This window comes from Manis pentadactyla, chromosome X (genome assembly GCF_030020395.1).
Source record: "Manis pentadactyla isolate mManPen7 chromosome X, mManPen7.hap1, whole genome shotgun sequence".
Lineage (NCBI taxonomy): Eukaryota > Metazoa > Chordata > Mammalia > Pholidota > Manidae > Manis > Manis pentadactyla.
In genome coordinates, this window is record NC_080038.1 from 3058067 (window position 1) to 4022141 (window position 964075).

Consider the following 964075-nt stretch of genomic DNA (forward strand, 5'->3'; position numbering starts at 1 on the left):
CTGATGTTGCCACAGTGATCCCTCAGCCACCCACAGGGTCTGATAGGATTCATCCTTCTTGACTGAGCAGGACAGGGGATCCATTGTACAGACTGTGTCCAGGAGAAAAGTTCTGGAGGTCAGATCGGTGGGTTTGCATCCTGTCCTGTCACCCAGCTTCGTTCCATCGATGCCACTGCCCCTCCTGGTAGCTACCACCACCTCTCTCTGGGGGACCCCCCTGTTTCCTCACTTTCTGCTCAACCTTTCTGCTAGCCTCGAGTCCAACTTGGGCTCTGTCCTGGAACTCACAACTTAGCATTTAGTCAAGCAGGAGGGTTTGACCCCAGAGATGGGCTCAGGGATCATGCTATGACCCAAAGTCATGAGGACTCAAAGAGGATGTGACTGGATATGCTGGGATCTACATCTTCATTCAAGTATGAACAGTCCTTTATGCAGGTACCCGGAGACTGAGCACTTTGCTGCTTAATGGGACAGGAGTTTACAAATATGTACATGGTATTCTTTAAATATCCACATGCATGTATCCATATACATTTATTTATATCCGTATGCATGCATTCTGTCGATATCACATATCTATATTATTTATATATTTATACATATGCATACTTGTTTTGCATATATCTCCCCATATCATGTGATCAATGGGAACCACAAATGGCTAAAAGGCAGACTTCTCTGTCGGTCAGTGGTTACTTCTCCACAGGCTTTTCATCTTCATACAGCAATGCTAATAGGATTATTTGAACATCTGACTGCTTTCGCCCCTATTGTTTTATTTTTTAAAGAGTAGGAAATGGAACAATGAGTGTATGACTCCCATAGTAGGGAATACACGTTTCAAAAAGTTAATGAGAAATGTGAAAAGCATTCGGTGAAATGGAAAACAGTCACTAGTCTCCAGCTTTTGTGGGCTTAAGCTTGCGGGCAGTGTGCCGTCTAGAAGAAAGAGGACACAGAGAAGTCTGCCATACTCGACTAGTACCATCGACACTCTTGTCTAAAAGGAATATGTTAGTGTTCGTTTTTTGTTTTATGGACCTGAAGTTCTCTTGTTAGCATGGTGGTTGTTATTTGATTTTTTCATATTCCAACGTTGTATTAGTTGTTAGGAGCATTTTGTATCATAAAGGAGTTAAAAGCACATTCACACTACGCCTCCTCCACTCACTTACTAGTATATTCCTGGGATTTTATCCCATTTATGATATTTATGCCCTGCCTCCCCTGCAAAAAAAAAGAAAATCCTGATAAAGAATGGACCTTGGTCTCTCTCTGTTGGAGCACTTTGATGTGTCTTCTAAAACAGCAGCATTATCCTCTTATTTTCCCCCATTCCTGTTTATTTTCTTCCCTGGAGACCTGAGCTATCTTGGTGCATCCCAACAAGGGCTGTTTTCTTTTCACCTGAAGTCTTATCAAGAAATGAAAAGCTCTTCTTTAGGATATGGATCGTAGTGGGGAAGTATATATTTTTTCTTTCCAAGACTGTCACATTATGAAAGTCCCTCTGGGTTGGACCCACTGTGTCCCTAGTTTGTCTTCCACTTAAAAGAAGCTCCATCTGCACTTTCTCTCTTTTAAGAGTTTTCCTGTTCAATGATGTAGTCATTTGCTTTTCTAGAAGACTTTCCCCTTAATACCTTCCCCTTCATCATTACCACCATCCTCAGAATCCTCAGGTAAAGAAAACCCTTCTGCTGCAGGAGAACATGAGCCTGCTCTAGTCCTACTGGCTTCTCAGTGGTATTTCTCTAGGCTACAGCTCATGATTTACTGTATTTTTACATTTTCAAGACCAGTAGGTTTCCTGCCATGAGGCTGAGTTCTAGAACACCTGAAGGCTTTGCTCAGAGAAGCCCTGTCTTCATGGGACAGGGAGATGGGTGCCAAGTTTGACGGCTATCAAAGGATCTCATAGCATATGACTTGTCATTCCATTTGATTTAAAACATGTTCCCCGAGACCCTCATATCGATGCAGAAATAGTACACTCTGTCCTGCCACTGTTGCCTAACTTCCCATGTTCCAGTAAATTTGCCACGGAAATCCTTGAAGGTGTCAGCCACTCAGAAACCATACATTTTCACAAGGGTGTGTATGAGTTGTGCGTGCTTCTGTATCTCCTCCAAACTAGTCATCGGGAAAACGCAGCCCCTGCTACGCCATTTAACATTCTTCCTGTAAAACTCAACTTTGATCTTTCTGACTCAAAATTTTGTAAAAGTATGAGTTGTAAAACCAAGAAAATGGCCTGGTTGCAAAATCCTTCAACTTTATTCATGTATTATCTTTGCAGTTTTTCTTTCAGGAATAATAAAAAGGGAGAAGCATGCAAAGAGATAATAATTGCACAAAATGGCAGAGAGCTAAGGACATAAAATTTTAATAAAATCTTTTGGTGTTTAGATAGGAAAAGGAAATGTAAATCATTTACAGATTTTTAAAAAATGGATGTAAGTAGGTCTCTTTAGAGACCATGCATATTTAATTTTTATGTTTTATAAAACAGAACCATGTTTTAATCAGCCATACATACACAGATTAAAACAACTTTCTCATGTGGCCATTCCAATTCATCTGGCTTGTTTATTTTGCATTATAGACACCTAAAACCCCAGTTCTTGGCCCTGAGAGGAAACATGGACTCTTTTTAGAGGAAATTTTCTGCACTGTTGAAAACAGTGGATAATTTTATGGACTTTGAGTGAATTCCTAGGAAGCAGGTCTTATAATTTTTAGGATAGCAAGAGATTACTCTATTTTCCATAACTAACAATAGGAAAACAAAGGTTTTACAATTTGGTCAAAATGTCCTTTCCAAGGTAAATACAGCCTAACTTATCTAAGCTGGAAAAAGACTCCCAGATAAATATTAAGAGGCAAGTATCAATGTGTGGTATGAACTGGGTAGGTGCTCACCGACCCCCACCTTTTCCTTCCTGGGTACACAGGAAGGACATAGGCTCATACAGTTGTGTTCACAGCCTTGCTACTCAAAGTCTGGTCCATGGGTGGAAACATCGGCATCATCGAGGAGATTGTTAAACAATGCACAAGTTCAACCTCATCCTAGACTTGCTCAATCAGAGTCTTCCTGGTGACAAGACTCCCCTATGATGCATGTGCACCTTAAAATACGAGGAGTTCTGTTGGAGAGAAGCATCACAGGAGCCACCTGGCCAGGGACACCTTTCCATAGAGGAGAAGTTAACACCTGGGTTGAGTCATTGAGAGGCGGAGTTGTGTAACACAACATCCAGGACTAATCCTGTTCAGGAATACTCAGTGAAAGCCGTTCGCCATGTGACTCTCCAATCTTACACCCGTAATTATCTTACTGTTAATGTCGTAAGTGCAGAAGCACACACATTTATGCACACGATCCTGCCCCCTTTCCCTCGGTAGAACATGAACACTTCAGATTAGTGGGTGCTTCTTCTTCAGGCATTGCAATCGTGCTTACCAACCTTCTCTAAGAGCATGAGAAGCAGTTAAATATTCTGAAAGCTCTACAACGTGGCCTTTGTGTCTCTGAGATCTAGAAATGATGGAGTATCAACCGCAGAGAAGGGCAGCTGTGTTCGTCAAGGTCATGGCAGGGTTCATCCATAGATTCTCCAGTCAACACAGATCAGCTCACTTGAGAGAGCGTTGAACTCTTCTCAAAATGTTTATTTCTGGGAGCAGGCAACCAGCTCTAATGCAGCAGTGCTCAAAAAGCTCAAAATTTTCATCTAGGGACCAGTTTCCCTTCTGAAAAGTGATTCAGGACCTCAAAGAATGTTTTTTAATATGGGTTCTATTTACCAATAGTTATCAAAGTAGAAATGAAAACCTGGAAATATTTAACATATCTACTTATCACTATATTTAATGTATGCAATATAATAAACCCTTTGCATGCTAACAGAAAGAGCATTTTCTATTAAAAAGGACTATATTTATAAAAACAATAGAGATTTGCATTCTACTGTTTTGTATCAGTGATCCTTAGTATGTTTGATCAAAGACAGCTGGATTCTCATGTTGGCCTCTGTATTCAAACTCTTATAATATCACATCATGTTCTGGAAAACGTTGCTGTCAGTTCTTGAGAGAATGAGAGGGGGAAAAAGAAACAGGGTCTGTGAATTGTTGTGAAAGGGGTTTTAACCCAATGATGTTTTGATAGGGTCTTGCAGACATGGAGGGTTTTCTGAACCACAGTATGGAAAACTGTTCTGTGAATGGTTGAATGCTGGCTCTTGTGTAGTCACAGGGGCCAGGACCACCTCCATTCTTTTAACAGATCCAGACAACATGGAAATTCAGGGCCCCTGGACCAAAAATTTTCACAAACTTCAAAAGGGCAATGGCCGAGCATGAAACCACATGGATGGTTTTTTAAGAGTGGGTCCTGTGTGAATGAATTTGGCCCCAGCGAAGGTGGAAATAAATTGTTTTTTCCCCTGTAATGTTGGCATTGAACGGAGCTGGGCTGGGTTCACTCCAGGATGCCATGGGCTGCCAATTGGTCCAGCAGCGGGAGTCAGTTATGCCATGCTTAAGGCAGAATCTGTAAGACCGTTTTCTCACAGTGTCTGGTTTAGGCGTCCCCCCCCGTCCACCTTCCCCGCACAGAGCGGGGTCTCTGCATGCTCTTGATGGTGCTTGTTGATGGAGGCCAGCCTCGTGGCAGGATGAGCAGGGCTGGGGGAGGGAACGGGAGGAAATGAAGCATTCTGTCTTCCTGATCTGGTCTCAGACGTAGGCTGCTCCCTGGTTCTCAGGGTTCAGAGGCAAGGCTTGTTATCATTGCAAGGTCCTTGTAAGCACAGGAGGTTAGGGTCAGAAGAAATTCCTGCTCCTCTGGTAGGATGAGAGCATTTGCCTGCTACATTCCACCCAGTTGCAAAGGGTCTCTACCTGGGCCCGGGGGGTGACATCCCTGGCTGCTTCTTTTCTTAGGATTTAAGCCTTTATTTTCTGAGGGACGATTCTGGGAAGGCTGTGGGTCTTTCTGGCCTCCCATAGCAGGGTTTGGTCACCTCCTTCCTGTCTACAGCACTGAGGCAGGCACTGTTTCCACTCCCACCTGCATCCAATCTTTCTTTCTTTTGCAGAATCAAGAAGACCAGCAGAGAGTTTGTGAATAAGTGTACAATCCCCTCATGTGCAGGGTCCCAAGGATATAGGAAAAAATAAGTACTTTGGTGTGTGCCAAATAATTTATCCAACTTACTAATTAACAAGGGAATCGGTAAGACACACAATGCGTTTGCACTTTTTGAGTCCAATAAAGGATGCTGAAATGAATTCACAAAGTGGATGGAAAGTTGACCAACTTCTTGCATCAGGTTCTTACCATATAGTTTCGTGAAGAGAACACATGTAAATAGAAAAAAATAACACTGGCAAAATCTATATGGCACGAACCAATTACATTAAGAAATATCTAAATAATTTATAGAGTTGAAAATAGACTGGCCAGATGCCAGCAAAGAAAGAAATTACCAGGACGGATATTCAATACATTTTTAAGTCTCAAAAATTTACCTTAGGGAGCTTGGAGTTATTCTAGATTGACACACTAGCTCACCATTGGCCAATAAAAGTGGGTTAAAATGTTAGCCAATTTTGTCCTGTTTACGAAGGGGAGCAGAATACGACAAGGACAAGCCCAAATACGTCCCTAGCATGAGGATTACTTTGAGCTGATAATTTCCAGGATGGTGCAGACATGACAGAAGGTCTAAAAATGGAGATGTTACCTTTTTCTAAGGGATATTCACGTGTTTAAAGGAAATTTCCATTTGTAAGGGTTTCTCCTTTCCTGTGTCAGGAAGATGAGGATGGATCACTAGAAACTCTTAGATGCAGAAGACAGCGACTGAAATGTGCAAAGCAACCACACCTATGTGTTGCTTATCTGTCTTTTTATCACAGGGGCATGTCAGCCAGGAACACAGAAGGGTTGAGGGAGCCCTATTTTTCCTGGCCTATTTTTGCTGGACTGAAGGATGGCTCCCTGTTCGTGCTGAGAAAGGGAGAGGTGGCCTTCCTCATTCTTCTTGGAGGCCCCTGTCCATTGTCCTTTTACTGATTCTGTAGTTGTGCCATTTCTAGAATGTCGTAACTGGAGCTGTACAGCACACAGCCTTTTCGGATTGGCTTCTTTCTCTCAGGGATATGCATTTCAGGTTCCTCCATGTGTCTCCATGACAGGATGGCTCATTCCTTTACAGCCCTGAATAGTATCCCATTGTCTGGCTAGACCTCAGTTTATTTATCCATCACCTACTCAGGGACATCTTGATGCTTCCACATTTTGGCAATGATGAATAAGGCTGCTGTAAACATCTGTGTGCAGGTGTTCTGCGGACATAAGTTCTCGATTTCTTTGGTTATATACTGAGGAGCTGGATTGCTGGATTGCATAAGAGGGTGTTAATTTTTGGGAGAAACCTCTAGACTGTCTTCCGAAGCAGTTGCCCCAATTTGCCTGCCCACCAGCCTGAAGGAGCATTCCTGTGGCTCCACGTCCTCACCAGCATTTGGTGCTATCGGAGGTTTGCAATTCGGCCATTCTGCTACGTGTGCAGAGGAATCTCATTGTTTCAATTTGCATTTCCCCATGACATATGATGTGGGGCTTCTTTTCAGTAAATCTGTGTGTTTTCTGTGGTTACAGTCACACAAACAATTAGACACAGAGTGCTTATTAGGCACCCTTGAGGAAGCACTTTTGTAAGCAGTAGAGAAAGCACTAGAACCTGACATCCATGCTGCTCTTTAGGACCCCAGAACCTTGCACTTTGTATTAAGGAAAACATTTCACAACAGATCGAAGTCCCTTGTTGAAAAAACCTTCCCATCCGTAGGAGTGTTTTATTTTCTTTAATTCAAAATAAAACACGCCACTGTCAAAATGTGAAGTTGCTATTTCTGGCAAACACTTTTGAGTCTTGACTGAATCATATGCATAATTTTCTCCAGGACTCTCAGCATCTGCGCATACAGGGTTTGATCTCAAGTTTTCAGCCTTGTCCTTTCCATGTGGGAAACACAATCCCATGTCGTTTAGCTGATGTCTACTTATTTTTGTTCAGGGTGTTAACTAACAGTTTTTCTGATGGACATGGGGACTTGAGGGGGTCCTTTCCTATTGCTCAGAGTGACTCCTCATTTCTGCTTTATCATGGCATTGCCAGGCACATGTAGGCAGAGGGAACTTAGAAGAGTGATGGCTGAAGGGTGGTAGGCCAGCTGCATGTGCTGAGGACACACACTCCCTGGGAAGTCCTGCAAAGACACCAGTGCGATTTACGTACATGTTGGTGTGCGTGGCTAACTGCTGCCCATCCGCACATGGGACGCATGTGTGTTCTGCGGCCTCTCGGTCTCTGCACTCAATACAAACCATACAAATTGTTTTCTAGGAGTAGCATTAGCAAATTCCTTTCCTATCATCGGGATGCATTTAGCACCACAGCGCATTCAGGAGGTGGAGACACAGAGGACACATGCTTTGTAAGGTAAGCCCCACTGGGATCCAGCCACGACTGGTCCATGATGATGATAATACCAGCCTTGTAAGAGTGTTAAAATGATACAGGGACAGACGAGCCCATGGTGCATCACTCAACGAAGAGCATTATTACACTTACTTTCAGCAACGTGTGACTCTAATAAACATATGCTGTGAAAAACCCTCTGGTAGTTTCAAGGGTAAACAATACTAGACGAGAGATGTAGAAGGGATTTGAAGCCAAGGACTAGTTTCCATCCCCTGCAGGGCAGAGCCTTAAACAGTGATAGGAGGAAATCAGGTTCAGTACCAGCCATAAACTCAATGTCTATGATTAAAATGCTCAAAGCTTTTTCTCTATTGACTTTCAATCATAGTGATTGCACACTCACTGTCTGGTCTGCACCCCCTTCAGGAGGGGTTGCCATGGGACGTCTCGTGTTAAAGCCTGAATACTGCCCATGGGACCAGTGGGGAGAATCTAACCCAAAGAACTCCCCTGCAGTCAGCCTGGGGTCAACCTGATACCCAGGGTGACCTCACCCTCCATCTGCGAACACCTTGAAAAAGAAGTGATCTTTATTTTTAAGGTCCTTTCAGTAAGTATCTGTTAACTGCTGATGAATTAAACATTGAAAAAAATCAAGTATTAAAATTGTTTTTTCTATATGATTTGAACACAGGCTGACTATAGAAAATTTTACATTTCAGATAAATAAGACAGAAAAAGGCATTCTAGTAAGTCCCCTTAGTGATAATTACCATTAACACAGGTCTGTATTTCATCCCATAGTTTTTTCAATTGTATTTTGATGTATTGAGGTATTTACATTAAATGTATGTGTTAATACTTAATACGATATACTCCATATTCTAAATGTGCACATTTGATTTTTATTTCTGGTATATCATAACCCAGAATTGATGTAATGTGATTCATTTAAACATTTGCCAATATTTACAAACGTATTTAAATTACTGACTCTTTTTCTTTATTACTAACTGTTTTATTTTCACAGATGAACTCAAACTATGAATGACAACCCTCAACCATTTCTCCTTAAAGGCTTTGCATTATTTTTAAATCATCAGATGGCATTTATTGTGGAAAATCCCCCGTGGATAAACTGGGGTTTTTTTCTTTGCATTTTTTAGGTCACATCTATTTCCTGTTCAAATGCCTGTATGTGAGTCGTTGCTTTTCCATGAAATTCTTGCGGAGTCTTCTTTATTACCAAACTCAGTTATTTCCTTGGCTTAGGACATTTTTTTTCTAGGACGTTTCCAGTATGTTCTTCCCCATCTGTTGGCCATCTTTCTCTAAGTTCCAACTATTATTTGGAGTTTGAGGTAAGGTTCTGCAGGACCCCTGAGACTCTAATAAATTATCTCATTGATTAAAAAAAAAATCCTTCTCATTTTGTATTTACGTTTACCACCTCAAACTGTCATCCATTTAGTAAGCTATTTCCCCATGTTTTGCTGTTTTTTTTCCTACAAGTAACAATCTTCATCTTGGTAGAGCAACTCTGAATTGAACAAAATCATCCTCTACCTCCATTTATTATTCACCCATCTCAACCATTACTTCCTTGCCTGTTTTTTTTCTCCCCCACATAAGCAATCTGATTTTATGCTTACTACCTCGGAATAGTGATTTTTCCATGGTTTCTATTCTTGTCACTCATACGCATTCATGAAGAATGCTTTCGTGCACCCCTTGGAGACTTGCAACCCTCCCTGAATCCAGTGGGACTGCGCCCCGCTCCCTGTCTCAGTCTCCTAGTCGAGGGCGCTGCCTCACCCACCTGCTGGGCTCTGCAACTTCACGCCCGGGAGCTTTTTGTCTCCCTCTTGAAACTTGAGTCACACTTACCTAGTCGCACCTAAAAAGAATACCATGGACATCGCAGTGCCTCTAGGTAACAACACTGCATTGCATATTTGCAAGATGCAAAGAGAGTAGATCCTAAAAGTTCTCCTCGCAAGAAAAAAAAAGTTGTACTATGTGTGGGGATGGGTTACTACAGATTATGGGCTGTCTGTGGTGCTCATTTGATAATGTATGTCAATATCGAGCCATTTTGTTGTATGCTTGAAACGAATATGATATCTGAATAAAAAAAGAAGAAACCAAAGTTTAACAACATTTTTTTATTAAGGTATTATTGATATACACTCTTATGAAGGTTTCACATGAAAAAACAATGTGGTTACTACATTTACCCATATTATCAAGTCCCCACCCACACCCCAATGCAGTCACTGTCCATCAGTGCAGCAAGATGCCACAGATCCACTATATGCCTTCTCTGTGCTACACTGTTTTCCCTGTGACCCCCCACACCATGTGTACTAAACATAATGCCCCTCAGTCCCCTTCTCCCTCCCTCCCCACCTGCCCTCCCACACCCCTCCCCTTTGGTAACCGCTAGTCCCTTCTTGGAGTCTGTGAGTCTGCTGCTGTTTTGCTTTGTTGTTATACTGTACAAATGAGAGAAATCATTTGGTACTTGTCTTTCTCTGCCTGGCTTATTTCACTGAGCATAATATCTTGATCTTGGACTTCTGGCTTTCAGAATTATAAGAAGATAAATATCCATTTTTTTAAACACAGCAGGATCCCTTTTACTGGGTTTGGCACATACTGTGACCTGCACTGCTCATGTCTGTCCCCACAGCCTCCTAACAAAATTGCACCAGTATATTTTAAGCTATATAAAGACAGGGAAATCATGTCTTCACCCTCCTGTTCTCATTGAGGGGCACATTATCTCAGTGCATCCTAAATAATAATGATTCAACTTATCTTTTGCATCCATTTATTATTAAAGAACACTCAACACTCCTTGTTGAGTGAGGGCAGATCTACAAAAGCCTATGTTTGCAGAAAGTGTGTAGAATCAGAGCCCAGTTGGAAGGTCTGGTTCTAACGTCCAATCTGTGTGACAGCATTATGTGATGTCCTTTGTAAGAATAGCTTGGGAGCGAATCATTTTTGAACCAAGTTTCAGGCTGCTGGGAGATGAGATATCACCACTTCCCGAGTGGCTGATGTATATCAGGAGATTCTCAAAAGAAATACTGCCTATTTCAATCTTTGCAAATACTTTGTAAACTACATATGAGCAGTTCCATTTTGTAAATAAATAAAAGTAACAATCGGAGAAGTTACCTATCTCTGGGGGATTGCACTCTGAGCTGCTGGGTCTGTTTTCATCATTTAAGTTTGAAACCCCAGACTGCACCTGCATGCAAGACTCTGACGTCTCCCTGTTGAGGACACCTACGAGCTCTCCTTGATTTTGTGAACTGTGCATTCCCTTGCTCCCCAAAGCTCTGATCCTTTCATGCTGTTTATGCCCTGGAGGTACAGACCTAACTTGGCTCGAGTTGCACGCAGCGTGGAAGGTGAAGCCTGTGCATGGCAGACGCAGGTCCACGCCCTGTGCCCTCTCATTACTGAGGATAATATTCCTTCCAAAGCCATGCCCTTCTCCATGGAATGCTGCCCGCCTCTGAGAATTAGACTGTGCCCAGTGCCAAGGATTCTACTCTGCCAAGAAATTTTTAGTTCAATTCACATGGAGTAAATGATAATCTTTTCCCATAAATGACTACTTGCCACAAATGGCAAGACCGCTATTTTTAAACATTCATTCACTTTTACGCGATAGTCCCATCCTTGTAATGACTAAACAGGAACATGGAGAACGTCTGCTGTGAAAAGGAAATTGGTTTTACTCTTGAGCTGGCTGCTCATCAGCAATTCTGGAACTAAAACTTGCAATGGCTTTGGTCACGTGGGAGCACACAGGCGGGGAATACCGAGTGCCCACCGTCAAGACGACTGGCGATCAACCTACCCGTGTAAGGGTAATATTTGCAAGGTGGCTTCGTGCTTAGCGCTCCCCATCATGCATGGTACAAGTGCCGTCCACTCGCTATGAGCACAGGGTTGAATTCAGTGAACTCTGTCTTTCTCCTCCTTTTAACTCGTGTTTCCTGATTGCACCATGACCTTTTGGCCAGACCCTCTCCCTGGCACACTTTGCTCTTTCAGTGTTAATTTACTAGCTGGCAAAGTCTGGTTATGCCAGACTGTCAAGTTCACTTTAAGCACAACGAGAATTCCATCCCTCAAGTTCTTTCCTGATTAGCTAGAAAGAGGTACGGATAAAAGTGATGTGCTGGACAGGGTCCCTAGCATGGGAGAAAATGGAAATCCATGTGTGCAGACACCAAGGACGTAGGATAAAGAGATTTGGGGCATGACATCCTAGTATATTGTAGCTCTCCACAGTGTACTGGAGACCATTCAGTAAATAGAGTCACTGTCACAACTTGCTTTTTTTTTTTTTTAAACTTTAGACATTCGACACTATTTGGATGATGTTGGTTTCAAAACCTCATTCATTGGAAGTTGTACCGGCAAGAAAGTAGATGAGGTCGCATGAGTTACCTTTCTTTCCACTCAACCCTGAGTTTCATTCCAATAAACAAGCGGGACTATAAGCTACCAGAAATGTGGCTTGGGCCCGGGAAGCTTCAGTTCTGATAGTTTTATATTTAATGCGTCCTTGGGTTTATGCGAAATGAGCTTGTTTATACATTGTCTCCAAAAATCATTCACTGATGTCTCTGGCCAAAGACGGTGGAGGAAAGACAAGTATATTACGTTGTTCCTCCTTAAAATCCACCGTAAGTGAAATAGCGAGACCTAAAGGAAGCTAAAACCTCTGTCTTTAATAACATGAGAACATTTTCACAGACCCAGTCAGAATGAGTCATGGCCGGTGATCAAACATGAAATCTAGATTAAAACAAAACAAAACAAAATGATGGGTCCTTTTTTTCTTGAAGAAGGGAACACAGAAAAGCTAAATCACCTCTCCAACCTGTAACAGTGGCAAGAGAGTTCAAGAGGCAGCTTGAAGCCAGGAAACAGCTGCAGAGAAGGGACTACAAAATAAACCAGAAAGCAATGAAGCCACCTTGGGAGGAAAATGGAATCGACATGACTGATAGGACTGAATATAGTCAAGGTAACGGGGATTGGGTTTGAAGAATTGCACCCACACACCGATGCTCTAAGAACAAGGTTGTTCCCTTGATCATCTCGTGGATGTTTCAACTTTTAGTGCCCATGTGCTAATTTCCATTGGAACGGTGGCATGTCCTGCCCTGTAGAAACTGGCCGCCGGTTCGCCAAGCACCTCTTCTTTCCTAGGACATGTCCTGAGTACCCATCCCGTGTGCCTCACGGGGAGGTCCAGGGCTTATGGGAGGTGAGCATAATTCATGGGACTGCTTTCAGTCCTGCTCTGTAAAGTCCCCCTGATGATACACTTCATTCCTTCTCCTTTCTCAGATGTCTGGGATGAAGACAGGCATGGTGGCTTGAGAATTTGACTGCAGAAAATCACGGCACCCCGCAATGGATAGGAAACGGTGTCTGAACCATTCCTTGGAGGAGAACGATGCGTGAGTCCAGATGAGCTGTCCTGGACATCGTGTGAGAGAAACTTCTGTAGTGTTTGAGCCACTATATAGCTTGGGGTTTATTTCATCGGTACGGTTATCTTATTATATAGTTAATATACTGTATATTCAACAAGGGACTTGAATTACAGTTAAATTATAGTTCATTACAAAGGACAAGAGAGTTAAATGTTTTCTTCACAGATAAACTCAACCTAGAAAAGAGTTAACATATTCCTGAAATTCCTCTACATTCTCTTCTTCCTACTCCTTTATTGATTGATTCAGTTCTAAATCCACAGGGAAGGGCTAATAAAGACAGGTGTCCACACCAGACTGGGAAGGGAGTCCTGGTGGTCTAGAGCAAGAAGTCACAGCTAGACTGAGGTGTGACCCCACAGGCTGCCTGGTGTGCGATGCTGAAGTCCACAGGGGTGGGGGGTGCACAGGAGCTAGATTAGCTATGGGAAAATGAACAAAAAGCACATATATTTGCAAGAAGGGGAGCCAGATTTCTCACTCAGATAAGGGAGATAAAGTTACGGATAGAGAAAGCTTGTATGAAGACAGTGGTGTGGCAAAAGAATCCAACGTATCAGTGTTCATGCATGATTTGTGACGCAGAGACATAAATGAGTATGGATATAAAAGCATGCACAGATTTCCTAGCTCTGCTCACCAAGAGGGCCTGGTGACAGGGAGGATCCCCCTGATAATGAGCACACCCAGGACCCAGGTTTTGGCATCTAGGAACCATTCTTCATGAAGAGATACCGGGGAGCCTTGGAAAAAAATGGCAGAGTCCACAGCTAGATCAGAAAGTGCAAGATGAGTCAGGAATATCACATGTCAGACAGTGCCCGAGAGATGACATGGTGTCAAAGGACACGGAGCCTCATTTAAAGGAAGTATCACTGGTCCAACTGGGGACAGTGAGATTATCAAAAGAACTAATGACACGAATTCATTATAAACTGTGGAATGACATGAGAAGCCACGAGGCCCTATTGATATAAATAAATGAATAGAAAGTTGGACGAGGAACAGGCTATTTTCATAATTTGAAAGAACTGCCCAGTGGATAGTTTGTTACAAAGGGCAAATGAGAGATTTTAAAGGGAAGCAAGAGAGATGTTGCTCTAATCAAATGGTGAAGGTGCCCTGGTCAGTAGTGGTACTATGCTGTTCACCACAGGATGGATCAAAGAGAACACATTGCTACTACTGGGCCATTCTTGCCAATGACATATAACTTGAATGGAAGCATACAAAGGAGCAGACAAACCCATTTGAGGGATATTGTACAAAATTACTGGCCTGCAAACTTCAAAATTACCAACATCATAAAGGTCAAGGAAAAATATGAGGAACTGCTCCAGACTGAAGCAGACGGGAGAAACATGGTAGAAACATGCATCATGTGATTCTGGGATGAATTCTTTGACTATAAACGACATGATTGGGATGATTGGCAAAGTTAACTAAGGTGTGATAATTAGACAGCAGTTATAGATCCAAGATCGTTTCCTTTATTTGATATAAGAATTTCCTCATTTGTAGAAAGTACGTAGTATATTTTCAGGATTAAGGATGTGTCAAGCATCTGTATTACTCACCAACATTTCCGGAAAAATAAAAATAGTTCTTTGTACTTCCTTAGAACTTCCTGTGTCTTTGAGTTGTTTAAAGCATTAAGAAAATGGGTTATCAGGGTCTCCCTTCGACACTTCTAAAGAGGATCTGGATGCTTGTAAATATGTCAGTGGTACAGATGTCAATCTTCTCAAGTTAATTTGTAAAACTGAAGGCAATCACAACGTAACTGTCAAAAGGATTGAAGCTCACAGCACCTTAACTGTCAAAAGGATTGAAGCTCACAGCCCCTGTGAGGGGTGGAGTCCCCGCCTAGGTAGGAGGAGCACAGGAAGTCCGTCCTAGAAGTTACCTGTGAGCCACTTGACTCCAGAGTTGAGGCTGATGCCTTCTTCCAAGGTATGAAGGGCTCTGCCCTCCCGAAGCCACATCTCTGCTTTTGCTCTGGAGCAGGATCGTACCACCAGAGGCCATCCAGAGCGGGGTCAGTGCCAAGGGCTACTGCTCTCTGATTCGCCACATGCAGACATAGCTCCCTGGGACCAGCAAGACCAGTGAGGGTCCAAATTCCTTCTCATGCACAACCAGCAATCCTCATCCTCCAATTTTTTCTGCAACGTCACCCTTTTGCTGCTGCATTTCTTGCCTTTCATACCTTGCACCTTTGAAAGACCACGTTTTCTTTATTGTTTTCATGATGACCCAGAATATCAATGCTTGATGTTATGCTATAATTACTCTTTAATGCAATAGAGAGGAGAAATAAATAGAATATATACCTATTATACAGGAGCAGGCAGAGTTATTATTTTCAGAAGTATAAGTTTTACAAGTGAAACACTAAGAGAAAAATTAAAATGGAGAGGCTAAGACATTAAAGCGACATGGCTGCTTATGAAATAAACATACAAATTCAACAATTTCCCCATATCTGAGTAATAACATGTTACAAAATAAACTGACAGGGAGAGAATTCATGTACATCATCAAATACGCAAAAAATAAAGTGCCTCAAAATGAACTCAACAACCTGCGTATGATATATATTTAGAGAAAATGTGGAAACGTTATTGATGTATATTATCTAAGAATTAAATATGGGAAAAACATGTTACTTTTTCTTGGTGAGTTGGACAGATGTCAATCTCCCTAAATTAATTTGTCCATTGAAGGCAATCTCAATATAAATTCCAACAGGGTTTCTCTGAATATGAGAAAAGCGGATTCTCATAGTAATAAGGAAAGACCAGCCCCTCTGGACACCCAGAGGTATTGCAAAGCTGTATTATGAGAGCTGTTGGAACTGGCACTAGAGTGTACGGATGGTCATCAATGGGACCAAGTCCATAAAGAGAATGACATCAAGAGGAATTTAGTACATGACAAGGAGAATATCCCAGTGCAGAAGAGACAGCACATTTAACAAAGAGATTTGGGATAGTGACCAGAGGGCCATCGGAGGGAAAACCATATAGGTGCCTATGTCCATACATGTATATGTGTATATGTAACAGTATTTGTCACTAAATAGAGTAACTGTATACTGTATATATACACAGACTATATTTTATATAGTATCTGTGCATCTAAATAGACATAGATGATTATAGATAAATAGAGATAGATGATAGATGATGCAGATGAGGGATCGATGACAAATGACAGGTACTACTATTCAGCTATCTATACCTTATTTTATTCCTTCTATAAACTTAAACACAAAGGTAGAAATTGTGGAAGGAGAAGGGTTCCTTTTCCGAGTATGGTGCTGAAGTGGAGATAACTTTCAAAGAAAAAGAGAAAAATCCCAGACGCCGTAAAGATTTGCTGATTTGGCCAGATGTGAATTTGTAATTTCTGCATTCCAATACATGCCATAAATACAATTAAAAGACAAAGTTTTTAAAATGTATTTATTGGCTTAGGTCATCCTGAATTTGAATGTGAAGGGCTCCCATGCACTTAATTATTTCGTATCACCAAAAGCTGTCAGAATAGCACACTGATTAAGTGTCGCTCTGGACATGCTACATGGATGCTAATTCCCTGGGTTCATCAGAAAGCCATAATCTCATGTATGAAAATTTCCCCTAAATCCAGGCAGGCACGATTTCAATTACCCTAAGGAAGTAAAATCGGCCAAAGCTCCCAGAATTTGGCTAAGCAGAGACTGTGGGACTCAAAAGGAAAAATAAATCAACCCTATGGGAACTGACACAACTATTAAAAAGCAGTCCAAACTACAGAGTCCTTTGATTTCCACTTTGTTTCTTTAACAGTTTTATTAAGATATAATCCACACAGCATACAAGGCACACATTTAAAGTACACAATTCGATGGTTCCTTATACAACTGACTCAACTATTAAAAAGCAGTCCAAGATACAAAGTCCTTTGCTTTCCACTTTGTTTTTTCAACAGTTTTATTAAGACCATCCACACAGCATACAAGGCATACATTTAAAATACACAATTCGATGGTTCCTTACACAGACACAGAATTGTGCAACCATCATAGTACGCCGTGCATCAAAAAGAGAACCTGGGTAGTTAGGCTGGAATTCCTCATTACTGCACCCCTTCCAGCTCAGCCCTCAGAAACTGCAAATACGCCTGCTGTCTCTGAGATCTGCCTATGCCAGGCATTTCCTAGAAATGGGATCCCACAACAGATGGTCTTTGTGACTGGTTTCTCTGCTTAGCATCCTGTCAGCAAGGATCAGCCACACTGTAGAGCGTGTGTGTGTTCTTCATTTATATGGAATAATGTACCATGGATGGAACACATTTGTTCATCTCTCCATCCATCAGCAGAAATGGGACTCTGTCCACTTTGTTCTTCTCTTTCAAGGATGTTTTGGCTATCCTGGTCCCTTGAAATTCCCTGTGAATTTTAGGATCAACTTTTCCATTTCTGAAATAGGCCACTGGGATTTTGATGGGATTGCTCTAAATTCAGAGACGATGTTGGTGAATGTTCCTAATCTGGACAATAGTAAGTCTTCCAAATCATGATGACAGGATATCTTTCCATTTTTTTTAACTTTGCTTCAGCAATGTTTTTTTTAATTTTCAGAGGATAAGTTGTATTTCTTTCATGTAATTTATTCCTAACCATTTTATGATTTCCTATGCTATTGTCCATGGAATTGTTTTCTTAATTATATTTTTGGATTATCCATTGCAAGTGTATAGAAATTCCAGTGATTTTTTTATATGGATCTCACATCCTTAGAATTTTCTATATACAAGCTCATGGCATCTGCAAACAAAAACCACCTTTTTCCTTTCCTCTCTGCATGCCTTTTATTTCATTTTCTTCCCTGTTGGGGCTGGAAGGTCCAGCACAATGTTGAGCAGAAGTGGGGACAGCAGAAATCATTGTCATGTTCCTGATCTTGGGGAGAAAGCACCCAGCCTATCACCATTAAGTGAGACGTTAGCTCTTGGTTTTCTGCAGATGCCCTGTGGAGATTTCTCCTGGTTTTCTGCATGTAGGAAGAGCACTAAAATTGAGGTAATGGTCTGTTTAAATTTTGACATATATACATCCATTCATCCTGTACAAACCACAGACACTGAGAGATGTGTTACTCTCTGATAACTGATCTTAAACTTGTGTCAGTAATAAAATGTAAATTCCCAAGCAGCATTAGAATTCAATATTGACCCAATTCACATTCAATTGTAATGCTTCCCCCAAAATAAAAAACAAAAAAAATAAAAAGAAGACATACAACTTCTCCCATGATATTCAAACACAGATTTTAACTATAATGTAGCACTCCTAACAAAAGTATTGGTCATCTTAGAAATTATTGAAACTACAGTAAGAAAAATATACTTTTAAATTATGCTTAGTAGGTTAAGGAACTTGTCAATTTCAGTTTAAAACCAAACTGCTACAGTACATCTGGGAAGCACTTCTCAGCTTACCAAGTATTTCCATAAACATTATCTCTGTTTACCTCTCAATTTGGAGTCAGGTAAAGCGTATTCTTGAAGACACTATGTTTCAAAGACACCAATTAGCTTGTGTGAATAAACACTGAGTGAAGCTTATACTAAAAATTAAGTTTCTTCATCTCTTTCCAGAGTTCTCAACTCTTCTTTATGGCCCCCTTGCCCTGATGTTTGCAAAATTGTTTATCAATCGTACCACCACCTGTAGTTCGATCAATTAAGAAAAAAAAGCATAGAAACTCTAAAGAGCATTCACATGTCACATGGCAATGGATGGAAAATAAAAGCTGAATTTAAAAATATGATTATGGGCTGTTTGCACTGATTAATATTAATTTATTTTTTGCTACTCAGGTGCTTTCCTGGGGTGAGTTAATTGACCTGAGATGCTAGTTCTAAACTTTTCTGAATATATATTTTAGGTAAAAATGCTCCAATTTCCAGGATGGCATTCTATTTTCTCAACAGTTTAAAATCAATGATCCACCATTAAGACCATTTTAAAATATTGAAAGAGATAGCAATCATCTCTACTCTAGCTAGAGTTCACTGTATTGCCCTGGGACTTGAGTTTTGAGATATCTAGATCATGTTAAAGAATTCTAGGACATTAAAAAGAGAGTTTTTTTCTGAGAATTTTCCTTGTAAAGATGGGATTTCATGAGTGACACTGAGGTAGAAAGAAAAAATGTTCCATGATAGAAGGTGTTCCAGACTTACGTCTAGGAAGCATTATTCGTAGCTACACTGCATGCAGCCAGAATGTGAGGCCACGTGTTTGTTCATGCAAAAGTAAATAATGGCCCTGAAAACATTCCTTCATGTTTTGTAATGACATGCCCAAAACATCTGCCTTATGCAAACTTGCATTATAACAACAGAATACCTTCCTGCCTCTTAGCCATACACGGGGGGTGAATTCTTTCGAGCACAGTTGCAATGGCCGGAGAACCTGGGCAGTCCTTGGGGAACTTGTATTGCTATTTTAAGACGCATTATGGACAGCCAAGGAGCTCATTGCTTCCACACGCAGCCTAAACTTGTATCCACACATTTGCTGATCGCTCGATGTGTGTCTGACTTGCTTACAGAGCCTGGTATGATTTGGAAAATGCTGTCGGAACAGGTGATGAGTTACACGTTATACTTTAGCTTTCCGGTCTGCAGTTTGCGCTGGTCTGAGAACACCAGAGGTGACATTGAGAAATATCCTAAGTCATTGTTTTGTGGATGTTGCCTGATTGATTCTTTGGCATATGTAAGTCATGCCAAGGTTGGGTTAAGGAACCCTCACAGGATGCTTCGGTCAGGATTCTCCAGAAAAATGGAACCAATAGTATATACATATACTTGGTATCATATAATATATATCCAATAACATATATACACTATAGAAAATTCTGGAGGTTTCCATGGGAAATAGTATACTTAAAGGCTTCTGATGGGTGGTTAGTTGTTATACACTTTCTGGAAGGGAATGTAACAATAGATAGCAAAGGCTTTAGAGAAATAAATTTGCTATGACTTAGCAGTTCATTCCTAGAAATATACTGTATGCAAATAATCGTTGATGTGCGCAAAGACTTAATTGTATGTTCTTCTGTTTATTAACAGGGAAGAGGTGGCCAGAAACTAAATGCCCCAAATGGAGAATCATTAAAATAAAAAGGGGTTGAATTTCACTGTAGCTATTTCATGATGGTGTTGCAGGATCGCTGATGACGGGGGGCCAAACGTGCAATATAGGAATTAATGAAACAAGTTAAAAGGACTGGATGGATATAAACATAGCTATGGAGAGCTGTAGATCAGAAACAAATAAATAGATACAGAAATACCTAAAAGGATATATACCCCTTAGGACACAGTGATGCAATTACAGCTAATTTAAGTTTTCTTCTCTGCACATTTCTGGATGTATCAAATATACTTTTAGCACAAAAAGTAACAGTGGAGAAACCTAATACCACCTTAGCCTGGTGATCAAGTTCAACACCAATGGTAGTGTCACGTGATGGAATGTCCCTGGCTAGGATGTGATAGACATGTCTCGCTTCCAAAAATCTACAACCTCAGTCTAAAGGTGAGAAAATCGTCAGACAAATCCCGATTGAGTGGCATCCTACAAACCCCCGAGACACCCTCGGCCAAACTGTCCAGGTCATCAAAACAAACAAAGCCGGAGAAACTGTCACAGCCCAGAGAAGCCTAAGATACTATGAGGACTGAATGCCATGTGGGGTCCCGGGGAGGTACGACCTGAAGAAGTCGTAGTAAAGGAAGGACTTGGGTTAATGATACGTAGCAATGGCGAACCTTTATCGTGACGACTGTATGTCGTTTGTGTGCGGTAAGGAACTTTGGAAAGGAGGCGGATTCCAGCTGAAAGCCTGTTTTCCAGAGGTCAAGAGCTTTCCAGCTGGAATCTCTTCATGCCCATCTTCCCATTCTTTCCCACTGCAGAGAAAGATGCAAAAGGGGTGTCTCCTTTGAAGTTGAGACCTTTCTCAGGGTCTGATACAGGCGTCCCTGAGGCACAGCCAGTCTGGAGAGTGTCAGTGCTTGGAACTCACCTCCATGTGCAAACAGCTCCTGCCCGTGAATCCTCCTTGCTTCTGTGCGCCCAGGGATCGATCACTCTAGCCAGGAACGGGAGAGAGGGGGATACACTTCCTGTATCCTACAGTGATCGTTTCCTCCAACATCCCAGAGCAGGTGAGCTCACCCCTGTCCTCACCCTCCTTCTGGGCTAGACATGACTAAGGCTTGGGGGCATCACACCTCTCAACTGTGGGTGAGGCCCAGCCCACACTGATGTCACAATGTTGGGGCTCTGTGTGTTTGTGACATCACGGGTGCCCAGGAGATGGGCTGTGATTCTCACAAGTATGAGGACAGACATCGTGAATCACCTACAGTATTGACAGTGAACAGTTACACAGGTTCTAAAGCACGTTGCTGAAGATCTTTCCCCAGAAATGACAGCAATTTCTACTCCCATCAGCAATAGAGGTAAGGGCTCTTTTTACCCCTAAACTGTACTTTTAAAACTGTCTCTTAGTATATTTGGAGGATTTGCTTTTTCACTGGAAGGTCTGAGAGCTGCATTTTCCCTGAGAGAGGTTTCCTGTATTCCCTAATACCGTGGGGTCATGGTGTGGCCGACAGAGTAGTTACAGGCTCCCAGCAGTGCAGGACAGGGGTCAGGAATCCACAGCATTTGAAGGGAGACCCGCTGCTGGGTAATGGACGGCACTGGGTATGTCTCAGGGAAACAGGCTTCAGTCCTTACACTCTGTACCTTACGGTATCTTCAGACCAGCAACAGGGGGGCTCAGGCTTGCCCCCTTTCAATGCAGGGAACAGACCCCTCCAAAGTTGCTTCTGGTTCTGATATTTTATGGCTACAACTCTAAGACAAAATTCACCAAGGGGCTGGAGGTTGGGCCTGCCCAAGGAGCAGTTACATCACTATTAGGTCAGAAGGTCCTTGAAGGGAATTATCACAGCACTTGGGTTATCTACTCATGCTCTGGACTTTCAGGGCATGATTATGCGCGAGACGGCTGGACAGAAAATTTGCCAGAGAGGGAGAAAATCATGAACTGGGTGCGGTAACCTAGGTAATAGGGGCTGATTTATTCCCTCATCAAAAATGGATTGCCAGTCCTCTCTGAAATTGTGCAGGAGGTGATTTTATATAATCAAATACAGCCACGGGAGAGAGGGAAGGGAAGAGATGCAATGAAAGTACAATGCGGAGATGATAATGGGAGAAAAAGGGGGTGTTTGAGTCTGGAGGGAAGTAGAAAGCGATGTGCTCCCCTTTGGAGGGAAATGAACTCACATGTGACGGAGCAACTGGGTTGAATCTTGATAAAGAGGGCTCCTTCAAGGGGAAAGGTCGGAAGACACTTTGTGGTCCCTTCAAAGAACTGAATGCACAGCCTCTGAGCTAGAGGGTAGGATTCCCGGACAGGATGTAGGCTTTGAAGTTTGGCAGGGAGGTCAGGTCAGAGCAGAGAGGACAGCATACACCAGACTGGAGAATGTGAAAGATGGTTTGCAGGTAATGAGGATTTAAGAGTATTTTCCATGATAATTAGAATGTTATTAAGGTTTCTGGCTGAAGGGTGGAAGATGAGGAGGGGGCAAGGAGGGAGAAGGTGGATATTAAAATTGCATCAATAGACCAAAAGTGAACAATGTGTGAGTTTATGTTCAACCCACAGAGTGCTGGGCATGCCAGGCTTAAGGAAAACAGCATAGAGCATTAATGCTGCTTTATTACTAAAAATAGAGGGAAGACAGGCAACTTAGTATTCACTTAAGAACTTTAAAGACAGATCAGACCACACACAAAAGAAGTAATATAAAAAATAATGGAAGTGAATGATTTAGAGAAGAGGAAATGTATTTTCGTAAAATCAAGCTAGATATGATTTTCTAGGGAACAGCAAAATATAATGTCAGATATGTAACTATGAAAGACAATTAATATACAGATATCCAAAATGAGGGAGAAGATTTTATACAATCAAATACAGAAAAATTAAAACATTTATCAAAGATATATATATATATATATAACATTTGAAAATGAGAATGAACTAGAGTATTATTTTTACAAAAACATGTTATTAAAATTGACTCAAGAAGAGGTAGAAATCTTAGACAAATGGTTCCAAGGGGCTTTGAGAGAGCTGTCAAAGAATTATGCCATACGATGTTGTTTTAAATTCGGAAGCATAGGATTCCTGTAAATATACAATTTCTCAAGAACAGAGAAAGAAATCTGGACATTGAAAGAATATGTCAATACTAAATAAGGATTATTTCAGGAATGCGAGGCAGGTCAATGTTATAAAATCCATATATACAGCCCAGTGTATTAATGGCACATGGCAGAAAGAGTAGGCAGTTTTCTTCATAAATTAGGTCACATTAACAAATCTGATAAAATTCAACACCCACACCTAATAATGATTCTTAATAGAACAGCAAGAAAAGAAAAGTCCTAAAAAGACAGACACTTACTTCAAAAATACAGTCACCAGTAGGCAAAACACTAACTTTTCCTGAATATCCACCAGTGGTATAACAAGAATTCTCACTCCATTTTTGTTTACAATATTTCTTCAGTAAAAGAAAGAGGGACATATTTGATAAGAGGAGGCAAATTTTTTTATTTTTGAAGATGCTTTCATAGCTGACCAAAATAGTCAACTAAAGTAAATAATATCCAAAATGATTTAAGTTCATGGTGAAGCTCAGGGATTAAAAAAATTTGTCACTGACTATTAGAAGACAGAAAATCCATGTGATTTTTATGTTCAAACCACAACCAGTTAAGAAACATAATGTTAATTGTTTACACAATAGCCACAAACATGAGAAGACAAACCTAATTACTAACAAAGTTTCAGGATTTTTGTGAAGAACGATGGATTCTTAAACTTAGTGGGAGGACGTTAGGAAAAATAGACCTGATTTAATACAAACACTGACTAAAGAGAGAGACATGGCCCGCGTAGGTCTCGGAAGAGTTAAATTACAAAGATAAATTCCACTCCAATGTAATGCAAATTCATCAAACATTCAAGTTGTAATTTGAAGAAATGTTTTAAAATTCTCTTGGACATATATATTTTGTAGATGATCCAAGGAAGTTTTAAAAAATAAAGGACAGGTTTCCTGAGATACCAAGATTGGTATGAAGTTAAAATCATGTGTAGAAAGCTCCTTCGGAGTCAAGCAACAGGGCACATTCATTTCCCAAATACACTTACAGACATAACCGAACAGTCTCCACTCATCCCATGATGCAGCTCTAACTGACAAGGGGGAAATTCAGAAGACATCAAATGAAGAAAATAGTTGAAAGCATAGTATGTCCACTGTTGTCCAAATTTGATTAAAACTAAATATGTACACATAAACATGTTTACACAGGGGCACCTAGATGCCATATGCCTGTACCTCAGTGGCTCCAAAAAGATGCCATCTCACCAGCATCTTCATTTTAGCCCAGGAAGACCCCCATCAGAATCTTGACCTCCATGACCATAAGACAATACATCTGTGTTGTTTTAAGCCAGTACATTCATGGTGATTTGCTACAGGTGCAACAGATAACTAGTAGTTTAATTCTATGATGAGCTGCATCTGTTTCGCTATAGGAAAAGTCCCATTTTTCGTAAGGACCCAAACAGAAATAAACCAGACTTGGTGAGGGATCAGCCCTGTTCTTCAGGGAAATTCCTTAGATGCAAACCCTGGTTGGGATGACCTGGGGCCAATGGGCATAGGAATTTCCTATCCCTGATGAGACCTTGAACCACTGCAGATTTCCTAATTGAAAATGAAATATTTTAATACCAAAAGTGGTATGTTAGAAGGGGCAACTTTGATTCACTTTAATATGTAATCAAACCTCATGCCATTTTCTTCTTAAATGGTTTCAGAGCCTCTGAAAAATTTTCTAGGTGCTTTTTCTTTCACACAGATAGGTTGGGCTAGGAATTTAGGTATTTTTAAATCAAGAGAAGGCTTCTCTTTATACATTTACTCTTTATATGTTGTTTCCTTTTTCTTTATTTTTTTCTGCAATGCATGTACATATGTATTTGTAATTTGTATTATATGTGAGTAAGAAGAGGAAACACATTCTAAGTGCTAATTAATTCTTGCATACATGCAAAAAAAGGTAAAGAAATTCTTTGGTAACCAGGTGGAGATATTATGACATAAAACAGTAGTTTGCAGACTGTGGTCTTTAGTCCAGCAAGGTGAGAATGTCCTGAAGACTTGCTAAAAAGCAAAATTCTCAGGTATTGACCCAGCCTTACTGAGTGGAAAACCTAGAACTAAGAGACAGAAGGGACCTTGTTTATTACACAGCGCTGTGGGATTCTTTTAGAGATAAGGCTCAAAGTGTCTTCCGTGGTTTGGGTGGGAACATGCCGTGGAGAAAAAATTAATACCAGGTCTTCAAATTTCAAGTCTCACACTTACTCAGGTCCCCGAAATGGATGCCATCTGGAATATCCTTTTTCTCGATCCTTTGAAAAGAAAAAAAGTAGCATCATAAGTTATTTGCTCTTTCTGATATTTTATGAAAAATAAAGGAGAATTAATTAATGACATCCTCAATCCAACTTTCATTTCACAGATTTGAATACTGTCCCCCCTTTTTAAAAAAAGTATCATTTTTATCTGAGGTCTACTACCAGCTGCTTGCAAAACATTACAGAAAAATGGGGCTCACACAGGCATTAGTATATTTTCAAAGGAAAAAAAGGGGGGAGGAATCCATATCTACAAAGGAAGTTTCAGAATTCACTGGTGTTTTTTTTTTTAATGTAAATCACCCACGGATTATGGACACAATTTGCACTTGGTGCATTTTTATTCTTCGTCTGTTGTCTTGTTTCTAAATGTCAGTATTATTTTTGAATTTTTGTTTCCTGTCTTGTAAACCATGTTGCATTTCTTCCCCTTTGCTTGTCATGGCCAATCTGTTGGCTTTGTTTTATGTTCCAGCTGTTAATTTGTTTCATGTCAAAATAATCTTTCCACCTAATTGAGGACTGCATGTGGCCTGGGCTTTGAATTAATAGGATTATTGCTAAATTTTCATTTCACTTTGGGGTGTCAGGAGGTAACTCGAGTGTTTCAAAACCAAACATGTTTTGTGAGCATTCCTCCTGAGCCCTGGTCTGGAATTTATGAATCCAACATCTTTAAGGTCTTTCTGTTGGAAGTATGGTTCTTGGACCAGTAACATTCTCCTTGCCTGGGAGCCTGTAGGAGACGTGGGATCTCAGGACCAAACACATGCCTACGGTAGAATCTGCATTAGAACACGTTTCCCAGGTGACTAGAATAGACACTGAAATTTGAGAAGCACCTGTTTAAAGCAAACTTTCCTGAAGTCTTGAAGACTGGGGGGATCTTAAACAGCGTAGTAGGCAGGCTGGTAGGGAAGTAAGTGTCCCGTGTATTGAAACATGCATCTTTGGTGTTAGGATGCATAGGTATTGTCTCAGGGGTGGTTGAGGAAGTTTGGTCCCAAAGCTACAATGACAGGAAGTAAGGGCATCTGCTTTTCCAAGTCCCCCAGCCGGGTGACGCCCCTTGGTGGACACACGGCCTCTGGTGGGACTGATGCATTGTCCTCTATCTAACCTTGGCTACTTCCTGATCAAAAGACAGGTGCAACCCTATCTGTTTTTATTTTACTTTCAAGAAATGCAAAAAGAGGAAAATCGTTAAAGACAGTCATTGTCACCAATTTCTGGCTCTTCAAAAATATCTGAAATTCATTATCACATTAGTTTTACTCCATTGACTTTTAAGAGTCGAGAGAAAATCCTGTTCTTTGCGGTTTCCTATCTAAAGATAATGATCTAGAATGAAAAGAGATACTCATTCTTCAGAAGCTTAAAGGCGTTTCTCCTTAATTCCTAAACTACAGTACCCTGGTATCTCCACGGGTGGTCATTTCTCTTTCCAAACTGAGGAAGGCTACATCCACGAGAGGTGAACACCTTTATTAGGGGCCTAGATTTGCGAAAGGCTGAAATCCCATCACAATGAATGGAGGGTATTTGTTCTCACTGTGTGGTATCATGCCTGTTTATATGACTATGGTGCCTCCTACCTTCCTCCCGTTCCCACAAGTCAACCAGGCACGAGTGAAGGATGGCCTAGACCTTGTGTTGAGTATTGATGCCTCTAACTTCCGAAGGACGGCATCCTGCAGAATCCGGGGCCCCCCATCCTGAAGCTAAGTGTGCACATTGGGGGAGCTGATGGAGGAGCGGGCAACAAGCACTTGCAGACAGACTGCTGCTACACATAAAGTGAGTGAGCACATCAGAGGCCACGTGTGTGCACAATGGCGCTGTTCCTACCCACCCTACTAATCCCTCAAGGCTGTTCTCTGGGGTGATGCACACAGGGCAGGGACTCATCTCGGAAAGGGACTTCTGGAACCTGTAATCATCCCCTGTGACACATGACTAAAGGCCCCCTTGCATTGTTCCTTCCCTGACTTTGCTAAGTTCATGGAGCATTTAGGGACCAGGATTGTGGGGCTTGTGAATCAGGACTTAATTAAACCCAAGCTACCTGGCTCGGAGTCTAATGACCTTTGAGAATACGAACATGAAATGCCCAATTTCCCTACCAGGTGTCTGAGTGTCCACTGTAGGACACTAAAACTCGTGTCTCCGATAAATTTCTGAGCATTCTGTATCCGGATGGTGTTCTTTTATGGCTACTGGACTGGATTACAGAGATGCGATGGAAATGGTCGGATGAACCTGTAAATGCAAAAGCATTCACGGGCCCTGGCTCTTTCCACATTCGAATTATTCCATCACAGTTGGGAAACCTGGCCACCCCATCCGACCCTCCTGGGAAAAAGCACATGATAAATGTCCGATTTCAAAAAGGGCATCTCAGGCAATGTGCTTCCCTGAATCTACTAAAACCTTGAGTATATCGAGGCATGAACCTAAATCTTCCATCCTAACCAGTTACCATTTTGTCATGACATCATTTAAATTTCTCTTTTAAGCACAGGTTTATCCAAGTCTTCTAAAAAACAGTTTTTTTTCCTCTTTTGAGTAGCTGGAGGGCTGATAATTACTCTGTGTATTTAGTAGCAAGTATCATTAGAATTCTGAATCAAAAATAAGATTAATGATTTAATTTCAATCTTGTCGGGATGACCCATTTAAAAAATAGTACTGATGTGACGGAGTGCTATAAAAGGTTTAAGCATAATTTATTGATGAAACCATTACAACTGGACTGAGATGGCTATTTGTGTACATAAGGGTTCCTGAAATCACACATAGTACTCTCCCATTATCTTACTGCAACATTTTTAATTCCTTTTTGGAGGAACTATTTTTTTTAGCCACCACATATGGTCTTACGTGCCAGCCCCCTGTTCTGAGTGTCTTACAAATAGTAGCTCACTCAGACTTCAAAACCACCTGATAAGGTGGCACTCTTGTTATCTCCACATGATGCATAAGGAAATGGAGATGTGAGAGGTTTGGTACCTTCCCCACTGGAACACAGCAGGGGAAATTTGAAGCCATAATGCAAACCCATAGATGCTGGCTCCAAAGTCCAGCCCACTGTTCTGCAGTGTTTCTCCCTTACAGGAAAACCGACGAGACCTTGGACGGAAGACAGTAGCAAATGCACATTGGCATTAGGAGAAGTAGCCAGGTGACAGGATTCCTGATGCTAAATGCTCTGAAATGCATAAGGCCGGTATTTCTCACAGCCAGATGAGTTATTCCAGAGATTTTCTCATAACAAGGAATTATATAACTTAAGATGTAGAAATTTAAACTTAAGATTTCTGCTTTTGGTTAAGAAGGAGCAATGAATTAGCTCCCCAATAGGAAAAAAAAAAAAAGAAGAAGAAGAAAGCACTGGTTTTCAAGACACTGGCTATCAACCAATGGAGACAGAATCCTAGGGACAGGAGTAACCAGGGAGATGAACCCTATATTGGTACAGCTGCAGCCCTAAGTGAGATTCTAGCTAATGGTAAGGGGAGGTGGGCACAGGAAGAACCCAGCCGACTCCCCGAGTTGAGCAGTGGACCTGAGAGTAGAGAGAACAAGACCCTTAGGATTTTGAGAGCCAAGTTTGCAGGGAAAGAGACGGTTGCCTAGAGAATGCCAAAGAGTTGCACAGGGCACCCCTTAATCGATTGAAGAGATTACTAATCAGGCACGTGACTAATGCAGGACATGCCGCTTACTCAAAGATGGGGATAGGACCCCCCCAAAGGAATAGATAGGATAATGCTTAGTGCTCAGAGGGCTGTAAATAGTTCCTGTTCCCAGTAACCAGTGGGGAAAAAGACATCTCATAATACCTAAGACATTGCATAGAGGACTGAGGGGGCGCCCCCTTAGGAAGGAGGAAATCATTGTCCATCACCTGTGTACTACTCAGGGTTTTGGGTAGGTCCTACCTTTAAACAAGACGAGAAGAGATACATCTCCTTACAAATGGCTGAATGAAATCCTAGAATTAAGCCTATGATTTTCCGTGGTATAAAAATACCCAGCCCTAAAGTGGTAAAATTCACAATATTCTACATTCAAATATTAGGAAGTTTCAAGCATAGCAACTGAAACTGTTCAAAAGTGAAATAAAGAAATAAAGAAATAAATACAAAAACACTGAAAAGAGCATAAATGATTTGTGGCACCCTGCAAATATCCCATTGGATGGGCGACTGGAATACCCAAAGGAGAGGAAAGAGGACATTCAAATTGTTTCTATTTTGGTGTAGTTGATTCACAGCACTATACTGGTTTCAAGTCTACAACATACTGATTCAACAGTTATCTCTGTCATTCAATCTTCACCCTAATTAGTGCAGTTACTATATGCTTACATAGAAAGATGTACAGAACTATTGACTATGTCCTCTATGCTGTACTTTCATCCCTGTGATTAATTTATATTATGATTGTGATTTTGAGTCTCTTTATCCCCTTCCCCTATTTCACTCACCCACCCCAAACCCTTCCCCATGGTAACCACGAGTCACTTAGTGTCTATGAGTTCACCGCTGTTTTGTTTTTAGGTTCCGCAAATAAGTGAAGTCATATGGTATTTGTCTTTCTCCACCTGACTTATTTCACTGAGCATCATACCCTCTAGGTCCTCCCATGTTTCCATAAATGGCAGGATTTCTGTTCTTTTATGGCTGAATAGTATTCCATTGTGTATATGTACCACATCTCCTTTATCCATTCATCTACTGATGGACACATAGGTTGCATCTTTCTCTTGGCTGTTGTAAATAATGTGGCAATAAACATAGGAGTGCATATATCTTTTTGAATCAGAGATATTGTTTTCTTCAGGTAAATTCCTAGAAGTGGAAACACTGGGTTATATGGTATTTCTGCTTTTAGTGTTTTGAGGAACCCCCATACTGCTTTCCATAGTGGCTGCACCAATTTACATTTCCACCAACAGTGTAGAAGGGCTCCCCTTTCTCCACATCCTCACCAACACTTGTTATTTCTTATCTTTCGGATAGTGGCCATTCTGACTGGTGCGAGATGATATCTCATTGTAGTTTTGATTTGATTTCCTTGATGAATAGTGATGTGGAGCATCTTTCCATATGTCTGTGGGCCACTGGCATCTCTTCTTTGGCAAAATGTTCAGGTCCTGTGCCCATTTTTAATTGGCTTGTTTTTTTAGTGTTGAGTTACATGATTTCTTACATATTTGAAATATTAACCCTTTATTACAAATTTATCATTTGTTAATATACCCTCCCATACCATAGGTTGCCTTTTTTTGTTGTTGATGGTTTCCTTCGCTGTACAGAAGCTTTTTAGTTTGATATAGTCCCACTTGTTCATTTTTGCTTTTGTTTCCTTCATCTGGGGAGATGTATCCAGAAAAAAATTCCTCATGTTCAAGAGAGTTTTGCCTATGTTTTTGTCTACAAGTTTTATGGCTTCATGTCTTGCATTTAGGTCTCTGATCCATTTCAAGTTTAATTTTGTGTATAGAGTTAGAAATTAATCCAGTATCATTCTCTTGCACATAGCTGCCTAGTTTTTTCCAACACCATTTATTGAAGAGACTGTCTTTTCCCCATTGTATAGTGTTGCCTCCTTTGTCATATATTAATTGACCATATGTGCATGGGTTTTTTTCTGAGCTCTCTGTTTTGTTCCATTGATCTACGTATCTGTTCTTCATAATGCCATACTGTTTTGATTACTGAAGCTTTGTAGTATAGCTTTAAGTCCTGGAACATGATACCTCCAGCTTTGTTCTTCTTTCTCAAGATTGCTTTGGCTTTTTGGGGTCTTTTGTGGTTCCATATAAATGGTAGGATTATTTATTCTAGTTCATTGAAAAATGCCATTAGCACCTTGATAAGGATGCACTGAATCTGTGCAGGATGGCCATTTTGACAATATTCTTCCCATCCATGAATATGAAATAGATTTAAAACTTTTGAAGAAATAATGGTCAGAAATTTTCAAAATTTAAAAAATAACTATAAACCTATAGCTCCAAGAATTTCAACAAACTCCAAGTGTAAGAAATATTAGAAAAATTTTATCAAAGCACATCTTGATCAAAACACTCAAAATCAGTGATAAAGATAAAATCTTAATAAGCATCTAGAGGGAAAAAATGTGTTTTATATAGACAAAGATAAAAATAACTTTAGACCTCTTGTCAGTAACAGTGTAAACAAGATGGTGAAGACACATATTTAATGTAGTTTCTAAAAAGTCACCTGGAGTTCTATACCCAACAACAAATATCTTAAATTAAGCATAGGTTAAGAAAATACATTTTTCAGATATATGAAACCTGGAGAAATTCATGATCAACAGACCTGCACTAAAATAAGTGTCCACATAATTCCTTCAGCCAGAAGGAAAATGACATTAGATGTTTGGATTTACACCAGAATAAAGAGCAGAAGAAAAGAAATCTCTTTGGTGAATCTATAAGATGGGTTTTTCTTCTTATGTATATATATCTTTAAAAAATAATTGATGGTTTAGGCAAAAATGATCGGAATGTACAGTAGAATTTATAATGCATGTAAAACTAAAATGCATGACATAACAGTATATGCTGAGAGAAAAATAGAAATATACTTTTGTATAAAACTAGACAGATGTAGCACAAGAACAGAAAACTACAGACCAATATTCCTCACGAACATAGTCAAAAATTCTAAACACATTGTTTAACAAAGTGTAGCAAAACAGTATAAAAAGGATAACCAAAAACCATGATTAAGAGGGATCATGCCAAGATTATGAGGTTGTTTTAACATTCAAAAGCAATGCTATACTACCCAATTAAAAAACATTTTAGCAGAAAAGAAGATTTTTGAAATTCAGTGTTTATTTCTGATTTTTTAAGAAGATGCTCAACCAGATAAGAAAGGCACTTCCTCTATCTGATAAAGGGCATCTATATAAATCCCATAACTAGTAGCATTCCTCAATGTGTATCTCCCCGCCAGACCCTGTTAACTCGGAACAAGACCAACACGTCCGCTCTCTCAACTTCTCACCATTGTACTAGACATTCTAGCTGCTACAATGAGGACATTTCTTTTTTTAAGTCTCCAGATTGGAAGGGAGGAATTAAAACTGTATTTACAGATTATTTAATCATCTATGCAAAAAATGGAATCCACAAAAGAAACCTACTAGAACTGTTAATGTATTTAGCAGGATTGCAAGATAAAAGATCAATATGCAAAATTAAACTGTATTTCAAATACTAGCAATAAACACACAAAAACTGAAATGGAGAAAACAGTATCAGTAACAATAACATCAAGTGTATGCAATACTTTGGGAAAATTCTGACAAAAGGTGTGTGAGACCTGTACACTGAAAACTATAAAACATTGCTCAGTGAATCTGAAGGAGACCTAAATAAATGGAGACGGCTACTGTGCCCATGAGTTGGAAGACTGTATTGCCAAGTTGTCAGTTCTCTACAGATCAATCTTCAGATTCTATGCAATCCCAGTCAAAATATCAGTACGTTTTTTTTTTTTTGTCAAAATTAATAGACTTATTCTAAAATTCTAAAGAAGCTGCAATAGAAAAGAAAAATCTTCGGAAAAAAACAAATTTGGAGGTGTCACAGTACTGAATTCTAAGACATAGGCAAGTGATAATAATCAAGACAGCATAATATGGGCATAAAGATAGACAAATAGATCAATGGAATAGAACGGGGATTTGAGAAGTGGCCCCCCACATATATGGCTAACTTCACTTCTAAATATACACACACAAAGTCCACTTGACATTTGAGGGTCATCAGAAGCAGATATTTGGGACTCACGCCACCATATCCTCTTTCAGCTTCCAGGCAGACTAAATGATCAACATTGTTTCCAGTTAAGCCTTCATTTCTTCTCAACAAAGAATATGATGTAGCAGTTCCTAGCTGATGATACATCTGATTCACCATCTTGGATGCTGACCAACACACATCTCATGTTACAGGAGAGAAACCCAGGCACTGGGGATAATGAGAGGCTGATTCAGAATCCTATATGACAGGACAGAGGATAGAAGAAAAGAGTCAAAAAAGGTGTAAGATGGGTACAGAAGATGGTGCAACTAAAAATAAAAAGCTAAATTATCTAAACTTAGACATGTACCATAGATACTTTTATTTGATCTACCTTGAATCTGTTAAGATATTTATGATCTAATAGCATCTTAACAAGGGATAAACTAGTAATTTTAATCCTGGTTTATCTGAAAAGATACATAATTGAAATTGTGCTCTTTTTTTATATCCTTGGTGGCTTATTACACCATGGAAACCATTTTCCAATTCTGGAAAACATAGTGTAAGAAGACTAACTGGTTTTTATAAATGTATTTCTCCTGGCTAGACAACATGTCACTAATATATTTAAAAAGGATATATCTACATGAAATACACTTATTATCATTTTAAAAATTAAGTTATTATGTATAAGAAGAATATATGGAATTCTATATGTACTGACAATTCATTAAGGATTTATATCCATTTGTGATACTTCTGGAATAAAATTAAGTTTCAAAATTGGGATGCCTTTTTTAACTTTGCAGAGGTTCATCCCAGCCAAGCAGGCTTCCCCACCGATTACCCCTCGGGTGCTGTTTTTGGTACATGGGTGGGAATATAGGGCATACGTGTTCCGTATGTGTGGAAGTGAACAAGGTGATCTGCAGTCTTCATTACTGATGACACAGGCTGTTAATTATCTCCTCTGTAATTGAACATAATGAGCGTCAGTGTTTTAGACTGAGATGCTTTAGCATTGTCTGATATAAACAAATGAAGGCCTGATGGAGAATCACAGGGCTTGGTGATGTTATAGTTCACTCTCAAACAAAGGTGATTTAATGTTCAATTAATCTTGTGAGGAGGGACAAGCTGTCTCACATCGTCCCCTGATACCAATTTATATGTACTGCTGGGTCTAGTAATAACCTGATGTGAACTCTAATAAAGAAGAACATTTTTATCCAAACACTCTGTCTCCAAGTAGCCCATATGTTTAGTCCAGACATTTCATAAAAGAATGTTTAAATGTGGAAGAGATATTTACAGTGCGCTACTCAGTGTAAACTATAGTCTCTTAAAAGTGCTCATCAGTTTATTACCGTAGTTATGATTCATAATGAATCGTTTGTAAATGATTTTGATAAGCCCCTTGTAATTAAGGTGTTTTAATTTTGTTTCTAATTGTTCTAATCAATGCATTATAAAAGCTTACTGATAAATTTTGTGTTGTCAATGGTTAGGAATTTGTAAACACAGTAAAATCCTGACTAATGATTTGTCACTGATCAAACCCCAAAATATTTTCTTTTTATTTAAAGAGATTTATGAGGAAGAGGGGAATGCTTTAGGATTTTAAAAATGTAGACCTTAAAAAAAAAAACAGAAGGTATATTTTGTTCCTCTTCCAAAGTAGATTAAAATTTAGAGCAAGTCTTTATAGTGTAGACTATGTTGAACTAGCCCAAGAATAAAGTAGAGAAGTAGACCCAAGGACACACGGAAATCTTGTGTAGCCAAGTTAGGTTTCAGATCATTTGGGGATGAATGGATGTTTTAATAAATGGCATTATGACACATGTATGCAGCCATTTCAGAAATGATAGACATTAGGTCCATACCCAAGAATGAATCCCTGATGGACCAGAGACCAAAAATTAAAGGAAACAAAATCACAAAAGTCCTAGGAGGAAAACTGGGAAAATTCTTCTATGACCTCAGTGTATAGAAATGGCTTTGTAATGATGACACAAAATCCAGATTTAATAAAACAAGAGATGACAAATTAGACATTACAAAAAGCTCCACATGGAATCAGACTCCATAAATAAAGATAAAATAAAGACAAAGGAGGAGAAAATATTTCTCACAGATAAAGGGCTGATATTCCCTAATATACAAAGACTTATAATAATGTGGGGAAAAGCCACAGATTTTTTAAAAAGTAGGCAAAGGCACAAACTCATAACTGACACACAAGACTTTTCTTTTTTAATGACCCTTATATGGAAGGGTGTTGAACTTGACTTTTGTAGGGAGAGATATAAGCTAAAACAACACTGTCTTCTCTATATTGACCGTTATCAACCCCTTGGCAATACGATCTGTTGGCCAGGCTCTTTGGAAATACTGCCCTTAGGGCTGTAAGACATACAGCGGCTCTCGGGGGGAGTGACAGTATGTAACAGGACAACATACATCTTTACCGTGCAACTCAACAATCCCACTTCTGGAAATGCAACATTCCCACTTCTACATTTCCAACAATATGAAACACATGTGCACAAGGCTATTTCTATGGCACTGTTAGTCATGGTAGGTGTAACTATTGGGAGCTACCTAAATGCTCAAATAGAGGCAACTGGTTGAAGTAATTATGACACAAAGTGGAGTACTATGCAGCTGTGAAAAAGATGGAGAACTCTTCGTGATCTCCTGTGAGTGACATATTATTTTTTTAAAAATCAGTGCAATTCCTGTACATATGGTATGCTAGTGTATGAAAGAAAAATAACAAAATGTATATATAACTGCTTATAGCTAGGGAAAAAAAGACATATTGTTACAGTAAAGCATGAAAAATAACAAAGAATCCATGGGTCCACACCACTAATAAATAGACAGGTAAATGGGGAAGAAAAATGTTTCCAGTAGAATGTGGCATGTAAGCATGAAAGGAGCGGAAAAATCATCAGTTTGCTCTCATCATAGCAGATGCCTTTGAGCAGGAATCATCAGTGAGTATTGTGTCTGTGCAGAAGGGATAAAAAAAGAAACTGTGCAGTGGAGAAACTTGAAAACACCTACCATGTCATCAACATTTAGCATTGCTGGGCACAGGTGCTGAATATGGACACATTGCTTAGGAAACCCTTCAGCTAGGGATGCATGACAAGGGTTAGAACATGGGGACAACCAGGCAAATGCACACTGAGGACCATTTGATGAATAAGCGTTCAGAATTCATCTAAATGTTGGTGTTACCGCAAAGAAAAAGTGAGACTCTTCCAGACAAAACAGACAAAAACTATAACACACTACCCAAGGCTGGACCATTAATGGGAGAGAAAGGATGCTAAAAAGAACAGTATTTGATTGGATAAAAAACTGGAAATTGCATAGTACAATAGGTAACATTAACTTAAATATACTGAAGTTGAAAACTGTTCTGTGATTATTCAATGAATAGTCTTTCTATTAGAAAATACACGTTAAAATATCAGGGTAAGGTGCCACAATACTTACTTTTAAATGGTCACAGAAATTGTCTACTATCTCTCTCTCATCTAATCTCCCTATCTCCTTATCTATCTAATCTATGTATCTTATTTTATCTGTCTGTATGTATGTCTCTATCATCTACTTTCCTATCATTCTATCAGTATCTACTGTCTATCATCTATCTATCTATCTATCTATCATCTATTTCCTACCTATTTCTACATATCATCTATTAATAAAGCAAAAATAAAACAAATGGGACAAAGTATTTATACCAGATAATTCTGGATAAAACATAGGCTGCTGTAATATTCTTGCAACATTTCTCTAAGTTTGAAATTACTTTCATATATAAGGTTAATTAAAAAAAAAACTCAAGCCACAAAAAAAACAAAGCCTTAAACAAAAATTATGGTTTCCGTAGGAAGAGCTTGTTGTCAACAGAGAGTAGATGCTCAGTAAATGTTTCTTAAGTAAATTAGTGACTATTTTTAATCAGATAAAATATACACAGAATTAAAATGTGTATTCTTTTTATATACAGTTGAATTGAAATATGCATGTCCTAAACTTGTCTTTAATAGCAAGTTGTTACTAAAGCGTGTGTTTGTAAAGGAGCCTCTATGTGCATATTATTGCTCTGATAAAAATCAGAGCCACAGTATCCTTCGCCTGCTTAAGTGTCTGTCTTTGTGTTTCCTTCTGAGAACAGATGACCTTCTGAATTCCATCAGGGCAGAGAAGGTCCGACCATGCACGGAGTGCTTGGTACATGTTACTGTCCCAGGTTTCATATCAGTCCTTGTATTTGGGGTGCACTAAGGAACACAGCAGCACCTCTTCCAAGAACACACACTGCTCCAGGGTATGGAGAAGCTGTGTCCTGGGTGACCGTCCCCATTATCAGCAAGTGTCCCATTTTCCTTCTTTAACTGGTGTGCATCGCAGGCCTGCATGCCCCCACAGCTTTCACAGAAGACGAGGTGGTGACACCATGATTATCATTCAGCCTCTGAACGTCCTGAAGGCCTGCGAGGCCTAGTGGAGCCCTGCGGTGTCAGCGGGTCAGGCCAAGCCTTCCTAACCAAGGGAGCAGAGTGGGGCAGAGGGAAAGGAGAGAGATACACGTGAATTTGTCACAGAGGCAAGTCCCATTGTCGTCAAACATTACCCAGATCCACGTGGGGATGGGCGGGGAATGAAGGTGGCGGATGAACCGTCTCCTCTCTTCAACTTTCTCAAGTATTACTTTGGGAACACCTGGCATCGGCCTTCCATGACCTCTGCACCCTGTGGAATACGTGTGGTGGCGAGGAGCGAGATGATCTGTGGCTTTGTTCACACTTTCTAGCTAAAAGCACAGGACCCACTTGGAGTTTTACACATTTGGATGATTGCCTGAAATGCTACATATGATCTGAGTTTGGAGAGGTGCCATCTTTAAAAATAAAAAAAAAAGAGCCATTGGAAGGTCAGCCACCAAAGGCAGGACACCTATAATTCTGGCGGCCAGTGGGGGCATCCTTACTGTAAGATGCTTTTCTCCCAAAGCCAGGAAATGGGGCCTCCAAGGCAGGGTTTGCTGAGATGGCTGGAGGTCGGTGAGCACATCTGGGCTCTGGAGCTATATTATCTCAGGGTTTTGGGGCGTTGGGCTGAACCGGGAACTTCTGCTGTTCGATTTCTCTCCTTGCACTGAGGTTTGTTATCTGCTGCGTCTCATAGTACTGTTTCTTTCCACAACAGCTTTCTTTGGTTTGATCTCTTTTTAGATCCTGGCATTTTGTGAACACAGTTTTTTGTACAAGACTGCTTTCCTCTGTTGCTTGGTAAAATGCGGTCTTTTTAAATGGATGATGGTGGTCAGGGTGGTGGGGGTGCAGGGGGAGACCCTTCATTTTCTCCTGTTTCCTTCTTTCCCTACATGGCCACGTCTCTAAGAGGACAGTATTCTGATAGTTTCCCCGAGGCCATGATACTTCGCCGCTACTCTCTTGTCCATCAGGTTCTGTGAGCCACTAACATGTATGCACAGTCTTTTGGTGCTTATCATTTTTATAATTTATATAATGTTCATATAAAATGTAATTTTTATCATTTGTGTTTTCATGTGTCTGAGCACATCGTGGACTTTCAACCTAGAGTAGATGGTGAAGAAGTTCAGCAGGGGAACTCACACACTGTCAGACACCAAATTCTCTGGTAGCAAAGTTGTGAAACTTTTTATTTTAAGAGATAACAATAACATCTCTCATTTAATGAAGACTGAACCTGGTGGACGGCAATGCTTGGATCCATAAAGATCATTTTTGGTTCAAAGTTGAGATAAAAGAAACGGTGAATTTGATTGGCATGAGGTTATTAATGCGCAACAGCACGGCTTAGCTAGGTACGGCAATAAATATATGGAGGAATTAATTTATTATCACCCATTCTTTGGGAAAGGCATGGAAGAAAGAAACTTAGCTAAAAGAAAAAGGAAATTGGAAATGATTTCAAAGAAAGCAACTCCTCAATTATGGGAGTGAAATAAAGTGTGCAGCATCGTATGAGAGAGGCAGAATTAGTATTTTTCAAGTGAAGCATTCCCATAATATTTGGGTCCAATATTGTGACACCTGCCAAAGATGGCAGTTGCCTATAAAGCTAGAATAAGTGTTGTCATAATACATTGCTGAGATTTTATATTTATCTTTTCACAGACGAGAAATATGTTTTGGTATTTTTCTGAACAGACAGCCAAACGTTCCCCAGCCCTACAGTTCACCATATGTGATGTCAAAGAACTGAATCAGTTATACTACGGTGTCTTCTTCATCTTGGAGACAGCAACCTGCACCAGCCTAGCTCTTTGCCTCAGCGTCTCTGGCCCCATGGGTAACTCACAAATCAACAGTCCTGCCTTATCACACCAACTTTGAAGTCTCCCCAATACTGATTCTTCCCATCCCCGTCCACCTTCTCCAGTCCAACCAGCTTCCAGTGTATCTGAATTCCAAAATGTATTCCTTGTTCCCTGTTCTATTATAAAATCAATAACCCCTGAATGTACATACATCCATAATAAATAGCATACCTGATGCAGAAAACCTGTAACACCTCCATAATTAACAGGTATTTGAGAAAAAAAGATGTTTCCATCAGTGCATCTCTTTCTTAACTTTATATAGCACTCTTGGATGATAAACTCAGGCTGAATGGCTGAATCCCCAACCAACCTTTTAGATGTTATTTTGTACCAATGCCTGCTTTGCGACAGAAGACCAAATTCAGAGGCATTTCCCTGTCGTTGTACCAGTTAACTTTCTTGAGACTATTTGGGGTTTTTTAGGAACATAAATATGACAGACACAGATGTTGGAAAAATGACCAACATTGACTTTAAGCTGCAATTGCTCTTATTCTGCAAAAGATAGTTTGGGTGAAAGAGCCTCAAAACTTTTCAGTGTTTCTAGGAATTATTCCTTGGTGACACAACTTTCTCAGAAGCGGGAGAACTGAATTTTCCACACTACCTCACTCTGTTTATACTGACCACCTTGCCAAAATAATTTCTTTTGGGCATATATGATATTTTCTTAAGTGAATGAAAGCTCATTGTTTTTTTAAATTTTTACTTACTTACTTATTTATTTGTTTATTTATTTATTTTTATTTTGGTATCATTAATCTACAATTACATGAGGAACATTATGCTTACTAGACTCTCCCCATCACCAAGTCCCCCCCACATACCCCATTACCGTCACAGTCCATCAGTGTAGTAAGATGCTGTAAAATCACTACTTGTCTTCTCTGTGTTGTGCAGGCTTCCCTGTGCCCCCCTGACATTATGTATGCTAATCATAATGCCCCCTTTCTTTGCCCCCCCTTCTCCCTCCCTTCCCTCCCATCCTCCCCAGTCCCTTTCCCTTTGGTAACTGTTAGTCCATTCTTGGGTTCTGTGATTCTGCTGCTGTTTTGCTCCTTCAGTTTTTTGTTTGTTCTTATACTCCACATATGAGTGAAATCATTTGGTACTTGTCTTTCTCCACCTGGCTTATTTCACTGAGCATAATACCCTCTAGCTCCATCCATGTTCTTGCAAATGGTAGGATTTGTTTTCTTCTTATGGCTGAGTAATATTCCATTGTGTATATGTACCACATCTTCTTTATCCATTCATCTACTGATGGACATTTAGGTTGCTTCCATATCTTGGCTATTGTAAATAGTGCAGCGATAAACATAGGGATGCATCTGTCTTTTTCAAACTGGAGTGCTGCATTCTTAGGGTAAATTCCTAGAAGTGGAATTCCTGGGTCAAATGGTATTTCTATTTTGAGCTTTTTGAGGAACCTCCATACTGCTTTCCACAATGGTTGAACTAATTTACATTCCCACCAGCAGTGTAGGAGGGTTCCTCTTTCTCCGCAACCTCGCCAACATTTGTTATTGTCTGTCTTTTGGTTGGTGGTGATCCTTACTGGTGTGAGGTAATACCTCATTGTGGTTTTAATTTGCATTTCCCTGATGACTAGTGATGTGGAGCATCTTTTCATGTGTCTGTTGGCCATCTGAATTTCTTCTTTGGAGAAGTGTCTGTTTAGTTCCTCTGATCATTTTTTTAATTGGATTATTTGGAAAGCTCCTTGTTTTTGAAGATTATTTAAATCATTCATAAGGCCCCTGGGTTAACTGGCCACACCCAGCTATGTTATTGAAATAGGGGTGAATAAATGATTTGGAGGGACATGGAGTTGCCATGTGAAACAATACTTTGAAATAATGTCACATCTCGTGTTCCTGGGAGAGGGAAGAATTTGTTTTCTCTGAGTTGTAGTTTGTCCAAACCAGGCTGCAGATGAAGGGGAAATTTTGTATTTCTGACAGGGAAACATACCCCATATCCCAGGTAAGCTTCTTTCATAAATCCACTCCCACTTGGTTGTAACGGCTTCCCCAACTCCCCAACCTCTTTCCAAGACTTGCTCCATCCCCTGGGAAAGGTCAGAGGGTAACTTAAGATTGATTTGCTTCTACTGATTCAGTATAAAAGTGAAAACACTAAAGGTTACCAGGGAGCTACAGAATGAAGTACTAATTGTTCTAGAAAATATGAGGACAGGAGAAGTCATGACTGACACATGAAATCATGGCATATGTAACACCCCTATTTTCTTGTTTACATAATTCCAGAATACTAGGACCAGGACACATTCCAGCTGGTAGTTTTACGGAAGCTCACTGATTCATTAGGAGAAGCAAAGATTGTTCTGGAACATGAAGCTGTCATTTTGGTGTGGGGGACGGGTTTCACAGGGTGATGTAAAAAAATGGAGTGATCACCGTTTCTCACAGCACTGTTACAATGGATGAAATGAGACATAAGGAGGTTTTTGTGCTGGATTTTCCAGAGACAGATGATATCGTATCTGGTTCACCTTGGCTGCCATTTGGTGCTGCCCAAGAAAATGTTGTCCTTGTACCCAGAGGACACACATTCCTGATGTTGTAGCAATCTACAAGGTAGGTGAGTTACTTCTTCAATTAATCCTTAGGCTAATTCTTCAGACCAGGTTTGCTGAGATCTTGAGTGGAGGTAGTGTGGAATTATTTTATTCTAATAATTAATTACCATTTGTTCTTCCCTGATACTGAAAGGCAGGGTGCGACGTAAGGGTCATGGAACACAGAGCGGGATCCACATACTGTATTAAGGTGGGATTGTGTCATAGAGTCTACCAAGTTACGGATTTTAAACAAGATTAATTTTGGGGGTTGTTGGAGAGCAAACAGGGGCTTGTGAAGCTGGGAGAAGCAGATAATGAAGGGAGAAGTGTAAGCCATCTATATTCCTTCAGGAAGGTGAATATACATAGCCAGTAAGATTTCCTGGTCCCGCTGCCTAAAACAGAGCCAAGAAAATAATGCTTCATTGGACTTTTATTACAAGACGTTATGAAATCCATGCCATTGCTTGGAATCTTCACGAATGCCAACCTTTACTAGTAGAAACCCACATCCTACTTGCTTATCAGCAGGAACAAGATGCTGAGACGTCACCATTTTGGTGGAAAAGTTGTGGATGGGCAAGGTGGCGATCACAACAGGATGTGAGGCCAGTAGACACGGTAACCAGAGACGTCACGAATAGCCCCAAACGAAGTGGCATGGCCGTGGTGTGCAGTAGGACCGCATGAAGTCGCTCTTGTGGGAACAAAAATGTCCCTCATCATTGGAGGCAAAAGACATCTCTGAATGGCAGTCTTTCCAATCAACACATAGGATTGCAAGGAAATTGGCTCTATGTACCAAGAGAAATAAAGGAAGAATGTCTGATTTCTCTAAAGTTACAAGAATTAATTAGGATTTCTTTTGTAGGTAAGGGAGACCATTTCCGTGGTGCCAAGCCCAGGATAAGTTTCAGGGAAAAGTAGTGAAATAAGCCTATTTTTTTAAAGGTAGATCTTAAAGTCTTAAAGGCAATTTTAATTAAACCTATCAACTAAGCTCTGCAAGTTCCCCAAAAGAACAAATATCCCACATCTATAACAGATACTTGGAATATACCTTGTTCTCACCCAATTATATTACTGGTTCATAATGACAGTTGACTTTATATAGTATTTTCTAGGTGTCAGGCACAAATCCATATACCATAACCTACATGATTTTCAAAAGTTCTATGAAGCACATAAGTAGTTTTTATCAGCATCCTGCAGTTGAAGAACTTAAACCAAAGAGAGGTAAATAGCTTGCCCAAGGTCACAAATCTGATAAATGATCAAATATGAACCCAGCAATCTTAGCCATTATGTTGTAATTTACCGACACGCATAATTTAATCATCATCGTCATACTGGCGATAGTAAAAATAAATTCCCAAGAAATAAATGAAAAGTAATATGTCGTAATATAACACATATTTCCACTACATGACTTAACGAAGAAACCCAAAGAAGTTGGGGGGTGAATTGCTTGTACCAATAACGCAAATATCATGAACAGTGTTGGAATTTTTCTGAAATTGTTCACAACTCTTGGGTAAGCTTCCAAACAAATAAACTTCAATTTTCCCTCTAATTACTTGGCAGCTGTGTTCCTGGAAAATTTAGTGCCTATTAAAGCTGTGTGAAAAAAATACTGCTTGAGGGATGATATAACATGGAGTTAGGTTCTAGACTGAGAGATACTTCTTGAGAGCTTTTGTCTATAAATGACTACATGGTGGAAACGTTTCAACAGTGTGTAGGAAATAGTATAATTCCTTTTCATTTTGTTTTATTTTAATGTTCCTCTAAATGCTGTAGTATCCCTCAGTTATTACAGTAATGGTGACAACAGTGAAATCCCAAAACCACCATTGAAGAGATAACAGTTCTAACAAATCTATGGATAGAAGTCAGGACCTTCTCAAACTCTGAAATCCTAGGCAAAATATTGAGTATAGAGGCATCCTCCTGGGGAGGTTGTCAATAACTTGTAGGAAATTCTCAAATCATGATTATCATCTAATCATGTATAGCTCCAGCAGTTCAATAAAATTCATTTTTCAATAACTTTTTAGAATTTATTATAGGATTACACACTGTTTTGCATCCCCGTTTCTCTCCAGTTGTGGTTGAGCAATGGAATTACAGAGTCACTTTATTCAGCATTGTTCTAATCTTGTTACTTTCAACTTCTAACTCTCCTTATTTCATCTTTTTAAATGTTAGTCATTTATATAGAATATTGAACACCTTTTCTCTAACAGTCCCCTTTGCATGCGGCTTTCACAGAACGGCATTAATCATTGATTAAAATTTTTAAATGTTACTTTAATAATATTAACAAAGTATTTAATCCCCTATTGAAAATTAAATCCATATTTCTTTTTTTTATGACTGTCTGACAGCTATTGAATGAGCTGCCCAGCAGCAAGGCTAACGGGATTCCTCTCTGGGCATAACTGTTAGTCTGTGTCAAACGTAACAAATGAGTTCCAGCCAGAGTCCTCTGGAAACTGGCCCTGAATATAACCCTGAGAGAAAGGTTACAGTAGCAGTTGTAGAAGTGGTTTGTGTCTGTGGTGCCTTGTTGAAATGTTCGCCCCTCCTGTGGTGTTGGAGGAAGGCATAAAAGAATGACATGTCAGAGTTTTAACCTTTTGTATGGTTCTTATGTATACAGACTTGGAGGAGAGATCAAATTTGCATAGTTTCTCTCCTGGGATTAAGATCTGGAGGTCCAAGCGAAAGCATGTCACGGTGGGATTCTGAGGAGAACCGGATGCCAGAACCCACAGGGGACTTGGTCTGAAGACCGTCTCAGGGCCATTGGATATGCACAGCGTCTGAGCCTTGTTTCATGAACGAAACTGAAAAAATAATCAGTATCCTGTCTAGTTCCAAAGGTCCAAATAAAATAAGGAAGTGGGCATAAAAGTGTTAAGTTGATCATGAAATTTATACAATTATAAAGTTGAATTATGACCACCTCATAATAATTGTTAACTAGCGCCTGTTTGAGAACGGAAGCAGAGCTCTTTTTTTTTTTTTTTTTTTTGAGAGGGCATCTCTCATATTTATTGATCAAATGATTGTTAACAACAATAAAATTCTGTATAGGGGACTCAATGCACAATCATTAATCAACCCCCAGCCTAACTCTCAACAGTCTCCAATCTTCTGAAGCATAATGAACAAGTTCTTACATGGTGAACAAGTTCTTACATAGTGAATAAGTTCTTACATGGTGAACAGTGCAAGGGCAGTCATCACAGAAACTTTCGGTTTTGATCACGCATTATGAACTATAAACAATCAGGTCAGATATGAATATTCGTTTGATATTTATACTTGATTTATATGTGAATCCCACATTTCTCCCTTATTATTATTATTATTATTTTTAATAAAATGCTGAAGTGGTAGGTAGATACAAGATAAAGGTAGAAAACATAGTTTAGTGTTGTAAGAGAGCAAATGTAGATGATCAGGTGTGTGCCTGTAGACTATGTGTTAATCCAAGCTAGACAAGGGCAATAAAACATCCACGTATGCAGAAGATTTCTCTCAGAACGGGGGGGGTGAGGTTCTAAGCCTCACCTCTGTTGATCCCCAATTTCTCACCTGATGGCCCCCCTGCGACTGTGCCTGTCTTAGGTTGTTCCTCCCTTGAGGAATCTTACCCGTCCGCAGAGCTCTTTTTAATTCTGCGTTGTCCTTTACGGATGGAATTCAATATTAGTATTGTACATCTGTCATTCATTCTCAGGGATTAGTGAATTCTCCTTGTAGCTGTTAACATGCAGGCAGGCTTCCAAACTCCGCTAAAGGCATGCATCTAGGATAACCATAAATCGAATGATATTTACTGAAATCATGAGTTCTAATTATGGATATGAAATAAATTAAAAGACATGAAGTATTTACCCGGAAATCGACCAGATTAACCCAAAAAAAAAAAAAAGAAAACAATGTAGGACATTGTGGATACTTACTCTCATGATGTATTGCAAGGACACATAAATCTGTGCTCTTAGAAGTTTAAACTATATATTCTGCGCTTGATTTATAAAACCCACTAATAAATCCAGTTCAACTTCTCATTGAGAAATCATTATTCTAAGTGTCAGCTCTAGCTAAGTATGAGGATTTATAAGCCAGGAAAACACAGGTACAAAATGATTTTGAAATCATACCAATAAATCTTGTAAAGAAAAAACAAAACAAAACAAAAACACAACCTTCTATTTACAAATCCTTACCTTACACTTGGAATACGTGAAAGATTCAGAAACCATGACCTTCAGTATGTACAACTATGGCCTGCACAATAAGCCATTATCTAATCTCAGTTCAACACTTTCCAGTTTCTGAGGGGTCCCTGTTAGCAATCACCGCGTGAAGAGGAACGTCATTTTAAAGGAAAGCTTAAAGAGATTTTTCATCGTAGGAGTGAGTTGGTGATAGAAGCTGCTTGGGGACCTTGCCCAGACCCTCTGCAGGGCCAGTGCACATCTCTTTCTCCTGTCGGAAATGTGGTTGCTCTGCCTGGAAAGGTGCCCCCGACCTCCCCACCCTCGTGACCGGGATACCTATCCCTACCATGGCATCAGGACAGATATCCAGAAATCCAGAGGGCTGGATTTTACTGAAGGCTGGTCTTTTTTCATTTCTTTCTCCTTCCTTATTTTCTTTCCTTGGATACCTTTCCCCTCCCCTATTTCTTTCACCCACCCCCATATTTTCCTCACTGCTTTTTCCCTGTGTATCAAACGCACGCAAGTCCCCATGCCAGGTTCTGCTCTGGCCGACCCAAGCCAAGTCTCCTGCTATTTCTAACGTTGCTCACATGTGTATTGCCACTGCAGTTCTTGTGGATGACCAACTCCAATCTAAGGGAAGCAGGGTGTCCTTTAATGTCCCAACAAGTTATTTATTTATTGTTTTTATCAGAGAGCTTCTGAGTCAATCTGAACATCTGAATGCCATCAGCGGTGGCTTCTCATTTTTTTCATTTTGTGTTTGTGCTTCCCCAAAAATCAGAGGTGGCTTGATATGTGTGCTAGCTAATTATCTCTAAGAGGGTTTTTCATGGGGTTTCACTACCTGGAGTGAATGAAGTCTTGGTTATCTGAGCGCTGGGTATCGATGTCTGTCTTAAGATGGGCAGGGCTGTCCCCACCAGGAAGAGAGGTTCTAGTGAGATTCTGGCCTTCTGATCCAAACCCTCTGTTTCCCCCCACAACTTGGAACCACCATTAGGAGATGCATTAAGCATGCAGGACGTTGTGCAACGGGCACACAGCACTTTGAGAGCTAACACAACATTTTCCATTCCTTGTGGATGATGATGAATGTGGCTGTCGATGAGGAGAATAATGGGGCTTAAAAATTTCAATACATGGAGAACGTTCCCTCCAGGAGCTGCTTAAATAGATGCAAGGTTGTTAGTGACTCTTGGTGATTCACTTGCATGCAGCCAAAGCTTTTGCTTTGCAGCATCTGCATCCTTAGCAAGAGAACCAAGAGTCACAGATGATCCTTCGTCACCCTCTTTTGACTCGGAGGTGCAAACACAATTATTATAGGGAAGAGATGGGGTTCCATCCCCTTAGTAGGGAGAATGGATGTGAAATTTACATGGCCATGCCTGGTCTTGAAACTGGGAAGTGAAATTCAGTTGTGCAGATTTCTGTGGACATTCAGAGCCTCTTGAAGTGCCATCATGCACGTGGGGACAAGTGGGATCCCACGTCCGTGTCCAGCAGGGCATGTGAGCTGGGAAGGGATCTCTGGACCACTGCCTGGAACCACGTCACTGCTAACACTTGGCACTTGCTTGTTACGGGGCTGAAGATATAAGCTGCCTGTCGGGGCATCTGCACACTGTGTGTAAAATGGGTATCAAAATACCTTGTAGCACATGGCTGTTTTGAAGATTACAACATGAAGTCAACAAATGTAGCAGACTTAGAAAGCTACTTGACATAAAACTCTAAAAACCTGGGTGCAAATATATTATTAATCAGCATATTTCATTAATATCAACAATATAACATCTAATAATCTATAATAAAAACATAATATACAGCTATATAATATAATGTAATATCTATTAATATATTAATTAGCACAGATATTTCTATTTACATATGAATATATACATTAGCATACAGATATTGATGATCAATGTATTAATATGTAATAATATAAACTCTGTATATTTTAGTATAATAAATGCTTGTGTGTATATATAGAGAGTGACAGAGAAGGAGAGACATATATATATAGGTATATAAGGAGACAAGGGTCCATGTAGGCTCTCTGTGTATAAAGGATGCATTTCAATAAGAACATTGGCAGTTAAGTCTATAAGTTTCTTTGTTTTCAAGCAATATCAGCCTCAATAAGGTCTGTTCGAGCTGGCACCATTATTCCTATGTTCTCTTCCTGCACCGTCTTCCCGACACATCAAGTTTTATCCTACTTTAGATCGTAGGAGACATAGGAGATTTAATCACACCACTCTCCGGATCACTCCACTCAGAGAAAGAAATAGGAAGTCCAGACTAGAAAGTCTGATCCCGGGAAGGTAACTTGGCAGGTAAGACATATGGACAGAGATATGGTTTGTTCAATTCAGGGAATACTGGTGCTTTAATACACACTTGCATCGGATGCTAGGAATCAGATCAGAGTAACCTGACCGTCATGACTGAACCTCTTTATCAAAGCACACGAGCTCATGCCCATGTGTTTTAACACATCCCCAGGATTCCCAGAGGCCTAACTCCTTAAAAAATTCATATTTTCAAATGGAAAGAGCTTACGGCTTGTTGCTTGATAATGTCTGTGATACATAAAAAAAATCACATGTAAGCAGGAAAACAAAACGCTGAAATGAATGAAAGAGGGAAATAAACCAATTATTAATAGAATATTTTTCATTGCACTTGAAACCTACGAGCCATCACTTCACACTGGGAAAATAACGCATGTCATTTTCCTCATGTCCTCAAGATGTTTTTGAAGAGACCATGTGAGCAGGTTTGATGCTGTAGAATGTAACTGTGCAGCTGGGGTACAGGGATGGGGTGTGGTGGAGAAATTAGAGGGAAGAGGGGTGTGAACAGTTTTCCCACATTCCCTTCATGCCTACTTTACACTGGTTTTCAAACCATAATAACACTGGAGAAATATTTTTAAATCCCTATATACCTGCCCTCTATTTCACCTCTCTCTCTCTCCCTTCCCAGCAAGACCACTCAATTTGGTTTTAGCAGTGCCTTATGTCCTTTGATAGTCTTATCATTTTGATAAATGAGAGGTCTGTCTATCGTCCATCTGTCTACCATCCACCCATCTTTACTATCATCTGCCTATCATCAGCTACCTATTTACCTATCATCTGTCAATCAAACCTACACATCCATCTCTCCTACTTAGAAGCTAGCTATCATTATCATCATCTACCTATTTATCTATCTATCCATCTCTATCACCTATCCATCCATTTTCAAAACTTAAGAAAATAGTGTCATGCTGAAGGTCATCTTTCATTTCATAATTAAATTTGAGACTCACTGAGTGGCTACCTGTAAGTACATTTGACTCATTTTTTTAATACTCGATTATTCTCATGGGGGTAGTTTCCACGTTTTCATTATTATAAGCAAGTTGCTGCAAACACTGTCATGTAGTGTGACGCCACACAGCACCTTCTGTGGAAAACACTGCTGTCTGGAAGGCTGAGTGTCTCTTGAACCCTACGATGTTTTGGATGTTTTGAGAAAGCTTCCCAAAGTGGGTGCATCAGTACACACTCCCTCTACCAGTATAGGGACCCATCTTTACTTCATGTTTTCCTCCTCCCTTGACACTGACTTCATTTTTTTATCCAACTGACGCAAGTATTATTCGTGTTTTAGCTTGAAATTTCCTTGTCCATGAGTAAGAGACAACAATGTGTTATTGGCCATTCAGGTTTTTTTCTTAAAAGAAAAAAAAAATCATTTAAATTACATTTTAATCACTTGCCTATTTGTATGGAGTTTTTACCCCTTTTCTAAGTGATTTTGAAATCTGTGTATTTACATAGTGTCATATACAAAAATATTTACTTACATTCTTATATATATGAATGTTTACATTCTTATATTCTTGATACTAATCATAAGCCCATTGGGTAAAATGTGTTCCAAACAGCCCTCACACATTCTAAGTTTTTCTTTATGTTGATGATATCTTTTATTTTTTGGAACATTCTTCATGTGTGTTCAAATCAATTTCCATTGTTTAAAAACAATTGGTTCTTCTTGTGTCTTACGCCCCAACCTAGTAGTTTTGAAACTATGCTCTAAGGACCCCCAAGCGCTGTGCTGAGCCCACCAGGAGTGGAAGGGGTGAAGCTGTGAGGGGCTGAAGGGCTTTCTGGTTGTTGATGGATTGTTTGCTTTCTGTGTTTTGTTGTTTGTTCAGTAGATTGAAGTTCCAGCTATAATTTCATCTGGAGAGTCACGATCCATCCTTGTACCTCCTTTCCCATGTGGAGATGCCACAGGTCTAATCTGAGGTTATGGAATTGGAGCAGGTCTAAGATTAAGGTGTCAGGGCTTGCCACACACCAGGCCTCTGTATGCTGCCCTGTGGGTTTACCCTTATGCACTAAAGGACAAAGGAACACAACTCCTCTAGGAGCATAGCCATAGGATGCATTATCCTTAGCCAATAATGCTTTCCCGAAACCCCAGTGAGACAGGGACCATGGATGTAGTCAGAGCAGGGTGAGGGCCTCCGGAGGGTGCAGGGTGGGATATTTGCAGTCAGAGCAATGTAACTACACGTAAGGAAACCCCCCTGCTAAAACTCTGTTAAACATTGAGCTCTAGAATCATTCTTCAGTGAAATCAGTTAATGTTCCCCAGATAAAGAAGAGTAGCACATGTTTTATTATGCTAATCATTTGTAACCATGTGTAAGATTCACTTTAGCATTCTAAAAGGCCCAGGCCTATGTGCTGTCTTTCCTCCTTCAGATCTGACAAGGTGATTCTGCAGACTGAGCGACTAACTTAGCATGCAGACCCAGCTGTAGACGGCATGGTAAAAGGCAGGAAGAATTCCATCTTAAGGATAAGATTGCATTTTAACACCCAGGAAGTTCAACAGGCAAGATTCTTTAGCAAGTAGACAATACCTCAGCCCACCTTGGGGGCTGGGCAGGCAGCCTTTTGATGTGCTCCCAGACCAAGGCGCTGGTGTCCCAGAGAGAAATCAAGGCAGGAAATTCCTTATGTTAAGTTAATTTTTAATATTCAGGGACCACTTAACAAGTCCCCACCCCTAAGTTTTTTCACGTTCTTGAAAAATCCTCAACTGCCTATAAAACCCCCTAGACAACACACCAACGACGGACTCTCCTGTCCCCTCCTGGCGTGAGCCGGGAGCTCTGTCCTCTCACTTTATCTCTAAATAAAAGCCTGTCCCTTGCTCTCCTACCTTGGCTGTTTGTGAAGCTCATTCTTAGTCTCCACAAACAAGAACCCCGGCGTCACCAGGTGCAACGCTGATCCTTGCTTTTTTAACATCAAACATGGACAAGAAACCACAAGCCAAGGAGATGTGCAAGCACACACAGGAACAATGGGTCCTCACGATGCTGCTAAATGCTGGCAGTTTCAGGTATTTCTTAAGTAGCCTGACTAACGAGGCTCTTCCCATTGCATAATGACAAAAACAGGACGGCCACTTACAAAGACAGCTGGTATTAAAAGCATGTTATGTTGTTTTTTGGAATTAAGCACATTTGGCTATTACTGGAAACCATCGCACCATCACCACCTAAATCACCACCATCACGTCGTGCAGAGATAGCAGGGTTATGTTTCCCACGTACATTTAAATCACTTTTATTCGTGATTACCCTGTGCCCTACTTTTTTAATTGGAAGGTATTCCCTCTCGGTACTAAGGTCCTAATGAAATCCTCAGACTCAAGAATGACAATGGCCCTCATCTTTTCACAGGAAGTGGACATCCTTTCAAGGAGGGATCCGTGCCTTGCAATTATGAGGCTCATTTTTCCATAACTTGGAACCAACCACTGCATCCTAAAAGAATAAATTCTACTGAAGGTTGTTCCCGAATTGGGGTTATTGTATTCTACAACCCTACATCTTGTGAGATGAACTTAAAAAAACTCCCCTTAGTGAACCCTGAGGACATTTTACAGGTGTGTCATAAGCCAGTCACAAAGGAGAACACGGGAATGCCAGGGGCTGGGGGAGGGGGATGGGAAGACAGTGTTCAGTGGGGACAATGTCCGTTTTGCAACACAGAGAGAGTTCTGGAAACGGAGTGCAGGGAGGGCCGTCCATCACCCTTGGCGTGTATGCTGTTCCACGTTAAACGGGCGACAAGAGAAAACACGGCCCATTGCCAGGATATTTTCTATGAGTGTTTTTTTTCTTGAAATGTATTCGACCTATAACACAGTGTCCATTTCAGGTATGCCATGTCGTTTCAATACATTTATGTATCGTAATGTAATTGCCATGGTGGCCTTAGTTAGCAACAGTATTGTGCCACATAATTATCATTTCCTTTCAAGATATTTTCTGTGGGATGTCTGTAGTCATGGTATGCCAAGCTATATAGGCCAGGTAATAAGCTCAAGTTGTTTTTGAGCTAATTCTGAAAGTAAGGATTGGAAAAAAAGACAGGCATGAGAGAAAGGTTTGTAGCTTTCTGGACTCTTACAGCTTTTCTAGCTCAAACTCCTCTGTGTGGACAGCAGGAAAACAGGTGAATAACTCCAGGACAGTGGTTGATGAGGACGGAAGCCGGACCTTGTGAACTTGTGGTTAGAATGTGCTCCCCTGGTTTTGCAAGAAGCTGCTCAGCCGCACATCTTCCTCCAGGTATTATATCAACTTCCCATCTTCTGGCACCTCATGGAGGTGATGTCGGGTGTCATGCTCAATATTTTTCCCTGTACCATCAGTCATGAAGCTGAGCAGGACCTGGGCCTCCCATCCTACTTTTTAAATTTGAAACAGACTCTTAATCTGATGGCATCTATTGCCTCACACAGAGGATGATCTTTGTAAGGTGGTCTGGGCTTGCTTTGGTTCAGACTTCCAAAAACTATGAAGACGCGTGTATGACGGAAACTGGATTTCTGCATCAATTGCTGAAAAGGCTACTTTGTCGAAGGCCAGAGGTGCAAGTAGTTCACCCTGGAAACCTAGCCACACATTTTTTTATCCTCGAAAATCCTTCTGAGGATTAAGAGGTTTTGCACAGTGCCTATTGTTTTTCTCTAAATCCTGCCTTGTTGAGGGCAATGTCAATAAAGCAGTGCTCAGAGAGGGCTTGGCTGTCATTTATGTGCGGGCAGATTCCACAAATCACGTCCTTTTTATGAACATCTCAGACAAAAGATGGTTCTGTTGATATCAGACTGATACCATCAGACTGTTTTCTCAAAATTCCCAGTGGGAACAACAGTCAGGAAGATGGGGGGGTGTAAGGTTGTGTAACTCAAACAAGGAAACACGTGATAGTTTCCATAAGCGTCCATAAACTCTCACTTAAAGATTCCATAAGCTTTAATATGCAGGTTTTACTGATAGTCATTGTCAATAATGTGATTACTGTTAAATTCACTACCAGGAAGATAATCCAGACCATTCTGATACTTTCAAATAGGGGTTAGCAAATTATGACCCATGAGCCAGATCTGGCCAGCTGCCGATATTTGTTAGTTTTTAAACAGCTGGTGAGTTAAGAATGGTGGGCATATTTCTAAATGGCTGAATTTTAAATAGTTGTATGGATATCTACATAATCTCCACTCTGTTTCTTGGTTCATGAAAGGCTAAAATATTTACTCTCTGGCCCTTTAGGAAGTTTTCAAAACCCTGCTCTATTATTTCGGTTTTTTACATAAATGTTTAATTGAAAATGGGCCACCAAGAATTTTCTAAAGAATCCCAAAGAATGGGATGGCTGTTGCACCGGGTCAAAGATCATTTTAAAACGGGTTTCGGCATTTGTGCATTGTGGTCAAAGCCGCTGAATGTGTACGGAAGAAACCCCCAAGTGTGTGAATGTGCCTTTTTTTTTTCTTTTTTTTCCTCTAGGGTCTATAAAAAGCATTTGGTAACTTAAAAAAGAATTTCCCTTTTGTTCTGCTCTGGTGATAATTTCCCTGTTAAATAATTACTGGTAAAGGAGTTTAGTTACACAGGCGTTCGTCTTCTAAAGGGAACTATTTAAGTCATTGTCTTAGTGCTGTTCACACAGTTCTTATTAAGGTATTGGCCCAATAAGTTGCTAAAGAGGGTGGGGGGTAATCGCAGGACATTTTCTAGTTCGTCTTCACTTCAGCTCCTTTGGGCTTAAAAGCGCAGTGATGTGCTCCCCAGGCGGTGGCAGGGAGAATTCCCTTCACTTCAGGGCATCCAATATCCAAATATTCACATATGTCTCTAGATAAATATCTTCTCACTCTATAGTTTAACCCCCAGGAAGAGCAGGCGCATACCCAACCATGGAAGGATTTTAACCAGAAATCCATTTTCTAGAGAAAGTACACTTTTGGCCATTTACACCCATGGCTTCTCGATAGTGCATTTAGCCCGTGTGGGATGAAATCTGTGTAGCAAAAGAGCATGAATGAGCATTTGTAATCCACGAAATCCCTTTTCACTCATTTTTATGGAACTGCTCTACAGAATGTTAACAGAATTTTGATTTGCACTGTTAATTGTTACTACGACGACGGCTTATACAGGGCCAACTGTCTTGGCACTTAGCGCTAAGCATAGATAGGTGATTTTAAGGCTCTCAGGAACCCTACAGACAATGAGCATAATGTGATGAAAAGGATCAAAGTCTGATTTTGTCCCCTACTATCCGTGTTCCTATGCATTTTCTCCTTTATCAAGGAGAGGACAAGAGAGAAATGATGGTGGTGATGAGAATAACAGCTCGTTTAACTTGGAGCGTGTCTGCTGAAAGCACCATGCAAGAAGATAGCTTTAAAACCAGACTCATAGAAAGTGATGGTGTCTGAAAACATTTTAAGGCTCTTGGATTTGTACCAAAGAGTATGTGATGGAAGCAGAGTCCCAGCTTCATTCAGATGGCATGGTGCAAACCCACTTAGCAGGGCGGACACCGTGACAGCTAGATTTATGTGTCACCTTGACGGTTATGGATGCCTGGGTGGATAGCTGGTTAAATACTATTTGTGGATGTCTCCATGAGGGTGTTTCTGGTTGAGATCAGCATTAGAATTAGTGCACCCGGTGAAGCAAATGCCCTGGCCCAGTGTGGGTGGGCCTCATCTAAGCAGTGGAAGGGCGGACTCATTAGTTAACGTGGCTGGAAGGTGATGCTGCTCTTTGACTGTGTGAGCTGGAACACCTGCCTTCTCCAACCCTGGCCCTGGAAGTGAGTGACTCCATCAGATTTCTGCTTCTCAGGCTGTCAGAGTCACACATCTCTGACTTTTGTCTAACGGACACCGTGTCATCTCTCCAAAGATGTCTGGTGCATTATCACCTCCATCTCTATCACCCCACTTTACATCTCTGCATCACGTCCCCTCTGTTTTACCAGTCATCCTACAAAAGCTGAAGGTTCTGCCTTCCTATAAGGGAATGATCCCCTTCTAGAAATGAAAGCTGCCCCCATCAAAACAGAAGAGGTCCGTCATCTATCAGAGTCTTCATCTGAGCTCTCAAGGCTGTTGTCTGCAAGCCCGATACAGGACTGGAACGCTTGCATCCACTGCTCGGAGCCTTTGTGTGTGTGCACCTCACTCCCGACCCTCCTGGGAAGCTCCTACTGGGTCTGTGTTCTCATGTCCTCTGCTTCCCAAAGTGCCTTCCACAACTTGACTTGTAGACTAATGGAGCAGACCCACTCCCTGGTCACAGTTTAAGAGCACTGAATTTTTCTGACTTTAAATTCCATTCAAGAATAACAGCCAATGTGCGGAAACCACGAATCTCACTCCTGGCCACTATGTTTCCCTAAATAGCATGTTTTGCGTATCTACACGACATTCTTTGTAAGACAGGACCACCCAAAACTCAAGGGCACAGAGGGCAAGGGGCAGAGGGTGAGTCTTGATGATTTTGTTTACCTGGCATCCTCTTCAATAGAACCTGCATGCCCAGGTCTCAGCACACCTCTTACAGGGCCTGAGAAATGCCTCCTGTGCATGTGATCACGGTGTGCCTTGTAGGGAAGGGCAGCTGCAGGGAGGTGAGTGAGGCCTGAATTCATGGCATTGTACAGTCACAACGTGGTTGTGCCCAGCGTGTTCCTGTATGCTGGGTGGTCCAGAGGAATGCTAAGGTACACAGACCCAGAAATGGGCCATCTCTGCTTTGCATCCTGCATTGCACCTGCATCCCCACCTGCTGGGAGCATCCCCCACTCACTGCTTCTCAGCCTTACATGCTTACCCATCAGGCTTGACCTCAGAGTCTAGCTCATGGATCTCACCCCACTGCCTGGAGCAGGGGATGTTTCCCAAATCGCTGGCACCTGTCCACCCCTGAACCATTACTAGTTGTTCCACTCAGGGTAACAGCGGAAATTCTATGACTCTGGTTTCTGAACATTCTCACATTTTTGCTTAGCGCCCCTCACTCCCATGCATCTCCCTGAAATAGGGGCTTGCTTCTGTTTCAACACGTTCCCACGTAGGAAAAATAATCGGCAGCATCATCTATTGAAACGTGCCTGATTCTGGTGAAAATCTGTATAGCCACCCTCCTTCTCCTCCTCTTTCCTTCTTTCCAGGGTCCAGTCTGGATGGCATCTGCTCCTCTCTCTTGAGACCTTTTTGTTCTACTTCCTCCCCCAGTATTTCGGTTCCTCTTGTTTTTACGACGGTGAGCTGCTTTGAGGAGCCTGTGCGTGTGGATTAAGTGCTATTCATGGCACTGCACATCATGGTCCTACTGACACCCGCCAGTCCTGACGCGTGTGGCCTCTTGGCGACCCGCCGAACCTCCCATGGGATGTAATGTGGGTCACTTTGGAGTCTCTCTGTATTGGCCCACCTCTTGTATTTTTAACAATTCCAGTTTTGAATGATGGTTGATTTGCATTGAAGACAATGGTTTTTGTGAGAGAGGAGAAAGACCTAATGGTCTGTAATTGAACATAAATGTCATAATAGTTCCCCAAATAGGCACATTCAGCAGGTAACAGTTAAGCCTTAAGATTTCCTATACATCCCATCTTCCCCCAGATTTGCCTTTGGAAAGTAGAAACGGTGTCTGGGCAGATACATTAAAAATCACTTTGGCATCTCCCCAAATATCCAGAGATGGAGTCCGAGCCAAACCCTGGTGGTAGTTTTCCATTTCTGTCCTGCTGAGACGTCATCCTTCTGTCATCTTGGAGCTGTTCTCACCAGTAACAAAAGGAACATTCTTTTTGCTCCACTTAGCTTTGCTTAAACCACCGCTTTATTGGATGAATGTTTGAGAAGTGCGGCGGGGTGGCAAACAGCTCCGATATGGAGGGCGCCGTGTTTGTTAAAGACGAAGCCACTGTTCACCTCTCCCTCCCACAGGGACCTTGTCTTGTCTAACCTTTTTTCAGTGCCAGTGCACAGATCTGGCTCTTGCCTTTTAATGACCCCAAGCTTGCTGGAAAAACCTCCTCCCATTAACCAAACTTCACAAGATCACAGGCTGCTAGGAAAGAGCGGGGCTGTCCGGTCATAACACATTCTGTGCAGAGGTCTTGTGGGGCCCGGGCATGTGCAAAGATGCTTCCAAGGAGGTGTCCCGATGCTTTAAAATACGTTCAGGGAAATTAACGGGTCACTTGACATTTAGGAAATGGTCTTGGGCAGATATTGACCCATGAGCTGGTCTAGAGGAGAGACAAGTTTATGCATCCAGCAGGTGGTGACTGATTTTTCACCAGCCTCGTTCTTGAACAAACCACCTGCAAATAACAAATTTTATCTCTTGTGCTGGTAACACAGCTATAAAGTGCAAAATCAAAGTGCTTCGCAGGCTTCAAATCCTTGCTTTCTGTTCTATTACCCTTTTGTGTGATGTTCTCGAAGGCCAGGTGATTTCCCTGGAGGAGGCCCTGGACGGAGGGCAGCTTCCCTCTGCTGTGGTTGGGGGTACGTGCGGCACACGCTCACGCAGGACGTCTGAGGACAGAGACCCATGCTGCTGCACCTGCCTCCCCATGGATACAGTACAACTAAGGCCTCTTCTCGCGTCTCCAGTGTCCACAGAACACACTGTGTGGGGTTTCCCACAAATACGAGCCTCAAAGGACCAGAGGAAGTGCTTTTCAGGGGGAAGGAAGAGGCACTCTTTTCCAGAGGCCATCAGGAATTTTCCAATCCCGCTGGGTTTTCAAGTTTGGAGGTTCAGGATACAATGGGGTACAGCCACTGATCTCAGCCCCGAATCCCATGTGTGGAGCACGGGGGGCAGGCATGGGCTTTGTGTGTCATTGCTGGTCCTTATAACTCTGGCTGTACATTGCCCCTGGAGACCCTTTGCTGTCCCGACATCCAAAATGCATGCTTTGGGGGCCCTGGGAGTCTTGGTCAGTGGGCAGGAGAAGAGCCGTCTGCTGCGAATGTAAGGTTTCCACTCTCTCTGCTGGGAATTCAGAAAGTTGATGCGAACATGCCGGTTGTTAGAGTCCACCTTGGCTGGAGTGCAAGCTGCTGGAGGGAACAGAGGAGGTCTCAGAAGAAACTGGGGGAGAACCCTGGAGTGTGGAAGAGGTAAGCAGCCAGCAGTGATGCGTGAAGGCTGCCGACCTCAGTTAAGCAGTTTAGCAATTGAAGGAGTTCCAGAAGCAAGGCCAGCAAGCAGGCTTTGGGGTGCCAGACATTTCTATCCAGCTGAAGTACAGGGAGAAGTGCGGGGGGGGCACCCAAATCTATTGCCTTTTACAAAATCTACCAAACGTGACTGGGGCCTGGAGGATGGAGGGCTTTGGCGTCACCCCCAGACTCCTTTCCACAGGAAGGATGGACAGCCACACCACTCATTACCTCTGAGACACAAAGAAATCCCAACCCGAGGCATAAATCTAAGCCCTGTGAACCTGTTCACTGGCTGTCCTAAGCCTCTGGCCCCAGCATCAGAAGCATGTCCATAACCACTGAGCGCAGAGCAGACACTGCATAATTGTTGCTCGTTGTCTCCCAGTGACGTGACGTGGGGTTTGTGCAGGACTTGGGTAAACACACTAATTGCTGAGCCCCCTGCCCTGCTGAGTAGACACAGAAGGGCATTCTCACCGCTCAGCGGCCTTGACTTCAAAGATGCTCTTTGGCAGCGTGATTTGTGGGGCTGTCTGCTGCCTGATGGGTCCTGAATGGCTGCATGTCACAGGGGAGGCGGGGGCTGGGCTTTCTGGGCGTCCCGGTGAAGCAGGAGGATCCCGAGGCTTACATCTCCTACCTCCGTGCTTTTGGAGGGAAAAGAATGCTCCTTGGAATCCTTTGAAGGGCCTGCCAGCTTCAGGGCCACCTCATCTGCATGGCCGCACTTCAATGAGCTCATTCAGCAAGTCTTTCCCACAGCCTGGGTGCAATCCGGGAGGCCGGTGGGGTTTTGTGCGCCTGCCTCCCTGCCAGGAAGGGACGAAGCGCCCTGCGCTGCGTGTCCGGTGACAGCATTCCCAGGCCAGTGCGTCAGGGGACGGAGAAAGGGCCTCAGGGATTGGAGCGAATGCATGCCACCCCAAACAGAGTCCCTGAGGCCACAGGGGAAAGGACTCTTCTGCGAAAATCTCCCAGGACGGGGAAACCAATCCTTTCAGAGTTCAGATTGTTCTTTAAAATGTCATCTGTAAGGGTAATGAGTAGCTGTTTGTGTCCACCCTATTGTAACAGTCCTTTTACTTCCCCCCAAAATTGATGGAGGCGGTATGGACTTATTTTTTGCATAATCAAAGCCACCTAGAAAAATGTAATGCCTAGACTTGTTCCAAATGATGTCTGTGTTCGTAAAGTCCTGGGGGCCTAGCATTTGAAACTTGGGGTTCTTGTCATTAGGAAAACAGCTGCATTGTTCTTCCATTCACACGGTGTAAGGCATTTGGCTGTGCTTGACCCCAAGGGGAAGCCAGCCCATCATGGAGCCCCTCAGGGGATTCTGCCCACATCTGGAGATGTTTTCACCATCCTCACTGGGAAGGTTCCTACTGAATTCTAGTGAGCAGAGACCAGGGAGGCTGCCCAACATCCTACTATGCCCAGGACGGCCCTCCGGCAAAGAAGTATAGGACCCCAAATGTCAGCAGTGCTGAGGTGGAGAAACCCTGCAGTCGACCCAGGAGGAGGCATCCCTCTGGGCTCCGAGGACTCACCTTCCCGATGGCACTGGTAATACCTAAACTCCGTTTTCCATCCATGCTGAGAACCATGAGCCATGCAGGAGGATTCTCCAAGCAACCTTCATATGGAGCAGTCGGACATACAACAGCGTTTGTAAGTAGCTAAGACACGGCTCCATATGCAAGGTCAGGAACCCACTTTCCCCTCCCGACCCCGTCCGACGGTCCTGCCCTGGGCAGAGCTAAGCTGGACCCCAGGAGGCCGGCGTGTTCTTTCTCAGGAAAAGGGCACTTCCAGGGGGAGAAGTCCCCTACGACTCCTGCATGGATTTTCTCGGTCGTTCTGTTTGTTCAGCAGCGTGTCTTCCTGTTGTTCTTAGAGTTTCTGTAGCAGAAACACCCCCTGAATGCCTCCTTGGTTGCTTCAGTGCTGTCTTCTTGAATATGATTTTGGCCGGTGCCCTGGCACATTAGGCATTGTAATTCTAATTGCTGACACCCTCCTCTTTTCCCAAAGGTCTCATCCACCTTTTATATCCACCTCTGCATTTTTCTCTACCCTGTCTGCATAAGGAGTCCTCTCTAGTTCTTTCTTCCCCCGAGAGAATTCCCTCCAGGTTAGGACTACGGACTGTGGCTGCCACACAGCCAAGAGACGATTGAAACATTAGCATTAAATGACATTTCCATATTGTGCTCCCTTCTGTACATGACACGAGTGGCATCTTTAATCGCTCTGTCTTGCATCACTTCCTAGTCTCTGCTCACATCCTCACCTGCACAATGACGTCCCCATTTCCATTCTGTCCACCGAGATGCCGCACAGCTTTGAGGTCCACCCGCAAGCCCACGGACTCTGTGAAAATCACCTTTGACTGGGCAGCCTCCGTGGCTTCCTACCCCTTCTGAGCTCCTCCTGTGATTGTAACATGCGTGCGGCTCTCGATTATCACGGAATTTCAGAGTCGGAGAGAATGTTACAAGGGGTTTGCTTCCATTTGTTCATTTTATGGGTGAAGTAAACTGAGTCAAGACAACTCTTACCACATTGCCAGATGCAAGGTTCTAGCATTAGCACGTTTTGTCCCAAGTTAATTTTTTTCTGCCCTGCTAGATGGCAGGGATGGTATAGCCATCTGCATGTAGTGGACACATCTCCCTGTGCCAAGCCCATGATATGGGTGGTGGTCAGCCAGAAAGATACGAGTCTTTCTTTAATATGCTTTATTCCTTTATGCGTGTCTGGCAAGCGTTTCGAGGGATTTTGAAATCAACAGAAATTTATGCATCAAACGTCAAGTTAAAGTTGAGGATGCAAAAGAATTCTCTTTTACACAGTTGCTTGTTTGTCCTGGTGAGAGGATTCATTTCTCCTGCTGCGGAAACTGTCTTCATTTGCATCGATTCTTAGTTACTTTGCAGAGGCAACCAGCTGGGGGCCAGTCTTCTGGAGATATTCTTGCCTGGAGCACACATCCATCTTACAACGCCCCAACATGATTCGTTTTTCTCCTAAACCCAGCTATTTGCAACTTCTTCCATTCCCAGATACTCACTGTTTAATTCCATAAACAAATTCAGTGATCAGTTACGTCCTTATTTCTACAGAGTGGCCCTCTTAACTTTCCTGCGAGTTTTGACTCATTATCTTATTTTTCTCAAAGAGAATGTAGGATTCATGACACAGACATGGTCATTCTGATAGAATAGAATCAGGATCTCATTTCCTGGGTCTTCTGTCATTCTGATACTCGGCACGCCTACAAGCCCATCTGAGAACTGGTTTGTGGGTATAAGTGTTCATCCATCCAGAAATTAAAATATATTTTTTGCCTTCTGGAGGGGTGATGGTCTCAGTTCCTGCTGAGCTCCGCCGTCAGCCATCTGAAATCCCCACATCACACACGATGGACATAGTCTGTCTTGAAGACCCACAGAAGGGAGGTAGAGGAATTTCCGTGTCCCCATCCTGCAGAGCTTGGTCTCCCCGGTGTTCCTCCCCAAAAGCCACAAGGCAGAGCCATGCCTTCAAAAGCCAACCTCCTTGGGGTTCTAGACTTGACCTGTGCTAGACTTAGATACTCATTATTCTAGAAATCTACACTCGCTTCATCTAACACATACTCATCAACCATCTATTATAGATGCTTTCTATCATTTTAGTGTGTGTGTGTGTGTGTGTGTGTGTGTGTGTGTGGTTTTTACATCCAAGAAAATATAATGTAATTTCCAGGTAAAGCATCTGACAGATAATGTGAAATGATGAAGGAAAAAAACGATGTGGTGTGATGGCCACCAATCTTCCTACCTCAGCCCGTGACTTAAAACGCTCCCACTAATAAAAAACTGAAAGTGGACTTTCATAACTAAACATCATCCACTAGTTTAGCATTGGTTTCTGTATTTTCTCATTAGATGTAAAGTCAGCTTTGATTGTCTGTTAGTGGGGAACCTTTTAGCTCTTGTTCAATACATGAGAAACTATACCCCATGTCAGAATTTCCCTTATAGATATTCCACATGTGGACAAGATTCAGAAAGTTCAGTATCCATTGAAAACCCCACAGAAATGCAATAGTCTGTAATCCCAAAGAGCTACAGTCTAAGGGGTACCTGGCTGGTCCTAGTCAAGGCAATAGCGAATTAACTGTGATCATAAATAGTCCTCGTCCTGCAAAAAAAAGTTCCCCCAGACCAGCTCTGACAGTACCAGGTCCTTGTTATGATGTTATTTACCCAAGTCCTAAATTAAAAGTGATCAAATTTGGGGTATGCAGCCAATGCTCTGGTGATGTTATTTCAAGAGAACACACAACTGGACTCTAAAATATGTCCATGCAGCACCATCACTGTGGAATTAAACATGCATGAACTGGCTTTTAAACAGGAATGCAGAACAGTAAATTCTGGAGAAGTAAGTTCCTTCCAAACATACCTCCCTTTTGATGAAATAAACCAATTATTGCCAGTGAAAGCTATATAGCTAGGAAATTACATGCATATGTGCAACAGGAGTGAATGAATAAGTACACATGATATTTTATACTGAGATGAATTGCCTTCAAAATTTTCTCTATTTCTATATTAAATCAATTTATGATATTTTTAAGAGGTGCATAGTACATGATTAATAAATTGGTAGTGCCTGAAAAATTAATGAGCATATAGATTATTTTAGAAAACATGATTATTCATTTTTCTCAGAAATTCACAAAATGATAAAATTCCAATAACAGGATCAACCTAAAATTACTGGTTTGCCATTATTGTTATTATTTGATATTTACTTAGTGTTAAGAAAAGAAACACAGGAAGTCATACGTATTCTTCCTAGAAATAAATATTAAAACATAGTAAATCCACCCTAGACCAGGTATAAAAGGGGGTAAATAAAGAGGTTAAAAATCCTGACTTCTTTCACAAAGCAGAAAAAAAAAAAAAGAATGAAAATAAAAAGCACGGGAACTTTTATGTTAACATCAAATGTGGAGTCCTAAAAGTAAAGTAGAAAAAAATAAGTGGAGGTAATTATGGCCTGGGGCTCTATCTTTCTCGTTATCTCCATTCTTTGAACGGCAAATGAAATGGCATTACCATTGTGGAATATAAATCAATTAATTAAAGATCCAGATCTAAATAACTTAACAAAAGTTTAGAAATATAGATTACTACTACTATTTATAAATACTCCGGAGCCCTTTTTAAAATTATGTAAAGTTGCTAAGCTTCTTGTAAGTCCTTTGGGAAATCTAAAGACAGATTAATTTTTCAATTACAAGTATAAACATCTGTGTCTTGGAAAAAAAGACCATTGTTGTTTATGCTTTTCTTCTTTATTTAGGGTTGATTATTGGTCTATTTCTATTTTGGCAATATTAACCCTTGTTATTTAACATGCCCCGTTGAATTCAGTCTTACGTGTTCTAAGATTATTTGTCAACAGAAATAAGACAGAATGCCCCTGAATGACAAATTCAAAGAGCCCGCTGTTGACAACACCAAGGAAACCTCGAAAGAGGTTAAATGTGGTAAGATGGAGATTGATGTGCTTCCTCTGACCTTCCCCATCGAATGGGTGGATAGGGCAGCAAATGCCGTCCACAAAAGCCCCCGGAGAACGGGGATTATTAATAACAGCATAGACGGAATGATGAGCAATGTGCACCTACTGGGATGCAATGACCTCTCAGCTGTGCCCGAAAATATCACGCCCACCAGTGCCTCCCTGGTGATGGCACTGAAGGTCGGCCACAGGTAAGATGGACCGACCTGTAAGGTGGGCTATGGATGTAGGAGAAGGAAGGAAAGTGCCTGGGGTCATGATCCAGGTGTATAAATGTCATGCGTGAGTTCTGGTGATGCAAGGTAGTGGATACGGACTCCCCCAACACTGGGAACCACAGCCAGGGTCCTGAGCCATTCCACACACTACCTTTGGGAGGGCTCTTGACAAGCTGGCTGGGCTTGTGACCCTGAATCTGTGATTCATGGACGCAGTGACCCAGGGGAACTGCAGCCCGCCGCTCCCACAGTCAACTACACCACAAAAGAGCGTGACCCCATCCTTAATCTTTAACACCAGCACCCACCTCCTACTCGATGACAAAAGGCTCTCTCTCAGCCCCAACCCTCACCATCCCAGTGTCACGGACACTCCTTTTCCATGGAGGCAGGTAAGTACCCCTCCTCAGTGAATCCTCTCGGGAATGTGCGTGGAGTCATTCTCAGTGTCCATGGGAGGCTCTTTTTGTTGCTGGGCAGGTGCAAAAACTCCATACGTCTGAGAGGGGCTGTGCCATCGGCAGAGCACAGCCCAGCCTGAGCCCTGATAAGCGCCCAGCCTGTTCTTCCAGAGCCACGGAGTGTGGCCAACGGATGCAAACACAGACCTAGTCTAACACTGAAAGGGGATTACCTGTGCAATCTTCATCATTTCCTCATGCTTTTGATTTCATAATCTGCCCGTACCTCCCTCGTGCCCAGAAGCCTCTTCCAACATGATTTTCAATAGTCTTGGTATTTCTCTCTATTTCTCAGACATACAGCCAAGTTAGTTTTGTTTTGAAACATCCTGGAGTAACCCTGAGCCAGGTGTCTCAAACTTAACTGCTCCTGAGGTCAGACAGGTAAAAGGAAGGTGAGGATCAAGCCGGTGGTGAAAGAAATCACAGGAAACAGAGAGACAGCAGACCCAGAATTTTGGGTAGAGAACCAACAGGATAGTGCACTAAGGAGCACGTGACCCCTCTACTAAGCCATTTGCATGAATTGGCAACTATGTACAAAGGAAATTGTTTCAGGTTGAAAATTTTGTTTGATAGCACTTTTTGCCATGTGAAAATAGAGGTCCCATATTGCTGGATGTTCCCATTTTTAAGGGAAACAGAAAATCAAATTCCACAATCAAACTGTAACCAATGTTTAGTGCTTGATAAATCATATTCTAAAAGATAGTTGCATTGAGGGAAAAATGCATGAAGAAAGGTCCACAAACTCTCTTTATCGCAACTGCATGTGCACTGATGATGATTTCAAAGTAAAATGCCATGCAGATCAAGCCAATGTAGTGAGCTGGGCATTCTACAGCGTCTGCGTTAGGCTGATGGATGAAGTGATGGCTGTGCCTCAATTTTTGGGATATGGTTGTTTCCTTGTTTGTGGCTACCAGTGAAAATGGCCTCATAAAAGACCTTACGTGTACACAGGGGAAAGTCTGTTTGTAACGGATACCCATGCAACACTGAGTGGGAAAGTGTGTGTGTTGGCAGTGCCCTCCTGGTTTCTGAGAGGGCCTATCCATCTGGCGTGCCATCACAGTCTCTATAACCAACCTGGGGACCTTGAGCAAGCAATGACCCCAGACGGTGTAGGTGTAAGCTGGAAGAAGTTAGTATCAAAGACCCAAACGTGCATGTCCCAAACTAGCTGCAAACAAGACAAAAGGAATAAAAAAATCAAACTGCATTTAAAGGGTAGACTTGTAGGGTCCTAAAGCCGAATTCAGGAATGTCTTTGACCATGTCAAGTATAAACTGTCAAAATCTCTTTATCACAACTGCATGTGCATTGATGATGATTTCAAAATAAAATGCCATGCAGATCAAGTCAATGTAGTGAGCTGGGCATTCTACAGTGTCTGCATTAGGCTGATGGATGAAGTTCATTTGTGTGCTGTTTAGGTGATTTTCACTAAGACACACTGTGGCCATTTCATGGGTCTCTCTGATGAAATTGTGGGCATTCCTATGTTTGAAGATACATTTTTGAAGTTCTAAGTTTGTCTGCCGTTGTGCTGGCTTGGATTCTGATGGCCTATCTCTCTATCAGTAAGATGAGAATAGTAATGTGGTCAGCTCTCTTAGTTACAGTTAAGCTCTGAGCAATCAGTTCCTTTAAGCCAGTTTCAGAAATATGGTTTACACACAGTAGAAAGCACAAGAAATGGAGGGTCAGAGGATGCCATTTGGGAACCATTTGATGGTCAGCTAAACTCCCACAACACAAGGAAGACTGAACACTTACCAAGACTGGCTATACAGGCTCCTTGTAACTTAACTTTCATGGGCTAATTTAATTTCATCTTCAGTCCTGAGCAGCAAAACTGTGTCTGTCCTGTATTTGCTCAGTGGGTGGGTGAAGACACTGAGATGCACAGACTCCCCTGGCTCCCTGAGGCAGCGTTCTGCGTAGCTGGCATTGACTCCAGAGCCATGTTCTTAAATGCTCCAATACGCTGCCTAAAACCACCTTCCTATGCCTTCATCTTCTCTGTAATGCAAAAAAGAAAGAAATTCTGCCTTCTTGCACACAATTTTTGGGATCCAGGAAGATTTATCAAAGCGTGGTACCCTTCCAATCACAATGTAGAATCCTACGAGGTGCTGCATTTATTATCTAAAACTGAGAGGCAAATTGTTTCATCTGGAAGGCATTTCTTGCAAGAGAACCAGGGCTGGACTTCTTTTCAGAGACTCTTCCTGGTTGGTAAGGCCATGGAAGCAAAGCAGAATTGGATGCTGGGAAAATGTGGCCCGTAAACCCAGGGCATTGGGAGGTAAATGTCTCCACGTGTCCACTGGGAAGGGGCACAGTCCAGCCCATCCATAACAAATGCCCACTAACACTGTATGGAAATAGCAATCCGGGCAATGCTGGTCTTGCAAACAGTCAGGACTTCCTATAGGTGCTCTGAAAATCATCTGCAATGATTTCCGTTAAGTACTGTGGCTTTGTTCACATGCAAAGTCACCAGTTATCTTGCAGGTCATTGCCAAGAACACTCATGGGTGCCAATTGTGTTCCCTTACCCACATGGCAGACTTGTTCTTAAACCTGTATTCCCTGCAAAGTGAGTCCTTTAGACCGATCTTACATTCTGTGTAAAATTAGAATCTACCATCCACATATTCACAGCCATGCCAACACCTGGCTTTTTAACTCGTCATCACGCAAGTCTGCAGGGAATCGTTTTCCCATTTAGCCAGCCCTTGTGATGATAATGCAAAGGATCTTTAAGTCCCTCATTCCATGGGACTGTAAGAGGGAGCGGGATGCTTGGAAGGTGTGTCTGAATCATGCGCTGCTATTAAAGCAATTATTGGATCAACCATAAATCCGGCTGGATAAACTCTGAAAGAGAAAATCCTTTTTAACATCCCTCTGCCTATAATGAGTGCACACGTCTTCCTGCCTTGAGCTCATATTTACCTGACAGAATAATGCTGGGAGCTGGCCAAGCTTGAAATTATTGAATGGAAACATCTCATTCTGAAAATCCACAAGACTGATTCTTCATAAAAGCCTTCTGCGTGAAGGAACAGTCCGTCATTCAGAAATTATTGGTGGAAATAAGAGGTGTCCCTGGGACTTAGCCAGGCTACCTACTGGTGGGCCGGTGTGGTGTGTGTGCAGGTGGGGGGGGGAGAAAGAGGGGGGCAGAGGGTGGAGCCCTCGTCAGTAAACTGTCGGAAATGTTTGACATAAAGAAACCTTTTCTTTTCACCAGGGCTATGAAAGCCAGTTAACGAAACACGCCTTGTTTCTGCGTCAGTGTGAACCGAAATCGGGAGTCTGCAAAGAATCTGTGTGGTCCAGCAGGGGATGGGGAGCTGAGCTGACGGATGGCTGCTCCCCTCAAGGTGAGTGTTGGCTGCTGCTTCCAAGGGGTGTCTGAACACCCCTGGGGAACATCCGGATCATGTACCCTCTTGATTGCCCTAATAAATTACCCTTTTCAGGAGAACCTGCATTTTTAAACCATCTTCCCTTTGTTTGCCAAAGAACTGGTTCACTCCATTAGTGGTTAATTGGAGAATCAAGAGTACTTTTCTTTTAAATTTTTAATGCTTTATACCGAGACATTGATACAAGAAGCTGAAATGCACTATTGAGTCGTGATTTCTTGCTCTTAAATCAGCGGGCAAGCCTCTGAGCCTTCCAGTGTCAGGAAAGTAAATTTATTTTGTACCAAATGATCACCTATCGTGGACACTGCCTGGGCCTTAACACTTTGTTTTCATAACTAAGGCTGCATAATATTGCTGAAATTGTTGAATGTAAACATTCTCAAATCATTCTGTCATCTTCTTTTTTCACCGTGGACTTCAACGCTTCGAGAACACTTGCTGTGTGCTTAGTTAGTGTATTTGAGTTGACGTGGAGGATTTAGTATTTAAATCTGGCAGATTTAAAGGGAAAAGTTTCTTGTGCATGCATGAAAGAATATTTTCTTGTTATGGAATTGTTGTTTTTATATTCATTCATTCATGTATCCATCCAGATACTAGACTTTGGGCTAGCATTTTTCTGAGTCCTGGGCAGGTAAAGACACACTTATGTATTCAACAATGGTGCAGGTGTTTTAAGTACTGGGAACCAAGTGGCAAAAAGCAAAGCAAAGGGAAACAAACAATCAATAACAAAGGTCTTGTGCCCACAGTGTTTACATCTCAGGGGACGGCCAAAGAAATGTTTTCTTCCGGGGTTCATAGCTGTGATCATTTTTCTCTTGCGCCACTCAGCGCTGAGCTGGAAGAGTCCAGCTATTCACTTCTCTATCCTGCACCCTCCAGGTTTTTTTTTTTTTCCCTAACGGGTCTTAACTTTCACTTCCTGGTTGTTGAGCATCTACTTTCCACCCACGATAGACCAGAGGATATGTCTCAAGTAGGTGTACTGAATAAAAGCACCTGTCATCCCAGGAGCATTATCTGTGGGTACCATGTTGCACAGCAGATCCTTAGAATTTATTGATCTTGCATGACTGAAACTTTATACCATTTGAACAAGTACTCTTCCCTCACCCATCCCTCGTACCCACCCACCATGCTACCCTCTGCTTCCATGAGGTTGACTACTTCCTATGAGTCAATTATATATATATATATTACATTTTCTTTATTTATTCAGCCATCGATGGACATCTGACTATTTCCACATCTTGGCTATTATGGAGAGGGGTGCAATGCGCATCCCTTCAAGATCCTGAGAGCCTCAGCAGTGGGATGCCTGGATCCTATGGCACTTCTATTTTTAACTTTTTGAGGAGCCTCCGAAGTGTTTCCCAAAGTGGCTGCACCATTTTACATTCCAACCTACAGTATACAAGGGCTCCAATTTCTCCACATCCTCACCAACACTCGTTATTTTTTATGATAACTATCCTAATGGGTGTGAGGTAACTACAAAGGTAGATCTCATACACACAGAAAAGCAACAAAGAGACACAAGGAAATTTTGGAGGCGCTTGACTGTGTTTATGAGAACATGGGTGTTGCCTATGTCCAAACTCATCAAATTGTATACATAAATATATCTACTTTTTTGAATGTCAATAAAGCTGTTAAAAACACGTTGTCATCACATAGTCTCAAAAACGTTCTTGAACTATAATAACCCTTTTGAGGATGACTTGTATGAGGGTAATATCAACATAAAATTTCTACTAACATACGATGTAAATTGCCATTTCAGTTTCTACAATTCAGAACATGACGCAGTAAAAATTTTGCAAGCTCATATCTTAAAATAGTTCCTAACCTGGGAGAAATGTCTGTTTTTGCACGTTATCCCTTGGTCATTTATATACACTTTGAGCAAACCCTTTTCATTCTCTTCTATGAGAAGTTTTCTTATCTTAAGAATTTTTGTTAAAACGTTAGAATTTTAACAAGAGTTCCTTAAGTTATCTGCCTTCATTCATAGGTCTCCCCTTATAAATCTCTTGGTCAGCTCTTCTAAAAACCACTTGAGCATTTAAGATGTAACTTCATAGTCATTCTATTTTCATTGAAAGAAAGCTGCTGACACATTCCTGTTACAGCTCAAAAGAGGCCAAAATAGGTATCTGTATCTAAGAGACCAAACTCCCCGAAATGGGTTTTATTTAATGTCCATATCTCTCCATTGCTACCCCACTCATCATATGGTCCCTGAGAGTAACTATACATCCTTTCCTAACTTAGAAACCCCCCAGTTGTACCTGGAGTTTTAGAAAACCTATTGCATCCAGTAGAGTTTGTTCATTAAGACATTTCCCCCCCTTTTTCTTTCTTCTCAGCCTCCGTGGCTACGCTTTCCAGATTACAAATAATGTTGTTTTCTAAGAGCACGTTTATGACTGCTTTGCTCATTAGAACGGAAGGTCCCTGAGGACAGCACAGGACTTGGGTATCGACTCACCCGTGTGTTCTGAGCACAAGGATGTTGAATAAATATCTGTCAGAGGAATGAATAGATGCACTGTTGAGAGTATCTTCACAGGCAGTCTTTCTATGGGAGCCAAAAGCCAAACATCCTTTGCAGAGGTTGAATGTAGACTGCTGTGCTGACGTCGTTTGGCTGCAGAGGAAAGGGTGGCTTTCATATGCCTTTAGAAGGTCACCGAGGCAGGGTGACAGGGAAATGAGGGGAGTTCTGCACCACGGAGAGACCCTCCAGCCAAACTTCTGTAGCAAAAGGAAAAGACCCACTTCTCTGAGTGGTGAAAACCACATGCTTCTGTGAATGCTCCGTGCAGGATGAAATATGCATTAGGAAATAAAAACCCTGTAGGGAAATGCAACTCAGCCAGAAGGCAATAGATGTTCTCGCGCAGTCACAAGGCTTCAGAGTCTCTTTGAGGAGTTCCAGTAACGACTGACATTTAAAATCACTTTCCTTTTTCTCTGTTTCTCAGTGTTTGACATTCACTTCGATGCTAATAGAACACAACGTGGTTTCCATGGAGACCAAAAAGGTGTTTCCTTGTTTCCATAAAATGAACTGAATTGCATGCGTGAGAAGACGCAAAGCATGACTGAGGGACGGAAGCAGGTTCCTTGGGGGCTTTCTCCCACAATTCCAGGTGCATCTTTTAAGAGTTTCTGGGTAGGAAAGTGGCCTCTATTGGTTACGCAGTAGATTCATGTCTTTCCTTTGACCTTACCAGATGCTAAGTAAAATCAGTGAAGGGATAGCTGAAACCTGAAGTTAGACAACAATCCAGCAAGCTGGTTGCTGCTATTTAAATGGTTTTAAGATGTGTTATCATAAACTCAAAGAATTCTAGTAATTCTAATTTGAAAACTTTTAATAATTCTAAATGGCAAACCCTTGAGGTAAGGGATAGACTTTTATTTCTGCTAAAAAAACTGGACTTGTACTTACAAAAACTAGGTCCTAACTCATGATATTTGTAACATTCAGCAGGTCACTTAAATTCTGTTTATATTTATGATCTTTAAAATGAGGAAATTGGACTAAGCTTGTCTACAGGCTATTCCTACTCTGAATTTTTTTTTTTGGGAGCTTGTATTTTGGACAGTTCAAATTCAAAAAACATTTGTTAGATGAACCTGAAGAGATAAAATTCAGTTTACTTCTGAGAACAAATTGCATTGAATGCATGGTGTTGCGTTATTTTTTCGCAATTCGCATTAAAATGCTTCCCTTGTAAACTCAATGATGTATTTGTTTATGAAAATCAACTGTATTTGCCATCTAGGGTAGAATACTGTCATTTTAAGTCCCTAATTCAGAAATGCAACAGTATCCATAAAGGATGCATTCCAAATATCCTTTTTGAAGTCTACCACAGAGGATCCTTATTTGTCGTGATTTATATTAGAAATAGTTTTTCTCAGGTGATGGGTTGGAGACAAGATATGTGGTTGAATAGTGTGGCAGGCAGAATAATGCCTGCTCCAAAAATGTTTATACAGTAATTCCCAGCCGCTGTGAAAAATGCTACCTTGTGTGACAAAGAGTAACCAGGTTGTGGCTGGGGCGGAGGAAACAGATTTTGCCCTAGAGCCGACAGGGGGCAACATGTCCTGCTGACGCATGGTATCAGCCCAGGGACACCATGCTGGCAATCTCCGCTAAGTTGCTGCAGGATAAGGGATGTGGGTGGTTTTCATTCCCGAGGGTGTGGCGGTGTGTTTCAGCAGCCATAAAGGAGAGCAAGCTTGCGTGCTTCTGGGAAGCTGGCCACCTTGGAACCTAACTACCTTCAGGACCAGGATCTTGGTATTGTCTCTGTCCACTAAACACACACACACACTTCAAAGGGAGACTTGTCCAAACCAACCTGAAGTTTACCTAATCCTGTCTCCATAATATCATTCAATCTCAGTATATGTCTTTTGTGAAAAGGATTTGTGTCCAAACACAGAGTAGAGGCTTTCCTGCGTTTATCAAAATACGTCTGCGGGCTTGTACATATTTGTACTGTTGGCAGAATTGACCTTCGCTGCGTTTCCACCAAGCTGATGGGCTGATCTGTGTCAGGTCCGGACACTCCTGATATTTACAAACGGGACCTGGGTATTGCTCAGCACCTAAATTAGTCCAGGTCAGATAAGGGCTAAAAAAAAATTAGTAATAATAAAAAAAGGCTATCTAATTGACCACAATCGATTTAATAATGACAAATGAGCATATTCTCTTCATTATCATCTGCCCTATGGACAAATTTTGCAAGCATGTAATTTGTCAGTGAGCATTCTAGAAGTTCACAATCTTCACTAATTTAGACTGACCTTCTCTACTGTACATCATGAATATACTGCCACTACTTTGGAACAACACGAATCAGCCTGGGGTCAATTACAAATATCATAAAACTCACATGGACGTTCTTCCCATTATTGGGAATCAAATCCTCATCTTTACTGAGCAGTAAACAGTGCCAAAGTGCATGTTGATCAGGTTAAGCTACACTGAGAGGAAAGGGTGGCAAAATCCCATTATTTATTTATAAACCAGTCTATTTGATCTTCCAGATTTAAACTCCGTGATGGCAGGGGCTGTATTTTGCTTGCCTTTGATGTCTTTAAGAATGAATGTCTGTGCAAAATGCTATCCCTTCCTTAGTCCTGGAGATATTTAAATTGAATGAATCAAAACCATTGAATGAATTTAATTCCATAATTTCCTGTGTGGTCCTTTCAGAGTCAGAATAGGATGGAAAAATAGAGAAAAGTAATTTGGGCTGGGTACTTCCTGACTGCAGGGGCCAGAGGCAGAGAAGCTGAGGTTTGGGGATATATGCTAAAGATGAAGAATGAATTATAAAGATGTCTTCTAGATGGAACTTGATTCAGTGTGATGACAAGGAGGTCCACTAAGAAGCTTACAGCACCGTCCTGAGATGTGACCATCCAATGAGATAAGGAGAAACAGGCGAATGCTTGGACACTCAGTGCTCAGGTGAGCAAGCCCGTGGCTTCCAAATTTGATTTATATGTAATGTTGGGTCCCCTTGTAGATTAGGGTGGCAAAAATTACTACCTTAATTTGAATATATTCAAAGATAATGGCTTTGATCCTGAGATGGAAGAAATAGATAAGGAGGGAAGATCATTAAAAGATGTAAAGAGTTGACATCACAACCATGAGGTGATATTCTAGTGAATGAGAATTTTAGATATTGTGTATTTAATTACATAAAAATGAACATAGGAAAAACAAACTTGTGGGAAACAACCCACAAAAGATTTGACATTTATTTCAAGGAATTCAGGGATCCTAGTGAGTGTATTTCCTGCCCCTCTCTCTCTCTCTCTTCAACACCTTTCCATAGGAAACTTGTATTGTTTATCAAAGAGAGACATAATTTTTTTTTTTTGAAAAGAAGTTTATTTTAAAGTTGTGAGCATGCGATTTAAATGATCCATGTCATTAGAGGAAGGACTGGAACAACCTATGTTTTTGGCTCAGCTTTAACAAATTTTCCACAACTTTCCAGGATATATAAAACACTCTGATATTAATGTAAAGATCCATATTTAATTTCATAAATACATTTTTCCTTCCAAATATCCATGGTTTATGATTTCACCAACCAGCAACCAATTTGGTTTCCTGGGAAACTGTATAGGACTTATTTCATGTTCACAAAAACTGGTTGTAGGAGAATATGTGAAATTCAGACAATCACACGTACTGAAAATAAACCCCTTGCGCTTGGATTAACGAAATTCAATTTAGAAAGAACATGAGCACTTTAACTAAAAACATGTAATTGTGAGCATTTAAGCCATCATGTACTAATTTGGGTTAAAAGAAGGCATCATAAAGTCTAATTCAATATGAATACCGAGACGCATTCTGACAATTCATCTCCAAGAGTTCTTCCAACCTTTCACTTTCTTCCTCAGAGAACATCTTGGCAATGAGCTGAGAGCCCTTAGGTGCATGAGCAGACACCCAAAGACCTAACATAACAGGAAGGAAGATGATCATATACATAGATGGAGCAATTTTCCCAATGATCATTGTCTTTTTTCAAATAGTTAAGATCCTGGCATTTTCTTTAAAGGATGCCTTGCTCTGAAATCCATCACTGATCATTTTAATATTCTCCAGAAAAGATGTGAAAGGAAGAGATAGATGTCGAATGCTGCTCTTCTACTAACCATGTGACATTTAGTTTGCTACAGACAAAACAGGGAGCAAGTCATAAAGATCACTTTATTTCATATATAATCAAGCACATAATATCCACGTACTACTGTGTCCCAGACACTGAATCATGCTTAGGGATTTTAAAGAGGAGAAAGGGTTCCTTTGGCCATTTACAGGGGACTCGGTCTGTGGAAAGGAACCTAAATACAGAAGTAAATTTTGCCTTAAATGTGTGTAGGAGGCCAAGGCACTGCAAAATAAGACTCGCCTCTGCCTGGTGTTATGTGGTTTTTTGCTGGAATATAAGCTTCTCTAGGGTGAGCATTTCTCAGTGTCCACAACCAGAGCAGTGCTTGGCATACAGGTTAAGAAAAATTTACCGAGTGGACCAGTGACCAGATGTCCAGTGGAAACTTCTGCCACAATGGATGCGCTCCACATAGGTCGAGTCCAAAAGGGTAGCCACACGTGGCTATGGGACACTTGAAACATAGCGGACATAAGCAAGGAACAATGTTTTTTTTTAATTTAAATAATGAAGATGTAAAGTGCAGTGATAGCAGAGCTAGCATTTACATAATGGACACCACAAGGCTGGGTGTTTATTGGGGGCTCTGCTAATACAAGAATGGAATATTCCTTGGGTGTATTCCCTGCCTATGTGCAATTAATACTCTCATAGAAACTCTTACTCCAAAAAGCTAGCAAAGGGACTCATGTTGCTTTGATGTCATTCGTTTATGGTGTTTGTTTTTACACAGAAACTTGATTGATCCATGTTTCCCTTGGTGTTTTATTTGTATTGCCCTAGTGAGAAAGGTCTTCCCCTCCAAGACACATCAGTTCTATCATCCTTCCTTCTGTTACATTTTAAGGTTTCATGGTTTGCATTTAAACCGTTGACCCATTTCTTAATTGTCCTTGCGGACATGGTGCGACACATCACATTTTTCTATTTTTCCGTGTGGCTGAACGGATGTTGCAATATTTTATTGATGTGTAGCTGGTCCTACTGACTGATATGGTAATTACTGACGTCCAGAAATCCTATATGTATGTTGGTGCATATCTGGACTCCAATCTATTCCAGTGGCAACGTCTGTGCTGGAAATACTCCCGCTGCGGCTGATCGCAAGCTAGCAGGGCTTTGTCACACAAGGCGGAGATGCTAAGAGAGGCACCCAGTTGTGCTCCGGGCAGCCAGCCTCAGGCAGCTCCACATGGGAAGCGACGCCAGGCATGGCTGACAGAAGTCAAAGAACATAGAGCCTAGCGCTAAGGCGGACCCTAGACGACATGGAAATAAATCTAGGAAGCCCCCAACGTCTGTATTAGAACTCTAATAAAGGTGTAACTCTGCGGCTTTATAGCGTGTGTCTCAGTATACGATTTGGACACGGAAAACTGAAGCTCACACAGCACAGAATCGTAACACTGGGTTTCAAATACGGTTGTGCCCACCCACCGGCACTGGCTCACATGAGATCTACAGCCTATATTTGATGTCAAGACCTGGCTGGCGCTGGAAATCATGCAAGTGAAGACAATGAATGGATCGTGGAAATGCTGACAGCCTTTCCAGCAACCTGCTAATATCAGAGCCGCACAGAAACAAACCATAGATCACTCATGCATCAGAGTAAATCTGGCTAAGATCGGGGCATCTGTGAAAAACAAACAGGCTTGAAACATGTCAGCTTTTATCCTTCAGGGAAAAATGTAGAATCAACATAAGCTTTCTGTGTTTGTTATGAAAAAGGGGGAAAAAACATGTTATCCTTCGATTATTCAAACATGTTTTCAGGTGACTTTAAAAAAAAAGGATCCTTAAGAAAAATGTCACCATGTTAAATTATGCCTTCTTGTTGAGAATGTTAGTGGAAATAGCTGTTTGAATAAATACATTTCTCTCTGGGGAGATTAAAACTCACACACAATAGCTAAAATACAGCGTGATTGACTCAAGGTAAGAGCCGGGATGATGGCAGTTTAAGGAGTTATCACTTGGAGTTGGGGACAATGGATTCTCACGGTTGACTGCATTGTGACCTGAACACAGTACCTAGACATGAATTTTTTTGTTAACGGTAGAAATGTTTTCTTTCCCTCCCACACATGTAACATTCATTGTATTCTACTGAAGACCAAGAACTAAATATTTCACTTTTGTGTCTCTGCCATGGGGTCCTTTTAAGTTAAGTTGGTCTCCAGCTATTTTATTTATTTTAATCCTCTGAGTTGATTTTTCCTGACCGTAAAGCCTACAGCTTACCAAGGTCCTGGCAGATGCACTGAATGCTCAAAAGACAGAGCCACCACGTGACTTGGCAAACAGATTGTCTCATCCCTGATGCAAGCGATTGAGTTCCACAAGCATTTACAGCAACCTGTTATACTTTTCTTAGAACCATCATAGAACTTTCTTCTTGTTCATTTTCAAGTTATATGAAATGATGGTATTTATAAAGGAGACCTACCACCTGTTAAAATGAGGTTCTTAAGACCAAGATCCAACTGGATGTTTTAAGATGTATGCAAACGGGGTCTCAGGTCAGGTTTTCCGTTACAAGAGCTGTGGAAAGGATTCTTCCCACACATGCATGTGAATGTTTGAGGAACAGCTCTCAGGAGAGGGTCAGGCATCCGGGGCAGTGGGCTGGGAGAAGCCTGGGTGGTGGGTGCGACGCCAGCTGCAAATGCTCTTCAGCCTGACCCCGCAGGGAGGTCCTGAACATGACCTGCATCCGGAGATACGAATGTTTAGTCCAGTCCGGCTGCCATAACAGGATACTGTAGCCTGGGGGGGGTTTATAAACACAGACACTTATTTCTAATCGTTCTGCACGCTGCAAAACCAGGATGAGGGTGCTGGCAAATTCTGTGCCGGGGAGAACCCACTTGCTGGTTCACAGACGGGTCTTCTCCCTGCATCCTCACCTGGCGGAAGGGGCAAGGCACCCCCCTGGGGTCTCTTTTATAAGGGCACGCATCCTATTCCTGAGGGCTCCACCCTCATGACCTAGTCAACTCCCAAAGACCTCACCTCCAGATACCATCCCCTGGGGGACTAGGCTTCTGTATACGAATTTTGGCGGACACCAATGTCCAGTCTATAGCAGTGACCTTGTGGCAAGAGGGCCAGCATCCTGCAGTCCAAGTTCAGCCTGTCATTGGCCACAGGTAGCAGGTGTTAGTGGCACAGACCTTAACATGATGTTCACGAAGGATTTTAACAGTGAAAAAACTGGATTGCGGTGTGTGTTAAGCAAACTGGTGCGTATACATGAATCTGCCCATGGTACAAATGTAACTGTCTCATGACCAGAGGCAAATACACCCAGTGCTACTAGAAGTTGTCTCCGGAAGATGCAGGACTGTCAGTTTCTGGAAGTTTCCAATATTTTCACAGTGCATTTGTGTAGTGAACACCCACTGAGGATGTGTCCACCACCTTGCTCAGCAGCCTGACCATCATCCTTTTAGAAAAGGTGTCAGTTTACTATGCTGCCTGTTTTATAAAGTTTTACTGGGACACACACATGCCCACTCATTTGGTGCAGCCCACGGCTGCTCCCACACCATTGCAGAGTTGAATAATCTCAATAAAGACCATGTGCGTGGCCTCTGATGTATATTCCTCATTTGTAAACAGGGTAACAATTCTTACCCTCGTAGGAGTTCTTAATGGTTTAAAAGACAATGCCAGTCAAGAGCTAAGTCAGCTTTACATACAATCATTAAATGTTCCTATAGGGCTGATTGGCTCAAGCATTCGTTATTATTTGTGGACGATGTGGTTTTTAAGGGATGATGGAATGTGTTTCTTCTGTATATTGGAGACAGCTAGAACTTTATGGGTAGCATATCTGGGTAGAATTTTTTTTTTTTTGCTTGAAGAATGTAAGACTTATCAGCATTCGTTACATGCCTTCTCCAAGAAGTAATGATATCATGCTTTTAACTTCTGTTCCAAAATGCCATGCTGGGGAACAAATGCAATTTGGGTCAGACATGTCATTTCTGCAGTTCCCTACACTCATCACTGAACTCTATAGATGTAGGCTAGAAGAAAATCAACGTAGCTGAATGAAGTCTATTTTCTATGTCTTTATTTTCCACGTGAAATGTTCACCTGGGGAATCCTTACGAGTGAAATGCAGGTCGTTCTAAAACTGTAGGAAAAAGCTGCCTCTCAATGTCCTTTCCACTTCTGTTCCTCCGAACAGCTGTTATCTTCCCAAATAACTGAGTGTCTCAGGAATGGTAAATGATAATGGCTTAGGCTGCACCAGAAAAAGGACAGAGCAGAATTATGATTCCTTCTGACACGGATGGCAGGTGATATTTAAAAATAGGCTGTCCATTTATAAACAGTGAATGAGTCCCTCCTATGCACAGGCACCCTCTGAGAAATGTGTAAATAAAACTATCCCTGAATTACATAAGCTTAACATTTTTGTAGAAGAAATAAATGTGTTAGGTAAATGCTTATAGGACAGGAAAGAAGCGATAGCTTTAAGGCGTTCAGCAAACACAACTGGGTATTTTCTATATGCCGGGTCACCCAGAAAGAAGAAAGAGCACCCCATCTTTCTCCTGTGACTGATATTACAAATGGTCTGCCTTTGAAGCGTCCAGGAAACAGAAAATCAATGACTACATAATTGAAGAATTTCTCTCCATGGTGACGGGGGAAGAACGTAGGCTCCGGATGGACCAGACAGATGCTCGGATGATCCTGGAAGTTGCTTTATCCTGCGGCCCCTGAGGTGGGAGTGGGGATGAAACTGAAGACCAGAAGCCACAGTACTGAGCTGAATGCGTGCTTTGCAGCAGGTATGTCCACACCTCTTGAGTGTCCTGGAAGACGCTGTTCCCCATCTCAGCCTTCACTGGGTGAATGATGGACCCAGGAAGCTAGGTTAGTGTTGCAGAGGGAATGAAAGTTCCATAGCTGCTGGCAGGAGAAATGCCTGCCTATGTGAGGACACTGTCTTCTGGAGGTGGCCGCCTATGAGCTAGGACGGTGGGCAGGGGCTCCCTCACCTTTTCCTTTCCACCCCCATCACTGGGTTTGCTTGGACGCAAGCATTTGATGGTGCCAATGCCATTTAGAGAGAATGGTGTCCGAGGGAGCAATACTGCATGGACAGAAGCTCTAATACATTCTCTTCTGGACCAGGACTTGGAGGTAAAATAGATAAAGACAGTCAAGGTGGTCAGCGTTCACACAGGTGAAGATGGGTGAGCTGAGTTACAGCCTAGGCTGAACTAAAGCACCTGCCAGATGGTAGAGCTGAAATCCCAAGAGGCTCTGCTCTTAGATCCTCAGACTCGGAACCTGGTTGGGAAGAAAGCCTTCCCTAGACATCCGGGCACCTTCCTGAAAATAAACCATATGGTGTTGCGGCGGACCACACCTACTGTCCTCCGAATTAGGGGCTCCTACTGTGCTCCTCCTGGTAGCCACGGCAGCCCAGGCTGAACCAGAATTATCTCAACAGTAAATAGAAAAGGAAAAGGACCTCATTTCACGAGCTTTGTGCTGTAATTGGGGAAGATGAATCAGCACATGTTTCAGAGAAGCTTGGAGAAAGGTTTTCTGTATTCGGACAATAAGGAGAGGGAGGGCTCATTGGGATGAGGACACATCTCCTCTGCTCCCCAAGAGGAGGGGATGGACTCACCAGGAGATTTTGGGGGGGGGCCCAGGTTCCCAGGAGGTCGAGGTAAAGGTCAAACATGTTGGACCTTTTGTAGTTTATTCTGCAAACCCTAAGTAGTATTTGTTTGAAGCACATGATACGAGAAAAAGTAAAGAACTCTACACCCAACAGGGTAACAGACGGTGGAAGACAGTAAGAAAGGGTGCTAAGACGTGCAGCCTAGGGGGATCAGCTCTTGAATGGGACATTCTTTAATGGACTGTGTTGCATTAGAATATTTAATCTTTATTTCAAAGGCACACATTTTATAATGATACCAGTCAGTAATATTGGGTATTACTGTGCTCTTTTTGCACCCTTGGAAACTAAGGCTCAAAGAAGAGAGACTCATTTATAAACCCGATTGCGATTAGTGGGCAAAAGTTGGAATTTGGACTCAGATCCATAGACAAAAAGTTTCTACGCCTACTTTAAAAATACTAGTGAAGCTACTTTTCTACATTTGCTTGTAAAATGTATTAAGCATTTCATAAGAGAAATCATTGAAGATGCCCCCATTGAATTCATTATTCCCACCAAAGAATAGATGGAAATGCACGAATTCTGTTTACAAGAGCGATGTTCAGACGTGTCTTTAACATGGACGGCAGGGCAGCAAATGCCAGGATGGATACAGAGGAAATTCATCACTCCTTCGGTTTCCACTTTGGGGAGAATTAAGGAGGCACCTGACCTCTGGCAGAGCTGATTTGATACCTCATTGACGCGAGCTCAATTACCTGCCGTTTCTGTTCGAGAATTATGGGTTCAGTAGAGCTGGTGGGGCGAACTGTGTTTCCCCACATAGCAAGATCCAATACTCAATTCAATGAGCTGAAATTAACTGCCTCTCCCGGCTGGTAAACAAGCATGCCTCCAAGACGATTTCTACAACAGTAAAGTGAATTAATCTATTTGCACACACTCCGGAGAATCTGCCGGTCTCTCTCCCAGCCCAGACTTTCCTTGGCATGAGGACCAAATGCTGTCTTCTCACTTGCCCACTTTTTACTTAAAGGAACAAGGTAGCTAAAGGGTAAATGGGGGATGGTTCATCTTCGGGATAGACTGAAACCAGAAATGTCTGAAACTATCCTCAGAATGATTGAGTCCTTGGAGGTCTGGCCATGGAAGAATTGAAGGGATAGAGTTCCTGGCTTGCAATCACTTAAGAACTTGGAGGAAATCACAGAAAGATATTTTAAGTGCTCTATCTAATCTGTGCCGACACAAGAACCGAGGTCATACAATTGATAAAGGAGATGACAGATTGACATTTCCTTTCACGCTATTTGAAAACTGAGGAGGCATAATTCCCCAGGTGGATGCATAATCAATTTTAAAAATCAATTGATGGAACAGCATATAATCATCGAGCTCCTTCTATCTTCATAATATTGAGCAGAACTCCAAGGTGAGTGCAATTTATTCCTGGGAGGAGGCGCATGCAAACAATGTTGTGTACACAGGGGTTTCTTTACATCTGTTATTTGATTCCTATCCATAGGAGTCTCATAAGGTCGGTAAACTGATGCACATTTTAGAGCTGAGAAAACAGAGAAGGAAGAAGCCACGCAGCTGCAAGGCTGGGTTGTAACTCAGAATCTGGCTTGCTTGCCACCAAGAGCCTGTGTACCATGGATAGCATCATGTGGCTTCAAGGCGGAGAGGAAAATGTGTGTGTGCATGAGCACAGAGATGCAGTGTGTTTATATAGCAGACACCCGCACATTTGTGCACACGGAGCCTAAGAGACAGGCTCCACTGGATGGCCGGTAATATTGCTATTCCAGCTGGCTGGCAGTGAGCAGATGGGCAGGGCTGGTATAGACACCAGTCTACCCAAGTTATGAGGCAGGGAACTTGTAGGATTCAGTGGTGCTAATGCACGGGGCAGAAAAACTCCAGGAACGTGAAGCTTTGGGAAACTGACTCGTTTGGCTGGAGCCAAGATCTGTCTTGAGATACAATCATAAGTTAAGTCTGGAGGGGGAGATGGATTTCAATCTTAAGCGTAAAATAGACTCAGCTTTTTCATAAAGAGAGTATTGGCTGGAATTATCAACATCACGGCCCTTGATGTTGCCTTAAATTAAGATCTTTCATGGGTATATTTGAGTTCACAGAAAGTTTTACGTTTGTGCAGAACAATTCTCAATGATGGTACGAGACTAGAAAGATCCATTCTGTAAAGTCCAACTCTTAGACTCCACGAAGGAGAAAGTCTTATTTCAGAGAGAGGAGGGGGCTTTGTATTATCTGATGGAAAGGTCTTAGGTGGCCTCTTACGGAGCCTAAAATGAAGACAGATTCCAGGCTAAATACACAGAAACATTTCCAATGTAGAAGTTCACTGCAGGAATCAAAAGCCCCATAGAAAATAACAGAATTTATTTCCCAAAGAGGAAAAACACACACAAAAATAAAAAATACAAAACAAAAAGGATTCCATCCTTCACCAACCTAATACAGTTGATAGAAGGATAAAGACACATGGCTTAGAGACTCAAATGTGAATTCTCATCTTCTGATTTTAAAAGTAGTGTTTTTCATGAAAAGATGAGAATACTAAAACTTGCTTTGGTTTCAGTAATTCTCGGATGAAGGCGACCTTCAAGGAGGAACACACAGCCCCATTGCCCAAGGGCCATGGGAAATGCAAATGATACAGAAATGGGAGTCAGAGACTCTACTTTTTGAAGAAGAGAGATGATTTTACAAGGATTGTAGAGCCCACGGTGGCCAACCACTATACATCTTCACGGGGAGGGGCTCATAAAGGGAAAGAAGACTGGGAAATCATGCCATGTTTAAGGCTGAAACATTGGAAATGCACTTTAGAAGAATGTGTTTTTTTTCTTTCCCAGTTGCCCTAATAATTCAGGCCAATGCTGTCTGCCATCTAAAGGGTATTTTAACAGGTGACTTAAATGAATGAACAACAATCATTATGAGTCAAATTCGGGTGCAGAAGTAAACACGTGATGGTAAGTACGAAGGAGGAATAGATCATCTCACGCCAATGTTCTAAGTTTAAAACTTGCAGGAATGTCTGCATTTTTAGGATGTATTTATGGGCAAGTCTAGACACAATACAATGTGAAATACTTGATTCCCCCACCCCACCCCCAAAATGGAAATGGAGCTACAGAAATTCACTTGCAGTTATTTGAATTTCTCATGTTCCCTTTAATAATAAAGCTAGAATAGAGATTTTTGGCCAAAAATAAGACTTGATTTACCTGCTTAATAGTTAAGTTTTCTGATGCTGTCTTTCTTTCTTATGTGAATAGGGCAAGTGAATCCTTAGAGTTTGCTTGTCCGACATTCAAGGTATTGGAGGACACATGGGTGCAATAGTCAGTGTATGAAGTTACCATTGTTCACGTGAGGATGGTAGGCTCTGAACTTAGTGCTTGGTTATGAAAACTCAACATGTCCTCTTTCCTTTTACACCTTGACTCTTTTCAACAGAACTTATACTGTCTGCGAATGCTACGGGGTCTGAAATGTCCCAGAACAAATGTGCATGGCTGGGAAAGGGGATGGGTGAGAACTGAGCCCAACTTCTCAGCCACATGTGTGGCTAGGCACCTGATGTGCATTCATTTATTATTAAATATTTATAGCTACCCTGTAACATAAGTCACGTCAGCAACCTCAAATAAGGAGGCCTGGTGTCAGGTTGGTCTACAGGAAAAGTCCCGTTTTGCTTTGTATTGTTAGACATGTGATCAAGTGCCATTGTCGTCTTGATGAAAATTCTGGCAATCTGAGGTGATCAGAGTCACTTGGGGACTTGGGAATTTTAAAACTGAGGCACACTTGTTGAGTAGGTTCTACATGTCATGGCTAAGCTGACGGTCTAATCATTTTTGTATTTTAGTTAGAAAACATTAGAATGTGTTCCAGTCAGTCAATTAACCTAGGCAACATCAACGTGTTATTTGATTAAAATATTCCAGTATGCCTGGTTTTTGGAAGAGATAATGATATGAACAGTTGCATCTGTCTCCCTATTTGAGTCTATACAGACCTGAGATCAAAAGAACCCCTCCGAGCCAGTGCAGAAACTGACGTGATCGGGCTCCTGATATGATGTGCTCAAAGTCCATAAGGAATGTTCTCGCCAAGAAGCTTAACCTGAATCTAATCATGACAAGGAAGCAATTAGACGGATCCAGATTGAGGAGCAATCTATGAAACACGCAGCATGGACCCCTCCTCAACAATGTCAGGTTTTTGAAACAGACCCAGACAGAGAGGGGCAATGCTGCATTTATAAGGGGCAAAAAGATGTGACAAGTAAATGCCAAGCATATTTCTTACCTGGAGCTTGTCTACCCAGATATTTTATATGTAACCTCATATATATACATACACACAAACACATAGGGATAATCCCAAATATATACACACACCCATATTATATATAACATGTTATATATTTGTGGGATTTTGGGACAATTGGATACTTTTAATATGAGATCATACGCTAGATCTTCTTGCATCCATTATTAAATATCTAGGGTGTGATCATTATATTGTGGTTATGCCAGAGAATGCTTTTGCTCTTGAGAAATACCTACTGAAGTATGTATCAGTAAAAGGGCATCCTCCCCAATGATTCAGAAGGAGGTGAGTGTATATTATTTCTATGTATTTTATAGGGATTCATATATGTGCATTATACATGTATTTATGATTATTTTATGTATATAGAAGAGCATGCATAAGCAGAGGAGAACATAAATGTGGGAAAATGGTAACTGCTAGCGGTCACTCTCAATGAGGGATATGTGGGGTGACCATTGTATTATCATGACAGCTTTTCTACACTTTTGGAACTTTTGAAAATAAAACCAGGCAGGGGGAAGGAGATGTACCTCTGACTCTCAGGGAGAAATGGGTCAGTAAATGTCAAATATATATTTTCTGGAGCAGCCCTTCTCTGTTACCCCTAACTTCTGCATTTTGGCTACACCGTATGGTCTGTATTATTTTTACATATTTGCAATTGTTTTCAGAGGTAGCAATTCATTATTTTTCTGTCTTCAGTGATACTTTGTTTCACCTCTGGAAAATAGCCAAATTTATTTAGAGCCAACTGTTGTGACCCTGATGGATAACTACACGGCAGTGTGACACTGCCAGGAGGGCATGGAAAGAGTCAGAACTTGAAACAAAACCCCTGAGTTCTGGTATGACCCCAACACTCACCCCAACACTGAGCAAGTAACTGAACTATGTGCCTCAGTTTCCCTAGATGCCTGTTGCACATCCCAGTGTGTTAAATTGGTAAAGTTCAGTATACATAATGGGCTCATCAGAGTAACAGAGGTGTTAACAAGTAATGAATATTAGCAAACTGAGAAATACTGTCTTTGTTGAGCTCTGGAGATTTTTAAAGCCACAAAACTGATTGCACATGGTATGTAATGTGTTCTCTTTTTAAAACAACCTGTACCAAAGTAATTCCCCAAATGGGGTAATGATAACACATGGACCATAACACTTGGATTCATAGGTTAGGTCCATTATTTTAAAAGCTTTGCATTAAGGGATCCACTGAGCATTTATGTAGAATTACATTTGTACGTGCATGTGTGCTGATGTCCACACTGATAAAAGCTTCCAGGGATTTCCTAGAGGTTGCTAAGAAGCAGACAATTCATGCAGCGGAGTAGAGAGAAATGAACAGAAAATACAGATTCAATGTATGTGGAATAAGAATGTAATTTTTCAGTGGCTAGATTTGGGCAGACGGTAGGAGTTTATACATAAAAAGAGTACCTGAAACCATTTGGGGAACTGGCAGGCTACTCACCTAAAAACTCTGCAGAGAATGTAGTGGCAGGATGAAAAGAATAGTTTCCTATTCACAAACGAGTTGCTTTTCAAAGGGTAATTCTTCCCATAATCAATAATACTGCTCCCCTTGAGTCACAGGAAACTTAGGAATTGACTTTAGTTTCTTTTTAGGATGGAAGTGTGACACTTAGCCTCACTCCTGCAAACCCCCAGTTCATGTGATGACTTTCAAAGTCCTCGTCCTTGACCTGCAGACCCACAGACCCCTAGGAACAGCGGCATCTATTTCATCGACTTTCCCCTTTGTCGCTTCCACTCAGCCCAAGCTCTGGCTCCTGCACGTGACGCTCTCTGAGCTCTGAGCTCATGCTGGTCTCATTCTGCTTTTCCACCCTTCCTCCCATGGCCGCGATGCTACCTTCACTTGGTGGGAGCACGTGCACCTGTACAGAGTTCGTAAAGACGAAACTGCCACATCATGCACCCCCAAGTCCCTCTGGGTTTTTCTGAGCACTGATGGCAGGTAAAACCATGACAATAAAAGCCAGCATGGTTGATTCGGGTCAGAGAGGGGACACGTCTCCTAAGGTAAAAACTGCATTGCTAAAGGTGGAGATCCATCACCCAATGAAAGGACAGATTGTGGTATATCCATACGGGGGAATATTATTTGGCCATAAACAGGAATAAGGTACTAATAGGTGCTAATAATGGATGAACTTGAATCATTAGTCTAAGGAAAGAAACCAGTCAGAAAAGGACAGTATTGTATAAATCCATTTGCCTGAAATGTCTATAATAGGCAAATCCATAGGGACGTGGATTTTGTAGAAAGTAGATTATTAGTGTTTGTCTAGGGTTAGGGGTGAATGAGAGAGATTAGGGGAGATGATTAAGAGAGGCAGAGTCTGCTTTTGGAGGTGATGAAAATGTCCTAAAATTGACTGGAATGGTGGCTACACAAGTCTGTATATATTCTAAAAGCTGTTGCATTGTATACGTTCATTGGGTGAATTGCATGATTTGTATTTTCATTTCAATAAAGTTCTTACTAAAAACACTGTTGAAAACAGCTTTGAGACGATGTAACTGAAACATTAAAGTAGGAATTGGTGATGCCCATCAGTCGCTGATTTTTTCTTCTTTTTTTTTGTCTCCTGCAGCCAAGGATTTGGTGTGTTAACACCTGCAAGAGATTTACCTGCAAGGCTTATAAAGCATGTTTATGGTGTGGCACAAATGCCCACTGCTCTGCGGGGGATCGGGGTAATCTACTCTATAACTACTGGCCCAAGCAGAGCCAAACAGTCCAGTTTATTGTCTTAGATAACGACACCCAAGAACAGAAGCCTGGCTGTCCTGGGGAGCTTAACTCCAATGGTGTCTATCTTCCTTGGCTCTCTAAGGGCTGCAAACAAATCCATTTTCACATGCTCAATATATAAACTAGTACATACAGTATTCTGTAGATGCATAATTTTTAGTTTAAAGTTATACAGGTTGCTTAATAAAATCAGCCAAGGAAAAGTTTTTTTTTTTTTTTTTGACAAATGTGGAAATTTGAAGTTTGAATAGCGGGTGACAGATGTAATCTTATTACATTAGTTTTCACAAATTTGAATCAACCACTCCCAGAACATCTGAAATTCCTTCCTAAAGCAAGGGTTCCTGGGAACAAGTTGAATGAATACCGTTTTAACTGGCTCATTTGCCATTTAACTTTTGAGTAACTAAATTTCAGTTTCCTTGTCTTTAAAATGAACCTGCTTCTGGTGTGCTGACCTGATTTTTCAACTGCAGTTCTATATGAATTTTGTGGTAAAAGGGTATGGTCCTGAGAGATAAATTAAAAGACATATATATGTATGTGCAATATATATTTTATATGTGTGTATCTATTATACACATGTGTATATGTATCATACATATTTTTTATATGTGTGTATATTTTAGTTAATCATTTTTTGACCACAAAGTGTATGATAACAGAAAATCTTACAAAACATGATTTGTTACTATCAGTAATTGTACCCTTCTTCATTTGGGGTGTAGGATTCTACAAAAGACAATTGGATTTTCCCATATGAAATTAAAACAGACATACCAGTCCTACTTAATTTGACCACTATAATTTACCAATGACATTAGTCTCTTTACACACACACATCACATTTGTGTCTGAGTTCTTTGCTGGTCAGAATTTTTCACTCTCTGAGTCTTGCCTTCTCTGTGCGGAGAATTTGAAATAAAGCATGCCACCAGCAGATTCAAAATCAGGCACAAGGTGACTTTTCTCACACCTGAGCTTTTGTCCTCATCCCTCCACCACCCAGGTGTCTGCCTTGACTCTAAGGTGACACAACAGATCCCTACATCATCTTCTTGCTTTGCCTCCTGCTTGATACAGCCCATCCTGCATTCCACAGCCACACAAAGTCAGTCTTCTGAGATGCATTTACCAGAGAATTGCTTCTTAGCCTAAAGACGTTCCTCAGTTTATCCTCTGTTATCTCCAACGACCACCCCCCCACAATTCCAATCCTGCTTCAATTAAATTCCCAGCCCACTGAACCCCACTGGTCTGCTCACAATATCTTAATTTTTCTTGAGCTTCCCCCATTCCATGCTATTTTTCCTGTCATGGTGGGAAGTAAACATCTCACTTAAGTGCAGGCTTTGACTTATCCGTGTGTCAAGAACATGTTTTCAACATTCCACAGTCCCTCTATAGAAAATTCCAGCCCAGAATGGGCACCACACACACCAGATATTTGCTTCTTTTACAGTGAGCTGTCTTTTAAACCAAGATTTTGTAAATGCAAACTTACATCCTGTTACAGGTGAAAGATCCATGCCCAGGAATGGTTTGCTTATATTTTTTGCAACCTTTTTATTCGTACACATAAGTTGCATTCAACCCACACATGTCAACATAACAGTGACATGGAGCCCTCCCAGCATTGCAAAAGTGGGAATGTTCACAGCATTTTAGTGTCATTGCAATGGGAAGACAAGGCGTGTTTAGACTCAAATCTAGTGTCACACTCAAGGAGGTCTAAGTCCTCTGAAACATCTCATGCTGCAAAAGGCGGCCATGTGTCAAAATACTGCATCTTCATGGCATTCTTTTCTCAGTGTTGGGCTGATACATGAAACCACCCTTATTCAATGTCACTGGGGATCTCGGGAGCTGGGGTCACCCTTTCCGTGCCTCTGCAACAATTTAACACAAAGTGAGCATCTTAGAAGAATACCCACGTGTTAGCTTGTGGATTCTCTGGGGGAGATTTCCAGACACAGTGTGGCTCAGCTGGTTCTCGTCCTAGTCTCACCAGAATAGAATAAATGTGTAGGCACCGTTTCTTTGCAGATGCCTCAGTTTCCAGGGGTCTCTCCCTTACCTGGCCTCCGGCCCCTCTGACACCAGCCATGGTGGGTGGAGCCCCTCCCATGCTGTGAATCTGTCTCAGCCCTTCTCTGTCTCCCACACAGCCCCCCGAGTGCTTCTTCACCTTTTAAGGGCCCCTGCGATTGCACTGGGCTCACCTGCATAATTCAAGATACTCTGTTAAGGTCATCCGATGAAACCTTAACTCCATCTGCAAGGTCCCTTCACAGCAGAACCTGGAGTAGTGTTTGAGTGAATAAACTGGGGCAGGACCCTTGGGGAAACATTTTTGGAAGCGTGTAAAGACGGGTTAGGATTCCACCACGCCCATCCATGGAATCCTAGGAGAAGCCAGGGCTGAGATGAAGGAAAGCAATGATAAGGGTTAAGGCACGTGATCGTCAGCCACGTGCTGTTCATGCCTCAGCCATTGCCCCCCTTTGTGCCGGTCTCTCTCCCTAACTAGACTGTAGCTCTTTCCCCTTTATATCCACACAGCCTTGCAAAAGGTTCCTGAGATATGTGAGGCACTGAATCAATATTTGTCGAATGGAGTGTTATTGTTATAAATTAAACAGCAGGTTGGTGATAAATGGTGTCGTGGAACGTTGGGCATAAGAAGCACGTGTAATTATGTTTCAGCCTTAGCGGTTTCACAGTGAACCCAAAGTTTGACGCTTTTCTTTAGGGATAAGTGATTGGATGGGTAACAATAAGAGAAAAGCACAATTACATTTAAATACTTACTGTAAGTTAGAGTGGGAAGCCTTACGCAGGTGTTAGAAGAATGCCTGGGAAAGCCACAGGTCGACCCCAGGCGGAAATAAAAGTCACCCCTCAGTCTGTAGAGCTGCAGCTAATTTGCCATAATTAATGCAATGACTTCCTTTCACAAAGCCAAGGACAAAGGATGTTTCTGAGTCCTCATCCCCTCTTCTTATAGGGACACCAGTCTTATGGGATCATGACCCACCCTAGTGATCTCACTGTACCTTCATCACTGCTTTAAAAACCCCACCTCCAAATACAGTCATATTCTGAGACACTGGGAGTCATGACCTGAACTTATGAATTTGGTGGTGGTGGGGCACATGATTTGGCCCGGAACAGCCATGTGAAATAACATATCCAAAGGTTCCATGGATGAAGACATGGACCTTAGCAGGGGTACTGGAATTATTCAGCCTACCGCACAGTTAACCTCTTGAAAACCAGCCAATAATCCAGCATATATGACTCAGATTAATACCATCTAGTAAAGAGTCCTCATGTCTAATACAGCAAAACTAGGTACATGGGCAGTTTAAGCTAAAACTGGGATTAAGTAGAATTAAAATTTTAAATTCAGTTCTTCAGATGTACTAGCCACCTTTTAAGAGCTCCATAGCCACGTGTGGCTTGTGGCCTTGAGACTTGGCAGAACTGATAAGGAAGTTTTCATCCTCACGGAAGGAAAGTCCTGTTGGACAGCATTAGTCTAGACAGTAATACCATGATTTTTCCGTGATGCGATTCCCTCAAGAGGATGTAACCCATTTAAGGGTATTACAATATGGATGTTGATTTCTTAATATGGTAATATTTATGATGATTAATTTATATAAAGGAATAATTATCTATTCAATTCAAGACTAAAGAAACAAAAAACACCAATTATATTGAGGATGTCAACCAGCAAAGAAATGTAATTACCGGAAGATAGATCTGTCTGCCTCCTGCATTTGGTTCCATGTCCTGACAGGTCTCCAGAAACATAATGCTGGCTTTCATTGCCCATGATGGATTATACCCAGTAGACCCCTAAACTTTGGGTTTCTAGGTCACTGTTTTCAGACCTGATCCTTCTTCAGAACAAAGTTCAAGAGTTAGAAGCAGTGGCTATGATCTCCTGATACACACACAGTCGCTTCGTCCCAGTTAAGACAGCAAACGTTCATTCAGAGTTCATGAATGGGCTGTCAAGTTATCTCCTAGGTGGCAAAGAGAGGCTCACTGCTGTAAAATCCTTCATTTTCACTTCTTTATGGCTGCCACTCAATGCATTTTGCTTGAAATCACACACCCAACAGAGCTTTCAGAACCCTTTTTAAAGTGGGGCGGCTCTTTGAAACCGATGACACTTTTGTCTAAGTCCTGGTGGTGATTTACTGTGATGACATAAGGGTCTGCCATGACCCCTAGAAGACTTGAGTAGGAACAGAGAGGTAGAGCTCAGACAGAAGCCTGTTTGTATTTATTTTTGTAATGCTGGCAGATCTTGGCCAGGTAGGTATCTGTGTACCTGGTTGCTTGGTTAATACATTACTGGTATTCATAAAGCGCTGGTACTTTTCAACTGTAGAGGCACATTTCAGGCACACAGACATGCAGACAGGCCTGCAGCTGTCTCCCAGCGTGTATTTACCCTATATGCACAGAACTGGTGTGCACATGGTGCGTGCCCTGCTGCATCTAAAGGGGAAGTCCTGCTTCGCCACATCTCCATTTGCTGGACTACATGACCGAAGCCTCTTACCGCGTCCAGATTCTTTAAAGTCCTGAAACACACCCAACCTCTGACTCTACTTGCTGAAGCCCCAGGAAGCTGCTTCTCTGGTCTCAGAGATGTATTAGGAGAAAAGCTTCAAAATTAGAATGCCAGGACCTCAGAGCTCAACACAGCTGCCCCTCTGTTGTCTGGTGTTTGGCAAATCATTTAATTATTCTGAACATCTGTTAAAAAGCACATTTACTAATGACAATGGGTCAAAAACACTAAGAGTTGCACTCGGAACATATGAGCATCTGTAGCAGGGGTGGGCACATATGCCCTGAAAAGCACCAGGCTGTAAATATTCTGGGTTTTGTGAACCATCCTGTTTCTGCTGTGACCAGGGGCGGGAAAGCCACCGTAGACTATGTAAACAAAAGAAGCGTGGCTGTGTTTGCCTTTCTTCTGTTTGGCCCAAATCGAAGTGTTGTGATTATCATTTTCAATCAAGACCAAGCCCTGGAAGCTTTTTATGTGTCCACAGATGATGCGCACAGGTTGGACCTGCTCCGCTGAAAAAACATTCTATGGGAAGGGTGATCGTGATGATTCAGGGTGTTACGTACATTCCAAACGACGGTAATAACAACAACCATTCTCATCCTCATTTAACGCTTCATCTTGCCGGATGTTTTATCTTCCCAAACACATTATGACGTAGATAACGATGAGTGTCTCCAATTTCCAAGTGCGCAGAAAATGAGATGTGGAGAGAGGCGGTCCATGGAAGTGTCGAACGGTTGAGTGAAGAGCCCAAAAATGCTGAGGTGGCTACACAGCTCTCTGCTGGTTCCTTCTCCCCGGCTAATGCTAAACTGCATGTTTCTGGTGCAAATACACAGAGCACGCGTTGTCAGTCTCTCATCAAATGTCTTTCCTTCACCTTCACCTAACGGCTCTGTGAGCTAAGCACCTAACCGTTCTATGTCTGTATCTAGAGGGTGGCATGGGAATGCAGCACTGCTACATACATCCACGGACTGAATGAGGTACTTAACTTATAAACACCGTCGCACATGGCCAGTGCCTATAAATATCAGCTTTCAGAAGTCAGGAGGCTCTGGTGTTTGGAGCTCGGTGAGAGGTGCAGGCTACAGAGATCCATCGGGGGGTGAGCACAGGGAGGCTGTTTAGCCATCAGCCTGGAGGATTTTTCCTGGGGTAGAGGGTATCAATTGTTTCTCCTTTTGGAAAAAAAAAATAGGGAGATTAACCCAAAGCTGTGATTGGAAAAAGGGGAAAGCTGAGGCTTAAATTGAATTCTGCTGTGTTTCAGAGAATCACGCCTTTTCCAGTGGAAGGTATTGTCCGGACATGACATGACCGTTTTCTGTCCAGGCTGCTGCGCCCGAGTGTGCACCACAGCCCTTCTCCCTAGTCCACTAGTTTCCCACGGCTGCTGTCACGAAATTAAGGTGAGTGTGGGGCTGGCTCGTGGAGATGTCTGTGAGGGACAGACACAGTGCCCCCTGCCTCTCCCCAAGCTTCTGGAGGTTTCTCTCAATCCTCGAAGTTCCTTGGCTTGTAGATGCAACCTGCCAATCTCCGTCTCTCTCATGGGATGTTCTCCTTGGGTGTCTCTCTGGATACTAATCTCCCTCTAGCTTGTCTTATGGAGACACCATACCATTGGACTAAGGACCACCCTAGTCCCATACACTTTCACCCTTATTACATATCAGAGACCCTACTTCCAAACAAAGACACGTTCATGGTGCCAGAGGTGAGGACTTAAGCTTTTGGGGGACATGATTCATCCCATTATACCTAGTAATCCCCGACTGCGATAATGTCTTGAGAAGACATGAACAAATGGGGTAAATGTGTCCTAAATCCATAACCCCAAAGCCCACTTCACCAGGGGAATGTCGTCACATCTCGGGACGGAAGGTCTAGTCCATGGCAGTTGAACAAAGGGCACAGGAAGGTTAAGACGTGTTGCTAGACATTCCCCAGCTGGAGGGCCAGGCGGGCGCAGGCTCAGCTGCCTGGCCGAGAGGAGATGAGAGGCCTGAGGCAGAGTGAGTTTCATGAATATCGACAGGCTGCAAAGACCACAGCTCCAGGAAGGTGGAAGAGGGCAGGGTTGGGGACCCTGCGCTAGCCACCCTTCACAAACCCAAGCAAACAGCCCGTGTATGCAGTGCTTGTTAGAAGTTAGCGCCATATGCCTCCACCTGTGTCCAAGGCCCAAACACAGTTGTGCTGATGGAAATGGAAAGATCAAGGCAGGACCCTGTCCCTACGGGGCTGGTTAGGAGGCAGAGAAGCAGGCAGAGCCTGGACAAAGCTAGAGGTCCCCCAGTATGGAGCACAGCCGGGCCTGGGACCTTGCACCACAAGCCAGTTACCAGAGCAGGAATGCAAGTCAGAAAGGGTGACAAGACAGAGTCAGGAGGAAGTTAGTGGGGAGGAGAAGGAAGCAGACATTTTCATGTGCAAAGTCCAGGGTGGCCACGTGGAGGGGCTGTGGATGGACACGGCTTGACAAGCCTTCTATCTGATCACCAAAGGCTTCCTTGGGGCTATCCTGACATCCTACAAAAGAGTCAGAAGACCAAGACCCCTCCCTTGGCTTCGGCCCTGCAGACCAAGATCCTGACGTCAACCTGCCAGTCAGCATGGAGGACAAGGGTATAGAATAGATTCTTGAAGGCTCTAAAAATAAAACGAAATGGAAACTCATGTTTTAAACATTGACGGCTCAGGCACCACGGCGGTCCTTTGATATAGATGTTTTGCTGTAGGCTGAATTCATTAATTAATTTGCATCAGGCCTCCGAACTCAACTGAGTGTTTCTTTCTAAACTAATATGCATTTCCACAAATAAGCCTGGGGAACAGAAGGCAAAGTAGGACAGCAAGCCCCAGTTTGACCTGAATCCGTTGGGCGGCTTCGATCAGGCGATCCTTACCGAATCTCCTGATGCTCCTGGTATGTTTAATGTGCCATCGAGGCATGTTTCAGGAAATGCATTTATCACAGCGAGCGTCTAAAATTCAATACTGAATATCCCTTCCAGGTATGTGTGGTACATTGTAGATGCATTTGTTATAGAGGTGCAGAAATTCCTTTTCAACTTTGTTGTAGGAGAAATCTGTGGATTTCAAGGATGTTTGGGGTCATTATCGCTGATGAGAATGCAGATTTTTATTCCAAGTTTGATTCTTTCTACGAATAATTATGCCAGGCACTGTGCTTAATGCTCAGGAGAAGAAAAGGAAAGAGATTCAACACTGGCCCTCAAAAGGTTTAAAGACAGGGAGGGGAACACGCTTAAGGAGAGGTATTCCTCTTTTGACTGGGCTTGTTTTACTGTGTGTGGGACACACTGTGTTTATTAAGAATTGTAGGTTTAGGACAACCCTTCAGGAGCATGACTATGGAGCCATGTTTCCAACAACATCTGCTCACTTCGTATCTCTCTGTCACATTTCGGTAATTCTTGCAGTATTTCAAACTTTTCATTATTGTTACATTCGTAACGGTGACCTGCAATCAGTGAGCTTTGAGGTTACTAATGTAATTTTGGGGGGTACCATGAACGGTGCCCTTATAAGACAGTGAACTTGATCCATAAATGTTGTGTGTTCTGACTGCTCCACTGACCAGGGGTTCCCCTGTCTCCCTCTCTTCGGGCCTCCTGGCTTTCTGAGACACAGCCAACTGAAATTAGGCTAATTAATAACCCTCCAGGGGCCCCTAATGGTTCAAGGGAAAGGAAGAGTCACATATCTCTCACTTTAAATCAAAAGCTAGAAGAATTAACCTTAAGAAGGTGTGTCGAAAACAGAGATAGGCTGAAAGCTAGGCCTCCAGAGACAGTCAGGTTGTGAAGGCCAAGGGAAAGTTTTTGAAGGAAATAAATGAAAATCACTCCTCCAGTGAATGATAAGAAAGAGAAACAGCCTTATTGCTGATATGGAGACAGTCTGAGTGGTGTGGATGGAAGATCAAACCGGCCACCACATTCCCTTAGGACAAAGCGTAAACCCGAGCATGACCCTAAATTGCTTAAACTCTTTGAAGGCCGAGGGAGGTGAGGGTGCTGCTGAAGACGAGTTGGCAGCTGGCAGAGGCTGGTTCGTGAGGTGTAAGGAAAGACGGCGTCCCCGTGACATGAAAGGGCAGGGGAATCCGCAGGTGCTGATGGAGAAGCTGCCGCCAGTTACCCAGGAGGTCCAGCTAATGAATGAAGTGGCTACACCACACAGCAGGGGTTCAGTGTAAAGGAAGCAGCCTTCTGTTGGAAGGAGATGCCATCTAGGACTCGCATAGCTAGAGAGGAGAAGCCAATGCCTGGCTTCAAAGTTTCTAAGCACAGGCTGCCTCTCTTGTGAGGGGCTAATGCAGCTGGTGACTTTCAGTTGAAGCCAGGGCTCACTGACCATCCTGGAAATCGCCAGGCCCTTGGGACAGATGCTGCATGTACTCTGCCTGTGCTGTCACAAAGCCTGGGTGACAGCACAGCTGTTTACAACATGGTATACTGAGTGTTTTAAGCCCACTGCTGAGATCTACTGCTCAGAACAGGATTCCCTTCAAAATATTACTGCTCATTAATAATGTCCCGGTCACCCAAGAGCTCTGATAGAGATGCCGAACAAGAGTTGTGTTGTTCTCATGCCTGCTAACACAGCATCCATTCTGCAGCCCATGCAGCAAGGAGTCATTCCGAATCTCAAGAACTTGTGGGAGAAATACATTTCATAAGGCTCTAGCTGCCATAGGAAGTGATGTCTCTGACGGAGCTGGGCTAAGTCAGAAACGTTTCCCATGTTCACAGAGTGCCTTCCTGGTAGCTGAAAAGTCAAATTCATGGTCATTACCTGATTCCCATCTTCCCCCATTTCCCCCGCCAGGTAACCACAATGTAAGGCATCAGCGCTGGGTCTTTGAGACACTGTGCTTAAATGGATATCACACCAACGCAAGAAGAAAAAGACAGAAATCTCCATCAATGAAATGGAATCTCGCTCCTATTATCCAAAGAACAGCAACCTATTATCATGTTTTCCTACCAAGAGGTGGAGATTATTACAAGTTTGGTTTGGAGTGAAAAAATGTGAAGGCAAAACACGGTGTTACAAGAATTTCCCAGGGAAACATAAAAGGGACAGCTTCCCCGAGCTGCGAGGGGAACCGAGAGAACAAACAACCACGTGGACAAGCCGGCTTGGACAGTAAAGGAGTGTTATGGGGGGGCTACTTACAGAGTGGGGATGGCATTCGGGTGGCTGGTCTGCTGAAGCCCACCGCCCCGTTCCCCCCTGGCTAGCTGTTATCAAGGAAAGGGGAGGCGTATGACTGCATGCAGGGAAGCATGCAACCTGGACACCTTCCTCTTACCTTGGTTCTCTCCTTAGACACAGCACAGGTGTACATTCTTTGCATCCTGCCCTGGCCCTTTTTGGGGGAAAGGGAAGGGCTACTCCTTGTTCCCAAAATTGTAGCTGAGGAAGGAAGCCCACACAGAATTCTGAAATGACGTCTTTAGCCAAGGCAGCTCCCCTTTGACCAGGGTTCAGAGGCTCGGCAATGCCAGAAGAGGGGGCACCACCGTCAAGGTAAGATGGCAGGATGGCTCATAGAGGTCCGCTTCCATGAGTCCCGTGTGCCTGTGAGCTTCACGTCTGGTGCTGCCCTGCGAACTCATGACAGACCTGCCCACATGTCTATGTCAGCAACACACATACACACAGTCATCAGCCTTGTGATAGAGATGCCTGCTCGGGAAGGTTCCCTCCAGAGACGCATAAAAGTTGAGCACGTATGCATGTCAAATGGTAACAAAAACATTTGAAGGAGGCTAGAAGGCACACCTACGTTACTATCCTAATTAAAAGGCATCCAACCACGATGTCAAGCCCAGCAGAATCTATGTGTGCACAAAGTATTATCTTGACTCACAAGCTAATTGCATGGAAACATGTTGAGTTTCTACATGGTGTGATGTAGAAGGACTATATACGGAACCACAAATAATAGATGGATGGATTCTCCACAGTGCTTCACAAGATGACGAATGGTGGGTTGATTCTGTAACAGGATCTAGATAAGGGTGTCTGCTAATCAGGGCCTGAGGATACAGCCCCACTTCCTTTCCCTCGTGCACGCTCAGCATAGGCCAAATTTCTTTGTGGATGATGAATGGGCCATGCCAAGGAGCATGAAAACTACAGGTTTGAAACACCATGCCCTGCTGGCCCTTTGGCGGGAGAGCCGAGGGGAGAGAGGTAGAGCTCTCCACATGTCCTTGTCTTTGGGGGCAAACGTTTGCATGACTCTAAGGAAAGGGACCGGCCGGTGTAATTAGGGAGTGAGGCGTTTCTTTCTGGGACTTGGTAAAAAAGAAACGGACTTGAATCTGATATCCATAAACCATAGCAACTGGCTACTACGAAAAGTGATTTAGCAATGGAAGTCAACTTGGCAGAGGTCGACAAAACGCAGCACAGAGAGATGGGCAGTGTTACGGGGGCCGAGTGATGTGGGCTCACCCGAAATATGCGTGTCCTCACGTCCAGGGTGAGGGGCCCCTCCAAAGCAGAGGCATCTCACACGACATGGACAGGTGGTGACGGAAGGCGGGTGGGAGGGAAAAGCAAATGCTTTCCACTTAAAAAAGGAAGGAGGAGAAGAAAAGGGGTCATTCTGGCCCTTCTCCCATCTCCTTATTCCATTAGAAAGGCTGGGTGAAATGTGTATTTTAATTATGTGAAGGCTCCCCCCACGGGATGCCATTATTATCTGTAAACGACAAAAGCTCTTTTTCTCGCCCTTCCTGAATAGGCAAAGCAAAACGTCAAGATGTGATTTTGCTTAATGTATTGTTTTTAATGAGAGAGGCCAAAGGCGGGGTAATGAGCCTCTTGGAAGACAGCAGCCTCCTGGGTGCCACAGGGACGTGGCTCTGATTCGAGAGAGGAGTTGGCACGTGGCCCTCCCCCCTGCCCCTCCCCATGCCACCTTTTTCATCCCCCTCTCTTGCCCTCTCTGGCTCCTGTGCTTCTGCCCCTGCGGTGTTCCTGCAGTGGCTAACTGCTCACACTCATTTATTTATTCGCAGGCACACGAACAGTTTATCCTGAGCCAGAGGCTAAAGCGATTTAGACGCCTAATCAAATAAAGATGTGCTCAGGAAATAGACTAGATAATGTCTTGTTAAGAGCAGCATCCCTTTGAAAAAGACCATCACATGTCTCCAATTTTGGATGCCAAATGGGTCTTTGAACAAGTGTAACCCATTTAGATATTTCCTAAAAGTGACAGGTAATGCTTCTCCCAGTAACTCAATTTATTGGGGGAAAAAAGAATCTTGAATCATCTGCACAAGCGTGTCAGGCATATTCCTTGAAAGCTGTTGGAATGCTCAGTTCCAAAGTATGTTCTTGGATTCCTCGGAAAGAGACTTGGGGATTTAAGTCATCCATGCAGTCGATTTTACCATTGTTCACTTCCAATGTGACAACTTTTCTCCCTTCTATAACTTGGACTAACTTTCTCCTCCAAATATCAAATATTTCCCAACGAGCCTTTTACAATGAAATAAGGATGCATGTAAGTCCTCTTCTGTAAGAGGGTCTTGGGATTTGCCTCCTCTTCAATTTAAGATTTGTGGGCTCTCTCCATTAGTGACAAGTTACTCTAAATAGGATCCAGGCGGTTAATCAGTTGCCATTAAACAGGAGTGAATTGTTCTGTGCTTGGTTGCTAATAGCGCAGACTTTTCCATGGAAAAATAAACACTGCTAGATCCACTCTGCAGACCATAGAAGCAGTATCAGTTCATCAGGACAGATAGCCACTGGTTGTATTTTCAATACAATATTCAAAGGTGAAAGATTTTTGTTAAGTGCACCTTGGAGTATTTTGGTCTGGATGCCATGGAGGGAATTAGAAAACTGTGAAAGATACATTTCTGAAAACACACAGGTAGGAGGGAAAACTTCATTTCTCCAGTAAATGTGCCAATCGCTTTCTCTGGAATTTATGTTTTATTTCCTGGCGAGGAGATGCCTCTTTAATTGTGTGTTTAAGTGGAAATGGCATAAATACTAAAAGTGATGGTTCCAAGCAAAGGAGCATTTTTCTTATGGAATTAACAACAGAAATGTATCCTACTCAACTTTCTCCACAGAGTTGCAAAGCTGTAAAGCTCTTCTCTGGAAACATGGATACTCATCACTTGAGTGACTGAAACAAATTGGTGGGGAATAAATGGCCCGGAGCTGGTCCTTTACACTATGGCATTAAAAACGAATATTAAGTACACCCCCAACTATGTAAAGCTATCACCTGGAGGCCAAAATGAGTTTAGTGCCTTGACCATAATGGTAACCAGCCCATTCTTAGAAATTTACATGCACTCAGAACTTTATATCCTCACAGCCATTCTGTAACTGGGGTGTGACAATTATCTCTGCTTTGTCAATAAGGAAAACAAGGCTTAGAGAGGTAAATAATGCCTGGTGCAAACGGAAGTCAGGGAAGGAGATGCATTATGTACCTACGAGTGAGGGCAAAACCACACACCTAAGGTTAAAGGATTCTCCCTTCCACAGGGAGGGAAACTGAACCCAAATCCAAATGACAGTATCAGGGACTTGGCAACAATAATTGTAGCAAATATTTAATAATACATACACCTGCTATGTATGGGAATAGGGTACCATGCAAAGTTACCTGCAGAGAGATGGGTAAAATAGAACCATTTTGCAAAGTTTATGATGCATGGGAGAGAGAAACTGCAATAATTACAGAACAACATCTTACTTAATAAGAAAAAATAAATATAATTTAATGAGGAAACGGCATTCTCTAAGGATTCCTTTAACTCTTGCTTGTTTTAAATGAGAACATAATGATCCTGTCCCTGCAAAATCAGTTAAGTATTTATATTTCCATCTGGTATGTCATATGGGGTCTTCGATGAAAAACTGGCCCTTTCACGGGAGAGCTAAGGCGAAAGAGGCTGAGCTCATTCTTAGGGTGAAATTTTCAAGAAAAATTGTCTTTTTGTGGTCATTCCATTCTTGTTTCTACATTAGAGAATTACTCTATTGTATAAAGTTAATTTTGGAATCTTTCAGCTAAGAGACCCTCCCTCAGAGATTAAAGATATTACTAAACATAACCCAGGAAAATTGCCTGTTGGTAATGCATGTACTCAACGCAAATAACACAGGTCTTTAAAATAAAGTAGATTGCTTCACTGTGGGTACAGTTCTCTATAACCTGATCCTCTGAAAACACAACTCTGGACCAAGATTTCTTTCATTGTGATTAAAAAAAAAAAAGACCAGGACCTTGTCAGCTGGATTGAGATAACTAGAAACAAAATTCCTTCCTTAAAATGTCCTGGGCATGTACATTTCCTAGAGAGTATCAAGCTATTTGCAATGTGCCATATTTCCCCCCAGTGATGATAATCACTGGAAACTTCCGGCCACACACAGAGTCATTATTTGTATTGGAGACAATGTATTTTATCTCATAAAAGAGCACAGACACATTTTGCTATCCTTGTCTAGAATAACAATCTGACCGCACAGTTCTCCCAAAGCCAAGCGGTAGAAATATAAGCGCTCAAGTGACATAATGTGTCCAACAGATATTATGTTCCCTTCAAATTATTCACAGATTGTCTAGGCTGCATTATGACTCATTCTTCATCAAGACAAGACTCAATCCATCCTCATGCAACAGATTTATTCAGTCTATGGCTAGTGGTTTAGCTGTAATTTCTTCAAATGTTGATTTCTAAGGAGACCTTATGAGAATTGCAATTTGGAAAATCCTGACTGGAGTCGTGACAGCAGCTTAGCTCCTAATTTTTCTTTTATACTACATATGAGGCATTCCTAAAGATGCCACCTGCTCAGAATGCAGGGCTTATTTTATATACCATTCCCTTCCTGAGAAAGTGGAGTAGTGAATCTGATGTGGTGGACTACCTCATTTTTCACTCCCAAATCACATTTAAAAAGGCCTTAAAAGGTTTAAATAACCACATACACCAAAATGGCCTGTGCTGAGGATCAGCGACATGTCATTCCCTGGGAATTTCATGAATGGCAGACAGAAAGAACATCTTGAAACTTGAGTTATAGGGGAAATTATATGCCAGATTTCCAGAGTGGGCAGGTTGCTCTGAAATTAATCAGCCATTATTAAAATTTACTTTCATACATACTTGGCAGACCGGGTCATTTTTGTTTGTTTATGTACTCACACAATTACTGAAGTCAGTGTTATGCCATACAGAGTACTAGACCTGTGGGATAAGAAAATGTTCCTGCCCAGGATCTCACGATCTAAAAAGAAAGACATGGCAGTGTGTATGGCACTCTGTGAGTGAGTTTCTTTCTCACTTAGCAGAATGTTTTAAGCTTCATCCAGGATGGGACACACATCAGCACACCTCCTTTTCATTGCCAAGTAATATTCCTCTGTAGTGATGGAACACGCTTGCTGTATTCATTCATTCATCAGTTGGTGATCTTTCACTGGTGGATGTCAATATACAGTGTCATGCTTGTTAAAATAATTATCTGTTCTGTCAGACAATTCCCACAGCCCCCTCCGTCTGCTACAGTTCTGGGGTTTGTTCTCCAAGGACACGGCAGGTGGCTGTGCACATTAACCTCTACTTTGTCTTCCCTTGCACCTCTCATTTGCAGCCACAGGACCAGACCCATCCTGGCCAGTCCCATCAGGCTTCTAAGAGCCTGATCGGCTTTCGGTCTTAACATCTAGCTCCCCACTTCTTCCACGGAAGCAAACTAGACCACCCAATTTCTTTCACGGCTCATGGAGCATAATCTGCCCCTAGAATCTCCACCGCATGCTTTTTCTCTTGCATTTGGTGCATTACTGGGATTTCCTTTGACCTAAGCGTCAAAGTCCTTAAAAGTCCAGCTCAGGAATTTCACCAAACCAAAGTCCAGATTACCAAACCAAAAGTCCAGATAACCAGAATAAGTTCAAAAGACTGAATACCAATCTAGCTGAAGTTAGTGGCCTGCTGATAGAAGTAGGCTGGTTCTGGAGAACAGGTGGCGCTTGGAATAGAGGAAACACTCTTGCCAGTTTTAGCCCCAAAGCAGGTGACCACCTGTACTTTAGGGAAGGAAAAGTCCATTGTTGTTCCGATTAGAAATGGAATAAAATACTGAGGCGGGCAGTAAGCTCAAATGCTACTTTGTGTGTGAAGTCTTCCTTCAAAATCCTGCTTGCCCCCCTAAAACTCAGTCCCTTGCCACACCTCAGGACTTCCCACTCTTTGGCACATAGCATTTGCAAGCCTGCTGTTAAAACATCAGTTAGAGACATACACTTTTTAAAAAAATGAATAATCCCAGTATTTGAGATCAGAAGGAAATTTTGTTAGATGGGAAATCATGAAGCGTTGTAAATACACAAGCCAGTTTCCTCTGAACTCTATGTGGCCCCTGAAACTTGGGGATGGGTGGAAATACCACAGATGAGAACTCCTTTGAGTTATCAATTACATCTAGACATTTCACTGCAGTTCCGGTGTTCTCAATTTATCCACAATCTGAGAACCAAGTTGTGTTTTCCCATGGGAAGCTTATCCCGACTCCATGAAACCTCTGCCCATTGAATGGCCCTCTGTGTTCATATAAAACCAAATCACCCTGCTGAAAGAAGAGGTCATATGTGCCTTGTCCCAGTCAGGACTAAGAATCATGGTTTTTAAATTTATTGTCAAACACAGGGCCAGGAAGATATTTACCCAGGCCAGGTTTCTGTAAGGAATTCTCAGTTCAGTTTCATGCTTTTGATTCATTTATTTTTCCCATAACTAGCACGCATCGGCATATATTTCTGCATTCATTCACTACAGCCCTGGATTAGAACATTTTCTCCTAAAGCTTTATTTTTTCTCTTTTCTCTGTCTCAGTTTCTTATAAAATGTTTGCAACACTATTTATGCCTCTTCATTTAATGTGAAAAACCCTGAGAAGTTAGTTTCCACTTTGGATTATATGTATGAGTTCTTTGAACGTTCTCAAAGACCTGAGTTCTTGTTTTGCGATTTTGTATGTCAAGGTTGATTGGTATAAGTTGAACCACCCAGCCATTCACCAACTGCAATATTCTTTTCTCAAGTATTAAGTAATGATTTCCTTTAAATGTCATTCACATGATTAACGGGGGGTTGTGGATATTGCAAATCGTATCCTAGGAACGTTTTCGTAAGTCCATAATTTATAAAGACAGAAAAAAAAATCCTCCGCCCACCAGTAAAAACAACACAAAAGTGCTTTTCTATAAAACGCTGAAAGCTTGATGTTTTTTGAGTTGTTTTTTATATCCTCCTGTGGCCTTCACATTATCACGAGGTGTCTGGATGTCTGTCATGGAAGTGAATAAACACCTCTATTGTGCTGCCTTTTACTTTATGGGTGGACAGTCCATCTCCAAGCTGACTTTGTTGGACTTTGATTATCTGCCCGTATGGGAGGAGCTGTGCCTTGCGTGGGGCCATATGCTCACCACCAGGCCCTTGTCCTCCGTGCAGGATCCGGGACTCACACGTGCACAGCCACAATACGGCATTTGAGCCTGTGTCCTGTTGGTTGTCTCCATACAAGGAAACCTGTACCCCACCCCCTGTCTCCACGTCTGCTATAGACTAAATGTTTGCAACTCCCCTAAATTTGTATGTTGAAACCTAACCCCCAATGGATGGCATTTGGAGGTGGAACCTTTGAGAGGGTATTAGGTCACGAGGGTGGAACACCATGAATGGGATTAGTGTACTTATAAAAGAGACTCCATTGCTTCCTCATGTTACACACACACACACACACACACACACACACACACACACACATACACACTGGAGGGAAGAGCTAAGAGTGCCCCCGTCTTGAATCTCCTGCATAAATGCCAGACCTCCCATGAGCATTCCCAGACGCAGTGCCTGCTCCCCACCACTTGCCCCACACCTCAATCTACCCCACCTCGTCTTCTTGGCTTATGCACCCTTCCTCCAGCAGGAGGAAGACCTTTAAGCAGTGTGCTCTCTACAGAACGATGCTCACTAGCTGACACTTGAGTCCTTGATAGTAATAACAACAGCTTTCATTACTGGACACTCCCATGCCAGCTGCTACAGTTTCACGTGCATTACCTGCCTTGTTCATAACATCTATATTGTGGGCATTTCTATGTCTTTTCACCTCCTTATTTTGCAGTTGAGTACATAGGGTTTCAGGGAGGACAAGCAGCTTTCCCAAAATGACACAGATAAAGCACAGAGTCTGCTCTGTGGTGTTATTCTATCCACCTTCCCATCCTCCAGCACTGGGACTAACGAATTGCACTATTCAACGACGAGGATATTTATATTATAAATATAAATGTGCCATCTGGACAGTCGGTACGGCTTTACGCTTTCCAGTGTAAAGATCGAAATTCAGGGAAGAGCCCCACTGAATTGTGAAAATTTTGATTTCACTCTTTGCATTTTGATTGTAGTCATTATTTGAGCTTACCACTGCAAAGTTTGGGATAGGTACATACATGAAATCTTAAAGATCAACTCACTCGGGCTTCAGACATTGTGTAATTTCCAGAAAATGAGATTTTCCCCATCTTCATTAATCCAAAGGAAGCCTCCTTTTGAACTTTCCTAATTCTTCTTCAATTGACCATCTTTTTGTTAATTACTTTACTGTTTTTGAAGAGCAGATAGTTCACTAATACTCAGTAAATGCTCCAAAGTTCATTATGAAGGGACAATGTTGGTTTTATCTTTCCTACAAAAATAGCTGTGTCCATGGAAACTGTACACTGCCCCTTAGACTAGATGTTGAATGTTGGTTTGTGCAAAAGAGAAAATCCTATTCTGTTCATTTTTTTCAATTCATCTTTTTTAACTAGTCACCACTTAATATATGGTCCATGTGAGGTAATGTTGCTTCCTTCTCATAGATACATAAGATTCGTGGGATCATGACCATTCAAATGTATAAGGCTCTGCAATAGGTTTAATATTTTCTAGTTAAGGTATTCTGATAACACTTTTATTATACAAGGCCAATGTAAACTGTTAGCTGGACACTTTGTTGAGCTATTCTGTAGAAATGTACACTCTGTTCATACATTTAACTTTTTCCTCCAAGTCATGTATGTTAAGAAATTAGACATAGCTAGTCCTTTTATCAACCCGTTTAAATTTACCCAAAGAATGAATATATCTGTAAACTTAGTCTCTTCGAAGCTTGGCAAACACAGACACAGTGTTCGGAATGGGATTTGCAAATCAGATTCCCTTGGAAATGAATATTGGCTGAGCTTATACATACGAGTGAAGATGTTCCTTAAGGTTTAGATTTTCAAAAATACCCCAAATGCTAGTGTACAGAGAGTTTTTGAGGGAGAGAAAGATGTGAGAATACTGAAAATATTCTAAACAAAATTTTAAAAAACATGTATTACCTGATTTTCAGCCAATATTAAGGCAGTAAACATTTTAGATCTTAATATCAAGAGCAGTGACGTGATGTTAAACGCACATGTGCATCCTTTAGTACACCAGTGAGGCAAAATGCTTGCTCAATAGCAGGAGAAGAGATGTCTAATGAGACAAGCCCCACAAAATGGCTCACAGAGATTTCTGTGGCTCCCATCCTGGGACAGGCAGTGTCTAGAGAGGGCTGGGTGGGACTTGAGTTCTGCTCCTCCAAATTACACCATGTCTTTTCCCATTGTTGAGCATCACAGCCTTATTGCATGACATCCAATCCAGGGAGCAGAGGGGATGGAAAAACACAATGAGAGGTCGCCATCTCTCACTCAAACCCCACTACCCCTCAACATCCACACAAGAGGTGGACCAGCTCCCTGTAAACACTGAGCTATCGTTTCCTGTTCTGTGAAGGGTAGATACCACATCCCTCCCATGTTTTTTTGTGAGATCACAGGACAAATTACATGTGAAAAAAGGTTTTGTGAATTGTCTATATTTTATGTACCCCCAAACATGGGTAAAGGGTGTGGGAGCAGGAAGAAACACTGTTGACATTGAGAATAAAATCTACAGAGGGAGAGTGAGGCTTGTTAGTGAATGAAGTTGCAAAGTTCAAGTCCAGTTTATTTTTTGAACAACTAAGCAAAAATCACAGAATTTTCCCAGAAAATATTGCCTTCATCTACATGGCACTGTCCTCAGTCATATAGCACAAGGGCATCTGATCATCTTACAGTTTCCAGGAAATGCTTGTATGTAAACCTGCTATTACCCTAAAGGATTCATTGTTATGGAGACCATATAAAGATTCTACTCAGAAAGCAAAAACCCTCTCATCTTACAGGGTGTCTGTAAATGAGTCCACACATTCATGAATTACCTTCAGGGTTCCTGACCCTAAGAAAGAGATAATTAGCATTATGCTGTAAAAAACTGCCTTACGGAAACCTAGAATTATACGCTATTCTCCTTAATATAACATAGGGGAAAGACAGCATCTTGGGGCTCGTCTGAAAAACATGCCCTGAGACATCTTAGGAGAAAGTAAGTTTGCTTTCCAAAGGGTAAGAGAGAGCCTGAAACTCAAGTTCCCATCAACCACACACTTATAAATAATGTATCAATGAAAAACATATCAAAATCTTACAGTGTGTTGATAGGTATTTCCTGCCTGGCTGCAACACCTCCTAATGGAGGAACTGTATTGTTTTACCTACATTTCTGAAAACAGACATCTTTTTGTTGTCCCACATGACGTCCTTCTTTCCTGTTTGGCTAATGAAATAACGCAGTGTAGTACTTACCTATTCCTGCATGAAAAGTTATCCCAAAATGCAGTGGCTTAGAGCAAACCACACGCATTATCCCACAGCTTCTGTGCTCAGCTTAGCTGCATCCTCTGAGCACAGTCACCTGAAGGCCCAACCGGGGAAGCACACGCGTCCCAGCCCCCACGGTTGCTGACAGGGTGCAGTTCTCTGAAGTTTGCTGGACGGAGGGCCATGCTTCCTTTGTGACTGGTGGTCAGAACTTTCCCTCAGTGCCTGCCCTTGTGGGCTTCTCAAACATGTCAACATACACCACCCAAGTCTGCAAGTCGAGAAGGTACTAAAAGTAGTCCACTACCAAGATGGACATCGCAGACTTTCATGACCTCATCATAGAAGTGACATCTCTTCATTGTTTCAGTACAGTAGACCCCTTATCTGCATTCCAAGACTCCCAGTGGATGCATGAAACCATGAATCATACCAAACCTTCTATCTATCTATCTATCTATCTATCTATCTATCTATCTATCTATCTATCTATCTATCTATCTATCTATCTATCTGTCTATCAATCATCTATCTATCTATCTTTATCTATCTACCATCTGTAGGTAGATAGATATATGTATATATATGTATGATGTTTCTCATGCACATATTCCCATGATAATTAGTTGTAAAGTAGGTACAGTAAGAGAGGAACAATAATAGTAAAATAGAGTAATTATAAAATATACATAATAAAAGTTGTGTGAATGTGGTCTCTCTCAGAAGATCTTATTGTACTTCACTCACCCTTCTTGTGATGATGTGAGATGATCAATGCCTACCTGACGAGATGAAGTGAGCTGGATGGTGCAGGCATCGTGAGGCAGTGTTAGGCTACTGTTCACCTTCTGGGGACACATCAGAAGGAGGGTCATTTTCCTCCAGATGGTGGTTGACCTGGAGTAACTGAAACCACAGAACGCAAAGCCACAGATGAGTGGGGACTGTATTATTCTATTCATTGGAAGGAAGTCATTAGGTCCTCCCACACAAATACACAAAGTGGGGGCACTGCACAGGTCCCATCAGGAGGTGGGAAATCATTGGGAACCTTTCTAGAAGCAACAGCATGCAGACCTGCCTCATGGGACCGAAAGGGAGCTCAAAGAGACAGGACAGAACACTTAGCACGATGCTCAGTGATAATCTGCATGCTGGACCCATGTCGTTTGCATTTTTAAACAATGGTTCAGTTTGGATTGTAAGCAAAGTTCTAAGAAAATATATTGGGGAATTATTTCCAATGCTTAGTATGTCCTCCCAAATGAAATCCTCATTTGGTCCTCAGCCTAACAATCAGATTCACTCATACCCATCTATAAAGTTTAGGTTTTAATAGGATAACAGAAATGAAATAAAGCAAAACATTTTCTTTGTGTGGCTCATGGGAATGATAAATCCATACATTAAACTGTATTTCCTTAGAGGTAAATTCCTAATGGAAGAGAAATAAGCAGATATGTTATAGAGTTGTTCATGGCATGTGTTTTTGAGCTGAAGTCATCATTAGATTTTTTAACAAGACTTCATGATTATAAAAAGAAAACGTGGTCACACTAGAGGATGTCAGAATATGTAATGAGGCAAACCAAGTCTGCAACATAAAGAAAAACACTGCTTCTGTTCTTTTAACAGCTTTATTGAGCTGTGATTCCCACACTACAATTTCACCTCCATAACGTGCACCTTCAGTGGTTTTTACTGTATTCTATCCACAGGGGTGTGTCATCATCATCACAATCAATTTTATTTAACCTGTACTTTGACATAGAACCCCCTAGCCTTTTCGTCTCCGCATTAACATACATTTTTTATAACCTGAATTTGCACTTGACATGTTGTATTCCCCCTTCCAAAAATATTCTGCAGGTGCGTGCTTTATAATAGGCATGTGGTCATATATGGAAAAAACAACAACAACTTTCTTTTATGGATGGTTAGTTTTCAGCAAGACACTTTTGCTAAATAATAGTGTCATTTAGTCTTTGAAAAACTTTGCAAAAAGTTTGCTCTTATTTATAGAGAACCGAGGGCCATAGAGAAGATAAGATTCTTGACCACAGTTGTTGACGTGGTAAGCAGTGAGTGGTCTTCTCATTTCCAGGGTCTGACTCTGCTTTCTTCATATGATCATACGCTCATTTGGTTGGCCAACCCCTCAGTGTCGAAAATGTAATTGGTTTTTGATTATGAGATATTATAACTCTATCATTTGTTTAATGGTGCATAAGAACCGATCCAAACATTTAGCAAGTTAAACAGTAATTTATCTCATAAAATTTGTGGGTCAGGCATTGAGGAGTAGCTATACTGGGTCCTCTGACTTAGGAATACTTATGAGATTGTAATTAAAAGTCAGCTGGTCTGGGGTCTTATCTGAAGTCTCCCTTGGGGAAGGATCTATTCCCAGACTTGCTGGCTTGGCTTTAGGAGACGTAAGGTTCTCACTGGCTGCTGGCCAGAGACAGCATTTCTTTTACATGCTATCTTCTCCATAGGCTATAGGATAAATGAGGTTTTCTACCCAAGTTTTATAGTTCCAAGCATTCTCTTTCACTCCTTGGCCCTCGTTAATGGGACTCATTAAAATATGCAGTCGTTGTTTTTCAATGTGAGTGCTGGCCTTCCTGGGGTGGGGAAATAGTTACAAGGACCCAAACATTAATTTGTCCTTGAAATTCTCTATCGTACAGTCAGGGCTACATTCATTGTTAGAATATATCATGTTGGTGATGGGTGGAGAGGAGGCATTCAGCGACAATAAAAATCACAAGGATCCCAGTGCCCCATCCCAACTAGTCTATAAAAGAGATAAGAAGAGTCAGTGCTAATTGTAGAATTTGGTGCTTTCTCAACCTCTGCTGGAGACGCTACTTTTTGCTCTAATGAAAACTTGTATTTCATCTGCTGTCCTTTGACTCAAAGGCTACTGGTAAGAAATCATGACGACAGTCCTACTGTTCTAACTTAATTCATGCTGTATAATAGAACCACTCTCCAAGGAGCCCGGATTGCACTAGATATTGGATATATAAATATACCACGTTTCACAAGATTTCAGATGTGTGTAATCCTGCTCTGTTGTGTTCTTTTCCGGACAATTAAAACAACAGGATCTTATTGCATAATCAGGTGTTACTCTAACTTGGTCTCTTTAAATGAGGTTAGTTATTCTCGGCATTCAAACATGCTACTGAGATGTGCTCCCACTTTTAAAAGTGCCCCCAGTGAATGAAGACAAAGACACCTGCTTCCCCTAAGGCACGGCCATTGTGTAAAATGCAGGCATGGAGTAATTTATGACTCACCTTCTCTGTAGTCATACCCAGACCAACTAGACTCTGCTAGTGGTGGTACCAGCCCCTCCCCATTCCAAAGATACTGGAAAGTCTGTGTTTGAAGAGACTGACCTGAATTTACGTTTGAAACATTGCAATTTCATCCTATATTTTACAAGAATGGATGGAAGTGTCTGTCACCAGTCCTACATTCTTCCTGGAACGATGCTGTTGAGCATCTTTGGGTACCACAGGCTTGTTCCTTAGATCATTCAAAGTATCAAAGTCATACTTTGCTGCTCAGACTTATGCTCTGCAAAGCGTATCAAGGATTAGTCAGGCCATAGTCATCTGCAACTGCTAAATGATTTTATTAGAAGGAAAATCTTACAGCTCTGAGACAAAGTATGAATTCAAACTCAGGGGAGGGCCATCATACAGATAAACAACTATTTCTCCAGGGCTGTTAAAATTGCTATCACTTGGTCAAACAGATGATGCGGCCATTAAAACAATTTGTCAATGAGGGAAATTTCCCTCTTTCTTTATTTTCCATAGGATTCTGTAGAAATAGCTTCCATTCGAAAACCAATCAGACTGATTTCTGTTCCCCTCAGAACTCGAATGTTTCTGGAGCCAAACATCCCTCTATTTTCTAGGGATCAAGTCAAAGTTCACTTCAGTTTTGAAGATATCCCTCATTTGCCCACCTGAAATGGACTTTTTTCTCTGAAAATAATTTTCTGCTACTTTCCTTAGGTCTCATGCTTCATTCACAATTTACCCAATTTATATTTATTTGTGTGTTTGCTTTTTAACATTAACTACACCATCTTATTCCTCCTTTTCTTCCTCCACGTTTAGGATAGAGTCCTGCAGGCAATAAATGGGAAGACAAATAGCTGCTTAATGAATTAATAATTTGCCTGAATGGATCCTCAAATATAAATTTGGATCAACCAGTAATTACCAGCAAGTTTCTCAGATATTATCAGACCATATAAATAATTGAAAATGTCTACATCACAAAGAGCTTCCGCTATCCTTATAAAAGATCTTTCCCTCCAATGATGAAATTGGGTATTTCAGACCAACTCTGCAGAAATTTAAGCACCTGCAAATTCATGTATTTCTATTTTACCCCTGCACCCAAATTTAGATGCATCTATAAGGACTCTGCATGATGCACAGTGTCATTGCATTAATTCATTTACAAGGCTTGCCACTCTGATATATTTTGCAGAAATATTCATGAAATATAAGTGGCTTTCATGCAAAAGGCATTAATCCAAGAAGTCTTCATTTAAGACAACTAATTATCTTTACAACTAATAAGAGCATAAGCAAACAGTTAATGAATTTGCTAATTGTTTTTCCATTCTTTGGACCTTTGTATGGCCTTTAGTTGTTAAAGATACTCTAACTAAGGTGAAACAAAGAACAGCTACATTTCAATATTTCTTTTCCCTTTCTCTGTTTTGTTTTTCTATAAGTCAACAGAGCATATGAAAAAAAAAATTAAAGCTAAGACATGATTTCATTCATTGAACAAAAAAGTATCTGTACTTTTCCAAGGTGTGCACAATGCATCTTCATTTGTACATCAATTGTTCATGGAAAGGCAGGCACAGAGGTAACGGCCATGACCTGGTCTTCAGGGGTCTAGAGGGGTCCGCAGGCTGGTAGGATGCATGAAGTCATCTAGCAGCTATGATAAGATGGGAGGGGAGTACAATGGGGGTCAGAGCAGGAAGCTTTCTGTGGCTGTACAAGGAAAGGGCACCCACACTGATTACAGGCAAGAAAGGGATGTTTAAAGCATAACTGCTGGGTGAGCATGACTTGTAGGAGGGCAGAAGGGGGTTAGGGGATCTGGTGTTGGGGATGTACTGCCATCTGAGTGGGCAGCATGTGTGAACCCTGAGAAGCAGGAGGGTACTTGCCCGTTGGTGATCAAGGCTCACTATGTCTGAACAATGCTCCAGAAAGGAGGCATGGTGAGACACAATGGGGACGTGATTGCCACACATTTATGGGGTGGTCTCAGCTCTGGAAAGCTTCCAACTCTCTCCAAAATATCTCCCTCTAGATCCTTTCTTTGTCCCCCACTGCCTGCTTCCTCTCTTGGGGCTGTGATATGGGCTTTCATGAGAAAAAAGTGTCTGCAGTGTAAGCCCCCCAGTCTGTGGTCCCTTGTTACGGCAGCCCTAGTGATGAATACATCCTTCGGGTGGGCGCCACATCCCATGGACCCATCTCTAATTCCATTCTTTGTCTCAAGGCCATGTATTTGACAGCATTCTTCTAAACCCTCTCCCCCTCTGAGTCCCGGGGTGGAAACGGCTCTCCTTGGCATGATACGCCAACCCAGTTGGTTAGTGACACCGGCCCGCATGTTTGTAAATGCCCCCGGACAGCCATAGGTTCCGATGGAGTGCCTATATTTAAGTGTGCCTGTACTTCCCGTAGGAACCTGACCGACAGTCTGAGCTGGGAGCCGAGTGTTTGGCTTCTCTGGCTCTGCTGGGCTCCAAACAGCGGCACCTCAGTCAGCTTGCATTGCTGGACAGACGCAGGTGGGACCTTTGTTAGAAAAGCCACTGTTCTTCTAGGCAACCACGTTTCAGCCCATGTGTCTCTCTGCATTAAGAGACCTTACAGGAAGCCAGACTGAATTCCAGTGCCAAGCTCCCCCATGCCACAGCCCTGAGGGCACCTGCTGGGTTAACGATTTAACCAGCAGCTATGATGTGTTCCAGGGACCTGCAGATCCCTCAGCAGGCTGGAAGGATCCTTCTTGGGGCACCCCTAAGTCCTCCGCATATCCAGGTCGATGGCTTAGGATCTGTCACTCCATGCCAGCCCGGGTAGATGCCATGATTCCTCTGCAACACATCCATTTTGGGAGCCAGTGGGATCAGATGCCCATGCACACTCACATAGTGCCCTTGTGAATGGCCTCTTCTCTGCCTACAACCTACTCAACACATTACAGTCTTGGCTATTCTTCAGTCTTGCCATCACATTTCACTGTTTTAAATGTAGTGATTCCTCCCAAGTATGTCCTGACGTCTGCTGTCCATGAATCATGGGCATATCAAAAGAAGCATGGCCGCGTTATAATTCTTGGTTTTCCCCCACCCAGAAACTAGGCATTTTGTCAGTTTTTTTAAGGTAGTGGGTGCCTCATTCATGGGCTCTGAGGCATGGCTAAAAAGCTCAGACATACCCGCGGTACCAGCCTCAATTCCCCGATCTGCTCACAAGCCCGAAAGCTACCCTTTGCACCCATGCTGCTGTTGTGTCTAACGGGGAGCCCTGGGGGATTACAGCAGGACCGTGTCTAAGTGGGCCTATTTCCCCTGGGCACCTGATTGCTCTGTGCACTGGCTGGAGGTCACAGATCTCAGGCCCTCCTCTCCTGGTTCCTGCTTCGCACAGGACATCTGTACAGTCTCCAATGAGCTCTGGATCTGCATTAATCTCCATCCAGTTTTATTTTCCTTAACTACACTGAACATATCTAAAGTGGCCTTGTTCGTGTACTTGTGTCTCATCTATTGCTAGAGCTTCCCCACCAGCACCCCCAACACACATACTAGAATATAATAGCCATGGAAGCAGAGATCACACCTCTGTGCTCATCACCATATCCCATTACCTAGGGGGATGTCTGGAACCCAGGAGGCATGCATTGAATACCAACTGAGTTAATTATTTGCTTTGCCATATTTAATCATCAATGCACATATGCCTATGCATGATGCATTGATCTAAAATCTACAGAACAAGATGATCACACGGATAAGTTGGCTGAATGTATGGAGATAGCCGTGGTACATAGGGGACATAGGGACAGAGCCGTCTGACCAGTCGGTGTTCACTCACTGACCTGGGTCTTCGCTGAACCGTGCTCATAGTATGAATCAATCACAGTGAAGCCACACTTACTAGGAAGTCATTGAATCTAAGTTGCTATAGTGCTCCCCACCCCTAGGGAGGCCGCATTTCAAGATCAGTTTCTTAAAAATGGGGCACAGCGCTTTCTTAAAATACAACTTCTCGGTGATAGGGGGTTATTTGAAATTGCATCGTTGATCTCAATCCTGGATGACTTCAAAACACAGAGATGTAAGTGATTCAAAGGACAAATTGTGATGCCCCTGCCTTCTGGGTTTGCAGTTATTGGGACCATATGTTTCCTTAAGCCGTTACAACAGTTCCTTTGTGGTGGAAATCAACTTACCGGCTATTTTATGAAAAGGAGCATTTCATCCCCAAGAGTTCTCTAATCTCGTTCCAGGACTACCAATCTCTCAACACTAGATGTTAACAGCCCTGGTGTGATAACCTGATTTATGCAGAGCGGCTGGCTGCCCGGTTCATTCTCGCCCACAACAGAGAGTATCGGGCCTGCGGGCGGTTCAATAACTAATTTAACCTCAAGTCTAATTCTTCTAATGATCTATCAATCACAGCCCCTTAAAACGCCCATGTCACATGAAAATATACAGCTTTGGCTTGGATTTAATTAATTTATACAGCATGCATTTTACCTCGATGAACACCCATATAGGTGGACCGAATATTTATGAATGTATGCAAATTTCAGGTCCAGTTTTCTCTATCAGTGAAAAGTACATCAAGTAAATTAAAGGAAAAAAGTCACCCACCCATTAAGATACGTGATATTCTCTTCCTATAATGGCAAGGGAGGAAAACAGGAAAATAAGAGTGAGAAAAATAGTGTTTAGTATTGCTAAGACCCTATTGGTGCCCAGAAAAGGAAGGTGATTTCTACTCAGACCTGAATGGATCCCCATTTCTTCCCACTTTGCCCCAGCGCCAAGCTCGACATGGGGAACATAAATGAGTGCAGAGGACAGATGAATTCTCAGAGGGCAGGAAGGTGGAAAGATCTGGGTTCTGGCCCCCAGCGTGTGGGGTTCTGGGCAGAACCCAAACCTTATGGATGGGGTTTTGCCCTTATTTACTTGGATCTTTGGAGTTTTCTCTTTAATTCTCTTTTTAACATTGAAATACGTTTGACATATGACAATCGTGCAAATTTAAGGTGTCCAACATATTAATTTGATACATTTATACATTGTAGCAATAATAAGCACCTCTAGCATGTTACGTATTAGTTAGATCTCCGATCATAACAGGCTTAGAGGTTAAAATTCAACTCCCGTTGACACATATTTCAAAGCTTTTGCTTTCTGGGATTTAGGCCATTGTTCTCCGTATGAAATAAAGAGAACTCACAAGACCTGCTCTGGTTTTTATTTAATAAAGGCAGGCAATGTCACAGTGATGGCACCACTCCCACAAAGACACACCGCAGAGCAGACAGACCTCAGTGTGAGGGCGCAAAAGATGTTTGCTCATGACGGTAAATGTGTCATGATTTGGGGCCTTTAAAAAAAAAACAGTGGATCTCTCTTGAAGGAACACAAGGTATTCAGAGCTGAGGAATGCAACATTTAGAGAACATGTATTTATTCATGTAGTTCATTTTACATCAGCGTATATTTTAAGATGAACGAAAGGAAGGAAAGCAAAGGATTTGTTTCATGTCCTGGACTGAATATACAACTTGATGGTCCCTGGTTCTGCATGAGGAAGAGAGGAAGGGACCCAATACCTTCTTTCACTCAGGAAAGCAGAAGGCCACGCAGCGGGGCCAGGAAGGAGCTGAGCTAGTCTGCAGTTCAGCCTCTAGATTCTGCTTGGTTGGTTTTGTGTTTTTTTCGGCCTTAGGGGGAATCTATAGGCTTGGTGCTCTTTCTACAGATACCTTCCTGGCACGTTCTCTCTCCTCCTCCAATTTTGTTAGTTATATTTTCATTTCAGAAAGGGCAGGTTTTATAACAATTCAATTCAGCCAGTTTCCAAAACATCCTCCATCATTGTATCCTAAGATTGTAGTGGAATGGATGGAGTGCACAGCACCGCTCCTTCTGATGGAGGCTTCCCATGTCCCGATTATGTCCCCAGGCTCACTGGGGTGGTTTCATTCTTGGGGAGACTATTGTCTAGGAGTCAGACTTGCTGTCAGAGGTCTTTGCAGTCCACGGACGATTCTAAGGAGTATTTTCTTTAAAACTGGAGGCACTGCTCCATTCCCTCCTAACGCTGAGGCCATCCTGTTTCTTCTCCATGTTATAGTGGACTTGTTTTCCTCCCCAGTCACCCCTAGGATTCTCTCTTTTTCGCACTGGGCAACATCCACAGGCTCTGTTTTGGTGACAGTTTCCTTGGGTAGCAGCTTTTTCCAGAACCGAGTTTTGACGACTAGGTTCAAGTCTTGCTTTTATCTCAAGAAAGGTCTCTTCTATCCTGTCTGAACCTTCCTGCTCTTCTCGTCTCCAGGAACGCTAGTTATATAAACATTTTATCCTCTCCATCTTCATTGCTGTCCTTTTCTTCATTCTAAACATCTTCGCCTTTTATTGTTTTATTTCGAGTGACTTCTTTCAACCTACATCCTGTGTGTTTCCGGCAATATGTCAGTCTTTTAAAGGCCTTTGGACGGTCCTGCAAGAGGCTTTTTCAACCTTTTGCGCCCTCCTGGTCCTCTAGTATCTCTCTCACTAGCTTTTCCAACGTGCTTTACATTTTGCTCTGCTGTCTCATAATCTCTTTTGTCTTCTGAGACATTTTATTTCAACTCACTTAAAAATGAGAAGTCCTGTGTTGGAAATTTGTTGTAGATGATGAAGAATGATCTGCCTTCATGTTTTTTTCCTTATGTAAAGTTTCTCTCTCATTTTTGTTTTGCTCACATGCCTCGTTGTACCCCAGCCCACCTGCTATTTTTTGAAGGTTAGGGAACCATGGTCTGCTGGCTACTCTTTGAGTTTTCCTTATCGTGGGATAGACGACAGTCCATGTATGAAGATTGAGATGAAAGGAACCTGCGCTTAAGCTTTGAATTACGTTCTTGCTTTAAACCGATTATCTGCTCACTTATCATCTGCCCTGGAGGGCACGTCTCTCATCACATTCAAGAGTTCAGGGAGAATTTGTAGATGTAGGAAAACCCCTCACCCTGTGCTTTGCATGTGGGATAGTTGGAATCTTAAGATGACTGCATTCTCAAACTTAAGGGAACTTCTTTACCACAGGCAGCCTCCTGGAGTTAGAAGCCTAACCTATGGGAACACAATAGACAGGACAGCTTACACACATTCAAATGCTTTTCTCATGTTTATTCCCATCAACAGGATTGTATCCTGAGGCAGCCCTAAGCATCTCTCTCCCAGCATAAGGTGGAGAGGTGCTTATAGTCATATTTCCACTTTGAAAATAGGATTTTGGAGCAAACGGTATAGTCTTGATAGATGGGCTTTGTCAGAGAAAGGATTTACGCATGGCCATTTGCATTTCTTTCTAATTACTGGATACGGCTTTCAACTATGACAGTTTTTTTCTAGGATCTGTTAATTCTGATGGAGGACAGGCTGTCAGTCACCCCCTCTCCGGCAGACTTCACTGTTAGCTGAGCAGGAGCTTGGTTAATGGGCTGGAGTTGGCATTTCTGGCTTTTATTGAAGAAGTTTTTCTATTTACACTAAGAAAGGAACTGAAGTTAAAAAAATACCTTTACCATATTGAACAGGAATACTGGATATTTATTATTTATGTTCTTCATCTTAGAAGCAAGTCTGTGAAAACTTGACTTTTCTTCCCTGGGGATCATTTAAAGTGCTTCAAACAATTACACAGAAATATTCACAAGTGCCAATTATGAGCCTATGATTGTCCTGAATATGGATTGTTGAATAAAAGAGCATGCTAGCTACTTTCTTAGAGATTACAATTTAATTTGAATGGCTTCTTCTCCACAAATTCCAATATCCCTGATTTCTAGCAGAATTAGTTTTGTAAGCCAATTTGCCATTCTGGGCACAAAATATCTTTCTTCATTTGAAATAGAATTCATTCCTCCTTGAAGTTACACGAGCAATCTGTATTTGAGGTATGCCTGCTATGTTCAATCCTCTTCTCTTCTCTTTAGGCCAATTCAGACTCATTTCCAAGGTACTCTCCTTTCTCATTTTAGATTTAATATGTATGATTTTTCAAGCTATTTTTTTATTCCATTAAATGGAGTTCTTCATTTATATTTTTCTTGTTTTTGTGTGTGTGTGACTATTTAGAATGCATGCAAGCATTTAGCACTGAGCTCAAAGTGCATCAGATATTCAATAAATGTTGGTGGACATTAGTTTTGATGAAGTCTTAATGTCCAATTTGCAAGGAGAGAGTCACCTCCCAGACACATTTTTTTTCCCCCAATTTAAGGTCTTAACAACCGACATGATTAGAATAAAGTAAGATTGATTTGAGTTACTTAATAATCATGTAAGCGCCAATGTTTTCTGCAGGAAAATTAAGCAATTAAGATGACTGCTGACCATTATGGATGAAAATATAAATGCATATTTCCAAGGAGAAAAGTTGTAAATATTTCATGAATGTGCCCAATCATGTAAACTGGAATCTTGCCCGCTGATAAATGACACTTAAATAGTACAGATACAAACATATTGCATTGTTTAGAAAGCCGAATGAATGTTGAATTTGAGTTTTTTAATTGAAAGAAAACATTCTAACTGAAGTAAATGACTCGTTACTGTCTAAATTCCTCAGGCATATCTACAAATACTGAGAAAAAGAAATAGCATGTTATTATTAAGGCAGAGTTGAGTCTGGTATAGATTCAGAACAAGAAAACAATACTATGTTTACAGACAGCTTATGTGTACCTTCAAAGCCAGAAATAAATAGTAGATATATATGGCAAAAATATATAGAGATTATATGATTACTGTATATATTCTATATAGAGAGATTACGTGTATAACATTATCTGTATACGTTATAGAGAGATTAGTTTATTTTCTAATTTAGCTTAAAAAATAATGGGCAGATGTTTGAAAGAAACCTGAAGATTGAAGGGAATGGCTTAATTGTGACTGGAGATACAGATATATGATATTTCTTTGGGTTAAACTTAGAAAAATTCTGATTAACCAATTTTCAAAAAAATATCAGCTATTATTCTCCACACCAGAGGGAAAACTGTCAACCTTATTTAAGGTGATTTTCTTTTCCGGCTACTAAATATGTTTGATGAGATCTGTGTCCATAATCAGATATAGTATTCATGTATACAGATGTGTCACGACTAATTAACCAATATCTGCCATAGGGAAGTGCATTCATGCTGCTTTTTTGGTACTGAAAACTTCCTTGGGATCATATATGTCCCCACCGATGCTATATTTCTTTGGGTTAAATTTATGAAATTATGTGTAGAGACAAATTTAAGACATTCAAAGGCTTTTATTATATATTTTCAAAGAGCCTAACAGAAAGGTTATACAGATTTATTCAAAGTGTTCCAGGATACTCCTTGCTGTTTAGCTATGCCCACATTTCCTATTATTCATATTTGTTCATCTCATGGAAAATGTATGCAGTGTTCAAATATAAGCCTTTTTTGTTCATTAGTAAACAAACTATTTCTTCATATGCTTATGGGCTCTATAAATGCTTTTATAAATAGTTTTTTTTTTGCCTTAGCCATTATTTTATTTTACTGATATTTTCCTATCAATTTTAAGAGCTCTTTATATTATGTTTGATATATATGCCGCATATTAAAAGCTATTGTTTCATTATGGGTGATATACATTTCCTTTTTATTGTACAGAACTTTTTATTTGTAAGTATCTTTCAGAAAATATTTTTTGAGCCCCATTATGGGAAAGAAACACTAACCCTGGGGCAGTAATGTTGCGAAAAATTTGCCTTGTCTCTCTCCTGAGGGTTTTAATATGTTGAAGGAAAGAAAGATGTTTACTTTAAAAAACAGAGAAATCAATATACCGCCATCAGTTTTGGTTCAGGCTACGAAGGGTTATCAGAGGTTATGATGCAAGTGTTTCCTGGGGACGTCGGATCCATGAAGTGGGTGTAGGTGGGCAGGAAATGAGGTGTGAGCTCATCTGAGGGGTGACCTGGTCCCAGTGGGGAGGGTGTGACTTCGGGGTGGGAGGAAGGACAGGTGGACGGCAGAGCTGGGCGGGCCCAGGCCGCTCCGGCTGGGAACGTTTAGAATCAAGCTTACCAGGTCTTTCTACATCTCAAAGTTTATTAGTATTTGTGTAATTTTTACAATCTACTTCTTTACTTTCTTTTTCTTTGTAAATGACATGTTTCATCGGTCTGAGATTTATGGGTGTACTGTGTGCGGTAGGGATCTAGTTAGCTAGCTGCTGTTTGTCCTAATGTCGATGTTTTCCCACCACTAACTTGCCGTTTGTGTTCTTATATGTTAAGATTCTATCAATATTTTCATCTCAAGGGCCTGTAAAATAATGTCAAAGAAACTTTGACATTAGAATTGACTTAAAAACAGAAATAATGCCTGCTGCTCTAATAATAAAATCACAGACATGGCATAGAATGATACCTGGCCTTTAATAGAGGCCATGGGTATTTAGGTTGTACATATGATTAGAATAGAAATGAATGATTTGCGCTATTATTGTTTTTCTAGAATTTGACTGGAAGGATTCTGCCCCACTGAGGTGACCTATCATTGGACATCCTTTGCTTATTCCTCCTTCTACATCCACCTTATTTGCACTGAATAGCTGACAGAATTCCTTTTTGTACAATACCCATTGACGTATCCATCTCAAGAAACAAACACCCCATGTCCTTGGGGGCAGAGCTTTTATAAACAGCATACAGAAAGCACAGACCTTAAATGTAAAGATGGCAAAATTGGCTTTCTTATCACCAACAACCTATTGTCAAATGTGATGACTCTTACATGAGTGGGAGGGAAAGTGGCACGTCAGAGGAGAGATGGGAAATTCTTACAGCTGAAAAAAGAGATTGGCATAGTGGTATATATGCAGGACGACTTCAGATCCATTGGAAAAGAATATAATGAGACAGACAACCACATCAAATATAGGCAGGACACTTTTCTAGGTGCTTTACAAATGAGAAGCTCTAAGTGGTCAGGACACATATGAAAAGTTATCCAGACTTATTAGCCACCAAGTAAAGGCAAACGAAAACCACAAAGTGATACTGTCATGCACACACCTGGATTTCTAAATGTGCAGACTCACAACACCAAGGGTTGCAAGGACATGAGTGGTACTGCCCAGTGGAGCTTTTTGATATGACTGTGCTCTATTCTGTGTCGTCCAATATGGTAGCCACTAGCTGCATGAGGCCACAGAGTACTTGAAATTCAGCTCCTAGGACTAGGAAACTAAATTTTTAATTTTATTTCATGGTCATTACATTTAAATGATGACTGGTGGCTGCCATACTGGACAGCACGGATATAGAGCACCAGGGAAATATGCATAGGCTGTTTGGGGGAGAAAATCAATGAATACCAGGCTTTGAAAAGTGTACATCCTTGTGTAATACAGGTGAACATATGCCCTATGACTCATCAGTTTTACTTTTAGGCATATATGTAAAATGAACACTCATCAGCATTACTTATAATAGCCCCGAATGGGAAACACATCAAATGGCCATCAATGGTAGAATCTATTGATAAAGGACAGTATCTTTAAACAATGCACCACCATCTAGCAACAAAAATAACCTAATCACCACCATGCATAACAGAATCTCAGAGACATAACTCTAAGTAGAAGCAGAGAGGTGCAAAAGAATATCCTATGATTCTATTTTTATAAATATTAAAAGGAGCCTAAAATAATCTCTGGTGCAGAAAATCATGACAGAGAATAGAGGGTTAGTGGTTTGGGGAATCTGCATGTCATGGTTAGCATTTCATTCAGAGATGAATACACACATATATTCATTTCTGATCATTCAAGGTGCATGTAAATAACTTGTACCCTTTCAAATATGTGTGCTGCATTTCCATATAAATCGTGCACACGAAGCACGGAACGTCACATAGCAAATACTAATGACACGGGAGATTATTGCATAGTGCCAGAAGTCGTGAACATCGACATATAAAACATAACGGAGTTTTCGGGGCCCCTTGGCTAACTTGTTTTGTATCTGTTTTCTGTCTCATGTGTACACAGAAGTAGTGTAACAAAATACATATTCAGAGTGCCATTTGAGTAAGTATAAAATAAAGATCATAAGTGATAAGGAAACATTACGTCATCGGTATAATTGGCAGCCAGAGAGTAGTGACAGGCCGTACAGTCCAGTTTTCTTAAGATTAAAGGAAACAGAGTAGCTGATCACTACTGAGGTTTCCTAAAGGCAAACCAGACATCACACATCAAGCACCATAATCACGGGACAGGTCAGAAAACCGTCGTAAATCAAATTGTGTTCCCATTGAGGGCAGATGGGATTTGAAGAAACAGGAAACAAACAATAGACAGTGGTGGCTCCGAATGAATTATAGTAATTTAAATATTTTACCGAAAGGAGTGTCTTTCTCCATGGGTGGGTAAAGTCAAGAAAGTCACAGAAAACCAGGTTTACATGTGCCTTGGTGATTTGTTCACAACAGCCCTTTTAAATCAACGCATATCTAAAAATTCGACAACGATTTATGGGAAATGATCATCCCGTGTCAAACCTAATGTCACACCTACCCTGATGTATTTTGTTTCATTGGGTGTGGGAATTCACAATGGCTTATTTTATTTATCCTCACATCAAATGCACTGTCTTTTTAGACAAGCTCTGTGTCACCGAGGACTCTGTGTGAAGACTTTTCCGAACTTGAGTCAATGTCTTTTATGAGATAATTACAACGTCCGAAGCGTGTTCAGGACGGGAACAAACACCGGGGTCTGCTCGAGCTTTGTCATGTCCATTCTCCCTCTGACGAGAACTTTGCCATCTGAAAAGCACTGCTGCTTTTGAATTCTGTCATGTGCAGCAATGAAATAACATGCAAAGAATGCACAAACTTTATTGAGCATTTTCTACTGCTGACCCTTTCTCACTACTGCTTGATTTGATATAAACAAAGCAGGCTTTCATAATCAGATGGCATCAGAAATTTTAGTCTTATCAGCAACAAAAGGAGAAGTGCATGAACGCTTGTAGACAAGTACTTGCACTGGGACCCCGGCCGCTGCCTCACAGGATGGATGTCCCCACTTATGCTGCCGACCAGAAGAGTGCTTTTGCACATGTGTTCATGCCCCGCTCCATCCCAGTGTCCACGGAACAGCTAATGCCATCTTCAGCTCCTCAGGGTATCTCACAGAACCACAGCAATCCCTGTAATCTTGCTGGTGTGCAGCTCAAGAACGGGGCAGGTCATGTCATTCTTGCTAATAAGAGGGATGTCGTGAAAACTCTCAAGAGAACAGATAGCTCCTGACTGGCAGAGATGTAGAGGAGAGGTGGTCTATTAGCCTGCACATCACAACTCTGTGCTGATGCCAAGCTGGGAATGGCAGAGAAATCCTACAGGTTAAAGATGACCAAACAATGCATGTCAGGAAGAAGGAAGTGCCGGGGTTCACAGTGGCCTCACTGACTGACGTCATTCTGTCACTCATGCCCAGCTCCCCCCCGCCCCCCGGGTTACCTGGGAACTAAAATCTGGACCTCGTGGACAAGTGGGTCAGATTTGGAGTCTGGCGGACTGACGGGAACGCAAGTAGAGTGTTTGATCATAGCTCTCCCAAATACAGGGTAGCTTTCCCTCATCATGCTGAAATGCTTTGAAAGGAAACATTTTCGGTCATAAGAATGTCTGATCTGTTTATCTCAAAATTATTTTCAGATAATGGGAAGTTTGAACAAGTAAAAAACAAAACAAAACATCGTTTGCTAAGCTCACAGATGCCCACAAAACCGACCTATTGTTCAGTCTTGATCAAACGCTTTAAAGGAAGTAGTTTGAACACAGTAGGACCTTTTGTACAAAATGAACAATATCAGTAAAGATGAAGACGGCAGAAAATGAGCAGCTATCACAGTTTCTAAGGGAGACGTCATTCCGTTTATTACATGTAACTTGGGGGTAATTATCATATTCAAGGCACTGTGTGGGGTCCTAGGAAGTCACAGTTGACGTACGTCACAGATTCTTTCATCAACGAGGACAAAGAGCTCATGTATACATGACAGTCTCCTTGGGTACATGGAGTTTGTGTGGGGCTAGCGACCTATCCTTCACGGCTAAAAGCAGAGAAGAGGCAGGGGTGCAACTGGCAGGGTTTAATGGGTCCAGTGCTAGCCCGTTTTGACTTCCTACGCTGAGCGGCACATGGATACCCTATCTGCCTGCTGTGCCCGTAAGCTGAAGCACGAACCCCTCCGTGTAAGGTGGGTCAAAGTCAAGGGCCATTCCCCAGTAACCAAACAGGTAAGATACTGGTCCAGGTCACAGGAGCTGGAGGGGTTCTTTCTAGCTGCAGGGGGGTGGGGAGATTAAGAGGACAGGAATGTGAAACAGCAAATGCAGTTAGAGGATTTTACCTTTCCCATTGGGCTGGTCCCTGCAAGAGTCTGCCCACTGGATAGAGACCTTAGGATCCTTCCCCATCCAAACCGTCTTGCATAGAGCTCTTTAAGACGTGCTTTCGCTGAGTAAGTAAACACACACCAGTTTGACCAAGGGTCTGAGGCCGGCAGGAAGGATTGTAGAGCTTTCCCCAGTCCATAGCCAAGTCATGAAACACCGTTTTGGGAATGAGCTCGTAATTGTGGGGAAATGGGCAATGCTTCGGGGCAGGAATGTGATATTCCAGGAAAGCCGAAATTGTGAGGACCTCTGGTCGGGAAATGAGGTGTCAGAATTATTGAAGATCAGCCGGAAAAAAAAAAAAAAAGGTCATCAGGCTGCTGTTTGCTGTTGTTTTTCTTATTGTAGAAACAGAAGTAGAAATGCAGCAAATTAAAATATTCCAGCAAAGCAGCACCCACACTCCACACATGTCTATGCCTCCTGTAGTTGCCACCCCCCTGTTAAATTCTACCAAGTGTCCTTTCTTGGGTTCAGAGTCGGCCTTCTTGCACGGATCTTTGACACGGCAAAGATTACTCATGTCATACACAAGGCCAATGCATTACAAAACTAGGGTAGGCTTATGCAACCAGGAATAAAATAAGGACATGCTTATCAGAAATTCCACACAATCAACGAAAACCTGGAGTAGAAACAGGTGAGACAAATACTGGAAACAGCAAGGTGATGTCGGGTTTATCAGCAGATGCTAGAAAACCAAAAGAACTCAGTCTTAGATGGTTGAGCACATTGATTCCAAAATATTTTACAACCTTTCCCCTAGGTCACATATAATAACCAATCATTTTGAGATAGCAAAGCAATGGAACACAGGGTATAAAATATGTTGAGATGTCCTCTGAGGGTCATCATGTGCATCAGCCCCCAAACAGGTTTCTGATGTGACCACCCTTCCAGCCAGCTGCCTGCTCTGATCTGCAGGACAGGTGAAGGAAGTTATCTTTTCTAACAGCCATGCAAAACCATTAAGGGTTTTAAGAAGGACAATGATGTGTGATCTCCTCTGTGGTTTAGAGTCTTCTCTCTGACCACAGAGAGGAGAATCGCTGGCAGGGAAAAAGGCCAGGGGCTAGAGAGGTCAGCCAGGAGGAGGTATTTGCTTTAAAGGAGAAAAAAAAATTAATTGTTAATGGAAAGCTACTGTCTACTCACAGCATTGCTGACGCCAAATGTGAGCTTTCTGCACCAAGCAATTCTCCATTCTCTGCAGAGACAACTGAGTCCTACCCTCGAATCCAACCTGACACTACTCCCAATGAATTCAGACCCCACAGGCTAAAGGTGGGTCCCACAGACCACCAGCACTTCAGACGCCAATTCCAAGTAGTGAGTCCCCGGGGCAACCCACACTTCTGTCCGACTTGGCTACAAATAGGGGGTTCCAAGGGCCCCCTCTTCGGTTTGGATAACATGCTATGAAGACTTAAGAACCCAGGGCACATGTTACTTACTATTACACAGCTGTCATGAAGGACACAGATAAGCAGCCAGGCGAAGAGGTGCGTAGTGGACGGGTCTGCAGTACCAGATCCTCTGTCCCCGGGAGTTTAGGATGCACACTCTCCAGGGATGCAGATACATTTATCAACCCAGAAGCTCTCTGAACCCCTCATTCATGGGTTTTTGTGGAGGTTCCATTAGGTATGACTGATTGAATCATGTCCGTTGGTGAGGGATTCAACCTTCAGATCCTCTCCCATCCCCGGAGGTTCAGACATGGGGCTGAAAAGTCCCATCCTCTCCTCACATGGCTGGTTCCCCTGGCAACCTGCCTGCATCCACCAGGAGCCCATCGTTAGCACAAACTCAGGTGTGGTGGAGATGGGCTTGTTATGAAGAAACCAGGTGCTCGCCTCACTGCCATCAGGGCAGCTGGACCTGCCCTGCCTGGACCTCGGAGCCCCACCTGGACCTACGATGTCTGGTCTCCAGGGCTGGGGAGGGTGATTCCTATGACTGTCAGCCTCCCAGGCTGTGGGCCCCCTAGAAAATCAGCACAGTCCTGAAATGTACTTAATGTCTTCTCCTCCACATCTCACCAGTTTCAGGGTACTTAACTTTCTAACTTAGTTCCAGTTGTTCAGTAAGAGACTTGGTAGTTAAGTGAAGGTACCACCATGCACGTTGGGGAGACTAGAAGACTGGACCCTCCTCAGCACACCTGTACGTCCACCACTTAGAATGTGGAAGTCCTCCCGACAGCTCTGCCTGGCCCCTGGGTTAATGAGCACAAAGCTAAAGGTGACCTTCGGCTAAGAAGAGCCTTCTGGGAGGGACTGAGCTTCAAAGGTGCCTCTAGCAGCCATGTATTCCCAGATCTTCTCATTCATTTTCAGACAAGGTAAAAGAGGTTTTTACATTAATTTTAATGAGAGGAGAAACAACCTCTCCTACTAAATTCTAGGAAGAAATATGGCTGTGATGGGACCATGGGGAATGGCGCCTACACCAATTTCATTCTTTTCTTAAATTCATATTTATTAAAACTAGAGTTAAAATATTTTTAAGTACCAAGGCGTGGATAGTTAAGCAATGAAATTTTGAGGAGAATGTCATAATGAAGTGAACCATTATGAATCAGGTGCCCCAAATATGGAATTATTTGATTTGTTGGATATAATGATTACAGTGACCTGTGAGACATAGGTACCTCCTGGAAGAGGTCCTCAAAGTCTGTGCCAGGAACATTAGCAGCCAGCTAGGAACTTGTTAGAGGGGTAGATGAGGGGGTCCCACCCCAGATCCACCGAGCCAGAACCTGTGGGGTGGGGCCCAGCCGTATGGGTTTTATGCCTGTGCAACGCCTGCGGACGCCTATGCAAACCTCTGCCAGCATATGGCAAAAATGGAACATTTATGCTTCCATCTCTGCAAGCAAGTTCACAGCAAATCTGACAACAGTAGAAAAAGAATATGATTTTGTTTCTCGAAAGAATCACACATAGAAACTTCCATGGGTTTGTTAGAGACTGACCATTTGGGAATCTGCATTTTTATTTTGAAACCTTACTTAATGCAGATGAATCACTGGCTTGAAAATGGGATTAGTGCAATTTGGCAGCTGATGAATTTAATTTGGTCCAAACTCAGTAGAGAACGGTGTCTTGCCTGAGGGTTCCAGTCCCCAGCAAGTTCACCATGGATTTGGGGAGACCGAGAAATGACAACGGAATGTTCTTGGGGTAAAAGGGTTTATACTGGGCTTTATTCTCACGGGAGGAGATGGAGCACTAGAGCCCTGTCTGCACCCAGCAGTCTGCAGGTCCAAAATCCACCTCTGTCTCTGCCTGCGTTCAGAGCACCACGTGGAGCTCTTCATGTCGTGTCTCAGTCAACAATAGTTCATTGCCTACGGGTGTGGGAGCATCAGCCTAGCAGCAGGCCAATTACACCATCAATAGTTTAGGGTCAGGTGAGGATCCTGATCATAGCAACTTCTTTTTCCCCACCAACAGTACATGCTTGAGGGCGTAATTGTTGATGGCTGCCCAGGGGAGACCCTGGAATCAGTGCGATGGTTTCCCCAGCCACCAGCAAATGGGAACAGCCAAGCTGTGCCTCTAATTAGCTGCTCATCTCTGCTCTCCAGAAAAAGTCACTACTGTTCCCAGAAGACGACACCAATTTGCTTCCAGAGCCCTGTCCTGGGAGCTGCAGACTCATGCTTCCCCAGCGAATATCCAGGTGACCAGAGAGGGGACAGAAAATTCCAAAGGAACAGTGAAAAGTTTATTCCCTGTTCTCTCTTGACCCAGAGGAACGAGCGATACCAGAAACCTCCACGTCCCCAATGCACAACCTTATTTAAGTTTCAGAAAGGTTTCACAGACGCAGTTGTGTGTGTTTCGTAAAAACTGTTGGGTTTATTACTGATGACAGGCATAGCTGCAGTCAAGAGCATGCACGTGAAATTAAATTATCTCTTTGATAAGGGCAGGACTGCAATCAGAGAATGAAATCTGTTTTCTCATCTGGTTATCTGCCAAAAAGCGTACATACTGTGGAGCTGTGTTCTGCTTTTGCTCACATGGAAATCATATAGAAAATCTGCAGACGTGTGTTTAGGGAATGCTCCGAAACAGGGCAATCATATAGCAGCAGGCAAATGGAAGTTAGATTTCCTTTGCAGAGTATGAAAGGGAATTGAAGATGTGTATGAAATTGTGAGGGCAATTCCAGGTAATTGAAATTCAAGCATGGATTCTTTTCTTTGACTTAATTATGATATAAGACAAAAAGAGTGGACGCTTGAAATCTACAATATTGGCCTTCAGTTTAAAAAATCATGAAATTATACTTTCAAGCAATCTAGAAATAACAGAGATATACCATTCTCTCTCTCTCTCTCCATCTCTCTCACACTTACACACACACTTAATAGCTAGTATTGCTCTGAGTGTGGTATTTATAATGTAGTACATATATTTTTTTTGGACCGTTCTTGACATTTCTATTCTGAAAAAGTATATAAATTGGAAATAAATTACATTTATGCATCTATGTACACTCCTCAAATATTCAATCAAAATTGGAATATTTCCAGTAAGACTGAAAAATAATAAAAATCCCTGTAATTTGAGAGGTGGAGAAGAATCTTAAAATGTACATTAAAACACTATAAAAATAAGGATAGATTTGTCTTGCCTGAGAATTTCAGCCCTGGGCAAGTTCACTATGTATTTGGTGAGACTGAGAATTGACAACGGAACATTCTTAGGGTAAAAGGGTTTATACTTGGCTTTGTTCTTCTGGCTGTGGGTCGAGCACTAGAATCCTGTCTGTACCCAGCAGTCTGCAGGTCTGTAACCCACCTCCATCTCTGCCTCCTCCCAGAGCACTGGGCAGAGCTCTTTATATAATGACTCCGTCAATAACAGCGTATTGCCTACGGGTGTGGGAGCATTAGCCTAGCAGCAGGACAATGACATCATCAAGTAGTTTAGGGTTGGGGGAGGATGCTGGCCGTAGGAACTTCCATTTTCCCCACAGATTCTATCCCAGAATGCCTGCATTCCATTTCTGAAATGTGATTTCAAGGACTGGGGAGATAAAAGTGACTTAGAGACAGAATCATGATAGTAGAGAGAGCAATTCTCAGTCGCATCTTTCAGGGTGAAGGGTTGTAAGTGTACCTGAAGCAAACTTGTGATGTCCTGTTGGCTCTGGGACATCCCTGGGGTGGACTGGACCAGCGCCTGGGCCAGAAGGGGCCCATACAGCGTCAGTCCAAGACCTGTATCAACAGATGGGGGGATAGCCAAAGTGCGTGCACAGGGGTCTGAGACCACCTCCATAAATGAGTTGAGACTTCTGATAGCTGTGGCTCTTCCTACCTCTTGAATTCTGTATGCATTATTTAAGCAAATAGAGAATGTTTTATCTACTCTCAGAAGTCAGTTACCACAATAAATGCCATATGTGAAAAACCCACCACTAACATCATACTCAACAATGAAAAACTTAAAGCTTTTCTTCTAAGGTCCAGTATAAGGCGAGGATGCCCTTTGCAGCCAGTTCTATTCAACAGAGCCCTGGAAGTCCCAGCCAGGGCAATTACACAAGAGAAAGAAAGTCATCCAGACTGGAGAGGAACAAATCAGATGAGCTGTGTGTGCAGATGACACCATCTCAACAACAATAAAAACTCTTAGAACTAATAAACGAATTCAGTAAAGTGACAGGACGCAAAATCAACATACAAAAATCAGTGGCCTTTCTGTCTGCTAATAATAAACTGTGCAAAAAGGAAATTAAGAAAACAATTTCATTTCAAATGGCAACAAAAATAATAAAATACTTAGGAATGAATTAACCAAAGAGGTGAAAGGTTTGTACACTGGACATCATAAAATATTGATGAAGGAAATTAAAGATGACACAGATAAATGGAAAAACACTCGTGTTTCATGAACTGGAATAACTAATATTGTTAAAATGTCTGTCCTACCCACAGTGACCTAGATTCAATGCAATCACTTTCCAAATTCCAACAGCATTCTTTACAGAAATAGAGAAAAACAATCCTAAAACTCACACGGAACCCTGGAGCCCTCCGGAGCCAAAACTATCTTCCTCTAAGGAACATGTAAAGGAAAACACACAAATTAGGATAAATGCTAATTATTACTGTTATCTGATGGCCTGAACTGATCCTTTAAAGGCGAGGATTTCAAACCTGATGTAGCTATGTTATTTAACGTAACACTCAAATAGTATCGAAGCATTCATCACCAATAGAAATGCTTTCCCTAAAGGGAAAATATACAAATATGTGGAAGACTCCACTGAAAATAGAATTGTTTCTAATCCAAGAATAAAAGTGATTAATCATAGGAATATTGACTTATAAGAAATTTTAGCTTCCAAGTATACCTATGGCTCGCAGATAGGAATAATTCAAATACTTAGGTTTTTTTTCTTTTGCCTGATGTTTTCAAATGAATTGATGTGAATACATTGTAAAATCTCCATGAAAGTCATCACAAGAGTATCATTTCTTCAGACAAATTTTCGATAGAAATATCAAGAGTCTGTCATTTCTTCTGATAAATTTTCAATGTTGAAATGAGGTTGGCATATAAACCTCCACCCATTGGAAATACACTTGATGTCACAAATGGCAAGATTACACTCTTCAAATTATAAAATAAATTAATGGAATGGAAGAACAACATAGAGCATATATGGCCAATAATATTGTAATATCTTGCTATGGTCACTGGGAATAATCACACTTATGGTGGTAAGCATTTAATCACTTCAGGTGTACAACATGAGTCACTACGTTGTTACACCTGAAACCAATACAATATTGTGTATCAACTATATTTCAACAAAAGAAAACAAATACAATTGATGAGTCTAAGGGAAGGGAGAGTAACATCTTGAGACAAATTCTCCTCCTCTCTTAAATGGGAAATATTTAGGATTTTGGAAGTTGAATAGGCACGTTTGCTTTGATCCCACTTTTTGTTTTAAAAATATATGTTGAATTAGTCCATTGAATTTTTCTTCAAGAAACATGTATAAAATGCTTTCAATTTCCATTACTTTACTTTTGAGTTCTCAGTTGTGTGGGTGAGTGTGGATAGAGACACCAGAAATCTTGTTGTTGTGAAGTTATAAACTAGAAGAATGAACCAAAAGCATAGTATGGCTGCAGAAATCATATAATTACTGCCAAAAAGAAACCATACACTCCCTTATCTCCACACCCCACTACATGAATCTTTCTATAATGTGCACACATACGACATCATACTCTCCTCCCTGTGCCATATATGATGTCATAAATCTATATACTCTCTCTATATCATCACATGGATATATCTAGATCTGTATATACGCTCTTGTCTCTGTTTCCCTGGAGAACCCAGATTAATACAATGACCTCTGCTTTTCATCCCAGAAGTCATTTGAAATGTTTTGAGTATAATAATGTAGCCTCCTAGCAGAGACAGAGACAAAATTCTTTCTCCTGTTGCTAATAATGCAATTACCTCACCACTAATAATGCAATTACCTAAGCAGCTATGAGCAGGTAATTAATCATAAACCAGCAAGTCAAGAGTGGGAAGCATGGGACCGGTGTTTCCTAAGAAACAATTTTGTGGTTGTCTACTAGTAATACCTTTAATGCACATGAGACTAACTTTGCCTTTTAAGACGGACAAGGCTGCTGACTCATTCACGCCTGAGCCCTGTTGTATGCCTCGTACATGAATGCAGACGTGCAGACAGGATCCCGGCCCCCGACCACCTTCAGGGTAACCAAGGAGGGGGTGTGCCCACGGCATGCCACGTGGAAGGCAGAGCCCAAACATACCTGCCTCATAGCTGTGCACCCCTGCGCATGCTCCTCTAGGATGCGTGCCCCTGTTTTGAACCTGCACCCCAAATAAAGCCCCTTGGTTGGAAATGCCTGTATCATTTCTGGCTGTATTTAATCCTATTCCATTCTCTGTCCTCCTTAGAGAAGAAAGATGAGCTTTATCTGGCTTCATCAATTTCTAACAAGCAAGCTGCGGCTACTGTAATATTTCCCTGATGCTATTTTTCCTTTTCTTAATGGTCCCCTTCAGTCACTATTTAAAAGGAAAAAAAAGAGAGAAATGACCCTTTATGGTATTTGTGTGGTTCTCAACCTCAGGGGAGACGGTCCTCCCCCAGGGGACACTTGTCAGTGTCTGCAGACGTTTTTGGTTGTCACCGCAGGGGGAGGGTGCTCGTACTGACATCTGGTGGGTGGGCACCAGGGATCCTGCTGGAATCCTACAGGGCCAAGACAGTGGGGAGCCCCCCACCACAAGCAATGTTCCAATACTGATGTCCATCGGGCCGGGATGCAGAAACTGATGGGCCCCAGTCTCTGAGATTCTGACCCACAGGCGAGCTGACATCACAACAGAATTAACATAACCCTGGACCACTCGTCACAAATCGAACATGCATAGGGGCCTCTGGCCATTCCTGGAAAGTCTAAAACATTTGTGTGCACGTTATTTCATTTTCTCTGTTCTGTTTGAATAAACCTTTAAAAAGCCTCCATCTGGGGCCCAGAACTGCGGGCACAAAGGTGGATCGGATGCTCCCGCATTGCTCGAAGGCTGGCAGAGGGCATCAGCGTTCCATCACACACACAACACTACAGTGTCACCGAGTAACGGGGCGGCCACAGGCTCTGCAAAGCCGGGAGGAGGCACCTCTCCTAGGGAAGGCTTCTTCAGAAAACTGGTGCCCTGGGTGTGAGTCTCTAGGAAGAGGCAGGAGTGCCGGGTGAGAAGGGGAAAGAGGCTCCGTGGACTCCATCCTGGGAGTCCAGACAGGGCCAGTGTCTCCTGAGATGTGAGAATGCCAGCGTAGCTGGAGCCCTGGAGGGGACTCTCAGCAGGACAGCGGAATGAAGCCCAGGCGACACTGTCCTGGTTTTTCACATGATTGCCAGTTTGGGAAGTTCACATCGTGACTGTAGAAACCACTTCCAAAAAGTGGGTGGGTGTCTAAATGACCAGTGTCGAAGAAAACATGTTTCTCTCCTATTTTACAATCATAGACTTGGTTACCCTCAGGTTTTGCATCGCTTGCAAATATTTATTAACATGCATTTGGTTTTCTCTGTTTACTTCAAGAAGAGTGAGATGTACACGGTCCTCCATCAAGAGGGTGATTTTCTGAGGCTGGGTGTTGCCTTCCCGACGCCCTGCTGGTAGGGAGGTGCAAAAGGACAGCTGTGTCTGCTCCTGTCTCGGTGTTCAGGGTGTCCCCTGATGCTCCTGTCTATGCTTTGGGTCTGGGTAAAGATCTCCGGGTTTCCTGGGAGAATGTGTAGTTCGTCTTATGTGTTTCTCCAAGTTAGCTGCTCATCAATCTCACCGCTTTGCATTCGCCCCTTGCAGAGGCTTTGCAATGGAGACCACTGTCCACACTACCAGGTTCCACTGTCAGAGTAGGTGCCTAAAAACCACCACTAGGTTACTCTGAGAAGTGTCTGGAAAACAAATGATAAGGCTGGAAGAGGAAACAAGGGCAGCAGGGAGGGGAACTCCCAAAGCTGGACACTCCCTGGACAAGCTGGTGCTCCCAGCCCAATCCACCTGATCCTCACACCCTCTGACCACTAGCTTCCTTCTCCAACAATCCCTCATCAAAGATGCGTGCAGGTCTGTCTCCGCAGCTGGCAAGTCTAGCCACACCAGGGTAAACTGACCGCCCAGTGTCCCTCATCTAAACATAGGGCCCCATGCGACCTGGTTTATGCTCCCCATGAGTGAGCTAAATTCAGTGGAGCTGTCCCACGGCCTCATGCATCCTGTCCCCTCCTCAACTGCATTCTCAACTTGCCATTTACTTCGCAGAATCAACAAACGCACGGAGCGCTAAGAACTATGATAACGGGAACAGGTGCTGTCAAAAAGACCTCACGCGTGACTAACGCAACGGATATTTGTGCCTGTAACAGGCAGGGGAGTTTGATTCTTTAATTTCTCACTCGCTAGTCTTGTTAGGGAGCTACAGGAATATTTAATGCTCCATTGTAAAGCTCTGTAATGCAGAGGAGAGAGCAGGCAGGAAGCGGATGTTTGCAAGTGACAGGCATGCAAAGGTGAGCGTCCTAGAGACACGTGATTGGCAGCTCGGTGCTGTAGCAAATGCTATAAAGGCACCTTGTATCTCTCTAGGATCATCCTCCACAGAATTCAAGGTAGTCAGAAGTGATTTTTTATGGCTTGGGAAATTCCTGCAAATGAGCCCTGAATTTTATTCTAAGACTTCTTAGCTAATCATTGTTTGTTTGTTTGTTTGTTTGCATTTTCTTTTTTTAATAAGGTATCATTGACATACAATCTTATGCTCAGGTTTCACATGAGCAACATTGTGGTTACGACATTCCCCCCATTATCCAGTCCTCATACCCCATTATAGACACTGTCCATCAGCATAGTAAGATGCTATAAAGTCATTACTTGTCTTCTCTGCAGCACATGCATTTTTTTTCTTTTAGTTTTTTTATTTTGGTATCATTAATCTACAATTACATGAAGAACATTATGTTTACTAGGCTCCCCCCATCCCCATGTCCCCCCCACATACCCCATTACAGTCACTGTCCATCAGCATAGTAAGATGCTGTAAAATCACTACTTGTCTTCTCTGTGTTGCGCAGCCCTCCCCGTGCCCCCCACACACTATACATGCTAATCATAAGGCCCCCTTTCTTTTTCCCCACCCTTGTCCCTCCCTTCCCACCCATCCTCCCCAGTCCCTTTCCCTTTGGTAACTATTAGTCCATTCGTGGGTTCTGTGATTCTGCTGCTGTTTTGTTCCTTCAGTTTTCCTTTGTTCTTATGCTCCACAGATGAGTGAAATCATTTGGTACTTGTCTTTCTCTGCCTGGCTTATTTCACTGAGCATAATACCCTCTAGCTCCATCCATGTTCTTGCAAATGGTAGGATCCGTTTTTTCTTATGGCTTAATAATATTCCATCATGCATATGTACCACATCTTCTTTATCCATTCATCTACTGATGGACATTTAGGTTGCTTCCATATCTTAGCTATTGTAAATAGTGCTTAGCTAATCATTATTATCAAGAATGTGGTTTTAAAATTAGGTAGATGTCTGTTATATATTACATGCCCAAATATTGCATAGTGTAGATCAGATATAGTTAGATATGGATAGATGAATAGACAGATAAATGATAGATGCATGGACAGATTAAGAGATAGATGGGTGATACAAGATAGATATTGATAGATGTGGGCTTATGTTCAGTGGGATGGTAATATGCTATGGAAGGTAAAGCAAAAATATAATTATCAATAGAAATATAAAACACTGGAGAATAATATTAAGAAGTGCTGCCTTCATTAGCATTCTTGCAAAAGGTACTCTTTTGAAATTTTTAACCTGAACTCCTGTGCATCTTCTGTACAAAAATAATTGACAGTCCCAAGACCAGGTACGACATACAGCAGATTCCCAACCCATTACCTGAGCTGTCAAAGAAATATTAAATTATGGATTCATTCAGGACAAAAGTGAGATTAGTTTATAGGCCAACTAATCAAAATTTGTTTGGGGAAAAAAAAATCCCAGGGGCTGTTATCTTTTGTTTGACTCTGAAAAGATAGCGGTATTGGGGAAAAATGTGTGTGGGGTGGGGGGGCAGGATAATCAACAAAAAGAGGCAGTTGGGCTCGTTACTTCATTTTCCTGCTTTCATTCAGTTTTAACTGAAAATAAAAGTCATGCACATACATAGGAGGAGGATTCTCCAAAGGAAAAAGGGATATGAGATGAAGAGAAAATATTGTTAAAACCCATACCATGACCATTTTCAGACCCATTGTGTATTGTTCTTGTGCACACATATCTGTGTATAGTTGTATGTGTTTATGTATGTAGGAATGTGTATGCACATGTGTATACACAAGTGTGTATACATACCAACTATATCGAGTACTATGGTATACAAGTTCATATGTATTAAGTTCATAAGGAAAAAGTGTGAACATTGTCAAAGAATTTCCAAAGGGCAAGAGCATATATTTCATATTAAATAATTTAAATTATATACATATATATATATATGTTACATACATATATACATATATAATTATAAAGATATATATGCATATATAATTACATACACACACATACACACATATTTGCTATGCAATTACTGAATTCTCTTCTTTCTAACAGGTTTTCCAACTACAGTCTTAATGTTTTCCAGATATACACTCAAATCTGAAAATTATTGTGTTCTTTCCTGCCTATTTTTTATTTTATATTTCTCTCTCCTGTCTAACTGAATTGACTAGTAATTTTAGAGCAATGTTAAGTCATAATGGCAAGAGGGGGCAACCTTATCTTAAACAGACTTTATAAGAATTTTTCTCATATTTCCCTGTGAATTAAAGCTGGTTCATGGCAGAAAATACTTATTTTTTCATTATAAAATTATCAGTCCTTTTTTATGACTCATTTTAGTCAGAGTTGACATTGGATTTTATCAGATTCCTTTTGGCACATATGGCTCATAAGGCTGACATCCTCTGTGATTTATTATTGTGGTGCAGGGCATTAATAGATATTGAGCTATTCTTGCATTTTATGGGATGAATTAGTTTTGAGACTCATACTAATTTTGAAATTCAATAATATTACAAGACATTTATTCTTCAGAAGTGGGCATCAGAGCTGGGCAGAGATCCTGATGCAAGCGTCAGGCGGTTGGGGATGGAATTGGGTTGAGCAATCTCATGGTATTGAGTGAGTTCATTTATCAATTCACCATTTATTCATCTAAGGGCAGATGCTCAGCAGAGAGTAAGACGGACCCTCCTTCCCACCCCACAGCACCTGGAAATGAGGTTTCATCTCACTTTGCTCATTAATAAGGCATTTGTGTGGTTTTTTTGTTGTTGTTTAAATTCCTACTCTCTAAAATCCTTTTTATGTTATTACTGAGGGCTTTTAAATACAATTAATTACACTTAACTTGAATGAAACGGGTGGGTGGGTAAGCACCAAACACATTTTGAGCAAATGTATTTGAGAACTTTGGAAATTTCATCTCTGCTTTGGGGGGACAAAAGCCTAACTTTGAATTAATCTAAACACAAATGACATCATTGGAGAAATGATGAGAGTGGGGATTTATCTGCACATTCTGGCCACCACTCCCCAAAGGTTGGTCACTATTTCCCTTTAATGTTTTAGGCAGAGCCCACCCTGAAATAGTACATTTAAACCCCTGAGCTCATGCTTCAAGAAACACTAAGAATAATAGTTAGTCCCAAAGATCACCTAATCTGAGCACAGACTGAGAAACATGTTGAAAAAATTTCTCAAGAATGAGCAAAACAACATATTTAATTGCAAACTCCTAACAGTTATCACTTTTAAGTGCTTAGAATCACTCTCATGTGACATCTTTGCTTTCAATGAAGCAACGATTTAACAAAGAACATGTTAAATTCAGAATTTGTGCTTTTAAGATATTTTTTTTTAACTTTGAGGATTAAAAGAGGAAGCCTGATGAACTCGTCACCTCTGAAATATGAATGACTCATGCGTGCTCCCAAGCTCCACACGTGGTGCTGCATCCCGTGGATGCAGTAGTGACATGGCTAAAAACTCCCACTGAGTTTATCACCCCGTGGAGGGGGAACAGTCATTAAACAGAGCCATACAGAGGGACAGTCAATCAGAATGTGGGCAAGTGCGATTCAGAAGAATACGTGGAGGAAGCACCACAATTTAAACCCCGATGTCAGCTTTCCTTAGCAATCCTATCCGTTGGACAGAGTAACATCTCCATTATGGTGGGAGGTCCAGATAACAAGCCAATCAAAAATGAATGCAAAGAAGCAGAGATGTTTTCTCTTCTCCCCCGACCTCCACACTTTCTGCACCATCGTCTTATGAAAAATATACAGGGTTTATTTGTCCTTTTGCATGTGCAATAACTCGTCACCCTTCACGTCTTCACTCGGAAGTTGTTTATTGAGGGCGAGGCACATGACCGAATGCCAGGAACACAGGAATGAGATAAGCATTTCCTCCAAGGGTCCAGGGCAAAAACCGGGGGCGCTCGATGTAAATATCCTAATGCCGTGGAATGAATGCACAATGTGGGTCTGTAGGAAATGGTTTGAGAGCGACAGGTTTGCATCAACTGTGCAACAAATGAGGATTAAGGGTTGGGCCACAGTAACACAGGAAGGGCATGTCCAGGCCCTTTAATTGCCCGTCCCCTAAGGCCATAGCCCCATTGTATAACAAAGGGATGGATGTCTGCAGAAATGCAAGGACTGCACTCAATTCCCACATCCAGTCAATGGGCTGCCCTTTCCTATCAGACCCTGTCTTCCTTTTATTACATTACATCACGTGGATTACGTTTATCTAATAAGCCTGTGTTCTGCAAGCCTTTGTGCGCAGTCCGTCATTTACCTGGGGCGTGCAGTCTGTCCTTTCTCTCTTATGTTATGGAGGTCTCCAGTGGGCCTGTTTGGTCTGCTATTTCATCGGTGACGTTAAGAAGGATTTGATAACACAGGGCATTTGCCTGGAGCGAAACCCCAGCGGGCATGCGGTGTTGTTTGTGGAAGAAAGATGCCTGTGACTGCTTTCAGCAACATCAGCGAACTGCTTCGTGATGTAGATAGAGGGCTTCATTTTAAAAAACACAGAGCCAGCAAAACAAAAAGATGATGAATTGCATGGTGCCATCTTTTATTTCAAGACCCCTAATGATAACTGACTCCTAGGTCATGGCGGCATCAGCTGATCTGGTGAATCAGACAGCAAAACAGGGTGGGTGCGTGGAAAATTTGGAATAGCAACGTATTTTCTGCTCAATACTGAATAAGTCTGATTGTGAAGATCTAAGTTAGCCCTCCAAATACTATATAAGTTATTCCTTGAAGTGCTATATAGAAAATCTTTAATTAAAAATTAAAGTGCTGTTTACATTTGTGAGAAAACAGAAATAAAGGTTGGGCTACATCCCCAAAGGGCTCTACGATGCATCATTAACATTTCCTGGGCACTTCTTTACTTTCAATCACTTTGGCCTTAGCTTTTAAAGGCAATTTCTGAAAAGAAATTCTGGTATATTTTTACCTAGAAAAAGTTCACCTTTGTAAGAGTAAATGGGGTTCAGGCATAACAATTTCATTTGAAAACAGCTGAAAGCCAGGGAAGGCAAAAATGGATAAAGAATGGTCCCACCTTGGTTCCAACATCTGAGATGATTTTTTCCACTCTATTATATGAAGAATATTTTGAGACCAGCTGTCTTTGCTTTGATGAATTCCTCCGAGCGCGTGTCTGGTGCTGTGGTTCAATTTACTACCAAATGGGGGAACGCCCGAAGGAAGTGAACTTTCCAGGCGACGGGCAGAGTGTTTGGAAATGTCCCTTCGAGCTACTGAACTGCTCCTGACCCTCCTGGTTCTGCCCTGGGAAGGTGCCGCTGCCTCCAGCAGGCCCACGACAAATGCCCAGTCGTGAAATCAAGAGCAGCTTCTCAAATGTTCCTGGGGTTATTCAGGGTTTCCTAAAACCTGGAACTTTGACTCAGTCAGCTTGCCTTTGAAACCAAGGCGGGTGCGTGGAATAAAGGCAGAGGAAAAAATAAGGCGAATGTTTGATGCCTTGGGATTTTTATGCATTGAAATCTAAGGCAGATACTACGCCATGGGATCAAGAAATCCAATGAAGAGGGATAACGTTCTTGCTGATGAGCCATAGTATCACTGACATCTTCTTAAGCCTTTAGGGGATCAGACCAAACAGATGCTTCTGATGAGCATGTTCAGGATGGACGGGAATACTTCGGTCTGCTTGCAGAGGCAGTCTTTGCCTTTGGCAATTCAGGGAGCAGCGCCCGCCTCTCGGGGTTCTGCGTTCCTACGTTGTTTCTGTGGTTCTTCCAGTCTGAAGGGGTAACGCCTACCTCAGTGTTCAAGGCATCGTGACTGGGATTGTTTATCCTATACAGGGAAACTTTTATGCTCAAGATTTGTGAAATGGGTGACACCAAGAACTACTAAAAATGCACCGCTGGACGGTTCCAATTTTATATTGTGCTGACCCACAGTTTAATGAAAGAAATTTCTGTATGGGTCCAGGATGTGGCAGCTGGTAGCTGGTGGTGGGATGTCCCGGGACATCCACTCCAGGGGACATTCTGTTCTGAGTAAATAAACCTGCGTGTCACGAGATGAGCAGATGCTGCTTCCTTCAGCGCTCCAACAGCCCCCCTGCACCATTTTACCGATGAGGAAATGAAGGGGCTTTGCATAACGTGTGCAAGGTCCCCCTGAATAATAAAGCCAAGAGGGGCTTTTCACTTCCCCAACTTTGCCACATGCCAAGCTTACCGCTCACGGTAAGATCCTTTCCCAATTCGAAAGCCACACGATTTGCATGGGGCCATGTGGCTTTCTGGCAACGAGAAAGCTTGAAATAGGTGTCCTGCTAAACATGTTTTGCAGCGTTACTTTTAAAACTTTGATTTATAAAACTTAGAATAAAAACTTGCATGGAATAAACGCAGAGGAAAAAATAAGGCAAATATTTGATGCCTAGCGATTTTTATAGATTAAAATCTAAGACAGATACTACCAAAAAAAAGGAGATATTCAAACATCCAAACATACACACACACGCACAATAGTTAAATAGTAAATATGTATATTGTAAACATGTTGATTTATTTAAGTTTTGTATTGTATATATATTCACAATTACTCATATTATTTAAGGTTTATTTATGTATTCATAATTATTCATATTATTTAAAGTTTCTATTAAATATATATGTAATTATTCATATTTCAGGTTTCTGTTATGTATGTATTTGTAATTACTCATATTATTTAAGGTTTACATTATATATGTATTCATAATCATTCATACTATTTAAGCTCCATATTGTATATGTATTTGTAATGATTCACATTATTTAAGGTTCCTGTTGTATATGTATTCGTAATGATTTATATTATTTAAGGTTCCTATTGTATATGTATTTGTAATCCTTCATATTATTTAAGTCTTATACATGTATTTGTAATCCTTCATATTATTTATGTAGCTTTGTTCACTGTGAGTTTCCTTCATGTTGGCATATTTCTTGATGTAGATGTATTTTTAAAAGGTGCTCAACTTGGTTAGCCTCCGGGAAATTAAAATTAAATCCATTACCTACCAGAATGACTGAATTACTAAATCCTCGCAAAGACTGGCAACATCAAATGTGGACAAAATGTAGAGCGGCTGGAAATAAGCCAGAGACTGCTGAGCCCCGAGCATGTTTTTAAAACAGAAATTCTCAAAAGGGAGTGAACATCCTGCCACCAAGTGCTGGGAGGGACAACAAGGAATGGGGCCCCTCCTCCTCTTAGGGAACCAAGTAAGAGAGCATGTGGCAACCACACCCCTGCTGTGTGACCCCAGAAATGGGACAGTCCATACCCCTGTGTGACCCCAGAAATGGTACAGTCCACACCCCTGCTGTGTGACCCCAGAAATGGGACAGTCCACACCCCTGTGTGACCCCAGAAATGGGACGGTCCAGACCCAGAACAGCGTCCACATTAATAATTCTCCCTTTGAAACCCAGTCACTGGCTGTCACTTAAGCCAATCTGCTCTGTGCTAAAACTTCACAGAAAAGAGAATTCCCTTCTCCACATTCTGCATTGCAAGTCGGTAAGTTAAGCTTAGGTAGAAGAAATATGTATTTGACGTGTTTAGTACATTTCAAAGGTTTATATAGTATAGGACAGTGTTGTGTTGGGCATTTTAAAAGAAAAATCGGCTGCCGGTAGGTCAAATTCACAAATATTGACTATTAGCTATTTCAAAGTTGTAACCATTTTATAGGCTGTAATCACTTACAATCGTAGTTCTAGTTCCTCTCCCTTCTCATGAGGTTGAGCATTTTGTCATTATGACTATTTGCTTTCTATGTAAGCTTTGACTATTTTGTTACTTTTTTTTTTTCTTATTGGAGTATTTTTGATGCACTGTTTTTTATGGACTGACAGGAGCAGTTGATAAGCATGATAACCATCATAAGTAAGGGTGGCAATCTGGTTTGCTCTTTATTTACTTAGTTTTACACTCGGAATTTTTCCAAGCAGGCATGAAGCTGAAGTATTGGAGTGTCAGAGCCTCTCGAGCTCGGGTTCAGGGAACGCATCACTGACATTTTCCTCTAGGTCTCTTACTGCTCCGGTCCTGATGCAAGAGCCTCCTCCTCCCCACGAACATTCTGGTGTTCTGTGTGCTGTGGCCGTATCACCTTTCCCTCCGTCCATCCCTCACGGATTGGAGATGCTGTCTCGTACCCATGTTCCCAAAGGTGGGCTCCCATGCACAGCCCCTGACCCTGGGGCTGCCTTCTGGGTGCGGGACTCTCACAATCCAAGCTGGATTATGTTTGTGTCATGTTATTGACCCGCCTGTGTCACATTCTTCCACCCTCTGCCTCAGTTTGTGAACACATCAGCAACCAAGCATTGAAACTGAACCTGGAATCCCGTCTTGGCCTGTGTACACCCCAATTACTTTGCATGAGCTCCTCTGTATGTGAGCTTCTTGGCTGTTGGAGGGCTGTCTTCAAAGGCGCAGTCTTCTGTGCGTGCACAGAGCATGTCCTTTCCTGTGTCTGGAGGTGCTGGCACCCCTCATGAGCACCTGCGGGAGGCGTGGACCACTCAAGGTCATGAGCTGTCTGCTCTCCTTGCAGTTCTGGAAGCGTGTCTCCTTTGCCTGGCATTCTGGGGTGCACGGCACACGTGTCTGCTCTTCCTGCTGGGGCGAGGTGTTTTCAGGATTCTTATTTGTCCCTGAGTAGATGTCACTTGCTCACACGTGTTCTATTTCAACGATGCCGTTGTCTTTGCTACCCAGCAGGCTGTTCATTGTCTCCGTGGCTGTTTTCATTCAGTTTTCCTTTTTTGTCTCCATTGTGTGATTTCTGATCTCTGTGTGCATCGCCACGGTTTCCTTGTCTCAGCCTGACGTACTTTGCTCTTGAATTGTGTGTGTGTGTAGATCAGAAATATTCAGTTTGTCACTCTGCTTCTTTGAACACACTTTGGTATAGAAATACCACCCTCTGAGGAAGACAGGTGATACAATTCCAAGTTTTAGTTGGTTAGGCGGGGAGAATTTGGGAAGGTTCATGGGGCTTAGATGTCCAGACTCATATTGTGGCCTATGATTGCTTGATGGAAATTGGAGTTTACTTATCCTATATTTTATTTTCCTTGCACTGAGAAAAATATCAGTGTTGTGGTAGACTGACAGAAGTATAGAAAGTTTAGTGTTTAAAAGATACTCCTAAGATTACAAAATGTGGCAGCGATATGTTATTTCAATTCTCATAGAACTTGCCTCGAGATAAATCAGGTTTCATTTAATTTGAGGATATATTTGTTCATTCTCATGATTTGCATTGTGAAACTGATTAATTCGGTTTTCTCCTTATTGAGTCAATATCACTTAACATTTTCATCTAGAAGATAAACATCTAGATAAATAATTTGTGGTCATAAAGTTTATCAGCATTTCCTTTTATAATTTCATATCTGTTCTATTCCTTAGGTATCTTAACAAGGAATGATTTCATCAATAATGCTCCAGTTCCTGAGGGAAGAGAATGAGTTTAATGAGGATAGCCTTTTTCATTCTGCAAGGATGCCATGTCTCTGCACCGGAAAATTAACTAACAATCGAGAACCATCTGTGACTGCTTCTAATACTTAAAAAAAAAAAAAAAAAGTTTAACAGGAAAAATAAGGTGGAAGGCTTTGACTCATTCAGGTATTATTCATTACTTATCTTATATTTTAACCTTAAGGCAATTTTCATAGCAATTTCATTTCCAGGGTGTCATTAGGGAAATGATCTTATAACAGCTCCGTTTCCATTATGCTTATAATTCTGTGACAAATAAGTATCAGCAGGTGTGCTTGGAGAGCAGGGCTGATGAAGCCAAACTATTCAACAGAAGATACTAGGACGACCCAAGTGTGAACGACACACACATTACTTCCCCACCCGGAGAGGCTGACTCTTTAGAAATGCAACAGGGAAGCCCTTTTAGATCACGTGGTAGTAGCCAGTATTTCGGGGTAACCACAACCCTCTGGCCTGGCATAGAGGGATTCGAACTCAGTTGGAACAGAGGTCTCTGACCTCAGCGGCATTGTGACCACCCAGGGGGTGGGGGCCTCACTGACAGAGGGTCTTGTCTGGTAACTCAATGGCAGGGCCCTAGATCTGCTTTCCTAGCAAGTTCCCAGGTGACGCTGATGTGGTGATCTCAGGACCACCATTCGAGAACTCCTGACCTCGGGTGACTCTTAAGGCTTCACAAAGAGCGAGGTCCTCTCCAGATGAGTACATGCCTTTGCTCTCTGAGGTCGTCCGCTGGGATCAGAGTGGGGCAGAAATCTCCCACGGACACGCAGGGTTATGCATCGGAACTCCACCGTGCTTCTTTAGCTCATGAGTTCTTGAGTATTGCTGCCTTAAATCCCTCAGCAGGCTTAATCATTGTGTTTACAATGTTGACATTTTAACGTGCACAAGGAATATTCTATTGTGGTTTTAAATAAGTCTCTGTGTTCGAGTAACTTTTCGGCATTCCGACTTATTAGGTTACCTTTGCTGTTGAACCTGGAGGGACGGGGAAGGACCCCTTTCTGCACGGATACCTCCCTTCCCGTGGTTTGTGTATGTCTACCACCAAACGTCAGGCTGTCTCCGTTCCATTAAAGATGCGATCCATCGATCATTTTTCATCTTTACCAGATCCATAACTGTGCGCTTGCCTGCCTTCACATGAACCTCTTTTCTCAGAATTGTATTTGCAGATTTCTATACTGAAATTCTCATGGAAGGCATATATTTGTCTGGCTTTATTCTTCTGTCTTCTCCATAATGTAGTTCACCTTCAGAGTGTGAACCTCTCATGAACAGCACTGAGTCTGAGGCAGTTAGGAAAACAGCTCATTTATTGCCCCTCCAAGAGGCCACGGAAAGACACGTTTCCTTCTGACAAGTCTCTACGAACATTAGTAGGGTGGTATAAATCCTTTTACTAATGCAGACTATTTTTAAAGTGCTATTAAGTATTCTTATCTTAGGACAATGCCAAGAAATCAAGACTTGATTCATAATTGACCTTTCTTTTACATATGAAGCTGATTAAGGGGAATTCTTTTCATCTAGCTCATCGCTGTGACATTGTGTTTTGTTTTTAAAGTGCTATTAGGTCAAATAATTTAGAGTCAAAAGCAATGACTCATCAAGTAGATGTCTTTACAAAGACATCCCTTTGAACATTTTCATTAGAAACCCTATGCAACACATTGTTTTATTTAGCTTTACTTGGAATTGTGATGCCTTGGGTATCTATCTTGTTTTTTTATTTTTTTATTTTTTACTGCTATCAGTTAGGCTTCATTTGCGTTCAGACTCCTGACTCAATAAAGTCGTTCTGTTTTGCATATCAGAAAGCCCTGCATATTGGAGTTTGGATGCATTAATTTCAGGTTCCAATTACTTAGCATACGTTTTAGTAAATGTTTCTGCCCTCTACAAAGAAGAGAAAACTCATGGAAAGACCTTACTCCACAAAGATGCACAAAGTCCTGGATTCTCATCGTGGTCTTAGGCATTGACCAGCCAGGGAAACCTGGGGCCAGTTACCAGTTTGCCTGATTTCCAGTTTCTTTGGCTACAAAATGGCAACAATATTTTCTCTGCCTCACGATTTTTTTTTTGGTAGGAAAGAAAGAAAATGGTAATTTATAAGAACCCGTGGTACTAACATGTCATATGATCACAAGGTGGGATTTGCAGTTTGCCCCGAGGCACATTCTTCTCTATCAGAGCTCTTCCTGTAACTCTAGCTGGGTCTGAGGGATGAAAGGACCATCAGTAGATGCATTCACGGACCTCTTTGAAGTGCAATATTTTTATTCTCTGCGTTCAGTCTTGTCGGTGCAGGGGAACATTCCTGCTTTTTCTTTATTTTTCCAGTTCTTTTTTTTTTTTTAAAGCACTGCTCTGGTTTGCATTCTGTTAGGTGTCCAAGAGTTGGAGAAAGCCAACATTCTGGTGGATTTATTTGTTTATTGTGTCAATGAGGCTCAAGGCTGTACCTATGTCCTAAAGCAATTACTGTGGGTGGAAAGATAATGAAACATTTTAAGGCAATCCAAAACACCCCCCTTGTTTTTCTAGAGTCAGTGTGTAGACATGGTATATGCAACAGAAGATGGCATGTAATTGGGAAATGGGGAGCTTGGACCGCAGAAAATGGGAGATATGGCTGATGGTTACCATGGGTTAGAAAGAGGCAGCATGAATGCAAAAATCTGAATCCTGCTCAAAAGTGATAGAGTTTCTGAAGCGCTCAGGTGTATATAGACTCGATTCTTTTGAAACAGTGATAATTTAGAGATTTTTAAGGAAGAAACAAAAAACCAGTGTTCCTAAGTCTATCTATGTCAGCTCCATGACATATGAACACATTTATCTGCTTGGTTCTATTAAGAATTTTTGTGAAGAATCTTAAGTTTTCCTCCAACTGCAGGTTTTTTTGCATCCTTGAATTGTCAAACACCTCATTCCTCTGAACAGGCTCATTAAGAATCTCTCACATTCCTTGATAAAGTATGTCATTGTCTTACAGGTTTCTATTATAATTAGTCATTAGGGATAACTGGAGTAGATCTAAATATTCAAAGATGAGGGTGCGCCTATGAACTGCATGTTGAAGAAAAATAGAATGTACATCAAAAACAAAAGGAATACGTAAGACTGTCTAGTCTAAGTCAGCCTCTTAGTAGTATATTAAAGCTCAGTTGTTAGTTAGATCAAAACCTGGGATTCAAAACATGATTTCATGAACCTAGGTCATGTAAGATATATGCACTAGATTGCTTTTTCTCCCTTTCAGCAAATTCTAACGAAAAGTCCCTACATGTAGATTTGTTTTGTCACTTCAGTGGCACTGTTGGTTATTTTCTCTAATCCGTGAATAGAGTGAGTAATGATTAAGTTCAGAATACTGGAATAGAAAACAATTGTCCATTGATGCATATGAGTAGTGGAATATGGACCCGAAGGGGAATAATTTTTACTCTCATGTTAAAATCACTGAAATAATGCATGCTTGTCAACTAAATTCCATAGAATAATAGGAGCAAAATATGGCTGCAAAAAAAAAATAGGAGCAGAAACTGCCTGAAAGCACAAATGGGTACCTTTGGAAATCAGTGTGTTGGGTGCAATTTTAAAAACTATAATAGATGCTCCAGTATAACATACAGACAGCTTTCTGTTTATTCATCCCTCTTGTCAGTATTAGGTTTAGAGGAAGGAGTTCAGAGCAGAACCCAGCAATTCAAATAACAAAAAATCTCTGGACTATGGGCAATTTAACCTGGTTGAACTCTTCCAATAAGACACCTGTCAAGATATGTCAGAACCAATCAAAATGGTCCTCTTGCGATCACAGCAGAAAACAGTGTCAGATTTTCCTTACATGCTGTATTTTTAGGAGGCACTTAGACAATGGAGTAGTGATAATAAATGACACATATTGACCTCAAGTTGAATAAACTTAACAACCGGAGCACTGAATTTTTTTCAAAAAGCAAGTCAAAGAAGAATTTGTCCCAGGTGACTATATTTATCTAAATATCAGAAACATGGAAAACTGAATGCCATATTTGTATTACTAATATAGTTCCCTCTAAGTGGCTATGTGCTGACATGTAAACCTGTTGGGTCTTAATACTGATGAGATCAATGTGTGTACAAGGTGTTGTGCGTGAACAGGGCATGCACACCTCCTTAAACTTTGGGTGTCCAGTGAGCAAATTCTGCAAAAACGAGAAGCTGATGCTCTGCGTCTTCCAGGGTGTATAGACATGAACCAGTCAGAGAAGAAAACTGGTGGAAAGGTTTGGGGATATCAGAGTGAGCCCTGTGTTCTGGGAAATGCAAGGATGTGGATATTTAGCGAAGGAGGGATGAGAAGTACTGAGAAACGAAGAGGGGAATGTGTGCATGGGCAAGATTTTCATTTCACATGCAGTGACTGCTCATATGCACCAGGCAACCCTTAGGTGGGGCTCGCAGGACTGTGCATGTGGAGGTCCAGAAGCAAAGGGCATGCGGTCTGGCCTTCCGGAGCTTGGATTGTAGAGTGTAAAGTTACATCCCAGAGTCATTTTGCTGTACTTTGTTTACTTGGTTTCTTTCACACTCTCCCCCTCCCCAGCTGGGCATGGTGGCAGTAAGCTAAGGGAGGTTCTGAGAGGGAAGGGGGTCTTTGGAGGGAACCCAACAGGAGGGAGGGTGTCTCCTGAGCAGATACAGGCACAAGTAGAAAGAGCAGGCGCCTGGCTGAAGGTTAGGGGGTATGGACTGTGGTGACCGGTTAAGAGGAACCCAAGGGACATCGTGCAGTCTAGGAATGGTTGGTGGTGACTGTGTTTCACTCTCCTGGGAGAACTCAGTCTGACACTGTTGGGATATAGTGCAGGTGGAACTTCTGAAGTGCTTTGGGCACTGGCTTTGCAGCAGTCCTCAGCCAAACTGGGAGTGTAGAAGCATAGGACAGAGAAACAATCATGTCTTTGCCTAAAATGATAGTGTGGCTGTTCACGAGTCCGTGCAGAAGTGCCACATGGGCTGAGAGGACGTTGTGAAATGGGGCAGTGACGATGGGACAGAGAACAGTGAGTCAGTTGTTCCATTCGGTGTCAGGGGAAAAGGCTTAGCTGATAAGGGCGATGACCAGTTATGGGTTTGGTTGAAGATTTGACCCCGACTACAAGAAACGGTCAGGAGAAAAGCTGCCCCGAGGATGTTCTCTGTTAAAATTGGATTGTGTAGTACATTTTAGGGGGAAAAGGACATGTCTATTCCAATTACTCTAGAGCATTCCTAATAAGGAGGAGCTAGAATGCACCCTCTCTAGGGGCCTTGAATGGACAAGATCATACCAACTTGAAGGCATTCAAGCCAGGGCAGATAATGAAATTAAAGAGATTCCCTTTGGTAAATATAACTACCCCACTGGCTACTCTGCTATAGAACTCATCTAAGGAAAGTCAAACAATAAGCCTGGGTCATTTTGTTTAGCATTTAAAAAAGATATTGCTATAATATTAATGTGTTCATAAACATAAAGAACGAATGAAAACCTCTCCAATACGTAACTACATTTGGATTACCCATGATACATAAATGTAGTAACTGTATGAAAATGTCCGGTGTGGTCCAGGATGGAAGACAAGACCAACCCAATCATTGTTCCCAGGAACAAAAATTATAAAACTGCTCTGAGAAGTGCACAGCTATGATGGGTGCATTTTAGGGTGTTCACATCGGCTGGGTGTCCTTACAGACTACTTACAGAAAAAACAAGTAAGGTAAATGGTAAGTAAAGAATGGAATCAGGACATGTAAAGAGCAAGGCTCAGAAAGTTAAACAGTTACCCTAAAACCCAGCAACCCCACCCCCAGGTGTACACCCCAGGGAAGTAAAGACAGAAGCTTTGGTGGGTCCTTGCACACGAATGTTCGGGGCAGCATTAGTCGCAGTAGCTACATGGTGAGAACAATCCAGATCTCCGTCTGCAGATGGATGGACAAAGGGTGGTCTCTCCCTGCAATGGATTATCATTCTGCCTGAAAAAAGAAGGAAGCTCCAATACCCACCAGCACAGGGATGGACCTTGAAAACACGATGCTCAGTGACATGAGCCAGTCCCGAAAGGACAAATCCTGTGAGATTTCACTCATACGAGGTCCTTAGAAGAGTCACATCCCTAGTGAGTACCAGGGGCTGGAAGGTTGGGGAGTTGGTATTTAATGAGCATAGGGTTTCCTTTGTGGGGGGAGGAATGAAATATTTTGGAACCAGACAGAGGTGATGGTTGCACAACACTGTGAATGTATTAAACGTCACTGAATTGCACACTTTAAAATGGTTCAGTTTATGTTATGTGAATTTTATCTCAATTTTGTAAAAAGAGAAGGAAGCTCTTCTGTGCCATAGAAATAGCCTGACACAAAACCCAATGACCTGAGGGGCATAGAATCACTGCAGATAAAAGCCTAGACAGCATTTTTTAAAACTGTAAGTGAAACAAAGGAGAAAGAACCACGCCCCACGTTTAACATGCCCCAGAACTGCGTGATTTTGTTTTCCTGTCTACTTTTTAACTTTGTATTTTAGGATAATCATGGACTTTCTGAAGTTGCCAATGTTGTAGAGTTTACACTGTAAACTATTGTAGAGCGCACCCTTTACATTGTTTCTTCTAACGATCACATCTAATGTCACCTTTGTACAATTACAAGACCAGAAAATTATCACTGATGCAACACTGTTCACTAAGCTAGAGATCTTATTAAGATTTCACTAGTTTTCCCCTAATGCTCTCGTGACGGGAGAGAATCCAATGCAGGATTCTACCTTATACTGAGTTGTCATTTCCAATCTTTGATAAATGCTCCATCTGTCTTGTATTTCACGGCTAAGGGTGACCGTTTTGGAGAGAACTGTGGGCTCAGTTATGTGGTGTCCTGCCTGTGGGATGTGTTTAAAAGCCAGAAAGACCTCAAAAGAAGAAATCAAGTATTTTAAAATACAGGTACTCACTGGAGACATGGTTTGCAAGAAAAAACAAGGCAGAAATAAATAGCATAATCAGATTCATAAACATTGGGACACTGAATGGCACTGCCTGGAGCCGTGGACACCGGTGGGTCTCTAGGACCTCGGGGAAGGGCGGGAAGATGGTACAGAGAATGAAGACTGACACCAGGGGTGGAGGAAGAAGGCTGTGGCAGGTGTGAGCCCACGCTGACAGCCGGCACTGAGCCACGGTACCAGATTCCCCAGGGCAGTGTTGGTCCGGATCTTAGCATTTCAGCCGGTCACCACCCTGGCCTGACAAGAGCATTCTTGACATGGCTGCTCTGTTTCTTAAGTTTAAGTGTTCCTTAAACTCTGGGGCCGCACAAAGGCCTGGAACACCCCTGCCCCCTTGTCCATCTCCGTGGCTTTGAGTTCCATGTTTCCAGCTCTTCCTCCATGACGATGTCTCCTCCCTAAGTTGTGAGCTTACTACCGTCTCTGAGCTCAGCCATCTTTGGTGTCATACTCTTTACCAGTGTTATTTTATTACTGAAGCATATTTCAAATGCTTCTGTGAAATTCTGCAGACCTCCTATATTTTCTTATAAATCCAACTGATTTTGAAGCAGAGGACTCCTTAGTGCTAAAACTACGGAGACAATTTCCTCTTATTTCATTACACGATGCGCACCTATTTAACCTATTCTAATGCCCCATTTATGTTTACTCTAAGGGACTCTGACTCACACCTGACTACTCTTACCTCTAACTTCTACTTCTATTCCTGACGTGTTCATGCAGGGCCAGTCTGGTTGTGTAGGCTGGTTGGTTTTTACTCCCAATGTGTAGTCAGTAGCAAATCCCAGTGGCTTACATCAGGGTACCTCAACATTATGGTATGTTCCCTAAAGGAATATCAGTTGTAGCCTCGTTTTTCTCATTGCTCCTTTTTAGCCTTTGATATAAATTCTTCAACACACCTCAGGAAGGCTTGGAGTCCTCCAAGCAAAGGTGTATCTTCACAATTCCCACATGGTATTTCTCCTTGCTAGAACCCACTCTCTGGAAATTTCCTAGCCAAGTAAATGTAGCCAAGTTAAAAAAAATCTCCCAGTCCCATGTGCATACATTGGGTGTCCTGATGGGTCAACGACTCTTGTAAATACTAATAATGTTTAGTCCACGGTTGGTCTGGATGACTTGTGTCGAGAGAAATCACTTCCAGTTTCCAGGGACAGGAGTCTGCTACCATGGACCTCTTGCCTCCTTTACATCATCTTTCCTGTGTTCCCACAATCGAAATGGTTGATGAAATACTTGCAGCCCAACAGGAGCATGCTCAGCGTTGCCAAAGACGGAAGAAAGTGCTCTTGAAAAAGCCTTGTGTGTGTGTGTTTTTATAACACACACTGCTCTGAGGATAAAGAGAAAAGTGCCCTGTGTTCGGAACAGTGGGTTGTAGGGAGAATTTACTCTCCAGCTGAGCTTACATTATAGTCAAGTGTTTCATCTCGATCCATAAAGAAATCACCAGGTTAAAGTCCACCTCTTGTCTCCTCTTTTCCCCACTCACAGCTGCGATTATGTAGACAATAAGGAGGAGAAATTTCAACGTATAAAATAAAATCTTTCTTCTGTTCCCCCTACTTTGCAAAGCAATCCTTTATGCTTTTAGGAGAGTCCTTAAGTTCAAATGACTCTAATGGTTTAGTTGTCCAATGATAAGTTTTTTCCAAGTAAGACAGCCTTTTAGCATAGATTGTTTTTGAATTCATATGTGAAACATCAATATCTCATCAATTTAAGGGGACAGACAACCTTTGGGAAAAGAGTATAATCTTCCAAGTGTCTGTATGGAGCTAAAAGCTCCTTGTCTATGCAATTGCCCATAATTTACAGAAACATGATTGAAAATGTCCACCTAGAAATGGAATTACAGACCATGCTGCTTTTGGGGAGGGGACGGTGATGAGTATAAGGATGCTGAGGTGGAAAATAGTTTTGCCACATCTGCCGTCAGCAGTAAAACATCACTGGTACTAAAGTAATAAAATGAGCTGTGTGACAAAAGCATATGATTATTGCAATATAGGTGCAAGATGCCGGGAAATGTGTGGATCCCAGATTTCCAGCTTCCTTTGCAGTATGTGAGACACAGCCCCTGAATAGGTAGACCTCTCAAAAGGTGATCATTCAATATACAGATTTGAATACGTCCAGTTTCATAATCTTCATACCCAGGAGCTCTGATGAGCTGTAGAGAGGGTGATGGACTCCCCTATCTCTTCACTGCTTTGGGGGGAAACACTCTTGCTTTAGCGTTGATACATTATTTATCAACTGTTGAGAAGGAGGCATTTCCATGTATTGTGATGCTTTGAAATGATGGATTAGAACTCTTGCAGAAAAACGGAGGTCCTGGGTTCCAGCCATCAGGCAGACAGATTACCATTATGCTGTGTGAGTCATACCCTATAAACCCATTTGTCACACAGAAAAGGTGTCACGTGCAATGTGATTCACGGCATGCAATGGATTAGGTGATATTTACTTAGATTTCAGCAACGTGTGTAAAATAACTAACTTGGCCCATCAGCAAACTGTATTTTATCTTTTAAATCTCATTAGGACTCCCTGGGCCAATGCAAAGAATAGGTGGTTGTATTTAGATGGGCATCAGGACGGAACAACGTGGCGACCTGCTACCACAGATCATCACCAAAGCAGCCCCACTTAGGCTGTTTGCTTGACATTAGAAGGACTTGTATGGCCTCATACACAGAGCTATCGACTTATGTATGTGTGGTCTGCGTTAATGAAGGTTTGCCTTATTTGAGGAAGATCCTGTAACTAGGAAAATACCTACACTAGTGGGTCTGAATGTTTGACTAACCAGTGGGTTTTGATGCTATTACAGGGGCAAAGCAACACTGTGGACAACTGCCGTGTTGTTGGCTTCTTACTGCTTACTAATTCTGGAGGTTGGGAAGCCCGAGATCAGTGCCAGCCAGACCCCAGGCAGGGGTGGCACTGATTCTGGGCTCTGCTCAGCCCCTCCTTGTGGTGTATCGACCACTGCCTTCCCACTGTGTCCTCATCTGACAGAGAGGGAGACAGAGAGAAAGGAAACGCTCTCTCTCTCTTGCCCTGTGTCTCTTCTTTTAAGGGCGCTAAACCCATCACGAAGGCCCTCCCTTCGTGAGTCAGTCACCTCCCAAAGATCCTATCTCCAGGCACCATCACAGGAGAGATTACGGTTTCAACATAGGAATTTGAAGGAACACACTCGGTCGATGGCAACATGTACATTTTCTTTTGGGGGGAATTTCCTCGCTCCGTTTGTGTGTGAACTTAGTGCAAAGGTAAGTCAAGGTGAATGTCTCCCTTCTGGGAAGCCAGACAGGACAAAGGTGCCCTCTTACTACCTCTTGAGCAGATAAGGATGGTGGCAGGGATGGTTGACCCCCAGGCAGTGCAGAGCAGCCTGTGCAAGATGGTATCTGGCTTCCCACCTGATCCCAGTGTTGACTTCCAATGATCAAGGGCTTCACGAGCCTCCCTCATAACCTTCCTGCCAAATTCTCTGAGCTTCCCTTGCGTTCCACGGCACCCACACCAATACAGACCCTCCCAGATGCAAGGGGTAAAACCTGAGACATTTGCACATAATCCACCCGATAGCTATGCATCTCCTTCAAGGATGGGAAAGACAGACCTTACAAGGAATTAGGTATATTCTTCTCAGTTTGTTCAAGACATGGCCGTATGCAGAAGAACAGGAACTAAATGCTAAACTGCGTCATTTTTAAAAAGGTGGACTTGACTCTTGATTCAACGTAAATGCAAAGACCCGGTTGGATGACCGGGGTTAAGGTTTGAGAGTGTGGAGTTCACTCTGGTGCATCGACTTGAAGGCCACCTTTCCTGCTCAGTGGGTCTCAGCCTCTTGTTTTGTTGTCATGGGAACAGAAGATTCAAACCATGATGGAAAAGGGCAAAGAGCGAGTAGAATTGGAATCTCATGGTTCTCTTTGCCAGGTTAGAACAAGTGGTTTAAATCACCCAGACTTCTGCAGTGGATTTTTACTTGGAAAAGGCTTCACAAGAGCCCCTGTCTCCCGTACCACCTCCCACAGGGGGTCGCCATCCTCTTTCGCAGGAATTATTCTGATTGCCCCTCAAATGTTCTCCTGGCTTCTCATCTTACCCTCTTCCCTTCTGTTCTCCAAAATAGAGTGAGTCAGGGAAATCTTTAAAAATAGAAATCGGATCATGACACCATTTGAAAGTAACCGTGACTTTGACAGCTTCCTGTATCCTTTAGGGTGAATCCCAAAGGACGTGCCATGACTTTCTGAATGCGATTCCTGCGTGTGCCCAAGCTGCCCCTCCACACGCTCACCACAAGCGTCCCCATTCTTGCACAGTGCATTTATTTCTGGTTCCCCAATGTGCCCCGGCTTCTCACATCCCTGCATTTCTTCCCACGGGGCTCATGTTGCCTGGTAAACCCACCCCCAGTCTCACCTCTTGAAATCCCCTGCCCACCTCAACACAAAATGTCTACTTGTCCTTCCCATAGTAAGCACTTCTTGTCTTCTGCTAATATTCCTTCTCTGTCCTTGCCTGTCACTGAACATGCCAGTATTTCCCTTTGCTGACTCCTCTTCTGAGCCGTGTAGCCCATTTAGCTGTATTCTTGAGGTGGGAAGTGATGGCGGACTATTCCCCATTATATTCCCAGGACTTACTGTCATGCATGACTCCTAGCAGGTATCAAGAAAAGTATCTGTGGTCAGCATATTGCTGAATGAAAAGCCAATCTACTGATGAGCTGATAAACAGTAGAACTGCCAGTATCTATTCCTTCCTAACCTCCACCCCCTACCGACTTTTGAGAATACCATCTAAGCCATTCATTGGGAAGGAAGTCTCTCCAACTACCAGATATGGGGGGATAGTAACTCAGATGTCTAAGACAGGATATCTCTCATCACAATAAAAATGTCATAATTAGCCTACATTAAAAGAGCATTGATTGTACCCTCCACCCCCCCACATGATGCACAAATCCCATCACAGAATTTTGCAAACTAAAATGCTACAGACGTGCAAAGCAGAATGGTATAGGATCATAGAAATGCACTCAGAAAGAGATGGAATATGAGAGTGCGACCAAGGTAGTTGGCAAACAGACACGCTCTTTCAGTAACTGGGAGATGGATGAACGTTCTAGAGGGATGCTGTTAATCGACCTGTTACATAATTATATTCTGCGAAGCACGATGCTATCTGCTACACAGCCATTTAAAATCTCTGCTTAAAAATGGGGCCAGACTGACATGTTTTATGGGAAATAATTAGGAGAATTTGAGAAGTAGTAATTTTGGTAATTACCAAATAGTGCGATTCTCTCCCAATAAAGCATATGTCAAGTTATATAAAAACATCATTATGTTGCTTTCCCTGTTTAAGATTTTACATACGTAGCCTACAAGTTGAACAGTCTAATGCTTTTCCCCACATTTTACTTTAGTGACTTTTTCAACAAATGAGTTTTAATGTTTCACTATTTCATGTTGTCCTAGGAAACTTCAAGTTCTGAAAGTTTCTTTTGATCTGTCCCCAGTGATTTTTTTAAAGCAAAAATGGCACTTTTCTTTCTATTTATTTTGCAGAGAGGTAGCACAGGAGAGCGGGTGGAAGTGGAAAGAGTTTTGTTCTCCTAAGAAAAGGTTCTGTGTCTCTCATTCCTACAGATGACATTTTCCGTTATACATCTTCTAGAAAGAGAACTTTTTGTCTGATAACCAATCACCCTGATGCAGTCTGTTGCTTGCTGTGAAACTCTCGAGGTATTTTATTGGTCTTCTCACGTTCATTGTATTGTTGGTGAAATACCATTTGCATTTCACAACACTGAGCTAATGTCATTGCATTTCACAACACTGAGCTAATGTCACTCAGCACTTGATTTCGTATTGTTCCGAGTGATGGGGATGGTTACCCATCTGGGCCAGTGTGGGGTCATCGAAGCAAATTCAGTCTATGGCCACGACAAAAGGGAACTGACCACAGCAGAGCTAGAATATGGTTCAGGCTTTCTTTATACACTTGGTGTTTCCTTCCTGGGCCGATTGAGAAGGAACTTTCCAAAATAATCCAAATAATAAAAAAGAAAACACAAATACTTTCCCATTACTGTGGAATGCCAAGGTCCACTGGTTCTGATTCACACAAGCAAGATAGTGTGGACATGGTCTCCGCTTGTACGGAACGCACACCGTTATATTCTGTGCACAGGCAGCCCTGAGTGAACACCGCATTGCTGCACGACACCCCGTGCCACGGACTGCACGAGCCTACGCATGCTCACCAAACACACATCAAAGCTGCGGCTCAAGTTATGACAAAGACCGATTTCTGTGTGCAACTCGCTTGCCTTACAAAGCTGTCCCTCCTGGGAGAGGAGGCGTCCACCTTGTGAGTGACTGAATGGTGCCCCATCCCCAGGGGGATGGTATTGGTGGTTGGGCCATTGGAAGGGGATCGGGCTTAGGTATAGTGGAATTGGTGCCCCATAAGAAGAGGAGCAGGACTCGACCTCTCTTTCGAGCATGTGAGGATGCAGCAAAAGGACGTGAGTCAGGAAGCGGGTCTTCCCCAGAGCTGCACCACACAGCCCCGCAATACCACACGTCTAGCCTCATAATGTGAGAAATCGGCGTTTGTTGTCAATCCCCCCAGTCTAGGGCATTTCGTTCTGGCAGTCCAAAATGACAAGAAAGATGTGCACAGGGAATGAACTGGGCACACCCACCCTCAACATGCCATCACCATCATAAACCCGTGGGAATCACCGTCCCAGGAATGCTGACTGTATGCTGAGTTCCTCCACACCTGGGTGAGCTCTTAGCAGATCCACAACCGTCCTGATGGTACGGGAGGGGAGGGGTCACATTTGCCAATCACCTAATTATGCAGAAGAAAACAGTGGAGCCAGATTGGAGCCCAGGGACTTGGTGACCATCACACGACTATTTCATGGCAGAGACTCGAATACAACCCACCGTCCTGATGGCCAGGCAGAACGACTTCAATTACACTGCGGCTCATGAGTACCAGACTTGTAGCCCAGCTTTCCCTTGGCAGGCAATGATATAGAGAAGGGTTCAGTGATTGCACTTGCCCTATATAAATAATCCTATGTATGTACGAAGCGTGTGCATATAGGAACATGTGTATGTATGTCAGCATACCCACATATGCCTGCATATTGCAGAGGCATTAATATGTCCATTTGACAGCACGTTGCTAGGCAGTGATATTAAAACAATACAAAATAACAAGTCAATAACAAAATAAGAGGAAGGTCACATCTTGATTCGCTGCTCCCTTTGAACCCGTCTGTTTCCATATTTTCTATGGCTAATTTGATGGGCAGGAATGGCGTCATTCCCACCAGCAGAAAGGGTGTGACAGATTTACCTCTTGGTGACACTGAGTCCCCTTTGCAGGACGTTTTAGGAAAGAGGAAGAAAACAAGGTGGGAACTTCTTCAAGCCAGGGAATTGCTTATCGTTGTGCCTTCCCAAATAACGCATACGTCACACATGCTATGCATCCCATCAGTGAGTAAGGTCATTGTCCAACCCCCCTATGGTTTAAAACAACATGTCCAAATGGTCTTCCACATGGGGGGGCAGGGTGCAGTGCTGGTTCAGACACAGCTGTGGTGCTGGGCCCGCTCACACGGCCTCTGTTGCTGGTTTTCTCCATGCACAAGTCTGTCTTGGCCCCCAGCTGTGGGGACGCAGCCACCTAGGGACCCCTTCGCCCTCCCTCGATTTCCTTTGTGGGGAAACACTTCTCCCACCCTGTGTGAATCTGGGGGCCGGTAGATCCACGTGCCTCTGTCTTACTTGGAAATTCCAAAGGGATGGGAATCCTCCTCTCCCAAGCCCAGAAGCAGGTGTTGGGCCTCAGTTCCATACATGCAGACACCCTCCCCAAGGTTGATTTTTGACAGCTTGGCCTTGACCCACATCCCTCCCTGAACCACTGATTCCTACTCATAACACACACGAGTCTTATGCAGTGAGCCCTCCTGCAGGTACAACCTTATGCATGATCTCACGATGCAAGAAATCCTCCTTTCTGCACAATTTTCAAAGGCACTGTCATTTCTTTTTGAAAGGATGGAGACGTCCAAAGGTCGTGGAGCTCAAGCATTCCCCGGGCATGGACGGGCGATGTGAAGGCGGGCGGCACACCAACACCACCCCTATGCCCTGAACAGAAGAAAGAGATGTGTAGGCGGGTTTGGCCAAAACTGACTTCGAGGTCCCCTGGTCTGAGACACGCTGGCTGTTGATAGCCAGGGGGTATCCGTGGTGAGCAGGGCAGTCTGTTGCACAGAAAGCAAAGTTGAAGTAGCTCTGTGTGGAGATGCCAAAATGTCCATCAAGCAAAGAGGTGAGGGCAAAGGCCCATATTCTGGCAGCGGAAACTACAGCAGCTGGACAAACGATACCCAGAAATTATGGGGGGAGGTGGGTAATCCGCCGTTTTGTCTTAAAGCCCCAAGTCAGAAGGCAGGCAGTTAATCCAATGAATATTTGAGCATTTATGCAGCATCAGGATGGGTGCTGAGCAGAGCAGAACCTCTCAGCACAGCAGGGTCCAGCCAGTTTGGGTGAACGCCCTGCAAAGACTCCCTGAATTTGGGTATGTGGACGATGCGCCCAGACTCGAGAGAACAAACCCACGCAGAGCTTCCATTTGAAGATAAGGGAAATGGCTTATGAGAGAGAGACAGAGAAATACACAGAGATACACACAGAGAGAAAGAGAGGGGGAACACACAACAGAGACACTCTGGGAGTCCTGGGGGTCCGCAGGACATTCCTGGCAGGGGGCACAATCGGTCCCCTGTGTCCCTTTTCCACACACAGACTGTGTACTGTCTCAGACCTAAACCTCCAGCCCTAAATCAGCTGCTGCTCAGTCCTGTATTGCAGGCTGCCACCTCTCTCTGCAAGGCACTGTCTCTGCTATGAGAGCATGGAGGTGTGTCCTGGGCCTGTGGGTGGGTGGTCTGCATGCCCAGGGGAGTGGGCACATGGGCACTGCCCCTACTGAGGAACGGGAGCCTGTGAATCAATCCTCCAGCTTCACTGGAATCTCAGGGAGTCTCCTGTGTGACTGACACTCTGCCACCCTAGCCACAGCCCCTCATGAACTCACTTTTTATTGCTGGGGGAGGTTGAGTTCTAGGACGGACTCCAATATTCTTGACCGTGGGTGTGCCCAACATGTAGAGGGTCCTTCTCTTGAGAGTGGGTGGGCCCTCTCGAGAGGACAAACGCCGCTCCATTGATTAGGTTACTCTTGCTTGACTTTTGAGTGAATCTATGACCTTAGGTGGGCCTGACCTAATCAGAAGAAAGGGTTGAATCAGAAAGATAGGATTCTGCTGGCCTAGAAGAAAGCAAACAGTCATACTGACAGCTGCTTATCAGGCCATGTGTCAAGAACCTGCGGGCAGCCTCTGTTTGCTGAGAGAGGTCCCTGGCCAACCATGAGCTGGAAAATTGGGATGTAAGTCCTACAACTGTAAAGCACTTAATTCTGCCAGATCTATGTGCACTGGCAAGAGTCTCAAATGATGACAGCTTGATGACACCCTGTGAGCCCCACCCCCAATTGAGGACCTAGTTCAACCTGCACCTGGACTCCTGACCTTCAGAATCTCTGAGATAATAAATGAATGTGTGCTGTCACCAGCTACTGCAAACAGGCTCATTTGTTATGCAGCAAGAGCAGACTGGTGCAATGTCCTCACCTCCCGGTCCCTCCCTCCAGCATGATGACATTTCAATAAGCTTTCTGGAACAAATTCTTATCTCAGATGCCATGTTTAGGGAACCCAAACTTAGATGCGTACAGTTCTCAAAACACATAAAATGTAGTTGGGGTAAAGAGCCAGGGCTGAGGGGAGGTATGAGATAATATTCACCTGACGGTTCTCGATGGGTCAATGGAATTAAAGACAGTCTTTCATTTTTAAACTAAAATGATCCCCATAGCGCTGCTGGGATTCTCTTCTCATTCCAACTGGGAATGCATTTCTTCACAAAGGGAACAAGAGAGTATTAATTCAAATTACCGTAGGAAGGAATTTGGGAAGTTGTTAGAAATAATGTTCCTCTGTAAGTTGATCTGTGGGATGTTGATGGGAAAGTATTCAAGGCTCTTTTTACGGATATTTTAAGGGAAATAAGCAGGAATTACACTGCTGGCTGTTGGAACGGCAATTGCAAGTGAAGAACCTTCCTCAGGAGGAAACCAGCTTTGCTTTTACCATTTGGGAGAATCTCCAATGTGATATAAGTTCATTCGCATCACATTCCCAGGGCTTGATTGCTTGATGGTTGGACGAATCCACCAGAGGCTAAACCCTCCTATTAAGAATGTTATAGGAAGACTATTTTCCCTGTGCAGTGCAGTTTTTAGGGCTTTTGCTGGGGGACATGCAGAGTCACTGGGTCTCTGAAGCTTGCTAGGCTTTGATGGAGCCGCTGTAACAAAGGACCACAGACTGGCTTGCAACAGACATGTATGTCTCCACGTTCTGGAGGCAGAGAGTCTGTAATTCAGTCCTCCTGAGACTCCCTCCTGGGCGTGTGGACACCATCCTTCCCTGGGTCCTCACTGGGCCGTCCCTCTGTGTGTGTGTCTGTGTCCTGACCATCACTTCTTAAAAGGACACCAGTCCCAGGGGATCAGGGCCCACACTAGTGACCCCAGTTTACCTTAATTACCTCTTTAAAGACCTCTTGTCCAAATACAGTCACATTCTGAGGTCCTGAGGGGTTATGACCTTAACATACAAATGTGGCAGGGGACACAGTTTAACCCAGCACAAGAAGTAAAGAATTAAATAGAAAATCCTTTTAGCTCCTTTTACCTCTGGGCATCTCTGCCTCCATATGTAGTAGGATAACTTCCTAACATGTACATACAATGTTAGAACCACTTTTTTTAAAAAAACACTGGTTGTGCAATTAACTTTCACACTCCGCAGAAAGTCCTCATCGTGACTGGTGGGTGGCAGTGCAGACACCTCCATGCGTCCCCTTTCTTTCCCTATTGCTATGGACAGTGTGACTCTGAAGTCCTCTAGGAGAAGCCCTAACTATGCTCCTTGCACCCCACCTTTCTCCACGTTTGCTGACTCATCCTAGGGGAGGCTGGCACTGCACAATTTCTCCTTTAGAATCACAGTCCTGCCAGCTGACTGCACTTTGCCCTGAGGTCGAGCAGAGCAGTGTGCCCCCCGGGAAGGCACCAGAAAGCACAGGAAGGCTGAGCCAATCTCCCTGATTCTTCTGCAGCTTCCTGTCCATCCCGCCCGCTGCCACTCGCTTTGGCCACGTTTGTAGAAAGAACTGCGTTCACCTCACATCCCGACAATGCGGGTGACACTCTATGAAACCAGCAGTGTGAACCCAGCGTTGGGAGTGGGGGGTGGGGGAGGGATGGCAAGGATCCAGACAGGATTTTTTTTTTAAAGTAATGAGATACCTTGAGGCACGAGGTGTGAAGGAATTAAATTTGCTTTTGTCACAACGTGGTTCAGGGCCAACAAATAAAAAATTAAAAAGGTTGCGTGAAAGACAAGCTTATTTTCGGCTTTGTGTTTGTTAATCATCTGCTCTCACCCTGGGGTCCTGCGTAGGATCATCTGATTTCTTTCCAGGGGAAATAAAACAAATGAGAAGCAGGTCAGCCTTCCTAGTCTGCCAGCCCCTGATTATATTTAACGGTCTTTCTGCCGCTGGTTGAATGACACAAGGGCCTTTTGCAGCATCTTAGGGGTGGGATATGGGCCGTGGTTTTGTATTCAAGGAAAATCAAGTTCAAGAGCCATGGAACAGCCTCTCAGATTTTGGCGGGTCTTGACTTTGGAATGCAGCTGGTCACTGAGACCTGGGGCAGAACACTGGCATCATGCAGGGGGCTTGCACGGGCACACAGCGTCCCGTGGCTGTCACAACGAGTTCCCACAACGTGCACGTCTCCAAACAAGACAAATGTGCTGCCTGACAGTTCTGGAGGACAGAGATCCAAAACTAAGGTGTCAGCAAGGCTGTGCTCCCTCTGAAAGCTCTGGGGAATACGACTCCTCGTCTCTTCCTGCTTTCTGGAGGCTGCCTGCAGCCCGTGGTGCTCCTCGGCCCGCGGTCCCTTCTCTCCAAGCTCTGCCTCTCTCCTTCCATGGGCCCCGCTTGCATCTCGTCTGTGTCTCTGGCACCCTAATCTCGCCCTTCTGCCTCCTATGAGGATGCCATGCATCAGAGTGAGGCCCCACACACTAAACTGAGGGTGATTTCCAGTCAACATCCGTACTTATTTACCCCTGCAAAGACCCTCTTCCCAAATACGGTCCCATGCAGACATGCTCAGTGGCATAATGGAGGGGAGCGGGGGGCCCTCCTCAAGCCACTACAGGACGGCCTTGCTCTCTCTGTCATCTTTCTGTGGGTCTCTCCTTGTGCGCAAGGAGCCGAGAGGTCGTCTGCACAGGCAGAAGGAGAAAGTCTGCTATTCTGGGCACAACCCGTTATTTTTAGAGGAACATTGTCCAGGGCTCACGCGTCCCCAGAGCCCTGGGATGGACTATCTCTGCGCTCGCACGTCGATCACAGAAATCAGATCAAACATGAAAAACTCTAGCAACAGGATTAGGAACGTGGGCCACACCCCTCCGGCGGGGCCTCTTCCCATGAATCCGGCTGAGTGCAAAATATCAGGTCTTCTGTCTCTGTAATTGGTATTGTTCTCTCTCGCAAATTTAACCTCTCTTCTCATGTGTGTTTTTAGCTCCAGGTTGGAGGAATATGCAGCAATCCGCCTTCCCCGCTGTGATTCTTTCTGGGAGCTGGGCCCCGGGGTCCACCGCGCCTGTCCATCAAAGGGACAGACACAAAAGGCTTAAACCCGGGGAGGCTGTCCTGGTGCCGAGCTCCCCATTCAGGCTGGATTATCTCTGCTCTCGGGGACACTGTTACATGCCAAAGAAATGTTTCTAGGACATGGTGAGATCCCGCTGCCTGCCGTGAAGATGTAGGAGTGGGGGCAGCTACACTGTGGTGGCCACACAGAAGCGGACAGACAGGCCTTGTGCTCTGGCTGAGGTGGACGGACTAAGTTCGATCTGTGTGAGGGCAGGAGGGAGGGGTGTGAGTGTGGCATAATTGCCCATTTCATCTTCGAGGGTATAGATTCAAGTCAACCAAAGTGACACCTAGGAGGGTCGGCAGGTGTGAACAAGATGGACAGAAGTGTGAGAAACGGTAGCATTTGCCTGCCTTTCTAGAAACAGATACCCAGGCAAGCACGATAATCATAGTGATCACGGTAAAGCTCTGTGCATATGTAGTGATTTTCTTTATAGGATCAAAGTAATACGAGTCCTGTATTCCCTCCTCCCCTGGGCTTAGGAAGAAGGCACCCTTTTATTTCTCTTCTCTCTGGCTGCCTTCAGCACACCATCCCTGAAGAGAATGTTCTTGAACCACTCTAAACACAAGAGTCCATCAATGGGATGCCCCTGACCATGCAGGCCTTTCCTTCTGTCTAGGGCAAAGGTGCCCGGAGGTATGGAGCTAGCCAAGCTCAGCCCCTGGTGGTTTTGTAAATAGTTTTCCTGACATAACGCCACACCCATTTGTTTGTGTTACCCAGGGAGCCTTCTATGCCACGGCGGCAGATTGCAGAAATTAGGAAGCGACCCTGTGGCCCTCTGAGCCTGGAAGATTCACTGGTGTGCCCCGTACAGAAACTGTGTGCTGACCCACGAGAGGGGATGGAGACTTGTGGAGCAAAGAGTCTAGTAAAACAGTTTGCTCAGCCGTGTTGTGTTGTAAATACTGCAGTTCAGTATTTCATGACCCACAGGACATTGGCGAGATAAGCAAATAAGGGCAAATTTCAAGCCATTCACGCCTTGAGCAAGTGGACGGTGCAGAAGGAATGAGTTTCGCCCTAAAAAAGAATGTTAAAACAGTCCAGGAGAAGAAGATAAACCTCCGTAAGATAAATCTCTCTTCTACCTATAAAATGTCTGCCTGGACAGCTAGCTGTAAGCATCCCCGTATGTTCAGATTTGCCAAGTGTGTTCAGAATTTATGTCAGTATTCCAACTCCAATTTCGTCCTCCAACATTTTTCTCGCTGATAGGAAACTAATTAAGTCTAATGTCTTCACAGTTCTGGGAAAAGATTATTGTTTTAAGTCTACCCCATAACACCTTGAGGGTCTTTAGCACTGAGGAAAAAATACAGTCTGAAAACGTTGATATATAGTCTACTACCATGTGGATGTTAATTCTCTGTCTATAGAGCAGCCATTTAAAAATGATTTCACTTCCTTTAAAATTTGATTATCTATTTTAAGACGACCCACTGCAGCCTTTCTGTGCAAACGGCCTGCTGTGCTCCATATATGTATTTCTGGGGCATACAGAGCATGAAGAGACTATAAATTTGGGTCAGACCTATAAATTTTGGTGATTTAATATGCCTCTAAGTAGTTAAGATCTGCTGAATACATCTCCACAGCGGTTGCTAATTGACATCCATGTTCAGATGCATGTTATGTCAACCCGTAGAGGTGAGTATCAGCTCAGAGGACGTTGGTAGCTCTCTTGATTTTTTTCCCCCATTCTTTCAGCTCCTGCTCTGTGCATAATACCCTTTAATAATGCAAAACAGCACAATAGCTATTCTTCAGCAATGATTCTGCCAGACCTTAACAACCATAATCTTTAGTACCGAATTCAGGGAGAATTACACTTCCAATATTTTACAAGGTCATGGTGTTAATACTTACATCCATTTTTCTTCATTTGTCATGAATATTCTAACTGTTGTATATTACTGGGCCATCAAATTTTCCTATTAAAATGCATATTAGAATATTTAATATTCAAAGTATAATGGCGTTTAAAAAAAAAACCTTTTTCAATTTCTGGAAAATGTACAACTGGCATTAGTTATTCAATGTTAATGTAAGGAAAAGAATCCCATTTACTCTGTGAAATAAGAGAGTGTCCATAAACAAACACATATGGGTCCTGGGGTTGGAATAGGCGATGAAAGGTAAATACAAATGTCAATTGTAAATAAGTTTAAAGACATCAGGCTTAAACCACAGACCAACGTCCTTCCCAACAAGGCACCTTCAGGTATGTACAGTTGTCCGGCTGCCTACTCATGTAATAAATGTCTCTGTTCTCCATTGTTCTTTAAATAAAAAATAATTTTTTATGAAGAAAAATGCAAGATTTACTGAAGAATGTATAAAAAAGACTTTAGAAAATGAAGAAATGCAGCATGTTTCTGGATGAGGTTATTCAATATGACTAACGGCATTTTCTTCAAAATGAATCTGTTGGACACAAAGTTAATGGAGAGCGCAAGAGAATTTGTTTTGTGTTTTAGTTCACAAAATCATTCCTCTGATCATCTGCAAGAGCAAATGTGTAAGAATAGACGTGGCAATTTGGGAAGGAAGAGCAACGGAGAGAAGAAGAGGGAGAATAATCATCCCAACCATAAATTTGCAATCATTAAAAGAGTCTGATAGTAGAACAACCATACTGAGACTGATTAATAAAATGAAATAGACGCAAGAAGAAACATACAGAAACGCACAAGTGTATTAGACAATCTAATGCAAGGTAATGAGCATTTGGGTTAACTGGGGAAAAATAAAATTCATTTCCTACGTAATTGAACACCAAAATTAAATATAATCATTAGAATTGCCACTTCCATTTCAAGAAAGAACATGATTCATCCTAATAATGAAAACAAGAGTGCCCTGTTTAAAAGATGTTATAAAAATAAAAAATCTTAGTGTGTATATATATATATATATATATATATATATATATATATATATATATATATATTTTTAAGATTTGCTAAAAGTGCAGGACACAAACACACACAACAAATTCCAAAAAAGGAGCAAAAACCGTCTCTGGGAAAGCTAAGACCCATATCTATGTTCATCTTTGTTGAAGTGGTTGCGGCACAAGGAATCTTTTGTAGATGATTATAAAGAGAAAGTAGCTACATCTTTGTGACATCTTAGTGGCCACCTGTGTGTGTTGCCATGTCAGATTAGAAATACGAGGGGGCTGCAGTCTCGGATCATAGATTGACCCACCTGCCAACTCGTTCCCAAAAACTGTCGCAAAGTAAAGAGAGAGTGTGTCCCATGGGAGAAGAGGTGAGCTCAATACCCCTAAAGCATATGGGTTTCCCCACCAAATTCAAGGCAGCCTCTTTCAAAAGGTGGCATCAGGGCTAGAGATCCAATTGAAACTGTACTTGGGCATCCCCAGCCTTCACAAGTATAAGACAATGGCCATCCAATTCCAGACAGTGCCACCAGGTGGAAGGAATTGTCCTGAGGTTCAGAGAGCTGGACTTGAGAGACAAAGCCAGTACATACCCCACACTACCCCAACACAGCACCTTGGTGGGAAGAGAAGAAAGCAATCTCATGGCTAAGAAATTGGGAAAAGGGTGACTTTACTGCAAAACACAAAGAGATCTCTGGCATCTTACCAGTGCCAGATCCCAAACCCTATTAAAGATGAAGTTGTAATCCTGCTCCCCAAAAATGTGAGGTTAACGGTGAAGTTAGTCCACCTAGAGCTAGAGTATTGGTCTCTAGTCTTTTCTTCTCTCTGTATTTCAGTTTGGATTCTTTATATCTGGGTCAGGAGAGAAGGGAGGAGAGAATGGTTTGCAAGAAGAATTCAAAGATATAAAAACTGGAAACCTTCTGAAATCAATGCCAGATTATCAATGCACAGGGTAATACTCGGCAGACCACAGGCAGGATAAACACAGAGGAACCACCACCTAAATTTCATCGAGAAACTGCTGAATGCCCAAGATAAAGAGGGAATCTTGAAGGCAGCTAGAGAACAGGTATTGTGCACAGGCACATGATGTTATTACTCTGACCTTTTCACAGGAGGAAAGAGGCCAGGAGGCAATGGAAAGGCATCTTTAAGGTGACGAAAGAATAGTGTCAACCTAGAATTACATATCCAGTGAACATATCCTTCAAAGCTGAAAATGAAATAGAGATTTTCTCAGACAATGAAAGTTGAGGCACGCCTTTCCAACGGACCTCCTCCATAATGCATGCTAAAAATGTAAAAATCAAAGGTTTTCCAGATGAAGGAAAATAATGCCAGATAAAAACCCACCTATGAATCAAAATAGCAAGTGGAAGTGTAAATATCTGGGTAAATATATAATTCCTTTCTTTTTGTATCTATACGTTTGACTTTAACAAGTACTCATTATTTAAAACAAAAATCGCAAGAACATTTTGTTAGAGTCTATACAGAAGTAAATCACAAAATAACGAGAATTTAAAGGGCAGGAAGGGAATACGTGTGGTTATTCTGTCGTAAGGGTCTATAGTGTTTGTAGTTTTGGAGGTAGTATGATTTTCTTAAAGGTGGACTAGGCTATGTTAGAGGTAAATATTGAGATCTCTAGAGTGCTGTTGTTCAACTTTTGGAATCTTCTGACATGATTAATATGTTCTGTGTTATCCTGGATGGTAGCCATTCACCACACCTAGATATTGGGGATGTGAACCGTGGTGACTAAGGAATTGGATTTTTAATCTGACTGCATTTTAATTCATTTCAATAGCTACACAGGACAAATGATGACCCTCCTGAACAGTGTGGCTTTAGGCAGTCAGATATGAGCAACCATTTTCTGTTCAAGATTAGGTAGGACATTAGCTTACCTATTGTAGACCAAGAAACAGACTGGAGGGTTTGTTTATGGAGGTACATAGATAAGTACTTAACATGCAACCATTTAAAAATATAATCACCGTTCTTAGCTAGTAGACTCTATGGAAACAAGGGGTGAACCATATCCCTGCCATTGCAGTCACAGAATATCTATCTACCTATCTATCTGTCTATCATCTATCATCTATGTCTGTGTATCTATTCATTTATCATCTGTTATCAATTGAGGAGATAAGGCAGAATACTAAAAAGGATCCAATTAATCCAATAGAAGGCATACACAAGAGTCACAAGCTAACACAGACAGAAGAGACAGGTGTGAGGCCACTGTAGGAGAACGAAATCGAACTGGAATTCACTCAGACTTTCCTCGTGGGACAGTCAATGGCAAAGCTACTTTGAAGTCTCCCTGGAGTATTCTTTATAAGGTCAAACATACTATGATACTAGATTCCTGCAATACCTATCCTAGATATTTACATGAGAGATGAAAATGCATATCCTCAAAAAAAACGTGTTCAAGAATGTTCATGGCAGGTGTATGCATGGGAACAACCCATACATCTGTGCAGATTAGATGGAATAAAGAAATTGCAATATAGTCATGTGATGCATATGACTCAGCAATAAGAGAAAGTGCAAAAAAGTCAAAATCTTGGTAATTTTTCATAAATTGAATACACCTGGATAGTCATGCTGCAACCCGAGAGCTAGATCGTGACAAGCCACCCAGAAGCCTCCCTCTGTCCTTTCCGACTACAGCAATTTTGTTTCTTTTTCTGTGTTTCTGTATTCTCCAAATTCCCTACAAGAATTGAAAATATTTTTAAATAAACATTTTCCAAGTAAGTCCCCTGCCCTATTGAAGGGTTTTTTTGTACCTTTATTTCCCAGAATTGAGATCCTTCATTAGCGTTCATATACAACATATTTCATATAAAATAGTCTCTCTTTAATGGTTATCCTAAAATTGTCCTCTAGAGAAACTCACAAAGAAATTATAAATTTCATTCCTTTTCTGCAAACCTTAATTCCAATTTGGATATATGCTGGAGCAAATAGATTGCGATAAATTTTAATAGATATCGGAATTATTTGTTACTATATCTCTTCCCTATCATTTGGTAGATTTACCCAATCCGTCATGATGTTGCCCCTCCACAAGGCACATAGACGGGCATGGATTTTCTTGTTGTTTCATCACAGGCTTCTATCTTCTAGTGACATGGGAAAATCTGTTATACTTTAAGTAACTCAAGACAATAACTGTTACAAAAAACAAAATCTCTCCATACCCCTACCTTTGCTCCATCAGAAACCACAATAGTGCTTTCATTGCTCCTATCTGACCTACATCAGATAACAAACTAATTTCTCAAACTCACGGGCTTTGAAGCAACTGTTCAGGGTTTTCTGGTCCATCCTCATGACTTCTGGCAGAATTACACTTTCACAGAGCTGGATTCGTGGAAGTGCACATGGATTCTAAACACCGGCAACCATGTTCCACCATTATTAACTCTCTGGATTGTCTTTCTATTAGACTGTGAGGAAGGTGCATGGCTCTATTTTCTATTCCAGAAAGTGATAAAACCATTTCACCTAGTAATTTTATTCAGTTAGGTAGTTTATAGAGGCAAAGAGGAACAGGACATAGGCCAGGTGGAATTATTACCTTCTCTTTCACACACTTGAATTAGTCTTTTATGGTGCCCATTTTCAAGAATCATGATTCTTTCAACACGTTTGCAGATGTATAAGCATTCTTAAAAGGTAACCCCCTGGTCTGGTCCTGTGCCAGCCTGGAGAAGGGTCCACAGATTCCACTTTCTTACTTCAGACATGAGATGTTCACGTCTTTCTAAACTTAGCTTGATAACCCAACTCCTGACATCTCCCTTCATTTCAACCACCATTTTTCTCGATTTTAACTCTCTCCCTGATTCAGACCCACAATTAATACCTATACACACTGGCAGGTTCCAAGCATTTCCTTCAACTTGGGCTTCTTTTCAGAGCACCAGCCCTGACAACTGGACATCTGATATGTGGGTGTCTCTTTGGGACCACAAACTCCATCATATTCAAGAGGGACCTATTCTTACTCTATGCCTTTCTCTTCTCATGCACAGTTACTAAATTCTGTTGACTCTAATATCCAAATTTACAGACACATGTGTGTACACTTGTGTTTCTGTGTGTGTCTCTTTCAAGAAAATTGTTCATTTTCTTGAGTTCTACCGCAGCCATCCAAACTTCAAACCACTGTCTCTGCCTGGGCTGTTGCAGTAGCCCCCTAGATGGGAATCTCAAATCCCCTTGTGCCTGACTCCAATTCATTCTCTTCCAGGAAGCCCTGGCTGACCTTTTCAAAACAAAAATTGGGTGTTCCACTCTTCTTGTGAATCTCCTTCCAGAATGTATTTTTTGTTTGTTTGTTTTTAAACAATTAGGATAGAGTCTAAAATGTTCAAAATAACCTACGTTAGGCCTCATTTGATCAATCCTGCCCCCAACTCTGTCCCCCAAAACAGCACACTAGGATGATAAAATGTTCCAGAAAAGACAACAAAGCTTTTCAGCAGAGACCACGAGGATTTTACAAGATTTAAGCAGAATTTCTGGTGTCCTTTTCATAGATGAAATTTTTCATTTCCAGGTGGTCTTCGCTGAAACAAGTGATGGCCTGCAGCCAATTTCTCAACACGAGACAGCTGGATTATGAGCTTAGATTATAAACCTTTTGTAGAAGATGATTTGAACACGTTGGCATGAACTCTAGAGACTGTGAAGATTCAGCGTGGAATTGTCAAAGTTCTCAAAGCTACCTGCTTGCCCTTCTAACCACTCCGTTCCTTAAACCCTGCTGTCCCAACAGGGGACATGGTTACTTTTCACTATTTAAAATAAGGGATGGAGAAAAGAAAGTAAAAAGTTATGAAGGTCATTAAGAAAAAACAAAAACAAACGTGGACTACTGAGTGGTGTAACCTTCCACTGCTGTAAGAAAGCAGCCCAAGTTGGGGCCCCAAACTACAGATTTTATTGTCCCCCGTCCTGGAGGCTGGACTCCAGGAGGGCCAGGTGTGGGCAGAGCTGCTCCTCCTGAGCCTCCCTCCTGGGCAGGTGGACGCCGCCCTCTCCCTGTGTCCTCACGGAGTCGTCCCTCTGTGCATCTGTGTCCTGATCCCCTCTTCTTAGATGCATACTAGTCCTATGCGATCAGGGCACACCCTAATTACCTCCCCATTTCCAAATACAATCACGTTCTGAGGACCAGGGGGTTAGGACTCCAACATACGAATGTGGTGGGGGCAGGATGGGACGGGGCTCAGCTCCTAACAACCATGCTGAACCCAAGTGTAATTCCCTATGCCTTCTGCAGCCTGTCACTTAGTGTTATTAGAGTGTTCTGATAAATGACTTTGGCCGTGTATTGATCTTTTGATTCATATGGCAGGCTTGGAGAAATAACTGATTGGCCTGAATGCCTATGAATGTGCAGTGATGACTGATCTTGGCCTCTGACTATTCTGAGAGTATTCAGTCAGCTTGGAGATGTGTACTTTTGAAAACTGTGTGGAATGTCAATGACCACCCATGAGCTGGGGTCACAGTGTTATCTCCTAGACTCACATTTATAAAGCACTGATTGAGGAAAGACCTCAAACCTCTGGATGTGGGAAAATTCATTTTCCAAAATCCAGATCTTTGGTAAACACATGATGATAAAACCAGAAAAGAAAAACCCTCTATGTTTCTAAAGAAAACTTCCTTCTGATGGACAGGTCAGAAAAAATACATTCACCTTTCGATATTTATACTTTCTCTTGCCAATTTGAGAGCTGCCACGGGGTCCTGGAAAACAATTAGGTCACAAAACTAAATTCAGGGCCATGATATTTCCAGCTGTATGCCTTTGGGAAAGCGTCCATTTGCCATGATTAGGAAGTGAGTTAAATGTAGATTTAAATAATGTCTAACCCTCAGAGAAGCCTAGAGACCACCCCCTCTACAAGCACGGTAGCTTGACAGAGAAATGCCAGTTTTAGGAAACAACGCTCACAACCACCATCTGTGAATTTCTATAGGCAAACTTTTGACAAACCAAAATTGCTCTTACCTGGGTTGTGGGGTAATTAGTGTAATCAAGTTAGTCCCCATCCACCAGTCAAGTTAGGACTAAGTTTATGGTGGATGAGAATCATGCTTGGATTCCAGCAGGATGTTTTTATATTTTAAAGTATTGAAGATTTTTTAAATCTTTTTTTGTTTTTATAAATTGTATGTCCTCCCCCTATACCACTTGATCTCACTTGATCCTCATCATAATTCTCAATTTGTGGAATCACAATTGGTTGCCATGGAGACAACTGCAATGTCACAAACAGGATTATGACTTCAAGTGGAGAATAAACAGCAGGCACAGCGACCTCTTAACAAAATCCTGTTATTATGCAAATAACCTTCCAATAATCAAGTGTAACCCAAAATGGCATAATTTTCTTTCATGGTTTCTTTTTTTTTTCTTTTGGTGTAGAAAAATGCATCATCAGCTGCTAAATTCAATTCTAAAATAAAAATGTCACAGGACTTCAAAAATGTATTTTTAGAGTGGAACACCATAGTGTGTAGTAACACACACACAAAAATACTATCAATATGTTGCAAAGACCATTTTAGGAAATACAGTGATTTGCCCAAATGTTACCAGAGACATTTTCCACACCAGAAGGGGAGTGGGGAGCATGCTGAATAACTGACAGTTGATAGGTAGAAAAATAAAGAACTTGCAATAGAAATCAAATACACCGGACCTGGTTTCGGAAACTGCAATAATTATTGATCACCTGCATGTAGTGTAGACCTCAGCACTGACACAAACATAGGTATGTAGAAAAGTTTCTAGGATACCATGGAAGGCTCCTCTGGCTAGGAATACCATTCTAATGAAATCTAGAAGAGCATCTGAATTTGCCATGGGAGTCAGCTTTTGTAATAAACAGAAAAGAATGGAACTAATATTCACAGAGCATCCCCTAGCAAACCTGGTACCAGTTACTGTATGTCAGTTCACTGAGTCATCACGATAATATTGGAATACACACACACTGCCCTCATATCCCCATTTTTATGGGACTGTGAGGATCACCGAGATGATGGAGTGCGTTGCATCAGTGGTTAGCAAGTTTCAGAGCCAGCATTTAAACCCACACTCAACAAGTCCTCTGGTGACTTAAGTTGCTATAGCTCAAGGCTCAAAACCTTTAGTAAAACACAGTGATATGGAACCCAGATTACCAGTTATTATCACCTTGACTCCAAGTAGTTATAGTTGTTTGGTCTTTGACGAGAGCATCGAGTTCCTAAAAGTAAGAGGAGGGATCAATAGCACTGGGCTCTGCTCGGGAGACACAACCAGATTATACGGCTGGTGGACAAGATGTCTGCAGGATCTATAGCCCTGAGAACTTTAGCTCTAAACATCTTACTGTAAAGTCCTATCATAAATTGCTCCAGGGAGTCACTCCTAAGAGTTTCACGGTTCTCTGAATCTTGGAGTTTGAATTGAGGCAGGTGGATTTGCACAGAGAGGGTCAATAATCGAAGGATTTTCTAATAAGGGCCATCGATGCAGTCTATGAACGCATCTTACATTGGGGATAGGACTAGTGGAAAATGGTATGTGACAGGCATGATTTGTTAGTTCTTCTGAAATGCAGAATGCAGTAGTTTCCCTTGTAATCCCATGGACATGTCTAAGTGGTAATACTTAGAGATGAAGGGATTTGTGAATTAAGGCAAGTGAGGGAATCTGTTAGTGTTTCAGAAGTATATTAAAAAAAAATCTTTTTTAATGACATTAAGGATAGTTGAGGAATTGGAACGGCACCCAAGGGGTCATGCGTCTGCTGAAGAAATGCCATTCTTTTTTTTTTTTAGGTTTTTAAAATTTTTTATTTTGGTATCATTAATGTACAATCACATGAGCAATACTGTGGTTACTAGACTCCCCCCTTCACCAAGTCCCCCCCACATACCCCATTATAGTCACTGTCCATCAGTGTAGTAAGAGGCTGTAGAATCACTACTTGTCTTCTCTGTGCTGTATACCTTCCCCCGTGCCCCCCCTACATTATGTGTGAAAAATGCCATTCTTAAGCTGCAGATGACCACTCCTGGGGGTAAAGAAGTCTATTTTCATTGCAGGGCCCCCCAAGCCTGTCCTGGTGCATTTGCATCTTAGGAATTTTACACTGGGTCTGAGTACTAGATCAGCACAGTAACTGGCCCCAGATTATGTGCATCACTGAAGGAGAGAATGAGCAGGATAACCCTGCGTGGTGACTGGGGCCCCTCACCATGCCCCCTAGACGTGTCTTCTGTGCAGGGAAGAGAATGCCTGGCCCTCACCATGAGGATGGCAGGGTCCCTGGCTGGGCAGGGAACATGGTACGTGCATAGGAGCTTCTCCCTACTGTTCTGCTGTGCCTGTGTAGAGAAGAGCCGCCTGGGAAAGCCCGGACTCTGTGTTGCAGAGATCTCTGCCCAGTCACCGGGGCCACAGCCCAGCCCCTCCACGCCTCGGCTCCCGCAGTTGAGGAGCAGGCAGGCAGGTGGTTTACTTGGCTTGAGTGAAGCTGGAGCCACACTTGCACGCGTGAGGATGACATGTCATTTGGAAATCCGCTGCATTTGTTGAAGGTGATTGACACAGGCTGCTTCCCTTCCCCTCCCTTTGACCTTGGTGTATTTAAGGCGCCTCTCGCCCTGGGACCCAAGCAAACTCATCTGGATGGTTCACAAAGGGGCCAATACCCCATCAAGTTTTGCACCCATCTTCGCCCATCCTCAATATTTTCTCTTCCTTTTCCTCTTCGTGGAGCTGAAAGTTCCCTTCAATGACAGGCAGCCAGTTATGAACAATTAAGCCATGGAGACAATGAATGAAAATGACGGCTTAGTAAATATAGATACCACTGTGGTTTTTAAACAGTTTCAGTGAGCTCTCAGTCCCGTACCCACCAAGCCACCTATGTTCCCTGCACACGTCAATGACTTGGAACGTACTTACAGAGCTGCACCAGCATTAACCGTGATCTCCTTTTAGAGCGCTTCCCCCACTGCAAACAGGAAACTCACGCTGAGCAGCAGTCATTCCCCCATCCTTCAAGGTCACCCCATTGCAAATCACCTGCTTTCTGTCTCAGTTTATTTGCTTTTCTGGGGATTTCATACACATGGAATCATGCATATATATCTCATCTTATGTGAATGAATGGAATCACAGTATACATAATGCTTTTTCTAATTATAAGGAAAACACAAAATATAAAACTTGGCATCCTAGCCATTTTAAATGTATAGGTAGGTATTAAGTACATGTGTGTTGTGGTGCGACCATCCCCAGCACCCATGCAAAGAACTCTTTTCATCCTGAGCAACTTTTTATGTGAGCATTGGCCTTTCATAGATCTATTTCAGGCAAGTTTCTTTTTAGTTCCTTTGCTTTTTTAATTTAGCATACTTATTCTTTTGTTATTGAGTTACTTATATATTCTGAGTCAAGTCCCTTACTGAATATATGACTTTCCAATATTTTCTGCCACTCTGTGAATTGTCTTTTTCCTTGACGCTGTCTCTTAAACAGCAGATATTTTTAATGTGGATAAAGTCCAATTTTTTCCTTGATCTGCTGTCCCCTGTGTGTGCTCTTAGTGTCATATCTAAGAAAGCATAGCCTAACCATGGTCATGAAGAAACATTCATGTTTTATTCTAAGAGTTACATAATTCAGCTCTTACATTTAGGTACGTGATGCATTTTGAGCTGAGTTTGTATGTGGTGTGTAAGAAGGGTATTGCTTCATTTTTCTTTATATGTAGACATCCAAGGTGGGTACCACATATATCTTCTAAGGGGACATACACCTTATATAACATACCAAATACACCTTATATTTGGCCCCCAGTACCTAGCCCATTGCCAGTTATATACTAAACATAAACTCAGATTCCGTGCTTCAGTTTCAACTAAAAGACAAGGTTGAGGGCGAGAAGAGTTGAAAGACGCATCTGTGTATCTGTTCTACTTATCATGCGACATGGACCGCAATTCATTTTTCTCTATTAAGCCTTTTCCATCACCTGTTGAGAAGGCACATACTAAAATAACAAACTCTCAAGGGTGCAAAAATGCCCACTCAAACCCTTAGTGTGAATGGAATCAAAACAAGAGCTGGCTTCTTGAAACGACACTGAACTTCTGCTGAATTAATAACGACCTGTTCTAACCCTGATCCCATCACTATTTCTCCCCCAGCCCAGTGCAGAGCTCCAGACTGTTTAGACGGCACAAAGGAGAGGAAGGACACCCACATAAAAACCCAATTCTTCCTGCCTTCATGATACCGCGTATCAGAGAAGTTAGACACCACACCCACTGGACCCTGGAGGGTATCTTCCCCACTTGACTTGTTTTTTTGCACTTTTACAATAACATGCCATCAGAGTCAGAACTGCTCATTCAAAGAATGTTCTTTGTTCTGTTACTGCCCTCCATACGAAGGATTTCCTCCAAGTATCCTAGAACTCATTCCTGTTTCAAAAGGAACATTTAAGCTGCTCTTTACTTACTCTCTTATGGATAGCTATGCAGAAAGAAAACCATCAACTGTGATAAAGGTGGAAACAAATAGATACCCTGTCGTTTTTTTCTATTTTCCCCCAAAAGATGTTTCACAGACTTTCTATCCCGGGCTTATCAATACCGGTTTCCTGATATTCTCTGGCCCCGTGTAATACGTAGTACGCAGTGACTGCAGCACCAGTTCTCAATGAGAACTGGGGTTTCTGATTGAATAGTTCATAATGTTCAAAATCCTCTCCTCAAAATCACATTTGCTTTACGCCCACCTACTCCTTCAAGAGATAACACAGTGAAATCTTGAGAAAAAAGAGGTAAGGGAGAAATCTAAGGATGGTGGGCCTGGCTACTTTTCAAGAGTCCCACACGCTGGAATTCTCCACGCTGAAACTACTGACACTTGGGGCTAGAAAACTCTTTCTTGCAGGACTGTCCTTCTTATGAGCCTCCCACATGTCCACCCACTAGATGCTGGGAGCACACATCCCCCACTTCTGATAATTAAAAACATCTTCAGACATCGCCCTTTACGCCATGGATAGTAAAACCAAGATTGGTGGAGGAGCTTATGATGCATAGGACATAGGGACACAGAGGATATATACAACTATTATTTTCTGTGAGGCTCTACACCAGAATTCTCCTTTCTAACATAAAACGTTTTCTATTGTAATGCTTCAATAAAAGGTTGTCTGATTTGCACTGAAAATTATTTCACTCAAAGAGATGTATTCTGTTGACTTCATCATCTTGAGATATTCAGGTGGCATAATGACAACACTTCAAGCAAATGAGAATTAGGAAATGCTAGAGCCATTTTTTAACTAGCGAAATGGTAACTCTTACACTCTCGGGGATAACCAACAGGCCGTGTTTTACAAAGTTCTGCAAAGAATTAACACATCATCTGGTTGGCATGCGGCCATGTTGAAGATTCTGGAATCTATTTTCTGGTTTCTGTTCCCCTCCAGTACCACAGCTGGACTGGATTCATCAAGACTGTGATTTGTGATAATATGACTGTGTGGTATTTCCTTCCTATATATGTGGTTTCCCTACAGAAATTCTCTGATTCTCCCACACCAGCTGGGTGCCCCCAAACCAATTCAATTCAGACATTCTTTACCCAAAGTTAGTGCAGATCCCACAAGATAATGTCTCAGTCCTACTAGGCTGCCCCCTTTTCAGAAACCAGCGGCAAATGGGGCACCCAGTTTACCCACTTGTTCCCATCTAGCTACAGATTTGCAGTTCCTACATCCCTCTTCTCAGGTGCAATAATTTGGAGGAACGGCCCACAGGACTCAGGAAAAGAGTTTACTGTTTCAGTTTATTATGAAGGATACGATTCAGTAACAGCCAAATGGAAGAGGAACCTAGAGGGAGGTATGGGTGTGGGAAAGGCGGGGTTCCCACCCTATACGGATGTATGGATGTGCCATCTGTAGCCTCTAAAGGTGTCCACCGACCCGGAAGCTCCCTGAATCCTGCTGTGCATGCATTTTTTTATAGAACTCAGCCTCCAGCCTCTCCTCTTGAGAGAATGGGGTGGGGCTGGACGTTCCACCTTCCAACCTTCCTGGAGACCAGTCCCCAGCCCGAGTCACCTCATCAGCATGCACTCAGGTGTGCTCTAAAGGGTCTCACGATAGGTAACTGGAGACACTCCTACCATTCAAGAGATTCCGACAGTTTGCAGAGGTCTGTGCCAGCAGGCAAAGTGCAAATAGATTCTTTCACTATACCCGAGATAGAAATGACTGCCCGCTGCAGCCATGGTAGGTGGATTCCGGCTGAAAACACCACTGGCAGGGGGACGCAGGGGTTTCTGTGCATTGCTGCTCATCTTCCTGGGCTCGAGGCAGGCAGTTCTGTATGCCCATCCTGTCCTAGCACCTCTAAAAAACGGTTATACCACTCCCATGGGCATCGTCGTCCAGATTTATCACCCTGCTTCTTTAAATTCAAAGGAATCCCCGCCTCTGGAGAAGAACTACAGTTCCTGGGACAATTATATCCAGTCTTGGAGGCTTTAATTAAGTAGCACATCAGGTCATTTTTGTTTGCATTTTTTCCAAACATCCCATCCTTACCACAGGGGCTGGTGTGAAGTACTCCAACACCACGGTCTCCTCCCTGGGTACGTTATTATAACAACATAACATATAACCCGACATCCCATTTTTCATGTAAAATAACAGAATTATAAACAAACAAACCAAGAAAAAAAAGCCCTGATTCAGTGGAAACACCATTGGACTGAAAAATATATGGAAATGAAATCAGATACTGTAAATACAGAATTTATATGGCTTCCAGGGGCTCTGTCTACTCAAATAACTGTAATCAATGCTCAGGTTTCTTTGTATATACAAAGCTCTGGGGAAATAAATGTACGGGAAGCAGTCTTCTCCAGGGATGACTAGCTTATCTTTATACAAATGCATCTAACTGTCAGCTATTTCATTCCCGAAAGCTGATTTTTAACTGTATGTTGCCCATTTTCTTTTTTAAAAATTCCAATAATCCCACTTCCAGGTATACATTCAAAAAAAAAATTGTAAGCAGGATCTCAAAGAGATATTTTCCCATGCATGTCCATTGAAGTATTAGTCACAGTGGCTAAGAGGTGCAATTAATGCACATGTCCACCAATGGATGAATGGAAAAAGAAAATGTGGTATAAACATAAGACAGAAGGACATCCTGTCACACGCTACAACATGGATGAACCTTGAGGACATGAGGCTAAATGGCATAAATGAGTCATAGAAAGGCAGATACTGTATGATTCAACTCACATGAGGTATTTAGAAGTAGCTAAACTCATTAAAACAGAAAGAATGGTGGATACAACGCAAACAGAAAGAATTAGGGAGACGGTGTTCAGTGGGTGTAAATTCTCAGCTTTGCAACATGAAAATATTCCAGAGAAGCGATAGGAACGCTCATTCATTGTCGGTGGGTGTGCACAATGGTGCAGCCAATACTCTGATCGGGTGATTCAGCAATCATGCTCCTTGGTATTTACCCAAAGGACCTGAACACTTACGTCTACACAGAAACCTGCCCACGGATGTGTATAGCAGGTTTACTCATCATCACCAAAATGTGCAAGTAACTAAGATGCCCTTCAGTAGGCGATCGATAAATAAACTGGGGTCCATCCAGATGATGGGATATTATTCAAGCTAAGGAAAAATAAGCTATCCTGCCATGGAAAGCCATGGAGGAACCTCAAACTCTTATTACTAAGTGGAAGAAGGCAATCTGAAAAGGCGATGTAGTGTATGCTTCTAACTCTAGGACATTCGGAAGAAGACAAAATGAGGGAGACAATAAAAGCATCAGTGGTTGCCAGGGGTTACAGAGAGGGAGGGGTGGAATAGGTGGGTGCAGGGGGTGTGTAGGGCATGGAAATATTCTGTGTGAACCTGTAATGGATACCTGTCATTATACATGTGCGCAAACCCATAGAATGTACAGCACCCAGAGTGACCCCAATGTAAACTGTGGGCTTTGGGCCATGAAGACGTGTCCATATCTAGGTTCATGGTGTGGATGCTGATAATAGGGGAGGCTGTGCATGGGTGGGAGTAGGGGGACGATGGGGATCTCTGTACCTTCCCCTTTATTCTTCTGTGAACCTAAAACTACTCTAAAAAGATCACCTTAGACATACACATATATTCAGCTCCAGAGATATGTTGCACAACAATGTGAAATGACTTAATCTTCCTGAACACTTAGAAATGGTTTTGACGGCAAATTTTATGTTGTGTGTTTTAATACAATCAAAAACAAGAAATAAATAGCAATACATTGAACTGCTGTGTCAGCTTAGAAAAGAAAGCAGCCATTATCTGCCCAGTGCCTCAGGTCAAGGAGGAAAAACATTTTCTCTATTCTCTTAAATTCTTGTTCAGAGGGCTGTGAATTAAACAGACCAAAGACAGGCAGGAGGAAAGAGATTTTTACATATGAAAGTTCACGCAGAAAACATGTGACTCAAGATGGCAGTTAGAATTTGGGGCTTATCTGCCATGTTGATGGGGGACCAGAGATGGGCAGTGGAGGGAAAACAAATGACTTGCAGGGAAGACAATGGGCCATAGGGGGAGATGGGAGGGGTGCTGGTTTAGTGACAATGTCTGGGCGTGGTTCTGTCTTCTTGTCCCCAGTGACGAGTCTGTGTCCCCGGGGTGTTCCTGGGCAGGGGGACTCATATGGGAGCTCTTTTGAGCTCCCTCTGGAGGTTCTGCTTGTAGGCAGATAAGGGACTTCAGAAGGAAAAGAAAGCATATTCCTAAATGCCTTCCACTCAAAATATTTTTCAGGTTGCAGTAGCCTGTGCTGGACCCTTTCACTTGCAAGGACCCATCAAGGGACTCCAACCTCATTTGCTTAGCCATCGAGACTCTGCATTTACCGGGGTCTCTGTTCCAGTCCGATGCATCACAGCACCATGTGCAAATACCGGCTCCCTTTTATTAAGAGGCACGCTGCTGGCAAATGGATAAGGAAAGACATGGTATTGGACAGAGGGTGGAAAGATCAGAGATAGTGAACCACATCCAGATGGAGTCTGGGTTTTAAGCAGCAAGAATTAGAATGTCTGGTTCCCTTGGCGAAAGACAAAAAACGGTGCCAGGAAATTAACAAGGTGATTTATTTGGGCTATTGCAGGGGATGATCATTAATAAGGAACATCTTGAAGGAACGGGCGGGAGTCTGGGGTTTCCTAGAGGCGAACAGACAAGGGGATCATCTTGTCTTCTGCCAGTGGTAAGGAAGGAGGGGGGTGGGTGGCCCCTGGGGATGCTCAAGGGCAGGGTGGTCCTCTGCTGGTAGGCATTTCCTAGAATATCCTGGATCATAAAACAGTGGCGATGTTTGCTATCCTCTGTTATTTTCTGAGAGCTCAGGGCTCAGGTAAGGCTGAACACTGTCACCTGGCTAGCCACCTGCCATGGTGATGGGTGGCCTCCACCTTTGAGTTCATCCTTCGAGTTCCTTCCTAGACATAGACACCAGGAGTCCTACAGAGGAGTCACAGGTAACTGCTGGGAAGCCTGCACTGCTCACGTGGGTATACCAACTCTTTATTTTGGGGTGGAGGGCCTCGATTGAAATTTTAAATTGCCTATAGTTTGAAAAACATCTTCCCACTAGGTCTCGTGATTGACACTCCTGACATCTCACCAAACAGATTTTAAAGCCACGACTACAGGTAGAAACTGGTACCACGTGCCTCGTATATGAGGCTTTTCAGAGGCATCTGCCATTTGCGATCCCACCCCACGGAGGCTTTTACTTCACAAGCACAGGAATGCACCCAGTTCCGCTTTTTTAAGAACAAACAGAAGAAAAGAAAACAAACATTAAGTGTTTCTACTTGACTGTCTTCCACGATGCAGTGTATTCCTTACAGGTTAGCGCTCAGCTTTTTCCTAGGCAACGATGAGAATTGAACGGTTTCTTGTCATATTACACATCTGGCATTTGGGGTGAAAACCTGCAACACAGCTTCTGTCACTGCACATTCAAAAGGCTTGTTTCTCCTCCTTGATCCATCTACTCCCAGTGCTGGCACTGAGGGCATTTCCATGTCCCCACAGGACCTGTGGTTGCCCCTCACCCCACACCGACTTTTGGTCACAACATTGGGGTGAATTAGCACTGAAAACGGCCACAGTGTTTCTGGAAGCCAAGCCATGATACGCACACCAGGAGAGGCAGCCACACTGAGGTTACATGGAAGGGCCTGGGGACACACACAGCCAAACTGCACGGACTCCTGGCTCCGTTTTCATCCTTCCTGTGGCCAAAACACTCTGTCCGCCTGGCATCACCTGGCGCGTGGCCCCGTGAAGGAGCAAAGGAGCAGAAAGAGACACTGTCTTCACCAGTGTGGTTAAAGGATCCCACTGGAGCAAGTGACATTGCGATCAGGAATAAATGTATGCTTGGCTTTTCTCTGTGGTCCCCCTTTCTGGCACAGAGCTCCTAAACCCTTGGGATTCCCAGTGAGGACAGTCACCAGGGAGTCTGTTGTTATGGGAATCAGGTGGTTTAGGATGGGGGTCGGCTGCCAGGGGAACCAACGTGTACTAGAGGGTGGCACTACAACCCCACCCCTACCTCCAGAGGAGACGGACAGCAGGCTGCGTTCAATCCCCAGCAGCCGGTGGTTTCATTGTCATGCATTAAGTCAGAAACTCTCCAAATACCCAAGAGGACAGGGTTTGGAGAGCTTCCAGGCTGGTGAACGCATGGAGACGGGGAGGTGGCAGCCTGCCGAGGGCACGGAAGCTCCAGCCCCTCTCCCGGTGCCCTCGGCCTGTCTTCCGCATGGCTGGGTCTGAGTCACCTCCTTTAGACACCAGCCGGTGGTCCGGTTAGGAAATGTCTCCCCCAGTCCTGTGAGCAGCTCTGACAAATGAATCAAACCCAAGCTGGGGGTTGCTGGGACCTCTACTCTGTCATCATGGGTTCCAAGGAAATTTCTTTTTAATTTTTTAATAGAATTAGAGACCAGAGATGTTGAAATGAATATGCTAATGTTGAGTCAACTAGGTTTTCTACTGGGCTGGGGATCAAGAGGTGATTCACCCTAATTAAGCCTAAATGGGACAAGAAAGAATTTTGGGGTCTCTAACAACTACTTCGCTATTGTTTGGGAGGAAGAAATCCCTTCTACTCCTTAAGGTTTTTCTAGCTGATTCAAGAATCTAATTGACAGGAGACAGATGGGCAGGAGAAAAAACAGAACAAAACAAGGTTTAATGACATACGTGCAGGGACGCCAAAGACAGCTTCCAAAGAGAGTCAGGGAGAATGACATCTGTCTGTCATCCCGAACCCAGAAGAAGGCAGAAGGGGTCTGAGACTCCAAAGAAAAGGGAAGCAAGTCTCAAGAATATGAAAAAAGTAAATGTTTGATGATTAGATATTCCCAGGGCCACAGTAACAATGAGGGGGCACAGAGAGGAATTTTAACAGACTTAGCCACAGCCCTCCCCGTCTACCACCCCTAGTTTACATTATAACACAGCTGTCCTGGAGCAGGCCCCCCATCTAATGTCTGTCTATGCAGTTGAGGGGGGTGAGACCAAAGTTTCCACCTGAGTCTTTGGGGCCTTGATTGCTCTCAACTCTGAAATACAATCTGCGCGGCACAATGGCACATCTTTGGGGGGGGGCCTGCTCTGGGTCCCTACACTACACTGTTACCTACCATTTACAGAGTTGAAAATTAGAAAATGAATGTGTGCTCTGTGGTGGGCAATGCATACTTTTCTTTAAAGCATGTTTTCCTATAATTCTTCATTCCTAAACCCAGTTCCCAGGGAAACTCATTGTTTCACATTTGATTTTTGTTAAACCCAGCGCTGTTTTCCTTCTGAATAACATGTGACTCTACAGTTAAACTCACTTATTTTTCATACATGACACAGAACATAAACACACGAATGTGCATTACCCCCTTCAAAAAGTGTCATTTACTAAAAATAAGCGACACAGAACATAAACACACAAATGTGCATTACCCCCTTCAAAAAGTGATCAGCCTTTGACACTTTTAAGAGCAATGCAAAGGCTCAAGATATGCTTTGAAATCTTGGGTTCAGGATTATCCTCAAAGCCTGCCACAAATTTACTTGGAATAACCTCGTCTGTGGCCAATCAACTGTTTTCTCACATTCTAGTTCATTTTCTGGAGCAACCAAAACAAGTGGTGGGCAAGTTTAGCAAATAAGGGAGCTGAAGAACAACATTAAGAATTTAAAAACGAGGAGAACCATGGGGGTAGACAAGGAGGTAATGGTGTAGGAGAACCATTGCCTACTTTTGAACCACATCCACCCATTGCATTTCTCCAAAAATATTGGATGTTTGCACAGAGTTGCGAGTGAATAAAAAAATTAAGCACTATCACGTATGATCACTGTAATTCATAAAACAAAGAATGTGTAGGCAAGTTTCCTGCTTCCATAGGAACCTAGGCCTGGGTTTGCTTAGACGGTGTTGCTTCTCTGATCCTGGTTCTGCAGGGCTCTGTGACTTACATTCCTGCTGAGTGATTTTCCAGGTCTGCAAAAATCCAAGTGACTATGAATAATGCATGATAATTCTTGGGTGTAGGCATGCAAATTCTGCCCCTTGGAAACTCCACTGACGTCCCCCCTCAACAAAATGAGAAGCGTGTTTTGCCTTTGCTCATTCATTGCCATGTTTTTGACCTGCAAGTAGGATTGTTCTTTGAAGCTGTAACACCTTCCCAGTGGTCCGCCCATCACGGTTGAGTCACGTGCCATCTTGAACACTTGTTCATTTTATAGCTGAGAGTCGTGATCTTACCATTCCTTTGAAAAGTATCCTTTCAAAGACACTTTCCATAGGTTGAACTTATTTCTAAGGAAAAAAAAAAAAAACCTTCCCAAAGAAGATTTATTGACAAACTTATACTTAGCTAGTTCCCCCTAGAGATGTATTTCAAATTTTCGCTGAAAACAATGGCAAGATAAAACTCTGTTTTATGATGTTGCTCCCTTGTCTCTGTAGAAGTTTGTCAGTTTCCTGACCTTTCTGGTTTCCTGCGGTGCAAACTCAAAACAGAGCTGGAATGTCAAGCTTGTTATAAATCTCTTTTAAAAATGGATAATGCTCGTCGGCAACACCGTTTTGTTTTGTTTTGGTCTCTGAGTCCTGCCTCCCTGTTGACGGGGTTCAGGACAGACTATCCTAAAATATGGCACGTTGCCACATTCGTTGTAAAGAGGAAAGAGTTTGAGCAAACGGTGGAAGCAGAAAGGTCACCCTGACCTGCTCTGCTTCCTTGTCCTTCTTCCCTGAAACAAATCCTAAAACCCTCATGTGAAGGGTACCCTTCTGGTACCAGAGACAGGGAACTGGGGGGCCAAATCTGTACAAACAAACTTTGTAATAACTAACTCAGAACTCCCTACTTCTTTACCACTTACTACGCATGGTCCAAACCCTTGTGTTTTGTCAATTCTTCACCAATTGCTCATTCCTTTTTTTAAGGGAATTAGAGCTGCCTGCGGGCACTTCTCTGGGTCTTCATTCTGCTGTGACGGCTCTCCTGTGCATGTAAAAACTCAATAAAATGGGGGTGCTTTTCTCCTGCCGCCGTGTGTTCTGACCACTCAGCATTCAGATCCCGCCACAGACCCAGAAAGGATGGAGGAGGATTTTCTCCTCCCCCGACTCTGGAATAAGAATATTCCGAGAAGCCAGAGCACTTGTCATCATATCGTCCTTGTCTTTCCCATCAAGGACGCAGTAAAAAAAAAATCTGGCAATGGCTGGCCAGGAGCCACAGGGAGGGCGTTTCTGGATGGAGACCTAAATCATTGTTTTGCTCTCGTCAAACTCACTATTAAGTGCCTCTTTTTCTCCTCACTTCCTTCCACTCTTTGCATTCATGACTCCACATTTTTGTATTTTTACTGGAACTCTTCCTTCTATGCTACCTTTGAATATCTGTGCATGAACAATGACCTTTACTGCCAGATTCACTGCAGAGCCCTGAACACGTTATTTTCTTCCTCAGTGTATCTCCGTGCACGAAGGTATCTTTCCTTGGTTCAGGACTGAAATAATGGTATATGCTGCACACTTCTAAATACTCTGAATTGTCTTTTTCCCATCTGCCACCCCAGGCTAGCTGGACTCATGTTTTCATTCTTTGCCACAAGTCACTCAAAGACAGGGACTCCCCAGGATGCACAAGTCGTGGCCGGTCATCTTGGGGGCTTTCCTCTGAGTCAGCCTCCTATGCTTGCTACAAAATCAGACATTGTCTTACAGATTCTGTGGCATGCTGACTATGATGGAGGAAGTTTGTGCCTTGAGCAAAATGCCCATTTGATTTTGAAAGTCATCTTTCTTTTTACCTCCCCTGGAAGGCTGAATGAAGTTGCAGAGAGTTCTAATGAGGTAATTTACAGGTGATGGCGAAATAAGGCTCCTGGAACACCTGGCTTCCTCTGTCCGTTTTCTTTTTTTTTAACTTCTCCTGGCAGCTGATTTCCTTTATTCTCAGTAGAGTTAACTCAGTCATTTGGTGTCACAGCCTGAATGTTTGTCCCTCCTACAAATTCACAGGTGGAATCCTGACGCCCAGTGTGATGGTATTAGGAGGTGATCAGATCATGAGGGTGGAGCCCTCGGGAATGGGATTAGTGCCCTTAAAACGACACCCCAGAGACCCTCCTCTATAACGACACCCCAGAGACCCTCCTCTCCCATTGCTCCATGTGAGGACACACTGAGAAGATGCCATCTGTGACAGGAAGTGGGTGTCACCAGACCCTGAATCTGCCGGTGCCTTCATCCTGGCCTCTGGCCTCCCGAACTAGGAGAAATGCACTCTCTTGTATAGGCCAGCCAGTGCATGGTATTTGGGGTAGACCCGTCTAAACTAAGATACTGAGATTCAGAAGAGAGCTGCCTCACAACTTTTGGGAGGATGGGATATTCAACTTGTTTCCATGCTTGGGGAGTCTTCATTGGGCATTTAGGATATTGAGTGAAGCTTGTAGGTCCTACTATGACTCAGGAATGAGAATCAACAGTATAGATGGTGGAGCTGGAGATTCAAGAAGGACCATAAACATTTCTACTCAAATACTTTTGTTCTGAATGAATTCATTAAAGCTTAGACATTGACAGGCTTCCCACAGGTCACAGAGGGAGTGGGTTAGGGGTGGACCAGCTCTCAGAATCCCAGCCCGCTGCATTCTCCATTCACATTCTGTCCACTACTTATGGACAATGACCCCATATACTGCCACGACTAGATAGCCAGGCAGTGTTAAGCAACAACGTTGGAAACTATAGAGAAAACATAATCCAATTGTTGTATGAAACGACAGCGTGCCTGCACTGGGGACTCTCTGAGAACAGTTCTAGCCTGTGAACTTCAAGAAAGACAGGAAAGCGACTGAAAATCAGCCCTAAGTCAACAACATCCCCACAGGAGCCACTTCATAAGATCCCCATACAGCGATCAACGTGAGGAGGGTCGGAGCAGAAGGAAGGTACGAGGGTGGTGTTCCGTGAGGACAGACGGAAAAGAGGAGAACATGGCAATGGCCTTCCCGCAGCTGGGGCCCCCCCAGTTCGCTTCTGTAAACTCAGCCTCACCTCAACAGGGGCCCTACACCTGGTCCACCGACACCGACTTCCAGGCCTACCGTTGCAGGCCAGCCCTCCCCTGCATTCTGCCAGACTTCTGTTACCATGCCAGCCATGGGAATTCTGCCTTGTGTGTGAGCCTAGTTCCCAGCTCTGTTCCACACCCGGTTAACAATGGAAGCCCTGGCCTGTTCCGCATGCTCCAGATCTTCCTTTGCAAACCTGCCTAGTCCCCCAGTGTCTCCAAGACCGGGACTTTGCTCTGTGCTTGCTGACGTTTTACCGCTGAAGTCCTCCTTACGAAGCACAGGCCGTCCTGGCCCCCCCAGATTGCTTGTGGAGATGCTCAAGGCTGAATCCGTTCCCTCTGCCCGGCTGCCCCCAGAGTACCTGATGGAGGAGGTCTGGCTTCGAGCTGAGAATCCGCACTTCTGAGAAGCTCCCGGGAGATGCTTATGCAGCTAGCGTACGGCCACACCTGGAGAGGCACAAGGCTGACAGGCAGCACAGAGTCACTGGTCACGATTTCTGCCGTCTGTTCTCACTGGATTCAAATGCTTCATCTGTGTCAGCGTCCAATGACAGGCTAACCAGTTGGCAGTTCAGAGCCTCTTGGCTGCTACTTTTTATCTCCTACTCCTGCCATGCCAATGTCATGTTTTCCTCCAGATCCAGCTTCTGAAAAATGCTACTTCCTTCTCCTCCTTCCTTCTCTTGCCAATGCTCCTAAAAGCACTGGCTCCTGGGCAGTGTCCCCAGGCCTGGGGCTGAGGGATCAACAGTTTGGAAAGCACACAGTTCAGTGCCTCCTCACCCACCACATGTTCGTCACTCGCCGCACACTGTGGCTCTGAGACTGTCTTTCCTGACGAGGGCATCTGCCCTTGTGAGGTGCAGAAGCTTGGTCCAATTTTGCAGCTTTCCTGATTGGCAAATGGAGTTCCCCAGAGGTTAATTAGCTCCCCTAATATCTCCAGTTGGCCACGGTATTGAAATTAGCGACGTGGGGTGAGTAATTGGCACTCTTGTGCTGGGATGGCCCGTCAGTTGTCCTCTATTTAAGCCATAATTGACATTTTCTGCGTTACTCTTAAACTCATTATCGTTGCACATTAGAACGGAGCCCATGCACTTATCGTAGACTTTGATAAATATGTTTACTTACAGAAATTCAACAGGTGGACAATCTTAAGCTAACTGGGTCAACGGCCGTTTAGAACTTTGAATTCACAGCAGCGCTTTCTGTCTGCAGGTGTGCAAAGAAAGGCTGCCCTTTAAGGATAGATATTGCAGGAGGGAATGCAGCCCTCATGGGAAAGGCAGTCTGTGACTGTGCATGAGGGAAGCGTGGGACGGGGTGGCACCTCCCGGACAAGCCCCTTTACCTGGAATAAGACAGACATTCAGACTGGCTGGCTCTCAGCAAATGATATGGGTGGAGAAGCCCAGAGAGAGAGAGAAAGTGAGAATTCTCCTTTTAAACCTAATTTTTATTCTTCCAGAAACTGGACCTAACAGTTTCAGGGTCACACAAACTCATCTCTCATTCAGCAAAACGTAGCACTTCGCCCTCTCCCCAGGCCCAGCTGTGGGTTTTTTTCTCTCCCCAAATGCACCCAATATGTCGTCAGGGCAAAATGCCCTGTTTAAGGAGGGGACCACATCTGTTTCAGTTTCGTTCTTTGGATCTATTTTAGTAGCATCCTCATTGTGTCACAATAACCCACTGAGATATAAGACAAATAAAAAATTCCTGCAAAGAGGAACATGTTGTGGGTGGTTTCCCGATGCTGGTCTAACAAATTGCCCAGCCTCAGGGGCGTAAGACAGCAAAATGTATTATTGTATAGCTCTGCAAGTCAGAGGTCACAAGGGGGTCTCAGTGGGCTGTGCTCCCCACTACTTTATTCATGAAAGTGTCTCAACTTGTGAAACTAAACATCTACCTGCGTCCAAAGTTTTCTCCTATAATTGAAAGAGCGCACTCCTGAACTATGTATTTTAGCTTTTTCTCTGATCTTCACTTAGCCATTTCCCAAGGTGAGATGCTATTTATATACCCCCAGCTCATCTTAAAAGTACTTCTTCTGATGTTGCTAAAGAAAATAACAAGCCCCAAATACCAGCAGAAGAGTGCAAATATTAGCCTGCTGTTGATATTCAACTGTTTTTGACCTACAAAAAAAAAGTGATTTCATGAAATCCCACCAAGAAATAATTCACTACCTGAGAATTTTGTTTACATTGTCCTTTCGGATGAGAATGTGCATTGAGAGAGATGAGTGATGGGTATTTTTGTTTCATTGTCTACAGTGGTTTATACTGAATAGAGGGAGTATTGATTCATTCACTGATTCTTTCAAGAAGATGTATGAATATTTATTGTGTGTCTTTAAATGTGCTGCACTGTGCGGGTGCAAAATAGGATGAAACCCAGTCTCTGCCCTCAAGGAAGTATTCAGTGTGGTCTGGTTCTGGAACGTTCTCCAAGAAGTAGTCATCTCAAGAAAATGAGCGTCATTCCACACTTCTTGGCCACTGGCGCTATGGAGTTCTTGTTATGGCCTTGGGGTAAGGAGTTTAAGAGTCCATAGAAGGTATTGTTCGGTTTCTTTTTTGTTTTCAGTTAAGGATAAGGAAGTTAGGACAGTAGGAAGAAGTCAGGCTGGACATAAAGAAGAGCTTCCTAGGGATAAAGCATGTTCTTCTCTGAAAACACAAGATGTCTGTTTTTCCAGGAGAGGGTTCGTTCGTCTCTGTGAGGACGCTTTTTGAGCACAGGCAAGAGGCAATCACATCTCAAGGAGGGTTTTTGTGTTGTTGTTGTGGAGTTCTGGGATTCTCCTCCAAAGCGTCACATTTTCCGTGCCCCATCCCACCGGGGAGAAATAAAGAGATGGAATAGAGCCCTTTCACAGCTTTGATTAACTTTACACGGAAGGACGGGATGCTGTATTTGGAAGGCGACCGTGGGTTCTGTAAAGTGATGAGTGTATTTGGTGGCGCCATACAGAATAACGACCCTGCTACAGAGAATGGTTAAGGGACGGCCCAGTGTCCGCAGCTTTTCATTTTGGGGGGGAATAAAAAGGTGTAATAATGATTATTACATGTTATCATGGGATTTCGTGGCTGCCTAACTGTGTTTGGCTTTTCCAGGATTAGCACTCTGGGCCGTGATTGCGATTCCTTCTGATTGCACAGCACGCCGTGGTCACGCTGCGACTTGATTCCTTCGGAGCACCGGCCTCTGCATTCTCTTTGGGCTGATTTGAAGGTAATGAAGGAATCTATATTTAGGTATTTTGCAGAGGTTTTTATTTTTGGCTAAATGTTAAGTATACATTCTCCTGTCGTAAATACCACTGACAGCAAAGGAGTAGAATGGGTTTTTTGGGAGCAAGAACTCGAAACCTGACTTGAATTTAATGAGCGTCATCCTATCGCCACCGCACAACCAGGTCTGGATGCTGATGAAGGATGGATTGAGAGATGGACTGGATTCGTCAATGTCTATGCAAATGCTGTCAAGTATTTGATGGATAGGCAATACCTTTGGGGTTCCCCCACTCGTATTTTGGGCAGCAGAAATTTCTGTACAAACAGAGGCGTCCTTGGAAAGCATAAGCAATCGCAACGTCCTAACAGAGCACAGGTATAGCCCTGCTTTGGCACGTATACAGGGCCATAGGGAATGCACACTTTTATAATCTGAATCCTTGCTTCTACTCCACGTCCCTGTTTGAGTTCTCTCCTTGTCATCACCTAACTTCTGTATTGTGTTCACTGTAAGTAAACATTGCTTTGCTTATTGTTTTACATATATATGGTTTATGTGTGTTTCTAAGCCACCATAAAGCCTCTGTGGAAAAAAGAGAAGGGATGGATAGATGGGTAGATGAGTGGGTGTATGTATGAAGGGATGGATGGGGGATGACTGAGTGGATGGGTGGATAGCAGAGATCCTAGAAGGGCAGACGGATGGATGGATATATCCATGGACAGATGCAAGGATAAATGGGTGGATGAATGAGTGGATGGGTGGATAGCAAGGCAAGGGATGTGTGGGTGGATGGATGGATGGATAGATGGATAAATGGGTGGATGAATGAATGACAGAATGGGCAGTAAAACTGAAAGACCACAGTCCGTGACAGCAAACCTTTCAAGGACCTGCTCTGTTCTGCACAATATCAGTTGTCCTGTCCTTTGTCCCCATCACTGCTGACATGACAGTTGTTCTGGCTGAGTTCTTCATTCCTCAGTTCTCAAGTCCTTTCTCGTTCCTCAACCACCCTTTCTCTGAGAAACCTTTTTTCTCATGCCCTCCTCTCTTAGCAGAATTTAGACACCTCCTTTTCCTATGCCCAGAGCATCTTCAACAGAGTGGAGAGCTCACGCTGTACCCTTTGTGATCTTCTTTATGTCTTAACCAAGAGCCCAGCTGTCTGAGGCCCCTGTTCTGTCTTGTCCTGGGAATCCTAGGGCTCGGCATGGCATTCTGCACATTGCAATGACAGAATAGTAGCATGCATTGAGTTCCTATGATCTACTAAGTCTCTCATATGTATTTCACAGGCACTGACATCTAATCCTCACAGTTGTGGGTAAATGGATGCATGGAGGAATACAATTTCGGTTAGTGGTTCCTCTTCCCAAGTGACCTCCACATTCCCCGTCCTTCCAAATTTAATTCCTTCCTTTGAGTGATGTGATTCTAACTAACAGAATACAGCAGAGATGATGGAGGTCATGTCTGTGATTAGGTCACCCAAGACAGCGGCTTCTGTGTTTCTAGCAGAAGTCTTTCTGGCTTTGGAACCAAGAAGCAGCCATAGGGAGAGATCCACAATGGAGGGACAGTGCCAGGTTATAGCCGCCAAGGAACGGAGACTCGCCAAGGAACCTGCGAGGGACTGCAAACCGCTAACAGTCACGTGCGCTTGGAAGCAAATCCTTCTGGGCCAACCCTCAGGGTGGACCCCCCGTCCTGGCTGGCATCCTGATGGCAGCCTTGTGAGAGAGCCTGCAGCAGGAAACCCATCTGAGCCACACTGGGAGGCCTGGCCTGCAGCACCCGTGTGACGATCAGGGCGTGTTGTCTTAAGCCAATGACTTTGCAGTAATGCATTATGTGGCAAGAGGTGACTACGTACAAGGAGCTTGAAGTCCTTGGCTTGGAACCATGAGAACGTCAGACCCAAGATACTGACAAAAATTAGATGCAGATTCTGCGAGCTTCTTTTCCCATCACCTGACCTCATGCTAACTGGACCTGAGATCATGAAGTTACGTTTGTAAATGTATGACTTAAAAGTATAGGGAGAGCAGAATGGACAGATGGATGGATGAATATATCCATGGACAGATGCAAGGATAAATGAGTGGATGAATGAGAGGATGGGTGGATAGTTTACTTGCAGGAAAATGAGCTGAGCAGTTTGGAGCCATCCTCCAGGGCTCAGTGGCTTTCTGCACACGGGTGCGTTGCTTTGTGTGAACACAGGTGTATATATAACTCCATAATGGATGCATTTATTGACGGTGGCTAGTCTGCTAGCTAGGATGGTGTTTTATCGGGGTGCCTGGCATCCCCTGGTGAATGCCAGTCTGCCCCCTGTGCACAGGTGCATGGATGTAGGGGCAATAATGTGTGGTCACCAATGATATGAAAGTTCATTAGGCACACAGTCAACAGCAGAAGCATTTCCCAAGGCGAAGGGCTCCAGTGGCATCTGCAGTGAAAGGACAGCTAGAGGGGAGGGAGAGACTGGGTTTTATCGTGGTTAGGGGCTAGGACCAGGGGTGGGGGGCCCTGCATGCATAAGTTAGGATTTTCGTGGCTTGAACATCCTCACCACCTTCAAGGGAAGCAGCTTCTGGTGTTTTTTATTGGTTTGTCCAGCTGTAGAACAAAAGGGAGAGAGGGGAGGATTTTTATGATTCCCAGGATCCCGGAGATACTAAAATAAGGGGAGCAGCACGGACTTCTGGTCATTATCAATGACTCAGAGTCGCTGTGTTGCTGATCAGATTCCCAAGCCTTCTTTCAAAATCCTGATCTCTTCCGACATGAACTGTGTATAAAGAACTGTTTGCCCCACATATACCAACAGTTGTCCCATAAATGTAAACTGCCAGGAAAAGCCAGCAGGCAATAGAGAGGAGAGAAGCTTAACACATTTATTTGAAGCTAATCGCTTACTTTACTCAAGGGCTGGCCAGCTGCAAAGGTCAGTGGGGCAGCTTTGACAGCATTTGCTGAACTTTAATCTTTACTTAGGGAAACCCCATGATTCCCTGGGAATGTTGCCTATGTAAAGGCCGTAACATATGGGCCATTTGCAGAGACATATGTTTGAGTATTGAGCCCTCAGGCAAAACTTCCACAAAGTCCTCTCTGGCTCCTCTTTCAATTTCCAGGGAACAGATCTGCAGCAGGAAAGCCACTCCCCGTCCTCCCTTGTCCCCAGGGTAGGGTCTATGCGGTTACCAAGACCTTTCTCTCTGATGCTCTGTTCCCATCAGAAACAGGAAGTAATGACAGTCAATCCAGGCACTTGGCTCACATTGCAAAGAACCCTTTTTTTCCATTGATTAAGTGCATGGACAACTTGCTCTATTGCCTTTGGCCCTAGAAGATCAACCATCTGTTCCACAGAGTTGCAGGTGTAAAGCAAGAGTCAGGGAGCTTCAGGCAGAAGTGAGGGTGGAGATGGGCTTTGGCAAGAAAGGGACACGGCCTCACATGGGCCACTGCACGCCTGGTGGTGCCAAGCTGGCTTCTCGGCTCTTCTCTCAGGGCACAGGAAGGTGACTGCGCACACTGTTTCCCGCCGGACGCAGAAGAGCCCCTGCAGCTGTGTGTGATGGGGCTGCCACATCATTTTTTATTACCCCCTTCCAGCCAAAACACACCAGTACCTGAGTCCTCATGAGGGTCATCGAAATACCACGGAGCAGCCAGAGGTCTCCAAAGGTTGTAGGTTGTCAGTAGGGAGCCAGGTGGAGAAGGGGCGCTGGCACAGGGACAGAGGGCAGCAGGACGTCCGGAAGCCAGTGTGCACGCCCTGCACAGACCCAGCCCTAGATGCTCCCAACCCGAGGGACACCCTTGGGCATCTTTGTGTAGCTGGGCCTCTCACCCAGATGTGACGATGTGGTCCCCAAAGAAGCCATGGATATAATTACAGCACAGTAGCTTTCTGAGCATCACTTTCTCCTTGGAAATCAAAAATATCCATATAGCTTCCGCCACATGTGTTAGACCCGAAAGAAAGTGCTGCTAATAGGACAGATATGGTCCCTCCCAACAGGGGATGGCAAGGTAAGCGTACACACTCCCGAGCCTCACCAGGGCAACCTAGAGGGTCTTGGGTGAACACGGAGAAAGGGGATATTCCGGGACCAGAGAGACCAGAATGTCTGCCACGAGAAATAGGCATTCTGCACATTGCACATCTTGAACACCCCTGCTCACACACCAGCGTTGCAACCTGCTTGAACGCAGGTCATTCTGCAAGGTCTGTCTGTGCTGACAGGTACACTGCAATGCAGGCCTGAAGGTGAATCTGAGCCCTCGATTAAGTCACACGTGCCCCTCAGCCTGGAAGCACCGTCTGCACAGCTCAGATCTGCTCACCTGAGTGTTTCCCCAAAAGGTTCCGCGCTACAGGAAGGGGCCGGCTGCCGTCGATGAGGATACGGCCTGGATATGTTGGGTAAATGCCTCGGGCAGCTACACTAGGTAACACGCGCCTCATTTTTGGCAGCCTGCCTGATCAGGGGGCAAGGTGAAAGGTGCCTTTCTCCAGAAGCAAAAGCACACGGGTGGGGGGCAAAGACCCATTATCTGGATGTTATCAGCTGCGAAGAGGTGGTGGGAAAACTCTCTCTCTTCGGTATGGATTTAGAATGAGCCATGTCTGAGGTTCCATGTCAAGTCCTGTGTTGTTCCGCTGGGAAAGGGGGCAGAGCTGTCTCTCGTGATGGTGCACAACTGGGGAAGCCCGAGGGTACTCTGATGGCCAGCAAGGACCCCGGGTCGGGCGCCACCCAACTCCCTCTTCTTCCATGGCCTCTGCTTGTTGGGGGAGCAGAGAGGGGAGGGCAGGAAGATGATCTGAGAATGAGATCTACCATCTAGAATGTCTTCCCTAAAGAAGGTGGGGAATCTACGTGTGATGGAAGGAGAAAATGGTCTTCCAAGGAACCCGAATCTACAGATAGGGGAAATGTTAAGCACTGGTGTTGTTTCCTTGGAATTGAGCGGCAACGATAGGAAGCCTGTGGTTTTAAAGCCTTCTCTCCTGCTTACAGTTCCCTGTGACTGTATGCTTCCCAGCGCACGTGGCAGCTCACAAACTACTGACAAGAACTAACACGATAATACACGTAGCAACAATCCAATAAATACTGCTCATTGTTACAGAGCAGCAAGGGAGGAAATTGCACAGCTACACACAGCAGCTTTTGTGGTGAATGGTGGGAAATGTAGAATTGGCAGCCACCTTGCACAGTCTAATCCTTTCTGTTGATCCTGTGGGGGGAGAGTATCCTCTCCAGGGGGCCCTAGGGATCCCGAGCTTCGGGTAAAGACCAGCCGCGAGGGAAGTGATGAATGATACCTGTCAGAGCTACAAGCAGCGGACATCTCTGTTCTTAGGGGGCAGTGATGAGGTGGCACTTGTATATTTCTGTTGCCAACACAAAATGCCCAGTGCACTGTGGTAGACACAGGGGAAACCCCTGCCTTTCTGGAACAAGTGGACAAAGGCAAGCCCTGGGAGTGGAGAGCATGACGTTCTCTGTCACGGGTACCAATTAGTTTCCAGCTCCGTCTTACCCTTCTAAGTACTGTGACTTCTAATTTACAGAGAAGGAAACTGAGCCTCAGGGCATATATGCGGCTTTCTCCAGGACACGCTGCTGCCTAGCTTTTCTTTGTAACTGAGGTGAGAAGAGAGTTGTTGTGTCCTACACATGACTGAGTTTTGCTGCTTTAAATGTTGACTCAACTTTTTTTTTTCTCTTATCAAATGAGTCTTAGTACTTGGACTTAACAAATCTTAATCATCTTTCCACATAGATAGTGACCACACCAGAAGGGGTCAAGATTTCATTATATGGGTCACTGGTGAACCACGGTGTTGTATTTTTGCAATAACGTTAAGATTGTATGTCAACTATGCTTCGATAAAAATAAAAGTATTCATACTGACATTTTTCAAAGTCGTGCATCTATGTGGCCTCTAATGCTCTGTGAAAACGAGTTAATTCTAAGGTCTGTCTGGGAAGAAATCAAGAGAATGGGAAATGTAGGATGTTTTAGGAACAAGCGTTACAATAAGAAATCATGTGATGTGCAGGGAGAGTGGACATTGGAAGGTGGCCTCACAGAGTCCCGAACGGTCCATTTGGCGAAAAATGTCAACATCATTTCCTGCACCGACTCTCCAGGGGGAAATAATTGAATTTGTCACTGTGAACAGACATTAAATACTAGCCTTTTTTGCATTTTCTTTTCCCTTTAGTGTTTCTGTTAAGAAAAAGCTAGTGAGTTTCGGTGATTCTTTTGAATTAAGAGGCCAAAAGAAGAAAAGTACCAAATTGTAAACAAATGTCTTCATGACTGAAACCTGCCTAGGGAAATCAGGATGCCTTTGTCTCCCGCTTTACCCTCACCCCCACGTTAGCTGCAGATCACCTGGCATGCTCCGTTTCACAAATCTTAACACAGACACGGGCGAGCTGAAAATCAGCCCACATGTAAAGCAGCCTGCAGAAACCCCTAGCTGTAGCCTTTTAATATTAACTAAAGCTAAAATGAAGAGAACACTCCAATTGGGTGTGGGGTCGGGGGGAGAATCTCATCAAGTTTTGGTCTATCTTTGATTTGAAAGGAAAGCGAGTCTTTACTGTTCTCAAAACCAACCCTTCAGTCCTGAATGTGGATGTTCACAGGTAACTGCTCAATCAAGGAACATTAAAAAGTTAATATTAACTTCCTGTTCATGTATGACATACTGTGCAAAAAGCACAGACACCATGTCTGTATATGGAATGAATGATTACAAAGCAGATGCACTCATGTAACCGCCATCCACGTCAAAAAACCAAACGTTACGTGCATCTTGAAAGCATCTTTCCAGCCCGTCCCAGTAGTTACCACGCTTTATGCCAAAAATAACTGCTTCCCTGAATTCTAACACCATTGATTTGCTTGTTTTTGAACTCTGTGTAAATGGAGTCACATCGTATTTCTTATTCTGTATAGCTTCTTTCACTGAACATGATTGATCCGTGTTGCATGGCATAGCAGTTGATTCATTTTTCACTTCTGTATAACAGCCTGTTGTGTGAGGGCCCCTCATTTATTTATTCATCCCACTGTTGAGGAGCATTTTAGGTTCTTTCCTGTTCTTGGCTTTAACGGCTAGTAATGCTCTGCACATTCTTGAACAAATGTTTTGGAGCACTTATGTACTCATTTTCCATCAAGACTGGAACTTGGTATATCTAGAGTTAGCTTGTCATGGACTGAAATGGAATAGAAAATCACCAAGTAATTTTCCAAAGGACTGTACGAATTTACACCCCACTGGCCATGTACGTGACTTGAAGTCACTCTGTATCTTTGCTCACACGTGGTGATGTCAGAATTGTAGCTCATTGTAGACATTTTGCTGGTTGGGTAGAGGCCTCCCGTTGCTGTTTGAATGTAAGATCTCCTGCTGCTGAATGAAGCCGAGTGTTATGTTCATAGGTGCACTGGGCATTCGGATGTCCAAAATAGGATGCGCTGCTGCAAACCTGTTGCCCACGTTTCGACTGTTACGTTGTTATTTCTTGATTTGTAGTCCTGTCTATCTACAGGAAATGAAATTTTGGCTGCTTTTAAATGCTGTAAATATGATCTCCAAGTTGGTACCTTGCCTTTCTTCTCTGGAGGCTGTCTTTTGTCTAATTTATCAGTCCTTTATTTTACCGGTAGTGTCTTTTTAATGCCCAGTTACAGACACTTTTGAAAACTCTGGATGTTGACGGCTCTCTGATGTCTTCGGGCTTTTTGATTGTTCGTTTTCCTTTGCTGTCAGCAGGGTGCATTGTCTGAGATCAGCTAGAAAGCTGTTACTGCAAGCAGACCTTTAATCAAATAGTAGTTTGATTAAACTACAGTGGTTTTTCAAGTCTTTCCTTGATTTTTTTAAATGAAAGCACCTCATTTTCCTTTTGTATTTAAGTAAACCACCTGAATGTAATTCTTCTCTTCATGTTTTGCCCTCTAAAATAAGTAAAATATACTTTACAAATGGAAGCCATATCAGTCACTTATAGTTTAGTACGATTCAGTTATGGAATACATCTAGTTTCCCATTATATTAGGAATATAAATACAATGAGACAAAAAAAATCACTGTGTACCTATTCAGGTAGGAAGAGGAGATGAAAAAGAGAAATTGGAGAAAATGGAAGGTCTTTTTAGCCCACTTGGATAATGGGCAAATTGTCAGATCTTGCAATATATTGGCAGGTAGAAAAGGATGTCATGATTTATTTTATAGCAGTGTGAGTATTACAGGTAAGACAATTAGAATAATGAATACAACAACAATTAGGTAAGTTCTAGTCGTCATTAAATACTGGCAGGTGAGTTTGCCCATGTCCCTCAGAATTTGTCTGCATGTACCTTAGTAACTTTGTTTCCAGATGAACAAAACCCTTCTACAGAGTTTGACTCTAGCATAGATTATTCATTTAGAAAATGATATATACTGGTAATTGGTTGCATTTATTTTAAACTGTAAATATGCCTTTGCTTATATCCCTCTTATCTTAGAGAAAACGAATCTCGGTTCTATGTAACTTTACTGGTCATATTCCGTTTGGGCATCTGTTGTGCCACTCTTAGCCCTACTGTTTTCGTAGATTTTCACTCAAATAAAATGTTCTTTAATAAAGGAGATATGACAAGTATTATATTCTTTATTTGACCTAAATGAATAAACCTAGGCAAACGAAGCATACATTGTTAATTCAAGCTTACAGCTACGTCTCAACACCAGTCCTGGGCTACATTCCTGAAGGCATGACTTCTTTCAAAATGTGTGTGTTTTGTTGTTGTTTTTTAATGTGTGCTACAAAGAAACTCAGGTATTTGAAATTTAGGTCAGATAAAAAGAAATTGATCCACTTTTGCTCCGGCACAGAATAAAATGTGTAGCAAGTCTAACAAATTGATTTATGGTGACTAATGGGCAAGATGAATGTAGAGATGGGATAAGAGATTTCTCATCCTTCATCTCTGTTCAAACCTAGAAGTGCAAGTTTAATGTGGTCCTTTAGGGCTGTGGTTACAGATGCACAGCCATACAGGAGGTTTACATGCCTGACAAGAATTTCCCATTTAAGGCCAGCATGTGCACCTGGAGACTTTATTCTTTAAATTAGGCCTGAAATGAACTTGACTCCCAACCTCACCACTGAATGTTATTTAAAAAAAAGCAGTGGATATTGGCAGAGTAGAAATGGCAGAGGTGGTAGAGATGAATCCAGTGACAGATCTGCCTTTAAATAAACCGGAAATAATCATGTAAGACAAACACAGCGGTACATCTTATCTACTGCATCCCTCCTCTAGAGAAATCCCTGTTATGTACTTGCAGCTTTAAATGAATCTTAGAGACTTAAGTTACAACGGGTGTCTTTGCATCCACCCGACTCAAGCTCTCTTTGTGTCTGCCGGCAGACAGGGCAGTTAGTTTCCCAGGCAATCGGGTGGGGTTTCCCAGTGTCATCACAGGGAAAGTAATAAGCACGGGCATCTGGGACGTCATGCTCAGATGGGTGAGCAAAGTCCCCTCTCTAGGAACTCTAGCTCTTCTGGTTGATTTATTTCTACTTGGGGAACTTCTAACCCCAGGATGTATTAAGGAAACTCAGTGGAAATAGAGAAAGAAGCACACACATGTGAGGAAGAACTCAGAAAATAGATGCCACGGGCCCACATGAATCAAAATGTTTGCAATCTTGCCCTGGAAAACATCAAGAGGAATGTGACAGAGCCCAGGCCAGGGGAGGGAACTGCCCGGGGCCATGAGGGTGGGCGGGAAGGACCTGGATCCTTGGAGAGGCGGCTTCAGGAGCCGGTACCGCTGGTTGTGTGTGGAGCTTGCTGCTGTGCTGTCAGGACGGAGGCGATAACCCAACCGAGCCGGAGACACACTGTCCTGGGTGTCAGGGAGGGGGGCTGATCAGGTGGCTTTCTATAAGTTGGGAAGATGAAATGATTCAAAACTATCTAACATGTTCATCGTCAACCAACCAAGCAGTGTCTTTTTGGCGGGGACCATGTTTAGTCCTGGGAGATGAGGGACAATAATTGCAAGTTACAAAATGACATGGCGTGCAACGGGGAGATGGAAGACCAGATTAATACAACACTGGATCTTGCCACTTAGAAGCAACGATTAAAAATAGACGTACAATTCATTCCATCACTAGGTATTCATTATCTGAAGCATGTGCCTTGTTTGATAGAAATATTGATGAGGGCTTTCATGCAGTCCCTTAAAACCTAAGTCTCTAAAACTTAGTTTTCCTTGAGTCCTGTTTAATAGGAGTTTTAAAGAAAAGTAATGTTGGTGGCTGAAAAGGGAATACAGTGTTCTGCTCCACATCCCAGCACTTTCTGAAATGTGTAAAACTATGTGGGTGGTTTTTTTTCTTTTTTTCAGGTCTAGACAGTTTTGAAGCATCAGTGCCTTCTATATTACAGTCTCCTGGAAATCTCTTAATAGTGAAAACAATCTTTTAAAACTCCAACGATAATTCTGTTTCTAAAACACCTACCATGTGCCAGGAAATTAGTTATGCACTTTCTAAGGAATCTCGCTTATTTATTTAAACTTCAAGACGATGCTGCAGGCACAGATGATTGGCTGTGTTTACAGGAGAGGAATCCAAAGAGGGGATCGTCTAAGGTTTCCAAACTTCCAGGAAAGAGGCTGAACATCTGAACTCTGTCTTATTCAAACACCAGAGGTCTTGCTACTTATCTGCCTGGAATAGATTCATAAACAGGTGCTCAACAAATGCACAGGGTGATTGCCCCGATCCTTGTTCCTTTGTCCTCATGTTAACACAAACCCAGGGTGACATTTACTGATGGTGGCTGACAGGTCACAGTCGCAAAGCATGGTCCTCCAACATGGACATACGTCAGAATCATTCCATTCAGCGTCCCAAGGTTTTTTCTGTAGAGAGCCTGATGATAAATATTTCTGATCCTGGGGTCCATACAGCCTCAGACACAACTATTGAACATTGCGGTTGTAAATGTTAAAGCTGCCATCGGTCATCTGACATGGACGGGTGTGGCTGTGTCCCCATAAAACTGTATCCATGGACACTAAGGTCCACATGGCTTCCATGTGTTGCAGACTCTGATTCTTCTTTAGATTTGTTTGTTTGTTTCCCAATGACTTAAACATGTAAAGACCCTTCTTACTCCATGACTATAAAAAGGCAGATTGTGGGTCAGATCTGGGCCGATGCACATCGTTTCCAGACCCTGACCTCAAGGGTTTATTTAAGACACGGAGGCTGGGCTGCACTGTCGGGTTTCTCATGCAGTAGAACTAGAGGGTGGCTCAAGAATTGCGCTGCTGCCAAGCTTTGATGTGGTGCCCCCATCAGGAACCACCCCCCTAGGTCGTGGGTGAAGACTAAGAAGTCAACAATGAATAGCCCGTAGCCAAGTCTCCCTCAAAGGAGCGCCTCTGCTTCTGTCATCTCCCTGAGTGCTGGTGCTACCCAGAAACAAACCCGTGGTCAACATCTGCACGTTTAGATCTTTACAGGAAAATCTGAACTTTTGACTATTCTTGAAAAATGCAAAAAATGGGCAATGTAGACCCCGCATTCCTGCATGGCCACCCTGGCAGTCAGGTGCTGAGGTCCCTGTGAAGAGAGCCTTGCAGAGTAAATCCTTTGGGCTGTTTATTTAGCAGCCCCTGAATCTGCCTCCCAATTCCTGACCTACATTCATAGGCAAAGAATGCTCCGGCTGACGTCAGAAAACTTGCATGTAAATAACATCTAATTTGTGTGGGGCTCTGAGCCATATACCATATATATATGAGTGATATGCCTTGTATGTATGAACTCACATGTACACATACACACACAAACATATGTATATGCATACATATGATTAATGGTATAAAAATATGTAATTTCACTAATTTATACATTGATCACTGAAGTAGACATCACTGTTTCTGTTTTCTGGGTACAAAAAGAGAATTGCAAAGGCCAAACAAATTGCCCAAATTTACACAGCCAACAAGAAAGAAACACTACTGACCACCAGATCAGTCTGACCCTAAATTACATGATGTCTTTTCTGTATATGAAGCCTGTCTCCTCTCAAGCACAAAGAAATACTTTCTCCAGCATACGCTGCGGACAAGCATGAAAGTTTTGCGCCCCTCCTCTTGTGGGTGCAGCAAAATTATTTAGCAGATTATTTACTAGATACACGTATCAAATTTTATAAATTTTGAATCACTTAGAGTCTCATGGTGTTTTAAAATGCAGCAACAGCTTTTCTAAAAAATGCTTTCCTTTGCAAATCTACCATAGTTTATCCCCTGACACATAATTGCATGCCAATCAATTTTGATTCTCTGCTCTTCAACAAGCAATATTTGTTTAAAATATCTCTGATTTGATTCTTCAACGAAAAAGCCATGTGTTGAATAGGAGAATCAGAATGTGTTCTTGTGAAAGATAGGCTGTGCTATTTCGAATTGATGTTGGACACAGGTTCAAGGGTTAGATGTCAAAAGCACTTCAGAGATTCATTAGCTTCCGCATTGCTAGGAAAAGAGGAGTTGCAGAAATGAGGCTTTTGAAATTATGCTGTTAATGCACAGAAAAATTGGCATGATTAACAATTGTTTTAATCCATATGGTGTTATATATATATACACTAACATATGCATACTGCTGTATACTATATATATATAATTTATATAACTATAGGTTTATATATAATATATGTGGATTATAAGGCCATATATGTTAGGTGCACTTTGTGTGCGTGTTTGTGTATACATACACACACATATTCATATATATTTACACACCTGTATGTTTATATATATATATATATATATATAACAAAGAATATATTTGACATTGCATTTTCATGATATGTGGATTAAAACTATGATAAATATATTGATGTATATACAGTTATTATGTATATGATCTATATATATCATGTATGTATAATATATACAACATACAAACTATATAATATGTAGTATATTATATATATAGTACTATACATTGATTGTATATCACAACTGTTTTAATCCACATTATAAAAGTGCATCTGAAATATGTTCTTTGTAATATACATAATATATATAACATAGTATAACTATTATGTATGAACACACACACACACAGACACACACACACACAAGTACCCCTAACATACACTGTTTTTAATCTCCATACATATTACAAAGCAAAGTGTTGGGGACTCTTGCATAATATCATGTGGATTAAAATAATTGCTGACCATGCCAACTTTTCCGTAAATATATACATTATACAGACACACACGTGTATGCAACGTTCCTGTTGGGATTTATAGAGATGATGGAAACCATAATTCCTGGAAGCTACTACTCTATATTCAGAGATACTCAATAAACTAGTTAGAGGTGTGTTTGCCCATTATGATCTCGCAGTGTGTGTGTGTGTGTGTGCGCGTGTGTGCGTGCACGCCATCTCTCTGTGACCCCCACAGCCGTTCGCACTGCAGCCCCAGTGGCAGGCCTGTCTCTCCAGCCAGGATTTCCCAGCTGCCGACGGTCAGTAGGCGCTGACCCCACAGCTCAGCCAACGAGTGGGCTGCTCCTCAGAGAAGGGGTGACTATGAGTTATGAAGACACCCTGGGCCACAAACAACCCAAAACTTGCAATAAAGCCTCTTAATTCTGAGAATCTGTCACTTTGATTAGAAAAAAAAAAGGAGCACTTCATTTCTATAAATGAATCTAAAAGTCAGGAACACCATCTGGGAGAAAACGAAAGATTTAAAGCAAAAGGTAAAATCAGTCTGATTTACAGGTCTGTTTAAAACCAGCACTTGAAGTTGTGCCAATGTCTCTGTTTTCGCGTTTTCCCCCTTCACAGAGAGCACTTACTTACTCATGCTTGGAGGTCAGTTTCTTCAGGGAGCTGACAGATCAAAGCATGAAGGCATTTTTTCCAGGGATCCTGTCATCCCATATTGTCGACTCCACTCCAGCTCATCATGTCTGTCTGTAAAAGAACAGGAAACTGCTCTGAGGGGGTGCAAAAGGAGGTATTACCATGTAAAATGAAGGGAGTGAAAAAATAAATAAACAATGAACTAGAGAGAATGGCAGGCAGACCGCGGAGAAGGGGGATGATTACTTTGAATTAAGAAAATCGTCCATGGTGCTTCCATGATTCCATATAATTTCTCTTTTATCTCATCTTTGAAGGGATTTTTGTCTATTGCATGGAAATGATATTCTTTTTTTTCAGTTTCCAGGGTGGTGGATGTTCTTAGGTACAGGGACAAATGATTGCAAAGGGATTCTTTGTAGTAACAAATGATTGCAAATGGTTTCTTTGTAAGGCAGAGTGTTATTGGAGTGATGGCTCAGAAGTGGTGGAAAAACAAAGATTTTAGAAAATTGAAATAGGCTGATGTGGAGAAAAACACACTTAAGTTCACAACGTCCAAGTTATCTATAATAATGGGGTGTTCTTCAAGGACCAAAGCCCTGTCTTTTGAAAAGGAAATTTTAAACTTTTGCTCTAAATGCATAAATACTGAAAATAACTAGGCTTTCATCTGAACCTCGGAAAGTGCACACCAGACATTTTTAGGTGTTACAAGACCAACGTCCATCACTGAAAATGCTAATTATTTTTGACTTTGGTGCATTTAAACACGCAGGACGATGTTCACTTCACCCGCTGATCTACCCTCAAGGGTCCCACCAGCTCACTGCATGGCGCAAAATGCCCCATTCCACACGCAGACCATCCCCTGGGTTACTTGATCCTGACATGGAAATGACAAAAGCCCGTGGCTAAGCTGAATGTATTGCATGCACACTCATTATATTGTTTTAATTTTTAGTTTTCTTTTGTTGATGCCGGAGAAGATGGGGTATATGACATTGATGCTTTGCAAAATACCGACACCTCTGTGACAGCGAAGGTCATGGTTAATTTTTGTAAATGCATCCTGTGTTCCAAGCACAAAGATTCTCTGTGGGTGGAAAATTCCATGTGCATCTCATGACACATCGTTATTCACTGTATTGATCAGAACGTAATGCCTCCTCTTCTTTCTCTTCTAACAGTTTGATCTCCAAGTTCTGGCTAAAATCGCTATATACAAATCTCTCCTTTAAGGTTTGCCAGTTTTGTTTGATACATGTTGACGCTACGGTGTTGGGTTGCATATGTTTTTATGATAGACAAACTTACTTATTCTATTTTTGTTACATAGAGTAGAGCATTTTTCATTAGAGCATCAGTATTATCCCTTCATTATAACATGTTCAATCACAATTTTGTGAAGTCAAATAGTAAAATTGCTATCCCAGAGCAAATACTTCCCTAGAAAGGACACAAGAAGGATTAAACATAAAGAAAAAAAAAATGGGAAATTGGATTTCGTTAAAGTTAAAATTCTTTGCTCAACAAAGGATGTGGTTAATAAATTAAAGTCAGCCAGGGATTGAAAGAAAACATTTGCATTACATTTACATATCGAAAGATCTGTATCCAGAAATATCAAAAGCTAAAGAAATGAATAAAGCGAAAAGCAAACCATTAAAAAAAGAGCAAAAGCCAAAGACACTTCACTAAAAAAGAAAACAAATGGCCAATAAGCACATTGAAGGTACTCAAGATGATTAGTTAGAGGGAAATACAAATTCACGTCCCCAAAAGATAACACTTTCTGCCAATGCAAACACTGGAACAGTCCCCCATAATTCCCTATGGAGTGGAAGTCTCCTTTGAAAGTGAAATAAATTTTTTTAATGAAATAAAGCTAAGAAAAATGTATCAGCATATCTGCATGAAATGAAATGCTAATATATATTCCTCAGGCTGAAGAGAAGTGACACCAGGTAGAAACGTGGATTTTTTTTTAACTAGGACATTGCATTATTTGTGTCGTCCTGCACCCCCACCCCCAAATTCATAGGTTGGAGTCCTAACCCTCAGGACCTCGGGATGTGACTGTATTGGGAGATGGGGTCTTTAAAGAGGGGATTTAGGTAAAATGAGGTCAGTAGGGTGGGCCCTGATCCCATAGGAGTAGTGTCCTTATAGGAAGAGGTCAGGACACAGACACACACAGAGGGGGACGCCCCCATGAGGACCCAGGAGAAGACAGTCCACACGCCCAGGATGGGGGCTCCGGAGGACCAGCCCTGCCCACACCTGGACTCCAGCCTCCAGGACAGGGGGCGTGTAATGTTTGTTGTGTAAGCTGCCCCATCTGTGGTCCTGTGTTACGACATCTGTAGCAAACAAATGCAACTGTTGACATATTAAACAACGTGCCTGAATCCTAAAACCATTATGTTACACAGAAAACCACCAACAAGTGCACTCTAGATTCCCACTTATGTGAATTTCGAGAACAGGCAAAATGAGTCAATGGTGAGGACTGCAGTGTGTTGATGGGCATAAGGTCTGAGCGCCTGTGGGGGTGACATAGGCTGTATCTTGATCTGGCTTGTGCTTATGCAGGGTCATACGATCTTCAAAACTCATGGAGCTGAAAACTCACAATCTCTTATTTAGCTTAATAAGAAAAAATATCAAGATGAGAACACAAAGATGAACGCTTCTCTGTAACCAGAGCCCTAACATGAGCAGTTTTTTCCAACTAAACAGGTGTTGGCCATGGGAGTTCTAGCAGCATGCTACCTTAGGATAGTTGGTCATTGTGTTTTCCATTACATTTGCACCCCCAGAATATTCTGAGGTCCCTAAAACAGGCCTTCATGAGCAGGCAAGCAAACGTCCGGGTCAAAGGAATACAACCAGCACAACAAATAAGAATAATGACAAAGAAAACCCATGAATTCCCAGAACAGTCTTAGAAGATAACTCTGAAGAGGCACTTCAAAACCCTATTTGCATGCCAAATTCCTAGAGCTAATCAAACAATTTCCTCAGAATTAAGTTTTTGCAAAGGTTCACCATCATCATTGCCTTGACTTTATCTAATGGAAATCATGGGTCTGCATTTGCAGGCTGTGCAAAAGTTTTCTCCCTACCTTCTCTCACACTTGCAATGTTTCTCATTGCTTTGATCAAAAACACTACATGTTTCTTCAAAATCTAAGAGATCGGCATTGCCTCAATTGGTGAGACAAGGCTGAGACTTAGCACTAGACACCTTTGCATGCATTGACTCATTTATTCCTGAATTCATTCTTTCTTTCTTCTGCTGGAGTCATCAGTAGAGAGCCAGTAATTTAACGAATTGAGTACCATTTGTGACAGGCACCCCGTTAGGCAGAAGAGATACAGGTGGGAAGAGAATGCAAAACTCTTTGCCCTAAATGAGAACAAGCTTGCCTTTTAGTTTGAGAGAAGACAAAAAAAAAAGTAAAAAGAAGGCAATTTTAAAAAGTAATGAGGCAGAACATATTGTACGTTAAGTAGTGATCAGTGTAAACATCAAGTGGGCAATACTGATTGGGGTGGGATGGGATTGCTATTTTAGATATGGGCCTAAGGAATGCTCCCAGTACTAAACTTACATCTTTTTTTACTATTCGGCACACACTGCCTAAAGCATCTTGTAGATATCAATATATTCGCTCACAAGAGAACTGTATGAAATAGACTCCTTGCTACTGATGTTTCCCTTAACCATATACACAAGTGTGCATGTGGAAAGATGCATCCTAAATGGAACAGATGCTAACTGTCCTTTCCACCTCACCCGTTCCCCTGAAGTGTTAGGAACTTCAGAATTTGGGGTTCATGAACACAACTCAAAGGGGGGGGTTGCCCTGACATGGAACATTCTGTCTGTACTTGGATTTAGGGCATCTGGCATTGGAGACAGGGAACTGTATTCTTAAAAGTACTTGGAATGACGCAGATCCCAGATGGAGTGGCTGCGTTGGGGGGATGCATGGGGAGCCAGACACAACGGTGCGCCACCAGATCGCCTAGGTGTGTGGCCATTGGCAATACTCCCTGTGATTCTTCTGTGCAGGCCCAGCCTGCCTGCCTTCATTTCTTTTGGGCTGGCAGGTACACACAGCCTTGTTACAGTTTTCAGAAAAGCTCTGGTGACCCGGCTGGGATGGTCTGCAGAGATGTGCAATGTAAACAGATCGCTGGGGGCACACTTGCATTTTTTCCCATGGTGCTTGACCACCACGAGCCCTGCTCTGAAATCCACAGGGGGCTGATCAATCTGGAAAGTCTGCAGATGGGCACCGTGGGGCCCTCATAGGGTGGGATGGGGATGTGCCCTTTGAGGTCTGCTCCTCAAACAGGCCTAGGGGCTTGGGGACATCATGAAAGGTTTAGGCACTTGCTGCATCCTCTGAACACCCAGCCCATTGTCTAAGAAGTGTTGTCAGGTTCGTCACTGTGTGCAGGGAGTTGGAAAACTCATTAAATGGGCATGTCGGAGCCTCCTGGAGGCCCTGCCACAGGGCACACACAGATTCAGCAGGTCTTGGGTAAGGCCTGGGAGCCTGCATTTATAATGAGCTCTGGGTGGAGGCTGGTACCATTGAGCCGTGGACCATACCAGATGTAACCCGACTGTGCTAACCCAACCACAATGCTGAAGTCTGGACGGACATGCAGATACACTGTGACTCAAATACCAAGATGCCCGAGGGCTTTCAGATTACCCAGTATCAAGTGTTAATGACGCGTGAATGTGGCTCTGAATTATAGCCAAGTGCTTTCATAACCATTGTTTACTACAAGCTCGAAATGCCTTTCTGAAATCCATAAGACAGACATCATTTCCTCTTATTTTTTAAAAAACCCACCAAAACACAGGTTAAGTAATAGAGAAAAATAATTATACAAATTGCATCCACTGCATTCTAGGCTTGAATTTGGGGATTTTTAAACAGCAGCCAGATTTCTTCTGGATGGTTTTCTGTGCCCAGAAGTCCGGTCAAAATTTTCTTCCAACTATAAATCTATTATTGAAATAAACATTATTGACTCTGATGAAGCACACTTAGTAGTTCGCAAAACCATGTTTAGTTAGTAATTCCCCTCAGGGGGTGGGGGCAAGCCGGTTTTCCAATGAAGAGTGATCAGTATTATTTCAGACATCAGGAAGTCATGCACACCACAACGGGGCATCAGAAACCCTTCTGGCAGGGCAGTGAATGCTAAAGATGTCAAAATATATACAGAGAGTGGTTATTTTGCTTGTTACCCAGGATGGCACTGTAGGACTGACAGAAAGAAGTAAAAAATACCTCTGATTGCATAAGCTTGTTCTTCTTCTCGGGACTACCTACCACTTATTTCTTGTGCATCAAAGAGGCATGACTATTTTCAACTTCAGTAGGAAGGAATGGGTCAACGTAAGTGAAACTCAGGAGAAAAGGTGGAGGAATGAGCCATCGTGTCCCCTTAGCTTACACAATCCATAAAAAGGGACTCCGCAGGGGCCAGAGAAAGTATGTGCAGGTAATGCTGGTCAAACTAAGCTTCCAAGACTCAGAAGTTTTAAATAGAGTGGCACTTATGGTCTTCTTTGGCCTACTTGCTACTTAAAAGTCTGTGGTTTAGGAATTCTGTGATTTCTTTGGTTCCCAAAGTGGTAGACAGAATGATGTTTTACATAATTATATCACACAATCTCTTTCTTTTCCTTAGTGTCTCCGTTTCTCCCTCTTTGGGTGAGGAACGATGCTGACCTGGGAACAAATAAAAATGAGAAGTCTAAATTCATTCTTTAACATTCACTGAAGCCTGAAAAAAGCAAGTCACTTTTTTTTTTAACTGTAAAAATTCAAAATTGTAAAGAAAACACACTGCCCTGGAAAGTCAGAAAACAAAAGCTCTTTTACTGGTCCTTTTCGGGTACATTCTTAACTTTGCAGACATTCATGATAGTAATGAGTCTTACTACATTTATTGAGACTCATGTCTCAAACATTCCCATAATAATTTTAGATATGTGTACATGCATGTAAATTGTGGGGAGTCTGAGCTTTGAAATGATAGATGATAGATACATAGATAGATAGATAGATAGATAGATAGATAGATAGATAGATAGATAATAGATAGATAGCCATACAGACAGATAGACAGACAGACTGCCCAGGCAACTGAGAAGAGGCAGATGCTGGAAGAACTCTCTGCCTTACCTTCCACATCCCACCCTGTCTGCCTTAAAGTGGGACATACATGTCCATCTGAGAAGGTACACTCCCCCTCCCATTACAGGAAGAGTGCATGATCCCTGCAGCATAAACTTTATTAAAGAACCTTTAGCTACTATACATTTCCTAGTCATCTTCCCTTAATTCACTGCCCTTTGGAGCCAAAATCCTTCTGCTTTATCTGGTTACTTCTCCACAATTTATTGCATTTGTTAAAGTGGTATATAAAGTCTCTGGGTCTGATTGCCTTTTGGGTTTTCTCTTTTGTGAAGCCCCCATGCACATAAAAAATATAAGCTTCAATAAAGAAACATATGCCTTTTCTTCTGTTAATCTACTTTTGTCAGTTTAATTCACAGGTCCCAGACACAGAGCCTAAGAGGGTAGAGGAAAAATATTTTTTTCTTCTTTACAGAGAGAGAAAGAGAGAAACACAGATTCATGGATAGATGGATGGATGGAAGTTAGGTAGGCAGACTGTATCAGTCAGAGAAGTGGCAAATGGATAGATCCCAACTTGTGTCTTCTACAAAGGCTTACGGACTGAATAAGATAATCTACCTCAACATCTCTTATCCACCATATAAATTTTATAACTGCTTTTAATGTTGTATCCATGATTACTTCTGAATAAAGAACTTCACTTATTGAAGCTTATTTTAGGCAAAACATTTTGTGTAGTGAATGGGGTGATAAAGCAGTAGGAAGGGAAGTCTTCTCTTTCTGTTGTTTTAATACTCAGCTAGAAGGTAACCGTAGAGAACTTTGAATCCTAGAACCTGTTAGAGATGGGGTTCCCTTTTGGACCTTCAACCCCAAATTCTGCTTTGTATATAGTTTCGATTCCATTGACTATCAACTTTATGAATACTCTCAGTTCAACTGACTCGGCATCTCTGAGGGTCCTCATTTCAAGCTATGAGGGCTAAGATTAGGCACAAAGGTTATCTGTAGTGACTTTTGCTATCAGAATAACATACATCAATGATGAGTCACTGGACCAGATATTAAAACTGTTTGGCTCTAGTTCTCTTTCAGGGCCACCATGAAAAACAACCACTTTGGGAAAATCCCCGTACATTCTTTGTAACTCAAACTTCTCTACACCAAACCTTGTTACGCTGCCACCGACCCAAACTGAGGTTTTATGAATGCAATGAGATTGTGTTTTAGCGTGTTATTCTCTTTCAAAAGAAAAGAAATAGGTGAAAGGGGATTAAGAGGTAAACTTCTGGTAATAAAATACATAAGCCATGGCAAAGTAATGTCCAGCCCAGGGAACACAGTCAATAATATTGTAAGAACTTTGTTTGATGAGATATGGTAACTAGACTTACCGTGGAGATCATTTCTTAGTGCATAAAAATATCAAATCACTATGATGTATGCCTGAAACTTATAGGATATTGTATGTCAATTACATTTTAATTAATAATGAAAAAAAGAGAATATCAGCCTAGGGTACAGAGTGGTATCTTCAACTCTTTCCACAGTATGACAATGGACCCACGCTAGTCATTCCGCATCCCTGGCTCCAGGGATGGGTTCGCCCATGCCACATTGGCCAGTGAGTCACAGAAAAGATTTCCTGGGTGGGGTTCCAGGGAAACAGGGGCCGGTCACTGTTCATCTGTGAGGATGTGTATGAAGAAGCTCTGGCTGCTCTCGGCAACCACACACAGCCGTAATGACGCTGAGGCCCTAAAAGGAGGAGCAGGACTCTGATAACACAGTTGCGTTGTTGAACAATCTTCCCAGAGGCCTGCTGCACCCCTAGTCTTGCATCCAATAAGGTAACAGCCCTCACTCTTGAAGCCAGTTGGGGTTTGGTCTTCTAGCTCTGTGCAGCCTGCCATCAACCAAGGGATGCTTGTTATTAAAGCATCTTCATTTACCGAATTAACCTTTTTTGAGTATCTACTATATGCATGCAATCGAAGGGTAAGAAGATGCAAAATGCACAGCCCTTCTCTCTCAGATCTGGCAATAGTTTTCATCCCACACTCATTTGTTGAAACTACAGATGGGTCATTAGCAAAGTTGCTTCTTTACAATTTAAACATACTCCCAAAGAGGCAAAATATTTTTCTCTTTCATTACCACGAAAATGCACATGTTATTTTATGTCCCATAGAGTTAACTTCCAGTTAGCTGAGGTAGTTTTCCAAGGATTTTTCTGAAAGAGTTTTCATTTGTGTGTTTATTTTTTCTTTCATCTCAAGATAAATGCAGAAAGAATTAGATTTCAAAATGTCAACATATGTATAAATATCTATGCTGTATTCTTAACGAAATAAACAAATTGTAATAAGCTTAGGATGATTCCATGTGTTTCATATATGTATCATGTACAGAAAGATAAATTTGTTATGTTCATGTATAAGAAAACACAGTTGCATATTTTCCCATGTGATGCTCTCTGCACAGAAGATAGGTTGCGGAATTATCTGGCGATTAAATTGGGGGTTTTAGACAAACCTGTACCATTTGATTTTGTTTTTCACAGTAGCATATTTAACATTTGAAATGGCTTCCTCCAAATTCTTAAGTTATATCCAAAAAATATTTAAAATGTATTCAAAGAATATAGCTACTTTGTGCGGGACAAAGAAAACAGTTGGCTGGGTAAATATGATGTCAAATTAACAGATCCCAAAGATTTTTTATTGTGTCTACTTCTTTAGAGAATCATTACTCTATGCCTCTCCATAATAACAGAAAGCAAACCACATTTAATTCTCTCTTGCACTGTGTAATCTGCACCTTGTCACTGTAGACAGTCTCTAAAGCCAAGAACCTTTGAAAGAAAAGTGAGCACTTTTTAAAAAGGTATTTATGGCTTATCTCTGACCCTATGCCTTCAAAAATCTACAGATTTTCTGGTTCTGTATAGCTGATATTACCAAGTAGACACAAAAGCATGTCACTTTTACTATATATATGTATATATATATTTATTACTAATTTAATTTGAGAGCATCTCTGGAGGAAGCATGCCAGAATGAAGCAAATTCCAAAATTAATTGATTTAGGTCAAGAGGTCGAAATTTGTTCTTACCCTTTTATCTCAAGAAGTTGCTATTAATGCTTAACAATTGGACCCATTTGCAAACATGTTTTCTTTTCCATCTGGATTTATAGATTGTCTTTTGTCACTAGCTTTGGTCTACATCTTGGTGGACACCAAGCCCAACAGCTTTTATTTTTAATTTTTTTCCCTACAATTAGACTTGAGAACGTCTGTGTTCATATCTTGTGTTTACTAAGGGAGACCCAATCCAGAGCTCATCAGAATCACCTGGGGGCTTTTAAAAGTATGATCTGGGTCATTCCTACCAATTTTGAACACCAGCAATGATGCCATCAAATGGTGTGTTTGTTTTTAAGTATGACTCCTCATTGCTGAAAAACCTTGATGTTTGCCCTGAAAATGTACTAGCTGGGCTGTGTCTGCTTGCTGCTTCTGTGTGGACAATCTTCTCCTTAGTTTTTTAGTGTTCTTATCCCTAGTCAGAATGTGGTTTTACACACACAATGGAATATTATTCAGCTTTCAAAAGGAATGAAATTCTGACATATGGATGAATCCTAAGGACATTGCATGCCAGGGAACCTAACTTTCTCTCAAGCCCTCTGAGGTCTTGGCTGAGACCCCTGTAAGAAAAGGCAGATTAACAAGAGAAAAGCACACAGAAGTTTATTAACATGTTTATGTCCTGTAGACATGGGCAGTCCCTAGGGAAAAATGAGTAACTGAAAGTGGTGGCTGAGAACTCTGGCTTCTGTAGCATCATCAACAAAGAACAACCTGGGAAATGAAAAGACAAAGGAGAGTGATTTTAGGCTTCCAGGTGCAAACTTGGGAAGAGGGACTAATGGTAGATAAAGGCTAGTTAGTGAAGTTTGTTATGTAGTTCCTCTGGTGCCTTATCCAGGCTGATAGGGTCTAAGGTTGTCTCTGGTGGTGAACCTTTGTCCTTTCTGGTAGAGAGAGGGGCAGGGACATCTCTGCAAATGTAGGTCCTGCTTTTAGGCAAATAGCGGGGAATAGGGAGATTGTTGTATCCGTTTCTTCTCAATTGCCTTCATCTTAAATAATCCTTACGCCAAAGTGGTGTGTTTTGGGGTGGTGTTTTCTGCTATCCTTCAACATTATGCCAAGTAAAATATGACAGCCACAAAAGGACAAATACTGCATGATTCCACTTACATGTGGTAGACGGAACAGTCAAACTCACAGAGACAGAACGTAGATTAGGGGTTTCCAGGGTTGGCAGGGCTCAGAGGCTCAGGTAATGGAAGAATGTGGAGTTGTAACTGAAAGTATGTAGCAGGTATGGAGTTTCAGCTGGGAAGCTGGAACAGTTCTGGACATGGTTGGTGTAATGGTTGCACCACAGTGTGAATGTGCTTGCTACCACTGATCTAAAAAACTTACAAAAAGGTTAAAATGGTAACATTTATGTTACATATCTTTTACCAAAAATTTTAAAAGGTTGCCTAAATAAACATCAGTAATAATATACCAGGAATTCCTAAAGGAGGGTTGGAATTCAGTAAAAAGGGGAACATGAGGTGCCATGAATGGTACTTGTGAGTTCTATGTCATGCCTGCTCTAGAACCAAGACTGGCTGAGTCATTCTCGACCAGAGAACAGACTACAACAGAAGAACAAGAATATGCTTAGAAACACTATTCAATGATCACTATGGAGGTGGCACTTTTATAACCTTGTAGTAACTCTGGGGAAACTGTTCATTTTGGACAGTGTCTCCTCTAGAGCAAAATACTCCAATGGATTTTCTGCAATCATGGCTGGATTACCCAGAAAATGTACTTCCCACACCACAAAACAAGCGGAATTCCTAAAATAGTTGAGGAACCCAAAGGATTGCCAACCATGGAGAGATGCCCTAAGGAAAGAATGGACTCTTTCCACAGTCCCAAAATGGGTCATCTTTTCCTCACTGTCACGGAAAGAATTCTTGTGAAATGCCAACTGCCCATGGTGGCATGCATTCCAGGAGCCTCTACCTGCCCCCCCACCCCCAAACAGGGCGAGAATGGACCGGGTAGAGAGAATTCCCCAAAATAAGATGTTCCTCTCTGCCGGTGTAGAAATAGACTCTGCAGCCTGAGGTAGGACACTCTATGCCTCCCTCTCATTCCCCTGCTCTGCAGACCAGGGCCCCACGGCTGTCACATAGCCCCCAAAAGTGCTGCCGAGATGAGCAAGATGACATCTGTGGACTCCTTTGGGGCCCACAGAAAATGGCTTGTACACATAAATGAGCTGCTTTTGACATTCACCTGGAGAGCATCAGGGTTCATACCAGCTAGATTATTTAACCGTGGCAGGTAACGGTGAGGCCCTTCTTGATTCCTTATCATTTCATCAAGTTTATTAGTTCTTCGGTGGTCATCATTTTGACTGTGGTCAGTAGATAGCCAATGCCTCGGTGATTAGGGTCCCACATGAGCCTCGGAGGACGGACAGCAGCAGCCAGGAGTAGGGTGGGGACAGAGTCCCAGGGAGTCCCTCATCTGTTAGTTGACTCTGTTCAGAAGGTCATCAGAGATCCAGGCAAAGACTGTCCCAAACGCAAAGGACTCGCCCCCTCTGTCCTGCGCGTAGGTATGCATACGGAATACCCTTGCAAGCATGAACCTGGACATACAGCCCATCCTCTCAAAAAATGCGCAAAGCTCAAGGGGTCTCAGGATCTGAAAAGGTGCCCATCATCCTAAAGCTTTTTGCCAAGTCCCTTGTCAGCATCCTTTTAAATGATCCAGGTTAGGGTTCGTCACATCCCCACTCAGATCTCGAAGTGACACTGCACTGCCTATGGGATGAAGTCCAAGCCGCTAGGCACACGGCTGTTCCCAGGGTCTGCCTGTAACACGGTTCACCCCCCAGCTCTCAGCACATGGCTTGACTGGGGCCCCTGCCCCAATCACACATGCTGTCCATTTACAATCCCCCGGAGACATCATACACTTTCAGGCCCTCCTACCGAAGCTCCGATCCCAAACGTCTCTTCTCTCTGTCTCTCCAAGTCCTGCTGGTCTGTCAAGACCCAGCCTAAGGGCCATCTCCTTCGGAGAGTCTTTCTTGATTCCCCCAACAAAAGGAATCCGTCATTCAACTGTGGTGCTTTCATCCCCGGTGCCGTAGAGGAGCTATGGTCGGCCTCTCCACGCTAACGGACAAGAGCTGGGGTACTGCTCCCCCCTCCCTGGGCACAGCAGGATCTTGCTCCTAAGAGGCCCTCAACAAATGTGGCTGGAGTGGAGTTGCTTATCTCTGATGGGAGTCTTTAAAATGATACCACCTTAGGCTCAGACCGTGGGGCAACATATTTCCATCATCAGTTGGGCAGTTACCTTTAACGGTGGGGAAGTAGATGCATTTCACTCATAAAGTGCCCTTACATCCCCAAACCTAAGGCACACGCCGAGAAACCGGACATTCTTAAAATTGAATCACGACCCCGTTACGCACTCCATACAAAGTCTGCCTAGGCAGCCCCATGCTTACTGCACGTCGATGACAACAATCATCAGTATTGTCAGCCCTGATCAGATGAACTCATTCCAGCTGAAAGTAAGTAAAATCCTGGAACATGACCGTGTACAGAAGGTCCTGGTTTGTCTGTTTGGTGCACAGTCACTTTTAAGGGCCTGACTTCTGATCGGAGGCAGTGTGCGTGTGGCGGTCGGTCCCCACAGCCGGCTGCCATCTCTGTGCTTGGCTCATACCCCCAAAAGTTGCCTTTCTCTACGTCTCTCCCAAACACACAGCTTGCCAATTAGAGACCAAGTCCCGTCAAGAAAAAAAGAAAAGTATGCCGTCTGTGGGGTTGGAATGATCCAGTGACCAAAGTGCCTTTTTAAATGTTGCTGCTGGGTGGAAATATCACCCTCAGGACTAAGGAAGGGATTTGAGGTTTCCCTGTGTAGGAAGGGCCAGGTAGGTCCCTTTGGGGTTGCACAAAGCCACGTGCCTGTCCAGTGACACCAAAGCTGGGGGTGCCACCCTGCTGAGGTCCCAAGCCAGGGATACTGGTGCCCCCATGCGTGCCCTGCTTTGGGGCCCGGGTGGCACTGATGGGGCTAATGTTATGCTCTCCCACCTGACCACCCTTGGTTGCACCCTAGCTGGGGTGCACAGAACACCCCAGGTCAACCATCTGCCCTCTGGCTAGCAGTGGCTCCTGTCGAAACGGCCTTCCAGACTCATAAAACAGCTGCTCCGCCAGTTGGAGGGGTGGGCAACCGAACTCGGGGGAGCACGGAGCTGGTGGGCCAGGGCTGAGTCAACAGAAGCAGCGCTTTGGAATATAGAAATCGCTATGTTTTCTGCGGAATTCACCTCTCTGCCGGAAGCATCAAGACGAAGCGAGGTGGTTTTCGCTGGAGGAACAGGTTTCCGCGCCTCTTGGCGCCGTCAAGGGAGTCTGGGGAACTGTGATGAAGTGCAGCAGCCCCGGAGGATCGGAAACCCTGAGCCCCAAGAGGCAGATGCCTCAGATTGGAGAGTGTTCCCTGGGTCTCTGCAATCCTGTAAATGAGACCCCGGGGAGAGGCTGGTCTTTACATGGAGGCTGGTCCCTGGAAGCCAGGAATCGTGTCTGCTCATTTTTATGACCCTGGTAATCAGCACAGCAGGAGGCTCATGGAGATGCACAGGTTAGTGGAAAGATTTTGTTTAGGTTTGTGTTTTGCACTTGAAGCACTGTGTCTGGAAACAAGATACATTTCAGAAAGCTTACGCTTAACGCTATCTCGCGGGAGAGAGCAGAATGAAGCTGTCTCTGTCGGGATGCACCTTCCTCTGTGGCCTGTGGACTGGGGGTGCTACGGGGCAGCGACGGTCTGTGGGCTCCCTGGGTCCAGGGGAATACGCAGAGAAGGAGCCCTCCAGGGGACAGGGCAAGTCCAACAGGGGGCAAATCATCTCTGCAGACTGATAATGCTGGTGGCAGAGTTACAGGTGGCTTAGTGTTACAAGAACCTTAGCAGATATTTATTGCAGAAAATGCACGAATCTAGGTGGTCAGTAATTCAGCCATCCAGCGTGAGCCATGGAAAAATTTACGTAGAGATGCAGGTAGACATAGAGACACACACAGATGATTGAATGAGAGAAGAGATGATAGAGATAGACATATAAATATGACCTGTTTTGGGGAGATTTTTTGCTCTTCCATGTACTTCAAATGATATAAAAGTAAAGCTGAAGAGAGGACCTCAGAATAAAATACAAGTGAGTCTTGAGAAAATGCTTCACATTCTTGTTTTAACTCACCACTGTCACCACTCAGATCTTAGATGTCATAAACTGGCTGCCTGTTCGTCATGTGTGTGTGTGTGTGTGTATGTGTATGTGTGTGTTCAATAGGAGTGTATATATTCTGTCTATATGTATAAAGACACACACATATATAAATATGTATTCTTACAGAAAGATATATATATACACACATATGTACATATCATAGTATGTACATTATTTATATATGTGTAGACATATATTTACTAAAAAGGAGTTCATGCTGATGATTTTTAAAAGCTAACAATAGATCGTGGTCATTTCCCCACCTCAGTAGCCCTCTGTCATTTTTATGGACTGCACAGCATTCAGATATATGGCTATTGTAAGAGAGGAAAAACCTTCCCTCTACCCAGGCACCAGGATGAGAGACCACATAAACTGATGTTGCAAACCTGTACAGCCTCCCACGCCTTTTCCTAAAGGCCTATTTATCATTCCTGAATGGTATTGCATTCCCCCTCACACTGTCCTAGGAAGATAGTATAAAACTAAATTGTACATACTCCCCGGAGCCAGTTTCTTTGTGAGCTCCCATGTATTTCAGCACGTGAATAACCTTTGTCTTTTCTCCTGTTACTCTGTCTTCGGTCCGTTAAATTTGTCCTGCCTCAGTCACAGAGCCCAGGTGGGTGGGGGTAAAGTGTTTCCTCCTTGACATGATTAACTACTTACGAATTTAAAGTAGAATTTTTAATCAATTAATGAATCTAGCCATAAGCCCCTTTCAATACATAAATATCCTTTCACAAAATTCAACACACACTATCTGCTCAAACTTACTTTGGAAGAGCTAGCCAGGCAATCAGACAAAACTGGTCAAAGGGGTGGGAATAATGTATAGAAAGAAAGTATCATTAGGCACAGACACTACGATTATTTACAAGGAAAATCTAAGAGCACCTTTAGGGCATCTATTAAGAAAAGAGTTCCAGAAAGCTGCTGGATACAAGACCAATACACAAAAAGCAATTTGCATCCTTTTATGTCAGCAACAAATTATTACAAAACATCATTTAACAGGCATTATATTAAAAGCACACACACAAAAATCGACTACAAAGTGCCTAAAATATACCTATAATAATACATGAAAGTCCATTATGGGGAGAAATGAATGACTTTATGAATGTAAGAGATGTAACAATGAATAGGCACGCTTTGTTCACTAAAGGGAAGACACTATCTTTCAAGATGTTTATAATCCTCCAATTAAGCTCTGGATTCAGAGCTGATCACCTATTGAATTGCAATAGAGTACTTCTTTAAACTGGAGAAGGTGGTTCTCATTTTACACAGAAGGTAAGTGTCCACAATTGCCAGCCCTGTTTGGAAGGAGAGTCCTAAAGATGGTGAAATCATCCTACTAAATTGCAAGACATTAGAAAATTGATCGTAAAAAAAATCAAATCAGCGTGGGACACTGGCTAGACAAACTGACTAAAGGAACAGAGGAGGGAAAGAGGCAATAGATGAAGGTATAAAAATAAACTCCTAATATGGCAAGAATTCATTGCAAAATGATGGTGGGTGGGCAAAAGGACAGGCTGCGAACACATGGTGTTGGCATAGTTTTGTTTGTAGATGGTGGGAGAGGGTAGATAGAGCCCTCATCAGACTGTATTGAAAAAAATCTGGTGACTGAAAAAACTTTGAAATATCCAAATAATTAGAAGAAATATTAAAATATGTTAAAGACCTTGGACTAGGAAACGTTTTCCAAACACACAAACCCTATTTAAGGAACATATTGGTATGAGAAATCACATTAAAAGTCAGAATTTCTGCATGATTGATGACATCGTAAACCACTTTAAGAGAGAAGCTACAGACGGAGAGATTTACAAGGGACAGAACCCAAAATGGCTTAGTTCCTGACTCAGTCAAGACGTCCTACACATCAGTAAGACAAGAAAACAGTCGAGGAGAAAATGATTAAATGGCATAAAAATAGTTTATAGTAAAGGAGCTGAATAACTTTAAAAAAAGACTTTTGGAACATTTGTGCAGAAATTAAAAATTAAGAAAATATGTGTTTAAATGACAGGAAGCTACCATGGCATACCAGTTAGATTGTTTTTAAAAATTACAAGCTAAAGCAACACTGTTTTCAAGGTTGTGGAAAATGTAATTTTTCATACTGTAAGTCTGAAATACTTTAATTTTTTGTTAATTTAATAAGCTATGTTGATTGGGTTTAACAAAATATGTTGATGGCAGATTTAATTCAAAACTGGAAAGAAATCTGTTGCTTTGCTTTTCTTCCTGGAATAGCCTCACATTTTTTCTTGTATTTTAATCTTTTTCCCTTACATTTTTACTTCCATTCTGGGCAAAAAGACACTTCTTGAGTTGCCATGTTTCAGAGAACATAGTGGATAAATTCAAACCTTGAAAGGTCAAGGAACAATAAAACCATCTCATCACGCATTTACGAAAGTGAGTAAACTTACACGGCACACTGTCTGCGAATATCTGCTGTGTGTAAACATCGGCTCCACAGTTTCATTTCCCTTTTGTATTTCTCAAGACATTTTTATGAGATGTGAAGAGAAAAACACAACAGGCATAAGAACCCAACCATCTGTAAAAAAAAAAAAAGTAAAATAAAACAAAATAACCGATGTCTTAGACGAGGAAAATCCTGCTGAAATGCATTCGTGGCAGAATGAAATACACGGATGATTTCAGGACTTACCTTAAATGAACACAAGTTGATCTTCTAGTTGTTAGACTTTCATAATTCGTTAATTAGTCAATGTTCTAACATAAAGTAAGAATCACTCTTTTCTGCAGAGTTGCTTAACCGGATGATTTCTAGATCTCACTTGCTAAAATCTTGGGGAAATACTTACAGCATTGAAGATGCTCAGCCTGTCTACTGCCTTGCACACATCTATGTGGATCACAGATGTCAGGGGGAACATCAAAATGTCTATTTTAATCAACCGGATGCTGTACTCTGACACAGCAGGGCATTCTCAATACCAGGCATTAAAAAAAGGGAAAAGGTTTATTTTTAAATAAACAAATAGACAATGGAGGAAATGGCAGAATGTGTTCACGCCCCTCAATTTCACTGTACACCCATGGTCTGCAAATGCTGCTTTTTGGGCCCCAAGCGCAGGGTCCCCGATGGCACGGCTGTGCATTGTTAGGGGCCACGGCACAGGTATGTCCTCTCACCGAGGATGCCGCCAGGAGGTGGCGGAGACAATGAGGATATTTCTCAGGACATGGTCCTCACAGGATGGATGGGACACGCTGGTGAAGCCCAGCTATTTTCCAGTCCTCGGGGCTTCTGTACAAAACAAGCAGGGAACTTTCCTTTTCCCCTTTAGTCCACAGCACATGAGGGTCCATCCCCCACTGGCTTATTTCAGACAAGTGGGAGAATGAACATCACTGATTTTTCCTCATGAGGCGTACGATGGCAGATTTTAAGAGCCCTGGGGAATTTAGATATGCATGGCCAATTTTAGACACTTAGGGTCACAATATCACCTCTGGGACACACGTGGAAAAACACATTCTAAAACAAATCCTAGCCTGATGTACATCTTCTCAAGTAGAAATGGCCAGGAAATACATACTCGGGGAAATGTCTCCCACATACAAAACTAACTGAGTTTTTTTTTTTTTTAACATGTGAGGACAGTGACAATATGTCACTCATGAAATCTTCTTGGCCATGCATAAACATTCGGAGATGGGCTCCAATAAAATGAGAAATCCATCAGAATTTTAAAATATAAAATGTACCATTAGAGACAGTAAGGCATGATAATAGCCGCTGCCAAGAGGCATCTGTTTAACTGTAGAGTTAAGCCAAAAAAACGGTGATAAATAACACTACACACAGAATATAAAAGTTAAAATTCTTGAAAGAACTTGGGTGATACATGATGGGGACATGATTTTTTAAAACAGCAGGAAAATAATCCTTCGGGAGGCAGAAGAAATAATGCTAACACATAGACTGAATGGATTACAAAATGAAAAAGAAATAGCTGAATGGATAAGTAAATTCAAAATGTGAATCTCTGATTCCTGCCAGAAAAAGGAAAGTGAGAGACAGAGAAGTACGATGGAAAGAGGGAGAAAGTGTCTAAATAAGATGGTTGAGAACATAACTGAGTAAAGGGATTAATAAAGTGGTAATTTGAGGACCCTGATAAAGTTGTGCACTTTATTTTCATTAATCATATTTTTCTCTAAAACCTGTCTATCAGCTGAGTACCAGTGTTTTTCCTGGGCTGGAGGTGGATTGGAAAGATGCATTCGTGGTCCATCAGGACAGGATGCCATCAGCAGCCGGCACTGCCCAGAGGGGCACATTTGCCCACAGCGATGAGGGTCAGCCTCTCAGATCGAGTCCCCAGCAGTGGCACAGACACCAGGGGAGCAACTGAAGGGCAACCAGAAGGGACGTGGACGGAAACACCTGTTGAGTGTCTCACCTTTGCACACTAAAGCCTCTCATCCACTTGTGAATGGGGCTCGCCCGGTCATGGGAGGGGCTTCAAACTGCAGGGAAGGGGGTCTGGCAGTGCTGGGCACAGGGAGGCAGGCAGCAGGAGGGTGTTGGGGGGTGTTCAGGAGAACAGGAGGGGATGAGGTCACAGAGGTAAGCAGATGTGGGAGAGACCCAGGTGCGGTGCCTTCCGACATCACAGGGACTCTGGCTTTGCCTCCAAGGAAATGGGGGCCTTGCGGGGTCTTGAGCAGGCGGTCAGAGGCTCCTGCAGCTGCCTGGTGGAGGGCATTCAGTCTGGGTGACACGAGTCAGGAAGCTCCTAAGGGATCCGGGGAGAGATGGTCCCCTGCGGTTCAGGTCAAGGCTCTACAGACAGGTCGGATTCTGGATCTATTCTGAAGACTCTAAAGTGTCAGATATGATCTGTCCCATCAATCCACTCAGGGAAGTGGGGGAACCACAGTTTACATGGGGACTTGACCTGCAGAAAAGCCCTCAGGCATTGCTGGACACTGAATATTTCTAAGGTGTTGAGAAGGGGCTTTCCTCACACACCTGAACTCTCTCCATCCCCCATCAGCTCTTTGACAAGTATTTCTCCCTTCCGGGAATTAGACTCACTTCCATCCTTCTAAAACTGAGCCAAAATCTTTCCCCAAGAATGTTGTCTGGGATCTTGGGGCAGCATGGTGCTACCTAAGGCCACGTGTTTGTGGCCACACCAGAGCTTCGTGGCTTCCCTGGGATTTGTGATGTCAGGTGCACAGAGAGGAAATACTAAGAGGAGACTTAACGCCTGGAGTTGTAAACACAGGGCTCAAATGTGCATTGGGAGCTCATTACAAATGAATTAATCATATTAATATAGGATGCCTGGGGGAACAAATGTGCTGCCTACCATTCACACATTCCCAACCACACCTGCTCTACATCAAAACACTCTGCTCCGTGGACCCCTGTGCTCCGGGAGCCAGTGATACCCAGGCATGGGCTGCGCTTTACAAACCCGCCTGTGTTAGCGACAACATCCCATGGTTGTCTGAGTGCCAATTATACTCAGAGCGGGCGGGCTTCTTTGCAACCAAGTTAAGGTTGCACTCCGCTAACGAGGTAAACATTATATTTACAGTTCAGGCAGCCTTGGGCTGAGACCGTTCACCCTTGGACACAATTCCATCCACACTGCACTGCCGTCCAGGCGTTTTCAGTGACCAACCACCTCCAGACATTGAAAGAGGCTTGCGTCAGATACTTGTTTAAAAGTGAGATGGGGTCATTTAAATATGGTGAAGAAGGTGAGAAAGATAAAACCTCCACAAAAATAAAATGTATTCATTTTTGCCTATGTTTCCCTCTTGCTTGTATACTTACTCATTTCACACAGATACCGCGTAGAAATAAATTGAGACACAAAAGAAATAGGGTATGGCGAATGCAGTGGACGGCTCCTGCGTGCACCTTGGTGGGAGATCTGCACCCTCTTCCACATGGCCATTAACCGCTCTTTGGATAATTTTTTCATCTGATCTATGCACTGCTTTATACTTTGATGACACACGATTATTCCTACGCCACGTACACATCGGATACATTCGGCCTGTCTGCACACACACGCAGTGAATGTTTTCTTAGACGTCCACACCCCGGGATACTTCAACAGGAAGCCCACTCCTGAAGGTCACACAGGGATAGTTGGCCCCTCGGTAATTCACTGTTCACTGGTGTGTTTTCCCTCCACCACAATTCATGTACAGGTGGGATACTTCATTTAAATGGCAATAAACATTTTTGTACACATATCCCTGTGCACAGAGGTAAAAAGCCAATCCCCACTGTCTCTTCAGGAGCCATTAAAACTCTTGTGGGCTCTGTCTGGCTTCTCGCTTCACATTCTCAGAGACACTCATTTTCTTTTTTTTTTTAGAACAGTGTTTTTCTTACTTCCTTGTTTGCTTTTGGATTGATAGAAATTTCTCTGCTGCGTTTCCCATACTGGATTGGGAATTACATACTCTTTTTCGTTTCTTTGTGTTTGGTGTGTCACAGCTTGCATGCGTAGGGTCTGATGTAGATGGGTCTGTACTGACCCCTGGGAGCTGCGCCTCTGTTCTTCTCTGAAGTCTATGAAATTGCCAGCTACTCTCTGTTCTTCTCCCCTCTCCTGATTTCTCCTGCAACTCCAACGAGCCCTATGGTGGATGTTATTTATGGAGCATCTGTGATAATCTGGATGGGGGAACACAGCAATAGCATCAGAAATTCAAAAGAAAAACTTTCACCCCAGTGGATTTTAATCTCCCAGGGAAGACCTAAATCATCTTGAAATAAATATGAGAAGTAAATAGGTTGCTGTCCCTCATGGGCTCTTCATCTTTCTCCCCTAAACTAGTGGAACTCTCCTGGAGCTTTTCTACTACCCAAGGACATCCGGCAATGTCAGCTGACATTGGGGATTTCATGCAGCCAGGTCATGTGTATCAGGGACCCTGCTGAACATGCCACAGAGCACAGAGAAGTGTCCGACCCCAAAGGTCAGCACTGCCGAGGTTGACAAACCCCACCCCAAACCCAAGGGCTTTTACGATGCTGTTAATGAGTCTGTGAGCAAATTGCCAGATTTTTAAACATCTCTATTTTTCTGACGCTACTGATTTTAAGTGACAAGTCGAAGGTCGTGGGAGGGCAAGACGGCAGCAGCATGAGAGGATGAGAGGGAGAGAGTGCAGGCAGCTGGTGGAGTGCCTGCCTGCCCCCCACACAAGAGGCTCTCGGAGCCAGTCGGGAGGCCCACTCAGTCCTTCAGAGCAGCGAGCACAAGTATTTGCATGTTTTCTTCCTTCCTGAATTGTGTCTGAGAGCTACAGGAAGGACCTGACAGTCGTCAACAACACACCAGGTGTGGAGGTCGAGGGCCAACGTCTTTGTCATTGGCGGTTCTGAACGTGATGCCTCAGACAGCCTGGCTCTTGGGGGGTCGGCAGTGGGCGGTGGGGCACGGCGCCCTCCAAGCTTCACCTAGAGGACGTCGTAGGACGATGCCCTCCCGAGGGCCCGCCTCCTCACCCTGCTTGTGTGCTTGTGCACAACCTATTATGGATGATCACCTGTTAACAGAGAGCGATTGTGCCCGTTTGTCTGGGGACACGTCTGGTTGTCACAGAGTGTGTGTGGGGGGGTGGTTCCTGCAGACACGTAGTGAGGGGAGGCCAGGCGTGCTGCTCAGCATCCCACAGGACAAGGACAGCCCCCGTGGTCAAGAGCAACCCAGCCCCACTGTCAACAGCGGCAGAGAAGCCCTGGAAAGACAGCAGGATAAACACAACGATGAGTGGCTTTGCAAATGACCCCTCCTGTGTGCTCAGACCTATTCATACACCCTCTTTCACTGCACATACCCATTCCGTTCCCTGTTGTCTTCAAAATCACGCTCTTCAAAAGGGTGTTACGATAAAACGTCGAGTCAGTCTCCATGTTCCAAGGATGACGCAGTCTCAGCTGGAAGGTCAGACCTGGCCACCGTCTGAGCACGATGGCAGCTTCTAGGGCTTGGTTATGGGGAAGGTCTCACACCTCTGGCTTCCTGATGAGCCTACTAAGGCTCTGTGAGGGGTGCCAGTGGAAACAACGGTGGGACTTGATTTAGCCCACAGTTTCTCTCATTCCGTGTTGGACCCCAGAAGCCCTTTGCAGAGTAATCATGCTGTTCCCAATTTCTTCAGTGTGGTTTGCACAGTCTGTCCCAGTTTTAGGACTGAAAGTTTCATGTCCTGGGAGCTTCACCATCCTAGGATGGCTGGTCACCCTTCCTTCTACAGAACGAATGAATGAAATAACTTTTTGAAGTAACTTCTCCGGTTTTTGTTTTTTTTTTTTACAGAACTGCATGGGCACAACCTCTGAAGACATCCTGAGGTGACTGGCATTCTCCCCTCTGGAAAAGGAACAATTAAATACCTCTCATCATGGAGTAGACACTATGCACCCAGTTGGGGTTTATATGAAGGAGCAGAAGGATCATATCCTGAACAATTCAAGATATTTGTTTCTGAGAGTTGTTTCTAAATCATTCCTGCTTTCTCATTCCACGATTAAATTTTATTTTTATCTTATTTGATAAAGCTCAAGGATCCCCAGACAGACGTCCCCAAGAGTAAGATCTTTACAATTGAAACAGTCTCTTTTGCAAGCCGCTTAGTGTTGTGATTCACTTTTTCCTCCTCAAATGTAAGGCCGTGTGTCACATTGGAATAATAACCCTGTTCATAAAAGGGACCCACCACAGAGGTCCATGGAAACTCCTCCAGTCTTCAGGGTGGCCCCAAATTAGTTCAACCAGTGGAACATCAACTGGGCAATACTGACAGCCATCCACCAGCCAGGGTGCCCATCATCTCACACCCTGACAGCATCTTCTCTGAGCGTTCTGACACAATGCATTCATGCATCTGATTCGGGGGCTGCCAGGCTGTAACAGCACGACAAAGCGTGGCCTTCATATCGTATCTGTCTCTTGGCTGCCTTAATCTTTGGACCAACAAGCTTCTGCTCAGCCCCGCAGCCCTGCTCACAGGTATGTTAAGCATCCACAGGGATTTTGCTCAAGACCTAAGATTGATGCAACCGACCCCTTTACCCGAAACTTGCCTCCCCAAAGAGATGCACAGAAATGACAGCTGTTTTGTGAAAGACTTACAGGAACATCGTAACCAGAGCCATGTCAACGAGAGTCAGCTAACCAAGGACAGTAGCGTCACCACCCTCCTCAGACCCTTGCTGCCGTTCCGATGTGTGAGGCTGACCGTCAGCTTCTGACCTCAGCCCCCTCCAGCTCTCCCTTCCCTAATATTGAAGGAGCTTTGAATCAACCCTGAGATAAGAGGGGGCTTTGGGACATGAGTCCATGTCCTCCACCCACTGCCTTTCCCAACAAAGTCGCCTTCCTTGCCCAGACACCTTGTCTCTCGACTTCCTGGCATGTTGTGCAGTGAATGGCATGAGCTTGAACTTGGTAACAGTTTTAATTAAAATAATCTTGGCACTGGTCCTTTTCAGAAACCTAAGTCATTTGTACCCTAATGGCTTAGTTTGCTTCTGCAGCTCTAACACAGTGGAAAGACAGATTCCAACATACCTTCTGAGAATTATCTATGTGACATCACAAGTCTTCTACTCTGTGCTCACAATGTGCTCATAGATGCATGTGTATTGAAATAAATGTGTGTATATGACTTCAATAAAAATTAAGTATGTGTGTGTATAGGTCTACGTGTATAGAGGTGTGTGTGTGTATATGTATATGCACACAGACACACATAGCCGTAAAAAGATAAAACTGATGTAGATAGACATGAAGATAGATGGATAATAGATAGACAGACAGACAGATAGATGATGGATAGATGATAGGCAGGTAGACAGATTCCAAGAGGCATCCTGGAATTTTTTATAAGTAAATTCCTCATATCAACTTGTTTTTGCGACATTAAAAAAAAATGCATGCTGATAAAAAAATGTCTTCTTTTTATTTCCCAAATGTTTATCTTTGGGCTTAGTCAGGATAAATAATACAGAAGTGACATAACTGGATTTTCTGAACTAACTCTCAAAATTCTCTCCCAGATTCAGATATTAGATGGGCTCATTTAGGGGAGGGTCACAAAATGACAGCCCCCAAGAATAGTCAGGCTCCCTGCCTGTTTTTATAAGGAAGTTTTAAAGGCACACAGTTAGTTACACCCACAGTGGCAGAGTTGAGTATCTGGGATAGAGATGGTGGCTCAAAAACTCAAAAACTCAACTACTTGGCCCTTCACAGAAAACACCGGCCTCCCCTTACATTAGACTGCAGAGAACCAAGTTCTGTTATTTTTAAGAATAAATAACAGAGAAACCAAAATGTATAGCTTCCTCAGTCACAACGTCACCCATATTTAAGAATAGTGTTCTCAAGTATGAAAAAAAATGCATGCCACAGGCTTTTTTGTTTTGAAACATGTGAGCAATCTGGTTGCGATTGGCGCAAGTTGCTCAAGATGTTTTCTTGGGGGAGATGGATGAGGAATTTACGGCCTTTCCTGTCCACCATTTGCAACTCCCTCTGCTTTGTCATTTTTTTTTTAACAGGAAAAAGGTGTCCAGAAGTGAACACCTACTGTTCTCTTTTAACTGCAGTAACCATCTCCTTCATTATGACACGTTTCCACGTGAGGGGTCACCTGGCAACCGGCCCGCCAGCAAGGCCCAACAGGATGCCTGTGGAAGAACACAATTCCACATCTGGTAAGGACTGGTTCAAACTGTGGTGAGCTCAGTCACCACATGTGACATTATGTATTGGATCCTATCTCCCAGCGTCATACCGGGGACTGTCAAGGGCTTTCCGCATCTCATTGTCAAGGAGGACTCAGGATTTCAAACCAGACTTGCTTTATCCTCACATCCTGGTTTTCGTTATTTTTGTTTCCCATTTCTTATTTACTTTGCTCTGCTATGTTAGGTTTCTACGTTATGCCACGCTCCATCCACTTTGCAGGAAGAGAATGTGCATGTTCATACACAGTCAGCCCCGCATCAGTCTGTGCAATGCTTTCTGGCCTTGGCAGAAGAGCCTGGATTAGAAGGTGTGACTCCCAGTGACCCCTCCGCCACGCACTGGTCATGCACCGTAAGGCACCCAACACAAACCGGTTTCCGCAAGGTTGAGGTGCAAGGGGTCTCTGAGCTCTAAATGCAGGCCCACTACTTCTGCAAACAGGGCAGTCATTATAGCAGGAAGGAGAATGACAGAGCATCTTTTAAACCATTGTTCCCACCCTTTTCTTCTTTAATGTTGGTCACTGGCCATGGGTACATCTGTGTGGTCATGCAGAGGACCCACGTGTACTTTGGGGGAAATGCCCACCCAAGGCATTGCTGACCTCCCCCAGGGACCTTTGAGTCACAGTCACTGCCACCTGCCTGGCTTGAGGGAAATGGAATCTACATTTGCTGCCAGGTATTTGTCTAAAAAGCTTCCTGGATGAATTGATATCCTACAAGGTCTGGATGAGAATGATTCTGTCAGTTAAATGAAGACTTTGTCCCCCTAAACCATCCCCAGAAAATGTCCTCTACTTCATATCATACTTTAAAAGGCAAATTGGCAAGACAGAAGAAGAACCTTCAACATGTTAGATGCCCTAGTAGTCATTCTGTTTCTGGGATTTTATGCCCTCGGGAAGCATCTTCAATATGCGAAATGCTTTGTGCATAAAGAAGTTTGTAACTGAACGAGTATGTGGCAGCATAAAACTGCAAACAAATATTGAAAGAGAGAAGAAGGGCTACATAAAGAGTGACATATATGGTGGATGGAACCATTCGCAACTATTTTAAATGATGATAGGAAAGTGTGTATCATGAGAAAATATTTCTTTGAATTTTGATGGTCATTCAGTCTGTATCTTGGATCCAGTACTTTAATATATTATTTCATTTAAGTATTCATTAGGACCCTAATATGTGATTAGAGGTGTTGGTGTTACAACTGAGAAATCTGCAGCAGAGAGAGAGTTAAGACCCCACAGACGCGTCTTTAGTGCAGGATTCACCTGTGGCCTTAACTGCTCACTGTCACCCACTATTCAACACCACCTCTTCGGGCAATGTCACGATGCAGTATGATCTACACCATGTCACTGCGGCAGTATTTTAAAGCCCAGATACATTACAGTGATAACAGTGATGGAAAAAATCTGAGAAAAAAATAAAAACCCTAAATAACAATACTAATAACAAACCAAAAGTAAAAAGACAATATAGTTAGCTGAGTTTGTTTGCCAAAATGCACCAGAAAATAAGAAAGACATTTTGCTAACAGGCAATTTTGAGTCCTCTGTGCCTTTCCACAGACAGAGGAAGGACATCTCTCATGACAAACCCCTGGGTCTGGGGCTTCACGAGTTACGTGTCCAGCAAGATGACTATTTCTTGTGGAAGTTAACGGCGCCTACACTTTCCTCCAAGTCAAGTGGAAAGGCAATGCCTCCAGTCATCTGCATATCTCAGCTCCCGACTCCCCGACCCCTCTCCAGCCAGAACAGCCAGCGCCAGGCTTGGCCTCACAAAGAGCTGTGCATGCGTCTCTCAAGGCATCAACCTCACACTGCTTTGTGCCACTTGATTATTTCTGTTTCCCCTGCGAGATGACAAGTGCCTTGAGACTGGAAGTACATTCATTTACCATTCTTTAACATAGTGCCTTAGTCAACACATTCTTTTTCCTACTGCATGCATGACTGAATACATGAATTCATGATGCCCCAAATCGGGTGCTCTGTTCCTCTCAGGCTCAGTTGTATCTGCCCATGAGTCTGTCTTCTAGACCCGTGAGCTTCAGAAGTGCATTCCACATATTTTTTCAGCCATATTTTCAAGAAGTATGGTGCTATGCTGTGAGTCATACTGACCTTTCTGGGTACATACATATGCATGAGCCCCTTGTCAATATTGAAATACTCTTTAGATAGGAAGACACGTTACTCCGTTGCTACACAATTAACTACAGGCATCATTTCAGAGACTTTTCCAATGAGCGTATTATTGATCATTGGCTAATGTTAATTAGACAGCCATAATCGCTTTTGAAAATACAGGAAACGACATCTGCTTTAGAAAGGTATATTTAAATATCAATTTAATCTTGGAGGTCCTTATGAAAATACCCTGATGGGAATAATTTTACCGGATCATAATACTCAGTAAAAATCCTAACTATTCTCTGACTCACTATTAAAATTCAAGATCGCAGAGCAGCATATACCAAATGATGTATTGTACCTAATGACTTTCTTATTCAATTTTTCTAATCTCTATTTTTCATCCCCTGGGTTTTTTTTTTTTTCTCCCTCAGTAATTGTCCGGAGCTTTAAATAAAAGAATAGTAGAGATTAAGCGTCTTTATTTTTAGACTCACATCTTGAAGTCTGCAGAATAAGCAGCAGAGAATATGATAGAACAACGTGTGTGAAGATGATCTGTGAAAACCATCAAACCATTGCAGGTTATTATGTGTCCCTCAGTTCCCCACATAGAGAAAGGAAGGGAAAAAGCCTTGGAGGGGAAAGTAATCCCTCTCTTTTGCTTTGGGAGATGTTGTCCTTAGATGAGTATGTATCTATTGGGCCTCATCAGTAAGAGGCTGCATATGTTCACGAGCTGTCATTGTGAGCACGACCCCAGTTCAAGGGTTGTGACCTAGGAGCAGTCTGCAGGTGGGTGTTGCATGAGGTTGGATCATCAAACCTGTACCACGTTCACTGCCAAGTGTCTGGGAAAACCCTCAGGCCCTGGATCTGAGTAATTCTTCAGTTCCCTGCAAGCTTCTTTTATGTTCAGCCGTCGAGGCTGAATGCAGAGCCTCCCCGCACCACCCTAGCTGTATTACTCTTGGCAAAATAAGTTCTCTGATGCAAAATTAGTCATATCCTGTCTCCCCAGCACCCCTGTCCTGTGACAGTGTAGCTACGATTGGGGTCAACACCACTGAGGAGACAACTCACTGCTTGGAAACTCTCAGAGCCCCAAATCACCTCGGCAGCCTGCACGGGGACAAATGAAAAAGTCCTAAGAAAGCATGTTGTCGGAGCAACGGACTGTTTACTCCTTTTAAAAGGAGTAAACAATTAAAATTAAAAAAAAAAAAAAACAAGCGCCAAGTTTGTGAGACTAAAACTGTGTGTGTGGCAGAAATATGAGCTACAACAGGTATTAAGGTTGTGACTGTTTAGGTCACTGATTGAAGAAATCTGAGATTGAAGGGCAGTGAATTCTGAGAGCAGACGAAGGACTCCAAGTAGGAGGGGAGGAAGACGTTGTGAGTGTGAGCGTAGACAGTTCCACGCACGTTTGCCCAGCAGTGCGTGAGCTAAAATTGAAACAGTGCTGATGGATGATATTTAGCACGTATGTTGAGAAGTTGAGAAGCACGGGGAGCTCATGCATTTACAGACACTCCTTTCTCGGAAAGGTTGCGATGTGGGAGAGGAACAGGGCGGATGCTGGTGAGCACCCTGCTGCTCAGCGGAACATACCAGAGCACAGGGGAGATGCTTACCTGTGTCCTACAACCTCTGTGGACGGAAAAGCAAGGTGCAGGGATACATCATGTTGCAAGAGATGTGAAAGCCCAAGGAAGGTCCTTCCTGCCAATGACTGTCTTCTCTTTGCCTTAGAATCGGAAGATAATTTCTGCACAAGGATTTGGTGGGATGGAGCTGATTTGATCAAAGGATGAGGGATAAGAGAGGTGGGTGTGCTGGTCCGGCAGGGATGGTCTAGTATCTGAAGTGGCATCTCAGGGGAGATGGGAACAGGATGGTGGGGAAAACTCCCCAGAGAGAGAGAGAACCTAGTGGCCAGTCCACGGTGGGCACTCAGTGAATGACTGATGTGGAGGTTCATGAATCTTGATGACCTGCATGAGTCGTAGGGGCGGGCACGGTAAACATTTGGTTTCCTACCTTTGCTGGTGACACAGGAAGTGACCCTTTTCATAGGATATTTCCGCAACTGCACGTGTCCTGTGTCTGACAGCCGCTTACAAATCCATTTCTTCCATCCTGGAAGGAACAAGCATGTTGAGTTACTAGCATCAGAAACCCAAGACTCCAGGAAGAAAGAGGTAAATTTAAATGGGGTGAACTCGGCACAGTGACACCCGTACACTGAGGTGATGGGTTGTCCTTGCGGGACGTCTGCACTTAGCGTTTGGCATCAAGGGGCCTGAGGAGGGCAAAGCTATACACGGGGGATGACTACAGGCGCCGTGTCAGTGTGCAGATCTGTTCGCGTGCTGAAGCCCCTGGCTGTGCTTCCCAAATGTAAAACATGTACGGGTCGCACTGTAGAGAGTGCTCACGTGGGACTGCACAGTCCCAGCAAGGGCATGCAGGGAGGGGACACAGGCTGCTCCCTGTCATACCCCCTCAGCTCAAGAGTGTCCGTTTCGCCCACCCTGTTTGGTGCTCGTTGAATTACATGCTTTGCAAACAGCACTTCTTCTGGAGCGAGTGTGTGTGCTGCACCCGAAAGAAGACGGCACACAGCTGAGATCCCCGCTCACCAGCCCCCTCACAGGCTCCCACACATGGACGTGACAGTTTGCACAAGACAGGTGCCCCGGGAGGGTCGCTCACTGGCTGACTGCAGGCGGCTGGGGTTTCTCTGTTGGAATCCTTGACTGCTGGTTCCTTTGCTGAACGTGGCAGGGTTTTGTGCTTCCCTCAAAGAAACGATTAAATTAAAAATGACGAGGAAATCATTGGAGGTTTCCCTTCCAATGATAAGATGCGCTGTAGGCGTCACAGACACACTTGTTTAAATCAATTGTGGTTTGGTAATTAACTCAGTAACGACTTCCACCGAGAGGCCTAAAGTGGACGTGGAGATAGTGTCTGAACACTTGCCGGAGTCAGCAACAGCCTGGGAATTTTCTAGTTGACAGACACATAGCGGCGGTGCCACGAGAGCTGAACGACCTCCAGGAAGCATGCTATGTCCTTCATACTGCGAAAGAAGTTTCTGGTACCCTTCATCATTTCTACAGGTGCATTTCCTTATGTAACAACACTTGGCGAACCAGTTTGCAGACTCTGTTTTCCCATAAATGAATCCCGGCAGCTGGAGGTGGAGGAATATTTTGGTCCCTGGTCATGTTTTCGTAATCACCTCCTCCAGCTCTACATTGTATGAATTTATTTAGTAAATGGGTTGCTCATCAATACTTTAGCAATGAAGAAACATTGAGTGCCTCCTTTAGAAACAGAAAGGAGAAGAATTAAAATAGCAGGTTGTTGAAGTCCTTACGAGGGAAGGGGGAGCTCTTGGAGGGAGGGACTTGCGATCAGTTTTCAAGACATACGTGCAGGGCAGCCTTTCATCTTGTTTGAGAGATTTTGGGAAAATAGAGCTCATTATCAGCCATGGTCAGGTGTTTCTTCTTGGTCCTTAGCTCAGAAATCCCCATACTTGTATGAATGGTATTTTAATGGTGAAAACCTATAAATTGTGCAAGATTTGTGTACAGCAGGAGAAATTTAGCTGAGCACTTTGGTAGAAGAGGGATCGGTGGTTCTGCACACTCACCAGAGGTTTGGGGGATAAGAATTATGGTTTGTAGGCACTCTCAGGCCCACATGCTGTGTAGCTGTCCCCTGTCTTTCTCTCTCGTCAATATGGCCAGGAGGGGAATCTATTCTCCATCTTCCTGTCTCCTCACCTCCCCTTCCTCACCACTGGCATGCAGGCTTCTCTCCATCCCTCTACAAAAACGGTTTCACCAAAGGACAGATAAGTCATCCATGAGGTTGGAGGGAAGAAGTCAAGGCCATGGGATAAGGGCGACGGAGAACAGCCTGTCCCAGTGCTCTGTGTCCTCTGAGGTAGGGAATAGGTTCTCCTGAGGGGAAGGCAGGGACGGTGAGGGACGTGAGTGGCCTCAGCAAGGCAAGAAGGATGTGGAATTCCTGTTTGGAGGAACCCAAAGGGGCCGTAGATCTGTAAGGATGGCTGGCGGCACTGGGGTCCTTGTAAGTCGGAGGCATAATGCCAGTCCCTCAAAACACTACAGCAGGTAGAGCTGGAGAAGCCGGGCGATGCTGCTTTCAGCCAGGGTTCAAGAAATGATGGGGCAGAGAACAGGGAAATGAGGGTAATGGGACGTGATAACCCTGAGGATCAGACTGCTGAGGTGACAGGCGTGGGATCAGAGCTGAACAGAAAGGAACGCATGGGCCGTGGAAGGTAGAGATGAGCAGGAAGGCTCCCCTGGGCACAGGGACCTGCCGGAGAGGAGACACACCGATGAGGCCAGAATGCATCACCAGCCGAGAGAAACCATGTCTTCCCAGGACAAAGTCAAGGAAAAAATGACAAGTACTCTGCGTATTTGCAAGACATGCATGGGTTACAACGGCCCTGTTTTGATCAATGGACTACAAAGTCTGAACAAAGTGTAGCACGAAAGGTTTTTAACAGGTAGATTAGCCAAGTCAGAAACACACATGTGCATATGAACAGCAGGGACCTGGGCGACTCTTCAGGAAACTGACCTAGGTGTCGGTTCCCATAGGCAAAGAGTTCCAAAGGGATGAGGGGCAGGACCCGTTCTGAAACAAGTAAACCCTTCCTGGGCTCTATGTCCCGGCATTCACTTCAGGGGCATCATTCTCCATGACTGCCAATTCCCAAGATGGATATCACTTTTATGTTCTTAGGATGGTTGCTTTGTGGATAATCCAGAGCCATTTCCTCGACTGCTGAAGGGGATTTACTAAGAGGCACATTTTCACACTGCTTTGGCAAATAATTGTGTCAATTTAAAAAGAGCTGAGACCACACACCGACTTGTCAGGGAAATATCTCTCTTAAAGATATTCGCAGCATCGAGCCGGCTTGGTGGAATGGTCATGAGATGCTAGTACACCCTGAGGAGATAGTACACCTCATGCTTTGCTTGGTTTGCTCTGTGGGGTGAGAACAGAGAAACTGATTATAGGGTATGTTTATACACACACACACACACACAGACACATACACCCTACACACGTGTGTATGTGTGTATGTGTGTGTAATAAGTGTCTGTTTAAATAACTCTATTGGTTCTGTTTCTCTGGAGAACCCTAATACACACAGAGCAAAGCCAGTACTAACCTCTCAGAGCTGTGTTCACAATTCAGTGAGACGGTGCAGGACAGTGCTAAGGAAGGCCCAGCACAGGGGAGGGGTGAATTGGTGCAAAACCAGTGGACTTAGCATTACCCCTGCAGGGCCCTATTCCCTCCTCCTTGGTGTCTTCTCCCTTACAATGGCATAAAAGACAAGGAACTCAGCCATTCTGCAGGGACCTACACTGCATGCTTCTCCTAAAAAGCAACCCACACGGGGTCCAGCCACCCTCTGGCTTACACTAAGAAGGGACTCCCAGCACCCACCCTCATTTGCAATCTCCTGACAGTGTGTTTTCTGGCACAATCACAAACTTGGCTTGTGTTCTTCATTCATGGCCACACCTCAACTGTTGCTTCTCTGGCTCTGAGTGCGGGCTTCCCTCATTGATGATACTTAATTCGAGGCTCCGTGACAGGGGGTGCTGGCACAGGGCAGCCGCCTTGTCCACCTTCTGCATCCTGCATTTCTAGGAGAGAGCTTCCTGCAAAGCAGGTCCTCAGTAAAGATGTGCCTAGGAAACAGTCAGCCAGGCTACCCCACTGCACAACTTCTGGAGGGTCCAGGGGTACCCGTCTGGCCCGTGACTCCATCTTCAGGGTAGATGGGAAAAATATTCAAACAGGACTTCCTTTAGGGGAGAGGGATTGGGATGCAGACAGGTTTGGGGTCAGGAGAGCCACACGGCGAGGGGGCCACACCGCCTCCTCTTCCTAGTGGGGGTGACGGCAGGCGGTCTGCATCAGGACGCCGAAGAGTCAGAACACTCAGGATTGATAGTCCCGCTACGCTTCTTAGGAGCCCAATGAGAAGCCGGCAGGAGAAAGGAAGCGCTTATGTCACAATAAGGGAATCTTGGCCCAGTGAACTATGCAGGGTTCGGTGCACATTAAGGAGAAATCTGTTCTTAATCATTTACGGTACAGTTCAAGTTTCCACGGAAAATGTCATGGGCACAACACTAAAGCATCTCTTGATTCTCAAAATATTAAAATTAAATGGGTGGCGCTCGAAGGCATAGGACACTTTTCTACTTTCTTTTTCCAATGTAATGAGTGTGTTTAATATTTTTCCTCTTCTGGCTCAGATACTCTTTGAAAAATGTCATCCGTGTAAAGATCATGGGGCGGGAAGTGGGGAGGAGGGAAGCATGAGTGACACAACGAATAAAGGACGCTCTCCCCATAGATGACAAACATCCATGAGAGGTGGCGACAGACGGTGAGAAAGGAAATACATTTCAGAAAATGGGAAATGAATCCTTAACATACAGGAGAAAGGCCAGCTTGAGAATGACTTTTTGGAGTAGCATTTTTCAAAATAATGTTTTGCATTATAAAAGTAATACTCACGGTAAAGCATTCAGCAAACACAGCAAAGCATACAAAGGGAATGAAAAATCACTCCAAGGCCACCCCACAGGGAAAAACATGTTAATATTTGGGGTTATTTCTTCCAAGTCCTTTTTATATGTCATTTTTATATTTTAATTTTTCCAAAATGGGGGCATATTCTAAAGTGGTTTTTGATTCTACCTTTACTTTCATTCAATGCTATGTATGAGCGTCAAAATACTATTTGAAAACATGATTTTATTATTATATTGGGGGGTCAGTAAACTATACTCCATAGACCAAGTATTGACCACTACCTGTTTTATGCAGTTCACGAGCTAAGAGTGGTTTTTCCATTGAAATTAAATGGTTGAAAAATCAAAGTAAGGATCATATATCCTGACACATGAAAATTATATGAAATATATATTTCAGTGTCCATCAGTAAAGTTTTATTGGTACACAGCCATGCCCATGTCTATATATATTGACTATGGCTGATTTTGTCCTATAAGGGCAGTAAGATAATTTTGAGAGAGATTGTAGGAACCCCAAAGCCTAAAATATTTGCTGTTTGTTTTCTTGCAGAAAACTTTGTTGACTCCTGACCTATATAATTATATAATCTCTGCATATATCATAATGCATATGCTTTATCATACCTGTATGTTTTCTAATGAGATGTTTCCCTATTACTGGGCATTGGGGAGATTTTCCTTGCTATTTTAGGAAACAAAAAGTTGTGAATTCTCTTGACCTAAATTATGGTTGACATCTCTGAATGTTTTTCTGGGTAATCAATTGTGGACCAAGGGTCATGGATATTTTTGTACCTCTTGGTATAGTGTCCCCCAGAAGTATAGAATGGGCACATCCTTCCATGTCAAGAATGCTTATGAGCACACGGGGCTCTGACCTGGCACCACGGTGTTTCCTCCATGGGAGTTTATCACCTCCTGCCAGCACACAAGTCCGACCAACACACAGCTAGGATATTGGCTGGTGTCTTTATCATCTAGAACTCGTTCATCGGTTCTGCATGGTGCTGGCAGCTAGAACATGATCCACATTCATCTGTCTGATGCACCCAGAGGGTAGCAAAACTTTCCTCTCACTATCCAAGCATTTTAGCAGGTGAAATAGTGTTTGTTTCACGTTGGAATGCAATCGATCCGGGCAGGGATCAGAAAGTAGGATAGAAACAATGGGGAGATTCCTGCCCTGGCAATGGAGCCGAATGACTGAGGAGGCCAACAACAGCTTATAAAGCAGAAGGCGAGGCAGATGGCCTCCTGTCCTGGGCGGGGCAGCCAGGATTACAAGCAATTACCAAGAACTCAAATTTCAGTGCAAGGCAGCTCTTAGCACTGCATTTAAGGGAACATCAGAAACGAGGCAGCGCTGGGAACCACCATGGTTTGGTTTGAGGATGTACCTGAGAGATAGAGATGGTGGGTCGGTCATTGCTGATATGCCTCTAGCTGCCCATTGTCCACTGGGGAGTTGATATTTCTTGTCCTACTTTGTAAGATCGCTCTGTATTTTAAGACTATAAATGCTTTGTCTCCTAAGGATCATCTATGCTGGATTTCTACGCATTTTCCAGAGTTTTTGACATGGGTGGCTTGTGAATGGAAAACACTGAATCGAGCATGGCTAACGGAGGCTGTGTAACACAAAAGCCTTTAATATAATAAGGGGGATTGTGAATCAATGGGTGGGGAAGGAAATGTGGCATTTGCTAAAATTATTGAGGTATTGCACAACTTTGTTGACTAGGCATCTTTCAGAATATGCTTCCATCTGTTTTGTAGCTAAAATTCAGGAATCTGCGTAGGAAGCATGAAATAGAGAGGAATTGTCTGAAAAGACACTGAACCCTACTGAAAAATAACTACCATTTATTAGAAATATGAATCAAATGAATAGCTGCAAAATAAATATAATAAAACAACACTGTGCCTATGTACAAGAAACATCTAATCGCAAAATATTAACTGAAAAGGGCCTATCCAAACAATTAAAACAAAAAATATCTAGGAATCATCTTAATGAGGTATATGTTCAACCTATCTAGAAAAATCATAAAACTTTACTAGGCACATAAAATTAGACTTGCACACACACAAAAAATCAATTGCCAGTATTCAAAATACAAATATCTTAATTATATTCATTTTTTTCTGAATATGTTGTAGATTTGTATCATGACCATAAAAACTGTTAATGAATTTTTTAGAAACATGTAAAGTTCTTTCTAAAATGGATGCAAAATCAGTATGCAATCATATAAATAAAAGCCTTAAAAACGATAGTAAGGGAAATGTGAATAAACTGTGATAGCTATGAATATATAATATAAAATCTAAAGAAACCACTAAGAAGTTATACAAAGAGACACACTAAAAACCCCACAGATAAACCAAAATGAGATTCTAAATACTGTTCAAGTAACTCACAGGAAGGCAGAAGAAATGAAAGAGAAATAAAAAACAGAATCAACAAAAAAGTGGCATAAATGTATCCCCAACATATCAAACATTGTATTAAATGTAAATGGTCTATGTACACCAGTTAAAAAACAGAAATTGCCATCCATGCATGATAAATACTGTCAGGAAAGTAGTATTAAAGGGAAATTTTCTCAACTGTGTGGAGAACAGCTGCAAATGACTTCATCGTGCAAAGTGAATGCTTTCCTCTAAGAAGAGAACACGGTAAAGATGTCCACACTCACCACTCTTACTGAACATATACTGGAAGTTCTAGTTATCGCAATAAGAAAGTAAAATGCATATGGATCAGAAAGGAAGATATGAAACTCTTCTTGGACCAGACCCCATAAAAGAAATCACTGATAAATCAGTCTTCATCAAAATTTTGAACTTTGGCTCTGTGAAACACCCTGCAGAGAGGATAGAAAGACAAGCTATAGAGTGGGAGAAAATATTTGCAAACCACAGGTCTGACAAAACACCTGTGTCTAGAATATATAAAGAACCCTCAAAACACAAAAGCAAAAAAGCAAATGATCCTACTGACCATATATGTACAAGAGATGTAAATAGACATTTCAGTGAAGAAAAGGTACAGATGGCAAATAAGAACAAGAAAAGATGTTTCACATTATTAGCTATTACAGAAGTGCAAATTAAAACCACAATGACATATCATAACAAACCTACCAAAATGGCTAAAATTAAAAAAAGAGTGACAACACCAAATGCTGGGAGAGATGCAGAGAAACTGAATCAGTCACATATTACTGGTGGGAGATATAAAATGGTACAGGCAATTTGGAAAACAGTGTGGCAGTTTCTTGAGTAACTGAAAACGTAGCTAACACCCAATAGCCAGCAATTTCACTCCTGGACATTTAGCCTAGACAAAAGAAGACTTACGTTCACACAGAGTATTTATAGCAGCTTTATTTGCCATAGTCAAAAACTGTTGACCACCCAGATGGCTAAAGAACTGGGGTACATCCACACCATGAAATATTACTGAGCAAACAGAAAGGAACAAACTATGGGACACACAACGACCCTGTGAATCTCAGGAGAATTATGCTGAGTGAAAGAAGGTGATCCTAAGGGGTATGATTCTGTTTACATAATGTTCTTGACATGATGTTATTGTGGAAATGGAGACTAAATTAGGGGCTGCAGTGGTTAAGGAGAAACTGGGGCCAGGGGAAGGTAAATGTGGCTTCCACGAGGGGTCCCTGCGGTAATGGTAACATTTTATTTTGACTGTAAGAATGTCAATATCCTGGCTGTTATGTTGTACTTAAGTTTTGCAGAACGCTCCTCTTGCAGGTAATTGGGTATAGAGTACGTGTGATGTCCTTATTACTTCACACAACTCTAGGTTTATAATTACATCCAAATAAAATGCTTAATTGAAATAAAAAAAGACACATCTACTATCAAAAGAAGCAACAAAAAGAGCCTTTAATAGGATGGGGGGACATGCATGATATGTTCATTAAAATGGTATATGCCATTTTACACACTGTCAGAATGCATCAACATTTTATCAAGAGTCGATGGGATTTTTTTTTCTTCAGTTCATATTTTTATTGTCTGTACAGATTTTACATTTAAAACCAGAAAAATGACACTACAATGGGCCAGTGTTGTGAAGCCGTGAAATTACTTAGCGTAGCTAGGCTGATGTTGTACAAAGACTCTGGTCAACGGTGACATGCGTTGGGTCCTTTGTTAACGAACTCAAAACCGACTGCATTCTTGTTGGACACGCACCTGCCACAGAAGGGTTGACTGGTATTAGCCCTGCCATGTGTCTTAATTTTTGCTTTCTGATGAAACTCATTCATTAGCGAGGCCCCTCGTTGTCCTGAAGGAAGACCTCCCAGGAGACGCACCACTTCCTATTTTATTTTCCTCATTAGGGGGTGGGGAATGTGGAATATACAGCTGGACAGAAACACCAACCCATTTTCATGGGCTCACCTGCCTCCTGATGAAGACAGGATGGTGTCACTTCCCCTGAAATGGCAGCTGCCTTTCACCCACCTCGGGACACAGCCCACTACATCTCCTGGTCACCTGGAGGACCAGTGGACTAGAGCCACCTTCCACGGGGCAGCTCTGGAGCACGTGGGGAAGCAGGTAAGAAAGATCCTAATGCCCCAGCAGCCCTTTCTAATAATGGAATGGATTCGTGGAGAGGTGAGGAAGGTGATTCAGGCTCTGTCGGGTGGAGCTGAAAAACTCCGCGGTGAGTCTGTCTCCATGACCCTGCGCCCACTTTCCTCTGCGTGGCCAGCGAGTCATCGGTATGCCCGCTTTCAAACCCCGTCGGCTCCATGCTTTGCATTTAAGTCTGCCCAGAATCGGGGGCATCTCGGAGACTGTTGCACACACTGGGGTTCTGAGATTTGAACAGGCCTCCCAGGTCTATACGTGCCCATTTATGACACCCACTCTACGCCATCTGCAGGATGCACCTATTGGGAAGCTGGGAGGTGACCGGCCCAGAGACTGTGAGGTTGGACCGTCTGAGGTCAGCATTTCTGCAGGTCCAGGATAACGAGATGTTGGCAGTTCTCGGGGGTTCATCCAGGGGTTCTCATCAGGGGCAGTTTTGTCCTCCTTGGTTACATGTGGGAGGGTCTGGACCCATCACAGGTTGTCATGACTTGCGAGGAGGTGGTGGTACTGGGATTCGGCAGGGTGAGGCGGGGGACATGGCTGGCCATCCTACAGAGCATATGACAGCCCCAAAGCAAAGACGTACTCTGCCCCAAATTTAAAGAAAGCCGGGGTGGACAAACCCTGCTTTCATCCATGCAATCAGAAATGGCAGCCCATGGTGACCCTCGTAAATAGCTGTTTGCTCTATTGTCCTGAACTGTATGGTGAGTCGGGCAGGTCCTACTGCTGCTGGACCTCTGCTGTTACGGGGATGCCACTCACCTCTTTAAATTACCTGCCTGGCCCCTGCATCTGAGTTTGCAGCCCTCTGCTTTTGAAGAAGAAGATACTAAATTAGTGCTTCTCAAACAGGAGCAATTTTCCATCCCTTATCTCTGGCCCCTTCCCAGAGACACTTGGTAAAGTCTGGAGACATTTTTAGACGTCACAACTGGGGAGGGGCTCCTGGTATCTGGTGGGTGGGGCCCAGGGCCGCTGCTCACCATCCTACCATGCACAGGACAGACTCCAGCATGGAGAAGCGTCCAGTCCAAAATGTCAGTAGTGCCAAAGAGAAACCCCTAGTTCTGCCCAATAGATTCTAGGATTTAAGACCACTGCCTGATTGCATGGCTTCCCCATTACTTGAGTCTGCTTGAACATGGCAGCTAACACAGCAGCAATGATGCTTCTGCCTCAGGGTTGTAAGGAGGACCTAGTAAGTAAATAGGGCTTATTTCCTTTCAATGGTGTTGGGGACACGGACGCAGGCTAATATTCCCTCTAGAATTCTTTTTGAGAAAAAAAAGGCAAGATCCAGAATTCACAAGAAATTGATCAGAAGTATCTAGGTGGCTGGAGATAGAGTTTACAGGGGTGCCTTTTGCCCACGAGAGATGTCATTCCCTTTCAACCAACATAAACACATACACCAAAATGAAATAATTTTTGAAAAGGAAGTTCACTGTGGCAGAACATTATTGCACGGATTTTGTGTAGGAAACTAGCTCCTTACAGGAAAACAATGAGATATTTGCATTGTTTCCTCTTTCTCCAGAGAAGTGGCCCCCCAATGAAATCAAGAGAGGCTGCACTCTATTAAACGCGACAACACGGAAGACGCGACTAGAGCAGTTTTGTGCATGGGCGGGAGGAGCTGTGTTGAGCCGTACAGAGCTCGAGATGTCACATAATTATACCCTCAATCCTACAAACGGGTCCTGAAGATGTGAGTAAATGGGCGCGGCTCTCGTCTCCTGCATCTCGCAGCAGGTCTGGGTTCGTCTGCAACCTCATTCCATGTATTTTGTCAGAAATGAGCCACACCCGAAGGACTTCTGGCTTGATCTGCACATGTAAAAAGCACGATTTTGCAGAAATTACTTGGATTCGAAACAAAGAAGCCAGCTGGTGAGTGAGTAAGCAGGTCAGTTTTTCTCATTAAGGTGTGGGGGACACAGTCGGCTGCGCCCTGAACAACTCGTCACCTTTGGCAGGGGAGACAGGACGATGCTCTCAGGCGAGGTCACCCTGCATGGCTGTTGTGCAGTGCACGCCTGGTCCTTCATTAATCCACAGGCAGGTGTGACTCTTTGTCACCAAGATGCTGAAGCAACAGAGCAGGCTGGCAGGTGCGTCCACCCCAATCCCAGGGTGCAGGAACAAAAATCAGGATTACTTTTTCTCACTTGCCTGATTCTTCTTTAGCTTGTCGTACGGACGCTTACATCTGACCGCCTGTGTTTCGAGTTCGTTGAGTTCTACTGTATTTGGGGAGATGGCAAAGGTTTGATATTCTGGCAGCATTGTCTTGCTGTTTGGAGAAATGCTTTATAGCGCAGTCAGCAACTCAGTGCATGTCCTAGACAGGATCCTGGGCAAGCCTGGCGGCAGGGCACGGTCATACTTTAATAAATAACAGCTTTGATGGGAAGTAGAACACCAGTATGAAGGAACAGTTTCCAGTCCTTTGCTGTGGTCTGGTCACACCTGCGGAGCTCAAGCGATCTAAAAAGGACGATAAACTGAAAACACAATCTATTCCGTAGACAGTCTTCAAAGCCTTCCAGTCTCCTTGAGCATCCCAAGCTTAGAGGACAGAAGGGGAGAGTGATTCACATGGAGTCCTTCCCAAACACGGTTCTGTTTTGATTTTCTCTCTCTCCCTGTCCTGATTCTTCAGCTGGACAAAAGGTTGTTCTCACCCATGACCAGATGTGAAAAGCACAAGCAAATTCTGAATTTCCCTCCACCCCTGCCTTCTTCCCATTAGATGTAGTCTAAAGAGGGGCCAACTGTGGCGTGCTGGTCAATCCTGACCACGCTTTTCGTATTTACGTATTGTCTGCAGCGGCTTTGCTCTACAGTGGGACATTTGAGTAGGTGTGGCAGACACTACCTGGCCCGAACCCATGTCGGTCGTATATGAACTGACAGGAAAAGCATGCTGATGCCTGGTTTTGGAGTTAAAAAAAAAACAGAGGTCAGCGTGGTGAGACTTTGTCAAGACCACACAGATGGGCAGGCTGGCGGCAGACCCGTGTTTGCTGTCGGGACTTTGTGCTGGAGCTGCATGTCACCCTCCTGATGTCCACGCACATCACACGGCGGCATGTTCTCTAACACAGACTAACTGACCCTATGAGGACCGCCTCTGTCTTGGGACAGGCAGGGAAGGAAGGGGATGGATGGATCACCGGCTGTTAGGCGGGGCCGTTTCCTCCCAGACGGCATTCCATGCCACCACTTCATTCATGCCGCATTAAGAATAGAATGTGACATAAGACTGCATATCAATGATACTTTAATAATAAAAAATAAAGAAAGAATAGAATATCAACTCCTAAATCATTCAAAACCTGACCAACGGGTATAACAATGTCAGGCTGCTTGGTGAGTTTGAATAGAAAGCCCATCTAAAAGCAAATATCTCTCATTAGGTCTCAAATGATGAAGAAAAGAGGATGACAGCCTGTTATCTCCTGGGAAAAATCTTCAAGAGACGGGAAATCTGCCTGACAGAGGAGTAAGGCCTTTCCTCTTCCAGGCCAGCCTACTCACCACACACACACAACACTTAATCTTGTAAGTGACCTGTTGTTTCACTGTCCAAAAGTCTTCCACTGGGTTATATGCAAACTCTTCTGTCTGGGGCACAAAACCCGCCCCCACCCAAGCTCTGTGCCCTCTGCCTTATTTCCAGCTCTCTCTGACATGCATCCCGGGCTCACCGCCTTCGGGCACTGCACCCTCACAGAGGTCACAGGAGCACAGGCCCCCTCGGACAGGTGCCCCCAGAAGTCTTGCTCTACTTCTGAAACCCGCTTGGTTGCAGAATCTCATAAACTATCTCGAGGGCAAGAACTGCTCCCTTCACCCTTCTAATCATCACCTTGCCTTCCACGTAGTCAGCACTCTCAAAGGTTTTGGGGAATTGGGCTATAAGTTAGGAAAATGTAACAGACACCGGTTTGTATCAGGGTTGCCTGGGGAATCGAAGCCAGTGGGAGAAAGCTTTATCTATGTCTGTATTACAGCTCTGTCATCTCTCTCTGCTGTATTTGCATCACCTGGCTGTTTACACTCACATCCACATTTATGTCACCTACATTTATCTATATCTATCCCTATATCATCTTCACCTGGGTCTATATCTATCATCTGTCTATCCATGCAGAGAGAGATTATAAGGAATTGACTGACACAATTACGGGGGTGGAGAAGCCCCCATAGCCTGCCATGTGCACGTCCAGGAAAGACAGTGGTGTTCTGAGTGTGAAGGCCTGGGCACTGAGCAGCCAATGTTGTAAATCTCAGCCTGAGGGCAGGAAGGCGACATCCCAACTCAATAATCAGAGAGACTGAGAGAGAATTCAACCTTTCTGCCCCTTCTTGTTCCATTCAGACCCTCACGGGACTAGGTGACACCCACGTCTGGGGAGGGCCATCTGCTTTACCCAGTTTACTATTCAGTAATAATCTCATCTGGAAACACCTGCATGGACAGAACCAGAAATAATGTGTAGCCAAATACCTGGGCACCCTAGCATGTCCACCATAGGTGGCTATACTTTTCAGGGGGCTATGTAAATGCTTCCTCTCGTGATGTGCATGCAGAAAGGACACCATACACAGAAGTACTCTAGAGCAGAGGTAGGCACACCTTTCTGTAAAGGGTCAGAGAGTAGATATTTTAAGCTTTAGCAATAACTCAGCACCTGCTGTAGCATGAAAGCAGCCACAGACGCTTTGTAAATGAACAACTGTGGCTGTGCTCCCATGGAACTTGCCAGAACCAAGTGGTGGGCCACATTTGGCCCACAGGCTGCAGGGTGCAGATCCCTACACGTGCTGGATGGAGAAATCCTGCAGGCTGCCTGTCAGAGAGACAAACGAATGTGGAACAGAAGACGCCTTAACATGTGTTTTCAATCCAAGAAATGAAACAATCAGCAGATGTCCATTTTCTCACCATAAACCCTTTTTAAGAAGCATTTTTCTCCACGCCTTGCAGCCAGCAGCCGTGAGCATCACGGCCTGTTCATCAGCTCCTGCTCATTTGTTCATTAGTACAACTTTTTGGTGAATCACTGCTTTATCTCCCGGTTCCTTAGTTAATTTGTGGCAATTAGCTCCTGATTTCAGAAAGGTGGGCCTGGATGGGGAGGTCTTCTTTTGACTATATTAACGTGCGGAAAAAAAAAATGTGTCCTCCTTTTTCCTAAAATGGTGATTTTAATCCATACATGAGTCTTGAGCACATCCATGTGAAAGCCACAGGCCACCTCTGGTTGAAGGGGCTCCAAGGCCACAGCAGGTCCCTGTCCCATCTATACGGGAATATTAGCAGATTGATACACAAAGCAGGGCGAGTCATTTTCCATCACCTCAATATTGGCACCCCTCTCATCTTCGACCTTTGATCTGGCTTCTTGAATACATCACACCAGGTCAAACCTCACATTGCTATTTCCAGCTTTTTCCAGAAAAACAAACGTGAGTATGGTTCATCAGATTCTCACAGAGATACATAGAGATGAAGATAAACAAACAAACAAATAAATAAAGATAGATAGATAAATAAATAATCTACTGATGGGACAAAGAGGGTTGTTGACTCTCTCCACAAGTTCATGAACTTTCTTTCCTCTTTGGACACTTTTATTATTTTTGGATGATAATTGCGGGATGACTTGAAAAATATGTATTAAAGTTTTTCTCGGACATTGTTGGGTCAAAGGCAACCTGGGAAGATGTGATGGAGGGATGGAGACGTGCTTGGATACGAGGGGGAGGCTGAGGACTGCAGGGAACTCGTGGGGGATGGGTGCACAACCTGTCCTTCCCAGTTTACCTTCAGGGTGGGGCTAACACTTGAGAATCTTCCTGCTTAGGGACAAGGGCCCTGTGGGGAGGGGACCCTGTCTCTTTCCCATGTTTTCGCTTGTTGGATGGCTCAGGTTCCGGTGAAGTCTGAGGCTTATCTGTTCCTTGTCCTTACTAGTCTCTCTCGGTACTGCCATTTAGGGTTGCTGCTCAAGGTTTTCCCAATCCAAGGCAGTTTCTGGATGAAGTTAAGTCCAGAAGATTCAATGTTTTCCTGGAGCACCATTTCCTGGATTACCTTGGAGAAAGAGACTAGAGTTCTTAGACGTATAAGGTGTTCCTTTAAGTGGAGCTCTATTTTTTAAATAATGGGGGGGACATGATTGCACATTCAGCTCTACAGGGCTCGCGGACAGTTGCCAGTTGCAGGAGATTCTCAAAGGCTTGGCGCCAGCATTTCTCAAACTCCTTAGAAAACAGAAACCCTTTGCCTTGGGAGAAGGAACAGCAAATTTCTGCACAGCGATGATCCATGATACGCAGTGTGGGAAGGGGGCACAGCCTCATGAGAAGGCAGGGTGCTGTTTGGCAGGTCTGGGGGGCAGCTGGGAGACTATACAGATCGCAGTGTCCACGTGGCTGACAAGCTTCCTGGTGGGGCTGGTCCACAGACTCTGAGCAGAACATTGACAGTGCCCACCCCTTGACGTTGTTGCTCTTTTATCTTGCAATGCTAGACAGTTTTTAAAAATTGACATAAAAATCACATAACATAAAATTAACCATTTAAAAATTCATTTGCTTCTAGTATGTCCGCCATGTACCACAACCATCACCACTGTCTCGTTTCTGAACATTGTCGTGGCCCCGAGAGAAACGCCACGCCCGTGACCCATTTCCCTGACCTCAGCCCCTGGGAACCATTCATCGGCTCTCTGTCCGTATGGGTTTTCCTATTGTGGGATTTCAGAGAAACAGAAGTGTGCAAAAGGTGGTGTTTGGTGTCAGGCTTCATGCATTTATCCTGCTGTCCTCACGGCTTGCCCATGTTGTAGCAGGGTCCCTGTGTGGCTCCTCTTCGTGGCTGAGTACTATCCCGTGGCACAGCTGGACCGCTGTTGGTTTTCCCATTAACCCATTCATAGGCACGTGCATTTTCACCTTTTGGCGACCGTGAAGAGCATCGCTGCTAACATGCATCCTTTGAACACCTGTTTGCATTTTCTTTAGAAATGGGCCTAGGAGTGCATATGTAGGGTCATATGGTAATTCCATTTTTAATTTACTGAGGAAACACAGAACTGTTTTTGACAGTGGTTGTACCATTTCCCATCCCCACTGGACATTGATATTTTAAAAAATTTCCCGTTCGAGTCCAGTCACCAGTCACTACTACCCTATAAGCAGGTGGCTGCCCTGTTAACTCCTGTTAAACAAATTTGTCCGGTTGCATGGGGTCCCCAACCAGCAGCATCGGTGCCACCTGGGAACTTGTTAGAAATGCAGATTCTTGGTTCCCACCCCAGACCTACTTCCCCAGAAACTCTGAGCACAGGAAGGGGCAGCCACCTTACTTAGCAAGGCCTCCAGAGAGCTTTAAAGTTTCAGAACAGATGCCCTATATACAATTTAGTAACTTGCAATGTTTTCGCTTAACCCTACTGCTTGTGCATCTTCCCACATCATGAATCATTATTTGAAAACATGATTTAATACCTAGATATAATATGCTAATACAAAACAGGCCCATTATGCATTTCCCCGTTCCTTTGTGGGGGGCGGGGGAAGGCATTTAGTTTTTCTCAACTATAAATAGTCCCCAGTGAATATTCTTAGTAATAAGGATCTGCTGACATCTCTGAATATTTCTCTTGGTTAAATTTAGAGTTCTAATTGGCAGATTATAGAGTTTGGACATTTCACCCTTATAATGTGTCAGTTTTTTGTGGATGGAAACCTATGCTTTCATGGGTCACACATGAAGAAGACTATCTGGATTTCTGGTTAACACTTGGCACGTATTGCTCCATCACCAATTACAGGTTGATTTTCCTACCAAACCAGGGTCAGGGGAGTAAATATGGAGCTCTATTTAGTCTCTACATTTCCAGGTTCCCTGTTTCTTTGGTATTTATGATGCTTCGGCCAGTCTTGGTTTCTTATCCACAAAAAAAAATGGATAAAGAAATGCATCACCATTATATGACTGGATTTGGTTTTGAGTCCAGAAAAGGCTGTTTATGTTGCTGGCATTGTAATTTTTATACATAGCAATTTTGCTCTATCATCGGTTTAAATCATCAACAAGCCCAAAGAAGAACATGGGAAAAAGCAGCTGAATAATAAGCCCTACAAACCGAGGGAATCTCCTCTCTTCACTGTGAACTCTATAAACTTAGCCCTGAAATCTATTCTCTCCTTGATAGTGAGGCATCAAGTCTATGGGTTCCCCAAATCAAGCAGCCTACTCAGTGTGACGTAAGAATCAAGGACCCAAATCAAGACCCAAGAGCATCTGACATTAAAAAATACATTTGGAGGAAATCTCAGGTATGAGAAGGAACTTGGAGTTCTGCCACATATTCTCTGATTACAAAAATGTGAATAATTTCTTACTCTCCTTTTTTTTCTTTTCCTTGACCTAGAGAGTTCGGGGAAAATCTGATATTCTTGGTTAGCACAGTTGCTTCCCAGCCCTTTGCACGCCCGGTGGGGTGCTATTTCCATTGCGTCCATCTTCATGGAGGTTGCCTCAAATGCCTTTTGTGGAAGAGGTAGTAGAGAAACAGTGACAAGACAGCAGGCACGGGGATACAGCGACGTGATGTGGAACATGCCCGGGACCGCGGTTTCCTCCCTAAACCTTCACAGCAGGTGCGTGTCTAAGTGGAAACTATGGTATCAATGTGGGACTATGCATAACACTGTCCATTTTGACCAGTTGCCTGGAAAAAGGCCTTGGCTTCCCTGGAAATCAGGACGATTTCTAAGACCTTGAGAGGTATGATGAGCAGTAATCGGCTCTAGTGGGGCATTCAGAGCCTCACAAGAGACCTGCTCCGGAGCCACGAAGGATATTTCTTCCCATAAAGATGCGCTTGGACACGACTACTCTGGAGTTTTGGCGTGTTTCAATGAGCCTTAATGAGAAGGCCTGGGCTCTGACCCCACGACGCTTGCTACAGTTCATGGAAGCAGAAGGGGATGCCTGCCTTTTTCTTCTGTTTTCTCCCCAAAGTTTCATAGGGTAGGTCTTGCTCAGGGTGATACAGCTGAAAACACCCCGAAATCTGCCACAGGACCGCTGCTGGAAGCAAGAATGGTGTTATCTGTGTGTTTCCTAACAGGGCGATTTTAGATAAAGAGGGACGCAAATCTACAGTGACCCTTGTCTAAATCTCAGGGCCAGCCGCCCTCAGCCGGCTGCACATCTTCATTGAACTGCAGAGTTCACCCCCCTGTCCACCCGAGCATCTCCCTAGCTTGGAAGAGGCATGTGACTCCCGGCTCACTGCCAGGACACCATGTGCGCGGCAGCCCCTTCTGATGTGTCTCTTTCTGTAAATGACAGGAGCAGGGAAACAGGGCATTTGCATCCGGAGGGCAGCTCTGCGAGAGTTGGGATCTGAGCAGGCAGGGGGGACCCCTGCTTGGTCTTCAAGTCGGAGGGGGGATAAAAAAAAAGAAAAAAAAAAAAGCTGATGTCCACCAGAGCTGGTAAATGCAGGGCTGGATAAAAACAGCGGTGTGGCTCGAAGGGCAGGGAGAGCTGGCTGGCCGCAGCCTTTATTTCGTGTTAATCGCTGTGTATTTGCAGCAGCCTGAGAAAGACGCATTTGTTATGCAGACAGCGTTCATTGTCAGGGGCCGAGACCCAGAGTGCAGTAATGCCTGCCACAGAATGAATCAGCTCTCTGAACACCAAACGGGAAAGTCAGCTCCAGCCAGAGCGTGGCACACTGACAGCACGAAGATGAAAATACACTATGTGCCCACAGAGCTCGCTTTGTGGCCGCTGCTGGGTATCTGCTATTTTTAGGATGGGCCCTGAGAAAGGAGAGCTCGGGGGACAGAGGAGCGGCGGCCCCAGAAGAGGGCTCATTGATGACGCCGGGGTCCGCAGCCCTCTCTCCAAGCCCATTTCCCAGGCTCTGGAACGGCCCTTATGTGTTACTCAGTATTTATTATTTATCCTCTCTATGAATGTTGGGAATGTCAGCTATTCCAAGCATGCTACAAAAGGGGACCTGTGCTCTGCAGAGCGGCGAAAGCAAAGCTTTACTGTGCCCACAGGGAAACTGCGCAGACGCAGGCACAGGGGAGCTGCTCTGGGGACGTTCCCCCCCACCCCCGTGTCGGGGTGCCTGCAGAAAGGATGAGGTGATGCGGGGCAAAGAGCCCCTGCTGAGAACGGGTGTGCAGGAAGCAATGCACTGCAAGTGATGTTGACGTTATAAGGATGGTCCACGGAGGGGAGTTGGTGGCACAGCTGTCACCCCGTCCTATGGACACCCTGAGTCTGTCAGCTGCAGGCAAGGGGGCGGGGGGGGCTCTCCCTTCTCTGGGGCTGCTTCCATTCCATCTGCATTCTTGCACTTCTGACCAGAATATAAAGCTCAGACCCAAGCACGTGGATTCCACACAGCTTCCCCACCCAACCTAAAGGATCCCAGCTTCTAAGGCATCACTACGGTGGTGCCGTGAAACAAGGGACAGAAAAGCTGCCCTCTTAGTGCTGTCGTGTGGTCTTATATTTGTGGGACTCATTTGAATGACGATGACAAAGGAATTCCCCGAGGAGCTCATCTCAGGAGGATGGCCCAGACGGACGTAGCCCGACGGGAGGGAAGGAGGCATTGTGGCGTCCCCTACAAGGACAGTGTCATTCCCTCATCAGACCTTGTGGGCTCAGCAGTGCCCTATGTCGGTGGTCTACGAACGTGTCTTTTTCTCAACAGATGCAGATTCACCCAAGAGGTGGACCCTCTGAAGGCCCTGTTCCGTGAACTTCAGGATGGGACAGTTTGGCGTATTTCGGTGGCTTTCCCCCCAAATATTTTCAATCTTGAGAGACACGAGTCCTGATGCACAACTGAAGAAGGGGAGGAGCCTGCCACTGAGTCCCCTCAGGGTGAAATGGTAAGTTTCTGAGCTGCCTGGCCCTGAATTTATTAGGAATTCTTTTCAATTTTGTTTCGGGAACAGAGATTCCATGTCACAGACCCCCTAGGCATCTCTCTCCAGGGCACGAGTTTGACCATTTTCAATGCACCCTTTGCCTGCTGCATAAAGTCCCTGGGGAAACAAGTCCTCCAAGGAAGTGGTTCTCAAACAGGGCATGTTTAGTGATGTCTGGATATATTTTTGGTTTGCAAAATTGCTAAAGGCCAGGGGATTGGCTCTGGCATCAAGGGTATGGAGGCCAGAGAAGCAGGTAAATGTGTCACGGAGTCCAGGCCGGCCCTTCCACAGCTGATCGCCAGCCCCGAATGCTGGGAATGTCAAGGTCAGGAACCCTGCTCTGGGAGTGCCCTTGGCAGGGCGAGTCCCGTCTGAAATAGCAGTGCCTGGAGCTGGCAAACCGGTTAGGAAAAACAGTCAGGACAGCCTTTCGGCAAGAGGCCTCTTCCCTGTGGATTGTGTCACACACTCTCTCCGGACCCCGTAAAATCACATCCCGTCTGCACCGTGCAAAACAATATCTATGTGCTACAGAGAGTTACACGTGTTCAGGGGATTCCTGGGAGGAGGACTGATACTGGATGCATCTGGCTCGGGCAGGCAGGGCAATTCAGACGCCTGCGCTCCCCGCCCTTCTCCTCTCTGAACACAGACTCCACCTGGGATGATACACGCTCGTGTCTGAGCACCGCGTGCACTGTCCAACCTGCTGAAGATCTCTGGTGATACCAAGCATATAAGTCAATGGCCTCTGCCCTCAGGCGGCCCTTCCTGGGCATCAACCTTCTAAAGCCCGACGGCCAGTCCGGGAGGCCGTGCTAGCAGCCTGGTCACCCCGTAAGAGTGTCATGTGCAACAACCTGAATTCATAAATGTTCTGTGTGTGCCGTGCCGTGAGATGAGCCAGTGTGTTCAAATACGAGATTGGGTGGGTTCCCCAGGAACTCCACGTCTACCCCCTTGTCTGGGTCAGGCAGCCTCCCCGCAAGGTCTCTCCTGCTACTCGGCACCTGTGCGTCTTCCCAAAGGCCCTTCCCGTGTGACAGCCGCACCCGCTCATGCAGAAGGTGTACGGCCTGGTGAGCACTGGGTTGTGTGAGCCCCAGGACGCAGCGCATGCTTCCTAACACTACTGCGTGCAAATTCACACGGGCAGCGACCTTCCCAGCGACTGAACGATGAAGCGATGCATGCGGTTCATATTTAAGGAATGTAGAGAGAGCGGTAGTTTCCCATTTGGGGTCGAGAGCGGACGGTCTCCGGTTTTAGCCAGAGGCTGCACACATCTCCCACGATTGCTGTCTAGCGGTTGGACGTCATGGGCTTTGCTCCATTCTGAGTGTGGCCTCTTTAGCATTTATTCTGTGTGGAAGCCAGGTGCCGGTGCCATCTGGGTTTTGCGCCGCTGATCCCCAAGACTGTAAGCACCAGAGGTTGTAAACAGTCATTTAAATTCCGAGGGTCAGGGTTGGTGCCCTGTGGAAATTAGACTCTGCTCCTGGGACCCTGCAGGAAGCCAGTGCAAAAGGTCTGAAGGCAGGAGACCCTCAGGAGAGTGAGGAACACGAGAACATGGCCAGCGCACACAGTCGGTGCCAGCCTGGGAAGGGCGCACCGGCAACCTGTCCTTTGTCCCACAAACCCGCTCACCCGGCTATAACGTGAGAAGCCCTTTCTTTAGTGTGACGTTGGCTGCAGGAGGTTATTTTCTAACCAACAAAAATATAGGCTTGCTTCCTGACAGGCGGTCAGAGTGCAGCTTTCTGTGGTTTCCACTTACTCCCTGAGTTGCCCCTGACATTGTGCTCATACGAGGGCCATGGATAACCAGTTTTAATGCCCCGTCAGAGACGCACGCCAGGGTGCAGGCTGGCATCCTTTCTTCTGCCAGTGGGAATGTTTATCCACGAGTAATTCATTATTTCTGGTTTGATTTGATTCAATCAGGGATCACTCCAGAGTGTTTTTCTTAGAATCACTATTGGCTAATTTTAGAAGGTCCTTTCTAAGCAGGCACCTGTTTAAGTCACTAAGTCACTGCATGGCATTACCTGTGGTTTATTTTGTTTTTAAGATTCCTCTACTCTTTCTGCAAATGCTTTACATATGGGCAAGAAAGTGAATCAGCTAATTTCCTTACTACCCAGGGATGCATTTCCAAGAGAGTTTTCATTTCAATACTTGAATGTCCTCTTCGAAGTACGTGTCTCTTTTTTAGTATTTTTCATTTTTGATGCTTTTTTGCACCTGAATTGCATTCCTTCCCAGGATGGTGTTCCCATCATACACGCACCTCACTGGCTTGATACTTCTTCCCATTAAACTATAACCATTAGGTGACTCTGTCAAAAAACTTCATTTAAATTCCTTAATGTTATGAATGTGTGTTTTAACTGAGTTTTCCATCAATACGGTACGTTCAGAACAAGAAACGAGCAACACATCCAATGGGTGCATTTCCAAATGCTTCCTTCACACCTTCCCTGCCCCAAATGAAAAATCCTAATGACTTTATAAGGAAGACATTTTATACATAACGACAAGTCAGGTGGCATCTATTATAGCCACATGTGGCTTTTAAGGCAAGCATGTGTTGGGTTCTGGTTTCTTAACCACCATATGCTTCTCTCCTTCCAGTTAATGAGATTTCCTCTCCCACTTCCCCAGGCTCTGTCTGGTGTAATTGGAACATGCCTTTGCTCATTTCCATCTGGGGACATGCAGGTGCTTTCTCTCCAAATCTCATCTATCATTTAAAGCCTCTACTCCGTCAACCATCTCCAAGAACGCTCAACTCTCGGTCCCCTCCGTCTCCCAAACCCCATAACGTTTATTGTGTAGGCCCCTGGTTGACCCATACAATGTTCGACTGAATGCCATTTCACTTTGCACTTGCTTCTTCCGTATCTATTTATTGATCATCTCCACTCGCCCAACAAAATGCTTGACCCTGGGGCCATCACGACACGGCGAGGGACAGGCTTCCCCGTGTCATTGCCTGGGTCTTAGTGTTTAAAATCTCGAAGCAGAAACAGGCATGAAACAGAGAAACACAGGCTGATTATTGATACTCTGAGTCCCACTTCAAGAAGAGAAATGTCTGTATATGAAAGGGGACCCGTCCTGTACAGATCACAGCTTCTCAGAGTGAGAATCTCACCAGGTGCTCCAAAGACTTAGCTCAGGTTTTAGACATAGCAAACCTTCTGTGCTACTTCAAGTCCTGCATCTACAGGCTTTGAGGTAGGCTGGGCATGTGTGTGGCACTCTTTGGCCACCACTCTGAAAGGTGCGCACCCCTCGTGCACCTACCTGGGCCACCTGTACGGCATCTTTTCTGTCACTTGCATTCAGTTACATACATCTGACCCCCCCTGGGACTTGTTCCTAGAGTCTCATAAGTATTCCACCACCACCTTCTAAGTCTTATGAAGTTGATGGAAACTTCTTATATTCCTTTCAAAACCTGTGTTTTTCTCAAATCTCTCCCCTGTACTGTGATGGGACACATTTCCAGCAAATTCTCCATCTCAAGAGCTTGTTCTGTCTCTCACTCTCAGGTTGATTTACACTAGAACTTTGTACCGATGGCCTGTTCAGCTCATCAATGGTCACATGTCACATGCTTTACGTGGTTGATGTGATTGATGTTATCTCAGTAGACAGAACTTAGGAGTGATTTGATGGCTGCTTGAAATCCATTCCAGAATCAACCCATGGGTAGTCAGGGTCTTAAACAGCCTAAAATAAAGCATGATGTAAATTATGAGCAGAGGACGTAAAACTCTGCCCTGGCCTCACATGACTATGTGCCCTTTAGACCTTGGGCTGGTTGCTGAATAGACACTGAAACATGTCTGTACCTGCTACGTACAGCTGGGAGGGATGGCACACATTCTCTAGCAAACTGCATCACCTGACAACCTCTTTGTGGAGCTAGACACCCAGGGGGGAAATGCAAAGTCAGTCCCGTCGTGGGACAGGATTTCCCCATTTCTTGGTCTCTTATTGTCTTAGCCTGATTTGGTTTTTGTGCTCTGTGATATTATCGCTTTTGAAATTCGGTGGCATTAACGACCAGTCCAATCCAATGGGTACAACGGAAGAGTAGCAGAAGATGCCACCTTAAATTATGACCGGGGGAATTCAGGTTACGTGCACTGAAGGACGCCACTTGAGCATACTGATTACTCTGAGCAGAAAGCACTTCAAAAACGGCAGATATGGGGAGAGGTTTTTTACCAAACTCTTCGTATCTGCTTCTTGAAGGCAGACCCTCCAGAAGGGATTCAGCTATCACCAGTTCCCTCCCGAGGCACGGGGGCGAGTGGTCATCAACCAGGAAGATGGACTCTTGCCACAGATAGGAGACTAGATGTCCACAACACACCCAGGCTTTGTCGCAAACTGTCATACCTCCTGTCTGTTCCCCTAAGGCCCCATCATCTTCCCCACAAATCATTCAGTGCCCCCTAATTTCCCCCAGCTAATCGCCCTCCTCTTCTCCTGCCAAGATCCTGACTTCTAAAGCCCCCACGTGGAGTCACTCAATTTTCCCGGGCACCTCCCATGTCTACGTGCAAATACATGTTAGTAAACTTCCGTGTGTTTCTGTTGCCCACCGGCCTTTTATTGTCAGGAGAGAAATCCCAAGCTGGAGGGACAATCATCTTTCCTCTACTCCACAATCCTTTCTGTAATTATAGGTAATTATTTTTCCCTGAAACTCTTTTACACCATTTCCTACTGTTTACAGCATGATAACCCAAGACCAAAAATTGGGACATAATTTCTAATTTCTGGAGGATGGAAGTACATGGCTATTAATGCCTTTCTTTTAAGTACTCATTGTCTATGGTAGTTGAACTGATTACATCCTTATGCGAATATTGTTGGCACTTATTTCAATCACTGGATTATCTTCGCCATTACTGCTAGAAGCCTGGGGAGAGCCATTGATGAATCTTGAAGGAGGCCAGTGGTTTCTTACACCTTGGCTACTACAGTTTCCTATCTAAAGCCTATGTATATTAGAGAAAAAACACCTAGTTTATATATGTAAGCTCAGTTTTGTATATTATCCTATGTCACAACAAAATAATTTACACCTTCATTCAAATATTTGGTGAGTAACAACTACGTGTTGATAAACATTTGAAGCGCTGGGCAGGGGGCTGTAAAAAGGAGAGATAAAGTCACTCTCATGAAGCCTATGGATACAATAAGCAAATAGATAAGCATGCACAGAATTTATGTGACCATACTGTTTAGCATGATGGAAAATACAGAACAACGGAAGGGAGCAAACAATCACACGCATATGCATAAGGACATGAGGGGTGGCTCTGAGTTGGCTGGTGAGCTGGTGTGGCCATCTCCTCAGCAGGTGGGCAGGGCAGGTGCCCTGGAGAGAAGACACACATACCCTCAGGATGGCAGGGAGCTGAGTAGTCACGCAGCCCGGGGAATGAGGGCTGGTCGGTGAGCAGAAGGAAAGACGGGTGGTCTGAGGCTGGTGAGCACAAAGAGATGAGGCTCCTGACATAAGTGGGAACGGGGCCACTTGGAGTGTTGGGGTCTTGCGAATGAGTCTGCATTTTATCTTGGGTTTAATGGGAAGCCATTGGAGGGTGATACATAAATCAACAGATGATAGTAGATAGGAAGGGAAATGACAGCTAGGTAGGTGGTAGATATGGATAGAGGAAGAGAATGTTAGATCAACAGATAAATAAGAGACATAAACAGATCAATAGATGAGAGATAGACACAGCTTTCTGTAAGGAATTTGCTTCCTTCCTTCTTAATGGTATGTGGGTAGGAAATGCAAGTGTCCTCCTCATATGTTAATACAGTGACTGGAGATAACTTTTGGTTTTAGCCATTTTGACCAGGTCCTAGTGAAGTTCATTTCAGCGACTTAGCAAATTACCGTCCAAGGAAGTCCATCACTGCTCAAAGAAAGAAATAAAGGAAACAAGCTCATTTGCATTCAGGGTTCACCCACTGTCTCCCCGTTTCCGTGGCCCAATGGTGAAATGCCAGCTGGTGCCCCAACAGGCAGCCATGGGACAAGCCTGCCAGTCTCAGAGAAGCACATCTGTCTGGGGAACTTCCAGCAACGTCCACCTGCCATCTTGTCCAGACAAGGCGGACCCAACATGCGACAGAGTGAGAGGCGGCTTTTGTATATTTGGTTTTGTGCTACACACATCTTTGAATTTCTCCAGAAACTAACTTTAAAGTCTCCCAAATTGTGCCAAGACGCTGTGCCCCCAGCAGGAAGACGGAGCGTGGTGTCTGGGGCTGGGTTCTGTAGGAAGCAGATGAAGACACTATCAAGAACGAGGTTTATCAGGATCTACATTTGTGGGAAGAAACAGCACAAAACGGAGCTTTGCTGGGCAGAGGGAGAAGTCAAGCCCACGGAACACAGGTTGCTTCTGGAAGCTAGATGGGGAGGAAACGAATTCTCCCACATGCCCCCAGAAAAATACAGCCTTGTCCACAGTGCCCAGTGAGCTGCAGCTGACGTCTGAACTCTAGACTGGCAAGTGGATCTACTCGTGTCATTTAACCAAGTGCGTGGTTAGTTGCACAGCAGCGATGGGAAACTGCTCCATTGAGTAAGTAACACGTGAACAGGAGCACCTATAGGACAGGTACGTGGTTGTTCTGTGGAAAATTCCTTCACTTTTTTGCACATTTGGAAATTTTTTGTAATAGAGTTTTTGAAAAAAATAAATCATTAAAAATAGTAAATAGAAGGTTTATCACCACATTGGTGCCCTGCAATTCACTCATGTGGGAAGAGACGTACTTGACACCAGAGTCAAATACGAGATTTGAAAACGGGAGGGATCTGCTAAGTGCATGCTGCAGGCAGGCGAGTGATCTGACTTTCTTGCAAACACGTATTCAGAAGAAGGTGTAATCACAGTCCATTTTGCATACCCCGCTCCGAGATATGAAACCTGAGAGCTAACTGCTCTCTCACAGCTCGGAAGGCAAAGGAAGGGTCATTCACTTATTATCCAGCAGGCTATTTATTCTTGAGTGAATTGTGTTCCCCACCCCTAGCAGGCTTACAGAATGGCATCTCCAAACAGCATCAGGCCTCTGCAAGAGGATTTCTGGTGAATGCCATGAACCCCATCTCAGCTACACTTCTTGGGATGTCTCAGGCTCCGTAGAAAGGTTTCCTCTCTCCTGCCACCCCTTCGTTCGCTCTTGCAGAGAGGCTCATCTCTGTCTCTCAGAAGGTCTGAGACCCAACAGGGTACCCCCAGAAACCAGAGGTCAGGAGGGCCACGTTGGAGAACTTAGACCGGGAATTCTTTCACTCATTCACTAATGACCCCTGTCCTGTCCTAGGTACTCATCTGGGTCTGTATTGTTAATTATTGCTGTGTAACAAATCATCCCCGAATGTCGCCACTTAAAACATGCACGAGATTGGACCCCACCATCTTTTTCAGCCAAATCTTGGGAGTGATATCTCATTGCTTCTGCCACATGTAGCTCATTAGAAGTGAACGCCTAACCCCAACGCTCTCTCCCGGGGAGGAGGGCGCACAAGGCTGTGGATACCAGGAGGCAGGACCATCCTAGACAGTGCCTGCCACCTTCTGTCCCCTGACCCCAGCAGTTCACGGTCCTCTCCCTGTAGTTTCACCCTCTGCCCTCGTCTCAAGAGACTCCTGCTCTAGATAAGTAGGTCAGACAGTTTCCTGCTCTCCCAGAGCTTCTGGAACTCAGGCAACAAAGTAGTAAAATAAACAAGAAAACTCCGTGCCCTGGTAGTTACGTGGACTGTGTTGTCAAAGGGGTCGGGTATTACATTGCGTGAAGAGTCAGTAGGCTGGCCAGCATCCCGCCTGAAGTCAGCAGACTCGGAAAGGCAAACATAGACCCAAGACCTTTTGGGGAGACAGCAAAATAAGAAGAGGCAAAGCATGAATGTGTCTGTTCTTAGGACTAGCAGGGTGAGGCTGGTCAAGAACATGGCTGGAGTTGTAGGAAAGGAACACGGGACTCCGTGCAGGCTTGGCTGCAGAGACTCCCTTTGCCTATTCCCAGACGGCAGAAAGTCCTCGCCGTACCAGTTACATTTTAATGAGAGCCATGCCCGCAGGTGTCAGAGCGGTCGTTAGACTGAAGCTGCACCCGGTTTCGTTGGCCTCGGGGCATAGTCCTAGTCCTGGAGGAACGCTTTCCTGGTGCTGGGAAAATGGTTAGCGGCCTGATAACGTGTTGCTTCTCTGAGCTTGGCCAAGCAAGGCCAAGGAGCAGTGAAGGACGGGGTTTCCTGTGCACGTCCTTCCGCCTGCTCCTCTCTTCGGCATCACTGTGGGAAGGACCACCCTCCAGAGCAGAAGCAGCTTGCTGCTCGGATGCCCACCCCCTGGGCCTGACCTCCATCTGTGACCAGTGCCTGTCCAGGACGTGGCCAGGCAGGGCAGCCCAGATTGTTAGGAAGACCATAAAGAACTAAGGGACAGTGATGGCGTCTTCAACCTCAGAAACCAGACGTGGTTAAACAGGCCTCAGCTTGGCTGGAACTTAAAACGATGCTTGGCTAACCCGTGTTAGCACTCTCCTTGCCTGGACCTACCTCTGTCTATCGCCCTCCTCCTCGTCATCCCGACCTCTCCGCTGCCCACCAGGAACTTCGGGGGCTCACGGGGATCAACCAAAAAGACGATGGAGTATTGGGCTATTCGCCACACCCGGAAATCCCAGCTGTTAGAGGAAACATTTCCTCCTCTGGAGAAGCTGTCTAAAAACCATGTTTACATCCATCAAAGACTGATAGCATTTTCCTCATCTTTGCTCATCAGCTGGTGTCCTTTGCTAAGAACTGTGAAGGGTCTGAGATGTTCCTGCAGTTGCAGCCCAGCAAGTTGGCGTCTGTGCTGATTCCCTGGACAGAGGCTCACCCAGGGGCCACGGAGAGGGTGCAGGGGGCCGGGGCCTGCATGCACAATGCACTGTGTGAGAAGACCAGCCAGGCGCTTAGGGACCCTGGTCTGAGGATCTGTAATGCACGGTGGACCTGTCTGGTCTTTCCTCCCAAGGGAGACATTATCTTTATGAATCAAGTAGTGGTATGAAAGCACATGGGCCACTTGCTTGAGAGAAAGATGCCACTGATGACTTCTGAGGCAGCTGGGTCTGCAAATGACCTTGAAAACACAGTCCAGATACAGGCTGTCAGCACCTCTCTGCTTGCAATACATGCAGAAATGCAAACATCCAAGCAAAACGGTCCCCACATCTTCTCACTGTGACTTGGTCCACAGATAAGAAAATGACGTATGGGTAGAATAGAGCTTGGAATATGTGAAAAATGGAGACACAATAACTCTCCATCCCTCTGGAAAATGCTGAGAAACTGCCCCAGGTTGGTCTCCTTCCTCCAAACTAGGCCTTTGCTGTTCACATTAAAGGGTTTCCCCAATGCAATCCTGAGAAAACTGTGCTTCAGACACCTTAGCAGCTTTGCACTCCAAGGCCTCGTGGCCACCCCATTGGGAAGTTCATTGCACCCACAACTTCCCTGTGAAGAAGGAAAGTACAGGGATGCAGCGTCCTTGGTGATGGATTCCACACCCATGTCTTATTCACCACTGACAGCCAGCTTTCTGGACCATGAGAAGTCCCTGAGTGGAAGACCACTATTGCCCAGCCAATGTGACACTTTCTATATCATTAGAGATGCCTGAGGGATCAATACTGATAGTTTGTTTTAATTAGGTTCAGAGCATGTGCATCTGTGTGTTTGTGTGCTAATGTGCAACTCTCTTTTATGATGACTAATATTTTGGACTCAAGTTATTTCTTAAGGGAAGTCAGTTTGTGGGTGGGAAAGAAGCAATAAAAGATTAAAAGTCTCCTGGCCAGTTTGGTAAAACACCATAAAGGGCTTTGTGCACCAAATGGTTGTTCATTTTTCTACTTACTTTCCAGCCATCTATTACCTCTACATCCTTGCTTATGGTATGCAGAATTGAGTAAAGAATTCACCTTAATACAAGTTGTATTTTGAAGTTCATATTGGCCTGAGTCACGGGAGCATCTGATTCTTTCCAGATGATACACTCAGATGTGTATGTTTTTAATCTAAAACAGAATGAGAGGCAGAGACTAAGAGAGGGAAGAGAGAGGAAAGACAGAGAGAAAGAAAGAATTTAAAAAAATGACAAGACACGTATCAACTCAATCATTTCTTAGCATTATTCACCACATCTGAATTTTGTAGAACAAATTAGAGATTTTATAATGGGCAAGATGTGGCCAGTGAAAACGAAGTGTCTATGCATATTGTTGAAAATATTCACCATGTAGCCCTGATGGGTACAGAGCAGATGGTATAATCTCTGATGCCTTTGACAGAAAACAATTTCCACTCCACTTGTTTAGTGAAATAATTCTCAACCTAAATGAGGAATTAACTATGGAGGAGGAACGAAATTAAATTGTTGGATGTTGTAAAGCATTATGCTACAACAAAGAGCTGGAGAAATTAACAGGCTACTCTCGGAGTGACCTTAAAGGTTCATTTTAGTGAGCACATTCATAAGTGCGGTCATGACAGCCCCTTAACTCACCCATATGGGTGATTGTCCAAGTCATAAAGGGAAATCACTAGGTCATATGCAATGGGAAATTTGGATAGAAAGGGTCTGTCTTTCCACCTCTACAGTTAGTTCCTCATTTAGGTTAAGAATTATTTCTTTGAAGATGTGGTACATATACACAATGGAATATTATTCAGCCATAAGAAGAAAACAAATCCTACCATTTGCAACAACATGGATGGAGCTAGAAGGTATTATGCTCAGTGAAATAAGACAGGCAGAGAAAGACAAGTACCAAATGATTTCACTCACTGTGAAGCATAGAACAAAGAGAAACTGAAGGAACAAAACAGCAGCAGAATCACAGAACCCAAGAATGGACTAACAGTTACCAAAGGGAAAGGGACTGGGGAGGATGGGTGGGAAGGAAGGGATAAGGGGGGGGAAGAAAGGGGGCCTTGTGATTAGCATGTATAGTGTGGGGGGGTGCATGGGGAGGGCTGTGCAACACAGAGAAGACAAGTAGTGAGTCTACAGCATCTTACTACACTGATGGACAGTGACTGTAATGGGGTGTGTGGGGGGGGACTTAGTGATGGGGGGAGCCTAGTAAACATAATGGTCTTCATGTAATTATAGATTAATGATAACAAACAAACAAACAAAAAAGAATTATTTCTTTGGCTCCGGAATGAGAACAGAAAGCATCCGTCATTACAGTAGCTTCTCTGGAGTGGCCCCAGGGATCCCTGCCCCTGCGACTCACACCCTTATTCAGACCTCACTTACGTGTCTCAGGGATGCTTTGCATGGCCAATAGATACTGCGGCTGTGCAAGCGACGCTGTCGGACTCCCAAGGTCAGCTCATCAAACACGTTAGGGTTTCTATCTCGCTCCCTGTCCTGGATCCCTCATCTGCAGAAGGCCAGCAGCAACCGTGTAAAAAGCTCGAGCAGCCCAACACAGAAGGCTGCCTGGTGAGAGAAAGCCGAGCGCACGGAGCGGAGACCCGCCACCCACAGCCAGGCCAGGGAGCCACCCTGCAGGCAGACCTTCCGGACCAAGGGAAGCTTTACAAGCCCAGTTGACATCATACGACCCCTGAGCCAGAGGGACCCAGCTCGACCACTCAAGGATGCCTGAAGCATGGAGATGGTAAGAAACGGATGGGTGTGTGGGACACCGTGCACTGTGTGTATTTGTTACACAGCACATGGTAACTGACTGCGTTGCCAGCACCCTCCTCTGCTTTGGAAATGAGATGGAAATGCTGGGAGATGAAGTATCAGTGCAACGTCAACATGGTGCGACATTGGTGTCCGTGACACGGGTCGCCAGGCCACTGCAACGATAACGCCATGTGGGCAACGCATCAGTGGACGTGACCCTGTTCTGGCAGACATTACAGCCAGTGCATTACAAGGTGGAAACTGTCAAAGTATCAGAGTCCAAAATACTTTTGACTTTTTTCATTGTCATGTGTCCATGTTCACATTTGAGAAAAAGATAAGGAAAATCAGATTTATGTTTGAACTAGGCCAGCTGATTCCGAGGTTCCCAAGGGGAAAAAACCTGCAAAAAGATCCAGGAAAGTTCAGGGAATGAAAGGCAATGAAGGGGGAAAATGATGCCCCACAGATATTAAATCATATTTTAAAGCTACAGTAATTAAATAGGTTGGTTCTAGCTTATGGGATATGACAAGAATATTTATGGAATGACTGTTTATAGCAAAAATGTTTGGACATACTTTCAATGTCCATCAATAGAATAATGGTTAAATAAATAATGGTCCGCCCACTCGATAAAATGCCACACAGGCATTTAAAAGGATGAATCGTCTCAGTATAATTATGGATCAGTCTCCGCAGTTCTCTTTATGTGGATAAAATAAGATGTTACACAGATAATCTACAGATGTAATCAGTGGCTAAGTGCTGAACTTCAGCCTGGTTCCTGTAAAACAGTTCTTAGGTTTGCAGTAGTGATTCTTTAGTAAGGCATTTGATTCTAATTTACCTGAAGGATTTAAGAGCAAGTGTGGACCCATGAGAGGCTAGTTTTATTGGCTGAAATAAACCAAACTCTTTCAGGAAGAACTCTAAACACAAATCTGGCTAAACTTGTAAAATAAAGTATTTTAAGATAGAGTGACCTCTAGATACTTAAAACGTGGTTTGAAGGTTTTTCAAGGTTTTGATTTCTATATACTCAAACATATGACTAAACCAAAAGATAAATAGCATATTTGACTGTTAAACCTGGCTTGGGATAAGAAGGTCAAGACTCTATTTCTTTTGTTAAAATGGCTTGGGCAGAGAAAGACAAATACCATATGATTCTGCTTATCTGTGGAATCTAAACAAAACAAAACAGCAGTAGATTCATAGACACTGAAAAGTGACTGGTGGTCACCATGGGGGAGGGGCTGGGCTGGGTGAGGGGGATAAAGAGGCACAAAATCTCCATCACAACATAAATTAGTCACGAGGTTTAAAATATCACATAGAGATATAGTGAATAGTTCTGTAACATCTTTCTATGTAGACAGTGACTATACCAGATGGGGTGATGGCTTAGTAACGTAGATTATCATTGAATTGCTGTGCTGTACACTTGAAACAAATATAATGTTGCCTATCAACTATACTTCAATTAAAAGTACATTTTAAAATATACCTTGGGAAGAAAGAAACAGGAAATGAACATACACTGTTTTTTTTTTTTTTATATGTATCCTTATTCCTTCATAGTTCAAGAGTTTCAAGTGTTGGGCTGTAAAACAACGATGCCCATTTTGTTTATAGACCATTGTTGATATGACTTTAGTAATAATAACTCATTTCTCCCCTGGCACTTGATCCTAATTTCATCTCAAGAACAAAAAAAATGGGCCTGTGTTTGGAGAGCGGTACAGAAACCTGTGGTGTTCTTGGTAGAACGGTGTGAAATCCTAACGGAGAAAAGGGCACCTCACTAAAAAGCTGCATCATGTTTGAATCTGATGCAATCCGATAAACTATATATTCCGCAGATGAAAAACCAGGTCTGGCATTGAAAACAGCCAGAGAATGTTTTAAATTTTCATGTTTCAGATTCTTGTCTAAATCTAGACTGAGACAGAGTCCCCCCCCCGCCACTCTGCATTTCAGTGTCTTAAATCATAAATTTTAAATTCTTATGTTCTTATTTTGCCCATGCGGTGAATGTCTACTTCCTGCTATTTAACCTAAGGGAAGAAAATACTCAATTCTCATGCAAGGAAACATAAGAGAAAGTAGCCACCACTACAAGCAGTTCTGAATATTAGGTCTTCCTGATAACAAGTGGTTGTTACGGTTAAAAATGAGCTGCCAGCCTCGGATGGAAATGCACGGTGCTCATCCTGCTGCCGGGCCCCTGCAGACAGACACACAGCCCTTCCCTTCCGCCGTGCAATGAATGCTTCAGCTCCAACTAGAACTCCCGCTCCCTCCCCTGCAGTTTGGTTTTCCACTCTCTGGTGAAGGACTCTCACACCACCTCCTATTAATTTTGGCGGACATTAAATTGTCACTCACCAAGCAGGCCTCTGCGAATTCGGCCTCCCAGGACAAGCGATGGGAAATGGCCTCTCACTGTTACTGATCAATGCTCACAGCTAAAAGCAAGCCTCCTGGCCAATTATTTGGGCATCTGAGGAAGTAAGTGGGTCCTGTCCTCCTGGACAAGCCACCCTCGCCTAAAATCACACCTCGCCGGCGCCTTGCCCACCTGGTCCCCTGCCGTCTGCACAGAGTGTCTCTGTGTCTGCGTCAAGTGTCACCCGGACACACAGGACACACAGCTGTGGGTTGGGGTAAGAACTGGCTTAGAACAGGTGGCCTGGAGCTGGGGCTGGGGGAGGAAAGGCCCAAACCAGCAGGTGGGAAGCACTGTTCATGCAAATGGCTTTTCCCTGGACAGCAGGGACACATGCCACGTGCTGTCCTGTGCCTGGGGCCACTGCGAAGGGTGATTCCCTCTGTGAGGTCTGACCTGTTTTCTGGACACCCACATTCTGAATCTCCCTGCTGGGCCACTTTCCCCAGAGAGAAGGAACCCCGTGCGGAACAACTCCCCTTGTAGCTTCATGGGCAGTTGTCCATCATTAATTTCAAACACGCAGAAACCTTTTCTGTGCAGCCACGATCAATGGACCCCCGCTAGGAGGTGGTGCATGTGTCTCTCGGGGCTGGACGGGGTTTCAAAGTGAGGGATAAGTGGATGTTGGTGGTCGCCTGTAAGAGGGTGAAGCGTGAGGGGAAGAAAACGCCGGAGCCAGAGGGAAGGTTTACGGTGGGTGAGAGCAGTGCCACCCATTGCTGCTGCCCCGTGCCCAGAGAGAAGAGCTGGAGCAGGTCTCCCTGCCTGCCTGCCTGTGCATCCGTTACAGCGGGGTCTCCCTTGATGCGGGCAGTCACCAGCCGTGTGCCACGTGTTCCAGCTCACAGGGCACCTTTGCTTCAGAGAACACCCTGGACCCCCACAGCGATCACATCAGGAAGGCTAACTGTCGCACCCTTTTACAGGTGGGAAACTGAGGCTTGGAGAGAGTGTGTGAAGAGAAGCACCCTCCTCAGGCCACTCAGGGTCCCACTGAGCTTAGACCCTCGGACCCATCACGCTGGGCTTTGGTCATAGCTTGACTTGAGCATGAACAACTGTTATCCCCATTTTCCAGAAAGGGGAACTAGGTCGTGGAGGGTGTCAGTAAACCACAGGCGGTTGTGCAGGGGTACGCCACGGGTTGTCTGGCTCAATCTGAGCTCTTAGTCGCTAGGAGAGTCAACAGCAGCAGATCACAGACGAGGGGCTGCTCCAGGAGGGGACAGTCAGGGGGAAATGGTGGCACAACCATATAGGGGAGCCCAGAAATGGCACCAAAGGCTGGAGTGAGGTCTTTATCTGTCAGTCTTGGTCAAAGGAAACCCATGCCGTATTCTTGATCCTAATCAGAATCTATCCTTTGAGCAAAAGTCAGGGATAGCAACCACGAGTGCATCGGTTAGCAAAGCTAGAGTGGGCGAGAGAACGGGTCCAGGACACATAGGGTTTGTGGTGGGGATCCTTACAGAACACAATGGAAAACCTACATGAAGGCAGAGCAGAGTGGGAATACATTGTCCAGTGTTAAATTTATTTTCCAGCCCGTAAATACATCCCACCCACCCGACCTCCTCATCAATTCTAAAACACGTACTTTACACAGAAGCCCTCTCAGCATGACAAGAAAGTTGAGGGGCTGCAGCAGGAAAAACATGGCCATTTTTAAATGACTGCCTTACGGGAATTCAGCCTTATCTGGAAGCTCTCTTCTAGGAACGTGGTGATTCCTAAAATTCTGGTAAGAGATTTATGTATCTCTGAATGTGATGCATTTCCTCACTGGGGAAGGATACAGGACAATCCCACTTCACACGGAGGAGGAATTTACAAAGCAAAAAGATAAGGGAAAGAGGCCAGGGTGTCTGAAACCCACAGATGAACAGTCCACGTCCGTCAGCTCCCCAGCCGATGGCACGGCCCCTCACATCTCTGTACGGCAGTGGCTGCGAGGTAAGGAATATTGATGCTGTTTCTTTTGTGGTACTTTAATTGTATTTGTGAGACTTATATTCACAGGCCGACACATGGTAATTGAACTCAGGGGAATGCTTTCTTCATCTCAATATTAAAATTCATGTTTTTTCATGGATTGTTTTGATGTTCCAGGCAAAATATGCAGTAAACGAATTTATAAAGTTGTCTGACATGGGGTGATCAGAAAGGCTCCAGGATTAATGGCATACACGAGGTAAGAGGGTACAGGAGCTCTGGGGAAATATGCCCGTGCATACACCAAGCATGGATGCATGCGTGTGTGCACACACCACCATGCATAAGGGGTGCAGGATGCAGGCAGTTGGGTGCTTCTCATGTGCCAGGACTTCTTTGCTTTGAGTCTGCCTGTCTGAGCAAAGTTCCCTCGTCACGGAAAGGACCCCAGAACAGGGCACGCAAACGGGCTGTGAACAGCAGATGTGGCTGTACTCGTTTTTTTCTTGATGTCTCAGAAAAGATATTTAACTTCAGAGCAGTTGCATTTCCTGTCTTATCAAGTATTAGGATATTTAGAACACTCCTCTAACCCACACATGGCAGGAGCATTCCCTGGCATGAGAACCAGTATCTCCAGAGGTTGCTGAGTCCCCTGGGAGCCAGCCTGACCTCTGGGTGAGAACCGCTGATTTAATTCCACCGGTATTCCTCGTGCCTCTGCCCTGCAGTGCTGCGCTAGGTGTGCAGTGGACACAGAAGAAGCAGGCAAGTGCGAGGAGCAGAGGGGCTCCGAGGCCACCAGTCACGGAGGGACCCCTGCGTCACCGCTTATAAGCAGGGCTGCGAGCACAGCCACAGAGCAGGGGGGCACACCTGGGGACGGACCCCACAGGTGGAAGGGAAAGCAGGTCAGAGCTTTCCTAGGAAAGAGCAGCTCCACCGTGCTGGAGGGTGAACACGACTTTCTGGAGAAGAGGGGCTGAGGGACCCAGCCAGGGGGACAGCCTGTTTGAGGGTCTTCAGGGCACACAGAAGCACAGAGACAGAAGCAGGAGGGTCGGCGGGCATGCAGCCCAAAGAGTGAAGTGGGGGGCAAGTGGGAAAGGAGGCCAGGAGTCAGGTTTTGCATGGCCAGGTGGACCATACACGACGTGAATGCTGGATGGCATTCTGAGCTCTGTGGGAGCCTGGGGGCAATGACTGAGGGGTGAATCCCATGGCCGACCAGCTCAGGGAAAAGGTCATCAGGTGTGCACGAACGGGGTAAGGAAGAGCAGGTGCAGAGAGTCCCCAGGGGAAGGGTCTGGCGGGAAACAGCAAAAGAAGGCAGCATGTGCCCCGCAGTGGCATGCTGGCCATGCAGAAGGGAACAGGGGACGGCTGGCAGCCACTGCAAAGGGTGCTCATCCCCCAAAGGGGACCTGCTCCCCCAGGGCGCCCCCCCACTGCCAATCCTTGCTCTGCACAGCATTGCTCAACTTATTTCATGGTTATTTCCCTTAAATGTGTACCTCCTGTCCTGGGCTTTTTCCAGTCACACCGTAATCCGGTATCTAGGTATAGACGCCGTTGCGTCAGCCTACCTGGGCTCTTGGCGATGGCTTTCGCAGGTCACCGCAACATAACATGACTGTTAATAAATGCCAACATCTTCTTCTTCCTGATCACCGAGGCACCCACTGAAATGATGTGGCTGAGGGGACTATTTGTGTGTTGAAATTCAGTTCTCCGACTCTCACCGTTTGTGCTTTGTGAGAGCTCTGCCACTGGGATTTGCAAGAGAAATTGTGTTCCTGCTCCTGCAAGGTTTGAAATGGAAACAAGAGCATGTGTGGGCATGGCCACTTTTTCACGTGTGTGACATTGGTAGAGAAGGCGTGGTGTGTGAGAGACCAGGCTTGTTGCTGGGGGGAGATGACACACGACTTCTCTTTCCAGGGTGAAATGAGCAGGTCGGCCCCATCCTCCAGAAAGGCCCAAAGATCAGAGATGTCTTCCCAGGCTGGCTTGACGGGGCGGTGCCCGGGGTTTACCCTCATCACTATTTACGGGGGACAGATATTCAAAGCGATAGTCCAGTGGGCTGAGGTTTCCATTTTCCGTCTGCAGATAGATGGAAATGTATGCATCTCTGTTACAGACACTGGGATGCATTTGTTCACAAGGAGCAGGAAGCAGAAAGGGCTAAATCTGACGATGGAAAAAGACGTTCATGAGGTGAATAGCCAAAACGGCGGTAGCAGTTCCAATTAGGAAAAGGAGGTCTAAAAAGGTGAAAGGACAGGACCCAAAGGAGCAGATTCTAGCAGAGAAATTGTTTCCACAGTGAGGGCGGGCAGATCTGGTTCCAACACACCCACAATTTACTATCGGGGACCATGCCTCTTGGTCCCAGCCCCTAATATATAAAAAGAAGATGGTAAGTTCTACCTTAAGAAGTTTTATAAGCATTAAATAGGATAATATATATCAAAGTGCTTAATGGCATGGCATATGACTGATGCCTCCTACATTGTAGTCTTTCATCTGAAAATGTTTCAACTATTTATATTTTTACTCTCACATCTGAAGCCCAGCAGTGGATACATCCATTTACTATAACATATTTTTCACACCTTGGCAAAACTTTAGGCATAGACTCCATTAGGAAACCTATAAAAATTTCATAAATATGAAATTAGAGCCTGCAGGAATGCAAATTTTATTCTATGGTTCTGATGTGTGCCTCCAGGAAACGGCCCTTTACAACAGCTGTATCACGTTTATGCTCTGATTCTGGTGCCTGGGAAGGGGAAATAAAGTGACCTGGTCTCCTTCTGTTTCACCTAAAATGGCCCAAATAAGGGAGAATTATAATAATGCCTGTGGCTCCCTAACGGGTTTCCATCCATTATCACAGTTAAGCCAGGCGATGGTTCCCCTGGCTAATCAAAATCAGTCAGGTTAAAGGTGTTGAAGATAGAGATGTAAACTGAGTCACCCTCGGGATAAACATATGGTTGAAGTCGGGCGTTGAGTCTAAAGCACATCTGTTGTACTTGGTGGTTCTTAGAACTCAAGTCCAAGGAACCAAGATGTTCCCTACCCCACAGAGAAAGTGGCTGAGCGGCAGAGGCTTACCTAGACGCACATCAGGGCAGAGCAGAGGGAAAGAAGTCAGCTTCCTGGAGGCAGAGGCACAAGAATGAGTCCTTGCCCACTGGGGGACATGCACGTGCCGGAGACATGTGTGTTTGGCATTATGGACATGACGAGAACCGACCGGAAGACTGGATGTGGTCCCCTAACTGTGGCCGCCACACCAGATGTAAATGCTGGCCCCCCTTCCCTACTCCACTCCCAGGTGGGACCCTTTTTCAGCACCCAGCCAGGGCATTAGCATGTCTCAGGGATGTCTGCTGAATCTGAAATATTGCTTCTGAGGCTGTCCTTCGCACATCCCAGAAGCCGTCAACATTATCGCCATCCACGCGCCTTTTTGTAAGGAATGTAATGCCTTCTTTACCATCTTATAATGAAAACTCTCACACACTACACCCTAGCACAGTCATAATTTGAAAATAAATCAGTGCAATGCCCTAGCCATGCTATAAAGAAAATCGAGGAAAGTGGTTCTAATAAAATAATATGCATTCCAACACGCCAATGATGACGCCCAATGGCCAGACGTTCTTAAGGGGAATGTGGGGCATGGCAGAGGAGAATGCAGAATGCACTGCAGTGGGGACTTAGCATTGTGGGAAGGAACAACAGACAAGATGTTTTTGGAGGTAGCAGGAGAAGAAGAGGGAGATAATGGCAGACCAAGTAAGGGTGACCTGCCGACACCGGTCCCAGGCTGTCCTGGTGGACAAAAGGAGACAGCACACACCCTCACACAAGCGGCCTTATTTCTGCACATCCTTCCAGGAATACGGAATGAAGCAGGTTGGGATAAACTGCCATGGAAAGTGCTGTGCATGGGAGATGATTCCAGGATGGCGAGTAGAACTCCTGTCGTTCCCACAATGTCCTCAAATGCCTCTCAACGTTTGGGTAAGTCCCACGCAAAAGAAAGTATCCATATCTTACCTCACCATCCATGATGCTTGGATTCTGTAAGAACATGAGTGGGTTTCAACATTGTGGGGAAAAGGTATAGAGTATACGGGGAAAACAGACTTCGGTTGTAGGCTCACATACTGATGAAAAAGTTCTTTATGTGCAGGGGTATTTAAGGAGGCTTCCGAGAATCAGGCAGGACGTGGGGCAGTTCTCTGTTGCGGTCTGCCTCGGCGTGCCAGTGTGTCTTGATAACTGACCCTACCCAGAAAAGCCTTCGTGTCTTTATGTATTTTGGTTGCTAAAAAGGGCAGACATTTCCAAAAGGCTCCCTAGGGGGGCAACACCATCCCATTCAGAACCGGTAGAAGTGCTAGAAGCCAATGATAAGATTAGGTAATTACCGAGACACAACTGCCCTCAGAGGGGGTGAAACATAGGAGGTATGTTCACGGGAGGCAGGAAGAAACAGCACAGCGTTTGACAAATGCCAGTGGAGGTTCAGCACGGGGTCCAGATGCCCAGAGCGACTAAGCTACTCACGCCTATTGTCCCCCAGGCCTGTCTGCAGAGCCCAGGCCCTTCCCAGAACTGCACATGCAGAACGGACGACTGGAGAACGTGCATCCCTTCTGCTCATTAGACAACGGCTTTCTTGCTGGAGGTGGCATGCCATGTACGCCTTTCTGGGGAGATCGGCCCAAACAGTCATGTCTTCGGAGGTATTTGTCCTAAAGCAGAGCCCGCACACCCAAGAACCCCTGGGTCTTACTCACAGTCCAATCATCAAGTTGCAATTCTCCCGCTTTCAGGTGTAGCAGGTGTGTGGTTAAGACGACACATGCATTGAGGGAGTTCTTATTTCTCGCCTCGTGTTTACCATCTGGGGTGGATGACGGACACATGAGAGCAGAGACATACACACCCGAAGCCGGGGGGGTTCCCACCTGGGGCCATCCTGTGTGTGTGCCTCCTTTGCACCCGTGAACACTCTGTGCTCATCCATGTGAGCAGGGGGGCAGCATACCCCACAGGGTCCGTCCGATGCTCAGTGTAAAGGTGTAGGGTGGGTGGGAGGGCTGGGCATCCGTGAGCTGCCAGGATGCAGGATTCAGAAGGAAAACTGAGGCAGGAAGGACCCCAGGGAGGAGGTCGTCGGGAGAACACAGACAGTGCCGGGCGGGGACCAGCCGAGTGTCAGGGGGTGACACTGAAATGCTCCCACCTCTGGAAGGATGCTGAGAGCTCAGGCACATGGCGGCCCTGTGACTCTGCCTGCTGTCCCCAGAAGGGAAGGATCTGCATCTCCGGGTGGAGGTCACTGCCTTAAATCACAGGGAGCAGGTGCGCACAGACAGGCTTTAATGTGCCACCCTGGGACTTCAAGTCCTGGAAGGGTGACATGTCTCAGAGGGCATTCCTGAGGAGCTGGGGATGATGTCAGCCGTGGAACTCGGAAAACTCATCTTGCCAGGGAGTTTGGGGGTTTTGATAAACTCCTTCAGGTCCAAAATGAAGTGAAAGTTCCAGGAAATCCTAGTGGAATGGCAGGGCTCCCACTGTCGTGTCATCTGCTTTCCTGCAGCCCTCTCTGTGCCCATGGAGGGTAGGGGGCAGCTGCCCCAGGCCGGGCCACGGGGTGGGGAGGGATGTACAGCTGACAAGTCATTCCTTCAAAAGGGACATTTGGAATAGAGGGCCTTGAAGAAATGATTTTAAGGCACTGCTTTATGTCTGAGGGTATCTTGCCTTGCCTTCTGTGTGGGAAACACAACAGCATAGAGGACCTGAAGCTGTCCTAGGCTTCCACACCCAGCACCCCGTGCTTTCCTCTGCAAACACAGCAACTTCGATTTTAAGCATTGCTCAGTCTACACCAGGGGAGTGTAATCTCTTTGTGAAGAATGATTCTCTCCATTTTAAAAAACAAACAGGGCTTGATCCCAGAACCAGTGAGAAAATGAGTCCTGCAGAAGAGGGCAGAAAGTAGAATGGAGGGTGCCAGGGGCCGGGGCGCAGGGGAAATGGGGATAGAGTTTCAGTTTTGCAAGACGAATTCCTCCTAGAGCTTTCTGGCAGCTGTTCAACCCATTAACCTCCCCGTCTCCACCACCCAGCCTCCAAACATCACCCCGTACTGGGGTGAAGGACAGGGGGCTGGCACAGGTTTGTGGTTTTGTTTATTTTGGTGATTGTTTTAAAGTCATTTAAAGGATAAGAGAGCAGAGGTACCTCTAAGCAAACAGGAGAAGGAATGTCTCCCTCTCAATTTGGGAAGAAACCATTAAGGTGCTCACGGCCTCCAGGAAAACAGTCAACATGGGAGAAGGAAGGAGCTGGGGACAGGATGGGCTGTTTTTTGTGAGCCTCTTTCTTTTAAATTTATTTTTATTGAAGCGTACGTTGATATAGAATCTTGTATTGGTCTCAAATGTACAGCACAGTGGTTCGGCTGCTACTCATATTGTCAACTCCTCACCCCCTCTAGTGGGGTCACTATCTGTCAAGCTAGGAAGGCGTTACAGAACCACTGGCTGTCTTCTCCCCGCTGTACGGACATCCCCATGGCCAGCGTCTATTATGACTCAGAATTCTTTTCACGATAACTGACTTTCACAATTATTTGCATGTAATTCTTCAAATGCAATAAATGAAGTATCTCACTCATCTGTTCCATACCAAAAGTCAGGGTGATCTTCTGAAATATGACTGTTACTCTCCTGTGTAAAATTCTTCAGCACACCCCGCCCCCCACCCCCAAATGCCCAGAAAATAAAGTCTCAATGCTCGACAGCCTAAAGGGAGGTTCCTGGGTTCCTCAGGTACCCCTCCTGCCCCACGCAGGGGCTGGGCTGCCTTGCTCTTTGCCTGCCTCATGGCACTGGGATCTTGCTCATATCACAACATTTCTGGGTCTCCTCTGGGCTGTGCAGCCCCTGAAGGTCGAGAGCTTCTTGTCCAGGGCTGTGTCTGCGCCAGTACCGGTGCCCTGTATTTATGGAGGGAACACACACATTCTTGTCTCGTTTCTCTGACCCACGCTTAGCAGAAAATCCAGGTTGTCAGGAGAGCGCTTCAGAGAGGGTTCCTTGAAAATGGACAGGATTCTGTTTCTTTCTGCTAAGTTGATGAAAATAGCATGCGCAGGACATCACCGCATGCCTCTCAGGAAAAAGAGTTTCAGGTCGACATTTACCTTGCCTGCTTGGAGGGTGGCAGGGGGGAGATATTTGTGGAAAAAGACTAAGTCTATGAAAAAAACTACTGGGAACAAGAAAGCATTCACTCTCTTGGTTATGGGCATTTAAAGGTGAGCCCTAAAATCCAAAGGTTGGGTGCTTACTGGTCTTCTAGGCAAATGAGCTCCAACCAGCGGTCCTTGAACTTACATCAAAAGTGAGCCACCTGTCAAAGAATATGCAACTTGGGACTCACTGACAGCTTGCGAGATCAGAAACTGCAGTGGTGAGGCTTGTAACTTGGCATTTTCTAACATTTCCCCGTGTTAATTCTCATGGGTGCCCTGGTTCGAGAACCAGGGATGGGGTTGAGCTTTCATGCAAGACTCGGGGAAGCCTATGACGTCTCTGGGAGATGGGCATTCCATCCCCATTTGAAATCTCTTCTGATTAGAAATGTAGTGCTTTTCGTACAAACTTGTTCCATTTTCAGAAATCTCAACTGGGTAGAAAGTATTCATTTTAAATGAACTGCATACCCTTCTTTAACTTGCCTTCACTGGCACTTATTAGCTCGTTGAGAATCAACAGAGCCCACTTGAGCCCTTCTCACCTTCTAGAACCCTTTCAGTGTTTGAACAGGACCAGCATATCGTATGGATTATTGCTGTGTATGCGATTATCCAATTTTCTCCAGTTTAGTGACCCAAAGCAATGTTTACTGACACGTGCGCAGACCAAGGCCCTCTGGATGGGTTCCCCCAAAAGTACAAATCTAACTGCCCGGCCAGGCTGTGGCCTCCTCTGCAAACCCCACCTGGACTGACCTGCAGCCAAGCTCAGGATGTGACCGCTGAGGGGATTCAGCTCTGCAGAGGGCCTCTCTGTTCCACGCGGCTGTGGACACAGCCATGACGGCGGCCCCCTGATAAGACCGGCATCCTTACAAGAGGAGGAAGACACATCAGGGCTTGCTGTCTGTCCACCACGGGAGGACCCAGCGAGAAGTCAGTGTCTGCAAACGAGCGAGAACGTTCTCACCAGAACCAGAACGGCCGGCACGCTCACCTTGGACTTCCCGCCTGGGACACAGCGGATTCTGTCCGGTAAGCCCCCATCCGTGGCATTTTGCTATGACAGTCTGAGCTGATTAGAAAATGCCCCGATGTCAGATGCCTTTTTATCTGGACTCTATTCACGGAAAAGGAGTCACACGCAAGGGTGAATCTCAGGAGGCCAGGCTCAGTGGGATCCAGCCAGAGGCCCGCCTACCACACAGGTGCTTCTGAGTCTTCTTTCCTCCACGTGCCCCTATCGCTTGGCACTCTCACCAACCCACATCCCATCTCTGGTCTTGGGGTTTGTCTTTGCTGGGACGCTGACTTCGGCCGTGGCTCTTCTAAAATCTCACTCAGAAATGAAAATGAGAAGGATGTCTCTCTGTCTTTTCTTCCCCACTCCACCCAAGTCCCAGTTATTTTATTTTAGGACATTTTATTTCCATCTGCCTGCAATGCTCAGGATTTTTTCACTGAAGTCTATAGGCACGTGTCCGAGTGTGTTGTGACATCCACTGTCCGGCCACGGTTCTTGTGTTTCTTTTCTTGTTCGTGCTTCATGTCTCGAAATCCATGTTATGTACGAAGTCTCACTGCTCAGGCTGGGAGATCTTTGTTCTCCGATAGCCTTGAAGTTTTGGACGCAGGCAGAAACTTCATGGCACACATACACCAAGGGGCATTCTTTATATTATTTTAAACTCTTCCCCATCTCAGCAGTTGGAAAGGCACCTGCTGAGTAATGCTCAGCAGAACTGAGAAAGGTCTAGAAAGATTTTAGCTTCCTTTGGTCTATTTCGAGTCACAGACTATGCTTGTAAGAATACAGCAAAACATTTTATGTAAGATTCTGCATTTCAGTTTATCTGCCAGCCATAGCATCCCAAATTAAAGTGAATTAATTCATAAATATGCTGGGCTCTTAAGAGAAACAGAACAAATCCTCGGCATGTCCAGTGCCCTTTGTTGGGGAGGAAGATTCTCCTCTACCCTTCAAGGTTCTTCTGGCTGGTCTAAGAGTTAAATGGGCATGTGACAGATTAATAGCAGAAAATCAAAGTTAATTATGTATGGGAATCCACACAGACATGAGAGATCCCAACGACACTTGGGCAAAATGAGGTGTCTATGTCATGCTGGACCTCCGGGAAGGGGTAGGGGCCTGAGGCTCAATGGAAACAAGGGCAGTTCACAGGAAGATGGAAAAGAACCAATGTTTGGAAAACAGAGGTTTTCTGGGCCACCCAGAAATGATGGGACACAGAGAGGAACTGGACCCAACAGGCCTTGCCAGTTTACCACCTCTAGTTCATAGTATAGTGTAGTTATCTGCAGTGAAATGCCCTTCCTGGAGAATGTCCCATCTCTGGGTTCCTTTAGGCAGGTGCAAGACAGGCAGAAAGAAAAGCTTCCTGAGTTTTCCGTTACTGAAAAATAATCAGCCTAAAATAATCCACGTGCCAAAGAGACACATGTTGGGGTGGAAAACGTCCCCGCCCTGCACCTGTGCGTTAGATTCCATGTTTTGAAACTGTGCAAGTCAGCAGGTTTCTACTCTGCCCCCACCCAACACAAAGAGTAACACAAACTACAGTCGTCACTATTTTTATTGTTCGGCCACACAGGGTTGTCTGTGGCCGTCCACCCAGTGAACGGACCTTTGGAAAAAGCTCAGCACACGGGCTGCTTTCTTTGCCTTGCACCCCCTGCCGCAGGTAAAATATAATATCCATGTAGTATGGTGGAAAAAGCTCATGTGCCTCTGAGTTACACAGAATTGGATGTACAGCTGCATTTCATTAACCCACTTGAGAATCGATCCTTTCTAAACCTACTTTCCTGTCATTTAAGAAATGTGAATAGTCATATTTACGATATGACGGGGGCGACAGTCTAAAAGGTGAATGAAACAGTTAAAGAATAAAATATAAGTAAGTATGCATTGTTATTGTTCCTCTCTGCTATTTCTAGAGCTCACTAAGAGATTCCTTCCAGAAAGACATATCTGTCCCTGAACATATTTGTCAAAATGTAATCAGACCCCACAAAAGTTTAACATGGAAAAGGGTGTGACTTAGGTGTGAATGTAGCATGGACACCTCAGCAGTATGTTGATAACAGGGAGGATTTGGGTGGGCATTGCAAGTCTCACTTACCCAAGGGGATACAGTACAATTTGTGCTAATGGTCACATGTCCTCATTTGCATATTCCTTAGGCATCCCGCCCTCTGGAATACGATGGTGGTGGGTGGGGGAGGGGACTCAGACACCCTGAGGACGCTCTTAGTGCAAAGATTTGTGCTACCAATGGACACTTTCAACTTCCCCCTTTCTGCCTCCATAGAATGAATGAAGGGAAGAATGGATCCACTCAAAATCATATTTGAAAATGTCTTCACGGATTCCTGCTGCTTTTTTTAACCAGGGAAGCAGGTGTAATAATTTGTCTCCATTCACAAGCGCAGGGCTCTGACAGCCGGTTCTGCAGTCTCATTGCTTTTAGGAGGGCGTCTTCTCTTCTCTCAGCCGTTGTTCATGGTTAGCAGCAGACAGGGTGCCGTTTGCCACATCTGGTGTTTATGTTCCCTGCGTATTCTGACAGGACTGGACAGAGCCCACGGGAACTAATTTTAAAACAAGGAGAGCGGGCTGACACGGAGCGGGGACAGTCATGCCGTGAACCAGAGAGGCGTCTTGAGGTTGGGCTGGTGCGTTTGGGTCCTTGCCAGGTGTGGGCTGCAGTATGACACGGTGCGGGATTATGTGAGGACAGAGAAGGTGGGGGCAGGGATGCCCTGAGGGTGAAGGTGGGGTTCAAGACAGGGCAGGACGTGCATTGGGGAGCCAAGTGCGGGGTCCCCTTCTTCTGAAAAAGAAGAATAAAAAGACTGTATGCGATGATGATTGGAATGACATGGGTGCATTTTTATATGAAGTTGTGTATGCAGGGGACACACACACAGAAAAATTAAATGGTGAGATGTTAAATTTTTAGAGTGTCTAAGTAAAAGTAAATCTGCTTGGGGAACGAACAGCTCTGTCGCTTTGAGGAACACACTGGAGACAGATGTTGCGTCGGCTCTGAGGGAAAGGGGGTCCTGGAGGTAGGCCTGGGGGGCACCAGAGACCCACCGGCGACAAAACAATAGCTGGCAGCTCCCCGTTAGGGGCTTCAAGCTGCTCTTCTTCCTTTTTTTTTTTTTTTTTTAAAAAAGAAACCTTGTTGTTCATAAAAATGTAAAAATAAAACCTTACTCTGGGTTATCAATGGACAGAAAGTGAGTATCGTTCTTTAGACACACGCCAAATTTGACCGTGCTTTTACATGAGGATCAAGCAGTTATATGTGAATGAGTCATTTGTTATTTTAACACTTTTTTAGTGAATTATAGTTGCCATGCAATACTATATCGGTTTCATGTCTACAACATAGTGATTCAACAGTTATGTACATCATTCAATCCTCACCCCAACTAGTGCAGTTACTATCTGTCTACACAGAAAGATGTCACAGAATCCCTGACTATATTCTCCATGCTGCACATCCATCCCGTGACTAGTTTATATTACAATTGAGATTTTGTGGCCCTTTATGCCCTCACCCTCTGCCCCATTCCAACCCCATCCCCACGGTAACCACAAGTCACTTCTGTGTCTATGAGGCCACTGCTGTTTTGTTTGTTTTGTTTTTAGATTCCACAAGTAAATGAAATCATATAGTATTTGTCTTTCTCCACCTAGCTTATTTTACTGAGCGTAATACTCTCTAGGTCCATCCACGTCATTGCAAATGGCAGGAATTTCTTTTTTAAGGCTGAATAACATTCCATTGTGTATATGAACTGCATCTTCTTTATCCATCCATCTACTGATGGACCCTGGTTGCTTCTGTATCTTGGCTATAGTAAATAATGCATCAACCAACATAGGGGTGCATATGTCTTTTTGAATCAGAGATTTTGTTTTCTTTGGGTCAGTTCCTAGAAGCGGAATTACTGAGTCATATGGCATTTCTATTTTCAGTCTTTTGAGGACGCTCCATACTGCTGTCCACAGTGGCTGCACCAATGGACATTCCTGCCCACAGCGTAGGAGGGCTCCCCTTTCTCTGCACCCTCAACAATACTTGCTACTTCTTGTCTTTTGGATGGTGGCCATTCTGACTGGAGTGAGGTGATACCTCATGGTGGTTTTGATTTGCATTTCCCAGCTGATGGGTGACGTGGAGCACCTTCATGTGCCCGTTGGCCGTCTGGATGTCTTCTTTGGAAAAATGTCTATTCAGGTCAGCTGCCCATCCAGGAACACTAATTAGGCTTTGCTGACCCCAGAGAAAGAGGAACCACATGCCACATTAGCAGAGTGGCTTCCCAGTGAATGCGGGAGTCAGACGGAAGCAGCCCTGGGGGTCGTGGCTGCCCAGTTGTGGTGGGCACTGGGGACACAGGGAGGGCTGCCTTGCAGGCCGTGCCAGTCAAAGGCCAGGATTCCCCTTGGGAACATCGTGGATGAGGGTGGATCCGCTCTTGCGCCCACATGGACCCTGACCGAGGGGTGACCCCAGCAGCCCCCTGCCTGGGTAGCAGGTGTCTGCACTCTGGCTTCTCCCTCCCATCTGCCCCAAACTCTGAATCCACCCAGCTGCTGGGGACAGAACAGGTGCCATGCCAAGCTGCCTGCTCCCCCACATTCCACACCACACACAGGGCCATTTCTGAGTGGTTTGTCCATAGAACGTCTGTCCAAAGGAGCAGGTGGCAGCCGGGTTGAGGATCCGATCAGCTCCCTGACTTAATCTTACTTCAGAAAAATCTTTCTCTTCTTAACACAGAAAAATTGGTGCCCAAAGACTTGCATATCCACCCGAGAAGTCTTGTCATATGTGGAAGCAAAGGGGAAAATGATCCTCAAATGCTCAAGGATTCCATCTGTTTATAACCCAAAAGCTCTTCTCCAAAATAAAATCTACTTCAGCTCACAAACAAGAACTCAAACATGGTGAAATTATGGGATGCAGTCTGAAAATGACTCGTCACACCAGATAAACACAGTTTTCATACAAAAATAGACGTTTCTAATATGGTTTCCTAAATGAATTAAATATCAAAAGTTATTGAAAGAGGGACGTTTTTTGCATCATACTTAACAGATATGAATAGTGTTAAGAATCCAATACTCTGTTAGAAGAGAATATGAAAATATGACAATAAAATACAAGTTGTCTTCTTTGGATAGTAGGAGTTAAAAGGTAACCATTTCACAATTTAAGTACCAGTAATGACAAAAACAACTAATATTTAGGAGACAGTTATTAGACATCAGGAATTCTCAGCATTTTCTACGTAGATTTGTAATGTGGGTTCAGGAATTGTTTGTCTGTTTGGGCTGCACTATCGAAATGCCATAGACTGGGGGGCTGATAAACCTCCTCCAACATGTATGTCTCTTGGTTCTGGAGGCTGGAAGTCTCAGGTCCAGCCACTGGCTTGCTTTTTGGTTCACTGACAGCCGTCTTCTCTGTCCTCACAGGGTGGAAGGGGCGAGGGGCTCTCTGGGGTCTCTCTGATATGGGCACTAATCCCGTTCACAGGGGCCCCACCCTTGAGACTGACCACCTCCCAAAGGCTACCTCCTAATACCATCACAGTGGAGGTTAGGTTTCTATGTACCAATTTTGAGGGACACACACACTCAGTCTGTAGCATAAATGAAAAGTAGTTCTAGGAAAACAAAAAGGGGGCCACAGCATTTTTCAAAAAGCAGGATCTGCTTTCCAATCTTTGGGAAAGATATAAACAAACAAGATATAATCATGACAAAAGAGAAAACAAAGGAAACACGGAGAAATGCCGACATCCCTCGTCAGTGCTACTATGATAGAAACAGGTGAAACTCCTGCCTACAAATGCCACAAATTGGGCCCAAATACATCTGAAACATCTTCAGGAAAATAAGAGCCTAAGAGCAGATGTCTGACCCCCCTTGCTCCCAGTAAACAAAACCTATAGGACCTGACAAATAATCACCACAGGAAACAGAAAGCCTAGAGGAGAGAAACACAGCTGTGGTGCTCAGACTAGCATGCGGTGTCAGGAGATGCCACGCACTCCCAGGCAACTGCCTTGTCTAGAGGAAAGGGGCCCCAGGTCAGGCTCTCCCAGGGGCAGCCCCTCACCCTTCCTCCTGAGAGATGGGCGTGATTCTGTAGGATATAAATGAAAGACATCTGGGAAACTCAACCAGCCAAAAAAAGCTATGTTAGGTCTGCAGAGGCAGGGCTGTGCCCAGCTCACATCACTGGGACGTCGACCCGTGTGCTAAATAGGGAGTGGAAAGAGGGGGCACAGCTTGCAATTCTTCTCAAAACTGGCTGTTAGCGGCAATCTCCAGCGCCCCTTTTGGGGCAAAGGAGGAGGATGACAGAACTGGGAATCCTGGACATGAACAGCAAACTATCGAAAGTGGCCGTTTGCAACCATGTAAAAACGGTATGAATTGGAAGTCAGGGTGAAGAGGGGGCCTAAGTACATTTTCACGGGGACATTTTTGTGTAGAAAGTGTATCTATAACATACACATACATTGATAATTGACAGATGGGTGGATGAACAGATAGGAACTCATAGGTGACAGGTAGGTAGATGAGAGACTGATAGGTGAGAGACAGGTAGATGATGGATAGGTAGACAGGAGACAGGTAGATAATGGGCAGGGAGAAAGCTCATGGGAATAGACAGATGGATGCATGGATAAAAAGACAAACACATATTCAGGGGTCATCTCCATTGGGACTGTCTTTGGAGTCACTGAGAACATGACAGGGATCTAGGGAAAATGGTTAAATTAGATGACTTCCTGAGCTAGTTTCCTCATCTATCAGGCAGAAATACTAATGCATATACAGTCTAGTTCTTGTAAAGGTCAGATAGCTATTACCCGTCATCCAGCTGACCCTTAAGATTTTTTCCATAACTAATAGTTCCCTGCCTTCTCCGATTTAGAATGACATGTACCCAAAAAGGCATATTTAAACAAATAAACAGCATCTAATCCTGGACCATTCCGGAGTAAATGAAAATGAAATCACAAAGTGTCAATATATCATTCCTATGGTTGTGCATTACATTTTTTAAAAAGCTGAGATAACCATAAGTATTATATTACTGTGTTTCTTCGACAAAAAAACACCTGGCATACACAGAGGTGTATGTGTGCTGTGGGAGTGGGTGTGGGGGCTGGGCCTATTTAACACTACACTTTGCAAACTTCTTCAAGGAAAGAAGCTTGAAAGACACAAGATAGGGTATTTGTTTCAATGCAAATAGCTCATAATAGCTCTCAAATGCTCATATTCCTCTATTGCTAAAATGAATTTGGAAAGATAAGTTTCTCTGCCAGCTTAATTTTCATTTTTGAGAGAGAAATCCTTTCCAAATGTACATAGTAATACTGTAATAATTTCATACAGATATGCATGTGGATATATATATATATATATTCATGTGTATATTTAAATACAAAATACCTTATTGTCCATCTAGTGTCATTTATTTAGTCTCTCTTAAAACCCACAAATATATATTTTTTTCATCTGAGGCAAACATCTGTTCCGACTTTCCTGTTGGCCCTTCGTGTGCAGTTGTACGGTGAACATGTTCACTTTATAGTATTGAATTCTGTTTCTTCGAATTATTAAAAACATGACCCAGGACCCAGTGATTCTGTATCTCACTAGCACTTAGCTAATAAAATTTTTGTTAACTGCAAACAAAATTAAAACAATAAAAATGTGAAACATAGGCTTATCACTGAGATAGTCACACTAGTCAGTGGCATTGCCTCTAAACAACTGAGGTGGGAAAGGTAAATTCAGAACTCATATATGGATTATTATGTTTATTGTGAAAATATACCCATTAATGTCGGTGCATTGGTGAGATTGAAAATGGAGTAAGATGGGCAAACCCTGGTATTTCTTAATACCTGGTGTTTGTGGAAGCAAAGTAAAATGACTTCACTATATGCCGGGCACAGCTGTTATAAAATCCTTTCTTCCGACAGCTTTGCCAGACGTTGGTTTTCAGCCATGACTTAAAGTTCACATCGTTTTTGACAACTTATTTGAGGAACCTTACAGTGGGTCTAAGCACTTTAAAATGTCCTCTAGTTTTTATGCATGTGCCAAGTGATTTAAAACCTCACGAAGGACCCCGAGTTACAATGACCCAGTTAAGCTGATCTAGAATTTCAGACCCTTCAGAGACAAGGCAGAAATGTTTGATCATATTACACCACTCCGTTCCAAGATCATTTATTATGAAGGAACAGATAATGAATGCAACTGTGATCCTCCTTCACCTGAGGTGTCGGGAACCTCAGCCCAAAGGTGGGATGCAGTGTGAGGAAGGACCCCCGGCTCTCAGGAAGGGGCCGTATCCCCCTGGGTCCCTCAGGAGCAGAAGGCTGCTGGGCACGTGTCTTCCAAGCCCCACAATCCCGGGATGACAATGCTTCCATCAACCCTACATGCCTCCGTGCTCCAGGAGCCGTGTACCATCAGGATTCAGACTTGGCTCTGTTTGCTACACTGGCTCAGGGGCCCCCAGTGGAGGGTGTTAATGAGAAAGGAGACACAGGAACCCTGTAGCAAAGAGAGAGAGTGTCCCAATGCTACCCCCGGTCCTGATGTCAAAGGAACAGGGTCAGTAAAGAGAGGACTGGGGGAGGGTCACCAAGAAATGAGCACGGGCAGTGTTTTGTCTGTATCAAAAGAGTCACAACTGTGTTAAGGAAGGCAGAGGTTTTGTGACAGCAAAGACAAAGGGAAGAACACAGTCCAGGGAAGACTGGTTTGTCCCTCTGACCCTGGGACTCTCCCCTCCAGATCCAACACCGTCCTGAGCTCAGTCCTGTCCAAGAAGGAAATTGTGGACAGGAGCTTCGTTCACCCAAGTACGAAGCAGAATCGCTGCTCCCCTCCGGGCGAGCTCTGCATTTATCTGTCCGAACAGGTTATTTAATCAGCGCCCAACAGTTCTAAGGGACCGTATTCATTCCCTTTCGCAGCTGGAATGAACCACCATGACACAACAGGGACTTTCGGCCTGCAGCTCTGGAGGTCCTAAGTCCACAGAGGGCCTCACTGGACTGGGATCGAGGAGGTGTGGCTCTGTACTCCTTTCTAGAAGCCCAGGAGAGGATTCACTGCCATTCCCAGGCTCCAGAGGCACCCCAGGTCTACGCTCGTGGCCGCCCCATCTTCCGTGGGTGGTGGGGTCTTTCTCACACTGCCATGGCTTTGATCCTCTCTCCTGCCTGCACAGTCCCCTCTTATAAGGACCACTGTGATTCCATGGGGTCCACCTGGATAATCTAGAATCATCTCCTTATGTTAGCATCAGGTGTTTAGCAATCTGACCACTGATTTCATCTGTAGCCTTAATTTCCCTGTGCCATGTAGCAGGGTAGGTCCATTGGTTCTGGACATGGGGCCCAGGCACCTTTGGATGACAATCATTCTGCGTATGACAGACACCTTATTTTTCTGAGAGGTACCCCAGTGCACACGACATAGGCCCTGCCATCTGGGGTATCCCAGTGTAAACGGCCAGAAAGTATGTGATGAACTACTTTAACCACATGGTCCTGTAGAAACACAGAACAGGGGATGTGTCAGTGCCTGTGGCTGGAGAAAAACCACTAGCAGTATCTGAGCTAAGTCTTAAAGATAAGTGGTCCTCAAGAGCACGTGTACAGAGACGGGGTGCTGAGCTCCCAGCAAAGGAACAGCGTGAAGGCAAGCGGGGAAGAGCTGACGTGCAAGTGAACTTTTACGGCATTTTCTTACTGTTAAGTGAGCTAAGTGAAGAAATTAAGGACTTGCCAGCAAAACACTCTGGGGTTTGTCCTCTAGGATTCAGTTAGCAAGGGAATCTCTTATTTTTTCCAAACACAGCCTAATGGGGAGACACCAAATACAACAGATAAGGTAAGGCATCTCTGGTGGGGAAGAGGAACAGAGAGAGATGGGGAGGGAGACCCTCACCCTCTCAGCCCTGCTCCTGACTCTCCAGGAAGTGCGGAGTATGTGGAGCATTGGACACATGAGGAATTTCAAACAGTCCTCCTACATCGCTGAGGAGGGACACTGAGCAGCAGAAAGCTGGGACAGGAGATGGTCAGGTTTGCATGTGGGAACAATCACTCAACCGTAGTGTGTGGGGGGGGATGGACCATGGCAGGGGGGCCTGGAGGCAAGAAGAACAGTTACCCTGCACCTGGACTCCCCGAAGAAGTTCTTGTTTTGTTTTCTGGTGACAACCTTCCTTGCATGACAGCCCCCAAACTGACCCCTTTCTATCTAATTGCATGTTAACTTGCAAATCAGCACTTTAGTCTCTTGGTACCTGGGGAAGTCATCTTGATCCCCTCCTGGGGTTGCCTACGTTCTGTCCTGGAGCACCTCAGCAGGAAGGACTGCGTTTTCTCAACCCGGCCACTGGCTCCTGACTTTTGCTCTCACTTGTATCTTGGAAGGATTCATGGAAGCTTTCCAAAAGTAGAAGACAGAACCTCTTGAAATTATAAGTGCTCCCTTCCTAGAAATATTCAAGCCAGTATGATGGCACCGAGATCTGTGGGGAGTTCACTGCAAGCTAGGGCTGCATGGTGAAGCAGGTTCACTCAGGGGTCTTTCAGGACAGGGCTGCCCAAAGCGTGCCCTGCGGATGGCTGCCATTCCAAATATGCAAGTGGAGAGAAAGCCTTTTGAAATTTGCACAGTAATTTTGTACAGTAATCGATGACTCTCACCATGAAAACATGAGCTCACGGCATGCAGGTCTTCTCATGTCATCATTCTTATGGCTCATTTTGGTCTGGCGCCCGGAACACTGAAAACTGTCTTTCTGAAGTGGTGCTCTCAGCCATCTCCCATCTCGCAGAGGCTGTGGCTCAGGGAGACTTGGGTCCGTGACTCAGAGATCCCTTGACACCCGTGCTGGCTCGGCCTCCCATTTTCAGGTAGTCCTCCGTCAGATGCTACCCGGCCTCCCACAGCTGATGCCTTCACTCTCTGCCCGTAGGCTTTTATATTTTATATGCAAATCTGAAAGCATGTCCTCAAACTCCTAATTTGTATTGATAAGAAGAGCTGAACGACTAAGTCCAAGCACTGCTGAGCACGTGAGACATATCATTTCTATCTTCTTACTATCCATCAGGGAAGTGAGTCACCTTATGGCTGAGGAAATAGTCCAAAGAGAGTGTGTGCCTGAGCTGGTGTGGGGACCGGTGCCTGGGCTGGTGCAGGGACACGTGCCTGAGTTGCTGTGGGGACCAGTACACTTTCTTTCCTCTCTCCCACACTTAATTTATACCAAGGGATCATGTCTGCTTCCACCAAATAATTGTAATTTAATTTTTTCCTAGTTCAGGGTCATAATCAATCTAAAGTCCAGTCATGCTGACCTAAAACTATAAAAATGCTCTACAGGAAGCTCGGTGGCCACTTTTCATGAAAACCTTTAAAAATCTGAATTCTAAGTAGCGAACTACAAAGGTTCTTTGCTAAACAGTAAAATTAATGATTTCAGAGGCATCATTTAAATAGGATATAAATTTTGATAAAAGCTCAATGTGTCTCGTAGAAATCATGAAAATGTGACTTACATAGTTCCACTTTCTCAAAAGGAGATTGTCAGGCATTGACATTTCCTGCTGCCAATCTATTTTTTAAGACCAAGGAATTATAGGGGAAAGAACTGAAACAGAAATTATTTCACAGCTTTGTCCTGCCACCCTCCCCACAAAAAAAAACAAAAAAGAAGAGAAAAACATTTTATCTCAATCCAAACCCTTTTAAAATAATTACCAGAGTATCCAAAATTCAGATAGAGTATGGCCAAACAGAAGATAGCAATTCTTGTTTTACATTAAAAATCTGTTCTGTTTTAATCAGAATCTCCCTTCTAAGTGCCACAAAAAGATCCCAGTATTTATACATGATCACCCTTAAGTTCACAGGTTTTACTTGGATATTTATTGTGCTCCAGATAATACAAGGCTCTTTATGTATATTTATTTCTCACCATATTCATATGCAATACATATTACAACCTCTGTTTCACAGAGGAAGGAGCCATGTGTGTCAGTTAGCTACTGCTGTATAACAAAACCACTTCAAAACTTAGTGGCCTGAAATAGCAGCCATTTATCCTCACATATTTGAGTCAGTTGGGTATATTTCTGACCTACAGTGAGCTGTCCGACCTTGCATGGGCTCCATTCTGCACTTGTGGTCCAGCCAGTGGGTAACGAGGGAAGACCCTCAGTGAAGATCTTCCCTCAGGCTGGCCTGGGCTTATTCTCATGGCAGTGGTTGGGCTCAAAGACAGGAAGCAGAAGTACTTTCTCAAATGCTGGCTATGTCACATTAGCCAAAGAAGTCACAAGCCCAGGTCCCTAGTCAGGACTCAGGGAGGATACAGTGTGAGTCCTGGGCTAGTTTGTGGTTTAGGTCCAAACCTGAATCCAGGGCATGTTGTTTTATTCTGCCACACTTAATATATAGGAAGGGATATGTGCATTTTTACCAGATCATTATAATTAATCCTTATCTAGTTCACAGTCATAAGAAAACTAATGTCCAGCCATGCTGACCCAATTTATAAAAACACAATACAGGAAGCAGAGCAGGGCTTTTCGCAAAGTATTTTAAAGCTCTGGATTGCACCTAACTAACTGTAAAGAAATGGACACAGAGAGGGGCATTAAACAGGGCAATTGATGCAACCAATCCGTCATACCAAGGCTCAGAGATTTGACAAGTTGTCCACGGTCAGGCAAACAGTAATTTGAAAACAGATCTGAGGGACTCCAAAATCCGTAATCTACTCCCAACTCTCCGATCCCTCCTCCAGATCAAGGATGTAAAAATGGATCACGCCTTGGAAAGAACATTTCTCCAGGGAAGCTACAAAGACAGAAAGACCAGGAGCGTCACTGGAAGCCCTAAGACAGCCTGAGGCTGTTCCCTGAAGGTGAGACGTCCTGAGAACTGGCCAGTGGGCATGGGAGCAGGTGGGGACGTCAGGGCTGGCTCTGTGTTCCCTGTGGGCCAGGTGTTGGCTGGCTGGGGGATAGAGCCACCCAGGGGTCATGTCATGTTTGGCCCATGAGGACAGCTGAGGAGGCCAGGTAATAACCCCGATGATAAGAATCTACATGGAAGACAGACTGTGGGAAAGGCGGAGGCAGAGCAGATCAGGAAAGCAAAGCAGATGTACTGCATGCATCCAGGGTGCTGCAAGAGAGACTCTCAAGACAGAAGGGTCTTCCAGAAGTCCACCAAGCTCAAGAGAAAGATTTCCTTAAATTTCACTAAACCCAGTGTGGCAGGCCGAATCATGCTCCCCAAAGATGTCCACGTCCCTAACCCCCCACCAGAGTCTGTGAGTGTGCTACCCTACACAGCAAAAGGGAGTCTGCAGATGCGGCAGGGTCAAGAATGCTGAGATGGGGAGATGACCCTGGATCGTGTAGGTGGGCCCAGGGGAGTCACAGTGCCTTATAACAGAGTCAGGAAGTCAGAATGGGTTGGAGGCGATGCGTAGACCAAAGCAGAGATTGGAATAAGGAAGTCCGTGACGAGAAGTATGGAATTCTTTCCTGGAGCCTCAGGCAGGACAGCAGCCCTGTGGACACCTTGATTTTAGACCCAGGGATTGGGTTGATATGCAAATAAATGAGTCCCATCACCGCTTCTCATCACCTGGCACGTTAAAGGCTACTTGCCCACCTCCCCTCATTCTATGAACCGAGGAGAGGAGAGCAATATTCAGCAAGTGCCTCTCGTGTGCTTTTCAGAGAGTGAAAACTCCCCGTGTCCTCCTAGCACACGGTCACTGTCTCCATCTTCCTGATTAGGAAATATGCTCAGACAGGTGCAATGATTCTCCTGTGATCACTGTGCATGCGTTCCCATAGCCAAGTGTGGCCACCCTATCTGCCTCTAAAGCAACCCACCCACCATGAGTTTGAATCAACCCCATTTAGCCCCCCACACACAGTGGACTGCCGATCTTTGCCACCCCTTCTGCACATCACCTGACAACATCCTAACCTCTCCATCTGAGTTCTCTTAGCTGAACTGTTTGAACTTCTTCCGCTGTAAAGAAGGAAGCTCTCCTTTCTCCACATCTGTAAAAGCCCACAGGACACTCATCTGCCTAAAGCCCACCAAACTTGTGTAGTTTTGCATGATCTGAGTTTTCCCCACTCCTCCTGTGATTCATTTATTTATTTGAGCCTGAGGAACCATGAAGCCTTTCCACTTTGGTCTTAGATGGGCACCCTATGTCTAGAGTATCACCCACATGATTCTCATGTATCTTATCAGAAAAGCGACAGATGGTCCAGAACATCTCTGCCACCTAGTTTGGGCCCCTTGATCACATCTGGACAATATTAGGTTTCTTAGGGCTCCCCAACATTTACCCCCGACACACAGTATGCGATTGTATGTTGGCTTGAATCTCCTCTAGGGAAGCAGTACCATTTAATTACTATCCTATAGGCTGATTTTTGGATGCAGCTTGGTCCATTTTAGGAAAACCTCGTCCTGAACATCTGGCACAGGGCAAAGATGAGGAAGACCTCTCCGGACACAGCCTGGATGCTTCACTCTTGAGCTGTGTGGCTCTGGGCAACCTCAGTGTCTCCGTCTCCTCTTCCAGAACCCCAAAACTTCCATCTGGCCCAACTTACCAATTCTGTTCCAAGCATACACGATATTCTATTTCTAACATCCCAAATCACATTAGAGAATGATTGGAGGTTTTGAGCCCCTTTAGATTTGCCTTTCTGACAATGGCCATGAGTCTAATTCCTGCTTCGGATAAAGGCAACCCTCTACAGGCACCCTGGATGCGTTTCTGGGAGAGGCGAACCATAGGCAAACCATGGATGAAGGAGGGAATTCTCAAAGGACAAATACTTGAGTGCCCCCAGTGTCATGAAGCCACGTGCGGTTTAAATCCACACGACGATGCCCATTTCCACAGGCACAGTGTGTGGTCAGCAGCCTCTGCTCAGCGTCCTGGACAGAAAAATGAAGCCCATGTCAGTTGTTCAGGGATTTAATATACACTTGATAAAGGACCTTTCCTACTGACATACATTTTTTAAAAACGGGATGGATAACATGCAAGGTTGGAGACGGTGGGGCGGTTGTTACAGCGTCCCGGGGTAAAAAATTACTGTCTTGAAACTGAAAATTGAAATTCTTGCCAATACCAATTTGTCACAAGTCCTAAAGAAAACCACCGAATTCGAGTCTTTAATTAATCTAAATGATAAATTACCTGGGAATCTCAAACCAGGTAGGCAGCACCTCTGAGCAAGAAGGCCCACATGAGAAAAGAAAAATAAATGAGAATACTGGGGTTGGGAATTTATCTTATAAACAACATTATTCTAAATTTTAACAACCTACTACTTTGGAGCCTCATAATGTATTTTCTCATGATCCCTGAAGGAGAGAAAGATTAAGGGTATTCTTTAGGGCCTCTACAAAGATGTATTGCCATGTGTGTTCGCTATTACCAAAAACAGACATTCAGATTAAAGTAGCTGACCCCAAAGTCACTCTCTGGAGATGCACGTAAACAAGTTAATCTGAGACTAACCCCACAACCCAATGCACGTATGATGGATTATATCAAAAAGAAAATACACAGCCACGTGATTATTCATCTGACAATAATAGAGAAGTCTCTCTGGGGACAAAGATAAGGGGAAAAGCAATGGAGTATTTGGAAAAAATCAGTTTTCATAACATCTTCAGGCATATAACTTATGTGTTGGCTTTGTAATCATACAGGCACATATATTTTTTTGAAATCTCTTTCCCTGGAAAATTACCCTCCCAGTACCTATGTCCCCTTTCTCCCGCCCCCTCAAAAAATCACTTCTATAAGAAGAGATGATCTTTTCCTTTTTTGCATTGTGAGGCATCTCTGAAGAGGGAGAATTTGCAACATCTGGGAAGAGCCGTTCTAAGAAAACCCAGTCACCTTTCAAGCAGTGACACAATATGCCAGATGTTAACGCTTCTCTGAGGATCTCCACAGGAGCGAAGGGAAATCAGGCACTACCGTTCATTTCTTCTGCTCAGAACCTCACGGCCAAGGACTGCAAACATGCTGGTAACGATGTATGTAATGCAGGCGGCACTTTCTCGTTGCAAAATTAAAGCGTGGACAGAATTTTATTTAGTTTCCTTTGGGGTGGGGGGTGATGCTGAGCATATAACAAACTCCATTAATTACATTATTTTGCAATGTTATTTCACAGTCACGAGAGTTAGAGAGCATTTTAAGACCATTACAGGTAACACATAGCAACAAACTCTATTGTACAGACGTCCCCTGGTGTGGTCACAATACTGCAAGAGCCAAAGAAGATGACTTGTCCCCATTGCACAGGGAACATAGTGTCACGTGGGTGTCACCTGAACCCGGGCATCCTCAAGCCCAACCTTTGAGTCTGGAACACACGGTTCTACTTCTGCTCGACCCGAATGAGCCTCCAGGTCCACAGAGTGAGGGCCAGTGCCCCCCAGGAACCCTCCCCGTGCACGATGCCCCTATTCTAGGCTATCCTGGCTGTTTCCAGTTCCTAGGTGGGTGTTTGTGGGCCATGCTGTGTGCAAGAACAAAGTAGAGACATCCGTTGAGGGTTGTGCCCATTTCCCATTTCCGCCCGTCAGACCAGGCTTCTGGGGTTCTCCTGTGGATGGCTGAGGGAAGCACGCAGAGGGGGAGGGCAGCCTGTGGGAAGGCGCTGCCTTTGAACAACAGGCCTGCATGATTTGGGGAGGGTCCCGTCTGCATGGCTGAAGGAGGCACCGGAGGGACGAGACGTATGGTGTGGTCTCCAGGCACGGTGGAGGGTGGCCCCCCGTCCTGCATTCCCGTGGGCATCCTGGCATCTGGTGGAGGACAGAATCCATCCGGGGCACCCCACAGATCAGAATGTACCGCGATCCTGTCTGAGGGGAAGGCATGTGACAGAGCCCCACCGGCCTGATGGCAGTCGGCATCCCTTTGCTGGGCTGTAACAGCCGGCGCTTCCGATGTGACTTCCACGCTGGAGGGGGCATTGTTCCTGCAGCGGACAAGCCACAGCCCACGGGGCTTGGACCCGCTGGGAACAAGAGAGGCCACCCAGCCTGCTAACCCTGCTCTCCTCAGTGTGCTTGTGGCTGAAGAAGTACCAGGCTTTTGTAAAACAACTAAGTTATTGCAAATTCCCTCCTACAACCAGAATTGCACAAAACACTTGTTGGGTTCATATCATTTCATTCAGAGAGAGCGAAGGGGATGGTTTCTTTCTTTCTTAAATAAAGAGATGCATATGGTTTGTTCATCATCTGTGTGACACATTCATTACGGCGACTCCTGCGATTCTGAGGCTCACATCAGGAATCCCCGGGCTCCGCTGTCCTGAATGACCGGCATTAACGAACAATGAGTGGTCTTGTCAAATCTCACCATATTTTTTCCTTTACTTTTTTCACACTAAGGTTAAATGGCTATAACAAAAAATCAAGCATTTTAAAATACACAGTCACTCCACGGCATGTAGCACATTCACAGTGTTCGCAACCATCACCGCTATGCAGTTCCAGGACATTTTCCTCCCCACAAAAGGAAACCTGTACTCCGTAGCAGTCAGTCCCCATTACCCACTCCCTCTGGCTCCTGGCAACCTCCAGTCTGCCTTCTACCTCTATAGATTTGCTATTCTGAGTAGGTCACATAAATGGAATCATGCACTATGTGACCTTTTGTGGTTTATAGAGCATAACGTTTTTGAGGTTCATCTATGTGGTGGCATGTATCACGCTTCACAGAAAATGCTTCATTCCTTGCTATGATGAAATATTCCACTTCCTTTAGCTTTTAATCTTCCATAATGTGTAAATTAAAGACGACCCCACTTTCACACATACAGCTCTATCTTTTAACACTCTGACTCACAGATGACTTTGCAGCCCAGAGCGGTTATAATATTTACATGTTTTAAAGGCATCAGGGTCCCAAATCTCACAACATTTGGAATCGGGGAAAAAGAAACACCGCCTAGACGTGTACAAGTACAGATCGTCAACCACGTCCAAGTGCCAAGATTGCTTTGTTGCTCTCTCTTTTCAAGGTTTCAAAAATTGAAATTCACATCAGTTTCAAGCCAGTGCTGAGCCATTTCCAAATAATGCATTTCAATGACCAGCTCTCAGTACTACCAATTGTACCATTTCTACTACTGAAAACTGGGGAGTTGAACCGAAAGTCACTGTTGAATCTTTGTTCATCCTCGTTAACTTATTTTTAGTCCAGTGTCACCCAAAAGCACTTGGGATGTGGTGGCCTCTGGCCATCTCCAAGATGTTCAGCCACGCAACGTCCTCCACACAACCACAATACATAGAGTCCTGAGTTTTACAGTCTCACTCCATATTCAATACAACCATCCCTCTGCGGTGCCTTGACACTTTGGTCCAGGATTTCCCAAAATATGGTCAAAGGAACAATAATTTAGAAAGACACTGACAGATGCTAGGAAGCAGGAAAAGAAAGGCTTGATCCAGTAAGTGGAAATTTTTGAATTACATAAACTTCAACAAGTTTCTTCACTTCAAGATTTCTCGATGTGTGGACCTTCAAGATGCTAATGCTGCATTATAAGCGTGGATGTTAGAACATTTCTCAATTTTACTGAGTCTCAGAAACCTTCCTTCAGGAGGACTCTATCCATCAGGGATAAGGTTGCTTAATATAGGCCATGGAAAAGGTCGCTTTTGACCTTCTTCAAATATTTAGACCTTAGAGTGAAAAATAAATTTAGGAGCAAGTGCAGCTTGCAGTTCGGGACGGGGATGGGATAAGGGAAGAAGGGGGTGCAGACGTTAATAAGGGCCTGTGGTTTTCATGTCGGGATGACTGGGCACACACTTGACCTGCTTCCTCATACCATAACATGATGTTTTTTATGTGCATCCGGATGGTGCAGGAATGAATAAGATCAGAAAAGTGCCATCAGAAAAGGTTTAAAGAAGGGATGGGGTTTGCTCAGACACCTCTCCACCTCTGAGAGTTAATTTTTTGTGTCCATTTGACTGAGCCAGGGGAATGCCTAGATATTTGGTCAAACATTATTCTGGGTATGTGTGGGAAGGCATTTCTGGATGAGTTTAACATCCGTATCAGCAGACTTGAGTAAAGCAGATTGCCCTATCTGTGTGGTGGGCCTCACCAAATCAGTCAAAGACTGGAATAGCACAAAGATGAAACAAAAACTAAGTAGGGGGAACTTTGCCCGCTTGACTGCTTGAGCTGGGACATGCATCTTCTCCTCAACTTACACTGAAACTTGGCCCATTGGTTCTCCTTGGTGGGTCTCAGTCCTTCAGACTTGGACTAGAACTAGACTTAAAACTTTCCTTGGTCTCCAGCTTGCAAATGACAGATCCTGCGACTTCTCAGCCTCCATAAGCATGTGAGCCAACTTCTTAATGATCAATCTCTCTGTATATGTCTCCTTTTGGTTCAGTTTCTCCGGAGAGCCCCGTCCGGCTCATCACCCTTTGTCCTTCGCCATCTCTCTCATCGGGTTCCCCTGAAGGGTCTCTGAACATCACTGATAACCGCTGGCTACTTCCAGCGCTGAAATCCAGACAGCAAGGGACACACCTGCAAGAGAATCATGCTCCAGGTACACGCCCTCCACACAAGTCCATCCTGTTGAACTATTCGATAGAGCTGGTCTTGAATTAATATTGCAATCGATGATCCTCCTCCTCCTTACCTACCTTTGCAAATTAATTATCAGCAGACATTGGCAATATAGACCAAGGATATTTGAAATTGCACACTTCAAATCGGATTGCAGGGAGGACCCTCTGAATAAACTGCACTTTCATGTCTAAATATAGAACATAGATCTCTCTGGAATCTGTAGATCATAGGCCTCTCTGGGAAATGGAATAACTCAGACAGGATGGGTTAGTAGTTTAATGAGACTGATTAGAGTTGATTTACATTTACGACGGGCCCCACTTTCTTGTCTTAGTTTTTATTTTCTACCTGATTCCTGATATTTTGATTTAAATAAGCCAATAGGTGTAGGTATTCAGCATTTGAATATATATTCAAATTAAATTGTTTTTTGCACCTTATATGACACAGTTTTAAGAAAGAAACCATAGCTAGTCACAAGGAAATTGAGATGGTTTTCACCTGGCTGATATTATGAACAAAGACATATTAAACAACAACCAAAAACATGTATGTACATTCTACACAGATCTGTTAAGAACTAAAGCACAGGTTAAAATCTGATGAAATTCAGCAAACATGGATTCATTTGTTCAAAAAAAAAAATCACCAAGCATTTGCTCTGGGCCAAGAAATGTTCTCCAGCAGGCAGAATAAAGAATAAAAATGTATGGTCCCCAAAGAACTGCAGGATAGAATAGGCAGAAAACGGGAGCAAATATTAGCAGGAGTGCAGGTGGACTGGATAAAGTTGCTCTCCTAGAATATCTTCTGAATGGAGGGAATAGAAGAGATACAGACACTAAAATGCACACAAACACATCGCAAATCAAGGAGATTTCCAAATGAGATGCAAATATGTCACTTGATACCCTGTCCCCTTTCTACCCTAACTTTGGCTGCCATATATTGAGCATTCACTGTGTGGCAGGCTTTACTGAATATATTTCACAGATATGGGATACCAAATAATTTGGTCTTTGTCTCAGGTTCTGGGCACAGATGTTGAAAACCCTTGGAATGTCCTGAGGGTAGGAGTGTCTTTGTGATGTTAATGGGGACCTGTGGTGGGGATCCCTGTTGGTTTCTGGACAGGGGCTGGTCCCCAGCAAGACCGAAGGATCAGAGGGCTGGGACCTTCAGCCCCCCAGCCCTCAGGGAGGACAGCATGCTAGAGGCTGGGTTCAGTCACATGGCCAATGACTTGTCATTCCGTCATGCCTACCGGATGAAAACTTCTGGACGCTGACGCTCAGAGGAGCGTCCTGACTTGTGGACACCTCATGTGCAGGAGGGTGGGTGTCCTGATTCCACGGGGAGGGTGCTCAGAAGATCTGCGTGCCTGCCCAGACTTCACCCTACATCCCTATCTTGTCCGTCCACCTGTAAGTATGGCACTTCTCTAAGTTCTCTGAGTCATTCTAGTGAATCTGAGAACCTGGGGGCTTGTGTATGCCTCTGAATTTATAGAGTTGGTGCAAAATGTGGGTGGCCTGGGGACCCACAGGCTGACATCTGAAGGTAGCATGGTTAGCCTTCTTGGAGTCTTAGTTGGTGAGGTCTGTGTTAATTGCAGGGGTTGAAATAGATTAACCCAACAGTCTCATCACCGTTGTAGGTCGATGATGTTGAGGTAGGTCAGGGACATGGGACAAGCATCATGATTAATTATTCCTGCCTATGATGAAAAATACTGAGATATTTCACTGATATGTGGAGTATAAGAACAAAGGAAAACTGAAGGAACAAAACAGCAGCAGAATCACAGAACCCAAGAATGGACGAACAGTTACCAAAGGGAAAGGGACTGGGGAGGATGGGTGGGAAGGGAGGGATAACTGGGAGGGGAAAGAAAGGGGGCCTTACGATTAGCATGTATAATGTGGGGGGCACAGGGAGGGCTGTGCAACACAGAGAAGACAAGTAGTGATTCTACAGCATCTTACTACACTGATGGACAGTGACTGTGAAGGGATATGTGGGGGGGACTTGGTGAAGGGGGGAGCCTAGTAAACATAATGTTCTTCATGTAACTATAGATTAATGATACCAAAATAAAGAAAAATGTGAGGTAGAGATATGGACAATGAAGAAAAAGCAGGCTATGAGGGTAGAGAGTGATGGAAGAGGTACTATTTTGGATGAGGCAGATTTAAAATGCCTTAAATTCAAAAAATTTTTATTTTGAAATATTTATAGACTCTCAAGAGGTTGTAAAGAAATGTACAGGGAATCCCAGTGTACTTTCCCCTAAATACCCCGGTTTTAACATTTTGTGCGGGTGTAGTATGATATCAAAACCAAGGACGTGTCACTGTGCAATCCATAGAGCTTATTCAGATTTCACCCATTCTAACATGCACTCATTGGGATATTGTGCATAGGTTTATGTAATTTTATCATTTGTGTAATCATCACTACAATCAACATACTGAACTATGTATATGAATTATACTCCATAAAGCTATTACAAAAAAAAGTACTGAGATATAAATAGTATGTATAGTAGAACAGGAGGGACTCCACCTTATGGCTAAGATTCCATTTAAAAAATCCGGGAGTTAGGAGGTGAGATTCCTAACATATTTTATGGTGATTAGCAGACAACCGACCCCCATCTTAAGGCAGGGCAAGTAGTCCTAAATGATATGTTCCCACTGCTTGAGGGAAACCACTATCTTGGAGAAGAACAGGAGCAAGAAATTCCTTGTGTTGAGTTCATCTTACAGACTATCTAGAGGACAGACTACGGACGGTGACATAATGTGTCTCATCAGAGACAGACGTCATGAAACCGCACGTCAAGCCTACACCCTGTCCACCTCCAACCCTTTGCCCTGTGCTTGAAAGCCCTGAAAGACAGAATCCTAAGCCTTTAAGCATGCCTCCTCTCTGAGGTTGCTCACACTCTAGTCAAGCATGTACTCTGCCTCACATAAAGCCTTCTTGCTGCTCGATGTACTGTGTTTTGTCTCCGTGCTTTTGCAAGCCTGTTGGCAGGTTAATAAGAGACCCCTTTCCTGGTGGGAAACATCTTTGTTACTTGACTACGTCATCAGTTTCCTAGACTTAAGCACCAGTCTTCACTCTCTCTGTCCTACTTCAGACAAGTCAGGAGGGGCCACTGGAGCTCTGATTTGGGCTTGCAAGTTCCCGTCACCTGGGTGACCCCGACAGGACTGCAGCTGTATAATCATGCTTGACAGTAGCCTGCCTGCAAATCTCCTTTCTTTGCCTTTGGGGAGCTCTCAGAACATCATGTCTCTCCATCCAGTGCTCCGTGGCTCCCCAAATCCTGGGGTGGTAGGGGCTTGATTCTCATGCGGTGCAGATTCAAGTGCACACTAGACGCCAGGTGACCCTGGCTGGCTTCAGGTGTTGGCAAGGGATGTGCCCTGTGCCGAGCAGGAGTCCCATGAGCTTCCCTCTCTTCCCTCTGCCCGCCCTTGCTCTCCGCTGCCTGCACGGCTGCTGACGTTCGCTGCTACTCTCGCTTTAATAACTTCCTTGCTTACCTGCACTCCTCAGGCCTGCTCGTGAATTCTGCCTCTATCAGAGTCAGGAACCCTCCCCTGGGCAGGTTGTGGTTTCATCTCATGCAGAGGGAGAGAGACCTCCCCAGACGCAGCTGCCTGGCAAAAGTGTTCAGAGTCCCATTTTGCAGATCAAGAGACCGAAGCATGGCGAAAACAATGAGCTCAGGGGCAGTCTGGTTTCAAGCCCATATCCTTACTATGCTGCTATTCTGGCCCCAGTGAAATGTTTTGCTTTCTCCAAGATCGAGGAACATATGTCATCACGACACCTTCCTGTACATTATTGTTTCAGTGCTGTGCGGTGTTTTGCTATAAAATGCTCGACTCTGGAGAGAGAGACAAGTCAACAAATGAATAGAGACACTGGGATAAAAGGAACACGCACAACCGCGTGGATGTCTCTACTGCTGTAAATCTTGGTGATCTTCCTGCAGTTTCATAGGGAGAAATGGAGCTGATGTGAACCCGTAGCCATATTTGCATATGCAGACATTTTTCAACGTGCTAAACGCCTGGAAAATCCCATCTCTATTGACTTTAGCGTAGAGAGATCTGATGAAAGTTTCATCAAGTACTGCCTCCCTCCTTCTCCCACAGGGGATGCATAATTTACACCTCTGTGGGGGAGCCAAGCCTTTGATCTGCCCACCCCGGGAGGTTCTGGGTTGAAACAGCAGAGGCCACCCAAGCCTCTTGTGATAATACCAGTCCCTGAAATGCTCCCAGGCCCTAAAAAAGCAAGCTTTGTGTCCCCAGACTTGAAATGCTGCAAGAATGGAGAGGATTTCTAACTAATTTATGAAAGTGGAGTTTTCAACCGTGGCTCAGGCTCATGGCTTCCTGACACTCTCTTCTGCCCAGTGCGTTCTCAAGAAATTCTGTAACGTTCCGTAGCAACGCTTGAGATTACGTAAGTCTGTGTCAATTATGTTTTCTCCCATTACAAATCAAAATGATGGTATTTGAAACGTGCATATATCGCAGTGTCAGATCACATGGGTGTTTAAAAGTTATGCCAATGCAGGCTTGCAAGTCTCAATTTACTAGCCTCTTGTTCGTAGGGATTAGTTAGTTTGACCATCTTCCTCTGGGGGCACAGACCCTGAGACAGGAGCTGGCTGTGGAGAGGATAGTTATTTAAAGGATGATTCTAGGAAGCACAGCTGAGGAGGCAGAGGAAGTTATTTAGCAAAAGTGACAAGCCAGAGAGATGGTGGGTTACTAAGGGATGAAGGGGTTCAGAATAAGCCACCCCAAAATGTGCCATGGTGCCAGGTAGGCTGTTTTGAGCTGAAGATGATCGAGATCTTGCAGGCTCAAGAGGAACTTTTTTCCTTTCCTTCACTATCTAGAAGAATCTATATTGGAGTCTTCCCTAAAATAAGGGTTATTTTAAGAAATAAATCCTCTGAGTGACCCACCTGTACAGCTGGGCAAACACCTAATTACCCAACACCTGCTCTTCTCATTGTCCTAAATTGCCCTCCTCCCCTATGACGTCCCAGACCCCCGCCCAGTCCTTAACTCAGGATGGCATCAAACCTCACATGACCTTTCTTCTGCAACCACACAGGTATGTGGGGTTTCCGCATATGTGAAATTAAATTTTGGTTTCTCCTGTTCATCTGTCTCATGTCAATTTGCTTCTTAAGACCAGTGAGGGAACCTTGAGGGATACAGGAAACATTTCCCTCATCAGTGGTGTGCTTACTGTCCAGTGATTGGGGCTGTCATTCTGGGGAGGGCCAAATGGAGGGGGAAGGTGTGGACTTGGAACTTTCATCCCCACCCCAGGATGGGCAGCTTGCCCATTTGACCTCCGCCTCCATCCAGCCCCCAGCTGAGAAGGGGGAAGGAGGAGCTCGCCTGAGAAGCCGTCAGCCTGATGGGAACATCATGCACGGCATCTGCTGGGAGCTCAGGTACGAGGGTGGGACTGCCATGGTCCCTGCATGGTGGGGCTGCAGGTGCCGTGCTGAGAGAGCTCCCTGATGCGCTCATTTGGAGTCCCTACTGGATGTGCTGGGGAGGCTAAAGAGAATTGTCGGTCGTAATGGTGTTTCTGCAGCACCGTCCAGACAAGAAAAGTCCCAGGTCTATACTCCTGGACACCCAGAATTCTCCCTGCTTACCTCTCCCTGGAGACGGATGGCTGCAGGGGTCAGTACCAAGTCTGCTTAATTGGCAATACACCTCACACAGAAAGCACTGAATCACTGTGTTCCACGAGTGTGCTCAACAGTGTGGATGAATGTGGATGAGCAACCGGTCCCCTAAAGGTTTAGCTCAGGAGATTATTACAGAAGGCTGTGCTGAACTTCCAAAGATGTTCATGTTATATTCAGAAGTCTGGAAGAAGAGATGAATTAATTTTCCAAACACTTGTTTTTCCACGTCATTTTAAGAGTAGACAGAACATAAAATGACTCATTGAAGTGAAACTTATAAGAAGAACCCCTGAAATATACTGAGTATCTGCCGTGATCTCTTTACATCTTCTTGATCCCTTTTGAATGGCTTGTTGTTCCTTCGCTATGGGAGGAGAACTGTGCATCACCATTTCCGATGGCCAGCTTAGAGGTATTTAGGCATGATATGCAGCCAGTCTATGCTTTAGATAAAACTGCGTGATTTTCTGAGGGTTCTTCCCTTGATCAGATTTATAGTTTGAGATTTCAAATATCTCCGGTTGACATGCCCAATACTGACAGACAATCAATTTGCAAAGCTAAGAGGCTGGGGTTGTGGTCACTTCCATTATTAGCTCAAGATTATCACTGTCCAAGAGAAATATGGTGAAAGTCACAAATATGAGCCACGTATGTGATTTTAAAATTCCCAGTAGCTCCAATTAAAAAAAGGAAAAGGAAACAAATAAAACTCAGTTTCATTGCATATTTTATATAAATCAATATACACAAATCATTTCAACACAGAAACAATATTTTAGAAATGACTGAGATAATACTTTACATTCCTTTTTTCCATAGCAGGCCACTGAAATCTGGTATTTTGTACTTAGAACCCATATCAGTTGGGACTCAACGTGTTATATAAAAGCCGTGTGGGGTGAGCAGCTGCCATATTTGACGGCGTAAGTCCAGTTTGCATTGTGGGGAACTGTGGTGGATGGCGGGGCCGACACTGGCCAATGAGTTTCAGTATAAAGGAGGGAATATCTCCCACAGACGGTCCTGAGACTGTAAATTTCTTTTTGTTTTGCGCTACACACACTCTGACATGTAACACAATACAGGTGTTCTCTGTTGGCAGTCCACACCTGTGACTCGCTGTTGTGTGGTGGAAGAGCTGTGGTTTGAAACATTCTTGAAAACTGAGCTTAGAGAAGTCAAGTGATAAGAGAAAAGGTACTTTGGGAGTGGAGGATACTTCAATCCTTGGGTGAATGACAACTTGGTCTATGTCCAGACCTGCCTTTCTGGAACCACCCACCTCCAACACAATAGGACACTTGCCAGGAAATGTTCCTATTTCCCACTGATGACATCTATGTTCCCCTAATTGAAGTGGGAGCCTGTATTGGCTTTCTCCACCTGCTGTAACAAATGGCTGCATATTCAGTGGTGCAAACCAACACAAATCTCCTCTTGCACTTCTGGAGGGCACAAGGTGGAAATGGGTCTCACTGGGCTAAGATCTGACTGTCAGCAAGGATTCATGTACTCTGGAGCCTTTAGGGAGAATCTGTTTCCTGGCCTCTTGCAGCTTCTGGAGTCGGCCTGCATTCCTTGACTCATGCCTCTTGCATCTTCAAACCCCGTAAGGACTGGTCAAGACTTTCTCAAGTCATATCCCTTTGGTTGTCTTGCCATCCTCTTCCTCATTTGTAATGACCTTTGCAATTCCACTGGCCCAAATGGATCAGCTTAGACAATCTCCTTACCTGAAGGTCAGGCTGACTGGCAACCTTGATTCTTTCTGCAACGGGAGTTCCTCCTTTGCCATACAGGGGAACATATGCACAGTTTTAAGGGTTAAGGGTGTGGATTAAGACTTGGATGTTTGCTGGGGGTGGGGTGGGGGGTTGTCGTTTGTCCAGCTGTGCCTCCTCCCATTATAATTCTCTTCGGTTGTTAGTGAAATTGTGTGTTGAAACTGTAAAAAAAAAATGCCCAACTGAAATAGTTAATGTTTTTTTCCAGAGCACAGGTATTTTTAATTTATTGGGAATTATTACTTACTATTTATTTTTCATCCTTGTCATAGTTTTTTCACTATTTTCCTGAACTGATTTCTTTCGAGTCTAAAGAATTCAGTTTTAAAATAAGTTGCTGATTTTCTGTCCTGGACAATAATCTGCAATCTGCTATTTTCAACCTCCCATTAAAAAGAGGTTTCACCGTACCTTTATGATCTCTCTCACTCAAGTGTTAAACGGAGCACAGGGTAATGTTTCCCATAAGACATGGAAGAAGAGAAGCCAGGAAATATTACAACACTTTGAGTCACTTGGTAAATGTGTCAACTTGGGGAACAGAATGACTATTCATCCTTAAATGTTCTTACTATTAGCAACATTTTCTCCAGTTTCCCCTCCTAGAAAGGTATATTCCCTTTTACAATTATGTGACTGGGTCACTGAATTTTAACTAATAGTTTAAATGTAACTTTTCTTCTAAGCATAATCATTAATTGCAATTTGGGCAAATCAGATACCTCTATCATGGCCAATATGCAAAGAATGGAACAAATTTGCACACACCTCTAATAAAAATAAATATACATTTGAGCACGCTAAGTTGCCTCATCTCAAAAAACTCACATAATTTTTTATTCTTAGGGGGTTAGAAGTAGTTAGAGGTCAAATAAGAAATCAAATCTGCTTTCAGAACAACTACCCACAGTAATGGGAAGGAAAGTTTTAGCTTTCCCTTGCTAGCTGCATTGCACCACAAGATGTGAAATAGCACCTGGTTAATAACTTTTTAAAGATTAATAAATACAAGCTAAATTCAAGCTTTCTTAAAAGTTGTCGTTTGTTTAAATTCAGTGTGTGCTCTTTCAGTGGTACCCTTGGGAAAGTGTATTTTAGGTACCAAAGAAAGAAAATGCATTCAAGCTACAAGACTAATTTAGCTGCGGCGCTGTTCATAGCATTGGGAAAGCAGTTTCTTCTAAGAGGGCCCAGCGGTGCAGGCTGACCAGGGGTGAGGGCAGAATGAAAGGCAGCCCGTGTCACCCTGCAGGGTCACGAGGAAGGGGCCCCGTCCTGTGATGCGTCTTTGGAGGATGCAGGCTCCTCGTAACTGTCACAAAGGACCGAATGTGTTGGGAATGCAGACGCCTCCCTCTGATCCCCAGGAGATTGTGCTACGGACACGAGGAGCAGAGAAGCTCCAGGCCAAGGAGAAAAGCGTATCACAGATTTATTCAGTTCTTCTGACAAATACATAGGAGAGGCTTCTCTGCAGGCAGCGGAATTCTGAGACTGGGAATGTGAAGACAGCCTCAGCTATGTGGAACTCATATTACGGTAGAGAGGAATGAAACGGCGTAGAAATCGGAGAGAAAGAGACGTTACCCAATTTGCTCCACAAATGAAACTTGACCTGGATAACAAGACAAGAAGTCCACTGGGCCTCTCGGGTGGGTTTGGGGAGGCAGACATGGATTTTAGCCAGAGGAGGAAGAAGGGCATCCACAGTCATCGTATTTCCAGGTTCTTTTCATCGATCCTGGTACTATTCCGAGAATCTCCCCTATACTGCATGTTCCCTTCGGGTTTTACCTTTTCTGCCTGGAGGTGGAGGTGGTGGACCTGCAGGTGGAGGTGGTGGGCCTGGTTAGAATATGACCTATGATCTGTCCTATGCCCGTATTCTAATCCTCTATAGATGGAGGACTTTACCATGGTAACTGTCCATCACCCACCTCACCTCTATGGAGGAGAACAGATGCAGGTTGGCATTTAGCATTTACTTTAAAGTTTCTTTGTGTCTCTCAACCATCTTTTTTGCAGCCTCTGCCCATTGTTTCTATTCCAATCAACTTGCTCTGAGTAGGAAACTGACTCCAGCTCTTCCGGCATCTTTATATACTTAAGAACATCTCAGCAAACATCTGTACCCCTGGAAAAATAGTCTCTTCTAGACATTTTCTAAGGTAGCTGTCCTTGTATGTCTTTAAATGAGTTGCCAACAGCCTCATTCTAGGAGAAATTGAAAAAATGGGGCAGTTATGGGCCTAGCACGGGTCCCTTCCCTTTATGTTGGTCTTCACTCACTTTTACAATGCATTTTCAGCTTGACGCTATTAATTGCCTGGCAAAATATAAATTCCTACACCAGGGGAGATGAACTCCTAAAGGTGACCCACAGCAGATAGTGTTGGTGACTCTTTGCCCCTTTACCCTTTGGGACACCCACTCCCCAGTGGAGAAGAATATTGGCTCCTAGAGGCTCAGAGCTACACCAACTGCTTTCAGCCAAATGGGAAATGCCAGGGGGGGTCACATCCAGCCCAGGATCAAAGCCAGTGATTGGCATGACCGTGTTCCTGTGGCCTGGCACTCCGCAGCAGACTGCCCTGGATTTAAGGACATAGAACAAGAGCTATCTCATCAGGCTCATGAATTGTGCGGGTCGAGAATCTGGACTTGAGTTAGCAGAGTTTGTCCTTGTCCGGCGTCTGGGGCTTCAGCTGAAAGTCCCAGATGACTGGAAGTGGCCTGGAGAAGCAGGCACTGGAAACCCCTGTGGTCTTCCTCAGTCACCTGACCCATGCCCGTGCTGGGAAGACTGCAGGGTGGAGCTCTGAGGGGGCTCCCAGGGGGCACAGCTGCCCACGCCTCTCCAGGCAGCTCGGGCTTCGGACAGCATGCAGCCGTGGAGCAACTGGACTCCTTAGTGCTGAATGAGTGCTCCAGGAGAGAGTGATGCAGCCGCCTGGGAGGGGCTCTCTGGCATATTGCGGTCTAGGAGCAAAAGCCACAGGGCACCCAACAGGTGCACAAAAGATGCTCAGCATCACTGATCACAAGGGAAGCGCAAATCAAAACCACAGTGAGCGGTCACCACACACACATTAGGATGGTTACTACAGAGAAAGGAAGGGAGGGGTACAGGGACGTAAACTGGCGCAGCTGCTGTGGAAAACAATACGAAGTTCCTAAAAGACGTAAAAGTAGAACTACCCCATGATCCAGCAATCCCACCTCTGCATATATGCCGAGTGAAGGAGGTAGACCTTGAAGAGACCTTGAAGAGACATCTGTCCGTCCGTGCTCATAGCAGCATTATTCACAATGGCCAAAAGGTGTCAGCAAACCACGGGTCCACTGATGGACGAAGGGGTAAACCAAATGGGGTCCATCCATAGCACAGAGTATCATTCAGCCTCGAAAAGGAAGGGAATCTTCACAACTGGTACAACACACATGAACCTTGAGGTCATTGTGCTCCGTGAAATCAGCCAGGTGCAAAAAGACAAATACTGTAGATTCTGGTTATATGAGGACCGTAGAGTCGTCAAAATCACAGAGACAAGGAGGAGAATGGTGGGTACCAGAGGCTCGGGGGCAGGCGGAACGTGGAGTTAGTGTTTGACGGGGACAGAGTTTCAGTTTTGCAAGATGAAAAGAGGTCAATAGATGGGTGGTGTGATGCTGCACAGCAGTGTGAATGTAGTTAACGCCAGCGAACTGTACACTTAAAAATGGTGAAGGTGGTAAATTTTACGTCATGTGTATGTGACCATAAATTATTTTTAGAAGTCACAAACATCTATCTGTTCCACCATATTGTACCATCCTGGGTGAAGCAATCACAGTTCTGACAGTATTCAGGGGAGGGGACGCAGACCCACCTCTTGATGGGAAGGAGGTCACGACAGTGCCGCTGTGTTTTCAAGCCACCACGATGGCCCCACAAGGTGGGGCATATCCACAGTCCCATTTGTGCTCCAGAGCTCCTCGGAGATGAAGCGAAGGCCAGCGAGCTGCAGTGAGGCCCCTGTCTGCCTCTTCTGCTCGCCGCACCTGCTTCCCTCGTTTCCTGCAGGTCCTGAGAGCGCGCCACCAATGAAGCAGTGGCCCGTGATGCCTCCGCTCACGCTGTGCTCCCAGGGAATCTGACCTAAAACCTCCTCTGAGACGGAAGCTCTATTAAAAACTCAAAAGGGCTCTGGAGTCTAAGATCTTTGTGGAGCAATGGGGAGGAATATATTTTGAAACAGGAAATTTTTCTATCAGCTCTTGGAGGAAGCCCTGAAGGATGCCAGCTCCTCACGAGACCTGCCCTCGTCTCTTAGCCCCCTGCCCGCAGAGGCCCCTCTTCATCCTCACGGCCTGCTCTTCAGACCCGAGCCACTAACTCAGGGAGACAGTCTGGCGAGCAGGGCAGGGAACTTTGAGCCAGCTTAGGGTGACCGCCTGTCCTTGTTGGTTCTGGACTAAGAGCTTTCCCTGGACACAAGACTTACTATGTCGACACCAGGAAGCCCCCCCCAACACACACAGGGACAAGGTGGGTCATGTAGGGCCAGCTAGCATGTGTGTGCTGTGGAAGAAAAGACAAATGGCAATTGTATATATTTTTAAGGAAAATTAATCTTTCCAGCTGAGTAGATTGCTATTGAATAAACATTTCCTTCAATAAAAGCAGACACACTGTGGCCCCAAACCGAGCATTCACCATCAAACAAAGACTACTAGTTCACCCCCAATGCATGAATGAGATCTCACTGATCAAGTCTACATTCAAACGGCTCATGGTTTGTTACAAAGTAAGCCTATTAAGTGAGTCACACTATGATCTGGTAATGAACTGGTGATTACATAAAGGCATATCCTTTGTAAGCTAAAAGTATGCTAGGAGCAGAGAACTTAACCATGTATTATGCTCCCCGTGTGTTAGATACCTGTCAACCCCTGTGGGCAGCAGGTAATTACCTGCTTTTTACTGGCACTACAAAAGCCAGTTGTCACTCAGATTGATGGAACAACCAATTTATTCTTATACATTGCCACTACATCAAGTGGCATTATATCCTGACATAAGCTAAGAATATACAGCCATTTTTCCATTAAGCAAAACACTAATCAGAAAAATTAAAGTTTAAACACCTCCAGCAGAATTTAGCTAAATGCGATGGTTTAGAATTTTTTTTTTTTTTTTTTTTACCCCAAACTGAGCATTTACTGATTTGGGAATGCTGACTGTGCATCATACCATCTTCCCCCCATTTTTTTGGTCTCATCCTTTTACAGGTTTTAAAGGTATCTTATCCACTTTATGTGAAAGCTGTTGTGCTGACTTAATTCCTGTGTATCCAGCAGTAAACATCCTTCCACAGAGCGAACAGAAATCAACAATCGCATTTGATTTTATTCACCGAATTCATGGATTATTGTTTGTTAAATCCCCTCCAAACTGTTTTGGACCAAGAACAGAGGAAAGACCACCAACAGAGAGGGGAATATTTGGGGAGGGTGAGTGGCTGTCGGCAGCCAATTCAGTTATCAGTACGGATGTCACTCAAATCACTGTACAGCGTGGTGCTCGGTGGCCCAGGAGTAAATTCAAGCTGGGAAACTATAGGCTGTGCTCACATGCACCGAATGAAGTGTGAAGCGGCCCCATTCTGGTGAATCTGGTCCATCTACATGGCCATCAAAGCTCCCAAATGAAGAGAGAAGAGAATTACATCTTTCCTTCTATCATGCACACTGCCTTTCAGTAGCTAAATTCCCCACCTTGCCTCTTCACTGGGATTAAATAAATATGCTGGTTCCTTCTGGGAGACGAAAGCATAATAATGTTTCTCTCCAGAAGATTCTGCAATATCCATTCCTCAGAAATTACACTTTATTTAGATGTTGAAACTTAAAACTTCACGGTCTAAGGACTCCCTCTCTTTGCATACCTTTTATGACTCAAAGACTCGGGGGAAGAAATGACCAGAGAAGATACATACATTGTTGTGAATGTTTTTCTTACATGTCCCAGCAGTTAATGTTAACTCGGTGTGTGAGCACAGCTTATTTAAAGGGCTGTTTCAAAATCTCAAAGTGGCAAGAGAGGCTTTTCTCCTTGCCCCTCCCAGCTCCATCCCTGACACGGGCACACTTGGTTTTGAACCACTGTGTTGGGATTCGGTGGCACACAGTTCTACCTATTATCTGCAATCCCCACCCATGTCTGCTATTTTTCAACTGCTTTCAGCTCAAGAGAATCTCCTTCCCAAGTGGCATATTTTGGAGTGGCATATTCTGGTCCCCTTCTATTCTCATATTGTCTATGTTGCTTTAATGCAACATCAGTAGGGAGTAGTTAAGACAGAGACCAGATAGCAACCAAACTAAGAATGTGTAAGACCTGGCCTTTCACAGGAAGACTCTGCCAGCCCCTACGTACATAAGAGAAGCATACTTTGCTGAAAAATAAAAAAAAGGCACATGAATGCCTATCAGATACACTATGGAGATGGTAAAATTCCACAACGGAACAAAGGGAATTCAATAGAAAGATATTTTTAGAATTTCTGAAGTTTGCTATCACCTTTCTAAGAAGGTATGGGGTGATTTTGATAATGTATAAATGGTCATTTAAACTTTTTCAAGCATTGAAGTTCCAAATATTTTTCTGTTGTAAAATACAAATACATGCGTGTATATATATACACGCATGTATTTGTATCTTGGTCTCGCCACAAAGCAGAGAAACAGAGAAATAGAAATGCAGCCCATGTTACGTTACTATCACAGCTCCAGGCCATCAGCATTTAAGTACAATAAATAGCCATCCCAGAATACCTGTGCAAACAGCAACTCATTCTATTGCTATAATTTCCATTAGACTGAATTATTTTCCAGAATAAATTGAAAGGGCATTTTGTTTTAAACCCCTTTTATCACAGTTTTCCTAGAAATAGTTGTATACATAAAAGAGGCAGGGCCTTTATTAATTTCTACAAAGTTTTTCACAAGGCTGATAATTGAAGCTTCGAACGCAGTGAAGTCAGTTCTCATGTCGCCTGCTTTGAAACAGTTGAACTGTTTATTTTGAAAGTAATGGTAAAAAAATCTTAATTTTTTTCAAAGACATTTTCAAAAGCATGATGGGAGTACAGACATAAACCATTCTCCTCTGAGCCACAATAAGTCCCACAAGAAATTCCCATAACTGGCAGACTTCTCCTCTGCCTGAGGTTTATTCCTTTCCTTTATGTTTGGATGGATGGGATTCTCACCTCCTAACTCGTGATGAGGCTTCCCTGGTGTGTGAGCAATTATAATGCAAGGGAAAAAGAATGAACAAATCCAAGACACAGCAAGTGGCACGAGGAATAGGAAATGCTTAGGTCTCTTTTAAGGTCACTGAAAGATTGTGTATTTAGGATCCTATCACTTAGCTAACATATTTCCTGATAAGTGCAGGTGTTTTATAGATGCAGGTTCTGAAGAGTCTAAAAGACAGAGATCAGAACTTGAACTCAGGGACATGACAGGTGGCCTCGTCCCCAACGAAAGACGCCTATGGCGACATTAAACCACAGGTGTGCTCCTTTTGAGAGGTGGCAGGATAATTCCAAATGATCGTTCTTTGACCAAAGTTTGAAAATGGAGACCGAGTCATCAGCTAGCATGAACTGAATCGATCCCTTTCTGAAGGAATAATTTCTTGGAGAAACCACATGGCTGGTGTGGAAAGCCGTGTGGCAACCGCCAATCATCTTTCTTTGCTTCCTTGCAGGAAGGAACGCTGCATTACATCTGCTTCACGTGGCCCAGAAAAGGCGGTTGACCACCTGTGGGTGAACATTTTATTACCAAGAGGAAATTCATTTCACCAGGACAGAACCCACAAGACACATCATGGTTGACAGGATCTGGCGTCCTCAGTAATGACTTCAGCAATGCCAGTGTCTAGGGGGGACGGGAACCTCATGTTCTGGCTCAACATGTGAAGCAGAAAGGACCTTCCAGGGAGGACGCTTTCAAAGCACCGTTTCCAGATGCTCCACCTGCTGGATCCCACCAGGGAGGGATGGCCCGGCCAGTGGGAGCACGCTGCGAAATGCTCTCTGGACGGAAGGCGGGTTTGAGGGCTCGTATCCGTTCTAGCAAGGGAACAGGCTGATTTGGCCATCATCTCGGAAAACACAGTGCTGGAAATGCTAAGAAGAAATTAGACAGGACTCCCCGAGCTGATTCCCAGGACACACACTGTGAATCATCACACAAGATGTATTCTCCGTACAATAGAGACCGAGACATTGCCAAATATAAACGGGACTCTGACTCACTGTTTTCATGTCTTTGAAGGCAAAGATATGCGTGCTGAATTCCTCCCCCTGAGGAATGTGGCAGGGGAGGTAAGTATGTCCTTCGTTCTTGTCTGTTTGAGATGATCTCTGGCTCATTCTCCCTTCCTCCCCCTGTCCCACTTCTGGATTAGCATTTTCCTCTCCTTTTCTGTTGAGTTGGGTATGGTGGATCATTTCGTCTTTGAACTTCTCTCTGGCATGGCACATGGGATGCTTTTGTTTCCTAAGCTTTAACTTGGTCCCTTATATAATAAGTACGTGTTGGGTGGATGGATGACTCAGGTAATTAATTATACCGTTCTGATTTGTTTTGCCTGCCTTAAATTAATGACCCGTCCCCACACTTCATCTTATGCACCCAACCCTCACTTTGTGGTGTCTCTCCCTGCCCCTCATTTTCCACTCTCCAAGCTGACCACAGACCCCGGCACTTACTTCATTGCTCAAGGGTCATACACCAGGTGTCCTCCCCAGTTCCAAAATCCTTGTCTCCTCTCTGAGGCTGGAAAAACTACCTCCTACTGCCTTTCACTTCTTGACCCTTCCTTCTTCCTGAAGACCTTTGACCCCATCTGCAAAGTTCAGCTGAAAGACCATCTCCTCCAGGAAGCCCACCACGATTGCTTACATTCTACAGTGGCCCCTCTTGCCCACAGTCCCAGGACTCCTGTCGCATGGGGCACAGATCTCGTGAACCAATGGAGTCAACTTCCTTGTTAATTTGCACAGATCACATGGTCAGATGCTTCCTAAGGGCAAAACAGGTACCTTTCTGTGCTTCTTGCCATCGTCCATAGCACTTTGCACAGTTGCTGATTAAATTTTTTTCCCGTTTCCATCAAATCAAGACTTCACAGGGAATATAGTCAATGTTATTATAATATCTTTGTCTGCTGACAGATGGTCAGCACTTACTTAGAGTGAGCATTTAATAATGTAGCTAACTGGTGAATCACTATGTTACACACCCAAAACCAATATAATATTATGTATCAACTATACTTAAATTGAAGAAAAAGGCTTTCAACAACCAGGGTTGCCAGGAAAACACAGGACACTCAATTAAATTTGAGTTTGAGATCCACGACAGACGCCCTCGAGTATAAGTCTGTCCCAAATGCTGTATGACATATACTTGTAATAAAAAAAAAAAAAGAAAGATTGGTTGTTTATCAAAAACTCTAATTACCTGGGCATCCTGTATTTACTTGCCAAATTTGGCAGGCCTACCAATAATGGATTTAATTCCCAATACGTTATTGGAATGAGCCGCCTGCTAAGGAAATACCAAAATAGCAAATGTCTTGTCTCTTAGCTGTGAAGAGGCGGCATAGAGAATCAAAGATGTAAGCCATGGGGCGCAAGTTGCCCTCCAAGGCAAATGCATACACACCGATCTGTAAAGATGATGGCGGAGGAGGCAGAGAATGTAATTCAAGTCAGGATCTGTTAAGTGATGCAGGTTTCAAGGACATGGCCCTAAAGCTGACTTTGTAGCAAGACGGGACATTTCTGGGTCGGGGGAGCCAGGTCTATTTATCCACCAAGGTAATGCAACACCACAGACGGAGCAGGTGAAACGACACGTTTGTCTGTCCTGGTCCTGCAGTCTGGAATCAGGTCAATGTGCGGGCGGGGCTGCTCCTCCTGAGCCTCCCTCCTGGGCGTGTAGATGTGCCTCTCCCTGTGTCCTCACGGGGTCGCCCGTCTGTGCATGTGTGTCCTGATCCCCTCTTGTTAGGGCATCAGGCCTGTGGGATCAGGGCCCACCCAACAACCACATTTTAATTCAATCCCCTCTTTGAAAGCCCTGTATCCAAATATAGTCACTCTGGGGGCGAGGACTTCAACCTATGAATTTTGGGGACACAACGAAGCCCACTGCACCAGGAGAGTGTCCCAGGAGGAGCTGAGACAGTAGGAATGATTGGCACGTTCGTTCACCCATTGTTCTCCGCTTCACTGTCACCAATGTGTTCTGTCTGTTTTTACCAGTTTTTCTGAAGTACCAGGCCTCTTGTTCCTAGATTGCCAGTGACAAAACCTGACCCCATTAGTCCCAAAGAACTATTCCAATCGCTTCTCCACATGCTGGGGACAAAAGAGGAACCCACTCGGAGAAAAGCCTGAAAACAATGACTGAAAGAGTGTAAGGCTGTGTTCATGCAGGTTGTGATTATTACTCCTTTCGTGAAATTCTGTAGCTCGGAGCTTCTAGGATTCGGTGTACACTCGGGTAGAAAAGCAAATGTAAACACTGTGTACCAAAGTCTCAGTGTCCATGAGGAAACGTGGGTATTCGCCAAACACTTGGGATACTGGGTTTAGTTTTGTTTTATTTTCTGCTGATTTATTCACAAGAACTTACCCCAAGAAGGGTGCACAAACTATGTTAATGCAGTTATTTTATAAGAGGAGCTTCTAAACCTCTCACTCTCAATGACTTTAGAGACATTTGTGTAGGCAAGACTTGCAAAGTTGATGTGCCTCATCCCTCCTGACAGTAAGATTTGTGAAGTTTTACTTGTACGCTGCACATTTAAAATCAGCTTCATTTTCTGAAAACAGACCAAACGACTCTGCACCAGAACTCCATCTGACAGGCAGGTCCCCAGCCGGTTTGAGGACTGATGAAGTCACACGAGCGGACTGCGGTGCCAAGAATGGTGGGGGGATTTGCTCTCTTTTGCAGGCACGTGGCAGAACTGGGTCTTTCCCCAAACCAAATTGATGGCTTTCCATCCTGCAAAGGGTGGGAAGGCTTGTTTCTAACTCCACTCATGAAAGAAGTCTTGACATTGCACAAGAAAATAAGCGACACTTTCAGGCATTCGCTTGGCAAAGCGTGCCTCCATCTGTGGGGTTTCCAAGACGTCAGCGTATATCTGGCATTCTTGCCAGAGAGAGTGTCTCATTTAGATGCTGGCCATTGGCAAAGCCAGTGCAGACAGTGGGTGTGAAGGGACAGTGGAGGGGTTTCAGAATCCTAGAGAGTCGGGTTCTGTTAGTAGTGCAAGTGATGAAAAGAAGTTTGTATTTTTAGAGAGAATTCAAATCAAACAATGTACAACATTTAATTCCACACCAACCCCGAAATCCTGTGTATCACTGAACATTGTGTATGTCAGACATGTGAGTTTTCTGGAAAAGCTAGTTGCCAATTTAAAACTGGCTTCTAAGTCCTGGTGTCCCCTGCGTCCTCAACCTAGAAACAGAAACGAAGTAACAGCTTCTACTGGTTCCCAAGGACGGATCACCAATCACCAAAGTACTGAACTCATGCGACCGCTGTGAAGGAGTAAGGCTGGGCGCAGAGCACAGACGTGCCCTAGTGGACATCAAATAGTCGTCCCTGAGAGCCCCTGTTGTGGCTGTGTTTGTGAAACTTCCTCAATCTGCCCCAACACACACGGGTTTAGCATTCCATGTCTGGTTCTATTATGAATGGAGGCTTGTTTTTTTGCTTTTTAGAACCAAGTTATTGGGCAGGTTTTACATAATGAGTGTTGCCATTGATTTTCAATTTTATTTCTTGCTTTCTAATTGTCAGTAAATAAGAGGAGGAGACACACAGGGTCTGATGAGTCTTCTGTATGGAAGCAGAATGGGTGGATGTGAGCGGCAGAGAGAGTGAAACAGGGCTGGGTAATTGCTGTAGTTAACATCGCTCAGCTGGAAATGATTCTGGAAAAATAGTGCTTCCCTTTGTCTGAATGTTAGACGTCTTCAGCTGTACATCTTAGCGCTGACATAGGGCTGAGCAAACAATATAAAGGTGCCTGTACATCAAACCCAAATGCTTGATGACATCCGGGTCTATTTCAGGGACCCAGTGATCAGAACCACAGGACAAGGCGGATGTGCGATTTCATCCTTGAACGTGGTGAACCGGCTTGATGTAGCTGGGCCTCCCTTCACTCTGTGTGTCATTTTTTCTCCTGCAGTTTCATGCAGCTGCTTTTTATTTTCTGCTTCCAGAAGATACCCGGGAGTGCCCTAAACTTGGAGTTAAATTTTTATGAGGCCCTGGTACCCAGAGATGTTGAATTTTCTAGCTCTGAGCTATCCTGACCTTTTGTTTATACAGAATTTTAGGGATAGTAGTCATGGCAGGACAGGGGACCGCTAACACTTCTCTTCTTCTGCAGACTTCTAAAAAGTACAATTTCTGAAAGTCCCTTGTTTGGGAATTGCTGCTAAATACTTTAGGAGCTGGTTTTAAAGCCAGGTTTCAATCACATATTCCTTCAGGTTTAACGGTTTGCTGATAAAAAAGTTCACGTTTTAGATGTGTGGTCATTGTCATGCTCAGAGGCAGTGAAAATCCAGGAGAGACCCACCTTTTGCCTTGACCTTCAGTCGGCCACTGCTTCCACAGGACCAGGTCACAAGCCAAGATGAGGGGAAACAATATGTCTTAGAGGAAAACATTATTTGGCTGCTGAGTAATTTAAACATTATTTGGATATGAAAACCAACACAGGTCAGGGCCGAGAGTTGGTTTCTGCATCATATAATCTAGCGTGGTTTGATGTCTTGAATGCATATATGATTCTTAAAATTCATATGCACATGTGCGTGTGTGTGTGTGTGCATGTGTATGTGTGTGTGTGTGTGTGTGTGTGTGAGATCTGATACACACTGGAGCAGGCTGCATTATCCCTCTGATATTTAACACGAATCAGAAGATGACTTCCTTGCACCAGCCACGCCACGCACAGGACATGCAGGATTAAATGTTTGCTTTTCTCTCTCTTAAGTCAGAAGGCCTGAGTTCAAGTCCACCACAAAGTGGAGTCCATGATCTTGGACAGGTCATGCACCCTCTATGTGCCTTCTTCGTTCCTGCCACCGTAAAACGGGATCATTTACCTCCCTGGGGGATTGCACATTTTCCCGAAGATGAGACATGTAACCATGCATGTAGAAAAGCAGCCCATAACGAGGGGCTTACCCTCTTTTAGTCAATATTTCTACCAAGGCTACTGTGGTAGGAGACATTGATAACACTTCCCGTTACCACCGCCTGTACTGGGATTGAATCCAAAATCCAAAATAGCTGAAGATGGAGGACTGAGCCTAAGGTGACCCAGGGGACACATGAGCCCCCACTGGTGAGGGAGACCGTGAGTTCTGATCATCTCCAGCCACAATTCAGGGAAGCCTGCCTGCCCTTCAGGAGGCGGCTACAGAACCCAGAAATAACACGTGGCTGTCTTGCCACTCTTCTCACCGGAATGCATGTCGGGATGGACCGAGTTCATTTGGGTTTTCAACACTGGAAGGTTTCAAACCCACTGAAAAGCCAAACCTACTTACAGGCGTCTGGTCTTGCCTTAAACTTCCACAGTTATTGCCTAAATGCCTACATTTCATTAACGGATGCGATCAAGGGTTCATCCTCCTGTGCATCTAACAAAACAACTCTGCTCGCTTTCTAAATAGATAAGGCAGGGGTCGGCAAACGTTTTCTGTAAAAGACCAGATCGTTCCTGGCTTTGTGGCTCATGTGGGCTGTGTTGCAGTTATTTGGGGCTGCTTATGACATGAAGGCAGCCTACAGATGCTGCATATGTGGTCAGGGATGGAGAGAGGCAATAAAACTTTACTTACGGCCGTGCAAATTTTAATGTCATATAAATTCATGCGTCATGAAATAGTGTTCTTTTCATGATTTCCCCCAGTTACTTAAATCCATAGAACAAGTGTTTCTGGCTCGAGGTCAAGACTGCCGAAAACAAGTGGCAGGCTGGATTTGGCCAAGGGGCCGGGACTGACTAAAGGATACGATCCGTGCTGTTTGTCTGAGAGTCCAGGGCCTCCGAGGTTTGCCCCTCACAACGCTCCCAAGAGAAGGTCTTCCCTCCCTTCCATCTACTCAAACCTGCCTGTCCTGCAAGGCCTAGCTGAAGGCTTGGCTCTTCTGTGATCCCTGACCGTCCCCCTCTACCCCTTGGGGTCACAGTTATAAATGCCTGCAGATCCTTCAGTGTGACAGAGCCCACTCCCTTTATGAGCACAGTCAGAGACGGGCCACGCGTGGGTTGACTGCCAACCTGCTGACCTCTTTAAGTCTCTGTTCCCTTGTCCGCAAAGTCATCACCATAATGCATGTAAGGTTGTTGTGGGGACTAAATACAGACCATTTAAAACACTCACGGCTTTAGCGTGGACTAGCAGCTCATCCAATGCACCCTTAGTAGAGGTAAGGACAACAGAGGGGAGGGACTGGGACCCCCTGCAGTGACCTAAGTGGATTTCAAACTTTGTAAACTTGGCCTGCCTCCACCCTTCCGAGCTAAAGCTCACTGAGGTTACATCAGAAGGAAATGCTCTAAGTCCCAAAACGTGTCTCCCTCCTAAATGGCTCTTTCAGGCTTATTGGGAAAACTGAGATATTAAGATCTATGTTACCGAAAGTAGTGGTTCATGAACAGGCCCCCCGTGCCCTCCAGGGCACATCTGCCAATGAGTGGGGACCATTCGGGCCTCACAAATGGAGGAGGGGGTGCAGCTGGTATCTAGTAGGCAGAAGCCAGAGATGTGAAGCATCGTACAGTGTACAGGGCAGCCTCCCACACTAAAGGATTACCTGGCCCCAAATGGCAATATTAACAAGGTTGAGAGACCCGATCCTAGAAGAGAGGGAGAAATGGAGAGAGAGACAGACAGACAGACAAAAGGAGGGAGACAGAGAGGTACTTTAAAGTGCATACTCCTCTTGAAGTAGATTTCTCGGGAAATTAAGTCACTTTCTGTTTATAAATCAGTGTGACCTAAGAGGGGCTCTGCTTTTCTGCCCCACATTGCTCAGCATCAGGGAATGCAAATTAACACCACAGTGACACGTCACCTCACACCAGTTAGGATGGCCACCATCCAAAAGACAAGAAACAACAAATGCTGGCGAGGACACGGAGAAAGGAAACCGTTCTACCCTGTTAGTGGGAATGTAAATTGGTGCAGGCACTGTGGAAAGCAAATTTTCAGTCAAAAAACTAAAAATAGAAATACATGACCAGCCAGTAATTCCACCCCTAGGAATTTACCTGAAGAAAACAAAATCCTTGACTTGAAAAGACATATGCACCCCTATGCTTATCACCACATCATTTACAATAGCCCAGATATGGAAGCAACCTAAGGGCCCATCAATAGATGCATGAATAAAGGTACGGTGCATATACACAATGGAATATTATTCAGCCATAAAAAAAGAAAGAAATCCTTCCATTTGTAACCACATGGATGAACCTACAGGGACTTACACTGAATGCAGTAAAGACGAGGCTAAACATTACTGACACAAGGGTATAACAGAGGACCAAGAATTTAAAAATGGGTCCCTGATGGTGGACGCAGGAATTGAGCCAAAGCAAAGGACTCATTCTCAGGAGCTGCACAGCTTTCTATGAGGGATGTGACAGTGTGTCTCTCAAGGGAAGAGCCGATGGGAACAGCTGTGAACCCGTTTCTAGACATAATGGGGAGGAGGAGCCCAGGGTACGCTTTCTGTTAACATGACTGTAAAGATACCCAAGGAGTCCACTCTGTTCAAGGCAAAGCCAAATTAACGCATAATAGAGGATCTAGAAGCCACCATCAAAAACACATCTCCTTATGAGCAGGCATCCACACTGCCATCTACTCCTTACGCTGCCCTGTTGTTTGTGTGGTTACTTGAAACTGTGTGGTACTTAACTTCCCATGCCCCTGTCTTATCTCTCTCACTCAGTTATAAACTAACCGAAGGAAAAAAGCAGCCATGACGTGATCTGCCTTACGGTGGAATCTGTTTAAAAACACATGTGGCTATAACGATTCTCCACTTGCAGAGGCAGTGACAACCGTCCAGGTGACCCACGAGTCACCCCATCATAGGGGTTGCGGAGTCCCTGGATGTGACCCACCCCTCTCTCTAAATAACTACATCGAAATATGAGTGGCAGTGCCACAGAGGTCTTGCACTGGGCAGGGGAGGAGGCTACACTATACAAACACTGGATTTTAGAATTAAACGTTGCCAGAAAAAGTGGCTGGTGTCGAGGAAATCAAGAGGTGAACAGACGCTGGGAAACAACCCTCTTTTTGACCTTGTGCATTCATGACTGGTGTGAGATCTGTACATTTAAACAAGATGCCTGCAGTTGGGCAGCGTTGGGAGCCGACAAAGACTTAGAAGCCAGGTTCTCTGCCCCCTCTCTGCTGTCTCCCCTTAGACCAGGGCTCTGTCACTAGACGGAAGTAAGAAACCCCTCCTCCCAGGTGGGACAATCAAAACCACCCCCAGACATGGCCAAGTGTCCCCCGTCACTGGGTGAGAACCACTGCCCTAGACTTATGTTCCCTTGACCTTAATAGTTTAAAAAAATGTTTCTTAATTAGACACACCTTTAGTTCTGTGAAGTTTCTAAAAACTAAGGGCTTTAGCAAATGAGCTAAGTCTTCTCACGGCTAAGTAATGGCATTTGAGCGTCTTTTGAAATCCATTCTTCTGTGTTTTTCAGCAATAGCTCCGTATAAAGCTTTCCTATTAACCTTTCACTTCCTCGGAAATGAACCGTCTCACTTCCTCTGCACTTCACTGGATCCGTCAGGGTCTCAGTAGAGATGGCATTACAGAGGGCTCTCCTCGCAATGCGTCTGTCTGTAAGAGTGCTGGGGGCAGAGAGCCGGGTGCGCAGGAGGGACAGCTGGCGAGCAGGGGCCAGCACAAGGCCTCTGGGAGGCTGGCACCTCTGCAGATTCACTCCCCTCTCTGCCACTCGAGTCTCTGCACCTTGGACGCTGGACGCCTGCCTTCTGCCCTCACGCCCTGGGATTCTCAGGGCCGAGACCTGCCACAGGCCCCCTGAGTCAGTCAGCCCACCTCACTCCCTTCCTTCACTCCACCTTTCTCTGGGAGCCCCTTCTAACGGCCGCCTACATTTTCTAAAGGGTGTATTTGATGTCCACGGAGGCACCGAGTCTCACAGTCCTAAGGTGATAACCTGGAAAGCAACAGCTCGATAACTGTCTTTCCTGGAAGAAATGCTGGACTGGTAGTGAGGGCTGGGATGTGAGTCGCAGATCCGACGCTTGCTGGCATGGGGCTCACTGACAGGTTCCTGGTTGGGGGATGACAGGTCACCTCCCTCCTAGGTGTATCACTGAGAATGTCGGGATGATACCAGCCACGGGTGGCGAAGATGACAAGATGGCATTTGCGTAGCAATCAGCCCAGAGGCAGTGGTGGGGCAAACAGCCACCAGGCATTTCTGTTCTCTTGGTTATGAAACGCCTCCGTGATGCATGAGCGCCGGGCACAGGGAGGTCTTAAATGCAAAAGCAGAATCCTGGTATTTACTACTTTGAATGGACTTAGATCTGAAAGCTAAGGTACAGAGGAATGACTTCAAGGCATTTTAATCAATACCATTGGCAAATTTTTCCCCTCAGATTATAGTCAATTGACACGTTTCCCCTCTGATTATGTGGAATTGACGATTGTCCCCTCTGATGACATTGAACTGTTTTCCTGCCAACAATCCTCAGGAAGCAATCTTTCTGCTCTCTAAGTTTATGCGGTTTACCCCTGAAGCCGCCAATTGCAGGCTTTCCATTCTCTTTCGCTGGCCCCATACCCAGGACAGCGTTCAAAGAACTCATTGTGGGATATTTTCCTATCCAACGGCTCTGGGGGCAAGAGGCACTTCGGTAAAGATGAGGCAGTTTGGAAATTCCTGCTGTTTACCCCTGTGATGCTACCAGGTGGGGACACTGAGTTGCAAAAGGCAGACAGTAAATGAAGACAAGGAGATGAGGACATGATTACGAAGCCCCCTGTGGCTGCACTGAAAATTGCTTTGAGTTTAGACAAAACAGTGAGAGTCTAAACCCGAAGGGAAGCTACTTCTCGCCGAGGCTTGCTGCTGGTGCAGTCAGGACACTCCGTTGGACGGAGGTGCCATGGAAACTGACCCATCGGGCGTGATCAAGACGCTAAGCGGAGGCGGGGGAACCTGAAACGGAGGAAACTGCAGGGGGAGGGGTCTCAGCGTGCACAGGTGCCAACGTTGTACATCAGAGGCACAGCCGGGCATGTCAGTCCCGGCCCAATTCCAGAGCGCCTGCTCCCGATGACTTAGGTGCCTACATGTCAGGGAATTTCAGAGGACACTTTCAACGCCTCCAGGGGCTGCCAGGGGTGCAAATGCAGAGGCTGGTCTGCAAAGGAAGGCTGTCAACCACCCAACTCCTCCCTGCCTCCCCAGGCATGCCAGGTTTCCGTGTGTGTGTGTCAGGGGAGAGGGGGGCATGGAATGACTTTTTCCCCTAGCTTTACTGACATGAAATTGAAACATAACACTGTGTAAGTTTAAGGCGTACAACTTGTTGATTCGATACTTTAATACACAGCACCACATTTCTGTGAATACAATTGGACCCCCGTTGTACCCTACTCTCAAATAAGAACCCAGAATGGATTAAAGACTTACACATTGGACTTGAACAACGAAAGTCCTAGAAGAAGACACAGGGGGAGAGCTGCTTGATGTGAGTCTTGGCAACGATTGTGTAGATATGACACCGAAAACATAGGTCACACAAGCAAAGCAGTAAGTGGGGCTGCACCCAGAGAAGAAGCTTCTGCACAGCCCAGGACCGTCCAGCGAGATGAGCAGGCGGCCTGCTGGATGGCACAAGATAGTTGCAGACCACGTATCTGATAAAGGGTTAAGATCCAAAACATAAAGAACTAATACAGCTCCACAGAAAACAAACAACCTGATTAAAACGTGGGCAGACAGAGTCTATAGACACTTTCCCAAAGACATACAAATGGTCAACAGGGACACAAAGAGGCGCTGGACATCGCTGATCATCAGGGAAACGCAAATCCAAACCGCAGTGAGGCATCGCCTCCCACCTGCTAGGATGCCATCCTCAGCGCCCCTTTCCCTTGAATGTACGAAGCCCCCTTTCTCCTCGCTCCCTGGGCTAGAACCCTCTCCCTCTAGTTGCTCAGGGGGCTCACATCCTCCCTTTACTGGTCTGCACTCTGCCTCCTTAGTGACGCAGGGGCTCCACTCCCATCCTCACCTCTGTCCACGTCTCTCACCCTTTATTCTTTGTATCCTTTTCACAGCCTTTAGCAAGACCAGAAGGTTCACATTTATTTCATGTCAATTTCCAGGGCAACTCCATGAGGGTCGGACTTGTTTGGTTTATGGCTACAATCCCAGAAGAGAGCTTCTCCTCACGCACCGCAAGGCCCCTGCAAAGAGTCAGCAACGTGCATGCATTTGACCTGGAGCGGAGTCAAATCCAGGATAATCTCACCAAAAGGAGGAGAGAAAAAACCGGAACATGAGTCTAGCTGTGGAGAACTAGGCAGGCACATGTGAGGTGAGAAAACCTCTGTCCAGCCGCACAGAGAACAGGGATGGGGGGTATCGGCGAGAAGCAGATTGAGTAGCTGACAAGCTGCCGTGCAGTGTCTCGCTTCCACGTGCCACAGGAGGAGGGACGCTGCACGGTGGGTTCACTGCTGTCTGCCTATCTCTGGCCTCAGGCTTTCCTGCTGTGAGATGATGGACACTTGTGGGATGGATGAGGGTGTCGCTGAGGACCCTCGAGCCTGTGATGTGCAGCACTATGGCAAGTGGCCTCTATGTCAGGGCCACGCAGGACCACGCAAGCAGAAAAATGGATGCGTGCCCGGACGGGCTGCTTTGATTTCAGGGAAGGTAAAATGCCAGAGATGAGGAAGACCTCATGCCCTGTGAACAGCTGGCCTAGAGTTTCAACAGGGCAGATGCTGATAAAACCTGAGCACTCATAGCATGCCCCATTCTATGCTTTAGACTTTACATTCCTAAATATCCCCCCCAAAATATCAGCAACCTTTGAGGGGACAGCCAATAAGACCATCCTCTCTTCTGATGCCCCTGACAAGTTCAGAGGTTCCCAAGACCACCGAGGGCTGACAATTCTCTAGAAGAGGTGCCCAGAACTCACTCAGGTTATATTCACCCCTATAGTTTATTTCAGCTAAAGGATAAAGATTAAAGTCATGGAACACCAAATGTGCCGAGGACAGAGTCCTGGAGATTCCCAAATGCAAAACTCCGGGTTGGCCTTTCCCTGAGGAGCCTGGGAGAGCATTAACTCCTCCCAGAAGTGATGCATGACAATAAAATGCACATGGGTCCTGCTGGCCTGGGGCTGCCAGTCTGGGGGGTGCCACCGCGTACACACGGGTTTCTGCTCACGTGCCTGGGTGCCGCCTCCAGCCCCTCATGCCTGCCCTGTGCTCCTAATCCCCTTCCCCAGAAATGAGTACCATCAGTGGTTTTATAGAAATCATTCCAAACCACTTTCTGTGCTTACATTTGCAGAGATACAAACAGAATATGTTTCAAACCCTCCCTTATCATAAACAGCTTTCCACATCAACAAATCATTCCTCCATCAAATTTGTAACATGAATGTATCAGAATTAATTTTGTCCATCTACTATGGTTGGGCATATACATTGTTTCCAATCTTTCATTTTTATAAGTGGTAGTTCAGCAAAAATCCTGGAACTGATGTTTTGTAGACAAACCATGAATAGTTTCTTGAAGTCAAATTTCTGGAATGACTGGGCAAAGTGATCAAAGTATTTATGTATTGCTTGGATTATTTCTGACCCACTCTTTTTACACTTGAAATAACTATACACTATTATGTATGTGACTTGAACTGGAGAAAGCAGCATTTATCTGTATTAGATGACATCCATTTAATATGTACCACATTTTGGATCTACAAAGCTCACCAGTTTATGAAAAAAGCACCATAGAAAACCTTAGAAATTTTTGCAAAGGAAACATTGTTTAAGGTGTTTTAAATTTTCAAGAGCCTTTTTTTTCAGGGGGAAAGACCTTCCCAGCCCTAATGTTACCATAAACTAGGTAAGTTAATAATAATCATTTTACAAATATATCAGTAGATTATTGAGACAATTATACAGATTCCCTTGCCTAAAAGATTAATTTTCTTATTTTCAAAAAAGCATCCCTTGTTATCTCATGCCCTCCAATCCTCCATCAGAAACTTTCTTGAAAATACTTTGACTAAAAAATATCAGTATATTGATGGTCTCTGTTCACCTAAGTTATCATAAAATTATTCCAAGTTTGAGAACATTTCACAGACGATGAAATCCCAAAGGTGCAGAATGTCACTCTAAAGAAATAGTATTTCTAAGAGCAATGACGATCTTCCTTCCTAATTCCCTCACCTGGAAGCTTCAAACCCCCACTCCCCAATCCAAATCATTTATAAAACTCATATGAATGGAATGTTTTAAAATATTTTTCCAAGATTTTTCCCCCAGAGGCATAGTCTAAGTGGGAAAAAAAAATAACATTGGATATGCAAAGGACCTCGGACAGAAAAGGGTGAATAAATTGAGGGTGCTCTACTGATTAACATCTGTAACCTGCTCACAGAGCCGTGAACCTAAAACCTCTGACAGGGGAAAAATGGATTTGCTCAGGGAAATATTTCATTTCCTTTCTGGGATGCAGTTGGCCAAGAACTCTGTGTTTTGATGGAGACTCTTAATAGTGACTCTCAGGCTTGTAGAGAAACCCACACGTTTCACTTTTTACTGCACTCAAAAGTCCATCTAGCTCATCCTGAACATGTCCAAATCGTGTGCCATGACTGCCAAAAATAAGCATTTGGACCATCCCTAGGTTTTGAGGTAATGCTATTTATTTGCACATCTTCTCCATTAAATACAACTTGAATATGTTCTACATTCTGGATCTACAAAGCTTCCCAAGTTATGAAAAAAAGTACCAGAGAAAACCCTAGACATATAGCCCCCATTTTCTTCGCAAAGGATTATTTTCGGAGAGTAAATACATGCGCATTCCTCACCCACATTAGAATGACACTCGAAGGATCCACACTAATGGGGTACCGAAAAGGAACAGGGCTTCGCGCTCTACTCTGTGAGCCCACCTGGATAAGAAGACAATAGCCCTCCTATGATCTGTAATTTTTTTCTCATTGTAATACAAAAGCAATTTTATATTGGAAAGTTGGAAACATACAACTAAACATGATTTCTTAAATCACACCAGTGTTCAGTTCCCACATAAAGTAATGTAAGTTCGCAGTACTATGCTTTTCAGAAACGTATCATTCAAACAAACCCCTTTAACTATGCTGAGACTCTATTTTCCACAAACACAGAGAGTTAGCCTTTATATTTCTCAGTTGTCCTTCCTAAATAGCGCACTTTGAAGGACTGATTTGAATAGCTCATTTTGTCCCAGATGTTTTTCTAAAACCTGCCTTTCTGTGTCCAACTCATATATACATTGTATGTTTTCAGTCATAAAAAACAGTAATTTTATATCCCCGCTGCTGTTTTGTTTAAAAAATTGCAGCATGTTAAGCTGATGAGTGTGTATTTCTCCTCAGTGAGATATATTTCCTTTTATATTTGTAAAAAATTCAGGTGTGAGAGCTTCTGAATCAATTATTGAATGCCCACCCCACCGACAACATCCCCCGACCACCACTTAAACATGCTTCAGTGACCTCTGGTAACATCTTTGTGACCCTTAAAGACAAGAGAGAAAGAGAAGGAGGGAGACTCTATAGTCACAAGAAAATGTGATTATCTGGACTACACGTGACCCATGATTACACTCTGTGCCCCATCTTTTGCACATGACTCGGTCTTGTCTATGAAATACATTTTAAGACCACTGAAGGCAGAGACCACCTCCTATATATTTTGCTGACCCCACCCCACAACCAAAGAGGTACTCCGGGAGGGTTTGATTAGATGGATCTGAACAGAAATCATTCACCATCTTCTCAAATGCAGGATTCTGACTCTGTCGCTTGGTCCATAATCACATCTCTTTGTTAAACGATGACTGCCCTAGGATTTAATATGTGATTTTACTTAATATTCCTAATCTCTGGGGCAGTGCGTATTGTCGTCATTTTACAGAAAAGGAAACTGTGGCTCCATTTGAGAGACTTTTAGTAGCTTAGCTGAGATATGCTATACTGCTATGCCCTTGTGTATTTGTCCAGAGAGACAGACCCAATAGAGATACACACATATTCTTTATATATACCTATACATATCCTTTATATATGCATTCTTTATATGTCTCCTTTCTTCCTCCTTGGAATGTAGATGCAATGTCTGGAAGTGCAGCAGCCATCACATGACCGTGAGGTCAACCACCACGTACTAAAGATGGCATAGCAGGGAGACAGACCAAGCTCAGGCTGCTGATGTTACTTCGGGGCTGCTGAAACAACCCTGTGAATGCTCGACTTTGTTCAGTAATGCAGCTAGTGTTTTGATTTGATTTGATTTTGACATCCTTTACTCAAAAGCGTGCCTGTAGAAGAAACTGTAATGTGTGAGTTTGCTTCAACAGTGAGTGTAAATATTATTCATTGCTTTCATTTAAGTCTAACTGAACATGATTTATAAAACAAGATTGCAGTAACTAAAATTATTATTTCTTGGTCAATGCAGAGTTTTTCCAAAAAAATAAAAATAAACATTTTGTTCTTTGTTTAATGGAAAACACGCATTGAAATACCTTCAAAAAATGCAGGAGGCCAAAGAAAAATGCTGGGTTTTTTCCCTCCTGCATTTCATTTATAGCCCTTTGACTTCTATTTTAAATTTAAAAAGTTCCTACATCTTGCTGACACATTAGCAAGTTTGCAAACACAAAGTAAACAAACAGTACAAAAATATGGAAAATCATTGGAAAAGTCTAAAAATAAAGTAGGTATCTCTATAATGAAACGAGCCTGTGGATTTCTGACTTGTATTTCGTATTCATTCAAAACAAACATGTGGTGGTGACAGACTTCCATGTGTGACGCCTGTGCAATTTCTTGTGAGTGGTTGTGCGTGAGTTTCCGTGAAGCAGAGCCTCCTCTTCCTCCCAAAGAGCTCTTGCACGGGGTTATGATGGCAGGTATGGAAAGTCTCCTGATCACTTGTTTTGGGACCACTCTGGTGAGTCACCCTAATCACACCAAGCAAGGAGAGGCCCACGAGAACAGGGTGGCGATGGTAGTTTGGATGTCTTGGGGAAAACACAGAGAAGCCACATGGAAATCAGGCGGGGTGGGCGGGCACGTGCGCTCACCAGGAGTCACCAGAAGTATCATGGAGACGGAACCTCAGCCCTGTGGCTGCGGCTGGTGCCATCTCGTCTCTAACTAGTGTCAAGCCTAAACACTCCCTCCACAACACTTTCTGCAGAACCAGCCTGAAGAGGGTATGCTGCGTACAGATGATGCCAGACGTGCCAACCCTTATCCATCTGCTCTTGACCCCTCTTTGATGTTCCACTGTCCCTCACACAGCTCTGTGCAGACAGGCAGGCAACAGGTGCACAGGGAGTGAGGAAATCTCAAGATGTGAAATGAATGGGCACTTTGAGGTGAACTGGCGATTTGGGGATTCCTGCATTTTCGGCAAAAGCGATGAGCCTCTGGTGACATCGGCATTTGAAAGCCAGTCACACAGACACCAAATCCAATCCTTCCAATTCAGCAGACATTCACTGAGTCCTACTGTGCAGAAGCTGAAATTCTTTGCAGCCTGTAAGTGCAAATTTTTTATCTTGATCTTTTCTTTGGAACTGAAACGTACATGACTTATGTCATCATGACCTTCAGAAAGCCTCCTTCCTGTCCACCCTGCCGTCCCCATGTAAGCAGAAAGCCTCGATGTATTTCTCATTCAAATTCAAAAGCAAAACCATGCTTCTACTAAATTCTGTGACACTGCCCCCATTTGGTTTGGCTTCCTGCCTTCATTAATTCTGCTATAGAATTAGAAGAGCTTTTAAACCCAAATGGAAATTTAAAAGAGAAGTCTCATAAAATTGGAGGCTTCTTTCTGCATCTGTTGAATCTGAAACGTCCTCAATGTATTCTGATCTTCAAACCAACTCAGGGGTTCTTGGGGTTCCCCACAGTTCCGTGACCCTGTCCCCACAATGGTCGTGTCCTACACACACCTCAGCCACGCGCTCCAATGGCCACAGCCTTCATTTTGTACTTATCCATAGCCTGACTACCGCAAGCGCCTGTCGTGTGGTGTCAGCGTGTGGTGTCGGCTTCTTTATTTGCCATCGACTGCTCCTCCTCATCCCATCTGCTGACTGCTAGTGCCTGTCATTAGCCAGCTCTGCTCACACCTTCCACAGCGGCTCCACAGCCACTCACAGCTTTACCGTGACTCTAAAGCCATGCATCCTGTGGCCCCTGGTGGCTTCGTGGACGCCCACCCTGCCACCACCCACTCTCTTGGCGCTGCAGCCAGCCCCAGTCCTGTACTGGTCCCCAAGAGCCCCCACCCCCCTCTCCATGAGCCACTCCACCTGCCCCTGTCCCAGGGCTGCTTGCACCGCAGCAACCATGGCATGTCCACGTCCTCTGCCTTCAGGCACCTGCTGATTTCCCTTCTCGGGGCTTCCTCCCAGGCGCCTGGCTTAAAATTTCCACCAGAGCCCAGACACTTTTCTCTTCCCTCCCCAGTTTGTGCGTCCTCCCCGGCACGTCTCCGTCTGACATCCTGAATGTCACATATTTATCCTGCCTATGACCCATCTCATACATGGACGGCACGGACGGCTGCCTGTTCTGTTCACTGCTGCGGCTCTCACGCCAACTCATTGCTTCATAGCTAGTTGCTGAATGAACGCTGAGTAGCAGTGGGTAGAGCCAGAAGGGCAGATAGCAGTTGCAGTAGAAGGAATAGAACCTGGGGTGCCAGGGGCTATTGTCTGCATTACTGGCTTTTTAGAGCAATTTGCATTTTTCTTTACACAATGTGCAGTTTAAATATAAAGCTATCAAACATGCTGCAATAGATTTTCTCTTCCTTGTAAGCCTTTGGGCCTGGTAATCATCTACCCCAATGATCAGCATTTGGTTATGCACCTCTCAGCCGCCAGCATGTTCCAAGGAAGAGGGGGCTGTGTTGGGGCTGAGCTTCAGACCAGGTGGTGCGTATCAGGACATCTAAGCGGGTAAGTGGCGCAGAACCTTTCTTTAAAAAGCAACATGAACACGTCAACCAAAAAACCTCTTCTACTGTCTAATTTCCTTCGTACTCTGCTTTCAAGTGAGAAGCATCTGCCTGTGATTAGGTGATTACAAGTTACCCTTTTCAAAGGAGAAATGGAGTCTGTCCATTACATTCAATATGGAAAGAATGCGACCTAAACACTTGGATGTAAAGAGGCTGGTAGCCAGGTGACGCATTTTCCTTATCTTTCTCTCCTCTGTTTTGGTGTTTTCCTCGTTGTCTCGTATATTGATTTGCCGCAAGCCTGGGATTATGTTTCTTAATTTCTATTTCTTGTCTTCAAACCCTGTTTAAGCAACAGGTAACTTCCAGTGCCCCATGCAGCCACACATCTGTGGGCACGAAGGGCCCTGGGTTTGATCTCTGAAAGACGGGGGTGGTGCGACGGTGTAGGGAATGCAGGCGCGAGATGAGGGCACCGATGCTCGGTCTGAGGCTGCGGGGCAGCTCCGTCGTGGCCGCCGTGATCTTTTAAACATCATGTTGTTGCAGGACAGAGAAAACGCTCTGCAGAGAGCCTCGCCTGACGAATCCTTCCCACTCTGTGCCTGTGTCTGCCTCTCAGCCTCTTGCTAACAGTCAGGCAGGGCCGCGCTATGGAATTAGTGTCTAAAAATATAACTGAATAAACACACACTATAAAACACAAAGGAGGCAAGATTTATGGGAAGACTTAAATGGGAACAGCAAAACTTAAATTATAGGTCTGAAAAGCATGATCTTTTCTTTGAAGGCTCTGTTCTTTTCTTTTTAATGCTTCTAATTCCGTGAAAACAGAATGGAGCACAAAGCCTTCGCTGGGAAAAATGAGGTGGCTCAGCACTAATTCAGCTTAATTAATGCCATCCTGTTTTTTAGTCTACAAACAATTATTGAAAATGCAAGATAACTCTCTATGCCCTTCTATGCTGTCTTGCTTTTTACAAAACCGTTTTCTCATGCATTTGTTGTTACCAAGAATGGAACTCTGCACTGTTCGCACAGCGTTCCTGCATCTCCTATAGCAGCACCCCAGTTGCCACTGCCTCGTGAGGGGGTAGGCATCTGCCCCTTCGCTTGCCTGGTATGAGTGCAGTACACTCTCACCAACCTCTCTGAAATCATCCTATTTCTTTTAGTAACTGGCACCGTGTTGCTGTTTGCACAAACGGTCTTAGCCACGACAGCCCATGGAGGCTGAGGAAACGATTCCTTATAAAGCCTCTAACTCTAAAAAGAAGTAACATTACCATAGTTCACGGCAGTAAGATGAGGCTACTCGGAAGAGCTACATTATCCTTCTACGGGATGTGCACTAACTGGGATGAGAACGCTGGGAGGTCATTTCCTCTCCTTTATGCAGAAGAACCTTCTCCTGTTCCTACGACTTCCACTGAGCAGGGCTGACTGACACTTGTTGCACGGACCCCCCCCCCCCCCGTTTCTCCCAGGGCTTAGAATGCTACGTGGTCATCAATGTGATTCAAATCCACTGTTCATCTCTTGGTGGGAACCTCCAGACCGGGAACATCCTTCTCATTATTTCCAAATCTGGTGTTGTGGCTCCAGCACGGCGTGATTCTTATAAGGTAACTTGTGAAATCTCTTTGATATCTTGCATTTTATTTTCAAACTTGGAGCACATGTGTCCTTCCATCCCATAAGAATACCCCAAGAGTGGATGCAATGTAAAATTAAAAATATAAGCTACTCACAGAAGAAGGACACAGTCACAGAGATGTTAAAAACTACTTCCCACATCTGCAATTGAATTGATACTCCCTCCAAAAATGTCACAAATGACCTGCCATCTCCCATAAGTTTACCTCAAAGAAGTGAACGAAAATTTTGCATACTCCTGATCACTCCTGGATCCTATTTGGAAAATCACAGTCCTAGAGAAACAGTACTGTGCTTAAGTACTTACTCTGGCCCCTGGTATCGATCGAGTACTGCACTGACCAGTCACTGGAGGCCAATATCCTGTTACACGGGATTTACTCAGTACTGGGGTGGCCATATTAGCTAGTAACAATACAGGGGATCCAGTTAAAGGTGACTGTCAGAGAAACAACAGTTCCTTTTCCCCAGTGTATGTTCCACACTGACATGAAATTCAAATTTAGACGAGTAACGTGCATTTTACCCAGCAACCCAAGTTTCGTACTGATGAACCCAAAACACCACACTCGGTTAAATGTCCTGCTCCTTAGGGTCCGTCCAGTCCCAGTTCCCCTGAACCTCTTTTCCCGGGTGTGACTATCACCTCTTCTATGGAGGGGCTGTGTGATCCAGAAGGCCCGGATTACAGAGAATTACCGTCCATCCCAGGCTAGTGTTAAAAGCAGATCTCTGTCACTTCCTGGGGGTGTACAAGGAGATAATGGATGTGATGGAAGGAGCAAAGGGTGAAGAGGTCCTGCCAGGTCTGCCCAAGGGCAGAGATGAGCACAGGCTCCCAAATGAGACAAGGCCAGGGGCTGAGCCTACTTCACGAGGGCCAGTGGACACCGGGGAGGTTGTTCTGTCAAGGTTTCCTGCAGGTCAGCCTCTCTTGACCTTGCTGGTCTGTATTTTTCACCTGGACTTCAGTGAGATGCTCAGCTCCATGCCATCTTGTGATTGAAGGGTGGAAACCCTCCTGAGCTTGACTGGAGCCCCCTGAGCTCCCCCTGGAGTCCTCTCACATGCCAGCCCCTGGACTGGTCCGGACGTCGCTGCTGATCCTAATGATTGTTAGGCTCACTGCAATGCCTCTGAGCTGCATCACTTGTGCAAGTGAAGGATGGTGGTCCTGTTCACAGAGGCAGAGCGTGCCTAAGAAGGACCAGGTTTCCAGCTTCGTGAGCTTAGTTTCAGAGTCACAGAGCTTGAAGAGATGCCGCGAACACCACAAACAGGGCGTTGGATAAACAGCTCTGGGGCTTAGGAGACAGGGCAGCCAGTATCTGCTGAGGAGAGTGAATTAAATCCTGACTCTGCCCCACCTTAGATGTTGACCTTGTGCAAGTTCCTTAATCTTTATCTGCTTCAGTTTCCTCATCTGTCAAAGGGGAGGGATGGTGACATCAGGACCTATCTCCACTCTCAGGGACATGATGAGGATCAGGTCAGTCAAGTGTCTGGTGCAAACCGTTGGTAAGTGTTTAGTCTGCTCGATGTGAGTCCTGTCCAGGCACTTTCTTCACGGAGCTGTGGGCTTGAGTGAGATCATCTGAGGACAGACCACAGAGGTGGAGGAGATGGCCTGGGACAAAGACCCACTCATCTCTGACACCCAATGGTTCGCAGAGCAGGATGAACCTGCAGGAGACACAGAGGGGTCCCCACTGGCCAGGAAGGATGAGAGAGTGACACGCTCTGGGGAGCGGCCAACACGGCCATGCTGGAAAACAGACCCAGAAGAGAAAAACTGGTGCATGTTATGAGGAGCCATATGGAATATGAGACCTTGTTGAGAATCGTTTGGGTGGAGTGCACGGGCCAGAAGCCAGCAGGGAATGGGTATTTTGCACGCAGACGGCAAGCTCAGACCACCATCTCGAAAAGCTCACTCCAGAAAGAAGACAAATAAGGACAGAGGACAGGCAGGTGTCTGTTCGTGTTATACTTAAAAGCGAAAATGTCTGAGGCTAAGGGAATAATACAGTAGATTTGTTATACGCCACAGGATGGAGCCTACAGAGCCAATGAAGTAGCTCAGTGTAAATCACAAAGTTTAGGAGGTAGCTCTTCTGTGCAGGGATCTTACAATGTGAGGAAGCTCAGCTGGAGATGAAGGATTCTGTGGACCTTTGGAGCTGTGGACAGGACCCAGCCTGCAGTACTCGCACGAGTCAGCCCATCAACAAGGTAAATCATTTTCCCCTACGGATCTTTCCTACTCTTCCTGTGACTCCACTGTGGTGGGTAGGTAGGTTCAAAACCTCTGTTGCTATTTTAAAAACATCTTTAATATTTAAAAGGCTAGCTTCAAGATATGTAACTCTTAGGAGGCTTCATGCCCCAAAGCTTTTAAATTAGTAAGAATTAATTCATTGCTTATCTCTATGACCACCTTATACAAGCAGCCTCCTCTTTAATTAAATGTATGTTTATACAGAAACGTATGTGTGCGTGTGTTCCTGTGCACACCGTGTATAAGAAGTTCTGAAGGCACAGTTTCAACACCATGCCAGTCTTTGGTCCTTAGCGTGGCCACTGCTTATTAACTCAGTTTTGCAGTCAGAGCGGAGCCTTCCAGGCAGGCTGGTGAATTCATCCTGAGTAGCGAAGGCAGGTCCACCTGGGTTCTGTCATCCGCTACAAGCAAGTGCCGGATGGAGGACAGACAGCTCTGGCCCGGAGGACCTTGCCCCTAACTAAACGCATGCAGCCTGCATTTCGGCATCGCCTAATCGTGCCGTTTGACATGCACAGATTTTTCTCCCTTCTGCCACCTTCTTGAGCATGCGTATCCCATCCGTTGCACCTGAACTTGGTAAGTTTCACGATTTCATCTCTGCAGGGTCGAGATTCATTCCACTGGAAGGATGAAAGTGAGGATCAAACCTCACAAAAGGGAGCAAGCTACCCCTTTCAGGTCAAGGGGTGCATGAATTATGTCAATTTAAGAAACACCTTCAGAGGGCGGAGCCAACATGGCGGCGTGAGTAGGACAGTGGGAATCTCCTCCCAAAAACATATATACTTTTGAAAATACAACAAACACAACTAGCCCTAAAAGAGAGACCAGAAGACGCAGGACAGTGGCCAGACTGCAGCTACACCAGCGAGAACCCAGCGACTGGTGAAAGGGGTAAGATACAAGCCCCGGCCCTGCGGGACGCGAGCGCCCCTCCCCCCAGCTCCCGGCGGGAGAACAATAGGCAGAGCGGGAGGGAGACGGAGCCCAGGACTGCCGAACACCCAGCCCCAGCCATCCGGGCCAGAGCGCAGACACAGTATATGCCCAGGGGGCCCTGGATACTGGGAGAACAGGGGGTAGACCTCAGAGCGGGTGCTGAAGCTGATGCCCCTGTGACAAAGAAAAGCGGGGGCTTTTTTGAAAGTCTTAAAGGGACAGGGACTTAACAGCTTGACGGAAACAACCCAGGTCACAGTACAGCAGCTGGAAATTACAGGGAAAACCGGGTGCACTAACCCCCTGGGCAACAGCTCTGAGACCCCTCACGGAGGCAAACAGTCAAGCAGCCCCCCCATCCATCACCCCACCGGGCGCTGCGAAAGCAGAGAAGCAGCCTGAGACAAATTCCGCCCACAGAAAGGGAAATTTCTCCCTTCCGGCCAGGCAAGACACAAAGACCCACTCTACACGCAATTACCCAACACAAGCCACTAGGGGTCGCAGTTGCCCCAGTAAAGAAAGGCCAGTAGTAAGTGAAAATTTTGGCCCTCCCAGCTGACAGTCAATAGCACCTGTCAACATGAAAAGGCAAAAAAATATGATTCAGACAAGACTAACCCAGACAGCTTCGGCATCTGCTACATCTTCCCCTGAGAAGGAATCTGGGGAGATAGATTTAGCCAGTCTACCTGAAAAAGAATTCAAAACAAAAGTCATAACCATGCTGATGGACTTGCAGAGAAATATGCAAGAACTAAGGAAGGAGAATTCAGAAATAAAACAAGCTCTGGAAGGACTTCAAAACAGAATGGACGAGATGCAAGAGACCATTAATGGACTAGAAAACAGAGAACAGGAACGCAGAGAAGCTGATGCAGAGAGAGATAAAAGGATCTCCAGGAATGAAAGAATTTTAAGAGAGCTGAGTGATCAATATAAAAGAAATAATTTAAGAATCATAGACATTCCAGAAGAAGTAGAGAGAGAAAAGGGGATAGAAAATGTCTTTGAAGAAATAATTGCTGAAAATTTCCCCAAACTAGGGGAAGAAATGGCCTCTCAGACCACAGAGGTACACAGAACTCCCATGACAAGGGATCCAAGGAGGGCAACACCAAGACACATAATAATTAAAATGGCAAAGATCAAAGACAAGGACAAAGTATTACAAGCAGCCAGAGAGAAAAAAAAGGTTACCTACAAAGGAAAACCCATCAGGCTATCATCAGACTTCTCAACAGAAACCCTACAGGCCAGAAGAGAATGGCATGATATACTTAATGCAATGAAACAGAAGGGCCTCGAACCAAGACTACTGTATCCAGCACGAATATCATTTAAATATGAAGGAGGGATTAAACAATTCCCAGACAAGCAAAAGTTGAGGGAATTTGCCTCCCACAAACCACCTCTACAGGGCATCCTACAGGGACTGCTCTAGATGGGAGCACTCCTAAAAAGAGCACACAACAAAACACCCAACATATGAAGAAGGGAGGAGGAGGAATAAGAAGGGAGAGAAATAAAGAATCATCAGATTGTGTTTATAATAGCTCAACAAGCGAGTTAAGTTAGACAGTAAGACAGTAAAGAAGCTAACCCTAAACCTTTGGTAACCACAAACTTAAAGCCTGCAATGGCAATAAATTCATACCTTTCAATAATCACCCTAAATGTAAATGGACTGAATGCACCAATCAAAAGACACAGAGTAATAGAATGGATAAAAAAGCAAGATCCATCCATATGCTGCTTACAAGAGACTCACCTCAAACCCAAAGACGCGCACAGACTTAAAGTCAAGGGATGGAAAAAGATATTTCAAGCAAACAACAGAGAGAAGAAAGCAGGTGTTGCAATTCTGGTATCAGACAAAACAGACTTCAAAATAAAGAAAGTAACAAAAGACAAAGAAGGACATTACATAATGATAAAGGGCTCAGTCCATCAAGAGGATATAACCATTATAAATATATATGCACCCAATACAGGAGCACCAACATACCTGAAACAAATATTAACAGAACTAAAGGAGGAAATAGAATGCAATGCATTCATTCTAGGAGACTTCAACACACCACTCACTCCAAAGGACAGATCCACCAGACAGAAAATAAGTAAGGACACAGAGGCACTGAACAACACACTAGAACAGATGGACCTAATAGACATCTACAGAACTCTACATCCAAAAGCAACAGGATACACGTTCTTCTCAAGTGCACATGGAACATTCTCCAGAATAGACCACATACTAGGACACAAAAAGAGCCTCAGTAAATTCCAAAAGATTGAAATCCTACCAACCAACTTTTCAGACCACAAAGGCATTAAACTAGAAATAAACTGTTCAAAGAAAGCAAAAAGGCTCACAAACACATGGAGGCTAAACAACACGCTCCTAAATAATCAATGGATCAATGACCAAATCAAAATGGAGATCCAGCAATATATGGAAACAAATGACAACAACAACACTAAGCCCCAACTTCTGTGGGACGCAGCAAAAGCAGTCTTAAGAGGAAAGTATATAGCACTCCAAGCATATTTAAAAAAGGAAGAGCAATCCCAAATGAACGGTCTAATGTCACAACTATCGAAATTGGAAAAAGAAGAACAAATGAGGCCTAAGGTCAGCAGAAGGAGGGACATAATAAAGATCAGAGAAGAAATAAATAAAATTGAGAAGAATAAAACAATAGCAAAAATCAATGAAACCAAGAGCTGGTTCTTCGAGAAAATAAACAAAATAGATAAGCCTCTAGCCAGACTTATTAAGAGGAAAAGAGAGTCAACACAAATCAACAGTATCAGAAATGAGAAAGGAAAAATCACAACAGATCCCGCAGAAATACAAAGAATTATTAGAGACTACTATGAAAACCTATATGCTAACAAGCTGGGAAACCTAGGAGAAATGGACAACTTCCTAGAAAAATACAACCTTCCAAGACTGACCCAAAAAGAAACAGAAAATCTAAACAGACCAATTACCAGCAACGAAATTGAAGCGGTAATCAAAAAACTACCAAAGAACAAAACCCCCGGGCCAGATGGATTTACCTCGGAATTTTATCAGACATACAGGGAAGACATAATACCCATTCTCCTTAAAGTTTTCCAAGAAATAGAAGAGGAGGGGATACTCCCAAACTCATTCTATGAAGCTAACATCACCCTAATACCAAAACCAGGCAAAGACACCACCAAAAAAGAAAACTATAGACCAATATCCCTGATGAACGTAGACGCAAAAATACTCAACAAAATTTTAGCAAACCGAATTCAAAAATACATCAAAACCATCGTACACCATGACCAAGTGGGATTCATCCCAGGGATGCAAGGATGGCACAACATTCGAAAGTCCATCAATATCATCCACCACATCAACAAAAAGAAAGACAAAAACCACATGATCATCTCCATAGATGCTGAAAAAGCATTTGACAAAGTTCAACATCCATTCATAATAAAAACTCTCAGCAAAATGGGAATAGAGGGCAAGTACCTCAACATAATAAAGGCCATCTATGAAAAACCCACAGCCAACATTATATTGAATAGCGAGAAGCTGAAAGCATTTCCGCTGAGATCGGGAACTAGACAGGGATGCCCACTCTCCCCACTGTTATTTAACATTGTACTAGAGGTCCTAGCCACGGCAATCAGACAAAACAAAAAAATACAAGGAATCCAGATTGGCAAAGAAGAAGTCAAACTGTCACTATTTGCAGATGACATGATACTGTACATAAAAAACCCTAAAGACTCCACCCCAGAACTACTAGAACTGATATCGGAATACAGCAAAGTTGCAGGATACAAAATCAACACACAGAAATCTGTGGCTTTCCTATATACCAACAATGAACCAACAGAAAGAGAAATCAGGAAAACAACTCCATTCACAATTGCATCAAAAAAAATAAAATACCTAGGAATAAACCTAACCAAAGAAGTGAAAGACTTATATTCTGAAAACTACAAGTCACTCTTAAAAGAAATTCAAGGGGACACTAACAGATGGAAACGCATCCCATGCTCATGGCTAGGAAGAATTAATATCGTCAAAATGGCCATCCTGCCCAAAGCAATATACAGATTTGATGCAATCCCTATGAAACTACCAGCAACATTCTTCAATGAACTGGATCAAATAATTCAAAAATTCATATGGAACCACCAAAGACCCCGAATAGCCAAAGCAATCCTGAGAAAGAAGAATAAAGTAGGGGGGATCTCACTCCCCAACTTCAAGCTCTATTATAAAGCCATAGTAATCAAGACAATTTGGTACTGGCACAAGAACAGAGCCACAGACCAATGGAACAGACTAGAGAATCCAGACATTAACTCAGACATATATGGTCAATTAATATTTGATAAAGGAGCCATGGACATACAATGGCGAAATGACAGTCTCTTCAACAGATGGTGCTGGCAAAACTGGACAGCTACATGTAGGAGAATGAAACTGGACCATCGTCTAACCCCATATACAAAAGTAAACTCAAAATGGATCAAAGACCTGAATGTAAGTCATGAAACCATTAAACTCTTGGAAGAAAACATAGGCACAAACCTCTTAGACATAAACATGAGTGACCTCTTCTTGAACATATCTCCCCGGGCAAGGAAAACAACAGCAAAAATGAACAAGTGGGACTATATTAAGCTGAAAAGCTTCTGTACAGCAAAAGACACCATCAATAGAACAAAAAGAAACCCTACAGTATGGGAGAATATCTTTGAAAATGACACATCCGATAAAGGCTTGACGTCCAGAATATATAAAGAGCTCACACGCCTCAACAAACAAAAAACAAATAACCCAATTAAAAAATGGGCAAAGGAACTGAACAGACGGTTCTCCAAAAAAGAAATACAGATGGCCAACAGACACATGAAAAGATGCTCCACATCGCTAATTATCAGAGAAATGCAAATTAAAACTACAATGAGGTATCACCTCACACCAGTAAGGATGGCTGCCATCCAAAAGACAAACAACAACAAATGTTGGCGAGGCTGTGGAGAAAGGGGAACCCTCCTACACTGCTGGTGGGAATGTAAACTTGTTCAACCATTGTGGAAAGCAGTATGGAGGTACATCAAAATGCTCAAAACAGACTTACCATTTGACCCAGGAATTGCACTCCTAGGAATTTACCCTAAGAATGCAGCAATCAAGTATGAGAAAGATCAGTGCACCCCTATGTTTATCGCAGCACTATTTACAATAGCCAAGAATTGGAAGCAACCTAAATGTCCATCGATAGATGAATGGATAAAGAAGATGTGGTACATATACACAATGGAATACTACTCAGCCATAAGAAAAGGGCAAATCCAACCATTTGCAGCAACATGGATGGAGCTGGAGGGTATTTTGCTCAGTGAAACAAGCCAAGCAGAGAAAGAGAAATACCAAATGATTTCACTCATCTGTGGAATATAAGAACAAAGGAAAAACTGAAGGAACAAAACAGCAGCAGAATCACAGAACTCAAGAATGGACTAACAGGTACCAAAGGGAAAGGGACTGGGGAGGATGGGTGGGTAGGGAGGGATAAGGGGGGGAGAAGTAGGGGGGTATTAAGATTAGCATCCATAGCGGGGTGGGAGAAAGGGGAGGGCTGTACAACACAGAGAAGACAAGTAGTGATTCTACAACAGGTTGCTACGCTGATGGACAGTGACTGTAAAGGAGTATATAGGGGGGACCTGGTATAGGGGAGAGCCTAGTAAACAAAGTATTCGTAAGTATTCGTCATGTAAGTGTAGATTAATGATTTAAAAAAAAAAAAATGCAGTTCCTATGTGGTGACCTCTAATGAGTTCTACACAATAATATAAAGGACATATAAAAGTGTAGGCAAAGGGTCTGTTTGTGTTTATACAGAGGATCAAAGCCTAATTTGGCTACCCCGAAAATGAACTAAGAAACGATATGAAAGAGAACTTCCAACATCAGCACTCTCGGGAAGACTCATGCCAGAAGATGATCATCAAAAAACCCCAACAAAGATCCACGCACTGCTACAGCTGTAGATGCACTCATCCCACCAGCTCCTGGACTTGCCATGGGAATGAAGGAGATATCTAAGCTGGCCTGTGCATACAGTAAAACAACAAATTTGACTGGATCTATACTGTTGGAACTCAACCAAGAATTAGGAGAAGTGCAAATTGTAGCGCTCCAAAATCTTACAACTACAGACTATTTACTGTTAAAAGAACATATGGGATGTGAACAGTGCCCAGGAATGGGTTGTTTTAATTTGTCTGATTTTTCTCAAACTATTCAAATTCAGTTAGATAATAACCATCATATCATTGATAAGTTTTCACAAATGCCTAGGGTGCCTAACTGGTTTTCTTGGTTTCACTGGAGATGGCTGGTAATTACAGGTATGCTTTGGTTATGTAACTATACTCCTATTATGTTAATGTGTGTGCGCAATTTAAGTAGTAGCTTAAAATATATACATGCTGAAGTTACTCTACAAGAAGATATGTCAAAGAAATAATCAATCTTCCCATGTTTTCTCCCGCCTGCTACTTCTATAGCTTTTCTTCTTCCTTCCTAATTACAACGAATTCTTAAATAGAATTCGTGCCTCATATCAAATTTACCGAGTATCATAACTCCTCCAAGTGGTAAAGATACCTCAAGACAAATGCTGGGCATAGAAGCCACAGGGCATAAATATGCAAAGAAGTAAAAAGCTAACCATTTCAAACAATAAGGCTTCTCTCTCACTTACCAACTTTACATTTCCCTGTATGGCCCCGGAAGATGACTGGTTAGCCAGAGACGGGTAAGATTCCTCAAGGGAGGAACAACCTAAGACAGGCACAGTCGCTGGGGGGTCATCAGGTGAGAAATTGGGGATCAACAGAGGTGAGGCTTAGAACCTCACCCCCCCTGTTCTGAGAGAAATCTTCTGCATATGTGGATGTTTTATTGCCCTTGTCTAGCTTGGATTAACACATAGTCTACAGGCACACACCTGATCATCTACATTTGCTCTCTTACAACACTAAACTATGTTTTCTACCTTTATGTTGTATCTACCTACCACCTCAGCATCTTATTAAAAATAATAAAGAGAGAAATGTGGTATCCACATATAAATCAAGTATAAAAATCAAATGTGTATTCATATTTGAACTGACTGTTTATAGTTCATAATGCATGAGCAAAACCAAAAGTTTCTGTGATGACTGCCCTTGTACTGTTCACCATGTAACTTATTCACTATGTAAGAATTTGTTCTCCATGTAAGAACTTGTTCGTTATGCTTCAGAAGATTGGAGACTGACGAAAACTAGGCTTGGGGTGGATTAATGATTGTGCATTGAGCATTGACTCCCCTATACAGAATTTTATTGTTGTTAACAACCATTTGATCAATAAAAATGAGAGATGCCCTAACAACAACAACCAAGAAAAAGTACACACTTCCAATTGTAAAATAAATAAGCAACCGGGATGTAATGTATAGCATAAGGAATATAGTCAAAATATTGTAACAACTTGGTATGGTGATAGCTGGTACTTAGAATTATCATGTATATAAATGTTGAATCACTGTGTTGTACACCTGAAACTAATGTAATGTAATACTGTGTGTCAACTACCCTTCAATAAAAAATAATTATCTAAAAAAAAAAAAAAAAAAAAAAAAAAAAAAAAAAAAAAAAAAAAAGAAACACCTTCACAAAACGGCTTTTCTCTTTTCTTCTGGCAAAGCATGCCCGCCAAAGGGAAGAGGTGCAAAGGTGAACGGGGAACTTTAATGCAAATGTCACATTTTACTTTCAAATTCCTAAGCACAATTATCCGTTAGGTCCCAGAAAATTGGTAATAACTAAAAAAAGCAGATAATGGATAAGTACTCTAGCAGACCAATTATAACGTATGCTTAAAATTATCTCTTTGCAAACTCATTCTCCACTCTTGGCTTCTTTTGATTTATGCAAACTGTGACTTTTTATCTCTAGTTTCCATCCCTCATTTGAAGAGATCTGGTGAAATCTTTTACATTTAAGAAAGTGTAGAAAGGCCAATTTCTTTTCCATTGAGAAGAGATAGGTTTTTATCTTTACTGAACGCCTTGCCAACGTGTCGGGGGCGATGTGTTACTATATGTGAAAGGTTTCCTTAGAGCCATAGCATTAAATAAAATCATCTTATATTTTAAAATGAATATCTCAACATTTAAAGACATATTTAGTCTTACAACTTGGGGATGCTCATGAATAGAACTCAAGAATTACAGATAAATGTTAAAGAAGGAATCCCACTTACATCTTTTCAAAACACAAGGAAGATTTACGTATGATCATTTCTCTGTTCGTTATCATCAACACTGTATCAGCAATTTCTTTCATATGGTTGTGTTCACCATGTAAATTTAAAAAAAATAAATGAAATAAAACACATTCTGGGAAAGTCTGAAAACACTGAGCCGGAATCCTGGACCTCCAACTCTTAGCCTCTCCTTTCCCCTAAAAGAAAGGGTCTTTAAAGCTCTTTTTCACTGCTCATTAAGCTGGACTCACCATTTCCAGCAGAGACTCGCACACTAGAGCCCACAAACCAAATTTGGCTCTCTGATTCTTTTTGTAAATAAAGTTTTATTGGCACAAAGCCACACCCATTTGCTTACATACACATATGGCTGCTTTCACGCTACAACAACAGTTACCATGGCAAATACAGGTGTTGATAAGCATCACCAAGGTCAGGCCAACCGGCCATATTTGCAAGAAGCAAATTATAGGAAAGAAAGAAGAAATTCCTTATTAGCTCAAAGCTGGAGGCCACCTCAGGCCCCTAAAGTTTTCTAAAACTTTACAATTGCAGACTTTCTCTTATGCATTCTAGGACCCATCAGAGAATTTGCTGTCTTGTGGGTAGCAGGGGAGGGAAGTGTTTTGCTGGCCACAGGTGAGCAACCTTGAGGAAGTATGTGTGAAATGATCAATCATTTCAATAAACGTGCTTTGTCTCGCTTCTGACATGCAGTGTTTATTTTATTACAGCCACAACTCCTCTATGGTTGCTGCTGGGAGAGTTCTTATGAGAGCAAGCATTCCTCCCTTACACAGAGATGGAGCAGAAAGGGGTCCTACTCTTTGGGGTTTTTTCTCTGTCCAATGGCTGCGCTGGTGAAGAAGGCCTGCTAGACACTGCCCCAGCCCCACTCCACCCCAAGCTGTGTGTACCAGCCTGCAGTGGAGAAGCTCTTAGCCTGATTGTCCTGGACTATGGAGCCAATTCTTCTCTCCATGGAAGAGGATCTTCTTTTCCATTAGAGGGAGATATCCAAGCCTCAAGTGTGGGATTGGAGGGGGCCTGTGCAACTTGCTTTGCTCCCGACTGAAGGTGTCTTCGAGGCTGAGCTACAGGAGTGGCATGTGTGGCATTGGACTGGTCCAGTAAGGCTCCACATTAGGGCTTGGGGTGAACAGTAGTAAAGAGGGCTCTTTCCAGCCACTGCTTTGTGGGGAGAAGCTGAGGACACAATGCAGCATCCTTGGATATGTAGGGGAGGAAACAAATTTTCCTCTACCTTCTTAGGTTCTAAATTGAGGCCTGCAAATTAAATTGATAAAAGACAGATTAACAGTAGAAAGGGTTTATTTATGCATAGGGAAGCCTTCATAGGACAGAAGACCAAGGAGCTTATAAGCCACTTTAACAGAAGGCAATAAATTGCAGATAAGTGATGAGAAAGGAAAAGGGGCTGGGCTTCTTTCTAGCAGCGGTAAGCCATGGGAAGGTAAATATACAGGGAAACTAATGGAAGATAAGGGTTATTTCATGAGGTTTTTCTGAGAAGTCCCATCTCAGTGCTGACCTTCTGTCTCAGGGATAAGGGTTGACCTCCTGCGGTGGGAGAAGGAAGGGGTACATCTTCATAAAGGGCAATTCATGCCCTATTCTGGAGTAGATAGTTGGATGGCACAGAGTTCTTTCTGTATTTTCTGCTTCTTAACTGCCTTCAGCTCAAAATAATCCTTATGCCAAAGCAGCTTATTTTGGGGTGACATAGTCTGATCCCCCTCAGCTATCCTAAGGATGAGTAGTGATCCCTAAAACCCATGGTCCACCCAGAATCTCAGAATGTGAGTTTATTGGGAAGCAAGGTGCTGATGTAATCAGTTAGGAATCTGGAGATGAAATGCTCCGAAATTTAGGATAGACCTCAAATCCAGTGACTAGTGTCCTTTTAGGAAGATGAGAGGGGACAGAGGTCACACCAGGAAGAGGCCACAGGAAAAAGGAGGCAACGATTGCAGTGATGTTACCCCAGGTCCAGGAGCCATGGACGAGGCTACTGGAAGTGGGGGAGGTGAAGATGGTTATTTCTTAGAGCCTTCAGAGGAAGCACATTTTGACACCTCGGTTTTTGGAATTTTGACTTCTTGAACTGTGAGAGAATAGGTTTGTGTTACTGTAAGCCTTCCGGTTTGAAGCACTTTGCTCCGGCAGCAAAAAGGAAACTAATGTACACAGATAAACATCAGCATCCTTTAGAAATTGCAAGCTCACATTTGTCTTTTTTACCCAAAAGTCCCTGCATGGCGTCTTAATATCACCACGATTATGTACTACTAATGGAATTCTTCAACTCCTAACATAGGCTGGGTCTGATGTGGAGCTTTTTATGGTAGGTACATTTAAAGTCTTTCATATTTATTTCCAAATTGTGCTGTCACCGCAACATTTCCTAAAAGTCTTCATCACTAGGACTTTCAAACTATTTAATAGAATAATAGGATGTGTTTTCCTTTGCCAGTTGTCATCTCGGCAATTACTTTATTACCTAAAACATTTCAACGGTTGCTTTCATCTTGCCAGAAAGTCTTTTTACTGGGGGGCCTGTGATCGAAGGTGTTATTTCAGCTCGCAGGAGCACCGTGTCATTTATGATCCCAGAGTTCTGTTAGGTGGGTTCCAGTTATGGTGGTTCACAGACAGAACAGAATCAAAACCATACCCAGTTTACTACTGGACGGTGCTGAGAACACAGGCAACATTTACCATTGGTATTAGGCATTTAGACAGACAGATGAGGAATAACGCGTTGACATTCTGGAAAAGCCTGTTTTTATTAGTTCCGGAAGTATTCAGTGGGTTCCGTTGTCTACATCCCAAGTGTGGGATGCTGGCGTTTCCCCAGGAAGGACACACTGCCTCTCAGCCTGAGTTTTCAGCTCTCTTAAACAGTACCACATTTCCAACACTTCAAAGAGCATCTCACACACTGCCGCTGGAGGCAGACATGAATATTTTATTCCCCCTCAATAAAACACTTAAACAGATCCATTCTGAGCCATTCAAGGATTTATGACCTAAGGCCAGGGCTACACCATTTTAAATGAACACAGATGAGAAAAAAAATAGAATAGAAAGAAGTGCACATTCACATCCCTTGATCTGGTCATTTTTGGGGAGTGTGTTGGTCATTTAAATTGCAGGCTACTGCCTCTGATGTGGAGGTTTTGATTTCTTCCATCGATGGCTTTGGTGTGGTGGTGACACGGAGCTGACCATGTTTAGGGCAAAGAGCTGCCACCGACCCAGTGCTGGAGTTCGGTTCTCTCCCTGTGTGATCCTTTGCACGGTCTCCACTGCCTGCAGCTCTTCAGCCCCCATTCCTTGTCAACACTACTGACTACTGTCCACATGCCAACTGCTGATCCTATCTTCTCTCCTTCTCAAGTTCATGGAATGAGTTCACCTGGAGAAACCTGGAAAGCAGCAGCCATCCACAGTCGCCACTACCTCCAGAATTAAAAGGATATGACGTACGAGGGGCTCCCTCATGTCTGTCCGACATGCATCACTGAAAGAGGGAAGCAGGTGGTTGCAGTTAGTTCTGGGGTGAGGTGAGGACAGGGGGATTCTGTTCTTCAAAGCAGAAATATCGCCCAGACACACACATCTATGCCTGTATTCTGCCACCTTCCATTTGCCCCTAAAGTAATGGGTTCTGAGGGATGCCCAGACTTCCCATCAGTGGTTAGGCTACGTCCGACATTGAGAGGCACGTGGCGTCCATGAGCTTCAACGTCCATGGGATTTATGTAAGATTTCCATAGTCATCCATCTCAGTGCACTTAAAGAAGGGTATCTAAGATGTATGCGCAACAGAGTACCTGGGACGATTCCAAATTATTTGAAAAATATGCTAGACGTGCTGACATTATATTGTAGGTGCCTATGAAAGGTTCTGGGGGCACAGAGACCCAACGTGGTTACCACCCAGCAAGGAAATGTGGAGACGGACTGGGACAAAGCCTGGGAATGAGGAGACGGCGATTTCCAATTAACATTTGCAATTCTCTATCTTTTCCATTTTTGGTCACTAACATACATATTTTGATATTTTTCTTTTTGGGCTTTAAAATCACACGTGTTTGTATTCCACCTGTTTTGAAACTGTAACTAGTAGGAAATATTAGTAAACAAGTGGGCAAAGCAGATAAAGAACAACTGAGAAAGGAAATCTGAATGGTCAAAACAATGCAAGCAAGTCAGAGGAGTGCATATGAAAAGGATGAAAATCAAAATATTAAAATCTATGAAGATTACAAGAGTGTTTTCTTTTAAGAGGGCTCCCAAGGGGTGTCAGTGGAACAGAGCTCTGCAGACTTTTATGCACAATTGGGGAAAGCTTAAATTGGAAAACCTTAAAGACAAACAAAAAAATCATAAAGTTTTGGCCACCCTTAGACTCAGAAATTTAACCTCTAGGAATTTACCCAAAGGAGAAAAACATGGATATAAAGGATAATTTAACTACAAGGTCGTTCTAGCAAAACCAACAATCATATCACACAGGTAAGACAGAATGTGCAAGATTCACCACGGAGTGATGTGAGGCCAGTTAACAACGGTGCCAAAGGAGATCATGAATTTGTAGAGAAAGATGTGAACAGTGTATAAAACATTCATTAAAGTTTGCAAAGCAGTTTTACATATCGATCCCATTTTGTTACAACACATTCTCCAGGTCTTGCTATGATGAAGAGGTACAGAAACTTCTATGATAAAATGGAAATGTCAGTCATTCTGGCGGCAGGATCGGTGCTGGACTTCACTGCCTTCTTTATGCTCAAAGGCATTTTCTAGGTTTCAAATGTACGTGTACTAATTTGATACTTTGAAAAAGAGAAGATGTTTTGTAGAGACTTGGTCTCAAATCAGCAAGACAAGATGGCCTAGTGGAGAGTATCAACACATACATACGTGGTTACATTTTATCGCCAAGGTAGACTCAAAAGCTATGAATCCAGCAGTAATCACATAAAAAAGGCTTCTAAAAATATAAACATTTTAGCTGAATATAAACTTAGAGGAAGTTGTGGATTGCATTGTTCTTACTTTGACAGTGGTTAACGCTACAGAGAAAGGATTCGATGTGGGCGATCCTGTTTGTCCTTTGCACAGAATAAGCTTCTTACCGCAATATTCTCCTTTGGGCTTTCAAATGAGACCAGCTTTCTTATCCAGCCTCTTAAAAGGAAAAAGAAGAGGAGGAAAATTGGATGTTGTACATGATTCCCTGCCTCCACTCCTCCATGACTTCAACTTGAGACAAAACAAATGAAGACATCCCGCACAGAGCAAAGCGCTTTCTCCCAGCACGCAATAGGGCAATTTTGGTATCGACTCAGGAGAGAAGTCTTCTATAAAAATTATTCTTTGGTTCGGACAGCTATTTGGAAGCTGTAGAAAACGGGAGGAAAGGACAGCTTCACTCAATTGGTGTTTGAATATGGGTCCTTGTGATAAAGTGAAATCTTGGTCTCAGAAGAAACTTCCTCTAGGCTGTCAGTGCAGAAGCCAGGAGCTGGGAGTCTGACGTTTCCAACCCAGGCCAGACCCCTAACCACCAACTCCGGTCTCCTTTGCCCGATTCTCACATCACTGGTTGGAGCAGCTGAGATTTCACATTCACACCGTGGAAAAGAGCTTCTCAGACTTCAGGGTGCACACAGATGCATGAGGGGGCTTGTTAAAGTGAAACACTCCAGTCTCATCTGGGGATGGGACCTGAGATTCTCCATTTCCTACAAGCTCCCAGTCCTAGACCATGCCTGAGAGTGGAGGTTTTTGATAACACTGGAGGAAGGAATATTTTTTTTGCGTATGAGAATTTCCTAGAGTTCGTATGTTCTGTGGTCAGTTTGTACAATGTTTCTGTCCTACAATGTGGCCTGGGTAATACCAGCAGAATGAAATGTCCCCAGAATGGACAAAATAGCAGAGAAAGACATGTTCCAGGGTGTTGGCATCGAGTGGGTTGGGAACCTGAGGAAACCGTCTACTTTTGTGGAAATTGAAACAACTAGGCTGACACTGTGCTCTGCAAGAAGGCAGGACAAATGTGTGAATGAAGACACAGTCACACCAGCCAACGAGGTGGTAATGATGGTGGCAAATAATATCGCTGTTTCCTAGGTCAGTCCTTCTTCATTGCATCCAAGTCAAAAATGGTGAAACCCTAAAGTCAACTCATGACATATGCTATAACATGAATGTAAAAAACAAAGACCATTTATCCTAGATACATGCACTCTATCAACAGCCCAGAAGACAGGCCTTTACTGGGGTCACCCAACACAGAATCTGTCTCCCTCACCCATTCCCATGAGAAATCCATCCACATGGGGTATTTTGTCACTTTACTTTGCAGACTTTATTAGAGATACAGCAGATGGAGGGACTAGGTATCACACCTTTCACAGTATAAGCCTCCTGATCTTTATTTCCATGTGTACCTTCTGAAGTTTTCTATCTCTTATTTTCCTTCCTTATTGGTTTCCTCCTTTGATGGTCTGCACACCCCCAGTGAAGCAAGGCCATCAAAGCCACATGCCCTACCAAACTGCATGCTCTACCAAACCAAAGGGTGCTTCTCCCCTGTTTGGCGACCATGAATTGTTGCTCTTGTATGTTGACGTAATGGTTAATTTTATGCGCCAAATTCACAGGCTGAGGCATGCCCCAGGGAGTTGGTAGGATATTATTGCTGGTTGTCTGTGGGGGTGTTTCTGGAGGAGATTACATTTGAACCAGTAGCCTGAGTACAGATCTGCCTGTGCCAGTGTGAAGAGGACCCACCTAATCCCTTGAGTGATCAAATGCAACAAAAAGGCAGAGGAAGGGCAAGTCTCTCTTCTGGAGCTGGTACATTTCTCTGGAGAATCCTCATACAGTTGGCAAGTTCTCATCTTCCATCCCAAGTTGCTATTTGCTTGCAGTAATCTCCCCATATAGAATCCTTAGATTTTTGGTTTATGGAAATGGCTTCCTGTTCCCCTTAGGGTAACGTCTAAATTCTGTGTATCAGTACTCTACTGCTGAATGACAAATGGTCCGCAGACTCTAACACCTGAACACAATGCCCATTATTACCTCATGGTTTCTCTGGGTCTGGGATAGCTAGGTCTTGATTGAGGGTCTTCTGCCAGGCTGCCATCAAGGCACCCCCTCAGAGCTGGGATTTCAACCAAAGGCTCCGATGGGCAAGGGGGCTACTGACCAACTCATTCATGTGGTCGTTGGGAGGACACAGTCCCCTGCAGGCTGCTGTCCGGAGTTCCCTCCGTCCCTTGCCATATAGAACTGGAATCTTCTCATGTGTCCAAAACAGACAGTTTGCTAGCAGGTGAAATCCCAGTTTTATAACTTAATCATGGAAATGACTTCCGATCCTTTGCCATACTCTACAGGTCCAACATCTGAATGTGTCTGTGAGGATGTCTTTGTATGAGACTAAAGTTTTCATAGGAAGGCAGGGAAAAGCCAACAGCCTTCTCTGATGTGGGTGAACCTCACCAGATCCACTGAGGGCCTGAACAGAACAAAACAGCTGAGCTTCCCTTCACCCAAGTAAAGAGGAATTTCCTCCTGCCTGACTCGAGTCATACCTCCTGTATGTAAGACTCCCTAAAAATGCCAAGACATTCTGGTTGCCCTTAATTTATGAAAGGATAAGAAAAGGGTTGAACATCAATAGCCAGCTGGGAAGTGCTTGGATTCTCTGTGGGAGAGGATGTTTCAAAGCCTGCGCAGTTAATTTCACTCTGAGTGTTATATTCAGGAGTGTGACTGGAGTCACCCTAGAATATTTCTAGATCAGGGACCCAAGGGCCTCATCCCTTACTCTGTTGAACGTGGACAGAAGATGCCTGTTGTAGAGAACGTGGAATATAAAGGGTAATATAGTGGTTCATTTGGCACTAAATTTATTTGTACAGACACCCACAGTGAGTTAGCAGGAACTTTCCTTTCCCTAGCACTGTTCTTCCCGTTTAATATTTTTAGGTAAAACTACTTTGGAACAACTTTAGATTTACAGCAACAGTGTAAAGATTGTATGGAGATTTCCCTCACCCATTTTCTCCTAATGATACCATTTAATATAGCCATCATAAGTGTGTCAGAACTAGGAAACCCATCTTGGGGCATTACTATTAACTCATAAAATCCCCAGTTTTTTCAATTTTCATCTTTTTCCGTTTCAGGATCCCATCCAGGATAACATATTGTAGTTAGTTATCATGTCTCTTGGTTTCCTGTATTCTGCAACAGTTTCTCAGAATTTCCCTTTTTTCTTGATGACCTTGACTGTTATGTATTTTTTTAGTCTCCTTAATGTGGGTTTGTCTCATGCTTGCCTGATGATTAAACTGGCCTCGTGGGTTTCAGGGAGAAGTCCTCAATGGTCAGGTGACTGCATCACGTCCTAACAAGGGAACCATGATTTCCATACGACTCATCACTGATGATGTCACCCGTGGTCACCGGGTAAGACAGTGTCTGTCCAGGCCCTCCAGGGTAACCCCTCCTTGTTTAGTGTGATCATGGGATTTTAAAAACTGGATTAATTCTCAAAATACCAAAAGCCACATTTACTTATTTGGGTTTCTTTTTTTATGTTTTCAACTGATTTCTGCTTCAATTTCACCTTTGTTGTTTTCTTTCAGAAAAAAAAAAAATTCTTAAATACCACATGCTTCATAGAACTTTCCTGCTTAAACCTGGAGGCTGTTCTTGGTTAGAGTAGAAGGAAACCCTTATTTTGAGCACCTAAAGGAACAGTCCCCAAGACTGCCACCACTTCCGACGCTCATTCCAAGCTCTGGGGTATGAGGGAATGTAATTAATATTTAATATACATTTCCAACTGAACATTTGACAAGAATCCTGTAAATTAAATATTAACAAACCGCTTTTCAAATGAAGAAACCAATTTTCCCAAGGCCGTAGTGAAAGACAGCAAGTGATAAAACAGATAGGAAAGTGCCCAAGTTCTTTAGCCAGAGATTCACGATTACCCACAAACTTTTCAAATTTGACTCCTGCAAGGCTACTACATGGACCTGTCCCTCCAGAAAGAAAAGGTCTGTGCCCTGCAGCACGACCTCTTGCTGAATGTCACTGAGTTGAACTGTCATTCCTGCAGATCCCATTCTCCAGGTGGCCTCCCCACATATCGCCCACCCTCCGTGCGGGCTGAAGACCACCTGGCCAGTAAGCTCTCCTTCCCTATGCTGCCCCACAACAATGTTGTTCCTCTTGCACTGAGTGGGCTGTTTGTAGCATTCACTGGTGCTAGATGAGAGCCTCCAGCTTATTGAGTGGGGTCAGCCCATCCATGCACCATGCGTGGGAAGCACACAAGTTAGAGCCCTGATCAATAGTGCTGCACAGGAACCCGGCTAGAGTGCCCCAGCTTCCTGGCTGGAGCCCTGAATCGTGTGTCTCTCTCTGCACCACAGCTCCTGGCTGTGACCCCCTTCTGGGGCCTCCCCTTGCATTTGGCTATATGCCCATGCAGAAGTTAGTCAACTGAAAAGGTAAAGGGAACACTCCCCAAAACTGCCACCACTTCTGATGCTCATTCCAAGCTCCGGGGGGGTTTACCCGGACCACCCTCAGGTTCAGTAATTCACTAGAAAGACTCACAGGACTCACAGAAAGCCGTTTTGCTCACAGTAACAGTTTACTACAGCTAAAGGATACAGTGGAAATCAGCAAAGGGAAAAGGCATATAGAGAGACACACAGGAGCATCGCAAACGTGCAGCTCCCAGATCAGACGCCCTCTTCCTGTGGAATCACAGCGTTGTTACTTTCCCGGAACTGGCATGTGACAACACACTTGGAGGGGTGCCAATCCCAAAAGTTCACCGAGTCTTGGGGCCAGAGATTTTGTTTTATTCTCCATCATGTAAGTATGGATGACTGACCATGTGCAGGACCTCAATCTCCAGCCACTCTGGAAGACAAGCGGACACTGCATGACCCACAGCCCCCCACCCCCGTGTCACACTGTGGGCTTTCGTGACATGGCCAGCAGCCTCTGCCCACGAATCCTAAACCTCACGGTTACATTATCCAGTGACCCAAAGCCCCAGGCAAACAAATGACACTCCTGGCAGGCATGACATTCCAAGGGCTTAGAGGTCACTTGCGAGCAGCTAAAGTGCAAAGGCTACATCTGTTTGCACAAGATTAAATTCTTGACCACACACTTGGGTGTCTCTTACTGTCCTGGAGACCTCCGCTCTCTTTTTCAACTTTTAGCTGTACGTGTGTTTCTGCCGTAACCGGAATATGTGTGCAACCCAAACGTTTACAATGTTACCTCAGTCCTATGATCATGGACAACTTTTAAATTTCTCCTTTATACTTTTCTACTATACCCACACTTCTACATAAATGGTTGCTTCTATAGTTAGGATGGGTAAATAAAGTTTAATGAGGCTTTTTTTTTTTACAATCACTTACCCCGTTTTGCTCACTATGAGCACTAGGATATGTCCACTCAGTAAGTCATTTATATAAAATAATACCAGTAGGATTGTATGCTTTTTTTCCTCCTCTGAATTATGTGAAAAATGATGCTAAGGGATACATTAAAAATAATTTAAACTTGTTAATTAGAACAATGTATATTTTAAGCTATAATAACCTAAATACACACACCTAAACAGCAAAAGCACATACAAGGCACATACATATGTAAAAATAATTAATATAAACATGTAGATATAGAGACATTGTGTGGATCATGAAAAAGTGAATATATAAGACTCAATGCCAGTATGGCCATAGGAATACTCTCCTTTCTATCTTGTCAAAATTTCTTTTCTGCCCATTCAATGTTGCAGTTTTTTTGCTACACAGGCATTCTCAATGGTGACAACAGCATTTTGAGACACAACGATTGGTTCTTATGGGTGGAAAAAATCTGTCTTTATGTGTAAGGCACAACAAATAGGCATGCAGTACCTAAACAGGTGTACATAACCTTGGTAGTAAAATTTCATGGGAGGGGAAGGGTACCATTAGAAAAGAAAATGTCCAAAAAAAAAGAAAGCACGTCTACCATGAAGCTCCCCTGACCCTGTGATAGCTCCTTTCTTCACCCCGTCCCTCCCTGAACTCACTTCAGGCAGAACCGCTGCATCGGGTGGACATTGTCCATGAGTTAGTGTGTCTGCTCAAGCACAGAGTCTTTGTATTTATCTCTACATTTGCAAGGAATCGGCACCATCTCCAACACACGGGAGGTGCTCAAAAATCGCTTCATGAATAAACAAACACACCAGTGAAGAAACAAAGGTGAACAATGAAAATAACTCACAAGTATGGGATGTTTATAAGGAGCAAAGAACTGTTCTGTTAATCTCCTTAATCGTCACAGCAGCCATATGTGGGAGACACTGCAAGGACCATTCTCATTTTATAAAAGAGAAAAATAGCACCAAGAGACTCTAAGTCATTTCCCAGTTGACCCCGTTACTAAGGGCAAGACCCAAGAACCTGGCCAGGGGTCTGAGGCGCGGGGGCTGGCCACTGCACTGCTTCTCCACGCCGATACACTTCATCGTTATTCTGAGAAGAGAACAACACTTGGAAGAAGGGTTCTTTATGCTAAGAAAGAATAAACATCCCCTTCATAAATAATACAAAAACAAGCAACTGCCTCTGCAGAGTGGAAACCTACTTTCAACGAGATTGAAGTATGCTAAGAACTGATACAACATTTCAAAATGCACTCGGTAATTCCGAGACAAAAAGGGAAATCAGTTAATGATTCTGAAAGGAATAGCAAGTGGACACAATTATTATAATTTTACATGTATTGAGAACCCATAACAGTCCCATGGTCGAGCTCACAAAACCCACGCTCTGTGCTGGGGAGGTGTAATTTTAACCAGGGGTAGAGACGTCAGTCTCCGTTACTGGGCCACTGTTTTAATGTGTCAGGGTGTGCCTCTGAGAGATGTTCAAAACGTCAAACAAAATAACACAGATGTCCTCATTGGGTTGTCTAATTCCACAACATTAGTTTGAAATCCTATATCTCCATGTTTGAGTCTATGAAAGCATTCACACAGGATACATTCAGGGAGCTCACAGCAGGCAGGATTAATAGCTCAGGGTTCTGTCTAGTTTTCAATCAACTCTTTCCTATAAAATAAAAGTCAATTCCAGAAAGTCCCATGTTTGGACTTAGATTCTATTATTTCTTGAACATGAACTCCTGTTCTAATAACATAGTCACTCTGGAAAATTCTTATTTTGCTAAAAGTGTCCCTGAGCATATGTCTAAGTAATTACGGTGCCTCAAAAATGCAAAATAATGCAAAATTTTATGCCATGCAATTCAGCACATGGGAAGTTCCTGTCAATTGTTCTATATCCACTGCAAAGGGCTGTTTGACTTCATTTTTCATTTTTCCAGTTGCACAGAAAGCTGGTATTTAGAGTGCTTAAAATTAGCTTCATATGGCTATTGTTGGTCTCTTTCTACATGTTCTAAAAACTACATCCTGGGTCCCACTCTAATAGAACAAAGCTAGACCTTCAGCTATGGCTGATAAGCTGTGATTTCTCTCCTCTACCTTGATTTCAATAAATAGATGTTGGACGACAACACTAGCAGGCATTTTACATGCATTGTTTTTTATTTATCCTTGCCAGAACCAAAGATGTCAGCTCTGTGACCATCCCTAGTTGACAGAGGAGGGTCTGAGGAGAGACACTCCCAGAGCTTGTGTGTCATAGCAGGCCGAGCTTCAGGAACAAACAGGCCGCACAGGGCTGGCTCAGACGTGGTCACTGTCGGGCACAGCACGGAGCCTGGGCCGTGGGGCAGGGGAAGCCTCTCTCCACACAGTCTGGAGATCTGAGCAGTCACACTTCTGTCATGTGTCGCTCACGTCTCGCACAGTCCCCCGAACATCAGCGTGCAGTCAGCCGGAAGGCAGTGCAGGGAGGGAATCGTGCGTGACTACGCTCGGGCCTGACACACTTCAGCTCTGCTCAGCATCTTCTGGGAGGACACGATTGCAAGGGGGCTGGAAATGGGCATGATGGGGCATGCAGGAGAGGCAGTGGGCAAACATGGTCTCCACGACGAAGAAAGATCCGCAACAGGTCTGATCAAAGTTGTTCTGACTGGAAGTCCTGTATCTTCTCTCCATCCACCACTGCTTGAATGCCTTTTGGCCAGATGGAATGAAAGGACCTTTGGATCGGACAGACCTTTTTCTCATTCCCAACATTTTTTGAGAGGATATAGCCATCACTGTGGTCAGGCCAACACTCTATCCATCAATGTTTTCCTCTAGGAGGATCCAGGCTCTTTACTTCCTGAGAACACGGTTGACCCCAAAGGGGCATGACTCAGTGCACGCCTACGCCACAGGACGTGCACAGAATGAGCCACACCAGCTGTATAAGCAATTGTATACACATCAGGGGTATTTGGTTTTGCCCAGGGTTCCAGGACCAGGACCCTGCATTCTATAGGAACTAGTAAGGAGGTACCTACTGGGGACCCCCCTTCTAAGCATGGTGACCTCTGTAGGCCAAGAGTCTTAGAGAAATTAAGAAACTTGCCTGAGAGAGATACAAACATCTCTCCCCCAAAATCTCATAGGTGAATGTTCACATAGCCGAAACATGGAAACGGCCCAAATGTCCACCAATTAATGACTGAATAAACCAAATGTGGTCTGTCCACACAGTGCAACATCATTTGGCCATATACAAAGCAATGAGGGTCTATGTGTGCTACAATGGGGCTAAGTCTCAAAAGGTCATCACATATTATGGGCTCCATTTGTAGGAAATGTCCAGAGAAGATAAATCTATAGGGACAGGCAGCAGACTGGTGGCTGCCAGCTCCTTCTAAGGGACATGCAGTGAGCTTGTCCCAGCGAGGTCAGAGAGGCCTTCAGGGCTTCCTCCTGGAAGCACTGGGGGGTCTCGGGGTTCCCGCAGCCGTGCCCGCCAACGAGAGCTGCGACCCCACACCATGGCACCGACCGCATTCCGTGAACAAGGATCACACAAGACCCTCCTTTGGTGCATCCTCAGCGTCCTCATTTACATGCCTGTGCTCAGAGCCTGCGCAGCCAAGAGGCTCAGCATCTGCGTCAATGTTGCTGCCAAGACCCCCCCAGGGTTCCCCCAGGACAAGGTTGAACTTCACCCGAACACCAGAACCTCATGATCTTGCAAAACTGTGAATGTTACGAAATCGCTCCGTTCCTGAGTTTCCAGAAAAGCATCAAAGAACCATCCTTCTACATGCAAGTTAGCCAAGAGTCACAGATATCCCCCTTTTTCACCTAGGACAAGACCAGACACCCCCTCCAGATTCCATTCTTTGCCTCCTAAATGATTCACTAAACAGCTTTTTCTCGGCGATCAACTGGAACAAAATGCTTGTTGGCCAAATTGGGTTCAGCTTCCCTTCCTCCCCCAGCACTCTGAAGTTTGGTCCACCCCCAACCTGAGCCAGCACCGACCTCCGCCTAAGGCCAGGCTGGCTGAGGGCAAAGTCCGGACCGTGCCCGCTTTCATTCTGCTTCCCCATGCTAAGCTGTTTCTGCATCGGTAGGTCAGGAAGGGCTCGTTTGCTCCTTGCACTAAGAGAAATTGCCCTGGGTTTTGCCTGACTTCTGTCTGCTGATCTTGGAGACAGAGCATTCATTCCCCTAAACCCGACAGGCTCCGCCCCTCCATGGTTCTCCCTTCTTGCAATAATCTTTTTGAATGAAAGTCTCTTCTTACGAAACCCACATCTGTAATTTTGTTTTGTCTTGTTTTGATATCCACAACCCACATGGCACTTTTAGGATTGAGTTTGGGATTCCCACAGCAACGCCCACCAAGGGAAGTACTAACCCATCCCGTGACACCCACGACGTTCCGTGAAACAGGCTCACGCGAGCTGTTCGTCCCAGTGCCATCGCTCCCCTGGCCTGCCTGCAGCCCTGGGGGCCTCGGTTTCTCCATGTAGCTCCTTGCTTCGTCTCTGGTGCCCCCTTCATCCTCTGCTTTCTTTTAGCAAGTTGAGTTACTCACCCCAACAATCAGATTCTCAACACATAGCAAGCCTTGGAGAACTTCTTTCACTTTTGCAGGAAGGCAAGAGGACCTTCGGCGGTAACGGGATGACTGTAATGGGGACTGTGGGATAAACACGATGGGCGACAGAGGACACACCTTGGTTTCTCACATCCCCACGGAGCAGCTCTTGGACGAGGAGTCTCATTCCATCTGGGCTGGGTCTTCTCTTTCACCTGCTGATCTGTGCCCTGAACCCTCCTTTTTACTGGGCATTTTCTGGAAATGCTGAGTGGTTAGCAGTGCATTTCTAGCCACATGTTGACACCACGAGGGCAAGGAGGATGCCAGGAGTCCTCTGTACCCTATGCATAAGTGCTCCCCAGGGTGGTCACAGGGGAAGCTGGTTTGAATCCCTTCATGTCCCACACTTTGTGAGCTGTTCCAAAGAAAGAAACAGGTTGTCCAGACATCACTTCAGTCTCGTGCATGGGAGGGAGGAACGGAATGTCCAGTGACTCTCAGCCATCTCATTTTCTACAGAAAGCACTACTGTTCTAACCATGGAGGGTAAGTGGTTTGCATTTACGTGGCTATTCTGCTATTTTTTCAAGAACTGCGTTCTGGGAAGTACACGGTGGACCGACATCTGTATTGTAGGCAGTAGAGAGCTTTATTTACAAACCGAGTGCTTTAGACAAAGTCTTTTGCATAATACAAATAGCAAGTGATTATTTTCAAATGACCATAAAACTCCTAGTCAAAAGCTCTTTCAATTGAAATGGCATTAGCATACATCTTATTTTCTGGAAAATGTACTGGAAACTGCAAGAGAAGGCACATTCTCTGTGTGCCTGGGAACCCAAAGCTCTTGAAGAAAGAGGAAAACCTAAGTCGATATTAAAAGACCTGATTCCCCACTTTGGGTAGGTTCCATAATTAAATTCAAGAAACGGGTCTTGGGCTTTTTTTGTGTTGGAATGAGGCACTGTTCAAGCAGCCAGGGATAAAATGTTGAATAAGATATGGTCCTTTCTCCCTAGACGCTTACAATCTAGTTTTACAAATACTCTAGTCAAGACCTGCAACCGTCATGCTAGACGATGGCTCCTTTCCAAGGTTTGGACTTTTTTTTTCCCCTAATACTGTCCAGATTCAGCATCTCAACCAAGAAAACAATGATATCTATGTGGACCCAGACAATAGTCCAGAGAATCAAAAGCTAAATGACTTTGTCCTCTGTGTGGTATTTGCCTGATTATTTAAAAAAAGAGAAGTCGATGACTGTTTATGCACTAACTATTCACAACCCAAGGCGTTCTTCTTAGATTTAAGGCTCTTTAGGGTCACTGAAGTGTCATTTAGAAGATTGCTTCCTGACGCATAACATTATGGTAATGATCTCACAAAGCGGGGCAGACAGGCTCTGCTGTGAGAGCTAGCAATTTATTTCCTTCCAAGTATTGTTTTAAAACAAGAGGCAGCTGGAGGTCAAGAGAGAGGCTTTGGGTTATAACAGGCTTAATGTGACCCAAGGCATTTATTTTTTTTGAACATACTTGAGAAAGATGATTCACAAACTGGTATTTAGAGCAGCTCAAAACAAGGGAAAGACACATTTCTCTTACATCAGAGCACACGGTTATTACCTATGTAATGATACCAAATAAGGGAAAAAGTAGAAGGTACAGACTATAGGGGGTGTGGCTAGAATCCAAGAGATCTGGATTCCAGTCCCACCTTGCCTCTCACTGATTATTACCCATTTAGTTTACAAAGTCGGCTTTTGGAGCTCAGCCCCGTCATATTAAGCAAAACTACCCGCCTCGAAGATGGCTGTTAAGATCGAATAGAATAGTGCAAGCAACGGTTAAGGAGCAGACGCTGGTACGTAGCATAAACTCAGTAGCCAACTGACCGTCACTACTGTTACTGTTACCCAGGAGTCACACAGAGTCGTTGCATATGGTGCCAGGGATGGTGCTCAGTGCTTGAGGCAACAGCTAATTTTGTGTATCAGTGGACGACACCTAGGTCCCATTCTTTGGTTCAACGCTAGTCCAGGGGTTGCCGTGATGCTACTTTGTAGGTGTGATTGCATTTAAATCAGTAGAGTTTTAGTAAAGCAGGTTACCATCCATAATGTGGTTGGGTAGAGGGTGGTGGGGTGGGTCTTATCTCATCAGTTTAAGGCCTAAGCAGAAAGAATATGGCTTCCCAAAGAAGAAGCAATATTCTCCCAAGACTGCAATACTGATCCTGAAATTCGAGCTTTTTTGGCCTACCATGCAGGTTCTGGACTTGCCAGCCCCATGGTCACATGAGCCAATTCCTTAAATTTCTTAGCAGATAGGTAGATTCAAGTCTGTCTATCTATCTATCTATCTATCTATCTATCTATCTATCTATCTATCTATCTATCTATCCATCTATCAAAATATCTATATCTACCTAAAGAGACAGAAAGAGATCTGTCTAGATAGACGGCAAATAAAGGCAGATAATATATAAACGGATGGATGCATCTAATAAAATCACAATTATCTATTGTGTAAATAAAGATCTATTGGCTACTTCTATTATCTGTTGAGATTTGTCTCTCTATATATATATATGATCTATAGATACCTCTGTCTACTATCTCTCTCTCTCTCCATTTATCTATCTATCTATCTATCTATCTATCTATCTATCTATCTACCTACCTATCTATCTATCTATCTATCTATCTATCTATCTATCTATCTATCTATCTATCTATCTATCTATCTACCATCTATCTATCTCTGTGTATATCTACAGATAGCCAGCTGGGTCTCTTTCTCTTGAGCGCCTGACTAATTCCAGTGGGGGGAACACGTAAGAAGGCAGTTTGAAGGTTCCACCACAGGTCGGTCTCATCAGAACTTGAGGTGCTAAGAGAAGGAGTAGAACAAGTGTCACTTAAATCCGTCTTTGAAGGCTGAACGGGATGAAGCTGCCCAAGAAGATGGTTGGAAACGAGAACACCCTTTAATGGGTGGACACAGGAGAGGAAACACAGGGACAGCGGGAGGGCTGAGAAGATCAACAAGACGGTGTGATGTGTGAGGTCGTGAGAGCCGAGGAGGGACATCTTCCCAAAGGGAAGGACGCAGCCCATGGAAGCGGTGCAGGGAAGGTCAGTCAGAGGGCAGGGCGCTCGCACTGGGGATCTGGGGCAGGTCTTGGTCCAGCGTGAGCATTAGGGGCAGGGCACAGCCATGGAGGAGGCGGGGATGGAAAGAAGGGGAAGGCCCTGAAGTGAGAAGACCATGAAGCCAGTAGGTGCTGCCTCGCGGAGGTCCCTGGGGTGCAAACCAACGGCCATGCCCTGGACGGCACTTCAGGGCAAGGCGCCCCCAGACAACGTCGTCCTGAAGGCATGTGAGGCAAGAAGGTGGCAGAGCCATGTGCGCAGAACAGCGTGAACAGCTCCAGAGCCACACGATGCATGAGACACCTGATTAGAAACCTGGCTGCACACATACTTCCCCCCAAGGACTTCTGCTTGTGAAACAGGTGTGAGCATCGCATCTGTCTGCAGATGGCAGGACGTCCCTGGCATCCCACCTCCACCAAGCCCACGTGTGTCCTGTCTGCTGGCAGCCTCATCAAGGCTGACTCTGTCCAAGTGAGCAAACAAACGGGGTGTCAAGAAATGTCCCCAGGGGGCGCCCGTCCTAGGAATAAAGGGAGGTCTCCCCGGCTCTTTGGAACGGATCTCTCTGCAGAAGCGAATCAGCCTCTAAACCATAATACAGATATGGGACATGAACTATGGCATCTTATAATATTGAAGGTACAATCACACTTCTAAACACACAGTGCTTTCCTCTGCGCAAATCTCAGTGAAAAAATATACACCATTTAATACATTTTCTACTAAATACCTATAGCTCTGGAAAATAGATTTTGACTTAACACAACATAGCAGTGGAATGGCCACTCATCTATCATTTAGCCATTTTGCAAAATCAGATGACAGAGGGTACACTGTTATTCAGAGCTAAACGTTCATATGGGAATTGTTTGATATTGTGTCACACTGTAGAAGGCACAAAGATATGAACAAAAAGCTTAGTAAAATAAATCTCCCCCTTTAGCACAAAAAATAATTTTGGGGTTCCCTATGGGTAGGGAAGTAGGGTATGGGTAGTAGGTGGAGTGAGACTGGGTCTGTGAAACCTTGAGAGGGGAAGGCATATAAGCAGGTGGGATATGGCAGCATGCAGAGCAGACCAGGTTTCTATATGGCCACACGGATTGGGCCTGTTAGCCTTTATCTTCTAACAATGAAACTTCCCAGGAGCACCAAGTCAATGGTGCCCCTTGGGAGTCCCATTTACATTGGCTGCAGTAGATGGGACCCCTGGAGCTGGGCAAAATAAAATAGCTCAGGTATGATTCTGGGCATGCAAACGGTCAGTGAGATAACAGTCCTTTTAAAGTAAGGTTCAGCCTCATTCCCTCAGCTCCTTCCTTAAAGAATTCTGAATGTGGTTCCTTTCAAAGAACGATAAAGTCAAAGAGGCATCCCATAGCTGCTTCTCGGGAGACTTCAACCCCTCATAACCCCCCCTGGATGAACATCAGAGCTTCTCATGCACCTACCACTCTAGGGGCCAAAATGTCAAGGTGAAAGCCATCCCCTCTGACTGTCTGAGCATGGAATCCAAGCAAAATAATCACAGACTCAAAGGGCAGGTCACACGTTAGTGAACGTGTAACCATGCAAAGCAGAGACATCCAGTGTGTAAAATTCTAATCATCGGTCAGAGTGGCTTTAAGGATTCATATCCTAGGCAACAGAAATGTGCTCTGTAAAAGAAATCTGCCCACGTGCTTTTCTATATTTGCCAGAGTTAAGCCTGCATTTAAACCAAGGATGAGTGACTTACCTCTCCGCCGAGTGACCCTCGGCAAATGAGAGCTGTTCTCCAAGTCGCTCTGGGAACGGACAGAAAGAACCAGTCTCATTGTAGGGACCACAGGCTGCCCCTTCGTCTAAGAAGAGTAGAGATCTCAGTATCAAGGCCCCAGGATGTAGGTGCAAAGATGTCAGATGCAATTAAGAACAGAGAGCTTTTGTGCAAAACATCGTTGTCTGCAAACGGAAAAACGGCATCTTTGACCGAGAATCAATAGTACACACATTCATGGGATTTGTTCCCTATAATAAGACCATTTTTATGTTGACACACTTCTTTTCTAGTTGAAAGAATAATCGATGGGATACATATGAGATGTCAGACTGCATTTATTGCAGTCATGGAATAAATTATTCTTTTCTTCCATGGAGGTTTGACTCTTGACTTGGGACACCTTGACTTTTAAGATGAGAGCTAGACACCTAATTACAAACTCTCAGCAGCCCCGAAGCTGCCACATCCCGAGCGCTGCCATCTGGGGGGTCTGCTTGGGGCTCGACGTGCTCCCGGGTCAGTGACTCGAAGAGCCAGAGGCAGGGACAGAGTCTCCATCAGCTGAGACCCAACGCTGAGGCCCTGACCTGGCCAGGCCTCAGGAAGCTCTCCCAGGGCCGAAAGGTCAGCACAATGGAAAAAGCACAGGGTGCACAGTGGGGTTCTGAACGTGTGCTCCACCGCTTTGCAGTATGGTGACTGTGGACATCATGGGTGCCCAGGGACTTCTGGGAAGGTGCGTGGCCTCCAAGCTCTGGGCGTTCTCCACATGCAGCCCAGCAACCCGGGCGCTGGAGTTGGGGACCGGAGTCCCAGGCCGTCATGAAGTGCTGCTTGCTTGATGGATCTTCATGCAGCAGGCGGCGCTGAACAGGGCTTACAGGAGGGAAGGCCTACAGACAAGCCCTACGGCAGTAGGTTCCAGAACCTTGCAGGAAGACAGGAACTTACTGCAAACACCACGCACTGTCTTTATTTTCCAAACCCAGTTCTGTGGAGTGCACTGCGGCCCTCTGAGTATCATAAGATGCCATCTCCTAGGGGCCTTCTGACACGTCAGCGGTCTCTCTGATGCAGCCCGAGATGGTCTTTCTGCTGAATTCCGTCTTCCATGGGCAACACCGTGGAAACGTCTTTCTGAAGAAAAGGAACAAGAACAGGAATTAACAACAGAAACATAAGATCGGTTTTTCCCTGGGTTGTTCAAAATTACTGAAATAAAGTAGCCCAACTTGTTTGATTTTACTTTTATTTTTAATCAATTTCTATCATTGTCTAGCTAGACCTCACCACCAAGAGATAAGAAAACTATAGTCATGGACTCCTTTTACGTCAGGTAATGGTGATGATGTTCAAACAAAGGCAGATGATGTAACAAAAGAATGAATGCTGTGATCCTCTCAGAGTAAAAAAAAAAGCAAAGGAGATAAAATAGAGCAAGGGGAAAAAAACTTTCAACAATCAGTTCTGGGCCACCATGACGAAGGAATATTTTTACAGGCAGGCATGGTCAGAAATAGCACACCAAGAATTCACCCCAAGTGAAAAGGGAAGGTTTTTGGTACAGCAGAAAATGCGGATTGTATTCTACAAGGCTGATTTCCTGTCTCTTGATGAAATTGCCTCCATTTCTATTTTCAAGTCCATTCACCAACCTTATGACCTCTGAACTATGGGTGTCTAGGCTTGGACCCCTCCAACAACTGTGAAATAAGTTAGCTTTTAAGGACCTGCAGAAGCTCAAAGGTGTCTACCTCCATGATAGGCAGAGGATAAGCATCTTTAGACAAGAAATACTCAAGACTCATTGGCTGAGACCTGCTTCTAGATTAATGTTATGTCATTTAATAGTGTTATTAATGTTATAATGACAAAAGGTGTAAAACATAATGTTATAATAATTTATGTCATCTAACAGTATGTTCTCTTTCAAAGGATGTCTTTTTGCAGCTCAATCAGCAGGCATTTGACAGCACAAATCAACATCCCATAATTAAAATATTTCAAAATAAATACGATGCAGGAGCTTTGCAAACTGCCTTCTATTTTGATCAGTGGGGGAGCCTTCCCCACCCCCGGCCCCTGTATAGAGGTTTTCTATTTACCTCTTTGTTCTTGATTTTTAATTTAATGCATTATGAAGAGAAAATGTGACTTACATGATACCCACCTGATGAGATTTACTAATAATCTGCTTCATGAACTAAGTGTTCACTTTTCATAAATGCTCCTGTATTGAGAACATATATCTTTCCTTTGCAGGCTGCCATGTTCGTAGGCTAATGTGAAATGCATTCTCTCTTTCCATGATATTTTCTGCTTTTAAGATTTCCACTACATAGTGAAGTTATTGAATTGTTGAGCCATGTTCAGAAATTCCTTCCGATATGTTTATAGAGTGCTTAGAATATGCTTATACGTGGCTTTGTGCGAGGCACGAAGAATACAGTGAGGAAAGAGACCAACAGTGGGCTTGTTCCCGTGGACCTGCTTTAGCATCTAAAGAGACAAGTACTCACACGGTTATTTAGCTACTGCTGTGTTCAAGGGCATAAGGGTGAAGACAGCGTCAGGTGAGGAGCAATGGTCTGAGATGAGGTACCGCGGCTACAGCATGCTGCACATCGCCAGCTGTCCTCAGAAGCGTGGACACAGATGTAGACAAGACGCGCAGGCATGCGAATCATCAGAAGGTTCGAGTCCAGCTCTATGCCTGTAGCCTTCTTTGTCTTCCATCCTCAACCCCTCCCCATCTCCACCAGGTCTTTGTTCCATCCCCTCATCTCCTCTCTTCCACCCGCCCATCATCCTCTATTTTCTGTGTCCTTACCACCAGTCGTCATTCTCTGAAACATACCACTGGGCAGTCACCACGAAACTCCACAACTCTGTGCGTGTGGTCCATTCACCAGTCTCCAATGCCACTCCCACACTCTACATTGATTTTTCCAGCCCCAAAGTTACCCGGTTTACCAAATTTCACTGTTACTTGGCAACATGCACCTATAAATATCAAAGTATTTTAACTAGTTACTGTGCTGTTATTCTAATGAATGCCGTCAGCCAAGGTGAGGGCCGAGCTAAGGTTACTTACCCCACGTTCCACATTTCATCTCTACTGCAATTGTGTTAACTTATATGAGCACTATCGCCGTTACACTGATTACACCAAGGACTCCTACTGCCTGACAGTCAATGAAAATGCCTGGTTATCTTTATTAGGCAGGCGTTTCAGCCCTGTCTGCCCAAGTTTGTACTTGAGTGGCCGGCGTATTTGACCAAGTGCTTAGCTGCTATCAGTGTCCATAGGTTCATTTCCGTTGGTCCAGCCTCGCAAGTGTCCTCTACACTGGCTCCTTCTATTCTCACTTTCATTCCTGGCTTCCTTCGTCTCAACTGCATCATTCAATGTGATAGCTAATCACCCCAGCTTCTCTGACTCTGCAGCACTGATCGGCAGGCTCTCTTTTCCTTCAGCCAAGTCCACGGGAGAGGACTGAGGAGACAGCCAGGGAGAGAGCAGGAGAAACACCCCTGCAGGTGGACAGCCGTCCCTAACTCATTAATGCCAGTCATTTCAAGTTGGTCTTAGTTGCATCACCATCCAGTCCTCAAGGCTACGACTGAAAATCTTTATCCGGATTTTGCAACATCTCAGATGGAGATACTGCTGTTTAATCAACTCATTTCTCCTCTTTATCAGTCCAGTGGAAAGGTGTTAGTCTGGCATGAGTGCTTCATAATGAGCCAACCCTGACTCACAGTGCCCTCTGCTTTCTCATTTACCCATTCACCAACCAACCTCTATGATAATCCACTTCCAAATTATCCTCAGGGATGACATGAAGCTTGTGTTCTCGCCATTCTGAATTGATTTCTTGCTGATCTCGAGTGACAGCTAATCACCAAACCCAGTGTCCTGTCCGCAGCTGTCCCCACTGACCTCTGAATGGCGTCTGATTATTGCCGAACACCCCGTTATTCTTCTGGCACGTTTGTGCAATTAAGCCTCTTCATCTTTGAAGAATTAGAACATTTGTTCATTTTCAGTTTCTGGGAGGGACATCTCTACTGTCTTGTAAAGGATTTTTCAACATTGCCAGTAGCGATTAATCTAGACGATGTGTAAGCTCTTTCATGAATCTGAGAAACAGCTTATCCAGGCTTGAAAATCTTTCTCCACAACTGGGATCCCTTTTTAAGCTCCTCGTGGTCTTAGGATGGCAATCTTCTTCTAAATGTTAATGTCATGACGACCTGTCTACAGATTATTCTCAAAGACAGAGTAGAGGAAGCACAATGAAAGCCTGAGAGACACTCTGTCTTGCTATGGAAAAAACTAGCCAGCGGTTCTGAACCCTGTCTATGTGACGGAACGCTAGAATTCAACATCCCCTCTGTGAACACCTCCGTGTTGTAAAAGACCATGATTTTGGCAGCTATTTTTATCTGATGACCAATTTGGCAATACTATAAATAACATAAAATTAGAGCTATGAACAAAATACCCTCACTCCCTGTTATTCAAACAATCCCATTCTCGTGTTTTCTGCTAATAATTGCTTGCTTATTCTTTATTTGTTCTTTTTTCCAGGGGGAGGAGCTTAGTACATAACAGTCAGAGAAGGAGGCGGATGCCAAACCATTAGGAAAAAGAATTACAGGAGGAAATACTGTAAGACTGCTACTGTTTTTTCTGTTAATTCTGGTGACTTGTAAAAAGACCACAGCCATCCCATAATTTCAGGAGCAAGGATCCAAGGAAAACGTGGTGTTGCACAAGGAAACTCCTAAGCTTGCTATCAGGAAGTCGGGAGTGTCCCTGAAATGCCCATTACACACTCAAGGAAACGCAGTTGCTGAGTGGAACTAATTCCCATCTGTCATCTACCTTTTTGAAAGAAGTCAGTAAAACGCATTGTTTTTTCTCAAAAACCTCCATCTCTACTTTATAAAAGGATTAAAGATAGTGTCAGCTTCCCCTAAAGAAAGACACGTGTCTGCACAAGCTGAACAGATGTGAAGGGCTCCAAAGCACAGGAGCAGCAGTGAGCTGGATGGAGATTTTTTGATTTCCCAAGTTTATTATTGCCTATGTATTTCCCCTTACTGATTACCACGTAGGCCCTTAGATAATAAATGAGTGCATCTCCTTTTATCCAGGAATATCATGGAATTGGAAATCAGGAGTGACTGTTCACACCATAGGTTGGCTCTGGGGAAAAGAAGGCAAGAGAAATGTCAGCAGATGGGAAGGCCAGCAGCAGCTATGAAGGAATAGGGGGATCTCTTACCACCTGGGTCCTGGGGAAGGAAGATTTAGAGAATCATTTTCAGCCAACGCTGCGGAGTCCCTGTGAAGGCCTCATGTGTCTGGCTAGCTGACCCATGGAATAGAAGCTGAGGTCCTCTCTCCTTCTTGGACCTGTAAAAGTTACCCAAAGGCTCTTTTGACACCTTTCAGACTTTCAGATGCCTTACTTATTGTGGGCTTAAGACATCCTGATACTTTTCTTACAAATATCTGCAAGAATTTTATATTCCTTGGGTGGCTGTGTGCCCATCCTTCCTTAACTAGCCCAAGTTCCTGTGATGTCTGAAAAGAGAGCCACATCTCTCTCTCTGAAACTGAGATTTCCCCATTATATTGTTACAAGGAAAGTCCCTGAAGAGATTTTGAATTCCTTCCTGGCTATAGGGCCCTCCTGTAACCTCTGGTCAAGTTTTCTCCTTCTCCATACTGTGATTTTTTTCTTGTTGTGTTTCTCCCCTTCTCTTTATGGAAGTACCAATTATACATAGCTTGGACACTCTGTGCTAGTCTGAGTATCCTAAATTTTTTTTTTTCCCATCAGTGCCTTGCATTATGATATGCCCTTATTCACGGTTAGCAAGAGGTTTCCCTGAATCAAAATTCCACAGGATTTTTGAAGGGTGAGAACTATCATCCATTTTGCTCACCCAGGTCAGCCGCACAGTGGCTACCATCTATAAATTCTCTCCTATCATGCCATGTTTGTAGCTGTACCTTGCAAATGTACCAAGTCTGACTGCTTCCTTGACATATCTTGCTTTCCATGCTGCCTTCCAGCACCCTGTCCTGTCATCCTGATTTGCTTTCCCAACCAGTGTCTTCCATTTTGCGTTGGCATCTCCTCTGAAGAATAAGGTATTCCTCCTTAGTATCTCCCTGTCACACTGCCCAAGTTTCACCATCTGACAGCCTTTCTTCCTGTACTGTGTTCAGCACTTCAGTAGTTCTTCACTTCATCGAAGATGGACTTTAATTTTAATACTTTTCTTTTTGTTGTTTTTGATTGTTTTGGTCAGGAAAGGACAGATCTCTAACTAAGCTTATGAATGGGAAAACTTATTTCTGTTCATTTTTCTAAAATTGTGAAATATAAAATGTAATATGCTAATTATCTCCACTGTAATTGCCACATTATTTCATACCGGTTCCTAATATGTTCCAATATTTACTTTTTGGTCTATATACTCTACTAGACCGCCAACTCCATGAGTATAGATTCATTAAGCACGTGTGGGTTGAACTGAGTTGATTTGGACCAATTAAGGAAACGATCCTATATTCTGCTCATTTCATACAAAAATATAATTGTCCTTGGGGTGGAAGGCGTAATACAAATTTAATCACACTTATTTTGATATACAAAATGGACACTATTGCAATGATTGACATCATTCTATAGATCTATTTTTTCCTTTAGTTTTCAAAATGAGCCGCTATCAAATCTACTTTACACTGACTTTTTATAAATATATAAAAGTGCATGTGTCATTTCTCAGGTTCTGGAAGGCCTCTGGGGTTCCTTTCTTTTTGTGGAACCATTTCTTTACTGTCCTTTTCCACATTTACATATACCCAGAGACACCTGCTTGGCAATGAATAGACTCAGCCTGCTTATATCTTGCTCCATCATTGTGATATTCTTTTCTGCCTTCCTGTAGATAAATAACATCTGGGAATTGTGGAAAAGGAAGTAATCTTAGAATCTGTCCACTCCAGCTCCTGTACTTAACAGGTGAAGGAACTGAGGCCAAGATGCTCACACACACACACACACACACACAGACATTCTCACAGATGGTGAGCAGTGAGCTAATTTTCCTGAGATCGAGTCTCATGTTCTTTCCACTGCCTTTATTTTGAACTTGAGCATCAGCTGAGTAGACAAGTACAGCGATGCAAATGTAATTATGTCCTTGGGAATATATATAGCATCCCCCTGAAGCCCAGTGACTTGGCAGCCACCCAAACTTTAGTTTTACCTCCAAGCAGAAATAAAACATAAAGCGTGTCATTAGTATAAATATGACAGATAAATTCAGGGCACATAGAGGCTTCATGCTTCTGGGTGGTGACCATCTTTTGTCTTTCACATAAGGTGTCCTGTTTCTACCACAGTCTCAAAATTCCTCTTTGCCCAGAACATAGCAAAAATAGAACTTTTTTTTTTTTACTGTGAGACTCACTTTTCAGTATCTTCAATGGTTTAATAAAATGCATCAAATTGACAGTAAAAACAATGGGTTGCAGCAGGTTATCTAAGCAGCTGGTTTGGAGCAGTCACACACGAGATGCCCACCTGCAGCCCAGGCAAGAAAATATGTTCACAGACAGACCAGAAGTTAAGTGCAAGTGACTTGGGGTTGAGTGGTCAAGTGGATAACACCAGCAAAGGTGCAACCAGCTCCATCTGTGGGAGGCAGGAAGGAAAAAGTCTTCCTTGGGAGCTAGAGTATATTGGGAAGCTACGTAGGGCAGAAGCATAATTCAAAGAGGGAGGGACTCATCAAATTGTAGGCAATGCCATCGTCTTTGGCAGCAAAGCGGAACAGAGGAGGGCCAGACCTGGGAAGACCAGGCTTGCTCAGACGTGAATAAGCGACCATCACCATCGCCATCACGGTGCAAAGAGGCAATACAACGGTCAGTAGGTGCTGACCACCCGGAGCCTCCCCAGAGCCGCACTTAATAACAAAGGAGGCTGCCATCCTTACTCGCCTTCTCCGGGCTTTCGCGGCTGGCACCGGCCCACATTCCGTTTCTCCTGACAGCTCCCCCTTTTGGAGGGATACCAATCCTGGTACTATTATTACCTCCTGCCCGCACTCGGACAAGCTCTCCCTGCGAGTCTCTGCCTCTGAGGCGCTGGCGTTTCCCGCATCTTCCTTCCCACCCCCGCGGCTGCTGAGAAGATTTCAGCTGGTACCGTCTCCCTCTTTGGAGCTGGGAAAGCCCTCCCTTGTTCTGATGGCAGGGTTATCACCAGTTGGCAGGGGATGGGGGGCAAGATCAAACCACACAGTGCGTTTGGATAGGAGACATAGGTTAGGACCCAACACAGATTAGGAATCTGTTGACTCCTCTCTCTAGAATTTTCTGTTCCTTGACTTGAGACTGCAAAGGTTGCTTGAAATAACTGTTTTTCTCTTAACTGGAGAGTAACGTGGGTGCCTCATGCTAGAAAAGATGTGGTCCTTGTTCCGGCTGTGCCCCACACCACTGGACAGATGGGAAACGGACAGGTGCGCCCCACGGAGGGATGCCAGGTGATAGATGGCAGAATGCCCTGAGGGCCACAGGGCAGCATGTGGCCTGATCTGGGGTGGGGGGGGAGCTGAAGCTACGGCTTCAAGGGTTTCAGGATATAGACCCCTGCCCACCCAGGGGGAGGGGCAGAAGGCACAGTCAGGGCAAACACCACCCTGGGCATGTGTGAACCTATGTGACCTCAGGCTGTAAGTTGGCAGTGGAATGCCACGGGATTTCATGATGGGACTTGGGGGAAGTAACCCCTAAGAGCCTCTCTTCTCACCAGTAAGTGGAGAGGACAATACGTAGTTCATAACATTAAATGGAATCGCCCAAGACCAGAACTAACGGGTCATCCACAATGGGAAGCCTTTGCTATTCTCAAGCGAAGGACGATCACCTCATGTTCTGGAGCAGGGGTCGAGCTTTTACTGGGAAGGGTCAGACAGCAAACATATTCAGCTTGGGGGCCATACGGTGTCTGCTTCACCCACAGGATTCCACGGCAGCAGCCGGAACACAGCCGAGGACGGTGCAGGGTGACTGCATGACAACAGTTCCGGCGAGGCTTTATTTACACAAGCCAGCAGCGGGCCGCGTTTGGCTCAGGGGGCACAGATTGCCAGCCTGACTTCTGGAACGCTGTCCATGGCTCACGACACCTGGTTTACGGTATCAAGCAGCGTGTCCTAGCTGCTATCACATATGCAAACTACCACCCCAACAACCTTGAGAGGGAGGTTTTAAAGGACTTTGCTCTTTGCAGTGAGAGCCCAGTTATGTTAAGCAGTTCACTGAAACCCACACGATACACTCTACGTTGTCAATTCCAATGACCTGCAGCTAGTTTCCTTATGGGGTCACCTTCCTGGACTGGGAGTTCATGCTCCTCGGTGCTAATGTTCTTTAGGAAGACAGAGGTCCATTCTTCTGGTGACTGTGACATTTCTCACGTAAGCGTGCTAGGTTTTACGTTATTCTTTGCAGACTCTTTCGATGCACGCCTCCTGGCTCTCTGTCCACTGCTCTGTCCAGATCCATGGCGTCCCAGCTGCACGATGCATGCATGTTTTACCCCCTGTAGGTGACTGCCAATGTTTCAAGTTTCCCGCATACACAGTTCCCGCCCCACAGCAGGCTTCCCAGGTCTTAACGTCATTTTGTTTGGAGAACAGATGAAATGGGGGTCTTGGCTGCTGGAGGAGGAAGTTGTGTGCAAACTTTCTGATCATAGGAGCTCAGCAGGCCATCTCTGCCCCAGGTCTGAGACTGGAAATGAAATTCTGCTGTCAGGACATTCGGATTCACAAGAAAATACAACGTGAACCCAATTTATTTTCCTCTGACACCTCTAAATCTAGATTTCATATTTGCTAGTGTTTACCACCCTCCAGGGCTGCCGGCCATCCAGCGTGCACGCTTCCTGGGAAGCCCAAGAGAGGACTCCGCGTTCGGGGCCAAATGTAACCACAGAAATAGCAAAAAGTGCCAGGAAAGGTCATACCAGAGCCCTCGGCAACTCTCTGTTTTCGATTTGTGATCAACTTATATATGTCTTTCAAGTGCTTTCAAGGGCATCCCTTCTTCAGGGTACAATTTCTTCCATCTTTATGGAAGTACACGGCCACCTCTTTCAGTCCTCTGGGGCTCCAAGGGCTGGGTGTAACCTTCTGGAGGATTCTGCCACGATGCCTGTGTAAGTAGTGGGAGCAGGTATCAGGGTCCAGGGCTGAGCAGCACAGGAGGCAGGAGCTAAGGGCGAGCGGCCAGACAAGCTGAGGGCCCTGGGCCACTGCTGCAGAAGGGTGGGCATGCTGAGCATCTTCATGGGGCCAGGGGCTGCCTCCAGAGTGGGCAGCCTGCAGAAAAGTTTATGAAAGCTTTTGACAAACATTAAAGCCCTCTTAGGAGGGAACTTGGAGAAATACCAAGCACATTCGTGTTTCAAAACACCAGTCCTGCAATGGTAGGAGCGATGTTATGCAAACACGATATAATGGGCAGAAAGGCACTCATTGCTTGACTGTGTGGATTCACCCCATTGCTATGAAATCACCCATTTCCCCCTCTGACTGTTTCTGAGATCCTGCCTGCGAAGCAGAGCTTCTTGGGAGAGCCACGTGTGTGGGTCCCACTTAATCGTGAGGTAGAATTCTGGTCCCTGAGGTGGGATTTCCCCTGGATTTATAGGCAGCGTTCTCCTGGACAAACCCTGGGCTTCCTGTGGCCACAAGTCATCTGGACGTGTTTTAAGCCTGCAGAGACACGATGCAATGGATGTAGGTGGGCGGGCAGCAGTGGGGAGCTCTGCTCACGTCATTAGATGACTGATTAAGGACACCTTTCATGATTTGCTTACGTGTAGCAACTTAGAGACTGGTGGGCAAACACTGAACCACAGGTTAGCCCCACCAGAGCTCCTGAACACCTTTCTCATTTAATTTTTCTGGATAGCCCTTGCGGCCTTATGTACTTCCCTTTTTTTTTTTAATTAGCAGTTTTACTGAGATACAATTCAGACACTGTACAACTCACCCCTATCATGTCTATGATGCAATGGATTTCAGGAGGTTCAGAGTCGGGCAACCATCTCCCCAGTTGCATCACCCCTCAAAAAGTCCCTCTACTCCATGGCCTTTTCCCCCTAACCCATCTGTGCCTGCAGCCCTTATAGGCATCGTCTGATTTCTGTTCCTGTGGACCTGCCTAGTCTGCACACTTCAATTAAACAGGGTCACACCGAACCTGTTCCTTTGTCTCTGGCTGCTTTTCCCCAGGACAAGGTTTTCTCAGCTCATCCATGTCACAGCGGGTGTCAGCATGCCTTTCCTTTCCATGGCTGAATAATGTCGACCACGGCTTGTGTATCATTCATCAGCTGATGGGCAATGGGGTTGTTTCCACCTCTTGGTGACTGTGAAAAACACTGCTGTGAACGTTCATGCACAGCTTTTCTACGCACCTTTCTTTCTCTTGAGCATATACCTGGGGGTGAAATTGCTGGGTCACGTAGCTAAGCACTTTCTTCCCCACTGTCTGCTGCCCCATGAGGGCCTGCAACTTTGTCTGCACTGTTTATTCTGTCTGGAATATGGCAGACACTTGACAAATTCTTGTTCAATGAATAAATGAATGAAAAATGTGGTCCGGAGACCTGGGTCCCACCATGGGCTTTGTGGAACAACTCTGTCATTTGGAGAAAGGCGCCCCTGTTTCCTGACTCAGTTTACATATCTACCAAGCTTTGTGCTAGAATAGGTGGGCTCTCAGATGGCTCAGGGAATACAGTGTATGAAGGGACGGGTGTGGGGTAGTTTTTCCTTCGAACTGAGCAGCAACCCTTGCAACAGAGCTGAGGATGAGCGACAGAAAGGAGAGGCTGCGTCAGTTTCTCGCGCTCTTAGACCTGGCGTATTTCTCAGGTAAGACCCACCGGTAAACTGTATATTTTTCTACAGTACCGACTGCACGAACATTGCTATTTCTGCTGGTAATTGAAGGATATGGGAGTCGCCACAATGATAAGCCAGTATTAGTGAAGAAGCTATCGTAAGTGTGTAGACAATGTTTTATTAAACACATGCCAATTTTAAAACACTAGGATTTTTAAAAACTTAGTGAATGAATAAAGAGATGACGTGGGAGTCGGGTGCAGACTGGGATTCGCCGAACTTGAGTCTCACCTCTAATTCCCACCTGGTAGCGAGTGAGGGCCACCTGCCCTTTTGTCTGAGCCCCTCTGGGCAGTGTGGGGGCTGTGGCACCGTGTGACATGGCTCCGTCCTTCAAACGTTTGCACGGAAGAGAAAGACCCACACAAAGGACCGAATGTCACAAAGCAAGTGCCCCACGACCTGGGATAAAACTTCCATTTGAAGAGTGACTGGTCGGCAGCAAGGAAGTTAACACTGTGACAGGAGGAAAGCCACCCCCAGCTGCCCTGACTTAGATCCTCACCGCTCTCCCTTCTTTTGAAAGGTCTCCTTTCCCCCACTACCTGCGATCTCCTGCACTGGACAGACTGCAAGCTTATAAAAACAGCCCTGAAGACCTGTTCTGACAGCTGCAGGCATGACGTCGCACCGACAGCCCCGAGCAAGAGGCGTGGGCAGCAGCGAGGGTCCCCGATGGCTCGTGTCTGTGGACAAGGAAGCCCGCTGGCCGAGCAAACCACAGACATGCTGCCCTCCCCTCTGCCCGCCCTGCACAGCAGCAGCCCCATCCAGTCGATCCCAGTCTCCCGGCCTTGAGGGGCTCCCCGACGGATGGGCCTGAGCCACCGCGGTGCTCACTGTGCCCTGATGATGTCGGCCCACCAGGTCCAGGAAAGTCCTTCATGCCTCAGGCTTGGTGTCTCAGTGGGGCTCCCGCAGGGAAACAGCACGGGCTGGGCGGCTGGAACACACACTTCGGTCTCACCGCTGCGGGGGCTGCAAGTCCCAGGGGGGGCCTGCAGATTCCCTTCCTGGAGGGCCTCTCCCGCTGACCTGTCCACACCTCGTCTCACTGCGTCCTCCATGGTGTGGATGGCCACAGACTGCGGGCGCCTCTTCCTCTGCCCCAGAGGCACTGGTCCCACACGGCGCCCATCCTCGTGACCTCATCTGAACCGAACGATCTCCCAAATACAGGTTACGGTTTCAACACAGGAATTGGGGGGGTGGGGGTGGCACAGACATTCAGCTGATAACAAGTGGTTTAACGTGGTCCTGAAGGAAGGGTGAGATTTTGCCATCTTGGGATGGAGGCTGGTAACAAGGACGGCACAGGAAACTGCACAACACTTACTGGACAAAAGGCGAGAGCCCAGGGCGTCTGGGGAACGGTTTTCAACTTTGTTACTGTATCTATGATCACAGTTGTTTTCTTACTCACGTCCTGGAGCCACAGAGCTGCCAACCATCTCACCCATCACCATATGAATTCTTTAAATGAAAGCAGATACTTTTTTCTGTAAAAGAACGTTCGGCCACCCTTTTACGGTCTGCTCCTCTGACCAGCCTACGGAATGAATGCAGCTTCCATTGGAACATCAGCAGGCTGTGTGCGAGACATTTACAAGGTGGTTGTGAATGGTAAATGGAAGAGCAGACCCCTGAACAGGTAAGGCGCCCCCGGAGAAGGGGGACAAGGAGGAAGTGGAGGAGAGAAACCTCATTGTATTAAGAATCAGGAGACACGTATGGTGATTACACCCGTTTGGGGCCAGAGCTACAATGGACATATTAGTTGATGCAAAGAAACAGACCTTTGGGACAAGGACTTTCCATACATGGCAGTGAGGGCTTCAGACGTGTGGGCCCAGCTGGGATCATGGTGCTGGGATGGATGAATATTGATACACATGGAGAAAAACACTGAACCGAAACCCCACCTCGCGCTGTGCACAGCGACCAACTCCAGATGGTTGGGAACCTCAAATGGCAAAGATAAAGCTCTCCCAGTTTCAAGACAATTTTGGAGACTGTCTGATATCCTCAGGATAGGAAAGCGTTTCTTAAACAGAAAAAAAAAGAAAATGCCTACAAGGCATAAAGAAGAAGAAAAACAAATTGACTGCATTCCCTGAATTTCTGTTTGTCAAAAGATGCCAGAGAGAGAAAAAACTAAGTCAAAAGTAAAAGACAATTACTTCTAACACAGAACTCACAAGGGCTTAGCATCTGGAATACATAAATACATCCTCCAAGTGAATATAAACAAGAGCACCCCACAGGAAAACAAAAATGAGGAAAAACCCTTAAACAAGGATTTTATAGAAGACTCAAAAACATACGATGTTATGTCCAATCTCATTAGTTATCAGGGAAATGAGATAAGAGTTTTACACACACCAGATTGGCAAAAACTGACAGATCCAAAACCAGGAGCTGATGCACGTTTATCGGCTACCCAGGCAAGTGTGGGCAAAACTGCATAGGGCGGGTGTTCATAGGAAATGCTAAGAATTTACTGGAGGACTCTAGGACCAGCTGCTAGACTGTCCATTATGAGAACATGCAAGCGGGGTGAGATCTGAGACGGGCGAGGAGATGTCCTCAGAGCGGTCTGTCGCCACAGAGTGGGCAGCTCTGCCCTCTGCAGGGGCAAAGGGGCACACCCGAAGAGCCATGACATGCGCTCCCTCAGACCCCAGCCGGGGGCCCAGCCGAAACACCACGAAGCAGCCCTAGAAAGCCCCCATGTGAGCCAGTTCCAGTCCCCTGCAGGCCATCCAGGGACGCAGAGAGGCCTGTCCACTTCACCCCACACGTCCTGTGGGCCAGGCGTGCGTGACACACAAGCGGTACCAAGTCAGTTTCCAAGTTTGAGCTGTTACACGGGACTTGTGTCCTCATTATGGAAACCGAATGGTTTCCTGGCTAGAAGTGCTGGGAGGGTGTTTTACTGTTGGAATGAGCATCTCCAAGTGTTTAAGAAGGATGGTCAGAGGCTGAAATATAGCTCCCGTGCTGCTTCAAGTTTTTGGCGCCATATTCCTGACCCCTTCATCATCTCTTCAGCATATTTTTGCAGGGATTCAATATTTAATATAGAACGACATCTAAAAGGAAACTATAAACAACTAGAGGACAACATATGTGCCTATATCTGACCAGAAAATTCTTTTGTTGTATTTTTTTCCTCTTCTCTAGTCTCTGGATCTGTAATGGGTCTTTCATGCCATCCGTGGTCCAGGTACCCGAGGCTCTAGGCTTCTGAAAAGCAAAGGAAAGAACCATTTTCTCTATGCGCCATTCTTTTTATTTCTCTGTCCCTGGACATGCTTTTTGATTTCTCATGCCTGCTGGGCTTTTTGGAAGAGGGACAGGGGTGTAGGCGGGAAACAGAGGCTTTACAGGAAAGCTGAAAACTTCAGGAAAATTCCAAAAATATCCACACTGTTACTAGTGATTATCTCCAATGATCAAGTTACTGCTGACTGTTTTCTGTGATATCCCCCAGGTTCCAAGCTTTTCATGATGAGAATGAATGACATGAGTAATAAAAATAAATGCATAGAGATTGTTTGCTTTGAATGTCTCTCTGATTGCAGAAACTGAGATAATGCTCCCAGCGGGCACCCAGCTGCCCGTTTGTCTCAGCCCGGGGTCTGGTGCATCGCAGACCCTTAAAAATAGTTGTTGCCTTCAAGGGGGTGAGCCAGTTTCCAATCCTACTCTTTCACCCATTTAAAAGTGCAAAACTAAACTGATGATACATAATCTCTTTACAGCTATGCTTTTGACCATTCCCAGGTAACAATTCTGAGAGCAAAGATGACTGACGTGGTCTGTCCTCATATTTTCCTGCAGACACGGATAAGCTGTGTATTAAGTAGTAAGTACTATTGTTTGTTTGTTGAGTGTGTATGTGCCAGACGCGATAGCTCTCCGAGAAGCCGATGATACAGGACTTCTAAGGGGGGTTGTCCCCCCTTACAGATGAGGAGAATGTAGATATTAAGCCGTCTGTCTGTGATGCCGTAAGTGCACATTACTGGACTGTCAACAGTGTCAGCTCTCTCCCAATATGGACACACATCTTCCATTTCTGAAGTCTCCTTTAAAGCACAACAAATCACTGCTATTTATCCAGCCTGGAGGAATTACACTGCGGGGAAGCCATGGTGTTGATACATAAATTATGTTTGAATCCTTCCCGCTTTAGCCTCATCAGGTAGGCTTACTTAAAGCCTTTGCATTCTGGACCCCCATGATTCCAAGGCCACCTCGCTCGCCTTGCTGCCTTCGGCTCAGCCTCTCTGCTCCGTCCTGGGTGGCTGGCTGCCCCGGGTCCTCCTGGCATTCCTGCCGGTTGCCACCTGGCTCATCTCTGCATCGCTCACTGAAGCACAGATCCTTTGGGGAAGTTTCATCAACACCGTATTAGCCACCTGATCCCTGCTGTAACAAATTCCCACAAACACTGGCTTAAAACAACAGGGCCCAGTGGGTACACCTTGACCACAGACCTCATCACAGGGTCCCCACTTTGCCAGCTTCTCTTTCTCCCTCTTGACTGGGAGCCCCTAGAAAATGGGAGTGGACTGGCATGTTTCTAGAAGAATGAGTGACTGACTGACTGATGGACTGAATGACTGACTGAATGAATGAATGAATGAATGAATACAGAGCTTATTCTCATGTTAATTATTGCATTTTGTTTCCACAGGTTGAAACTGGGTTCAACTGACTTTGTGAGATGTGAAGAGCGAACCTAAGTTTTTTATTTTCACACAGCTTTTCGGCATCCCCATAGACAAGAAGTCATTATAATCAAGATTTATAGCTGCTTTTCTCATAGAGCTTCCTGGCTTTTTAGCTACTTGACTTACACCTTGAGAAACCGAGTTAGGACACAGTGAGGGAAAGGATCTGGACTGGTTTGCCAGGGACCACACTGGTATCTGGTTGTATCCCTGCTGTCCTGCTAATTATTAATGATGCCCCCTTTTCTGTACATGTCCTGATGTTGATGGAAATAAGAGTCGCTCTACAAAAATTAGTAATTTCAACATCAAATACATCAATTTGCTTGGGAAAAGAAGGAAAGAGAGAAACCAGTGGAGTATCTGCAATAACCCTAATTTCACACACGGGGTCACTTCCTCCAAAGTTTGGACACTCACCGGGATTCCTGAAAAAGTTAAGAACAAGAAGAAAATTTTTACCAATTTTCTTTTAGGAAGTGGCAGGTGTTCAAGCCAGCCTCAAAGAGCAGCGTTTCCACTGGCATGTTTTGTGTTGAAGCCCTGCCCTTCTTTCTCAGATGCTATGACCTCTTTGGAAGGAACTCAACTCGCTGACAAACGGCTGCAGAAGTCTTGCCGAGAAGAAAACATTAGGTCGGGACAGGGGCCAGGTGGACAGGCAGCGTAGGTGAGGACGCACCCAGCTGAACGGAAAACCACCACGGTTGAAGGGAGAAGCAAGCGGGTGAGAGCCAGTCGTGGAATGTAGGAAAAGAAAGCATGTGCAAACGGTCTGAAGGAGCAACTCATCTCTCGCCTGAAACCGAGACTAAACAACAGAAAGCGAGAGCACAGGGGAGCCCCAGTGAACGGTATGTCCCACTATGAGATTGGTATGGCGGGTCCTGCAGAAAGATTTTCCTTGGGTCCATTGAAAGATGAATGAATGCAGCTTAAAATATCAGGAAATGGCCAGGAGGAAATACAGGACATTCATGCTCATCAGCTGGAACCAGGCTTATTAAAAAAAATAATGATGGTGGAAGAAAAGTAGGAGAAAAAGATATTGTTCAAGAATTCTAAAATCACTTATTCAAATTCTAGAGAAACAGAACAATAAATATTTCCTGTGCAGCACATCTATCGAGTTGGAGCCTGGCAGAATTACTGAGAAGGTTGCTTCTAATGTCTGATGATAAACAAGGACTGGTATGAAACTGCTCACCCATCCCTAACTTTTAACTCATTTTTCACCATTGCCTACACAACATCTACAAGTCACCAGAACAGAAAGATCATAAATAAAGGTTTGCTGCTTATTTCCTTTAATAGACCCTTCCTTTATATCTGGTCTGCTGATGAGGCCATTACTCCCTATTAAACAGAAACCTAGGGGTATTTGAAGGAGAGCGATTTTATATTTAGATGACCCCCAGATCTTCTGGCTCGTATGTGGAAAATGAAATCATTGCTAGAACCATTATTTAAAGATTAGGGTATGAAAATAGTATTAAGAGGTCAGAAAGTTCTTTCTTTAGCAAAGGAGCTTATCTCGACTCATTCAAAGAGCTTCAGGCCAGTTTGAGGTCCTTCTGTAAACTTTAAATTGCTAAATGAGAGACCGTATGTGTCCCGATGCTGAAAGAATGCAAAAATCTCATGAGCAGGAGGGACAATTCCAGTATGTTCCCTGAAGTTCTGGCAAAAAAGGAAAAAGGACAAGAGTTGCCAAACCATTCAGTGTGAGTGCTTACGATGCCCGTGCATGGGCTGGCTACGAGGTGGAGGAAACCATGAGTCATCCCCACGGGGTTTACGGTCTTGCTGGGGCCAGCAGGGGTGGTCAGCGTGGGCCGCTCCGACCAGCCTGCACTAACACTACACAGACTTCTGCGTCGACGGCTAGGATCAAAACCTCAATGAACGGTGAGGGCCATTCAGAGAAAGCAGGGTTCAGTTCAGCTGTCTGCAAAATGGAATATTTCATAGAGGCAGTAACACTTGAACTAGACCTTTAGGCGTTGGTAGGATTTTAAAAGGAAAGACAGTGAGGGAAGAAAGGTCAGAATGGGCAGAGGCACAGAGGTGAGGCAGAGGAGTGGTTATTCTATTTTTTAACTGTGTTAAAATGCACATACATAATTTACTCTATCATTTTTAAGGGAACAGTTTGTAAGTATTAAGGACATTCACATTGCCATGCAACCATCCCCACCATCCATCTGCAGAACATTTTTCATCTTGCAAAGCAGAAACTCTGTCCCCACTGCTCCTAACTCCCCACCCGCTTCCCCGAGTCCCTACAGATTTGATGACTCTAGGGGCTTCATGTAAGTGGAGTCATACAGTATTTTTTTTGGCCTGGTTTATTTCAGTGAGTACCTGTCTTCAAGGTTCGTCCATGTTGTAGCGGGTATAGAATTTCCCTCCTTTTTAAGGCTAAATAATATTCCATTGTGGCAGCTACTACTTTGTTTATCTATTCAATACACGAATAGACACCTGGGTTGCATGCACATTTTGGTCATGGTAAACGACTCTGCTATGAACATGAGTGTTTATACTATCTATTTGAGAATTTGCTTTGGGTACATAACCCAAAACTAGAATTGCTGGATCATATGGTGTTTCTATTTTAATTCTATTTTAAGTTTTCGAAGAACAGCCAATATTTTCCATAGACCATCACACGTTTCCCCCAACAAGTGTTCCAATTTCTCCACATCTCAGGCAACACCTGCTATTTCCTGTTTTGTGATAACATTCATCCCAGTCCGTGTGAGTTGGTATTTCATTGTAGTTTTGACTTGGATTTCCCCAGTAGTAGCCTGCTAGCCATTTGTACATTTTCCCTGAAGAAATACCTGCCCAATTCATGGCCTGCTTTTCACTTAGGGTGTTTGTTTTTCTGTTGTCAGGTTGGGGTGGCAGTCTCTGAATACTAGCGGTGTTTCAGCAAAGCTGGGGGACGGAAGCCAAGAAGAGCGCTATCAGTCATTCACCTCAGGTCATGGCTCGGATGGGCTGGACCTTGTCCAAGGTGGGGTTGAGGTTTCCTCAGAGGCTGCGCAGCCAGCATCCATGAGCAAGGGCATGTCCCAACTGTTCCCTCACAGGAGGTACTGTGGGCTGATGACAGGGAGAAGGCTGTACTGGAGTCAGACACAACAGCAGGCTGAGAGGAGAGATGGAGCTTGAAATGGGGGAAAGTGGGTTCTAACATGCCAGGGGTCAGCCTCAGCCAGCAGCAACGTGGAGAAACCATCAAGACAGGAGACTCCAGATCTGAGGTTCAAATTCCAACATCATGCGTCCATTTTCCCCCCAGGGCTATGGCGAGAGTTATATGATGTAATACACAGAAGACGGAACAACACAGATGCATGTTACCAACCTGTCTCAGCTAAGATGACACAGTCCTGTCTGTGCTGGGGTCAACACCAGTAGGGTGTGACGGTAGCTCCTTACTGGGCAAACGCACTTTCTTTACTCCAGTACTGTCACCATGGCAAGGCATCTCTGAAGATGCCCTCACCACCCATTCCCCCACTGACTTCAACAGATACGGCTGCAGGAGCTGGCAAGTGGTGGCTGAGCTTAAACTGCTCCTCATTTTTCCCTTGCAGGCTGACCCTCCGGCGCAGGAGCAGGCCCAGATGTCCAAGACCTCATGTCAGCTTTGCAACTCATGTTGCAGACAGAGTTTAGGATTAGTGTCGTCTCCATCGCAGATGACACGGAGGTCTTCACGGAGCTGCCGAACGTGAAAGGACTGTGGGATTCCATCGTTAATGAGTGATTAGCTGATGCTTTGAAACCCCAAGAAAGCCATCTACATGTCACAGTCATATAGGGACATGAGGGCTTTACTGTATATGGTGATGTTTTAAAGTATGCTGGCCCAAAAAGTGAAAAACAAAAATAGTTTGTTTTTGGAGCATAATCCCAAGATAATAACTCACCTGTGAACCGAGTATTTGCCATGTTATCTGGTACTGCCTGAACACTGGCACGACTTAAATGCAGTGCAGTTAACATTTACACGGTTCTTGCAAGCCTTGGAAACCCTCGGGATGGGTGGCCCCACCCCTTCTGCGGTCAGGACCAGGGGGCTGCTCTCAGAGCACGTTCTTCCCTGCATGTCATACCACTGGCGTTGGAAGGAAATTTCAATCTCTGATTTTTTACCAGAGGCAGAGAAATGCTTACCTTACAGCTTTGTTTATAATGTTGTTTCTTGCAAATTCTGTGCTCAAAGCAACTAAAAGGACATGAATATCATGAAAAAGGTGCTCTTTCTTCACCATTACCCATGCTTTAAAGTGAAATAAAACAAACCTATGGCTTAAAATGACAATCAGAAAATAAATCATGCCTGAGGTGAGGTCCTGCCTTTGAAGGTTAGAGCCCAAATAATGTGACATTGTGCTCATGAAACATTGAAAATAACACTTGGGGCAGCAGCCATCAATAATTTAGAGGGAATAAAACTACTTGGACTTTTGTGGGGGAATTTACAATGTAGCCTAATACCATTCAGATCAAGGAAAAAAAATCATGACTTAGCTATTTACATTTTTTAATGTGTGGTGTTGTGAAGTTGTTGAGAAGTAGAAACAGAAAGAGAAGTCCTTGAACATAAAGAAAACAGATTTTTATAAAATACATCTGATCTAATTAAGAAAAAAAGTGAATGTCTATCATACATGAAATAAATGATTTCAGAAAAACGTGAAGCTGCAGAAAAGTCTTAGAATATTCAACCAATATTGGCTGTGGGCAGAAATAAAAATATTTTTCAAAATGTTTTTTAAATATTTAAATTACATAAAAATTATCTAAATGTTGGCCATCCAGTGTCTGTAAAGTTGGCACTGGGAGGACACTTGTTATTGAAAGGGGGATCTGGAATATATTTCCAGGGATTTGAAAGAATATGGGGTCATGATTATTAAGTGACGGACATGGGATAATTCCGTGCATGGGGCTTGAATTCAAGTGCAAATCGTCAGGTCCAATCCCATTATAATTCTTAGATTTGGCCCACTGAGCTGTCAACAGTTCAGGGTCCCAATCTGTCAGGAAAAACAGCTGTTGTCTCGTGTGAGTCCATGTGGACAGGCCTAAGTCTTCCCCACAAAGATGCTGGTAGACACACAGCCCCAGCTGCGTCCTTGAAGTGGATTTGCACACCCAGAAGTCGCATTCAAAGGGCGACCTGCGGAGCTTGAGAGGATTCAGTGCTCGATCCCACCCACCAGAGTCTGAAGCAGGTGGGTGCAGTCGCGACGCCGGGGTGGTTTCCCTCCCCCGGCTGGTCTGACAGGCATCCCAGCCCCCCAGTAGGACGAGCAGCCTCGGGCCCCAGCACCCTCTCCTGATGGATGACTGGCTGCTAGGTGGACCCGTGGTTCTGTAGGGCGGTCAGAGCCGAGGGGGTGAGCGCTGTTCTCGCAGAGAAGCCAGCATCAGATCAGGTCCACTGCTTAAAAAAAAAAACAAAAAAAAACCCGTGCCAAACCTCAGCAGTTTCACAGTTCAACTCTTCCCAGTTGCCCAGCCCTGGTTATGAAGACGCCTGGTTACAGTCCTCACACTAGGCTGAGGCGGCCCACCGAGGAGAGCCATGCGGACGTGCTGTTAACGGGGTTACAAATCAGCCCCAGTGTGCAGGCACGGGGCACAGTCCTGCCTCTCACTGGTGAGAAAGCCGCTGGGCACCACGCCAAGTGCACACACACTGAGGATGGCCTCACAGGGAGATGAGCTGCCTAGACGTCTTCCAAGATCTTTACTTCCCTCCAGTCTCACTGCCTGTGAAACCACAGAACCTTCCCTTCATGTCATCACGCGCATCAGTAAGGGAGCAGCCTGTCTGGGTTGGGGATCTGGTTCTAGAGATGCAAAATACTGACCATGGGGGGGTTGGGGAGGAAGAGGCTTCCAGCGCCCGTGCCTGGCACGGGGAACGCCCGGCAGCCTGTGGTTTGCTCACAGCACGGCCGCCTTGGGATGGAAGTGCCCGGTGGCGGCTGGCTGGCCTTCTCTCTGTGCTATTTAACCATGACCAGGGGAAGCACAGCTTCCCAGCCACCTTGTCTCCGGGAATGAGTGCCTTCATGTGTCACCACCGTCCTCTCTCCAGACCTTCCACCACATGAAGGCCTGGGTGGGCCCGAGTGGGGAGGCTTGCGGGGGGCGGGCAGCGCCCTGCCGACGGCCCTGGGCAGGTGCTCGCTGGGTGGCCATCCTCGGATGCTGGCTGTGGCTTCCCTCTTCAGACCAGGTTCTCCCCACTCCTTATTCTTTTGATCCTGCACGGGCTTCAGAACAAAACACACAACTTCAGAAGAAACCAGGTGGGGAACCTACGTCTTGGGAACGCTCTCCAGATGTAAGACTGATTGGTGGGGTCTCACTCGGCATTGGTGACTTACAACACGGCGCACAAGAACATCGGCATTTTCATGAGGGAAACTTGTGTTTTGGAAGTGAATATCGTAATACCAACCATAGTCTGCGAGCTGGGGAACAGTGTGTGTGTGTGTGTGTGTGTGTGTGAGCTCTGCACCCAAATATACAGATCAAAGATCAAAGCATTTATTTCCCAAACTTGTCTAATCTAACAGTCTGAATCGAGCTCTTCTCTTCTCTTCCTCATGCTACCTCAATTCTTCTCCATCCCTCTAGGCGAAACCACTTAAAACTTTTACCTAGGTTTCCTTTGTGGGCAAGCAGGGATAACAGACGCCCGCTAGCCATCTCAGAGTCATGTCTGATGCCAGCCGTTACGTGCTTAGATGAGGACGGAGCTTTGAGCTTCTGGAAATCAGCTGCTCTATAAATATCATCCGCAAGCTGGGAGATTTTATCATTTGAAATGGACAAGCACTTCTCTTCGAAACCATCCCATCTTTAGCCTCTGGACACATGTTCCCGAATGCTCTCACTCTGTGAAGGTCCACTTGGCTCCACGAGAAGAGGTGTGGTTCGCCACCGAGAGCTGCTCCTGAGAGCCAGAGCAGGGGCATCCTGCCTGCGGGAGGCACAGGGGGATGTGCAGCGATCCCGGCAGGAAGATCTTGGCCGTGGGAAGGGATAAGAAGAAGGGAGGCCCTCCTGCTCGGATGGCCGTCCACCGGAAGGGGCACGGTGGGGAGCTGAGGCGGACACGCGGCAGGAATCCAGACCTGAGTGAACCCTGGAGCCCTCCTGTCCATTCCTCCCCACAGGCGGCTTCCCTGCAGGTAGACGTGCTTCACACCGGGAGCCCTGCTCCTAAGCCGACTTAAACAGAGAGAGGAGGGGGAGGTTGAGAAATGTCCTTGATGAATTTTCATATGAGTTGCCTCCATTCTCTTCCTTTTTGTAAACGGGGACTGAATTCTCAAGAGGGCATAGAATAAAGTGCTTAGTGCCACCAAGTGCTTAAAGACTACAATAAGAGTGGAATGCATGAGACGTGTTCTTCATCAGTTTTCAAGATGTATGCAGGCATGGGGATGTGGAAATACAACAGTAAATTATCTGACCCAGTGATGATAAAACGGCATCTGTTCCATGAGAACTGGCTGAGAGAATCACATATGTCTGTCCACATTTCTGCAAAATGATGACTACGGTTTGGGCTGATTTTCCAAACCATTTTTTAAAATTTCCTACTTCCAGAACATGGGTCCAGTCAAATTAATATAAATTTCAAGGGGATAGGCCAATAGCCAGATATGAAATCAAAGGAAAATAATGAGGCTAGCGAGTGTCACTTTCCTCTGCTATCATCGCACAGCAAAGTTGACAGCCTAGTCATATGGGTTTGGGGAATTCTTCCCATGGGAATGACTTGTTTCCTGTGCCTTGCGAGCTAAGCTGGTGAAAATATAGGCTGGCTATAGTCTCATGCAGGATCCTTAAGCTGTACTCCAACCCCACAACTAGCCATTTTGTGAGTGTCTGATGATGACAGGCACCAGGCGCGACTCTATTCAAATCCGCTGGAATGTCAGCTCAAAGCATCTAATTTGGCAATGATGGTTTAGCATCAGGACCTTTGCTGGGGAGTGGATTCAGAGAACCTTAAAGTTTAGAAGGATTTTAAAATTAAACCAAATATTATCTCTTAACTACTGTAAATGCCTCTGCAACCTTGAAGCTCCTATTTCAATTTGATTATTTTTTTTTTTTCAGTAACTCTGATGTGCCCAAAAGTTGTTAGGTGCTAGAAATACAAAGGCCAGTAAGACATGATTAATCTCTGTCACTGAAATGTTGACAGCCTAGTGTGGAAGACAGCCAAAACACAGATATCTTACTCAGAACGTTCTAGAGACAGGATGGAGCACAAGAAGAAGCATTTAAGACAAATTTGAGACATTTAACCCCAACGAGAGTATCCAGAAAGCTTAGAATAAGTCCAGACAAGGAAAGTCAGGTTTTAACAAATTGTAACATTCCAATTGATAATCAACATCCTTTTTGAAAAAGTAGTTCCTAATCATAAGTCAAATTCTTCCTTCGTATAACTTTTACCCAGTGCTCCCATTTCTACCCTCTGGGGTGACGCAGCGCATGTATAATTCGCCTCTTCCGTCCTTAAGACAAGGAAGGAACAAGCAAAGCCTCTCCTATTCTCAACTGGAATCGTCCTCATGCGCACTGGTCTACAGTAATGAATCTCCAGGGAATTACGTACCCTGGGCTCTTAAATGTCCCCACCTTCAAGATGCTTGTGCATCTCCCAAGGCTGACACTAGTGGGCCCTCTTGCCTGGAAGCCTGCTGTACACCTTTGGTGGGTTGGGACAGGAAGAGACTGAGTCCCAAAGAAGGCACACAGATGGCCAACAGGCACATGAGAAGATGCTCCACGTCACGAATCATCAGCGAAATGCAAATCAAAAGCACCGTGAGACATCTCCCACCTGTTGGCAAGGTTCCTATCGACAAGGCCAGACCCGACGTATGCAGGCGAGTACGTGCAGAAAAGGCAGCCTTTGTGCGTGGCTGGTGGGAATGTAAACTGGTGCAGCCACTATGGAAAACAGTACGCAGGGTCCTCAAAACATTAAAAAGAGAAACACCAGACGGCCCAGGAATTCCACTTCTGGGGATTTATTCAAAGGAAATGAAAACAGGATATTGGAGAGATATCTGGCACCCCTACGTTCACTGCCGTGTGATTCACAATATCCAAGATGTGCAAACAAGCTAGGTGTCCATCTGTGGACAGATGGATAAGGGTGAGACACACACACATACACTACTAGAACATTATTCAGCCATAAGGACAAGAAAGTCTTCCCTTTGGGGACACACGGGTGGACCTGGAGAGCGTTATGTTCAGTGAAGTAAGTCAGAAAAAAGACAAATATTCTACGATCTCACTTGTATGCAGAGTCCAAATAAAGCAGTCCTCAGAGAAACAGGAAGGAGAGTGGGTGTCACCAGCAGATGGGGAGATGCCGGTCAAAGGTGCAAACTTCTAGCTGTCAGATGAGCAAGTTCTAGGGATCTAAGAAACGGTAATTGCATGACATGATGAAAGCATCAGCTCACGCCACTGTGCAACATATTCCGCGGCATGTAAGTGCAGTGTGCAAAATGATCGAGTTGCACACCTTAAATTTAAACCACGTTATGTGCCAGTTACATCGCAGTAAAGCTGGAAAAAATAGATGGAGAAGCACAAGTCAGAGTCCTCCCCTTCCTGAGCACCCCCGTCTCAATAATCAGACCAACGTGAATTGGAGTCCAATGAGACCTTACCTGTGTCCGCAATGAATACATCAGGGCGGCTCCAGACCCCACCTATGGCCTGCTCCCACATGGACTGGCCACCCACTGCTCCTGGTGTCTGTACCTCATGATAGGAGGTCCCTGGGGGGATCTCCACCCACTGCGGTGGTCAGCTCTGGTCCTGTGCACCACCGACTCTCACTTACAGTTCCGTGAAGGCCCCCAGGGGACACCAGCTCCTGCAAAGAGCCCTCAGGCTCCCCAGGGTATATCACATGGCTTTGCTCTCCTACCCGAAAACCTCAGTGAGCCCCCACTCTGGTCTAAGACTGCGATGAGATGCTTTCATTTTACGTTATTTTGAATGCATTATTTGTACTTTTTTGAATTGAACTACAGTTGATTTGCAATATCACATCAGCTTCAGGTGTGCTAGACGGTGATTCAACAATGACATACATTAGGAAATGCTGTGTGATTGCTTTTTGAGGATCTAAGAGAGCATTTTTCCTGAAACGTGAACTAATGGAATGCCGCAAGGACTGTGGTCTGTTTATAAAGGCCTCTGTCCACTCTGCTCCGGGAAGGGCCAGGGAATAATTAGGCAGCAGTCGATTCTTGCTTTGAAGGCCTGTCCTGAGCAGAACACTGGTGCCCTCAGCAACCGCGGCAGAGCCTCCTTGAGATGTCACTGCCAAACCTCCCTCCCCAGGCCTGCACACAGCGCTGCAGGGGCCCAGCAGCCTGGCGGCCTGCACGCCACTTCCGTGTTCTTCTTCCAACCCTACTGTCAGCTTGCCCAGCCTTTGCTGTCAGGACTGTAGGACGTGAGAACAGATTTCATTGTACCTGCTGTGCGCCTGCAGAGAAAGCGAGGCTTCATTTCATCCTGGTGGCTCGCATTTCTTACAGTCCTTCCTAAGACCATGTGTTATGTATTATCCACTTTACACACGCCCGCCTGCACGCACACCGAGGCCTAATGAGCTCTCATTTCTTCCCCCAAGAGGAAAGTAATGGGAGTAAATGAGGAATATTCCTTTTACCTCTTGATCATTTTAAATGCAGGTAATTGTAAAAAAGAAGAAAAACGATATATAACTTGCTCTCACTCATAATCCCAATGTCTCTCATGATGAGCACACATTTCATGTGCTGGAGCTCACAGACTTTAAGGTACTAAAAATGAAAGATAATTTTGAGAAGCAGAATTAGTGTATTTTTGATATCCTAACACTTTGGAGAAAACCTGGGGCCCCCGAATAACTAAAGAGAACAAAAATTCATGTTTTACGGACAAGGGCACATGTGCTTAAATTCCACAGTGGTGATAACACGTGTGTGATCTTCTACTTTGGGACTGTGTTTATTTAAAAAAAACAAATACAAGGTCAGTAACGCTAGCTTATGAGAATATAACTGTTGAATCCCTGTGTTTTATACTTGAAACTAATATTGTATATCAATTATGCCTCAATTTAAAAACAGGTAACCTATGGAGGGCCACCCCTTTTTCCCCCTCTCCCACTTTCCAAGACAGATGTTGGGTCCACCTGTTCACTTTCTGGGGACCCACTATGCTTATCAAGATGATAAATTCAGACGCATTAGGAAGAATTTCTGAAGGATTGGGCAGATTTGAAGATTTAAAAATACAGAAATTAGTCTCAGAAAAAATAAAAAAAATAATATCAAAATGGGGGGGGGGCAATGGAGAGAAAGTTTAGGATGGTGGCAGGAGGTCTGAGCATATCAGACCTGCTAGAGAGATTCAGAGCAGATAGATTACAGGAAGAGAAATTTAAATGGTGCTGCCCATTTGATAGACCTTGAGAAAGAATTAAACTTTTTTTCAGACTTCTCTGGATGTCAGCAACGTTCTCCATTGTGATGTGACGAGCTTCACATTGCAGTGGCCTAATAGAGCATCAGATGTCTCTAACAAATCGCCAGTTAACTGGCACACACTGAACAGGCATTCAATGCAAACCCTCAGGTCTTTCTTTCCAGATTTGCAATTATTTGTCAATCGTAAGTCACAGCTGTACTGAGCATGTCACCTTCATCCCTGATATGCTCCTTCTCGGTACCATTTCCCATATTAAACTGCTCTGTGTCACCAGGGCCAGCTCCTCTGCCACTGTGATGTGAAGGACGTGCTCTGACAGAAGGCGGCGTGCCGTTAGAGCTGTGCCCCTACTCCTCCAGGCCCTTCTGTTGTCTGAAGGCTCAGCATCACCTTGATGGCCGGTGTGTCCACCCCCAGTACCAGCCGTTCTAGCAGAGTGACTGGGACACCCCAGGGCCTGAAATGCAGCCCGGGGCTGCCGCTCTGACCCCTCCCTGTGTACGAGCGATCGGGCATGGAAAATCACACAGCAGCAGCCTGGACCTGCCATGGACAAGTGGCCTGGACCCATGCTGAGCAGCAGCCGATGGTTTTAGTGAAACCACACGGCTATTCTGTGAGTCTGGCGAGGCTGCTGAGGCAGGTGCTCCCTGTCCTGACCTTCACCATCTCTGGCAAGGTCATGAGACCACGTGGGTGTCTGATGAGGCAACTAGGGTCTAGTGGTTCCACTGTGGCCGGTATCACGTCTGCTACTGCAAAGGGCAGTCTGCTCAAATAAGTGTCCTTTTATTATAAAAGTAACACCCGGCCTTTTATTTCAGTGACAGCTGTATGGGAATGTTAGTTCTGCCATTATTGGTGCAAACAAATGTGGAAGGAAAGTCAACCCAGTGGGCCACATGGACTGGAAACTAATTGTTTAGCACCCCGGAAATAACTGGATGGAAGGGCTTGTGTTATAGGGACAGAAACAAGCACAGTGTCCCCCCGACCAGCACCTTTCAGCCCTCTGCCCCTTGTTCCTATCATATTTCGTATCGCCACCCTGATTACTAACAGTGCCAGGGGGATGTGCTGTGTATTACTGCTAAGAACCCCTGGTGAATCTCCGACGTTTGGAATGTCTAAGGTAAATATTTCTTGGTTGCAAATTACTGCGCAGCCCCCTCCTGCACCCCCTCAGCTTCCCACATGGCCTGTACCGGGCATGTCTGACACACTGTTTGGGACGCACAGCCTCTCATGCCAGGACCATGCCAGTGGACGGGGTCAGCTTGTCCACCCGCGCCAGCCCTGCTCCCACACCCTCGGCTCCCAGCAGGTCTTGCACCCGAGCTCTCCTCGCCGGGGCGCAGGCCAGGAGCCCACAGCTAACAAGGCCAGCTTCAGAGGTCCTCTCAGAGGCTGCCCGTCACCAACGGGATGAATAAGCCTCTTATGCTGTCCATGTGCGCAGCTGCTGTCTAATACTCTGGCTGATTCCTTTGAGCCTATCCTAAGAGATCGCTCTCACATTCCCATTTGCAGGGTGGGAAGAATATATATATATATGTCTGCCAGAGGACGAAGATAAATAGCTCACTTTTTATCCACGCTGAATCCATAAACATCTATTACTGAGCAAAGACACCTCAACGCTCTCAGCAGAGACAATAAGATTCAAACTACTGGCAAGGAGTCATACAAAGGATCTGGCTTTTTTGCAGCCCCTCTCAAGTTCCTCTGACCAATTTTAAGACCCTACAGATGTGTGAGCCGCATTTGCTGGAGTGAGAGGCTCCAACTTACCCAGCGGCAAGACAATCAACTCAGGACAGGAGAGGCGGGTCTGTGCACACGCACGGGGAAAGGTCTGCGTCAGGCCAGGACAACGGGCCGGGCGGTCCTAGAGAAATGAGCGTGACTGAGGCAGATGACAACAGGTAGGAAATGGAGCTTAGCTCTGTGGTCACAGTACCTGAGTGGCACTCAGCTTAGTGTCAGTAGGAAGGGATGCTCAGCCTCGCAGACGTGCTGTGACTGGGAAGGTTTCATAAGCATGTTCATGAGTGTCCCAGGGCTGCTGTAACACTAGATGGGGTACTCATTTCCATAATTCTGGGGGCTGGGAAAGAGCTCCAGGTGTGGGCAGGGCTGTCTCCCCCCCGAGGCCTCTCTGCAGGGTGCGTGGACACCACCTTCTCCGTGTCCTCATGGGGTCGTCCCTCTGTGCGTGTCTGTGCCCTCCTCTCTTCCTGTAGAGACACTACTCCTATGGGATCAGGGCCCCCCTATGACCCCATTTAACCTTAACCCCCTTGGGACACACCCCATCTCCAAATTCATTCCTATTCTGAGGCCCTGGCGGGTGAGGAGGTCAACACAGGAGCTTTGCCAGACACACAGTCCTGCCCCTATCAACAGGCTTCCCACGGGGGGTCCACAGTGGGCTTCTGAGGCAAGAGGACAACTGAGTAATGACGTTCGGAAAAGATAGCCAGAAAGGGCGCAGTCCTCCCGAGAAAGTGGGTGCCCCCAGGCTGGGGCACTGAATCTGTCAGCGCTCTTCCCAGGGCCCAAGGGGATGCATAGGGGCTGGCTCTTCGGAGTGGTGATAGGTTTGCATTTAGCAGGCCTTAGTCCTAAAGAACAACCCCCCTGCAGGCACTCACACCTGAGGGACTACGGGAGTGGGAAGGAATTCCCTTACATATCTGAGGAAGTGGGCGGGGCATTCTCCTGATCGCCTTCAGAGGATATCTTGTAATCAGCCATCCATAGAGCGGTGACATCGAGCCGGTAAGCAACACGAAAATGTTTTACGGATGCACCCACATAATTCTTTTTGCGAGCAAAGTTCAAATTTCTGTTTGGATGTTTTCCAATGGTATCTTAAAAAGGTCATCATCATGCCACCGCTTCAGGGTAAGGTATTCTGCAGAGGAGCAGACATCATTTCTAGCCCAGAATGTGAAGATCTGCATCTCTCAGAGGTGGTTATATGGTCACGTGATGTTTCTCTGGTTTCAGCTTATGCAAATGAACTTATATATATACACACACCCACACACATACACAGAACTGTAAACATTACCCCTGTGGTCTATGTTTCCCCCAACCAGCTTTTTAATCTTCAAAATCAAATTTCTGGGTGCAGGGCTGAGAAATACGGAATGAAACAGCTCACAGCTAATGGGTTGACACTCTGCTCCTCATGAAAACCTGCAAAGTTCAACTGCCTTTTCTGTTTTTCACACCAGCAGGTCTAATTATCTATCGTCGTACCTGGGAGGGAAGAAATCCTCCTTCTGATTACGAAGTTATTTGATATCAAAATATAATGACCTGCAGATGGATTCAAGCAGGTTATGTTTTTGGACTCAAGTATCTTCAACTCAAGGAAAATGCCATTTTTGTCCCACACATTTGAAAGTTTGAATTAAGGGAGGTGAACTTCTGTAAGACAATATATAAACTCACAGTTCAAAACCACTCAGATAAATGTCACAATTAAATATAAGGAAAATAAAAAACTCTTTGAATATTAATGCACAGAAACTATAGTGCACAAAACCTTCCAATACATCATTTTCTTTATTCTGACCCAACTTCATTGGCATGTATATATTTTCCCTTCTTCAGATAAAATCCAGTGCATAGATGATATACTATTTGTAATAACACGCATAATAAGGATGTTTGTAAGCCCCTTTCAGGCAAGCGTTTTATGAACAGATAACTCTTGAAGGAAAGCATGAGAAATATGTGTTTGCGAAGTACACAATGTCTGCGTGAGACGAAGCTGGCGTTAACCAATCACCATCCATGCCTGCCGTTTAAGGAATTAGTGCTTTAACGTTACACGTTAGAAAAATCACCCGGCTCCATTTTCAAGTCAGGGAAAACATACGTGGTTCCTGATGTGTTCTCCGTCTCTCAACCTAATATTTAGTTTCTGTTTTAAAAACCTGCAGAAATGTAAAAGCACCTTGCTAAGTGAAAGAGAGTGATGTGAAAAAGCTCCATCGTGTATGACTCGGGCTCTGTGACTTTCTGGAAAAGGCAAAGCTATGGGGACAGTAGAATATGCGTGGCGGACAGGGGCTGGGGGATGAACGGGAGCACACAGGATTTTCGGGGGAGTGAACGCAGTCTGCATGGTACCGGCACGGTGGGCATGCCGTTTCTGGTTTGTCAAAACCCACAGAATATGCAGACCGAGAATGAGCCCTAATATAAACTACAGGCTCTTGTTAATAGTACCAGTACCATCGTGGACTGCAGCACACGCACCCCACTAATGGGAGAGGTTCCCAAGAAGGGAATCTGGGTGAGGGAGGGACATCTATGGGAACTTGCTGGTGTTTGATTCAAGTTTTCTATAAACCTAAAACTTCTCAAAAATATATACTGTCTATTAATTTAAAAGCGAACCTTCAGATCTTTTTGGCTGTCCTGGCCAGCAGCCTGGTCCCCTGGGTCCTCGGCAGGCTGCGACCGACTAGGGCTCAGAGCGCTTCCTTCCACTTGCAGATGACAGTCTGGCCACCACGCTCAGACGTCCCGGGGCTTTTCCGGGAGAGCAGATGTCCCTTGAGCAGGACTTTGAAGTTAGGGTCATGTGTTAAGATGAAGAATGGAGTGAGGGACTGAGTGACGGCACTCTGCTCAGATCCTGCTCCTTCGAGGAGCCCTCCACACCCACCAGCGTGCCTGCTCCTGTGCCCACCCTGTCCTTGCCATGAGAGTCTGCCCATCACCGTGCCCCTTTCTGTCCTGGACTTTCGCTCATGTCCTACAGAAGCGTTTCATGTTCCCTGCGTCCAGGTCTTGGGCTACAAAAAGAAACCACATTTGGAGTCGGGGACCTCACCTGAGGCTCTTATTGAGAATTCTTGGACCTCTTTCCAAGAAGTCTTCGTAGGGGATCTGCCTAATATTGCTGATGTTTACTGTACTGAAATGAAATAGACTGAAACATTCTGCAGGATATATATTTGTTTGAAAATGGATAGCATATGGTACCATTCTTCTTTTGAGGTAATACACACAGTCTGTGGAAATTAGGTTTACTGGCATCATGAGCCACTTATGCAATTATTCTTATGAAATGAAGAAGCAGGGTGTATATTTGATTTGAATTATTGGGTTTTCCTTGCAAACTTCTGAAAAAAAATGTTAGCCTTTTAGTTTTTCTAGTGCTAATGCCCATCACCTATATATACACATCCTTCTTTTGCTTGAGATGAATTCGAAAACAGTACCTTTTGAAAGCTTGGAATCCAACATGAGAAAAATCGGCGTTGTGTTGTACATTTCATTTTCACTTTTAACTGCATTTGCTGGTAGGATTTTTAATTTAGTAACGTGATTCTATCTTGCCATGGTGGACAACATTCATTTTCTTCTCTGTGATCCTCATTTCATCAGGCTTTACCACGGTTCTACACTTAAATACACCCTTTGAGGTTGCAGTGAATCTTTCAGACACAGTTCGCCGTGGTTGGTGAGAATTCAACCTCTGTTCTTCTGTTTTCTTCATGGACATATATCCCTGGAATTTATCTATTTGTATGTGTTAGACATATTTTCAGTTTTGGTTGCAAGCTTCGGATGGGCACTACTTCCTTGAGGACTTCTTATGCATTGCCCCACTGTCTTCTAGCATTGCATGTCTGACCCAGAGCAATCTCAGCTTTCTAGGTTTTCTCCCTGAGTATCCATAGAATCTTTTCCATAACTCAATGTACCAAGGACTTCCTGGACTATTTCTTTGTGAATTAATCTATATAAATACAGCCTTGGGTTTCACTGTGATGTTCAAACTTTCAGATTAAACTTCCCTGCATTTCAGTTTTACCTTGAATGATATCTTTGACTGTTTCTTCTGGTTCCATTGATTTTGAATTTTGGCAGGGTACCAGTTTTACAGATGTTCCACCTCTTCTGTTTCTTGGTCTCTGTGTTTATCTCTGAGTCCATCCATCTCTCTGTCAATCACTGTCTCTCCATTTCTGTCCCCATCTCTCTGCCTCTCTGTATGTCTCTCCATTCGACTCTCTCTCTCCGTCTCTCTCCCTCACTCCCTTCTCATTCTCAGTTAATTCTCATTTATGTCTGCTTTTTATTTCCCTGTCACAGTGTTACCAGTTTTTCCTTCACGTCTTTTCTCTCCTTTTTGAATTTTCATTTCAGAGACACGTTTAACTGCTTTGGTGCTTGGGCATCTTTTGTTTAAATGGTGATCTGAAGCACCATGAAAATAAAAAGCCCCTATGTGTTCACTCTTGGGGGCCCTGAGAACGATGTATACTGCAAATTGGAACCCGTCTTCTTGTATTGCCAGCGTAAGTCACACACCCCAGATGTCCCCCACCACCTTCAGCCAAGTTCTCACACACACACGACCATCTCAGGGTATGTACTGTGATGGACGGTCTTGGGGGACCCCCAGCATCAGCCAAGATGAAATCCCCTTGCTCATTATTCCCTTGGTTGTGTTAGGTTCGTGTCACAGAAGAAATGGGACAGAAGTACATACACAGCCATCTGTAACTGAGAGGACAATTCCTTGAAATCCACTCTGTTCTCCCTCCGCCCAGTGGATCTGACACCAGAGAGAGGGAGGGAGAGACACGACTTGAAGGGCATGTGCAGCACACATGTACTCAGAAGTCCCGGGCACCACGCACAGAACATATATGAGGAAAATAATGTGCTTGTTAATGCTACACAGGGACGGTTTATGGAGAATCTTCCTAATGAGGATGGAAGCGAGAACAACAACCTGATGGATCATTTTAATTCCATCAGAGGAGAGGGACACGGCACAGGAATGCTTTCCTTTAATTCAGAACGGCAGATGGCACGGACAGCCACATCCCATCTTCTCTAAGCTGTTTGGATTGAAATGTACTGAATCACATTGGTCTTTTCCCCCAATTTTCACCTTAGTTTCTATTTTCTCCTTTTCGCTCCAATTCTGCCAGTGGAGAGCGCTTTCCCTGTTTAAGCTCCATGGACTACTGGCCCCCGCTGAGCGCTGAGCGCAGTGCATAAATGCATGAACTAAGAGGGAAGGGACCACCTGGGGTGTGCGACCTGGGCTGGCAATACAACACGGGCTCCGATTTGCATACATCCTCCTCAGGTCCCCCAAGAGTGGACATGGAGGGGCTTTTGACTTTCAGGGTGCTTCAGAGAGCCATTTAAACACAGTTAAAGTTAGGTGAAGTGTGTGGGTTTCTGAGAGATCAAAGAAAGATGTCAGTTTTGAATCCTCTTATGGAAACAGTTGATTTATTTCAACAAAATAAGTTTTAAAAGGATGAGAGGGTTCTTGCTATTGCTCAGTGCATATGGAAAATACTCAGAATTGAAAAACAAAGCATATTATTCTCAACATTCATACCATTATGGCTGGGTGCAAATTAATCTGCATTATTTAGTAACTCTGTTTTATAATGGATTTATATTGAAGTGAAATAAGGCAACTTTAGCGACGAAGTCATACGCTTGAAGGAGAAATAATTTATACGTTTATTCAGATCTCCATATGCCATGGGATGAATGTTGCTCTTTCTCTGATTGCTCATTTTCTACCGTAGTAAGATTAAAAAAAAAAATCTCACAGTAGACTTTTAAAGCATGGCTGATTTGATTCAGCCATCTCCAGGGCTTATTTGAGAATTAGTCTGATATATGTAAGTTTATTTTACAGCAGGACTTTCTTACAGCAATCTGTAATGATGTCAGTTTGGAAATGAGTCTCCAGTGCTGACTGCAAACTCTTTCTCTCTCAGCTGCTGAGATGGTATGTGTATACTTTGGGGGATAATAATGGCATTCTTCTGGGAAAATTCTGACTCTGGTTGGCCCAGAGGGGCGTTTCTTCTCTCAGTTTTCTCTGAGCCACTGTCTGGTCCCGGTTACGTTTAGCGTGACAGGCCACTCCAGTGCTGGGATGTGGAGACACGTTCCTTTCTGTGAACTCACCTGCTCTGAGACTCACGGGTAAGGTAAGGGCACAGGCATCGGCCTGGAGACAGAGCTTTTTATGACCTTGGGCCACAGAGCCACCAGCTGACCTCCTGGAAAAGTGGTCCAACGCAGCATCGCCATCACCTTCAGATGCCCAGACATGGGCACTGGCAAGCCCAGAGCCGGGCACGTGCTCTGGAAAGGGGTTCAGGAGAGGCGGCCCCAACGCTGTTGGCCCACTGAGTGGATGCAGGGCGCCGGCTGCCACAGGGCTGGACTCCAACAGAAATGCTGCCGTGGGGAAGCCTGGCCACGGACAGACCGCAGAAGAAAGCCCAGCACCACCTTGGTGATGCACCTCCCTTTTCTGAGACTTCAGGACACCACCAGTCGCCTCCTGATCTTGGTGCCTTTGTGCTCCCCACGGGGGAGCTCTGCAGAGTTTCCAAAGGAAGGGGTAGGCTCCGAGTGGTCCAGGACACCTAAGTGCTCGGACAATGGTGGCAGGCGTGCACCATGAGACGACCAAGGGCATCCCGGGAGGTGCCGGCAGCTCAGGTCTAGGTTGCCTAACTGCACTCTCACCGCCTGCACCCAGCAGTTAGCGGCCTTAACGGCAGGAGCCAGCACGAGGGGAGATGGTGGGTGCCTGGGCAGTCTCCTTCTCCAGGCCCCACCCTGCCCTGTGGCAGCACCCTCTTCTCCTCCCCCCTTTCTTCCTGGCCTCCTATTACTGTCAATCTCTGCGACGTCCCATGGAGCACCCACTCAAAGCAACTTCCTCACCTGCTGTGCTGCCTATTCCAAGGTCCTCCACTCTTAGCTCCCCTCTTCATTTCCCTGAATCAAAATCGGACTCCCTCTTATGAGCATTTCTCCGCTAATGAGGAGGAAGCAATCTGATGAGAGAGGGTGAGAGAGGAATCACAGTCTCCGGGTCATGTGCATTGCAAGGGGCTTTGTGGACCTACTGCTACAGTCACCATGGAATTTTGCTCCGAGCAATGGGGGGCAGGAATGAATTCTGTTGAGTTCAGGAAGTGGTATTTGGGATGGGAAGTACTTGGGGGTGGGGGTGGGGGGCCCCAAATCGTACAAGCACGTGGCTGTTTCCTACGCAGAGCTGTATGCAAATGCATCTTCTGAGTGGGACCTGAAGAGTGAGGGAGCACAGTGACCCCGGGGAACTTCAGGCAGTGCTGCACGGGATGGTGGGGTTAAGTGGACTTCCGGGGAAATGCCAGTGCAGCTTGTGGGGGCTGTTGCCTCTGGGCTCGCCCTCCACCTGGCTGGCTGCCCAGCCTGTTCTCTCCTCCCTGTCTCTCGGAGGCCTCATTTCTTGAACGAGAAATTGAGACTGTCCACTGCTGAGGGATCCTCACTGCCTGTAGGATATAGCTTTGGTCCACCATCTGGAGCCTAGAAGCGCCTCCTCTTTCTGCCCACTTATGGTCTTTTGGTCACACCACACTCCACAGAGACTGGACCCCAGGGCGGCTCCTCTCTGCCCTGTAGGGACAGCCACTGTCTTTGCTCACGTGACCAGCAAACCTGTACTCATGGCCCATGTCCCCACGTTAGTCTGCAGGATGCCCTGCAGCGTCCCCAGCGGTCCTAAGCTGTTCTGTGCAACTCCAGAAAACCAGACCCTTGCCCACCATCTGCCCTGATCTTCCTTCTGGCGTCTCTGCTGCATTTCAGGTCGACCTGCACTTCCACGACATGCTCCGTATGGTGCTCGGTGCCACGAGCAATTCCCTTCTCCCCATTTCTCAGGGAATACCTTGTCTGGATGCCTGAGACTCTGCTGCAGCTGTGCATCTCCTCTAAGCCCGGGGTCGTCTTATCGGGACCAAGTGGTGGTGGTGGTGGGGGGTCACAATACCACCATATGAACCAGGCGTGATCTGAGCTCCTTCTGATCTGCTGGTTCTGCTAACGAACATCACATACTGCTGAGGAGGCTTAGGATATTCACATACAGGAAATGGACCGAGTCTACGGATTCATTTGGCATATTCTGAACACCCAGTTGAGATCTGCGTTTTCTCCTGTCCAAATTACCTAACTAGTTAGACATACAGGAAGATGTTTTGCTACGAGCTAATTTAGAGGAACAGGTTTGAGTGCTGTGGAACTCGCCACCTCCACCAAGCCAGTGCCCTTCACCGGCTTCTGTAGCCCCCTCCTTCTGACATATCAGGAGCGGAAATGTCGGGCATTGTACGATCTAACTGCTTTCCTTTCAACAAAAGTGCCCAGGCTAGCATCTACTTCCTTCTGATGGCATCTTAAAGGCTGCTTCTGCACCGAGGTCCCCTCCTTGACCCTACACACCCTGAATGGTCACTGAGTGGTCACTGCCATTCTGTCTTAGGCTCTGATTTTCTACTTTGTGGAGTTTATAAGAATTTGCAATAGTGCCTTTATGCGTGTGACTCCTTCCCGTTTCTCCCACACTAAATTACACACTGCAAGGGGGGGTCAGGGCCATGTTCCTCTGGGTCACCACTGCTGGGAAACAGTCTGGGGAAATGGTTGGTGCTGGCCTCCACTCCCACACTACTACGGCCCCCCCATCCCCCTGCTGAATTCTTGGGATACACTTTGAGGTATTCCTTCAAGGACGTTCTGGCCAGAGAAAGGCAGGTAACGGCTCATAGCTAACAGGAGGGAGTGCGTCTGCAGGGGTGATCAGAGCATCCACGCATCTCATACGTTCTTCAGGATGCCGGGAACCACGCAGGCAGTGGCTCACCCTCCATCCTGGAGTTCAGGTAGTAAATTCTCACTGGGTGTTGGGAGAGTGGGGCTTGGGAGTGTGGGAAATTGAGATGGGAGGGAAGCAATCAAGGCAGATGGTGGACATCATCTCAGGAAAAGGTGTGATGGACCAAAAACCTCCATTCTTAATCCCTGAGATGCCTTAAAAACCCTAAGAATACCCTGATGCTGGCGTTTAGGACCTCTGGGCCTTGGGATGGGGCGATGCTGGGGAACCTGCACTGTGGCTGAGAACATGCAGATTCTTGTCGGCTCAGGCCCAGCCTTGAACCAGCTGACACCCTGCTTGTCAACATGAGCACACGTTAGGAAGGAAATCAGCAGAGAACAAACACTCCTCACACAGGCTCCATTAAGTACTTGCAAAGAACAAGCACTCCAGAATGACATTTTGCAGTGTTTTCAAGGATGCTGAGAATACCAAAAACCCTCGTGAAGGGAAAGCTGTCTTGTGTATGGATTCGAGGCAGTGTTCAAACACCTTAGTATCTTCCCAGTTAGTGGGCATCTAAATGGGTTTAAGGACAACAGTCTTGATAAAAACTGACCGTGAGGCTAAGGCAGGTACGTGTTCTGCGTGCCGCACCTGTGGGTGTTCAAACGCAGGACCTCTGCTCCCAGGTCGGACCCGAGTGGGTCGGCTCTACACCAGCAGAGTGGTGATGGGGCCACAGACATCCTTTTTACCAGAACTACTGAGAATACGTGTTTCTCTCCCTGTGATGAAAGATGATGATGCCGGGGACACGACTACATTTTCAGGAGTGTGAAGTGAGGGTCACTTGTAACTCTGACCCTCGGCTGCCTCTTCGTGAGGGAGGGGCCTTCCCAGTCACGGCCCCGGAGGGCGACCCCAGGGGAAAAGTGAGCAGATAGGGAACAGGGAACATCACATCCAGTACAGAGACGGGGATGCGACACAAACACACAGGGACGTGCGGTCATAAATATATAAGTGCCCAGCCTGTGCTCAGAACTCAAGAAATGTTAGGTGGCCTACTCAGGCAGAAGTTAACAGTATCTTGCAATTTTCAAGTGACCAGCCCGTATGGATCCTTTGTACTAAATAAGACCGTTTTCCATGAGTTTGTCGCATTTCAGCCAGTGTCCGTGTGCCTTTCTCCTCAAGGTGGGCAGTCCCTGCAGGCCGGTGAGCTGTGTGGCTGCTGGTTTGCGTTCACAGAAGACATGGAGCCGTGTGCAGGGGAAGGCGCAGAGGGGAAGGGAAGGTGCCTCCTGGCTGGTGCCAGTGTGCCTGGCCCCCTGGTTAATTTAGAACTCCAATCCTCGTTAGGTGTGTGGGCTCCGTCCAACTCCAGGTCATCCCCAAGGCCAGGTCGTTTCCTGTTTGTCCTGCCATCATACGAGGGTCCTCTAGCCCCCGAGCCCTGGCCTGTGGTCGCATAGCCAGTACCTGGACAGGACTCACGGATCACACACATTGCTAAGAGTGCACCTTTCCGTTTGCTTTTATGCAAGCCTAGGAATACTGCAAGAGATAATGGCTGAGAAGTTTACAGACACACAAGCAAAAGCAAACTAGACATGGGGTGGGGGGATCTACAAGGTGCAAATGCGATTAGAACAAAGCAAGCGATTGCTTGGAGACCATGAACAAATCTTCACGGCAACTTCATGCTCCCACAGAGAGGAGACAGGTGGCCTTCAAAGGTAGGACTACCCAAACTACCAAAGTTGGATAATAGAAAATATTATCTTTAAAGGGGAAAATAAAGTGAATGTCAAACCAGAATTCAATATCCAGTGAAAAGATCCTTAGAAAGAATGGTGAGAGAAAGACGTCTTTAGACATACAACAGCTGAGAGAAGCTGTCATCACCAGACCAGATCGGTTAACATTAAACGGCATTATTCACAGGTGGGAATTTCTAGAACAATGACAAAAGGTCACAGTTACCTTGATTCTGCACTTCTAAGTGGAATGTCTATTTTACCACCAACTACAGCATTGACTTGGTTTCCAGAGAAATAGGCATTCTCTGTACTAGTGAAATACCAATTCGTAGTTTATGAAGACTTTGAATAAGAAATGCATGCCAATTCTTTCCTGATGTGGATTCTGAAAACATACCATTTTAAGCGACTTTGCATAACATGTCACCATCGTTTGGCAAGGGTCTTAAAAAGTAATTGTTTATGAGTCTGTGTTGCCATGGTCTCATGTTTGTGAAGAGAGATTAGAGAATATAAGTATTCTTTGTAATTTTCAAGCCCTAGAGAAATATACTATTAACATTATGGTAAGTAATTGGACATATTTTCATGTAAAAATACTCATTTCATATACAAAGCTGGAGAAATTCACCACCTTGGGAATCATTTGTTTGCAATAAAGAAAAGCAAGGCTTTAATACAATGCTTTCGTACTAAGGGGACTTTGCACAGTTCCTAATGACTTTTTGATGAGAACCCACCACAGCGGGGGGAACAAGGAAGAGCAATTACCTCCTTTATCCTTCAAAAAGAACTCGGGTCAAAAAACATACAGAAAAATTTGGTTGATTCAAGGAGTAATCAAATCAGACCAGACGACACAATGACCTGGTCGTGAGTCGCACACTTCTCCTGCCCCTTAGTGTGCAGACTTGACAAACACCCTAAGATCCAGTCTTATTCAATTGTGTACATCTGCAGGCCTGGCACATTGTATGCAAGCAGTATTTCTTGACTTACCCTGGATGACAGCTCTCCTGATGAAAAGTTACACCCAGTGGAGGTATCTGTGGTTAATAAGAGAGAAAAATTAACTGCTTATGCGTACAAGATACCATCTATGAAAGACACTGAGGGGAAACCAGAATATACTGAGATATCCTGCAGACCTGCCTTCACAGATAATCCGGAAGATGTGTATCCATCAACACATGTTGTTAAAAACATCTTTCATAAATGAAGTGTCTCCAATCAACAAAAACCAGGTGAGAATGCTGCTGGGACCCTGATACTGGGAGTGTGGCCACCACTTTGCAAATCATTCATAATGGGCTTAGTATTCTCACTCCATGTGCAACTTCAATCTGTTCTTCACACCAGTGTGACAGAGAACTCACTACCCCCATCTCACAGGGAAGGAAACTGGGGTAGAAATCGATAAAACAAGGTGACACAGCTGTTTAGCGGCAGCACTGAATTAAAGTTTAATTTGCAATCTTTTGCTTTTCAACACTTCATTTCCTTCACAGAAGAAGAAGGATTCTAAAGACCTCTGGTGATAGACTTTGGTCGGGAATCATTCACGGAAAGCCAAGGAGGTCTGGACTTTAGCCTGTGGAATTGCAGCGCGAAGACAATGTTAAACAGAAGAGTCAGTCGGTACAGATAGGCTAAAACTCAATGTTCTTCGGTATGAAACTTGTTAGCGTGTGTCCATTTGTTTCTGAAAGTTGGAACCACCACCCATAGCATGCCAAATTTAGCATCCAACTGTCAGTTATGTTCAAGGAATACACGAACCGCAGTAGCTAAACACTGACTACTGTTTGCACAGCAGAACAATTCCTATTCTTTAATAAGAATTCCCTCAAGTGCAAAGCAGGTGTCTTCCAGGACTTTCTGCTTTTATATAAATCACTGAACTCCAGCTGAGGACTTATTAGGTGGAAAAACTCTAATAAGTAGTAATTAGCTAGTTCTCCAAAGTGTTCCACACAGGTGGAATTAAGCAGCGATTAATAGTGTCATCTGTCGAGGGGGGCTGTCATCAGTAGCACGAATCCTCCCAAAGGATGTGCAATGGGTAAGCAAAGAGTAGCTGCCAGTTAGGGAGGACCTGCATCGCTCCTAATAATGCCTGCGTGTCCCAACTAGGACAGACGTGAAATGAGCCAAGACAGAACACTGACTCTTCATACTTCATGCCTTCTGCACTTCATCGTTATGTCTCCATGAAACTGACACGTTACTCAGTGGGATAACATCTCTAAAGTGTAGTGAGGCAACTGATGCAGGAGAATAAGAAAATGTGTGCTTTGGCTAAGAGCAGTATTTTCCCTGGTACCAAAATACAAGGGTTTCACCACAGCCTTGGTTAAAACAACAAAAAGAACATGAAGGCACCTGACATAAAATATACTCTAGAGGAAAACATACCCTGATCTAGATCTACACCATTTACAGAGGCATTAAATCTCCTTACACTATTCACACAAAACGGTTTAGGGATTAGAAAACAGCAACATTAATATTTGGAAGAACAATAAGCCAAATCTAACAAGCAACTGTTCAATAGAGAACACATAGTTTCTGTAGGCAAGGGCGCTATGGTTCACTTATATATATTTAATGCCATTTTGCAGTGTGAGTACTGTTTGGTTAAAGAAAAGTCAATTAGTCATATTTATGTTTTACATTCATTAGAAGATGTAATTCCTTCTTTAAAAAGACAAAACCATAGAAACATAAGGTGCAGAAGTGTCAAAGACTTTATTCAACTCAATTAATTGGTGAGGGAACCAGTAAGATGTTGCAACCAGTTCAAAGCGAACTGAAGTAGGTAAGGAGATAGGCAATCAAGAATGCTGAAATGAATTTGCTAAACTGACGCAAAACTGATCAACAAGCCGTGGCAGTCATGCCACCAGACAATCACACATATTACTATGGTTTTTCTACAACTTACAGAGTTGAAAAATGAGATCAATGACAATCATGAGAGAGGCCGCCTGGAATGGTACACTGAGCAGGAATACCCCTTGACTGTATTTTCCCATTTTCAATGTCTTTGCCAATTTTCCCATCACAAAAGGCTGAGTACAGCTATTAATAGGGATCAATCACCGAAGTGTAATGTGTGATACGTTATTCCAAAAACGTGTCATGGCTCTCAGTCATACCAAGTATACATTCTGAAATGAGATATTTGCATCAAAGAATGTATTAGAAAAATAAACTTTCTTCAAGGAGGGAGGTTTTTTTTTTTTTTGAGTAGAAAACATTCTCACATGTGGACACGTGCCTAGATATAAAATACAGGCTAAATTATAGGCACACTAAAAAGAAAGAAACTATTAATGACATGGCTCAGAGTTAGTCTCTGAGCGGAGGCCAACACAGACATTTTGAGGGTACTAAAAGAATGTGAAGTTTGTCATAAGGAGAATTCATTTCTTAGGGCTCATCCATAATGTGGCTTTCCAACTCTGAATACAAACCAAATATAGAATTACATCTCATTTTATCAATTGCTATTGCATGTTATAATCCAGTGGAGCAGTATAGTATACACATGTGTGTGTATATAACTATATGTAATATTTACATACATATATATACATATCCATGTACATATGGATATACACATCTACATGTTGTACATTTTCTAGTCAGGGTTTAGAAAAACAAAAAAGAAATGAACGTAAGTGAACTTTCATTTTGTCTCAGATTAGGTATTTTACATCTCTGCATGCATATATACATATATACACGCACATTCATGCACATGTATGCGTATGTATCATTTGTATGATTATCATGTGTTTATTCAAGTAGGGTATAGGGTCACTGACATGACGATTCTGATCTCTCTTCTGAGCTATATCTGCTTTCCGTCCAACCGTCAAGTTTCAATTCAGCACCACTTTTGAGAGAGCGGGCCAAGCCCACATGGCATGAGGGCCGAGTTCAATCTGGAATGAGAGCGCACTTGGTGATTTCTTGGGTGGTGTGGGTCACACAGTGGCCACCCAGAGCAGTACCTGGACCTGTCACTCATAGGGTGGCAGGCCGAACAGCTCGGGCTGGAAGTCCTGCAGGGAACCCAGCACCAGGGTCGCCTTGGATGTCAAGTCTCGGTGTAAGTTGGCATCTGGAACCATGACCACCTGCATGCCTGCTGCAAGGGCTGCCTCCACCCCGTTGGGAGCATCTTCAAAGACGAGGCACTGTAGGGTGAGGAAGAAAAAGAAGGTTGAGATGGCCTTTTCCGTAACGAGACATTCAGGGGTTTTCACTATCATCATCCCAGCCGGCTTTGTCACTGTGCAGAGGGAGACAGAGAGGAAGTGTTATTTTCCCAGGAACTGTGGTGAGGACAGCCGTTTGGGACCCGGTCCTGTGGGCTTTACGCTGATACTCTAGAAGGGCGAGGTTTCCATTGCTGCTGTTAAAGCATTATTGAATGTGGTGCAGCTGGGCAGCAAGATGGGATTCTGGGTTTAAAACTTTATTAGAATCATAAAATGTGTGCAATCAATAATTGAACATTTAAAGCATGAGAGGAAATTGTGTGTGGGGGGAACCCATGCTTTTTAAACATAATTTCAGAGCTGGTAATGGTGTAGGTACTGCAGCTTGGAAATTACATGCAGAGGGTGTTTTAGTAAAATATTCAGGCCCTGTGTGAGCCAGAGTTATGCAACGAAAATCTCGTTAGCACTAAGATTGAGTGCCATGCGCGGGTTCTCTTTTGGCTTCTTGAGTAAACCCACCTTATTACTGGATGAGTGACGCGCATTCCACCACCCAGATTTAAACAGGGTGTCTGTGTACTTTCTCCATCAGGAATCTCCAGAATGTCCCCCACGGGAACAATGCTACGGGAACGTTCACATTCGGATTTGTTAAAGAGAGACCTGAAGTCTATCCACAGGTGAGTCAGCGCGTCATCTCTCTGTCATTCTCCATCCTGGGAAAACGCACATCTAGAATGCTTCCCTGCGGCCCTGGAATCACACACTGGATGTGGAAGCAAGTTCATAAATCCTTTTCCATTAAGATTCCGTCGGGCCAGACATCTGTAAAGAGGGCTCCTCCATCACGGGCGGCAGATGCTCGTGGGTTCCCACCGTTCTTAACTGCCGGACGACTCCCGGGAGTGGCGAGGTTGGACCCTGGTCTCCCCTCACCCCGTGTCCCCACCCTGGTCCCCCTGCCTTCATTGGGATGCCTGGTCCCTGTCATCAGCAGAGAGCTGGCTGCCCGAGAACTGGCGCTGGGAGCGCTGCGTCCTGATGCCCTTAGGTCAGTGGGCGGCACCCCCATATACACACACTTGCCCACCCTCCCCCTCCCACACACACACTCACAGAGGCAACTTCACACACGCATGCCTACAGTCTTCCCCGCCGGTCTGCTCTGCAGCAGGTACACTTTGCCCCCTTCTTCCCTTCTGTCTGGGGCTGAGAAGGGTGGTCGGCTGGCTCACCGTGGGGTCAAGGCGAGGACCAGAGCGGTTCGAACAGGTCGCAGCGCCATGCCGGTGCCCAGCCGCCTGCAGGGAGTGGGCTGGCCTGTCCAGCAGACAGGGCTGGGGGCTCAAGCCTGCCCATCGGGGCAAACTGCACACAGTCCCCCTGCCTTCCCCTCCAGAGAACTTCTGGAGACCCTGGCTGTTTTTTAGGCTGTCTGCTTGCACGGAGAGATGCCGTCTCCATCTGAGGGGGGAAATCACTGCACTCAGACCACCCAGGTTGCTTTTCTTAGTCATCTGAGCAGAGGCCTCCTGCTGGTGGTATTTCTGTCCCTGCCTTTTTAAAGCTGCATCCCGATCGCATTCTAAATGTCCTCGGCTGCTTGACCTGGGGCCATGGATAGGCACTTACATGTCCAACGACATTTCGTTTCTGAAATACCAGCTTGTTCTCTGAGAATTTGGAAGCTTTGTAAAGTCCACCTGAGAAACTGCGTGGGGCACAGGAAGAGACCTTGGGGGTCCCTTGGGGCAACTCTGCTTGGCTGGAGTCATGAAAGTCACTTAGTTTGGATTTGTGTGAGGCGCCTTCTGAAAAGCAGGGTGGGCTGGCAGCAGGGAAAACTGGCGGCGCAGAAACGGTGGCACTTGTCAGAAAGGAGGCCCAATACCTCCATCCCATCTGAGACACTGAGGATGCCCTCCGCACCCGAGAGTCTTTGCAAACACCACTGCTTACACTCCAGGAAGTAGGAGGAGGGCCGTGGGGTGATGAGCAGAAGCTTTACAGGAGTTTCTGGCTGCGATACAGGGAGTCACCCACAGGCCCCCTTTCTGGATATGTCCCTGCTTCCTAGGCCATGCACGTTTTATTGGTTTCTCCATTTCTAATCCTTAATTTGTCCCTACCCAATTTTGGAATTAACATCCAAATGCAGCATCTGCCAGGCATGGGCAGAGGGCGAAGGAATGTGCTGAGTAAGACAGCCCCGAGAAAACACCCAGGATGTTCGAATGCCAGGGTAGGTCAGCCTTGCTGATGCCACTGAGGCCACAGGGCACCACGCAATGAAGGGTCATAGGAACGTCGGTGTGCGCAAGCGTACAAGGCGGTGATGATCCGGGCGGGTGGGGAACACAGCAGGCTGGTGTGAGTGTCTTCCTCCAAAGCACTCTGTAGGCTGCTGATTCCACAAGGTCACAGGCGACTGAGGTCTCTGATACAAATACAGGCGTGGGTCACGTCAGCCACAAAAGAACCACTGAGCCCAGACAGTGTGACACACGTCACTGGAGCCCAGGATCCCATCTGCACCCTCCTTCCCGCTGCCTGTTCACTAGTAGTTGTCACAAGGTGCTTTCCATGGACGTCAGCTGGGCTCGCATGCTTCACATCAGCTAACGAGATTCAAATCAATGAATGTGGAGATGTGAAGAGAGCATGCGAAGTTTTTAAAAGCTAACTGACCGCCTATGGGAGGTGGTACATGCTGGGAATGTGGCCCGAAAACTCAGCAAACAGGGGAGGTACAGCAGCGAGCCTTTCAGAAGAGCAGAAGCGCTGGGCCTCCACGCACGCGCGGGTACGCGGCCACATCTGGTTAGGAAAGCAGCCGAATGCAGGGCAGAGAACAGACTCCAAACAGGACCTGCCCACGTGGCACCAGCCCAGTGCTGGGTCTACAGAACCACCCACCCGCGGGCTGCACTTGCGGCACCGAAGGCTCAGTGAGCCCACTCCGTGTGCGCCTGGCTGGAGCTGCCCACGCCCTCCTGCCCCTTAGGGGCCATACGACCGCACAGCAGAACCACTCTCCTGGGAAGCACCTGCAGAAATGTCCCCAAATGCCTCTTATGTCATCTTTATTCTCCATGTCTTGGCTCCTAAGATCTATGTGCTTCTAAGGGCCACTCAAAGGAGAAAAGTACCCAGTGTCTGAAAACCTGCACATTTTAGGAATATTCACAGCACGGCTTTATCTATCTCTTGAAACCAAAGAATAAATCTTTGAAAGTTACCCGGACAGTCTCTGCCTGTGACTCACAGGACTCAAGCATCACGAAACCATTGAATAATATTAGCTAAAATAACACAGCGTATATCTGCACAAACATAAGGGGGAGTGTGCTGGTGCATCGGAGACCCAGCATCTGCCTGCAGCTCCTCTCTGCTCCACGCAGCTGATAGGAAGCTCCACTGGTTGAGCGGTAATTACCCTCATTCCCCAGCCAACCAGAGTTTCACTGGTCAAACGTCACCCCCTCATTGTTAAGTGCTCTGTTCCCTCAGTGCCAGCCCTGCCCGCCCCACCCTGCTCTGAACGACTCCGCTGGTCCCTGAAGTCATTACACCCACTCGCAATGCATGACTTCCGTCCAAGCCCTCTGGTCTCTGTGAAGGACGCTGTCCCTCTGAGTAAAGGTTCCGCAGCACTGCCGGCAGGCAGGAGGGGCTGGCAGCCCAGGATACCCTTTCTCCCTATGCCACGGGGGTCATGGGAGCATGCATGTGCATTTGCACGTTTGTATCACCTAATTAGTGTAGTGATCTCCTGGTAGCACAGGACACGTACTGGGTATTGCAGGACACATTTCCATGACCTCAGGGAAGTGTCTGGGCAAGGAGAACGTGCTCGCAGCTGTGTTCACACTCACCTGGGTGTCCCTAGGCAGGGCTGGGTCAGTCACAGCCTCACAGGTACCCAGCAGGGAGTGAGCATAGGGACACCTGCTCAGTCAGGGAGCTGGCCAAGTGTCCTGGCACAGGACGTGGGGCGTTAAAGGGCCCCCGGGGTGCCCCAGCTGGAGGAGAGCGGCGGGCCCAGCGCCCTCCTGTCATGGGTAAGGGGTCTGGGCCAGGGGAGTTCAGAGGTATGCTCAGGGTCACGCAGGCACGCCGCTGACAAAATTCAGGAAGGGCCCGGGTCCCCAGGATGCCACGCTCTTCTCGGGTTACCCAGCGGAAGGCTGAACTATGTCTGAATGCCATCTCTAGGAGAGCAAATGAGCTGAAGTAAACTGTAGCTGGAGGGGCTTCGTTTAGACAGCAGGGCATTTCCAGCTACTGAGGAGGTGGAGCATCTACGGGCACCATCTCTCACGGTGCTGAACCTGCTCTCTGAAGACAGACGCTCAGCAGTGCCCTGGGAGGCAGCCGACGCCCGTGTCCTTCGCCGGGCTGCTCAGCAGGACCACCTGAGGGGTTCTTGTGCATCTTGCACTGCAACTTTCTAGAAGGAGCATCATGTAACTGAGACGCTGCATGTCATACCGAAGGTCTGTGTAACAGACTCTTTGTCTGAGAGTGGGGGGCCTGGATGGAAGTGGGTGGGAGCAGGGAGGGGCTTCAGCCGACGGAGCTTGATGCAGGACACGCTGGAGAGGAAGACAACATGGTCCCAAACCCTGTAACGTGCGGGGTCCTGGGGTGAGGGGTGGGGTCGGCATGGGAAGGCCAAGTGCAGCGATGATAGGCAGGTGAGGGGCTGAATGTGGGTCGGGCGTAAGCTGGAGATGAAGGGGAGGGGTCAGGAGTGGCCGGGTGGCTCTCCACGGTGCACAGGGCATCCAGGCTCTGGGGACAGGGCAGGGCAGCAGCAGGGCCCAGGTGAAGGACCTTCCCAAAGAGAGGCCATCACCGCAGTGAGGGTGTGCAGCTGCCCAGAGGTGTGCTCGGTCGCCGGGACCCCCATCCCAGGTAAAGGCTTACGCTGGGCCCCGCTCGTGAGACCTCCCGTCCCTCCTCACAAGCTCAGGGGAAGGCACCCACCAGGGAGAAGCCCCCTTCGGTCCCACCCTGGCTCGCTCCCAGCCTCCGGGGCAGCACGCTCCACACCGACTTCAGGCTGCACTTGGTTTCTTTTAAATAATTACAAGTTACACGATTTTCTGGAACAAATGGACTTTCCAAATGTGGCTCTATCACCTCTTGGGAATAAAGATTTCCCTTTGCAAAATGCAAACTTGATAGAAAACCACTTCACGTTCATTTTCGAGACTCTCAGAAATCCTGGACTTGTACAATGAACACTTCTATACCCCAAAAGCAGGCCCCATGCCTAGAGCCATGTGTGATCTGAATACACTCACTAAAAACAACAATGTTCTGCTAAAACACCACTTGTTCAGTTAAAACTTGCATCGTATCACTTCTGGCAGGGTTTTTCCCCATACATTAATTTGCAATATTAAGTTCAGTTTTCAACTTGTTAGGTATCAAAATTTCCAGGAGGCCTTAAAATCTGTTTTTTGGTTAGCTTCCAGTCAGCAGCAGTCATATGAACAGTTAAATGTTCGTCTCCATGTTCTCTGCCAGGGAATTACCTATAAACAAGGGCCACGATATTGTGAGGCTGCACAGGCACATACTTTGTGAGGTTTATTGAAGTGTCTTTAGTGTAATGCTGTAAAAATGACCAGTTTCAATGTATTTTGTCATTCGTAGTTTGCATTATTCACATGTCCACCCATCAGGCATGCAGGCATCCATCCCCGCCTAGCTGTCTGTTGGTCTGTCTTCCCACCCCCCCACACACCTACAGGTAAAGCACACCTAGTTGTGGTGTGTTCCCTGCACAATAGGGTCTGACCTTGAGCTCCCGTACCCCTCGGGCATTGCAGAGGTACTGTCTTATCAAATAAACTTTGGTCTGAAAAGCAAACTACAAAAACCAGTACTGACAGAAACATATTCCTAACCAAACCCTCCAGACTTACAAGGAACATAAATGAAAGAAACCACCACTGACTTGACTCCCTTTTCTTTTGAGAAAAGGCTTGGAAGAAACTTGGGATCTTAACCCCTTGGTGGGACTGGGTGGGGAGCTTCCTCAGGAATTTTCTGCGTCGGTGATTCATGAAAAATCCATTGTGAGGCACTGTCGTGGCCACTGTAAGGTGTGGGCATGTAAGGTGTGAAACACAGCTCAGGAAACGTTTTCTAAAATTCTCTTGTCAGATTCCGTGTCCACCAATTTGTCAGAAGCCACTGAAAAGCCCAGCAAAGCTCTCAAAGGCACTCAGTGTTCTAAAGATTCATAAACCAAGTCCTACCAGTGTGTGAGAGCGTTTTTCTTTTCCTGCTTCGTCTATGTTCACCCCATAGTGTAAGATCACCCAGTCTTGCTTGGACTTCTGCTGATACCCATGATACACAGCATGGCCTGTGCCCAGATTAGCTTCACCTGCTAAGCACTAAGCTGTGACGTCGTCGGCCTCTTGCAGATTATTCACCTATATGACTAATATGCCTAAGTATGTGCTATGGGCTGACTGTGTCCCCCAAATTCATGCTGAACGTAAACCCTACTCCCCAATGTGAGTGTGCGTGGACAGAGCGTCCTTAGGAGGACTTTAAGGTTAAATGGGCAGAAGGAGGGCCCTAATCAGATAGGATTAGTGTCCTTGTAAGAAGAGGAAGGGAGAGGCTGCTCACCCCCTCGCCCCCCATGTGCAGAGAAAGGGCTGTGAGGGCAGGGGGGCTGGGACAGAGTCCTTTCCAGAAACCAGGCCCTGCCAGAACCCGGATGCAGGACTTCCCAGCCTCTGGAGCTGTGGGAATGCCAGTTTCTGCTGGTTAAGCACCCAGCCTGCGGTGTGTGGTCAGGGCGGCCCGAGCAGGCTACCACACAGCAATAAGCTGCACTTAACCTCCAGCCCGCGTTCTCAGGACGGCACACCTGCGGCTGCCCTCCTGGGAACTGCGTGTGGCTCGTGGGAAGGGACGGATGCTGCCTCTGTGGCAGGGCTCCACCACTCCCCGGGGTGGCACAGCCATGTTCCGCCTGCCCTGCGAGCAGCTGCTGCGCAGGACGCATCAGGGGTCATCGCAGGGCAGGAGGTGCCACGCTGACCCGTGGGAGTGACGTTTCCCTGCAGTCTCCATGCCCTGCACTACTACTACGGGAAATGACAGCCCCCAGGGAGAGCCGGAGGGACGCACTGTGCCTGCAGGGGATGAACGCTTCATCGCCGAGCTAACAGACGGGTGAGAGTCACTGCAGGGGAGCACGCGGCACGGCGCCTTGCAGGGGGTCTCCGGTCTCGGGGAGCCACACTGCTCCTAAGGGCCCAGCCACCTGCTCATCCCGCGACCCGAGGTGTCTGGGGGCGATGCCCTGAGGGTTTACCTCCCAGGGACGCTCTCACCCCCATCCCTGTAAACATACGAAGTGCCGAATCCCCAGGTGAATGCTGGTTTTGACCCACGTGGTCGCAAAGCCAGCACTCCTGGAAATGAAGGCGCTGCATTCCAGCTGAGGGTAGCAACCGTTTCACTTGTCTCTCATTGCCCCCATTAATGTCCAATTCTAATAAACTCCCTACTAGGTTGTCATCATGCTTCCAGAATGTTCTTTGACGCACCCGTCCAGGGAAATCTTTGCCAAAAAGGAGATTCTGTGCCTTAGAAGAAGAACTGGACAGTCACTATTAACACAGAAATGGTCCAGAAGTACTGTCATGGGTAAATCTGTTGTTTAAACTTTGCTGCATTTGTTTCCTAAGTGTGGAAGTTTTTCAGAGGAAACCAAGAAATGACCTCAAAACCAGGGCTCGGAGGAATGCATCTGGGGCAGGTGTTTGCTAGATACGCCTGACAGGGGCATGATGCGTGTGGATGCAAATGAAATTTACCGGCTGCATTTTCGGAAGTGTTCTGAATCTTCCCTTACACACTGACTGTAATTTAGGTGCTTACAATAAACCAAAGCACAGATGGCAACTCTTGGCTTTACATGTCTATCAGCTCTGGCATGTAGGTTACACTTGCATTTCATTAGAAACGGCACTGGGTGCAGACAAAAAGAGCTTGGAGAGGCGCCCTTCCTCCCCTGCCTGCTCAGATGTGGGTTCCACTGAGCACCCCAGCCAAGAGGCACTTCAGGTCACCACAGCGTGTGTCCTGGTTAATGTCCCTCTCCTTCACATAAACTTCTTCTCAGTCTTGGGATACAGAGCAGGCATCTATCCTTCCTTTGGCAACCTGGGATTCACGTGGAGCCTTCTTTGCCAGAGTAACTGGGACACGGTGTGCTGGAGAAGAACGAGGGGGCACTGGGGCATTGCTGGGCAAGCCTGGGGATGCTGGCAGAGGGTATCAGACCCCTGACGGTGGGCAGTTGGGAAGGGATCACTGGCCAAGAAAACCCCAGGACCTGGGTGCACGTGACAGGTCAGCCGTGCGGTGCTGTGCAGTGCAACCCTGGAGGAAACGGGAATCTGAACCCTTGACAATGATTCAGAAAAAGCCCAGGGTGCAGAGGAAGGAAGCCCAGGGCTTAGTCACTGGGGGCAGCTTTACTCCTGCAGCAAACGTAATTTCCGCAAACCCTAATGGTCTCGCCCCATTTTATCAGATGGGAAAGGTGAAACTCAAGGCATTCTGGTAGGCAGATGGCCCTGAGATGTCCACCCCTTACTGCCAGGACCTGTGACTATGGCCCTGTATGTGGCAAAAGGGTCTCTGCAGATGGGATTCAGGTTATGAATCTGAAGATAGGGTGGGTGTCCTGGCTGGACAGGTGGGTCTGGTTTAATCAGTGTGCACTGAAAGCAGGGGCACTTTCTCTGGCTGGAGCAGCAGAGATGCTGCAGAGAAGATTCGAAGTGCAAGAAGGTTCCAATGTACCCTTGCAGGCTCCGAGATGCACAAAGGGAGGCCTGCCGGAACCAATGGCGGGGGCCAACGGAAGCCAGCAACAACAGGGAGCCCGGAAAGTCCTGTCCTGAGAGGAACTGAATACTGCCAGCTCCTTAAGAGCTTGCAAATGCATTTTTCCCAGCTTGTATAGATAGGAGCCCAGTCCAGTCAGCATCTAGATTCCACATTGTGAGGACTTGGGACAATGCAACTATGCCACGCCTGGAATTCTGGCCTCTGGAACCCTGAGGTTTCCAGCCATTGACTTTGTGGTCCTCTCAATGGCAAGGATGGAAAATGAGCATATGCATAACTAGCCTGATGTTAAGCCTCGGAATTCATGTAGAAGGCTTTCTAAACATACCCAGCTATAGATGCTGTACCTCACTGTTGAAAAAATAAAACAAAATGCAACCAACGTAGCCTGATTATGCTATGAGGCCTCCAGCTAATAAAACAAAGTGCATGTTCCTCCCAGAAAATATCAAGAAAGACTATGCTCTAATTCACTAACAGCTGAAAGAAGGCACTCTGGCAGAATCCCAAACCAATGGCCAAGCTACTTTATTTCTGTGGAATTCACACCCCAGTTCCTGTGCCTTCATTGGGAGTGATGTTTTGTTTTACAAAACAGTCAGGGACTCCATTTAATCCAGTTTATGCCCACAATATGTGAGGGGGTTACAGACTTTCAAAATTAGGAGAGTACTGAAGAATGGCTGGCTCAAGATTCCCTGCACCCCACAGAAATTAGGACCCCCTGATGAACACTTCAGACAAGCTCTAGCCAGATCTGGGCTTGACCTGGGGTGACCAGGCCCGACTCAGTTGCCAGGACACAGAGACCGAGACCTACAACTGGGATGGTCCCCACCCAATCAAAATGACCGAGTCACCTGGTTTAAACAGACAGTGATGGAGACACCCTTCGTAAAACAGAAAACCACCTCTGAATTGATTAAATGCCATCCTTGGAAATCATTGGGGACTATTGGCCCAGTTGATTAACTTAGAAATAAATAATTAACTTGGAGATGAATTGGAATTACTAACTTAGTATATGACGAATCCAGAGTTTCAAAACCATTCTGTTCATTATTACTGCCTAAGGAGCCTTTGAAGACATTCCCCCGCCCCCCACCCAAACCCACAGGCTCCCTTGTGATATGCCAGTAATACAGGCAGAAAGCTAAGGTGGGGCCCTGGAGTAAGCAGGAGGGGAGAAGGCCAGGCTGAGCGGTGTGCCTGCCACGGGGCTGCAGGGACGGCAAGATGGGACCAGAGCCTAAGAATGGTGCCACAGCAGTGCTTTAGAAACATTAACAATGCAAAGCCATCAATGTACAAAGAAACCCTTCCAGGGCTAGTTAAACGTCACTGGCCCTTATTCCTGCAGTACTATTTATATCTAATAGGTGCATCGGAGGGCACACGTTTCATTAATATTTTTTTGGAAATCCAAGATACAGCTCATCTTCTTAAATATCTGGGGTTCTGCCCACTGTTTCCTTCTGTGATGGTGGCTTTATGTAGACAGGTGATGTGCTACACGACATCATGATGGCCTAATGAGAACTATCATTCTTTGAAATCGCTAATATGTGAAGATTTCACAACCTCATGCACGGATATGCACAGAACTGAGGAAACCGCTTAGCAGTTATACTGGTGCAACCCCATTACAAGAATAAATTAGAAAGGAGTCCCTCAACTATGGTGCTAAGTCATGGTAACAAAGAGTCGCTCCTGGCATATCGTTTCAGCATTTACATTTCATTTGATATATGTGTCTTGTGTATATGAATCCAAAGAAGAACAAATTAATTGCCTATGAATTTATTTACCAGACGTCTCAGTGAACAAAACATCACCCATAGGTACAGCGTGACACTCCGCACGGGTTAAGGGTCTTTGGGATTGCAAAGGAAAGTGGTCTTGCCATCGTTTTTTGTTTATTCAGTTCAGTTGATCTGTAAGATCAGCTAGGAAACTATCAAGAGCAATTATCAAACTTGATTTTGAAATGAAGATGAGCATCGTTCAGTGGGTCTGGGAGGGAGAGTGTGCGGGAGGTAGACCGTATTTGCTGTCCCAGGACATTGGATCTTTCCCATTATTCCATTAGCGATTGTGAATACAGGTAATTATGTTTTTAAATATTGCAAATATAGTATTCTATGCGTGTGAGTTGGTGTATAGCTTGTTTCTTAGTGACAATTGAGAAAATCTACAAAAGGCTGTATCCGATAAGAAAGGTGATCATGCATGCATGTTTTTATTTCTTTAGTGCAGCCAGCAGGGGAGACACTGCTAAAGGTCTGGAAGATGGGCAGAAGCCACCTGAGTTCCTGAGCGCAGAGGAAGGCACGGGCTGGCAGGTCTGGACGGGATCTGCAGAGCAGCAAGCCTCAAGGGTGGCAAGGGGCTGGGATAACCTGGGCAGAAAGCAGTAGGTGCCAGGGTGAGAGGCTGCAAGAGGAGAGGGCTGAAGATGCGGTGTGAGACAGGGCCTGAAACGGTGGTCTGAGCGGTCCCTGGGGCAGGCCACGGGGCCAGCTGCTTAGGAGGGAACCAGGCCAAGGACAGCAAGATGCCCTAAGGCCACACGGACGGGACGGTGGAAGCACCTGGGCTGAAGTCCGGACTGCAGAGCCAGAGGCAGGATTATTGGGAAGGGAGGAGGCTGTGGGAACGCAGCAGGCAGAGGGCCTTATGTTTGGCCAGCTAGACACTGAGCATTCAGAGGCGGCGGCAAGAGGGTGACAGTAGGGTGTTTGGAAAAGGAGAACAGAGACTTCTTGGTGGTGAAAGGGGTCCAGAACATGCCACAGCAGCTTCAGGATTATTTTGAGCTGAAAATATTTGAGAATGAGCAGCTGCACAAAGAGGCTTTGTCTCAATTCTCCTTATCATCCTAAAAGCAAAGCCTCCATAAAGAATTCATGCGTTTTAAATCCCCTTCCTGGGAGTTTCACAACCAGGGAAGGTTCACTCTTGTGGCTGAAATCCGCACAGGTCAGCACCTGGATAAGAAATCGCCTAAACACTGTAACATTGTCACAAAACTATCACATCTACCACTGGTTTTCCTAGGAGACCGTTTACTTTCCCTAAGTTATTTGTTCTCCCAGCACTGTCCGGCCCGCTGTCTCTCCCCAACCCCTATTAAGATGATCTGTAAGCCCCAGATTCTAACTGCCTCCTTGAAGTACATTTTTCTGTAAAATTCCAAGTATATGTAAATAAACTATCTTTTCTCTATTAACAAGGTCTTTTGTCAGTTTCATTTGCAGGCCCCTCCTAAGCGAACCTCAGAGTACAGGAAACACCTTCCTCCCCAGCCGTGGGATCCGGGAATGCAAACAGTCTTGCCCACTGGCCCTCAGGAAGGACACCAAGCTAAGCCAGACTCAGTGAGAGAAGTAGAATGGGGAACTGTGAATATAACAGTTGAGTTTCTGTTTTTGATGAAGGGAGGGCCTCGTACATGTGGCTGCAAGAGCCATGAAATAATACTGAAGCCCAGTGACCAGAGGTGCTAGCACTGTGCTTGGTGAGTGACAGGAGGAGAAGGTGGTCACGAGGCCTGGGCGGTGATGGCAGAGAGGCAGGGTCCCTGCAGCCGCTGGGGGTGGTGGACTGCAGTGTGGTGACTCTCCTCCCCCCCTAGGAAGCGCTCCGGCATGGCTGTGCGGCTGCAGGGCTCGTAGGGAACGGGAGGCTAGCGATGTCAGTCACCCACAAGACACGGGCCAGCACAGCTCAAACCTGAGTTCCAAGCCGGACACGGCCAGTGCATCCACTGGTTTCCGTTCTTCTGGGAGGTAAACAAGTTCTTCACAGTCGTGAATGACAGCAAGATGCTGACAACCCACACCTGTGCCCAGATGTGGGGACATGCACAACGTAGGACAAAAACAGCTCCAGGGATTGATTCTTAAGTTAACCTGTGTCTTTGTTAACAGGTTATGTACAATATACTAATGGCCTTTTCACATATCGGTAAGTCATCTCAGGTGATGACTCCTCTGACTGGGGGAATGGTCTGAGGTTTATGATGAAGACACCACACAGTTAACCAGAGTCACTGGTTAAAATGGACTTACTGTGCTGTGTATGCTCTTATGGTGTGTTAAAGTTCCATGTGTGGAACTTTCTTAAAGACAAAACAGGTAACTAAGAAAAGAAAAAGCCCTGAAACTCAGCTCTTGACATAAACAAGAAAACTAAAATATGCAAAGTAGCGATTATTATGCTTTTTAAAATGGATTTCAAGTTTTACTTGTAGTAAGTATCAACCCAAGACATCACATGTCAAAGATGCCATCATTTTATTTTTGAACCAAGTTGGGCACTTTTGTGCCTAAGAACTCGAGTGGCAGAAGTCACACAGCAGGGGGCCAGGGAGCGACTGACTCCCCACGTGGTCCCTCCGCCTGCCTTGGCCCGGCGATGTCCCGTCACCCACAGACACGGGCCAGCACAGCTCAGACGTTAGCTCCAAGCACCCTGCCAGCCCCCACAAGTGCGTGCGCCAACCGTGAAGTTTGAGCGCGATCCCCTGCACCCCTGGGGCTGCTGCTGCGAGGCTGGGGCGCCCTCTCACGCGGGAGCCTCCACGCGTGCTCATTAGCGAGGATTGGCTACGGGCACGCGGCAAGACGGCCTTATCTGTTTACCTTGAGCATGGAAGCGTGATTCGCAGGTAACTCAGAAGGAAATGTTTTCAATGAAAGTTTATTTAATGCAGTTCTCCAAGGCACTTTCTCCTAGTAAAATTAACTCATGCCTTAAGAGGACGTCCCCCTTTTCCACTGCTTGCTTTCTACTGTCCTACCACTCCAACTGCGCCTAATTAATCTGGTGACACCCACCGCATAAAAAATTCCCAAGAGCAACTGTGAGAGTCTGTAGCGACTTAAGTATCACATGAAATGCCCTTGAACTCCGGAGGCGCACTAGCAATGCGCTCGCACCAAGGAGAACACAGCAGGACAAAAGCATGTTTCAACAAGCCCCTTGGAAACCGCTTCCTGTGTTAGGAAGACAAAACGCAAGGAAAAAATGAGGGGTCCCTCTACTTCAGGGAGCCCGTTAGTATCTCCTTTCAGCATTACAATATGCACATCGTGTGAGGAAAAAGCCCGAAAGCCTTAACTATATTTGCCTAAAAATTATGACAAGAAAGGTTTCACTTCTGCAAGACCATCACACCCATAAACAAACATGGATTAGTTACAAGGGTAACGTCTGGAACACGTTCAGAGCTAAGTTACTCTTCAGATCTGTAATTGCTTGCTTTTCTTGGCCGGGTCTGAAACAAACACTGCCAATGAGGAGAACAGGGAAATCAGGCCTTTCTGCACGGTGCCTCCTCAGGGGAAATGTCCACAGGGGGAGACGTGCAGGGGGTTCTGTGCACGGGGGAAGCATGCAGGGCTTCTCTGCAAATGGCCTCGTACAAAGTGAGCACATGCTTTCCATACACACTCTGCTTCCTACACACTTTAAAACTCAGAAACGTCAGGTTTCCATTAACATGGGTCTCCTTGCAAATGAAGGTCTGCCTTAGCTGGAAGAAACATTACATCCTCTTCCTTTTCTGCCTCAGCCCCACACACAGATCACATCAAGGCAAGTCTCCTCTCCGATCTTTAGGAGGAAGTAAAGGCCGGACTGAAAGGCGGTGTGTGCCCACTCTGAACCACCCTGGGAATCCGCTGGTCCAGTGTGGCACCTCGTAGAGAAAATGGGAATTTCTGCCCAGGATTCCCGCCTGGCCTTCAGAGCACCCACTGTGTATATATGAGAGCCTGCTGTGCATACTTATGAGAGCAGGGAGATGTTTACCGGGCACAGAGCGGCTGGGCAATCACAGGAGTACGGGCCCAGGGGAGGGGTGGAGGGGAAACACCCGTTCTCTCAGTTCCTGGTACGTAATGGGTCGAGCATCTGCCAGTCACCAGGGACCTGCCGACAGGACACCTCCCTGGGCCAGGAGGGCAGGGAGGTCAGACCGCGGAGAAGGGCAGCCGGCAGGGAGAACAGGAGAGAACGGCAGCTGGTGGAGGGAAGCGGGGGTCTCTGGTGCTCAGAGAGGATGAGGCCTGTGCTAGGGAGCAGGACGGAGCCGCACAGGACCAGGAGAGGCTGAGACCTCCCGCCCTGAGAATAAACAGGGTATGAACCCCTTTACCTGCCACAACTTGCTTTTGTCTTTATTCAGTCAAACCGAATTCAGCAGGAAAGTGCCATGGGCGGAGAACACACCTTCCCTGTACTTGTGAACAGATAAACAGCAACTTGCACCAAACAAAAAATGGCATTTCTAAAAAGAGGAAGGCTTTACAACCGGGAGGTATAAAAAGATTCTTTTAAGGAAGAAGCTAGTCCTTAGGGAAAAAGAACACCTTTCTGTGTAATTTGAGCGGGATGCCAAGCACGCACACATACGGATGTTCTGACATAAGGAACAGACACACTTTACACCCAGGAGCCCCTCTCAACCACACCTAAGTTTAGGCTCATTAAGTGACCCCTGGCTGATGCAGGGGCCATAGGTGGCTTCAGGACTGGGTCTGGGGGCAGGAAGAGGCATGACTAGAAGGCTGGAACTTTCATCCCCATCCCCTGGCCTCCACGCCCAATGATACAGTCACCAATGGCCAATGATTTAATCATGAGGCCTAGGTAATGAGACGTCTGCAAGAAACCCTAGAAAACGTTCTTGGAGCTTCTGAGCTGACGGGCACACGGAGGTGAGCCCAGAGAGGGCAGAGAGCTCTCACCCCTGCTCCCCAGACCTCGGGCCCCAAGCACATCTTCCACGGGGCTGCTCCGGAGTTGTATCATTTATCATAAGCCAGTAAACACCAGCGTTTTCCTGATTCTATGAGTTATTCCAATATATGATTGAAACTGTGACAGGGGCTGTATGGGAACCACGCAGTGTGCAGTTGACTGGGCAGACATGCGGGCGGCCTGGGTACCCCACTTGCGGCTGACATCTGAAGTGGGGGCAGTCTCGTGGGACTGAGCCCTCCGCCTGTGGCTTGCGCACTGACCCCAGGTAATTAGGGGCAGAATGCAAGTGAGCTTGGGAACACCCAGCTGGCACTAGGGACTCGGGGACAGGGCAAGGGTCCCATATTTTCACAGCCTCTATGGGTCAGCGTGGTAAGTTAAGACCTTGATCCAAAAAACACTCCAAAACACATCATTCAAACGCCCCAGCCCCCGGCTCCCTCGGAAGCAGGTCTGAGCGACTGTCCCAGAGCTTGCCAACTGCCTAGCGAAGCGTCAGCACCGTCTCTGGGTCACTCCTTAGTGACAAGGGGCCACGGTGAAGCACTTCTCTGCACCTGAACGAGCTCCCCCACCAAACAGCCAAGTCCCCGGGAACAAGAGCCCTGGGGGATGCGGCAGCGCCCGTCAGCCCGGGTCGCCCGCCTGCTGCTGCTGCTGCTGCAGGGGCACAGGTCACCTGCAGGAACCCCGCGCCGCCCTGTCTGGGCACCTGCAGGAGCGGACGGCTGAGGCTACGGCCCCACACAGCAGCCACTGAGTGGGAGGAGCGTCCGGAGCAAAGCTAACAACCGCCGCCCACTCACTCTCAGCTGGCTCCCAGCAGCACCACTGGCCCCATGTCCCCCGTGGACCCCGCGGAAGGAAGCAGCCAAAGAGGCGGGAGGGGCAGGGCAGCCCCCAAATCCCCAAGCCACCCGCTCCCAGTGCAGAAGCAGGCAGAGGCCCGGAAACGTCATGGCGTAAAGCAAAGGTCACTGTGAGCAAAACCTTGTGAGCAACGGAATGCTCACGACACATGGGGACGCCAGGGCGCCACTTGACCGAACGCCCCCTTCCTGCACGGCGTCCCCGAGGCAGTGTTTTGTGACGGGCAGGCTTTCTGCGCATCCCAGACATCGGGCGGTCCGGCTGGCTGGGTGGCTCTGCTGGCTGCACGCGGGGGCGGTGCAGGGATGCCCTGTGCGCCTCTCACCCGGGGACCCCCGACCCTGCTGTCTAGGTGTGGGGGGCACGCGAGGTGGCGCTGAGCACGGGGACCTCCAGGCTGGGCCACGCGCCCGGGCTGCCCCTTCCCGCGCCCGCGGGGCTTACCTTGTCCAAGGGAGCAGGAGGCGCGAACCTCTCCGCGCAGGCCAGAAATATGTCGGGGTGCGGTTTCCCGCCCCTCACCGCGGGGTCGTCGCCCAGGACGACGTGATGAAACAAGCCGAAGAACTCCTTGTGTCGGCTGGTCTTCATCTCGAAGGAAAGGGTCCCGGAGCTGGTGGCCACGGCCACGGGCACGTGGTGCTTCCGCAGATGGTGGATCAGCTTCTCAGCCCCTGGAGGGGGAGGGACAGCCTTCAGGGTGCACCCCGGGGCGCCCTGCAGGCTTGGGGACCCCAGCCCCCCTGCTCAGGAACCGCCTCATCTGACACACACCGACCTAGAGGAGGTTGTCAGCTTTCACACATCCCTCCTCCAAGCAAAACACAGAGCAGCGGTGCACTGGGCTCCTGCATCCCCAAGGAACGGGAGGCGGTGCTGCTGCAGGCACGTGCCGCGGTGCCCGCTGAGCCTCCCCGGCCGACGCGGGGACACGGGGCAGAGCAGCCCCGGGGAGGCGCCTCCTGCCCCGGCGAGCCGTCGTGCGGGCTCGGTTTTGCTTTATTTCTGAAGCAGCAGGTGTGCTCTTGGCGCATTCTGAGAAAACTCGACTGTGCGGGAAGCCATTCAATCATTCCTCTCAGACTGCTGGGGGGAGAGAGGGGGACACGGCCTCCATCAGAGGCCGAGGAGGGAGGGGTTCCCAGCTGAAGAGAGGAGCCCTCCCTACACAGCGAGGGGCTTATTCCTAGTAAGAGAACAAAACAGACCCTGCCTGACATGGCTGAACGACAGCCGCCACCACGCAAAACGCAAAGGGACGGTCTCCCTGACTCTTAGTAACTGTGAGGATCAGGAACAGGGGACTCGGGGGAATGTTGTTACTCACTGACCAGTAAGGGACGGCTGGTTGTCAGGAATGTCAAAAATGACAGGAATTTCTACCTTTACCCTGTGCTGATTAACCAGCACCAACCTCTATGTTTAACCTAAAATAATATTTTGAATCATCATATAATCATGACTATTCTGATAATTACATGAGGCAGTGAGTGTCCCTACTTTCTTAATTGCTGCAGAAAAGGTGGACACAGTTCTTTCAAATACCTAAAACCATTAAGGCAGCTGATACTGTGAGCACTTGACCCTTTAGAGAAATAGTCCTAAGATGTTCAAAGGAAGGTGTGGATCTTAATTCCATTCTAGGACAACTCTTCAATGAAATGAAATCTCTATAATCCAGCACTCCGCTGGATATAAAATTCACAATGTCCAAGATCCAGTCAAGAGCTACCATGCCCACAAAGTAGAGAAATACAACCCATAACCCAGGAGAAAAAAGGGATCATTAGAAATGGACACAGAAATAGCAGAGATGGTGGGATTAGCTGTTAATGACCTTGTAACAGCTTTATAAATATTTTAATTTGCCCAAGTTATAAAGTGTCAGAATGGAAAAAAATGCAACATTTTTTTGCCAAGCTGGACAGAAGCCTGACTAGGAAACTACAGATCTACGTCCTCTCGTGAACACATACACACACCCTCACAATTAAAAACAACTTTCAACCAGTGTAAAAGTATTCTACACGAGGGGTTTCCACAGGGTTTGAATGCCTGAGTTAAAAATATTAAAATGCCAGAACATCCCATTAGTTTGTAACAACCACCAATTAATATCATGGAGGATAAAATTTATTAGCTACATTTCAATAAAAAGAACCTTTACTTACCCAGTGGATGGCTTAAAAGAATCCTCAAAACAAAAATACAGTGAATAATGAAACTTTCTCTGGATAGAGTAATTAAAGCTGAGTATCAAAATGACCAGAATTTAAAACAAGTTTTTTCAAACTGTATTACACAAAAATAAGCCAAGACTTTAAAAAATAACGGAGCATATTTAAACAAATGGCTCACTCTAAAACATACCGGAAAAAGAACATTTTTTTGGAAAATTTATTTGGTGCTATTAATTTAAAAAAATTAAATAGTTTCTTTGGTATTAGCTTTTCCTTGTAACATTTCTAGTTCTGTGAATACTTTGTAAAATACCTAACATAACAGTGCTGTCATATAAGTAAACAGACAGCAAGAAGCCTGTACTAGAGAGCATACACAATGATTTTTATCGATAGAGCAATGGATCAAAAATGCTTTTGGATAACTGCTTTTAAATCTGTCCCAACATATGTGTTTCTTCAAAATGTCTGAGACCAGTACAGACATGAACTCAAGAGAAGGGCCTCACGTAAGCACGTGGGTGGGCACTTAACATGCATGAAGGAAGCCCAGATGAACGTTATCACTGTCACTCTCTCATTCGACAAAACTTCAGCTTTACAGTCTATTAATAAAACATTCAAATACCCTGAAACATAATTGCCTGATTCCTTCAATCACTTTTGTGGCCTTTAAATATTGCACACCGACTTTTTCTTATTCAGGCACCGTCTCTGAGAAGGAAAGGACTGTAAAAATGTAAATGCACTTCTGTCCTGCGGAGAAGCTGCTTAATTAAGTATATAAATGAAATCCGGCTAACAGCTTTTAGTCCTTGGTGTGCATATGCTGGTTTAAGGGAAGGGCAGGAAGACTGGTATCTATGGCTACCCAGAACTGGATCTCAGAAGACTACCTCCAGGTGGGGGGCGGAAATAAGGAATGTGAGGAATGAGCAATCCGGACTGGAAGGAAGTTTCCACTGCACCTCATCCTAGAGACCTCAGGTTGGTGGAGACACAGGCGCTGCCATAACGTGGATTTGAAGAAGGAACCATGTAGAGCAGGCTGAAAGCAGACAGGAGCTCTTTGCAGTATTTCTCTGGGATTCATTCCTTGCATGGAGACATCCGCCCACACCCTACGGCTAAGGCTTTATTAGCAGCGCTCCACCTAAACACGAAGGCCCGCGCTGAGGAGCTAGCCGTCCAAAGGAGACGAAGCCACTTACGGAAACGCGCACACCACGAAGAACCGTGCGGTGGGTGAAGAGCCTAGGGGTCTCTGAGTGAGACAGCAAGATGATGGCAGGTGTCACTGCGGACGGGCCATGGGGTCAGGGGATGACCACCACCAGGTGCCCACAAGCAGAAGAGACATCGAGGCTACCCTGGGCCCAGATACGCTGTGTGGGGACTCTGCCAGCCTAGACCTTCTCTGCGTGCATCGTGCTGACAGTGCTGGGCTGGGCTCCTCCTCCCCTGTCCCTCCCCACCCTCCCCTGTGCAAGGACTGGCAGGCCACCTCTCTCAGAAGGCGGCATTCCCAGTACCTGAAAGGCAGGGAGGCTAACAGTGCACTGGTACACATCAAAGGCATGCGACTGTGTGCTGGGTGGGCTGTTGACCAAGCCCAAACCCTTGGTGCCCCTGAACACGGCCTTCCTTGGCACAAGGGTCTTTGCGGATGTGGTTAAGGACGCTGGCAGTGAGAGCACGGCAGGTGTAGGCACACCTGAGACTGGTGTCCCAGTCCGTGCACGCTGTGGTAGCAGGCGGCCTACGAACGCAGAAGTGTACTTGTTACAGTTCTGAAGGCTCAGTCCCGATCAAGGCACTGGCAGACCCCATGTTTGTGGGGAGCCCTCTTTCTGACTCAGAGATGACCGACTTCTCGTTGTGTCCTCACGGGGCGGAAGGGGCGAGGGAGCTGTCTGCGTCTCTTGTATGAGGGCATGAATGCCACCAGGGGGTCCACGCTCATGACCGATCACATCCACAGCTCCCACCTCCAAAAACCAGCACACTGGGGGTTATATATGAATGTGGGGGAGACAAACATTTTCACCAGAGCACCCGGTGTCCTTATATGCCAAGAGGAGAGACAGAGGAGACATGTGACAATGGAAGCGGAGACAGGAAGGATGTGGCCACAAGCCCAGGCCGCCTGGAGCCCCAGAAGCTGACGGAGCAGGAAGGAGCCCCCCCTGGGGCCTCAGGACTGAGTGCAGCCCTGCTCACACCTTGATTTTGGACTTGTGGTCTCCAGACGGTGAGAGCATACATCTATGTGCGCTAAGCAACCAACTGTGCGGTCCTCTGTTACGGCAGCCCTGGGAAAGTCAACACAGGGCCCGAGCCAGCAGAGACGGCAGTGGAGACCAGGAACGGGGGCCTTGGTTCTGAAAAGAGCATCATTCGTGACTGTTAAAGAGAAAAATGTGCTGGCAACATTTCAGAACCTGTGAGTGACCACGGACAGAGCTCACCAAGGGGAAGAAGGCAGAGAAGGCGGGGAAAGGAGCAAACAGCCTGGGGGTTGCTGTGTGCATCAGTAGAAAGAGGCCCCGGGCATTGCGAGCTGCCATCAGACCCGGAGCCCTGGACCCCAGCAGGGCAGCATGGACAGGGCCTGAGGGCTGCTGGGCAGAGCTTCTCAGAGGGGTATCTGGATACCTCGCCTTCCTCAAAGGGGACCTTTGGCAATGCCTGGCTTTTCACTTCATTCCTGATTTCTAATCAGCACTTTGAACTGGAACTACCCCGGACGCTGTGCTCACAAGCCTGTGGGAGATGAAGGCGTATCGACTCCCACCATGAAGCCCTGCACCGTGGGAGGGGAACTCTTCACATGGGCTGTCATTGCCCTCAAGGAGCCTGTTCCCCAAGCCCCGTGCCTGGGAGCGAGGGCAGGATGCCCGGTCCTCTCCCTCACCGTCCCCACCCTCCCTCCGTCTGTGGACGCGCTCCTGTCTCGGAGAACTGCAGGATCTTGCTGGTTCCCTCAGGGGCCTCCGTGGGCAGCTGCTCCCCTCGCCTCTGATTCCCACTGCACCCTCCACACACCTGATCGTTCATATTTGAAGTCTCTCTGTTCAGCTTTTAAGCATAATAAATAGCCTGTTTTCTGCTCAGGGTGGGGTCGGCGTGGCATCTTGGATACACAAAGGGGGATGGAGTGCCCAAGGGTTCGGCTGTCTTGCATCCAAGATTTCAACCCTCACTTCTTGAGACCTCATCTTAAGATGCTTCTTCGAAATGCATGTCCAGCCCACCTGGATTTTTAAATGGAAAGTGCCAGAAGAGGGATATGACAGAAAGTTTGAATTGAAGGGTCCACAGAGAAAGTTTTGTGGGAGTGCAGCCACACCCATCCCTCTCCACATTTTCTGTGGCTTCTTTTTGCTAAGGATGCAGAGCTGAGCAGTTGTGACAAACAGCACACGGTTTATATAGCCGAAGGCACAGGAACAGTTTGCCAGTCTCTGCGGCACACCACCAGGTCTTGGGCAAGCACCAGAGGAAAGATGGAACATACAAAAGGCCGGGAAAAGTTGAGGCAAATTGTCGAGGGAAGGACGCCACCCAGGCTTCGGAATCTCACCGCTACCCCCACCCTCTCACCCCGGGGTGCTAATGATCAGTCATCACAGTTCACAGGAATCACTCCAGCAGCTGAAGTGAAGCTCAGACCACATTGGAAATTAACCTCCTAAGGAATCACCATTCTAGAAAAATGATTCACAAGCCCCAACGATTGTCTTCCAACATCCATTTAACTAAGTATTCTGTATTAATGTCCACATTATTAAAGCATGATTAGAGCAAGCTGTCAAAATAACGTTGAGAATTTAAGTATCTATAATAGTACATATTTTATATACTACATAATAAAAGGTCATCTACATATAGCATGCATGTTTATTAATGTGTAATGTTCAATTCCTGGGCTACATAGCTCAACTCTGTAATGGGGATGTTAGTGGGCCATATACTGGACAGTAATCATTGGCCTACCATTTCAATGCAACCTGAAAGGGGCAGAATTTTTTAATTTTCGAAAATTTTCTTCATCTCATGAAATGCAGTCCAAAGAAATCCCTAATAGACAATAATTACATACACAAAAAGTCAATCAGTCTGATATGCCAAGCTGTTTGAAATCTCTGCATAAGACAAGCAAAAATCAGTTATGGAAGTTCATACAAACCAGGTAATATCCGACTTGGAAGTTTCGAACTGTTCTCTGCAGTGGGCACTCAGAAATGCCCATTTCCGGTGCATTAGGTAAAGGGGACACTGGTCACATGTGACGCCCATACCCAGCCTCTCAGTTCACAAGGCCACTAGGTCTCAACACAGAAAAGCCCTTTGTTCTCACACGACAGCTGCTGGAGGTGGTGTGGGGGTTCCATGCGCAGCCCTGGGCCCGACCCCTCTTGGACAGCCAGCCTTCTCTTCTACCACACGTGACAAACCTTACCTTGGTCCTGAGTTCACCTGGAAAAGTCGGGACCTGCTTTGTTTTCAAAATTGAGTCTGTTGATTCGCGTTATACCACAACTTTGCCAGATTTTACTTAGATGTGCAGAATTTGCGGCACGGAACAGCCCCAGAGCATCCTGGGTGGCACAAGGACCTTAGTTAATCGAGCTGAGAGGCCTGCCCATTCCCCGTGCCCATCAGCGATGAGGGGCTCAGCTGACCTGTCGCTTCCAGAAGCGGACACGCTCGCCGATGTGGCTCCTCCACACTGTCTGTCGGACCGGGCCCTCCCCATTCGCCCACCCACCTCCTACCTGTCCACCTCAGTTCACCGCAAGCTCCGGCCCCCAACCACAAAGCTGCCCCTGCCCCCACAATAATTCCCTTAATTTTCCTTCATAGCCCTTCAGCAGCTCTTCCATGAATTTCTCTTTTTGACATGAACCCAATATGCACTGTGGATTTTCACTTGAATGGACATGCATGCCCTCTCAGTTTACACACCCCACTGAGAAAGGGACATTCCTCTACTGTCCCCCTCAGCTGCCACTCAGCACTAGATGCATTCAGGAATCAAGTGACACAAGAGGGGCGTTTCAGGCTAAGAAAATGAATGTCTTCTTGCTCAGTGAAAGAAAGCACGTTCATAAAGGGGGGAGGCTGTTGATAAATATGTTAACAGCCATTGGGGATGAAGGCTGTAAGAAAAATAAAGAACGAAGTGAGAGAAGAAAACCACCCACGCCGCGGAGCTGGAAACAGGCGTAACTACACGGGATAAGATAGTCTGGAAAGAAGGAAAAAATGGACTTGGGTAAAAATGGGACCAGGGCCCACAACACAGTGAGACATGAGCACTTCATGGCTGGGTTATGTCTTTCCAAGAAGCCGAGCAGAGATGGAGAAGAGTGGGGCTGACTCTGCAGTCCCCTTGAGGACTAGATCCTTGCTGGGGAGAAGTTCTCTCATGTGTTCTCCAGTCATGGCTGATCTTACAGCAGCCAGGAGGCGAGAGCTAGGACCAGGAGGATAGGAGGCCCAGAGGTGCAGGGTGCTGCCTGCACACCTGAGGGGCTGTGTGCCACGGGGCAGCCCCGGGTTGCCTGCAGTGCATGGACCACACGGCCTTGTCACACTCCTCTCACGGACTCAGATGCCCTGTCCTGGGCTTTCCCTTGGGGAATCCCACACCCTGTGAAACAGGTGCACAGGCAAAGAGCTAGGACCTCAGGTAAGCCTTGCAGAGGGTCCTGTACCATAAGACATGCTGACGTTGTTATTGGCCTTCTAAACCAAATCACTCTCATTAAATTATGCCAGCATACGTTATTTCTCTAATCTCGGGGAATCCACAAATGAAAGAAGTTGCTCAAAATGCGACGGCGGTAAGCGACATCTTTCATGGGTAATACTTCTGAAAGGTTTTCTTTTATCGCAAGTCAAGAATTTTCCTTACTTAAATCACATTTCAAGTTTTGATACCGCCCATACCTGTTAAAGCCCCAGAAGACTCACAGTGGATGAACCACTTATGTATTTTTTTCTCTGAAATATTTGTCACAATTTAAAAGATGCCTATATTCAGAAGATAATTATACCCTTGAGTAAGCCATAGTTTACATTTCTCTGTTAGGTCATGTAGACAATGCCTGCACAACTGCTGCTTGGATTTCCTGAGGACATTCATGGCCCATGCCTTCCTGGAAAAAGGCTTCCAAAACATTCAGCAATTAGACTGCCGATGTGAGGGTGATTTAGATGAGTTCCGTGGGCTGTTGCATGCCCCACGGGTCAGCCCTACCCTCCCTCTAGGTGGCTGGATGGGCCCAGGCAAGGACACGCACTCCCACCATAATCGGGGCCCGCTTCCCCAGGTGACGGGCCCAGGAAGGGAGAAGCCACCCATCACGTACAGGGGCCACTTCCCCAGGTGATGGGCCCAGGTAGGGACACGCCCCCATCACAATCAGGGCCCACTTCCTCTGGCAATCTGCCATCCATTCCTCCAATTTAACTTGCTAAATACCTGCATGGGCCACACCTTTCATCTTGAAAACATGAAAGAAGGAAGGATGCTGAATTAATAACATACCCTCTCTACCGGCAGCCTTCCTTTCTAATGAGCTCGAGGTGACTTCCACCACCTAAAATCACCTACCAGAACATTCCTTCAGAAAGAAAAAAGAAAGCCAAGGGTTACATTATCATCCGCAGTGTAATAAAGGGAACACAGCAGTAAGTGAACAAAGCAGACACCTAGATCTAGAAAGGGGACAGTGACAACATTTTCTGAATAGAGTCACCACACCCAGGATGCCAGGAGGTCACCTTTCCAGGGGAATTCAGGATTGGCTCAGATAAAAGAGGTGTCAGAGGAAGGAGTGCAGAATGAATGGAAAATAGGGAGCAAAGCAAGTCCTTTTGGGGTGGAAAATGACCTATTTTATTATTATTCTTGTGCCTGGCATATTATAGAACTGAAGCCCTATGAAAAAAGATGTTTTTGGATCAACAGGTTTACTCCAGTCAATCCTACAGTTTCCTTCTCAGTTTTCCTTCCATTTCAGGATTAAGTATAATCTCTAATCATTCTGTTACCCTAACCATCTCAGAAGGTCAAGGTGACTTCTGTCGCTGGTCAGACCCAGCTTCTCTGCCTCATTCAAGCTTCTCCTCTCCAGATTCCTGTCGCTGGTTGGACCAAGCTTCCCCGCCTCATTCAGGCTTCTCCTCTCCAGCACTACCTTGAGCTTTGTGCTCTGTGTCTGCCTGTGTTTAGCTCACCTCCCCATTGAGTGTGTGGTGTGGAAACGACCTCATGTTTTGAAAGACAGACTTTAGAATCGCTGGTAAGTGCTTGCACTCCTCTGTGAGGCTAGGAAAAGTTAAAATCAGTACACATAAAAAAATCTTATACACAAAAGCAATATTCATATAATTTTAAAAAAATAGCTCTTTTAGCACTCTCATCCAGAAGAGGTCAACAAGTGGCACCACTAGAAGAGGCACCCAGGTAGGTCCTGTAGGACTAAACTGTCTTTGAAAAACTGATTCCTGCCTCACTTGTTCGGTGGAAGTTTCTGGATTCAAGTATCATCTATGGTTATCTATGCTTAGCACCTGAGTCGACTGATACCTGGTCCCTGGGGGAGCCAAATGGGAAGGCTACATAGACTGGATCAAACAGGTTTCATAATAAAGACCTTAGCATTCCTGCCAAATCACCAGATGACCGAGATAAGACCTCATATTTTCTTGGAATTGCATTGGAACATATCTCAATTATATCTTAGAACAAAGGGAAAAAATTCTAGAAGGAAAACCACTTGAAAGGCCTTGCTGGATAAAGAAGAAAACAGGTACATACATATACAGTATGGGTGCTTTTGATGTTAAACAATGAAAGAGAATCCAGGTCAAATATTAACGGTATGGACCCATCCTTTGCTAGATGGGAAACAAGTGGAACAAGGGAAGATTCCCGAAGTGAAAGAGGACACATTAAGATCAATGCCACAAAATAAAAAGGATTAAGGACAATAATAGAAAAAGTGTATGCCAACAAACTGGGTAACCTAGGAGACATGGGCAAACTGCTAGAAACAAATGACCTACCAAGATCAAATCAAGAAATAGAAAGCTTGATCAGACCTAAAACTATTAATGAGATTGGATCAACAATCAGAAACCTCCCAATACAGAAAAACCCAATGCTGAATTCCACCAAACATTTAAAGAATTAACACCAATGTTCAATCTCTTTTAAAAAATTTTAGAAGAGGTTACACTCCCGAACTCATTCCGTGAGGTCAGCATTACCTTAATACCAAAGCCACAAAAAGATACTACAAGAAAATAAAACTAATCAATATCTCTGATGAATACTGATACAAAAACAGTCAACAAAACACTAGCAAACTGATTTCAGCAGCACATCAAGGATAACGCACCATGACTAAGTGGGATTTAGTCCTGGAATGCAAGGATAGTGCAACACGATAAACAATGTGATACAACGGATTAACAAAATGAACGGCAAAACCACACGATCGTCTTAATTTACGCAGGAAAAGCATTTGACAAAACTCAATATCCTCTCCTGATATAAACACTCAAACTAGGAATAGAGGAAAACTACCTCAGGATAGTAAGGCCCATCCATGAAAAGCCTACAGCTAACATCATACTCAGTACAAAATGGCTGAAAGTTTTCCCTTGGAGATCAGAAACAGGATAAAGACGCATTCCTTGTCAATTTCAGAAGTGCGGGACAGCAATTAAAGCAAGGAAAAAAGAATAGTGAGCATCCCCATTGGAAGGGAAGGTGGTGTTGCATCTGTCCACAAGTAACACGATCTCTTATGCAGAAAACCTAGCCATTACACACAGAATTATCAGAACTAATAAACAAATTCAGTAATACTGCAGATTACAAAAAGTCAACATGCAAAAATCAGTCACCCGTCTATATACTAACCATTAACAATCTGAAAGAAATGTAAAACAATGCCATTTGTAATAGCACCAAAAAAGGAATAAGCTTAACCAAGAAGCTGAAAGACTTATACAATGAAACTATAATCACTGTTGAAAGAAATTGAAGAGAAAAACACAAATAAATGGAAAAACACACTAAGTTCGTGGACTGCAAGATTTGGTAAATGTCTTTTTGTTAAATGTCTGTTTGTTAAATGTCTATATTACCTAGAGCAATATACAGAGTCAAAGCAATCCCTATCAAAATCTGAATGGCATTTTTTGCAGAAATATAGAAATCCATCCTAAGATTGTAGGGACTCTCTCAGGGAACCATGAATAGCCATAATAATATTGAAAAAGAACAAAGCTGGAGGTCTCACTTTTCCTGATTTCAAAATATATTACAAAGCTATAGTAATCAATGTCGTACTGGCATAAAGACACCCATACGGACAAATGGAACAGAAGAGAGGATGCAGTAATAAACCCTCACAGATATGGTGAAAAGATCTTCAACAGGGGCCCAAGAACATTCAATGGGGAAAGGACACTTTCGCCAACAAACTGTGTGTTGAGAAAACTGGATATCCACATGCAGGAGAATGAAGTCGGGCCTCTATGTTATGTCATATACAAAGATTAACCAGAAATGAATTAAAGACCTAAAACTATAAAGTTCTAGGAGGAAACAGGGAGAAAGCTTTATGAGATTGGATTTTATGATGGTATCTTCTGACACTCAAGAGCAAAAATAGCCAAATGGAACTGCGGCAAATGTTAGAAGTTCTGCACATCAAAGCACACAATCCACAGTGTGGGAAGGCAGCCTATGAAACAGGAAACCATGTATCTTTCAAGGGGTTTATATCCAGAATATATAAGGAACTCCTACAACTCTTCAACAGCAAAGTTAACCCTATTAAAATATGAGCAAAGGACTTGAATAGACATTTATCCAAAGACAGCATACAAATGGTCAACTGCATAGGGAAACGACGCTCCAGATCATTAATGATGAGCACAGTTCAAATAAAAACCACAGTGAGATATCACTTTACACACATTAGGAGGGCTACTATAAAAAAAAAAATACAGAAAATAACAAGTGGTGGAGAAAATGTGAAGAAATCGGAATGCTGTGGACTGTCAGTAGGAAAATAAAATGGTGCAGCCACTGTGGAAAAGTGTATAGGGATTCCTCAGAAAATTAAAATAGAATCACCATATAACCCAACTAATGCAACTGTGGATGCATAGTCAAAAGAATCGAAATCAGGAACCCGAGATGTCTGCATCCCCTACGTTTGTGGCCACATGACTCATGAATGCCGAGCAGCAGAAACCCAAGTGAGCCCTGACAGGTGAATGGATAAACTAATGCAGTCGTGCCCCACCATGGGGTACTAGTCAGTCTTACAAAGGGACAAAGTCCTGCCATGCAACAACCTGGATGCACCTTGTGGACCTGGTCACAAAAACACAAATGCCGTAGGATTCCACTTAGACAAGGTCCCTAGAGGAGTCAAATTTAAAGAGACTGAAAGTAGGTGGTGATCCCCAGGGGGTTGGGGATAAGGGGATGCGGAGTTAGTGTTTAATGGGGACAAAATTTCAGTTTCGCAATAAGGAAAGTTTTAGAGATGGATGGTGGGGATGGTTTCACAACATGAACAACACATTTAACACTACTGAAACTGTACACTAAAAAATGGGTAAGATGGTGAGTTTTAAGCTACGCAGTCCCGACACAATTTAAAAAATTAACATTTGTATGGATGCGCTCCATTTAAGGCTTGTCAGGATGGCTCTGTGTGCAAACAGAGCAGCAGACACGGAGTGCATATGGGGGTCATGTGTGTGTGTGTGTGTGTGTGTGGTCTGTGCGAACTAAGGGCAGCACACGTGGTTACTAAGTGACACAGGCACAGGTATGAGCACGGCCTTTACAGCAAATTCTCTAGTTCCAGGAAATATTCAATCTGCATCTTTGGGTCTATGTAGAGACATAAATAACACATGTCAGAAATGACTGTGATTCATATTAACGTTTTAAATCCAAAATTACTGCTGTAACTGCAAATTTTTCCTCCCCTCGCACCACGGATTCTAAAGACAGAGCATTCACCTTGCTTCCTGAAAGAATCTTAAAATAGGACTCCATTTTTAAGCATTTTTCTCCTGGCTCCATAATCTAGAACATTCTTGACCTTCTCAGTGTTAGCCAGGAACAGCCAGCAATTCAGTTCTGACCAATCTTCAGTCAACATGCCCCGAGGGAGAAAAGGCATCTTTCCTTTCAAAGGAAAACAAGTCATGAAAGGGGTAAAGGGCAGGCAGACAGGCTGAAACTGATCTATGCTTGTAACTTAAAAAAAAAAAAAAAATTAAGCTTCTCCGGGAAGATATAGCTGCTCGCTTATCATCACTGTGTTGAAGTCTGCCTAGTTAATATTAATCCTGCACCTGGTTTTGAAAAGGAGGCAAAGTAATGTATTAAACTCTGAAGCGCTCTGTCCCGAGTATCATTTTTACATAATATTGGCACAAACAAAACTGCAATGCTTTTGGACTTTGGGGACTCTGTGAAACGAATGCATTATTCTAAGAAGTCCTTAAAAAAAAAACAAGACTGAATCACAGCCCACAAGAGGGTCAGGCAATTCTGACAGAGGACCCTGGAGCCCCAAAGACGGAGTGTCTGAGAAGTCACAAGGCACACGGACCCGCTCAGCGTGCCTGGGGCTGGACGTGCCCAGGGATGTGCAGGAGCATGGGTGCCATGCCCGGACGCGGCCCGGACAGCGCGCGGGGACCGCACCTGGCATGAGCGCGGCTGTGGGGAACACGTCTCGCAGCATCCGCTCACTCTCCTCCAGCAGCTCCTCTTTGGCCATCGGGAGACGCAGGACGTCTATGACGATCTGTGCGGCCTCCAAAGCCTTTTTGCCCATGACAAGTGACTTGACTTCCCAGGTGTATTTCTTTTCATAGCGGTCACATATTTCCTGAAACACCACGGAATAGAGCCGTTCAGTATCTGCAGAGGCAAAGGTGAGAGAGAGATAGATCTTCAGCGTGCACGCTGCTGCGTTAATACAAGTCTGTATCGGATAAGCGTATACACACAGTGTAGGCCACCTTCAGGGAAGAGGCCTATGGGGACGGTGGAAATGAGCTAGGGTCCTCTGGACTGAACCATGCCCCGGACAGCCGGCTCTAAGTTGGCTGCAGTATCTTCAGAGCTGTGACCTCAAAGTTAACAACTGCGAGAGAAATGAAGTTTCTGTTATCATCAAATGGTCGTTTGCATAAACAGGTATGTATTTGAGTTCAAATATGCACTAGAAGCCATGAACTCCATCTGACACTACGAGGTGTCATTGCCCCGTAAGCCCAGGGTGCCTGAGTACAGCACCCAGGACCCACTGCTGTTGGGGACGTCCTCGCTGCCCCCTGCCAGCACCCCAGGCCCTGGTGCTGCTGGGACGCTCCTCGGGGACAGCGCACATGTCTGCACAGGCCTCCGCAGGGGACACAGTCCTTGCTTCCTCCTCACCCCACTCCACCCCTGGCCTCACAGCACTCCCAACAGGAAGCCACCCCGTCACACCAGCTGGTTGTTGCACAGCTCAGTTCTGACGGCGTCAGACCCCACAGGGGAAGGCAGGGCTTAGCCCTGCAGGAATGCCCCTCCCCTCCACTTCAACGCCAGCGTGAGTCCAGGCCGTCACAGGCAGCATAGCCACCTGACTCACCAGCTATGGCTGGAAGGCTCACATGACCCCCTCCTCGGGTTCAGTTAATTTGCTAGAATGGCTCACGGGACTCAGGAAAACGGTTCACTGTTTACCCACTTATCAAAAAAGGATGCAATAAAGGACACAAATGACCATCCACATGGAAGAGATGTGCTGGGCAAGGTGTGTGGGAAGGGGTGTGGGGCTCCCGTGCCCTTCTGGGGTGCACCACTCTCCTTGCACCTCCACATGCCCCCCCCCACCAGCCGCTCTTAGAACTGCAATACTGTTGGGGTTTTTATGGAGCCTTCCTCATGTAAACATAATCATCAACTATTTCCAGCCCTTGTCCGGAGAATGGGGGTAGGACTGAAAATTCCAATCCTGTCTTCCAATCATGGCCTGGTGTTCCTGCTGACCAGCCCCATCCAGGAGCAGACCGGAGGCCCCTTCATTAGGACCAAAGACCTCCCGTCACTTAGGAACTCCCACGGGGGTTAGGAGCTGGGTGCCAGGAACCAGGGGCAGAGGCCAATATGTGTATTTTCTCTCATTTCCCAAGGCTGCACCATTACGCTGAAAGGCCGGCCCGGGAGCCTGGGAGCTGAATTCCAGCTGGGCACGTCCTAGGGGCAAAGCCTCAGCCATCTCGGGCAACCTCGTGGCTTCCCTTGCACATAAACAGACACAAAGTGTACAAAGGTGCGAGTCACACGGAAAGAGCTGATACGCATACAGCAGATTCAGTGCAATCAGTAAACAGTGCTCTCCAGATTTGCATGTATGTTTTTATACATTCATAATTCATATATAAATAGTAATAATACTATTCCTAATGTAATACCAGTGTGAGGACTACACGTTCAGGAGCCATAGGTAACCTTCTCGGGACAGCATCTGATGCTCACCGGGGCCTCATTAAACGCCAGCTGTCATCGTCAGCCTTTCCGTCATGCTGTCCATGATGTGTCCATGGACCTCTGCAGAAAGACACCTTCACTGAAAATCCAAGCAACACCTATGTGACCTGCAAAAGGTGGCATTTACGGTGGAAAGCGGCATCTGCGAACTGAGGCAGGTCTACCACGGGTGAGCATTTCACGACCAGGTAAGCTGCACAGGGCTGGGGGCTTTCTGGGGACCTGGAGCCCAGGTGCCTTCAGGAAAGCAGGAAGCCTTTGTTGAGAGGTGGAATAGGGCCCTGGCTTCCCACTTGGCTGCAGAACAGACAGGCACTCGGCAATCCCAAGAGGCAAGGCCGTCTGGGTTCACAGGTGGCTTGCAAGGCAGAAAAGCAGATGCATTTGACAAAGTTCAGCTCCGAGGTGGTTAGGAGATCGACCGCCCTGTTCTAAGTGCCGTAGTAAGGTCCTCGTACGGGTCATGAAGCAACAGTAAAGGAACACATTGTACACCAAGTTCATAAAGTTTGGCACCGTAACAGTTCTTGGAAACTGCTGGGTTCTCAATGCCTTTGAAATGTCTTTCCTTCAGGGAGCTGGAAGAATACAATATCGGTGCCTAAATATGACTTCCTTCCATCTAAGATAATATTTGGGAGCTCCAGGGCCCAGGAAAGCCCATGTGCACAGAGGGAGCAGGGGGAGGGCTGTGCGTGGACATGCTGGACCCGAGGATTCAGCAGCCATTTGCATTTGTGTTCATATACATTTAGCGCGTACAGGCGCACATGCTTATCCTCAACTGCCTGGATCTATATGGAAGGTCTTCGAGGCACGGACCCATAGAGTTAAAGAGGCTTCAGTCTGAGACCCTGCTCCTCCCCAGAGGGACTCGGAGGGCTGCCTGGAGTACACAGCAGCGCCCCGAGTCTGCGGATGACAGGAGGCACGCAGCTGTCCCTTCACCTCCACAACTGGCGTGTCACTGTGCCGTTTCTCACAGACATAAAGGGATATCTGAGCAGTTCCCCATCTCCACGACCTCCCTTCCAAATCCACGACCCACAGGAAAGGCCAGTGCTACCTCCTAAAGGCGGTTTTCGTGTTTCCTATGTGTCACACTGTGTGGATCTTCACGTCCTTCCACATACAATGGGAACTGACAGACACCTTTCAATAGGTTTGATTACCGTAGCGCCCCAGACGTCTTCCCCAAGAGTGTCTGGGTCACAGAACATGTGCATTATACATTATAAAAATAGTAATAAGAAAATCTACATATAACTGGTTCTGCAGGTTTTGGAAAAGGGCTTCTGAACCCACACCGATAACCGCTTGCTACTTAAGGTCCAGCTGGCCCACTGGGACCAAAGCGACTGAATGCTTTTTTCAACATTTCACGTATCTTATAAATAGTCTTACTTTTTATTATTTCCAGATATAAAAAAAAGGGGGGGGAGTGTCTAAAGCCAGTGCTTTGTGTTCCAGGTATTTGGTTCCTTAAAGATAGAAAATATTTTCTCCCATGGAAGAGGCCCTCTGGACCGAAAAGAAAACTGTCCCAAGCCGGCAGAGAGGAAGCTCTGGTGGACCGCATGCTTCTCTCACCCGGACATGTACCAGTGCTGCTGAATGGGGCAAAACTACGTTATTTTAAGTGGGGAATGGCTTTAACAATGAAAACCGGGTGTATAGTATATTTGGACAAAAGCGGTGCTGTCCTTTTCGAAGCTGTTCTGATAGTATGTGGTAGGTAAAACTTTTGGTTGAAAAGATTTATTTTTGAACTTATTTTGTTCACCTAAGATACCCTTCCAGTGGTTTCCTTTACCCACTAGTACATAAGGGTGGTCCCTGCATCAGCACCATCAAGAATGCAAATTCTCAGGCCCACTTGTACCTGCAAAGGGTGGTCCCTGGATCAGAAGCATCAAGAATGCAAATTCTCAGCCCCCACCCCTTATCTGCAAGAGGCCAGCAGGTCCTTTTTAGGAAGCGTCCCCAGGGCATTCGGGTGTGGGCTGAAGAGGAGAACCATGGATCTCACGTTTTTGTTGAGCCCTGTGCTGCACAAAGTCAAGTGGTTTTAAACACGGATGCATGACAACCAAGAAGAGCTAAATTTCAACAACTGCACACAGAGATTTATTTATTCAGTAGAAATCATAGAAAAAAAATGTGTGATGTGAATCTCGGTATTTACGCTTTCCGCCACGCTGCATCCTGTCACTAAACTTTCACTTCTTCCTGTTTCTCTCCCTCACCCCATATCGGATTTGTTAGTCTGTCTGTAGTGAAACAAGATCCTTCAAGTAAGAAATCTTGAATGCGCCCTGGCACAGGCCTGGCATCAGGACACCTCCTTTGAAAAGACACCCGATATGCCATAGTTTCTTTTGAGGAATAAATACACAGCTTAAGGGAACATGCTATATTGAAAGGATGACGTTAACTGGTTCATCTTTCTTGTGAAAGGATCAGCCAGTGACCAATGACTTAGTCGATCCTGACTATGCAGTGAAGTTCAACCATTGTGGAAACCAATATGAAGTTCCTCAAAAAACTAAAAATAGAAATACAATTTGACCCAGGAATCCCACTCTTTGGAATTTACCCAAAGAATACAACTTGTCAGATTCAAAAAGACATATTCACCCGTATGTTTATCACAGCGCTTTTTACAATAGACAAAATATGGAAGCAACCTAAGTGTCCATCAGTAGATGAATGGATAAAGAAGAGGTGGTACATATACACAATGGAATATTATTCAGCCATAAGAAAGAAACAAATCCTACTATTTGCAACATGGATGGAGCTGGAGGGTATTATGGTCAGTGAAATAAGACAGGTGGAGAAAGACAACTGCCAAATGATTTCCCTCGTTTGTGGAGTATAACAAAGCAAAAATGAAGGAACAAAATAGTAGGAGACTCACAGACTCCAAGAAGGGACTAGTGGTCACCAAAGGGGAGGGGTGTGGGAGGGCAGGTGGGGAGGGAGGGAGAAGGGGATTGAGGGGTATTATGATTGGCACACATGGTGTGTGTGGGGGGGATCATGGGTAAGACAGTGTAGCACAGAGAAGGGAAATAGGGACTCTGTGGCATCTTGCTACACTGATGGACAGTGACTGCATTGGGGTATGGGGGGGTGGCTCAATAATGTGGGTGAATAATGTAGTAACCACATTGTTTTTCATGTGAAACCTTCATAAGAGTGTCTATCAATAATACCTTAAGAAAAGAAAACACCAACATGTACATCAGCATCTTTTCCTCAGCAGAAGACCTAGTGCAACGTCACCCCCAGCTAGCCCAGTGCCATCCCAGAAACGTCCTCTTTGGAAGCAGAAGTCAGGCCGAGGGATGTCAGGAGGCGCACATGACTCCTAGCAGTAGGGGGAGGAGGGAGAGAGCCAGCTGAGGAGAAGCTCAAGGCAGGGGGTGCACCCGTTCTCCAGCGCACGCTGCAGGTTCTCACCCGGTGAGGGCCCTCTGGGGCCTCCCCCATCCGTGAACATACTCCACGCTTTGCCCACACGGGCAGGGAACGTGTATACGCTGCTGTAGCTATTTAACCTTTACAAAGGGGCGACATTTGTAAAGAAGGGCATCCTTGTGTTTAGGAATGTAAAAGACTGACGTGAATAATTAACAAGAAAGAAAGAAATTGTATGAGTCCCAGTACTATTTGCTTCAAACTAGAAGCTTTCTTGGTCTCATAGGGTTAGAGAAAAGTAGTTAAGTATTTGATCTATTGTTTCCTGTGTGGCTGGAAGCTATCTGTTTTGAACTGTTCATAAGTAATAATATATGTGATGGCTTAAAATAAAGCTCCGCAATGATAATTTAATTGAATGACCATTTGTAAAGTAACCTCTCTGATTGCCATTCAGCACGATTCACTGGCATTATCAATGACTCCATTTAGTAAGTAGGGGTTTGTTTCACAATATCTTTTTTCTGAACATCCATATTAAAGTTTAACAGATCTTTTTAAAAATGAACTTGTTCAAAAAATGTGGCTGGATCAAATATGGATGTATGGAAATAGAGTGTATCTTGTGAAAAAAAAAAAATGAGCATCGTTCCTTAGCATCATAAACCTAAAGGTAAAACCAAAACTATAAAACTTTGAAAGAAGACAAAGAACATCTTGGGAATCCTGGGCTACATGAAGTTTTCATAAAACACCAAAAGCCAGAGCCATAGTTGAACATGAGGGTAAAGGGGCTTTCATCAGAATCAGAAGACACCAGAAAGAAAAGAAAAGGCAAGCCACAGGCTGAGAAATATTCACAATACACACACACACACAAACTTGTACCTAAAATATATAAAAACTGAACTTACAGATGAAACAACAAGAAATGGACAGAGTAACAGCCCCCAAAGATGCCCAAGGCTCCCCACCCACCCACCCAGGAACCTGTGAATATCTCATTGAGAAAAATGGACTGTGTAGGTGTGTTAAGTTAAGAATTTTGAGACAGCGGACGACGAGCTGGATGGGCCCCAGCAACTTGTGCGTTCACAAGCCCTGGGGCAGAGTCGGATGCCTGCTCAAGGGTGACAACCACCGCAGCCCCCACGGCTGTTTGATGGCACACATTACTTATGAGCCTGTAACTGCGAAGTTAGTTAACAGTCAGTCACTGCTGGGCACGCCCATGGCCGGGCACCACGGAAGTCGGCCACAGCCCTCCCTGGGGTGTCCCAGGAGCACCTGCACCCAACTCCCAGCTGGGCAGCCTGGGGCTTGCAGGCCACTGTCCAAGACCACCCGAAGGCAGAGGAGACCCCCTGCTCTTGTCTGACTTCCTGACCCCTGCTCTCAGTCCCTGTGCAAACCTGCCTCTCTGGGGAGCGACTCATGTTGACCAGTAGCTAGACTGCACCCCGGCTGGGGATTTTCATCTCGACCCAGCAGGTCCTTACTTTGCAAACCTGGACTCCAGGTTCTGAATTTGTCCCTGTTTCATTCCATGTCACCAGGAAGACTAATCTAGAAGCTCAAAGCAGCAACACCTCGCTCCCATATTCCCAGAGTTTGAAGAAAACTGAGCCGAGGGAATTAAGCAGAATGACTGCTGGGGTCCTGGGTGACAAGTGAGCTGTCTGAGCTCCCCAAGGGTAAGGCTGCTCCAAGGTCTCTCTCAAGACCTGGAGCAGAATCTACCCTACCAGGGCACGGAGCTCCCCATGAGGTCACGGAGTCTTACAGGGCCCTGCAGCTCAGGGACATGAACCTCTTCCTTTTGCACACAGACTCTGTCCCCGAAGAGGTGTGCTCTCCCTCCACCCACGTCACTCCTACACCACACCCTCCTGCGCTCAGCCCTCTGCCTCCCCACCTTGTGGCATAAATACAGGCCACAGCGCCAGGCAAAACCTAAGGGGGCCCATCAGTGAAGCAGCACACAGGAGACACCAATTCCCCTCTTAATGGCAGTCCTTTGAGAACCGGATCTCAAAGGTTTAGAATCTGAGAACCACAAACAACAGCCTCTTTCTGGGCCAGCACATCAGGGAGGAGGCGGAGTTCACGTGCGTTAGCTTGTCTAGGCAACAGTGGGTCACGCCGGCTCCTGTTGGGGCTGTCCGTCCCCCACGAGGGCTCTTTAAACATCTCTCTGCACCTTGAGGCTCGGGCAAGCTTGTCACAATTATTTACCGCCTTCCGTCTTGGTGCAAAGGCTGGGAGGGCAGCACTGTGGGCAGAGGTGAACGGTTTCACCAGCTGGTTCTTCCGTGTGAGAAGCTGTCTTATCCCCAAAGCCGGGGTCTTGGGGGTGCGCGGTGGAAGGAGGGGGGTGTGACGGTGGAGAGCCACACAGGTTTGGATTTCCATGCCAGCACTGCCACTGCCTAAAGGGACCACCCTGTCAAAGGGAAGGCGCCCTGAGCATCAGTTTCTACCACGGTGCAACGGGGAGCCCGCGCCCCGTCACCTAAGATGGCCTGGGGATGAAATATGTCGTCACACAGAAACCGTGCAGACAGAAGATGGGCTCAGCACACACCGCTTCACAGGAGGGGAAGCCGAAAATAAGCGGAGGGTAAGACGCTGCTTCTCCCATGAGGGTCTCAAAAGGGGGGCGTGAAGATACAAGGAGGACCCCTTGGCCCGGCCTCGCGGGTAGGAAGGCACGCCCCATGGTTTTGAGCCTCCGTCCCCAGTCCCGTCCTGCCCGGGGCACAGGGCGCCACGTACTCCACGGTGCTTCCTTAGGGAGTCACCCCTCCACTCCCACACCATCCTGGCTAAAGGGAGGTTCTGCTCCTCTTTTACGTTTAATTACCGGGAAGGTGGGCTGGAACGGACTACTGAACAGGAGAGTGAGGTCGCCTGGCTCCAGGGAAGACGGCCGGCCCCACCCACGGAAACACTGAGCGCCGTCCGACAGAGACAACCTGCAGGTAGGCAACCCACCTGCGACCCGGGAGGCAGGCGCCTGGCAGAGGCTGGGGCTGGCGACAGGACGGGGCTGTCTCTCCGGATGCTGCATGACATGTGACGGCAGCAGGCGGGCAGAGTGTGAATTTGTACCTGCAAGACAGCTACGGGACCTTTCAATTAGCTGTACGAAGGACAGGGAGCCTTAAATCCTACAGAGAGTAATGCTTTTACCTTCGTTTGCACAAGAAGCTGATACACAGAATAAAGAGCCCAGATGTACAGGGAGTAATCGCACTACATGCTACACGCGTATTGGTCTGTCGTTAAGACCACACTTTTAGTAGGTCCCATGGGGAAAAAAGGCTATTCACGTTAGTTTCCTATTCCAGATATTGACAGACCCTGGCGTTTCCTGAGTCCTTCCTGCCCACGCTTACTTCGTGGACTTTTCCAAGCACAATCTTAGAAGGTGTAGATGGCGATGAAAGACCGCTTTCCTATTGCCTGTAAGGAAGGTGCGGGGCTTTTATGGGATGGTATTTATCTCCTCACATTTTGGATCTGGCTCTATCAACAAGAGCCATCCTGCTACAGCTTCGCTGTCAGGTCACCCCCTCCCCTAGAAAATGCCACCGGGTATGTGGGCACAGCTCAGGGAGACAGCAGAGGGCGCCTCCCTGCCACTGGGGATGCTGGGCATGACTTACAGAGACTGCTGATGGGCCTGGACTCGGATTCTGATCAGCCACTTGGAAACCAATGCGTACTTCGAGGTGACTGCGTAAGAGCGCACGGAAAGAGCGCGCCGTCCCCACTCACTGGGCGGCCCGTGTGCACAGCGCTTGGGAATCAGGGTGGACCCTCGCTGGGACTTTCTCCAAGAGTCCTACGGTTGAGACTATTACTAGGGTCACGTTGTGCTTTTTGTATGTACTTCTCTTTGCAACATTGCTTTCAATATTTGAAAAAAGTTTACTACCATAACAAAAACAGTTCTAACCGGAAGGTGGGAGCTAACGCCGTGATTATCATAGATGTTTATTTTTTTGTTTTGCAAGGTTTGGGAACATTTAAAAATGTGATACCTTTTACCAATAACATTTGTTTTTTGGTTCATGATCCAAGGACAAATGCAAAAATTTCCTGGGCCATCTTTCTGCATCAGGCTAAATGGCTTTAAAATGAGATGAAGAAATAATGATTTAACTTATACCTTAAAGTGATGCTTCACAAATGGGGGAGAAATTATGTCCACCGAGAAACATAAAACATGAATGTGTTTTTAGTTTATACATTTTTTTTCTCCTATCTGACTAGAAAGACAACTGTATAAAACAGTAATTTTAACTCTGTTGACATGCACATAAGGAATAAGATGTAATCTTTCTGACAATAATAGGACAGGTGGAGGGTGAGAATGAAGCTACATAGGGGCAAAGTTTTTGTGTACTTTTTGAATCAAGTTGGTATTCATGCAAATAGGATGACTGTAACTTGTTCATTGTAATCCTCAGAGAAACACAAAGAAAATAACTAAATATAAATCAAAAGAAATGACAAGAGAATTAAAGTGGTGCACTAGAAAATATCTAGTTAATGCAAAAGAAGGCAGTAATAGAGGAATAAAGGGGTAAGAAAAAACAAAAAACAACAAAATGCTGAACAGACATCCTATGCTATCGACAGTGGCATTATATGTAAATGGTTAAAAACCCAAGCGAAAGGTAGAGGCTGGCAGAATAGATTGAAAAAAGAAAAAGAACATGGTCCAACTTATATATTGTCTAAATGACATACTTTAGATTAAAAGGTGCAAAAAGGCTGAAAGTGAGAAGATGGAAAAGATGTCCAGTGCAAACAGGAATGAGCCCAGAGCAGACCGGCCGTATCACGCAAGACACACTCAAGACAAGCATCTTCACCAGAAACAAAACAAATGATTTCAGTAGAGACATTCTATAATAATAAAAAGGTCATCCATCAAGATGCAACTAGCATAAACAGGTATGAGCTAACAACAGAGCCCCACAATGCATGAAACAAATCGATCACACTGAGGGGAGAAACAGATGGGGGCTTTGATAAAACGCTTCCAGTCACGGGGAGAATATAACCAGGCGAAAAATTAACGAGGAAATACAAGACTTGCTTTAAAACCCTGAACTAGTTGAACCACCATACACCAGCAGGCCCGACAGACATCTGTGGGCCCCCCACCCAACCATAACAAAAGAAACTTCTTCTCAAGCACACAGGGTGCGTACTGCTGGGCCTTAAAACAGGCCTCCCCATAAGGTGACATCATGCCAACTATTTCCCCCATCAACAGAGGAATGAAGTGAGACGTCAGAGGCAGAAGAAAACTTGGGAAATTCACCAACATCTGGAACTTAAACCACGCACGCCTATACAGTCAACAGTCACGAAGAAATACCAGAAACTAGAAGATACTTCGGGATGTCTGAAAATGCACACACAACATACCAAAGTCTATGGGATGCTAGGGAAGCAGAGCTGAGGAGCACGTTTATGGCTGCAAATACCTGTATTACTAAAGAATGCTCAGGGTCACAAAACATGATGGGCTGGAAGATGAGAAAGGAGGCCAAGGGCCAAGGAGTGCTGGCAGCCCCTGGTTGCTCGAATAGGTATGGAAATGGACTCTCTGTGAAGAGCCTGCAGAAGGAACACACCCCTGCCAACCCGCCAACTTTGGTCCGGTGAGACCGATGTAGGATTTCTGGCTTCCAGAATTTCAACGTGATACATTTGCGTTACCTTAAGTTTGCAGTAACTGGCTGCCAGAGCAAACAGACAACTAATACAATGAGAAACTCTCTCAGCCATCCATTTCTCTTTCTCTCTGATTGCAATGGCTTCTGTACAAGGACTCTGAAACAGATCAAAAGCACAACCTAAGGTTAAACCATCTTCACATCTCACTCCCAAGCGCCCTAACAAGCAGAGGTCAAGGGCAGCTGCAGAGAGCTGCAGGAGGGCGTGTGGCCACTTCCCTGAGGCCACCTGCGTGGCGGCCACGCCACAATCACACAAGCATGAATCTTTCTAATCACTGGGTTTGTCTGTCTTTTTCTTTCCATTTCTTGTGGACACGTCACAGCCCTGCCATTTAGTAAGAAAGAGACGATCACAGGGTTCTGAACGGACGTGCTCTTTCCCATCTTCCAGACAGCTGAGCCCTGTTCAGAGCTGGTTACCCTGGACCCCAGGCTTTCTGGGTTCATGCTGAATCCACATGTTCTTATGTCTTCTGAAAATGTGAAGTTACTAAAGAATGCTCGGCCATTCTTTACCAGCCCTCAGCCTCCACAAGATGCACAATGGTTCTAAAGACATTCTTCCCCAGCAGCCATCGGCTTCCATCCCTCCCCAGGGTCTGCCTTTAAGGGGCCGCCTGCTTGCCTTCTGTTTCTGTCCTCGCTATAGGTTCCAGGGAATCCCCGACTGACAGTCCCTTGGAGTAGATCCCCAGCCGTGTAGGCATTCGTATGGAGACGATGCCAGAAAATAGTTTTAATCAGGGCAATCAAATCGTCATGAAGTCCAGGAAACACACTGAGATGAAAACAGTGATAAATGGTACAAAATGCTCCTCCTTTAAGAAGCAAAGGACAAATGTCGTGTAACTGGGGTGTTCTTTATTCAATGATTTTGTGTGTGTGTGAGTCTGTGTAGGAATGTCAGAGAGCTCTATGGCGAAAGGTGACAGGAGTGAGAGAGGTGAAACTTGCCCTGTCATCTTGATGGCTCCCACTCAGCGCCCAGCCTGGACACTCACAGTCCACATTCCTGGCTGCGATTTGCAGAAATCTTTAAGTGCTGGTCCGGACCACTTGATCCCTTCACGGTAGCAAAATTCTAAATCTCTGGGTGCAACAGTCCTCTTGGGTTGCCGTAACCAAGTACACAGACTGGCGGCTTAAGCCACCGAAATTTACTTCCTCACAGTCTGCAGGCTGGTAGGCTAAGTGCCAGGGGTCAGCAGAAATGACACATTTAAGGGACGGGTATGTTTCTGAAACTCTAACATCACCAGTTGGTAAATTTTTAAAGCTGGAATGTACAGTAGCCCTCACAGAACCCAAGACGTGCCCTCAGTAGTGCTAAGCTCCTACGATAAACTCACCACCTGTGTGCGTGCCAGCCGTATGATGAGAGCTGTGTGACAGGCGTCAGCCATACAAGTCAGGGCTGCACCTTACTGGCCACAAGGCAGAGAAGGGCTCCCCTGGAGCAGAAGTGTGCTCCTGGCACTCCACGCTGGTGCCCAGAATGGGGTTCCCCATCATCAGTAAGAGGTGGGCGTGGACACTGGGAAATCAGACAGCTCTGCCGGTGTGCGGAGGGTTTTCTGCACCTGGGTCTGGGTATCTAGTTTCTATTTACAGCATGGCTATCTGGGGAAACACGTTCCACTTTTCCAAGTTCTGCACACACCTTAACTATGTTAGGCCCTTTGTTTACAGCCCAGTGTCGATGGCGGTGAATGGTGACAAGACCAAATTCAGATGGCCGCTGCGTGAAAGCACAGGGCCCAAGGTGGGCATTCCGGGAACACACGAGGCTACGCATGTGCTACATGGCAAGTTCCTGGCCCAGCCACGCTGTCTCTTTTCTGTAACTGCAGTTGTTTACTAAGCGTGCACTTAAGTGCAGCCGCCCTCTGAGTTCCTGCGGGTGAAACAACACGTTGAACACTGTCCTCACCCGGGAAGACAGGACAGAGACTTTAGCCTTTGGCAGTTCTGCGTACCACTGCTCCGACATAATTAGAGAAAGCCAGTCCATGCAAAAGATGTTCTAGGATGTAATTAGTAATGCCCCAACATCTCATTAAGGACAGTTAACAACCCCTGGAGATCACAGGGCGCATACCACACCGTATCCCCAGTTCTCTTCACGTGTTTCTGTTTTCACACTGCCTCCACTGTATGGAAAACGGGGCGTGCAGCACACAGGGCTCAGCCTCGCCCTGCCACGGAAGGACTACCCTTCCCTCCAACCTGCAGGGGTGCACTCATCTGCGTTGCTCCGCTGACAGGCGCTCCACGTCCGGGCATGGCTCTGAGTGCTGACAGCGAACAGCCCACAGACCCACCTACAGCGGAACCTTCCAGGAGAACACGGTCTGGAAGCCAGAGCTGTGCTCACGGACTTTTCTCCCAGCCCCAGAGGGTGGGGCTGAGCTCTTCTGCGCCGTCAGAGGGCTGCGAGGGCTCAGCCCGCCCCAGGCCCTGGGAAAGGGAGGCAAAAACCGCCACGAGGAACGGCGGCCCCTCTGGGAAGCACCGCTTAGTTATGATCTCCTCGTATCAACAGCCTGGACTTCTCCTTTGGAATACGAGGTCCTCCCTTCTTCAAGGACTCAGACCCTTTCAAGGGAATCAAAGGAACACAGACTTTGGAAGCCGCACAGAGTGACACATCCTCAAAGACTGACCCCAGAATGGCAGGCTCTGACACACAGGTCAAGACAGAACCAGAGGATGCAGGGACCTCAGACCCATGAAGCGCTCTGATGGCTCCCTCTGCACTGGGGTAGCCCGCTTCCCTCCTGGCTTCCAACTTGTTCTTTTGCTATTTCCATGCAAAATAAAACAAAACATACAACAAAATACGGTGGGCATAGGTTAGTATAGATTTCCAGCTCCGTCCTTCCTAGCGCACCTACCTACCTGTGCACTGTCTGTGGGAAGTCGGACCTCAAACATAAATTGAAAACGTCTACGATGGGTATGGCCGCTGCAAAGATGGGTCTCGACTGACGGCTACCTGTTTCCATCTCCTTTGGGACGGCACGGGGGTTTTGCTGTCTTGAGTGGGAAAGCACGGGAGGTTCATCCATGACGTCCCCCTAAGGGCTGCCCAGGCTTTCAGGGAACTGCACCTCCCCACGTTCTCACGCCCGCAACAGATGGCATCACTTCTATGAGGGCTTACCGACCCCTCTGGTCTCTACTTCAGAACAAGGTGGCGCTGTTCACCTGAGTCTGACAGGCTCCTTGCCATGTCTTTCTCCCTCACCCGCACCCAAGCCAGCTGCCAACCAACGGGCTCTGGACCAGGCCTCTCCACCTCCGCTCACACCAACCGTGTCCTTGCGTGGGATGCACCCACGTGCTGCCCTCCTGGACCCTGTGTAGGGACCTTATTTGGAAACAGGCTCTTTGAGGCTGCGATCCAGCAGAGGATCTGCAGATGCCATCACCCTGAATCACATGGCTGGGTCCTAAGTCCAGTGACAGGTGTCACATGGGAGAGGTCACGGCAAGACGGAGCAGAGACTGAAGGGTCCAGGCCACAAGCTCAGGGACGCCTGGGAGCTGGAAGCAGCAGGAAGGACCCTCCCCTGGGAGTGTGGCCCTGTTGACACCTTGATTTTGGACTGCTGGCCTGAATACCCTGAGGAAATGAATTTATATTGCTTTCAGCCACCAGATCGTGGCAACTTCTCACAGCAGCCCTAGGACACGGACACAGCCCCGCATCACCCACCGGGGTGACCACGACAGCCTGCTAGCGGGCCTCCCAGCGCCGAGGCCGAGCCGGCACACCCTGAGGTACACCCTTCCACGGCACACTCTGCCTCCGAGGGAGGCTGCCGGCTGGGAGGTAATGTCCAAATTCCTGAGTCCGGCACGAGGGCTCACCTGCCTGTCCTGGGCACGGCTTCCTCCCTCCTCTGCTCCTGCCACGCACTGGGTAGCTCTTCTCTGGTGCCACCCAAGCCGCCTTTTCTCCAACCCCTGGCCCTGCATGTCTGCACAGCCCTGCGGGCACAGGGAACCCTCAGCTCCTCCTCCACCCAGCAACTACCCCAGCCCCCGCGGAGCTCAGGATGAGTCCTCCGTGTGGGAAGCACACTCTTCCTCCCAGCCCGGGTCAGCTCGGCAGAGAGGTGACAGTGCAGGAGGCGGCATCTGCCCCCCACCCCGCACACCACAGCACGCCCGACTGTAGTCCCGGACGTGCAGGGGCAGTGCTGTGTCCCGTCCCCGCCCCAGTCTGAGCACCTGCCACCTGGGGGCCATGCTACCGAAGGCTGTGGGGGTTCCTGATGGAAGGAAGGCCCTGAGCATCCCTCTCTCTCGTGGTCCCCATGGAACCACCCCACTGGGCACTGCCTAAATTCCTTATCAACTTAAAGTTCTATCTCCAAACTCTCCCCAGCAGGCAGTGCCGACCACCTCCAACCACCCTGATGGACCCACCTCCCGGCTGGCAGCAGTAGGCCACTCTAACCACCTCAGACGGCTGGATACCTGCATGGCTCCTGGGACCCAGGGGAGTCTTTAAATGTTTTTATCAGGCTGCTTGCAGCTGGGCAGGGTCAGCACGACCGCTTAAGCAAGACGGGTGTTGACATATGGCTGGGGCTTCCGGAGAGGAACACGAGACCCAGAGTCGATTACACATTTGTTATGAGCACATACCCAAGCACACGAAAAGATGCTCCACATCGCTAATCATCAGGGAAATGCAAATTAAAACCACAGTGATCTCTCACCTCACACCAGTTACGATGGCCAACATCCAAAAGACAAGGAACAACAAATGCTGCTGAGGATGTGGAGAAAGGGGAACCTTCCTACACTGCTGGGGGGACTGTAAATTAGTTCAACCATTGTGGAAAGCAGTATGGAGGTTCCTCAAAAAACTAAAAATAGAAATACCATTTGACCCAGGAATTCCATTCCTAGGAATTTACCCTAAGAATGCAGGAGGCCAGTTTCAAAAAGACAGATACACCTGTATGTTTATCACAGCACTGTTTACAATAGCCAAGATATGGAAGCAACCTAAGTGTCCATTAGCAGATGAATGGGTAAGGAAGATGTGGTACATATACACAATGGAATATTATTCAGCCATAAGAAGAAAAGAAGTCCTACCATTTGCAACAACATGGATGGAGCTAGAGGGTATTATGCTCAGTGAAATAAGCCAGGTGAGAAAGACAAGTACCAAATGATTTCACTCATCTGTGGAGTATAAGAACAAAGCAAAACTGAAGGAACAAAACAGCAGCAGAATCACAGACTCTGCAAAGGGACTAGGGGTTACCAAAGGGGAGGGGTGGGGAGGGAGAAGGGGATTAAGAGACACAATAATTAGCACACATAATGTATTGGGGGAGTACGGGGAAGGCAGAATAGCACAGAGAAGACCCGTAATGACTCTATAGCATCTTACTACACTAATGGACAGTCACTGCGATGGGGGGTGAGGACTTGATAACATGGGTGACTGCTGAAACCGCACTGTTGTTCACGTGAAAGCTTCACAAGGTTGTACATCAACGATACCTTAATTTAAAAAAAATAAAAATAAAAAAGCAAGAGGCAATAATTAGGCTTGCAAGCTGCTGAAACTGAGGTCAGCAAGGGACAGCGAACCCTGTACATGCATGAATAAGTGACCCCAGGGTTCCAACGTCAGGGATACCTCTGTGCCTACGGAAACACACATACTCGAGCATTACTTTGAGAATCATCTCGTTAGTTCACACACATTCAAGCTCCAACCCCAGGTTTCCTTGGACCTTGGCAGCCTGCAGGTAGGGAGGTAAAACGAACCCAAGCCTGGGGCTACGGAAGTCAGCAGCGCCGTGCAGTGAGAACCTGTCCCAGGAGCCCAGGGGAGTCGGCTGGCAGGCAGCCGCAGAACAGTGTCACCCGCTCTGTGCAGCACACCACGGGAATCGCAGGCCCTGGGCGGATACTCTTTGGAATAATTTAGGAAACTTAACATTCTTTTTTGGGGGGGATGTGAACTCCTGACATACTATCACCTCCCAGTTAAGATACCACAAAAAGAAATTCTGGGTCACAGCTGAGAGAAGGTTTTACTGTATCGAATGCCCAAACGATCAGTCACGGGTATTCATGTATCCCCGTGAAGGGACTGGGCTGTCAAAGGGAATCCACTGTGCCCTAAGGCTGCGACACCTTCCAGCTACCCGCTGTCCATCAGTCGCTTGTCAAACATCGTGTCCCAGCTTGGATGAGTTAGTTACCTGGGCAGGCACATGGGGGGTGATTTCAGCAATGGTTCTGAGGGTATTATCTACCTTTGCATTATTTGCATTGCCTTGACTCACCTATCTACCCCTGAAAAAATGACACAGTGTAACTGATTATTTATATAGTAGTTTAAAAAAAGGTAAACAAAAATAGAATCAGAGTAAACAGCACACAATCAGAAAGACAAAGGGGACAGAAGAATCCTCAACACACAGCTTCTCAAGGACGAAGAACAAACAGGTTCGTGAGAAAATACGATGACTGCTCTCCCGTGAACAGTCCTGGAGGTGACGTGCCAGGACGCCAAATACAACCACTAGGAGGATGCGGAGGCAGGAGAAAGCAGGGAAAGGGCCTTTCACACGCGCACTGCCAGGAATCTGCGGACTACTTCAGTCACGGTGCCGGCTGGACAAAGCCCTCATTTATCCGCAGGATGGTGCAGTTTAAATCTCGCCGCGGCCTCGACCATTCTAGAAAACAACGGCAGGTGTGGGGGACAATCGACTACAAACTACATAAAAAAATGGAGCTTCGTGCTGGTTGACTGGGAAGCAGAAAACTAAAGGCGTCTGAGGCCAACCCGAGTCCACACGTGCATTGCTTTTTGATTACTGACCCACTTTTCTTTAACGGCCAGTACGGTCTATAGTCACCTTCCCCCAAGCCCTGCCACCATCACACTCCCACCTGAGGAAGTCCAAGGCAGGCCCCCTTCCGTGTGGGCCCCGCTTGGCCGCGAGGTCTCAGACTGGCCTCCCAACGGCAGCCAACTCCTTTGCAAATGTGGACAATGACCTAGATTTCACCTAGCAAGGTGACATGAAGAGCAAGTGGGTGCCGTTAGCTCCCAGCAGAGCCAGGGCCCACAGAATGTAAACGTCCGTCCTACCGCAGAGGTGCCCCGACATCCGGGAAGCACATGGCAAAGGCGGGTTCTCCAAATGAAGAGCTGAGGATGGTTATCTCACTCCTGCTGAGAAGGCTGCAAGTTCTGGGGGCGGACAACCACACACAGGGGCATCCCAAACCATCCTTTACTTTTCCCGACCTTCCCGAGAAAGCACCGAGACTTTCTGGGAATGCTCGGGTGCAGGAACATGATGTGATGCGGGCTATGGGCACTGGAAAGCGCATTATTTCCACTTTTCAGCCTCGTAATTATACTGCAGGACCAAATGGAAACATCAGTCAGTCCCTCCAAAAATAGATCAAGGGCATGTACTCGTACCATACGTAGAAATGTTTCACCATCAGCTTTATGAGTGTTCCAGTGTCCAAACAAATCAGCACAGATGAGATGAACAAGAGAACGCCAGGGTGGGATGGGATTCCCGCCGGTCTGGGCATGACTGAGAGCTGGTTCAGTCAATGGAGATTTCCTGGCTCAGCAAAACCAAAGTCCCTGCCCCTCCAGGAGCTTATGGGGCATCCTGAGCCCTGGAGAAATATGCACCACCGAATAGTCTCAACTGCTATTATTGGGCAGGTAGGAAACTATGGGAATGTGAATTATGGGAATATCAGTTACACTCTGTGTAATGATATTTACAATGTCTAATTGTAATGAGACATCTCATTTTGCATGAGGGAAGCCCCATGTCAACCCATTAAAATCCTGCAATCTGTGTGTATTTATGGAGATGCAGTACATTATAAACAATACTACAAATATTCTTCTCATTTCTCCTTGCAGACCCATCTTCTTATTTTCTGATTTTTTTTAAGAATTCGAAAAGCTTATTTTTCTTTGCTGATTTTTTTAAGGATTTTAAGTAATGACCACATCAGATTCCTTGAAAACAATTTTACGTATACCACATCGTATAGATACCAAAATGCCTCTTTACAAATATTCTTAACATCTACCCTCTGTCTGTCCTCATTATCAATAGCTGGCAACCTAGGTTGCTTCCTGAAGCTCTCCATCTGGACTGTTTGGCATGGCCAGCAATCCCAAAATGTGGCTATCAGACATGTGAAATGTGGCTAGTCTGAGCTGAGATGGGCTTTGAGTGTAAAGTAAACATACATTTCAAAGACTCGGTATCAAAAAATCAATGTAAAGTATCCCAATCGTTTATATATTGACTGCACTGAGTAACAGTATTTTGGATATGCTAGCATAGAAAAAAAAAATGTACCATTCAAGTTCATTTCATCTGTATGTTTTGTTTTTTTGGAGTTGCTACTAGAAAATTTTATGTGGTTCTATTTGTCTTAGTGCTGCTCTAGACCACAGAGTTCCTTGTGTTTTAAAGAGAATGAGACCATCTCTTGTGCTCCTAATTTCAGTTATTTATGAACTAGATAATCTTCCCTTTCCAGGAGCTGAGATGCAGTTTAATACTTGTCACTCCCCTCCTTCAAAATCTTGTCCTGGTTCATAAACAACTCAATCCCCTTTTCTCTTCTGTAAATGGCACTTGAGAGCTGAAATTACCACCTAGATCACAGCTGACTGCTACCTTATGTCAACAAACACATAATCCAAAAAGGTATTTTTTGTTTGAAAGCACAACAGCATTGTATGTTTCAAAAACACTTGGAAAGTGCGCTGATGTTCTTGTCAACATTTCTATCTGCAAAAACTTCACTTACTTCCTCATGTCCTCTGATTAAACAAACTCCCATAATGTAAGAATTCCCCATAGAACTCTCTTTTTCCAATTTCCCTTCACCAAGAATGCGTGTATTGGGGCTACCCTGACAAACAGGACTTCCTGGGGAAATGCATTCAAAATGATGAAAAGCAGACTTCCTGCAAAGGCCTCATTATAAACGATAAGATATTGTTATACAAACAGTGGATATACTGAAGTGAAGCAGTGAAGAATTAGAGCAGGCCTAACTGGGCAGAGTAAATGAGTTAAAGTAGTACATTTTGGAAAGTGGTGTTTTACACAAGATGGTTTGTAGAGGAAATAGAATAAGCCAAGGTGACTTTTTGAGAAAGTTCTTCAAGGCCTTACTACCTCACAGGAGTTAGGGCAGAAAGGAGAATAAGGGCAGAAAAGGCAGAGGGAAAAAAGAGGTAGGTCTTGTCTTCTCTTAGAGCAACGTGTGGGGGCTCTCCGAACAGTTCAGAAGATTGCAAATCAGAGCCACATGCTGAATCAATAAACTTGCCTGAACCAGCAAGAGGAGAGACCCTAGTTGATAAGTAACCCTGTGGGTAACTCGACATAAACCATATTCATTGCCCCAGGGAATGGTACATGCGAATCTCGAGTTGGGAGGAAGCATTAAGCTCATTTAGTTTAATAAATTTAATTGTAATGAGACATCTCATTTTGCATTAACATTAATGAGACTCCCACAACTGGTTCTCTGGACCTTTCATTAGAGGGTAAGGAATTTAACTGACAATTTAACTTCTTACCCACCTGAGCAGGGAAAACCATGTCTACCAGCTAAACGTATCAATCCCAGAAGGTTTTTGAAATTGAGTCATTTCCTATTTCATAGCTGCATATGCTTTATCTCCAATTAGGGACCTCTGTGGGGATTTTTTTTTATTGCCTTAGGACTTCATCCATGTATCTATCTGCACCCTTACAATGAAGAGACTGGTTTTCGTATGCGTTTAAGTAAATCAGTCTTATTACTGAACCACGCAGCAGCTGAGGGGAGGGCAAAGTCCCACTCACCATGGAAGAGGGGCACATCATTTGTATTTAGAATCACATCGATCTTGAGTCATCTCTCACTTTTGTTCCTTATTAGCTCCATGGGGTAGTTATCTCTCTGACACGCAGTGCTTTTTTTGTTGTTAGTCAATGCAAATATTTCTCTGTACTGTCATCACACACACGCAGCCCCCTTTGGATGAAGCCCCTAAGACATTTCTGCAACAAAGAGAATCCCATGTCCCTCAGTTATGACCCAGAGTGTGTGTGGGTAGTGGACTGAGTAATTAGAGATTAAAGAAAATTGGGAGTCTGCAAACCAAAGTAAAGCAAACTGCACAGACCCAGGACTCTTAGTTCCCCCTCAAGGCTATAGATAAACTCTGGAGTAGTGTATTGTCCAGATGTTTTATAGGACTTTGACCCCTAGCAGATGGGTTACCTCCTGACCACAAGCACACATATTATTAGCAGACTGGGTGGACCTAGAAAGACTGATTAACTACGAGCCCTGAAACGGTCACATCACCTCACCACTGCCCATCAGAAGATGGGCATCGTCTGACCACACACCGTGCAACCCTTTTCTATCATTTTGTTCTTAAAGACCTTTGCTTAGAAGCAAACGTGAAATTCGGGACCTTGGCCATTAGCCGCTCGTTCTCCTCGCAGAGCGTCCTGCAGTCAATACCCAGTGTCTGTCACTGCATCCTGATGTCAGTTAGACTTTGCTGCGCATCAGGTGAGTGGACCCAGGTTTGTGTGGATGAGGAACAGTGCCCTGCAGGAGTTTATGAGATGAAGCAATAATGGATGTGCATGTCCACCAGCTCGGCAGTCTAAAAGTATGCATTTTCACAGTTTTATGGGGGCAATGGTCAGAACATGCGTTTCATAACACGACAACCCTTCATAGTGTTATGAAACAGGTCGAGGCTTCGGGCGAGGACTCAGGGCACTTCTGAATTACCCGTGGGGCGTTTTCTTGTTTGAATTCTACTTTTGGGTTGTATTTGTGGCGAACTTCCTGACCGCGCGCCGTTGCAGCCCGACTGGCGCGCGCCCTGGGACGCCCCACCCCCACCCCACCCCCCTGCACGGCGTGTTCTGCAAACTTTGAGGAGCTTGGGAGAAAATGCAGATTCCGACTGCGCAGATGTGGGGTGGGGCCTCGGTTCCGCACGGCCAGCCGGGCGGCTCGGGCTGATGCCGGCGCGGCCAGCCGAGCCCTGCGCGCCGTCCCTGCAGCGGGCAGCCCCTCTCCGCACGGTGCCTTGCAGCGGTGCCCGCCGGCTCCAGAGGGCCGGTAGCCAGCCGGGCTGCAGCCGCTGCGCCCCAGGGGCGCGCCTCCATCTCGGACAACCAGACGCCGCCGGACACAGTGGGCAGAGACCCGCAGCGCCGGGCGGCCCACCACGAGCCCAGCGCGGCAGCGGCGGCCCGGGCCCCGGCGCGCAGACCCGGAGCAGCGCCGGCCCGAGGTACCCGCCCGCCCGCACGGGGTCCCGGAGCGCCGCCCCACGCGCCCCGCCGTGCGCGCCCCGAGCGCCGTGGACGCCGCGGACCCGCCGCGCCGCGCCCGCCCGCCCGGCGGTCCCGGGCTCGGCCCTCACGGGAGGCGGCCCTGGCTACCCACCCAGAAGGAGGCCGTCCATGTCGAAGAGCAGGTGGGTCACTGGCCGCAGCGGGATCCCGGGTGCCGCCATTGCGTCGCCGCCTACGCCAGGTGGGGGCAGACAGGAGGCGCGCGCCCGTCGTCCCGCGCACGCGCGCTCTGGAAGCCTTGCGCGCCGCGAGCCGCTCTGCGCACGCGCGACTCGGTCCTCGTCGTAGCCGCGGCCCGAGCCGCGCACGCGTGTGCGCGCTCCTGGTCACCCAACCCCACCCCCCCCTCACCCCCTCGCCGGCCTCAAGCCGCTCTGCGCAGGCGCCCTGTTACCTCTCTTCGGGCCTTCTGAGCGGCTCCCGCGCACGCGCACTCCAGTCTTGCCGGAATTTTTACGGGGCAGGCCTCGGGCTATCAGCACGTGTGCAGCCGTGTGCCCCTAGGGGTGGGGATCGTCCGAGCCTGGAGGGTGTGCAGCCCCTGGCGCCTCCCTGGGACCTCCCCCTGGCCAAAGCTGATAGGAAAGGGCGACAGAACAAGAGTTTCTGGCCTGCCTTACTGTACCCCCGCATATCTCATCTGCCTCCGCTTGCTCTGAATTTTCTTCCTCTCACAGCCTTTCTGAGTGCAACTTGAAAAACTTTTTTTTTGCGAGGGTTGAGGGGGGGAGATGTTCGATTTTGTCACTCTCAGAAATACATTTTTGGTCCCTGTTCCTATTGAGTGTCTTTTGGCGTTGTATATGCATATTTAAGCATAAGGATAGGACCTTACAATAAGCAGATGTAAGGAAAGTTCCAGAGACGGGAAAATGTTTAAAATATTTCCAGTGAAGTGCATAAAGTGTGCGCTGGGCCATGCCTGGCCTCAGCAAGCGTATCCACGAGGAGACGGGACCTCTGTCTGCCTCAGGATCCTCATGGGGAAGATGGGAGTGTCCAAGAAGATAAGGCGCGTCTTGGTGCTAGCAAATTGTGGTCGCTTCATTTATGTCTTTTTGTAGCTGTTCTTGTAAGAGACTCACCCTTGTTTAGTGTTGTCATGATTTCCCTTTGAGGACACTGCACCTCGGAGAAGGCAGTTTATCAACCAGTTAGTAATGGGACTGTGATGTAAGGCAGCAAGGCTGCGGTAACAAAGTACCTCCAGCTGGGCGGCCTCAGCAGCAGAAGTGGGTGGTCTCCCAGCTGGGTGGCCTCAGCAGCAGAGTGCGTGGTCTCCCTGTTCTGGAGGCCAGAGGTCTGAACTGAAAGGTCAGCAGGGCTAATGCCTTCTGAGGTCAAGACAACAGGACGTGTTCCAGGCCTCGCTCCTTGCATTGTGCATGGCCATCTTCTGTCTATGCATCTGTTTTTGTGGGCAAAGTTCCCTCTTTATAAAAACACTAGTAATATTGGATTGACCACCCACCCTCATGACCACCTTTTAATTCGATTACCCATATAAAGATGCTATCTTAAACAGGGTCGTGTTGTGAGGTATACTTGAGTTTTGGACTCCAACGTACCTATTTTGAGGGTTGACAGATGGGCTCCGCAGTGATTAATGAGGCCGCCGGTACGCCAGCACTTGACCTGTGGCAGCCTCTGCAGTTCTGCGTCCCAGTTGCTTTCCATTCTCCGGAAACGAAAGGAACTGTTCTTTCTTCCTCCGCTTGTAACAACGCTGTACTTCCGCTGATTCCTCAGATAAAAGAAGTATTTTTTTAAAGGGAAAAAGAACCAGGAGTGAGAATTTGAAATGCAGGGAACCTAGGAGCTATAGTTGATCTGAATGTCGGGGATACTTGGCTCCTTAGAGGGAACTTGGGGACTTGTCCGGGTTTTGAAGCTTTCTAGAGATTTGCTGTAAAAGTAAGTATACACATATGTGTAGGCGATGAAGGTGTCAGACAAGTTGGTACAGACATATTTGGAGAGGGACCCCCATGTCTGGCTTTTCAGCCACTAGCACTCTCGGCTCTTGGCAGAGAAGCCAGTTTGTTCACTTACCTGAAACAAGGTGCCCTTCTGGGAATCCCCCTAGAAACCTTGGCTGAACCAACAAAACCACCTGTCACTTGCCAAGAGTTGCATTCCGGACCTTGTGGACTTCTCCCCACGGATGTGAAAGACATGGCTCAAATTATTTTTTTAAAGTCTTTTTAACAGCACTCCTCAGACACATCTCTTGCATATGATGGAAGACACCTCTTTACTTGAAAAAAGAAAACAAACAACAACAGCAATAACAAAATGCCCAGAGTATTTTAATGTTTGTTCATTACAAGCGTGAATGGGAAAAAAAAAAAAATGTAAGAATTAATGTGGTTTCTGCAGCAGGAACCAGATGCCCTTTAGGTTTTCATAATTCTACCAGCAGTCAGAGATGAATACAAAGAGTCGAAGCTTCAATGAAGACAGAGGATGTGTTTCCTTGCACAAATGACAATTTAGTTTTGCAAAATTGCATTTTTCCCATGGGGCAATCAGTTCCTTTTCCTGACAAGTTTAAAATGCAACCGGAGATCCAGTAAACTGTAGTCCAGCATTCATGAGTGATGGCATAATAAGAAGATGATCCTTTCGCATATAACGTGTAAACGTAAACATGTATTTCTTATGAAAATTAAGTCTGTACACAGTCTTATTTCAGCCTCCTCATTTCGCTGTGTTGTTCCTTCTGAACGTCTGCTCTGTGTGTTGTATTTGGAAATCTGCTTGTAGCCCGAGTTATCTTTGGAAGCAGTCCCAGCCCTGCCGTTGACCCTGAGCAGTCCTGAGTCCCTTCTTTGTCCTGTGACCTGGACCCATGGAATGTGAGGGTGACGAATGATGCTCCTCCTACAGGTTGACCTTGCTGCCAGCGCTGGGCCCAGAGGGGTATGTTGAGTCAAGACCCAAGGAACACTGGCAGCTGCACACACACCGACACACACACTCTTATCATGATGTGTATTTATATACTTTATACATATTTATTTATATTCCCTGTGTATGGGTACACACGTAAGCATAAAGTATATAAATTCACATATTTTTTTCTATTTAATGATTTCACACTGTAAACAGCACACAATAAGGAAAACATACACACCTGCAACCTCTGAAGTGCGTCCTAAGGTCACACAAGCAGTCTGTCAACTTCAGAGACTTGTAAATTCATTGTGGACCTTTCTGATGAGAGACCCTTACTAAGAGTGTATCAGTTTGCTTGAGCTGCTGGAACAAAGTATTACAGCCTGGAGGGTTTAAACCACAGATGTTTGTTTCTCACAGTTCTGGAGGTTAGAGGTCCAAGGTCATGGTGCTGGGAGACTTGGGACAGCCGGCTTCTTGGTTCATGAATGGCTGTCTTCTTTCTGCTGTCTGGTCTTGCAAGGGTGCTAATCCTATCTGTGGCCTTCACTTTCATGACCTGTCACACCCTAATAACCTTCCTATGATATGGTGAATGATAATAAACATATATGTGGTCTTACTCCCATTTTACGCAGCTCCTAAAACCCTAGGAATTTCCATGGTGAGGAGAGAGATAAAGATGTCTTTTGTTATATGAATGAGGTAACTTTTGGAAAGCCAGTAAGGATGGGGGCTGGTTTCTAGGGGGACCCAGGCACAGGGCTAGAGGGTTTTAAACTTTCAGTCTTGCCCACAGACCTCCAGGGAGTGGAGAGGGGCTGGAGGTACCATCGATCCCCAGTGGCCAATGATTTAATCAACTGTGGCTATGTCATGAAGCCTCCGTAAAATCCCAAATGAACAGGTCTGGAGAGCTTCTGGGGGGTGGACATGTGGAGGTGCTAGGAGAGTGGTGCCCTCCAAGAGGGCATGGAAGCCCCACTGTGCTTCCCACACACTTTGCCCAGCACATCGCTGACCCGTGCATGATCATCTGTGTCCCTTATCATATTCTTTCATAATAAGCAAGTAGATAGTCAATAAACTGCTTCCCTGAGTCCCGTGAGCCATTCTAGTAAATTAAAGCCAAGGACAGGGTCCTGGGGACCTCCTCAATCCATAGCTGTTGAGTCAGAAGCACAGGGGACAGCCTGGACTTGGGTTGGCATCTAAAGGTTATGGGGGTGGGGGGCAGTCTTGCAGGGCTGAGCCCTTCCCCTGTGGGGTCTTGAGTAGAATTGTGGTATATATACACCCAGCTGGTATAGGGAATTGCTTCATGGTGTTGGAAGACCCAGGAATCAGAATTGGCATCAGAATCGCAGTCCCAGAGGCCTCCCCTCTAAATGCCATCCCACTGGGGGTAAGGACGTCAGCCTGTGAAAGTTGGGAGCCACCTTCTGTCCATCACCGAGTGTTAGGTTTCTTTCCAGCTCTGCTCTGTGGGATCCTTGGTTCTGTTTTACATGGAGTGACCGGGTTACCCTGCTGTGCCCAGGGCCTTCGCAGGAGACAATGCATTTGGGGACCAAAGTGGATGTTGCTGTAACAAACCTCCAAGGTGTCTCTGAGGGCTGGAAATGGAGGTCATGCAACATGTGTCTGTCCCATGTCATCTGCGTGGACAGCTTTCCTTACAGGGTGGGCCTAAGTGTGACCCACAGGCAGCTTCCCAGAGGGACAGCAGATGGTTCAAGGACACTCTATGGACTGACCCACGGGGTTTATTTAGCGGGTAGGTGGGGAAACAAGCAAGTGCATGTTTCAGAATCCTGCAGGAACCACAGGAAAACCATTTGGGGTTTTTCCCCTCCGTGGCACTGTTAATATTTTGGGTAGCCAAATTGTGTCCTCCAAAATTGACACGTTCAAGGCCTAGTTCCTGGTATATCTCAAAATATGGCTGTGTTTGGAGATGGGGCCTTTCAAGAGGTGGTTAAGGCAAATGAGGTCAGTAGGGTGTGCCCTGATCCCAGGGGACCAGTGCCCTTATAAGAAGAGATGAAGAGGTGGGGACACAGACACGCACAGAGGGATGACCCCGTGAGGACCCAGGGAGGAGACGGCGTCCACACGCCCAGGAGGGAGGCTCAGGAGGGCCAGCCCTGCCCACACCTGGACCTCTGGGTCCAGCCTCCAGGATGGGGGACATAAACGTGTTGGAAGACCCAGGTGCCTGGGTGGGCCCTCGGTATTGCAGCCCGAGCGGACTCAGACAATAGTTGTCTGTGGCGGGGCTGTCCTGTGAGTTGTCAGCTGCTTACCAGCATCCTTCCACCCACTGGACGCCGTAGCCCTTCCTGCCTGTGTGTCGGGCCCTGTCCATGGGCGCATACACACACCCACACACATGTAACGATAACGTGCTGGCATCTGGGAGCCAGCGAGGTAGGAAAACAGGGTGGCAGCTCAGAGGCTCTGTCGGGTCTGAGCAGCGCCTTTCACCATAGCTCTCCTCTCCCGGGACTCAGGATCCACCTGGAAGAACTCTGTCTCGGATTCAAGTGGGTGAAAACAAAGAACAGCTCCCCCCACCCTGCCTGCCCCATCCCCCTGTACAGCTCCTTGCTGGAGACAGCTGCTGTGCAGACGCCCATGAGGCTCCCCCTTCACCACCCCTTCTCCAGAGACTGCGCGGGGGACGGTGGCATGAGCCTGCCTCGCGCCATGCAGACCTGTTTCTGCAGTTGCCTGTCTGCCCTGCCTGCCTTCTGGGACCCACCCACGTCTGGTCCACCCGTATGTGTGGAGGGCGACAGGCAGCCCTGGGCTTGGCGTTGTCTGTGGCATCTGCAGGCAGGTGCCTGTAGGCGGTGGTCACACTCACTGCATCCTGAAGAGACGGGGTCTTCACTGAGCTCAGGGTCAGGATGGGCCTGGGTGGAACTCTCCCTGAAGACCCCCGGAAAGTAGAAAGCCCTGGGTTCCATCCCTGGAGCTTGGCTTCCCTCCCGCCACCTGCTCCCCCAGCCTGGTGGGCTCCGGAAGGGAGGCTTCCCATGGTGGCTGAGCTGGGGGCTTGTGGTATTGTTCCTCTGGGATGTGGCTGGTGTTGTGGGTGGCCTTGTTATTCTTGGCCTTCTTTGCAGTCAGAGAGCAGTCTGCCTCCCAGCGAGGACCTGGGCTTCCCCCTCATCCTGGTGGACAACTACAGGGTCCAGGACCCTGCTCTGGGACCATCCAGCTTGCAGGCTCCCGGCCCCACCCAGGCCTGGGGAGCCAGCATCTGACTTGCATCAGGTCCCCGGAGGCTGAGGCCACTGAGCCCCTCCTGGGGGTGTCCTGGAGACTTTCCAGGACCCTAAAGAGTTTTCCCTTTAGGGTCCCCTCGTGACACCCCTGATTGTGGAGTGGGGCTCATGAGAACCTCTGCCTGCGGTTGTTTTTATATTAAAGGGTAGGAAATAAGTAAGCCTTTCACCCAGCAGACGCTGCAAGTGAACTGCATGGTGGGCAGTCATGCTTCCTGTGCCGTCGCCGTTTGACTTGATTTCAGCATCATGCCATGTGCATGTAGGATTAGGTGTATTTACAGCTTATATTACTTAACTTTTAAACCAACCCTCACAAAATGAACAAAGGACGTTAAATAAATCCTACAAGAACAGTGAAACGCCACCCTCCAGCACTGCTTAAAGGTAGGCGTGCCCACGGCAGACTGTCTGGGGCACTTTAGAGCTCTCTCCCCAGACTCATGCGGGTGCCCACGGCCCTGCGTGCAGAGTCGTCTCTCCTGGGACCGCGTGGCTGCCTGACCTGGCACGGCCTGGCCGGGTGCTGTCTCTGACATGCACCTTGCACAATTCCGACTTCTGATGAAACCACTGGCTCCAGGGAAGGGCTCGGACCCTGTGTGGCATCTGAGACAAGCTGCCAGATTCCAGGTGGTGCCCACGTATGTCATTCAAGACAAGTGTCAGAAGTGCAAATTAAAGAATGATTTGTTGCTCATGGCTTTTTGTTTCAAAACAAGGGTAGTAAAATCCACCAGCCTTCCAAGGACTAGGCTATGTTCTCTACTTTATAACCAAGCTCAGCGACCTCACAGGGCAGGTGCTGCAATTACTCTAATACATAAATGAGCAAATGGAGCTCACAAGGACTTCATTACTGCACCTCAAGCCATACACCTGAGGAGGAGCAGCTGGACCCAGCCCTAAACTGGTTTTGCTCCCCCTAAGAGAACGAACAAACAGAACAATCTATTTTTATATTTTTCTATACGTTTTTATAAATTTCTTATATCATTAGTAGGTGATCTAAACTTTAACCTGAACAGATGACTAATATGCAAAGCAAAGGTATTCATGATTGTATAAAAAAAAAAAAAAAGGAAAAAATATTCTGGAAACCACACACATTTATATTATATATGTAAATGTAGTGTGATTTTAAGCAGAGTAAATTTATATAGGAAACTGTATAGAATGAGAATCGTAAGGACCTCAGATAGCAGATTTTAAGGATCGTAAGAGGAATGGGATGTGTGTATGTACACATGTATATGCATACAGACACGCACACACGTTTATGTTATATATGTAAACGTAGCATGATTTTAAGAACCTTGAGAAAATGTACATAAAATTTAAATGCACTTAACTTACATACATATATACACATATTTGTGTGTAAGAGATTATGTATGAATAACATGGGTATGCTTTTAAAAATCCTAAGGAAAAAGTCATTACATATCATTTAAACATACTTTATTTACTTATATACCTACATCATATATGTAAATATGCATGTGTATCTTTAATCAATCTAAGATGAACAGTTCTGTCTCTACAATGTGTATGTGTACACACATAATTACAGGCTGGAGACTGGCATGATAGGATAAGTGAAATAGATGGATCAAACAGGTACAATAAATGTATTTTGCTCTTTTATGGATACATTTCAGTTGAATATGTTGGCTGGCTGCTGTTCTAATAATGTATAAAGAATAACATTTAAAAAGCATATATTTCAACTCCATTTCCTAGGAACACTTAAACTATCTGAAAGAAACTCAGAGGCAATCAATTCCTGTGACTCCTTCCTTCTGGCATAGACCCAAATGCCATTTAAAACAAGGCAGTTTACTAGGAGACTTCTTTTGGGGTTTAATAATAAAGCTGCAGCTTCAAACCCCAGAATGCCTTCTATCCAGAAGAAGCCCAGGATTAGCTGTGCTAGCAAACAGGAATGTGCATGATCTGCTGAATAACCAAAAAGCACCTGTCCTGAAAGTGCTGGAACTTGCGCACCCTCCTTCTTTGTTTGCCCCCACCCCACCCCACCCCCCATCTACCTCTGTGCAGCATACAGAGGAAGAATTCTGTGTGCTGAGAACTTTCATTTTAATAGCCTGAGAGGGTCTCCAGGCCAATGGCATGAGACCACCTAGGAGGTCTTAGCACTTCTGGGCCTTAGGAAGGTGTGAACAGTTTGCTTGAGAAGAGCTGAGCTCATCCTGAATGTATACATGCCTGTGATAAATGCTGTGCCATTGTGGATAATACAGTAGGAGGACTGCCCAGTGCATTCTGGAGCTCCAGGCCCCCTTCCGTCCACGTGGCTAAGATAAGAACCCATCTGTGGGCACTGTATGGCTCCTATGCCAGTTGCCTGATTTGCATTGAGATGCTTGTTCCTTGATTCAAGGCTCTAATGAGTATGCGTGCTCTTAATGTTCAGTGTTGGGGAATGAATCTTTGCTTGCTAATCCCTGAATGACTGCACCATGCCCTAGGTCTGTGGGATTCCAGAATTTCCCACCAATAGTCTCCCCATTGGGCTCTTCCTCTGTAGGGTCCCAACTAAGAAGGCACACCTGGTTTTCCCTTTAGGGTCCCCTCGTGACGCCCCTGATTGTTAGCTTGGCTGGAGGGATGTCAAACACCAGCTGGGTTCCACCCTAGACGATTTCAAAAACACCTATGCCGATGACGTGACCATACAGCCCAGTGGTTTACATAGTTCTGTCAGGTGGAATCTTTTCACTTCCGTCACTCTAAAATTTGACAAAAAGAACATCTGTTTATGTGCCAGGCATCGTGCCCTGGGCCATCTTCTCTAATGCATAACCCTGCCTGGAATGCATTATTCTGTCTGCTGTGCAGAAGGGAAAGCCAACCCTCCGAGATTAAGGACTTCTCTGAGGTCACACAGATGGCTAGTGCCAGGGTCAGAACTGAAATTTATCTCATCTGACTCCAGAACCCCACCTCCCCCTTAGTAAAATAAACCGTTCTTAGGGAATATTATGGTAACAGCCCACCAAGTGGGAAGCCTCGGCTGGAATGCAAAGAAATGGGGCTCTGGAGGCACCTGCCATGAAGGTAGCTGCAGCCCTGGAGTCCCTGGGGCCCCATGAGGCTGTAGAAGGCTTCAGAAGGACAGAGGAGGGGTTTATGAAGTGGTTTCTCAGCATTTGCATTTCAGCCCCCCCACCAAGGGGCCGTGGGTGACTGCCTCCAGCCCAGCCCCTCAAGGAGGATTGGCGAGCATCCTTAGACAATTGAGGTCGGTGTCTGCACCTCTGGGGGCACCAGGGGCTGGCGCCAGGCTCCTGAGCCAGCTAGGCAGCCGTAGCTGCACTCCTGGGATCCCTCCAGCAAAGATGCTCCACCAGACGGGGGCCAGTGTGGAGACAGCCTTGCAGCCATCCGGACATCAGCTCAGTGAGACCTCTTGCAAGAGGGTGGCGGTGGGGGACTCCTGCAGAGAAGGCCCCGCCATCCATGTCTCAGGAGTTGTCAACAGGCCGGGTCAAGCAGTGTGGCTCCCAAGACCTTGTGAAGAAGCCAGGCAGAGGGAGGTCAGCCTCCAGGAAGCCTGGAGCCACCTCCTGATGTACCAGCGATGGGAGACCTCACTGTCCCTTTGGGTTCATCGTTCCCTGCACATGCCATGCCAGGGGGTCCAGCACAGCAGCTGGGGGTGAGGCAGAAGGTCACTGAGAAAGCCAAAGCCGCCCTCCGCAGGCCCTCCCTTCCACGGCCACGAAACCATGCCCGGGCTGCGGGGTGACTTCTCCAAATTAAACCCTCAGAGTTTTAGAATTGCAGTAGACATTTCATTTTGAGTTTAAAGGCATGCATTCTGGGACATGCTGGAATTTTGACCACTAGCTGGTGTAAAACCTGTCCAGTGCCCAAGTATTACAGAGACCCCAGGAAACCAAATGTAGCCTCTCTCAGATATCCAAGTCATGCTTATTCATGATGCCATTTTTTCAGGTTTCCGCGCATGCTGTCATCCCGGGTTATCATTAAGAATGGGAACTATGTTAGCACCTGCTACATTATGTATTAATTATTTGAATGCCTACCGAGAGCCACAGGCACATGAAATAATTAAAAATAAGCTATGTTTTATTTATAGATGTGCAAGAAAGAAAACAAAGACTCATAATTTGGCTCTATCTTTTTTTTCTTCTAAACAAAATGAAATGAATGACACGGGCACAATATTAAAAGAGAATTGCTGGAGTTATTTCTCCAGCGGTACAATTTCCCTCAAGACATGGGAGCGGATGCCCCCCCACACCCCCCGCTCATTCAGTCAGCGTCGAGGCGATGCCTGCATGCTTCCTGTCCACGAAGCTTCCTGGTGGCCTTGCCTATGGCCCAGCCTTTGTGGTTGACGAAGAATGAATTCCGTGGGGCTCCATGCGTACGTGCGTAGGTGTAAGTCATATAACAGGCCCCCAGGGCTTCCGTGCAGAGCTATCAAAAGAGCATTCCAACCATGACCGTCACTGTTAACCTCCATCTGAGTTCTTATCACTGGGAAAGCCCGGCTTCGTGTGTCTGCCTGTCCTACCATCAGAGGGTCCGCACTCTCCCTGTAAAGTGTGCCCCGGAGGGGGCAACCCCAGGGCCCAGTGCTCGGAGCCACTTTCACTCCTGTTTCCACTCAGGGTGCCTGCAGGTCCACATGGGCAGCAATCAGGCATTCAGGACTGGTCGTCATGTTTCCTACGGGGTGGTTACTCGGTTCAGGAGGTCAGGCTTTCCTCTGATTTAGATCTGAGGCACGTGGGGTGTGAGAGAAGCCCAGGTGGAGAAACATATGCAGTTAAATAACTTTCTTATGATAGATTCGCCAATTACACAGTGATGACGTCATGACCAATGATGGTCAGTATAACTTCCAGAGTTGTCCAAGAATTGCTCACATCCCAGAGCATGTGACTGGGGTGCTGTCCAGTGGAGTTATTTGAAAAGCTGCGTGACATCCTTGGAGCAAAGGCATGGTGTCTGTTTCCCATTGATTAGCCCCACCAGACAGCCTCCTAAGAACTGGTGAGTTGGATTCATTAATTTGCTTCTCTACTGCTAAAATATTGAGATAAATGATGACAGAAAATGTCTACTGGGAATGGTTACTCGAAAGGTGCTGCATCAAAGAACGCTGTTTCCTGCCCTTTCTGAAATAGCATGCAGGACAAGCGTTTATTAGATAATTGAGGAACTAAGTCTTGGCTGTGGGAGATGGAGTTTTGAACCATCTCCTGTGGGACTAAGGGAAGTTTGTACGTTTTGATCTGTCATGTTACATTTTTTAAAAATCTGTAAAACCACCTATACAAATACAAGTGTTCTCATTTGTTCATTTGCCCTGAAATAGAGATTTTTGGGGGAGAAGAAACTAATCGCCAAATAGTCTTTCTTTCTAGTTCAAGTGGTAGTTTGATAATACAAGCTTGGTAAAAAGAATTAACAAAGGGCTTAGAGTCAGGAAACCTAACAGCCGAGTCAATGAGCAGGTGCATTTTGCATTATACCTTCTTCAAAAAGGAAATTGATTCATGAGCCTTAATCAAAATATTAGAACCACTACTTCTGAGTTAGGTACCATGGATATAAATAAGGTGTATTTTCCATTACATGTATTCCATGACGGATGAGTGCTATTCTAAGCTTACTGCCATTGCTTTTCAGAAAAAAAGTAAATTTGAGAAGGAATTAATCACATGCAGTTCCATTCTCTGTCAAAGCTTTTTTTAAATTTTTGACATATTAATGTTCATTTTACATGTACAGATTCAAAATCTGTCATGAATGCCTTGGATGGGTGTTCTGAGAAACAGAAAGAGCATGCACTAGGTCACTGAATTTATCCTCCGGACCATAGAATCGAACATTTCTTAACAGGCTGTGATGGCTTTTGTTTAGGATGGGGTGTTTGTTACCCGAGTGACTGTGTTTGCTGTCTAAGCCACCATCACAAAGGAGCTGTGTTAAGGAAGGAGTGCGTCGTTCAGAAATCAACTACTCCATTCCGAAAATGTACACTGACTATCAAAGTGACCATGCAAGACAGTTCAGGCTTTGTCGTGAATGCCACACAAAATTTACCAACTTTGAATCAACACACATGTATGATTTCTTTTTTTCCAAAAAAAAAAAAGAGGTGCTAGGAAATGTATGTCATTCCTCTTAGGATCGCATGAGTGAACGATCCTAATTAGTTAAGACCTTCTTGCTTATACTACTTCTTATCTGGGTACCATCTGTCATGTACACATCGATTCTGCCCTCTGGAACCCTTGTCAACTGAATCAGAGGGCTGTCTGAAAGGATGGTCAGTGAAGATGATATCACTAAAACTGGTGAAAATATTTTATTGAAAGATTTTACGGTCCTTCACTATAGGCAGTCTTTGTCTCACTAAGCTGATAGAAATGAACCCTATGAATGGGTATTTACAGTGACATCAGTATTTACCAACTGAGAAGTTTCCCCATGTTCATTTATAATGAGATGATCATGTAGCAACTGATGGTATCAGGATCCAGAAATGTAAAAAAAAAAAAAAAGAGAGAGAGATAAAGCCTCCTTCTATTTGCATTGAAAACCTAAACAGTAATCATCGCCGGGCATCCTTTAAAAGGCTGAATGCAACAGGCGTGAAAAGTCTGTGGCTTAAAAAATACTAAGACATGTTCTTCAGACCAGTTTCCATCTGCGTGGCTTTGTGTCTTGTCCTCTTATTAACATTCCTGCCTCATTTGCAAATTAACCCTGTAAAACTCCATCACCGAGTCAACAAGCCCTTACCTGTCACCTCTGAGATCCAGGTAATAAAAGATGTAGCAATGATGAAACACGTCCAGTCTCAGCTCCGAGGTTGTCCAAGACGGTGTGAATACTGCAGGGGACAATGTTGGTACTAATTAAATGGTTACCGTGAGGAGGAAGTACACGGTAAAGATGCAGTGCTGGGCTTGTTCGGGGCAGCACCTTTGACTTTTAACCCTGATAGAAAACCCGGAGGTAAGACTGCAGGGAATGCGGGTCTGGTGGTCCTCTGCGGTGGGTCCAGGATTGGGGGACGTCGTGCACAGAGGTAGATGGATGGGATGCTCTCTTTTACTATTAATCTGTCTCCCCCCGTGCTTCCAGCTTCTGCACTTCACAGTGCATCGACCTGTCCATTAGAGGATGTTCAGACTGTAGCCTCTGATGCCAGTACTCTAGGTAACCCCCCTCTCAAAATGCCTCCAGCTGTTACCCAATGTCCCTTCAGCTCCACTGACCTAGAAACAGCTTTTAAAATGCCAGAGGTGGAGCTTTGACCCAAAGCAGGGTTGCTCCACCTGGGAACCTGCCTTCTTGACGGCTTCTTTCCAAGTGCCGCCTGCCGAGTTCCGGATCCCCAGCGCTCCAGGCACAACAAGAAGAAACAAGAAGAGATAGGAAACCAAGTTTTGGGGGAACTTATTTAGCAACACCACAAACGAACATAAATCTGACATAAAGTTGAACTGTCTTTATTCCTCCCACAGAATGCAAATGGTCCTTTTGCTTCACTGAGCACCTGTCAATAGATGTGACTCCAGGTCATTTTCCAAAACTTTGCTCAAGGTGTTGTGGATGGCATGAGGTAGTGGCCATTACCTTCATGTATGTGCATGTTCATATATTTATATAGAGAATGTATGTTATGCATTGGGTTATATACAAATATGTGAAACAGTATTTAAATATATAAAATATATACTTCATTATATAAAATGTACCTATTTACATATATAGAAAAAATATCTATTTTTAATATATATCCCATGTATATACATATACACACACACAAATATATTTTATACATATTGCCAGTTATATTGAATGGCAAGTATGTACATATATTCCAGCTTTACTGAAATACAATTGACATAGAACATGGGGTATGTTTCAAGTGTAGAGCACAAAGGTGTGATAAACCTACGTATTGCGAAGGGTTCGCCACAGTGGATTGACACCCATCACCTCACATAGTTACCCATTTTTGTCTGAATGTCTCATGGTGTGTGTGATAGAATGACTGTTGCATAGAAAATGACAGTGCCCAAAACTGACCTGCACACAGCTAAACTTCCAAGTGGTCTTTGAAGGCATTTAATACATTATTTTCAACTCAAAAACCCATTACCCTCTATCATCCGAAATGTTTTGAATTTTGAAACAGCCATGGCCCCAGCAAATGGGGCATGGTTCGTTTTCAGTGACTTTGCACGCTGGGTTGGCCATGCCGTGTGGACCTTTTTGCGTGTTGGGTATCATCATGTTGCTCGCATAAGCCCTCAGAGGTGGCGTGGAGCATTTAGAGCCTCGTTCCTTTTCTGCAGCATCCAAGAAACCTGATATTCAGCCAGAACAGCTGGGCAGAATGGCTGTGCCTCTTGGTTGCTGTGCCCAGGGATAAGCAGCTTCTGACCCCAGAACCCCTGAGCCCAGGCATCTAAAAGGCAGACTGCCCCTTAATTCAAACCTCCTAGGGGTCATGATGGCCCCGCGTGGGTTTCCATGTTCTGGGAATACTAAACAGAGAAGCATGCATTTGCTTTAGAAAAGCAGCTATGTGATCCCATCCAAAACAAATGGCAAGTCCATGTTCGGTTCTTTAAGAAGAATGGAAAAGTGTTGTCTGGCAAGCCTGTGTGCATGAAGGAAAGGGTTTCTCAGCCTGAGCGTGACGGATATTTGGGACTGCGGGATTCTCTACAGGACAGGATCTGTACACTGTAGCATGTTTAAGCTGCATCCTCTGACACTACGGAGGAGACGCCAGTAGCACCCTTCTAGTTGTTGGGTGCTACAGACATTGCCAGGTATCACCTGGGCAGGGGGGCAAAGCCACCCCTGATTGACAACCACTGTCTAGGAAAAGCGTTTCAAAATTAATTAAGACTGAACTTTGTGTAAGAGCTGGATTCTCCCCCTTGGCACGACTGATCCTTGGGACCAGCTTATGCTCTGTTGTCAGGGACTGCCCTGTGCATTGTTAGATATTTACCAGCATCAGGAGCTTGCCCACAGGTTGTGACAGCCCAAAATGCCTCCAGATGTTGCCAAGTTTTCTCCTGGAATGTAGGGGCCACCCCAGGTGATAAACCCTGGTCCAGGCCAATACTGTAGTGTATACTGAGCCTTGTTATACAGGTACAAAAAATAAACCTGTTTTCTTTAGATAATGTCAGAGGGTCAAGATTGTTTTTGCTCCACCCTAGTGTCACACATCACATGGGTGACTCATCCAAAGGGATGTCGAAAGTCATTTGTGGGCATTCTGGGTCACAGCAAAGAATTGACATATCACAAGGCAGAGTCACCATCGCAGGCAACGCAAAATGGATTCCAGGAACTTCCAATCTGCAAATCAGTCCAAGGGACAAATTTGTTGACCAAGCAGGTGACAGTCACTGGTGGCTGTGGATGGAGGGCACACCACTCAGAAGGTTTTTGGCTGGACGTGACGGAAATGCAGCACCACCTCACTCAAACCCAGGAAGGCACGTTTTGGTTTGCATATGTGGGAAGTTCACAGAATCAAAGGGAAAACCACAGGACTCAAGACCAGTTTCCTCAAAGACAAGTTGAAAATCCTTTGTCGTCTGATTGATGTGACCCGTTGCTACTGTCTCTGGCTGGTGGAGGCAACCACTGTGTTTGAAAAGGGTCAGTTTTGGTTTCTGGTTAAATTCGGTAGTGTTCTTCTCAATACTTTATGTATATTTGGCAGCCAGTGTTGCATAGCAGACCAATACTATTGATTATCTCTTAGACTGATACCCGTGTATCTGTCCGTAATCACGTTGTCTGGGCATATGGTTTCACTGTGTCCTCTGCTCAGAGTCTTATGAGGCTGTATCAAAATGTTCACAGGGTTGTGTTCACCTCTGGAGCTTGGGACCCCTTCTGAGTTCATTCGAGATCTTGGCAAGATGTTATTCCTTCTGGTTGTAGAACTGAAGCCTTCCGTTTTTAGGGATCACACCTCCCTGCAGGCATCTCCCACCATGAGTGTTTCTGCAAGGTCCCCAGGGCACATCTCTTCTGCATGGAGTCTATTTTCAAGGGCTCACCTGATGAGGCCAGGCCCACCCACAGCAGTGTTCCTTCTGATTAACGCAAAGTCAGTTGATTAGGGGCCTCAATCACATATGCCACATCCCTTCATGTTTGCATATCCTATTGGTTAGAAACACGTCGCGGATCCCCCCACATGCAAGGGTATAATACCCTAGAGATGTGTGGGCACTAGAGGCAGGGGGTCATGGAAGCTGTCTTTAATTCTGACTACAACAGGGGCATTTTGTCAGTGGATGTGGGAGCCTAAATAGGATTTAGAGAATCAAATGACCTAGAGTCAGATATTTGGAGAAACCAGTATGTGAGGCCAGGTTGCCAATATTGATGCAAATGAGCTCCCTTGAACACCATTTCTTTACATTTGATGATAATAAAATGGGAAGTCCAGGAAGTGATTGCATATTGCATGGTGTAAGGCCAGGACCTCCTCTTACTCATCAAAGCCTTATCCTTGTGTTGCTCAGGAGCGTGTCTGGAGGCTGGCCACTCCTCTGAACACATGAGGCAGTCAGGAAATGTCCTTCTCCACAAGCAGGCTTGACAAGGTGTCTGGACAGCCCCTGCCTCCCTTCATGCAGGGGACCCCACTGATGTTGTTCCTCCATTATCCTGGCTGCTGGGTCAGCCTGCAACCTGTGTTCCATCCCGCCAGGCCTTGCAGCAGGAAACCCTCTCATCGATTGGGAATGAATACAGCAAGTCCTTGTGTCATTGTACACGTGTTGAAACGATGTCTGAGGTCCTTGGGCTGAATGGACGGTCCGCATCCTCCCCAGCTTGACCTAGCAAACCACTTCCACGCACAATGGGGTTTTGGCATTGGTCCAAATCTCAGTTGCACGCTGTTTATGTCATGCCAATGATATCAGAATGGTCGATATTATATTTTTAGAAATCCGCTTCAGCTTTGATGTCTCTTATTTTATTGGGGTGACATTCACAGAGCATGCAATTAGCCATTTGCAAGTGTGCAATTCAGAGACATGTGTGCATTCAGCCACTTGGATTGTTCCACTACTACCTCTGTCTAGTTCTAGAACTTTTTCGTCATTCCCTCCCTGCCAAAAAAAATCCCTATCCTTTAGCAGTTGCCTTCCCCCGGCCCCTGGTAACTACAAATCTACTTTCTGTCTGTGCATTCGTTTATTCTGTGCATGTCGTGTAAATGGAATCATGCACTATGTGACTTTTGTGACCAGCTTCTGTCCCTGAGCATCATGATTCCAAGGTCCACCTGTGTTGTAGCATCTCTCGGGCTCTCATTCCGCTTTATGGCTGTGTCCTACCCCGTGGCTTGGACAGACTGCCTTCTGTGTACCCGAGTGTCCGTGGGTGGACATGATGCTGGTTTCCACCTTTGGGCACGCGTGAGTCGAGCTCCTGTGAACGTGTGTGCCCATACCCACTTGTCTCCTTGCTTTTAGTTCTGCGGGGCACATGCTCGGAAGCAGAGTTGCTGGGTCACACGGTAATTCTATGTTGAACGTTTTGAGGAACCGCCATGCTGCTTACCACTGCGTGTTGTGATGCCTCTTTACTTTTGAGGTCCTTGTCTTAGCAGTTTTCTCTGCTCTGTCTGAGCAGCCCTGAGAGGCAAAATGACACTGCCTCCTGTCAGAACCTGTGTCGAGGAGGAACATGTTGTGAAATAGCCCTTGGCACAGCCACCGTTTATATTACTTGCATTTCTAGGACTTGTTTCTGTCTGCCCTGCAGCCCTTGGGAAAGGCAATAGCCAGGGCAGTTCCGGCTCTGGTGGAGTAAGAGAGAGGGGGTGTCCCAGAAACTGTCACCTGATACGCTGGGTCACATGGTTCCAGGGGCCTCCAGGCAGGCCCTCGGGGCGCCACCCAAACCTGTCCTAGGGCGGTTGCAGCTTGGCACCACCTGTGGGTAGCTCTTTCCCCAGGCTCGAGTGGCTGGTGACATTCCCAGAGCAGTGCAGCCATTCCAGGCGTCTCTGAGTTGGTGAGTTGGATTTGCCCCTCACCTGCAACTGCGCCATGCAGCCAGGAGCAAATAGCGTCCGCTGCGACCCATCCTTCACCCTGCTGTTCTTCAAGACGGGTCACTCACTGTCCTCTTGCCACCTGGCATCCTTGCTGTCCACCCCTGCTCCACCCTAGTACATCACCCATGCCTCGGTCTGCGGACACAGCGGGTGGTTCTGAGGTCTAGAGGATGGAGCTAGTGGCCCATCGCTTAGGAATATGCGCGCTCCAGTTATATCAGGAGCTGGCATGTTTGTGGTACTGGACTAATTTCTGTCTCTCTCGCAACACTCAGTTCCTCACCTGCAATAAATAACAGTTGGCAGGGCGCCGACAAGTTATGAATTAGGGGTTTTATGGCATAGAAGTGGCTGAGTGACTCATTACCAATGATTTCTAGCAAAAAGTGTGCTCTTGGCTACTGTGCAGCCATTCATTAGGAATGGAAACATGACGCAATGCTGTATGTGGAATTTATGTGATACCTAATTACATGTCTGATTAAATCCATCGGAGGAATCAATATGGTTACTCTTGGTAGCCATCTGTAAAGAATTCCATGCATTCCCAGTGACCTCTGAACATACAAGTGGACCATCTATTCCTCTGATTTGGGTTCAGGACGTGCACTTTATATTTGCATCTCATAACACACAAAAATACCCTTTGAGTCTAAGTACTTTTTCTCGGTTTAAATGGTGGCATCATTTTGCAGAGACTGGCATCATTTTGACCCATGCTAAGGACATTTTAGGGATAGTAGGAATCATTCCTGTGGCCCTTCTGTATTTTCTTACCAATGCTATGCTTGGTTATTCACCAGTTTGCTTGGGATGCTGCCAACAGTTAACTATAGTCATAGAAATACTTGTTTTTAAATAGGACTTTTAGAATTTCCTTTTTTAACCAAACCTGTAGCCTCGCAATGCACAAATCTGGTCTTGAAAGGATGTTTGCCTGTAGCATATAATTATATTCTCAACACCATCATCCCAGGCAGGAAATGCTTCTGGTTTTCCTGCAGAAATGCGCACTGACAGTTTTTCCTGGGATGTTACAGGAACAAAGGTGAATGGAACTCCTCCCAGTGCAGTTGAAAACCAGGGCTGATGTGTGACTGCTCCGTTCGTTACAGATGGGTTTAGGAGCAGGGCTTTTTCCATTCTCCGTGTGTAACCCAGTAATTATTGAATTTAAGTAAATTTGATCAGAATGAGTTAGGACGCAGCCCTGGCAGCCTTTCAGTGGTAAAAATAGGGTTTGATTTGAAAACATCCTCCTTTAGTGGAAATAATCTTGACGATATTGTTCTCTCTTTGGGTATCTTACTAAAAAAAGCACAACTTTGGAGTATCTGTGGGCTATCAGGGTGCTGGGCACTCATATTTAGATGGGGGACAGTGAAAAGCTGCTTCCTGCCCCCCAGAACTGCTTAGGACCCTCAAGCCCCCATGCCTCCAGTAAGGCACACTCCTCAGTGCCTAGGAAGCCTCCCATGTGCACCACTCGTGGCTGAAGGTGGCCCTGAGCCCCTAGCATGGACCCCTGTGCTGTCCCAATATTGTCTCAGTAGGTAAAGCTCTGTTCACTTCTCTCTCATATTTGTGTGCTCGCTGTGTGACCTCTGCACTGAGACTGCCTTCTCTTAGCCCTGGGAGTTCTCCATCCTGGCTGTGCTGCCCCCAGACCATGGGGAAGGCCCTCCCAGCCCCTTCCTCTTGGCTTGGTCTAGGAAACACCCTACCCACTCAGCAGACCCTTCGCACTGCCTCCAAATGAGGTGTGTGTGCAAGCGGCCACCATACGGGCCAGGCACCCAGCTGTGGCAACTGTCCACATCAGTTCCATACCGTGGCAGGGTTTCTCTTGAGCCCTGCGAGATGAGGGGCTAGAAGCCTGCAAGGGCATCGAGATACCAGTCAGTCCTCTGTGTTCACATTGGGCAGAAAGAGAGGAAAAGAGTAGTGCATGAGGTCCAGCCTCCTCCATCACTTCACCGGCCCACAGAACACGCTCTTCTAAATCCATATATTTGAAGTCAGGCTGTTCTTTTTTTTCTTTAAAGAGTTCTGATGAATTACACACTTACAGCTTTTTTGAACGTATTTTCCATGTCATTTTGTTCACCCACTTGCCGAACTCTGTGGTTTTTTTGACATAGAGTTGTGCAGTCATCTCCATAAAACAGTTTGAGGACATTTTCCTCACCCTGGGGGGATCCTTGGAGCCCACTTCTGTTCATCCCCATTCTCCCTCTGTGCCTGAATAGGTCATTAAGTAGTCACATCTTCCTAGGTCTCACCCTGTTTCTTTGAACCCAGGGCACCGGGCTGTTGCCCCGGGACCTCTGGCAGTGTCCTGATTGCATCAGTCTAGGACATGTCCCTGTCATCATTGTCCTACAGGGCCCAGAATGAAATTGCTGAGCCATAAGGAAACAAAACCTGTGTGTTCTGTAAATCCCTGTGACCGTCCCCGTTTGGAATGCCTGTCTTTCATCCACCTTGGGACTAAGCCCTGTGACCCTGCTGCTGATTTTCCCTTCTTCCCCTCATTAGGGTCATTGCCTATACTTCGACCCTTAGGACTGATTTCCCCTAGAAGCCAGTCACCATCTCTCCATCAGACTATCATCGCTTGTATATCTCAGCCTGCTCTCATTTGACCAAATGTGTAATTATTGCAAAAGATGCTGCTAACTAGCAGGTGTAAGGGAAGTGCACGGGATAGAGGCAGATTGCATTGTAAATAAGAACCAGAACTTTAAACCTGGACACGGAAGTGTGCTGGGGCAGGATTTGGTCCAGACAATGAGCAATGGGTTCTTACCTCCAGATAAGAAAATTGGCACAGAGGCCTGATCTATTGGTAATCTGGGACTTCAGATACCTGGACATCTGCTGGACATCTCACCCCAGCTGAAAGCTTAATATGTGATAAACTCTTATTTCTGGAAACTTCATCTGGCAGATAAAATATTGTTCTGAAATTGACCGTGATAAATGAGAAGTTGGTCGTTGAATTACAAACAGTAGGAATCTTGGGAGGAAGTGACCAGTCTTTTAAAATCTGTCATAGTGAATGACTGACACGGTTGAGCATGTGCCCTGGCATATATATACAGGTGTTCAGATAAAAATGCAGGTGTCAATAGAAATGCCATTTGACCCAGGAATTTCACTCGTAGGAATTTATCCAGTTTAAAACAGACATATTCACCCCTATGTTTATTGCAGTGTTATTTACAATAGCCAAGAAATGGAAGCAATGTAAGTGTCCATCAGTAGATGAATGGATAAAGAAGAGGTGGTACATGTACACAATGGAATATTATTCAGCCATAAGAAGAAAACAAATCCTACCATTTGCAACAACACGGACGGAGCTAGAGGGTATTTTGCAAAGTGAAATAAGGCCGGTGGAGAAAGCCAAGTACCAAATGATTTCACTCATCTGTGGAGTATAAGAACAAAGGAAAAACTGAAGGAACAAAACAGCAGCAGAATCACAGAACCCAAGAATGAACTAACAGTTACCAAAGGGAAAGGGACTGGGGAGGATGGGTGGGAAGGGAGGGATAAGGGGGAAAAGGGGCATTACAATCCGCACACATAATGTGGCAGCAGGGGGGACATGGGGAAGGCAGTATATACAGAGAAGACAAGTAGTGATTCTATAGCATCTTACTGTGCTGATGTACAGTGACTGTAATGGGGTATGTAGTGGGAACTTGATAATAGGAGGGTCTAGTAACCATAATGTTGCTCATGTAATTGTACATTAATAATATCAAAAAAAAATGCAAGTGTCATCATCCGGCCAGGCGTGCAGGAGAAGGAATGGCTGCAGTATTAAGATGTCCCCCAGCAGGAAGTCTGCCTTCACAGTCCCAGAGCGGTAAGGAATCCCATGGACAAGGGAAAGTGTGAAGCATTTAGAGAATGCAGCGGGACCACGGATAGAGGGTGTCCCTTGACAGAACCCAGGCTTGGAAAGGGAATATTTGGGAGGGTGAGGAAGGAGAGAGAGCCTTGAAATGAGAGGTTTGCTTTTCTAAGGTCAGACCCAAGCCCCAAACAAATGGATGGAAACACTGCCTCTGTGCCGTGGCTCCCATGTCGACCCAGATTCCGATTCCATGCCCTTTGATGGGATCACATGCCCTCTGCATCAGACGCAGCCCCCTCGGAGCTAAGCCACCCATTTCCACCGTGTCGATATTTTTAAAGGCCTGATACTGCCTTGCCCCACCTGACATTAGCAGATAACATTCTGTCCTGTTGCTTCGTGTCTGTAACCTCAGACTGTGCTGAAGCATTTCTTCCATACAATCGCGTGCAAATGCTTGTTGATTCCAAAGAGTATGTGGCCCCACGTCCTCTGCTGTGTCTTCTGTGTTCCTTCTTGATTGATTTACAGACCTGAAGTGAGCCTCCTTTTGCACCCCCCTGCGTTCCAAGCCCACCCTCCTAGAATCCTACTGCCCACCGCTGTTCCTCACACTCTGAGCGGGAGACTTTTTCCCTGAAAACTCTACTCAGACAAGCAGACTGATTCACTGGCAGGCCCGCAGATATTCCGTGCACATGTTGGTCTCTACCTACATCTGCCTTGCTTGGCCTCTTCTATAAATGTCAGGTTCCCCTTCCGCAAAATGGGAGGGATTCATACATTACAGAAAATACAGTATGCATATCAGTGACATTTATTTACAGCAGTTAGATAATGCCCATCCGCCTGGTCAGCCTTAGTAGTTGATGATTTAGTATTTTGTTGTCTGTTTCCTCGGACATGAGCTCCCACAGGTAGTTCTACAGCCTCCCTGGCCTCATTTTCTAGGCAACTCAAAATCTACCTGTTTTGTCTCTGTGCCAGTCATTCGCCTACATCCTACGTTGTGGCTCATTTCTCCTGGAGGGCCTTCCTCATCTTGCTTTCAAAAGTCTTGCTGTCGGCCCTCTGATGCTTGCAAAATCTATTTGCATTTGCCTCCAAGCCTCGCGTTTCCCAGGTCCTCACTGTAACCCCTCCTTCCAGGGTGCCAGCTTGGAGCACCTTCAGCCCTCCGGCCGCTGCCTGCACCCCATTCCCCTCCAAACACTCGCCACACTCAGCTTTCCCTCTTTTCCCATATCCTTCCTCCCCTTTGAAGATACCCTTGACCACCTTCCCAATCCCACCTTCAACATGCAGCTTAGATCTTTTTGTTCTGAGAGGTGAACTAGAAGGGGCACTGCAAACCTGATCTAAGTGGAGGTTCGGGTGCCCTCCCACCTCCAGGGGTAAGACCACTGCTCCTTACCAATGCATGCCCGGTCAGCGATGCCCATTGAGGTGGCATGCATTCCAACTATTGCCCTTTACACACTGGGTCTTTATTATCTGAATGAAAAAAGTAAGCTCCCTGAAGAGAGAGTGCTGGCTTCTCATGGTCCCCTGTCTGTGACATGTATTCTCATTACATGATTTTGATGAATGAACCTCATAGGAATCGCAAACATGTCTTAGAATGCTTTTTGTCTCATCCTTCTTTCTGTCATTTGGAGATGATATTGGCATTTGTCGACCACTGCGAGCATGGGCGTTTGCCACATTTAGGTCAGAAGGGCTAAAGTCAATGTGTCGGCACTGCTACATTCATCTGGAGGCCTTACAGGACAATTATGGTCCTTGCCTTTTGCCGTGTCTAGAGGCACCTGCATTCCTAGCTCCCGGCCCCTTCCTCATTTCACCACAGCCCCTGGCTTTTCTTTGTGCACATCTTCTCTCACTCTCACCTGCCTGCCTCACTTTTATTAGTACTCATGGAGTAACACTGGGCCCACCCAGGTGATCCATGACAATCTCCCATCTCAAGGCCCTTAATGGATCACCCCTGCCAGCTCCCTTTTGCCTTGTAAGGTAACCCATTCACAGGCTCTCAGGATTAGGGTGCGGCCGTTACTGGGGGGCCTTATTCTGTGACACTTGGTTTCCATTGATAACCTTCCTAAAAATACACCTTGATCGGCGCTTTCTGTGGGCCTATTACTTAGCTTTTTATCTGTCTGGAAGTTCATTAATAAGACATTGCATTGCTTGCTAAAATGAAATTATTATTAGAGAAGCTGTAGTATTTATATGTCCACTGACAAGTAGTATGAACATAAACTTCCCTGCCATCCCATCCTGCTTTGATCTTACACAGTGGAGACTTTTTCTCAGATCAGTATACTTGAGCTGGTTCAGGGACATCTGCTGGGTACAGAGACAGATTTACTGTACAGAAAACAAAATTGTTCTGTCCACACAAAACTCTTAAAACCAAAATGCTCATTGTAACTGGGCACTAGCCAAAAAAAATACAAGTAAGTTTTCCCCCTTCCTTTTCTTTTTTTTTAGCCACCAGGGCTTCCATGCAGAGAGGAACTGTTGAATGACATTGCTTCTGCTATTTGTTCAGTAATCTTAATAAGTTGGGGGAAAGATTTTGCTGTAGGCACAGGGGAGGGAGTTTCAGCCTCTGTGGCCTCTCCTACCTGCCTGTTTCCATCGGGTGCCCCTGGGGCACCGCCTGGCTGCGTCCCCAGAGTCCGTGATTTTCCCTTCCCATTTGCCTCTGCCATTCTTCTCTTGAGCTAAACTGTTCTGCTTTCTCTTCCTTCCCTTCCTGACAGACGTGTCAAGGAAGCCAGAGTTAGCTGTGTCTATGCATGGCCCCTGGCTTCCTGCCTGCTCGCCTGGATGGCACAGGTGCTCCCATCCGAGTCTCTGGTCTCTGCAACTGGCTGGTGATGAAACTAGACAGGCCACTGTTCCCACTTATTAAAAGTCATTTCTTGGCAAACGTAAGAGCTGGGGATTAGTTGCCCTTTGCTGTTATGACTGGTCTTTGTGTCCAGGAGCCGGGGTCATTCACTCTGTGGGGCAAAGCGATATCGTGTCACCTGGCTAGCATGGAACTGGGGTTTGGAGACCTGGAATTCTGCAGCCTCCGTTGCTTCCTGTGTGATGTTGGGCAAGGCGCTCACCCTTCATGGTCTGCATCCTGTAAATCGAGGTCTTTTGATTTTAATTCCTGTGAAGCATTACTCAAACTCAGCAGAGTCAGGCCCAGTGGGTTGAGCCATGACACCATATTCTCCAAAGTTCCCAGGCTAACATTGGAGATCAAATGTCCAGAGCTTATGTCAGGTCCTAAAACCTAAAACCAGAGATTGACTTAATGACTGTTACTGCACTAGTTGTGGGGGGGTAGGGGTATCGATCCAGTTATTCGGTAATTTATAAAAGACTTCGCCGGGGAGAGCTGGCATGCTCCATAAATCCCCCCAGCTCCCCAAGACTAGTAATTTAACACTGAAAGCTAGTAATTGTGAATCTGCCTCTAAATCAAGATGTGAAACCCACATTCGAAAGTTGACAAACTGTCCTCAGAAGTGAGATGCCACTTGTCAGGAAGCCCAAAGCCAGGACTTTTCACTGCAGGCATGATTCCTAGTGTCATTGCTCAAGTGTACACCTGTTGAGAAGGGGACATTTAATGTCCGTCGGGGAAACCCTTCATGGTTTAGTAGGCAGGCCGAGCATGTGTGCTGACCAGGGACTATGGGACTGTCTTCCATGATAGTGTGACAAACCAAAGTGACGTTTAGCCACTTATGCTTTAAAAGTTGTACACACGTTCATTCATACTATCATGTTTAGCATAAAATGTTAAAACTATGAAGACCCATCTGCCAACTGTTAGATCTCAGGGTAAACCCAAATTCCAAGTGTTAGAGCTGTCTTCATGAAAATGACAGGAAATGTGGTGGGGTCAGGCCAAGAAAGGTTTGTGGGGAAGAATAGGAGGGACACGTTGCACTGAGGCAAGCCTCAGAATGGTGTTTTGTGCCATCATTTCAATCTCAGTCCTATTTCAGGCATGCAGGCCACTTTATAGCTGGACTCAAGTACTAAAAAATCCCGATATTTTCACCTGTGGATTGGAAGTTAAACCAGCTCCCAGTGACACGAGTGAGGCTGCACCCTGTGAAATGGGGAAGGACTGCACAGCCCCTGTGGCTTTTTCACTTTACGTAACCAATTAAAACCTTGCTCCTGGGAGAAAGGGGCTTCCATGAAGTGGGAATACAGCTGTGTGATTTGCTCTCATCATTCCAGATGTCCATACGCAGAATGACATCCTCACCCCCACTCCCCACTCTGATCACATTCCCAGTGTCTCCACCGTCCTGGGTTATACAAGCTCTCAGGGCACGCTGAATATGATAATGCACCCACAACTTCTTATCGGGAAGCTCTGGAAGCCAGATGTGTTTTTGAAATTCAGAGTGATGCATATTTTAGATAACACGCACCTTTGCCATGTCTCACCAGACACCTCAGCAGGTTGGGGGCAACACTTAATATGCCTGCAGAAAAAAAAACAAAAACGCATGCATATTCCTCCCAGGGGGACCTTTGGAGACTACAAGCCCTATAGTAAAGTATTTACATAGTAGTATGTTGGTGAATTAAATTGCGTGGTGATAGATGATGACTATGCTAGGTGCATCCTGTATCCAAGGAAAATACCAGAGGCAGCCAATTCAAAATAAATAAAATCCCTGTGATGTATGTTCATAATCTCTGGAGGCTGGATTCCCTGTGAGAAGAGGGCACTTCAGGGCCTGATTAGCTTCCCTGTCTTCCTTCCACTGGTAGATACAGACCGTTGCGGCCGTACCACTGTGATAGGCATTGTGACTTAATCCCTTTAGATGCTCATTAGTCACCGTGGGTACTGAGCACAGAGTATCAAATATGGGTCAAAGGGCTTCCATGCTGATATGGTCAAATCTGTTTTCTGTAAATAAAAGGTGTGGGCAAGAGAAAGGAACACATGATGATTCGGCTCTTTCCTGCCTCTCAAGGGAAATCTCCCCTTGTTCACATCCACGCCGGTGGTGTGTTAGCCTTGCCGAATAATGTCGTGGTAAAAGAGCACAAGAGGTGACCCTGCCGAGCGGTTCTCTGCTCCTTCAGCAGGAGGTTAAGGATCAATGTCGACAGCACATCACCCTGTTTCAACAAAAATCCAACCTGAAAAGCCACGCCGGAAGATTGATGACGGTTTCAAATGCCATCTCCGGGGGAACAATAACATTTCTGGGACACCGATTGAACCTAAGAAATGATTGCTGGAAGCTGAACTTCCACAAGGCAAGGTATCCCCATTTACAAAAATCTGTGGAACAGTAGTTTTGTTCTAATGGAGTGTTGTGAATATTACTAAGTGGGATTATGCTTCATATTTTAAAGTATGAGCAATGGCATTATACATGGAGGCATCGTTTCAAGGCACAGACTAGTTTTTGTCTAAATGTCAACGGCTCACAAAAAATCTTCAGTAAATTCAGACCCATCTTCTTGGCTTTCTTCTCACTTTTTTCAATTCACATATAGGACTCTATATCAGGGGTTGAAAAATTTTCCCGTAAAGGGCCTGATAGTAAACATTTTCAGCCTCTCGGGCCAGACAATCTTTGCTGAAGCTCCTCAGCCGTAACGCTGAACCGTGGAAGGAGCCACAAATTATAAGTAAGCGGATGGATCTGGCTGTGTCCCAGCGCACTGTATTTACACACACAGAAATACGAATTTCATATACTTCTCCCACACTGCAAAATACTCTTCCAACCATTTGAAAAATGTAAAATAAACATCCTTACTTGGGTCCAGAAAATGGATGGAGAGGGGGACAGTCCTGTAGGCAGGAGTTGGTGTCCCCAGCTGTCTTCAGAAAATATTTATTGAGAGCTTGCTTTGCTTGAACAAATGGCTCATGCCCTCAAAGTTCTTAAAGTCTGTGCGAAGGACAGATACCAAATAAAAATAGATCAAACAGATATGTTATTGCAAATAGTGATAACTGCTAGCAAAGGAGAAGATGCACTATGGTAGGTGACAGCAGGAGACGTCACTCGGAAGACTTCAATGCCCGTCCACGAATGCTTGCCTCGCCCTGACCGTGCTGTCCTAGTCAAGCAGGAGTATCTGGTGGCCTTTGTCACGGTCTTCCGGAAGATTCTGGCTTCGCAGAGGTAACATAAATGTGGAGCTGACCCACTACCCCTTTCTTTTCTAATGAAGGGTCACCTGTGGCCAAGGGGCGCCTCAATGAAGGGGAGCGCATGTTGCTAGAGGAAAGCTGCTGGGCACCAGAGGGCAGTGCCCTTGGAGTAGTGGGCAAGGGCAGGTGGCTTGTGATGTGGCACATTTTGAGGACGGTAGGGGTGGGGATTTTGCAATGGTCAAATGTGTTTCCTGGACCTTTGTGGTGATTCTAGTTGAATCACCAACCAAGCTGGAAACGCGTGGCCACGTGCGAAGGCTCATGGTTACACCGTTTGGTCCACCTGCTTCCCTGCTTCAACAACCTGCGGGGCAGAGCAAACTCCTTTCCTGCAGTGTGAGCACCTCCCCCTGGCGGAGGGCAGGGCGTGCGTGGTGGTGTCAGATGGGCTGAAGAAAGTGGTGTTGTGAAAGGCCTCAGAGGCGGGGAAGGCATGTGCTGCACGCTTCCCTCAGACAGAGGCATGTCACTGGGACGCTGTGCCATTAGGGTGTCAGACTGAGCACTGCTGCGTCCATGGCATATCATTGTTCCCTGTGCCGCAGCTCAGAGGTGCACAGCAGAACCTTTCAGGAAAGGGGCACCCCGGGCCAGGAAGGCACCCCACAGTGGAGTCCCAGACCCGTGCTTCGTGTGGCCACTGAGCACCCTGGCTTCCATCCTTCTCAGGGAAGTTTTACCCTCCAGGAAATTTGGCACAGTCTGGAGACATGTGGGTTACATGACTTGGGCTTTTCTACAGGCATCTGATGGGTGGATATCAGGGATGCTGCTTGCCATCCTGCAATGTCCAGGATGGTCCTCCCAGCGAGGATGTAGCCCCCTCAAATGTCAGCAGTGCCCAGGTGCAGAAACGTCAAGACCCTTTAATGTCAGCTGCCCCTTTCTTCCTAGCGTGCTCAGTGGTCCTGTACTTTGAGAAACCTGACTTACAATAAGGCTTAAAGGGAACAAAAAGACAATACCCTTTCAGGATGTTTTTGCTATTAAACTTCAGGCCCACGGCAGTGGATTCTGTTACCGTAGGAAACACCCACGGGCTTAACCTCAGCTTCTATCAGACGTAATGCTGCGCAGCTTAGTGGGTTCATTTTCTTTTGCGATTCTTCTAACTTGTTCTTTAAAAGAATCATGTGTTCCTTTTCTCTGTTTCAAAACAGACTTTCCGGGGATTTTTTAAAAGAATCATTTACTTCCAACATGATCATTAATGCAGGAGCCGGCTTTGATTTCTGACCCGGCTTTCAAAGCCTTAACACCTGCTACGTGCAGTTTTATTTTTATTCCTGTGGAAAACGACTGTACATTTTGCAGGGAAATGCATCGAGTTTTTTTTTTTTCTTTGTCATTTTAGTCTAGAAGGAAGGTTGACTGACATTCTTTGGACCCAGCTAGAAGACCTCAGAAGAAAATGGACAGGTTCAGTCACTAATTACAAGTATGCAGCTGAAAAAGGCTCATGATTAATTCATGAAAAACTAATACAGCATTCATTATCCTCTCTTAATGTTCTGCTGTAAAGTGGGAGTCTTCCAGTGGGGACTAAAATATCTGTTCCTAAATACCTAATAACAATATCCATCATATCTTACCAATATGAAGCCATGCGCGTGGGGGATTTTAATAGAATTCCCAGGTTTGAAGTCAGGGTTCTTGGATGCAACATCATACACTCTTGGATGAAGTGCATGAAGACTTTGGTGAACATCAGGAAAATAACTTTCATTGTGTCCTTGGTATTTCCAATTTGTTCCCCTCCAAAGAAGAGTTTTACTGAAATTAAAAATTTCAAGGAAAGGAGATTTTCTAGGAGATGTCCTTCCGATTGACAAGACCTGCCAGGAGTCTCTTAATCTCCTTCAGTATATGTGAGGCTAGTCAGTCATTTTTTTTTTTAATGCTTTGAAGAAGATGAAAAAAGTTTTTCCAGTGGACTGTAAATCCTTATTAAGGATATTTTACATCAGCAAATGCCCGTGATAATATGCACGGTTCGGGAACAGACTCATCCCACCCCAAGAATGATTTTTTTTTGGTGTCTGTGGTCTGTGTCTCAGGGAGAAGGATCAAGGGAAGGTTCCTTACGAGGTAAATCGTGAGAGAAAAACTGGAGCAATCTGGCGGTGGCCGTCCTAATCAAGAGGCCCTCGATAGTGGGGCCCCTCGCCATGTACCTCCTTCTATGGGGCAGCAAGGATACAGAATAAACCTGCCTGAAATCTTCAACCTGAATCTGTTCACAGTGAAATAGGAAGGCTAACCTGCCTCTGTCCACCTTGACTCTGGCCCAGTCCTCTCTTGAAGTGTGTTTAAATAAACCTTCTGCTCTGCTTAAGGAAAAAAAAAAACTCTTCCAGAATGAATCACACTGTCTAAGATAACAGTCTGGACTTCTCCCAAAAAGCCAGTGTTGTGAAAAACAAAGACTGAGGACTGTTCCAGACTTAAAACAGCAACCATAAACAATGCCTGAACCTTGAAGGGGTCCTGGGTCAGTAAGAGAAGCAGGTGGTGCAATGATTTGGGGACTGTCTGGGAGATGAGTCGATTGAATGTTAGCCATCGTCAAGTTAGTCCTCACAGAGCAAAACGTCCGTACCGTGGGAGACCCGTGCCGAGCTACTTAGGGGGTGAAGTGTTCCAAACCCTTGCAGCTTACTGGGAAACAGCGTGATACACAAACATATGTATCCCTTATCCTGAATCTTCCGATGGAGAAAAAAATAGACACACATGTCATATGTGCATATGTATGTATACACACATGAGTACCCACGTACAATTAGCGAACCTAGGTGGAGTACACTTGTGTTCGTTTTTATTCTCTCAACTCTTTTGTAAGTTTGAAAGTTGCGAAGATAACATTGGAAGTTTTCTTTTGCTTCTCCTGTTTGAGGAGATCTTTTAGTTCCACCGATTTTGTTTTTAAAATTTTGTACAGGACAAGTCCATGACAGGCACACCCTCGTTTACCTGCACCGGGGTGCTGTCCTTCTGATGCATTAGGTCTGTTTGTGATGCATTGGCGTATGATTTTAGGTTCCATTTGGCCAACCTTGATCCCTGTGACTCGAAAAGCAATCCCCATTTCTTGGTGGGGTGCTATTTGCAGGAACCCTGTGCATCCTGTCATCTTGCTCGTCCACGTAGCTGTGTGGAGGGTTGAGCACAGGATAGATTTTTCATCAAGACGTACACTCAGAAATTGGCTCTGGTAATTCCTGTGCCATCTTCTGAACCTGCCCAATTCCTACTTTCTTTTACCAGAGATAGGGTGCACGTGACTGTTGAATCACTCCTGCACATGAATGCAGGAAGTGTCTCAGGACGCATAGAAATAGCGGTCTGCTTCATTTCTCTGAGTGTGTGTGTGTGTGTGTGTGTGTGTGTGTGTGTGTGTGTGTTCCTCTGCGTGGTTTGCTCACACACGGTTAGCTCAGGTCTGTGGATCTCTGCACGAGGGTGGGAGTAACAAAGCCCGTCTCGCTCCTTCTTGACAAACACGGGTTGTATTCATACTTTAGACAGATCATTTTGTTCTATGTTTTTAAAAATAGCATGTAAAAATACCCCAAAAATAAAGCATTCCGTCTCTGTGAAGACACCTGTAGATGCACTCCGGGCAAGCGCTCCATTCGCAGTCTTTACATCCGTTCTAGTGAACATCATTTAGGATGTTAGCCCCGAGAGGCCGTGGTCAGCAAAGTCTTCCCATGGGAAGTGTGACCGGGCCTGGGAGGGGTGGGCCGAGCCATCTACCCGAGCAAAGCAGGGCGGGTTTTCATCTCTGTTGGACTTTCTTATGCAAGAAGACAATGGGACTTAGAAACAATGCCAGAAGATGGTTTCTCTACCTGTCCTAGCTTATAACTGAGGGCAATGCTGAAACCAAAAGATGTTCAGTTATTTACATGAAGACGAGATGGGTCTGTCCATGGCCACGGATGCTTTAGCCGCATTACTGTCTAGCCACAGATGCACTACAAGAAAGAGACACGTGGTTTATGTTGGAAGAAATGACATTTAGACCCAAAGAGCTCTAACCCCCAAAGAGCCACAGCCGCCTTCCGTTTGTTCTCAGGAGACTCTTGTCCTTCCTTCCATACCTGGGGCTGAGCCGTTATCATCTCACACCCGCCTAGAGGGCTGCCTGCATCCATTAAGGCCTCGCTCACCATCAGCAGCTGGAGATACATTCCCAAATCCCAGGCCTGATCCCGCTCTGGACCTGTTAGAGTTTTCCATTGGCTGCTTGGAAGACAGATTCCGGGACCAGGGCTGGGAGGATCTCCGTGGTTGAACTCCTACCCACTCTGCTTTCTGCCAAGCTTCCAGCTCCCCCTTGGTTTCTCTCTCCCCTGCAGGCACGTTATCTCACTAAATATCTCCTACAGCCAGCTGCTCTTCCCCCTTAGGACCTCCCCATCAGCCACCCTCTCCTTACCCTAGGCCTCCAGCTAGGTAATGCCCACTCCTTCCTCCAGACACACACCCATCCCATTTGCCCCTTCATGCCATCACTGTGCTTCTGTGTCCGACAGGGTGATGTGAATCTTATCTATCTGCAAACACACTGCAAGCTCCATGGGGGCAGGAGACGTGCAATGCTCACTAGTACGTTCTAATAGTGTAGAGTGCCATGTAGGTGTTTGGTAAATAACTGTGGAACCCATGAGTGAAAGAGAAGGATGCCAATCTCATAGTGATACCGGTATAAATGACATGTGTTAGAGTTCAATCAAGTAAGGTCACATGCAAAAAAAGAAATCTCCTTTCTGATAGGGCTTCCCTCTAACTTACACCAGTGCAAGGAATGACATGTGAGTCAATCGGGTTTCTTAATGTGCATCTTTGCCTAATATCTGTTCAAGATTATCTCCAGTTAACCTACCCCAGATCTGGGAGAGGAACAGAAGCGTCCAATTCCTGGAAGAAGCAAGTGCCTTCTTTTCGTAAATACTGATAGAAACAAACTTTGAAACTAAGGCACATGAATTTTCTGCCATATATCCCCCTGTATGCTTTTGTTCCCTGGCTCACAATAATTGAAGGAGTATGATAGTTCCTTAAGGTATGTTGCATGTGGGGTGATCAGTTTATGAATTTTGTCCGCTTTTAACCTCTCCATGTTAGGCGTGAGTTCTATGGAGAGAAAGTCCAGTATATAGGTCCAAGTATAACATATGTTATTTGAAGTCAGGCGGAAAATAATCTGTACCACACTTCAAACTCTTCATCATGTTTCCGTATAAAATCTTGGAAGGTGGTAATACAATGTCTGTCCCTAGATGGATTTTTATCATTGAAAGGCACAGCCTTCTAATTTTAAAAGGATCAGTTGGCGATGACTGATTGATATACTTCTGTCAACTTCTTGTACTTCTTGTCTCTATTTTTATTGAAATCCACTCTGTGTTTGATGCTGTAATGAAAATGTACCTTTGAATATAACACTTTGCTAATGTTCTGCTCTCATAATATAAAATGTGCATTCTTTCTTTGAATTCTGCATCATTTTAACAGTACTTTAGTCTCTGGAGCCCTTAGGTTTTTCTCAGTGTATTTCAAGAGCCTATGGGCATTTGATGTGTATATTCTGTCATATAATATACCAGATGAGTGTGGAGCCCACCGGTTTTCATTATCTGTCAGGTTTATTTGCTTATTTCATTATGATTTGTCATCATGATTTATTTATTTCCAGATCTCCTATTTGGGGGTAGGGACTGATCAGGTGCAAACCTACTGTATATTTACAGTAATGAATAAGATGTTGTTCCCTTCATGAGTTACTTATGTGCTTTGCTGTTTAAAATAAATACCAGACCAATTATGCTTAGAAAAAAACAAAACAAAACAAACATTGACTCCAGAATTAATCTGCCTCCAAATAACATTTCTCTTTGCCAGAAATAGGAAGTTGCCTCGAACATCCTTAGCTTTTGGAGACAGGAGCATATGATGCGTGTGTGAAGCATGTGATGATATGGGACGTCCTACTGAGAACTTAAAGTAATTTTGATTTCCTATTCCGAGGCTACCAATTTGAAGTATTAGAGAATTTTGGGAAATTGACAATTTTTTTTTTTTTTTATTATACTGGGCTTTATTTGCACTGGTATTCTGGGTCATCTTGATTAGGAATGCCAAGAACTGGATTCATTTCTACTCTCTAGTTGCCTTCTTCATAATCTGAAAACATTATTTAGGTAATTACTGTTGTCACCGTGACTCTCCCATCATATTGGAAAGCGTTCAAGAACTATGATGTGATTCCTTTGAGAAAGTGGCCTATCGGACGGGCTGGGGATGTTGAGATTGCATAGGATACGTCGACCCCCCCAAATCACATACCGATGTACAGTGTCTGTGATGTTAGAGAAAAATCTTCCACTTTCCTTGCCTTACCGATGTGGTTAATACCGTCGCTCTCATTTCGGGAGGCAGAGCGAATGGCTGAGGACCAGCTGCATCCTATGAGCAACGAAGTGAGCTTCCTTTTCTCCTGCTGTCTGTTCCTACCAGCAAAGTTTGCCTTCCTGCCCTGTTGATGGACTTCTGCTGGGTCAAGCAGGGGGAGGTGTGTGCCAAGGAGAGAGAGAAGGCGGGATGCATTTTGTTTATTTGCTCACTCCATGGTGGGCGTGAGCCTTCAGGAACAGGAGACGGTGCCTGGTGCCACGGTCAGCCCGTCTCCGTAGCTCTGCATCTGCTCTTTGGGGCTTCCGTGGATTCACACTCAAGTCCCACAGATCTTGCAGCCTCTGACTCAGTGGCCCGCAGCTCTGCGCAGCTTGGACTCCCATTTTCCCAGCAGGTGGTCTTCCCCATTATCCCCAAGCCCCACATGTGCCCCTCGTCCCCATGCTCTGTGCAGCCTTTGATGTGCACTTCCCTTTGTCCCCCACTGTTTAAAGGCCACCATTTGCTGGTCACAAACATACACACACACACATACACACACACACAGGTATGTACATATGGTATTTTTTGTCTCTGCACCCCTGGGGTTTCCACACTGAGAATGTTCTTGAAGGGACACGTTTGGGGTGTAATGATGTCTCAGCGACATAGACACTCCTTGAAGGACGAAGGACCTTGAAGGTCCTCCATATGAAGACCTGAGCCAGTTTTGTGTTTTTCATAGCCTCTGTCTTTCACACACACACACACACACACACACACACACACACACACACACACACACACACACACACACACACAACTTTTCTGGCAGCTTTAGGATTGCAAGAATCCTAGTTAAAACTGAAGAGCAAACGCATCAGGCACCTCACCTGCCGGCAGTACCCTCACTTACACCCTGTGTCCTCTTGGGGTGCGCTCTGGGCAAGGTGACATTTTATGGCACCCGTCCTGGTCTTTGATTGCATTCTTCTCAGTAATGACCTACCCACAAGTCGTCATGCTGTGCATGGATCTGGGAAGGCCCGCCCGCTTCAGGGAGCTGCACATTTATCTGCAGGTCAGTGCATTTATCTTGCAGCACTGATTTAGAGGCTCCCCGTACGAGTTTCAGGGATGTGGAGCCGCCTAGGATGTAACGTAAGAACAGACTCTCTGCCTAAAGGCAGGACCCCTGAAATCGTGACCCCTCCCACCCCCACCTAGCTTCCTCCTTTCAAATCCATATGCCACCAATTGGAAATAATCGCTCTATTTTTTTTTTTTTTTTTGTCTCTGTCTCTCTTTTAACCACATACTTTGCTGGTCATTTTCTTTCCTTCTGGCTAAATATACCAAAAAAACAAATTAAAAAATGTGAGTGGAGAAAGTAAATCAAGCTTGTTAACTGTCGGCATGCCCCACACAGGTGTAGACCCACGGCATGCCCTCTGCTGCTTTTCCGCAGGCTCTGCCGTTATAATCAGAGGTTCCTTCCACAGGGAAAAACTCGAGACATTACAAATGTGTTAATTCGGTTCTCTGCAACCAGTATTGAGTAAGCATTCGCCATGTGCTTGTGCTAACAGAATAGGGACGTAAAAAGATTTCTCTGAAAAGGGATCCTTGTTTTATATTCTGATTGTGTGACAAGGGCCAGCTGCGTGGTATTTGACAGAACATGGTTATTTAAAAATCAGGCCTCATCAAATTGATGTTGTCTAAATTAGGGTTTCTCCAGGCCAACTGGACACCCAGGTCCATTTTCTTTTTATTCCCATTAGGACACATTATCATGTTGGAGGAGTTTTGTAAGTTTACCCATGGCACCATTTCCACGTGCAGAAAATATGATTCAATCATACTTTGTGGTACAATTTCTTTCCTGATTGTAAAAATAAGAGCATTGGATAAATACATGAATATGTAAAAAATCATATAGAAACCTCAGATAATCCAACTCCCTCAGAACTGATTACAAATCAATTTTATCTCATCTTTTTTTCCAGCTATGTATGCGTCTGTCTACACACACCTATAACAAATACACATCATACATGACAATGAACCTTTCCTTAAAATTAGTGATCATGCTGCCTTTATTTAATGCTGGATTCTGCATTTTCCTCCCCAAAGTATACCACAGAGCTTTTCTTCATGACAAAATATTCCTCAAAACTCAAGAATGTTAAGGGCTGCCTTATACTCTATAATGGAATTTATTTTAGCTTTCTACATCTTTACCCGCTTCACAAACCTCTAACTAATGTTCCTGGGACTGTATTAAAAACAGCATGCGTGTGCCTCCTAATATATACATGGGATAAATTCCTAGAAACAAACACCAATTCAAAGAGTGTGAACCTGTTGAGACACTTGATGTCTATTCCAAATCTGCTCCCAAAAGTCAGTGCAATTTGCGTTTTCACAGCCACTGCACAACAGTTCCCATTTCCCCACCTCTTGTCCAAGATGCAGTGTTACCATGTCATAATATTTACCAAATTGATAGATGAAAACCAGCATTTTCCTTGCATTTTAATTTTAATTTTCCATCCCCAGTGAGATGGAACATTTTTTCACATCTGTGTCCATTTATGCTTGCCTGTTTGCACATTGTTTGACATTATTTAATTAGCATGTGGGTGTTCCCCCCTCCTTCTCATCCTGCTCTGCCATAACCATTTGCTTATCCACCAATTGCTTCACCCTCCTACCAGGAAGGGTCATAAAATCTCCTTTGAACTACTATGGGGCCCCATGCATTGATTTAGACTCTAGATCCTTCTGAAAAGCAGAGCCCACATTTTGTGTAGTTGTAAATAACGCTAGCAGGCTCAGATACTCTAGTGCCCAGACCTCGTGGAAAAGGGGAGAAGATACACCCGACCATTTCGGTACGGACCCTTTTCCCATACAATGGTCGTGGGCTAGTATATGATCACGCAGGCTGGCAGAGTAAAGAGGCTCGCATTTCATGCAGTTGGTGACTCTCATTCTGCTGGGTTACATTGGAAGCAGACACTGATTTTTGGTACCTCAGCCCCAACATCCTGGTTTCACGGTGAAAAAAGAGAAGGATCAGCAATTCAGTTATCGGAATGCCAACTGTCCCCAGGCTGAACGTGACATCTCTGTCTGGCTCTTTGGGGATCTCACGTATGAGGGTGTAGCAAGCACACATGGTCCCCCGGCCACAGATGCTGTCTCCCCGACACCTTTCTAGTGTGTTGTGATTCCTCACTTCTGTTTACAGTAAAAAGGGAGGCTTGGGAACCTTGTGGGATGGCCGGCCCTTACATCCATGAGTCCAGCTGCCTGCATCTGTTGTCTGTCCCCCACGTCCACCACCTTCAGCAGACAGGAGCTCTGTCTTCCAGGGAATCTGGCTCCCTGCACAAGGAGGCCCCTGGCTCTGTGGGCGGGCCAGCCCACTCCCCCTCGGTGCCGAGTCCCACCCACCCCCCTGCAAGCACTCACATTTCAGCCTCTTCTGCTTGCTTACTTAGGGACACTTCCTACAGTTGCCAACCTTCTAAAAGCCTGTGGATATTTGTGCTCTGCCCTTGTCTTCTTTCTGTCTTCCTCTGTCCCACCGGGCTAATCGATCTTAAAACTCCCTTATTGGAATTTTAAATAGCTGTAGAGATCATGAATTTGATGCATCTGCCATTTTACCATTAAAGCTCTTGTTTGCTGCCCTCCTCTCTGCAGAATAGCATTCGTATCCCTCTTTTATGATGAGAAAACAAACTCAGAATCGTTAGGCAGTTCCCTGAGAATCCCACGGGAGGTGTATTAAGAGCTGAGGCTGAATGCAGTTTAGCCCGGCACCTGTCTACATGATCACTCATTTTAGGCTGTGACACCCATTTGAGCCATATGACATTGCTGATCGGTAATCGTTTCTGACCTATGAGAATGGGTATTTCAAATGTTTTGCCCTCCTACTTGGATCAAAAGACCTTACCCTGTTTATCAATAATTAAAGCTTCTCTTTACCACTATAAACAAACAGACCTAGGTGATCCCAGAGCATTATATAAAAGGCATGGGTGCCCCTGTGTTGAGTAAAATGTAAATCCTAACTTGAAGGAAGGGCTAACCAAAGTTATGGTGAAAAACTGCTGTGAATTTGTCACTTTATACATCCTACAGACTCAGTGGTTATCAGAGAAAACACTTCATTCATTTAGGGTTGGCAAGCACATTGATACTCCTTTCCTGTAATGCACTTTGATAGCTTGAAATTTTTATGAAGAATTACAATGGTTCCCTCATGTAAAGGAAACACATTTTAAGAGTTGATGGTTGATTTTTCTGCATTACTCAGGAGTTGCATTTTTATTCACAAAAACAACAATTAGCATACTGTCCTGAAATCACCTTTGCACTGCAGATGAGTCTTATGGTCACTGCCTGCAAAAATTTCCATGACAGGCAAAGTATAAGGATTAAGGAGTTTCTGGGAAGTCATGGGCTATAGGACATTTGTCATCTTTTAATAATTCAGTAATGGAAGTCTCTCACAAATGCTTTCAAGCAGAGGAAGGACTGTATTTACACTTCTTGTTATGGACTCCACAAATGTTCATTTTTAAAGTTTTGAGTTGTCTAAATGATGTCAAGAAAAATCTTGTTGGTAATAATGAATTAACTAGACTTCCATATTACAGTTTCACCCTATAGTACGGACATAGTGACTGACAGGACAGAGTTCAGAGTATTTTAATGTGTTCCAAATCAGAGCTTTAACAGAAGGATCATTATGTACCAATGAACTTGGACATACACTTTCCTGTATTTTTGCCAACTCATTCATGATTAAAAACTAGACTCAATGGTTATCAATAATTCATTCATTTAGGGAATCTAATGCATCACTGAAGAATTATTCTCTGATTTCATGGGAAGAATCATTCACGTGATTACTTCTGGTAGCGCAAAGGTTACACGTGCTGTTAAAAATCACAACCTTCCCTGAAATGAATGTGTGGCACATTTTCTTTGTTCTCTGTCCTAGGAGGTGAGGTGATGGGCCAGGGCCAGGGCCAGGGCCAGGGGGCAGGGGGCACAAGAATGGTCTTCTGGCCTCCTGGTGTTCATAGAACAGTACGATGCTGTTGGAGGCAACACAGGATCTGAGCTGCTCACTTCTGTATTGTAGTAAAACCAGGTATCTGCTTCCCAAGCAGTGATACCAGAAGCAGGATAACAGTTTAAATAAGCATGAACAAAATGTGGGCATTAAATAGCTGTTTTTCTCCATGAGATATTGAGTATAGAACTTACTCTTCACCCTGTTGTATTTTACTTTTTAAAGTGTTTTTGTTTATTTTTATTGTGGTGATGTAAGTAAGGCACATTATTAAAAAAATTGAAAATCAGAAAAGCTTAAAAAAGAAAATAAAAATACCCTAGTCCCTTCACCCATCCCAACCGCTGTAATTGTGTGTGTGCCTGCGTACCGATCCGTCTATAATATACTGCCTACCACACCCACATGCTTTTGGCCTCCGTTGGTTGGACCTTGTCCGCCTGTAGAGAGTTGTCCTCTGTGTAACCAGCGTGCTCTTCTTTCCCACTGCTATTTCTTATATCCCGTACTGTGGGTGCCATGGCACGCTCCAGCTTCCTGGGCCACGATGTCATTTGCTCAGACTCCCAGCGGGGGTGGAGGGAGAAGTCTGGGCAGCTCTTGGACCCATTCAACTGTCCTTCTTTATTTCAATGTTTCATCTCAGTGCCCTGCCTCAAGCAGGTGGAAGGCATCTCTCCAAGTCCAAAAGCGGGGCTGGGATCGCATGCAAACATGTGCTTCTCCTTCCTGCTCCCCTGCCTTCAGAGGCTCCCTGTGACAGACCCATTAAAGAGATGATTCTCTACGTGGTCCTTTCACTGCCTGGCCGTCCTTGGACCTAACAGACCCATGCGGGAGCGCAGAGCAAGGAAATATACTGCAGACTCGGACAGAGACGTGTGTGTGTGTGTGTGTGTGTGTGTGACGTAGCGGCTTCGCGGAAATGGGACCTCAGAAGGGGAGGTGGTCCTAGGTACTTTCTTACAGAAGAAATATGCCCCGCAATATAGACTGAGGTCTCTTGTCTACTAAGAGTTTGCTGTTATAGAGGGGATTTTCTAGAAGGCATATACTTGGCACCTTGTCCTGAGAGCTAGTTGTTTGTAAACAGATAACTCATCCATTGGTCCTGAAGGTAATCCCTCTGAGATAACCAGAATGCTTCTTTCCTACATACACGTAAGCCACAGGTGTTCCCTTTGGGTGTACGGGATGAGGGATTGTTCTACATGGTGTGCCTGCAGACAAGAACTGTGTGTTAATGAGCTTGCTGGGTTTACCTGTCACCAGCCCTAAATGGGATGCTTGCTTTCCCAGTACCTACACACCTTGCTGCGGTCGGAAATGCTGCAGTCTACAGTGGTTTCCATCCACATACAACTTTCTTCATGTTTTCATGTGCAAAGGCTATCCCTGTCTGACCTCAGCATAGGAACTGGATACTACGAGGTACCAGGCCCGCCCCTGTCTTCTCTGCAGGTGCCAACTGGCATTTTGCTTCCTACCCCCCACCCTCCCTTATTGGTCTAAGGACTGTTGTCTAGTTTGATGGTGGACCTCACAGTCCCTTTTGAGCTTTGGTGCCTAAAGGACCTCTCTATAATCCTGCATCAGGGAAGGCAGTGTGGATGAAGGTTGACTGGGCCACACACAGAACTGGGATTGGGGAGCTCAGGGCTTGGGGTCCAATTCCTTTGTGATGAGGGTGGAGGTAGGACCCCAATCCTGGAAACAATAAATGACCGCGGGAGGCTGTCGGATCTTGGCCTCAGAGGTGGGTGCTTGCATACGAGGATGCAGATAGAGCTGAGATATTCTGTCAGCTCTTCGGTGTCAGACTGGACTCCAGCGTGGATACCCCATGCAGTGTCTTCCATATTGGTGTTATAGGGTCCAAGGAACCTCCCATGACAGAGACCTCCATGTCTTGGATCGGTGAGAGTTGATGCTTGCAGAAACTGGCTGGCTGAGCCAGCATTCTGGACCCACATGCAATACTATGAGATCACTGAGAGGTTGGGAACTGAATTCTGGAATAGCCCATCTTTTAGCAGGCACTTGATCATGGGCATTTCCTGGGGAGGGGGAAAATAGTAAAAGTGAAAATAATTATTTCCTATCCACGGTTTGAGTTTCCTAAAAAGAGAGTAGTTTTATTTTTATGAAAAATATCCTCTCAATATTTATCCTCCCTGAAAAGACCTATAAAAATCACAGGCAACCTCACACTGGAATTTAAGAGTGATCGTTTTGTTCACTGGGCATTTTCTCTTTCATTTTATTGTAAATCCTCCTGGACAACTTGTGCATAGCAGCCTTGTGCTAGAACGTCAGCCAAGCAGAGCACCTTCTGCAGACATTACTGTTTATCGCACATATTTTCTTTGGAAGGGCAGGCCTGCAGGGATGTGAAAAGCCCTAGATCTAACCCAGTCTGACTCACAAGCGCATCCCCTTTTTGCCACTGAGATGAGACGGTCTCCGGTCTTACTTCCTGGGGACCACGGGTTAGGAGGCGTCACGTCTCCCGGCTGAATGCAGGTGCCCCAGGCTGGACAAGCTTGTCTCTGAATCATGGCTTCTGAACTTACCAGCCACCTGACCGTGCAGGTCCCGAACCTCTAGGGCCATGGTTTTCTCATTTACAGATGCCAGGTGATGCTGCTGCCTGCCTCAGAGGGTTCTCCCATTACAGATGATGTGGGACCACCCTGCCACTCATCTGCTAACCAGGGCCCTTCGGAGGTTGAGCGGAGATGGTCATAAGGATGTGGGGCAGCCGGCCCGGCACTTAGACGGGATGGTATCTGCAGGAGCTTGCCAAGGTGCCAACGGCGCAGGAAGACGCGGTGATCCGTCACATCTTTGGGATCGTCACATCCTTTATGTGCAACACGCAGGATGGTACCGTCTGCACAGCAGGCCCACGAGGGATGCTCTTCCTGTTTGTTTCCACCTGCAAATGTTCACGTTTTCTGCTCCAAGCCACATTTCTTTCTACTGAAAGCAAGGGGCGCCCAGTGCAAAAGCAGCAACTCAGGCAGATTTATTTCCGAAATCGGCACGTCAGGAGCCTTTGGTGTCTTGACCTTTCCACAGAGCCAGCCAGGCGGCCTCCTCATCCCCACATGGTGGAACCTCACATCCAATCCAGGTGACCACGATAGAAACCCCCATCAAAAGATCATTTTGCTTTCTTTATGCATTAGTGGAAATTGGAGTCAGTACCGTCCTTCTCCATTTCTAGTTTTTATTTTTATTTTTTAATGTCTTGCCCTGGGTTGTGGAATGAAGGCAGTTAACACATCAGCAGGCAGTGGTGAGGAAACACACAGCTTTTTGGAAGCGGGTAACCCAGGGTCCAGTGCGTGGTCTCACCTCTGGTGCTCCCAGACAGGTGTGGACAGCGCTGGATGCTTGCTGTTCTGGGGACGTGGGGACGTGGACGTCACCCGTAATGTGGCGTGACAGACACATCAGTGACACAATGACCTGTGAGAGCACTCACTTCCTCCCTGGTGCCCCACAGAGGCACCCGGGTCTCCTGCCAGGAGGAGGCCCCCTACGAACTGTATAAACAGATTCTCTTGCCCTTTGGCTCCGGTTTTGTTTGGCCAAAGTAAACCCAAGAATTGGAAGTGTCTGGGAGTTGGGTCCAGGTGCTCATCCCACCCCCTTCCTTCCCTGCAGGCAGCTCACTGGCTGTGGACGCCACTGTCCACTTTGGGTGTCGGGGTGGTACCCGCTCCTGGGACTGACATGCCCCCTCCTGGCCTGCCTATTCCCGCCCGCACCACAGTCAGCCGTCCTTGTGATTCTCCTGCTCTGCACGTGCTTCTCTTACCTGCTGGGAGAGCGGACTCATTCTGGCCGTTCCTGGAAGCCCATTCCCGGACCCACGCGGCCATCCGCAGTAGCCCAGGAGGGAAACACCTGCAGCAGGCTGGGCGCCCACGTGTATAGCAAGAATGTGGGACCATGCAGCTCACTGAAGCTGACCTGAGATGTTTACCCTAGTAACTGAGTAGTAGATAGGCTGAGATACCCCACGTCTCAGGAGAGGGGCAGGCGCACACCTGCTCCAAAAATCATCAAAATCGTGTCAGTTGAGCAGCATCTGGCTTCCTATAGATGCTAAACAGCCAGGATGCTACGCCCAGGGCTGGGATGCTGTCTTCTTTATGATATGTCACAGGGAAGGGGGGCTGATTTTATATAAAAATCAGCTTAAAAAGGTTCCGTCTCTGCAGGTCCAGGAGTCTGTCCCCAGAACAACCTGCTTTGCACAGTGACCCAGTCAGAAGAGACTTTTATTCAGAGGGGTTATTGCAAGGGGGCAAATACAATAATAAAAAAAAAAGCATAATGTCTGGAAGATTGCCAAGTTTAAGCACAAAATGGGTTTTTTGTTAGAAGGAGGTGTAAGCAAGGCTAGAAGACCCAGGTGTAGGCAAGGAGGATGGAAGGGGGCCTGACTGCACAGTGGATGAGCAAATGGTTCACCCAGGAGGGGCTGTCTTCTGGCTCAGGCCGGGACAGTGAGTCCAAGTTCAGGGTCCCATGGGAAGAATGGAAACTGAACCAAAGTTTGGTTAACAGGCATGTTTTTCCGACTGGTCAGTGGTGACAAGTGATTCAGTTAATAGTTTGAGACACGGGGCAGAGGAATCCAGAGCGTATGTGTCTGGTCTTGTCCTCCGTAGGCGTGGGGGCATCTGTGAGCCTTACGTGAGTCACACAGGGGAGGTCCTTTGCAGTCATTTTCCAGAACACAGAGAGTTGAGCATTTCTTAACCATGTCTGTTTCCCAAGATCAAGGGGTTTGGGTGCAATTCAGCCCATTAGGGGCATGACGCGAACCTGAAAACCTCTTCTTGCATTCCTTGTTGTTGAGGTGCAGGGGACCATACATTCAAGGGGCCACCCCATAGAAGACCCTTAGGCATACCCTCACTGCATGATCACACACGACGCTGGCCGAGCCCCACCAACAGAGCCAAGCCATACGATAAAGATACACTTGAAAAGGATGCCAAGACTGGGTGGGCACATTAACCTCCCTCTGGGGCAGAAGCCATGAGCAGAGGATACATGCATGAAATCGCCAGGCCCTCCACCATCCGCTCACATCCCTGCGGCTTAAGGCAGGAGCTGGAGACGCCGTGAAGATAAACGCACCTTCCAGGAGCAGGCCTGGTGCTTTTAACCTTGAAGAAACCAGCCGAGTTGGAAAGTGCACAGCCGCTACCTGCTTCTGTTGCCTATTCTCCCAACAAGTATTGTCATGTACTTGTTTTTAAAATCTGTTGTGGCTTGGTAATTTCCATCGATTATAATGATTTTCTGTCCTGCCACAGCAAGGGAAGGTTTAGAAGGGGTTATAAACAGAGCTAATTAGTAAGAAGTAAATTGGTTTTATGGATGTTTCAAAACTTTTAAATGATCCGTAATTAAATTACGTGGCCAGATTATTTATTAGTTATCATGTTCCTGCCTAGCTGACTCCACCAGGAGACCTCACATATGGTCTAATAGGCGGATCAGGGGGCATGGTGCAGACAGACGCCTTGCAGAGATAGACAGGATGCTGGTTAGCATGGGGTCCTTTCTCTCCGGGTACGCTTTTATCTATCATTTCTGCTTCACTATTTCTTAGGTGATGGCTTTGCTTATGGACTGATGGAATCTCCTGCATGGAAAGGATGGCATTAGACACTTTGTTCAAATTCCCCAGCACTCCAGAAAGTAATTCCTTGTGCAGAATCCCCCACCAGATGGGGTTCCCAGTCTCCACCCGGTTATGGCAGGGATGATGTGATGTGACAGGCTGCTCATTTCGTGGTCTGGCTGCTCTTGTGAGAGTGTGTGTTCCTTATTTGGGACACAGTCCTAGCTCCTGCCTCTCAGACAACAGCTAATGCTTTCTCCTCTTTTGCAAACAGCCACTCAAGCAGATTTCAAGGCGACTCAAGATGCCTTTTACGCGCTAGGAGAAATGTTAATGATTCTTGAATAATCACATGCCAAGTGGCTTCTGGAGCCCTAAGCATCCTGTTTTCACCTCAGTAAGCCAGCTTGTATCTGTCCCTCTTAATTCGCAAAGATCCAAACGGATAAAACATTATTCCAACTCGGGTCTGGCACCTCAAGACTTGAGTGGAACTTCTCTTCTTTGTCTCAAAAACATCTCCCTGTTCACGTATGCTCCAGTAGCATTAATTTTAGCCTCGGTAACTGCAGGCCACTCCATCACTCACCCGGCTAACAACTTGGCATCGATTAAAATCTTCACATGACTTGCAATTAGGTCACATCTTAAGATCTGCACCCTTGCACTGCTGGTTCTGTGTCTTAAACAGGTAGATGATGCATCTCGCCATTGGATTTAATTTGGCTCATTTCTATCTTTCATTCCAATTATCAAGGTCTTTTCGGAGACTTCCCTCTCATCCAGACCACGAACTCTTCTTTGCACATTGGATAAATAGTCTCACAGTCCATTCATGCAAATCACTGGTATGAATTATTGAGGAAAGAGGAGTCTGGGTGCACGTTCTGGGAAACCTTTCACATTCGCTGCAACTTTGTTACACATCAGCTCTCCACAGAACAGCTGCTTAGCCACTGAAGCTGCAGTGTGAGATTTGCAGATTCGGGGCGAAAATTCCTCTTCATTCCACAGCTGCCAGTAGTAGGATAAGACACCCGGTACCACTATGTCACAGGCGTGTCTTGTTCCTAATCAGCTCAGGACGGTCCCAAACGATTGCCATGTAGCTTCCCAAGTCCACACACCCCATCCATAAAACATTAATTCTGGAATCTGCTAGCACATACATCTTGAGTACTAGGCTCTAGTTTCTAGATCTTTTTTTTTTTACTTAAAGAAAAGGATACAGTTCTTTGTAATATGGCATCCTCACGCTGCATGTGCCTCTCATCAGTACATGCATTTCACTGAATGCCGTAGGTAAATATTACATTATATACTGTAATGTCCTATTACATTATAATATCCTAGAAAGTAATAGGACATTTACCTATTACATTCAGCATACTCTGTGGTGACATCGGGCACCCTTTGTTTACGTTTGCCTAGGCATCGTGTTAATAAATAAGGAGCTACCATTATTAGCCAGTTAATTAAGCAGAATTACATTCCATTATCAACTATAATTGTGTTGCTCTTTGACCGTGGATCTACTTGGTGTTCCTATGATTCTAACTGTCTGTCAAGCTTAAAGCTTAAGGAAACTGAGCACATGAAATTCCTTGCGAAAGGCGTGTCTCCTTTACAGATGATGTCCTTCCTTTAGGACTCCCTCTGCACAATTGAGCACAAACAACAGAGGTGTGTGTGGGGAAAGAGGCGCTCAGCTGGAAATGTGGTATCTTCAGTCTGTTTCAAAATGCCATTTAACCAAAAGACAATTGTTGCCACTAAGTCCTTTATTATCTAGACTTTCACAGGTGTTGCTTTATCTCAGACGAATAATTCTACCCTAACAGTGAACTTGGACTAACATTTTCTGTGTGCTCATCTTCTGCTCAGCCTGGGAGTTTGTTTTTGAATCTTTTATTTTGAACTTCTTCTTTTGAGTTTGATTTCAAACTTTATTTATCCGAAGATGGGAATGTTCTTATCTATGTGCATTAAAACTGACCTTTAGCCAAAGGCAATGTTGAATCGCTTCCCAGAAATCCTGTTAATTGATTGACAACGTCTGCAGATAGTTCTTATCCAAAAGGCACTTCCTGTGGAAGACAAGGAACGTGGCTAAAGTTCTTCTATAGACCTCTGAGGGATTGATTATGGTCAGGCCTGTTCTAGAAGCTGGGTAAGATCATTTTAACATTTGTTCATCTTATGCTACTTCACATGTCATATATATATAATTACAGACACATGTATGTAGATAGATATGTATAGATATTTTTAATGATGCACATTGAGTGTATGGGAACAGTGGACACCAAATTCAGTATTTACCTCTAGACACCGTCAAGCCCCTTTGTGTACCTGGCCACCTGTAATGAGCCCCTCCGTCAGCATAGGTGATGTTCCCTGTAGCTGTAATGAGATTCACTTCCCTCTGGCTGTCGGTGCTTTGCAGAGGAAGCACCACCTCCCCATTTACAGAACTTAGGGGTTGGGGCGCCAGTGATGCAGAAAGGCGTCCCTCTGCTCTACAGCCTGGCTGCTGGCCTGCTTGGTCTTGGAGGCCTTCTCCTGGTGCTCCCCTGCCCTGAATTTGATAACCACACATTCCCACGCTGGCTGAAAGCCAGGACCAAACGGGGCTGCCCCAGGTGTAAGCTCAATGTACCCTGGAGAGGGTCACAACTCCCCTTGTTGCCCCACCCCAGCCGTGACGAAGTACCTCCCAGTGGGGTCAGAGGGGACCCACAGGAATGGGTGCAGTTGGGCCACATGGCTGGGCCTTCTCGGGGTCCTGAGGGGTGCACCCTCAGCCATTCCGCCTCAGCCAGCCCCCTCTCCTCCCCATTCCCTGTGCCAGTGTGAAGCAGCTAAGGGTGTCATCTTGGCACAAAGGTTTAGTTTGTGCAGGTTTCTGATGGGTTTAAAACAACTATGACTTTAACCAAGAGCCTTTAATAAGCTAGTGAGAAAATCAAAGGCTGAAATGCTGCAGCCACTGTGAAAAACAACTGTCAATTCCTCAATTAGTCTAATGCAGAATTTCCACATGCCCCAGCCGTCCCACTCCTCGGATAGACCCACTGAAGTTATAAACAGGTGTTCAAGCAAAAACCTATGCACACAGGTCCATAGAAGTATGATTCAGAGTGGAAACAGCACAATTGTCCAGCAACAGATGAATGGATAAACAAAATGTGGCCTGGCTGTATACTCTGGAGTATTACTCAGCCATGAAAAGGAACTCAGTGCTAATACACGCTGCAAGGTGGATGAACTTGATGCTCAGTGGGAGAAGTCGGACCCAAAAGGCCACATAGGGTGTGATTGCATTTAGAGGAGGTGCTCAGAACAGAGAAAACTTATCAGTGATTGGGACGGGCTGGTGGAAGGGGAAGACTGGTAAACGGGTGCAGTCTTCTGGAATGCTGAAAATGTACTGCAACTAGGTAGAGGGGGTGCTTGTACCATGTTATGAGTGTGCTAAATGCCATGGAGCTGTCCACTTTACAGTGGTTTAAGGATGTAAATTTTACAACAATTTAAAAAGTAATTACGATCTTGAGGCTCAGTGCTTTATCACACTCTTGTGGTTATAGCGTCCCTTTTACTTTCTGTGTCTTTGCTACCAATATAAACTCATTTTTTGAATCCCATAACTGCCTTTTTTTCCCCCTTGAAATGTTTTTAACTGTCTGTGTGTGTCTTGAGAGGACAGAGAGTAGGGGTCTTTCTGAGAATCCAACTGGGGGAACCGAATTCACATGCAGAGCCCAGAAGTCAGGAGCCTGTGGAACTGGTGTGAACCGGAAAGCCATGGGGAGATGACCAGAGGGGTGTGGAGGGGCAGTCCCCACAGCCGGGCACCGTCTGCAGGATACCTGAGTGAACTGGTGGGGGGGACGGCCCTCAGCTTGAGTGCTGCTAACATGTTATCCATGCACTGTGGTTAATAAAACACATTCCTAGGACTTTATCCCGTGAATCTTGTTAACCACCTGGAGACATGGAGGATGGCATATAGAGAGGACAAGAGAGAAGAGTGACACACATTTAGTTCTGCCAGGATCACTGTCATCTCCTGCCTTGACTTGTTCTGAGATCTTTCTTCCAAACGGTGGAGTCGGGCAGGGTTTCCATTTAGATTTGTTTCCCTCTTGCCTAGACGAACATGGTAAGCACAGCAGGTGAGGGCTTCCTGCTTCGACACGGGAATGAGAAGGAGGTGCCTGCTCCCCCTGGCACCCAGCCCTCAGAGGGCTGACTCCCTGGGCAGAAGTGGGAGGCAGGGGCTGCTGTGAGCCGGCGCTGACCCCAGGCCCAGCGGGATCTTCTCTGGATGGTCCCATTGGCTTATAGGAGATGTCAGGCTGGCTCCTGTGGCAGGTGCCATGAAGACCCACAGGCAAGGATGTCATAATGACCTGGGTCTGGACAGAGATCAGGTGAGGCCCTCTGCTGTCAGGGGTCTGAACCTGGGAGTGTGTTCCAAGAAGGCCATGCCTTTCGGCTGCCTGCCATCTTCTCCGTCAAAGCAATTAGAAAATGAAATGCCTCTGCATTCTGCTTACAGCTCCTCTTGTCTGCACATCTTCCCAGTGGCTAAAATACCAGTGGTGATTAATGTGATGGCTTATATGCAGGGGTGTCCATTCCCATCCTCCCAGGAGAGACGGCCAGGCCGACCCACATTGCTATGAACCCCCTTTACGCAGAGGGGTCCCCTAGCAAGGCAGAGCATCAGGTTCAGAGAAAGAGCAGGGCTAGCCCTCCATGTAGCGGGGTTTTCTCATGGCCTCGAGTCATCTTTGTCTGGTTCCCTAACCTGGTTGTTAAATCAGTCGTGCTTGGTCCCGGTTCCTAATAGCTCAACTAGTATTCTCCTTTCTCATCTCAAAACATGGCCTGGCTGGACGGTCCTCACCCCATGAAGAAAGCTGTAGGACTCCAGACTGGACAGTCCCATGACCTCGTGGTATTTCCCACACAGATGGCAGGGTCAGCATATAGAGGAGCCCTGTGCTCCATCTCAGACCCCTGCTTCCTCTCCTCTGAGCCTTCTGCAGATTCTCTGTATGTGAGCTGCCCATGTTCGCATTCTCTCCATCATTCCTTCTTTCTAGATATCAGCAATGCAAGTGAGATAGGGGTGCTCTGTGGTGTTTTGGCCAGGGATTCTGGAATTTGCAGCTAGCCCAAACCTGTTCTTCCTATGATGCCTGAGAAAACTAGGTGGAGAGATGATTTCCGTAGGCAGGGTAGCACTGTATTATGGGCCCCGGTGCTGAACCCCAGAGAACTCCAGCAAGATGGACGGGGAGCCATCTGGACCTTCCGTCCTGCATATGCCACACAGTTGGCCATCACTTCCTTATGGGGCAGAAGGGATGAGAAGCTCTCTGGAGCCTCGTTCATTAGGGCATGCATCCCATCCCCTCCCAAAAGCCACACCTTCCAGTGCCATCCCCTTAGGGGGTAGGATTTCACTGTGAACTTCAGGAGGACACTGACATTGAGACCGTACTGGCATCTAGGTCTTTCTTACAAAAGCCTATAGCCCACTCTTACCAATAGACAGGTCTTCAAAAGCCAGGCTTCTCTCCGTCCCCCCATGCCCCAACCAGTGGTCCCCCTGCTCATTGTCCAGGTACAGAGACTCCCCACCTGCCAGAGAGGAGAGTTTTAGGACACTCACACTCCCCAAGATTTTGAGGACCACTCTAGTACACAGTCTTCATAAAATTCAGTGCATTTAAGTCCATGAAAACACGAGGCACGCTATGGTGAGTGGCTAACAGAAAAGCGTCCAAGCTGGAGGCTGAGGGATGTTGTAAGGCTGAGCAGGCCCCCTCCCACGCAGTCGCCCTATGCTGAGCACCATTTACATCATCGCCGTGGCTGGTGCACAGACGCTGCGGGAGGGTCAGGATCCTCACTGTGCCAGTTAGACCTGAAATTTGAGTGTCACAGCCCCACGTGTGAACGCATTGTGATGCACCCCAAGTGGAAGTCAGCTGGCATGCCCCGTCCTCACATGCAGTATCAGAATTCATTCCGGTGGGCTTCCTCTGGGGAAGGCATCTCTTCATTACAGAATGCTGAGCCCCCTAAAGAACAACCATGAGAAAACATTAAGTCTTCCGAAACATAAGAAAGCGTAAGAAAATTAAGGGAAATGAAGTGCTCATGGGGATATTCCGTGTCGGTTATTCACATTTGTGAATGTGCTAGATTCTCCTGAGGTTGCAAGTCCATCTCCAAATGCACTGTGTTCTTTAGTTTGGAAAACAATGCAGCTTAGGGTTAAGATGACTTCTTATCTTAAAAGGCCATCCACGCATTACAAAGTATGCTTCTCACAAAATGACCCTTGATCAAAGCTCCATGACAAGAACTATTTTCTGGAGAGCCTGATTGTGGGACTAAATATTTGTGTAGGATAATTATGAATTATTATGCATAGAGTGGGGGAGTGCTAATCTTTGGTCTCTGAAGCAAGCCAGTAGATGTAAGCATCTAACTACAAGAGATTCAGCGATTTAGAATGAAAATAATGTGCAAGCAGCCATAAAAACTTCTTGTAAAATTTGGGAAAACATCATATTAAGTCTCGATAAGGCAATGATATTCATAGACATTACAGCGTAGTCACATAATATATGTGTGCATGTGTATAATCTGACAACAGAGGCATACACTTTGTCATACTTTTTGTTTTTTCTATATAATATATGTGTGTGTGTGTGTGTATATATATATATATATATAATATACAGTGTATATAGTGTGTACATATGTGTATTGTATGCCAGAAGTATATTTCTGTTTTTCAGTTACTTAAGAATTCATTGAGAACTTAAAAGTGTTCGCTTGGGTTGCACATAAACAGAATGTCTTGTATCCAAGAGTAACAATACCACCATATGGCTCAGAACGATCAAATATGTTATTAACGTGCACATTATACAGTTACTTTAAACTATGTCGATGTTCTCAACTTTTAATCCTGCCAACAGCTGACAAAAAGAACTCCATAACAGTGGTCAGGACTCCAGGACTGGAGTTAATAGTGATGAACTCTGTGGCGTCTCATTTTCTATAGTTTTCTTTTAAAATTATGTTATCACCATCGACAGATGAATGCATAAACAAAAACGTGGTGTATCCATGCAAAGGCATGTAAGTCAGCCTTAAAAGGAAGGTGATTCTGACGCGTGCTTCATGCAGCATGGACGTGCCCTGAGGACATGATGCGGAGAGGAAGCAGCCCGCTCAGAGGGACAGATGCTGATGGTTCCTCTCAGATGAGATACTTAGACCAGCAAAGGAGGGAGAAAGTGAATGGGAACCAGGAGCCCCTTTGTTCTCCCAGAACTTGGTGTTTCCCCACCTGCTCTGAAGATTTCACATGTCAACACTGAGGGTGGACGACCCTGATTGTTTTCGATGTTACCTTTCTTTACTAATACTCTTCAACTGACATACTTAATTATAAGAGGTATAATTGAATGTATTGAGAAATGCAGAGACCCAGGACCCTGGCCACTATTACAGTCAGTAAAAGTAGGGGTTTGCTAAGTAAATAAAACATGAATCTTTATTGTAGAAAAATCACAAGCAATTTAAATAGATAGTTAAATCCAAACAAATGCCCTTTTTAGCTCGTACTTGGGTAGGTGTTTGCTGTCCTAGTGTCAGACTATTTTTCTTTATGGGTTTAAAACAGGGCATCTGTTAGATAACACTTTGTTAACCAAATTTCACTTATTATTTACATAGCTTGCATTGAACAAAGCTGCATTTCTTCTAAAAAAAATAGCTTGTAATGTAGGTTTTTATCTATTTTCAATATGCCTTTTTCCCCAGTGAGTAAACAGATCAGGAATGTTTTCTTAGCTGTGTTCAAGTTTTTGTTATATAACACAGTGTTAATTTTCTTTTAATGAACAAATTTAATGTAATTACATCTCTGGTTATAAAAATGTTCTTTTGTCTCTCTCCTTCATAAGAATTAGGTTTTAGGAATACCTGTTTTCTCAGGAAAGGTTTTTTTCCTTGTGTTTTTTTTTTTGTTTGTTTAGCCAAATTAAGGTTCAGAACAGCAAGGGGAGAAATCATGCAGTTTTCAGAAGTTAATGTACCTGCTCTTAATATTTTGGAGTTGCACCCTTTCCTTTAATTTTTAAGCACTTTTATCAACTCACTCTGTTTTAATAGTTTGAAACATATTTATGAACACCTTATTCTAATCCATGCTTGTAGGAAGAAAATAAGTTGTGGTGACATCAGACAGTGAGTATGTATATGCAGTGGATTCCAAGTGGCTGTTAGCACATTTTCAAACATCCTTAATTGGGCTGGAAGGTATTTGTCCCCCTTGATCTAATCATCTCTACCCTTGGCACATTTTGTAGGTATAATTAATGATATACTGTCACATTGAGCTAACCATTCAATTCTGTGATTCAGAAATTATACAGGTATTACTATTTATTAAAAGGCTTTTATCTTCCTCTTGGGTTTAATGTCAATAAAAAGAGTCTGTACTTCAACTAAGGCTCCCAAAAAAGCACAGAGAATTAGAATGAATAGCTGGGCTTTTGGTGACACTTTACATAACATTCATGCTGAATTTTGCTGCATTTAATCTCTCAACCATGTTCCTCTGGGTTACCATAAAGACTTTTTTCCATTGCTGTCATGTCCACTTTCAGCCTGTAAGACAAAAATTCATTTTTTACATGGTTGGTGAGCTGAGCAATGTATCTTTAAATTACTTATATAAATTCCAACTACTCATTACTAATGAAACACATTCTTCTAATATGTTCAATATGACCTTCTGAGCCACTGCCGTGGAAATCCTTTCTCAGGTCCCCATTAACACAGCTAAATCTTCACCTTAAGTTATTGCACTTTGAATCAGTTATCTACTACTGTGTAACAAATGACCCCAACACTTTGGCGCTTAAAGCAGTGTGTATTTGTTCTCTCACAGTAGGGGGGTCAGGAATCTGGCCACAGTGTAGCTATAGTTCCACCATTGCAACCAAGGGGCCAGCCAGGACAGTGGTCTCATCAGAAGGTTTGACTGAGGCAGGGTTCGTGTCTGAGTTCACTCGGATGATTGAGGGTAGGATCCAGTTTCTGAAAGGCTGTTGCCCTGAGGGCCTCCTGTCCATGCTGGCTGTTGGCTGGAGTTCCTCATCACAGGGGTCTCTCCAACATGACAACTTATTCATCAAAATCAAGCAGAAGTAAAGTCTTCCAGCAAGACAGAAGTCATCACCTTTGGGAAACCTAGTCAGCGAAGGGGTGTCTCATGGTCTATTCATTATAATGAAGTCATGAGGTCCAGCCACACTCCATGGAAGGGAGCTGTATGAGATATAGAGACTAGGAGGGTGTCACTGGGGCCATCTTTTAGGTGGCCCTCTGTATCTCTGTTCGTAACTCTTATTACTGGATTATTATAGCCTACACGAGGTTATAATACTTGTACTGATAATAACAACAACTACTGGCCCCTAACTAGGAGTCCCTTACTGAATCAGAGTTCTGTATGTATAATGTTATCCTCACAATACATAAAAGGTATTATTATGTTTATATCCATTTTACAAAAGAAATTGCTGGCAGATAATATATGGCCCTTGATTTTACCAAGCAGGGGGCCAGGATCAAAGCCTCAACTGCAGAAGCCACATTTCTCACTCTGTAGCTCATTTCAGTGGGGTTCCTTTTTGGATCCCCTCCTGTGGCCACTCAGAACCTGGCAGGGCGATTCTCTGTCTCAGTGAACTACAGAAGCATCACTAGCCTATCACAGAACCTGTTACCACTTTTTGCCCCAGAAACATTTGTTGAATTGACATGGATTTGGCTGAATTATCAGTAGATTCCTCTTAGCTGTACCAGTGGAGCTAAATTCAGGCACCCTTACAAGGTGTATTTGTGTAGCCCTTTATCATTTCGAAAACCTTTTTATTTTTATTTTTCCTTTTTCTCAGGGGAGGCAGAGGAATGTTCTTCCCCCACCTCCTTTATGGAGGTATACTGGACAAATAAAATTGTGTATATTCAAAATGAAAACAAGATGATTGGACATATGTATACATAGTGAAGCGATCATCACACTTATGTCAATACATTCATCACTTCACATTTTTACCGTGTGTGTGTGTGTGTGGCACAAATGCTTAAGATGTATTGTTTAAGTAGTTTTCAAATATTTAATATGGTATTATTAACTATATATTAGATCCCCAGAATGTATTCATCCTAGAACTGAAAGCATGTATACCATTTGACTGACATTTCCCAAAGTCCACCCACTGTCCCTGGTCACCACTGTTATCTGACTCTATGAGCTCAGCATTTTTATTCCCTCTTTCTGGTTCCACATATGAATGAGAACTTATAGCATTTATCTTTCTCTCTCTGACATTCTTCCTTTAGCAAAATGGCCTTGTTCATTCATGTTGTTACCAGTTGCAGAATTTCCTTTTTTATGGCTGTGTAATATTGTGTGTGTATATGTATATATCTTTTCTTTTACACAAACACATATGTAAAATATCCCCACTATGTAAATATACCCATTAGATCTATATTATTTTTATATATTATTATATATAAGTATTTAATAATAGTATTAAATATTTAAAAATATGTAATATATAATATTATTAAATATTAAATACTTTATATCACACCTTCTTTAATATGTGATACGTTTTTTATATATATCCCATCTTTATATATGTGATATATATACAATATATGTATTACATATTATATATTTAGCCCATCTTCTTCATCCATTCAACTATTTACTTGTGTCGGATGTTGTGAATAATGCTGCAGCAAACATTAGAGTGCCGGGAACTCTCTGAGATCCTGATTTTATAGAAACCCTTTGTTTCCATCATCTCAGTTGGCCCCGCAAAGGCAGAGCCAGGACGTCAGGGAACATTGGGTGACGATAAGACACAGGGAGCTCATCCTTCATGCCCAAGACCTCACAGCTGGTGTCCTGAGCTGGGACAGCACCCCTGATTCAATTCTCCACTCATTCCCTTAGTGCCCAATAAATAGAATAAAAGTCACCAAAGAGAGAATTAGGGACAGAGTTAGGGATGAGAGATTGGCTTCAGGAGGAGCCTGTGAGTAGTCACATCCACCTGCTTGCTTACCTTCAGAGGGAGGGCCCCTGGTCAGCTGAGTTTACCTTTAAGAAAATGGATACCCCTCGAGAGGGAGACAAAAAGAGGGGATTTTGGAGCAGATAAAGCAGGGGAGAAAGGTATTGCTCCAGATTACCACACAGGGGGGTGAAGATCCTTTGATCTGGATTCCAAAAGGCAGGATGTCTGTTTGGAGAGGGCAAATCCTGCTACAAAGGCAAGTGGGGAAAGGTTTGCCCCAGGGACAGGTAAGTAACAGGTAAAACAAGTCGGAAGAAGCTCGGAGCCTCATGTTTTCCATGAAGAGCGTGGTTTTGAGATTGTGGCCTGTGTGCCCAGGAATTTACGGGCTTCTGTAACTGGTGGGGGGCACGTCCAGGCCCAGGAACATTATGCGTTTGCATTTAAGATGTACCTGTGGGTGCAGAGTAGAAATCCAAGTTTACTCAAGTGGGGTTGGCATTTCCAAACTTGCCATAGAAGCCAGGCTGTGAACATAAGCAAAGCGTGGGGATTGTGACTGTGTCCTGTGCAGGAGGTGAAGGTTCTGCAGCTGTTTCTACAGAGGATGTGTTTTAATGCAGTGGTTCTCAACGGAGGGCAGTTTCGCACCCCCAGGGACACTTGGCAGTCTGGAGATACATTTGGCTCCGGAAGTCAGGGTGGGAGGGTGCCCTGGCATTTTGTGGGTGGAGGCCCTGGATGCTATGGAGCATCCCCAGGGCACAGAGCCACCCCGCAACAAGAACTCCCGAGGCTGAGAAGTTGTGTCAACTCACTGTAAGAATGCCAGGTCAAATGTAGTGCAGAGTAAACACATTCCTATCATATTTCTGCATATAGCTGAGCTGATGAAGAAGTGGGCAATACCCTTAAGGTGCCTGGAAGCACTCAGGAAGTTGTAGTTTTACAACAAGACAGGTTATTTATTTTATTCTCTACTAAGTGAAACATGAAGATAGATAGCAGAAACACAAGCACGGCATGCTGGCTTGCTCCTCTGTGGTGCAAATGGTGTATGTTGCATCCTGATGGGAGCAGAGCATTATTATGTCTATTCTCTTAAAGTTACTGGTATTAGTTAAGGATTTTCAAGCCGTTAAGTCCACTTGGGGGCCCCCTGATGTGCCAACCCAAAGCCCGAAGCCTCTCGTAGGCATTACCAATGGGTGTGTCTCTGGTGGTCTTCCAAAGCTCAGGATGTGTGGGAGAGCTCAGGTGGGTGCATCCTGCAGGCTGGCCCCATTGTGGGCATCCGACCCTGATTCTTGGCCAAGGTGACCGCATGAGGACTCTACTGCCCCACCGCCCACATGCCTGCAGGTTCTCTTTAGCATGTAATATTCGCCTGGCAACTCTGGACATCAGAGAGTGGGTGTCGGCTGTGTGCGCTCAGGAGCCGTCCTCCCCCGATGTCTCCATCCGGTTGTTCTCGAAGTGTGTGTGTAGTGAAAGAGGATGCGGCTCCTTCCATGGAGGGCCTTTGCTCTGACCTATGCACCATGCACAGCCCCAGCTGGGGAGCTCATGCTCCTTGAGTTTTGAAAGATTTACCCATGTTTATCCATTTCCCTTCAAAGAGCTACTGCATGGGCACTCCTAGCTCCTTTTAGAAAGGATGGGACATTAGAAAATGGGTCTTAGTGAAATACATGTCTTTCCAGAGCTCAGAGAACTTTTAGTTAAGGAGAAAGCCTAGCCACTAAAAGACGACAGGTAGTAACGGGTTTTGTTTGCCTGGACAGAGCCCATGCTGTGGTCTGGGGAGAAAGCAAGAGGTGTTTGTTCATTATAAAAACTGCAGAGAAACAAGTGTTTGTTTTGGAAGCAAGCTCACGGGAAGACTGATAAGACACTTGGCCCAGCGACGTCTTAGAGCATCTCTTTAGCACGTCTCATCTGGGGTGGGCCGCCTGGGAGAACACAGTTTTCTTTGAGGAGGGAGGGGGGTCCCAGAGAAGGAGAAGGGTCCTCACGCGCCATGGCCCTCACCTCTGTGTCTCCTTTGCAGGGAGATGAGGATCCTTTGGTTTCTGCTGCTGTTCCTGTGTGAGGCCCGGAGCCAGGCAGTGTCGAGGCCCAACTTCATCTTGCTGGTGGCTGATGACTTAGGCATCGGAGACCCCGGGTGCTATGGAAACAAGACCCTCAGGTTGGGTGACATGGTTGCCGTCTCTGTTGATGGGTCTTTGTCCCTAGACAGTGAACACACACCACCAGAGCACAGACCACGTTGAAGTGCCCAAAACCCTTCAGACTGTGCACACTCTTGGGTGCCTCTCTGTAGATACAGATAGATGTGGGCATTAGGAAGGCAGGTGTGGCTTTACCTGTTCACATGAACACATGTAGGGAGCTGAGTAAACTCAGAGAATACTGGACAGATGTCCCTAATCTGTGTTGCTCACCACTGTGCTCCACCTGCACACACCCTCCATGTGGACCTCCCTTTGGCCCACCTCTTCTAGTCTGTCTGCTCTTCAGGCACCTGGCTTCATCCAGTGTGCAGCCCACCCTGTCCCTGCTTGCCAGCCACCCCCGCCTGCACGCCTGCCTTCCCCTTCTCACACATGTTGTCCTCCATCATCAGCCAGCCAGCCCGGCTGGGGACAGGTGGACAGGGATGCATACTATGTCGGATGATGGCAGAGGGCTGGGGGACTCACAGACAGAGGAGGAAGTTTTGTATCTAAGTCTGCTGGGTACACCTGACTTCATGTAAGGGATGTCTTCAGGATTAAAACGGAGAGGCTGACCTTGTGTAGTACCGTATTGGCCATAGGGCTGTCTTTTCTCTTTATAATCACAAGGAAACCAAGACCTGAAGATGGTTCTGTGAAAAGCGTCATCTCACACACGATCAGTACAAACGGGTTTCAAGCAAAAGATGGAGAAAGATCATTAGCTTCTGTGAGAGTCCTCATGAGATCTATGAATAGTACTTGGAGTTCAGGGTGGACCTGTTCATGCAAAGGGTCACGGGACTCTGATGTACCTACATGGCAGCCCTCTGGCTTCGCATGTTTGCAACACAACAGTGCATCTTGGAAGGTGCTTCCCATCATATGTGTCTGATCAAAAATGAACTAAATTATTCCTTTGTGGAGACACCAGCCTACAAGACATAACAAGATCTCAGTTCCAACCTGAGGCTTTGCCTCAAAAGTTGATTGTTATGTTTCGAATATACATGTAGCTCTGACATTTGTTAGATTTTTAAAAGCATAGACAGGGGTAAGATTTGATTTCGCCAATGTCTGTTTTCTGGCCCACCTTCTGCCTCCTTTCGTAACATGTTAGATCTCACTTTTTGACCTCTGTTGCCCTCTTCCTTGTTAGAAATGTAATGCTATTTATCAGGGCCATAATTTCTATTCTCTTTTTTTCATTTTATATAGTACTTTTAATATATGTATTTTTAAATTTTACAAGGTTCAGTTTCTAGCAATTATGAAAAGAAAAAAGAAGCCTAGAAAATCCCAAGGAAGAATTTGGGTCAAGTCTACCCTAAATGTGTCTTGCTCTCCATGATGCTTTCCAATTCTTTCTGAGACATTTTTCATTTTATATTTTATAGTATCACAGCCCCAAATAACCCAGTTTCTCAGTGGGCCCATCTGTGCACAGGAAGTTTAAGCCAAATGTACAGACAGTTTCCATCTTCCCAGCGTCTTGTAATGCAAGACAAGAGGAAGGTGGAAATGTGCACAGTTCGGCGCCTAAACTACAATGCAGGTGGGAGCCGGTTTGACGTCGCAAATGCCGTGACATGATCTTCCCGTGCCGGTTGTGCAGTGTGGTGGCTGGGCTCTGTGTGGGCTGCGGCCCAGGGAGCCTGTGGGGGCCACTGTGAACAGGGAGGGGCAGCCCCCCTGGAAGGGAACACAGTTAGCAACACCCTCCCTTCAGGGTGTGCACGCTGTGGTGGGCGTGCAGACAGACGTCCTGCACATGGAACAGGCCCCTCCTGTAGGACAGGAGGCCCGTGAGAATTCCCTCTGCCCAGACCTGAAGCGTGGACAAGGACCAGCCTAGCAGAGAGGCAGGGGCCAGGCTTCCCAGTGGAGCATATGGGATAAGAGCCCAGCACGGTCTAAGAACAGAAAGACGTTCATTTCTGAAGGCTGGGGAGGTATGGGAGGCCTTCCTAAGATGAGGCCCAGACCCTTCCTGGAGAAAAGGCACCAGGAAGGCCTGTCTTACACAACCAGCATCCCAGAAGTGAGCTCAGAGATGAATATTTCCTAAGCATAAAAAAGCTATATGAGGATGTGAGTGACCCATAGCTTTGCCCGTCTCCCGGGAGTCCTGACCAGTGCCTGGTGTTCTTCGGGAAATGCCCACAGAATCCTGCTCTTCACCTCTGCCTGGGGGCACGTGGGCCTTCAGCAGAGACAGAGAGCAGGTTAGCAGCCTGCCCTTGGCTGTGGAAGAAAGGACTGAAGCTGCCCCAGACCTTTCTCTTTTGGGGGCACACAGGTGCCTGGGGGGTCCGTGGGTGGGGAGTTTCCAGGAGCCAACCCCCCCCCATCTCTCAGCTGCCTGTTCTCAAAGCCTCGTTCCTCTCTTCTCCCCTACGTCGCAGGCAACAGGGGCTCAGAGCCCACCAAGGGCGTGGGTGACCCCCCCCGAAGAGCCAGACCTGGGTCATCTAGAACTCCTCGTGGTTTTATTCCCTGTTCTAGTCTTGGTTCTGTATCATCTCTCCTTTCCCTCCCCTCTTCTGCCTCCCAAATCTCACACAATCCTCCGTTTCCCTGGATTCTTAGGAGGTGACGTCACTACCAGAGCCACAGAGGAAGCTGTGTTTTCCCAGCCATCCCAAGTGACATGACTCTTGTTCTAGGACACCCGGTATGGACCGGCTGGCCCAGGAGGGCGTGAAGCTCACCCAGCACCTGGCGGCATCGCCCCTGTGCACGCCGAGCAGGGCCGCCTTCATGACGGGCCGCTACCCCGTCCGATCAGGTAGCCTCCTGACTCCGTCCCCGGGGCCCTGATCCTCCTCGGGCCACCCCTCAGCCCCAGCTTTAATGGCTGATTTCTCCCGCTTCAGGAATGGCATCGACGGCCGGCGTGGGAGTGTTCATCTTCTCGGCCTGTTCTGGAGGACTTCCCACCAGTGAGGTTACATTCGCCAAGCTTCTGAAGAATCAAGGGTACTCAACAGCTCTGATAGGTACGGACGGCTGAGGAGGGGGCGGCGAGGGCCTGCGTGGGGTGAAAGAGAGAGGGTCTCAGAGCAGCCTTCCTAGGGATGACATCGTGATACGGTTTGTACAACTTTAGGGAAGAAATTGTTTTCAGTTCTCAATAAAACACAGTGCATTTATCTGGGCTATTTGAATGTGTAGGTATATGTCACTATATGTGTGTGGGGGGATGGATAGTAAATAGGAAGATGAAGAGGGAGATAATACATGGATGGACAGATGGATATATGGCAAGAGAGATGATGTAGGTGATAGAGATGGGAGGGACAGAGCCGTAGAAGAGATGGATGATGGGTGGATAAATGGATGTTGGATGGAGGGATGGTGGGTGGATGGATGGTGGGTGGGCAGGTGGGTGGATGGTGGGTGAGTGGATGGATGGATGGATGGATGGGTGGGTGGATGGGTGGGTGGGTGGGTGGGTGAATGGATGGATGGATGGTGGGTGGATGGATGGATGGATGGTGGGTGGGTGGATGGATGGATGGGTGGGTGGGTGGTGGGTGAGTGGATGGATGGATGGGTGGGTAGGTGAGTGGATGGATGGATGGATGGTGGGTACGGGTGGGTGGGTGGGTGGGTGAATGGATGGATGGATGCTGGGTGCAGGTGAGTGGATGGATGGATGGGTGGGTGCATGGATGGATGGTGGGTGGATGGATGGATGGTGGGTGGATGGATGGATGGATGGATAGATAATGGATAAAATAGATGAGACAGATGATAAATAATAGATAAATAATTATACATATATACCATACTATTGATAAAGATTTTCCATTTGCATTTCAATACTAAAATGGTATCACAAGTTGCCTGGGTCAATATTCCCATTCATGCATCCATCGGGAGGAATGGTGCCTTCTCCCTTTTTCCCCAGTTAGCTTGATCTGTGCAGGTCATCAGGTGACTCCTAGAACGTCTCCTGGGAGCATAATAACCATTCTCTTCCCTCCCACATCATTTTTTTGTGTTTTGTGAGGCACTCCCTAATTTAGTGATGTAATTAACATTGTATAAGAATGTGCATAGGTGTTTGAAATCATTACTGAGCTGCGAGTATGATTTCTTCATGCCTCTAGGGTAGTCTTTTGAAGAAGGATTCATTTCCATTCACAGTCAAGGAGCAAACCCAACTTTGTTCCAAGACTTTAATTTTAAAGAAATGTCTTGGAAAGACACCTGTGCCAGAAAAACACTTAGGTTTTTTTCTGTGTAGTTTTGTCTCCCACCTATTTGATAGATTAGGTGTTTGTCTTTTGTTTTATTTATTTATTCATTCATTCATTCATGTATTTATTCATTCATTCATTTGTTCGTTCATTCATTCATTTATTTATTTATTTCAATCCCTGAATTAGTTCTTGTTTTCTGGTACATTGAGTCGTTTGTGCCCTGTTTCTGGAAAAGGGAGCAAAAAGCTGCGGCATCCGCCAGACTCGGCACCTGGCTCATCACTGTGCCCAGGGAGCCTCCTTTTTTGCATGGGACTCAGACGTGCCTGGGTGCTCTGGGCACTGAACCCGTCACCCATTTGTTTCCTCAGGAAAGTGGCACCTCGGTAACAACTGTCACAACAAAGCGGACTTTTGTCACCATCCCATGAGCCACGGCTTCGGTTATTTCTACGGGCTTCTCGGGACCAACATGAGAGACTGCAAGCCGGGGGATGGCACCGTCTTCATCCGGGGCATCAGGGTGCTGGCCTTCACCCCGCTGAAGGTCATCACCATCACCCTGCTCACCTTGGTGGCCCTCAAGCGCCTGGGCCTGCTCCGCGTGCCCCCCGCCGTCTTCTTCTGCCTGCTCTTCCTGGCCGCCCTGATCCTCGGCCTCCTGCTGGCCTTCCTCCACTACTTCCGGCCCCTGAACTGCTTTCTGATAAGGAACCATGAGATCACCCAGCAGCCCATGTCCTTTGACAACCTCACGCAGAGGCTGACGCGCGACGCGGCCCGCTTCATACGACGGTCAGTGCTGCCTGGGAAGCGTCACGCGTGGTTCTGTCCAGGGAGGTGGGGAGAGCCGGGTGGTGGTCCTTCGGGCTGGAGTGCCCCTTCAGGCTTTGGAGATGCCCCCAGACACGCCGTCTGCAAGAGGAGGGGAACATGGGTGGTGCACGTTGCATGACCTCCCAGAGGAGATGGGGTGCGGGGGCTGTCCTCAGTGGCTTTGCCAGCATCCCTCCTGCCACGTGCTTCTGAGGCCACGCCGGATGACCAGAGGGGCTTCAGATTTAACCTTCAAGTGCACCGTCGAGAGTATAAAGGTCACTGGGTGTGGTGTAGCCCTTGCCCTTGTGAAAGAAGCAATGGGGGCAGACCTGAAATATTCCAGGCAGATCCCTGAGCAGAAGAACTCTGGAAGCTGGGAGAGAGCACGACCTCTTTGGGGCCTCTTAAGCTCCCTTCAGTCCAGCATTTGGGGGTTTGCAATGAGCAAAGGGATTAACTGTCCGCAGAGGGGTGCACGACAAGCCTGAGTAGATGTACCTCTGCAACCCTTGCTGCTAAAAAGACACAAAACCGTTTTGCTGCATTTATTCTGTGCAGGACGGTACTGTAGAGAAAAGCAGAAGTTCCATCCAGAAATCAGACATCTGGTCTTAGCAGTCAAGGCCATGCCCGGGCTGGGATGACCTCTCCATCAGGCAAGAAATACCAGACACGAATACCTAGGGGCCCCACAAAATGGCACAATGAAAGACAGCGTGATTCTTAGGAGAAGGAGGACAATTTTAAGCTGTTGATCGTGCTCCTGGGCATCTGTTTCCCGTACTGTTTGCACACGGAGACGCCCTTGAGTGCCTACGGTAATTCCAACTATTGGCGCACAGCCAATGGGAGGCATTTCTGGGGCAGCTTCCCGCACCTTGGGTGTGGTGCTGGCTCAGACCACATGATGGCAAACAAAGGGGGGTCATTGGACCTTCTCACAAGTAGACCAAGAAAGGAAGAGGGGAGAAGGCTTGGCCATCACTATGGTGCAGAGATTCCTCCGAGCTTGTGTAAGGATGACATGGGGTGCTTCTGAAAACAGCACAGCCCGTCTTTACCACTGAGGTGCCTGCCAAGTTCTGAGGTAAAGCTACACATCTCCATCTTAACAAGCTCCCTAAGGGTATATAAACCAGGTGTCCCAGCGGGCACTCTGAGAAATACTGGAGCAAGTGTGGACTTTTGCTATTAGGAGCACATGCCACAGTTGTTATTACACCTCTAGACTTTTTTTCAGAGTGAGATTGACGTAGAATCGAATGCATTTAGAATAATACAATGTAGATGTTTACGTTTTCATGCAGTGACATGTACACAGATACCGAACCAAAACAAGCTTCCTGCAAAGACCTTTCCCTTGCCAGAGTGATCCCTTCTGATGCTTTGTGTTCTGTTTTATTTTCGAAAAATTACCTGGTTGTGACTACTGAACGCTGCCATGTCCTCTCCACCTACCAGCAATCTCTCAGAAACATGCAGAGAGAAGATAAATAAGCCCATGCCTGTTACAAAATGACAGGGTTCAGAAATGATTCTCAGTTTCCAGGGCGAATCACTTCTTTACAGTGTGTGTTGTGGTGTTTTGATGGAAATGATGGAATTGATAGTACATATGAATATTCATGTGATTACAAGGCATTGTAATGAGGTCCTCTGCCAAGGAATTTGGGAGGGGACTGTAACAAATTTGATTATCATAGGGGTATCAAAAGGCCAATGGTTTAGCTTCATTATACTGGGGTGTCTACATGTAGAGATTTATGTTGTTCTGGCAGCACCATAACTGGACGTCATGGTTATTGAGTATTTGCAAAAGAACTTATTCTCCAAAGTAGATGAATCCAGTGCAAATGGCTGTCACCCACATTGGAGCAGTGCATGCATGCCCAGTATCAGTGGAAATATGAACATGTCTACACTATGGTGCTGTTCTCAAACGCTTCTTACATTCATTGTCTGGAGATACAAGATTTAAAGCATCTAGGTAAAATCATCCTGGGATAAAATTGTCCTCCTGTGATATATTAGATGTTTGGTTCACTGACTAAGAGATCTAAGAATCTTGAGAGAATTGCCTCAGTATGTCACTGAAGAATAAATAAATGATGGTGACACTGCCTTATTTATAAAAACTGTTTTCCAGGATCCAAAGACACATTTGTATGTGTTATTTTATGGGCCAGAATATCCTGAATAATTTAGAATTCTCAGCTTTGTGAGATGGATTTAGAGTTTGTCAGAGCAGCAGAAGAAAAGGGGTCAAAGCAGCGAGAACTGGGCCCATGCCCCAGGATTACAGGCATGCAGGTGGGGGACATGAAGGTTTGGCATCTATAACCACACGCTCCAACCCTGATCCACTCTTCTCTGAATGAAATTTATCTTGGGAAGATGCTTCTATTAGAAAGCTAGGTAATCAGCTCACCATATGTGGCAAGTTGTGTAGTAATTCGAGGGACAGGTCATCCTTAATACACTTTAATGGTCAAGAAATCCCTGTTGAGCTCACAGGAAGAAATGAACTCTAGGTTTCTTAGAGATTTCTGGCCCTCCCTGTGTGTCTCCCATGAGGGATCCCCCAAACCCCGTGCCGCCCAGCCCCCGAAGCCAGCTCAACTTTCTCCCTGTGCCATTATTATCCTCAGGTCTCTGCCATCTACTCTACAGATACACTGAGAAGGTCTGCATACAGATTCATTGGAAAAAGGCTAAGGGATGAACTGGGGGTCTCAGATTGACCTCTGCAAGGGCGAGAGCCCGGGTCCCATGCTGCTGAAGGAGAATGCATCCTTCTGCAGCCTTCCTGAGCTCCCGTGTCTGCAGCACCCATCGGCTCAGTGGTGGGCCCTTCTGCAGCCTTCCTGAGCTCCCGTGTCTGCAGCACCCATCCACTCGGTGATGGGCAAGTACCTGGGTACTCAGGAGGGGCTAAATGCTGACAGGTGCGCGAAGCACATTCGTGGTGTCCACAGACTAGTTTTTCTTTTGCTCAAGTCAAGGCTGCCTTTAAAAAGCTGTAATGCCAGCGGGCAGGAGGAGACCCATGTTTTGCAGGGTGTAGACTGGAGAGAGGGGCAGACCTGGGCCTTTCTGCTGCAGGAAGAGTCAGCTGTGTTAGCCTGTCCCCTCTCGAAGCGCTTTGAAATCAGGGCTCCCTTGTTAGGAGAAACAATTCCATTGACAGAAACCTCTCTGCTCAGTATACACACTCTTGCTCTGAAGAGGAAGTTTCTAAGAACAAATGGTGGCTCTATACCCCCATGTAATTTTTAAGTTTGTGGTATCTGGTTATTGGATTCATGAATTCTGATGAAATTTAGCATGAGTATTGTGTTCTTAGTTTATGCAACATGTATCAACATAGTCTGTGTGTGTGTGTGTGTGTGTGTGTGTGTTTGAGGCTATAATTGGAAGTGCAATAAATAATTTTCAGTTAGGCTTAATATGGGAAATCTCTTCTGTCTTTAGCATGAGGTCTGCTAGAAAACAAATCCAAACTTTGGGATGGCGTGGAGTTCTGTGTCTAATCTCTGACTGCACGGAGTGGGATGAGCTCCTTTTTCTGACTCAAGCGAACCCTGAGGGCTGACGGCTCTGCGTATGGGAGCCAACGTGACGTCAGAATTATGGAAAGTACGGGTAACGGGAGGGAACACCTCCGTGGAAGGATTATGCCCTGAGTGGAGGGAAAGTCACGGGCAAGAGTCCTCTCCTCCATTTCCTATGGTCTGTAGTTCTACAGGGAATACCGATTTCTTTCTGCACGCATGGCATATGTAGTCATAATGCCCTAAAACCTGTGACAGTTGGTGAATGAATTGGGGGATGATGTGATCTTTAATCCTGGGCCACTGCCATTTCCATTGGGCACCGTCAAAATCCTGACACGCATTTACAGGGCATCTCCAACCTAACCACGTGCCGTGGTTAAGCGGCCATGATGCATGGCAAGGATCTGGCCCAGAGCATCTTTGGAATAAAGGGATCTTGGGATGATGTTATCAATTCCAGGAAGACTTTAAGCCAGAAAAGAATAGGGGCGATATCGATTTTAATTCATGGGGAGACCAGTAAATTAGATAGTAAGGGCCACATGGACAGACACTCTGACACATTCAAAAGTGCTTTCTTGCCAGTGGGTTTCAGCCCCTGGGCACATTTGCTATGGATTCAATGTGACCAAAGAAATTGACAGCAAAACGTTCTTGGGGTGAAAGGGTTTATTACCCTACTTGTTCTCCCAGCAGTAGGTCAGCACTAGCGTCTCTGCCTCCGCCCAGAGCACTGGGCCAGCTCTCCATGTAGCGCAATAATGGCTTATTGCCTAAAGGTGTGGAAGTGGTAGCCTAGCAACAGGCCAGTTACATCATCAGGTGGTTTAAGTTCAGGGAGAATCCTGGCCATAGGAACCCCAACTTCCCCACAGTGGAAAGGTTAACTCACTAAAGGTTTGTCTTGCTCTGTAAGGACAGAAACCACTTGATTGGTCTTTACCTTTCCTGGACCAACGGGGTAAGAATCTAGGAATGGGGCTCGGGGTTCTTTGGAGGAACCCCGCATCAGAGACTGAGCAGGCCATGGAGGGAGGCTCGGGTTCCGCCACGCTGGGTCCAGGGCAAGTGTTCCTAACTGAGCAGGGTGTGGACCAAGGGTTCTGAGTCCTTCCTCTTTTCATGAAACCCACACACCTGTTTTATGCCCTGGGATCATGACCTAAACTGGAATCTGGAAGCACGCCCTTCGGCGTATCAGGCACCGAAGTGCACACCACAGGGGTCCAGGGTGGTGGGGGGGAGCGTGATGGGCCCATGAGCCTCGGGGCACAGCAGCTGTATTTGCTGCAGCTCATTAAGGGGTGACGCCAGCCGCCGGCCGCCCTTCAGGAGTGCAAGTGATGCTCTGGCTCCCCTGCCTTCCAGAGAAGTGAGAAACACCTTCTTTTATGGTGGGGTGGGACTATCTGGCAGGGATTCATGGGAAACTTCCCAGCTGTTTGAGGATCATCTGGTTTTACAGCACGCGGTCCCCAAGGGAATGCATCGCTACCTTGGTGTCTAAAACAGATCCCGATTTTGCTCACGTTTCAAGCTGTCTCCAGTGAGGACAAGGTCCCTCCCACCACTCATGTCCCACACGAGCTTCTGTGCCCATATCCAGGCTGAGAGTGAAGATGAAGAAAAATGAGCTTTCTTTATACCGGGTGTCAAAATAATAACAGGTGTTCCTAACATATGAATTTACTCTGATGGGTTGAACACAGGCTCTATTGTGAAGTTTCTTTGGGGATGGGGGTCTGTCCAAAGGGGGTGCCCTCCTGTCCCTGTAGGACATGCCGAGCTGTTTGCCACACCTCTTCCTGAACACGTGCTGATGAGCCCTTAGGCTTGGCCGCCCATTTGCCACATGCCTGCCCTGTCCCCAGAGACAGCCTGTGACGACCCTTGTGTCCACTTAGCTGGACTCCTCCCGAGAGGAAGGGTCTCAGTCCAGAAAGCTTGTGGACGCCGCCTCTGCTAAACATGGGCAGTGCCTCACACCAGTGTATTACGAGTTGGAAGTAAAAAGGATGCACGTGGACATCAAGAGGAGAGAAAAGAAGGGGTGGAGTCTTCCAGTAGCTAAAACGAAGTAGACGATTTTCCAAAGGCACTTTGGAGTCCATCTCCTTCCTTAAGGTCACAATTTCTATTCCAATGACATCAATTATTTCTTCACATTATCTCAAACAAAGGGACATTGTGAACTTTCTTATTCCCACAGACATTCAGAATCTTCCGCTCTCTGCATTAGGGGACCTAGTGAAGGACGCCGGGTCATTTGAAACCAGAGCCTCCAAGTCTTTTTCCTCCACCTGTTGTCTGGCAAACAGGTGGACAAACACAGGCATTTAACTTCTGGTTGAGAATGAGCCAGGAGTGGGGGGTGAGGGTGGTCGGCTCCTAGTGTGATGTCCTCGGTTTACTCCTGACGGGGACCAATCTGTGTCATCTAAAGGAATGTGCAGAGCCATAGGTGAGGTGTCTGTGAAGGATGCTCATGGAAAGAGAGCCCAGTGGGAAGCGGCATGGACGAGGCCAGTGTGGGGACGCTGGGTGCTTACCGTGGCTGGGAGGGCGTGGGCAGGATGAAGATGAGCCAGCGGGTCAAGTTTAAAATGCTGTCCATTTCATCTGCCTCCTTTGTGTGGGCAGGAGGTGACTGTCATAGTTTTCCTGACGTTATGTGTGTGTTTAAGTCATAGCTTCCTCTTTTATGGCTACAAAAATGGCATGTGCTTCTTAAAAACATTAAAGTGGTCATCAGAATGTAGAAAGTAGAAAAGTAACACTGTTGCCAATGTTTGATGAGTCCATTTGCCTTTGCAGCCCGAGCTAGAGCAATGCCTGCATGTTTGTGATACCTTTCTGGGCTTCTTTTCATGTTTATGGGTTTTTATTTTGAAGAATTATTGTGGATTACCAAATGAATAGTTTGGGGACACATGCCTTTGACATTGTGCCTTTAGCTCACTGGGTAAATACCCTGGCAATGGCTCTGCCCCTGTCAGTGCACACGTCTGAATACCATCCGAGGGAATATAGCTCCAACAGCAACGTGTCAGCATTGTCACACACCGGCACGCTGCAGGAACCTCTGCCATCAACCTCCCTGCAGGGGCAGGTTCTGAGCCCTGCCCGGTCGGGACCCGCTCCCCTTCTCTGTGTCCACCGTCTGTTCCGCTGTTGTGGCATTCAGTCGGCTCAGACTCATCTTTCATGTTCTAGTCTGAATGTGGGTCCCTGATGGCCAGTCTGGTGGGCCTGCCCTTTATACTTCCAGCCCCTCGTGTTGTGTCAGCAGACGGGGAAGGCATGGAGGGACGAAACGAATGGTTGCATGTGTACGTCTGTCTCTGCTGTACACAGCGGTGGCCATGGGATCTCTAGTGGGGTGACTGTTGGGAATCACCAGCCTCCGAGGGCGGTCAGAGAGGAGAACCTGTAGACATTGCCATTTGTACTCTTAAACTATGCTGACGTGAGCTGGGGCACTTGTTAACTAATAAAGGTCAAACCCTCAGATGAGAAACATTAGTTAAAAGACCTTCTCTGCACACAGAAAAAAAATAACACCGTAGCCGTCTTCTTGCCTAGATTTTCCTTCATGCATTTATAGGGTGTACATCTTTTGATTTGCAGATTGAAATCACTGCAGGTTGCTCGGAAGGCGCAGAGCAGGGCCATCTGTATTTTTAACAAACAGAAGGAAGACATGTAGCAGCTCAAAGTTCCATCTTTTCACACAGCATGCGAGACAGTGGCCATAAATTCTCAAAAGAGTTTTTACCTAAGCACTCCAGCTAATAAAAAAGGAGTTAAGCACTCACTGAGAAAGCTGGCTCCCACCACCCTGCCCAAGCGTCAAGGTTGTACAGACGAGCAGCCTGGGCCTCCTCCGCTGGCGTGGCCCTGAGGGACGTGGCCTTTCCTGCTCTCTGGATGCCTCCCTGCGAGAGCAGATGGCCAGTCACCCTCCACGGCGTGTGCAGGACAGCCCATGGTGTATGTCTGTCCAGCCTACATTCAAGGGCTCCACTGCATGCATCTCTGTTCCCGGATGGTGAATCTTTGTGCTGCGGTGTTTTAGCAAGCCGGGTGCTTTTTCCTACTTTTCCAGACTTCGTTTTGTGTAGAAAACCTAGGTACTCTGCTTTGACACCCAGGACCTTGGCTCTGGGTATCTCTGATGTCTATTGGATGAAGAAAACCGCTGCTTTGTAAAGGGGTGGAGAGGGGTGCAATTTTATAAATGTGCACAATTTTATAATAAATGCCGGAAGGGCCTTGCCCCCTTCCATGGAAGGTTCTCCAAATTGGGAGACGGGAATCCCGTTTCGTGGCTTTGATGGAGCACCGATGTGGCACGTCTTCTGCTCACCTGGTCTTTCTGCCCCGCCCGTGACCCACCTTTATCTCGAGCCCCCTTATTAGCTTGTCAAGCCAACTGTAGCCCTTCCCTCCTCATTTCCAGCTCGCGATTCTAAATGCCTCCATCTTGGGATTCCAACCAGTGATGCTGACTGCGTCTGGCTCTTCAGCGTGGTCTCTGTGTCGTGTTGTTGGGCGGGGCATTGGTTTTTATTCTCAGCCCACCTGGTCCCTTTGTGCTGCAGTTCCAGCCTAGACCGCATGCACACTGGGAAGGCTGACTTCCTAAGCCCCCTGTACCTCGTTTTCTTAATTGTAAAAAGAAATGGGAGAGTGGGTGAGAGTCAAACGTGCCCCTCCGTCATGGACCTGTCTGCTGAGGGTTGAGTATGAAGTGTGTAAATGTGTGCTCATTTGGGAAAACTACACTGGGGTTTAGGGCCATAACCTGCTCCTTGAGAAGGAAATGCACTTTGTCCACGTGTCAATAAACTTCCCCCAGAATGACCAGGTAGAGGCGTACCCACCAAGTCCATACATGGCTTACTTTCAGGTCCCTTAGGACCTTCCGGGGCATCTACCCTTCAGGAAGCCACAGAGATGCTTGGTTGACATGGTCCCTTGTCAGTCCTCAGCTGTCAGGACAGCTCTGAGCATTAACATGCCTTCTTTCCTTTCCGAGAAGCAGTAGTGAGTTACAGATCTGATGCACATTCCAATTCTCCTGCCTTCTAAGCCCAGTTGCTCTTGGAGGCGGGACACACCACTGACAACTTAATTCTTGTTGGTTTGTTCTCTCTGTTGTGGAATAATAAGAACATTCCTTCATCTTATACTCTTGCAAGGAAAAAAAAAAAGGGGCAGAGTTCATCAACAAACACTGAAACCATGAAACGCTTCTACAGATGACCAAGCACGGTGTGCTGAATCCGGTCAGGAGGGACCTGGCCCAGTCCACACGTGAGCCTTTGTGCTTATGTCCTGTTTGAAAGGTGAGGGGTTAGTGCAGGACGCGGTCCTCAAGGTGAAGCATGGTTGGCGGCGGTTGTGAGGGGCTGACCCCCAAGGCACTGCGTTAGCAGAAGAAACTTGAACTGTATTCATTTTAGGAAATTAAAAGCACCTTGGGGAAAGTATACAGACTTTATTTTTGAGAGGTGAAGTTATTATACCAGCAAGAGGCGCAGTTCTCAATTTGAAATGTTTCTGGTTATCATGAGGACTAAGGGGGTTAAATAAACGTGTAAAAGCAACATTGATTTGGTGAAATACGGGAACTCTTTGAATTTTTTTTGCCATTTGGTAAAGACATCAAGCATGGGAGATGATCCCTTCCAAACAAACAGAGACCTGGCTTAGTCTGGAAGTCCAGAGATCCATAAATAACAATAACAACTCTAGATAGAGTGACTTTTACAGAAATCATACTGCACTGATGAGTCTCCGAGGTGACTGGGGTGCTAGTTGGACCTGAGAGAGCCAGTGTGGTATTTTGGGAATAATCGAGTTTTTCGGGACTGGTGCTAGTGGCCGTCACTGGGCTGGTGCCAGGAGCTCGGTGATGGGAAGGACATGCCCCGTCTCATGGCCTCATGTGGGCAGTGCCCAGGTGCTCGGCCAGGGCAGAACATGATCATTGACACCTGGCTTTTGTCGGGCCCCCCATTCCTCCAGCCCCGCCTGCCTCGGGGCCACTCAAGCTCTGTTCCCGCTTAGCCAGAAAGGAATGGCAGACGCCTTCCCAGGCTCAGTAAACACTGAGCCTATTATGTATTATGTAAGAGAAAGCGACCCCTTTCAGCAGACTCAGGCGGGAGCCCCCAGCCTCCCCGCATGAACCGGGCTCACAGCAGGTGTCAGGAGGGCCACCCCTTCGCACTGACAACTGCCCATCATCTGTGTGTGCTCAGCGAGTACCACAGACTGCGTTTAGGTGCACTCAGACCTGAGAAATGCTTTTGCAAGAACATGAAACTTTAGACTATAGATTTGGGCTGTAGCAAATGATGTTGCCTTTCAAAGCCAAAGTTTCAGTGTTGACAAATAAGTCTCTGTTCCAAGAGACTTGGGCTGTCATTGAAGACGGCCGTGTGCATGGCTTGGAAAGACTAATGTGATAACAACTTGAGATACTATCTTCACTACAGTGTGTATGTGTGTGTGTGTGCACGTGCATGTGTGGGCACATGCATTCCAAAGACAATACTCTTTTGAAAGTATTTGGATGAGTATTAATCACTGTATAAAGAGGGAAGAGTAGAATTGTGGAAGCAGCACGCCATTGTCCACTGCATTTCTTTCTGGGTCGTGACATCAAAGAATGTCTGCTCATCTGTACAGGGTGACAGTGAGTCGCCCGACAGGCACTGTGAAGACTCCCTTCCTTGAATGCAGCGTGTGCTCTTGGGCATCCTTCTGTGTTGTTGTCTGTATGTTCAAATGGCATTTGCTAGTGTGATTTGGTCCCAGTTAAAGCGGTGGCAAACATACTTATATTGCCCTGGCCCTTTTTCTTTTCCAGGAACGTTGACACACCGTTCCTGCTTGTCCTGTCCTACCTGCACGTGCACACGGCCCTCTACTCTTCCGAGGAGTTTGCCGGCAAAAGTAAACATGGCATTTATGGGGATGCTGTCGAGGAAATGGACTGGAGCATTGGTATGTGTGTCTTTATCCACTATATATGCGTAAGATGCGGCCGACGATTTTCTCCGGAGTGTATTTCCTATGGATTTCTACCTGTGTTCCTGATGCCTCCATAGATAGCCAGTTGTTTCAGCTTGGTGGTTTGTTGTGCAAAAAAAAGGTAACCAAACACGAAGGGTGAAAGGTAAACAGAACGTAGAATCATCCTCAGTCCTCGGTGCGTGGACACGGTTCCAGTTGCTGTGCAGCCAAGGGAAGTCGGAGTCTCAGGGCAGTGAGCAGAGGTTGATGGAGAACAGAGGAGTGGTGCATGTGGGACCAGCAGACCCCGGCCAGCCACAGCCCCGGCGAGCCTCTGCAGGCAGCGGGGGGCTTCCATGGCCGCTGTTACCGGTGGCCGCCATCCACCGTGTTCCCTTCTCTCCAGGCTGGTGTTCTGCCCCTCAGGGCCTCGAAGGTCCCCTTGTTCTCCGTGTCCCCTCTCCTTCTTCGGAAGCAGATTGCCCTATTGCTGAGAAGGTGACTTTTTTTCAGAGGTGCTGGGAAGACTTCTCATTGAGGTTTTCTTTAATAATTCTGTCTTCCACTCCTACGTGAGATAATATGATCGTGCTTCCTTTGATGTTCTTCTGCACATCTAGGGGATCTTGCGCCTACTGCACAGTGTAGAGGAAGCAAGTGTAAGTAGGTTGAGCAAAGGACAGGGAGGCGAGCGGGCACTGCGATGTGCTTGTGGTCCCTGTTCTCTTCTAGTGGCATCCTCCCTGGGGCTGACATTGCTCAGTCCCTATGGATCAAATTGGACAGAATTGTCCAAATGTCAGTCCAGCAGGTTGCTAAGCTTTTCACATATTTGCTTTCTTTTCCCTTTTTTATTTTTTATTTATTTTTGCCTCTCTCATTCTTTCCTTCCTTTTTTTTTTTTTTTGTGCACTGAATTGGTAGGGTTTAACTTAGGAATCTTGATGTTTTAGAAGCGCTTGACATAGCCACAGAGCGGTGTTTCTGGATGGCTGGTTTTGAGGGGCGCATTGCATATGATGAAGATCGCCTACCATGTTGTCAACAAGAACAGGTTTTGTTTGGTTTAAATCTTGAAGTGAGCACCATCTTAAGACACAAGAAGACGGGACCCTTGGTCTCATTTCTGACTCTTTCATGAACTGTGTCTGTGAACTTGAGAGGTGCCTTAAACCTGTAGATCTCAGGTCTGCTATTTTCACAGGAAAAATTGAGATGAGGTGAGTGTAAAGTTTCTTCCTTCTCTAAGGCTGTGTCATCCTGTAAAATCCCAGAAGTGAGTAGCAATGATGAATCCCTTTGGTTTGGAAAACCGAACCCAGAACATCGCCCCCTGAGTGAGACTTTCCATCTATTATCCTTCGGTGTTTTGCGGACACCCACACAAGCCTGCCTTTGTTGTTTCCTTCTCAAAACGTCGCATGTAAATCAGTTTACGATTTCCACACCTTAGTAGTGGGGATCAGTCGAATATTTTATCTCTTTAATGAGTGTTATGTTTTAATGTAATTGGGCTTCTTATACAACTCTATGATGTTGGCTAGCAAGCAAGCTCGTGCTGGGATCATCACACATATTGATTGGTTTTTATTTAATTATAATAGCATATATGCCTAGTCTGACTCCTAATGTCTTTGTACTACTGGTCCTTCTAGAACAGAGTGGAAATTACTTCTCAGTGTTTAAGATGTCCATGAAGACTCCACTATCATATCCTGTGACTGTGTTCTTTCCTTTTTTGCCAAAATATAAAATACTCCCCTTCAGCCGTTCCCTTAATTCCAGGATATGTCTGCTGGTTTACAAATCCCCTACACCTGAGCATTTTAGGGAATAGTCCTTCTTTCCAAGAAGAGCTTTGTACTGTTTCATACAAGGGGACTGTAGCATTCTGAATAATTGTGTAATCAAACAGAATGGAAATCCTTGCTTAAAAAGTAATGTATCCTGCACAGAGGCAGCCCGGAGAGAGAAAATGCAATTAGCCGGAGAGGCCACATGTCTGTCATTCAGAGCATTTTCTTTCACAACCCTGGGAGATAGCAGAGTTACATGGAACACCATTTTCTCCACCGAGGGTTTCTCTGTATCCTGTAAAGGTGCGATGATAACAGAGAACCTTTATTATTTAATTGTCCCCCATGACTTGTTCCACCCCACATCGTCGTGGCGTGTTGCCTCATTCCTAGCTGTGCCATTGCTCTGTCTAGTATTGTTAAGATAGCTGAGGGAAGCATCTGCACAGACAGGGGGTCAGGACTCCCAAAGGGGCCTTGTAGAGAAACCATGTAAGGCCGGCTAAAATCCTGGAAGTATCCCAGCACCGTGCGACTGGACGGGGGCCAACGTGCAGTCCCAGTCATGTCCTGCCTCTGAGCATGTGCCGTGCCTGCTGCCGGCCTTCAGGTGTGTCCCCTGCCTGTGTGCTGTCAGCAGCATGCACCTGCCCCAGGTGTATTCATTACATAATTCATAAGGGGTGAGCAGGAATGCCAGCGCAGGTGGCCCACCCCATGGCCTCGTTTTGCAAGACATCTGGGTGGTGGTAAGAAACAAAACACTGGTGCAATTTGGTTAGTGCCCCTCACACATTCAGCGGACTTCTAACCAGGATTCGGCTCATTGGACGTGAGTCTGATGGGTTATCCATTTAACAGTGGATTCTTTCTAGGACTGTCGGACTGAGATGGTTGTGGGAGCCTAACATGCAAGGTGCTCAGTAATTCATTGTTAAAGGTAAAATCATGGGGGTCAAGGGTCTGACAGGTGCAAGACCCTGTCCAAGGTGCTGGAATCACTAGGAAATCGTGTCTTCCTCTTACACGTGAGGATGACAGTGCAACCGTGGGGGTGGGTGAGATTGCTTCTCACAGATGTTCCGAGCAGTGTAACTCAACATTCGAGCTCTCCGTCAACACCCAAGATAAAAGTTTAGAAATCAACCTCTCTGTGGTTCTACTTCTCCAACACTAACATCACAGGGGCTAAAAACACAAGGCCAATCTTCTTGCCATTCTTTCCTTCTTTATAGGACGTAATTTGAGCTGCAAAGCTGTGTATCTCCTTTGGGATGCAGTACATCCATTTTCCGTCTTCAGTTTTTTAAAGATCTAGTTCTTGATAAATGGGGTCTTCTTTAAAGGGTCAAAATAATGTGCTCACTTCCAGTGGATACTGAAAATGCAAAGCCAGGTAGGACATTCAGAGGAAGGGCAGAAGAGGAAAAGGGAAAAGTCCCCCCCACCAAAAAAAAAAAAAAAAAAAAAGAAAGAAAGAACAAGCCTGAGATGGTGGAAAGACGAGAAGTGATGTCCTCGATTCCAGGGACAGGGAGCCTTTCAGAGAAGGTAGATCAATACCAACGAGGGCTTGGGAGACAGTCCTTCAGGATGAGATAAACAGGCACATAGCTGCTACAGGCTTTAGGTTGTAGTAGACTGCAGAATGATGACATTTGAGTTCGGGGTCCCGGTTGAGTGGGGTACCCCTTCCAGGAAGCATGGTGGACCTTGGCCAGAGGGATGACTCGCTGGCCTCGGTCTGAGCTCAGTTCTGCTCAGAGAGAGATCAGGTGTCAGCTGTTTGGCATCAGCGTGTGGAAGTTTGTGATTTTCTGTCCAGTGCAGGGGGCAGGGAAAAGGAACATGGAATTGATGGACAATTGAAATTTTTCCGGGAAGGTTCACAGAAAGCAGTTGGGCATGAGAGTTTGAGGGTTTAGCAAGAGGGCGGTGGGAGTGGTGGCAGACCTCAGGAAGGATGAAGGGAAGGGGTGGTGGCTTGCGGACAATGCATGGGGGTTCAAACAAGATGGGAGACAGGGAAGAGGTGTTTACATCCTGGCGTGGGGCCATTCCTGGGATGGACAGTCCCCAGCATGATCTGAGGATAAGGAATGAATAGAAGGCCAGCAAGTTCCTGGCATTCAGCCGGCACCCTTGTCTTGTTAGTGTACATGCCAGGAATGCCGAGCCCAGCCATCCTGTAACTGTTACCCTGATGGGCTTCATCCCCTGTCAGTGTGAGGTGTATGGCTGGGCAGGGAGGGTGGATGGATAATGCTGTACTTTACAGGAAACACGACGGGCCCCCCACTCATGAATGCAGCTTCGGGTTTTATGAGACACAGGACATTGAGGGTTGAACGTTATTTCATGCCTGGTCATCACCAGCTGCAGTTGCAAGGTTTTAACAGGTTTCAGAGAGGAAGGGAGGTGGCCCGAGGCCCCTAGAAGAGGCTGGCTTCCAGCTCCATAGAGAAAAGCCCCATCCCTCAGCTGCATGACACGAAGGTGGTACAGGGTGCGGAATACCTGTGACACAGGGCTCTCTTCACTTTGTAGCTGTGGCGCCCATCCCAGGGACCTGCTCTGGGGTGCACTCTGAGGCGATAGGAAGCAGAGTGGGGAAGCATTTTATCAGCAGACTCTTGAAGCTTCTGGAGAGGTGTATTCCCCTCGTCCTCAGAGCCAAGGTTGGATGCGGTGTGCGTCCGTAAGCACATTTCCAATTTGCCTTTTGTTTAAAAGCATGCTCTGTAGAGTCTAAATAAAAATAAATGAAGCTGGGTGGGACTGTCTCCATATCAGAGAGAAGGATGGGAAAGAGCAGGCAGCCCAGAAAGAGGATTTCATGTAAAGTGAAAGGTGGCATTTCAGGGTGGACGGCTAAGAATAGGTGACACGTTCGTTGCAGTAGGGTAACCAGACTTTTCCAGAGGCATTATCGTTACCTCACTGGTGCCCGGCGCGGAGGTCAGTGTTTTGCACACACTGGAAAGATGTGTGGGGATAGCGGTGGGGGTAACAAAGGTGGAGACAAAGCAGGTCATCGTGAAAGAGAAAATGGTGATGGTCCTGGGGACAAAAGCAATGACAGGTAAAGATGACCAAGGAGACGATAGAAGTAATGAAGATGAGGACCAGAAGAGGAAGACAGGGGTGTGGTCAAGATGAAGAACTCAATTTTACAGGGACCTGAGGTTCAGAAAATGAAAGCTATTTGCCTGGAGTCACAAAGTGTAGGAGGCCTAAAATCTTAACCTGGTCCATCTGGCTTGCATCCTACCCTGCTCCTCCATTTCAACTAAGTAAGTTTCCTGGGTATGTTGAACTTGGAAGATGGAGCTATAGAAAGAATGCAAGAAAGTATGTTGCCATCTATTCATCTGCTTTGCTGTTGACCAAAGTCTTTCGAAGCATCATAGCAGAGGAATAAGGAATAAAGGAAAAGATTGCTAGATTCAGCTACATGAAATCTAAATTTTCCTGATGTCAAAACAAAAGATTAGCAGCTAAAAACACCAATGACAAGGCAGTATGTGCAACATCTATGTAAAAAAAGAAAAATTCCAGAGATACAGAAAGAGCTCATAGAAAGAAATGGGTAAAAAAATAAATACCAGACAAAGGAATTCACTGCACAGATTTATTGCATCAGTTCACTCCACATCTGCTGGCTTTGAGCATCATGATTTCTAGAAAAGCAAACAAAGAACCCAGAAAACAGAAAAATCTTTGCAAATACAATGAGTGACATAGGGCAAATCTCTTTAAAAAGCTGTGTAGGCCACATTATATTGATTCCTAAAGGGTCAGATGTTTTTCTCGTTTTTTTTTTTTTTTCATAAGCAAACACAAAAATCTCTTGTCATGTATCAAGGGAGGTGAGCCTGTTTTCCCAAGCATTGTGGTCCAAGGATGACTCGATGGAGAGATCAGGCAGCCACTCTTGGCTATCATGCAGCCCCAACCGTGACACTTACGAAGTGTATCTTAAATATCGAGCCAACGCTTTGAACTTCTGAATCCCAAGGCGTCCATGACACAATTATTAAAACTCAACTCAAGCAGCAAAGTGGATTTTATTGTCACAAGGATGCTTTTCTTCCTTAAACATTCTCTTTTGGAATTTCCAGAAGACTTTAGGATGTCTGAGTGTGTGTGTGTGTGTGTGTGTGTGTGTGTGTGTGTGTGTTTACATGTGGTTCTTTTGCATTAAATTTCTCCTCAGCGGTATCCTAAGTAGTGTGCTTTAGAAACGTGGATGAGTTTATAAAACGTATCTGATTCCATAACTTCAGTGTGATACTAATTCCCCAGAATGGAAAGTGAAGTTAAACAAACAAAAATAGGAATTCTATTAGTTCACCCCAGACTGTCAAATCTTTGCTATTTGCTTGGAACGGCAGCCTAGCCCTCGGTCAGGTAAAATATGACCTGCAGACCGATGTGGTAAGTAAGCCCTTGTTACGGCAGGAATCATGAAACAGGGCCTGCAGACAGACGTGTCTTCCCAGGGACTTTTCACAGGGCCTGGTATTCTAACCTCTCTGCCTATTAAACAACATTTTTACTCCTTCCACGACTGTCAGACTAATAAAGAGACAGTATAAAGATCACATGCTCGATTGGCAAAGGTATATGCTAAGATTCAGGGCATGGGCACAATATTTAAGGAGATGCGCTGTTAATGCTGTTTGGCAGTGATTAACGGGGACTTTCAAAGGCAGGGCTTCCATAAATTATACGTGTGATATTGTTCCTGGGATATGATTTTATTTATTTTATAGGATTCCTACTCTTTTCAGCCTTGAAGAAAACACTGAATGTATGATAAATGAAAGTGAAATCGCCTATGCCAGCATTGTCTGTTACTGGCATTTTCTGAAAGAGATGTTTTGAGGAGGACACAGTAGGCACGGATGTCACTGGCCAGCCCAGAACGTGCTTCCTTCTGTGCTCCAGAAAACTGCCCTGGGGCAGTGTTCTCCCCGTTTACGGGCTGCCCTGCACCAGGACGAGGTGATGGCCACCAGGCTCTGAGGTCAAGAGCAGAGCCTGAGTGGGGGGCTCTGTCCATCAGCACGTCATATACCACTTTGCAAAAAAAATACAATAATAATTGTTGCCTCATCATTGCATTTCTTGAAAAGTCAAATGCTTTCCTGACTTTGCCTAATTCTTTTTCTGATGAGCGAAGCAACCCATATTTTACAAAGCCGCAGAATACAGACACAAACAGCAGAAGGGAAGTGTCCCGGGTGATTGATTCCACCCCCAGGAGGTCGCCTCATTCATGGCTCACTGAATCTGTGTCACTTTTTAATATTTTGCAAAAATTATATAGTAATAGTCAGACATGATCCTTATTACTATTGACAGAATTTTACATAAACTCCATACACTGTTTTGCAGTTTCCCCTTTCCACTTGATAATATACTTGGGCCTTTTTCAACATCAGTATTTCCACTTGCACTTCATCGTTTTGGACTACAGTTCACCTAACCTTTCCTCTGGGAGGGGCATCTCAGGACCCACCAACTTTGTGTTTTTCTCTTTAAGGCGATGCTCTCATGAATACGCTTCTCTACACATCTATGTAAACTTGTGGGAACATTTTTGAACCAAAATTTCCCAATATTAAAATGCTGGATCAAAGGATATTTATTAAAACATTAGATTTTAGCTGATATCATCTAAACCGTCTAATCTTTTTTTCCCCCGTGGCAGTGGGATACCCACTGATGAGCTCTGAGAATACTAATTTCTTATAATCTTACCAATATCCATAAGATAAGATTACCATAATCTCTAGGTATTATGGTAGTTGTAAAAGTATATTTTCTTTTACATTTGTCATATGAATATATGTGTCATATGAAGATGTCATATATATATATATGAAGTGGTACCTCACAGTTAAATTTCCCTTTCTATTACCCATGTTGTTGAGATTAACATTTTAGTGGCAATTATATTTTTTTCTCCTAAGAATTTCCTGCTCATATTCCCTGTTTTGCAGGGCACTTTTCCATTGGATTTTCCATCTTACTCTTATTGATCTGTATGGACTATCTATATATTAAGGACAGTCCTATTTTCCTTGTTGTATGTTGCAAAGATTTTCTCCTATTTTCTTGCTTGCCTTTACATTTTATTTGTAGTCTTTTTGTGACAAATTCCCATAATCAAATTAGATGACTTTTCCTTCATGGCAGGGAATTGATGGATGGCTCACAAAAGGTTTTCTCTTCTCATCAAATTAGATACTTGTCTCTTGTGTTTCCTCCCAGTATGTTTAGGGCCCCTTGCTTTTCAGTTAGGTAGTTAGTCTTTGGAGAGGAGTGTGTGTGTGTGTGTGTGTGTGTGTGTGTGTGTGTGTGTGTGTGTGTGTGTGTGTGTGTGCAGGACCATGTGTCCATTGCCCCTTCTTCTGGATTTGTCTTGGGAGTCAGCGTTCCTGGCTGCTGTGGGACTGACCTCTCCGACCTTGAGTAGGACAGGCTTTGGGGGCCAGAGGCTGTGCTTCGCTCCAGGCGGTAGCATCAGGTGCAGCCCTTTCTGTAGGGCCAGGGTGGAGTTAACAGTAACGAAGCTCATGCAGTCCCACCATAACCCAGGAGGCTGTGGTCCCATGGCATCTTCCCACGGGGACTGGCAAAGGACTATTCCTCAGGCAACGTCCACTCTGCACATCTGAGGGGGCAGTGCTGATGGGTCACACCTTTCCTGCCACCGCCAGGCATCCGTGTCAAAGCATTTTAGGGCAGTCAGGCTGGTGGCCACATCCCCTCGGGTACCTGTTCTCCCTGGCATTACTGCTCCTGCTTGCCAGGGTCACAAAGCCTTGGCATCACGCAGGGGAGGGACTGGCCCCGATCCCCGCAAAGGGAGGTTCCCGCTGTGCTCCCCACGTTCTCCTGGGTGGTGAGGAGGGAACCGCCAGCCGGTGCTGTACTGCACATGAACCATCCCCTGTGTGACCCACCTGCAGCCAGACGCCCCAGGTCCACCTGGGACCCCACTCCGTGTCCCCGTGATGATCACGCGTCATGTTCCTCCTGAATGAATCGTGTCCGCTTTGCAAACAGAGTGAGGAAGAGGAAGGCGGGAAATGTGTGTCTCCACCACAGCTCCCGGATTTCCAAACGCCGGTGTTAAAGCCACATGGATTTTTACATTCAGAAGAGGGGAAAACACAAGATCCTTAGAAGACTCCTGCGCCCACTCACGGGATGTGTGATGTCGTCAAAGGAAGCAATCCCCGAGCCCATCCTTTTAGCCCCAGGGCTTTCCTCAAAGGCTGTGGGGCGTGACCCCTTGGCTGGGTGACATTCACGGTTCCGTGTCATAAGCTGGCTAATGATACGGACACCACAGTAACGGGCACAGGCATCTCCACGTGCCGTCTGCTCCCTCGCTCCAGGCATCAGGAGCTCCTGAGAGCCCTCCCACGGTCCTCTGAGGACGGGACCGCATTTCCCCGATTTCCAGATGTGTAACCAGCCAAGCTGCACAGCACAGAAGTAGCTTGTCGAGCCAACTCCCACAGCCGGCAAGGAACTCGCGCAGAATTCAGACCCAGGTCTATGTTTTTACATGCCACATGGTGTTTCCTGGACAGATGGCCTCAGGACACAGCTTCTGGCTATTGACACTGGTGGGGGTGCTGGGAGGGGCACAGACTGTGGGGCCAGACACCTGGGGTTTCTCTCCACCTCCACCGGACCCTGGATGGTTCGCTGTCTCGTTGATCCTCTACTTTCTCATCTGTAAGATTATAACATTTTACAGATTAGGGATGATAACATTGCCTAGCTTGCTGGGATGTCTTGAGGAATGCCCCAGGGTAATTAAGAAGTGTACAAATGTTTGTGATTATGATAACCTTTTCCTTCCTCCCCTCTCTCAGGGTGTGTCTGCTTTCTCATCTCTCCTCCAAGAGTACCTTGTTACGCTTTTTTGGTGGGAGAGGGACGCACATGGCCATCGATGCCCCAGGGCACAGTGTCATGTGTTCAGGTCTTGTGATAGTTGGTTTAATATGTGGCCATGGGAAGATGAAATAAGCGGAATCTTCTCACGGCCTCTGCCACCTGGGGTCACTGGGGATGACCCCCTGCGTACAACCTGGAGGAGCTCCTTCTCCAAGAAGCCTGTGGGGTGGAAATTCAAGGCCACTCACAGCGTCTGCTGGGAGCTGTCTGTGCTCTTGAGTGGTTTCTGGGCTCGCCCCCTGGGGCCACATCTCTCAACACGGCGGCAGGAGCCCTGAGTTGGGGGCAGGAATGGGCTTCTGTTAACTTAGAAACAGAAGCATTTCGGGAGGGCTGTTCTTTCACGGCAGGATTCTATAAGTCATTGTGTTCACTGCCGAGCAGTAAAGCCCAGTGAAGACAGGTCAGAATGTTGCCTGTTTCCACAAATGACTCCTTCTCAACCCAAAAAAGACCTTATTCATTGGTATCCCAGATGCCCTAGATGCAAACAATTGAAACGGAACAGACCTGTTGTTTCTGGCATTAACTGGGTACTTACTGTACTTCACACAACACTTCATTCATGGGAAGTCACTAAGAGCAGGTGCACGTGCTCATTCTAAGACAGGAAGGTGGCTTCTGATGTTTATCAATGACTTACACGTAAAACAGACCCCTGGTGATATTCGCCTACCTCATCTCCTTCCGGTGAGCCATGGCAAAATGTAACTTCTGCACACGTTCACATTTCCGGTTTTTAGAAAATTGTTAGAGAGAGAACATTGCTGTCATAATATTTCCTCATTCCGAAGTAAGACAATAATAGCCAGAGGGGAACAAAAATGACGAAATTACAGCATTTTAGATCTTTTAACTTTAATCATTTAAGGTAGAATTGCCTGTCAGATACCTTTGTTGACATTGCTATTTCTAGTCTGCCAGATTTCATCAGTAACAACCGTGTTATTAATGCATTGATGCACCCAATTTTTAGCAAGTAAACATACTATACTTTATGAAGAAGAAAACCTATGGAAAATAAGCTTTTTGACAACCTCTCAAGCTTTGAGAAAAATGATTTCGCTTTGTTTGCACCACTTGACATTTTGGTCTTGTTTAGAGCTGCCTGGCAATTAAGCGAAGGGCTAGGCAAGAAGGCAGAGGATGATTTACTGTGAAATAGAGGAATTGCCCTATTCACAGAGAGGGTAGGTGCTTGAATGTCTCTGTTAGTTTATCCTCACAGAGCTTGGAGAGAGGGTCTCCCAGCATGAGCGTGCTTCTGGGCCAGACACAGCTCTTTTAGACATCAGTGGGTCTGGCTCAGATGTCACTGGCAAAGGAGGGTTGCTGTCTACTAGATTTGGGTAAAGAAAGGGAATCTCTGACCGGAACAGTATGCATACACTTCCGACCACCACCAGTGTTAGTGAGTACTCACAGAATGTCTATCTGCCTGCATATATATTTGCATGAGTGTGCATACCCTGAATTACAAGCAATATGCTACACATTTCCTTCAATGCTGTCTCACCTGAAACCCAGAAGCCCCTTCAGTATTCATGGCTTGCACAAAGCTGTGGTGCTTCGCCCGTAGGTTTGTTTGTCAGGACCTTGTTCTGTGCTTTGTTCCACTTGCCAAGACAGCCATTCTCAGCATGACTGTTCCCTGGCGCTGGGTCTTTCTTCTCGTGGAAGAAAGCCTCACTCCATCTGCGGGCAGTTGTTGCAGCATCCTACTTGAGGCATGTCCTCAGTTGTAGGACGGCCCTTCTTATTCGCTGCTATGCAGGTCTAGGCGGTCCTGCCAATGGAGGTCCTGTGCTGGGGTCGTCTCTTCCCATGCACACTGCGTTAAATGCCAGTTGCCTGCTTATGTGCTAGTGGTTTTCGTTTCTGCTCTTAAAACAACTGTGGGAGGGGTTGTAGGGCTTGCCCATATTTTAAGAGGGAGAAGAATGATTTCCAGGTCTGTGACTGTGTAAACACTGTAGAGGAACTGTACAAAGCTCAGCGGCCCTCTGCAGATGTCTACACTGCAGGATTAGAATCCACACAGCTCTCTCAGAGCTTGATCATTGAGAACCAGGCATGCCCACTGGATGTGAGCCCCTCAAATGCATCCTTGACTCAGAACTTCTGAAGAGTAGAGGGATGCATGTGCTACCACAGGGCTAATATCAAGAACTAATGTGTGGCTAAAGATGAAGGCAAGATACAGCCACAAGGGACCTAAGATTAGTCCCACTGATTGTCCCTCTTGGTCTGTCTTGCAGGTTGGCAGTACTGATGTTTTTCACTGTGTTCCTCCATGACCCCTGTCTGACTCACTTGCCCCCCAGTATTGACACATCACGTGCATGCTGCAGTCAGTCCTGGGCTCTGTGCCCAGCTGCATTGATGAGAAATGCTTTGATTTTGTGCATTAACCCTTATCTTCAAAAATGCAGTATTTCTCCTTTAACATTTTCTGGATTTTGTATGTGCCTCAGGTAGGTGCATCTGGAAAGCTTAATGTAAATGAGGGTATCAGAGAATCCAGCGATAACAGGGCAGCAAGAACAGAGGAAGCATACACATTGTGTGCGTTTTTCTTTCTCTTTGCTGCCTAGGTGAGCTTCTCATACACCTGTGTTTGTGACAAGGTGGTAAGCTTTCTGTAGAAAGACGGTTTTGCATCCATAGCCTAGAGGTCTAAAGAGTGCATGCAGGGGAATCAGAAGCATGTGGACAGCTCACTGGGCAAGACCACGGCAGATCTGGTGATCTAAACACAATTCATCCTGTAGCGTATTGCTCTTGGTCCTCTAAATTGATTTGGCTGGTAAATCATTAACCTCTGGGTTTCATAAACTCTGTAACAAAGTTATCATCTTTACGAAGCCCAAAGCTTAATTTCATGTTCTTGGGCCTGGGATGGATACTATTTTGCCTTCAGTTGGCTTCTCAAATTAAAATGGATAGTTTTTTAACACTGTTTTATAAATCATTTCCATAAAGCAGAGAGCATCATAAATTATCAAGGCATCGAGTCAAGTAATTAAGTCAAACAGGATTAATGAAATAATGTGGTAGTCTTTCCACCCCATGAAGAATAGCTACAATGATCACAGCGATAATAATAAATAGTCATTGACTAACAATAGCTAAAATGTAAAAGGCATTTAGTATGTTCTAGTCACTTATGGAAACATTTTCCCCGGATGATTTAGATAATTCTCATACCTGTGCTTGCTATCAGACAGTGTTATTTGGAAAGAGAACTTCTCAGAGGTTAAGTGACTTGCGTATTGCTTCTCAGGAACACGCAAAGATTTCCAGATTCTGGAATTAATTGAGACAAAAGACCTGTGTGCCTCTCTCTAGCCACAGACTTTCTGTAAGACAAGCCTATTTGGACCCATGACCCCTAATGATCTTTTCCCAGCTCTTGGGTCCCAGGATCCATCAGTTTCAGGGTTCTTGAGTTTGATCATGTACTTTAGAGATGTCTGTGCTCAAAATTAAGCAACAGATGTGGGCAACGGTAGGTTGTGGGTATCACAAAAGTGTTTTAGATAATAACGTCTCCACCTGCACATTGAATTTTTCTAGGTAAATATTTCAAGGCACAGACAGAAAAGATGAATTAGGATTTCGGGAGCTGGCTTAAGACAATGTTCAAGTAACATCCCAGCGAGTTCCCATGTATACATTTGACAGGTGAGGATGAAACTGGGGGTCAGGAATAGATTTCAGCACCTGTTGCATTTAAGTTGTGACCCAATTAGGGCTCATCAGAAGACCAAACGCAGCAGCTTTCCTGCATAGATTTATTCCACCTGCTTGAATTTAGTTGAATTAATTAATGGGATTCAATAAAGTCATGTATTTAGAGTCCATATGTAGTCACCATGGTGCCTGGCATACAAGCGGTGCTCGACAAATATACCGTCATTATAAAATAATAATAATTACCATTTTTATGATTTTTGTCCCTTTCTCAGAGTTGTCAATCATCTCCTTAAAATGTGCATATGACCCATTACACTGAGCAGGAAAATCATGGATGGGAAAAAAGTTCATGATGGAAATGTAAACATATGTTTGCACCATTTTGTGTGTGGGGGGGTTATATTACTATTGGTGTTTCACCTTGTACTTGACATGTCCCCATGGAGTTCACACTCGCCAGATGAGCCTGACCGCCCTCACCTTGGAGTAGGGGTCTTGGCGGCAGAGCTGCACTGCTTGCAGGAGCCGGAGCTCTCCCCGTAGAGCCAGCCCAGCACACCGGAGGTCAGTGGACTCTACAGGGCAGGTACAGGCAGGGAAACTGGACGTGCCATTGAGCAGGAGCAAAGCCTGAGGGAGGATACGGTGGCGGCTTGGTCCACGTGGCCAGGCTTCATTTGAGCAACAAGAAGGGCTTCCTCCACTTGCAATTAACATGCAAGGTGTCAGCGAAAGGAAGTCATTTTCAATCTTATTTCCTGAACTTCCTAGATGGTAAAATCCAATGCATGCAAAAGATGTCTCATGCCAGAATAAGAATGACTATGGATGGGGTGGTAGAGAATCTGAGTAAGAGATTCTGAAGGGTTACTCCTCTTGTCGGTTATTCGATGCCTCCAGACATTGTCTCCTCTCACAGCCCGGCTCAGACAGGGAGCTTGAGGTCATGCCTTGCATCTTATGTGGCTGGAGATGTCCTGGCTGATAGGTTTCTGGAGCTTTACATTGGCTTCGATCATAACAATGGCCGTATGGTCATCTGGGCAGCCTCATCCTCCGTGACGAAGCCTGGATAACCTCCCAGGCAAGTCGAGCCAGTGGTATTTCCAAAGAGCAGATGGGTGCACCAGAACCGCCAAGCTTTATTTTCTGTGGGACAGGACAGCCCAGGGAATATGGTGACACATATCAAGAGCGGTAAGGCTCATACACTTGCAAGCAAAAAATTCCCTGCCTGTCTGATCACCTGCTGCTCAGGTGAACCGTACTGTTGGGATATTTATGACTCCAGGGAAGCAGTGACCCCAGGCACTGACCCAGAGTGGCTTCCTACGACTCACAGGTACACCAACTTTGAGTTTTATACGTGTAATTCCATTGAACAGACGCAACGACACCATTCTCCCGCGTGCCTCTGCCTCACGGATGCAGAAAAACACTGGCGTGCTCGGTGAGAATGACGGCTAGTTGGATTTATTCAAATTATTTCCAGCAAATGCAATGCCCTGGAGAAAACACAAGTTATTGTTAATCCAAGAAGAGCGCTGAGTGGAGCCCTGAAATCATCGCAGATGGTGAGACCAGATGTAGGTGCAGGGCATAAGTCACACGTTACAGCTGTGATTAGGGCAAAGACGGGTTCCGTGGAGGGAATCACAATGTTATCCTAACAACCAGAGGCAACACAAAATAGGGATGCTCTTCCTGGAAGCAATATGAACTCACGTGGGAACTAGCCAAAGAGGGAAATGCCAGCAAAGAGAAGAAGGGGGCATCGAGAGAGAGGCAACGCATCAATCTTATGGTTTTCCATCTCTTAACTGCCCTGCTAATACTAATGATAGTTTGTGATGTTCAGTCACTGTGTATAAAAGTTGTGTGAAATTGTCAGAAACACTACCGAAATCTCATTATCGGTGTAGTTCTTGAAATCCGTAAAATGCCGTCTCCTTTTATTATAGGTCAATGTTCATATCAACATAGTCAAACATGAGGTTTCTTTTAAAAGTCTCGTTCTCGGGCAGGCATCCTTTAGGAGCTTTTCAGAAGGTCACATTCTCAGAACTCACCCCAGATTTACACAATCCGAATCTTCACCTTTGCGTGGTTCCTTCCCAGGATGATAAATATGCCCATAAAAATTGGAGGAACACCGATATATGATGTGAACACACATGGGAAACTCCATCTTCAGTTTGAGGTCCTGATTATGAGGTTGGGTCAGTCAGAAGACCAGAAAAAAATAAATGCATAAAGCAGCCCGATCGGTTCCTCAGTATCACATTTCCTTACTTTCCGTAGCCCTTTGGACCATGCTTAGGGATGGTCTAAACAGGTTTTGATCTTCTAAACAGGTTTTCAGGGACATTTTTATGTTAGTTTAGGAGATGGGAAACTGAGTGAAATAATACCAGAAGATCCCCAAACTCATGGATGCAGTGCATCTGATTGACTAGGAGACGGTTGAGCTCTGGCATTGTGTGCATGGGTGTACATTTCACTCAGGGCCATCAGGGAAGGATGTATCCCTTTATTAAAGGCCTTCAAAGAGAATGGCTCCTTCATATGCTTGTGGCGGGCTTGGTCCCCCGCATGCAACTTAAATTGCTCATGACAAAGCTTGAGCCACTACCTCTTGCTTAGCCATTAGCAGGGATGGAAGCCACCCTCCCGTCATTCCCCAGAAGTTCCCCTCTGGGTCCCAACCGTTTACTTCTTGGGCCCATCCTGCAAGAGTTTCATTTTCGATGCCTCTTTAGACCTTGGTGTGTCCAGAAAGCATTGGAAAATTGAATCATAGACGGCATTTCATGCAACAGTTGCATTAGATCCAAGTAAAGGAAAACGCAAACGCCACATCTTCTATTTATTTAATGATTATAATATTTTGCTTGCTTCTCTCTAAAAACGCCCTCCCATCCAATAGCAGATGAAAAGCCAGAACAAACAATACCAGCTCTCCCCCTCCCCATATCCAAGAAGCCGGCAGAACATCATTCTTATATCTCAGCTACCCTGCAGGATGTGGCTAAGTCATCCACATTTTATTTTTGGTCATATACTATTTTTTTTTATGGGTAAGCTTTTGGACTTGACTTTATACTAGAGGTAACTCAGATGCTTCCCAGTGTCTCTCTCATCTGTGGGATCTCTTGAGCTCCATGTAATGGAGAAGATCAGAACTGCAGTTTTGTCGATCTTGACCATTTATTTTGGGAAGAAGGCCTAGATCGGGTTTACCTGCATTAAGTGGACCTTGCTTCCAACTCAACACAATAAATCTATTTGTCCATTGACAATACATCCCGAGGTGTGGGGTGTTGGTTATGCTTCTAATCCTAAATAATCTCACAAAGAATTGCCTTTCTGGGGCCAGTGACATCAGAATTTCTCTTTGCCACTCGGTTTACAGGTTCAGAAGAGCCCAGGGTAACCTGGCTTCCTGGAATACCACCTAGCTTTGCACGTGCCTTACTGACAGTTACAACCCGCGCTAGGTGCTACAATTAGATACTCTGCTTTATCTTAAAATCCTGGCCTCAGTGGGACTTTTTGACCCTCATGATTAACCCTTTGGTCCAATGAAGGACCCACTGAAATAGTTTTAGGGGAACTTTTTAGAGTTTCTTTGTGTTCCCTGCAGTTCCACTGAGGTGGACATCTTTTCTTAATTATTCATGGTGTGTGGCTGCCTAAGAGATGTTTTTTTCCTTAATGAGCCTGATGTTTCCAAAAATGATAAATAGTCCCTTCACAGCATTTTGCTCCAATGTTTTGCCTGAGTCAACCTACCTTGTAAGAAAAGAGAAAGCCAGACCAAGGGAGATAAATAATAAGGCTTTAATTCGGCAAGCCGATTTTCCAACCCCGGGGGCAGAGCCGCCGCACATTGAGCGCTCCGTGTAAGCGGTCCTGAACTCAGTGTTTTGGACGTGATTCGCTTCCTTCATTCCCCTTGGCAACCCTCTAGTATTGTAGGTTATCATCGCTGACTCAGAGGCAAAGAGGGAGCCCCCGGGAGCAGGCTGGGGACCCCGGACTCTAACCGGGTGTGCTTCCGTGAGGACCCAGAGACCAGAGCTTGACTGTTTGGTTCTGTTTTGATGGAGCATCTCCTGCAAGACCTGGAATTTGCCCGCGCTGGGAAACCCCTCTGCCTGCCATGTGGCCTAGCACAGGGTCCGACTCTGCACAGTGGCCTCGCCCTAGTTTGGGGAATGCACACATGGAATGAGGGAACCCTCCAGAATGTGGTGTCACCCACATTCTCACCTGGAGGGGAAAGGGGCCTGATTTTTACATTTCCAAGTTTTGTCCTTTAGGAGTACAAAACTCTGGTCAAGAAGTTCTCATTTTTTTTTGACCAACCTGCTCTTGTTGTCTTCAGTTAAATAACAAAGTGCTCTTGAAATGGCTCATTTTCTGTATTTGTTTCATCCAGGGGATGATGTGAGAAAGCTTTGGAAATAAAACATTTCATTTATAAGCTTATTCTGCAGCCCATCATAGGTAATTCAAAACTATCATCCTATATAAATTGGTATCATTATCCCTTGAGAACCTTACCGAAAAATAATATTTGTGGACCTCTGACTTGCAATATATTGCTCCGAAAGCAAGAATAATACAGCAGTATTTGTTCCCACGGGAGATTTCTGCTCAGAATTTTTAAGAGAGAAATATGTTAGAACTTTGTGGGATCAATCTTATGAAAAATTAAATGGTTAATGGGCTCCTGGCTTTACAAATGAGATTCCGGCGTAAGGCCTAAACAGGATGGGATACAGAATGTGTCTTTTGGGAACAAAAGAACTAAAAGGAAATCAGAAATCTGGCAATCTGTGCACATATTAAGCCAAATATTGCACCATTTGTACATGCCTGATAGCCTCAGCCAACCTCTCTTGCATTAATCCCAGCCTCGTTGTATATGGTGCCTTTGGTGAAAATGGTAACATTACCACGCTAGACAATTCATAAGAAATATTGATGGGGACAAAGTAAATATCTCATCATGGCCCTTTGAAATAGTGGAATTTGGAGGAAATATGCAGGCAGGGGTGTTAAGATGGGACAGGATGCAATGTATATTTTAGTAGAAGAAATCTGTATAATAAACACAGCGCAGGTTTTCCTGGAGATGCAAATAACCAGGACAGGAAATGGTAAGTAGGAGATGCAGTGATTTGAACAAAGGAACCGAGTCACCAGGAGAATCTGCAGAGGGACATTGTCCCTGATCTGCTGTGGGGCCCCAGCCTTCAGCACCCAGTCGGAGCTCAACAGGTACTTCATAAACACCCCCTGAATGAATGGATGGCAAAGTCTAGGGGTCAATGTTACACCTGAAAGGCATTTAAAAAATCAGTTCAGCACATGTTGCAATTAATGAGACAATACCGACACATTATTATTAACTAAATCCCTGCTTTCCATTAGGGTTCACTATTTGAATCCCACATTCTATGGGGTTGGACAAGTGTGTATGATGACACATAGTCACTATTACAGCATCAGACACAGTAGTTTCACTGCCCTGAAAATCCCCTGTGCTGTGTCTATTCACACCTCGTTGCCTCGAAGCCCTTGATAACCACTGTCTTTCTATTGCTTCCATCCTTCCAGAAAGTCATAGAGCTGGAGTTCTGGAGCATGTAGCCGTTTCAGACTGGCTTCTTTTCACTTAAATATATGCATTTCAGGTTCCTCCATGTCTCTTCACGGCTTGATAGCTCATTTCTTTTGAGCGCTGAATAATACTCCATTGTCTGGGTGCACCATAGTTTATCCGTTCACCTCCTGAAGGACATCGGGTTGCTTCCAGGGCGATTATAGATAAATGTGCAGTGATGACTTCTGTGCAGGATTTTGTGCTCATAGACGTTATCATGGAAGCCCCTTCTTATTAAAGGCATTTCTTCACAGGGGTTTCTTCTAAATACATTAAAGGTGAATTTCATTTGAAATGGAGGGGTTTGCGTGCTCTATTGCAAAGGAGCATTTGCATTTTTTCACTCCTGGTCACACAGTTAGGAAGCTAGATGGTGATTTTCAAAGTGATGAGTCTTAAATTAGTGTCAGAGCCAAATGACCCCGCGTCCCAGTGTAAAGGTGGTTGGCTCAGCTGTACCAAACCACGTCACAATAAATGTCTGCCTGCTAATGATTTATCACGGGTGACAAACTTCTAAAATGGCCTCATGCATCTTATTGCTTGGTTCCGAGTATGACATTTATGTATATGGTGTGGCTTCTAGAGATGTTTATTATATGAGTCAAAAAATTGAGAACGATTGAACATACGCTAGCCCATGGCATTTGTAATCAAATAGCAAAAATATATCTTCTGGCAAATGACTTGGGTCTCACGTTTGCACTAGAAATAATCTCTGCCACCTCCATGGAGACCTACCTAACTGCAGATTTTCTCCCCTTTTCTGGACCAAGGAAGGGAGGGCGCAACCCCAGTGTGGAGAGCCTGTCTCCACCAAGGGGTGGCCGACTTTCTGGTTACGATGTACCCATATTCTGTGATTGTTTCTGCTGCAAAGGATACCTGGCATTCTTGTAGGATTCCAGTAGTTGTGGTCATCCTACAGTGATGAGATAGAGCTCACCCCAAATTTGGTTCCCATCTTGAGACGGATGATACCACATCCACACCAAGAGGCCATGGAACAGTTTGTTACTCACATAGTGAGGCTTCCTGGGGGAGAGCAGGGTAGCTGCTAAGCTGGTCTGAAAAGAGCTTGGGAGAGTTGGGAAAGGAGCCTGATTGAGCTGTCATGGTGGCTGGGAACTGGGGGTTGGGTAAGGGGGTTCCCATTTGTAGCCAGTGTTGCATAGTTTGAATCTCCCTTGGGCACTGCAGCAGGCGGCTTTTCTTATTACCTTGCTAGGCACAAACTCCTTGCAATCAAACAACAAAAAATGGAGTCAACCCTTGAATCTTAGTCCAAGTATAAGTACACATATTAACTTGCCAACTTAAACTAGCAGCGTATGAGTAAATAGATCTCTGTGGAAATAATAAATTGTGTGCGTCTAGTTTGACCATCATTTTGTTCTGACTTGAAAGCAGATGATAGGGTCCTAATCAGAGACCGCATGGTTCAGCCCTTTCTCCACCCTCCAACTGTCTTCTGTTTGCCTTATGGGAAATTGTAGGCATAACTAGCAACGCACAGTAAATTCCCATATCTCCTTGATGCACAATGAACAGTTGTGAACACATGCCCTGTCTTGTGTGATCTGGGCTCACTTCCTTCTCCCTGTTTTAATTGGAAGAAAATAGCAGCTGGGTATCATTGCATCCACAGGCATTTCCATGTGTATCTCAATTTCTTTTTTTTTAACTTTTCCTCTGTGTTTCTCACTGAGCCCATCCACTGAACTACACAGGGTTTGGGTGATTTGACTTTGGAATCAGATGTAACTCCTACACTCTCGCCATCTAGCTTCCTAACTGTGTGACCAGGAGTGAGTCAGCTGTCTTCTTCAGAGCACCACTGCTCCCACCTGCAAAAAGGAGCCAGTTCCATTCACTTGGGGGGGTTCAGTGTGGTCTAACCAAGGGCACAGGTGATCAGGTAGTCAGTGCTTCCAGATGGAAGCAGTCAATCTTGTAGCTGTTGTTGTGTATATTTTGAAGTGTTGATAGGTGGGGGGAGTATACAATGCCAGGTGTGAGCAAGAGAGAAGAAGAAAAAGGGAAGTGAGAGAAATACTGATACTCAGCATGGACAGTCTTAAACCTGGGTATCCCCTGTAATTGTTTAAAGAAGACATTCATCATAAAATATTTGTAGACATATTTGTTCACGTAAGAGGGACATTGATGGCTTCGTTTGGTTCCATTCGATAAGAAGCAAGAGTAGACTTCTTTATAACCCGCGAACTTCTGTATAATCTCTTTATAACGTCTTTCTACTTTTATATCCAGATGTTGTTGCAACAGTTTGACCTGTGTCTTTGGCATCTTCCTCAAAGGGGCTCGAGATGTGTGGGCCTGATTCTTCCAGAATCCTTTCTCGGGTCTCCCTACAGAATCACTCCATGATGTCTGGAGTTTCAAACGATGCTAATGGATGACCCTTAACCCAATAACTGAGTCTTCTTGTTGTCTTTGCAAAGAACCCTGCCACAGTCGGCCATCCTGATTAGGATGCGTCCCCCTTTGGTACTGGCATGGGAATGCTCCAGTGCCCAAGAGCATTTCTTTGCACTTTTGGAAATTAATGGACAAGTCGATGAAGGCAAATAATCCCCCTTTCTTATGTAAAGATTGAACTGTTTTAAAACTGAGCATTTTCTCCCACTTCAGGACAGATTTTGAATGTTCTGGACGAGTTGAGACTGACTAATAATACACTCGTCTACTTCACATCGGACCACGGAGCACACGTGGAAGAGGTGAACAGCAAAGGGGAAGTTCACGGAGGAAGTAATGGGATCTATAAAGGTGAGACATCTGTGAAGGTGGGGGAGGGTGAGACTGATAAGCTCTGGCCTCTCTCCTTCCCCGTCTGCCACCTTGTCCTTAAACTCAGAGCTTCATTGCTGTGCGTCTACCACATTTCCAGACACCGCGCTTCACTGTGTCATGGGTCAATGTGGCCATTCCTTTTAGGGTCCCTAGAGGCATTAAAAGGACACCCGTGCAGACATTAGAATGAAGGTGTTTTTGTCCAGATGACAGCCAGCCCTGTATTGTGTAGCTGATTTAAACAAGTAGCCCTCTACCCCCATGCATTAGATTAGTATCGTGACTGGAACAGAATAACACATACTTCCTGGCTTATAACAACGCAGCGTAGTGACTTGCAATTCTAGAGGTCAGACGTCCGAGATGGTCTCCCTGGTCTGAAATCAAGGTGGCGGAAGGACTGTGTCCCTCTGCAGACCATAGGGGGCAATCTTTTCCTCGCCTTCCCCGGCCTGTGGAGGCCACCTGTGTGCCTCGGCTCATGACCTCCGCATCCATCTCTGAAGCCGGCAGCGCCGTGTGCCCAGACCTCCCTCCTGCCTCTGCCTCTGCCTCGGTAACGTCATCTGCTTCGTTTGCCCTCACCCTTGCCTCCCTCTCTTAAGGAGCCTTGCGATTTTATGGACTCACCCAGGTAACCCAGACTCTTGGTGGCATTTGCAGTTTCCCTTCCGGCCTGGCGGCCTATACTCAGGCTCTGGGATGAGGGGATGTAGACATCTTTGTGAGGCCATTGCTCTGCCTGCCTCGGTCTATGGGAGCTTTGGGGCTGATGTGCATTCCTGACACAGTCTCAGCTAAGCCGCCCATCGGATGTATCTGGCGGGTCACTGGGATGTTAGATACTACGTGTTTGGTAAAACCCAGCCACGGACCACGTTGCTGGTACGGCATACTCTGTGAACACAAGACAGACACATCTAATTATTATAAAATGTGACCCATTTCACAAAGACTTAGGTGAGATTCCCAAAAGGGTGTATCAGGCTAAGGGTTAAGACACCCACTGGAATCTGCAGTGGGTGTGGATTGAATGTAGCATGGAGAGGTGAGCAGAAGTGGCCTTGCAAACAGGTGAAGCGTGGTGCCCCTGATGGGGCTGGGCGGCTGCCTCAATAAGGCAAGAAGAGGCAAAAGACACACATGCGTGTGATAAAGGGCCTTCTGGCTTTGTGTTATCCTTTCCCAAGGATGTTTCACAGATTTCCAGGGATTCAGGAAATCTGAGTTTACCTCCAAAGATAAGAAAGGATAATATAGGGAATGCTTTCATCCATTCATTGGTTTAGAAATAATGACTGGACCCTGTATCTGGCACTAGGCCAGAGGCAAAAATAAATATAAAGTGTGGTGCATGCCTGGAAGGAAGTCGTGATGAACCGGTGGTTGGGTGGGTGGATGGGTGCCTGAGTGGGTGGTGGTGGGAAGCGTGGGGAGATCTTTATGCTTTAATAAGGGCGTTTACACTTTTGTCCGCACGAGATGCTAGCAGTGCCTACAGAAGGGGAAGCCTCGCTTGGCCAAGGGTCCCATGATACATTTCCAGAGGAGGCAAGACTGGAAAGGAGGTGGTCACTCTGTTCTCCTTCTAGCTCTGTATGCCAATCCCCAACCGCCCCTGCCTGACAGTGCTGGGAATAAGAAGAGGCCAATGGCTGCTTCTGCAAACCGCAGAGCTGGATAATGCCAGAGCACAGGGCGCCAGAGGCAGGGATGGAGAAAGGGCAGTGTGTTATCGTTACAGTGGTGCTGTCACCTGCAGAACCTTATATGTCTGCTCACACCTTTGTGTGCATGTCTCAAATCCTTTTACATTCTGAGCACCTTGAGTCCCCTGGGCCCTGGAATGAAAGGATTCCTCCTGTTCAGCACTGGTCTGCAAACTTTATAGGATGTCCGTGCCCCTCCTTAGCACCCCACTGTTACCTCACCAGCACGTGATGGATATTTCATGTGGGTTCGGTAAAGGAACCAATGTGTTTAATGTGAGCAGGGTTCACCCTAGGAGACTGGCACTGTCTCAGCAAGCCCTCCTGTTTCCAGTCTTATTTTAGAGCAGTGAGAAATAAAAACGTGTATGCCTATATAGTAAGCTGAAGTTTCCGTCGTATTTCCATGGGGTCATCACCTGTGTGGAGAGAGTTGTTTTTATTTTATTTTATAGATTATGGTGTCTCTAAAGATGGAGTTACAGAGCGCATTTCACGCACAGGTTCCCCCTATTCGCTCATTCTGGGTTGAAGGCCTGTTAGATTCTCAAGTAGCTTAGCTGCCGTGGATCCGACGTGTACATAAATCATAGTAACAGAAGTGGGTAGAAAGCTATAGGTTCTTAAGAAAGTTACATATACAAAGCTATGGAGCTTCAGTTCAAGGAGGCAGGGCCAGATGACTGCAGGTGGATGAACCCAAGGAAGCATTTCGTGCAAGAGGAGAGGGTGGCCTTTGCATTTGGCTTTCACGGTTGATTCTGGAGATGGAAGCGATATGGGTTGGGGACAATGTCAAGGGTCCCATATTATGGCTGCAAACCAGGGTTCTCATACCCTCTGAACAGCATGTCAGTAGCTTCTCCCTGATTTATCTTTAAAGAATGAATTGGATATGTTAGAAATGCGTTGCTGTTTTCCCTGGAGGGCTAGACATGCCATCAGTGTAGGACTCTGTTAATATCGCAGCCGCTTCTATACTGCAGCGTATTACCCCTTTGTCAAATGTAGTTGAAGTCAAGTTTGCAGTGAAACACTGTTATGATAAAAGGCCCTGGAGGAAAGACGTGGTTTCCCTCTAGCTGTGGGGAATGACCACAGACTTCTGTATGTCCACACATCCCGTTTCCTAAAGCTGCGACCTCAGACGCACTCTCGTGGTTTATGCAAACACACAGGGATCAGGCCGTTTACACTCCCTGACCAGAAGGCGTCCTTTTCTGATTGACAATAATGACTTCTCCTCCCAATGGGAACCCATCAAAAAGATCTTTACTCTCTGAGCTCAGGGGTCCCACCGAAGTCCTCAGTGAAATCTGTTTTTTAGGTCATGAGATCTGTGCGCTGATTGGATAGAATGCCCACGATTCAGTCATCCTGCCACAGAATTCAACAGGTGATATTCCTTTTAACCCCAGGGATATGAGATCTCTGTTCCAGTCTGCATTTAAAAAATACATTTCCTTCTGCTGTCACACATTCTGAACGATTGTGTCAACCTGATACAATTAGTTTACCAAATAGTCATCCCTTAACCCCGTTTTAAAGGTAAGGAGTCCTTGATATCCACTGAGGCGGCTAATTTGTCTGTGTTCCCATACTGAGTTATTGGTATTTTTAGCGAGAACAAGATACATAAATAAACAACAAAAATCTGATACTGTTTGCATTTTGACCTGTCACTGCTTAACAGCTGTTCAGTGTAAAAATCCCATCAGGGCTGTTGAAGTATCAAAAGCATCCCCGTTGCAAATTTGGGCCTGGGAAAAGCCAGCACTTTAAAGGGACACAGGGTTTATGCTGACCTTGCCGTCCTGACGCACGGCCAGGAAGCGTGGGCTATGGCTCTCGGTGTGTGCGACTGTGCCCTGGGCAGGTACGGGCTGTGTTCAGAGCAGGGGTTGGGGAGCATGAGAACATGCACCCCCCCCAGGTCAGGGCAGTGGTATAGGAGCTCCAGACCACCATCCTACAGATAGCGGTTCCCTTATGGAAGGGGCGGGTGGCCCCCAGCTTCCCGTGATGCCTGAGTCAGAGCTTCAAGCCCCTGGAGGCTTTGCTCGCAGAGAGAAAGCAAGTGAACCACAGAAACACCACCTCCACCTTCCCCAGTGGCTCCCCTTCTGACCTACGCCTCAAGGTCACAGATCTCTGGTCCCCTGCCTTTGTTATGTACACCCTGATCCTAAGTGTCCCATTCAAACCCACCACTTCCAGTGGCACTGGAGTGCTGGTAACCCCATACCCAGCCCCCGGCCCTGCTTTGGGAGCCCGAACACCTGCATCCAGTTGCCCCCACAATATGGGGTGTGGCTGCTTGGTGGGTACATCCTGGTTAACAGATCCTTATTAGAGACCTTATTCCCCAATGCCACCTGTCCCCCACCACCCGCTTGAAGCAATCTCACTGAGCAGTACTATTCTGCACACAGTAAATCAGCCCCAAAACTGGGGTTCTCTGCTGCCACAAAGCCCCTTTCTTTGACCCGCCCTATGCCCCATATTCCAACAGCAAGTCCTGTCAACTTCATGTCTTAAATATACCTGGCATGGGCCCGCTTTTCTCAGTCCCATCAATCACGTCTCTGCGGGCTCATCCCCCATGGGGTGTCCCGGAAGTCTCTCTGCTTCTTTCCCATGTCTACAACCCGTGATGCACCCAGGCACATGGGTGAGCTTTCATGAACATATGCTCCACGTCCCATATGGAGTTTCCCAGGGCGACTGACAAAGTCCGGCACATTGGGTGGCTTCACAACAAGAGAAAGTGGTTCTGTTCCTCTGCAGACCTGACATCCTGAAGAAGGGGTCTGCAGGGCCGTGCTCCCCCTGAAGGCGCTCGGGAAGGGTCCGTCCTTACCTCTCCCAGCTTCTGGTAATCCGCAGCGTTCCTTGGCTTGTAGACATGTTCCTCCTACCTCTGCCTTCACATGGCACATCTTCCTCTCTGGAAACACTCCCCGTGCAGTTTCCCCGTGCACGGAGGACACGTGGAGTCTGCACCTTGCATGGACACAGCCCCGCCTTGACCGAGTGCCCTTCATCCTCCTCTTTCTGGCCTTTTTAGGTCCCCCAACACCCTCTTCTTGTTCCCACCCCAGGGCCTCTCCATTGGCAGTTCCTTCTGTTGGAAAGTTCACCCCCAATCTTGGACTGGATGTGATCCATCAATCCCATGCAGCCTCTACAATATCTCCCTGGACCGAGTCAAAAGTTCTCGCCCCTCCCACCATCACACCACCTTATTTTAATTCCTTGCACATCTATTCAACATGCTTATTAATATATTTGCTCGTAGCCTGCTTTCTTGTTATAATGTGAGACCCACGGGAGCAGGGGCCTGGGCTGCCTTACCATGCTATCCCCATGCCTGCAACAAGCAGGCAGCAGGTGTTCAGCCAGTACCTGCTCGAGGAACAGTGAGCGCTTTCCAGATTTCTCTTCCTTCTGCTCCTGATATGCTACCTATTTCCCTAAAATGCACTCCCCGCTCCCCCATCTGGGACCAGAGCCCCTTCCCTAAGGTTTTCTGAGTGACGCCGTTTGGAGCATACTGCTTCTTTCTCACAGCAGAACATTTCCTGTAGTCTCAGAAAAGACCTGCTCAGGCTTTCATTTCTGTTCCTCTCCCAAGTCAAGGTCACCCTGAGGAAGGCTGTGCCCCCACCTTCCTTTTACTCTGCCTAAAGGCAAGTAATAAACATCAACGGGATGGATAAATTAAGTCTATAGATGGTGTCTGCAGAAGCACGGGGGACAGAAATCAGACTCTCCTGAGTGCTCAAGAATGTAGGCTTCTTTCCCGTGCAGAGAAATGCTTTCAGAATCTCCTGCTGCTAGCATGAAGATAATACCCCATCTGGAATCTTTCCTCCCCCAGCTGTGCATATGCCAAAGGCCGTTGATTGGCTTGTGTCCCTGTCACTCATGTGTGCCTTCGGGCAGCCCCTGAATTTGGCATCTGCCTCCTTCATGCAAGGACACGTGTTCCAGACAGCAATTGATACTTTTATTGGGAAGAAAATAACAGCAAGAGGCTCTGGTAGTTTACCTGAAGGGTGTGTTCAGGTTCTGTCTTTAGATTTTTGACATTTTCATATGCTTCCCAAGAGCAGGCCCACAGGGATCAGAGTTTTGTGTGAGCCCAGGAGGTACCCTGGAAGCTTTGCACCTTTGAAAGACAATCACGTGTTGTGTTCATTGATCAGCTCAGTCATTCAGTCAAATTTGTGCATTCACATACTGACTGTATGCAGCATACCAGGCATAGGGCCAGCCTCTAGGGTGCAAGGGCAAAGAATACAGGGACCCTGACTTCTCATGGCTCACAGCTTATTGTGGAAGTGGAGATCTAAAGAAATCGTCACCTTATAACGAACTGGCAAGGGAGCTCTCGAGAAGGAACAGTTTGAGGTGCTCCACCCAACCTGGGAATTCAGAGCGCCTCACAGGAGGCTCACCTTTTGCAGGCTGATATTTTTTAATGTTGACTAGGAGAGGAAAGGTGGGGAGTCCACTGCAGGCAGGCGTGAGGTGCTCGCAGTAAACCAAAAGCAGTTTGGCGTTGCTAGAGATGAAAATGTAAACAAGGGGCATCAGGTGGCGTGGCTGACGGGGTAGCTACATCCAAGTGACTGTGTCCCGTGGGAATGAATATTTAGAGTCACTGGCTTGGAGTAGTAGTTAAAACTGGAGGTGAAGAGTATCACCCAAAGCCTGTGTAAGGAGAGGGTACAGGAGTGGAAATTAGGAGAGATTCAGGAATGCCAAGTGTCAGGTCTCTTGTCTTTAACATGGGCATAATAGGATTGCTGTCATAGGAATGCCATGGAGGATCGTTGAATCAAACTGAGGAGTAGAAGCCAGTGCATGCCAAGTGTGAGTAAACCTAGGCAGTGAAAGGTGGTCTCCCCTAGAGTGACAGATCTGGAATGGCAGGTGTGTCATTTTACTCAACACTTCTATCCCCAGAATGTACAACAGTGCCTGACCTGTTCTAGAAAATCATTTTTGACTGAATACATAAACAAACCAACAAAAACTGCTTTTGAAGGATAAGCAGTTTCAGTTGGGGAGGACACGGAAGGAGGGGCATGGCCACACTGTTAAATCGATCGGTATTGGCAGTTGATTGGATATTGGGTTCGAGGGAATGGAAGACATCAGACATGTCTCGTGTTTTTGGCTTGTGTGATTGGGTGGACAGAGGTTCCCTTTAGGAACGAGGACTTGTGGACAGAGATCTGTATTTTGTTGGCATGTGGGGAGGGAGGTATATGAGATCATTTGGTGTTAAAGGAGAAGAGGGTCAAAGAGCAGAATTTGAGGAGCTCTCACTGAAAAGGTGTGTTGGAAACAATGCTGATCTGACAGAGACATGGAGAGAGTTAGTGGGGAAATGAGAGCAAAACGAGAGAGAAGACAAGATTCCACCGGCAGCACGGGGGTGTCAACCCTTCCTGATAAGCCTGTTGCCACCTCATTGTCCCACATGCGCTGTGGTCCTCACCCAGCCTCCTCTGGCAGATGACTCTGCTTGCTTCTGCAGAGAGGAAGCCGAAGCCTTCGTTTGGGAACACTTTATGCTTTCCGCCCTTGTACATTCCAATCTACCAGCATCCGCTCTGCTGGTCCTTCCCGGGATAGAGAACGTTCCTCCTCCTTTCCGAGGTCAGTCCTCTTGCTACACTTTCGATTTCACTTCTCACCATCTTCTCCGCAATCTGATATTCTCAGTCATCCTCCTGTCTTAACTATCTCTGTTGATGTTTACGCAAGAAAATTAAACGTGCTCCTATCTTTTCCGTGACAGTGTCTTTCTCTGGCAGCCTGCCTCCCTGCATAGATAAGTGTCCGCAAAGAACTTGAGAAATGTCCCACCTTCCACCACCCTTCCATCCATACGGCCCCTGCCCCGACCTTCCCACTGAAAATATCCTTATGAACATCACATGCGTAATAAATGCCATGGTCAGGATTGATGCACCCACCTGACCCCCAAAATCTAAATTCAGTCACTTAGAGCAAGGATTTGCAAATGATGGCATTTGGGCCAGTGGGAGCATGACATGTGATTTTTGTCAATAAAGTTTTATTGAAACACAGCCACTCTTGTGTTTGGTCCCCCAGCCCTGCTGCTTTGGACATGCGGCAGTGTAGTTTGGGAAAGAGTCTCACAAAAGCTAGAATAGTTATTATTTGGCACTTCAGAGAAAACGTTTGCCAAGCCCTGGCCCAGATGTTTAGTGGTTTGATTGATGTATTGCTTGCTAGCCACCCTTCACTTTTCCAACCATGAGCATTAATTTTAAGGGTATTTCTCAATATACTTTCCCCCTCATTTGAGTACTGACATCAGAAGGTTGCTCTTTACTTTTGCCTGATAATATAGGCTGATAGAACCCAATGGTTTTGTCATATTTCGCATCTGTAATTTGTGGGGTTCAGCCCCTGGAATAAATAAATCAAGAAAAATGTTAAATGTAGCATGTTAGGCAAGAAAGTATTTAGTGCCGACTATACTCCTCACGTTCCTTCTTACGGTTTTGCCTCAATCCAGCGAACGGGTGTTACCCAGATCAGGGGGAAAATGACAAATAGAATATTTCATAAAAGTCCGTGCCCGGATCAAGCATCCAGATGGGTAACATATGCTCCAGCCATTAAAAGTGATTTGACCTGCTGGGTGGCAGGTCTCAAAAGCATAAAAATAGAAACGAGGCTCGGCAACAGCTCCTCCTCACAAGAGTCTCAGAGTAAATTGTAGAAGAATTTTCTCTGCACTTGTCTGGAGAGGTTCAGTAACTCACAGCCGTCCTCCCTCTGTGACTTCCCATCATGTCCAAGTGCCATCTAGATGTGGAAAGTGTGGATTTGACAATTACCCGGCCAGATTGTAAATTTGGACCACGGCTTTTTTTCCTCTGCACGTACGTTTTCAGAAAGAAAAAAAAAGAGAGCTAGAGAGGAAGAATGCCAATTCCTTAACCTGTTTGTCTTTTGTCTGTCCTGCAAGGCCATCTTCTACTTGGCTCAGCATTTTTTTTTCTCCTTCACAAGCCAGTTCAACATCTTTTGACCCAGGGCTGGTGAGAGGCACCCCTGTGCTTCCTGTGGGCTCCCAGTGTCACTGTGTGTGGGTAGGTCTGAGCTATCTTTGAAGGCGTGGGGTTTCTGCAGTGTGCAATCCTCATTCACAGGTCTTTGTGTTCCCCGGGGACTCTGTCTGTCAGAAAAGCGCAGCTCCGAGTAGCACATATTCTAGATCCCCACCTGCACTGTCACATACTTGCTGTGTAACCTGCACCAGCATTGTGTCAAGTGTGAAATGGGGTACCTGCCTCGTGGACAGATGGTGAGGGATGAGTGATTAACACCCGCAATGAGCTTGCGTAGTTCCTGCGACAACAGGGCAAACTGTTTCACCAGTATTCCTGGTCACACTGAGCCACGCTTGGTGTTCAGTGGTCGCGTCCCTGTGACCTTCATTCTGTGGCAATCACAGCAGTTCCTGGGACAGCTGCGTGCTGCCTCTTCAATCCTGACGGACACATTCTGTGCATGTCCTTTTCGATGGAATATGGCAGGGAGAGGAAGGCTACAGCTAAAATGCCATCTGACAAGCAATGGTATTTGCTTGTCAACACATGCCTGGCCACGTGTGATTCCATGACCCCAAATGTTTTTCCCAGAGGCAGAGTGTGCATGGATGTGTTTAGGATCTGTTAAAAGTTTTAAATATATACGTGTGTGTGTGTGTGTGTGTGTGTGTGTGTGTGTGTGTGTGTGTGTATGTTTTGCCACTGCTGTGAAAACACTGCTCTTACAGCTTTAGGAAACTACATGAGATTTTGTTTGTTGATCAGTTTTCTGAGTTTCTGAATATAAATTCAGAACCGTGAGCCTTAGGATGATACTCCTGGGGGTTCAGATTTTCCAGGCTGAGCATATCCCCAGTAGAGTTTGTCTTCAGAAAACCAGCTGGGGGTGAACCCACAGGCTGCCGCCAGAGCTGACCTGCCGGGGGGTCGGTACGCGGTCTGTGGGGGCTGCGATACAGCAGGCTCCCCTGCGCCCTCCTCCGGGTGCTCTGAGCATCTCACCTGGGCAGAGGGACAGCCCTGCTCTGCACCCCCCGTGGAACTGTGTCCACCAGGGACACTGTGGCTTGGTGCTTTATTGAGGATCTTGAGTCTCTGGCAAGGCATGACGTTACCAGGGTCTCTCCGGGAGTTTTGTTTGCAGAATGGTGATGCACTGAGCTTCCATTGACTTTTCTTGCATCACCTGGAGGTCTGGGATCTCAGCAAAGTCCCTAGAGCAGAACAGATCCCTGACCTTGGATCATGATGTGTGCACACACCTTGGCTGCCTCTGTGGATTTCTGTGACACTCTCTGACCTGTGGGTGGTTGTCCACCACAGGACGATCCAGTTCATTTTCACAACACACTGTGTGCACATGGATAGGCATTTATATAAATGGTAATAGAGATGGAAAGACTATTTGGATTACTTATGGTGAAAATAGCAATCATATTTACTAAAAACAAGTATTTCCATTGCTACATTGTTTTCAACTTTCTTGATGTATAATTAACTAATAATAATTGTATGTATATATATATAAGCTGTACAAGATGATGTTGGGATACATATATCCACTGTGAAATGATAACCACGATCAAGCTAAGTAACACACCAATCACCTCATATAGGTACCCTGTCCTTTGCTTTTGTGGTGAAAGCGCTTCCGATGCACCCTCTTGGCCACCTCAGGTGTACGTTGCAGTATTGCTGGTGATACTCGCCCTGCTGCACAGTCGAGCCCCAGATTTATTCTTCTCGCATGACTGAAACTTTGTACCCTTGGACTACAACTGCCCTCTTCCCCCGGCCCCAACCACTGACTCCACCGTTCTGTTTTCTTCTTCTCTGAGTTGCCTATTTTAGATTCCACAAACTTGTCTTCCTGCCTGGCTTATTTCACTTGTCCTAATGTCCTCCAGGGCCACCCATGTTGTTGCAAAGGGCAGGATTTCCTTCTTTTTTAAGTCTGAATAATAGTCTAGGGTGATATATAGTAATATATATGTATATATATATATATATCACTGTATCTAATACATATACAACATGTAATATGTATTATGTAATAACTATATGATAACATGTATATATTAATAATATATATGTTTGTATATATATTATTATATGCCACATTTTCTTTACCCACTCACCCACTGATGGACCTTTAGGTTGTTTCTCTGTCTTGGCTATTGTGACGAGACGTAGCGAGTGCTGGCGAGGATGCGGAGAAAGGGCACCCCTCCTATGCTGGGTTGCTGGGAATGTAAATTGTTGTGGCCAGTGTGGGAAACAGGCTGGAGGTTCCTCAAGAGATTAAAAAGAAAACGATGAGATCAGGCAATCCCAGTTTTGTGTACTTACCTAAAGGAAATGAAAATCATAATCTCGACAAGATACGTGCACCCCCACGTCATAGTGGCGCTTTTCACGGTAGCCAAGATGTGGGAAAGTACTGTTTTTAACAGCCACCTTCTGTCTTGCTCTCTCCCGGACTAGCAAGTGGGGGGGGCGCCCCTCCCCTTCACCGGGTGACCCTGTAAACCGTCCCTGGACATTGCCTTCTACCTGAAAGACGACGCGCTTGTTAACTCCCGGGAGGATGAGGAAGGCGTTCAGTGCCACGGTCCTTCTCACGCGTAAGGTTTGGATTTGTCTTTCTTAGTTTCCAAATCCTCCTACCTGTGATCTTCGTCAGGCAGCGTCCAGACAAGCCGGCTCCGATTGTGTTGCCACAGAGATGAAGTGGTTTTGAGGAGTTGCTTCGATCCTCAGGCTCTGGTGTCGGGTGAGGCAGGGTTCATATCGCACTCTGCAGCCGGCCGGGTGAGCAACCTTCAGCGCATTGCCTGCACAGCTCAGATGTTGTGTCTGTGAGGTGCAGAGAGGTACGCGTGTCCCCATGGTGTACGTGCAAGGGTGTGAGATACAAAATGCATGCATGCCACGGTGTGTGTCACCCGGGCCGCGGTCGATGGAACTGAGCCATTAGAAGCAGTCCTCATACAAGCCTGTGAGGTCATTCACGCCATTCTCCCTACTCCGACCTTGGGAAGGCAGGTTCTTAGTTAAGGCGGGAGCATGTACATGTGTAGCTACAGGAATGTGCACTTTGATACCTAGGTGTGCATCTCCACGTCTCCATCCTTACCTGTATCTGGGTCTAGGTCGTTATCTGTATGTTCAGTAAAGCTTTTACTTTGGAATCAGTTTAGATTGACAGAAGCACTGCAAGAAGAGTAAGGAGAACTCCTATTTGCTCTTCCCTCAGCATCCTCCAGTCTTACCTTTCTGCATCCCCAGAGTCTATATCTGTCTAGAAATTAACCTGGGTGCCTCACAAGGAACTGAGCTACGGATTCTCCATGAATGCCCTTTTTCTGTTTCAAAAAACCCGCCATGCCACATTGCATCCGGAAGATAAACTGTCAAAGGGTGCTTTCCATTCTCTTAGTATTTTGGGGTCCCTCCCGTGGATTTATTCTGTTTCTTTTTAACCCATGGGGCGATGAGTACAGTACAGAAGCCAGTTCATTAGACCGGCTCTTTCATAGTTTGTAGCCATTTTGTTGTGTTGAAATTCAAAGAGAAAATGCTGCGAGCTCAGTCTGCTAGGGGAAGAAGTGGGTGGACACTCTGGGAGCTTGGTCTCCTAGGAGAAGCAGGTGCACATGCGAGAGCTTCATCTGCCGCAGAGACAACCAGACGGTAATTCCCACATTGAGGTCGCTCCCACAGCTCGCCCGGCTATTGACACCTTGAGGAAACTATGGAGAACTCCTTAAACTTCCCAAATCTAGGGTGTGGCATAAAAGGATTTCGGTGGGCGGTCCTCAGCGACAATCCCATCCACAGTCATCACAGTTCTGTCTACCCGCATGAGAAACAGCATCAAGACATGAGGATTCCCTTCAAGATCCTTAAACCTCTATCTAGGGCGATTCACCTTTTACGTTTAAGTGGGGTTTATGGCCGGGCATTATGTCCCTGTGATGAGCCAGTGTTCTGTTCTCAGCTTCCTTCATTTAATTCCTCATATCAGCCATTGGTTTGAAAATGCCTTTTCTAGTCGCTGAACTTCGGCTCTGTCCCTCCCAGCCTCGGCTCCTGGGTGTATCACTCCGGTGGTGTGCAGCTGTGTGCGTACCTTGTTATAGAGCCACGGGGGGAATTACCCTGGGGGATCGACACATCTGGTTTTCCAGCCACCCAGTGCTGCCTGCATGGTGCAGCCGTGCCTCTCTGAGCCCTGTGCCACCACACTGCCATCTCCAGCCCTCAGGGCCCACAGTGGGAGGCTGTGGTGAGCACCTTCCGTGACGTGCCCATGGACGTTTTGACCCACTTGTCAGCTCACCACTGCAGCCCCAGCCAATCCCCCCCTTCCTGCCCCATCTGGTTATATTCAGTCACTTCCTAGGTACCAAGCTCGCCTCCCCAACTAACCAACGAGAGCTATACTGGTGATCAAATAAGAGCAATGATGGATGTCGAAAATGGCCATTTGGGGTCTTTTTTCCTGTCTTCCAGGCACTAGGCTCTGCACATGAGCTCATGATCCCATGTTGTAGTCCCGCACCACACGTGGTCCTACAAGGCTCAGGATGGTGGATTCAGTCCCCCAGGGGGCACAGACCTGGTGTTTTGTTTGCAGCGGCTGCTCTAACAGATCACGCATTTGCTGCCTGAAGCAATGCAGTTGATGATGCAATGCTTCTGGAGCCAGTTCAGATGTGCAAAATGGGCCCATCTGGGCGAAAATCCAGGTGTTCCTTTCTGAGGGTTTTCAGGAAACCCCGTGTCCTTTTCCAGTATCGGGAGGCCACCTGCAATCCTGGGCTCAGGGCACCTTTGTCCCTCTGCAAAGCAGCTACCTAGCATCTCCCAGTTCCTCTCTTTCACTACAAGGCCTGCTTCTCTGGTTCCGATTCTCGTGTCCCTCTCTCACCCTTACCAGCACCTTGGCGATGACAATGGACCTCCTCGGCTAACCCGGGATAATCCCTTTTCCATACATGCTACCATATCCCCAGACTGGGGGGATTTGGACATGGAGCTTTTGGGCATCATTATGTGGGCTCCCATACCTGGTAAAAAGTAGCAATGGCGTTTGAACTTCCTGAGCCCAGAGCCATTCCCTGGAGCCCTCTATTGCTCTGAGATTCGAGGCTCCAGGATCGCAGAGCCGTCACTCAGGACCACAGCGCCGTGCTGGGTCTGTGTCAGGCATAGCAGTGACCGTGTCCCACGTCCCCTTTTCACCGTCCCTTGTACTGAATTGCTCCTGCATTCTCACTGAATCCATGTAATTAGAGCTTGCTTCTCCCCAACTGGCCACCCACACTGAGCAAGCAACGAGATGCACTGAAGGGAGCGGCCACCTGAGCATTGAGCAAACATACATCTCCCCGTTCCCTCTCCTTTGGCATTTTAGGGGGAAAAGCAAATAACTGGGAAGGAGGCATTCGGATTCCAGGCATCTTCCGATGGCCAGGAGTGCTTCAGGCTGGGCTGGAGATCGACGAACCCACGAGCAACATGGATGTGTTTCCGACGGTGGTCAAGCTTGCCGGATCGCCGCTACCTGAGGACAGGTACCGTGACGCCGGGGTGCTTGCTGTGGGCTCATTCGCATTATGCAGGCATGCTCTGGCTTTGCCCGTGTTGCAAAACCAGTCCAGCTTGCTCCCTCTGGCTGGACTTGTTACCCACGTCCCGTTATGGGACTTCCTGGCAGGCCTGCAGATGTGAAAGCGCCCTGTCAGTCCCGCTATCCCAGCAGGAAATAAACCCTGAGGCACCACGTGGATGGATGCCCTTCCGCAGAGCCTGTCTCCCATTCTGTGCCCTTCATGGGCTGCTCATAGGCCTCTCGCCCCCCAGCCCCCGCCCCAGGTGAGCCCCATACCTTCCCTTTCAGCCCCGGGCAGCAACGATTCACGGCAGCAGAAAGCAAGGCACCTAGTTCCCCAGGAAAGGGCCCCATCCCCAGCGGCTCTCCATTTTGCAAGTTCCAAATGAAATTCTTTCTCTTAAATTTAAACGCAACTTCGGTGACATGGCCAACCGTTCCTTCTTGAGTGTTATTACCAGTCTGAGGAGATTTAACTGACGCGCACTGATTAATTGTTTGCATTAGTTCGGTGGCAGGCCAGGCCGGTGCTGTGAAGGTGGGCTGCAAATCTCATTTAAATCAGCTGCCAGCAAGAATGAAGGGGGAAATGCGAAAACGGAACAACAGCTTAGGAGGGGCTGAGCCCGTGGACACATTCGCTTACCTCCCTGGCTTCCAAACTTGGTTTGCTGCTTATTTTTCTTACTGTTTTCCACCTTCTGCTTTGGGAACCCCTTACCCCAAACACACGTGCATGTGCACACACACACACGCACACACACACACACACACACACACACACGCGCGCACACACAGCAATGGGAAAGGCGGAATGACCGAGTTCAGCCATCCTCACACCTCATGGTCTGAAGACCTTTGTGTGCTCCTCCGTGACTGAGGCGTTTATTGGGTTGTATATATTGACATTGACCCTAGGAGCAGTTAAGCGTGAAGAAAGACGTAAAACACTGGGCACCCGAGCACGCGTTCGCTCTGCTGACCAGCGCCTGCCCTGCAGCCACTGGGAAAGGCCCCATGTCCTCTCCGGAATGCATGGCTATGCAAAGGACAGGAACCGTGTGTGTTACTGTGAAAATGGTGTTGGCCGTGCAGACCTCCTGAGAGGGTCTCGGGGACCCGCGTGGGCGCCTGCTTTGGCAGCAGCTGGTTCTGTGGGTAAGAGCAGACAGCCTCGAGCCTGTAATGCCTGGCTTCACAGCTGGTTAAGGGTTTAACCGACTGGGCCTCGATTCCTTGTCTGGGCAACAGGTTCAGTAGCAGCCCCGACCTTCCACGTCTGCAGAGCATGCCAAGTGTCGCAGAGGAAATGCCTGTGCGTTTGCGATTTTTGTTCATGCTTAGGGAGAGTTCTGTCTGCTTCCACATTTAACATTCATCCAGACTCATAGAATCATAACATCGGAGGGTTGAACGGGACTTTTAAGATCTACGCTAGTCAACTTATTCTTGTTCTGCCCTAGCGACAGACAGACACTTGGCAGCCGTACCCGACAGAAAGTCTCTTCTTATATGAAGCCAAAAATCTCACTCCCTGTTACATCTACTCCTGGGCCCTGGCTCTTTCCCTTGGAAAACTTAATATTTTGTTAAGTAGCTCGCACAGAGTGTCCAGGTAATTTCATTAATGGCATTTTTCTGTCAGGGCTCATGATATTCAGATGAACGCAGTTCTGCTCTAAGTGGGTTTCCATCCAGTTGGGGAAGGAAACAGTTCAGAGACAAAGGTAGAAACGCAGAGGGAAATCTTGCCGCTGCTGCGTCCTACCCACCCCCGGGTCTGGGGCTGCTGGAGGTTGCTCTGGTTTGCTGGTACGTGCCCCTGGAGGAAGGAAGTGGGCTCCCTCTTAGGCAGACCCCAATGTCTTGTATGTGGGCCAATGGTCATCAGCAGAATTCTTTCTCAATACTGAAGGGTCTTCTCATGGCTCTCAGGGACTCTGGTTTACCGAAACCAACCCTCTGGTACTGTCTCTGGGTTCAGCCCCAAGGCCTTATAAAATGCTATTATCCTCCTAGAACCAGCACAGGTAAGAAAGCAGGAATCTGCTTTCCAGTTCCTTTGTGGAGATAAAATGATCACACAGTATCTCTTTTAAATCATGTCGCCAACCAGGTCCAGAAAACGTGTTCCCTGGAGACGCTGAATGCGTAAAGCAAGGATGGTCAGCAGGGTGACCCTCTCCCCTTCCCCCAGGGGCCATCCATCAATATCTGGACATTTTTGATAGTCCTGGCTCTAACTGCTCCTGGCATCTGGTGGCTAGAGGCCAGAGATGCTGCCTAGCACCCTACAGCGTTGTGGGGCACAAGACAGCCCCCAAAGACCGAGTGAGTCAGCCCAGTACACTAACAGGTCTGAGGTGGGGAAGCCCTGCTCTGCCCCTTATCTTTGCTCATTGATGGCGTATGGTAGAAAGGAGAGCCTCATAAAGACTTTTCAATAAAAGCACCTGGACACAGTGCTCCTATTCATATCCATCTGTAAATTTGATACACAGATCTCTACTCTTTAAATAGCCTCCACTTTTTCCCACTATAATTTCTGGAAATGAGCTTTCCTCATTTCTTGCTTGAGTAGTATCGCATTTACATCTCTCCAGAGAATCAAAACTCATTCAGCAAGTTGAACCTAAGCTGTCGGGGGAATACTTCACGAGGGGCCCTCACTTCTTTCTGCATGTTTTGTAGGAACAGAAGTGTTTCATTTCCGAAGACCCCTAAGCCTTCAAGGACAATCTTGTAATTCTTCAGCATCATTTTTGTGTCTACTTAGGGCCTTTCCTGACCAACCAGAGCTTGGTGGGAGATGAGATATCAATGCAGGCTTTCTGCTTAGGTGAAAAAGAAGCTATCATTCCACTCCACGGTGTGCTTCTCTGAGAGTCCTCTCTGCAGTGAATTTTCCCATCTTACATGAGTGATTCATTTGCATTCAGTGGCATGGTTTATGTAAAGAACTTGCAGTTCCATCACCCCAGGCATGTTCAGAAAGCTAGATCCCCCTGTGCTCCAAATAAGCTGATTCTGGAAATACACGGGTGGGGGGGGGGGGGCAACCATTTCTGTGTGATATGAAACCTAGGCAACAGAGACTTAAGCAAAGAAGAGTACAATGCCTAAATGCAGTCATTCATTAAAATGGAAAACCTCTCTGTCGGTCTCATCTTTGCAAGCAGACAGAAAATTACCACAGTGAGTCTATGAACATGCCTCTTAATGTTGGTAATAAAGATGTGTGGTAATTGGTTAAACCTTTGGAAAACATCTACATGCTGGCGGTAGACCATTCCGCTGGATGGGAAGGAAAGGGAATCAAATTTCAGAGGTGAAATACTTAATTCTCCTCTTCCGTCATTAAAATAAAATTAAATTGGATTGCTTTGTTTTTTATTTTATTTTTTACAAGTTAGGAAAAGAAATCATGACTTTAATGCTCAATATTGCTTTTGTCTCATGAAGACAAGGGGAGTGACTTAGTTCTCCCGGTAGCTTTTGCTGATGGCTACTAGCTGGGCAAGTACAGACCTCTTCAGTGCAGTATGATAGTGGAATAAAACAGGAGCTATTTCTAGCTCACTTGTGGTTCACAAGATAAAACACGAACTGCTTGATATACATACAGCCACTTAAAACTGATCTTGATTTATATTCCACAGGGCAGAATATTTCATATCTGTTAATGGAAACATTTTTAATTATGAAAATAACTCTGGTTACATGGTATTCCCTTAAGTTTATTGAACATATACCTACTAGCTCCTAAAATTGCTTCCTATACTATTATTTTCTATGTTGAAAAAAAAATCAGTTTATTTTGAATATCACACAGGTCACTAACAATCATTATGCCCCCAAATTAACCTCTTTGTCAGTACCCCAGACCTTCTCTCTGTGTTCCTCCAAATCTTTCCCTTCTCCTGGGACCCCCAAATCCTTCCCAGACTTGGCCAGGCAAAAGCAGGTGGTCCACTGGCTCAGAGCTAAGAGAGAGAGCAACACGTGTATGGGACGCAAGGTTACTGCAGCCTGGGGAACATTTGCAAACATGCTCTTTCCAATTACAGGAGAGTGGCCCCCGACACTATTTAATTTGACCTGAAATTGAGAAACAGCTCTCCTTGAAAAGCAATGATTAATATTGTGACTCTCCTTGTGGGTCAGGAACCCATGGAGAATAATCCCATTTTCCAAACGAAAAACAATCTCAAACAAACACACATTTTCCCCAGCATGGAGCAGACCCTGTGAAAGAACTCGTCTGAATTTGTAGCAGTGGCTGTCAATACAAACTTGGTATGAAAACTTAAATTCATTGGCAGAGAAGGTCGGTTGGACGATTTCCATAGGAAGCAGCAACTCTTGGTGTGGCTTTGAGAGTGGATTGCTCCCTCCACCCCACCGCTGCAAATTGTGATGTTATGGAAACTTTTCCTTGACAGCAACTCCAAGGGAAATAAATGTGCGGTGTCAAGGTTATCACCATGGCAAACGGTGGCTTTGCACATGGGGTTGAAAACAATCCCAAGTGTTTTGATATCTTAGACACCATTTACATGTTTAGCTCAATAGGGTCATTTTCAATTTCTCATGGTGGAAGAGAAGCTCCTTCCGACAGGCCATATTTCTACTGCTCTCTAAAGTAGTGGCTCTCATAGAAGCCTGATCTATTGCCTGCTCTAAGGAACACATTAGGTGTAAGAAGTAAAAAAAAAAAAAAAAAAAGGAGATGGGTCTCTGCATTTGAGGAACAAGAAGTTGGCAGAATAGCCTTGCCTTCCCTCCTTAAAAAAAGAAAATAAAAAGATTTTTCTTTTAAGACTGAAGAATTGGTGAGATGGGGAGTTTTAATTTTTTAAACTAAATCCCCGTTTGTATTCTCATGACCCAGTTTGGTTGTGAATTACCCATCTTAAGGAAGCAGTTCTGCCCTGTGTACTGAAGCCAAGAACTGAGTTTTGTTGGCTTATGACCAAAAGCCATCGTGGGCTCATGGCTTCAAGAAACAGAGGTGAATGGTGGTGGAGAAACGGAGATTCCTTCTCCCCCAGGCGGTCACGGAAAGGCCTTTGTCTCTGCACGTGGGGTCAAGGTGCTGGAGGGCACAGGACTCCATCCTTCCCTCAATCCCAGGCCCTCTTCTGCCCTGGCAGCGTCGTACGCCCACCCACCCACACACCTGCTCCCCTCTCCCCTGCGCTCTTCAGTGTCGCATATTATTAAGGACGGAGCCTTTCTTGAAAGGAACTGCAAAAGAACAAGGCACAGCTGCCGTGTCAGGATAGAAAAATAGCATTTCAGAGAACACACAGCGTCCGCATAGAGCTGTCTCCCCGCCTTGCTGGGTGCTCTCACGGCCAACAGGAAAAGCAGGCTTGGGAAGTGAGCCAGGTCTGGCTTTTGTTCTTAGTTTTAACGGATGATAATAGAATATTTTCAGCCCGTAGACTTCGGTGGAGTGCGTGATGAAGAACTAGGGCGCAGGCCACAGGAGTGCTAGGCAACAAGCCTATAATTACAGTGCGGGGTCTTCCGGGACACCAAAATAAACCGGAGAAAAAGCTCGAGGGGCGCAGGACCTCTCAAGAACCCTTACCCAAATTGCACACCCAAGCCAGACTTCCAGTCTCCCCTTATAATAGGGGATGACAGAGATGCAGTATTTTTCACCAAAGAAAAAGTCCTCAAGGTGAACAGTCTCTTTCAAAGGGAACCTTTGTTTCCATGGCAGTGGCCCCCATGGTATCAATGACATCACCTTCTCTAGTGGTTGTTAATGTATGTTTACCTCGGAACAAAGCATTGGGCTTTTTCACTGTCTTTAAACTCCAAAGAATCTTCTTTTGCTCGTGTCCAGTTGTATATTATCTGTTGTTGGCAGTCTGGAACGTTCCCAGCGTAGTTAGATACCCCAGCAGAGAGGAGAAACATTTATATTTGGAAACAACCCACCCCAGGGGTAACTTAATGTCATTGTTATTATTATCAATAAATTCACTCTCATTGAGAAATTCATTTTTATGGAAGTCTATCCAATCCAGGTTGCTCTCGTGTTATGTATATGTATTTTTTTTAACCCAAACTGTCAGGTGTTCTTATCTTCAATAGACCTGGATGTTGTGGAAACCAAAGCTTTCCCACTGCTGAAGCGAAAGGCAGAAAATAGGGTTTAGGAGACACAGCAGGAAAGAGCTGCTGAGCCCATGCATGGCCCAGTCGGCTGGGGGCCCAACATACGGGCTCTTCCCGGCCACGTGCCCGTGCATAAGCCACACCGTCTGGCCTCCGATTCTCCACCCCATCGTCATGGAAGGAGCGCGGTCCCAAGTATGGTTCTGTCTGGAGGATAGAACGAGGCAGAAGTGGCCTCACCGAGACACACATGCCACCCGACAGGGGTCAGCAAGCGCTCTCTGCCTCGGTTACTTCCTGCAACTGTGTAGCTCTGCTGTGCTCTGGGTTAGGACAGCTCAGAAGTCAGGGCATTTCGGCCCAAGAGTGACGTGGACATTCACCCGCTGATGCCTCCCTGGTTTATTCCCACAGGGTCATCGATGGGCGTGATCTGATGCCCCTGCTTCAAGGGAGAAGCCGACGCTCGGACCACGAGTTCCTCTTCCATTACTGCAACATGTTCCTAAATGCCGTGCGTTGGCACCCGCACAACAGTGAGTAAAAGATGCGCCCTTGTGTCTAGCGCTTTGTGCCAACCGTGCTGTGCGAGCAGATGAAATTGCACGGGGGCTTTGCTCTGCAGAGGCAAGAGATGCCCCAAAGTGTGACTCTGCTTGGCTTTGAGTCCCTTCTCCACCTGTGCTCCCTATTCTTTGCGGTCCCATATTTGTCCAGGTAGGACCTGAGCGTGCACCTAGGAAGAGTTCCTCCTTCCAGGCAGAGGCAGCCCTCAGCCCTCAGCAGGGCTCTGCGGCCCTCTTCCTGCTCCGGCAGCTGCCCAGGTCCCCCTGCGGGCACCCGCCGCTCCCTCTGTCCTCCAGCCAGACAGGCCCTCGGCTCTGGGCACGGCTGGGACTTGTGCTTCTTACAGCTTCCCCTGCCCTCTCGAGCCTGAAAGATGGCAGATCATGACCCCTTGATCTGTACTTTGTCACGCATTGTGAGTCTCTGCTGGACTAAGGTGTTTAAACCAAATTTCAAATGCTTTCGTGTCATTCTCTTTCCCAAACCAGATGTTCTTTGTGCCCATCTAAGTTGGGTTTTCCGAGACCACTTTTAGAGCTGTTATTTCTAAGGAGCATGAAGGAACGAATGGAATGAAGCAATCATGCTAAGGGTAGGGAGAGGTTTCAGAATTTATTTTTTCATGTATTTAAACTTGGAATTACAAGAATGGTCATAATACTCAGAGGCTTAGGTTTCTATGGAAACCCAGCAACTATTGGTACGGCTATGTAGACGCCAGAGTAGATGGATTCTCTTTGGGAAGGTTAAGCAGAACCCCCTCTTCTCCACTGTGCTTCGGAATTCTGCTCCTCGAGGTTGCACATTCCCAGGATACGTGGTGACCTCACCCCCGATGGCTCATTCCCCAACTCAGGGGGATTCTCATACTGGTGTTCAACCCACCCATCCCTACCCCACTCACCCAGCCAGTTTACCGGACCTCCCCTGGGAAGAACAGCCTCTCTGTTATGTTTGAAGTGGAAAATTACAACCCTTGGATTAGCTGCAAAAATCGCAGTGGCTTTACCCTTCAGCGACGGTGCTTTAAATACAGGCAGCTTACTTGTGATACTGTCTAGAAGAGAAACATGATGAAAAGAAGGGCTTAGGATTCGAGATGTGGGAGGAGTCTGTTCCCCTGCCTCATTGGTGTATCCATCACCCCAAATCTCCCCAGGCTTAGATTTCTCTTTCAGATTCGTGACAGCAGTGCAGTCCGAGTCATGTAATGAATGAGAGCCCCCATTTCTTTTTACATGGACTTTGGGAGAAATTGATGAACTAAGTTCTGTGACCCTTGGCTCTTAGAGAAGTCAGTCCAAAGTCAATCCCAAACCTTGCAAAAACTGCATTTGCATCAAGCTCCCCTCGCCCCCGCCCCCCAACTCCACCCCAGTTGGAGAAGCCGGAAGGAACATATTGGATCAGGGGCTAGAGAAGCACATGATCTGGAGGAGTGCAGAGAAAAAGGACAGGAAGAGGCAGAAAATAGGAGTGAGAAAAACAAGACCCACATTCTGATAGGCAGCTGGCCCTGGGATGAAATCTGCTCCTTTGACAATGATAGTTCCTCTTAAAATCTCCTTCCTTAAACTCGCAAGAAAAGAGGAGGAATCACAGTATCTCAATGCTGGAATCTTTCATCCTGCCCGAAGGGTCTCAGTAAACCACAGGCTTCATGAATATCTCTTACTTACTTTTGAGGTTTTTTCTGAAACGTGCCAACGATGGTTTCCGGTGTGGCTGTCACTCACGGCTTAGTGGTTACTTACTCAGTATTTCATTGTCATTTGTTCTGCAGATGTTTACTGAGCACCTACTATGTGTTGCCCTACTATGTGTTACTATGTGTTAGGGAGCACATCTTCCGGGGAGGAAACCAGACCAGACTCCCTGCCCAGAAGTCATATTGTCTTACCAGGGGGCAGGCTGTGTGAGATTCTGGGAACACAGGGATGCATAGGGAAGGTGGGGTTTTTCTCTGTGTGGAGCGACCTGTTCTGCTAAGAAAACAGAACCCAAAGGATCGTTGGTTGGTGTAGTCAGCTTGGAACATCCCAGGCTTACTGTGGTAGGAGATCTCATAACCCTGGGACACTTCCCAGACTTCTTAGTATCAAAGGGTCATCCTCTGACATGCAAGAGTTTATCAGAGATGAAAAGAGAAATTTAGGATGGTTTAGTAATGGGCAGTGGACTGGCCAGGAATCACACCAGCTCGTTAAACCATTGCAGACAGGAAGTCAGCCCTGCTTAGGGGATTTACACCAGAGCGACTGGCAACCCCAGGAAATCCAGGCTTTGTCCCTCCATCTGGGCGACCAAGCTGACCAACAGTTTGGCCATAGCAGTAATTTCACTTGATTACACATGTCTTTAAGACCCAAGTACCATTTGTCCTGATTAGTCCTAGAACGTGACAATTCTAGACTTACTTTTGCAAAAACTTAGTCCTAGAACGTGACAATTCTAGACTTACTAAATACTTACTTTTGCAAAAAACTTAGAGCTCGAGTTCTGTTTCCACCCTTTTAAAACATGAATCCCTTTTAACCTTCATATATAATGTCTTCTCTATAATAATTCCATAATTATAATAATTCTATAATTTACTTGTCTCAGCGAGTTGAATGACATAATTTAATTATGATCTGATAGCATTATTCCCGTGACAGTGTAAAAGAACTCACAAAAGCATTATTATAACACTGATAACTTTTCTTGCATTAAAATGGGAATTTCGAGTTAAAATCCACTGTTCAGTGTGTATTAAAAACCTTGGCTTTAAGTTTTGACATATGAATCAGTGCTATTAAAAATCAGATGTAGTGACAGCTTGATTTCACGGGTAAAATTCATCTTAGAAGGGAGGTAGGTGCTTGGTGCCAGGATTCTGTTGCATATTCTCAAGCTGATGAATATGGTCTATAAAATAAATGCTCTCATTAATGTCAGAGCCTGCAATCCAGCTGATCATAGAAAAATCACTGGGATATGGACATCCTGACACTCAGCCTACAAGGCCTCAGAAATCATGCTGCATTTTTAATTCAAATTTATTGGAGACTTTTTTCTTTGAGATAAAAAAAAAGCATCATTTTTTTTAAAATCACAAGACAAAGCAGTAGGATTATAAAATTCATTCTAAAACAATGTGTTCATACCCAACTTTTTAAAAGGTACCTTCTTTCCAAACTAGGAGATCAGTAAGGTTTCCCATCAAAACAGCCTTACTGTGGTAAGTGAAGAAAAAGGTTTATTTTGTTCACTCTCTGAAGTTTTCATTCCACAGAAACATTAGCTTTGCCTCTAAAATACACCTCAGAGAAGAGGGAAGATCTAAGCTGCTTACGTGTCATGGGTGAAGTAGTGTAAGAAAGGCTGTGCTGGGCTCTGTTCTGCCTTGATACTTTCAGTGCATATTCGTTGAATGCCCTTCCTTGTCTGATAATTGAATGTCAGACCTAAAGGGTCAGAGATAAACTATAGAGGGGCTGACGCTGTGCTAACGTGAGCGGCAGCATCTACAGATGAAAACCAGACTTTCCCACACTGGAGGTGACTTCGAGAAGGACAGGTTCTCTCCCAACCAATGAAGAACAAACACAGATATGGAAAACATTTCCAGGATATATTTTAAGTCTTAGAATCTCCTTTTCCTTTTGGAATACCTCAAGCAATTGCTGCCTTCCCACTGCCCTTCACTTTTCAGGCATTGACCCGTTAATGCTGTGACACGTGCTCTGAGCCACATCGTGAATGTGTGTACCCCATAATTGCAGCAGCACTGGGGGGGTGGAATCTAATTCAGCAGCTATAGCAGGAGGAGTGGCGTAGGAGGATGGAGAGCCCTTCCTGAAGGGGTTAAATTTTTATTTATTTTATGTCCTCATTTGCTCAGACTTTCCAGTTAATGAGCTGAGCTTTCCAAACCATTTATTTCCTTTAATGGAAAAGAGAAACTCACAGATGGATTTATTTTTCTCCAACTTAGTCTGTTAAAATATATTGTCGTATGGCACCTCATAGTACCTTTCCTACAGATTTAGGCAGTTTTTTTTTAAATAGACACCTACTTTTCTACTAAAGTTTTCACATGTCTGACCTCAGATTACATTAATGCCATGGATGAAAAAGTGCCCCCTCTTGGGTTTTGTTCATGTGTCATGATGCTTATGGACTTCTTCATAGAGACAAAATAAATGAGTGTTGGATTTTCTTTCTTGAATACCTCAAAGTACAGTGTTTCTGAAGGCTAAAACCCTTGGTTCAGTCTTAGCACCCAGCTTATTTGCTTATTTTAATCTACCACGTACCACTTCTTCTGCCTCTTTTCCCTTACAGAATTGTTTGTGCCATTTTACTGGTTTTCTGCAATGTTTTGCACATCTCTTTTCTGTGACGTCAGCAGGGGGACTATCTACTTTCTGCCAGTTTGTCTGCTTACGTCTCTGCCTCCATCTTCCAGTGGACCTGGTATTTTCTACAGGGCCACTTCAGTTCTAACCGAGGCACGTCATCATAATGGCTGTGTCTCCCTCACCTTTGTACTCTCTATACAGAAATGTGTGCTAGCTGGTTATATAGTTTACTCTTGCAAATCCTTATTGTTGGCCTCTGTCATTTTAATGCGACCATTGTTCATCTGTTGATGACCTATGTCATAAGAATACATCCTTGCATCATTTCTTCCATGCGTACTGCCTGTCCGACGCTGTGCCATGCACTTCGCGTTAGATGTCCCTTTTAATCTTCATAGTTGAAGGAGGTTTGTGTTGTGTTAGTATCGGGTTTGGCTGTAGCAGAAAACAATGAGTAACGGAAGCTTCCATCAGAGGCCAGCTTGCATCCCCCTCTCATGGGGGACTGGATGGTCCCCTGTCTCAGGGATGCAGACTCCGGGCTTGCTGCCACCACCTGCAGGGTGCAACAGCTTCCTCTTGGTGGGGAAAGGATGCTGCAGTCCACCCAGGGGCAGCGTGGTGCATGCAGGGATGGATGGACAAGGGAGAAAGGAAGGGCGTGAAGGTCAGCCATCTCCCCACGAAGACATCCAGATTCTCCCAGCTGAACCCCACACCCCAGAAGTGGGCCGGCTGTGCACAGCTAGGAGGTGAAACCTTCATTATGGGTGTCCATGTGCCCAGGTAACTCCCAGTGACTGTGGAAGGCTGGGAGAGCAGCTAGCAGTCTCCCCCAAAGTGATTTCTCCCTTTTGCAGACAGGGAGACAGGATTGTAGGACGTCACACACAGTAAGAGAGTGGACCACGGAGCTGGTTTCCCAACCAACACTGTCTGTTTCTAGAGCCTGCCCCTCCCTCAACAGGTGTGTCTTCCTCTAAGGCAGGAACTTCTTGTGCTCACACTTACAGAGACGGTCCTGCCTCCTAATAGTCTGCCGGGCATCTGCACACCTCCATAGACTGTTTCTGGGATTGCTTCTTGTCATCTTGTTCCTGAGGTGAAGCTGTCCTTGGGGATGTCACCTCTGTTCTGCCCACGATGGGCTCCATCCCTGTCCCATACCCTCCAACTTGCCGTCACGTCCCCCATCCATGCCCCTCCATGGACGTCCCCCTCTGATGGCATGGTGACTCATGTGTCCCGCTTAATTCCGATGGCTGCCCAATGTTGGCCACCAAGAGACCCCAATATAGATATACCTCCAAAGCCTTGGCCCTCCTCACCTATTTATCCGCCATTACCAGATGCCTCCCAGCAGCCTGCGTCTCCAACATGGTTCGGGCCGTGTCGGGCATTGAATGGTTTTAGGCAGGATGCCCAGGTGGCCCCGAGGAGAGACGTGGAGCGCGAACTTCCCGGTGCCCACACCAGCCGTCATGATGACAGCCGACTCCCTCCCTCTCCCAGCCCTTTGCTGCTGGTCCCATCATCTCATTCAGTTACGGGCTGACCCAGCACATCCTTGTTGGCCATCCGTCCGTGGGAGGCACTGCATGCTGGGCATTTGAGAGAGGTGGGACAGAGTTCCCGCCCTCAGAGGGCAAATAAGCTAGCGAGAGAAATGGGGTCCACCGACAGTGACACGCCTCACAGTGTGATTTCATGGTGAAATCGTTGAGCAGGACAAAACCATGGATAGCATCCAGCTGGGGATTTGGACACACTGCTGGGGGGTGGGGGTGGGGGAGGAGGTGTTGTGGGGGGCCTGCAGAGGAGGACCTCAGCACACAGAGGCACAGAGGGGCAGCGCGGATGTAGCATGCACTGGGCATCCACTTGGTGCCAGGATTTCTGCTTCTTTCTCCCAGCATGAAAGCTGAGGCTCCTTCTAAGAGAGGTTTTTGTTTTCGGACCCTCAGGCATCACCTGGGGGAGCTAGGGGAGCTCTGATTCCCGCCTGGATTTGAGGGGCGTCCTCTTAGCCACGGCCTTCGCTGCTTCCTCTGCCTTCTTACTGCAGCCAGCTGCCAGAGAAGGCAGAACATGATCCATAACCCTTTAGCCCAGCGCGGAATCGCTCGGGTTGGGGCTACCGGGAAATGGTAGGACTGTGCCTCCAGGGTCAAGCAAAAGAGGGCTGGGCCCACAATGCTCTTTGATCATGTGTGTGTCCTCAGAAGACACTGGGGCTGGGGTGGCTCCAGGGGGTGCCACACTGTAACATTCTTTGGGTCTAAGAAAAGAATTAGGGAGTTGGTGTTACATGGCTGCAAGGATCGGGGAACACACAGAATGGTGCTTGAGGTGTATTGCAGAAGCAGTGAGGCCCCCGTGGCCTTGGGGACCAGGGATGGAATTTCAGATGTCAATAGGTGACAGCATTTCAGAGGCACAGGCGAGGGTCCCCTTGGAGAGGGCTGTCTGCGGCGGGAAAGCAGAACAGAATTTGAAGTGGTTCTTGAAGAGCTTCAGGATGGTGATATAGGCAGAAACCCTGCCAACACTGGGAGCCCACGATGTCTGTGTGTGGCCTGTTTGCTGTATGCATGGCACCCTCCAAGGGTCAGAATAAATCTTGGCAAAGGCTTGCACCTGAACACCATTCGTCCAGGGGAATCCGAAGGGGAGCAATGCATTAAGAGGCAATATTGAAGCCATTTAAACTTAGTTGTCCCTAATCTTTAAGAATCCTAGGTGGGGAAAAGACTGTCTTAAGACATGCATTACAGTGGCAAGAGATTTAAGAGCAGACGGAAGCCAATGTGTTTTCCATTTAGATCGACTGCACCTTTATAGTCTCATATATTCCTGGGTGGTCACTGCTACATACCCGGTACTGTTCTGAGAGCTTAACACCTAAGAGTAAAGTTCTGATGCTCCAGGCAATGCCACGATTGCCCTCATTTTACGGAAGAGCAGACTGGGCACTTGGACACAGACGGGTTAACGTCTGGTGGCTTTTTGTATCCCAAGAGAAGCCATCCAGTTGTCCCTGAACACTTGCCTTTAAAACCATTGACCAAGCCCCTGCCTTCTGCACACTGCAGTCTTTGCCTTCCTCTGTCTCTCTCTTTCTCTCTGCTTAGTCTCTGTGCAAGTCTTATGCAGCATCAGGCTAAGCAAACCAGGTGTCTACCTGTTTCATGAAGACGCCCGTCTCCCCTGGAATGAGAGATGCTTTGAGCACCTGCACTGCCCTCCTGCATCGTAATTTGCTCAGAAGAGCACAGAAAACTCAGGTCCTCGGGTCTCATCCTCACCTTTGTACTCGAGTTGTTCTGCACTGCCTCTCTCTTCTTCAGAGCTGCTAATTCCTTCCTACCGTTCGCTGCCAGGTCTTCACAGCTTAGGCTGGTGCACATCTGAGGCCAGCTTCTGATTTGTTTCACTGAGAATAAGTCATGCTTTACTTCCTGGTTTACCACTCAGATGGGTTCATGCAGGGACTCAAGTCAGGCCGTGGTAACCATTAGCCCTGATACCACAGGCGCCTGACCCAGCTCAGGTCTCTTCTCACGGCTGCCATACATACAGGGTCTTCTCAACCTGGCCGCTGTTGACTTCGGGGGCCAGGCAGTTCTTTGTGGCGGGGGTGGGGGCTGCTGTCCATTGCATTGAACATGTTGAGCAGCATTTCTGCCCGTTCCCCTCTCCGTGTCAGTAGTAAACCCACCCCAGGTGCATTAAAGCAGTCTGCAGACATTACCCCCAGGGCTCCCCCAGCCGAAATGGTGCGGTAAATCCATGCCTTCAGTAGTGGGGAGGTGACGGCCCCCAGGTGTCACCCAGACAAAACGGTGTGGTGCATCCATGCCTTTAATATTGGGGAGGTGACAGTCTAGGAGGAAGGAGCCCAGCCAACTGAGTCACTCAGGGACACACGTACTGAGACCCGTCAACTGGAATGTCACCAGCACAGGAGACAGCTGTTCTGCGCTTTGGCCTAGGAAAGATGTGCCCCATGCCGCTCTCATGGGGCCAGAACTCGTCACGGGGCCTCACCAAACTGCAGGGAAGCTGTAGTATGAGCAGAAAGAGGTGGGCTGCCTGGGGGCTTGAGCAGAGAGGGGGTGAGCTCATTTTTGTGGAATCCATGTTCTTGGTGAGGGTGCCTTTCTTGGGCCCCCATGGTTTAGAAATGGCCCCAAATGGCACCGCAGCAATGTGAGATGTTTCTGGTTATGTTTCGTGGCGCCGAGCACAGAAGAGTTTTCTGAACTGTCTTCTCTGACACCGAGACTTCTGCAGGGCAGCCGTCTGGAAATCCAGGGAGGCTTGAAAGGGCTGGGAGTTCTGGGGTCTGGATCCCGAGAGCTGTGTTGACAGCTGCTATAGATGCCGAGCCCAGAATCCGGGATCCCATGTGGGGCTCCTGTCTCATTAGGAGAGGCAGGAACTTGGGATAAAGGTGAGGAGAAGCCTGAGGTCCCTCCCCAGGGGGCGTTATTAGGTTCGAAGGGAGTGGAACGTGATCCGACTCAGAGAGGTCCATGGGAGCACGTGCTAGCCACTGATGCTTGAATTTTAAATGCTTAAAGCTGATTTCAAAACTGATCCTTTAAACCGATCTTCTTAAATGTTAGGACATAACTGTATTTCAGGTTTAGTGTCCGACTCCCTTCTCTTCAAAGAAGAAGCATTGCCGAATGGCTTGTATGGTCTCTTTCTGCTCTTGGTACCTGTCTTCCTGTTCCGGGGTCGTACACCCCTCAGATGCCAGGGAATCTCAGGGAACCCCGGACCCACTGGATTCACCCTGTCCCTGGTTTATTTTAACATTGACGAAGTAGCTGTTTCAGGTTTATACTCGGAAGTCGCTGAGTCAGGATCCAGCCTAGGAGTCAAGCTTTTCTCACTGAAATTCTATTTGTCATTTTGTCAAATGACTATCAGCTTTCCTTTCTCATGAACTGAGGAGTTGCATCCATTCGGTGGTGATGCCATATAAAAATATGTGTCAGCGGGTACGTGGTGATTTCCACAGCATTTTGGATTACGGGGACCTAATACCGTAACCACATGTCACGGACGTCTTTGACAGTTATTTGTGACAATTGTTTCTCTTAAATTTGGGAGCATTTTTCAAACCTCAGTAGAGGGACTGTTCTTATCGTCTCAAAATATATTTTAAAAACATGTCCCTCTTCATGTCCCTGTGTGCTTGCTATAACATTTAATAACTGCTTTCCTGGTTGGTTGAACCTCAGTTATTAATGTTTTTAAGCTTTCATTGCAGTCAAACTTTTTATCTGTTATACAGGTGAGAAAGAAACTATCTTTTTTCTGCATCCACTGGAGTTATAACCATAGTGAAAGAACCATTTCTTTAATACACATTTTTCTAGCATATGGAGAAATCCAGGGTAAGATTCATTGTCAAAATGATTTTTGGAGGTGGGACTACACATACCCACTAGAAATATAAGGTGACACCTGGTGCCTCATATTTAATCCCAAAACTGGGATTTACTCTTTCCTTTCAAAGACATCAATTCCTGAGTCGCTGGTGAATAACAACAGAATCTCGCAGCAAGGACCCATATCTTGTAAATCTACGTGCAGCAAAATGCAGACCCATGGCTTTTGTTTGATGAAATCCATAGTGGTCCTAAGAAATAGTGCGGAGAATAAGCAATCTATCATTTTACAAGACGTTTTGATTATAAGATAGAAAGCCTACCCATTGAATCTTCAGAAAAAGTAATTCTTGATTCTAGACGTGAAACTGTGGAGTGCTCACACCGTCCCTCCCAGGAGACCATGCCGGAGATTTCCTGACCGGCCTTCGGGTCTGTCTACCAGGTCACGTCCCGGACGGCTTGGCTAAGGCGGTAATAACAGAGCCCGTGTGTGCAGCTTTCAAACACCAGTGGGAAATACAGGCCCTTAAGATGAATTTGTTCCAGGAGCCTGCACTCTTTTGGGGTTTTAAGTGTCCCAAGACTTGAGTCGAATTTCAAGTTTGAACCACTCACCAGGTTCGCTGTGATCAGACCAGGAGCAGCAGGGGCTCCTGCCCGCCTCTCTCTGTAACAGCGCTGGCCTGGCTGACCCACCACCCCTGAGGATGGAGGCCAAGGGGTTGCAGGTGTCCCTAAAAAATGCTTCCAAGGGAAATCTGGCAGGAAAGGCGGAAGTGAGGAGTTGATGTAAAGCATCCTCAGGTAACCCACCCACTTCTCTTCTGGACTCCCTGGAGGAGGTGACCATGTCTACACATTCTTTCTGCAGTCTGACCTCTGCTTGTCAGCTAGCTGTGCCTCCTCTCTGAAAGGCAGGTGTGCTGAGCACGTGTAAATGGATGCAGACATAATGTGCCGCCCCTCCCAACATCAACTACACCCAGTGCAGCGGCGTCCCATTACGGGTTCCCTTTAATACACCCATTTATGACACATTCACATTGCTTGTACCGTGCAACCCATTTCTTTCCAGGAACACCACCCAGGCTCACTGCCCATTGAACATGCTTGTCAGAGGCCAGGATCTCTCGGAGAACCACACGGTTCCCCATGACAATTTGCATTAAGTTTCATTCCAGTAACTTATCTTGTATTGGGGTCATTTGGTTACTAAATACCCATAGTTACAAAAGTGACCATTACCATTATACATGCAAATTGTGAAAGCAGATTGAATAGGTGTGTGATGCCTGCTGGTGCAAAGGTCCCTAAGGTTTAATGTGAAAACACTGAAAGCATGGTGAGTTCTGCGCCTGATTCCGCTTTGCTTCATGTGCATTGCTTCTGTGTCTAGCCGCTGCCTCTTTCATTCCCAGGAGCCAGTTTTCAGACCTCTATCAGAGGATGTTTGATTAGCAGTCCACCCCACAGAAAGTCATGACATTGTAGAATAAACAGGACATGAGTCAATTATTTCATAATTGTACAGCAGTTTTTTGTAAAAATTTCAATATTTGGGGCTTTCATGGCACACAGAACTCACACATTAAAAACGATTGAACCGTCTTACTGCAAGGCCCATGCATTTCCCGGATTTGGAAGTCTGAACAGCTTTATTAAGGTGTGACATAGAGAGCGTGACATTCATATGCAATCATTTTTAGTAAATGTATAGAGTTCTGCAGCTCTAGTGAAGCAACGCTTCCTATGAGAACATTTCGTTGGCCCCTAAAGATCGTCTGTTAACCCTTTGCAGCCCCCTTCTGTCCTCTCCTCCCACACTCATTTAATTCTTGACTTCGTATGTCTGGATTTTCTCAAAACCGAGGAAATGAAAAACTGTGGTCTTTGTGTGTTTTGCATTGTTCCCGATGGCTCTATTTGTGCGTGTGTGCATTTTGTATGTGTGCAAGTTATTCACCTCTCCTGTACTTATTACCACTCAGCCAACCTCTTCTCTTACTTTATTCTAAGCAGAGATGCAGACATGTTTAAAATGTTAAAGTGGGAGCACAAGAGGGGGCAGAGGTGAAAGGTGATGACCTGTCTTGTCGGTGTATATGTATTGAGTGCCCGCTCTGCTTCTCCAGCTGAAAGTCTATCACACTAAAATGACCGTCTCATTGGCGTTCTGGGCTCCGACAACCAATAGGCGTTTTCCTCTCCTCCCAGCAGAGCATCGCATTAAGGAGTTAGGGGAAAAGGAAACAGGAGGCAGAGAGCAGTGGGCGCTTGGGAGGGAGGCGGTGGGGAGAGAGACTGATTCTGCATAAGGGCCATGGTGACACCGTGAGCTGGCATCGTAGCGCCTGTCAGCGTGTGCTTTCTTGGCAGCTATGCAGGGATGCTCGGTGGTTTAAGCTATGGCGGAGCCGCAAGCATGGGAAGTACATGCATTTCACCCGTAATTAAGTGAAGAATTTCCTCGCAGCGCCGTGTCTGTGCATGTGCCATTTGTGGTGACTGTCCTGGTCCTTTGCACGTGACTCCATCTTCTGTTCTTATGAACCGCAGGCTCGTCCATCTGGAAAGCCTTTTTCTTCACCCCCAAGTTCACCCCCGAGGGGGCCAACGGATGCTTTTCCACCCAACTGTGTTTCTGTTATGGGCAGTACATCACTCACCACGACCCGCCTTTGCTCTTTGATATTTCCAAAGACCCCCGAGAGAGGAACCCCTTAAGCCCGAGGACCGAGCCGCGGTTCCGGGAGATCGTGGCCACGATGCAACAGGCTGCGGACCTCCACAGCCGGGCCCTGCAGGCGGTCCCCAACCAGCTGTCGGTAGGGAATATCCTCTGGAAGCCCTGGCTCCAGATGTGCTGCTCCTCCTCGGGCCTGCCCTGCCAGTGCGACCGGGAAGCCCACGACGAAAGAGAGACGCTTTAGCCAGCGTGCGCCCACCTCCTCCCTACACCCCCCCCCCCCGGCTGGGCGCCCCTCCATGCATGGCCAGCCAGGCCAGCACCACGGACGCATTGATTCCCTGTCTCCTCACCTGAAGCCTCCACGGAGGGCCCCCCGCGGGACAGCTACCCCACGGGAAGGAGTCAGGACTTGCCGCCTAGGGAGGGCATGTGGCCGAAGCCCATGGCTTTCCTGTAAATGCGACTGGGGGGGTCAGAATGAGCATGGCCAACAGCAGCCCAGACAGTAGGAAGGTGCACAGCTCTCCTGGTCACCCCTGAGGAAATGTGTGTGAGGAATGGGGCAATGTGTCATTTATTCCATGACCGTGTGTGGCACCCTGGCTGCCATGACCCCCATCCCCCACCTAGTGCAATAGTAATAAAGAGAATAACATTGAAAAAGTGTTCAGTAAATCTTAACATATGCAACTGTCCCTTTCATACCAACACCAGATGATGCGAAGGTCCAGTCTGGTCACATGAAGGTAATTCCCAGCATTATTTAGAACACATATTAAATACTCTATATGACATGTTTTTATATATGCACAGCCTCTTTCTTTCCTGGACAAGGGTGAGGTATCTAGAATGTGCAACTAAAAGCTTATCGCTGACTGAAAACAGTAGAAGCTCACAGGTGTGTTTCTGAGCCAATAGAGGCTGCAGGTATTTCACGGAATCTGTCAGGCCCTCCAGTGATCTCAGGACACACCCCTCCCGGCTGACTTCCACCCCCTAGTTTGTGATATTACATTTGCGTCCTGATGTTTCTTTGGTGAATGGAAATTCAGAACTAAAAGGCTATAGCTCCACAAACTCCTTCCACGATAATTCAGAAGTATTGCAATGGCAAGTGCATGATCATGTGGGGTCACAAGCAGCAGTCCACGGTCCACACCGCGACCATGACATCTTTAGTTCTTGCAGCATTTAATGATGGAAGACAGCACTCAATACAAGTCCTTCTGTTGTGTTGTGGTCTTGTCCTGTGGCCAGGAAATATCTGTGCCTCCAGTCCACAGTGAGATGTACAGGTTTTTTTTTTTTATAATTCCATCTCCCCAATCTCAGCAATTAAGGGACAAGGCGTAATGGGGTCACATAGGAAATTGGCAGATAGGGGCACAGCAGGACTAAGCGTTCCAGCCTGCACCCGGTGTCCCTCCTGAGGAGAGAACTCAGCCTTGTGAAATAGCTTTCTGCCAGTCCGGAAAACGCAATGCAGTCCCCACCAGCATCACAGGGTCACCATCCCTGACCAGCCCACAGGAGCTTCCATTCTTGTGCCCAGCTGTTCATCTCTCAGAAACCCGACTGAGCATCCTGTTCACCCAGCATTTGCTCAGTTCCACGAGAGAGCGGGCAAATGGGAATCCCAGACGCGCGTGGCGTTTGGAGAGAAGACGTGCCCCATCCCAGGTGTTCTGGCAGTGGGCTGTAACTTCCTTTATTTGTCCCCCACTGAAGAATTTCCAAGATACAACAGCCCTTCCCACTTCCTCTTAAGATCTGCTAGTTCAGATTTCCACCTCTCTTTTCTTTTTCCTAAAATAATAAAAGTGGATTTTTTCTTTGTGTTCCTGGGGATGGTTGAAAGTCAGAAAACAAGACAGGATTCTTAACTTGAATGTGGATTTCTCATTGCAAAGGCAGCTGACGTCTGTCATCCTGTGTGAGGAAATGCGATTAAGGAGCGTTTGTGAGTTAACAACATGTTAGGATGATGGCTAATGTTACTGTGCAAAAACTGTTTGAGGCCACTATTAGGAACTTGTGTTTTAAGATGATCCTGTTTACCCCAAGTCCACATACACAGAGCACATGAACTTTCCCACAGCACTTTGTGGTATGGGAATGTGTGTTGCACAAGTGAATAACTTGAAGCACTTTTATAGATTATGTGAATCCGTATTTAGGGATAGAATTGTTTAAGCTGTATGCTAACAGCAAATGAAGGACACATTTACCTCTGGAGATAAAATGGGCTTTGCAATATTTGCCTCAGTAGCTTAGATCATCACTGTGTATTCAAAAATCAGGTTTGTTTGGAATAACCATAATTATGTTAGATTTCCAACCATTTACCATCTGAAAGTTTTGCTTGGAATGGACAACAGGACATTGGAGGTCTTTTGCTCGGGAGAGACCTAAAAGTCTTCTTTACAACCTTGTTTTGTTTTTATTTTTACAAAGCTGTCCATGGCTACTTACTTCCAAACCACCCCGTTGACATTACCTCTCGAGTTGCATGTCCAAATCTTGGTGGGTTCTGAAGCATTAAGCAAATGCTTTAAAAAAAGAAATCTTTATATTCCTTGTATTTCATATATGTGAGAAACTAAGCAAAGAGTAACATGCAGACAAGCGTAATTTTACAAGGTCACTAACGCTGCCTGGGATGCAAAACCACAGCCTACATACCGAGGCAATTAAGGGTTCAAGAAAGGAAACAAATTTTAGTTTGCCCTGAAGGGCATACAGTGGAGAAGAGAGGCAGGGAAAGTATTTGGTCCACGTCTGAAAATGCAACCTGTAAAGGAGGTGCATCTAGTAACGGTGCCTCTGCACCTTATTGTAACATAAATGCAAAGTTAAAATAAAATTTTCCTTGCCCGTGAATAAATGCTGTGCTCTAGTGTCATGCTTTCTCGTGTGACTCAATTCAGCAAGTGTGTGGAGTGTTTACTACATTTCTGGCACAATATTAAACTGTGGGAATACAAGTTTCATTTCAATAAATCTTTACGGAGTCCCTAAAGCTCAAGGAAGGGCATAATAGGTGCAGAGACGGACACGAAATAGCAGAGCCCCTGACCTTCGTGATTTGAGGGCAGGGCAAACCAAATTATCCATCGTACACACTGCCTTTGTGAGGACTAGCAAAACAATATCTTCATTTCCTTTAAAATCAGAAGAAGGAAAGAAAATGAACATCTGAGATTGAAGAGTGTAGGCACATGGGCACCAGCATAGCCTTACAACATAAATGTAGTGTGTTTTAATATGTCTTAATGCTCTTATATGACACATGTTGATCTTCAAGCACATTGACTATGTTTTTCCTTCATTCGTGGATGTCTCAATTGGCCCCAAACCCAGGGCAAGCAGCGGCTTTGCCTGACAGGTATTTGCAACAGAGATGTTTGAAGGGTCTAAATTTTGATACAAGCCATTGTCCTCTCTTCTCTGACTTGGGACTGGGTTGCTGAGGAAAACCGAAGCAGGGTCAGAATAAACGTCTGAAGCAGTAAGGAGAAGGAAAGAGCATTAGCCCTGGGATTCGGATGGGGCCCTGTGGGACTCAGCCATTCCAGATTAAAGGTCCAACGTGTGCATGGGAAGGCGGGCGGACCACACATGACAGGGACAGGTGCGCGTGGGCAGAAGACACTGATTCACAGGGGCTGCTGTGTGGCTTGCAAGTGAGCTAAAAGCTAAGACTCGTTACCTCCTCTTTAGCCCTCAGAGAGTGTGATGTGTTATCTGGGCTTCCTCCAGGGCACCTGCAACCTGCCGTGGGCCTTGTGAGTATGCCACGCTAGCGCCCCGGCCGTCCTCAGTTTTCCTACCCCAAGAATCACACGTCCACATTGCTGGAGCTGCTTCTAGTGAACATCACCGCACACCACGTCTTTGTTTCATGGGCCCCAAATCCAGGCATTCCTCATTTTAGTGCACTTGGCAGACGCTGTGTTTTTTTGCAGATGAAGGTGTGTGGCAACCCTGCATTGAGCGGGTCTGTGAGCAAACAGCATTTGCTCACTTTGTGCGTCTGTGTCACATTTTGATCCTTCTCGCAGTATTTCAAACAGTGAGCTTTGATGTTACTATTGTTATTGTTTTGGGGTGCTGTGAACCATACCCTTGTGTAAGATGGTGAACTTAACCCATAAGTGATGTGTGGGTTCTGACTGCTCCGCTGACCGGCTGTTCCCCGTCTGCCTCTCCTTGGGCCTCCCTATTCCCTGAGACACAACAATATTGAAATGAGGCCAATTCATATCATGTAGCGGCCTCTAAGTGTTCAAGAGAGGAGGACTCTCTCAGTACAAATCCAAAGCTAAAAACAATACTTAGAGACAAAGGAGTGTTCAAAAACAAGATGAGCCAAAATCTAGGCTTCTTGCACCAAACAGCCCAGTTACGAATGCAAAGATAAAGTTACTGAAATGCAAAGTGCTGTTTGGCTGAACACAGAAGTTATCAGAAAGTGAAACAGCCGTACTGCCAATATGGAGACAGTCTGAGTGGTGTGGATGGAAGATCAAACCGGCCACCACATTCCCTTAGGACAAAGCGTAAACCCCGAGCATGACCCTAAATTGCTTAAACTCTTTGAAGGCCGAGGGAGGTGAGGGTGCTGCTGAAGACGAGTTGGCAGCTGGCAGAGGCTGGTTCGTGAGGTGTAAGGAAAGACGGCGTCCCCGTGACATGAAAGGGCAGGGGAATCCGCAGGTGCTGATGGAGAAGCTGCCGCCAGTTACCCAGGAGGTCCAGCTAATGAATGAAGTGGCTACACCACACAGCAGGGGTTCAGTGTAAAGGAAGCAGCCTTCTGTTGGAAGAAGATGCCATCTAGGACTCGCATAGCTAGAGAGGAGAAGCCAATGCCTGGCTTCAAAGTTTCTAAGCACAGGCTGCCTCTCTTGTGAGGGGCTAATGCAGCTGGTGACTTTCAGTTGAAGCCAGGGCTCACTGACCATCCTGGAAATCGCCAGGCCCTTGGGACAGATGCTGCATGTACTCTGGCTGTGCTCTCTAAATGGAGCGACAAAGCCTGGGTGACAGCACAGCTGTTTGCAACATGGTTTGCTGAATGTTTTAAGCCCACTGCTGAGACCTACTGCATAGAACAAGATTCCTTTCAAAATATTACTGCTCTTTGACTGTCCTGGTCACCCAAGAGCTCAGATAGGGATGCACAACAAGAGTCGTGCTGTTTTCATGCCTGCTAACACAGCATCCATTCTGCAGCCCAAGCAGCAAGGAGTCATTTCAAATTTTAAGACTTCCTGAAGAAAGACATTTCATAAGGCTCTAGCTTCCAAAGATAGTGATTCCTCTGATGAATCTGGGCAGAACCCACTGAAAACCTTCTGGAAAGGGTCCTCCATTCTAGGTGCCATCAAGAACATTTGCGATTCATGGAAAGAGGTCAGCAAACTCACATGAACAGGGTTTGGAAGAAGTTGGTTCCAGTCCTCACAGATGACCTTGAGGGGTTCAGGGCTTCAGTGGGGGAGATTCAATTGTAGAAATGGTAGGAGAAGCAAGAGAACTAGAATTAAAAATGGAAGCTAAAAAAGTGAGCCTAGCAGTTTGACTGAATTGCTGCAATCTGTTGTTAAAACTTGAACAGACAAGGAGCTGACTTTTGGTGAGCAAAGAAAGTGGTTTCTTGAGATGGAATCTGCTCCTGGTGAAGATGCTGTGAAGACTGTTGACATGACAATAAACGATTTGGAATATTCCATACACTTAGTTAACAAAGCAGCGGCTGGACTCTAATTTTGAAAGAAGTCCTGTGTGCAAAATGCCATCAAATACCATCGCCTTCTACAGAGAAATCAGTGAGAGGAAGATGCAGCCAGTGTCACTGTCTTTTTGTAAGAAACTGCCACGGCCACCCCCGCCTTCAGTGGCAATCACCCTGATCAGCCAGTAGCCATCACCTTGGAAGCAAGATCCTCCCTCAGCAGAAAGATTATGACTCACTGAAAGTTCAGAGGATGGTTAGTGCTTTTTAGCAATAAAGTATCTTTAAATTAAGGTCTGTACATTGTTATTTTGGACATGATGCTATTGCACACCTCACAGACTCTGGTATAGTATAAACATAACTCTTACATGGCCTAGGAGGCCCCAAGAGTCATTGGCCTCACTTTATGGCTCTGTCTGCTTTCTCGCGGTGGTCTGGAAGTGGACTGGCGATGGCTTCGAGGTATGCCAACAGTGATCGTGAAGGACTAATATTTCACAAGGTCAAATGCTATGGTGGAGGACCGACATCAACTTTCCTAACTAACACAAAAATTAATTCTTTTGTGTCTACGTATGTTTTTAAAATTCTATTAGAATAAGAACACTTAACAAGATCTGTCCTCTTCACATGTCTTTAGGTGTGCAGAGCGATATTCCTAAATATAGGCACGATGCTGTGCACTAGACCTCTAGAATTTATTCATCTTCTGTAAGTGACACTCTACACCCATTGAACGGCTCCCCATTCATTTCCCTTCCCCCCCGCCAATCCCTGAAAACCAGCATTCTGTTGTCTGCTTCCATGAGTTTGACTATTTTTGACTCCTTCAGTGAGTGGGATCATGCAGTGTCTGTCCTTCCCTGACTCACTTATTTCACGTAGCATAACATCCCTGAGGTTCACCCTTGTGACGTGTTGCAGGATTTCCTTCATTTCTAAGATGAAGGGTGGCTATTATCAGAAAACAGAAAAGGGCAACATGGATTGGTGAGGATGTGGAGAAATTAGACCCCTCATTTACCATCGGTGGGAATGCAAAGTAGTACAGCCACAAAGGCACATAGTATGGAGGCTCCTTAAAGGATTAAAGGTAGAACTGCCCTGTGATCCAGCCGTCATGCTTCTGGGTACTTCTACAAAATAATGGAAATCAGGATCTTGAAGAAAGATTAGCCTAGCCATGTTCACTGCTGCATTATTCACAAAGGCCAAGACATGGCAACCCCTTAAGTGCCCACTGAGGGGTGAATGGGTAAAGGCAATGTAGTACATGCATTCTTTAATGACTGTCAACTGTGTGAAAATGGGAATCAGGTAAAATTAAAGACAAAAATAGGGTCAAGATGACCCCCTATTGACAGTGGCCCAGAATTGAGGGTAAGTGGCTGTGTGCCTGTAGTTTGGCCGAGAAGGAACCCTGGATACTTTATACCAACACACCCTGAGGATTACTTAAAGACTGAGGTTCTTTTTTCAACCTGGGATGTTACATTTTGCTTCACTGATTATATGATAGCAAATATCAAAATGTGTTACCTCTATTGAAGAAGGATGTGGATTTTAATGGCCAAATTTCCCAATGAATGTATTTTTTATAAATTATCCTTTGAATTCCCTATACATGCATAACCTTTTCAATGCCCTTCGAAAATATTCTTGTGCATACATAAAGGACTCCAGTGAGTGTTTTGTTGATGAGATTTTTTAGTTTTGGAAATAAATCAAAAGGCAATGTAATGTTTTTCAGCCAACTTCTTCCAGCGACCTCTGAAATACCACGTAACTCATGTTTAATGTGGCTAATTAATTCATGAGCTTCTTGCTTGCCTGCATGTTTCTTTAAAAGTCACTGTTGGAAATGTCCTCGTAATGCGTCATTTTCTTGTTAAACTCTGAGGACGTCTGCAGCAAGGTTTGAAAGCGGTGTTGTTTAGTGCTTCTCGGGTTGAAGGTGACAAGTGCCATGTGAAAAGGTTGGCAGAAGTCGGAGTTTCAAGTAATTCAGAAAAGGACAGGCATGGCCTTTTATCAGACGAGGGAAATGCATGGCTTTGGCAACGGCTAAGAGAAAGAGGCACCAACAGGCCTTCCATTAGGGCTTGTATCAGGAGACCCAGTCCCAACTATCACACCCGCAGCGGAGATAAAGTGAGCTTCTGCAACAAATCCCATTCTGCTGAGGGTGGACAGGAAATCAGTCCCAGGGGCCATGCGCTGATGTGCTAGGCTCGAATCTGAGATGATTTTTGGTTAGAATCATTAACTCAGAGCTGTTTCCAAGTGCTCTTTGGGTCAATCTAGTTAATCCTCACTGAACATCTAGCAGGTGGATGTTATGATTGTCCTGTTATAAGTACAGAAAACAGGGCATACATAGGCTGCCTTATGCTTAGAGTTAGGTGGCGATCTCTTGGTTTAAAAAAAAGTAAATGGATAGACATGCATATCTCTGTATAAGACCGCACATGCTGTCTACTGCACAACCCCAGAGGTGATATGAACACACCGCAGTCGGAAGAGTGCTTCATAAATCTGTACGGTGCACAGCCTGTCCCACCGTATGTAGCAGCATCGGTTAGATTGTGACACTATATAAATAGATGGAGATAGAAGTTGTTGATAGCACTTACTATCTTGATTTGCCTAGCAAAGAACATGGGGATGCCGGGTGAATTCAACCCCATGCGTTGAATCTATGAGCTGGCAGCTAGCCTTGAGACATTTTCAGACCAAAAGAAGCAATCTGAGTGTACTGACCCTGAAAATAGAGTTCAAATTAATAGAGAAGTTGGTTTATTGCAGTCAGAGAAAGAGGGCACACGGTTTTGTGTTTATCTGTTTCTTCGGATGCAGCCACGTGATCCACGGCATTTGCTAAAGGTTTCCAGCTTGCCCCACTGTCTGGGCACACAGTAAGACTATTATTTGGGCCTCTTGAGAGCTATGAGAATAAATGTCACCTGTTGCTTCAGAGCTTAAGCGTCAGTTGTGAGGATAAAAATCCCCCAGTGCCTTTCTCTCTATCCCAGATGGAGGGTGCTCCCTACCCCCCAAGGCTGCTGTCAGGTTGAAGATGGTGGCAGACAGGGCCCCAGATAGCCCATGATAAGCATACAGGGTGACCATGAAAGAATTCTCTGTTGCTCAAGTGACTGAGATTTGCACATTGTCCCTGAAGCAACAGCACGTTCATCTTGGAAAAACAAACACCTGTTACCACCCTAGTTTGATAAAGGAATGGTTACATTCTATAAACTAATTAATCACTGATTTTTCTTCCTTGGAGAATCTGTTCTGTGGAATCCTGGGGACATTTTGGATACTGGAATACCTGAGCCTTAATCAGGCTTAGAAAGATATTTTAGATTGTTTGGGGGGGAAAGATGAGTGAGGATGGCTTTGGGCTGGGGTAAAAACAAAAACAAATAAAAAACAAAGAAACGAACAATAATTAATATTTCGGTTGACCGCATCTTCAGAAATATATGCAGCCTGTGTGGGTGTTACGGAAGAAAATACCTCTTCATTGGATAACTACTTAAGTCACATGGAAATTTAGCAACCTTTATACAAGTTTATATCCCTTTGCTGGAACAACCACCCCACAACCCTATATTTTCATGCCATTTTAAATGGTTTTTAAAATGTTTCACCCTGTTTTTAATTGTATGTTAAATTTTCTTGACAATATATTTAAAGTAAAAAGAATACATAGGAGCCACAAGAATGGTTTATGTGCATCCTGCTATTAGCACTTTGAATGTAGCCAAACCGTCTTTTGACCTTTTATTGTTTGAATTGTTTGCCCCTTTTTTGTTCAGCCCAGTCATGTTTAGTGACTCCCAGTGCTAAAAAAAATTATATAGTGTTCTTCTTTTCCATGACAGCATTTGAAAGGGCGAGCTGAGTTAGCCGTATTGTGTGATTTCCATCCCAGCAATGCTAAAGATTTTCCGGGACTGTAAGTGGGTCCTCTTGTGTGTAGCTGCTTAAACTCCACAGTGATGACAATTAGAAGACGGTGAGCTATGCATCGCCATGGGAAAAGGGGTGGAAGTGAAGAGAAAGGAGAGAGGAAGCACGCCGTATTCCTCTCCTCTTCTGTTCGTGGTACCATTCTCTTAAAAGATGATGCACTGCAGGTCGCGATGTAACTTGCCATCCAATTACCCAGGAATTGTCCATGTTCTGTGATCTTAGATGATGCACAAGAATCCGCTTGATGAATGCTTCTGTCCAGACGGCTCTTCAGCTCCAGGGCAGCCACAAGAGCCAGAATTTCAGACCTCACCCCTCACTGCCTCCTGTGTCTAAAATGTGCAGCCTACAGTGTCAGCTCATGACTGACCATGCTTTGAAAACACATATTTCTCTACAAAAGATGGTCTCTGCATGTCTCCGCTCTACGGATGTTTTCTAGAAATATAAGAAATCCTTTCTGAAGATGAAGCAATATATTCTAAGAAAGGACGATGCTGTTAGATTATCTTTCAATGAGATCTGGCCACGAGCTACATCCAGAAGAGCAAGATGGCATGCTGCCCTTTGTAAAAAGTAGTGACAATGAAAGAATGTTTTTTTTGCTGCAGCGCAAGAAGCTATGTTAATGCCTACTCCATGAAAGCCATAGGTGTCTAGTGTCGCCCATCTTTTTGAAACATTCAATAATGGCAGAGAGCTAGCCCTCTCCAGCTAGGTTTACATCCTTGGCTAGGCTTCAAACTCCTCCTTTGTGCAATAAAACCACAGAAATTTGTATGATATGGAAGGAAAACAATCCGACCCAGCAAATTAATGTTACCCTAAATTAGTAATTCTGAGAATTTAGTTTCAAGATAAAATCATCCATTTCCATAATGTAAGGAATTCCGGGGCCTGCGAAGGGAGGATAGGGAAGACAGTGGTAACTGAATTTTTCAGGCATCATGGTGATTAAACACAATCATTTTATATAAACATTTTCATTACTCTAATAAGAGAGGATCGCCCAACTAGAAAGTGTTTTCCATAGTGCCATATTAAGACCCATTTTGATACGTCTCTCCTACTGTTCTAATTGTAGTTTGTAAGGAGAAATGCAAACTGAGATGGTACTCCAAACCATTTTCCCATTCAAAATATTTTCCTGAACTGTAAAATACGGATTTGCCAATGTAGAGAGTTCATCACATTGCCCTAGATTTTCTCTTACATTGGCAGAGAAATAGAGAGTTCTTTCCAGCATGGAAATTGGTTCTCTGATTACTTTGTGGTCCATTTTAGCTGCCAATACCTTAGATGTTACAAAAGCAAGACATTGTCATCAAGCCCTAAGCTATGACCTGGGCTCCTATAGCAGACTCCATGCGTTTTTACATCAACTGTGATATTTGTAAAGGTCATTTGCTTACAGTTTGCATGGAAACTGCATTGTGCTTATGTTGAAAGGGAAATGTTTTCAACCTGCCTATTGAAACCTCAACAATTTGGAATGAAAACTTAGCATAAAATAATGAAATCATGCTTGGTGAGTGAGGCACGGATGAAAACCTAAATTTTAAAATCCAGTCTCCTCTATGCTCTTCTATATGCAAAGACAAAATAGAAAAAGTGAATTGCAGATTGCTAATCATGTTTTTTTCAATGATTCATGGAGAATTTCAAGTGAACACAAAAGTAGAAAGACTATTATTGAACCATCCATGACCTCATCCCCAGACTTCAAACCACTGTACAAATCTCCAAACACTATTGTAGTCTCAATATTTTAAAATGTTGCATAGTCATCTATGAGCAGAACATAACAATTGTAATGTCTCCAGATATACTGCATAAATTGCTGTAATGATATTGTGTCCCCAGAGTGTATGTATTTTCATGGGCCTCCTCCATAGGATCCAGTGACTTTGTCAAAGGAATCGAAAAAAGTTCTTAATAAATTAAGGTGCTATTAGGATCTTCAGAGAAGCACACACGTTTGAACCATCTTCTCATCTGAGGCCCCCAGAAGGTGAAGATAACTTGAAAAACTCCTCTCAGCTCAGCTACCATTCAGATTGATCCAAACAGCCTACGAAAAATGGTCCTGGTATAAGTATTTATCCCATAGAATCATAATGCTCTGAAATTGTATATGTACTACATGTATTTAATTTCTCACCCACCTAAATATATCGACTAAATGGCTGATTTTATGTCATGTACATTTGTAACCTCTCCTCCCTTCAGAGGACAATTTCTTAATTTTCTTCAGGCTATTTTGAAATAAACTAAACATCTTAGGGAAAATCCTATCATAGCAGATTCCAGACTTTCTCTGTGCCCCAAATCCCAAATGATATATTGGTATATTTGGAGAGTTAGTTTTTTAGCAATAAAAAGTCAAAATGCAAACTTGCCTAGCTCTGGGAATAAAAATACCTGAGCCACAAGACAAAATGTGATTCTTTTGGCAGACAACACAGGCTTTAAATAGTTTTAACTCATGTTTAAAGATAATAATAGGATAGGGTCTTGACCTAATTAAAATCGTTCCAGATGATATATAACATAGATTCAACTTTTACTTACCCAAGACTTCACCTACTTGGGCTTGTTAATGATAATTAAACTCTAGTCATAGAATTAAATCCTAAACAATTTGTGTCTGCTCTACCCTTTCAATCAAATTGATTGATCAATTTTTCTCTTCTTGTCTGAGCTGGCTTTGCATTTGTGGGATAGAAGAGACGACACAGCTGTCCTAAGGCTTGATGTCATAAAAAAGGTGGAGATTTTCCAAGGACGATGTAGAATCAAACTGAGTTAGTGTATGGATGCATGACTGGCGTTTACTCACTTATTGTACCCCTAGACATTTCACAGAAGGGCTCGACTTTACATAGATTGTTAATACATGAGCATCACCATTTTGGTGACTTAAAAGGGTAACATTTCTTAGGCATAGGTGATGTGGCTGATCTACATAAGCATTTACATACTTTTGCATATGTGGCATTCAACGGATCTGGGTAGACAACATTCGCTTGTGTGGGTTTGTTTCCATCCCACTGCCAGTTTCTTGGTTTTGAGGCAGTGTGTTGGCATTTTTGGCTTTCTAATCTTTGATGCCGGTGCCCCCTCATTCTGTTTAAATTTCCAAGTAGCAGAGAACCATAGTTGTAGCCCTTCAGAGAAGTGTATTGTCTGTGGTTCAGGCTTTGGCTGGGAAACAGGCATGTATTAGTCAGCTATTTCCACAATTATGCTGTGTAACAAGCTTCTCCTAATTCAGTGGCATAAAAATACATGTTTATTCTTATGCTTGTTGGTCTGTACATCATATTGATGGGTCTCTGCTCTGTGTGTTGCACACAGAGGGGAGAGAAGAAACACATGTTACACTTCAGATCTATGCCTATAAATATCATTTGTGTCCACATTTCTTTGGCCAAAGCATGCGACAGGGATGTCTGCTCCTCCCATGGATGTGGGGGGAACTGTATTATATTGTTTTTCATAGGTACTATAATGGATGGCCACAAACATAGCAGGCTGGACGTGTCACAGTTCTGTAAGCCGAAGCCCAGAGCAGTTAACTCAGCTGGCTTGTCTGAGGCAGGGCTCACCAGACTGAAGTCCCTGTGTCAGCCGGGACTGACTGCAGTTCTCCCCTGTGGCTTGAGCTCGTCGTCCAAGCCCAGGGGTTATTCACAGCATTGACACCCTTCTCGTACACTCCATGTGGGTTCCTCCATCTTTAAATCAGCAAAAGCTGGTCAAGTGTCACTCTGCCTTTTTGTTCTATTCAAGTCCCTCAGTGGAGTGCATGAGCCCCACCTGCGTTGCAGAGGGCAGTCTGCTTGGCACAGTCTTCTGATTCAAATGCCAGCCTCCTGCACACACACCCAGAAAACATTTGGTCAAACGTCTGGACACCTCATAGCAGCTCAGAGTCAAGTTCAAGCAGGAAATTAACCATCACGGAGCATGTCAAGTTCATGAGCATAGCTGAAACAAGCAGGGGAAAGGGGGGCTGGAGGCAGGCAGGCAGGGAGCAGGGTGTGGGAATGTCTCATCAGAGGCCTTGGCCTGTTTCCTAAAGAACGCTGGGGAACCATCTGAGGAACTGAAATGGGGGAGAGGGCGGATCGCATTTGAAAGACCACCCTTCCTGCACCGTGGAGACAGAGCCGTGCACAGGGATCCAGGACTCACTGTTTAGATGACTGTTTGCAGTCTCGAGAAGAGATGATGGGACTCTAACCTTGGGTGTAACTCTGGAGAATGTAACAAGTGGGTGATTCGACTTTAGCAGCTGAAATCATCACGACTTGGTGGTTAATCAGATGTAGAAGATGAGGGGAAAGAAGGTCTTCCCCCTGGCACAGGATCCAGGACAGTTGCAAAGGTTTTGCATGTACTCAGGCTTCTCAGCTGTCATCTGCACATCGTTAGGGTATCAGTGAGTTCTGTGTAGAAACTTTTATCTTGCATTCTCATTTTACTGACAGTGCAAGAAAAGAAAGAAAAACCTCTCTGAATATTGTGAATGATCTGGGCACCTCCCTCACAGCTGAGCACTGTGGCGTTATGTCAGAGTCGCCACTGGGTTTGCGTGATCAGGGCATTAGTGTCCCGTGGGGACCATGCCATGTCCCAGTGAGCTGTTTGAACAAAGGGTTGGTAGTAGTTCAGTAGAAAAAGTGGTGAGAGATGGAGCTAGATCCCCACTCCAACGGGGATAGCAAATCGGAAAATCCATTCTTCATAAATCAGTGTCAGTACCAGAGGACAGGACAGCGTCACTGTTAGGCTGGGGATCTTTTGAAGGGCTCCAGGTCTCCTGGGGCATCTTCACCCCCCTACAGGAACCAGGGGCTGCCGATGGGAAGACGCTGACCTGCGGGCTGGCTTTCGGAGGCCTGAGACGCAGGGCCGGGTGGGAGGGACTCAGGAGCAGAACCAAGAGGGAGGGACGGCGCTGACAAGAGAGACGGGGGCCCAGAATGAACGTCGCCATCTCTCCGTCAGTCTGAGCTGTGATTACCTCGGGTATTCATTGGGATATTTTGCACAGGTTCAAAGCAAATGAAGTGTGACTTACATGGTATTTGTGTTTCTTTCTCTGCCACGGGGAATGTGGGCTGGTATTCGGGTGGCTTTTGGTTAATATTTTGTCAGGGTTTCAAACTCCCGGTTGGTCCTTTTGTGATCCTGAGGGTGCTGCCTTCCCAGGCAAGTGACCAACACATGACGTTGCAGTCCCTGGGGAAAGGAAAGGGGGAGGGAAAGGATGAAAGGGTGCCTCTTCTTTTCGACAAGCTTGTTTTAGAAGTTGGACAGTGTTTAACTCTCATTTTTCATTGACAGAACGCAAACTGAGTCACAAAGGGCTCTGGGCAAAAGAGTCCTTGTGAGGGTAGCTATGTGCTCAGACGACAACTGCATCATTAGGAATGAAGTGCAGAACAGATCTTGCATGGCATGATGCTGGCAGCCTCTACTGCCATCCGTAATGACGTCCATCCCCGCACGTCACAAGTCTTGCTAACATTACAACATCTTATTCTCATGCTATACCGAGGAGGGTGGGGTGATTTTCTCAGTTTTACTTTACTTGCAGGAGTGTTCAGTGGTGCTTGTAGTGTTCAGTGGGTGCATAAACCAGCCGGGGAATTGTAGGAGGAAGGAGGGAGCCGAGGAAGGGTGGACGTCGTTCCTCATGCCAGCGACTGCTTCCGCGTCCTGGGCCTGCGCGCTGTGAGCCCGCGTGGGTTTCTGTGTGCGTGTGTTTGAGCGCCTTTGTGTGTGTTATTTATGAAGAATGGAAGTGAGAGGCGTGGTTGACGAGGCAAACACTGAAAGGTTTTAAGAAAGGAGCTAACTGCAGCTTCTTATGACGCTGATAGTGACAGCAGTGGAGGGGGGGTGAGGACTTGATAATATGGGTGAAGGGTGAAACCACAATGTTGTTCATGTGAAACAATCATAAGATTGTATATGAATGATGTATTAATACAAACAAAAAAGCAAGGAACTGAAATATTTCTCGGAAATGAAGGTGGAGCAGCTGCCTTTTTCCTTCATGTCCGTGGCACCTCTCAAGGCCCTGTGGTCCAGCCGGGCAGAAGGCGCTGGACAGAAACGCTCGTGGCTTTGTAATGAAAGCAAGCCCCTTCCTCTGTCACAGGCTAGGCTAGTGATGTTCAGAACCCTTTGCCTGGAAGGGCCAGTGCCAGCCTCTGCACAGTATCCCGTGCCACTCAGAACGCCTCCCCATGTTTCACCAAGTCATACTTTTGTGGTTTGAACAGCAGCGAGGATGCGCTTGGAATCTCGCTTCCAGAACGGAATGCATAATTTTTGCAAGAGATTCTTGTTTCTTCCCAGATGAAGGGAGGTGATATGACCCTTCTCCAAAGGTGCTCAGCACCAGGCTCCTGGTACCCTCTTCCCCACCATATCCCTCTGTACTGAGCAACTTGGCACGAGCCCCAGGCATCGCGGCACAAGGCATATTTAAATTCCATTAGGATTGTAAATGAATTCAGTATCAGCAGACGCAGTAAACTGTGGCTGTCTTCAGAGGTGACATTGCTGCAGACCCGTGTACATCTCTGAGGACAGACGGCTGCTCCTCTTTTCTCCTCATGGATTCTGAGACGCCATATAAAATGCTCCACAATGGACTAAATGATGTCAGGAGAGGGAGTGGAGGGGCATAAATCCATGCACAGCAGCGTGACCGGGGTATATTTCCAAATGACTCTACCTAGAACTCTTTTCTAGAGCAACTCCAGCCCAAAGCCTGTGGAGAGCCATGCCCACTTCTGAGCCAGGGAACCCCTTCCCGGCCCACCTCAGCCCCCCAACTACACCCGCAGGCAAATAGCAATAGGCAATGGCTGCATCTAGGCTCATAGAAATGTGTGACCTCCAAGGCAGGGCATGAAGGAGCCACTGAACCAGCCCCATTTCTGGTCAAAGTTTCTTGTTCGAGAGCCTCAGAAACCAGGCAGTGGCTAGAAGGGCCCCAGCTGAGCTTTGTGAACAGTCGTGTCTTGAGGTGACATTGGAGATCCTCCCAAGGACTGGAGTTCTGAGAGGGCAGCCAGCTAAGCCAGGACACAGTGGGTACAGAGAACAGGTGGAGCAGAGAAGAGATGCAGAAAAGCTGAACGTGGGGCAGAGAACAAGAGAGGAAGAGATGACTTCTCTGCAAAAATAGGGCTCTGTTCAGGGTCCCTGGTGGGTGCTGCACTTGGATGTCTTTCTTCACATGTCATTAAGTTTCCCCGAACTCTTAACAATAACACGCACTGCTCTGCAACCTAGTTATCTCGAGAGGACAGCCGGTACTTGCAAAGGAACACCAGCCCCACTTCAAGTCAAAATTAGCTAATATTTACTGCCTGCTTACTAGGCACCAGGTGATGTTCTAAAAGCTTTATGGATATGGACTCTGTTATTTCTAAAAAACGTGGTGGCAATTTGACCCCATCTGCCATCCGTAATGATGTCCATCCCCGCATGTCACAAGTCTTGCTAACGTTACATCATCTTATATTCATGCTATACCCAGGAGGGAGGGATGATTTTCTCAGTTTTACTTTACTTGCAGGAGGTAGTGTTCAGTGGGTGCATGGAAAAGAGACTTGGAAAGGAGAGTCCTGTGCCCCACGACTTCCCATAAGTGTTAGAGCCGCAGTTTCCTCGTGGCAATGTGACTCCAGTGTCACTAGCCTCTGTTAGCCACCAGTCAGAGACCTGGGATGTGTTAGGCTGTATGGCAAGCTGGAGAAAATGAGCCTCATCCCATGCATGGCGTGTTTGATGTGCTGGTTGGTCCCTGTGTGACCAAGACTCTTGGCTGCCTTGGAACAGCCATCCCGTGAAGACAGCCATCATTGCCAAGCCAGGGGTCACCACTGATTCACTGTACCCACTGTTGGATGTTGCCAAGGAGGGGCCAGCTGCACTGGAAGAAAAAAGGGGACACCGTCCCCATGACAGCCCAATTGTGCAATGTCAGGAGCAGCAACACGAGCAAGCACGTGCATGAGAAAGCTTTTGCACAGAGTAACCAGGCCCCGGAGTGGTTTTGGCTGCACTGGTTGAGAGATGAAGGGAGAACGCACTGTGGAGAGCTCCAGGGAGGAACTAAACCCTCACCCTCCTTACCTCCCTGTCTGCCCTGCTTCCGGGCACGCACCACCCCGGACGCCCCAGTGTCAGGTGGTTGCAGAGACCAGAGGCCTGCGTGCTCCACCAGCCTGCTTTTAAAACACCATGTTGTGTGGCCATGTACTCAATTCCTGTCGTGTAAGGTGCCCATAAAGACACCTACCAGCTTGGAGGATTACAACGGGATGTGGTTGACGCATATGCACTAGCTCTTCCAAGAGTTTGCAGTATGTAGACAGCACGCCTGGCCCTCTTTGGCCACCTGCAAATCCCATGCCTCCTCAGCAGCCCTCTGGTGGGCTTACTGCATGACCTGTTCACACGGTGGTCCCTGCCACCGAGTTGCTGTCCTATGTCCCTGTCTCCAGACTCCTACTGAACAACGTGGAGATGTCTGTTGGCCAACATTCGTGCACCACTTCCACACCTCACTCAGATATTCTCTGTGCCTCGTATTGCATTTTATCCCTGTCTTGCAGACTCCTCTGGAAGGCTCACCTGTTTGTTTCTTCGGTATCTTGAAGCTCTTCCTTTGTACCATGGCCCCTCACCAGCCACCCTTTCTTTACGATGCCTGTCACCCCTCCCCTGACACGAGCACTTCAGGCACTCTTTGTTGCATCATAGAACCTTTTGCTACATTAATACCGACATGCACCGGGTTCCTTCTGCCTCTGGCTCTCCCTCCAGCACAGAGCACACCTCCCTGGACCGCTGTCCATGCCAGTGGTCCTTTCAAAGGGCTGCCTGGTCTTCCCGTGGCCAACTCGAGTGGCCCCTTTCCATATGCCCATCCTGCTGGAATCCTCTGCGCTACTTGACATTTGACACTGTGAACCAGCTCTGTCTCTTTAAAGCCCTCCCTCTTGGGTCTGTGGCACCGCCCATTCCAGGGACCCCTCTAGCTTCTTAGACCACATATTGTCCTTGGAGGAATTTTCTGTTTCCTACCATTTCTCCCCACTGCCTTTCTAGTACATAGGACTTACCCCTTGAACTTTCCCATCTCTCATTGCGTACTCCCTCCTGGCTGTAAGAACTTCCTCTTAGAACCCCTTCCCGCCTTGCTCACGGGCTCTCACCTTCCCTGAAGTTTGCAGTCAGTGTCATAAAGTCCTCACTGGACACTTTAAAGCTCAACACTTCCTGAGAAGAATTAATCAACCTCCCCTTTCCCTGTAGGTGGAAGATAGACACCACCCTGGCTCTTGCTTTTCGTGAATTGCATTCCCATCTTCTGATGCATTTAGCCTCAAAATATTGAAGTCCCCCCTTTTTTTTTTCACAACTCTTCATTTAATTATTATTGAGTTCTGTTGATTCCACTTCAGAAATATCTCTTGAACTTGCGTGCTTTGATTGATTCCAAATGGCACTCTCTTCGTTGAGGGTCTTGTCATGTCTTATCGAGATCATTTCTAATTGATCACCCTCCCTACAGCCTATTCCCACGCTGATCTGTGTGCAAGAGTTGGAACTATTATTCTTGACGCTGATTCGCTAGCCTGGTGTCCCTGCCTCTGTTTGCGCCTCTGGGCATGTTTCTTATGTTCACGTCACATCAGAGAAGTCGACATTTCCTCTCCTTGGTCGCAACCGTGTGTGTCTTGGCTCACGCTAACGGGTCCTGCTGCCTGCAATGACTTTTCCCCTCCCCGTCTTCCCCTTAGAAGCCTCTCTTCATTTTCTATTGCTGCTCTAGAAAATTCTCACAAACTTAATAGCTTAAAACCTCACACACTTATTATCATCTCATGGTTATGTAGGTCAGAAGTTTGGGGGCAGGGGGAGGCTTAGTTTGCTTCTGTGTTGTGGACGTCGTAAGGTGAAAATCAAGGGGATGGGTGGCCTGAAATCTTACCTGCAGACTCTGACGGAGAGTCCACGTCAGGCTCGTTCAGGTGGTTGGCACGATTCAACTCCTTCTAGGCGTGGGCCTGAGGTCCCTGTTTCCTTGCTGGCGGCCAGCCAGGGGCCCTTCTCAGCTCCTTGTGTCCCCCTGCTTCCCCCTTGTGCCATGTCATCCACTTCGTCTTCCGAACAACAGCGTGCTGAGTCCTGCCTAAGCTTCAGGTCTCTCTGACTTCTGCCACATCTCTCCCACTCCCACTGGAGAAAAGTTCTCTGCTTTTTAGGGTTTGGGCGATTGGATTGGGCCAACCTGTGTAATTCATGATTACCTCCATAGCTTAAGGTCTGTGACCTTAATTACATCTGCAGATGTAATTACTGTGTGCCTTGTTCACGAGCTCAAGGGATTAGGAAGTGGACATCTTTAGTGGGGGTGCATTCTGCTCACAACAAAAGCCCAGTGATTTTTCAAAACACAAACTCTCTGTAAAGCAATTTTCACTTAGTTGTTTCCTTCAAGGGGTTATCCTAATATGGGGCTTATTAATGTCCTGTTCATTCAGTACCTGACTTTATGCAGTATTTTATCATAGGAGTGTATTAGGCTGGCTCCCACCATCAGTGATGGATTCATGAGCTCAGAAAACACAGCCTGATCATCTTGATTTTGCATGCAGACTCCAGCACAGAGCCTTACATGAATTTGCAAAATGAATTTAGTATGTTCTATAATATTTTGGTGAATGTTTATTAAATACTTGCTATTCTTAGGCACTGTGACCTCCACATCAATTAGTGGAAAGCGCAATGGATAAATCTTTGGAGATGTTCCCCACATCGAGACACACTCTGACGTGCTTAGAAGAAATACCCCACACACTCATTGTATTCCTTGTGTGTAATGCCTAAGAAACTGCCATAAACTTAGGGGCTTAAAATGGCAGATGTTCATTATTTCAGTCACTGTGGGTCAGGAATCCAGGCACAGCTTACTTGGGTCCTTTGCTTCACAGTCTCTCACAGGGCTGCCGTCAGCGTGCCAGTGAGGGCTGCGGTCTTATCTGAAGGTTTGGCTGGGGAAGGATATGGCTCAGCTCGTGTGGTTGTTCGCAGATTCAGTTCCTTTCCAGCTGTTTGCTGGAGGTTTCTCTCCATTCCTTTCCACATGGGAAGCACCAGCACAGAACATGACAGTTTGCTTTTTCCAAATGAGCCAGCTGAGAAAGCAGGAGAGACTAGAAGTGAGATAAGGCTGCACTCTTTTGTGCCCTGGTGATGGATGTGATGCCCCGTCATCTCTGTTATATTGTGTTTCTTACAAGTAAGTTGCTAGGTCAGACTTACTCACCAGGGAAGGCTTTGACCCAGGGTGTGGATTACCAGGAAGCAGGCTCATTGGTGGCCACCTGAACACTGAGCGTCTGCCTCCCCCATCCATCCTTCCAAAGACACAGGTATTTAACCACAAGAGATCATTCAGTAGACTGAAGAAATGTGCACGGGGAGGAGAAAGCAAGAGAAGGTGATTGGAGAGCTTGGTGGCATGATTATAAGTCAGAAGGAAGGGCTGAAATGCTAAGGAAAGTGATTTGGTAGGTAGAATAAAGGCAACACTAAAGTTAATAGTCTTCACATAAATAATCAAGACATATTCCAGCCAGCTAACAAACCCCCACAGCCCACCTGGGAGCATAGGAATATAATACCTAATTGCCTGCACAAACCAGGAAGCTTTTAAAATAGTGGTTCTGCAATGATTTGTTGAACCACAGGACCCCTTTTCAGCCTTAAAAATGATTGAGGGCCCACAGAGATTTTATTTATATGGCTTTTATCTGTTAAGTTCACCAGATTAGAAGTTAAAATGGAGACACTTATGATAAACCTGCTTCACATATTAAAATATGTTCATGAAAAGTAACTATATTTTCCAAAGTTAAAAGAAAATAGTAAAAAGTGGTATTACATTTTTTTTACATTTTTGCAGGTCTTTTGAATGTCTGACTTTTTTTCTGGAATCTTGAATTTTGTCACTGGCAACACACACTGTCCGTCGTTTTCCATGAAGGGACAGACCCACTTTGCTCATTTCTGAGAAAATACCAAATACCCAACTCTGAACTGCTTTTGACTGTCAGTCATTCCATCAGTAAACATGATAATGACTCCTTCACCTCACTACCCCAGCAAATAACACATTTTTATTTATTTTTCTCCTGCACACAACATCAAACTTCACTTGTGCAGGAGAAGGGTATTTTTGTGTGCTTCTGATTACCTCATGAAAATATTAAAAAGACATATACTTAAGAGACATTTAAGAAGATCAGTCATTTCTATAGCTTCATCAGCATTCCTAAGTGAAACTGGCGTTCTTTAACTCGGAGCATGGTGGTGGTGAACTCTAGCATGGTGTGGGACCCCTGTCTTGATCAGTGCTAAGATGCTCCGTTTTACCTACCACTGCTTTTGCACCATCAGTGTACCCATCAGCAAGGTGACATGGCTTTTGCATATGACTATGAAGGCAGATCTTTCTCAAGGACCCTAAGAACCAGCTCCCAGACTCTCAGGGGTCCAAGTCTCACAGTTTGAAAGCCTCTCCAATAGAATACAGCACACGGCATCCTTGAGTGATGCCTCCAGAGATCTCAAGGGCTAGGACCTCCTTAACTCTGAACTCCTGTAGTCTCTCTCTCCCATCAGCTCTGCAGCTAAAACTCAAATAAGCATCGTCTTTCTTTCCACCACTTCTCTGAACAGCAAAACAAAGTGAAACTTCTCAGTTGAGAGAGAAACTTGTTACTGGCCACTTGTGTGATGACCAAACTGCAGGTCTTCAGATCCTCCTGGGTTTTTTAGTTATTATTGTTGCTGTTTAACTAATTTACTTGTAACATTTGCTGGTAATTCTGACTCATTTACTTAGGATGTTACTCCTTTGTGTGTAGGTACTGATTTGCATATAGTTTGATGAATGTCTGTTCAACCGCATTCAGGACCCCTGCGAATTCTGTGCCTTTCCTAGCATATTACACTACAGTTTGAAATATTGAACACTTCAGAGCTTTTTGTTAAATAAAGATAAATATGTGCCATCTAATCAAACTATAAAGAAAATATCGTTAAGCATGTAAAACCTGGGGGGAATATCACTGTCTGTATTTTTGTAAGAACTGAGAGAGGAAATTGGAAAGAAAAACAAATTGAAGCAATTTTTTAATTAGTTTCTACCACAACACACCTTGAAAAGCTCCTAGAAACCTGTACCATAGGCAATCCTGGCAATTACAAATAAAAGCAGTGCTAGAAAGAGGGATGAAGGGATGTTGAAAGGAAAATTGATGGTATAACAAGTCTCTAAAAGCAAGCGTTTTGTGATTGCCCTTGAATCGGCTGCACAGGGAAACAATCTTAAAATGTAGTTGTGATTTTAAATGTTCACGGCCCAGCTGCGCTCCCGTTCTAGAGTTCTGCATTATGTGGGTTGGAGAATTGTACACATCCTTGATTCTGGGCCATATCCTATCCTGAGCGTTATCCCTACATGTCCACCTGATTCTCTATGTAGTACCTGCAGACGCCTTTCAGTCATAAAGGAACTTATTTCTCTTCCCTTGGGCGTGGCAGGGATGCAGGAGCTTTGAGATTCCAGTAAGGAGCGTGGGTGTTCCTTGACATTTCTCTGAGTCTCAGTTGTGTTTTCTGCTAAATGGGAATAAAACACATTGGCGGTTCAATAGTGTTGTTAAAGTTAGAAGTAATATATGTGCAGCACTTTGCATATAAAAGGTGCTGAACAAGTGTACCTGTTGTTTTTGTAAAGCCTGTTCTGTAGTCTCACATGACCATTTTTCTGTTTCATTGATCCCTGAGAAATGGTTTTTCTTAAACATTCGATCATCCTCATACCTCACCGCCTGTCAGATTCATTCTCACAGAAATTTCACTTCTCACTAAAGACACTCGATGACTTGTCTGCTTTTCCCACACAAGTTTCCCCTGACCTCATCTGATCATCGTGCCCTGTGCTTCTATCTGTCACCTGGCCTTCAGGAGGGTCATTTCTGCCTGGTAAAGGCCTGTGTCTGGTTTCCTTTTTGCTGACTGACCATGGGGTGCAGGTCTGGGACCTGCAGAAAAGGAGGTGCAGCCAGCTAATGCTCCTATAAGTCTTTGATTTGCACCGTTAATGGTAGATTTCAAGTTCCGACATAAATGTGTCACGATTGGGCAATTCTGCCTGGGATCTGCCTTGAATATTCATCACCAAGGTGTGCTTCAGAAAGACTGGCCTCTCCTGGCCTTTTCTTTGTGTTACACCATCCCAAGAAAAGGAGAAAGAGATGGAAAGAAGACAGCTCTCATTGACTTCTGTAATTCTTATGCATTATTAATGTTCTTAACCAATAAAAAAAAAAAAGGAAAAAAATAGCATGCATGTCAAGATTGATTAGACTTCTTAATGGATATTTAATTTAAGGTTGGTCACACCATGACTTGTAGCCAGTAGGACTGATGGTTGAGAAGGCATGATTCACTCTCTACTAGTTCTGTTAGTAGTTATGCATGAATGTCATGTCTAATGTTCTCAGCAAGCTGCCTGGTCGCTATATGTCTACACATCTCTTTACACTTGTTTTTCCTAATTGAAATTAATTGGAATAAATGTGTGTCAAATAGTTAAACTGAGTAACCTAATTTTAATGCAATGATTGGGCTCTTTTTCATACTAATGAGCCTGGTTAATTTTTCCTCTTATAAAATGTGCTCTTTACATGACGACGTGTTCTTCGTATTCCAAGTTCTCAAATATCTCAGAAGTAGGTAAGATTCAGGATACCTCTGCAAACAAGAACAGAGCTGGTCCGTTTAACCATGTCCTCCAAGGGGCTCGGGGCACAGAGGAATCAAATCCTTCAAACTAAGGAACTGCACATAGCTGTTCCATGTAGTAATTATTCCACAGATGCTAGACAAATTAGTCTGAAATGAACAAAAGTGTTAGGTGAGAATGGTATGACCTTGCCATTCAGCACACATGTGAACCCAGCCGTAGATCACAGATAGGCAGGCCCTGGATGTTTTAAGAGCTCACTGAACTTGAAAGAGTTATTTATAGGCATGGCTGCATTACTGTATCATTAGAGCTGTCAGTCATCTGGGTTAGCACGAGCATCCTTTGATTCTCTGGCTCGGGATGCATGTGCAGAGTGAATCACAGAGCAACCAGTAGCAGGTAAAGGATAGCTTGTGGCAATAGCCAAAGACTCCAGGGGCCAAGAGCTAAACTTTGCACGTCAAAGAATCGTACCCTACATTTCAGGTGTGTGGGTGGCTGTCATGATTTGCCTCGTGGCCTCATCATACAGAGAAAGCTCCCATGTCTGCCCATGGTACTGGGGGAAGGAAAAAAAATACATGAAGCTTGGCTTGGAGTGTAACAGAGTCTCTTGTGGCTTTGTATTTTGGATAAATTCCAAGAATTCAAACTCCCAACCAGGATGGAATTGTCCTCTACTGTCGACAAACCTGCCTCCCATCCATGTCTCAAAATGGTATGTAGGTTGAGGGCGGGCTTTTGTGACTTCTTGGCCAGGAGGAGAGTGAGGCATGTTTTCTCTTCTCTCCCCTTGCTTCCTGCCCTGTAGGAACACCTGCCATGGGCATGGCTTAGGGTGCACTGTCTGATGAGAGAAGTGCTTCCAGTTGACCCCCTTGGGCTGTTCATGGGCCCCCTCCACGTGGCTGGCTCTTTTGTCCCCTGCATTGTGGCTGTTATTTCTGGTTGCTCCTGGTTTGGGACATCGCAGTCTGCAGCCCTCCTGTTTGGAGGGACTTCTGTGTCAGCCTGTGGGATCCTCTCTCCTTCTCCGCACGGTTTTAAGCTCAGAGGGCCCCGCGCACCCATACCTCAGTTCTCTGACTTCCTCTTCTTTCCTTCCTCCTTCGGACACCAAAAACCTATTTTACCTTTGTGTGTGGTGACGACGACCTTTACATTTTAAAATGCCAGGCACATAACTTCCCATTTTGCCTTTGGTTTATCAAGAGAAGCTTTTTGAACTTAGAAAGTCTTTTCCTTTGTAGCCAATGCCTGGCCTGAAAAACCACAGTTTCTCTAAAGATCAGAACACATCCACTTTGCAGCCCCAAATTCACCAATGAATCTTTTGTTCTAGGGACATGTGCCTCCTTTTCTAGTCATTGATGCATTTGGTCCGCTCGTTGCAGATGGCTGGGTCTCAGTGAAAAATATTTTTAATATTTCTAATAGACTGTTAGCTTTATACATGAATATATGTGCATGTTGTATCCAATCACTGATCGTCTCCCGGTAGTTATTGAAATGATTCAGTTTTGCATATTTATGGTTAGGAGAAGTAGCGATTTTCAACTCCCAGCTTGTGGCGGGCTCACATCCTCACCTCGAGTCTGGGCCCCCTGCATGCCCTTCCCTCTGCAGGCTGTGGTATTAGTGTCCAGGTTCATCCACCTTGAGGAGGAATGGGGTGCCCCTCTCTGTCCTCATGGCTTCAGAAGGAAGCTATAGAAGGAAGGGCCGCCCCTATTCCCAGGTGTCTATTCCCTGATCTGGGCCCCCGGGGTCAGCCCCCTGCCTAAACCCTGGGCATCTTTTTACAGTCCAGGTCCTTAGGTCCAGAGGTGGACACGCACATTTGGGCCCCCCACCCCCATCTTTTCATTTTTGAGCATAGACTTTAACGGGACTGACCTTAATAGTCGTGCTTCTCAAGGTCAGGGGAAAATCGTGTTGATTCATACGACACTGGTTGATTAAGTAAGGAGTTTCTGACTTTGTGAGCTATGTCTGCTTCACAAGTGGAGAACTAACAAAGGGGAAAATGGCAGGAACACATCAAAGGTACACTGGACCAAGTGGCCCGTGATTGGAAAACTTCACATGTGTAGAAGAATCCACCCATCACCTGTCTGTACGTACCATGCCAGTTTTGAACAAAATGCCATTTCTGCTCGTAGAATGGCAGGCTTTTGTACTGTTCAAAGGGAAAAATAACATATGTGTCCTAGTAAAACCTGGGTGTTAAGAGTTCAAAAGGTGTCTTCCAACAGGTGGGTGAAGACAAGGACTCAAAGAGAACACCGGCGAAGAGAGAGACGGATGAAGGGAGCGGCGGAATTAGGGAAATATCCGAAAGATATTTTTGTATCAACAGAAAATAAATGGATTCCACTACTATATACCCAATGTAAGATTTTCCCTTAACACAATACACAGACACAAAATCATTGGTTAGCCTTGAAGAACATTTTCCAGTTTCACTTGATTAGTTTGCACACCTGGAGGGGGCTGAGGTCACAGCCGTCTTGGTGCTCTTTGTTGCAAAGTCCTCTCATTGCTGAATTTGGGTCTCTCTGTATCCCGAGGCTCTCCGGGGTGTCCAGAGGTACCTTGCTTTTCAACACGCTCTCTGGGAATGTTAAACATGGCCCGGAAAAAGTCCCCTTGATGGGCTTCCCCAGTCCATCTGCTGCGGCAGCCACTGTGATAAAGGTGGGACGAGGCGTGTGGGGGGCATTCACTGCTGCCCTCCGTGTGTGTCCACCTCCATCCTCAGTCCTGACCGTCTGGGACGTTGGTGCTGAAGCACAGGCGTTCTAGTTGAGAATGTGACGTGAACCCCCTTCTCAGATGCTCAGCAGTGTAAACATGCCCGGGGTCCACAGGTGCTCCACGTTCCCCTAGCCTTTTGACATCCTTACCTGGCGGAGTGAGGATCCTGTACCAGCAGAAATGCCACACGCTGGCTCTGTGATGGAGCTCCGCGCTGCATGCGGGATGGCACGGCGTCCCTGCGTCGGCTCCCTGGATGCTCTGCAGGCCCGTCTTGTCCTCGTGCCCCATGCTCAGGCTTTACTCCAAAGAGAAACCCCGAGTCCATTCCTAGATCTCAGCACAGGCTTCTTGCCTTTGCTCAGATTTTTGTGCCAAGACCCTTGTGTTTTATGGGCTCTCGTCCACCCTGCGGCGGGCTGTCCACACTTGGCTCGACTGTGCGGCAGGTGAGTGGTCTCCGACGATCTCCTCGGCAGATTCCCCACCTTCCTCTGCACTCCTGCATGCCCCTCAGGGCCTCCCCCACCATGCATGGCTCAGAGCCCTGGCATTTCCCCCCCACCTCTCCTGACGTGCAAGGTCTCCGGGCTGTTAGCTTGAATGCACCAGGTGTGAAATTAAACTTTTATTCACTCTTGTCTCATATGGGGGAGGGCTAATTAATGCCTTTCTGTCACTATTCTCAACTCACTTCCAGACTTGCAAACAGGGTCGTGCCTAGAGTCCATTCTGCTGCTGCCTGAGAGCAATGGTATACCTTCCTTCATTCAACAAATGCTTTCCAAGCATTTTGGTCTGTGTGCCAGGGGGCGGATGACAAAGCAGCCCCTGTGCTGAGATGGGGCAGGGCAGGGACGATGCAGGCTTGCCGTCAGAGACGGGCTTCCTTGAAAGGAAGCAGGGACTTGCTGCAACCAAGGGACATGGATGGCATCATGCAGCCTTCCGCAGGGGACTGCACCCTCTGCAGGTCTTCAAGGAGGCCTGGGAGTCAGCCGGGTAAAGCCTGTGGGGAGGCAGGGCTGTGGGCAAAGGGTGGAGGCAGGGACATGTCCCCAGGGATCTGTGCATAAAATGAAGTCAGGGAGGGCTTCTCGGGGGCAGGGACATTGCAAGGAGTTGGTTTCGCACTTGGAAAAAGGCGTGTGGCAGGAAATTGGTATTTCCATTTCCTAGAGGTCACATAGAATCTACCCACTTCAAAATCTGCGAGGTTCGAATCAGGGCTGCCCTGCCCATTATGGGATATTTCCAGAACGTGAGGACCCAGGGAGAAGACAGCCACCTGTGAACCAGAAAACAGCCCCTCACCTGCCACCAGATCCACCAGGGCCCTGATCTTAGACTTCCAGGCCCCAGAACTGTGAAAAATATATGTGCGCCATTTATACACCACCCAGATTGTGTGGCATTTTGTTACAGCACCCCGAGCGAATTAACGCACATTCACCAAGTAGCTTTCTTCTTGGATTCGTTTTTCTCAACATGATGCTTGGGAAGGGAGAGAATAAGCCAGTGGCCATCCACCCTGCTGGTCTGCGTGAGTTATGTTTCTCGCCCAAAGTGCCCAGTGGTGCTCTGGTGTGCACTACGGTCACTAGGACGACACCCGCCTTGGCTTGGGGACGCATCACCCATGTGCTAGGGGATGGAATTCCAGCCTGCGCACGCACCCACAAGAACCGAATGGTCCCTGATGCTTGCTATAGCCTCAGAAGGCCCTCTGACCCCTCCAGCCCCATCTCCCAAGACCAACTCCATTCCAGGGGAGCCTCATACTCGGGCCCACTCACTATGTCCCAAGTGCCATTCCTTGGAAAGCAAAGGGTCTGAAGACATCCAATTCATCTGGGAAATGCTGATCCTTATAAATAGATTTTTTTTTTTTTTTTTTTTTACTGTGGGACATCTTGGACTTTTTTATTTCTGAAAACACATGAAAATCCCAGAAGGACCTATATTATGAATCTTTTCTGGAAGGTAGTCCAGCGAAGAACGTGTTTCCGTATTTCTTGCTAATTTCTTTTTCCTGCCGTCGTCCCCTCTCGTTTGTGTCCTATTCTGTTCCTCCTGTTCTCAAAACAGTGCCAACACGGTAACCCTATCCGGGTCTTCTCTGACCCCTACTCCAGAAAAACGTCCATCTCTCTGTGCAGACCCCAGGCACGTGGCATTCACGCCATTTGTCCAGATCTCTGTCTCTTTTCACTACTGATATGTTCTTACTTTCTGGGTTCAGGAAAGAGACATTATTCTAATTCAGCCTCTCACCCTGCCTTCCCTCACCTCACTGGAAGCCCGCATCTGGCTCACACTGAGTGTTTGTTAAAGTCAGACTCAGAATAGACTAGCTCTGGGTCCACACGTGTTAGATGTCGCAGCTGCAGCGGCCCTGGGGACCAAAAGCGGGAGGTGGTGTGGTGAAAGTCAGCACCGAGGCAGGGGCACAGGGGGTGGTGGTCTGGCTTGCTGCCCTTCAGGGACCACTTGGGGCTTCCAGGCTAGACTCGGCGAGCCCGATTCTCGTGACCTTCTCTATCCCACCCGTCCTGGGCGGTGAAGCCCCTGGTGACCAGGAACCTGTGATTACGCAGCCTGTACCTCCGTGACAACCATTCAGCCTTCACTGCTCTTTCTTGGCAAGGGTGACTTCAGTCACCTTCCACTGACCATCTGTCTTCTTCCCCTAAGGCCCTGCCTGCGGACCTCAGCCCTCATTACAGCTCCAGGTCCACTGACCTCTTAGACGAGCAGGAACAGTCAGGATGGACAAAATAAATTAAAATTGTCCTGCCAACTTTAGAGCCACTTTAGCATCACTGCAAAGGCTGCCCTGGCTGGGCTACCCTGTGTTGATGTTCGTGGTTATTTAATTCTTGTTCTCATACTGGAAATTGCAGACCCTAATTTTTTTGTATGGTATAACCTAGCAAGGATTCAGACCCTTTCCTAGGAAGAGCCCTAGGCTCTTACATATAAAATAAGGTCCAAAAGGGAAATTTGGGTTGCCTAGATTTTTCTCGAGTTGTGCCGCTGAGATAGGGAGTAGCCAGGGTCTCCGCTGAGGGTGTCCTTCTCTCTGTGATAGCAAGTCAGAGATGAAAAGGTCGGTCTCTTCTGCAGCAAAGAATTTTGTCTTACAGGGGCCCCTCTGTCCCCCTTTTCCTGCTTTCCCTAAAATCCCCTTCAATTTTGGATAATCCCAAACCCATCCATCACTTTTTAAGGAAAATTCATTACAATTAAGAGATTTGGCTTCTTTCACTCTCTTTTTAAGTCCTGCCCATAGAAATCTACATTTTCTAGCTTCTACTGAGAGACTAGCCTGGTAAAGAAAAGAGTGGAATAGGAAAGTGCATTTTGATTGTGTTAGACCCTTTCAGGCACTGACTTGTTTATTTCCATGTTGGGAATCAGAAGCCCTTCTGAAATGATGTAAGAGGGCATTATATTGGGAAAATTCCTGGACTTATTAATGTGAGGATGTTGGCTAAATTCTAGGGAGAGAAAAATTACTTTTTTCTGAGTAGGGGTTCTGTCTTCTGCTAATAGAAAATCAGGTAATAAGAAAAGGGGGAAGGGAAAAGAATGAAATAACTGTTGGAGGAATAGATCAAGAAGTTCACTTTTCTGTATTTTATATTTCTCATATATAATTTATTTGCACTGAGTCCCTCTATTACCTTGAGAATGCAAAGAGCCGATGAAATCTACTAGAAATACGTATTAAACATCTATGTTCTAGTCAATGTAAGGTTAATTTTCTCAGTTTAAAATAGGCTTTTTTGTTATTGTTGTTGTTATCCAGGCCCTCTAATGGGATTCAGGAACAAATCCACACCCTTTCCACACACAGTAAACACGCTGCAAGACAGTGCTTGATTTGTTCGCTCACATATTCCCAAAGGTTTTCGACAAGCAATTGAGAAAGAACCACAATTCTCAGTGGAACTTCAACTGAGTAACAGCTGGACAAATTCAATAAATACAGGGCCAATGGGAAAAAAAGTTGTGTTATGATGGAGAAGTACTACTCACACAGACCCATTTCATCCACAGTTTTTGCTAAGGAGGTATCTTGGCATTACTGTGCCATTATTCCCAAGGATTGCAAAATGCGTGGATTCTCCACACTGTGTGCCACCATGTAGGTTATGCATGGGGGGTAAAGCAAAGAGGCATTGCTCCAGAAAATTCTTCCTCTGGCACAAGTCTTATGAAAATAACAACTCTGATGGCTAACATTCCTTGAACACTTGTTACAAGTAGGTGGTGAGACATTTACACAGACTCTATAATCTTTTCCCAATGGTAGGAGCTATTGTTTTCTGTATTTTCCAGATTAGGATATTCATAGAACTAATTTATTTCAAATGATAAAGTCTTCCAGAAAGATGGACCCAAATGCAATGAATGCACTCCCTCATTCACTGGAGTTCTTGGAGAAAAATATAACTTGCAAGTGGGTAACCAGAAAGGATTAGTGGAAGAGAGGAAATATTGATCAACACCGACATTCATGACAGGGGAAGAGAATGCATTTCAAAGTGGATGAAAAAATGGCTGGAAACTCACCAAGGAAGGCCTGGAGGCTCACGCTCAGGCCATGGTGAGAATTTGCTCTGTTTATCCCAGTACGGGTGATGAACCCTCAAAGCCCATGTCAGGGAATCTTTGAGCCATCCCGTTAGAATGAGTGTGGTAGGAGCAGTAATGACCCTTCCCTCCCCTGTGAGTATATGTCACCTTGCATGGCACAGAGGACTTTGCACACGTGATTACGTTCACACCTGGACTTAGGCAGATTGTCCCAGATCATCTGGGAGGGCCCCAAGTCATTCCTTGTAAGAGAGAAGCAGGAGGTGCAGTTTCAGAGAAGGAAATAGGACCGCGGGAGCAGAGGTCAGAGTGGTGTGACCCCAAGTCTCGAAAAGCTGGAAATGGCAAGGAAACACATTCTTACTGAACCTCCTGGGAGAAATGCCAGCCAGTCTGCCAGCAGCCTGATTTTATCCCTTTAATACCTGTCTCAGAACTCACAACCTCCAGAATAGTAAAAAAAATACATCTGTGTGAAAGCACTCAATGTGTGATCATTTGTGGTAGCAGCCATGAGAAATGAATACAGTGAGCTAACCGCTTACACACACATGCTTCTCTTCTACACCACGAAACCACGTTGGTAGGTCCACGCTGTGCCCTGATGCACAAGGGCCGCAGCAGGGCTGTGTCTAAGGTACTGCACAGCAGCACGACCCTTTGAATGGAATCCACATTTGATAGTTCATGTCCTGTTGCTATGGCGCCTGGATAAAATGGCTCAAAGGCTTTCTTTTCCCCCCCTAAGGGCAAAATTATAAGCTCAAATATTCCAAGAAAGATGAGCCACTTCTCATCTTTATTTCGGGAATACAAACATACAGTTATTTTTTCCAGAAGTGTGTATGTCAGAAAATCATTTCGGTGAACGTCCTTCGCATTATTTGGAAGGAAACACCATCTAAAAATGCACAAGTCTTCACATTGATTCTGTTGACCTTTGGCTTGCTAACCTTTTCTTTGCTATTTTCTCAGAGAAACTCATGAATTGTTCCCACAGAAATATAAAAGGCGTTAGCGAATTGGACAGCATCTATTTTCTTATCTTTCTTCAGTGTCTGTGATGAAAAATGACTCTTGGAGATCATCAATAATTGTGACATTTTCTAAGTTGGATAAAAATCTACCATCAAACATATAGCCTTCAAGGATTCACCAGAATATGTGAATTGCATGCTACATTTTTTTTTGTTTGTTTTCTTTTGTTTTTTGAATGACATACACACAGGTAGATTCTCTGGCTGACTGTGGAAAACATCACAGATTCTTTAGATTTCTATGAAACAAAGAAGTCCAGCTGTGCTCAGAATCTACTGTAGAGTCATCTTGATTTTTTTCCCCTTAACATCAATGCTTTGTGAATCAACACATACCCAGAGATGTTTTTGAGTTGTTTCTTGATTTGAAAGTAGGATTTTTGATAGAACAGCAGCCATAGGCACAGAGCAACTCAAGTTGAGAAATTCTTGATCATGGGGCATAAATCAAACCCCCAAATCCAGCCTTTGTTACCTTTCACTCGCTTGAAAACCCCACAGAACTGAGTGGAATTCTGACTAACACAGTTCCTGTTTCCAAGCCTACAGAGAAAGCTTGCCCGTGTTTCTGTGAGTATGAATGATCGCTAAATTTTCTGTTATTTCCCTTGTTAGCGATTGTCCCCCAAGACAGTTGGGGTGGGAGACAGAAACCTCCACTGGCGTCCACACAGTGAAACTAGTTCACCTGGTTTTCGTTTCTTCAAATGTTTTCTCAGTAAGATTTCGATTTGAAGAGTTAAAGACCCCAAACTTGAACTAAAAGAAGAACATTCCAGATCCTAGTACTAAAAACGCCATGTATTCTGTGACTGTGTAATGTCTTACTGCACGCAGGCTGCTGTAACAGAATGCCCCAGACTGAATGGCTTAGACACAACTGACCATTTATTTCTCACATTTCTGGAGGCTGGAAGTCCAAGTTCAAGGTGCCGGCAGATTCTGCATCTGGTGACGGCTCACTTCCCGGGTCACAGACACTGTCTTCTTACTGTGTCCTCACGTGGTGAGGGGACGAGGGAGCTCCTGGCCTCTCCTTAGGGGGACACTAATCCCAGCCCTGGGGGCTCCACGCTCATGACCCCATCATCTCCCAAAGCCCACCTCTTAATCCTATCCCCCTGGGGATTCGGATTCAACGCATGGATTTTAGGGCGACTCAAACATTCAGCGTATAGCAAACGATGACAAGAGAAAGACACAGTAGGACAAAAGAGAAGAATGTCAAGTGAATCTCAGGGATCCGACTTGAGAGCGTCGGTGTTGGGAAGATAGGTTCCTTCAGATCGTGCTGACCACCCACGCAGGCTCTAGACGGTTGATAGGTGTCAGGCAGGTGGCATGGGTCGGGGGAGGTGTTCATGTCGGGTAAGATCTCCGAGTGGGTGCCAGGAGCTTCTTGAGAAGGCGAGAGTCCATACAGTTAGTAAATCACAGTGGAACTTTGTGATCAGACAGGAAAACAGTAGAATATATACATATTTTTTAACCTGTATCCAGCCGGTGTTGAATATAGGATGCGCAGGGATTCTGTGTTTCATACCCTGTGCCTGTGTATGTGCTGTAATTGAGAATTTAAGAAGCAGTGTCTCCACGAGGGACAGGAAGCATGGGGAGCCGTGGGCTTGTATGTCAGGGATTCCTGTTTCATGGTAGAGCTGTGTTCGGCTGGCTGGGGAAGAAAGCCGGGAAGAGACCGCATTGATGGAGTGCTAGAGGCAGCAGCACACCCCCTCTGGGCAGGGCCGCTGGGGCACTGTAATAGGGTGCCTCACAGCTGTGCCAGGCCACTTGTGTGTCCCCTGCTAGAGAGAAAGCATCTACACCTACGTGCTTTCTCTCCTTCTGTCACCCTAGGAGCAGGGACACCCGCCTGGGAGCCATGTATGGTGGCTTTTCTCTCTCTCTCTCTCTCTCTAGTCCAGTCCCAAAGTCCAGAAGAGCTTAGGTATGTCTTCTCCAAACGGTGGTCTTGGTTCTCCTGGTGGTTTTGCATCGTGGTACTTACTGTGCATCGTGGAAAACCCCTGGTCTCCCAGAGATGCTGATGCCTGCTAGCTCTTGCAGGTGACATGCAGGCTCTGTGCTCAGACGTCCCCCATTTCCATCCTAGCTCTTCTCTTGACCGTCCTTGCAACCTACAAGGTCCCTAGACTTCACTAGGATTCATGTTCCCATCCCCAAAACGTGGCTGATGACAGAATACCTCCCTTATGCGTTGTAGGGAGGATTAAAATGAGATTCTTCACAAAGAGTGATTTGCACAGTGCCTGGTGTTGGCGAGCAGTGGGTGATCCACTGGTGCTCGCTGCTATGCTAATGGTGCATCCAAGAGCTGTGATGGGTGGCGGGGAGTGATCTTGTCATGCCTCACGGGCCACAGAACATGAGACTGCTCTGCCTTGCAGGGAGAGGGTCTCCTCACCATGCTGGGTCATCTGCTTCCTCCTCTGGAGATTCCCTACATCCTTCCCTTAGTCCTCCCTGTCTTGGGTGACTCTGTCCCTTGGGTGGCCATCTGCTCAGGCTCGGTGGAGTCTGTGTGTCTCTGGCTTCAGGATAGTTTGACCACCAGTGAGCCCGGGTGAGACATCACAGGAAGGGTGGAGGCTGAGGAGAGAGGCACCTTTTCCAATGGCTCCTGCAGACTAATGGGTCTGCCTCCAGGTGGGAGGATCTCTGCCTTCGCCAAGAGGTGTGCTGGCTACATGATGCTGCTCAGAGTTCTTGCACAGTGGGTGGTGTCCCTGCACACATTTCGAATAGACCATTAATTAAAACAACAAGAAGGACAGACTCCTTCCCCAGATACGCCTGCTTGGAGCATGCCCTTTATTTCTTGTTAGTCTACCCTTTCTCGAGTATGCCGTATAGTCAGACACATTTCAGAGATGATGCTTCCCCAGATCACTCACAGAATGTGAGTCCGTGAGTGCCAGCCCTTCTGGATAACACGTGCCACTCTAAAAGGCTTTGGAATATACAAGCAGAGGGAAATGTTAAGGTCTGGCCATAGAATCATTTTACTGAGCTGTATTGTAAGATTATGCATTTAAGTCCATGCTCTGTGGGTATGGGTTTTGCACTCAAACATTCTTAGCAGCCGCTAGCATTAAGCACATACACAAAAGAAGTACCACAGTGGGTATGATACCTCATGTATATACATAAATGTTTTGAACATACATCTGTTTTATTTGCACAGATTTCTCACACTCTTATTTCACCTGGTTTGTGATGGTAATTTGTTAGTCTGAACCTATTGCTATAGCAAATGCACTATTTCTGTATTTTTTAGATTTGCTATTTAGGTTCAGAAACCTCTGGAAAGTGGACTTCTGCAATGTTACACAAAAGAAATGGGGCAAGAGATGCTTTAATTTCTCCCAGCAACTATGGTGAATCCTAGTAAAGTATTTCACTGATTGTCAAAGACCCTTTCAACCCCCGTGTTTGTGTCCACATATAGGATTATCATAGCTTCTAGTCCTTCTGGTAAAGACAGAAATTCTCTTCCCATTTCACAATAACCCTCGATGCTCGATTTCAGTTTAGGTGCTAGAGAAAGGCCAATTATTGTAGGGTTTGGGGGCATGGGGATAAGAGAGTTGTTGCTTTCTGCATCTGAATGGAAACTCAATCCAGGGATCTCTGAGACACCTGAGGATTGTTCCTTTGGCCCAGAAAGAACCTGCTCAATGTGAACTTTGAAGGGAACTCAAACATTGATGTCCAGCTCTTTGATGCAGACTGTGTGTGGTGCAGTGGGTCTCAGACCTAGGGCAGCGGTTCCTCGAACTTGCCCCTACCTAAACCAGGACCTTCTTCTGACATATGTGTTTCCCAGAAGTCACAGACAATCACAATCTAGGGGAAGCTCTGGGGAAAACCTTCTTTGATGGCAGAAAATGAATTGACAGATGCAGGCAGGAATCAATAACAGTGGGCATACACTCTAACCTCTGAGCACAGTATCCAAAATTTTTTGTGTTGCCCAATATTTATTGACCAGCTCTACCCAGGGCGTAAGAAATGCTTTAGAGAGTCAATGCTTGATATTCTTCAGTTGTCTTTAAACCTAAGATGGAATATTAAGCTAAGGGATCGATTCCATATTTAAAATTCACCCTAACTTTTCTAGGAGATTTTTATCAGAAAGTGTTCAGTGCGGAGGACATGGGATATATAAAGTCAATATGGGCTACTTGGTTAACTGTGCATGTTGTATGTGGATAAATTCCACCTAAATCCACGGTATTAGTGGTTCTTTTCCCTTTCAACCCAGAGAGAAACTGTGAGCAATGTCGTGGTAATCCACACCCTTGAACACCAACTGTCCTTGGTTCTCCATGGAAGCCAAAGTTAGGGCTCTACCATTAATACTTAGAAGAAGGGGTAACTTGTACACGCTTTTTGTGTTGTCATTAACACAGCACAGAGATTTCTACTCTTGATGGAGCCATTGATCATCCCAGTGCGAGTTTTACCTGCTGAACTTGACAATACCTTCCTGCCTTTTACCATGACTAGTCCAGGGAGGGTTGATGGGGTGGGGGGGGGGGTGAGTCTGATTTCCAAGAAAAGAGGGATTGTGAAGAAGCAGTGGGAATGGATAAGTGCATTGATTTTTGCTGTGTAACAAATCGCCATTGCTCATTACACTCACCTATGACCTCACTAGGTCTGCGGGCCAGGAACCTGGGAGCGGCTTCGCTGGGTCCCCTGCTCAGGGTGTCTGAAGGCTGCCGAGTGTCAGCCGAGGTGCTTTCTCATCTGGAGGCTCGACTGGGAGGGAATCTGCTTCCAAGTTCTCTTGGTTTGTTGGGGGAAAACATTTGCTTGTGACAGTATCGTTCACAGCAACCTGCTCCTTCAAAGCCAGCGACTGCAAACATGGGGCAGAGGGCAGCTTGGCTGCTTCTGTACCCAGAGTTGTCCTAGGGTCTTCTTTTAAAAGGCTCATCTGAGGAGGTCAGGCCCACCCAAGATAATCTCCCTTTTGGTGAACTGAGTCGATGGGGGAGACTTTGGTTACATTTGGAAAAGCAGGCCCCTTTAGCCATGAAACACAACATGGGGTGCCACCCATCTCCTCTCCAGGGGAGACATTCTGGTTTCATAGCTGGTGGAGCGGGACAGCTCCTGGCCCCTAGAGGCCAGAGACTGCATGCCTAACGTCCTGCAGTTCACAGGACGCTCCCACAGAAATACGCAACTGGTGGAAAACATCAGTAGTGCCAGTGTCAACAGACATGGAAAAACCGTGCACCGCATTTTGACTTAATAAGCTGTTTCTCCAACATGGTGTTTAGGAAACAAATCAACCTGCCTCTTAACTATTCTGCAGCTGTTCTGTGGGCATCAACATGCACTGCGGTTGGCCGTAGCATTTCACCCAGTTCATTTTTATGATTCTTGCCTCTTCCTTCATGTCAGCTCTTGGTGTGTGATTTTTTTTCCTGTGAGTGTTTTGCTCTTACAAGGTTGCTTGTTGTTGTTGTTTTGCTGTGTGTTTCTATGCATTCTGCGATTGTGAGCTCCTTCAAAGGGGGGCTATGTAAAATAAATAGCAATAATGTTGATGTTTACAGCGCTTATGCCTAGCAATTTCAGGAGCATCATGAAAGAAGACAGAGAAGCAAGTGACAAAGGAGTTTGTTTAGCGTTTTGCATTTCTTGTCTATAAATATGCACAGACCAGCGTTCCTCTGTGGTGAAGTCTTCATAGGCTGTTTTTTTTTTCAGCATAAGTATGCATTTAGTGCTTAAATGTGTTTCACCCTTGGATACCTTCAATTTGTCTTCGTTTTACAGTTTATTCTGTTAATTAGAAAAGGTTATAAGATTAATAACTAGTCATTGCTAATGCATTCAATGGACCACACATTCAGCTTTGATGAGGGCTTCCCCGCTCCCAAAGGAACATAAATATCAGTTCATATGCATTGTATCAGGCGGTTGATGAAGTGCACTGCAAAAAGTACTCAAGACAACAATGGCCCTTTAATGGTTTTCAAAATCATCCAAACATTAAAAATGCAATTATATTCCCTGTGCATAATAAATTGACTACCTTGGGAGGGACGAGATGTTATCAGTTGAGATGATGTAAATCATGTGAACAGATTCTGGTTGAATATGTAATAATCACAATAGTATTCATAGGAGTAAGAACAAAACTTTATAGTTGTACAGGGTTTTACCATTGTCAAGGGATTTTCACAGCCCATTCATGACCTTTTTTTTCCAGAGCAGTTAAAAAATTGCTTTAAGATCACGTATTAGGTGGTAAACTGGAGCTAAATCTGTTTCTACTGACTTTGGGTTCATTCCTCTGTATACTTTTTAAGCCCACCAGTTCTATGGGAATGAACAATACAGAGTTTGGGCATAGCAATGAAATCAACTAGCAAAGAAAAAATAACCGTGTTGAGAGATTTCACAGAAGAATCCCGGATGAAATGGGGAGCGCCTCACCATTCAGCTGAGCTCTTGGAACTGTCTGCAAATAGTTGGGAGGGGCTGACTCTTCAGGAATTGTTGTCTAATAGCTTTGCCATAATTAAAAAGAAGGTGAGGGACCCTGTTCCTGACTTGTAGCTGACTGCCTTTGGCTGTGTGCTCACACATTGGAGAGGAAGACAGGAAGTGAGAGGCGGAGCGAGATCTCTGGTGTCTCATCTTAGAGGGACACTAATCCCGCCAGGTGGGCCCCACCCTCATGATCTGATGATGTCCCTCTACATCCTGAAGACCCCCATCTCCAAATACCATCACAGTGGGTATGAATTTTGGAAGGGTACATTTCTGCTATACAGTGGATAATTTCAGAAAATATCTAACAAGCACATTATGAATTAATGGTGCATTTTCAGGATTATTCTATGTTATGTTGGGGGGTCTGATTTGCCTTTTGGGGTATCATCCCCAATCATGCTATATTACATGTTTGCTCGTAACACGGTAACCTTTTACGTATTGGGTGATTATGCGTTTAAAACACACCATTCATTTACATTGAAAAGGCGCAACGTTTGGAAAGGTGGGAATGGGGCTGCCAGTAATTTTCCACTCATTACTATAATACAAAGAGCATTTTTATGGAGGAAATAGCACAGGGAGTTTGGAAATAGTATTTTAACATTCTCACATTTAAGAAGCAAAATTTCCACTTAATAGATAATAGTAGTACCCAAGGGAATGTTCCATTTTTCTGATTATTTCAGACTTTATATATCAGGGTATGATTTAGAAACCAGGAATTGCTGTATTTTTCCTTTGCATAACTGTTGACTACTTGGTTTAGTAAAACCAAAGGAAAAACATGATCTGTGTATTGTGGGAGGGAATTCAGCTGGGCTTAGTGGTACCGTCACCTTGAATGATTAGAAAATACTACCTAGCTTTCACTGAACACTGACTAAGGTAGATTTTAGTTGAAAAAAATCATGGAATTATATGATGCATAGGCCTCTGTCATGAAAACATGCCATGTAGTGGAGTGGTATCTACTATTTCTGGATTTGAGATAGAGATTTTTGGGTGGAGCCCTACATTCATGCCCAGTCATGTGACTTTGGGGAATGTCCGTAACTTCCGTCGTTGTTTACACAATAGTGATACTAACTACCCACCCACAGCCACACAGTGTTGGGAGAGTGTTATACGAAAAGCACAAAATAATAAACATCTTTAAGAAGTAAAAATGACACAAAGGAAAAATAAGCAGTAACCAATTATGAAGTATCAGTCAAGCAAATCTCAATGTTATAATGCATTTTCTCATTTAGAAGGAAAAATGACTACAAGTTATTCTGGCTGTTACATCTTCATGGAACATTTGGCATGATGTGGTGTGTCACACAATCAGCCTTGTGAGTTTATCACCACTGGATGCTATCTAAAGGGTTCACACAAATCGTGTGACTTGAAGACAATTTTGTTATTTTCTATAAAGGGAAAAGAAGTTTTCCCCCTTAATACACAAGTTTTGAAGAAGGACTTCATTGAAATTATGTTGTAATTCCAATCTGTGTATTACCCATAGTAATCTTGGAATATATGTTACCCGGGATAACGTAGCATATAGGTAATGTGACCTATATGTTGACTTAGGCAATTGGTAATGTGATCCTGAGTTAGATATATAAATCATTTTCTGAGGTCATAATATGTCTGGTTTCATTTGTAAGAGTATAATGCTCTTTTCGGGGAGGAAAAAGGACCTAGTAGGTTGCTAGATCTAGCAGGTGGCTGGACATACAGTGGATTTTGGCAGTGCACATTTTTAGAGTTGAAAACCTGAGTGGCTAAAAACAACACACATTTATTGTCTCACAGTTTCTGTGGGCCAGGAGTGCAGGCATGGCCTTGCTGGGCCACGGAGAGGCCGCCTCCAGTTCCTCCAGACACGGCACTGATTCTCTCCAACGTGGCATCTTGTGCCATCAAAGCCAGAGTCTACTAGCAAGAGAGAAGTCTCAGGTTTTTGCAACCTAGTTATGGAAGCAACATTCATTACTTTTGCAATATTATATGTGCTGAAGTGAGTCACGAGGTCCTAGCCCACAGTGGCTCCACAAGGACTTGAATATCAGGAGGCGTGGATCATTGAGAGGGGCATCCTAAAAGTGTGCCTTCCACAGATGTCATCTCTCATTAAATCCCCCCCCCAGAAAAGAATATTTAAGAAGAGCAAGATACATGAATGGGCTGTGTTTCCCATCAGGTTAGTGAGGCTGGCCAGACTGGAATCCTTGTCCTTAGCGATTTGTCAGTGACCCACTGAAATCTCCTGTCTTTTGACCTCTGTGTCCAGCCAACGCGGCATGATGCTGAGCAGCATACATTCAGTCTTGGATTTGCTTCCCAGAAAGACGCTTCCAACTTTATGGTCACAACATGTAGACAGTTACACACATTCCTATTTTACTGATGGTGAATAGACCCTACATGCATTCATGACCTTGAGAGCCCAGTGGCAGCCCAGATAGAGGAATTGCTTTTAAAATATGCTTCTGTGTCAATTTTACAAACAACAGATTGTCGTTGCCTGGAGCAATGACCTTGAAATCAGAGCCGCAGATCTGTAAACCTATTCAGCCGCATGGTTTCCAGGTAATCTGAAATTACAGTGCTTTTAGCACTAATGTATTTATTTATTTTTTCTGACTTTTGAAACTCTTTTATGGTTGCTTTAAAGCTAAAGAGTTCCAGTGTCCTGTGCTCTGGGGATGTGCCCTGCTTGTCTTTCTTTCTAGAGAAATGTGATCTCCCTGCTTTAAGGATGACGGTGTTCAGGAGCAGGGCAAGTCCCTAGATGCCACGTCAACCAAGCTTTGAGGTGGCCGTGTCCACAGTCCTGCCGCAGCAATTCAGAATCACTTTCTATTTTCTTAGGTAGGAGTACAAGGAAGATGTAGCCCCACTTTGTGGATGATTATCCCCATGAAGCCTCGTGCCAACTGCTTACTGGTGTTTTCGTCTCTGAGGGTGGTGGTGAATGATGTCGAGTCAGAGGACACTGTTGATGCATTTGGGAATTTTACAGTTGCTATTACATTTCTCTTGAAGGGAGCTATAAAAAAAAAATGACGGCTGTAAGAAAATGTTTAAATCGATGAATGGTATCTGTGTTTTTCTTCGTCGCCTGTCTTCCTGACCTGTTGCCCGACCCTCTGGGCATTTGGAGCATTCTGCTGAATGGATACCTTATTCTGTCTGTTAGTGCTAATATTAAGCACCGTATCTTGGCCAGAGCCTGAGGACACTAAGCCAAATCATATCTGCTCTTTCCCTCAAGGAGCTTATAGCCTCAAGGGAGTCTGACAAGGAATTTGGCAAATAAAACACACTGCAAGAAGTCATAGAAAGTATGTGCATGCAGCTATAGGGCTAAGTTGCAGTTAGGCAGGCAAAAAAGGGAGAGGATTTCTTCCTGGCAATTGGATAACATTGTTCTGTGAACTGTTATGAAATGTTTAAAGAGTTAATGTTACTTCTATATCATTGGTCACATCAGTGCATGATTAATTAGGGTAGGAAGGGGCCAGGTCCTAGCAGGTCTTGTGTGCTAAGCTCAGATTGAACTTCATCCTGAGAATGACAGGAGCTGTTCAGGACTAAGTCCATTAGAAGACTAGTGTTTATGGGGCAACTGGAAGATGGAGCATCTATTCATCAGACAAATAATGGGTGGACAGAGAAGTATGAAGATAACCTCTAGGGCCTTATGACTTAGGACTGAGAGATGAAGTCCTAGGAAGGAAGAAGGGGCAATATTTCGGCTGGTTTATCCAACACTTCTCTCTCAGTGAGCACAGCTAATGTACGCAGAAGGAAGTTTCCTCAGTGGGACGAGAGAGGGGACAAAATAGTAAAAGATGATCCAGTCACACCTAAGTGATGTGGGAGACACGAGGAGGCAGGTGGAATGCTGAAGATACCATTCCTTGGAAGACCTTCATGGAACCGTGGGCTTTGATGCAGGTGGTCTTTAGCGAGGGCACTAGGGCCTTAGAGAAGAGCCCCCTAAGGACATCGCACTCAAGGAAAGGGTGAATCCAGAGTAAAGGAACAAATCTCCCCCACCCACAGCCCCCAGGAAACTGAAAAATAGTTTTGTGCTGAGCACTGGGAGGGTAGGCTACACTGCCTGTTTCCCCAAAATCTGCCAGTCATGGTTGGCCAACTCACTACCGTTAATCCCAGGAGACAAATAAGAGTACCCCTTCTGGAATGCATCAGAGAAAGGCATGTATGTTAACAATGCTGTTTATTGGCAAAAAGGAACATGGAAAATGTTAACATCTAAATATTGTTCTTTAAAAAGTCTTCTTTAAGGATAACACAAGAATGACTCAGAAATGTTCCAGAATTAATTCAACCATGGCCTACTTTCAACCTTGTTTTCCAAATAATTGGTATCTTCTTAACAAACTGAGCAAACAATCTCAAGGAAGTACACCACACTCAAGGAGAAGATTATGTTTATTTCGCATCTTCTTGATGCAAGGAGTCCAATCAAATCATCAATTTCATATCGAAATGCAAATGCATGCAACAGAAACTTAGCTAATGAGATGAGGTTTTCAGAATACTAATTACTACCATGTGACACTGGCCCTTGCAGTCCTGGGATAAAGCCCAGGTTTGATGCATTATAATTTTGTCTGTATTTTTGGAAGTATTTATTAAAACTTTCTTTCTTTCTTTTTTTTTTTTTTTTGCATCTGCTGAGGATGATTGACCTTTCTCACACTACCATGACAGGTATTGGAATGAAGATTATTTTAGCATATAAAATAATTTATTGACTGTTGCCATCCCTGTTCTCCATAAGAGCTGGAATAAAATTTGAATTACTTGTTCTTTGAACGACTTATGATAATCACTGATGAAGCCATGTGGGCCTAGCATTTTCTTTCTCGAAATATTTGACTGGGAATTCAGTTTTCTGAAGGTATATATGACTTGAGACATTCTGTTTATTCTCTGTTTTTAAGTTACATCTTTCTCGAGATTCATTGCCTTAATGTTTTTCCTATTATCTCTTTAATGTTGCAAGATCTTATGGTTTTCTCTTTGTCATTTCTAATATTTGTTATTTCTGCTTTCTCTGTCTCTCCCTGGCTATTGATCAGACTGGCTAATGTGTTCATTTCATTGAATCTATTCAAGAACCAACTTTTGTCTTTGTCAATTTGCCCTGCTACGTATTTGTTTTCTATTTCATTAAACTCGGCTGTTCTATCTTTATTTTCTTCCTTCGGTCTGTCTCCTTCCTGATTATTTATCAGCTTTTTCCAGATGGTGATGAGTTTATGAATGTTCAGTCTTTCTTCTTTGCTAACATACCTTCTGTCTCTTAACTCTGCTCTAAGCGCATCCAGAAGATTGGATATGTATTTTTCATCAGATGGTTTAAAAATAGTTTCTAATTCCCATTATGCTTACCCCATTTCCCAGTGGATAATGCATACTTAAAAAAAATTATAAATATATAGGGACTTCAAAGTTCATTGCAGAGAGTTCAGAAATCTACACTGTCTGTTTTCCATGTTTCGAAATACATCAAGACCTGCTTTTGGTGCAATGTATCATCAGGCCAAGTGAAAGGTTCCTGCAGGGTTGCAGAGGATGTGTACTTCGCAATTTTTAGTGTAATATATATGTCCGTCACATCAAGTGTACTAACTAAAGCAGTCTGATCTCCATTCTTGCCAAAATTTTCATTTGCTGGTTCCATCAATCACTGGAAAAGATATATTAAATCCCCCACGATAATTACAGATTTCCCTACAACTCCTTTTTGTTCTTTCAGTTTTGACTTTATGTATTTTAAGGCTTTATGTTTCTCACTGTGAATTTTGTTTATCTAGCAATGGTTCATTCATCAAATACGTTTTGTCTGATAGTACAGTTGCACTAGTTTTTGTTTATTCGGTAGTTACAAAGTTTATTTCCTCCTGTTTATTTTCTTCAATCTCTTTGCCCAGTTCTGTTTTAAAGAGGAGAATTCCATAATGTGTCTGCTCATTCACCTGCTGATGGACTTTGGGGCTGTTTCCTATTTCTGGCTCTTGTGAACCAAGCTGCTGTGAACATTCATGCACAAGTCTCTTATTTCTCTTGGATAAAAATCCAGGAGGAGAACGGCTAGGGGTATGTTTGATTTTATAAGAAATGGCCAAAATGTTCTCCAGAGAGATTATTTCATACTGGTTAGTGTATTCTGGTCGTAGAAGAGGATTATTTTGATTTCCAGTACCTGCAATTCATGTTACAATAAGGAAAATGCAGAACTCAAGTCACTGAATGATGCATATTCCATTCCTGTTGGAAAAACACTGGGGCAGAGAACCTGTAGAAGATGTGGCTTGCCCTGTGGTCCCGAACAGAGGGAGGGGAGAGAGCAGGGTGACGGGGCTGAGTCCTTCCCATCCTTCACTATGCAACACCTCTTACTCTCTGGTAAAGTAAGAGGCTCAATTAACTCCCCCCAGTATCTCTTATATGAGGCTAAGCATCTAAAATAAGGGAAGGATATTCACATTCTTCCCTGGGGTGATGTGTGATTGATGTGGGAGAAGAATGCTCATTCTGTCATGACCATTTACTTTCGGTCCATTATCTCTCCTTCCCCCCAAAAAGATGCATTTTCTATTTTAATGGCTGGTGTTCAAGAGGGTGTCAGTATGTTTGAATGCTATTAAACACATCTATATTTTTAATTAATATGCTTCAGTTTTTAGAATAGTTTTATGTTTGCAGAAAAATTGAGCACATAATATAGAGAGTCCTTCCTAAGTTTCCGCGGTCATTAATGTCTTGCATTACTGTGGCACATTCATCACAATTAATGAACTCCTATTGATACGTTGCTATTAATTAAAGTTCATAGTCTACATAAGCAGTCACTCTACAGGGGCTGAAAAATGCATAACATACATCCTCTATTGCAGAATGCAAATATTTTTAAATGTCAGTTAACTAAGGAGACGTGAAGGAAGCTGACTAAAACTAAGGCAAGTCCAGAGACTGTCAAGGGACAATACCTGGACAGAAAAATCCCATTCTCACAATATCCTATTTGTGTTATCAGTGTACCAGTGACTATGTCAGATTCAGAAAGAAGGATGTGCGTTTTGTTACACACAGCACAATTTGAGATATAAAACATACTTATCTTTAAGGAAGTTGCAGCAAGTGGAGGGATTTCTGATCTGGGGACGAGGCTTACTATGTTGGTGAAATGGATTTCATGGTAGAATAGGATTCGATTTCTCATGCCTCTGATTTTAGGAGGGGAATCAGCCCACTGTTGGCCCTGAAGGTGACCCACAACGCAACTATGGTGTGATCATTGCGAACTGGAAGGAAACTTGAGGAATCTTTATTTTTGCATTGGAGAAGAATTCTCGTTTCACCCGCATTTCGGTTTTCATATCATTTTAGGAGAGTCTATGACCCGTATTTTCATCATTTATTCTTCTACACCCATTTTTCTGTTAATGTCAGTACTATCTCCTAATTTTTAATGTTTTCTGAAATTTTTAATGTGCTGTGAGTTAATTTTTGTATTTTAATGTGTTATGGTCTTATGCATTTCAAATACTATTTTTTTTTGCATCCAAAAATTATTTTCATGATTCCTGAATATTGTTTTCCCTTTTCTGAGTGAGACAGATCTGTGTCCGTAAACACAGTTCTCAGTCCGTCTGAGGGACGTCTGGTGTCTTGGAGGCATTTCTGGTCGTCCTAAGCGGGAGGGGTTACTGGCGTTCAGTGGGTAGAGACCACAGATGATGCCGAGCATCCTGTTATGCCAGGGCAGCCCCACCGCAGACAGTCGTGCAGCCGCACATGTCAGTAGGGCTGATGTTGAGAAACCGTGCTTGACAATTTCCTCCTTGTCCCATCTGACTGCTGTCAACAAATATTTACTGGGCTGGGATGTCAATCAACAGCCACCCTGCCCTACTATTCTGAAGAGTCAGATTCGGGTATTACAGAGAAAGCATAGGAATCCAGCCACACGCCAGGGCAAGGGCCTGCACTGAAGAAGGAGAAGCTGGTATGGGCAGCCAGATAATTAAGAAAAGCATTTCGCTGGGTAGAATATGTGTTTTAGGAAATGACAGAAATGAAGCAGTATGTTTTGAAAAAATAAGGCATGTCACAATTCCCTTTAAATCCCTTGAAAGGCTGTTCTTCCAGTAACTTGTCATCATCCGAGTCCTTTTTTCTTGCCTAGACCTCCATAAGTTCCCTCCTGCTAATCTCATAGAATCCTTTCTTTTTCTTTGCAGCACTCACAATTTCAAATTCCACCTGTGCATCTACGTCTCTGATCCCTGTCCCCTCCAGGAAAGTGCCTGAGGACAGGAGGGGTGTTTCTTTCCCTCTCTAGGACTGGTTCATCCACAGGGGGGCCACTTATAATGGTCAGAGAGGGTGGGGAGCGTTGGAGGGTCCCAAAGAGGAGGCAGGGATAGGACCAGATGGGTGCAGGCGGGCTAAGGAGTGTGCTACGTCAGCAGGTGGGCAGGATTAGGGCCACCCTCATGGCCGAGGTCCTGTTATTAGAAAGTCCTGATTGCTTGGAGGAAGTCAGGCAGACCTCCTGGGGTAGGTGGTAGGAACAAACCCTTAAGCAAGAGTAAAACACAGTAGAAGCTATGTTGTGAAATAAGAAATAATCTTCCGTAGATAATTTATTATTGAGGCCTAAACCGGTTTGACATTTATACACACATACACGTATGTATGTAATATTGCATGCATATAATGTGCATCATCATTGCATCCTCTAAGGTCATACATGGCAGACCTCTCCTTCCACAATCTCCTCTCTTCCATGCCCACTAGAAGATGCATGATGTGTAGCGACAATGTCAAGAATGATGTTCACACCCAAACAGCTTCCTCTGAGATCATTTTGTAGTCAGAATGTCCTCATAGCCGATAATTTTCTGTGGATCACCATGTGTTTCGGGTTTTGAGGAGCTTCCTTGTTAAAACACTGACAGCCTAGATGTCATGCCATCTCTAGACCCCAGGGTACCTTTATGAGACCATGCCTTTAGCAGGTCATTCCAACAGTTTCTAATATTCTAACTGTGTTTCATTTGGAAAATGTTCACCTCTCTCCTGTCTTTAAAGTTGTGCATGCAGATCCTCTATTTCTCTCTTTTTCTAGAAGACAGAGCATTGGAAAGGCAATGGTGATGCTCAGATGTACATCATGCAATGGGGTATACGCTTCTCACTCGTTACCCACCACCTCTGTATCCTCCTCTGCATGTCTTTTAATTTGCTTTGGATTCGCAAGTCCTGCTTTTCAAGTGTTTCATCTAGAAAGTATCCCTGTCAACCTTTCTTTATGCCATGTTCACGTGTAAATCCCTCTTATCTTTTGGTGTTATGCTAATCCTGGAATCATATGGCCACTGTGTCTTTATTTTCCAATGTAAATGCTCTTCTCTGACTTGTAAGCCGCCCTCTTCTGTTTTCCACATCAGGCTCTGGAATTGTCCACGAGACGTGCTCCATCCACACTGCTTAGCTGTGTGTACCTCTGTGGTTCTGCTGTGATCCCCGTCTCATGGAAAGGGTCCCGTGCAGGACCACAGCCCAGGTTCCAGCCCACGTGCCTTTCTCTTTGGGGGCCCAGGTCTGCTTCATGCATACGTGACTTCGGCTGTCCTGCTGGACCCCATGTTTACAAGGACCCTGTGCACCCTTTAATGTTCCTCTGTCACTGTCTCAAAATGCTTAATAATTTCAGACAAGCAGCCCCACATCTCCCTTTTACATGGGGTCCCATGAGGGCTTGACGTTCAACCTGCTGACTTCTGAGCTATTGCCTCAACACTCCAAAACTACAGAAACCACACTAAGTTCCCCACATGCATGTGCTTTTACGCTTTCTTCTCTTTTAATATAAGTATCCAAAGCTTTCTCTAAATTCTCTGTTTATTCCAGCATGAAACAGAGATTCTTCCCCTAGTTACTGTTCATCATTTGAACTGTAACAATTTATAGGTGGTTAAGTAAGCAGTAGCTAATTCACAGTGTCAGTAAGAAAAGGTATCTTTCAAAATGGATTATGGCGTCCTTATCAATAGTTAATGACTTTGGATATATACCTTTAATGTCCTGAACATTTTATACAACTTCAATAGCTAGAATAATCAGTTATTTTCTTTAAACTTCTCCCACAGACTTCTTTCTTATTTTATGCTTGCATACTTTTGTGTATCAAATCCTCTCTCTCTCGTTTCTCGTATCCTGTTTTGATGAAGGGTTTCCCCCAGCCCTGCACTGAGGTGCCCTCGTTAGAACCCCACGTTCCTCTTCAGTCATCCCTGTGCTCATTTCTCAGCCACCGCTGTTGTAGGGTCCACTGTAAACGTCTCTTTACTCTCCCTCTTTTCTCTGTCATCATCGCTACTGTCGTACTGGAAGTTTGTTCATCAAAACAAGAGTTTTGTCTCTTGTCTCTCTGCCTGGTGCTCAGTGTCGTAGCCAGAATGAGCTTTGTCAAACATCAACCTATACATATCATGCCTCTGTTGAAAACCCAGTAGGCATCATTGCTAATTTCCTTGGAAAGAAAGCTCCATGCTTTTTAACTGGGTGATCTCCACCTGTCAGCAGATCGCTGCACAGTTTCTATACAATTACCTACCTCTGGCCCTTTTCCCTGCTGGTCTTCCTGGATGAGACGCGTTCATTCCCTGTGTTTTCTTCCCATGCTCATTAGTCTTTCTCTTCCAGGACTCACCCTGGCCTTTTAGAGAGCCTTAACTCTTTCTCCTGGGCTGATTCCCATCCTTGCCACGCGTCCCAGTGCCACCCTGCGTCGGCCATCCCCACTGCACACCTGACTTTATCCTTCAGTTCTAGCCATGGACCTTTTGTACCTATAAGTCCATGGGATTTAGTCATGCAAATACAATTTCTTGTTCAAGATTGGCTCTTCCCTGCCGTGCCCAGAGGCTGGTGCACGCCCCTCACGCACACAGGACGGAAGAGGGGATGCGTGTTTAAAAGAATCCTGCCTCAGACTCTCGGACATGGCTGTATGGCCCGCGACTCTAATCACCCTGAATCCATTGCATTCGGACCTCAATTCTTTCTACTTGAAAACCAGTTTTGTAAAAATCCTCTTTATCTAGATAAACATCGACAGAAAGCATGAGGATTAAGAACACACCTTCCACTAAATAGTGCAAGAAAATCACCTATTCAACTCTTCAAAAATGCCAATAGAAATTTCACTCTGCTGGTAGGTCCTTTAAGAAGCACCATTCTTCCCCAATCAGTATACTTCCCCAGACCGAAGATCCTCTGGAAGCAGCCGCATTAATAATATGTAATATATCTTCATATTTACATCTAAATCCTTGAGTTTCAAATTAACACTTGAAGGAGACCTGTTCACACCAACGAAATTTGAATTGTAGATAAAGTGACACTTTGGAAAGGGTTATGTGATGTTGTAGCTTTTCAACACTACCGAGATTTAATTTATGGAGTGTCATTGCCAAGAGAGAACTCTAATGGCTTTTTAATTATTCTCAACTTCAGAGAATAAATGGGAGGGACACCTGTTCCCAGACAAAGGAAGAAAATATTGGAAGCTGAGTGGAGATAATTATGCAGCAATGTCCTAGTCAAAGTCCCTTAGGACATGGGTGTTGAGAGCCCTTTACTGCACACCAGCCTGGGCAGTAGACCACAGCCTTATTTTTCCTTTCTTACCATCAGGCCTCATTCTTGAAGGTCGGTGATCACATTAGTAAGTCAGGGGAAAATTAGAAAGCTGGCGTTTCATTTTTGGGGGAAGCTTCTAGGGCTGTGGATTGCAAAGAAAGAGTAGGAGCAGTTTATCATGTCCATTTATGGAAGTCAGAGATAGAGTGACTTTGACATGATGGCTTCTGAAAATCCATAAACAGTGTTTATGCACCGTAAACATTGTCCAGAATGAAAAAGGGTGTAAACACCGTGCGATAATAGGAGAACGTTTTAAGCTTAAGTCCCTTTGGGTCCTTTGTGGGGATAGGATTTCTTGCGAACCGATTGCCTGTATGGTTGCCCTTTAAACTTGAAAAGTGCGTGATGGGTAAAATGTGAGTTTCAAAGGTAACTGTACTTAATCCATGATTGATTTTAGAAATGAAATATAGTTTGTCTAAGAGCTCCCTTGGAGACCATGTAACTTGTATGTTCACAAAGCAAATAGGTACTATTTCTTAATAATAATAGTTATAGCACCTAATAAATCTTTGTAATATGCTAGGGACTAGAGATTTGCTTCCCAAGGGGCTACTCAGAAGGGCCTTAGGGATACGGAGAGATCCAGTTTTATTCCAGTGGAAGTAAAGAACAAGAACACATGGAGGGACAAAAAGATTATAGAAGCAATGAATAATGAAGTAAATCCGATATGTTGCCGTTCTGATAAGCATGGGACATGGAGAAAATAATGCATCTCACTACAACAGTCCAAACGTCCCAGGAAAAGCCTTATTAGGAGAGGGAGAAATCAGGCATGCGGGTGTTTCTGCTAAATAAAAAGGTGCAAACCGAGATGTGAGTGTTAGCCTAACAGGATTGCGGATCAGGTCAGCCAGCGCAGTGCGATAAAGTTGCTGTTTCGGTGACGTGTCGCCCCTGGTTCCTATGTCGTTGCTCACGTGTGAAGTTCTCTTCAACTCTAGCTTAAAATGAAGTTGCTCCTTTGCAGAACGCTTCCTTCTGACTGGAAGCAGTAAGACGTTACCTCCCTGCAAAAGTCCCCTGCATGTCCGTGATGGACGGAAGTTTACAGGTTTCAAAACCTCGAGTCACAGGCCCAATGGAACATTTACACCACATAAGAATGTAGCTTTCAAGGGAAAGGAAAGCATGTCACATATTTAGTTAGAAGGCTCTTCCGGCACCCAATAATTATTTTATTGAACCCACTTCCAAGACCTAAGAGGTGCGTCTGTGTGTTCATACTTTGTATCCCAGATTGTGAGCAACAATTCCTTCTAGTTCGATGTCTTGTCAGGGGCTTAATGCCTCGTGTTTTAAGCCATCGATCAGGACTCTTGGGCCTCAGATATGGTAAATAACACTGCTGGCCCTGGAAAATGTTCATATCGATGTGGTCCTAAGGTGACACATGGGAACTGCCTTGAAACACGTAGTTCTTGAACACTGTGGACAGAAACACAGACACCTTTATTCTGTGTTCAGGGCTCCCTGACGCATTTTGTCACCAGGCTCGGTAAGAAAACATGCCTGTAGAATAAGTTGGAATATTTATTTGTTAGGCGGTACTTCTTCCTTCCACCTGCCTTTGATCTGTTTCTATCTGGACACCTTTACGTGCCCTCTTCTCTCCTCATAGTTTCCGTTTTCTATCACAATTCCTCTAAATCCCACGGTGTCATCACCGAATCTGGGTTTGGAAACAGACCCATAGCTTCTGAGAAGAGATGTAAAATGCAAGAAATAGTGAACGTGATACATTCACATGATGGTGGGAACTGTGGATGGATCTCTCCGGCATCCCAGGCAATGTTGCCCTCTTGCAGCGAAAGTGGATCATTCACATCTTTTGTTCTGCTGCTGTGGAAAGTTCAGAAGACAATTTTTTTCATGATCCCCCCCCCGCCCACAGAATTCCTAGACACTGAGTAATGAATGCAGCAAAGAGGGAAGTTTTCCCTGGGGATTAATGAATATCTCTTCATTAGACACTATTCCATAATTAAACGTTCCGGTTGCATGTCAGTGGATTCCCTATTATGCTCAGCTTCTCTACTGTTGCTTTATGAGGGTCCTACAGTTTAGTGGCAAAATGAAATGGCTTTTATTGCACAGATGGATCTGGGCAGGGCTGTCCCTTCCTCCCCCCACCGCCACCATCCCAGATCTGTAGAATTAAAATCAGACTGTTAGGTGCAATGAAGGACTCTCGTAAGTCGAATCCGGAAGTGCGTGACTTTCCTCTACAAAGCCACACATGGTCCCATGACTGAGATTTATTCCAAATCCTCTCCACACTCCTTCATTTATTCAAATCGGAGCTATATTTGAGGGCACAAGGCTGTCATATCTTGGCAATGCTCATCTGTTGTGGTTTCTCTGGGCCGAAAAGGTACTTGATCTTGCAAACTTACTCGGCTCTGGGACGTTTCATGAGTCTGTTGTGAGCTTATACTGTACGATTCTAATGTGGGCTTCATGTCATATTTATATATTTATATTTATTCTCATAGTGCCTGGTAAAATGTACAATGTTGTCTGAATTACAGTCGTGCCGAACCATGTGGAACACAGCTACTTGGAATGCCTAGAATAAAAATGAAATTTGTGCATTTATTCATTCATTTTTGTCCCTTTATAATGGCTTTCTATATTTGGAAATGATATCATGATTATACATTTTGACAGTAAGTTTGCAGTGCACATTTCTTACATTAATAATGGCATAAAATTAGTAGTTGTAAGAGCATGTATCGTTTAAGGAATGCAAGATTTGAAATGATACTAATTTCTAACATTGAAAACAAAATGTTAGTCGCCTAAAAATATCAAGCGCCTAAAGGCCATTGATAGAAAATAATAATCTCTGTTGTAATTCTGAGCATTTGCAAGTCCCAGTTTTTAAATGCATATGGGAAATGGTGACTGTTCAGTGCTATACTATTCATCATAACCAACTACTTAAGTCTAAGATTCATGTTCCTATACAGATACAACTTACTGGAAGATATATTACAGATATTAAAATTCAGTCTCTCCCTTGCCTTACAAAAATAAAGAAGAAATCAAAACTCAATTGCAGCTTGAACATTTAATAAGAAATAGCAATAACAAATATTTATTTTAACCAGGCAGTGATCCATCTTGGAAAATGAGTATGAACACCGATAAAGAACAATATGAATGATGGAAACAAAAGGCACCAGGACCACATAGAGGGACATCATTTGCTTGGTTTATGTGCACTTGCTGCTCATATAAGGTAGAGAGCTAGTCAGACGTCCCAAAGCACATGTACGGGAAGAGCACGCGTGAGAAGTTCGCCAGACACCCCTGGTTATGAAGTGAGATAACTGCTCTACCGGTGTCATTCCGAGAACCTTGAGGAAGGATCACCTTTTTGTGATGGACAGAAAATCAGAACTCAGGAAAGAATTGATGGAAAGTGTCTGGGATGGGAGGGATGGTCACATCTAAAGGAGACATAACATCAAGACCCAGAAAGAAGAGAGAAGGTATGTGCACACGTGGCTCTATGTTTGGCATGAGAGCGTCCTTCTGACACACTGAAGGTGAGGGGGGACTTCCCAGACCTCAGACCTGGAACCTCTTTCTGTCTGTCTTGCTTAATATCAGCCGGCGATGACATTGGATATGGATTCAGTAGATTAGATCGGAATGTGTCCAAGACGCTGCATTTCTAAGCTCCACGGTGATACCTATGGTCAGAACATTGTCCCTTGAGAGGTGATGCTGACATCCCTGCACCACGGGGTGGACGAGCAGGACCAGGAGTGCCTGGGGCTCCAGGCAGCTGTGTTTACCGATACTAGCGTGGCGTCAAGCTGTGCTCATGTTCTGTGATTTCTGCAACAGGTGAAGGGTCAGCACCATATACTCTCACGCCGTGCTATGGCTGTGCTACTGAGACATTTACAAGTGGAGGAAGCCACCGGAAGGGGCAGACACGTTGAACAGTGGTGCTGTTCTGGATACTTAGAAAAGTGAAGGACACGCAGGTTTGAAAGACAAGGTGGTTCGGGACATGTTGTGCTTGAGGTACAGCCCAGCTGCTCAGAAGGAGGTGTTCAGTGGGTGAGCTGTTGCCTAAGATTTTGTCCCCCAAGAGGTTGAAAACCCTGTGTTACCCCCATGGCTATATTGTGGTTGGTGGCAAAGGGACTCTGCAGATGTTGTCACGGTGCTCATCAGCTGCCCTTGAACAAGGAGATGACCCTGGCTTATCAGGGTGAGCCTGGTGGGATCCCGTGAGCCCTTGAAATCAGAGCATTTTGCTGTGCAGGAGCGAGAGATAAACAGCAGAAGGGACGTCATCAGGAGCAGAAGCACAGGGAGGGCAGAAGGAGGGGTTGCTGTTGTAAAAACAGAGGAGGCAGTGTGCTCAGGAACGCATCCAATCTCCAGAGGCTGAGAACAAAGCCCAGTGGACAGCCGGCCAGCCAGGAAGCCGGGGCCTCCGTTCCAGAGCCCAAGGGCCTGGATTCTGCCAACCACCGAATGACCCTGGATGCGATTCTCTCAGCCTCCAGATGAAAGCCCAGGCCAATGAGTGCCTCCATTTGGCCTTGTGAGACCACAAGCGCAAGAACCAGCCGGGTCCAGCTGGACTGCTCAGGGACACGGCGTGAGATGAGAGCTTTGTGTTGTTACCAGCCACTGATCGTGGGTCATCTTGTTACTGGCAGCAAAGAAAGCTAATTCAACGGGCACCAGGACGAGCAGGGTGCAGGGTAACGTGAGAGTTCTCTGCACACTTCACTCAACTGTCGCATTAGGAGAGGGGACATGGGATGTCCGTGGAGCACGTGGACGATACCAAGGAAGGAAAGGTCCCTTCAGAAGGAAGGAAGCAAGCTGCGAGAGAGGCTGGGTGCCACCTGGATTTGGGGATGGGCAGGCCACCATGGGGAAGCTCTGAGCACAGAATTTGGCAGAGCCCCAGAGAGAGTCGGTCAAGAGTAGGGCATAGAGGTGGGACTGGGCTGTGAGAAGAGTCAGGCCTGCTAAGTGTCCACTCTTCGTACCTTCAGAAGGCAGGTCAGAAGCCAGTAGCCCATCTCAGAGCAAAGTAGACATCTTTCATTGTGAGCTTTGGAGAAGTGCCAGTGTGATGTGGAAAGAAACCCGCCAGGTGGGCACTGAGATGCCTGGAGAGTGGCGAGGACGGGTCGGGCAAGTGCAGAGGGGGCACAGGAGGGCATGGACAGCTCTGCCCTCAGCTGCCCCTTACTGCCCACCGTCCACAGCCTAGCCTCTACCCACTTTTTGGAGCAGGCTGCAAGCTTATCCTTTCAGTCTGAAATAACTGCCCTTAAGCAACTAAATACCGTGTTTCCTTTGCTTATGAGCCTCTAGGCCAAGAACTCAGTCCTCTGTTTTAAGATTCCCTTGGGGACGGCCAGCATGCCAGCTCCTGTGCGTGTCCTCCTGAAATGACTCCAGCGTGCATGTGTCCTCCTTACCTGCACCGTCTGCACACGGGGATTTGTCATTCACTGTCTCCTCTGCGTGGATAGAAAGATTCGTGGCTCCATCCTTATTTTCCTCAATTCTCTTCTGAAAAATCACCTCTTGTGCCTCTTATTGGTATATGAAATAGCAATGCCTAAGGGCAATCTATATAAAATGGGAATTCCCAAATCTCTATGTCTATCAATCGATTGATCTATCAGCTAAACCTATTTATCTACCTATTCATCTACCTATCTATTCGCTATCTACATCTATCTATCATCAATCTATCATCTCTCTCTCTCTCTCTCTCTCTCTCTCTCTCTCTCTCTCTCTATCTATCTATCTACCTACCTACCTATCTGTGTTTATTGTCTGTTTCCTTGACCAGAAAACTAAATATATGAGTATATCAGACCAGGACTTTATTTTATGTTCTTAATGGCTACCACAGTGCCTAACACACAGTAGGCACTCAACAATGTTTTGAACCATGAATGATACATTGGCTTATGTAGAAAAGACTCCTGGTGCTATGATGAATTAAGGAAGAAGATAACATATACCTGTGAACCCTCCCTGCACCAGGATTCCATGCTAAGACATTCACAATCTGCTACATTCTAACACTTTCTATATCTTTTCCCTTATGGCAAAACTGAGTTGATTGAATAGTGAAAATCCTATAAGATTACATATCAATCTTACAAGAAGATTCATCCCTACCAAATCATTTCCAGCATAATCTTTGAAACTAAACTCACCAACCCCGGGTCCTGATAATGAGTACATGTGAGGTAATTGGTACAGTTCTTTACTATTTGGGTTATAAATATTGTGTGGATAATTCAAGTTTTCTGTATTTGTTTCCTATCAAGAAAGAAGAGGAAAGTTTGAAACACCTTATGTTTATCCACACCACCGACTATATCAAGTCATTTCATCAAACTGATTTACCTCTTGAAAGCTACTACATTGGAAAGAGAGGCAGAAACCTATCCATTCACTGTAACCATTGAAATGCAATAAAGAGGGAGTTGAGATCTTCTTAAATTGTGTGGGCCACAAAATTGATCAGAATTAAGAAAAGATAATGGAGTCACTTTATATTTTCCTATTCACCCAGGAAGCTCGTTTGTAACCTTATAAAAGACTATTTTACAGTAAGGTTGAGCATGGACCATATATACTCAGAAATGCACATAATCAGTGAACATATGCACTCAGAATGCATGCAGTTAAGACAGAGAAGACCAAACGTGACTAACATACACACACGTAGGACCAAAAAGAGAACAGGAGTTGGAGAAATATTTCAAAAGTTACCCAGTCTTTGAAACAATAATATATTCCAAGCAGGCTAAGTGAAAGTGTCTGTTATAAGTATTGTTCTCCTGCCTTGCATATGCATGGCTTCAGCTTTTACAAAAAAAGATACACGAAACATTAAGACAAGAATACATGTGACTTCAGAAATGTCCACTGGCCTGAGTTATACGGGACATCAATCTGGTCACACACATGCAGGGAAGACTCAGCCATAGAAGGGGATTTTTGAGAAGAGAACTGAAGATAATAAGGATGGAGCCACATGTCTTCCTGTCTGCACAGAGGAAACAGTTCATTCCTGAGAAATTCATAACTTAAGAGGCCCTGGAAAACATGGTGATGTGTCCTTTTATCTGTCCAAGGAGTTCTTATTACTGAACTTATTCTTAAATGAAATAAGGTTCTATAAGAATAAAGTCTAAAAAACATTTAAATCCACCCATGTGCAAATTATGAACATGCCTCTAAAATCTCAAGAAAGCAGGGACTGATAGAGGAAAGTGGAAAATTATTCATATTTCCATCTGTCTGGAATCGCTCCTTAATATGAATATAGCAGGTCTCTACACTACTATAAACTAAACTCCGATACTCTGAACTAAAATGAATACAGTAGCTTTCTTTTTCCTTCCACAATTGTATTTTTGTGTCTCTTTAATGTCTCCAAAGGCACCTGTTTAGTAACCATAGCCATATGCCCATAACATACGTGAGACATCTGCATAATAAACCTGCAAATTTATGTTGCTTTTGGGATTTGTGTTGCAAACTGTAAAGTCATAATGCGTGAGCCCAGAAGACCACCTTGGAGGCCCAGCATCAAAAGTCACAGCAGAAGATGTTGGTCTTTTGGACTAAAGGTTCATAAATACCTGCAGGATTAACTAGACAGTCTGATTGGCATTGTCCGGTCTCAGTCTCTGATCCATGCAAAGTGATGGCATTTGAGTGTGAGCATTATCATCTCTGCATACTAGTATTTAGGATATAGTGAAAGCAAAGTTTGCCTGACATCCTTTGCTGGTTTTTTTCTTTTTACTTAATTTATTTCTTTTCTCTCTCTTTTTGTTTGGTCAGTAACAAAGCTGAGAGCAGATGGTGTTGAAAAAATAATGTAATTGCTATTCTAATTTGAAAGATTGTGGAAGTATTTAGTGCTCCACCAGTGGAAGAGGGTCGTATGACATTTAACTAGATGGCGAAGTCACAGTGCATTGTTTGGAAAGAGATCCTGCCGTCTGTGTCCGGTTGGGCTCTGCTTCTCCCTGGATGGGTCTTGTCCATGTCTGCATTCCGTAAGGATAAACTTCAGTCGCCCCAGTAGCCGTCTCAGGGAAGGCATGATGTAGGACCTCTCCCAAGAGCTGGGGTACAGCTAGACGGCAGGGAGATGAAACCAGATAAAAAGGCGGGCAAGTGACAATTCAGATCACTTTGCTTGTCTCTCCTCTCACTTCCCCTGAGCCATACCATGTGCTTTTCTTAAACAAGGATCAATAAATCCACTGTGCCTCAAGGAAAGACCGAAAACGAGGCTGATGGTTCTCCCCTCCCTCCCAGAGCCTCCTTTGCAAAGTCTCTGTTGTCGCCCCAGAGCATGACCTACCCCCTGCTGTCCCCAAATGTGGACACAATAAGAGTCATTTGCTTAGTCATGTCCATTGCACACACAGTTATGCCACTCCATAAATAGTGCTGTGTTGAAGCATATGACAAAGCCAGGCTGGGCCCTGGCACTTCTGTGTGGTTCCTGACATGCCTCTCTAAGTGCATTGGATTCATTCAAAGAAATACAGGGATTCTCTAGGGCACTAGATGGACTAGGGGACTTCGGGGGAGTCGTGCTTTGTCTGGCCTCATGGTGTGGGCATGCTCGGCACTCCTTGTGATGTGCCTTTGGAATGTCTCCTGCGTCTTGCTCCTCCCCCACTTCTGGGGACACAGAGGAAGCCAAGCCCATGCCTCTGAAGGTAGGTGTGGTCAGGTGATAACCACAGACGTGTCACAGTGACATGATGGATGTCACTTCTGGGCTGAAGGAGTCGCGCATGCCTACCTGTCCATCTCTCTTCCTGCTACAAAGCCTAACCTCTCATGGGGATATGGGGGTGTCTGCATCAGCCAGGTCTGTGCGTAACAGGGAGGAGCAGACCTTCCCTGGTAGCCCCACTGGGGAAAGACTATGAGTAAGAAATACACCTTTGTTTTATGCCCAGGAGAGGTTAGAGTGCTTAGATACTGTCAAACAGCCTAGCTTATTCTGGCCAAATGGCTCTGGAGGGAAAATGTGCTAGAGGCATTCCCCAATAATGCTTGCTACCCTGGGTGAGGTTCGAGCCAGCACTTACTGTGTATAACGGTAGAGAAGGTAGAAATGGCCATTCCAAAAATCTGAGACTGGCCCCACAGCCTGCAACTCACCCAGAATCCTATTTGGAAACATCTTCTCCTGGGAGGTCATCAAAATCCCTCACATGACAAGTTCTGAAGGAGTTGAACCCTTTCCTGCTTTATTGATGCCTGTAAATGTCATTGTCAGAAACCCCAAGAGGGTGAGGTATGGGTCTCAGTGGTACACAATCCCCGGTTTTGTCAGAGCGGGAGGGAACTGTAGTCAAAACATCCTGAGCATTCATAAACCCTGCTAATATCACTAGCAATTAATAATAAAGGGCACTCACAACTGACTTTCCAAAATCTATATACAGAAATGTCATCTTTTTTGGAGGGACGCTATTTTGACATGTGGAATTCCAAGAATATTAAACACAGCTGTCATTTCAGTGTACATGGTTGAGAACTCAATCAGGTAGCATCAGGGGAGAACTTACAAGACAGGCTTGACGGGAAGAGGTAAGAGTTAATTTCAGTAGAAAAATAGAAGAAAATAAGATTTATGCAGAGCATATCCTGCAAATCTTGCTGTCATCCCTAAAGGAAGAAAAAACCCTTTCAACTGCTCTATTTATAGGTACAATTATAAATATTGCCTAATCCTCTTTTCAGTTTTAAGATAGTCAGTAGACAAAATCTGACAAGAAAAACAAGAGCAGTAAATCCAAGTTGCATAGTTTTGGGGCAGATAAAACCCTTTTCCGCAGAACATGAGGAAATGGACAACAAGCTTTGCAACTATTTCTTTGCTACTGTTTTTAAGCAAGCTGTCGATTTCATGGTCAAGGTTTGCTTAAGTTCCTGTTTTATGATACTAAAGTCTATTGACTGTATTTGTTTTTGTAGCACCAGTTGTACCAGTCTAATTAGAAATTAAAATAATAGTAATCAAAAAGGAACATTACTAGTAAAAAAAAAAAAAAAAAAAAAAAAAAAAAGGAACATTAGACAAAAAGGGCATACCATGACTCAGAATTGTTTAGTCTGGACAATGAGCCTGGCTATCTTTTGCAAGAAACCTGGTTTTGCATAAAGAGAATTACTTCCTTCTTTGCACAGAAACAGAGATTGGAAATGCTTGAGTTATTTGTGTCAAGTTCATAAAAACACGTTTTGCTGATGCAAAACGGTCATCCGTGAAAGCGAAATGACTGCATAACCCGGGGACGGAAGAGTCTGTGATGCCTGCAAGAAGGTCGAGATTATGGCAGGTGGAACTGGTCTTTTCTGTTCTTCTCCCCTTATTTTGCTGCCCGCATCTGTGCCCTGTCTTGTTCCCTAAACAGCCCAGGGACCTCCAAAAGCCACATGTCTACACCCTGGACTCTGTCCCCGAGTCTGTAGCTTTCCCAGGTTCTGTAAAAGCCATGCTCCAACCAGGAGGGCAATGGGGTGAGACCTGAAATCACCGCTATAGCCCCAGCCCTGTGGGTTCCGGGGCAAGAAGGCTTCTCCCCGGTGGAACTGACCTGGCTTCAGAGTGCTGATGTTTAACAGGGACTGTGGCTTGTCTCAAGGAATCTGGACTCCCCCTTGACCTCTGGAGAGCAATGCTCTCCCATTTCCCCTTTGCTGGGAAGTGGGTCTTGCGGGAAGTGGTAAAATGCTCATGAAAATGCTCTCTTCCTTGATTTTACATAAAGCCATTTCTCTGGTGGCTTACATGCTGCTCGGGTATAACCCTGAAGGTGGAGGGGTGAACAGGAGATGAGAAATTAGAGGATAAGAGATGGGACGTGGATACAAGGACCATGAGCAGGAAGGAAGGGCACGTTCGTTAGAGCCTCGTCTCCACATTCCCAGGGAGTCACCTGGGTCCAGTCAAGGAAGGAGACTCATGTATCTTGCACCAGGTACGCAAGCTACCTGGGAACAGAGGCAGCCTCAGTGCCTGGAGCCATCCTGGGCCCCATCCAAGTAGGCTTTGCCTCTACCTAGATGCTGCTCTAAAGTGCTTTATTTAGCCAGTAGGAGCATAAGGTATAACCAACTCATTTCATTGCCACATTAAATTCTGATCACCTGCCTTCACTGTCTTGTGCACGTTCCTCAAAATGCCATTGCTTTTCATGGGAACTGTTTTCTTTATCCTTTAAGGAGACAGATCTCTTTTCAAAGTCCTAACCGTCTGCCCTGTGAACATCTCCCTCCCCTCCTCCCTGGCTTGTATCCAGGAGAATGCTACTTTTATAGAATCTCTGCCCCTGAGCCTCTGATAAAGGCCAGACACGATTCTGCACAACACTAGCAAAAATCTCAAGACCCAGGGTTGTGGTGTTCTTTCACATGCATCTTATTGAACAGCTAATAAAGTTTAAGAAATGAAATCGATATGCTATGATAGACTGGGAGGCTGAGCGCATGTTGACTGCCACGCGTGTGTTTGCTATGAGAAGTCACTTAGGCTGCAGCTGGTTGGAACAGCTGGCTGGGGTGCCCTTCTGAGGCAGAAAGGTCGAGGGTCAAGGAACTGTGAGCTCTGGGTGGTATCCTGGCCCACCGTCCAAATTCTAGCCCTGGAGTCAATCTTTTAGCACACAGCTGGCCTCCCTCAAGGTCCCCGGGGTGTGTGCACACATGGAATAGTGCCAGTGTGATTGCCCTCAGGGCAGCGGCTCATGCCCGTTGCCTTGTCTGCGGTAGGTCAGTAGCCTCATCCGTAGGAGGGGCCCACGAAACCAGCCTGGTGACCTAGGATTAAGCTGCATGTCTATGATTATGCAAATTTATCGAGTGTTGACAAAAAAACAAACTATTGATTGTTCCCTTGGACTTTGCATTTGAATACCGAGAGTGAATTCCTCTCTCCTTCTACCTACCTCTGTTCCTCTGCTTTCTCCTAAACCCTTTCCAGCTAATTGCTTTTGCTTGTAAGATAATCTGACATCAGAGAATAATTCAAGTACAAATTGCCCCACTTCTCACAAAACATGTACTACTGTATAATTGAAACCATTTCAAGTCTCTGGCGTAGCTATTACGAAGAATTCAGTATTTGCCTGTTTTTATTTATTGTTGGGCCAGCCCTTCTCTTTAAGGGGCTCCCTGTGCCCCTAACATGAGGGGGATTCCATTCGCAAAAACAAAGATTGGAAATCCCTGGGGTGTGCCGCTCTCCTGGATGAAAATGGAAGCTCAGCTTCAGGGGCCCATCCTATATGTTAGGGACTGAATCATGCACCCCCCGCCTCCAGTTCATACATTGGAGCTTTCAGCCCACATCGGAATGTGAGCATATTTGGACACAGGATCTTTAAAGAGGTGATGAGGGTAAATGCCGGTCATTAGGGTGGGTGCTGGTGCAGCAGGACTGGTGTCTCTGTAAGAAGAGGACATTGGACACAGACACGCACAGAAGCACTGGGAAGATGTGAGCGTGTCAGTCGTGTAAGCCTCGCAGCCATGACAGATGTGGCCCTGAGCGACTCTTAAACCACAGAGGACACAGTGGGCATGTGTCGTCTGGATGTGCTTGGGTTTAGTTCTTTCAATGGTAAACCCAGGGACCTGGCTCAGGCCTGCGCCCCGAAGGAGTGAGGATATAGACCTCAGGTGACCCCAACCGGGTATTGTCAGGAACTGCAAATGGCAAGATCACGGCCTTCTGGAGATTTCTACACCCTAGTCCCTGGGACCTGTGAAGATGGTTCTTCCCAAAGCAAACAGGACTTTGCAGCTGTGATTAATGCTGTGGACCTTGAAATACAGAGATTGTCCTGGATTGTCTGAATGGACCACCTTTATCACTTGATCCTTTTACAGTCAGAGAAGAAGGTGGAAGCATCAGTCCGATCGGCGCCGCCGAAGAGGAGGAGGAAGGCGTGCAGCAGCATGAGGAGCCGATGCGTGCTTGCTGGTTCTCAGATGGCTAGGAGCCGAGTTCAGGCAAGGGCCCTGCAGGTGACCCCAGGAGCCTGGGGCCGCCCGGGGGCGACAGCCAGAAAGATGACAAAGACTGGATTCTGCCAACCACCTGCATGAGTTTGAGGAGGGGTTATTCCCAGAGCCTTCAGGTAAGAACCCAACCTGGTTGATGCGTTCATGTCACCCCTGACCAGGGGACCTAAAGGAGCCCCCTGGACGTGTGACCCACAGAACGGCGAGCTAATAGGTGGTATTGTTTCAGCTGCTAAATCCGTGGTGATGTGTTATAGCAGCCCTAGCAAATGCATGCAGGAGTATCTCACCACAATTTTGGCTGTCTGCCTGATGGCCTCAGATGATTTTGAACCTTACTGTGCAAAATATGGCTTGGAGACCAGCAACGTCCGTCTGCATGCTTGTTTGGCGTGCAGATCCTTGAGCCGCATCCGGACCCACTGCATTCGGATGCGATGCCCAGGTCCTCTGTTACACACTCACTTGCCACCTGCACTTTTCAGACATCCAGCCAAAATGAGGAATTTATTCCAAATAGTGTATTCTTTTTTACTTAGCAACATCACGAGGATTTCTAAAATTCCCTAGGAAAAAATTAATCTCTTAGCTACGTCCTAGAAGAAAGGGTAGTTTGTGTAGTATTTCTAGATCATCATCTGTTTGAAGCCTTTTGAATACATGCAGTTCCCGCCGTCTCTTTCATGGATGGCCAAGCTTCTGGTGATGGGATATCGATCGGGAACCTCCTGGGGCCCAAAGTGACTTCAGCCCACATGCGAGGATTTTAGTGGCGAACGTCCCCGACTGAGCGGTAATCCAGGCAAGGCTGGTCAGCTGCCGCTCTAGAGGAACTACTGCAGTATCCCGGGTGGAGAGTGTTAAATGTTTATACAAGTGTGTCACATCCTCCCTTTTGTCATATAAACCTCTTCCTTCCTGAAGTGTTTCTCTCCCGGCCTGGCAGTTGCTGGAGTGTATTATCCTCTGAATCCAGCCAGTCCTTCTCTCTGCCTGTCAATTTCCTTAAATCCTGAGTGATCATTTCCGTTTGACTTTTCTCTTTGACAACTGCTCCTGGGAATTGGTGGGCAGGCTAATAATCAATCCTTTTCTCAAAGGTGGGCCATCTCATCTTCATAAGGCTCTCTAGCATGCTTGCCCACCCAGACCCTGGATGGTGACAGCCAACACTATCTCAGCCCCTGTGTTTTTCCTGCACAAGATGATTACCAGCTCAGATTCCCCCACCCTTGGCTTTTGTTTTCTCTGTTCACTGCTGTACTGACTAGGCGGTTTACATATTAACAGGTCTTTCAAGCATCCTGTTGTGACAGAGTAAGCCAAAGGGCTGCCCTGACCTAGCTTTTCAAGAGAGGACCTATTCCTAATTGTACTTTCCTAGAGGCAAACCCAGATAGATAATCTGAATAAAAGCAAATTGCAACTCAGAGAGTACATGTAATAATTCATCCAGGTAAATTTGGGATTAAATCTATTGAACAAAAACTACCTCTAAGACATCAAGAGGATAGTCATTTGATATGAAATCATCCTGTGGTTTCAAATACTGTAAACTGCCTGCTGATGTTTTTTACAGTAAACAACTGATGTTGCTTAAATCTTCACAGTTATGAAAAGTAGAAACCATGTTTTATTCAGCCCCTACTACGAGGAGGAAGACGGTCCTTTGAGAGGGACATCATGTTCTGCGGGTGATTATTAAGCCCATGAGCATGTGTATCAGGTGTCAGTTGTTGCATACTGCAACAGACACATTCAGTAAAGACTCTGATGAAAACGAATGCTTTGAGTGTTCAACGGTGGGAGCTAAAACCATCAGAGAAATTTAAATCATGCCACAATCAAAAGTAAAAACACCCGGAGCTTCTATTCATCAAACACAACATTCAAGGAGTGAAAAAGCCAGTTAGGGCGTTGGAGATGGGAGTTGCAACATTTCAGATAAAAAGTTAATATACTGAATAAAGAACTTCTATCAATATCAGAAATGCAGAAAACCCAATAGAAAGACGGGTTTGCATAGATACCTTAAAAAGAACCTATCTAAATAACCAAAAACACATTTAAAGCTTCCCAGACTTATTGGTCATTGGGAGAATGCAAATTTGAAACCACAGCATGATAATACTGTACAACCTCCCAAGTTTGCTAAAATGGAAAAGACAGACAACATCAAGTGTTGGTGAAGATGTAGAGCAACTAGAACCCTCATGAGTGTATAAATTGGTCAGTTTGGGAAACTATTTGACAGTGCTAACTAAAGAAGAATGTATCCATACCCTGTAACTCAGCAATCCCACTCAGAAATCCATGCATTTATTCACTGTCAATGTGGGAAAGAATATCTTTTAGCAACACCATTTATAACCACCTCAAACAGAAAATGGCCCAAATGGTCATCTGAAAAAAAATGAATAAGAAAATAATGAGAAAGTCTTACCAAAGGAGAAGTCTCAGGCTGGCTATTGAAAAATGAGTTGAATTTCGCCCCTGATTTGTTCTGAGTTTCCTTCTGCTCATTTTAACACCATGCACATTCCTTTAGTTTAACATATTTCCGCACCCTGAACTTATTTGCATTTCTGGTTATTCATCGTTATATTTCCTATGCCTAACTCAGTGCCCGGCACAGAACAGACACCTGTAGAACTGCATAAGTGCATGTCTGCTGGGAAAAATAAAATAAGACAACTTTTCAGACAGTGGAAGCTAGTGCTGTTTTCCCTTTGAAGTTTATTCAAAGAGTCATTTAGAAACTTTAAAAAGAGATTTAATTACAAGAGAGTGTATCTGCTGTGTGATGCCTCTATCACTTATGTTGGCTAATTGGATTTGGCTATTGAGAAAGCTGAGTGAATTTTGGAGGATAACAATTGAAGATTTTCATCCTCATATTAAAAGGTATTGTTAACTGGTGATAAAACGCAGCCCAGATAATGAAGTCCTTGGCCATCATCCTTGACCTCTATTTACTTCTAAGAGACAAACTCTTCAATGGAGGACCCTCATCTGTGAAAACTTTTGTTATTCTTCACAGTGTGTTGAGACAGCCAGCCCTCTGAATAGAGGGAATGGTACCAACCACTGCTTACTAAATAATAATACTGTAATAATAAAGAGCCTTAGTCTGTCTCCTTTGGAGATGTGGAATTCATAATCCTGGCTTAACATGCCATTTTTTAAAGGAATCCTTGCAAAGAGTACTCGTGTTTAATTTAAGGCATAACAATGCAGGTGTTCTAGAGAAATCTTTGCATAGAATCTTTGTGTTTAATGTGCAGGTGTAACCACAAAAACAGAGAATGATGTAGCTCATATAACAGCTAGCCCTTATTCCACTCTTCCGGTTTTTGCACCATCCTCTTCCCGGATGTGGTTGCTAGGGGTCGTATGATTCCTCTTCAGTGATCTCCCGTACCTGAACATGCATTTCAGGAGGTAACAGGCAGGGGAAGACCCTTTGTTATTCTCATTATCTGCTCTGAGCTGGAAGCAGGCAGAAGCTTTCTCTGGATCACAGGTAGTGAAACAAAACCTGCATTCTTGCTTGTTTCTGGAGTACTTGGTTTGGAGTACGATCCTGAGCAAATGAATCTTTATGATCCAGTTGCCTAGCGTGCATAAAGAAGGTACTATCCTAAAGAATCTGATTCCATTTTTGACATTGGACTGCTGCCAGCTTCAGGGCCACAACTCTTCCTTCCTCTTCTGTTCCAAACCTGGGCAAGATGATAATGCCCAGGGGTACCCTCCTTTGCCCATTGTGGGAGTTTTTAGCTGTGTAAGTTCCAGCCTGTGTTCAGGGACTCTAACCCCATCCTCCTGCCCTAACCACCCTAAAATCTCAGATGTCTCTTTTCCTGCTCTCTCAAGCAGTTCTGTACCAGCTTGGGGGCCTGTCCTGTTCTCCCCAGAAAGCCTCATCATGTAAGTCATAAAACATGTCATACATCTTCATGCCTGTTGTGTCAGCAGTCTTGACCTATAAACTAAATTGTGGGTGGAAAGGGGTCCAGCCCACCTCTGTGCAGTGACTCCAACGGATGCTAAGTCCCAGCCCTGAGCAATACCATGGAAGAGCCCAATATCATTTTGCTGAATGAGCAAAACTTTACTCTGAGCCGTATAATGCACTCACCCATCGATACTTGAACAACTTATTATTTTGAGACTTTCCAAAGCTGTATGTTTTTACTGTTCTTTCCTTAGAGGCCTTGTGCATGGACGTTTTAGTCTGAAGTGATTCTCTCCCCTGTGAAATGTCATCTTAAACAATTGATTATAGTCTCCCTTCCTACGGTTATGTGAGTGTGTCCCATTCCTTTGGGCATAGGGGTCATCTGCTCACTGTGGAAGGGTGCCTCACACGATCCATGTTCACTGAATGTGAGAATAAATCCATTCTGTGCCCCAAGAGCAAAGGTGTGATAGCACATAATGCTATGCATTTATGTGGACACACTTGAGAGGGTCAAGCAGGCTCTGCCTTGTTCTGCCACCATTTAATTCATGCGGCATACAAGAACACCTGTTTTCTTGTTCACTAATACCAGAAAAAAAAGAAAGAACAAGCCTTGACTATGGCCTAATGGTATAACCAAGTGTGTTATGGGAATAATTACAACACTATCTTCTCATTTATGGAGCCATTATTGTGCACTGGCCACTTTGCCAAGCTCTTTCGTGTAATAATTCAAATGACCATTACAGCAATAGTATAAAGTTTATACTATTTTTAACACCATGTACAGATCTGTAAACTGAGCATCAATGAAGCTAAGCAACTGTCAAGGTTGTAGGATGGGAAGCTGGGGTGCCAGGCATGGGAACCCAGGTGTCTAGACTTCTTGCACACTCAGTGGCTATGCTGTTCTGCTGGCTGTTAGACTCCAAGCTGGCTCCCAACATTCCCCACTGCTGGAATCTACACCCTCGTGTAATTCCCTTCTCCTTTGTGTGGACAGGACCTGAGACTTGCTTTTAACCCATAGCTTAAAGCAGAAGAGATATGGTGCCTCTTCTGTGATTTTGCAGCAGAACGTTGTAATGTCCACTTTGCTCGGAGCCTCTCTCCTTTGCTGGCCTTTGAGGAGGTAATCAACCTGTGGTGTTGCAGAGGCCCTCACGGCAAGGTGCTGAGGGCCGTCTTCAGCCAACAGCCAGCAAGAAAGTAAAGTCTTCGGTCTTACGATTTGCAAGGAACTGAATTCTGCTAACCATGTGAGCTTGGACGTGGACCCTTCCCCAGTCAGTCCTCAGCTGAGACCACCACCCTGGCCAGCACCTTGATGGCAGCTTGGTTGAGAGACCCTCAAGTAGTAGACCCGTCCAAGCCATGCCCAAATTCCTCATCCACAGCAAGCATAAGACAATAAATGTGTGCTGGTTTAATCCCCAACCATATGGTAATTCATTGAACAGACATAGATAACTAGCAGTTAGTATGTAGAGAGAGCAGCCAAATTCTTAGAGCCTTTTACCACTGGCAGCCTCATTGTTGATCACGTCCCTCATTTTTCTTCCTTCTCACCTCATCTCAGGGCAATGCCTCTTAAAGGCTCCTGATCATGTGCATACTCTCTGGGTGCTTAGGAAGCATACAGAATTCCCATCCTTTAAAACTCAGTCACTGTTGTAGGGGTCTGGAATTTCAGCAAAACGCTCATGGTTGTTCTTTGCTTGGGAAAGATGCAGAGTGCTGTCATAGATTTAGGCAGTTGATCTTGACCTTGGTTGCACTTTGGATACCCGTGGAGTTTGGAGAGTCTTACCTGGGGGTGGGGATGCCTAAAGGACCGGGATTTTTCCTTTAGATGCTCCCCAAGTGATTTTCCTATGCAGCCAAATTTAAGAATCTGCTGACTGCCAGCAGGCTCAATATCAAGCACTGGTCAGGGCTCTGTCAAGGATCTGTGCTGCTATCTCATGGGGTGGACCTATAGGGACAAGTAGGGTTCTGGCTCATGGGTCCTTTCCTACAAGACTGACTTCCTCAAAGCAAGATTGTCAGCGCATCCTTCAAGGCTATCTTATTAAAGTAACTGATTCCAATATATCCAAAAGGTAAACATAACTAACGGCACAATGTTGCCTTGAAAGATACTTTTGAGGATCACTGTGAGAAAATAAAAGCCTCCAATGAAGAGAATGGCAGAATTGTCTTTATAATGCCCAGACTCTTCTAGAAACTTGGATGGATTATGTAAAGAGTTCACATGCAGACAGAATTTGCCACATAATTTGCACAGCCCAATACAGAATGAAAATGTTGAGATCCCTTATTCAAAAAGCAGGAAACACATGCCATCAAAGGAGTGAGATATCAAGTCTTTTCCTTTCTTGCACACACTCTTTCTTGATGTGTCATGCTGTTCTGTATTTGCTATTTAATGTTCAAAGTAAAGGAAAATTTAAAATGTAAGTTATTAGCGTGAGTATGGCCGTTCATCTCTGCAATGCCAGTTATCCATGGAAATAAATGTAAGAGCATTTAACTTATACACAGAACCACTGAAATTACCCAATTTATATTTCATATCCAGTGCATGCCTGTGTATTTTGTTCTTACCAGATCAGTGAAAACATTTCACAAAACAAAATCAGCTGTGTTTATTCTGCTTCTTTGCATGTGTGCTTTCTACCAACCCTCTCTACCATTCGTTCACAGATGAGCAGGAAGAACCAGATAGAAAAGAAATTGTGGGCTCACCTATCTTGGTCTTTCCTTCTGTGCCATCCCTTTCAGCCTGAGTGACTGACCAATACCGGAAAGGATAGGATAGCGCTTCACGGAGGTTTTATTTCTCAGCACGGCACACGGCCTTTCTTTACATGTGCAGCACATGCTGTGGTTCCAGCGGAAAGCATGGCCTTGCCGGGCTGGTGGCACTCCTGCTTTCTCACTGTAGACATGACTCAGTCCCTTGTCCTCACCAATCCTCCAAGCCTTGTGGGTCCACCACACATCTGCGCTTGTGGGGTGCTGCATGGGAGGGCACAACAGGGCAGAGTGAACATGCACATTGTGTGTTTTTCCTCTCCACGCATGCAGGCGCCCTTGTCCTATTGCATTTCACTTACAAGGCCCAAGGCCAAAGAAGGAATTACTGAGAATTTCAATGACGACCCCAGAGCATAAAACCCAGCATGGGGTCCTGTGTGACCATGCGGGTCCTGTGCGTACAAAGCCAGTCGCAAAGCTGTCTTTGACGGTAGTGAGAACCAGGGTAAAAGGGAGAGAAATAAAAGCAGTACTCAAGAGGGGCCATCAGCAAGCAAAAACGGCTTCACTGCCTTTGAGACCCCGGGATACTGATGAGATGGTTTTCTTCATCCTGATGAATTTTCGTTAAGCTGGTAGCCGTGCCTGAGCCACTGACCCTGCATCTCAGCAGCAGACGGTTTTGCTGTTAGGATTACAAAGCCAGGTCTCATCAGCGAACCAGCGAATATTTCTGATAGAACGAAACACATTTTATATGACGCTGGAGGCACAGGCCTAGCGGAGGAAGTGTGCATTTCTTACCTTTCGCATCTCTGGCCACGGCTCTCGGGATCTGGGTCTGGAGAGCAATGCACTGGGTACAGAACAGCACCGAGTGATGCGTTCATGAGATCACAAGGGAAGCTCTGCGTTTTGATCTCCCTTGCTTGCTTGTCTGTCAGATGATTCTAAAATCAGTTCCCAAGTTGGTTCCCGCAGAGCCTCACGCCTCTGTAGCACCTGGGCCACGTTGGATGGCGTGTCCTTCTTTACATCCTCTGGAAAGCTTGGGGAAGGAGGGGGCCAAACTGCTCGCATACGTACACTCCGGCCCCCTTCCATCCAGCCGGGGGTGGCCACTTACAGAGCCACAATGTGGGCTGCTTTCTTTTAAAACAATGTCACATTAGGTTGGTGGAATTAAAGGGAATATTATTTCTCCCTCATCCCTGCGGCTTCTCAAAGACAGGCTCAGCCCTTAGCACGGCTGCACTCCCTTGGGAACATGTGAGGGCATTTTGAACAATCTTAACAAGGCTGCCGGGGGGCGGGGGTGGGCAGGACCCCCAGGAGCTGCCTCTCTGAGGCCCATGCTGACCCGCCAGGCACTGTGAGGGCAGATACGGATTAGAAAGAAGAGGCTTTGTTGTCCCTGTGCAGAGTAGGGGATGAGATGCCCACCCTCCCTTTTGTTAGGATATTTACTCTAGAAAACTGAAGAAGAAAAGTTCTTTCTTCTCTCTGAAATACCATCTCTGCCAAGTGCACGTGCTGGAAGCTGACTCCATTGCTCAGCAGAATTGGTCTTAGGACCAAGTAGCCTCGATTTGCCCCTAAGCATTTCATCTGAAATAATGATGGCATTTCTGTCGGACTTGGGTCATTTCTCCCTCCGTTTTCCTTAATTTGACAATAACTATGTTGTAGGGACTCTTTACTAATCATTCAGCATCACTACTTCTTATTAACTTTTATGTGCATCAAAAAAAGTAGTAAAACAAAGAAACGATGAGTCTCTGGGGGCTTCTATACCCTTTTAACAAAGCAATGAGGGCTTGGGCTTCAAGGGATGTTAGTTTGTGTGGAAGGGACCAAAAACTGGGTGGGTGGGACTAATGGAAAATACAAGCTATGTTCATGACCTCTGTTTATGGAAGTTCTTCTCGGGGTCACTTCTGTCTTTGATGACAGGAGATGGGCCCCGCTTTTTAGCAGATCAGGAAGAGCAGATACTCTTCTTGCGGTGGGGATTCTCCGTTGTAAGCAGCTCAAAAGGATCCTCGTGCCAAATAGGCATATTTTGGGGTGCTATATGCCGATCCCCTCTCTACACACCTAGAAATTGTATACTCTACTTTGTGTTCTCTTAATAAGCGTATTTAAGCTTATTAAACTCTAAAATTAATCAGTTTTCCCCCCATGGGACTGTCCGGCTGTTTCTGCTCCATGTATGGAAAAGGTCCATCTTTTCTCGTCTGAACTGCAGTGACCCCTGTGTCCTACATCAAGTGTGGGTCTCTTTCTGGACTCTCCATCCTGTTCTGCTTGTTTAGTCTTCAGCCATGACCACACTGCCTTAGTTACTAAGGCTTTCTATTGAGAGACCGATTCGCAAACAGACAAAATGCCCAGATTATATAGAAAAACAGAACTTGGGCCAGAGCCGGACCTCAGCCTGTGCTGCAGCTGGCCCAGAATGCTCAGGACGTGGTCCATGTCTGCCAATTTCCTTGATTTTTTTCCCCTCTTTCCAGCTCAGAACCAACCAGAGAAAGTCAGATATACACCCAAAGCAATCACATGAAAAGTCGCACTTCTGTGTAGCCTGTCTCCATTTCTTCACACCAGATCTGGACTCTTTCCTTGACTCACTGTAAAGCCTTCCCACTTCTCTGCCTGCCTTTAGGTCTCAGCCAAATGCAGATATCGGTGGTCGAGTCCCTTTTGGTATAGCAGCCCCGGCCCTGAATAAGCAGCCTCTGCTTGTTTTCATTTAGAGTTAGGGGTATCTTTGTTTTGACAATTGTAAGTCCCCAAAAAAGTGCCCCCCCAAAGCTCTTCTAACTAACTTTATTCTCCTTCAGGAATGTCTTGGTCCTGCTAGGCCCTTTGCATATCCATATACATTTTAGAATGAGGTTTTCACTGCACACAAAAGTCTGCTTGGTTTTGGATTGGGATTGAATTCGACTTTTACACCAGTCAGGGAACCGTAGAAATCTTAACAACACGGAGTCTTGGAATCCATGGAGATGGTATAGATTTCCATCCATTTACATGCTTTGCATTTCTCTCAGCAGTGTTTTGTAGTTTCCAGTGTAGAAGATTCATACATCTCGTCTTAGATTTATGCCTTGGTATTTGGTGCTTTTGGATGCTATATAATCAATGGCATTTTAAATTCTCTTTTTTCTCACATTTCATTGATTCTGTAATGATTTCTTGTGCATTTCATGATGTATGTGTGGCAGAGAAATGTGCATTCATTGGAATATGGCTTGCAAGAACTCTCTAACATCTACATTCTAAATGATTTCTTTAGTGAAGATTGGTGTCTGCTCCCACCAGACCACTCCTGGCACTTACACATTTGAGGCTTAAAACTGTGATATGGGACCACATGGGTCATATAATTTCTGATGACCAATTTACCACCCAGATTGTGATCATTAGGTTCTCTTTGCTTTATGCACAAGTTTCAGATGACACTTTCATTTTTCAGACCAAGGCTTGGGGGTTCTGTTCTCAGAAATAGACCCCTTCAGTGACAGGCTTGTGGAAGACACCTCCAGGCACCTCTAGACATTTCTCCCAGTGCTAGATGACTTCAGGGACGTGTGGTCATAGGTCATAACACCTGATTCTTAGGCACATGAGCTCAGATTTAGTGGGGGGAAAAAAAAAGAATGTTTACATTCTATCTGTCATTGTGTAGTTCCTCTACTGGGAGAAATTGCTGCAGCCTACAGATGCCCTTAATGCTGGAAACGGAGTCTCTCGCCTTTCAGAAATATTCTTTACTTAATGTTTCCATGATTCACAAATGACTAGGTGACAGTGCACCGTGTAGTTACTAAATGTTTCCCCTATAATTTCTTCTTCTTTCTTTAAACCTGGAGCTTTCGATGAAAAAATGGTTGCACTCCAAACTAAAGAAGGGCATTTATAAAGCTGAAGAAAATTAATGCTAGAATCTTGTTGTCTGAAGAAGTTTGTTTGGATTTAATTGTACTAAGGTAGGCTACAAAAAGAAAAATCCTTTGCACTTCCCTGTACAACTACAAGTAATCAGAAAAGATTTCAAAAAAATATTTTTGTATACAAAATTGTTTTGTGCACATCTCTAAACAATTTGAATGTATAGGGTCTTCTGAGTTTAAAATCACATTGCAAATACATAGAGATCCATGTAAGTTATTTTTAATTTCATGTTTGATAAAAATTGAGCAGCATTATTCTTTATACACAAAGATATCTTTCCAGTCCACTGATTCCCTCTCTGTGCTCCAGTAATAGCAGTGATTAATCCGATAGCTCAGAACATTACCTCTTCAATGTGTAGTTTGCGTGTTATAAATCATATTTTCATATTTTTATTTTCTACTCACTGACTTCTTCAAGTGTTTCTGGCTTCCAGTAAGTTCTTTCTCTGTATTTCTTTCAGCGTCTCTGTTAAATGTTTTCCATGGTTTGTAAACCATGAAAAATGTTGGAAAAGTTGATTTCATGGGTGATGGCATCATTAGCAATGTGGACATACAAGGTTTATGTTACTCAATCCCCTCCCTCCCTCCCATGATGGGAACACGAGACCCGTACGCTGGGGAGCTCCGAGTTCACTGTGGCCTGGGTACCATATTAAGGAGCCTGTGGCCTCCATCCAGTTTTGTCAAGACCAGTTCATATGCGTGTGCTTTGTCTGTGGCTAAAGCCCCCGTTTAAACCGTGGTCAGCTACCACGATCTCTGTTTCACTGGCTGTAAACTGCTCTTGTTGCATGCGTGCGTATGGACTTAAATCAGTCCTTACCCCGTCGTGTGCCCTCCGCTCCACGTACTCCAGGGGGCATGGACTGCAGGAGTGCATGCCCTCCACAGTTATGCACAAGGCATACAGTAGGCGCTCAAACAGATGTCTGTGTAATGGGTAGAGGTGACGATGCATAGCCATGGTTTTCAGCTCCTCACATGAATGCATTTTTTTATCCTAATCTGAGGAAAGCAGGGACACATCTGCATGCCCGCTGTGTCCTTGTAATGGTGGGTGTGGCCCTGGGAGCTCCTCCTGCCTGGCGCTTACTCCCTGCCCTCCCCATGAGAAGTGGGATGGTTATCTGGTGGCAAGGGGCATGCTTCAGCCAGCTCCATCTGTTCCCCTTCCTCCTGGGAGTTGGCAGCCCTGCCATTCTCTCTTTCCCCACATTGGGGGTCTTAAGAGGTCAGTCTCAGAAGGGGAACCTGCCTCAGCCCCATGCTGGCTGGAAATGAGTGGGGCAGGTCTGATTCGGGGTCAGTGCTGAGGTTGCCCCTGACAAAAGCCACCTTCTCCAATATCTGCTACATCGATGTCAATAAAGGTGACATTTTTGGTCCCCATAGACATATTTTTCTTAATTCAGAATTTTGATAGGGAAGAGGGGTGCTATTACTCAGACTCCAAAAGATGGTCTCATTTCGTGTGATTTCTTAAGAATCTTCTAGTAAGTACTCCATTAAGAACAACAGTGTCCTTATGCACAAAACAATCTGTATATGCACACCATATAGTTAAGTGTCTGTGTGTGTGCAAGGGGACTGGGTATTTCTGTATTTCATTCCTAAAATTGTAGCGTTCCCATTACAATGGGTATCCAAGAAGAGAATGATGCTGGTATCAGACACAAAACTCTCATTTATGTCTTATTTAGAATGATGGTTCTTTCTTTCTTTCTTTTTTCCTTCCATGTAATATAGTCAACCAAACCATTACCTGGGTGCTGCCGTCTTTCTTCTCATTTTGCGACAGCTCTTATGCATGAGTCATACCTTTAAAATCCAATAACCCTTAGAATTAAGAGTAAATTATATAAACCTTCATGAATGACAAAAAAGCATTGTGTGTATCAGTCAGAATGTCAGTTATCTAAATAAAACATGACACTCAAATTATGTTTACATAGAAGGTCATAGGCCACTGGCTCAGAATGGAAACACAATTTGTTTAACAGAATCAACTGTGATTATGAATAAATTTTATAATCTGCAGGCCCATACTGTGTTTCTTGAAGTAACTTTTTGAAACTGCTTAAAATTAGGCAAGTATGGATTAAAAAACAGCAACTTGTTATTCCTCTGGGATACTTACTATCAGATGAATAATTCTATGAATGTTGATGAGATTCATAGACGTTAAATATTATAGGATTTGATTTCTTTTAATACGTGAGAGTTAACTGACCTTATGAAGGTTCTTGAAAATAATTCGCAAAGACTATTTTGCAGAGCAGAAAGTTAATTGCTTCCTCTTCTGAAAATCTCTCTTCTACATATTTCTCTCTATGATCGTTCTTCATGTTTGTATATAGCCTTTAATAGAGACACTGGACAACTTCAGCTACTTGAAATGACCTTGGGAAGCAAAAGAGGAAAGAGAAGAGACATGGCTTACAGCAACGGTCTCCACACCCCAAGTCACATGGATGAAAACAAATTCCTGGGAGCTGAATTCTAAGAAAAACCGTCAGCTCTCTCACACCTACACTAGTGAAGAGACGCAATGCTAACAAGGATTCTGGAGAAAATGCCATCCATCTATACATCCATCCATCCATCCATCATCCATCCTTCCATCCATCATTTATCCATCCATCCATCCATCCATCCACCCATATTCATATCCATCCACCCACCCATATTCACATCCATCCACCCACCCAACCATCTATCCATCCACCCGTCCGTCTACCCATCTTCCCATCCATCCATCCATCCATCCATCCATCCACCCATCCACCCATCCATCCATGCATCTGTCCATCCATCATCCATCCATCCATCCATCCATCCATCCATCCATCCATCATCCATCCATCCACCCACCCATCCATCCATCATCCATCCATCCATTCATCATTTATCCATCCATCCATCACCTATCCATCCATCATCCATCCATCCATCCATTATTTATCCATCCATCTATCATCTATCTATCTATCCTTCCAACCAACCATCCACGAGTATCTACCATCTTTACCGACACAGCTGACATAGTCTTTACACCCCTTCCCCTCGTTACCATCCTCCCTTCCCCCAGAAAAATCTGGAACAGAAATTTGGTTTTAATGTTCACCTCTATGCCTTTAAAATGTCTCTATGGATTAGATTTTCAGAAATAATATGGAGACATTGTTTGCATGATTACAGACTTTATATACATCACATTGTGCATACCTTCCTGTTATTTGCCATTTCCCCCCCAGGTTTGTGTTAGAGTTTTTTGCATGTTAGTCCATCTGGAGTTGATTAATTTGGTCTGCTAAACATGTCTTTCAGGCGTGAATATCCAGCGCACGCCTCTGCTTCTCTATTGGTGGAAAATTAAGTTTTCAGTTTACTGCTGTTCCAGGAAATACCTCAGGGAAGCTTTCTGCACATGTCAGTGTGAACACAGATATGAGTGGGTCTTCGACATACATGATTAGGAATGAAATTTCTGCCTTAGAAAGTGATCATTATACTGCTTTTCAATGTAGACTTTGAATCAGCTCTTAACAATTGACATCGGCAGAACTTTTTAATATTTGCCAATCAGATGGTCATGAAATATGAACTTATTGTAGTTTCTGGTTGCCCTCCCCTGATTACAGGGGCAAATATCTTTTCACATGTTTATTAGACATTTAAATATCCTTTCCTGAGAATTTCCTATTCATATTCTTTGCCCATCTTTCTCCTTTAGTTTTTGGGGTTTTTTTAATCGACATTTATATACACAGACTAAAATGCACATGTATTATTGATAGTAAATATATAATGTAATATATATTTTTATAATAGGTTTCCTGTATGATATGTATTTATGTAATGTGTGCCCTAGTTGTCTATTATTGATAAAAAAACCTTCATCAATTTCATGCACAAAAAAAACCAGTATCATCTGTGGGTTTATATTTGTATGTTTTGTTTATTCTTGGTTGTTAAAGTTATGGCTAAATAATTTTTTTTATCTTAAGGCTACAAATATATCGATCGTTTCTTTCTTGATTTGTTGCGTTCGTACTGGTTAGCTATAATTTACTACTCAGAGTCATGACCACATGTTAATATATTTTCTTCTAGAAGTTCTAAAGTGTTTTTCCCTTTCAAGTACAATGAGTTATATTTTCTTTCAAAATAACACTTCTTCAAAACTACAGCTTCTGTTTAGCCATCATCCAGTCAGATAATCAGTATGTGACAAGTGTTATCAGAGTTGGAGAATAGAAAATGAAATGTACATAACATGCTCAGGCTTAATCACTAATAAAATAAAGATAATCACTGTAAGTCTAACGTATCATTTACAAACTGAACAAGAGCAGACATAGAGGTGAGACAAGTTGAGTGTGTTTCAGCGAGGCAAGCATGTTGATATCAGCCACTTGCCATTGTGCCAGCACTTGGCACCGCAGAGCGCTGAGCTAGGAGAGAGGAGGGCTCCCAGCTAATTTCACATGCAAATCCCTCCTGTTTAACGGTTTAGGACACACTTATGCTGAAGCCTAGCTGGGGCCTTCCCTAGATCATTTTCCTCTAATTCCAACAGAAGTTGCCACGTGCTAATGATGTCTTTCGTCCCAGGTAGGACCGAGGTGGGCTGAACGGGGCTCCAAGCCCGTGTAACTGAACTTGGTTTCTTATGGCTGTTCTGTCCACTGACATTTTGTCCCAGACATTATTCTCTGTCATTCTGAATCAGTTTACAAGGGTCTGATCGATGCTGGGTAAATAAATAAACATTGTGTTTTTGAGCCAGTTCAGAGTGATCCAAGCAGAGGTAATTGCATTACTCAATGGAGGCTCTGTCTCTTATCACTGGACAGATGGAAGCGTCCTGTGGTTAAGACGCACTTTGCTTCTGTTAAGGGCCAGATATTTCTTGCAATGCTTGTAAGAAACCCACGTTACCCTCCCCGCTGTGAGACGGCCTGCAGCCAGTCTGGGAAATCTGGGAAAATGTGAATGGTGAAAGACCTACTTCCTTCCATGCCTGGCCTCTAGTTCTCTTACTGCAGATATCTGGGGCACTGGTTCAAGATATCTGTGTCAGGTCATGGTGTCCGGCGAGGTCAGCATGGACAGTAGTAGGTGGAGGTGGAAGGAAGCTCCTGGTGACTGTCATGGTGCTGCTGCCACAGACACACCTGGATCACACTCCTCTTAGGCACCCTGGGCTAGGATCCTGGGCTCCCAGGGAGGGGAAGCCAGCACGGCAGTGAGGAGCAGGGCGGTAGGTCCCCTGATGCAGGGGCTTGAGGAAAACTGCTAAAAGGCAAGTTGTGGGCACCCAGAGTTGGCAAAAGGGATCAGCTGGGAATGTGGCACAGCAGTATGTGTCGAACTGCAAATCCATTTACCAATGAATGTGGCAGGAATTCAGTCTGTGGCAAACTGAAGACTTAAAAAAGAGAGAGAGAGAAAAAAAAAATGCACTAGAAATCCATCTCCAGCTCAACTATTCCTTGCAAGGAAAATCATATTATTGTTGATGGTTTTCTCCACCATCATCCTTGAAGAAAATTACACACTCACCGAATGTCCATTTAAAAACAGATTCCGTCAGCCATGTGTGGCTGATTGAATCTGGAGTTCGTAGGAGGGAAATTGGTTGATCAGAGAAGACAGAGGGGACTTAATTTGGGGGAAATTATTGAAAAGATTTATGTAGTGGCAGAAATGGCTGTAACTTGGAAAGCAGCCAAAAAAAGCTGCATCAGAGGAATTAAAAGGAAATCAATACACGGTGAATAGGTTGCCTGCAAAGAAAACAGCATCTTTTGAAGTGTCTGGAAGCCATGACAGCATTTCAATGGGAAAATAATTCAGGTGCACATTATTTTTCCCTGATGAAAAGTTTTAACAAATAAGGGTTCAGTCATGGAGTTTTACCTTGATGCTCTTTTAATTTTTTTATACTAGCCAGGAACAGTCTGACAGTTTGTACAAGAGCTACTTTATATCTGGAGTTTTCTGTCCTTATCAACCTTTGGCACTGTAAGGCCAGAGGAGGCAGATTACAGTGCACGAGACAAAACCTGTCCGCCGCCTGCTTTTGTTGATAAAGTTTTATTGGAGGGCCACGAACCCCATCACTTTCTGTATTGTCTGCAGAGCTATGAGAGCAGAGATCTGTAGTTGTGACCCAGACCACATGGGCCACAAAACCTAAAACGGTTAGTCTCTGGCCCTTTATGAGAGGTTTGCTGCCCTGCACTGGGGCAAAGTGAAATTCCAAAAGTCATATGGCTTCCTTCCTTCCTCAACTGCGTTGTTCAATATCCTGGGAGGGTATGAATGTCAGAACTCATCTCAAGAAGTACAATATGTGCCACTGTCTAATCTTGTCCTTAAAAGTCTCCAAATTTTTGAAAAGAGGAGAATGCATTATCTGCTTCTTTGAGCAGGGATTTATCTCTGGGTAACAAAGTGATGGATGAATTGTATTTTATTCTTTATACATGTATGTTTTTTGCATTTTAACAAGAGACATGCAAGTATATCCTCTATAATAAATATATATATATATATATATATATATATATATATATATATATATATATATATAAACGTAGAAACTTGTACAAATCTCAGAAAAGAATTCTTTCTCCCCAGTCAGTAGGGGGTGGGGTTGGGTCTCGGGCACAAATCAACATGTAAGGAGTATCTTCTGTGTTAAGATAATGTTATATATACTCCACAATGATGTGATGTTATGATTTATAATAGAGGCCAAATAGTTATTTTGTCTTTGTGATGATTCCTGGCCCAGAGCTTGTAAGACCCTTTGAACATCCTAGGGCGTTAGAACAATACAGGTGTTTCTTATGTGGATGAGGTAACTTTGGGAATGCACCTAAGGATGGCGTGGTTAGGAAACTAACCTTAAATAGAGGGTCAGAACTTTCAGTCCCAACCCCAAGGCCTCCAGGGAGGCTATGAAGGGGTTAGGAGTCAAATCAGTTGCCAATTGCCAACTATTTAGCCAACAATGTGTATGGTAAGGAGGTTGCCCTTAAAACCCAACAGGAGGGGGTTTAGAGAGCTTCCTGGTTGGTGAATGCGAAGAGCTGTGGGGAGGGTGACTTACCTGGAGAGGTCATGGCATCTCCAGGTCCTTTCCCCACGCCCCTGACCCTCTGCGTCTCTTCCGTCTGATGTTCCTTTCATCATAAGCTGGTGATCTAGTCAATAAAATATTTCTCTGACTTCAGTGAGCTTCTCTAGAAAATCAATCAAACCCACGGTAGGGGTCATGGAAACCTCAGATCTATACTGTCTTCAGAATGACAGGTGATATGACCTGGATTTGGGATTGGCATCTGAAGTTGGGGGTGGGGAGAGTGGTTTGGAAGGACTGAACCTTTAACCCTCTGGGATTGATGCTATTTCCTAGATAGCATCAGAATTGAATTGAGTTGTGGGACCCCCAGCTGGTTTCCTAGAATTGTTTCATGGTGTGGAGAAGAAAACCACACACACTAGGATTGGTGACCAGAATCTTATAGGACAGTATTTTCCTGGATTGAGTATTATCATAGTTAGTTCTGAAGACTTGAGTAATTTTTTCAATATGACTGTGTTTGCGAGGGAAGATTAAGAGTTGGATCTAAACCTGACTTTCATGTTTATGGTCTATTCACTGTGTCACATATAAACATTATCAAGTACTAAATGAATCTGAAACATTAAATGTAAAGAAAGAAATACATTACTAACACATCAAGAGCACCATATACTCCTCTTGGAGCATTATATATTACCAGAAAAGACATGTATTTCCAGATAAACATGCTAACAAATAATAAAGAGTAATTGAAGTAATTTTATGGTCATAATCTCCATGACAAATGTGTCTACTAGGTGGGCGTTCATATTCGTAAGTAAACAATTGGAGGATTTTTGATAGACATTTGATTATGGGGTATTATTTTCACTAGAGTTAAATTAGGTCAGATGCTTGTCTGGTGCACTTCAAAGAGTGTTAGTAAGGTTTTCTAGAACAGTAGTTCCAAATGTGTTGTCTGTTCAAGGCTATCTTTGTGAGATAAAACTATGTGTCCACTAGCAAACGGCTGAGCACATTGGAAAATTCAGTCAATTTGACTTATTTCTGTACCACAGAACTTTTCAGGGCCTTTTCCAGATTATTATTCTTTGTGAATATTGAGGACAGGGTGGTTTTAGGAAAGTGTGGAGACATTTTTTCATTTGCCCCAATCGGAGGGTGGTGGTCATATTATTATCCAACGGTTGGGGACTAGGGATCTTGCAGAACGTCAAGTACTACCCAGGATAGCTCCCCAGCAAAGAGTTACTCAGCCCCAAATATCAACAGTGCAAAGTTGAGAAACCTTGGATTTGGAAAGACCGAGAAGCTCTACTAATGTCCTGTCGTCGTATTTCACGCTCTGACCTAGAGGCACTTCCCAGAACTCCAGGGATCTACAAAATGCTGCTGGAGGGAATGCATCCAGGACCGTGGGGTCGTGTCTCTGTGATCCGTGACTTGTTGAAGCACGTCTGCATGAGAACTGGAGACGTCCCTGTGAACCAGCTTAACATCTGAAGCTTCCCAGAGGCAAGCCTTTCTGGGAACATCTGGTCAACCAGAGCAGACCCAGTATTATCAGGTTTGTACTGAAAGACTCCTAACAAACACCCCCTAGGAGAAGAAGATGCCTAGAAAAAGCAGTCGCCCTATTAATGGTAATCGTAGGAGGGAAATAAGGATTTTGAGTGATTCATATCCGGAAGTTGTTTCCAGCCCTCTTTAAAGACACAAAGATCAACTTTAGAAGGAGACAGTTTCTGGATGATATTTTCTGCCCCCAAGGGATAATAATAAAGGTTGTGAAGGTTAACTAAAGGGATGTCCAAGTTTATGGGGCATGTTTCCTGGAGCTCAGTGACTCTGGAATAAGAAGGGAGCCCGGCACTAAGACAGGACATGCCCTGGGGCACAAGCCTAGCAGTGGAGGGATGCCATGACCCTGTTTTACACCAAGACAGGAAGCTCTCTCCCATCTTCTGCCGCCCTAGGCTGTGGTCCACTGCCCAGGGTGGGCTTCAGTTGTGTTCTGTGCCTCTAGGGTGGTTCCTGGCAGTGAGCAGGAGATGTCAGTGGTGGGGACCATGACCCAGACGTGGGAAAGCTGTGTCCGGCATGGACGGGGCATGTGTGTTGCAGTGTGCTGGCAGGAGCGATTTGTTTCTGAGTTTGCGTGAGATGATCATCTTGCCTTCTTAGCACAGTTGTAAAAGGCTGAATAACTTGGATGACGACAGTGAACCAGTGAAACGTGCCTTGTTGTATCAGGAGGCTTTCCAGGTGACTCGGGAAAACAGAACCAAGAGAATTCAGTTTAGATTATGATTAAATCAAATATGGACACATAGAAGGATAAACCAAAGTAGGGAATGTTATAGAGCTTTAGCAAATGTCTAAATGACTTAGAGAGAGTAACTTCTTATCTGGCAGGACGTGCAAATGACAGGTGGTTACAATGATAGTAACTATTAGTAAACATAAACAGTAGGAATTGTTAGTAAAAAGAATGTGCATATAGTTCTTTCTCCTATGCCTTGTCCACCACTCTGTTCCTCCCATGTTTCTTCATTCCATGTGTGTTAATTGAGCACCTATTGTTCTGATTCTGGACCCAAAGTTGGGAGCATAAAAGTGAATGAAGCACATTCCTTGCCCTCTGAAGTTCATAAGCCATATGAGCAACAGACACATTCAGGAAAGAACAACATACTAATGGCCATTCTGCCGTGCTAGATGCTGTGGTTTTTTTGGACAGAGATGGGATGATTTTTAATTAAGTCAGGGGAGTGAATTGTGGGCTCCACTTGCCTTTTATCTGACAGTAGAGGTGGATATGAACAGGCTGTTCAAAGGAAATAGAGAGATGCAAACATTAAGTCGTAAATGTCCACAGCGTATGTCAGCTGCCTGCCAGACGTTTAGTGGGGCTGGCGTGGCTGAGCAGAAATAGGCAGAGGGAAGTGGCAGGTGGGGGCATTTCACCAAAGGCCTGCAAAGCCATGCACGTGGGGATAAACAGTCAACATACCTGAGTAACACTTGTCTTTTACATTATTTTAATTTCATTTTCATCAACAAAGACTTGATATATATACATTTTTTTCCAATTCAGGTGAAAAAATGTTCTTTCTTTGCCATTGTCTTCTTTACCTTTCTATTAACCAAGAAGTGAACCCATTCATAGGTGACATGAAGCCCAAGAGATTCAAATACCCCAAAACCCATCCTCTGTGCATAGTAATTTCCTGGGGGGGAGCAAGGCCATCTTTCAGAAGGACTGGAGTTGCTGGCAGCCATTAGCTTGAACCAAACATCCCCCCGTATGCAGAATGCAAATCTACTTGTCTTCCAGAGACGAGACCCCAAAGAAAGCAGTAGGTTTCGGGACCCCTGGGCGGTCACGCGACCTCAGACGGTCAAGTCATTGTGCTTAGTTAGCTCTTCTCCACCTGCCAGCAGCTGTGCTCACGTTTGTGTCTCCCCCAACTCAAAGATGAAGAATTAGGCAAGATGAAAAAAAAAAAAGAATTAGGCAAGATGAAATGATGTTTCAAAGTCACACAGCCCATGTTGCCTGCAGGGGAAGAGCTTCAGTAAACCTCAAGGTTTCAGGCACCTGGAATTCCCAGAGTGTGTGATCTGGCTTGTCACACGTGGCTCTGGGATTTGGCAGTGGTTGATTTCATGCAAAATAGAAGAGGGAAGAATTGTATTTAATAGGAGCACAACATGTTCAGAAAATCCATAACCTGTTGTGTTGCATTTATAGGAAACTGATTGCTTTTCTGTATCCGGTGTACTAAGTGAGGTGGGATTTGATGGACAGGTAGCAAAAGATGGAGCTGCTGGACTTTTCTCGAACCTCAAGACACTAAGCCAAAGAGAGAGCAAAATGAGAATAATCCATCCTCAAATGGATCCTATAATCTGGAGTAGGGAGTGTATGTTCCTCTCACTGATCCATTTGAATCGGTTAGTGAACGATATCGGATTGATTCAGAAACAGTGTGATAACCAAAGATACTTCTCAGTTTGTGTATGAATACTTCCTTGTCTGAGGGCACCTGAAGCCTGACTGAAGTATTTCCTGGGACAACTGGTATCGGAAGTACTGCATTTTCTTTCTAAAATGCAAATTCTTTGAATTAAAAAAAAAAAAAAAAGCTATTTGGAGGTAAAATTATTCAAACGCTTTGGTTCATAGCTAAACACTATACGTATTTTTCCAAAATTCAGTGGCATTTATAGAAAGCATGTGGATTTCATTTACATGCAAGTAGTCTTACTTACTTAGTAGTATGTCATGTCCTACCTAGCATACTCTGGAACCTTAAGGAGTAGGACTGTGGAAATGGCAACTTTTGCCCATCTTTTTATTAAGAAATAGGTACTTCTGTATCCACAATTTTTCCTCTGGACCTGCCTAATTTAGCAGGTGTTTCCATGGGAGAATTGCTGGGCTGCAGCAGGGCAGGGACCCCACTGGTTTTTAAATTAGCCTTTGCTAGAAAGCTGGGGTTTTTGTTATAGTGACGGGCACTGTAGGAATACTTAAACAAAGCTAAGACATTCCTTATGGTGTTTTTTTGAAGAGTTATGATAATCTTGCTCATATCATGTCTTACCAAACAGAACAAAGCTTATGATCATTCAGTTAATCAACAGCCCATTAAAGTGGGGAATCATATCAAATGATGAATGCATTCTTTAAACATACTTTATTTTCAACTTATAGTACAGGAAAATGACCTAGTTGGTAAATTCTACATTTTGTGTAGCATCCCCTGAGTCCCAGTTCAATTATATCTATATCTGTATCTATATCTGCCAGGAATTGAGCCTGTTTGCAAATTAGCCAGACTATTTTATGGAAGAAGTGGTTCTGCTGATTATCCTGACAAGATGATTAAATCCAGGTCATTGTAGAGAACTTCCACTGTGATAATAAAACTAATAATTTCTTATTTGGGTATTTGTTATTCCTTGTCCCACCTCTAAGTTAGGAATCCCGGAACATAGCAGAGAATTTTAGGAATGAGACATCCTAAACTTGAGACAGTGTTTTTAGTCACATTCTTTTGATTTGACCTTGAATTATTATGAATTGCTAATTCATACTACGTGTGCTGCAGGCATGAACTTGGAAGGACAGAGGCCCTCTTTTGTTCTTTCCGTCCTGTGATCATATACTGATTTTACTCCAAAACTGTCTGGTCATGTTCCCCAGGCAGCAAGCTTCACAAATGTCAAACAAACACAATATGACATGATAGGGCAAAATTTGTGTTTCCGTCCCTCTGTTCACAGAACGAAAAGAGAGGGAAAATTTTGAACTAAAGAGAATATTGAGCGAGATGTTTCCAACTCTTGTGCAGGCAGATGATCCAGGTTTGAAAACATTACATTTTGCGCCCCATCCCCGTTACATTTTGAGTCCCGGTCCTGAACAAGTAGACTTATTTCATGAAAGAGAGCTCAATGCACAAGCAGTGGTTACAGGAAAGGAGTAACACTTCCCCAAAGTTGCCCTCCTTGGGCTTCTTGTTTCCTTCTGCAACGTGTACTATGATTTGTTTGACTAACCAATCGATGATTGGGTTAACTAACCAATTTAGAATGCTTCTAAACTTTCCTCTATTCAAAAAAAAAAAAGATGTGGTGAGTATGTGTAACTCTGGGGAGAGGAAATTCCAGGGCAAAATACCTCTAAAACCAAAATCAGTCAAAGGGAGAAATAAACTTTAAAACCTGTTTATTGCTTACAAGCAGCGGTCTGGGGTCATTTCTCTCTCCTGCTCCGGCAGAAGCAGGCGAGACCTCCCCCAAACCTCTCAGGTTCAGATAAGCCCTGAGTCGCCCAGGTAATTACCCACTGGTATGGAGATGAACTACTTCTCTCCGCCGCTTAGGAACGCCTGTTCATATGGACATGCGCTAAAGCCAGGGGAGAGATGCTAGAATACTACAGTCGTACCCACAGTATGTTTGTACGTCTGTACATTTGTCTGATTATATTCTAGAAGGTAAACTCCTCAGGTGGAATTCATGAGTAGATGGACACGCGACTTTAAGATTTGGGTATCTTTTTCTAACTGTTCTTCTGTATACATCCATTCACACTGTATCCTGATATAACGTAATACCGACATTTTTCATCGATGTCAATCCAGTTGTTGCAACAGGGACATTTTTTTGATCCAAATGCATGAGGAAACTCCTTTTTTAAACTCAACTCATTCATTTAAAACATAAATGCATGAAACATTTTCCTTCATTGCCACAGATGGACTTTCCCCACCTCCGCCCATTATTCTCACGATTCTTGGTGAACTTGTAGGTTGTCTGAAAGTATATTTTTGTTAAATTTTAATTGAAAAGTAGGGTCCATAACTGAGGAAAATTAAAATGTTTGCAGACTATACAACTATTTATTTGTTGGGAAACTTTTAGTTCTGAGTCTAAGGAACTGAACAAAATTGTTAATATAGCTCAAAAGTAGAGGCCTTTGTGTTCAATGTTCTCTATTGAGCTCCTTATTGTTATGGAGAAGATAGAAACATTAGGATGACTTAAGCATTTACAATTTTCCTAACAAAAGACCATTCCATCTATTTTGGTTATTAATATTTATTGAGCATGTCTGCATAGAAAGAACAAAGGTAGCCCAATGATTCTTTGAAATCAAATGAATGATTAGCATGAAATAAAAACTGAAAGTTTTCTAAAGCCAAATGAAATAAAGAGATGTTTAAAATTTGAAATATATGTTATAAAGAAAGTGTTCCCTAGGCATGAGAGTAAGAAATAGCATTCTACCTGGAATTTCAGTAAAATCTGTTTACACGGCATGGCCAGAATGTATTTAAATGCTTCTTTTACCTCCAACCTCCCTGAGTTTGATGGACAGGCTGAAGCTTCATGACAGTCTATGAACTATAGTCTCAACGGGGCTTGGTGGGTAACATTAGTCCACATTGCAGGACACTCTTTGAGGGACACCGATCCCTGTGACAAAGTTTCCAGTCAGGTACAGGGTCACCCCAGTGAAAGAAATGCAAGAGAACTATTTAAGTGTTAAAGGGAATTAGACAGACACTAGGACAGCCTGTGTCCTGGAAGATAAGCATCACAGTAGAGAGGGTTGTCCTACAGGCCAGACCCTGGGGCACGCATTCCTGGTAGGGCTTGGAAACGGATGCCTAAACAGCCAGGCAGAGAACCTTGACTTGTGCAGCTGGTCAGGTGGGAACTCCAGGCGACGCCAGGCAGGTGTACTAAGCTTCAGTGCCCATCCTGTGTTGTTGCCAGACTGTCTTCTGTTCACAAAGAGAGATGTCCTCGGTACTGACCGCGATGACCTGCCCCCTACCACCTGTTCCAAGCAGCGGTATCTAAGACCACTGTCTTCTTGCCGTCATGTAGGGTATGTTTTCCTGAACCACAGACCAGCTTTGCAGCTCTCCAGAAATACACAGACCTATGTGAGCACCTCCAGCCAGGCTGTCCCAGGTCTCCCTCTAACCAAAATGATTCTGGAAACCCTGTTCTGGAAAAAGAAGGAAAGGAGGGTTCAGAGAGTCTCATCAGCATGTTCTGACATTTTTTTTTTTTCTGACATGAATATCTTATCAGAGGCACTAGTGTTTGCCAACCACAGAAAACCTCTTGCACAGCTCAACAAAGTAAACAGGTCATTACAGGGAGACTCCAGCGTCCTGCAGAAACCTGAGGGAGTGTAGGCAGCTGCCCCTCGTGAGGAGCCAATGGTGCATGGCAAAGACTTTGGAAAACAGGTGTTAGCTCTCCCCACCCCCACAACCCCTTCCCACATGGTCTTGTAGAAAAAAATGTACTTCTTTGTAAGGAGGTAACAGATGGATATGCAAATTCTCTCTTGTTCAAAGATATTCAACTGGCCACTCACCCCCCTACCCCACAAAAAGGAACAGTTTTGCTTCATTTATAAGTCCTCTCTTCATATAAATGTGTGCTTTTCCCCTACTTTGAGCCAGTTATGACATCTGAGTCTCTTGTTGATTAATGAGTAAACTAAAATCATCAGCATGTTTTTATTTTTCATTTGCATAAGAGACATGCTTTTCCTTTTATTCTGAAAATCCTCTTTCCCCTGTCCTGCTCTTACGGATTCTGCACGCACTCATGGAAACGCAGTGGGTTCGTCCCCTGCTGACTTTGTGTGACCTCCGTTCAAAGGAACAGTGCCTCTAAATCTCCAGATTCCTGGTAGAGAAGAAAATGTCTGTATGTGTCTATCTGGTAGCATCCCACCCAGGCTACAATTAGGAATGTCCAGAGGTGAGCCCTCCAGTGCCCACATGTTTAATGGACACAGCACGGTTGGTTGGATATTAGAGAAGTTCTCAGGATTGTGTGTGTGTGTGTGTGTGTGTGTGTGTGACTGTCTGTCTGTCTGTGTGTCTGTGTGTTGCGAATGGTTGGGAATGGTTCTTGTCCTGAGCAGATATTCAAAAGGAGACTCTCATGGATGTAATGGCTATAAACATAACTCATACATGCCTTGTAGAATTAGGGTATCCATGAACAGGATCGAGGCATAAGCCATATGCGCTTATTCATCTCAGAAAACTTCATCAAATTGTGTAAAGCCGTTGCTAGAAGCGCTAGTGCAGAGCAGAGATGCAAGGCAGACACATGGCTCACTCTCATTCACATTAGCGTGTGGTGTGTGAGGTAAAGAATGACAGGTAAATGTCCACGGGCTCCTGGAAAAGGACCACATGACTTCCTGGTGGAGGGCATTAGATATGGCTTTATAGGGTATAGCAGTCATTGTGGGCCCTGAATAAGAGACCAGGTGGGAACTGGGGTAGGGTACGGGGGTGTTGGGGGACAGCAGTACAATACCCTGTATAAGTCAGCCGGAATCTCTTCGTTGCTTAGAGCACACCCTTCTGGCAGTGAGACACCAGGACAGCTCAGTGTCCCCTTCCAACTCCGTGTCTCTTTAAGTTGTAGCTGGATGGTGGATATGCAAACTCTACAGAACCCCTTAGAATTTTCTCCTGACTGGGTAAAAGAGGTCGCCTGCATTTGCAATTCAATCCCTTTACTGCAGGTGCATTTTTGTCTTTTCTTTCAACAAATAGTAATATCTGCTTGCTTCCCTCCTATCACGTGCATGGAATGAAATCTTTCACATATATTTATATTACATGTGCTCAAGATCAAGGCTTTACCTTCCTCTGAAAATTTATCTTTTATGAAGCCCATTGGCAGCACTCTTTTTTTGTTGCAGTTTATCTTTCTGCAGTTAGGTACCAGGTTTAGTGTCCCCTATTTCAAGAAACCATTTCCTATTCAAGGGATACTTTGAGATTCAAACTCCTGTCTCCAGAAGGAGGAATCCGGCTGGCCCCATTTTGGTCACAATGTTTGCCCCTGATCTGATCCACTAGCAGGATGTGGACCCCCTGATTGTGTGAGAGAGGAAATTTTAAGACAAAATGGGTTATCCGTATGTATTTTCTCTTACAGCTTGGAGTCTCCCAATGGAGTCATTTCAGCCTAGTAAGTCCTTGATTAACCACTATGTGCCTGGAAGTTCTGGTTTATTTCATTAGCATAGGCAGGACCCTATATAATGCCAGTGCAAGATAAAGGCAAGGTGTAAGCCTAGATTTACAGAAACCTAGAAATCCTTTTAATTGATGACATTTTTTTTTTTTGCCCCTAGGAAACTTTCACCCTGTGAATCTGATTCTAAGGTAGTTTAAATTTTAGGAGAAACAGCATTTGGAATTTGTTCTATCTCCAGCACCACATTTTTTAAATTATAGGAGTTCTTTTGCTTCAGGTTTGGTATGATAAAAATTATTTCCCATTTCTCCTGGCTGTTTTATCCTCTTAACACTATGAAACCTTTTCTTGTTTACTCATTCCTCTGTGATTCTTGAGGTGAGGCAACAACATAATAGCCTTTCCGTCCAGCCTGGGAGACAATTCGGTCCCTGTGTTCATGTGGAAGCATCTTAACAGTAAATCTCAATCCTGAGGGCACAGAGGAGTCGAAAACACCCTGACAGATGAATATCTTTCAGCATTGGGAAGACAGCACCCAACAAAGGGAGTCTCAGTTAGAGGCACAAGTGTTACTAGCCTCGCACGCTAGCAGAAGCAAACCCAACAGATTTGAATTTAAATAATTCTCTGATCCACTTCTATGGGGTGTAGGGGTCAGTGATACATAAAATGGCTAAATAGGAAACAACGAGCATAGGGAAGAGTCCAGATAATCCCACAACACCCTGGAGAAGGTGGGGAATCACTGGGCTTTAGCCCAGACCCAGAGCTAAATTAAAGAAAACCAGACATCATTTTCTAAGTTCAGATTGTTTTCATCTCAAGTGGATATCAGCAGTCGGGAGACACAGGTGTTCTCCAAATCTCTCTGCATTGGAAAACACGAGTACAGAAACTGAAAACATTTGTGAAAGTCGGGAAACCATAATTCAGATTTTTTTCTGGTTCTGCAAAATCAGTACTGTATTCCATCATTTTGTTCCCTTGTCATGGAAGCTGACGTCCTCCTCAAATACACGTTTTAAGTGAAAGTCCATCTTTTAGAGGGGAATGGCCATCCAGAAGAAGGACACAGGCAAGCTAAGGAGGAACTTTTGTGTTTTCTTGGTCTTTTCCTTTAGAAGGACAGACAGTCAAGAAGATGATCAGGGTTTCAAACAATTGTGAACATGCTACAAATGCATTTTCTCTGAGCAATTAATCGCGCATCCATTGAGTACCAATGCTCATGAAACTGGTAACTAAAGATGAAGATGCAACATAAATAAATTCATGTTAATCACAATCTTGTAACCTCTTAGGTATTGGCTTGGACAGTCTATTCAATATTCAAGTATTCATCGTTTGATTCATAGCTCATATCTTTCTCCAAATATGGCAATTCAACGCCTCATATTTTCACTGCGTGGGCTCCTTAGTGGATTTCATACCCTATCACTCAGGGGTCCACTTTTCTGAGCTGGTAAATGCTTCTGTGTGTCGACACTTAATATTTTGGAAAGCTTATATGTGAATATTATTTGTAATTTACATAAATGTTACAAAAATCGTACACCGAAGTCCTGTAGACATTTTATATAGATTGACCAAGCATTTACATTTGGTTTCATTTGCATTCTCTCTCTCTCTCTCTCTAAGTCCAGGCTCTTTTACTGCTAAATATTTCAGTGTATGTTTCTTAGGAAGAAAAAAGGCATCTTCCTACATAACTAAGGTACAATGATCAAAATCAAGAAATCAGACCTTAATATAATACTATTTTCTAATCCACATTCTGTACTCAGATTGTGTCAATTTCCCCAATATGGCATATATTTCTGAGCCTCAGATCCTAATGCACGATCACATGTTGCATTTAGTTTTCCTTTAATTTGGAAGGTCCTTAGCCAGTTATTTTTGGAATATCCCCCAGTGGCATTTGGTAACTCACATTCCATTGGGATATACAGTTGATTTTGCATAGGATACAGAGTGATAGGGCCAAACCTGAAGATAACAGATTCAGTAGTCTGGGTCCTTAGAGGTGACCTCGTGATTGGTAATGTATCGATCTACTTATTGTGTCCCACAAGGGCCTTCAGCCAGGAGGTCAGAAAGTAGGTTTTGTTAATGCGTCCAGGGCTTGCATGTTTAGCAGCAAACAGTTAACCCCTGGAGAACAGGTTCAGTGGAGGCTGGTTAAGGAGATTCTACTTGCTCCACAACCTACTTGTTCTAATGAGTTACACATTGCAAAGAAAATCAGGAACCCAATTTAATTTGATTAGGTTACCTCTGAGTCTCATAGGTTCTATGGTAAATATAGCCTGAATACTACATGTTATGAAAATGCAACTAAAGGAAACATAACTGAGAGCTGGAAACAGTGATTCTTTAGGTTGTGTTAGATGTGGAACTGTGTCATGCCAGGCCACTTGGACACTGAATGTTTTGACAATAATTCATAATTGTCATCAGGTACTATTCCACCTTAGCCCAAGGCAAAAAGCTCAGGGGATGAGGGTCTTTGGATCAAAAGCAGAGCAGAGACCAAGTCCCAGAAACACCTGTGTAAAGACCAAACTGTGGTCAGAAGGGACTGATCATTTCCTTGAGCTGTGCCTGTTTGTTTACTATTAAACATCCAAGTGTAAACTGTTCCAAGGGAGTCTATTCCATGGATTGTTATCTCTTTGTTTTTCTTAATAATTCCCATGTTAATATTATGTAAATTAGCTGAGATAACCTAACGAGCTTTATTAAAACTCTCCTAGTGGACATGCAGTATATGCCTGATGACACAGGTTCATAGAGTTGGTGGTCCCATGGGTGACCATTTCCTCTTTGACCAAGGTTTGAAAATAAAAACTTCCTAAGACCAGCAGAGTCCCTGGAATTCCTAGGAGAACTCCTTCTAGGTAAGCAAATCAAGTCAGCAAACAGATACAGGATGCTGTGCTAGCTATTTAGCTAGCAGGAAATCCGGTCCTGGGTCTAGGAGGCAGTGTATAAAGGGGAATGTGGCAAGAATCCGATAGCGGATGTTAGCGGGGACACGTCTGTGAGCAGCCCTGGGAGGCATGGTCAGGAGCTTGCATTTTATTATAAGTCGAATGAGAATCCACTATAGAAATAAGACACCACTCCATTTATCCATTTCTCTGCTGCTCTTCTATATGTATCTCAAATACTTCCACTTTGTTCACAAAAGTATAGCAGAAACAGAGGACTGAATACAGAGGGAGATGCTCAGACAAGGCAATGACTGGGTTATGATTCAACTGGAAAGGCAACATTAAAATTTATAGTGGAATGTGTCAGCTTTGGTAATATCGAGGACGAAGAGGCGAAGAAGACAAGATGACTGAGAATGAAGTTTTAATCTGCACCTGGATGGAGGGAAACGAGATAGCAGCTGAACTTAGAAACGCCCACATCCCTTTTGCTCTGCAAACATGGAGCCACAGGGGTTGGCCTTGGGGAAGGGGGGAGAGTGTAAGGAAGGCAGGTGCATGGGAATGAAGGCATGGCCACAAGGCGGGCGGGGTGTTCAGTGAAGATTGGGAGATGAGGGCTGGGTGCTAAGATCCAGAAGAATTGAATGTGTATCTATCTCAAGATCACGGTACGGAAGTAGGAAAACCATCAGTGTCAGTAGCGACCAACCTGCTTCGATTTGCTTAGGTTCCGTTTTCACTTCATTGGTGCCACAGCATTTGGCACAAATTCAGTAGCTTCAAACAACATCAGTTGGTAATCGCACAGTTCCATCGGTCAGAAGTCGTGGTGGCTTTACTTGACTTCTCTGCTTAGGGTCTCAGATCTGAAAACAAGGTGTTATCCGGGCTGGCCTTTTACCTGCAGGCTGTAGGGGACAATCAGCATCTAATCTCACTCAGGATATTGGCAGAATTCATTTCCACGGGATGGAGGACTGAGGTGCCTGGTGCATAGTCAGCATCCACAGGCTACCTGCCTTCCTCGGCTCACACCCCCTTCACGTTCAAAGCAGTAATGCTATACCACATCCACCTTGTACTTTGAGTGTCTCTGATTTCTTCTTTGTTCTCGCTTTTAAGAGTTTATGGGATTTGATTGATCCTACCTGGATATCTTCCAGGACAAACTCCCAATCTTAGGGTCAACCAATGAGTGACCTTAATTAGATCTGCCAACCCCTTTTGCCACAGTCACGCTCTCAGGGCTAAAGGCACGGGAACCTGTTGGGAATCTGAATTCTCCAGACCGTAGATTTCAATCCTTGTGTTGTCCTTGCCTGAATGCATGATTTGGGGCAAATCTCTGCATTCCTGCTCTTCAGTGTCTTTTAAATGTGAAATGAGGAAAATGATCCTCCATGCCGTGGAGACGTTTGAACAATGAAGCACATTAATAGTTACATAATAACTGATAGAATGGTGCTTGATCTGCAGTGCATGCCCACTACATGTTAGTTGTTTTTTAAAAAGTAAAATACAAAGGCCGTGAGAATCAGAATCCAACAGATGAATTGCTGATCTGAAAAGAATGGGAATCCAGACTTGAGGTGCCTAGTCCGACTGACGGTCACACTGGATAATGGGCACAAAAAATAATTCCACACCGCAGGGTAGGTGAGTTTAGTTCATAATCAAGCAAACAAGCAAATATGATGATTTCTCATAAAACTGAATGTTGATGGAAAAAAAATCACACAGGGATATTCTAGGGAGAATTCCTTACTTAACTATGTCCTTCTCTTCCGATTTCCTCCTTGGGAGAAGGCTAGCTGGTCTGATAGGGAGATGCTGGGGGTACACTCCTCTCTCATCTCTTCTTACCGAGGGGCTCCGCTCGGGATGCATACTGCACCTAGGACGAGCTGGAGGGTGGGGAAAACCATCCAGTGATCACATTCTGCCTCTGGCTTTCCATGGAAACTGACTCTCAATTTATAGAGGGCCATCCACAGATCCCACTGGGCAAGGGTTTCAGAGACCGGCCCTGAGCCTGGCATGATAGAAGGAAATAGACTTTCCCACCCCTACATGCGAGAGACCTTAGAAATTTGTTATGCATTCGTCCAGGCCTTTGATTCACTCTGCTTGGATTTTAACAGATATTTGCATAGTTTACATAATTTTATGATTTTAGTGGCTTGCTTTTTCTACTCTCCGCATTTAAAAAAGTATCTGCTTCGTGGGAAGGTCTGCCTCAAGGATATATGAATTTTTAAAACGTGTACAGACATTTATTGAATGTCCTTAGAACAAAGAGGGCGAATAAATTGCCTTTTTTTTTTCTGGATGCAGATAACCAACTATGCTTGTTCAGAACCCAAAAGAAAGACATTGTGGGGAAATGAGGTCCCTGAAGAACATTTCTTAAGCCTTAGAGAGGATGTTAAGTTTTCTACACTACAGAACTGCTAAAAACAAAATAAAAAGAAGACATTTTTATTAGATTTTTCTTTTCATTTCTGTGACTTCCATTAGCTAAAGTGCCTAGAAAAAGATACTGGTTCTGTGTACAGAAAATAATAGAGGATAACCCCCTTCTTGTCTGAGCTACTTAAAAAAATTGCCAAATTTAAGAATTTCTTGAGGAAGGTAGTAAAAAAGTTGAACTGCATAGAAATATGCAAAATGCATGAAATATACATACTCATTGAAACATTATATAATATATATAATGATATATTGATATTTTTGATACATATTAATATATAGCGATATATAATACATATTGTATGGAGAGCTTGATAATATAAAGTATTATAATGCTATATATATAATGTATATAACATTATATAGCTGTATTATAACAGTGCACATGTATATATATATAACATGCATTTTAATGTAATGTCATGTTATATATGTGTATATAATGCTTTTATGCAGATATGTGCATACATATATACATGTACGACTTGGGTTTGTCTAATATGAAAAGCGATGCCTCTTCCAATTTTTCTCAACTGTTTGAGGCAATACCATGTCTAAATGGATCATGTTTAAATCCATTTATATACCGTTTATGTAAATGTGTAAGTAACTTTCCAAGAAATGGGATATTCAGGAAATTAATTTTTCTCTGTTTTGGGGCGACATCTTTCAATCGTGAGTTGACAGCAGAGAGAATTCCTGGAATCTTCCCTGAAGATAAACTGTTAGACCTTGTATGTCAACAGGCAGCACATACTACATTTTCCACAGCAGAATGCATCGTGCACACAGGAAAGAATTTTAAAAGTGCCAACCCCCGTCTCCCAGCGGCATCCTGGCAGTCACTGTGTCATGGGACTGACCGCGGCTCTCTGGCAGAGGGGCCGGAGGTTTGTGTATCGTCCTGGCTCAGTGCCCAGTGGGAAGCTGTGGCCGGGCTGGCAGCAGGCACTCTGTGGCACGGGCTGTGGTGCAGGACCCCAGCTCCCCCTGTCTTCCTCCTTCACAGGATATCTGTGGAAGGGGAGAGAGGCATCTGCCGTGGGTGTGGTGACAGACGTATTTGTGGCGCTGTTCCTCGCGCTGGGTGCCAGCTAGGGAGGAAGTATTTGGCAGTGCTGGGCACGGCCAGACTCCTTCTGTGCCAGCCCTTCTTGGGAGAAGCTGGAGGCACAGGTCCCAGGTGCACCATGGCCAGGAGAGAGGAAGCCGCTCGCCGTGTCACCCCATAGACAGCCCATTCGTCCCTCCACCTTAACTTGCATGATAAAAGAAAATGAAGGGCATGCCTGTTCTTAGTTGCTCTGAAAGTGTTCCTCATTCGCAAGAGTAATTGTGTCCCAAGTTCCCCGCAGAGGAGCTCATGCCCGGCCTGGCTTACCCATGCCTGCGAACGTTGTGAATTCATAGTAAAACTCACCCACCTCAGTGTCCTGTTCATTTTTTTTTCCGTTGAAAGGCCAATAGATACGTGATCCTGAAGAGAGTACCCTCGATGGAAGACGTGTGAACTCTGTGCATCTGATCATAAATATTAAATTCACCTTCTTATTCAGACTTGAATGCAGGAGGGAATGAGAGAGACAACGACGAACAGTGGCATTTTATTTCATTAATTATTCTCCTCTTCAGACTTTTAATGACGTATCGTGCTTTGCTTTCCCCTACAGGCAAAATCATTTCCTTTTCTTTCCTCATCACTTTCAGGGGACACAAAAACTCAGTCATCTCTTTATCCGGCTTCTCTGAACCAAGGACATTGAAACCTGTTCCTAGAAATATGGTTTATTCTCCCTTCCTCCTCATTATTCATCATCATTAGTATTATTTTCATCCTGAGGTTCCCTTTTCACTCTTTTGTCTCCTGTTTAAATCCATCCTCTCTGCAAACATAAGGCAATCAGGGTAAATCCGGTCGGGGGACTGCATGCTCGCATGCGGGATCGTGCTGCGGCCTAGTAGTGTCATAAGGCTTTATCAGGGTGACTCCGTGCTGTCTTAGGTGCATGCATGATGCAGCCACATACATGCATACGTGGGCCTTTTATGGCCATCTGTAAGGATACACAGTTCTTTAAGGAGACCCAATTTCTGCCCATGCAACAGATCACAGGAGAAAAACCAGCTTTGATGATGTCCATCAACATGGGACTTTTCAGAAAAAAATGTGGTGTGAGGAGGCCTCCAGATAATTATGACTTACCTGCCACCCAAGGCTAAGCCAAAGGGATTTGGGTACCTAGTGCTTTTTCTGAGTCTGCTGGGGTTCTCAGCCAGCTTCTAGGTCAAAATAATTGCTGTACCAAAGAGGCATATTTTGGGGTGGCCCATTCTGGCAATGTGCAACTTGAATGTACCTTTCCAGGGGCTGGGCACTGTACAGAAATGCTCGTGAGGTGAAAAGCCCTGTCGGAGGTAAGGTGGTGGTGCGTGTGGAGGGGGGGGACGACCGAGTCACAGAGCTCTAGGCTTTCATCACAAATGACTCTGGTTTTGCTCAGCTCTGTGCGTTCTGCCTGGACCCAGGGTTTTGCAAGGACACTTCCACAGCCCAGCTCTGATGAAACAGAAACATGATTTCACTGACTGGAAACGGATTGAAAACGTGTTGCACTCAAACTTACCTCGAATGTCCACATGGAGCCTCGTCTCATTCTGATCCATTACGTCTGCATTAGGGAGGCTGTAGGGGGTGGTGGTGGCCAGCGACAGAGACCTGACAGAAGCTAGCTCCATGGGAAGGGGGAACGGATCCTCTCACACAGCCAGAAAGCTCAGGCCATGTTGGACCCAGCTGAAGCGTGCTGACTCGCCTCCTGACTTTTCTAGGATGCCAGCTCACCCTTGTCCCCGTCCGCTGTTGGCCAGCTGTCTCCTGCAGACCCAGATGTCCCACAGAAGAACCTCTCACCATCAGGAAGAAAAAATCATTTTCTTCTGTCTTTCTGAGCCCTTGCCTGAGACCTCTGTAATAAAAGACAGATTAGGGGGAGGTTTTTAACATGTCTACCTCCCGTATATGTGGGAAAGACCCAGGGAAAATGAGTAATTCCCTACGATACTGGAAGCCACAGCTTAAATGTGATCTTCAGCTAAAGACCAGAGAAAGAGAACAGAGCTGGTGATGGGCATTTATGGTGGGGCTCCCATGGAAATTAAGGAAAAAACAGTATACAGTTTGCTAGGCAGATTTCAGGGGCTGCCTTCTGCACTGACAAGCGTCTCTTGAGTCAGTGCTGGTGCTGAGACGGAGACACCTTTACAAATGATTTCCTTCCAAATGGGGAACTTCTCCATTTTCAGAGCTTCCCCTGGCATCTCATGTTGGTTCTCAAAATAATCAGCTGAAATAAAGCCTCAGGTATACACAAAGCTTCTCTGAAGGACACTGCCCAGAGCAGCTGCGGTCCCAGCCCTGGGAGATGAACGTAGCGGATGAATGAGCCACGGGTTGGCACTTAGGAGCATCCTTAAGGATGGGAGACAGGTGGATGGATACCTGTGCCTGGTGGCCACACCTGGGCTCCCGGGCTGTTGTGGGAGACAGGTGGATACGTGTGCCTGGTGGCCCCACCAGAGTCATGCACATTACAGGAGGGTCATCCCTCGCTGGGAGGCAGATGGAGGTCTGTACAACAGCCCCATGCCGCTTCCCCTCCCTCATCCAGCATCGACAGATCATTACAGTGCGTAGTGTGGGCTCAGGGGTCAGGATGTCCGAGACAAGCACCTGTGCCAAGTCACAGCCCCGTCCGCCACACTTTGCCCAGGTATAAGACGTGCATGCAACAGACTCTATCTCACCGCGCTTCCTTGGGGAGTAAAAGAGACAGTAGTTGTAAACTGACTAGCACAGGGTCTGAAATGTAGTACTTGCTCAATTAATACCAACTTATTAACCAGTGCCATGCTGATTCTGTGACATTCTCAAAGCATATGCCAGTTATAATGATCCTTTTAGGAGGTGTCTGCCTCCCCCCAGACTCATGTCAGGCTCTGAAGTGTTGCTAATTACTCCTGAGAAAACGGAGGTCAGGGGATGCACCCATCCTACTAAGGGTAAACCCTGAGACAAAGTTTTTAATACCTACGTCACATTCCGAGAGAATTTTCTACGGCCCGCGTAGACCTGGGTGATGTCTACGGAAGTTACTGTCTTACGCCGTCAGTAAACCGTTGGCGTATTTCCTATTAGCCTCTGCGGTCATGAAGCAGGTTTCCCCGTCACCTCAAGACTCGTGATGTGAGAACCTGGTCTGCGTCCTGGCTTTCCCCTCCCCCTCCTGTGTGGACGCTCACTTTTCTCACTGCCACCTGTGCATCGTGAACTGTGACCACCTTGTGGGGAGAGTTCAGGAGCCTCCAAGGCAATTCATGCATCTGCTTCTCTTTGAAGCAGGGTTAGCTGGAGTAGAACACACAGAAAAGGGCACAAGTACATGTGCAGCCTGATGGGTTTTCACAAAGTGAGCAGACGTGGGTCTCAGCACCACCCAGACAAGAAAGCAGAACCTTGCTCTTTGCCCAGAGGCTCCACTCCTGCCTCCTCTGAGAGGCAGCCCCCCACAGGGTAGCCCTGCTGACTTCTGTCACGGAGGGTGTGTTCTGCCTGCTTTTGGCCTTGATATGAGTCGCCTCGTGCACCATGAGCTCTGTGTGCACGTGAACGTGCCAGGCTGCTGTCACTCAGCACGGTGTTTGTAAGCTCCATCCACGGCGGTATAGCCGCAGATCACTTACTCCCATTGCCGTGAAGGACCTGGTGGAATAGCCATGGCATTGTTCTTGGAAGGTCTTGCCGCTTCCCCTGCAATTTCTTCCCCAGGACGTAACCTAGGAATCTGTTTTTAAGACAACTACATGTGCACTAAATATTATGAGATGTTGATTATTGGGGGAAAAATATACATACTGTTTAATAGTTTGGCTATAAAACCTCAACGCAAACACATTTGCCTTCAGAACATTGACCTCATTGTTCTATGACTTGAGTCCCCAAGGATGTGACTAGACATGCATTTTTAAGAAATAGCATCTCCCGCTTCTCTCTCTGCGCTGTTGGAAATGTCTTGTCTTCACCCTCGTGGTTCCGGGCATTCGTCGGAATGTGTTGTGGGGCCGTTTCATCCTGCCATTGCCACGCCATCTGAAGCTGCCACCATTTCTCCTGCAAATGATGAAATGATTCTGTGATTTAATGTATGGCTTTTCTCTCTAGTCTCTCTATTCCCTCCCTGTGGAAACCCTACAAACTCATTATTTAATTCCTTGATCTTCTTCAGTTTCCTTTCTGTTCCTGTGCGATTTTTGTTCTATGCTCTGGAAGATTTATTCAGTTTTATCCTATGGATCATAAACTTACTCTTCATTCTGTTGGGAGACTTCCCGTGAAGTTCATTTCTAGCAACTGTCTCTCCCTGTTCCATTTTTTAACAACCCCGTCGTGTTTTAGGGAACAGCCTCTTCGGTCTCGCTTAAAATACTAATTAGGTTTTAAGAGGGTTTTTCTTTGTTTCTTCTGTTTGCAGTCTTTCTTTGCCATCTTGAGATATATATATATATATTCTTTGCTTATTTGGTTTTCTGTGAGCTGGTCATCTTTGATTAACTGTTTATATTATCAAATAAAAACCTGAATGGGTTAGTGCACGTAGCTGGCATGAATGCTTTCCAGTCTTATGGTTCTTGTCATAAATGTGGGTGTTCCTTCACAAATCTGGGATGACAGGTTATGTCAACAGACAGGTTTCTTTGAGGGCCCATTGGGGTTCCCACAGGAACTCTAAAGATTCCAGTAAAAGCACAAAAAAAATAAAGGATGGCCTCATCCTAAAAGGTGAGAGCCTCCAGAATTCCACTCCTTGGCCAATTTCGTTTCATTCTTACGTCCAGAGAGTCACCCCACATTGCCTCGCCTCTAGTTTCCTGCATCCACGGTTCTATCAAGGGCTCTTCCATGGAAACCTTGTACTGTTGAGAAGGCAGATCTGGGGTCTGTGGTGGGGACAGGTGCCGCATCTGCTCCATAACCACACTAGGGTGAGGGGCCAGCCGATAGATCCCCATGTGCCTCTCTGCATGATTCTAGATGCATAGTATCTGTGGGTCCCACACAATCACTTTAGGATGTTCAGTGGTGGCTTATCTTCCCATATAATCTCATTTCCATTTTAAAGTGTTCTGAAAAGTTGTTGAATAGTAACGGTCTCTTCTTCTGGGCCCTAGCACACACTGGTGGTTTTTATTTTTTAGAACTTTATTTCAGTAGGATCCCAGGATGGAGAGGGGATGGCTAATGCGTGGCTGAAATCAGCCTGTTGAACCAGAAATCGCCCCCCTGCCGCTGAGTTATCATCCGACTTCCAGACTGGCCAAGTAGATGGGATATAGCTCCTTAACATTTCCCTTATGAAATATTAAGCACTAAGGAGATGATCAGAGTTTATTGTATATCCCAGATTTACATTGTTTCCTGATTTCTGCATTTTGTGTTTAGTCAAAGAAATATTTGTATGGACCCCAAAACACATTTGACCACATTGGGAAAACGATCTCCTTTCTCAACGCTGCTCTGACTTTGAACATTTGACCCGCATCCTCTTTCATTCTGACCTATATTTTAGAATGCATTCTTTGACCCACTGACCCTGAGCTTGTACTTCCAAATATCCCTTACTCTTTCTCTCACCTAATTCTTTTTCTCTATTTCTTCTTCCATCTTGTTTATTGTTTTTTCTTTTCTTTTCTGTTTTATCAGCCCAACTGTGCACACCCAGGGTATGAGTACTTATTACATAGCAACAGCCCAACGACCTTATCTTTGTCAGGAAGCCAAAGTATCATGAAGTTCAGGCAGATTCTGGTTGTAATAATGAGCACATGGTAAACATCACCTTCATCTGCTAGGTCCTCACACTTAACAAAGAACATGGCTTTATCGTATCGAGTTACTTCTCACTGTTGGATATCCTAGTTTTGTTAGGAAACTTTGAAATAGATACAAGGGCAAACATTTGCAATGTGAGGTTGTGTTCCTATTATATTTATGAGGTAGTATGACGCCTGAAGCAAATTAATCTTTACGAAAATGCTTTAAAGCCACATTTCCCTTATATTATGTGGCCACTGGGTAAGAGTATTTCACCATAAATAGCAAAATATAGGCCACATTAAAACTACGAAGTGGAACGGTTTCAATAAGAGAAACATTCTTGACTATTCCATCATTGATGAATATTCTAATTTAATTTGACCTAGGATAGCAACACTGGAAAACGTACTCAATGGTGGTTTTCTAACATTTAAAGGGAGCTTCTGCCAGTGTATATATGTGTTATGAGAAAAGGCGATTCACCCAAATTATGACTTCCTCAATTGGTTCAATATACCTTATCTAGCAAAGAAAAGAACAGAAAAAACAAAACAAAACAAACAAGCAGAGCCGATCTACTTTGAACCAAGATGAGAGCCTCATTTGAATCAGAAATGAATGGGTTACCCACTTGCATGTGTTTTGCCCCGAGGAGAGCAAAGTTGGTGCTCAGAGGCCATTGAACAATAACAAAGTGTTTCATACCACATGGCAGGGAGCAGAGCCATACACCAAAGCTCAGGATGGAAGGAACTTTTAAACCCCATTCCCATGTCTACTGAGGTTCATCAGGTCCCCTCTTACCACCTAATAGCTCATTAAAAGGTGTACACGTCTCAAGTGAACCAGGATTCTCTTATAACCTGGATCCTGTTAGACCCTCAGACAAAGCCATTCCCTATTTCCTCATCTTCCTCATCTTTAAAATTAGGGCATTTGAAATTCCAAGTGATTGATTTCCCTTACTCTCTGAATTAAGGATCCTGTGACTAACATAAACATATTTCCAAGGCTGGGTGCAAGCCCAGGTGGGTAGATTCACCTGCCGCATTTAGAATCCCCTAGAGAGAGAGTCAGACGGCAGATACATGGAGTTGATTTCACGGTTTTAAGCACCCCCAGGGATCATTACTTAAGAATCATATTTTATCACTTTTGAAATGAATAATTTCCCATTTTTCCACTATACAGGCCACTTCTTGATCCATGCATGGTATTATTTAACCTTTGGAATTTTACATTAAATAATATTTTTAAACCTTAATATTTAAAGGTGATTTCTAAGGGTCTACTGTTATACATGAAATTGTTTGGTGACCTGGAGTATCTTACTCAGTATTCCATTGATATTCTATGTCTTTATAAAATCCTTCCATAGAAACAAATGTAGAAGTACTAAACGGCATTAAACTTTCCAGAATCTATGGTTGCATGTAAAAAATGAAGTGCGGCCCCCATATTATTCTATTAATAAACATGCTACACATGCATGTTGTTAATATAACAAGCTGTACAATGTAAAAATGAGGAAAATACAGTCTCATGTGTTAAAAAGTGGTTTGGGTGCATTTTTAGGAGTAACTCAAAATATTATAGCTTTTCAATTGGATAAGAAAACAACAGGAAGGTTTCAAAAGAAAATGCACTATAAATAATCCATGAATCTACTGAAGCAGAGAAGATCTCACACATCACACTAGATGTCAAGATTCACAAAGTCCCCTGTGCCATCAGGAGGATAATTTATTCAGGTGGGTTTAATGGCAATAACCATTTTGTTGGCAAAACTACTGCATTTGAGAGTCTTTACCCAAAGTGTTGTTAATCCTCATGGCCACCCTGCACGGGGGATTTTACTGCACACATTTTGCAGATGGACATGCAGAATGCAAAAGGCATTTGCGGGAGGTCTGGTTAAGGCGCATCACCCACTGGGGCCGTCTGTGGCCATTTACATGAAGCCCCCCCATTTCAGGAAGATACCATTTGGAAATTCTAAGTTGTGAACAGGGACCATGCAGACCCTTCACAATTTATGGAAAGTTTTTAAAATTTTGTTTAAAGTTACTAACAGATGTAAGCAATGCAGATATCCGTTCCTTAACACTACAAAGGATTTTGTATTCAACTCATTCAACTGGCATTTCTTCATCTCTTCTCATGTTACACTGTAGCCATTCATATGTATGCAGGCTTTTATCCATTCCTCAAGCAACCAAGGTATAGTTTATACTTAGCAACAGCTAAAACCCTCTCCTCCCGCTTTCTAAAGTGCAGCTGGAACAAGGATTTCACTTAAAAGGCGAGATTTTCCTTTCATGGTAAACACACTGGTTCCCTGCTAAGATGCTGTTCTCCCAGCACTGTTTAGCTAATATTAGCATTTGAGTTCTTAAATCATGTACCACACGGTTTAGGCTGTTAGGTCATTTTGTCTCTTGAGTGACATGTAACTTTAGTGCTATCTGTATTTAGCAAAGCGATGTGCTGATGGTAGGCACCCTACCACTTCCATCTTATCTTGTAATTATTCTGAAATTATTGTCTTGATGCAACCTCTTGAGGGTTTTGAAGATTCCATTTTCGGTCAGAAAACGTGCATTTTGAACATGAGCACATGCTACCATGAATTGGAAAAGGTTTATTTGTTGGGTGGTGGAGATGCAACGAGGGGATAGAGGTTTTCCGCACCACGTTATAGACCCTATTTGCCAGTTTTATGGACGTTCTCGGCGATACCCCAAAGGAAGGAATTTATGGAGATTTATTTAAAAATGAGGTGTAGTCGCTGCTAATTCTGGCTGTGTGATGGGGCATAACTCCGGAGGGGCGGGATGTGGGGTGGAAGGCAGTGCGGTTGCTGGGCTGGAAGCCAGGGCTTAGAATCATTGTACTTGTAGATGAAATAATAATGATTTGAGTTTGTTTGCTAATCAGTGCAACCTTGGAAGTGGTTGCTGACAAGCACTAGCGAGATAATTAAAAGAATTTGCATACATTGATGCTTTGATCATTGTTTGCAAGATTCCCTCTCTAGAAATAGGCTTCACTTCTTTCAAGATGCACGGCACGCTCAAAGTAGGGGCTGGAGTACTACAGTGCGTCAATAATGCTTATAACTAAAGCGCAGAATCCTCCTCACATAGACAAGTTACCTAGAGACACTCTTCCCTTTAATTGTGAGACAGGCTCACCTGATTTTTTTTAAATGATATTAAATATAGCTAATTAATAGTGGCTTTTCGCCACCTTCAGTAAAAACGGAAGTTGGGGACTTGGCAAACACATTGGACAGGCCTGTCAAGATGTGTTATTATGGATCCTGAAATAAGTCCTATTCTCTGTCCACTTGATGAACGGTCCATTCTAACATTGGTGCAGAAATTAGACGTTATAGTTTTACATAGGAGTCAAAGGGTTTTCATTAAGTGAGCGCAATGTCAGGCGAAAGCTTTATATGTGACTAGGACTCCAGCTTTGCCTGAGCATGTGGACCTCAAATTTCAAGGAAAGCTTCATCAAAGAGGGATCCCCCCTGAGAACATGCCCCATGAAAACATTAGAGAGAGCATCATGCCTGGTACCCTCTGAGTCTGGAAGCCCTGCTCCTGATCAGGCCTTTTATTAGTCAAGTGCATTCTGTCTCTTACTTTCCTTATTTAGAAAATTAAAGAATTGGCTCCAGATACCACTGAGATCTCTTCCAATGCCTACAGCCTTTAGGAATCATGTTAATAACTTTTATTTATGATCATTATAAAATTCTGTTGGTTTAGTGAACACATGATTTGCAATTTATACTTTTGCTAAGATCTGTTTTGTTCTTGTAAATAAATGCATCCTTACGGATCCTAACTGGTCACCATGTTTAAATGGAAGGGCTTTGCAAATGCATTTAGAGGGAATATTCAAATGGACAGTAGACAGACCCCATATGACAGAACTGAGACCTTGTCACCTATTTGCAAACCTGCTTTGCATTCCAAAGCCTAATATTTTCATCCGTCACACCGGAATGGTTCTCTTACTTTTGCCTTTCTTCCAGTTTAGAACCAACCAGAGAAAGTGAAATATTGTGCTCCGAGCCGATCCCATGAGGTGCTTCACGTCACATTAGCCTGTCTCCAATTCCATAAGCCGGCAGCCTCCGGTCACTGCACATTCAAAGCTGCCCGTTTTCACTATCAGGTGAGTCTTGCCCAACGTGAGGGATGGTGACCGACTCCCTTTCTTCAGCAAACTCTGAATCAACAGCTTTGGTTGCCTTTCATTTGGAGGGGGGAGGGTGTCTCCATCAATTTCCACAAACTTGCGATGGTTTCAAATACAAGTGACTGGACACATCCCCGTGATCATAGTTGACACAAGTTCATTTCCATTTCGCACCCTAGATGTTTCTATTTTGGAGGAAAAGGGAATGGCCGATGTTAACATCCTCTCATAGAATAAGAGGATTATTGTTGGTTCTTTATTAATGAGAGTCGCTTTCCCAGTAAGCCCCATGTTGTTGATTTTCACTGGTTTTTATCTCTTTCTCCTGGTATATCTGAAAAGCTATAGCAGAAACTTCAGTCCACACGGCAAATGGTAAGCACAGGTGTAGCAAGCCCAGGAGTTGAGGGGAAAAAAAAATGGGAAGGGAACGATCAGTCATTTTATCACTTGGTTTTGTATAGCGACAACCTCTGAGGGTGACCTGCAGTACCATCCCAGAGGAGATTTTGCAAATGGAAGGTGATTTGTTGGAGAAAGGAGGAGATTTGGGGAACGTACGCACAGAATAGGAGATTTTCTTTGCAATTTGCTACATCTGAGTGGTGCCGGTAGAAGATCAGGGTATTGGTTCCAGGAGGTCTTTGTGCAGGGTCATTTGATCTGGGTTTTTATCCTGCTGCATGATATGACTCTAGGCACAGACCTCTGAACGCTTTCTCTTTATAATACAGTTTTCTTACCTGCGGACAATTGTAAGAAAAAGGATAGAAGATGAAGCCCTCTGGTTAGACACGTGTGATGTTGCTCTACCAGCCAGGTTTCCCTGAGATGCGGCGGAGGCCCTTTCGTGTTGTCTGTTCTAAGAGGCACCCCTTTGTCTCTCCAGGAATTTCACTGGAGCAGAACGTGGCATCTTTGAAGCATCAGGGCCCTGTGGAGTTTAATTCTAAGGCCACTTAAAGCAGAGCCAGTTGCGAATTTGATCCCTTCAGAAGGAAGAGACAATGTTTCTGAAAATAAATGCCTTTGAACATAAGACAGAGAGATTGCACGAAAGCAATCATCTGCATTTGAGGGCATTTCCCGTTTCTGTCTCAACCACTGGTTCAGATAAAATGACAGTTGATCTTGATTTCTTATTTAACCAGTCCCGGCACAAAGTCACGCCAGACTTTCACCTATTGACTTTGAAACGCTGCTTACAGGAAAAGTACCTCTGAAACATACTTACCTTGTATTTTTTTTATAAAAAGAAATGCCAGTAGGACATTACATCTGTGTCTGCCTAGCTAACCCTGCTCCCATTTAGCATTAAAGGTGGACCAGAAAGAGAGAGATGTTCAACCTTTTTACAAAAGCCTGTTGACATTTTTGTTAAAATTTTTTAGGAAGCAAGGGTATGAAGTTGGGGGTGTTTAGCCACTGATTCTCATATCCTGTTAGTTGGAAGGTGGTCCTCAGGGTAGTAATGCCCCCATTTAATGCCCACTTTAAAGCTAACAAGTTTTAAAGCTCAAATGTGATGTGAATCCATTTGGACTGTGTTGGATTATTTCATAAGTGACTTTGTGAGCAAAAAAGTGCTGGTTTCCTGTTACTTCCTAATAAAAAGAAATGCACAAACCCTGCTTGCTTCCTGGATCAAAAGCATTTCCTACCAAGTGAGCCTTTCGATCTTTCTCAGAATGTCAGTAGACAGAGGAGTCAGCCAGTACCCACATCGGCCATTTTTGTGTCACAAACACATTGATATTCTGTTCGTTTGTGTGACCATCCCATTTAAATTGTCATTTACAAGTGAGTGTATGGGGAGGGGTGGGAAATATAAGCCAGCCGCACATTAGTTCCAGAATCATTTCTCATTGTCTGTCCACTGGGGTTACACTGTGACCTAGGTATATAATCCTGAAGGTGTTCCACAAAAGTGTAGAAATGGAAGCCATGCTTAGAAATGGAATAGCTCAGAAGGACAACCAGCTTTGGACATGGAGTCATGGCTACGGAATGTAACACTTATGTCCCATTTATTACTGTGCTGAGTGAAGAGATCTGCTTGTCAGTTTACTATAACTTAATCTGCCTTTTAAGTGAAATCTCTGGGTTACTTATTTCGTAAATATGGGAAGTTCTTCGTGGCCCTCTGTGTATGCATTTTGTATGCGTTTTGTTAACAAAATAGCCTTTCAGCTGTTTCATTTGTTTGCGGACAAACATCCACAAAGCACTCAGTAAGAAAGCGCATCTTTCTGTTCTCCCAGAACACACGAGAATTAGCATTAATTAGCAGCTGGGCTTCTCTGAGGGTCAGTTAAGTGTTATCGCGCCATCAGCTGTCGATTCTGTCTTCTGCATCGATTTCCACTTGATGTGGCACTTTCTGCAGCCCAGGGATGCATCCTGTCTCTTAATCTTCCCTTCTTTTTCGTTAAATTCTCATTTGCAGGGTGTCAATAGGGTGCTTGGCACTTCCACATGGCTAATCTGGGCTCCTACATCACTTTCAGCATCACTTTATGGTAGCATAATGACATTGTTTATGACTGTTCACTCCTGCAGCTCTCTGCTGTCCAGCCTGTGAACTCGGTGTGGGGATGAACCGTATGATATTTACCCTCGCATCTTCTGTTCCAATCTACGTGCACACATCCACGCACACACCCACTGTGTTTCTCGACCCGTAAAGATACTCAGTAGCCACTGGTCAAATGAACTGAATAATGGCACCAAACACAGGGTATGTCCCTTCCTCAGGTCTGCTTGTGATCTGATATAGGAGGAGTGGGCGGTAACATGTCCAGGTCATTGCATAAATATGCGTCACCTCCTCTTGCTCAGTCTGGACCGGCTATGACAAACATGTCAGAGAAAAAGAGCTGTCTGTGAGCTAATTCCTTAGCTGCAAGATAAATTAATCGCCATGTTGGTTATAGGATATGTCTTACTGGGCTTTTCCATGTTGCATTTCCTTCCATGCCCATCAGAATGCTGCTTGTGCTGGAAAGAAATGCCAAACATCCTTGACCCACCAAGCTAACGCTCTGTAGACTCCAGGTGGTGTGTCCACGTAGACTTTAAGGGATGGGGCAGAGCCTCCCTCTGAGAGAAGCAGACCGAGAAATGAGCCAGTTACCTCTCTCTGCCCCCAGCCATGTATCCGACTTCTGCAAGGGACTGAGATGCCTTTCTTCAAGCACCCTGTGGCCCCTCTCACTGACGTGGCACAGCTCGGCCCTTCATTCCTGGAGACTCTCTCCCTTTCACTACTTGCTTTTCATTTGAATTGTGTGTTCCTTGACAGCGTGCCATGTCGTGGATTGGGAGGGCCTGGCCAAACCCTGGATGCATGACAGTTTTTCAATAATCTGCTGTTGACCCATAGCCCTTAGGGTGTGAATTATGAGTTCTACTGAAAGGCGAGGTGCCATTTGCATCGTTGTTAGCTGAGGACTGACAGGGTAATGAAGGGCTGTGGTACTTCAGAAGTGCCTCGGATCTGAGTGACCGTGCGAGTAGGGTGCATACTAACTGCGTGTCAGTATCCCCAAGGCGACATCTGCAGAGGACTGTTCATGTGTATCATGCAAGGAGCTTACAGAAACTTCCTGAAGCACTTGGGTAGGACTGCAGAATTCCAGCACGTTCTGTGAAGGAGGCTAGGAAGCTGTCCTAGAGATATCTGACTTTGCAGTAAGCATCAGGCTGGTGCCCTCACTTAAGGCTTCTTAATTGGCATCATGTGTACACCTCAGAGGATCTGTATATACATTATTCAGTGTATACATTATATATATGGGCACATGTGCGTTGAATACACAGGAGAGGGGAGCCATCGTTGTTCCAGAGACCCCTGGGCTGCTCCTCGAGGTAAAGACACTGCCACCGTATTTGGGCAGGACAAAGGGCCATTGGGAGCAGGTTGGTCTCCAGGACTGTTTGGAACCCAGCTTACCTCCTTATGGCTCAGCTAAGCTTTCACACACGTAGCCAAGCTCAGAGCCAGGACAGTCCCTTGCGGTCTGTGTGCTCCACGGGAGCGGGAAAGCGCAGGGACGTAGTCTGGCTGCACATTCATGCTGGGATGGGGGAGGAGGCGATAATCTTGTCAGCATTTTTGGCCACTTGCAAAATCGGTTCTCAGAAGCAGGATTACTGCAGAAGGTAACAGGGCTTTACTCTCTCCCTTGCCGGGAATATCCCTCTTGACAAGTCAGTTCCAAGAGTCCTCCTGGCACCACGTCCTCCCCGAAGACTCCTGGTGATGGATCAACACGAGCGCTGCCTCCCTTCCTTCTGCTTCTTCCTGAGCACAACCTAATTCAGCTTCGCCAGGCAGGCAGGTTTCCCACCCGGGGCCTCCTCAAGATCAATCAGGTCATCGTACCAGACGGATAAGGCGTGACTCTCTGGTTCATAAGACTTTGACGCCATTCTTCTGGACCCTGGAAGGTGATTACCCAGGGCAGCGATTTTGCGTGCAAGTGTGCTGTCTTCCTGAGATTTCCCAGGGTGCTGCTCTGAAGGGATTGGTGCCCACTTTGCAAATGCAAACTCTTCCTACCAGGCAGGGATCAGCACAGCTTTCCAGACACTCGACATGGACCTTTAAAAAAAATCTGTCAAGTGCAATAGCAATCATGTGGTAACCGTTTAAAAGAGGGGAAAAAGTGTGCTTTACAGGGTCAGAAATACCCTGGTGGGCCTGAGGACTCTCAAGTTACAAAATCAGGGGTTCTCAGAGGGGTTCACACACCCCTGGGGGACTCCAAACTCTCTTAAGGGTTATCAAAACTACTAGCGAGAGTGTTGAGGGTTGACTTTGTACTGACAATGCCAAGACAGCACAGGAGAAAGCTGCCAGCCCCTTAGCACGGCTCAGGGCAGGCATCCTGCTCATGTTCACTGTCATTTTGTCCCTCTCGCTCCACACTGCCATTTTTAACAAGCCTGTTTCATTTACGAATGTCCCTGATGAAGCAGGAAATGATCATACTTTTATTAACCCTCAGGGCTGCCTTCTCTGTATTTGGGGGGACTGTGGGACCCAGGGATTCTCCCAAGAGGAGAATGCCCTGTTTTCATGTGGGGGAGCACCTGTCCCATTATTTGAGTTGCATCCTAAGCTGGACACTTCTCCCACGGGAATGAGGGATTGGGAGGCAAATGTCCGGCTTGTGGATTTGAAAGATGTTTTCTTGAAATGACCGAAGTGAACTGGTCACCCCAAAAATAGCAGGTGACAGTAATTGTCCCAATGATGATGTTCAACAGCCTCTCCATACTTAGAGACTAGGAGACCAGGGGTAATTTTCACAAGTGACATTTTTAAAGGCCGTGTAGTACGATGCACAGATATTTTGATCTGAGTAATATGCTGAAGCAATAGCCTGCAAATGAATAATGCATCCTGTTACAAAAACATGCATGGCTGAAAGACCCATTTAAAATGCAAGCAAGACCCATGGACTTTAATATAACAGCATAAGAAAAGATAATTAATACGGATTACAAATTCCAAATTTCAAGTCATCTTTAAGAAATTAGTCTTTTTAGAGTTTGGATGTAATATTAAGAATGCCCGCAGTTATCTCAAAAGGCTTTTAAAATACTCCCTTTTCCAACTAACCCTGTGCATGAAACTGGGTTTCCATCACAGACTCCAGCCAGAACAGTGTGTGGCAACCAACAGAATTCAGGGCAGATGCTAAAATCAGGTCGTCCCCTAGGAAGCCAGGGGTGAAGGAGGTTTATAAGAGTGATAAAAACAATAACTCTCTTCTCCTTTTTAAATTTTGTTTTGTAAGGTATGTTTACGTTCCACAAATATGTTATTTATGTCTTGATGCAGCATTGCTAAATTAATATTGTAGACATGTCTCTGTTTTAATTTCCACTGGGATAAATAACAAGAGATACCCCTCCATAGCTCCCTGGGGTGTTCAATAGTATGTCGGGATGAGAGGGAATCTGAGACGATCAAGTTTGAAGGCTGCTGCCTTAAACAGTCTTCCCGAAATGCAGATGAACATGAAAACCCGCTGGGGACTCACTCTCACCCATCGGGATCTTTGGCCCCATTTCCTGAACATACTAAATCTGGGCCAGGTACCCTCAGTCCCTGTACAGCCAGGGCAGAAACTGTGGGATGTAGAGGCACAGTTTGTGGGATAAACGTAGCAAATAAAAGTGAAATTTCATGCTGTACCAAGCCTTTTTTAAAAACCTCAGTGGGAATGCCAATTTAGGTTTTCTACACCTACAGGCGTTCAGATTTACTAATGCCAGGGGCACGCTGATGATCTTGGGAAGCCATAAATTACCTTTCATTGTTCCCACATGGGACTCAGGCTGCTGTGTTGTCTTTTCAGCTGGAGGAATCACCCTACTGGGTTTGGGTACAAGTTGTCCGTGGCTGGGAATCGTGTTGGTGAGTTAGAGCCAATACTCAGAATGTCAGAATGTCTTTTTTCTTTGTCTGCACTCAGTTTATTCAGTCAGGCATAAAACACAAATGTTCTTAGTTACCAAACTAGTTATAACTAAATAAGAACAGCTTGTTAAAAGCTGTCATTTCAATTATAGGAAACAGAGAACAGAGTACCATTTAAAAGACACCATTTCTTTATAATTCCTGGGTGATCCATCTCTATGGGAGACGATAGGCACTGAGAAATGAACAGTTTGTTTTATAACTGAGAAAAAGACTAAACTAATAGTGAATAGTGGGAGGGAGAGAGGCTGATAATGTGGTTCAGTTAAAATTTCCAGAGGAAAAGATTTATGACAAGCATTATAGAGAAACAAATACATCCTGTAAAAAAAAAAAAAAACTCACTAAGACTCAATCTGATTCAAAAAATTTTGAGCAACCCCTACAATTCTGACAAAGAGGTGTACAGAACATGGTTTTTCTTTTTTTAAGAATTTCAAGTCTAGGACAATGACTGGCTAGCTGGAAAGAGTCACACACAACATGAAATATCCTAGAAAAAGTTGACTTGACTGTAGAGTAGTGTTGCTCCTTGGAAAAAAGGGATAAAGGGGCTAGACAGGAGATAGTTGGTACCAGTAATAAAGAGGTAAAAGCTGGGGATTATAAATACCTAAGGCAAATTTGGCAAGAAAAGCAAGCATTTAGGGAAGAGGTAACATCATCTCAGCAGTGATTTAGGGGAAGTTAGATCTGATAAGAGGGGGAAATTGGTGTGTGATTTTTAAGAGAGACAATGACGAACATTAAGCCAAAATGTCATGTTCGAGACATCTCTGTAGAGGCAGATTTGGAAGCAGAGGTACCTGGCCTGGGGTAAATCATAAAGGAATATTATTCTTTAAAGCTACAGTGGTAATTTGAGCTCCGTCATTTCCCAAATCCACATTTTTCTTGCAGTTTGGGCCAATCACCCATTAAGAGCAAAAAAGCAATTCCTGGCTGCCTGCTTTGCACGAACTAATCAGGAAATGCCTTTTTAGGGGGTAACCTGGTGGAGGTTGGCATATGTGGATGATGCCTAAGTCTTTAAAAAGTCTTTAAATGCTGTGGATTTTGGGGGTGACCTCTTGGGGGACATCTCCAAAGTCCCTGGAGGTATTTTACAGTCCTTCACTGAAGCCCACTGGGTGTGGAATGTTGAAAAGATGCACACAGTCGGCATCCAGTCTTCACCTGGAGGAATTTCATGGGGTGTTGTTAATTACTGTGAGACCCCCTCACCCATCTATTGTCCATAAATTCCATGTGTTGTTGCCAATTTAACCTGTCTGTGTCAGAATCAGAGCAAGGGTTTCTCTGAGGGTCCTTATTGCAAAGGATTAGTTCCACCATCTGTATGTTTTTAGAGGGTAGCCTCTGCCCGTGGGGCTGATCAGCGGTGATTGTGACATTTAGGATTTGACGGAGCCCTGACATTGTACCTAGACATCGGGTCTGCCCGTGACACGTACCACTGTTCTTCATTTATCATGTGCTGGGTTTTACTAATCTATTTAGATGTATCTTATCCTTCCTGGCACAGAAAGCATTTGTTTGTGACAAGTGGATCACCTTTTACTAATTGTGAGAAACATCTCTCCAACTCTTGAATTTGGTATAGATCCAAGTAATAATAATGGTATAAAAATAAGTGATTTGTTTGGGAAATATAGCCTTTCTCATTGAGAAATGCAGAACAAAACAAAATAGATTAAAAAAAATAATTCTGAACGGTCTAAAGTATCACAGGCGTCCCAAGTAGTCTGAATATCATTGCCAATGCAGAGATGTGCCTTAAGTCAAGAAATTTTTTTAAGTTTAATGGAATAATTACCAAAGAATGTTAAGTACTACTTAACTGATAATACAGGATGAATGATTCCCTGGGGAAATGTAACCTTCCTCAGTGGACCTGCACAATGGAGAAAACATTCATACACTTAAAAAAAGAAATCAGTTATTAAAATGTGTAGTAGATGGCTTAATGGTGGATTTATATCTACTCCTATTTAATTAATAATTCCAGTATAATTTACACTAGTACTTCCAAAAGTGGTGGTGGGCAGTAGTGTGAATTGGGGCAGGTGGGTATCTGGAGGTGTTCCCTCTAAGTGTGTGAGGTTTTATAATCGACTTATTTTCTGGACTGATAATCAGCTCTGGTTTAAAATATTCTAGACAGTAGGGTAGGGATCAAAAAATAATTCTCTCTCTACCCTTCTGAGGTCTTGGCTGACACCCGTTTAGTAAAAGACTAACGAGACAAACAGAAGTTTGCTAACACGTATGCCTCCTGTATGCATGGGAGATCCCCAGGGAAAAATGAGCAGCTCTCCTAGATGACTTAAATTCCTGCCTATGTGGCATCTTCAACAAAGTATAGTGAATTTGTGGACAAAGGGAAGCGGTTTCTGGCTTCCCAGGGGAAGATAAAAGCTAGTTAGTGGAATTTTTATAGAGATTCTTTGGGACCATCTCCAGGCTGAGAGGGTCTAGTGTTGTCTCTGGTGGTGAACCTTTTTACCCTTCCTGGTAGAGAAGGGAGGAGGGACGGCTTTGCAAAGGAATGTCCAGATTTTAGGCAAATAGGGGAGCCCAGGAAGACTTTCTTATATCTGTTTCTCAATTGCCTGAAACTCAAAGTAATCCTTATACCACAGTGGCATATTTTGGGGTAGCATTCAGTACCCTCCAACAGCATTCTACCTTTCAACAGAAAATATTAAAAATTGTCGAAATTTATTTTATACATGATTATAACATTAATTTAAAAATTGCACAGTAACACTTAGATCAATAGGATAAGATAATTTCCTTTGTGGATACAGATGAAAAATTCTAAATAAAATGGTGGCAGACATTACACAGGTCTAGCTCCAAAGTAAAATTGTATTATAATCAAGTAAAATATATTTCATAAATGAAGACAATTTCACCTTCAGAAATTATATCGATATAATTAAGTGGTAATACAAATTGAGAGAAAAATTGATATTAACTACATCAGTGGATGTCACATAGGCATTTGACATATAAAATAGCCCTCAGCAAGTAAAAAAATCTAAGTGAACCATGTGGGAGAAACTGCTTAAATATGATAAATGTTATAGACCCTAAATTCAAATCATCAATGTAATAGTGACACTCTGGAAAATTTCTGTTCCAGTTAGGTACAGACCTAGGACATCACTATTATTAAACTCTTTTGGTTTGCTTTAGAAGTAAAACACAAAAGAAGATGATAAAATTTATTTTAGTATTAGAATATGAGATAATTATTTATATTTGAAGACTATTTGGAGACTAGTAAAAATGATGTAGAATTAAGCGAATATTTTCAGGGCAAATGAGCATCACTACAAATTAACTAAAGTAACCAATGGACTTTTTTCTCTGCAGGGAAATACCATAAAAAACAATGAAAAAAATGACTAACTCATAATGAAGCTGAAAAACATTAGTTCACAGAAATACATTTAGTAAGAAAGACTGATGATTTATGTGCAGAAATCTGTGAAATCTTACTTGGTTCAAAATAGAAAACCTCACATATTGGGAGGTAGTCCACTGTCCTAGATTTGAATTTTCAGTTTTATAAAGATACAAATTTGCAAGTTGAATGCATACAAGCAAAATCCCAATGAGCAGTGGGTGGGAGTGGGGGTGGGGTAGAAAGGATTGAATGCTTTTATTGTTCCAGTAATAGTCAAGGATATTGTGAAAAAGAATAGTGTTTGTACAATGATGTCTGTGTGTATATGTGCACAGTGATATAATTTACCAGAAATTTAAAGTTTCCATAAAGTTCTTATTAACAGAAAGAAATAATATTGGTGAATATTACGTGATGAAAAATGGATAAAATACATTAAAGAAAAGACATTGTTGGTGTCATGTAGGTATATATACATACATATATACATACATATTAAATATTTAATACATATTAAATACACATGTAATCAAAGAAACAGTTTTAAATCAGTAGGAACAAAATAATAAGATAAATTTATTTGATCAGTGATTCTGTCTTCATTGGCTATTTATATCGAATCATGTTTTTTAAACTACATTCCTTCATCCAACCATATTTACAAGTGAATTCCAGATGGGTTTAATAATTCATGAAAAACATACACTTTTAGAAGAACATTGAGCAAAATGAATGTGTGTATCCTGGAGTCACTTTATTACTGGGCATCTTGTTTTGCAAGCAAATACATTTTCCGTTTTTCAGCCATCTCGTGTTGGGTCTTCCAACGTTAATTGAAAGAATCTTTGTTCCTACATTGGACATAAATGCCCACCAAGGCTCCATCACTGACCTTCAGTGCCTAAGGTTTCTAGTCAAGAAGCTATATCTTAAGTTCCAAATGCCAGTCATTCACATAAAATCACAGCCAAGTTGTGCTTTTCCTCCTATTGACACAGTCACTCCCCATTATGGGATTTCCGTTTCATTTTGCTATTAATGTTTTCCATGGGTTGGCTTGGTTACCTGCTCTTCATAGACTGAGTCAGTACCTTCCCATAGACCTGATACTCAGCTCTTTTTCCTGGACTGACTCGGTTGTCGACATATTAGGCCTGAGCTGACTCGGTCATTGACTTGTTTTGCCTGGACTTAGTCATGGACTTGCTTTGGAGTGACCCGTCATTGACTTAGTTTTGCCTGGACTGATTGGTCATCAACTTGCTTTGCCTGGACTGACTCGGTCATCAGCTTATTTTGCCTGGAGCAAGTCCCTTATCAATTGACTTCAGTGCCCTGAGGGAATCACTCACCTTGTCCTTGTCTGGTTTTCATCCTAGGGACACACTCACTCCACATTATCCTCATTGGGGGGATTTCCGTGTCATTTCTCCATTGGTGTCTTCCCTGGGTTGGCTTGGTTACCTGTTCTTCATAGACTGAGTCACTCAGTACTTTCCCATGGCCTGACCTGGTCATTGCTCTTTTTTGTGGACTGATCGGTCATCAGCTTATCTAACCTGAAATGACTCAGTCATCAACTTACTTTGCCTGGACTGATCGGTCATTGACTTATTTGCCTGGATTGAATTGGTCGTTGACTGACTTTGCCTGGATGAATCGGCTGTCAACTACTCTTCATGGAGTAATCGGTCATCAACTTATATTGCCTGGATTGACTCGGTCATCAACTTACTTTGTCTTACTGATCAGTCGTCTACTTAGTTTGCCTGGACTGCTCGGTCATCGACTTATATTGCCTGAATGGACTCAGTCATCGATTAGCTTTGCCTGTACTTACTAGGTCATTGACTGTTTTCCTTGGACTGACTCAGTCATCAACTTATTTTGCCTGGAGCAAGTCCCTTGTCAATTGACTTCAGTGCCCTGAGGGAATCACTCACCTTGTCCTTGTCTGGTTTTCATCCTAGGGACACACTCACTCCACATTATCCTCATTGGGGGGATTTCCACGTCATTTCCCCATTGGTGTCTTCCCTCGGTTGGCATGGTTTCCTGTGGTTCTTCATAGACTGAGTCACTCAGTACTTTCCCATGGACTGTCCTGGTCCTCTGGTTTTTTTCCTGAACTGACTCGGTCATCCACTCAGTTCCCCACAGTGACTCGGTCATTGACTCATTTCCCTGAACCACCTTTGCCTGGAGTGACAGGCGTTGGAGGAGCTGGTCTCCCTGGGCTGCAGCCTGGCCGGACTTACTCAGCCGCCCTCCCTGTCCTTTTGTCCTGACACCCATCCTGAGCCCTGGGCTGCAGTCCACCAGCGGCAGGGACTCCCCTCAGTTACCCCATCCTGAGCCCTGGGCCAGCGCTGCCCTGACGGGTCTCCCTGGAATCAGGCTCACTGCACTTCTCCACCCAAAGCATGTCTTGTATTCATGCATGTTCATGAAAATCTGAGTTTCTTGGTTTGCATCCCCACCAGAAATGTAGGGCGGGCTCCAGAGCACAGGTGTTGCTGAACTTGTATTTCTCCTGAGCAGGAGAGGTGAGAGGGGTGCAGAGTGTATTGCACACGGTGCTCATCTTTACAATCACCTCATGTGGGCTTGTTCCCCAAGACTCACGCAGACACAGGAAGCTGCACAACACTGAAAAGACGACATTTTATCCTCCAGAAAAAAATATGTTAGGAGCCTAAACTTGTAGGCAATGAGCAATATTGCTAAAAACCAGAAAGGCAAACCACAAGGGGATGTGGACAGATCCACATTCATCTTTTTCAGGAACTGAGAGAGCAAGGAGTCACTGAGATTTGAAAGAAGATAGCATGAAAAAGGGCGGAGAAGCAAAACAACATGTAGATGATTTAAACGCCCCCGTCAAGGTGTTGATAGCCTGGATATGCAACAAACATGTGACCCGATGACTGCAGATCACATGTAATAGTCAAGGGTGAAATGTGCACAGAGGTGTCTGCAGGCTACGCAAGTCTCAACGAGCTCAGATCGCAGGGAGCATGCAGATCATGGTCCCTGAACACAATGAAGTAAAATTTGAAATCAAACAAAGATATAACTGGAATCCCTTATTTTTTACCCTTAAAAATATAAGCTCTCAATATTAATGGGTAAAGAAGGAGATTGTAATGAAAATAAGAAAGTAAGACAAAACAAATGTGTCATTCACCACGATTAGTGACAATGCCACTAAAGTTAAATTAGAGGGGAATTTATAGACCATAATGTGTATCGTAAGGGTTGGGGGGGCACAGGTAAAAAAAGAAAAACACTAAAACATAATGCAATAATCCTCCAACTGAAGAATATAAAAAAGAAAAAGATAAAGAAGATAGGACCAGAAACGAAGAAAATACAAAAACTAACAAAAGAACAGTGGAATGAATTGCTCATGTGCTCCACAGGAATGCGTTTTCTGTTTGTCATTGTAGGAACTTAGGGGGTCGGAGCATGTGACCGTAGAACCTAAGTCAAACTTTACGTCTTTAATCTGCACCATAAGTCACCCAACCCTCATGGGCTAAGACCAAAATAAATTAGAAAACACAAAGAGAGGGAACTTCTGGTTTTTGGCAAATTCGCCTTCTTCCCCACCTGTGACTGTAGGGTCCTACAGGCTTAGTCCAGGCAGCAGGGCACTTGCTGGGTGGGACAGTGTTCAGCGTGTAAAATAGTTGAGCACGCCCAGATGAACCAGCCTTGAAACACATTTTTGGCGAAGCAAGAACAGGTGAACCAGGCAGCCTCAGGGCCTTGGGCCAGCCTGCAGGGAATGATCCTCAGAGTGCACACCGGGGACCTGAAGGTCGGACTGGCAAGTGGGCTGTCACGTTGCTGTGCATGCCCCTCAGGGTCAACCAGAATTACCAACGTCTTGAGCAGACCAAGGGCCATTCCCAGGGATGACTGGGTCCCCATAGAGGTGTGCAGGGTAGAGGCCTCCAGAGCAGGGCTGCTGTGGCCTGGAGTCATAAACACAGGAATGGGGGTGCTGATCAGCCTTGTGGATGGTTAGCTGTTACCCTCACAAACCCTGGGGGCCACAAGACTGAAAGATGGGCCCACCAGCCACCACACCCCTGGCTTACAGGAACTTTCAGATGGGTGCAGAGGAGAAAAAGGTCACAGACATCATCTGGAGCAGAACGTGTCATGGATCTGGGTACGTGACATATATGAGCAGGGTTGGTCATCAAGAAAATGTAAGGAGGTGGTGGTGGGAGAGAGGGCAAATGAAAGTGAGAGAGTCATACACTAGAATGAAATAAAAAGGCTTTAGAGGGGAGACAGTGACCAGGAAGCCTCAGCCAAGAACTTTGAACCACGTAACTTCCCCAGGACCAAAACACCGAACACAGGAAGATGCATTTCTTCACCACTGGGGGTCATAGGCTGTGTCAAAGGGGGGCTCCGTGTCCCAGATGTATGTTAGGGCCCATTTTCAAAGCAGGTCAGAATTTTCATCCTAGTTAACCAAGTAAAATAGGTGAAAATACATTATTAAAGCAGGCGTAATGCAGGGCATTTTCCAGACTGTTTACAAGGCAGGCGAGGGAAAGCCGTGGATCGAAAGCAAATGTACAACTTCCGTTTACTCCATATTTTGCAGTGATGAAGTCTCGACAGGTTAGCATTTGAATGTTACGTGATGCATGAGATTTTCGTGTGTGCTTTCTCTTTTTCCTCTACAATATGTGACTCTATATTTTCCTCCTCCCAAGAATCATGCCCAGAAACTCAATCTGTTTTATATTCCTTGCAGCTGCCAAGGGGGAGAAAAAAAAATTGCTTACTTTTTCTGTTAAAAATCTGTGCAATTCTCACACAGAGTGGATTTTTTAAAATGCCTTCAATCCAATACAATTCTTTAGAGTGCGATGTATGTACAAATGGGGAGGAGAACCAAAGTATTAGAATTCATGGCTCTAAATTTTGCATTCTGGGTTTCTCAATTTGAAAATAAGTGGAAATGTTTAAAGATCATATTCTAATATGACCGTAAATACTTTGTTCACAAGTTATTTTAAAACCCGGATAAATTGGCTAAGAAAGCATTTTATAAACTTCCGGATCCTCAACGTGCTTTTAACTAGTTTCAAAGCCCCTCCCATGTGAAAATATATGGTAATTATGCCCAAAAATGATACATAAGATTTAGAGGAGATGATAGAGCTGTGCAAAGATAACGTGGGTAACAGGGGTGGCTTTTAAAAACATCAGTACTAGTGTCCCAGTTGGGGAGATCTGTGTGTATATTAAAACAAAAAACATGAAATTGAGGACTTGGTACAAACTGTGAGTCTCAGTGACCTTTAGGGCAGACAATTGGCAAAATTACCACATTACCAACATTGATGAAAACCTGGGTGTAAGCTGAGAGTTCTGTTAAATTTTGATTGCCCTAATTTTCTTGATTATGGAACATTAAAATGGGCTGTAAGAAGTCTGGCTTCGACTTCTTAACCCATATTAGACTCAGACAAGAATTCTCCCATCTGGGCGTATCGAACACATCCTCAGGAGACCTCTGCTGTGAAGCCTGCTTCCATGAGTCATGTTTTCATTGATAAGGCAGGTCCTTGTAAAAATAATTATTCATATTTTGATGTAGGTAATTTGGGTGCAAGCCCCAGGATTCTTTTCACTGAGTTTTTGGTGTCTCCTTAAAGGATGCGCATGATTTGGGCCACCCCTAGGCGACCCATTTTTGACAAGAAAGTATTTTCTCTTGCTGGCATGTTTACCTGCAGATTTGAAATCATGCTCCTGTAGCATTCAATCTGCCCTTGCAAGGCTTGTTATGATGAAAGGGACCAAGGAGAACAGGAGGATAGCAGGGCCCCCTTGACTGTGGAATGAGGGGGATAGAGTTCACTCTGAGGGTCTTAGAGGACATCCAGCCAATTCACCTACACACACTGAACACTCTTTGGTTCCAGGCGTGGTTCTCAGTGTTAGGCATATATGTTCGAGCAGGGGCACATGTGCACACACCTGTAATGTGTATACTTACCATGTGCCAGGTCCCAAAGGCTGAGGTGGTAAAGGTGAGAAGACAGACCTGTTCCCTACCCTCTGCAAGCTTACATTCTACATGGGTGAGGATGGTTGGGCATTCTTCCAGGCAGAGGCAACTACATGTGCAAAGGCTCTGGGGCTGCAAACTCCAGACCTGGGGAAGGCAATAGCCATGTTAATGGCTCTCTAGCTTATCCCAGAAGAAATGACAAGTTCCTAAAGGCCCTTAAATGTGGGAGGGACATACACCTGTGTTTCTAATTGAGCACAGGACAGAATGGATTTAGGGCGATGGGTCAGTCAAAGACCAGGAGGTGTGGCGGTTGGCATAGGTCTGTAAGGCTTGGGAGGGGTACAGCACAGATGTGAATTCAGGTCCTCCGGGACCCCAGCCAGCATGCTTGAATGCACATAGTCAGGTCTTTCCTGGTCAAGGAAGCTTGATTTGGTTTGAGTGCCCAAAGGTAATGCCAGCAGTGGACACTGGTCTGTGTGGGCCTGAGGTGCATTTGAGCCTATTTCTGGGCCACAGTTCAGGTCCAGTGGCACCGCTCTTGGGCCCCCTTTTGAAGAAAATTGGCTCTTTTTGTACCTCTAAACCAGCCCAAGTGCTTACACAAACACAGTAAGAGGGGATCTGCAAGCTGCCCTGTACGGGAGGGATACAAGGAGACGTAGGACATGTGGGCTGTGCCCACCAGCAACTGCATATCTCTCTGGAGGCAGAGCACATGTCCACCCCCACCCCTTAAATATGAGGAGCAATTAGGGGCTAAATGGCCTGGAGCTAGTGAAAACAGAACACATGCACATAAATAAAACCGGAATTTAGGTGAACATACTCAGAACTCTGAAATCCATATGTTTACATGCAAAGAAAGGCTGTCTAAAAACACAGCCTTTTTTTTTTTTTTAAAGAATTCCAATTATCAAGGAAAAGATTACCTTCCATCTGTGAAAAGACTTCTTTGACATGCCAGGGAACGTGGATTTGGGGATCGACAGAAATAATGACTGATCTGCCAGTGGAACTTGATTCATTTCACAGGCATTTATGGAATTTGTCTTGTGTTTCTAGCACTGGGATCCAGCCATTTGCTTGTTCAGAAATGAAAAGACTCTTTGAAATGTTGCTTTTCTTTTTTATGAAAGTCTGCCGGCTGAGGATGTGGCCACAGACGTGAGTCACATGGGGCTCGTAGATGGAGTTGTTCTGTTTTCATCACTGTTGGTAGTTTGTGGCTGAACAACCAGTTAACCCCCCGAGTTAAACAGCGGGCCTCTGTTTAACCAGAAGAACCATTTATTGATGTGTGTTTTGCTTTAATAATTCACGGAAGGAGGGAACGCAGACACTGACCCATGTCAGGTCCTGCTGAGCCGCCCACCAGCTGAGCTATGTGTTGAACATCTCTGTAGGTTCAGTCTTATCATCTGTAAAATGGTGAAAATAGGAACACCTACCCCAGAGAACTGTTGTCAGGATGAAATAACCAACAAATATAAAAAGCAGAGCCTGTTACAAATATGCCCCAAATGTTAGACATTATTATTGACACACATGTAAGCACAGACATGACATGAATAATCACATTATAATACGAGCATCGTTTTCTGATATAATGCCTATAAAGGAGCATTTATATATTTATCCAAAGTTTCAACCTGAAACTGACTGGAGATACTATTTTGAGTGATCCATCTTTAAGATATTTTTCACCAGTTTCTCAAATCATGAGACAAACAGATACCCCTGGACCTCTGTTTTGCAGCAAAGTCGATCACTTGAAGAAGATCTAGCTCTGGATCAAAGAGGATCTAATTACATGAATATGCAAAGCTCTTTGCACGATGCCTGGTTGACAGAGGGGTCAGCAAACACTACCTCATTCCCTTCCGTTCTGTTCTTCATTTTCCTCCATTACAATGTCCACCCCACAGGAAGTGAACAGGTGATTCCCTTTACCAAAGAATGTTCTGGCAGGAAGTTGTAGGCTGGAAGGCTGGGCCAGGGAGTCTAGAATACCCTTTTTGTCTTGCTGACAGGAGGAGCACATAATTACCTTTCACGGTCCAATTCTTTTTTGGGTAACCTTTGGCAACCGTTTTCTGTAGCCACCTCGTCACTACTCAGCAGCCAGAGGAACATACCCGGGGGCTATGTTCTCTGTCATACAGCTGGGAGAGTGTCTGGGAAAAGGTAAGTGAAGGTGTTAAGAAATAATAGCTGAAAACAGGTTCCAGAGTAGAAGAGTCCAGAGAAGGGAAGGTCGTGGAGGGCTTTGACAGCCCCTTAGAGCCATGCTCAGCATCCCAGATTGCTTTCGATAAAGGGTCTTTCCGCTTCCCAGTGACATGGGCGAAGCCAAGAAGGATAGCATGGATCCCAGTAGCCTTTAAGCTGGAAAAAGGTGGGTCTGTCTCTAATCCTTCCTGGATCTTACGCAGACCTGACACCCGATATATCCTCAATGCTTCTGACTCAGCCACGTCCAACCATGACTGAGTTGAGTTGGGAGTGTGAGGGGTTTAGTGGTGGTGTCCAGGGGTACAAATTAAGTGAGGGATTGTATCGAACGCCCAAACCAGGAAGGACCTGGTGTCCCTTTGTCCCTTTCCATGTGCCCACCTGCATAGAAAGTCAGAAAGCACGAAGATGAGGTTTGGGAGACTAACAAGGCAATGCACAGGCCTGCAACTTTGCAAGATGGAGCTGGAGGTCGGTGTCTCAGCTGCTCTGCCGTCTCTATAACCCGGAGAAGATAATTCAGCACCCTCCTGAAAAGAGTGGGTCCGGGGGAAAACACACCTTCTCTCTTGGGAAACACTAGATCTTTTTTTCTTAAATCTTAGTTTTATAATGAATAAATACAAGAAAATATAAACAAATTAACCGTGAGTCCTATTAAAATAATTCGGAACCAGATGAAGGGACTATGGGTGTTTTGTTAGGTTGCTCTTCAATTTTTAATCTAAGCCATAGCAGCTTTCCCAATGGGTGGGCCCCCAGCAGGTGGGTGCTGAGAGACAGAATCTCAATGTGGATGAGAAAATTCAGAAGGCGTTCCAGCCCAAAGCTGAGAAAATCTAGTTTAACATAGTCATACTTGATTCAGTATGTCATCCGTATAATTCCTGCCACAAGAGGCCATAACAAATTTATAATTTGGAGGAGTTTGGGACTTATCCCAATCACATTTATTATTTTGTTAGCTGCCAGACTGTTTATCAAAGAGGGAAAAATATGAAGGAAATCCTTCAAAGTGTGAAAGTTGTGAAATTTAGAAGCACACTGTGGGGTTGCCGCTGGCTCTGACAAGCACCTTATTCCACTGACGTCTCAGCACCTTCCTACGGAGAAGATGTGCTAAGGGGAATGTGGAAAAACCACTGGCCCTTGGCTGGTAGGAGAGGCAATCTGTGTGTGTCCGTGGGATCGCTGATCAGATGCGTCACAGGCTCAGAGACAAGCAGGGCAGCTCCTGGCACTGCTGGCTTTGAACCGACCCCAGCAAGGCTGAGAAATAACCAACAAAACCATTGCCACCTCCCAGAAATGCCTTATTTGTTTCTTACGAGCAATGCATGTCACTGATGCACCCTGCAGCCAACTGCCAGTACTTCCGATAAAATAGACCTCCCCCATGGTATGCATCGTGTTGAGGGACAACTGGAAGCGAGGCTTTAAAAAATGATTTCAAAGGACAGAGTCTTGGCTTCCCAACAGCTTGCAAATGGTCTCATAATGTGGGCAAGAAAATTAATTACTTGCTGATGAAATCCCCAGGGTGTCAAATATTGTGTGGAGTGATTCTTTCAGGAGAGCTGTGAGCAAAGTTCCCAAAAAAGGGGAAAAAGAAATGGTTCCCAGCTACGTTGCCCAGTCTCCCTTGCCCCCCAAATGCCGCAGAAACACAAAACATGGTATATTGTTGTCAATGGCTATTTCGCTCATGCAGCCCAAATCTGTTTCTTTCAATAGATTTTATTCCAACGAGGATTTGGAAGGAAATCTCACCCGTTACTAGACCAAAGGTGTCTCGTGTTGACACAACTGTTTATTTCAAATTAAAATGCGTTAGTGATTTACCCATCCTAACGCATAATGCGGCTCCACGTTCTTACAAAGGACTGTGTGCGTCAAAAATATACCTGCAATGTGGTTGCCCGACGAGAAATCTGGCACTGCCATTTTGGGGAAAAAAAGTGATACCTAATCTTCCACTGTACAGGTAGCTTCTGATGTTTCAGTGAATCCAATCTTCCTGAAAAATCAACAAAGACAACAAAAAAATCATAAAAATGAAATTAGACATTTGTTGAATGTGGGAGAAAATTTTCACAGAAGGAAATCGTGTGGCTCCGATGCGAGCAGATGGTAAGATTCTCTGGCTGCTTGCCCGCCCTGTCAATGAGAAAGAAGTCACAGCAAGGTGAATAGGGCAGCGAAAATATAAACGTCCTCATCCTCCTTCAGCCGGAGAAGCCGACTGATTAGTCAGAATCTGTCTTCATCCGTTTGAAGGGAAGGTCCTGCAGGGATGGCAGGATATTTTGTAATGATTTTGAAGCAAGCAAGCAAAGAAAGAGAAAGCGATTCATTCTCCCCTGTTTTCAGATATAATAAAAAAAATAGCAAGATGAAGTATTTTCTTTTTGACTTTACATCTAGAAAACAGATTCTCAAATGCAGGGGGCGCAATTTTGGCGGGGGACCAGGGGACACTGGGCAATACCTGGAGATGTTTTTGGTTGTTAGCACTTATAGGGGAGGAGCAGGGTGACCACCTCGTGGATGGAGGCCAAGGGAGGTGTTAACTATCCCACTGTGCGCAGGACAGCCTCCCCTGTCCCAGCCTAGAGATTCTCTCCTTTGAAAGAAAGGAGAGAGAGAGAACAAGATTGCACCAGAGCATTGAGGGACCATAGACTCAGGTGCCTGCAGGTTTTAGCATGTGACATGAATGATCACAAAGGGCCTGTGGTCAGCATTACTGAGGCCAAGAAGCCCTGAAGTAGAATAAATGTATTATTCACCATTCTTTAGAGCAAATGGGGAGGATTTCAGGGTTTCTTGTGTTTTGAGCACAACTCATCCTTCAGTGATTTCTAGAAAATGCATGCTTTATATATATGAAGACAAGGAATCACTTCCATGGTTTTCAAAAAAAAAAAACTTACCTTATATAACTGAAATGAACTGTTTTCCTTTAAAAACGTGCCTCTCTGTTTTTCCTAAAGAAGGAAGCTGCATTTTCTTCTCATCTCTTTGTCTCTCTGTAATAGGAAACCTGTGGTCACCCCCATTACATTTATGTATTTGTGGAATGCAAACATCTTAATTCCTCTCTGTCTTGTAAAGTCTTTGGACTTTCAGAGGATAGCTTAATTGCCTGAGTCACAATTAAGATTTTAGCTATCAATCTAAGAGTTTTCTCTCAAGGGCAAAATACTAACGCCAAGTCTACACACTTCCCCCGGGATGTGTCATTTATCCAAGAAAGATACAAATAAGATTCATCAGTCATGATCCCAGCCAGTCATTTGTCTCCAAAACTTCCCAGAGGAAAAGTATGCCCATTGCTCATCTTTAAATCTACAACCTTAAAGTTAATGACCGTGAGTGATGGATTGTCACTTTGTAATATTAATACATATGTGCCATCTGCGGTTACTTAAAAATCCCTAAAGCATTGTCTCTTGGTTTTTGATACACCTTCTCGTGAATTCTGACTCCGCACCCTAGACGCTAACAAGCAAACGGATTTCTGGTCTCTCCCACGGCTATGGGGCAGGTGTGGTTTTCTACCGACAACAGAGGCGGCATGATTTTGAGCTCAGTGGCCATTTACTGATGCAGCAGGGGAGCAGCTCCTTTATCAGCCCAAATCTTCACGGCGCCTCTAGGAATTTCTCTTGGAAATGTCTTTGGGTCTGTGTTAATCCCTTGCAAAGACTGTGAGCTCTCTATCTCTCTCCCAGTGAGTCCTTGTCTCCTTACAATTCTCTAAAGCCCATTGTGTGACTGCAACCAGTCATCTTGACCAACCAACGTTAAAACAACACGAGCCATAACAGCCAGGGTCTGTAGAATGCTCCTTGAAGAAGTTGAAACTGAGGTCTCGCCTCTTGTCGTTAAACCTGGTGTGAGGGCAAAGCAAATGGCCAGTATAAGAATGAAAATGTGTCTTGCTAAGGAATGCCTTGCAGGTTTGACACTGGTAGCTCCGAAACGCAGCACAGACGGACGCAGTTGGTGGCCCCCTTTCCTGTCTCTGGATAGGCTTCCTGCAGAACGCAGAGCCCAAGGACAGCTGTGTGTAGGTGGGAGTGTGTATGAGACACAGAGCTTTATTCCACCCCAAATGTGTTCATAATGAGCAGTTTGCTGAAGTGGATGGATATTTTATGTTTTTTTAATTGACAAATTAATGCCCAGGTTTCTCAAAACATATTTTCTAAAACTTGCGTATTAGAAGGAACACTTATCTCTGGTTGTCTCTGTTTTACTATTTCCTACTTCCATCGTTTGCCTCTCTCACCAGCAAACAGTCTCCTCAGTTTATTTGATTCACATCCTGCTTGTTGACCTTCTGTGGAATCATCAACCAAGCACCCAGCTTTTCTTTCCTAAGAGGCAGAGCAAAATATGTCCTTTAAGGAAATAAAAATCACTCAGTAGAAGCCAAAAGGCCAACGAGGAACAAGTTGCTGAGGATTTTGCAAGATAGACTTGCATCGAGATCTGTAACCTCGAAGCTTATTTAGCTTTGTAGTGCTTCACAGCACCCACACCTTCTCTCGATAAAGGGATGTGTGTGTGTGTTTGTGCGCTTAATAGGATATGAATTTGGCTTCCGTGAGCAATGTTCCTGTTTGGTAAATTCTTAGTGTCACCACTCACTTCTCCTTTGCCCCCAGGACAGCCCAATGTTATTTCTCTGTAGGGACTGCTTTTCCCAAGCACCTACCCCAATGTAGAGGAAACGTTTCCCTAACCGCCTGGATTATTCCTGTGGTGTAAACCTCTGAAGTGCAGCCCTACAAATGCAGATGGAGCCTGATTTAGGAAACAATCACATTCTCTGCATAATTACTTAAGGGACAGACTTCCCTCTTCGCAGGGAGTCAATGCCAAGATGGGCCAGGTTGGCGTAGTACGTTGAATAATCAATTCTCTTTTCATTATATACACCATGCTAGAATTTTTTTTTTTTACTGTGATTTGTCTTCAACTCTTGAATTCTATCAACCTTGATGGAACAGAGCATCTCAATGTAGGGGCTGGATCACACTTAGGGGATAGCAAGATGAGGTGGGTCCCTTCTGGACAGTCGTGCCTGGACTCGAAGTTTGAGGAGGGGTCTTCTTTGAGCAGAGCAGCGGGAAGGCATTCCAGCACCAGCGAGTGTCTGTGCACGGGTCGACGCTCTGTTTTCTTAGATAACAGCTGGAAGGGAGTAGTGGGTGAGGTAACGGGCAAAGACACGAGCCCAAGAAGAGGAGCCCAGAGACGAGGGGTGGGGGAAGACGTTGAAAGGTACTCAGAGTCCCGCCGGCTTCAAATTACACAGAAACCCAATGCAGGGCCATCAGGAAGTACTGCCATTTCATGTGACAAGTGATTCTGAGAAAATGATGATGCACTAACACCACATGTTTTGAGTAAATATTATTTATTCTTTATGCAAAAATATGAAAATATAGGAGATATTGGGGACGCAATATCATTAGCTTCCAGGGGAGATGAATCATTTTATTGCCTGCTCTTTGGGATTTCATGTAAATTATGCTGTTCCCTACATAATATTTGCAGTTTATAAAGCCTTTCTAAAAATAGTATTTCACTGTCTTCACAACCTCTTGGGGAGACATGTGGCTACCCCTACATTACCGGAGGAAACCAACTATCCTTGTCATCCCACGATCCTACTAACCCTCATTGCAACATTCATAAGATGATCCTAGATTATTGAGTAAGATCTGGGAACAAAACAAAAATGGAAAGCAAATTCATTTTCCTTGTCCATTTTGGAATGCCATAATGAGACCTTTTGATCAGGGGATGATTAAGAGGACAAACTACTTCTGAACTCTTCTTCCAGTATTTATGCTGCACAGAAATCTCTTTAGCATAAAGCTGATACATAAAAGAGATTCAGCCATGCTTCTCCAGCAGATGAGGAGCTGGGGGCCTCTGAGCCCACCTGCTCATCTCTCCTGTCCACTTCCTGGCTTCTCCACATTATTCCTCTTCTCCCCGTCCTTGAAGCATTGTGCGAAAATCATTCTTTTAGAAAGTAGATGCTATGTGTCTTTGGAAATGTCTAGATGGAGGCTGTCTTGTAATAAGTCCCATCATCCTGTTTCTGGAATTCAAAAAGAACATGAATTCAGGTCACTCAGAAGAAAGTCATTTTCCCCGGAACCCACTGCGAAGGGTAGAGAGCATTAAAATTCAAAAATGATTTGCAAGTTAGAAATTCACCCCTGAGCTAAAATAAGAGCATCTGTTTAAGTCACCATGGACTGCTCCTTATTCTGTCAATGAGATTCACACCTTTCCTTGGCCCTGTATCTTTATATATTTCTGCATGAACATTTAGCGGATTCAGGTAGTTAACTATATAAGAACACGAATATGACTGTCAACTAGGAAATTTGAGCATGTGATGACTTACTGTTGAGATAACTTCTTTCTTCCCTCGTTTTCCTCTTTAATGCCTTTGCAGCTGAAAATTGGCTTGGCTTTTTGGGATCTAAATTTTTACAAATTTTTTGTTGGGTTATTTTCTGAGAAAAATCTTTATATTCTGCTCCATGGTGTTATGCCCTGTGCTTCATCATAAGCACCAAAACACTAGTGAATATACACAGTCTGCCATGTCGTGAGTGAACACGTGCTTTTTCTCAGATGTGGCTGGAGATAGGCTCCCTAACAGAAGCAGCTTGGGGAATATAATAGAATGTTTTTCTCTGTTTACTTTGAAGTGTACATATACTGTTACTATGTAGCTATTAAAATGAAAAGGAACAGGGACGTGCCAGGGGTCAGCATTTGCCTGATGTATAGGCATGGTTTTGAATCACCTGTGTTTAAGTGGCTATCCCAAGTTTGGTTATGTTGCTAAAATGCAGTCGTGCTAAATTAAATTCGACTGTGCATAATTTTATAAAGATACCTAACAGGGTTCCTTTCCCTCTGTACTCCAGATAACCTCTCTTTTTGGACCATTTGCACAATTTTGCATTCCCTAAGATGTGTTGATCTCTTGATCAGCCTTGCCCAGCTGCCTTCTAAATAAGCTCTCTTTCAGGTCATCATCTCTGATACGAGGATTCTGGCCTTAGATTTGGCTTCCAGAGTCTGGTTAAAGAGGACACCGAGCAGAGGAAGGCACGGATCTAGAGCTCCATCAAGTGACAGTTATCTCAGATGTGGAAACTCTGCCTTTCAGATTCCTGGGAATAAAGACCAAATGGTCAGAGGACCCGAGCTGCTGTTCGGTGAAGCCCTTGTCTTTCTGATGAAGGAGAAGAAACAAGGCAATAGCAGGCTTAGTTACATCACCATTTTCTTTCAATAGTTCTTCTTGTCACACTTCATGCTTTCTCCCCAAAAGGGCTTCTGTAGGTCTTCATTCGGCTGAGGGCATGCTGTCAGTGACCTGCGCACACCCTCTGATTCCGTGTCACTGACCGAGTCTGGGGCTTCCAGAGGCTGTCTGTCTGCAGCCTCCAGGAATCTGCATTCCTCCCAGGGCAGCCTTCCCCCAAGACTGGGTATGTACACGACACAGGGCTCAGCACCCCCTGGCCCAGCTGATGTCACCTCCCCTGTTTTCAGAGTTCCTTGTGGGATGGAGTCTGAACAAACAATGACTTTTTCATTTCAATGAACACTGGCATCCTAATTTGTCTTTCACCTGTTAGCTAAGGAGGGAAACGAATCATTTTTGCCTATGAATATAATTCATATTAACCAGGTGCTTCTTAGAAATGTCTTCTGGTGATTTGGTTATGTCCGCCCTGATATGATGTAGTTCTCTCAATTGAATAAGGATTTTCAACAGCTGATAGGGATTTTCATCCTAAGAGTATGTCTGTGTCCCAACTGGCTTCCAAGCTGAGGATCCAGAAATTCAATTTGCTTCCAGTTCTCTGTGTATAATGTTTAATTTTATATATTTTTAAAATACAGGCTAGTTTGAACATGCAAGAAATTACTGTAATGCTACAAAATCTCACTCTGTCTCTTGGGTTCCCCCACACCCTGACACCCAGCCGAGTGCAGAGTGGACGTGCTACCGTGAAAAGGTGTCATTCCTTTTTAATTCACGCAGTGCTTTGATCTAAAGGATTTTTTTTTCCTAGTTGAGACTAGAGGAAAATAATGGAAGGGTAATAAAAAAAAACACAAATAAATTAGGAAAATTTGCTGAATCTTAAGTAAATACAGCTAAAGTAATGCACCTGCCCCTTCACTTTGCTTTATTTTACTCCCTTATATTTGTCACATTCTAATGTTATAGCACCGACTTATTTGTTATGTTTTGTGACAGTCTTCCTGAGGCATTGCAACTCCATAAGGTACGTGTGGGTGTCTCGCTCTTGATTTATATGCCAGGCAAAAGTTTCCATGAGGATCAAAGGCAAATGAAAAATAATAACCTTCAGACACCCGGACACAGGCCCTGATAATGGTTCCAAACTTTTCTCAGCTGATTGAGAGGCTGAAATTCATAATGTCCTTCACAGGACAGTATGGGATGTTGATATTTTAATCCCACGAAAAAAATTTTAGAAATTCTGTCATCAGAAAGCATGACCATGTTCTCTATGCAGCGTCAACCTTAGCCAGGCACATTTATCTATAATAGGCTGGCTCTGAATTTTTCCTGAGGCTGTTTATTTGCTACTGTGTGAGCAGTTCGTCTTCTACTAGCAGACATGCAGTGACTTGAGAGAAGCAGATATCTGCAACCTGAGAAAAAGTTTGGGGAGAAAAACTTAGCATTGGCAAATTTTGACCATCGACATGTACTGCTCTTCCTCCTAGGAACTGGGGAAGGGCATGATTTTCCATTGTAGCTGGACATTCCGTCATGTCCTTGGTTTACAGATTAGGTTCTGGGGTTGCAAACCTGCATGCTGGGCAGGTGCAGTCAGACCCGGATGTCGTCTGTTATGCGGGGTGGTCCTGTGTCTCTGTCTCACATGGGTATATCTGAATGCAGGCCACATTACTCACAACCTATTCTTTGAACTTCGGTGATGTACAACTAATGTCCTAACTAGTACTAGGCATGTAGAAAGGAGCACACACAGTGCGCTTAGGGTCTGATATGGAAGAAAAAAATAGTAAGCAAGCAAATAAATGAAACTCATCTTAGAGGGCTGCCTGCCCCTTCAAGGTGTGTCCTTAGGGACATGCACGGTTACAAATACCACAGTGGTGTTTCGTCATATGACATCTAGTGGAAATGACTAAGTCTTACCAGTCTCCAGAGGTGCTTGCATATTGCCCCGAACATTCTCCACTTCCTATTTCCTTTCAGCCATCCTCCCTGATGTGGGCTCTGGGTGGCTGAGCTATGGTGGACAGCATGAACAGACCCCTTTGTCATTTGCTTCCTATCAGTGACTATTGGGCAAACACTGGATGACTGGCAGGTCATTAACCAAAGGAGAGTTGGGCGTGAAGTCATGCTGGGAATCCTGCCACTCTCTCCCTGTGGAACCTCACCAGCTGGCACAGGGGGCTGCATCTTGGGTTCTGGGAGCTGCTCCCCCCAACCCAGGGTGGCAATGCACCCCGCACCCCCGGCCATTCCTGCCCTCAGAGCGCTTGCACACGCCTGTGCATCCCCTACCCCTCATGAGTCAGTTGCCCACCCCTTGGTGTGTAGCTCTTCCCTACATCCTAATGACCTCCTCTGAGTGTGACATGTTTTGCTCCACACAGTTTTGACTTTACAAAGACTGTGCAGAGTAGAAATTCTTACCAGGCCTCCACTGCTTCCCCACACTCGCCCTCTTATGCACACATGCTGCCTGCCTGCCGTCCTTCCCTCCCTCCTTCCTACCTTTCATCTGTGTGTTTAGAATAAAAGAACCAAAAGGTGACCCTAGAGAATGTACAGTATTTCAGGTTGCTCAATATGCAAATGGCACGTGCACATGTAAACGATTTATTAGAAACACGGTGTTCTCTTAGTAAACGATTTTTATGTCAGCCTCCCCAAACACATGGTCATCAAATTGTTCCAGTCATTTGCACGTTGGAAAAAAGTAAGATGTAGGTTTAATTCATCTAGACTGAAAAACATTTTCCTTTGTTCTGCCTTACTCGAGGGGAGATTAAGAAAGCCTACAATTCGATGATTAAATAAATGGAAAAACAGTAGGAATGCAACTTCTCCCCCGACTGCTCTGTGAAACAGGGTATTTTGAGTCTGATTTCCCACGGACTTGTGAATTGTGTATTATTCCATGCTTAAACTCATGACATCAAGCTTACATTAAAAATAGTTCCAATTCTCCAGCTTGTGATGGGATTTGAACTTAAAACTTGGCTTCTGCCTCACTTCCGCTAACCAAACGTGTGTGCTGAAGTACTGATTTTATTTTGCAGCATGGTTGGTCCACAAATGCCATCCCTAACATTTTATGATCATGTGAGCATTAGCGTTCATACCTGGCAGGTCCAGCCAAGTGTACTCCACGCATGAGCGTCGGGTAACCAAGGGCAGGGTTGGCCGTGGAGGGATTTTATGTCTGGAGAGCAAGAGGATGGGAAGGTGCTCTGTGTTTTTAAATGCTGTGTATTCACTGAAAAACCTCCACGTACCCATCCCTGGTCATACGTGCCTCGTCTCCCACCCCGTGTATTCTGAGTGGGTCACCATCCTTACGCCTGCCTTTTTGCTTTTATAACAGAGAGGGCCATTCTGGAATGATATATTGTCTTATATATTTGAAATGCTCGTAATCCTAGAGAAATGCCATCTACCTTTTTGCAAGGAAAACTTGGAATTTTATCTTTAAGACAGTGGAGTCCCTATCGAGATTTCATCAGGAAAAGTGACTCAGTGAGGCTGAGTCTCCTAAAAACTCTAGGAATATTTTAGCCTAACATGAAGAAAGGATGTTGGAAATGAGGAGAAGGTGAGGAATTCCCTGGAAGACATATTTTAGCAGAATGAGGATACGAACTGAGCCACGTTTCCAGAGTGTTTGCTGGGCCTCGGGGAAGGGGATCCTGAGAAGAGAAGCAGTCGGGAAGAGCCTTCTAGGACTCGGCATCCTAGATGTCCTCAAGGGCGCAGATGGCTTGGATTCTGGATTGGAGCCCATGGATGCTATTTGTCTGCATGTTGTCTGAGTTACTTGGCGAAAGCCAGCCTTGGCCAGCGTGTAGGGGGAGGAGACCTCCATCCTTGAAGCCGGCCACAGAGGTAACAGTTCCTGGAAGTACGAGGTTCCATCCTCCTGGGCCTTGAACCTTCGGCTATTGGAGTCGTCTGTGTTAGTCCATCCGCTAGATGAGCAGTGGTGATCCGTGAGCATAGATGTCCCCCCTGCGGATGGGGAACTCTGTTTCCTGTGGAGTTCAGCGGGGCCACCCTCCCGTGGTCTGTGGGATTGCTATTCTCTAGGTTTCTGCAGGGCTGTGCAGGAGCGGCCTTTTTGCCTTGAGGACACTTATTCCAAATTCACCGTAATCAATACTCAGCAAGGGCGACCAGAGGTACCTCACCCGAGGCCGTGCTTTGTTATGATCTGCTCAGAAACTGCACAACGAGATGCCCTTGAGACCACACCATCCCGCAAGAACGCTCTGACGGAGCGGACGGCGGAGCAATCTTTAAAACTACATGTAGTCACATACATAAACTCGCGTGCATCCTGACTGTGAAATACTGCACCGTCGCAAGAAGAATGAGAAACCGCTTTATGCCCACATGTGTAAAAATCTCCAGAAAGCTGCTAAGTTAAAAAAAAAAAAGTGACAAACGGGAGAGTTTTTATAGTATGCTACTTTTTGTTTAAGAAAGGGGAGTAATGTGCTGATGGATGGTGACTGCAATGGGGTCGGCGGGGGGACTTGATAATCTGGGTGAATGTTGAAACCACAATGTTGTTCATGTGAAACCTTCATAAGATTGTATGTCAATGATACTATAATTTAAAAAAAAAGGAAGGGGAGTAATGATATATATCCATAGATAAACACAGAAATATTAGACGGATATGGAATGGTTGGCCAGAAATGGAGGAAGAGAGGGTTAAATTAGCAGGAAACGGACAACTTGATATGTGTCTTTCCATATCACTTTTGTTTTGAACCATATAATGTTTACTTATCAAAATACTCTTAAACGATAAGGTTCAGTTTAGTTGATTGTCATACTGTGGTTGTATGAAATGTTAGCTTTACACAGTGTAGGAGGAGGGTGATAAGGAAAGTGGATTATTTTTGCCACTTTTCATTAAGTCTAACACTAGTTCAAAGTGGAAACTTTTTTAACGTGACACACAAACATCTGATGAGCACATGAAGATGTGTTTCACATCACGAGTTATCAGAGAAATGCAAATCAAAAGCACAGTGAGACACCCTTTACATTGCCAATTAAAATGGTTACATTTTTTTTTAAACCCTGACAACAACAATTTTATTAGAGAAACTGGGTCTCTTCTGCCCAACAACATTGGAGTATGGTTTTGGTACGTTCTTATAAAATTAAATATGTGTATACCTTTTCACTCAGAAACTCCACTCTTAGGTGTTTATCCATGAAAAGTAACTGTGCAAGATGAGAATAGTGGCTTTATTTACAACCACCCCCACTGGAAGTAACCCATATGTGCCACAGGAAAATAGATGGAGAAAAATTACAGCATTCCAGCCATGCATATTGTTTATTGTATAGCCATACACTGCAATACCACAATCGAGAGAGACACACTCCTAATACCCCACCACAGCGAGGATGGAGCTCCCGGACATGAGGATGAATGAAACGAACCAAACCCTGACACTGAAGAATCCAGGCTGCATGCTTCCATTTATATGAGACGCTGCAGCAGGGGAAACAAAATATCAGACCACTGCTTGCCTCTTGCTGGAGGAACCACAGAACTTTTTAAAGGATGGAAACATTGTCTATGGTGTTCACCTTCTGGATTGCAGAGGTGTATCCATTTGTCAGCCCTGTGCAGTTATTTTCTGTATGTTTCAATGTATGCTTATTCTGTTTCAAAGGAAGGATTGTCAAAATAATAACTACATGGGAGTCGGGAATGCATAGAGGTATAGAGGGCACAGAATGGCAGAATATTAGTAATTGTTGAAGTGGAGTGATAGAGCCTCAGGATTTCATTACACCATCCTTTTTAGTTTGAATGTATTAAAGATCATCTGCAGTAAGAAGTTAAAACTTACTTTAAAAAAAGATGTACAGATTTTGCTTTAAGGGGAGCAGTAGTTTACAGCAATAGCTGTTTGTTTGTTTGTTTCTTTTTTTTTTTCTTACTGAGATGGGAATTTTATGGTGTGTTTTATGCTGACAGGAGTAATAGAGGTCTGGGTGTAAGAAAGAGCATGTGGTACAGCAAGATGCTCCCTAATGACACTGAAAATTAAAAGAACATTTGAAAATGTGTGAAGTTAAGATTATAATAAAAGAATGTCATGAACAATGGATCCCAGGCTTATGGAAAATGCTGAGGAAATCTGAAACATCTTCTAGAGGTAGCTTTTGGGTAAGAAAACCCAAGCCCCTTACTAAGAGCAGGTGGTATGTTAACAGATCTGCAAGAGAGCCCAGGACTCCTTCACACACTGATTATCCTCTGCCTTTTCTATACAAGCAAATGGTCTTCAAATTTTAAAGGTTAAAGCAAATCCTTAATGTTCTCAAAGAGATCCTCTAACATGTCTTCAGAGGCCATAGTCCATGAACTAGTAATGTCTGGAAGCTCCATGGGTTTGCTAAGAGCCAGTCCCAGCCTCACTGGTTTTATAAAAACCTGTGGGTATAACCAGCCACCTTGTCCACATGTTATCTGGCAATATTCATCTTGCTATTCTGGAGAAGACAGATGTATCAATGAAGGAGGCTGAAGCCAGAGAGGTCAGGCAGCCCTTACAGGCATTGGCACAATGCTGCTGATAAATTTCACCACCCACTGAAAGGCTGTGTGTTTGGGTCTCCTGAGCCTAATGTATGAAAATGACATGCTCATGTCTGCATTTCTGCCTGTACTGGCATATACATGCATGCCTGTGACCATCTATCTACCTGTCTACATATAAAATGAGCCCACCTCCTTCCTTACTTCTGAAAAATGAACCACCTGCTACACTCAGAGAATGCAGTGGCCTGGTTATTTGAACATTCCATTTAAGACTATCAAAACTATTTCTACTCCTCTTGTTGCAAATAATCCGAGATTATAGCAGATTGTAATAAGATACTTGGCTGTTTTAAGGCACAGAACACAGGGAACACATTCAATCATCACATTCTTGGAGACTCATCATCTTGTTGAAGCCTCAAGGATGTTTGGGCTTGTTATTGTTGCCCACTGGCAGGGGAGGTGGAGAGGGCTGGAGATAAGGCAGAATAAATTTTGGCACTATTGGGTCATTTTTGGAATTAGATTTTAAACAACAGTGTGCACTTTTCATTCTCTTCCATCCTAAAAGTGAATTTCTCAAGCATGATTAGAGGCTTCTAGCTATCCGTCTTGAAGAGCCACCTGTCTCTTAAAAGTCTTTGTGATGGTTTAAAAAAATCAGTTAGTTGAGGTGCTGTTCTAAATGACTCCCTACTGTGTGGAGAAAAGAGACCTGCAATGAAATGGTCTGTGTGGAAGTTTCCATGTGCATGCTGTCCTGGTTCAAAACTACATTCTCATGTGCGCGTAGCACCTTAGCTAATGGTCACCAATGAATCAGCAAAGCAGGGGGTTCACGGCGGCATAGCCCACTCCCAGCCCTGCTGAAGAGCCTCGCCGATGGTTCTGCAAAGATCATGTTGAAGCAAAATCGCCGAGAAAATACCCATATACTCGTCTTTTCATAGTTTTCTTCCATGAACATGGTCCTCCAGTTTGAAGGACCATCTCTCTTTAGTTATCAGCAGTTTCGGGAGGAAAAGCAATTCCGGTTTTAAGGCATCATCCCAAGCGTGCAGCTACCTTCTGACTTGCACTGATTATTTTTGGGGTGTGTGATGCCAAAGTAAAAATTGCTGGCAGCCTCAAAACAAGATAGACCTTAGCGCGTGAATCACACAGTGTTTCGAGCTGTTCCCTGCAATTCCTCTTGGTCTACCAAATTGTGATCCACTGCAGAGAAGGAATGGCGTTTGGAACGTATCAGACAGTCCCAGTCCTAAGGATAATTATGATTGAAATTACTCTACTGGATAGTTTATAGTAATTTTGTCAATAGCTGACACGATGAGAGGACGTGAGATGCAGTGTCAGAAGACCTGGGGTTCAGCAGCTCTGTGACCCTGCGCAAGTCGCTCCTTTCTTTCAGATTCAGAATTTTCCATCTGCAACAGTGGGGAGAATGGTGATCATGGGGAAAAATGGCACCACAAGAATTGTCCCAGATCCTGCGCGAATGACTCCATGGAATGAATATCCCTGTGGATGTCTCAGCCCCCCAAAATGTTCTGTGCCCTCTTTCCCTTCACTTCCCTCCCTTCCCTTTATTTTCTAAAAAAAAAGCTTCCCTTCTCTTGTACTCCTGGGAACAAAAGTATCCTAACTTTGCTTTGCTTGGTGGACAGTCTGTCAGAATTCAAGTCTTGTCTGCATAATCCGTAAACACTTGCTCCTTTTGACCTAGCAAGCGTCATGGGTGTTCAGGAGTATCAGGAAAGCAAGCTCGAGCCAGGATCTCTAAAAACACGGGACTGCACACTTTTTCACTCTAATTCTCTGACTTGGGTGCAGGGGGGCAAGTCTCAGGAAGCAGAAATAATGAGCAGCGTTTGGACATTAGGAAGAAATAATAAGGAATTGATACCAAAGGTAAAAATAGAAATGCTTCCAGAGAATACACTTATTAAAATGGTAAAATTAGTTTTGTAAGTGATCATCCCACCCAGACTTCTTGGCATCCTGCAATCGTTTTCTTGAAGAATTTCACCTTTGCACCTGTTTTGAGCAGATTCATTGCCTAAACAGAATGCAAATTAAAACTTTTCTTCCCCTTAGGCAGGAGATGAAATACATTTCAAAAGTGGGATAGGCTTATTTGTTTTGTGGGCTTAACCAATAACAGAAATAATGATTTCTTGGCTGTGGTGATTATTTCAGACACAGTCCAGTGGGCTTTCTGTTATGAACGGCTTTGTATGTATTAAGCTAGGAAACTACCAAAGCCTCCAGTCAAGCCTATGGCCACTGCTGATTAGAACTGTTGAGTATCTAAGTTTAGAAATAATCTGTTGCAAACCTTTAGTAGCCTTGGATACTTAGAGCATGAATCTGGCGGGTCGTGCTTCTGTGAAGGTTAATATCACGTGTCTCCCTGAGTGGGCCACGAGGTGTCTAGATCGTTGGTCAGACATTGTCCTGGGTATTTCTGTGACGTGTACTGGTGACGTGAACACTTAAGTTCATGGGGCAAGTAAAGCAAATCGTCCCTTCTCATGTCGGTGGGCCTCGTCTCATCATTTGAAGGACTGGATCGTGCAAAAAGTCTGCCCTTCCCTGGAATTTACCTGCCTGATGGTGTTCAGACAGACACATCAGCTCTTGCTGGTTCTAGAGCAGCGGCTGGCTTTTGCCTTTGGACTGGGAGAACCCTGTGTTTCTCTGGAGCTACTCTCTCCGTTTATGCAGACATCATAAAGAGCGGTTGGAGTCACTCCCAAACACTCCCAGGTCGTAGGTCAGCACTGCAGCATTCTCATGAGGACGACTTACTCTTCCAGGCTTCATTTGAGAATGGCATGGGAGACTTCAGACATTTTGCTTGAAGATCATCATGTCGGTGATTATCTTCGTGTGATGCCCTTTTATTTAAGTCAATACCCCTGAGCGCCTAGGATGTGCACTGGGCAGGTTATTACCAGACAGGGTTCTTGTGGAATAGCCTTGGACTGCATGAAAAACAATAACTGTTTTTTGGTGGCTTGAGGAGAGGGTGTGAACTGGAAATACACAGGAGTCAGGATCAGAAACACATGGTTTTTGGAGAAGCTGCCGAGTGCTGAAGTTACCCTTTCTTAGTGAGAGAGAATGCAGCCTTCATGTTAATTTTTTTCGATGCTGTCAGAGCCCATTTGCCATGGAAGGCACAGCTTGACAGACCCCCGGAGAGACATAAGAGCGTCTATATTAGGGGGTCAGTGTACTTTTTCTGCAAAGGGCCCAAGACTCAACCTTTCATGCTCTGTGGGCCAGTCTCTGTAGCAAGTACCCCAACTTTGCCATTTTACAGCCAAAGTCTGAGAACTCATCCAGTGAACATGGCTGTGCTACAATAAAACTATATTTATGGGCCCTAAAATTTGAATTTCATATTCTTTCACACGTTATAAAATAGTCTTTTGATATTTTTGGAAAACTATTTAAAAATGTAAGAACCCTTCTTAGCATACAGATTGCACAAAATCAGGCAGTGATCGGCTCATTTCCTCTCCCTGACCAAATATTACAGAGAGTGATTAATTTAATTAACATCCCCACTAACATTTTATCCATATGTACAGTTATCCAGTTAATATGGTGTCACATTAATAGAAAGAATGTTGGAAGGAACATTCATAAGCCGATTTATTCTATGAAACATTGCCGTTCCGGCCAAATCTCATTACCAGGCATGTTATAATTATCATCTTGTTTCTTGTTTTTTTCTTTCTCACGGTCTTTTCTCCCGGGTGTAGCGTGTGTACCTGAATTGATGTGGATCTTAGGCTAAATGCTACCAAACAAGACATCAGTGCAGTTCTGATGTAGGCAAACTTTTTCTTAAAAGGCCAGATGGTGCATGTTGTAGGGGCCACACCGTTTCCATTGCAGCCGCTCCGCTCTGCGGCCGTGAAGCTCAGAATCAGCCAGAGGCAATGGGGACCCTATGCTGGTGAATAACTGAGGCTCTATTCCAGCGTCAAACTTCACAGAAATAGGCACACACCCAGATGCAGACACCATCGTTTGGTGACCTCTAGTCTAGATGGTCTCAAAATGCCTCCACAGACCTGGAAAGAAGATGAATGTTCCTTCACAGAAGTGGCACATCCCAGGGGGTTTGGCAATGCCTTTTTCTTTTAACTTCCCAAGAATGGAATTTCATCTATGTTTCATAGATGGAAAAATTGCCGCATTAAGAGGGCTGGTTACATAGGCAGTTACATCAGAGGAGTAGGGGACAGCGATGATTCCTTCCTCATCACGGGAATCAGGGGCTCCAAACTTTTGTGTTTTCATAAAGAGCAGTTACTCACTTGGAGGTACCTTGCAGAGGAATTGCCTTTACTGATTTCATTTCACATTTGTTTGATAGGTAGACTTTATGCATGTTAAATATCGTCAGCGACAAATGACCTTTGCAGTATTCTCTCCCTCCTCCAGTGTATCAGCTAAGAAAAGTGTTAACATTTCAATTAAAATCATAACAAACTGTAACTCATGGGAACTCTTCTCATTTCTCACATGTACTATTCTAGGGACAATAGCTTAGAGATACAGCAAATTCAGGCTACATTAAGCAAAATGTCTAATCATGAAAGTCTCAGGAAGTTTGTTTCAAGTGTCCGCAGAAGGGGCTTCCGTTCCTTGAACACGTTCAGGGAAATTTCTGACCTGGTCCCCCATCAGTACCGGGTGCTAAGTCGTCTTCCATGGGACGGTAGTTGCTATAGGGAAGCTGTATCCTTTGTGGCTGCCTGTCAAGGGCTAGCTGGGCGGTGTGTTGTCTGAATTACTCCCACCGACCATCTATTCCAAAGAAATACACCGTGAGTGGGTGCTGACGACGTAAGAAAAATGTGCACACAGCAGAACTGCTCCCAGAAGCTGCTGAATTAGCAAAACTTAAACCAACGAAGAAAAAAACCTTTTAGGTAAATGAGCTCCAGCTCCGGATGGTGGTTATCCCGTGTCTATCTGCTCCACTTGGCGCAATGCAGAACAATTCATGGGTGCGCCTCTCAGCCCACTGTCGTTGACACCGTGCATTTTCTTTAGGAAATAGCTCAGTGCGGATGTCTTCAGGTGCTTTCGGCAGATGGTGCTGGGAAATCATTTCTCAAATTGTCTCCTCAAGAAAGCGGCGCTTGTAAGAATCGCATTGGGGTGAACCAATCAACCATCCTGGATGTTAAGATGCCCGCCAGTTTTTCATGTATAAACTCAGCTCGTGTTGGTTGATAGGGATGGAATGGGTGCATCATTCCAAACGATAGGGATGGAATGGGTGCATCATTCCAAACGCTGATGTTTGCAGTTCCTGATTTTGGGGGTTAATTGTTTAGTGATCTATTGAAATGTTTAGTTTAAAATCTTAAAATGAATGAGTGATCTAGGTTACAGTTTAATGATCTTAGGTCTAACCTGAGAGCATAATTCACTGAAGTTGTTAAATATTTATTTGGTTACTTAATGTCATTTTCTCACTAGGTAAACAGTAACTGAAGACTTTGTAACCCCCGCCTGTATTAGGAGAAATTTGATACATATTTGTGGAATGAATTAAGAAATGAAGGAATATTATATTTGAATATTACATTAAGGCTTTTCTTATCTTTGTCAAATAATCAGTAATGTATATATTTCAGAGATTTGAAGAGAAAGTCTTTGAATTCACATTCTTTAATTTGTAAAGTGCTACTCAGGGAGATGATATTACCTGGAAGTCTGTGAGCATTTTAGATCCTCTCACATTTGGATACATAAGTGAAATCTTTATCAGTTAAATGTTCTCTTGTTTGGTTCAGGATCTGTAACCATGCCAAAGGCATTGAAAACACTAAGGTTCACTTTTGTACTCCTTTCTGAGACCTGAGTCTTGCTTTGGGAGTTCTGTGTGTCCTGGTGACATTTTTTTCCCCCAAGAGAGTAGGGGAGGCCATTCAGAGACATCACGAAGAGCAGAAAGAGAAAGCAAACACGTACAGAATCTTGGTAAAGTGTATGTATACATTAAAAATTTAGCCATGCAAATAAATATTTTTTTGAATTCCCAAAGGTCTGGGAATAGAATGAGGTTAAAAATAAGGCAGGCTTCGAAAGGCTAAACACTGGCGTGAGGCTTTAGAGAGAAAATGTAACCGGGTCTTAGCCTTACTAAATCCAGTGAGAACGATGTAAACCCCTGCTAACTCTACACTCTGTCATTTTAAATGTTCACTAAAATAAGAGATCATCTCTCTAATCCGTAGTATCAAGCACAGCGTACTTAATTCATATTTTACAAGCTTGTTTTCAATTTGAAAAATATGGAAATAACTCGATGTTGTAACATACCTTAATTTAACAGACATGCATCAAGAATATGATATTTCAACCTGCCAGAATGGGTCAAGTTAAATAGAAAGAAAATGCCAAGTGTTGTCGAGAATAAAAGTAACTTTTATACGTATTTCGTGGGCAGGTGAATTGTTATAAAAATCATTGGATAGTGTCAATTTAAATTGAAATCATGCCTACTCTGTGAGACAGGAATTCCACTTCTAAGGTATGTAGCTGTGAGAAATGAGTACATATTCCCATCAAAAGACACACATAAGAATGTCTTTATGAACTTTGTTCACTCTACGCCCAAACTGGATAGAACCCAAATGTCCATATTAAGATAATGAAACTGTCCTATATTCTTAAAATGAAGTATTATATTATAATACAAAGCAAACAAAATCTTCATGCATGAAAATGGACCATCATCACACATATAATATTGAACAACAGGAGCTGGACACAAAATAGTGCATCTTGTATGATTCCATTGATACGGATTTTGTAAGTGTGAAAAATAATAGGAATCAAAAAGGTGGCTAACTTTGGAGGAATATTGATTGAAAAGGAGAATAAACAAACCTTTAGGTGATGGAAGATTTTTCTATCAATCTTTGATTTGGTTTACAGGGACTTATTTGTATAGAAAAAAATTAACAAGCTACGGTCTTTTCAATGTAAGCTACAGTATGCATATCAAACTGTAGTGTATTTTAGAATTATTATTTTGCATGTTTTCATACAGATACATTATTTCACTCATTTATATATATGGCTTCACACGTTTCATCAAGATGAACTAGAATTAAAACACATACATTTTGTAAGAAAGAAACAAACCTTCCAGGTACCTCACTGCCCTTTTTAGCGATGAGGATAAGTCGTTATTTTCAGCATGTCTGCTTCCTCAAACCTTCGTTATATTTCCTGCAAGCCAGTTCAAGAGTGGAACAGTAATGCAATTACTACTCAGTGTTTGTGAAGAGCAGTTCATATCCATTACTGCTGGAACATCATGTCCTTCTTTTCTACAGGCTTTTGCCTGTGGAAAGGCTAAAACAATCATGAAGGATCAGGGGGCAGTGATAGGATTTCCCTGGAGTTTTCTTTTCCAAATGAATACACTCCTTCATTGTAATTGATTGACCTTTGATCGCTAATGTAAATCTTATGGCTGGTTGTTTTATTAATTGCTAGAATCTTGCTCACTGGGGTTGTTAATTCACCCTAAGCAAGGACCACCAGCAATGAATCTTTCTCTAATTCTTGACACCACAGGTTTACCATTATTGATTCCCTTTTTAAAACGAATTCGATATTTTAGTCTTTTACCAACTGACACAAAAACTTCAGGTCCCTTCCATGATTTCAGTGTCAGAAGAGAAACACCATTAACAACCTGTCAGAGGCTCATCTATAATGCTTAAGTTCATTTACCTATAACCGTTGCTTTCTCTCTTTAAGCCAAGAGCATTTTTTTGCAAGGGACACCCAAATGCAGATGTTCCATGCCAACAGAGCTACATTTGATCTGCCCCATGTCCTCGTAGGCTCAGTTGGTGACTGACAAGAATGCATCGGACCTACCTTGTACCTTATAAATCAGAACTGACAGGTACAGACCCATCCTCATCCGTGACAGAGTATCGCTAGCACGGTGGTGTTCAGGACCACAGACAGCAGCCAAAGTGTCCAGGCCCTTTTAGACAATAGCTATTTATTTATATTCCAAACCACTCCATGAAACAAAATAACATGTGCTCCTGATCCCAGCCAAGTGAAATATGATAATGTGTCTCCTAAGTGTAGGATGCATCCATGTCATATTTTCCTTTTCCCAATTCACTTCTTTCTCCTGTGACATGGACCCTTAATTAAACAACAACAAAAAAATGTATCCATAAGCAGGGCAAAAATTGACAAATGCTGATGGAGTGGAACACAGGCACAGAAATGTCATGTTCTCAAGGTTCATCCTGACTGTCTCTTGAGCTGTCAGCAACCTGGCTGTTTCTGCTGAGTCTCTGCTAGCCCCGCCATTCACCTGTCAGCCTTCCTGCCGCCCCCTGTTCACTTGGGCAGCTCTCTGCCCTGTGCCTTGGTATCCCAGTGGGTTTGTCTCTTTTTGCCTGAATGGGTACTTCCAGGTACGTCACCCTTTTTGTGACTCAAGTCCTCTGTAGGCTGCCAGGCCCCCTCTATTGAAAGACCCTATAGGAAGCTCTACCATGTATTTCCTCTTCTTGCTCCTGGTCTCAAAGAACTTGGTACTCAATGCCGGCAGGTAAATAATTTGCCTTTGAGTGTGTCTTCTCTGTTACCTGAAGGTTTGGGGAGAATGTATCCTGAGGAAGAACACTTTGCCCTTACAACTTACTTTTTTTAAGATTAAAAATATGTGCCAGTTAGCTTAATATGCCTATTAATAGTTCTTTATCTATAATAGAAACATGGCCTCCACATCACTAAAATGTAAAGCATTAACATTTATATAGTTTACTTCTTAAATGCTGGTTCACTCTTTTTTATTGATGTATAGTCTTATTTTAGATGCAAGGTAACAACATAGTGGATCAACAGTTCCCTGTATTACTCAATCCCCACCCCCACTAGTATAGCTACTACCTGTCACCATAGGAAGATGTTACAGAATCACCGAATGCCAGCTTACCCTTGAATCCACTCTGCTAAAACTTTGTCCACCGCCATCCAATACACCTCCCCTTGCCCAGACCACCAATAATCTTCCTATTACTAAATCTAATGGACAATCCTTAAACCTCATTTGATCTGGTCTGTTAATACTCGTGGATACCATTGAATACTTCCTCTTAATGAATAAAATTGTCCTTTATTTAGATTCCAAAGAAAGCATACTTTGCTGATTTTCCTCCTCCTGTTACACCAGTTGTTATCAATGTCCTTATCTGTTCCTTCCTCTCTCCCAATTCTAAATGAAGTAGTGTGCCCCAGTGTCCATTCACTACTTCCTCTTGGAGTCTATTTACCTCCTTGGTGTTCTTACGTAATATCAAGTTTAAAGGTTAACTCAGTGATCTTGACTCCCACGTTCTACCCACCCCATGCTTAAATGCAGACTCACACGTACCCAACTTTGATCTGCACATGTGTCCACTTAGATGTCCAGCAAGCAGCTCTGACCTCACATGTTCCATATTACATGTCTTGAAGACCCCTAGTTGAAACCTGTAACTGCTCTTCACCAGCTGAGGAATTGACCACTCTTGTCTGCAGTTGCTCCATCACTTCTGAGTGCCTGCCCCCCCAGTTTCATGTGTTCCTTTCCCATTTGCAACCTTCTTTTGAAGGACTGTCTGCTGAACACCACAGTCAGGACATTGGAAGCACATTACCCACAATTTTCAAGTGCTAGAAGATTTGCTCTCATTTTCAAGACATTGTGGAGGATCTAAGTCCTTTGCATTTTCATATACTTTTTAGAATCAGCTTGATAATTCCTACAGGAAGGCTCCTTGTGGTTTATGTTTGGATAACCTTGTATCTGTGAGTCATCTTTGGGAAGAATTGCTATCTCAAAAATATCAAAGCTTCTCGTCTGAGAAAGTAGTAAATATCTCTATTAGTGGATATGTCTGTTAATTTCTCACAGTACTGTTTTATAGTTTTCAGTGTAGAGATCTTGGGCAACTTCTGTTAAATTTATGTCTAAGTACTTTTTGTTGATTATTTTAATGGCAATGGTGATGGTTATTTTCTTAATGCCATATTCCCATTGCTTCTTGCTAATATATGGAAATATTAAGGGCTTTTGTATATTGACTATGTATCCTAAGATCTTGCTAAATTAAGAGTTGTAGTGTTTGATAGATTTAGTGTTTTTCAAGAAAAAATCATGCCATCTTCCAATAAAGATACTTTGACTTCTTTCTTTCTTAGATTCTAATTTAATCTTAAAAATTCTAATTTAAAAAATTATCTTAAAAATGCCCTTTATTACTTTTTCTTACCTGAGGACCTTTAATACAAGGCTGATTAGAAACAGTTAAGAGTAGATAGCCCTGAGTTCCCAATCCTTGTGAAGAACTGTAGTATTTAACAATTATGTATAATGTTAGCTATAGATTTTTGTAGCTGTTCTTTATCCGGTTGAGAATTTCTCTCTCCTGGCTACTTTCTTTATCAGTCACTTTTATGTGTATCTTCCTTCTTAGGGGCCATTTCTGGGGACCTGGCTTAAGACAGATAGATGTTAGGAAATTGCTTTAAGTCGATGTGTCCGACATTGTTATGTGGAAATAATAAAGAACACACTTTGGAGGAGGGATTTGCTCTTTCATCGGTCATGCTCCTGAGACAGGTACCGTGTACAGAGCTGATTTAATTTCCTAATGCCAACAGGAATGCCAGGGACTTGGCTGAAGCATTTTTGTCTTACTTCCATGTGCTTTTACAAATTAATGCAATTATTTTTTAATAAATGACCAATAATAACAACTTGAAATATATTTTCTTTTGCTAGGTAGGGAAAACATCTGATCCATGTCATCTGTGGCTTGCAGCTCCTAAATAGTGAGAGAACTTAGCAAAATATCCTTTCTCTCATCCCTGGAGCCCGGAGGAGTAGATTATAGACTGAGAAGAAATGTGATCCTTCAAGGACTCTTTTACTGCTTCCTCTTGCTTAGGTCTCTACAAGTAGTCTCCACTCAGAATGTGATGAGTCTGAAAAGAAATTTCACTGTTGTTCTTCTAATAAACTGGGTTAGGAGTCATTTTTTATCTCCTGACCAATAGGCAAGTTAAGGCACTCCAGCTAAAGAAAGAGAAAAGAAATTAAAACAGAAATATGAGCAATTAGCTGCCAATACTGTGAGGTAAATTCTCACTAGAGTTTCGCCTTCTCAGGACCACACCACCAGGTCGTGGCAAAATGAATGTGATACCCATGATAATACAGTTTGTTTCCACTGTAAACACAACTCTGTTATTCAGGCTAATCGTGAACAAGAGGAGTAAGGGTAAATAAAATCTCCAGATAACCTTCAATGTAATTGTATTCAATAGTCTCAAACCCTTTCCATCTCAGCAGTTGCATAAACATCATTACTGAGTAACTAAATTCACTAGATTGAATTTTGGCTGCCTTAATTTCCATTTCTCTCTGGCTAGCAGCACAGCCTGTAATTAATGAAATGGCCCTGAAAGAAACATAAGAATGATAGTTTAGATTATATACTGAATGGGTGACCCAGAATGGCAGGCACATGGGTTTTCTGCGTAGTTAAGATGCATGCAGAAGAGAGAAGTGACAAAAGGAACAGATATGTCAGGCTTAAATGAGGAGCTAAAGGAATTGGAAACATAGGCTAATTATTTTATACTTGTGTCATTTTCATAATAGGACCTCCCTGAGAAAATGAGTCAGTTAGCATACACATTATAACAGGTTTCCGGATAGGGCTGTCAACCTCCCAGATGTTTCAGGTGTCTGCCTCTATTCTCTATTTCTGCGTCTTTCAGCATGAAGACACAGTCCAAGTATTTATCATTCTGCACCTGGTTATTGCCATAAGCAAGACAGGAGTTCATTCAGCCAGAATAACCTGGATCAAACAGCAGATATTTGCCAGTTCAGAAACCAGAGTATCTAAGAGTAGCTCGTATTGCTTCTCAGAATGTAGATCTAGCAGGGGACACTTGCAGTTTTACCCACAGCAGCGTAAACCCTTTCACTCCAAACACGTTTGCTTGGCTAGTCATCTTACTATTCTTGGCTTGTAATGTGCCCCCCAACCTCATTGTCATTCCCTGTCTCCTATCATCTCCCCTTAAGGAACACATTTTACCACTTCATAATTATTGCTTACCCGATGCTTCCGTAGATGGTTCAGATTTCACCCTCTGTGAGACGCCAGTCCTGTAGAGCTTCTGATTTATTGTTTGTATACCTGCCTTCATTGGAAATTCACTCTTTATTTAAAACATTTTCACTTTCCAGTGCCGTTGGAACATTTCTGAGTTTTCACATTAAATGGGAAACATGCATCCAGAGCCCAGGGGGCTAGTCAGGGATAGGAGTGCACATAATACCTAACAGAGGAGCAGTGTGGGATAGGAATATACCTCGAGTCATGCATTTGGATTGCCTCTGCTTCTATTCTCAACGTCTGATCATCAAAGTGTTGTAGAATCTCCCCTATTGCAGGACTGGACTAACATGCTGAAAATATCAAGTATACCATTAAGCCACGATTTTTAAAATTTGAGGTATATGTACATCAACTAGAGAGGTAGATAAAATGTTGGTCTCCTAGCCTCAGTATCAGAGAGTCTTATGCAGCAAGCCTTGGGTAGGGTCAAAGAATCTGATTTTGTAAAATAACCTGAGGTAATTAGGATGTAGCCTGTTAAAGGTGCACTTCTAGACTCACTGAAACAGAGAGTAAGCTAATTTTCAGTTGGCCCAACAATACTCGTGCTATGATGATTCTACAAATAATAGGATATATTAAAGGCAATGATTAGATGATACCTAACTTATGGTGAGGATTTTGTGATGGGTGTGTCAAATCACTGTGCAGTACACCTGAAACTAACATAATATTGTATGTCAACTATAGTTAGAAAAATGTATAAATAAATGCAATGTTGTATAGTCATAAATATATGTAATTACTAAAAAACAGAGCAACATGTAAATACACTTGCAGACATAGAAGACAGAGTGTGATCTGTTTACTTTTCATGTCACCAAGCAGTGTTTTTTTTTTGTCATTTGATGTTTTATGTAGATTTTTACTTTTTAGCCAACCAAGGTATCTAAGAATAGATTTGCTCATCAGCTGGGGACCTTGGACAGCTCCCCACCAGTTGGTCCAAAGATAGGACATTCCTGAGTGGAGGTCTCTTGAGTAGCCTTGAAAGTAAAAGGGATGAATGGGTCAGTCACATTGATATCTTCTCCCTCCACACAGTAATAATAAGACAATGAAAATGGTGGAGAGAATAGTGCAGTAATCTCAGAAACACTGGACACAGAAAACTGAAGGATGGTAGCTAGTGTAAAAAATAGTCAGACCCTTTGTGTTAAATGCTTGTTGAGGGCGGCCAGGGCGAAGAGATAATGTTCAACCCTGACAAGCTGGGGAATCGGGGATGGTTATAAGTAAGGCATAGGGTGGAAACAGGAGAACTAATTCAGTGTGCAAATTACACTATTGAATCCCATCCCCTTCTCCCTGTGCCCTGCATAGAAGGCAAATTTAGTGCCTGGAGCAGGAATGCAGAAATGCAGAGATTTCTATCCTAATGAAAGTAAAGGTGGCCAGACCCCAAATTAAAACCAGCTGTAAGAAACGGACATCATAAGCCATGGTGTAGGGAACCGCAGCCTGGGGTTATTTGTGTACCACATATATGAGCGACTCAAGATTTGTATCCAGGATACATGAAGAATTGCTACAAGTCCATATAAAAGGCAAACCACCCCATCTAAAAGTAGGGAGAGGGTTTGGACAAGTTTGTGGAAAAGAATGAGCCTGGTTAGTACTAATGAAAATGTAAATTAAAATAATAATGCACTGTCCTATTACTGGAACTAGAAAAAATAGATGGGGATCTACCCACCAACCTTACCAAGTCTGCTATCTCTAGGAAGAAAACAGGGGTGGTAAACAGACAAAGGAAAAGAGGCCGAAGTGGATATCAGCTGTATCTTTGGCATCCCGTTCTCTTAAGGAAACCTGAAGCTAAGCAGAAACGAAGGAAAGGAGGGAGGGAGAAAATGAGGAAGAATCAGGTAATTATAAATTATACTGCTCTGCACCTTGTCTTCTGCCTCTTCATACATAAAGGCTTTGCAGAATAAAGTCATATGTTTATTATGGTTATTTCCAATCGAACATGACGCTAGGTATATTTACTGGGTACCCTGTGATTTGAAACTACCTTCAAAGGATAATTTTCTCTAAGCATAGAGACATCCAGGGAAATGACTGTCTTCAAGCCTAGTTGCAGATTTCCATAAAAGCTAACATTACCCCTGTATTGACAGAAATAAATCCTGTGATATCCCAGAGGGCTTTCCTTTGCTTACAGAGCTCTGTCCTACTGTACTGGAAATGTCACCATGCAGATAAGTTTAAAATGAGCTAGAAAATATCCCTTCATAAGACTTGCCACAATTCTGAGCAGTTGGGGGTGTTTGGACAAAACATTTCATCTTTCTTGGGCCATGATTATTGGCAAGGAAAAGCTCTGAGGGATCTGAATTGTGCTTATCCACAAGATATGCAGAGAGATGTCTGCCTCACCTTGATTCTGCGGTCCAGGCTAATCATATCTGTGCTAAGGAATACCTGCAGAGCGTGCAAGGATGATCGAGAATTCGGGTCAAGAATCTGCAGGATCTGGATATGACAATCTCCATGGAAATAAGAGCAAATGCAGACATATGGGAAGAAAAAAATGCTCTCCGTGAACACCTTTGAAACTATCCACCTTTGTGAATGGAAACCCACTTGAATAGACAAAAACCCAAGTCTATGCCCCAGATTAGAGATCCTATTTGAAAATATCCAACTATAGTGTGACACTCCTTTGATAGGGATTGTTTTTCATTATCATCCACCTGGGGAATCAAAGCCAGTGCTCCTTAATAAGAAAATAAATAGTATTGTTTTAAGAAAAGCTGTTCAATCGATCTTGGAAGTAAGGGTAAATGAAGAAAATTCATTTGCCCCACGTTACAATCACTTAGGTTTCATTAGCCTTCCCAGAGGCATTCTGCATCGGGCGTCTGCAATGGTCTACAATAAAGCTATTGTTCTAGAACACTGCCCTGCTGAATGACCACATCTGCGGATTGCTGATGTTTATTTATGAGTCGGACTTGGGAAAAGATCTGTGAAGTCAGACTGGGAGTCCTCAGCTGTATGTTTGCTTTTCTTCCAGCTTGGGTATTACCAGGAGTGGCCCCAAGTAAAACTAACATCCATTTACGCAGCAGGACGTGTCCTTGATAACTGGGCAGATGCTCCCTCAGCACGGAATATTCACTGGCAGGGATGAGAAGAGGGAAATCGGGAAGATTCCAGTTCCAGGAAACCCACTGCATTCATGCAACCTTGAGAAGCAGGGCTTTGGCACAGTCCTCATAATGTGAGGGTAGTTTTCAGAGAGAAAAGCCACATTATGTGTCCCCTGGATAGAGTGTGACGTAAGGCGGTGCTACTGTTCTCTCTGTAGCTGAGGTTTCAGCTTCTCGAGCCTTGCTGTCCTGCTTAGGGGAAGAACTAGATCAATTAGGGTTCTCCAAAACAATAGCAGATATATATACATATATTCATGTTTAAATATGTATATATATGCAAATATATATAAATGTGACAGGTTTATTTTAAATAATTGGTTCATGCAATTGTGGCATCTGGCAAGCTCAGTTTCCATAAGGGGGGGATGGCAGGCTGAAAATGCAGGCAAAATTCCTTCTTCTGTCTTTGCTCTGTTACTGCCTTCCGCTGATTGGATATGGTCCACCCCTATTCGAGAGGATAATGTCATTTATTTAAAGTCAGCTGATGGGTGATACTAACACATCTACAAAGTACCTTCTTGGCAGCATGTAAACTAATGTTTGACTCAACAAGTAGGCACCATCGCTAGCCAAGTTGGCACAAGTCTGAACCATCCCAAAGAATCCATGCCATGTTAAAAGCAAGCATTTCCAAAAGGTGGTTCCTTGAACAGCAGTCGAGCTATTTCTCTTTGAACCGTGCATGGCCCAGCCTGTTCGATGGCTGGTCAGTTGTAGGTTTGTTCCTCACTGCCTTGCAGGCCTGACTGTGATTGCAAGGGACCTTTAGTGTCCATAGCTGCCAACGCTTGTCAATGTAAGAGTGATCAAATGCTGATAGATAAATATTAGAGAGTCACTTAGCGATGATACTCTGTTCCTGATATTTTAAGTAAGATTTTTTAAATGCTATAAAACGATGGAATGAGCTATTTGGTCAGCTTTTATTTAGAGGTCAGGCATCTAGGACAGTCCCGGCACCTGAGGATACCAAGATTTTGTTGAAGGTCTCAGTGAATGACTGGCACGTGAACAAATGGAGAAGACCGTCAGGAGAGGAGAACCATTGAGACTTCTAGATGCTGAGGTCTGGGAGGTCTTAGTGGACCTGAGAAGTGGCTGTTGTTCAATGTCCAGTGATGGGTCAGCACATGGCAAGGGATGGAGATTCCTCTGCTAACTGGTGAAAAAAATCCCTTTAGCTGAGACTCTATGGTTCATGGTCTGTTTGCTCTATTTTGCTATCAGTCTGAACTGCTCTCAAAAGTGTGCTTTTCATGTTATTGACTTTAACATGGTGTCACCTGAATCAGTTTGTCAGGAGGGTACCCCCATGGCCCAGGGCCGTCGAGCAGGACCCTACTTTGCTATTTCTCAATGTGGACGTTTATCCTTTGGATTTCAGTAATAAACCAAGGCTGGACATTTCTGTATTCCGTCAGCAAGCAATTACTAAATCCCTAGGAGGGGCTGAGCTATAAAGCCCATCGAGGAAGGAACCTAAGGGAAATCAAGAGGGCTTCCGAGCTGGTGCATTTGTGTCCCAGTTCCAAGCCCACTATCTGTACTGTAGGCTGAGGCTGCTACCCAGGAAACGCCTTCATCTTTTATCTGCCGGCTCCCTGCTTTGTGTTACCGAAGGTGGAGATGTTACAAGGCCAAAAGCAGGGAGTTAAAAGGCTTCTTTCCTGTCGGCTCACTTTTGTTTTCCCTCTCTCCCCAGCTGTGCTAATGACCCAGGAGGGGTCAGTTCCCAAATTCTGCACTCTCACATGGACTTGGGGCTAGTGTGCCCACCCCAATATCCTTGCTGCACCCCTCATGTGGGGCCTGGGAGCACTCCAGCAAGCTCTTTCTGAACCCACATTTTTGAAAAGGTTTTCTGGGTCACCTAGGATTGCGTGAATATTTTGTGCTGTGACATTTACACATTATGGCATAACCACCTAGACTTTTTCATTATTTTGTTTCCTGGGGTCCACCTTAGCGGTGCATGGGGACAGTGAACAGGACATCTTTTCCTTCTTAGCTCCCCAGAATACCTAAAAAGGCTTGATGAGTATTTGCCAACACCACCAAATAATCTGTTCTTTTAGGGAGTCTCTTTGAATTGAAATGTGCATTGAAGTGTCCCGTAGATACCCCATTCTTCAGCACCCCTCCCCATCTATGTCTGTCATCAGTTAAAACAGCTCAGGAAACACAAAATTTTCATGCTGCTTTTAATGGATGTCTTGTTGGTTAATAACCAGAATTTGCAGTCAGCACATGGCTTCAGCAACTGAAATTCATGCATTAAAATCTATGCGTGGTGTCCAAGAGCTGGACGGATAAAGGTTGCTTTGCACACGTTACATGGACTCCTGTCATTTCTTTTGAGCTTGGAAACCTTTCAGAAAAATAGCCCAGCTACTTGAACTGTCCAGTTATTTTCTCTGATGAAAATAGTCCAATTTACATTTTTAGGTAGACACATAAGACGTCCTCCCTGTGGCTTAGAGGTTTTTGATAGATGCTGAGAAAATATTTTTAAATCAAAAAAAAATTTTACTGTGGTAAAATATATGTAATGTAAAATGTGCCACCTTAACCATTTTTAAATCTGTAGTTGCAGTAATATGACATATAGTTACACGGTTGTGTGGCCAATCTCCAGAACTTTTTCATTTTGCAAAAGTGAAATTCAGTATCCATTAAACAGTTCCTCACCCACTACCCCTCCCAGCTCCTGTGATTCTGATGACTCTAAATACCTCATATTTGTGGACTCATACAGGTATTTTTTTTAATGACTGGCTTATGGCACTTTACATAATGCCCTCAAGGGTCATCCATGTTACAGCCTGTGTCAGAAGTTCTTAAAGACTACACTGCATTTTGTCTACCCATTCATCTGTCAGTAGACACTTGGGTAGTTTCTACCCCTTGGCTGTTGAGAATACTGCCCCTGTGAACATATGCATACGAATACCTCTTCAACTCCCTGCTTCCAATGATTTTGGGTATATACCCAGAAGTGGAATTCCTGTATCATAAGGTAATGCTAAATTTCTTTTTTATTTTACTTTTTGTGGGACCCCCATAATAATTTCCACAGTGGCTGTACCATTTTACATTCCTATGTGCAAAACATTTCCAGTGTCTCCGCACCATCACCAACATTTGTTATTTTCTGTTCTTTTTTTTTCTTTTATAGTAGCTATCCTAACAGATGTGAGGTGCTGTTATTGTGGCTTTGATTTGAATTTCCCTGATGATTAGTGATATTGAGCATCTTTTCATAGGCTTGTTGGCCATTTGTATAACTTATCTTTGAAGGAATTTATATTCCAGTTCTTTGCTCATTTTTTAATCGGGTTATTTGAGGGTTTTTGTTGCTCCTGAACTGTAGGAGTTCTATGTATATTCTGGCTATGAACCTCTTATCAGATGTATGATTTGCAAATAGCATCTCCCATCCCATAGGTTGCCTTCTCCGTCTGTAGATTGTTTCGTTTGATGCATGGAAGCTTCTAATTTTGATGTAGTCCCGTTTATGTAATTTTACTTTTGTTTCCGGTGAGAAACTATTTTTAAGAAACCAGAAAACATTTCAAAATGTAGCATTAGTCCAAGTTGAATAATGACAAGACGTCACATCCCTGACTTGATTGTATGACATGGTTCAGCCTCAGTCCTAACGGGTGGATATTGTAACTACTGGTGACCCAATGGCCTCAAACTGTGTTCAGAACATACCTGGTAAGTCCAATTCTGCTGTTTTCTCATCTCAAGCAAACACTAAATTTTTGTGGTCGGTTCAGCTCAGGCAAGGTTACATTGTCAAATCTGATTTAACACCCAGGTATAGGAAACAAAATCTCAAACCCGGCTGCTCTACATTTCTGTTTTGTGATCCACAGTTTAAAATGAAGAATAAAACTAATTGTACCATGAGTAACATTCTTACAATAAGGAAACAAAATCAGCCATCAGTCACACTGAAGGAAAGTGGCAGAGATGATTAAGCTAATGATTTTTAAACTGAGTGTCACTCTGTCATAGTATATACGCATGCCAGAAGATCCATTTGGAAGTGGTCCAGATGAAATATATGCAATAAAGATAAAGATTATAATTCAAAAGATCTAAACGAAAAATGCGCAAGTGTCATTTAGCCCAAGTGGCTTTCAGTGCACGACTGGAATACAAATGGCTATTTTTGCCACTCTGCCTTAAGGCAAGGTTTGTCTGTAATGTGCCTGGTGTCTCCTCTGGAAGATTCTGGAAAACGCTCCAGTTGGGTCCTTTGCACTTGCTTGGAAGACGATGCTGGCTGATGAGTTTATTCCCCTCTTCTCTGGGTAACAGGAATGACGAGCTCTCAATATAAGATCCCGGACGTCACCAAGGTTTCCGCAGTTGCCCATCGCATGTCCCTTGATGGGAGACCTCTGAATTACATGTTGCCATGTTAACAGCCTGTGAACTTGGTGGGGCCCCCTTAGCTCCAGACTCACATACTGCACATCAAAAGTCAAATGCTGGCTTGGTTGCATACTCGCCTCTTTCCCTGAGCCACAGAGGTGCAGGCACGGGGTGGGGCTGCTGTCCGAGAGGCTGCAATGACCCACCAAGTACTGAGTGTCCTGTGGTGGGGGTGCTGCGTTTCAAATGGTGCTTTCTTTCTGGAGACTACATAACTTAAAAAAAAAATCTAGTTTTGGGGCTATTGGATAAAGTTATTTCTGTACTATTTGTTCCTTGGTAGTTTTCCAGCCCTCACTAAGTATGGGCTCCGGGGCCAAGCACCCCAGTCTTTCTCAGAACAAGAATGTTGTGCCATATATGCTCCCCGTGTGGCTTGCTTGGGGTGTTGCCCCTTCCGGCAATTCTGTGGGCATTGTGGGAATTACATCTCCTCTGTCCCTGTGGTCCTCGGTCCGTTTGCCAAGGGGTGAGCGTGCTGGGCCAACTGGAGACCCTGTGTAGGAATGAGTTTTTTTAGAAGAGGTTCAGCTTTCAGTGTCAGCTCTCCTGAAGCTCACGGTTGTGCTTTTACTGGTCTTCTAGGAGCCACCCCCAATTCATCCCATAAATCGCTCTTTTTTTTTCTTAACTTTGTCAGAGTGAGTTCTGATAGTCTTTCCCCCCAAAAGCTGACACAATGGTAAACAGCAGAAAGCGAATGTACAGGCTGAAGATCACCTAAAAGTCAGTGTAGCACTCCACTGACTTTTAAATAACAACCAATTCCCTTCGCTGCCAGGCATTGATAATACAGTACGGGCGAGGTTCTAAACTAAATGTGGTGGAGGATGTGACGTTTGGCAAGAAAAGTGGTTCCTTTTAGATCTGCAATCAGGGAGACTAAATAAGAGAAATGCAGAAATGACTAAAAAAAATAAAATGTAACAGATGGAGAGAGTAGTTGAACTTAGTCCAAATATAAGATATGTTAAGAAAGGCAGTGAATGATCAGATTAGAAAGACATCTCCATTCATTCATTTGTTCGTTCATGCATTCATTTCTCATAGACATATGCCACACTGATCAACAGCCATCAGAGAGCCAGACATTTCCACTGCTTTTAATTGGAAATTCAGACTTTCCACTTAGAGAACAGAAAGCTCTTTTTTTGTTGTTAATATACAATCATTCTAAATACATTCAGAGTTGGGCGAAGTGACATGATTTCTGGGGGCGAGGAGGAGTATTACTTTCAACACATCTGCTCATTAAATGTCTTATAGTTTGCCACAGTGATGGCCAAATACTTTCTGGTAAATTACTGCTTTCTCAAGAAAGATCAAAGCACAGATTTGTGTTACAGTTGTTCCTTTGCGTCTGAGATGTACAGAAGTGGACCAGTTAGTGCCATTAGGGTACTGCCCTAAACTATTTGGAGGGAAGTTCTTTCCTCCTCATTTTGAGATGGCAATGGAGAAATCCCAGTAAAAATAAATCTTGGGTGGTCCATCCACATACATTTACAGAGCGCCCTAAATAAAAAGCAACCTCTCTACAAGACATTTTCCACGCATAATACGATAGATGCAGACCTATTTTCATTTAGATCCTTGAGAACTGTAATGCTCCAAAGTAGTGTTGGCAGATTTTTCTCTGCAAGCGCCAGATAGTGAATGATTTAGGCTGTGTGACCCGTGAGGTCTCTGTTGTAGCTACTCTATTTTTCTGTGGAGCATGAAGGCAGCAAGACGTCAGGAGGTGAAGGGGTATGATCCATGCTGCCACAGTGTGTTATTCACTAAAACAGGTAATGACGAGATGAGGCCCCTGGGTCACAGTATGTGGACCCCTCCTCTAAAATGATCAGTGCACTGTTTTATTTCTATCCAATCACAGGAGGTTTTAAAGGAATTAAAGACCACATTTCATGACCTAACGCTGAAGAGGAGATTCAATGACTTGTCCTCAGAGATGACTGCTTGTCTCATTTCTCTAGTGGAATTTTATGCTTCGTGCAATGTACTCTGTACCCATTTTATTGACAAATAGTTCCTTAGAGAAGGTTAGGGTGATGGGAGCCGTGTCATCCTGCCCAGAGCCCCCTTCTTCAGCATCCAGGCACCTATTTCCCTGTCCCCTGGGGTGTGATCTTGGCAGATCTCCACTCGGTCTGTCTCCCAGAATTGCCCTCAGCTCCAGAGAGCTGCCTTGCACAAGGCTGTGCCCCCACTTCTCAGGCCGCCTGCATTTAATAACTGGTCCTGTTAGGGGTACAAACCTGGTCACTGCAAGGGTGCATGAGCCCGAGCGGCCAAGCCAGTCCCAGAGCCCTCCAGCCAGCCAGCTGAGGCCTTCTGCGTCCATTCCTCCCTGTGCCCATTCTGTGGCCTTCACACCCAGGGCGCTCCTGAGTCAGGGGAGATTTGAGGATGGACTTTGGTGGGCCTGGGAGTCGAAGGGAGGGGCCAGGAAATGTCACAGAAAGACAGTCAGGGCCATGGAGGAAGGGACAGGATCAGGGAGGGAAGTTAGGGGTAGGTCTAAGGTTGATCAAATGATTTTAAAGGGTTCCCCTGTGGATAATTACAAAATGTTTTCCTGGAAAGGTGGGTATTTATACCTTTTTTTAAAAAAAAAATTGAAACATGTTAACCCATGTTTCTTAAAAGGTGCAAGTGAAGCCAGCAGGGATTTGCCAACATTTTAACACAGCGAATCGTGAGCAGTACTTAATGACATCCTTGTATTCAAAAAGTGTCCAATGGGGTAATAAGGTAGCAGTTACGTGCTCTAGCACTCTCCTCACTCACGATGTTTGTGCATGGATTTGGAATATGGGGCAGAAATGCAGAAATGCATCAGCAACTAACTTCTGAGGCATGAGATTCACAGCGGGGCAACACTTTCCTTTCTTTTTTTAAATTCTGCAGTGAGTGTTCATCCTCATTCCCAGACCATGAGAGGAAATATCTAATAAACATCTGTTCACTGATTAAACAGAGATTCAGGCATGGTACAGACGCGCACGTTTAATTCAAGCCCCATCTTTAAAATTTTCAGTTGTGCCGGAAGACATTTTTGCCCCTCCTCCCAGAATGCGGTAAGGAATACTTAAGAACTGAATTTCTAGAAGTTCACCACTCTTTTGAGAAATTGTGTTGCATAACACATTCAAGCATAATGCATTAATTTTTAATCAGCTGAGTATAATCATTGCTGTTTCAAAACAGGATCGTTTCCAAATACTAAGTGCCCTTTTCTAATTGCAAGAGCTCCTAGAAAAGCTAAAAGTGTTGGTCTTGCAATAACCAGAAGCCAGATTCCTTGCTTTAGACTACGGTCATCTAGAAAGCAGGAATTTTACGCACCTTGATTCTTTAAAGTAATTCTATTTAGTCTGCAAGCATCCACGGGTTTTATCAATGGCTCTCTTGTGATTTATATGCCTGCTCGGGTAGACCCATGTCTCCTTATCTACCCTGAAATGTCCCACACTATGTCTTACACTTCTGGGCCTATTTCATGCCTGGAGCAGACTTGAAAAGTGAGGCCACGGCAGAACTTCAGTGTATGGCTCAATCCTATCCAAATTTAGTAGTGTACCGGGGCCTCTCTGTGTCGTTCAGAATCTATGATGATCTTCTCTCCATGGGCCATTCCATAAAAACAGCACTTTGGCCGATACAAAATAAATCTAACAGCAATAACGTCTTGCAGCTAGCCAGAGGAGGCAATGCACAGCCATCCGCAAAGCAGCCGAGCTGCGGAGGGTGGGTGTGCAGTGCCATTGTCAGCAAGCGTCAGCTCTAGAAATAAGCCTAATGGTCAGCCATTCAGTTTTGCTCAGTCCCTTTTACCCTCTTTAATTTTTTAAGCATCGTTTTAGCTCCCTTAATAGAACTGTCCTGTGTGAATCTTTCTAGTTCTTTCTGGAGGTTTTTTTTATGTGTGTGGTCAGCCTTTGGTTTGTGGGTTATGATTTCTGCACATTGGACTACTCTGTGTTGCTAACTTATCCTTTCTCTGTTTTCCCTAAATTTCCCTCCTTGTGGCTATAAGAGAGAGAGTTTCTTTGTGGCAGACTGGGATTTGGTGAACAAGTCTGTGCCCATCCGGGTTCAGCTGCTCAGGACTTTGTAGACTTCCATCCTATTCCTGCCAGGTTCCTTCTTTAAGGATGGAATCATACTGTCCTACTAGTCCTTTAAGGCTGTCTGCGCCCACTCTTCTTGCCTTCCCTCCCCTTCTCCGGACCTCTTCCTGGTCTGGTCTGTTAGGACTTTATTGAAGTGCAGAGACCTGAACAGGATGCAGTATTCTTACTGCCGTGCTCAGAGGTTCTTCAGACATTCCTTTTTTTTCTCGTTCATGCTGTCCAAGTCTTCCCTGGGGGCAGCAGGGGCATCACAGGAGACTTCTATGAGCCGGGCTCGGATGGGGCATATGCCACTTCTGCTCCTAAACATTTGGCCGGAACATCGTCCAAGAAGACCACCCAAACACTTATGTTTCCCGTAAACTTGGTGGGGAACTTTCTCAATGTCATATTTCACCAGTATTTTACTAAGTTCCAATATGTACGCAGGCTCCCAAGGTGGGCGGGAGGGGTGACCCCTGAAAACAGAATGTCGTAACATGAATTTACTGGGGAACAGCCGTGGAGACTCTGTCTTCCTAAGGAATAGTCTGGAGCTCCACCTGTGCCTTCCTGCAGTCAGCAGGCAGGATGTGAAATGCGCTCGGTGGAGCAGAGGGGCCGTTCTCCCTCGGGAAAGCCCCCCCAGGTAGCAGGTCTCCTCTGAGTCCTTCCTGATGGGCTGTCCTGGTAGTTGGAAGGGCTGAATGAGTTTGAGTATTCCACGCTCTTGTAACTGACCAAGGAAACATGAATAAGAGCTCGATTCCCATGGAAGTGGCCTTTGGTTAGCAGCCCGGGCTGGGTTGCCGAGGGAGCCGCCTGAGGCAGAAGGGAGTTCTCAGCTCCATGCAATCTTTTCGGGGTCCGACATTCTCTGCAGCTGCAATGTCCACGTGATGTGAGCGTGGCCAAGGAAAGATGCATTTCACCAATTGCTGGAACCTTTTCTCCTCTCCTTGATCACTCTCCTTGCTTGGGCTATTGGCATGGTACCTGACACTCAGCAGACATTTGATGACCGGGCCACGGAAGGCCCGTGGAACCAAAGACAGAAGGAGCCTGGGTCACATGTCTGTTTCTTGTGTTGATCCCAGAAACCCCACAGTGTTTCCAGAGATCAATCTGCCCCTTAACTGTGTATGTCACCTTAGCAAGAGTTTTCCGCAACTCTTGGCCCAAGGAAATCCTAACTGTCACACCATTTGTCACCCATCTCTGTTTGGAGTCAGGGTAAAATGCTAGCTGTGTATTTCTAGGAGCACAGTTTTGATGAAATTTAGCTCTTCATGTTTAAACACAAAGGCTAAAGATGCTGATCGGAGATTAGCAATTGTACTTTTTAAGAACCTACCCATAAAGGTGTTTTGTGGTACATATGATACACTCTAGGCCATCCACCTTTAAGAGCTGTGTGATTATGATGCTGAAAACCTTTTTCAGTTACACGAATGGCTTCATTTTATAAAAATAGCCATGAATAGTCAGGGGGATGCATTGGTGCTGAACGTCTCCTCATAAAGACACATTTGAACAGTTGCAGTTACTGGCATAGTCCTCACGCCAGTCAAGGAAGAAAATGCAACATCCGAGGAGGTGTTATTAGGTACAGAATACACTATAAGGACCATATTTAAATGATTTGGTATTAGCCTAGTGAAAGGTAGCACCCAGGAATGCCTAGAATCAGGAACCAAGTCAGGAATTTGGTCTTGGGCTAGTAATTGAGAAATAGTTGATCCAGTAGGTAGAATATTAGAAAAATGCCCAGTCAGACATAGGAATTCACATTTTGATATTACAATATTTCAGAAAAGTGGATGATTTTTTTAAATAGTGGTAGGGGCAACTGAAAAGCTCTTTGGAAAAACGGCAATGCTAGATTCTTCCCTCAAAATCTGCAACAAAATACACTGTGTGTGATTTAAGCACCGAGCTATTTAAAAAATGCAAATATGGAAACTACTTCTTTTTTTTTAATCATCACATTAAGCCTAAAAGTAAAAAAAAAAGTATTGTAAATGTATGTCCCTCTCAACTGCAGTCCAAAAGCAATCTAAAAGATAAATGAAAATTTAGAAGAAAATTAAGTCCTTGCAAAAATATGTCCAGCTAATATGGTTTTCTTTCTAAATTCTCATGCAAATGAAAAAGATTGCTCCTCAGTCCAAAAATGGGCAAGGATCTGAACAAGAAATTCAGAGAGAATCAAGTACAAATGGCTGATACACATTGAAAAGAGTCCATTCTACTCAAGAGGGAACAAATGAGAGAAAGACGAGATGCTGTTTCTACGTGTCAGATGGGGGACGGTCAAAACGGGTGATGCTCAGCTCTCTTTCTGGTCATTCTGCAGGCCCTGGAGTGGCTTAGTCAAGAACTGGCTTCACTAGAAACCAGCAGACTGTCAAATACGGATTGTGCTTTCTACTCGTTATCAATGAAAACACGTGTGGCTTAACACAGTGCATGCTTTTGTGATCACGATTAAAAACAAGTACATGGAAACGGATTTGTTTTTCAGGTTGTTAGAAAGAATAGCTAGTAGCAAAGTGTTAAAATTAGCATAGGACACAACAGCTGTTCAACTCGTTTTTGAAAATGATTTTTATATATGGCTTCTGGAGCACCTCCATTCAGCAATAAACAAAATCCTGCAGAATGTAAGCATTTAAGCTGTGTGACAGATGGCCGCTACTCATTTCCTAATGTGTTTTGTAATGGAAATTTAACAGAGAAAACACTAATGATAAGGCTGTTAATAGAGTGCCTTTTCCCTAGGAGCTTCAAACGCTTGACAGACATTACATAATTAATGCTTAAATATTATGCAAACATCCACAGGAAGTGGGCACCGGATGGCAGGACTGGTTGCCTCCTTATGCACCTGCGTGCGGCACAGATCCTCACGGGCAGGGGCAGTTGGACCATAACGTGCACAGGTGAAGAAGTGGTTTCCAACTGTCCCTGAACCTGGTAGAGTTGCTGGAAGGGAGGAGAAGGCTATGTCCCCTCCACCCTTTGTTTTAATTCCTCTTGTTAGCTGTGTGATTGTTTTTCTTAACCATCCCCAGGGAAATTCTAATCTGTGAGACCAGTGCTCATGGTCTGACACTGTACCATGTCTTATAAAGTCCATGAAGGAAATTGAAACGTTCTTGTTGCACTTTCCATTAGACACACCAAGGTGCGTGCATACTTGTCTTCAGACACCGGATGGTTTGGGACGCCAGATTCCCAAACTGTGATAGCAATAGTTATGCCAATCTTCAGGTGTGACTGGCCTCGCCAAGTAGGCGGGTATCTACATTTTTGTTTTTGTTTTGTTTGAATTACTTCTGGTTGTACCTTCAGCATCACCGATGCATAATGGATAAAGTAACCGAAATGAACTCCTTGGCCAGAGGCAGGACCCAAGAGCACACAAGGGGTGCTGAGAGGAATGTGGTTCCCCACAATGGGTGCCTTTCATCCAAAATACTGAAGTGAGCCTTCAGAATATTGACTGATAGTTTGATGAGTACCCTTTTGTGTAAGGATTAAGAGATAAATAAAAAGAAGTTTATGAATGGGGAAAGTGCTGTCTCTTAGAGCATAAATGGCCCTCTTTGAGCCCAGAATGAAGCTACAGGAACCTGAAATTTCTCCAATAAATCAATACATAATTGGTGTTGCTGGGACTGCAGAAAATTAATGGATGGAGGAGCTTGGGGCACCTTTACTTCTACGTCCGTCTGCTTGAAGCACAATCGATCCATTTCATTCCATGGTCAGTCCCCAGAAAGTGAACCTGCGGCACCACTGTGGCCCTAGCTGAGCAGTTTCTAAACAGGAGTCCCTAAAGAGACTTTCATCTCAACCTTATAGCAAAAGGGAACTTGGAAAAGAAATGCCTGGATTGGGTTCCTTCCTTGTAACAGCAATTTTAAAAATCAGTTTATTTCTGCTTGGGGACGTTTTTCTGATTGCCGGTCTGAATGGCTACGAGCATATCGTTTTGCAACACATGCCGTGATGGGTAATGTTCAAAGGCTGCCGGTACCTGCAAATAAGTCCTGTACGTCTCCCAGACCATGTGATAGTGTTGTACGTTTGTAGCCTCGTTACTCCACACAAATTAGTCTTTCCTTAAAGAGACGCTGAAATGATGCCTCCGTTTGCTAATTTGGGAGTCTGCTTGTGCAAGTGTAGTAAATTGTATAAAATGATACTAAGACAAAGTATGTATAATCCAGACCATTATGGGGTTAGTGACAACCCTAAGGTTATTTTTTAGAAATACGAGAAGTTCTCTGTGGCTTCAGTACAACCAGGTTTTCTTGTTGTGGGGCTGCCTGGTGCACTATGAGATGGTTAGAAGTCTCCGTGGCCTCTACCCACACTGGCAAAGACATAAGATGTCTGCATATTGCCGGGTTGTGTGCACACACAGCCGCCCCAGTTGAGCATGACTGATGGATGTCAATAACGCACTTTGTGCGATTCTTTCCATTCAAACTAATTTACTGCCCCACTGACTGTTTTTGTCCTCGAATTCAAATACAGTCTTACAAGTTCTTTCGATAAATATGACCCCATTGCCACTCTCCTCTGGTGAATTTCTATAAGATGCACTCCAGCATGGTTTACCTATTTTAATGAAAATGTGTTCCATGGTTTTCTGCCTGCATGTCCCAGCCTCTTTATCTGGGTTCTTTATGTCCTCTGTTGATACTGGTAGGCTGTTGATTCTTCTAGCTCATCCTACATGCCCTTGAGCAATAAAGTGTTATTTTTAGAAAAAGATTTAAGTGGAATTTTGAAAAAAAAAAAAAGAATATACAATAACTGAAGTGTGTTTGGCACCAATTCATTGGTGTGATGAAAACAAAATTGAAAACATATTTTATTTATAGGCAATTTAGCATTACAGTTCTCCCGGGATTGTGCATGGCTTAGTTACATTCTGGCTGGAGACCAAGTGATGGCAGCCCGTGCAAACATACTTAACTTGGCCCGACCCCTGAGTGCCCTTTGACTTCAATATGCAAGTTTCCCCCAAGTTCTAGCATCTTTAAGAAGTCCAGTGATGAAAGGGAATAGTAACTCGGATGACTGGTGCCCCGGGGTATTAGGAACCAGAACAAACATGGGAGTTCCTAGCACTGGAGAAAGCTGGGTCTGTGCTGAGGCCCCACCAGGAACCATCTGTACGACCGTCAACCAGATAATTTCACGTCTCTCAGCGACAGTTTCTGCATCTGAAAAGTGAGACAATGAGAAACATTCTCCAGGGTTTTATGAGGAATAATAGAAGCCTTGTGCCAACTGGCCATGTTTGCCACACATAGGGGCTTAATAATGTTACTCTTTCCATCCGCCAGCATGTGGGCTTGCTGACTTGTTCTGGAAGACACACTGCACACTGCAGAGAACAGGACTTTATGCCTCAGGCTTGCATGAAACCACAGGTGTTTAGAGCTCAGATGGCCGTGGAAGTGTTCACGGGTGACTGATACCTGTGTTCTGAAGGGCAGCTTGATTTCAGTGGAGAAGGCTGGGTTTGGAAGCCAGGCAGAGGCCCTGCATTTTCCTGGTATGGGAGGAGTGTGAGATAATAGAAAACAAGATAATGTAAATATGTAGAGAGGGGTCTGTCTCCCAGCTCCTGACACAGAGCTCTAAACCTCTTGGAATTTCCTGGGTGATAGGCGGTCTTTGCTTCTAAGGAGGTGGCTCTGGCTGGGCTCCTGGGTGGCGGCTGGTCAGCAGGAACACTGAGCCATGGTCAGCAGCTTGGAGCTTTGGCCTTCCCTCCTGTTGTCCAGGAAGGGTGGAGGGGCTGCAGTGGAGTTAATGATGGATCATGCCTATGCGATGAAGCCTCCTTAAAATCCCGCAAGTATGCGGTGGGGAGCTTGCAGGCTGGCGGACGCCTGGAGGTGCTAGGACACCACGCGGGCACAGAAGCTGCGTGTCCCTTCCCCACACCTTGCCCTGCACGTGTCTTCCATCTGACGGTCATCTGGGTCTTTAGTATCTTCTTGCATGGTAAATCAGCAAATGGTAAGCTCTTTTCCCTACTTCTACGAGCAGGTCAGGCAGATAAACCAAACCAGAGGAGGGGGTTGGGGGAACCTTCCTGATCCTTAGCTCTTGGGTCAGACGCTCGGGTGACAGGCTGGACTAGGGATTGGCATTGATAAGCGGGGGCTTGGGGGCAGTCTTGCAGGGCTGAGCCCTTCCCCCGTGGGGTCTGACGCCATCTCCAGAATTGAGTAGAATTGTGGGACCTCCAGCTGGTGTCCCACGTGGCTCAGCGTGGGGAACCCTGCCCCTGGTGCCAGGAGTGCCTGAGTGTGGTGGCAGTGCAGGAGAACTGCACACCTGTAGGTGTTCTAAAGAGGGCAGGTGATAAACAGGAAACCATGGACGAAAGTGCATTAATGGTCTTTAAAGAGGAGGCTGCCCTGTTCCTATCCTAGGGCCGTTTCTTTTATTCTTCTATTTTTTTAAACAGCTTTGTTGCTGTGCAATTTATATACCATAGAACTCACCTGTTTAGTGATTTTTCGTGATTTATGGAGTTGTGCACCCTTCACAGCAGTCCAGCTGCAGAACGCTGCCATCTTCCCACAAAGGACAACGTGCGCCTGTGGGTGGTCAGTCCCCACGCGGAGCCCCCAGCAACCGCTAAGCTGCTTTCTGTGTCTATAGACACACCGATTCCGGGCTTTTAATGTAAATGCAATCACAGGCTGTGTTCGAGTTTCAGTCTGGTGGCTGTGACCATAAAGTAATGTTTTTGAGTTTGGTCCATGTTGTAGCAGGAACCAGCGCTGCCGCATTTTATTCTCTCTTCGTGATGTGGTGACATTGTGGCACCTACTCTCATCTGTGTGGAAAAATAACCATATTCGGGTTATGCTGATGACAATAAAAAATGACACACGTGAAAAGCCGCAGTACTGCGGGATGCTCAGATCAAAAGCTCGCTGTGACTGGTTTCATTGTCATGACCATTAAGGTTCTACTTAATCATCGTTTTTAATACTGTTAACCAGCACCGTCCTTATCCACTTGATGCAAGTCTCTCGCCGTTCATTGTTTATGCTCTATAAAATCTGTTGGGGCCACTTTTATAAAATCTGTTTTATTCATGGCTGGATCCTAAAACTGGGTCCTAGAGCTACGAGGGGTTAAATGAACCCTTGTTAAAAAGGAGAAAAGTGTGGATGGTGGAGTCCCAGCACCCAGCACAGGGACTCAAGTGTGCTGATATTCAAACAATCGTTGTTGAATAAATTAATGATGAGTTCAAACTTTAAAATAATTGCAAAACTGTAACCAGGGTTTAATGACTAAAAGACTTAGGGTCCTTATATTGTTGATGCTAGGACCCAGTAACCCATAGGCTTCCGTTGCAACTGTTGTCTAATGTATGGGGCTGGGGTTTGAGGCAAAATTGGGGGAATTGTTGGAGGTAGTGGTTAAGTAGTGAGGAGTAGAAGATCTCAGATATGTAAGGCACGCATCAAGGGCAGACCCCGAAACCTGAGACCCAGAGGGTGGGGAGAAGACTTTTTCAGAAGCACAAATGTTTTTATTTTAACACAATTTGAGAAGACCCTTCAAACCGCAAATAGCTAGCGCCTGGGGATTTGATTTACCTCTACGTAGGTTTCGGTGCTCGTCAGCCTTGGGGATCCTTGTGCATAAGGAGAGATGTAACAAAAGCCTATCATGTCCGGGAGTCGTGGACAGGCTGCAGGAGAGACACTGAGATGCTCCGCCATAAATAGGGCAGGAAGAGGCTGCTCTGAACTCCCACAAGCCTGGCAAATGCGGGACCGGGTTAGCAATCTCAGAAAGGAGCGGTAATAAAAAGGCTCGTTTTTTGATGTATAGAAGACACATTTAATAGTGAGAAGAGGAAAAATATTTTCAGAATCAATATTTCTCAAATGAATTTTGTGCTGTTTCCGTAAAGATGTCTGTGATTGGGTAGGCCCTCAGGTGTGGGTTTAATTTTGTTTGCTTATGATGTATGGTTGCAGAAAGGTGGTATTCCTGAAAAGCCATCAAAATATAATTAAAAAGTTGGCAGAGGTGATGGCTCATTCCTGGCTTTGTTTATTTTTTTAATAAAAAAGAAAAGGTGGGTTGTGCTGTGTTTGGAGTGCAGTGAACATAAACTAAGAGGGATTCACACTCTTGGAAAATCACAGAAGGGAGGTGGGTTAGCATTCTAGACAAGGCACATAAAGATCTCCACCTCAGTGTGTTTATTCTTCCAAAGATTCTATCTCCCTTCATCCTGAACGCCTGAAATTGATGAATAAAAGGTAACAATGGAAACTCTCCATTGGTGAGAAGGGCAACACCAGTAACCCTTGTCTGTGGATGGCTCTCTGTCCACACCGCTCCTCTACTCGGGTTTTACCCACCGCTTTGCATCAATGCCGGGTGGTGACTCCCTGCAGAATCCTGCTCAGTCTCCTCTCCTTGAAACCTTCCCTCACAGCCCTGCATGGCATGTCATGCTTCCCTCCTCCTGGTTTTGCTTGTAGGTCATACAGATGGGTGCATGGAATTAGGGCTTCTCCCCTTTAAATCCCTAAACATAAGGACATGTTACTGACCCTCTCACCCTTGACCCAAGTAAATGGTCCATAATGAGAAATGCCGGGTCAGTGGTAATTGAGCTGAGTTAGACCTACAGCACATTCTTGAGTACAGGACATTTTGGGATTCTATATGTTTGCATATGTAATAAGCATATCGATTCATGTTTACATTTTTTTTTTGAGAGGGCATCTCTCATATTTATTGATCAAATGGTTGTTAACAACAATAAAATTCCGTATAGGGGACTCAATGCACAATCATTAATCAACCCCAAGCCTAATTCTCAACAGTCTCCAATCTTCTGAAGCATAACAAACAAGTTCTCACATGGTGAACAGTACAAGGGCAGTCATCACAGAAACGTTTGGTTTTGATCACGCATTAGATTCATGTTTACATTTAAAATTCATTCATGGAAGACAGTTATAGATTTGATAGTTTGAACCATTTACTCAGAGTTTATTTGCTACCTTGTGATGGCTATGCTTAATTGTTGAGCGTGAAACTGTCCCCCTGATTCTGGCTTCATCTGCAAAGAGGGAACTTTTGTTACCCCAGGAGGCGTTATGAGCTTCTCGCTTTGCAGCACGTTAACAGCATACATTTGCTTAGAGTTAAAGTTATCAAGGGTTAAATCTAGGAAGTGGGTTTATGGGAGAGTGTTAGTATTTTATTATAGATTTGCATATTTTCTGTATCACCAACCATGAAGAATCATTTTATGATAAGAAAAAAATAAGCATGTGTAATTTAATATATATATATCCCAGCATGGAGGAGCTCAAGAACCCTCTATTGCATCACATTCCACTGCATTCCACAACATTCCACCCATTCTGCAACATTCCACAATGTTCTATTGCGTTCCATTCCATCAAAGAAGGCTCCATTTGCTTCCAAACCACCAAAGCTCTCCGAAATTGTGAGAATCGTTGAATTCAAAACACGTCATATTAGACCCTCCTCAGAGAGTGAGGGGTTAATATGTTAATATTCATGTGGATCAGACTGGCAGGTGAGACGTTTGCATTTTCCTCTACCCTGCAGTTGTGGAAGGTTTTAAGAAAATCCCCGTTCCCTTGGTGAATTGAAACCTAGCTAAGGGGTTCTGCGAAAAGCTTGTCAAACGGTCCCAGCAACCCTGCTGAAATGTTGGCTTTTACTGCAGTCTGGGAGGTTGGGTCCGGAAGTCCTCAGGGTGTGACTTCGTAAGTGTAAAGCCCATTTTGGGTGCAGCCCCTGGGTGTGCATGTGGGCCTAGGGCAGTGGGCGCTCTGCTGGGAGCTCTCAGGCAGCGTGGCTTCAGTGCCCCTACATCTGGGGATGCTCAGTCCTTGGACTCTTACCTGTGCTCACTTAGCCATGTGACCTTATCCGATCCCTTGGCTTAACCACCAGCTAAACCCCAACGATGCCCAAATCCTCTCATCAGCAAGGTCTTCTCCCCTGAATAGAGTCCTATGTATCCAACTGCTTTGTCCGCATGAGTCTTTAATTTCCTGTGTCCGGAGTGAACGACCGTGGCCATTTCCCCCAGCTCTGCCCTCAGTGTTTTTTTTTTTTTCCTCAGTAAACAGAGTCATTATCCAATTAATTACACCAAAACTTTAAATTCCATTCCGACGCCTCTCTTTCTCTCTCGTGCCGCAAGCTCCATGTCTCTCTGTTAGTGGTAGGAAGTTCACAGTACAACGAATTGTCCTTTTGTTTAGAAGGGATGTCCTGGCACGCGCCAGACCCCTGGACCCCTAACACTTCACCCACATAGCGGGCTGTAAATGTCTGTTGAATTCATCTCCCTCCTCCTGGCACGCCCGTGTTTTATGAGGTCATGCCATCCCCTGCTCATAATGTGACGTCATGAATGGACCGTTGTGATCCTATGCAGGATGCCAGGTGATGAGGCTGACAGAGAGAGCTGAAGAGTCAGTGCGTGAAGGGGAGATGCTTTTGATCTCCCTGATGATGGCTGGAATAATTCTCAAAAAATGAGACCCCAAGAGACCATTTTGCCCCTGCTTCATAAAGTACAGCATTTCTAGAGTAGTGGCTTGGGAGGGGATACTGTATGCTTACGTCGGTGGTGGTCCCCGGTAATTTCCTGTGATGTTCTGGTTTGGTAGAACGTAGACAGGTGATCTGTGCGAGGCTGCAGTGGCACCACAGCTCCAGCACCCTTCAGGGCTTCAAGGCTGCACCCAAGCGTGCATCGCTTTTGGCCTGACTGTATCGTTGCTACTGATGAACCATTTTGGTCAATGTGCGGGACTTCCTCTGGGCTTTTCTCATTAGCATGGCCCTTCCTTCCAGGTCAGGGAACTGAGGGAAGACACTGCCTGCCACATAAGTAGATCCATCCCACAGATACACGTGGGAACTGGGAGAGAGTCCTGGGAAAGTGTGTGCGGCCACTGGACCACTGTAAGAATCAGGTCCAAAGTAGTGACTCTGTAGCATCTTACTGCGCTGATGGACAGTGACTGCAATGGGGGGTGAGGTCGTGACACTGTGGGTGAGTGTTGAAACCACAGTGTTGTTCATGTGAAACCTTCCTAAGATTGTGTATCGATGATACCTTAATTTAAAAAAAGAAGAAGAAGAAGAACTGGGCTTAAAGCCCTTAATTAGGAGGTCCGTGAGTCGCCGGAGCTCTGGAAACAGAGTAAGCAGCTGTGTTATTTCTGTACATGGCAGCTTTCCGCTTGACAGTTCTAGTTTCTTTCTGTTAAAGGAATCAAGAAGTGTCATTCGCATCGCCGTGGTCTGGGAGGCGCTGATTCTCTGAGCGTCAGGCGCACTGACTGGGTTGATGCCGGTTACAGTAACAGGTCCGCCTTGCTTCTGATGGCTAAGTGCCGACACCTTCCCTGGGCCGTTCCAGAATCTAGTGGTGGGACTGCACCACGTACTCTCAAACCTGCCCTGCAGATGACAGCCCCGAGTAGCTTCTAAAATATGCTCAGTCCCATCACCTGTGCGTTCCTTAGCTAGGAGGCCCTCAGAATCCTCCCAGGGAACAGTGTAGGGCAGGACGCCTCTGGTTTGACAGCATCCCAACTTCCCTGCCCTTTGTGCCCCTCTCTCGGTGCTGCATTGAGATCTGGCCACCCCAGTCTATTTACAGAAGGCCATTTCTGCGTCCACTATGCCAGGGGCCATCCCATCAAAGTCTAAGGGTCCACTCCAGCTATCCTTCAGAAACTCAAACCCCGAGGCAGGTGTGAATGCCACCATGCCAGTGGATCCCCTTGTCTGGCCTCATTTTCTGCTCCTCTGCTGCCAGTCTTGTGTTAACATTCGCCTCCACCCGTGTCCCTGCAGCTGGTCCGCGTGGGGTGGGCGTTGCATCCCCTCTGACTGAGCGGCTGTTTCTGCCAAGTAGGGCTCTGCAGTATTGCTGCTCCCACCCCCCCACCCCCCGTGAGAGCTCCCCTACAGGGTTTTAGGAGTCTTGTCAAAACAGTTAAGTAACAAGTGAATACCTTACCGAGGGGCAGTCTTCTGGCCCATCCAGGCAACACTAGGCCTCAGGCTTTGGTGCGAGAGCTCTAAGCGCCTGCCGTGGTGGATGAGGCAGCCATGTGGGAGGCCAGCCCTTGTCCCAGCTTGGAGGAGATGAGCCGCTGCGACAGTGGCCCCTGGTCCCTGCAGTGAGGAAGCCTCCAAGGGCAGGGGTCAAATGTCAGCCAAGGGGAGAGTGTCACCTGAACTGCGTCGCAGGCCCCTGGGAGACCGTGTCTGTGGCAACAGGCTGCACCGTGCAGGGAATTCCTGGCAATGACGGGTCAGCTTTACAAATAGCCCAAGAAGTTATCTTTTCCTCCGGATTTAAGCCATTTCTCTCTTCTCTTTCACTTCGGGTAAAAGATGTTTGATACTCTCAGTTACTAAAGCTGGACTGCCTCTGCTCCTCACCACATCCATCCTTTTTCTTAAATAAAATAGCAGTTGTTCAGACGGGAAGACTACAGGCTGTTCACTCAGAAAGTGCCGTGGTCCTTCACTTTATAAATTATCATCTCAAAAGATTTGGGAGTTCACAGAGAGAGAGAGAGAGAGAAAGAGAGAGAAAGAGAGGGAGAGAGTCCCTCTGCTGCGTTTGGTTGATCTGATCTGGCCATCAGGCCTTCTGAGGCCGCACCATAGTGTCTATGGTGATGCAGCTATGGTAATGCAGGCGAATCATTCTGAATGTGTTCCTGTATGTTCTGTGGGTCCGATGGGGTTCTGGGTGTGAGGGATACAGGAATGGGGCAAAGACGTGAAAGTCCACCTTCTTAGACCTCACATGGACCAGAGCTTCAGCTGCTTGGAGTTTCTGTATTGTGAGTGTAGCTTCCTTTCAAACAGCTCATTTGAGAAGAAGACACTATTATTATTTCTGTTTAACTCAGAATTTCCCTCAATTATGTTCCAATGGCCAGACCTGATGTACTGGTTCTTTCTCAAAATCTGCTTAAACAATGGTCTCAAAAATGGTGTCTAAGTAAGGATTTTGGCTCCACGGGAGAATTGATTTGGATGAGCTGTCATTGCCTTTTGGTTGGTTATCCCTCTGTTGTCTGTCATATTAATTATTTTGCTTTGATGAGAGAATCAAATGGAAATTTCTTCAGTATCTTGAAAATAAAAAGATAATTAAGAACCTCATGTTTTTCCCCATGAGGAATATTTTCTGTTTTCATGTAAGAACATTTTTACAAAGTCATTAGCTAAGTCGGCAAACAACAGAGGTGCCCCTGCATTTCATTTCACCTTTGCTGGCCTGGAATCCAACACTAGATCTATTTCGTAATTCATTCTCCAAATGTGAAACTCTCTTCATAAAAAGGTGTTGAAATTAGCTGCCCAACACCTGTCTCCACTTCTTTATTTCATTCCCTAAGGTTATATGCCACTTTTATTTGGTAGTTCTGGCCAAGGACCAAAAATAAAGTATTGTTTTGATTTTATTTGGGGTCTAATTAGAAACAAAAAGCCAATAAAACACATTTATTAATGTAATCAGCTACATGCAAAAGTCTATTCACAGGAAGTGTCTGATGAAATTATGTGAGATACTTTATTTTGTACATACATTTGAGATATCAGGATGAGAAATCTGGCTAAATTCACTCCCCTTTCTAAAATTCTCTCCATGGTAGTGTCTACTGAGAGTTAAGATATCATCCTCTTTCAAATAATTTCTTAAACCTAAAGATATTTTTAATGGTATGTATATCTCTGCACATACTCCCTCCCAGAACACACAGACATAGTTATACAAAGATGTTAAATCAAGGCATACACATTTGCAGAGGTGTGTCTATGAAGAAGTGAATAATGTTTATAGTAATCTGGTTTAAACACTTCCAAGGTAGAGATGTTTACTAAAAAAACATAAGGATAACTGCATAACTACGCTGCAATGAGACAGTACACTTTAACCGTTCTGTATGGTGGCTTAGTATTTTCTGTTAACAAGGGCCTTACTTTATAAACAACTCTTAGGCTATCACGTCTCACCCAAACTTTAAGAAATATTTCATTCTTGAATGTAAATTTCAAAACTTGTTTCACTGAAAGGTTGCTTTGTAATTATATTTTATCTATATTTATGTGTGTATATGTATATACACACACACAAAAACATACACACAGTGGCTGTGTGTGTATATATGTATATAAGTATACATAATAGCCAATTATATCAGTACATAATATATATAACTACATATAATAATAGATTACACATACTGTATGTTATATATTTGAGTATATGTAATAACCAATATATATCAGTAGGTAATCCATATTATAACTTATTATATTTATCTCACTCTATACAATCTTTTGCTTTTATACCAAGTCTTATGGAAAATTACCAGTGATGAGAGGTACACTTTTCATTCTGAAGTCAGCTGAGGTAAGTAGCCTTCAACAATCTGGGAAAAACTCCAGCCTTTAGGTCCCGGATACAGCAAAGATTTACATAGCAAAGAACACAGAAAATCCTTGCAAAAAGCCAGGCGTTGGTTAAACTTTCAGCATTTGACAGGTTATAAAAGGAAGCCCATTCTGGCTCACAGAGTTATTAGAAGATCTAAGAAATCATGCTGGCAGCGCCGTGGAGCACTATTCATCATTCCCCTCAGAAGGAGAGAGGAGGGATGAGATTAGAAGGATCGTTCCCCAAGAGTTTAAGGGTTTCTGAAGCACCCGGTGTAATTAAAAGGTGAAAGTACTGTTGACTCGGAAATACAAAAGCTAACAAGTCAGGCGGAGGCTCTGTTCATGAGGATCATGGAGAGTATGACAGAGTTCTTTCTTTTCTTTTTTTTTTTTTTGAATCTTGGTAAGGGAAAAGAATTAAATTTTTTTAAGTCAATAAAAGAGTGTTTTCGGTCATGTTCAAATGCATTTCAGGGTAATAAATTAATGAGCCAGAGTTAATTTTAAAACATTGTTTAGCAAAACATCCTTGCAAAGACATAACTTTTTCTCTTCCATGATTATCACTTCAATACATTTATTAGAGTATTGCTTGTGAATTCCTTCGATGGTGCTATACAAGCATATTACCTTATTTAAAAAATTTTTTTTATTAAGGTGTTATTGATATACACTCTTATGAAGGTTTCACATGGAAAAACAATGTGGTTACTACATTTACCCATATTAACAAGTCCCCCCCATACCCCAGTGCAGTCACTGTCCATCAGTGCAGCAAGATGCCACAGATCCACTATGTCCCTTCTCTGTGCTGCACTGTTTTCCCCGTAACCCCCCCACACCATGTATACTAAACATAATACCCCTCAGTCCCCTTCTCCCTCCCTCCCCACCCGCCCTCCCCACCCCTCCCCTTTGGTAACCACTAGTCCCTTCTTGGAGCCTGTGATTCTGCTGCTATTTTGTTCCTTGAGTTTTGCTTCATTGTTACACTCCACAAATGAGGGAAATCATTTGGCACTTGTCTTTCTCCGCCTGGCTTATTTCACTGAGCATAATGTCCTCTAGCTCCATCCATGTTGATGCAAATGGTAGGATTTGTTTTTTTCTTATGGCTGAATAGTATTCCATTGTGTATATGTACCGCATCTTCTTTATCCATTCATCTACTGATGGACACTTAGGTTGCTTCCATATCTTGGCTATTGTAAATAGTGCTGCAATAAACATAGAGGTGCATCTGTCTTTTTCAAAGTGCTGCATCCTTAGGGTAAATTCCTAGGAGTGGAATTCCTGGGTCAAATGGTATTTGTATTTTTAGCTTGTTGAGGAACCTCCATACTGCTTTCCACAATGGTTGAACTAGCTTACATTCCCACCAGCCGTGTAGGAGGGTTCCCCTTTCTCCACATCCTCTCCAGCATTTGTTGTTGTTTGTCTTTTGGATGCTGGCCATCCTAACTAGTGTGAGGTGATATCTCATTGTGGTTTTAATTTGCATTTCTCTGATGATCAGTGATGTGGAGCATCTTTTCATGTGTCTGTTGGCCATCTGGATTTCCTCTTTGGAGAAGTGTCTCTTCATATCCTCCGCCCATTTTTTAATTGGGTTATTTGCGTTTTGGTTGTTGAGGCATGTGAGTTCCTTATATATTTTGGATGTTAACCCCTTATTGGATAAGTCATTTATGAATATATTCTCCCATCCTGTAGGACAAGCATATTACCTTTTAAAGCACCATATAGTAACAAGAAATGTGTCATCTCTCTCCTGCCTCACTTTTTCCCTCCCTTCTTTCCTTCTTTTATTTCAAAACATTTATTTAATAAATTACTATGTATCATCATGTATTTTGAACGTTGAATGAGAAAATTGGTGAAGTCACAAAACATATATCTAGATATAGTATTATCTTTTTCCCCTCTCCACTCCAGGACAGAGCCGTGCCCCGTTTTAATTAACCAACTATTTTAAATAATACTTGGCTTCTAGGGTAAGAGTAAGCTTGGAGGGGATCCAATAAAACAGAAAAGCAGTGGTCATGCCGCTGTATACAGTGAGGAAGACTGTCCCCTACAGTGCCTCAGGGATGACAAACAGTTGATGATATGTTTTGTGCACCCAGTTCAAGGGGTCTGAAAATGCCTCTTCAAAATGGTTACTCATGTCTGTGGTTTAAAACATTTCCTTAGAGAGGGCAGATGGAGTGAGGAGACACTCCCTTCTGCCCAGTGATGGGCTGAGCTGGCATGGGGATGGTGGCAGGTTTCATTATTTCAACTTGCTCCTCCGTACTGTAAATATTTGGCAGGAAGACGTGGCCTGCTAAGTGTTTTATGAAGCCTCACCTGTGGCAGGACTTTGGGTGCTAAGCTTGGAAAGGCGGTGGCGGTCCCTCCGTGCTCTCTGACTGGAGCACAGCCCTACAGTGTGGGCCAGGAGAGGGAGACATCCAGTCCATCCCGCCAGCCCCTCGGGGTGTTGTAGGCTCTGCAGGTCTTCCCTCCCCACCTAGGGACCATGCACCTGTGCTGATTCAGTCCCCTCCACGACTGGTCCCAGCAAGTACCTCCAGAGAAGGAGGGGTTGTAGCCATTGTCTACTGAGGAAAATCCGGACCCATTCTAGAATTTAGATTGATTTTGGGTGCTCACAGCTGTCTGATGACGTATCTGGGAATTGTTAGGATGTATTTAGTGTGTTATTATTCCCTAGTTATTACAACAGGAGCAGTGGTTTGTTTCAGCTTCTGTGTCCTAACCAGATGTCAATGTTTCATGTTCTGAAAGCTTTTAGGCAACTTTATTTAAAGTCTCCAAAGAAGCATGTTGAATGCATGCTTGAACATGCTGAATGCAATTTTAAAAGGCCTTATTGTAATATTCCATTTTACCTGTGTGACCTCAAAAAATATTTTCATGTTGTAGCTTCCATTCTCCTGTTTTACACAAGTGGGGATAAAACTCACTCACTAAATCAACCCCCTTCATGGATGCATTTCCCTCTGCTCAAAAGGCATGTGACTCCTAAACACACAAGAGTTCCTATAAGTAGAAAGAAAGCCATTCTTGCAGCGCAGAGAGAGCTCCAGCTTTGTTTATGCTTCTGGCTTCGTTTTAAAGGTGCGTAAATGTTCAAGTTGATTGGATGATATCATTGTCTTCACACACTGAAGGCAGACATTGCCCGGAATTCAGCAGTCGCTATATGACGGGCACCAGTGCAGTCAAGCCCTGGATGTGTTCCTGTGAAATACAGAGGAGAAAAGGTGTGGCCCCGCAAGGTGAAGTACATTTCTCAAGCTCAGAATGCTATCAAGTGGCAAAGCCAGGCTTCCACCTAAAATCATGTGACTCCACTGTTCATTGTCCTCACTGGCATTCTAATAATGATTAGATTTTTATTTTTGTAATTTCTGGTTGGGTTACTAGATAAATGCACGTGCCATTCAATAAAAGAATGCCGAGAACACAGCATCAGTGAAGTTGTCAATGGCAAAGTGCTCACCGCTTGAGTATTTTATGAAAGGAAATGCTGCCTTGAATTCACTGAAGATCAAATATGATCACTCACTAGTAAGATAATAAGTGCAATGTATAGAAAAAAGTCTCACTAACGCGGAAATGAAAGCGTTCAATGTCTCATCTCAGTAAGTCTGGACCTACGTGGGTTTAAATGGCCAGCCCAGTGCATGATTCATATTCAGCTTGAAGCCGTCAGCCTTGTATCTGGTGTATTTTCAAATGGAAAGGTGAGATTCACACAGATAGACAGGGAAATTGGGGAAGGGGTTATCTTTTATTTTGGAATATTGCAATAAAGCAGTTCTTTTACTGCAATGATCATGATCATTTAACTCAATGAGGAGAATCATCAGAAGTGATTTGGTGAGGGGCGTTCGTGGCAGACGGGTGTACTCTGGACAAGAGACCTTGCATCTCAAACCCACTTGAACAGGAAAACAGAAATCCTGCCTCTGACAAGCCACTGTGCCCCGTGTGCTTTGGGGGAGAGGGGGGTCGATATATAGAGATGTTTTGTAATCAGCTACACTTCTAGGTTGGAGTGGTGGAGGAACCTGTGGGGAGCTAGGTGGGTCTGGGAAGTACAGAGGGTAACCCAGTTCTTCAACCAATGCCAGGAAACCAAAGTGCCCGAATAAGCAGGGAACTAAAAGCAACCGGTGGCTATGCCTCCCTTCCATCAAACCCCACAGTGCAGATCCCCGTTCCGTCACCCGAGGGCTGGCAGAAGTCCGGGCACCGTGTGCACCCTGAGGATCCGGGAGGTGTCCGTACGCTGTGTAGGGCATGAGTACGGACTGCCCACTGGGACGCTGAGAAACTCCTCGAACCCCCATGGCATTCATTTCCAATTCCTTGCCCTTCTATTTCTCCAGTACCAGCTGGATCTAAGGAATATCCTAGTCCGCTGGCTGTACTTTTAGGAAATAAACAGAACCTCTGCCCAGGAGAGACGGACGACTCTGGGAAGAGGGAACTGCTTCCCACTGCACCCTGCCGTCTCACCCTCTGTCCTGCCTCGCCTGCCCACCTTCCTTTGCAGGTGGCATACCCAGGACAAAGACAAAAGCATGCCCCATGGACTTCATTGTTTTATCCTGGAATCTGTGCAGATTTCCAGCAGACCCTGTGAGGAGGAGGCGTGACGTGAAGCCGAGAACCAGCAAAGTTCACCGCCAAAAGCTAGCCTGGGGCTTTTTTTTGTTGTTGCTTCCACGACTTTCTGACTGCTTTTGATTTGTGAGGGTTTAATTTTTTTTTTTTTTTGAGTATATATAGACTTAAGTTTTTAGAACAATTGAGCAGAAAGTACAGAGTTCCCATATAACCCCACATGTTTGATTTTAATGATGATAGACTCTTTTATTGTCCTGTAGAAGAAAACAGGAAAGAAAGACTCTAATCCTATTTTCCAGCAGGATGGAAGGCACAGTGGGCCCGGCTGTCAAATGGTATCTCACACGTGGCAGCCTGCGGCAGGTTTTATCCCGCACAGGCAGGCGCTTTATCCCCTAAAGGGTATTTTCGCCTCCCAATTTACCGCTAGGTTGGATGTTTTTATTATTGTGGTGCCCCCAGAGGGCCTTTTCCTCCCCCTTAGCCGCCATTGTATCAGGTTCTAGGCTCACAGACCTTTTATCACCCAGTAGCAATTTCTTAGGAATGGATGGGACCACCTGCAATATCAAGTTATTGTCATTAAAAGCCGTCTGTTTTCATGGCAGGAGTTACTACATTTTGCAAAGAAGTGCTTCTCAGGCACATACATCACCGAAGCCCAAATAAAACAGCAAAAAATAAGCCTCTTGGCGTTGTGGAAGTCTTTGGAAAAGGAGCCTCGAGTAGGGGAACCTTGTCTGACTTGGGCCACGAACTTTGCACTCCAGGACCAGGAGCGTCATTGTGTCCTTCCTGATCCCAGCCCGCTTTAGAATTCAGCAATATTTCCCACCCCCCATTCCCAGCCTGCTGGTTCATTTCCATGCAGGATTCATCAAGGGCACACCCCCTTCTTGCACATGGTGTTTGGTGCGGCTATGCCTGGAGTCATGCGCGTGACATTTAGGTTTCCCCTTAGTAAAGGAGCTGTGACAGAGAATGACAGCAGCACAGCTTTCCAGGTTTGAGGCAGCACAGGGAATCTTTGCCATCACACCAGGCCTTGTGTGCTCACGGCTGTCAGCCCCACAGGCAGAAAAGCAAGGATGCTGCCCCCCACTTGGGGAAGAGAAATGCTTGTAACCCCTGCTCTCTGAAGTCATAATGCACATGGCTGTCTTCTAGGCGAAGCAGATCAAAGATGCCTTTTGGCTCCAGCTTGCATCCTAAACCACTCTTTGTCAGTCCCCATCCACACGTTTTACTCCACACATTGGAGGGATTCCTAAAACCAGGGCTGTGCCCACGGGCAGAGGCAATCCTACAGAAGGGGAAGTTTTCCAGCAGAAGCCAGGGTGACTGGGAATTCTACCTAAGGGCCACAGGGAAAGGGAAGCGCCACAGTGAAACGAAATGAAATCATGGAGACGTGATTATGTAGCCCAGGAAATAGGATCTGATCCTAGGAAAATGAGCGTGTCACCGTTTGGGGCTTTTTTTTCCCGTTATGCATGGCATTATTGACTCATCTGGGGATTTTATGGTGAAGCCAGAATTCCATTAGTGTGGTTTCCTCGCTTGTGTCTTTCATAATTACATTTCTTTGTGGTTATTTAAGCCTGTGATTCATAAATCATCATTTATGGTGAAGCAATTACCTCATCCCAGAACACTTCAAATGGATAGCGACGCTGGGCTTTGTGCAGACATAAGCCAATGTCCTATATCATTGTATGTGAGTGAAACTGGGAGCAAAGCAGAAAAATGTTATCTACAGGCCTCGTCAGGATTCAGGCACCAGGTGCGGCAAACTTTTCTGTTAAAGGTCCAGATGGTCCATGTTCTATCTAAGCTTTGCTGGCCAAGAAGCCGCGTGCTTTCCCTCGGTGGGGTGCAAGCAACTACGTAGGCAGCACAGAAATGAGTGGGACGGCCGAGTTCAGGGGTGCACAGACCAGGCACTGAGTGGTTGTGGCCCTGGGCCGTAGTTTGCTGATTCAAGCCCTATTCTAAACTCTGAAAGAACCGAAGTGTCCATTCACAGACCACCTCTGAACACCGGCATGGTCTGTCTTAGATCTTGCTAGGGGTCGGGAAGCTCGCATTCATTGTAGTAGAATGGATACTCAGGGTGATCCCCAACAATTCTAGAGAATGGGTGCTAATTACTTAGGGGGTATGAGCCTCACGCTGAGACCTATACTCCCCAAAAATAACAGAGCAGGCCATGCAATTCTTACCTCCATTTTATAGACTGAGAAGCTGAAGGTACAGTAATGTTTAAGTATTTCTTACAAAACCACACAGGTAAGGAGAGAACTATCTGTGTGCGAAGGCAGGTGAGTCAACGAGGGTGAGCAGGACTTCAACCAACATTCTGTGCAGGGTGGGGAAAGGGGTCATAGGTCATGGTTCCCTCTTTCCAACTAGCTTCTCGTTTGGAATTGTTTTTCTAACCAAGTTGGTAATGTTTATCATGACATATATGCATGTATATATGCATATATATGTGTATATATATGCACAAACATATATACATATGTACTTGTATATGTTGGGTGTATGTGTATGTGTCTGGATATGTATATGTGTATGAAACAATACATAATATTGTGTACAAGTCAGTTCACTTGTAAACACTTGTAATATTTTACAAGTAACATTCTAGTTACTCCCATGTGGCCTAACTGCCAAATTTTATTTATTCATCATCACAGCAATTTTCAAAAAGCCTTGAATATTAAACAGTATGCGAGTCTGGAGTAAAAAAAAAACCTAATAATATTTGACATGAAATTCCTCTTCATATTATTGATTTGATCCAATCTAAGGAGATACTCTTGGGTGGGCAGTCCACCTGCACAAATCATCTATGGGCACCCCAATTTCATATTTAGGGAGAGAAGTCACGAATTATAACTCAGAAGATCAAGATGTATTGACTCTTACAGGCTCTTTGAATTCTTTTGTAAAATGATTCTTTAGAACAGTCCCTCCATTCTTCACTAAATAGTTATGATTTTGGTATATGTTCTTATAGCTTTTTCCCTTTTTTCCACTTAGTATATTTACATAGCTGAATGTGTATTTATCCAAATGTCTGTTCATGATCATTTTAATGAGATGGTTTACACACAGTGTACTGTTTTCACACTGAATATTTCATCACAAGTATTGTCTCATGTTACAGAAACTTCCCCTTAAGTCATCATTTTTAATTTTCACAAGTTTGTTCATCAGCTAGTCCACAAATGATGTGATCATTTAAAAAAATTATTTGACATTCAGGACATTAACTTATTTTTTCTAATGTAACCAAACCCATAATGGTTTATCTAATACCAAGCTCAAAAAAATGTGTTGATTGTTGTATTGTCGCATTATGCCAAAGGAGAAAAAATGGCTGGTAGAACTTAGAAATGATTGAGTGGGCTAAAGAAATGGCAGGTATCTACCTAAGACTGTTTCAGCTTGTATTATGTTTTAAGAGGTTATTCAAATGTGTTTTTTGCTCTTATCTCTTCGCCATGTTTTGCCATCTTCCGGCCCATCCTGTGTTTGTGCACCGTGATTGAAATTGAAATGTGTTTGTTCAGAACACAAAGACACTGTCGATTTCCGAGGGCATTTCGGCTTGAAAGGGGAATAAACAACAGAACGGAGAAAGAGAATTACATGGTTCCGGGAGTGGATTAGAACAGTGTGTCACTGTGGTGCAGTATGTATTCAAAAGATTTAAAAGATCCCTGATCAATGAAGACAAAGATTGTCTTCGAGTGTGAGTGGCTTCACTGCACGGCTCTGTCCAGCATGGCCTAAATGCTAATTCGGGTGCTAAAACAAAACAAAATTAAATACCACCAGGTCAAGGGCATTTCCTAAGAGTTTGATTCCAGAGATAGCTAATGTGTAAGTTTATATATTTATTTACATTATGCATTTTATGTATGTATATACATGTATGCATGGTAAATATAGTGTCTGTATATGTCTATGCATATAAAATACACAGCAAATACTTATGACAGTGTGTTTAGTGAATAGGCTTTGCACCCATACGCTCACCTAAAGTCTGCACAGTGATATCAGTGAAATTGTCCAGTCAGAAGCATGCCCTTTGCAATCTTAACGATTGTTCCTGTATCTGGTAAATGAAGTGAAGGGGTCTGAGAATCACAGCCAGAAAGCTTGGAGCTTTGGAAAGTAAGGGGAAGGGAGTTCCTTCCTCACAAAATGTGGGAAACAGGGAAGTCAGTCTTTAATTTCAAAACCCAAAGCATTAGTGTCTTTTATTCAATTTGCATGTCTCAGGCCCTGAATCTAAAAGGGTAGAGGAGAAGTGTTTCCCCTTCTACAGGACACAAGAGTCCACATACCCCTTTTAAAAAGTTTGCGTGTTTCTCTACCCCATGATCAGGTGGGCTCCCAGCCCCCCACCCCAAGCAGCAATCAAGAGACCAGCTGGAATGAAAAAGGGGGATCGTCTGAGGTGTTTATTTTTCTCCAGGAAAAGATGTTAAATGATTAGAAAGGGAGTTAGAGTGCAGAATGTGGATGACATTTATGAAATGGAAGACTTGGAAGAACTGTGGATAATTCACTATTTTAGCAAATTTTCCTCCTTCACCGCAGTTGAGTCTTCCTGGGCTGACGTCAGACTGCTTAGGCATGAATCCTGCCTACTTGAGGAATATAATTTTCTCAGTGCTAAATGCGGATGGTGACAGACCCCACTTCCCTCTGTCAGTTGTTGTGAGGATTAAATAAATTAACACAGATAAAGTGCCCAGAAGAAGGCATGGACACTGTAAGCACTGGACAGATGTAATCCATCATTATATTATGCAAGGAGTACACATTCATCCTGTCACCAGCTCGCTAGTGGTACAGTTACAAACTCCTCTCGGCATTACAGTCTGGAGGGACAGACAGCCTCTCATCAATCATGCATACAGCTACCGTTTAAAGGGAAATGGTTGGAAATGTTCTGGACGGTTGCCATGTGTACAGTGGGGGGCACCTAAGTGGGTTGGCGGGTGCCTGAAACTTTTAAGAAATGGAGGAGGTTGATAGGCACACAAAATGCCAGAGATAATCTGGGCTGAAGGAAGAGTGTGTTTCTTACCAGAGAATGGTAAGAAAGCAGAGTTAATACTATTCAGCTTCTGACATTGCAAGTAAAGGGGATCAAAACATGCCACTGAAAAATATACCACTTTGGCATGAGGGTTATTTGGAGTTGAAGGCCGTCAAGTAACAGCCGACAGGGAGGAACTCTTTGCCCTCCCTGCCTTCTTCCTAAAAAACAGGGCACCATTATGCGGTGCAAAGGTAACACATTTATATTTGTAAAACTGTGTCTCTCCCCCAAATAGAGCACGGTTAATCACCAGAGCTGACTGCGCAGCGCCAGCTCAAGTCTGCATAACACACCTTACAGAACAGGCCCTGCCTACCGTTGATTTCCCTCGTACCCTTACTTTCTCACACTCAGCCCCACTAGGAACTCAGACGCTCCTTCCTTTCATTGCTTCGTCACTTCTCAACAATGTATTGCTGTTTGTTAAAATGATACATAAGCTCCCGGGTCTAACTGTCTCTTTAGGGGGTCTTCATTTCTTTTCCGTGATCCCCCCCATGCACATATGATTATTAACATCAAGAAAATCGGTATGCCTTTTTTTCTGTTAATCGTTTGTTAGGTTAATTTGCATGTCTCAGGCACAGAATCTAAAAGGGCAGAGGGAAATGTTTTCCCCTTCGATAGCACACCAGAGTCTACATGGAGCGTCAGGGTCACCTGGGAGGCTGTGGGAGGTGCAGAATCTTGCCTAAGCCAAGACCTCCCCATTGGACCTGCCTTCTGACAGGATCCTTGGCTGATGCGTATGCTGATTAAAGCTTAAGAAGTGCTGTTCTAAGTGGTGACCAATAATTGTTTGTAGAAAGAAAACAAATGAGTGCACATGAGTAAGTGGGTGACTGGGTGAAGCAATGAAGAACTTGGCAATGGTCTATCTTTCCTTACCTTGTTTCCAGTGCTTAAATGCAAAGGCTGAGTTGCTGACATTTCCATCAAGCTGTTCTTCAACAAAGGGCAAACTATTCCCAGCCATCTGCTTTCTCGACTTGAGTCCTTGGGTTGTGCTAATAGAACTGGGTTCATCCTCTGAGGCTCAGCTCAGATCCAGGCTTAGTCATCTCCCTTTGTGAATTGTAAACTGCTGCTTCTTACAGAATCTAGTCCCTACAGCAAAAACTCACTCCTTTAACCTTCCTTCTTGCCAGCCCCTACTTCTTTATAAATGTTTATGTTTTCCCATTGAGGAAAGAAATTTGGTGTTGACATAGTGCTGAGAGAGTAGCCACATGAATCCGCTAAACAGACCAGTCTTATCAGGGACAGAGGTGGGGAGATAATGCCAGACATTTGGAAAATAGCACCTGTTGATGAGGACGGGGGAGATAAATGTCCGTGGGGCTGCACGTCCATCATGTTGAAGTCCTAAAGAAATAGGCTCTTGACCTTTTGAAGTAAAGCTAACTAATCAATCAAACAAACCATCATAAACTCCAAACGGGCACCATACTGTCCTTCTGCTGGGAGAAAACCAGGAAGAGTGGGTTTGCAGTCTCTCCTTTAAGCTCTTCTGTTTAATTTCCTCTCCAGCTACAGAAACTAACATTAATAGGTATTAATTATAGAACATGCACACCAGAAGGCAGTTTAGACATCACTTTGCTCAGGCATCTCAGTTTACAGAAAATTAAATGTAACTCAAATAGATGTTGAAGTGAATGTAATATATTGTCCAAAGATATGAGTATTTCTTAAGGCACATGGTAGGCAGGCCAGTTTACACCGTCAGGAGGTTATAGCGCCATTTCCATCAGACCCCCTAAGATGTTGCGCCTGGCATTTCTGTATGGGTTTCTCAGCATGTGGCGCTTGACTTTGGATCACGGACTCAAGGCCAGAGGTTTATGAGTGCAGAATTGGAAGTAGTTGGAAATAGGAAATAACAGAATAGACTTCATTGCTGTTACTTACAGGATGCGTGCTAGTAAAGTAGAAATGGAGGTTTAGGGACACAGCGATTTGTTGCGCTCCTTTTGCTGTGTTGATATCGGTGACTGCCCCGTACACAGGGGTGACTGCCCCATACACAGGGGTGACTGCCCCGTACACAGGGGTGACTGCCCCGTACATAGGGGTGAATGCCCCATACATAGGGGTGACTGCCCCATACATAGGGGTAAATGCCTCATACACAGGTTTGGGGCAGGGGTTCTCTCATCCTGGACCCGGCTGACATTTGGAGCAGGGTCTTTTTTTGTGGGAGCTATTCTGTACATTATAGGGTGTTCGGCAGAGGCCCTGGCACCCATTAGATGCCATTAGCGCCCCCTCACGTTGTGGTCATCAAATAGATCTCCAGACATGATGACATGTCCTCAGGAAGGGGGCACATAAGCATCCCCATTTGAGAGCCACTGTTTACAGTCGTGTGACCAGCCCTCATCTATCTTATTGGAGAAAAGACTGATTAAAGGAAGCCAACAATAATAGCAAACACTTCTAAAGTGTGGAGGCCGTTTCCCAGTGTAAACTGTCCACAAATGTTTGCTGTGCAGAATGGAGGCCATCTGTGTTCTGTGTGTGTGTGTGTGTGTGTGTGTGTGTGTGTGTGTGTGTGTGTGTGTACGGATGGGTGGAAATGATCTGCATTCCTATAGAGAATATGTTGAGTAAAGGGTCCTGTAACGTGTGGATTATTCCAGCAATCTGAGTCCAAAACAGGTGCTTTAGGGGAGGTTGTTGAGAGGCACTGGACACACACAGCCAGCATACCCCCACGATACTGCTAGGTCATTACAGGGGGTGGCCATTCCTCCGTCTGCAGCGTCAGACTGGCTGCCTTGAAAGAGGGGAGAAGGCCATAGTCCTGCCCCGTCTTCATGTCCCAGAACAACCAGTTCGACCAGTTGGACCAGCAGGAAAAATTGCAGCAGGTGCCTGTGTGTCTGCTGAGGGTGCCATTTTCTTTCTGTAGTCAGCTTTCTTTAAATTATCATCGTCCCCCTTGGCCTCCCTCTTTTCTGTGTGTGTGTGTGTGTCTCTTGGCCTCTTTCTGTTTCTCACACACACACACACACACACACACACACACACACACACTGCCAAACTATGAACTACCCAGGGATCTTCTGTTTTCTTTTTTTCCCTTTCAAGGGAAGAGAAATACTTGGGTCATCTCATCAACAGGGAGCTCTTGGTGATAAAGCATTGCTTATTCCAGGGCAGTGTTTGAAGAGAGTACTTCAAGGCGATTCTTAAAGTCTTAGGTTGAGTAAAGCAACTATTCCTCGAGTACCATCCTGGCACCTGAAGAGCAAACGTTGCCAAATCGGGGAATTCACTGGCACGGCTGCAGGGGCACTGGGGTGGGACTGATTTGGAGCAGGCTGGCTGTCCTGAAGCAACTTAAGTAAGCGCTCCATCCACCCGAACCTAGGAAGACTCTGAATGCAAAAGTGCGGGTGGGGAGGAAATCTGAACCGATTTGATGAAGATGAAGACCTGGTATTTTAAGTTCTAAACAATACCTCTTAACCTTGTGCACTGACACCTCCTGCTGGTTGCTTGCGAGTGTCTGTCCTGCTTGGTCTCTGAACAACTGTTCTGTATCTTGTATGCATTCCTCATGCAGTGTTGGCCTTCTGTTCATGTTCAGTATAACAATATTTATGTGCCTCCCATGTGAAGGGAGTTGGGTCTATTTTGGGTTTAGATTTCCAGTTGCTAATTGTGCCCTATGCAAATGATGCCGGGGTTCTTGTTTGCGAAGCCAAAGAATGAGCTTCACAAACAGTCAAGGTAGGAGAGCCAGGGACAGGCTTTTATTTAGAGATGAAGTGAGAGGACAGAGCTCCCGGCTCACGCCAGGAGGGGACAGGAGAGTCTGTCGTTGGTGCATGGTCTAGGGGGTTTTATAGGCAGTTGAGGATTTTTCAAGAACATGAAAAACTTAGGGGTGGGGACTTGTTAAGTGGTCCCTGAATATTAAAAATTAACTTAACATAAGGAATTTCCTGCCTTGATTTCTCTCTGGGACACCGGCGCCTTGGTCTGGGAGCACATCAAAAGGCTGCCTGCCCAGCCCCCAAGGTGGGCTGAGGTGTTGTCTACTTGCCAAAGAATCTTGCCTCTTGAACTTCCTGGGTCTTAAAATGCAATCTTATCTTTAAGATGGAATTCTTCCTGCCTTTTACCATGCCGTCTACAGCTGGGTCTGCATGCTAAGTTAGTTGCCCAGCTTGCAAAATCACCTTGTCAGATCTGAAGGAGGAAAGACAGCACATAGGCCTGGGCCTTTTAGCACGCTAAAGTGAATCTTACACATGGTCACAAATTATTAACATAATAAAACATGTGCTACTCTTCTTTATCTGGGGAACATTAACTGATCTCACTGAAGAATTATTCTAGAGCTTAATGTTTAACATAGAGTTTTAGCAGGGGGGTTTCCTTGAATGTAGTTACATTGCTCTGACTGCAAATATCCTGCCTTGCCCCCTCCAGAGGCCCTCACCCTACTCTGACTACATCCATGGTCCCTGTCTCACAAATATGTACCTGTCTTCAGAAATGGAAGCACACAGGGTTTCCCCATGCAAATCAAAGAGCAATAGCGTGATCATTCAGGGCTAAGGCATTCCTTTACAGAAGCGGTTCACGAAGGGCTCTGCTGATGTAATGCTACCTAAGTCCATTCTCATCGTCTATGAACAGACTTTGTGTTTGCTCATGTTTGTGATGGGGTTTTGTCCCTTAATCTCTCCCCTACTGAGTTGTTGAGAAAGAATGTGGACACCATGCAGTTAACACAGGAGTGCTGGCTCAGCCAGCTTGACCAAAAGAGGCCCCCAGAGCAGGTGGGGAAGCCATTTGTCATCACAGACAGGATTAACCGCTGAAAAGGAGCACCTGAGCCATAAAAAATTTCACAGACAGCATTTATGTACATGCACATGCACACACCCATGCACATATACGTGCACAGGGGCACGCATGTGCACATATATGTGCACACATGCACACACCCGTGTGCACATACTTGCACATATACATGGCACAGAGGCACATGCACGCATGCACCTATACACATACAGACGTGCAGACACACACACACACACACACCTTTTTTTTCTCTCCTTGAAGCATCCTCTTGAACATGTAGGAGAGGAAAAAATCTTTTTTCCCTCTATCCTACTAAATTCACTGGCCAGGGCCTTGAATCACACTGATAAAACACAGATTAGAACACCAAAAAATTTTTGAAAGACCAATTTTAATTCATTGGACTTCACAAAGAAAAATGTGGCAGAAACAGCCACGCAGACGATGGTGAGTCAGGTCTCACAAACCCTTAGGTTAAACAGAAGAGAAGTGGTTTGGGTTCTGTCCCGGGTGGCACTGTGAGGGGGAAGTGAGGGGAGGAAATGGGTGGTAAGAAAGGGTTGTCTTATTACACGGAGAAGAGTCTTCCAGCTGATAAGAATTGTCTGTACAACTAGCTGTCTTCCTGCTCAGGAAACACCTTTACAAATGGAAATTTCCTTTGTAAATGTAAATTTTCTTTACAAAAGGGGAAATTTATATACTCTCTTTTGAGGCAGTTGGAGGTAAAGAGCTTTTCTAGTGTCTCTGCTGATTCTCAAATGCCTCTAACTCAAAATAAACCCTACGCCAAAAAGGCACCTTTTGGGGGTGGTACCCTTCAAAAAACATCAGGAAAAGGGCATTTTCAGGCATACCAGGACCTTCACAGCATATAGCACAGTGCAGAACCCAAAAACTCTAGCAATTTCCAATTCTACACATTTAGGACCGGGGTGGTGGAGGTCAGAACGGAACAGAAATAGTTAGAACACAGACAATAGAAATGCATTTCCTGAAGCTTGGTTGTTTTTTGTCATGTTCGACTCTGAGGAAACAGACCGAAGGGTCGAGCTTGTTCTGTGGTTACTGTCGGAGCTATCTGGCACTTTGCAGGTGCTCTGCGGTTGAGTGTAGCTCGTGTAAAGTGCAGAGTAACAGCTAGTTGGGGTGGCAGCATGCACTCCAATGATACTGCCTTTCGTCTTACAAGTACCTTGTACTTTTCTACAGCTTTTTCTCTCTTTTGGTTTACTTTTCCAAATTTACATTTGATTACAGTATGCAGCCCTGCCCCACTGCTAGTTTGACTGGCACTTTGAATTTTCCCACCGGCTTCACTCTGCCAAGCTTTGAAGCAAAGAATCCAACACCTAGGGCATTCAGGCAAGTGGGTCCTTGGACTTTGGAAATTCTAGAATAAAGCAACAGATTGAGGCCAGCTACATGGATAGGTCATGGTTCCAAAGAGGCCTCTCACTTGCAAAATGCATAGGTCCAGGTTCATTGGTGTAAGCTTCAAAGAGTCTTTGTGGGTAAAATTGCAATATTTCCAGAATCTCTGCCTGGCTTTAGTGCATCTCCGTATCAATAGGTGTTGCCAAGGGGTGGAGAGAAGTAGTCATCTCCATATCAACAGGTAATTACAAGGGCTCAGAGGGCTTATCTGGGCCTGAGAAGTGGGGTGGGGTCTCTTCTGCATCAGCCTGGTAGCGCGAGAGATGCGGGACAACTGCTTGTAAGAAATAACAGGTGTCTGCCACCTTATTTCTCCCTTTGACTGATTTCTGTTTCCAAGGTATTTTGTGCTGGGATTTTCCCCCTGGAGTTACAGTCTTACAGAATTTTGGGGGACATAATCAAAGGAGATTAGGGACATGACTCCAGGGCTTGGAAATTCATTTCACTAGAGTTTCAGTTTTTTGAATGAATAGAGTAAGGGACTGAGAAACAGGTAAGTCAGACTGCATTGTCTGGCTCTGTTGTATATTAACTGGGTATAAAAATACTTCATGAGATTGACGGAGGCATCAATTGCATTACATTCTAATGCCCATCATGTTGTAGATGCTGAATAAATCCCATGCTTTGCTGTTATTTCTGTTGTAGTTACTAATTTCCCTTATTACTGGGGAAGGTATTGAGTTATAGTACAAGTTATAGTAGTGGAGAAGTCGGATGTTAAACCCGAGAAAATAGCAGGCAGGGAGTTCTTCTAACAGCAGGCTAAGAGGGAACAGAACCGCAAATGAAATGCAGAGCTGGAGTAAAGGTTCTGGTTGGCAGCCAGGCTGATTTCTGAAGATGTGTCATAATATATTGACCTAAATAGTCTTCTAAAGTTGCATCAAGCTGATACACAGATCTGGCCCAGGTTTTTAAAGTCCCTCTGCTTAGGAGGAGCAGACTTGATGTGTTAGTAAGGATTCAGTGAGGGAAGGCAAAGTACGATGAGCAATGAGGAATAGGGATCCCCCCCCCCAAGTATGATGGGAGCCTAGAATTTCAAGTATACTCAGGTGATTGGATCAGGTTGTATGGTGCAGGTTGGCATTCACTTGAAAGATGGATTACAACATTGCTATTTCAAACATATTAGTGTAGAATAATGCTAATCGTGGGTTAGAGATTCCATCCTACCTTGTAGTCAAAGGAATATTCTCAGATTACAGGAAATATGTTTTAAACTATTTTAATACTGGTCCATTGAAAGCATGTATATTGTTTTGTAATTGGAAAGCAGGAGACAGGGGACATGAAAGTGATGTTTTATTTTTAATTTGTGATTACGGACTAAATAGCAAACAACTAAAACAGACTGCAAGTAATAGGAATAAAAATACCAAAAAAATATTACAAGTGGCATTTAAGAGAAGACTGATGGAATTTGCAGGAATAAGAAGTTTTTAACTAGACCTTATGTAAGTGGGAGAGACACTGGCATGACAGAACTCTGTAAAGGGACAGAGGAGAATCAGAGAAAAGTCATTCGTCAGGGAGCACGAAAAGGACCTGGTAAATATGTCTGTGCCAGACTGTTTGGTGCCTGTGCACCTGGTGGTAAGTCTGAAGTCAGCATGGAAGACCCCTGAGAAGAAAGTTGGACAGAAAGCAGGGGAAAGCAAGGACAAACTGGAGCCCTCCAGGACAACCTGGGCACCGACGGGACCACTTGTAATCTATCAGGACAAACGGGAACCTGTATCCCTCTAGCCATGTATAAATCAGAGAATTCAGTGACCTTCAGGGGAAGCCAGTGCCCTTTGTTTGCCTCTGTATGTGCACCTAGCCTGGGCTCGCGGTCACTAGAGGAGGTGTTGTGGTAGGATGCTGAGGGATTGCAGTCCAGCAAAAGTAGTAGGTCGACAAGGGGGTCAAGCAGATCAATGACAACTTGCAGAACTTCCTGTGGGGCCAACCCTCACCCAGAGTCACACAGGGGACTGGAAGGCATACAACCAGCTAAGCTACATGAAGACAGTACAAAACTACCATACATGGTTTCACTGATGCATAGGTGAGGGTCAAATGGTCCCATTTTCACAAACCAGAAGACAGACACCGCATGTTACTGAGGTTTACCCACTGAGCAAAGGAGCCTCGTTCAGGGGAAATAGTCGTCTCTCTACTCTCGCCTCTGTACGCACCCAGGGTAGGATGTGCACCTGCGGTGAAATGGTCAATATTTTCTTTCCACGGAGTCTTTGGACCAGAGGAGACAATTTCTCTAATGAGCACAAAGGCACTGCCTAGGCTGGTGGCGAATCAGGTGCATGAGGAGACAGCTGGGCTGCCCGTCGAACTGCAAACTCCCTAGACTACATAAAAGCAGTCTTCTCTATATACATTTCCCAAGTCACTTTGTTCCTCGCAGCTCGTACTCTGTGCCAAACAAAATGTCTCCCTGTGGCTTATTTCAGACTCTAAAGATCACCACGAGGAATATCCTAAACCACCGATAAGTTCTTTCTCTCCCTTCAGCCCATGGCAGTTTCCAACTAACTGCTCACTCATTCATTTGGCCGAAACATTTCTTTCTCTGAGAGCATATCACTGGGGGAGAAAATGTCAAAACTTTAACCAAAGGCTTGATGTTTAAGCTCTACAAAAACATTTAAAAATGCAGGAAAAAAGGGCAGATAGCATAGTGCAGACCACAATTCTAGTAGAGCATTTACCCACACACAGGTTTTTTTTGTTTCTCTTCCGGGAAACATCTTTTACTAGCAAAGCACGACTCTCTTTTATGCCAGTCTGTTGCTTAGGGATACAAATATTGCAGCAGAATGTGAAATTAAACGTGTGTAAATGGCTTATCACTCTGTTTTTGAAAATTTAATTACTGCAAAATTGACCATGTTCTCATTCATACTCCCTTAATATGATATTTCTGGTTTGATACATTTTTGATGTACCCAGTAAGAGAAATATTTTTAATGGTTTTGAGAAATGTCCATCCTGAAGATCCTGTAGGATTTTTACCCCATATTTTCATCTCCAGAAACTGGATTCAACTACGCAAAACCTTTCCATACTGGCTATTAAATTAACTGGAAGCCAAAGGAACAAAATTGTCTTCTCACCGCTGTGGTCTGACATGTGTTTGTTAAATGTCTAAAGATAATGAAAAAGTACTTTGGGTAAGAAATATCATTCTTTTTTTTTTTTTCTTTCTCTGTCAGGGAAAAGAAAAAAAAAGATGGTCCTTATTTAACATTCTCAGGTATATGGCACCACATATTTTGTCTTGTAAAAAGAAAAAAAAAAGATTATTAGGATACAGTTTGTGCGTTTTTGACAAACAGCCTGGTAGAGGGCCTACTTTGCTGACTACTGTCAAAGTGAAATACTTTTGGAAGTTGAGCTGGCTATATTTTATGTGTGCTTGGTTTAAAAATGGAGTGCGTTTCCTTGAAATATGATTTCCAAGTTTTGAAGTCATTATGCACGAATGCACTGCATTCTCACGCAGAAGGCCTTCCAGGGAGAGATGGATGGGCAAAAGATGGGGGCACTCATGTGGCCATCCATGTCCTGTCTGAATGATTCAAGAGGTCCCATAGAGACATCTTTTTATCAATGTTCATGTCATTTTTAAAGATGACTTGTACACAGTTATTTTTGTTCTTAATAATTTTTTTCCTCTCCAGTGTGATTTTTCAGAAACCATTTATTCCCCCTCTTTTTCTTTTTTGCCATTTTAAGATGCCTTGGAATTAAAAATAAAGTTTCCATTTCTTTCTTCATGCCAACCAATGTCTTAAGATCCTTAAGAGTGTTTAAGAGTGTAAACTGTGGCGTCAGACTGCCCGGTTACTAATATTGTTGTGCATTTCTGAAATGTCTGATCTTAAGCAAGCCACTTACCCTTCTGGGCTATTCAGCTTTATTGGCTGTAAGGTGGGGACAGTTCAAGGACCTGTTTTATGATTGGAATGAGAGGTTCACGAATCCGTGTGATTCCTGAATCAAACCATCTGCTGGACTCTAATGAGCACTGGGGAAGTGTTTGCCACAGCATGTTGTTAGTATATAATGCAAGTTTCTGACATTTGCTTTGCCATATAGGGAATCTTAACAAAGATTCTCTCCTTGAGCAAATCTAGTCAGACCCCTCTGAGCCCAGGTGGGGTCCATTCTTGGGCATGCCCTCAAGAGCTCAGTTTTAGCAGAAACCCTGTGGATTGATATTAGCCAGACTCCCCGACCCTCTGTGTCGGATCTCCATCCACAGTCCCCACCATCACCCACATGCTATCTGAGCACCCTGGCCTATCTTTAACAAGAAATGTGTGGTAGGTTGGTTTAGCAAAGAGTTGTCCTCTCTCTCAGTAATTTTCCATCCACTGCAGCCCTCCCGCTCACACACAAGCTCTGCTTCTTGGCTATATCGTTGCATTTGGACTAGAGGCCCGCCCTCTCCCTCGTATCCTTACACCCATCAGGACAGTCCTAAAGCAAGTCTGCCTTACCAGTTTTGCAGATTTCATAAATTACAATTTTTTTTAATTTAACAATCTCTATTTTAATCCCTCTTCCTTCCGTTTGCTTCACCTGTCATACATTTGGAATAAAGCTACCCTATGAGCCAGCAATCCCACCTCTTGGCATACACCTTAAGGAAACAAAACTGTTATCTCAAGGAGATACTTGCAGTCCAAGTTCACTGCAGCATCAGTCCCTGTAGCCAGGACACAGAAGCAACCTAAGTGTCCGTCGATGGATGGTTGGGTCAAGGAAATGTGGTCAGTTCATATATACGATGGAATGTCATCCAGCTTTCAAAAGGGATAGCCTGCCATTTGCAGCAACATGGGTGGACCCCGAGAGCGTTAGATTGAGTGAAATAAGCCAGAGAAAGACAAGTACTTCATGGTATTACTTATACATGACCTCTTAAAAAAAAAAAACATTAAACTCACAGAAACAGTGACTGGAATGGTGGTGGCCGGGGGCTCAGGGTGTGGGAGATGGGGAAAGATTGGTAAAAGGGGGTAAACGTTCCTCATAAGATGAACACGTCTGAGGATCTAATGCTTAAACGGTGACCACCATATTGCATAACTGAAATTGCCAAGACAAGGGAACTTAAATGTTCTCACTGCACACACACGTGCGCGCGCACACACACACACACACACACACACAGATGAGGTGGATATGCTGTTTGATGGGGGAAGTGGAGGAATATGCTCTCACAAGGTATACGTGTATCAAGTCATGTTGAATATGACTTTCAACAGCTTACAGTTTCATTGGTCAATTACACATCAGGGAAGCTGGAAAAGTGTGTGTTTGGGATGGTGTGGACTGGGTCTACTACTTGAATGCTTCACTCCTCTTTATTCTTCACTATAAACTGTGATTTTTTTTTTTTTGACTCAACAAAGAAGAGTGACTTAAATGCATCATTTGTTTTCAAGTTGAAAAAGAGTGAAGCCTTGCTTCAGGGAAAATGAGAGAGAGAGAGAGAGAGACAAACAGACCCCTCGCAGACGATATGCTCTCTGTTTAACACCCGTTTATTTCAAAAGCACCGGTGCTGTAGAGGGTTCTTTGTGGAGAGTTTGAGGTGCCATTTTATTAAATGTATTTACTTACCTGTTTCCTGCGGGACAACATAACGCATCCTCTTTGTACGCTCAGCCTCCAGCACTTGGTAGACAATCAGCGCTTCTTTCTGAAACTCCACTTGTTGTAAGAGTTGTTTTCCTAAGGCTCTTCTGGTTGAAGGACATGCTTGAGCTTAGCCTCCACTGAGTGGGGTCGGGCGGCCGTTGAAATCACGTGTTGGGTGCAGACACATCCAAGGGACTGTAGTTTGTTGTTCCTCGGATACTGGCTCCCTGGGAAATGGGAGTTGGGAGTCAGGCAGGGGAGCTGGAAGCCAGCACAGGAACCAGGAGACCCATGCGGGGCTGAACCGGAGCGGCAGCCGTGTGTGTGGCCAGGAGGGGCCACGGCAGGCTGACCCCGGGCAGAAAAGCAGCCCCGATCCTGCTGTTAGCCTGTCAAGGGAGGTGAGAAAGAGAAGAATCCGTGATGACCTCTGGGCCGCTCCCCATTCAGGAGAAGGAAAGGGAGCCATCCGTGGGGAAGGGAGACGCCAAGGACACCACACAGATCTGCAGGGTCATGGCAGCAATTGCCTCCATGATGCCCAGAATCCAAATATGTCTCTATTTTTTATTATTTTATTAGGATATATATGTATACTTTGCATGCAGTCAAATTCATCCTTCTAAGTGTTCCATTTCGTGAGATGGCAAATGGAGACAGTCATGCAATACCCCTCAAGATACAGAACAATTCCATAACCACTGCCGTCCCCACCCACCCCCAAAAATGCACCCCTTTAAGCATCCCCAGCCCAGCGCTGGCCGCCGTGGATCTGCCCACTGACCATACAGTTTTGCCATTGCCAGAATGTCATGTAATGAATAATGCAGCCTTTGGTCTTTGAATTTGGCTTTTTTGACCCAGCGTCATGCACAGAAGGCTTCTCCTGAGGGCAGCTCACTCCTTGGGGTGCACAGCAGCATGTGGTGGTACAGAGCACCACGTCTGTGCACCCGTGCCCCAGGCGAGGGGCAGGTGGACCATGTCTGGTTTTTGTCTGTTTAATGGAGTTACAGAAATGCGATTGGTAAGCAGTGCAAAAGCTGTTTGGGAGCAGGGGGTGCAATGAAAGCCAGACAAAAGTTAGATGAGGAGTGTGTGGGGAGCTGTCAGGAGGAGGAGGCAATTACAGATGACTATTTCATGGAAATTTGTCTGTGAAGTGAGGGATGGCTAGAGATGTGTAGTTCCGGTGGGAAATGCGAACAAATGAAGATTTTGTTAGTTTTATTGTAGGAAGATAAGAGCTTTGTGAGCATGTGGGTACTCTTGAGGGCAAGAACAGGATTTGGATTTGTTCTTTGTGTTCTTTTTCTTCTTTTTTTCTGGGAGAGTTGCACCTGGAAAATAAATGTAGCCATCAGCAAAACTGCCCACACCCAGGAAAGCTCGTGGAAAAATATGTGGGGAACATTTTTCTCAAAGCCTTTTGAACTTTGTAGGCTGAGTGGTAAATACAATTATATCAAAACCACTAGTAAATGAAAAAGACATTTAAAGTGCTAATTTTAAAAGGATGCCAGGATGAGCATAGAATGTTACCTGAACATAAATGATGATAGCTTGATGGGAGGGAAGGTACAGAACATTCTGGAAGACAAAGGCAGAAACACACCAAGTCGGGGACATGGGCACATCAGCTGGGTGGGTGACAGGCATGTAGACAGAAGGACTGGCTACGGGGAAACAGAACAGGCAGTGAACGGAAATTGTGGACAATGGAGATTTTTTCCCATGTGGATGACACTTTCTTCTGCATTTGTGTGCTTGTGTGCCCTCGCTGCGACTGGGCGGTCTGCATCATTAGTCTCTGGAATAAAATTTATATGAACAGTGCAACTTCCACATTGTACTGACATCATCCCTCCAGAGATCAATGGCATATGAGCTAATTCATGATATGGAATAGGTGTTTCTCAGGAGAAAGAACGATGCTAAAGTTACAGGAGAGAAAAGTTGGGTGTAATGAAGTCCCAAATAATTTAGGATCACTCTGTGTGCCTGTCATTTCACTGTGCAGTCTTTGGGGAAAAGTCTTGTAAGATAAATTCTAACCGAGATAAGCAGGCGACGAGAGGCAACAAAGGGCCAGACAGTTTATTTGAGCGCAGTCCCAGGTGAGGTTCACCAGTCTATGTAAATGGAGGCTGGGGGGAAGTCGTGCCCAGTCAGGGAGGTGGGGGCTTATAAGGGGTTAGAAGGGGGAGGAGTGGGCAAGCTATCTTAGGGGCCGTGGAGAGGTATGATTGGCTAAAGGTGACATGATAGACAACTAGAAACTTTTTTTCCTTCCAAGAGGGAGAAGGCTGACATCCGGGTCTTAGTTGGCACATCAGAAGGATGGAATTCAGGAAGAGCTGTTCCCTTTCCCTATAAGGCATGGACCTTGGGGTCTGGTCTGTTCTCCTTTTAGGGTATCTCTCTGTTCTGCTTGCATGTCCTTGTTTTTCCTTCCTCCAGACTAACAAGTCTGGGATATGGTTTCACCATTATCTGTTCATGCCTTGCTCACCCCTGTGAAAGGTGAACTTGAAGAGAGAAGGTTTATATTCCATTCATCTTCGAATGCAAGGTCTCATTCCCTGTCTGGCAGCTGGAAGGTGATGCATCTGGCAGGTGTACGATGAACGTAGGAAAAGGGAGAGAGCGGTCGACTTATTTTCCAGTTAGGGTTAATTCCCTTAAACTGATTGCATGCATTCTGCATTTTACCCGTGGGTTAGCGTGAACACACATTCAAAGAAGAGTAAAGCCAATGGTCTGGCGCAGATGTTCACATGAGGAGAGACGAACACAGCCTGCATGAGGGACAGACTCAGGTTCCATCCCCTGACCCTGCCGGTTTGTAGCTGCAGGAGTTTACAGAAAGCTTGTCTCCTGCCCTTGAACTTGTGGTCCAGCATCAGTATCACATGCGCTCCTGTTAGAAATGCAGAGTCCCAGGTTTCACCCCCAGCCCTGCTGAAACAGAATCTGACTTCTAACTAGAGCCCAGGGGCTGCATGTGCACAGCATATTTTGAGAAATGCTGGCCCAGACGCTCTGAACCTTTCTTTCCTCCGTGGCAAAGTAGGGGGCAATGCCCTTCCTACAGAGATAGGAGGGACACAAAAATGCACCTAAAATGCTTAGCACATAGGGGCAGAGCAACAGAGAAAGCTGTTAATAACAAGAAGAGTGGTGAAATGCAGCAGTGAGCGGGTTAGATGTCAGAAATAGCCAGGGTGCAGGGAACATTCCCTTCCTCTGTATCTCTCTCTCTCTCTCTCTCTCTCTCTCTCTCTCTCTCTCTCCCTCCACATCTTTACGAAGCTATACCAGACCAAGGGAGTTTCTAGATTTGCACTTAGCTTCAGTTATGCAATGGCTGTCAACTGTGAACAGTCTGCCCTGGGGTTTCTGGCAGTGTCTGCAGACAGTTTGGGCTGCCGGGTCTGGGTGGGACAGATGGTAACTGGCATCTAGTGGGTGGAGGCCAGGGATGGGGTGCACTATCCTGCAATGCCCAGGACACTTCCCTGCAACAGAGAATCATCCAGTCCCAAGTGTTCATAGTGCCAATGCTGAGAAATCCTGAATGCTGGTAATCTAGAAACATCTCTCTGTAGATAGGAACTGTTTTTAAAAGCAGAGGTCTTGCAATAGGGTCACAAATGAATGTTATGCAGATGTACTCAAATCACATGAGTAGGATCCTGCAAAGTCCTTGGGAAAAGGGATGGAGAAATGAATGAATCAGAAACTTGAGGAAAGAATTTTTTCTTTCATCTCCATGCATCTATTACTCATCTCAACAAGGATGTTAAATTGGTACAGCTCTTGTCTGCTGGGAGAATATTGTAAAAACTGGGCATGGATTGTGAAGGCATTTCATGATGCAGATGCAATAAACTATTATGTAACGTGCAAGGGATTGTAAATCAAACCTTGAGCCAATATTTCAAACAAGAACGTATCACCTTTCAGCACAAAATGCTGTTAACGATAAAGTCATGCTCAGCTTTATCTTGTATGTGGTGGGAAAATAGCAAGTGGAGAATTACTTCATTTGTGATGAATGGTCACATGAGTTCTCTGCAATAAACGTAGTCTGGGTCATTAAAACACAAGTCAAAAGGGAAACGTGTCGTAATTTATTACCTCAACTTTGTGTCCCAATTTCCCTTGCTATTGCTCTTTATATTAATTTTATGATGTTTTATGGTTTATTTACAAGCAGAATGCTGTCCCAAAATGGATGGACCTGTTTACTAGTGAATCAATAAACTGTAAACATTGCTATAAAACAAAGCATGTGGTGATAAATCAAAAATGAAGAATTCTAGGTATCTCAAAGGAGCAATTTTGGTGGGTTACGTCAACTAACTCAAATCCAGAACTCGTGAATCAGTCATTTCCACTGGTTTATGAACCTTGCAAAGCACAAAATATTCTCCTTTGTTTCCTGATCAGCACATCTTTGTAGTAAAAAGTAGGTGATTGGTTTTGTCCTGTCATATGCTTTCTATATTACACTTTGTAATAATCACATATAAATCCATAGGCTTATGGCTTCTTTTATGATAAGTTTTTCATCCGTTTAACTCATCATCTCTCCGTGCTTCGTTGTAAGGACATAGAACATAAGCAAGACGAATCACAATAGTCAACCGGTGGGTTGTTTTTCTTTTTTTGTGTTCACATTCCTTTGTTACATTTATTACCACTGGTTGCATCTTTACTCCCATCAATGTACATATCACGTAACACCAGGTTATTTGCCTTCCACAGGTGGCTTTCTTGGAAGACCCGAGGCAGAGCCACGGCCGCACATGAACGAGCCATGTGAAATGCATCCTCGCCCTAACATGAGCAGAATGCTCCTCTGAAAGGTGAGAAAGGGTCTTGGGGGGAAGAACTTGATAGATCTGTGTACAGAGGAAAGTGAAGATTCGCACACAGAGTACACACAACCCAGATGAAATAAAATATGCATTAAAGTTGGAGTAAAGGGAATTGCAAAATTTTAGCTAAGAATAGTGAATGCTCGCACTATTTCTGACTAAATAGTCTCTCTACCGTAATGGCTCAATAATCGTCAAACTGTTGTATACTTCCATTTACCAGACTCTCTCTCTGCTCATGACCCATTCAGGAAGTGTTTGTTTCTAGTTGACTCTGAGCTTGTCTGAGTCAGATATTGAACTGCCTGATGACACTCATGGGAAAATGTGATTCTTCTCTATTCTTCCCTAAAGGGACAGAGACCCCTGGGGCTTCTTACCTTGCACAGCACCCATGAAGATTGGGGAGAAGGGATGAGAAATGCCGTACAGTGTCTGTAGGCTCCCCTCATCTCTTCTGTCTTTCTCTGTCTTATAGAGTCACATTGTTTAATTAAATGCATCATTTCCTTGTTTTTCCAACTTACGTAGTAGGGAGTGTTGGCTACTGTGGTTAAATATATCAGTTGCTACCATGTTGAGTATCAGCGAGGGATCCCGAAAAAGCCAAAACGGAAAGAAACATCCCCAAGATATCCAGGACTCATGGCCGAGTGACAGGGCTCTAGGTTGCCTCCTTTAGGGAGGATGTCAGCAAGTTGTTACTGTGCGTGCAATTATTGCAACACGGTACGTGAAGGATCATTCTGAAAATGTGTGTTTGAAAACGAGGGTTTTTCTGATGTTAAATAAGAGGCAAGGGATTTTAGGGGAGTTTTTGTTTTTGATTGCATATCATCCTTCAGTCTCGTTGCATGAAAGAGCTCAAGAATGGTTGTTGAGCATTAAGAGTTTATTTGGAGATTTAGAGTTTAAAGAAAGGAAAGAGTACATGTCTGAGAATTGGGGCACATGGGCAGACCTGGAGAGGGCTGCACATGGGACAATAGGGAGCCTTTTTTATATGAAGGGATGTGGTTATTCAGTAAGTGGGGTCATGTTGCAAAGGGAACAGATAGAGTCTTACCGAATTTGGGGTTTCCTCCACCCTCACATTGTTGGGGGAGCTTTTTTGGCTACATTTGGTTCTCCTGGACCCTGTCACAGCGTGGGGAGGCGGAATTTCTTCTGTTAGTGAGTGTGTGACATGCTTGAAGGTGAAATCACGGCCAACTCCTCCTCCGTGTTGGAACCAGCCAGTTTTGGCCAGTGTGTGATCTATATTCTCATTCCACACCCCAGGAGAACGACCTGCATGGAAATTAGTAGGCTATACGCAGGCATCTAGACAAATGCAGCCCCCTCCCCGTCCCCTGCTCATGTCTGGCTGTCTGCCTACCATAACACGCCCATTCATCTCACCCCTATGACAGCATCCTGACTTCTTACTTGGGGAGGAGGCATCCCGAAGGGGTGAGCGTGTGCTCTGATGTAGGGCAGTCGGATTCACTCGTTCGTTATGTGCTTTGGATATTAAGCAGCTCAGGAAAAGGGCTGCAGGAGGTACACTTGAACAGAACAGTCTGTCTGCTGGCTGCCTCCCGGAGATGCTCTCGCCCTTGCTGGTGGCTGGCCCCACTTCTCTCTGACCTACCAGTTATCCCACTGGTTGAATTCTTTCTCTTTTGTTTTGTTCCCCTTTACGTTAGCCCACCTTGGTTTCTATTGCTGGGGCTAATAAATAAATCCAGACCGACAGTCTTGGTAACTAATTTCAACATGTCACAGTTCATTAGGCGAATAGGAATTACTTCTAATTTCTTTTCCATCTGATCGACAACCTTGGGCTGTCCACTTGCCGGTTGTATTTTTTTTTAACACCAAGGGGGGCCCAATGAAGAATATTAGTACTATAATAAAACTGTATTTATTATAGAAATTGTATTAGTAATTGTAAAGGTTTAAAATAAAAATCAGACCACCTTTATTCACATAGATCCTTCCATTAGATAATGCAAAACAGCAGATGCCACCATGGTGTCTTTACCACTGTGGGGTTGTATTTTGTGTGGGCAGCAGCTGTGGAACTGGACAGTGTCAGTATTCTCGCCCCTATGTCACCTCCAGGAGAAGGTCGCAGGGCTGGGCACTAAGAGGCACAATAATGGGCACTGTAGCTACACGAAGGATAGGAATAATAAAAGGTCAAACTCATCCGGACATGCTGTAAATGAGGCCATCGTTGCGTAGACCCCATCACCAGAAGTTAAAATTGAATCAGAAAACCTCCGTGTGGGCATAGATCACCACACTGTCAAGAGTTAGGAAAAGATGCAGATGATTGATTACATTTGTAAATAGCCCATGACAACTGATTTCTATGCAAATCAATTGTGCGACTGCTAAGTAAATGAAGTTGATTGATAAGGATGGCTGCTTGGGGAGAGATTCCACCAGATGTTATTGTTTTTTACAAACGTTTCCCCCCAAAATATTTTTTGAATATTTTTGAATATTTTGAAGCTCGGGCCTTCTGGAGTCGCTCACCCAGTTTAGAGTTGGACCAACAGAAATGCTAGGCATTGGTGAGAAATGAACCTGGTAACTGATGATTTGAGGAGGTCATCCCTGATCCCTTGGGCTTAATCCCAGCCTTCCTTTGGGGAATGAGTTAATAATTGCCCCAGGAAAAGTCCCAGTGCTTGTTGTCAGCTCTTCCTCTGTGATTAATGATCAGAGGAGACCTTCCTAAGGAATGCTTCGGGTAAGAAAACCAGAATGTTCAAGTTTAAACTGCTGTGACCATGAGTGTAGAATACTTGGGTCATCTGTAAGCAATCACGGCCCCGTGATACTGGGATAAGCAGCTGCCAGTCTCAAAGTGCCAAGCACGTGGGCTGCTTTTTCTGATGACTGGATATTGGCGAATTGGTTATATGGATAAATGGCCCACAGAAATGCTCCGGCTCTTTGTTCTGGGACACAACCTGAGAAGGTAATATTCCCCTGTTATCAATCCTGCTGTTGTACCCATGAAGGGGTTTGTATGGCTTTTTTGGTAAATTTTCAGCTCTGTGCTACAAGAAATAGTTCAGGTCAATCATAAAAAAAAAAAAAAAGAAAAGAAAGAAAAAGACAACACATAGCCCCCCAAACAGGAAACTACTGGGATTAAGCAAGTATCCATTTTAGGAAAGTGATCTAAACTTACCTTTGTTATCTCTTCACACTCTGTAGTCCTTTCGGGTTAAATCGAAAATTCCCTCGGTTGTTTGCCCCATGCAAGCTAACGTCTCATCACTTTGTATTTATTTTTGACTGACATACCTACGACTCATGTGAGTTATGTATCAATCTGTTTCCATTTCCTCAAATGGACTTATCTTTCTTGATTAATGTAAAGAGTATCTATTTTCTCTAGAGTAGGACTTGTCAAATTTTAATGTTTATAGAAATTACCCTTAAAATGCAGATTCTAAGTCAGTAGTGCTGGGGCAGCACCTGAGCATCTGTATTTCACTCAAGCCCCCAGATGATGGTGACATGGGTTCAGCAGCTCAGAGTAGCAAGGGCTAGGTCAGGGGTCAGCACCCTGTTTCTACAAAGCCCCAGATGGTAAACATTTCAGGCCCTATGGTCCACACACTCTCTGTCCTGACTCTCCGTTTACCGCCCAGTGTAGCCAGAGACAAAGCAAAAACAATCACCCATGACTCTGTTTCAGTCTCCTGTCATTTCCAGCCACTAAAATCTGGGAGTCACAGAATTTTCACTTTCTACAAAATATGATGCGTTTGCATTTTTAAAAAACATTTAAAAATGCACAAAGAAGATTCTTAGCTCGCGGTCCATATACAGACAGTGGGTCAGGTTTGGCCCAGCCATAGTCTGTTGATCTCAGTTTTATGTCCGCATTGGTGTTAGATTGAGGTATCTGCCAAGTGCAACAAGCCTGAGTAAGGACCCTGTCTTTCCCAGATGCTGCTGTCTGTTTAGAGTTCTCTAAAAGAGCAAAAGAAGTAGAGGGTTTCAAGTATTATCTTTTAACATATTTTCCTGATGATCTGTGCTAGGAGTAGGTACCTTGGCCACATTTGTATCTTCACTTATTTTAATTTCTAGAAACTATTTTTAAAGCAGGTATCAACCATCGGTTGAAGTGTTGCGTATTTAGTATTATGTATTAAGTGTTGTGCATGTAAGTGTTGTGTGTTAATATTCTGTTGTGGATCCGTGGTACATATGAAATACATTCACCAGGAATTACAGAAATTAGTCCTTGTCTAATCAGGGTCTAATTGGAACTTGAGGAATTGATTGTAATTTCTGTTAGTATTTCTGTATGTCCTACTGTTACCACTAGAACAAAATGCACCCTTTTCTATAAGCCAGTATCATGATTTTGAGCCTCAGGTAGTGAGTACACTTAGCTTGGAGAAATGGGAAGGTGCTGTGGTGGTGCAATGCCCAGGCAGTCCACCACCCTGAGATGGAGCATTTGCACAAGGACCACGTTAACTTCCTAGTCGGACTTTACTACCCTTGGCTTAAGTTGAACCCTTATTGTACAAACGACTAAGAAAAAAAATTGTTTGACGTCTCTATGACTGTGCCAGTCCGTCGATTGTGACGCATGCTACCTTCATATGTGGTCCTGAGAATCAATGAAATATAGTATCTAAATGCCAGGTGCATACTTCGGTGAGATTTATCTAACGTGACATTCATGTCCGATCGTGATTATGAAAATGCCAGTTCTACAAAACTTCCATTTTCATTGCCTCGTTTCTCTCTTTCTAGATAGGGTAATAATGTGATTATTTGCTGAGGAGTGAATGGAACCTCAGATCCATGGGCTGTCTCGTTGCAGGTCACACAGACACAGCATCAGTTAGGGGATTCTGGCTGCCAGAGCACATCTGGGCGGGCGGGCCGTTCCCGGGAAAGAGCACAGCACACAGCGTGCCTGATTGGCAGCTCGTTTTTCCCCAGGTAGGCTTTTGCGACCCCGACACCTTGCATCTTACAGAAGCACCGTCTTCCGGGGGTACTTTCCAGTCATAGTAGGAGCTTCAAGTGGGTGCAAGTGGCAGAGTACAGGGAGGTTGTTCGTGGCACAGCCCAGCCCTTCTGCAGACACTCCTTTTAGCTGGAACTCAACTCAGTCCACCAGCCGGCATTCCTTCAGGGAACGTCAGAAATGGGTCTTGCCTTTTACTCACCAGAGAAGTTACTTACTGCTCAAGCTCAATCCTTTAGATCTTTTTTCTCTCCTCCTCAACTTGAACCCCTGCTCATCTTTTTAACACCTATACTCCCCAAATAACACCCAAAGGGGAAAGATGACCAATATGAATGATTTAGGGGATAATAACTTTTCCCTGCCCATCCAGGGTTGGCTGCTTTTAATTTCAGTGCCGTATGATAGGCAATTCTGAATTTCACTTCCTGAGAGTTTATGATAGTGCTCTTTAAATTAATCAGAGTTATAGTTCTTGGGAGTAATATCTTTGTTTTAAATCTCCTAGCCTACTGTATCAACTAGTGGAACTTGTAATTTTTAGCACCCTGAAATTTTACTGGTATGCTTCCGACTTCAGTTTAAACTGGGATGAGGAGAGGAGCTGTTTTGAGGAGATTGATATGCACAATTCTGCATTAAAAATCCAGGACCATGATAGAAAATGCCAAGCTCTAAGTAGCCCGCCCTGGGAGAAAATTGGCTCATTTTAACAAGTGACTTGCAAAATAGAGCAGACTGCCAAAAATTCTAGAGTGTCTGCCTTCTCTTCTCCCCATAGTGCTTTCTGAATACATTTTATGTTTCTGATCCTGGGATGCGAATAAAAGCCCATCATTACCAATAGGTGGGGGGTCAGCCAGGCACACAGACAGGAGTGGCTCTCCTTGCTGTATTGCGTCGTTGAAATGTCCCTGCATAAGCCGTCCAACAGCTCGGCCTTGTGCTAATCACATTCAGCCTGTTGCTGTGGCTTTTAAAAGTAATGAATCAATTATGCAGATGTCTTTATAGGGCTCTGCATCACAGAGCTAGTGTCTCTTTCAGGGAGCACAAGGACAATCGCAATAATAGAAAGATGAGGGGTAAAAAAATGGAAATGTTAATCTGATATGTAGAAAATCCTAAAGATTCCACACAAAAAACTCTTAGAACTGATCAACAAATTCAGCAACGTTGCAGGATACAAATTCAACACACAAATCATTTGCTTTCTGTACACTAACACTGAGCTATCTGAAAAGGGAATGAAAGGAAACAATCCCATTTAAAATAGAATAAAAAAGAATAAGAATACTTGGGAATAAACTTAGCCAAAGAGGTGAAAGACTTGTACACTGAAAATTAAAAATGATGGCTGAAAGAAGTTAAAGAAGACACAGATGGAAAGACATCCCATGTTCATGGTTTGGAAGACTTAATATTGTTATGTTCCTAATATACAAAGCAATCTACAGATTTTATGCAATCCCTATCAAAATTCCAATGGCATTGTAGAAATAGGCGAAAAAAAACTGAAATTCATAGGGAATCACAAGGGACCTCAAGTAGCCAAAACAATCTTAAAAAAGAAGAATAAATTTGATGTGTCACACTTCCACATTTTAGAACATAGTACAAAGTTACAGTGATCAAAACAGTATGGAATTGACATGAAGACAGACAGAGACCAATGGAACAGAACTGATAGCACAGAAACAATCTCTTGTATCTTCGACAAGGATGCCAAGAATAGAGAAAGGGCATTTTAACAAATCGTGTTGGGAAAACTGAACATCCACCTGCAAAAGAAACAAGTTAGACCCTTACCTTATACCATATGTAGAAATTAACTCAAACTGGGGTAAAAGCCTATACCTAAGACTTGACACTATAAAACTCCTGAATGAAAACATACAGAAAAAGCTTCATGCCAGTTTGGTAATGATGTTTTAGCTATAACATCAAAACCATAGTTCATAGTAATTGTAGACACTTAAAGGTAAAAATCCACAAATAGGACTCCATCAAACTTAAAATCTTCTGCACATCAAAGGCAACAGAGTGGAAAGGCAACCTACAGGCTGGGGAGAAATATTTATCAATCATATATTTGATAAAGGGCTCATATCCAGACTGTATAAAGAGCTTTTTTGAGCTTAGTGAGCATTTTTTCCATAACAACAAAAAATTCCCCAAATTTTACTAAAATGTGTTCAGGGGAGAACGTTGTCTAAACAGCGGGGTGAATTTCAACAGGATATTAGCATTAAGGTGATGCTGACAAACTTCCAAGAACTCACAAAGGCTGGGAAATTAATCACTGGTGTCAGTGTTCACGAGACTTGTGTCCACTGCTTCCTGGGACTCAGAACCTAAAATAAGGGCATAGGTGCTGTTTCTCAAAGTCTCAAGGCCACTGAGGGGCCCCTTCATGTGTGGAGTGAGGGTGATCTGATTGCATATGTGACACCACTTCCAGAAACATGCATCGTCAACAGTGCAAAATACTAATAAGGCTAATTTTTGAAGTAACTTTTGAGTCGCACCCACAAAGGTCTACCCATGTCTTTGGAAAACACTTTCATTGTTTGATTACCATGCGAGTCAAACAGCTCTTCTGGGCATCTAACTTCAGTCTGCAGAGCATTTTTAAGATCTTTTATTCCTTCTTGTGAACTGGATTACTAGTTTCTACCTGAAAATTTGTAATTCCAAGGACTGTCTTAAAGGCTTATAACAATGGAAGACTTTTTTGCAATTTTATTGTAAGTACAAAAAATACACCAAATGATAGTTTAAACTTTGGCGGATTTTATGAAATACCATTTTATATGCATATATATGCAAATACCTAAAAATTTTGAAAAGAGTACTTTTTCTGTACCTTTTACGCATCACTGGAAAGTGAAAACACAAATCGTACCCCAGTTGTGAGAGGGATATTATTGTTTATTATTTATGTGTCTGCAGGTACACATGAAGACCAGGATTCAAATAGAAGTGACTGGTTTAGAACATAAAACTAGGTGAATGAGAACTTGAGACAGGGAAAGGAAGGCAGCTCGAAGCAGCAGAATCCACAGAAAAATCCTGAGAGCCAAATGTGTCATTTTAAACTTACTAACAGCTCAATCTTCTAAATGTGGGAAAAAAAGGCAGGGGACAGATTAATTTTAATAATATGTTTTACCTAACCCAATGTATCTAAAATACCATTTTAATATGCCTTGAGTATAAAATTATTAATGAGATATGTTGCATACATTTCTTTATATTAGGTCTTCAAAATCTGGTGTGCATTTTATATATAAAGCGTACGGCTCAGACGGCCCACATTTCAGGTGCTCAATCCAGATGTGCGTAGAGCCATAGAGGACTTCTCAGCACCAAAGGGGGTGTTACTCAGCCAGCTCCTTCTCTGGATAAGGGGAGCTTAGTCCTCCTGGGAAAATGCTGGGAGCTAATGTTAGAATTACCCTAGGAGAGCAACTTCCCCTCATTCCTTACCTGCCAGCTGGACAGGACGGTGGAATCCGGTAGCTGGAGAGACCAACCTCTTGCCTCTGGCAGGAATGCCCTCGGGTGGTCAGGATGTGAGGGCCATGGCAGGCAACCTGTCATTCAACATTAGTTAACTACAGATCAAGGCAAGCTCTCCTCACTCTGAGATAATTCTTCCCTTCAACACTTAAAGCAAGATCCTTGGAAGTTTTTTTTTAAGGTTTTTGGGTGTTTCTCAGGTTCAAAGATACTGCTTATGCCTTTGGAAAACGCTTTCATTATTGAATTACTGTTAGAGTCAAATAGCCTGCCCCAGAGTCTAATTCAAAGCTGCAGGGCAGGGCTAGCGCATTTGCTCCTGGTCTTTATGCAGAACTGGTGTGCTTTTTTGTCTTAAAGTTTGTGAAACCCATAGGACCCGCCTCTCTTTAAAGTGCAAACTTATTGCAATTTTTTTAGAAGTCCCCCCCCCAAAAAAAAGCCAATGAAAGTTTTTACTTTGACTGTTTTTTAAGTCAACTCAAAACTTACAAATAGCTTCGGTATCATGTAGTTTTTTAATGGATATGTCCGAGTGACACCATTTCTTTACATTTCTTTAAATATATAAGGTACTGATACAAATGCTAAATAATAGGGCAGAGGCTTGATGCTTCATATATTTTAAAACAACTCCTGAGTCCCCCCTACAAATCTCAGCTGGCCTATTTTTGCGGCAGCTCGATTTCATTTCTTAAAGAACCGTGCAGGACCTTCTTTTGTGGATGTGCTGGGGTTTTTCCTCATCAATTGTCAGTCAAAAGCCGTGACAAGGAACGTCCAGAGAGAAGACTTTCCTTCCTGCTAACTTGGCCCTGTTGGGAAAGAAACTCCCTGTCCTACTTTAGAGAAAGTGCAAAATAAAAACCGTGAAAAAGTAGCACGGAAAAAAAAAAAAAAGAACAAAACAAAACGTAGCACGTATGGCTATTGTGAGGGTAAAGGAAACTGTATTTGAAGGTACAGACCATGTATAAGAAAGCTTCAGGGCCAGATTCTGAGGCCAAATGCTGCAGGCTAATACTATTATTTCAAAGTGAACCCCGTCATCTTTCTGTGCCTGCTATCTACCTGCCACGAAACCCAGGTTCTCCAGAAACAAGCCTTAGGCAGAGCACTGGCCACTGTGCTAATCCTGCCCCTTGAGAGGCAGCCCAGTACAGGAAGCCGACGATCTGTGCTTTCTCAGCACTGCTTCTCTCTGTGCCCGAGGGACAGTTTGAGAGGCTGCTCTCACTGGAGGACCCAGGATGCCTCAGTGTGGACACCACAGCACGCTTTAAATTTTGGAACAGGATGGGAGAAGACTTCCTTTGCTGCCTTCCTTCTGTCTCTGTGACCCATTGGTGCCCAGTGCCCATAGAGAGTGGGCATTTGTGCATCCTGCTTTGCTCCTCTGGGTCCCTTCCGCGGCTGCTGGGGCCCGATGCTTCTACGTGGGGGAGCTTGGGGGGTGCTGGCAGTGGGCGTGTGGCTGGGGTGGACTCTTGCATTCCTACCGTGTGGGCACACAGGTGTGGCTGACAGGGAAGGCAGGAAGGTCTGGGAGAGACACACAGTGACCAGCGCATCAAGTGACCGTCCATTTCTGTCTGAGTTGTTCTACCTTGCAGCTTAGTTTCCAAGGTTACAAATTGAGGGCTTTCTGGCATGGCTTAAAATTGTCATGTGGACCAGCTGTCTGTTAGGTTTTCTTGCACTAATATATGTCTGTGTCACGTGTACGAGAGTTTGACTGCGGTGTGATATAAGCGATCATCATGTCAAAGAGCAGGCTGAATACGTAAACAATGAAAAATACCATTTGCTCTCATTTTAAGTGTAAAGAAAATATAAACTACCAAAGAAATATTTTAGAAAACAACATGAAATTATTATCACATAAAATCCTGGTCTAAGATAATTGGTGTTAAAGCATATTCATTTTTGCTCATAAATATTGTTGTGAAACTGAAACTTACCTTCTCAAGTATCAAAAATAACTTTTTAAATGTTCTAAAAGTGTTCTGAACTTTGGAGTTCCTCCTGCTAAAGGCAAGATAAGGGCTTAAACTTTCCAATCAAAACTTTTCTGCTATGAAAACCTGTTTTTCAGGTTAATTCAAATTTGTCAGGGTATATCCCCTTTTCTCTCTTTTCCTAGGTAAACTGATACCTAAAATGAGGGAGGAGCTTAAACTGATCTGACATTATGAGAATTTCATTAACCCACACTCGGTGCCATCTTTTTTCTCGATCACAATTTTTTCAGAACCATAATTAATGAGTCTTCCATGAACATCTTCATATTCCTAGTCAGTAACTGAAGTATTGAATGGATTCCTTTTTAGTGAATCATCTTTTTTATGGAAATTATGTAAGAAGCGGGTCTGCCTGTTAACTGTGTATTTTCCTGGGGAACACTTCACATTTTGATTTTGTTAGACCTTAACTGAGAACCTGGTATCATGTCCTCTGGCATATTTTATAGCTGGAGATGGAGTTTTATGGGGGAAAAGAGGATCACCATCGAGACAGTTCTTTCCAGTCATACTGCTGATCCGTTAAGAGAGTTTCATCATTTATGACTGCCTCTTAGGTTGTGGGGAGTCAGCCACGGTTCATCCATTTATGCATTTAAAAGGAAGAAAAGCATCAGAGTTCAGTCCTACGGCCAATTGTATCCATTTATTTAGATCATTTGCCTGATCTTTTAAACAGGTATTTGGGAAACATTCACATTGCATTCCTGAACCCGCAGGGAAACATAAACAAGAGACTGTAAATAGCCGAAATATAGGTGAAATGGCCACACTGAACTGTGGTTGTGCTAACATATCCCATCATAGCGCACATTTCCACCAGTGCAAAGCCAATCATAGAGGACTTTGTAAAGTGAACTGTGCACCTGGCTATCTGCCTGAGTAATAATAATTCTTAACTTCCAACACACTTTGCAGTTGACAGAGTGTTTTCAGCATGCATGTGGGTGAGCATGTGTTTCCATTTCTCTCTAACAAACCTACTCTCAAACATCTTGCCGACTGTCATGTTCTGTGATAGACTGTGTAACCCTATTTGGGGGTTACGGGATATATGCCATCATTGAGTCGTCACACACACCCTATGAGTTGGTATCCAATATAAACAATCTCTTCACTGAATCCTAGAGGAATCCTGAGTAAATATCTTTGACAAGGAGTCTGTGTTCCATAGAAAATAAATAACTCGTACAAGTTTAGCTTGCTTACAAACCCTTCCCCTGGGAGTTAAAGTTGGATCTCTGCCCCCAGATTTGTCTATGTCTATGCTACCAATCAACACCAGTGAAGTATAACCTACAGATTAAAATGTCATCATCCCAATTTTGAACTGAATGTTGCCACCAAACCAAAGCATCCCTGATGACACGTTAATTGGGGAGATGCGTTCTGGAAGCAGAACGTTCTTTGAAGTGATGATGGAGAAAAGGAACTGTGTGGTGTGAAGCTGTCCATCAGGAAGGCAGGGTTCATGTCCAACATCCTATGAGGATAGAGTCCAGACCTGCTGTCATTGTAGCTTTTGGACCCTAGGAGATCCTCAGAACTTTAAATGTCACTCAGTGACTCGCCCCTGGGCATGAATGCTACCTGGTGCTAACGGTTCTCCTGAACCAAAACAAAATAACTGTGTGAACCAGACAGTGCTTCCAAACACCTAAAGGCAGGTTGCTTTTCCAATATCGATACCCCAGTAAAGCTGTGCCCCTGGTGAATGGCCACGCCAGCCTATCATCCCACAGTTAGATACCACACGCAGGTGGACCCCAAGTCCTGAAGTTATGGGGAGTCCAAAGAGGAGCTAAACGTTCTGCAAAAGGGCCGCAATCATGAACCACGAGGCTATACCCTCGCACACCCTGTCAAGAGGAAAAGTAACCTCTCACCAGGCACTGAGCTTTTCAGATTCTCTCCGCACAAGGGTAGCGACCGAGAGCCGTGGCGGCTTGCGTATCAACCATTTAACATCTGCCAAGTCTTTTCCGTTAAATGCATACTCTCATTTGACAATCCCAGGCAATGTTAATACAGTCTTGAAAGGCTAATAATGGCACACTTGGCTTACCTAGTAATTCATGCCATGGACTACGCAAGTCAGTTATTGGACACAGGAAGTAACACTTACAGATCTTTTAATTCAATTCTGAACAACCAAGTGACCTCCCATTTTGCAGAAATTGCAGTATTTATGGAAAGGGTCGGGTGCAGATCGAGTAATTGTATTCTCCAGCTGTGGAACAGGAGCTTGTCAGGAGATAAAAAAGCAATATCCTGGTGCTGGAATAGAGTGTCCAGTAAAAGCATAAGGAGAGTTCAGCGTCCACGTCTGAAGGCAGGGCTGTTAAGAGGAATTTTTTAAAGGCATTTCGTGGGCCTTTGGTCTGTGATTAACACAGACGGCAAAGCAGGAGGTCATAAAAGGCAGGCATTTGGGAGCTGGCCGGACCTGGAGTTGAATGTCTGTCCCAGTCATGGTTTGGACTGGGGAGGGCTTCAGAGTGGCTTTGCTGACTCATGAGCATGTGTCCCTTCCAAGTTCATGGGAAGCCAAACTGACGCTGTGCAAAGTGGTTGTAGGCTCTCCCGGGGCTGGGTTCTGATCCCACAAATCCTTGAGGCTGTTTTCCTCATTAGCATCATCAGGAGAGCCGCACATCACAGGGGCGTTGCTGACAGATGGAAACAGCCCTGCAGAATGTATGATTTATAGCTGCCGCTCAGGAGCCTTGGGGCCTTTCTGATTCTCGTAGGCACTTTCATAGCACATTGTGCACCCCTTTGCAAAAACACTTATTTCACTCTATTGAAATTCCATCATTTACAAATGAAATGATCAGTTTCTGAATAGCAAAGCCTCTCTTTTATTGTTCATTATATGCTTAGAATTTAGCACAGCATTTAACGGCTATGCTTTGAAATAAGTGATTAACGGTCTGAACTTATGTGAGTCTATTTCAGTATCTTAGGATATTGAGTCCCGTAAAATCTGTCTGGTAATAAATACTTTTTCTTAAGAAGAAGAAAAATTGTATTTGTTATTTTTCAAACACATTTTCATGAGCTGGTCCATGTATATGAAATCTATATGTATTATATCATCCTATGAATATATCTACAGTTTATGTGTGTCTCATGCACATGTTTAAGATTTCCTCTGAGACTTTCTACTTTGGTGCTGAGGAGCGGAATGGCTGGATCATGGAGTATAAGCGACTTCCAAGTTCTAGACTACCCCCAAATTTCTTTCCGAAGGACCAGTTGATGTATACTCCCACCAGAAGTATTTGAGAGCTGTGCTTCCAACAGAAGCTCAAGGGCACTGGGTATTATGACATTCTAGTATTTTCGAATCAGGTAGATGTAAAACGATGCGCATTTTACGTTGAGCTTTTAATTTACATTCCTCTGATGATGAGTACGGTTGAACATCGCTTTATATGTTTGCTGATCACTTATTCCCACCTTATCCTTCCTGGCAAGTGTGTTCAATATTGACCTGTGTTCTTGAAGTGTCCCCCTTCCTTCAGCTGTTACCTCAATCACCTGCTAAGTCTTCACTGGGGTCTGTTCCCCCACTATGTTCCCTTTGTCAAAAGCACACGTTCTTAACTACTGTGGATTTGGTATCTGTTGGTCCATAACCACCCTTTCCCAGGAGTATTTTGGTAATTCCTGGCCTTTGACACATCCATATACATTTTAAAAGATGCTATCAAGTTCTAGGAAAATCTTTTTCTTTTTTCCTTCCTCATCCATCCTTCTCAAAATATGTATCTTTCCTCTGGATCATTTTCCTTCTCCCCTAAACGTCGCCTTCAGAGATTTCTTTCATGGGCCTCTCTCATGGTAAGTCATCACTGTTTTTGTGATCTAAAAATGTATCTATTTCTACCTCCTCCTTGAAAAGATCATTCTTTCGGAAGTGCAAGTATGGGTTGTAGTTGTTTTCTCTTGGCAATGTGAAGAATGGATTTCACTCTCCTCTTGTTCTTGGGCTATAGTAATAGCTTGCTGGGGAATACATGTGTGGGTGGGTGGGTGTGGGGGTGTATACGTGTTAGTACATGGACCTGTTTTAGCCTCTTTGACATTGGTGTTCTTGGTATCCAGTATTTTTATTACTGTCTCTAAATGTGGATCTCTGTTACTTTTTCCTGCCTGAGGGGTGCTCTGTTCACTGAATCTGATATATGGTAAATTGAATCATCTTAGGAAGATGCCTGTCCGGACATGACCTGCTCCCATTCTCTCCTCATCACCTTTAGGAGCTCCAATTGCACGTATCCTAACCTGCTCACAGAGCTTTACACATCCCTTTCACCCATTTGTCTTCCTGCATTTTTGTTCATATATCTTCAGAGACCTCTATTCTAGTTTTCTAGTTTCCTTTCTGCTTCTGTCTCTCTCTGGTCTAGACACAGCCATTCAGAGATCCTATTTGCATTGATCAAGAGGTCTGGTTATGGTGACAGATTGATGGGTTTCATATTCTATTCCTAAGACATATTAGCAGGGTGACTTTAGGCCAGTTCATATTTACCTTGTAAGACTAAAGGATTATGTGAGTTAATGTGTGCAAATTCTTAAAGCATGCCTTGCACATACTAAACAATACATTATATTGCATGCCATTTGCTAACATTTTGTGTCAAATATATATATGTTGTTTCAGCTCCTTTAAACTTTGCTCTCCATTTTGATAATACTTTTCTCCTCACTCATGAGTTTAATCATTTCTTTTTGATTGTATTAAAGTATTTACTTGATTGGTATTTGCTCATCCCAACATCTAGAGTATCTGACTTTACAGCTCGTCCTTTCTGCTTACTGTTGCTCATTTTCCTGGCTTCTTCCTAAATTCTGTGGCCTCATGGTCAGCGGAATCTTTTGTAGATAAATGTTTGCAGCCTGAATTTGCAGTCAGCTCCTTGACAGAAGATTTGTGTTTACTCTTGTCAGGGTCCCGGAGGTATTGACAACCTAAAGCCGCCTTAAACCAAATCTCTCAAACTGAAGTTTTTTAACTACACAGTAGGTATGAATTCAAGCCAGAAACCCATATAAATTTTTAGGGGTGCTCCCTCGCCCACCACTGCACAAAGTCAATCTCAATAAAGGAAGTGTTTTATTGTCCCTCATATGAGATATTCTGTTGTCAGCTTGTCACTGAGAGGATAGCAACTCCAGGGTTCTGGCTTTATTCTTATTTTGGGAGAGCTGAAGACATTTTCTTCATTACCTGTGCAGGCCCCACACACACAGTTGAAGGTCTTTCTTGCTGAAACCGACAGATAACCCAGGGGCAGTTACGGGCCTTAGATTGCTTCTTGCCGTTCATTCTTCTATGTTATTTTATTTCACTTCTCAGAAGATATCTCACTTTTCTACGGGGTGGATTGGAACATGGTTTTCATTCCTTAATGTGCATGCAGGTCACGTAGGGGTCTCATTAAAGCGTGATTATGATGCCTTCTTGGACCTGGGGTGGATCCTGAGACTGTTTCTGACAAGTTCCCAGTGCTGCTGAAGCAGGCGGACCGGGAACCTCACTTTGCGTAGCAAGTGGTTAGGAGGTAAGGATGCAATCTCGGGGGACAGGATCTCAGGGAGAGCCAAGCCAGCAGGATGGGGCTCAGAACTGACTCTCACAAGCAAGAAGGTAAACAGAATCATACAGGGAAAGGGGTGAAGACCAGTCACACAAGCCTGGACCGAGTAGACACAACCACTAGCAATATGCCTGCTAACTCTGCTCTCTGTGAAAGGAGTAGTTCCTTCTCCTATCCTTTCCAAGTTGTGCATAGCCTCGTGACTTATTTGGCCAACATGATGTTGGCTAGTTGTCTCTCTCCACGTAGAATCATTTTCTTGCTGTGGTGCCACTCACTACATAAATGTGGTCACCAGACCCGCTGTATCCACATGCCTGGGAGGGTTAGCAGTTCAGACCAGAGATCCTGCCCCCAAAACTCTGGTAGTAGCCGAAGCTTTATTGTTACGAGCTCCCAGATGGTTTCCATGCAGGTTAAAGTTTGTGGGTACACAGGTGACATACAACCCCAGCAGCCTGCAGTGGACAGGTGCACAGCGCTCAGCTGACCTGCAGAGCAGCCTCGACTTTCCATAAGGAAAATACTGGTTTCGGTTAGCAGATCTACTGAGACTGTGGGATTGCTTATGCTCGCAGCAGAGCCCAACCATCCTGACTCACGCACCGAAAAAACACCCCGAACTACTAAAGCCCAAAGCTTCACTGGGAAGTTTTGCAGATATTAATCAGAGTAGTTAACTGAGCTCACTTCTTGTAGAAAATGGAGATAATTATCTCAGGGGTTGTTATGGAGATTAGTACATTTGCACAGGTGCGTAGACATACAATAGGTAGGTAATAAGGTAAAAAGGAGAGTAATTATTTTTGTTATTGCTGTTGTGGGATAAATGGCCAGAGTTCAGGATGCTGGTGATGAAGGCACACCAGCCCCTGGCCCAATCTGGCCCATTGCCTGTTTATGTAAATAAGTGTAACTAAGTACAGACTGACCCAAGTCATTATGTGTCATCTGTGGTGGCTTCCTCACCACCACAGCAGGGCTCAGTAGTCGCAACAGGGTTATTATGTCTTGCTCTTCTGCATAAAATCGTAGGTGACTGTTGTTCCAGCCCTATGTGCTAGCTAACATGGGGTGGCAAGGGGGATATCTATCATTTTTCTTGCCACGTGGCTGCTGACCTGGTTGAAGGGAGGTGGAACATGTAGCATTTGTCAAAGAATCAGAGGCTCACTGAGAGAGAGGCCAGACCCCAGAGTTTAACAATGCCCAGGTCACATGCTGGGTCAGATCTGGTATGAGATTTATTCACAATGGGATTGTTAAAACGTGCCCTCGTCTGTGTGAAATATGACATCCAGATTTATTATAGGAGGAAGAAATATCCCTCTTCCGTTAGGTGCCCATTCCCATAGAAGCAAAATCCAAGAAATGACAGCTCCCCTTTCCCTCCAAATGGTAGATTTCTTTCTGAGTTATTTTAAAAACTGCTCTTGTACTGTATTCATACTCTAAAAGGCACAGGCTCTTTAGAAGACCCACTAGCAAGCTGTAACAGTAAGAAGGCAGCACAGACTTCTTGAAAGAGCTGTGACTAAAATACAGCACAATTTTAGCGTTCTGGGAGCAGAGCGCAATAATCAAAAACTAGAAAATTAATGGCAGGGGCACATGCCTTTGGGCATCTCTGTCACACGGGGGGCTGGATCACCTGCTGAACCAGCCGAGGCCTCCCCATTCTCACAGCCTGCAGCCCCAGAAACCATGACATGTAATGCCAATCTTAATGGAGGATAAAATACAGAAGCAGGGGACGGGCGGATGGCATAGGGGATCAGTTCCCCCCCAACTCGTAGGCTCAGTCTTTATCCACAAAGAGAATTGTGGCAATCACACAATTGGTGTGAATAAGGAGACACAATCTTCTTTTCTTTTTTTTTTTTCTTCTTTGCCAAGTATCTATTTTTCTTTGTTAGTGAATCATTGTGGCAAATTTCTTTTGGAGAATCACATCTCCTAGAGCACGTGCAGTTTCTCTGGGGCTTGCCTATCAACCCCTTCCCTCCCCTTGTCAAGGAATGAGAAGGACCGAGACCAGTCCAGTGGATGCCTCCGAGGACATCTAATCCCTTAAAGGATGAGTGGGTTCTCATTCATCCTAGCAGCATGTGAATGTACGAGGGAAATTATCTACTGCTAAGAGATTCCCTGGAGCTGCCCTCTGCCTTTTCATTTCTGCCCGGATTTTTGGTGGTTCCTTGAGTTCTGTGAACAATGTCCATTTCTTTCCAATCATTTTCTTTTTCTCTCAAGTTAGTTCGGAATGGATGTATTGTATGCTACCAGTGATCCCTGACGGATACACGCAGGTTTCAAATATTTCCCTTTGGCTCTTGATTGAACAGTGCTATGGTCTCTAGAACCATCGTGTACAGATCCATAGTAATTTTTATGTTTCTCTGGCTATTATGTTAACCCTTACTGTTGTTGATGATCCTACGTAACTCAGCCATACATCGGAAATATTGTACTAGTCAGTGCAGTAGGGTTTGAGCTGTTGGGAATTCTATGCTAAAATGAAAATAATTCTCAGTGAGAATTCTCAATGAATTCTTTATTCCTTTTCCTGAAGGTTTTAATTATTTTAAAAATGCAAGTTCTCTGGGAACCATGATGTGTCTTATCCTGGCTTCACTAGAAAACAGACCCTGGGGAAAGGAAGATGCATAGATGTTTTATTCTGAAGGTGCATTGTTGTTCTGACATTCCTTTGTCAGATCCTCATCCACTTCCATCTCATGACAGGCGTAGGGTGGTGGTCTTGGGCCTGGGTGGGAAAGCGGACAGGGTCTGGAGATCCCAGAGTGATTCTTCTTGAACACCAGAGTCTCACGGGTGGTATCAGTTCTTTGAGCCCTGCTGTACTGTACGTCAGACAAGTTATGGGAAAGAGACGTCACAATGTTGGGTGGCAGTGCGGTGGGATCCCTCAGTAATGTTCTTTCATATGTAGAGAACTCTGTCCAGTTTACGCCTCCTTATTTAAAAGGGCATGAATGACATTTGAGAGGTTTACGGAAGCCTACTAAGAAGAATAAGGAGCTAAATCACATGCAGATCGGCTAAAGGAACTGAACTTGATTAGCCCAGATTAAACAAGGAGTCCAGGAGAGAGATTTTCAGCTCAAGATACCTTGAGCACCTAAATTTAACTTCTTTTCCAAATCCAGTCAAAATGGCCACAACATGTATCATGAAACAAAGATGTATTTCTGGAAAGTGGCAGCCAGTGTTTCTCACATGCACAGAGTAGAATAAGGCAGAAGGGAATTCCTTTACACTGGCGTTTGCTTGCAAAGGATCGTTGTACCCTAGCACATCCCTTGCAAAGCCCTTTAAATGGGGCACTGCCATGCTCGCTCCTTGGAAAGCATCAGTCATAGACATGTTCTCAGGTCCATCCAATGAGCAACAGCCACACCAAAGAAAAGGTCTTTCACCGGACAGCCTACCTTGGTGTACTGTACCTCCGAGTCCAAGTCCCCCCTCACTCCCCAGGGGCCATAACGTTGGCCGTAGAGGAAACTGTAGAAAATATACCTTGACTTTTATCTCCCCTCTTGGTTCAAAACTACTTACCCTGGGAGTGGATAAGGTGCATCACTGCCTGTCAACTCCCCAAAGAGAAACAAGAGGAAACATAAACCACCTGCTGGGCTGATATGCAAACAAAAGGGTGCAGACTTTGAAATCTCCACAAGTGCCGTTCTCAAGGGCATCAGCGCTGGCAGGTGAGGGGCTATGGAAGGGAGCAACCCTAGGAAGGAAGCAGCCAAAGGTCAAAATGCAAGAGGTTAAATGGAAATGGTGCCTGAATAATTTAAATGACAATCAGCGCAGATACTGATGTGTGTGTTGGGTAATTAAAAAGGTGAATTAGAAGGTGGAGTCTAGAAATTATCCTGTCATTCAGGTTTTTTAAAAATTAAGAGGTGAAATTGGTGGGGGGAGAGGTGAGGGGAAAGGCTTCTGGAATCTCAACATATTGCAACAGGAAAAGGGAGTGATGTTAAGGAAGAACAGATCGGAAGTCCCCTAACAAAGGGACCTTCAGCGTTGGAGAGAGCTGGGCAAAACGAAAGACAACCGTGCATCCTGGTGATTTTCTTCTTTAATATCAACATTGAAGAAAAAAAACCCTAGAAGCTTTCTTGTAAATAAAAGAAGGCTGGATAAAATATCAAGGGAAGGTGTCCCAAAGGAGGAAAATAATCAGACTTCTTCTTTTAACAGGGAATCCCAGAGTACATAGCAGTAGGTAGGATTATGAGAATGAATGGTTATGACATTCAATTTCAGTATTTAAGATACTCATCAATAAAGGCAATAATGTGTTTTTAAAGAGGCTGGGCCTTAGAACATTTAACAGTCACTTTTTTGTTGTTGTTGTCCTGAACGCTACCTCAGAAAATTCTGTAAGTTCTGGAGATTCACGATAAATCAAACTATGTATTGATCAAAGCCCTTTCTTGACTCCAGGACAAAGATTATGGAGATAAAGAACATGTTCTTTATGCATTTATGTATGTTCTTTATAGATACACAGGAATCTCAAAACAAAGAAGAACCAGGACAAGCCCAAGCTAATATTTTGCTTTAAATCAATGTTTGCACATATCAAAGGTACTGTTCTGCCGCTGTTACGTTCCTCGCCTACCTCATCAGGCATTCTTTCTCTGGAATGTCTTATTCCCTCGTGAGACAGACACCACTTCCTGCCGACCTCTTGGGGTGCACTTAGTTGTTTATTAAGCCTTTGCATCTCCTGCCATCCTTTCCTTATCAGTTTCTTCTCCTTTGATCCTTCTCTCCCACCCCCATACTTTATTCCCCATTCCTCCTCTTGTCAACTGACAATTTAGCTTTACAACAAATCACGTGTGCCCTTCTCCGTCCCTTGAGCTTGCAATGCATTTTTCTTTCTCACCCCCTTTAGCCGTTTCTCTGCTTCTGACTTATCTCTCACTGGTGAGCACAACCATCGAGCCTCCTTATAATTCAGGTGGACAGGCTTTTGGTTCCCCTGCTTTACCATGGCTTCATTTTTTCCCCCTCACGTTTCATATGTTGTTCTTAAAAAGGAGCAGTGCCGTCCACCCTCCCGATAGCTGCCCCCAACACAATCCCTCCCCTACAACCTAACCCCGGATCTTTCCCTCTAGCGTTATGTTCTCCATGCATTCACCTGGGGGATTTTTCCACAATCCTGTTTCCAACCCTAATTAAGATTGAGTTGCTGTTCTCTCTGTTCTGTCTTATCTCCGTAGACCAATTTTCAGCTCCAAGTGCCCCATGTGGAGCTGCACACCTGCACGTTGGAGGTGGAAATGTAAAAAGGAATGTTACAGAGCCCTGAGAATCTGGGAGGCCAAACGCAGTGCAGGTTTCTGTGCAAAGGAAAGCAATCTTCCCCCTGCCCAACACCTTGCTTGTTTAAATTCTCCAGAGGTTTGGAATGGAGATTCCGTTTTGCTTCCCTTAATACCTCTGTGAAGTGATGATAAAAACAATTCTCATTCCCTGCAGGAAGGTAAGCTGTTTTTATAGCAGTTGGCTGCTGTGCTGTGCTCCCAGGGCAAGCCATTTTTCTTGCAATGCATGCCCCTGTTAACCTCCAGACATCACCATCTCTTCATACGTGACCTCTCCGCTGTAGATCGGCGAGCTCCTCGCAACTGGAATGTGCAACCTGGACCGGGCACTAAACACTTCTTCAGAACCTTTCTTGTAGTGCCCACTATTTAAAAGCAATTTTGAAAAATTATGCACTTCCCCGCTTATATGAAAGTCAGCCTCTGCAGTTTTTTCACATACTGAGTGCCAGCAAAGGATTTAGTTTTATATTGAATTTATTTATAATACATATATCAAATAAATATAAGATACATTTCTGTATAAATATTGGACCAGCAGAAACCGATCTAATGAACAAAAAAAGTGTCCGTTATATAAGAAACTTTAAAACCAATTGTGGGCTGATCAAAAATCCAAATTGGACCTCTTGGCTATCAAAAAGTGTGACTGCATTTTTTCTGTTCAAATATATGTATGTATGTGGATATTGAACACTCTTCCCTCTACATTTTGGAAGTCCTCTGATCAGTAAGGTATGGTCCTTGGGGTGAAAATCAACACTGTCAGGAGGATGGTGGAGAGAAAGGGAGGTGAGCATTTGTGTGGGGATGGTGGCCAGCCTATCGAGGCTATTTCTACAGTCCACAGGGCACTGTGGGAGGTGGTGGGAGCAGGTGCCAGTCTCAGGTTATTCCTTCAAAAAAAACAGATCTGAATTCCCACTGATACATTGTGGACGTCCCATAGGCAATTTAAGCTGCATTATCCCCTGAGTAAAAGTTCCTACCATCCTTTGGGTCACCCTGACTTCAGAAAGAACAGTCCCACTGTTACTTTAGTTAGGTCATCAAGGTCAAATTCAAAGTCAAGGTCAAGGTCATTACCGGTGAATTGTCAGGTTCCTAACCTGTACCGCGTGATATGATGTGAGCCAAAAGGCCCTTCACCTCTGTGGTCTTGAACCCCAAACCCTTGATCCCTGACTAATCAATCATGGGAAAAACATCAAACCCCAAAGAAGCAACATTCTACAAAATATGTGCTTGGTGTACTTCTCAAGCCTGCCAAGATCATGAGAAACAGGGAGAGTTTGAGAGCCTGTCACGGGCCAGACGAGACTTAGAAAGCTTGACAGCATCAGGGGGATGTGTGGGGCCGTGGGGCAGAGGCACAGCACTGGCAAAATACGAATACCGTTTGGGGCTCAGTTGGCACCGACTGACGGTGTTAGCGCTTCAGCCGTGGTTACGGGAGATGCGAGCCTTGGCAGAAACGAGCCAGAGGCGCACACGGGAGCTCTCCGCGTATCTCTGCAACTGTCCTGTAAGTCTTAATGTATTCCAAACTACGAAGTTCATTAGGAAAGCTAAAAGGGAATCGGGTGCAGATCGGTGCTGACCGGTTGGGTGCCCACACATCCCTGAGGCCATTTATGCTCAAGCCTGAGTGATGCTCAAAGCCCCATGAGTCCAGGGACAGTTGCTTTTTTAAATTTCGTAAGGGCTGCCAAGAATATGCTCTTTAAAAAAAAGAAAATCATCACACCAGTTGCATAATTGACACCAGGGTTCACTGTTGGCAACGTGCCTTCTGTGAGTGCGTACAGATGTGTAAAGGTGTGTGTCCAGCATTACATTGTCATAGATACTCTCTTCACTGCCCTAAAAAGCCTGCATGCTTCACCTGTTCATCCCTTCCTCTCTCCCCAACCACCGATCTTTCTATTGTCTCCATAGCTCTGCCTTTTCCAGAATGTGTTGTGATTAGAATCATGTCATGTAAAGTCCTTTCCGACTGGCCTTCTTCACTTAGCAATATGCATTTAAGGTTCCTCCATATCTTTTCATGGCTTGCTAGTTTATTTCTTTTGAGCTCTGAATGATATCCCACTGTCTGGATGGACCCCAGTTTATTTACCCATCCACCTACTGAAGGGCTTCTTGGGGACTTCCAACTTCTGGCATGTGGAATAAAGCTCTGTGAAGATCTCTATAGAGCTTTCTGTGTAGATACATAAGTTTTCCACTACTTTGGCTAACTACCAAGGAGTGAGACGGCTGGATCTTGTGGTAAGGGTATGTTTTGCTGTGTAAAAACACTACCAAATGGTCTTCCAAAGTGGCTGTGCTATTTTGTATCCTGTTTGCTGTTTTACCCACCTTGATCTTCAGGACCTCAAATAGCATCTGGCACACAGAGGATACTAATAAATATGTATTTGATATTGAATGATAAGCACCTGGCTTATGTATTGAAAATGTGTGTGTCTAAGCCAAACCCCAAGAGACTCTTATTCAGCAGGTCTGGAGTGCATCCCAGGAATCTGCCTGGGTAATCAGCCCCCGGGGATGCCAATGTGCGTGGTCTGAAAACCGCACTCAGAGAAACACTGCTTTATGAGCTCATTCTGCCAAATCTTTGTGTGCTGCCTGGTCCCAGAGGATGGCTTTGCCCACTTTTGAGAAATGGTAGTTCCTAGTTGATCCTGTTACACCACGGGACCCCGATATTACTACTAGGTGGCCTTTAAAATAAACCAGCCTTCTCTGATGGAGGTGGATCTGTGCTTTGTTCCAAAAAATATTTACTGGAATGAAAATCAATGAACAGAAATGCAAATTCAGAATGGGGAGCTTTGGGTAAGCGTGCAGGACAGCAAGATTGGAAGGAGCATACTTTTCAGACAGAATATAAACACTTGAATCGCATGGAAACATTCAACCGTGTTTTCCTGCAACAAATTTAGAAGTTGCACAGATAAAAGCCAGAGAAATAGGACATTAAGATAAGGCATTCTCTTACATAACCACATGCAGAGGTCATAATTAGGAACTTAACACTGATTCATGCTAATATATTATTCGCATGCTTCCAACTGTAAGAATAATGTCCAATATCACCCTTCAGCTATGCTGTTTCTTCAATCTCTTTGCATCAGGAATAATTCCTGTGTCTTTCTTGGTATCTCACAACATTGACACTTTGGAAGAGAGCAGGTCAACTCTTTTGTAGAATATCTTCAATTTGGGCTTCTCTGATTCTTTATGATTAGGCTCAGGTTATGTCTTTTTTAGAAAAAAGAGTTTAAGCTTCCAGGCAATCTATTTATCGCTTAGCTCAAGGAACCTACTGTAAGGGAAGACAGATAGCTAAAAAGTGTCGGAGAGCTTTTGAGATGAAATTCTGATTTTCTCCAAGGTGAAAGATTTTAGTGAGAAATAAAAGATTGATGTAGGGTAGGGAGTCTTTCTTCATTGGATCTGTATTTTCCAAATGGAGGGCAAAGAGTCTGACACACTTCTGAAATTTATATTTTGTTTTCTTTAACCTTTATTCCCCTACCCTCTGACTTTCTCCACACCACCAATTTATTGGGGAGACCAGGATACTTCCTATAGAATATCCACACTCTAGATTTTGAAGAATGCTTTTTCCCTGTGGCCTTTTCTAATGAAATTCCTCTCAGTAAAGAGTACATGAGTGACAGTAATACCAAATCTTGGACCAAATTCTAAAACAGTTACGGAAACAATTGTCCTGTAAGCATTTAGCAAATGTTCACAGGCTTATACTAAAAGCATGGGCTGGCTAGGGACGCATTTGCAAGATGCCATTCCCTTTTCTTGATGCAAAACTGATCGTCTCAGGCCATTCTTCACTCATACGGTGTCTGGGCTCCAGGTACAAGATGGGCAGCCCCGTCCCGTGTGTTCGTGATGATGCCACCCACCACCTCTGCAGAGCCTCTCCTGTGTCAAGAGCGTCATCAATACCCTGTGGATCTCCTGATCCTGCAGACAGAATTCAGGAACCAGGCAACTGTCCACTGAGACCTCAGCTCTGCCTGTTTCTAACTGGAGAGCTCAGGTGTGGGACTTGACCTCCTGAAGTCTCAGCTTCTTTATCTGTAAGACGGTGATAATGATTACATCTGCTTCACATAGTATTTGTGAGGATTCAATGCAGTGAAGATGAAATGCCAGTGGAAATCATAATATGGTGACTTCCTGTGGTAAATTCTCAGCACTTGCTTTCTGTTAGTTATCACTCTCCCCATCATACAGGTGACTGAGGGTCAAGGAGGCTAAATAGCCAGATAAGGTCCCCCAGCTCCAAGTTCCGGAACCAAGGTCCTTTCCATAATACATTGCTGCCTCCTTGAGGAAAAGCCAGAAGAAAATGTGAGCTGGAAAACAATACAATTGTATAGATTTATTTCTAGTGGTATCAGCCTCAGAGGTTCCCAACTAAAATGAATCAATGCCAGAAGTACAGTGTGGGGTCTCTGACATGGCTATGGGACCCTCAGCACCAACGTGGCCCAGATGAAGTTGTTTTTCCAATGGCAGAGGAAAAGAAACTACACCAGATAAAGCTGTAAAGGAATTAGGACTTTAAAAATACAAAGTGATTTAAACAAAAAACTTAAATTTGGATTATGAGGTTTAATCAACAATCCATGCAGATTTCTGCCTTGTTGTTGTTGCTCATGCAGATTTCTGCCTTGTTCTCCCAAAAGAAAAACTATACAAATGCAGGGTAAATCACTTTCAGATTTTGAACTTGCTATGAAACATAATAAGGGATTTTTATTCCACCGTCTGCATCTCTGTCTGCTGTGCAGGGAGTTCTCCAGTCCAGAGAAAGAGAGAGATGCATTCTGCATGTGCTGCAGGATCCACAGCTCAGGGATTCAGCAGAGAGGATGGCATGGGGGTATGGGGGTGGGACGGGGGGACCCCTCCATCTTTATGGCTGCGGTATGGCATTGAGCAAAAAAAACCAAAAAAGTCCCTCGAAGTATGTGCTATGCGGCCACCAGCTGGGGACAGACCAGGAACTCTGGTTCCAGGCTGCTTTGCGGAGAGCACCAAACCCTCGTGAACTTGGACCATACATGCAGCCAGTGAGGGATGTGACACATCAGAGGATGGACCTCAGAGGAACCCGTCTGGACCCTGAAACCCGACCTTGAATGTCGTGGTGGTAGTGTGGGAGCTGGCAGAGAAGACTTCTAACAGCGGAAAATGCTAATGATGTGGAATTAGGCTGAAATGCTGTTGTGGAAGGAAAGTTCTGTGATGGGCTGAATCACGTCCCCACAAAATCCATGCACTGAATCTCTGATCCCTCTTGTCAATGCATCGTGTGACTGTATTTGGACATAGGATCTTAAAGATGAAATTAAAGTGAAATGAGGTCCTTAGGGTGGATGGACCCTGATCCCACGGGCCTGGTGTCCTTATCGGTATTTTGCTGTGAGCTGACCAAGACAACTTCCTAGAAGGCAGTTTTTATCAACATAAAATGGATTCCATGGTTACGCGCCTCCACGCGGAAAGCGTCAGCTGCTCTGCTGAGGACTCGCTGTGCCAAACGGACAAAACGAGGGAAGCGGCTGGACCTCATGGGGCTGAGAAGGGAGGGTTAGAAGAGGCTGGATTCTGTGTGTCTCCCTGTCCTTTTCCTGCACACCTGCGGCCTCTGGATGCCAAGTGTGAAAAATCACCGTCTAGAGAGGGTGGTGCGGGCTACGCTCTGCAGGCCTAAGCTGGCCCCCCATTGTGCAGACGGCTCACTGCAAGCCCCGCGGCTGATTTTAGGATCCACCAAGCTTTGTGATGCACATTCGAAAAATGCAACTCTGCATTCAGCTACGTGACCGAGAAATCTCAGTCGCTGTGACGGACAGCATTGCACGTGTCCATGAACCAGCATGGTCCCCGCGGCGGGGGCTCCGTGAGGTGGGTAACACCTTGCCACACATGAGGGTCCATCCAGATCCGAGGGCCTGAGAGCCCACCCACGTGCCACCTCCCATTCGTGGTGCTGGAGCATATGCAGTACTGGGTCACATCATGCGACGCGATGACCAGCAGTAGGGCCCTCCGTCAGCTGTCACCATCTTTTCCTGTATGTCATTCAACGTGGACCTGTGGCAAAGGCTGGATGCTTAGAATAGCTAACACCCTACACTGCTGGGGCGTTTTCCCAGAATGGTTTTCTCAGTCCTGTGGAAGGAGGAGCATGCCGTGCATCCTCAGGAAAGCTCTGCACCTCCTCGTGGTCACATTCTGACGCTCAGCTGTCATTTAACGGGCTCCTTTATGACAGTAATGGAAGCCCTGGGTTCATGGTGAAATAGGGCATCTGCGGAGAAAGGACAGGAAGGCGGACTCCGTAATAGCTGTTCTTCTGTGCACCGGCTCACAAAGGGACCCGGGACATCAGACAGGGATCACGGAGATTGCTCTCTGGCGGTGGCCCTGTCATTAGCTTAGTAGAACAATCCCTTCCCACCTTGCCGGTCTGACTGAACCTCCAAGTCCTTGACCTGAACACTCCCCGCTGAACCCCATCTTCTATCGGAGTCATTTGAGAATGCGGTTTCTTCTGCTCCTCTTTGCAAAAAGGCCTTTCTGTCAAGACGGCTCTAATGTCTTTGCACTTCTCTGCCAGGAACGGCATCACTTCAGATAAAAAGCTGTAATTATATCCATACAGCTGTTGAATGGAGGTGCAGGTAAGAAGAGATGGAGGGACATACCTGCTTTCCAACGTTGCCTTTGTGATGATTTTCTTATTTATCTTTGAGAAGATTGTGCAACACTGAAATTACATAAAAAGGCAAATTACTATTTGTCCTTCAGTCAAATTCAAAAAAATCCTGGAAAGGCATATTTAATAAGAAACAAGTCTATAAACTTATATTTCTGTGCTCCTTAAATTCCAATGACTAAATTTGTTCGTTTAAAATTTTGTTCTATTTATATCCAGACCTGTTTTTTTTCCTAGGCAGATAGCTGCTAGAAAAACATAAATAAAAGATGGCTTTGAGATAATTATCTGTTTGATTTTTAATAATTCTTTTGGTACTGCTAATGCTACATCTTATAAATATAACTTGGGAATAGACATGCATACACACACACACACACACACACACACACACACACACGCATTACTTATTTAAAAACCTGTGTAGCATTAATGGAAAAGGAAAGCATAAGAGAAAACAAGATAAAAACTCATTTTAAATCATACGAAGGTTATAATTCAATTCACTCTTCTAAGGATTTTGAGAGGATGTCATAAGCTGTGTCAATATATTGCAATTAAATTTTGCTTCGCTGACTCTATAACTCATTTATACTATGAAATCTCTGATGTTTCCTTAACTGATGAATCTTGTATCCATTTGAAATATACAAGAATTATTTTTATATTTGAACTGCCACCGAAGGAGTCTGGATTTTCATTTCCTTGAGTGGAAAATAATCATTCTGTTGTGACAAACATATTTTGGTTTGTACCAAAGATTGCCTACAGGGGCAAATCACTTAGACTTTACTCTCTCCATTGCTGTGGTGGATTAAAGATGGTTACAGTATTTGCACTTCAGGGCATGGAGTCTTTTTTCTTCACCCCTTCCACGGGGACAGGCCGTTGGTTTTCCTTTGCCTGATAGAAAGCAACCAAGTGACACTGTTAGGATTCTGTGCCTCCCCTTCTGGAAGCAACTTAGTTTCCACTTCTGCTTTCTTGGAACCCTGCTGTAATGTAAACAAGCCCCGGCTAGCCTCTTGGAGGAGGTAAGGACATCTGCAGCTGGGGCACAGCCCCTTTGACCATCTCTGCAAAGGGCCCAGAAATATGATTGATCCCAGAGAGGCCACAAGCAATTGAGATGAGCCATCTCTGCCGAGTCCTACCCAAGGCATCAACCCCACAGGGTCATGAAAAAATAAGCATGCCTGTTTAAAGCCATGAAATTTTGAATGCACGACTGTGCAGCAAAACTGAGAGAATACTGCCCCCGTCCAAATATAACCAGGGGATTCATCTCAGACTATATCTATGCAAAGGCTGGGAAAAGATTATTACACTAAATTGAAACCTAAGCTAATGTAGCAACTGAATTGATGTGCTAACATTTACTCTGTTCTTTTGGGGGAAAGATAAGGCTCAAAATTATTATTTTTTAATCTGATAAAGGAAGCAAACATATTAGATAAACAAATTTTTTCCTGACGTGAAATGTCAAGAGGGATTTGTCTCATGGATAGCTTACATAGCAGGTAGTTAAAGAAGATACAAAATAACCATTTTTATCTGTCTTGAATCTGAAAAATACATTGAATGAGTACTCAAAGGGAGTTAGTCTAAGATGACAGGGGTGAGGATTTCGGGGGACATATTTTGATAAAGGAACCAACTTAGAAAATATAATGAATATGCAAGATCCACACGTCACTTAACCGTAAACAACACGTCCAACATATCTATCATTTTTTCCAACATATCTATAATTCCTATTGTGGTGGTATCACAACTTGCATACCAGATTTAGCATTGCACAGTTTCTCCATGGATGCCATTAATAGAATTATTCTGAGAGTTACAGAACTGGTGTTCTATTCTTGAGAAGATCTTTATTTACAAAGCTGTCATGATGGAAAGTCATGCCCAACTGTGTATAAACACCCAAACTTTATCAAGATTTAGCTCATGAAATGGTAACTGTTCAACGGTGCATGCAATTACTCATTTGGAAGCTTATTTCTGTGACTTAAAGCAAGAAGATACCATCTTGGCTTAGAAAATATTGTGCGTCAGTTACCCACTGATCGTTGCCAGTATAAAAACACAACAGCCCCGTGCCTGGGAAGTTCCAGTTTTGAGCATTATGGTCTCCCCAGGCAACTGCCAGGATGAAGCAGATGTGAGGGGCACCCTGAGTAGCATGTGCTCTAGTTGAGTTCAGTGGTGAGAAACATCTGCTCTAAGCAATGCTGCCACTGCCCGCCCCAGCCGGGGAGCATGCCTGAGCTAGCTTGCATGCAGAGGGGACATCCACGGTGCCCTTATCTCTGCCGACAGCCAGACAGCTGTGGGCTGTGGGAGTGAATGCAACAGAGAAGCCAAACCCGTGCCCACGTGGACACAATCTCGGTGTCCAACCCATGCCACACGGGTGAAATAACGGCATTTTATTTTAAGGCACGGAGGCGAGGGAGGTTTGGTGTGCAGCATTACGATAGAACCAGGTAACCGATCTTTTCTTAAGTGTGCCCTTGTGTAACGGTTGCTCATGACAATTGTTGACATATCAGCAGTGTGTTGAAATCACCCCACTAAAAACGGGAGGAGTATGTGGGTGTTACATAGTGCCATACTTAGGGACATGGGATCCATCCATCTCTCAGTTGAATCAATAAGCTTCAGTCATGCTAATCCCATGGTATCCTCTGTCCCTCTCATGTTAACATGTTAATAATTATAAGAACTATGTGACACCAGGATGGTAAGCAGGCTCACAGACTCGATTTTGAGGTGTGTTTGAGTTCAGTCATCCAGGTGCCATAGGGATGAAATTAATAAACCAGGGAAACCTTTGAACACTCTTCAAATACCCTTAGTAACACCAGGAAATTCACTGAATAATCACAACCTATAGATGACCTGTGTTTTTGGACCCTATGTTCTTGGTAGAAAGATAAAGCGGTATAATGGGCACTGGCTATAGAGTCCAACCACATTTTGCATGGCTGCATTTGGGGCAAAGGAGCCCTGTGTTCAAATCCTAGCATGATGGTTGGTTAGTTTGGGGGAATGTGAATACAATCCTTAAATTCTCTAAGCATCAGCATTCTCATAAAAAAAAAGAAATGTGGTTATTAAGATTACTTCCATAAGAGGGTTGCTTAGAGAATTAAATCAAATGGTATATTGAGAATGCTTAGCAGAGCACCTGGCAGATATTTAACTATTCAATAAATTATAGTTATTATTATTAAGACTGCTTGCTGCTTATATCAGCCTGAGAACTTGGGAGCAGCAGTTTACTGAGAATGATGAGCTATGCAGTAGTGAATCACAAAACTTGTGACATAGAGGGTAGCCTCTTTTTGAAAATGGGCCAGATGATTATTTTTTACTTCATCCAACGGGACTTGTCATGCTCCAGAGATCAGAAGAAGAAGGACAGGGACTGGGTGTCTCATTTGAAGCACGATGTGAACACACCTGGGGAAAAGAGATTGTCTGGCCCGGTATCCTGTTATGCTGATGAATCATACAAGTTATCAGGGATCATGCAAAGTTGCTGATGCTCCCAGAGTAATGATTTTTGGAGGCACATGAAGACTTTGGGAAATAGGAAGTCACCAACGTTGGTATATTATATAAAGTGACAATCCCAGTGAGAAAAAATCTCTCTTTTAGAGTGTTAATGTTTTGGTGTACTGTCTGCCAATCTTTCTTCTTCTTGACATTTAAGGGAGAACCACAAACTCATTTGGAAATTATTTCACAGAAACCAAATAGGTTTTTTTGTGTTTTTTTTTCCTGAAAAGAAAACAAGGTGTTATTTCATTGTGTCTGACAGAGGAAGCTACACAATGAACTCTCAGATAAACAAAACATTTCAGTAAAGCATCCCCGTTCTCATTTGCACCCTCAGAATTCCTGCGATAGATGCCGATGTTTTTGAATCCTTGTTGTGCTGGGAGGTGATAGGATAGTGTGCTCAGGTGTCTGACATAAACAAGATTGTATTAAACGACCCCACTTAGTAGGTTGGAAATATGCTGATAGAATAAAAGTAACAGTCTCTTGAATAGAGGAAAAGTGTGTTTTCTGGTCTCTTAAAAATGTGCAACATTGAAATTTCCCTCAGTTTTGAGTTGATGGACACTCTGACCTATCACTTCCTTGGGGTGTTTGAAAATGATCTCAGGATGCTTCACATCAGCATAACCCATGAATCCTTCTGGTAGAAGTTTACTCGATTTCCTGACACCCGTTCCTATTAGGCACATGAGAGAGTTAAGCACAGCGCCCTAAGAGATTATGAATCCAAAAGGAGATTGGATGTGATGTACACGGACCCCAGCTGGAAGGCTGTGAGAAAGTGAAATGGGCAATCGTCCTTTTAAGTTTGAAGGTTGACTCTGTACGTCCTGGAAAGAAGCAGGTGTCCTGACTTGAAGTGAATCCCAGAGACCCCTTCAAAAATGACATGCTGCCCTAGACTCATAGAACCTGGGTCATTCCCCACACACTCCTGTGTCTCTGGCCTGATCGTCAACCTTCAAGTAGATAAAGGAAACTGCTAGTGAACCATTTCTGGGACCCAACAGCATGAAGCGCAATGAAGAACAGAGAAGCCTGTTTACCATCCCCATCAGTCATGCCGCGCAGAGGCAAGGAGACAGCTGAAGGGGATCTTGCAGTGCATGAGCCAAAGACATGAATCTCCCCCTCCATTGCCTGCAGAGTCCATTTCCAAAGATCCGACAGAATATAACAGAGTGCTGAATCGGTGCTTGGCACATCCATGAGGCTTATTGCAGAAGCAGGACTGTAAGTGGGCCAGGTGACAGAGCAATTCATCTTTGAATCATTGCCTGAACTCACATTTACAGGTAGATATGAAAAATAGAGGAGGTCCCAGATCACCAGCTTTCCAAGGTAGCATCCAAAGAACTCACAATTATCACTGTTTCTTTTTTCTAGTCAATACCTCTTTCTCACCACATATTAATCAAGGACTTACTTCTGAGTCATTCTATGTCTTTGCTATCAGCATGTCAGGATTTGGGCACTTCTTCATTGGTATCCACCCAGACAGCTTAAATTCCACTTTTTTCTGACTGCCATCAGCCGGATGAATGATTCGCTATACTAATATATACACACCCATTAAAATTATGAACGGGTGACACGGGCTTACGGGGATTTCTCCGGTCCCATTTGCAGTGTTTTGCTAAGGAACCCCACATCTTGTTTCCAGAGCATGCTAGTTGCTCAGTGCAGGTACATGCCTGGAATAGAAACTTGGCCATTTCCCTGCCCACAGACAGCCTCCATCGCTGGCTCCTCTGATTTTTGTTAGATTCACCCTGAAGGAGAGACGTTGGTGGGATGGACGTCTGCATCTGGGCTCTGGCAAAGCGTCTGCGGGGAGGTCCTAGGTCTATTCGCAGGAGCCAGGCTATCAGCCGTCTCGAGCGGCCACGCTTCTCTCCTTCGTGGGCATGAAATCTCCAGGTTACTCACTTTAGTCACACCCTTTTTGGTTCAAGTTCTCAGCTCCTTTCTTTGCCCCAGTATTTAAAGGTAATTGTGTCTAAATAAGGACTAACTAGGAAACCCCCACCCATCAGGTGAGGTGCCTTGGAACTGCTATTTAGGAAACACCGGGACAGGGGGAGAGGGCTCATCTAGGAAAGACGTGATCCTGCTGTGGAAATATTTGAAAGTCACATGGTGCAAGGAAACGCGCTCACCCCGCTGGGTTCCAGAGGGCAGACCTCGGTCTGTCTGCATAGGCAAAAGCCGGAGGCAGAGGTAAGAAAAATATAAATATGCTCAATGTGAGACTTTTAAGTTTAATACTATTTCCAAAAGAACACTGATTATTGATTAATACAATTGCAGTTTGTATTCACACCATTTTCCAAAAATAACTGGAGCTTTTTCATAATTGTATTTCTAATGCCTTTCACAGTGCCTACTGTTTAAGAAATGTTCGGTAAGTACTATCATCATTATCTTTGGTGTTATTACTCTTATTTTATTATTAATTCAGTGTTTTCCCAGATATTAACCAAGTCTTGGCACACATAGATAATATACCACTCGCTCTCATCATTATCGCCGATACTAGGCTGGTTCCTGACACAGGAGAAACTCAGTTAAATTGTTAAGTAATAAAACGAAAGCAATGAAAGCAATGTACTCATTTTTTGCCTGATGGTTAAATAAATAGAAAAAGACATTGAAAACCACGTAGAGAAAGCAGGGTAGAATTCCATTAGGAACTGCTGTGAAATAAACACTAATATTGAGCAATGCATTTAGTCCAGACAGAGCGTTCTGTAAGCCAAAGGGAGCATGTTGCCAACTTGCTCTGCGTGTGAGGGAAAATGGAGACAGGGGCAAAGATGCCCACTAGGCCCCTCACCAGAGGCCCCGGCGCTTCTATTTGCATGAGCCCTGGGCACCAAGGAACCCCCAGGTGGCTTTCAGAAGAGTCTTAGGACAATGGTTGTGGCTCATATTAATCTAATAGTGTATGGAATCTTTTCTTCCTTTAATAAAATTGCTTGCCATGTAGGAAGAATTTCCTTAAATAATTCGATGCCTAGAGCAATGACTACCTGATAAACATTTTGGGTATGGGTAAACATCTATAGGTATGCGGGAACTAGTTTATATACTTTACTGGGTATGAGTGAGCCAGTCTGTAGACTCCACTGGGTATGGGTGAGGTCGTGTAGGATTCTTTCATGGCAATAGATCTATCTACATGGGGGTAAAATGCACAAATAAATAGGAGCTAGTGTCAGGGAGTTGACATTCTTGGGGACAGGTATGGGAGGAAAAGTGTCACAATGTGGTCTGGAGAGAATGAGCTTGAATCTGTTTGCCATAGGTTGGCATACACACCGGGCACAGATTCAGGCAAAGGAACTCACCTGTGTTTGCTCGTGTTTAATCAATGCATCCAACAACTGCTCAAGTCTTCTATTTGCAGACAACAGTAATAACAGTAATCCTAAGCTATTATAAAAACTCCCTTGGTATATGGAGTCTCAGATATATTTTTCTCAATAATGCATGATTTGTTAGAAAACAGCTCTTAGAGTACAGGATGATGAATGGTTTGGGGGTTTTAGGAAGACCTGCAGGATTCTGGCAAATCAAATTAGATGGTTCTAAGTGAGCATTTAGTTCTGAAAATCAGCCATCTCTTCAATGTAGGTATTCCACCAATTTAGTTTATAAGGTATGTCATTTATTTTGATACGTTTAAATTTGGCAATCACAACTAGACAAAGAATGAATTCAGACATTTAAATGTGATGCATTTAAATAATTTAAGTGGGTCAAAAACTTTAAACTAAAATAGGTTGGAATGCACCTTTCAGGATAATATGTGGGTGATGTTACTTAGCTCACATGTTTTTGTTTTTCCTTTGGGTATAATTATTTTCTCTGACGAACCAACGAATGAATAGTAGACACAGTACATGTTAAGAAACTATATTTAGAGCATTGTCATGTTCTCAAGAAAAGCCAGGAAAATCTGACTATTTCTTTCCTATCTTCACAAACGTTTCTTAGTATTAAGTGTGTTCCTCATCAAAGTCTTGTTGCCATGACAGGTCACAGACACCTCTGCTTTAGATGGGTCTCATCAGTGACATTGCAGACTCCCCAGTCTGTGTGTTGTGAGACGTGCTAATTGTGTAAGGATGCAGGCATGCCCAATCTGACAGTCGGCAGGGGTAATTCAGGTGCTGGAGAATTTATAATGGAGCTGAACAGCACTTTGTTTTATATAACACTATGTACCGGACTCTTGACTGCACAGAAATTAGCATTCCACTTGCCTGCTGAATAAAGATGGAAGTTTTTTCAGATACAGTATACCTATTATATGTTGGAATTAAGAGTCGTTCACGGCACTAAAATATCCCAGGGAGGGAGCGGGTCCAAATCACCAGACTCATTTCACGGCTTCACTGAGCCCTGACAGATCAATTTAATATTTGGACATCATTAACGTGAGTATTTCTCATGCAATTTAAGGCTCCCACCATATAGCACAGGGACAAGTTGGGATGTGGACTTAAGAAAAGCCATTAAAGTTTATAAAGGAATTGGAGACATTAGAGTGCTTAGTAATGGTAATATTCCAGAACATTCTCCATATTTAAGGCGAGCAGATCCTAAAGATACAGAGTGAGAGTTGCTACAAACAAGTCGAACAGGTTTAGATAATTGTTTCAGAGCTCACATTTGTGTACTCTATCCAGGATGTATAATGGAAGCTACAGACGCGGCTCATTTCTTTTTGAGGCCACCTTTCTCCCAATTTGTTTCCTGGGAGAAACAGAGATTGTCACAGCAACATGGAAATCCCCTGGAGAGGGACTGACACTTCCTATTAGAGGCTAAATAATCTTTTTTTCTCTCTCTTCATTTGGAACCCCAGGAATAAAACCTACAGCTATTTAGAACCATATAGGCTCTCTCAATGACAAAGACACAAAAGGCATTCATTTTATGCAAATTGATCACGGCTGTCAACATGGAGTAAATAAATCTCATGATCATTTCAATATTTTACTGCAAAGAATAGGTTTCTTGATCTTGTTTCGGATCCTTGGCACTGTAGGAACGAATCATAAAGAAGGGCACCCACAAAGGATTTCACTTGCGGTACTCTTAAGTATTTCCATTAAAAAAATAATAAGGGAGAAATTCCAAATACATTTGACTTCATCTTATTGGGATCTTTAAATGAAAATAGGATTGTATTTCGAAAAGGGGATTGAGGCGTGAAAACCATTAACTGGCCTCTAAAAAAATATGCAATGGAAGATAAGGTATGAGTGACTTCAGTTTGGAAAAGTGATTTCTGCCGGACTTTATTTCTCCTGGATTTTCTGATTCTCAATCACTCGTTTGTAATGCGGTATTTAGACATTCTTGCAGACGCGAGAATTTAAGATCCCTGTCACAGAATAATGATTATCCTGTGCTTGAAGATCCCTGTTTCAGAACGTTGTCATGGGGGAGCTCTTTTTAGTAGATCCTGCCCATTGAATAACGTAGTTCATGAGGGTTTTTTTTTTTTTTTATTGGAGAGATGAGACAAATTATGAGAACTTCTCTTAGGGTGTTTTCATTTGCTTATCTCGATAAATGCGTGCAGCCGTGGTTTTGTCATTAATATGGATGAGGTGAAGGAAAAGCCTCTTGCTGTCAGCCAATCTTAGGGGAAATTATGTTGCAAGAACTTCTCCGTGAATAACCAAATGGCTGTTTATCGTACCTATCCCAGCTCGCCTCCTGGTCAGTAGCAGGAGGGTTTACGTCTGAAATTCCTTCTCCAACTATCCCAGGAGTCGATGGGATTTGAAGAACACCCTGGGGACCACAGGGAGGGTCGCAGCGTGGAGGAGGAGGACCGACTGGGCTAGTGGTGCCTTCTGACCTTCATGACAGGCGGTGGTGGTGCCAACTGGTCAGGAACTATAATGAATCAGACTCGGTTTTCATGAATTTGGTGTCTAGTTACAAGGGGACTAATTAAATTGGTCAAGTTGGACTAGCTCTTTAGTTTATGGTCCTTTCAAAGTACTCGTTAGTAAAAATGGTGTTCCCTACACAATGGAACCACTAGTACATGTATGTATTATATACATCTATATCATGTATAGTACATATGAATATTATAATATATACTTGTAATATATATCCTGTGTTGATATTATATGATATAGTTAGATATATGCACATGTATGTGTATATGTATATATACCGTGTGTGGGGGGGGGTGTATGTAAAGTCATGACACTGAATTCTAACTACCCCAGTACTTTAAGCTCCTTTGGTATAACATTTGTAACATGTATTTAAGGTTAGTGAAATGATTTTACTTTTTTAAGTCTCTTTTCTCTCTCCCTCTCTCCTTTGAATCTCAGAAACTTAGGATTTCAGAGGCTCAAAGCCCTAATGACATGATAGTCCAGTCTAATCATGTGGAAAGGTTTCAAAGGAGTTGTGGGGCTTAACATTTCATGTAATTTGGGGGAACAACAGCGCGTTTTGTTATTTATAGAAATCTAAATTAAACCAAGCTATTGTTTCCCAGGAAATGGACATGTTCCCAGATCTATTTCATTCTCTGGATGTATGGATGAAAATGTCAACTTTTCATCCCATGTTCTACCTGGCTCCGTAGTATCAAAGTAGAAGATAGAAACTTATCAGTTGTAACTTGTGGGTGTGAGAAATTCACCAGACACCCTTCTTAAATTGTCAGCCATATGTGTTCATAGCAGTTCCCATAAAATACATGTATGTTCCCTAGAAAGAAGCTGTTTCTGGTTTCCTTTGTTTGGGGTGCTTTTGGGTGTGTGTATTTGTTTTACGAGGCAGTTGGTCTTCGGGCATGTTAGAAACATTCTTATTCTATAGCAGGCTTGCATTTGATGGACTTTTGAAGTAACCATTATCTTAATTAAAATGCAACCAGTGAAATTCAGCCTCTTCTATTGATTAGATCAGGAGCAGTTTTCTTCATTGTGCGCTGTGTTTCTAGCGATGGGACAGAGTAAAGAACTGGAAGGGTAAAGGTAAGCTTAGGATTTGCTTTGCTGGCCTTTGTTTCTCTGAAACCCACACGTGGCAAGTCTCTAGAAACCGGGAGGAAAGGATTCTGACAGCCGAGATTGTAGAGATCAAACAGCATCCAGTCTTGCAGCACCAAGGCGTCAGGTGTCTCAAAGAAGCACCTGCTCCTTCAAGTGTGAGTTGGGGTCACGGGCGTGATTTAATAACGACTGAGGGCTGAGCCATCAGGCTAATTGCTCAGACCCTGTCGCAAGAGCCTTCGGTGACATTTTACTGTGAAAAGGTCTAAAGCTGCTCAGTTCCTCTTGTCTGTTTTATATGTGATTATAACAGTCTACACTTTGAGAACAAAGGATTCTTATTCAGAAAAAAAAAGGGGGTGGGGGGAAATCCCCTAAATTATATATACTGTGTCTAGCTAATTAATATTGTGGCATAGGGACTATAGGTGCTGGTCTAAACTTTATAATTTCCATGCCCAATGTGAAAAAAAAAACATGAGCATATGCGGATTAAAAGGACAAGTGTGTATTTGAGAAATTGGACTCACTCTTTCTCCCCTTTCCCTTCCTCAAGTGCTAATAAAAGTTTAGGTGAATTTTTAGACTACAGATTTTTTTTTTCCCCGTGGTTAACCGTTATCATCTTCCATGCAGTGGTATTTCAAACTATTTTGAGATTTCTATTATACGCATGGGGATATGAAGGAAAAAATAACTTATTGCTATTTTGTCTGTTTTCCAAATAATTCAACAGGCTTCTCATGAAAGGGAGGTTGAGTTGTAATAACATTTTACTGAGGGACATTATCAGGTGATGATGGCATGAGGTGTTCATTTCTGTCACAGTAAGGAACTTGTATCCTGGCTGCGCTCTCAATTTAACTGAAACCTCATGATTTCGTGTTTTGAACAAACACCTTGTTAATTTCTGGCAGTTACTCCCCCCAACAGGCAGCCACTGCCTGGCGGCTGTGATTATTAATATATCCACTGATGGCCCCAGAAAGGTAGGAGGTGAAATCCTGACTTGAGCATGACTAGAATTACTTACAGGGCAGCAACTTTTCCCCTTAAGTTAAAAAATATTTATAAAAGCAATGTCCCAGAGCCAGATACTTCTTTTAATCACAACTACACAAATTCTTTGTATTGCTTTGAGCATATATGCACACAAATCAGTCCTTTAGAGAAGACTTAAGTTTTGACTTATTACTCAGCTTATTAACAAAAGAGGAATTGAAGAGTGCAGTTACCTAAAAACATGTCCTTGAAATGCTTGTGAATCCTGAGAGGTCTTTGAGTATTTCTTCCTGTGATGATGGGGTAAAATGGCCAAATTAGTGTGTCTGGGCGAGTGGATAAGAAACACACGTTGCATACAAGTGCTTTTTGGGAGCATGTGATCGAACTCTTGGGGACAAAGGCAAACGGAAGCCGATGTGATATAGGAGCACAGAAGAGGGGCACCTCACCTGACACATCCATGGACCAGGTGGTGAAGTAAGCCGGCTGCATTAATGCGTTGTGTATATTTGCTTCCAGTAAATGGCTATGGCAGTTTCACTCATACATGTTTTATGTCCTGTGTGTGTTGGAATCTGCTGTCTGTAGGGTTGAGCCTTGCAGCTTCATATGAAATAACACTGAAAACATGTTTTCTGTCCATGGAAGCTTGTATCTGCACCTAGGGTATGGGCTGGCATGCTGGCTGGGATCCGGTGCATGCGCTTATCTTCCCGCACCCTCCTCCCACGTGCAGGGGCTTTCAGGTGGCCGGCTGAGGCTAACGCAGATCATCACATGTTCGCTTTTCTTTGTACTGCACGCACTTTCCTCTGTGACAGCAGGTCAGGCCTCCGACGCTCGGTCTTGGGGCTGCCTTAGACCTCGGAGCACACGGCACTGTCTAGCCGGGCCCCTGGATGGCCATGCCCTTGGGGTGGTTTCTCCACCTAAAAACCAGTGCTGGGCCCTTTGCCTTTGGGAGTGTTCATGTGACTGCCTGCCCGGAATTGAGCCCACCTGCTAATGTCTCCTCCTGCACCTGTTAGCCAGACACCCCGTGCTCATCTTTACGCTGCTGATCTTCAAGACAGAGCACGTCTTTACTAATGCCTGAGATGACAGCGAGCTCACGAGCTGAGCACTCAGTTAAAGGGCTTAGATCAGCTGTTTCAATAAAGGACACCTATTCTGTCCTACGCAGCTAGCTGTTGATACATAAAGGGCTTGGAAGCCCTTTCAAACATATTTGGGAAGCAAACAATTTTATTTAAAACAATCATTTTAAGTTAAAAATGGCCTAAAGATAGAATGCCCCCAAATAAACGCATACACACTTTATTAATGTGGTATAAACTTGTATTATTAAGTCAAACAGTAAATAACTTTTGCAATTATGACCAGTGAATCACGTCTAAGTCACAGAGGTCCAGAAAGTGCACCAACGAGCAGCTTCTCCATCGTCAACATCAGAAAAGCATACAGGGACCTCGTGGTGCGCACTGCACTGATTTGGTAACCAGAGATGTCTACGGGCTGTTTCAGAATGTGTCCTCGCACGTGACTGGGCTGAGAAGTCATAGGATGGCAGAGCGAGGAGCGCAAACTCATTGCTCAGCAGCTCTGAACACATCTTTATACACCTGTTGCATGCTGGTGAGATTTGTCAGCATGCACAGACTATTAAAATGTGGCCATCCCCAGATCCGTCAGGACTTCCCAGTTTAGAAAAATTCCAAAGCTGCACACCAGGGAGGGCTCGTGCAGTCCAGTCATTGTGCAGAATCACACATATGAACGTGGGGACAGGTGTCTCCCATTTGGGAGCTTACTGTGATTTAACTCATCCTGTTGTCTCAGCGACCTCCTCCATCCATATTGGCTGTGACCTCTGGCCTCATCTATCTCCATAATCAATATATTAGCTGAAGTGATTGGAAGAGGTTTCCAATCATGTTATGCATTATAATGTGGCTGCAAAGATCAAGGGATATCCCCAGCGATAGGAGGGAGGTGGATATGTTGTGAGACCCTGGTTCCAGTCTTGACTGTGTATCTTTCTGGGAGGGAAATAGATTTCCCACTTTTTTAATCTACAGATTATACCTGAAGATGACATGTGCAGTAATTGTACACTGTCTTTCACAGTACTTGCTCAATTAATATTAGTGTTTCACAAATCATCACAGACGGACGGGGTTGGGGAGAATGGGGGGTGTTAGCTGACATCATTTACCCATTTTACAAGAAAACATAAAATACAGCATGTAATTGATTTCTTATGCAAAAAAAAATAACATGAGAGGCGTCAAAGTGTGGATCTGTTTTATACACAGGCTATTCTAGAAGTATTTAAATATGCTCAGTTGGAGTCTGAGTCTCTGCTGGGAGCCATGGAGCACTTTTGAATATTGAGCAACCAGTCCTGATTAGTAGTTGATCAATTCAACTATTGGGAAGGACAGTCATCAAGGCAGACAGACTGTTTATGATTCTGTCTCACACTGAACTACGCTTAAGAGCACGTTTATGTCAAAAATTCTACCCGTGACCTCTGCATGTGTAAGTCCATCCTGCAAGGGAGGTGTGTGTATACGTGCACACGTGAATATATGCACACACGCATCACAACCTGATGGTCATATTTTCTTACTGAAGCAGAGCTCTGGGTAAACAGTTTGAATCAACATGGAAGACTCTTCTATAAAATTCTAAAGAATGGCATTAATGAAACTTACAGATAATTACCATTTTCCAGACTTTGGATTTTAGCTTTAGTTCTGGGTAACGAATATGCTTTCCCTTCGCTTTATACATATATCTGGTTTCTGTGCTTCCGTAAAAATGCCTGCTGAGTATATATTTTTTTCCCCCTTCCGTGGAAAATTTTTGTAGAGCTACAAAGGAAATATAGAAAATAAAAGATAAGCTACCGTACGGAATAAAATTCATAAAAATCCCTGCCCTAGTATTTCTCCAGGCAACCTCAGCTGCAAGTTTCTGCAGAGTGCTTAAGTTTATCTCTGATGATTCAGTGGTACCAGCCACCCTCCAATTTCTTCCTGCAGATGTAGGATAGTTTACTTTTCAAGGAGGTCATAAAACACACCACTTAGAAAGCACTTAGCTACACTGTACTACGCAAAGAATAACATGTTACAAAGCAGAGAAGCCTGTCTTAAGGAGCCTGATGTTTAAAGTACCACAGTGGGATGATTTATTCTCAGAAATCTACCTGGGGGAATTTCATGGTTTAGGTAAGAACAATCTCAAGCTACAATACACCAAACTTTCCCAAAATGGGGTGGGAGGGGGGCGGTGAATTCTGCTCTCTTGTCACTTTGTATCTGATACTAGAACTAAATGGGCTACTTGCTATTTATGTTGCAACTAAAAGGCCAATTATCATCATTTAGTTCTTACTAAATATGTTTTCACATGTATTATTTAAAATATGCCTCAGTGAAGTATTGCACCGTTATTTTTGTAATTTACTAGTAAACAGCAGATATAAGCTTCATTTGGAGTAAGAGCCGCCCCAAAGATTTCTCCATGTTGGCACCACTGATACTTGACGCTGCACAGCACCTGCTCGTGGGTCTTTCTGTGCACTGCGGGGTGCGGGGCAGGGTCCCTGGGCTCTATGTACCTTGCCGATGCCGGTGACCCAGCAGCCCCGCCTGCCTGTGATAACCAGAAATGTCTCCAAACCTTTGCAGTCTTCCACCAGGAACAAAATGACCCCTGGGAAGAATGACAATTTCTCAGTTTGCTGATGTTTAAATGAGCATGTGAAACCATTGCAAGTGATAAAAACTTGCAGCCAAGTTTGAGAATCAGCAGTGTCTGCCTTAGCGGCTCCGAGTCTGGACCACAAACCCCTACGAGCGGCTGTGTTCCCTGGAGCTTGTAGGAAATGCAGGCTCTCAGACCTACAGCCCCAGAATCTGCATTTTACTGAGTCCCCAGGGGACGCCTATGGGGTCAGGTTTTAGAAGCGCTGCAGTCCCTTCTCTGAGAAGTGTCCCTAAGTCCCAGGTCCTGCAGAAGGGGCGGCCTGGGCCAGCGGGGACAGCACGAAGCTGGTGCAGGCGGGGCTGGGGAGGATACCTGGCCTGGGGGCAGGGCGTGCTGCAGAGCTTTGTGGCTCCAGCTAGAGCAGATCGGATTTCCTCTAGAGAGTTTAGGTTGCCTGCAGGAGTCGAGATGATGTCAGTTCTGGTTGGAAGGGGACATGGATAGGCTTTGGGGGCAAAGCTGAGTGAAGGTGATGGCCGTGGGGATGGAGGGGCCCCGCCGCTGGAGCCCTGGGGATTGTCCTCTGTCTTGTCTTCCTTCCTAGCCTGCTTGGCAAGTTGTGTCCCTTCCCTCCAGCTTGCAGGCAACAGTGAACCGGCATTTCTTCTTAGTTTGAGAGGGTTTTCCTGGCAGCTAGTTTTATACGCAACAAAAAAAAAATGAGAATCTGTTTTACTTTAATAGATTTGGGGGGTGGAGATGCACAAGAACGTCTGTGCGCCGTGCCGTTAAGTTTGCAGTGAACGTTGCATCGTCACACATTGTCTATTGGCTAAACTCTTCCGAAGGGCCATTTGGTGGAGATGTTTAAAGATCTTTAAAATACTGTTTTTAAATATATATTTTTGGAAAAATCCAAAAGAAGGAAAAGGAGGATGAAAAACAACTTGTGTTAGTAGGTAAATGAGTAAAAACACCAGTCACCAGTGTTGTGTAGACGGATAGCAATATCACACAGTCACTAAAATGGTACTCCCTAAATTTGTACAGCATTGGAAATATTTATGCTGATTAAATGACAAACACAAAAGTGGAGCTGTATTCACGCAAGAGCGAACGCAGCCATGACAAGGGTGGGGACGAGAATGAATCGCAGATAACGTGCGTCGAACTAACACAAGATTGTGCATTTTTAGATTTTCATTTTCGTAAAGGGAGATACCAGATGAACATGTGCTTGTGTTTCTGTTTTCTCTGCTTACACTGGAAAATCCAAGAGACTGTAGAATTAGATATCTTCTCTTAATTACTTTTCAATACACTGTAAAGAATAATAGAAAGAGGTGACTTCAAGTACACCTAGGTGCAAGAAATATGAAATAATCGCTTTGTCCATGGAGGTAGAAGTGTTTGGGGGCCATGTCTGAGCTTTTGCTTATTTATGTTTTTAATGAGCTGAAGTGTGCATGTCACTAAGTCGGCTGTCGCTGCCTTCAGGACCTTGTACGCGTCGTGTGACTTTCTGGACTCCGTAAACTCTCTAAACCTCTACTTCCGTATCCATGAAACGGGTACGGCTATAATAGTACAGGCATGGAGGTTTTGATAAAATTAAAGGGGCCATTTTCACAAAAAGCTTGGTGCAGCCCCTGGCAAATCACTATCAGGTAACGGATGTCAGTGGTCGCTGCTGGTCTTCATTTTAAGTCAGCAGCAAATCCATATATGGAAAGATGGTTATATTGGTCCAACGCCTTCTATTTTGCTAAGTTTTCAATTTCAGTATCTTATCATAATATATAATCCTTACTGTGTACTCTTTGTTAGTATGTTAAATGTCAGTGCATAGGTAATAAATTTATATTTATAAACATGATTTAATGGACACAATGGAAGTATACATTGATATTTTCGTGTTTAAAATTCTGGCTTGATTAGATACATGCAGACAAAAGTATTTGTTAAGAAGACTTAATTGAAAAGTGTATACATATAATCCACTTTTCATTAGACTAATTTTTTTTCTCTATGAACTTTTTTTTTAGATTGCCTAACCTATTGAAATTAATTACTGACTCCAGCAATCCCAATCCTCCATAACTTTTGGGTGCTATTTTTTTTTTTCCTCCAGAAATGTGTTACAGGGAAGATAAAGCCAGCACCCTGCTGTCTAGTATCTCGGCACATTTTGGTCTCTGGTCAACCAGGATTTTACAATCTGCATTTAGCAGTAAGTACATAAGCTTGGTCGAAATCTGTTTGAATATTCTCAATATATTCTTGATAAAGTTAGTGAGAAATTATACTTCTTTCTTTAAAGATTTGCATGAAAGCAAAGCATCTGTAAAAACTGATTCTGTTAGATAAGAGTGTTGACTGGCCTTAGTATTGGGCGGCACCCGAGTTTCTCATCGAAGTGACCCGGGAAGCAATGCTCAACTAGCTGAAATTTGACTTAGCGGCACCCAGTGGAAATGCCATCACGTGTATCACTGAACATCTTTTGTGTGATTTGCGATGTGGCAGTTCCCGTCAAGTCGGTCTCATTTTGGTGGGCCTTGCCAATGATGCTCTATCTAGTTTGTTCCAGACCATCTTTTCAAGGGTGTTTGTATAGTGGGCAGTTTGGAAAGATAGAGAATAGCGTAGTTTCCGCCAGCGCAAAGGACACGAATGTCCACTGCCCATTATAAAAGATTCTGGTTGTTTTCCTTAGAGATTCCAGGATTCTGTCCTGTGACAATCCACAGTGCACCTACGCACCGTTGGAGTGCGTCTGCTTCATCCTGGGGTGTGGGGACAAAGGGGAGCTGGTGAGAATCTGGTGAGGCTCATGTTCCATGCCAGGTCAGCAATAATTATCGGTCCATCTCAGACCCAGGGTCTCATGTCTTCTTCCAACATGCATGAAATTGGCGGGCTACCTTGTTGACTTGCAAGCAAAGTGGGGAGAAGTCTCAGCTCCTTCCAAGCTCCTGCTGTATGTGGGTGTCACACGCTTAGATACAGAGTAGGAGAGGCTTATGTAGCACTTACACACTTAACGAGTAAACAGACATGGAATTTTAAAGTGCCACCTTGTCCCAGTCGTGTCTGTGTTCTCTCTGCAAAGACTTTCAGATCCAGGCAATCTGTAGAGTTTCATACTAGTTGCATTTTTAGTTCCAATCATCCATGATCAGTTGCTTATTTCCCTGCCAGAAAGTATGCATGTGCGTGTATAAATATGGGTGTGGGTGTATGAGTTTTATATATATATAATATATATATTATATATATATATATATATATATCTTGTGCATTTGCTATTTTTCAAAGGATAGGGATTTCTTGTTTTCTGAATACTACTTAAAACAGTGGTTCTCAATCTTGGCTGTCCATAAGCCTGGAGTTGACTGAGTTTAAAAAATCTCAATGCCTCTCTAGACCATCTGCATCTCAATCTTTTATTAAATCACCTACATGCAAGTTTGAATGTGTAGCCAAACTTGAGAACCACTGGACTAAATCTGCAACATTGGACGTCCTTTCCATGCCTCAATTCAGTGTTTCTCAAAGTTCAGGACGTGGACCCATCACCCAGAGCTCCCATTTGGTCGGTGGGGAGTGAGGGTCATGTGCATCGACAACAGGCTCACTGTTGAAGCCATTGCTGCCTGCCCCAAGGGCAGAATGTTGAGAAGCCACATCACAGTGGTTTTCCTGCCAAAAAGAACAAAAGGTACACAATAAGAAACAGAACGTGACCTGAGCACCAGGGTTTTTGGCTGCTGAGACGTAGAACAGACTCTTACACTGACCTTTTTTTGAGAACAGTAGTGACATAAAGACTGAAGTCTAAGAAAAAGAAAAATGTGGCCCAGCCAGGGAATCAGCATGTTGTCACTCTCTCTGAAATGTACATTTGCATCCACTGACTCAGTCTGCTGCAGAATAAAGCCCGCACAACTGGAAAGCTTTAACCAATGAGTCCCCCGTGCCTCCCCTTGGCATTGACAGAGCCGAAGGGGACCCAGCCCTCCAGGAAAATGCTTGCTGCCTTCTTCTTTGGACCATCTCGTCACTTCTCTCGTGTCCCTTCAGTACATCCTCCAGAGAGACAGACAGGTCAGATGAGCCGTACCATGCCTCTCTAACCACGTGGGTCCTTACGAAAGGTCTTAGGGTGGTTTGATAGCAGAATAATTGACACAGAGGTGCTCAAAAGTGCTTCCTCTGTAGATTTTAGCCTAAACATGAGATGAGTTCCCAAAGCAGTGAAAACGTGGAGCACAGATGTGTGGTGGCTCCACTCCCGCACACACACACGCTCCTGTTTGCATCTGTTTCCCTCTCTGGCTGGAGGTGAGCATCGGCATGCTTTTGTCAGGGGACCATGCCTGCAATCAGGCGCATCCCCAGGGCTCATTGCTCAGATGGCAATGGAGGGAAGAGTCAATAGTTCTCCGATAAAAAAGACCCAAAATACAGGGCATAGAGATGGAAGCACAATTAGAGCCTGGGGTGGGCAAGCACTGAAGCACGGGATATAAATAAAGAGACGGGCATGCATGTGTCCCCAGGGGTGGCAGGGGCTGACACTCATCCTAGCGGCAGAGGCTATACTGCTCCATAGATGGACATGCTGTATGATGCTCAGGGGTGACTGTACATTCAGAAGGCCTCGCATTATATAAATCTGTGAACCATGGATGGAAAATACATGCACCCCGTGAGAATGGAAATAACCGGGGGAGCTGGTTGACCTGGTGTGACAGGAGTTTATGGCACAGGTCAATGTCCAGGGAGGAAATAGAGAAATGTTTTCCAAACAAATAAAAAGAGCACAAGAAATCTGCACCACAAATAGCAATGGAAGGCTACTTCCTGTGACTAGTAGGGCAGAAGACAGCCTGCCTCACTGAAAACCAGACAAAAGAAATTTAAATGAATTGATATTACTTGAATATATACATGTATATACACATGTACACACAGATATGATTGTATGTGTATGTAAATCTATGTAGGGATATATGGTTATGTATATATGTATGCATGCGTAGATACACATTTACATATATGTGTGCACATGTGTTTGTATTCACAAGTACACACATATGCATGCCAGGTGTTTTTACATGTGCAACCTTTGAATTTTCACAACACCCAGTGAAATACCCCTTTATAGGCCAAAGGCAGCAAAGACTCGGAGAGCTTAGAGAAGTTATAAGGTGTCACCTAACCAGTAAGTGGCAGAGCCGGAAATCCATCCCTAAGTTGTTTGAATACATGCAGTAAAATACGTATCCCTCACTTGATCAGACCAAGCCTGGGTTGCAGACCATGGGTGGCTGTCTGCCAGCACTTTATGTGCACAGGGCGCTACGGTTAGAATGAGAGCCACCAGTCTCCTGTACTCACACCGAATGGGCAGTGCCGGCCTTCCAGAGAACGTGCGTGTTGTCTGGAACTGGGTTTGTGGCGAGGACCGTGCGCCGGGGGCAGCTGAGGTGGGGAGGGGCGGCCACAGGGTCACTGGGGCGCAGAGCCCTCCAGCCCTGGCCTGCGGTGTGAGTGCCGTGCCCCCTGCCCACCTTCAACTCCAGGCCACAGCTGTGGTCAGAGCGAGGCGGCCTGACTCTGCAGCGCGGTGCGGCTTGCGGGGCCCTCCGGAGGGAGGCAGGGCCGTCCGGAGCCTGTATGGTGTTCAGACGCTGTTGCACGGTCAGTCCACAGTGAGCGAGCCACAGGCCTCCCTGGGCCACCGTCTGTCTGCTCCTTGGAGTCACAAAAGATCCCCACTGCTGGTGGGCCGCTCCCCCTTGGTCTTTTTATCAGATGGTCACACTGGGCTGCCCTGGGAAGCGGTATCTAATTCCCTTAGTGCCCCGTCTGTGTTTCCAGAGAAAACGTCCAGGCCCACAGCCCGAATTGAGGTATTGCAGCTGGTCAGAACAGAAGAATCCTCAGGGCCTTGAAACTGCGGGAATAATTGGGTCCCACGCTGGGTCGTGCGCCAAATGGTTTGACTCCAACCGACCTCTGACCCAAGCCCTTTTGAGTGTTGTCCTGGGAAGGCTTTCTTGTGCTGGCGTGGGGACAGCGCGGGTATGGTCGTACTGCCCCAGCCGGTACATTTGGCTAGGCCAGGGCTCAGGTATTAAATATTGAAGAAGGAGCAGAGAAATGCCTGCACCTGAAATTGGCCAGATGCTCTCGGACTGTTCTTCCATGCGCTGCCTCTCTGCACCCTTGCTACAGAAAGTGCGAGTGACAAGGACATTCTTTTTTGTTTGCAATAATCTCTGGTCCCCACATGACTTGAATAATAAACGCCAATAGCAGTGCCGGGAAAATAGTGGTGCCTCCGTGGTGAGGGTTCCTGCTGTCCCAGTGAGTACCAGAGGTGGTATGGGGGGTGGAGGGGGGTATGAACTACAGAAATGACATGCATTTCTCAGGGCTCTTCAGGCTGAAGTCTATGGTCAAGACAGTGGCTGATTCGGTGTCTGGTGGGAGCCCACTTCCCGTGGACAGCTATCCTCTCACCGAGGCCTCACTGGCAGGAAGGGCAGTGGACAGTGTGAGGTTCCCTATAAGGCACTAATCCGTTCCAAGGGCTCTATCCTCATCACCGAATCACCTGCACAGGGCGCCACCTGCAAATACCATCACACGGGGAAAAGCTTCAACATGGAGCTTTGGGGACTCAGAAACGTTTGGTCTATAGCCTCCCGTAAGGCTGAGGTGGCTTCTTGGCATGCCGGGCAAGAGGATATGATGTTGCAGAAGTCAGGGTCAGAGAGGAAGTGAAATAGGAGGCTGCTCCTTCTGTCCCTGCGGACGATGAGCCAGAGCAGGGAGACAGAGTCAGTATAGTGGTCAGAAACTAGGCTTTCCGCACGGCTGTTTCAGGATGGACCTCCATAAGCATGGAGATGATATGACAATGCCCTGAAATGCACAGCATGTGTCCTGGGCTCTGTGGGGGACAGGACAAGGCTCTCAGAGAAAGGCAGGCAGTTCTTGCAGGGGCTCACAATCCTGCGTGATGTGGGGAGGCTGGAGAGAGAGTGTCTGAGGGGTGTGTCAAGAGGTGGGGGGTGAGGCTTGTGGCTCCCCCGAGCTTTCCTGTGACATTTGGGAATCTGCAACATTGTGTATACTTCAGTGAGGTGATGTGGAGGTGCGGAGGAGGCTTGGGGTCGACAGAGGCTGGGGAGAGGACGGGAAGGCTGTTGTGCGCAGACCCAGAGACCAGGGGCTCCAGGTGTCTACCCTGCAGGCAACATGCACAGATAGCACCAAATGCAGGCACCCAACCACACAGGTCCTTGGGGAGCAGAGAAGAGTAAGGACTCAGACCACCCCCCACGGATCTAAGTCTCCCTTCCCACCGGCACCGCGAGGGCATGTTTCTTGGCCTGACGGACACAGGGATGTCATGTTGGCATGAAGCCCGGGGCAGTGGAAATCAAAGGATTGAGAGTCTACCCAGGAGACCATGCCATGCAAGAGATGAAACAGAAAGAAACCATTGTAATCCGAATAGATGGGTGGGAAGCTCTGATCGTCTCCCACCCTTAACAAGGTTTTCAAAAAAGATCAGATCTACTTTCCAAACCGTAAAGAAGACACACATTTCTTTGCACGTTTGAGTAGAGAGTGAGCACATTTTCAGGTGGCAAAGAGCAAAATAGGACGCAGGTGCCTAACCTCAGTGTCAGAGATGGTGCACATCATGCAAAATATGAATCAACAAATAGCTTTTTCAATAAAACCCTCAAAATGAAGTTGGTCATTTCCCGTGAGCTCTTGAGTCATACGCTGTGGTTCCCGGAGAAGAATGATGACCCTCCAGAGACCAACAGGAAGAATTCCTCTGGGCTGAGAAGCAAGTTAAAGGGCTTCCTTGGCTGTGTTTACCCGAGCACCTGTGTCTAAAGCTGGCTCTGGGCAAGGCGGCCCTCACACAGTCTTCATGAGAGAAACACCGCCGTGCTAAATCAGTATCAGAGTGAACGTCTAGGGCTGCATTATTAAAAACATATTTTTGCTGAAGAGTTCTAACAAAATGAAATGTCTTGCTCCTATTGGTCTTAGGAGAGATCTGGCTAGGTGAAGACATCACAGTCACAGAACTTGGGAAACACAATCATTCCTGCACATCAACGCGGTATGCACATGGATCTGTCTCCTAGGGTGTCATTTAAAAATGCATACTTTGTGCACAAAAATAATCTCTTTGCAAGACTTCTGCAAGTATTTAGCTTAAACATAGGGTAATTTGGGAGCTGTTTTTCACTTCCCTAATGGTTTACTTGCTAAGGGAACCCGTGCCATCCTCCCCATCATAGTTACAAACAAAACCCTTTCTTTTCCCAGATCTGTGCTGGGGAAAGATTCCATTTGGACCACCTCCCATTTACAGGGGGATGTGTAACGGTCATGTGCAATTTTAAGTTTTAATAATTTTAGATGAACACTGGATTGATGCAAATGCCTTAATATGATTGTTCATTCATCAAAACCCGATTCTTTGGAGGAACTCAGGGTCAAGTTCACAAACTCAATTTATGAAATTGCTCTGCAGCACCCAGACAACATTTTCACTAAGTCGGAAACTCGTTAATCTGAAACTTGGGAATTTCAAAAGAATGAGTAAGGCGTGGGCTCTTAATGGAACACGCTTCCATGTGTAGAATGAGGTTGTTTCAATCATGTGCACGCCTGAGCTCATTAAAGCAAAAGGTAACCCAACAAATATCACAGACAGAACAATCCCTATGTAATATTGGGGGAATTTTTTGAAGGATTAGGTCCAAAAGGCATGTGACAGGTTTTTTTGATGTGAAGAGAGTTAAGATGCTTCCACTATAAAGTTTTGAGTATTCAAATTCTATGTGGTCAGTCCATATTGACATAATCAATAAATTATTGATACACATTGGTATATAATATAATTGATATAAACCAACAAGTTATTACAATAAATGATTGAGGAAATGAATACATGGGGGAGAGAAGCAGATCTCCTGTGCAGGAAAATTCTGAATAATTAATGTAGATATTATGCCCTCATTCCAGAAATAACTCCCACTCCTTGGGTGTGGCTTCCTTCCCAAGCAGACAGTATGGAAAGGGGCAGAAAAGAATGACTTTGCAGAGGAGAGACGTGTCAGGTGTGACCTCAGCCAGGCTATCAAGGTCATCGCCAATTGTGATAAGTCATGTGGCGCCTGCATCTTTGATGCGCTGTGTTGAAAATGGTGTTTACCTCTGTGGCTTCCTCTCCGAAACCTTGCCTCTTGCCTGATCATGAGAGAAACATCAGGCAAACCCATTTTATAAGACATTCTCTCAAATACCTACCTGCCTGGTACCTGTCCAAACTGTCAATGATGTGAAACGCAGGGATGAAAAAACTCTTCGCAGCCAAAGAGACATGACTCGTTGATCCCGTGTGGTGTCTGGACGGGGCACTAGGGAAATCTGAATAAAGTATGGACTTTGGTTCATAATCATGTATCTACATCAGGTTATCAATTCTGACGCATGTACTAGACTGGTTCAAGATGTTAATAATAGGGGAAGTTGAGTGTGGGCTGCATGGGAACGCTCTTACAATCTGCCATTTTTCTGTGAAATCTAAAACTACTCTAACATAAAAAGCTTGCAGATATTTAAAGTTGTGTGTTGTCAAAATGATTTCAAAAATAAATAAGACGTTTCCTGCCGGCAGCAGCTCACATGGAAGCCACCGTGGCACAGAGCTCTCTCTGTGTCTCTCTCCCAGAGTAGCCCACACCCTCCTGCTGCATCTCCTATGTCCACACCCAGTGCTTTTATTTAGGCAGCTGTTGTGTTGTGAGCCCTGTATCGCGGGGAGGCCCTGCCCCCTCTACCCCTGGGACTCCACTGCAGTGTGTCTGTCATAAATGTCCTTCTTGAGTTTATCTAGCATTTTATCAGTCCCTCTGTTTCTGTACTTCATGTTTGCTGCCTTAAATCACACCCTGTGCCTACATAAATCCGTCTCCTGTCAGTTTTGTAAGGCATGAGAGAGGCACAGTAATGCTCACCTTTCCTATTTCCACGTAATGTGTAAAGGGCAGCCCAGAGTGGGCAGTCTGAAACTATTAAGTGAATGTGCACAATTAAATGAGGATCATAAGACAGTTACGAAAATGAAGGGCAGTTCTGAGACCGCAGACGTTATTTCTTCTTTGTGTTTCCAGGTTATACTTGCAGAGCTCCTTCAGGGAAACAGATAACTGCCAATTCATTCTTAAAGATTTCCAAGGAAGGCAGTTCTACAAAATTCCGCAGGACTCCATTTCAGAACACGAGAACTGAAGTGTATCCAAAGAAATGTCTCTTTTTCCCTAGAGCATTCTTGAGGTGTTGGATTCATGTGCCCCTCCATGCAGCAACAGGACGTGGCAACTACGAAACCTAAACACCTGTTCCTGGGCACCCCTGAGCCAGAGTCTGGGGGCCTCCCAGAAATAGCTTGGGGCCACCTTGAGAGAGGCTGGTTTCTAGCAGCCGTGCTGGTGGGAAACTGTCACAGTCAGGGCATTAAACATAAAGTTAGTTTTGCTGTCACGAACGATCGCTGTCTGTAGCACATTTATCACGTTGTAGCCTGAGTCTTGGCATCCAGAGCACATTTAGTAAGATGTCTTTTTGCCGTCTTTTTGGACTTTCAGTAATTTCTATTTTTATTTCTGTGTAATATTCAATACATGTGAATATGTGAGCCTGCATGTGTGTTGAAACAGTGATCAAATGGATGCATGGGCACCTCCTACCCAACCTGGAGAGCCATCACTACTCTTCTGTGCTACTGCACCTACCTGGGTAATGTTCCATACAGCATCCCCCACCTGCTCTTCCCCCCTCTGGAAGTCACACTCACTCTAAATTCATTGTCTACCATTTGCTTAATTTTCTTTAATAGTTTTGTCAGGCTGCATAAGTAAAATCTAAACTATCTCTTGGTGTCTGTTCTATGTATTGCCCATTTTTAAATGCCATACTAAATTGTCTTTCTTTCTGATTGAAAGGATCTCTTTATAGACTTCAGATACTCACCCACTATAAGTTGCTTGAGTTGAAATATCCTCTTTAGGTTGGTGGGCCCACCCCCCTTTTTTAAGGTGTCTTTGATCAATGGAAGTTCCTAGTTTTAACGGGGTTGAACTTACGAATCATTTTATTTATATAAGTTGGTGCTTTTCATGCCTTTAAAAAAAATGTTTTCCTTCCCAGGGGGATGTTTTCTTATAAAAGTTTCTTATAGATTTCTCTTTCACTTCTGTGTCATTGATCTATTAGTAATGAGTTTTGTTTAAGGCCAAGGTTGGGGTTCTTTATTTTTTTCTGTTGATCACCAATTATTCCATCATGTCAATCAATGAGTCCATCCCTTAGAGAAACAACCTCAGTACAACCTCTGCATCATATCAAGTTGCCACACAAGGGCTGGCATGTTCCTGGATCAGTTTGTTCATTCTGTTCCAATGATGAATTTGTCCATAATTTGGACCAACAATTTTAACTGAGCATAGAATGCCCTTAATGTTTCCTTAATGTGTTTCTCCATGTATTTCTTACAAGAATATTTTAACTTTATTACTAAATATCATATATTTCACGTTAAACCATAATTAAATTTTTTACACTTGTTTCTGGTAGACTCAAGTGCAATATAATTTTTATGTGCATCTTGTGATAGACCCAGTTGCTAAATTTCCATGTTTGTTTGATAACTGGTCTGTGGATTAGTTGGGGTTTTCCATGTAGCAATGATTTCATCTATAAAAGATGGTAGTTTTCTTTTCGATGCTTATCCTTTTAGTTTATGCATGCATTTTATTTTTTATAACATAGGATACATCCTTCAGTGCAGAATAGACTAGAAATAGCCCTTGTCTTGCAGTTACTATGAATTATAGGTTTGTAGTAGTTTCTTAGGTAAATGTGCTTAGTTGTATCCTTATTTCACTGAGGGTCTAAATCATGATTAAGTGTGGACTTACATGTTCAAAGAATTTGCTTTAAGGAGATTTTGACTATGTTTCCTTAAAAAATGCCCCATTTGTAGCATCTTACCAATAATAGGATGGATGTATAACATTGTGAATTCTTTCCAGCCCTGATAAAGACTAACAACTAGCCTGTTAGTAAAAAGGTATGATCAAATAGAAACACAATTAGGCAGTAAATCCTCACAAAGTATGATGTACTTCATACTTTATCAGGGCATACTATTGATAATCAGATACCAAATTATGAGACACAGTCTTCCACATTACAGGTCATAATTCTGAAATGTAATGGTTGTTTGTAATAGGATTAAGACCACACTGTGGCTAACAATTTATCTAATATCTTGAATGACATTGATAAATATCAGTGGCTGAAATCACAAAATTTCAAAATGAGGGTTTTTAAAAAAATATATAAATTTGCAAAAATGCAATGTCAGTGCAATGCTCATATAAATAATGTAGCTTTCCTGAGAGGTTCCTGTTGCCAAAAGTGAGGGAGTGCCCTAGGATGCTGCTCCATTGGGTCATCCTGACACTGCACGGACCAGAACAGTGTCCCTGGACCGAATCCCTGGTTTTCTCTGAGGAGCCTGGGATGCATGAGCTTGACTTTCAAGCCTGGGGACCAGGTGTAATCTCTGGTTGAGCCTGCTAGATGCTTTCTAGTTTACTTGAGAAATGCCAGTCTGAATTTATTCTCTAGCATTTATAGTCCTGCTGCAATAGGTTTCGGTGGCCACTATGAAACAGATGCAATCATCTCAGTGTGACTTTCAGAAAAGAACACACACAAATTGAGATCGGATGGGCAAGCATCCCTTCCCAGCATGCCCCCTGTTTCATAGTGATGGATTCTATTTAAGATGAATGGCACAAACACCTTTGGAACTGGAGGGTGAGAATGTGATCTCCAAACGGGTTTTTAGGAATCACGTTCTGCAGTCCCCTGGAATGAAATGGTCAGTCTGTCTGTCGTCTGGGTACCCATGCAAGTAATATAGTCACTAGATATGTTATTATGTCTCTTTCATTTAACCCAAAAGTAGCCAACTCTTCTCCAGGAGGACACTGAGAGCTTTGAAGGAGGAGCCGTTTGTGCGGTGTCTTTCTCTCTGCTAATTAGCGATGGGAACTCTCTTGAATTTAACAGTAAATTGTTTATTTCCAAGAATTGAGTGCCTATTCTTTCCAGTTTGTGTCATCTTGTCAAGAATGGGAATCTAGTATTCAGACAGAAGGAAGACACCCAGTCATCTCATGCCTTTTTGCATAAAGATGTCATAATAATGTATATTCCAGGGGAAAGGTTCATGAGACAGAGAAATGTCCATTTATTTTGTGCAAAAAGAAGCAAGGCCCAAACAGTACCCAAGGCCCTTGTTTAAAAGTAAAATGATGTATTCAAGAGGAGAACTGAGTGGAAACAGAACTCTCTTACGGATTTGCTGAGGTTCTGGCTTGGAGATCTCCAGAAGAACGTGGTGGCACTGGGTCCTGTGCATTCTGCGTTACCTCCTGTGGTTGTACATGAAACCTCACAGTCAGTGACCTCGGGCACGCTCCTCTCCTCACGCCTCATTTGCAAGGCCTTTCTTCATAAAATATTGTGACTTCCTAAATCCGTGTCCCAGAGTTCCTATAGCAAGAATAACAGAAGCCGTGCATGGAGACCCAGTCCCATCCGTCATAGTCTAGGAGTTTTCTAGAGTAAAGTAGGGTTGGGGGTGACAGCATCCCAGGTGGAAAATATTCCCCAAACGCTTTCCCCAGAAGAAACAGAAAAAGAGAGAAACTATCTTAGGTTTGCATCCTAAGAGCTTTAACCATGAGGAAGGGGGACTTTCTTTAACTGGTGCCAGCCCTCTTCTTTGGCCGCGTTCCCAAGCTTTGGGACTGCTTGTACATGTACAGTGTGCTACTCCACAAAGCCCCATTTCCTCAGGCTGGCCAGCAGGCACAGATGTTTCTCTGATCCTGCAGGTTAATAAGAAATGGTGGTAGAAATCCACATAAATGACTCACAGATCGGAGAGGGACGGAGAGAGACTGACCATGCGTCCGCTTTCTTTGCTCACTTGCCAGGAGCACAGGGCCAAGGGTTGGGGGTGATTGTAGATTCCTTACCTTCGTGTTTAATATACATGTATTATCCATATTTTAAGTTCTTGGCTTCAGCCTGCTTAGTTCTCAGTGCTTCGGGATTTCCTTTATCCAAATCATTTATTATTGAGCAACCTCTAATATTTGTATTATTAAATATTAAACAGTAAAATGAGATCACTTCCACCCCCGCCTTTTTTTTTTTTACTTAATCTAAACTTTAAACATTCACGAGTTCCAGAGCAGACCTCCACAAACGTTTACTGTAAGGGGCTAGATAGAAATATTTTCAGCTTCCGAGGCCATATATGGTCTGTATTGTAGCTCCTGGGCTCCGCTGTCTTAGAGCAGAATTCACCGCAGGCAATGCTTAACCCCACAGGCGAGCTGTGTTCACTGAAATGTCACATAGAGACCCCGAAATTTGAATTTCGTATCATTTTTACATGCCGTGATAAGTCATTCTTCTTTAAATTTTTTTTTCTCCAATGATTGAGAAATGCAAAACCCATTCTGAGCTTGCAGGCTGCCTTAAAGCCACAGGTGCCTGGCCCCTTCTAAACTTGAAGAGGGGTGCTCACAGCTCCACAGCCTGCAGTGAAAATTTTGCAGGCATCTGGACACATCACAGGGACATCTCGATGTTGTCCCACGTATTTAGATGGATAGGGTATTTTTGCTTGCTTGAGGTGGAGCGCATGACTGAGAACTCAGGGTCAGGTCTGGGGAACATGAATCTCTTACGAAAGCACACAGGCAAAACCCATGATAAGTGAGTCTGAGTCGCTCAACTCGTGTTCAGAAACACCAAAGGGCAGCTTGGCAATTAATTCGGGTAATGATTTTTCTTATAAAATGAAGAGATCGTTTAGGTTAGCTTAATGAGGGGCCCTAGTACCTTTTTTTTTCTTTTTCCCAGGTATAAGCTTTGTCACAAATATATCGCTCTTGCATATTTTTCTGGGAATTCTTCAACAGTCTTGGGATAAAAGCTGAATTCCACCAGACCCCAAATGATAAAGTAAGCCACTTAACATTTACTCTGCCATCGCCAGAAATCTGCTTCCTTCGCCCCGCACTTCCCAGAGATCACCAAAGGCCTCCTAAATGACCAACTTCAACAGGATCTTCTCAGTTCTCATCAGATAGGAGGGACCGGTACAGACAGGCTCATGATTGAGGAGATAAGGTAATGGCTGTAGTCATCCTGAATCCTGATTGGAAAGGCTGGTATAACTTTTCAAATAATTGCCTCTGATCATTCGATGCACCATTTAAAGGTTGCACACGAGTCCCATTTTGTCTGCTTAACGAACGGACATTGGTTACGCACGGTACGCAAGACATTGTGCCTGGCCCCACAGAAACAAATATTTCTCCTGTGCTCTCACACATACATAGTTTGTATGCAATATACTCTCACCATTTATTTGGATTTCCTTTTTTTTTAAAGCATTGGGTTGGCTACTAAGCCCTGTTTTACCATTATACTAAAGTCGTTTAGATCAGTAGCAGCCCAGATCTGCCACGTTCATATGCCACAGTGAACATTTGGGTTTGAATGTCAAGGCTTTTGAACCTCTCCCCAATTGTATGTTCAACACGGCTTTAGCAAAATGCACTTGGAAGTTATATTTTGCTATACATTCCAAATTGCAAAATAGGTTAACTGCACACTCTTTCAATTCACTTACCGCTTAAAGTGTGACTGTAAGATGAAATAAATGAAAGCTGATTATTTCAGTATGCGTTTTTCAATGCGACTGTAACTCTGGCATTTAGACCCAGGTAACAGACAATTAAATACCAAAACATTGTGACTACCACATGCATTTAAACTTTAAAATTAACCCATGGAAGATAGCTTCGCATACTGATTCCATCATCTGTAACTGACAGTAACCCAACTCCATAAATATTGATGAACTTCCACAAATGTGGTCTCACTACGGTTGAGTCTTACTAGGTTCCATTTGCGTGTCTCAAATTGAAATTCTTCTGTGAAACTTGGGGAAGTTTCATTATTAAGGTGCCCCAAACAGGTCACATGCAATAGTGTAGGTGATAAGAAAGAGCAGATTTGCAAATAGAATTCTCATATATATATATATATATATATATATATATATATATATATATATATATATATATAGCTCAGTTTCTCTCCCAAGGGTGCCTGAGAAATCAGTCTTTTGATGCATCCCACAGATGTAGCCTGAGACCATTATTTCCTGTGAGGACACAGCAATCAGAAAGAACTTTTGGTTATATTAAAAGGGCAGTGTACTGATCACATACATCAGACCTGGTCCCAGGGAAGCTGATCCTAGCGGATGATATGTCCACCAATTTTAGGAGCCTGCCACACAGAGACCATTACTGGCATGGCTGTGAGTCAGAATAAGTGGCATTATTTTCCTAGGCTGCAAAGTTCTGTGAAGGACATAACACTCCTCTCACTTTATGTTAAAGCCCAGGTGATGGGGCTGGGTAGGATTTTGTTGTGACGGTTTGTGTACGTGGGAGGAACATATACTGGACACTGTGGTTCGTGTGTAGATCTGTTCTGAACCTGTCCCTCCAGCATTGCTGAGAGGTTACTTTCATTCTTGTTGTTGCTCTGGAGGAAAGTGTTCATTGTGTGGGGGCTTTAGGTCTGCAGATATTCAACAATTCCCATGTATTGCCATTTTCTAGGAAGAGTTACTTGGGGAGAGGGGTGGTGTAACAGAATTATTTTTTTACTTTGACAAAAGGCTTGGAATTTTTAATATTGTTCCCAGGTAGGCCTCCCATTGGCACCTGTGGATGTATACAGATGTGCCATGGATTTACACAGCCCTAAAAAAATGAGCTTCAGACCCCCTTTAAGCCTTAAAGCTATTGTGGATGTCACACAGACTTGAGTATAAACTGACCATTACAATGTAAGGCAGAGGAAGCCAACCCAATGGACAGACATGGGTCAGTCAGTGGCCAACGTGGGGCCCTGCTCCCACCCAGCCACCCAGCCCAGACGTGCAGTGGAAAGAGGCCACCGAGGGTCTGGGTAGAATTTACCCACTGGAAGATGTTGCAGAAGAAATGCAAGACAGCCTAAGCTGAACACTCCCCTCTAGGAGGAAGAATGCGGTACCTGACGGCCTGCAGCAGCAAGCGGGGGCCCGGCTCTGAGAATGTCCAGGTTGGGAGGATAGTGTTAGACTGTGCAAGCTCCTATCACCGTTCTGGACAAAGTCATGGGTGGGTTCCTGGGCTGGGAGATCTGCAAGACAGGAACCCCTGCTGATCTGCATGTGCGGCTCCAACTGTACTTCAGGACAATGGTGTGGGGTGTCCAGAGGCTGGTGATGGTCAACCCACATTCACACCATCCCCAGGGGTCAGTCCAGTGGGCACCCTCTGACCCCAGCTAGGAGCAGAGCAGAAACAGTGGGCAGTGACTCATCCAGTGATCCTCAACCAAGGATGGTTGGAATTGGTATGAAATGTCCCAGCTTCTTAGCCGCACTGTTGGGTAAATGTCTTGTCTGAAAGTTTCATCCCTGGGCAGGTTCACTGTGGATTCAGTGCAACTGAGAAATGACAGCAAAACGTTCTTGGGGTAAAAGGGTTTATACCTGGCTTTAGTCTCCCAGCAGGAGGTTGAGCACTGGAATCATATCTGCATCCAACAGTCTGCAGTCCACAACCCGCCTCCATCTCTGCCTCCGCCCGGAGCAACCAGCAGAGCTCTTTGTATAGTGACTCCGTCAATAACAGCTCATTGCTAATGGGTGTGGGAGCAGTAGCCTAGCAGTAGGCCAGTTCCATCATCAAGTACTTTAGGGCCAGGGGAGGATCCTGGCCATACAAACTCCCAATTTTCCCCACAGTAACTCTAAGGCATGTTCTGCATAGGGGTACACACTGGTGAACACACCCTTTATTGGCTTTTCTCTCTTCTCTGTCTCCCCTCTTCAAGTCCTCATTGGGAAAAACCACCTTCCAGTTAAGCGACACCCATCCTAAGCCTTACTCAGCCGAGAGGGACTACTTTGGGGGAGTCAAAAGTAAGGAAGTGCTTGAGATGGAGAAGGAGGACCCCCTGGATCCACTGAACCAGTGAACACGTCCACCAAGTGTTAACACTACCGTCTGGAAACTTTCTGATTAACCCCCAGCGGTCAAGTGCATCTGACTTGAGTCCCAGGTTGTGTGATTAAGCTGGTGATGCTTCCCAATAAGGAGAATTATTCCACTCTGGCCCTGAATTTTATGAGTTTTGATTCAAGCCTCTGCATTATCCTTTCTTTCTCTGTCTCACATGCACACACACGCATACACATGTGCACACATGCACGCACACACACACACTCTACTGCTTTGCTCCATTGAGCAGCAGCAGTGTTGTCTAGCTTCAGTTTCTGGGTTTCTGTTGTTGAACATATAGACTGAACACTTCTGGCTGAAGTATTTAGCATATCACGTTCTGATTCTGTGGACCAAGCAAGGGAAGATCAACACTTTTTTAAATCTGTGTTTCAAAGACACTACTTTGGATTGTGGTCCTTAAAAGTCGACTGTGCTTATTTACTACACCAAGAAAACACTCCAAATCCTCTTTGAATTGGCCTTGAATTTAGCTATTGGTAGAGTCATGTTCACAACAGCTGTGGGCATCTATGGATCAGCCTGCTGGGTTGAGGGAAGGATGCTTCTCATCTTCTGACCCTGAACTCTTTAAGGGTAGACAGCTAAAGTTTAGGATTCCCCTTGGGTCTTAAGGTAAGGTTCTTGGGAAAATGAGATTTAAAAATATAAAACAGGTCAAGAGCAACAGTAATGGCAGAAAAACAAAGATGTGGACACAGAGAATAAAGGAAAATGTGCCTCCCACACTCCATTCCATGCAGAGGGTAGCAGGAGACTGTTCCGAATATGATGTGACCCCAGGAGGAGATTGGGGAAAACCATTTCCTGTGTAGAGGTAATTAGGGAACACCTTCCATGCAGCAGTCAGAGCTATCCGGAAAGAGATGGCACACACAAAGTGAGTCCCCATGCTTCAAGTCTGGGTTTTAGCATCACACTGACCTTTCCCTAATTAAAAAGAAGAATTTGCATTATTGTGGAGAAAACAGAAGTTCCTGTGGCCAGGATCCTCACCTGCCCCTAAACCACTTGATGATGAAATTGGCCTACTGCTAGGCTATTGCTTCCACACCCTAGTCAATGAGCTATTATTGACTGAGTCACTATATAAAGAGCTCCACCCAGCACTCTGGGTGGAGGCGGAGATGGAGGTGGATTGCAGGCTGGCATACTGCTCAGTGCAGACGTGATTCTAGTGCTCGACCTACCACCAGGAGAATAAAGCCATGTATAAACCCTTCTACCCCAAGAACATTTCTTTGTCATTCTTCAATCTCACCGAATCCATAGTGAACCTGCTCGGGGCTGAAACCCTCAGGCAAGACAGTTATATTTCAATTGCCTCTTTTCTTGCAATTGTAACTTGCAAAGCCCCTAGTACACTGGAGTTAGTTAGCCAATGGGTAGAGAGATCTTGAATGAAAGAATACAATGTGTGTGTCTTCTATTTGGTAGCTTTTTGCTAATCCTTGATGACTCCACTGTACATACACTTTCTCTTAGTTGGTCCTAGTGATATAATTTTTTCTAACAATAAGAAGATAAAGGCAACAGGAAAACACTACAGATGGTAGACATGCTTTTGTGCTTTGAGAGGGGGGAGTATTCAAGGAGGCATTGCTGCGTAGAGAGGTACATGTGAAGATCACAATCTGGAAAGCGATGGGTTTATTTTGACAGCTCCAGGACTGCCTTATCGCTGCATTTCTATGATCACCAGCTCTCACCCAAACCAATGCAGTACGGGGTAACACATGGGGTGTCCCATGCAAGGTCTCTCAAAAGACCTGAAACTGAACTTTCACGAAAGAAAGTAGAATTCAAGATGATGACTGTAAAGGGCTTTACGAGAGAGAATGATTGACATGTGGCTACCCACGGCTGTTAGGGAAAGAACTCTGATAACGATACACTGAAAAATATGGATGTTTAAACTCAAGCACTTACATATGCTGTCATCACAAATATGTAACTGGTACAATACTTCATTTGTACGTTTCCTTCAATATTTCATCAAGAAGTCTCCATATTTCCAATTTTCTAAAACTTGCAGGAGGTCTTTTATTTCCATAGATATTGGAATGGAATACAAGGACCTTTCTAGTAAACTTCGCTAACAACTCCAATGACACCATCTCTTGCTGTTGGCGTTTGAAGCTGGCTGCAACAATATTCCAAACAGGGTCTTCTCATAAATATGCAGTATTCGAGTATGGCATGTCTGACTTGAGAGTGATTTTAACTGCTGTCTAGGGACAGTCCCATGACCCAGAATCCCAAACATAAAGTGATAAACTTTAGAGAACTTCATAAGCTTTCAAGTCTATCTTAAAAAAAAAAAATAGCAGACTTAAAACTGGTCATATCTATTATTTATCATCCTTAGGATGCTGTGAGATCGCCTAATTCCCAAGCTGTCAGATAGGATTGTAAAAATAGTTTCTCTTGGTGATTCTTCTTCCTTCCCAAAGCCTTCTTATAACAATCAAATTTATATAAAAGAAATGGTGACTTAAGTGATTTTTAACACGGAGTATTGGATCTCTTTTATTGGATCGTTTCGATGACCAAGAACCCTTGGCTAATGCTTAATAACTTTTGCTGTCAGGACATTCTTTTTCATCTCTAACCTAGCCTTCCTCTGGTAGCACTTAAATCCATGTATGAAAATTAAGAGGAGCTGACCACCTTTCTCTCCATAATAAGCTTTCACTGGGTTAATGACATTACTGCGTCATGCTTCTGAGGAAATTTTTTGCCTCATTTCTGCTCTCTTATTCCTCATGCATGTTAGCCTCAATTCCATTGTGTTACAAAGGCATTTTATTTGCCTCGTTTCTGTTTTCCTATTCCTCATGAATGTTAGCCTCGATTCCACTGCGGTGTGAAATCAGGGTGAACCGGCTGTAAGTATCTCACTCTAGGGCTTCCTCCCCCTTGCCTGGAAATAGCCCCGGAGAGCAGTTGGCCCCAGTGGCCATGCCCACACTTGCGGGAGTGTTGTTCTGTCCCCGGTAGTAGGACTGACTCAAGGTCACATGCAGAAGTCAGGTTGGACCTTCTCCAGATGTACCGAGAGCCTGATATTCGGGATTGAGGTTCAGAGGCTGGGACTTCTGGAGGCTGATCCTGCTGTGCTCCTGGCTGATCTCAGAAGGTGTGTGATTTTCAGCTCAAGACACAGACTTGTTTCTGGGCTTCCTGGTTGTTGTTGCTGAGTTATTTCATTGAGAAACGTAATATCCCGAATCAATTCTCATTTAAGTCTTGAGGTTGCAGACCTCCATGTCTGCTTCTTGAAATCAAAAGTATCCTAATACACATTTCAGTGACCCACCTTTCAAAGAAATAGACCAATTCTGCCGAGGGTTCTGAAGGAGGGATTAGGTGAGGACCGCACATACCGCGTGTGACATGTGTGTGATTCTGGATTAGAGGGTGGGACTCTTCACGCCCCTTGCTGTGGTATAAACACCAGAGGTGATGCGCATGACAGTGTATTTCAGTCACTTTTTTGCACACGCGTCTGCTGTTTCCGGTGGGGTGTATGCAGTTCTGTTCTGCAGCGCGCTTCACTGGGATAGGGCCGCCGCACGTTTTTGGCACGGGTTTATGGAATGAAACCTTTAACAAGGGAAAGTAAATGAGGCCCTTTCTAGGGCCATGCAAGGGGTCCTGTGCTTTACAAAGAAAGGAGAATTCCAGGCGCTCCGACTAAAACCCTATAATCAAAAGCACAAACACACCAGAGCGTGCAGCAGGACGGACACTGAGAGGGGAGGCCTACCGGGTATCGAGAGCCTGCAAGAAGAAATCAAGTGTGCTGGGTGCATTTAGGCATCGTCACTCTACTACCAAGAAGAAAAGTGCAAATGTGACAAGGAAATAGACTCCCTCTGGACGTGTTTGTATGGCAGCAGGAGAGGAAAAGTTTTGGTTAAGAATAATCATAAGGGAGGACAGGATGGGGTCTCCCGATCCTGTTCTCTCACGTCTTACCTCTCAGCCTGCTTTATTATTTGTTAACATGGTGTGCTTTGTGCTTACTCATCTGTTCTTTGTTTTATGTGGGAAAAAGGAAGGAAAGAAGGAAGGGAAAACAGGTGGTTCTGGAGCTTTGTCATCTCCCAGGCTTTTGCAAGGAGGGCGTGAGATTCGTGTCATGGACGAGTCGTTGAACTGAGGGTGTGGCTTCTCGGCGCGTGTGATTTCTCACAGCCCTTCAGGAACGGCACTGGAAGGAGGTTGTTCTCCTCCAGGGAGATAAGAAACTGTCCAGCTGGGGAGGAGTAAGAGAAAAACTCTTTCGGTGCTTGTGTCCCACCCACCCAATCCCCCAGGAAAAAACATAAAAGAATAGTTCGCCTTCACTGCAAAGATCTAGAAGATCTGGATGGGTCCCTCTAGCCTCAGACATTCTCCACCTGCTTTGGGGTTTCTGATAGTCCCTGAACCTTTACTTGGGGAGGTTTAGGTAGGAATTTTCTTTCACCATTGGACATAATAACCTTAAATATGAAAAGGTCTCCAAGAGGTAACACCTGCATGCAGATACCGTAATTAAGTAGTAATCAGATCCACCACAAATAATAAAAATCTATCAGAACATTCACGGCTTTGAGTACAAGTAGGAAATAAAGATGGAGAGAAGGCCAGCTTCTGGGGCTGGGGAGAGGGGCTTCCTCTGAGGCCGGGGAGGCTGCAGTGGGTCCAGAAGTCTCAGAGTGAATCTGCAGATGCAGACCACTCAGGGACAAATGGGATGGTACAGTTACACAGAAGCACCATGAAGCAGGGATGTTAGATTAACGTGCATCCTCATATCTCCACCTCATGTAATTGGTGAAGATGTTTATTTTTCAAACTACCGAGTGCTTTTGGGAACTTTTTCCCCAAACCATGGTTAATTAGCCTATTTACTCAAACAGAATGTTTAGGACTTGACTTTCAGCCCATTAAGTTTTTGCTAATAAAGATACAACTCAGACAGAAGCTAGAGTTAGCAGAGAATGATGGACTTGGGGATACGAAGACGACAGAAATTTCAAACATGTAATTATTCAAGTGAGCCATATTTTCTATGCAGGCTAAGTGTGTTCACTGTCAAGAAAACAGAAATGGATACATGAACAGAAATATTTTAAAAACATAAAAAGATGATGAATGTTAGCCCAACCTGTTGTAATCATTTCACAGCACTTGTCATGCAAACCATCACGCTGTGCACCTCGAACTTCTATAGTGATGTGTGTCGATTATTTCTCAATAAAACTGGCAACTTTTCTACAAAATTTTGTTTCTGCATTTTAGAAAGCTAAGGATGGACTAGGCCAGACAAAAGAGTGAAAAGTGGAGGAGAGAAATGACCAGGAACACAGAGATGGGAAGAGAGGACGCAGGACAAGACAGGTGCCTGAAGGAGGGCACGCATGCAACAGTGAGAGGGAGGCCTACAGCCAGAGTCTCACCCGCAGGCAGGAAGATGTCCAAATGCAGGGAGGGAGCAGCCATAGACAACAAGAGCTGGGTCAGAAGCTTCCAGAGGCACAGTCAGCGCTGTGCCCACCTGGGGTTGGTGGGAACTTTGGGGGGAGGCAGAGTAGCACAGAAGTAAATGGTGGGTCAGCTGTGAGTCAATGGACAGAAGTCCAAGTCCTCGCTGGGCCACTCTGGGGACTGAGAGAGAGCTCTTTAAGCTTTAAGGACACTGAAGAGAGCTTAAGTCTTCTTGTTGATTAAAAGAAAATTTATTTTTAACATTTATAAAATGTTTTTATTTATAACACTTTAAATAGAACATTCATACAGTGTTTGTTTAAAAGGCATCTATTTACAGGCTGTTGTGGATGAAATGATAACATAAAGCCCTCAGTTGCATGGCAGACACCCTAGCCCAGGAGACAGAAGCTCGGATGCCTGCAGGTATGATTCTAGAGAGGGAAGCTTTGGGGACCCAGAAGGGAAATGCTCCTTTGAGAGGGAAAGTGTTGTTAGCTCCAGCCATTAGCCCCTAAGCAGGAGCGCAGGCATTGCCAGATTTCCAGATGATTTCCAAGAAAAGCCATAGAACATTCTGATGGTTACTTTTGTATTTAAATGCTTGCAAATGATTCAATTTTAACAAACACTGTGCAGGACAATGAGCACAGCTAGAGGCTGTAAACATCTACCTGACCACCAGCCAAGGACGTCTGTATTAAAAAGTATATTATATTATGATCGTTTTTTTCCTAACAGCCCACTCTAGTGAAGAACAGAATTATGATCATTTTCCTCTTCTTTTTGATGCATGTCACTGTCCTCTGCACTACAAAAATTATGGAAGAAATGTAATACAGACCATTGTAGGATGTTTAATCTAGAAAATAAGTTAATAGGTGCAAATAAGTACAATTAAATACTCTACAAGATACAAGTATTTTTAGATTACTTCCTAAGATGGCGGCGTGAGTAGGACAGTGGGAATCTCCTCCCAAAAACATATATATTTTTGAAAATACAACAAATACAACTAACCCTAAAAGAGAGACCAGAAGACACAGGACAAGACCCAGACCACATCCACACGTGCGAGAGCCCAGCGCCTGGTGAAAGGGGGTGAGATACAAGCCCCAGCCCGGCGGGAGCCGAGCGCCCCTCCCCCCAGCTCCCGGCGGGAGGAGAGCAGGCAGAGCGGGAGGGAGACGGAGCCCAGGACTGCTGAGCACCCAGCCCCCGCCACCCGCACCAGAGTGCAGACACAGTACGTGCCCAGGGGGCCCTGGATGCTAGGGAAACAGGGCAGCAGGACCGGTGAGCGGGTCCCCACAGCCGGTGCTCCTGGGACAAAGAAAAGCGAGTGCTTTTTGAAAGTCTTAAAGGGACAGGGACCTCACAGCTGGACGGAAGCATCCCGGGTCACAGTCCAGCAGCTGGAAACTCCAGGAAAACCCAGGCGCACTAACCCCCTGGGCAACAACTCTGAGACCCCTCACGGAGGTAAACAGCCAAACAGCCCCCCCCCCCCCCCGTCCATTACCCCTCCCGGGGCCCCGCCATAGCAGAGCCGCAGCCTGAGGCTGGCCACGCCCACAGCAAGGGAGCTTCCTCCATACCAGCCGGACAAGATACGGAGACACAGTCTACATGCAACTGCCAAACACAGGCCACTAGGGGTCGCAGCTGTCCCAGTAAAGACAGGCCAGGAGCAAGTGGAAAGCCTTGGCCCTCCCAGCTGACAGTCAATAGCACCTGTCAACATGGAAAGGCAAAAAAATTTGATCCAGACAAGACTAACCCAGACAGCTTCGGCATCTGCTACATCTTCCCCTGAGAAGGAATCTGGGGAGATAGATTTAGCCAGTCTTCCTGAAAAATAATTCAAAACAAAAGTCATAACCATGCTGATGGACTTGCAGAGAAATATGCAAGAACTAAGGAAGGAGAATTCAGAAATAAAACAATCTCTGGAAGGACCTCAAAACAGAATGGACGAGATGCAAGAGACCATTAATGGACTAGAAAACAGAGAACAGGAACGCAGAGAAGCTGATGCAGAGAGAGATAAAAGGATCTCCAGGAATGAAAGAATTTTAAGAGAACTGAGTGACCAATTGATATGGAGCAATATCTACATAATAGGGGTACCAGAAGAAGAAGAGAGAGAAAAAGGGATAGAAAGTGTCTTTGAAGAAATAATTGCTGAAAACTTCCCCAAACTAGGGGAGGAAATGGCCTCTCAGACCACAGAGGTACACAGAACTCCCATGACAAGGGATCCAAGGAGGGCAACACCAAGACACATAATAATTAAAATGGCAAAGGTCAAAGACGAGGACAAAGTATTAAAGGCAGCCAGAGAGAAAAAAAGGTCACCTACAAAGGGAAACCCATCAGGTTATCATCAGACTTCTCAACAGAAACCCTACAGGCCAGAAGAGAATGGCATGATATACTTAATGCAATGAAACAGAAGGGCCTCGAACCAAGATTACTGTGTACAGCATGAATATCATTTAAATATGAAGGAGGGATCAAACAATTCCCAGACAAGCAAAAGTTGAGGGAATTTGCCTCCCACAAACCACCTCTACAGGGCATCCTACAGGGACTGCTCTAGATGGGAGCACTCCTAAGAAGAGCACACAACAAAACACCCAACATATGAAGAAGGGAGGAGGAGGAATAAGAAGGGAGAGAAATAAAGAATCATCAGACTGTGTTTATAATAGCTCATAAGCGAGTTAAGTTAGACAGTAAGATAGTAAAGAAGCTAATCTTGAACCTTTGGTAACCACAAACTTAAAGCCTGCAATGGCAATAAGTACATACCTTTCAATAATCACCCTAAATGTAAATGGACTGAATGCACCAATCAAAAGACACAGAGTAATAGAATGGATAAAAAAGCAAGACCCATCCATATGCTGCTTACAAGAGACTCACTTCAAACCCAAAGACATGCATAGACTTAAAGTCAAGGGATGGAAAAAGATATTTCATGCAAACAACAGAGAGAAAAGAGCAGGTGTTGCAATACTAGTATCAGACAAAATAGACTTCAAAATAAAGAAAATAACAAAAGATAAAGAAAGACATTAAATAATGATAAAGGGCTCAGTCCAACAAGAGGATATAACCACTATAAATATATATGCACCCAATACAGGAGCACCAACATATGTGAAACAAATACTAACAGAATTAAAGGAGGAAATAGAATGCAATGCATTCATTCTGAGAGACTTCATCACACCACTCACTCCAAAGGACAGATCCACCAGGCAGAAAATAAGTAAGGACACAGAGGCACTGAACAACACACTAGAACAGATGGACCTAATAGACATCTATAGAACTCTACATCCAAAAGCAACAGGATACACATTCTTCTCAAGTGCACATGGAACATTCTCCAGAATAGACCACATACTAGATGATAAAAAGAGCCCCAGTAAATTCTAAAAGATTGAAATCCTACCAACCAACTTTTCAGACCACACAGGCATAAAACTAGAAAAAATTGTACAAAGAAAGCAAAAAGGCTCACAAACACATGGAGGCTTAACAACACGCTCCTAAATAATCAATGGATCAATGACCAAATCAAAATGGAGATCCAGCAATATATGGAAACAAACGACAACAACACTAAGCCCCAACTTCTGTGGGACACAGCAAAAGCAGTCTTAAGAGGAAAGTACATAGCAATCCAGGCATATTTAAAGAAGGAAGAACAATCCCAAATGAATGGTCTAATGTCACAATTATCGAAACTGGAAACAGAAGAACAAATGAGGCCTAAGGTCAGCAGAAGGAGAGACATAATAAAGATCAGAGAAGAAATAAATAACATTGAGAAGAATAAAACAATAGCAAAAATCAATGAAACCAACAGCTGGTTCTTCGAGAAAATAAACAAAATAGATAAGCCTCTAGCCAGACTGATTAAGAGGAAAAGAGAGTCAACACAAATCAACAGTATCAGAAACGAGAAAGGAAAAATCACGACGGACCCCACAGAAATACAAAGAATTATTACAGAATACTATGAAAACCTATATGCTAAGAAGCTGGGAAACCTAGGAGAAATGGACAACTTCCTAGAAAAATACAACCTTCCAAGACTGACCCAGAAAGAAACAGAAAATCTAAACAGACCAATTACCAGCAACGAAATTGAAGCGGTAATCAAAAAACTACCAAAGAACAAAACCCTCGGGCCAGATGGATTTACCTCGGAATTTTATCAGACATACAGAGAAGACATAATACCCATTCTCCTTAAAGTTTTCCAAAAAATAGAAGAGGAGGGAATACTCCCAAACTCATTCTATGAAGCCAACATCACCCTAATACCAAAACCAGGCAAAGACCCCACCAAAAAAGAAAACTACAGACCAATATCCCTGATGAATGTAGATGCAAAAATACTCAACAAAATATTAGCAAACCGAATTCAAAAATACATCAAAAGGGTCATACACCATGACCAAGTGGGATTCATCCCAGGCATGCAAGGATGGTACAACATTCGAAAGTCCATCAACATTATCCACCACGTCAACAAAAAGAAAGACAAAAACCATATGATCATCTCCATAGATGCTGAAAAAGCATTTGATAAAATTCAACATCCATTCATGATAAAAACTCTCAACAAAATGGGAATAGAGGGCAAGTACCTCAACATAATAAAGGCCATATATGATAAACCCACAGCTAACATCATACTGAACAGCAAGAGGCTGAAAGCTTTTCCTCTGAGATCGGGAACAAGACAGGGATGCCCACTCTCCCCACTGTTATTCAACATAGTACTGGAGGTCCTAGCCATGGCAATCAGACAAAACAAAGAAATACAAGGAATCCAGATTGGTAAAGAAGAAGTTAAACTGTCACTATTTGCAGATGACATGATATTGTACACAAAAAACCCTAAAGACTCCACCCCAAAACTACTAGAACTGATATCGGAATACAGCAAAGTTGCAGGATACAAAATTAACCACAGAAATCTGTGGCTTTCCTATATACTAACAATAAACTAATAGAAAGAGAAATCAGGAAGACAATTCCATTCATAATAGCATCAAAAAGAATAAAATACCTAGGAATAAACCTAACCAAGGAAGTGAAAGACCTATACCCTGAAAACTATAAGACACTCTTAAGAGAAATTAAAGAGGACACTAACAAATGGAAACTCATCCCATGCTCCTGGCTAGGAAGAATTAATATCATCAAAATGGCCATCCTGCCCAAAGCAATATACAGATTCGATGCAATCCCTATCAAATTATCAACAGCTTTCTTCAATGAACTGGAACAAATAGTTGAAAAATTCATATGGAAACACCAAAGACCCCGAATAGCTAAAGCAATCCTAAGAAGGAAGAATAAAGTGGAGGAGGGGGGGATCTCACTCCCCAACTTCAAGCTCTACTACAAAGCCACAGTAATCAAGACACTTTGGTACTGGCACAAGAGCAGAGCCACAGAGCAGTGGAACAGAATAGAGACTCCAAACATTAACCCAAATATATATGGTCAACTAATATTCGATAAAGGGGCCATGGACGTACAATGGGGAAATGACAGTCTCTTCAACAGATGGTGCTGGCAAAGCTGGACAGCTACATGTAGGAGAATGAAACTGGATCACTGTCTAACCCCATACACAAAAGTAAACTCCAAATGGATCAAAGACCTGAATGTAAGTCATGAAACCATAAAACTCTTAGAAAAAAACATAGGCAAAAATCTCTTAGACATAAACATGAGTGACCTCTTCTTGAACATATCTCCCCGGGCAAGGGAAACAAATGTAAAAATGAAGAAATGGGACTACATCAAGCTGAAAAGCTTCTGTACAGCAAAGGACACCATCAGTAGACCAAAAAGGTACCCTACTGTATGGGAGAATATATTCATAAATGACAGATCCGATAAAGGGTTGACATCCAAAATATATAAAGAGCTCATACACCTCAACAAACAAAAAGCAAATAATCCAATTAAAAAATGGCAGAGGAGCTGAATAGACAGTTCTCTAAAGAAGAAATTCAGATGGCCAACAGACACATGAAAAGATGCTCCACATCGCTTGTCATCAGAGAAATGCAAATTAAAACCACATTGAGATATCACCTCACACCAGTAAGGATCGCTACCATCCAAAAGACAAACAACAACAAATGTTGGTGAGGATGTGGAGAAAGGGGGACCCTCCTACACTGCTGGTGGGAATGTAAGTTAGTTCAACCATTGTGGAAAGCAGTATGGAGGTTCCTCAAAATGCTCAAAATAGAAATAACATTTGACCGAAGAATTCCACTTCTAGGAATTTACCCCAAGAATGCAGCACTCCAGTTTGAAAAAGACAGATGCACCCCTATGTTTATCGCTGCACTATTTACAATAGCCAAGATATGGAAGCAACCTAAATGTCCATCAGTAGATGAATGGATAAAGAAGATGTGGTACATATACAGAATGGAATATTATTCAGCCATAAGAAGAAAACAAATCCTACCATTCGCAACAACATGGATGGAGCTAGAGGGTATTATGCTCAGTGAAATAAGCCAGGCGGAGAAAGACAAGTGCCAAATGATTTCATTCATATAGAACAAAAGAAAACTGAAGGAACAAAACAGCAGCAGAAGCACAGAACCCAAGAATGGACTAACAGTTACCAAAGGGAAAGGGACTGGGGAGGGTGGGTGGGAAGGGAGGGATAAGGGCGGGGAAAAGAAAGGGGGCATTACGATTAGCATGTATAGTGTGTGGGGGGTGCACGTGGAGGGCTGTACAACACAGAGAAGACAAGTAGTGATTTTACAGCATCTTACTATGTTGATGGACAGTGACTGTGAAGGGGGATGTGATGGCAATTTGGTGAAGGGGGGAGCCTAGTAAACATAATGTCCTTCATGTAATCGTAGATTAATGGTACCGAAATAAAAATTAAAAAAAAAAAGATACAAGTATTTTTAAATGGCTATGAGAAAAGTAATGTCCTCTTCATTTCAAACACAGCTATGGTATGTTTTTCAAAGAATTTCATTTCCATGCTGGTCCCGTCTGAAATAGACTTCAGACTGAGTGAGGTAACACCTCTAGAGAGCTTGATAGACGTTATCATTTATCCATGCCATTAGGCTCATCATCACTTTACATAGGATCAGACAGCTAACCTAGTGGTGCAGGTCAAAGTCTTAAAAATGCCTTTAAATATTTCACATTTTCCTCAAGGTTGATGAACTTAACACCAGATATGCAAATTAATAGCTGTCAGCCCTTTGAACAGAGGAACAATGCTATTATGTCCAAGGAAGCTTCTGCAAGGAGGGAATAAAGGAAAGATTCTACATGTTCATCAATAGGGCAATTGTTAGGAGACTTCTGTGCAATCGGGTGCTGGTGTTAAAAAGAGCAAGTTAATGATGGTTACGCACTCACGTCGCCTTTGTACGTGGATAAGACCCTTTCCCTTTCTTATTTTAGAAGAGTAAGAATTATATTATACCTTCTATTTTAAGTCTTTACCCTCACACTATGAGGCAGTGATATTTTGTGCTCGGTTTACAAAAGGGGAAACTGAGGCATATATGGGTTAAGGAATTTACCCAAAGTCCCCCAGGTAGGAAGTAAGGGAGTTAGACCTTGAACCAAGTCATTGAGATTCAAGGTCGACGCTCTTAATTGAGTACCAAGTCCTCAAGCACAGCGGTAAAAACTTCAGGATGAAGAATGACGTGTGCAGTGGTATTTAACTTAAATAGTCATACCCCATCCACAGTTACACGCATCCCATGTGTCTAGAAGGGGGCTCAGTCACCTCTCAACTCAGGCACTGTCATCCCTGTCACTTGCCTGTCCAATGTGGAGTTTCATGTCCCTTTTTCCTGTTAAATTTCTTTAGTTCTCAGCAGTTCCGTTTCTGAGTCTACTCATTTATTTATTTAGGAACTCTTGTTTTGGACCCAGGCAGCCTACGTTGTTTTCTAATTATAATGTCTTTAAAAATCATATAACCTGCGTAATTTTTCTCCTCTACGTGCCATTATTTCCACCTGAGTAGGGAAGCTTGGCCCCGCATATGAGGCTCCCCACCTTACTCCTGTGGGTTACACAGCCTCCCTAAATGAAACACGCTTCCTTTCTGCCTGCTTATGGGAGGCAGTACCGCAGCCTGGTGACTCCAGTGTGTGTTCATGGCCAGGAAGCCTCTTATCTTCTCATGGTCTGGCTCTGTGTGAGACGACACCTGTGCGGACCTCCCCGCCGTGGGTGGGAGATGCTCTCTCTGCTTGCTTAGGCGTGAGAGGGGCCGAGGTGTCCTCAGACCCCCCCGCTGGCCTGGAGGCCCCTCGGGGCTGCAGTAGAGAATGGAGAGTGCAGAAGAATCCTACCACAGAAGCGCATCTGGTGCCTGTGCCCTGAGCTTCAGGGATGCATCTTCTTTCTCCTAGTCCACTGGTTACTGCCTTCGGCCTGGAAGCACATATTCTCAGGCTCCAGGATCCGTCACTCTGTCTTCCAAGACCTCAGTGCAATTCCAGTTCTAGGGACACATCCTCCGGGCTTGTCCAACATGTACCACGCATGTGATGCTCCCCTGGGGCAGCAACGGGAAAGGCCACGAGCAAGCCCCCTTCCCTGGACATATCATCACATGCTGGTCATTTTCCTTGTGTGAACATTCTTCCCCCACAGTTTTATTATGGACTGGATGTACTTAGGATGGATTCATACCAACATGGACACTGAATCAAAGGGGATCGCATGTTATACACTGGGAAACATGTTCACAGATCGGCTTCTCAAAGACACATACTCACCTACATGTCCTCTGCCAGTGTTGAGTTTCCATAGCCATGAATCTCACCCATGACGGCATATGACTCCTTGTAAGCAACAATTAAAAATAAAATTATAGAGGGGCCTTTTTCCCCTTTGTTTCCTCATTAAGTTTGATGGATCCTTACAATAAAAACCAGTTTAAAGTGGGGAAAATGTTGGAGCAACGCTTTTCAAAGACTTCCCTTTTGCTATTGCATTTGCCTCCAGATCTTTGAAGGCTTTGCTGCCCGTGGGCGCTCTCCACTTCTGTGTTCTCCTGGAGGGATTCCCCGGGGCCCGGTGATTTGTCCCACTGCAGAGCCATCGGCCACCAATTTCTCCAGGGAACCGGCCATTCGCCGGTACTTTTCAGAAGTGCGGCGCTGCTTCAAGTCTTGAGTCCCGCTTTTGGAAACAGTGGCCCCATTTTAATGTCTAGCACCATTTCATAATGAATTACAAGAGCGATGTTTGGCTCTAGACGGTTTTCATCAGCAGCTGAGTTGACAGCTCCACGTGATTAAATAGAGCTTTAAGAAATTGAATGAATTTTTGACACTGCCTTTGGGTGCGCTCATCATATTTACAATCACCATGACATTGAAAAGGAAAACCCCGTGAGATGACCCATGCTAACAGGTGAAAATACGTTCCCTTTGGAAACATTCAACTGTCTTTGTTTCCGATTTCAATGATATTTGTAGTTCTCCTCCTTCGCAGGCCAGTAAATTTCAGTGAGAAAGAACTGCATGCTAATTTGGGCCCCATGTAATCTTTTTTCTCAGATACCCTCAGTGGCATGAAATAGCGCCCCCTCTCCATATAAAACTGTCAATCATGTAGAGATGAGCGTCCTCTACCAGACGCTCAAACTTCTGTATCATCCTTGCCTTCTGTCTGCAATACCGTGTGTCTCTACTGCTTCTCCTGAAATAATGTATGCCATGCACTTATTCACCATGGTGCAGCTGACCCTAACTGATGTCCCGCACAACCAAAAGAGACTGAAGGGACACGTAATGAAGAATTGTTGCAACGTGGTCACCTGTAGTCTAATCAGCAAAATAGACATCCCTTTGTATTAGGACGGAAAGGTTTTCCTTTGCTCCTCCAAGAAATCCCAGACCTCTTTACCTTTTAGCTGTAGGAATTCTCACAGCCTGGATACAAACATTTGTGAAAATGCCCGGTCACACTTACCTACATGAAACGCTGAGGATGTGCACAGCTGGTTTCACATAAACCCTCACCAGACCATGTAGATTTTAGGTGCATAGTCCCAGACACTTCTTGCCAGGAATTTTCATCTTCTGAGCCAATTCTGCAGTCTGGCACAAGGCTGATATTTGTGACATTCCTCATCTAAACAAAGCCCCATAGACTAGTGTGGAACGATCACCAACCTTCAGGGGAAGGGCGTGCGACAGCAGAGTTCCAGGAACGTGCATCTCATTCTCTGGTGTTCAGAGTCAAAGGGAAAGGGCGCGGAGGCATCCCTTCCTCCTATAGTGGTCTTTGTGTTCTCGCTCTTCATATTCTTGCCTCACAGAACCTGCCAGTGCCAGGAGCTCATATCTACCTCGGCTGAGCACAGCAGTCCCTCTCTTTCTCAGAAATCAGGATGGGAAGTGAGCCCCTCAGCCCTGCTGCTCTCCCCAGAGCAAGCAGGTGTGTGGCGAGGCTGAAGTCCCAAGTTCAGTGTCTGCTGCTCTCCCCTGCAGCAGGGGTCTCTCCGCCTTGCCCCTTTTGCACAGAGGCTGCACAGTTCCTGCCTGGGCTGGGAAGGGGCTGCCCTGTCATTCTGACACGCGGACAGTACCCGTGGCTTCCTGGTGCTGTGAGCACCTCAGCACCTGCTCGCACCTGTGACACACCGAAATGTCTTGAGGCTTTGCCGGATGCCTCCTGGCGTGGCATGGGGCAGAGGAAAACTGCCCCTGGCTGAGAACCAGAGCTGTAGCATACACTTCTTCAAGAATCTCCCTAGCTACCAACTGGCCCCTTCACAGGACATCCGTTTTTGTAAACTTATGTTTAATCATTTTCTTCTTACTTTTTCAGAACTATGGTATCCAATATGGTAGCCACTTGCCACACACAGCTACTTAAATTAGTTGAAAGTAATTACAATGAAAATTCAGTTCCCTAGATGCAGGAGGCTACTGGTTACCATATATTCTAGCATATTAGCTTCATCACAGCAAGTCGTAATGGGCAGTGCACATCTACAGCAAGCCTCCTTATGAGAAAGCTCACATCCAAGGGAAGAAAAAGGCTTTCATGGAGCCAGAGGGATCGTACTCCTTCTATTCATAGAGATAGATACGTACGTAGTGCAGAAATATGTAAACATTAAATGTATAAACAGTATAGTTGTGATATTAAAATTATAAGTGAGGTGAGTGCAATTAGGTAAAATGAAGTCCAAAAGGCCTCCTTAGGAAAGGAAATAACTAACCAAAAAAAAAAAAAAGAAAAGAAAGAAAAAGGTGGAGACATTAAATTAGAGTATTTTGTTTTCTCTTGAGGTAGGATTTGGAATGCAAAGTATTAGCTTTGAGAATGTGGAGAAGCTTCACAATAGCTCTATGGTGAACAGTCTCTTATTTGCCTTTCTGTGTATGACTTTCTAATAATTTAAGGTCACTGGGCATATGGTTTTCATTTAAAAAGAAGCAAAGGAGCCAGTGAAATGTTGCAGGAGAAAATTTCCTGAGTTACTGGAAACTCCTCCACATACATGGTGATTCAACAAAGGGACCCTACTGGAAAACATTAGATGCGCTTTCTATTATGGCATTCATACAGGACCTTAACATTATTCATTCACTAGGAAGCAATGTTCTTAACGAAATAATGTTTTGGTGGGAATAATGAATATATTGGATTTAAACAAAAAAGGCCCTTCTTCTTTCCCCAGAGCAGGTTATTCTAATGGGTGTAATGATTGGCCCGTGTGACCTGAGACCCTTGGTGGGCTTGGAGAGACGGGAGTATTGAGTCTCAAGAGGGGGCAGAGCTCTGTTTGCTGCTAAAGGAACAGGCCATATTCTGGCTCTGCCTGACCCGATCAGTCACAGACCCGTGACCTAGTATTAGGCGCTCAGATGTTTGGACATAAAGTGCGTCAGGGCGGTTTAGAATTTTGGTCAGCTACCTCTGGTCTCTTAATAAATCTCCTTGCTTCTTATGTTTGCCAGTTTCGATGCCTGTATTTTGCATCCACGACTTTTATCTGTTATAAGGATTTCCACCATATGCCTCTCCAGGGGGAGTGCTTGAGCTCTTTACCGAAGGCGCACCATGCGGCCGCCTCTCTGAGCTTTGTGTCTGTCTGCTCTACTCAGTAAGATGCCTTCCTCTGCTTCTCCAGCCGGGAATGTTCCTCCGGGCACAGACCAAGGGCAACTGTTAGATTTGCCCACAGAATTATCTCAGTTGTTGCTGAACTATCAGTGGTTCGTAAAAACAGACTTCATGATTCAACACTGGAACCAGTAGGCGAGAGCGCTAACGTTGTGCCACATCTGAATGCAATCACTGGATATATTTTGTCCAGTTTTCTGGTTTATCATGTATTCCTTTTTGATCTAGCATAAAAAGCCTACGGTGCTCAGCTACGTTCCATTATAAAGATATACTCATTATCAGGATTGATGTGTCTGAATATCTCATATTCCTATCTTTTCTAATGTAGCCTTCTAATTACTCTCTGACTCCACTCTGGTCATTTCCTTTTTCAAAATTTTCACAATATAGAAACACATCTTTCTTACCTGGTGGTTCACTGCTTTATCAGATGTCTTCCCCTCAGGGTGCTTCACTCTGCACATAGTAGGTGTCTTAAAAATGTGGCAATTACCTAGTTGAAATGCCTTGAACTCTCTATGTGTGGGATGATCACTCTTCAAGTAAATTCGTAAATTTAAGGCTGTCTATTTTCTGTAGAATACCATCTCTTTAAGGATTTTCCAAGCTGGAATTTTGACAAGACGATAATTTTATATTCCTTAAAAATAACAAGACAGAAAGGTTACTGAATAAGGTTTATGCCCTAGAAAACATTTATCAAATTGTACTACAGTCATTGCAGGAACCCCAGAGATAGCCAATTGCCTGTCTAACAGATATGCTGTGTGGGTTTTTGCATGCATGCAACTATATAGGTGCTGAAGGAAACCAAGTGCATATAAAAGTATGAGACCCATTCTTTGCTCCCAATGTGCAAACAATCCAGAGACATGAAGTATTATAAAGGCAACACAGAGACTGAGTTTTTCTGTCAATAACGGGAATGATTTTCAACTGCAATAATATAAGAAAGGGTTGGTTTTGAGTTAGGCGGCAAGAGAGACCAGGAAGATAGGCTGAGCCCAGATGATCAAAGCTCATTACTGTCGTGTAAGTAAATGTTAGTTATTTTAAAGGCAGAGAATGTGCTGAAAGTGTTAACGAGTAAAATGAGAAGAATCTCCTTTGGAACCGTAGCAGGGAAAAGATGAGCACGGGGAAGAGAAGTTCGGAGCCTCTGCTGGCAGTGGGACTGACCCCTAGCAAGGGCTGGCCTTTAGTTGGCCTTAGACGGTGCGTCATGCGGGCCAGGCTGAAGGGCAGAAGGAAGGAAAAACAGGCTAACTCCCTGCAGGACAGCTGGAGAGAGCTTTCTAGGATCACAAGGCAGTGTGGTTTGGGTACACACATTTGTGGCATGCCACCTATGAAAGTGAAATAAAATGGGTATGTGAGAAATTATCGGCATGAGAGTTAAAGGCCACCTTTTCAGGCTTTATTATCGGAGCATTATTAATTTATGTCTACTCTCCTTGCTTATTCACTGGAATATAGCAATACGTACCTTGTCCTGAGGCCCGTCGATATGCTACATTTTCCAGCTCGGCCTTTTAGAGCAGTGATCAGGCACTTTAACTTCTGATCTCAATCCTTGACATGCAGTAGCCGCAGCCCTACTTAGGAGCGAATTATCCTGAGGGGACAGACACAGTGAGCTCTTCATCAAGATTTGATCCCACACATAACTGAAGTATATATATCCTTAAATGACTTTTAAAACCTACTTGAAGTTCAGGGCCATAAAACATATTTATTTTTGATGCAGTTCAAAGTAAGAAAGGCTACAGAAAATGAAAAGATTACTGCTCCTATTTTTCAAAATCCTAAAACTTAAGATGATCCTATAAATTTTGGACTCAAGAAAAAGGTGGGAAATAGGTTACAAAAATAAGTCTGCCTAGAAATTGCCTTTTGAAATGCTATGCTAAGAAAATATTCTGGACGTAACTGTTATTTCTTTTGCACGGGCATGCTGCTGGCTCAGATATATTTCTCTTTTGATGTGCATGGAAGGCTTTCTGAAACAGTGCAGCGGAAAGATGCATCTAAAACGTGGGGTTTTACAAGTAGGACACAGGATGGTGCCGGCTAAATTTCATTTTGGCAAATTAGACTGAGGATAAGAGGTCGCTCTCTGCCTGCCTCTCATCTGGGTCACACTAAGCTTTAGCGTGGAGACGACAACAGGCTGCCTTCCAGGGTAAGTGGCAGGAACAACTGGGGAGCATGAACGACAGGTGTGGGCAATAAGGGTGGACAGCAGGGAGGGGAGTAGAGGCACAGACACCATTGTTTAGGAGCTCCTGAGCACCTGGCACCCAAACATCCATGCTTCAGTGCGGCCTTGGGCTCACCTTCCAGTGTCCTCTAGGGAGTGGACAGCGCCCGCTCCGTATTGCCCCCTTTCACAAAACTGAGACCCAAACCTTCAGCCATGTGAGCATCGCCAGCCTCAGTCCTCCTTCCTGGGCGCATGTCTCAGTTTCAGAACTGGCCCAGAATGGAGCGTTTCCATCCTTGATGGATCTCGTGACTTGTTCTCTGTTGCATGAGAGACAGAAAATAACGTGAATGGAATGGCTGGGGAACTCCGCAGCTGGGACTAGTTAGTTACTCAACTGCGTATCCAGCCAGCAGGATTTACTGCATTTTAACAGAATTATCTTCGTTGTCTGATGAACTATCAGTGGTTTGTTAAAAGAAACTTCATGATTCAACACTGGAACTGGTAGGAAAGAGGCGGACAAGGGGCGGTCTGTGAAAATCTGTTTGAAGGACTGGCAAGCCCTTGTCTTAGACCAGCAAGCCGGACAGGAGAGCCCTGCTCCTCGGCTGGGGGCTCCTTGCCCTCCAAGGGACATCTGGCCTCACAGCACGCAGGAAGCACAGACACGTGGTCTGCTGGACCCTGTAAACTGGACATTGTGGCCACCGCGTCTGTGGCTAGTAGGAATTCACCAACATTCCTGGCTTTTGGGTCACTGTTGGCAAACTCAACATCTGCCTGGGTGATGTCTGCTCACACACCCATGTCCTGTCTTGAAAGGCTGACAAAACAAACACATGGCCTTTCGTTTTCTGTAATAAGAAATGGACTCTGCTGCCATGACAGCAGGCAGGATGGATGTGTCCCAATATGGGAAAGGGTTTCAGCGTCAAGTGATGCCATTTGGCCACCCAGATCATTCAGGGTCCTCTCCGCATCTGTGTCAAGGCCATCCGGCTCCCCAACCGTAAGTCCATTTGCAAACTTAATTTCCCTCCTCCACATACACAACCTATTCACCATTCTGGGGATCAGGCTGTGCACGTCACCGGGAGGCCATTATTCTGCTTACCACACTCACCTAGGTTTGGAGGCAGGGTGTGTGGTCTTGCAGGCTGACTCCAATGTTTATCAGGTGTGACCCCAGACAGTGATTAACCTTCTCAGTGAATGTCTGCAGCAGGAAGACGGCCATCCCAGAACGACTTCCGACTGGTTTGCTAATCTTCCTCTAGGTCGTTTCGGTAAAATCAGTGAAAAGCTGTGTGGAGTTTTCACAGGATGCAGAGGTACCGGATAGATGCTGTTTTGAACTGTGGCTGTGTGTCTCTGCTTTCTCAGTAGGGTAAATAAGTCCCTGAAGTTAAAAAAAAAATAGTTGTGGTAATCAAATGAGGCAATTTAAATAAAAATTCCTGGTTCATAGCGCACATAACACCCAAAAATACCTACGTGTGTTTAGACCGGGATTTCTCAAACTTTGCACTGGATACTTGGGGCTAGTGATTTTTTTTAATTTTTTTTTTTTGGCTTGGGATTAAGAGGGCTGGCCTGGGCATTGTGTCCTTGGCCTCTTCGCATTAGAGGGCAGTAGCCTCCTCACCCCTCAGCCGTGACAATCAAAATGTCCCCAGATGTTGCCAGATGTCCCCTGTTGCTGGGGGAGATTGTCCCCTGCTTTTGTGAATCATTTACCTAGACCAACACCTACTGGATATGACCATATATGATCTTTACAATATTTGATTGTAAGTTGTACATATAAGTCATATATAAAAACATAAGCACTCAAAGATTTACATGCTATCTTATAAAAATATAATATGTAAAATGTGACAACCTCCTCTGCCCCCTGGAGTAGAGAGAAAGGCTGCGTGTGACTTCTGTTAAGTCTGTTGTTGACAGCAGATATATACCTGATTTATTCAAGACCAAAGAGGCATGTTTAACATCCCATTTAGGCTGGGACATTACTCCTTTTTTTACTTATCTACATTCATTTTGAGGCAATTACTACAACACACTTATCAGTTTAACTTCATCAGATGCATGCATCCCTGTGTCATTACAACACAAATCCAAAATAACAAGTGAAAAATAACAAGTGAATGGGGGAAGTTTATCTTTTTCACTAAAACCTATTCCTTCTGCTACGGTAAAGAAGCCTCCAGCTGGGTCTGTCTAAATGCAAAACACACAGGAAAGCTAAAGCTTGCCCAACATTTTAATTAGACTCACACTTGTGGAGTGGGGAGATAATGACCCCAGGTTTCCCCTCTGACCTTAACAAAGATGCAAATTAAGTGCTCTTGCAGGTGAGAAAGAGCCAAATGCTCTATTAAATTTCACGAAATTATACATATTATTGGTTAGGTTCATAGCATGAAACATTCCAGAAAATCCACCTCCCAGGAGCTTAGCAGGTGGGGGAATTATTTTCAACAGTGAGGTAGACAGTGAAGTCGTCCCTTCGCCAACTGTCCATCGACATTGATCAAGAACGTCTTTCTGCATAACCCAGAATCCAGTGGATGAAAAGGCAGAGGTGAGGATGAAGGCGCCACTGGACTTCACAGCATAGTTGTCAGAGTGAAGACATGGCCTGCTGCCTAGATGGTGTCCAGATGTTGGCTGGGACACATCCCTTGTCAAAGTCGGGTGGGCCAATTAACTACGGAAAGACGGGAAGCTTGCAGAAAATACTAGACTCTTCCAGGTTTCTCCAGAACTGTATTTGATGACTAGATCAAGAGTCACAGCGCAACATGAAATGGACATTGCTGATGAGGATGGTGCAAGGACATCCAATCCCGAGTATAAAGGCAACCCAATACGGGGGCACATTGTGGGGCAGGGTACTGAGGGGCAGGGGGTAACTGACCCAGCCAGTGAAGGAGCTTCTCAACTGGTAACGGGTCCCAATCCGGGAAAACTACTTCCATTTCAGGGGAGTATGATTGAGAGGCTTTGAGAGGAAGGCCATGCCCTGGGAGAAAAGGGATGGGGTCTGGGGGGAGGTGGGGGATGATGGCTTCAGAAAATGGACGCAAGCCAGAGGAGCATGAACAAGGGGCATCCAGGGTGGGTGGCAAGGCCGAGGAATAGAGGCCTTGCTTTGAGACGTGGATCGCAAGATCCAGAAGGCAAGGAAACTCAGTTCATCTTCCAGACGGCGCTCGGCAAACCACAGAAATGTTGCCTTGGGACCTGTCCTGGGGTCAGAGCCTCAGTGTGGACGGCAGGAGCTGGTCTTGCATGTTCATCGCAACCCAGAGGCTTGAAAACCTCTACTGAAACCGCAAGCCCGCTCATCGTTCCTTATTTCATGAAGGGTCTGCTATTCACTTCAGGAGAAGGGACCACGGCCTCCCCACCTAATTTGTCTGTGTACTTATTTTCCAAAGCATGCACAGCCTCCAGTGAAGGTTCTAGTTTTAGTCCCACCGACACCATTGAGATGAAGCACCTCTCTGGGTAGAAATATAAAAATAGAGAAATCCATATCGGTGCGGGATTTTTTTTTGTTAGTTAAATGATTAGCATTATTCTTATCTCTCAACTGGACAAGTCGGGAACTGTAAACAGGCCAGAGTCATTGAACCATAAAATGAGATTCTGAATGAAAATAACCTTTCTTATTTTGCCAGAGGAAAGTAACGATCATTAGTATATGGGCGTTTGCCAGGTATCGTCTATAAAGGCTCTCTAGACCAGCCTAGCAATAATAGTGCGGAAAATTAGACACGAAGAGGTTAAATGATAATCTGCAAGGGAGGAGAACTGAGAGAAACCCGTTAGCTGGGAGAAAGGAAGATAACTACATGCTGTCCAGACAACATTTACTTGGGAGGCTAGCCCTGCATTTTATCCCCTGAAGACTATTTCTTGACCCAATAGCTCTAAGCTTCAAAGAAACCACTGGGGCCTTCAGAGATGAAAGAAAAACGCTCCAAACCTCCAGCTCATCCTAGTGAATAAATAGAACTGAGGACTGCTGGTGGCCGATGGGAACAGCCGGAAGGCAATGAACGCAGACAGGCAACTTCTACAGGAGAAATAAAATTGGGTCCAACTCACCTTCCGCCTGACCCTTGGCAAAGGCTGGGTGGAGGACGGAGCCAGTGAGGGACGGAGAGGTCACTTCTGTAGGGTCCTCTCTGCTCATGGCCACGGTGGCGGGAACTGCATTCCCAGGAGTGGTTTCTCAAGGTCGAGGTCATGTTTTCAGAAAGGTGACTTCTTTACATGGAATCGTCAAGGCGATTGTTTTCCTGGGCAACGGAAAACCAAGTGACATTTACATTGAGTGCAGAGAGCAAGAGAGGCAGTGAGAGGTAGCCTGGCTGCCTTGGGACTATACAGACCAAGACAAAGTCCCACCCAGCCTTCATGATGCCTTTAGGGCAAAAGGAAGACTGTGTACTTTTGTTCCAAACCACTTAGAAAGGATGTACACACTTGGACTTCATCAACATTACAAAATACATGAAACTGAAAAATAAAGTATATTTTTATTTCATTCTTAAACGACCACGACTACCTGGCGGGCCATGTGTGACTTGACAAAAGTTGGATTGGGTTGCATTCGCCCATTCTCATTTCCCAGTCCACGTGGATGTTTCACCCAGCGAATGCCCAGCGCTCAGCTTTGCAAAGATGTGATGCCGCTGAAAGGAGGATAGCGTGATTTAATGTTGAAACTCAGAACAAGTGCCAGCAGGTCCTTTGCTGATGTCTGACAGAAGTCAAATATTCCTGTATTTCTCTCAAAATTTAAAATATCTTATGATGCCCCTGGGGGTCATGTGGGGGCAGGTACTCAACTCTACTGTTGCAACTTGAAGGCACTGTAAACAATATATAAACCAACCAGTGTGTCTCTGTCCTAATAAAGTCTTACTTGTAAATATGCCCATGTTTTGTTGAAACAGGCGGTTGGTGTGATCGGTTTGGCTTACAGGACATAGTTTTCCAACCTTTGTGCAAACACGTTCTATGCCATACCGTATAGGACTATCTCAGAGGTGGACAGAGCCGTACATTGTCATTGTTTCATTCAAGTCCCATAAATATGCACGTGTTATAATATTTGTGCTCTAGTGAAGGAAAGCACAGGCATCTAAATTGAAGATGTTCTTCATCTTAACATCATCTCCATGCCTTTTTGCTCACCCACATAGGTTTTTGCATGGTACCATCCATGACCACCAAGTTTGTAAATTATTTTGTCTAACAAATGCTCCACATTATGATCATTCATTCACATCTTGATGTCTGTTCTTTCTCCACAACACCAAAGTTCATGGATTCCTTGTCATTGCTAAGTTCTTCATGTTCTGACTACCAGAAATTCTTCTTTGGGACCCTGTTACCCTTCGGACTGTGGCTTGACATATAAAGACTATGACTGGTTCTTTTGATAGACACGTTTCTAACTCAGAAAATATCCCGTTTCATTTAGTCTGTTTCAGAATCTTTGTTTTAATTGCTCAAAATCCTGAGGGCATAGAACTGAAAGGGGACGCCACAGATGTCCAATTCCTTAAGAAGAAAGCCAAAAAGGAGACATAAACCCAATTAACATTTGGTTTTATAATGTAACTAAATGGGGAGCCCACTATGAATTTTTTTTTAAATTTCTAATGCTCTTTGCATTGGAATATATATATATATTATAAAATATACATATATTGTTTATAGTTTAAAGCATATACTAGATGTAATGAGAGAGGATTTCATTACAATCAGACCGGTAAAGTTTTGTTTTCAAATGCCTCTATGTCTGTCTCACATTTGTTCATGGCAACTGTTGAATTCCCATTCTTCCCCGTTCCTTTTACAACTCCTGTCTAAGTGTGAAACAGTGAGCATCGGTGCACAGCAGCGGTGAGGTGAGCACCACAGAAGATCAGAAAAGAGTAAGGCGGAGGGGAGACAGGAAGAGGAGATGAACATCTCTGGTGAACACCACAGAAGACAAAAAGAAAGGCCGTGTAACGGTGCACATATACCCACCTGGATCCTGTCCTGTTCGTGTTGCATACATTGCCCTTCAGTTAAAAATTGTGGACAGAGGCCAGTACCAGTGTTCACTGCTAAATTAACATCCTTCCATGGCCAGCTTTCCACAGCACAAGGCATGCAAAGAAACCCGGGGCCTGGGGTAACAGCGAAGGGGTGTGGACATCTTCCCACATCACTGGCCCTTACCCGCAGCACCTTTTGAAGACTGAACTTGCGTGAGTCAAAAGGCTGCTCAGAAATGAAACACCTTCTGAAGTCGTGTCCTTTGGTGGCGCTAGCAATGCCTAGTATAAAGTCACCTTGAAGCTGGGGCCACCCACCATTAGAGTAATTTTGATCAAGACATCTGAAAAAAAAGGAAAAGAGCTTTTCATGATCTTTCCTTCCCTCCGATCATGCCAATAACAGACCAGTAAGTAGGAATGATACGTCTCACACTCGGTTTAGGACTAGAGAGGAAGTTTATAAATGACAGGCCAGGATGTAAAGTTATTTCATCATCATTGGTGAATATTTATTGACCAGCGTTTCTAGAAAATTGAGGGGTGGAAAAAGGAAATGCACTCCTCTGTCAGGCAGAGAAGTGATTGATTGGATGCATGTATATGTGCTGCAGACGTGTGCTGAGCGGATTCTGTGTGTAGCCACTGCGCACAGCCAGATGCCGAGAGACCCAGTTTTGGGCTTCAGGGAGCTCTGTCTGGGTTGGGAAAGTGAAAAGAAAATAATCAAATACTGCAAAACCCGGGAAGAACTCTGCTAAATATTTGCAGAGGACTATTGTGAGAACATAGCATGGAGGCATGGAGAGAGAAAGTCTAGAGATCTCCAGGGCAGGCCCATTGGGCTGAAGTTGGAACACGCATCATCTTGCCAGTAAAGCTGAAGTAGAAAAGGACAGGGTCATAAATATAAATAGAAATTATGCAGGTCTTCTTATTACAGAAGACAGTGGTTTGGATTTGTGAGTGTTTCTTGACATACAGAAAACATTAGAGCAGAATGTGATGAAGCTCACGGGATGATGACCCCCGTGCACAGCTGCTCTTAGGGCCACTCCCCACGCCACTCCCCACCGTACCCTACAATGCTCCTGGCTGTGTGAGTTTGTAGCTGTTTCCACTGAGGGCAAAGCATATTTACCCACTTGGCTGGTCTTGAGCTCAGTCATGGACTGCGTTGGCCAGTGAGGCTCCCAGTGTGTTTGTGGGTGTGGCAGGCCTGCTCAGCTCCTGCCACAGGTATGTGAGCAAGGGGCCCGGCTTCCTGGCCCATTCAAAGGCTGCCTGCATGGAGTCAGGCCAAGGGAAGTGTAGCCTGGACCAGCTGAGCCCCGGACCTACGCCCCGCAGACAGGAGTCAGAGCAAACCACGGTTCCCTTAAGTCACTGGGTGTTGGGGAGGATTCCTTCGTGACTCGTACACCCGTGTGTGCATCAGCTCCATTGAACCGATCACTTCTGACACACTCAGTTTGGTTTTTTAATTTTTTGAAATAAATCACAGACCTCATGACCCTTCATTCCAAAAATATCTTTAAGAAAAGCATATCTTTGACCCAAATCACAATACTGGTTTCCATACATAATGGTGAAGTGGTTTCGTGAATAGCCTCTGGTACATGAGCCATGTTTACATTTTCCCAGGTGCCTCCAAAGAGAGGATTGATGGGCAGGTGGTTCAAACCAGGATCTAGGCAAGGTTGTGTCATGGTCTACCATCCATCCCCTCGACTTCACCTTTTTTAAAATGATTCTGACTTGGCAAAATCAAAGTTGGTTGTTAGCTAAAGCTTTCGGGATTTGTCTGATGGTTTCCTCATGTGCTAACTTGCCCTCTGTCTCCCGTGCTTCCTGTTACCTGGAAGGTCGTTCTAAAGGCTGTATAGATGATGGATACACATGTTGTTCATGAAATTTTCCTAAGTGTTATGTGTTTAATTGCATCAGGTGGCCCATGGCTTCTGGCTGTCCACCAGGGAGCCGCTAAGACTCACCACGAAATTAAGAGGGGGAGCCGGATATCCCCATTACACGGTTCTCCCCCCTGTAACCAGAATGTTGCAGTGGGGGGCGGGGGAGCATTTTGAAACCAGGTGAAGACCCAATTCCCAGGAGCCTTGTCCTTAAAAAATTGAACTTTTAAATTTACAGGAAAACCACAAAGGTAGCACAGGGTGTCCCCACATGGGCTGCCTCCCCTTTGCCATCTTATTAACGTCTCGCACAAGTATGGCACATTGCTCACAGTCCATCAGCCACCTTCGATCCATTTCTGCAATCGAAGTCCATACATTATTCAGCTCTCCTTACCTTTCCCCTAATGTCCTTTTTCTCTTCTAGGATCCTATCCGAATGCCGCCTTATGCTTGGCTGTGTCTCCTGTGACACCTTTGGGCTGTGACAGTTTCCGAGACACCCCTTGGTGTGGGTGGCTCTGACAGCTTTGAGGCGTGCAGCTCGGGTGTCCGTGGAATGCGTGTCAATTTGAATGTGTCTGATGTTTTTCTCATGATCAGATGGGGGTCACGGGTTTGAGGGGGGCAGATCACAGGGGTAAGGCGCCATTCTCATCACATCCAGGGGGCGCACCTGGCTTCTCACTGGTGTTCACCTTGATCGCCTCACTTGTCTGTCACGCTTCCCCACTGACTTTACTTTTTTTCTTTTTACCTCCTCCCCGTACTGAAATCTTTGGAAGGAAGCCGCCGTCACGGAATGGGGAGCTGTTCTCCACCTCCTTGGGGATGGAGGGCGGCATAAATTATTTGGAATTCATCTCCATGAGACATTTGACTATTCCTACCTATTTCATTTATCAAACATTTCGTTTATATTGCTCTAAAATCATGCATATTTATTTAATAACTTGGGTTAAAATGCAACACTATTCATTTCCATTAAACGTTTACACCATGATTTTATATCCACTGATCCATGCTTGGTATAGATATATACCTATATATCTCATTAGGAACTTAGCAAATCACTAGTTGTCTTAACCCTATCATTCCTTCTGCATTTACTAGCTCTCCCATGTCTGCAAAAAAGCGATTTGCTTCCTTACAGAAGGGCAACCTGCTGCCCCGCAGTACGGCTCCTCTGGAATGCACACAGTCTTCACTGCAGCCGTTCAATTACTAATTCTCAGACTAAGGAGTCCGTGTAATGGTTTACAAATACCTAGTGCAGGTAGTTATTTTCCCAAAGTTTAATTTATGGAGCATTGAAGACCCAGGAGCCCTGTGAATAGCCTTCCAAGATCTTGGAAGCTTTATTTGCCCAAAGTTACCAAGTTCAGAAGTTACAGTAGCATGGTGGAAACACACGTCTGCTGGTTCCAGAACCTATGATCCGACAGCCATGCTGTCTGCACCCCTTTTTCTGCATCCCTCTTCTGAAGCTGATGAAAGGGAGGGTCTTCCTTGCATAAGGCCCTCCAGGGCTCTGTAAGATTATACTGTTTTGTTTCCTAAGTCCCCCAGATTTTCTAAGCATTAGGCTCTACTTTGATCTGCCCCTGCTCACGTCTTAAAATAGCTGTAGAATGTGAATGTTTTATTAAATAAAATCAATATTCCCACTCATCTTCTCTCCCAGCTCGCTTCAATTTGGAGTGAAAGGAAGTTCACCTCCTCTCTGTCCATCTCACTCCTACCAGCATTTCTACTTTCCAACACGTGTAGCATCGTCCTTCCTTTTATATAAAGTCTCTCACGCTTAGAGGGGGTTGGGAGAGGACCGTGACTCTGGTTGCCATAGCGGTGGACACAATGCATGCACCCACTAAAATGCAGATTGCAGCCAACACTTTGCCCCCAAGACTGTGTGGCTGTCCTGTGATTCACTGTGAGGCAAAATACTATCAGCTTGCAGCAGTAATCAGTGGTCCGCAGAAACAGTGATGCCTTCAAGAACTCTAAGATGGAGCTATGCTAATTATATAACTCCTTTCCACCGGAGAAAAGGGGACAGCAGGAAGAATTAGGGAACTGCTATTCTGATTCTGCACAAATACACGCAAACTCCGCAGTATCGAGCTTTGCACAAAGCTATCAGAAAGCAGAGGTGACCGCACTTATGTTTACCAGACCACAGGCTTGACCTGCTGTTTCTCACTCCTATCACATAATCACACACAGGATTTCTGGGAATATATGTTCCCAGAATTGGGTTTCCCTGGAGTTTTACCTATTTCCTGGCATGTTTTGTGGTCTTTTGATAGCATACACATTCAAAGCCTGCAAAGGAAAAAAATTATTTCACACAGCTAGAAAAAAATTGTAATTCCTTCCCTCCCTCTCAAAAGAGAGGAAAGACAATGTTAACATTGTGTTCAGACCTTTCCAGAAGGGATGGGGAGGATATTTAGTGGTAGTGATTGGCTTTTAGGAGAAGGGTTTAGTTCAGCTAAAGTAGGCTTTCTGAATCATATCCCTTAAATGACTCACTTATCTACTCATATCTTTTTCCTGTTTGTATAGTTTGTTTTCTCCTATTTCTTAATCTTTGAAATGGTTTAGGAAACTCTTCTGTGCATAGGGTTAGTAGGACCATGACTGCTAATTAACGAGGCCTTATATGCAATCAGGAATCAGGTAGTTAAGTTTCCTGCAACCTGGCCACTCAAGGTGTGGTCCAGAAGCCTCACCATCGCCTGAGCCTTGTAAATGCAAGTTCCTGGGCTCTTCCCAGACAGACTGAATCAGTCTGCAGTTAAACAAGATCTTTGGGTGATATGCACACACATTAAGGACTGAGAGGAGCTGGTTTAGCCTGGTGTTTCTCAACCTTGGCTGTGGATTAGAATCACTCGGTGATCTTGCAAAAAATACCGATGCCTGCGGGAGAAATACCTCCTGGAGAGCTAATGTACAGCGTGGTTACCAACACTGGGTCGTATGCTTGATATGCACAAAGAGAAAAGATCTTAATTGTTCTCACAGAAACAAAAAGGTAACTGATATGTTTATTAGCATGATTGTAGTAAACATTTCACAGTGATACATATGTCAAAACTTTTCACTGTACATCTTAAACGTATACACTTTCTACTGGTCATTATACCTGAATAAAACTGAAGAAAATATACTGGTGCCTGACCTGTGCCCGCTGACATTCTGAATTAATTTGTCTAGGAGTACGTCCTGGGTATGGCTTGTGTTAATTCTGCAGGGGGTTGTTCTAATTGGAAGCCAAATCTGAGCTCGTCTTTCCATACATGCTTCTTCCTCTCTGCTCCTTGGAATGTGACCTACCTGCTATCTAGATACAATTAACCTGTGATCTCTTAGAAATTCCAACTGTGCATCCCAGCCCAGACCTGCCGGATCAGGACCCCAGGGGGCTCCCCTGCGCTTCAATCTCAGCATCACAGTCCTAGGGCTCATTTCCCTGGTGAGGACCTACCTTGGGAGGCTTCTGGACTTCTGGAGTGCATTTGACCTTCTGCAGTGCATCTCTGCCAGCTTCTATTTTGGGGATCCTCGGCTCAGACCTTCTGTGTTTCCGACCTTAATTCTTGCTTCTTGAGCCAGGCTTCCTCCCAGTTCAAAGCTATGCATTTCTTACCTCGTCGGGAAAAATGAGCCCTGTGTTTCCTTTGTAGGTGACGTGGTTTCAGGTGATTTTAACCAATAATTGAGCTCCAGGGATCGCCAGCTTGTTATAGTGGCCCAGCAGGAGAGACCAGAATCCCCAGACAATAATTCAGACCTCTTTTTTTGAATCTGGGATGTATTAAGAATGTGAATCGGTAAAGCCTTCTTCCCCTGTGATGTTGAACGAAGACAAGAGATTGACGGTGCATATAGCTGAGCGCCCTTGGTGGAGAAGAACATAAATGAGAAACAGCCACGCCAGCTAGTGTTGCCTCGGTGCATTCACTGCCATGTCAGGCACTATTTCTGCGGTAAAACACAGTAAAAGGTGGGCTTTCCAATTAAAAAAAAAAAAGGTAGACTCAATAGCCTTGAACCTGTTTCCCATTTAAATTTCCCAATAAAATGTAACCTGTTTACCAACATAGCCTGGTTGCAGATGGATCCGAGAGGGAACGGAATAGATTTAATTTACAAATGAAACTAACATGCCCTTTTTCTTCTTCCTGGGGATTGATTCCATTCTAAGAGTGCCTAAGGTTTATGGGGTAACAGATTATTCCAATTAATGGGAACAGGAAGAATGGGGCCATCAAATCTTGCTCCTCTCCTTGCACGTACATTTCTGTCCATCAGCCCACTCCAGGTTGCCCTTTAAGGGACTCATTTTGGGGGTACACAGGGAAGGTGCCTTTGCTTACACTGTGGATTTCATAGTGCAACGACGTCCACCTACATACACTGGAAAGACTGAGGTTTAGGCTGGGATAAAGACTAGGTTATCTCCTCTGAACTGCTGCCATGTGTGTTTGGGACATTTCCCCAGATTGGAGACGGGTGGTTGAGAAACCCAGGTACTTGACAAACTGCATTTATCGGCACTGGGTTTGTGAACTTAGAGAAATCACCTGACCGTACACCTACAGCGCCCCCCACCTGCTACCGCCTACTACTACCAATACCTGGGCCCCACAGTCTAAGGAGAGAGTTCATACCACGTGCATCTGTGGATCTTCGTGGACGCTCTCCTCCACGGTCTGTGAACGGGAGTGTCACAGGAAACTGTCCACATACTAAATGTGTGTTGGAAAATGTGAGCCGCTGTTCTGTGACAGCTAAGCTAATAAAACTGTTGTGCATTTAATATGATTTAATATCAGTGAAACCCGACAGACTTTTTTTTCAGAAATGGAACAGAAAAGTCTAGGTACTAACTTAAATATTCACTAATGGGTCTGCCCCACCCTGATGCAAAATTGCAACCCACTTGATTCAACACCTAACATAAAATGTTCGTATAGTATATTACAAATCGCTGGGATGCAAGATGTTGAAATCTCTGCCCAGCATTATTTTAGCACATCATGTTTTCATTAGAAAAATTTAAAAACGTAAAACCCATAAGAACTCTCACTGGGCATTATGTAATGTTCCTCACTGTGTATGATACCCCTTGGGGGAGGCTGCAGATGGATCAGAAATGAGCAGGAAAAATGGCATAAAGTAATTTTCTTATAAACTGTCTTCAGAGGGTACCTTGGTGGGTACAGATTGATAATGGACTATTTCCCATTTGACAAGTAAATCCTTTTCCAGTTAGGTGCAAAATATCCTTTCACAGCTCATTTTCAGGGAAAACGTGTTCATTCTAATTTGCTCATCCAGATACTTCATGGTGCTCATCACAAACCTGGGGCTTCTGCGGAGCTTCCAGCCAAGCACCCACAGACCTGGAGTCGGAATTCCATTTACAGCACTCAGCCGTGTTCCAGTGTGTTCTACGGGGGAGCTTTTAGGACAGTGTGAAGCTTCCGTCTGAATAATGTAAAACGACACTCGTAAAAATGGATGAGTTGAGAACAATACCATGGAATAAGAAAGATTCGTGCTTGTTTCATTTTCATGGAAATTCTCAATTCTATAACACAGAAGCACTCTTATTAGCAGAATGTGCTTGTGAAAATGATGCCGGGGTTCTTGTTTGTGGAGTCGAAGAATGAACTTAGCAAACACCCAAGGTAGGAGAGCCAGGGAGAGGCTTTTATTGAGAGAGACAGTGAGAGGACACACAGAGCTCCCGGCTCACGCCAGGAGGGGACAAGAGAGCCCGGGGTGGTGCATTGTCTAGGGGTTTTATGGTCGGCTGAGGATTTTCAGGAATGTGGGTAAAGGGCTAGGGGTGCAGACTTGTACCACCTGCCCTGCCCTCAAGGTGGGCTGGGTTGTTGTCTGTTTGCTAGGGCTGTTTATAGTTGAGATACAGTGAAGTCACAGCTTATGCTGAGATGCCCTTGTGGAACACTCAAACATTCCAGGCCAAGTTGCTCCTGGCCTTCTGAGCTTTCACTGATCTCACTGAAGATGTCTATATTCCTAGTCTGGTGTCTTTACCCTAGAGAATTAGTGTGACTTTGACTTTGTATAATGCTTAACATAGAGTTTCTATAGGGACTTCTTTCCACATTGTTATGCTGTTCTGTCTGTAATTATCTTGCTTTGCTTTTTCCAGAGGCCCTCACCCTACTCTGACCACACCCACGGTCCCTGTCTCAGAATCATTCACCCTCCACTCACTTCACTCCCTGAGACCCTCTTGATTTGATGTGATATCTATCACTGTATGGCGTGGTGTGGTATGGTGGGTGACGCAGACAGTAAAGCAAGGTTCTAGTGTGTTGCACCAATAGCTCAGGCTCCTGCACATTTTTCTTGGAATCTGAGTTACTTGGTTTATTAAGTATGTGCACCGGAGAATTTACTCCAGGAACATAAAATCTTGGTTTATATCACCTCCCGTTTGCTGAGTGGATGGTCACAAAAGCAGGGAAACCAAACTCCCAGAGATAATGTCAGGATTTGTTGTCTGGTGACTGGCTATGTCCCTTAGCATCATGCGTTTCAGGATCATCCATGTTGTGCCCCGTGTCAGAATTTCCTTCCTTTATAAGGGTGAATAATATTCTTTGGGGTTCTCCATTCTTAACCAAAGAAGCATGTGCTGGGAGCAGTGCTTTCCAGCGGAAGGGTCTTATCAGGGCTCCACCTGACGCCAGGTTTTCGGAACCAGCCACCTGTGATTCTGCACGCCTGCAGTCCGCGCTGTCACTCCTTGCATGCCACGCCTGGCTGTTCTGCCCTTTTCCTAAATCGGCTTCCATGAGTGGGCACTTTCTTCCACTTTTCTTGACCGTTTTGCTTGTCCACTTCTGGTTTGCCGAGTGCCACGGGTAATTAAGTCCCGTTTCCTTTGATGTTCTCCTGGTCGCCACACCCTTGATTGACGGGCGTCCCGAGCATCTGCACGCACGGCTTTCTGACTCACCTTTGTTCAGCCAGGAGGACCTTACCTGGTGGAGAACACAGCAGCCTGATTTCCCCCAGTTGTGAGTCCGGTGCTGTGACACGTGCATCCTCAAACAGCATCACAAGTTTGGAAGAGAACAGTTCGAGAGGTGTTGCAGAATCTCTGTCAGAATGAGCTAACAGAAACGTAACGCCCATCACAATGCATGTGCCCTACTGATGTTTCTATGCATGCTTTTATCCTTCCCTAGAGAGGCTACTAAACTATTTGTACATTCCTCTAAAGTCCTGGCATAGTTCACACAGAGGCACAATGCCATCTGCCTGATGACTACGCAGAACGTACAATGGTGGCAGAAATCATTTAAAATCTGTTCGACACACTCTTCAATTTTTTTGCTGGGGAATGGGGACGTCACAGACCTGAACCCACAGGCCAAGGTAACCAACATCCCATGATTCCCAGGGTTTACTCCTGTGCTCACATGCCCATCGCTATTTGCACGGTGGCTGCTCCCGTGCACCCATAGTGCAGCAGGTCTGATGAGCACGTGGCTCACTTGCTATGTGGCACAGCAGGGCCTTCTGCATGGAGGTACAATCCAAGCTCAAGAACTCACTGAAAAGGAATCTCTCCAAGAACATTCTGTGTCTCTCCAAGAACATTCAGAAGAATCCAATGAATATTCCTTAGGAACACTTTAATTTCCCTAATCCTGCCACATTCCACACTCTGAAGCTTCTCTTTCACCAGTGTTCTACCCAAACCACCCGTCATGTCTTTTCCACGGCAGTTGAATGCTGTTCTCTTCCCGAACCTCACAAATCTACTGAGGTAGAAACGATGGCCACGCTTTTGTTAGAATCATACTCGGTCACTTTTGGCTTACTTCTACTTGCGTTGGGTCCCTCTGCTTTAGGATAGAGCTTCAAATCTGCTTCTCTGGCAAATTGTCAGAGGCAAGATGAGAGGACCTAAATTAAGCAAACTAGCAGCTCTCTAAGCAGTTTGCCTACAAGGTGTTCATAAATGGCACAACACAGCATTTGGGGGAGTCTTAGGTTTTAGGATCTTTAGTTCTGACATTATTAGCAGTTTGTCAAATGCAAGGACATGAGGCGTGATCAAGTGCTTTCATGTGATCTGAGATTCAGAGGGATCGCAGATGTCTTGGTGAATTGAGTCAGGACTTAAACGGCCTCATGCCAGCTGGAATCACAACAGGTTATAAGGCCTGCTAGGAAAGGGTCAGAGATATATTCAAAACAAGGACAAGATGACCTGAAACTCGGGATGGAAACTTTGAAGACCAATGAGAAGTGCCTTTTGGTCGCAGGGACCACAGTGACGCTGGGCAGAGAGTAGAGGAAGCAAGGGCGGACGGGAGTAAGGTTGAACAAACCCAGAAGCAGTGCCAAGTCAGGTGCACGTCCACAAAGAAGGGTCATGCCTTTGTTTAGAGGCAAAGCAAAGGCCCCCCAGGGGTGGATGCTCACAAATATTGCCAACTAAAATACACTTTAGCTCCATGTCAGTTGGAGTTATGATCAGAAACAGGAACTATGTTACTCTGTAAATATTTTTTATTTCTAACTCTCCGTGGAGTATTTCACGTATACCCTTAGTTGTCTGATAAAAGCTCTATTTGAACATTTCCAGTGTTGTCTCCCATCAACTCACTGGGATCGAAAAGCTATTGATAGGCTGGAACTATGAATCTTCTCCTCCAAGATGAATGTTGATTGTGTGAAGGTCGCAGCCTCCCCTCAGGGGGCCAAAGAGAACTTTAAAAGAAAACACATTGTGGATCTTTAGCACAGGATGAGAAAAAAATAAATAAAGAAACAAGCATGTTGTTATTTAACAAAGTGAAGATGTAAAGTGACCACAGAGGTAGCTGAGATTCTGAGAGAAAGGTGACTGGAGTGAAGAAGGCGATAGGCAGGTTGTACTTTGTACGGGTGGGAACACACGGGTGCAGTTGGAGTCAGTCACCTGGACAGGGACCCAGACACGAGCACATTCAAGAGACGCGGACCGCATGGTATAATGGAATAGTTAAGTATGGTGGTGCTGAAAGGCCTGAGAATCTTGATCTTGGAGAGGAAACAGCGTAGAGGAGGTGGGATTCTGCATCGGAAGACTCACCCTATGGAAGACAGAGGTACAACCTGAACACGTGGGAAAGAGCCTTCCCACTAGACCTTGACGTAAGAGAGGAGCCTCTTATGGGGAGAGAAGGATGTGGCGGGTCCTTTTAGTGTCCACAAACCAGCCCTAGGTTCAGGGATTCACTGCAAGGACTCACAGGACCAAGAAGCAGTTATGGTTTTTCACAATGAAAGGATACAAAGCAGAATCAGCACAGGGAAAAAGCCACGGGGTAAAACTCAGAGGAACTCAGGCACCAGCTGCCATGAGACCTCTCCCCACAGAGAAGCACAGGTCGCTCCCAACTCCTCCAGCCGTGAATTGTAATGACATTTGCAAAGTGTTGTCTTCCAGGAATGCTGACTCAAGTCTTAGAACCTGGCATTTTTATCAAGGGTCAGTCCTATAGGCTCATGTACATTTTTTTGTGTGTGTGTGTGTATGTGTGACTGAACATGATTTCCAAAGCTTCAGGCCCCTAGAGGGGGAGCACATGTTCACCATAAATCACTTTCACATACTACTTAGATAGTCTCGTAAGTATGGTTCAAGGTCTCAAGCGTGAAAAGCCCTCTTATCAGTCAGAACGTTCCAGAGCTTAACTCACAGGAGCCAGCCAGGGCTCAGTCTGCTGAGTTAACTGTTGCCTGCACAGAGGATCAGGTTGGTGAATCCACTGCAGGGCTGTGAAAACTCTATAGTGCATGTATAAACATGGGCTCTTCTTTTGTCTGGCCCATTATGGGAAAGTTAGGGGAATTAGAACAAGATTCGTTGGAGTTAAAGTCTGGGCTGTGTCCTTTATAAACTCCAGTCATTTGAACCAACTCCTCAGTCTTAATTTGAGCAAATTGTTCAGCCTGAAATACTTTGGTGAACCTTGAAAGAAATAGCTATCCTGGTTTGTAAAGTGGGTCCAGCAAACCGATGGCATAGGGCAGATGCTGTGTGAATATGTTTCTCTCTCCCCTGGGATGGGGAATATGGGACTCCAGGTGAAGGACTGTAGTTAGGCCTTCTTCTTCGAGTTCCAGCTCCTTCTCAAACTTCATGTGCACACAATTCAGTGACCACACAGATGAGAACTCAGTGGGTGTGGAGATGAACCTGAGGTTTGCTATTTTTAAGAACCCCCAAAGAGGTGGTGGTGCTGTTGGTCCATGACCACATGTCGAGTAAGGAGACAGCACAATATTCTCCATCCCTCCAGTTACGGTAGTCTTAAATCGTGGAGGAAAACAGTTAATATATTTATTATAGACTCTCTGTATTTCCACCCCCAAAACACCCTGTTCCATTCCAGCCACCTGCCCTCCATCTGGTAGCACCTACAATGCTATGCAGCAGTGATACTGTTCAAAGAACTCCCTGGTTTTCTGATTAAAAGCAGGTTCTGAAACTCCACTGTGCCTTTCGGTTCTGAGAAACAGGTTCAGGAATTTGCATTTTTGTTGCTCTTTAAGGAGAACTCTGTGCCATCTGATCTGGGTACTGGAGGCTCCGGATTTCTCTATGAAGGAGCTCAGGAATGTCCGTGATGGAGGTGAAGATGGGGAGGGTGTTCAGAAGCTGTGTTTGGTACAAGTACTTAGTTTGGGATGGCTACAACTGTGTATTGGTCAGGGAGATGTTGAGGAAGCTGATGGAGATGTTGGGGTGTCTGAAACCATTCCAAGTCACTCCTAGGAGCAACCTCTGGACAGATGCAATCTGTGAACCACACATAAAGGAGGGACAAGGGCTCCTAGTCAAATCCCCTAACTTTTGAAAACCTGGTTTGTCTAATCAGCTGTGAGGGGAGTAACAACACTTACCTTAAATGGGATTTTACCATCATAGAGCCCAGAGGAAATACCCAGGAAATTCTATTTGCCCTTTTGATTGGTTCTCTTATGCCTGAACAGAGGAGGGAGTTTCTCCATACTGATTCTTGTCTGTATCTCCTTTAAAAGTGACCCAGGGAGGGTTTAACAGTGAATGTCAGGAAAGAATGGACGCTCTGGCCTCATGTTAGCTCGGACCCTCTCCCAGCAGCTCGTCGGAATGGAGGGAGAGGAGCCTGCTCCGCAGCCATGCAGAGCTGGAGAAGAGCATGCCCCTGTAGGTCCCTGCCTCTCCCATGTTAGGAGGAGCATGTGGCCCCGGAGGTTGAAATGGAGAGGCTCTTGGAAGTCCGCAGACCAGCCCTTGGCTGGCACAGCCCAGGAGGCTGAGATAACAAAAGGATTGACGGTGGCCCCAGTGGGAACATGAGGACTGCAGACCCTGCCCTTCGTCTCCCAGGCAAGCTTCAGTCAGGGCACCATCTGCCTCCCTGCAGATAGGAGCAAATCAGCCTCTTCCCAAACACTGTGCCCTGTGGGACACTGACTTGGGGGCCAACTATATGTGTTTGCATTGGCTGAAGGAATAGTTCAAGCTGCTGAAACGGTTGAGGCTGGGTTTCTATCCTTGACGTAGTTATTAATAATTTAGACCATGGGGAAAATAGGATGCCTCCTGGAATTCATATTAGTAGTAAAGCATCAAGAAAAGTGAAATTAAGCCAGGAGACCAAAATGTTAGGTTGCGATGTTAAAATAATGTTACACACATCTTGGACGGAAAGATAATGCTGGCTGTTGAGTATCATGAGTGATGCGTGTGTGGCTTTTGCCTTTCATTGTGGTTTTGTTTAGTTTATGGCTGATCTGTGGCAGTGGTTTTAATTGTTTGTAAAAAATGGTAGCAACGCTCCCCCATCCAAATGAGCAGTTCCTTTCATGTCAGCTTGTAAAGCCACATACTTCCCGTGATGTCGATTGCACTTAAAACATTTTTTTTAATGCCTACTTCAGAGCCTGAGGGTATTTTCTTGAAATATACTTATTAATAGCAGATTTTCCCATGGAGTCTGGGTTGGTGTTTGAAAGGATGTAGAAGGTTGAGAACATCACTTGGAGTCAAAAAGAAACAGGAATGGATGACCCAAAACGTGGCTAATGTCCGCTAAATCGGCGTGTGTTCTGAAGGCACAGTGGGGTAACCACAGGAAGGACAGGCCCCCCTCAGAAGTGTCACTGGGCTGTCCTCTAGGCACGTGACTTGACTTCAGGTGGAGGGTGGAGCAGGTGTGAAGGTGAACATGGTCTGCGCTGCGTGGGTAAAACATTTAGCCAGCACTCTCCCAGAAATGATGTCTCTGTTTTCTGTCTCAGTCAAAGATATTTCATGCCAGGGACTCCATACCTGTTCATGTGTGGTATTTACACACTCAGGAGTTGTCGAGGCGTTCCAATGTTCTTGTGATGATCAAATAGAGAGAGCAGTGCGAGATGGGCTGGACCAGTGATACAACAGGCGGAGGATGTCCAGTGATCCATCCACTACACATGCACTTTCCTCTATATGGGATGCAAAGAAGAGGAAAAGGAGACACTTTAGGCTTTTGACCCAGAGTCAAGTCAGAGAGGCATAAGGAGGCTTCCTGAGTTTTGACTCAGTAATGCTGAGTCCCAACCCTGCTCTTCCATGATTTGGCCAATGCAAGAAAGTATGGGACCAGGGAGGGACGCATAGCAGCAGCTGTATGCTGAGTGTAAGACCATGAGTGAGCAATTTTGAAGTATCTGCTGTTTTCTGTATTTGAGAAATTCTTTGGAGCCATAAAGCATGTTGTGTCCCGAGGACTGAGGGTCATTTCCCAGAGAGCCACTGGCTTGACGATCTTCATGCAGGAGAGAAAGAAAGGAGATGCTTCAGCAGCTGTTGAGAGCAATAAGCAAGCTGTTCTGTGCACTCACCGGCCACTTATTCCTAAGGGGGTCACCCCCTAAGGAAGACAGCTGACAGAGTAGAAATCCAAAACCATATTGAGTCCCTGGGATGAAGCAGAGATTCCTAAGGTAGGGAGAAATGTGAAAGGCAGTACTGATCATTATATAACCTATAGATCATTATTTTTGTAGATGCATTTCATATAAATTAAAAATGCAAATGCCAGTGCAAAGTACCCAAGAGAGAAACCCCAATCTACCCATTCTTACCCTGATAGAAGGCATAGGGTGTGAGGTGGCGGGGCTGAGAAGTGGAGAGGTACAGCCTCCTTCGTCTGCAGGGAGTCTGCGCTCTGTGTCGTCAGGGCACCTCCATGCTTGTTTTATATGGCCTGTCACTCACTTAGAGACTGCATTTGCTTCCTTAGCGTAAGATGATGGAAGTTCCCTCCTCAGGGTGCTGCAGTGGGAACTGAAAGCTTTCTTAGGGTTTATCTCCTGTCCTCCAAAAGTGTCCTGTCCACCACGTGCTATTGGTCAAAGCACATCACAGTCACCTCCAGATCCAGTACATGCAGCCTGATGCCATGTCTTTCTGGGAGGAGTGACAGCATGGCATGCGTGGACACCGGGAGGCGTGTCACGTCGGACATCATTGTGAGAGCAATCTGCAGCATTTCTCTCTGAGCTGACTCCGGAAGAGAAGGTGGCCACTGGCTTGATTTCTGAAACCCAAGTCTCTTAAGCCGTCAGTGGCTCCTTTGATTGCACAGTGTGTATCTACTGGCAAAGGAAACCTGGGAGAAGGAAAATGCAAAGGAAGAGCTGCTCTTCTGTCCTGGCTATTCTTCTTAAATGGAAACGATAGGTTTGGGTCCCCTGCAGTTTACTGTTTGCTCATGTACTTAGTTAACGTATTTCAGTGAGTAATACATGCATATATGATACAAAATTAAAAGGCACCAAAGAGCATCTATTGAGAAGTAAGCCTCCGTCCGTCCTATATTGTTTCCCTCTGCCACCCAGTCCACACCTAGAAAGAACCATGTCGCTGTATTTGTAGAAAATGTGCATGGACCTAACTTTATCGTATTCAGATCAAATATTCAGAACAAAATGAAGAGACCTGTACAGTCAGGGAGGGTGGGGGTATTTTTCTGAAGTCAGCAACTGACTGTACCAGTTTCTGCTTCTTCCCAGATTAGAAGCATAAATTGTGTGAGGAGAAAGAGATGAATACAGGTGCAAATCCAGGAAGCCCCTCCACAGCCGTCGTGCTGAGCTGCAAAATGCCCTGCAGGCTGAGAGGGGAGACTATGAGAAGTGATGAGTCTTTGGTCTCCCAAAGCATTTGACAAAACAGATTTTTAAGGACACATAAAATATTAATAAGGTCCATATGCTTATTTAGCTGATGAATAATGCTAAGGCATCCCGTCCCTGTGAGTACCACATTGGCACTTGTCTGGGATGCTGCTAAATGACTGTTAGGACAAAAGAAGATACAGGAGATGGACGTGAGCTACTTGGGAGGCAGGAGAAATTACTGAGGAGAACATATTATCTGTGACTCGTTTCAGAAATGTGCTTGGAGCAGACGCTAGGCTGCAAGGGGTGAGGAATTAGAGACAAGAAAGAGCAAGCCACAGATGATTGTGTGAAGACGTGTGGCTGTGACGCAGAAAGAAATAACTGGAGTAGGTTGTATGATTGCAGGCGTGGTTTCTCTAATAGGGAGGACTTGGTCATCGACCTTGCCTGTTGCTATGAGCCAGCCTGCTGCTGGAACAGAGCATGTTTGCTGAGGAGTCACATGCACTGCACTCCACGAGCAGGCACCACACCTCCCGCAAGCATAGAGAGAGCGCAGCCCCCATGACCAGGGTCAGGGAGGACTGCAAGGGCACGAACCTAGGGGCACTGACCGAAATGCCCTCTCCTGTCTGATCTGCATGAGCTGTGCCGCTTCGCCATGGCAGCAATCCGCTAGGCACTGATTAGCTGCGTGGCAGGTTCCATGAGATAAGGAAAATGAGCCCTGGTGAGACCCGCTGCTTTTCTGCAGGTCACCAGCTAATAAGTGTAAGGCTGATACCAGAAGCCAGCAGCCTGACCGCAGAAGCCACCGTGCTCTACCAGCACGGCCATCTGAGACTCACACACAGGAGTGTCAGGAATGAGGTGAACACGTGCAGACATACATTTGATCGGAGAGACCGATCTCATCGTACACATGAAGTCCATGAAGGCAGAGGTCAGGGCTAAGCGATGTCCATTTTCTCTGTAGTTTCCTCTCATTCACAGATTTCACTGTAAACACAGTTAACCCTCCTACCATCAGATGCAGCTCTAAAGATTTCAGTGATGGACCAATTCAAGAACCAGTTCTGAGGACAACACAGACGTACCCTGTTCTCTGATTCAAGAGGCACGTCTGTAGCCGATGGAGCGGGCAGTTGGGTCAGTGTGATGATTCACTTTGAGATGTCAGCTTGGCCAGGCTCTGGTGCCAGGAGTGTTTGGGCAAACCCTTGTGCAGATGTTACCAGGAAGGTGTTTTGTAGATGTAATTAACATCAACCGTCAGTTTATTTAAGGAGCTTAATGACCCTCAGTTACACGGACGTATCCCATCCAATCCCTTGAAGCACTTAAGACCAAAAACAGATTTCCTGGAGTGAAAGAAATTCAGCCTCAAAACGGTAACATAGAAACCCCAGTTTCCAGCCTGCTAGCCTGCCCTATTCATTGCAGAGTTGCCAGTCGTACAAGCCAATTTCCTGTATATTCAAATATTTCTCGAAATATTCCCATATTCTTCAGTTGCCTTGAAATTAATGTAAGATTAAATAAGATGCAATGAATAAAGGTAAATCTCAATATAGAGATAGATGGGTAGGTAGATTGATGTATCTCTAGACCTACATAGGTCCGTCTCTATCATCTATGTATGTATGTATTTACCATCCATCTATACGTATCATCTATCATCTATCTATATCTATATATCATCTATTGTCTATCTATCCTGTTGCTTTTGTATCTCTGGAAAACCCTAGCTGATATAGTAAAGAGACTGGCCCAAATCACTAAAGCTCACAGGTAAAACTTGTATTTCCAACACGAGCTTTCTTTCAAGTTGGCTGTGTTTTGTGCCCTCACATCTGGGGCTTCTAATCCAGGTAAGTTCACAGGATTTCTAACCACTCTTATATGTGTTCAGTGTTCCCCATCTTTACCCTCAGATATTTCTTTTTCTCTCCTGGTCTGCATTCGTCTGTAATATCTCACTGGTAATTCTATATAGTCTGTTAATTATTTCAACAGACCCATCTAACATCCCTAGTAAGAATCACTGTTTATCAATCAATTTAATATGTCAGTTAAGAAGCACAATTTTCTGTGATCCCAGGAGGTGAACACCTGTTGGGCTGTAATAGATTCAGGTGAAAATCATGTCCAGTAAAGTTAGTTAATTATGCAGTTAATATCTGAACATGGTTTCTTTTTCTATCAGTCTGTTACCTCTCTCTCACTCAGCCACCTATCCGGGCATGAATACCAACAGACCTGCTTTATTTGCAAGAGTAATACCTAATCACTGTTTTATTCTAAATTTCATTGTAACTTCGGATTTCAAACCCCACTGTTACTTCAAAAAGTTAATGTTTACAAAAGCGACACAGCTCTGTTATTTTATCAAAGGTCACCCCATAAAATTTAATAGAGTTCTGGTGCCAGAAACCTTTACACAAACAGCTCTTGTAATTTATGATTTGAAAGCAAAGCCAATAAATTATTTTAATCTGTACACATATCTTACTTTTTTAATGCAATATTCCATGGCTAAGAAAATATACCTTTCTCCTGTCCAGTTAAAGTTAATTCCTTAAAGTAATAAACAGAAGAAATAGATTCCTAGGAGGGTAAGAACATATATAAAAAGATACATGAATATTTACTAATAAAAGCAGAAAATACATTAGTTAAGTGAGAAATTATATTGTTTTTTAGAGGGTCCTTTTTCTTTTAAAATCTCTTTTGTAAATTATTTTTTCTTGGTTCCCTGCACTCCTTACATTTTCTCTGATGTCTTTGCAGTGATACTGCTCTGCAGTTACCTGAATTATATCAGATCCACAGATCACATGAGCATGTAGCCATAGCAACAGACAGGCCAGGTAATGGTTCTGATTTTATATAGATTCATGAGCCCTTAAACTAGACCTTTTCCATTTTATGAATAAAAAAGAAACATGTCTACCCTTTAAGATATAGGGATATTGAAAAATTGCACCCGTTTTAATCATGTGTACTAATGATTGCTTTGAAATTAATGTAAGATTAATATGTAGTGAATAAAATACAGATTCTGTTTTGAAAACGTCAGAAGTGTAAATTGTATGTTGAAATAGAAAATCTGTAAACCCTGCTACACATTAGTGGAATGAGTCATCTAAATTGCATTTCAATTTGAAGGGATCTACATGTTTACTACTTTAAGAATTTGCACAGTATGTGGAGAGCTTTGCTTTGCAGAGATAACATTTTGCTAGGTGATGTGTAAACCTTCGTGAATTCCCAGTGGGATCAGCAATAATGAGACGTTTCTGGGGGAGGGGGATATCTTAATTAATGAGAGCAGCTTAATCTGGTATTTGGAGAAGCGGCTTTGCATCAGGTGTGGAACTGGGGTTAACGCCTGCGTTTCCTCTGCCTGTGCCATATTTTCTGACGCATAGTGAACTCTCCGGTGTGATACATGAAAATTATGAGGAGCTGATGTAAACTTCGCAGGGCGTATATTATGGTAACATTTTAAACAAAAAATGGGAACGTCCATAAACTCCATCCTTGCTGTGAGCAACTCATTTTCCTCCTTCAAAATTGCCAGCTAATCTCCATAATAAATGGCACTGAATTTTGAAGTCCTCCACCCGTCCATTTCAGCCTAAAATATTTTCATCACAGCCTCCTCTGCATCATCCATTACTTGAAGAATCACTGTTCATGGAGGAACCGTAAAGGCATATTACAAGTGAGAGATGCCAGTCTGAAAAGTCTTGATTCTGCATGATTCCAGATCTGTAACATCCTGGCAAAGGTAAAACTGTGGAGACAATCGAAAGATCAGTGGTTGCCAGGGATGGGGAGCGGCCGTGACGAGGTGGAGCACAGAGGGTCCTCTGTGTGATAGTAAATGATGGACACATGTCATTACCCATTTGACCAAGTCCATAGGCAACGGCAAGCGTGATCACTAAGGTAATCGATGGACTTTGGGTTATGACGATGTGTCAATGTAGTTCATTGTTGGTTAATAAAAATGAAAAGTACTACCCTGGTCTATTTTGCCTCTTTTTTCTCTTCTCTGTTTGTCACTGACAGTGTGAGACCTGCTAAAGGTGGTGTACACACTGCTTGCAGCTCCTGGGTGGGCAGGTCTGCGTGTGTTTGTTCCCCACGTAGGCCTTCGGGTCCGTTCTCTACTTGGTGTCGTCCCCAGAAAGGCTGGCCTCTTGAAAACGTAATCGTGTTTCCTTGTTGAGTATGTTTTATGGACTAGCCGTTCCTTTAAAGGCATTTTATGTAGTTGTCACAGAAACACGGCAAGGGCAGTATTTCCACCACCCCCGTCTTACAGATGGCGGAGTGGAGTTGGCGACGTTAGGTGGCTGGACGACGTCCTGCAGCGGGACATTTAGGGCTTCATTCTGGGTAATGTCTTCAGGTTCTTCCAGCTCTGAAGTCCGATACCTTCATTTTGTCATGGAAATGAAGTAAAATGAGTATCAACTGAAGAAGAGGGGATTGGCTGTTCCTGGGTGAAACAAAGCCAGTGCCTGTGTTCTTAGCTGACCCAGGAGACTGAGGACTCCGTGGGAACAAATGAGGAATGTCTGAGAAAGGGTCCTGGATCCTCTGCCAGAGTTGGGGCCCACAGTGGGGCCCAGATTCTGTCTTTAAAGAGGAATCCTGGGCCATTAAAACAGCCCTTTCCCAATGCAGGCATTACAGGGTCAGTTTCGCAGATGGTAATATTGATGCTCTGAAAACAAACTGTTCCGTGGTAAAAAAAAAAAATGTGGGAGTCCTGGATTTAACACTTATTTAAAAGGGTTTTATTTCCCCTGTGTTTGTTTTGTCTTTAGGTTTGAAAAACCATGACTTCCGAGAGTATTTGACAGAGTCTTTTCCATCTCTGAGAGGGGTGGCACAATATTCATCAATGCACACATGTGTTGGGCTGCAGGACCCTGTTTTTTAACGTAATCCACTACCTGTGAACTAATCTCTAGGGAATTGCTGTGTTAGGCATTGTTCTTCAATGTCCCTGAACGTGTGATGTGATGAGCCAGTGGCCGTCCCTTAGACCAGGGCTGTGGGCCACACGGTCAAATCAACAGGGTAAGTTAAAAAGCATCATTGCCAGATTCCGATTTAATTGGTCTGGAGAGACACTGGAATGTTGAGAAGCTGCCTGGAGTTTTCTAGAATGCAGCCAAGGTTGAGAAACAGTGGGTCCAGGACTCAGCACAGGGTTATCCGCTTTGCAACAGAGCTTTCACCTTGTGGGTAGTTCTCGGGGAGATGAGGCTTAGGTTTAGGGAAAAGTATCCAGTGAGGGATAAGTGGGGGAAGGGTGTGCCCAGAGCCTGGACAGCAGCCGCAGGGAAAACTTAAAACCTTACTGGTTTTGAGAGCCCCTGAAGCTTTTCCTTTTCGGATGTCTGGGGGCAGTGACAGAGGAGAGAAACTTCCAAAAGGCAGGGGGATGAACATGTAGTTAGGCAGACATTTACCTTCAAGGGAAAGGGTTGGAGGCCACGGCGATGGAGTCTATTTTTGTGTGACTCATATTGCGCTTATCACACGTTGGTATCAATAATCATTCATCCAGGTAAACATGGGGTCCTGAGTTTTAAGTGCTAAATGAACAGTTGATATTCATCTAAAATCAGCAGTTTGCTCCTCATGGTGATTGTTATTACCAATTCCAGATTATGGAATTTACTCTATATGAAATAATCTATGAAATTGCATCTCTCTAGCCGTGTGTGCCGTCTAGAAATCATATGCTTTCTCTCTGCGTGTGCACTGTGACATTAATTAAAATGCATTCAATCTCTCTTTAATTTGTAAACTCAAGCAAGCAGTCAATAAGTTTCTCTGCAACCTATTTATTCACCTGCGTCTGTTGCTAGTATGCAATGCCATCTCTCTACAGGAAATGGATATTTCTTTTCCTACCCTAAATAATTAACCAGTGTGATTTCCCACCCTCTTCTAGTTGCCTGAGCACATCCCAATTATGAACATCCATTTTGTGTTCTATTATTTCACATGCATCCTCTGTCTTCATATGATGAAAATCCTATGTTCACATACATTTCAAAAGGTATATGGTAAGATTTATTTTAAAACTCTATCGACTTACAGAGAAAAAGCTTTGGACTCTAAATGTATTTGAGCGAGGAAAAAATGCAAAATCAGTTTGTTTTTTTACTTTTGGCTTTTATGCTTCAATTCTACAAGTCATTAATTTTTAATTTTCATTGTGAAAGCATTTTCTTTCCCATCTATACAAGTGCCCAAACCTATCAGGGAATTTTTAAGCAATAAAGACAAAAAGGGTTTTGTTTCTTTTTTATTCTTTTGGTAACACTGAGTTGAAAGTATCTGGTCGAAGAAAGGCTTTGGGAACCATCACATCGGGCACCGCGCTCTCAGCTCTGCTTATACTATGTATTATTTAGCATATCCTATGTGGGAAAATGCACTGAGTGCTTGGGGTTTTTGCAAGAGATCTCCAATAAGATGTTTTGAGGCCGAGTTCCGCTTTTACCAAATCGCATTTGCAGTGTGTGTCTGCAGACCCGCCTCTAGAACCTTCCATCGGATGCACACAAGTGCTCTTGGTGTGATGCTCCAATCCCGGTACCTGTTACCGCCGATCCCATAATGTCACAGGGCTATCGGCACCTCTTGAAAAGCTGCCCTGCTGATCCCACCGCACAAGGACCGCAGTGGGGACGGAGAGACGTGGCTGGACTGAGGAACAGAGCTCACGGGAAGGGGGACATGGGCAAGCCGCAAGCAAAGTAAGGCACCAGCTGCCTGGCAGTTGGTATTGCCATTTCTTCATTCATTGCTCCTCCCCCAGCCACACGATCCTGGCTAGTCCCTCTGCGTCTAGGGTGCTGGTACCACACAGGGACTGGACCTGCTCCGCGTCTGAGCTCCCCACCTCCTGCCCACATTCCCTCCCTACGCCCCGTATTCCCCCCTTTCCCAGAAGGCTGAACAGGAACAAGTCCAGGTGACCGGAATCATTCACGTAAAGAGGCCAGCTGGTTCACAAATTAGAATAAAAGCATAGAGCATAAAAATCGACATAATGTTTAGTGTTAGTTAAGATTTTCTTGCCATTTGAACATTTCTTGTCGACGCTTGGTTCCAAGGCCACCCCTCATATCGCCCACTGCACTGCACCCCAACATCACACCCCCCCTGACACACCTTGTTGGAGTGAATCTCTTATTTAGCTCTAGAACTGTTTTCGTTTTCACTTCCGTTGTGCGTTTGATTGTTCCTGGTGGAGTTCATTGTTTGCATGTCCTGTTTTACATACGCTACCTGTGGGCACAGGTCAAGTCACACATTTCTGATCATTTTCCAAAAATTCTGGTGGAGACAATTTCCTCCTTTGGGCAGAGCTTTCTGTTTTAAAACCCATAACAGTCACACCCACACCCACCCACCTCCATCCTTTGCTACTCTGCACTGGATTTCATTAATGTTTGCGTCTGCAGACACACAGACCTGAATTAAAAATACGTTAATGTTGTGCATTTCTGTGTGAGTTGAGTCTTTTTTAATGCACACTCCTTTAATCAAACATTTACTGTGTAATGAAACTGTTAAGTTTGTGAAATCATTTTCATCCATCTGGTGGAATATAATACTCAAAAAAAAGTCTACTTAGAATGTATGTTCATCTAAATATTATATTTGGGGCCACTGGGTGATACAATAGACTGAAAAAGGGTAGCATGCTTCTGCAAAAACAAGGATTTATATTTTATTCTTTATAGCAACTTTAAGCTAGATTTTTCTTATTCAGTTGACTGAGTTACCCTGTGTTCTATTTTTTGGTTGTTAACTGAGTCACATTTGGCTATTTTTAACTTCTTTTAACTTTATGCAGAAACCGAAAATTGGGAAACAAAAGCATGATATTAACAATGTTCTATTTTTCCCAGAATGAAAGGAAAGTTTTGCTTGTAGCAGTTTAATTTGCCAGACACGATTTATAACACCATAAAGAGACATTTCTCTTGAAACCAAGAGCCCTGTCGTTTCTTTTCTCCTTTGACATCTGCAGAATGAGAGTAAATATTTCTTAACTTGGAGGAAGGTAAGGCTGTTTTTCAAGTGAATCCCCCAAATTAATCCACGGGAGTAGGCGTTATGTCCTTCCCCACGTTTCCCCTAAACATAGTACCTGCAGAGATGAAGAAAGTGGGAAAATAGCTTAAGATTTAAATAGGCGATATTGTCTCATATAGGAAAGATGAGTCTCACTGATTATATAAAAGTAGCTGTTTTTTAAACTTCTGGATCTCCACTGGCTTGATTTTTTCATGGAATTCCTATATTTGGGATGTAATTAATGGAAAGCTTTAGCTTTGCCCTTCAAAAGCTTTTCATTTTTCTCGTAAGATTGAGTCACTTGCTGATAATGAAGTAGTGCTATATTTTTGGCTACCTATCCATCTATTTTCCATCTAATCATTGATTTATGTCTAGCCTGTCTTGTTCCAGAAGCTTCTAAGGCCATAACACTTACTAGGAAGCATAATCATGTACTGTTCTCAATGTGAAGGTATTAGAACTCTGGCATATGAAGGTTGAAAGGTCAGGGAATGATTCCAGATCAGAAATCTGATTCTGGAAATGTATTCAACAAAAAATATCCAACATCCAAAATATTTCAGTTAAATGTGCACAAAGCTGCATGGGCACATATCGATGTCTGGAGCTCAGGTGCAGCTGCAACTGTCTCAGCATAAGATGCAGTGGCCTGGCCTGTTTGGGAGAGGGATCAGATGTCTTGTGACTTCTTGTTTAAGTCTGCTCAGCCGCCATAACAAAATACCACAGACTTAAACAGTAGAAATCTGTCTTCTCACAGTTCTGGAGGCTGCCAGTCTGAGATGAGGATGCCAGCAAGGTGGGGGGTCTTAGTCCGTGCAGGCTGCTAGAACAAAATGCCACAGACTGGGTGGCGTGTAAATAGCAGAAATCTATCCTTCCTGGATCTAGAAGCTGGACATTCTAGCTTAGGCACCCTGGCAAGAGTCTGCTTCCCGGTTCACAGAGGGCCACCTCCTGGCTGTGGCCTCCCAGGGCGGAAGGGAGGCGAGAGCTCTCTTCAGCCCCTTTTAAAAAGCACCAGTTCCATTCCTGAGGACTCTGCCCTCATGACCTGGTCCCCTCCCAAAGCCTGGCCTGCAACCCCATCTAAACTGAATCATGTCCCAGTGGGCACCTCTCCAAATATGACCCCTTTAAGGGTGAGGGTTTCAGCATAAGAATTTGGGGACACACGGTTCCGTCCATAGTACCTCCCATTTTACATGAAATTTTAAGCTCATACTTTGAGGTCTCTTTGCTTCTAATATACAGGACCAAGAGATAAAAAAACAAAAAGTAAAAATAGAAAACTGACAGTCAAACTACCAAGTGTGGAAATCATTTCCTTGAACAAAAAACAAACAGGGACTCTGAGCAGTGAGTGACCTGAGCTGCTGGACTCTAGGTCCGGGTGCAGGGAGATGAGGGCTTTAATGACTGTGAAGTAACAAAAGGTACTCAGGAGTCCACGCGACAGAGCCCAGCCCTTCCTGAAACCAATGTCCGTGCTGAGTATTTCTACTTCCAATCCTTTGGGAACTTTAACCTCTCCATTAGTATTTTATTAATATTTGCCTGTGTACCGGTTTTTTTATTTAATCTATCTAGAATGACTTCTGATAATTAAAAGAAGTTGTTGGAAAAATGTAAATGACATCAAATAGTCCACACTGTTTTCCTCTTCAGAGGTAACTGTCTACACAACCAGAATTCAAGTGCAATTTCCTACAATGATAAAACCGTCCTTGACTGGGAAGGAAGTCTACGGGCTTGTTTTTTCAGCTCTGACCGCTGTTTGCAGATGAGCTCGCTCGCGGCTCCCTGGGATGGTGGGGGCCAGTGTGAGCCGCTGGGAAGGACGCAGGGAGGGTCTGTGGTTTGCGCTCGATCCCAGAGGTCTTCACTGACACAGATATTTTATTGTATGATTCATTCTGCTCCATCTGGGGGCAGTTTCACTACTTGACCTCCTCTTCCAGGGACAGGAATGTTCTCTGCTTCTCCACTGCCACGTGGGAAGGGTGTCCACAGACCGTCCCCACTCAGGGGCCAGCAGGGGAGGTCGTGGCACATTCTGTGTGTGGCTCTTGGCCAGTTGCCTCTTATTATTCTTTTATTTTCCCATGTGCTGTTGCTTTTGAGCTGAGGATGATGGCCTCATGTTCACAGTTTAACTAAATTCTCTGTCACTGAGTTAAAATATTTAGGTATACACGATTTTTTCTTTTCGTTCAAAATACAACATCACACACTTAATAAATCAAACAACCGGATCATGGGAAGTCTGTAGAGAACACTCGAAATGGATGAAGTAGGTTCAGTTCTTCAATTATGAGGCTCAAAAGCAGAGACGATGCTCTCATCCTCTTGACAAACACACGAACATGTTAATAGAGTAAGTGCACTCACAGGAGAATGACAGGATGAAGTTCTTGAAAACACACACGCAGACGGGCACTGCTTGGGGAAATCCACGGCTACTGTCCTAGGTGAGAGCCTCTTCCAGCTCTTAGCCTCGCTGAGTGATACACAGATTAGGAATACATGATACTCAACAGGGAAAATGAGTAAAATAGTATGTGTGTGCATGAACCTTGCTTCAGAGAGATGCAAATTCACCTATGCTCTTTTTATCGCGTGGACAGAGCGATGAAAAATATCAGCACTGCACAAGATATCACTAAATAAAAATGCCTTAGAAGGCAGGAGGCCTCAGTGTTTTGGTGCCGGCCAAGCTGTGTGAGGTTGCAAGGGAGAAAGTTGCATATATAAGCAAAGGCACAGATATACAAACCATCAGCCAACAGTTAGGACATCCTTTCACTGACCAGCTCCACCTAATAGTGCAGAAATGCTAGTGAATCTTGGCTTTTCAAGAATACCCTTTGTAGAATGACATGTACAATTAGTAATCCAATTATCTCTTTACTTCTTCAACTAAATGTTACTGTCCCCTCTGTCACTTCCTTTGAAGCACCATTTACAGTCAAAGGAAATCATTATAACACAGCAAAAACATGATCCATGATATAGCACAGTCATGTTAACATTGACGACGACACTGCCTAAAATGTGTTCATCTTGCTTTGAAATCTATGGCAACGCCCATCACTGGGAGAAACAATGGCTGCCCATGCCATCCACCAGCTCAGGGACCAGACGTGAGGTAAGAGGGTCATCCTACTGCTGGGAAGCCAGGAACATAGGCCGCAGGACAGCCACGAACACCTCACTCTCCCAACAGAGCAGAGAAAACCAAACTGGACCTGTGGCTCAGCTCACTGGCCTTCCCCCTCCCTCCGGCTCAGGCCAGCTGTGTGCTGAAATACAAGAGTGTCCGTTTCCACATCAGACAGACCTTGGTCTTATTCTTGGTCCCACTTCTTACCCGTAACCATGGTGACTGACTCAACCTCTGGGGCTCAGGGCTCCTTGGTAAAGTGGGTGTGTCAGTGACCACCTCACAGGGTGACGTGGACACAGGCGGGCAGCTAAGCAGGACGCCTGGTGTTTAAATGGTCTGATGCAATCAGAGGTGGTGTTTATCTATGGATCTCCCCCCTGGGCCATGGCCACCTTGACCAAGGCTTCCCGGACACACACAGTGGAAGTCCAAGCCCCTGGCCCAAGACGGGCCATCAGATCTGGGTTGGCAAGCACACAGCAGGGGCGCTGGGCTCTGTGTCTGTCTGCATGGAGGAGCCTGCAGCCCGCTGGCTGAAAGCCAGGACCAGGAGACAGGTCATGTTTGGGCATCACTCCAAAGGCCAGCCCTAACCCAGCAAACACCAGACCCCCAACTTCATGAACTGCCAGCAAGCATGCAATGATCAGTCTCACCCCTTCTTCCTCAAAGCTCCCCTTCAGAGGGAAACCCTCTAGCAAGGGAGCTGTAGTTGTGGAGGAAAGAAACAACACCGGGCCTGCTTCTACACAGACATTAGAAATGACGGTGGTCCCCTGGGCAGCTGGGCTGTGTCTCTGTGCCCGAGTATCTTCATGGTGCTTTACATTTGCACTGGCTGCTTATTTTGGCTCAAAATCTTATGGAAATGGCAAGAGGAACAGGATGTGGCTGGAGCATTTCAAGCACCCTACAGCAGAAGGACTTGAAAAAAGTGCCAATTTTCACCATCTAGTTTCTAGCCTGTCCTCACGAGGTGATTTTATTCCTGCTCACCTGGTGACCAGGTGACATCGTGACAGCTTCATTAGCATCTGCAGCCCCATGTGCCACCTTAAGTGTGACAAGTGTAAGCATGCTAATTTTCTGAAAGAAAGCAAGAAAAAACTGTTTCCTGTTGGAGGTGGGAAACAGATGGCGTTCTCCCCAAACCATATGGTTCCCAAATCTGAACCACCTCGTGAGGTCTGTCGAGGGCTATGGGATGTGGACCCTATTTAGTTAACACTTAGGTCACTCTTATTTACTCTTATCTTATCCTCAGTGATTAAAGCAAAAGTCAAGCTTTTCTAGGGCATTTTGACCTAAGGGTGAAAAAGATGGGCAGTGGAGGGGAAATTGTACTTTCTGGAAAGAATATCAATTAGCCAGGTTTCAGATGGCTCTTCTCCACATCAGCTCTATCTTTTCTCCTCAAGAAAATTTTACTCTGTTCCCATCCCCCTAACTCAAGATCCAGAATAGTTTACAGTTTTTCTATGTGCTTGCTTTATAAAGTTGCATGCATCCCTGCACCCAGTGAGATGAAATTTCCACATCCACACAAATTTGGAATGGTTTATTAAACACCATCCCATCCTTTCTGATCACTGGGCACTGTGTGAAATGCCTGGCCCGCCTTAATTCTTCCCGTGTGCATGAGGACCATGTACCTTAGGCACCCTGTGTGCAGATGAATGGAGGCGCAGGTTGCTTCTGCAGCTTGTTGGGAATACTGCTCGGGTGGTTCTGCTCAGGTCTGTCTGCCCAGCCTGGCTTCTGCGCATCCCCAGGCAAAAGGAAATTCAGCAAAACGGTGGGTGTAAGGACCGAGCAGTCACGGACTGGAAGCTGTTATCTCTTTTCCTGAGATAGTAGTATTTCTGTGAGCTGGCCTTCTGTCCCCCCCCAATTCATCCTCTCCACTGAAGGACCCGCATAGTCTTGAAACTCCATTTAGGTCATCACACTCCCATCTCCCAGGGTGATGTGCAAAATCAGATTTTTCCTCCACGAGCCTCCAGCAAGCGCCATCCTTCCTCAGGGAGTCCTTGTGCCTAATCCTTCCCTGCGTCAAGCCCTGTGAACTGCCTGGAAGTAGGCACAGAACCTGAAGGGTGAGTCGGGGTGTATGACCCAAAGGCAGTCAGTCACTGAACACTTACCGTCTAGAAGCAAGGTACAGGCACTGTGTGAGAGGCACTGAGCCTTCCACAGGCTTTGCTGAGGTACCTTCCTGCCGCTCAGCCCTCTGCCTTTTCTCTCCATCATGGCATGGGTTAATCTGGTTTGAGATGCAAACCTATTTCAAGGCAGAGACAAATATAGTCCCTCAAAATGGTTTTCTAATTTTGTGTGGGTTATCTATAGAAGTGTAAATGGTTCACAGCAAGGAAGTGCTTTTTAGAGAAGCACATGTAAGACCCAGAAATCTCTAGGCTTACCTGTACCTTAACTTTGAAAAGGGGAAACATTTAAAAGAGAATTTCTTCCTAAAGATTTATGTTCTTTAGCTCTTTGGGAAATGTCCTAGATCTTTCTCACAGACAGCCAGTTTTCTAAGGAATTGGGATTATTGTCTAACTGGGATGTTTGGACTTATTTCACTCTTTCAGAATTGCAAATACAAAGGCATTCATAGAGTATAAGAAGAGAATGGGATAAGATGAATTTAGACATGACTTAAACCTCCCCCTGACCAACACACAGAAACCCAAAACTCAATGACCAAATTTAAGTCTGCAATGAAATTATTAAAGAATGGAACAGACATGAAAAAATACTCAATTTTCTGGCATGTAAAAACATGGGAAGCTTTCCCAGAATGCTATTTTCCCAGAAAAAGAGGAAAAATAGATTTAAATGGAAAGAGACTAAAATAATAAATGACAAAGAAAAGCATCAACTTCTAATTAGTGTTCTTGAAGATAATTTGAAAGTAAATGGACCAGAAATAACAATAAAGGTCTGTGACAAAAGAAAACGTTACTGAGGTTTGAATGGGTTCCCTTGGGGTTCAGGCAAAATTAATAAAAATAGAACTAAACTGAATCACACTGTGCTGTCATCATAATTTAAATACAAGGCAAAAGACCTCTATACCCTGGCAAAGAAAGTTGGTAGCCAAGCAAGGCAGGGCTGGTCTCATGCTTCTCTGGAATGTCAACTCATAAAAGAGTTAATGTCCAGACAATGTGGAGGGCTGACCCGAGAATTCAGCCCAAGATGTTCGTCCAGTGTGAAGGCAATGGGAAGATGTATGTGCTCAGGTGGACTACAGCTTGTGATATCTATCATCCAGGTAACTTTTCTGGAAAAAAATTACTTGAAGGTATATTCCAGGTTATCCAGATACAGACTAAAGTCATAGAAAATTGTTCCTGATGGTGAACCAATGATTGAATTGTTTGTTCAGCTTTCTAGACAATTCTTGAAAATGCGATTGCAATCGAAGGAATGAACCACACATAATTTTTGCAAAGGATTACATGGGGAAAAGGATAATTATGTGTTAACCACTGCTGATTGTGTACTTTGTCGGTGCTACTCACTGGACCTTGGGATTCATAGGAGTACAGTGATGTACTCTTTTCAATCTTGTGATGATCATATGACTGTACATTATGGCCCAAATGCATAGAGAGAAACAGTTACATGACATCATGTACCCAACATATGGAAACTTTTTTTAGGACCTTTTCAGATTAAGATTACAACAGTAAATGCGATGGCTAATTAAGTATGATATGTTTATCTTCCAGTTTAGCAAAACTCTACCCCAGGAGTTTACAAATGTGTGTGCACACTAGACTTTTCCTGGGGAATGTCAAAAATAAACAATGCCTGTGTTCTACCCTCAGAGAGTCTGATTTTATTTTCTGGGCTGTCGCATGGTCTTTGTGGTTTTTAAAAATCACCAGATGAGGCTGATAGGCACACAAATTTAGGGGACCACTAATCTAGACAATATTAACTGACTTCCTCCACAAAGACCTGGAAATTGTGTGAGAGAAACAGAAAGAACCTTAATTCTATCCTTGTTCATATGGAATAATCCTCAGCTGTCGGTGCGTTCTTTATTTTGATAAAGACTGGCTGAAGAGCACTGAATTCCCTTCAAGGAAGTCACTGGTAGGCAGTTGGAAGACCCTGAAGGAGGACATTCCTGTGGAACGGTGTTGAGCTAGGACCATGGTGCTGAACTGGGGAATAATGGTCCCCACCCCACCCCCCACCGGCAGACACTTGGCAAAGACTGGAGGCATTTGGGACTGGCAGGACTGGGGGGTGAGGAGGGGTGGGAGGGTGGCTACTGGCATCTAGTGAGTGGAAGGCAGAGTCGCTGATAAAAATTTGGGCATAAGACATGGGTTCCCGCTGGAGAGCATGTGATATATAGAAATCCTAAAAATACGTGTAATGGTTCATTTTATGTGTCGGTGTGACTGGGCAACAGGGTGCCCAGATATTCGGTTAAACATTGTTTCTGGGTGTATCGGTGAGGTTGTTTCCTGCTGAGATTGGCACTAGAGTTGGTAGACTTGGTAAAGCAGACGGCCCTGCCCAGGGTGGTTGGGGGTATTATCCAGTCTGCTGAAGGCTATGAATAGAACTACGAGCTGAAGAAAATGGCGGAGGTAGGGAGACTTTGTTCTCCCACCATCCCTCTTCTCCTGCCCTCGGACTGGCACTTACACCAGCAGCCCTCCAGGTCACAGATCTTCAGACTTGGGCTTGAACTTTACCAGCTCTCCTGGGCCTCCTGTTTGCAGCGGCAGGCCATGGGACTTCTCAGCCCCCATAACGAAGTGAGCCAGTTCCTTATAATCAATCATAGGACGAGTTGCTGTCCTAAGGAAACAGCAGGGTGAGAACCTCACCACTGGCTTTAAATGGCCCTTTCTGCAAACAAATGCAAACCACATTTCATTCACAGGTAATTGAAGCCAGAAACCCCACTCAAGAGTCCTGCACAAAGGGACAGCGAATACCTCTCACAACTCTCCAGTCAGTAACCAGACAAGAAATCCTTCTTGGTGGGACACTTCTTGGACTGGTGTTCTCTACCAAGCACTGTAAACACCCGATAATGCTCGGTGGCAACTGTGCATGATTATACTACCATAAAAAGGTAAGACAATTTATTCAGATGAAAGAAATCTGTGGGCATTATCCTCAGTGTCAAAAGACCAACCATTCAGAGAAATGATTTCCTGAAACTGTTTCCCAAAATCATGAGTCATTTTCTATAGACCAGCAACGGGTCTCAAAGAAAACGGTATCAGAAATCTTTCAGGGAATGAATCAAAAGAAAAAAATGTAAGTTGAAAGGGCAAACTGATTTTCAGGATAAATTGTTAGTTGCTACTTTTAATCAGCAAAGTTTTAAGTCCCCTCCGTGATTGAGCATAATGTCCTCCAAGTCCATCCATGTTTCCTGCCTTGTAAGGCTAGGATTCCTTCCTTTTTAAGGCTGAGTAATATTCCATTGTACATGCACATAGTTTCTTTATCCATTCATCTGCTGATGAACACTTGTTTCCATATCTTGGCTACTGTGACAATTATACAATGAATATGGCAGTGCAAATATCTCTTTGAGATCCTGATTTCAGTTATTTTAGATATATGTCCAGAAATGAGATGGCTGGATCATACGGTAGTTCTAGTTTGAATTTTTTGAGGAAATTCCATACTATTTTCCAGAGAGTTCCACCATTTTCATTCCCACCAACATTGTCCAAGAACTGCAGTTTCTCCACATCCTCATTGTGTTATTTTTTGTTGTGGTTGATAGTAGCCACCCTAACAGGTGTGAGAGGGCCTCTCACTGTGGTTTTGATTTGCGTTACCAAAGTAATTATTGATGTTGAGTCTCTCTTCTCATGCCTGTTGGCCATATGTATCTCTTCCTTGGGGACATGTCTGTTCAAGTGAAATAAGCCAGTTACAGAAGGACAAATTCTGTCTGATTCCCCTCATATGAAGTGTCTAAAAGAGTTGAATTCATAGATGCAGAGAATATAGTGGAGGGTGCCAAGGGCTTGGGGGAGAGAGAAATGGGGAGTTGTTCAGTGGGTATAAAGTTTCACTTATGCAAAATGAATACATTCTAGACTCTGATGGAAAACATAGTGCCATTTGTTATAAACTCAACAAACTATGCACTAGAAAAGTGCAGTTCTTCATATATCAGCTATACTTCAGCAAACCTGAAAAAAATTTTAATTAAAAAATAAAGGTCTGCCCGTTGAAAATATTTGCAGTCTTAAAAGTAGAATTAGGGGGAAAAGATCATGTTCTTCAAAAGCAAAGGAGACAGCGGATTATTTATTTGAAAGTCAACAGTATGACTTCTATTTTCATTTCTGAAAGCTAGAATGGGCTATGTCAAGGAAAAAAATGAAAAAAGAAAGCAAGCACTTCCACACAGAAAGCTTGCCTATTTAAAAACTTACAACTAGATAATGGGAAATTTTTCCATTTAAAAATTGTTAATCTGTATGAAAAGGAGTCCTGCCAAGAAAGAACTGGGAATCTTTCATGAATTTATAGGCACGGTTTGCCAACCTGATCCAATTTTTCTCTTGCTGAAACTGCTTCATTAATTTAATGTGCAAGAAATAAATATTTGATGTGCAATTAGTTGGAGATTATTATGGCCATAATGGAACCTTTCCAAATAAACAGCTGCTCCAGCACTTTCTGTGCATGAAAAGCAAGTCACAAAATGGAAAATATAATGACACACCAGCTCTACAGAGGAAAAGAAGTTGAAATATTCCATTAGTGAGTAAGATGCCTGCTCATTTAGAAGTTTGGTGATGGTTTATCAAAGCGTAACGAAAAAGCTGCCACACATTTAGCCAAATACCCACCTACCTGAGTTGCCACAGAAATGTATGCATACAGATGTAATATGCTCTTGCCCAAGAAGAAAATATTATGGAAATAGATACTGACCAACTCTACCAATTCTGTCAGATTATTCATTTTATATATAAAGATACAAGTCAGTGTATATTTGTTGAAGTTTGATCGTCTTATATTAGCATTTTATGCATGATAGAAGTGTCAATTTTATATATCCACATCTAATTGTAATGATTCTACTCCAACGGAGAATGGTGTCTATCTGGAAAGTGTAATGTTAGCTGGATTGTTTTAATTTTGAAGGAGACTTTGAGGTCTCACAGCACCTGCTCAGGCCCTGGGAAGGAACTCACTTGCCATTCAAGTATTTAAACTCCTTAGGAGATGCACAAAATTATACCTTCCTTTAGAGACAGACCACAAAAACTGGAGCCACACCGCCTGAGGGTAAAAAGTGTGACAACTCTCTCAGTGTCTCCAAATCCGGACATGATTCCCCGCCCACAGTGGTTCCATCGTGTTCGCTGAAAGGATGCCTGCAGCTATTTGCAAGAGAGAAAGAGAAGGAGCTGAGCATCAAAGGGCGAGCGTTATGAGCCACAGAAGATGGTTTGCTTGAAATGAGTAGGTGGTGTCTTAAAGAGGGGAGCAAGGAGAAGCATTCTCTCTGCCCATTCTTCCCTTCTTGGGGAGTCTGTAAGGAAGGACAAACCCAGTTCCTGGACCTGGTAAAATCTGGCTTATGATTACAGAACTGAGTGTCAGAATAGGGGGAACTGCTTACAGCAGCCAGCGCCCTGGCTCACTCCTCTAGAAAACTGACTTGGGGTGAATGGATTACTTCTTGGGGCTTTGTTCCACTCTGAGGTGAAATTCTGCAATCCATGGCATTCTACCCTACTCCACGCCAGAGCTCCCACCGGTCCAGGGAGGGCAGATGCAGCCGCACATACATGAACCACAGAGACTGGGGAGGAGCCCGTGAAGACTTGGGAGCATCACTTTAACAGCATCTTGTCCTGATGGAGATGCACTGTCCTGTTCTATACCAAGGCAGATGCTCTCCGGAGCGGGGAGAGTTAGGGTCCCCTCTGCTAGGTGGGACGCTGCCTGTTTTCCAAGCCTTGGTCCTCAAAGGTAACTTCTTTCTAGTGCTTTGGGGAAGCCAGTTAGCCACAGAGAGGTAGCACCCTGGGACCCTGCCCACAGCCCCGCTGAGGTCCCAGGCGATAGCCAGCATCAGCCCCAGACACGCGGGAGTCACGCTTCAGACAAGGAGTGTCCACCTGTCCCTCCAGCAAGGCAGCCATTCCCACATGGACCAGACCCAAGCCGTGCCCACCAAGACAGGCCCAAACAGTGCATTTATGAAAAATAAACAAACAATTGCTGTCGATGTCAGCCAGTAAGTACTGGAGTCCTCTGTGAGGAAGCAAAACGTAACTGGAACACATGTGCCTCAATATATGCAGTGACGTGTTCAATAAATGCATTTTTTTAGTTTCTAATGTGCAGAAGCTATTCAGAGGCCTGGCACTCTCACTGCCCTGTCACACTAACCCCCCACCACACGGCAGGGAAAGGAGACTTAGGACAAACATCTTTGTGGGAAGCCACAGCACAGCTGGTTTCCACAGGCTGGGAGCTTCCATTATTGCAGGGAAATGGAGACACGTAGAAATCAGAACCACAGAACAGTACACAGGGGCGCACATTAGGAACGTGGCTGAGCTCTAACACCGTCCTTCCTAAGGTATGTGGTGGCTTATCAGTGGCAGCAGGCTTAAAATACACAGAAGTTACAGATGCTTGTTTCAAGCGTTTACAGTTTTTGTTACTAATGACCAGAAAAGTGTAGGCGATTTTTTGACTAATCATATTTCAAGCCAAGTGTTCCATAAAAACATATATATATATATATATATAAATACACATATATTTAACCTACAAGAATATGAGCACCACACAAAAGTCCATGTGAATAAACCTTTGTGTCTGGACATCTAGGGAAGTGATTACAGCACACGGTTTCCTATTTGGTTTCTCTGCTCGAGACCCACGTTATAAATCCCAAGGCAAAGATGGTTCACGACACTTAGTCATGTACTGCCCGGTGTGCCTGTCAGAGCATTGTGCGAACTCCCTCTGTGGATTCAGGTCATGTTTGCTTATGATTAAAACATCTGTCCTGTGCCCTGGAGTAAGGAATCAGGCCATATTATTAAGTCACTTTAATACATAGTTCGAAAATCAACATTATTTAACATTCCTATATTGAATATTTACTAATTTGTAAGAAAACTGCATTTAAATATACGTAACATAACATTCTGCACATGGAATAATATTTAATGATTCAAATGTCTCCATATGTACATGCATATATATACATACCTATACATGTGTACATGTCTATGGATAACTTAAAAAAATCATATATATGTTATCATATATATACACAAATATATGGTTTTTCTTAAAAGTAATGCTCCACCAGGAAGCCATGACCAATATTTGTATGGAATCTAAGGATTAAATTTGTTTGTATTGTTAAGTGACAATTCACTTAAAAACCTGCCATTTAAATCAATAAATAGCACATTGCAGTCTCAGAATTTAACTTCCCGATTATCTTAAACTTTAATTCCCTTTTTACAGCAGCAAACATCCACTGAGGAATGGCTCACACTCCCATGGGTAACTGTACAGCTTTTAAAATCCAATAAAACCTAATAAAATAACATCTTACAAACAAGAGAATTAATTTCTATTAACTATTTATCTATTTGTATAGTCCATGGCTCATCATCAATCAAATAAAAATGATACCCTGGAGCTGAGAAGGACACATAATGCACCCATCCTAACATGAGTTTTATTACCTGCCTTTTCCTCTGGAGGGATACATCAGCGAATTAATGAAATCTGCTTTTATTACAGATTCATTGCATTTAAGATGAAGCATCTCTGCATGTTCAAGAATTTAAATTGAAAGGAGAGCAGGAAGTCTCAAGTTGCCGGGAAGGGGCTGGTGAAGACAAAGCTGAGAGCGGCTCCGAAGGCGGTGAGGATGAAGGGCGAGGGGTGGGTGCCCGGGCCACGGGGCTGCGGGGCGGTCTGCGAGCAAAGCCTAGAAACCCGCAGCCGGGGGCTTTTGGCACGGAGTCCAGGATGGGTGTGGGAAACCCCAGCTCACTGCTGAATGCCAAGTGTAACTGAGGGATGCTACGGATGCGCGTCTTCAGCCCCCAAGGGCATCCTGCCAAGGGGGTAGCAGTCTCACCCTTCCAGAATTGGGGCGGGGAGGGAGGATGGCTGCTTGTCAACCAGTTTCGCAGGAAGCCCCTGCGAGGCCACCACTTTGACAGGCCCTCCTTGTACCGACCATGGGCAGGTTCCCTCTGCTTCCCTCCCTGTGCCCAGGGGTCAGCTTTCCCTTGGCTAATTCTCAGAGGAGCAAGCAACACTGGGCCAAGGGCGTTGAATCGCATCGCAAACTGGTGTGTGTGGAGGGGAGGCGACGGCAGGGGGCTGGAGGTTGTGAAGTGTGGTTCGGGTTCTCTGAGTGTTCCCCGGGTTTACTGTGACTTCCCAAGGTGATGTCCTTCTCCCCTGCTACACTGTCAGTGCTGGGAGGGCATGTACAGGTCTGCTTCTAAAACCGGGACAGGATCTGGCATGGAGAGGTGGGGGGTTCCTATCTGTTGGGTAAATGAATGACCGTGGCAGAGTATACTGAATGGTATATTGGGGATGAGGGGACGCGTGCATGCATGCCTGGGTGAGTGGATGGAAGGTTAATGGTGGGTAGAGGGAAGACAATGAGAATAAGTTGCTTATCATATTCTTTTCAAGTTATTTAAGAAATACATGTAAATACATGGAGGGCAGTCCCTTCAAAGACATGCTAGATTGGACAAAGCTCTGGTCTCAGGTCTGCGCTCTTTGAACCACTGCCGGAGAGGAATCTCCTGCCCTGTGTACAGAACATCAGAGAAGCTCCGTAAGTGGTGTAGCACCTGTCCCTAGGATGGGACTCGAGGGCTTCCTCTTTAGCAGTCTCTCTCTTCTTCCTTGAAATTAATCCACTTCCTAACATTTAGACAAGAATAGGCTTAAAATGCAAATGTTATTAAAAAACTTCTTTTGGTTCGCTTTGTTTTGGTTTTACTCGCTCAGAGTGCCTCTAGCTCAACACTGAATTGGACCGAAATTCACCAGAAAATCCTAAATGTTGCACAGGAAGGGGCTTTCTGAGGCCCTGGAACTGTATGAAGGCATTAGAGAAACAGGAGTTTGGGCAACTCTGAGACAAGAGGTCAGAAAAGCTGGTGGAGATGCTGCAAAATCTCACCTGGGTTCACCTGGGTCATTTTGCCTGCGCTCATCTCTGATGATGGTAAAAGTCATCATTTACATCTTCCAAAGAAGGTGCACCTACAGATGGAAATGTGAGCTTCCCAAGTGGACCCCAGTTACAGAGGGGACAGAAAGAATCATCAAACAGAACTGGAGGAGTGGGTACAAGAATAAAGGGGGGACTGAAAAGGATGTGTCTCAGCGATGAGAATTTACTATGCTCAAGGCAGAGTGGTGGGTCGACTGAAAAGAAGTCCAGGCGGTTTAGGATGGAGTGAACGAGCCTGAAATGATTCTAGGCAGGGTTTTCCTCAAGCAGCTGAAATGGATATTTTCAAAGTGCTGGATAATAATATATGCAAGGGGGGGTTTACCAAAGACATTATCATGATCTACAGGGACTGCAGTGGAAATAAGCTTTCCATTATGTGTGGTGGCATGGACGTCGCCTTAGAGATGACGATCAGGGAATTCTGGAACAGCCTGTCATAAAATACAGTATAATTTTTTATAATCTTAAAATAACACAGTATATGCCTTGTGTGTGAAAATTGTTAGTGCCCTGAGGCTGAGATGCTTGTCAATTGCGGGGAAATCGTCCACAGACTCATACCAGTGAACTACTTGAAAATCCCCTGAAGGGCCCAGATCATTGTCTACCAATGACAGACTTTAAATATCTCATGTGCATAGAGTGCTTACAGTATAAACTGTCTCTACACATACATTTACTCATTTAAATCGCCCAGTGTTCTGTGGGGCAGATGCCAATCACATTTTACAATGAGAAAACGGAGAGGCAGAGAGGCAGAGAGACATGGCTTCTAGGGGCACCATCCTCCCGGGAGTCGGGACCCGCCTCCCACCCCGGACACCGTCTTCCCAGCCACACCAGAAGGATGCATGAGGTCCCCTCTGCAGCGCCGGGCAGATTCCTGCAGAGCCACCCTTGAGCAGTGCAGTACTTGGTCACCCCCAAAAGAGTGTCATTTTTGCCATTGGAATGTCAACACAGTGGCAGTAACCCCTTAACAGGCGTTGGTGAGGTCACTCATAGGGGTACTCACGGGTTCTGAGTGAGGAGATGTTGGTCTGAGCCCAGGATGGCTGGCAGGATTGCTGGCACCGTGGCAGGGGCCAGTGGGAGCGGCTGGGTGGGGGGCGGAGCTCCTGGCCATGTCACAGTAGCCTCTGACCTCACAGGGCAGGCAAGGCCCCCAAGGGTAAAGGACAGAACCCCAGTCACAGGGCTTGGCTGCCTTCCCCCTGCCTGCTCCTCGGAGGGAACAAGAATGGATCCCCGCATCAGCTCAGCCGATACTAAAGATGCCTCTCCGTTGGTAAGTGGTTTTAGGTGCTGGAGAGAGAAAGTGACAAGACTCCTTGTCACCAGAGCTGGTAACGGATATGGGCCAGATACTGCCCGGACAGGAGAATGGGTGAGACAGACAGTGAGGGGCATGGGGAGGGCGGTGGCACGGAGGGTAGCATCCAGTTAGGGCCAGCTGCTCTGCAGGCATAGGAAGCGTCAGGGACTGAGGGTGACCAGGGACAGGGGTGGCTGTGGCATCCACGGGTAGGACGTCTCAGCTGCAGAACAGAATGGTCAGAAGGAGCCGACCGCGGACAGTGGTGGCAGAGTGTATTTTGGGAGGAGGACCTAGAACTGCCCAGGTGCTGAGGTGAAAGATTGGTGAGGCCCAATGTGTTCAGAGCACGATGCAGGGGAGCAGAGACGGTCTTGGGGGGCTGGGCTCAGAGAGGCAGAAAGGCGCCAGGTCCTGGATCTAAGTGCCATGGGGAGAAAGGGTTTCATTCAAGTCCGGATGCACAGCGCTCCACTAAAGCAACCGATACATAACTGCATCAGATCATTCTGGTGACTTGAGGAGAGGTGGGCTGGAGGGCGTGGAGGGCCATTTTCAGAGAAGCAGAATGACAGGCCCTCCTGCAGGAGCGTTCTAAGCAGACAGGGCATGAAGCCATGCTCGTAGCACGTTTACACGACACAGAAGGAAACTTGCTCTAGGATGGATACAGGGTGGGAGCAGATTATTTAGGGCAATGCTCTTCCTAAAGAAGTATAAAATAAAACAGAAATAACTGAGCTCTTTATACAGCCCAGTCTTAAACTACTGCCAGCCTTAGGGCTAAGAGTTCCAACCTGAATCGCCACGACCCCCAGCCCTCTTGAAAGGTGATTTCTGTTAGGCCACCATTGACTCGGATAAAGCAGGGGGGACATTCAAAGGGAAAACCTACCTTGGGAATGTTTCATACTGTGCTTCACTGAAATTGCTTCTTGCTTTGGGTTTTGAAAAAACCATGTTATTTAAAGGCTGAATGTCATTGAAAATTCCTATGTAATAATTGTATTAGCATGGCCAAATAGGGTGGTGTCTCTCTTCCTTGAACACAACCAGTCCCCTGTGCCTGTATGACCGGACCACCATGTAACACAGCCCTGTGGCTGTGTCCCTTCCGTGTTGTGAGGGCGGTTTTCATGCTATGCTTGCAGAGAATGGCTGCCTAGCATGCGACGTGTTAACACTGCACCCCCACCCTTTTATTTCTGAGTAATTATACACCCATTTACCATCTCACTTCATGAAGGGGCTCAACTCCCAGCTTTTATTCCCATTTGTGAGTTCCAGTTCCACATTTTATAGTATTCTCTTTTTTGCATTCAACTCCTGCAAAGTAATTTCTTATTGCCTAGTTTGGGGGCATAGATTTGCAGCAGTTTTGCCTTTTTTTAAAATTTTTATCAGTTCTCCCCAGAAGGCAGCTTGCCAACGTTCCTAGAGTTTGGTCTATTCCAGCGAGTAGGATGTGCTTTGCATAAGGACGTTTCTGTCCCTGTTGTTGAAGGTAATGCTGCCTGGGCTCCTGTGGCCTCGCCGAAATGGAGCAGGACACATGAATCATTTCCAGTTTGGTTTTTTCTTTCAATGTATCTAAAAAAGGACAAGGAAGTATTGCTATGCTCCTGATGGGACCAGAAACGATTTTTCAGATGACGGGGATGAGCATTGTTCTGATTGCGTTCTGCATTCAGAGAGAGGGGAGGTTTTGGGGTGGCTGTCGCTGATCCTCTGGCACGGACAGAGAATATCACGTTGAATAAGGAAGGGTGGCCTCTGAGGAAGGAGAGAAACACCCCAACAATCGTAGGCAGTTGTCAAGGTGAGTCACCCACCGGACGCTTCATATGGAGCCTCTCAGCCGGGGATATAAACAAAAAGAGGCACTCCACGCCTATTCTGTCATTCTTGTTCCTGGCAAACTGCTTCTTCAAACACCAGAGAGAGGACTCTCTGAGAGCAGCAGCCCCATCGGGGGCTATTGTGACAAAGGGAATATTGTTTCTGGTGAGATAGAAATGCCTGGAGACAGGACAAAAAGCAAAGGCATCACTTGGGATTATTGAAGTTTGAGGGAAGCTCATGCCTAAGTTTGTGTGGGGCTGACAGTTTATGCAGATATTACAGACATGCCCTTCCAGGACCTTCAAGGAAGTGTTCATTGAGAGCGAATGTGATGCCTCATGCCTGTCTTCTCCAGACAGTGTATCAGCCATGTGCTTCGATGAGTAGAGTTTCTGTAGTTTTGTAAGTGAGTTATTGTACATATCACCTACTGTCCCTCATAAAAGCCCACATGATAAAACATTCCCAGAATTTTAGTGTGTGGGGTGGCAGTGGGTGCAGGGGAAGGAAGGGCTACGTTTCTACAAAGAAATGTGTATGTTTTCTCTTAGAAGCAAAAGAGAATATTAGACCAAGGAGTCTCTGTTTGGCTTCTCTCTCAACCAATGTTGAACTAACTTCACAGCCAAGCTTCTGAGGCTAGTGAGTATGAGCTCCTGGGAGCACCAGAGTCCTCGGGTTCTGATGGACTGTGTGCTCATTCATTCTGTGCATGTATGTGGTGCTTCATCTTCATCTGGAAGCTCCCTCATTTGCCTGCTTGTCGGCAGACGCAGACATCAGATGGATGAGCAGGACTGCCTTTTGTTGAGGCTTCTCATGCCTCAGGTCCCTGAGAATCTCCAGCGTCTGGGGGTGTCCAGAAGTCCTTTAGGGCACAATGCTAAGACATAAGACAGCCTTAGTGACCACCCCATCTGTGGGCATCCCGCAGTGCACTGTGTGTGTTTTCTAGATGGCTCAGTAAAAGGGGAGACGTCTACGTGATACACTGTTGCGTGGATCAGTGACGCACTGTATTTATCAAGAAAAATGACAGTGAAGTAAAGATAAGTCGGTGCACAAACCACATTCTAAAACACTGGGGATGGGTGAAGGTTGGTCACGAAAGGACAAGCGCACTGAATGGATTAGAAGGGACGGACAGTTCTGAGGTATTCATGGGCGACTCACAAACAGATTGCAGTCAGCACAGCTGCCAGGTCCTAGGATGTGACCTTCTCGTCTCCCCAAATCCTAAGCACACCTAGCTGATTTCTCCTGCCTGTCAGCGTTTCTAAAATATAATAAAATACTATCCCAACTTGCTGCTTTGTAAAATCAGAGGTATAGGACAAAGCTCAAACACCAAATTTTGTGAGAAGCAGGGTGTCTCTTGGAGCCACGCATGCCGAGGAATGAGAAGCACTGCCCCACATAGGACACGGTGGTGGCAGGGGTATTTTGTGATTGACGCAGCCCTGGAGACTGGGGAGCAGATGTGAAATTCTGCCCTTGCTTTTGGCAATAGAAGGCAGGATATGGCGTCCACCCAGGAATCCAGACTAGGGGCTGAGAGGCTTCCTCTTAAGCGAGTCCATGGGTCCACCCTGGCTGCTGCCCTCCCCAGCAAGTCCCCACTATTTAGCATCGAGGCATAGAAGTGTCACAACATAACTTAGCCGTGGAGAAAAATACCAGCCTGCCTCAATTTTGACTAGGAAATGGGTGCATTCAGAAGCAAGTGAGGACTGCTCCAAAGATGTCCATCCTACAAAGAGATGGCACGAGGTTTGCCTACGTCTTCCCCAGAAATTACTCTGGCCCTGTGGGAGAACAGCAACGCTTTCTTTGGACATATCCTAAGAAAATACAAATTGTTAAATCTGTAGCTTACATGTGCCCCCAAAGAACCCTGCTTTTTCATGAACAAACTCTAATAAATACAACATCCTTATTCCAAGGTGGTATCTCATAGGAAACTTAGGTGAGCTTGATTATTCTTCAGCAGAGGCATTAATAGCCAGGCAGGTGGTGTTCTGACACCTCTGTGAGGTCTGCCGGCTGGCTGAGCTGCCATCGGGCATGCATTGGAGCCGGTCACTTGGGAAACCTAAATTAACAAAACATCAGTGAATCAGATGATGCGGGACCATCCGTTTTCAGGTACCACTTTGGGAGTGCGCTAAAGAGAAATGAACTTGGAAGGTGTAGAGAGGGCCATAGTGGCTCCTGCAGACACATTGCTCTTGGTCTCTTCCTGCCGGCTCAAGAAAAGAAAAGATTCACATTTCTCAACTTAGATCTTTCTTGGGACCAACTATCGGAAAATTAAACTCATGCTGCATGATAGGGATTATCTTTACAAGTTTTCTAAAGAGCTGAGACTCTTCTTTCACATACACACAAGCACACAAAATAGAGACTTGCAGATATTCTAAGGTTTCTGTTTTGATTGCTATTAAGTTAAATCGGGAATTATTTAAAAAGCCCTTAAAATTCTTTAGTTGTGGTGCTTGCTTTAATCCTTTTCTTTATTATGTCATTTCTGCTGTGAACACATTTTCTTTACCTCCAGTGAGAGCACACGCTTACATGATTTTTCTCATCTTCTCCGCCACCCCTACTGTTTAACTTCGCAGTGGGGGGGAGGTGCTTCCCAGGACTTTCTCCCAGTTTTCCTCCTGCTGTTCTGAGTCCAGGGGCAATGGCATCTATTCCCATGGTCCTGTGTAGCATTCGTAGCATGAGGACCCTTAAATTCTTGTCTCCAGCTCTGTCTGCGCTTTTCCCCAAACCCTAAATCCAGCTACCTAACTGGTATGTACGTTTGGAAGCCTACAAGGCAACTCAACACGAATAACTCTGGAACAGAGCGACGGATTCCCCGTGCCACACAAACTGCAGGGCTCTCCTCATGGGTTCTCCTTCCCAGTAACCAGCACGGGCACCCAGAGTGACACCTTCTGTTTCCCTTCTTGCTCTCTGCCCACAGCCATGACTAGACTCTGTCCGTAAGCCTGTTAATTCTAGTTGTAAGTGACACTGCAAATCTGTCCAGTTTTCCTTGTTTCTACTGCTGCACTGCTCTCCAGGCTGCCTCAGCCCTCGTCTTTGCTGATGCAAGAGACTTCTCGTCATCGCCCAGCACAGCTCATGCTCTTACACAGTCCAGTAACTAGTGACCAACAGTTCCACATTTTGGGTTGTAAATCATCATGCTTGCTCAAACCTCCCCTCCGCCCCCAGCATTTCCAAGCACATTTAAAAATGCAAGCAGGACTCCTCGCTTAGCCTAAAAAGCCATGCATCTACTTCCCTGTCCCCGCTTGTCCCCTGTCATCTGCCTCAACCACCATGTTTCAGCTCAGCTGCCTGGGTTCGGTTTTTGGGGTCCTCAAACATGCTAAGCGAATTCCTGCCTACAGCCCCTTCGCTCGCTGCATCCTCAGCACGGAATGATCTTCCCCAGGGTGTTCGTATGTCCGCACCCTTCCCGATGCCCAGGTTGCAGTGTATATATCCCCCTCCAAAAGAGGCAGCCTGGATCCTACAGAATGAAGTCATTAATCAGACTCCATTACGCTTTTCTGATTTATTTTCTTCGTAATATTAGTTACTTACTATTTATTTGACTTTGGACAAGTAGTGTTTTTACGCCTCGTTTTCTCCATCTTTACAAAGGGCAAAGTAATATTTCCTGTAGTTGTTTTCAGGATTAAAGGGGTTCATATACATCAATATACTTGGAGCAATTTTCACACAGGCACTTAACAAATTTACTTTTGCACATGGCATTCAATAAATATTAGCTGGCTCATAGTAACTATCACATCATCTAGGATATGACCTCGTTTTAAATCACAAGTAGTAATTACACAATAATTCTGCCATGCAGTTCTCATATCCAGTTTCCAAATTATCATTGTCATCTCCAAATTCAAGTAGGTCAGACAGCCAAGGACTTAATTTTATTCTCAAAAGTCTGTGGCTTAAAAGTACTATAGGGTATTTTTACCCACTATAGGGTGGCAGTATAACCATTCTTACACCTGCCTTTTAGTGAACACATATCACTTAACTAGATATTTACCCAGGAGTGGGAATGCATGGCCACAGAGCAAGCATGTATTCAGCTCTGTGATACCACAACTGTTCCAAAGTTATTTCCAGACTATAAGTTTACACTGTTTTTTATGTCCAACCAACTGGTTTTCAAATTAGCTACATTGAAAAATAATTCTCCTAGAATATAATCCACATGACAAAATGTATTCCTATTAGCTCAAAAGATTTGATAATTAGGAAGAAATGTATCTGCATAAAAATGATATAGGAATTACAAATTACGTATCAGTCTGCATTTGTATTGCAAGTATCATTATTGGGAAGATCTCATTATTTTAATTGCAACCAATTATTCAGCTGGAAAAGTCACAGCAAGTGGTATTATATATTTTAGGAATAAATTAAATATATCATCTCAGAGCTCCTGCTAACATCCTGCGTTTGCATTCATTAAAGGATCAAAGTTTCCATTACTGCTCAGGAATTTTGAATCAACATTAATGTATCGTTAGACTGTAGGTGAACGTCTTTAAGGTAGATTCACCTGCGGGTTGGAATGTGAAAATGATAGCCCATGTGAATTTCTGCTTTTAATTGATCATATGCAATTTTAATGCTCTTACAATACTCATATCGACTGTGCCATCTATAAGGTTTAAAGGTAACAAAACACGAAGATGTATTTTGTAATTGCGTTATCAGGTTTTTATTGTACGAGCATCCCACATTGTCTTCATTTGGCTTCATTATTGATTCTCTAGGTAAATAAATTATCTTCCAATTTCTTATATAAATAGGTTTATAAATATATCTTATATTATTTTTGCATATGTCGTTCAATAAATACTAGCTGGCTCATATTAATCATATTATCTAGGCTATGGACTAACCTGTTTTAAATCACAAGGGGTAATTACATAATAATTCTGCCATCGAGTTCTCATATCCAGTTTCTAAATCATCGCTGTTGCCTCCAAACTCAAGCAGGTCAGATAGCCAAGGACTTAATATAAGACACACAAGTAACAGATCAATGAATATTTTGTAAACAATTTTAAATGAAAATATCCTATGGTGCAAGACAGGATTTAAAAGATTGTGCATAAAAGTTGAATCTAACAATGTGCCTTTCTACTAGACTTTCCTCTACACACCAATATAAAAATCCTTAGAGCTGACCTTCTATGGTTTGGCACCTGCATTATTATATTTGCCATTTTGTTTCATTTTTGATGCTTCTCCCCACTCCACCAGCACAACATGTTCAATCTGAGTTGTGTGCATTGAGTTGTGTGGTTAACTCATTACCCCAGGTCTGTTAATTATTTTTAATTTGGCATTTTCCCTTTCACTGTTGAACCAGATTCTAACTAGGTTAATTGCCAACTTTTGGCTAAATCCATTCTCTTCCTGTGTTTCCCAACTGATTTTCATTGGGGTCCTCTGTCTGTATCTATCTTTTAGATGGAGCTCACTAACTTACATAGATTAAGAAATAAATCCTACAAAAATAGAAATACATTTTAGTTCAGGGTTAATACTGGGGGAATGAGTCAATTGAGCTTCATTTTCTGGAATTTGTGCTTGTCTCATCCAATATGGATTTAGAAGTGGATAGAAAATAAGTCCATTTGGAACCTGAACTAAACCTAAGGTTTAAACTTCTGTATCCTCATCCATCGGAAGCCCAAGCCCACTGTCCCAGGCTGTTGGGCTGCTATACCAGAATTCCAGACCCTGCGTGGCTTATAACCAGCAGACATTCATTTGTCACAGTACTGGAAGCTGGAAGTCCAAGGTCAGCTTGGTCTGTTGACCAAAAAGTGCTATTGGCAGATTTGGCACCTGGCGAGATCTGACTTCCTGCTTCACAGTTCTTCTCACGGAGTCCTCTCCCCGGGGTCTCTTCTTAAGGGCACTGATCCCATTCATGGGGGCCCCATCCTTGTGATCCTATCCCCTCTCAAATGTCCCACCTCCTGACACCATCACATGGGGGCTAGATTTCCACCTATGAATTTCGGGCAATTGCACATATATAAAGCATGACTATGAAGGAATTAGAATTCCATGGCTATATTCCTTTCCCCATAACTTTTTTAAATGTGTCTGTATCTCCCATGTGCCTGGCATCCCAAAGGGGACAGGAGCGGCATCGCCCTTGCTCACCACCCTTTTCCCACTACTCCATCCTTCTCTCTGCCTAAGCCCCCTCCCACTTCCCTCTTCCAAGACCCCTGCCCACCAGCCTTGGACGTTCCCTTGACTAACTGCCCTCCTATTTGAGGACTCAAGTATCATTCCCCAACAGACACTGACGGGATGACACAAGGACCTGGGAAATATAAAGCATGCAGGGCTGTCCTTACCATGCCTTCAACACACTGTGCTTACAACGTAGTCTCTTGTTTCTGCCACTGTTGTTTAGAATTCATTTCCTTCTTCTTCTATTAACTTTTTTAGTGAGTTTTCTAGTTTCTCCAAAAGACTTATTTAATCATAGACATTGTAGCACTTAATTAATTTCTATCGAGTATGGTCTCAAAATATCTAACACTTGAATGCAGGCTCTACTGTTTTCCATCAGTGACTTCCTGGCAAATATTGAGTTATTTACCCACAGAGCAGGATACATACACAATCTCATTAATCTCTACTCTGTCTAATCCAAAGCCTTCTCCTCCCAGACCTCAACTGAAACATATTGGATATCCAGCCTCATATATTATTTAGAGAGTACCATTGATTTATACAACTTTTCCTAGGTCAGGAGTCTGATGATTCATTGGCCCCACATTCAGTTTGACTGCAGAAGAGTTACTGTTTGAGAGAATACTATGCATGAGAAATTCAATGCCTGAGGCTGTCCCAGTGGGCTTCGTCTGGTTTATCCAAACAAGAACTCGCTGTACGTATCACAACCTGAAATATTGTGGACTATGTTTGGGGAATTAATTTTCTAAGGATAGGGTAATAGCTGAAAAAGAATTATAACAACCATTAAGGTGATAGATAGGCTTACCCAGAATCAGAAATTAGTTTGAAGGTAATATGGACCATGTTTCTAGACCTTTCCACAATAGTGATGAACAAAGAAATGGGATATGTCCAGATAGAGCTCCCATTTTGTAAAATCATTTTTGTATTAGACAAGTGCCTATTCCTTGCTAAGTAGTCCACAGCACACTTCATCTGTTGCTTTCATGTGCATGCCTTAAAATGTTGACATCAGCTCACCTAATGTCTTAAAAGATATCTGAATATTCAAGTCTTGGCTCATTCTCTGTATTGTTCGGTGTTTGAAAACTTTTTTAAATAAATAAAAATGGTTGTGAAAAAAATTGAATGCCACAATCTTAACACCTTGGGAAAGAAAGGCTTAGTGGTAGCCCAGGATTTCATTTTCTCTTTACTGGGGACACTGAGAAAAAGAGAGGGGACCAGGGCCCCTCCTGCCATGAGCTTATCAATGTCAGCTCTTGGCAAACACCGTAATGCTAATTCCTGGTAGGGGAGTCATATGTATGGTCCACTTTTAACAGAATATAATTGGCATGGCTAGTATTATTGACTGATGTAGGGATATGGTGCCCCAGAAAATGGCTTTCTGTCAAGTACATAAGCTATGTAACTCTCTGAGTGTAAAAGGGGATCTTTCAGAGAGAAGTGGCTCCCTCCTGTATAGAGGATGTTCCCACAGGAATCATTTATAGACCTCCTATGGTAAATGAGGGTCAGAGAGTGTCCTAATGAAACAAGAAAGAATTTGAGTAGTGTTGCTGGCCCCAGAGCTTGCTTTTCCTGTGTTGAATTATTACAATTTGGTCCAGGGTAGGATTTCAGAGTCGCATTTGATAATACAATGCATCTTATCTCTGTGCTGATTTTGTATTACTAGATATTCCTCAGTTTTTTCCATGAACATAAATACATCATACTTAAATATTTTATACATAGTGTTCACTTAGCTCTGCCATATTTATAAAGAAGAAAAGCTAAAACTTAAGGCACAAAGCATCCAACTTTGAAAAACAAGAAATAGAGGTATGTTTTCTTAAGCATAATTTTCCCTCTCCCCTTAGTTCCGTATTTATCTTCTTTTTGTTTGAATCGGTCTGTATATCATGTTAATACTTGGGCTGACTATTCGGTCATCCTGGACCGTGCAATCCATTTTGAAAGCAACACATTGAAATGTCAGCTGGTGGCTTCTGTTTTCCATTGATGGACTTCACAGTAAAATAACTCAGTAGAGACTGTAATCTTTCACTGGGGGACCACCTGCAACAGAAGCTGAAGTTATTTTTCCCAGGGTTGGTCAATTTCTCGGGAGAAGAATTCTGGCCGTTAGCAGTTGGTGAGCAACTGAGGAAAGGACTAGACAATTAAGGATTCTGAATAAAGAACTTAGCCTAATTCATAGTTTTCAAGGTCAAGGAACTCTACCTCAATATAAACATAATCATCATGTTGATTTGGAACTTTGCAATGCCTTCAAAATCCCATGGGAAAATTATTCCCCATCTAAAATCCCATGTCAAGCAAAATAATCAAGTATGAATAGAAAATACAAATATTTGCAGACATTCAAACTCTCAAAAATGTACCTCTTCACAGAAAAGTATTAAAGATAAGTTTTGCTAAAAGAGAAAGAAAAATGAGGGTAAAGACATAGGAATGCCAAGAGAAGCCAAAGAAATACCAAGAGAAAGGGGGAAGAGAAATCGTATAGAGAAGCTACATAGCATGCCTGGAGGCAGCCTGTCCAAGCAACACAGATTTGTTTGAATATTTTTTAGAACAGATGTATGTTTCTGTGGTAGAGGTTAGTGATAAGTCAATAACAGGTAAATAAAAATTAGGAAAGCAAATAAAAGGCAATGACTAACTCCAGGGAAAACCAAAGAGCTGTGCAAAATGAGAATGTAATCATTGTGCATTATGCGGTTTGGCCGTGAATAAGGTATGCAGCTTTAATAACATAAAGTATACTGACTTAGCCAAAACTTGTGACTCTTATATGGAGCTGGGGAGTAGGAGAAGAAAAGTGTTTAATGAGAAGTGGTAAGAGACATAAATCAATAAATTATGGCTGGATTATCTGCAAAACTAAAAAATTCAAAAACAGCACATCCTTGCTACATAGAAAATAGGCAGTAAATACCTGAAGACACAGCTAAAGTTGTTAAAAATGCATAGCTCTGGAGTTGTAGAGATAGGGAAGAGTGACTCCAAGGGCTGCTGGTTTTCATTGTAGTGCAAGATAATTTAATTAAATACATGCTTAAGTTAAATAATTTTACAAAATAAAAAGGTTGAGAAATTTTGCTTTCCGGAAACCCCTCAATTTCCAGCTCCTGGTTTTTTTTTTGCCACAAACACCCAAACCAACCACATTTTATAAATGGCTCACAGATGGGTGTGATCACTTTGGGGCAACATCTAATGGTGTTTTTCTCTGGCTCTTTCTGTGAAGTAGGCTCCAAACTCCAGTTTGTTTTAGACTGCTGAAGGAACGCATGCAGTGTTTTATGTAAATGTCATGGTTTAATTTGTATCATGTCGGTGCCACGGGCAAAGCTGTGTCCCCTTGTTCTATCTAAAGTCCTCCTTTTGGAGAACAAAATCTCTCCAAATATGGCCTTAGTCTTTCTCACGTTCCCATTTTTTCCATCCTCTCTCACTCTCTCCACCTTGGCCATGTTGAAATTGCCTCCAGACTTTTTCATACTATGCACCTTCTAATATTAAATTCCTTTACTCACTGCAAAAGCATGAGAAGCTAAGAATGCATTTTTTTTTATGCCCTGTGTTTTTTGTTTTTTTTTTTTGTAGATAATTATTTTTTATTGAAGGGTAGTTAACACACAGTATTACATTCCATTAGTTTTAGGTGTACAACACAGTGATTCAACATTTATATACATGACAATTCTAGGTACCAGCTATTACCATACCAAGCTGTTACAATATCTTGACTATATTCCTTATGCTATACATTACATCCCGGTTACTTATTTATTTTACCATTGGAAGTGTGTACTTTTTTGTGTGTGTGTGTGAGGGCATCTCTCATATTTATTGATCAAATGGTTGTTAACAACAATAAAATTCTGTATAGGGGACTCAATGCTCAATGCACAATCATTAATCCACCCCAAGCCTAATTTTCGTCAGTCTCCAATCTTCTGAAGCATAACGAACAAGTTCTTACATGGTGAACAAATTCTTACATAGTGAATAAGTTACATGGTGAACAGTACAAGGGCAGTCATCACAGAAACTTTTGGTTTTGCTCATGCATTATGAACTATAAACAGTCAGTTCAAATATGAATACACATTTGATTTTTATACTTGATTTATATGTGGATACCACATTTCTCTCTTTATTATTTTTAATAAGATGCTGAAGTGGTAGGTAGATACAACATAAAGGTAGAAAACATAGTTTAGTGTTGTAAGAGAGCACATGTAGATGATCAGGTGTGTGCCTGTAGACTATGTGTTAATCCAAGCTAGACCAGGGCAATAAAACATCCACGTATGCAGAAGATTTCTCTCAGAACGGGGGGGTGAGGTTCTAAGCCTCACCTCTGTTGATCCCCAATTTCTCACCTGATGGCCCCCCTGCGACTGTGCCTGTCTTAGGTTGTTCCTCCCTTGAGGAATCTTACCCGTCTCTGGCTAACCAGTCATCTTCCGGGGCCATACAGGGAAATGTGAAGTTGGTAAGTGAGAGGGAAGCCTTATTGTTTGAAAAGGTTAGCTTTTTACTTCTTTGCATATTTATGCCCTGTGGCTTAAGAATGCATTTTTTAAGTTTTAATTCTTCGAGACCTGTTAAAACCAAGATGCCCTGCACATTAGTCTGGTGCATCTGCACGGCCTCCTCTGCCCACCAAACTGTATTTCCTTTCGCCCTTCTGCTGAGAAATTAATGCTTACCTATCTCCGTGTCCTTTGTGAACCAAGATTGTCAAAGGTAGAGACAGTCTTAACCATTGTTCTGTTCCCAAGGTCGTCCTAGCGCAGTAGCAGCCACTTAGCAGAAGAGCAGTCAGTGAACATACCCAGGACGGGTATATAGTGAAGACGTTAATGGATGGATGACCAGCGCACACATAGTGTAAGGAGAGTGTAAGTCCTCTTCTGTATGAGAGATCAGCCCGGTCACTACTTCTGCACAAAATATAAGACACAAACCTACAGCACCACAAGTAAGTCACTGTTCATAAAAAAAAGTCTGTTTTTATGAAAACAGCAATGAACGGGCTCTTTTATCAATTCTCAGAACATCCAGTTTTATGGTAAAATTTAATACCATTTTAATGAGATGGTTGTCATAGCTGAAGTAATTGTGTCTATCAGCAGAATAAAATTGTTTCTATAATAGAAATGAAACAGCATACTACAAGATGTGTGTGTGTGTTCACTCAGATTGAATTCCTGAAACACTTTTCTTTAGATAGCATTGATGTTTTACACTTTAACTGTCTTCAACATATAATTACACATTATGCAGATGAAATATCAACGATAGAAGTCGTTTCTGGATATTGCAGAGAAACTGTGTGCAAAGTTCTTTGAGTTGATCTTGAGCTAATGTTAAACTCCTCCTGATTTTTAATGTGTGGAAGGGAATGTTGAGCATATAGTGTTTGCTAAACAAAGGCTACATGTTTATGCAGAGTTTTGTGCTTGTCGCCATATCAGCAATCGAAACTGAATCATTAACCTTCTATTACCTCTCTTTCATTTACATCCGTGTAAACTCACTGCCCAGAGGGGCTGAGTCTTTATACTTACTTTTATATACTAGCAGCCATCACACTGCTTGTATACTGTATACAATATGCTTCATAATTTTTTTATATCAGGGAAGAAAAGTGCAGTCTCCATGAAGATGAAGAAAATACAAATATACCGACAAGTTACTGGTGATAAATCAGGAGTAGAAAGAACACATGATTTATTTTTCTTCTTTTTACATTTCAATATTTATAGTTCTAAAGGCTAAAAAAAAAAACCTTTGAAGACACTCTATTCAAATTGTGGTCCGCAGACCAGCTGCCAGGACCATCACCTGGGAGCCTCTTAGAAATGCAAATACTTGGTGCTTTCTCCAGAGGGACTGAATCTGAATTTGCATTTTAACAAAATCCCCAGATGTGAGCACTATTTGGAAAGATTTTTGTCTTACTGTCTAGCAAAATACATGTCGCCTCATTTAAAAAATAGGTACTTGATATTGCCAATCATAGTTTTCTGTTTCCTTAATATAAATTAAAAGTATTGAGAAATACTTGGTGGAAAATATTATTGCCTACTTTGCCGGCCGATGGAGGTCACACTACAGACCACCTGGAAGGCAGGGGAGAAGCAAGCCATGTGGCTACCCGAGGAAGAGCTTTCTGGGAAGGAGCAGGCACTGTCCAGGCCTTCCAAGGGGGAGTGATGTGTGCAGGACCAGAAAGGGGCTTATGTGGCCCCTGGGAATGACGGAATGAGAGGTGGGGGAGAATCATAAGAAATCATAGAAGAGGGTCATGTCGGGCCTTGCAGAATTGTAAGGACATTGATGTTTCCTGGCAGAGAGGCGGTGGCCTCCTGGAAGGTTGGAGCCGGGGCTGGCATCGTCTGTCCTGTGTCCGTCTCCCTGCCGTGTTGGTAGCTGTACCCGAGGAAAAGTCTGCACTTGGATCCGGCTGGCACGTGGCTTCTACGTCCCCAGGAGAACAATGACGGGGGCCAAGACGGAGTAGCAGAGGACTAGAAGTAGTGGCAGGCTCGGCTGACCTGGGAAACTGCCTGAAATGGTGGATGCAGGCTTCGAAGGAAAGAAGAGGTCAAAGAAGCAGAGATCCTTCCCTTGTCCTGTTTTTTTGGGGGTGCGGGGGGCGGGGCACTGCAGGAGATTTGTGGGGACTGCAGAATGTGGCATGCTAAAGCCGAGATGAGGACTTCCTTCTCTCTCACGGCTGAATAAGCCACGTGTGACAACACGGATGGACCCTGGGGGGCATCACGCTAAGTGACACAAGTCAGACACAGGAAGACGAATCCCTCAGGATCTCACTTGTACACGGAATCCAAAGAAGCCACACTCCCAGAGACAGAATGGAAACGCAGCTGCTAGGGGCTGGGGGTGGGGGAAATGGGCACAAGTGGGTCAAAGGGTACAAACTGCCAGTTATCAGATTAGAAAGTCCTGGGGACCCGATGCACAGCGCAGGGGCTGTGACCGACAGTACTGTGTTATACACCTGGAAGTCGCTAGGAGAGGAGATCTTGAATGTTCTCACCATGGAAATGAGAAGATAATCATGTGAGGTGGTGTAGGTGTGAACTCACCCTACCGTGGCAATCATCTCACAATACCTAAGTGTGTCCCATCATCACATTATACACCTTAAATTTTACTCAAAGTTACGTGTCAATTACATCTCAGTAAAGCTGGGGGTAAAAAAATGAGATAAGCCCAAGGCATCCACGGAGAACTATCAAGCCATACTTGAATGCATCAATCCAGCTTTCAGGGCCGGGGGGAGATACAAACTAGGGATTAGAAACTTTTTCAGCAGAGAGGTGGGCTTTCAAACCACTGGACTAGAGGAGACCCCAGGCGGAGGGCATGTAGACGTGTAGATAAGAGAAGCATGCACAGACTAACGCTGGACCACAGAGAGACTGAAAAGCTGCATAGACGTGGGAAACACCAAGGAGCCTGGGAGAAACAGCTGGTGAGGGAGGGAGGTACGGACAGGAGAGCGAGGGGCCCAGGTGCAGAAGCTTCCCCAGAGGGGGCTTAGGGATCGTGTCCCAGGATGCCAGCAGGTATGCCGAGCCAAGGACCGAGCGAGGCATTGCAGGCAGCAGCGTGGACATTCCTGGTGACCTCCCCAAAGCCCATTTTTACAGGCAAGGAGCCAAGAATGCCTTGTTTAAAAGAAAAATGGGAGGCAGAAATTGGAAGATGTCAAAATAAACCAGCTTTTTCCAAGATGTTTTGCTGTTAGCAGAAAACCCTGGGGCAGTACCCGAAAGAGGAAATGAAGATCAGAAGACATTTTTTCCATCCTTTTTTTTTTTTCTTTGTTTTTGTGTTTTGGTTTTGATGGGAGAGTCCTAGCCTAACTGCTGATCGGAGTGACCTGGGTCCTCGGGACTACCTGGGAGTGATGAAGAGGGAGGGAGAGCTGTGGAGGTCTTGGAGAAGTCCACTCATAGTCAAGTGGGCTGTTCTCACTAGATGGCTGCGTGGACGGGTGGATGTCACAGAGGGAAGGCTGGAAGGTGATGCCTGAAGGCAGGCAGGTGGGTAGACTGGAAGGCAAGCTTGTGGGATCTCTACTGATGCTTTGCACCTTCCCAGGGAAACAGGACAACAGTCATGACGGAGATCAAGGATGGAGAGAAGGCACTGAGTGCTGGACATGTGAGGAGAGAGAAGGTAGGATGCTCAGACCCCCGCCATGCAGTGGGGGCTGTGGGCCACTGACATCAAATGACGTGGGGGTTACTGAGTCATCACCAACCTCTCCCGCACTGAGGGGAGCAGAGTCTGCACTTGACCAAGATCTCTACCTGATTTTTAAGCCAGTTGTTTGTGAATTTGCACAGTGGAGTCAAGCAGGAAGATTTAAAAAACTCTGGATGCCCAGGCCTCGCTCAAGATCAATTCCATCAGAATATTTTGGGGGTGAGATGCAAACATCAGCATTCTTTAAAACTACCCTTATGATTCTCGTGGGAAACCAATTCTGATGACTGAGTGTTCTGCAGATATGGCCTTTTGCAACCAGATTCTTTGAGAGAATTAGGCTCTAAAGTAACGACTTCTGTGCATCTGCAACTATTAATTCCAAGAAAATGGTCAGTAAAATCATTTCTTTATATTCTGTGGTTCATCTAAACAACACTGGTTGAGAAAGAATTAATAGGAAATTAATTTAGATTTCTAATTCAAATTAACTCAAATTCATATACTATATTTAAGATGACTGTTCCTTTAAAGTGATTTTGGTAAATTTCATAAATTGACTATAGTCAAAAGCAGTAAACTGCCTTAGAAGACCTGGTTTTCAATAATTTGTTATTAGATAAATTAAACTGTGAAAAACTATTTATTTAAGAACTAGACCCGGAGCCAGTTTCACATATAGCAACTATTTACCTTATTATTTAATTATTCCTATTTTCCTTGTCTGTTTTGCCTTTTAATCTGTCGAGCAGAAAAAATAGGTCACATCTTCAACTACCATGTTTCTGTTAATTTGCCAATTATTTTTTCCTTATGTAGCTTCACTTTTTTCGTAACTCATTGGTTCCCATTTGCATCTGGATTTAACCCACTGCGCTGTTTCTCAGTTTTGTTTACTTTTCTTTTTTGGGACTAATTCCATCGAACGAGTGAATATATTTCTGGTCTTGTATTTGTTTGCTTAATGTGGAAACTTTGCCGAGTATGAACTTGCCTTGAAGGACACCTTTGAGCACGTCCTGTATGCTTCACTATTTAGGCATTTGTGATCACAGCACCAGCAACTGCCACCGTGCTGCTTGCCTGTCATGTTCCAGTCACATATGCTTCTAAATGGGATGAATGAGTGTCACCGATATTTTGTTTTCCTCTTTAACCCCACTTAACCAATTCATTTGTTTAAATGTCTTTACTTATTAATGCATTGCTGAACAAGACAGGGAAGATTGAGGAAATAGCCAAAATATAAGAAAGTATGTGAATACAAAGAATGATAATTCATCATCAAAATACTGTGGTATTGGGAAAATAACAGACAAAGGGATGAACAGAATGGAATTGGATGCTGAGAAACAGACCCACACAGGTAGTCAACTGGTCTTTGACCAAAGAGCAAAGGAAATACAATGGGGAAAAAAACTGTCCTTTCAACAACGGTGATGGAATAACTAACTGGATGTCCCCATGTAAAAAAAAAATGAATCTAGACACAGATCTTAGACCCTTTAAAAATTAACTCGAATGCATCACAGACATAAATGGAAAATGAAAAACGATAAACTTCCTAGATGATAAGATAGGAGAAAAATCTAGACGATCTGAGTTTTGCTGATGACATTTTAGATGTAACACCAATCTATGAAAGAAAATAATTGATAACCTGGACTTCATTAAAATTAAAAACTTCTGTTTTGCAGAAGATACTGTCAAGAGAATGAGAAGATAAGCCACAGACTGGAAGAAATATTTGCAAAGGACATGTCTGATAGAGGAATGATGTCCAAAATATACCAAGAAATCTTACAACTCAACAATAAGAAAACAAACAACCCAATTTGAAAATGGGAAAAGTATCTGGACACCTCACCAAAGAAGACGTACCATTGGTAAACGTGTGTATTGGAAAGATGCTCCCTGTCACGTCACTAGGGAAATTCAGATTAAAATGTGAGATTCTGCTACGCAACTGTCAGAATGGTGGATTCCGAACACTGACGCCAGCAGCTGCAGACAAGCAGAGGCCCAGGGGCTCTCATTCATTGCTGATGAGAATGCAAAACAGTGCTGGCCACTTGGGAAGACGGTCTGACAGACTCTTAGAAAACTAAACATACTTTCACAGTCTGATTCAGCACTTGTTTACCCAAAGGAGGTGAAAAGTTATGTCCACACAGACACCCGCACAGAGATGTTTACAGCAGTTTTATTCCATGTGCCAAAACTTGGAAGCAACCGAGATGCCCTTTGGTAGGTGAATGGATAAAGAAACTGTTGGGCATCCAGACAATGGGATATTGTTTGGGGCTAAAAAGGAATCAGCAATCAAGCCATCAGAATATATGGAGGGACCTGGAAGGCACTCTACTGAGTGAGAGAAGCCAATCTGAGAAGGCTCCGTATGGCACGATTGCAACTCTGTGACATTGTGGACAAGGCCAAACTAGGGAGACAGTAAAAGAATCAGTGGTTGCAGAGGGTGGGGGTGATGAACAGGTGGAGCACAGAGGATTTTTAGGGCAGGGAAAACAATCTCTATCATACTGTAATGGATACATGGCATTGGATTTGTGCAAACCCATAGACTATACAACACCCAGAGTGAACCCTAATGTAAAATACGGACTTTGGGGATGATGACATGTCCTTGTAGGTTTGGGGGTCAAAACAAATGTGCCCCTCTTGATGCCGGGGTTCTTGTTTGCGGAGTCAATGAATGAACTTAGCAAACACTCAAGGTAGGAGAGCCACGGAGACTTTTATTGAGAGATACAGTGAGAGGACAGAGCTCCCGGCTCACGCCAGGACGGGACAAGAGAGCCCAGGGTGGTGCGTGTTCTAGGGGTTTTATAGGCAGTTGAGGATTTTTGGGAACCGGATAAAGGCTTAGGGGTGTGGACTCGTTAAGTGGTCCCTGAATAGTTAGAATTAACTTAACATAAGGAATTTCCTGCTTTGATTTTTCTCCCCGGGATACCAGCTTCTTAGTCTGGGAGCATATCAAACAATGCTGCCTGCCCAGCCCCCAAGGTGGGTTGAGCCATTGTCTGTTTGCTAAAGACTAAGTTAAGAATCTTACTTCTTAAACTTCCTGGGTGTTAAAAGGCAATCTTATCTTTAAGGTGGAATCCTTCCTGCCTTTTACTATGTTATTTACAGCTGGGCCTGCAGCTAAATTAGTTGCTCAGTTTGCAAATCACCTCATCAGGTCTGAAGGAGGAAAGACAGCACATAGACCTGGGCCTTTTAGCATGCTACAGTGAATCTTACACATGATTACAAATGATTAGCATAATAAAAACATGTGCTACTCTTCTTTATCTGGGTAATATTAACTGATCTCACTGAAGAATGACTCTAGAGCTTAATGTTTAACACAGAGTTTTGGTAGGGAGTTTCCTTGCATGTAGTTACATTGCTCTGACTACAAATATCCTGCCTTGCTTTCTCCGGAGGCCCTCACCCTGCTCTGTCTAAGCCCATGGTCCCCGTCTCACTCTCGTGCACTATGTTGCTAGAGGGGTAGGAGGCCATGCACGTGTGGGGCAGAGTATGTAGGGGAAGTCTGTATTTTCTGTTCACCTTGACTATGGACTTAAAACTGCCCTAAAAAATCTATTTTAAAAAAAAGATATTTCAAGTCAGTGTTTTGAAGGAAATGTGTGAAGATAATATGAGAGAAAATAGGTGGAGGGGCCAATTTCGATGGGCTGTGCATGTCCTGCCTGAGAGATGAACTCCTCTCTTTTTTGGGGTGAGGGAGGCTGAGTTCCTGGGTTTTCTTGCTCCTATTGTGGTTAGGAGATTATTGTTATTACCATATGGTTATCAAACAGTGTGTTCAGGGCAAAGGATATTTTCAGAATCAACTTTCTTTTTAAAACTTTAGTATATTCTTTGTCACCTAACATATGACCCTTTTGGAGAATCAACATATGTACACTTGCAAAAACAGAAGGATTCTCTGCTTCCAGGACTCAGTTTAATTTGTATCTATTATTCAACATTATTGATTGGATTGTAAATATTGTCTGCATTTTCATTTACTTATTTCTATTGACCTATGCTGTCAAAGACAGGGAAGAGCATCAAAGTCTTCCCTAACAATTTAGTACCTTTGCATTTTAACCTACCTTTTGTTAAGTACATTTCAAATATATTAGGATGCTTTGTCATTCGCCTCATAAATATTCATGACTATAACACCTCCATTGACATTTTATCTTAATTGATGAATGCTTTCAAATTTTGTCCTTGGCATATCTCAGTATCCAATGTTTGAGCAAGTCAAACTCTGTTCCTTCTTACAGTTTTTTTGTTAAACTTGTTTTTGTGCAGATGAATTTGGTAAAGACATAGAGCATTCATTTTTTTAAATGGATTTCTGAAAAGATGAAACTAGGAATTACTTCAAATCAATTTTAGACTATCAAAAATAGAGAAAAATAAAAAGTAGAGAACAATACTTCTCAAGAACCTTTCTGAGGGTGATCAAAACAACTAAAACATCAACCAAAATGCCAAATGCAGTCATCATTCAATATATACTAATCTTTAAAGGAATTGGATAGGTAGTCGGGCCCAAACTAAAAAAACAAACAAAAGGACTAAACAGGAAAACACAATGACATACTTATTCCTTAGTTAAGACCTTATACTTAATTTTTATTCAAAGGATGTTCAAGCATCTGATCAAATGATGGTTTCCATTTTACTACCTGATGTCCTTAGATTGTTATAACATGACATGTCCTATTTTGTGTATTTATGTATTCCACTTGGCAAATTGGTAAGTGTTAATATTTATGTTCTAAAGATTTAAAAATAAATGCATGCAATTTCAATGTTTTAAAGTTTAGAATGTGCAAAAGGCACACAGATTTAACAACCGTTATATTGGAAATATATATCAAATTTATAGATCTATATACAGAAGACAAGAGCACAGTTTTAAAAATCACTGTCACATAAAATCTAAATTTTATTCCTTAACTATCAGTCGCATAAATTCTATGTACTTCAGTTTCAAATTCGTGAGATACAAGGCCTTACGTGCTTGTTGTTGTAGGGAAAATAATGGCCCTTCCCACAAAGATGTCCATGTCCTAATTCCCAAAACCTCTTAAAATGTTACCATAGATGGCAAAGGAGAATCAAAGTTTCAGATAGAATTAAGGCTGCTAATTATCAGACCTTAAAATAAGAGGATTATCCTAGGTTATCCAGGTGGACCAATATAATCGTAAGGGTCCATAGATGTGGAAATGAGTGGCCAAGCCCCTGTTACGGTGAGGCGACAGCAGTGGGACATAGTGGGTGGGCCTTTGCTGGCTTGGAAGAGGAAAAGGGGCCACATACCTGACAATGTGACCAACTTCTGCACGCTGGAAAAGACAAGGAAATGTGTTCTCCCCCACCTTGCTCACATACTCGTTTTAGCCCTGTGAAACAAACCCCTTATGGACTCCTGAACCGCAGAACCATAAGATTGTAAGATACATTTTAGCTGAAATAAGCAGACGAAGAGAGGCAACAAAGGGCCAGGTAGTTTATTTGAATGCCACTCCCGGGTGATGTTCCGCGGTGTGGGTACTACAGGCCGGGGAAGTCACACTGGGTCAGGGAAGTGGTGGCTTATAAGGATGGGGAGGCGTGGGCAAGCTATCCTAGGGGGTGTGGAGAGGTATGATTGGCTAAAGGTGACATAATAGACAACTAGAAACTTTTTTTTCCTTCCAAGAGGGAGGAGGCTGACATCCGGGTCTTAGTTGGCACATCAGAAGGGTGGAATTCAGGAAGAGTTGTCCCCTTTCCGTATAAGGCACGGACCTTGGGGTCTGGTCTGTTCTCCCCCTATGGCATCTCTCTGTTCTGTTTGCATGTCCTTCTTTTTCCTTCCTCCAGCCTAACAAAGATTATCTGTTGAGTTTCTATTGTTTCTATTGTTTATTAATTTGCACTTAGTAGATCCACTCACTCACAGTTCAAATATTTGCCTAACAGCCAAAAGGTGTCTTGCTTGTGAAGTGCTGATAAACCATCCACATAGCAACATTGTGATGGGTGGTCAAGCCAAAAAGTGGTTCATTGGGAGGGGTCGCCATTTGTACCATGCAGCTGTATTAGAACTTCTTGCAAACTCACCATGCTGAGCTCAGACAGTCCAGTTTTTAAAAGGTAACAATTATTCCAGTTTTGCAAGCTCAAGGTTTTAGAGCTTAACTGCAGACGGTCTCAGTTCTACTCATTATTTATTTCCATTGCCGGCTCACATCCATCCCACGGCTAGGTTGAAGTAGGATACCATCCTAATTATTTTGCCTTTTATTATTTTCTTTGAGTTTATAGTGATGAGATGAGGCACACACCTGAGGTTAGCAGAAAGCCTCCTTCACAATGACTTCCTTTAGGCATCACTGAGTTTTCTCATTTCATCAATAATTTCATTATCTTATATGGGTCTCTGTCAAACTCTTCATTCTGTGTGTGTGTATACACACGCAACCAGTTTTGTTGTAAGACATTAGTTCCTGTCAAACCTATTTATATAATTTAAAAGTAGTATAAATCTCCATGTTTATTCCCTGTCGGCACGCTGTCTTGATTATATTACGGAATATCATTATTTGGGTCTGAAATTTTGACAGACAGATGACCCAAACAAATCTATTGATTTGTTCAATTCCATTATAGAAAAGGTCTTTATTAGTGCAATGCTGCTCCGGTTTACAACAGTGTTCTCTTCCGTAAATACAAGTGCTGGCCTCTCCTCTGCCTCCGTTTGAGCACTCAGTGAGGGAGTAATACATACTGGGTGCAGCTGTGCAGGGCTACAGAACAGAAGCAGAAACGAGAGAGATGATACAGGGACGTCTTCCTCAATACTTACTGCCAATACCCACCCCAATGTAATGAAAGGAAATCCACAGACAGGTGGAATCTACACTTGTGAAACAGAAGAATTTTTTTTTTTAGGGAAAACAAAGTGCTTTTAGTGTTTCTGGCTTTTGTTAGGAAACTTTCCACCTAACTAAACTTGACCCTCAGTTTTACTCCTTGAAACATGCCTTGTATTTATCCTGAGTGACTGTAACTCATTGACCAGCAGCTCCTTTTCCCTCTGGAAGTCGCCGTGGAAGATGTTTCCTTCTCTGGGAGAGTTACGTGTGCTTTCTCTCTGGGACAGCACCTCCTACTTCCCGTCTATATGTGTCTTTCTAAAAACAAAGGAAGGCTTCAGAGTTCTGCAAGCTCACAGAAACACCTCTGTTACAAATCCTCTTGTCCTTCAAGGAATTTTAAACTTCTTTTTCATTTCAGTTATTGTCCAATCTCATATCAAGGTGACTTCAAGATGAGGTGTATACAGATAATTAGTTTCTGCTGTCGAGGAAAGTTGATTGGCATTTTGGTCCCCAAAGGTCCAGATGGTATTTTCCACTGAAAAATCTATGAAAACACTGATACATATTTTAGGATGAGAGAAAAGGAAACTGGATCTGCTGTGGTTGCTGTTCCTGCTTAAAGAGGAACCCACACATGTTATTTTTATAAGAAAGGTACAAGTTGCCATCATTCCCCACGTATGTAATCCCCACACCAACTTCAAAGGAAGTCCTACAGTCATTTGATACATGAACACATTTTAGTTCAGGAGATCAAGTGATTTATAAGAGGCGGAGGGAGGATTAGAATTTGGTTCTGTCCATCCAAAATGCCCAGGCTTGTGTGACTGCCCTCTTTCTTATTTTCTGTCAGAGAATAATAGATGGGGTTAGCCAGGCAGTTCATGTCACTGGATGGCACCGAAATTCACAGAAAAACCACTGAAACCCCTCTTCTCGTTTGCCCAAAAAAACTAGAAAAGATGAGGTTAAACATAAAAATAGCACAGTCGTTTCAGAAATCTAGATTTAAGAGAGGAAGAGACGCATAAGGCAAGATGAGGTTTGATTGCGATACATAATAGATTCCTGAAATGCTTAAATGTAATTAAAGATATAAAAAGGGTAGAGGGAAATGTAAAAATGTTATGCATATACAGCACTGTAATTAGTTGCTTTCTTGAGACAGCACTAGTTACAGAGTCTTGTCCACTAAAAAAAAAAAAGCAACGGAGAGAAGGCAGTTTAGGAAGACAAAGACGATCTAAATGGAGCCGGTGAAGGAAGAAACAGCTTCTAAGAAGATCCTCCAGTTGGTAAAAGCATTGTCTAGGGTGCTGGGTAAATTTCACGATTTCCCTGGCAATTTAACAGGATTTAATACGATTCAATTGCAGTCTATATCCTTAAGATTTAGTGTATTTAATTCTATTTGCACAGAGTCATGAATCTGGACTTAATGTTTGGCAGTACCCTAAAGAAAGCAACATACCACTTGATACATCTCTGGTAATTTGCTCTCCTGACTACACAAGTGAGTGTTAACTAATAGGAGGTCCTAGTGACACGGGGTCAGAGTCCAAAGCAGCCGAGAGCCTGCGACCTTCCTAGACTCCCTCCTGTTTCCAAAAGTCACAAATACAATTATAGAACATTTCTGGAAAAAAAAAAAAAAGTCTTGGCATTGGTGAAGCTTCAGTGAAGTGGTGGTGGTGGCCAGTGCTGTGAGGTTTTGAAAGTCACATTCCTCCCTCAAAAAAGCATTTTGTGAAAGGAAACCAGATTGTTGTATATGGTAAGAAAAAAAATTGTGAACAGCGTACCCCTCATCTTTGGAGGAAAAAATGTGCAATTTTTAATCTTGAAAACCCTGTTGGAATTTCATGATTATGGCTTTTATGTTTGTGTATCAGTGTACATGGATGTGATGCGCATTATAAATCTAGTGTTGGGGAGGGTTTACATGACCCCAGCACTGCCGACTTTCGTGTCTGGACCCTTCTCCTTGTGGGGAGTCCTGTGCATTTTAGGATGTCAAGCAGCCTTCCTGACCTCCTACCTTGACAAAGTGGCAACCCACCGATCCTGCCAGGTGTCACACCAAAAATGACTCCAGACATGGGCAGTGTCCCCCCTGGGGGCAAAAGAGCCCCCCCATGAGAACCGCTGAGTTAGAGACATGAAGCTGTTTTCATGATTCTGCTGTTAGGGACATCCATTCTCCTTCTCTCTGACTGTTTGCCACCTGAAGCCTTCCTCCCCTCCCCTCCCAGAACACGTAAGCTCTGGGACAACAGGGACTTGTCTGTCGAGCTTAGCACACTCAGAGCCTAGCAGTTCTAATAAATACTTCTTGAATAAATGAACAGAAATATAATCAAAATACATCTACTCGTGCTTTAGTAAGAATGGAAAAAAGAAGATGTGATTTCAGTAATGATATACTTAAATCTGTGTGAGTTCTTCTTACACTTTGTATTCGGTGCAATTTTACTGATCTTGGATGAATGAATTTTGTAACTAATACGAATCTTTCCATTTTTCCCCAGTCTCCTCTCTATTAATTGGGTCAGAGCCTCAACTAATAGTGCCATATGCGAGGTTGTAGGCAGATAAATAGGAAACACGTTCAATATTGCGAGTGCTTAGTAATGTATAAACTGGGAAAAAAGGTGTCCAGCTTCTCACAACGTCTTGTTGTCCAAAAAGGGAACAGCAGTCCACATAGTGAAGCTGCTAGGCTTTGCTGGCTTTTTAGGGGGGTGTTCTGGGGATTGAAATGGTGCATTATAGCTTGTGGGGAGAGGTTGGTGGTGAAGGAGCTCATGGACCTCAAGAGGAGATGGAATCCCTGGGACAGCGGCAGGACGAGTCACTCAAGAAAGCTGGAGAGCCGTGGATGGAAACAAAAGGAAGGATCTCCTGTCAGTGAAGGAGGAACATGGGCTGGGGAGAGACGAGAGAGTTCAAAGCTCAGTGAGAAGCCAGACATGGGCAAGACTCAGGCCAGAAGCAGAAACCTCAACAATATCCACAATCTAATGTGTTTATTCATAAAGCTGTAGAGTTACGTAAAGGCATGAGATCATTCATGGATATTATGCTTAAACCGAAAGACTGCACGGTTGCAAACCCCACAGTGTGTACAGACTCTCTCCCTTGCAGGGTTTTTGTGGATTCCTTGCAATGATGCCCTGAGCGTCAGGGCTCTTCCTGGAATCTTTCTGACCAAATTCCCTGGAACAGACTGAGCACACTTCATCCGCCTGCTGTCATCAATACCCCAGTTCCCAGAAAAGAGCGGTGTGATGAGCCATAGCTCCTGGGCACTGCCACTTACTAAGAGTTATTTCCAGGCAGAATGTGCTGTTAGGGACATTGTCTACAAATAGAAGTGACTGTCAGTGTCTTATTATCAACATACTCAGGTGCACTTGGTGGAGAACAATTCTTCCCAAAATATCCCCTCAAGAGAGAACGTGCTGCCGCCACATTTCACCACTGACCAGCCCACCCTGAGAATCTCCCCTGCTGCATCTGTATAATTCTTGCCACTCGTGTTTTCCCCTTTAAGCCCCCTTCCTCCCCAGCATAGCTTTCCTGGCTCCTCTGTCTCTGGGGCCGCTTAGGGACCTCCCGTGCTCATGTCCTGCTTCCCGAGGACACTGCAGCCACTCTGTCCCCTTCCCTTTGGGATCACAGGTGCCTGAATGATTCTCCTGCCCCCCTTCCCATGGTGTAGCTGACTCCTAGGAGCCTTGAATGGCAGCTGCTGTTTCCCTCTGTCCCTTAATGGCTTCTCCTGGGGACGCTTCCTGAATACGTGCCTTGCTGGCAAATCCTCAGCTTGGGATGGTTCTGGAACCGGATACCCCCATCTCCCCACCTCCACGTCCACACCCATTGTCCTGCCTTGGGGTCTGGCCTATTTCAACAGGTGTCTGTGGGTCCCATAGTTCCTAAGTGCAAAGCAAATCTAGCCCTTCTAGACCACACCTCCTCGAGGGCTTTTAGTCGCTGTTTTTGAACCATTTTCTTTTTCCTCCGCTCAGGGCCGAGGCAGCCCTGTCTGCTACACGGAGGTTGGATGGGACTCAACTGGTTTCCTTCTGATTTGCATTTATGGGAGGCTCCAGCTTCAGATGGGAGCATCTCCTGCGAGACTCCAGACCTTGGGGAGCCTTGCCCCTAGACATCTGTCCCCCTGCAGGACAAGACTTGGCTTCACACAAGGCCAAGCCCAGAGTTGTGGTGTTACCCAGTTCTCTCTGAGCCACCAGCTGGCAACGTCCCACAGTCACCTGCGCCCTCTGGCTTTAGGTCCTTCCCGGGAACTAATGGTCAGGCAATTCTGTAGGGTCCTTTGCAGCTCTTCAATGCTTTTAAGAATTCTTTAAAAGGTTATTTTATCCAGATTAAAAAAAAAACATTTTCCGTCAGGACTGATTTGAATGATCCAACTAACCTTATTGGAAAAGGAGATGCAGTGATTTCTCTTTTCACCTCCATTACTTGATTCAGACTCCCATTAACCCCTTTACAGAATTACAGTCATCTCTCATACTGGTAACTGAAGTCTTTCCTGGTTCCCATTCAGTGATTTCAAATTTCTCTTCCTGAAATATAATGATGATGCCTTCCTCCTTCTACACCCAGAAATCAGTGTCTTTTTCCCGCTAAAGGACTCTCTACACATTCCTCAGGCAGGCCAACACAAGTCTGCTTCCAGGCTGTGCCCCTGTCCAACGTGCCGCGATCTGCCATCCTGCATGTACAAGATGCTTCAAGTGAATGACTTACACACTAGCATGTCTCCTGCTTCCAGATATCTTGTGCACCCTCTTTCTTCTGCCTAGAGTGACCTCCCCTAGTTCTTCACTGTTCCACAGAGCACTCCTTGTCAGCCACCCCCATTCAGGAAAACAACTCATCTTTTCCTAAGCCTTAAAAAAAAAAATCTTCCATGACATTTTGACATGCCAATTTGTAACCTATGGTTCTTTTAAATGTAATACTCATCTCCTTGGGTATTGGAGCTGTGTATCACCATTTGGGTAACCCCTTTTTCGTGCATAGTACATCTTCAGGTTTCTTTTTTTTACCCATTTTCATAGATATGGACTAATTATGGATGCCTGTCTTTTTAGCAATAAGGACAATTTCAGTGCAATTGAGTGTCACTCTTACTAGGGCTTATTAACATTAACCTAATTAAGGGCAACCAAACCAGGTGCTTAAGAATCACACGGGGGTGTAAGAGATAAAGAGAAGAGTGGAGTTTTAGCCTAGACCTCGGGAAAGGTATCAGAGGCACAGGAAAAATAAATCCAGGTCTTAGAGCTGTCTTCTTATATCTGCCAGGATGGAGAATACTCAAACCCCAGTCAGAGGGACTGCGAACGTGTGCTTCTGCACACTCAGCCTAGGGGGAGGTAAGGCTTTAACATAAAGTGGGATTGCAGGCTGAGAAGGTTAAAAAGTTTGCACATGTTTGCTTGTGCTTTTAAAGCACCCACAGAGCTCTGTCCTCCTGGGACAGCAGCAAGAACTAGCAGAGAATGCTGAACAACTGCACGTCATAAACTCAGCCAGACAAGGAACATCTGGCTCAAGGAAAAGCAGAAGAAAATATGTCCCTCAGAATGAACATCATTCACCATAAAGGATGCTAACTTCCAAGCATTAGCTTAAAGCTCCAGGGAAGGAAAACCTTGAAACAGATCTCACAAGCAATAGCCAGCAAACACTAATCAATTGTAGAATTTTCCATTTCTATGTTACTATCATTAACATGTTCTGAAGGCAGTAAGCTGGTTCATTTTAACGAAAAATTATAGTTATCTGAGATTTCAATGATGTACTTTTCACGTTGGGCTCTCTGTCTTCACATCACCTCTTAAATTTTGCATCCAATTAAGTCCTCTACTTGTTTCTATGTTGTACTTGGGGGATATATTGCTGAGCTGGCATTTACTCAAGGACAGCGAATGAATGAATGATGACTGGAAAGTTGCATGAACATCCCTCCTTTGCATTTCTTCCTCTTCAGATCTTACCTACATTCAGAGTATGAGTAACTTAGCAGAAAAACTGGCCTTCATAACTTCTTGGATTAACATGGCTTCCCAATTCTGTTCGTAATTCCCTTTGTGAGTAGTATAGAAGTATTTAGAAGAACCCTAACAAATATCAAATGATTAGGCTGATGTTTGTAATGATCAACATTTAAACACATATTGATAGAGTTTATGCGTGTGTGACTCTAACATGCACACATTGCCCTCCTTTAGAACTACATGTTTTAGTAGTATGCAGAATGCTTACCAAACCGACTGTGAGATTAGCCAGTTCCAGGAGAAACATCAGTTTACATGGACATTTAATCTACTTATCAAATGTTTGTCTTTAAATTTCATAACAATTTGGGAAACTTTCGACAATTCCCTTTTCTTTGTCTTGTAAAAACGATTCTTTTTTACGTGCTCCAGTCTAGGACTATATCTCAAATTAGAAATATTAATTCAAAAATCACATTGTTTGTACAATTCTAGGTTTTATACACATAATCTGTGAGGCAATGTTCCCTTCCCTCCCTCTTCGGTATGACCAAAGAAATTCAACAAAGGAGAATTTCACAAGTCAGATTAGATTAATCATGTACAATCACAGCAAATATTTGGCTCAGGTATTTTGAAGACATGGGGTATTAGCATATCTCTCCTACTCTCTTAAATAACTCAAGCTCAGACAGAAGAACTCATGAGAAGGTCTGTGTAAAGATCCGTGTCTTCCACCTGCAGGATGTTATGTATCTGAAAATGAGTTCGCCTTGAAGAGGCTCCTCATCTCGTGACCCCTCCCCACTGTGAACTTCAGAATCCATCTCTGTTGGGGCAGCAGAGCAGGTTCCAAATGTAGTTACCAACCTGGATGAATTAAAATTCATAACCTTCTTTCACATGTCTCATGCGAGAAAGAGAAAACCAGACCTCCTCTGACATTCAGGGGGGCTCCTTTGCCTGAATTTGGAAGAAAGCTGAAAGAACGGCTCTGTCTGAAGACAGAGTAAGCTTCCAAGAGACAGCAAGAATGAGTCTGGACCCAGCACCATGCCAAGCAATGCCATCCACCTGGAGTATTAGATAGATGTGAACGAAGGAATAAGAAAGAGGTCATGCAAGTCTTCTCCCCAGACCCATTCCTTTTTAACCACGGAGCAGAAGTTTTCCCCTCAATGGAGATAGGGAAAGATACGATCCTCCTACCCCCCACCACCACACCGTCCACCATATCCATCACGACCAAGAAGCATATTAAAAAGGAATTCAGAGTGACTTAAGCTTAGGCATGAGTTTCTCAGTATGGGCAACACCAATCCTTACCACGATCAAACCCACCCAACTGAAGGTTAATAAGGTATCTCTAAATTAAAACAAACTATACTCCCTTTTTGTTTATTGTTGTCTACCTGATCAGCAAAATTTAAAAAGACTGAAATCACCTACAGTTAGTGCTGAGAAGGGGGAGAAAAAAAAAATCGTTCTCAGAAACTGTTGGGAGAATGTATCTCCTTACAACCTCCTCTTTTGAAGGGCGATTTGCCGAGCACCTGTCAGGATTTTACCTCTGTTTTCCCTTGGAGCCAGCAATTCTACCTATAAGGGTTTCTCCTAATGGGAATATCTGCAGTGTGCAAAGAAATCACCCTGAGGGGAAAATACAGCAGAGCAAACCATAGCCATTTGAAAAGATTTTCTTTCCATGCAGAAGGGGATTGTAACAATGTGACTTTTTCCTCTGCAAAATTTCAAGCATATAATACTTCTGTGAATATTGTTGCAGATTATCTGGTGTCATGATGGGTGAAAGAGTAAGAAAAATCTGCTGAACTTGAACAGCGATTTAAATGAGAGTATTCATCAAGAACATGAAGATGTGTCATTTACACGAATGCCATCCCAATCAAAAAGCATGAGCAGGTAGAAAATGGAGGGTCATATAAACGTTAGCTGTGGATGATAACTCAGTACTCTGCACTGGGGGGGTCTTTGCATTCATCGATTTACTACATTTTGTTGTGCACTGTAAATAAAAGTTTGTTTCTTTCACTTTCTCAGACATGTTCTCTCCTAAATACCATTCTACTGATAGTCGTAGATTATTCAGGAAGACCAAGATAATAGGAACTAAAATAAGTGCGGAGTATTTTTCTTTATTCTAAACATTCCATCTGTCTAACTCTAATTGTGGTATGTAAAACACCTGTTTTTATATCCAAGGGACCAGTCTGGTTCTAAAGTCACAGCTGGTGATCGCCTGTGAGGGTGTTCAGATACTATTTCTTGAGCAAGGCAGATGGCTATCAAAAGCGACTTCACGATTTTAGTTTTTATCTCCATCCCCAAATCTGGACAAACTCATGGGGACAGAAGTGACAGTACCTCAAGTTGAACAGTAAGGACGGGACACCGTGTTCAGTACGTACGCAGGAGGGACAGCCCTGAGCATGGAAGAGCAGTCTACACCTGGAGCGCGCGAGTGTCGGAGTAGAACTGGGAACCGATGCCAGGACCTGGGACCACATGGTGGGCGGGCAACAGGGCAGGAATTGCCAAGAGCCGCACCGACCTGAACTCCCAGTGTAGCCGGTCTGGCCACTTCAGAAGCAGCAGTGGCAGAGAAACGTGGCTCACTTGCACAATGAAGGTGGCAGCGGCACAAAAATAACCTTACAATGACGTGTAGTAAGAAGCTGGGGTGTCCAGATCAGGTAATGTTTTGCGATAACAGTGAGGGTTACCGAACAACGAAACTGATTGACTGTTGGAAGCATCACTGGGCTAATTCCTTAGGTGAAAGTGACGCGATTCCTTACATAAAAGACAAAACCGAAGTTCAAAAGCAGGACCTCTTCAGTTGCGTAAAATCTACTTCGAAGGTGCAAAAAATTATGATGACCTAAACCAGGAATAAACTGGTTGATAAACAGACCCTCCAAGTGTGTGCAGTCTGCTCTTTCTTTATCTTAGGGTGTGCGAGATTACTAAAACCCTGGACATGTGTAAGTTAGCAAAATTGATGAAATGCAGGGAAGCCAACCCGAATGAAGAATCAAAAGACCCCATTAGGTTTAAGTTGCTAGCACTTTTGACCGAATTAGCCTATGTGAGCCAAGCCCATTTTCAACAAGCTCAATATTCTGTGTGCTTGTGGTACCTGCTTTTATACAATGCTTCAAGAATCTAAGAAGCACAGATATATCAGATTGTGATTTGAATAAAACAATTAGAATATTTCATTAGATGTTTCAATGTCTAAATGTCTATGGAAATATAGTTTGTTTAATCAATAATCTTTTGCTTTATTGGTTACATAAATGAAACATGGATATTTAGAAGAATGCCATATAAATAAATTGGATATCAAAGTAAAAACTTTTTATTTTTATTCTGCACACACATAAGCTTTTTGGATATTAAGGAATCTATTAACATTAGAAAGGGCAGATGCATCAAAATCTCTCAGTGATTGATTATAGCTAGTAGGATGGATCTTATCGAAATTAAACTCCAGAAATACCTACTGGTAAAGGAGAGCTGAGAGGTAAGACGATGGAAACAATTCCCTCTGGAATTTGGTCAATAAGATCCAAACAACACTAATGGACAACATGTGACTTTAAAATATTTAAATCAAGTAGTAAGAAGCAAAGAAGATCATCCCATGGAATTATCTTTGGGCTATTAATGGAATTAATCCTTAATGGAGATGTTCACCATTGAAAGAAAAGTATGTGATGTAATTCAGCAATTGAAAGCATAAAATGCATGGATAAAGCCAAAAGATCGTACATAAAATTGCAATCCATATTTACTTAAACTTCTGGGGGCACTTGAAAAAGAACTTATTGAGGGTTTTGGACAGACAGCGAGGATGAGATTAGAGTTCAGCTGAAGACATGTCAAGTTTGAAGGTGTTTCTGGGATGGAGCCGAGCATCAGCAGGCCGTTGGATGGATGGTCTGGCGGCCGTGTGGCAGAAGGTCTGGAGCAGAACTAGCTCTCGGGCACTGCCAGCCGACAGCCTGCATTTGAAGACCCGTTCACAGTGCTGAGAATGACTGGGAAAGGGTGCGGGCTGGCAAGGTGACTGAGACGCCCCAATATGAGAGGCGCGTGGAAGGGAGAAGTTTCAGCAGGGTGTCGGGGGACGGCAGCCAGTGACACAGGAGAGAGACTACTATGCGGACAGTAGGTCAAATACTGCCAGGACATCAAGTAGGATAAGGAAAGGGAAATGCCCCCGGAGTTTGTCTCTGGGACCCCTCTGTGTG

The 964075-nt window shown here is 44.6% G+C and overlaps 2 protein-coding genes and 1 long non-coding RNA gene across 12 annotated transcripts; 1 reads left to right on the plus strand and 2 right to left on the minus strand.

The window, feature by feature from the left end:
• Positions 1-23919: 23919 nt before the first annotated feature.
• On the minus strand, positions 23920-282787 carry LOC118935976 (uncharacterized). Its single transcript, XR_005034071.2, has 5 exons — positions 282210-282787; positions 237819-237917; positions 208271-208384; positions 109641-109764; positions 23920-25614 (listed from the first exon to the last, which is right to left on the minus strand). It is a non-coding gene; the product is annotated as an uncharacterized LOC118935976 (long non-coding RNA).
• An 86924-nt stretch (positions 282788-369711) lies between these two features.
• LOC130678809 (pseudouridine-5'-phosphatase-like) lies at positions 369712-467538 on the minus strand. 3 transcript variants are annotated; one of them, XM_057495307.1, is made up of 4 exons: positions 467384-467538; positions 444852-445070; positions 431355-431584; positions 369712-370528 (listed from the first exon to the last, which is right to left on the minus strand). In XM_057495307.1, the coding sequence occupies exons 1-4, from the start codon at positions 467451-467453 to the stop codon at positions 370448-370450; spliced, it is 600 nt and encodes a 199-aa protein (XP_057351290.1). In that variant the 5' UTR covers positions 467454-467538; the 3' UTR covers positions 369712-370447. The 3 variants fall into 3 exon arrangements, with proteins under 3 accessions (XP_057351290.1, XP_057351288.1, XP_057351289.1); XM_057495305.1 differs by lacking the exon at positions 369712-370528 and adding an exon at positions 412870-414350; XM_057495306.1 differs by lacking the exons at positions 369712-370528; positions 467384-467538 and adding exons at positions 412870-414350; positions 460307-460667 and having other exon boundaries at positions 444852-445038.
• On the plus strand, positions 466193-927789 carry LOC118935932 (steryl-sulfatase). Of its 8 annotated transcripts, none has more exons than XM_036932584.2 (11): positions 466194-466489; positions 478328-478532; positions 526028-526168; positions 528863-528984; positions 529073-529195; positions 530776-531199; positions 541655-541791; positions 563599-563736; positions 577989-578148; positions 584733-584854; positions 597190-600206. In XM_036932584.2, exons 3-11 carry the CDS (start codon positions 526032-526034, stop codon positions 597561-597563), a joined length of 1737 nt encoding a protein of 578 aa, XP_036788479.2. In that variant the 5' UTR covers positions 466194-466489; positions 478328-478532; positions 526028-526031; the 3' UTR covers positions 597564-600206. The 8 variants fall into 8 exon arrangements, with proteins under 8 accessions (XP_036788478.2, XP_036788479.2, XP_057351285.1 ...); XM_057495301.1 differs by lacking the exons at positions 466194-466489; positions 478328-478532; positions 597190-600206 and adding exons at positions 466851-467414; positions 848396-848494; positions 927705-927789; XM_036932588.2 differs by lacking the exons at positions 466194-466489; positions 478328-478532; positions 597190-600206 and adding exons at positions 466852-467414; positions 848396-848494; positions 869623-869642.
• Positions 927790-964075: the final 36286 nt, after the last annotated feature.

Coding starts and splice junctions, on each gene's coding strand:
- LOC118935932 (XM_036932582.2), top strand. CDS start 466,954: ATGCCGGCGCGGCCAGCCGAGCCCTGCGCGCCGTCCCTGCAGCGGGCA. Junction 526,169..528,862: donor TATGGAAACAAGACCCTCAG/GTTGGGTGACAT, acceptor CTCTTGTTCTAG/GACACCCGGTATGGACCGGC. Junction 528,985..529,072: donor CCGCTACCCCGTCCGATCAG/GTAGCCTCCTGA, acceptor CTCCCGCTTCAG/GAATGGCATCGACGGCCGGC.
- LOC130678809 (XM_057495305.1), bottom strand. CDS start 467,453: ATGGCGGCACCCGGGATCCCGCTGCGGCCAGTGACCCACCTGCTCTTC. Junction 445,071..467,383: donor CATGGACGGCCTCCTTCTGG/GTGGGTAGCCAG, acceptor TTGCCTCTGCAG/ATACTGAACGGCTCTATTCC. Junction 431,585..444,851: donor CACAGCCGCGCTCATGCCAG/GTGCGGTCCCCG, acceptor CTCCCCCTCCAG/GGGCTGAGAAGCTGATCCAC.